The sequence below is a fragment of the Panthera leo genome, chromosome C1 (genome assembly GCF_018350215.1).
Source record: "Panthera leo isolate Ple1 chromosome C1, P.leo_Ple1_pat1.1, whole genome shotgun sequence".
Taxonomy (NCBI): domain Eukaryota; kingdom Metazoa; phylum Chordata; class Mammalia; order Carnivora; family Felidae; genus Panthera; species Panthera leo.
Genome location: NC_056686.1, coordinates 182,549,195 through 183,702,627, shown reverse-complemented (window position 1 = coordinate 183,702,627; position 1,153,433 = coordinate 182,549,195). Strand labels below are relative to the sequence as shown.

General features: G+C 37.6%; 8 protein-coding genes, 1 long non-coding RNA gene, 1 other non-coding gene and 4 pseudogenes across 37 annotated transcripts; 7 read left to right on the top strand and 7 right to left on the bottom strand.

The window, feature by feature from the left end:
- The first annotated feature begins 205,042 nt into the window (after positions 1-205,042).
- Positions 205,043-205,201, top strand: LOC122229109 (annotated as a pseudogene).
- A 165,911-nt stretch (positions 205,202-371,112) lies between these two features.
- On the bottom strand, positions 371,113-371,786 carry LOC122226060 (annotated as a pseudogene).
- A 76,458-nt stretch (positions 371,787-448,244) lies between these two features.
- PLCL1 (phospholipase C like 1 (inactive)) lies at positions 448,245-793,406 on the bottom strand. Of its 2 annotated transcripts, XR_006205632.1 has the most exons (8): positions 792,835-793,406; positions 534,808-537,282; positions 532,030-532,233; positions 513,221-513,296; positions 511,028-511,137; positions 460,755-461,010; positions 448,695-448,769; positions 448,245-448,348 (listed from the first exon to the last, which is right to left on the bottom strand). XR_006205632.1 is itself a non-coding variant. In XM_042949622.1 (6 exons), the coding sequence occupies exons 1-6, from the start codon at positions 793,075-793,077 to the stop codon at positions 460,828-460,830; spliced, it is 3,291 nt and encodes a 1,096-aa protein (XP_042805556.1). In that variant the 5' UTR covers positions 793,078-793,406; the 3' UTR covers positions 460,551-460,827. The 2 variants fall into 2 exon arrangements, 1 of the variants encoding a protein (XP_042805556.1); XM_042949622.1 differs by lacking the exons at positions 448,245-448,348; positions 448,695-448,769 and having other exon boundaries at positions 460,551-461,010.
- On the top strand, positions 663,971-664,451 carry LOC122226456 (annotated as a pseudogene).
- A 17,654-nt stretch (positions 793,407-811,060) lies between the features above and the next one.
- On the top strand, positions 811,061-854,607 carry BOLL (boule homolog, RNA binding protein). 3 transcript variants are annotated; one of them, XM_042949617.1, is made up of 11 exons: positions 811,061-811,149; positions 815,029-815,172; positions 817,685-817,776; positions 819,635-819,689; positions 821,649-821,724; positions 824,747-824,874; positions 831,211-831,282; positions 833,450-833,497; positions 834,515-834,643; positions 836,337-836,435; positions 852,391-854,607. In XM_042949617.1, the coding sequence occupies exons 1-11, from the start codon at positions 811,129-811,131 to the stop codon at positions 852,412-852,414; spliced, it is 888 nt and encodes a 295-aa protein (XP_042805551.1). In that variant the 5' UTR covers positions 811,061-811,128; the 3' UTR covers positions 852,415-854,607. The 3 variants fall into 3 exon arrangements, with proteins under 3 accessions (XP_042805551.1, XP_042805549.1, XP_042805550.1); XM_042949615.1 differs by lacking the exon at positions 852,391-854,607 and adding an exon at positions 852,091-852,183; XM_042949616.1 differs by lacking the exons at positions 811,061-811,149; positions 852,391-854,607 and adding exons at positions 812,070-812,157; positions 852,091-852,183.
- On the bottom strand, positions 835,517-875,091 carry MARS2 (methionyl-tRNA synthetase 2, mitochondrial). Of its 7 annotated transcripts, XM_042949597.1 has the most exons (5): positions 873,023-875,091; positions 871,937-872,039; positions 869,076-869,211; positions 844,794-844,986; positions 835,517-835,707 (listed from the first exon to the last, which is right to left on the bottom strand). In XM_042949597.1, exon 1 carries the CDS (start codon positions 875,049-875,051, stop codon positions 873,270-873,272), a length of 1,782 nt encoding a protein of 593 aa, XP_042805531.1. In that variant the 5' UTR covers positions 875,052-875,091; the 3' UTR covers positions 835,517-835,707; positions 844,794-844,986; positions 869,076-869,211; positions 871,937-872,039; positions 873,023-873,269. The 7 variants fall into 7 exon arrangements, with proteins under 7 accessions (XP_042805531.1, XP_042805532.1, XP_042805529.1 ...); XM_042949598.1 differs by lacking the exon at positions 844,794-844,986; XM_042949595.1 differs by lacking the exons at positions 835,517-835,707; positions 844,794-844,986 and adding an exon at positions 868,548-868,987.
- RFTN2 (raftlin family member 2) lies at positions 852,447-988,664 on the top strand. Of its 10 annotated transcripts, XM_042949606.1 has the most exons (13): positions 852,447-852,526; positions 868,918-869,001; positions 871,971-872,073; positions 882,423-882,535; positions 883,787-883,991; positions 904,095-904,278; positions 905,757-905,871; positions 909,534-909,813; positions 912,650-912,853; positions 921,015-921,136; positions 922,399-922,502; positions 936,647-936,725; positions 948,505-948,836. In XM_042949606.1, exons 5-13 carry the CDS (start codon positions 883,853-883,855, stop codon positions 948,775-948,777), a joined length of 1,500 nt encoding a protein of 499 aa, XP_042805540.1. In that variant the 5' UTR covers positions 852,447-852,526; positions 868,918-869,001; positions 871,971-872,073; positions 882,423-882,535; positions 883,787-883,852; the 3' UTR covers positions 948,778-948,836. The 10 variants fall into 10 exon arrangements, with proteins under 10 accessions (XP_042805540.1, XP_042805543.1, XP_042805545.1 ...); XM_042949609.1 differs by lacking the exon at positions 852,447-852,526 and having other exon boundaries at positions 868,919-869,001; positions 883,845-883,991; XM_042949611.1 differs by lacking the exons at positions 852,447-852,526; positions 882,423-882,535 and having other exon boundaries at positions 868,919-869,001; positions 883,845-883,991.
- On the bottom strand, positions 931,592-954,368 carry LOC122226454. The gene is made up of 3 exons (XR_006205631.1): positions 954,164-954,368; positions 948,331-948,390; positions 931,592-931,743 (listed from the first exon to the last, which is right to left on the bottom strand). It is a non-coding gene; the product is annotated as an uncharacterized LOC122226454 (long non-coding RNA).
- On the bottom strand, positions 969,520-1,012,659 carry LOC122226452 (MOB-like protein phocein). 4 transcript variants are annotated; one of them, XM_042949621.1, is made up of 9 exons: positions 1,012,577-1,012,659; positions 1,011,808-1,011,972; positions 994,013-994,075; positions 983,137-983,237; positions 978,543-978,585; positions 978,268-978,354; positions 972,869-972,948; positions 971,705-971,816; positions 969,520-971,580 (listed from the first exon to the last, which is right to left on the bottom strand). In XM_042949621.1, exons 1-9 carry the CDS (start codon positions 1,012,577-1,012,579, stop codon positions 971,449-971,451), a joined length of 786 nt encoding a protein of 261 aa, XP_042805555.1. In that variant the 5' UTR covers positions 1,012,580-1,012,659; the 3' UTR covers positions 969,520-971,448. The 4 variants fall into 4 exon arrangements, with proteins under 4 accessions (XP_042805555.1, XP_042805554.1, XP_042805552.1 ...); XM_042949620.1 differs by lacking the exons at positions 1,011,808-1,011,972; positions 1,012,577-1,012,659 and adding an exon at positions 999,425-999,582; XM_042949618.1 differs by lacking the exons at positions 1,011,808-1,011,972; positions 1,012,577-1,012,659 and adding an exon at positions 997,763-997,882.
- Positions 976,847-976,959, bottom strand: LOC122228982 (annotated as a pseudogene).
- Positions 1,000,300-1,000,372, top strand: TRNAK-CUU. Its single transcript has one exon. It is a non-coding gene; the product is annotated as a tRNA-Lys (tRNA).
- Positions 1,012,660-1,012,820: 161 nt separating the features above from the next.
- Positions 1,012,821-1,024,226, top strand: HSPD1 (heat shock protein family D (Hsp60) member 1). Of its 2 annotated transcripts, none has more exons than XM_042949603.1 (12): positions 1,012,821-1,013,019; positions 1,014,172-1,014,347; positions 1,015,500-1,015,752; positions 1,017,306-1,017,388; positions 1,017,908-1,018,003; positions 1,018,540-1,018,633; positions 1,018,900-1,019,068; positions 1,020,876-1,020,975; positions 1,021,985-1,022,230; positions 1,022,874-1,023,048; positions 1,023,335-1,023,513; positions 1,023,597-1,024,226. In XM_042949603.1, the coding sequence occupies exons 2-12, from the start codon at positions 1,014,174-1,014,176 to the stop codon at positions 1,023,747-1,023,749; spliced, it is 1,722 nt and encodes a 573-aa protein (XP_042805537.1). In that variant the 5' UTR covers positions 1,012,821-1,013,019; positions 1,014,172-1,014,173; the 3' UTR covers positions 1,023,750-1,024,226. The 2 variants fall into 2 exon arrangements, with proteins under 2 accessions (XP_042805537.1, XP_042805536.1); XM_042949602.1 differs by lacking the exon at positions 1,012,821-1,013,019 and adding an exon at positions 1,013,127-1,013,235.
- Positions 1,024,227-1,031,080: 6,854 nt separating this feature from the next.
- COQ10B (coenzyme Q10B) lies at positions 1,031,081-1,052,574 on the bottom strand. 2 transcript variants are annotated; one of them, XM_042949583.1, is made up of 6 exons: positions 1,052,325-1,052,411; positions 1,051,022-1,051,122; positions 1,046,765-1,046,917; positions 1,040,357-1,040,549; positions 1,034,173-1,034,274; positions 1,031,081-1,032,107 (listed from the first exon to the last, which is right to left on the bottom strand). In XM_042949583.1, the coding sequence occupies exons 3-6, from the start codon at positions 1,046,890-1,046,892 to the stop codon at positions 1,031,940-1,031,942; spliced, it is 591 nt and encodes a 196-aa protein (XP_042805517.1). In that variant the 5' UTR covers positions 1,046,893-1,046,917; positions 1,051,022-1,051,122; positions 1,052,325-1,052,411; the 3' UTR covers positions 1,031,081-1,031,939. The 2 variants fall into 2 exon arrangements, with proteins under 2 accessions (XP_042805517.1, XP_042805516.1); XM_042949582.1 differs by lacking the exon at positions 1,051,022-1,051,122 and having other exon boundaries at positions 1,052,325-1,052,574.
- Positions 1,052,575-1,052,816: 242 nt separating this feature from the next.
- Positions 1,052,817-1,113,176, top strand: SF3B1 (splicing factor 3b subunit 1). Of its 5 annotated transcripts, XM_042949577.1 has the most exons (26): positions 1,052,829-1,052,920; positions 1,073,046-1,073,223; positions 1,085,231-1,085,397; positions 1,087,059-1,087,163; positions 1,087,542-1,087,656; positions 1,089,496-1,089,575; positions 1,090,933-1,091,103; positions 1,094,932-1,095,169; positions 1,096,660-1,096,872; positions 1,097,113-1,097,234; positions 1,098,880-1,099,077; positions 1,099,177-1,099,278; positions 1,099,827-1,100,006; positions 1,100,982-1,101,068; positions 1,101,191-1,101,461; positions 1,101,987-1,102,132; positions 1,102,244-1,102,390; positions 1,102,529-1,102,654; positions 1,103,369-1,103,590; positions 1,104,084-1,104,266; positions 1,104,362-1,104,473; positions 1,105,961-1,106,081; positions 1,106,403-1,106,534; positions 1,107,652-1,107,924; positions 1,110,306-1,110,522; positions 1,110,812-1,113,176. In XM_042949577.1, exons 2-26 carry the CDS (start codon positions 1,073,196-1,073,198, stop codon positions 1,110,968-1,110,970), a joined length of 3,915 nt encoding a protein of 1,304 aa, XP_042805511.1. In that variant the 5' UTR covers positions 1,052,829-1,052,920; positions 1,073,046-1,073,195; the 3' UTR covers positions 1,110,971-1,113,176. The 5 variants fall into 5 exon arrangements, with proteins under 5 accessions (XP_042805515.1, XP_042805514.1, XP_042805513.1 ...); XM_042949579.1 differs by lacking the exons at positions 1,106,403-1,106,534; positions 1,107,652-1,107,924; positions 1,110,306-1,110,522; positions 1,110,812-1,113,176 and adding an exon at positions 1,105,496-1,105,565 and having other exon boundaries at positions 1,052,825-1,052,920; positions 1,105,961-1,106,054; XM_042949578.1 differs by lacking the exons at positions 1,052,829-1,052,920; positions 1,073,046-1,073,223; positions 1,085,231-1,085,397; positions 1,087,059-1,087,163; positions 1,087,542-1,087,656 and adding an exon at positions 1,087,713-1,089,188.
- The last annotated feature ends 40,257 nt before the right edge of the window (positions 1,113,177-1,153,433 follow it).

The following is a 1,153,433-nucleotide window of genomic DNA, read 5'->3' as shown; positions in this document are numbered from 1 at the left end:
CGTTCTTGACCCCCATCCATGGGCATGTGCCTCCCTGCACTTACGGCAATGGCAAATACTCAAGTACATTCTAAAATACCCTTTACATAGTATCAGCATTTCTTCTATCTTGTTTGAAAACTCGGGATTCTGTACACTTTTAAGTATTTTATAGCTTGTCTTGAAAAATATTCCCTTTTCTTCTGGGCAGGAGGGACGGCTATTGAATGGACAGTGAAAACCTTGGAAAAGACACAGGTAACTTTTAAGCTCTGTGTTTCAGCATACGCCTACCTATATGTGTGAGTGCATCTTTACACTGGCCCGCGTATTTTCTGTATGCCAATACAGATAGCTATCTGATGCATCCAACTTTTACATTTAAACACATAAAAGCATTGCTTTCTTGATACTTCAGGACTATCATACTTTATCTGCATACTTTAATACAGAACTATTGCTGTCGTGGATACCTAAGTAGAACCCTTAATCTGTAAGAAAGCAGTTTTATAATACTGTAAATGTTAAAACCATATCATTCATTCTCCTACTGACTTCAAATCTGCGGATCGACAATTACAGTGAAAAAATCCTTCAGACTTTAGAGTTGAAATGTGAGTTTTCAGACTACCTCAATACAACTTTTGCCATTTTTTAATAAAAGAACCCTTTTACTTCTCATCTTAAAATAAAGCGAGGAAAAAATGAGAAACTAAAATATCCTCCTTCTCCCTCCCCTTTTTGTTTATTTCTGAGTCTTTTCTTCATTTCAAATGAGTTTTTAAACACATTTGGCAGTCGGTACCCCTAATCATTCAAAGAGTTGTGTGACAAGGGGGAGCTGGCCAGATACCATCAGTTCTTTTAAAATGTATTAGTCTTTAACCACCTGTCTTCTCCCTTAAAATTTAAATAGAAAAAAAGTATATATTTTGATGAGGAAATCAGCTTAATGATTCTATAATGGCGCTTTGGGATACATACTTCAGCACGTCTCATGACTTAAGACTTGTCAACATGATGGAAATGAGCTCATTTGTTCAAAGTTTTTCTTTTGGTAAAAATCATCCCTTTTACCACAATGGGCCTACATGGGATAAATGAAATTGATCATCAAGGATGAATGTCTTTTTTATTGCTGGCTTTGTCTTTATGGCCCAACGTAAAACTGTATTTTGGTTTCCGTGTTAGCAGTCTGCTTCTGTCCCCAGGGTAAGGAGAACAGGAACTCTGTTGTCACACTGTTGCCAATAATCTCTTCCGTGTTCATTGACTTTCCACCTCATAAAATACGTTTTGACTATTAAGACACTACTACCTGGTGATCTATCTTATATATCCTCAGTCTGGTTACACGCTTGTCATGTAAATACATGCAGCATCTATTGGCCTAATAGTTTTAACTGAAAGGATGTCAGAAGTCTGAGCCCAATTCTTCCAAGCCTGGAGACCATCATATTCTGAAAGTAATCTGTAGCTTGCATGGATATAGTAAATCTTGACCAGGGTGATCTGAAGCTATTTCATTCTAAAAATACAGACTCTCTCGAGAAACAAAAAACATTTTTAGATAATGTTTTCCCAGCATTTTATTAGGATTCCAAAATCTCAAAATTATTTTGGGGAAGAAAATCTGTGCTTCCTCTCCCCAGAGGTTTTGATACTCTCAGGGGAGGTAAGAGAGAGGGCTCAGATAATGGAGTTCAAGCTGGAAATAATGCTGTGTGATGTGACAGGGAAGGAAGAGCCAATACCCTCAGCATATCCTTGGGCATGGTAACATTCGTGGAGAGGGGAAAGAGGATGGAAATCAGAGATGAGAGAAACACCACCACTAGCCTGAGGCACAAGGTGCAATTTCTGCAGATAAAAGTTGGAAAACACAGAAAGGAAAACCTCATGTTGATAGTCATGAATAAACTAATGGCTATATTTTGAAAAACCATAGGAATTACCCTATGGCAATCAGATTTCATTCGTTTAATAAAAGTTTAAGAGTCAACAAGGTACTGGGTATTACATCAGCTCCTAGGAGTGAAATGGTGAATAAAGCTGCATGTGATCTTACGCGGTTTATAGACTTGTGAATAGACAGGTATTAATCAAATACAGATAGGACTGCAGGTTAAAATTCAGGTACTATGAAGCAGAGATATACGATGTGACGAGGGCAGATTGTAAGCACCTGACCTTGAATTGAAACTTAAAGTATAGGTAGCAGTTACGTTACTATTCCATCAACATTAAAAGGGTCAAAATCAAATAATAAAGTGTACACATTAATAACAAATCTAGGCTTTAGGTTTTGTGTATCTGAGATTATTGTTAATTCATAACCTCATATGCTATTCAGATCTCACAATGTAAGGCTCACAGGCAATAGTTTTACTATATATCTATAAACTTCAGTTTTCAGTTGAAAATCTCAGATGTTTCCATTTGCATTTAGCTAAAAATTGGCAAGAAGATTATCATCTCTGATCCAATTTTTTTAATGGAAAACTAATTTTGATTTATGGAGTGGCAAAAATATAAACATTTTAGATAAATCTTTTGCCAATTTCTAGATAAAAAATGGTTTTAACTGTTAACTTTGGCCTTTTGAAGGATTATTTTTAACTGAACATGTCAATGTTTTTACCCTATAGTGTTTTTCTGTATAAAGTCACACAGCATTACCTTGTTCTGTTTCACAGTACCTACCCTTTTATGAGACACTGGCACTTGGCTCCTCCTTGGTAATAGTCACTGTCTAATGAAGTCAGTCTTCATATCACTACCATCTTTTCCGGCAAGTGTGTGATAGTTATTAGCACATTATGTTAAATATGGAAGCTCTTTTAAAATAAATCTAATATCTTCTGTGATTGCTTTTATAAAAAGATACTAGTGAAAACTATTCATGATGATCATTAGCATTAGTGGTCCATTTGTTGGTGGTCTGGAGATACACACTTAAAAAGAGGAAGCAAAAAGGAAGCTTACTGAGGGAAAAAAAACATTCTGAGCAGCATCTTTATGGGAAATTCATTATAAGCAAGTTAAGAACATCCAAGCCTTCTGAAGCTTCCATAGGAGAACTAATTTGATCACTTCTAAATCCTTGCTCTATAACTTTGTGGGGTGTTTTTTTTTTCCCTTTCCAGAACCTATTTTTACTAAGCAAATAGATATTAATACTGAAAGTATTTCTCTATTTTCTAAAAAATACATTATCTGATCCCTTCACCTTGACTCTTTCATAGCGCTCTTGGCCTTTCCCTTTCAAAGCATTTATCATACTTTGTTTATGTGCTTTATTCTTAACTATGTGGAAATACTTTAGAAGTGATATTCCTTGACAGCTGACCCTCATCAGTTTCAGAAGTCAATCCAGTAAGCCTGTTTTAAATGATTTTAGGACTCAGTGCAGAAAAGTGTAACTTTTGATTATCTCAAGAATAATCCATTTTGGATTTATTGCTCACATTAAATATGAGGGAGGATGTTTTTTTTTTAAACTCTCCAAAATTCTGGTTTTACATTTCACTTTTTCAAAATGTGATATACATATGTACAAATACATACATATGTATGTACATATATACATACAATTATATATAATTTAAGAAATTAGAAATGTCTTAAAATATGTACATGCATTATATGTACATACACATATTTTCATCTGTTATATATAGTTGTTTAAGATTATATATATGTATGTCTGTATGTATATATAGCCATACATGTATATATACATTTTAACAAATTAAAAATCTTAAATATTTTTTCATTTAAAATAGTATTAAAATTATAAAGTTCGTGACAATATTTTACAGCTTATTACAATATAATTTATATACAATAAAACTCAATAATTTTAATTGTACATTTCTAATTTTTATTTTTTAAGAAATTTTTAATTACTGAAATATGGTTGTCATACAGTGTTATGTTAGCTTCAGATGTACCACACAGCAATTCAACAAATTAAATGTACCTTTTTACACCTTTTGAAAAATAATATATTCAATCTCTTGTGACCACCACAAAACTCAGGATATAGAACATTTCCATCGCCCTAGTTTTTTTGTGCCTATTTGCAATCAACCCCTTCCTTCTGCTTTCTATCACTATAGTTTTACCTTATATCTAGGATTTTGATTTTGTTTTCCTTTTTCTAGTCATCTCTTTCCCCCCAAAAGACTGTAAGCTCTCTGAGATCACAGACTGGGTTAGTCCAACAGGAGATTGGATTTGGAAATTGAGAAGAAAGAATGCTCATATGTGTAGATTTCATGCAGATTACACTTTACTGCAGCCAGCTTGAAATCAATTGGACAGTAGATAACATCAAGTTGTTTGTGATCCTCAGCTCTCAGTTCCGTCATGAGACACATCCTGGTGGTTGTGATAACTAAGCTAAATGAGATGAAGGTGCTGCTACATTGTGCAAATTACTCATTAGCACTCCTGGAGTCCCTGCCACATCACCCTGAAACACTGTTAAAATCACCCCGTATGTTTGCATCTAACTTTCATATTTCAGGTATAATTCTGTGTCACGTTATTCACAAGTCCATTAGCACCCATTAGCCCTAACGCACACACACAGGAGCACTTCAATGACTCAAGACTGACCGGCTGCTTGTGTGCTGATTATTGGCTGTGCTGATCATCTGCTTCATGACTTGGCCCATGAGGAACTGAGCAAGGCAGGTCTAAGATCTACCCCAGCCTATTTGATTCATCACCATGAATTCAGTGCTCAGCACAGGTCCTATCACAGAATAGTCATTCGATATGGATCTGTTGAACGAGCAAATGTGAAGCCTCTGTTCATCCATCTATAAAATAGACCTTGGGGTGCCTGGGTGCCTTGGTCGGTTGGGCTTCCTTCCGACTTCGGCTCAGGTCATGATCTTACGGCCCGTGAGTTCGAGCCCTGCGTCAGGCTCTGTGCTGACAGCTCGGAGCCTGGAGCCTGTTTCAGATTCTGTGTCTCCCTCTCTCTCTGCCCCTCCCCTGCTCATGCTCTGTCTCTGTCTCAAAAATAAATAAAAACATTAAAAATTTTTTTTAAATAGACCTAAGTTACAGTGTCTACTTCTAGGCAAAAATAGATGTACAACACTTACCCTGATACCTGGCACATATTGGATAAACACAGACAAAATGTTTATTGCTATGATCAGAGAATAGTTATACAAATTAGAAGCCTAGGTTAATTATCCAGAAGCTCCAAGAAGGATTTTTTGTAACTTGTCTTGCTCTCAGTATTTCTTGTATTCAGAGAACTCAGCTTACGGAATGGCTGTAAAATTAACACTCCACAAGCATAGTGTTAGGCACTGGGTCATGAAAGCCAGAGAGCCCCTAGATGATTTTCTTACGGACGTTAGAATTAGAAAGAACATTAAGATTGTCCAGTCCAACCCCTTAATCATTCATAAGAGAGTTAGTAGATTGCCCCCCTGGGCAAGTTAACTGTGGTACGGGAGCCTCCAGTTTCCTTCCCCTTCTGTCCCCACTCTGCCTCTGTTTCACTTTCTCCTGTCAACTGGTGAGGCATATAAGTCCCCTAAAATTACAATATGATTTGTCATCTATTTTTTTTAATCAGGGGATTTATTTTAATAAGGCACACTAAAAATAATCAATGTGGAGTACATAATTTATATAACTTCTGGAATGTATCAACATCCTCTTCTTTTTACTTGGGTCTACACTGTTATCATCTGTTAAGGTCATCCGATTCAGGAGAAGGAAAAGAGAAACTAAATGTTTACGCACAGTTTCCTCACAAACATTCAAATACAAATCAAGCACAAAGGGAAAAGTGAAGGAGAAAAGAGATTCAGTATGAAATACTGAACTTCCTCCATGCCTATTCCCTAGTTTCTTTCAGGCAATTTTTTACACGTGATGATTTTAAATTATTAAAAACAAATAAAATAAAAACACCAAACTTGCTATAAATCAGTTGGGGTTCACACTCATGTTTCATCTTCTACTAAAACTTATTTTTATGACTTTATTACTTTGTTTTAGTGACATGGTTGCAGTGGATAATGCCGATTCATAACCAACTGACCCAAGCTTCTGTCCAGTAAGTTCTACAAGGCATTCAGTTGGGACTGCCTCCTAGGACATGATCCGGGACAATTCAAATAATGCAAAATTGTTTTAATAATACACAGATAACAAACTTTTACATATTGAAAAGAAACAGTCCTGTAGTTGAAGGGGACTATGGGGATGCATGATGGGATTACAAATCCTAATGTCCATGTGGAAACAGTAAAAAGGTTTAGAAATGAAATTGGCAAGTGAAAGCTCAGAAAGAGGCACAGCGTGATACACTGAAAGTCATGTTTACAGAACTTAACAGTGCTATGAAAATATGAGTGACAGACAGAAGGTAATTTTAACAAAGACAATAGCATTGGGAATATTACTTTCTCTTAATTAAACTTTTTCACTGGAAAAATGAGACATGTGCCAGGCTTAAAAAAAAAATTAAAAAAAGCAAACGGATGAACTACATAATGAAAAGTGTTTATCCACCACAATTCCTAATTCCTCTTCCCAGAAACAGCACTAGTGTTTACTCAATCTCCTTTTATCTGCTTTCTGAATGTTCTCCAATGCCCACTGAGGGCACATCACAAATGCTTGAGAAAATACAGTTTCAAAATGATGCTTATGGAAGCAGACTGATTCCTGCAAGCCCTTTAAGGAAACCTATACATTTTTCACATTTCTAGGGCATCGTTTCATAAACCTACAGTAAAAATCATCCAAAATTGAACATATTGGAGGCAATCAGCCAAAAATCAAGACTACACCATGTTAAGCATTAAGAGCCAAGAAGAGTGACTGGATGTCATGTGCAGAGCTGTGAAAACCCAGCCCATCTTGACAAAAAATAGATTTACTGTATACCGTGTACTGTAAATGGCAGCATGTGGAGCGAGCAATCACATAAGCTAAAAGAAACTCTGTGACAAGCCACATCGCCAGCTCGGCGGGGCTGCGACGCAGACGAACTTTCTGGTTACTTCATCTCACAACAGTCTTTTGGGTATACTATCCTGCAGCAACTAATTAAGGTGTGCAGTTTCCAACTCATGTCAGCTGTTCTAGGAATCCAAGCAAACAGGTCTGGGTGACGTGAAATTGTTTAGCTAATTCACATCGGTCTCTGAGCAGGTGGTGTGGCACATCCCGGCACTGGGGCAGACACAAAAGTACTTCACAATCCCAGGAAACAGCAGCATCAAAATAGAGTAAAAACTTTTTAGCATTAGACGGTAGAGACTGTGAATACTAGTACTTAGGGCACTTTCACTCGCTGCTATTTCTGAAAGTGAAGCGAATTATTAATAGGGGGGAAAGCTGGCTTTACATCTCATACATCCTAATCCGTAGCAAAAGGTAGTTGACAAATGATCCTGGGAAGTTTAATGATTTTAGACCATTTCTTCTTTGAAAAAAACACACAAGAGTATATACCATTTAGTTATTTGCCTTTTGGCCATCATAGATGTTTAGCATGAAGCCAACGTGCTAAGGGCTCCTAAAATCAGTTGGTGTACATTTCTTTCTCCCTTAGTGAAAGATGCCATTTAAGTTGTATTTTCCACTTGAGAATTAAACAACACATGATAACTTTACTACTGTGGGTGTTCTGTCATAGTTTAGTGCTATCAACATACTTGGTAAATATGCCGCATGTAATGTATTATTCGGTATTAAGTAATTTATGATTAATCATAGAGCTACCAAACATTTTATATGTTATACATTTAATTCTATATTATGTATTATGCCACATGCTTTACAAATAACATATTTTATGTTATGCCATATATATATTTTATGTCCTTATAACAGTAGACAATGTATCTATATAATTATAAAACAAAAAAATTATATCCACTGCTTAAACCTACTGATTTCATGTTCACAGATTCTTCCTTAAAACCAGAGGCACTTAAGCAGTGTCAGAGAACTTGATAAATTAATAACAGTGACATTCCAATTTAAATAGTTAACTTGAAGCTTCAAAGATATACGTCTCATATGCAGGGGGTTGTTTTCCTCAGCAGTTACCGAATATCCTGTGCAGAATTATACTTTGTATTTTAGTATGAACAAGGTGATATTTTCAAAAAACTGTAAGATTGTTTTCTCGTATATTTGTGTAATTATAAATAGAAAGTCTTCAAGCACTGTTATAACTTTATTGTATGGCAGTCTTTAAGAAAAACAGTATTTACTGTGAAAGATGATTGCAGTTTCAATATCTGTTTCCTCATATTATTAAAAAAAAAATGGCTCATACATTTAGCCAGATACCATATACACTAACTTTAGTTCACTTGGAAACGCTCTAGTTTTTTTTCTTTATGATCTTTATATTTAAAATAAATCTGAAATAAGCTCTAATTCACTGAACATGCTGCACAATAATTATACATATCTTCTTTTAACACAAAAGTATTCCGTTACAAAGGTATGATCAATTATTATTTTTTAAAAAATAGAATGTACTGAAATTATATAGGAACAAAACCACATTGGTCTTCATTTTATCTGAGAACAAAAATTGTTGGGACTTAGGGGGTGGTTGGAGAGAGGAAACCTAACAAGAATTGGTTCCTGGGGAGAAATAGCTTTCCTAGTAGCTGTATTATAACAAAATCAAAAGAAAGTGACGGACGCAGCATTTCTTAGTAACAAGGCAATGACACTTGAGATCATTCCATATTTAAAGCCACAAAGGTAGAATGGATGGACTTTATTCCACCAAGAGATTAAAATTTGGGGGATATACTGTCCAGCATGGTGACTATAGTCAATAATATTGTATTGCATATTTGAGAGTTGCTAAGAGAGTATATCTTAAAAGTCCTCATTGCGAGAAAAAGAAATTTTATGTAGCTATGTAAGGTGACAAATGTTAGCTACACTTCTGTGGTGATCATTTTGTAATATATTCAAATATCAAATTACGTTGTACACGTGAAACTAATACAGCATTATATGTTAATCACACATCAGTTTAAAAAAAGATTAAAATTTAAGCCTTCCTTTCTTAGTCTCTCTAACAAAGGCACTTAGAGGTAAGAAGCAAAGGGCTACTTCTCCATCTCCCACTACACAAGAGTGTTTTCAAAGTTCATTAGAACTGTATCCTGAAGGACCATGGATATGGCATGCACTTTGCAGAACACAGATGACTTATCACCATCTCTTTCCTATTTTAATCCATTTGGATAAGAACAAGAAATCTTTCTGTCCCTCTGCCTCAAATGCCTTCAAAACAATTTGTTTTTTCTGCTACCACTTTCTTTATAATTATGCTATGTAATGCGTATTGGACCAAATTAGCTATTTAGAGTTCAAATCTGTTACTATGCTAACACATTCTATCATCCATTTCTTTCTTTCTTGAGTCAGGACTCAGAGCAGTTTCTTTGGGGCAAAAGAATGTATCCTTCTATTTTTGTTTTTGTTTATAAAAGACAGTCCTCTTTGTAAGAACTGCATCTGTCTCCCAAACTGTCATTCAGAAAAAAAAGAAGCAAGAGTCTAAGCTGAATCCAATGCAGTCTGCAGTTTTAACACCTTCCATGGAAGAAGTCGGATAGTGGATAAGCTACCATTTTGTGGTTGTTCATGGTGTGGACAGAAGGCAAGGGGCAGCTTTGAAAGGTCAAATCATTCCAGTTTCCTCAGGCAAAGCCAACTCCAGATCAGGCAGAGGGCCTTTGCCTGTGCACCATTTCTTTCCTCTCCTGTGGGGGTGGGAGGTTTCTAGCATCCATGCTAATAAGCACTTCCCGGAGCTAGATTGGGCTCAGCCCACATTCCATCAATTTTTGTTTGTTTGTTTGTTTTGAATATGCCACCTAAGCACATACAAAATTGCAAAACTGCTTGAAAACTGGCAAATGATACAATTTTGATTTTTAATAGGTCCATGTACCCTCTTGAAGTTTGGAACTATACAATTTGCTTGAAGTTTCTTATTATAAATAATCTTGTTTCTTTACAAGTGTGGTTTGGCAATTTATTGGCTGGTCCCTTCTAGTTCATGGTGTTTTCTCTGCATTGGTCTCCAAGTGTGATTTTTTTTTAAAGTTTCTTTATTTTGAGAGAGAGAGAGAGAGAAGGAGGAGAGAGAGAGAGAATCCCAACCAGCCTACTGAGAGGCTTAAACTCATGACCTATGAGACCATGACCTGAGCCAAAATCAAGAGACGGCCACATAACTGACTGAGCCACCCGTGCACCCCACCCGAATAGAGGTTCTATCCTGTGAAGGAAGGCCACTGTTCTTCCAAAGGAAGAGTCAAACACTAACATCGTTTCTGTTCTCACTCTTCTGTACAATGAGTGGGTGACTAACACATCTTATATCCTTTAATATTCTCCACACCTTAATACTTATAGATATTATCATCTTTATGACACAGATGTGGAGGCTGAGGTGCAGAAAGGTTAAGTAATTAGTGTCTAAGACCAGAGCTGTATGAGGAATCAAATTTGTCCTCTACCACACTAGCTTCCTGGTTTTAATCAACAGATGAAGCTGCTCTTTCAATACCACCATCTTGGTGAGAAAACTACATGCTAATTGAAAGAAAAACAGTTGGTATTTATTTTGTATCACTGTGATATTGCGATTTATAAGAAGAAATATATATTTGGTCTTTGTTCCCCTTTCTGGCAAAAAGTTCCCAAAACCTTTGGAATTTCCTAAGTGAGTTGAACAGAAAAGGTCTCTTTTGTTACGTTAATGAGACGACTTTTGCACTGCACCTAAGGACGTGGGCAGGGAGAACTAACCCTGTGATTAGATGATTGGCATTTTCAATCCCACACCCCTGACCTTCTGGGAGGGGAGAGGGGCTGGAGGTTGAGTCAATCACCAGTGGCCAACTGAATCAATCATGCCTGTATAATGAAGTAGCCATTAAATTGCAAAAGGACAAGGTTGGGAAAGTTTCCAAGTTGGTGAGTATGTGGAGACCGGGGAGAGTGGTACACTCAGAGAGAACATGGAAGCTCCTGACCCTTTCCCCAGATCTTGCCCTGGGCGTCTCTTCCATCTGGCTGTTCCTGGGATACCTTTTTAAAATAAAGTGGTGATCTAGTAAGTAAAATGTTTCTCTGAGTTCTGTGAGCCACTCTAGCAATTTAATTGAACGCAGGAAGGGTGTTGAAACCTGCAATCTATGGCTGGTTGGTCAGAAGCACAGGTGACAGCCTAGACTTGAGATTGGCACCTGAAGTAGATGGCAGTCTTGTGGGACCGAGTCCTTAACCTCTGGGATCTGAAGCTAGCTCCAGGTAGTTAATGTCAGAATGGAGTTGACTGTAGAACACCCAGCTGATGTCAGAGAATTGATCCTGTCGAGGGGGGAAAAAGACGCACACTTTGGAGATGGGTATAGGGGGCATAGTCACTCTCCAACAAAGACTTTCAAGTTGTTTAGTTTCCTAAATTTCATCACATGGAAACTATCCACAAGTTTTTAGACATCATTCAATGGTAAATTGTAGACAAGGTTACAAAGGAGCATCTTGCAGTCAAGATGAAGTACACATTGCAAGGAAGTCACATTCATATTCCTTCCCAGGCCATCTCTATTGAGAGAGATTTTAAACTTACTCCCTACTACATTGCCATGTTTTGAACCTCTCTTGTAGACGTTATTCCCTGGAGTTGAACCTCAATCCTTTAAAAATGCATCCTGGCTAGTGTGGACTAATTAAATGTGTGAAAAGTTCTTTACTCTGTTCTAAGGAGGATAATTTGCCCCTTAAAATAATTTTTGAGTGTGTGCCTTAGGATCTAGGCAAACTTTTCTAAAATACAGACAACTATGGAGTAATCTTAAAGATAGCCTTTTATTATTTTAGTACAATTTTAAAAATATGCTAATAAAATTTGAAGTTTTGCTCCCATGAATTGTGATCAGAGCATGTCATTAGGTTTTAGATTTTTATCTAAAGATATAAAGATATCTCTGAGAATATAGGACAAAAACTTCCCAAGGTTAATAAAAAGGGGTGAGGCACACATAGTGCAGGAAATGGGTATCGTGGCGCCTGTCACACCACAGACGTTTATAATATGTAATAACTGTTTTTGAAAAAATGCTTCAAAAAATTTTAACACTTGACAATTTTCTTAAGTGACTATGTGCCTGCATAGGATCTAGCTGGTTCTTGGTCCACAGTAGACACTTCAATGTTTATTGAATCAAAAAATGAAGCAAGAAAGAAAGGAAAGGAAGGAAGAAAGGAATTTAGAATTAAAAACTAATTGGCATTGGGGCACCTGCGTGGCTCAGTCAGCTCAACATCCAGCTCTTGGCTTTGGCTCAGGTCATGACCTCACGGTTTGTGAGATTGAGCCCAGAGCCTGGCCCCACTAACAGCAGGGAGCCTGCTTGGGATTCTCTCTCTTCTTCACTCTTTGCCTCTCCCCTGACCCCACTCACACACACATATTTTCTCTCTCTCAAAATAAACACTTAAAAAATAAATGGCATTAATTACGCTGCATGTTTTCAGATAAAAGAATAACAGACATTAAAAATGTGCTTTTTCCTACTTTTCTGAGCTAAATTCATTTCTAAAGAAATTCCAGATAAGAGTTTTTGTTTCCATTGAGAAGTCTGCAGAAGTATAATGCAGAGCATTTTTCTGACATTAAAAATAATCCCTTCACTTTTTGCTAAGGAGCTGAAAGACCAGAGTTTAAGGGGAAAAGCAGTGAATTATTTCAATAAAATCCACAAATGTATATTGAATGTCTAAAACTGGTGCTCTGAAAAAGGCACAGACAAGTGATACATGATAGCTACCCTCAAGGAGGTTGAAATTTGGAAGCGGAATTTCGTCAATGACATAAAAGACAATCACAAGAAAGATACTGATGACTTTCCCAAAGAACAGTGCAAATGCAGTGTGTAGGCTGATCTAGACATACACTTCTCAGTACAGAGCCAGAAGAAGACAGGCTGATGGGAAATTCACTGGATGACCTCAGACCTGCTTCTTTTCAGTCCCTGTTTGTAACACTGGAATATCAATTTGTACCATACACTAATTTTCATGGACGTATAAAGATGAATAAATGTGCATCAAAGCAGTTTGATCTCTTAACAATGTAAGCCATTACTCACGTAAAATATTAGCATAAATATGTAGCTCTTTTAAAGGCCATCCAGGTGCTCACTGAATTTAAGTTCTGTTTGGAAAAGCTGTAGGTGTTTGTCAACAAATAACTGTAGGCACTGACATATAGAAGAAATCGAACTCTTTCAAAATGCATTCCAAATGTTCAAGTGATGTTTCTGATGATAAAATGACTTTTCTGCTGATAGACATTTCCTACTGTGTTTGTCAAATGGTAGGTTCATGGCTTAGTCAGGGACAAAGTTATTAAGGACATAAAATGCCATCTGGATGGAGCTAATAAACATAAAACATAACCTTCAGATACACTGCTGCAGTGGCCAGACTGTGCCAGGCCAGATTACCCTTTGTTTGTGTTTAAATCTGAGCCATGTTCTAAGCCTTCGACTGTGGGATCTTTAGGTGTTTCCCCTTGACTCAAATGCACAGATTCCACGAGGTGAGCGGATTCCCTTTGGGCACCCCAGAGCGTATGCATTCAATGCCCCTGTGACTGACGTGTCATTTCAAAACTGTTCTTCCATATTTTTTTAAGAAATTTCCTAAAGCAGTCATTTTATTGATGGAGAAAGTTACAACTCTAAAATTATACAGTGAAATGCGTCTCACATTATACAAACTTCTTTCTAGTGAAGTCTAAGGAAGTAAAACATTATATCCAGGAAAACCGGACCATTAGTAAGTCCCTTGAAAAACATCATCTCCAATCCAAAAACACCATGCAAATACCAAGCTTCGGTGCCTAAGTTTGGTTGAAATAGAAAAATCAATATGTTTCTATATGAACTTGCAGTAATATAATCATCTGATCTCTCTCATGGGTAAGACAAATGACTAAAATTTCCAAAGACACCTTTAAATTATTTATGGTTGTATAAACAGTTTGTTATATTAAAATTATATATATGGTTTGTTCCAGTGATTCATGATATATTAAATTATCAGGTAATGGGGAACAGATTCTTGAATAATATTCCACAGAAAGACTCTCTCACAAAAGTCAGCAAGTTATACCCTGGTGCTCAGGTAGTATATGACTGAACCTTCATTATTAGGAGAAATATGATTATGGTGAACACTGTGCTGTGCCACCCATGTCCATTTCCCTTCAGGAATGAAGGACTTACTTCTCAGCTGTAGGGAGTATCCTCAATAGACAGTCCTCAGCTGTTAGCCATCCTCAGGGATTGTCTCAGCTGACTGCACCACTCAAGGGCACATCCTTTACTGGGGCTTCCCATACTCAGCAACTGATCAGTTTGGGGGGTAGAAAAGCCCAGTCCTCTTGCCGCTACTTGGGTCAAATCTGGGTCACCATCTCATCTTCAAAATGCCCCTGAGAGTTGGTCTAGGTTTCCATGAAGCCTGTGGGGTAGTCCAACTCCTCCGTCTAATCCCCCTTCCTTCTCTTCCACAGGTGTGGACCCCAATGAGCACTCCCCAGGACACCTCCCAAACACTCATGGCTGCCTCAGGCCTACTTCCTAGGGAGACCCACTGACATTAACAATCTTCCCAGAGGATAAAGAGACTTAACTGTACTAGCTGGGAAACCCTTTGCAAACTCCCTTGGCCCTCACCAAGCAAGAGATGCGGTCTCTCGCTCTGTGGATGTGCCCCAGATGCTAGTCAGAACCGGAAGAGTTAAACAGATTTAGTGACTAACAAGTAGGATTATTTTTAAAAGAAAAATCATAAAACACTATGAGCCATGCTATGCAAATTACCCTGAAAGCAATGGCAGTAAAGGCTGACTACTCAGCAACATCAATCCATACCCACAGGCCTCTGCAATTAGTCTACCATGGTGAAATCGCAATGACAGACACATGTTTCATTCTTCATTTCTGTGTAGCCTCAACATTTGAAAATTTCCTCTCTTCCTAAGTAGGAGACATTTCATTAGATCAGAATGACAGCTATATAGTAAGAGTTTTAAAGCAAAAATGCAGATTACAAGTGGGAATGCTATGCAAAATGGTGATTAAATTAATTATGAGGTCTTTTTAAAATTTTCAAAGCCACATTATGTTAATATTCCCCAATAGATTAGGAACCTGAATGCTTTTCTTTCAAACACTAACAGCATTAGGTAGGATTATGATGGTGTCTAATGCTATTCGGTTATTAATATTTTCCTTATACTCATTTATTTTGGTAATCCCGTCTTTTGTTGACTGACTGAAGTTGATTTTACTCATGAAGACAAACGTTTATGCTAATGAGAAAGAGATCTTCAGAAATGTATTTTGCCAGCCTACTGTGACCCCACACTCTTCTGGTTTACCTTTTGACACTAATCACGTGGGACCAGATGCCATTGCTTAGGCTGTTGTCTTCTTTTGTGGGTATAGGTTTTTCTACTCAATTCTACTTTGACTATCAGGATTCTCCCTTGAAAGTCTGTCCTGAGCTGGAGGGTTTTTAAAGCTTTTAGGTTGGGCTTAAAAGCACTTACCGAAGTGGCTTTAATACAGGCAAAGCTTGATAGATATTATGAATTAAATTTTTTTTTCCTAATTTGATGATGGAAGATGATTTTACTCATGGCTCAGAAATGAAGTAGTTGACTACAAAATTCAATGACGGTATCCTGATCTTCCTTTAACAATGAACAGCTTCCATATTCCTGATAAACCTCTCCCTCAGGCTTTGGAAATGCCACGCTAGTCCAGCTCAAGTTCCACCAAGTACCTCAGATTTCCAGCTTCCTTTCCAGCTCTTCTCTTCCCTCTGTTCTCTCACTACCCACACCAGGCAGTCTGCCAGACGCCGGAGATTCAAAGGGTAATAGCCTGTAGTCCTTATTCTCAATAAGAGGAGGGTCTTATCCTACAAGAACGACTCTTGCATTTCCAACCTTTTACATTTACACTGTATTCATTTAACAAAAGGATTTAATGAGCATCTACAAGGTGCCACACTTTATTCCAAGAGCAAGTGTTAAACAGAAAAAAAAGGCAAATCCTGCCTTCACGGAGCCTTTTTTTACGGGGAAGGGGGTGGAGAAAGATAAAACACCAAATAGATAAGTTAAACACAAGATATACTAGATAGTCACAGCAAACAAGAGCAGTAAAGAACAGACTCTGAAGCCAGATTTCCTGTGTTCAAACCCAATACCACTTCTTACCACTGTTACAGATTAAGTACAACCTCTCTATGCCTCCAATTCCCCAATAGCAAAATGGGGATAATGCTAGTATTTCCCACTTAGTGTTGTTAGGGGATTAAATGAGGCAATATTTTTAAAGCCTCACAGTGACTGGCACGATGTAGTATAAAATAAACAATAGGGATAAGCGCTCTGAAGAAAAATAAAGCCAGGGTAGGATATGGGGAGGGTGAGTGAGGAGATGCAACCTTACACAGGGTCATCAGGGAAGGTCTTGAGGAGTAGGTGACCTTGGAATAGAACCTTTAAAGAAGTAGGGTTCCAGGCTTACAGACACCTTCAGGAGGAGTGTTCCAGAATGAACAAGCAGGTGGTACAAAGGCTTGTCGAGCAGAAGCATGCCGTGTATTCAGCAAGGAAGTGTGGCTTGCAAAAATGAGAGGGGCACAGAGCAGTAGGAGGTGGGGTTCACCCCCTGGTGCCTCTGTTGTTACCTGACTTAATTTCCAAAATACATTTGAGTCATAATTATTTGGGTTTTTTTGTTTTTTTGTTTTTTCCCCTTAGGGATTGTTTTCAGACACAGAGTCCATATTTTCTACAGATTTCCTATGGCTCTTTGAAAATGGCAATATTATCGTCCATCTCCAATCTTCACATCCTTTCTCAGTGCCTCGGTTCCTCAAGCATTATGGGCAGTGCTTCTGTAATGAATGTTCCTGAGAATCTGGGGATGTAATTTGTCTTAACTTCATGGTTTGAACTTGTTCAAAGTGGAGCTTAAGTGGAGAAGCCTCCCCTCTAACCAGATGCACATCTGCCTTGAGTCCCATCTTTCTATTGTGTCTGTAGTGCCTTTTCCAGAGATTTGTCTCAACACCCACAACACCCTCAAGCAGTTAAGATACCTTTTCTGTCTTCCTCTTGTTCCACAAATATCTCAGTTTAGGGGGCCCGAGGATCCTGCATGGCATCATTAAAACAGTTGCATTTAACTTTTCCATATTTGTTTCTGATTTTATGTTTTTCCTTTTATCTTTGTAAGAATTATTTAAAATTTGAGGTTATCATGGGGCGCCTGGGTGGCTCAGTTGGTTAAGCGTCCAACTTCGGCTCAGGTCATGATCTCGCAGTCTGTGGGTTTGAGCCCTGCGTTGGGCTCTGTGCTGACAGCTTGGAGCCTGGAGCCTGCTTTGGATTCTGTGTCTCTCCATCTCTCAGCCCCTCCCCTGCTCATGCTCTGTGTCTCTCTGTCTCTCAATAATAAATAAACGTTAATTTTTTCTTTAAATAAATAAAATTTGAGGTTATCAGAAAACTTCCTGGGTAGGCTTTTTTTTTTTTTTTTTTTTGCTTTTCTTGTTTTTTTCCTTTTCTTTAAACTCCTATACCTTCTACTTTGTTTGCTTTCAAAGATCACAAGAGATTGCATTGTCACAATATGTTTATTTAGCATTTTGCAAACTCCCTGACCCATTTTCCTTTGATGTGGTATCAGACATCAAGCAGGGAACTTAAATTATGAAAATGGACTGGCTGGGGCTTTGGTGAAGTATAGAACTTCTTATGGAAAAGGAGCAGCTGCTACTTTGTTCCAGCTGATCAGCTGAGTGCTGTCACACCTGAGTACTATTCAGAGATGCTGAAAACCCAGAATTTTTAGATGCAAGTTACATTAGTTTCCTAGGGCTGTGTGTCTAAGTGACTGACTTACTGTCTCACAGTTCCGGATGCTGTAAGTCTGAGATCAAGATGTCAACAGTCATGCTTCCTTCTTAGGACAGTAAGAAAGAATCTGTACTGTGCCTCTCTCCTAGCTTCTGGTGGTTTTCCTGGCAAATGTGGCATTCCTTGCCTTGTAGAAAGTATCACCCCAATCTCTGTCTTCATCTTCTCATGGCATTCTTCCTGTCTGCATGTGTGTGTCCAAATTTCCCTATTTTAATGGCACAAGTCATACTGCATTGGGGGTCTGTTCTACTCCAATATGATGTCACCTTCACAACGTCTACTTGCAACGCCATCTGCACCTATTTCCGAATAGCATCACATCCTAAGGTACTAGAGGTTAGGACCTCAATACTTGTGTTTCGGGGAGACACAATTCAACTCAAAACACAACTTACTGATTTTAAAATGTTAGCAGTAATTCCTTAATTTTTTCTAATTTTTAAAGACTTTGTTTTTTTAGAGCAGTTTTAGGTTCACAGCAAAATTAAGAGGAAAGTACAGATATTTTCCATACACCTCCTGCCCCACAGATGCACAGCCTCTCCTATTATCAACATCCCCCACCAGAGTGATGGGCTTGTTACAACTGATGAACCTACGTTAATACATCATAATCACCCAAGTCCATGGTTTGCGTTCGGGTTCACTCTTGTTGTACATTCTATGAGTTTGGACAAATGTGTGATGACATATATCCATCATTATGGTATCACACATATCATACAGTCTTTTTAACGTCTAATTTATTTGTAATCCCAAGGTAGACCATGCAAAACATACCTTCAAGCCAAACCCAGGCCATGGGTCACAAGTCTATAACTCCGCTTCAGTTTTTACCCCTGGGATCTCAGTTGCTTTTCTGCCTTGGGTGGTATACAGAGAAATCGTGAAGCTTAAGCTACTAATGTGACTAGATCCGGGGTTATTCACTTTTACAAATGACAGACAGACAAATGATGGTTACCTGCCAGTAAGCTCCTATAGCACCTGTTTCCCTAACCAGGTCTGTCTTGATACTTAATATGTATTAATAACAGGTATGGAGAAGTCCTCAAGGTTATTCACCCCAGCGCAGGCTTTGGTGGAGGCCTCTGAGTATTGTGGTCATTTAACTGTAATGAACAGTTATTGTGCTTAAATTTTTTGAAAAGCATTAGCAAATGAACCCAGATATTCCCCAACTGTGCATATTTAGTCAAACTTCATTCATATACATCTTATGCTGCATATTGCATTATAAATAATTGAGATGAGGGTAAAATTGTAAAATACTCAGAGTGATTTTTGTTTACAAAATATCAATTTTTTAACTTCCCTCTGAATATAAAAACATGATTATATGGTGTGTGTTTGTAAAAAGAGGAACCCAATAAAATTTCATTAGAAATTATGAAAAACATTGAACTGAACATTTTAGGCCAAGAGATTAAAAGAATATTTAGACGCTGTTTTGAAAATCTGTCCCTTTAATGAATTGGGAGATGAAAGAAAGTTTTCAAAGTGGCTAATTGCAGCTATTAAAATTGCATGAGGAGCTTTCTGTATTATCTATAAAAATTCAGCTTGTAGATTTTCACAAATTTCTATCTCTAGAGTAAATAAAACTATGAATAGGAAATTTCCCTCACACTCCCTTTCTTTTGGAAGTTGGTTGCATATTTCCACAACAGAGAGGTTATGTTTGGCTTTAGATGAAAATTCAAATTATCTCCAAAACACTACACCCCTGCATTGTTTCAGGTCTTATAGTTATGGAAGACAAATTGCTTGGTTGTGTAGTACTTTTCTTTTTACCAGTTTTTGCTTTTACAGAATCAATAAGTCAAGCTTGTCCTTTTGGAAGGTCACAGTCATAACCTAAGTTCTTTTATCAAAATGGGCCTTCTCATGCAATTCAGGTTTAGATGCACAGCTTCTTCACAAAGGTAAAACTAGAGTTAATTTTCACAGAGAAGAGTTAATGGAAGCAAAGCCTTTGGAAACAGGTCATGATGAGAGAACTGTGTCAATAATGTAAATACATGGGGAGATCCTGAGGTAACTCACTTTGTTGTCAGACATTCTGGCTGTGAACACAGAGCTTGATGTTATCAGCTAGACTGCTGAAAGCTGAGCCCTTTCTATTCCTCTCTAGGCCTTGTGTTTTGTATTTGCATCAATCTGGATGCTATCTGCAAACAGTAGACCTCAACTCTGGCTTACTTATGAAGAAGATGAAATTCACCAGACGGATGTCAGAAACTTTCTGAATGAATAAGAGACTTGGAGAACCAGACCAAGAAAACTGGAGAACCAAGGGAGACTGGGCAGCAGGAATCCATACCAGAGACAATACACAACTCATACCACAGGCGCTATCTGGTTAGGATGACACAACAGAATTTGCTGCCACAGAACTGCTCACTAGCCACTGGCACTGGAAGTAGACCTCTCTGTCACACTACAGGTCTCTTAATCTCACTGCAACTATAGCCAGTGGATTAGACAAGTTTAGGTCAAACCCATGTCCTTGCTTGCAAAAAGCAAGAAAAACAACCACTTTACTTTGGTTTCCAAAATGGAATGTGGAGCTCTTCCTCCTACTGATTCTGGAATTTCCTTAAAAAGGAAGCATATTTAATTCCTGGGTTGCCAAAGTTGTTCAAATTCCACTAAACTCCACCTCTTTGGCTCTCCAGTATTTATATACACCCTTCTTAGAATCACAGGTCCAAAAAATATGATACGTGTTACTCCTTCATTTAATAAAAAAACACACTTACCTCCTCTTCGAGGGAAGACAAACCAAGATTCCTTCAGACGGTGCCCTCAAGCTCAAGCATAAGACTTTGGAATGACATCCATTTTTCCTCTAGTTTGGTCACAATTCAGAATGGGTGTTCTGGTGCCTGTGGGTTAAATTGTAGAGTTATCTGTCACTAACACTCTTGAAGTTCAATAGTGAGAGATAGGAAGAGTAGTGAAAAGAAAAAATAGTTAAAACATATATATGACACAGCAAGGAGGGAAAGGCAGGTGAAAGTTTTAGTACTTATTTCAACAGCTTGTCATGGCAATATCTATAGTATCTATTACTTTCCTCCTGTGTTAACCATTCCATATTCATTTTACCTTCTTTATTCAATGGCATAACATAAGCCTTTCTTCTTGAGGAATCTGTATCTTGATGTTTTTAGTCACATAGAGAGCTATCAAATTTAACCACTGGATCTGGTTGTATAAAGAGGTATCTCATACAAGATTACCTATTTTGTTGTCATTATTGTTTGTTTGTTTTTAGCATCTATTTTTCCCGACATTAGGACCCCAGAAAGTCTAAGTATCCACTTCCAATTCAATACAAACACTTTTATAACTCCTGATTGAAGCATTGCTCCCTTAGATAATAAAACCTCTAAAAAGTAGAGCCCAGAATCACAGAGTGGAGAAGCAAATGTTTTTGCCAATCTGGTGTTAGTTATAATTGTGAGGGGTGCCACCTTACTGCCATTCCTTTGGAATTTGGGAAGAAACAGCAACACATATTGGTTGAGATTATACAACTCAGAGGATACATAGAATCTCACAGGGCAGCATTCCAACTTTGCAGAGTGATTGGTCATCTGACACTTTCACAGAGCCCTGAATGGCTATTTTACTATTGTACAAGGTCACCTGTTTTGGAAGAGGGGATACATAACTGCAATAAAATTCCATGGAAATTGATAAACTGCTTTACTTTTTTTATCTCAGAGGAATTTACACATGAAATATCTCACTAGTGTTTGAAGTATTCAGTAAATCCATGGGTGGTGGGTTGAGACAAACATGGCAGGCAAGCAAAACAAAACCAACTCCATTGAGTGTCTATTCCTATAAGAAAATAATAATCTGTTCTCAGATAGCTGTCTTGACTTTGGGAGATTTAGAGTTAATTACTATTTCTGCTGGTAAATTGGAAAGTCAGCAAAGCAGGAGCCCTAGGGTGCTGTTGAGCACTGGAGCTGTGTAAAGGAGCCCTGGCTGTTTAGACATGAGGGCCAGGAAAGATCTCCAGGAAAGGCTGGAGTATGAAAGTAGACAGTACTGCTTTGATTGTTGGTAGTTTACTGGACTTTCAGAGATGGGGCATAACAAAATTAGTCATGCTCCCTTTATTAGCAAATTCAGGTTCTGAAATACATCTATTGCCTTCCAATGTTCTAAGGAGATATACTGTTTTGGTATCACAGAGAAAAAAGGTGGTCTTTTAAGGAGTTTTCTGTCTGGAAACCACCAACTTCAAAATGAAATAATTAAGAAGAGAGTGAAAAAGAGGAATTCCCTTGCTACCAACATTAAGATTGGTAGGCAAATGAGTGCCAGAATCAGTCATAGATTTCAACTAAATATGACGTTAAAGCAACTGGACGGAGGAGGAGAAATGATCCGTATTTCATTTTATAACATATTTAGCTTTGCTTCATCAGCAGTTTACCTAGAAAAAGGGCAGGGAAACTTGCACCCCCAATGAATACCATCACCAGTATACTTTGGCTCTTGATTCAGAGAACTAAGCTCTTACTGTTTTTTTTTTTTTTAATTCCACAGATGTTTTACTATCAAACATGTGAAAATTGAGGCTATCAGTCCAATGTATCCTTCTTCTAGCTTTCCACTATTTTTTTCTACACTCTTCAAGAGATGAGAACTTCTAGGAAAAAGTGTGATGGGAAGCAAGAGTGAGGACAGAATAGTGGCAGGCTGTCTGATGAGAGTCGTAGTCACAAGGAAGTTTCTGTAATCAGGGGGAGGAGTCTTGGCTGTCACACATCTTTGGCACTGTGATTTTTTTATTCACTCTACTGGTTCGACGACTCAAGAGAACCAGATTAGGGAGAGTAGGAGAGGATCCTGACTCAGTTATTGAGAATCATGAGAAAATTCCCAACAGAAACCTAAAGTTACAATAGGATCAATGTACAGTGACCTTCTCCCCAGATATAGAGCCGTTCACTAAGTGGACAGTGAGAAGGGCAAAGGACAGCTATGCGTTCTGCATTAAGACACATTTGGCAGTGACACACCTCATTTATAGATTCATACAGAGAAAAGAAAGTGCTGTATGGCAAAAGGTATTGAAAATAGGACGAATAAAACATCATTTTTAAAACTAAGAGGTTGAGCCTATGTTTTGAAACTAGGAAAATAGTTTACAGTGAGGTTAATTGATTCAACAAATATTTATTATGTGCCTAGTATATCTAGCCATTGGTGGTCTCCGGGAGATTCCATAAACAAAAACAAAAACAAAAAGACACACATAATTTCTGCCTCCATAAAGTTTCAGTCTATCTTCTTCAGGGGAAATATGGCCAAGTAAACAGGCATTTATAATTTCATGTGGCAAATTTTGTAAAAGTGGAATTACAGACCGGCACAGAAACACACAGAAAGAACAATCAATCCAAATGGGGAAGGTCCGATGACTTGGTCAGAGATGAGGGCCTAGACAATGTGACATGTAAGTTGTAACCTAACTTATTAGTAGGGGTTGAGTTGGTAAATGGCAAAAGAGGAAAAATGTCCATGAGCATAGTGCTTGGATGGAGGAGAGCAAGGAACTCCAGTAGTTCAGTCTTGCTGGACCATAGGAGTGTGAGTAGAGAGGGACAGGAGCTGGTGAAAGTGTCTGGGCATGGCAGGGGTGGCGTCGTAGAGGGAAACAGAGGCCAGAACATGTGGAGCCTCTTGAGGTACATTAAGGAGTGAAGACTTTATCTTGAGGTCAATATAAAGCCATTAATAACTGTTGAGGAGAGTCGTGTGATACCCTTGTGACTTTAAAACCTGCTGCTGCAGCATGGAGAATTATTTAGAAGCAGGTAAGATGAAAATAGAGACCAAACAAGAGGAAATTGTCATCATCAGTAAAAATAATGGCCTGAAATGATGTTTAAAGAACATGCTAAAATGGAGAGAAGTGGATGGAATTTATTGACAATTAAGAGTTGCAAACAAGAACATTTGGTAATTATTTAACAAACGCGATGACACAGATGGGTGAGTCATGGGCAACCTGGGTTTTTCTGGCTTTGGTGGTGGTGATGACGCATTTACTCTGAGAGGAAAAACACATAGATGAGTGGGGAAAGGTGCTGAGTTGGACTTATTATATATTGAATTTGAATTTTCTGTGAAATATCTGAGTGAAAATGTCTAACGGGTAGTTGGAGATACGACGCTGAAGCTCTGGAAAGATAGCTGGGCAGGAGCTCTAAATTCCATAATCGCCAACACATAGTAAGTGAAGACACTGTGCTGTCTGAGATGGGGGCAGAAAGAATGTGGAGAGTGAGAGGGGATGAAAGGAAAACTTCACCTGGGAGGATGGAGAGATCTCGGTTGCAAATGTGAGAAGAAGCAAAGAGGCGCGATGTAAGTCAGGTTGCCCTTTGTAAGTCAGCCATGAAGGGAAACTCGGGAGAGAAAGAAGCAGAAAACAGAACCGCCAGGCAGTTGTGTTTGGAGCCTAGGAATTTATAACCATTTCAGACTACAGGGCAGAGGAAGCTTTCCCTTTCTCTTCCAGCCAGAATTCTCAGCAGCCCTGATGTAGACTCGCAGGAAATATAAAGGAAAGGACTGAGTGATGAAATGGGATGCTGGAAATGATGATTGGTCTAAGCCAGTTTATAAAGAACAAATGGAAATAAGAATATGTGTTGTAATAAATAAAAGGTGCCCTGCCCTCCCCATTCTTTTTGGAAGACTGCCTCTCAAGACAGATCACTTAGATTGCAAGATAGATCATGATAATGTTGTGTTTTGTTATTGTTGTTTTAAAAAACCTGAATTTAAAAAGATACAAGCATCCAGGAAGAAAACAAAAGCAAAGCAAGGCAAAACACAACAAAAAATGTTTATCTACAATGTAAATCAAATAAGGTTAATTTCAGACTCCTCTGGAATACTAAATGGAAGAAAGCAGAGTTTTTGAGGGGGGAGGAGTGACCAAGGGAATTATACTTTTGTATTTATTTATTCAAAAAAAAACTTGGGGCTCCTGGGTGGCTCAGTCGGTTAAGCATCCGACTTCGGCTCAGGTCACGATCTCGCGGTCCGTGAGTTCGAGCCCCGCGTCGGTCTCTGGGCTGATGGCTCAGAGCCTGGAGCCTGTCTCCGATTCTGTGTCTCCCTCTCTCTCTGCCCCTCCCCTGTTCATGCTCTGTCTCTCTCTGTCTCAAAAACAAATAAACGTTAAAAAAATAAAAAATAAAAAAACCAAACACTTAATTATTCACAATATCCAATTGAGGATAGAAAAACCTTGAACAAACCACCCCAAAATAGAATAGCTTCCTGGATTCTTTGTATCATGGAATTTGACAAGAATCATCCTACTTGTCTGCTCATCTGCCCATGAATACGGAGAGGTGACTAGATTTGTCAGGTTGCTTGTGGGGGACTCCATCTTTTCTGTATAATCATCTTTTGTTACATTGGTTAGCAAAGGTCAGGAAGATTTATTCCAGCGTTATCTGATGGATGGAATGGTTTTCTAAATTGAATTGCTCTTTAGCTTCCTCCAAACTACCAAGTACCTTCCCCCACCTATTGTCCATGCTGGGAACTTAGTAGCAAAGGAGCCCTTGATTCTCTGCCTTTAATACACCACCAGCAGGTCTTAAGGAGAGGTTCTGAGATCGTCTTAGTAGATGTAAAATATTTGTGTCTACAGTCTTCAGGGAAAACCATTGGGAACAACATCCTCTGAATTCTTATGTGTTCGTAATAAGTCTTTGTGAATTTTATTGAAGGTGATATTGGCTATATGTAAAAATTTTGGCTTACATTTTTTTTTAAGATAAAATGTTTTGTCACAAAGCACGAGGTCAATCCAACTTTCTTTTTCTTATGAATTTTTTCTTTCCCTCTTATTTTTATCAGGACATCCAAAGCAGCCACCCCCACTTTATTATTAAGATACAATAGTTAAATTGGAATATTCTTTGTCGTTGATGATATTGGGTAAATTTTTCAGGTTGTCCTTTCAATAAGTAGGTTTTTTTTTTATCATCTCTGGAAATTTTCTTTTGTGATAGTTTTTAGTATTTGTTGTATTCCAGGGCTTTGTTTTACTTCTTTGTGGATTATTTTCACAGTTGTGTTGGACTGCCCTTACCTTGCCCCTCTCTTTTCTCCCTCAAATACTTGTCTGTATTTCTGTTAGCTTTCTGTTTTTCTTCTTTTCAATTGAAATTTCTCTTGTGCTTTCTATGTTGTTTATTTGTTCTTGATAGTTAAGATTTCTGAAATGTTTACTCAAAAAAAATCCTTTTCAGGAGCTCCCGGATGGCTCAGTTGGTTAAGTGTCTAACTCTTGATTTCTGTTCAGGTCACGATCTCGTAGTGGTGGGATTGAGCCCTGTTCATAGGCCTCTGCGCTGGGCATGGAGACTGCTTAGGATTCTCTCTCTCTCCATCTCCCTCTGCCCCTCTCCTGCTTGTGCTCCCTCTCTCAAAAAATAAATGCTATGTAATATTTTTGAATAAAGTAGGATGTATATAAATTACACACCTAGTACGTTCAATCACTTATTCGAGCACAAAGAAAAAAATATTGGTATGTCCAGTCATTAAAAAATTAAAGAAGGCACAATTACACAAAATTTGCCATAAGAGATTTTACTCCTGACATATATTTTTGAAAATTAAGTATAGGTGTATATGTATAACATTTAAGAATTTAATAATAAAGATTTCCAAAACTGACTTTAAGAAAGCAGACATTTAAGTAATTTAATGATTGCAGAAAATTAGTTACCAAACCTTACTATTAAATAAAATGTAATAATTCTAGGGATTTTTATAGGGAAATTATTTCAAATTTTTATACAAAGGATATTTTCTGTAATGTTTAAACATTGCAAGAAGTTGCAAATGTCTCAATTGACAGAGTCAGTATAATCTGGATACTGAAGCCAGACAAGGATACCACACACACAAAATCTGCAGACCAATTTGTAAGTAAATAAACAAATCATTCCGTGTACTCTATACCAGTATAATATATATTAGAATATAATTCTATTCTAGTATATTCTATATTAGTTATCCTATACTAGCAAATCTTTTAAAATGTTTGTCTTAATGTTTTTTTTTTCAATTCCAAAAGTAATACATACCTAAAATATTTTTAAAAATGAAATTCTAGCTAATAGTATCCTAAAGATTGTTAATAACATACAAAAAGGAAGTAAGATTCATTTCAGAAATGTGTAGATGCTTCAGCATTAGAAAATTAATTAACGTCCAGGAGTTCTTCATTATCCCAGGATAATAGAAGCTGATCTTTAGAAGTCAATTCAGTTAAAAGAGAAACCATACTTTCATAGTATGTGGTTTTTAAAAATAAAAAGCTTATTGGGAATTTATCTAAATACAAAAATAAGTTTGTGAAATGTATTTGCTTATATCTAAAAAATATATAGCTAATGGAAACTATGACCTAATTTCTACTTAATAAAAATGAACCAAACATTAAGAATTGTTTTTAGTACTTTTCCAATACAATTATATGATCACATTTTCATAATTATCATAATAGGTCCTCTGGCAAAATTTTTGGAGGGCTCCATGCATTTTCCAAGGGCTCTTTGATCCACTGAGAGTCAAAGCATTCTCTCTTAAATGCATTTAATGTCATCAACATTTTTGATGCTTCCTTCTTCACACACTGTACTGGTTTAAATGTCTGATTTAATGGATTGTGTATGATTGTATCAGTGCCTTTGTGTATGTTTCTAGCAATTGTTCTTCTACATTATTTTTTTCAATTTTATGAAATCATGTTTTATGCTATTTTGCTTTACAATTGATTTGCACTGTCTGATGCTTACTGTCTAAAATCATTATAATATGTGAAATTAATATTATAATGAGATATGCTCATGAGAAAGGGACTAAATTTAAAAGTGTTCATGTTGTTGGTGAATATTTTTGGATTCTGATGACATTTACATCCTTATGTAATCTTATGAGCTCTGGGGGCTTAAATAATAAATAGTATATCAATGAGACCACATATTTCCTCCTCCCTCCTCCCTCACACACATCATAAATCTTTATTTCAACAGGTGAAAGGGGAAAAATGAGAATAAGTATCTCTAAAATAACGGAAACAAGTATTCAGAAAACAAAACATTCTACACTAGAAAAAAAAACATGTAAACTAAAAACTGATAGATAACTCTTTAACAACAGTTTTTAAAATCTCAAACTAACACTTAATTGGTTAATTTGGAAGTACGTGAGGCAATGGCACTAAAAAAAATCAGCCTAAGCAAAATTGAATTCCAGCATCACTATTACTTTACCTAGTTTTCGAATTTCTGATTAAATCAAAAAGATGAGAAAAGGGAATGAGGCAAATTTATTGAAAACAGATGAAACTATTGGTATTTAAAAATCAATTAATTGCACAATTAGAAAAGCCAAGAGAATAAACTAAAATATTATTGAGATAAGAAAGGAAACTCCTCTGCTGGATAGCAGCAAAAACCAGGTTCAAAAATATCGAGGAGTTAACTCTATCTGGACTAGCAGGAAAACATAAAGTATTAGAATATTTAGGCAAATAACCAACAGAGTTTATGTGAAGAGAACTATATAATTTTACTTAAGGAAATAAGACTTAAATAAGCACAGAAATAAAAAATGTTACTGTAAAGAAAAACTAGATGTGAAGATGTTATTTGCCCTCAAATTAATTTATATAAGTGTAATCATAATCACAAAATCATTCTAATTTTCAACTGGAAGAATACACGGACAAAATTAACGAAGATACATAAAAGACAAGCAATGAGGGGGGCTTGCATTATAAGAAATAAAAATACATTATAACATCACCATAGTAAGAAAAACTAAGGTATTTATTTGCTCAGGAAATGATGAATCATTGGAACAGAATGGAAATTTAGAAACAAGATGTTAACACAAACACATAGTATAATGTGATATCATGTAAAACATAAATGTTACACATAAAGTCATTAAAAAAGTACTGAAAGAACAATAAATAATTCTGGGACTTTTTGCTTAGAAAACTATTATTTTTAGAATCACAGCTACCCCAAACGAGTAAATAAATCTTGAATCTGATTCTGGATTTTGGAGAGATAGATACCTAGAAGGACAATTTTGGAAATCATTTATAGTTGAACTTGTAGGAAAGCGGGTATGAATGGAAACAAAGATAAAGAAACGGACTGGACATAAAACTTTGAGGAATTAATATGCTTATGGGCAGAAAAGTAAAAAGAGTCTGTTGAGACTCTGGGTCCTCAAAGTCTAAAAAGCAAAAGTTACCAAGAGGGAGACACTGTAAAAAACAATTTCAAAAATATCAAAGAGATTGAAGAAAACACTAGATTTGCAAATATACTGGTCACTGGTATTTTGCAAAATAGCCAAAATCAGTTGCATGAGGTAAGGGGAGAAAGTAGATAATAAAGAACTGCATTCAGAGATAAACTCTGTATTTAAAATATTTGACTGTGAAACAAAGAGAAGTGATAAAAGCATATTTATAGGCAATCATGCTAGGCATCTCCAATTTTTTAACCTTCACTTTTTAAAAAAACCCTTTGTATACATTACTTTCAGGTGGCAGTTAAGTTTACTGACATATAATTTACCTAGTAGAATTCACTCATTTTAGTTATACTGTTCTGAAAAAATGTACACAGTCAGGTGACCAATGTCACAATCAAGATTACAGGATATTTTCACCACCCCCAAAAGCTCTCTCCTTTCTTTTTGCAAGAAGTCCCTATCCCCACCCTGAAACTGTGGATCCACTGATCTGTTTTCTGCCCCTACAGCTCTGCCTTGTCCAGAGTGTAATATAAATGAAATCATACAGTATAGAGCCTTTTGAGTCTGACTTCTTTCATTTAGCATAATACATTTGAGACTCATCCATGTTTTGCATGTATCTTTCTTATTGTTGAGTAGTATGAGTATGAATTTGATACAATTTCACTGCCATCACAACAATCCCCACAACTAACTACTGCGGTAGATGTCATCACCTCCCTTTCACTGAAGAAAGAAATGAGGATCCAAGCGCTTAATTAGTTCCCTGAAATCCAGGTCCAATAAGAGCCGAAGCTGCAATTCACATCCAGGCTTGTCTACCTTCAAAGCACAAGGATATCCTATACCTTGGAGACTAAAAAAGAAAAAAGAAAAAGGAATAGTTGCAGGTCTAGGAGATGGAGCAAATAATTTTTAGATTTCTCTTAGCAGTCTGCCTCGCTGAAAATCAAGAGGGACGTCTGGGTGGCTCAGTTGGTTAAGTGCCCAACTGTTGATTTGGGCTCAGGCCTGATCTCAAGGTCATGAGATGGAGCCCCCTGTCAGGCTCAGCATGGAGCAAAGAGCCTGCTTCAGATCCACTCTCTTTCTCCTTCGCTCCCTGCCCCTCCCCCACTTGTGCTCCTGCTCTCTAAGTAAATAAACTTAAAACAAGAAAAATCAAGATAAAATGTTTGTTTCTGATAAACCAAACTTGTGCGTTTTTAAGTTTCACATCTACCCACCCCGCCTTTTGTATATTTCAATGTTTTAAAAGATAATATACGAATTTGGGGAACTGAGTCCACTTTGCACCCCTGGAACATTTTAAAGAGCTTGAAGCAAATGAACTTCTGATTTGGATCTGTTCCTGGGGGACATTTGCCACAGCCACATGCTTCCATCAAATGTACAGTACATGATCAGAAGGATTCATACTATAGATAGAAAAAGGACAAACTGCATTTGAATCTGTTCATTTCTAAATTTAACGGTTCATTTTTGTGTTTATGTAGAGCAGCATCAAAGCTCTGCTTTGCCAATACTGTATTTTATTTAATTCTTAGATTTATACTAATTCATCCATTGCCTGACTTTCGAATATTTCATCTCCTTGCAGGAACGATTGTGTGTATTTAGAAAACAAGTTGATCAGAATTCCTGCTGCCTTTGGTCCCACAGCAAGTTCCCCTCCTTTTTTTTTTTTTTTTTTTTTGAAGATAATAAAGGCACCCTGCAAGGGCCACCGCTAGGGAATGTGTTTCACATCACAACACAGATGGCTTGTTTACACCATTTCCCCTTCTTGTAGAAATTTTTAGGGATGATTTCAAATTTTACTTCTCATTGAATTATGTGTCTTATAATTCCATTCTAGTCAAAACCTGGTATTGCCCTTGAAGTACAGTAAGAGATCATTCTGCTTTTGCTCCTTTTAACATATAAAAGCACACAGGAATTGGACTACTTACCCACCCCCAGCTCTTCGCCAGCTTTTAAACGATTCTTTAAATAATAATCTTAAAACTCAGTGTTCACCTTGATGCTAACGAAGTGACAGAATCTCTCTCTTGAAACTGGAATACGTAACTCATTAACAGGTAAAGATTTAGGATCAAGCCTTTTTTTTCTCCTCAGGCAAAACATTATTGATAAAAGCTAGAGCAATGGTTCTCAGCCTTTATTCGAATTTAGGATTAGCTGGGAAGCTTTAAAAAAAAACAACACACAGCCATGCCTCGGCCCTAATATCATAATTTCTCACTTAATTTCGGGGGTAGGAGAGCCTGAGTGTCAGAATTTATAGTTTCCTCAGCAGATTTTAACCAATAGCCTGGATTGAAAAACACTGGTCTAGAATTTCTAATCAAACATTCAATAGAATGCCAATATAAGACTTCATCTGCTTGTTTTCCTCGCCATCCTTATAAAATATGTGCTTGCCATTTAAGGTTATAGGAGTGCATGGATGTGGGGAGGTTTCCATAGTGATGAATATTTATGGAGAGAATGGCAGCTCTCCTATCATGCATCCAACAGGTTGGTGAGAGTGTTTCATAACCTTCTGCAGGAATACAATATACATCTAGCTCCTGGAGCAAATTTTAGTCCACTGTCTTATCCTGAAGGACATTCAGGAAGCTTTGTTACCAAAATTAATAAGAGGCCCATTCTCGGGATGCTGAAGAATCCACCAAGAAAATGACACTTCCATTAGACACTCTAAACACAGGTGTTTTAGCCTCAGCACTATATACACCTGGGCCAGATAATTCTTTATCGCGGGAGCCATCTTATGCACGTAGGGTGTTTAGCAGCATCCTTGGCTCCTACCCACTAGATGCCACCCTCCAGTCGTAAAACCAAAAATACCTCCAGACACTGCTAACTAGAGGTTCGAAACTGCCCCAACTTGTAAACACTGCTTTAAGCATATAAATGCAATTTTAAATCAAGATGGAAATATTTTATCAGGATCATTATCACGGGAGCATTGCTGTGTGCCCACATTGTTGTTCTACTCATTTTCCCACTAGATATAAGTTCTCAAGACTATGGCAAAATGTTCTTGTCAAATTGGGCCCTACACTATTGTATCAGTGTTATTATCAACTTTTAAAACATCTAACCTGAAGGAGTCTCTGCTCTAATCATTATAATGTATAAAGTGGTATCAGAGACAGGAAATGTAAGAAAAAAATAGATACACTATGTGGCATTGCTAGTGTTAGGCCCTTTTTCAAATGCTCTGGACCTTTGGCATCCTGGAGTTACCTATACATAGACAAAGACTGAACTTAGAAGATGCACAGGACACTCACTTGGTTCTATTCTCTTTCTTCTCTTTCACGTCACTTCAGACTTTTTACAACCATGTCCTGTGTCATGAGGGTATGGATAACATTATTAAAAAGGTCCAAGAAATAAGCCTGTGGCTATCATTTTATCTTTAACTTGGAGATGATCTTGTGAACTCTTGATATTTTGCATTATTCTACCAAAATTTCCAGCCTAGCTGGAAAGTTGGACCCTAGTGGCATTACTTGGGTCTTCACATCTTTTTGGAAGCATGAGTCAATCAATATGACAATTGTCGAAATTTTATTCATCTTTTATCAACAAAACGGTAAGTCAAAATAATCTACCGTAGGACAAATGGATTTAATAAAGAAAAGAAATAATTCAAAAATTTTAAGAATAATAGGAAACATACATGAATTTCCACTTTCCATTTGGACTCCTAGAGGTTAAGTAAGGAGTCCCAAATACTTCCTAGCTCCAAATGAAGGTCCCATCAACAAGTTAGTCTCATTGCTAACTGAATGGTATACCCAGTAGTTTATACTGGCATTCAGTGAAGGAGACTATCATCAAGGACCCGGGAAACTTCACAGAAGATATGGAAGTTCATCCAGATTTGCATAAAAATTAAATCTGATACAAGTATAGTGAGATTAAGAGGACAGTCAAGTGGTGGCAGCAGGGTGGGTAATATCAAAGGGAAGGGAGGCTGAGAGGGAGGAAGAGACAGGACTTGGCCAAATCGAGGAAATGAAGCATTGTTATTTCAGAGTATATGAATTATGAGTGATGGGCATATGGTTATTTTCATCTTTGCATATATCTGCATTTTTTACCAACATCTATTATTTAATCAGAAAACATATATCAATATTAATTGATTTTTAAATTTTTTTTTTAACGTTTATTTATTTTTGAGACAGAGAGAGACAGAGCATGAACAGGGGAGGGGCAGAGAGAGAGGGAGACACAGAATCGGAAACAGGCTCCAGGCTCTGAGCCATCAGCCCAGAGACCGACGCGGGGCTCGAACTCATGGACCGCGAGATCCTGACCTGAGCCGAAGTCGGACGCTTAACCGACTGAGCCACCCAGGCGCCCCTTAACTGACATTTTTTAAACACTTTGTATGAGCCGTGCACCATGTTAAGTTTTAGAGTAATCTTTGAAAAGATTAAACATATATAGATTGTATTAAAGTGGGAAGATAACTGTTGGCTCTGTCAGTTAAGCATCTGCCTTCGGCTCAGGTCATGATCTCACAGTTTGTGGGTTCGAGCCCCTCGTTGGGCTCTGTGCTGACGGCTCAGAGCCTGGAGTCTGCTTCGGATTCTGGGTCTCCCCCTCTCTCTGCCCCTCCCCTGCTCGTGCTCTGTCTCTCTCTGTCTCTCAATAAATAAATGTTAAAAAAATTTTTTTTTAATTAAATGGGAAGATAACTGTTATTTACACCAAGTGTAAATCTGCAGAATGGAGCCAAATACAAAATAATGGCAGAAGAGTGTTACTGGAAACACTGTAGATACGTGGGTCCAAAATAGTGACCAGTGTTCCTGCATCATGGAACCTGTGAGGATAATGTAGGAGGCTAAGGTTTCCATGCATATGTGTGGAGGGGGCAGTTCACATAAGACCACTGTTGTTATCAGAATGAGATAATTTCAGGATGTGTTGTTATTCTCTTTTGCCGAGTTAGCAGGAACACTGCATGGGCATCAGGATATCACCAACAGTGCGGGCCAGTTCTGTCTGTCTGTCTGTCTGTCTCTCTCTCTCTCTCTCTCTCACACACACACACACACACCAGAACTGGTCTGATTTTATAAGGCATCTTTAATTGCCTGGTAGCCTGTAGAATTCTCTTCAAATCTTGTAACAAAATACAAAAAAATATATACATACAAATTACATATAGTATTCATTTCCAAATACATATGGAAATAAACGTACACACATATACATACATATTCTAGCTTTATACACGCACACACACACACACATATATATGTATATTACTAGAAGGAAATGAAGCATTGTTATTTCAGAGTATATGAACTATGAGTGATGGGCATATGGTTATTTTCACCTTTGCATATATCTGCATTTTTTTTACCAACATTTGTTATTTAATCAGAAAACTTATATCAATATTAATTGACACTTTTTAAACACTTTGTATGAGCCGTGCACCATGTTAAGTACTTTACATAGCTTATCTCATTAAATTCTTAAAACAGCCCTTTGTGATAGATCCTACATTATCCTCATAGTAGAGATGGGGAAAACGGGATAAGAAAGGTTAACAAGCATCCAGCCCTGCTGTTTTTAAGTGGAAAAGCTGAGGCTGAATCTCCACCATTGTAACTCAAGAGCCTGCACTTTTAACCACAGTGTACATTGATTCCCTTAATAAAAATAAGAGGATGGAAATTTGAGAATGTACAAAACCTCACAAGATTATATAAATTCCTCTAAAAATTCAAATATTCTCCCCATTTCTCTGTATTTATGCCATTCTTATTTTCATTAAATCCAATGGGGATTTCATCAACGGGTATGTGGTTTCATCTTTTTTGTAAGTGGCTCTCTCACCATTCTTGAGACAGCTACACCCGAGGCAGAGTGTTCCAGATGCTGTCCCTTTCTAAAAGTCAAACCAGTATGTATTTTTCAAAAGTCTATGTTTCTACTAGTCACAGGCTGCAAAGACAAGGTTAAGAAAGATTCCTCTGTAGCTATTACATGCTCTTGACAATATCAGTTATGTATTAGTCCAAATCTCACTTTTTATCAATGTCAGGAACAGAATTTAGCATGTAACTAACTCAAAACTAATAATAAAGCTAAAGCTATATATTTACTTTCAGACATCATATTTTAAGCAAAAGTACACTATTTTTTATTTTATAAAAATAACCTGAATGTTTTCTATTTCACTTCCAGTGTTTTCCCAAAGTGAAATCTGACTCATATTTTACATGTAGTACAATTTCTGGGCAGTCTTTATTTAAACAATTAAAACACTATGTTGCAAGAAACACTGTGTTCAGTGTAGTAGATACAGAAGTAACACGGGTTACAATTCTTATTCCAGTTATTTAGCACAAATCACAGGAGTATAACCAAAATTTTGAGGATCATGTGCCCTCCACTAGACCATTTAATCAACCTCATTCAGGTTAAAATTAAATGTAATTTAACGTTATAGGAAAGACTTTCTATCTATAATCCTTAACCACAGAGTAAAGAAAAATTTTTGAATTTTTTGTACACATGATACTGACTGAAAGATCTAGTTCGACACTGAGCATATCTAAAACCTGTGTGTGTGTGTGTGTGTGTGTGTGTGTGTGTGTGTGTGTGTGTGTGTGTGTGTAAATTTTCAGAAATAAAAAACTAAAGTTGTTTACAATTTTGACATTTGAATCTACTTTGGAACAAAAAAATCTGATAGATAATTTTCCTTATTCTTTTTTGTGACATGATAGGTCTCTTGATAGATTACACAAAAACAAACAGAATTCAGAACATGCGGCAAATGAAAGGTTATGTAGGTTTTTAATATTCTCAGTATGATGAAAGGTTAGCTCTGTTAATTTTCAAATGTAGAATATATTATCTACTAGGGCTTGTTTGATTTTAGCTGACAAATAGAAAACAGATTCAGCTCTTGGCTTAGAGTAGATTATATTAATGGACAAGAATGTCTGTTGTCATTTTCCATATTTAGATAAATGACATTCATTGTGCCATTATGACTGAAGCATATTCTCCTTGATTGCTGTTTAGTTTCTCATAAAACTACTTGGAGAAGTTTTGTCACTCAATGAAAGTTTTTAACCCACAGTCACTGTCTGAAGTCACTTCCAACACTTTTATAGCCTTTAACTTTGAGGGACAAAGGCAAAGCTCATTAACTGCTTAATGCAGTGGCATTTAAACATGTTTGCTATGGCTCACAATAAGATATATATTTCACTTTGTGACTCAATATAAATATATGTTTGTGTGTATGTGAGGATAACACATATCTTGACACTAAAATTTTGTAAAAGTACCAATTACCCTTACTGACCGCAATTCACTCTAATAATTTCATTTCTATACTGTTGTGTATTACTGCATTATGTTTCATTAAAAAAATGAAACAGTTGGGGGGGCACCTGGGTGCTCAGTCTGTTGAGTGTCTGACTTTGGCTCAGGTCATGATTTCACGGTTCGTGGGTTTGAGCCCCGCGTTGGGCTCTGTGCTGACAGCTCAGAGTCTGGAGCCTGCTTCGGATTCTGTGTCTCCCTCTCTCTCTCTGTCCCTCCCTTGCTCATGCTCTGTCTCTCTCTCAACAATAAATAAATGTTAAAAAAAAATAATAAAATAAAATAAAAATGAAACAGTTGGTGATGACCAACTTAATTGATCTTAAGACCTGTAATGGGTTGCCATCATAATTTTAAAAATATCTGACTTATTTGTTTAAGATAGCCAGTTTTACTAATCACCAGAGATACATTTTATTAGCTATAAAACTTCTTGGAACTTTTCATGATTGTCTCAAGCTTTACTTTTCATCTTTGTCCTATTACCACTGATTGATATAGGCACTGCACATGTTTTTTTGCTACCTGATAAGAAAAATAAGATTAAAAAGACTGGGTAGGGGTAGTGTTTAAGGACATGGTTTTTATTTTACCATTTTTTGAATTCTCACATATGTAATGAAAATTTATTATATTAGGATAGGGATATATTTTACGTATTTATTCAGACAAAAAGGAAAAAAATGGAATTTGAAAATATAGGATCTTTCTTTTCATGACAAATGAAGACAAAATATTCATCTTTTAATTTTTTTTACATGCATTACAATGTTGTTCTATAAATCACATACTGAGTTGGAGATCAGTAGCTCTAGGTGAGTCAGCTGTACTATTCTCTTGCCCCTACATCTTTATAGAGACTTCTGATTTAAAAAAAAAAAAAATCCATCAAGATACTTTCACTGGAGGGGCGCCTGGGTGGCTCAGTTGGTTAAGCGTCTGACTTCGGCTCAGGTCACGATCTCGCGGTCCGTGAGTTCGAGCCTGCGTCAGGCTCTGGGCTGATGGCTCAGAGCCTGGAGCCTGCTTCCGATTCTGTGTCTCCCTCTCTCTCCCCCTCCCCCGTTCATGCTCTGTCTCTCTCTGTCTCAAAAATAAATAAATGTTAAATTTTTTTTTTTTTAAAGATACTTTCACTGGAGATTTGTCTTTGTTGATGAAACATAATTTATTCTCTTGGTTGGAAGTTACTCATTCCTTACTTAGGATGGTAATGTTACTATCAATTGTAATGACATACTAAACATTAACAGCAACACATCCCTCAATAAGTTGTCAACTAGTAATCTCTAAACCTGAATTTTTAAAAATGCATACTTGGGAGAATACTATTATTTAGTGGGAATGGGAAAGGAGGGCAAGGATGAGACATGAGGAAGAAGAGAGAATAAGAAAAGACTAGCATATTGCCAGCAGTTTGGATTTAATTTAAAATTTTATTTTACTTTATTTTTGAGAGAGAGAGAGAAGAGACAGTGTGAGCGGGGGAGGGGCAGAGAGAGAGGGAGACCTAGAATCTGTGAAACAGGCTCCAAGTTCTGAGCCATCAGCACAGAGCCCGATGTGGGGCTTGAACTCATGAGCCATGAGATCATGCCCTGAGCCGAAGTCTGATGCTTAACTGACAGCCACCCAGGCACCCTGGATTTAGTTTAAATACAGGCACCCTGGATTTAGTTTAGTACAAAATGGTTGGAGATCTGGTTAAAGGAATTAATTACTGGCTGTTGATCATCAGGGTCCTGCTTATACCAAGGAAAGGAGAACATCCTTTATTAAATAAATGTAAGCCTCTCAAAATGAACTGGGTTCAAAGGTAGTTCTGTACTCGTGATGCAGTCAGATGGGTACTTGAGAAACAGCATGTCGCTATAGGTAACCCCGTCCTTAACCAGTAAACTTAAGGTAAAGATGGAATCAGACAGTCTCCCACCTGCCTCAGTTATGTTTGCACTACGTCAAAAGTTTCAAAACATATGTGAGAACTCAAAAAATGATAAAATATAAACCATATCCTCAGATGCTACCCCTAGTTTATTTGGATCTTATTTGTAATTATTTTAATAAACATATTCCTAATCCACTTTAAATCCTCTCAATAAAATTTCAGATGATCCCTGACTGGTTATGAATGTCGAGAATAAAGTACAAATTTTATTTTATGCTTCTAGTTATAAGTCATGTTCACTATTTTAATTGTGAATTCTGTGTGGATCTAATTTCTTAAGAGAGTAGAGAAAATAAGTCTTAAAATCAGAGATAAAATCTATTTCATTGATAGAATTTTGAAGTGAAACACATTCTCAAAGCCAGATATCTTATGTTCTAATTGTCAAATCAAAACCAAATGAACTGAACTTTACTCTCAGAACATGTTCTTGGAGAACATTAGTTAGTGCTTGCTTTTATGCAATCAAACCTTAGCCCTTTGTCATTTGGCCATGAAAATCTCACAACCATAAATCAAGAAATCCTTATGGTACAGGAACAAAGCCAGTCCCCCAAAGCACCATGAATATTATCAGCAAGAAGTTTTTGGGGGAAACAAAGCCAGATCCAAAGCTACTGGTTTTCATTTAGGAGACAAGGCTATTCCATAGAACGTCATCTTTCCAGTAAAATCCCAGCAGGATACATCCATTTGTAACTTGTGACAATTAACAGTTTCTATTTCCCACTTGAAAATTGTGAGGAAGATGTTCATGATTAGGATGACTATTTATGCGACTTCTTTCTGCCATGAGATAGTGCTTAGGTCTCAACATGGTCTCTACAGTGTGTTGTGTTCTTTGCAAAGAGAAAACCAAAATTACTTTATTAAGTGACCCTTGAAAATTCCCCCAAATCCCCATTTGGTTTGGATTTCCCTTAATCTATTCTAGGATGATAATATAGCAGAAGAAAGCATATGGTCCTAATAGATATTCAGACCAGATGTTGGTTGTCTAATACATATCCTATTCCTGAATGGCTGAGCAGAGGCGTCTATAAGAGAAGATGGAGAAGTCGTTAAGTAGAGACTCTGTGCATTCCACTATTCTCACCAGTTTACAAAAGTTAAGAGTTCCAGATTGCAATACCTCCGGTTCTGTCACTTTGAATTTCTGGTCAATGTTAACAGCATTAAACTTGTTGCACATTCACAGTGGGGGTGGGGGAAAGGCACACCTGAGATCAGATCCCAGGCCCACATTGAAAACAGGAGGGGAGAGGATTGGGTGTACTGTTTACCCACACCCCTGTTGTCTGCAGCAGCGAACATAAAAAACCTCCTCAGGGAGTTAAGTCTTCCCTCCATCCTATACCCTAAATTCAGGCATATCCCAGGGACTATTGGTTTTAACCATTGTCTTAGGAATTAACATAGAATTTGGTACACATAGAGAGCACAATGCATATTAACTGAATAAATAAAGAGAAATAAATTCACGGTGGCATTTTTGGAGACCAGTTCTCTGAATGGAATTGGACAGCTTACGTTTAGCAAAGCAAGCATAATTAAAAAGTCCTCTTATGAGGGGCGCCTGGGTGGCTTGGTCAGTTAAGCGTCCGACTTCGGCTCAGGTCATGATTCCACGGTCCATGAGTTCGAGCCCCGCGTCGGGCTCTGTGCTGACCGCTCAGAACCTGCAGCCTGTTTCAGATTCTGTGTCTCCCTCTGTCTCTGCCCCTCCCCTGTTCATGCTCTGTCTCTCTCTGTCTCAAAAATAAATAAACGTTAAAAAAAAATTTTAAAAGTCCTCTTATGAATACTCCTTTGAATAATTAAAACTATAGACTTATTAAAGCGATTATATTTTCTTTGTTTCTTCAAGTGGTAATCCTACTGTTACCGCAGAGAATATAGCTTAACACATAAGATAACATTAAAAGAGAAATGTTTGTTCAATGCCCACACTAAAGTATCTTTTAGAAAACAAGTCACAGGAAGATGGTGTCTATACCAGTAACCATCATAGGGGTGACATAACAAGATTTGATAACCAAGTATTAGATCTGTAGATTAGGAGTGTAAATGATCTCTTTAGTTGTTGAGTACTACAAAAAAGCATGAGCATGAAATGAAACATTTTACACATGGGTAATTATGAAGAGAGACACAAATATGGTGCAAAATTGAAAGCCTTCTCTTTCCACATAGAGAAAAGACAACATTGCCCTTTATAGGCCAATTGGAAAGACTTTTTAATGAGAAGTATGGTTTGGAGGATAAATACTGTATGTTATTGTTTTAATCCTTAAAATCTGTTTTCACTAATTGATAATCGCTGGCAAGTAAGGGCTGTTAGTGATAAATATAGTTAACGATGCTTCCGTCTTCATTTGCAATGAAAATCTGCTTTAGAAAAACAATTTTTAATCAACATGAGCTAAAGAGAGAGAATCGAGGTCATGCACTGCCTACAAATTGTGTACACAATTCTAAACCTGAAAACACTGGCATTTTCACAAGGGTTCACATGAGGCCCTCTTAAACGGTGGCCTTTCCTCTAATCACAAAAGGATTTGGGGCCTTGTGTTTAACACCACTGTAAAATAAAAGAATAAATCAAAGAAAAGTAGAACATACTAGTCCTCTGGGGTGTAATCAGCAGAAACTGACTGTGGTTTTATTGGAAGACTCTCCAGGGAATCATAGTACTAACAGAAACATGGAGGGCCTTGTTGGAAAAGTCAGCAAGCAAGGGGATTCCGCACGCCCAAAGAGAGAAACACGGCCACCATTCAGGAGTTACAAACATCCCTGTCAGGACACTGCTGCTGGGATAAGGGACTAAGGCTCCCAGTTCTTGCAACCCTCTATGAAGAGTAAAGTCCCCCACTGAGAACTTAGAGTGCCTGAGTTTGGGTTATCTGCCAGCTCTGATACTCTCAGAGGGTGGGAAGGAAAAGGATCCCGCTCCCTTGGCTTTCTTGGTGAGATGCCATAATCTGGAATTACTGTCTCACCAAAAGTATATGTACTGGGTGACAGATAACTTTCTGAGCAGCTAAGGTGCCATAAGGAAGGGGAATGGATGCTGTTAAACAAATACCAAACAGAGTCCAATACCAAATAAAGTATTTATAATCCAACATGGTGTATGTACCCCAAGTATTAAAGAAACAGATATCCGTGGCATGCTCACATACCCTATACAGACCAAAAGACCCTAGAATGAAAAGGATTGGAGAGAAATGAAGAGAAATGTCACGAGTTGATCACTTGCTCTGGAGAAGACATTATGGTAGATGTAGTACAGGTATTCACCCATTTGATGTTTATGGTCACCTGGTTCGACAGATTCTATTAACTTGCTCATTTGTAAAGACAAGGAAACAGGAGCACAGGAAGATTAATTTACCCCAGGGTCACAGAGACATTAAAATGGAAAAGTGAGGGTGAATTTGGGTGTGCCCAACTTGAAAGCCCAAACTCTACACTAATGTATCAAACCTGTACCATAGAATCATGGCTTCGCCCTGCAGAAATTGCTACTTTATGCAAAGCCTGGAGACACGGATGCTGTAAGGAGGAAAGTCTGGAGAAGAGAGTCAACAGCTGAGAAGGAACTTGTCAGGAATGGAGGAAGGTATAATTTTATTATCCAGCTAGTCATGAAGAACTGCTTACTTTCCGCTAAGGAGTCTGGGCTCTGTCCAGTAAGAGACAAGAGAGCAAGGAAGAATTTTTCACAAAGGAAAGAAATGATTAGACTAAAAAAAAATCCCTGGGGTCATGGATTCGTAAAGAAGTAGTTAGATGATATTAGAAAGCTATTGCAACAATCTGTTTGAGCATTTATGGCAATGGTGAACATAGGCATGGAAAGTAGATGAAATGAAAAATTTAAATTAGTTTGAGAAGACTTGATAACCGATGAATTTGGCCATATGTGGGAAAGAAAGGGATGATTTTCCAGATTGCTGGCTTAGGTGCCCAGATAAATGGTATAGCCATTCCCTTGGACCAATGGTTCTCATCCTCTAGCAGCATGCATCAAGGTCACCTGGATGCTTGTCAATAGAGATCGCAAAGCCCTACCCCAGAGTTTGTGATACAGGGTGTCCATAATAGGGCCCAGTTGCATTTATAGCATGTTCCCTGATGCTGCTGATATATCATAAAGAGAAAAAAAAACAACAACACTGTGAAGCCAGACCTATTTTTAGCTCCATGTTATGGAAGAGAAAAATAAGCATCTAAGAGATATTAAGTAATTTGCCTAACGGCAAGTAACAGTTTCAATCCAATGTGTATGGCACGTAAACCGTATGCACACTGTCTCCCAATATAAGAGAGATGAGAGATGTAGGAAAAATAAATTGGATTTGGGGCGGGAGGGAAATGGCGTAGACTGGTGTGATAGGAAGATTGGCGAAATAACAAATGTAATTTTCATTACATTTAATTTGATCTACCATGTGACATCTGTAGGTGTTTGGAAATATGGGTATAAAGAAAGGGCCAGCTCGAAGGCAGAGATCTAAAGTTATTTCCACATAAATGGGAAATGGAGACCTGACGATAGTAGAGAAATCACCTTGCAATGACATTGTAAGAAAGTGGAGTGGAAATAAGGAAGATCTCATTTTTTAAGGGACAGTCAGAGAAGCTCATGAAAGAAATGGAGGAATAGAAGTGAAACCTGGGAAGTAGGATGTTCGGAAACTTGAGGGTCTGAAGTGTGAGAGAGTTTCAAGATGACATGGTTAAGTCGGCAGTGGCCTATACTATGCAGAGGATTTATGCAGAACTGGATGACCCCACTCCTCCCTGTCCCATCTCTAAGGGCGAGGATTGCAGTCACACCTGAGTGGATTAGAGAGCTTCTCTCCTCTTTATTCTCTGGACTAATCATTATTAAGACCTATGACATTCTCACTTCCTGATCTAAGGAGAGAGATTCATGAAAGCATCTTCTTTTCGTATGGGACAAAATTATAATTATTAGAGGATTACAAAATGGTGTAGGTTTTTTTTTAACCTTTCAGACTATTATGAAAGGTTTACATAAGCACTAGAATATCTACAACAATGGTTTTCAGGAATGGTTCTAGGACCAGCAGCATCGATATCACCTGGGAACTTGCTAGAAAGGCAAATTTCTCAATCTTCAGTCTTACTGAATGATAAACTCTGGGCCCAGCAGTGTGTGTTTTAACAAGTCCTCCAGATGCTTCTGATGCTCCATAACATTCAAGAACACTATTTTAGAACATTTGGAACATCAGTTGGTATTAAGTCAGATTGAGATGCTTGCTAAAGGCAGACCCTGAAAAGACCTCTGGAATGAATCCTTGAAACAAGAAGTCAAAATCCCATTGCCATTCCCCTCCAATTGATTATGAAATGTAACTTGTCATAGAGAGAACTGAGAGTAAATTCAAGAATATACTGTATGTAAAGAGGCGCTTATTAATTTAGCATATTTTCATTGAAAACCTACTAACTGTCAAACGTTAAACCAGGCATTGTATCCACTCAACGACATTATGATTGAGATATCACATTGTCTTCTCCAGGAACATCAGTGAACACCACACAATCATCCTACAGAAGAGAAGGATCTAAATCTTTAGCACGTGTCCTCCCTGGAAATCCCAGTCATTATATTTAGTGGCTGCAAAGTGTTCTATTAAATTCAAAATTCTTTCCTGTTTATCTATCCAGATTTTATCAACCTCTTCCAAATACACATTTTAGTCTTTCTGTGTATGTATGTGCACGCACACACACACACACACACGTGCGCATGCACACACATTGTTGCCCACACATATTTGCAAATAGTTGTCTTTTGTAACATAATCTTGCGCAGTTCGAGACTATATTTATTCACTTATTAGAGGCCCAGCAACTTCAGGTACAAAGAATATCTACATATCTATCTACTAGCTGTCCAGCCTTATAAATAAAACATTACCAATACAGGTAAAGTCCTTAGGTACTATCTCAGATCTCAACTCCTGCCAATTCTTGGATGTAACCATTATTCGTTGCTTACTAGTCCATGGAATTATTTATACATTTGCTTCTATCCTTAAGCAATATACATTTTTTAAATGCTTTAAATGTAAATACATGACATCATAATGTAGTCTAGAACTTACTTCTTATGCCTCAACATTATTTGCTGAGGTTGAGATTCATTATTTGTGAAATGCATCCGTGTTGGTAGAGATAGGTTTAGCTCATTCAGTTTTTACTGTTCTAGAAGCCTCTGTGTATTATCAAAATTCACTTATCTCTTCTTGTGTTAACTGACACTTATTTCCAATGATCTGCTATTATAAACACTGCAGCTTTGTACATGATTGTGCATTTCTTCTTTTACATAGGGAAAGTTTCTTAGGCTATATGCTAAGAGTAAAGTTGCTTGGCTTCGGGTGTACGCATCTTTACAAGCTACTGCCAAATTTCTGTTCAGAGTGAGTTTTTCAATTCCCAACAGCAGAATGTAAGATTCTGTTGCTCCTAATATTTACCCATATCTGGTATTGTCATGCATTTTAATATGGATGTATCTGATAAATGGGAAAGAGTTTCTTACGGTGGGATTGATTATATTTCTTTGATTCTAATGAAAGCAAGTATATTTTCATATTTTTATTGGTTACTCTTTCCTCTTTTGCAAATTATATCGTGTGATAACTTTTTATTGGCTTGACTTTCCTACCTTTTTTCCTTTTTCTATTTTCAGGAGATCTTTATCTGTGACATGTATTGTAAAGTATCTTCCTTCAGCTTGTGGTTCAGTTTTTCATTTTAATTTAAGTATGCAAAAAATTTTAAATATTAATGGATTCAAATTGGTCAGTCTGTTAATTTATGGTTTGGGTTTTTTTAGTTTAACAAATAGTACCCTGTGGGTACAGATATAGTTTTTTTTTTTTTTCATAATTTAGTGTTTGCTTTTCACATTTATGTCTTTAATCTGGCTGGAATTTATTTTTGTATATGGTGTGACACAGGGAGTCAATTATATTTTTTCCCACATATAACTAATTGTTCCATAACCATTTAGCAAATAATTCATGTTTTCCCATGGATTGGCAATGCCACCTTACCTTACAGGGAGTTTTCACGTGTGCATGTTTCCACGTTCTCTATTCTATTTGTCTATCCTTGTACAAATACCTTCTGTCCGAACTACTACAGCTTTATAATAAATCTTGATATCTAATAAGTTATTACTTTTCTAATCTTTTCCATAATATTTTTTACATTTCTTGCTTGTTCTTCCATATATAGTTTAGAATTACAACTTAAAAACTGCATTGAATTTATAGGTTAACTTGAGAGAGAATTAAATCTTTGATTATGGTATAGCTCTCAATTTTTTGTTTACTAAAGTCTTTTAATTAAATTTCATATTTTTTTCCTAAGAAATTCCTAGATTTATTTCTAGGATCTTATAAATTGTGTGTGTGAGTGTGTGTGTGTATTGTATTTCAAGGTTTTATTTAAATTCTAGTTAACACATAGTGTAATATTAGTTTCAGTAGAATTTAGTGATTCTTCACTTACATTTAACACTCAGTGCTCATCACAAGTGCCCACCTGAGTACCCATCATCACCCAGTTAGCCCTTCCCCTGCCTACCTCCCCTCAGGCAACCTTCAGTTTGTTCTCTAGCGTTAAGAGTCTCTTATGGTTTGTATCTCTCTCTCTCTCTCTCTCTCTCTTTTCTTTTCTTTCCTCTATGTTCATCTGTTTTGTTTCTCTAGTTCTAACTATGAGTGAAATCATATGGTATTTGCTAGAACTGACACACAAATTCAGTAAAATCACAGGATACAAAATCTACATGCAGAAATTTGTTGCATTTCTATACACTAATAAAAAGCAGCAGAAAGAGAAACCAAGGAATAGATCCCATTTACCATTGCACCAAAAACCGTAAGATACCTAGGAATAAAAAATTATATTGTAATTAACATATATTAACATTATATAGATAACATGTATATAATATATACATTAAATATTATATAAATTACATTAACTAACTTTGGCTTATGGTATAGAAGAATCCAGTTAATTTTATACATTAAAAGCATTTATAATAGTATGGCTGATTGGATTTTATCTAGCAACTTTAATTTCCAAAATCAGTGCAAAACAAAATAGAACTTAATGCCAAGCCCAGTGGAATTTTGCAAATTCCTTCTTAATCTGCCACTGTCATGTTTTTATTATTACTATTATTTTTGGAAAAGATGAGGTTTAAAATTTCTAAAGCTGACTGATCAACCAAAAATTTATCTTAATTCATTCCAGTTTTGATAAATGTTGTGTCAAATGCTTTACTGAAATTGTAATATATATCATTTCTCTCTTCTTTTTTGTCTGCATCATATCAAGAAAAATTCTCAGACTTTATTGACACATTGTCTCTGTAGAACTTTCTACTATTCTTTATTTTACAGATTATTTAAGAATTTATATTTTTCAGTGTTTTACTGCTACTGAGGCAGTATCATCACAACAAGGGAGGAGGGTATGGTGTAAGAGGAATTAAGACTATGTTGAAGGTTTTCAAAATACTGTTGTGAGGTGGGAAAAGAGCTAGTGAAACATCTATATTGAAATCTCTAAAAGTTGACATAGTGGCACTTCCAATCCACTCCAGAGCAAAATATCCATACCTCTACTATTGTGGTCATCTCACTACATTACAGTTAGTTGTATCTATTCATTGTTACCACTAGACTGGGAGCTCTTAAGGGTCAGCGCCATGATTTTCATTTATTTATTTACTTACTTAAATAAATTTTTTAAATGTTTTATTTATTTTTGAGAGAGAAAATGAGAAGGAGAGTGGCAGAGAGAGAGGGAGACACAGAATCTAAAACAGGCTCTAGGCTCTGACTGCTCAGAGCCCAACACAGGGCTTGAACTCATGAACTGCAAGATCATGACCTGAGCCAAAGTCGGACACTTAACCGATTGAGCTACACAGGTGCCCCTAGGACCATGGTTTTTAGAACTTTGATTCCACAAATCCAATAAAATATCTCACACAAAGCCTGGACTGAAGATATTTTTAATGGCCACACCTGAAACCATAAAAATCCTAGAAGACAGAACAGGCAGTAATCTCTCTGACATCAGCAGTAACATTTTCTAGATAGGTCTCTGAGGCAAGGGAAACAAAAGCAAAAATGACCTATTGGGACTATATCAAAGTAAAAAGTTTCTGTTCAACAAAGGAAACAATCAACAAAACTAAGACAACCAATTAATTGGGAGAAGATATTTGCAAATGATATATGTGATAAGGGATTAGTATCCAAAATATACAAAGAACTTAATTTTTTTTTAAAAATCCATAAATAATACAATTAAAAATGGGCAGAAGACATGAACAGAATTTCTCCCAAGAAGATATACAGATGGCCAACAAACACATGACCAGATAGTTAATATCATTCATCATCAGGGAAATTCAAATCAAAACCACAATGAGATACCTCCTCACACCTGTCAGAATGGATAAAATCAGAAACAAGGAAATAACAAGTGTTGGTGAGGATGTGGGAAAAAAAAAAAGGAACCCTTGTGCACTGTTGGTGGGAATCCAAACTGGTGCAGGCACTCTGAAAAATAGTACGGAGGTTCCTTGAAAAGTCAAAAATAGAACTACCATATAATCCTTGGGGTGCCTGAGTGGCTCAGTTGGTTGAATGTCCGACTCTTGATTTTTACTCAGGTAATGAGCTTCTAGCTCCACACTGGGCATGGGGCCTGCTTGAGATTCTCTCTCTTAAAAAAAAAAAAAAAAAAAAAAAAAAAAAGGACTATCATATGATCCAGTAATTGAACTACTGGACTACTGGGTATTTACCCAAAGACTACAAAAACACTAACTCAAAAGGATATAGGCACCCCCATGTTTATTGCAGCATCATTTACAATAGCCAAATTATGAAAAAAGCCCAAGTGTCCATTGATGGATGAATGTATAAAGAAGAAGTGTACACACACACACACACACACACACACACACACACACACACACACACACAGGAATATAATTCAGCTACAAAAAAGAATGAAATGTTGCCATTTGCAATGACATGGATAGAGGTAGGGAGTATAATGCTAAGCAAAATAAGCCAGTCAGAAAAGAACAAATACCATACGCTTTCACTCATATGTGGAACTTAAGAAACAAAAGAACAAAGGGAAAAAAGGGACAAACCAAGAAAGAGACTCTTAACTATAGAGAACAGATGGTTACCAGAGGGGAGGTGGTTGGGGGATGGGTCAAAGAGGTGAAGGGAATTAAGAGTACACTTCTCTTGATGAGCACTGAGTAATATATGGAATCTATCCAACATATATGCAATATATGTTGAATCACTATATTGTACCCTTGAAACTAATATAACACTATGTTAATTACACTGGAATTTATTTATTTATTTATTTATTTTTCCAATATATGAAATTTATTGTCAAATTGGTTTCCATACAACACCCAGTGCTCATCCCAAAAGCTGCCCTCCTCAATACCCATCACCCACCCACCCCTCCCTCCCACCCCCCATCAACCTTCAGTTTGTTCTCAGTTTTTAACAGTCTCTTATGCTTTGGCTCTCTCTCACTCTAAACTCTTTTTTTTTTTTTCCTTCCCCTCCCCCATGGGTTTCTGTTAAGTTTCTCAGGATCCACATAAGAGTGAAACCATATGGTATCTGTCTTTCTCTGTATGGCTTATTTCACTTAACATCACACTCTCCAGTTCCATCCACGTTGCTACAAAAGGCCATATTTCATTCTTTCTCATTGCCACGTAGTATTCCATCGAATTACACTGGAATTTAAAACAAATACAAAAAGAACTGGCTTGAAAATTCACCTATTATACTTGCAACAAAATTTAATGAAGCCAAATACTTCACCATATTAAAAAAAAAAAAAGAAATTTTTAATGAACTATTTCTTTGCCTCCCTTGGAAGAGCCAGTGGTGCTCTTTTTTTCTTTTGTTTTAAAGTTTATTTATTTATTTTGAGAGCGAGCGAGAATGAGTGGAGGAGAGGGGCAGAGAGAGACAAGGAAAGACAATGAATCCCAAGCAGGCTCCACACTGTCAGTATGGAGCCCAATGTGGCCCTTGATCCTACGAATTTTAAGATCTTGACCTGAGCCGAAATCTAAAGTCAGACTCCTAACCACTGAGCCACCCAGGTGCCCCAACCAATGGCGCTCTTTGAATAGGACATCTATACCTCCAGGACAATCTGATTGAGGTTTTGGACTCATTATCTGTGTCCAAACACTAGTTGGGGGCAGCCTTAAAGCAATGAAAAACTGGGTTCAAATTGTCCGTATATATTCAGTTCCCATGATTCTCCCCACCCTCCTGGGACCACAGTTCCATTCAGTGAGGTTTTGATACCTGTGGTCCCCTCTGCTGCCTCTGTCAATCCTGCCATAATCATAGCTACATGATTTCCTAGAGTCTGGGAGCAGAAGAGAATGGAATAAAGAAAACACCAATAAAACAAGGAGAATTTTTTCTACCCTAAATTTTAGGATTCTCTTTTTCTGCATCTCAAGCCAGAATGAGAGAACTTTTCCTGGTACTCTCTCTGATCCCCACTTCTGAGTTTTAAGCTGCTTCTAGTTCAAACCTGGTGATATCAGAGAACAAAACAAAACAAAACCAGAAACTTACCATCAGATTTTTGGTACATAAAATTCTGGTTTTCTTCCCCATTCTGCCCTTTTTACCTGACTACTTTCTTTTCTGTTTGCCCTTGGTTTTCAGCAGTTTTACTATGATGTTTCTAGACATGGATTTTATCATATTAATACTGCTTGGGTTCATAGGGATTTGTTAAATGTGTCATTTTATATCTTTTATTTCAGTTACTATCTTTTCAATAGTGTTTCTTCCTCTTTCACTTCCTGTGCTACTTCTAGGGTTCCAGTTACACACATACCTTTTATATGGCATCATATATGTCTCTTATGTTCTTTCTTTGAACTGAGCACACTTTTCTCCTTGTGCTTTAGTCTATGTGTTTCTTACTGACTTATCTTCTTGTGCATTACTCTTTCCTTGAGCTGATCTAATCTACTATTTTTTTTAACGTTTACTTATTTTTGAGATAGAGAGAGAGACAGAGCATGAACAGGGGAGGAGCAGAGAGAGAGGGAGACACAGAATCGGAAGCAGGCTCCAGGCTCTGAGCCATCAGCCCAGAGCCCAACGCGGGGCTCGAACTCACGGACCACGAGATCGTGACCTGAGCTGAAGTCAGACACTCAACCGACTGAGCCACCCAGGTGCCCCTCTAATCTACTATTAAAAACATGGCAGGGCTTCTAATTTTAGTTACTTCATGACTTGGGCCTAGAATATCTGTTTGTTTCCTTTTTATAGTGAAAATTATTGGGTAAATTTCTTATCTTGATATTAGTATTTAATATTTTAATTTTGATTATTTTAATGTTTATGTTTAGTAACTACAATATATAGATTTTTAGTGGTTGTTTTTATTGTCTATTTTTTCCCTTAATTTATGGTCATTAAATTTTGTCTCTTGGTATGTCTTTTGTTGATGGTTTTTTGGTTTTTTTTTTTTGGTTTTGGGTTTTTGGTTTTTTTTTTTACTATAAGGCATTTTATATCAAAAATTATAGAGATTATTTAAGAGTCTGGGGATGTGATCTTTCTCTGCAGAGGGTTGAATTTTTTTTTTTTTTCCTTTTCAAGTTTTTATTTAAATTCCAGTTAGTTAACATACAGTGTAATTTTAGTGTGAAGTGTAGAATTAGTGTTTCATCACTTACATACCAAACCCACTGGTCATCACAAGTACCCTCCTTAACACCCATCACCCATCTAACCTATCTTTCTGCCCATCTTCCCCCCAGCAACCCTCAGTTAGCTCTGTATAGTTAAGAGTCTGTTTTCTGGTTTGCCTCATTTCTCCCTCCCCCATATACATCTGTTTTGTTTCTTAATTTCCACATATGAGTGAAATCCTATGGTATTTATCTTTCTCTTTCATTTGGTGTTTTTATTTCATTCAGCATAATATTCTGTAACTCCATTCATGTTGTTGCAAATGGCAAGATTTCATTCTTTTTTATAGCTGATTAATATTCCATTGTACATTTATACCACATCTTCTGTATCCATTTATCAGTTGATGGAAATTGGGCTCTTTAAATAATTTGGCTATTGTTGATAAGGCTGCTATAAACATTGGGATGCATGGACCCCTTTGAATCAGTATCTTTGTATCCTTTGGGTAAATGCCTAGTAGTGGAATTGCTGGATCATAGGGTAGTTCTATTTTTAACCTTTTGGGGAACCTCCATACTGTTTTCCAGAGTGGCTGCACCAGTTTGCATTCCTAAAAACAGCAATGGGAGAAGATATTTGCAAATGACAGATCTGATAAAGAGTTAATATCCAAAATCCATAAAGAACTTATAAAACTCAATGCCCCCAAAATAATCCAGTGAGTAAATGGGCAGAAGACACAAATAGACATTTTTCCAAAGAATACATCAAAATGACTAACAGATACATGAAAAGATGCTCAACATCACTCATCATCAGGGAAATTCAAGTCAAAACTACAATGAGATCTGTCAGAATAGCTAAAATTAACAACACAGGAGACAACAGGTGTTGTTGAGGATGTGGAGAAAGGGGAACCTTCTAGTACTTGATACAAAAATACTGATTCAAAGGGACCTCTGCTTCTAACAGGAAGATGTCTTTAATTCAATCTGGGGTTGAGCTTGGATTTGAATCCATTCCAAAGTAAGGACTTATCTATTTCAATTTTTCCCTCTCACCTGAGGTATAGCCCTTCAGGGGTCTCAACTAAAAGCCTCAGTGGGCCTTGAACTCCAGTGATGTTTTTTTTCCTCAGCACAGTGAAAATGGTAAAAGTTCACTTCAGCTTTTCTGCCTATTTGCCAACACCTACTAACCAGCAAACACCTCAAAATGAAAAGCAGAGCTGAATGTGAAGATTACCTCTCTGTTTTTTTCTTCTCCCTACCATCTTGTCCCTTCAGGTTCTTGGTGGCTCATAATCTGTCCTTCAAGCAGATTTTTCCAGTAGTCTTTAGTGGGAGAGTTGTTCCAATACAATCTAGTAATTCATACCTAGATTTCATTTTACACTTTTATTTTTCTGGAAAGAATAAATATTATCATGCAATATTCCAGTAAGTTAGGGAGATCCCAAATGGCACAATATAGGAATATTATCTTCATGTATTATAATATTTTCTGTTGAAAAAGCAGTTATTTTCTAACCAAGAGTTTTATTTTATCAGGCAAAATAAATAGGAAATTAGTTGAAAGAATATGGCAATAATTTCCTCAATAATTAGGACAAATTTTATGCTGAAAAATCCTATGATGGTACTAACATGATTATTACTATTACTTAAAATAAAAGTTAATATTTCCTGAGGACTTGCCCCATATCAGAAACTATGTAAGCTGCATGATCAATACTTAACTTAGTAAAAGCAACTATAAAATGAAGAAGTTTCTACTGAAATCTTATCAGTAGCTAATGAACCAGAATGAATTTCTCAGATCAGTACATTTCATGCCCTGTTTGACTATTTCAGAAGTAAAATGGGTGAGAAAAGATACAACTTTCCTTCTTGATTAGTATTTCCAGCTATAAGGCCACGAACACGTATTCCCTGGTAAGTCAGTCTGCACATTGGTACATTCAATAGCCCAACACTTTACATGTGGTGAAGAGGAATTGGTCCTGCCCTGTGTATTCACTGCCTTACATGTCATGAAACTTCTGAGTCAGAATTCCAGAGAACATTCATGATTGATGCAGCCAAGTACAACTTCACATAGTCCCCTGGCATTCTAGGCAAAAGTTCCAGGCTGAGTGCTAACAGCTTGAAATGAACTCACTACCTGCTCATAGAGTGATTGGCTATTCTACTTTGGGGAGTCTGCATTGTTGACAATGCAAGAGAAGGAAGATGTACAAGTATTAGGCAGATTCTGATTCGGAGAGCAAGGCCTCCTGGACTTAACCCAATGGAAAGTGCATGAGTTATGTAGACAGCAGTCTCCAGGGTGTAGGTGGGAGTGGAGGGGATGTCCATCACTATCATTTCTGCACTCTTCTTTCCTTCTGCTTAGGATCCATAAACACACCCACATGTGCGCATACACACAGAACTGCTATCAATTTTTGGAGTTACGATAAAGTAAAGAAAATCAATGGACAGACATTTTCCACATTCACTAGTTTATCTCCCCTTCCTCAGGGCAGGAAGTTATAAACTACACCCTTCCCCCCACTTCTGGCTCTTGAAGAAATACAATGAGAATACAATTATCTCCAACTCAAATCATCTCTTTCACTTGTTTCAGATAAGAGCAAGGTATTTATGGCCGCCACTCAAAAAGGAATCCCCTTGGCTTCTGAAAACTCAGCCCATGTTTCCTTTGAAAATACTTCAGCATTAGAAAGCAAGTCTAGCAAGCTTCTAAATGGCCCATCTAATTTCTCTGGGAGTTTCCCTAAACTCTTTGGGGTATTTTTGTCAATTATATAATGTAATTAAAGTTTACTGGATTTCAGTAATCATTAGAACTACTTCAAATATTTCCCAATATTTTATAGAGAAACTTCTAAAAGTTCTTTGAATGGTGAATAAAACATTCTGGATGGCAGCAAGACTAAATTACTCTGGGCAAGAACTATTAGTATATTAAAAATAAGCATTAGAGTTTGGGGAGGAAAATGCATAGGGTGTAATATTTTTCATGTGGCTACAATGAACTAAGGGATTTGAAGGCAAAAACAAATCTGGCAAATTATAAGTTAGGGTAGTAATTCAAGGAAGTCATAAAAGGGAAGACTTTTATTGCACCGTGGAGACAGTTTGGTGCTATTAGTGGATTAAAAAGCATGTGGGACTGTGAGACTGGAAAAGATGGAAGCTTGAAAGAGTTGGTGGGTTAAATATTAACAAAGAAAAGATGTTTACTGACAGATTCTGCAAACACACTCTAATAAATAAGATCCTCCAAGTGCTCAAAAATAGAAGTGTGCAAAGCCACAAAAATCCTTGCTGTTGATCTTTCCACCAAACTTGGTCTCCTTCAGCAACGCATAGCTTCACTGTCACCGGAATTTTGTGCAAGTGCATGTCCTTTTGGAGAACATTGCCAGAATAGTCAAAAGCTAGTAAAAATAGTAGAAAAAAAAAGTAGACAACGATTTTGCACTTGTCTTTAAAAACTGGCTACAGTGCACTGAAAGCAGGGAAGTGTGGTAGAAATGTGTGAACGTGAGCTTCAAACAGACCTGAGCTTAAGTTCTCAAGTTGTACAATCTCGCCCCTCCGATCCTCAGATTCCTTAGCTGTAGAACTGGGACCATCATACACACTTCACAGGGCTGCTTCTCGGTACTTCTTAAAGTTTAATGTGCATATCAATCACCTTGGGAATCTTACTGACACACAGACCCAATTCAGTAAGTCTGGAGCAGGGCCCCAATCCTGAGTTTTTAGCCAGCTCCTGGGTGACATCTCTGTGGCTGGTCCCAGGAGCACACTTTTGAGTGTGAGGCTTTCAAAATCTCCAAAGTAATTTGTGTACACTTAACTAAACTGCCACTTTATTATAATAACAATATTTGCCCCCCCCCCAGGATATTTTACATTACCCTATTTGAGCTTACAAAAGAGCCCTTGGAAAAAATGAGATTGGGTATCTCCATCCCTGGAGGAAGCCCAGACACATTGTAATGAATGGGTATATCCATGGTCTTAAGCAGAGAAGACAGCCGGCTTTGTGAGAACCAATCGCCTGGCCTTCAATACACCGGACTAGAATTTCTTGATTTATTCAACTTTCCAGCTGATTAAAAAAAGAAACCAAGAGCCTTGACCATCAATGAATTCCAAAAAAAACGAAGCCTGTTCAAAATGTATGAAAGATCTAATTTTGGAATAACCACATTTCTAGACATCAGGAAGAGCTTAGGGAAAAAACATTTCAAACCCTGCTCACCACATATAAATAAACTCGCTAGTAGAACTCATTCAAAAAGAATGGCAAAGGTTAAAACTAGCCTTAAGTGATACTGAGGTTAACAAAATAGTCATTTGGAATCACCTCCTAAGAAAAGATAAGCTGCCCTCACAATGAGGGGCCACTTAACTGAGGGGTAGTGGGCTTCTGGGGGGTGGAGCTGCTATGGTAAGCATTTCACCAGGGAAGGGACCGTCAGGTATTGCTTTTACAACCATAGGCTAGCATCTTTCCGTGAATTCCTTTCATCTCATTAGTTTCATGAGCACATTTTAGTTCTAAGATTAAGCAGATGCTGCATAAAACGTCCTTTGTGCTTTCGGTTTCGTTTTATCTTGTTGAGTGTACGTTTTTAGAACAAGGTGAGGATAATAAAAAGAATTCAAAATTAATTCTGTCTGAATTATATACAGTCCTTCAAAAAAAGATGCTAATTAATATATTTGGTTTTTCTCTGAGATGATATTATATTATAAAGTATCCCATGGTTTGCTATAAAAGAATGAAGAGCTAAATATCCAGGCTCACAGGAGAGCTTGGAGGTGGAAGGAAATGGCTACATGCAGGTGGAGAGATGGTGTCAATACCCTTGGCACCTGGGGCACTGTTTGGTTTTTTTTTGTTCGTTTTGTTTTTCGGGTTTTTTTTTGTTTTGTTTTTTTGTTTTGTCTCGCTAAAATCAAACAAGGTATAAACCCCAACATTTTCTTTCATTATAAGATTAAAAATGATAGCATTCTTTCCATCCAAAATTATAACCATTATTCTCGGGAAAAATTATGCTTTTGAAAACATCATTAAGACCCATACCCTCTGTTTGTATTTCCTCTGAAAAGGTTGGTGAGGCAAGAGAGGAACGCAAACTATTTATACACACCATAGTCCTAACCATACCTGGGAAGGAAACAATGCTATTACTATAGTCATAGTATTTTGGTAAACCTGAAGAATCTGTAGGTCACATGGGCAGAAATAAGCTACCATCTGCTTCTACCAGCAGGTGGATGAGAAAACATACAGTCTTTTCCACTAATTACCTACAACAGCATCTAACTCTAAATATTTTGCAAGTAGAGATTTCCGTTCCATGTTTATAAATACACATATATGACAAAGAAACACTTATTTTAAAGATCTTAATATCTTGTTTGTTAAGCAATTAGTATTTAGGAGAGGGCTATGTTGACAGCTCTGCAAACAGAAGTTTCTGATTCATCTGCTAAAGAGGTACTCGCATACCTTGGCAGGCTTCCTCACTCTGCTTTGTTTAATGGTTTACCCATATCCACATAAAGCCACCTTGTTTTTCCCAAACCACCTTGGATCCATCCATCCATCCCGATAATTAATCTGTTAAGCATCAGAGTAGAGAATATAATCTGTTCGTTCCATGATTCTTGGGAAATGTCAATGCAATGTCATCAATTTTACTTTCTTTTTTTCCTGGAGGCACCTGTGCTATTTAATCGCATCAACAAATCATTACAAATAAGGCAAAAATGCAATTGTTATGATTTCCAAGAAAATAAAATATTCTCCAACGTTATCCATGCAGTTTCTTCCCTGTTTCTTTAGCATGACCATGCCTTACTTTAAGCAATGCCCAAGTAACAGCAAATGCTACCTACTCACTAAAATCTATCTATTCTTCTTCCTGGGAAGAACCAGATTACATTTTACAGACTCCCTTGCAGTTGGATATGGCTCTGTGACTGAATTCCAACTAATGGAATATGAGCAGACCTGATATGTATCACTTTCAGGCCTGAACCCACTGGAAACTTCCATGCATGCTCTTCCATGCTTTGTTTCTGTCTTGGCTGAGCAGAATGGCAGTAATCAGGATGGCTGTGAACATATATAGGCATGGAAAAAAAAAAAAACAATTACTTGACTGCTTAAAATGTCAGACTTTTTACCCATTCAGAACTGTCATGTTACTGAGAAATAAAATTCTATTGTTTTGGAGACATTATACATTTGGAGATCTATTTGTTATAGCAGTCGGTGTTTTCCTATATAATTCAGATAGCATTCCTGAAAAGCCTGAAAATCAACCTACTATATTTCTGAATAGCTAACAATTGATGCTAATTGTTATTATATATATATATATATATATATATATATATATATATATATATATATATATATATATATATATATATATAACAAATGATGCTAACAATTAAACCAAGATACTGTCCATTCTATTTTCAACACACCAGGAATCTCTATAGGGTTTTCTGCTGAAGCTCATATTAATGATTTATATCCATTCATTCCTTGACAAAAGAACATTACTGACACTAAGAAATAGAATTTCTAGAGATAAGTTTACTGAAATGGAAGCAAAGAAGAATAAACTGGTATTTAGATTGTAGAAATAGAGGAAACAGATTTAGCAGGTAAAAATAGAGGATTCCCAGTTAAATTTGAATTTCAGATAAATGTGGGAAAATTTTTTAATTAAGTATGTCCCACTTTACCACTTATAGAATTTTGGACAATTTATACTAAAAAAAAGTAGTGATGGTTTATCTGAAATTCAAATTTAACTGGGTGTTCTATATTTTATCTGGCAACTCTAATCAGGATGGATATAGTCAAAGCATAAATTATTGTCCTGAAAAACCAGGTTGAATTTGAAGGCACTAGAAAGGACTAAAGAACAAGAAATTTTTTAACTAAACGTAAATGATTTGGAGGGTAGAAATAAAACTGTCAACAAACAGATAATCATGGAGAAGAAAACGATAATCAAAAGGTAGAAAATTTGAATAAATGATAATGGAAACATCACATACAACATAAAAGAAAGATTTCAGAAGACAAGGGATCATAGATTATTAGTAATGACATATTGTAGTAAAATTGAAGAAGATCAAAGAGAAAGGTATTCTAAGATCTAAGACCTAATTTTGAGAGTAAATTCTAAAAGAAATTCTAAAAGGTCCTAGACTGGAAAAAAAAAGTATATCATCCACAAATGCAAAAGAACCAGACTTTCAAGACCTTTGAGACAATTCTCCAGAATCCTTATGACTGATATAAAATAATTGGATTCATCAGCAGAATGACACCAGCAGATAGCATGCGAGGCACTCATTTATTAATTAGCAAGATGGCCTTCGTTCATAAAGTCATTAATTTCCTCCACAAACATTTACTAAAGTTTTACAGAATATCCTATGTTAGGCATCGATCTCCCTAAATGCTCGGAGGTTACATGCAAAACCTTTGCTTAAATCCCACTGTGTTAAATGTATTACAACCACTCTAAACCTGTATTACCTGCGCACAGTTATGCAGAATACTGGTGTTCCAAAGGCACTGAGCAGGTTAAAAAAAAAAAAAAAAAAAAAAAAGATAAATGACACATCCTCCTGGAGATGAACACTACATGTTGTATTTAAAGACTAAAAAGCCTAAGAAGAAATTTAACTTTGTTTAACTGAGCATTTCTTATTCAACACCTTTGACCACAGAATACACTTTTGTCCCCCAAGAACACCAAGTAACATCCTTAGGAATCTTAGTGATCCAGGCACCCAGTTTAAAAAAGTTATTGTTTTCATAAATTTTTTTCCTGAAGTGTTTTATAATAGTCACTTATTGAATGGTGTCCATCGTTTGTCAGCTATGATCATTAACCATATAAAGAAAGAAAGCGAATGAAACATCTCCCTTCTAATTGTCATTTGCTTAAGCATTTCTCTTATTTTCATAGTCATCAGTTCTGCTTTTGCAAAAACAGCCCCAAGGAAAAAAAAACAAAACAAAACACGGCGAAGCAACTAAAAGTTGGTGCTGAAATTTATACCCACCAGTACTTAACTGCAGAAGTATTAAAATGACTATGGTACACATGGGGACTCGTGGGCCCAGGATTTACTATCATTGAAATCACCCCTGAGTCACTGAGTACATTACAAACACAACACCATAAAGGAGACTGCAATATGGGAACAGTGTGCTGGGAAAGCGTTTCAGTAAATAAAGACTCAGTAGACTTTATGGCTTTTGGTAATACTTGTCACTTAATACAGTTTATAAAGATTTGCTTGTTAAATTTCGTAGGGCAAAATAACACATCTTCCCATTTCTCGCAGTGATGGAGACATCGGTTTCAGAAAAGATGCAGCTGCAGTCTTCCTGCACCTCCCTCCCCAACCTGATTACAATACGTGTTGTTCCGAAATTTTCAATTCAGCTATAAACAATCTACTTTATCAACAACATGCTTTTGCACTTTTTGAAATGGTGCTTTGAGGCAGATAAATGAAAATAAGTATGGCGGAGTGCCAATAAAAATTCTGCAAAGCGTGTCTTCCGTGGAGTACAGGGGAAGGCGCACGTTTTATTATTTTATTTACTGTTGACGCTGAAATCCATTTCTATTCTTACAATAGCTGCTTTATTTTGTTGGCTGTTTGTTCTAGTCTCAGCTGACACTTTTAGAGAGGAAGGCTCACACACTTTTAATCACAACTTTAATCAATGCTCAAAGAGTTTTTCTTTGGAAATCTGGCATCTTTTCAATTGCTATATGTGGCCATGGGATTCTGAACTTTAGGACATATTAGAAGTGCTCCTTATTGGAATGTATAGGACCCAGATTCTAAACCGAGATCTCTCAGCCCTAAAACATTTTTATGTAAAGATAGTTATATAAATATACATGCATTCCTTTTCTTATTTATTGTTAACTTGCTAGTACTTTCAATGGCTTTGCTTCATAACCTTTCCTCAAGCTTTTACCATTCTTCACAAACTTTGCTTTAAAAAGATCTGCTAAATGGAATAATAATGAAAAATAAAAGGTATTATGTGTTGTGAAAGAAAAGAGACTGTGAAATTGAATTTCTCAGCTTCCTATTGGTTTGGATTATGAGAACTTCAAATTCCAGTTTAATTCTCTGTAAGTAAATTTGAATTTTATGCACACTAATTAAAGATTTGCTATTTGCTATCAGTTTAGAAATAACCATTTACAAAGTACATTTGAACATCATGGGTTTTCAATTCTAAAAGGAAGTCCTTGGGGATCCCTTCTTAGTAATTAATAATTTTATTGAGTTTGGGGTCAAATCAAATATGTCCATGATCCGGAGTCCTTCACAAACCTAACAAAATCTTAGTCATTCTTTTCAATTATAATTAAAGTGACTTGTTTAATAAGCTAAGAAGAAAAAATTGAAATTGAGGCAGGTCATAAAGGTTTAACATTAAAAAACATTTTAAAAGGGCTCAATATAAATGCTTGCATACAATAACAAATGAATAGCAGTGAATTCTGTTTTATCTGTTTGTCTTTAGTTTATATTCTCTGAACTATGACAAATGTTCATCCCCCCCAAAACTTTTTAATTTTAGCAATCTAAAATTAACTGGTCATTTATTTTTTGTTACAAATCCATCTCCAAAATTATTTGTTATTTTATAGCACAGCTAAATATACTTAAAATAAAATATTGTGAAAAGCAAACCATTAAACTTATTTTCCCTGTCCCTATCAACAGGAAATAAATACTCTTCTCACCATGGGGAATTTCTAGGAATTAAAATATTCTTGAGTATTGATTTAATGGCTCTGGTAGTTTTATGTAGTGTCTTTTAATATTTATTTTAAATTACAAGCTTAGAAATCATTATAAATTAAAGTATATAGATCCAGGGAATTATATATTAATAAAGTTGATATATCAGCACATTTTACATTAGGACTCACGAATTAGGAAATAGAATCATAAAATACTCCTATGTGGAAAAATGAATACCAGTGATGAATAATTCTAAGCAGCATATTCACGACATTTCAAAAATAAAGTAAATTTGGACACATTGCTGTGACATCTACACTCCCATCATACTTGGCTTCCAAATCAAAATTGGATTAGAGCCATTCTTCTTTGTACTTGAATACAAAGAGCAAATAAGAGAATTCTGGGAAAGCACAAACAGGGAGCTGAATTTCTCAACCACACTAGGAGTAGAATTAAGGTTCATTTCCACACTTATACAAACACAACAAAAGGATTATTTAAGGGAAATATAAATTTTGTTTTATGGGTAACAAATGACAAAGTTATCTCTGGGGCTGTTCCACAGTTTTTCCCATTACCTCTCCCTCTTTAAATTCACTCCATTCCTTGTCCTCACAACCTCATACCCACCTCTGAAGCATTCACCAGGAACTTTTGTATTTGGTTTGTGTTTTTCCCTCCTTCCTATCTTCCGCCACCACCATAGCTGACAATGTAACAAGTGCCATCCCAGTGAAAGGATTGTGTAGATTTTTAGGATGTAGATTACAGGAATGGGCAGATAGAACAAGAGTGTGACACGAGCCACAAACCTCCGTGTACCAAAATCTAACCACGTGGCACATCTCACCATTTCCTGAACATGCTATGTTTCATGATTCTATCTTTTTGCATGTACATTTTCCTCTGGTTGTCTTGAACGACTTTCCCTTAGACTCATTTTGGGTAAAACTCTTGCTTATTCAAGACCCACGTACATGTTGCCTTCTCAGTAAAGCCTTTCCCATCTCCAGGAGGCAGAACAACTGCCACCGCGTTCTGTAATTTTCTGTCTACACAGATAGTTCCTCGGTCAACTTTGAATGCTTTGAGGACAAGAACCATACTCTACTCATCTTTCAGCAGTATGGTTTACTGAATATTGTTGATTGAGCAAAAGAACAAAAAATGAGGATTCCATTACAATTTGGCAAGGATCTATTGGACACACACACAAGGCATTCTTCTAGGTCTGTGGGAGACACAAGTTAAACAAGACGTGGAATTAGTCCTCTAGAAGTTCACGGGAAAGAGCTCCCTTCTGGAAGACAGAGGCAGGACAGATCATGATAAATGCTGGGGCAGATACTTGGGCCCATATGTGCTACATGTGTAGAATCATGTAAATGATTTTATATCAGGCAGCAGGACTAGTGCAAGCTTCATGACCTTCATTATCATCATCACTGCTCTTTTATTGAGAACTTACATTGTGCTAAATACATTAAAATAATTTCTCTTGACCATCAGAAAAATAGTATGATGCAGGAAATATTATCCCAATTTTACAAATGAAGAAAACGGGACTCATAGGAGTTAAGATACTTGCCTCCCCACCGACCTGGTAAGGTACATACTCAAGATTTGACCACAAACTGTGAATCCCACACACTCCATTTTTCTGAGGTCAAAGCACTTCATACAAAATGCACTTTGCCTTAAGTATACTTTGTAATATATTTCTTAGCAGGAAAACTTTTGGCACAATTTTTATCTGAATAACATTCAATCCTTAAGATTGACAACTCTGGGCAGAACAGGTTAATTAACAAATTCAATATGGCGACACCTCAGCACAAATGTTCGTAGAGTGAATGCATTCTCTCTTCTAGGGTTTGACCACACTCTGTTTAAATAACTTAACCACTTGAACATCTGGTGTGTTTATTTAATCTCTCAGCATTTTAGCCTCAGATTCTAAAATAAGGAATTATCAGTTCCTACTTCTTCAATTTTATGCTTTTTAACGCTGAGAAACTAATGTGATATCCTGAAAAATATATCCTACAAATACCCAAAAGCGGCTGCTTTGCTAGAAGTAGCAGGACTATTGGCACTATCACACACATGTGCACATTTTAAAAACTTTTAGAAAAGCTAACACACAATCGCTTTTAAACACAGGCGCCTTTTTGAGAAAGAAAACACAGATATGTGCAATTTAATAAGGAATTGGATTTCCTATGTTACGTGTACATGGCGAGTATTACTTGAGGGATAAAAGACCCAGGCAAGCCGCCCTGAAAGTTGAAGGGTGTATACAGTTGATGGGCGAGCTACGTGGGGGGAAAAAAAAAAAAAGTTCAAATACGTGGGATGTGACTTTGGTAACATTGCCAAGGTCAGAGGCATCCAAGGAAGTATTCTCAGGAGGGACCAGACTAGCTCGGAGGGGAGCATCACACTGCGATCAACCCTTTGCGTTGGGTTTGTTCCACATTCCAGTCGGGGTCTCTTCCCTCTCGCCTACGTTCTGTTCTGCACCATCTCTCTCCTAGACACAGAAAACACATTCCAGGAGAAAGGGGAAAGAAAGCCTGAACTTTGCAGCTTATAAATGAGCTCACTGTGGCGGAGCTCTTTAATGCAAATGACATAACTAGCGAGGCCCAGGAAAGCTGAGCAGAATGGAGCCCGGGAGGCCCCCTCTCTCCACCCGCGTGCGGCACACCCTTCGGCACTAATAGGGCTTAAGCATTCATACCGAGGGGCTGCAAACCCCTGGGCAGAGACGTGCCGTACACACACCAGATATGGAAAATGTATGAGGAAAAAAAAGATTAACTGACAAAAAGTTAATTAAAACTGCTCTGATTATGAGGTAGAATTTAACAATTACTTTAAAAAATGCAGTGTGACACAGCGCAGCGCTGCAGCTGAATTAATCATGAATGAGGAGAGCGATGTTTAATTTTTGTGTTCATGAGGAAAACACTCAACAGATTTGACAATTAGAGCAGGGTAACAGCATTGCATGGCACAATGCGAGGCGGGTTTTCCCACCGGTTTTTTGGGAGGGAACTAAGCAGATGTGCTCAAATATTTACAAATGCACAATATTCGCATGCTCTTCAGCTGCCCACCCTGCTGAGTTCGCGAGAAGTCGCCTTCAATCTGGAGGCCTCTGTGGGAGCCCCCTGTGCTGTTTGCTCCCGACTCAAGGAGCTGCTCAGCCAAGGCCCCCACTGCCCCCAATCCCTGCACTCCTTTAAGGAGCAAAGAGGCCAGCAGGTAACAAAAGGACCAAATGCTCAGTTTCTAGGATTCACTTTGCCCTAGAAAGTGGAGGACACGTATGCAATCGTTATGGGTGACGCAGAGGCTGGGCTGACATCGCCCCTCACCGCCTGGCCCTTTAGTGCCTATTCTCCGTGAACATTTCCAGAACCAAACACCAGCTCTGTTCTAGGAACTTCACACCTCCAGCCGTGGGGTAGCCTGTAAGGACCACCAAACACCTGCCAGCAAGGCCCTACGTGAATGCTTGGCTTCCTCAATCCCAGCTTGTCAGCCTGGATATTTATCAACAAAAAGTCTCTCAATTACGACTACTATGATTACTACTAGCGTGGGCTTTTTGTCATTTCGCAATTACACTGAGACAAAATTTACATACCATACGATTCACCCATTTAAAGCATAGGATTCAAAAGTTTGTAGTATATTCACAGCCTTGCGTAAGCATCATCACAATCAATTTTAGAACGTTTTTTATTCCCTCCCCCCAAAGCCCCAATGCTGCCCTTTGGCCCTCATTGTCCAATTCTCCTACTCTCTGCAGCCTGAGGCAGTCACTAATCCCCTTTTTGCATCTATATAGTCCCCTGGTCTGGGTACTGCACATAAATGGAATCACATAATATGTGGTCTTCTATGTCCGGCCTCCTCATGTAATGTTATCAAGTTTCATCTGCCATCTTAGTCCATTTGGGCTACTAAAACAAAATATCACAGACTAGGTAGCTTATAAACTACAGAAATTTGTTTCTTACGGTTCTGGGAGGAGGTCGGAGATCAGGGTACCAGCACGGTGGGGTGAGGGCCCTCTTCCGGTTTTCCCACTTCTCTTTGTGTTCTCACATGGCAGAGGGGGCTAAGGGGCTCTGCGGGATCTCTTTTACAGAGCACCATTTCCATTCATGAAGGCTCTACCTTCATGAGCTAATCATTTCCCCAACCACGCTCTCCCCTAAATTTTATCAACCTTGGGGGTTATGATTTCAACACAGGAATTTTAGGGAAACACAGGCATTCATTTAGACTACAGCATCCATGTTATAGCATGTACCAGCACTCATTCCTTTTAATGACTGAACAATATTCCATTATATGGATATAACACCTTTTTTCATTCATTCATAATGGACATTTGGGTGTTTCTACCTTTTGATCACTATGCATAATGCTGCTATAAACATTCCTGCACAAGCTTTTGTGTAGACGTGGTTTCATTTCATTTGGGTGTATAGCTAGGAGAATTGCTGGGTCAAACGGTAGCTCTGTTTAGCTTTTGAGGAATTGCCAGATCATTTGTCACAGGAGCTCTCCCATTTACACTCCTAGCAGCTGCCTACAAGAGGTCTGCTTTCTCCAAATCCTAACACTGGACATCAGGTCTTTTCTGCTAGAGCCACCTTCTCAGGTGTGAAATGCCATTTCACTATGGCTGGGATTTGCATTTTGCTGACGGCTAAGGATGTTGAGCATCTTTTCCAATGCCTTTTGGACGTTTTTGTACCTTCTCTGGAGAAATGTCCATTCAGATCCTTTTCTAATTTTGGAGTTAGTTGTAATTTGTTATATGCCTTTTCATTATTGACTTGTAAGAGTTCTTTATATATTCTAGATACAAGTCCTCTATCAGATATATGATTTGTAGATATTTTCTCCCATTCTTTGGGTGGTCTTCTCACTTTCTTGATAGTTTCCTCCAATGCACAAAAGTTTTTAATTTTGATGAAGTCCAATTTATCTATTTTAATTTTATTACTTGTGCTTTTGATGTCATAGCTGAGAAACCACTGTTAAATTCAAGGTCACAAAGATTTACTCCTATGTTTCCTTCTAAGAGTTTTATACTTTTAGTGCTTACATATAGTTCTTTGACCATTTTGAGTTAATGCGTATGCATACAAGGTGCAAAGTAGGGGAATCAACTTCATTCTTTTGTATGTGGATAGCCAGTTGTCCCAGCAACATTTGTTGAAAGAGCATAGACAGTTAAAAAAAATTTCAACTTCCTTAATTCTCATGCCTCATCTAAAAACAAGCCTTCATCACTTTTGGGGTTGGGGCAGGAAGGACTCTCAGTGGTGTCTCAGTCATCAGCATGTGCCCACCCCATTTTAACCTGCTTACCTCTGTCCTGTTCCACCAACCACCTTCTTCCCATGTGCCACATCTCTCTCCCAAGCTGTGGAGTCACAGACCTGGGCTTATTTTGAGCTGTCCCATTTATTAATTACACCAGCCAGGGAAAGTTATTCCACACTTATTTATTTTTTTTAACTGTTAAGTGAAGGCAGTGAAAATGAAGTGAAAAGCATTCCAGATTCTTGCAAATCTCTTTCATGGGTACCTGTCCCCCAACTCTTATGCCTTTTGCTTGAAAGAGTCTGCAACTGAAACTCCCTTTAGGAGACTTCCCTTGAGCCACTGGAGCCATGCTGGAGAGCTGGAAATACCTGGGAGTTTCCATCACCCCTAGGTGTAAGGTACTCCCTAAGCTAGGAGTATGAAAGCCTTCGCCTTAAAGGGGATTCCCCTCGAGCTGTGATTTGCCTTCTAAAATTTTCCTGAAGGATTAGACTTAAGCTGGAATTTCAACTGAAGTTGCACACAGCTTGGCTTCTTCCCTCCCTCTGTCATGCCTCCCACACTCCCTTAGTGGCTTCTCATTAAGCAGGCTTTACCTTAATGAAATGTTTGAACACACGTCCTCACCTCAATTGGCACAAGGCCGATACCTACCTCATACCACTACTGCTTGGATAAATGAGATTTCATGTTCCACAAGCAAAAGAATGAAGTCACGCTCCTATCTTGCAGCATACACAAAAACGAACACAAAATGGATCAAAGACCTGTTAGAGCTAAAAATATAAAACTCTTGGAAGAAAACATGACACTATCATACATACAAATAAACAGAAAATAGAAGGCACTCAACAAATGTCAATTATCATTGTGGTCGTCATTGTTTTAAGGGCTACCTATCCCAAATTTCTAGAGTTGGCTAGCAGGCATATGACAGTAAATCCATGAGTGTTTTGTATTTAATTATAAAAAATTATTATTGCTTCAATATATATTTCCCTTTTTGTCAAGACTCTGAGATTGAAGGCTTATTCTGCCTCTGTAGAGTGTAATACTCTAAAATGAACCTACTTGAAGTTGGTGCTTTGATCAGCTACTAAATAAGTATGGACTGATGTGAATCAATTCACATGTATTATGGCCTCGTATTAAAATACATCTCAAGGATGAATGATATATAACGTCTTTGAATAAATGTATCTTCCCCTAGTTTAGACTAAGTGTCCCATGGTCTGAAAGGAAAATTTTCATTGAAAGGAGTATATTTGGCTTTTAATTTTTGTTTTATTTTCAGTAAGGTAACAAAAAGATTTAATTCTATTAAATATGTTTAGGAAAGCATAACAATTTTTTGTGCATCATGAACAGCATATGGGTTTCTCAAAGTCAAAGATGAGTTTATTTTTTTTAAGTTTATTGATTTTGAAAGAGAGAGAGGTGAGAGAGAGAGAGAGAGAGAGAGAGAGAGAGAGAACGCATGCACAAGTGGGGGAGGGGCAGAGGGAGGGGAGAGCAAGAGAGACTCTGAGACAGGCACCGCACTGTCAGCACAGAGCCAGATGCGGGGCTCGAACACACCAACTGCAACATCATGACCTGAGCCGAAACCAAGAGTTGGACACTTAACTAAGCCACCCACATGTCCCAAAGATTAGACTATTTCTTCGTTCAAAATCCCTTTCATAACTTCTGCATGGTAGGTTATTTTTCTTTGCTTTGCATTTGTTATGACGAGATTGGACTCAGCCTTTCTGTTCATCTTTTTTTAAAACAATTTTCCTTCCAGCTCCATTGAGATATAATTGACAAATAGGACTTGTATATATTTAGGGCATACAACATGATGATTTAATAGAAGTATGCATTGTAGGGGCGCCTGGGTGGCTCAGTCGGTTAAGCGGCCGACTTCGGCTCAGGTCATGATCTCACGGTCCGTGAGTTCGAGCCCCGCGTCGGGCTCTGTGCTGACAGCTCAGAGCCTGGAGCCTGTTTCAGATTCTGTGTCTCCCTCTCTCTGACCCTCCCCCGTTCATTCTCTGTCTCTGTCTCAAAAATAAATAAACGTTAAAATAAAATTAAAAAAAAAAGAAGTATGCATTGTAAAGTGATTACTACAACCATCATTAATTAAGACATCCATCACCTCACATGATTATTATTTGTGTGTGTGCGTATGTGTGTGTGCATGTGTGGTGAGAACACATAAAACCTACTCTGTCAGCAAATTTCAAGTATATAATTCAAGTATTATTAACTATAGTAATCATGCTGTACACTAGATCCCCAGAACTTATTCATTTATACCTTAAAGTTTGTACTCTTTAAGACTTTCTGTTCCTCTTCTTCTTAAAAACAAGTACTGTTGCAAATAAATAAATAAACATATATTTACTTTCATACTGTGCTATAGCAAAATATGTGTGGAAAGGGTACTTGTGTTACATTGGAAATATATTGCTAATAGCTAGTTATATTGTATGTGCAAATTATTGTTTAATAAAGATATGCATAGGACTTATCTTGATATATCAGAAATAATGTGCGATTGTACAGTGACAGAAATATTATAAAGTTTCATGCCTTGTATCATCTGATCATAACATGCATTCAAGGTACTTATTATTTATGCCATTTTATAGCTAAAAAGGTAAATGCTCAGACAATTAAGTGACTGCTGTGCTGGGGCTGAACAATCCATCAAATAGTTGGGCTCCACATTCCATAGTATGTAGTTTTTGCTAAAAGGAAAAAAAAAAAAAAAAGCTGCCTAGCCAAAGATTACATTTCCCAAGTTCCTACACCTTCCTGCCAATAGACTGAGTAAAAGTGACAAGTGTCACTTCCAGGCCAGGATTTTGAGGAAGTGGGTCTGCATTGTCCATTAGTTCTCTCCCTATCTAGCATCAGAAAGTGGAGGACTCTGAGATCCCCAGGGGTCATGAGATGGCAGAAAGCTGGATCCTTCTACGCCTGAAGAAAGGAAAACCACCCACCCAGTAGGACCACCCACACTAAACTGACTTCAGAATTCATGTTCTTGATCATTAGATAAATCTGCTGAGGATCTCAAACATCTTTGCATATACAAGCACAGTGGAGGATGTTCCAAAGCAGTTTGAAGGGGTCATTTTGAACTGGTACCTTGAGTACTTCTATAACACCACCACGTCAGAGAAATGCAGCTCAGGTGGACATGGCTCCTCGCAGTGACTTCCACACCCCCACTCCCATTAGATTAATGACCTGCCACTCTTCTAGATCAATGTCTCACACAGAGTAAGTTTTCAATATTTTAAAGGTTTTTTTTTCTTTATGAATACATTCATTTATTATTTATTACATGAGAAATGGAAACTAGGAGGAAAAACATTCTCCAGGGTTAATTCACTCTTCAGGCTCCCACAGATTCAAACACCAAAAAGGGAACATCTTATGCCTTTGACTTGGGTCATAGGTGTGGGTAACTGTGGATTGCATTCTGAGGAGGAGGGGTCATTAAAGCGGCAGTCTAGATACTGCATAAATGGAAACACGGTAGTAAGGAAACCAAAACATGTCCAAAATCCACTTTGGTTCCCAATTATCACAGATAAAATATAAGGCAAGGAGATTCGTTTACCAGGTCTTAAACAAGCTCACATTGTTATTAAAAAGATAGTCTAAAAATTAAAACACACTTAACATAATGAAATATCTAATAATCCATATTCATTATAGCTGGTTCAAGGAAACACTGAAAATACTGATGTGATTTTGATGAGAACTTCAGAGAAATATCCAGAGTTGGGAAGTGGTTAGTGATGCCAGAGATGTAGTGCACTGATAAAATGTTGCAAAGGAATTCCAAAACTTCGATGGCTTAAAGGGAAAATCTTCAAATTGCCTCTTTCTCTGCCAAAGAACACATAGAAATCTGGAAGAACATGCCGAAAATGTTGGTGATCAGTAAAGGCAGATCGATTTGTCTGTGGTACTGGGTGGAAAAGAAGTTCAGCTGCAGGTTGTTGTCATGATGCTGCTACCTAACAATGGAATCGATGGAATACATGAATGTCCTCTGACAGTCTGTCACCATTTCAGCCCAGGGGATGCATCCTTTTCTTCCAGACTGCATGCACTTTCATTTTAACACTTGTGAAACTTTATCGAGAGTATGATGTTCTCAATTTACTGCATGACTACATGTATTTTCAATTTATATTTTCAATTCTTAAACTCTGAATCCAGATACATTCAAATGAATTCTTCCCTTTTTCTTAAGTATGTTCATTCTATTTTAGACATAAGCTTAAGGAGCATATCATCATTATTAATAAGTTTACACCTATTCTTGTCAGTAGTTCCTATGATTTAATTTTGATTGGTCTAAAGCATTGTATGTAGGTACAAGTGTCTGTGCGGATATATGCATGTATGGCTATGCTGAGAATACGTGCGCAGTGTCCAAATGTTTGTGTTTGTATGTGAATGTATGTGCATTTGTGTATGCGTAGATGTGTTTAGAAACCAAAGAAAGTCACATATAATAAAGGTATAAAACCAAATAAAGACAAGTATTTTAATGTCAGATGCTAAATTTATGCAAAAAAAGCGCCCATTACTTTTATATGTAGAATTTCTTTCTTTAAAAGTGGCTTAAAGGAGGGTTGCCTGGGTGACTCGGTCGGTTGAGCCTCCGACTTTGGCTCAGGTCATCATCTCCAAGTTCATGGGTTTGAGACACCCCGCAAGGGGGCTCTCTGCTGTCAGTGCAGAGCCCGCTTCATCGTCTCTGTTCCCCTCTCTCTTCCCCTTCCCCACTTGCGCTCTCTCTCAAAAACAAATATTTTTTTTTTAAAAAGTAGTTTGAATGGCTGCCTAGGTTACTCAGTCAGTTAACCAACCACCTCTTGATACTGGCTCAGGTCGTCAGGGTGGTAGGATTGACCAGAGTTGGTCTCTGCACTGAGCATGGAGCCTGCTTGGGATTCAATCTCCTCCTCTTTCCCTGCCCCTTCCGCACTCTCTCTCAAAACAAATAACCATTCAAAAAAAAGTAGTGTAAAGTAATTTTTTGGTTTTAAGTTGGTTACAAATTAACAAAGAAATTAGTAGTATCTTTTTACCTTGATGACTGCAGTAAATACTCTCTTATATGAAAAGTTATATTTTAAATTTGATCGGTAGAGCCAGAGAATATATTGCTTTCCTTTGTCAGCCCTTACAAATCTTTCCCTGTTTTCATGGTCATTATCATTGCAATGAGTGTTACGTTGCAGCACAAGATGGAAATGTTCTAAAAAACTTAGCTAGCTGTTCTCACATTTGATTTGTTCTTTTTTGTTATGATATTTAAATTTTATAAATGCAACAGGTTGCTTTAGTAGTGTTGGATAACAAATTTCTTGAAGATTTCCAGAAAACAAAAGTTCTATCAAAATGAGAAAAAACAACTAAGCAAAACTCCAAAACACTTTACTTCAAGCACTAACATGAGCTGGCGTAGCAGTGTCTACAAAGTGCCAAACCAACCTGGTAGAAAGAAAAAAAAAATCATTAACTTGCCTGGTTGCTTTGGCTACATATTGCTAGCTTCACTTTTTCACTGAAATGTTTTGGCATTAGGGTGAAAAATATATATTGTAGATTGAAGAGCTTAAGAGCTTGCTTTTATTCAATTACATGGGTTTTCGTAATATAATTCAAAGAGTTAGGTTTTTCAAGTATTTTGGTTAAAGACTACATTAGTAGAAGAAAATAATGGCATTTTCCTTTTAAATCAGATACCTCCCTGACATATTGAGACATCATCTTTCTCTTTAAAACATGCTTACTTAATAGTAAGATTTTTGTCCTTTTTCTTAAACATATGTTCTTTTCAAAATGAAATGTCTTCAAGACATCAAAAGAAAAGAAGAAATAAAACAAAATGTGAGCAATTATTGAGGAAAATAACTTTCCAAAACCTAGTAGGCCTTTTTAAAATTGGCTTTAGGATCCTGAAAGAACCAAGAGAAAACAAGGTTTGAGCTACATCAGGCATGGTGACACGATTTTACCATTTTATTAAATGTGTAATAGTTCAAAATGAAAAAGACATAGTTTATAATAATTCATTTCAAATAAAGAAAACGATCCGTTTAAAAATATTGGAAACTGGAAATTAAAATATTAGGTTTGAGGTTTTACAAAGGCACATTTGTAAAGTGGCACTCAAAATAGCCCTCAGTTGTTATCATGTTACTTGTTATTAGGGTACAATATACAAGTCTGTTTTGGTGGCTTCAGTTTAAGTAGGTGATGATAATTGTATGTATTGTGTAAAAAATTACCTTTCAAAAAGGCAATGAAATATGGCTATTATCTTTGCTTTATGTGACAGGGAAAATACATTATTAACTTGTTTTTCCTTAATATGTGCTAATCATTAATAATGAAATAATATCTGTTCGAAAATTACAATTCAATGCTCCTTTTCGAATCCATCTTGAATGCTTCCAGAGAGTCACGAATCAAGCAACATAATGCGATTATTTGCCATTTAGAATTTTAGTTCAACCCCTGGACAGATCATTTTCAATTCACCATCTTTTGTTTGTGTTGAAACATTCTGCATCTCTTGACACTTCTGCAGAATACCTGTTATAATGTTTGTCTCTTCACCTCTTCCATACCCCAGTGTTCACACCTCGAGGAATTATCATGTTACAAGTAAACAAATATGTTCTATCTACCAGTTTGCAAAAGTGGGCAAAACAAGTTTTTTTTACCACTACTCAACATACACTGTAAATACATCTCATGCATGCTTATTAAGTTTTAATTGAAACATTAAATCTGAGGCTAAATTACTATTGAATGATATGGCCTCTGGTGATTCTTTCAAATTTTGTTCGGCAAGCAAATCAACAATTGCTTTTTGTATATGGGAGGCATTAATGGCTCCAAAAAAAAAAAAAAAAATGACCTAGAGATCGTACCTGCCCAGAAAAAAAATAGGTGGAAAGTAAACTGTTTTTCATCTGATTTTAAGAAGACCAGATACAAGATAATAAAACTATGTTTTCCCAAAGAAATGCCATCTTTTGAAGTGTGATATCTATTTCTTTGGGAAAAGCTGAGGAATCTGCCTGCAATCAGATTCCAGGTGTGGAATAAGCAGATGTGATTCTCTCCCTCTGCTACTTATCCAGTTCTGGAGAGTTGATGAGAAGCTCAGCTCATCAAGGCTGTCCATTATCAAGTTCCATAAGTTCCACTTTAGTTTGTAAATTCTATATTTTCACAAAAGACTAAAGATTCATAAGAACGTGATTTGGGCAGTGAGGACAATCAGATTAACTGCCTACAAACATTCTTTGGGTAAAATAGAGGAATGAGATAAGCTCGAACATATTTACCAGTCTAAAAAAAAATACAACTCTAAAAATATGTTTCCAGGTTTATTTAGAGAGAATATTTATTTCCATAGAGCCATAATCATGAGGTGTTGTGGTATCTGCAGCAAGCAGCTTAATGTTATATTTCGACTTCTCAAGGTAGTGAGGAGGCAGAAAATTGTGTGAATGGAAAACTTTACCATACAATGTCAATGAGTGCCATAAAGTACACCCCTGCCTCCTGAGTTGGCTAAATTTCTTAATTATGTTAACCAAAGGAAAAGTACATGTGGATACTTTTTTTACACTAATGAACTAATGAATGAAGTCAAATGACAGGTATTGTGCTAGGTTGTAATTTACTTTAAGATACAAATTTATATTTATATTTAATAGGCTATACCTTCTAGATATAAATATCTGTGTGCATATATATATAAGAAAATTCTTAAGAATAGTGGTAAGTTTAAAGAGGAGCTGTTCATGAACATTACTGCATGTTAAAATTGCCATTTGGAGGTGTATCTTCTCCTAAAACTCAGTGGAGTATCAGAGCTAAGTTTTTAAGTTATCTTATTCTTTCTCTCGGGGTCATGAAAACTTTGAAAACATTTTCAAGTTTTAAAGCAATGATGTTCTTTTTTTCTGATGCTAGTATGTATATGTCCTTATAAATTAGTGGGAAATTGTGATTGTGCATCTATTAAAAATTTAGTAGAGTTTGAAACGTATTGAGAGTATTTAGCCTCTTGGATGTGGTGTACAAAAAAGAGTCATGTTAAATGGTCTTATTAATCGCCATTTCTTTTCCTCAACACCATGTTTAGAAAACTTCAGTTTCCACTCAAGGACTGTTCTCTTAGAATATCTGGTAGGAAGATGTGGTGTGAATGTCTTCATAGGCAGCTAACATCTCATGTTTGTTAACCAAGGAAGGAATGCAGAGGGTTTCCATGTCAGCTGGTGTCCTGTAGTCAAAAATTATAATTCTTATCCCCTCACAAAAGAACCTGACATGAAGAATAAATAACTTCCCATAGGTGGCTACATGTCCTTGAAAACAATTTCCATATTATTGAAAAAAATCTTGTTAATTGATAACATTATTTGAAACGTGCTGATCACTCACTAGTTCCTGTGAGAACGAATTTCCCATGAGCACTAGCAATAAGCAGCACATGGGCTACTCACCATGGAAAATACCAATTCCCTTTAAACTCCCAGCACCTGCGCCACCACTGAAGCCACAGTAGGCTCCCAGCCAATCAAAACATGCTTCAAGTATGTGGTGAAGCGTGACCAGACCCTCCCAACCACGACAGAGGGATCTGCAAAACTGGGTGAAGTAGGAGGAAAGATAATTACCATCAATGTGCTTCCCACATGGGAAACTGTTAAACTTATCATTCCTCTCAGTGGTATGTTTGATGTAATATGTTCATTTTAGTGCTTATTCTTATGTCTCAGGATGTTGTCTAGGAAAAGATGTCTAGACAGAATGGAAAAGAGCCTTTTCAGCACACTTTGTAATGGTTGTAAAATGAGCAACAGAATAATCGATCTGCTCATTCTATGGTGGAAACTTCTAGAAGGTTGTTTTCTGTAGTAGGTAGGGTATTTTGGATTTTTTCGAAAATAGTTCTTGATACAGAGAGCATTCCCTGTGAAATCTGAGTCTCCTAAATCTTTTGGCAAATCCATCCTTGTGCAAGATATTCTGAGAACTATACTAAACAAAAAACAGAAACAAAGAAACAAAGCAACAACAACAAAACCAGCCCCGATTTTGAAGAAACTGCATGATCATTAGCTCTCCAAGACCTAAGAATATGACCACTGGGTATGGTGAGGATTAAACAGAATTAGGAATCTACTGACCATGGCTACAATACTGTGATTTGTATGCAACTATTCACTGTACACTTCTGGGTAACGGGGCAATGTTGTTACAAATAATAAGAATGATAACCAACATTGATTGAAAACTTAGGCATTGTATTCAACATGTCATAGAGATCATGTAATTTAATCATCCTCACAAACTTTGTGAACAGGTTAGTTCCTGAGATAGCAGTGCAAATAAACATGTAATCTGTGATAATTTTATGTCTACCATTTACTGGGTATCTACTAAATGTCAGGCATTAACATTTATTAGTAGTCTCATGTTTATATACTCATTAGAAAAGTATCATTATCCTCATGGTTACAGTTTAGGAGAATAAGGTTAAGGGATTGTAAGTAAAGTCACATAGAAGATCTAGGATTCAAACTCATATTCAAATACCAAAATCAATGTTCTTTCTAAAATACTATAGATAATTTAAATGTTTTATTTCCACAAGGAGTCTCTGTTAGGGGCCCAGCATGTCTGAAGTACTTCATGTCTAGGTAACACTCCAAGGCACAAAACTCCTTTTCCTGAATCAGCAAACCTAGTTTATTATATGGCATATGTTACATAGTTTATAATTCAAAACTTTACCTATTACCATAAACTTTCTATAGCTTACAGTGAGAACTCAGCTCAAATAAACTAAATATTGGATGTTCTAGATGGCTTCTTCTGCCCAACTGGCAAATATGGACTCTTTTAAAGTAGGTTCTCAAGCTAGCAGGCCTTCAGCCTAGCAAAGTGTTTCAAAATATTAAGCCAGTATTTAAAACCCAGGAGATTTCATATAAAAATTTGAATTTGAAATTTCTTTAAGACATTCAGAAGGCTCCAGTAACACTGTGCCCACATTCTCACACATCAACACGCGTGGGAGCCAAGTAGCAGCTGCCCCTATTAGATGGGGCCTATGTGCCATTTGCCATAATTTCCAACACTTCCTGATGCCCCTCTGCCTGAGGCTATAGGTTGCCTTTAAAAACACATAGTATAGTTTCTGCTGCCATATCACCATCAAAAGTTATATACATAAGAAATAGAATTGGAGGACTATCATTCCTATGAGCCTAGAAGAGTATATTTCTTTGTGAAAATGAAGAACATGCCCAGAGATTTAATATAAAATGCCTATGTCCTTTCCCTAACTTATTTGAGTCTTTTCTTAATCTAGATAAGAGTTTGTCAATTTTGTTTATTTTCTCAAAAAAACGAATTAGTTTTTACATTATTTCTATTGTTTTTCCAATCTCTGTTTCTGCTCTGATCTTTATTATTCTCTTCATTCTGTTAACATTGGGTTTATTTCGTTCTTCTCTTTCAAGTTTCTTAAAGTATAAAGTTAGATTGTTTATTTGAGATCTTTCTTCTTTGTTAATGTAGGAATTTGTCACTATAAACTTCCTGCTTAGTAGGGCTTTTGCTGCATCCCATAAGTTTTGGCAATTGTTTTCACTTCTGTTTGCCTTGAAAAATATTTAAATTCCCTTTGATTTCCTCTTTGACCCAGTGATTGTTCAAGAGTTGTTACTTATTTTGCACATATTTGTGAATTTTCCCACTTTTTTTTTTTTTGCAACTATTCATTTCCAGTGTTATCCCTTTGTGGTTAGAAAAGACCCTTGGTATGATTGCAATCTTCTTAAATTTGTTAACATTTGTTTTGTGACCTAACATGTGATCTATCCCAGAGAATGTTCTGTGTGCTCTTGAGAAGAATGATTTTTTATTTATTTATTTATTCTTGCTATTTGGTGAAATATTCTGTATATGTCTATTAGGTCCATTTGATCTATAGTGTGTTCCAGTGTCCTGTTTCTTTCTTGATTTTATTTCTGGATGTTCCATCCATTGTTGAAAGTGGGGCATTGAAGTCTCCTACTATTATTATATTGCTGTCAAATTCTTCCTTTCAGATCTGTCAATATTTGTTCTATATACATAGGTGTTCTGGTGTTCAGTATGCATATATTTGCAACTGTTATATCTCCCTGATGAATGGACTCTTTTACTACATGTAATGATATTCTTTGTCTCTAGTGATATTTTACTTAAAATCTACTTTTTCTGGTATTAGTATAGCCATTCCTGCTTTATTTTGGTTTTAGTATTCATGGGATGTGTTTTTCATCCCTTCACTTCCAGTCTGGATGTGTCCTTGACTCCAAGTGAGTTCTTACAGACAACATACAGTAAGATCTTGGTTTTTTTTATCCATTCAGCTACTCTGTGTCTTTATTGAGTTTAGTCCACATTTGAAATGCTTATTGACAGAGAATGACTGTTGCCATTTTGTTAACTCCTTTCTGTTTTTCTTGTATATATTTTGTTCTTTCTCTTTCTTGTGGTCTTCCTTTGTATTTTGTTACTTTTGTGTTGAAAGGTTTTGATTCCTTTCTCTTTTTCCTTTATGTTTTTCTGGTTACCAAGGGACTTACCTTAAAATTTTAACTGTCTATTTTAAGCTAATAACAACTGAACTTCACTTGCATACAAGAACTCTACTTTTACCTCTCCTCCTTATTATGTGCTATTAATATAATTTGAACTATTTATTTTATATATACATGAATACAATTTATAGTTGTTTTTAATATTTGTGTATCTTTTAGCTTTTATAGAATTGAAAGCAATTTGCTCCACATGCACACCATTGTAATACAATATTGTTTTCCCCTTCACTAACTTTTTTACTAGACTGTCCCCTATAAGTGTTTTAGCTCACAACCCTTATTCAAAAGCTATACTTTCCCAACCATACTTCCTGAAATACTGAAAAGGACTTCTGCAGCTAGGAGTATAGGCAGCTGGAAGGCAACAATAGTAAGGACTCTCCCAGCCCTCCATTCTCACTGTCCCTTATCTATTCTAAAGACAATTCTTTTTTTTTCTTCCTTCCTTCCTAATATGTTTGTATCTGTATTTGCAAACAACTTTTATTAAAACATATAGATGTTCTAACATTCATTATTGCAAAAGTTGTTTCTAAACTTAATTTTAACCATACCAACATATGAGCTGAGCTTGAGAGGCATCAGCAAGTAGACATTATGGATCAGCTTGGATCACGGCTTCCTTGTTGTTAGAAGCTATAGCACATGGTTAGGATGATGGGTTCTTATACCAGACCACACAGGTTTGACTCCCAGCTCCTCCTAGCTCTGTGAGTTTGCACAAGTTTTGTTAACCTCTCTGAGCCTCAATATCCTCATGGGATGAGGAAAATCACAGTAATCTCTACCTCATATCTCAGAACTAATGAGTATACAAGATCCTGAGAATAGTTGATGGCACAGTAACTTCTCAATAAATACTAGCTATTACTATTTTTATTTCCTCTGGAATGAAATGAGGGTGCAGGGATTCTCCCAAAGATCCTAAGCTTGTTCAAAACTGATCCCTTCATTTTACTGCAAGCCTGATCCTTCTCAGTCTCTTCTACCACAGTAAACAGTACCATTATTTGGAATTTGTTGGCCAGAATTCTCAGTGCTTCTTACTAGTTTCTCTCATCCTTCGTAAGTAAATGATCATTGCTAATGTTTTAACTAATTTCAAAATCTTTCACAAATACAACTTTTCCTCTTCTTTTGTCTTTTCATCTCTCCCAGTCCTAGACACTATTTTATCTCATTTGGTGTCCTCCTATAGCCTTCCTACTACTTCCTAACTTTATCTCCTATCGCTCTCCCCTTCTCATTCCTGAATCCAAGCAATCTGGCCTTCCTTTAGTTTCAGGAACAAAAGAATTTCCTGCCTGTGAGTTTCACATAAACAATCCTCGCTGCTTCTGCTGTCCATTCCTACTTACATGACTGGTTCCTTCTCATGTTCTAGGTATTGACATAATGTCAAGTCTTCAAAGACTGATTTCATTATTACTTTATCTAAGGAGATCTCCTGTCCATAATTGCCTACTGCTGTACCCTGACTGTATCCTTCATGATCTATAATTTGTAATTACACAGCAATTCCAAGAATATGAATAAATCAAGATATGTATATGAATACACATGCACATACACAGTATGTTTGTTTCCTCACTTATCATTTGCTTTTCTTACTAGGCTATAAGTACGACAAGTGAGGGCTTGTTTGATTTTCACCAAAATATCCACAGCACCAATAGAAGACTTCAATGAGTATTTGTGGAATAAAAGCCTGAGTAACAAGTTTCCCAGACTGAAACCATGAAAGTGTTCAAAAAGGGTAAAGTGTTCAAGAAGAGTAAAAACATGTTATCAAAAATTATTCCTAAACAACATTTTGACTGCCTATGGATCTAGCACTGTGCTACAGAAATAAGACGTATTGCCAAGAAAGCTGCATCACTATTCCATGTTGATGACATGAAGGGAACCTCTACTCCCCTACAAAATTCCTCATCATATCACCATGAGAGAATCACTGTGCTAAAGGCCACATTGGTCAGATCAATGTAACAATTATTAAATCACCACAAGAAAAATAATTAAGTTAAGCAAAATCTCAACTCTGTAAGAGTATCGATATAAATTATAAAGCAACTCTAGGATTATTTTTGCTGGTGATCCAAAAGGACTAGTTAATTTGAAGGGGAATAGGACTTTCACTTAAAGGTGAAGGTAAGATTACTTTGTTTTATTTTTACTCACTGCTAAGTAGTATAATACCATCTCCTACCCTCCAATGCCCTCAATACCAATACTAATACCCCTACCCTCTATCAGAGTGGAGCATCAGTAAAAGATGCAAGAGAAAATGGTAAAGAGTACCAGATCATCTCTATGGTGTGTTGACATAATTTGACAATATACCATAATCTGAGAGGTAGCTATAAAAATTACCTTCCTGCAGAGTTGTAACTCCTGAAATAGGAATATTCACTATCTAAAAGAACTGAGCAATGTGCCGTTTCAAATAAGACTTCTTTAGTAGGTCATTAACTTCAGCCCCTGTGGTCACTTGGATGTCTCACTGCTTATAAAAGTCCACGTCTCCAAGCAGGGCTAAGAAGGACTATACTCGAGAGCTGCCTTGAATAAAACAGAGCATTTCTCTCATCAGTCCACCTTCTGAGTTGCATATAATTACTTCAATGAAAAGTAAACAATACTCTTCTGAGGAAAGCTATTACACATTGACCCAGGAAAGCTATTACACACTTCCCCTACTCCATCCCTGGGCTTGTTCGGGCTACTTACAATTTTCTCAGGACACTAAGGCAACACTCGTAAGAGAGTTTTACTGAGAACTCAGAATCCAAGGCTTCTTCAACTCATACTTTTTAAGAAGATGCAATGTGATGTCAATGTTTTAGGGCATAATATAAAGGAAGTTTGCTCTCGAATGATTAAGGCCTGACAAGTGCCTCCTCTTAGCCCTGGCACCTTGTTCCTATATATGTTTGCTAGTTTAGCTGCACAAAGAAACACATTTTGGGGAGAAAAAAAAGATAAATAGATTTTGCCAGGTTGGCTTTGAACCTATCTTTCACACCACTGTGAAGTGCGCTGCCAGGATGTGCGATATGTAGTTAGAAGCAGCAGATGGAAAGGCATTTTTGAGGGGCTTTTTGATGGTTCTGAATCTATGCAGCATTTACACACCAAAGCATGCTTGTTCATCTGTTATATATTTAGGGATATTTAAACTGTGAACATTTGTCTTCCTTAAAGACTACAAAAGTATCTGGAGACTGACTGACTTACTAAATAGACATAGTAAATTGATCAATAACTAGTTTGACATCCCTTGTTCCCCTGCCCCCTTACTCCCAACCAACTCCTGGCCCCCATTCTGTATTGCCTGGCAGTAGCCTTATGTGGGGCCGCAAGCATCCTATGTCATGGAAAAATGTCACAGCACCCAAAGAAAAATACCCTCTCCATATGTGTGTGTGTGGAGAGAGAGAGAGAGAGAGAGAGGCTAAAAGAGAGACACAGACAAGGCACTTTTAAGGAGCCCTATTAAAAATGTGGGGCAATGGGATAATATCCAATGTTGCCTCTACTTCAAAGGTAGTACTTTCCACTGTCATGGACTTTCTGCTTAGAACTTTCTCCTAATATTTCTAAATATGATCATGGAGATGAGAGCCACTGAAACAAAATATATTTGTATGAATCATAGGTTATTAATTTTTTCTCCCCAGTTGTATGTGTCTTACCCAGTAGGGACCAATGAAAATTAAGACCAAATCCTTGAAATCTAACCCTAATGCTATGAACTAAATGTTTGGGTCTCCCCACACTTCATATGTTAAAGTTCTAATCTTCCAGTTGATGGCATCTGGAGGGGAGGACTTTAAGAGGTAATTAGGTTTAGATGAAGTTATGAATGTAGAATCTCACTATGTGAGGGGATAGGGATAATTAGTATCCCTATAAGAGGAGATCAGAGGGACTTTGCTCTCCTTCCCCTCTCTGTGTGAAGATACAAGACAGCTATCTTGAACCAGAAACCAGGCCTTCACCAGACAACAAACATGCTGCACCTTGATCTTGTACTTCCCAGCATCCAGAACTGTGATAAGTAAATGTCTATTTTTTTGAGCCACCCAGGCTAAGGTATTTGTTACAGCAGCCTGAGCTAGGACACCTGGGATGCTTTCAGAGTAAGCACCTAAATGGGCCCTAAATCCATAGTACTTAAAAGAGTGACATTCTCTGAAATAGCCTAGGATCAGACACCTGTTTTTATCATATATCATCCTACCCATTCCTAACTTTGGGTATCTAAAAGTGGCAATTTCAGAGGAAGACGTCATAGCAAGAGCAGGTAAGCAGTTACTTATGATCAATAAAAGTATTGTTGTAATATGATATCAGGCAAGAAGATAAAATTATTGACTCTAAATTGTTTTATGAGTTATTAAACCCAAAGATTAATTAAGAGCTTCCCAAAGTTACCTTCAGCTTATCAGGCATCACACTGTGCTCGCCATTGTATAAGTGCTATGGGGGATGTGAAAGAAAAAAAAGGAAGGGCAGCAGAACTCTGAAAATAAAGTCAGTTTCAGTGCAACACCAGCAAACCAAACCAAAACTTTTTTCCAGATAAAAAGTATCAATTTTTGACCTTCAAGACAAAGTTTGTTTCCTCACCACTTTGGTCTTTGCTTGGCTTCACCGTAATTGATACACAGAGAAAGAATCCATTGTTTGGAACCCATCGGTCTTCCATGTTATACTTGCTCAGTCTCGGAGAGTAGGGAACAATGACCGTTTATCTCACAGCCTAAACTCCAAAACTCCCTACATTAATTAACATGGACAAAGTACTGAGCACAGCAGGAGTACTAAGCACACCAGAAGAGACAATCAATAGGTATCAGTCTCAATCTCCCTTACAGGATTGTTTTGAACATTCATAAGCAAAACGACAACGTCTGGCACATATTAGGAGCTCAATAAATGTTAACTTCATTCTTTCTGCCCTTTCCCTTATAGTTAAAACCCAAAACCATGACATTTTTAAAATGTGAAACTCTGATAAATTTGAGAGAACATTCTGTGGACCCAAGAATAAAAAAATATCTTCTGACTAAAAATAATGTTTGTGAAACTGATTTGCATTTCAAATTTTGGCAGTACACCTATGAAGGGTGTCTCTGGCTCAGAATCCTGGCAAGAGGTGATGAGGACTTGAACTAAGGTGGTGGCAGGAGATTGGAGACAAATGGTTATAAGAGACGGAATAGCAGGATTGTCAGGACTTGAGTGCTGTCGACAGGCAACCTGGGTTCCATCTCAGTACCAACCCTTACTAACTGTGCAATTCAAGCACTTTTTCTAATCTATGAAATCAAGGGGGAAATAATCCCACTGAAGCATGTGAGAATTAGATGGGACTATACACATAAAGCACTTCACATAGTTCCTGACATGTTTACACAACGAGTGGCTATCATTAGTAGATGTCGTTTATTACTGTGTGCCTAGTCACAATTAAAAAATAGATGCTGTATTTAGTACTCATTTGGTCCCTAATCACATTAAAAATCTTCAGTGGAAAAAAAAAATATATGCCCCCGTGTAGAGATAGGACTGTTTGTTCTGCAGAAAAGAATACAAATCTACATTTTCAGTTGTTAAAACAGAGTGTTAACTTGGGATCTAAAAATGTGGCATTTGGTTTTTGAGTCCTGCTTTAACCAACTGAATAGATTTGTGGTGTCCCAGGTATTGGCCATGGCCAGAAAGCTCGGAATGAATTGAGTGTCATTCAATTCATGCCAGTGTTCAATTAGAAAAGTACTCTTGAGAAACAGAGTCTAGGGACACCTGGGTGGCTCAGTCTGTTAAGCATCTGACTGTGCTCAGGTTATGGTCTCATGGTCATGAATTTGTGCCCCATGTCCAGCTCTTAGCTGACAACTCAGAGCCTGGAGCCTGTTTTGGGTTCTGTGTCTCCCTCTCTCTCTGCCCCTCTTCTGTCTGTCTCTCTCTCTCAAAAATAGATAAAACATTTATTTTTTTTTTAAATAAAAGAAACAGAGTCTAAAATAGAGTGTACCCACCCAGTCCCCAAAGTGTCCTAAGTGCTAGACTCTAATTCTTAATACAAGCAGTATCCTGGACCCAGGTTAGTTAGCGTTTTATTGAAATATTTTGATTACATTTATTTTAAAAATCAAAGTCAATAAAAGACAGATCTATACCAAAACACATATTGTATTGCCAGGAAAACTATCGATATTACCCATTAAGTACTTTAATTATCCATATTTTAGACCCTACATAAAAATTTCTTAGATATTCATGTTAGAGCCCCTTCTGAAAAAAAAGTATATATGTGTGTGTGTGTGTGTGTATATATATACACACACACACACACACATATATACACATAAGTATATATATATATGTATATATATATATATACACATATATACATAAATATATGTGTATATATATATACATAAATATATATGTGTATATATATATACATAAATATATATGTGTATATATATATACATAAATATATATGTGTATATATATATACATAAATATATATGTGTATATATACACATATATACGTAAATATATATACACATATATGTGTGTGTGTATATATATATATATATATATATATATATATATATATATTTGGGTGTTTATTTTTTTGTTTTCAATTAATAACTACATTGTTTTGTTATGGCTCCCATGGATACAATGGTTAAATTTTGTGTTCAATATAACATGATTTGTAATTTCAGTTTATAAAATTGGTGGAATTGTTTTCCACATTTTCCCATCATTATATTCTGGTCATTATGAGAGGATAACACTAGAGGATCCAGTAAAGAAGTGATGCATAATGAGTGGTCAGCTTTTAATCTACCAATAAATTTTCATTCTCTCTCAGATATTTTTAACTGTTATACATGCAATTTTAGTAAAAGCTATCTCAAAACATTTTAAGTAGAATATAGAATATACCTGGTTTATCAATAAATAATAGACCTCAACATATATAGCTCTGGTTGAAGTTTTAGACAAATATCAGTGGGACACCCATTGTACAATAAGACAAAAGCATATGATATTAACAATGATAAATAAAACATATTTAGTTTGGGGAGCCTGGGTGGCTTAGTCGGTTGAGCGTCTGACTCTTGATTGAGGCTCAGGTCACAATCTCATGGTTCATGGGATTGAGCCCAGTGACGGGCTCTGCACTGATATCGTGGAGCCTGCTTGGATTTTCTCTCTCCCTCGCTCTCTGCCTCTCCTCTGCTCATTCGTGCTTTGTCTCTCAGAATAATACCATATGTATACATAAATCCAATACATAATTCAAAATATTAGAAATAGATTATACACTCCATTGGCCTTCTAAAGGATGTTTACATCACACAAGTTGTACATAACCATTTGAAGAAAAAGACTGGATTTAAAGAACCACCAGATAGCAACCAATGTAAAGAGAGGAGGAAATTTTAGCTGAACTACTTTTGTGATGTAAGTGTGAGCACCAAGAAGGATAGGGAAATGGGTGTTCTCCTACCCAAAGACGGATATGTGAATTTTGCAGCTGGTCAGCAGGAAAATGTACAAGATCCGTTAAAAAGCCTAAAGGTGCATATCCTTTAGACTAGCAATCTTGCTTCCTAAAAGTTATCCCAAGGGAATAACTAATCAGTGGTATATATATTTACCCAGATTAGCACTTCCCAGCAGGATTAATATAAGGAAAAACAAGACTTAGGAAAGGTTCCCCAGCCCTATATTTTCTTCACAGTACTTAAATTTTTAAATCTGTTTTCACATTTATAAAATCAAGCCCTCTAGAGTCTGTTTTGCCATAACTTTATTTTGTTTCCTGTTGGTCATATATCCCAACACCATTTACTGAATAATCCATCTTATTCACAATGCTATCCATAAAACTTTAACATTAATTTTTTTTTTAAAGGCATGTAGTTAGTTGAGTTTCATTCCACTCCATTGGTTTACTGTCTATCCTGGTAACAGTACCAAACAGATTTTATTATTATAATTCCAAAATTTTGAAAATATTTATTTGCCTATTCAACAAGTATTTCTTGCAGATTTATTTATTCATAAGGTTTAACAGACATATGAGCAAAAGAGACATAATTGTTGCCATTATGAGGTTTAAAGTTTAATGGAGAAGATGGAGAATAATAAAACCATCTCATGAGTAAATTTATACTTACAAAATATGACAAATACCAAGAAGGGAAGGTTCAGGGTACCATGAAAGTACACATTAACTCTGGTAGAAGAGATGTTTCATTCCTTCCAATTCATGTTTCCTTCCAGAATTTTCCTAAATATATTCTACAAATTCATATATTTTCAAGTTTTTAAATAAATTTCATCTGAGTTTGATCAAGGTTGAATTAAATTTGTAGTTGACTTTAGGAAAATTTTATATACATATAATATTAAAAATTTATAACTAAGAACAATGTGTGTTTTAACTATGTCTTTTTAAAAAAGCCCTTTAGTGAATTAAAGTTTTGGATAAAGCTGGGAAACTTATTAACAAATTTCTTACCAGAAATTTAATTATTTTTGCTAGAATGATTAATGGAATCTGTTTCCATATCATTTTATAAATGCAGTTATTGGCATACAACACAGCTATGGAGTTTTGTGTGTTCAATGATCTAGGGCATTCCTATACTATTCTGCACTATTCTAAGTTCTGGACGGCAACCATTTTCTACTGATTCTTTTGGTATTCCAATAGATCATTAAATAATTTAACTTTTCATTTCAGTATTCATATTGTTAATAGTTTAATTAAATTTACTGGCTAGCTCTTTCTTAGCATTGTTATATAAAACTTTGGCAAGTTTTTTTTTTTTCTGAATTTAAATGCAATTCTTGTTACACTGTTATGCATTATGCTGCTTGTTGGCTTGCTATAAAGTTTACTTATTTTGCTTGAAAATGTTTCTAGTATAGTAACATTGGTTTTTTACTAAGTAAAATATACACGTTTCTAAATATTTTGACAGCAATTGAGGAGATGATCATGCTCCTTTTTCTTTTTATCCTAGAGATATAGCAACTTCTAACAATCTCCTAATGTTGAACTATCCTTGAATAAACAGCCAAACTCTATCTCTGACAATTTACTGAAGCTTTTGTGTTTTATATTTTAAGAGAATTGTTCCTACTTAGTTTTTCTTTTTTCTTATATTTATTGGTCTTTTTTTCTACTAATGATATTTCTGATAACAGAATGTTCTTTATAATATAGAAACTTGCCATTTTCTTTTATTCTATTAACGATGTTGAATGGTTGAAAATTTTTCTATTTCTTAAGTTTTTGGAATGTTTTCCAAGAAATTCTGTGAGCCTAGAAACTTTTACAAAGGGAAATTTCTTTGATAATTTTATCATTTATAGATTTAACATCTATTCAGCTTTTTAAAAAAAATTTAACAGTTTTGATTGGTTGAATGTATTATATTTATCAAATTATATTAAATGTGCTCTTAAAATCAGTTATTTAATCTAGATTTTAATTTTATAGTCTTCTCAGATTGAATTTGGAATATTTTCTTCTTTCTTATATTTATTATCTATTATTTTATTCCAAGAACCAGCTCTTAAAATATTATCAATTTACTATTTGCTATTATCTAATTTGTTACTATGTTTTTATTTTTTTGTAATTGCTCTTCTACCTTTCTTTTGTTTGCCTCTTTTTCCCAACTCCAAATAGGCTCAGTTAATTTCTTTTTTTCTCATCTTTCTTTTTTTTTTTTTTTTAAATTTTTTTTTCAACATTTTTTATTTATTTTTGGGACAGAGAGAGACAGCGCATGAACGGGGGAGGGGCAGAGAGAGAGGGAGACACAGAATCAGAAACAGGCTCCAGGCTCCGAGCCATCAGCCCAGAGCCTGACGCGGGGCTCGAACTCACGGACCGCAGGATCGTGACCTGGTTGAAGTCAGACGCTTAACCGACTGCGCCACCCAGGCGCCCCTCTCATCTTTCTTTACTGATATTTTCTTTTGGGTTCTGCTTAACAATGAAAACACCTCAGATGAAGACTCTTCCTCTAAGAATAGTTTTTGGTTATATCTCATGTACTTTGACACATATATTTCTAAATTACTTTTTATTTTCAAGATCAATAATTTTTATTTGCAATATAACTGCAGCTCTGGTTTATTTTTGAATCAACACCCATATATGTATATGTGTTTATATTTAATGTATGTGTATAAATATGTGTAAATATTTCATATCCAAGTTTTAGTATTTTTCATACATGTTATTAATTCCTAGTTCTATTTTATTATGGTTAGACAATGTGGCCTATGTTGGAATTTACTGAGATTTTCCATTTTCACAAATATTCTGTGGATACTTGAAAATAAAGTATATTTCCAGTTTGTTAGAAATCACAAATTCTTGACCATTTATTGGCTAGCCAGTTTGATAGAGTAAGATAAGGAAATGAATATGTTATTCCCTCCAATGACTAACTCTTCCATATCTCTAAATTTATCCATTTTTAATTCTCCTTAAGGCTTTTCTCTAGACACATCAATTCTACCCTCGCTTCCTTTACACATCTTACTTTTTCCTGCCTGGTTTTGCTCATGTTACTCCTTGACTGTCTTGTCCAGGAAGCATCTCAGCTGATCCACAGTCAACATTTCATTTAAAACCTTCCTATTTCTACCTGTGTCTCCTAGCAGCCTCCCTTGACTAACCCATTCTCTTTCTTTTGCTGCATTCTCTGAGGACACGGATGGCCAACACTATTGGTTGCCCACTCAGAAATGATTTCCCCATTTCTGTTAACAGAACTCTAATTTTTTATGATGAAAATATACTCAACTCCAAAGTAATGGATTGTGAATGGACTAAACCAATCATGGCACTTCTTGGACATATTTTCCTGATTACCTTATAACTAGGGGTACCCATGTGACTGATAAAATATTTAGATTTTTATGGGATGTTGGAAAACATTTGGAAAAGTCTGTCAGAGAGTGTGCCTTCTGAGAAAGCTTTAGCTCTCCTAAAGAAACACTCTATTTTCCCTAATTTCTTCCTAACCTGAAAGAGAGTATGATGGTTTATAACTATTAGTAAAACATTGAGAGGTACAGAAACTACTTAATATTCTAAGACTAGCAACATTCTAGCCCAAAACTCCTAACGTGAGAAATGTAAATCCCTATTAAGAGAAAAAAAAGTAGTTGGACTATTTTGTTATTTGTAGCCATGTACTTCTCTAACTGATTCACTTCTATGTTGCTTTTTAATTATCCCTCAATTTCTTAATGTATATTTAATTGCCTTAACTTAAAATTATTAATAAGCAGGAAGTTCATTTCATATAAATAAGCTATGGTCAGAAGTTAGCACTGGTTGACATTCAATTATGTAATTAATTAATATAACTAAAATTTATAAAGCATTTTCTATGCACCATACAATCCCCCAGGTACTTTACATATGTTCATTATTACTCTTCAAAATCACTTTATGAGGCAGCTACTATTATTGCATTGCCATTCTCACAGATGAAGAAACTAAGACACAAGGTCACACATCTTTAAGTGGCAAAGCCAAGATACGAACTAAAGAAGTCTGGCCCCAAAGCCTGTACTCTCTTAATAACCATACAACACTATCTCTTTTTTGAGGAGTGATTTCAGTTTTCCAGTTTGGTAATGACTATATATATATATATATATATATATATATATATATATATATATATATATATATATATCTGGTAAACATAAGTATATGCCCACCCCCACATATTCCATATGACAACAGCAATAAAAATCCTTTACTACATATGACAATCAGTTTAACAAAAGGTCATTCTTTTCCCAGGAAGTCCCTGTTTTGCTAGCTGTGGTCAATCATTGAGTCCCCTTTTCATTGACAAGATTAATTTCAGCATTTCCCTCAAAGGCTAGCTAAAACCAGAACTACCACAATTCTAACTACTAGATTGTTTCAAAACGAAGGCAGTCATTTTATATAAAATAAGATTTGACCTGAATCTTGACCCTTTATTGGACTGAAACCAAAACCTCAACTTTTCCAAAGCTTTGAGAATGAACTTTGGTTGGCTTCCTCTCCTTTGTTTTTATACACCTCTTCACTCCGGGTTTATTCAGGCTGAAAAACTGAATAACCAAAGTACTGGAGGGAAGATGCCTTCTGGGCCCAGTAGAGTCAAGAATAATGGAAATCTGGTAGGAAAGCTTGGTTGTTGTTGTTGTTGTTTAACCTTTTCTAGTGTCATTTCCCAATCACTATTGTTTAAATAGAAAATCAGATGTTTATATGCCTAATAATATATATCATTATTTTATTATAACAAAGTAAAATTCTAGACTATCTCACTCACCAGCTTATAGTAGAATAATTAAAACACAGTCCTTCCAAACATCACATGCTTTGTGACCTTGGGCAAGGCACTTACCCCTTCTAGCCATCTATAATGAGATCAATAATGGTGCATACAACTAGGGTTGACACAAATTTTCTAAGAGATGATGCTTGCAAAGCCTCATCATCATTATCATCACAGCAGAAGCTAATAGTTACATAGCTCTTACTGTGTGTCAGGCTCTATTCTACATGTTTTATGGGTATTAATTTGTCTAATCCTTACAACAATGCTATGAGACAACTACTGTTGTCATCATTTTGTGAGAGGAGCAAATGGAGGCAGAGTGAGCAAATAACGTGCCCAAATTCACTGTTTATAAGTGATGGAGAGGATTCAAACCAGGCAATCTGACCCTTACGCGCTCATGCTTTTAACCAGTATATTGTGGCTTGTTTTCAGAAATAACCCTTCTTGTTAAGTTTTTTAAAATATATAAATAACTCTTTAAACATCAGGTTAGGTATTCAACACAAATGATTTCTACACAGACAAGTGTTTACATGAGGAAATATTTACAAAACCAAAATGATTATAATCAATGCTATTTTTTTATTGAACTCATTATTTTGAGATAATTGCAGTTATAGAAATAACAGAGATCCCATATACCCTCTGCTTTGTTTTACCCAAAAGTAACAATTTGCAAAACTCTGGTAAAGTATTACAGTGGAGATATTTCTTTATATTTAAAATACGGAACATTTCTGTCATCACAAGTATCTTTTGTATTGCTGTTTCATAGCTACTCTTACTCCCCTCCCTCCTTTGCCTCCTTTGACTTCAAACCACGAATCTATTCTCCACCTTTAAGTTTTGTCCTATGCAAATATTCATATTGTCTAAAGTTGCCACAACTGTTAAATAGCTCATTGCTTTTTTTTTAAGTGAAAATACTTTGTCTTTCAAAGTTTTTTTTTTCATCCAGGCATACATATATTTTTCAATATATGAAGTTTATTGTCAAATTGGTTTCCATACAACACCCAGTGCTCATCCCAAAAGGTGCCCTCCTTAATACCCGTCACCCACCCTCCCCTCCCTCCCACCCCCCATCAACCCTCAGTTTGTTCTCAGTTTTTAAGAGTCTCTTATGCTTTGGCTCTCTTCCACTCTAACCTCTTTTTTTTCCCTTCCCCTCCCCCATGGGTTTCTGTTAAGTTTCTCAGGATCCACATAAGAGTGAAAACATATGGTATCTGTCTTTCTCTGTATGGCTTATTTCACTTAGCATCACACTCTCCAGTTCCATCCATGTTGCTACAAAGGGCCATATTTCATTCTTTCTCATTGCCACGTAGTATTCCATTGTGTATATAAACCACAATTTCTTTATCCATTCATCAGTTGATGGACATTTAGGCTCTTTCCATAATTTGGCTATTGTTGAGAGTGCTGCTATAAACATTGGGGTACAAGTGCCCCTATGCATCAGTACTCCTGTATCCCTTGGGTAAATTCCTAGCAGTGCTATTGCTGGGTCATAGGGTAGGTCTATTTTTAATTTTTTGAGGAACCTCCACACTGTTTTCCCGAGTGGCTGCACCAGTTTGCATTCCCACCAACAGTGCAAGAGGGTACCCATTTCTCCACATCCTCTCCAGCATCTATAGTCTCCTGATTTCTTCATTTTGGCCACTCTGACTGGCGTGAGGTCATATCTGAATGTGGTTTTGATTTGTATTTCCCTGATGAGGAGCGATGTTGAACATCTTTTCATGTGCCTGTTGGCCATCCGGATGTCTTCTTCAGAGAAGTGTCTATTCATGTTTTCTGCCCATTTCTTCACTGGGTTATTTGTTTTTCGGATGTGGAGTTTGGTGAGCTCTTTATAGATTTTGGATACTAGCCCTTTGTCCGATATGTCATTTACAAATATCTTTTCCCATTCCGTTGGTTGCCTTTTAGTTTTGTTGGTTGTTTCCTTTGCTGTGCAGAAGCTTTTTATCTTCGCAAGGTCCCAGTAGTTCATTTTTGCTTTTAATTCCCTTGCCTTTGGGGATGTGTCAAGTAAGAGATTGCTACGACTGAGGTCAGAGAGGTCTTTTCCTGCTTTCTCCTCTAGGGTTTTGATGGTTTCCTGTCTCACATTCAGGTCCTTTAACCATTTTGAGTTTATTTTTGTGAATGGTGTGAGAAAGTGGTCTTTCTGACAGGTTTCAACCTTCTGCATGTTGCTGTCCAGTTCTCCCCGCACCATTTGTTAAAGAGACTGTCTTTTTTCCATTGGATGTTCTTTCCTGCTTTGTCAAAGATTAGTTGGCCATACGTTTGTGGGTCTAGTTCTGGGGTTTCTATTCTATTCCATCGGTCTATGTGTCTGTTTTTGTGCCAATACCACGCTGTCTTGATGATTACAGTTTTGTAGTAGAGCCTAAGTCTGGGATTGTGATGCCTCCTGCTTTGGTCTTCTTCTTCAAAATTACTTTGGCTATTCGGGGTTTTTTGTGGTTCCATATGAATTTTAGGATTGCTTGTTCTAGTTTCGATAAGAATGTTGGTGCAATTTTGATTGGGATTGCATTGAATGTGTAGATAGCTTTGGGTAGTATTGACATTTTGACAATATTTATTCTTCCAATCCATGAATAGCTCATTGCTTTTAGGGGTTCTGAACTTTCCTTGTGTTTGTTATGCTCTGAGAGTTGCCTACTGAATTTCCTTGATTCTAAGAGTGGGCACAAGTGTCGATAAGAGAAATGATAGCATGAACAATAAAACATAAGAAAACGTAACAAGAGGGGTTCTTTCTTGTTCCTCTACATCAATCTCCTTCCTACTTTTAACTACTGGTTTCAACAACAGTTTTGTGATTTCTATGTGTGAAGTACCTTTTTAGAAAATTTCATTTTCTAAGATCTTACATTAATAAACTTTCATTGTAATGACACCATATATCTATCTGCCTGTTTACACTGTCTTTCATGAAACCATGTGAAAATGAATACAGGAAACCTAATTCAAAATGGAGTCAGAAAGTAATAAAGGGAAGGTTCAAACTCGTGTAACATTCGTGTATGCAGCTTACTTTACATACCCCAGCAAGAAGAATGAAGTTTTTCTTTTAGCCTGGCAACAACCTAGCCAATGAGAAACCACACTACACCTCTGCCAATGAGAAGCTATAACCCCAAACTCTTGCTCTATTTCTAACAAACTTTTGTTCAGAACAATCCTTCCCAATTTCCTCCTTTCCTCCATAAAAGGATGCTCTCCTCCTTTGTTCTTTGGACTTGTCTATGATTTGCCATAGCTTGCATGTCCTAAATTGCAGTTCCCCTGCTATTCCTGAATAAGCTCATTTGCTACTTGATAACCTTTGTGGTTTAATGTTTAAGGTTGACACAGGGAAGCATAAAAGATTATCTGGAAATGTCAAAAAGAAGTTCATCTATCCATAATGAAAGGAACTTAGATTACTAAGGAATTTTGCACAAAAGGGTCAAGGTTTCATATAGAGTACGAGCAACACACCCACAAATAAAGCATAGAAAACAGAAGTTACCAGCATTTATTTGTGGAAGTTGGAGCCATGAGTGACTGACTCATAGTTTTATACTTTACTACCACTTCTTAACACTAGTATAATAAGCACTCATTACCCTTGCAATAAAAAATAGTACTTTTAAACAGAAATATCAACTTATTTTCCTTATTCCGTGTCATAGGGGCTGTTCAGGAGAAGAAAATATGAAACTGTACAGTGTTTCTGAACCTAGGGATATGTGGGTGTTCATCCTGACCTCTCTGTATATTTTGAAAAACTACTTTGCAAACATTTATTAGGGAAGAGTAATGCTTTTATTTATTTTTCTAAATTGGGATCACTCCTGGTTTTATCAATAAGCCAGTAAAAATTATTTTTCACAGAATGCCCAAAAGTTGCCTTTTGCACCTTACAAAATGTTATTTCTCAAAGACTTTAATGGGTTAACATTTTACTGGCATTGCACAAGTTATATTACATGTAAGGTAGAGTGTTGGAATTAACAAAAAAATACTTGACAAGAAAATGTAATCACTCTGAATTTGTTTATATTTAATAATAAACTCTCCTGACACTTTTCTAGTTTTCATTCCTGTTTGAACAATTTAAGATGCATTTTATTCTTCCTTTATATCGCACTCTTTTTTAGATTTATCTTTATGCTTTGAACTAGTTTGGTGAATAGTTTTAAAAAAAAGCATGTTTTCTTTCCTACCCCCTCTTGTAAACATCTTTGCCCTTTGGAAAGATAGCTGTAATATCTCATGTACAAAAAGCATTCCTAAAATGATCTAATTAACTGATCTCGGAGTTCCCAGTTAGAGGCAAATATTGCAGTGGCCAGTGGGATATAATAATAAAAATTCAGAGCCCTTAATAAATACCAGGTTTCTCTAGACTGACTCATGCCTAAATGTCTTTGGGAACCCCAAACAAACTTATCAGGTAAGCACAAATGCTCCAAATAATAGCATGTAATTCCATCATTCTGAATATCCTACTGATGGCCAATATCCTGTAGCCTGTCCTTTACATACCTAGCTCCTCCCACCTTTGGCAATAGCATTTGGAACATCTGTATAGCATTAAAGGTATAGTAAATGCTTCCTCTTCAAAGGCAGCTTTTTTTTTGTTCTTTTACCTAGACAATATGAAGTCATTTGAAATGTATACAGCTGATTCTTTGTTTAAATCTGGAAGCTGGCACATGGCAAATTTGCTGGTTTATTAGCTCCCTCCTTTTTGCCTTGAAATTTTGATAATGATTTTTGTGGGTTCACAGAAAGAAGAGTCACTTTTCTGTTATCTAAACTTTAGTTGCTAGCAAGAAGATGACCGGTAACTCAAGTGTCAGTAACTTAAGTGGCACGTCTGATGAAAGTTCTTATAAGCCTTTCCCAATAAGTGCTCTGTGAACTGAAGCAAATAGGAGAGCGTCCATTTGCTTGGGTTGACTTATCAGGCTCAGCAAACAGAGGTAAAATCAGACCTCACTGAGGATAATGATACAATTTTAAGGCTCGCTTAGAATTAGGTAAGCATTCAGAACAAAAGAAACATTCAGATTTCTATAGTTTGTAGTCCTGGCAAATTGCACATTTGCATAGCCTTACAACACCTCCAGAATAATTTTTTTTCAAGAGAGCCAGTGATCAGATTGCAAAGTGATCAAACTTGTTTGCTTCAGAGTCAAATGTAAACTACGTTACACAGATTGCTCAAGGTGATCTAATGGCCCACATTCATCCCTCCACTAAAAACTCCTCCCAGTCCCTGGGACCCCTGAATCGTCATCTTGAGTCTGTGCATTCTGTAGCCACACATCAGTGCCCCTCACCCCTGCCCACAGGCAATTCAAAGTTCTGTTAAAGTTAAGAAGCATGTAGAATATAAAGAAAGAGAAGCATCTGGGAGTGTGTGTGTCTGTGTGTGTGCGTGTGTGTGTTGGCATCCATTAAAACATATCTACTCATTCAAAGTGCCCCCATGGTAAAGGGACCATGCGAATGAATTCCCACATTTCTGTTTACTTGTTTAACTAACTATTAAGTGACATAATACTTGCCTGTTATGTAGCTATGTGTATTATGAATGACATAATTATCATAATTCTCAGTTTTAAAAGCCCTCTGTCTGAGGTTTTGTGTTTTTTTTTTCCTTTGTGAAAATTAAAACAGTTACTTCGCTACACGCTCTATTGGGATGACTGACAATTGATGAAAACATACAAAGCTCCCACAAATAATTTTAATTTCCATCCAAAATAAAAATGTGTTAACTCCTCATGCCTATAACAAAAATATTTTCATAATGATACTGTTTACACAGATTTAATCAGTTGTGTCACTGGGGTACAGCAAAAACAGCAATGTGACCTGCTGAGACTTAGCACCAGATTGCGATTTACAATCAAGGCAGCAAGAGTCACTGAAGTGCATAGCTCTCGCCCCAATTACTAATTAATCAGACCCAAAGAGGTCTCCATAAAAGGCACAATATTCAGCTGTGCATCCTATAAATTTAAAGGGCTCTTCTATTTTTTGAGGAGGAAAGGTGACCTAAGGAGGCAGATCATTACATGGTACCTGTCTTGTATACAAGCTTATTGAACCCATTCCACTGGGGCCTTACTTGTCTTTTTGACACTCCCTTTTTAAATGTTCTGAATACAAAAATTTCACACTATGGCAGTGTCCCAGCATCATTAAAATGTCAGTATTCTGGTTTCTGTATAAAAACAAGTGACTGGCTTGCTCTTTGAGTTTCTGTATCTGTATAAGTCTTTTTTTTTTTTTTTTTTCCTTCTGCAGCTAGTGCCTATAGAAAATGAAGGGGGGTATAATAGGTAAATGTATTTTAAGAGTTTGTTGGGAATTATGGGGAAGAGCAATCAGTGTAATTCAGTTCAGTTCAGCTTCTACCCAACTTCATCAAATGAAAAATTGATCCCCTATGTACGGGGATCAGATAATAGAAGCCTTACAAACTACCCAGCTTTGACAAAAAGATTCCAACTGAGTAGTCTGAAAGAAAACATGCATTGGCAACTTGTTTATTTTAACCATCGTTAAAATAATGAGTTTGATTCTCATTTTTCTTCCTTTCCTAGATGCCTCCTCTATGGAGAGCATTCCCTTTGAAGTAAATGGCAGCCCTGGTCCTAGCTGAGACCTGCAAAGGGGAAGCAGCAAAATGAGAATCAGGCTGCTGATTTCAGATTCTTGATGTGCAGCCTGGCCAAATGAACGCTACAATGATTCGAGTCACGTTGCATTAATCACGTATGGTTCTAAATGGACCACCCTAACACAGAGATCAGACCTAAAGACAGACAGTGCAAGAAAAACTCACATGTGTGCAAGAAAAACTATCAGCTGCAGAAATGGTAACTATTTTATCAGAAAGTTTGATCATGCAGGCTGTGGCCACTTTTGCTTCTGAGGGATCTTTGGAAACTGTTACAGAACAAGGTGTCTTCGAGTAGATCAACTTTTGCAGAGAAAAGGTGAATTGACTGGAGTTGTGCATTCTTAACCAAGGGTCACGTCATATAAATCATAGCTGTGGCAACTATAGGCTTCAATGTAAAAACATCACTGTAAGTCACTAAAAGGAAATGTAAAAGTTTACTTATCCTTTGGGTCCTAAATGCATATTACACACTGAGCAGACAGACAAGGGATCACAAGATTCAGGACCTGCTGTGGTCAGTCCTCCTCTGTCATTGAGGGCATCTGTGTGATCGGACATAAGCTCCCATACCTCTCTCCTCGTCTACAAACTCAACACACCGAGCTAGATGATCTCTGAGGTCCCTGACAGTTCCCATACATGTCAGATCCTGTAGGAAACTTTGTTTTTAAATTACCATTTATAGTATGTACCAATTTACTATTTAATTACTAGAAACCGTGTTTATTTCCTCAGCACATAGAAATATGAATATCATCAGATCACTTACAAAGTAGCCAGCGAAGTCTGAGCTGATGGACGTCTCTCGCTCTGTCTCCTGACTCTCTCTTGAGTAAATGGATGTAGGAGACGAGGATGGTGGTGGGATTTCAACGATAATACTGTTCATGTTAAGGATTTGCCATTTGCTGCCCACTTTGTTTACCGCCTTCCGTACGTTCTTGTTGTACCCCCACCGCTCCATGAGGCTTCAAGTGAGAAAACTGAGGCAAGTGAAGTTAAGGGAGTCTCTCAGCTACCATCTCCTCATGTCCACCCACTCCAGTGTTGGGATAAGAAAGCGCTTGGTGCTTTAAGGTCTACGCATCATTATAGTTGGAAACTAATTTATAAAATGACCATGTCACTATGACCGTTTTTGAGGAGCTTAGGTCTTGTCTCAGAAATTGCTAATTAGCAGGGTAGCTAATGGGATACCTGTACAAAAAGATGATGTGGCCCCACCACCTAGGAAGTCAACCTCCCCTTCTATGAGCCTCTCCCCAAACCCAAAGCAGATGGGAAACCCCTAAGGAATTGCACTTTTTGTGCTGGAGTGTGCTCAGCACCTCGATCAGGGTTGGGCAAGAGGTTCCCATTGGTTTTTCTGCCAAGTGAGCCATGGTGCTGCCAGCTCTAAGTCGGAAAGCCAAGATAGTGTGGGGCACATGCCTTACCCTACTGTGCTCCAGACCCTTGAGGTGGAAGCAGAATGTGTGCTCCTCCATCCTACTCACACTGCCATGAAACCCACAGCCGTTCCTAGTGGGGTGTCAGAGGGTATGGGAAGGGGTGGAAAGGAAGATCTGGCAGGGCCTCAGGCATCAGGGTTAGGCACACACAGCCGAGAGCCAGTTGGGGATGGGAAAGAAAGGGTTCATGGATGGGGTGGGGACTAATCTCACCTGAGCCCCAGCGCAACTTCCATTGCCCTGTTGCTATCTTTTAAAACACAAATCTCAAAGTAAAATTAAGAATTTCAATAAGGCAACCACAGAGTATTAAACTCCAAGTGCCGGATCCCTCTGAGCTTGAACCCTGGGCTACTATGCCGATCACAGGACCATGACCTGGCCTGGATAAACAGTCATCCAACCTATCCATTAGGCTGCATGTGCATGAGTGAAGTTGGTCACCGAGAGGCAAATGACTTAATTTGCATTCAACATCTATTTAACGACTTTTATGGGGCAATAGGACTCTGAATTGGGCTTTCCCATCTATCACTGCTTCCTCCCCTCTTCACGCATCTTACAAATCTTCCTGGCAGCTTCCCCCCTCCCCCCGAGATAAGGTCAGAGAGCAGGCCAACTACTCCCCAGAAATGCCTTTTGGGATGTTTCCTTAGCAAAATTTACCCTAAAGGGGTCTTTTCCCTAAGACATTGATATTTAGTATGGGAATGCCAGATGCAACAAATCTGAAACTTTATATGATTGATACCAAAGAATAACTGTAGTCATCAAATAGAACAATCATGTTTTCTGATCATTCAGAACAAGTACAAACATCAGAACTTTTGTAGTGTACAAAGCATATTATAACTGTAGAGCTTTAAAACCAGATTCACCATCATAAGCCATAATAAATTGGTTAACCATATGTCAATTTCCTTTCTCAGAATTTAAGTATTTTATTCTGTTTCTTACTATTTTTTCTGTGCAATGGAGAAAAACTGCTGAATGTTTCTTTCTGCTCCAGTGATTCATGATGATGACAGTCTCGTGCATAATGTGTATTACAGTAAATAAAACATATTTACACATAATTCTGTGAGTGGGCTGGTATCAGTGTTCTCCATCTTGTAAATGAGGATAAAAAGTTTCCAGAAGTCAGGTGGTTTGTTCCAAGCTGGGCACAGAGTGGCTGAGCTGGATGTGGACCCTGGCATATGACTGCCAGGCTGCTGCTCCCCTCACTGTCTGTCTGTCTTGGGATCAGAGGATACATAGCACCAAGGGGCGGGTTTGGGGGTGCCGAAGCACATTCCTAGATACCTGCTATGAGTCTGGCGCTTTTCATGTGATCACATTGACTCCTCACGACCTCCACAACCTTTTCAGCTTCCACTTTTTACGTCAACTCCCTGTGTCCCAAAAGAGGGAAAATGAAGACTGTCCCAAACAGGATGAAACACAAACTAAGCCATGTAAAAGAGAATGCAGATCATGTATCTGTGACAGTGGGCACACCACCCATTTCTTGAAAAGTTAGAAAATGAAAATAACCCCTGATTGCTGTCGTGTGAAACCGCAGGTTTGGAACTGAGGTGGGCAATGGCACTTGCTTCCTCTCTCCTGGGAGAATAGCAGGCTCTGTCCCTCTCAGTGTCCCGTTCTAGCAGTGAAATGACTACATTCCATAGGAAGGGAGGCCAGCTTCTGCGAGAGCACATTGACATTGGATTCTACGCGCAGCTTTGGCATAGATGGATTGAAGGCAAAAACAGAAATGCAGCTTTCTCCACACCATCTACATTAAAATGTTTTTGGCTATCAACCAGAATTTTTAATGAGTAAAAGTGAATTGTCTATCATTGTGAATGTGTAAAACCAGTCTGAAGCACTTTTCATAAAACAAATTACTGACATGCTTCGTTTCCCTTTGCTCTCCACAACAGAGTTGGAAATGCTTTGAAACCTTGCTTGCCCGGTAAGACGACCTCTTTTAAACACAACTTGATAAAGTACAAGGGTTCAGCCAGTTTTATGTACAGCATTTCTTCCCTGTTAGATCTTTTAAAGAATGCTAAAATGAACTTCTATTGAATGAAAGTAGTCGGGTTTTGGAAGTGGGAGGGAGGAGCAGGCCTATTCTATACTCTTCCAGAACTTGAATACTAAGTATCTGACCAAATTCCAAGGAATAGCCTGGAAGCTTTAATTTTTTTTTTTTAATATTTGTTTGTTGATTTATTTTGAAGGAGAAAGAGACAGAGTGTGAGTGGGTGAGGGGCAGAGAGAGAGGGTGACACAGAATCTGAAGCAGGCTTCAGGCTCCAAGCTGTCAGCACAGAGCCCAACGTGTGGCTCAAACTCACAGACCGCAAGATCATGACCTCTGTCGAAGTCAACGCTTAACCTACTGAACCACCCAAGTGTCCCGCCTGACAACTTTAAAGGAAGCATAGCACAGAATGTCCTCAGCCACAGGTTTCAATCATTGTCCTTCCCCTTCACACAGATTACTGTGCTCTTTGCCTTTGGTTTTATTAGATTATTTAAGGTAACCCTAAAAGGTATTCCTATCATACTCATTTTTCATTGATCAATTTCCCTAAGACCATTTAAACTTCTCAAGATGAGGGCATAAATGTTGTAGTTCTGAACATGGAATATAAACAGGTTTTGCTTTGCACCAATTTTACAACGGATGTTCTTGGTCAAGTTGTTTTGTGTTGTGCCTCAAGTTTAAACTATAAGCCTATTATTTCTAATATAAAAATGATGTGTGCTATAATAGAAAATCACAGTATAGTGTTGCTACAGCATTAAAAAGAAAAAAAGGAACAACAATAATTTACTATTTTGAAAGGTAAATGGTGCACTTATTAGAGAATTTGATACTCATTCATATCTGACAACTATACATAAAATCAAATGCAAGACAAATTCTATTTCTTACTTTGTCAAATGCATGGCTATTCCCATAACATTGGCAGGGGTACGATGGGGAGGGAGAGTCTTTCAACTCTTCCTACCCCTCGACAACATAACAGGGAACTAAAATGCACATCTGTAAATAAATGCATCATTAGATTTTCATCAATTTGTAAGCTTCATTTGATGTATGGCTAAAATAATCCCTCAAGGAAAACTAAATAAGTATTTGGTTCCAAGCACATGCCAAATAGATGAAGGGAGGGGGTTGGTGGGTGGGAACCAAATTATTTAAATGAAGAATTTTGCAGATGCTACAGATATCTTTTACAACAGTCCAGAATGAGGAACTATTTTAAGTACACTGTTACCAATGTATTCATTAACAGAGGAGAGCTCTGGACATATTAAAGGAGCACAGTAAAACAACTAATGATGCACTTGAGCGGTAACAGGTTGTCATTAGACCAGCATCTGCTCTCATCAGAGTTAATTATTCAGTTGCTTTGTTTTCCAAGTAGGTGTCTGGTAAAATTTAGCAGAATCTTAATTAAAACACATTTTCAAACTCCTTGGATGCTCATCTCATCTAAAGAAATCAAGACAATTTCCACCATAAACATCAAGCTTCAGTTGAGCCATCAAATGGAAGAAGGAACTCAGCCAATGTAAGTTGCTAGGTATTAACTATTGGGATGCCCGGCACATGCAGATAATGAAAACCTACCGTGAGAAACAACCTACTTTTTCCACACCACTATCTAGTCATAGCACACAAATTACAGGAATACCTAAGACACCAAATTCACCTTCACTATGCAATATAGAAATGTAGCACATGAGCTCAAGGCATCTGAAAGGCAAAGTGAGCTACCGCATTTATTTACCCATTAATTCACTAGTTAAGCATTAAAATGTGACATATATACACATATACATACATATATGTACACACATACACACACATACACACACACACATATCCATGGAAATACTTCCAAAAACGACCCCTGCTTACAATCAGCTACCAATATGGGGACACCAGTAAGTATTCTAGTTACAATTATTGTGAATTCCAATATAAAACCCAACAAAATATAAATTTGAGCAATGAGCCAAAAATTACCATCACCTTGGGGCGCCTGGGTGGCTCAGTCGGTTAAGCTTCCGACTTCAGCTCAGGTCATGATCTCGTACTCTGTGAGTTCAAGCCCCACATCCGGGCTCTGTGTTGACAGCTCAGAGCCTGGATCCCGCTTCAGAATCTGTGTCTCCCCCTCTCTCTGCCCCTCCCCTGCTCATGTTCTGTCTCTCTCTGTCTCAAAAATAAATAAAAACATTAAAAAATAAATAAAAAAACTTACCATCACCTTTAACCTACCACTTAAGTAGTTAGAAAGTATCCCACTGAAGTGACTGGAATAAAAGGTAAAGAGAACAAAAATAAGCAGGAGAATAAAGTCCAGAAATATGGCAGTAATTAGAGGGGAAATCAAAGAGTGCTACCAGCTCCTTCTTCCCTAGATGATGAAGACTGTGCCTTCACTCTGAACCCCCAGTATCCATAAAACGATGTGGAACATAAATACTGGGCATTCAACAGAAAGATTCTTTGTATGAAAAAAATGGTGAATATGGATTGCATTCTGCCATCAAAGTACAGGTAAAGTTACCATATCTGGTAAAATTTGAACCTAAAATTCTCAGAAAAATAAACCAAATGCTGGCTAGTTTTATCTACTCTGGATGCCAGAATATCAACTTCCCAAATCAGACAGGGTCTGCTTGAACAGGTATCCTTATATTGCGATTCCCACATGGGTTCCCTAATGAATGAAGTCATGGGGTTATTAACGTAATGGTAAAGTTGTTAGAATGAATAAATACAATCAGTAATAAAAATACAAAGAGTTAATATATCCAATGAGCTATGAAGTATATACAGTGGGTGTGGCTTCTCCAGTTTCTCCCCACTAAGGAATAGATGATAACCCTCAACCACTATGACTAAGGGACATTTTATGCTCCATTTATATCTTTGGTAATTCTTACTGCTTTAATACCATACAGTCTGATGGATCTATTATGTTTTTTTTTAAACTCAGGGCCATCTTATACTTTGATTTGGCACTTGCTCAACACATAGTCTTTAGGAACTGAGTTATTTATGAAGGACCTTTGCTCTGTGCACCAAAGTCCAGGCCTCTCTCAAGTGTTAGTATTTTGTGTATAGTTATATGGTGATTGCACTCTTCTCCCACTGGGAGATACACACCATTAGTGAGATTTCACACTAAGCCCTCTGTAATAAATAGATCCCAAATAGTGAGTTGAGAAAGATAGAATTTTATTTCTCTTGCAAGCACCAGTCTGGAAGCATAAGGGAAGTCCCAGTTAGTAGCACAGCTCTGTTCCAAGAAGTCATTCAAGTCTCAGGTTGCCTTCATCTCGTTACCTTCTCCTCAACCCCAATCTCCTAAGGCATTGTTGCCATCTGTTTAAGCTGGATTACGGTCACATCTTTATTCCAGCCCATGGGATGGAAGTAAAAAGGGTAAAAGAGTATGAATGATTTCCTTTTAAGTAAGTGACATAGAACACATCATCTGAGTATAGAATATATCACTTGAATGTTACACTCCATTGGTAAGAACTTAGTCTCACTGACTGACCTGCCTGTAACAGAGGCCAAAAAATTTAGTCTACAGTATGGCGGTCATATGCCCAGCTATGTGTTATATTATAAAAGAAAAGAAAAAGGCATTTTGATGTCCAACCAATACATAAGCATTGAAGTTAGGTCACTGTGTAACTAGTTGCTACAAATCTCTAACAGCTATCATTGTTTTAGAACAAAAATGGAAGCCTCCATACCACTCAGTTGCCCATGAGGGAGGCAAAGGTTAATGTTAAGAAAGCATGAGGCACCAAAGCCCATAAAACATGGTTCTTATCGTAACAAAGTTTACAGTTTAATGAACAATGAAACAAATAGATTTGGGTCATATAATTCTACTTCTACTCAGCAAATCAACAAAATGACACCTGTATAAGGCAAATTGAGAATAATACAGATTTTTAGGGAGAAAGAGGTGAAAAGTCAAATAAGCCTAACAGAGAAGCCCACCTAGAAGAAATGTTTGGAGCTGGGCTACAAATGAGGGAGCAGGCAGGTAAACATGGAGCTAGGGGAAGCAGACATGTAGGAAGGGAATAGTGTTATTACACATGGGCCCAACTGAGAGAGCCTAAGCACCAATGTTCAGGAATGAGGGTGAGCGTAGTGTAGAGTATACGGTGAGAGCCCACCTCAGCTTCAACCACAGCAACTTGGAATTTATGTTTTTTCACTTGAAATTTCTAAGAAAGATTTCACTTGAAGCAATGATTTACCTGCCAAAAAATATTCTACCATTTTTGCATGACCTCAGAAGTCTTTCTTTCGTTTTCTCCAGATCGAAGTTGTATTACTGTAGTCCAACGAAAGGAAGCAACAGCAGGTGTGGCAATGGGTTGCAGGGAGAGGTATATGAATGCTAATCTGACCCTACACCAGATGAAACTAAAATTGAATGGAGAAGAGTGCGTGGCCCCACATTGAGACACCAGCATACTGGCCTCAGGCTGTCTTTCCATAGCTAACATAATCCCCTTTCATATATCCTATATTCCTTATACAGCCTGTGATTTCTAGGTCTCATGCCCATCTAGTGAGACAAATGGAAATTAAGGCACATGTCCCAGGGAAAATATTGCACTTGTATAGAAATGCATAGCAATGTTCATATGGTCTGATTTCACATACTTTGTCACAATCTTGCAAATCTTACCACTACAAATTAATTTGAATAAAACAAACACAGTCTAGAAAGTTGAATTAGACATAGTCCACAGTTCCTTCTTGAGTAAAATTTGGGAGCTACTGGTGACTGGTGGATACCTCATTATGGCATGGAAATTCTTAAAACAGGAGGAATCATACTTTTGCCTAAAGCCTTGTTCATCCCCAGTACTATTGTGGACATGATCTTAGACCAGCTGAAATTGTTATTCAAAGATCATCTCAATTCTGGATTCAAAGAAAAAATGTCAAATATGAAAGACCAGTTCATGCCTTATCTAGTATAATTTATTAAAGTGTTGACACTTAGTTTTAAGATCATTATCCATGATTTGTAGATTTTACTTTTTATACCATCTTTTAGTGTATTAGGGTGGTATTCCACAGGATTTGATGCTTTTTATTTATTTTTTACTTAGTTTTGAGGGAGAGAGAGAGAGGGAATGAGCAGAGGAGAGGGGCAGAAGGTGGGTGAGAGAAAGAGAGAACAAGAATCAATCTTAAGCAGGCTCCATGCTCATTGCAGAGCCCAATGCAGGACTCAACCCAAAGACCCTGGGATCATGACTTGAGCTGAAACCAAGAGTCTGACACTCAACCACTCAACAGACTGAGCCACCCAGGTGTCCCGATTTGATGCTTTTTAAAGAGCTCAGAGCTTTTTTTGCTTTCACTCTAGATTTTGTTTTCCTTCCCTCTGCCTTCCCTCACTTCCTTCCTCTCTTCCTTCCCCAAATATTAAATGAGCATTTAATATGTTCCAGGAACCCTGCTAGAGACTAGGCTATAGTATGAATAAGACAGTCCTTGCTTGCATTACACTTATAGTCTATTAGTAAAAGCTGACACCCACACTTATTTATATTTTTTTCGAGGTGGTAGTGTATTCTCTGGATATAAGGATTTAAAAATCTTTCATCAATTTTTTCATCTCTTAAGCCTGGGGAAATTTCAAATTTTCTAACCAAAGAAACATTCCTTCTAAGAAATGCTTTTCATATCAATTCTAGCTCAGCAAAAATCCTTCTGAGATCAGAATCTGGAGGTATGCAACAGTCATCTGGGCCCTGCCCAGCTTCTCTGTACCTTAAAGCACTCCATGGCTAGAGCAACAGGAAGTTTCCTCAGTAAACACTGAACTGACTGTTGGGCTCAATATAGCAAATTTGAGTTTTCAGTTGCTCCGGGCATACAGTGTGCCTCTCTACAAACGTTTGTGAACCTGTTATATTTTTATGAGTTAGCAAACTTGAAATTCAAGAATAGATAATAAAGCTGTCACTTTAAACAACTGAAAAATAAAAGGAGAGGGGGAAAAGGAGAGGGAGAAGGAGAGAGGGGGAGAGAGGGGTACAGAACAAGGGAACTGAAAAATCCCACCACGACAGATGGCTTGTGCCATTTTGAATTTAGTCTCCCCAAGGAGCAAACCCTTGTAGAGGCTATTAAAGCTTCTGTTTGCATGAGAAAATGCTATTTCAATATTGATGGCTATATCTATGTGACCTCCATTGAAAACAAAGTCATAGAGATTTACCCTTAATTCAGGAGGAATAAAACAATGAGGTTGGAAGACAATGCAAACCCAATGTCATATGCATCTTTGAGAACTGGTTAAAGTGACAGCCGGGTAACAAAATTGCACCAATCTATGCAAGATTTGCCTCTAGGAATAAAAATAAAATAGGCACATTACTCCTCAAAGACACATATTTTATTTAGTTGTTAAGAGTCGAGTGTTGGAATTTTTGAAGAACTGTTGCTATTTAATAGAGGTGAAAGTTTTAATGTGAATACTGCCTGTGTGAGCGTGTGTGTGCAAAGTTGGCGTGACACATTCTGCTCAAATTAGACTTCTAAATAACTAGTAACAGCTGTGGTGCTTAGAAATCGGTTTGATTTAAACGATGATGTCATGTGCTTATATAAGGAAAATAGGTGTAGTCATTGGATGGAGGAGTATATAACTCACTTTTTACCTAAAAGAGATAGTGTGCAAGTATCTTCATTTAGAGGCTATAAATGTGCACACCTAAAACTAAATTATATTTGTCAATATCCTCAAAATTTTTAATCATCATGCACCGTTTAATTGCATGTATGTCCATATAGGTAGCACAGATAAGAATACATATAAAAATTATTTTGTGACAGCAGGGAAAATTACTGAATGCAAAATTATAAGTCTTTCCTCACTGGTATTTCTATGCCTTGGGTAAGATCCCTAGTATGTAAATGATTTGGATCCTTTGTCCATGGGAATAAAACAAATCTCCAAAAACTGCACAGTTTTATTTTCATCTTCTAAAGGTGCATAAACAGTGGAAGCTGGCAAACAAAAATTACTTTGAGGAGCAGTGACAATTAATTTTCCAATCATATTTTCTATCTGTAAACGTTGGCCAAAGACTAATGTAAGAGAGCATGGGGGCCTAAAATTCAGAAAAATATAATACAGTAAGTGGCAAGGAATTACTTACTAGCCAAACTGATTGTAAAAATCTGAGAAAATGATGTTATTTGGGTAGAGAAAAGGGAGAAAATTTTCAAATTAAGGACGTGATGCAGGGACTCTTCTCTATAGAGGACTGAAACAATGAGCAAGTCTGGGTCTGCTGTCTCTCTTCACACCCACAAAGACAGAACAAGGAACACAATGTGCTTACGTTGGTATAGCCTCGTAAAAGATCAGGTAGATATATAAAAACATTATTCATTTGTGTTAAAAGATTTCACTTGTGTTCTTGATTAAAGAAAATCTCAGACGAAATGCATTATTTTTGTTTTGAAATTCAAAATACGGCTCTTTTAAATGTCTTCCCTTCCAAAGCCTTAAAAAAGTGGGGGGAGGGAACAGTTTCTCATTCAGAAACACAGAAGACGAGTGTTCTTCCAAGGAAACCCACTATGTTCATTCTTTGCACCCCTCATCTCTGAAACTGGGGGAGTGAGTCTGATGCTAATATAGTTTTTTGTTGTTGTTGTTGTTTTGAAGATCACCAGCACCTCTCATTTCAGCTATTAAGTATTTAAGGGCAAGTAGCTTGAGAGTCTCACTCTTCTGCTAATCCTGTGTGGGCTAAATTAAGAGCGAATTCTCAAAATGGCTTGTCATCTTAGAGAAAGAAGGAAGAAGTGTTTTAAGAGGACACTTAGAGGAAGAAGTGTTTCCAGAAGAAGTTATGGTGATACAATATGGTAAGCAAAAAAATGTTTGCTATGTCCTATACTCGGCTGGAACATCTCCTGTATGGAGATATTTCACAAAGTGATTTCACAGGCAAATGGTTTAATGCATGGCCAGCCAATTTAGCCTTTATTTTAAATATATTCTTTATGCATATAGATATTTTGAGATTGTGCCTTCTGGAATGATTACTGAAACCACATTGAAAAGTCATTATGCAGAAACATGGGTGCACAAATAGTTCATAGCTTAGGGGAACTATAAATAGAACTGACTGAATCTTGTTAAAGAGTTCATGTCCTGGTTATTTAAAAAAACTATTTTGGTGGCATTGATTAGCTATAACATTTCTCATTTGCATTTCACTAAAATAAAATAAGAAAAACAATCACATTCAATTTTTGGAAAGGAATATGATGAAAAATACACTGAATCAGAAAATGAAATATGGTCTAATTCTGACAAAAGGACAAGTTTTTCTTTTCCATTGATCATAATTCTTTAATTCTAGGGAAGTCTAAAGTAAGTACCTAGAATTTTTAGGTTAATGTATTCTAGAGACCAATAGTAATTGGGAAAAGTAGAAATATCTAATTAGAACCAAGAATTTCACTGTCAGTTGTTTGGAATAAAGTAATTATTACACCATGAATCATTCTAATACTATGTAACAATGTCAATTGCATACTGTTTTAGTACAGTACTAATCGCTATCAGTGGAATAACAGAAAAGATAATTTTAAAAGTTTTTTTTAGGGAAATTCATAAATTTGATAAAACAGAATGCAAGTTTTGATAAACTTCCAACACCTTCATCTTAAGAAATAGAGCCTTTAAGTAGTGATATCACTTTATTTTACCTCCTTTCAGGGAATCCTTAAGTGACTAACAAAATCTCCATTTCAGTATGCCCACTTGGTTTTTCACATTTAATGTCTAACTCCCAGTATTCTACAATTTTAGCAGAAATAGACAATGCTTTAATAAATTTGGTAGACTACTAGAAGACATTGAGAATAGTATATAGCAAGTATAGATATAGTCCTATATGTGTATAAATGAGAAATATGTGTACAAACATATATTTTTCTTCAGCATCTGCACATTTGTAACATCCATCCTAAGTAATGAAACTACCTTGTTTTGAATTAATGTGAACAACCTTATCCCTGAATGAGAAGTTAATCAGAAATACTTTAATTCAGAATCTGTAAAGATGGTTTAGGCTGGTAATATAGTAGCTGAATGTGGGAGTAAGATCCTTGATCTCCAAAGTCCTTTCCCCGAATACACTGATACTCTTCTCAAGCACTGTGTCTCTTTAGCTGTGAACAAGGGTAATGACAACCTAGTGAATTAACCAATAATTTTAAGTATTTTAAACATACAAACCTCATAAAAAGAGTGATACATCATAATGCTTTAAGAGTTCAAAAGAAATTGTGTCATAGTATTTAAATAGGACCAGCTACTGAACTCTGTGTTCTATGAAGCATTATGCACATAAAGTGCTAAGGTATATGGAGAGAAAATTAAGCCCATGAAAAGTAGGAAAGATGTTTTTATAACATATTTCAGTGAAATAGTCATTTGCAATTACTTAATTAAAAGGGCACAAAAGACAGTATTTGGGGTGCTTATCCAAAAAAGGAGGATCTGGTAGGGAATTGTAAAAGCTTCAAAACTAGGGAAAAGCACTCTCAATGTGCTTCAAACTAAATGATTATAGGTTTAGATCTGCCTTATTAACCCACTTTCATGGATATTCATCATTTCAGTGCTTGTTTTCATAAATTAGAAGACTAGCTTTTCATGAGGTGTACAATGAAGTTAGAGCCATGTGAGGAAATACAACAATTCAAAGAAAATGCTAAGTTGAAACCATACTGCCATGTAGACTTGGACAAGCTTCTCACTTCTTTAATCAGTCAATACATTATTTAGTTAATCGTCAAATAATTATGAATGCCTACTGTGTAGTTCATAACTCTGCTAAATACACAAGGAATACAATGCAGTTACTATTTGTTCATTTTGGTCACCTCACTTAAGAGAGAACCAGCAACTTATTTGGCTTTAGTGGGGCCAGTAATACTAACCTACTGTTAGTATTAATTGGTCCCTAGGCAAACACCTGATTCAGGATAGATCAATTAGAGTTTTACCCTCATACTCTTTAATAATGAGCTAAGGGATGGACAGCAGTTCCTCGCTTGTGGTCAAGTTGTGATATGTGAGTCTTGGGAGTTCAGTGGTCCTGTTTCCTGCCAAATGAATGGAGAGACCAAAGCCAGCTTTTAGAGTAGAGAGAAGACCAGGAGAGTCCTAGAAGCATTCAGTACTGTGGCATCCATTGGTCTTGAGGGTCCATGGGACCCTGGCTCCTCCCAAGGTTACATTAAATACACTATGTCTTTCATATAATTCTCTGTTATGTATTTCAAGTGGTCTGTCATTTTGTGTTCAAAAGAATTATGATGAATACGCCAATGAATCAGTTAAGATGTATGGTTACTTGATACTTACCACTTTTGAAGACATTAAGAAGAATCTGTAGGTTTAGATATAGCCCACAAGGGTAAAATATGAAACTCTTTCAAACTACTGCAATCCAGAACACATTAAGCGAGTAGTTAATATGTACTGTACTAGGGGCTTGGGACAGAGGTGCCAAAGATACATTCTTTGGATAAAGACCAAACATTAGAATAAACAAATGGGGAAAAGAAAAACGCTGAAGTTAATAAAAACCTAGTTGTATCAACTAGGATTGTAAACTGTTTCCAGTCTTTTTCAGCTTTAGCCTACCCTTACCAATAAATTAGCTTCCTATATATACTGCCCTAGGGTAAAGGCAGTTTAACGACTTCTGACAAAAGAGTTAGTTGAGATAGTGAAAAATTTAGTTTTTCTTTTCTCCTTGTTCTCCTCCGCCCCTGATAGCAAACAGGGGACTATAGCATGATTCTTTCAAGCTTTGATCTCTAAAATCTAGAAAACAAGAGCTAAATAAAAATGAAATCAAGGGCCTAGCCCAGAAAAGTCCAAGTGGCTTAGAGTAGGTGAACACCCAAGAGAGTGGTAGAGGGAGGAATCTCTACACAGCATCTGAGGGGAGCCCAGAGAAGCCCTACTGGGGCTGGAAAAGCAGAAAAGAATTCCTAAACGGCCCAAGCTACAACCTACAAGCTCCCCTCTACAACCTTATCTCATGCTTAAGCAGCAAAGTTTTGAGAAGGCTGAAGAGACTAGAAGACCGCTGAGGTGGGAACAAGGTGACAAGAGTGGTTTACATTGTGACCAGGATCCTGGCAGGGAATATGGATATTGAAAGCAGATGACAGCACCACACACCCATGGGGCATGGGCCAGAGAGAAAAAGCAAAGGACTCAAAGTCCCTACTCCAACAGGGGCTCTCCTGCTACCCTTCTCTACTCCCTGGTGGTGAATGATTGATATATAAATGCAATCCTCACCCTCAACACAGATTGCCCCAGAGGGGGGGGGGGGGGTAGGGGAAAGACAGTAGAAATCAAAATGTTCACTGACCTGAGATGAAATTCTGAATTGATTATATTTGAATCAGATTGTGACTGAAATATATCTTATATTCTTACTGATTTTGCCTACTCATTTTATCATTATTAAGAAAGTGGGAGTAAAATTTACAAATGTATTTGGGGACTTGACCATTTCTACTCGAAGTTATATTAATTTTGCTTCAGATATTTTGAAGCCTTAATATAAAGTGAGTAAAATTTTAACTTTATTATGTTGTCATGATGAATCATGAAATCATTATGAAATGACTATCTTTGGTAACATTTTTTTTCTCAGAAATATACTTTCTCTGATATTAATATAACCTTTCCAGTTTTCTTTAGTGTTAGTATAGCAGATATCTCTATCCTTTTAGTGTACTTGTATCTCATATTTAAAGTATATTTATTATAGTCAACATATAATTGGATCTTGATTTTTATCCAATTTGAAAATCATTCCCTTTAAATTTGATGGTTAAACATTTTATTGTGATTATTGCTATAGTTTGGCTTAAAAATATCATTTTGTCATTATTTTGTTTGTCCCATATGATATTTTGTTCTTTTTATCTTCCTTTTCATTGGCCTTCTTTTGGGTTAACTGAATACTTATGACACCATTTTGTCTTCTTTGTTAGTGTATTAGCTGTGATTTGTTGTTTTAATGGATGCTTTATGGTTTATAGCATGTATCTTTAACTTTGCATAATCTACTTTTAAGTTATATTATTCAACTTTGTGTACTATATAGTAAGTTTACAATAGTATACTTTCTTTATTCCCTTCCTGGTTTTTGTCATCCATTTTACATATTATAAAATTCATACTACATTGTTATTATAGTTGTTTTAAACATACGTAAATAAGAAAAAAAATGTATATTTACCTGTATAGTTACCATTACCAAAGCTCTTTATTCCTTTATACAGATCCATATTTCCATCTGGAATCATTGTAATCACTTTTTCTATGCCTGATGGGCTTCCTTTTTGTGAGGGTTTCTCTGCCAAAATTTTATTTAATCTTCATTACTAAAAGATACTTTTGCTGGGTATAAAATTCTAGCTTAACAGTTTTGGGTTTCTTTACTCTTAGTAATTTAAATATGTTGCCCCACTCTTATCACTTGCAGTATTTTTTACAAGAAGTATGTCTTTAGTGATCTTTGCTCCTTTATATGTAATATGTATTTTTCCTCTGGTTTCTTTTGCTATTTTCTCTTTCTCACTGTTCTGAGCAATGTGGTTAAAATTTGCCTTGCTGTAGTTTTCTTTAGGTTTCTTATGCCTGGAGTTCATTGAGGTTACTGGCTTTCCAAGGTTATAGTTTTCATCAAATTTGGAATCTTTCAACCATTACTTTTTCAAATAGCTTTTTCTGTCTCCTTCCTTACAGTGCTGCAGGGATTCTAATTACATGCACATGGATATATTTGAAATTTATCCATAGTTCATTGCTGTTATGTTCATCTTTAAATGACCTTTAAGTTGTTGTTTTTCATTTTTGTATCTAGTATTTATTCAAGTTGACTAATTTCTTCTGCTGTGTTTCTCATCCAATATAATTTTCATCTCAGACATTGTACTTCTCATCTCTAAAATTTTGATTTGCAACTTTTTTTTTATCTTCCGTATCTCTAACTTTCTGAACATGTGGAATGTAATTATAATGACTATTTTAATGTTCTTTGCTGCCAATTTTAACCTCTGTATCAATTCTCAGTCAGTTTCAATTGACTGATTTTCTCCCCCTTATGGGTGTTTTCCTACTTTTTAATTTCCAATTTTTGATTGATGCCAGACATTGTGAATTTTACCTTGTTAGATGATGGATAGTTTTATATTTTTATAATTGCTCTTGAGCTTTGTTATGAGATGCAGTTAAGTGACTTGGAAACAGTTTGATCCTTTCTTCATTTTAAGATTTATTATGTTGGATCTTAGTACTCCTCAGCCAAGGGCTAATTATTTTCTACTACTGAGGCAAGATCTTCTTTATTATATGAAACACCTCAAGAATCATGCAGTTTTCTAGTCTGGCTAATGGAAATAGGCACTATTCACTATCCTGTGTGAGTACCAGTGTGTTGATGAGTCTTTCATTATTTTTATTATCCACTGTACTAGACATTCAGTGAACTTTTAATCTGGATCCCATGTCTTCCAATTCAAAGAGATCTTACTCTTATTTCTTTGATAATTTTTCTTCTGTTTTCTACTAACTGTGCCTACAACTCTAATTAGTCTGATGTTAGACTTGTTGGTTAACTTTATATATAAAATATCTTTCTTACTCTATGAATATTTATTTTTATAGCATCCTAGTCTTACTGAATGATGCAATGTCTACTCACTATCTCTCTGGGTATATTAAATACAAACGAAATTTTTGGTTTGGTGTATTTTCTTTAGTCTTATGAACTCTGAATTGTTTGCTTTCTTTGTGTTACTATTTTCTATTTGTATATTTTGACCTGTGTCATTTATGTTATGGGCTTTCCTTATATAACTGTGATCTTAACTCATCATTTAATATTTTAAAGGTAAGATTCTAATTTATCTTTTAATGCTTATTTTTGAAAGAGACAGAGAATAAGCAGGAGAGGGGCAGAGAGAGAGGGAGACACAGAATCCAAAGCAGACTTAAGGCTCTGAGCTGTCAGCACAGAGCCTGACACAGGGCTCAAACTCACAAACTGCAAGATCAGGACCTGAGCTGAAGTCAGATGCTTAACTGACTGAGCTACTCAGGCACCCCTTAAGGGTGAGATTTTAAAAGGCTGATGGAAAGGTCTAAGTGCACAGGTAAGGTTTTCAAGCTTTAATGAGAGATTTCCAAATACCAATATATGTAAATATTTTCTCTTTTACTGGTCAGTTTCCTCAGACAATGTATCAATCGCCTGACTGTTGGTACAAGCTTGATTGCCAGCATTCTAAGGATAAGTTGGAAAAGGAGTCTGAATGTCAAGACTGAATGGGAAGGATTAGTTTTCATCATTTCAATCTAGCCTCTCATCTTAGCATCTACTGTGTCTGGAACTCTCAAGGGCAGAGTCGATTTCTGTACAGAATGTATCTCCTATCTGCCTTCTTCAGGGGCAAGAGGATAAATATGAGAGGTCTAAGAATTCCTAACAGACTGTCAAACAACCACCTTGTTTTCAGCCCCCATTTCACACTCTAGCCTTCAAATGTGTATGGTACCTTTATTGACATTTTCTGAGGTTCTCCAATGCAATTTGTTTTTTAGTTTGCTTCTTTCTCACTAAGAGTGTGATGTATTGGCTTTCTCTATTCAGTTTGTCTTTAAATTTTCATTTTTCTAAAATTGTTTACATCACTATTCTTCAGTTGTCTTCACTTCTGTTCTTTTTGTCTTTGTATATTAATTAATTACTATAGTTTTAGTGCAGTTTGGAGAGAATAAGTGTGTGTGCGCACACACACACACACACACATATATTTAAAACTTTTCATTTAACTAAATATCACTTTAAAGTTAGGAACAAGGACCTTTTTTTGCAGAAGTCCAATTTTTAAGGAAAACAGTAAAAAGGTACACATGGAATTCAGAGTAAAAGAAACTAGTTGGTATCTGGAACACTGTCATGTATATGTGTGCACATAAGATGGTAACAGAAAGATTATATTTGATCACCAATGTTTATGTATGATTCTACATTGCCTCCTCTGCTTTACTACATAAATTTAAGGCAATAATATTGTAGTGGGGCTTGGTTCTCATTCATGATCTATATTATTCTATTGGAACTGGATCCTTCTCTGTCTTAGGGAGTAGCAAACACTCAAGAATGGTGAACAGCATCTTACATTTCCCTGGTCACTGGGATTAGTTGAGGAATGAGTATGTGATACTGATAGAGCCAATGAGATACCAGGTAATTTTTGCTGAAGTTGCCAGAAAGCCAGGAGCCCTTCCCAGTGGACTTGAGAGGACCTACATGCTGGAGCCACCAAAGACACTGATACACAGAAGGGCAAGTATCTACAAATGGAGTCAATATAGAAAGGCAACAAGCCTTCAGAGAGGGAAAGAAAAGGCCTGAAAACTGAATCCCTGTTTCTAATCATGTCTGAGCCATAATGCCCCTATATTATTCAGTTATTTCCCATTAAAATCCATTGGATTGGACTATCTGTTACTGGCAGGCAAAAGAATCCTAATTCATAATACTTTACTGAAGAAGCTCCCAAGCTTCTCAAAACAAAAACATGATTTCAAATGCAAAGGAAAGAAAGAAACTTTTAAGAGAAGTATCATCAAACTTTATAATATTTTTTAAAAAACATAGGTAAGAGAAATTTGAAACCCAAATCAGTGAGCACATGGCAAGAACCATTTAAATGTTATGAAAAGCAAGTCTCCTGACCTGGTTCAAGTGAATGGAACTACTGTAGGAAGAAATAATTTGATCACTACCATAGTTCTTCAGGAATGATAGTGTGCATTGACCATGACTAGAAATGGGGAATAAAGAGAATGTTGCAGTATACAGTGCCATTAAATTTGACATATATTTGGACAAAATTCTAGAACAAATTATTAAAAAATGTGAAAACTTAGAATGGAAACTATTCACCACTTGAAGATAGAATAACATCAGGAGGAATATCTTAGGTCAAAATAACCTTAATTCTTTTATATTTTTCTTATGGACAAGATAGAGATATGAGAGCTGGAAATAATATTAGATGAACACTACATGATTGAATAATGTGGCCCGGAATGCAAAAAAAATATCAAAAACAAACAAAAACCCTCACCTATTGACTAGAGATCACTAGTAGCATGCTTAAGGGTTCACGTCACAGTCCTTTTCATTAAAAAGTTTTACTGTAGCTCGAAATGAATACATGGATGGCTTATTTATGACATTCCTCAGTGTGAGAGAAAATAGTATGGAAGATAGAATTAGGGTTATACCAATGACTGTTCCTGACCATTATATTCCAGATGCTGTGATATGTGCTGCCCATACATCACCTCAGTAAAGCTCACAGAAAAATACTAGGTGGATAATACTGTCCCCACTTTACAGATGAGAGAATCACGGTTTTAAATGGATTTAATAATTCTTCAAAGCCATAACACATGAGAGTTATGATTTAAACACAGGTGTGACAACAAAAATTTTACTCTTTTTAAAAATTTTTTTTGTTGTTTATTTTTGAGAGACACAGAGCATGAGAGCGGGAGGGGCAGAAAGAGAGGGAGACACGGAATGGGAAGCAGGCTCCAGGCTCTGAGCTGTCAGCAGAGAGCCCAATGTGGGGCTTGAACTCACAAACTATGAGATCATGATCTGAGCTAAAGTTGGTCACCTCACCAACTGAGCCACCCAGGCGCCCCCAAAAAATTTACTCTTAACTAAAAAACTGTTAAGGGAGGCTTGAAGTAGACAGTGATGAAAGGTAACAATGTTTTAAAATGGATTTCATAGTTTTGGTTGATTTTAAGCTTAACAAAAATCAAGAGATATTACTGCCAAAAAATTAATGCTACTCTGAATTGACCAGAACCCATTTACAATATACATAATTTTTAATTAGTTTAAGTACCAATTTACTATTCTTCAGCATACTCAAATTCATTTAACTAGAAATTGAGTTATGAGGAAAAGATATTAAAGAACACATATGCTCTTACAGAAGGAATGTATAGGATAAACACAGGTACATTCTCCATATATGAGAAAGGCTATTAAGCAAACGAGGGATTAAAGTTATTCTACATTGTTCCAAAATTATGTTTACAATATACTGATTTCAGCTCAAGAAACTGCAGATAAAATTTGTTTTAACCTAGTTCTCTCATTTCATAGGGAGAAAATGAAGCTGCAGGAAATAATTTTTCCACAGTGATATTCAATTATTATAGGTGTTGGTAAAGCGATATTAGTGATTATAGTATTGGTAATGCTGAGACTAGAACTCATGTCTCAGAACTTCCAGTTGCAGTGAGAAGGCTTCTACTACCTTAGATTGTTAAAAGGAAAATGATTGACAGCATCTGTAGCTAAGCTACCATTGGACCAATAGGGCCTACCATTAGGAAAAAGTTAATTTATTTAAAATAATAAAAACTACGTTAATTGAAACATTTCTGTCTTTAGAAGGTAAGTCACCAAATGCCATACTTATTCCATTGTTCCATTTTAAAAGAATAGAATTCTTACAGTCTATCTTAAGGGTTTCATTGCAGATGACAGAGTGCTTGGTATTGAAAATACTGCCCCTGAACCACTACATGCCAAAATCATTCTGTTTTTGTCCCCTCAGTACCTAAAGCTGTGGGATTGTCCTTCCTTTCAGGCCACTTCTAGGAAGTCAGCCTTCTGATCTGTGCCTTAGCGTGGGAGCAGGAGCAGCTGAAGGGGAAGCAGTGATGCCATGGCTCAGAACACACCCACTCAATTGCCTTCCTGCTTCTGAACATCAGCTGTTGAGCGGGGGAATGAAGCCAGAATTATCACCAGCTGTTTCTCAAGCTGTTTTGGCAGAGAGTCATAGAAGAATAGACTCCCCAGGCATATTCTTGAGTAATGTTAGTGGAATTGAAGATCTGTCTCCACAAACATACAGTACAGAGAAGAGATAAATGGGCTTGATCTCTTTATCTTCCAATCTTCATACTCAAACGCTGTTTCAAGCCTTCCCTACCAAGCTTAAGGTTTCTAATATCTGCAACAGTCACCAAAACTTTAATCATCCTATTACCTATGTCTCCATGAATTTTTGGTACTTTTTTATTAACCAAAACCAACTGGGATTGGCTTCAACATGAGATACTACAAGAGAGAGAAGGAGTCAAAACAATTGAAGTCAAACCAGCTGGATATTTTTTGTCTTTGCAGTTGCAATGTACTGTACAGAAAATTACTTTGAATTTGACCAGAGAAAAGATACCTGAAGCAGTAAATGGTATGTCAAATTGCAAAGTCATTTGCCAAAGTTGGCTCCATGCTTGTAGCTCGAAGATCAGAGGGCAGAATTGCAGTATAGCAATAGGTTTCTAATTGTCATCAACCAAAACAAGAAATTTTATTATTATGTTCCAAGTATAAGTGCACTTCCACATACATTCCTAGCCCTCATGTACTTCAGACTATTTTTATATAATTGGGAGTAATGTTCCCCAATACCATAATAATATCCTAAAGAAATCTGTAAAAATGATCATTGTTCAGTGTATATGAATTCATATGAAAATATAAATCACATGGTCTTTTACAACAAAGAACACTTGGAAAGAAAAGCATGTTTAATGAAAGTTCATATAGAGAAGAAACTAGTCAAGAAAAATGCAAATGTACCAAAAGTTTATTGGGAAGTCAGAGCTAAGACAAATGTAACTCCTAAATTATTTTCCTTTGAGGGCTTTTCCAAAAGGATTCAAGATATCTCACATGTTTTAGTGCATGACTGTTTTCTTGCCAAATCTAACTTGAAATATTATATTCTAAATATACATGTCACATAATCATGAATATCCTTTCCCTTACTTGAATGAGTCCTGGCCAAACATTTTCCTGGCAGTTATTATGTCTATAAGAATGTACTAGGATATTATAGAGTTAGCCAAAAAATTAGTAGGCTAACTGCCATATAAGAATATGAAAATACTTATTTGGTTAATATTAACAAGCATTATGAAACAGACTTATAATACAGACATTATTTGACATCAGCCTTTTAAAAGAACTTAATGATAAAAGGTGGAGAAAAAGGTTTCATTTGGAAAAGTACCACTATGAAGTTCATTTATCTCTGTATTTTATCTAATGAGGAACAGTAAATTTAAGCATGCAAAAATAAAGAGGAAAACTGCATTTTTCTGCAATAGAAACAAATTAGGGTTTCATTAAACAAGATCACTTGCAATCCCTATGCTCATTTAAGAATGTTGGCATTCTGCATCCACGTACTTCTCATTTATTTTAGTTGCCTTACAGCCTGAACTAGGACCTTCAGTGTAATGTTAATAGGAGTGGTAAGAGCAAACATCCTCACTTTGTTCCAAATAGAAGGAGGAAAGCACTTATGATTATGCCTGATGTTTGCTGGAGATTTTTTGTACACACCATTTATCAGGTTGAGGAAATTCCCTCCTATTCATAGTTTACTGAGAAGTTGTTTTTTTTTTTTTTTTAATCATGAATGGATATTGAATTTTTCACATGAATTTTCCTCCAGTTGAAATAATATGGCTTTTCTCTTATAGTCTATTAATATAGTGATATGGATTGATTTTTAAATGTTAATACAGCCTTATATTTCTGGGATAACCGTACTTGGTCAGGATATATTATTCTTTTCATATATTGCTAGATTGGATTTGTTAATATTTCACATCTGTGTTCATGAGGGGTATTGTCCTAGAATTTTCTGATTGGGTGTTTAGATGGTTGGTTTTAAAGATTTTATTTTCAGAATAGTTTTAGTTTTATAATATAATCGAGAGGAAGATACAGAGATTCACCATATGAACTCTGCTTTCAGACATGCACAGCCTTCCTCATTATCAACATCATTCACCAAAATCAACATTTTCCTGTTGTTCTTTAAACCACAGATGAGTCTACCTTGACATATCATAACCACCCAAAGTCCAGTTTATCTAAGAGTTCACTCTTGGTGTACATTCAGGGTTTGGACAAATGTATAATGACTTATAACCATCCCTCCCACCCCTGTGGCAACTACTGATCTTTTTATTGTCTTCCTAATTTTACCTTTTCCAGAATGCTATATAGTTGGAATCGTACAGTATTTAGCCTTCTCAGATTGCCTTCTTTCATTCAGTAATCTGCATTTAAGTTTCCTCCATGTTTTTCCATGGCTTTTAGCTCATTTCTTTTTCATGATGAATAGTATTCATTGTCCGGATGTACCAGAATTTATCATCTATTGAAGAACATGCACAGCCTGTCCAAATCTTGGAAATTATGAATAAAGCTGCTAAAAACATTTGTGTGCAGGCTTTTGTGTGGACATGTTTACAGCTCTTTTGGGTAAATACCAAAGGATTTTATGATAAGAGTATGCTTATAGTAAGAAACTACTGGGGTGTCTGGGTGGCACAGTCAGTTGAGCATCCGACTTCAGCTCAAGTCATGATTTTGTGGTCTGTGAGTTCAAGCCCCACATAGGACTCTGCTGATAGCTCAGAGCCTGGAGCCTGCCTCTGATTCTGTGTCTCCCTCTCTCTGACCCTCCCCCACTCATGCTCTGTCTCTCTCTCAAAAATAAACATTAAAAAATTTTTTTTAAAGAAACCACCAAACTGTCTTCCAAAGTGGGTATACCAATTTCCATTCCCACAAACAACATATGAGAATTCCCATTGCTCCACATCCACACCATTTGGTGTTTGCAGTGTTCCATATTTTGGCCATTCTAATAGATATATAGTGCTATCTCATTGTTATTTTAATTTGCATTTCCCTGATGACATTTCATGTGGAACACATTTTCATATGCTTCTTTGCCATTTGTGTATCTTTTCTGGTGAGATGTCTGCTAAGGTCTTTGATCCATTTTTTCATCAGGTTGTTTTCTTATTGAGTTTCAAAAGTTCTTTGGATATTTTTGATAACAGTTCTTTATCAGATATGTTTTTTGTAGATATTTTTTCCCAGTCTGTGGCTTGTCTTCTCATTCTCTTCACATTGTCTTTCATAAAGCCTAAGTTTTTAACTTGAATGACGTCCAGTTGATCAATTATCCTTCATGGACCATGTCTTTGGTGTTATATCTATGAAGGCATCACCATACCAAAATCATTGTATTCTACATTTAGGTCTGTGATTCATTTAAGTTCATTTTTTTGTCAATTACGTAAAGTCCGTTTCTAGACTCATTTTTCATGGATATCCAGTTATTCCAGAACCTTCTGTTGAAAAGACTATCTTTCCTCCATTGTATTGCCTTTGTATTTCTCATTTGTCAAAGATCAGTTGACTATATTTATGCAAGTCTACTTCTTAGAACTCTATTCAGTCCCACTGCTTTATTTGCCTATACTTTTGCTAGTACCACATGGTCTCGATTACTATAGCTTTATAATAAGTCTTGGAGCCTCCTAGTGTCAGTCCCGAACACTTGTTCTTCTGACAATTGTTCTTCTCCTTCAATATTGCATTGACTACCCTATTTTGTTTTTTGTTTTTTGTTTTTTTTGCCTCTCCATATAACCTTCAGAAGTAATTTGTTGTTCTCCACAAAATAACTTTTGATTTTTAGAAGGATTGCATTGAATCTATAGATCAAGTTGGAAAGAATGGACATCTTGATAATATTGGTTTTCTATCGGTTAACATGTATGTCTCCCCATTTAGTTCTTTTTTAATTTTGTTCATCAGAGTTTTCTAGTTTTCCTTATATGGATCTTGTACATAGGCTATTAGATTTATACCTAAGCATTAGCATTTCATTTTGGTGAGTATACAAAGTAAATGGCACTGTGTTTTTAATTTCAAATTTGACTTGTTCATTGTTGGTATTTGAGAAAGCAATTGATTTTTATGTAGTAAACTTGTATCCTGTAATGTTGCTATAATTGCTTTTTAGTTCCATTTTTTGTCAATTCTTTCAGGTTTTCTACAAAGACAATCATGTCATCTGCTAACAGAAACAGCTTTAGGCCTTCCTTCTCAGTCTGCATATCTTTTATCTCCTTTTCTTGCTTCCTTATTGTGTTAGCAAGGACTTCCAGTATCCTTGGCTTTTACCGGATGTTAATGGGAAAGCTCTAAGTTTCTCATCATTAAGCTTAATGTTAACTGTAGGTTTTTTGTAGATAGTCTTTATGAGGTTGAGAAGGTTTCTCTTTATTCCTAGTGTACTGAGAGTTTTTATCATGGATGGATTTTTGATTTTGTCAAATGCTTTTTCTGCATCTATTGATATGATCATGTGATTTTTCTATTTTGGACTTGATGTGATAGGCTACATAAAAGGATTTTAGAATGTTGAACCAGCCTTCCATACTTAGGAAAGTCAACTTGGTCATAGTGTCTGTATGTATTTCTATACTTTTTAAAACTCAATTTTCTAATATTCTGTTGAAGGTTTTTCTTCTATGTTCATGAAAGTCACTGGTATGTGGTTTCTTTTCTTATATTAGGCTAATGCTGGCTTCATAAAATGAGTTAAGAACCCTCTCTGCTTTTAACCTCTGAAAGAGACAGTACAGAATTGGTTTAATTTCTTCCTTAAATGCTTGGTAGGATACACCAGTGAATCCATTTGGGCCTGGTGCTTTGTTTTTATTAACTATTGTTTCAATTTCTTTAATAAATATAGGCCTATTCAGATATTTATTTTTTACTTGTAATAGTTTTCTTTGGTTTTAGTATCAGGGTAAATATCAGTTTGCTTGCCTCATGGAATATGTTGGAAATGGTTTCCTCTTTATATTAGTTATCTATTGGTCACCTGGGTGGCTCAGTCGATTAAGTGTTTGACTTTGGCTCAGGTCATGATCTCACAGTTCATGAGTTTGAGCCTTGCATTGGGGTCTCTGCTGTCAGCCTGGAGCCTGCTTCGATCCTCTGTCCCCCTCTCTCTGCCCTCCCCTGCTTATGCTCTCTCTCAAAAACAAATATTTATATTAGTTATCTATTGCTGCATAACAAATGACATAAACTTAACAACTAAAATAAGTATGGCTTAACTCGATTCTCTGCTTAGGGTCTCCCAAGGCTGCAACCAAGGTGTCATCCAGTCTTCAGTTTTTCTTGTGCTTCTTACCCTTCTCATTCTTCTTTTACAACCCTTTAATCATTTACACACTGTCTTAGCTAGAGCACTGTACAAAAACAGATTATATGCTATATATTACCTGTGGGCTATAGTTGGCTGACCCCTGGTCTAGAACTAATTTTGCTCCACAACCAAGGCAATACTCTGCTCAGGACTCTTTTCATGATATCCTACGTGATAGGAGTTCTTCCCATTTTAGCTGCAGCAAGACAAACTATTCCTATCCATATGTGAGCAAGCCATGTCTGAGCTGTCCTTTCTGGGCCTCTTCCTAGGCTCATATAGTTCCTCCACATGCATGTGATAACCCATACTCAACTGAAGATTATACTCCAGATCCCTCCCTCCCTCTCTGAGTGAACTGTTTTCTCTCCAACACTTTGCCCAAAGTCTAGCCATTCTGATCACTCTGAAATGCATCTCCTCCACTTGTAGAGACTACTTGCAGAGCCTCTATGAGGTTCTTCTTCCCTGCACTGCAGCACCACTCATGCAGTAAACCAGGGAAGTTGCAGCTTTACAGTTGCAGAGTCCCTCTCCTGAGTTGCTTGCTTTCCAATATCTAAAACTTATTCTTCTTCTTTTTTTTTTCCCATATATTTTGACTGGGTTTTTTTAGTTGTTTAAAGCAGGAAGACAAATCTTGCCCCTGTTACTCCCTCCCTCAAAGATTCCTAACAGCCTTTAAAATACTTAGCAGATTTCCCTGATAAGCAAGCCAAAATGCATAGGATCAAAAAGAGATAGAGAACTTTTCCTGGTAGCTCTTTTTATTTAAAGTTTTACTCTAGAAAAACAGATTCTTAAAAAGTATTCTTTAGAATATAAATTTACAAAATAAATCCCATCTAGTTACTCTTTACATATTTTAAAGTCACGCTTCGGGAACACTTCTAAATATATTTGCCCCCTAAAATAAAACTGACAAAAAAATCTTGAAAATCTAGCAGTCCAGAAGTGCAGAACTTTTAAAAAATTATCCTTAAAATTTCTAATAGCTCCTTGAAACTTTGCTTAATCGTGTCATTTGTTGATATGACACTGATACTATACCCATCTAAGCTTGATTCAAGGCTACATGTAGAATCTGCAAAACAGTATTATGAAAAATTACACGTAACTGTGAATGTGTAGAAGCCAATTATCAAATAGTAATAACCACACTCATTTTCCTAAGAAAAATATTAGTTTTAATAATGATCTTCCCTACCAATTTAAATGAGAAGTGGACATAACAAAGGTCTTTGAGTACATTAACATTTACAAGAAGCTTAAATGTTCAATTTTTAATGTTGAACAAGTTTTATAAATATAAAATGCAAAAATCTTTTAGTTACCAATTTAAAAGTATTTACATTGTTTTAGACAATAAACTAATCAAATAATTATTCTATTTTTAATTATATGCTTTTCCAAATATAAATCCTTAATTTACCAAGCTATAGATGCTCTTGGTTTAAAAGGCACTGTCTGTTTATGTGATAGACAGATAGGCATTAATCTGCAATCTGCCTTCAGGGGACTAGATATTCAGAACAGTATTTACAAAAGTACCAAAAAATTGCAGAGATTCTCCCATGCTGTCCAAAATCTACACTGTGTGAATAGGACAAATGTGTGTCAAGCCTTCTGGGTAACGGTGCAGAATGTGGTAGTAGAAGAGAAATTATAATACTGAAAACTGGTGTTCATTTGCTCTAATACCTCAACCAGCTTAGAAAAGAAATCTAACCCTTCCTGGTACTGGAAGAAAAACTCTTTATGAAAGTGGGCTAATATTTGTCTATGGATGATAAAGTTGAGAAGAATTCAGCAAGCTATTTTTACCTTATGGAAGAGATGGTACTGGTGACGTTAGGAAATTTATTCTAAATTGTCATCATTTCATAATAATAAAGCATTGAATGCATTAACATGACAATAACTGAAACTTTTTAGGTTAGAATTTGTTATGATATCTGCCTTCCGGTAAAATAACTGTTTAGGCTTTCATCCTCTAATAAAAAGTCCTTTACATCTTTCATTACAATTGGGCCGTTTTAAGAGCACTCTCACTTGGCTAATTCCCTGTCACTTGCCACGTTTAAAAGTGCCTCCAATGACATGCAACAAATTTAACCTAAAATTCATTTTTAACCTGAAATACCCTAGGCACACTTTCCATCTGGAAAATGGTGATCAAATTGGGGTGGGGGGATGGCGGGGCATATTATAAAAGTACTCTCATACTCAAGTCCATGACTTCAATGGGAAACAAGTTGAATTTTCTAGGGAAACATATGCTCAAGCACCCCATTCACAGCATGCACCCTGAGGCCTAAATATGTTTTCTGGTTGATTGTAAGCAAAAGAAACGTTAAATATTATTGACAGTAATGGAGTAGTCAAGAACAACTTTTACCACAATGTTTTGCATTTTTTAAATATAATTCACTCTCTAATAATTCTTGTAGGACTGAATAAAGTCCTATGGTTTAGGGGATGCCTATGCTTTATTTCAGATCCTCTGGTGCTCTACATTCTTATCCAAGTCACCCCTGTGATAATCAGTACTTTGACTTCTTTAACTTAGATCAAGTCTGACAGCACCTGATCATATGCCTCTCACCTGTTTCCCTAGGATTTCACCAATGTCCTGGTGTGGAGTATCCATGGGAACTGGAAGTCCATGGAGAAACTTTTGACCAATAAATGAAGAGAACCAATGATTATATTCATCTTTTCTTCTCTGAGCATGGCTCACTCTGAGAGACACTGCATAAGCTTCCAGGTAATATTTAATCAGCTTAACTATGAGATATTACAATGTCTACATACTTGGCTTAACACAGGATGTAACAGAGCAGAATAAAATTGGAGTCTGAGAACATCCAACAGATGTCATGAATTTCATTGTTATATGGGTGCTAGCATAAAAGTACTTTATCTTTACTTTTACAGTTCTCCTACCCCCAGCTTTTTGCTTCCTAAAGGAATCATTTTTTCCTCCTCAAGATTGTCCAAATAGATTTTTATTCTTCCAGGCCCTAATACCTCTTGACTAGAAAAATATATGAAAAAAAATTATCTAAGAAACACATAACAGAAATTTCCCATGGTGGAAACACAGAGTACAATTCCAAAATGACCAACTGTGTGAAGTTGTTCCTCATTTTCCCTAAACGAACAGTGATGCCCTTACTACTGTTTGTTTCTCAGCACCTCAGCTTCAGATATGCTAGAGTTGGCAGGATTTTGCCCAATCTGTCTTTATTCCTACAGAATAATGGTAAGGGCTAAGTATAAAAAGCTGTAATTGGAGGTTAGTGAGGCACAAGTGAAAACACTCCCAGCAGGCTGCACTCAGATCCTACTAATACAAATACATCACAAACTGGTGAAAACTCCCAGTTTATAAAGCAGTTTGCTACTTCTGAGCTGAAGAAAAGCTTTGAAGGTATTCTGTACACTAGCTCCAAGAGTTCCTGTTATGGCCTGAATGTTTCCACCCGAAAATTCATATGTTTACCTTTCAAGCCCCAATACCTCAAAATATATAAAGAGCACTTACAACTCATTTAAAAAGACAAACAATCCAACCTAAATATGAACAAAGGATTTGTCATTTAATTCTTTTTAAAATTTTAATTTTAGAGAGAGAGGAAGAGAGAGAATGGAGGGGGAGGAGCAGAGGGAAAGAGAGGGAGAAATCTCAAGCAGACTCCACACTTATCGCAAAGCCTGATGGAGGCCTTAATCCCACAGCCCTGGGATTGTGACCTGAGCCAAAATCAAGTCAGAGACACTCAACCTACTAAACCACAGGCACCCCTAATTCTTACATTATAACAATCCTTGCTTCTGCAAGGATATTAAATGCACCTAGAGTGTGGTATCTTCATTATTCCTCTCTCTGCCCTGCAATACCTAAAATGACACTGGGCTCAGATTAGTCATTTTGTAAACATTAGTGGGTAAGACAAAACTAAAACTCAAGCCTTATGAATAAGCCATAAAATGGAACGCTATTCAGCAATTAAAAAAAAAAAAAGAATGAGCTAGAAAGCCATGCAAAGACATAGATGCATCTGAAATTTAAATTCATAATTAAAGAAGTCACATACTCTATTATTTCATTTACAAATGCCGGAAATATACACAATAAGCCTAGAGCATTTTGTAGTACCAAAAGTAGAGAAGTGCTCAACCTCCCCCCCATACACATTAATGAGGGTATGTCAAAGAAGCATAGAAGCCAACTGAAAGAGCTCCCAAAGGGTCAAAGGTGGAACAATTTCAGCAACAAAACCAAATTAGTATTTGAATTATAATTCAAAATGTAAAATAAATATCCCTGAGTCCATTCTTAAACAAATAATTGAATAAATCAATAAATGGAGGAAAATAGACCTCTCTCTCCTACAGAAGAATTCCAAAAGATTTATGAAGATATTTTGTCCTCAAACAGGTAACTGTGACTCCCCACTCCTTAAGTATTAGCTGCCCAAGGTAACTTCTCTCCAAAGAATACAGTGCTGAAAGAAGGTGGGGGTGAGAATAAATGTACCGTAGAGAAATGGAGACACATTCTACAAAATATCTAACAGTTATTCTTCAAAAATGTCATGGTATCAAATGTAAAGAAAGTCTGAGAAACTGTCACAGAAAAGAGAAGCCCAAGAGGACATGACTCAAGGAAATATGGTGTTCTAGATGGGATCCTGGTATGAAAAAGGATACAAACTAAGATGAAAACTAAGATAAAAACTAAGGAAATGAATAAGGCATAGGTTTTGGTTAATATTAGTATATCAATATTGGTTCATTAATAGTGATTAATGTGTCATTCTAATGCAAGATTTTAATAATAAAAGAAACTGGATGTGGCATATATAGAAACTTTCCCAATTTTTGTAAGGATAAAACTTAAGTATAAAATTAAATTTATTTTAAAAGTGAATAAACTAAAGCTACGTGCATCAATAGGGATGAATCCCACAAATAAAATCTTGAATAAAAGAAATCAAAGAGAAAAGGATGGATAATTTATAAAACTGTTTTTCTAAATTATGAAAATGGATTTATACATGATGTATTAGATATCAAGAGAGTGATTACCTTTGAGAGGACAGAAAATAAACTTAGAGGGCATGATAGCTAATTCTAAAGTACTAGCAATACTCTGTAACTCAATGTGGATATTAGTTACACTGGAGTGTTCATTTTCCATTAATTATCGAGCAGCATACTTGTTAATTGTTCACTTGTAGGTGTATATATAAAATCCCAACAAAGTATTTTAAAAATTAAACTTTGTGCATGATCCAGGATCTTCAGGATTCCCACAGAGTTATAACTTCTTAAAAGAAATGTGATTGCTGACTTTGAGAAAAAGTGTTTTACAAGCCATTTAATATCTCCTTAGCTATTTCTGCCACATCCCATGTTAAAAAGATGAAACTTGTCTTTATACCAGAATATATGGATGGCCTCATTTTCACAGGAAATAACTCCAACTTGCCAGTCAGAAAAGGCCAGTATAGGGTTCCTTACTTTTCTACGAGCATGTGAAATTCTACATCTTCAAGGTGACAAAATTTCTGAAAAATTCCATCTAATAAATCAAACTATTTGGATAAGATGCAAATCTAGTTTCCAGTGACCAAATAGAAAGGCAGGCAATATTTGGCTAAAGAAGAGCTACAAGAACATAATGGTTTCTTATATATTTCTAATGATTTCCTGTCATTTAAACCTTTAGCTATCCTTGCTCTAGTATAGTCACATAATGACTGACAGCATTTTGATACCTAGGCAACAAGGTTATCTATAAATAAAAACAATTGTCTATATATTTAAAGCAAACTCTTTATGAACACTGGCGAGAAACCTATAACTAAAACCACTAATGGAAAACTGTGGATTATTGGCAGAATAAAGCATACGTGCTACTTGTATGTACATATTTCCCATGTTAACTAAGTGAATAAATCAGCAATGTTTCCTATTCTGTCAGGGGTGAAGAAAGGAAAGTTTCAGTGGCCAATACAAAGTTAAAAATAATCCTATCACATAGATACTTAACCTTTGCCTAGACTCTTTGATGTTAAAAAACCTGTCATTTAAAAATGCCTCAGTTTTGCTGGCATGCCATCAATTGATGTCCAAGAAACAGATCCAATTATACTTTTTCACTGTTTATCATTTACCCTCTTTTCTGCCCAACCATTAACAAAGGAGTGGCTTACACTGTTTAGTCTCTCGTTAAGATGGGATACAAGGTCTACAGCCCCAGGGCAAGTTTTCTCCAATGCACTCTGTTTAGCCCACTGGTGAAATTACAGTATGTGGTTTAAAAGAGTCTTTGAATGTTCATCTTTATTCAAATATATATAATCCTCAGGCAAAGAAGGTTTGGGAAAGTGCATCAAAAAGAATGCTTAGAATTCAGTATTTTTAAGTTGAATTGTATTTGACTGGTTGCTTAATATAGATAACTGTTTACTGACAAAAGAACCAGAAAAATTGATTTATGGTAATTTCATATGTAAGGAAAATGGATAGCAAATTAATAATTTAGGTAATTCTACTTCAACTGTACATATATAGCCAACAAGATTGGGACTTAAAATTACACTGTAGGTCAGAAAATATTTTAATGTCATTTCCCATAATTTTGGTTACAAATAGCATATGGTTTGAAATCCTTTACCACAACCTTGCTGCTTAGATTCAAAAGAATACCAACATTTTGTTCCCTTCCCAACTAGTCATTAGAGTTCCTTCTTTAGACCAAAAAGGTTCTTCAAGAACACTAGAATTGCCCTTCACTGTAAAAATAAAACGCTCATCCTTTTTATCTCCCAAAGTGAGGTGGACAATATAAAGTTACTAAAAATAAGAAAAATCAGAGTTTCTTGGTACTTCACTGAAGTATTAATTGTTGCTTTAAAAATTCACAAAAAAAACTTTTCTTTTAACATTAGTTGAATTAGATCATAACAGGCCTCTAAACTACAGTGTTCATTGAAAACAAAGCATACTTCAAGTAATTTCTTCTCAGCAGACGAAAAAGAATTGATATCCCATTGTAGATGGTCTTCCTTTTACGAAAGCTTTGTGTACAAATTCTCACCGACACAAGCCTGCTGCAGCACCTACATGTTTGAATGAAGGTCCATCCCTTCGGATTAAAGCAGTGTTTTCTAAACTCTCTTGCTTCAGACTAATCCCTTAAGGTAGGAAAAAAGTTTGCAGAGTGAAATAACTTTGGGAAATACCACATATTATTTTTAATTATTGGGAGGTCAAAATGCACAGTAACATAATACGGGCTTTAAGACATTTTTTTTGTTGTTGCTTAGTTTTCAGAGAGAGCTCCTGTGCAAATGTGAGCAGGGGAGAGGCAGAGAAAGAGGGAGACAGAGGATCCAAAGCAGGCTCCACTCTGCCAGTAGCAAGCCCAATGTGGGGCTCAAACCCGAAAACTGTGAGATCATGACCTGAGCTGAAGTCAGGCACTCAACCGACTGAGCACCCGGGTGCCCCCAAGACATAATCTAAAAGACAAATCCTTTTGTTATTATTATTTTATATATATAGAGAGAAAGAGAAAACAAGCAGGGAGGGGGCAATGGGGGTATCTTAAGCAGGCTCCATGCTCAGCACAAAGCCTGATCTGGGGCTTAATCCCATGACCCTGGGATCATGACCTGAGCCCAAATCAAGAATCGGGTACTCAACCAATTGAGCCACCCAGGTGCCCCAATAGATAAATCTTTTTAATTTTGTGTAAATCAATGCTCCCCAAATTTAGAGGACCATGTGAGTGTGTGTGTATGTGTGTGTCTATGTATGTGCATTTTTGCATATCTGTGTGAAACGCATTAACATTCCATGGAAATCAGTGTTTCTGGGAGTGCACTAGAGAAAAGAGCATAAAGACAGTAAACTCCAGAAAGCCACCACTAAAATGGAAGAGGTAAACACCCATGGAGGTCAATAGAAACCCTGATGAAAGCTCTTAGAAAACCAAGAGCAAGCACTAAGACAATGGGTATCTGGTTTGGGTAGGAAGTTCAGTAAATTGGGAACTCTAGTAAGAAGTCAAAGAGGAGGGTTGTCAAAGTAAATGCTCAGCAAGTTCACAATCTTTCCCACTAATAACTTAACTACTTAAATATAAGAAACCCTCGTACTAATCAGAAGTTGACTATGAATGTACATTGTACTTTATGATTTTTTATTGAAGTAAAATTGGTATAAAATATTAGTTCAGATGTATAACATGATTCAGTATATGTATATATTGTAAAGTGATCACCACAATAAATCTAGCTAACATGTATCACCATACGGGTTTCAGCATTATTTTCTTGTGATGAGAACTTTCAAGATCTACCATCATAGCGACTCTTTTTTTTTTTTTAATTTTTTTTTTTTTAACGTTTATTTATTTTTGAGACAGAGAGAGACAGAGCACGAATGGGGGAGGGGCAGAGAGAGAGGGAGACACAGAATCCAAAGCAGGCTCCAGGCTCTGAGCCATCAGCCCAGAGCCCGACGCGGGGCTCGAACTCACGGACCGCGAGATCGTGACCTGAGCTGAAGTCGGAGGCCCAACCAACTGAGCCACCCAGGCGCCCACATAGCAACTCTTAAATATGCAGTATAGTATTATAGACTACAACCACCATGCTGAATATCATATCTCATAACTTATTTATAACTGAAAATCTGTACCTTCACTCATTACACCCACCTCTAACAACCACCAATCTGTTCTCTGTATCTACGAGTTTCGTTTCTGTTTAAGATTCCACATACAAGTGAGCTCATACAATATCCATCCTTCTTTATCTGACTTATTTCACTTAGCATAATGCCCTCAAGGTCCATCTATGTGGTCACAAATGAAAAATTTCAATCCTTTTTATGACCGAATGATATTTCATTGTATATACATATACTGCATCTTTATCCATTTATCCATCAACGGATACTTAGGTTGTTTCATATCTTGGCTAAACAATGCTATAACGAACATGGGGGTACATGTCTTATTGAGGTAGTGTTTTTATTTTCTTTGAGTAAATATCCAGAAGTAGAATTGCTAGATTATATGATATCTCTATTTTTATTTTTTTGAGGAACCTCCATACAGTTTCCATAGTGGCTGTACTAATTTACATTCCTCACCAACAGTATACAATGGTTTCTTTTTCTCCACATCCTTATCAACACTTTATAGCTATTTTAACAGATGTGAGGTGATACCTTATTATAGTTTTAATTTACATTTCCCTGATGATCAGTGATGTTGAACATCTTTTCACGTACCTATTGATCATTTGTATGTCTTCTTTGGGAAAATGTCCACTTAGATCCTCTGCCCATTTTTTAATCAGTTTATTTGGCTTTTTGCTATTGAGTTGTGTGAATTCTTTACATATTTTAGATATTAGCCTTATTAGATATATGATCTACAAATATTTCCTCCCATTAGGTTGGTTACCTTTTCATTTTGTTTATGGCTTCCTTTGCTGTGCAGAAGCTTTTTGGTTTGATATAGTCTCATTTTTGCTTTTTCTGTCAAATTCAAAAAATTATCACTAAGAATGATGTCAAAAGAACTTACCATCTATGTTTTCTTCTAGGAGTTTTATGGTTTTTCATCTTATGTTCAAATCTTTAATCCATTTTGAATTAAATTTTGTATATGATATAAGATAATGGACCAGTTTCATTCTTTTAAATGTAAATGTCCAGTTTTCCCAGCACCATTTGTTGAAGAAATTCTCTTTTCCCCATTCTAGATTATTGGCTCCTTTGTCATAAACCAATTGGCCATATATGCATAAGTTAATTTGGGGGCTCTCTGTTCTCTCCTGTTAATCTATGTGGCTGTTCTTATGCCAATACCGTACCATTTTGATTACAACAGTTTTGTAATAGTTAGAAATTTGAGAGTGTGGTGCTTTCAGCTTTGTTCTTTTTCCAGATTGACTTGGCTATGTGTGGTCTTTTGTGGTTCCATACAAATTCTAGGATTGTTTGCATTATTTCTGGAAAAAAAAATGCCATTGGAAGTTTGATAGGGATTATATTAAAACTGTAGATTGCTTTGGATAGTATGGGCATTTTAAAAATGTTAATTCTTCCATTCCATGAGCATGGAATATCTTTCCATTTGTTGGTGTCATCTTCAATTTCTTTCATCTATGTCTTACAGTTTTGGGTACACACATAGGTCTTTCATCCTCTTGGCTAAATTTATTCCTAGGTGTTTTATTCTTGATGCAATAGTAAATGGGGTTGTTTTAATTCTTAATAGTTATTAAGGTATAGAAATGCAAAAGATTTCTATATGTTGATTTTATATCCTGCAACTTCATCAAATTCATTTATTCTAACAGTTTTTCGGTAGAATCTTTAGAGTTTTCTGCTTACCATGTCATCTGCAATAGTGACAGTTTTACTGCTTCCTTTCCAATTTGGATGCCTTTTATTTCTTTCTCTTGCCTAAGTGCTCTGGCTAAGACTCCCACTACTATGTTGAATAAAAGTTGCAATAATGGGCATCCCTGTCTTCTTCCCAAACTCAGAGGAAGTCTTTCAGCTTTTCAGTTTTAAGTATTCCATCAGCTGTGGGCTTATCCTATATGTACTTTATTATGTTGAGATACATTCCCTCTAGATCCACTTTCTGTTGAGAGTTTCTATCATAAATGGATGTTGGATTTTGTCAAATGCGTTTTCTGCATCTATTGAGATGATATGATTTTTATCTTTAATTCTGTTACTGTGGCATAGTACATGGATTTATCTGAGGATGTGAAGCCATCTTTGTACCCTGAAATAAAGTCTACTTAATCATGGTGTATGATCCTTTTAATGTATTAATTACGTTTGTTATTATTTTATCAAGGATTTTTGCATCTATGTTCAACAAGAACACTGACCTGTAATTTTCTGTCCTTATGGTTTCTTTGGTTTTGATATCAGGGTAATTCTGTCCTTGTAAAATGAGTTTGGAGTTTCTCTTGTTGGAGGAGTTTGAGAAGGCTTGGTATTCTTTGAATGTTTGGTTGAATTCACCAGGAGTAGCCATCTGGGCCTGGACTTTTGTTTGCTGGGCGGTTTTTGATTACTGATTCAATCTCCTTTACAGTAATTATTCTGTTCAGATTTTCCATTTTTTCATGATTCAGTCTTAGAAGGTTGTATTTTTCTAGGAGTTATCCATTTCTTCTAAGCTGTCCAATTTGTTGGTATATAATCGTTTGTAGTAGTCTCTCTATATTTCTGTAGTATCAGTTATAGCATCTTTCATTTATAATTTTGAGTCCTTTCTCTTCTTCCTTTGTGAATCTAGCTAAAAGTTTATCAATTTTATTCATTTTTTCAAAAATCCATCTCTTGGTTTCTGCTCTAATCTTTATTTCCTTCTTTCTATGAACTTTGGCCTTTGTTCTTTTAGTTCCTTGAGGTGTAAGAGACTGTACATTTCAGATAAGGAAAGCTGTCATTAAAATATTTTTAAAGATTGGAATTTGAAGTTATTTCATTTGATGCTCACAGTGCAAAGTAAAGACACTGCCTTGTGAAAGCAAATTTTACAAAAAAATTATTCAATACCAGAAATCTAAGCAGCTTACAAATATAGAAAGATCAACTATAGTAAAGTATAGCTAGTTTTTCTATTTCCCTTCCCTCCTAAGAATACAACTCAACATTTCCCAGTCTCCCTTGTAAGTAGGTGAGGATGTGACCCTGAATTCTGACCAACTTAATATAGACAGAAGTGACAGACCAGTCATAGTCTTGGCCCATAAATACCCTCCCACAGGATCATTCTCTTTCCCTCTCTGATGGCTGGAAATCAAGGATTCGGCAGAGAAGCCTATGAGACCCTAAAGGATAGTAGGATAACAAAATAAAAGGAAATTGAGACCCTGAATCAACATAAAAGCTGCTCCCAAAATACTTGCATTGGACGGTTATAGAAGTAAGAAATAAACTTGCATAGATCTCAAACAACTGAGATTTGGCACTTTTTGTAGCTGTTGGATTACCCTAATACATAGAAAGTCCAAAAAGTCGATTAACAAATTGCATATAGTACCTTTTGGTCTTTTGTAAGAACCGAGCCTTTGAAGTATTTATTACCACAAATATACAAAGCACTTTACTTTGAAAAGCACCCTTTAAGTATGAAAGAATATTTATCAATCATTAAAATGAAATATCTCTTTAAATCTAAAATACAAAAATCACAAAAAGACTGTTTATATAGCACCTGTCAGCAATAAGCTTAACGTTGTTGAGTAATGTTGAAAGGGCCACATTATGTGGCTTGCCGTATTATAGAGTATGAATGAGGAACACAGGAGAAATCTTTTGAAGTTCCATATTATACAGTTATAAAAATATGAACAATAGAGAGAGAAAGCTTTATGGAAGAATGGCAACAGTAACTGGCAAAAAGGATTAACAGCTGGAGAGAACTCTCAACTCCTGGTAACTGGCACTTAGGTACTTCTGTCACGTAGAAATAGGCCAGCATCAGGTAGATACTGTTGCACCGACCTGATGTCAGTGCTATTTTCCAGGAATCGAAGCCACATGGTTTCTAGAACTTGTTTCCTAGGATTTAGCCTGGGTAGGATTGGGGAGAGTGTACTTGGCTGCTGTAGGCAAACTGTGGCTAAAAACAGATTTCCCACTTCTATAATAGTCAATAGCTTCATATAATCAGGCAAGAGACAATTATGCCAACTTGGTTGGAATTAGTCTCTTTCTGCTCTGTGCTCCAACAGAACTTAGATAACACTTCTATGCTAGTATTTATCACTTTGAGCATCCATGGTAGGTGCCACGAATAGACTGAAAGTTCCTGGTGGTCAATTAATCCCTGAAACTCCTAAATTAACATATTCTGACAGCATTTACAACTTCTTGCTTAAGGAAAATTGCTTTATGTGATTTCTGCAACATGTATGTTTCTTTTAAAATATGAATATATAATCCATCTTAAAATTTGTCTTGAAAGAATTACATCTATTCAGTTCTCACAGAAGGTGACCTTCCAAGCAAGATTATGGCAGTTGCAAAAAAACTAAACATTCAAATCTTGAAATGATACTTGGCAAGGTTGACTGTGTGCAAAGAAAAAATATATCTGAATACGTATTGTTCAAACAGCCTCTTTACCGAAAAGGTGCTTACCCTCCTGAAGGGCTCCAGGACCCCACAGAAAACTAAGATAAGGCTGTCTTGCTCCAGAGATCAAATCCTGATGATATCCACATTACGAGCATTAAAAGGAACGGTAAATGATGGCTTCAAATAATTTCAATAGTTGAAATGAGGACTCCTGCTCTTTCCAAGTATAGTAATATCTAACACCTCTTTTGCACTTCGTGGCTACAAAAGTTGCCAAGGGAGATTTTTTCAGTGCCATTATATCATGCTGTCTGCTTTGCAAAGAACTGGAATCATCAGTCTGATTCATCTCATGCCAGTTGCTGATGCTACAATCCCACAGAAAATGACTAAAATTTAACACATTTTTTACACAAAGATTTACCACTGAGCAACATTCATCATCTCCTAAATGCATATTTTTTAGTCCTTTACAGAAAACAGTCCTCAGTATCTCACAATAAAGGCCAGGGAGAGAGTATTCTTTGCAATGTCCAAGTTTGTGGGATTTTGGCTAGGATAGAAGAAGCCTTTACACTACGATAGAAAATGAGGTGTAGCATTTTCAGCTCATCACAAGTTAAATAGAAGAGGCTGTTTCCATTGGAAACTGTGACAAATGTTAACCTGAATTTCCTGTGTTACTTTTAAGTTGCTTGTAATTGGCTTTATATGCATACATATCTGAGGTGTAGACTATATTAGGCACAAATTATAAACTTGATCCAAATAGTGTAGCTTGGGCATCTTTTTGTAATATCAAATCACTATCAGTTACAGGATCTGAAACTAAAATACCTTTCATTTCATCTTTGATCTTTCATCAACCAAATAACTATAATAGAAAATATGAAACTAAAATCACTCTCCTCTCAATGGAATTGAAACACTAGAAAGATGAGAGCTAGGTTAAGAGGGAGGGGGTTAAAAGTACATAGACCCACTTTAATTTCGGTCCAGCTTCCCTTTCTAAAATATTTTCCATCTGCTTTTACATATATGCTACTCTCTCCCAATCAGGCTGCTATTCATAGCCCACAATATTCCTTCCGTACCATGACCTCTACTACGTTTCCACTTCTCCTACCTATGTATTTCATTCTTTGTGGCCCAATACAACACGTAAGTGTTGTATTTGACAATTGTCTTTGACAATTCCAATCTAGAGTGAGTACTGTCTTCTTTAAAGCTGAAGAGACAGTCTTGTCTTACTTTGGATAAAGTTACATGACTTCCTTCTACAGAAATGAAGGTAATAATACCAGCATTTCAGGACTGCTGTGAGCATTAAGTGAAATCACTCAAGGAAAGTTGCCCGGTATTGTAACAAGCATATAGCAGAAGCTTGATAAATGCTAGATAACTTAACTCTTATTTTTATAATAATTCTGATCAGCTCTGATCAGTGAATACACTTTTCACTTACAAATATAATAAAAACAGGAGACATCTTTTACTTATTTTTATCTCTCATAGCTTTTCTTCACATGTAGATGCCCAGCAAATATCTACTAATTGAGCAATGAAATAATTTGGCCTTTTTAATGTAGAGACATCATCTAGGTTTTTATCTTCTTTATGTTCCACTGCCAAATTTTAGATACTGGGTTTCTCACCGTATCAGTTTTCTGGAATTTATCTGTCCTTCAAAAAGACCGAAGACTGCCAACAGTTATCCACCGTCATTGCCAAGTATGACAGGTACAACTTCCCCATGCCTGTAACCTAGCCTTATATCCAGGCCGCTGCTTTTTTACATATTCCAAATACATCACCAATACAACTTGGAAGCTACAGTGTTTATTCTGATGTGTTTCCTTCACTGCTTACATGCCCTTGCCACTCTTAACATCCTTAGTCATTCAAAGTCCTCGACTACTTAACTCCAAGACAATCTGCAGCTTAAAGATTTTTCCACTCCCTTGTAGCACATTTATGAAACAACTATCCCAATATCTCATGACATTCACTTGAAGACCTGTTACTTTTAGAGTTCCCTTGCCTTTATAGAAGCAATAGTGTCTCTTCTAGTATTTTTCCATAATGATTTGAGCAGAGTTGTGAATCAGCATCAAACCTGGTGATTTTTCACCTTTCAATGGAAAATTTTTGTAGATAATATTAAACTCTAAATAATCTCTCAAGCTTCTCTTTTTATTCCTAAATTACACAGGCTTTATAAGTTTAATTAGTCTCAAACGTCAGTTACTTCTCCTTTTTTATACATCATCTTTCTCAAAAAATAACCAGGTTGCTATTTACTTTCTATCTAATCATTGGATCAATATACAGCAGGGAAAGTGTACACAGGGAGAAATAAGAGATTTATATGAACAGAGTTAATATTGATGAGCAGGAGAAAGGGGAGAATTCTGGAGCAATGCCTTTGAGTCTGGGAGCAATTCGGGAACCTACTGCACCAGGAAAAGGCCGGCTTTAGAAAGGAACAGGGAAGGAGGCAGAAGTAGAGCACAGGGAAAAAGATGACGAGGACAGGAGGTTGGAGTTTATGAGGGATTACCTAACGCTTGAACTAATTGCTGGTGCCTATCAACTACACAAACAACAAAAACAGTTGTGCATGACCAGATTGGCTTACATCAGCTGGCAACACTATCTAATTAATCTATTTAACTGTTGTGGTCAAAGCCATATCACCCCTCAGTCAAGGGCAGTATTACGATAACTTCACCAGGCCCCCTCAGGCAATCTTATCTTGTTGACTTTGCCCTGAGAATGCACACTCTTCCAGGAATGACACCTCTCCTTTCAGCCCACCTTAAACCCTGCTTACAGCATAGTCTTGGTTTCTCCCACAGACTTTTTAAATTTAAGCTCCTGAAAGATAAAAACACCTTATATTCCCATTTCTTTATGTGAACTCCACTAAATCTACAGAGTATGCTATTTGCTAATTATTGAATAACCCAAGCTCATGTAAATCACATAACCCTCTTTTCTACATCTGGAAATGCAAAAGGCAGTTGCTACACATTACACTGACTATGGAATACGTCAACTCCACTTATAAATAAGGCTAACTCAGCCTCTTCCTTCACACAAATGAATTTGAATCAAGTTTAGATTTCCAAATAATGAGAGTCTACAACTCAATTTAGGATGAATTCAGCTTCATGTAATGAAGAGTATGTAAGTTTTAAGTAAAACAAACCTGGATTTGAAGTTCAATGCCATCATTCGCTAAGTTACACGACTGAGCCTCAGGTACCTCATGTATAAAATGGGAATGATACCAAGATCATACAGGTATTACAAAAGTCCAATGTGGTAACAGATGTGGAGTATTTATCAGGGTACCTGACAAGATCAATAGGATTACCACACACCAGCTCCTATAAATACTTCTCCATTGGAATCTCATGTAGCTGTCTACTTTGTCAGAAAAACAAAAACAAAAATTAAAAAATGAAACAAAAAACTATATACCCAGCTGAAAATTCTAATAATTTCTACAATAAAGTTTGGAAAATTATGATGCAAAATTCATTTCACTTTTGCCAGTGGGAAATCTCATTTATAGCCAGCCTAATTTAAATCCCTGAACCCCAAGATATAAGACCTGATGAAAGTGGTAAAATGTTCCAGGTCCATTTGATCTATAACTGAGTGTATTCCTTACACTGAAGAAGCTTTGAAGAAACTGTATGATACTGAATTTAATATTGATAACAGAGTCTGGTTCCCACTCTATCAAGACCTGGCTTACTGTGAACTCCACTTCTTATCAGAAGAGTTTCTCAAAGGTGCTTATCCCCTGTCAACCAGCACCATGGAGGTGCATCAACCTTGTTGAGCAGAAGTGGACTGGCTAAAATTTGTGTGAATAACTTGGAAATCACCTACGACAAGTATGGCGGAAATACAAAATAATAGTACGGTGTCCTAAAATTCAGTCTTAGAAATATGATTAAATCATTAGCATACAGCTCAATAATAAACACAGCATGGTGCTAATGACACACACACTATTTCCCCAAAGTTAACAGAGAAAATTTCTAAGCAAAAGAACCATTAGTAATTTAATCAGAAGACCTTTAGGTTGTCTTACAATTTTCTTAACTGAAAGTGAAACAAATTCCTTAGGTATTACTGAAGTCTGAATTTCAGTTTCCTCCTTCTGTAACATGAGTTGTTTGAACTTAAAGTACTTCCCAATTCTAGAGTTCAGTGGCTTTCATGAAATTCACATAATTACTGACAAATAGGTCAAACTAACCTTATTATAGTATTTATGCCTTTTAACAGACCATTATAACATATATTGATTGTATATTGTTATAAGTACTCTTTATACCAAGACTTAACTTTCCCAAAATCAATATATTATCAAAAGTTGGAGGAGGAAAACATTGGACCAGCTATTTTAATTCCGTAGATGAAGAATATATAGGCTTAGCCCTGTCTCTAGACTGGAGAACTGTTACTAAGACAGATGTCTGTATAAAGCTAGAAGGAAAGGAAAGAAGACGAATTGAAGTTTTTACATGGTGGAAATGAAAAGGAAATAAGACAAACCCACACATAATTATAATACAATGTAGAATATGTCATGTCGTAAGCATTATATCACATCATTTGCTGTCGTATGCAACACAAGTGATAGGAAAGTTCCTCAGGGGAGATGCAATTTGAGAGAATCCCTGCAACTTGTACTCAAGATGCTTCTTCACATTTTTATTTTTTTTTTAATGTTTATTTAGTGTTGAGAGAGCGAGCGAGCACAGGGAAGGGGCAGAGAAAGAGGGAGGGATACAGAATCTGAAGCAGGCTCCAGGGCTCTGAGGTGTCAACATAGAGCCTGATGTGGGGCTCAAACTCACAAACTGCAAGATCATGACTTGAGATGAAGTCAGACACTTAACTGACTGAGCCACCCAGGCACCCCTGCTTCTTCCCATTTTAACATGCATGTGGTGGTATAGAAAAAGGCCTTCCTTCTCAGTTTGAATGAGTGACAAGCATATCACATGGAGTCCGTGACATACTAGAAATTTATCTACAGAAAATATACTTTAGCCATGTTCACTGAACTTCATACAGGCCTTCAATGATCAAAAGGGAGGCACAAATAGCATTGTTTATGGCATCCATTTTTAAGAAATGATAACAATGGCTGTTTTCTTGATAGTTCTCTCTGCATGTTTGTTCATCTTAATGAACCTTCTGACAGACAAATGCGCTACAAACATTGCTTTTTCCTCATTTGAACAACTATAAATTCAGCACCAGCATCGAAAAAGGGTGGTGATCACGGGGAGTTCTCAAACAGTCCTATTCTGCTGGTTCTACATGCACGTGAGAGGCGTGTAGCTATTTCACTTCTTAAATTCCAGCTCTAATACAGGTCTCAAAACAAAAGAAAAGAAGGAGAACAGAAGAAAGGAAGAGAGGAAGGGAGTGATGGAGGGAAGAATGAAGGAGGGTAGGAAAAGAAAAGAAAAAGCGGAAGTTGGAGGTTTCTTCAAATAAAAGCCCAGAGCTCAGGGGCAAAATACTTGAAGACAATGTACAATAAGGGCTTTTTTTTTTCAAGTCTTATAAAAGCTGTTTTATGAAATTAAGCTGGAAATATTATAAGTGGGAAATGACCACAGAATAAATAGGAACCTTTTAGAAAGAGAACAAACATGTGTTATTTATTTTCCTAGTAAACAGAAGTGGCAGATTCAATCAGCAAGAAACATTGGATAGTTATGACCATTTTAATCATGTAAAAAATTCATAAGATTTGTTTATGATGCATTAAACAGCATCTTCAGGTTACTATTAAGGAAAGTGAATAAATTCTATTTACCAATAGACTAGAGATAAGAAGGGGCTGGTTCTCTCATGTGGCTAGTAATGAAAAGGGACATAGAACATTTCAGCATCTCTGCTGTTACCTCCTTTTACTCTTTATAAACATATGGAAATAGTTATACCCAATTGCATAAAAAATATTTAAAACTATAAACGGTTCCAAAGCATGTACTGTGCCATATTTCATGTGGAGAGAGACTGCCTTTAGTTCCGTTTTGAAAGGCCTAAAAAGTGCAAAGCAATAGTACTTTAAGTATTTATATCTACTTAGATTCTCTAATGTTTAAAGTCATGTTGAAAATGTTAATTTTAGATGTTAATTATAGAGCTGGAATAAAGCATTGGTTATAAAATAGCTAGCTGAGGTTAAATCCCTCCATAATGATCAGTTTTTTGGTACTCTCTGTTATTTAAAATACTACCAAAGAAATACATTACAAAAAATACACTAGCATGTGGCATATCTCTTCACTTGGAATTTTTATGAATGATAAAATGGAGGAATACAAGGAAACCAAATATTTATCTGGTCCTGACTCTACTTTATTCCCTAGCATAGGACATGTACATCTTACATTTTGTTTTTATCATCAAAGATTAAAGATAACACCCTAATACAAAGCAAAGATAACAAGTGTTTACAGAACGATGTAGCCTCAACTTTACACAACTCATAATTTTCCTTCATTTTTGCCTTGAAAATCATTGTGGGTTTTTGAGACAGGGATGTACATTTTTGTTTGTTACATGTCAAGAACTATAAAGATTTGGTAAAATGATGAGGAATTCTTTGTGGAGTTAAGTATTTTCTCTAAACATGAACAAGTTTTCTTCAAGAAGTCAACATAATTCTACAATACAGAATTCCACCGTATGATGAGGTCTCCTTGGCAAAGCAGATTGACCAAGAGTCAATTTCCTGTTTAAGAATCCTGTACCCACTCCCCTCCCCAGGTATATGTGATATTGTTGACAAATGAGGGGTCAGATTTCCTTTTGATATGTAGTAAAGACATCAATATCATAAATTCATATGCATTTTATTTTTCTAACAAGATATGAAGAGACTGATCCAGGTCATATTGAGAAGCTTGTGCAACGTTACTGATGCTCCCCTGTCTCTATTCACCAGCCCCATTGTTTCTCTTTCAGCTTTTCCTTCTGTTCCATCCCAAGTCTCCAATGGCCCATGTACTTCTTAAACATCAACACTACTCACCTTTTTGTGGACTTTTAATCTACTTTCCCTTATTGAAAATACACCTGATCTTCATTCCAAACCATCAGAAAACTTTCAGTTTCCAACAACTGATAGCTTCATAAATAAAATTATTTTGTTTCATCACAAATGAAATAGATTTAATGTGACAGGCTTACATAGATATGTTTTTATTTTGTAGGCACTTAAATCTCAGGGCCTAATCTGAAAGTCACCTGCCACTCCACTTACACAAAGTCCCACTCCACTGCTAACAGTACAGAGAATGCCGTCAGTTATAAGACATATATTTATTTTATAAGCACTGAGGAAGGAAAAATGCTGCTATTTAAACCATGACATGATGCCTTCGTGATAATCCTGTGCAACATGTGAATTGATAACATCAGCCCTTCATTGCTTTGAAATGATTTCATCTATTCCAAAGAACTTGGCAATCTACCCCACCTTCAGTTACAGTGCTTAGAGTGTGAGAATAATCTTTTTGCAAGTATTTCAGGAACAAAACATAACACATCTTTATCTACTTGTAGACATCTTTCTTTTTATGTCCATAAAATCTCTGGTTGTTAATTTGCAAGAAAATATAAAATTCTGATCATTTCTACAATGACACTTTATTAATACCAAACTTATTTTCTACTCAGCAATGTGGAGAGCTCAAAAGAGTGTTATTTACACTCATATAAGAGATCAAAAAAAAAAAGTTGAGCTTTCTTGCAATCGCTGAGAGCTAAGATTGAAGTGCAACCAACTAACCCAAAATCTCAGAAAAGGCAGGTGCCTGCAGGGAGTGTTAAGACATAAGCACTGGCCTACCAAGGGTGGGTGCAATTGAACACCAGCAAAAAGAGTACACTTAGGTTGTTTGGAAAATTGGTGAAGGCCAAATATAATCTGGACAAAGTGTGAAGTTTCTGGGAGAGAAGAAAATTGAGATTCCACATTCTCTTCAGTTTTTTTCTCCATGAACCAAGGACAATCACAAGAAGGCTGAAGAAAGTTTTAAGAAAATGTTAATTATGGTGCAGATTAGCCACTGCAACAGCTGACACAGGACCCTACCTGTATCCTCCTATTATGGACCGAAGCCCTTTTGTAAGTATTTCTCCCCAATATGGAGCAATGTTTCTCCCTTAAACTATGGGGGCAAGGAGAAAAACAAAACAGAACAAAACAAAAACACTGTTACCCTGAGGACACTGGTGAAAACCAATTGCCACTGGGGAAAGGAGTGACACAAAAGAAATCCCCTGACTGGGGAGGATTACATGTAGGGCCCAGGACTATAGTCTGGGGAGAGGCATCACTGAGGAGTCCATACTCCAGGACCCAGGGACATGACACACCAGGCTGGTCTAAGTGTAAGACTTAATGTGAACACAAGAGAATACCAACTACCACTCCCTGCTGACAAGCTAACCAACACCAAGTAAAGTCAGACTATGGCTGAGAGAGGGATAGGGAGGAAGAAGAGCAGGAAAGAAACACTCTCTGAGGCACAGCACAAAGGAAAACCTAAAATTAATATAGGAGCATTTGCTGAAGAAAAAAAAAAAAACCTTCCAGCAAACCAATTAACACAAAGAGTCATTCAAAGAATTTGAAGCTGGTTGTGCCCTAAGAGTAACCACCACAACAACAAACTTGAAACTAGGCCCAACTCCTAACTACATTAATTCAAATCCCCACACTACAGGTTTAGCAGAAGGAAAGACATGCTGATTTTTAGGCATAACAACTACACAAGATGCCCAACTTTCAATAACAGAAATTACAAGACATATAAAAGGGCAAAAAAACAAAACATACTCCTAAGAGAAAGAAAATAATCATTAAAGCCAGACTCAGTTATGACACAGATGGTGAAATTTTCAGAGAGGAAATTTAAAATAACTGTGTTGAATATTCCAAAGCCTCTAATGGAAGAGGTAGACAGCATGCAAGATCATTTGGGTAATTTCAGTGGAGAGACAGAAACTCTATGAAAGAATCAACTACAAATGCTGAAAATTAAAAATACAACAACAAAAATGAGGAATGTCTTTGACAAGACTCATCATTAGACTTGACGCAGCTAAGGAAGGAATCAATGAACATGAAGATAATTTGCAGATAGATCAATAGAAATTACCCAAACCAAACCAAAGGAGTAGGAAAGTGAAAAACAAAAAAAATAACATAAAAAACCAAAAAACACCTATATCATCCAAAAGCTGTAGAATAATATCAATATGTCAATTTATCTAACATACAAATAATTGGAATCCAAGAAAGAGAGGGGGGAGATAGAAAGAAAACACAAGGCAAAAGAAACATTTGAGTAAGTAATGCCAAGGATTTTCCAATATTCATGACAGATAGTAAACCACAGATTGAAGGAAGAGTCTCAGAAAACACTAATAAGGTAAGTACACACAAAACAGAACAAAATGAAAAACTACATAGGCATATTATATTCAAAATGTTGAAAAGACCAAGGGAAAATCCTGAAGGAAGAGTAAAAAGGACTTATTACCTACAGAAGAAAAAAGGTAAGAACTGGAGATTTCTCATACAACTCGTCAAAGTAGAAGACAATGAGTGGTATTATTAAATTGTTTTTTTTTTTTAAAGACCCTTTTATCCAAGAATTCTCTACCAAACAAAAATATGTTTCCAAACAGAAGTAAAGATTCTCTCAAATAGATAAGTACTGAGGAAATTCAGCACCAAAAGTACTACTATGTAAGAAATACAGAAGGCTTTTTTTTTTTTTTTGCCACAAAGAATACGGCACCATTACAATCTATTGCATGTTTATAGCAAATGCATAACTAAAATGTATGATAAAAATAACAAAATAACAGGAGGAAGAAATTGAGAACATATTATTATAAAGTTCTTACACTATATAGGAAATAGGGTAAGTAATATTACTTGAAGATAGACTCTGATCAATTAAATGTATGTATTGTAGACTCTAAAACATTAGCGGCTGCCCTAAGGAAATATAAATAAGTCAATAGAAGAGAAAAATTAAGTCATAAAAATGTTCAATTAAACCAGAAAAGGTAGGAAAACATAGGAAAAGAGAAGCAAAGAACAAGTGGGAAAAATAGAATATAGTTAGTAAGATTACTGGTTTAATTCAATTATACCAATAATCACATTATATATGAATAGTCTAAGCTACAAGTTTAAATACAGAGATTATTTTCAAATTTAAGTGCAAAATCCAATTATATACTGTCAACAAGAAACCCATTTTACTGTAAACACACAGATAGTTTAAAGGTAAAAGAATATACACACACATATAACATAAATACTAATCCAAAGAAAGCTGGAATAGCTATATTAATATCAAATAAAATGAACTTCAGAACAAGAAATATTATTGGGAATATAAATGGATGCATTACATAATGACAAAATGGTCAATTTTCTAAGACATAATAATCCTAAATGAGTAAGTATCTAACAGTAGAGCTTTACAATATATGAAGTAAAAACTGATTGAACTGAAAAAAGTAGGCAAATCCACAATTAGAGTGGAACAGTTCAACAACCCTCTCTGAGTATATAAAAAGAATCATACGCATATAGAGCATTTGAACACTATTCACCACTAAATTTGACTGACAATTATAGAACACTGTACACAACAGTATCAAAATATACATTCAGGCACCCATGAAGCAATCACTAAGATAAACCATAGCCTGGGTCATAAAACAAACTTTAATACATTTAAAATAGAGATGATGCAAAATAAGTTCTTGGACCAAAATGGAATTAAGCTAGAAATCATTAAAGGGAAAAAAAAATGTCGGAAAAATTCCCACATATTTGGGGATTAAACTACACACTTTTAAGTAACCATGGTTCCAAAATGAAATGTTGGTGAAAACTTAAAATATTTTGAACTGAATAAAAATAGAAGCAAAAAACCTTGTAGGTTACTTAAAGCACTTTGGGGAACAATTTAGAGGACACAGTGCTTATATTGGAGGAAAAGAAAGGTTTCAAATCATTGTCTATTTTAAGACACTAGAAAAAGAAGAACAGACTAAACTCAAATTAAGAAGTAAATAAATTAAACAAATTAAATAAATCAATGAAAGTATAACATAGAAAAATAGGGGAAAAAATCAATAAAATCAAATGCTGTTTCTCTGAAAAAAAAAAAAGAATGCCAATTTATTCCAGCTTCTGTGCCTTGCTAAAGATACAGTAAGTTTCCATTTCAACACTAAATCATTGGGTAATCTCTTAGAAGATATTTTAAATGGTGATTAAACACAATATGCGTAGTTTCAAAAATGTACATAATTTCAATTGAAACAGAAATCAAAATAGATCCACAGATATTTCAAATAAAGGAGGTGGGTATCAGAAGGGAGGAACTTCTAAATAACCGTGATCAACATATTGAAAAATATTAGCCGTGACTGGGTGGCTGAGTCAGTTAAGCGTCCAGCTTCCCCTCAGGTCATGATCTCACAGTTCATGGGTTTGAGCCTTGCATGGGGCTCTCTGCTATCAGTGCAGAGCCCACTTCAGATCCTCTGTCTCCCTCTCTCTGCCCCTCCTCTTTCTCTCTTAAAAATAAACACTTAAAAAATTAAAATCATGTACAAAATAGATGACAACACAAAGAATTTTAACATTGAATTTCAAAATAATGAAATGGAAATTCGGGAACTGAAGGATACAATGTCTGAAATTCAGAACTCACTAGATGGGTTTAACATCAGACTGGATACAAGAGAAGACTAAATGAGTAAACTTAAAGACAGCTACATAAAAACATCCAAAATGAAGACCCAGAAGGAAGAAATAGGTTTTTTTTTGAAGAGCATAACAAGCAACATGTGGGACATAAACTCCAGCCTCCATTCATCCCATCCCAGGAGGAAAAGAGAGGGAAACCAGGAAAGAAGTAATATTCAAAAAGATAATGGCAAATATGTGGACCAAAGATGTGGAGTATATGTTAGTAAACCGTTCTGGACAACAGTTTGGCAGTGGTTACTAAAACTGAACAAATATATACTCTATGACCCAACAATTTCATTTCTGGGTGTATACCTCAAAGTGAGTACTTATTCACCAAAAGACTGTGCAAGATTTTTCATAACAAATTTATTCAAAAATAGCCGTAAAACTAGAAGCTGAATGCCCATGAATGAGAAAATGAATAAGCAAATTATGATATGCATACAATGGAATACAGCACACTAATGAGAAAGAATACACACAAAAACATCAATGATTCTCAAAATTATTGTGCTCAGCAGGGGCGCCTGGGGAGCTCAGTCAGTTAAGCGTCTGACTTCAGCTCAGGTCATGATCTCATGGTTTGTGAGTTCGAGCCCCGCATCAGGCTCTGTGCTGACAGCTCAGAGCTTGGAGTCTGCTTTGGATTCTGTGTCTCCCTCTTTCTCTGCCCCTTCCCTGTTCATGCTCTTGCTGTCTCTCTCTCGCTTGCTCTCAAAAATAAACATTAAAAAAATATATTATGTTCAGCAAAAGAAGTCAGACACATACAAAATTACTTACTGTATAATTCTATTAATATAAATTTCAATAGTAGTTACCTTTGCAGGTATTGCCCGGGAAAGGACACCCAGGAAGTTTCTGAGTGCTAGAAATAGTCTGTATCTTGATCCAGATGATGATTACATAGAAGATACACACACACACACACACACACACACACACACACACACACACACACACATACACACTTCATCAATCTTTAAAGATTCATACATGGCTACAAACTAAATGTTTATATCCCTCCCCACACAGAATTCATATGTTGAAACCTGATCCCCAATGTGATGGTATCTGAAGGTGGGGTCTTGGAAAGTAATTAGGCTATTAAGGTAGAGCCCTCATGACTAGAATTTGTGCCCTTAATAAAGAGACCCACCCATGTAAGTGTCCTTATAGAAGAGAGCTCCGACACCCTTTCTACCACATGAGGACATGAGAAAAAATGGCCATCTATGAACCAGAAAGTGGACTTTCATGAGACACTCTTTGTCAGCATCCTGATCTTAAACTTCTCAGACTGCAGAATTGTGAGAAATAGATTTCTGTTGTTTATAAGGCAACTAATTTATGATATTCTGTTATAGCAGCTTGAACTAAGACACAAACTAACTGTATGTAAGTTGTATTTCAATTTAAAAAATTTTTAAATATATATATGTGTGTGTATATACATGTATATATGTATATATATATGTATGTGTATGTGTGTATATATATTTATGGGTGTGTATATAAATATATATATATATATATATATATATATATATATATATATATATATAAATATATATACACACACACATAAGTACATATATTACTTATATATACCCATATATAAGTATATATATTTATAGTTAGGATCCTTACTTTGCTTCCAGTTTCAGTCAAGAGACAGAAACCATACCAGTTTTTGCATGGGTATAATTTAACATAAAGATTGATAATTACTAGGTGTAAAATTCTTAACTAGGTAACTGAAAAAGTAAAAATAGGTCCCTAAAGTATCTCAAAAATAGCAACTGCAGGAAACAGCTACCAAACCAGGGACTAGGGGATACAAAAGAAAAGGTTGAGATTATTACAACAGAATCTTAGAGGAAGGGTACAGTGAGGCTGAATGAAAGCCAGACTTCTGTGAGGGGTCCAGCTCAGCTGGGGCTGGTATCTGCATTGGGGCATCAGGAAGCTGGTCCTCAAAATGTTGGGAAAACCGCAAACTGGATTTACAGGTTGCTCAAGTGACTATCACAGCAACCACAAACTGATAAGGAAGCCCACAGGAAGTGCACAAGGACTAAAGAGGAAAAAGAAGTTCAGGCTCGCTAGTTTCCCCTAGAGCCTTCTATTGGCCAAGTCATCCAGGGGGCCTCTGGCCAGACTGAAATGTGACTGGCCAAGTCTGGCCCCCAGCATGGTAAGGCTGAATACAGAATGCTGGCTGTGGAGGGGTGGCAATAACTTAGTGAATACACATTGCTTTAGTTTTAATTTGTTGATCGATAAGCAGTTTTTGCTTAAAGATAAGATTTTCCATTTTTATACCCTTAAGGAAAAGTACTAAAACCAGTAAGAACTGTGTTGGTCATGGGGGGGGGGGGGGGGGAGGTCAATGTTCTAGTGGCTATAAACACAAGAAATCTGGACTTTATCTCTTATCAGTCAACAAGACCAACCATTTATAAAGAACAAAATATAAGAGTTTTTGTTTTTAAAGAATATTTTTTTCCTCTCCCCAACTTCCTTGTTGGTCTTTGTCCTGGTTTCCACAGTCTTTGTCTTCTCACCACACCTTAGGTACTGTATGGAAATGTGCTTTTATCGGTTAGTCCTTAGCATCTACCACAGTATCTAGTAGGTCCTCAGGAAACATTACCAATACAGATGATAGTCTTTGTCTTTTATACAACAGCGGAGCATTACTTAAAAGGTTGTTACTGCTATTCTTTCTTACCATTTAAAACTATTAATGTTAAGAAAAAAATCTCTTGGTCAAGGTTTTGACAGGAGATCAGTTTATGTTTTTGTAATTTTCTACTATAGGCTTAGAGGTTATGAATTTTCCAAGTGTACGGTTCTTCAGAGATCACCTTGCTCAACAACACCCTCACTTACTGATAAATAAGTTGAATTCCAGGGAGGTTCCATGACTTGCCTATCATCACATAATTTGAATTTGGGTTTGTCGTTCCCTATTCCCCACCTACTCCTCCATTGTTTAATAATTTTGCAACTGATACAGGCCTTTAAATATATCCAGAAACAAGCAATGGCTAAAAAATAAAATCTCCTGTTTGAAGTCCTAGATTGATTGAATCCTAAGACTTGCCACATATTAATAATTTTATGTTACTCATTTTATAACTCACCTGTTATATAATAGCTGCTTATTAGGTCTCAAAGCTGTTCTAAGTATTTTACATATATCTCAAATAATTTTAATAACCACAGCTATCAGTAGGTACTCCAATTTTTACAGATGAGGAAAATACATGTTAGAGAGATTAAGTAATCTGACCAACGTCACACAGCTAGTAAACTGTTGGAACCAAAATTCTAACCCACACATTTTGCCTCTGGAGCCCGTGTTTTACTAAGACAACATACTGACTCTGAAAGTTATCTCATTTTCCCCACTTCTTTTTTACTCCTTCCCAAGACAAATTTAATTTCCAGTTCAATTTCTTATTTGTGTGTCTCCTCTCTACTTGAAATTACTAAAAACTTTAATTTAATCTAAATTATGTACTTTTTAATGAATTGGAGACTTCACATAAGCTTCTAGGAAAACCAGCCACTGAATCGATTGCCTATTGCCACAATAACACTATGTAACAAACAATCCTTAGAGTTGGTGGCTTATAACAACCATTAATTATTTCTTATGAAATTATCGCTCTGCAGAGCAGTTCGGCTGCTCAGGGCTAAATTCAACTGACCCAGGCTGGGCTCACTCCTGTGCCCAGTCAGCAGCTGGATGGACCTGGAGGCCTCAGCTAGGACACCTATAATCTTTTCCACCCTCTCCAATCCCTCCAGTTTGCTAGTCTGGGTGTGTTCTTCTAAGAGGGAGAACACACTAGACTTGGACTCTGGCAAGAGTCCAAGTGAATAAATGGAAATGCAGGAGAACTTTTCAAGCCTCTTCTTTGTCAAACTTTATCTAATTGACCAAAGAAAGTTATGTGGCCAAGTCTAAGATAAGTGTGGGAGAGTGGTACCAGAGAACATCGCTACTGGTAGATATAAGAAGTTGGGGTGATCAAGTCAATCTATTACATACACATTTCTCATTTTTCCTGGACTCCATCCTCACATTTATCAAAAGCAATCCTTTATTTGGATAACATGCAAGATGCTTATATCTCAAGGCAGTCTTCTTTTCCCTTGAGGAATCTTGTAGCTGAAGTGGTATATCCCTAAGGGAATTATCAAATGTCACCTCAGTAATGAAGATTAATGCCTTATAAGGCTTGCTATACAACATAACCATCTAAAATTTCTTCTGCATATAGTTAATATTTAACTCAGCTTTATTTTATGATAAAGTAAATGAGCTAAGATAAATGAAAGGCAATGTCTGCAAATATTAATGTTAATTTGAATCATTGTGAATTAACACCTTCTGCAGAACAGTCTGTACATGGTGAGTTCATTTGGTTGGTGAATGGAGCTAATACAGATAGAATCATGTATTTAATTTCCATTTTTTTCTGCCCTATGGCCAAAGAGACATTCCCTTATTCTAACTACATATTTTATTAATTACCAGAAGAATGGACAAACAAGTCACAATTCATTGATTAGTGGATTATCTCACTCATGCAGGAAATATTTAATGAGCACTTGTTATGTCCTTAGGCATACGAAGAAGAATGAGTCTTACTCCCTGTCTAATTCCCCCTTAAGGAAGAGAAGGAGGTACACAGTGGGAACTACAGAGACCTTCTGTGGTCAGATAGACATTAGATCAGTGAGCTCAAACTGAATCTCATGTAGCAACAATTCAATCAGAGCCAACTAAGAGAGTCCAAGCAGTGCCCGGATTAGGTCAGAGTCAAGGGATCCTGCTTTATATTAGAAGTCTGGTTTATAGATGAAGTAGGCCGGTGGAAAGGCACATAATTAGGTCAGACAGACACTTTCTTCAAAAATTTCCCATGGCAAAGAGTTCTGTAAATGACCAAGTGCTATAGCCATGATCTGAACCAAGTGTTAGAAGAACACTGAAGACATGGGAGCAAAACAAATACAAAACAATAAAAACAACGATGATGATGATGAGTTGTTTAAACTATTGTGACCCTCTTGTCCATGAATTATAGCTTCAGTTTCCTTTCTCCAGTAAGAGGGAACAGCATAGGGGATTTTAAAATGCATGAGGAAGTACAGACATTAGGTAGAAGGAAAAGCATTTGTGGGCTTTCTGTCCAGGTCTGCTTCCTATCCTGCAAGGGCTAGTGGTTCTGGGGTGTGTTTTATTCTCATGATTGTGTTGTTTAGAAAAGTAAATGATAAAGAAATGCGTTGAGTTTTGTAATAAAATCAGTTGATACTCTAAGAGGATGAAGAGAATGAGGAAGAGAAGAGCAACAGGAAGAGTAGAGGAAGATGTACCATGTCAACTTATGGAAACCAGGAGCCTAGGAGGTACTAAATCTGGGTGTATATGAGGATCTAAGGTACTGAACTAGGTCACTATGAATTTAAAGTTGGGGAAATTCACTTAGCTCCTGTCTTCAAAAGCAAGAATAAGGTAAGAACTTACATGTTAAAAACAAACAAAAAGAATGGCAGTAATAGAAAGGGCCTTCCAGTTTTAAGGAGGTGACATATTCACTTGAGAGGATGTGAGTGGGCAAAGACTCTTGGAATGTATGGTTGTGAAACAAAGAACTAGGAAGTCGCTTTAGAAAGGCTACATAAGAGGAATCTAGCAACAAAGGAAATATGCTATTTTTGGAGCCCAATCAAGAGTCTCCTAACTGGGAAGTTGTTTCGCCCAGAAGACACTCATGCAGGAACCTGGTAGCCTTTTGTTGCTTGTCCCTCTGTTTGTATGCAAGCATGTTGCAGTGGCCATTGGGACATCTGAAGTAATGGTGCAATGAGGAAACTGGTCCTCCTATACTTGTCTGTCGAATACGAACAAATGTCAAATCTGTCTGGGAAAAGTCACTTTGAAAAAAAAAATTGCTCTGGTGGATAGTTCAAAAACCACTATAATCTTAGCATAAAATCCTTTGGTCAAGTTATAATTTTTGAAATAGGGACTCATTATGAAAATGCTGACTTCGTTTTAACCATAAAAACACTGATTATTCATATACCCATGCTATTATCTATTTCTGTAACTATACTTGGAACTTTTATTTAGTGTTGAGATTGGTTATATATTTCATCAAAGTGACACATCTGTATTTCGTTAGTGTGAATATTATGTGACACTGGATCACAGTAACAACAAGCTACGTGTAAGTCAGTTTATCAGAGCAAAAGAAATCTAGAGATTTGAAACACCTCAATATCTTTTTTTTTTTTTAAGTTTATCTTGAGCCACAGAGAGTGCGTGTGTGCCAGTGGAGAAGGGGCAGAAAGAGAGGGAGAGAGAAGATCCTAAGGAGGCTCTGCTCTGCCAAGCACGAAGCCTGATAATGGGGCTCAAACCCATGAACCTTGAGATCGTGACCTGGGCCAAAACCAAGAGTGAGATACTCAACTGACTGAGCCACCCCAGTGCCCCTCAATCTCTTACCTTTTTGAATCAGAAAACATGGACATGACAACTGGAAGAATATCCAAGATGAAAGAAGAGGGCAAAACTTTACTTTAAATGGGTTCAATTTTTTTTTACAAGTATATCATTTCCTAGATATTTTGAAACTTAAATTTTGGTTAATAGCATTAATTATGGGGTGCTTGTGTACTGGGCTAATTATATGACTACTATTTCTAAGTGAAGAAAATATCTCCAAAAAATTTTAACTTCCCATTTACTTCTTTATTTTGCCTGTTGTCCTTTGTATCAAATGCACTTTTCAAATCATAAAAGAAATTTTATTCTACATTAAGTTACAGCTTCTGTTTCTACCCATAATCAGCTATGATCACAAAACACAAGTGTGAGATTTAAATGATTCAAAGGCAGAGAGGGAAAAATTATTTGGGGCTTTTCATTCTCAACTGCAAAACCTGTTCACACCTTGTGCTCTCTTACCTATGAACATGTCACCCTCGAACTTTGGGCAATGTCCTTCTCATTCTGGACATGGTACCTTTTGGGCTCTGAGCTTCAGGAAATAGCACCTTCATCCGCCCCGAGCCTTGAAATTTTGTCTAAGGTACCACATTGCATTACAGAAAAATCTGAGAAGTGGAGGTTACATATGCACACTTATGTTTTTGTGTCCTTCTCGGTACAAAGAATCTGGTGTCCCATTTCTTCCCCAGGCCTCACCTGGGCAGGTAGAAAGGGATTCCACCTGATACTGTCTATATTCAATTTTTACTCTGGCTCAGTAGTGCCTAAGTTTTCAAAATTAAAATCAAAAGTTACCCCCCTCTTCTCTCTCTGCTTTCAGAGGCAATAAAGATAAAGTGTCTTTCTAGACAGGGTTAAGTAGTAGAAAGAAATACCAGGAACAAAAGCACATCAGCTAGTACCTCAAAAATATTTTCTTGGGAACATGAATATTCAGATCATGAATCAAAGAATGTGGTTGCTCTCCTTTACAGAATCACAATACTACAGTTACAGACAACCACTCCAATCCTTACTTTGAAACCCTGCACTCATCATCTTGATTCTACTATTGAACATGTGCCAAAGTAAGTTCACAGTAAGCCCCTAAGGGTAAGGCCTCTCCTAGTGTCCGTTGGTAGGGAGAAGACTGTCTCTCAGGCCAGAGAACAAGTCTGGAGATACAGCTTGAATCCGAAGGGCAAAACTGGATAAGGATGGGATACTGAGTGAATGGGGTTCTCCAATAGGCTTTATTCCATTCCTAAAATCTCATGTGGAATTGAGGTGGAGCCAGTTAGCTGTGAAAGGCTAAGGAGACTATATTTTGCAAGCAATTTATGTGTTCTATATGCTGCTCCTATGTACTTTTTTGTATCTCCAAGAATTTAAATAAAACCACCTGGTAGTCATGAGATGGCTCAGCTCCAAACGAAAGGATTTTGACTCTGTTTGGGCTGTAACCTGCTGGGAAAGAGCAGGCCTTTCTGGAGAGCAGGATAGAGAGGAGTCTGGGTAAGAGACCCAAAGAACTCAGGAGACTCGGGTTTGCCCTTTTCCCAACTAGAGATTCTCGCTCCAAAGGTAGATCTAAGAGCAGTAGTTTTCAAAGTCAGGCCTCCTTTTCCCAAATATCGATGCTGTGCATGCTCACACACATCCACACATACTGCATCTTCCAAACCCCCAATTCCATCACCCTTCCAGGGTGGCCTACCACACACCCCACCGAGGACACATCAGTCCATCACCAACAACTGACGACTTGCTAAACTTGGCCTTTTTTGATTGATAATCTTCTCCATTTTCCAAATATAAAATTATATCTTAACACAGAGTATGCCCTTTAAATAACACAAACAGTATTACCTCTACCACCGATTAAAAGTCACTGCTACCAAGGATTCGAGTTTTACCTTATTAAAGGTGACTTTAATATGTAACACGTCTGTTGTAGGTCAGACACCAATGATATAGTATGAAATAAAACTTTTTTCCTACATTCAAGTAGCTCAGAGTCTAGTGGTGGAGACATAATTGTAAACAAGTCATTAGAACACAATTTCCTATCAGATCCTATAGGAGGACCAAAGAGGGAGCAATTAATTTGGCCTAAGGAGCTAGACATCTGAGCTGTGCGTGTGCCCAACTTAATTAAAATGATTTTTCTGATTATAAAAACTTCAGCAGAAAATACAAAACAAAAACAAAAATGCCACCCAGAAATCTCCATTGAAATATTTTGTTCTGTTTTCAAATAATCTATTTTTGAAAAACAAATTTGACATATATACTTTATCATTTACTTTTCTCTTGAGACTCTGCTTTTCAAAAAAAAATTACATTATTCACTATTATTCTACATGATGACTGGCTACCTAAGTAGCTTTCCATAATAATAGTAAGTAAATATATGGAGCATTTACCAGGTTCCCGGAAACTTTTCAAGTGCCTTACACATACTAAATAATTTATTTCTCAATTAAAACAAAAACAGAATATGAAGATGATTAATCCTTATTTTTAATATCCTAATTTTATAGTAAATAAGGCAGAAAGCAATTATTTAAGTTAGCCAAGGCTAGTAAATTCATAGCCAGTAATACTAATAATACCTGCTAAGAAGTAAAGGCAGAACTCAACCCAGGAGTCTATTTCCAAAGGCTGTTGTTCTTTACTGTTAAACCTCATTGCTTCTGCTGCCTACTCTCAACACACACACACACACACACACACACACACACACACACACACACTCACATACTGTATGATCTGACTTATATGTGGAATCTAAAAGAATAGAAGAACAGAACCTCACAGAAACAGAATAGATTGGTGCCAGAAACAGAACAGTAGGTGCCAGAGGCACAGTGTGGAAGGTGGGGGACATGGGTCAATGTGGTCAAAAGGTACAAGGACATCCTGGGGATGTACTGTCCAGCATGGTGACTGTAGTTAATAATACTGTATTGTATATTTGAAAGTTGCTAAGAGAGTAGATCTTAAAAGTTCTCACTCCAAGAAAAAAAATTTAAGTATATTAAATGATGGATGCTAACAAAACTTACTGGGGAAACCATTTCACAATATATACAAATATCACATCATTATGTTGTACACCTTAAACTAATACAATGTTATATATCAAATATATCCTGAAAAAAATGGGAAGATAATAAAAGAAAAGCTAATTATACACTGCCTAGAAGAAATACGCTTTTTTTTGAGAGAGAGAGAGAGAGAGAAAGAGAGCATGCACACATGGGGGAAAGGCAGAGGGAGAGGGAGAGGGAGAGGGAGAGGGAGAGGGAGAGGGAGAGGGAGAGGGAGAGGGAGAGGGAGAGGGAGAGGGAGAGGGAGAGGGAGAGGGAGAGGGAGAGGGAGAGGGAGAGGGAGAGGGAGAGGGAGAGGGAGAGGGAGAGTGAGAGTGAGTGAGAGAGAGAGAGAGAGAGAGAGAGTGTGTGTGTGTGTGTGTGTGTGTGTGTGTGTGTGAGAGAGAGAGAGAGAGAGAGAGAGAGAGAGAGAGAGAGAGAGAGAGAGAGAGAGAGAGAGAATCTTAAGCAGGATCCACACCCAGCACAGAGCTCTGTCTCATGAACCATGAGATCATGACCTGAGCCAAAATCAAGAGTCAGACACTTAACTGACTGAACCACTCAGGTGTCCTCAAGAAATACACTTTATATATAAAGACACAGGAGTTAAAAGTAAAAACACAGGTGAAAATATACTATATGAACACTAATCAAAAGAAGACTGGAATGTATAACTTAATTGGACAAATATGTTTCTGAGTAATGAATACCACCAGAGATAAATAAGCTCAATCCATAAAGGTAAAGAATTTATTTTATCAAAATAACGTAACAATCATGCAACTAATATCAGAGCTTCCAAATATTTGAAGCAAAAACTGATGCAACTGAAAAAAAATAGACAAGGCAGTTATAGTCATAGATTTTAACACTCCTTTCTTGATAATGGAAAGAGCATGTAGATAGAAAATCATTATTTGGATGCTAAAGATGGAACAACATAATTACCAACTTGACCTTAACTGACTTAGATACATTTCTTCTCAAGTGCATGTGAAACATTTGTTGAGGTAGGCCATATTATAAGCATAAAAAAACTTCAGTAAATTTGAATTTTTCAATTTATACTAAATATGTTCTCTTTCTCCAATAGGATTAAATAAAAAATCAGTAACATAAAAATACCTAGAAAATCATCAGCTATATGGAACATATTTCTATACAATCCATGGGTCAATAAAAGATAAAAATTATAAAATATCTTTAACTAAATTAAAATATAAAATATCAAAATTAATGGGGAGCAATGAAACCAGCACTTAGGGAGAAATCTTAACACTAAATATATGTACAAATATATGTGTGTGTGTGTGTGTGTGTGTGTGTGTGTGTGTATTTTTTTTTTTTTTTTACCCCCCTGCCTAGAGAAAGTTGGAGGTCCTGAGGTCATTTTACATCTCTAATAGACAGTCTTGTTTTCCTCCAGGCTGGTAACAACTCTGCTACTACAACTTTTTCTTTTTTTTTCAATGTTTATTTTTTATTTCTGAGAGAGAGCAGGAGAGGGGCAGAAAGAGAGGAACACAGAGGATCTGAAGTGGGTTATGACTGACAGCAGAGAGCCCAATGTGAGGCTTGAACTCATGAACCATGAGATCATGACCTGAGCTGAAGTCCAATGCTTAACTGACTGAGCCACTGACTTACCCCACCGCTATAACTTTCTTAAAACCTTTGTGGGTTTTTTATGTATTTGACTCCCATCATCTCCATGTACCAAAAGCCACACCTATAATTTTTTAAAAGTCATGTGGTCTACCTATGGACACTTGGGATGAGTCAGATATTTGTAAAATCATTCCCTTGAGCTTTCTAGGACCCTTTTTATTCAAGGAGAGATCTACTAGAAATCACCCTAATCCTTTTGAGTATCTTAAGGGGTATTTCAGCGACACCCTTGGTTTCATTAGGTCTTACTGCTGTGTCTGATGGTACCCTGGATTTAGTCTTTAACCTGAGATTGTGTTATAACTGATTTGGTAAGAAACGGTTTTATGTTTTAAACCTGTAATTTCTGGATTATTTATATTCCTTCTAAATTCTGCATGTAAATTGACCAGTCCTTTTCCAAGTGCTTACTCCTTTCTTGTATTTTATCAAATTCAGCTGGCAGCAGCCAGTTCATAGGTTGAACATTCCCTCTAAAATCTCCTCACCCCAATTTGATACATTGTCTTCAAACCACAGGCAGTAGTTTCACCAAACTTCTTTACCACTACAAAACACGGGTTGCTACTTTTCAAACCTTGTGTGAAAGTCTCCCCATAATCCCACCACCCTGACCAAAAACGAATTCCATATATTTCAACATTTTCATGGCAGCACCCTATTTCTTGGTATCAGTTTCTGTATTAGCCACCTCTTTCTGCACTAAAGATACCACAACAATTTAGTGGCATTTAGCAATGTAAGTTTTTTCTTGACCTTGTGTCTATTGGTGGCTGGGCAGCTCTGCTTCAAGAAGCGGGCCTATGGGTTGGCTTGAATGGCTCTGCCCCACAGGCCTCATTCTGGAAGCCAGAATGAGAAGGCAGTGGGTATTCAGAGAATGTTATTCTATGGCTGTGCAGGAAGAACAAGAAAGGAAGCCCAAATGCAAAAGCAAAGTTCAAGCCTTTCGTATTGTATCTCTAACATGTCAGTGGCCAAGGCAAGTCACATGGCAAAGTCTAAATTCAAGGGATGAGGAACTATATTGCAGCCACCAGTAGACCAAAACCAAAGTGATATATGATATCATGACAAAGTAGTAAATACTTAGGACCAATAATTCAATCAGTTGGGAACAGAGTGAGAGGAGTTTAAGGAAGAAGAATAGAGAGAGATTGGCTGGAGGAAGAAAGTGGGGACAGAGAAAGGGAAAGGAGGGTAGAATTAAAGGAAGGGAGAGGAAGAATGAGGACTCAGCTTATACGGCCTTATAGGTGAACAGGCTTTTAATTAAGACCTCTGTTTTATGCCAGTTGTTTCTCTTGTCCCCTAGTATGTCTGTTGTATCTGATCCAAGAGCCACTTAGGGGTTCTGGTGATCACCTTGAGCTTCCCTTCTCTGCTGAAATCCTCTTTTGTATGTGCTGCATTGCTTCTTGCTTACACTATTTAATAGATCAAGAGGTTTCCAAAGTCTTTCCTTCTTTCCCAATGTGCATGTAAGTTTATTCACTGTGGGTCCTACTTCTCTGTACTACTCAACCAGGAAAGATTAGGAGGCCGTTACACCTCAACTGACTTTTAGACAAGGACCAAAAGTGAACGAGGTAAAGAACATTCCTGGAAGACAGACTGATAAGGGCCAGAGCATGAAGTACTTTGAAAAACATTCAATAGTAGTTCAGATTTCACTGTGTATGTAGGCAGGACCATGGAGAGTCTTAAACAATACATAAATAGGATATTTGTATCATAGAATAACAGTCCTGAAGATCTCCAATTGAACATGGCAGCCAAAACCCAGACATTTATCTTACTTTCCCAAACCCTACTAAAAGGCAGAGAACTGCTCTAATTTCAGAAGATCAAAAGAATGGAAGAGGCAATGATAACAGATGATACTAGCTACATGATGAAAGACAGAAGTGCAAATGGTTGTTGACTTAACAAAGCTGAAAAGGATTTAAGTGTCAAAGGAAGGGAAGCCAGGGAGGGAAAAATGGACCCACATTATTACAACCTGGAAAGGCCATGAAGAAGAGCAACCAAGTACTTTTGGAAACGGAAATGAGCACTACAAACAAAAACAAAAGGATTGGTTGAAACTTGGAAGATGGAGAACTTGAACCTCAGATCCAAATCACCAACCCATTCAGCTGGGAGGAAAGCCCTCTTTTACCCAAGCAGAGGAGGGAAGGTTGATACCCTGGGAAAAGGCAAATAGATCAACTTCTGTCTTGGGGACAACCAGGCAAGAAGAAGGCTGCAGTGAGGCAACAGACGTAAATGAGTGGGATTAAATAAAATCTATTTTCTAAGCCCTGGCTTATATCTTTCTAAGCAGGAGTTTGAGGGGTTAGAGAACCCAAGACTAATTAGAGAACACAAAAACTGAAAAAAGCTCAAGAAAAACATGTACTCAGAGTCTCAAATTTGGCAGAAGTCAAGCGAGATGACAATTTAAGAATGTCCTTGGAATATGACAGTTAGAAACCCGTTTGCACCTTAAAAATAAAAAGATAAAGAAGCTGGGTTTTGGAGACAATATTTTAACCCTGAGGAATTTCTAATACGTCATGTCTATCACTGTGACTCATACGGGCTGCAAAAAATTTTGAGCAAGAAGGCTTTCCTGGAATCTTCCCATCATCTAACACAGATGACCACCCACTCTACATATGTAAAAGACAAGTCATGGGCAGGAGCTCTAATGAGCCAAACTTTTTCAATTTAATCTTTAAATGATCCTGAAATTGATAGCTTAAAATTTAGGCCCTAAATCATCTAAAGATGCAGAAATATATAGATAAAAGACCACCATGTTTGAATGGATTTAATGACCTCTGTTCTTAAAGAAAAATGGCAGGAAATGTTCAGTCTGATTACTTAGTTTTAGAATAACGTTATCAAGACTATGAACTTTTAAATCATGATATTAACCTAAAATGTAATGCACAGGATGAAGTTTTCAGGTCTCACAGCCTTCTCAGTTACTGATGGAGCATACTAAAGGCCTCACCTTTCTTTTTCTTTTTTTTTTTTTTAACAGAAACATCAGTGCAGCTAGACTATGCATCCTATTCCTTGCCACCCCACTCCCTGTACCCTCTGTTCCCACCCTAGTGATCATTCTTATAACATGCCATACTTTTTCCCATCTTCATGCCTCTCTCCTCTTCTGAGAATGCCTTCCTCTTTCTTTTCACCTCCTCTGCCTGGCTTCCTCTACTCCTTTTTTTTAAGCTTATTTATTTTGAGAGAGTGCATAAGCAGGGGAGCGGTAGAGAAAGAGGGAGAGAGAATCGATTCCAAGCACATTCCACGCCGAAAGTGTGGGCTTTAACTCACAAACCTTGAGATCATGACCTGAGCCAAAATCAAAAGTCTGACGCTTAACAGACTGGGCCACCCAGGCACCCCTCTTCTACTCCTTGTTAAGCAGTGGTGCAAAAGTCTCATCTGTGGAGTCTTTGCTGGGCCTCTCAAGGTGAGGCAGTGTTAGTAGCTTCTTTCGTTAAGTATCAAAGCACTTATAAATTGTATTACATTTACATGTTGCTGTATATGTCTCCCCACTACAAAGAAATCAAAGACCATATCACATACAGCTTTACTGTCCCAGAGTCCAGAAAACTTTCTGGAATACAGTGAGTTTTCAGTAAATGTCAGGTAAAAGGAGTACAGTTATTTGGTTACTATTTTTATTCTGTGTTTTCCCCCCATAACTATGATTTTTGTTTTCCATTTTATAGCTATCAATATAAGTATTTCATGAATCTTTAATTATGGAACTTGACTTTTTTAATGTACATTTTTTTCAACTGTCAGCACATTGTCTACTAAATGAGGATCACTAGGTCAAGCAGTTAACCAGACATCTTGAATCAGAAACTTGATATATATCAGAGCAGGAATCAAGAAAGGAAAGTTGAATCTATATGTAAAATTATTTTTTAATGACCCAGTGTCCCCACATTTGCTTTTTCATTAATTATGATTGCTAAATAGTTTTGAGACTTTAAAATTGAAAGTATGACATAATTATATTATATTATGTAAGCATGTATAATTAGGAATTACTATTATCCAAATAAAAATGTATAGAATCTCTTTTTAGTATATATGTTTTTAGAAAAGGAAATTTTTTTTTTTACTTAATATAGTGTAATATAGTGGAGAGAGGGAATATAAGGGGGGGGGAACCCCACCTGTTTCAAGATAAATTTGGTACAGAGTTCATTTATCAACTATCTACCAGGAACTGTGCTGAGCACTGGAAGCTCAGCAGTAAGCAACAGAGACAAAGTTGGCTGAACTCATGGCACCTACAATTTAGTGGCAGATATGATTAATTCGATATATAAATGAAAAACAAAAGTAAATAAGCATAAATTATAATTCCCATGAAGAAACAAACAACCAGGATGTGTTGACAATTAACAAGGGTGGGTCTGTGTTAAATAGTGAGTGAGGCAAGAGTTCTCTGAGGGGTTGACATATAAACCAAGACCTGGACAATGAGGGGTCAGTTCTGAGGAACTGGGGTTGGTAAGGAAAAAGTAGGAAAAGATCATGCAGTCTTGGTAAAAGAATAAGGAGAATCATAGGCTCTGAAGGCAGTCAAAGTGGGTAAAAGCTAGTGACCAAGGAAAAGAGCATACGGAGATGAAAATCTAGAGGTAGTAGAAGCCAGATCATGTAGGATATCAGTGGCCATAAGGAGTCTGGATTCCATTTCAGAGGAATAGAAAAATATTAAGGGGTTTTAAATAGTAAAGCTACAAAATCTTATTGTCTTTTTTTTTTAAAGATCACTCTGCCTGATAAGTACAAAATAGAGTAGAAGAAGCAAAAAAGCAAGTTGGCCGCTTTTGTTGTCCAGGGATCAGGTGAGAGGTGATCGTGTTTGGACTAGCAGGGTAGTGGTGGAGACATAGATAGAAGCAGAAGGATTCAAGAACATAATTTGAAAGTAAAATCAACAAGCCTTGCTGATGGTTTCGAGTTGGAAGTGAAGTAAAGCAAAATCAAGCTCAAAAGAGGAAAATCAGAAGACGTATTGGAGAGGGTGGCTGGGTTAAGATCAGAAGATCAGTTTGGAATGTATATGTATATGGTTTGAGATGTCTGCAAAGTATCCAAGGGGATGCAGGTAAGATACAGGAGTCTGGAGTTAAGGAGAATCTGGGCTGAAGACAAAAATTTAGGAGGTATGTGCATTAGGATGGTATTTAAATTTATGAAAGTGATGAGCTTCCCAAAAGCATGTAAAGAGAGAAGACAGCAAACCCAGCGGAACTCCAAACATTTACTCATCAGTTGACCGAGGAAGTGAAAAGAAGACACCAGTGAAATGAAAGCAAGACCCATAGACTGAAGTGTCAGTGAAACTAAGGAAGTTTTTGATACGGGGAGAGTAGTCAGCTCTGTTGAATTCTGCTACAAGGTTAAGTAGTATGAAGACAGAAATTATCCTTTTTTTTTTTTTTTTTTTTTTTTTATGCACTTGACAACACAAAAGTTACTGTGCCCTTGACAACATCAGTTTTAAGTTGAGTGGTAGAAGCAAAAGCCATGTTCAACTAAAAAAGTAATGAGTTAGGGAAAGGGAGACAGCTGGCATAGAATCTCTGGGAAGTTTATCTAAACCATCTTTGATGGTTTGCTTTAAGTGGGATTGGAGGAGGCAGGATTTGTCAGGAAGACAAATACTAGAACAAGTTTGAATACTAGTAGGAATAATCCACTTTAGAAGGAAAAATGGTTGATGTGGGAGAGAAATGGGGGAATAACTGAAGAAGGTAAGTACTTGAAAAGGAAGGGGGCATGTCCTAGGAGACAAGTGGAAAAATTTATCTGTCCTTGAAAAGTAGAGGTACACTTCCTCCATTTTAACAGAGGGAAAGAAGATAGATGGAGCTATAACATTTATAAATTTACTGTTATGAGGATGGGACACTCTAATAAGTTGTTTCCTTTCATAAAAGGAATGGGGATAAGGAAGCATCTGAACATCTGGAGGTAGAGAAAGGTTAAGAATAAAGTATAAAAAAGTCATCTTGGGATGTGGCTAAGAGACCAGGGTTGGGGAAAACGTTTTTGATCATGAGTTTAGAGTAAAGTTGTCCCAGTTGCATGATTTTTTTCCTTCATCATTTTGCTGTTCATATTCAGGCACAAAGAAATCCAAGGAGTGGGTTTATAGAAGCCTGGATATTTTCCAGATGAATGTAGTGCATTAAGAGATGGACGAGGGGTTTAGAACATGTCAAGAGAGTTATGAAAATGCTGGATCATGGAAAAAGACAGAAGTAGGTCTAATAAACAGAGATATTGATAGGGATAATATATAGGAAGTCTCAAAGAGGATGTAGAATTGCTGTAGAGTAAGTAGGTGGGCAAATGAGGAGGAGAGAGTGGTATTAGAGTAAAATGTTTAAAATCACTATTTAGGAGGTGCTATGGATTTCGTGATGAAGTCCATGATACAAAGATGGGAGCAATGACTAAGGAGGGAAAGTCATAGGGGGTCACACTTTCAAGAATCCGAGAGTCCAGGAACTGGTCTCTTCTTTACTGGGGAGCCATGAGGAAGAAATAGTAAGAAGAAGGTGTCATGGCCACCCCATGGATGTTGCAATAGCCCAACAAGATGGTCAAATGTTGGAGTAAGACATAAAACTTGGGCGAATAAGGGGAAAATCTCAAAGTTGGTAGATTTGTGAGAGGAGATGGGAAGAATATGGCATGGCAGCATGAAGACATGAACTTCTGAGTAGCAATAGGTTGTGTAGGAGTGATGTCAATCAAAAGATGAATAAAAGCAACTAAGACAGAGAAGGACACTGCACCTTCTAGTGACCCTGAGGACAAGCTCGCAAAGGCTGCAGACCCTGCAGAGGTCTTCTGGAGGGACAACAGTTTTCAGTTAACAGGCAAGCAGATGGAGTTCTCTTCAGAGTAAAGGTTAAGGAATATGAAAAGTCACTGGGCATATAAGGGAGTGTTCAGTAGATAAACCAGAAGAGTTTGGGGATGGACACAGCAGTATCAAGGTAGGACCCAGAATGATGGCAGAATTGAGACTGGCAAGTGGTGACCGAGATCACAAGAGATGTGAAGCATGGCAAATTCTTAGTCTCTTGGAGAAGAAAGATGTCCTTGATTCTGTCTCTTGGTTAAGAATCCTGAGAAATTCTAGAACATTCTTGGTCCTATGTCAGTCATCACAGCAGTTGCTGCTTTTGGCTACAAGCAGAATAATGGTGGTTATGAGTGGCATCCCTGGATACCCTTGCATGGCAGGATATTGTTCTCATCTTTATTACCCAAAATACACTGTATTTTCCTTTTTCATCATTTTGCCCAGTCTGAGGTTTTTTTTTTTTTTTTTTTAGTAGAATCCTAAGTATAATGTATATTGTGTATTTCAATTTTCTACTTGTGGCCATGCTCCTCACAGGCTTGTGATTACAGTCAACAATGGGTTTGCAATGTTTTTATACTATATAAAGACTATATAGACTATAAAGTCTATAAAGACTATAAAGACTATATAAAGACTATATAGAGACCATCCACTGAGGAAAAGTCCTAGTGGATGATCCATGTCTTTAAAACCATTCCATTTCCATAGGCGGATTATAGGGAAAGGGGGAGAGGATCTCAGAATTTGTCAACTTCATCCCATCTGGTCAAGTTTTCATTGGGAATGAATAGCTCTTTTGTCACACACACAAACTTATATCCCAACCATATTCAGAACCAAACAAAAGAATTATAAACGATAGCATTTGCATCCCCAAGAAGCCAAAGGGAAGAAGGACCTACGACAGTGGCAGTGAGAGCTTTCTATAAAAGATCTATAATAGATCCTTAAGAAAAAAGAGGGCTTTAAAGCATTGTTCAGAATGACAAATATGTCAGGGCAGCCATGACATTAGTATTTTGAGTAACAAACTAACGGTTTTTGTATTGAACGAGAGGAAGTGGTAGTTTCTCTCTGACAAGAATTCTAGAATCAGGCTCAGAATTGGACTCATTGACAAAATAGAGAATTTAATGCTAACGACCAAAAGTTGTACCCCTTTAGTTTTCCTGACTGTTTTTGCCCCCTTTGAAAAAATATGAAGTTATTTTCTCAACAGCTGTCTGTTCAAATCATGTTATCTTTTTATCAATGGAATAAATGAATTTCCTTCTTTTAGGGGAAAAAAGGAAGCTTCAAGAAGAACTGAAATATTTAAGAACCGCTTTTAAAAGGATTGTAGACACACTTATATGCACTTAGTTTTAATGAGGAAATAAATATAAAATGTGTTCCTTGCTTGTTATTTCTCTGACATTAAGATCTCACTCTCCTTCTGCCTCTCTCTCTCTCTCTCTCTCTCTCTCTCCCCTTCCCCTGCCCATCCTTTCCTCTCCCTCCCACCCTCCGCTCTGTCTCTCCCTCCACCACCACCCTCCGTTTTCAGCTAAAATGTCAGAATCTACATAACTAAAACAAACCACAGCATGCAATGACAAATGAAACCAAATAGGCCTGGCTTGAGGAATTTGGGGCTGGGCGATTGGTTGGCACCACCTTTGTTAGACCACAGACAGAACAAAATATTCAGCCCAGTGAAGAGATTCAGTGGAGATTTCCAGGAGCCCAGGAGCCCAGGAGCCCAGGAGCCCAGGAGCCCAGGAGCTGGAGGAGAAGCTGCCCCGGGGCTTGGGGGAAAGGCGGGGTGGGGGAGAGAGGAGAGTAAGTAAATACACCGCACTGATGGCTTTCCTTCCCTTGAGCTGGGACAGCTCCAGGCGGCAGCTCCCCCATACGCAATGACTGCTGTGAGCCATGTCCCCTCAGCGTCTCTCCCTGGGCTCTGCCTGGTTCCTCACCTTGTACTGCTTCACAAGCACTGCGCTCACCGTCCCAAAGCCACTTCCCTGCAGCAGCCACTACTGATGCCTCTACCGAGCTGGTCTGGCCCAGCCTCTCCTTATTCAAGGGGCAGTTGCACAGGAGCAGGCTAGCCTGAGGAAGGGATCAGTGCAATTATTTGTCTATTGCAACAGGTTTACTTTTTTTTTTTTTCCCTGAAAACCCAGGCTGTGGGCAGTGTCCTCAAGAGCCCACAGAGGCAAGTGGTGGGTCCTCTCTTTAAGGCAGTAATGATGCATCCCTCACTACTAAGCAGTATGGATCATGCAGATGATGGGGAAAGAAGCAAAGCAAAACTAGCACAGACGCAAAGGAAATGAGCAGGCAGAGCTAGATGACGGGAGTACAAAGAGAGGGAAATAAAATCAAAACCAAGGAGATGAAGTCTCGTCTCCACATGTTAAAAAAACACAGAAACTCCAGAGGATGTGTGTGGGTTCCCAGCTGCAGATTTTATGTGTTGGATTTGATTGTCACCCCTGGTGGCCTTGCCACCTCAGTGTCCCACCTGGTGGCCTGGCAGCCTGAAGATGTACCCAGCCTGCTTCTAGGCCGGAGACAGGCCTAGATGACAGGGTTGCTTAAATGGGGCCATGGAGGAGTGATTACATGGTTCAATTCCTCCAACTTATTTTATTATTACTGTTGAAGGGTAAATATAGAAAGGAGAGAGAAGCCACTGCAGACTTTGAAAAGAATGTCTAGCAATTTCTTTGTGGTATGTTTAGTCTCCTGCATTTACCCCAACTTTAAGTTTAAGTGCAGTTAAACATCTGAAAATCGGATCTAAAAAATGAAGGTAATGCTGAGATAAGACTTTTGAAAATTTTCACTCAAACTATTTTCCTGCCAATTTCCTCCATTTAAATCTTTCCTTTAAAATATCCAGCCCTTCATTAAAAACCAATTGAATTCATATTTATAATTTAAATATTACTGTTGCCTTCTACCTCGATAAAGTACATATATTTTACTAATTTTACTTATATAAACTATCTGGAGTTTGATTCCCTCCAAATGGAATGGCCAGAGCATAGCATTAGGTGGACGTCATTCCGACCATCATAGTCACCTTCACAACTGGCACAAAAACTGTGACTTAATAAATCAAGCGACAGCCTGTGTTTATTCTTAGAGGTGGTTATAATCAAATTGGCCATGCTGAATCCCAGTTCAATAACAGGGAATAAATGTGGTCAGAGCTAGCCTTTCATAGGCACGTATGCATTTTACCCGCTGACATCCTGTTTTCTTCATAATCACTCATTCTTTATATTTATCGGTTGCCTACCATGTGCCAGCATCCTGGTTGATGCAGGAGTACCAGGGTAGCAAAGACCATGGAGCAAATTCCGGCTGACTCTGAATTTATTTTATAAAAATGTTCCTGAGCACCACTAACTCACTCCAACATGCAAATTATAAAATGTTTGGCATCAGATTTTTAATAAAAATCTAAAATATTTATAACAGTTGCTAATGATTAATGAAGATCTCTTCTGAAACCCATATGTGAATTTTCCTTATCATCCTTTATTTTTCTAATCCACACCAGACTCTGTTCTATTTTCTTTTGATATAAAAGCTAATTTCCAAATATTAAATATATGATGAAAATAATAAATTCAGGATAGCTCTTTTCTCTACTGCCACCTGTTATATATTGATAACCATAGGATTTTAAAACTTTAAAAGAAGTATACTTCTGAACACTTCTAGAAATATATCTAATAAGCCATTGTTTATGTTTGAGTTAAAAAAAATCACAAAACTGGAATAATGTATAATAAAAATTAACATTTCACAAGAACATAACCCATATTACTTAAAAGCTAATGCCAATAAAACAACTATGCTATTGACAATTCCATATGGACTCAGATGAGGAAGCTGGTTAAGGAAACAGCTTAGTAATCAATATGACAGTACATTGGGAAGAATCTTACAGTGCTGATGTAGAATCATGTTGAATTCTATGCAAAGGAAAAAAAGGAAAATGATCAGTGTCTCTATGCCATCATAGCTAAAGCATATCTATTTATTTAGTAATAATTTTCAAAACCAACTTTTCCTATTGTACAGCAGAGATGATATATACCTATATTTGTATTATATCTATCTATATCTATATCAGCATAAGGCAAGTAAGGCAAGTAACACCATTTGAGGGTTCAAAACTCTAACTTTCAACAATAAATACAACACCAGTACCAGGGGCAATCTCAGTAGAAGTGCCTAAGAGAAATGCTTCTTCTAATTATCTTAATGAGCCTGGCTTATTTCATAATTTTCCAATTTCTTATTCTTAGAAAGGCAAGGGGGAAAATAAGAACTAACATATGTCGCTTCTTATGTTACTTCATTTAATTACTTAATATTCACACCAGCCGGATAGTAGATGCAACCCTCTTCCCACAGAAGAGGGCTTGTCCATAGTCACACAGTAGGAAAAGGATTCAAAATGAGATCCATTCTTTACTACATATATAGCCCTCCCTCACAAGATCTTGCTTAATTGAAAAACTAGGAAATTACATTTTATTTCAAGTGCTTTTTCCATAGACTTTGTCAATAATCTTGGGGTCATAACATCTTTACTCAGTTAGCTTTATGTGCCAAGAAATTAAGTATGCCTAAGAGGACCTGTTATATCTATAGTATGTTTCTACATTCCGAAGGAGATTAATACAAAAGGTTTTAAATGTCCCTTGTACTAATGAGGACCAGATTTGGGTACATTCACAAAAAACTCTAAAATCAGTGAAGTTTATATTGATAGAAGTTACTTTCTCTTTCGTGTAAAAACTCTGAAAATTGGCATCAGGTAAGGCAGCAACATCAGGAACCCAGACTCCTATTTTTCTCTTCCATCACTCTAGAGTATGGATTGTATTATCAAGATCACCTCATGTCCAAGATGGTTGCTGAAGGTCCAGCCACCACACAAGTGTTACAAGCCGGAATGAAAAAAACAAAGACCAAAGGGTCGAAAACTGGTCACTCTCAGGTAAGATGGCTCCCTTTAATCAGCCTTCCCAGAAGTCTCCTAAACTACCTCCACTTATATGGTATCTTAATGGTCAGAAACTGGTCACATGGACAGCGCAACCTTAATACAGGTGGATGGCAAACACACTTTCAGATGGCCATGTGACCAGCTAACAGTCTGATGCTAAGAAGCAAAGAAAGAGTAGATATTGGGATAATCACACACCCTAGTCTCTACAATAGCCTTTATGTGCAAAGATATTACATTGGAAATAAATACACATGGAATGTTTAGAAAATAAGGAAGGAATTAAATATTTTTGTGTATAGAATTAGGTCTATACTAAAGCTGTCTTTCAAGATCCCTAACATCTTGGTATTTTATTACTGTACCTACACCACATGTCTTATAAACCTTGAGCTTCCTTTAGACCCAAACATCTCCTCAGAAAACATGTGGGCCCCTCTCCTTTCACCAACTCTGGAGTGATACATCTTTTCAGTTTGTATATCCCAATGTCTAGCACAGTGCCTCGCATGTAGCAGCTACACAGCTTCATGAATAATTGAACCTACCATGGGCAAGGTCATATAAAAGATGTAAGAAAAAAAGATAGCAGAAACATTGTTTCCCCAAGGAAGTAAAAAATCTAAATCAGATGTACAAAATAGAGACAGTACCTACCTTTACCCTGTTATTATGTCATTTGGATTAATTCTTTTAACAATTCTTTATTAAGTATATTCCTGGAGCAAAGCACAAGGCTGAATGCTACAGAGACCACAGAGAAGCTGACACACTGACTTAGTCTCTGAAGGAGTTCATAATGAAGGGGAGAAGACGGCATACACAGAAGGAAATGCAGTTCTGGATATAGAAAGAAAATAATGAGAGAATGTACAAGAAGTGCTCTAGAACCCTGGAGTACAGGTGGCAAAATACACACACACACACACACACACACACACACACACACTTGAGGAAAGAATAAGCTGTTCTAAATGGCTGAGTTTAAAAAGTTGGAATTCAAGCTTACATGGCTTTTTCTATTATGATTCATAAGCCCATATATGGAAGGTCTGAATAAGAAGAAGCAACCAAGTTAGCCATAATCGTGTTTTTATTAACTTGACCAGTTCGATGACTAATCCATCTCTAAATTGGATGGTTTTATAGGTACACATTTAGGTAATACTAGGCCACATTAAAAACAACTATTAAGTTGATTAAGACTAAACTCATTTTCAGGATCCATTGGAAACAATTTTCCATGCTTAATGTGCACTTAGAGAACCCGTGAAAGGTATAATGATGGGAGCAAAGGTAGGGGGAAAAAGTGAGTCGAACACCAAATGTGAGCCTGCCATTCAACGCTTCAGGCTTTAAAGCAGGGAGCATACTGGGAATTTTTCAACAGCGGCAGGTCAAGGAAAAACAGCCTCATAATCTTCTTCAGCTAATCAGGTACTCTAATGTAAAATGGGCTCGCATGTAAAATGAGGTACAGAAGGTTTGAGGCAATTCTTTAAAGAGCCACCAAAAGAACTGTTAAAAGTTTTCAAGGCTATGCTTGATGAGGTTAAACAACAACAACAAAAAGTGACTCCTTTTTGTCTAAAAACAAATAAAACAGCTGAAGGAGACCATTTAACAACAGTTTTCAAATAGATGAAAACAAGTTGAATGCTTAACAAGGAATCACTCACAGGCAAAAGCAAGGCATAAATGCCTCCTGACCCACCACCACCACACGGAAGCCTGGCTCTCAACCACATGAAGCAAAGGCAACCGTTCACTCAGTTTCCTACCTGGTCCTCATCACTGCACAAACCAAACACTGCTTTTTCAGTCTCCATACTGCTTTGTACAGACTTTCTTTGCTGCTCTGTGGGCTTCAATTCCCTAGCCAGGTGTGCTGTACATGGGCTTCTCACCTAGTTCCTGAGGAAAACGCACTGACTCACCCCTTCTGTGGACACTGTGTCCTTCAGCTCAGTCTCCATCACTCTTTGCATCCATTTTCCTTTACGTATTTATTTTTTAATGTTGGTTTATTTTTGAGAGAAGGAGAATGCACAGGAGGAGCAGAGAGAGAGAGTGAGACAGAAAATCCAAAGCAGGCTTCATGCTGGCAGGGCAAAGCCTGGTGTGGGGCTTGAACTCACCAACAGTGAGATCATCACCGGAGCTGAAGTCGGATATTCAACCAACTGAGCCACCCAGGTGCCCCTCCTTTACCTATTCTTATAGGGTTTTTGTTCAACCCTTCTTTTATAAATCCTCTGTCTGGCTGCTTTTATCTTTTATTTTTATTTTTTCTTTTCATTGCTGCTTTAACTTTCCACTGGGTTTCAATGATCAGATCTAGATCATGACTTAAATCTGCACTATTAACACCCCTTATATCTCCTGAATTCCCTATCTGAATTTCCAATTCTCAACACAGGAATGCCCACAATATGTCAGATGCAATGGGCCAAAACTGAATTCATCCTTGTAGATTCCCAGCTTCCCACGCTTCTTTGTTTAGCGATTCAGCTCTCCCCATCCTTCCTATCATCTGTGCTAGAAACATCAGAGAGATGAGCCACCTCTCTGAGGACCACAAACCTCTCAGTCTTCCTCTGCCACAACTTAAAACATTCAGCCCTCCTGATGATCCAGTTTAGTGCCTCTCCCCTAGTCTGGCACAACAGACTTTTATTTTGTTGCCTCATCTCCACTTTTTCATTTAGACAGACTATAGAGAGTCCCACCCCTCACCATCCCCCCTCCATGCATGTATGTAAAAATTCTGGATTTCTTAATTCATCTCCCAGAAGGTAAACCTTCTAAGCATCTCAGACAGCCATAGGTCTAAGCTTGTTAAGGTGAGAGTCTCAATATCCTGGTCTTGAATTCCTATATTTTTGCCACTTTATCTGTGGCAAGCAAACAAAACTTTAACTTCCCTATTATTTTTCACCTTGTCTACTTTCACCCAAACCATTTTGTCAGCCTCAAGTGCCACTTTCACTTCCTACCTCTTGAAATCCTTTTTAGAATCAAATTTTTCATAAACAATTAAAGCCCAAAATGCTTCATGGCCCACTTAGGGAAAAAAGGACGTTTGGACAAAATTCACAATGAAATATCCAAAACAGAATACCTAAACTAGGTCAGATCTAATATAAAAGATCAGTGTTTTAGGGGCATCTGGGTGGCTCAGTTGGTTAAAGCGTTGGATTCTTGAACTGGGCTCAGGTCATGATGTCACGGTTCATAGATTAGAGCCCTGTGTTGGGCTCTGTGCTGACAGTGCAGAGCCTTCATGGGGTTCTCTGTCCCCCCTCTGCTCATGTTGTCTCTTTCAAAACATATAAATAAACTTAAAAAAAATAGATGAACATTTTAAATGTAGGGATTCAGTGTCCATAAAACATAAAAATCACCACAGTTTTCAATTCCTCAGTCTTAGAGGGACCTGTGAAACTTTGAAATGAGCAAGGCAAGACCTTCAATTGTCCCAGGTGATTTTCCTGATACTATGTGCTATGTGTAAAAGTCCTTTTCTATTGATTGATGTTCCTACGGCCTTGGAAATTATGAAAATTTAAGCAAAATAATTACTGTTTTGTCTGCCACTTTACAATGATCTCACAAAGAAATTCATCCATAGAAATACCATCCATTTGTTTATTTACTTGATATATGTTGAATAATATTGAGACGCATTTGTGGATAAAAATGACCCAAAAGTAAAAAAATGTACACCTATAAATGCCATAAGAATCGGGTCATAGACATTTAAAAGAGGAAAAGATTGCTCATTTAGGCCAAAGCAGTCAGATTAGCACCATGGAGGAAAAGACATTTGAAATAGATCCTGAAGAATGTATAGCATTTCAAACAAATAGCAAGATGACAAAGAGCAAAGAAATCCCCCAAACAAAATGAGAGTGTTAGGATTGTTTGGACAATGGTGAGCATTCCAACTCAATTGGCATGAAAAAGAAATAGGAAACAAATGAGGTCAGGATTTTGATCAAACAATCATGGAGGGCCTCGAATGTCAGGTCAAATAGAACTTGGTCCAGTTTTTTCCTTGTTCTGTCATCAAGGGTGGGACATCAATGCAGTCTGAGCTTTAAGAGATTGGTATAGCAGCATTATAGAGGCTAGACGTTTGGAATATAGGGAATCACCAGAAGGAAAGACTGAATGAGGGGTGTTTGACTAAAGGAAAGGAAATAATGGATGTGTCATATAAAACCTTTAGACCTTCACAAATATTTGGCTACATTGAGAAGGTGAGAAACCAAAAAAACAGCAGAAATCAGAAAAGGAGAGAGAGGGTCAAGAACATGGGGAAAATGAAAGGACTTTGCCTTGAGATGTTCTCTTTTGGTGGTGCCAAATCAATAACTTGGCCTAAATTGGTACTGCTAGTGGCTCCTGAGATCATGTTAAAACTGCTTTCTTCCTACCGCTAACTACCAACAACTCATGTTCCCACTGTCCCTCCTCTTGCCCACTGCAGCATTTCTGTAGCATGACATGACAAGTCTCCTACTAACAAAGTCTGCTCCTTAACTCTCCGAAACTTAAATTAGACTATACATTTCTAAAGGAGGGGGGAAATAGTGCTTCGTTGACATAGGGAATGGATCTTCTGGGGTCTAAAAAGAAGCTTCACCATTCAACCTTCCCACTACGCTGTAGAGATTCCCGAGTCAGGGCAAGGGAGGGACAAGATCAAATGCTTGCTGGCGGACCTGGATCACCTAAGGCTTTGCAGCTGAAAGCAAGACATTTTCAAACATTTTTTAAAACCTCTCAAATATTCCTAACTGTTGTGACTTTCTTACTGATAAACTTAGATCAACTACTCCGCATTATCAACACAGTGTTATTTCTTAAACTAGTTTATACAGTTCTGCTAACAAGAAAAAACACACACAAAAAAATGCAAAAAACCTTGGTCTTACAACCAAATGTTGTCAATTACCTGAGCGTATCAAAAGACTTGTCATAAATTAATGTTGATGACAGCATACTTTAAAGTGATGAAAATATTTAATTTGGGATATTTCATTCTGTTCAATATGTTTCCTTTTAAATCTTCTTGATTCTTTAACACCAGAGAAATACTAAAATTCCTGGGGATTTTGAATAGTTCATAACTAATATTAACATTTCATGAAACCCAATAAATGCAGTTTTGAACATGATTCTAAAAACTTAATAACTTGGGAAGGCACCAGTGTATTATGTAATTAGCTGGCCAAAACTTTATCAGCTAATAACTCTGTAAGACTGATTCAAAGATCAGTTCCTTTTTCAGAAGAAACAGAACTACATATGACCTCTGGAAAAGTTTGCCTGTTTTAACTAGCCTTTCAGATTTATGTGTGTGTGTGTGTGTGTGTGTGTGTGTGTGTGTGTGTGTAGTGAAAAATATCTGAAGTACTAAAACCAAAGCAAAACTTGGCACACAGTTCAGCTGATATGATGAAGATACTATATCTTTAGTGCTGTCATCACCCACAATCAAGAACTCAGGTGTTGCTGCCAAAGGAAATCCAGTTTAGATATTTGGTGACATTTCATAACTCAACCCTCCAAAATCACCTATTTTTTTTTTCTTTATTTCACTCACTCACTCATTAAATATTTGTTCACCATCTATTGGTGCAAAACTACTAAGAGGGAATACAGAAATAAGCAAAATAAAGTCATTAGACTAAAGACACGTATTATCTTATTTCCTAGTAGTCTGCAATATCAAATTATCAGCCCAAGCAGAATAAATGTTTTCAAACCTGAGATCGAAGAAAACTTCGGGAAACTGAACACACGCCTCTACCAAAATTTTAAATAAACAGATCTCCAGAGGGAATGGACACAAGAGCCTGAAATGTGATTAGAAAGACACTAAATACAAAATTGCAGAACTACCAAGAAGTATTCTCTTTCCACTTCCAAGAAAGCAACAAAGAAGTGGGTCAAATAATAAATAAATGCAAAGACAGGCAGATTCATGAAACAACATGTACGCTGTTACTTTATAGTTTATAAAGTGTTTTTATACATATGATTTCTTCTAATTTCATCTACATTAGGTAAAGTACTTATGGCAGTGTATGTCTGTGTATATACTTTTTTTTAAAAAAAGCAATTGATCATCTCTTTTCCTAGAGTATCTTCTATCTCCACAAACATTGGTGATTCATCCATCTACAGCTGAGTTAAAATGACAAGATATGTTTTCTTTGATTTATTAGTAAATAACCAAACAGCAACATTAGCTTTTAGGAAAAGATTAACAACATTGCACTGTAGTAACTGTCATGTTAATTTAAGGAAAAGCTGTTAAAAATGTTCATTCTTTGTAACAGACCATTCAATAATCTTTGCCTAATGGAGAGGAAGATAGTCTAAAACACCTTTAGCACCAAAGCAGAATAATCAAGAGGCTGTGATGCGTTAGTTCAAAAACTTTAGTCTAAAAACTTTTTCATACTGAAGTTAAATACTGAATGTAGGGTATTTATTTGTGGTTCTTTAATTTTACATAAAATTTTTCTTTGTTCAAAAATCTTAAATATATATTGCATATGAAATCAAATGCTTGATAAAACGGTTACTTAAGTTTGCGACTTTATTTTTGTTTGAAGACAGCTGCCTGTTTATAAACATATACTCTTTCTAAATACCAAAACAACAGTCAGGAGAATATGGGATTTTCTCCCATAACTGTGAGAATTATCATTTTGACTTTGAAAGTGGGAAAATAAATCCTTGATGAGTAAATTTTTTTTTCAGTTACAAGAAATAACAGAGTTAAGAACTCTAAAACTTAACTTACTGTTTTTCACCAAAAGTCACAAAGCATATTCCAGGCACTAAATGTTCAACCCATCTACCTACTTAGATTTCAGGATTTTTTCAAACTCTTGATAATATGTTCAAGCAAATGAACATCTGCATTCTGGATGAATTAATATGTACATTTATCTCATAAATTAAATTTCTGAACTCCTATTTAGACCAGGTTCGTGTCCTTCTGAAAATCTAGGTCAGTGCAATATTTCCATTCCAAATTTTCTTCCTCCTTTGATTACAAAGTTGAACATAGGAAATCTAAATCTATAAATGTTTCCATTATACCCACTTCTGTTAAACAATGATGAATCAAAGATAATTGTACGTATTTATTTTTATGAGCCTCTGACACTAGAATCCCTATATTTTACCTAATTTATTTTCATAGGTACAAACCAAAATTCTTTCATTTGGAAAGAAATGAAAATATGCTAACTCATAATATACCAACATTAACCTAGGTTAAAAATATATTAAAAATATGTGCTGGTGGTCTTTATACTATAAAGAGATATTCAGGAAATTCATCAACATCAAAAAGGCAGCTTCCAGAAAGTAGAAATTGAATACCACCTATTGTAGACTGATAATTGGAACACCAGCAAAGGTGTGTGTGTGTGTGTGTGTGTGTGTGTGTGTGTGTGTGTGTGTTCTATAAATCTAGAAAACTAATCTCATTATATTATAAAATGAAATAGAATCCTGGGAGACTAAGCCATTTAGAAAATGTCTACCAATGTATGAAATACATTTAGAACCAGCAAATTAGCATGTGCATGTAGTGGAACTATATGCAAGAAAGTAAGGTGGGGTTGAAGATGGTTTTGCTGGTTTTCCAAGTAGAAGCCTTCAAAGATGAGCAAGACAAACCACATGACACATGAAAATTATTATTAAAACTTTCATATTCACCATTTATATAAAATGAGAGAGAAATAAAGCTTTATTAATATTTAAACTTAGGTTGACATTAATGCCCTTGTTTGGTCTCTTTTGGTTGGTCATGTGTGCCACAGTATTGATAATATTTGTGGGGTTTTTTGCTTTTTTCTTTAAGTTTATTTTGAGAAAGAGTGGAGCAGGGGCAGAGAGACAGGAGAGAGAGAATCCCAAGCAGGCTCGTGCTGTCAGTGCTGCACATGGGGCTCTGCGCTATCTCATGAACCATGAGATTGTGACCTGAGCTGAAATCAACAGTCTGATGCTTAACTGACTGAGCCACCCAGGGGCCCAGTATTGACAATATTTGGATGGAAGAACCAGAGTGGGTGACAGAGGAACCCACACTCATTCATTAGCTCTCAGGAGACTTCAGTAGACTATAGCGCATAAGTGCTCAAGGAAGTGGATTTACAAATTTTATTATCAACTTTTAACTAAACCATTTAATGCAAAAAAGAACAACGGCTTAGAAGATTATTGCAAAGAAACTACAGTTGAAAGGAGATACCACAAAGTCAGTAGAAGCGAACAGCAGTTGAAAGACAGTGTTGCCATTTCTCTTCTCCCTGTGATGAGCCTGCCAGCCACATTTTGGGATAAAAGCAACTTCTGAGATGATGTAGGGTCAATTTTTTTGGCAAGCTTCAAAAAGACTATTTGAAATATGGATTTATATCCACTATTGCTGACTATAAACCTAACTTTAAGGGTATAGTTTGCCTTGTGATGTTACCTAACATAAGTAGTGCACAATTTTATTAAATATTATTTTAAATTACTGGCTTTTATTTCAAATATTTTGTTACAGTATTAAAATATTAGGTATGACATTATTAACATATGCATTATTAAATAATGTAATAATGTAATACAAACACATGCATTTATTGAGTACTCATGCTCTAAATATTTTTCCCCAAAGTGGGTCCACGATCAAAAGAGGTTTGTGGTCCACTGTAAGAGTAAATAAAACAGCTCATAGTTTATCTATTCAAACATATAATACAGATCTCTATGAATGCAAAGATAATTAGATTATCAGTCCAATGTCCCTTAAGAAAAGCAAACCAAAAAAAAGCACAGAGAGGGGTCAGTGTGCACTGTCACATTTGTCGCTGCTACCTAAGCTTTATTATATTTGTCTATTGCTCTATTTGGACCAGAGCATTTATTTTCATGTCTAAGATCAATACAATACACTTGCGCAGTAAAGAAGGGAGGACAGGAGGTGGGGAAAGAGGGAGGAGGGAAGGAAAGGAGGAGGAATGGAGAGAGAAAAGGCATGCAGGAGGGAAGAAAGAATAACACAATGAAAGACAACCAGAAAAAAGCAGGGCAAGAACTGCCCCTGTACGAAACCGGTAAGTCTTCTTGCATCCACGTCTCTCTAGGAAACTGGAAAATGCCTAAAGAGCACTGAGATGTCTGGTGTTCTTGCAGCCCTGCCTACTTGTCCACCCCACCAGGCTTGCTAACTCTCACCTTCCGCAGGAAAATCTCTATACACTTCTAAGAGCTTATTTTCCCTCATGCCACAGGAATGAGCTCACGGCCACAGTTTCCATTGCAGAGAAGATAGGAAAAAGTACAAAACAGTGAGTAATTCAATAATAAAGGTTAATTAGGTCTGGAAATGGTAGAAACTTGAATGTATAATGTTTTTCCAAAACATAGAGCAAAGCTGCAGCACAAAGTCTGCAAAGAAGGATTTATTCATTCACAAGTATGATTCTAGGGATAACAACTGTGATAAAAAGTGGTTATTGGAAGTGCTACAGATACCTGCAGAGTCAAAACTGGGTTATAAAGAAATGTAGAATATTGATTTAATATGTGTTGGACAACAATACTACCCATAACATAGGTATCAAGAAGTAATTTTTAAATTTTTCAAGACTTCACAACATAGACTCTAGCTTTTTATCTTTATATTCACTCTGCCTCTACAAGGTCAGGTCTGATGACCAATCATCTCCAATATTTCAATAATCTTTTATGTGGCCACCCTGTACTTGATTTCCTCACTTCAACCTATCTTAGTAACTATTGCCATAATAACCTTCCTAAAGCGTTTTCGTTTTATGACTCTGGCCCAAATTCTTCCGTGGGTGCTCACTGCCTATTCAATTCAACAACATGTTTCCAACCTAGCTTTTTAGGACTATTGCACTTTGTGCCCCCCATCCTTTGACAAGATGGTCCCGCATCCCCTTGGTTTAACTCAAACTGTCCTCCATGTACCAAATAGTCCCTGCTCCTCCCAGCTGGATTCATGCTGTCTGCCTCTTGACTCATCCCAGTTCTTTGTCTTTATGAAGGTCCATACTCATGGCCTTCACAAGGCATAAACTTCAAACAAGGACATGGCCTTGTTAAACTGCTGAATCCCCAGTCACTAGAATGCTTCCAGGAACACCATAGGGCTCAGGAAATAGCTGTGAAGAAACAAAGAAGGAAAGGAAGGAAGGAGGGAGGAAAAGGTATGCCTAGTATTATAGGTTACCTACCTTATTTTCCCTCTGGACCTAATCATATTGACAAGACCAGCGTCTTGTCCTCATCAGAGGACCTGCAGACCCTACATGAGGATTTATGCATGAAACGACACTCTAAATTATCATTTGAATCAAGTATTTTAACCTTTTAATGCTTTAGAAAATGAGGGGGATAAAAAGGAATTAGCTTCAAAGAGTAGATTCCATTTAATGGCGTATTCTTCCAAGTGATGTGCACTCAAGCACTGGTCTGTAAGGCCCTGCTGGGAGGTGGGCATCACAGGCGTTCTGACACGGTCGTTTCATTAATGAGTTTATAGAGCCTCTGTTATGTCCTCACTCAGAAGAGATACAAAGTGCAGCAATTATATCATCCTACGGTGCTTGCTCTCCGTGAAGTGCAACTCTCTGTCCACTAGGTCATCTGTCTTAGATTTGCTTAAACAAAGGATAATCTGTTACTCATTTATCAGGAAATCTCTCCCATTTGCAAAAATAAGGTATTTAACCACGAATAGTTCTGATCTTATTAGAACTGCCTAGTTTTTCTACTATAATCATACATCTGAAAAAGACTAAATATATTATTTTGTCACTTTAAATCCAGTTTAAAGTGGATTATCTAACCTTTGTTAAATGACTACTTAACTTCTGTTTCGATACTTGGGAGCATAGTTAAAGGGAAAAATTATATTCTCAGTCCTATCTACCTACTGTTAGTCTACAGTATAATTATCATTATTAGGCTGTGTATAGGATACCAGCATTATAGAGAAAGAAATGTTTCTTCAAGATTGGACTGCCTCAGTGGTCTGTATGGTTCATTCATCCACACAGCCTGATAAGGAAACAATAAACCATGGTTCCTCGCCAGAAAGAGAAGGGATTTAGAGAGTGAAGCTTCTCCTTAAGTAGACAATTCAGAGAACTCTGGCAAAAGCCAAAGTGGAGAGTTATGTGGCTGTCAAATAACCTTTAATTTTTCACATCTGTAAGCAAAATAGTACTTTTCTCTAAGAAAACAGGCAAGTTTGCAGGTTCGCTTCTTAAAAACATCTTCAACTTGTTTGTAATTGGATATTTTTGCATACAGCATGATAAAAATAATTGTGTTTACAACTTCTTGGAGATTCTTATCGGTAAATGATCAGAGTTATGGTAACATGTGAACTTACCACATTTGTATTTTGGCAGCATGTGTCTTTCTTCACAAGAAAGTTCTCCCCAACCCCCTCAAGAAACAGCCTTCTGTTGCCATTTCATGTTAATTTTATGAAACATAAAAAATATATTTCATGTGTCTCCTGAGAGCTTCTAGGTAAACAATGAAAAACCAAAACAAAATCTTGTTAAAAAAATCAAATAAAAAACTTACAACTGCTCAAAAGTCACATACTTCATGTGCAATTTTTATTAGACTGTAATAAATGACTTTTAATAGGTGAATTTTATGACAACCACCTACTAATTGACATCTGGCCCTTTGGGGAAGTATTATATATTACCTGACCTCCTCAAACACAGGGCTGTGAATTTGAGACCACATTCAGTAATTCCTCACTATGTACAAATCAAAATTGTCCAATACTAATATTAATCTATCTCTGAGCTTTAAATGTAAAGAGACTAAGAAGCTCAAGGAGACTGAGTGAACATGAAGACTGAAAGAGCACATGATGGAGAGGTGGACACATACATTCTGAGGCCAGAGTTTTGGAGCTGGAATTCTGGCTGCACCACCTTTTTACCAAACTGACTTCTCTGTACCTTAGTTTTATTACCCCAAAATGGACACCATAGTAGTACTTATTGGGCTACTGTGAGAATTCAATGAATTAGCATTTATAAAGCACTTAGAACAGCACCCAGAACATAATAAAGGCTAAATAAACATTTAAAAGTATTTTTTGTATTTTAGATTCCATTTGGTTCCAACCAAATGACATTCTAGAAAAGGCAAAACTATGGCGACAATAAAAAGGTCAACAGTTACCATGACTGGAGGGAAAGGAGATGAATAAGCAAAGAGGATTTGAAGAGCGGTGAAAACACACTGTATGATATTTTAATGATGGACATATGTTATAATACACTTGTCCAAATAGTCGAGGAAAACTATTGACTTTGGGTGATTATGATATGTCAGTGTAGGTTCATTCTTGGTAAGAAAAACTAAATACCGTACTGGTGAGTGATATTGATAATGGAGGAGACTATGCATGTATGGAAGCAGGGGTATATAAACAATTTCTGAACCTTCCTCTCAATTTTATTATAAGCCTCAAAAACTGCTCTTAAAAAATGTCTTTTTAAAATAAAGCTAAATAACCATGAGTGACCAAATAAAGTCTCAACAACTGTGAGAGAAAAAAAAGTTATTATCTGACCAGATAATACTTCAATAAACGGTATGTGAATGAAACGCATGTAGGTAGAAGAAACAAACAACCCAATTAATATAGGGACAGAGGCCCTGAACAGATATTTTTCCAAAGGAGGCATACAGATGGCTGGCAGATACATGAAAAGATGTTCAATATAACTAATCATCAAGGAAATGCAAATCAAAACCATCAAGAGATATCACCTCACACTAGTCAGAATGGCTAGTATCAAAAAGACAAGAAATAACTATTGGTTATGTTGTGAAAAAAAGGAAATGTCATATACTGTTGGTGGGAAGGTAAATTGGCACAACCACAGTGGAAAACAGGATGAATTCTTCAAAAAAGTAAAAATAGAAATATCATAAGATCAGTAATTCCACTACTATTTGCCCAAAGAATAAAACACTAATTCAAAAAGACATATGCACCCTTTTGTTTATTGCAGCATTATTTATAATAGCCAAGATATGGAGCAACCCAAGCATCCATCAATAAATGAATGGATAAAGAAGATGTGGTGTATCATTCAATAGAATATTTCTCAACCATACAAAATAATGAGATGTCACCATTTACAACATGGATGAAACCAAAGGGTATTATGTGAAGTGAAATAAGTCAGAAAAAGAGAAATACCATATGATTTCACTCATGTGAAATCTAAGAAAATGAAATGAACAGACTCAAATACAGAGAACTGGTGGTTGCCAGAAGGGAGGAGTGTGGGTGAAATAAATAAAGGAGATTAAGAAGTACAAATTTCCAGTTATAAAATAAGTCACAGAGATAAAAAGTACAGCATTGTGAATATAGTCAATAAAAATATATAGGTATGTAGAAAACATTTTTCTCATACTACTTCTTAGATTTCTTTTTTTCCGTTATAGCTTTATCTTCTTCCTAACCTCTACCCTGTTAGATGGAGGTAAGATAAGTGGTGGTTAAGATATAAAACTTGCCCACTAATTGAATCTCCATCTTTTCCGATTTATGTTACTTCTTTTAGAAGATAATTTGGGATGAGTAAAGATTTATATGGTTTCTTCCATCTCCTGTTGCTTCCATTTCAAGAACAAGCATGTCATGTTATCTCATGGCAGTGGCCAAGGAAGAGCTAAGGCTGCTGGCCACTGAAGTGTTTCCTCCCCTCTTGGGTCTATGCTGGAGGCCTGCTCATTCCTGAATCCTTGCTGATGTACCAGTTCTCCTTGGCCTTTCAGCATATGAAGGCATTCCTTGCTGCTAACTGCTGATCTTTCCATTGCCTCTTCCTGACTCCTAACCACTGCCCTTCCCCAATCTCACTAGGGCATCACACAAATACATTTCAATCCCCTACAGACCACACATAGGCTTAGAGCTTGACCCTCCCTCTTCAAGAGCTGCCCTATTCATCAAAACCACATTGCACATGGCACTGAGAAGAGTGCTTGAGAAACTGAACCATTAGTTCTGGTATTCTCTGGTTTCCCCAAGTCTTTCTAAATGGTTCTACAGCTCTCTGCTCTCACTTAACATTTAGTTTCAAGACAAGTGATGATTTCACTTGATTTTCTTATCCTACCTGACCTTCCTCTCTTCTTCTCACATTCCTCTAAGGAGGGAAATGATGGCCTTTTCCTCCTTTCCACAGGGTAGGAACTCCCTTGTGCCATATCTCCAGATCTAGCTACTCCTGGTTTAGAATAACCTTGAGGCTCAGATTCAGCAGCCTCAGCTCTCACTATACAAGCAGAACACAACCAGAAACCAAAGATTACCAAGTTCTAAAAGATAATATCCTTTCACCTATGAATTTTTCTAAATTGAAGTTCAAAATATCTGAAGAAATGGACACAAATTTATTATTCCTTCATCACAATTCTTTGCATCTACATAATATTTCACAAGTTTTCAGATAAAATGAGATACTGTATGTGAAAGTTAATATGAAAGCAATGTTGTGATATAGGCAGAGTGGGAATCAATAGCCTTTTTTTTTTTTTTTAACAAAGCAAGAAACCAAAGATCAGGGACGTTCGGATCAAAATGCAAATAAATGGGAGAAATGAGTCCAAAATTTAGACCTTCTTCACCACATTTTAATTACTTTCAGTATCCCAATCTCCCAGCTGCTGCATCCCAAAATTCTTCCCAGCTGCCTTCTACCCCAGATTTGTATACCCCAAATCATAACAAGCAGTTTATTTCCTGCATGTCTACTTATATGCCCCTTAAATGTACAAAATTACTAATTTCTAGTTATTCAGAAAAGTCTAATTTTTAAAGTCATTCCTTTGATGTATGGCTTATAACTTGTATCTTAAAATGGCTACTCAAGTCCTATTTGGTAAATAAAATGATTATGAGGTAAAAAAGAAAGTATCCCTAATTCACTGTCAAATCGATGTTCCAATACAGAGCATTAACATTAGCTCTTTTAGTGACCAAACCCTCTCTACTAAGCCTTTCTCCGCTCAACCCTTTCATCCATGTGCTCATTCCATTCCACATTCATCCAGCTAGACTGTAAATTCCTTGGGGCCAGGGCCAGTGTCTCACTCATCCTTGCCATCTTCTACTACCCCACCATCCATACCCTGGTTCCCCGTACATTATTTCCCACAGAACAGAGTTCAGTGAACATGTTATCAAAAGACTATTCATGAGATGCCTGGGGAAAGTTTAACAATGTTTCTGATTCCAGATAAACGTATCTTCTTAAACTCTGAACCTCTTATTCTCCATTAAAAGTATTATTTTTGAAAAGTTGTAGCCCTTTCAAAGATCTGAAGAAAAAAGAATCATCAGGAACTGTTGGTGGGAATGAATATTGGTACAGCCACTCTGGAAACCAGTGTAGAGGTTGCTTGAAATATTAAAAATAGAATTACTATATGATTCAGTAATTCTGAGTATTTACTCAAACCAAACAAAAACACTAGTTCAAAAAGATATATGCACCACTAGGTTTATTGCATCATTATTTACAAAAGCCAAGACATGGAAGCAACCTAAGTGTCCATCCATAGAAGAATGGATAAAAAAAGATGTGGCATGTATGTATATATGCGTGTATACACATGCGTGTGTGTGTGTGTGTACGCGCACACACACACAGAATATTACTTAGCCATAGAGAAGAATGAAATCTTGCCATTTGCAACAACATGGATAGACCTAGAAGGTATAATGCTAAGTGAAGTAAGTCAGAGAAAGAGAAGTATCCTCTCATATGATTTTACTCATATGTGAAATTTAATAAACAAAACAAATGGACAAAAAGAGAGAGAGAAACAAACCAAAGGGCAAAGAACAAACTGGTAGTTGTCAGAGGGGAAGTGTGTGGAGAGATGAGTGAAACAGATGAAGGGGATCAAGACTACACTTATCTTGATGAGCACAGAATGAGGTATGGAATCACAGAATCCTATCATACACCTAAAACTAATATAAAACTATGTTAATTTCACTTCAATTTAAGGAAAAAAATTAAAAATGAGTATCATTAATTTCAAAGCTCATGTATGGATGGTATTTTCATAGTCATCAAAAACTCTGCTTCTTGTTCTTCCCCCATATACCTCTATTAGTTGTGAGGAAATAGTCAAGTGTGTGTTTGGTAGAAGCAGAAGAAAAAAGGTGATAGTAGTGTGAAGCCAAAAAATGGAAGAACAACAGTAATACAAATATGTTATTTAGAAATGCAGAGGCAAATTCTAAAATAAATAATGATGTAAAAGAGTTACAAAAATAGCCTTTGGCAAGGGAAGAATCAGAAAAGAAGGGGTCAGAGAACTATTTGTCGTATGTAAAACCCTTAACATAGTTTAGAGAGTTAACACTACAAGTATAACTTTCATAAAAATAACTAAAAATAAAAATTTGTAAGTGAAAAAGTAAAAAAATAAATAAAAAATAAAACAATAGAGGAGGGGAACATGGCAGCCGAGTAGGTGGACCCTAGGCTCACCTCTTCCCATGAATACAACTTGATAACTATCAAATCATCTCATATTCCCAAAAATCAACCTAAGGACTGTCAGAATAAATTCCACAACTAAATAGAGAAGAAGCCATATTGAAGAAGGTAGGAAGTGTGGAGACACAGTTTGGGAGAAAAACAGCTCATGGCAGCTGTGGTGAGGAGAGAGCCACAATCATGGAAAAGGGTGAGAGACAGACTAACACACAAAGGAGCTCTTTGGAAAAACAATTCCCCATAGCAATTGGCTTGGAAAGCAAGAAGGTCTCAAATTTGTGAGTTCTGGCAACCAGAAGGGTTTAAAGTCTGGAGTTCTAAAGGTCAGTGGGCTTGGCTTGGGGAGATCCTGGAGGTATTGGGTCTGCTCTTGGAGAAAAAGCAGTGCAAACACCCTTCAGACACACAGCATGGAAACAATGATCTAAAGGGTGACTGCTGTGGGCGGGTTATTTGCTTATCTCAGAGCATGCTCCACAGAGACAGCATTCAGAGAAAATCCTCAGGAACGAAGGAAGTGGCAAGCACCATTTCTATCTTCTCCCCTCAGAATAAACAGAGTCATCTGCAGAAACCAGCCCAACATCAACACTCACTATCTAACTTGCTTCCACCAAACTGCACCCCACTGCACTCTGGTGGAACCATTCTTCCCAGGAATGTTTGCCTCAGTTCCAGCACAGCATGCCCTCCACAGAAGACACCCAAACTCCTGCCCACACTATGTCTTCTGATGCAGGAGTTTCAGAGAGCCTTGGTTCTGGAGTTCATGGTGACAGGTCTCATTTTACAAGCAGACCAGAACATGCCTAGTTAAAATGCCCCATATTTAGGCCAGGGACCAAATGCTGCCCAAAACAGGCAAAAATAGGCTCTACAGATGACTGGCATGAAGGATAAAGTGTCCAGGACAAAACAGCAGAGCACATGCAGTACACATTGGAGACGCTCCTGGAAGCACCAGGCCCTGGAAAATAGGGGATACTACATGGCAGGACACTACAGGACCTCTTCTTCATAAGGCCATAACTCTCAATAACAAGAGATGTAGCTGACTTTCCTAACACAGAGAAACAGGCACAGAGACTTAGACAAAATGAGAAGACAGAGAAATTTATCCCAAATGGAAGAACAGAATAAAACCACAGCAAAAGATCTAAGCAAAACAGACATAAGTAACTTAGCCGATGGAGTATTTAAAGCAATGATCATGGGGTGCTTAAGTGGCTCAGTCAGTTGAGTATCCAACTCTTGATTTTGGCTCAGGTCGTGATCCCAAGGTCATGGGACTGAGCCCTGTGTCAGGCTCCATGCTGAGTGCAGAGCCTGCTTGATTCCTCTCTCTCCCTCTTATTCTGTCCCTCTACCCTGCTAGCATTCTCTAAAATAAAATTTTGAAAAAATGTTAAAGCAATTATAAGGATACTCACTGGACTTAAGAGTATAAGACATCAGTAAGACACTCAACACAGAGATAAAAAAGAACCAATCAAAGATGAAGAGTGTAATAAACAAGATGAGAAACATGCCTGATGCAATGAACAGCAGGCTTGAAGAAGCAAAGCAACAAAGTAAAGTCATAGAAGACAGAATAATGAAAGGTAATCAAAGTGAAAAAGAGAGAGAAAAGAATTATGCAAAATGAGAAATAGACTGAAGGAACCTAGTGACTCCATCAAACATAATCACACTCATATATTAGCAGTCCCAGGAGGAGGAGAGAGATAAAGGGGGGCAGAAAATTTATTTGAAGAAGTAATAATTGATAAGTTTCCTAATCTGGGGGAAAAAACAGTTATCTAGATCCTGAGACACATAGGACCCCCAACAAAATCAACAAAAACAGATCCATATCAAGACATATAGTTAAACTGGCAAAAGATTGTGATAAAGAAAAAAATATATATAAGCAGCAAAACAAAAGGCATTAACATACAAGGGAAACTCCATGAAGCTAGGAGGGGATTTTTCATCAGAAATTTCCCAAGCAAGAAGGGAGTGGCAGGATATATTCAAAGTGCTGAATGGGAAAAACCTGCAGTCAAGAATACTCTATCCAGCAAGACCATCATTCAAAATAAAAGGAAAAACATAGTTCCCCAGACAAACAAAAACTAAAGGTGTTCAAGGCCACTAAACCAACACAACAGGGAATATTAAAGGGGACTCTGAGTAGAAAGGAGGGACCAAAAGTGACAGTATTAAGGTATGAAACACAAAAGCAGTAAAAAGGATTATTTTGGTAGAAATCAGTCAAAGAACTCACCAAATAAAAAGATGTAAAAAAATAACAACATATACCTAAAATGTGAGGAGGAGTAAAATACAGGTTCCATCTTAAACAGCGTCCAACTTAATTTAGACTGCTATTTGCAAAAGAGGTTATATACAAACCTAATGGCAACCATGTATCAAAAACCACTGATAAATATGCAAAGAATAAAGAGAAAGAAATACCAATACATCATTAAAGATAATCAGCAAACCATGAAATAGAAAGACCAGGATCAAAGAAAATCTTCAGAAACAGCCACAAAACAAGTAATAAAATGACAATACACATCTATGAATAATCACTTTGAATATAAACAGACTAAATGCTCCAATCAAAAGACATAGGGTGACAGAATGGATAAAAACATAAGACCCATTCTATATGCTCCTAAAAGAGACTCATTTTAGACATGAAGACACCAGCAGATTGAAAGTGAGGGGATGGTAAAACAACTATCATGCAAATGGATGTCAAAAGAAAGGTGGAGCGTGATACTTTTACCAGACAAAATAGACTTTAAAACAAAGACTGTAACAGGAGAAAAAAAGGACAGTATATCATAATAAAGGGGATAATCCAACAAGAAGATATAACAATTTTAAATATATATGCACCGAAAATGGAAGCACCCAAATATGTAAACAGCACAAACATAAAGGATCTAATTGATAATAATAGCAGGGGACTGTTACACTCTATTTACATCAATAGACAGATTACACAGAAAATCAACAAGGAAACAATGGCTTACGACAGGTGTATTCAAGAGATATTCAAAATATTCCATTCTAAAACAGCAGAATGTGCATTCACTTCAAGTGCACATGGAACATTCTCCTGATAGATCACATATTAGCCCACAAAAAGAGGTCTCAACAAATTCAAGAAGATCAAAATCATACTATGCATATTTTCTGACCACAACACTATGAAACTAGAAGTCAACCACAAGAAAAAATCTGGAAAGACCACAAATACATGGAGGTTAAATAACATGCTACTAAACAATGAATGAATCAACCTGGAAATAAAAGAAGAAATAAAATGTACATGGAAACAAATGAAAATGAAGAGAAAACAGTCCAAAACCTTTGGAATACAGCAAAAGCAGTTCTAAGGAGGAAGTTTCTAGCAAATACAGGCCCACCTCAAGAAGAACAATCTCAAATAAATAACCTAATCTTATACCTAAAGGAGCTAGGAAAAGAAAAACAAAACCATAAACCAGCAGTAGGAAGGAAATAATAAAGACTAGAGCAGGAATAAAAGATATAGAAACTAAAAAATAATAATAGAAAAGATCAGTGAAACTAGGAGCTGGTTGTTGTTTGGGAAACTTATCAAGAAAAAAAAGGCTCAAAAATCATAAATGAGAGAGGAGAAATAACAACAAATGCCACAGATATACAATTTTAAGAGAGTATGAAAACTATATGCCAATAAATTGGACTACGTAGAAGAAATGAATGAATTCCCAGAAACATAACCCACGAAAACTAAAACAGGAAGATGTGAAAAAATTCGAACAGACCTATAACCAGCAATGAAATTGAATCAATAATCAAAACACTTCCTACAGGGGCACTTGGGTGGCTCAGTCAATTGAGCATCTAACTCGATCTCAGCTCAGTTCTTGATTTCAGGATCATGAGCCCAAGACCCACATTGGGCTCATGCTGGGTAAAGAGCCTATTTAAACAAGCAAACCTCCCAACAAAGAAAAACCAAGGAATAGCTGGCTTCACAGAGGAATTCTACCAAACAATTAAAGAGGAGTTAATACCTATTTTTGTAAGTTTATTTATTTTGAAAGAGAAAGAGGGAGAGCATAAGAGCAGGGGAAGGGCAGAAGGAGAGGGAGAGAGAGAGAATCCTAAGCAGGCTCCACAGTCAGTGCAGAGCCCAGTGCTGGGTTTGAATGCACAAACCGTGAGATCATGACCTTAGCTGAGATCAAAAGTCGGATGCTTAACTGACTGTGCCACCCAGGTGCCCCAATAAGCGTTCTTTTAAAACTATTCCAAAAAAATATCAAAGGAAAGAAAACTGCCAAATTCATTCTATGAGGCAAACATTACCCTGATACCACAACCAGATAAACACACCACAAAAAAAGAACTAAAGGCCAATATCCCTGACGAACATAGATGCAAAAATCCTCAACAAAGTACAAGCAAACCGAATCCAGCAATACATTAAAAAGTCATTCACCACGATCAAGTGGGATTTATTCCTGGGTTGCAAGGGTGGTTCAATATTTGCAAATCAATCAACATGATATATCACATCAATAAGAGATAGGACGAGAACCATATGGTCACTTTAATAGATGCAAAAAAAAAATTGACAAAGTACAACATCCATTCATGATAAAACTCCTCAACGAAGTCTAGAGAGAACATGCTTCAACATAATAAAGGCCATATATGAAAAACCCACAACTAACATCATCCATAATGGGGGAAAACTCTTAGTTTTTCCCCAAGGTCAGAAATAAGACAATGACGTCCACTCCCACCACTTTTATTCAACAGAGTACTGGAAGTCCTAGCCACAGCAGTAAGACAACACAAGTAAGTAAAAGGTATCCAAACTGGTAAGGAAGAGGTAAAACTGTCACCATGTGCAGATGACCTAATACCCTATATAATAAACCCAAAAGACTGCACCAAAAAAACTGCCAGAACTGATAAATTAATTCAGTAGTTCTCAGGATACAAAAATTAATGTACAGAAATCTGTTGCATTTCTACACACCAATAATGAAGCAGCAGAAAAGTTAAGAAAACAATCTCATTTATAATTGCATCAAAAATAAGATACATAGGGGGCGCCTGGGTGGCTCAGTCAGTTGAGCGTCTGACTTCGGCTCAGGTCACGATCTCGCGGTCCGTGAGTTCGAGCCCCGCGTCGGGCTCTGGGCTGATGGCTCAGAGCCTGGAGCCTGCTTCCGATTCTGTGTCTCCCTCTCTCTCTGCCCCTCCCCCGTTCATGCTCTGTCTCTCTCTGTCTCAAAAATAAATAAATGTTAAAAAAAATTTAAAAAAAAAATAATAAGATACATAGGAATAAACCTAACCAGAGATAAAAGACTTGTACTCTGAAAACTATAAAACACTGACAAAGGAGTTGAAGATGGCACAAAGAAATGGAAAGACATTCCATGCTCATAGATTGGAAGAATATTATTAAAATGTTGTATTACCCAAAGCAATCTACACATTTAATGCAATCCCTATCAAAATACCAACAGCATTTTTCATAGAACTAGAACTAACAATCCTAAAATTTGTATGGAACCACAATAGCCAAAGCAATTTTAAAGAAGAAAAGGAGAGCTGGATGCATCACAATTCTGGACTGCAAGTTATATTACAAAGCTATAGCAATCAAAACAGTATGATACTGGCCCAAAAGTAGACACATAGATCAATGAAACAGAATAGAAAACTCAGAAATGGACCAACACGTATATTGTCAACCAATCTTCGACAAAGCAGGGAAGAATATCTAATGGGAATAAGAATGTTTCTTCAACATATGGTTTTGGGACAACTGGACAGCAACATGCAAAAGAATGAAACTAGAGTACTATTTTACACAATACACAAAAACAAATTCAAAATGGATTAAAGGCCTAACTGTAAGACCTGAGAGCATAAAAATCCTGGAAGAGAACATAGGCAGTTACTTCTTTGACATCAGCCATAGCAACTTCTTCCCAGATAGGTGTCCTGAGGCAAGGGAAACAGAAACAAAAATGAACTAATGGGACTACATCAAAATAAGAAGCTTCTGCACAGTGAAGGAAACAATCAACTAAACTAAAAAGCAACCTACGGAATGGGAGAAGATATTTGCAAATGATATATCAGATAAAAGGTTAGTATCCAAAATATATAAAGAACTTATGCAACTCAACACCCAAAAACCAAATAAGCCAATTAAAAAATAGCCAGAAGATATGAACAGACATTTCTCAAAAGAAGACTTACAGATGGCCAGCAGACACATGAAAAGATACTCATCATCACTTACCATCAGGGAAATGGAAATCAAAGCTACAATAAGACATCAACTTACACCTGTCAGAATGTCTAAAATCAACGACACAAGAAACAACAAATGTTGGTGACGATGTGGAGAAAGGGGAACCCTCATGCACTGTTGGTGGAAACAAAAACTGGTGCAGCCACTGTGGGAAACAGCATAGAGCTTCTCAAGAAGTTAAAAATAGAATGACTCTACAATTCAGCAATTGTACTAGTGGGTATTTACCCCCAAAATAAAAAAAAACAACTAATTCAGAGGGATACATGCACCCTATGTTTATAAAAGCCTTATCAACAATAGCCAAATCATGGAAGCAGCTCAACTGTCCATCGACGGATGAAGACATAAAGAAGCGGTGTATATATACATAATGGAATACTATTCAGCTATAAAAAAGAATGAAATCTTGTCATTTTCTACAACATGGATGGAGCTACAGAGTACAATGCTAAGTGAAATAAGTTAGAAAAATATAAATACCATATGATTTTAATCACATGTGGAATTTACGACACAAAACAAGCAAAGGGAAAAAGAAAGCAATAAACAGACTCTTAATTACAGAGAACTGATGGTTACCAGAGAGAAGAGGGATGGGAGGTTGGGTTAAGCAGCTGATGCAGATTAAGGAGTACGTTTGTCATGAAGAGTACCAGGTGTTTTTATGGAATTGTTGAATCACTGTATTGTACACCTGAAACTACTATAATACTGTGTATTAATTGGTATTAGGATAAAGACTTAAATAAAAGACTGTAGCCTTTTAATGAAAAGGAACATACAATCTTTTTCACTTTTACAAAGACCCTCATAAAATCCCAACTCATTTACAATTTTTAAAATACTAATTCACTTAATACCTTGCCTACAGCCATGCATCCCTTCTTCACAACTGAAGATATTCGTTTTTTATTTGTACTTTTTAAATGTATACAGTCCAAGCTTTTACAGAAATAATTTAAACCAGATATATTTTAAAGGAAGAATTTCCTGCTGGGAATACAAGCAGGCAAATGTTAAATAAATGTACAAAGAGTCCAGTAGTTAAACATATACAAGCCGATAAGAACATTCCACAGGAGAAACAATGAAGAGAAAATGGCACCAAGGGTACAGAACAACAGACATCCCAGAGAAGTCAGTGCCTCTCCATGAGTGATCAAGGAAGAAAGGTTGCTTAATGGTGTTTGCTCCAGGTAGAAAGGCGCAATGCCAAGAAATGAAGGAAGCCTAGTTTAATGGAAAAGAAGGCTTAAAGAGACCTCAGAGATTTACAAGTTCAAGCCCTTATTTTAACTATGACAAAATAAAATGTCCACACTTTGTGTATAAGGTTAATGCTTCCTAAGCAGACCCTAAAGCCAACTAGGAAGAGGAGTTTGGTTTTCCCTCAACTCCACAAATAAAATGCAAAGCTGCCTCCTGGCCTGACTTACCTCGGGATACCACTTGCAACCTTTAAGAGCAACAACATAACTGGCAATGCTCTGGGTGTTTCCCTCGTGATCCTTGCTGCCTTTCCCCATGTCCTAGGTCACATGTTGAGCATGTGGCAGAATTAGGAAGAATAATTTTTATTCTAAATCTCCCCAACCAATGACATCTCAGGAATAGATTCGACACACACAGATCTAGTAATTTTTATACTCACAAAGTGGCTCTTTTTATGTAGAGTATTTCACTATAATTTCAGGAAAAACAGGTATTTTTCTTCGTTTATAAAAACAGCCACTGGGGTGCCTGGGTGGCTCAGTCAGTTAAGCGTCCGACTTTGGCTCAGGTCATGATCTCGCAGTCCATGAGTTCGAGCCCCGCGTCGGGCTCTGTGCTGACAGCTCAGAGCCTGGAGCCTGCTTCGGATTCTGTGTCTCCCTCTCTCTCTGCCCCTCCCCTGCTCATGCTCTCTCTCTGTCTCAAAAATAAGTAAAAACATTAAAAAAATTTAAAAAAAAAACAGCCACTATTCACTTCTGAATTTTATAGTATGGGCACCCACCTTTCCCCTGAGACCACCACCACCAACATGCAGTAATTTCAGTATCTGTTACACAGACCCAATGTTCATTCTGTCACAATGAAAATGGATTTTCTCCCACTAGGCATAAACTCTCTGTGAACTATAGACGGTCTAGTCTTTCCTACTGCCCAATAACAATAAATGATTATCTAATGCCATTGAGGATCTTGGATCAAAGAAGGCAGTTTAATAAAAACTTACAAAAAAGTTTACTTCTACAGTATCACTGTAAAGGTTAAATAACATCTTTTGACTGTTTCCTTATTGGTCATTCAGACTAGTCTCAGATGTGTTTCATTTGCATATATAAAATATTTAATGATAATTGATAGCTTAGCCTGACTTATTTAGGTGGTCTCTATTGAAACAGTTCTATTAAACTTAATGTCATTTTCATGCACTGATAGATCACATTTCTTGCAGTTTGCTAGTTTTTACTCAGTAACACTTTTTGCTCGGAAAATCTCAAGGCAACCCTTTGAGATTTTCACACATAAAAGAAAACAGCAGAGTGGTAGTTGCCTTATATGTTCTACTTAACAAAACCTGTTTATTTTAACCTGTTTTCTATTTCAGCTGTAAACAATGTTTTTTAAGCAAAACAATATGTGACAGGTGCATAAAATAAATTACAAAACTTTGTAACCTCTATATGAGTATAATGGAACATTCATAACCACTAGAATCTATTCAAAAATATCAAACATTCTGTCCTCTTTCAGCAAGTGTTAACACACATCCTGAGGTTGGGCAAAAACTGCTGTGAGCTCTGTAGTTCAAAGACACAGGTTGTAGAACAGAGCAGCTCAGCTGAACACCTGAGTGGCAATCAGAAAATCTGGAATCTGTCTGTTCCAAGGTTTAGCCTTTTTTTTTCCCCCTCACAAATGAAGTTGCATTCTCTCCCTGATAATTACTATCTTTTTTTGTAGTATACTTCATTGTGTACATTTTATTTTTACAAAGAGAATTAGAACTGTTTTAAGTATGTTCTCATAACCTAAAATACCTAGGAATAGCATTGAAAAAAATGGCACAATTAATTTGGTGTGAATTACAAAAAGAAAATGGACTACTGCAGATTCAAAGTTCAGACAAAAATACAGCTATATGTATTTCAATTATTCAAGTATCAGATCATGGGAAAATGTGCCAAGGGAAATAGAATTTGCAAAACTATCACACAAGGTTCAGGAAAGCTAACTAGAATATTGATCTTGAATAGGTCATTTAGGTGAAAGTATGTGAGATTGTTTAAGAAGTGAATAATAACTTGGAAGTATATATAAAATCACCAGAAGAAAAAAATAACCTTACTTGCACCCACTTATAAATTAGCCATAATTTGTCAGTACATTTATTGGTTGTTATATAGAGCAAATGACAATACCTTAAGTCATTATTTAATATCAATATACCTGCACTACTGGGGACATTTTGTTGAGAGCATAATTTAGTTTCAAGAAAAAGCATTTTCAGTTTCACTTTATCATCATTGCTTTTTATCATAGTAGGTAGAGATTCTGATGCACAGTTACTCGTAAATTTTAATCTGGTCACATATTCCACTTGTTTAGGAAGTCTTTGGAGTAGAATATGATTTTATACGCTTTTGTTGCAAAACACATTTTTGCATTGTTATCCTATTTCTTTCTCCTTACAAAGGTTATGAAAGTATAGAATACTTTCTAAACCTTACTTGATTAGCAATGTTCATTCTAGACATGTCTTGATATGTACATGTTTCAAGTTTCAGATTTCTAATGCCAAAAAAGTGATACTACTCTAACAAAAACATTTCAATGCATAAGAATATATAAATACCAAAATCTAATACTGACTCTGAGTACTAAAAAATCTAAGAAACATTTGATCCAATTTTCCCCTTGTATGGACATCAACCAAAACCGTCCCTGTGTGTGTCCCAAAGCACAAAGTTTGTGTTAGTGTGTCTATGTGTGATTACCCTTCTTCCTCTAGGCAGGGCAGAAATGGCTTGTCAGCAAGATAATATTGGTTACTATCACTGTTGGCATTATAAGCAACCAAGCTATACCTAGAGCTGAGGTATCAAATTCACTGCTGCAATCTGACTGGTAGATGGGTATTTTTTTCTTTTTCCTAAGTTTTATTCAGTTGCCAACATTTAAAAATTGTTAGATTTCACATTAAAAAGTCCATTTTATCCATGAAAATCTCAACTTCTAGTTTCTCTTGAAAACTCCATTTCCACTTGGCAACAAAAAGCTGTCACCAGGACCCCGTTAAGAAAGAGCTTGTGTGCCCCTAGTGACCACAGCTTGCACCCAACACAGTTGACTTGTTTAGATTAACTAGCTGGGCCTGTGGGGACATTACAGTTTGCAAATCCTGAACTATAGGTATACTAGATGCATCAATGCTGGCACCATAAGGGATGCTGGAGTCTATGTTTGGAGACTATTGAACCATTATTAATCTGAGTAGCCCTGTTTCCAAGTATCCTGGGCACAGATCCAAAAAATTCAATGTTGAGGAGGAGGTGTTAAGGTCTGTCTACATTATAGCCTTGCTATTTTCTACCCCTTGCTTCTTCCTGGCCTTACTGCAATGGAGAAAATTAAGCTTCTCTTCCTAGCTTTGCAGCAACAGCAACAAGCATCTAGCAGCCAACCTGTCATTCCAAGGAGGAAAGAATTTTGCTTATTGTCATAACTTTTCTAAGTCATATTCCTATTCCACTCCTTTCTAAAAAATAATCTCCATATATGTTGCCCTCAAAAGTTTTAAAGACAGCACTATTTGCAAAATATAAACACAAAAGGAAAGAATTAGAGCCAAAGAAGTTTATCATATAAATGACCATAGGACTTAGTCCATTCAAGATGCTGTAACAAAAATATCATCAAGTGGGTGTCTTATAAGCAACAAACATTTATTTCTCACAGTTCTAGAGACTGGGAAGTCCAAGATCATGGCACAGGCAATGTCCAGTGAGGGCCCACTTCTTGGTTCATGGATCTTACTTTTTTGCTGAGTCCTCATGTTGTGGAAGGGACAAACTAGCTTTCTAAGGTCTCCTTTATTAGGGCACTAATCCCAATTACCATGGCTTTGGCCTCACGAACTAATCACATCCCATGGGCCCCACCTCCTAATACCATCACCTCTGGGGTTAGGATGTCAATATATGAATTTGAGGGCAAACACATATTCAGACCATAGCACATATTTCCTTCATTCTTACTATCCCTGTCTTTCTCATCAACTTAATGTCATTTTATAAGTCATATCTCTTGGAAATAGTATTAAAAAACAAAGATAGCTTCCTACATTTGATCTTATGCAAAGAAGTAAGTCTCACCAGTAACCTACCTCTCACCACCATAACCACCATTTACCCAGCTCTTCCCCTTGGTGTAGCATCTTCAGAGTTCAGAAAACAAACCATAGGGTAAAGGAGGGATTCATTGTGGACCTAAGTCAGAAATTATCCCTCAGGATCCTAAGTGCCCAGAATGGGCAAGCAAAGATAGTTTAAGAGTTGGTCAGGGAATGTAATAAGAAACAAGCTGGCCTAGCTTTTACCAGATCCTCTCCCTGGGATCCAAACCAACTACTTAGCATCCCTGGCTACTGACCCTAATATTATGTGAGGAGTACACAGACCAAGGTACTGAAATCTACAACGGAACCTGGGAGTCCATCAACAAGGTTGAAAAGCAGAACCATCAGCGCCAAGGTAATAATACCGTTTTCTGCTCCCTTAGATTCTGGTGTGGCTACCTGCTTGACAGCAATTCTTGCCACACTTTGGGTTTCACAACAACTTCCACATTTTGATATTTATATACTTTCTTAATTGATAAGATATAGCCAGTGGTAAGAAAAACGTAGCTATTAAGGTAATTTTTACAAGCTGGACAATAGATTCAAGGAAAAATACATAGTTTACTGTTCAAATGAATCAGAAATACATCAATTATATTATCCCAACTCAAGCATGAATAGAAGTAAAGGTTGGAGAAAAGTATCTGAATTTTACTGAAGACAAATGTTGCAAAGTTGTTTTAGAAATTCAGTACATCAGATTTAGTGCTCTCAATACTGGATAAAAGAGACCATTTGGAATAATACTTTGTTCTAGTGTAGAGTATGTGAATTGAGTTTCTTCTTTGCTGTGACTGATCCCAAAGCTTTTAAATATAATTGATCAATAATCTGCCTTACTATGATTTATACCTGCTTTCTGTGCCCTATCAAAAATTAATATTAAAATTAAAACACAATCACAAATAAAAAGTATTGTGTTCTGGGGCGCCTGGGTGGCTCAGTCGGTTAAGTGTCCGACTTCGGCACAGATCATGATCTCACAATCCGCGAGTTCAAGCCCCGCGTCGGGCTCTGTGCTGACAGCTCAGAGCCTGGAGCCCGTTTCAGATTCTGTGTCTCCCTCTCTCTCTGCCCCTCCCCTGTTCATGCTCTGTCTCTCTCTGTCTCAAAAATAAATAAATGTTAAAAAAAAACATTTTAAAAAAAATAATAAAAAAAAACTATTGTGTTCTGCTGGATTCCATGTTCTGAAGCAGCAACTAATGGCAATAATAATGTCTTTTATATGAGATTTGGTGAAAAAAAAATAAAAGAACCATATAGGCTTTAAAAGACACTCATATTCTACTTTTTATTACCTTAAAAAAGACTTCAAATTAAGAAATGGAAATTATTTTAAATACTAAATTTAAATAGATACTTTTAGAGGTTTGTACATGTTAAAGTTTTGTTTAACTTTAAAAAGACAATTTGTATAACCCTAAAAAAATCAGCTCATTTTGCTTTTCTCTCAGAGGAAGCAAACAATGCAAGCTCCAAACTTTGAAAATTCCTTTTGAAGTTTTACACTAAAACCAGAAATAACACTGACGCAAAGAGAAACTCAAACGCATTCTAATATAAGAAAGCCATAGTGAATTTATAGAATTTACTTTATTTTTAACCAAATTTACTGCTAAACACATGCACAGAAAATTTTAAAATTCAAATCTTTTTGCAGGTGTGATTGTATGTCTGCAATTTCTTGGTTTAAAAAAAATCTGTTTGAAACAAGCTATTCTTCTAATTAGCAAATTATACTCATGACAGGTGTACCTCATTCCATGGATTGAACAGCTATGTAACTACTTAGCAAGAATCAATCTGTAATTAAAATCCTTCCACTGAAGTGTTAAAAATTCTGAGTGATTCCAGGCATAGGATGCTAAACAAAGGTCATTAGTCCATAAACAGGAATCTAAACCTCTAAGAATCATAGTTTCACTGCTAACAGTGAGGAAAGTGAAGCACACTGTCTTGTCCAAAATGGTGGTCAACGTGAATCAGTCAGAAACAGGAATTCTATTATCCCAACTAAAGCATGAATGGAAGTAGAAGTCAGGGGGATGGCAGAACAAGAATTCAAGTATCCTGACTCCAACTAAAATGCTTTTTTTCTAGACAACGTTCTTCTAATTCTTTTGCAAGTGAAGAATATGGGAGAACAGTGGACATAGAGGCAACTAAACAAAGTGGTATTTTATATGACCTTATTTTAATGTGAGCTCCTGCTAATTTAAATCCCAGATTGACTTTCCTACAGATTAATGCTATTATGCCAAAGTTTTTCAACATAAAGACAATATTAAAAATTATACTCTAAAGAAAAAAACCAAGTTATTGTAAATAACACAATAAGAATCCCAACAAGCAAATTTTACTCTTAAGAATGATGAAGCTATGTAGAATATGCCTCCCCCAAGTAATTCCCTGCGTATGTAAACATGCACATCTGAATCCAAAACCCTGTGCAGCTGTAAAATAAGGCTAGGTTTGCACTTGTTGTCTGTTTGCATGTTTTTCCATCTCCACGCTTTGTGCACCACACCCCATGGACACAGAACATTTGTAGGTGGCATCAAATCAACAGCCAGGTGAGACTGTTCTATAACAGAAGGACCACATGATATTTGAGATATAATTGGGGAAAAACCAATTGCAGTTATTCTCCAAATATCGTCTCTCTTTTTGAAGATATGCCCTGAATTAGTATGTTTTGGATTAAAGCAGTTTTCTTCTTTTTTCTTTTTGGAACTCTCCTTTTTAAAATATTTTCAACGACTTGGAGCACATAATGTCTGTTACAGACAGGAACACCTCAGATTAGTAAAGCTCCTTTCAGTTCTGGTAGGACTTCAACATTTATTGACTGAGAAGACTATTTGGTTAAGCTATTATTTCAAAACCCTAAGGTGTGACAGCAAATAATCCCTTCCAATAGATCACTGCATTTATCAATAAGGAGAACACATGTACTAAGAAGAAAATATGTTTAAGGCTATTGGGTATATTATATTGGGTTCAAGCTTTCTCTTAAAGAGCCTAACTTTTTAAAAATGGAAGAATTATTTAAATCAACTTCTTACAAACAAGAACAAAAATACCTACCATCCAGCGTGGTAAAATAAAGGAACGCTGAAGTACTCACTGTCCCCAACAATTGGTTCTCTCTGTGTCATGCTTGCACTCTCTTTCCTCCCCTCCCCTGCTCTCATTTTTCCTTCATTTTTCCCATACCAAGCTAACATTACCTCTGACAAGTGAGTGATTTGGTAGGAGAAAAATTCAGATTGCTTCTCTGAAACATGAAAACAACCTATTGGCTGGTTGTATTCAATCAATGATTTGTCAATGCAGGGATACATAAACCAAAATGGCTCAAGAAAACTAACCTTACTTGTGACTACTTAGCATAATCAATTCAACCAGAATGATCTAAATGCCTCAGTCTAAGCATTTCACATTGCCCCTCCTGGAATTTTACTTTACTGTAAGTGTATTATGCTATGAAGATTTTTGTTTACATTATGTAAAATTTGTCATGGACAAATACTTAATGCACACCTGAAAGTCCTTCCCAGGTGCATGCAGGTAATAAAATGATATTGTAGACAGTTTCCTTTAATGCCTACCATTTATTGGTGTTACCAATTGATTGGTGTTACCAATCAATTATATTTCTCATTCCTACCTTTGGCAGATACTGCTGGTTGCCTACCTAATGGCAATTTTCCTCTTCTTTCTTGTTAAATGTACCCCAATTTTCTCTTATCAGACAGCCTCATCCTTCATGGTGGTAGGGGTGAAGAGGCGGAATGCTGATTAGTTTAATCTCATCAGGGTAATTCCATTCTCCTGGCTATGGTCAACATAGGCATGGCTACATGACCCAACCACTGACCAATCTGACTTAAGATACTAAGCAAAGTTGTTTTCCTCCCTTCCATGGGGACACATGACAGAAACCCTGTTATGTGTTTGGGCAACACTGATACACAAGAAGGAAATCATTGAATTAGCCAGTCATGAAAGTGCCATCCGCTTTACTTCTTGCATTGTAAGACAATAAAATGCCCTTTATGTTTTAGCCACATTTTAAGATGAGTTTGTTACTTGCAGCCAAAATCATCCTAGTTAATATGCTGCCCTTTAGAACAAGAAAAGAAAAGAGCAGTTGTGGATTCTTCCTTGCCTTAGGTAGGAACTGGGAGTATATAAATAATAAGGAGTACTGAGTGTATGTGAGAATTATGTCAATAATTTCACAAACAAAGAACACATCCATTTAAGTATCTAGGCACATCTTATCGCTTCTCAGCCTTTTGGCTAAGATCAAGTGTAGTATCTGTTCTTATCAGTTTAAGTATCTAGGCACATCTTGACCTAATTGAAATGTATTTTCAAAAGTCTGGAAATAAAGCTTTATTTAGTCCACAGTCTTCTTCAAATGTCTAGGCTATTTAATATGTAGGTTTCATATTTCATAAATTTCATAGAATGTTTCTATCAAACATTGTCTGCAAAGTGACAGGGTAAAGGGAATCTTCATATTTCTAATCATTGATTTTGTACTAAGAAATGTGTCCACCAATTTAAACTATCTCAGGTTTAAAATGCACAAAAGATTAAATCTTTTTAAATAGTCTCAGCATTTTCTCATCTATTTGGAATAGAAGTCACAGGTGTGCTTTGAAGTTTATAAACCATGCCTTGGTACTTTTAAAATAACTTCTGGAAAATGTAAAAAGGAGAAAGTGTGAATCAGCCCATGCTCAGGAAGGTGGGCCATGTTCATCATATTTACTATTATGACATATTAGATTATTTTCTTTCAGTGCTCGAAAGGCACACTTTCCAAAAGAGAAATACAGTTCTTTATATTTGGTTCACATAATCCAGACCTGCAGTGTCAGTGCCTGAAACAAATTACTGTTTATATTAGAAACTTAGTTTAATAAATTAGGTCTGGTCTATGGACTGTCAAAGTCCTTATAGTCTGCAATTCATATATAACAGATGCCTTTTCCATGACTCTTAACTAGAAGTGGCCAACGTGATTGCTTCCTCCTTGCCATTACTACATTTTGTAGGTTTAGTTATCTACTGCCCACAGAGAATTAAAAACAATTTAAAAGGGCATCTGGAATAAAACACTCTAAGGGAAAAAAAATCTTTCCATATGCAATAACTTTCTGTTTAGGTCTGAGAATTATTCAATAATTGGCACTTGTTTAAATAGACCACTCAGGATCAGTTTGGTTTTCCAATTTCAGATTGAGTTACAGAACTATTTTTTTCCAAACTCACTTTTGCAAGTCCTAATTTCCAGCATATTTGTGGCACCACTGTGATTAACAGAGTAGCTAATTTTTGCATGAGAGACAAACACATTTTTCAAAAGTGTTGTAAATAATTCACTAATTTTTCCACAGATTGTTTATAAATTATGGATTTTAGCTTACTTGCCCTAGTTTAGAAAATATACCGGTAAAACAGGAGAGCGAAAAGCAGTAATTTTAGTTGATGAATTTATACAATTTAATTTTCATGAGAAACCTGGGTGCCTCCATCTTTTATGCCACTTTCCTCACTAGTGTCCAAGACTTGGGCCAAGAAGTGAGTGCCTGCCACTTGCAGCATCTCCACCTCTTGCCTTGTTTGCACTCAATACAGGAACAGTTGTTGCATAAAAAGTTAATCATGACACTCATCTATAAGATTAAATAATAAGGCCGCGGAAACTGACATCAACTCACATCAACACTTACAAATTCAGACACATGGACACTTTAACCGCTGGGTTTTTTCCTTTCTAAGCTCCACTTTGGAAAACTGTGCTTCCCTTTGAGTTGTTTGGTCAGCAAACTCAATTCTAGAATTTCTATGCGAAGGATTAATCAAGAATAGTGTATTAGCTCACATCTTGAGAGCTAGACAGAGAAGATGCTCAGTGACATTTTAACACGTATGTCACTATGTTGACATCTCAATAAAGAAAACTATTCTCGGTGTGAAATGGGATGATTTCCTTACACCACCACCATCACCACCAAAAACATCAGGCAAAATTTTTGAAATCTCACAGGTTTCAAGCATTGTCAGTAGATACCGCATCATTTTAAATATAAAAATAGCCCGTTCAAACAATGAAAGGCAGGTGTACAATCATCAGTGCCTTCTTTACCAGCAACACAGTGATTTGTGAATATGTAATCTTATTTTAAATTTCACTCTTGTTCTTCGATCTTTCAAATGATTATAGTTTTCCTGGAGTGAAAATAACTTAAACTTACTAGACTTTTTAATATCTTTACAGCCAAACTGCTACAATTCTCACTTTGCTAATCTGTAATTCTCACAGAAGAACTGGCAGCGTTACCCGGCCTTTAGCAAGGACCCTGAAGTGAAATCACTTAAAACTTCCTCTATTTTAATTTCAAATGATATACTCTGTATATAAACCACGCAAATATGCTCTATCCGATACATTGACATGTACCTGCGATGTTAACATTTCTTCCTGGTACCTTCGGGCTGCGGACACGCGTGCATCGTGGAAGACTGGGCTTACTACAGCGCAAGTACAGAGCTTAGATTTCAGGAGCTCTTTGCTCTCATGCTATTCCTCTGACGGCCCTGGCGTTTTGGGTGATTTGACTAAGAAGCCACAGCTGAGCAGGGCAGCGATGACCTCTGAACCCACGTGCTTGACCTTCAGTCCTGATTGCCCATCAGATCACCTGGGAAGTTTGGCAGAAATAACATTGCAGGCCCACTCTACATTCTTAGCTGATCTGGGGCAGGCCCAAGGCTTCAGTGGTTTTGGTTTTTTTTTTTTTTTTTTGCTTTTTTTCATCTCCTTGGTGATTCTGACATGGTCCAGATTTAGAACCACTGGACCACTGCTCTTTGTGTCACACTTTTATAGTTCACAAAATCAGAATTAAATTTCCAGATTTATCATCACCCTTTCCCAGTCTCTTCTCTGAAAGCAGTTGACAAATGTATTTGAATATTCAGAGAATGAAGCTGAAATTTGAGAAGGAAAAACTTCATTTCGTAAGAACCCGACTGTACAGGACCCCTGAGGAACTAGATTATGGCTAGGCACTCGGGTTTAAATAGACATAAACTAATCACAAGAACACATTAACACTTTCTTTTAGCAAGGAAAGTCAAGGGAGAGAGAACAAGAAGATAAACAAATATTTAGAAAAGATCAATATCTACCTTCCCTTATAAATCTAGGTCTATAATAGAATGAAAAATATCAAATCTAATAACAAAATTAAACATCTGTTCCACACTAATAATAAATTCATGAAACAGATAGAAACTAATATCTTTTATATGTATAGCGATAGTAACACGTTGCCATTTTTTTGCCTAATAAAATTGTAGCTTCGACACATTTTTTTTAATTTAAAATATCCTGTGTCAATGAGAATTTTAGGAAACTAGACACTCTCATACTCTACTGACGATAATGTTAAGTTAATGCCACATTTGCCCCTTGGAGGCTAGGATCGTTAATTGGGACATGGGATGCCCAGTTAGGTGATTAAATATTAATCGTGGATGTGTGTCTGTGAAGGTGTTTCCACAAGAGAAAAACATTTGAGTTGGTGAACTGACTAAAGCAGATGGTCCTCCCCAATCTGAGTAGACTTCATCCAGTCCATTGAGGGCCAGAATAGAACAAAAAGACACAGGAAGTTTGTACTAAACTTCCCTCTTTCTCTGTCTCTGTCTCTCCCTGTGCTTGACTGTGGAACTGAAACATCAATCTTTTCCAGCTCACGGAGTTCCTGGTTCTCAAGCCTTCAAACTGAAATTAATACCATGGGTAGCTCCTTGATTTTGTCTTGGAGTGTTAATTATTAATTAGTGTTAATTTATCCCAATTTACTAAGCATTTAGAATGCTACCAACTTGCTGCCTGGAGAGAAAAGCATAAAGGCTTATGAGAAAAATGAAGGGCCCACAGTAAGTTAAACAGGCTCTCAGGTCAAAATAGATGAAAAGGAGAATAAATTGTATTGAGTGCCTATGATAAACTAAGTCCTGGACCAATTATTTTCCATCCATCACCTAATTTACTCCCTTCTGCAGCCCTATAAGATACATACTCTCCGAATTTCCCATTTTACAGGTGAAAACACTGAGGCTCAGAGCAGTTAACCAATTTATAGCTAATGATCCAAACCTAAGACTTCAAAATCCAGGCTGTTTCCCAGGAGCTCACTATCTTCCCCGCAGCAGTAGAAGACCCTGTGATTCCCCACTTCAATCAATAACTTGGAAATTCCCCTTTCTTGGAGGCCAAACTGAGATTCAGATCAAAACATGACCAGAACACTTCATTGCAATGGCATCTAGGAGCCAGTAAAGACCATGCAGCCAGTCTTCCGAAGGAGCAGCTTCAGGGATTCACCTTAGGAGCCTCCCTGTGAGCAAAACAGCACATTATCAACCCCTCTGGGCTGGTTGGGATGAAGTCTTAGTACAAATCACTCCTTCTCAAATCATTTGATCTAGATCTGATATATAAAATATCTGATACATGAAATTTTATAAACCCAAAGACCATCAAGGAAAATTTGTCATCTGTACAAGGTTAAGATAAACAAAGGCTCAGGAAAAAAAAGAAAGAAGAAAGAAAGAAAGAAAGAAAGAAAGAAAGAAAGAAAGAGAGAGAGAGAAAGAAAACCACGGATGTTTCTAAATCATCTTGGTTCCAGTTTTTAACCAAAACGCAAATATAAGCAAAGAAAAACACCAGTGCTTAAAATTTAACATCAGCCGGTAGAAAAGATCCCATTAATTAGACTGTCAATTTGCAACTCTTGATATCTTTTATGTTTTTTAACATTTCCAGTATAAGCCTGGGAACTTGAATAAAAACAATTTCTCTTCAAACTTATGATCCTTTCTGGCTGTGAGTACTTAGCACAATCTAAATGTTGGTTTATTACATTCAAAAAATTAAACTCAAGCTAAAAACAATACACTGTGAAGGAAGTTAAGAGTCCATATTATATTTTAACACAATTTTGATTATATTTAATGTATCATTCCACTTAGAATGGTCCAATAAATAACACTAGAGTGTATCAATAGTGATTCAATTAAATTATTTAAAATAAATGACTACTGATAAAAAAGGAAGTGTTTTATTCTTGCATGTAACATTCTACTTTGCTAAAACAATAGAAACCTCCTTAAAATTATCTTTTAGGAATGCAAAATAGGGGCACCTGAGTGGCTTAGTTCGTTAGGGGTCTCTTGATATACGTTCAGGTCATGATCTGACAGTTTGTGAGATCAAGCCCCATGTTGGGCTCTGCACTGACAGTGCAGAGCCTGCTTGGGATTCTCTCTCTACCTCTCTCTCTGCCCCTCCCCTGCTTGCTCACATGCTCTCTCAAAATAAACAAACATTAAAAAAAAAGAATGCAAAATATTTCATTATTCTGAAACCATTAGTATTTCTCAACAGGGCTACGGGACAGTTTCTAGAAAGCTGAAGAAAGGCCTTCCTCAATCCTATCACAGGACCAGAAATCTCCAGTATAAACATCATTTCTAAAACATCTCTAAAGGACAAATATTGTAATTTCTCTGAAGTGCTCCTATTGTAGAATAAATGGATCCATTTCCATCATTGCTCACCTAACACTGCAGTGGTCCCTGGGGGATCAGGACATGAGTACATTCTGATAGGAATGCATACTGTGGTACTACAATGAAACCTTGGGAGAGGCGGAATGAAGGAGCAGCTTTTTTTTTTTTCAATCGATGTGTAAAGGATTATAAACGCATTTTCCTCATTTGACATGACAGCTTAAGACCAACCTGCAAGTGTTTCTTTTTTTTTTCTTTCCTTTCTCTTTTAACTTTCCATTACTTTGTTGTAAGTTTTATTTAGCATTAATCTTTTATGGCCATATATTTTTTTTTGTAATGCTTTAAGCATCCTTCTTTCTTCAGCTTCTTTGGAAATCAAAGTCATGTCAATAGACTCAAAGGTATCCAAACACTCTTGATTAATTCTCAGAACACTGATCTGAAATAGTCTTGGAATGAGGCTAATGGGAGAACTTCAGTGTGCTGTTTTTACAAATTAAAACAGATAAGGACATGGTTTTCCTATTGCTAAAAAGTTAGGCATCACTCTACCATTATTTTCTACCTTCATTTATCACCAGCATTTTTCAACTTTTTAATTGTAAGTCTGCACATGTTCACAATGATAAAACTAAAACGTGTTCCTAACACAAACCTCAAGTGAAAGTCTATAATCTTTGAAATAACTTATAGAAAATGAATCATGCTACTTTATTCATTTTTAGATTTCTTTATGCTATAATCGCAAATACTTAAAAGACAGCTGGTACAAACCGACTCCAAATGAGAAATTTATACTTTACATTTTAGTAAAATGAGTTATTTTAAAACTTGGTCCCATGTTTTCCTGAACACCTAGGCACATCTCTTGTTTGAATTTTTTTTACCGGAACTCCCTTCAGAAACAATACTAACTAACCTAACCATGCAATATCTTATTGAATTTAGCCTTTCAACAATTTCTTTTTTTAATGTCTATTTATTTTTGAGAGAGAGACAGACAGAATGCAAGTAGTAGAGGGGCAGAGAGAGAAGGAGACACAGAATCTGAAGCAGGCTCCAGGCTCTGAGCTGTCAGCACAGAGCCCAACGCAGGGCTTGAACTCAGGAACTGCAAGACTATGACCTGAGCCAAAGTTGGTTGCTTAACCTACTGAGCCACCCAGATGCCCATTAACCTTTTAACAATTTCTAACTACAGCATCTAACCTGTTTATTTAGCTTGTATACTTAAAATATAATCAATAGCTTAGTCTTTATTTAGCTGCCATTTTCTCTTTTTACTTTAAAACACTGAAAATAAATGCTTGGATACTTTTTGCTCTTTTCCTGGTTATATCTTTGAATTCCCTAAATTTTTATCTTATTATATGCATAATCAAGCTCAACATCATGTACCAGCCTTTTGAGGCTCTCATTCTCCAAGTGTTAAGTTTGGCATAATTTTGCATGGAAAAAATGGATTTAGAGAAAACTGTTACAGAAAATATTAATATACTGTATATTTTCACCCTTGTTTGTAACTGCTTGGAGCAGAATCTACATAGTTTATTACCATGTCCAATAATATTCAAACACTATCAACTATCCTTAAAAAGTAAATATAATTATGGATTTTTAACAAAAAAGTAAAAAATAATCATTAATGATGTGTTTCTGAGATAATGCCCCAAGACAAATAGGGAATTGAAACCAAAGATATACATGATGAGTCAGTTTCATTTACTTAGGAATGTCCCACCTTGGTCTAAAAAGTATTATATGGCAAAAGATCTACAGGGAGAAAAGATAAGGTTAGGAACAAGGTGTCCATAATTCAAATCAAATAAAAAAAAATTTAGCTATTTTATAAAAGGCACCATACTGGTGAAATCTTAATAATTTCCCTCTCTCTCTCTCTCTCTCTCTCTCTCTCACACACACACACACACACACACTACAAAGATAAATTACTATTCTTGCTCCTACTTAGCCTGAAGTCTAAGAAATACATGTTAAAAAGTGATTGTATGTCAGTCCTACCCTAGGGACCCCAAGCCAGATCATACAAGGTCTCAGTTTTAAGAAAATCACAGTGTAGAAGAAGATGGATGAGTGATCCCATTGAAGTTGTTCTGACATATTATACTTGTTGGGATAAAAATGAGTATGTAAACACAAGACTTCTTTTGAGAAGTAGCCTGAGAATAATCAAGTAATGAGAAATAAGCAAGTAAATCATCAATGTGTCAGCTATATAAAAATACTCTTGTAAGCTTTACATGGCTTATCCCAAGGGAACTCTGACAGCAGCCGTACCACCATTTACAGGTAAAGAAACTGAGGCACAGAGGGTTTCAATAGCCCCTCCAAGGACAGTAAGGGGCAGAATTAAGATGTGAATGTGGGAATTCTGTCTCCAGAGATTGTGTTTAACCATACTCCTCCTGAAAATGCAAGGGCATCGATGAGAAGGAGAACTCATGACTGGAAGAGGTCACTGGTGATGGCTCTTGATAGAGGTGGCATATTTCATTTACTGAGCAAATATTTGCTGAGTATCAGTTGGGCACAAGACCCCCTGCTAGACACCAGGGATACACTGGCAAACAAACAACAGAAATACATCAGATAGACCAACTCGATGGACAGGTAGGATTTAAACAATGAGAGACGAAGTGGGGTAGGGATTAGGAATAAAAAGTCATTCTGCTGTGAAGAAGATCACTAGATTTGCAAATGCACCAAAATGGGAGTAAGTGATTGCTTTGACATGTAACTGCAGAAAATCTATTAATTAAATTTACTTTCCATTTTATTTATTTTTTTGAGTATAGTTGACACACAATATTACAACAGTTTCAGGTGTACAGGACAGTGGTTCAACAAGTTTACGCATTAGGCTATGCTTACAAATGTAGCTACCATCTGTCCTGATACACTGCTATTATAATATCATTGACTGTACACCTTATGCTGTGCCTCTTATTCCCATGACTTATTCATTCCAGAACTGGAAGCCTATATCTCCCTCTCTCTTTTGCCTATTTTGCACCTCTCCCTCCCCCTTCTCCACTGGCAACCATCAGTTTGTTCTCTGTATTTATAGGTCCGGTTCTGCTTTTTGTTTATTCATTATTTTTAGATTCCATTTTAAGGGAAAAGAGGAAGGTGAAGAAATCTTTGGAGCTTGTGCTGGGTAGCCTCTAAAATGGCCCCAAATAACTCCCAGTTCCTGATATTCATGCCCTTGTGCAGCCCAGTCCTTGAAAGTAGTCAGGACTGAGGCGCCTGGATGGCTCAGTTGGCTAAGCATCCAACTTCAGCTTCAGTCATCGTTCGTGCGTTGAGCTGTCAGCCAGAGCCTGAAGCCTGATTCAGATGCTGTGTCTCCCTCTCTCTCTGTCCCTCCCCTGCTCGCTCTCTCTCTCTCTCTCTCTCTCTGTCTCTCAAAAATAAAATAAACATTAAAAAAAATTTTTTTAAGTAGTCAGGACTGAGTGACTCCCTTTTAATGGATAGAATGACAGCAGAACTGAAAGGGGGGGTCCCTTCTGATATTAGATTATAAAAAGACTGTGACTTCCATTTTGTGTTGTCTCTCACTCTGTCCTGAGGCACTCACAGGGTGGGAAACCGGCTGCCCCATCATAACACAGCCTTGAGGAGAGGTCCATGTGGTGAAGAACTGAAACCTTCCAACAACCGGCTGAGTAGTAAATTCAGCTGAACGTGGATTCAGAGGCCTCCTCCATACCACCCTTGGCCAGCTGAACCTCAGATAAGACCCCAGCCCTAGATGACAGTTTGAATACCAACTTCGTGAGAGAATTGAATCAAAAGTTCCCAGCTAATCTGCACCCAGATTCTTAACCCACAGAAACTGTGAGGCACTGAATATTTGTTTGAAGCTACTATTTTAGAGTAATTTATCACTCAGCTATAAATAACAATTAAAGCATCTTTCTATAGAACTTGAGCGTCTCCCTGAAATTTTGCACTTTGAACCACTCATACACAAATATTCATCACAGAATCCTATTTCATAAATGACCCTTACCAAGATTACTGGAAGGCACTAAGAAGAGAAGAAGGAAAAGAGAGATGGGTAAGTAGGGAGGGAGGGAGAGAGGGAACCAAAGTTACGGCAAAGGCATCTGTGAGCATATCCTCTGGCTCAGAGAGAAATGTATGCAGTTGTGTGCGCAGGGTCTACTTGGGTATGAGCTGTATCTATGTTCTGTAGGTGTGTATAGCGTTGCTGATGATTCCATAGCTTCTATTTATTATTTTCTGTTTTGTCATGCTCACACTTGAATGGGATGACAGTATTGGCTGAATCAATTTGAAAATGTGGCCATTTCCTTAGCCAGCATGTATTCATCCAAGATTCCTGCTTCTTAATTAATCATTTGATTAATATCTGTGGCCCAGAGGTTCAATTAGAGATACACCTTTTTTTTAATATATAGACAATAAACAACATGTAACAACTGATGTAACCTAGCATGTATGGGTAGTTAAAGTGGGCATTATTTTTTATTTGCTTTCAAGCTGCAGAGAAGGCTGAACAATAGGCAATAAACAAGTCATTTTTTATGGCTTTTGTGAGACTTGAAAAGAATTTTGACTTAATGGAAACTGATGCTTTGTTGGAAGCCCTGCAAGGAAAGCGATAGAAGACCCACATGGTAAGTGCCCCAAACAGATCTTCACAAACGATAGAGTCACATTTAACTCGAAGATTGGGTGGTAAAGGTCAGCTTGTAGTGTAGAATTAATAGGTGGTGTCTCACTAAGGCTCTTCACCTCCTGCCTTGAGAAAACTTTCAAGGTTTCTACAGATAAAGAAAAGGACTCAAGGACCAGAGACACCTCAAATATGTAGATGACACTGTCATCTTTTACTTAAGCTAAAGACCTTGAAGCAATGGTGAAAGAATATAACAGAAGAGCAAAGAATCTGGATCATTATATAAAAGAAGCATATGCAAAATCACATCGAGTACATACATTCAGGAGGGAAAGCTGGCTGCAAAAAAATTAGGCATTGCAAAGAAGTGTTTGTTGAGGCCATATGGCGTACATTGTTACAACCCAGAAAGGTTCAGAAAGCAGAATAGACCCTTGTTAGAGTCCCTGAGGAGCTGAAAATGAATAGTTTCCTACATTTAAAGAACTATCTACTAGAAAGAGAGCTATGATACTAGCACACTCCTGCTTTTGGCAACTATAGCAAAAGCACACATATTTAACACAGAGAATAAAATTTGTGTAACAAAATAGGAAGCACTTTGAATATGGTACTGCGTGAAGAGACAAAAGAAAAACTGGTAGTAGCAGAACAAGGTAGACAATTACGAGGAAGAAAAAAACCTGGCCCCCTTGGAGATGTGACACAGTAGAGGTAGAGGATGAGCCTGTTACACACCCGTGGGAATAGCCCTTCCCAGTAGGTTCGAACACACCAATTAGGTCCCTTTGTGAACTCATATCTAAGTCTCTCTAAGTTTATGTGGATAAGAACCATCAAAGGACATACAACAAAAATAAAATCTGATTCTCTTATGTCCTAGCAGTAGCCTGGACCGCGGTTAGATTTCTTTAAACTTCTCCTGCCCTAGACTTGTATTGTTACTGCTTCCTCCTTGGAATCAGAGGTCTGATGAAAAAAGTAGTATCTGATTCATCAAGTTCCTTGTGCATGGCAAAAGCTTCCCAGTGTCTTGAAAGATAGAGGCTTTTTCTAGGATCTTTAAAAAAATAGAAAAAAATATATAATTTCTCTTGAAGTCGAGTGAGTAGCAGGTATTGAGACAAATATCACCAAAATGAGGATCCTTTTCACACAACATCAGTGAGTAATATTTACTGAGTATACTCGTTCATAATGTAAAGCGCTGTGCTAGGGGTCATGGTGAATGAAACAGACAAGTTTCCTAGATGAGCTTTCAGTTCAGCAGGGAAGCAAAGGAAGATTGACAAATAAGTGATGACTAATTAAATAATTATAATTATTCAAAGAGATAATAAAGAGGTGTGTAAGTTGCAATGATGGTATATAACAAGTGTACCAAAATAATTGGAGGGTCAGGGAAGGTTTGTATAAGTGAGTGCCTTCTAGTGAAGCCTCAAGATTGAAGAAGAGATATTCAGGTGGTAGGAATGTGTGTGTGTGTGTGTGTGTGTGTGTGTGTGTGTGTGTGTGTGTTCACACATTCACTTATACACAAGTCCACAGGTAAGCAGGGGACAGAAGGAGAATAAGAGAAAGGAAAAGATCTTGAAACCATCTGTAGAGATACAAGAAGTCCAGTATTGATTAAAAACAAAGGGAGTGGTTGGTACAAGAGACCAGAAAAGGGTGCCTGGGTGGCTCAGTTAGTAGGGCATCTGACTTCAGCTCAGGTCATGATCTCATAGCTTGTGAGTTCGAGCCCCGCATCGGGCTCTGTGCTGACAGCCCAGAGCCTGGAGCCTGCTTCAGATTCTGTGTCTCCCTCTCTCTCTGCCCCTCCTGACTCATGCTCTGTCTCTCTCCCCTTCAAAAATAAATAAACATTTAAAAAAAATTTTTTTAATGAAAAAAAGGTGAGACCAGAAAAGGTGTGAGGTCAGATCATGTAAGACCTTGTAGATCAATATAAAGACTTTGGACTTTATTCTGAGGACAATGGAAAGACATGAAAAATGGCCAGCTGAAAATTTAGCTTCTCTTTCCCTGAGAGAGATTAGGAGATAAATATTTGGCAAACCTCTGGCAATTCTCTGCCTCTGACATAAGATACTGGAGGATGGGGCCTATATCAAATTCATCCCTGTGTTTTACGTTGTGCTTCTGAGGGGAATAAAGTAGAGCCAAATTTAACTGTAATGTAGTATAACAAGCCATAGTGCCCTAAGGAAAGAATGGGTTGATGGTACTAGAAATCAGCTTTGGGAAAGGTCACTTGCAAGATGGAATCAGTCTTAGGTTTCTGAAAGATGTTACCTGGAAGGATGGGAACAGTAGTCTAAATAATGACTTCCAAATCCCTAGGACCTGTGAATATCATCTTACATGGCAAAAGGGGGCTATGCAGGTGTGATTAAATTAAGGATCTCGAGATGCACATCTTAGCCTAGATTAACCCTAAGTGTAATCACACAGGTCATTATAAGAGGGAGGCAAGAAGGTCAAAGGAGGAACAAGGCAAAGTGACGGCAGAAGCAGAGGAAGTAAAGGCAATCTGATGCAGTGTCATGCACCACAGAATGCAGGTGGCATCTGGAAGATGAAAGAAAGGAAGAAAAGATTCTCCCCCAGAGTCTCCAGAAAAATCCTGCCCTGCTGTCATCTTGAATGTAGCCCTGTGAGACATATTTCAGATTTCTGACCTCCTGAGCTACGATAAAATAAATGTGTGTTGTTTTAAGCCACTAAATTTGTGGCAGTTTACTATAGCAGCAAAAAGAAACTCATACAATAGGTATGACTTCAACAGAATAGATGGGAAAGGTACAATATCACTAAGGTGACTATATGCCCCAGTTAGCCCAGGGAAGTCTCAGTTAATACCTGCTATCACAGCTTATTTATTAACAGTGTCCCCTTTATCTTCTGAAGGTGCCCTGGTTTAGATTATAAATCTGTATTAACAAAGATACCGAGTTGGGTGTTTTGGGTGTTGGGAATAGCAAGCAGGACCAAAGGGATTCCCATGGAAGCAGCCTCTGCCTTCTATTCCGGGCCACATAAAACTTAACTTGTGATAATTTATAACCCTAGCAACACCTATAAAAGTCTAAAAATTACACACTGATTATATTGCTTGAAAATTTGTGTTTAAAAAAGTAAGAAGAGGTGAGGAGGAAGAGACACCTAGATAAAGGCAAGACTAGAAGGACCCACACTCCCACAGTCTACAGAGCGTTGATCATTGGAGTCAATGAGATGGTGAAGGAAAATCACAAAATACACTCAGTCTGAAAAATGTAACACCAGTCAGATAACCCATGAGCACAGACAACCCACCCAAGGATTTAAAATGGCTTTAAATGTGAAATCCCATGTTGTTTGGAATTCTAAGAGGTAGATTTGAAATTCCTGAGGGAGAAGAAATAACTCTGGATTAAGTTTATGTTCCAGGAATCCTCAGCATTCCAGACATGACCTAGTTTGATCCCATCCCTATCTTTATAGACAAGACCTATTTTACCACAATGGGCTGTTTGGCTTGCGCTTTTGAGCCATGCTGCTTTCAACTCTTAAGAACCAACAACAGTGCCCAAGTCTTTTTCTTTTAAGGTCAATCATACTGCCTTCTACTTGGTCAAAAACTCACAGTTCAATCTAGCAGATCTCCTCATTGTTCCCTAGGCACATGTCCATTCTCCTCTGAAGCACAGCCAGTACTCTCCTGCACGTGGAATATCTTCTGTCTTCTCTCTCACCTAATACCACTCATTCTTCAAAGATAAGCTCATGAGGGGCGCCTGGGTGGTTCAGTCGGTTAAGCGTCTGACTTCTGAGTTTGAGCCATGCATCAGGCTCTGTACTGACAGCTCAGACCCTGGAGCCTGCTTCAGATTCTGTGTCTCCCTCTCTCTCTGCCCCTCCCCTGCTCATGCTCTGTCTCTCTCTGTGTCTCAAAAATGAATAAACGCAAAAAAAAAAAAAAAAAAAGATAGGCTCATGAATCCTTTTATGACTACTCCACAGGCCTCTTGCTTCCGTGAATATCTGTTGCATCTATATCCAACTATTAAGCCATTTATTGAGTCATGTCAATGTGTCAACCACTGCACTGGTCATTGGTACACATTGATGAATTAAAAGACATAATCTCTGCCTTTAGATAAATAGCCAAAAATCAAGATGCAAATAAGTAAAAATTATCTGTCATAATAAATGTTACGGTGGAAAAGAACAGGAGTCAAGGATTGAGAATATTTGGGGAGTGTTGATTTAACCAGAGTAGTTACTGATGAGGTGACATTTAAGCCAACACCTGAAGAAGTCCTCAGCCATATAAAAGCCATCAAGCACAGTGTTCACAGCTAGGAGAATGTCAAAGTTAGAAGGGGAAACTCTGATATAATTTAAGTGTCTTGAGAGAAAACAAAGGAGAATTCCAGAACTCTGAACAACTCCCCCATGATTGCATGGACTGAAGTGGATTCAGAACTGTAACATGGGTCTCCTGACTTCAGTCTGAAATCAGGCTCCCATGTCAGCTTCTTCATCTAATTGCCTCACGTACTTTTGAGGAGAAGAAATTCTGTATCCTAAACTTAATTTTATTTCCAACAATTGTGCATATATAAAAAGGTGCTCAATAAATATTTGCCAATTATGATGGAGTTCCCCTCCTGTAACAGCAGCCATGTTTTGCTTCTGTGTTCCGGGCACTTCTACTACAGCTCTCGTAATGGTGGATCGGTGCTGAAGAGTATTATATAGAAAGCACCACGGCATCCACATTTCTGCACAATGAAGGAATTCTTATTTTAGCCCAGATCCTGTATGGATTCATTCTGCCCACCACTTGGAGCAGACCCCGATACATTTTGTCAGTCCAGCATAGCCAGAACAGAAGAGCAGCCAGCCAGGAAACAAAGGACACATACAGTAAACAGGACGCTGCTCTCTCCAAGCAACTCTCTGTTTCTTCAGTAAGCTACTCTCCATTTCTCCTCATAACTCCGTAACATAACTATTTATGCTCTCTCACCAAATTTCATTGTAGGCCACAACCAACAAGTCCCAGACTCCTCCTCGAACTTCATGAGAAAATAAAAGCCCTCAGCTGGGAACTTCTCTGTCTTCCCAACCTCAAATCTTCCTGTGTTTTCTATTTGCCTTTCCATTGTCCTCCCCCTCCCTCAGCACCCCTTCTGGCCCCTTACCATTAAGGATGTGACCTTTCTCTTGCCAAAGTCTAGGACCTCAGCATTTGGTCTGATCACACCCTCTCATACCTTCTCACCTTTTCCAGAACCTCTCTCCGTCAGTTATCCCCTCTGTCACTCGAGTCTTCAAATTCTCATAGTCTACAAAGTCATTACCTGAGCATTCAAATTCACACTGGCAACTACCGTTGTAACCAAACTTTCACTGATGCCTGTATTCACCTCCAGCATCCACATCACTTCTATTTCTTTTTATAGCCGAGCATCTAAAAAAAAAATCTGTATATTCTGTCTTGACTACTTTACTTCCTATTTCTCTATTTCTTTTAATTTATTTTTATTTATTTTGAGAAAGACATAGAGAGCAAGGTGGAGAGGAGCAGAGAGAGAGGGAGACAGAGTACCATTCAGGCTCCATGCTATCAGCACAGAGCCCCAATGTGGGGCTCAAATTCACAAACCGTTCAATAATGACCTCAGAAGAAATCAAGAGATGGACGCTTAACAGATTGAGCCACCCAGACAGCCCTTTTTATTTTTAAATTTCTAAAATTTTTTAAATTTTATTTTCTAAATTTCACATTGATAAAACTATTTTGATTATATAAAATACACAGTAATTTTTAAAAAGCAAACAACAAATAAAAGAATAAAATAAAAAGGTAAAAAGAAACTGAAACTCCATCTCCCTGAGTTGGCCACCATCAATGTTTGAGAAAACCCTTTTTCAAATTTTAATTCATATATCTGAGCCCACTCATATCTATAATTTTACATACTCCTCTGTAGCATGGAATATGGCATCCTATTCCATTATGATCACCTTCTTTAAATGCAGTTGAAAATTTTCCTTCTTTTCTCTCCCACTCCTCCAAAATGACAACACACCCCACTGTGGGAGTCAATATTAACCTAGTCTGAATCCTTCTTACAAGTCTTCTTGTTCATTTAATTGCTTACAAATATACATGTATATATATTATACAGGTGTTCTAAAACTTTCTTACCCCCACATAACAGTAGATGGTGAAGATTTCTCCAAGTTAGCTGATATATAGCATCACATTGATTCTTTTTTAATGGTTATACAATATCTCATCATAAAAATGTAGCACAAATAATGCAATTCTGTTGTGATAGGCTTTCACTTTATTTCCAGTAGAGGGATGAAGGGCACCTATTTGTTTCTTGAGGCCTCAAATACTGCTACAAACTAATTATCCTTGTACATATATCCTTAAATATTGGGTCCTTTACTCCTATGGAATAGATTTCCAGAAGTGGGAATGTGGTTTGAAGGTTCTGTATGTATTCTTTTATTTTTAAAAATATCACCAGATTGTCTTTTTGAATAGCTCCAATTTATCAAAGATTTGTAATAATACCTTTATTCTGCAGTCGCTCCTGAGTAGGGGCTTGAAAAGCAATAATTAAGATACTAAACTATAGGCATAATGTTAATATATATATATAAAATTCCTTCAGCCCATTGGGTCTCTATTTAAAGAACCCCAATGGGCTGAAGGAATTTTCCCAAGTATACATCATTCATCAATAGAAAAGCAGTGATTTAAGCCCAGGCTATCTGGTTTCATAGCCCATGTTCTTAATCTTGTGCTAATTTTGCTTCAACTTGTTTGCCAGTGTGATGGGTATAATGTGATAATGTGATATGTTCTGTTCTTTTAATTTCATTTATTTCCTGAATATTAAAATGGTAGAGTTCCTTGTCAAATGCTTATTTCTCATTTATATATGTTCTTTAATGAATTATTTCTTCATATTCGTATCAGGGATTAAGTTGAACTGCCTTTCACAGAAAGCCCAATTAAGAGTGATAATAACACAATTTATTTTTCTTTCATATAAAAAAGTGTAGAGGTGAGAAGTCCAGCTTAGAGCAGACCAACCATAGGTCACCAGGGACCTGGGCTATTTTGAGCTCTCTCCTCATCCCTTCTTAGGATAGGAACTCATCCCAGGCTCACAGGGTGGCTATGGAGCGACAATTAATAAGAGAAGAAAGTGAAGTGCAAAAAGGCAAAAAGAACTTTCTCAGAGGTTCACAGAGCAACCCATGCTTATGCCTCCTTGGCCAAAACCACCGCACAAGGACACTTGAACTACAGTGGAAGATGCAGCTCTTTAGCTGGATCCAAGATGCCCTGAATGAAATTAGAGGTTTAGTAGTAAGGAAGGGGGACAACATAAACATTGGCTGGAACAATTGGCCCTCAGAATAATATTCTTTGCTCATTTTTCTATCGAGTTGGCTTATTATACATTTGCAAAAACTCTTTCTCTATGCAGATATTAATTATTTACTTTCCATCTGCTTTGCATATGTTTTCTCTATATTTCTTTTGTCTGCAGACTCATTTACTCATTCAAGAATTATTTAGTGAGTCCCTTCTATCAGGCACTGCTCTATTCTAAGCACTAAGGATGCAGTAGGAAACAAAACCAACAACAACAAAAAAATCCCTGGTGCTTACATTCTAGGAGGAGAACACACAACCAGAAAAAAAAGGCAAAAGTCATGGAATTGTATGTACTAATAACTCTGATGAAGAAAATGAATCAAAAAAAAATGAAAATGGGGTTGCAGAGATGCAATTTTAAGTAGCGTGGTCAAAGTTAGCCACTGAGAGGGTGACATGTGTGAAAAGACCTGAAGGAGATGAATACATACTCAAGCCATCAAAATATCTGCAAGAATATATTCACAGAAAGAGAATGTTGGAGACCTAGGACAAAGTATTAGAAAATACATTCCAGCTGGTTAAAAGGAGCATAATGTGTAGGGTGGTATAGCCACTGTAAAAATTTTGATTTTTTCCTCCTGTTGAAGTGGATAATGTTGGAGAGTTTTATGTGAAGTTATATAATCTGACTTACATTTTAAAAGGATTATTCTTCCTGATTTCAAACTATACTATAAAGCTGTAGTCATCAAAACAGTATCAGACTGGCAGAAAAACAGACACATAAACCAATAGAACAGAATCAAGAGGCCACACACAAACCCTTGCAAGTATGGTCAACTAATATTTGACAAGGGAACCAAGAATCCTCAATGGAGAAAAGACTATCTCTTCAATAAATGGTGCTGGGATAATTGCATATTCCCATGTAAAAGAGTGAAACTGGACCCATATCTATGCCACTCACAAAAAATCCACTCAAAATGGAGTAGAGACTTTAAATGTAAGACCTGAAACCATGAAACTACTAGAAGAAAATATAGGAATAAAGCTCCTTGCCATGGGTCTTGGTGGTAATTTTTTGGAAATGATACCAAGCACAAAGAACAGGCAACATAATAAAAAATAAACAAATGAGACTACCTCAAACTAAAAACCTTCTGCACAGCAAAATAAATCAACAAAGTGAAAAGAAAACCTACAGAATGGGAAAAAAAATATTTGCAAACCATGTATCTGATAAAGTGTTAATGTCTAAAATATACAAAGAATTCATACAACTCAATAGCAAAATAATAACAATTATACATATATATATAATTAGCATTATATATATATAATTAGCATTATATATATATATATATATATATATATATATATAATCAGCATTATGCCTAGAGTTTAGTATCTTAATTATTGCTTTTTAAGCCCCTACTCAGGAGCGACTGCATAATAAAGGTATTATTACAAATTAAAAATGGGCAAAGGACCTGAATATACTTCTCCAAAGATGATATATGAAAATATATATGAAAAGATACTCAATGCCATTAGTTCTTAAGGAAATGCAAGCTAAAATTACAATAACCGGAATGATGTATTACCTCAGGTTTGTTAGAGTGGCTATTATGAAAAGACAAGAGTTAGCAAATACATGGGTGTGGAGAAAGGGGAACTCTTGTGCATTTTTGGTGGTATTGTAAATTGGTGCAAATACTATGGAAAACAATATGGAGGATCCTTAAAAAAATAAAAATTGAACCACCAAATTATCCAGCAATTCCATATCTGGGAATATCCAAAGGAAACAAAAACACTAACTCAAAAAGATATCTGTACCCCAATGTTCATAGCAGCATTATTATATTTGGGGAGTGGGGATTAGAGGGAGAGTCAAAGGGAGAGAGAGAATCTTAAACAGGCTCCACACCCTGCACAGAGCCTGACACAGGGCTCATTCTCACAACAAAAGATCATGACCTGAGCAGAAATCAAGAGTCAGACGTTTAACCAGCTGAGCCACCCAGGCATCCCAGAAGCCCAGAAGCTATTATTCATAATAGCCAAGACATGAAAACAACCTAAGTGTTTATCGATGGATTAATTTATGGTGTACATATATAAAATGGAATATTATTCAGCCACAAAAAAATAGGAAATCCTACCATTTGTAACAACATGGATGGACCTTGAAGGCATTTTGACTAAGTGCAATAATTCAGGCAGAAATGGGCCAATAGTGTATGATCTGATCTCATTTATCTGTAAAATCTAAAATAGAAAAAAAAAAAAAACTCACAGAAAAACACATCAGACTCGTGTGTACCAGAGGTGAAGGGTAGGGAAGGGGGAATTAGAGAAAGGTGGTCAAAAGGTACATCTTCCAATTATAAGATAAATAAGTATGAGGGATGTAATGTACAACATGGTGACTATAGCTAACACTGCTGCATGATATACAGGAAAGTTGTTAACAGAGTAAATCCTAGAAGTTCTCATGGCAAGGAAATATTTTTTCCTTTATTTTCTTTTCTATTTCTTGTATATATGAGAAAATGGATGTTAGCTGAACCTATCGTGGTAATCATTTGACAATATGTGGAAATCAAACCATCATGCTACATAAACTTACACAGGGATTTATATTAATCATTTCTCAATAAAATGGGGGAAAAGGATTACTCTAACCATGTGTTAGAATAAGGGAAAGGACACAAAATAGGAGGCCAGTTAGGAGTTTATAGAAGTAACCTACATAGGAGTGTATGAATGAATGACAGGGAGTTGGATCTTGTACATACCATAAAGACAGATCATCTACGTTTACCATTAAATTGCAGGTGGGTTGTAATTGAAGACAGTTCAGAAAAACTCCAGGACTTTTTGCCTGAGGAACCAGAATGGTAGAGTTATGAGAAATTGTGTTAGGGAAATTTGTGAGTAGAGTAGATTGGGGGAAGGGAGTGCTGAGATCTGGAGTTCAGGCCAGCAGTCAGAGCTGGATATATAAATTTCAGAGTTTTCGTTAGATAGATGTTTTCCAGTGCGATGAGACTGGATGAAATGTAGACCATGAATATGGTTAGAGAACAAAAGAGATTCAAAGACCTGCTAGTGAGGAGGAAGGAAAAACAGAAGAGTAGGGGTGCTCTACCTAGAAGAGTAAAACCACTTGTATTGTCTCAATTACCATCAATATGTTAATGACAACCAACTTTATAACCCCAGCAAAGGTGTCTTTCTTCCAGCAGTCAAGATGCTTCCCCACATCTCCAACTCAACACAAGACCTTTACAGTACTTTTATTTTATCCACTTCTCCAAACTCCAACACTCCTAGGTTTTCCCAATGTTTCATGCTGATGATTCCAGACTATAATTTAGCTTCTTCTTGTAGTATTATCATATTTATCCAAGAAATTTTACCTATCATTTATTATATACATTCTTGAAATTGAAGTATATATTCTGCACATTTCCTATTATCTTCATCTTAACTTTTCTCAGAGTCTCAGTTTTTACCTATATGGTGTCCTATTAGAGCATTTTTGTGAACTATTTTTCTGAGATGAATACTCAAAACCTTTTGTCTGAATTATTTTTATGTGCACTTGTCTATATTTCACTCTAATAAATCAATGATGTCATGTGTGGTTTAGAGTTTTAGGGTTGCAGCACTGATATCCTCTGTAATTGTTACATGCACAGATTGTACAGTGAGCAAAAGTAGATGTTTTTCAATAAATTTACCATTATTTATCCAAAGGATCTGAAATAGAATCAGAACAGTAGATATCTCAGCAGAGATATTTAAATTCTCCAAAATTGGAGTCCCCTGGGTGGCTCAGTCAGTTAAGCCACTGACTCATGGTTTTGGCTCAGGTCATGATCTCGTGGTTCATGAGTTTGAGCCCCACATTGGGCGCTACCCTGAGTACAGAGCCTGCTTGAGATTTTCTCTCTCTCTCCCTCTCTCACTTCCCCTCCCCTGTTCGTGCTCTCACTCTCTCTCAAAATAAATAAGTAAACTTAATTTATTTTAAAATTCTCCAAGATTGAAGAAGGTATAACTTTTGAGATTCCAAAACCCTATACTAAGAGGTGCAAAGTTATGGACAATTATTATTTACAATCACATATATACATGCAAACACAAAAATCTGGAGCAACCCTGAACATGGCCTTGATTTCACTAATGAATAGATTGGTGTCTTCTTTTCAGAGTTAGAGTTGGCAAACTAGTTAATTGTATATATCATGATCTAATCTATTATCCATCTTGCATTCATACAGTGCAGTAGTCTCCAAATTTTTATGAGCATGAGCCTGTACAAACCCAGTTGCGTGTGAGTAGCTGAAAAAATATTGCAAATAATACCTTTACTATGGAAAATGCTTTGTATATATACTATCCCATTTCTTTCTTTAAATTGCTGGTTGCTATTCACTAAGTTTATTATATTATGCCTTTATTGTATTATGCCCGCATGACTGCAACCCAAGTTTGAAAATGCTGATTTAGATGTCTTTTAGTATACTGAGGCAGAATAAAATAATAATAGATAACATTTTTCAGCATTTATGATGCATAAAGGACTATGCTAAGGACTTTACATAGATTATCTCATCTAATCTTAAAATAACCATAAAGTTAGGTTATTATAAGTTATAAGTTATAAAGTTAGGGGCTCCTGGGTGGCTCAATTGATTGAGCATCCAACTCTTGATTTCAGTTCATGTCATAATCTCATGGTCATGAGATCAAGCCCCGTGTCGGGCTCTGTGGTGGGCATGGACCCTACTTGGGGTTCTCTTCCTCCTCAATCTCTCTTTCTCTCTCAAAAAAAAAAAATATTTAAGGAAAGCCTGGGTGGCTCAGTTAGTTAAACATCCAACTTTGGCTCAGGTAATGATCTAATAGTTTGTGGGTTCAAGCCCTGTGTCAGGCTCTGTGCTGACAGCTCAGAGCCTGGAGCCTTGCTTCAGATTCTGGGTCTCCCTCTCTCTCTTCCCCCCCCCAACTTGCACTCGTCTCTCTGTCTCTCAAAAATAAGTAAACGTTAAAAAATTTTAAATAACCATAAAGTTAATTATTACTAATTCTTAACAGTTTATGGAAGAGAACATGAATATTAGAATGGTCAGTCAAGTTTGCCAAAGGTCATGCAATGTAGCCATGTCATTCTTGACACAATGCTGATAGCTGCTATACTCTATTATCTCCTACCTAACTTGCTGAAATGCTGAATCAATATACTTTGAAAAATTACAATTCCAAGATGCATAACTACTAAGTCTCTCCCTTCCCATGCATGCATCATCTCCACAGCCCTTCTAGCAATTACATCTCTTAGGAGGAGCTGCATGGTCTCCTGTGGTGCTTTAATTCAATGTTTGTGGTGTCTGTTCTAATATTCCCCATATACTGACTGGTGTCCTTTGTTTTCTTATATTCTCTGCTACCTCGTGACTATCCTGAATTCTTATGTTTCTTTATGATCTTCCTAATTAAGTGCCTACTGCTATTTGGCTAATTCAGTACACTTGGTTTAAACTCCTGAGGGAAGGAATCTGATTAACTCAGTTCATTTTTTTCCTATCCAGCAATTGTTTTTGGTTATTCTTACAGCCACACATATGTGCTCCTACTCATATTCAAAACTGTGCCACTGAGCACATATACAGTTCTCTACCTACCTCTCTCTATCCCTTATAAGATTATAAACTCCTTGAGAGCAACAGATGCTTCATATTCACCATTGTACCACCTAATCTTGGTGATTAGAGAAATATAATAGTGAATAAATCAAAAGGAGTGAGCTTGCCAATCAAGTAGCAGTGGGAAAGACAGAAGGATAATGAAGTCATTAAACAAGAAATCAGGAAGAGAAGAATAATAGAGATAAAATTATCTCTATCTGTGTAGATAAAATTCAGCCTTTAATAATAAAAAAGTGTCCAGGAGCAGGTAATAAAAGTTAACACCATAAAGGTAGCCTTAACCAAAGGAACCTTACACACGACCTCAACCTTTCTTCAGAAAAAGAAATGAAAGATGGTGCCAAAGGGTTTTTGCCTAAGCAATAGCATGGAAGTGAAGAATGGAGAACTGTATTAGCCTCAACCTCAAACTGCTACAAACAAGTATAAGATGAATTCAATATGTTAAAAATATTTAGGAAAGCAGCATTGGTCAATTTGACCAGCACTTTTGTGTTAATTAAGTAATTTTGTGAGTCAAATGTTCATACCCAAGGAGTCTGGTTTGAATCACAAAAATCTAGGGAGCCAAGGCATGTTAGGCTCTAGGGGAGACAAAGGGTCAGAAGGTAAATCATGCCCCAAACTATTAACAAGCTAGAATTCACTCTCATGGACCAACATCAGGTCTTAAATCAACCAACAATTTTCAAGATATAAGAAATTTAAGGGAACAGAACAAGGTCGAGACTGCTAAGCATCTTGGTTATGCATCTTTTCAAAATCCAGCAAATGTGAAGCCTGCTACTAAAAAGTTCACAATAATAAAATGAACACATTGTTTTTGCTATGTATTTTGACTGGTATGAAAAAAAAACAAATTAATTTTATGGAACTGAGTTTCAGATGATATTGAATGTAGCCTAATATAATTCACTATGTATGTTTTTTAAATGACATTGCCAGATAGTATGATATTCTATTGCAATATTAGCTTTAATATGTTTTTCCCTTAAATGAATCACCTAGATATGTATAAAGTATAAATCCTAAAAGCAAAAGTTTAGGTAACATTTTAACTACTCTTTTACTGCTAAAAATAAGTTGACTTTCCTTTTCCTTCCTTCTTACTCCCAATTTTTGCCTCCAAATTTTTCTTGAGTTTACTTAGAGAATAATTCAGGTATCTGGACATTTCAAAAAGTTCTATCTAGTGGGTTCCAAGTTCCTTTGCCTGTTGTCACATTTTCTTAAAAGGCAAATTCTGATTTTGACGGCTGTGTGTATGTTTCCAAGAACAGACTAGCCTTGTGTTTGCTGCATCACTGTATTTATGGCCACTGTGTGCTTCTGTTGACCAACTCCATGAATTTGCATAAGCTCCCCCTTATTTTTTCCTCCCTTATCTCCCTTTTATAGGCCTGTATTAGGAAACCCACATTTCTTCTGTTAAAGCCCATCAGATTTTTAGTAGCATCCTTCATAGCAAGTATTTTAAAACATAGCAAGCCTTCAGTGTTCATGGTTGATCACTGGATCTTCCTTTAATTCTGTTGGAGATCATGTTGGAAATGACAGTTTATAAGTAGGTTCTCTACCAGATTATTGAATGTAAAAGTGTAATTATGTGAGGGCTTTTTCCCTTACTTAATAACTATCCTGACCATATACTTTAACAGAGATAATGCAAAATAAGGTTTACTACTCTTCAGTAATAAATCTTAAAATATCATGATGCAGAGATTGTATTTTCTTAGATTATTAATTTATTCCAGAATTGTTTTAATTTTTTTAATGTTTTTGTTTTATTTTTGAGAGAAACAGACAGAACATGAGCAGGGGAGGGGCAGAGAGAGAGGGAGACACAGAATCTGAAGCGGGCTCCAAGCTCTGAGCTGTTTGCACAGAGCCCGACGCAGGGCTCGAACTCACGAACTGTGAAATCATGACCTGAGCTGAAGTCAGATGCTCAACTGACTGAGCCACCCAGGCGCCCCTCTTCCAGAACTTTTGGTTGGCTACTACAATTTGCATCCCATGATACATACTCTTGGCATATGAAGCTAGAGATTAAGAGGTTGACATTTTCTTATCAATAGACCATTCTATGCCTTCATTTTAAATTAAAATTTATCACTAAACATTTCAGATAGGAAAAAAATGAGCTACTGGTATAAGGCCATTTATCACATCACAATTATCAATATGACCAAAGGCTGTTAAAGACTCTCCACTGGAAGCTAAGTTCAGGCCATGAGCTTCTGATAAAAATTGGATAGTGCTCAGGCAAAGTCTGATGGTGAATAGAAGTGGATATCCCAGTAGTAAAGTAAAGGCACAGAAACTACTCCAAATTAAGGGTATGAAAAAGGATCCCATTCCCTATCATCATGAAAATAAAGATCAGGTGTGGAAGAAGATTAATGAATGATCGGGCAGCATTTTCAAATATTTACTTGTTTGCGAGTATCCAAAGACTATGGGAGTCCAAAGGAGATCTATTCTATATAACTGCATAATATTTAATATGGAAAACATTTAATGGCCAAAAACATATTAGACATGCATTGCTAATTAAAGTTGCACACAACTATGTAAAAAGTTCTAGGAAGTTGTCAAAATGACCACAGTGAATGAATTAGGTAGAATAAGTCTAAAACAACCCCAAAGAAGAGGAGAGCCTAGGAAAGAGTTTTCAATAAGTTAGTAAAAGTCAAAGAGTGAGGAGGACCATGGAAATGGAACAGTTGCCATGTGCAAAGATTTAAGAGACAGGAGTTTTTGATCATGTCTGGGATGCTACACACATTAGTTTGCCTGCCTATCAATTCACAACAGTAAGAATTAGGAGATCTGATGGAAACTCCCGTGGTTTGGAATCTCAGGGCAAAAAGCAAGACCTGGCACAAATTGTCATGAGGTAAAGATATGTTGGTTGGAAATATTCATGGATGAATGCCAGCTATAGTGCTATGTGCTTTCACCTATATGACCTGATTTTATCTTTCAACTCTAAAATTTAGGTTTTACCCCATTTTTGAAGATGAGGAAATTGAAGCATAGAGAGGATAGTTCCAAAGCCAAAGAGAATTTGGGAGATTGGGAAGACAAGGATTTGATTGTAGAGCTAATTCCTTATTCTTTTTTCACATTATGCCTTTAAATGTTATCTTTAAATCTTAAGTAAAAGAAAATTATTTCTGGTGGCTAGGTAGGTGAAGTACTCTCTCCTTTCTGAAGCATTTATTCCAGAGAATGGGTCTCCCTACTTACTCTTCTTTTCTACCTTCTCACATCTGTAGATTGGCTTGTTTGTTCTCTATTGTCTGTGACCACCACTGGCTTTCTGCTTGTTTATTTGCTTGGGAGTGGCCATTGTCTTGTGGTCAATGACCCAACTCCTCTGCAGATATTATAGAGAGTCTTTTAAGTATCTTCTTTGGAGGTGGTCAGCCAGCAAGGCCAACTGTATCATGTGTTATTTATCAAGACAAAATTATATGGCTAGCAAAAGAACAGCACACAGACAAATTATAGAGAGATGCTTACATCTTTAGGCCAATACCCACAGCATACTGTTTTCCTTCTGAAAAACAGGTATTTATTCACATAATATTATGCTGTGAAACAAAAAGGAATCTGAAATTTATAAGCTAATTGACTGGAAATAATTACAGCCAATAAACCAATGAAGTCTATTTGTTTATTCTTTTCCATATGTAATCTGACCTACATGTTTAAAAATGTAAACTTATTTTAGCATTTATTTGTAATTATGGCATTATTTATGTTTCTGTCCATTCACTTTTAGTGTTCTGTACTTTTATTTTTGCTAAGATTATTGACAAACCAATTCTCACACAAAGACAAAACGCACAGAGTGCATATGTATTGTTTCCCAATTGCTCATCTCTGACATTAACATAACTAATACTTTTCTTAAAATAGCATTACTCTACATTCCCTGCCATAACACATGAATCTCCCATGATCAAATATACATCAAACATAGGTCTGTCAGCTGAAGGAGATTAGGTAAATCCAGTCTTGCCCATTTTCCTATCATAATATGGCCAAGACAATGAAGACTGATAGATAGCTGTTTATTAGACAAACACTGTTTCCAAGAGTATTAATGTTTCTTGCCACTGAACAGGTCCAGTACAAAAAGTGGTAACAAAAATAGTAAAATTCTAGGTACACTTTGACCCCTAAGAAGGAATCTGTACAATTTAAATTATTTCTTCACTTTATTCTGAAAAATGAACTAGGAAACAAATGCCTTGAAGAATCATTTTCACAGATACCAAGAACTCTTCCTCTACCTTGAATATTCCCCTTGAAGAGCTTTAGTCTTTAACATACTGATGCAGCTCAGTGCTTCTATGTTTGCTACCCTCCAAATACAATTATCGTTGTGCCATGGACTGTGCTAAACCTCAGAATACAAAAACAAATCTGACACAATTCCTGTCCTCGAGAGTTTAGAGCTTTGTGAAGAAGAAAGTCAACAGACACTTTTTATTCCTATTTTGTTGTGGTAAAAACACAACATCACCATGAGATCTACCTTCTTAACAACATTTTAAATGTACAATACAGCATTGTTAACTATGGACACAATGTTGTACAGCAGATCTCTAGAACTTATTCATCTTGCACAACTAACCCTTTGATTAATATCAACCCTTTGATTAATATCTCCTTGCTTCCTCCCTCCACCAGGCCCTGGCAACCACCATTCTACTCTCTGCTTCTATGGGTTTGACTATTTTAGGTAAGTAGAATCATACAATATTTGTCTTCCTGTGACTAGCTTATTTGACTTAGCATAATGTCCTGAAGATTCGTCCATGTTGTAACATATTACAAGATTTCCTTTTTTATTTTAACTAGCATTCCATTTTATGTATATACCATATTTTCTTTATCCATTCATCTATTGATGGACGTTTAGGCCATTCTTACATCTTGGCTATCATGAATAGTGCTGCAATAAATGTGGAAGTTCTCATATCTTCTGACTTCAATTTTTTTTGATAATACCCAGAAGTTGGATTACAGAATTATATGGTAGTTCTACTTTTAATTTTTTAGGGAGCCTCCATACTGTTTACCTTAGGATTTACACTATTTTGCATTTCAAACAATGTACATGGGTTCTAGTTTTTCCACATCCTCTCTGTCCTAACAGGTGTGAAGTGATAGTTCATTAGAGTTTTGCATTTCTCTGATGATTGGTGACATTGAGAATCTTTTTATAAACCTCTTGGCCATTCATATGTGTTCTTTGGAGTAATGTCTATTTGAGTCCTTAGCCCCTTTTTTTCCATTGAGTTATTCACTTTTTGCTATTGACTTATAGAAATTTCTTACATATTTTGGGAATTACCCCTTATCAAATATATAATTTGCAAATATTTTACCCCATTCTGTAGGTTGCCTTTTAACTCAGTTGATTATTTTCTTTGCGGTGCAGAAGTTAGCTTGCTGTAGTCACATCTATTTTTGCTTTTGTTGCCTGTGTTTTGGTGTAGCTGAAGACATCACACTTCCTGATTTCAAAACACATTACAAAGTTACAGTAATTAAAATAATGTAGTACTGGCATAAAGATAAACATACAGACCAGTAGGACAAAATAGAGAGCCCAGAAATAAATTCACACATATTTAGTCAACTAATCTTCAAAAAGAGGACCAAGAACATATAGTAAGAAAAGGATACTTTCTTCAAGAAATGGAGTTGGGGAAATTGGATATCTGCACGCAAAACGATGAAGTTGGACCCTTATCTTACACCAAACACACACACACACACACACACACACACACACACACACACACACACACACAGGAAAACCAATTCAAAAAAGATTAGACTTGAAAAGGAGGCCTTTCAAAAAAGAAAGAAAAACTTCATGATATTTGTGTTAGCAATGATTTCATGGGCAATAGATATTTTCAATGTTATATTGTGTGATATAAATGGTGCCACTTTTTCCCAAGTATCCTGTTTGACATCCACTAATTTACATGGTGGCTGAGGATATTCTTAGTATGTAAAGCAAGTTGAACTACATTTACAGCTGGGGGTGGGGGGGGTTATACTTAACTGACTATCTGAAGGGAAGCAAAAATCCTAAACAGGGATATAGTGTCCTTGAGAAAGAATCACATGGACAAATGTCTGGAAGGGTGACCAGATCCCACAAGCAAGTGTGAGTGACAGAGGGGAAAAATGGTTGCTGGTCCACTGGGGCCGGTACCAGACCCCATCTAGACTCAGCAAATTGATGGCATATGTGACCTTGGGAAGGGAATAATCCTATCATCAAATGAAAGGACTCCAGATATTTGGTAACATGTCAGGACCCAATCAAACCTCTTGAGGGCACCTCTCACCTCTTGAGAACCCCAGATGGAAAAGAGCTCTCTGCTCACCATGGTGGAGATTACTAAGCCAACCCATGGTCCTGTGGCACAGGGAAGATAGCTTTGGTGGCAGTGGTATCTCAGCATGTTCAAGACCATTTCTTCATACCACTAGAGGTAAACCCAGAGCGATGAGCCAGATCTAAAGTTTCTATACCCTGTGAGAAGGATATCCAAAAGGTTTTTGAGACTTTTAATAATGGCAATGGTTTAATCACATTCATGTTTCAGCACAATCACTCTAATGGGCTGGAATGAATTAAGGCATGATCACCCTAGCTTGACCTGAACCAGTGGTTATCCCAACACTGCCCTTTGTGCTTGACCACAGATAAATCAAGAAAACACAAACAGGTATGAGAGGGGAATAAAATTTTGTCTGTTCACCAGGGATGACCCAGCTAGGAAATACATAGAACAGTTAGGGGTCCCAATGAGCAATCAAACCATCACCAATAAAAAATTTAAATGTTATATTTTGGGGTGGGGTTGAGGAAGACAAAACAATGGTTCAGATATTTGGTTATCAATGAAAAAGAGAGACTGCAATAACCACATGTATTTGAAAATTCTTTCAAAAGACAAAAATTTCATGTTATATTTTAACCTTCAAGTTTCTCCACTGGAAGGCAAAAATTATAGTAGATGGATTATTCAAGAAATGATTTAAGCACTTAGACAATAGATTCTCAGAAAAAAAAAAAAAAAAAAGATCCAGGTTGGCAACCAATTGTTTGGACCATAACACACACATAAGCCAACCCAACACTCCACCATAGACCTTCTGGTGGCCCGAGGCCACTTTCACTTGTGAACCATACTTATCCATTTAAGGCCCATAAATTTTCCCATAAAGTAGGTCCTTTCAAATGTATACTATGAGTTAGAAATCAAAGGAACATACTTTGGGAAATAATTTTTGTGACTCATCTCTCTCTATAGGCTACAACTACTTTACCTTGGTCCTTGTGATGATGAAGTATGCACGTATTACCAAATACTCAGAAAGTCTTACATAAGCATAGTTAAAATGAATTAAGGAGCTACTCCCATAAAGTTAAAATGCCACCCACAAATCCTGTGAGGGTAGCACTGAGGGAAAAAAGTTGAAAAGAGGAAAAGGAGATTTATAGATTTTAGCATCGCTCCCAATATATATAAAATATATAGTAAACACTCTCCATTTACATGTGGGAAAAACATATTCAGTTTCTAACTATGCATTCAGGTAAAATATTCTAGAACTCTGCTATTTCTCCATAACATACATCAGGAGAGGCATCTGCAATATTAATTCTAGGAATATCCAAATAAAAATTATATTCTCTATCCTTCAAGAATTTCAAGGGTCTGGTTCCATTTCCTTGCTCAATAGTCACAGAAACATTCCATGACCTGCCTTGCATCTGTTGTTTTAAAATAACTTCACAATAATGTATGATTTCTATTCTTATTTTGTTAAAACCATGGGCATTTGCCCAACCCGTAAACAAAAACAGCATTCTAGAAACCGCCAGACATCAAGTATGCAATTTTCTTCCCTAATACTTGGTCTGAAAGAAAGGCTACACTTGCACATTTACTGTAACCATTGTGCGTGCTGTTCATATTCTGCCACCATCTAGTTAAATTCATTCTTAATGAGTCACATCATGAAGCACTGTATATTTTTGTTGCTAAATTTATTAACATATACTTATGGGCATACAGTTATACAATTTTTCTTGCGGTATTTGTGTTTGGACTAATTTTTGCTAATTTTCTTTTGTTTTTCTAAAGAATATTTTTGTCTTTCTAAACCTCAAGAACTACCTTTGATGTGGTTATCAAAGAAGAATCCAGAAGTTTTGGTATTCTGAAGCATATATTCCTAATATGTAATACATATCCATAGAAAATGTCTCTGGAAGATAAACCTAGCATGTAAATTTTACATTCAAAATTTCCCCCACTGGATTCAGTCCCAGGTATTAGAAATACAAGGCAGCAATTATAATGAGTGTATTATGGCAATAAATTTCATACTTACTTTCAAGACCTATGAGCTATCAGAGTAAAACAAAGTGATCTATGTTGTGATCAGTGAGAATAAGAACGCAGTAAGGAAAATAACAATATGAGACAATAGAAATGAATATGGGCTTTAGAGTGAACAGACATAGTGTGAATAAGAGTTTTACAGGAAGTGTTTTAATCTCGTAGAATCTGTGTCCTGTACTGGAAAATGGGAATAATAATACCCACCTCAAAAAACTGTTGGAAAACTTAGAGAAAATATGCTTGAAAATTCTTAATTTTGGATACACAGAGTCAATTAACATTAAGTAAAAAAGCAAGTTAATAATTCTGTGCCATTTTATTCTACATACCTTGGGCATTTTACATGTAGATCTACATGTGCTTACGTCACATTAAGCATATTATCTACTTACAAAGCCAGCTATACCAACGCACACAAAAAATCCACAATGAAGCAGAATTATGTGAAGACTTGAGTTAGATAAAGTGTGGAGAGATCTTATTTTCCTATTAAGGTCAGCTATATACATGTATCATTATTAAATAGGAAGTTGGACATCTATTCAATGTCAAGAAAAGCCATTTAGCCACTGATGATTCACATTTTGCCTTGCATAGTCTGGCAGGAAACTGGCATATCACTTATTGGCAAATTTGAACGGTATTAAATTGAACAGGTAAAAAATAGACTTGTGAATTAACCAAATTAAATTTGCAATACATGTTTCCGAATGGCATGGACTAAGGAATGCTGATGTAATATACAGAAAGCACAAGGATTCACAGCACAGGCATCTTTTCCAAAATCAAACCTTTAGAGCATACCAGAATGCCCTACTTGGATAACAGAGTATCTGTCTGTCAGATGTGTGGCCTTGAGCCCGCAGTCTCCATCACAGTTAGAAGTCACTGGTCCTTACTCTGTCAACTAGATGCTAAGGTAAGGCAAAGGTCCATGGTCATCTGTCTGGTAAGCCATACATACTCATCTTCACTTGCTTTTATAAACACCCTATCTGCACTTCCAGTTCATGTATAATGCCATTTTTGTTCTGACTCACTTCTCCACTTTGCTTCCAAGTTTTTGACTATTTCCTGGATCCAGACAATCTCTTGAATCTCTGATCCACTATTTTCAGCCTTCACTGTAGCTTGGATCTTTAATTCTGCTCCCCCCGCCTCGCTCCTATTCCCTTTCACTCCTCTGGTGATGGAAAAATCATCTATAGTGTATTAATTCCAGGTATGCACACTTTAGGGAGTCAACGGAGGCAAGGATTTATTCCAACATTATAATCACTGAACGGGCAAAGGGAATCCCTATTATGCTTTTAGGAGTGAAATTATGCCATTCATCCAAGGGAATATGAGTTCTCAGAGAGGAACTGCTCATGCTGCATGAACATTTTCAGAGGGATATTTTTTACTTTTGTGTGTTCAACATAACAACCAAAATACAATTTCATGGGAGGTAGGAAGAACCTGGAATTGCCTCTCTTAGATGTTGACTTTTTTAGTTTTTCCACAAATCCAAGTAAAATCAAAATATAACTAATTTAGAATACTAAACTAACTCCAAAGGCTTGACTGGATCCTTCAGCAAAATTAGACCTCCTGGGCACAGTCCCAAGAGACAAGCTGATGTCCTGATGTTTCAAAAACAGTAACAAAGAAAAATGAGGTTTCCAACCACCAGTCTTTTTTCCATTTTAAACAAACAAGTCTTGGAATACTGATTTTAACCATGGCAAACCCGTCCTCAGCACACAGTCTGGATATCACTGGAAGATACAGGCTCTGTCAGACTAGCACCTCTCTGTATTTGGGATGAATGGTAGTTTTATTTCCAGAGTGTTCTGCATTTCTAAGTTGTGCTTCTCCAATGTCCCAAAATGTGCACTGCTATGAGCTTTTGAATCTCATTCATTGCAGTGTTCCTAAACAGAGACCAGATGAGATGCCCTTTCCAAAGCCAGCCACTAGTCTCGATAACCACTGCTATTCCCTTTCAGAAAACTGCCAAAAGTCCAGGTTGGACCCATGGTATAGAGCAAACTCTTAATTGTCTCCTAATGAGGACAATTTTTTTCCCTCTCTTTCCTGACCCATGCTACTCTGGGCATTCTTTTGTATATGCCTCCTTCTCCCTTGTAAAGCCCAATGTTATGATCATAATAGATAAGCCTGTCTACCTCATGAGATTTTCTTCTCATCTCTTAAGGGCATGGCATCCAACCAAACCCAGATTAATTTCATGTTAGAGATCTTTCACACAATGAGCTTCAAAGGAAGAGCAGCAGAAAGGAGTTGACATTTTTCTTAAATGGCAACAAAACAAACTACCATGTTGAAGTCAGAATATATACCATGAGTCATGTGTAGCATACCTGTAAAATTGTTCTCTAATACCCAGAAAACCAAAGGTAGCTGGGGGCAGAAAATACTTTCCCCTCACAAAACAATTAATGGGATGGAAATGAGGATCAACAACACAGAAGCCCAGGGTCAGAGGTGTGCCCCTTCAAACACAATGGATGCTTGCTACAGTGCTTGCAGCCACAGACTTCTCGGACACTCCCAAATACTTGCCAAGTCATATCTGCTCTGCTAGAAAAACTTCAGTCAAGGCAAGAAGAAACAACTCTCTAAAGATAAACTCAAGCTCAACCTAAGAAATGTGGCATAATTCTACAGTGTCATGAAGAAGGAGGAGCCAAGAAACGCATCTGTCATGTTGCAGGCAAAGAATGGTATATATGGGCAAAAGGAAATGGTATAATAAGGCAGGGAGGCAGAGCTGAGAATAGCAACATAAAGGCTTCCGTACATTTTCCTAAATGAAACTGAAAGGCACAGAATGCATGAACACTTTTTGTTAGATGGGATAAGATCTCTTCATTTTCTTCGTCCAGCTTTCAACAAATACTCACTTAATACCACCTGCTGGCTCTGTAAGACATACAAATCTCTGCTGATACAGATGTACTTAGTGCCAGGCAGAGGTAACTTTAATTTTAGCATCACTGTTACATGCCTTTCACAGTGTGTTAATTTCACAGTTGTCTTTACATGTTTCTAAATGATTCTCCACAACTAGGCAGGGCTCATGGAAAAAGAACTACCTGTTTATGGACAAGTTTTCAAAATAGCCATACCATATATACAACTTATAAATGCAGGGAGCAGTGACTGCGTTATCATCAGTCATAAATAAGTATGTGTTTCTAATTGTTGGGTCATCATTCCCCCCTAAAATAACACATATCTGTTCATGTCAGTTCTCACAGCCAGTAGATGTTGTTAACTCAGAACATGAGAAATAGAAAGGACCGCATGTGTGACTCTAAACAAAGAAAATGTATGTGGGATAGCATTGATTTACACATAATTATAATTAATATTGAAATTTTTTTTCCAATAAAATGTCTTTTTGATTCTATAAAGTAAGAGGCTGACAGGATTCCTGAGTGCCATTCCTGATCAATTTATTATTTCCTTTTCCATCACTGTTTAGTTCTCAGATGTGTAGAATGTGATTGGATGGATGGATGGATGGATGATTAACCATGATTAATCACATATCTTCCCCTTAGCTTTCCTTCCTTTATCATCTGAAATATATTCTCTTGATCTTTTAGGAATCTTGGTTTCTTAATTCTTTTCTCCTCTTCCATTAATTTTCAAATGTTACATTTCTTTCACTCCTCCCCAATGTATTCAGTACATTCAGGATCCTCAGTTCCTAAAGAATGGCAAACGGAGCCTGTACTGCACTTCCCCCTATCAAAAAGATCTGGATTTTAAACTTCCCCATGTTACACACTTTCCTTTCTATCAGCTCTCTTTAAATCTTAATAAGAATTTTAAATCTTAAGAATTTAATAATAAGAATTAAAACTTTTTTTTTCTCGGAAGTTGTCCCTGCCAAGGTCTCTGATTTTCCACTGCCAAATTATCAAGCAATAGTGATCACTTAATCATTCAAAGAATTCTTGACTCTCATTCCTAGAGAGCCTAGGCAGGAAAGGTCCTCGGCACTGCCTGCCACATAGTTGCTTGACAGTAACTGAGCACTGTCAGTGGCAAGCCACAGCAGGCTAAGAAAAGAGAAAATTGGTGCAAGTAACAGGATTTCAAAAAAGTTCAAAGCTCAATGTCAAGAGAATGTTGTCAGAAAAGACCAGGTAACCTAATAGTGAAGAGTGTGGGTCCCTGGGGTCTCTGCCAGGGTTTCTCATTCTGGCCTTGCCACTCACAAGGCATGTGACCTGAAGCAGGTTACTTTGTCTGTGCCCTAATTTCCTCTGAGTCTTTTCTTTTTTTTAATATTCTTTTCTTTTGGGCCTGAAATATTACAGGTCTCTTCAATCCTTTAGGAACTTCTATATCTTCAGATGATCTCTACAACCAAAAACTTCTTCCTGTAAGTATCCCCAAAATAGGATTTTTCTCTTCATTACAAAGTTGTATCTCAGGTTCTGAATTCCCTTCTACTTTGAAACCTTACTTTTTTTTTAACAACACATGTTGAGAATTTTAATAGTCTTCTCTGACACAAATATATTTTACCTTCTTCTAGAAGCCCCATCACCTTACATAAAAAGACAATCTTCTTTTCTATGTTCACAAGGTACGTTTTCAGAAGAATCTAAAACCCTCACATTTCTTCAATGTTTCTGATCTGACTGTCCTATTCTGTTCTAGTTCTCCCTTTTCTATTCTCTTTTACTCAAAGTTTCCTTCATCCTCTTTATTCATTTCACCCAGATTAATCCAATTTCACCCACACTTTCAGCTCCACAGCTTTTCACATCAGTTTGGCTGATATTTAAGCATGGTGGATACGGAAACAGTGTCCCTAAACTCACAAAGCTTGTATTTTGTCTGGGAAGGGCAGACAACAAATCAGGAAATATGTAATGCATAGGTGATAATATGCTTGTAAAGAAAATTAAGCAGGCTAAGAGGACACTATCTACAGGTAGAACTATCCAGGTAGCTTGGTTAAAGGGGTCCTTTCTGATAAAATGATATTTGAGTAGATACTTGAATAAAGGGAGGGAGTAAAAATATTAAAAATCTGATTTCTTGTTCTAGGTAAAAGCCCAAGCATCAGCGTTTTTTAAATCAGGAAAATTATTTCTACTAGCTTCAATTTCCCTCTCTGTAAAATGATGATAATAATTAGGGTTGTTGTAAACATTAGAAATAATGTTTAACAAAAGATTAGAAAAACCTGGTGCAGTAAGTGGCAGTTATTATTATCTCGCATAGCTATGCAAACTTATTGAGTGTCAAAATTTAGTAAACACACCTATTACTTTCTGAAAACCACCTAAAAAGCATTTCAGAGTTTATAGCAAATTATGTCAAGCTGATAATACATAAGGCAGCATAATACACTGAAAGGAATACAAGTTTGAAAAAAACAGAAAAATCTCTGAATCCAAGCACTGGATATTACTGGATCTAAGATCTTGGGAAAGTTATACAATCTTTCCAAGTTTCACTTTCAACTGTACAATGGGTTGTGTTAAGGATTAAATAAATTGAAATATGAAAAAGGCTTAGCATAATCGTTGACCTAAGCAAAAGCTGGTTTCTTTCTGCATACCTTCTCCTACACTTACTTAGGTAAAGTCACACCATTTGGTCATATAGTCAGATGCACAGAATTAAACATGTCACCTCTTATAAGAGAAATATTTAAAATATGATCCCACGTGGTCATGATAATCGTGAGGTCATAGGGGTATGAAGGGATAGCAAGGAGAACAGAAAATATAAGGGCTTATAATCAACTGCTTCTACCAAATTCCCTAAAATTCTATATAGAGAGAAGCTTTTTACAGAAATTTTTTGCTCAGTAAAGTTTTCCCAAATCAGGAGTGCTTTTTTATTTTGCCAAAAGTGAGAAAGTCCCTCTTAATGGGATTTGACTTTCCTAAGCCCCAATAATCAAAAACCCCACTTATAAAACCCCCTCCAAAGGAAAACAAAAAGGCCCTGAAGTCTAACAAATTATTGCATCAGATATTTATTTTTTTTATTTTATTATTTTTTTTAACGTTTATTTATTTTTGAGACAGAGAGAGACAGAGCATGAATGGGGGAGGGGCAGAGAGAGAGGGAGACACAGAACCTGAAACAGGCTCCAGGCTCTGAGCCATCAGCACAGAGCCCGACTCGGGGCTGGAACTCACGGACCGCGAGATCGTGACCTGAGCTGAAGTCAGACGCTTAACCGACTGAGCCACCCAGGCGCCCCGCATCAGATATTTATTAAATGTAAAAGCAAAAAGATGTTCCAAGTCAATGAAAGAGAACAACCAAAGATACCAACACAAAATAAAGTGGCATCGCTTTGAAAAATTCTTTTAAATCAGAAAGCAAGGTGTAAAACAGAAAAGACAGAATACAATCCAAATCCTGACTGGATCCCAAATCTGGACATTTGTCCCCTCACAGATGATAGACTAAAATGGTTCATTCATTTAGCAAATTTTCCTGAGAGTCTACCACGTGTCAACTGTCTTTCTAGGCAGTGGGGATGCCACAGCAGACACATATGAAAACACCTGCCCCTGGAACACACATACCAATGGGGTAACGATGACTGGTAAGTGAATATCTGGTAGGCAGATGATGATAATGAGAAGTGCTACAGAAAAAAAATAATAAAGGCAGAAAGTAGGGATACAAAATGCTGGGTCCAGGAGAGTGGGCTTCCTATTTTAAATAGGGTAGCCAGGGAAATCCTCCCCACTCTTAAGGGAATGTTAGGGGAAAGATCTCATGGACATGAAGGAGTGAGTCATAAAGACACCAGGGAGAAGAGCACCCCAGACAGAGGTAATCACAAGTGAAGAGCTTCTGAGGAAGGACTTAATAAGGATCATTAAGCAAGTGCAAGGATGTATGTGTGGCTGACATGAAGTGGGCCAGGGAGAAGAGTAGGGGACAAAACCAAGAGGTTTCTCATGGGCCAGATCCCATAGGTAGGGGGGCACTAATAGGGCTGTGGCTTTTACTGTGAGATGGGGAGCCACTGAGGAAAAGACTGAAATGAGCTGACATTAAACCACTGCTGTATTGATTGATGTAGGTATGTATTGGAATGGACAGCAGCAGGGAGACAATAATCAAGATGAATGATGACAGTGGCATGGACTGTCATCTAGACTGAGGTTTTATCCTGAAAAAACTCCCCTTTGTAAGATGGGAAGACTGAAGAAGTGGGTTTGTTTGTTTGTTTGTTTGCTGTATATGCGGGTGGAATGGAGATCAGTTTAAGGAGTCTAGTAAACATCCAAATAGCAACACCCAGTAGAGACTGCAGTTGAATATACATGTCAGAGTTCAGGGGAGTGGTCCTGGCTAAAATATAAATGGAGGATTTTTCAGAGTATGGATAGCATTACTGAGAGAAGATGAGATAAGCCTAGAGAGAGTGTGTGCAGATGATGAAGAAGAGGGGCCTGAGGACAGTCCCCCCAGGGGTTCAAGGAGATAACACACAACTATTGGAGGAGCAGAGAAGCTGTTGGTGAGTTTGGAGGACAAGGAGAGAGTCTATCTCCTAGGAGCTCCATGAAAAGAATATTTTAAGGCGGAGGGAATGATCCACAGTGGCGAGGGGGCGGGGATGTTGCCTCTGTGTCAATGAAGATCAGGGCTGAGTACTGATCATTAGCTACAGCTAATGCAACAGGGAGGTCACTAGTGAAGAGTCAGTGGAGCAAGTAGTGGGAGGGAAGAAAAGGAGGGGCAGGAATTAGTGATATCAAATAAGGACATCTCTTTGAGGGGCTTTGCTATAAAAGGAAACTGAGGAAAGACTGCAGATTGGAGAAGTGGAGTGAAGAGAGGGATTCTTTTAAAGTAGGAGGAATTACAACATCGAGAAGAAAAGTTTGATGACAAGGAGGGAGAAGAGACCACTGCTGAGGCAGCAGCCAGAGTCTGGAAGAGTGAGGGAGTCTTAGTCCCAAGCAAAGGGGCTGGTCCCAGACAGGAGTAAAGAGTGGGGTCCTGGAGAGCTGCACTCCCTAACAGGAAGACAGGGAGGGGAGCGTGCCCAGAGGCAAGAAAGAGGCTGATGTGGAAGAAAAATAAGTCCCCCTAACATATCAGAGGGGTTAATGCTATTTGTCTCTCAGTGAACTAAGTATGGAGAGCTATAAAGAGGCTGAAGCTGCTGCCCCAGCTGCTGATGTGAACCCAGAAGGTATAGACACATGAGAGGCCCAGGTCATTATGGATCTTAGGGTTGCCACACAAGTAGTCTGTTTGGGATCGGGCAAGTAAGGGACGTGAAAGTGGAGGGAAGGGAGTGGAGGAAAGGCCACACACAATCTTAAATTCAATATTTCACTCCCATTAAAGATAAGCTGTTTATAAGCTTCAGTGTAGGGCACATAATTCTATGTAAAAACTCTGTGGTTCCTCTTCCCAAACATAAATCATGATCATTCCACACCCTGCTCTCTGGGAGTCCTCAAGGCAAAGAGACAAGACTCGAGGTATAGTAATAAAAATCTGGGTATTATAAAATCCACCCTGAGCTCCAAGAAGAAAAGAATAACAAGAAGAGAGCTCTGAAAAGTACTTATTTACCCAGGCACATTTCAGTATTATAAAATTTTATTAACATCCTCAGGAACCCAAACGCCCACCTTGATACCTATGGGAGATTTTTTTTTTTAACTCAATTATGAATATACGTGCTTTAAGGATGAGCTATGAAGTCTTTTTGGACTAAATGCCTTGATAAAATAATGAATATTAAATACGTCTCCGAGCCACAAAAAGGACTGATCACAAGACAGTGTCTGTAGTAGCTGAGGAGTGCCCCCTACAGTCGAACGTGCACAACGCAAGCAGATGACCAGGAAAGAACAGAGCCGCAGTGTTTGAGGATTCTCAGTAAGGCGGCAGTGAAAGAAAGGTAAGAAACCTCGGCTGAGAAAATGGGACTTTAAAGCCTAAGAAATATGCGGACACTATGAATGCCTATTTTTACATATTTGTGAACAGCAAGGAATGAAAAACTTTTGCATGATTTTAACTGTCACCACCTATTGCCTACACCTAAAGAAAATATAACCTGTTAGTCAAGTCTGTCTTTATTCTTTGGTTATTTTACATCAGTATTTGAATATACATGAAAATAATAGTGAAAAGAAACATTACATTTTGCTACGCAAAAGAAAATTGTATCTGGGATCAGAGATCATTTGATGTCAGTAACATAAAAAGAAAATACAACATATTTATTAAAATGAAGTTCTGGTTTGAGGTTTTATTCCTTTTTTGTAAAGACTTTATAGAGAAGTATTTACTTTCTGTGAACATTCTCTCTTAAAATATTAATGATTTTGAAAATAAAAATCATAAGAAGACATGAAAGACATATCCCGTGGTTATCAATATATTTTAAAATGCTATATAAGGGTATACAAAAATATCATGTCAAATATGTTACACTGATATTCAGTATTATACACTGTATAAAATATATTAAAATATTATTTGAGGTGCATAAAGTTTTATGGTATATCAACAAATCAAAGTAAATAAATTTCATATGTAATAATATACTCCAGTTGCAATTTCTATTTATAAGAAAAAGGAGAGACAAAAATATATACCAAAAACCTTTGAAATTTTTTAAGGGAAATGTTCTGAATACTACTATAGGTGCAATCTAAGTGTACCAATGTATTGGATGTTTGTAACTATTAAATTAAAACCCAGAAGTATACAAATAGTTAGCAGTGGACACAGCAATATTTATCGAAGTTAATAGCCTTCTACATGATCTTTGAATAAATACAGATCTTTGGAAAACTGTGTTAAACATAAAATGTCCATTTAAATTCAATTTCACATACATTCACGAGATATACTTAAGTATATATGATTAAATTGATAGGTTATACTTTAAGAATTTTCCTAAAGAATGTTTCTCACTCTCAGGAAGAGGCAATGGGGGCCATATGGTTTAAATACTTGTCTTTTTCTTATGAATTTAATAAAATATAATCTAATATCAATATATCATTGCTTCCTTTAAAATTTTAAATAAAATTGTGAAATGATGAAAATTACAAAATATATTATTCCCCATAGGTTATAAAAGCTCCAATATTTAAGAAAAAATGCTTGATACGTAAATCTTTCCAGGTATTCTAGTTATTGACCTAAAAACCACAATTGTCTCTTCCCACCTTGTAATAATATATATGTGATGCATTCAGATGGTAAAACACTTGTGGAAATGCCTGCTAAAAAAAATATCAGTATGCAGACCCCGCAAATGTACATTCAAATTAATTAATCTGGCTGTTTTCGTATTTAATTATTCTTTTGACTTCACTCACCCACTTATAGAATCCTTGCCAAAATACAGTTTAAAATTAAAATGATACTTTTCTAATATGAAATAATTACAATATTTCCACAGTATAATGATTTCTCAAGCTTTAATTCAAAAAAAGGGAAGAAAAAAATAAAGAAAGAAGGATAGAAAGAAAGGAAGGAATAAATAAATCCCACTGATGGATTAAATAAATTAACATTTATAAAATAACATTTATAAAATTAACAATTTCCAGAAGAAATTGAAATTAACAACTTTCAAAAATAGCACTGACCCAGAATGAAATTTAATGTCCCTAGATAACAATTATAAATAAGAAACTAAAATGCACCCCAGCTGCAAATATTATATATGTTGAGTATACAGACTGAACTTGTAGAAATGTACCAAAGAGCAATTAAGACAATTTTAAAGAAACTTTTATTCAGATTGAAAATACCACTGTAGGTTGTATATATTCTCTTGGTGTTTAGAAGATATCATAAATCCAGTCACTTCCTCATGCCCCAGAAAATTCGAACATTTTTTAGAAAGGCGATTGCTTTCATACTATTCCTACCATGAAAAATGCTACCTTTTTTGGCTAATACAAAGAAACCACAATTAACAGTGAAACCATAAATACTTTCTGTGTTAACCACAAATGGCCTTTCCCATAGAGAAATGGCTTACATGTGTTCTAAATGTGTTTGGTTTCATTTTGTATGGAAGGAGCTGTGGGTATGTTTTTATCTAAGAAAAGAACATGGCATGCACATGCACAGCTTTCTAAAATGAGAAACACTCATTGAATTTAATCGGAGTTTTGTCTGGGCCGGAAATTCAGAATTAAGCTCCATGGGTGATGATTTTGGATTCTCTGGACAGGACTTGAGGTTCTACTTGCCAAACTTTCTTGGACTCTCAGTGCAACACAAGGCAGGAGGACTTGTGCCTGTGTCATATTACCATATCTTGGGTAACTGTGGTTGATCTCACGAACGCATAGTCTTCACACATTTCCCCTTGATTAACAGTTCAGTTTGGGTCAGTCCCACACAGCCCTTTCAACTGCTCTGGTTCAGTCCTCTGTGTGTGCCTGTATGCGTGTAGTTGTACCTATTTTTTTTTTTTTTGAGTATTTACTCATTATGTGAACATCATAAAGTCTGTGGAAATCTACGTGTGTTGATGTTAAAAATGATTTCTCTATTTAGATACATGCGCTGGGTCATTTTTTTTTTAAATGTTGCCCACACTCTGAGAATACAGAGGAAAGAGGAAGGCCCTCACACAATATGACCTTTTGCTCACATCCATAACTGAGTCTCTACTTGGAAAAGGTCAAAATGGAAATTAAATCAAATTTTATTCTGTAGATTTTCAGCACTCATGTACAAAATAAAATAAGGAAATCCAATTGAAAATCAGAAATTGTTCAGAGTACTCTTTACCCAACTGAATTTATACCTACAAAATAAACACATTTGAGCAAAAGATTTTCCCCATACAAATTATCTTTGGAAAACTTTTTGAAAAACTGTGTCCCAATAAAGATGCACCTAGTCCTCCATTTTAAGTTGATCTTAGTAACTCATGGGACTATCACAAAACATAAAAAGGCAACCTTCCCATCATTTGCAAGCTTAAAACAGTAAACTGAACATTTGTTTTTGCATTCTGTTTAAATGTGCTAAGAGAATTATTAGTTTTAAAAGAAGGAAAGCTACAATCTTCAGGGCTCTATAAATTCTCTCATAAAAAAAAAATCTGAGTGTCCATTGCACTAAAACCAGCTAAAAAAGAAAAAAAATCAGTTCAGAAAATTAATAAACTCAATTGTTTAAGCATCATGAAGACAGAACTATTGATTGAGCTATCAGTTGATTGCTTTTTATAATTTTTGAGTTTGTGATTGATTTGAATATAAAATCAATTATATAAAAATCAATTATAAAAAAAGGCAGATGATCTGTGATTCAGAATTAGGATTCTGTGTTTGGTCGATTAATTTGCATGAAGATGAAGTTTAGAGAGGGTGTGGCAGGGAGCTTTTGTTGGGATGGGGGCCTCAGTCCCCCAAGGAAGAAGCAATGCAATTATCCTCAACTGTATGTCTTTATTTACCAGAATTTTAACTGTTTCCCCTTTATTTTGTGCTACTTGGTAAAATAAAATTTGGAAAGTCTTTTATTCTGCTTCCACCCATTATCTTTTTAAAAAGTGCATACAAATATATAAAGTCAAAAACCCGTATTAGTCTTTGAAATATTGAGAATTAAGCTTCTCTGTAACCAAGGCAGCTACTCCATATTTAAAAGTTTATCAGATGAACCTGGTTGGCTCAGTCAGTTAAGTGTCCGACTTCCGCTCAGGTCATGATCTCAGGGCTCATGAGTTCCAGCCTCATGTCGGTCTCTGTGCTGACAGCTCAGAGCCTGAAGCCTGCTTTGGATTCTGTGTCTCTCTCTCTCTGCTCCCCGCCCCACTCATGTTCTGTCTGTCTCTCTCTCTCCTTCAAAAATAAATAGACATTACAATTTGTTTTTTAATTTTTATCAGATGTATACTATTAGAAGGGCATGTGTCATGAGAAACACTATGATTTTAATTATAAAAAACTTCAAACAAGGTAATGAAAATAAAATACTAACCTAATGAGAAAAATTATAAATACTTTTGGTTAATCCTTTAGTGTTTCTTCAAAAAGAAATTGAAAAGCAATAAAAAAATTCCTAGAAATAATTTTAGTATAACATGGTGTTAAGAAGACAACTTTTCAGGTTGCTAATGAAAGATATAACTAATTTGTTCTATCACATAATGATTCATATCATCATTTAAGTCAAAATAGCTTTTATAAAGATGGCAGGGAGCAGGCAACAAAAGAGAAAAAAATTGATTTTAAATATTTAAAGATCTCTCCCCACACACACAAAAAAATATATTTCAAAACAGAACTATTTCTCTCCTCAATATATTTCCATCCTCAATACATTTCGATTTGCAATACCAGCAAAAGAAAACAGATATAATTGCACCACCTATAATCAAGACTATTTTTACTGCCACAAGAATGTTAAAACAATAGTATTTTACAAACAGCATCAGTCTTATAATGATGTCTTAAAAAAATACTCTCTCATCTTTTACATTCACTTATTTATGAAATGACTATGAGAAGTTTCCTTTCAAGACGATTCTCAAAATTCACCCAAGGATTGCCATTCATTTTCCAAATGCTGAAAATTCTCAGGAGAAACATATTGGGTTCTTTGCCTACCCGTATCTGATGTTTCTTAAAGTGAGACTCATGAATTACATTATAATTTATCTCTAACACTTGCTTAAAATGCAGATTGAAATAGCCCAGGTCGGGCCTGGGAATAGGCATTTAACCATTCCTTCAGGGCTTCTGACACTCACAGAAGTTGGAAATGCCCTAGAATGGAAACCCTGGGAGCACAGGGCCTTAGTAATCTGTCTTCCCTCTGCACCTGGACCAGCGCTACTTTGACCAGACACCACTGTAAACGCATAAATGCACTGCTGCCCTAATGTCTGAGACCCACAGCAGTCCTCAGGTTCTGCCTGCAGAGGGTGGGTCCCCTCTTCCTTAAATTCCTGCAGCACACACCATGCGCCCAGTTCTTGGAACGCGTGGGAAGCCAACGCCTTGCTTTGTGTTACTGAACTGAACTGCCATTCCAACTAGATTATGAATTCCTGAAGGAGAAGATTTGGATTTGGGTTTTTTCTTTTCCTTTTTCCTCATTCAACATTCACTATAGAAATATTGAGCACTTAGTCCATGCCAAATACCATGTCTAGAACTGGATATAGAAGAAAAAAGAAAACAGGTATGTTCCCACAGGTCTGGGAACTCCGTCAATGGATATCAGGAGGGATGACCCCACAACCTAGAGGGCAATGCGGACATTTTGATGGGTGCTTTGTCAGTGAACACAGTGGTGTCAGAGCATTTATAATTACATACATATTATTTCATTATATACTTCTCTTTTATATCTCCTATGTATTATAATTATGGCATAACAGATTTTTTAAAAAGACGTGTGTAAGTAGATATTATCTGTGAATTCCATTGATTACTAAATTAAGCATCACAGAATACACATTATCAAAAGGGGGCATACGTTTGAAAATCACTAACCTGGTGAACATTTTAATATTAACTTGAAGATTCCCATAATAAAAGCAGAGTGATATTTCAAAGTAATTGCTTAAGAAAAATGGATAACTTAATGGAATAAGGATTACAATTTCGCCAATGACTTGATTCTACTGTAAACTTTCCTTTAGTCAATAAGAGTTTTCACATTCTCACGTTTCAGATGCATACACTACTGGTCTGTAGTTAAATACTATTCTACATGACAGATAGCATGTGACCAAAAGATTTAAAGACACGTCACCTATATTAGTTGGCTATGGTTAGCACCTACTCTATCACACTGAGGACATTCTGACCAAGTAGGTGACTATCTTTCTCTAAATGACTTAAAAAAAAATCAAACTGTCATGGCACTGTAGCTATATCATCTAGACTCAGCCCCATCCCAAAAGAAGCAAACAAACAAACAAACAAAAAGTGAGATTTATCCTGTTAGTAGGAACATTCTTCATCTTTTCTCACACTTGAAAGACAAAGAAATAAAAATTACTCAGATGCTAATAAAGAGCAATAACAATTAAAGACTTCAGGAGCTCTTTTTTTCATCTGAATGCTAAATCACAGGGACACTAAGTTCTACCTTCTTTATATGAATTGTCATGATTGTGCAAAATCCTTAAACAATTATCCCATTCTAGCGTATATTGGTGATGAAATGCACCTGATACAACTCTTTGTTTGCAAATTCAAGTACAGCAAGAGAAATCAATCTTTACCATCAAGAGAAGCTCTTATCAGCAAATGAAGAGGCAAAAATGACACCAAAAGGCAATTAAGTAATGACCCATAGAGTTCCAACAAGCTCTTTTATCACCACACTGTGTGAAGACCATCACTGTATAAGGAATGGCCCTACTCACCCAAGCTGCCCCCTCTAATCAAAACTGTCTCCCCTCTTAATGAGCAGTAACCACCAGGTCGCTTATAATTTGGCTTGCCAGAATGACTACAGATTTATAGGAAAGAGGTTAAAATAAACACAAATAATTTAAAATGCAGTAAGTAGGAAATGCCTCTTTGGACTAAACTGTGTTGTAAATTTTACAAAAAATGTCAGAAAATATTTATAAATCTTATTTTCTCCTTTCTGCAAGAAAAAGTGACATCCATTTTTCTTAGCAGTATGAATCGTTACATGAGACTAAAAACTTTTTAAAACAGTAAATAGCTTTTATAAAACTAAAAGGTCCCGAATGTAAGAGAATTTATATAAATTGTGGGGTTTTTTCTTAAAACTACTGTTTTAAGAGTTTTGATTCTCTGGGCCACAATTAATTTAATATATGCTTTAATATAAGCATTTCTTTCTATATAACCAGCAAAAAGCAGAAACAATAGATGTAACATATTAAGACACAGGCCTAGGACAGTGTGACATTTAGACCATAAACATGTCCATTTGTAAAATCAGAATTGTTTAGAAGGATGATGTAGAATATAAGACAAACTCCTATATTGTAGAGTGATGTCTAAGCCATATTATAAGTAAAGTGCTTAAGATTCTGCAGGATTAGATTGATTTTCACTTATTCCAACACCTCTTCCTATGGCTATTGTTTTGTTCTGAGCTCCAGTACAAAATAGAGCTGCAATCCAGGAGGGGTAGAGATTGCAAAGTGCTTCTGAGCCATTTATTGTAGGAATGGTGCAGAGAATTGGAAACTTTGGGAAGTCTATAAACCACAAAGAGTCCCATTTCAGCACAGTCCACCATTCTGCCTGCTTCAGCCCAGGATTTCCAATGCTTTCCTTTCCTTCCTTCCCTGGGAGGATGATGGGAGAAAGAAGGTTAATGTATTTCCATGTACTTACACTTACGTGTCTCAAAAAGAAAAAATGAGAGCACAGGAGAAAAGAAGAGGTAGGTCACTGGCTCTATTACACCTCCAGCTTAGATTGCCCTGACCCCAGAGGCAAAATCCCACTGCTTCAATTGGGATGCAAGGACAAAAGATGGCTCATCAAGGGACTTTGTATCCTTACCCACCACAGAGCCCTGGTGAAGGGCAACCATGGCGCTTGCACAGCAGCTGGGGGTGGAGTGGCCCAGGCTACACTGTGTGTGTGAGGATGAGCTATTTCACAAAGAAGTCTCCTTCCATAAACTACATGTATTCCTACGGAGGAAAATTGTACAAAGGTAACCACCTTATCCAGGATTGAGCAAAAACATACTAGTTTTCACTGTCAGCTAGAAAGTTGCTGAGGTTTCAAGCCCCACATTTTCTTTGTCCTTAACCTTACCTCCTGCCACTTTCTTCCTCACTGTCTATAGTGGATATCTTGTGATTCTTAACTCTAGTCTTCCTTGGTCCCACAACTTCAGTCACTTCTCCAGGAAGCATCCCACTAAAATGGCTTCCGGGTCATAAACCCTGTGTTTCCTCTTTTATAACACTTGGTACACCTGTATTTATTCATAGTTTATCTTTCCTGATAGACTGAAAGTTCCATGAGAGCAGAGACTACATTCATGTGGATCACTGCTATATTCCCAATGCCTATTCCTTGCATGGCATAGGTGTCTAATAAAATATCAGTTCAAGGAATGAATAATAATTTATTAGCAACTGATGGCAAATATTTTCTGCCACGGGACTCTGTAATAAGTTCTCCAAGCAATGAGCAATATAGTCATGAATGATATGGACTGACCATAACATTGCTCTAAAGACCAAACCCTACCAAGTTCTCTGGCTTCATCTTTCACCAGATTTCTCTTGCTAACTACCATCTAACGACACTACTCTCAGTTTTTTGCATGCGCCATGGATTCCTTTATCACTGTGGGTGTTTTAAAGGGCTATTTCTTTTGTTTGAAATGTTCTCCCCCACCTCCATCTTATATCCATCCTATATAGTCCTTTTCTTGGTTGAATTTTGCATTTATTTGCATAACCTTTCAACTCCCCATAGGATTATGTGTTCCATGAAACTGGGACACTATTTCCTTGTGCTCACCATTATATCCCAATGCCTAGCACAATGTAGGCACCTGATAAATATTGCTGTGTGACTGAATGAACAAATAAATGTATTTTACTGTGGCAAAATAATCCAACTGAAACTACCATGTCCTTATTGGTATTTATTGTACTATTATCTTTGGACTTCTTCTATTCCTTGTGAAGAGAAAAGAAAGATAAAAATGTGCCACCTCTTTCATAATTGTTCTTCTATACCAAGCCAAGAATTTTGCACAGATATACATCAAATTTACCAATTCCTGGATTTCTCTGAGAGTACCCCTAGCCTATGGAAAAGGTTTGTCCTTGCCTCCGTGGCTTTGGCAGTATAACCTTGAATTGTGGTCTGTCATGCTCAGTGGTCCTTGATATTGGTTCTTAGCAGATATAACCTAAACCACTGCTCCTTTAAAACTGGGCCCTAAGGACTAGATCAAGACTATTTGTTTAGGTGCTGTGTCCTACCAATGCATTCAAAAATGTCCAAATTTTTCACGTTGTATTGGAGGCCCACTCTCCCTCTCTTTTATGCACAGGCTTGTTGTTACCCATTGCGGGATGGTTGATTGGAATTGGTATTTTGATTTCCTGCCTCAAAATGGTAAGGCCTGACATCACCCCTCATCAGAAATATCTAAAATTGATTTCTTAAAATGGAATGAAAGTGACTTTATGGATTATACAATGGAGGGCTAGACACTGAATCAGACTCAGAACAAACAGATAAAAATTTACTTGGCCTAATCTCAGGAGTCTCCTGGGTGTTAGCCACTTGATGGGATGCAGTTTGTTTGCTGGCATTCCTCTATTTTTGCTGTTTTAAACCACAGGTCATCTTAAAGTAGATATAATTAGTTAGCCAATCCAACAGCCTTTTTGCTGATCTGGGCCTGGTTGTGACAGAATACGTGGGAAGTTGACTCTGGTCACCAAACCCAAGCTATTCAAAACTGCTGATGTGCCAGATGTAGCTTTACTTATAGGCATATGTCAGAGGCACACTGCGTGCTCTGGCTCCCAAACAGAAGGGTTTTAGATTTGTTGGCTCCCTAGCTTGCAATTTAAACCCTGGAACAAAAGTATTCTTCTGGGTAGTGTGGGTGCAGTGTTTGCAAGCTTTAAGTTGTTTAAGCTGGGTTGCCCCACAAGGCAATTACTGGCACTATTTCACTATCTTTCTGTCCTTTTGATGTGGTATTCATTTTGTTTGAGGCATTTGCCTAATTTAGGAGGTACAGTGATTCTGTTAGGATTACCCCTGAACCCTCCTAGGTTTGGGGAATGGGTAGTCTCTGTGCAAACCACAGAGCCCACTGCATAAACTGAAATCTAAAAAAAAAGAGAAAAATGTGTACATCTAGAATAATGGAACCCACATCTAGGAAGGAAAGCTGACGTCTGTGAATTACATATGGGATCTTACCCCTTCTTGAGGTATCACACTTTGGCCTCCTTCTCTGGTGAAACTCATAAATAAATGTTTGGACGACAACAGCAAAACAAAACAAAACACACTCAGCTTTTAGATTGACAGCTGAAAGGGATATCAGCATCTCTCTGCCCTTGATATTTGAACTTTACAAAGATCTCTAAGCCATGGGAAACATCAAAGTGTGAACACACAAGTCATCACTAGAAAAGAGTATACCAGGTGGGTCTCAGTGCTGCATGAGCAGCTGTAGAAGCAAGGTCTGGAGAAGGAGCCAATGTTGCCCACAGCCACAGGCCAGTGCCTGCCATCTCCATTGCTTGTAAATTACATCAGGGTTGAGCCTTGGTAAAAACCAGAAGTCCTACGGGCACAGGAAGAAGGGAAGGTTTAAGCTTCATGACAAGGAGTCTTCAACATGGACGTGAACCACACTGATGCTCAAAAGTAGACCTGCATTCAAAGATTAATAAAGGTCATTCCTTAGATATGAATAAAGACTGGTTTGTTTTGTTCTGTTTCTCTTTTCAATGAAACTTTGTTTTTGGAAAGCCAAGTGTGGACAGACAGACTTTTAATACAAGTTATAAGAAATGAACCCATTTTCTTGATCTATTTTAAAACAATCTACTTTGCTTCATTGGATTTGTACTAGTATAAAACTTCGACTTACTAATTTAAATTTTGTTAATATCCTAGTGATGAGAGCCAATATGTATACGTTAAACAATTGTGCACCCTTAAATTTGGAACATGCATATTATTTACATGATTAATAACAATGGCCCAAAACATGCAAACTTGGCTTTTCTTCACAAAATGATTTAATCATTCTCACATTGTCAGTACTAATGATATCACTCAGAATGATCTCTTTTAAAAAAATGATGACTTTTTAAACAAGCTTTTGCCTCAAAATATCTAGTTGCTACTAATACGAATTCAGGAAGCATGGAGTTAAAGAAGTTGGCTTTTTTTTTTCTTAAATCTGAACAATTGGAATCAGCAGTTTGCATTATTTTAAAAATGAATGCTTAGAATCAGCAATTTTCTTCTTTTTTTTTTTTTAAAGATCTTGAGGGTTTTTTTTATTTAAAGTGGAAAACTACATTAAGTGCAAGGCAGTCAACAAAGAAGCAGCCATAAAGCCTAAGTATTCCTAGAGTTATAAAATATGTCCATTGTGCCAATTCCACTGCCAACAATGAAGTTTTAAGCATTAATATGCCTTCATTGCAGTTTTAATGCCTTAATATTGACTCTATAGCTCTTTTGGGTAATTTTGCTTTCTCTGGTACTTGAAAGGTGATGATGTCAGCGTTCTTCGCACTGATTCATATGCAGGTTGATGAAGCTGAGTTATTTATTGAGTTCCATTATATTTTCTATAAACATTAGTTCTCAATAAACAGAGACATTTAGCCGAGGGTTTATTTATTAAATAGGTACTGTACAGATGGTTTTGCCACACATGATGTGCTGCAGAGGATATTACTCAGGAATAATCAGCTGTGTTATAGCTTGGCTAAATTAATAAGATGATAATGATGAAATTGATGCTTTTGAGCTAGGCTTGGTAAATGGTTTTTGCATAAACAAACTGATAAATTTGAGAAGCAATTACTTGCTTGTCAAAGATAAAAACACAACAGGGCCCATTTATAGTTAGGTCCTATTTATTTTTAAAGATTGTACCAGATTTTATGTTTAATACGCTGCAATTAAAAAATAATACTTAAATGAAGAAGAAGAATAAAAAAAACTAACTTTCTGAGTTCTTCAAATCTGAAGAAGCAGCGTTGCTTGATTAGACACCAAGAAAACTTTTTTGCTGCATGTGAAGGGAGAATCTATCTGACGAAAAAACGGGTGATATTCTACATACATTTTTAATCAGATGGGCGTGCTGCAGAAATAGTGGACGGACAACTCCCTCCTCCTCCTATTCATCCCCTTCCCCAGGCACACAGCACACACTTATAAGGGCCCTAAAAAGACTTTTTAATCTTGTACCCAAATAGCAAAGGAAATGTTTAACCTAGCTTACAGTGTCCTATAAATGGTACAGAATCCATCCATTCTTTTCACCCAAAGACCATTCAAGTTTTACTTAGAACCTGAACATGAAAAGTACATGCCTACTGATAAAAATTTACTGATACAATTTCATTACATAATGCTAACTTCTTGTACTGTATAAGTCAGAAATGAAGTCCAAGGTCAGGGAAATGTTAACTCACTTCCTTCCCCAGATTTAGCAGAATTTTTTTTTAAATTCTGATTAAATTACAGCCTGAGGGGCCACCCTTTAGACCTGAACATAAGCTGTATATCGAATATATAGTTTGCATCTGTTTGTGTATATGTGTATTTTAACTATGACAGAAGAAGAGAACATCTCTATACATCTGGCAGCATTTTATCAAAAGCTACTTCATGCTAAATAACAGGTTTAATTTTACTTCTTCCCAAAGAGTCTCTGATCACCAAAGATAAGTTATAGCATATTTTTACTACTCGGGTATACTTACTGATTATCAGCAATAGACTAGTAGTCATACAGAAAGAGAATCATATGCAAAAAAAATTAAATATTTTAATTCTAAATGTTGGGATCCCAAACTTTTGTAATTGTAATACTCTTACAAGTTATGTAATAGGGGCAGACACTATCACTATTTAAAAGTATAGGATGAAGTCATCAGCTGTGAGATGAAATCAGATACTTGTTTCATGAAAATAAGCACCTTCTTTGTCTTTTTAAAAGAGTATTTTGATGTCCTTCATATAAAAGTATGTTAGCTTAAAATGAATTAATCTGTGACCATTAAATGCAAGCCACAGTGTTAGAATGGGTGTTTTGCATTTTATTGTTTATGTGAAATAAATGAGTTACAGCAAAATGTTTTGTACATGCATGGTAGAAATTCTATCCCTCTGGGCAGCTCAAAAACAAGATATTTATCTTCTCAAAAATTCCCAATAAAAACAAAAATAGAATGATCACAAGAATCAGCAGGATTATTTTTAAGACACATAACAGGTTTATATCACAGAAATTTATAATATATTGGTCTGATATCAGAATGCCTAATGATTTGTTATAAAACTTCAGTTGTGATTTCCTCCTCCTGGTTAATTGGAAACAACTGCTCCCCACGACTAATTACAACTCCATCAAAAAGAAAGGCGAGCACAAAGATGTCTTAAGGGAACGTGAAAACTTTGAAGGTGAGGCCCCATAAACTGAGTTGAGGGATGAAATTTAAAACCATTCTATGAACTCTGCTTTCTAGAGACCATTGCAATGAGCATCAAGGAAATAAATCCAAAGAGATTTTCAGGGATGATATCAAGAGGCATGAGAGCATAATATATTGAGATGCTTTAGATCGTGAATCCCATTGATCAGCTGACAAACTGATTATTGTTAATAGAAATTCTATGTTGGATCTGCACTGTCATCTGCTTTACTGAGAATAATTTTTGGTAAGTGCCTAGCAGAAATTTGTGCTTCTTGAAACTATTCTGAATTATCTAAGACAGCACTAATATGCCTGTGAACTCTGCAGAAGCTATAATCTTGGTAGGAATCTTGCTTTACAAGATGTACCATTCAGCTTGTAATTGAAGATATTTTAAATTACCTATAAAATTAAAGAATGAATGAGGGCAATGGTCCATCTGTGTTTCTCGCTCTGCTATCAAAGATCGCAACATCTGAACTGATTTGCCTTGGTTTCAAATGTCTATGGTCCTATGTCACAAACCTGTATATCTGGATTTCAACATGTATAATGTTGAACTAAGGAAACACATCTCTGCAAATTACAACACAAAACTACCATATCTGTGAAGTTGTTTCTAATCAATATTCAGGTGACAGATTTTTTTCTCATAAAATTCTGTACGAAACTACCCTACTCAAAATTCACATGCAGAGAAGAAAGCGTTTTACTAGTCTAATCCTAACAAATAATTTTAAAATTTTATTAAGCCTATGTACTGTGTCATATATTTTTGTCAACATATACTAATTTATTTTCACCATTTGCTACATTTAATAGTCCTATTTAAAACATTAGTAATTTATTCAAGTGAATAATCAAAATAAGAATCAAATTAAGCTGTTTTAGACATTTTGACAGCTATTTTTAGGTTTATGATTTAAAAATAGTACTTTAAAAATTTTTGTGATAAATTATATTTTGAAAAAAGCAAAACACTTGGGAACATCTACCCAGCTCTAATATATATGAGTACAACAGTTCTAACATATTTTTTTGCAGTACCAAAATATAGTCATGGTTTTTCATATTTGTGAAATTTTCCTCTTTGTCTTAAGCAATTTCAATGGTTAGGATAATCAAAATCACAGTCATTAAATTATTAATTCACATGAAATGAAGAACACTGGATTTAGCAGTGGTGAGACTATAAACTGCAACAGAGAACACAGAAATTCCCCTTATAAACATACATTAGAGAGGCTCTCTGTTACAAAGCTAAATTATACCGATTACAAAGCAATTGTAGAAGATGGCTTGCATGGATTGGAACACTAAGCAACCATTCAAAATGCAAGTGTGAGAATTTCAAAGGCACCAAGTAGAATAGAATTACAAATTCCTACCACTCTGTCTCTTAAAATCTGTCTCTTTCATATTTACTCTTTATTTCACTCCTACATGTCAATATATGTCTCCAACAGGCTAAGAATGCATTCATTCATTCACTTATTGTTTCTTTTACTTATTGTTGCATTTACTTTCTGAGTACCCAATATGTGTTCTGCAGGGTACCGAGTGTGGGCAGGGGTGGGGGGATGCTAAAATGAACCAAACAAGGGCCCTACTCTTTAGGAGCTCAGAACAGTGGAGAAAATAGAACATCAGAGTGTAGGAGACTTGTATCCCAATACAACTGAATTAAATATGCCATGGAAGAAAAGCCATCAATGGGTAGCCATTGAATCAATATGCTTTATGTACGTGAAAATAAAGGTATCATAAATCCAGGAAGACAAACAGTGGCACAAAGAAGTCTGAAGTTGAACTGATAAAAGAATATAATAGATACCCAAGCAGCTGTTCTTTCATATCAGAGTGAGTTGTCTGGGATAAGGAAGAGAAAGTGTGGCCAAAAGTCCAGTTCTAAAATATAAAGGGATGTGGGAGTAGAAAGGGAAATAAGTGAATAATGATAGACAAATAACTGAAATTTCTTTCAATATTGGAAATGCTAGTTCTTTTCAAAATATTCTTCTTCTAGTAGTATTATTTTCTGCTTATATCCCAAAAGACTTCTTTATCTGAGACAGGGAAATTCCCCATCATCTGCTTTTGGAAAGGAAACTCTTGAAGGGCAGGACAACGATAATTTCTCCTCTCCCTTGACTGATTGCTCTGCTTCTCTGCTGAGACTCCCAATAGGGGTAACAATTAGTGCCAATTGTCATGATGTTTTGAGATGTAGACACCTGTCTTCTAATAACTGGACTGAGACCACCGACTCATTTCATACAGACCATCAAACAGACATCAACTAGTAATAGCCTATATTTACTACCAACCTGGGCTCAAGCCAAAGCCTTTTCTCATGGAACTGTGTGAGCATTCTTGATGACAAACAGCAAGTTCAAAGTGTTCACTCCCCTCCAATAAATGGACCAGTGGCTGTGGCAGTAAGTGCCACTAGACTATCATGGCTCTCTCTAATTATGTGTTACCTCCATATTTGAACTTTGTAGAGTCAGCCTCTCCTAAGTAAGTATGTTTAATACCCATTGAAGTGAAATGCAGATTAAGATTCATGTACAATTTTTTAATATAGAAACTAAATTTACATATTCATGTCCCACCATAAGATGAGGAGGTAAAGAAGGCCTGCTCTATGTTAAATTCCAAGAAGAAAAATAAACAGTATCAACATCAGGGATGCATGAATTCTATATAAAGTATTTTATAACCATCTGCATATTGTAGTTCTCTAAAATAATCTTTCAAGTAACTTTAAAGTACTTAAGTAGAACTAGATTCTCCAATTCCCATATATATTTCGTACTTTAAGGGGGGTTTAAGTTTTTTTTCTCATATGTAAATCAAAATTATCAAAACACAAAAGAAAAAAATGGTTTAGAGAAAATGATAGAATTCAAAGAAATTCTTAGATAAAGTCCTAAAGAAGTACAGGTTAAGGAGAAATTATCTTTAGCTCCAGTTACAAGAAATAGGGCTGGGGGCGCCTGGGTAGCTCAGTTGGTTAAGCATCCAACTCTTGATTTTGGCTCAGGTCATGATCTCATGGTTTGTGAGTTCAAGCCCCATATCGGGCTCTGCACTGATAGTGTGGAGCCTGCTTGGGATTCTCTGTCTCCCTCTCTCTCTCTGCCCCTCCCACTCACTCTCTATCTCTTCCTCTTAAAATAATAAATAAATAAACATTTTTTTAAAATTAAAAAAAAAAGAAATAGGGCTGAAGAAGTAAGTGGGGTCAGTCATTAGTCCTTAGAGCTCTAAAGGGTTTGTTGGGAGGGGGGTGTTTCAGGGACACCAGTCTAACACTATAAAATGTACATGTTGAAGAAAGACTGGAGGCAGGAAGATGAATGACAAAGACTAGATGTTAGAAGATAATGACCATTGTCCAGGATAGTGACAAGTATGCAACATAGTGACAAAAGCTAGTGGGTATTTCAGAGAGATTGTTGGTTGAAAGCAAGAATTGGGAGAGAGACTGCAGATTTAAGAGTACTACAACCTGTTAATTGATTGGCAGAAGAAACAAAGAGGGGAAAAGATAAAGTTGATGTTAAGATGTACCTAGATGCCTAGAAGAAGAAGAGAAAAAAAAAATTTTAAGACACAAGGGGCACAGATGCAAGGGGAAGATGAGCTAAATGGGAATAATAGGACTAGAGGAACAAGGACAAGAGGAACAAGCAAGCACACCTGTATTCCTGTCTACTTTGAGAGTCATCTGAGGAGCAGTAATGAAACAAAGGAGGTGGATGAAAATGCAAGAGACTACAGAGCTAGAAGAAAATAAGATACAGATCCTTGGAAATACAACCTAGTCCCCACCCTCAGAACACACTGTCTGACCATGAAGAGAATTATGCATCTTCACAACAAAACCAGAAGAGAGAGGGTGTTAACATGAGGAATATGTTAGTAACACAACACTTACATATGTATGCAGTTATTCTCTCTAATATATCTCTAACTAATTTTACTACCCCAGAATTTTTGGAATTGTGAGTCATGAAAGCTGAAGGCTCTCATATCACTACAGAGCAGTGGCTCTCAACTGAGGATAGTTTTGTTCCCCAGGAGATGTTTGACAACATCAAGGGACATTTTTATCACAACTGAAAGGTGCTACTGGCATCTAATGAGCAGAGGCCAGAGATGCTTAACCAACATCCCACAAGACACAGGGTGGCCCCCCACAACAAAGAAGTATGTGATCCAAAATACTGACAGTGGCGAGGCTGAAAAATCCTTCTATAAAGTTATTTTGACACTTTGATTAATATTATCTAAGGTACTTGAGCAGTAATGTTCACCATTGAGATGCACCTGACTTTTATTTGTGTACTTAGGACAGTCATTCAAGATACAAAGAAGACACCAGAATTTTCTAGGGTTATTTCTACCATAAAGCAATATTTATGGCAATTTGGATAAGTACCTGGTTTTAAGCATGCATTTAAAATTTCAGGTATTTAAAATGTGGAGCATTTTCTGGTATAATTATGTGTTCTAAGTTTCTGTTTTCCAAAATTCCATTAACCAGCTCATTCTTCACAGTTCCAAGCTATTAAAATGTTAAGATAACTTAGTAGATACAGAAATTGACCTTGGCTGACTTCATTGCTAACTTTCCTCTTGAATACCACATAACCTTTCTAGCACTTAAATTCTGGTACACCCTGACTACTTGTTTTGTTATTTATGTCCATGGATCTCTGCGAACACTTACCCTCCTTTAATGCAGATTTTATTTTGGCAATGCTGCTGTCATTGTGTAAGAGTGCCTTCAACTAAACCCTCTCACAATGAAGTTAGTCACAGAACTATTTCATGTCTGTGATTTATTGCTTATAAAGTGCTTCCATGACATCATTTCACTCTTCAGGACAGCGTGATAAGGCATGGTACTTCCATAGCACGTGTCAGGAATTATCACCTTGCTGGGAGCAGGGCACTGTAGCTTATCAATGCTACTGAGGGCGGTTGTCAGACCTGGAATCCCAGCTGTCTGATCCTTGATCCACTCAACTGCATCACCTACCTGTCAGATGCCTCACTCAGGATACCTGGGACCTCTTGCTTTACCTCCAAGCACCATGTTCACACAGTTCATTGCTCGCTGTGTCTCCACCTCATATCGCACCACTAGGGCACGCAAAACAAAATGCTTCTGTCTAAGACTGTTAAGGCTTAAATAATAGCCTCAACGAACAAGATTTTGATGACCATACTTCTTCTGGACAGAGACTTAACCTAATCATTCAGATAAGTCTAAATGACCCTGTTTTAGCCCACCCTTCATTTCCTAGCAGCACAAAACAAAATTTTAAGGAAAAAAGTTAGATTGTGGGCTTAAAATATTAAACGTGACTACATTCTGTTTACATACATGGATTTCTTTGTTGTATATTCACAGAAGAGTTTGTGTGTGAGAGAGAATTCTGCCAACATTATGTCAATATTTGCTTCCACCGCTAATAAGGGAGCCCCTTGGTCATCATGTTTCCCATTTCTTTCCCTCTGTACCGCCAACAAACCCCTCTTGACATGTTGGCAAACTGACAGTTAGTGGAGTCAGTTATCAACTTACAGCTCTAAAATGTAACGAGAGGTGACCAGACATTAGGTGGGACGCCCTCTGACTGACACAAGAGAAGTGGGAAATGTTATTTGTAGCTGATTAGAACTCATGAAAAAATGTAAGTTAGAACCAGAGAAAGAACCTTAGAGTTCATTTGTTCCAACAAGCTCGTTTCCAACTGAGAAAACTGAGCCCCAAAGAAGGAAAACTTCAACAAATCTAAATTATGGCTGTTGGAAATATATTTGAAAATGGTGAGACTATCTCCTGTCCATTCACCTCTGAAAATGATCTTTCTTTCCACAGCACCATTTTCTCTATTTTTTTTCTGTTGTTGGTTCTTCTTTTTCAGTGCTCTACATTTCTTGTGACTCATCATTGCAATGAAGTATTTGTGTTCATTTAACACTCAGTCTACAGCTTTCTTCCTAGTGTGAAATATGTGAGCTCGGGGACTACCTGGATGTGCCTCCCACTGCCATCACGTAATAAGGGAGAGATTCTGGACTAGAGACTAAAGCTCCCTGGCCTCCATTTCCCCCTCTTTAACATGGTGTTAAAGTTGTACCTACTTCATAAACGTCTGAAGAGAATAAAATGAGATTGTGTGTATATGTCCACACATACATGCTTATGCACATCAAGAGATATATGCTTAGCACTATGCCAGGCACATTGTAAATGCTCATAAATGTCAGTTATTATTTCCAAGAATAGTACCTTTAATTACCCAAATCCTCGCTATTCAATTAAATTCAACAAAGAAATATACATCACAGGGGCACCTGGGTGGCTCAGTCAGTTGGGTTTCTGCCTTCAGCTAGGGTCATGATCTCGTGGTCTGTGAGTTCAAGCCCCGCATGGGGCTCTGTGCTGACAGCTCAGAGCCTGGAGCCAGCTTCAGATTCTGTGGCTCCTTCTTTGTCTTTCCCTCCTCCCCACTCACCCTCTGTCTCTCTCTGTCTCTGAAAAGTGAATAAACATTACAAGTTTTTTTTTTTTAAAGGCATATATATCACAAATCAAGCCACCTAGTGGGTCACTATGTCTTTGCTGGGAGTAGAAGCAACACAAACATGGTGTGTAGAATGGTAACTGTTTTAGACTAGCGCTGGGTGCCACGCATTGTGGTCAGAACTTTTGCTGCTTTATCTCATCCACACTTTAAAACCATCCAACCCTGTTTTCCTTTTCATCTAAGAAAACGTAACTAGGTCTGAGAGAGATGAAGTGACTAGCCCAAGATCACTTGGCGATAAGATAGGAAATAAAAGGTATCTGACACCAAAACCTTTTGCACCTAAAGCACTTTGCTATTTTCCTTCTCTACAATATGTCCAGCTCTGGGGAGTGCGCAATGCATAATAGAAAAAGTTGAAGCCTCCTTCTGACCCAATTATCCTCATCCAATTGCCTAAGAATTGAACCATTGGCATATGTCACTGATTGTGGTATGTGTTCCACACAGTCTGGATTTTAATTGCAGGCTTTCATGACATGTATTCTCTTGCCATTATTGTATCCTAATTTCTGTGACATTTCACTAAAAATGATTCAAAACAATAGCAGTCAAAGCTTACTATAGGTAAACTCAAGAAATGTTTGGTTGTGTGTGTGTTTTTCTTTTTTTGAAGTTCACCAATTTTATGCTATCCACACAAAAGAAAATTAAGAAATTTTCTTGGTGGCTCATTACTTCCAAAAAAATTATCTCTCTGTGACATTAGTAGATGCTAAATAAGAACATTTACACAAATAGCAATGCTCCAATAAATAATTTTTATTACCTCTCTTCTGGTTAGGAATATTACACACACACACACACACACACTACACATGTGTGTGTGTGTAGTGCGTGTGTGTGTGTGTGTGTGTGTGTGTTTGCTTTTTATATAGCCTCTAAATAAAATTGGAGAGTATCCAATCCAGGAAGCTCTAATGTCAATCTTTATTTTACAAGCGCCAAAATGTATATCACAAGAAATTGTCATTCATCATGACACTTCACATGTACTGCATCGTTTTAATAGAAAAATCTAAAGTTTCATTATGTTAATGTCGAGCAATGAAAATAAAACATCATAAAAAAATAAGCACTTTTTGGTGATTGGCTATAGCAATTTTCTGTCAGCTTCTAGCACAATAAAAGTACACTGAATGGAAATAGAGCAAATGCTAGGAATCTAGTAGCACCAAAAATGTTTTACTGGATCCTGGGAAATCTAGTGTTATTAAGTGTCATCCCAAATAAAATACGACTTACCCAGTAAATTATGTAATAATTTAATTGTCCCAGAGAAGAATTTATAGAGTCTTCCTATACATCAATGCTAAAAGCAATTTATCCAAATAACATCTCTCATTCAAAGTGATAGAGTGACTTGCTTAAAATTTAATAACTGATTTAGGTCAAGTTAAAAATGGAGGAATACTATTCTGCTACTCTAGAGGAGAAAACGCAACACAGAAGCTCATCAATAACTTTGCTGATTTTTCTCTTTTGTAGGGAACACAAATATAGAATTGATATACTAACAGAAGATCCATCTAGCACACGATCATTGTGCAGAAAAAAAAAATGCCACCTATACAATACTGTCAATAAGTCTAAGTATTTTCTGTGTCTAGGCACATATTTACTGGGGAATTAACTAAACATATAGATTGATATAAGCAGTAGGTGTAGAATTGGCTTAATAGAAAATATGTTAATCTTAGGAAATAACCTATTTCTCCTTAGGTGTCAAAACTTCCACATGTAGAAGAGTTTGCTTCACTCGTATTTTTTCTCTCCCCTTTTTTTCTTAAAACTCCTCTATTACAGCAATTTTCTTTGCAATGAAACAAAAATTTGTCATGCAGTGTAGTGGGCTAATCAATATATATCATATGATAAACCTATAAGCGATCAATAAATATCAAATTACATTTAGTACTTTTATAAAAATCTCCCAGAGAAGACCACTCTATAAAAAAACTGCATACCCCTACAATGTGCTAATGCTCAAAATATTCATCTACAAATCACTTGAAAGAAAGGACATACAATACAGACTGGGTATCAAGCCAAGAGATGTCTTCATTTTTCAACAGATTATTCAGGTAATGATTTATAAAACATTTTTTTAGGAGATGATTAAAGATATTTTAATTTGTCTTTCCTGAATCAAGCAAGTACACTGTTCTTGACTACATTCCATTCCTTGATGAAAAATATCTTGGAATACTGGTCAATTTCACTAAATTTTGTCTATTTTGCGTCAAAGACTTTAGATCTTGCCCAAACCCTGACTTTGTGGAACTGTGATTTTCCTCTACTATTCTAATTCTTTTATATCCTAGAACAGTAACTATCCAACAAAAGCAAAATCTGAAATGATCACCCAAACTAGCTTCATATCACTTCTTTTTGTATATCTGGGAGGGTTTTTGTTTTTTGGTTTTTTTTTTTTTTTGCCTTTTGTTAGTAGCTGACAAGCATTTTGCCAAAGACTTGAATAAATAAACATCTAATTCTAATTAGAATTAGTTCAAAATGAAGAACCCTAAATAGAATTAGAGGTTTATAGGTAAAAGGGATCTGTAACATGTTCTATATGCTTTACAATACACTGAATTGCAAGATAGCTGTATTTTCACAATCTTTTGAAAGTATCTGTGCTATTACAAACTTCAGTGCCTGAGTAATCCTGACTGGTTCTCTCACATTTATTTTCTAGAAATTGGTACTTTCCACCTCCAAGAGGGCAAGCATTACCTACCATATGTCATGTGACTGCTTCTCAAGAGTTCATATACCCTCTCCAGGGGAGTGGGGGGTGGGAGCGGGGAATGAGTGTCCACCTTGCAAGAGTCCTAGAATTTCTTCTGGTTTTTCAGGACCCCTGGATCTTCCCAGTCCCAATCCTCCTGCTTCTCTGATAGGAGCAGTCTATGGCCACTCCACTGCCACTGCCCAAGCCCTTGGCCACACACTCTGCTTGAGCCCACGTAGGACTCTCTTTGTTCTGTTGTCTGCACCGACCAGTCACTCGACTGTTTGGGAAAAGTGCTAGACTGGAGCTGTGTGCACATAAGAGAAATACTGTTGAGTAGTGCCTAAGGAGATAGAAGAACATTATTTTAAATTATCTCGATCATAAAATCCAAGTGAAGATTTGGCAATATAGCAGCAAAAAAAAAAAATCTCAAAACCAGTTATTCCTTTTAAATAAAAACAAAAATGAGAAACAGTAACTATTAGAAATCCCACCTGGTGCTTTTCCTGTGTTAATGATGCTTCTTAAATTGCATGTGGGTAAATGGTAATTTTGTCTCACACCATTAAAAACTAATGGAACCCTTGATGATAAGAAATGCCATAGCTAGCTTGTTGGAAAACGTTTAATTAATAAAGTAATAAAATTATTGTAAACTAGTGCAGTTTCAGGGAGAATTCAATGGGATATAAAACAGATAAAACATTCTAGAGAGTTTGTATAGGAAATAAACATTACTATATAAAATACCATATAAAGTTAAGGGGGTTTGTGTGACATAGAATTAAAATTAGCTATTACACTAATAAAAAAGAATTATTCTTTCAGGGAAAAAAATGCTAGAGAACACAACTTATAAAAATCTATTTTTAAATCATCCAAGAAAATATCTCAATTACAACAAAAAAAGGGAATGTTATTGTATTATCCCATAAATTGGAACTCAGAATTTAGGCATAAGTTTATGTTTACTAGCTTAACCTTAAAACAATCAAACAACTGGTTCCAATGAAAACATTAAGTCATTCTGTTTTTTTTTTTAATGGAGGTTAATTCTTTAGATTATCTCTTACACTTTTCCCAGTACAGTTTACATTTTTGTCAGACGTTGGGATTTGCTTAAGAATCCCAAATGAAAAAGATTCCAAAATGTCTTTTGTCATTCATTTGAGGGTAAATCATGAAATAATGAATATTCTAATGTCAGCCCACTTTTAACTTGCCAGCCCACTTGTAATGCAGTGTTGATTCTTTTTTAATTCTCTTATGTTCCTTAGGGTTATATTACTCAAAGACTAAAACTATAGTTTATAAAGGACACAAATTTAATGTATTAACAGACATTAGTAAAATTTGGGACCTTGAGCCAAGAAAAAAATCTCAATAAACACATGAGTTTTAAAGCTTAAATTACCAGTTTCCCAATGATAGTGAAAGTTGACATTGTAATGGTGTTCTCTCTCTTCTCAGTGTTTATAGAAATAATATTGATTTGTAGATATCCCCAATTCAAGTTTTCATGATGTATTCATGTCAGCTTAGATGCATGCATTCCTTAATTAATTCCAAAAAATTATTAAGCAACTTCTGTGTGCCAAGCATTGCTATAGGGGACACAGCCGTGAATAAAACAGATTCCCCTACTCTCACACAATTTGTATCCTAGTCCTTATTTCCATTTTATTGTGAAATTAAACAAGTTTCTCCTTTTATTAAAGACCATCTCACAGTCTTTTCCAGTTGCCTGTTTCCCATTAATAAACTCCGTAATTATTTTTTAATTTTTCACTGGATCCTTATCTCTAGGTTTTTTTTTGTTTTCATTAAAATTTACCCTACTTATAATCTTGAGGAAGGGGAAGCCTGTCTTATCAAATCTCCAAATCACAAGTTGTAAGAAAAAGTTTGACTTTAACATGTGAAGAGCTTTTCATATGTTAGATATGTAGATAACACCACATACTATCATATGTAGATAACACTACAGAAAATTTGGCAAATAACTTTCACAAGTAAGAGAAGATGAAAAAGAACAATAAACATCAGATAAACAGCATCATTAAAGAGAAAGGATATCCAAATTAAAAGAGTTATAAGTTTTGTTCTGTTTTGTTTTTCCTACATTATAAAGAAAAATCAAAAGTTGATTATACCAAGGTAGGTAACAGCATGAGTACAATTTAAGGTGTTAATTTGAAAATACTTACCAAAACTTAAAATAAAATATATGTAACCTTTGACTCAATAGTTCTACTTTAGAAATGTATTCAAATGAAGGAACAGAAAAAATAATAAATTATTAAGTACAAGGACACTCATAGCAACACTGTTAGTTGAAAATTTAGGGGGAAAAAACTAAGAAGGAACTAGGTGAAGAAATTATACATATGTAAAATAAAAACACAATTAAAGGATAGCTTCTTATGGGGTACCTGGTGGCTCAGTTGATTAGGCATCTGACTCTTGTTCTGAGCCCAGTCTTGATCTTAGGGTCATGAGTTCAAGCACCATGTTCGGCTCCACACTGGGCATAGAGCCTAAATAAAAAAAATAAGATAAAATAAAATTAAAAAGGATAGTTACTTATAAACTTACATAGAAACATATTCATGACATTGCTAATTGAGAAAGGAAGATTACAGAAAAGTATGCATAATGTGATAGCATTAAAAAATATATGCAAAAATATCTGTAAGATACACCCTAAACTTTAACCATTGTTTCTAGTGATAGAACTATGGTAGATTATACAGCACTTTCGATTTCTATTTTATACATTTCTCTTTTGTTTCTCTATTGTTTGCAATGAGAATTTATGATGTTTACAAACAAAAAAGGTAAATATTTTCCCCTCTAAAAAATTTAAAAGCTATTCTATTCTCAAAGCCAAAGACTAAATATAACTGTCCGGTTCAGTTTTCAGGATGCCAAAGTCAATTGGCTATTGTCAAAAATGTGAGGTTCTTTGGCTTTTTTGGTGAGTTTGAAATAATCACATTGTCAGAACTTATGAAAACTTGCAAATTTCTAGGATCAAATATAATGCCTGGAAAAAGAAAGGCAATGTCTGGCATTTATCTCAACTTCATACACTTTCTGTAACATGGGGAGAAGTGTCCTTGAGAATTTAAAGCGCTGTTTCTCCAGACAGAATCATAAGAAAATTCATTTCAGAATTGCATTAACATTTGTATATGGTTAGTTTGATATATTATCAAAATTAAAAAAAAAAACCTTAAAAAATAACATTAGAAAGTATAAAGGTTGGGGTGCTGGGTGGCTCAGCTGGTTAAGCATCTGACTCTTGATTTCAACTCAGGCCATGATCTCATGGTCATGAGATTGAGCCCCACATTAGGCTTCACACTGAGCATGAAGCCTGCTTGAGATATTCTCTCTCTCTCTCTCTCTCTCTCTCTCTCTCTCTCTCCCCCTCTCTCTCTCTTCCCCCCCCCACCTTGCCCCTCTCCCCCGCTCATGTGCTCTCTCTCTCTCAAAATAAATAAATAAATAAATTTTAAAAAGAAGGAATAAAGTTCAATGGATACATAAAAAAAAATTATTTGCATATGGTTAATCACTGGTCATAGAATATAAATGGAGGCCTAGGATTTTTTAATCTAGGTACCCAGCAGTGCTAAAGATGTGATTTAATAACACTCATAGTCATTTGGAAATTTTGCATATACTATCATTAAGAAATTTTAGCTGGACACTGTCGTTAACTGAACACTGTCATGCAACTGGACACTGTCATTCAGAAATTCTTGAATCCTTCCATATGTATAAACCAGCTATTCAGGTTACCCCAAAGCACATCCCAGCACCATTAGCTCTAGGAATTCACAATAGGAATTACTGAGAAGCCAGTGTGACCATTCACAAGGCTTCTCCTCCACATTACACCAAATTGATCATGAAGCTCAGGTGATTCAATCTCAATCTAATTGTCTTTCTTATCTCCCCTCCCAGCATCCACATCCATAATCTTAGCTCAGGGCAGAGTCTCTCACCTGGTTTTCTGGTCTCATGACCCCAGTCACCCTTCTAATTCAGTGTTGGTATTCCTAAAAGACTGATTGCATTACATGACTCTTATGCTCGAAAACCATCTGTGAATTCCCAAAATATTTCTAAAATCCTTAAAAACAAGGCCTTTGAGAATCTGGATACCACTCACCGCCCCAGCACTACCACTTGCCAACGTTTCCACATGTACCCTTAACTCCAAACATATTACATGCTCACTCTTCCTATGATGCACCAGGTCCTCTGCTTGCTCATGCCTCTATGCCTTTGCACACATTTTTCCTTCTGCCTGGCAGCATTCTTTGCCCTGTCGCTCTCCTTCTTACTCATCCTCTAAGTTCGAGTGCCACTATCTCCAGAAAGCATATTTTGAATGGATTCTCCAACAAGATGAATTCCAGAGAATACCCCATTATTCACAGTGAAATCAACCTGCTCTTTATTACATGATATTCTAATAATATGTTGATTCATCTGTCTCTTACAAAACTGAGACCACCTCCAACCCTTGAAAGCACGATGCATCTGGCATAGTCCTTGAAAAATAGTAGACCCCGAAGAATTTTTTGTAGATTGACTGAACGAGTAAATTATTGAGGAATGTATTACCCTCACCCAGGAAACCTGCACAGAGCCAAACATTCTCAATGACAATGCAGACCTGAAAACCATCACTTACTTTTGCTACCCATTTAATAAACCAATCTTTGGAGCTCTGGTTGATCAAAGTTATTTAAAAAAGTGAAATGAGAAGTATACACACCCCTAGTGAGATTTGCAGGTAGAGTCTGACACCAAAAGATCATTAATATCCAAGTTAAACTCCAGTTACATAAAATGGTTTTGTTATCTATCCTGATGTATGGCTCTAAGTCCACATGTTGTTTAAGATAATGGTGTTCCTAGTGACAGTCATACAAAAATACGTCCTCAAAATAGGTTACTAGACTGGAGGGAATCTCTTTCCATTGCAAAATGTCTGGATCTGTGTATGATGTGGATAGTAAGAGCAGCTTTATGGTGTAATGAAGTTAGTCAACACATGATATAGCTGTGGATTTGAAGGAAATGATAGCAGCAGGCAGATGGACAAATAAGCCTGGCCAAAAAAAAAGTAAGAATAGAGGAGTTTCTTAACAGCAAAGATCAACCAAGAAGCAAAGGGAAATTCAAAGGGCAACTGCAAAAGGTAGCAAGGGCTCTGGACTAGGAGTAGGGGGCATGTTTGTGTCTTGGCTAGAATCTGTAAATTGGGCATTTCCTCCTCTAAACTGCCAGTTTCCAACATGTATATGTATGTGTATAGTCAAAGTAAGATAACTCTTTTAACAGTCATTTAATCATTGTATGGTACAATATATAGGAAAATATTATCATTAAGTTATAATACAATTGTTGAAGAGATGATTGGAAAAGATTGCTGGTCACATGCAGATTTTCAATTTACATCTTCACCTAGAAACATGCTAAAGTCTTTCTTGTCTCAAAAACAAACAAAAAACCTGAACTTAATTTTTTAGCCACATCTCTTAACTGCCTTCTCTCTCCTTTACTTCAGAACCAAGCTCCTCAAGTCAAAGTTACTTGTTATTTCCCATTGCATTGAGGACTTGGACCCCAATACTCTGGCAGCCACCACTAGAGGCCTTTTAGTCTTCCTCTTATGTTATTTCTCTTTGGCTTTTGACATTTTTTTTTTTACCCTCTCCTTCTTCCTGACACTCTTTCCATTGTCTTCCATTTTCTCCTGGTTTTCCTCCTACATCCATTCCTCCTCAGCCCCTTCCACTAGCCCTCTTCTTCTGTTTGTCCTTTAAGATTAGTGCCCTACCATACACACACACACACACACACACACACACACACACAGCAACCTATGAAAAGAGACTCCCTGTCTTGCTTTTCCTACTGTTCTTGGAATGATTATCTGAGGTATATGAACACAGTAATAGGAGATTTATACTTATTAAAATTTGGGTATGGGGTGTCTGGGTGGCTCAGTCGGTTGAGCGTCAGTCCAACTCTTGATTTCAGCTCAGATCATGATCTCATATTTCATGGGAGCTCCACGCTGAGTATGGAGCCTGCTTAAGATTTTCTGTCTCTTTCTCCCTCTTCCCCTCTCACCAGCTCTCTCTCTCTCTCTCTCTCTCTCTCTCTCTCTCTCTGTCTAAAATGAAAAAAAGGGTATGGATTAATAATACAGACAAAAATGTAAACACTAAATCTAAGAAGGTCTTGGCAAGGGTACTGTTGGTAGGGGAGGATGTAAAGGTGCTAAATTCCTATCTTTCATACAAAGAAATTAGTAGATAATATTCAAAACTGGAAAATAAGGACTCTGTAATAGAAGTTTTTTACACATGGAAATAAACACCAGGAAAAAAAGACAAGTCAGCTAGGAGAGTTGACCGTGCTCTTTTGAAGAATGAGAACCGCAAGAAGTCAGAGGCTGAAGACTGAAGGCAGAGGACTGCTGTTTCTCACATAACATTCTAATACTATTTGCCTTTTTCAACTTTGTGCACATCCATATGGAAGATGACAGGGATACTATTCAAAAGCCACCAGTTTCCTCATGTATAAAATCAGCATTTCGATGTAAACTTTGCCTAAATGAAAAAAGATAACTGGCACCATTCCAAAACAGACCTCCAAGAATGGAGCAATAAAACGGGGAAAAAATGCTCACATGGCAGTTGAAGGAGGAGACGAAGCCATAACTGCTGTCTGAAATGATAAAGAATTAACTGCATACCCCTTTTCTATTAAGCACAAAGCCGTATCACGACAAGCAACTCCTAAGTCTTCATATGTCTGTTGCAAACAGCCCCATGCTTGCCAATGAGAGTCTCCCAGGTAAAATTCTCTGTGCCAATTCTTGTTTCTGATGTTAAATCTGTTCTGATTCTTAATTTACATGTTGGAACAAATACCATACCCTTCTCTTTTAGGTCACTTATGATATCTCTTTAACTCTATACACTAAGTATAAGAAAATTCAAGTACAAAATCCTTGACAATATATCAAGGGTTTCATATTTATATGACATATATATCTTGTGTAAAATATGTTATAAAAGAAGTGAACACAGCACTTTGCACAGGGTCATATACATTCCATGTTATAGGATACATATTGTGAAGCCCCAGTGGAACACCTGATAGAAGCCTTTGGGCCTTTACAAGTGTTATTGGATTCCAGTCCCAATAATTGGTCTGATCTACCTTGTTTACAGGCATTTCTGATTAAAAACCATAGAGGAACAAGGTGGGGAGGGGAGTCGGGGATGAGGAAGGAACATTCATTAGCAATCTCAAACTAAAAGGTAGTCATAATCCATAAACTATTGACCCAATAACAAAAATTTCCCTTTGTTTTAAATCAATTAACATTTATACATGAGCCATTAAAAAGCCATCATGCTTATAAGCCATTACAGTGTGTACCTACTGTATTGATTAGCATGCAGTCAGTTATTAATTAATGACATCATCACTCTCAAACCTCTTAAAGGTTTTAGGGCCTTAAAGAAACCCACCACCCACCAGAACCAAGTACTCTACACTTGCCATGCTTTATAGCCTTGAGCAGAAAAATATGTTTTTACAGATCCTCTGTTGTCCTTCTAATGCATCAGTCAGCCCATGATATTGCATGGTGTGTCCTCCAAAATATCCCATCGCGTTGTATAAGTAAACCATATAAATCTCCAATGATATCATAGTTTTAACATTATTTGTATTACAGCAGTATATTAACTTCTCAGTGCACACCTCAGATGAAAAAAGTAATTTACAATGCATGTACGATGGCTGCCATCTAAATAAACTCAGCGCCCCTCTCATCATGAACACCCTCTTACCCCGTTCCTACCGTACCTAACAAAGCAAGGCCTAAAGCTGTAGGAAAACAAGCTCTACAAATGCCATAATCTCAAATGTCCTTCCTTTAATGTAATACAAGCCAAATAATATCTTTTAAATATCTTTTCCTCTCTTTATTATCATTTACAAGATGATCATCTCTGGAAAATAAAGATGTCTTGAAAACTTTGAGAATGAAAATTTTGGTTCAAATTTCTGCATCGATTCAAAAGAACCAGATTAAGGCCCTAAATCATACTGTAAAACAGAATCACTGCTGTTTACTTAAACGCCGCAGTCTGTTAAGGGATTACACACTGACACCATGACAAAAGTCATATTAAGTGCACAATAGGGTTATAAAGTAAAAGCTACCCCAGGGAATCTGAAATCTACTAAAGAGTGTTAACATCATCTTCCTATCTAAATCAAATTAACCTCCGAAGAAGATAGACATACCACAAAATAACTAATTATGATTCACCCCATCCCCCTTACTCCTAATCATGAATAAGCTAGTTATTTGGTGTTCTCCATAAAACTGTTTAAATAATACAGAAATTTAATTAACATTTCTTCGTTTTTCAATTGTATTTTGTGGTATAAAGAAGCTTCCCGATAGAGTTTCATTAAATAAGCACAAGAATGAGACCAAACCACCTGAATTAAAATTCTTTATTTTCCCACTGTCTTCTCCTCTGGGGTCTTAGCAAATTATTCATCGTTCTCATTCAGAGTCATTGCAAAAAGAAGGTTGGACAAGTTTATGTTAATTAAGCCTGTTGAGGATGAAATAATGCATGGCCACATTAAGTGTGCAGTATTATCTCCTTGTCTAACATTGTTACGGTCTCATTGCTCAGTCTGGAAGAAGGAAGGAAAGCACCCTTGTAAGATGATATTATTATTATTATCATTACCTTTATCATTATTTTGTAACAAAAGATCTCTCTCTCATTAGGTTAGAGACCATCCTGAAATGATTACCAACATGAGAGGGTAGGACAAGAAGCTGGGTTAAATGAGACCCCCGTGTTGGGGGCTCACAATAGAAATCAGGTGTATTTGCTTTTATGGAAGATTTTGGTTCATGGAGCAGTTTTTGGGTGATTTTTTAAAGCCACAACCAAGATAAGCTTATTTCTTCCATAAAGGAAGACATCTTTTTTTTTAATAAAATTGGCAGTGAGGGTATGTGTAAGGCAAATTGTGACTGAGCCAATAATCTGTCATTCTTACCATCCAGAATGTTCACATGAAGATATAAACAGAAAAAGAAGCCACTTCATATGTAAAGAAAAAGGAAGATGCTTCCTCAAGATCTCAAAAGCTCGGATTCACACTCCTCATCCTCCCAGAGAAGAGTGAGGTAAGCAACAGGGCAGGTATGAAGGGGAAGAGAGAGGAAATACTAACCATTAATACCAATTGTGCGTGAGTTCACAGTAGAGACGCTGAAGTCTAAATAAGCACTTTTGGTAGGTCTGGTAATGCTGCTCCCATTTTCTTTATGACAGAAAATCATAACATACTATGTAGTTCAGATGCAGGTACAAGCAGGCTTTTCTTTAGAAAAAAAAATAACAAAACCTCTAACTCAGGGCCATGAGATTATTAATGGATTATTAATGGGCTCATGGCAAATTCTCCCCTTGGCCTCCACTCCATCTGTCCCTTGAATTCCCTGGGTTTAAATGAGTCTCTCTCCATTAAGGGAAAATCCATGGCAGTCGGAAGCTACCATTCAAGTGCTTTGGGTACATCTCACTGTCTCAGATAATTATAGAAAGGTTGAGTAATTTAAAAAGAATACATTTGCTGACAAAAAAAAAAAACCCACACATATATATGTATATACATACTAGCTATTTGGAATAGATCATTTTACTGGCACTCCTCTTAGATGTCACAGCCAGACAGTCAGCTTCTGTGGGTCCAAAAACCTATTCACTAATGATCTTAGTTAACCTTTAAAAAAAAACAGATTGGAGAAAGATTATATAGGGTCTCTTACTATTCTGCGATCACAACGAAAAAGGGAACTCAAAGGAACGAAATGTATTAAGCAACCATTGTGTGTCAAGTGATAGAATAAATGATTTACACATTGATCTCTCACCATAGCATCCCTGTTTGAGAGACAAGGATCCTGAGGCCTAGGCAAAACCACAGCTTGTAAGTGCTAAAGGCTGGATTTGAACCCAGATCGTGCTGATGCTGAAGCACACTTCCTCTCCACTCCACCAGCCCCCCTTAATTGCCTTCAGTCAAGATACACCTATAACAGTTATCACAGAGCTTAGTACCTAATTAAGAAATTGCAAAGCAAAGGCTCCCATGTTTAGTGTTGTCATTGTTAACACTGCTTTGAAGCATGGGTCAGAAGGCAGGTAGATGTTGTGAACCACCTGCTACGCATCATCTAGCATAAGGACTTCCTGGCATACAGTAGGTGCTTACTACTTACCAAGTTTTCTCGACAAATGCAGAGAACAACAGCCCAGGAGAAATGGGTCACCCATACGCCATAGTTTCTCCCAACAGTAAGGAACTTAACTTTTTCACTAAGAATTTGATACAGTTTTTAAAAAAAAATCAGTCAAGATGAAATTTAAAGCAATTATTTATGCCTCTTCAAAAACCTCAAACCTATAATTTAAAAACAACAAAAATGGCAAAATTAAAATTGATAGCAGCATGAATTTTCATGTACACAAACACACCATATAGCCATGTGCGCTTTAAGGGAAATGTTCCCTGTCTTATGAAAGAGAGGCAACTTGTTATGATTTGTGCACACTTTCATGAAATACCAAAGAGGGGAGAAAACCTCCTGTCACTTGTCAGCTAGTTCAGTCACTGCTGCTGTAGAGGTACCATAACATATGCACATCCCCTTCTGAAAATGTATCAGAAGGGGCTTTGGTAAACTCCTGTACAAGCATATCATATGTGCTAAAGCCAAAATGACTTAAATTCTATTCCCTGATGGATCTGCACATCAGATGCATAACTGATTAGTGACAACTGACACAGAAACAGTGAAAATGCTCACTGTTAGGACAAACCCACAATTCATGCAGGAGTGCCATCAGGATGGCTTACTATACTTTTTATATGTACAGAGAGTATGTTCCTCTCCTAAGGGAAAATTCTAGTCAAAGAACTTTGCCTGTTCAGTACGAACCCCTCAAACTGACTTGGAGATATTTCTTTAAGAATGCTTATCAATTTAATGTGTTCATCATTAAAAGTATCATAAACATTCTACTCTCCAGTTAAAAATAATTCATTCGCAAACATTTCTCACTTACTCTGTGCCGTGTCTATTTCACTAAAGCATAAGTGATAAGGGAAAAATTAGCTGGGGGCATAAAGTAGTTAAAATGTAAGTTGATCAGATCACACACATTACTAATACACTGAACAATTCTCAAAGGTCTCAAAGGGCAGTACTGGTCCTCCGAGGAAGAATAACTTACACCAAGAAAGAGTTCAAGCATCAGAGAAAAAGATAATATTCACCCAATATGTGAAAGACAAATCTACAAAACACTGAATTCCTCAACTTGTTAGCTTTTAATCTGTCCTTCAGGAAAGTTACCATAAACATTTCACTGATATATGGAAAACTATGTCATAGCATTAAGAATAATAAAGAATTTAAGCATGAAGCAGACTGAGAACTATTTTCTTCTGTCAGAAAAAGCAAAACTATATTAAAAGAGTAATTTCTAGAAGTCTCATGGTGGCAAAAATGGCAGGTACCCTTGGCCTTAAATTTCATTTGATTTTTTAAAAATATATATTTTTTCCTTTTCAGGAAGTCTTTCTCTCCCTGGATGAATCTCTTGGATTCATTTGAGATGTCCTTCCCACACTTCTCAAGGTTTTTGGTACGCGATGAGAAAAGTTGTGTCTAAGTTCTGTGACTGTCAAAGAAAAGACAATCCTAGATTGTACCCCCCTCTCCCATATTTCTTATTCTGAATAGACACAACATGTGTGTTGTTTAGTCTCTTCCCCTACAAGCTTACCTCTTGACCCCACCCCCCCCAAATCTGGTTTCAAGCTCATCAGAAGGAAGGCCTCCCTCCACTATTATCTCTGCTCCTTCAAATCCCGTGTAAAGACTTCAGTGAAAAAGCACATGAAATCAGCAGCTTGAAACAAGTGCCTTCTTGGCTCCAACCAAAGGGCTGTGATAACTGGCCACCTCCCAGAGACGTGAAATACTACTGAGGGGACAAGGCCATTCCTGCCACATCTTAGCAGAGCCAGTTAGAGGGCTGCAGAGCCCAGAGAACATACTAACTGCTAACTACGGCACATGGTGGTCGACTGGGATCCTTTCTTACTTCCACATTGGAAAACCCTTCTTGATCCTTTCCCTTTCTCCTTCCCACTTCAGGTAGTGTTTGCACAGAAAGCTGCCGTGGATGCACCCTCTCTGAACTGGTGGCGGGCCTGTCCTGCCTGAGGGTGCTATGCCCTGCACACTTTGCCTTGGAGAGCTCTGCAGCCCACAGCTCAGGCCCCCATGCCAATGCCACATTCTGACTTCTGTGCAGAAGCCAGCCCCTCCAGAAGGCTATGTATTTAAAGTTCTCCATCCCAGAAGAACGGCGGCTAGATGAAGATGCATTTCATCAACCCTGCAAGAAACAAATAGCAAAACAAAACCCTGGCGCAAGAGAATCACTTTCTCCAAGTGAGTACCCAAAAGGCCAAAATTCTAGGCTTTTATATTGTCCATTCCTTGCATTCTCTTTTACAAGAAGTTGCTTTTGCCTTCTTCTTTTACAGAAGGAAGAATAAGAGTGCCTGGGTGGCTCAATCAGTTGAGCTTCTGACTTCAGCTCAGGTCATGATCTCATAGCTTGTGTGTTCAAGCCCTGCGTGAGTCTCTGTGCTGATAGCTCTGAGCCTGGAACCTACTTCAGATTCTGTGTGTCTATCTCTCTCTGTCCCTCCCTGCTCGCTCTCTCTCTCTCTCTCAAAAATAAACATTAAAATTTTTTTTTAAAAAGGAAAGAATAAAATCATGTCCATTTTATTTTTTAAAAAAATTCTCTTAAGTTCACTTTTTTGTTGCTCTAGCCATTGGCACCAATGCCCTTGGTATTTTTCTCCAAGCTCTCTTGCCTGATGTGTCTTTAGCAAGTCTTCATACCCTCTTCTCGGTACTCTAACATGTAATGAAGGTTTGCAGTCTCTGCGTACATTATTTGCCAGGGATGGTTTACAGGAAACATAGCCAACCTATATGGAATAGAACATCTGGGGAATATCTCAAACTTCTGAGAAAGAAGCTGACAACAGAGTTATTGCTATTTTTTTTTAAACTAAATCGACCCAAACGCCAGTTAACGGTTTACCAGAATGTTACCTCCTTGCCTCAACTGGCTGTCTTCTGCACCAGTTCCTGATGTTAGTGGGGGTGATAAAGAAACCACAAATATAAAAGAATAATATTATAACCCAACCTGTTGATATTTTGAACAAGAAAGCTCCTTATACTTCTCTAAGTTAAACACCAGCTATCATATAATATTTGGGGTGATATTCTAATGCACGAAGGAAGGCGCTTAAGGTTTAAATTCTGATCCATTCACTTCTGATAATTTTTATGATCCGAAGTAGTTCTCCCTCTCATATAAAACCTGTCTCCAACTACCTACTAGTTATGAAAGCCATGAAGTTCTTGCAGATTGAAGGTGGAAAAATAAATTGTGTGTATTTTAGACCCTGAATGATCTTCCTATAGCAATTTTAGAACAAACTATGAAGAATTCTGCAATTTTAATCTCCTCAGTAGCTTCCCATTACTAAACAAGCAGAACGCCACGGTACAAATGTAGACGTTACATGTCATCTTGATCTGCTGCTTTTTTCTTTCATTAAAGCTTTAATGCAGCAATTATGGCTACGTTGCCCTATAAAAAAAGGAAAAGGCAGTTTACTTTAAAAAGTGAAATTGCATAGCCTACTATTTAATTATACACAAATGTAAATGGCCTATTTTTCCATAACTGGTTATTACAGCACTGTTTTACTTTCTGAGTTTTGACAATCTCTAAAACCTACAAAGCTTCCTGCTATATAATTGTTTTGTTACATTATTGTTTTCATCTTATTTTTTCTTTTAATGTGAGTGCAGCGGGATAAATCTTGGTTTTAAGCCAGCCACTACTTCATCTACTTAAGCTTTTATAGATGAAGATTGCTGTAATTATCAGAATACCCGCTTATTTCTGAAGTATTATCCTGGCAACCTGCTGGCATTTACAACCAATTAACAAGCTTTGCCATTAGTTGCATAAGGGGTATCGCGGAGTAAACCCATTGTGTGCTAATTTTCTATTTTAGATAATCAGTTTGGCTGTCCAGAATGGAAAGAAGAAGAAAAGGAAAGGTTTGACACTCAGTGGTAGACATGTAAAAATTACTGCGTGCCCCCTAGAGACAAAGGTATCCTGCAACTCAATGATTGCTTTGTGGCCGTCACTATTGGTTCTTAAGTATTTCCCTTTGTCTCTTTTGGAAGAGAAAAAAAAAGTGGGGATTCAGCAAAGTAATCATGTCCTGTCTCACAGGCTCTGTGTCTTTTCAAGCTGACTAGCTTCTCTCGCTGCCCTGCCCATAATTTGACCAAATTGTACAAGTGTTAAACACCTACAAAAAAAGATAGAAAGAAATTGAGCATGAGTTCTTTGGTTTTTTTTTTTTTTTTTTTTTTTAAACAATTCCCTTCAACCTCTTTTCCCCTCTCCTCCCCGCCTTGCTATTAGAGTAAATTAATGCATGGGCTTCCTCCAACCAGGCTGCCTTAAAATTAGCCTGCAAGCTGGGCTTAGTTAAAGTGGTATGTTGTCGTTTTATTGCTCTGTTTAAACAGTCTCTGATATTAATACGTCCCGAAGTTTGGTCTAAAGCAAGACGAGAAGCTGCAGTGTTGTTTTGCTCTTAAAGCTTAGGCTTCACTCCAAGAGAGGGAATGGCATCATCAGCCTGACAATGTCAGCGTGGGGCACAGGAGACATCCTGGGCTTGTGTGTAGAAATAATCTGACCGCCTCAGTCTTGGGAAGCACTAATAATTATTTCATCTCAATTCTCTCTGCTTCTACCTGAAAAGCGCTCCTAATCAAAAAGCTGCCTCCTCTCTCCCATCCTCAGATGATTCCTAATGAAATGCAACTCTGCTGTCTATTGAGAAAAGGTCACTGACATTTTGAAAGTGCCAGTATTGACCGGTACCCATGCTTGGTATATGTAAAGCTCTTTGGCCACAGAGCTTCCTAAATTCCCTTGTCTAGACGCATTTTAAAATCATAGCTTTCGGCACTTCTACCTTGAGTCGGTAGGTTTCTCTATTTGCAGTCCTTAGATCACATCAGTGTCCCACTTGCTTTGCTCCCTCTCACCAGACTTGGTTAGGATCGCAGAGTAGTAAAGAGCCCATCTCCAAGGACCTAGAGCTGTTTTACCCTGGATTAATTAACTCTCTCTCTCTCTCTCTCTCTCTCTCTCTCTCTCTCACACACACACACACACACACACACACACACACACCACATCCACGAGGAGACACCCACTATCCCACACTTCAGGTTAAAACTTCTAATAATTTCCTTTTGTCCAATAGTTTGGTCACAGATGCAGGTAATAACTGTGCCTAGAGGCACAGCCATAGTATCAAGGCTTGACACCACTATAATAAACTTTTCTATCTTCGTAACCAAATTCACAACTCATTATGGCATTATATTTCAATATGTCTTTCCAGCAAATGAAGACATTATTATGCTTCTCACAAATACGGCTTATTGAAATCAGGAGGAGACAGTTTTCAAGGTTTGTTATATTCTTATACTATTGTAAAATTCTTAAGAAGAAAATCCTAGCTAACTTTATACTTTCACAGCACATGGACCTAAATGCTTTACACACAGAACTATCCGATCACACACACACACACACACACACACACACACACAATTTAGTTAAAAAGTTAAAAGCTTGGAAAGATAGAGAGGAGTCCAGAAAAAATGCTGGAATTTCCCTTGTTGTTATGACTATTCCAGGTGACTATGTTGGTTAGTCTAATAAAATAAATGTATATAGTTATCGAGTCAGCTATTATTATTGTATTTGTTTCCTAGTAAAGAAATTGCTGATTTCAAAGTTTCGTGAGTTGGAGTTAAACCTTGCTTGGGCTGTTGGAACTGTAGTAAAAGCAGACAGAAAGAAACAACCCTAAAATGCCTTTTTAGAGATCCTGGGATTAATAGGATCAACAGGTAAATAAGAGGAGGCTTCCTCTTCTCAACAAGAAAGAGGCCACAGCTATACCATTTTTGCTTCTGAGAGACATTTATTTATTTCATTTGCCTTATCTATATTTCTGCATTTCAGAAGTTCCAGAACTATAATAATGGGGCTTTCCCCAATAAATGTTTAATCTTGGTAACTGTGAAAATCATCTCTGCAGGGCAAGCCTTTCTACCATTTTTTGTAACTTTGTGATCTTGGTCAAGTTACCTCTGTGGGCTCAGTTTTCTTTTCTGTAAAATGTGCGAGTAACTACCTCATAGAGTTGTTGTAAAAATTAAATGCAATAGGGCATGTCAAATGCTTAACACAGTGCAAAGCACATAGTAACACAAATGTGACTTATCGTTATGTAATTTTATCTGTGTACTAAGCATTATGCTAATAGCTATGGGGCTACTAAGATTCATCAGAGCAGGAGTCCTTCCCACATAGAGTTTACATAACTAAGTAGAAGACACTGGAAGCAGCCAAAGAGGAAGGATTTGAGAATATTTCACCAGGTCCTCCTAAAGGTAATACCTATGGCTCTGATTTCATTTGTTATACAAGTTATACAGTACAAAAAGATCGGAGCAAAGGAGAGCTAATCTCAGATATGACATACCAACAAACACGTGTATGATGTTTTAAAATCATCTGTTAACTTTCAAAAAAGAATTCTAGTAAATAAAATAAATAGTAGTGTATGTCTATGACCAGGCAGTATTTGGCATTTTAGTAATATGCCACAGCTTGATATCAGCTAGAGTTTATCTTATGGTAAGATTTCTTTTTTTTTTTTCCCCAGAAATTAGCACCCTTAGACTCAATGGAAAATGTTGCCCTCAAAAGGAGGAGGTTTAGTTTCATTGCCTGTAAACCCCATGACAGCAAAGACTTTTCTCACTGTTTCATCTCCAGGACTTGGCCAATGTTTTACACAATAATCATGCAGACAGTGCATGAGGGAATTGTCTTGTTTTCTGTTACATTATTTCTATCAAACATCAGGCTTTAATGAAATATTAAGTCAATAAGTATTAAGCATCTTGAGCTGTATTAAATTATAGAGCTAAAAATACAAAGAAATTGAGAAGGAAGGATTTTGTCTCGGAATAGTTTAGTAAATAGTTTTAGGATCTCTTTAGAGGCCACACAGTAAGGTTGCTAAGTTCGAAACAGTATCACGCTCTGCTGCAAACTGCAACAGCATTCTCAGCCTGCAATTGTTGTATAAACAGCAAATTGAAACTTTCCATTTCATGAAGAATGAAGCAAGACTGAACAAATAAATACTCATCAAAACCCAAAAGTCGGGCAAAGAACCCCAAATTTTCTTCCTTCAAGGAATGATTTACAATTTTGTACGATTATTAGGCCAGGTCTCGTTGATCTAGTAATCCCTCATAAAAGCTAGAAAAGAAAAACTAGCATCTGCATCACAGTTCACAATTATTAAACAAAGGAGAATTTAAAGCCGAATATGAACCGTTTTCTAAAATAAGTTGACAGTTTTTAATTTTAGAATGGAACCAGAACGTATCTCACAACTTGAAAACCTCTGTGACACATTTCCTTTGCTGTCAAAGAGGTGAAAAAGAAATTGACTTCACCTCTCTATAGGGCCCTCAAAGTTTTCCAAATTGCAGCCTTTAGATGTTGAGTGTTAAGTTTCGATTATATTTCAGATGACTTTTCTCGTGTGTTTTTTAAACGGCCAGAGTTCAGGAAAGACTTTTATATCACAGAATTTCCTTTTACATTAGTGAAAAGGAATAAAACCTTGGAGATCATCTCCTATCAATTTTGAGTTCATATTTTTCTCCATGATGTTAAATTAACTAATATCATATCTAGCATGGGACACTTTTAGAATAAAATTACTGCAGTTTAGATTAAAGGTAGTAAAATCTACTTTTATAAAATGCATCTTACAAGATATCTGTAGCTCTTAAGGAAAAAGCAAGTAAAGATAATTATAACATATGTATGTTTCTAGCCCAATAATTAAGAATACATTTCAATTGTCATTGTTTTTCAATGTTAACTTAAAACATATTTACAAGGGAATGTTGGACCACAAAAGGATGTAAAGTTGTCTGTACTTCTCCCAGGTTCTTCATGTATCACTGTACAAAATCATAAGAAATTCTCAGTTCAGCTCAAATATCACCATTACAGATTTCATCTATGACACAAAAAATTCAAGTCAATTCTGTCATTATGACCAAACTTGTCACTGTCTTCATAACATGCCCTCCTAAATTGTGGAATGGCATTTTTAATAAATCTGAAAAAGCTACAGAAGATATGAAAGTGTTTATAAGATATCTATACATACTTTTTCTCTAGAGTATAATAATTTCAAAAACATGTACTTAATTTCCTTTTTTTTTCTTTCAATTTATGGCAGAGAGCTTTTCGTGTTGCAAACACATGCATACATACATACACACACACACACACACACACACACACACACACACACACACCTGTTTATCACTTTTTAACAACTTTCCTCAAAAGCATTTTAAAACAGTCACATATGTAGACACTGTTTTCAAGATATTTGTGAAAGGAGCCTAAATCAGAACGAAAAAAATAAATAAAAGCGCAGAGACTCAGGAATATGCTTACCATGTTACTACTTTTGAAAGGGAAAGGAACAAAGGTCAAGAAAAGCAGCTGCTCAGCACAACAATCTGGCAAGAAGAGAAGTGTTGTCTCTAATGACATAAAAGCCATCCACACAGATGAAGCATTGTAGGGTTGGAGAAGGGTAGCTGTCTGAAATCATTGCTGCATGTGGTGTCAGGGTAATATCACTGAGGGCCTCTCTTCCTGATTCTATGGTATATTAATAGCAGCCCAAGCTGTCCCATTCTCAGGGGCTCACTCCTGTGCTGGGGAGGGGAGCTGGCAGACCAGATGCCATACTCCAATCCAGCGGCAAGGCCACCACACCTGCTCCAGCTTGTCGTCTTTCTGATCTCGGCCAACAGCCCCAGCCCCAGCCCTGACCACGGACCCTCGTTTTCAACTTCACCGGAGGGCAAAGAGTAGGAGAAGGAAAGACAAATAGCTGTAGTACAAACTAAAGCATAGGAATCTAGAGACTATTCATTTCTAGGGCAATATTAAAGTATAAGAGAGCTCTAGGCCTTGAGTTCAAATCCTAACTCTGCCATTTCTAGCGGTGTGATCTTAAGAGAGTTACATAAGCTCTCTGTGTATTCCTCTACTTCAGTTTCGTGCTCTGTAAAATGGAGATGATGGTAGCACCTTCCTCAGAAACTTGTTTTGAGTATTAAATGAGTGCTGAGGCTCTGTGCGATGTTCTTGGCACAGTGCCCAGCACATAACTGGTTCTCTGTAAGTATCAGCCATTATTACCATTATTGCAATATGAACAGTGTCTCTCCCCTGACCACTGGCACTGTCCCATCTCTCTTCCTGATGTTGACCCAAAGTACCAGACACTGACAAAATAAGTTTGTGACTATGGACACATAGGAACATTTAGAGAGCTTGAGAGAGTAGAGTATAATTTTAATTATTGAACCACTGCCAGTTTGGGAACCCTTCGGCCTTGCATAAGGGACTAACCAGGGATGACGAGAGGCCAGTGGCCACGATGAATGGGTAACGATATGGAAGTTCTAAGAGAGGTGGTCAGACAGATCTGACTTGGAATGCCTTCTCTACTATGTATGGTCTGTATATATCTGTAATTTGGGCAAGTTCAATAATCTTTCTAAGCAACAGTTCCTTATCTTGAAATTGGAAAAAATAATAACAATAACTTGCATGCAGGGTTGTGGGAATCTAGAAAGTTATAGACATAGAGTTTTTATCTAGCACACAGAAAACACTCAATATGTAGTAGCATAATTATTAAGATTCAGTAAAAAGTAGATTGTGGACCCAGGGGACCTGAGGTAGTCCCCTGATAATGATTTCCCAAAGATGTCCATGCTCTAATCCCTGGAACCTGTAAACATTACATTTCACACCAAAGGAGACTTTGCAGATATAAATAACGTTACAAACCTTAAAATAGAGAAATTATCCTAGATTACCTAAGTAAACCCAATCTAATCATAGGAGCCCTTAAAAGCAGAGAAGTTTTTCCAGCTGGAGGAAGAAGATGAGGTAGAAGGGGAAACATCTATGAGATTCCAAGCAGGACAAACACTTGACTCACTGGTTCTGGGATGTAGGAGCTCATGGGCAGAGGTAAGGGAAAGCCCTTGAGTTGCTAAGGGCAGTCCCCAGCTGACAACCAGCAAGGAAATGAGAACTTGAGTCTTAAAACTGCAAGGAACTGGATCAGCCAACATCTGAGTGAGCTTGGACGCACATTCTTTCCAGAGCCTCCAAGAAGAGTCAGCTGGTCAACATCTTGATTTCAGCCTCGTGAAACTAGGAGCATTGAAACCAGCCAAATCAACCCAGACCCCTGGCCTATGGAACTGTGACATAACACATTTGTGTCATTGTAAGCGCTGAGTTTTGGAAAATCTGTTATGGCACTAATAAAAACATAATACAGGAATTATTTGTGTAAATGGTTTTTACTACTAGGTTGTGCTATCCTCCGTTGGAGTAAGAGCTGTGGGAAGATAGGGATGTTACCAGCTAACAATAGCTAATGTTTTTGATCATTTGCTCAGTAGGGCACCATGCCAAGTGCTTTACATGTGTCATCTCCTTTTATCTTCACAAAACTCATACTTAGATGCTATTACAATTGCTATTTTATAAATGAAGGGATAACAAAACTAAAGCGCAGGAAGACTTGAGGATGATCACCCACAGCAGAACCAGGATTCAAACTCGGGCAGTGATTCCAGAGCACATGCTGTGAATCACAATATTATGCTTCGCCCGGCACAGCTCGGGGATTGACATGTACTCTACACCGATATTTTGTCAAGCACTTGAACAAATTAATAAAAGAATGCAAAGAAATAGTTTATCTCTTCTGACTTACCCAGACTTCTCATAGTCTTTACATAATGCTAGAACCTAAAGATTGAGCTATCCAAGGCAGCATTAAAATATTTCACTAGTCAGCTAAGCTAGGCTATACTATGGTAACAAATAGCCCCACAATCTCAGTGGCTCAGCACGACCAAGGCTTATTACCCATTTATGCAAAGTCTATTCTAAGTTCAGGCAGTGTTCTAGGGCAACTGTCTTCCCTGCAGTTACTTGGAGAATCTAGGCCACTTCAATTTTATGTCTTCCCAATAGGAGGCTCCAGGAATCGCTAAGACAGAGGAATGCCTGGTGACATCATACCCACTCTTCCAGGATTTGGCCTGAAGGTGACATCACTTACACTCACAACCCATTGGCCAGAACTAGTCACATGTCACCCCCAGTGACAAGGAGCCTAAGACATGCAGTCTTCCATGTACCAGGGAAAAGAATCAGATGTTGATGAGCACTAGCAATATCAATGAAAATTATTAAATCCCAGTCTCTACTGAAGAAACACCTTGACTTATTAAAAAATAATAATAGCTCCAACTTCCTCTATCAATTGTCTCAAGAAACCCTCCTTCAGCCAAGTCTACTCAACATCCTCCTTTCTTTTTTAAAAAAAAAATTTATTTATTAATTCTCTTTTAATAAGCAATATATGCATTTTTGCAGGAATGGAATTCAGTGATTGTTTACTTACATAGAATACCCAGGGGTCATCCCAACCAGTGTCTTCCTTAATGCCCCTCACCCCTTCAGCCCTTCCCCCTACCCAACACCCTGCCAACAACCCTCAGTTTGTTCTCTGCATTTAGGAGTCTCTCATGGTTTATCTCCCTCTCTATTTTTATATTATTTTTCCTTCCCTTTCCTTATGTTCATCTGTTTTGTATCTTAAATTCCACATATAAGTAAAATCATATGTCTTTCTCTATCTGACTTATTTCACTTAGCATAATACACTTAAGTTCCATCCACTTTGTTGCAAATGGTAAGATTTAATTCTTTTACATCACCGAGCAATATTCCATCATATATGTATACCACATCTTCTTTATTCATTCATCCATCAGTGGACATTTGGGCTCTTCCCATACTTTGGCTATTGTTGATAGTGCTGCTATAAAAACTGGGATGCATGTGCCCCTTCGAATCAGCATTTTTATCTCCTTTGGATAAACACCTAGTAGTGCAATTGCTGCATCATAGGGTAGTTCTATTTTTAATTTTTTTTAGGAACCTCCATACTATTTTGCAGAGTGGCTGCACCAGTTTGCCTTCCCATCAGCAAGGCAAATTGGCTCCCCTTTCTCTGCAGCCTTTTCAACATCTGTTGTTGTCTGAGTTGTTAATATTAGTCATTCTGACTACTGTGAGGTGGTATCTCATAGTGGTTTTGATTTGTATTTCCTTGATGATGAGTGATTGAACATCCTCCTTTCTGATCTACACTTCAAATCCTTCATGACAAAAGGTACCTATTCTCACACTGGAAAGGCTTTACCTCCTTTCTCTGACTGCACTTGACCAACAATGGAGTATTAATTTAGATAGTCTAGATGTCTTCTAAAGCTCTGAGGAGCTTTACTTGGGACTCTCAAATCACAGATCTGTCTTCACCCTACCCCAAAACATGAGGGCCTTCACACTTCATGTGAACCAGCATTAATCAGATATTTACTCATCCTCAGGAGCCAAGGGAGTTCAAGTATCAGAAAAGGTAAATTGAAATTTGGTTTCATCTTTATTTTCAATTAAAAACCTATCCCTGATTATTATCTCAAAGTTACAGAAAGTTCAAACAAGGTTTTATGAGAATCTCATTCAGATTTTTACACTCTCTTTCCCTAGGTTTATTGGTAAGGACCTTGTTTTGAATTAATGAAGATGTGAGAGAAATCAAGAAAATTTCCCTAAAATGAAGGAACTTTTGAAGTTAATGTACATTTATGTCCACAAAGTCTTGCTATCAGCACATATCAGTATGTGTAAAATCACAAACCCAAAAAATTCTGCCTAACCCATAGAGATATTGGTGTTTGTTTTGGAGAGACAGACCATCTATATCTTATTTTCATGTCAATGTGCAAAATAATACAATTTCACATTTTTGGAAAGTTTACAAAAATAGACTTTGCCCCATGTTTTGACAATGCTCTGAGGAAGACTGCTATTTATTTAGAATAGTGGTTCTCAAACTTGAAATGTGCAGAAGGCTGACTTCCAGAGCTTATTAAAAATGAAGATTCCTAGTGATGCTCCCTCTTAAATGCCTGCTTCAGTAGGTGTTCTATGTGGTCCCCAAACCACATCTTAACAAGCAACCCAGGTGACACTGTCTCAACCAGTACTACTCAAAGTAGTTACATACAAAGTGTTTGTTTTCAGTTTACTATGAAATGAGGAAATCATGTCAGACCATAAATTCATAGTTTTCTTCATCAATAAAATCTTGCTACAGATAATTAAAAAGTGTGAGTTGAACTTCACAGTGTGTTTGGTGAAGATAATTCGCATTCTAGAACAAGCTTCTTGTCTTGGGCAGACAACAAACAGTTGACAGACCAGAACACTCATGCACATTCCACCCTCTGAGGGGTGACACATGAAAAAACTCAGCTCTAAGAACACTGAGATGAGGGCTATGAGTATAAAAACAACTATAAAATCAACTATAAAAATATAAAATCAACTCCTGTCCCTCTAGTGAGTCACTATAAAGTCAGACTCTTAAGAATACAGATCCTGAGAATATTGTCCACCCTTGTCCTAATTGTTGGTTCCTATGATATACTAGATGTAGAAACACAGCTACAATTCTCCTTAAATAATTTTTGTGGCACTCAGCCCAATTTCTAGGTTTAATCATTTATCAATATTTTATGAATGACCATACTGTGCATGGTTATTTGTTGAATAAAATAAGCATGTAGTATAAAATCCAAAATACTATATCTACTTTCAATAGAATCAATTAAAATCAGAATGTTGATTAAATGTAGTAAAACTTTAATTATCCCTGATTATGGAGGTAATAGGTCAACTCTAATCCAACCACCAGACATCACAGAATATGTACATTTTGAATCAGTTTTAGTATATTTAGCATTACATTACACGCATGTTTGAGCAGAAGCCAGTGTTAAAGTCAGGATTCAAACTGGGGTGCCTGGGTGGCTCAGTCAGTTAAGTGTCCAACTTCAGTTCAGGTCATGATCTCACCATTCATGAGTTTGAGCCCCGTGTCGGGCTCTGTGCTGACAGCTCAGAGCCTGGATCCTGCCTCTCATTCTGTGTCTCCCTCTCTCTGTGTCCCTTTCTCACTCGCACTCTGACTCTTTCTCTCAAAAATAAAAGTCAGGGTTCAAATTTATTGCACAAACTTATTGTACAATACTGTAACATCTAAGCCACGAAAAAAAAAAGTGGTGGGAGGTATGTAGAGGAATTAATTTAAATATGAATTTCTTATTTTATCCTTTCTTTACTGTGAAATTACAAACTTATTAAAGGTAAAAGGGCAAAAGACATGATTTACTCATCTTCATATTGTTCATTGTGACTTAGTAGGGCTCATTGAATCAAATGAACTTAACAGTTAATTTAATCAAATATAATAATTGCCTAATGTGTGCTTAATATTGCAAAGTTTAACTTTTTTTTTTCAGTCCAACCCATAACTGTTTACTGAATACCGACCAGTTACTTACTGAGACAGACACAAAATCAACTTGGACAGAGTGCTCATGTTCCAGTCTGTGAGACTGACAAACTAACAAGTAGTTACTATATCATATGATAGGGCCAGAAGAGTGATGATAAGAATGGCCACTATTCCAGTGGTTACTTGGAATCAAGTAGTGTTGAGGTACTTTTCCTGTATTTACTTGCTATTTTTCAGAAGCACAGATGTACTTGTTCAATCTGGAGTCTTGGATGCAAGCAACAGAAACCAACTCTAATTACTTTAGGCAAAAAAGAATCTATTGGAAGATTTTGTGGAGCTCATGAAATGAATAGGAAACTGGAAGATTAGCAATAGGGCTGGATCCAAGGTTCCTCCAAAGGACCAAGAAGAAGGAAGCAGAAATCACAGCACCTATTTTATGGTTGGAATTGCTGGTCAGAATACCACCACCATTACAGCAGCCTCGTCTGCCTCTGCTGCTGTTATGAAAGTCTCTAATCATGCCCCAGACCTTGTCATTTCCTCAAGACTTGATGTTCCCAAAGTGGGTGTCTAATTAGCCAAAATTGACAGTCATTCACCCTCTGGCTGAACTAAGAAGGAGGAAAGACAGAATCTAGTTCCTTGGATGAAAATTCAACATCACCCCAGGACTACTTACAGTTGTGGAAACATAATTCCTGGAAAGGAGGGGAAAGCGCTTAAAGAAATAGTAAAGATTCAGGGTAGCTAAAAATTGACAAATGTTAGAATCAATGTAAATAAGATAGGGGCTACATTTATTGTAAGGAAAGAATGCAAAAACAAAGATGTTTTGAAATACATTAAGGTTAAGGAGTTTCCAAGTGTTAATCAGTGTATAAGAATTTGAATATTTAAAGATATACCTGAAATATTTCTTTCCACAGCCTGACCCACCCAAACTTTCAAAACCTGTCTACTGATCCAGAAAGAATAAAGCCAGTTAAGTGTCATTGAGGGAAATGTATTCATTCATTTAATGAAACTCATTCAGAGTCACTCTTGAGGTGGATAGCTGTCACACACAAAGTGGCATATATAAGGGCACACTTCTTTGGCCTTTCAGGTTCAAGAGTTTTTTTTTTTCTTTTTTTTCCCCCAGGTTCAAGAGTTTAAAAGCAAATTTAATCATAACATAACTTATGTCCTATATTCCTTTCCATAGTCATAATGCCTTGCACTGAAACAACATCTTTTAACTCAGGATATTTCCCTGCCCCTAAAACCTCACATACTTCTATGCCCTAAACAGTATTATCCTTTTCACTTTAGAAAATTAAGTCACTGGTCTGCAGTCACAGCAGTTATTTAGAGTGGGAATTACCAGATCATTCATGCTTATCTCTAAAAGTTACATTAGTTTTCAAAGTCTAACTTTCATTCCAACACTCCTATCACTTTAATAGAGAGCTGTAGATGGATATAATGGATAACCTATGCTCCGGGATTTCCTCATTCGAATTTTATAGTATCTGAAAATATTGGACGACAAAGTGCAAAGTGACAGTGAGTCAAGGCTTGAAGTGTTTATAGAACTAATTTTTTCAGTGGTGACAGCAAGGCCTGGAGGGAAGGAAAGTCTAAACCACACCTATAAATGGCAGATGAATCAGGCTGTGGCTCCAGAGTCTTCTCTTTTTTGTTGTCTTCACGCAGGATATAGACTACCACAACAAAAATAATTAGTGGCAATCAACATCCAGCACTCCTAGAGTTGATGAGAACAAACTGATTATGTTACTGTCATTTATTTCACACAGAAAAGCCTGCCTTGAGTGGGGGAAAAACACTTTTTGAGTTAAAGATCATCTTTCACAACTAAGGACTACTAGATTATTGTAAAGGTTAAGTGAAATAACATATATGAAAATGCTTTGTAAACTGTAAGAAGATTCAGATGTGTGGTAGACCAGGGAGAAGTGCAATACAATATCTGAAGGACAAGTTCACAAACTTTTTAATAAGTAGCAAAGAATCCAATGGCTGAATAAAGATTGAAAATAGCCTCCGTTCTGAAAAATGTTCGGTTTTGCTAAAATCTTTCCATGGTAAAACGAATGCCCTTCACTTCTGCAATGCTACTGCTGACACTAGAATATTTTTTGAAAACACACATTGGAGACATATGGAAAAAACAGGGTTAGTACATGAACTTTTGAAGACATTGAGCTCTACTTTCCACCACTTTCTTATTTCTGACTGCCTCGCTCTAACCTGTCCCCAGTTTTGGGTGTCTATTTTCTAACACTCTCATTTCCCCCATCAAAATCTTAATGGGGCAGCAAATCATAAGCCACTAATTTTCCTTCCCAACAAAGTGTGAAACACTGAAAACAGTTAAGGGCTTTACCTCTCCCAAGAAAATGTATGTGTACTTCAGTGAAATCATTGCAACTGACACGTCCAAGGGATAAAGTAACAATGGCACAATTTCAGGCATCAGACAAATGAGAAATAAAAAGACTGTTTGACATTGAAGACCTCCTGAGAAACCTGGAACTAAACTCCTCTGGTTATCATCTACTTGAAAGAAAGTGAGGCCAAACAAGAGTAAATTTGAAGGATAATCTAGTATTGTCAAATTCCAATTGCTGATGAGTATCCAATCTATAATAATCACAAGCCAGCATGATACACTAGAGTCCTCAGAAAGGTCAGATTTCTTTGCTCTCTGAAACCACTCACCCTGCAGTCAGTTTGATGTTGCTTTTATCCACCAGAGTTCATGTCCCTGCCATGGGGGACCCAGAATCCAGTGGCAGTTTGACTCATGGTTTCCTCTTATTTATCTCAGGCTCTCTTAGAAGATATATCATTGACTGTAAAATGATCAATGGCAGAGGAAAGGTATGTACCAAAGCCTTGAAGGTTACCCCAAATTTCCTTCAGAATGTTTCCAACATCCTTGAGATTTGGGAACAAAAGAAGATACTCATTTGTACTACTGAATTGTTTGTAAAATGTTCGGTAGAAGATACAAGTAAAATGCTATCCATTTACCAAATATGAATGAACCCCCTACTATGTGTCACCTACACTGTTCTAGGTAGGCATTTTATTTTTTTTAATTTTTTTTAATGTTTATTTATTTTTGAGAGAGAAAGAGAGATAGAGTATGAGTGGGGGAGGAACAAAGAGAGAGGGAGACACAGAATCCAAAGCAGGCTCCAGGCTCTGTGCTGACAGCTCAGAGCCTGACACAGGGCTCGAACCCACGAACCGTGAGATCATGACCCGAGCTGAAGTTGCACGCTCACCTGACTGAGGCACCCAGGTGCCCCTAGGTAGGCATTTTATGTAAAAGTAGACATGAACCAGGAAACAAAATTAATTAATTAAAGTGGAAAATGTTGGGAGTACTTTTTAATTGAATCTGTAGTAAAAATTGAGAAAGACATTGAAATAAATCAAAGGATCAGTAAGTTCCTGTCCAGCATCTTTCCAGGTTCTCTTCCTTTCATTGTTTTTGAGCTACTTTACATCTCTGTGGGTTGTAGAAAATTAATAATAATACAAATCATTCTTGTCCATAGAAACAGAAACGTTGTGACCCCTAGAATACAATTGATTATTGCCATGTAAATACTGACCACATTTGCATCTACTTGTCAGTTTGTGTCAGTGTTTTTATCTACCTAGATGTGTGTGGGTGCAGATTTGAATTCTCCTTCAAGCAGGTTATAATGCCCTACTGCTTCTCTCATTAATGAATTAATGAATAAAATCTTTAAACACATGACAATTTTGCATTTATATGAAAATCATAATGATACATTTTTAAAAACTATATCCTCTAATGGTTCATAATAAATGCTTGTGATGGGACCACCTACCTCAAAAGAAAATGTTTAGAAAGAAATAGCAAATGAATTCTAAAGCTTCAAGAGCAAAGCTTTAAATGCAGGGAAATGGTATCTTCTTAATACACTCGTGACTTTAAAGCACGTTTGATAAGGCCTCTGAGGGCCCTCACCTTGCTGATCCCAGAGAAAGGAATAGAGCTGAGCTGTGGGTTCAAAAAAGAAAAGAAAAAGAAAGAAATAAAAAGAAGAGAATATAAGATCCCGTCTTATTTTTTGCTTTAAAGAAGTAATAAACTGCATTGTTGTAAGTCAGTGTAAGTGGCTTCGAGTAAGGCAATAGAGATGGATGCCAGAAGCTACTCACATCGTTCTTTAAAATGGAAATTTACCGTCTGCTGCATCACATGGACAAAATACAGAACTATTTTTCACAGCTTGTTCACTGAACAGATTATTGTAGAAAAAAAAACTTTTACATTTTCTGCAGATTCCCAAATCTCAGTCAAAAAACTCTTGGCAATTTTTAGCAGTGAAACAGATTTCACTTTCAGATTGAGATACTCCATTTAGCAGTAGTCAGATGATCTTCCAAATAAATATAGACTCGTTTCACTCTTGATTTTATTTAAAAAAAAATGTTTTCATGAGGTGTCTTGGAGGAAACTTGCACTTATTTGGTTTTCCCAAGCTAAAGCAAAGAAAAACTCGAAGGTCTAAAAATCAGAGTTAAATAAAAAAAGGAATGTTAGACTAAAAATGTTATTACAAATAATGCATGTTCATCACACTACCAATAAATAAATAACCCTATAAAACTTTAGAATTAGTTGCAAAGATGCTCTAGTCTTTTCTGCCCTAAATCTCAGCTCCCCAAAATATTACTAAACAGAAGTACATGTGTTCGGTACAATATAACAGACAGCAATATGTTGAGATACTTCACACAAAGAGGTCTCTGGGCCATTTTTCTTTTTCTAGATTAGTTTTATCACTTAGGTACGAGACAACTGCACTTGGGATTTTATTTCCAGGACCATTTTTTTTTTCCTTGCCTACCAGTGTTTAATGCCACAGACAATAATGGGATGGGTTAAATTTAATAAAAAAGTTAAATCCATGAGGAAATACTAAAATGAGAATAACGATCTTCACATAATCCTATACCCAAAACCCAGTTTGACAGACTCTACTGTCTCCTCCCCAAATTCCTATACTAAATTTTCCCCATGCTTTTTCAATCCATGAAAGGAAATTATATGGTAAATATGAATAAAACCAGCAATAGTGATTATGTCCTACTTTTATATTTTTAAAAACATATATGAATACCACAAGATGCCCATTAAATTTCACAAATTTTGTTGCTATTTTTAACAAGGCTTTATGGATATGTTAAAAGTTCATCTCCGTGACATTCAAGATGATCTCAATCATAAGCAAAGCAAACTGAATTTAAAACAGAAGCTTTACCAAGTAAAGAAAACAGGAAATAGTTCATGCTATTAAAACCATTTTCTTATTCTTCTAATGACAAATTTACTAGTTGAGAAGGATCCATGGTATCCAATTCCAAAAGCCACATTTCAATGGTTAATTTGATATAGGAGAATAGGTTAGTTTTTGAACCCACTATGAATCATTACCACGTTTCAAAGAAAAAAAAAAAGCTAAATTTTTCACATCCTAATTATGATTCTACAAGCATTTGGATAATGTAAAAGAAGAAAAGTATTCTTTTCATGAGGAGTCCTTAATTTAAAAAAATTAAACTAATATAAGATGCGTGAAAAACTGAATAAAGCTATGTTATAATGATTAAGTATTAAGTTTTATAAAATTTCCATGATAAACACTAAACTGTTTGGTTCCAAAGGACTACAGCATGAGACAAAGTTACTGTGCTTTTGGATTTAAGTGCTGGTTTAGTTTTGGGGTCAATAATGGAGGAGGAGGGATGATAGGGCAGAGGACAAAACACAAAATCTTCATGTTCGCCCATTGTTCAATCTGAGAAAAAATATTTGAAATGTTTCTAAAGACTTTTTGAAATTATAATTTAGACATGTGGGAAATTTAGACCTATTTACAAAAATGTTAGGGCCCCAAATAATATTCTTTTCTTTCCTTTCATAAAGTTAATCAAACTGCTGTGCTTGCTTTTAAAAGACTCATGGGAATAAAATATACTCTGAACCTCAAACTGATGAACAACTTAGACAACCAACAATTTAGACAACCAAGGAGAACAACTTGGCAATGTGAGGAAAAGTGAACACCAACCTCCCAGATGCATACGGCCAATCGGCAAACCTGTTGCACGTGGTCAGTAACAAGCCAGTGACTTTGGGACTGAGAAGGGCCTAGAGGAGCGGCAGAGAAAGAAACAGGGACAGACGGAGGCCCTTCTCCCAATTTTTTTCTAAGCATCATGACGTTTAAGCAAATACACAAAAATAACCCAAGAATTATACATTTAAATATTCTTACATAACTCAGAAATTAACCCCCAATTCTGATCTTTTTTTATATTAAAGACAACAGGCCCAAAGTGGAGTCACTCATGCTAAGCCCCCTATCACTACACAGTTTCAGCTCCCCCAGAAATAGACTCTTATCAAGTCAGTCAGGAATCACTTGATCATTATTAGTGAGATAATCTGCCTGATAAATCCCTTGCTATCCCCTATAAAGAAAGTCAACTTGCAATAATCCATTAGCTTTTTGTCCTAGTACAGCTCCCTTGTGCCGGCTCCCTTCTGCCTATAAAATCTCTCGCCTTATACAGACAGCTCTTTGGAGGTCCTTTCTATCTGCCAGATTGGGTGCTGCTCGATTCATGAATTGCTGAATAAAGCCAATAAGATCTTTAAAATTTACTCAGTTGAATTTTGTTTTTTAACACTTACAACAACTATCTGTGAGTCTAATATATCAAGAGAAATACTAACCTAAATAATAGTAATAATACTAATAACAACATCCACTGTTCCCAAAAATAAAGGATTCTTCCTAGGCCCTACATTTAATTTTTGAGTTAGCGTCTAGTAGGAATATATGTTGATGCTGGCTACTAGCCCATGGTGCTGAAGCCTACTGCAGTCTAGAGAACCCAGACTTATACACAGTTCAAGGCCATCTTTCTTACTGGTCAGGTCCGCCACCTTCCTGATTAAGTGCTTTGGGTATCAACCTTGCATGGCACCCTTATCAGATGTCTGAATCAAGACTTTTGTTAGAGCATCTTTCCTTGGAAAATCAGTGAAAACTGGACACCGAGAATTTTAGTCCAAGTTCACAGGCTTGTAAGAAATCCTCCCCTGTGATAAAGATTTAAGCCAATTCTATCACAGTTAGATTTCAGCTAAAATAATCCACCATAGCGCTTGGTTGACATCTGATGTTTTCTGGCAAACAAAAATAATAACATAAGCTGATGGTGAGGGTCTACTCACGTCTAGCTGCCTGTCAGACACTAGTAGCCAACGACATAGCACCACAGGTCTTAAGAGTCTAAAGTGCTGGGTATAGAAGTTAGTTGGAATTTTCCTAAGCGGCTGGTGCCTCCCCAGAAAAATAACAACTATGAGATTGAAAAAGGTTTCATTTAGTAGCTGTGGCTGAGATATATCTATATATCTATATATCTATATATCTATATATCTATATCTGTATCTATATATCTATATATATAGATATATATATAGATAGATAGATATATATATTTTATGTTAAAGAGGACTAAAGGCAAAGAGGGTTAAGGTTACTGCTAAGAAGGTTAAGGTGGTGAATTATTCATCAAGTAATTTCTATCACATGGCCCTTTGCCCTGCTCACCTTTTACTTTCCTTACCACTTAACTTCCTCCTAACATTCTCGATTAGCCACTTTATTTGACATTTCCCTGACCTAACAAGTGGCATGCATACTTATTCAAACTCATTTTGAGCCATTACAATTTTTTAATTTAAAAAAGTTTGTTTTCAAACTCACTGCCTTGCCATTTTAATAATGTGCACACATTTTTAGTGAATACATAATAGTATTCAAGAGATTAAAATTCCCCTGATGCAAAACAGAACACCCGTGGTAAATTTCCCATGCAAGGACAGCCAGCACACATTTCATGCTCTCTCACTCTCTCTCTTCTCTTCTTGTTCTTTGGCCCTTTTTTGATAGTGGGGAGGGGAGAAATATTTTACCTACCTTGGACTCTTTGTTCAGTGTGAGATGGCTTCTCAACATTTATGTATTTCTGTGCTAATACATATACGTTTACATTTACATTGACATAATACCTATACATTTCCTTCCAGTAATTCCATTGCTCCCAGCAGTCATTTTACTATTCATTTTACTCTTCATTCTCTACATGACCTTTAATTGATTTTTTTGTTTGTGCATGCCAAAATACATTTTCTAACTCATTTTACAAAGGTGGGCATATAACATAATAAGGTAGTATAGTATCAATCAACTGAGAAATATGAGTAGCACTTTTTAAATGAAAAGAAAAATCAAATGGTATTTTCATTATAATTTCAAAAGTCATAGAGTTATAAAGCTTGCCCAGACCCAAGAAATCCCCTAACCCAAAGTCCTCATTCTACATCTGAGGAAATTAGGACACAGAGAGCTTGGTGAGACTGAGAACTCCTGGGCTTTGAAAATATGTTGCATTACTCTACTCGACCTATGGCTTATATTTACCTGGAACTTTGATTTCACTCTATCTCAACAAATTAAGAAGTAAATATTTACCACATTGCATCTGTACTGACTGCACTTGGGAGGACTTCCTTATGAAATTCCTGACACCATAAAATAAAGCATCTGAAATTATTATGCATTTGTTTTATGGCCCAACTGTTCATGAGGACAATACAATATATTGTCATCCACTGGTAAGAATATTTGTAGTCACCTACTATGACCCACACATCAACCTCTTTTGGGTTGATAATTTACAAGAATTTGGGTGTAAATGCATATTTATTTTGCTATTTAGATTTTTATGGTTTCTTCTGCTCCAAAGACTTCTTTTTACATGAGTTTTTATCCCAGGAATGAATGCTGTGATTACCTTTCACCACTGACCCATCTGACTAAATCCCAGTTCTTCTCTAGTGTGAAGCAGCCTTTTTTTCTTTTTCTTTTTTTTTTTTTTAGCTATAAGTTTTGGTTAATTCACAGCCTCTGAGGAAACTGTTGAGCATTTGAGTGCCATCCTAATTGGACCTTGCTCACAAGCAATGGTAGATTGTAAAAGAAATATTTTACTAAGTAAACTAAAAAATATAACACATCCATCTGAAACTCTAGGGGAAAAAATTAAGCTAAATGTCACTGTTGTTACCACATAAAGCTTAGAGTAACATGAGCCTCAGACTTTGCAGGCAACCTGGGATTTTGGCAGATATGCACTTGGAAGGAGGTCTCAGGTCATTCTGTTCGTATCAACTCTACCAAAATTAGCAGAGATGAAAGCACTGAATGTCTTGACAGCCCTGATTTTTATTAAAAGCTTCCCTTGACTCCTGGCTGGATGTGGTGTTCTCAACAGATCCAGGTGGCACCAACGGGTCAGATTCTATAACCTGGCCTTTTTAATTAACCTGAGTATTGAAACCATGTCGTGACTGTGGAGACATAATTTGTGTCGGTGCCGCCCATGATGAAAAGAAAATTAATAACTAAGCTTTAGAAAGACTATTCTTTTTGTCAGGTTTAACAATTTGTATGGAATTTGCTCTTAATTCCATTTAAAGAGTCAAAGGACATCTCAGTGCATACATACAAAAACAAACCAAAAAACCCCAAAAAACTATGAGCATGAAAAAAGTAAGAAATTTGAGCAGTGAATAATTATCCATTGGCTATTAAATGTTTTTTTTCCATAATCAGTCAGTGACTCAGAGCCCTCACCCACGAATGATTCCCTGGCCACAAAAGAAGGCTCAACAGTGTGATAAAACATATCAAATAAAATCGCTGTATCGAATAAACAAAAATTCCATCTCTTCTTCTCCGTGTTTGAGAGAAATCTACTTTCTTAAATCAGGAATATTATTTAGTTTCTCATTTAGAGAAAAACTGAATATTTACACTGTGCACTACAACTTAACAATTTGGGTCACAAAATATGTTTTCCTTCTGTATTTGCCAGTAAATGCTGAGCTTCGATCTTACGATCTTCTCAAAGGCTGAGGCTCTGCTCTTTATTTTTCTTGCTATCTGTTCCATCTAACTCTAACTAAGCTACACTTTTCCTTTTAAAATACCTTTTCCTGCCGTCTCCTACCCAGGCTGCAGATAACATATCCATGAATTTACAATTGTGAAGAATTCCATTTACCGAAGAGCAAGAAACAAGTCGTCTTGAATGCTTCGGCTTTTTATAATTATACAGCACATTTTTATTTTACTTTTGGAAAAAAAAGAAAATAATACAGTACCTTAACATTCAGATTGTGCCATGCAACAAGAGTAATTCCTAACTTTTTCTCATGTTCAACCAAGTTTTCTATTAGAACTTCTTCCTGGCCATTTAAACATGTTTAAACTAATGGTTTTCGGTAATTTGTCTTTTTCCTTTGGAAACATACTGTGCCATTGTCAGCTTTTAAAAAGAAGCAATTTTCTGACTTTTGAGATTGAGCAGGGTCAAGGAAAAATTACTACTGTTGAAAACCTGTAATTAAATAGAAAATGCAGCTGCACTTATGAGAAACTAAAATTAAGTTTATTCTATTAATACTTGATTCTGAAATGCTATTTGAATTTTTGGTTAAGGTTACATTTAGAGTCATGTCTTATCTATATGCTGTCTTTGCTGATTACTTTTAATAAGTAACATGTAGGAACATGATAGTCGTATTCTTACGGAGAGATCATTCTGATCACTTTCTTTTCTCCCTTAAAATATCATTTTCAGAAGTACTTTTAAATGACCTAATGAAATATTCTTTGCCAACTGACAATTCTTTTTATTATAATTATTCTGAATAAATATATATTTCCCAAACATTGCAACTGCATATTCAAGAAATACATTTTAAACACTAATCCTTATGATGACTCTCGAAAAATGCTGCCATTTAGAAAATAAAATAATCTAAGCTTTCTTTTTTGATTTATTTTCATTTTCATCAATTTCTCTAAATGCGATATGCACCATTTTATTGCTTTAAACAATACTCATAAAGGAGGGTTTACTAAGAAATCAAACTGACTGTTGAATTTATAAGATTACCAGACTCATTTCCTGAATACAGCTCCTGTATGAACAATTCATCAAAGTAGGTTATATTTAAAGAGTTAAAATATTTTGTATAAACACAAGTCTAATAAACAAATACAGCCATTTAGGACAATTTAAAAAGTCATAATATTTGTCACTGCTTAATTTTAATGGTGCGTTTTAACAAATCAAGATAAACACCCTTTAACCTCTCCTACAAAACTCTTGGATTGAAATCTGAATAACATTTACATAAAATTAGGTATAATGTGAATGCTTTATTAAAGCAAGTGTACGATACTATGAAATTATTTATGTATTGAAACAGTAGTAATCTCTATTTGAAGGCTTAAGTTGAGTGTCAGAGTGTACATAAGTTTTGTTACATCTTTAATCATAAAGCTTATATTTTTATAAGGGTATTTTTAGTGGCACAGTAATGTAAAAAAAATAGTAATTATTTAATAGCAAATATATCTAAAATCTTAAGCTTTCAAACTCATTTCTACTTTGGGGGAAAAAAAAACTTTTTGTCTGGGAAAGAATGTTCTGGTTTTGTTTTTGCCTGTGTTTAGATTTGTTTCAAACATATCTTCAGCCAAAGTGTGGATTTCTTCACTGTGGCTACAGACCTATGTGATACTTTAAAACTGCATTACGATGGCTGGGCGACAGAAACACACACACAAAATATACTTTCCAGTTACAACAGATTTATGGAAAGAGAATTAGTAGGAAGTGATAAAAGTACATGGTTTGAGGGGGGAAATATGAGAATAAAACTAGGGCTTTAAATGAACACATCCCTCTTCGACATTGCCGTTCAATCCTGTTACCTGTTTTGTTTGGTCATTTCTGTTCATTTGTTAATGTGCTAAGGCTCTTGGAATTCTATTTTCCAGATGCTTATATTCCACAGAGGAAAGGAAAACTGATCCATGAAGTTGCTATTTGCATAAAACGCAGAAGCATCTGTCACGGGCTCCTTCCTGGTGGAGTTTGGCATCTAGGGATCTTGCAGCTGGTCTGCTTCAGCATTAGGCTCCCATGAAAGCAAGGAAAGTCCCCCCTGAGGACAGCATCCGGGGGCAGGGGGGCGAACTCCCTCAGTTCACGATCGGCATATTGACAATTATATTTTGATAGGATGATGACACAGCCGGCTCTGTCACACACATACATGCACACCTCACACAAACTAGCTCAGGTTCAGCCTGAGAACCATGGTAATTGATAACACTTCCCCGTAAATATGTTTCTTATCAAGGTCATGATGAATTAATCATAATCCTGTTGCATTTCGTTAGGTAGCACAGAGGGTGGGAATTTTAAGGCAAGGTTAGGGTTATTCACAGGGTTTTATTTTAGTGGGGATTTTTGCTTTGTTTGGTTTTGTTTTGTCTTGTTCTTTCTTACATCTAATTAAAATCCTATGAGTGTGGATATCTTTGTGCCCACTTCACATGCACACAGAAGAGAACATTACTTCTGTCGCTACAGTAAATTATAAAATCAGGATGGCTCAAATAAACTTTAAAGAGGTATATTTCAGTTTCATTCTTTCCCACACTTATTCCTGCCTGACACGCCAACCGACAATTCTAAGTGTCAAGGCCAGGGACCAGAAATATCTGTAAAATGTCTATAAATGTCCGTTAGTGGGTCACTGCAGAAAACTAGATACAGTTTTCCACACAGATGAATACAGACCAATTCAAACCCAAAATTATTTTCAGTATTTTCTAACGTGCATTTTAAATCTATCTCAATGTCTGGTGTACTAATGCTCCTTAGAAATACTTTTTATTAGTAGTCTACTTTAAGTTTTCAGCGCCGATACATTCGCTCTTCCTCGTTTCCTATGGATAGAGTTAAAACAATCTGTCTGACAAGGTCTTTGTGAGCAAATGGCACAGAGAAGCAGGCATAGTAACCAGTTAACAAATTCAGACTTTGTAATAATAACAGTTCTTTATAACAAACTTGTGTAATTGGTCTAAAAGTTTCTCTGATGCAAGTTCATCAGTAAGCAGTAATCAGATAGGAGGCTTCTTTGAAACTTTTCTGATTCATAAATAATATAGTAGTTTACAAAGAGGAAGTTTGTGGGAAGCAGCAGTAAACAGTCTCGCAATCCATCTGTTATTATGGAATCCAGAAGAGCTGAATCAGGATCCACGTTGTTTATGATATAAAAGATGCTTGGGAAATGTTGCTGAAATAATTATTAACCAAAAATGTCATGTTTTTACTTTTGAGAAGTCTGAGTCATATGGATTGGAATGAAATGTACCCACCTGTGTGAATAAATGCAGGAAGTTTACCTGGATTAATTATTTAGTCGAACACCAAATATGGTTTTGAAAAACTGACATTCCATGGCAGAATATATCCTTATCCTTTAATTATTGGTTAATTTTAAAAGTTATATTCAAATATGTTCTTTTTCAAGCATTAGTGACTATTAATAATATAGCTTTAAAGTACCATACAGAATGTGATTAAATTCAGTATTTGGCACATGAAATTAAAATAGCCAAAGCCAGAATGTCTTTCCACTCACCCATCCTGTCCTTCACCTCACCCCAATTTTCCTTTTCACTGTGTTCCCAACACACATACACACACACACACACACACACACACACACACACAAATGAAAGGAAAATTTTAGTGTGAGAGGTTCGTTCTTGTTGCCCTTTTAGGTCCTGGAATTATTCCTCAATTCTAACTTGCTTGATTCTCATGTAATTTTTTTTTTTAATTCTGTAAAGAATAAACCAAGAAATGTGTTAACACAAGGGAATTTCAGTGAGGCATGCTTTGTTTCAGATATACTCTAGATGAGATCAAAATGTTTGTCCTCATGCAGCTTTCTGTCCAAGGCACGGTGATAAGACAGTCTACCACAGGAAGGTAAGCAACCACCGGGGGAAGACATGGTCATATCCAACCGGAGCACAAGTTTTTTACATCCTAAAATAATAGCAATACAAGTGTTTCTGTAGATTTCCAATAATGCCGAAAAGTGTAATACTATTAGTCCTATCATGTGTCCTTAATCAGCTAGAAATAGGTTTTGCCCTTAATGGAAAAAATGAACTCAAAACCTCACCACACTGAATGCCCGTGGGAAGACGGAACTACACCCCGCAAGGAAGGTAGTAGGCACATGGATCTAAAACATCTCCCTCGTTTCACCTTCCTTGTTTCAAACTGCTTTGGAATATTTTGTCGTACTTTACAGAAAACCCAGGTAACAAAAACCTACACATAATCGTGCCTGAAGTACATTCTGTTGGGCAGAACCATACAGAAACCAGCTTGACACATTTTGCTCCTTATCGGTTCTCCAGACCTGGGTGGCCATGTCCTCTGCAAACATTGACAATAGTGCCATCTCCTGGCTCCGCAAGTAAAATAACTCCTATGTTCTACTTTTGTCAAACTGCTGAAGTTCATTCGTTATCTGGGTAATAAATCCTCTTCAGCTACATTTTCAAGCACAGTACCTTCTATTAGTAAGGGTAACACTGTGCCTTTGTAACTTAAATCCTCTCTTTTCTTTTGATGTATACACCTGTGTCAGTAGAAGATCTTTTTGATTGTCTCCAGCGGCTGAATTATTTTAATTTCCTTTTCCCCCCTCTCCCATTTCTTATCTTTAATTTCTGAGATTTTACCTTAACCTTAACCTATACCTACCTACTCTTTTTAGCGTAAGAATTGTTTCTCTGTGCATAGCTCTATATATGCATCTTTGCCATTTGGTTGTATTTGATCTCCCCAAGGACTAGAGTGACATTTATGTGGAATTCATTTCGTATTTTAATTCTCACTCTCCTTTTCTAGTATTTCTTTATTCCTAACGATCTTTTCATGGCTCCTCATTTAAACCCCCGTTATATTTTTCTAACGTCGCCCAAATTAGTAAAATTTAACAATCAGTAAAATGTACATGAATAGCTATAATTGCTTTAAAAATCTCCATAGCCATAAAATGCTAGCTGCTGTTGATGAACGTTGGAAGAAAAAGCTACATCTTTTCATGTACATTCGGCAATAGATAAATAACCAAAATAGTAATGTCTCTTTCAACCTTTCAATATGTTCAGTAGAGCTAAACACCAAATGGAGTAATGGTAACATGCAAGGAAAATTCTGTATCTTCTTAAGGATTTAAAAACTACCATGGAGAGAGGAATGGCAGTGCTCTGGACAGGGTGCTCAACAGATACTGGCTGAAAAATAATTAGGTGACCAGGTCCAAACAGGAGGACAGGAAATGGCACCAGGGAACAGAATATCATTTTATAGACAGGAGGGCAGAGCATGTGTAAATTTCCTAACCAAATGAGTGCACAAAAGACACTTGAGCTTTTCTTATTCTTTAAAAAGAAAGTTGTTTTTTTAAGTACTGAGCTTGTCAAATTTTAATCAGGGAGATAGATGAGTGACAGATGAGGAGTAGTAAATGATGAGAAAATGTAAGTGGGCAAAAAGAAATGAGTGAGAATAGAGAACAAAAGCTCACCCAGGGAAGCAAAGTCGGGGGGGGGGGGGGGGGGGGGGGGGGGGGCGGAACACAGGGAAGGTTGCAGAGAGTGAAGCCTCAGAAACCCAGGCTGAGGCTCTATTTAACCCTGTCCTAGGAGGAAAGGGACCGAGGCACCAACTGCTCCTGTGGCTCTGGGAATCAAAGTGTGCATGTGATCCAGACCAAAGTGCAGGACACAAGCAACCAGCAGGCCTGAGGGTCCGCTGACCTGATTTCAATGGCCAAGGAAGTATGGAGGGTCTGTGGATGACGTCCTGCGCCCCGCTCCTGCTGCACATCCAGTGCCTGACAGCTCCACTCCCCAGCTAAGCCCAGTGGCTTCCAAAGTTGGGCTGTGCATTACAGTCACTTGGGGAGTCACTCTCGACGTCCAGGTCACGCTCCACGCTAACCTCTTACAGGACTCTCTGGGATCTGGCAGGCATTGGTATGCATTACAGATCCCCAGGTCCTTCCGGTGTGCACCAGAGTGTGGGAGCCACCGACACAGGTTAAACATTCTCCAGGGGCAGTTTGAGTCCTTTTTGCTGAGCTGGGGGTATTCGGTAGCTACCAAGACACCTCTCTTAAGTGAAAGTAACAAACTAGCGTCTTGACTTTCCACCTTTGTGTATGTTTCAGATTCATGGATTTTCATTCCAAACCCATTTCCCTTCGCCTGGGCTACAGAGTCCGTTTTTCCACTTCTTAATCCTATGACCCGGGACGAGCTACCCCACCCCCTCCGCTTCAGTCTTCTCAGTCGTGAAGTGGGCTTTATCGTAAAGCCGTTGAGAGGATCAAGGAAGATAACTCCAGCAAGTCCCTCGGCTCAGCGCCTGCCAAATACCGCTCCAAAAATGTCAGCCGCTATTATTATCCATTTATTCATGAGTTAATTCCCTGCCAGCATAAAGGATTTTTTTAAGTCTTTTGTAAAAGAAAGTATCAAGAACTTCATCATAGTAGCCTGTAAAGGGGAAGTTCAAGAGACAAGAGGAAGAAGCAACCTCATTTCAAAGGTTAGTGCAACGTGAAAGAGGAGGTGTTCTTTTCAGATCCAAAGGCAACCACACACCTTACATTTTAGCCCACAGTCTCCACTTAAAGAACATGAGATTTAGAAACTCAACAAATAATCCATCCACTGTTTGGAGAAACAGAAATGTGCTTCAACAGAGGGAATGTTATTACAAGCTGTGACCAAGTGTGCCCCAACCAGCCCTTTACCAGCCGAACCTTTCCTGCCCACTGCCAGTGGATCTCAGGGAAATGGCCCCCATGTGGCAATGTACATAGTGGCTGCCCTGGGAAGCCTGGGGTCACTGGTCCTCATTCTGCCTGGGTCCACGTGGCTAGAAATTCTTCCTGAAATAGCGGAGCGCCTCCTGGAAAGAAGAGTCTCCTATCTCTGCCCTTGGTGACCTCTCCCTTGAGTTTTGGACATCCTAAGTTGTCCAATTGCAAAGAACTCCATTACTGCACCTCAAGTTAGGGGTGGGCACAGCAGCAGGAGTGGGGGGAGGCCTTCCCCGGGGAGAAGCAACTGCTCTGTGAATAAGACAGATGCTTATAATTGAGTTAAGTGTATTATCTTTAAGCAGGTGAAGTCTGAAAGGCAAATTAACCTAAGAGGCCCTCGGTAAGCATTATGGAGGGGTAAAAAGCCCATCGCGCTGGGTAGGAAGGTTTTCATCAAAGGCCAGGAAACCTAGATGATTGCCCATTATGTGTAAATTGGAATCTGTTTTCACCATAATCAACTTTTTAATTTTTCATGAAATTATTTCAAAGAAATTTTAGCATTTCCTGAACTCTCTTTATTTGCCTCTATCCTTTTCTTTCACCAGATGGACATAATGTCAATGTTTAAAAGGAAGTATTTATGCCTTTCTTTCAGCAGTTAATTGCTACCTGTCAGGCAGTTGAAGATCTCAGGCAAGCCTGAGCAGAGTAAAATGTGTAGCCCTTTCAAGGCAGAAATTCACGCATCCAACAAGTGCATATTGGCCATCTGATGTATGTAGGGTCCTCTGGTGATTTAACTCAAAACTGGTCAGTAAACACTCAGACACAAAGACCACTACCCCCTCCATATTAAACCTACACAAATAAGAAACCAAGTTGTTATGGGCTCAACTGTATCCTTCCAAATTTATAGGTTGAAGCCCTAACCCCCAATACATCAGAATGTGATTTTATTTGGAGACGGGGCCTTTAAAGAGGTGGCGAAGTTCAAAGAAGGCCATTAGGGTGGGCCATAATCCAATCTGATCCATGTCATCATAAGAAAAGGAAATGTGGACACACACAGAGACGCTGCGTGCACACAGAGAAAAGGCCGTGTGAGGACACGGAAGGAGAAAGCTACCTGCAAGCCATGGAGAGAGGTCCCAGGAGACACCAACCCTTCCCACACCATAGTTCTGACCTCCAGAACTATGCGACAATAAATTTCTGTTGTTTAGGCTGCCCTGTCTGTGGTATTTTGGTGTGGCAGCCCCAACAAACTGATACACAAACCAAATCCTTACCGGGCAAAAATGCCTTAGTGTTCTCCAGCGCCTACAACAAACTCCAGTTCTCTCAGGTACTATTTTGTGTCCTCTTTCTTCCAGAAATTTCAGCCCTAAATTAGTCCCTGAACCCCCTGGACCAAGATTAACTACTCTTTGCCTCCTGACAAAAGAGATGTAATGAGTGTGTGTGTGTGTGTGTGTGTGTGTGTGTGTGTGGTAAATAGCCCATGGCCAAGAACTATTTCTTAATGAGTTACAGAGAAAAAAATGCTTGAAAAAGTACGTGACAACTTGTTACATTCTCTTAATTTGCTCTAGAGTGAGTACAATAAAGTAAAACTTCATTATAACACGGCATATAATTTGTACAAAATACTACTACTACTTGCATGTTGAAAGATTAGTTCTGCCTGGATCCAGCACACGTGTCATATTTCTGGAAAGTCATTTGACACGAATCAGTCTAAAAAATAAAACAAGCAGGTGCATAATATATTACCCAGAATAAAATAAACATGGCTTCATTTTTAAGTGCCAGAGTTTATTCCGTCCATTAAATCTCCATCAGCTACTGCATGTTTGGCATAGAGGCTTGGCGCCCTCTTGTGCTCACTTTGCGACAGGTTTGTTCATGGAACCTTTGAGCAATTCAGCCCATAGCATCTCTTTCAATCCCTAAAAATTGCAATAGAACACTCAATAGAAATCAAACTCCCCTTCCCAACATGAGTTATGCCAATTATGAAAATATGACTCAGTTACAAGATACAGTTTTATAAATTATCAAATTTTAAATAAGTATTTCTGTGCCCATGTGACTCTGAGTATTTGAGCTGTCTTCTCTCTAGGTTATTATGGACAAAAGGTTTTTCATTTGCTTTTACAGTTAGTGGGTATTCATATTGATTTGTTAATCCTTCAAAATTTTAGTTCTAAATCTAATTTCAGTTCTCCAAGAACCCTCTAAAAATTATTAATTTTACTCAGATTTCTACTGAAAAATATTAGGCAAAATATTTTTATAAATGAAACCATAAAGCATGTTATCTGCAATGACTGTATCTGCACGGTTTCAAGATGCCAGTTGTTAGTGTCACTGTTTCTATTCTCACCAAAAAGGTGAATAAATATAAGCAAATTCCCAAAACGTGACCTCATGCACACTAGTTTAGCATGTTGGTGATTATAGTACAAAAGGTCATGTTGCACATTAAAGTTAATTTCCCCAATTCAGATCTAATGGGCATCCACCTTGGTTATTTCCTTGTTTGGTGTAAATATCATAAAACATGAATTGGCACCTATATTACAAACCATAAGAGCTTGTCCTTATTTCTCATTACTAAAATTTAGTTCAAATAGCCTACATCAAAATCTAACCACCCAATTTATATTTACACTGCGCTCAGATATGTAACATGTTCATCTGGGGCATGAGCTTCGTTTTCCAATAGGCATCATTAAACTCCCAAGTGAATTTGTTAAATTTAACTCCACAGGCAAGAGCATTGGCAAATTGACAAGGGCTATTCCAGAAGCTTCCAGAAACTGCAAATACAAAACAAATACCTCATAAGTCCTAAAAGACACTGACAACAATTGAGAACAAAGAGAAGCAATTTGAAGCTGGTATCAGAAGTAGCTATGAGGCTGAGTAAGAACATTTGATACAAAAGCAGAGAACTAGGGTTTTAATCAAACTCTGTGATATATAGCCAGGGACCTTGGTCAGATCTGGTTATTTCTCTGAACCTCAGTAGCATCGCCAGTAAAATGGGGATAATTCTTTATGAATTATTAATGACAAAGCACATAATAAATACTCAAGGAAAAGGGTACAAGTAAGAAGATGCAGTTGATTAATTAATGCAGTTTAGATATTTAATACAGGCCTAGAAGCAAGGGGACTAATAATTCCCTCATTCTTGGGAATATGTCTTTAGTTTTTTAGACCTTGAGAATAAGTCTGAAATCAGAGGTAAGTGCAAAATTACCAAGACAAACATAGGAAGTTCGGGTCTGGATTCTGGAGGACAATTCACCAGGACAAAGAGTCCTAGGTCACTTTTTCACCCCCATGAGACACACACACACATACACATGCACACTCGTGCACACACACGCACATGAGCACATGCATGCACACGCGTGTGCACACACAAAGGCTTTCTACTCTCTATAAGTCAAATGCTGTAATATAGATAGTATCTTCACAGTATGCCTCCTTCATCATTTTTTAAAACTGTCTTTTAAGTGATTAAAACAAAAACATTTAAAAATTTCATTTAATAACTGTTTCCCTCCTTCTTTCCTTCTTTTCTTTTTTCCATTCCTTTCTCCTAGCTAGGAGTTTTGGCCAAGTATTTTAATCACTTAATTTTTCACCATCTGGATAAACAAGTAATAATGCAAATGAGTGGTACAGAGAATTAGAAGACACCTTCATGAGCCTAAAGCCAAAAGAGTTGAATTCTCCAACTCTACTTTGCACTTGGAGAGCCTCTGCCATTCCCACAAAGAATTTCTCCATCTTGAGAGTCTCAGAAAGCCTTGTTTTTATCCTTATTAAAATTAAAGTCAGATTGTATTAGCATACAAATGTATGTTTGAATAGGACCACAAGTTCCCTGAGGGCAGGAACCCTGTCTTATTTCCAAGTGTTCAGACAATGCCTTGGAAAGATTGTGAGGTGGGTTGGGGGGGCCCCTGAGCAGCAGAACCCAAAGTCCCGGCTAAGTGCGCCCTTTATCCCTGGGGCAAGTTGAAACACTGCTCTGAACCTCAATTCCCTCCCCTGTAAAGTAGGTTAACAGAATCTCTGTGTCTCTCAAAATGTACATAAAAGCAAATTTTGAACTGCACAGCACTAAAAAAGTACCTTAGTTTGGCAAGCACATAATAGGAGCCAAACACAGATATGTGAAATCATGCAATTATATGACACACCAGAACTCCCCCTTTTATGAGGAACACAGGAGAAAGTAAAGCAAGTAGTCTATAATGGTGAATTTTATGTGTCAACCTGGCTAGGCTCTGGTGTCCAGTTCTTAGGTCAAACATTAGACTAGACATTGCTGTGAAGATATTCTTCCGATGTGATTTACATTTAAATCAGTAGACTTTGAGTAAAGCCGATTACTTTCCATAAGGTGGGAGGCCTAATCAGGCCAAATAGAACAAAAAGATAAGCCTCCTTCAGCAAATGAATTCTGCGAATTCTGCGGTAAACAATCTTCAGACTGGAAATGTAACATTGGCTCCCTTGGATCTCCAACCTGCCAGCCCACCTTGCAGATTTTGGACTTGCTGGACTCCATAAGCACATAAGCAAATTCATTAAAATATATCTCTTTTATACTTACATGCACATTCTGTTGGTTCTCTTTCTCTGGAAAATCCTAATATACACACTTATATGTATTTTATACATATGTATGCATATATGTATGCTATGTGTTTTTATGTGTATACATATATTTGTTGTCTATGCTTTATATATATGGATATGTTTCTACATATGTATTTCTGAGACAGCCAGGCCCGAAATGCCCTTGATGAGGAGACAGGACCTCCTGTTCTGAGGAAGTGGGAGTTAGATGAGAATTAAGGAGTGACATCTGTCTTGAGGTCTGGATAAAATTGGCCTGGGGGCATCTGATTCGGCAGAACCTGTACTCACACTCCTCACAGCAAGCTACCAAGTTAATGTGGCTCATTCAGTTGTCATTACACCCAAACCTGCCCCTCTTCTCCCTCCTCACCATCAGTCCTTCGTCTCTATGCCCCCTGCCTGGCATTTTGTCTCCCTGGTGGCCTGGTCTGGCCCCTCTGCCTCTGCAGCCTCCGTGCCAGTCCAACCACCCCCTCTCCAGAGGAGCCGAGTCCTATCACTCCTGCTTCCCACCTGCAGGTGGCTGTCCTGTGCCTCCTCTTTGCCACCAGCATTCTTTGAGGACAGGATCACTTGTATTTCCTCAACCACATTCTGTTGTTCCCTATTCCACACCTTCACATAAATGGCTACTTCTATGTCTTCTCCCCTTGTCTGCTCAGCATCTCTTATCCACCAGTGCAACATCACTTGTTCAGGGAGGACTGCCCTCCAAACCCTTTGCAGTGGCATTCATCACGGCCTCCTCTAGGGCTCCTGCCCATGCCCCTGTTACAGTGATCAGCCCCTTTTTACTCATCTTTGGCTACAAAGCACCTGCCCCCTGCCTAGCACACAGTTTGCCTTCCCTGAGCAACCATCATAGAAGTGAATTTAATGTATGGGATGCCAAGGGCCAAGGGCTGTCCTGACTTACTGACTGGGAAGAGACCAGGAATGAGGAAGATGTCTATGCACCCAACACCTCTGGTTGGGGCGAAAGGTAAGATTTTGCATCTTTCTTTGAGTGGTGATCAGGAAACCTGGAGCTGGGTATTTGCTGACTGGCTGGCTGGCTGGGACGAGGACCCTGAGAAGTGTATAGAGCTGAAAAGAGATGGGCAATGAAGGAACATGGTGGGGACAAGGAAAAAGAGGGCAGGGTAGTATGAACTGATGGAGAAGGTGATGAGGAAGAGAAGGAGGAGGATGAGATCAATAATGACAGCAACAACAACAATAACAAGCAAGACTGAAAGTGAATGAATGGTGGCAGTTCAGGAAGAGCAGGAAAATACAGAATAAGCAAATAAAACCAGAGACACATGCTCTGATGAAAAATGAGGTGCCAAGAGTGGAGAAAAGGGATGCAGAGAAATGGGTTTTTTCCCTTGATTAATAACTTATCTTAAAATGGTAAAAGAATTTGCTATTATTTTATGCTCATCTTAGAAAAACTTCTTTGAGCATGTTGAGTCCTCAGATGACATAATATGCTTTCTTTGAAGTTTTCATGGATTGTTTTTTATGACTGCCAACATAATTATGTTATTATAATTTTTCTTTTAGGAAACGCCCCTAGAAAATGTTTCAAAATCTGGTTATGAAAAAAAAATTAAATTATCTAAAGTTAATATAAAAGAAGAAAGTAAGAACATTCAAGGAAATACCAAAAAGGAAATTAAATTCAACATTTTTCTATGTAACTTTAACAAACTCGAATAAAGGTATGATTTGTAAAATCAATAATCTCTCTCTTTTTGCCTGTAGAATCAAATTGGTTCAAAAAAGAAGTGAAACTTTTTACATCGAGAGCAACTGGTGGAGTAAAATAATTACTTAAAAATACTAACATGTTCATCTGAAACTTTAGATACCAGCGCAGACTCTCAGGCCTTGAAAATGCACTTGGCCAAGGGAGGAAGCCACTGAAACACTGTGGGTTTGGCATGTCAAGTCAAGCCAATCCCTTTGCTATTTGAGTTCATTTATTCTTGGCAAAATGAAACTTCCTGTCTCTAAGAAGAAAGATTTTTAAAGTCTCATAAAAATTATTCCAAAGTTTTCTTGGACTTCAAAAGGCTCTTATGAAACAACATTTTTATTAGTTAAATTTATGGAATATGGTACATAAGGATTATATTTTCTTATATCTTAAATAAGTAACAATTAGGGCAAAACCAATGGGAGGCAGAGTTTGGAGATGGTTGGCAAGGAAACCCCCAGGGGCCACTTTACTGTGAGTTAAAGAAAAACACATACTTTCCAAGGAGGGAATGTGTTCACTCTCTAGGAACTCCAGAACTGGGGTGTGGCCCTGGTTTCTTCAAATGATCAAAGTTCCAAGTGTACTACCAAGGGAGGCATCCTTCCACTAGGATCCACCAGAACTTCTACAGGTGAAAGCAAAAAACACCTGTCTACTGGCTTTTTTTGCTAATTAATGTGGCCTGTAGCCACTACCTATTCTCATGGGAACCAGCTTCCCAATTCCCCTTTTATGAAGCAAATAAGTTAGACTCTCTGTGGAATGGATGTGTTCAGGTCTGTTCCAATTCCAGGAGGCAGAAAGAATCCTGTAGCCCCTATTGCTGGCATTTTACTCAGTGGTTCATGTCCTCAAGACATGGAGAGGTGGAAAGTTCACTTCTCAATAAAAGGTGAGCCCCTGTAGGAAGAACTGACATCTGGACAGAGAAGCCTAAGCAGCTGGTGAGCCTTCTAAGCTCACAACGTGCACAATCTCCAGTCTTGGAGAGACGGTCCGATGCTGCTCCATGCTTCCAGATGGCCAAGCAGGCTGACTATGAATTTTATATTTTGAATCGTGGGTTAGGTTGGACATCTTGAAATTTAGTCCACAATATTTATTTAATATCATAGATCTTTGTTATCCAAGCATTAACTATATGATTTCCTAAAGTTGCCATATTGCTTACAAAAGCAAAAGTCATCAAAGCATTAAATATTTACTAATAACCTGAGCACATAAAAAAAAAAAAAATGAGTTCTCATTCCAACAGCCTTCCTGGCTGTGTCCATCCAACACATAGGTCAAGTCTTCATTCATGAGTTTTTCCCCAGAGGGTCACAGTGCTAAAATGCTGCAAAGTGATTGCAAAGGGAGATGCAGAAGATGGAGTCCATGAAGGATCCGCGAAGGATCCGTGAAGATCTGCATGAATTACTTCACTTTCTGCCTTGGGAGGTGGCTAGACAGGCAGTCAGCAAAGTGAGATTGCCTCCTTTGCCGCACAAGGGGAATCAGGGAGCCGATGTGTAAGCACAGTAGGTAGCTGAGGGGATAAAGGAGGAAGGCAAAGTCAGTTGACGGATTAAGAAAAACCCTGAGGATGGGTCAGGATCATCCTATGGGTATCAGAAAACAGGGATAATGCCATAAATAATACTGACAGTGATGGAAGATCCAAAGATCCCCCTTAAGAGGTTCTCAGTATGGCACCTGGGTGGCTCAGTCGGTTAAGCCAACTCGACCTCAGCTTAGGTCATGATCTCACAGTTTGTGAGATCGAACCCAAACCCCGAGTCAGGCACTGACAGAGTGGAAGCTGTTTGGGATTCCATCTCTTCCTCTCTCTCTGCCCCTCCCCTGCTTCCTCTCTCTCTCTCTCTCTCTCTCAAAATAAACCTTAAAAAAAAGAGGTTCTCAGTGAAAAGTTGTAGTAATTCAAATATAAAATATTACTAACTTATAATTAAACAATAAAAATTGCCATTGGTATTATGGTTAATTACAATGATTTTATCTATAAAATTCTGGATAAGTAGGAAAGAGGAATAGAAAAAATAATTAGGAGTGAGCTAATACAGAAATAAAAGAAATTCTACTCAGAACCGGAAGGGCTGATCAGCATTCTTACCATAAAGTCTTATGTAAATTAGCTTGAACCTCTTGTACATCAGAGTTTATGAGCAAATTAGCCTGGGATTGATCTTCCCATTGATTTTATTTCTGATACTTCCTAAGTCAATACTCTTCAGAGTAATCAATAGAGGACATAGTAAAGTTGATTTCTTCTGCGCGTGTGTGCATGTGCGTCATGCACGTGTGTGTGCGTGTGGGCGAGTATGGTGGAGGAAGAGGTAAGGGTGAGCAAACTTGTCACAACATCTTTGTGAAATAGACATTGCTTAGAAAGTAACTGAGTCCTTGCACCCAACTAAGGATAACAAAGTTTCAGTCTGTAATAGGAGCAGGAAGATACCCTCGGGAAGAGATCCACAGCTGTGGCCTCAGGCCTCTGTCTGCTCCAGAGTCCCTCCCACTAGACCAATGCTTAGGAAACCTGGGTTGTTTGCTTGGGATTTTCATCGAGTTACTTGCCTTTGCCTCTGTTTACAGAAAATAAATAGTCAACACTATCTCCTTGTTACTGAGAGGATAAAATAAAAAAGTAAGGAATTCTTAGGGTACCTGGGTGATTCAGATTCCATCTCAGCTCAGGTATTGATTTCAGGGTGTGAGATCAGTGTTGGGCTCTGTGCTGGGTGTGGAGTCTACTTGAAAAAAAAAGAAGTAAGGAATTCCTTTTTTAAACATATAAAGTGCTGTAAAATGTAAGGTATTTTGGTGTCCATAGTGGCGGAGTTGGGGTAAATAAGGGGAGGGGGGAGGATAAATCAAATTCCTAAGATGAAATAAGCTTTTGGAATGCCATCGAGTGAGGTGTTGAGCGACAATGGTTGGATAAATATCCTACACAGGCTTGCAACAACATCAATAAAGCAAAGCTTCAGAGGAGAAGAGTAACACTGGAGGGGAGTTTCTTTCATCAAAGAAGAGACTGCAGCTGCCCAGACCAGGCAGGGTTGCACTGTTGGGGCTTCCTCAGCCAAGGCAAGGTTGCTGAGTCAGTGCTCCACTCCAGCACCAATGAACGATTACAACAAGGTCAGGGGGTGGCTCCCAGACCCTGCCTTCCTGCCATAGTATCTTGGCTCCATGCATGGAGTGTCAGAGCTGAGAAGCCCAGAACCAGGCATCATAAGATGTCACCATGCAACACAGTGAGAAATCCTTTCTTCAGGAATGTTTCCAGAGTTCTCCGTGCTAAATGAGAACTGCGGGCTCCCCCTCAGATAACTCCTGACAGGGTCACCACCCCCTCCTACCTTCTTCGCAGGAGGCTTTGGCTCCCTTGCTTTTGAGGAGAGTCCAGTGAGAAAACTGGGAGTTCTCGCCAATTTTTGCCTGTGGCCAGTCAGGACAGCCCTGTGCCTGCCCTCACCTGGCCCTACACTGTCGCTCCCCCTCGGATCCACATACATCTCCGACCTTTAGCTTGCTAATCTGGACCTTAACTTTGAACCAAATTCTGCAGGAAGTTTTTGACGTCGAAGGAAGCTATCCATCTTTTCAATTATCCGAAGCACTCTGTAGCACCTTTCAGCAGTTTAAAAATCTGTTGGGTAAAACACTGTGGGGAGAATAGTCACAGTCACAGAATATCACACATGGCGTTCTCACTCATTTCCATTCGGGAAAGGTGGCTGTACATGGTAGACACCCTGAAGTGGTTAACTTTACATTAACTTATCTGGGCCACAGGGTGCCCAGAAAATTGGTCAGCTGTTATTTGGGGTGTGTCTGTGAGGGTGTTTGGGGATGAGATTAATATCTGAATTGGTAGTGTGAGCAAAGTGAATTTCCCTCTCTCCTATATAGATGGCCTTCCTCCAGTGAAGGCCTGACTAAGACAAGAGAGGCTGACCTCGCCTTAAGTACACAGGAATTCTGTTAGCTTGCCTGCTGATCTGGGACACTGGTCTATTCCCACCTTCAGGCCAGAACTGAAAAACTGGTTCATCTGGGTCTCAAGCCTGCTGGCTTTCAGACTGGAATTTGTATCATCCGCTCTCCTGGTTTGGGCATTCAAACTTGCACTGGAGCTATACCATGGGCAGTCCAGGATCTCCAGCCTGCTGACTGCCTATCTTGGGATTTCACTGCCTCTCTATCTGCTTGAGCCAATCCCTTATTGTGTGTGTGTGTGTGTGTGTGTGTGTGTGTGTGTGTGTGTATACATATAAATAAGATATTGGATATATATATATATACATATATATATTTCTATTGGTTCTGTTCCTCTAAAGAACATTGACTAATAAACCTAATCAGGGGGTTAACCTTGGCCCTATTAATAATGGCACAAATGGACACTGCAGTGCCTTCAGATCTAAGACAATAGGAAGGATGCAACATCACCCACGTGATTATTCTTGCCAAACCTGAGTCTCACCAAATGGAATTCTATAAGATAGTTGGTCTGGGCACTTCAAAACTGGAAACACTCTGAACACAAAAGACAAGGGAAATGGTGAAAGAGACTTAGGAGACAGAGAGCTAAATGCAAACATGAGCCTTGATTAAATGCTGAACCATAAAAAGAAGCTACAAAAGACGTTACTAAAACAATTGGAGAAATTTTCAATTAGACTGTATATAGGATAATATCACTGCATCACTGCTAAATTTCTCAGATATGATTATGATGATGTAGTCACTGAGGGCTGAAAAGAGAGAAGAGATAAAGCAAATAAGGCAAAAATTTAACAGTTGATGTCACCATGCATGAAACCAGATGACGAAAGTATGTGTTGTCCTATTCTTTCAAAATTTCTGCTTGAAGTATTTCTTTAAATACAATTTTGGAGAAGTACCTATGCACACCAGCACTGAAATACCCACACATTGTGAGCCTCCTGGTGTGTGTTGCTGTATGAGGGACACAGCTCACCTGTGAAGTTTTCTTGCAAAAGCAGGGAGGGGGAAAGGGGAAAAAATAGAACCTGAATATAACCAGACCTCTAGAGCTAACATCCATTCACAGGAGTCGTGGCGGAGAGCAGAAGGAGCTACATGCCACCACAAGGGAGCAAACAGACACATGTGAAGTGGGGACATTCTTCAGGATACCTGACCTGGTTTTTATAAGTCATGGCAGGGGGTGGGGGAAAGGACTGTCCAGACTAAGAGAGACTTAAGACACATAGCAAACAAATGTAATGTCTGCGCCTTGTTTGAATCAATATCTGAACAAACCAACAGTAGTTGGTTCAGAGCCATTTGAGGAAATTCTATTATAGGCTGAATTTTGGGTGCTACTCGGGAATTATTGTTGATTGTATTCGGCATCGTCATGGCCTTATGGTAAGAAAATGTCCATATTTTTGAGGAATTCCTAATGACATATTAAGAGTGATATGTCTGACATATCAGATAAAGGGTTAGTATCCAAAATCTATAAAGAACTTAGCAAAATCAACACCCAAGAAACAAACAATCCAGTGAAGAAATGGGCAAAAGACATGAATAGACGTTTCTGCAAAGAAGACATCCAGATGGCGAATAGACACATGAAAAAATGCTCAATGTCACTCATCATCAGGGAAATACAAATCAAAACCACCATGAGATACCACCTCACTCCTGTCAGAATGGCTAACATTAACAACTCAGGCAACAACAGATGTTGGCGAGGATGCTGAGAAAGAGAATCTCTTTTGCATTGTTGGTGGGAATGCAAACTGGTGCAGCCACTCTGGAACACAGTATGGAGGTTCCTCAAAAAACTAAAAATAGAACTACCCTACAACCCAGCAATTGCACTACTGGGCATTTATCCAAGGGATACAGGTGTGCTGTTTCAAAGGGACACATGCACCCCCATGTTTATAGCAGCACTATCAACAATAGCCAAAGTATGGAAAGAGCCCAAATGGCCATTGATGGATGAATGGATAAAGAAGATGTGGTATATATATATATATATATATATATATATATATATATATATATATACATACATACATACAATGGAGTATTAGTCGACAATCAAAAAGAATGAAATCTTGCCATTTGCAACTACGTGGAGGGAACTAGAAGGTATTATGCTAAGTGAAATAAGTCAGTTAGAGAAAGACAAATATCATGTGACTTCACTCACATGTGGAATTTAAGATACAAAACAGTTGAACATAAGGGAAGGGAAGCAAAAATAATATAAAAACAGGGAGGGGGACAAAACATGAGAGACTCTTAAATAGAGAGAACAAACTCAGGGTTGCTGGAGGGGCTTTGGGTGGGGGGGGATGGGCTAAATGGGTAAGGGGCATTAAGGAAGACACTTACTGGGATGAGCACTGGGTGTTATACATAGGAGATGAATCACTGAATATACTCCTGAAATCATCATTGCACTATATGCTAACAAACTTGGATGTGAATTAAAAACAAATAATTAATTAAAACTTTTTTTCTAATGTTTATGTATTTTTGAGAGCAAGAGAGACACAGTGTGAGCAGGGGAAGAGCAGAGAGAGAGAGAGGGAGACACAGAATCTGAAGCAGCCTCCAGGCTCTGAGCTGTCAGCACAGAGCCCAATGCAGGGCTCGAACCCACGAGCTGTGAGATCATGACCTGAGCCGAAGTTGGACGCCCAACCAACCAAGCCACCCAGGAGCCCCTAATTAATTATTAAAAAAAAAAAAAACAGTTAAATGTCTGATATCTGTTTAAATTCCTCAGAAATTAAAATACAAGGCAATTAAAGATGAATTAAATATGGCAGAATCTTGCTAAATAAGAGACGCTAATGCTGGTAAACTGAGTGATGGACATGCTGGGGTTCATTACAATCTCTGTATTTATGCATGTTCGAAAATCTTCGTGATAAAAACCTAATACGTTATATATTAAATATGTGTGCAGCTGAACCCTTAATCAGCCTATTTTGCTTTATCAGTTTACAATTTTATCTTAAATAAGAAGCACTAACATAGTAAGCATTGTTGGAGGAACACTTAACGCCCTACACCTAGAAAACTGAAGTTATTTTCAAGAGATTGGGAGGAGGAGTGTCTAGGGGTAATTCCCCGAAGCCAGGGTCTTTTTGAGACTTGAAATGGGGAGCAGCTCAGTTTCCAAAAAAAAAAAGAGGGTGAATGACATAGTTGTTGGCTCAAGGGCAAGGGGTAAGTTATCACTTCTCTCTTTCCAGTGTTAGTTAAATAAATTACAAACATAATTCATAAATTTTAGATCATCTTGACTTTGAGGTACTCATGGGGCATCTTTCTCAGTAGAAGCAATTGATTTAAGTCAGGCTGGAGTTACTATTGGCAGAAATGCAGCGGATTTCCCTCCCTAATCCATTTCTCAAATATGCTCCAATTACTCCTCCCACAAAGAACATAAGAGGAAGAGTTTTACAATGTTTGTCTTAGCATGGTAAGGACAAGTTTTCTCTAAGGTGCAAGGAAAACAACGTACCATGGGAAGTGTACCCAAAAGAATTCTAAGTCCGACTCTCCTGCCAACCAGTTATGTTAGACAAATCACTCACTCTCTACAACTCTCTCCAGACTTCTTTTCTGTTCGCGTTTGTTTTTAATAAAATGGGATGCTACATGAATCGTCTCCTTCTCAGACTTTAAAAGAGCTCTCCTAGGACAAACATTCCGCCACGCTTATTCATCATTCCATACCCATGCCCGGGACCCAGCCACACTTCTTAAACACTGGAGCTCAATTTATATTTAACAAAAGGGAGAAAAACAGAATGCCACACAATAGGTTGGACTTAAATACAGCTCCAAAAACGTGTTGATCCAGAGAGTTTCTGATATTTGTCTATCTCTGCCTTTTCCAGGTTTGAACGTGTTGCCCCCAAGAGAATCCTTCACGGAGGGTGGCTTATATCACATCTCACCACTAGATGGCAGCACGAACCTGCCACAGAATCGTTCCGAGAGCACGGGCGAACTCAGACCCGCTGTGGCAACAGACCTGCAAAGGCAGCGCATCTCGCATAGTAACAGCTGCCCTGGCTGGCATCTTTCCTTACACGTCTTCCCTTTGTCTTTGACTATAAGGAACCTGTAGAAGTTTCACTAGTGATGGGAACATAGCTGTTCTTTTGTTTCAGCTCTAGAATATTGATCTTGCCTTTTTTTTATTTTTTTTAAATTTTTTTTTAACGTTTATTTATTTTTGAGACAGAGGGAGACAGAGCATGAATGGGGGGAGGGTCAGAGAGAGAGGGAGACACAGAATCGGAAGCAGGCTCCAGGCTGTCAGCACAGAGCCCAACGTGGGGCTCGAACTCGTGAACCATGAGATCATGACCTGAGCCAAAGTCGGACACTTAACCGACTGAGCCACCCAGGCGCCCAGCCTTTTTTAAATTTTTTAAGACTGTATTCATCGTGGATTTTTTTGCATTAATTTTGATTTTTGAAGATTACTACATTAAAATATTATTTGTCTTGATCGTCAAGTTTTTTGGTGCCCAAGGTAAGTGCCCCGCTTCACTCGCCTCACCTTAGGCCTGAAACCATAAGATTGTTTCAAGCAGCTTACAAAGGAATCCTACAAAGACGCCAAGAATAACCAGGATCTGAGACACTGAAAGCATTAGTGCACATCAGAGACCTCACACACATCCCGCGGGAGCCCAGTAACATACATGGTGTTTGAATGAACAAGGAAAAGGGTACTCAGAAAATGAATGACTGAGTAAAAGATGAGACAGTCCTGTGTTCACCCCCCTACCTGCTCTATGCTCACTGCTTCCTGGTCTATCACCTCTCTCCTCCTCCTCCCTCCCCCCTTGAGCTCCGTCTGCTTCACTGGGCACAACATTTTGAGCTACCTGACGCATCCCCATTTTCACCATCTCTCTTCTCTTCTCTCCCTGTCGTATGTCTCACACAGAGAAGTTCCCTTTAGTTCTGAGTCCATCTGACTTTTTCTCAGTGCCCAGAGGAAGCGAGAAGAGGGAGGTGGGAGGAAAGAGGGAACAGGGCGAGATTCCAAGAATGGCAAACTCAGAGCACTGTGCCTGGAGTCTGAGACTCCCTGTGGAGACTACCAGCTCTGCGGAGCACAGGCTGCGACCAGTCCTGGCGCGGTGCCTTGCCTAAAACAGTTGCACAAAAGTATCAGTGGGTATGAATGGTTACTTGTGTTAATTAGCCGCATGTTCTTAAAAGTCACAAAATGAAGTAGTTTGAACAATGCCTTATAAACAACTGTCTCAAAGGCTTAATGAAGTGACCATATCCGCTCATACCATCGCTGAACCCTTTGTGCCTCTTCCCACCTCCCAGGTGGCTTCAGGTGTTCAACTCTTAAAAAGCATGAAGGTCAAAGGGTAGGCATATCCCAGGCTCCCTGGGGGATTTCTCTGAGGTCCAGTCAATGTCAGGCCATGGGCATTGCTACCTTCGTCTTTCCTGGTGTTTGGAAAGCAGATACTGTGGCTAAGGTTGGAGATCTTGGCCTGCATCGTTCACCAATGCAGCCTGAGCCTGGCACCTGTGCTCTTCCTCTCCAGATTCCTTGCTGCTATCTTCCTGGGGAAGCTCCATCACCATGACTCCCAAGCCCCCTGCATTATAGCTGGGGGTAGCCTTGGAGACCCCTGCTATCAGCAGGAGGATATGTCCCTTGCTCCCCTCCTACAAGGTCATTTGCCTTTGACTATGTCTCTAGAAAGAAGGTCATCCCTGCTCAAGGGCAGCGCAATCTACAGACCCTCCTTCTCCCTCCGCACGTAAAGTCGGTATAACTCTGCTGCGACTAATAGACACAGGCACAGGGGATCACTGACCCACCTTCACCGATGTCCCGGCTGGTAGGACAGGCTGTACACTCAGAAACTGGAATCCCCCACCCCAAAAGATCCAAGCCAGCTTCCATTGTCTGCACAGATCTTACCTTCGGTCCTGTCTCGGGGGGTAGGGGGATGGCTGTGACTCTGTGTGTACCCCTAGACCCAAGAGTGTCTAAAAGGCAGCTGTTTGTGCAGCTCGGATGCATGGGTGGGGGTGTCTGCACATGAGCTGGCAGAGGTGTTTGCTGCATGCACAGAGCTGGAGAAGGATAGAAGGGGCGGTATTACTGGGTGGCTGGCCCTCACCACCATGTTCTGCCTCTGTGGCCTGTAACTCAGAAGAGGGCAATAATTCTACATGCAGATCCAGCCCTCTGGGTCATGACCCAAGCACCCTATTTGTTGAGGTAGGACAGATTTTATTCAACAGCATGTTATCTGGAATTGTAACTTTGAAATATTCTGATTTGTGACATGCGGGCCTTTATCTGTACTCTTCCCTAGGGCTGCACAGTGGTCCGAGAACTGACTACTGGCTCCAGCTGCTGGGCTAGTTCCCAGCATACAGCTCCCCGTGTATGGAAATTCTGTAAACAGCCTCTAGAATATGAAGTGTCTTTCAACGATCTCAGAGTGCACCCTGTTTTCTCCTGATGTCTTGACTGGCATAGATCACAAAGGCTTAACTGTATCTGCTCCCATATAAGCTCCCAATTTTAATGAAAAAGTCGACTGCGATTGAACGGGTGGAAAAGGTGAAGACACAAAAACCCTCATACAAAACTCACCAAGGAGCAACTTGAATCAGCCAAAACAGCGTAGGTGAGACCAAGGTAATACTCTTAGGAATACATGTTCCAGAAAGATAAAGGCATGCCAAGGGAATGGGGAAGGATCCAGCCCCCTGGAGGGCACACCTGAAATAGCCCCGCTAGGCGACTGCAACTGAGGGGTCATGGGCCATGGTGGCTGTATCTTGCTCTTCTTTTCCAACACCATCAAAATTCAATTTTGAAATGTTTGTGTAATAACATCCCAAAGAGCCCATGAAAATTCCACTGAAACTGTTACCTTTCAAGTGTGATAATCTTGGGTGGATCCATCTGAGTTATCCTGGGCTTTTCTAAAACTTCCATGTGTACATCCCTGATTTGCAATGACTATGTTTCCCTCCAGAAGAATCTATGTATTGCTTTCCCCTGGCTTTGTTCATGTATTCATTTAAAAACACTTATTGAGAGTTAGTATGTGCCACACACTATTGTTGGAGCTGGAAAAACAGTGTTGAGACAAGTGGCAATGTCCTTGCCCTTGTGGAGATTACATTCTAGTGGGGGAAACAGATAACATTCAGGTAAACATTCATTTGTTAAACTAATATTTAGTGAGTACCTTTGGTGAGCCAGACACTGTCCTACAACGTTCTAACAATACAACCTTACACAAAACAACAAACACACACACACACACACACACACACACACACACACACACACGCACTCTGTTATAAGGAGCTTATATACTAACAGGGGAGATAGACAATAAACGAAGTTAAAAATTAAAGTATATAGTATGTGACTTACACTGGGTTCCCTTCAACACAGAACAGAACCTGAGCAAAACCTTATGACTAATGCTTTCTTTGAAAGTGAAATCCACATAAGCAGGAATGAGAGAAAAGAGGATGAGGCAGGCAAAGGAGAACAAATTCAGGGGGCTGGTTTATCAGCTGGCTATAGCTTCATGAAAAGCACAGCCATACTAGGTCTTATGCAAAGTCTCATGAATTACTGTCTCAGACCAATTCATCAAGGAAAGAAGCATGGCAGATTAAAAATAGCCACAACTTCTCTGACACTCCTCCTCCCACTGAGAGCTGGCGTCTCTACATTCCTTCTTGTGAATCTGGATAGTTCTGTGGCTATTTGGCCAAGAGAATATAGAAGTGACAAGTATCAGTACAAGTTTCTAGGTCCTGGCCTTAAGTAGTGGGTGATTCCCACCTCCTGGCTCTTGGAACGCTTGCTCCTGAACCCAGTGGTCATGCTGTGGGAAACTCAGCCAGTCCCGTGGGGAGTCCCCACATGGAGAGGAACCAAGCCTCCCAGCCAAGAGCCAGCACCAACCAGCCAGCAAGTGAGTGAGCAATCTTGACAGTGGGCCCTTCAGTACCAGTGGAACACAGATAGGTTGTTCCCAATAATCCCTGGCCAAATTACAAATTCAAGAGCAAAATAAATAATTGTTGTTATTTTGAACCATTAAGATTGCTTATTATTCAGCAATAGATAACCAGAACCGGAAGGGAGAAAAATGTAACTAAAGGCTCTTGCGACATTTTAGATGGAGTTTGCCCCATGGACCATCAAGTCCACTGTCTTACAGGTTGGGCCATCTGTCCTCTCCCAGTTGCCACTAGAAGAGCAAGACCCACAATAGAAACAGCAGACTCTGCACCACATGAACACAGAGCAGGTGAGCTACAGCATTCCACACCTGCCCCCACGGCTCAGTCCCAAGGGTGAGCCAAGGAAGCTGGTGTCTGCATGAGTGCTATACAGATGTCCCACAAACTCTCAATCCTCAGCAACATCTGGAACACCAGAGGCATAGAAGTGTGAGACGTGATGCAAGGCTGCTTTGGCGGGGGGGGGGGGGGGGGGGGGGGTCTGAGCATGACACGAGGGACCAGGAGCAGCTACCTCAGAGGGCCACCTGCCCAATGCAGTGGGCATCTTGCTGTCCTGCCAAGATAGTGGCAGAGCTCCACGAGTCTACCCTCCGGCAAGACCTAACCCTCCCCTCTGTGACCACCTGATGTCAGGTGGTCTTCCTGGAGGATCATCAGTAGCACTGAGAAGAAAATTGGGGTCTGCTGAATCCTGGAAGGTACATAAACTGGGTCCAGAAGAGCATGTTGAAAGTGTCATAAACTATGAATTATGTCAGAATAAGTAGCAAGGGGCCTGGGAATGTGAGGGCCATGGAGATTTGCAGTCAGGCAAGACTCTCTGAGAAGGGTTTGAACACTTGAACAAGTGTTTGAAAACATTAGGGAGCAAACCTGGGGAGAAGCTTTCTAGACAGAATGGTGGTAAGGTCTGGGGCAAGAGCAGGGAGGTCAGTGGAAAGAGTGAGCAGTGAGGGGGCAGGAGATGAGGCCAGAGAGTAGAGGAGGCCATGAGGGTAGCTCACTGGGAAAGGCCTGAGGCCCATGGGAGGAAAGTCATCTTGGAGGACAGACTGACTGTGGATGGAAGAGGAAGCATGAGGGTCATGAGGCCATGGCAGGAATCCAGGCAAGAGGCCGTGATGACTCATACCAGAGCAATGGTGGTGAGAGGGGTCAGAGTGCACACAGACTTTGAAGGCAAAACCAATAGGATTTGCTGTGGCACAGGTGTGGAGTATGGGAGCAGAGGGCAGACAAGGAGGTTCCACAGATTCTGTCCTAAACAACTGGAAAGGATGGAGATGCCATGAACCACAGGGGGTAAAATGCAAGAAGGGCAGGGTAGAGGGATAGACTGGAAGTTCAAGGTCTAGACCTTCAGGTGGAGGCAATCAGGTGGTCACTTGTAAATGCAATCTGTTCAGGGGAGCAGTCCTCATTAGAGCTATAATTTTTGGATCTGTCAGGAAATAAATGGTCGTTAAAGCCACAAAACAAGTAAGATGATTACAGATAGTAAGTTCTCTGAGGACTGGTCCACAGCGTCCTGTAATAGAGGGACCTCCCTCGGTAGGATGGTCAGAGGCCTCTGGAGAGAGGTAAAAGCTGAATGTTGCACAGGAGACATACAAGTGCACAACCCCCTATACAAAACTACTGGGGAAAGATATGTTCCAAGAATTCAGTTTTTAGGCTTTAGAAATAGAATACAGTGCACACACCATATTATATCTGAAATTCTCAGCAGGGTCTGGGCACCACCTTATAATTTATCAGCATTTCTGCAGAAAACACTTATTTATCATATAAGCAGGACAGATAAACACCAATGGCCTCATGTCCGTTCACATCACGTTTTGCTGATAAATGAGTTTGTAATAAACCTACATTTTTTTTCTAGCTTTCAACGCAAGATACTTTTCTAAGTACTCACATTCATTAATGCGTGTAATCTTCCTATCAGCTCTGAGAGGCAGGTGTGCTATTATATACACCGTTTTACAAATGAGGAAACAGGCATGCATGGAGAGGTTGTCTGTGATCCTGCAGCTCGCCTAAGCTCTACGTCTGCCCTCTTGCCTGGCATGCTGCTAGCAGGTGCAAAGGTCCTGCAGTGGGACTGAGCAGGGTGTGTGGGGAACCGACTGGCTGGGGGTGGTGAGTAAGCACAAAGTTGTATAGGACGTGGCTGGAGGGGATGGTGCTAAGCCCCATCCTGCAGGTTCTCCAGAGACTCCTCTGCAGGCCTGAGAATCTCAAGTTACAGTACTGGTTCTTTTGACTGGTTATGCTTGTTTGCTTTTGAACGAATTAATCAGATTGTGTCTTCATAAATTCATGCTGGCCGCCCCACAGTGGGGAGGCTGGAGGGGCCATAGTGGAAGCAGATGGGACGGGTCACTCTTCCAGGTCACACTGCTGCAAACCCCATGTTCTAATCTCTGCAGCCCCAGGAAAGCCAAACGGCATACTGAACACTTCTAATTTAGGAAACGCTCGAAAGGGAAATGTGGATGTCTTCTTAGCCCCGAATTAGCCACATTCAATTAAAGAGCAAAATCAACCCAAGACTCCACTTGCCATCTACAATTTGGTGTTCTGAGATATTGTCTCATATAAATACAGCAGTATTCTTTCGGAACTTTACCCTACTACTGCCTTTATGCCACTTTATGCCTTTTGGGTGTTTTGAGCGAGTTATTGCTACCAAATTGCACGACCCTCCCAGCCCTGGACAATCTAGGTCACTGTATCATAAGTAGGATGAGCACTGTATATTCTCCAGACTGCCAAGCCACACTGAGAGCCCTGTGTCCCTGCTACCCACAGCCTTCAACAGAATTTGGGAATACTCTGCCTGGCAAATTCATTCATGGCTCTCTGAAAGGAAATTTTGTTTGATACATCGTTGCCATGCAGAGTTGAGGTCATTAAATATCAAAACATGCAGTTGAAGTTCAGGGCATTTATAAACTAGCACTTAACAATTATCTCTTTTCACGGCGTCAGAAATAATCTCCCCAAACTACGATCAACCACATAGTTACTTCTGTTGCCTTTCCTCAGATCTGTGCGGTCCAATGTGGTAGCCAGGAGCCGCATGTGGCCACTGAGTACTTGAAACATGGCCAAGTCTGAAGTGAGATGTGCTACAAGTGTAAAATACACACCGACATAAAATTTAGTATCAAAAAAACAAAAACAGAAAAGAAACAAATGCAAAATAGCTCATTAGCTTTTATAGTGATCACATGTTAACACATAATATTTGGGGTAGATTGTGTTAAATATTTTTTTTTTTACTAAAATGAATGTTTCTTTTTACTTTTTAAATGTGGCTACAAACCATTAGAGGAGAGATAAAGCAGAGGAAGAAGAAAGAAAGGAGAGGAGGTGGGAGGGGAGGAGAGAGGAAGGGAGAGGAAATAGAAGGAAGAATTTATTTTTTCTTAATGCCATTATCTCTTTTCTCTGGTCTTGTCTTGATTCTAGGTTTCCAGAGTTCAGTGATACTTGTACAGTGCAGTGAGGTATCATCGTCATAATCTCAGTCTATGGAGTCATTTTATCTTTGAGAAAAAGAAAGAAGCTGTATGTGTGTTTGATGAGTCCCCTCAATTCACTGCCGTCTTCCCCCTCCTCCACGTCTCATTCACACAGAGCCTCTCTCCTCTCCCCGATTTACTGGGATGGGCGGGAGACCTGATCAGCTACCCTGGGGATTTTTAAAACCTTATCCTAATTGGTGCAGATAAAATGTCTCCCCTGCAGCTCCCACTTAGCTAGGACATGGTTCATTTAAAAATATTAAGAGAAGAGGAGAGGATTAATCATTCTCTTCTTTTTAAAATTTTTTTTTAACGTTTTATTTATTTTTGAGATAGGGAGAGACAGAGCATGAACAGGGGAGGGTCAGAGAGAGGGAGGCACAGAATCTGAAACAGGCTCCAGGCTCTGAGCTGTCAGCACAGAGCCCGACGCGGGGCTCGAACTCACAGACCGTGAGATCATGACCTGAGCCGAAGTTGGCCGCTTAACTGACTGAGCCACCCAGGCGCCTCTTAATCATTCTCTTCTTGCAAGGACTTGAAAATTTATAGAAAACGAAGAATGTACAAGTTTTTTCCCCTTGGAATAAGTCTGTTTCTGAATATTTCATAACTTACTAAGTTTCATAATGTGCCTAAATATTATTATATATCTTTATATATAGATATATATATATTTATATATGTTTTATTTATATATGTATATATGTTAAATATATATATTTATATATATATTTATATATATGTTATATATGTTTATAGATATATATATATATTTATATGTATGTTATAAAGTTGGCCTCCAGTTAAACTATTAAAATACTGCAAATACACAATCTTTAAAGGCACCCTTAGAAAGGAAATGAGTTACACCGTGAAGGATATTTTATAAAATCCTAATGGATTGAGACTGCCATTTGCAAATCAAGCGTACTTATCGAGTTACCTAATGCACACCTTCAAATGGAACCTGCCTCCTCATTAGAACTCAGAAGTGGCTATATTATACACATGAGAAGACAGCCTTGGGGGTCTGAAGGTAGATCTGGACAAACATGTCTCTGTTTTTCAGGTATTAGCTCTAATGGGAGAGTTAATGGGTTAACATCCTTGAGGAATGCAGCTTCCAACTCTGCAACATCAAAAAGTAAATATTTACCTGATAATGTGCTTTAAATAACTTTCTTCTCAGCTATGCAAAATGTCCTCGAGTTTATTGCTTTTGCTTTCCAACTCTGGAGAGCACTTGAAAAGTCATGGCTTAAGACTTTAAGTCATCATCAAGTGCTAGTAATGCTAAGCCACAAAGATGACTGTCTGTTCTTTGGTTTCATCCACTATTGTCCAGAATACAGACCAAAAAATTGGGTCAGCCTCAGTCCTCCATGATATGTAGTAAGTGCTATGCATTTTATCTAAGAACCTCCTTGGTAAGGCCTTAGAGCACGGACAGTACATATCCCATCAATCTTTCACTAAGTCTCAGGACTTGGTGAAGCCTCATGGAATAAAATGCCGGTGCTTGGCATCTAAGGAGACAAATGAAGAATGTTCCTGGAATATGAGAAGACATTTATTTCATTCTTGTGGAGCCCAGGGCAGCAGAGCTCAGCATGACAGTGGGCCTCCCTGCAGGGGGTCTCCTGTGCCCGAGCACCTGCCCTCCCACCCCAAGCAGGGAAATAAAGCCATTGCCCACTGAAGCCTATGCTAGTACAGTGTGTGTCCAAAGAGAGAAAGGAAAAAGAGAATGGGAAGGTTGGGAGAGAAAGCAGAGATAACTTCTCCAAGTAGCCAAAACTGCTCCAGCTAGTTTCTACATGTACTCTCCAAAACCTGGCCAGAACCACACCATTAGAGACTGAATGCTTATGTCCCCTAAAATTTGTATTTTGAAACATAATCCTCAACATTATGGGATTTGGAGGTGGGGCCTTTGGGAAGTACTTGGATCATGAGAGTGGAGCTCTCACGAATGAGATTAGTGCCTTTATAAAAGGCACTGCAGAGAGATCCCTTGCTCCATATGAGGTCACAGTGAAAAAAGATGCCTCTCTGTAAGTCAGGAAGTGGGCTCTCACCAGAACTTCCCTCTCATTCTAATACCTTGATCTTTGACTTCCCAGCCTCCAGAACTGTGAGAAATAATGTTCTGTTGCTTATAAGCTACCTAGTCTAGTATTCTGTTAGAGCAGCCTCAATGGATTAAGACACACACTAAATCTTGAAAAGATTTTTGTCTCACAAATAGAAGTACATCTATCGCTTGGCCCTATTTTGGGTAAAGAATTGAATGCATAGAAGGCCTGCCAAGCTGGTCATTTTCCATCTATGGCAAAGACTGCCAATTAACTCCTTGCCATCCATCCTGCCCTATTTCTTGGTTACAGAGCCCGGGACCAAGTGTCTGAAAATAGTGTCCCACTATTACCTCTGTGATACAATTAGATACAACTATCTACTGTAGAAGTAAACACAAAACCTCAATCCATGAGTTTAAGTGGAGATGGAGATATTCTGAGATAGCCTTGCAGATTAAGTTTTCCTATTTCTAAAACTCTGATAAAAAGTGCATGCATCATTAATCAGGGCTTTCTAGAGAAACAGAACCTATAGATTCTGTATATCTCACGCGCGCACACACACACACACACACACACATTTGTATAGAAGCAGTAGGATGGATGGATGGATGGATGGATGGATAGATAGATTTTAAGAAATTAGTTCATGTGATTGTGGGAGCTGGCGAGTCCAAAATCTGCAGGGTAGGCTGACAAGCTAGAGACCAAGGGAAGAATTGATACTGGAGCTCAAGTCCAAAGGCAGTCTACTGGCAGAATTCCCTCATACTTACGGAAGATCTTTTTTTTGTCCCACAGTCTTCAACTGATTCCACCTTATGGAAGTGCTTTATTCAAAGTAAAATCTGAGGAGTGTCTGGGTGGCTCAGTTGTTTAAGCATCTGACTTTTAGTTTCAGCTCACGTCATGATCTCATGGCTCGTGAGTTCAAGCCCCACGTCAGCACAGAGCCTGCTTGCAATTCTCTCTCCCTACCACCTTCTCTATCCCTCCCCCACTCACTCTGTCTCTCTCTCTCAAAAAATAAATAAATAAACTTTTATAAAAAGTAAAATTTGAGTGAAGCAATTTTACTCAAAGTAGGCTTTAGTCAAAGTTTACTAATGTAAAAGTTAGTCCCATCTAAAGAGTATCTTTACAGAAACATCTAGAATAATGTTTGAACAAACATTTGGGTACTGTGGCCTAGCCAAGCTGACAGTTGTAAAAGAAGACTTAAGCTCATGCCTGGACACACGCTGTCAATCAGCATCAGGAGCCATGTGGGGCCAGCCATGCCTTCATTGTCCCCCCTAATGCCATCCAGCAAGGGGTACCCCTCTTATGTGATCACCAACAGCTATCCAGTCTTGCATGTTCGTGCTGACTCTGCCCTTGCTGGGTCTCTGGATGGGGAAAAAAAATGAACCTCCATCCTCCCCTCACACAAGAGTTAAAGCAATTAACTCAAAATGCATCCTTCACCTAAAAGAAAAGCTAAAACTATGCAACTTTAAGAAAATACTATTCTTTTAACTGTTAGTTAAAATCAGGGAGAAGTAAACAATATAATGTTACACACGCAATGCAGTAAAACTCATATAAATGCATGGTAATAAATTCAGACAGGAGTCAACCCTGCAGGATATAGCAGGAAATAACAAAGAGGAGAGATTCCTGGGGAATCTTAAGGCACTGATAACACTACCAGAAAGCAGGGCTCTTCCTCAGATGTCTGCATTTCAGCTCTGTTCAGCCCCTCCTCAAAGCTTCTAGGTTTTAATAACTCCAACTTGTTCCCTTAGTTCTCCCAGCTACAGAGAAGAGAGTTCTTCCTGTAATTGCTGCCTCTATGACACCTTAGTCTTGTCTTTCTTTTGCTTCTTTGCTTATCTAGTTAACAATTTCCTAAGTAGGTGATAATTCTTTACATTAAATTCACTTTTCTCAAGTAACTAGTATGGTTTTAGTCTACTGATTAGACCTGATTGATAACATCTTGCTTAGGTTGAGTTGAAAGGGACCATGGGTTTTTAATTTGGAATATTCTTCTTCATACATTATAAATATGACAAACATTATATCAAGTATCTGTTATTTCCAAAATTAAAGATCTATACATCACTACTTCTTGCTTAGAATCCTCCTATGCCTTCCTACTATGCTTGGAAAAATCCAAACTCAAAGTCTGGGCTGAAAGACTCTCTACTAGGACACCACTGCTTCCACGATAGTTTGATCACAGCAAGGCTACATTTTGTAAGTCTGTAAACCAAAGTATTTTTTGTTCTGAAGATGCCCTATTCTCTTCCTACTTTACCTCCCATATACCTCCTCATAACTCGGTGAAAAATGCCCTCTGGAATAATAAGCAGAAGTCATTCCAGGAGTTGTTAGTGATACCTGCCTGCTTCATAGCCAGGCAGCGTATAGAGAAGCCTGCCGATCAGAACATGCCACACACTTTCACAGAGACAAGCACCATCCCTCACATTCAAGGGAGAAGTCTAGAGAGAAAACAGACCTACACAACCCCAGAGGAAACCCTGCCTCTTGCCTGTACAAACCAACATAGGTTTATACATACATACATGCATATATACACAGATTGATTGATTTAAATAGTGTGTGTCTATATCTAATATACTTCATGCCATATTATGAATGAAATATATATATTTATTTCATTATATATCATGAGATATACATTTGTTATATATTATACCAGATCTTTGGGAAAAAACAATATCATAAAAGAGAAGGACAGTGGTAAATCGTATTATTGTTTGACATTATTTACTACCCCTTCTTGTAACAGGATTATATAACTCTATTCATTTGATCTGTGAGATGGAGCGCCTTGTCCTAGTTCAGGCAGCTACAACAAAATACCACACACTGGGTGGCTTTTCAACAACAGAAAGTTATTTCTCACTGTGCCGGAAGTTGGAAGTCTGAGACCGAGGTACCAGCATGGTCAGGTTCTGGGAAGGGTCCTCTTCTAGTCTACAGGCCACCCTCTCCTTCTTGTGTTCTCACACGTGACAGAGAGAGCAATCTGGTCCCTTTATTGCTTTACAATCCCATTCACCAGGGCTCCATCCTCATGACCTATTACCTCCCAAACGCCTCACCTCATATCATTGCAATGGATATTAGATTTCAAAATAAGAATTTGATAGAGGGACACAGCATTCAGTCTATAACACGCTTCCTTTGGGACAAACATACTTTCCATTCTATTGACAATGCATTTATCCTTATGACTTACTTTGGCAATAACATGAAAGCAGATGTAATGAGCTCCACATCCAAACAAAACTTTTAAGAGCCCTTGCAGGTTTCTAGAAGCCCTCTTGCTCTTTTCCTTCTCTCTCAAGAAAGGCTTGGTGCATATTAAGTCCCCTCTATCTCCCGGGATAAAGACATGTGGAAGCAGGAGCTGAACCGGCATTGACTTTCAGCCAGCATAAGATATAAACAAGAAATAAACTTTTTTTTCTTATAAGCCATTAAGATTTGTAGATTCACTTGTTTCCACAGGACAGCTGACAAATAAAAGGAGCAAGACTAACAAACTGAATAAGAAAACCTGGAAGGAACATTAGTAGCCTCAGGATATTTTGAAATAATATGGCATCTGTAAACAAGATTAGACTATGATATAAGTGAATAATCAAATACTTAAAAAGAGTGTATAAATTAAAACTTCATCTGAAATCAACTTAATGGGTGGGCTGTATAATGAAATTGTCATCATAAAGACTAACTAGGTGATCTAGATAGAATAGGGCTTCTCAACCTTATTATGCTTACTGGTCATCTGGAGATTTTGTTGAAATGCAGATTCTGATCTAGTAGCCCCCAGATAGGGACTGAGAAATTGCAGTTCTAACAAATTCCCAGGGCATTCTGATGCTGTTGGCCCAGGATTCAGAATTTGAGAAGCATTGTAGTAGATCCTTGCTTTTCAAAGTGTGGGCCAAAGACCAATAGCTTTATCACCTGGAAGGTTGTTAGAAGTGCCATGCTTATCCTCGTATGGAGTAGCAAGGATGTAGAGGAGTATCTCTCACATTATGGTCCCCATACCAGCAGCATCAGAGTCACCTAGGAATTTGTTAGAAATGCCATTTCTTGGCCCCACCTGAAAACTACTGAATCTAAACTCTAAGGATGGAATCTATTGATTTATTTTTTAGTAAGACTCCCAGGTGATTCTGATGCACACAAAAGTTTGAGAACCACTGATTTAGAAATAACAACGTCTCCCAGAATGTTTCCCAGGAGGAAAAAAACACGAGATAAGAAATTGTGAGAAAAAAGGTAAAACAACAGATGTTAGAGTGTCAAAGGAAGTCATAAATGATGAGAAGAGATTCAGTGAAGGTGAGAAGGGAGAAGTTTTCAGATCAAAGGACCCATTAAATGCAAAGCAGAATGAATAAAGACCCACATCCAGACACACCAGCCTGTAAATACACAAAGAGAGAGTCCTAAAATTGTCCATATAAAAAACATTTTTTGTTCAAAAAATCCCATGTAATTCATTTACACTTTTAATTTACAAACTCTATAATTGATATTGGTGCTTTTATTCTCCTGCTAAAAATAAGCTATATGAAATTAAAATGAGTAGAGATTAAACCCTCTCAATTTCCTTCCCATGTACCCTTCAAATTACTTCTAAAAGCTGTTTTGACAAATTATTTGGGAGAGCAGTGGAGCAAAACATGCATGATTTCAGATAAAAGTTATAGCTAATTTGTTTTTTGTTCTTGGTCATGAGGCAAAACTGCTTAAATTAAATGGTATTTGAGTTTTGTTACCTTTTCAATGAATCAACTGGACTTTTTTTAAGTAAAAATTTTTTTTTAATGTTTATTTATTTTTGAGACACACACACACACACACACACACACACACACACACACACAGAGTACGAGTGGAGGGAGTGGGGGACAATGAGAGAGGGAGACACAGAATCCAAAGCAGGCTCCAGGATCTGAGCTGTCAGCACAGAGCCCAACGCAGGCCTCAAATTCATAAGCCACAAAATCATGACCTGAGCCGAAGTCAGAGACTTAACCAACTGAACCACCCAGGCACCCCCCAACTGGATTTTTTTTTTAATGGAAGTGATTTTAATTGCTGGTTGTTAGAAAGCAGTCAATCTAGCTATAATCTGTTTAGCAGGTTTGAGTCTACTTAATATAAATGTTAAACTATGTAATTAAGTTAATATTAAACACATGTACAATAAAAATGTTATGTTAGACAATAAATTTGTCTGAAGGATTTTATTTTGACAAATCAGAGAAACTGAACACGTTTCATTAATACAGGGGAAAAGTTACAAATTTATGAGGAATTTCCAGACCTTGTTGTGATTTAATTATCAACTCCCTGTTGAGGATTTCTTAGGAGCCTACCCCAGGCTCTAAGGAAGCAACAGTAAAGCTAGCCACTGTTTATACCCTTATGGAGTTTACATTTTACTGTTGAAAGCATGCAGGAAACAAGCAAAGGGATGAAATCATTACAGTGGTGATATGTGCCACAAAGGAAAAGAACAAGGTTCTGGGGGTACCCTTACAAAGGGTGCTTAGGGACCCTTGCAGAGGTAGAGACCCAAAGAATGACAAGCAGCCATCCATGCATAGTAAGGGAGTAGGGAAATCATGGCAGAAGGAAGAACAAATATGAAAGTCCTCACAGAAGGAAGACTTTGTGGTCTCCTAGGAAGGCAAGAGGGAGGCACAGGATAGAAATAGAAAAATAAGCAGGGGCCAGACCTATACAGGTCTGATGGTTATGATAACGAGTCATGAAAAGTCATGGAGTTTTAAGCAGGAAGTGATGTCATTGAATTTTTGTTTTGAAAGTATCACTTGCACATCTATTAGAATGATTATTATTGTAAAAAAAATAACAAAATAACAGGTGTTGGCAAGGATGTGGAGAAACTGGAACACTTGTACAGTGCTAGTGCAGCTGCTGTGGAAAACAGTATGGTCCTTCCTCAAAAATTAAAAATAGAATTATCATACGACCCAGCAATTCTACTTCTGGATATATACTTAAAAGATTTGAAAGCAGGGACTCAAATACTATTTGTACACCAGTGTTCACAGCAGCATTATTCACAATAGCCAAGAAGTGGAAACAACCCAAGTATCCACCAATGGATGAATGGATAAACAAAATGCGGTATGTGCATATAGTGGAATATTATTCAGCCTTAAAAAGGAAGGTAATCACACATGCTACAATGTGTATGAAAGTTGGAGACATTATGCTAAATGAAATAAGCCAGACACAAAAGGACAGATGTTGTATGATTCTGCTTATATGAGGGACACAGAGTAGTCAAATTCATAGAGTCAATAAGTAGAATAGTGATTATTACCAAGGGCTGGAAGGCAGAAGAAATTGGGAGTTGGTGTTTAATAGGTACAGAGTTTCAGTTTATAATGATAAAAAATTCCAGAGATGGATGGTAGTGATGATCCCACAGTAATGTAAATGTACTTAATGCCACTGAATTAATACACTTGGCCCTTAAATATAGAGAACAAACCGAGGGTTGATGGGGGGTGAGAGGGTTGGGGGTGGGAAATATGGGTGATGGGTGTTGAAGAGGGCATTTATTGGGATGAACACTGGGTGTTATATGTAAGTGATGAATCACAGGATTCTACTCCTGAAGCCAAGACTACACTGTATGTTAGCAAACTTGACAATAAAAAAAAAGAAAGAAAATGGTTAAAATGGTAAGTTTTAGATTATATATATTTTACAATTTAAAAAAAGGCTAGAAACCTTAAAAAAAATACATATCACTTCTGCTATTTTGTGAAGAATAGACTCGAGTGGAAAAATAACCGGAAGACTGAAGCAGCAGTCAAGGTGAAAGAAAATGGCAGGTTGGACTAGAGAGGGCAAGCCATCCTTCCCACTGTGACATCATTTTAATAACTAATTTTATAACAATAGTATGAAACAAGTATGTTCTACAGCCACAGGTAGGTTGAGCAAGAATTCTTACATTCCTATTCTAAGTGGTTCCACTTTGAGTCAATTTAACTTTCTTTAGGCTAATGCTCCTTCATGTTGTGGATATAGGTGTGGATGTGGGTGTGTGCATGCACTTTGCAGAGAGGGACCATAGCACCACACTCTGAAAAGTGGGAAAATATGTATCTAAGTCTGGTATCATGAGCTCTGGTAGTTTTTGATGTAAATGATACCTTAAAAACACAAAGAAACTGGATTAAAATACACGTCCTATCAATTCTAAGCTTTTATATGGCAGCCTTTGGAATAATCATGAAGACTGGTTTCTCTTTATTTCAGTAAATACTTATATTAACTGGTCCGTATGAATTTTATCCAATAAATGTTTAACAGTATAAGTGGATCGACTTCTTATTCAACCTGCATAACATACACATACAGGAGAAAAAGATCACAATCATTTAAAGTATTTGTGCAAAAGTGCCATTTTCTATACAGAGCATCTGGAAATATGATAATCTCTTTCCAGATATACTTTTTTTTAAATTTCAGGTTAATTTTTTTTTTAATTTCTGTAGTAGGAATGTCTTGGAAAGATGCGAAAGCAGCTTCCATACCAAGATTCAGGTCTGTATTTCAAAGTGACACGTGACATATCATAACGAAAACATATAGAAGGCTTTTTTTCAAGAGCATATTTCGCAGATTGAGGCCAAAGTGTGAAATGACTAATTTTTGATACCTGAGTGCAATATTCAAATATCCTTTCTCTATTCTCATGACCTGTTTAGGAGTAATGTCTTTGTTCTACATGAAGGTTTGACTTAAGGAATACTTTTAGTCTTTACTCTGGCTTTTCTCTCCTTCCTTTAAAACTTGTGAAAACGTGGAACTGTATTACTTGGTGAAAATTTTCAGAATGTATTATTTAATTCTGTCTGTTCTAAAAGGAACATTAGAAAAACAATTCCCACTGGCACATGAACAAATAGCTTCCATTTGTGAAACAATGCCCTTCTGGTTTTTAACTCTCTGACTTCCTGAAAGTTATTCCAAGGAAACAAACTGTAAATGTGGCATTCTATTTGTTCGGATTGAATTGCTACTTCCTAGTGAATCAATATTCAGAAAATTTTACATCTTGCTCAGCAGCCAAAGTTCTGCAAACTGTCCACATAACAGCAGCAGAGAGCTAGAAGACAAAGAGGGAAAGGGCCCCACAAATCCTCTGTGGACCACTGCGTAACCTTGGACGATACATCGGGAAAATCTTGCTTCTAATTGGAAGCATACACACACTTAATGCTTTTGCCAGCTGGGAAACTAAAGCTTTTCAAATCTGAGCAGAAAAAATGTACTACATGACTTTTCAGTGGAGGGGTTTCAAAAATAGATTTTCACACAGCTACTCCTACATAGCAAATAGCATGCTAGTTAAATTAACAGTTTATAAGAACCCTAAAATGAGACAAATGAAAAGTAATGTTGTAAGGGTAACATGTTTGTTTTTTGAGGGGAAAGCATTCCACTTCATTATAACTCTGTAACATGAGAACCGGGAGTGGAATTTTACATTTCTTGTATTTACTTGAGTTTCCAAATTAAACCATTATCACAGCTTTCAACTCCACTGACCTGACCCAGATAGTATACTCCATACTCATAGTCCGTCTTCAAAGAGCTCCTACTTAATAAACTGTGTTCTCAATGAGTCAAAAGCAAAAGGCATTTTAGTCTTAAGTATATATATATATATATATATATATATATATATATATATATATACATATATATATATATATACACACACACACACTTGAAAATGGCTTTAAAAATTGTCTAATTTAAAAGATAAATAAATGATAAAAATTATCTAATTTGGAATACAACGTAAAAGAGATAATTTTATATTAATTTTAAAGGCACTAAATTGCTATTTAACTTTTTTATAACATTGTAATGTGAAAATCACAGACTCTACAGCCTGCATTAGCAGAGGGAAAGGACAGCTGTTGAAGACATCATATTTTAGAAAAGCACTTTACATCTTGGCATCTATGTCACATTTAATAAGTAAAGCTAGCTGTGTCAAAGTACAAATTAAATAGCCATATAAATGTCCATAATTATCTTTTATAGGTATTTCCAGAAAAAATAAGAATTGCTATTTTGCTCTTATGAAAGCCATATAAATGTTGTACTCCAGTGTGTGTCAAACTTTTGGGTGCACATGAATGTCCTAGGGATCAAAATACAGATATGAATGCATTCAGTTCCACGTGGCACCTGAGAATCTGCATTTCTAACAACCTTTCAGGGCATCCTGCCCACTAGTTTATTAAATGCTCTGCTTTACTGTATACACCATGTACTTTTTTTGACACAGAAGATATTAACCATTCACTGTTAAGTGAAGAAAGTAGATTTCTAACCAGTATATACTGTATGGTACATTTGGGGGAGGGGGGCAGCATCTCTATGTGCCAAGATTTTTTTTTAAACCCGGCTATTTAAAATAATAACTCGTCAGAAATGTTTATGTCCACTGGATGGGTGGCATGATTCCTCTCCAGCCTAAAATACCTGTTGTTTAGGGAAGACATCTGAGTAGGCTTGAGTGTGGAAACTGAGACCCTCCAGGAAAGGATCTGGAAAGAACCATCAAAACAGGCAGAATGTTGACTTGCTCCTTCTAAGGAAACTCACAGGATTGGCCACAGTAGGAGAACTGAGGAGAAGCATTAGTTAAAAGAGAAAGATGCACCAGCCCAGCAAAGCAGCAGTGGTTTACACTTTCAGATAGTGAGACATCTTCAGGATGGAGTAACTAAATGTTTTTTGAGAAAGGAGGTATGTTAAGCACGTATTTTTCGGTAGCATTTTCCAGCCCCCAGCCACCCCCCCCCAAAAAGGAGAAGCACAGAATCAAGGATAAGGGGCTGTGTCCTATGTTCAAGTCTACACAAGAGACTAGACACAAGGGAGATGGAAACAGCATTGGCAGCAGGAAATTGAAGCAAGATGTGACCAGGAGAGTCATTTGTCCAACCTAAGAATCCCTAGATAAACTGACAAAGATAATAAGTTTTCCAGTATAAAGGAACAGTCCTGGTATTAATTATATGTTCAATTTAAGGGATAGAATGATTCCCCCCAATTACAGAGGACTTGGGGCCATGTAAACCACTGATATCGATGCTATGTAGACAGAGAAAAGGTCTGGAAAAATACATATCAAAATGTTAACTGTATTTATTTTTGAGTGATGGGATTGTGATGACTTTTTTTTAATTTGCTTACCTATATTTTCTAACTTAAAAAAATATTACTTCAGAATTGATAAAAGGCATTTTCAAAATCATACACACACACACACACACACACAAATACCACATTCCAGTGGTACTTAAGTGATACTTAAGCTGAGACCTAAGGAATGAATAAGCATTAGGCAGGTTAGCTAGGAGTGGGGGTGAGTGGGAAGGCTTTCCACGTGCTAAAGCTTTGGGAGAGGGAAGAGCTCCCTGTACTGAAGAGCTAAGAGATGGTGCAGCCAGAGTGGATGAGGAAGAGAACAACCCAGGATGAGACTAGATCTGCCGTCATAAAACAGGGCATGCCAAGCTTTGGAAGCCAGACAAAGCAGTGTGCGTTTCTTCTGAGTGCAGTGACAAGTCACTGAAAGATTTGATGTGGGCAGTGACCTGATCTGATTTATGTTTTAAAATATCAGTGTAGGAGAATGGATGAGAGTTAGAGTGCTGGACAAGATTTCTGTTAAGAGCCCTTTGCAGCCCCCAGGCAACACAGGACAGCAGCTTTGACTACTGTAATGGAGTTAAAATTGATAGGTCTTGGAGATAGCTGATCTGAGGATAGGGAATTATAAAATACAAACAAAACAAAAACAATAAAGTCTCTAGGTTTAGAGCTTAAGTAATTAAGTGGGTGGAGGTGCCATTTTCTGAGATGGAAAATAGGGAGAAATGGGTATGGGTTTTGTAAGAAAAAAACAAAACAAAACCAAACAGTTTTAGGCATGTTAAGTTTGAAGTGCCTACACAGTATCCAAAGAAAGATGTTTAGTAGAAGGTTTGATAAATAAGAAGTCATGGATGAACCAGGAGTCATTGGTATCTAGGTAGGAAGAATGTATAACTTATTATCCAAACTAGGACACTTTTGAGAGAAAATGGAGATGTATTAAGAATTTTGCTGAGGATGCTAGAGGGGAGGGGTTGAGAGATGGGCAAAGTGGGTGAAGGAGAGTGGGAGGTATAGGCTTCCTTCCATATGGAATGACTAAGTCACAGGAATAAAAGGTCTAGCATAGTCAATGATACTTTAATAGGTTGTATGGTGACAGATGGTAGCACACTTGTGGTGGGCACAGCATAACATATAAACTTGTCAAATCGATATGGTGTACACTTGAAACTAATGTAACATTATATGTCAACTACACTTCAATTTAAAAAATTGTTTGAAAAAAAGAATTTTGCTGCAGCAGTACACATAAATAGGGCGGGCCACCTGTGGGAGAGAATACAGCGAGAAGAGAAAGAAACAACAAACTGACCTTGAAGAATTCTAATATATATCTTTAAGTACTAAGTGGAGGAAGGATAACCAAAATACAGAAAGAAGAAATCCAAGAGAATTTGGTGACATGGAAGCCAAAAGAAGAAAGAATCTTAACGAGGAAATGTTCAACTGAATCAAATACAGTTAACCACAACTCAAATAAGACTGCAGAGAAAGGTCCATTGGATTTGACAACGTAAAAATAATTGATAACCTCAGCAAAAGTAGTTTGGGTACAGGAGCCAAGAAGAGATTGAGTTGAAGAGTACACATTGAAGAAGTGGAGATAGTGTGTATTCAACTCTTAGAAGAGTCTTGGCTGGAAAGGACAACATAGAGGTCTGCCAGCAGTTGCAAGAGAATGTAGGGTAAAGGTAAAAACGGGTGAATTTAGCATAAGAGGCACTAGAGTATGTTTGAATGATGATGAAAATAATCCAGGAGAAACTCTTCCTTCTAGTAGAATAAACCTATTAGAGTGTTCATAGTAGTATTGTTCACACTAGCAATAACCTGGAATTAACCTGGGAAATATCCATCAATGGGAGAAAAGATGAATATAGTATAGTATAGTCACACAATGGAATTCCATACAGCAGTAAAAATGAATGAACTAAAATAACACACAACAATATGGATCATCTTGGCAAAGTAAGTGAAAAAAAAAGTAAATCCTAAACAGTTACATATATATTATGATACTCTTATAAAGTTAAACATGTGTTTTTTAGGATTCTAAATAGATGAAATAAAACCATGTAAAATGGGGAGTGGGTGATGAATATGGCATTTTGGATAATGGTCATCTGGGGTCAAGGAGGAAGACTGATGGGATGATGAAGTGAAACCTGGGGTTAAGATGAAGATTATCATAGCTTCCCAGCTTGTATATCAAGCGGTGGGTTTATAGATTTTTACTACATTATAAAAAATAAAAATAATTAAATACAAAAAAGCCATGAATAGATCTAGGTTGGGAGTATGTCATGAATCATATTCATGATTAATCTAGGTCTGTGTACCTGAGATCCAATGGCCAGCGTGGGCATATAGGGGTGGGCGTTGATCAGTCTATAATGATTTTGATATCAGAAAATACTTATATTGATTACACAGCTATCCCCAATATAATGTTGAGGCAGAAGAAAGGAGACTGTGGCAAAGACCAAGAGGAAATAAGGCAGTTCAACGCATTTTCTACAGACAGCAGAGAGGTTCTGTGTCATCTTCAGTTCTGATATTTCCTCCCACCTCTCTTTCTGGGCATCAGAGAATATTCAGTCCACCAATATGAGCTGTTTGGGGACTATTTTCCAAATCTATTATTATTGCTTCAGTTATGACAGCTACTTAATCATCTCATGTATGGTGAAATGTTCTTGCTAAAGTAATTTCATCTGTGATATTTCTATTGATATAAAACAATATACCTACCGTCATTTTAACACACATGATTCATGATCATTTCATTAACAAATGAGTCCTCAAAAGCCTACGTAGTGGTATTATGGAAACTAGATTTTGCCCCATTGAATACTATACTTTCATTTTTCCCTAGGTGGGCTGCTTTATTAATTATTTTAAAGATTTCAAGCCATGTCTTGCATTTATCAAGATCAAACAGCATTTTAAGAACATTTCCTAAACAATTTGTAATTCCTTCCGAGTTTATCATCTACAGACTCATCTAATCAGACTACTTTCCCATTTCACTTATGAATGCTTCTGAAAGTACGTGGGAGAAATTGAAACATATACTCAACAGAAAGCAAGTCAGAACTTTGTTAAAGACAAGCAAATAGGATAGGACAGCCTCAAATGACTTCTTTCTCAAGGCTTGGTTAGCAGCTGCAACACACGCTTCTAAGAAAATTCACAGTAGCTTGGCTTTTGTTCTGTCTTCAGGACGACTCCAGAACACTCGTCAGGCTGTGAAGGAGTGATTGCAGATTTCCTAGGGGTTGTATTAGCCAAATATTTGCCCTGGAAACAGTTTGTTCCCCTTCTCTCTTCTGGTAATTGCACTTCCACACAGAATTCAAGGCTATGTAATGCAGGGATTAATCAACATCAGCAACACTATCTCACTGGACTACACAGCACTTTTGGAGTAAAACAAGACAGCTGTCAGCCAGATGTTCAACTCTTCTTCTGGATTTTGATTAAGTGATTTGTTGATTCACTCATCTAATATGCATGTAGTTTATTATGGGATAAAGTCTAGAAAATCCAAGTTAACTGGCTAAACCTTGCAGATCTCATGGTGGTTCCCCACCTCCCACATTTCATTGTTGCCTTTCTCCCTTGGAACTGAGAGCCAATGATCTTGCAAGCCAAGACTTGTGATTTGAAAGATCCAGTGTTTTGAAACTTAAAGCCTGTGCCTTAAAGGAAATGAGGCTCAGAGTTCCTGCCATAACAAAAGATTGGAAGGAGACTAGAGAAAAGCCAGACCACCCCACCTCCACAGAGAAAGTCTGTTCACACTCTGAGCAGGACTTTTAGATAGAGGAAAAGAAAAGTTTAGATTCTGTGTCCTGCCCCACCTGGGCTGAATCCTCTAATGCTAACCAGCTACGTTATTCTAGGTAATCCCTTTACTTATCTCTCCCTTAATATCCTCAGTAGTGGTCAGATGTGGTTACTGTGTGGTTACGGCTAGTTGTAAAGTTCTATTACAATGGTAATTACAAAACCAGCAAATAATGACATCCTTCAGCCTTCTCTTTAGAACCAAATTAATAATCACTTATTCAAAAAGTATTTATTGAGCAGCTACTTTGTGCTAAAACTATATACTGTACTAGGTACTAGAAACAAAGAAAAAATGAACAAAACTGCCATTTTCCTGATGCTTGAGACCACCCTGAAACCATGATACAACATGCCTGAGGGTGAACAATGGGTCCAGCTGAAGCTGGCAGAGGGTAAAAACAGAAGCAGCCCAAGTCACATTGATTCCACTGAATAGATGAAACCTTCCTCTAAGCTTGCTGCCTCCAGGCTTCTGGTTATGTGAGCTACTTAAAAACTCTTTCTTTAAGCCACACTTGGGGTTTTTCTGGTTGTTTTTTTGTTTTTTGTTTTGTTTTGTTTTGTTTTGTTTTGTTTTGTAGCAGAAGGCATCCCAAGTGATATATAATATCTCCCTCCACCGTTGGCTGCCCTAAGACCCATTCTCACTCTTGGCTTATCAGGTGCAAACTATACTCTGATGGTATCCATACAAACTATTGCTATGCCCCTAACATTTTCTTATCACTCCAGGAGCACCAACCCCTTTCCACTTGTCTCTGCCCCAAATCTGTCCTCAGTGCACTCTGGCAACCAGCTCAGAACCCCCAATGCCAGTATAACAATATCCTTCCATTTACCACCCCCAAGCCACTCTTGTCTGGTTAGAGTCTACTCTTAACAATTTTTTATCTAATTTCCTAAATATATTGGAACTATATTCTTCAAAATATTTTAAACCACAAGATAGAAAATGACATAATCAATCTACAAAGGTTCACTTCACACAAAATTATTTGGTTAGTAAGTCTTTAAAGTTGGATAGTCTAGAATAGGTATCCCCCAATGAGAGGAGAAGCATGGGGATAAAGAGGAGAGGGAAGGATGTGGGGCCCAACATGTTTGCCCCCATTCCTTATGACTAAAGTCACTGCCTGGTTTGTATCTCTAATCATATCTGATTCTGATTCTCAACATTCCTATTTCTCTCTTCTACTTTTATTTTTTAGGTAAGCTTCATGCCTAGTGTGGAGCCCAGTGTGGGACTTGAACTCATGACTCTGAGATCAAGACCTGAGCTGACATCAAGAGTTGGACACCTGACTGACTGAGTCACCCAGGCACCCCTCTCTCTTCTACCCTTAAGTGCCCTTGTGATTTTATTGGACTCACCTTGATAAGCTCTTCCAAATACGACACCAATTCCAATGTACGTGTGTGTGTTTCTGCACCACCACGCAATTATTTGACACCAGTGGGTGTCCTACAATTCAACTCAATTCTAACACTATCTACCTGGAGATAACATCAGATTCCACAGGTTAAGGGCTCAGTCATACAAGACTGCCTCTTCCCCCACTTCAGATGCCAATCACAAGTTCAGTTTGTCACCTGTGCTTCTGACAAACTGGCTATAAATCAGGGGTTCCAATGACCCATTCCTCAGGTTCCATTAATTTGCTAGAGTGGCTCACAAAATTCAGAGAAATATTTTACTTCCTAGATCACCCATTTATTCTGAAAAACTATAACTCGGAAACCGCCAGATAGTGGAGATTCATAGGGTGAGGTATGTGGGCAGAGGTGTGGAGCATCCATGGTCTCTCCCAGTGCACTACTCTTCCAGTAAATCTACATGTTCACCAACCTGGAAGCTCCCTAAATTCTGTCCTTCAGGGTTTTTATGGAGGCGTCATTACTTATGCACAATTGATTAAATCATTAGCCATGGGCTAGTGATTCAACCTTCAGACCCTCTCCCCTCCCTGGGGGTCAAGGGGTAGGACTAAAAGTTCCAACTATAATTATTGTTGTTTCCCCTGGCAACCAGCTCCCATCCTTAGGTGCATTCCAAAAGTCACTCACTAACATATACTTAGGTGTGGCTGAAAGGGGTTTCTGATGAATATCAAGGCACTTTATCATCCTTATCACTTAGGAAATTCTGAGTTTTATGTACTGTGTTCCAGAAACACAGTATCACAACTTTCTATCTTAAGGTTAGTAAATTAGCAACTTGAATTCTATCTACAACTTTAATTCTCCTTTGCCATGTAAAGTAACATGCTCTGGAGATTGGGGTGTGGTAATTTGGGGGCGGACATTATCTTGCCAACCAAAGTATTTTTATGTTAGGGTTCTCCAGAGAAACAGAACCAATAGATGTGTATATAGAGAGAGATTTATTTTAAGGAATTGGGTCATGTGATTGTGGAGGTCTGATAAGTCCAAAATCTGATGGGGGAGGCAGGCAGGCTGGAGACTCCAGAGGGAGTTGCAGTTGTAATCCAAAGGCAGTCTGCCATGGAACTGGAAGAGCCAATTGCTGATGAAGTCCAAAGGAAAATGCTGCAGAATGCTTTCCTGCTCTGGGGAGGTCAGTCTTTTGTTCCATTCAATTGCTTGGATGAGGCCTATTCATGTCATGGAAGGCAACTGTAAATATCATCTAAGATCACCCTCACAGAAACATCTAGAAAAATGTTTCACCACATATCTGGGCACCACAGCCCAGACAAGTTGACACAAAAATTTAACCATCACAGTGTTACCCTGCCAAAGAGACAAAATGTCTCAATAATCCATTTATGTTTATGTCTGGCTATTCCCATCAAACTGGTGATGGTATAGCCAAAGAGCAGGCACTCTCTAACTGCCAGTGTTTTATCCATGCTGTTTCTAACTCACCCTTTAAAGCTTTCTTAAGGAGTCCTTTTTCTATGCAATCCCATAATACCTCTACTTATTGAGTGTATATTATGTGACGGGCACTATTTTGCTTTACATGTATTACATGCATTTTACATGTTTTAACTCAATTAACTGCAAGGCCATTGAATCTATTATTTTTCTTGTGTTGGAGAAGAGAAAGCTGAGGCACATGGAGATTAGTGATTTGGCCAAAGTCATTTAATTGAGCAAGTGACCACAGATGGACAAATGCCAAAGTAGGGATGCAAACACAGTGGCCTCGATAGCCGTGCTCTTGATGGCTAGGTTAGAGCACCAAAGCAGAGAAGTTACCTGTGAGTATACTGACTTCGCTATATTCTACCATAGTCAATGTAGGGCTAACTGGCCCACACAGCAGTGGTATCACTAGGACTAGCTAGTTTTTCGAAACTTTTTTGAGTCCAAATACATTTTGATGAGCTGCAGGTTCAATTCAGCCATAGTCCCCATCTCTCCTTGATAGTTTTACTTCCCTCCTCTTCAGGTGTCTATGTTCCCTGCCTGACTTATGGCAGCAATGGGATTTGCAACAACTTTTATAAAGGCCATAACTGCCTTTATCTTGCTCATACACATCTTTCAGTGCTTAAGACATCAATTGGCACATAGTAATACCTGGTCACCAAAACAGAGTCTGATAAGGAGCCATCTGAGGCTCAGAGAAGTTACAGTTGGCCAGAATCACAAGGTCCAGAGGGGAGCAGACTTAGTCTCTCTGGTCCTCACACCCTAAATCTGGTGTTTTGCTCACTACATGATGTATATAGATGGTGCTTCATTCCACATGTCTACAGAATCCATCAGTTCTTTCAGATAAAGCTGCAATGCATAAATAATAATTTATAAAAGCTTGGCTTAGGAGAATAATTCAGGTGTCAACATAATAAATCAAACTTCGCCAAATACATCACTGTGATATGTGGCATTTGGGGCGGGAGAACTTGGCATAGCTCTGTTCCCTAGCAATTTGTTCTTACAGAATTCCTCTTGGATAACTTAAAATCCTAAATTATCTCAATCATCAATGGAGTTATGCAAATAAGGCTAAGGAGACCTATACCCATGAGATTTCATAGATCAGAAGTCTACAAAGACTGCCCCCCAGTCCCCTGTGCATTCACTTTCCCCAGAGAATTGATCTATGACAGAAAGGGACGCAAAATAAATCAAACTGAAGACCAGACCACTGCCAATTATGATTTCCTAGACAAGAAAGTTTGACAGTGCTACTCAACTATTAAACAACCTTTGACTTGGAAATGTCATTGTTCTGGCCTAATAGGCCATACATGGAGACAGGATGAGAAAGGACAAATAGTGAAGTTAATGAGGACTTTATCAGTAAATCACACAAGAGCTTATAGCAACATAAAGGTCAATTAAGTAATCAAAATGGATATAACACACATATAAACTTATATACACTAACAAGGGCCAGCACTGTTTCCCAAAAGCATTTAAAATAGTACACCCAACAGATTCATACTCCTTTAATCATACAATCAAGATATTGTGAAAAACAACACAAAATATGTTATAAAATGCAGTCTCCCATATAATGTTCTACATCATATCATGTTGTAGAAATAAACTTATTTAAAACAGTAACTTCAATTTTTTCTCAAATGTTTGTTTTCTTCATCAACAGAGATCCTCCGATCCATATGCTTTTCTCTCTTAGCATGAGAACTTCAGTTTTGTTGGTTCAGCAGCATGCCCAACTCAAAGGCTGTAGTTCCAGGCTTCCTTGAATCTAGACATGGCCATGTTTCCCAGTGTTCAGTGCAATGTAAGTAGAACTATGTGGAACTCCTAGAAAACCTGCTTAAAGGGAATACACTCAGCTAGGAGGAATAAGCTTTGTCCTTTCTCCCTTCTTCTTTCCAGCTGCCTGGATCACAGACAGAATGGACAGAGATGCAGCTAGGGTAGGGGGTGTTGGAGGAGGTCATTAAGATGATGGGACTGCCAGTTGACCAGAGAGTTACACTGGGGCAATCAGAGGCTCCTAACCTCTACCTCTGTCCTTGGAATGTGCATTCTGCCTACTGTTCCTATTCTAGAAACTGCCTCAAGTACCCAGCCTTGGAAGAGTACTGTGCTGTTGAGACCATTTGGACTATGTACAATATTGAACCTATTCAGGCCTCTACATAAACTTTTAAGATTCTGGCAGGCAAGTACGAAGATCTATCCATATTGCAGCCACCCAAGACAAGCCTCCTATGTAAGTTCCCTTCCTTATTAGAACCGACACCTATCAAACTGGAATGGTCAGCTTTTTCTTGGGGCTGCCCTCCATGTATAAAGGCCACTTGGGAATTTCATCCAGGGAACTCTCAAAGCTTCAAACCAACATGAGACATAAAAGAAGGAGACCAGGATGTTGATGACCAGGGAGCTGCTATAATAGCCCTGAGTTGCCTAACTCCAGACCTCATATTTCTGAGAGAAAAATAGACCTTACTTTGTTTAAACTACTGTTATTTCTCAATCACTATAGTTAAAACATGTCCTAATTGATAGACTCCATCGGGCATGAGCTTTAGTGTCAAGATCAAATATTAAGTTTGAATATTTGTTTTAACTTTTTTTGACATTTTTTAAGCAGTTTGTTTCAGTCTCTTTATTTTACTTGCTGAAATATTACCAGAGATATTAGGCTAATAACTTGACAGGAGACTAATCTGGTCAAAGGACAGAATAATCAATGCATGCAGGACATGCATCAAGTTTCTTCCTTGTCCAGGGGCACCTGGGTGGCTCAGTCGGTTAAGCATCGACTTTGGCTCAATTCATGCTCTCATCTTTCCTGAGTTTGAGTCCTGCATCAAGCTCTGTGCTGATAGCTCAGAGCCTGGAGCCTGTTTCAGATTCTGTGTCTCCCTCTCTCTCTCTGCCCCTCCCCTGCTCACACTGTCTCTCTCTCTCCCAAAAATAAACATTAAAAAAAGTTTCTTCCTTGTCCCAACACTGATTTCTGATCTGAAACCAGAAATCCAAAAGCCAGTTTGTGAGCATAATCTTCATGGTTTCATCCATTAGCAGATGAATCTGCCCATAATTTCAGAATCTGTAATTTACTAATTTCCACTTATAAAACTTGGAGTTTACCTTGGCGTTCCATCACCAACAATTTCTTAAATACACACACCTATGAGAGCATAGTCAGCTTTCCTAAAGTCTGTTTACTCCAAATGGTCATCGTCTGGGAAAAGTCTATTTAAAACTTGAGACTCGGTCAGTTAACATGGAAAAAATCTTACAGCCTCGTTCTGGTTAATGGCCTTCACCAGATGTTACTTAGCTGGCTCTATCCTCAGTATCTCCTATGAGTCAAAAGTTAGATTCCTAATTCAATAACCTAATTAATGTTAATTAATCTCAGGTTTGAATTTTTGACACCTATACCCCCTAACTGTGCCATGTATTTCATCCTGCATGTCAGGAGTCACCTCTTGCCTGGTGTTTTCACTTTTAGTGATGCTAGGATTGATCAGAGTATTCAATACTCCACATCAACACTTCAACTAATGGTTTCTGCATCTGTTGATGACCATTATCTGCGTCAGTTATTTCATTAGAGCTTGCAAAATGGTAATTTTTTCCAATTCTATTTTTCCTTCTGCATTTATTAGCTGGAATGCATCTGTACAGAAAAACTTTCCCTCATCTACTAACACCATTTGATTACACTGAAAAATAGTTTACACCAGAAAGTCAATATGAATACTTAATTCTTTTCCTTTAATTATCAAATTTCAGAGTAATGAGCTGTGCCCTGGCTCCACTTGTTCTTAGCCAACCTAGAAGACTCCAGATATGCCATATTCATCATCACATTGGCCATGAATATTAATGAGTGTGCAGCCACTGAACTCACGGCTGTCTACAAGACCTGTTTCCTGACTCTATTAACCTTCTCTTTATGCTCGAAGAGCATGTGGGAGGAAAACAAAGCAAAATAACTAAGTCACGACCAGTCTTAGTTAATGTGAAACAGATGCCTCCTTGCTTCTCTGTTCAACACCCTGCCTGGCTATTCTCCCTAATTTTTTGCTCCCTTAAAACACCATTTGGTGGACAACACCAAGAGCAACTCTAATATAAAATATGGGCTTTGGGTGATAATGGTGTATCAATGTAGTTTCATCAATTTTAACAAATGAACCACTCTGGTAGGGGATGTTGATAACGGGGAAGGTTATACATCATGGCGGGGGGGGCAGTATACGGGAAGGAGTATATGGAAAGTCTTGATACGTTATGCTCAATATTTCTGTGAACATAAAACTGCTATAAAAATAAATGCTATTTAAATAAATAAAAGGCACCACTTGGCTGCCATAGTTTGTCTGTACCATCATCCCTTCAAATCCTGTTTCATTATGATTCCTGATGTCCCCAAATTGTTCTTCTCCACAAATAGATATGGATTCCTATCATGTCCACTTCCTTCTTTCAGTTGTCAACTCATAAAAGTTACTGCACAATGGGGTTTTAAAACAGAGTACTGAAGAAACATGATGCTAACACCTTAAAGTATTCTAATAAGAACAGTAGTTGGTGCTGACTGGTATGAAATGTTTCCAAAGTCCTTTGCTATTACACATTTCACCTCACATTGTAATTATGACTTGTCTATGTTTCGCCCTCAACTAGTCAAGTGTAAGCTTTATCTTATTCATTTTTGTATCCTCCAGCACCTAGCTGGTTCCTGATCCATAGTAGGTGCTCAGTAAGTAAGCTGAGTGAGAAGAATAAATGAAATATTTCCACTTAATAAAATGGAAATGCTGTGTATTATATACATACCAATCTATGCCAGAGTTTGGGGCAGGAAATAGGGAGCATCCACCCTCTAATACCTCATTCACAGCAAATGTAGGCATTGGAGAAGAGCAGAAATGGAATGGTACCTCAGAATGTCTGCACCTGTTTACTAAATGAGCATGTGAATTACAGCTATCAGAAGATGATGTTATTTAATACCATGTGAGCATTTATTTAAAGCAAAATGCCTTCACATTAGCCAGCATTCTAATCATTAAATACTGGGAAAATCCAATGTAATATATTATGCCATTTATTTAACTTTTTTATTTCTCTAAATCTCCCAGATTACACAGCCCTATAACAACAAAAAGATGTGTGAGAAAATTAATCATGCTAAGGCTCAGCATTCAATTTCCTTTTATCCTATAGTAACTTTAACAATAAATTTGAACCTAATCCATTTTCATATTCTCCCTGAAGAGGCAGATAATTTTTGGAATTTTTTGTTCAATTTAAGAAATACCTAATTTTTTTTTTTTTTTTTTTGCCAAATCTCCCTTTGTGAAAGTAGAGGTACATTTTGTCATGTTCACTTTCAATGACACTTGGAAATACAGCCATCACTGCCTAAACTAAGTTTATTGCAATTTCTAGATGTTTGAATCAGTATTGAGCTCAATACTTCATTTTAATTGAGGTTGGCTATTGAATTCATGTAAATCTTTGTTGAGTATACTAATTTATACAAATCTAGACATTCAATTTACCACCCAAAAAAGTATGACAGGGATAATATCATGGCAAAGAGATTGTTCTTTTTATGCTTAACTGTGCAGGGAGGCTGTTTCTCCTTGTGTGTGTAGATTTAAATCCTTAAAAAATAATCTTCAATGTCACTTAGAGTTGAAAACAAGTATTTTTATCTGACCATGCCCTAATAATACAAATGTATGATATTCCAAACATTATTTAATCTCCTACAGCTCAGTTGTATAAAATAAATATTTTGTGGATCTTAACTTTCAGATCTGTGTAACTTATTTCTTCCCTATAATGGGAATTCACTAGTGAATTGCCTTACAGCAGTCTTCACTGCGAGCTATAGAAACAACGTACAGTCTGTTCCCCTCTGTAGTTTTGCTCTTGTAGGGGGTACCGAGGTTCTGTGTTAGCATCTTCCAGACTTAGATTTGCTTCCTTTCTCCAGACCAGAACTTTTCTGTATATTTTTTTTTCTTTTGTCTCATCAAAGTGAAGCAAACATCGCAAGAAATCACAAAAAAGGTATCAGTCAAAAGACTGCACTTTCCCTTTAATCTCTATTAAATCCAATGACAAGTAATGTTTGTTCACTTTTTTAGTGTAGTTATTAGAAAATGTAAAATTACTGTGGCTGATATTGGTGGCTTGCATTATATCTCCACTGGACAGCGCTAATCTAGACTCACTCCTCCTACCCCTGCCCTGCCCCTGCAGGTGGGATTCTTTCAACCACCCACAGTCCTGAACTTTAGAACTTATCAGTTAGTTTTTTGGAACATAGGTCAGAAGAACTTCCCACAACTTGCAGCAGAGCCTACATGAACAACAAACATTCCTGGGCAGTGTTCAATGTGAGGAGATGGGAGTTGCTCTAACCTTTCTTATTACTTTTCATGGGAAAGTAACTATGGCCCCTTTATGACATCCTATCAATTACATCAGCTGGGACATTAAGGGGAGGAACAGGCTTCTTTTTTTTAGAAGCATAAAAAGCAAATGAGCATGATCCCTAAACAAAGAGGAAGGTTTAGGTAGGAATTCTGCCAAAGTCACACGTGTTCCTCCTTGACACAGATCCAATCTGTGGCCAGAGAAGGGTAGACCAGCTCTATAGTCAGTCAATGGCACCCCCTTCTATTAGAAGCAGAAATTGTCACATAATGATGCTAAAAAAAAAACACAGGCCCCCATCAAAAGGGATTTTTCCAAGCGTCTTCCATAAAAGACTCCTTAACTGCTCAGACTGAAGAGGCTAGCACTATGTCTGTATCCACTGGGCTCTAAATATTTCAGTGAAGAGAACATAGTACATCCTTTTTCAGAGGCTTCCAAAAATAGGTAATTATCAAGATTACCTGGGGGATCTCTAGGGATGGGTTAATATGAACCAATGACCAGAGCCTGAAAGGTACTCACCCTTCATTCTGGGCAAAGAGAAATTCTTAAGGCCCGTTTCTTTCTCTTAATTCTCTGATAAGCTCTTTGTTTATATGCATGGAGGGAAAAAGAGTGTGATGAAACACTGTGCTAAGAACTAAAATTTGGACATATGCTAAGGAAGATGTATACCACAGAGTGATTCATGGATTGTACGCAGCAAGCTTGTAGTATATAATATATCCAAACAGTATTAATTGCCAGATACACTTAGACATAAATTCCATGTGTTGTTCTCACAGTGTTTTAAAAACACACTAGAGCACATTATGAGTCTGTCCTTAAAACCAATGCCTGGGAATGTAGTATCATCTCTGGGAGATGTCGATGACTCGTTGAAGGGCAGAAAACTGGGAAATAAGATATTCCAATAAAACTGGAATAAGGAAATAAGGAACATGTTATTTTTACACATTAGCTGCCCTCTTTCCATTGTGAAAATGTTCCTCCCTGATCCATATGACATGGAAGGAACTGTAAATTACAGGGCCTTTCCTGCCAGCCACGTGAGTGAGAAAGAGATCCAAGGTTTGCCAGTCGTGATCTTCTGAACTGCCATTGGTCCAAGGGCCAAATGGGGTCAGACAAGATCATATCTCCAAGTAAAGCCAACTGTTGACTGTTTATCTTCTCTGTGGGGCTGTGACCTGAGAAAACCTTGAAGCCTAGACCTCTTCCACACCCTTACACTCTCTCTCAGTTAAGTACAAGCCATAGTTTTTTGATATTGGCCTAGCCCCAACTTCACAGATGGACCCAAAGTGGCGTAAGTGTAATCTGATCATCCTGGCCACAGTGACTGGTTCCATTAGCAGAATGTGCAGGACTTCTGTTTGACAGCTGAGGTAAATAAGGGCTGCTCTTGTCCTGGACAGTGTGGTGTATCTACATGACACTTGAAGCTGCTGCAGCCATTTACCCGAGAGAAATTATCAAGATGATGTAGTCAAGATGAAGGAGGACAGAGGCAAACAAAATAGAGACATGGAGATGGAGCCATGATCAAACCTCACCTGAGCCCTGTCAACCTCTAAAATGTAACCCTTAGTTTTGTAAACCATGTAACTACTTTGTTATTTAAGCCAGTTTAATGATATTTTCTATTACTTGCAACTCAAAGCACTCAAAACTGATAAAGAGTTTGGTATTAAGAATGAGAGACCTAAAAGGTAGACTGGGATGAGCGGAAGAGGACCAGCAGAAGGCAGCATGGAGCCCAACGTTCCAGCATGGAAGTTGTTGGTCCCTAACTAAAGGCAAAGTATCAACTGCCTTTTATCATCTTATTTGCACTATGGTTTTCCTCATAATAGACAACCTTTTCCCTGTACCCACATCTGTATTGAAAGTAGAAAAATATAAGATAGCAGACAGTATGGCTGATTTCAAGAAAGAGGAGAGAGGGATCTTGGCCTGCTTTATTCATTTATATCATGGTCTGATTTCTATAGGCATTTAAGTTTATAAAGCCTGGAGTAGCTGTCACCTGATTACAGGTGGATTTCTGTGTGTGTGGAAAACGACAGCGGTCAAGGAGGGGTAGGAAGCCAAACTACATTACCCCTGAGAGCCTAGAATTCTGTAAGTTAAAAATACAGTGTATCTGGTACCTCCTATTGATTTCCTCAGACTACATTTAGTCCTTTTAGTCAACGAAGGCTTACATAAAATTAGGAGGCTATTATGATCAAGAGGGTTCCATCACATGACAATAGTTTTGAAATCATTACTGTTACTAGTATTTAACTGTTTCAAATATTCTCATTATTGAACTTATATGGGCTCTATTAAAATGGCTCATGCCACTTAGGATTCTAATTGTTTTTCCTTTACTACAGTAACTCTGAACATTACTGTGTCAAAGCCACCAAGAGTCGTCAGGATTTTTACAAGAATACTTTCAAATACAACACCAAGAAAGAATACTGCATAAAACCTAGTTGACATCTACTATAAGAGGTTTTTCAAGATGGAAGAAAGCAAAGCAAAAGGAAATGTAGAGTTATTTGTGATTTTGACATTATAAACTCGAGGAACAGAGTACTAGGAAAAAAATAACTTAATTGTGTACTTCCCCCCAAAAAAATTTGTTAAGATATAATCAACTCTAAAACAACACCCCAGAGATAGAACAATTAGGGTTCTGTGTTAGAGCTGTGGCCCTCTACAGACATCTTGTGAATCAGATTTCTAACAGCCTGTATTTCTAGTATTTCTTATCTCCTCAGCCAGGACCAGCCTGAACCAATTTTTTTAAATGATCACCATCAAAACCAGGTGTTTACAAAATCCATGTGATCTTATGAGAAAGACAGATGAAACTGATACTAAATTGATGCTTTCTCTTTGATTGAAAAACAAATAAAGAATGAGTAAGGATAGGACCATAAAGAGGAAAGAGGGGCCTTTCCAAAACTGAGCACAGCTCTGTATGATGAGGCAGAGTGGGAAGTGTGGAAAGCACAGGGATAAGGAGTAAGACTCCCTGGCCTGAATCCACCTCCACCATGTCATTACTACCTAGGAGTGTACTATCTACACTCACTGAATCTCCTTTTCCCCACATGAAATAGAGCTGGTAACACCCATAAAGTTGTGAGGATTACATGGGCTAATCAATTTAGAACAGCATCTGGTATACAATAGTTCTCAATAAATATTACTATGTCCCTAGCATCTAAATGTTAACATTTTTCAAGATGTCTAGTAATATCAAGTTATATTATGGGTTTCCATAACCTGTTTTTTTTCCCATAACGTATTTCTAGAGTACTGCTAATCACTTTCTTAGAATTAGTTGACCTTCCTGCTGTGTTAGAAGATGTATAAAATTGATTCCCTCTGCTGTTTTTCTGCACAGTTTCTTACATGTCAGTTTCTGAGATTGTCTGAACAATGCCAGAATTTTACAGTTCCATGTATTAAGTTAATTATTTTTGTTAAATGTCTTCGTTATTAAACACCTTCACTGGCACAAGACACAATATGATGGCTGATGGCCACATTGCCCTTTGGCTTTATAACAAAACTCTCCTCCAGATAGCATAAGGAGATACTTCTTCAGGCGTAGGGATTTTCCTGTACAAACAGGATGTATGTCAAGGCTAAAATTGGGTTACTGTGCAAATAGGGGAAAAGCAATGAGCACATTACTTATAATCCTATTTTTAGTTCCACTGCCTTCCACACTGCTGCCAGAGTGATATCAGAACACAGATGGGATTGTGTTATTCTACTCCTTAATAGTCTTCAAATGGCTCCTCAATGCCTAGAAAATGTCCAAATTCCTTAAAATCCCAAGGCTCTAAACAATCTGATCCCAATCTGCCCCTGTAACCTCATCTCTACTCAGTCCCTCCTCTACACCCATGTTCTGACTTATGAATAACACCATGTATTTATTTGTCTCTATTCTTTTGCTTATGTGGTTCCCACAATTGCAATACCTTCCTTATCTGGCATATCATGATCTGTCGGGCTAAACTGATATCTATGCTAACTGATATCTATGGCTATCTGTGTTATGCTTCATGCTTATTTCATCTCTTGCTGGCTCCCAGGCAGAATTAATCATTTGTCTCTCTTTGTAGAGGACTCATTTCAAGTACTATGGTGGGGATACAATGTGAAGTCAAAACAGACATCATATCTTCCCCTCATGAGCATGAAGTCTCATGGCAAGTCAGGTATTAATATCACAAATGTAAATTAAACTATGATAAGAAGAACATAGTGTTATAAGATCATTTAGGCACTTAAAAAAAATCTTTCCTGAAAGACCTGAAGAGAGGCAGGAAGAGTAATAAAATCATATGTAAAGGCCCTGTAGGCAGGAAAGAGCGTCAAAGTGCAAGATGGAAGGCCAGGGCAATGGGGATGGAAAGATCATTGAGAAGCCTACAGTTGGTTGACCCTGGAGAATTACACAACATTTTTCTTCATAACCCTTTACATTAATCTATTCTAATTAATCTTTTGTCTCTAGAGGAAGATAATATGAAATGCCAAGAAAATTCAATGAAATTTTTCAGATTTTCAATATCCTATCACTACTAATTCTTAATAAGAAGGTGAACCATTCCCTGAAGACTACTTACAGCATTCACAAATAAAATTTCCCTATTCTTTGTAGTTTTTTATATTCTGTCCCTGACTGTTCATGAGTTACAAAAGCTGTGCTCAGTGCCACGGGCTGTCATTGCTCAAAAAATAAAGTTAACAGCTTGTTTTCACTGGCAAGAGTAAATCAACACCCTTCTGCCAACAACTGCCACCAGTACAACCCAACACATAAACACCCTATATATTCTGTAGAGGACAAATAAACTAATTGGTGAGGAAATTAACTGTCCCAAATTTACTTCAGGTCACATTTTTCACAAGATTTCTAGTGTCATTGAGTGCAGAAAATTGAGTATATTTCTTTGAAAGTAAATTATTTTAAAAATTCCTCAAGAGATTCATTTGCCAGAGACTTTTCACAGTAATAACAAGGGAGATGGCCAACTCTTGGGGTCCATTACAAAAACAAGGATTACTCTGGGTCAAGAATTTGAGGGTATTTTGTGATTTTTTTTTTCCTTAGGAAAGACATGTCTGAATCCTATGTGAACTACAATTGCAATTAGAAAAGCACTGATTTTATATTTATTCCATTTATTCATTCAGCAGATTTTATTAAGTATTTACCCTGGCTTAATCTCTACAACCATGGTCAGAAATACCATGTATTTATGATGTATGTATTTTATTTCCTTAATTCAGACAACTGAAGAATCTCATAGAAAACAAAGAGTGTTTTCTATAACTTGCATATCTGGTTTATTTACTTAATCTTCAAATGCATATATATCAGATATTAATTTCCATTTTGTGATTGAGAACACTAGCATGGCATAACTAATTTTAGTGATGGTCCCAGAAATGATAGATGGATCAGCAGGAATTGTGAAGATGAGTCCAGAAACAAAGCACTTCATCACTCTTGATAGAATCAGAACAAAACTTTCCATTCCGTTTATGTGAAGTAGGTTACAGAGTAAAGCAAAAATGTAACTGGTATCTCTCAATTCTAAAATTATGTTTTTTGTGTTTTCACTTAATGCCTTTGTTTGAGCTTCTCTCTAACCATTTAGGACAAGAAGTCCCAAATTTTAAATCATTGGGACAGGGAGAAGATGGAGTCATGGCAGACAGGGTTGTGTTCAATTTGTCCTTGTAACCCTGCTATTGCTATAAAAGGTGACATCACCTGTTTACTCACAAGCAGACTGACCTCAACTACATACACAAATGCATTGTTATAGTCTCTCCTAGTAAGTTCAAAGTCAGGGTTTCTCTGTTCTTTTTAAAGGGAACCTTATAGGATTTTTGCCTGGATACCAAGACTTCAACATGTATTGCAGTAGTTCATACTTCTGTCTCCATCTGTCAGGTATTTAAGTCTTTATAATATCAAACACTCAACCTAGAATTTACAGTCATAGGAAAACTGAATTCTCTCCAAATGGAGGCAAGAGAGATAGTGTTTTTTTTTTTTCTACCATTAAATCACAGTCTTGCAAAGAGTGGTCTTTGTGATTTGGAATAAATTCCTCAGTATTTTATTTTCAACCAAGGGTCACCATGCTTCTTGTGTTTGTGTTGTGTTTAGATTAGCTTTTTGAAAATAGTGCATGTGCAACAAGATGACCTTTTAAAATCCAGATCCTTAAGAATTTTGAAATTCTTATGGGTAGAAGCTGTAAAGAAACTGAAAACTGACATTTAAAACCTGCAAAATTATTTCATCTTGCAGGATATAGTTAACTGGTTCTATCCTGAGACTTGCTAATTTCTTTGTTCTTATGACCAAATGGCCACTCTTAGCTATACAAAAAACAAAAAAATAAATTCTAATCTATTCTCTTTGAAGGACAAATCAGAAGCCCCATAAACCCATATGCTGGCATTACGAATGAGCAACTATCAGTCGTATTGCCTATATAAACTGGATTAGTGTCTCGGAAGACATTGTTGCTTTTTTGTTGGGCAGCCAATGGAGTTGAGAAAAATGTTTCTTTTTCCTTTGAAATTTAGTGTGCTCTGTGCCTAAAAATTGTCCCTGGTTTATAGGAAGTTGTATTCCTATTTGGGCAAAAACTCTTAGATGAAGAGTTGAAACCAAGAAAAGAGGTTCCTTCAAGTCAAATTAGAAAAAAGACCTAAAATAAAATGGAAAGAACCTAATGACTTCCAAGCAGGAACAGACTGTTAATGTTCTTGTGCTGTTTTACATGAGACAACCCAGACTTTGAGTAATACCTGATTTTGCACCATTATGTTCTGAGATGATTAATTTACTGAGGCGGCCACACCCACATCCTGCAAGTAAGGTTGGGCATTTCCTTGAAGGCAGTGGATTTCCCACTGTCAACCACTTGAGAAAAGGTAGTTCTAGGGACAGGAGAGGGAACCCTTGGACTTTGGTGAGGGCAAAATTTTCTTACCCATTCCTTGCCTCATAGCTATTTTTAATAAACCTACAAGTAAAAGACAAATTCTGTTACTTTCCTGGTAATGAGGATCAAGCCATTGTCAGCTACATGGAAACAGGTTGGGGAACAACCCTATCTTTACAGGGTTAAGTATGTAAGTCCTGGTAAGACTTCCTAGTAGAAGAAGTCTGGATCTGTAGATTATGAAAGTCATCCCACCCAGTAGCATTTGTACACTGTGTGTGTGTTAAACTTCCTTTTGATTATATCCAAACTTATAGTAAAATCTAGCTTAAAGGTGTCAGCCTGATGGATGACTTTGAGAATGGTAGAGTAAGAACTTCCTGAAAATCTGCTCTTTTATAAACACAATGAAAGCAGTGGCAAAAATTATCAAAATCAACCTGTTCAGAATTCTGGTTATTAATTAGACTTGCAACAATCCAAGGAGTTTTAGTCAAGAAAAAATGGCTGAATCTCAGAAAGAACTGTGAGTTTTGTGTCATTTTAATTTGCTGTAATCCTGTCTGCCTTTCTCCAGCTTCATGATATCCTTGAAAAACAATAGCATGGGTTGTTTGGTTACTGGTATTTACAATAACTATAAGTACCAACAGCCTACCAGCCACTGGAGGGAAGAGAACATACTTGAAACTCCTTAACAACCCCATCCCCAGGGACCTGTAATGATTTGACTGGTCTGGGAGCTTACTGAAAAGCTCCATTCTCAAGACTGTTCTTGTTTAGCCTGTGAGAGCAGCTCTATCCCTAGGGTATTTGATGAAAACAATCAGCAGCAATTATATAACATCACAGCTCCTGAGGCAGCATTTCCAGCTGGGGATAACAAGCGTTGACCACAAAACTTGAAAGGAAAAACTGGGAAATGTGATATGCACAGAGAACTTTGAAAAACTCCTATATATTTCTGGGATTCTAGAAGGTCATACCCACATTTAGGAGATATGTGAATGCCCAGGATAGACTTGGGAAAACTCTCATCTTTCACAACTAACATGCATTGAGGCTATTCACAAGCAGGAAGTGAAGGCTAAGGGAGAGTTGTAAACTGCCTATAAAGTACTGAAGTCATGCCCTAACACACATACAGAGTTCCTCAGCAAAGGCTGAGAGACTTTCTGATTCAAGGCACTTAAAGAAATCTCTGTCCCATCCTTAGCTGACCACTAAGAAAATCAACCGGAGACTTCAGTGGCTGCACATGACAAAGACTACAGACCATAGAATCAGCTTAAGAAAGTCACTAAACAAACAAACAGCAACAACAAAAGGAAAGGGCACTAATCTGATTTCTAGAGTTGCCACATTATATTAAGTGTCTCATTTTTCACACACAAAAAAATTATAAAACAGGCATACATACACACACACAGAAGCTTCAGGAAATTACAGCCCATGGATGGTGGGGGGTGGGGAGGGAGTCAGTAAAAACTACCCCTAACAAAACACAGGCATTGAACTTACAAGAAAAACACTTCAATCTGCTATCTTAAACTTAAAAAAAAAAAAACCCTAAACCATGTCTAAAATACTAAAGGAAAGTGTGAAAACAATACCTTACCAAATAGGGAAGAAAAAGAAAAAATATAAAAATTCTGGAGTTGAAAATACAATAGCTGAAATGAAAAATTCACTAGAGGGACTCAACAACACATGAACTGACAGAAGAAAGAATCAAAACATTTTCATACAGGTTAAATAAGATTATTCAGCCTGCTGAACAGAAAAGAAAAAGGATAAAGAAAAATGAATAATGCTTCATAAATCTGTGGGACACCATCAAATATACCAATGTATGCATAATGGGAGTCCCAGAAGGAAAAGGAGAGAAAGAGACAGAAAGAATACTTGGAGAAATAGTAAAAAAAAAAAAAATACCCAAATTTGATGAAAACTATTAATCTGCACATCCAAGGAGTTCAACAAACCCATGTAGAATTAAACTTAAAGAGATCCATACATACACACATTATACTCAAATTTCCAAAAAGACAAAAAGAGAATCCTGAAAGCAGCAAGAGAGAAGTTATTATAGACCAGGATTCTCAACAAGATCCACTGAGGCTAGAAAGAAATGGCATATTCAAAGTGCTGAAAGGAAAAAAACCCTGTCCACCAGTAATTCATATCTTCAAAACTACTATTCAAAAATGAGGGAGAAATTTTAAGACACTCTCAGATAAGCAAAAACTGAGAGAATAATTGCCAGTCAACTTACGGCCAACACCAACCCATCTTAGATTACTTACACCTCGTGACCTAATGATTGTCTTCTTGTTCCCATCATTGCTCTTTTTAGGCTAGACTTGAAACACTTACATCTGTCCTTTTATTCCAAATTGAAAATTGTACTATAGTCCTAAACTTGTTTAGAATATATATATACATAAATGGGAATTGATACACACTTATTAAATGTTATTGTAGCCAAGCAGCAGATTTAAAAGTACACTTTCTCCTATTTTGAACTGAAATATGGATATAATTCTGCTTGAGTCCAGAAGCATGCCCATAATGTAATTTATACTCTCTCCCTAAACATATTTATGTATCTAGCAGGTAAGAATCAAGAGAGGTGGAAAGAGGGACTAATTACAACCATTTTCTAAAATTCACAGTGAACTTTGGTTACCTCCTAACAGTTGGTCAGTCTAGTGTACTTCAAAAAAAAATGTTCACTTTTTGAGAGCTCTGAGTACAGATTCTGCTCATCTTTAGTAAAGACGCTAAAAAAAAAAAGAAAGAAAAGAAAAGAAAGAAAAGAAAAAAGAAAACCCTCAAGCACTTGACTTGGAGTTCAGCACACCTGCTCACTGGGATGTGCTCAGCCTCAGTTTCATCATCAAAATATCGCCTCCTATTTAAATTATTTTCTGATATCCTGGGCAATTGCCCACTTCCTCCTCTGCAGTTCCACTTCTGCTTTTACTTTCTTTAAGGACTTATCACATTATACAATAATTATCTGCCCACATAGGTGCTACCATTAGACTGATCTCCTCCAAAAATGACACCTCTCATGGATCTCTGTATCCCTGACCTTCAGCACAGTAACCAGAAAGGGCTCAGTGAATGTTGGCTTAATGAGTTATTTAAAATAGGTAACTAAATTTTAGTCATGAATTATAGGTATAAAAGCCTATAATGGAATAACTGGGGGTCCTTAACATGACAGTTTCTATCACCAGCTACTGGTTAATAATGTTCTCTTTGATAATCCATCAAAAAATCCGCTGATCATTCATGACTATTCATACAGATTACTACTCACGCATATGATGTGAGCATTTACTAGCCACATCTAGGGTACTTTACATATGCTTTATTTATTTGAATAAACATATGAAGCAGTACCCTGGACAAACAATCAATGCTAACCTCAGCAATTTGATCACTCATGTAACTCTATGCCTGATCAGGTCCCCCACAAGTATTGCGAATAGGTGTAGGTATGTCTGACTCTGAGGATGAATGCAGGTCTCCCAGGGAATGTAGCAAATATTCTCAAGTAACTCTAAGCACCTGAGTTAATCACCTAATGATTCTAAACACATATACCTTATTACATAGCACAATACTTGGCACATGGTAGATTATCAATGTGTGCTATGTCAATTAATTAAATACAGTGGTCTTGATTTAAATAGTATAATTATCTCCTGAATTTTTATCTACATTTTCTCTGTTTCTATCCCTAGTCAAAGGCAGGTCCTCTCTTTCAGCACATCTTTTCAGTGAGAAAATAAATCCTTTTTCAGAATGACTTTCTATAGTTACTCCGCTTGAGATTAGTTCAGCTTCCATTGCCAGCACTTGATGTCTCAAATAGAAATCCTTTTAGTTTCCCATTTCAGAATTTGCACTGAAATAGTAACAAGCTTAATCTGATTACACAGAAATAGTATCTTTTCATTGGGCTCACAGCCATTCTGAGCTTTCTTGAATTCACTCCCAAGACTTTGCTAAACGATTTTTCGGCAAGACAATCAAAACTGCTGGTCTCCCAATTTTTCTCCAACTTTTTTCTTTTCTAAAATCATTAGCATTTATTTTTCTACAGTCAATTATTGTTTACATTTCTTTCCCTGAGACAGACTCCTTGGCCTAACGATCTGTCACAGGAATGTTACCTTCTCTTGGCCTACTTTTATTTATTTATTTTTTTAATTTTTTTTTTCAACATTTTTTATTTATTTTTGGGACAGAGAGAGACAGAGCATGAACGGGGGAGGGGCAGAGAGAGAGGGAGACACAGAATCGGAAACAGGCTCTAGGCTCCGAGACATCAGCCCAGAGCCTGACGCGGGGCTCGAACTCACGGACCGCGAGATCGTGACCTGGCTGAAGTCGGACGCCTAACCGACTGCGCCACCCAGGCGCCCCTCTTGGCCTACTTTTAAATACTATGGAATTACCTTTTTGTCTGTGGCCAAGTAGAATTCAGTATAATCAAGAAACTGGAAAGAGAAATGCTTCTTCACAGTCCTGTTAATGATGGATCATTTGGAAATAATCATACCTGTTATATGAGAAAATTCTAAACATATTTGTCTATGCAACATCTTCTATAAAGTCATGTGGTAGAACATCAGTTTTTAATGTATTAGTTTGGACTGCTAGAACAAAATACTACAGGCTTGGTGGTTTAAGAAACAGACATTCCTCACAGTGCTGGGGGCTGGGAAGTCCAAGATCAAGGTTCCAGCAGATTCAGTTATAGGTGAGAAGTCTCTTCCTGGCTACATACAGCTGCCTTCTCACTGTGTCTTCACATGACAGAGAGAGAGGGAGAGCAAGCCCTCTGGTGTCTCTTCTTATAAGAGCTCTAATCTCATCATGAAGGAAGGCCCTTCCCTCCAGACCTATCTAAACCTAATTATCCCCCAAAGGTCCCATCTCCAAATACTGTTACACTGGAGGTTAGAACTTCAATATATGAATCTTGAGGGGACACAACGTGGTCCATAGATTAACATAGGCTTATAAAAAAGTTATGATTCAAACTCAGCAAACACATTATTCCTTTATTTATTCTTCCTTTCTAGTAAATATCTTTATATATAATTCTCAACAAAATTTTGATCAAAATTTCTGAAACAGTAAAATTTTGAAAATAATTGATAATGTGACTAACAACATTTGAGGGATTCATTTTGTTTTAAGGAATTCCTTTTATGAATTTTATAATTCACTGGGCTTTTGAGATATTGTTGTTGAAAAAATTATGAGTGGTTAAAATTAAGAGTGACAATACAAAATAAAATGAAGATATAGAAGAGTTGGAATTCTTTTTTTGCTGATGATGTACTGAAATTGGTACTCATTTATAAGAGCGAACAAGTTGGAAATACTAAAAATAAGAGTCCATCAACAGTAGAATGCATTAAAAAAATTATGGTGTAGTCATACAATGGAATACTACACAGCAAGAAAAAGAATAAACTGATATCTAGCACATGAGTCTCAAAGATGTGATCAGTGAGCAAAAGCAGCTAGACAAATTCATTTATATGAATTTCAAAAACAGATAAAACTAATCACTGCTTATAAGCAGAATAGCCATCTTTGGGAGGGGCTACTGAGTGGGAGGAGGCATGAGGGAGTCTTCTGGGGCTAGAAGTGTCTATATCTTGATCTGGGTGATGGATACAGGAATATGTTGGATATTAAAATTCCTCAGGTATATATTTAAGATACATGTAGTTTATGGTAGATATATTATTCCTCAATACATATTAAAAATAATTTTAAAAGAGAATTTAAAAATATGATTAACAACCTGACCCGCACTTAGCCTAGCAAATGCCTAGACAATGATAAGCCCTATGTTCCTCAAAAGTAACTAACTGCTTTTTCCACTGACTTCTCCAAAAGATGCACTTCTGAAATTTCATACACACTGAAGCCAAATCATGACCTCAAGACTCTCTGGGAGTCTTTATCTAACTATGGAAATAATGCCCTTTTCTTACAAAATTAGATTTCTTCTTTGCCACTGAGTTTCTAAACTAAGTAACCCACTGTATAGCAATCTACACATAAAGTCTGTGTCCATATATAATTTAGATCATCCAAAACAGGATGTTTGACAGTAAAAAGGAATACTGTTAATAATTACTCAGGGATAACATTCTTAAACCAGGATTGTCTTAGGTGAACTAGATGTCTGGTCACATTTTGTACAGGTGGTAAAACTATAAAGAAAAGGAAAATATTAACACAAATTTCAGGACAGTGGTTAACCTGGATGAAGTGAGGTTGCCATGAGGTAGAAACACAGAGAATCTTCAAAATTTCTCTCTTAAACTAGATGTGTGTGTGTGTGTGTGTGTGTGTGTGTGTATACACATACACACATATACATATTAATTTATAAATTTTTTAATATATACATATATATGTATATGTACAGTTATATATATATACATGTGTTCATCTGTTGCTTTTCAAACTACATATATGCACTTATATGCCCTATAAAAATCATTAATAAATTTTTTAAATTATGATTAAAAGCAATAAAAAACCCCAAAATTAATGTAACAGGTACAGGTATTATGTTGACTTATGCTTGTCATTATGGTAAAGAGTTCAAGTCACTGATTATCGTTGGATATATCCTTTTTTTTTAACAGGAAATAGGATTTATCTGTGGGCATGAATAAGTGGGCAGTGCCAAGTTTCCCATGAGTGTAGGGCCTCCCATCTGTCCAGGAAGCCATCATGAGGGATGTATTTGACCCCAAAGTCATCTGGGATGAGCCACTTTTCAGCCATCATGTCTTCAAATTCATCTACATTAAATTTAGTAAAGCCCCACTTCTTGGGGATGTGATTTTTCTGGCAGCCAGGGAACTTGCATTTGGCCCTATGTAGGGTCTCAGCCACATGTTCTTTATTCTTCAGCTTGGTAAGGATGGACATAATGACTTGATCATTATGGACTCTAGCTACTGTGCCCTGGGGGTTTCTGAAGGCACCCCACATACCTGTCTGTATGGTCCCAGCAGGAGACGACATCTTGTTGATATGGATGTCTTGGAAGGGGTGGAGGCGTGCTTGAATGTGAAAGCCATCTTTGCACAACTTTTCACCATGTACTTGTTGGCACAGAGGAAGCCTCCAGGGCTTCAAAACAGAGAGCTGTTCATATTCATCTGACACCATGTGGCCATGGTGTAAAAACTCATCACTTTTGCCTTCTTCCATTCCATATCAAAGATGTAGATCCTCACATCAGGTATATCTCTGCAGAAGTGAGACTTTGGATATGACTTGTTTGTACAATACCAGTAATACCAGACAGGGCAGTGACCCATGGCAACACCACAATCTGTGAGGGCCCGAAAGGAAAGAATTTGTTATATTCATATTTTTTGTAATGTCTTTGTCCAGGAAGTAATTCTTTAACACAAAAGCACCACTTCTTTGGACTATAATTAAAAAATAAGTTTTAATATTAAAGCAGGAATTGTTCTTTGCATACAAATATGAAGAAGCTTGGGTTTACATACTACAGATATGTTATAACACAGGCAGACACTCAATTAACATTGAAGAGTAGGATGTTGAGGTGCCTGGGTGGCTCAGCTGGTTGAGCCTCTGACTCTTGATTTCAGCTCAGGTCATGATCCCAGGGTCCTGGGATCAAGCTTCCACAATCAGCATGGAGCCTGCTTGAGATTCTCTGTCTCTCTCCTTCTGCCCCTCTCCCCTGCTCATGCTCTCTAAAATTAAATTAAATTAAGCTAAATTAATTTTTTAAATAGAATGTTGACTTTCCTTTTCTTATTCCATCCTTTTTCCTTGAAGATAGTGGCATGGCCAGGGGCCAAAAATGTGGCAGTGAGGATGTGGCAATGAGGTTGGGACACTGATTATATATACAAGGAGTTGAGCAAGTAAATACATGTATCAGTTATAATGGGAGTCAGGTTCTCAATGAAATACAAGGCAATGTTAGCTGCTAAGGTGGGAAGAACTCCTATTTTGAAGAATAGAAAAGAACTCTATTTTGGAGAATACAAAACCAAGCATACTGGGAGGTACAAATGTCACACGGTGTTCAGTGGCCATTTGAGGTTTGTTCTTTGAACTGGTTTCTTATTGCTGCTGTAACAAATTACATAGTAGCTTAACACAAATTTATTATCTTAAGTGCTAGAGGTCAAAACTCTGAAATGGGTTTCACTGGGCTAAAATCAACATGTCAGCAAGACCACACTCCTTCTGGAAGCTCTAGGAGAAAATCTATTTCCTTGCATTTTCCAGCTTCTAGAGGCTGCCTGAATTCTTTGATCATGATCCCTCCCCCCACCCCCCCTTCAAAGCTAACAGTGTAGCATCAAATTTTTGGCCTATTTTCACTGCCACGTCTCCTACTCTGCCATGCCTCAGTCATCACATCACATCACCTTCTCTGATTTGAGACATGGACATCTTTGGTGGAGAGGATTATTCTTTCTACATGCTAGGACTCTGAAGTGAAAACAGTAAAAAAAAGTTTCATTTTTTTTTAAATTTTTTTTAATGTTTATTTATTTTTGAGACAGAGAGAGACAGAGCATGAACGGGGGAGGGTCAGAGAGAGAGGGAGACACAGAATCTGAAACAGGCTCCAGGCTCTGAGCCGTCAGCACAGAGCCCGACGCAGGGCTCGAACTCACGGACCGTGAGATCATGAGCCGAAGTCAGACGCTTAACCGACTGAGCCACCCAGGCGCCCCAAAAAAAGTTTCATTTTTCTATAGCTGCTAGGGGGAAAGGCAAGCAGGAAACAGAGGATTTGGTTTTACCAGTATTGTAATTCTATCAACCCTGGAGGGAGAAAGGGAACAAAGGTAATTCTAGTGATGGATCTTAGAATCTTAAGCCGGATAGGAAAGGAAGAGAAACCTGGTGGAGGTGGAAGGGAGGACTGTTAATGAGTAAGGCCAATGGGCTAAAGATCTCAATAAGGTCAAAGAATCACTGAATGAGATGTCTATAATAGACTAGTGGATGCAAGGAGTCAAGATTTCAGCAGTATTCATTCCTGATGTGGATGAGGTCACAGGTGTGACCACAGGAAAGACAGCTGAGGTAGGACAAAAGAACAGTCAGTGGATGCAAGTGTGTCACTTCCAATTACTCTAGGAAAGCTGCAAAAAGGAAACTCATCAAATAAACACGGCAAGGCGGAAGTTTGTCAACAAATGCAGCCCATGGAGTCAGAGTAAAAAAAAAAGAAATAAGGCTGACTTTTCAAATTTTTCAAATCCTGTACATTTGGCTTATTAGAAAAGCCAAAAACAAATTGGGTATTATTAGAAAGTCAAGATCATTCTGTGCTAGATCTTTTTCATGGGCTACTAGTAATCTGGGTTGGTGTAATGGGCTAAATTTTATCCCCCAAAATTCATGTGTTGAAGCCCTAACCTCTAGTACCTCTAAATGTGACTATATTTGGAGATTGGGCCTTCAAATTGGTGATTAAGTTAGAATGAGGCCAATGGACTGGGCTCTAACCCCATGTAACTGGTGTCCTTATGAGAGAAGGAAATTTGGACACCCAAAAAGAGAAAACAACAAGGATGCACTTGCACAGAGGAATGACCATGTGAGGACACACGGAGTAGACAAGCATCTATCTGCGAGCTGAGGACAGAGGTCTCAGGAGACACCAAACCTGACACCTTGATTGTGGACTTCAAAGCCTCCACAACTGTGAGAAATTCCTGTTGCTAAGCCATTTAGTCCGTGGTATTTGGTATGGCAGCCCTAGCAAACCAATGTACCTAATTTGTTTTAGGTATTATTACTTAGAAAATGTTCCTAATTTTAACAGTACCTTAGAAATCTTTTTCTATCTGGAAAATTCTTTTTTAGGATCTCAGAATTCATTCCATCTTTCTTCATCTTGGATTCTCTGAATCTTAATGAAGAGGGCAGTGAGGAGTATTCATGTGGACAGAGGAGAGGTCGCCAACTCCCCATTCGCCACCAGACTCTGCTTCGATCTGCACGGAAGCAGGCTTGGTACATGGAGACTATGTTGTGAAATGCTCATCGGCAAGAACACACACCAAGTCTTTTCCACAATCTGTTCCTGGAAAAGTTTGAGTGCAAGCTGGCAGTAATTTAAGAGCAACCTAGGAGTCCAAGTTCTTTTCTGCCTTCTTTTTACCACATGTCTGCCTTGTGGCAACTGATTTTCCATTGGCAGGCAGACAGAGGTTTTGTCATATTTGAGTTAAGGTGTTCCTGCTAAAACATCCAGGAAAACAGCAGGCATAGAAGAAGAGGTTGTACGGGCCTAAGCAGCAAGAAGTGAAACATGAAAAGTAAACATTCTATAAAAGATGGCTTAGCAAGATAACCCACATTGTACTACAAAGACATTAAAGAGGCAATTTTATCTATTTGGAAATATTATAATGGGAACATAATTTCTGTAGTTCAACTTTTGCTTCTTAGCTAGCTACCATGACATTAATTTGTGGATATCTTCCTACACTTTCTGATCTTAAAGTATTTATAGAAACTACCAAACTTTTGGCCACCAAGCAACTTGTGGAGTTCCTGTAGAAAAGAGAGAGAGAGAGAGAGACTGGAAATTGGTCAGTAAACACAAGCTGAGTGAGAGTCTTGGTGTTGTTTATTTCCCACGTCACCAATCTGACTCATCGCTGGTAGCAGAAACCTTTTGTAAGGATATGCATCTGGTGCACTCAGTTGAAGCAAGCCACCTGCATGGTTCACTGTGACAACCTTGAGCACATCTGCAGCGCCCATCAGATAGCACACTCCATCTTTATGGTGTCCCATGAGGCTTTTCCACTATTGCACCAGCTAATGCAGCAGGTACAGGGTGGATGCTTTCATCTAGAACATGTCTGGATGCTCCATTTGATGCCCGAGAGTTTGTGTATAAACAGGAGTCCTGCCATAAATGCCTCCCATTGCCAAAAACACATGGCAAGAGAAGTGCGTGCATTAGAATGCTTTCAGCACAAAGGGATGTGTGCAGGTATTTTTAAACAAACAACAGAGTTAAAGGAATAATTATTGTTTCTGCCCCCTTCATGTTAGAGTCTCCTGCACTATGCAAAAACAACCAATCTTAATATATTACATAAAATCATAGAACCTAAACCCTTCATTTTATAAAATGAGGCCCAAAGACTATCCAATGTCACATGGAAAGTCGCGATGATTTCTTAATATTTGATTAAACATACTTGCTACAAGTTCATAGGCCCTATGTCCCACAAGTTCTGATTCAATGAGCCTTTGTAAATCTACATTTTATGTGTAAAATCCATTTTAACAAATACCCTTGGTAACTCTACGCAGGTGAGACACACTGGGATAACGAAGGTCAAGTCGTTGGTCAAGTCAGTGGTCTCTCCAGGGACAGCAAGCTACTTGTGGTTTCAATAGCCCAAAGATCTCTTGTTACACATAGCTTCACAATACTACTCTTGTTAAAATCATAAATCTTTGGAACTCATGTTGGACCATATCTGTCCATATCTGACATATAGTGTGGCTCACAGCCAACTAAGTTTATATTTATTCAGAAAGAAATAAAGAGATATTAAAAATAAGTATTTTATTTACAAAAGTATGAAATCATAGTGATAAAATAGTAAAATAGGAAGCACTTGCAACACTAGAAGAATTGCATTAAGGCAAATGTCTTTTAAACAGACAAAGTTGGAGTTGAAAAATGTTTCCCCTTCTTCCTCCAAGCCCCAGATTTAACCAGTGTCAGCTGATCAGCATAGGAAGGGACAACAGGGCAGGGGGAGGGGGCTGGTGTGAGACAAAGGAAGGACACTAACGCAGGAGTTGGCCAATGTGGCTATTGACTTCAGCTGTTCTACTAGGTAGATCAGGGTTTGATTTACTCTTTTGTTGATCATCCAAGACCAAGATTCAGCAAACATTTTCTATAAAAGGTCAGATAGTAAGCACTATTTTAGACTTTACAGGACAAGATCTCTGTCGCAACTATTCAACACTGCTGTGACAGTGAGAAAGCAGACACAGACAGTATGTAAATAAATGACACAGCTGTGTTTCAATAAAATTATTTACGACAATAGAGAACCTGAGGTCTAGACTTAACATGATAGATAAAATGTTAACATCCATCAAATTTAAAGGCATCATAACATAATGTAGCCATTACATTGTAAAGAACACATACACACAAAATTGAGGAAATATTATTCCAGTATTCTAAAAGTATCATCCAATTAAGCAAAAAGTCTCTCATCCCTTTGATGAACCAACGAAGTTCTAATATACATCAAAGCTGTTTCACTTTCATCTTATTTGCCAACATAAATAAAAATATCAACAGACATAAGGGCACCTGGGTGGCTCAGACAGTTCAAGCATCTGACTTCAGCCCAGGTCATGATTTCACAGTTCAAGGTTTTGAGCCCCGCATCGGCCTCTGTACTGACAGCTCAAAGCCTGCTTCAGATTCTGTGTCTCCCTCTCTCTCTGCCCCTTCTCCACTCATGCTCTCTCTGTCTCTCAAAAATAAATACACATGAAAAAAATTATTAAAAAAAATATCAACAGACATATATGCCAGAACCACACTTGTTAAAAATAAATATATCTATTCTGAATCAATGTGTCTCTAATTTTTTGGTCAGATATAAAAATAATGCTTAAAATTAGTTGACATATAATCACTTAGATTTTTTTCTTCATTTTCTTTCTCTTCATTTTTAAATATTAGCACTAGCACTTATCTCTAGTACTTATTTTGCTAATTTACTTTACAAGTTTGGATTCTTTGATCAAGAAATACCAGAAAAATTCAACCTGTCTTCAAATGTAAGAAAGTCTCCTGGCTTGCATGACTGGAAGTCTAGAAGACTGAACAGATTTCAGAGTTGACATTATCTGTGTCTCTGGCTCCCTGCTGTTCTCCCTCTGGTATGTGTGGCTTCCTACTGAGGCTGGATATGAAATGAATACAGAACTTCTGGGCCACACAACAACCAGAAGAAAACAGAAAACTCCCAGATTAGGAAGAATGCACTTTCCCCATCATCTTTAGCAAACCTCTCCTGGATGCTTATTGGCACAGATTGAGTCATCTGACAATTTCTAAACCAATCTTAGGCAAGGGGGGTAGGTTTAAACACAGACCTACCCTGGAGCTTGGGTGAAATCAGCTTCCACTGAGACATGTCGACTGAGTTGAGCATGGTTGGACACCTTAACAAAGGGATAAGGGAGTAGATGAATAATAAAAGATCACTGAAGATAACCACTACTGTTTATTTTCCATTTAGCTTTTCTGTCAGTCAGTTCTTACTCTCTCTGAGCTTGCATCTCAAAGGAGAAGTCTTTTGAACCCTTTAGTAAAAAGTTGCTCAAAAAGTTTACAACTTGAATAATTGAAAATAGTTTCAGATACTTAACTGTGAACGTGTTAATCACAGCAAGCAAAAAAACTTGAAACAAACTAAATGTTTAGCAATGTGGAAATTACAGCATTGAAATGTTACAAATACATTTGTTGTGGTAAGTCATAAAATACTGAACAGAGGAAAAGGCATATTGTAAAATAGGATTTTAGTGTCAAACAATAAAACAAAGACTACCAGAGCCTTAAAAGAAAAACAAAAAACAAAAAACAAGTTGTGTCTATAATCTTCCCAGGCGGGGATCCTAAGGTAGTAAAGAAATCATTGAGCAATTGAGCAGTGTGTTGACAGGGGAGAATGAGGTGTTTTAAATGCAAAAAAAAAAAAAAATCTACTAAATAAGCACTGAAAATGAGTCCACTGCCTGTAAACAATTGATAACAACAAACCCCACAGCTCACTGATCAGGGCCTTCAATTAGTTCCAGGGTCAAAGTTCATAGTCTTTAATGAACTTCAACTAGTCAGAGCCAGTTGTGATTAAATACAGAATTCAATTGTGATATTTCCTTATATAAGTGTAATATTCCTTTTATATCACTATCAACCTATAGCCATCAATATCCATCCAGGTGCACAGGAATCACACTAGCATTTAAAAGAATTTAAATTTAAATCAGAGAACTGGATATGCAGGTGATGAAATAGTTGAGAAATCAGGGGGAAATGAGATGACATATTAGCAAGAGCAGGAAACCACTACCCAGACCCTAGGCTATAAGGACAAAGGGAAGGTGGTAATAGTATAGCCTAAAGACCAAGGTCGGCTGATGGAAATTAGGACATTATCAGTCCTGTGACACAGAAACTGGAGGAGGTGTTGCTCAAGGCAGAGAGAAGGGGCTAAAACATCCTGGCTTCTCCTTTTCTTCCTGCCTCCAAACTCATGAAGGTTTCTCATTGGCCAAGCCTTGATGAAAGCTAGGTGATATGGCAATGGAGGAACACAGGAAGTGCTGTCTGCACTGGACATCCCATCCTTCATATATAGAGAGAAGAAGGAATATAGCTGGTTGAAAATAATTCAGGCCTGGTACAGAGAACCTGTCAATAAACATGCATGCAAATGTACATTTGCAAAGATGCTTCTAGAAGGCTCTCAACATGGAAGAATATTAACCATTTTTTTCTGATTATAGCGTTTTTTTCTATTGTATTTTCTGATTTTCCTTCAGTAAGTATGTATTATTAAAGTTATTTTTTTAATGTTACAAGTTATTTTTAAGAACATGTATTAAAAATGGAAGTAATTATTGGAAACATTTAGCCAACAAATCACTGCTGCTTTCATAAATCTTCAATATTGTTATTCATGTCCGTGTTGTCTGGAGGGCATGTACATGTAATCCATCATAAGAAATAAAGTCAGAGTCTTCAGAGTGGAATGTTTATAAGGACAAACAATTCTTCTTTTTGCTATTGTTAGCTGCCTCTCACAACAAAACATAAATATATTATTGTGCTAACAATCAACTCCTTACTTTTAGCAAGGCTCCCATATCCTACAGGGGTAAGGAATAGAAGTAAAGAAGTGAGTAAAGGAAAGAAAATCTCATTCTGTCACAGTTCTAATGTTTCAAATATTTTCTCTGTGACAGTGTGCAAGTGACAGAAAGGTGGTGGACAACATTCCTTTAATGTACTTAAAGAAGACACCTCACTGCACAGGAAGACAGAGATGGGGAATTACACAGAAGCATGTCCAAGCTTCCAAATGCCCATGAATACCTCCATGATACACAGGAGGGAAGACAGGATGGAATCCAGTGGGCTCTTTGAGGGAGATCTTGCCATCCTCACAGATTTTTTATAATTGCACGGTCCTGCCTAATACCTGCAGATTCTGGCTCCCTGTTTGCCTGTCGAGGCTAAGAGACCAGATGAACTTAAATTTTCCTGGCATACCACCCCCTGATACAATGTACATCAAACTTTGCTGCCATTAAAATTACCTGGGGAGCGTTTTTATTACCAATACCAGAGCCTCATGCCTAGAAATTGTGAGTAGATGAGTCTTGTGTGAACTAGAGCAGCTGCAGTTTTACACACTTGTTAGTTACAGCCAGAGTTGAAGATCACAACCCAGAGAGAACCAGGCCCAGATCTACCAGGAGTTATTTCTGAAAGTGCTTCTTAATATATATATATGGAAGTCTTCCTGGGAAGATGGCAGAGTAGGAGGATCCTAAGCTCACCTCATGCCACAGATACAACTAGATAACACCCATATCGATGTAAAAAAAAAACAGAAAACAACCCAAAGAGGGAAAGAACAGACTCTCCACAGCTCAGTGTATAGAAGAGCCATATCAAAGAGGGTAGGAAGGGCAGAGATGTGGCCAGGAGCTAAATGGACCCATGGGGCAGTCTATAGGAAGGAGAGATACCACAGGTATGGAGAGGGGAGAGAGCCACTCCAGGCATCCCAGGCATGGAGAGCCTACAGGAAGAAGACAAATCCCCATAACATTTGGCTTTGAAAACCAGAGGAGCTGAATTTCATGGGCTTTTATAATCAGTGGGGCTTAACATCTTGAACTTTAAAAATCAGCAGGCTCAGCTCTGGGAAAGCAGAGAGGGTGAGAGGAAACTAAGTCCCTGACTTTAAAGAGATAGTACAACAAACAGCCCCATGGAGATACAGCATAGGAGGAGCACTTCTGAAAATGCCTGGGGTATACAGGAGAGAAATTTGTTCACTAATCTCAGAGCACGTGCTGGAGGGGCAAAGATCTTTGGGAGACTTCTCCAGGAAAAAAGGAGCTGGCAGATGCCATTTATCTCCACTTCCTACCATCACCTAAGCACATAGGCCCCTGTGGTAACCAGCCAAGCAACAACACCGTCCATCTAACTTGCTAACACCACTCACTCTGCCCTGTGTGCTTCTGCAGATCTGCACCTTCCAACCTGGCATGCTTTGGTCCCTGTGTCTCCTGAAGACCTGCCCCTCCAATAGGACATTGGCTAGAGTTTATCCAAAGCAGTGCCACAAGGCTGGCAGGGTACAAGCAGCCCTGAAAGGGGCCAGCACCACTCCAAAGTAACTCCTACCCTGGAGAGAAGGGAGGATAACAACACATGACACACACACACCAGTCCAACTGAGGCCCCACTAGTGGGCTGGGGCAGACATGTGGTCTGACTTCAGGCTGCACCCACCAACAAAACTTCTCAGGGCACAACACAGGGAAAGCACCCCGTAGTTTGGTGCCACACATCTCAGGCAAATGCCTGGTCTGACTCAACTCAAACTCATGATGACTTACTGACAACACAGGGACCAAATGTTGCCCACAACAGGCAAAGAGAGCCACTGCAGACAACAGGGATGAAGGCAAAAGCGGCTCAGCCACAATAGTAGGGTACTCATGCAACGCATAAGAGACATCCCTGAAACACCAGATTCTAGTGAACAGGGGACAGTGCACTGCAGAAGATATAGTTGACTAATACATAGAAACAGAGAGCTAGATAAAATGAGGAGACAGAGGATTATGTCCCAAATACCACAGCAAGAGACCTAAACAATGTAGATAAGTAATATGTCTGATGGAAAATTTAAAGTAAAGTTCATAAAGATACTCACTGGATTGAGAAAAGAGTGGAGGACCGCAGTGAAACCCTTAACAAAGAGACATAAAACATAAAAAGAACCAATCAGAGATGAAGAACTCAATAACGGAGACAAGAAATACACTAGATGGGCTGGAGGAGGCAGGGAAGATGGTGGAGTAGAAGAATCCTAAACTTGCCTCATCTCATACAACTAGATAACATTCACATTGGCATAAATAACCCAGAATATGACCCAGAGACTGGCAGAACAAACTCCACAACTAAAGGTAGAGAAAAGCCACATTGAAGAAAGTAAGAAAGGTGAAGATGAGATTTGGGAGTGAAACAGACCATATCCATCCACAGTGGGGAGGGAGCCAATAGTGCAGAGAAAGGTGAAAAACAGACTTTCACTGGGGAGACTGAATGGGGAAGATGAATCCCTATAACGTTTATCTTGGAAAGCAAGAGGGACCAAATCTCATGAGTTCTTACAACCAGTGAGACAAAGGCTGGAATTTTAAAAATTGGAGGGTTCTACTCTGGGAGAACCTGGATGGCATTAAGAAGTGGAGTTCTCACCCTTAAAGAGACAGCATGACAAAGATCCAGAAGAGATAAAGCAGTTTGAAAAATGTTTGGGGCAGAGGCACTTGTGGGGCTCAATCGGTTAACCATCTGACTCTTGATTTCAGCTCAGGTCATGGTCCCAGGGTCATGAGATTGAGCCCTGCATCAGGCTCCATGCTAAGCATGGAGCTTGCTTGGGATTCATTCATTCATTCTCTCTCTCTCTCTCTCTCTCTCTCTCTCTCACCCTCTCCCTCTCTCTCTCTGCTCGTCCCCTGCTTGTATGTGTGCTCTCTCTCAAAATAAATAAATAAATATTTAAAAATAAATAAAATAAAATAAAATGTGAAAAATGTGTAGGACAGACTGGAGGGAAAGTCATTTACTCATCTTAGAGCATGCCCCAGAGAGGCAGGCATCTGGGGAGACCCCTCCAGAAAAGGAACTGGTGGCACTGTTTTCCTCCCCCAGCCCCCAGTATAAACATGTGGACACCTGCAGGAACCAGTGCAGTGTCAACATTCACTACCTAACTTGTACACCAAGGCCTGGCCCCACACTTCAGCAGATCTACCCTTCCCAGTCATGCTTTCCCTGGTGCTGCAAACCCCTTCCCCCAGAAGACCAGTGGAACCCTACCAACACCTCATTTCCTGGCCCATGTGTTTTACTGGACCTCAGTTTTGTAAATGACAATCCTCATTTCCAAACAGACCAGAGCACACTTTATTAAAATGTGCCCCACCTGGCTGGGGACCAAACACTGCCCACAACAAGCATAGAGAGCCATGGCAGACAAATGGACTAAAGAAAAAAGTAGCCAGGACTCAACGGCATGGCACAGACAGCACACATAGGAGACACTCTCTGAAATGCTAGGTCCTGGGGAACAGGAGACACTGCAGTGCAGGGCACTACAGGATATCTTCCTCATAAAGCCATTACCTTCAAGAACAGGAGACAAAGCTGACTTTCCTAACACATAGAAACAGACACAGAGAGGTAGACAATATGAAGAGATGGAGGAATATGTCCCAAATGAAAGAACAGGACAAAACCATAGTAAGAGATCTAAGTGAAACAGATACAATATTCCCAATAGAGAATTTAAAGTAATGATCATAAGATACTCACTGGACTTGAGAAAAGAGTGGAGGAGATCAGTGAGACCATTATAAAGAGATAAAAAAAAGAATCAATCAGAGATGAAGAACAAAATAAATGAAATTAAAAATACACTTGATGGAATAAATGGCACGCTAGAGGAAACAGTGGAACAAAATAATGACCTGGAAGACAGAATAATGGAAAGTAATCAAGCTGAGCAAATGAAAGAAAAAGGAATTATGCAAAATGGGAATAGATTTAGAGAACTCAGTGACTCCATCAAGCACAATAACATTTGCATGACAGGGATCACAGAAAGAAGAGAGAAAAAGGGGGACTAAAAATTTATTTGAAGAAAAAATAGCTGAAAACTTCCCTAATCTGGGAAATAAAGCATAAATCTAGATCCAGGAGGCACAGAGACCCCCCCCCCCAATAAAATCAACCCAAGGCAGTCCACACCAAAACACACAGTAATTAAAATGGCAAAAAGTCATGATAAAAAAAAAATTAATGCAGGAGAAGACAGTTACATATAAGTGAAACCCTGTAAGGCTATCAGTGGATTTTTCAGGCAAAACTTTATTGCCCAGAAGGGAGTGGCATGATCTATTCAAAGTACTGAGCGGGAAGAGTCTGCAGCCAAGAATATTCTATCCAGCCAGGCTATCATTCAGAATAGAGATAAAAAGTTTCTCAGACAAACAAAAACTAAAGGACTTCATGACCACTAAACCAGCCCTACAAGAAATATTAAAGGGGACTTTTCAAGTGCAAAGACCATAACTGAGAGTAGAAAAAGTTGCAAGCACAAAAATAGTAAAAATAAGCATATCTGTAAAAATCAGTCAAGGGATTCACAAAATGAAAAGGATGTAAAACAGGATACAATATCCTAAAATGTGGAGGGTGAGAGGACTAAAGAATGGGTTCACAATTAAGCAGTCATCAACTTAATATTGACTGCAATATACAGAAGATGTTATATATAAACTGAATGGTAACCACAAATCAAAAACCCACCGATAGATATGCAAAGAATAAAGAGAAAGGAATCTATGTATGTCACTAAAAAAGCCAACAAACCATGAAAAACAGCAAGAGAGGAAAGGACTGGAGAGAAAGTACAAAAAACAACCACAAAACAATAACAAACTAACAATATATACATATCTATCAATAATTAATTTGAATGTAAATGGACTAAAAACTCCAATCAAAAGACATAGGATTATGGAATGAATAAAAAAGCAAAACCCATCTATATGCTGCCTACAAGAGACTCATTTGAGACCCTTTAGACATATGCAGAATAAAAGTGAAGGGATGGAAAAGCATTTATAATGCAAATTCAAGTGAAAGAAACTTGAGGTAGCAATACTTACATTGGACAAAATAGACTTTAAAACAAAGACTATAACAAGAGACAAAGAAAGACACCATATAGTCATAAAGGGAACAATCCAACAAGAAGATATAACAACTGTAAATATTTATGCACCCAACAATAAAGCACCCAAATACACAGAACAGTGAAAAACAAACAAGAGAACTAATTGATAGCAATACAATAATAGTAGAAGACTTTGACATCCCACTTAGATTAATGGACAGATCGTCCAAACAGACAATCAACAAGGAAACAGGGGCTTTGAATGACACACTGGGCCAGGTTGGCTTAACAGATATATTCAGAATGTTCCAGCCTAAAACAGCAAGATACACATTCTTTTAAGTGCTCATGGAACATTCTCCAGAATAAATCACATATTAGACCACAAAACAAGTCTCAACAAATTCAAAAAAATTGAAGTCATACCATGCAACTTTTCTGATCACACACAATGAAACTAGAAATCATCCACAAGAAAAAATCTGGAATGAGCACAAATATAAGGAGGTTAAATAATATGTTACTAAATAATGAATGGATCAAGCAAGAAATCAAAGAAGAAATTTAAAAAAAATACATGGAGACAGATAAAAACGAAAACACTAAGGTCCAAAATCTTTGGGATGCAGTAAAATTGGTTCTAAGAGGGAAGTTTATAGCAATACAGGCTTACCTAAGAAATAAGAAAAATCTCAAAAAAAAAAAAAAAAACACCTTAATCCTACACGTAAAGAAGCTAGTAAAAGAGCAAACCAAGTCCCAAAACAGTAGAAGGAAGACAATAAAGATTAGAGAAGAAACAATGAAATAGGAACTAAGAAAATAGAACAGATTAGTGAAACCAGATGTTTTTTTGAAAAGGTCAACAAAATTGATATACATTTAGACAGACTCATCAAAAAAACATGATATAGGATTCAAATAAACACAATAATAAATTGAAGAGGAGAAATAACAACTGACACCACAAAATATAAAGGATTGTAAGAAAATATTATAAAAGAGTTGTATGCCAAAAAATTAGACAACCTAGAAGTAGATAAATTCCTAGAAACATACAACCTCCCCAAACTGAATTAGAAAGAAAAAGAAAATTTGAACAGACCTATTACCAGCAATGAAATTTCAGTAGTAATAAAAACCTCCCAACTAATAAAAGTCCAGGACTAGATGACTTCACAGGTAAATTCATTTAAAGAGAGTTAATACCTACTCTTCTCAAACTATTCCAAAAAAACAGAGGAGAAAGGAAAGCTTCCAAATTCATTCTATGAGGCCAGCATTACGCTGATACCAAAACCAAGTAAAATAGCACTACAAAAGAAGAAAGAAAGAAAAGTACAGGCCAATCTCTCTCATTAACATAAGTACAAAAATCCTCAGCAAAATATTAGCAAACCAAATCCAACAATACCTTAAAAGTAATCATTCACTATTATCAGTGGGATTTATTCCTTGGATGCAAGGGTGATTCAATATCTGCAAACCAATCAACATGATCCATCACATCAATAAGAGAAAGGATAAAAACCATATGATCATTTCAGTAAATGCAGAAAAAGCATTTGACAAAATACAACATCTATTCATGATTTAAAAAAAAAAACAAACCTAAAACCAAGTAGATTTAGAGAAAACATACCTCAGCATAATCAAGGCCATATATGAAAAACCCACAACTCGCATCATACCCACTGGTGGAAAACAGTTTTTCCCTAAGATCAGGAACAAGACAAGGATGTCTACTCTCACCATTTGCATTCAACATAGTACTAGATATCCTAGCTATAGCAATCAGACAAGAAAAAGAAATAAAAGGCATCCAAATTGGTAAGGAACAAGTAAAATTTTCACTGTTTGCAAATGACATATTACATACAAAATACCCTAAAGACTCCATCAAAAACTACTAGAACTGATAGAATTCAGATAGTCACAGGATACAAAGTCAATATACAGAAATTCATTGCATTTCTATAGAATTAATAATAAAGCAGCAGAAAGGGAAATTAAGAAAACAATCTTATTTACAACTGCACCAAAATGAATTAAACACCTAGGAATAAACTTAACCAAGGAGGTGAAAGAATAGCACTCTGAAAACCATAAAACTTTGATGAAGGAATTGAAGATGATACAAATAGAAAATATTCATTCCATGCTCATGGACTGGGATAACAAATATTGTTAAAATGTCCATACTTCCCAAAACAATCTACAGATTTAATGCAATCCCTTTCAAAATACCACCAGCATTTTTACAGAACTAAAACACATAATCCTAAAATTTGTATGGAATCACAAAAGACCCCAAAGAGCCAAAACAATCTTGAAAAAGAAGAACAAAACTGGAAGTATCACAATCCTAGATTTCAAGATATAGTAAAAAGCTATATTTATCAAAATAGTATGATACTGACACAAAAACAGACACAAATCAATAGAACAGAATACAGAGCCCAGAAATAAACCCACAATCATATGTTCAATTAATCTTCAACAAAGGAGGCAAGAATATACAATGAGAAAAAGACAGTCTCTTCAACAAATGGTGCTGGAGAATTAGACAGCTATATGCAAAACTATAAAACTGTACCACTTTTTTACACCATAATATTTACAAAATTTTTAAACATTTACAAAAATAAACTCAAAATGGATTAAAGACCTAAATGTGAGACCTGAAACCATAAAAATCCTAGAAGAGAGCACAAACAGTAATTTCTCTGACATTGCCCATAACAAAACTTTTCTTAGTATGTCTCCTGAGGCAAGAGAAACAAAAGAAAAAATAAACTAGTGGGACTATATCAAAATAAGAAGGTTCTGCACGGCAAAGAAAACAATCAACAAATCTAAAAGACAACTTACTGAATGGGAGAATATATTAACAAATGACATGTATGATAAAGGGTTAGTATCCAAAATATATAAAGAACTTATACAACTGAATACAAAAATAACCTCAAATAATCCAATTAAAAATGGGCAGAAGTACCACCTGGGTGGCTCAGTCGGTTAAGCATCCAACTTCAGCTCAGGTCATGATCTCGCTGGGTCATGAGTTCAAGCCCCACATCGGGTTCTGTGCTAACAGCACAGAACCTGGAGCCTGCTTCAGATTCTGTGTCTCCCTCTCTCCCTGTCCCTTCCCTGCTCACTCTCTGTATCTCAAAAATAAATAAACATTTTTAAAAAATGGGCAGAAGACATCAACAGACATTTCTTTAAAGAAGACATACAGGTGACCAAGAGACACACGAAAATATGCTCAAAATCACTCATCATCAGGGAAACGTAAATCAAAACTACCATGAAATGCCATATCACATTTGTCAGAATAGCTAAAATAAAAAACACAGGGATCAACAAGTGTTGGCAAAGATGTGGAGAAAAGGAACCATCATGCACTGTTGGTAGGAATTCAAAGTGCAGCCACTGTGGAAAATGGTATGGAGGTTCCTCAAAAAATTAAAAATATAATTATCATATGATCCAGTATTTCCACTACTGGGTATTTACCCAAAGAAAATGAAAACACTAACTTGAAAAGATATATGCATATTTATTGCAGCATTATTTACAATAGCCAAGTTATAGAAGCAACCCAAGCGTCCATCAATACATGAACGGATAAAACAGATGTGGTGTATACAATGGAATATTAGTCATCAAACAAGAATGAAATCTTGCCATTTGCAATAACATAGATGTCTCTAGTGGGTCTAATACTAAGTGAAATAAGTCAGAGAAAGGCAATTACCTTTTGATTTCATTCATATATGGAATTTAAGAAACAAACAAAAAAAGAAACAAACAAAAACCAGACATTTAACTACACAGAACTGATGGTTACCAGAGGGGAGGCGTGGAGAGGGGATGAGTGAAATAGGTGAAAGGGATTAAGAGTACACTTATCATGATGAGCCCTGAGTAATATATAGAATTATTTCGTGCACACTACATTGTACACCAAAAACTAATATAACACAGTATATTAACTATATTGAAATTAAAATTTTAAACATACACACACACACACACACACACACACACACACACACACACACACAAACACACAAATCCCAAGTGGGAATGATATCACAGGTTCTCTGCCTCTCTTCAATGCAAAGACTAATAAGAATTTTCTAGTTGTTAACTTTAGACACCTTAAAAAAGTCAATTTTGATTAATAATAATCCCCACTCAAAAGGGAGACTGAAGGAAGCCAGGTCTACTTGGCCTGCTGCTGAGCAGGAGGAAAAGATTTTGTCCCACATGAGAAGAGTGTGGGGTTCAAGAAGGGTAAACCATTTACCCACTTCTCTACAGTGATTTTGCCTTATAGTTTTGTTAATTATTAATTCCCATTAAGACATGTACATATTAAAATTTAGTCACATACAGATACACACAACACAGATAAATCTTCTGGTCTTAGCCCAAGTCCTGCTTTGCACAATAGCCCTTAGCTACATTACTTTCCTCATTTGGATGGACAAACAGAGAAGGGTGTTTCCTTTGGTGTTCAGCTTAGATGTTTCTTCTCTCAAAAAAGAGTCCCACTTCCCCTACAAGTAAGTTAAAGCCCTTATTGTAAAGTCCCATCATTCACTCTACTTCCTCTTTCAGACCACATTCCACACTGTTAAATATCCTGGTGTTACCCATTAGATGCAAGTCCCCTGAGAGTAGATGCTACACTCTCTTGTTCACCATTCTACCCCAGTGTCAGGTACTGTACCATATTTTAGGAGAGATAATGGCCCTTATTTCATTTTCCTCTGGTGGCTGCCATTGTTTGCATGAATGGAATCAGATATCCTAATTTCTCTGTTACAAAAATATCTTCCACCTTAAGAAATGTGATAGGAACATTCACTCCTTCAAATCCATGCCACTGCTATATTATGCATGATAACACCTGCACAGGTGACTTGGAAGTTTGGACCAGATATAATAATTTCTTTTAAAAATCGTAACATGGGGTGCCTGGGTGGCTCAGTCGGTTAAGCGGCCGACTTTGGCTCAGGTCATGATCTCGCGGTCTGTGAGTTCGAGCCCCGCGTCAGGCTCTGTGCTGACAGCTCAGAGCCTGGAGCCTGTTTCAGATTCTGTGTCTCCCTCTCTCTGACCCTCCCCCGTTCATGCTCTGTCTCTCTCTGTCTCAAAAATAAATAAACGTTAAAAAAAAATGAATGAATAAATAAATAAATAAATAAATAAATAAATAAATAAATAAAAATCGTAACATAATTAAGACTTCAGAATGTAGCCCAAATTGGTGTGTCACAAAGAATTACTAAGATTTTTATTCTTAAAAAAAAAAAAGGCAATGTGAAGGGAAGAGTGTTGAGAAGTGAGCAGAGGCATCAGAGGCAAATTGAAGGGGAGCCTGCTGGCTGGGACAAAGGAGAATTTTTAGATTATTACAGGCAGTTTGGCTGGGATTTGAACACTTACTGGTTTGAGAGTGCTTGGAAGAAAATCAGCAGCCTGTTATTACTAAAAAAATAAAATACAAGATGTGAGCCAACAGCACAAAGTACTAATCATGAATACCTAGAAATGTGCCTAATTTTTCATTTAAGAGTCATGTGGAAGAAGATGTCTAAAGGAATGGATATTTTCAGAATCTCATACTTTTTCCTAATGTCCTCACTTTTCCTCAAGCAAAGCAAAAGTACATTTAAGCCATCATTTTAAAGGAAAGTATTTTCTTGTGAAAATGTTTTCCCCTAGCTTCCATGTAAGTTTTATGTACCCTTGAATACAAGAATATTCAGCTCTTATTTTTTTCCTCTTTTTTTTTTCCAGAAAGAAAACTGTATTGGTTTTCTTTAGACGCAGGGTCTCTGCTACATGAACTGTGTCTTTAAAAAACATTTTCTATTTCCCATGAAAATATAGAGAAAGAAGACCCTCCAAAGTCTCTTTCAAACAACTCTGTAGAATTTTCTTTCTCTTCTTGCCTTTTTCCTCTTGTGAACCCAGGTGTTACTACCAATACCTCCATCTGCCTTGCAAAACTGAAGATCTGGTACACTCACTCCTCTCCTAGGTATTTGGCAAAACTCAGAGAGAAGACTGTGCTTTTTCACAAGCCATCTTGCGTGTTCTCTACATCCCCCACAGGCAAGATGAGCATGCACTTGGGTTTTCCCACTCCCCACCCCACCATCTGACTTTCCTCTTTGACCTTCCTGGGGGTAGGAGAGGCAAAGAAGGCTCATTTCTACAAGCACAAGATTTGGTCAGAAAGAAAGGCAGTGTCCACAGAGCAGTGTCTCCTTGGTGACAGGAGAGACAGGCAACTGAGAGATGCTGTTGAAAACAAATTTCTTGAAAACAAAAATTAAATTTGAGCACCACAGCAACCAGGAAGCAAGTCAATGGGCTATGGGCCAAGCTGAATTAGGAACTTAAGAATTAGGAGATAGTAGTGAACATGTTTCTGGGCTTAGTCTCAACAGTCAACATCTGCACAGCAAATCAGGTCTGTGCCAGTTTATGATCAGCTCTGACCCCAGAAGTCCCTGCTTAAAGCAAAAGACTGAAGTTTCCTGCCTCGCCTGGGAATTATGTATCCGTTAACCCCAGATCATGTCTCAGCTGCCTGAGTGTAGTAGGATAACATTTTTAGGAATTTAAGTGAGGTTTGTCCCCCAATCTCTTGTTTAAAATCACACAAAAGTCTTAAAGCAAATTAGTCATGAGAATATATAAAAATTTTACTAAATCTTGTTCCAAGAGGAAAGGCATACAACATACCAATTCAAAGATTCATTAAGAAATTCATTAAGAGTTGGGGTATCTGGGTGGCTCAGTCAGTTAAGCGTGCAGCTCTTAATTTTGGCTCAGATCATGATCTCACAATTAGTGAGTTCGAGCCCCAAGTGGGGCTCCGTACTGGTAGCTCAGAGCCTACTTGGGATTCTAGGTCTCCTTCTTTCTTTCTGCCCCTCCCCCATTCTCTCTCAAAAATAAACAAACATTTAAAAAAAAAGAAATTCATTAAGAAATTTATTGGAAAAAAGAATGGCTAGATCAGTGTTTCTCAAGCTTAACACTACCGATATTTTGGACCTGACAATTCATGGAGGTGGGGGGCAGGGAGGCTGTCCTGTGCAGCATCATTGGGTTCTACACACTAGATGCCAGTAGCAATCCCCATTCCCCTCACCTTGTTGTGACAACCAAAAAAATGTTCCCACACATTGCCGAATGTTCCCTAGGTGCCAAATTTGCCCCTCTCTGAAAAATATAGGGTCACATTATCATTGGTTGGCTCAAGTCAAAAAGAAAAGAATAGTTGGTAAAATTTATTAAATTCTTAACAGGTATCAGCTGACTATGTAGGTGACTGGGTTCCCAGAATAAATTTTAATTCCATTAAAGCTCCTTGGAAAATAGGTTACACATTTTATCAGAAATGTTATTTTTTTTTCTCCCTGTGAACTACATCACACAAAAGATCTGTCCCAGATCAGATCAGATTTGGGACAATTTTCTTTTACAACCTCCATGACACACTTTTGAATATTCATTATCCTTTCTGCAAGCATTTAGGCAAACACAATGACAGTTTTTCATATGTGCTGCTCTAGAGGGAAGAGAGATACAGCAAGCAAAAAATCAGGAAGACAAATTTCTAAATGTTATTATTAAATGCCTAGCAATCATAGTGAAGTTAAAGTACAAAATCCAGACCTTCTATTGTAAGAAGGAGGCCTTTTAAAAGACCAAAAAGCTGTTGAACACAAAGTTTGACAATCTGGAGAATAAAAAAAAAATTCAAAATACAGTATTTACATACACAGAAAAAAAATGGTCAAAAGAGAATCAGACACAGGCAGTTATCTAAAAAGATTCTATTTCAACAGTTAAAACACAGATATTGGAGAGGGGGCAGTGCATCAAGAGAAGCACCCAGATTCCCCAGGGCAATGAGGGCAGCTGTCAACAGAGGAACTAAGAAAGTTACCCATGACACTCCCAACCCAACCTGTCTCCATCAGCCTCCGAGGAGCATGGGGTCAGCAGGCACTGAGAAGACAGCTGAGTGCTGGTGGCCTATTTATGGAGAGGAACAGGTCACTGAATGGGGGGCAAAGTGACCCTCCAGCAGAGAGCTAAGGGACTGACCTTCAAATCAAGGTTTAAATCAGAGTCATAGCTAAATCTTGGGGGAACCTACAGCCCCACCAAGAGCCTTGGTTGGCTTGGTCCATGGCCCATGCCAGGACAACGAGCGGGTTACAACAGCGGGGGACGCACCAACAGTAGATGCAGCAAGAGGAGAGGTGCAAAAGGGAAGAAAGGGGGACGGATGACAGGTCTCAGTACAAGATTGTAATATTTTAAATGCTTCACGATAAGAACAAAAGAGAGCCTTAAAGTATCTAGCCTAACTATACTGACTCCTTGCCCTTCCTTCCTGAGAAACTCAGGAAACCACATGTCACTAAAACACTTGAAAAAAAATTGTAATTCATTTTCCTATAAAGTTATTATAAGCAGTAAGTGAGGTAAGAGCAGAACAATACTACAGCAAACAATAAAGGTATTCCCAAATACATGCACAAATACAAATGTATTTATAACTTTTAAAGCAGCAAAAGAATTTAAGACAATTATAGAAACCATAAAATAACAGCATAAATCATAGTTTTTTTAATCTCAGAAATGAGATAGTCGGACAAAAGAGAGCTGACAGAAGAAAAATGAGAAATAATAACAAAGCATGTCAAGAATTAAGACATACACAGGAGCAAATAATAATGCCATATAAGAAATAACAGTAGAAAATAAATTTTAAAAACCAAAAAGAAAAGGAAAAAAAAGTTTTTTAAAGGATTTGACAGACAGATATAGAAGAAAGGCAAAGAAACTTCAGCATATATGCAATAGGAGTCACCAAATGATCTGCAATTCAATGAAAGTTTCCTGAAACAGAAGAAAAATTCAATCTACATATCTAAAGGGCATTCTGCATACCTGCAAAAAAAAAAAAAATCAAACCAAGCAGTCAATATCAAAATGTTGTCTAATAAAACTATTGGACATTTAAGAAAGAAAAGGGAGGGTGTGTAGGCAAATAGACTATGTCACTTAAAAGGGAAGAAAAGATCAGATTGACATTATACTTTTCAACACCAATACTTTATCCCAGGAGACAACTGAGTAACATCTAAATTGCTCAAGAAAATGAGAGCCATGTAATTTATATCCAAACTGACCTTGAAGTACAAAGTCCAAAGAAAATCTATTGCGGACATGTAATAACAGAATGAATATTACTCCCATTAGCACTTGCTGAAAACTCTTCTAAGAAATGAGGTTTTCTAGAATCTGGAGAGGCACTAGTAAGATGAATGCTATTGAACATTAATATATATTTTCCTGTAGAGTTAACTTTAGTTTAATTTTTATGTGATGGCAACATAAATTACTACTTTATTAAATTCTTTTTGTTTATAGTAGCTTTCCTATTGATTCTTTGGGGCTCTCCAGATATATAATCATATCATCGGCAAATAGAGGTAATTTTACTTTTTTGTTTCAATTCTTATACTGCTAATTACTTTGTCATATCTAAATTCGTGGCTTACCACCTCAAATACAGTGTGGAGATGTTTGCCTCGCTTGTGACTTTAGCAGGAAATCCTATAATGCTCACCCATGGAGTTAAACTGGCTTTAGGTGGAGGTATACATATTTTACCTTGTACAGAAGTTATCCACCATTTTCTCTTTTATTGAACTTTGAATTTTGTCAAATAATGTTTCTGCATCTATTTTTCTCCTTATTTCTAATAAAATGATGATATTAGCTGATCTTCTAATGTTGAACTTTTACATTGCAGGAAAACAACTTCATTTAGTCTTCTCTTTATTAATGGGCTAATAAATTTCTAATTTTTATTTGGAGCATTTTAACTTGATGGTCATGAGACTAACCAGTAGTTTTATTTTGGGGTACAAATTCTGTAGGTTGATTTCTTGAGGATAGTTGACACACAAGACTATGTTAATTTCAAGTACACAAAACTTTGTTGAGTTTTGAGATCAATTTACTTCATAGAAAGAATTTGCAAGATTTATTTTTAAACCACATTCTGGAATAGTTTAAGTACTATTAGGATAAACTAATCTTTAAAGTTTTAGTAAATTCTTGTGTCAAGTTATCTGGGCTTCACAGTGGAGTGCTCTTTGATTTTTCTATTTCATCTCTGTTAATTGCTCTATTTAGATATTCCATTTCTACTGGAAAATCATATTACACCAGAAATTCATCCATTTTAAATTTATTTGCGGAGAGTTGTGCAAAGTAGTCTTTTATAATTTTTAAAGCTTTCTCTTTCTGAACCTTTACTTTGTGACCTCCAATTTTGTGTATTTAAGTTTTTTCTTTATTTTCTGTGTCAGTTTGGTCAATGGTTTGTCAATTTTCCTGATTTTTTTCTCCCAGAGAACCAGTTTTTGGATTTATTAGTTTTCCCTTTTTATTTTTTGTTTGTTTTTATTTTTAATCTTTTCCTTTTTCTTTTTTTAGTTTTTGTAATTTTTTTTCCCTAGATTTATGTGTAAGGTGGAAAATTTACTTTCATTTAATGCCTTCTGTTGTCCTGTTCTGATATATTACTGGCTATGGAACCACATTCTGGAGATCTAACCTGATATAGCAGCTAAGAATCTTACAAACATGCATGGAGGAGGGGCTCAACTGAGTTACAGCCATACCATTATGCAGCCATGAAAATAAATGAGTTAAATCTGTATGGGTTGCCTGGCAGGAATTTCCATAATGATTTGTTTAGTGAGAAAAACAAGGTGTATGAGAGACTATATAATTTTCTCTAAGACAAACAATGATAAGCCTTTAAATACATACTCAAATATGATTACATGTCAGTGAAAAAGGACTGGAGGGATAAAAGAGATATTTGGGAGAGAAGGAAGAGCATGTGAAGATAAGAATGCATACAGAAAAATGATTTTAAAAAGGGACAAAGAAAAATAACATGATCACATTTAAGATAAAGTATAAGTACGTGAAAATAAACACAAAAAGATGGTCATTAATATGTCCAATCCTCATGCCTCAAAATGATGTGATTTTAGGTGTTTTTAACTTTTTTCTTTGCATTTATTATAAAGAAAATAAGAAAATAGCAAAAAGAATCTTCATGATATGGGGAAAGCCTCTCACACTTATGTTCATCCCAGTTGATCCTCATTTCCACCAATATATATTTCTATATTTTTTATGATCTTTCTTATTTTCCATATAGATTAAAAATCTCTCAAAAAGAAGCTTTCTACCTGACCTGATGAGGGCTAACAGCCTGGCTCAAAGTGGTGAGAGTATTTTTTCCTTTTTGTCAGGAAAACCACAAAGATTTAGAAAATGATTTAATAAGGATATTTATTTTTTAAGCGACTATTGTATAATAATGAGTAGTCCTTCCATTAATCTCAAAAATGCTTAGAAATGTATTAGAGTTCCATGAAAACTAGAATTCCACAAGTTGAGAGCCAGTATGGTAAGTTACAAAAGATTTAGAGAAGCATCGGAAAGATCACTGAAAGATCTGAAAAATAAAATTTATGGGCAAAGTTAGTGGACAGTATTATTCAGCAGAGTAGTTTAAGAAAAACTGAATAATCATTTTCACATCTATAAAAACCCCTTACACAGAAGAGGGAGGCCAGCTGGTTCCAATCTCCATTAATGATGAAAGCAGAAGTTGGGGGTGGGGATCGCAGCAGATAAGTGGGACTAACTACAAAGACCCAGTGGCAAGATTTGTCAAACAGGGGATGAGTTACTAAGAGGGGTTGTGGGATTGCTTCTTCCTTCTCCTAAGGCACTTCCCTCATCCATCTGGAATGGTTTAAATGCAATCCAGCCTCCAGAGATGTGAACATCTTCATGACTTACAGGCTGCTCTTGTGCTGTATGTCAAAGACAAATTTGAAGGGTAAATTTAAAGCTAAAACAATTACATTCCCTTCCATCACTCTCCACCCCAGTGTCCAATAATGGAATATTTACTGTAAAGGTTTATGAGGCAGTGTGGCAAAGATTGGCTCCAGCAGGCGATGTAACAGAGAATGGAGCATGGAAAAGCATAAACCTGGCTCCACTACACAAGATTTCAACAAAGAAATTTCATTGTGTCCTGTAAACCTAACTAAAATGTTTGTGCTGGTTTCCTAAACAATTTGTTTTACTTTGGACCATTCTATTGATACAGAATCTTAAAAGCAGCTGTAGAACAGAGCTATTTTTGCAAGATGATGGTCTTATTTTGCAACTACATTTCATAAACAGTTGCTTTCTTTTATCATTTGTACCCTGAATATTATTCAAATAACAATAAAGAAGAGATCAAAGATTATCCCATAGCAATATGGGATAAGGATCGAGGATTTTTCACAAAGTAATGTGGAAAAACATTAAAATAAGGCTGAGAAATTCATGAAGAGACATAAAATGTCTTAGAAATAGCCAGTATGTAATGGATCCTAATTTTTAATATTTTTTTAAATTTGTGGCAAAAACTACATAGATTTACCATCTTACCCATTTTTAAGTGTACAGTTCAGTAGTGTTAAGTATATTCACATTACTCTGCAACAGACCTTGAGAACATTTTAATCTCTGTAAAACAAACTCTATAACCAGTAAACAACTCCCAATTTCCCCCTTTCCCCAATTCCCAGCAATTACCATTCTTTGTTTCTGTGTTTGACTACTTTAGATACTTAATAAAAGTGGAATCCTAACAGTCTTTGTCCTTTTGTGACTGGCTCATTTCACTTAGCAAAATGTCCCCAAAGTTCAGCCATGTTGTAGCCCATGGCAAGATTTCCATCCCTTTTTTTAAAGGCTGAACAATGTTCTGCTAAATGTATATACTACATTTTGTGTATCCATTTATCTGTGGACGAGATATGGATATGGGTCCTCGTTTTTTAAATGTAACACAAAGTGTTTTAAGAAATAGGTCCGTTATTATGCTCTTGTCATTCAGCTCCAAACCCGTCCTTTTATAGTGATTCAGGCAAATGGAGTGGTGACTATAAATCCAATTTCTGCTTTACCTCCGACTCCCTGCTAGGCTCTGTCAACAGGGGGCGCTAGATGGCGCAGGCTAGGCTGGAGAAGGAGGTAAGAACTTGTGCCTTCCTGATTCTTACTGCTTTTGTGCATTTGCAGTTCCAATACACCCCAGCCACGTTCTTCACCTGGCCAGGTACTTCCTTCCAGTGCTGTACCAGCAGCCGAATGAGGTTGGCAGTTTTTCGAACACTTGCAGGGCCAACCTCATCACACTCTTCTGGGGAACACCAACACCAACTGCTGAACAGCCCCCTTCCAGCCACATGAGTTGCACCTCCACAGGCCCCTTCTCTGAGTTTCTGCCTTTTAGGAATTTCAACCTCATGACTCTGGCCCCCACTTTAGCTAGGGATGGGAGTGGCTTTCCACAGCTGCCACTCTGAGATACATGGGTATTCTCTTCTTGCCTCATCAGTTACAGTTTATAACTTTATACCTAGTTAACTATTCTCTACATTAAATTCACTCTGTTCAAATAGCTGCTTGGGTCTCTGCCTGCTGACGGTATCTGAACTGATACAGAAATCATGTGACCAAAAAAATGCCACCTGAAATTCAAGCACGGGCAAGGCCAAATAACTGAGCAAATCTATGTAATCATCCCTAAGATAAAAACATAGATTACAGTACCATATGGTAAGCTATGTTAAAAGGAAATGCAGTTTGGTATGGGAAAATGAAAAGAGGGCCACTTAGCCCCAAGAGGAACTGTCAGGACAGCTGAGAGGACACAACACACCCGTGCATGAAATGGGGCCGGGGAAGGGCTGGTTCAGGCCTCAAGTCCCCACTGCGAGATTGGAAGGCTGCACTATCAAGCGTTACACCTGCACCTGCTCTCCTCTTTACGTGTTTCCCCGTGGTCAACCACACAGTCAAAAAACAAAAGGCACGTGTGTGTTCTATCTCCTTTGCATTCTGAGGTCCTCAAAGGCAGATTTCGTCTTATCTTTCACTCTGTACTCTTCCAGCACTGATGAGCACCTAGCCTCTGGGAACTTAGTTTCTGGCAGTCAACAATCTAGGCCTCTGTTTGCCACAAAATTCATTTACATGGGACATGTAGATGATCTGCTGTAGGGAGAAGTCCATGGGCGCTCACTGGAATAATTAACATCTCCTGTCCAAGGAGTATGTGCCAGGCATTGATCTGATTGATTTTTTACAATTTTTTATGCTTATTTTTAAGAGAGAGACAGAATACAAGCAGGGAAGGGGTGGAGAGAGAGGGAGACACAGAACCCAAAGCTCCGAGTTGTCAGTGCAGAGCTCAATGTGGGGCTCCAACCCATGAACCGTGAAATCATGACCTGACCCGAAGTCGAATACTTAACTGACTGACCCACCAGGCACCCCATGTCCTGATTGCTTCTTATCCATTAACTCCAATTCTTCAACAATTTTCTTATTATCATGGCCACCATTTGGGGGGTGCTCAAAGAAATTAGTCTCAAAGAGAGTTAAGGAGCTTGCCCCATGTCCTACATGCAGGATCTAAGTTTCACCTGACATGGGGTCTAGAGTGTTCTCTACTGCCCTACACTACTGCCCATTTTTATGTAAGCAAGTAAAATTCCAACAAAGCATTCCTATTGATTTATCTTCTTTTATACTGTTTCAGCCAAAATAGTTAAAAAATAAAAATCTACTGTTTGTCTTTATAAATAAATAAGCTTGAAAGTAGAAACTTCATTTTTGATAATAGTATGTACAAATGTCAAGTTATTTATACATTAAACTTTTGCAGGACTAGTGGAATCATTCTCACAGTAATATTAAGGCAGTACTCAGTTTAAAAAAAAAAGCGTGCCTCAGGGTGCCTAGGTGGCTGAGTCAGTTGAGTGTCTCGCTTCAGTTTAGGCCATGGTCTCATGGTTCATGGGTTTAAGCCCCACATTGGGATCTATGCTGACGGCTCGGAGCCTGGAGCCTACTTCCAATTCTGTGTCTCCCTCTCTCTCTCTGCCCCTTCCCCACGTGCACTCTGCCTCTCCCTCTCTCAAAAAAAAGTGAACATTAAAAAAAGTGTGCCTACATACTACAACCATGTGTTCCCACCTCTAGGTATATATCTCAGAGAAAATATCATATAGTCCAGAAGAAGTTTCACTGAAGTTTTGTAGCTGAAGAAAGAAAGCAATCTCAGTGCCCATATAAGGGAGCAGATAGGTAAAATGTGATGGAATAATGTTCTTTTTATGCTAGAAACCTTAAAAAAAAAAAAAAAAAAAAAAAAAAACAACATCTCCCAGACTCCCTTGCAGCTAGCACTCTGGATGTGACCAAGTCTACTGTCAGATGGACTTTCATGACATGTGGAAGGCAGCAAGAAGGTGGAGCCTGGGATTCTGCTGCTTCCACTGGTTCTGCAGCAAGTCGTGTCCTAAAGATGCCTGTTTCTGCTGTCAGTGCTGCATGACCACACCGGCCCCCTGGTTGTGACAGGACACCTTGATTTTTGGCACCAGCAGCTTTACGATTCCGTAGTGTCTTGTTGACCTTTGGCTATTAAAACAATTCTTCAAGCCTCAATTTTTAACCTTACTAGCAATTCTACAAACTGTTTATTAACCTGTAACAAATCCATTTACTCTTAAACTAAATAGAAGAATTTCTCTCCCCTGCCAAGATCAAAAACGCCACATCACTGTCTACCTTGAAAAGAATGCCTTGGATAGAGCTTGTCAGGACCTGTGAAGAGCAATCTGCATTTCTGTAGTGGAATAAACAATTTAGGGCAGTTTTTTGGCTTATTTCCCCCTCTTCTTTTGCTTAAAATAAAACTTTAGTGTCTAGCATGTTTCATGGTCGGTAAATCTGGTGTTAAAAATAAAGCTTCTTAAAAATAAACTTGCAATAATATCTCCTATGAGCTATATACACAAAATGTTTAGAAATATAACCTATCTACATCACCAGGCACAAGTATGACTTTATTTATGCCAATATACTTTGTGCAAGACTTGCAGGCACCTCGAGGGAAAACTTGAATCATGTCCGTTTATTTCTGTTTTACTTTATAGTCCAAGCTAAAATTGAATACGCTCTCTTTGTTTGCCCAATTTTACTTTAGCTTATGTGAAACTAACAATGGAACTCCAGGAATCTTATGGAAGTTTCTCAGGTTCCTCTCCAGCAAGACCAGCAGCCATGCTGCTCTGTGGGATATGTGCTGTGTTGTTATTCTTCCAAGGCATTTTCTACAGTCCCTTTTCATATAGAGATAGCAATTTTCAACATCTAAGGAAGAAGGCAGCAGCATTTAAAGTTAGTTTCACAAAAAGAGCACATTGTTTTCTGGAAAGAGCACATCCCTGGTAGGCTGTCCAGGCCAGGGCTGGAGAAGAAGGGACTAGAGAAGAGAACCAAGAAGCCAGTGGAAGAAGGGCCCCACAGAACGGCTATAGTTCACCAAGTAGCATATCTACCGTCCAGCGGTCCCAACATCTGAAATGGACCTGGACTTTGGGCTAGGCTTCTCTCACCTCAATCCTTAATGTGGCAGCTAGTTGTGCTTTTGGAAAGTTATTTGAAAAAAAATTCTGTTCTCATTGCCAAGTGGAAAAGAGAAAAGATTAACTCAAGATTCTAGAAAGAAAAAAGTGATAATACCAAACCCTAAATGCATTGCTTTCAATATTTGTTTTAAATCTTAAATGTTGACCTGGAGAATAAAAAGCCTGCATATAAATGCCACCCCTCCCCATCCCCCCTGCAACTAATTAGCTCTGAGACCTTGGTCAAGACACTCAATACAGGTTTCTGTTGTTTTACTGTGGAGATCATTGTTTTCTGTTCTAATCCCAGGACTGGGGCTAGGGTGACATAAAATATTATACACAAAACTCCTTAAAAACTGGAGAAGAATCATACAATTGTCAGGTGTTAGCACAGAAATGTTACATTCTTGTCATCCCTGTGATGACTGCCACGTTCCGAAAACAGCATCTGCTCCAAAAACTGTTGCTAACAGACATTGATCATACTTTCTTTAGTAAATATTTATAAGTCCTAAGCATTTGTTGAGTGACCATATGTATGAAGTACAGCACGCTCTGCAGGAGGGGGGCTGATTGAAGTTACAAGGCAAATGCACGAGACAGCATCGCACAGAGCCAGGAGAAAAAAGAACAGATGCTTCTTTGCTTCATCATCTGTATTTTTCACTAAAAATATAGCAACTAAACTGTAATCACTTTTGAAATCCCTTGCAGGTGTTTTACTTGGCTCCTTTGCTCCAGCTCCAGCAACTTTCCATATTCTGGAATCTGTGGTAATGGCTGATAATAATATGTGGTGACAGTAATTAAGTTATGAAAGGGAGGAAAATGTGTGTCATGGCCGTTCTCATTGACTACAAAACATAAATCTTCTATCTACCATGATATTAGAGCCATTTAGTAATGGATGCTGTGGTAATACCCAATGTCCTAAGACTCACTGATGTTTTTCCAAAGTCGTTTCACTGGCTTGGTACATCTGTGTTAGTAACTACACAGCCCCCTAATGCATACAGATAGCAAGTTCTGGGCCTATGAACAGCTTTAAAACATTAAATAATGGACAATTTCATAAGAAAAACCAGTTTTTTTTCAAATTCAGTTAATTAGAATACTATTTACATATGTAATACACAGGGTCTTATTTGTTTTTTCTTCTAAATTCAAAATACACTCTCTGAACTCTTGAAGCTATTTCTGGGTTAAGATCTTATAAAATATTTCTTAAGACTTCACTATCCCAAAGCAAATAACATTATCCTTGCCAAATTTAAAATCTTTGTATTTTGATGTAGACAATCCAACTGTCTGGGAAGTGTCCTCCTAAGGATTATATGAAACACATGCTGTTTCACTAGTCCAAAAACCTTTTTCTAATATATTTACCAATCTTAGGGTGGAAACTTTTTTTTTAATGTTTATTTTTGAGAGAGACAGAGACAGAATGCAAGTGGGTTAAGGGCAGAGAGAGAGGGAGACACAGAATCTAAAGCAGGCTCCAGGCCCCGAGCTGTCAGCACAGAGCCTGACACGGGGCTTGAACTCACAAACTGTGAGATCATGACCTGAGCTGAAGTCAGACGCTCAACCAACTGAGCCACACCAGGCGCCCCTGGAAACCATTTTTTAAGAAAACTTTCTCCTCAATAGTAGTGTATCTCTAAGCCCCAGTCCAGACCTGCTAAGTCAGCAACTCTTGGGGAGCGGGGCAGGGCATGTGACAAGCTGAGTTGTGACAAATCCATCAGGGATTCTGATGCAGTGGTTATCAAACTCTTACCAGTCAAGGAATTTGCATGTCTAAGTTACCAAGTAATGCTGTTGCTATTGGTCTGGGGGCCACACATTAAAAACCACTGCTCTACAGTATTTTTTAAATCCCATTATCACTCTAAGAGTCAGATAAGGAAAACAGATCTTCCCACATCACTTGGCTAAAATTATCGGTCACCAAATAACCTTTGTGAATTTTCTATCTTTCCTACAGGTCGTATGTAACAAATAGCTTGGAGTACAACAGCGTTTCATCCCATCATAGGAAAGCTCTCAATTGATATTTCAATAGTATTGTGCTTTTCCCAAATAGCTGGGTCTTGAAACCTCTTGAATATGTTCTATTACCTTTTGGTGTTTCTTTATGGACATTCCCCCCTACCAAGCTACTTCAGGCTCTGTTTTGCTCCTCCACTTTCCATGGATTGTGAACATGGAGGGAGATACAACTTTGTTCCAGGATAGCTCCAGCCTCGAAGCACAAAATCTATAGAACGCCACGCAAGTGATTTTAAGGTAGAATAATTCCTTTGGCAAAGTTGAAAGCAAGGTTGCCACTTTGCAAAATTCCAGGGGAGTACCACCCACAATGTTGCCTGAAGACCCACTATGTACTGCCTACATGCCCTTAACAATAATCAAGGTTGAGAATTAGACAATATTTCCACCACTTCCACACATACATTTAGTACTTTCTTTTTCTCCTGACCATTAGTTACAGTGCCTAAAATTAACTATCTTCCCCCTCTGTCCTAAGAGGAGAGCTCTGATACTATGCTAATGACTTCCTGTAAACATAGGGTAACTATTCCTACATTTGAGTAGTTGATACCTTTTGGGGTACATTTCCAGCCATGGTCTTCTCTCTAAAACTGCCTTCTTAGTTTTGGACCACTACCTCCATATCCATACTATAAGATATAAGCTCCTGGGCATAGTTAATTAGATCATAGGTGGTATTTGATAAGGGAAAGAGACTAGACTGGCTGACTCATGGCCAAAAAAACTTTGTCAAGAATTTGAATTAATTGGAGACTAAGAGTATTGGGAACTGTATCATATCAATAAAAAGCATTAGCAATAAAGTTCCGTGAAGCTCTAAATTTGCTGAAACTGTCTAGATTCCCACTCTTTTTGAGGTATAGCAGCTTTTGCTGAGGTACTCAACCTTGTTGAGCTTTCTGAGGTATAGCAGCTTTGTTCATTAAGGTACTCTATTGTCCTTTGGTACTGGTTATACTCCACCTACTCTACTTTTCCCCAGATCTTTCCTGCCTTCTCTTACCTGGCCTGGGCTCCAGGAGCTCACCAAGACACAGTGCATCACTCTGGTTGTCTTGATGCCTGGCTTCCATTAGAGTTGGCCTGTGGAAGCATCTGCAGATCTACAAAGGGTAGAGATAAGAAAAGCTAGAATATTTCTTCTCTACTGTTTTCCTTTATGCTTCTGTGCTTTCTACTAGTAGCTACATCCCTCCATGACTACAATTCCTCCTAGGTAATCCCCCCCTTAAGGTTACAACTCTCATCAGGTGCTAGTAACACTATTTTCTCCCTTTTCTCTGTAGCCCTAGAAGTGGTACTGGTTTCCCTCTGTTACTGGTCTCTGGGTATCTCAACCGTCCCTCATTTCTTTAGCTCTGCCCATATCTCAGTAAGCATTCCTTCCTCTTGAGCTACCTCAATGAATTCTATTTCCTGCTAGAATCCTGAGACTTTCCAGTAAATTCTCCTGCTACTAGCAATAATAGTATTTGCTTAAGTGAGTCATGATTGGATGATGGCACTTGCAAACAAACATGACTAAAATATCCTACCCTTTACGGGGGGATTTAAAATTCCAAAAGGTGATAGATACCACTTTCAGGTAAACATGGTAGACTTATCTCCTTTCTTTCCAAAATTCCATTGAATACCAGAGTAAACACATTCAAAGTCGATCAATTCACAAAATCAGAAAGAAGGTAAAAATGAACTAGAGATAGCAGTGGGGTTTACAAAATACTAAATAAATGGAGTGATGACCAACTTACCAGAGTTCAGGAAACCAGTCTAGCAGAGGAGAATACCAAAAGGCAAACTGATTTCCTTACCCACACCCCTGAAAAGCTAAGGACTTAGAGTACCAAGAAAGGGGTAGAAGAAGAGATTTGTCCCTAACCAGAAGGTCTGGTTGAAAGCCTGTATATATGAAGTTTGATACTCCAGTTCTCATTCTCCACTAACCAGGTTTTGCTCTAAGAAATGTAGTCAGAAATTGTGTGGTACACCAGTGTGGCTCAGTCGGTTAAGCAACCGACTTCATCTCAGGTCATGATCTCATAGTTCATGAGTTCGAGCCCCAAGTTGGGCTCTGTGCCAGCTCAGAGCCTGGACCCTCCTTCATATTCTGTGTCTCCTTCTCTCTCTGTCCCTCTCCAGCTCATGCTCTGTCTGTCTGTCTCTATCTTTCTCAAAAATAAATAAACATTGTGAAAGATGGGTATGTAAAGCGTGGAACTCAGGAGGATTGTGAGGGAGTCTGAATAAGAGCTCTTTCCACCCCCAAATCCCAGGTCTTTCACTTATTCTACTTAAGAATTCTAACAGCCAGAAGGGATTGGAGAATTCTTCTCTGAGAAAATGACCTACCTATAGAGAAGACATCTAAGTAATGACCATTGAGAATCCAACAAAAGGCCAGATTTACGCTTGTTCTCTACAAAGAGAAACCTACAAGTTGAAAAGTCCCACTATTACACACAGAAAAATGTCTTTTTAGTGCCTTTCTCAAGTAACAGATCGAAAACCAGAGTGGTTTTCCATTCATTAAAAGAGTAGCTCTGTGGCCTCTTCCCTAGCCTTCCATTTAAAGATCCCCACATAGCATAAGCACAAAAAACTCAATGTATTAAAGAACACATGATGCCTCTCACTTTAGACTTATCTCAGAGCCAGTGCAGTAAACTATAAACATCTGCATCCTACATATCTTGAATAAAAATGAATTTGGCAATATACATGAGAAATTAAATTTTTACTTTCTTACATTAACTTACATTTTCTGATGAAAATATGTTCAAATTGTATACACTTTGACTACAATTATGACTATTTTTAATTCTTTTAGATCATTACTGGCAAAAACAAATTATGCAAAAATTTTCACTATAACAACATAATTAGTATATTTGCTGAAATAAAAGCAAAAAAAAAATAGTTTGAAGAATATATAATAATTCAAAAGTTATGTTTTTATTTAATTACTTGTCCAGACATCTACAGATCTATAGAACACCCATACATGAACCATAATAATTAACTTCAATCATCTTTGATGTTTTAATGACTTCCAGTCAAATGAAAACCAGCTTTACATACTTACAAAATTATTATTGTCACAATTTTGAAAGTATACTTATCAAGGTAGGAGAATTGAACAGTTTGTTAGCTGGAATTATAATTTCTAAATATTTAGATATATGGTATATAGGCTTCCACTTACAGTCTTGTGGCAGGCCCCACGGTATGAGGGACAGGCCTAAACCACAAATCAGTGGATATTTGAAGAAAGCCTCAATAGGGAAATGATGAAGTAAAACAAATGAAAGGAATATCAAAGATAAAAAAAATTCAGATGTCAAACTCTTTAAAAAAATTCTGTGTAATTAATACTCAGAAAGATAAAAAGCCATTGTATCCATTAAAAAAGATCAAGATCTCATTATTAGAATCAGATGAGAAAGATCTCTTCAAAACAGAGAAAGCCAAAATAAAAAGTTCAAAATACATACTGGTCAAAACTTGATGGTAGAAAACAAAACAAAACAAAACAAAACAATTCAGTTAGAACATGGGCAAAAGACAGGAACAGACATTTCACTAAAGCAGATATACAGATGGCAAAGAAGCACATGAAAAGATATTCAACATCATTCAACATCAGGTAAATATAAATTGAAACCACAATGAGATGTCATTATACATCTATCAGAATGGATTAAGTAAAAAATAACGACAATATCAAAGACTGATGAGGATGCAGAAAAGCTCAACCACTCATTCAGTACCATGGATGGAAACATAATGGTACATCACTCTGGAAAACAGTTTAGTAGTTTGTTATGAAACTAAACACGCAACTACCATCAATCTTGCAATAGCACTCTTGTGCATTTGTACCCCAAACATAAAAAAGTTATGGTCACACAAGAATCTGTTCATGAATTTTCACAGCAACTTTATTCTTAACAGCCAAACACTGGAAACAACCTGGATGTCCTTCAACAGTTGAATGGTTAAACAAACAAGCTATGTAATATTACTCAGGTCTCAAACGGAACAGACAACTGATATTGAATCTTGAGGAAATTTTGCTAATTTAAAGACGCCAATTCCAAAAGGTTACATACCATATGATTCCATTTATTAGTTCTTGAAATGACAAAATTATACAAGTGGTGAACAGATTAGTGGTTGCCAAGGATTAGGGATGAGGTGGAGAAGGAAAGTGGGCGTGGCTATAAAAGGCCCAGACTAGGGAGGCTTGTAGGTTGGAAACTAGGAAGTGATGGAAAAGTTCTCCACTTAAATGTTTTAATACCTTAGTTATAAGATTGTACTACAGTTTGTGCAAATATTATCACTGAGGAAAAGTGGGTAAAGAGTACACAGGATCTCTCTGTATAAATTCTTATAATTGGACATGAATCTACAATGATCTCAAAATAAAAAGCTTAATTTATAAAATAAAGAAGTACTGAAAGATCAATTCAAAGAAACCTAGAAAATGGGACATAAAGACAAAGACATGTAAATAGGATACAGTAAATTAAAAAGAAAAATTGGAGAACCAATCAGGTCTGAGCAAGCCCTGAAGAGACAAGTTACATGAAGAAATGGCCCAAATTTCCATGATCCCCACTCTTGCTTTCTCTCTCACAGCCTGCACCTATGGCTTTTTGTGGGGTTCCCTATGAGAGGCTGACAGAGGAAGAGAAGGTTTACAGGTATACAGGTGTGCAGGATATGCAGGCGCCACTCGAAAGTAGAGAGCTGCAGCACTATAGCCCATTCCCGGGACATCACTGAAGAACAGTGGTAAGGGAAAATCTTCTTGGCAGAAATTGCTCACTTCGCTTGGAAGGAGAAATGGCCATATGTGTGATTATATGCCAATTCGTGGGCTTTAGCACATAGTTTGGCTAAGTGGTCAGGGACATGGAAGGAACATGGTTAGAAAAGTGGTGACAAGAAAATCTGGTAAAGACAGACCTCTCAGAATAGGCAAAAACATGAAGGTATGTGTATCCCATGTGAATGCACACAAATGGACATCAGCAAAGGATGATTTTACCAATGAAGAAATTGAGATGACCTGTTCTTTGGATACTAGTTGGCCTATTTCCCCAGCCACTCCGGTCATCACCCAATGGTGCTTTTGGTTACGCTTTTCTGGAGAACCCTAATATAAAAGCTCCGAGTGTCCTTAAAATAAAGTAAAAGGCTCACAGCCAATTATCACTGTCAATAACCATGAAGGTTTTTGGTTACTGCAAGCAAACAAGATTGCCTGCCACAGTTTCATAGATTCTGGCAAAAGACATGAGACTTCTGGGTTAGAGACAAGGAGCTTTACTACAACACAGCAAACAACATAAGCTTCATAGTCACATGGTTCTCCTTGCTCCCCAAGTCCCAAGGGGACAATGCAGAGCATCCAGGTGGATGCTGCACATGCTTTGAGTTTGTGTCACAGCTAAGAAAACCTGAGCTTGGGGGGTGCCTGGGTGGCTCAGTCAGTTGAGCTTCTGACTTCAGCTCAGGTCATGATCTCACAGTCTGTGAGTTGAAGCCCCGCGTCGATCTCTGTGCTGACAGCTCAGAGCCTGGGGCCTGCTTTGGATTCTGTGTCTCCCTCTCTCTCTGCCCCTCCCCTGCTCATGCTCTGTCTGTCTCTGTCTCAAAAATAAATAAAAACATTTAAAAAGTTTAAAAAAAAACTTGAGCTTGGGAAACTCCATTCTTTTATAGTAGGCTTCAAAGAAACCTGCCCGAACTTTGCACCAAAGGGAGACACTGTTTTTATTATGCTGGATAAAAAACAAACAGGTCCTCTGTTAAAGACACACTTTATCTTCCAAGGCTGTTGCCTATACAAACATCTCTGAAAGAATAGTTGCTATGAAAGGCTATCAATGCCTTAGTTCACAAGACATGCAGAAATGCTAGAGATCCATGGACAATTACCTACCAACAATAAGAAATAGAGACAAGATTCTAAATATTTCCACAAGGAAAGAGCAAGTCTATTCAAACTTTTAAGTACCAACCCTAGAAGCAATGCAAAAAGTCTTAGGGGAATTATTTTCAATTTAAAGTTCTAAACTTAGCCAAATTATCAATTAAGTAACAGAACAAAAGTAACTTCAGACATGCAAAACATTTTGTAAGTTAATTTCTGTGCACTTCTTACAGAAAACTACCAGGAATCTGTGCAGCAAATAGAATGAATATAGAAGGGCAAAAATGAAAGATTCAGTGTATAAGCGATCCAGCACATGTGAACAGAGAGATAAATTCTAAAATGATGGTGAGAGAAATTTCAGGATAACTGTGAAGCAAATCATAAGAGCATCCACTATAGAATGGAAAAGAAGAGAAGACTCTGGAGGGATAGATCATGGGGTAGAAGAGTATAAAGGAGAAAAAACTGAAAGATTATTTTAATTGACCATTTGGAAAATTGTATTGACAGGGACTGACAGATCTATTTGAATTTGGGGATAACGAGTAATAGGTATATTTTGAAAACCAAGCAAATGAAAAAATTTGAACAAGTCCAGGAAAAGGAAAGAGTTATAAAAAATATATAATAATAATGCAGTTTCTGACTAGCAGAGAATACCATTAAATAGCCAAAATAACTCAAATAAATCCTGGCTATTGAATAATTGTGTTGTAACTACATTGGGAAGATGCATAGAAAATAATTGGAAGTGATACTTACATAAAAGCTAAATTCTTGTCTACTAGAATTCAATGCATGGTATCTAGAATGAACAATTAAAAGAAGTGGCAATTCAAGCATTACATTTAGAAATGTGGAAGTAGTATCAATAGCAACACCTAAACATGTTGCAAGTGGTTTATTCTTCATTAGGGAATGGGACCGGGAGTGTGGCAGAGTCAAGCCAGGAATGGCTTCTCGGGAAGGTAGTAATAGTAATTTTCTCATTGATTTCAAACTTATTTTTAGCTTTAATATATTAATCATTATTTAAAACATATCTTTAAATTCTACATGACTTTTAAAAACATATGATTATCTGACTCAGACAAAGGGGAGGCGGAGGGGGTAGGAGAGAGAAGGGGAGGGGAGAAAGGATAGGGGGAAAGGGGAGGGGGGAAGGGGAGGAACAAACTGAAGATTTCAGAGCCTTAAACCAGTATTTTTCAAACAATGTCTAGTGGAGCTCCAGGTCTAGATGGAGGTGTTTTAGGCCCCACCATTCTCTCAGTCACCAAAGTACCTCTCTTCTCATTTATTTTACACACTAGAGTCCTATGCAGGTTAATTTCAAGATACGTCATCCATTAAAATATAAATAACATAATGAATAACACAGAAACCCAAATGAATAATATAACCTAACAAAATACAATAGTGAAATCAAATAAAAATATAATAAATAAATTTGGAAAGTACAACCTAAAAACAAAGAGTAATAAATAACAGTAATAAACTCCTAATCATAGTATATCATGTATCCAAAATGGGCTATAATACAGATAATTTGAAAGTGAAAGGTGATTTTTGTTGTTCTTTCAAATTAACCTACAATGCCAATACACAGAGCAAGCAAGAGTAATTCTCCTCAGGAGGACAAACATTCCTTTCCAAACTTTGTCCTTTATATCCAGCAAAGCTTATTGATGCATTTATAGGTGAACATCTTTTGATTATAAGTGGCAGAAGTTTGATTCAAATCAGCTTAAGGGGAAATAAAATCAATGTATTGACCTGTGTAACTGAACAACTCAAGAGTAGTTTGTAGCTGGATGGATCCAGGTTTCAGCTCAAATATCAAGTTTTAGCTAACAAGTCTTTTTCTCTCTCTCTCTGTCCCTTAGCTCTGCTTCTTCTGTATTAACTTTGTAAAGTCTTCTACTCAGGGCATGGAGTTCCAAGCTTATATCCAACAATCTCTGTTATCCTCCAAGAAAGAGGCATTCTTTTCCAAAGATTCCACAACATTTACATACTGGTTCTGTTTGAGCCAACCTAAGTTGTGTACCGTTCTATAAATCAAAGCTCTCTAGATCCATATAAAACACTGCAAATGGAGAATAAAAATAGAGGGCTGAGTAAATTCTGTTAGATTTATTACTATTTAATACTATTATAAAGGGTATTATGGGGGCACCTGGGTGGCTCAGTTGGTTGAGTGTCCAACTTCAGCTCAGGTCATGTTCTCACAGGTCTTGCAGTTCGCAAGTTCAAGCCTTACATCAGGCTCACTGCTGTCAGCGATGACCCCCGCTTTGGATACTCCGTGCCCCTCTCTGCCCCTGCCCTGCTTATGCTCTCTCTCTCAAAATAAACATTAAAATAAAAAAATATTTAAGGGTATTATGATTCTGGTCACCAATTACAACATGCAGGTTTTGTCCCCTCCCCCCGCCCCACCAAGCGATTCTCCAGCAATTCAACTCAATTCTGATATTATTTACCTATTGATATCATTAAATCCCACAGGCTAAGGGCTTAGGTACGTAAAGGACTTCATGTTTATGAATAGATTTATTCTCTAAAAAACGAACTCTGTGAGGTAAGTATGAGTAGCCTCAATTTTCAAATAAGGAAATCAGTGTTCAGAGAGGTCAATGTATTTGTCCATAACAAACTGCAAATATGTAACAGACACATTCCTGTCTGTGCTTTTTCTATAACACACACAAAAGATATTCCCATTATACAGAAGAGTCCACATATTTAAAAATTATGTGTACTTAATGAAGATGAGAAATAAATATACGAATTATTAAATATTTTAATAAATAAGGAGACTACAGAATGTATTTTCTAAAGATGACAAAAGTACTTGGGGAAATTAAGTTGAGAGCTTTTGGGGACTAAGAATAGGTACAAGGACAAAGAAAAGGGGAGGAAGAAAAAAACAGAAGCTCCAGTTCATCCTTCAGCTGCTGAAAAGTTTGTGTGACGTTAGCCATAACTAGAATCAAAAATAAATTCTCACACATACGCAGAACCAGTGGGAATTAAATTACAATAATATTAGATTTCCTTAGAGACCCAAGATATTGAACATGAAATTTTATTTGCCTATGGTATTTTTACTCCCTTATGTTAAATATGCCCTTTAAACTGTTATTACAAAATAATATAGTTATCACTTTCTAAATGATTTCAGTCAGTATTCTAGTTGTGCTTCAAAACTTAGCTCATGTGGTATCACATCCACAGACAATTCCCAAAGCACCAAATTTTGTTTCTACCTCTTTCAACATAACTTTTGCACCATAATAGAATTCCTTTTATACCTATGTGAATAATATCTAGCTTGGTAGATGACCCTAACAGATAATAATAGTTTGTGCTAAAAAGAAAAGGGGGGTGGGATAAGGGACAGAGAAGGAGATAAAAATAGAAACAAAGAGTATTAATTAGTTTCCTTGAAGACAGAGGCTTTACGAAACACCAGGAGAGAAAATATTTTGCCCACAATGCACTCACAGTCACAGAGGAGAATAACACCATCATTATCAACGGTGACAGTAATTGAGTGCTTACTATGTACCGGGCCCTTCTCTATCTATAGCTACCATTATTCTTCTCATTTAATAGATGAACACACTTAGAAATTAAGCAATAAGCCTAAAGTCACAGTAAATCATGAAGCCATCATTTACACCTTAGCAATGCAAAGTCTAGATCCCATACTCATATAACCAGAACTCTCTGCTGCCTTCTAAATAAACAGATAACTACAGTGTTCCATATCAAAGGAGGACTCTGTTCTAAGCGCCAAAGGAAGACCAAGAAAGGACAATTAGAGGAGAATTCTGCCAGGGTGGGAGAAATGAGAGTGTTTGGGTGGGGCTGTGGAGCAGGCTGAGGAAGGTGTTTAGAGGCGAGGTGATGTTTGGGCTTCATTTTGAATGATGGGAAGGGATTCCAAATTTGTTTGACTGGGGATGTTGAGGAAGGGAAGACAAGCCCAGGCAAAAAGAAAATTTACCCTACACTACAGATATCCAAAAAGGCATGGCATATTCTGTATACAGAAGGTAGGAAGTATGGGGGGGGGGGGGCGCATGGTGGAATGCAGCAGGACTAGAGACACTCAATATTAGTGGCAAATCGATTGTGAAAATTGTTTTTATCTTATATTCACTCTACATATATCAACCAACAACTATTTACTGAACACATACTACATGCCGGCAAACAGCAGTAGAAAGACAGAAACCTTTCATGGAGCTCATGTCCTAGTGGGGGGTGACAGACAAACATATGTTATGTGGCATATAGTGGTAAGAAGGAAAATAAGCCAGTATAAGGAGACATAGAATGAGGGATTGGTGCTATTTGAGATTGGGTAGTAAGAAAAGGCCTTTCTGACAGGGCATTTGAACGAAGATTTAAATGAGGGAAGCCTTTATCTTACAAACAGGGATATGACTAGATCAGATTTCCTTTTCTGAAAGCCAAATTTGGCTGATGGCTTGGTACAGAGAGAGAAAGTTAAGGCTAATGAGAGGGAGAGGACCACATAGAAAACTACTACAATAATCCATATAAGAAAGTATGATATAGTCAACTATAGCAGCAGCATCAGGTGTATGACTTTAAAGTAAGAATAAACACTGAGGGGGAAATAGAATGCTGAGGAAATCTCTTTCTAGTAACTTGGACCAGAGGCAACTGTAGATGTGTTAAAAGCCAGAGGATATTGGGAAAGCTGACAGAGAGAACAGCCAAGAGTTATTTATTGCTCAGACTATAGCATTAATGGAAATGGACACGAATGACTGAAAGAGAATCTCAGCCATTTTCTCATTTCCAAAAGCAAGTGCTCTAAGAAAGGTAGATGAAAACATTGAAGTAGTCTTGGCTTGCAACAGTGGAATCCAATGTCTTTATTGTCATGGAAGGAAATGGAAAATAAAGGATTTTGACAGCTCCTAATACCTTCCTACTCACACAGACATTAATCTTCCCATGCTCAATCCCCCACCAGTGTGTGCACCCACCACTATGGTCACGGGTCCTACAAAGTAGGAGAAATAGGTGAGGGCTGAAACCCTGCAGTAGGGAAGGAGACAGAGGTGAAGGTGAGATGTAGACAGGAGAGCCTGGGGTGTGCCTGAGCTGGCTTCATCAGCCCTACCAGTAGAAGGTTAAAAGAATTAAAAGTAAACAACCCATAAAGATGACAAACACCAAAGCCCACCATAGAGATGGGCAACAGGGGTCTTCAGGACAATGCCCAGACTGGAGGCTGAGGGTGGTATGAATCCTCTGTGTTTCTCCAAAATTCACAGAATTGTTGGTGTAATTTTAGAAGAAAGTCTAAGGATGCAACCACATAAATAGGTAATGGATGTGCCACAATATACTTATGATTGCACGTTTTTTAGAGTGATGACAAATTTAAATTATTTTAAAACATTTAAAAATTTATAACATTTTAAAATAACATTATTGTAGGTTGATTTAATAAACACATATAAAATATATGAAAACAATACCACCAGGGATAGGGGATAAATGAAATTTAACTATTGTGCTAACATCTTATTTGCTATTGAAAAATACTGAATCTAAGCAAACTTGGTAAGTTAATATGCACATCATCATCCCTAGAAAAACTACTACAAAATAATAAAAGAAGATATAGTTAAAAAGTCTATGAAGAAGTCAGATAATAAAATATATCTGATTGGCTCCAAAGAAGTCAGGAAAAGGAGGAAGAGAAAACCAAAACCAGGTAGTACCATTACAGAACACATTGCAAATAGGTGAATCAAACTAAACTATATAGATAGTGACATTAAATATAAATGGACTAAACATTCTAAGTAAAAGGCAGAGACTGTCTAAGTAAAAAAGTAAGATGCAACTATTCTGTGGTCTCAAGAGTCTGCATTTTATACAAAGACACAGCTAGGTTGAATGTAAAAAAGATGGAACTGAATAATAAGCAAACACTAAGCATAAGATGTATGGTATGTTATCTTAATAGCAGACATGGTTGGCTTAAAGAATATAACACAAGATAAATAGGAACATATCAGAATCATAAAATCGTTAATTCTTCAATATATAAATCTTAAATGGCTATGAATCTAAGAACTGTACGATACATTAAGAAAAACATGGATACATGAGATGGAAAAATAGACCAATGCAGATTCACAGTTGCAAATATTAACACCCTGTTTTTAGTAATGAATAGAGAACCTAGAAAAAATATCAGTAGTGATATATAGATATAAAAGATATAGTCATACATAGTGATTTGCAATTGAACATGCAATCATATTACTTGGTTACAATATATTTGGCTTAATATTGTATAAATAATTGTAAAATGCATGTTCTTTTCAAATGTATATGCAATGTACACCAGAATGGACCATATAGTGGACCATGAGTCAAAATATAGTCTGCCTAGATATGAGCATGAATATCACATTAGTCCACTATATAAATACACCAGGTCAATCAAACAGAGCAAAAAGTGAAAAGTGTCCCAGACATCTTGGTAAGATACATATATACCTTAGGATAAAAGATAAACTCTGAAGATTCAAGAGCTTGCCAGAACGATGAATTTTTCTAGGAGCCCAGTGGTATGGGGCACACTAGGAGAGGGGCACCTTTCATTGGTCTACAGACTAGGGGCGAAATTCACAGTAAGCAAAATGACTTGCCCAGTTGGCACTGGTTAGTTCCTTTCATTGGTCACCTGAGTACTGCCACAATGGGTACATGAACAGAGGAGTCACAATGGCAGGAATAGATGCTATATTTAGGCCCAATAACATGGGCTCCAAGGATGCATTAGCTACTGCTGCTGCCAAATGTCCAGCTGCCATCAACAGAAACTTATGCTAAGTTCCCAATATGGCACCATCCTTCAAGGGATGGTCACTTGATTGCTTTGGAAAGGACAGTAGTTCATTTTGGTTGGAATCTACAATAAAACTACAACAAATTGGACAACCTAGGAGGAGAGAGGGAAGATGGCGGTGTAGGAGGACGCTGGGCTCACCGCACGTCCTGCTGATCACTTAGATTCCACCTACACCTGCCTGAATAACCCAGAAAACCGCCAGAGGATTAGCAGAACTGAGTCTCCAGAGCCAAGCGCAGACGAGAGGCCCACGGAAGAGGGGCCCCTCCTGAAGTGGATCACCTAAGGAGAAGCGAGCTAAGCCTGCCACTCCTGCCCCCGTGCACCTTGCCTACCCACCCCACCTAATACGCCAGATCCCCAGCACCACAAGCCTGGCAGTGTGCAAGTAGCCCAGATGGGCCACGCCACCCCACAGTGAATCCCGCCCCTAGGAGAGGGGAAGAGAAAGCACACACCAGTCTGACTGTGGCCCCAGCGGTGGGCTGGGAGCAGACATCAGGTAGGACTGCGGCCCCGCCCACCAGCTCCAGTTATACACACAGCACAAGGGAAGTGCCCTGCAGGTCCTCACCACTCCAGGGACCATCCAAAATGACCAAACGGAAGAATTCCCCTCAGAAGAATCTCCAGGAAATAACAACAGCTAATGAACTGATCAAAAACGATTTAAACAATATAACAGAAAGTGAATTTAGAATAATAGTCATAAAATTAATCGCTGGGCTTGAAAACAGTATACAGGACAGCAGAGAATCTCTTGCTACAGAGATCAAGGGACTAAGGAACAGTCACGAGGAGCTGAAAAGCGCTTTAAACAAAATGCAAAACAAAATGGAAACCACGACGGCTCGGATTGAAGAGGCAGAGGAGAGAATAGGTGAACTAGAAGATAAAATTATGGAAAAAGAGGAAGCTGAGAGAAAGAGAGATAAAAAAATCCAGGAGTATGAGGGGAAAATTAGAGAACTAAGTGATACACTAAAAAGAAATAATATACACATAATTGGTATCCCAGAGGAGGAAGAGAGAGGGAAAGGTGCTGAAGGGGTACTTGAAGAAATTATAGCTGAGAACTTCCCTGAACTGGGGAAGGAAAAAGGCATTGAAATCCAAGAGGCACAGAGAACTCCCTTCAGACGTAACTTGAATCAATCTTCTGCACGACATATCATAGTGAAACTGGCAAAATACAAGGATAAAGAGAAAATTCTGAAAGCAGCAAGGGATAAACGTGCCCTCACGTATAAAGGGAGACCTATAAGACTCGTGACTGATCTCTCTTTTGAAACTTGGCAGGCCAGAAAGGATTGGCACGGTATCTTCAGTGTGCTAAACAGAAAAAATATGCAGCCGAGAATCCTTTATCCAGCAAGTCTGTCATTTAGAATAGAAGGAGAGATAAAAGTCTTCCCAAACAAACAAAAACAAACAAAAACTGAAGGAATTTGTCACCACTAAACCAGCCCTACAAGAGATCCTAAGGGGGATCCTGTGAGACAAAGTACCAGAGACATCACTACAAGCATAAAACACACAGACATCACAATGACTCTAAACCCGTATCTTTCTATAATAACACTGAATGTAAATGGATTAAATGCGCCAACCAAAAGACATAGGGTATCAGAATGGATAAAAAAACAAGACCCATCTATTTGCTGTCTACAAGAGACTCATTTTAGACCTGAGGACACCTTTAGATTGAGAGTGAGGGGATGGAGAACTATTTATCATGTTACTGGAAGCCAAAAGAAAGCTGGAGTAGCCATACTTATATCAGACAAACTAGACTTTAAATTAAAGGCTGTAACAAGAGATGAAGAAGGGCATTATATAATAATTACAGGGTCTATCCATCAGGAAGAGTTAACAATTATAAATGTCTATGCGCCGAATACCGGAGCCCCCAAATATATAAAACAATTACTCACAAACATAAGCAACCTTATTGATAAGAATGTGGTCATTGCAGGGGACTTTAACACCCCACTTACAGAAATGGATAGATCATCTAGACACACGGTCAATAAAGAAACAAGGGGCCTGAATGACACATTGGATCAGATGGACTTGACAGATAATATTTAGAACTCTGCATCCCAAAGCAACAGAATATACTTTCTTCTCGAGTGCACATGGAACATTCTCCAAGATAGATCACATACTGGGTCACAAAACAGCCCTTCATAAGTTTACAAGAATTGAAATCATACCATGCATACTTTCAGACCACAATTCTACGAAGCTTGAAATCAACCACAGGAAAAAGTCTGGAAAACCTCCAAAAGCATGGAGGTTAAAGAACACCCTACTAACGAATGAGTGGGTCAACCAGGCAATTAGAGAAGAAATTAAAAAATATATGGAAACAAACAAAAATGAAAATACAACAATCCAAACGCTTTGGGACGCAGCGAAGGCAGTCCTGAGAGGAAAATACATTGTGATCCAGGCCTATCTCAAGAAACAAGAAAAATCCCAAATACAAAATCTAACAGCACACCTAAAGGAAACAGAAGCAGAACAGCAAAGGCAGCCTAAACCCAGCAGAAGAAGAGAAATAATAAAGATCAGAGCAGAAATAAACAATGTAGAATCTAAAAAAACTGTAGAGCAGACCAACGAAACCAAGAGTTGGTTTTTTGAAAAAATAAACAAAGTTGACAAACCTCTAGCCAGGCTTCTCAAAAAGAAAGGGGAGATGACCCAAATAGATAAAATCAGGAATGAAAATGGAATTATTACAACCAATCCCTCAGAGATACAAACAATTATCAGGGAATACTATGAAAAATTATATGCCAACAAATTGGACAACCTGGAAGAAATGGACAAATTCCTAAACACCCACACTCTTCCAAAACTCAATCAGGAGGAAATAGAAAACTTGACCAGACCCATAACCAGAGAAGAAATTGAATTGGTTATCAAAAATCTCCCAACAAATAAGAGTCCAGGACCAGATGGCTTCCCAGGGGAGTTCTACCAGACGTTTAAAGCAGAGATAATACCTATCATTCTCAAGCTATTCCAAGAAATAGAAAGGGAAGAAAAACTTCCAGACTCATTCTATGAAGCCAGTATTACTTTGATTCCTAAACCAGACAGAGACCCAGTAAAAAAAGAGAACTACAGGCCAATATCCCTGATGAATATGGATGCAAAAATTCTCAATAAGATACTAGCAAATCGAATTCAACGGCATATAAAAATAATTATTCACCATGATCAAGTGGGATTCATTCCTGGGATGCAGGGCTGGTTCAACATTCGCAAATCAATCAACATGATACATCACATAAACAAAAAAAAAAGAGAAGAACCATATGATCCTGTCAATCGATGCAGAAAAGGCCTTTGACAAAATCCAGCACCTTTCTTAATAAAAACCGTTGAGAAAGTCAGGATAGAAGGAACATACTTAAAGATCATAAAAGCCATTTATGAAAAGCCCACAGCTATCATCATCCTCAATGGGGAAAAACTGAGAGCTTTTTCCCTGAGATCAGGAACACGACAGGGATGTCCACTCTCACCGCTGTTGTTTAACATAGTGCTGGAAGTTCTAGCATCAGCAATCAGACAACAAAAGGAAATCAAAGGCATCAAAATTGGCAAAGATGAAGTTAAGCTTTCGCTTTTTGCAGATGACATGATATTATACATGGAAAATCCGATAGACTCCACCAAAAGTCTGCTAGAACTGATACATGAATTCAGCAAAGTTGCAGGATACAAAATCAATGTACAGAAATCAGTTGCATTCTTATACACTAACAATGAAGCAACAGAAAGACAAATAAAGAAACTGATCCCATTCACAATTGCACCAAGAAGCATAAAATACCTAGGAATAAATCTAACCAAAGATGTAAAAGATCTGTATGCTGAAAACTATAGAAAGCTTATGAAGGAAATTGAAGAAGATATAAAGAAATGGAAAGACATTCCCTGCTCATGGATTGGAAGAATAAATATTGTCAAAATGTCAATACTACCCAAAGCTATCTACACATTCAATGCAGTCCCAATCAAAATTGCACCAGCATTCTTCTCGAAACTAGAACAAGCAATCCTAAAATTCATATGGAACCACAAAAGGCCCTGAATAGCCAAAGTAATTTTGAAGAAGAAGACCAAAGCAGGAGGCATCACAATCCCAGACTTTAGCCTCTACTACAAAGCTGTCATCATCAAGACAGCATGGTATTGGCACAAAAACAGACACATAGACCAATGGAATAGAATAGAAACCCCAGAACTAGACCCACAAACGTATTGCCAACTCATCTTTGACAAAGCAGGAAAGAACATCCAATGGAAAAAAGACAGTCTCTTTAACAAATGGTGCTGGGAGAACAGGACAGCAACATGCAGAAAGTTGAAACTAGACCACTTTCTCACACCATTCACAAAAATAAACTCAAAATGGATAAAGGACCTGAATGTGAGACAGGAAACCATCAAAACCCTAGAGGAGAAAGCAGGAAAAGACCTCTCTGACCTCAGCCGTAGCAATCTCTTACTCGACACATCCCCAAAGGCAAGGGAATTAAAAGCAAAAGTGAATTACTGGGACCTTATGAAGATAAAAAGCTTCTGCACAGCAAAGGAAACAACCAACAAAACTAAAAGGCAACCAACGGAATGGGAAAAGATATTTGCAAATGACATATCGGACAAAGGGCTAGTATCCAAAATCTATAAAGAGCTCACCAAACTCCACACCCAAAAAACAAATAACCCAGTGAAGAAATGGGCAGAAAACATAAATAGACACTTCTCTAAAGAAGACATCCAGATGGCCAACAGGCACATGAAAAGATGTTCAATGTCGCTCCTTATCAGGGAAATACAAATCAAAACCACACTCAGATATCACCTCACGCCAGTCAGAGTGGCTAAAATGAACAAATCAGGAGACTATAGATGCTGGAGAGGATGTGGAGAAACGGGAACCCTCTTGCACTGTTGGTGGGAATGCAAATTGGTGCAGCCGCTCTGGAAAGCAGTGTGGAGGTTCCTCAGAAAATTAAAAATAGACCTACCCTATGACCCAGCAATAGCACTGCTAGGAATTTACCCAAGGGATACAGGAGTACTGATGCATAGGGGCACTTGTACCCCAATGTTTATAGCAGCACTCTCAACAATAGCCAAATGATGGAAAGAGCCTAAATGTCCATCAACTGATGAATGGATAAAGAAATTGTGGTTTATATACACAATGGAGTACTACATGGCAATGAGAAAGAACGAAATATGGCCCTTTGTAGCAATGTGGATGGAACTGGAGAGTAGATGCTAAGTGAAATAAGCCATACAGTGAAAGACAGATACCATATGGTTTCACTCTTATGTGGATCCTGAGAAACTTAACAGAAGCCCAGGGGGGAGGGGAAGAAAAAAAAAAAAAAGAGGTTAGAGTGGGAGAGAACCAAAACATAAGAGACTGTTAAAAACTGAGAACAAACTGAGGGTTGATGGGGGGTGGGAGGGAGGGGAGGGTGGGTGATGGGTATTGAGGAGGGCACCTTTTGGGATGAGCACTGGGTGTTGTATGGAAACCAATTTGACAATAAATTTCATATATTAAAAAAAATTGGACAACCTAGACAAAAATGGATAAATTACTAGAAACAATCTTCGAAGACTGAATCATGAAGAAATAGCAAATCTAAATAGATCAACTTCCAGTAAGGAGACTGAATCTGTAACCAAAACCCTTCAACAAACCAAAGCTCAAGACTGGACAGTTTCACTGGTCAATTCCACCAAACATGCAAATATAATGTAATGCTTGCCCTAAAAATATCCAAAAAAAATTGAAGGGGAGAGATAGAACACTTCCAAACTCATGTTATGAAGCCAGCATTACCCTAATATATGAATTATTAAATGATGGATTTAAAATCTATTCTAAGATCCTAAGGATGAATTGCCAGTGTCCAATTCTTCCTCCACCATTAACTAATGGCTTTACTACTTTGGATAACTTACTTACCTTCTCTATGCCTTGTTTCTCCATCAGTAAAACAGGTACAAACATACATACCGTGGGATCTACATGGGGTTAAGCTAAGTGGTAAACACTATGTAGTTACTTATCCAGACTGCTGGTCAAGCAGGGCACACTGACACTGCAAGATCCTCAGGAAAGAAATGACTTTACTTAATCTCCTGCCATACCACCTGGGTGCCTACACACTCAGGCGATGGTGCAGCCTGCACGCGGCAGCGCACCCGCCAATGAGGCTTGACACCGGGGACTTGGGAGGACCTGCAGCGCTGCACCAAGTCAGGCAATGGGCAGAGAACTGGGGGTGGGGGGCGGGCTCCCAGTACACAAGGCCCAGAGGTAGGCAGTGGGGGGCCTAACTGGGTGGGCTCACGTGGGCCAGAGTCCTCCCGGCCACTCAGAGCACAGAGTGTGGCCCTCTCCACTTCTCCCCGACGCTGTCCCGAGCCTTACCTGGGTAACTCTGGGGAACTGCTTGTGCACCCAGGCCGGACCTGTGGCAGCTGCAGGCAGGAGGCAGACCGAGCCGGCCCAACCGGGTGGTGGTTCCTCAAGCCTTCACTGCTCCTAGTGCAGCCCCAAACGTATAACATTTAAAACTATGCTTGACAAATGTTTTTGCCACGGTCGTTTTGCACATTTCCTAGCTTCATGAATTCTTATTTTGCTGACAGATTTTTATTAAACCTATCTATAGAAAGCTACCACATAGCACAGCTCCAAGTATGTGAGACAAATATAACTTTTTATGTGTGTACTAACGTGAAGAGACTGGGTGACAGGGTTTAAACTCTTAGTTTTTAGATTGGATGTGGTTTGTGACTAAATCTTGTTTTCCACAATGTCCTTGTCACACAGCACACAGCACAGCACCACCAAGAGTTCAGAAAGTGCTTGTTGACTGCAAAGGCACTTTAGGGTCTCTTGTGGCCACTTTAGCAGCTGGAGGCCCATTTGGGGCCTAAAGATACCATCAGTCTGCCAGTCATTGTTGGTTTTGGAGAAGAACCAGAGTGGGACAGAAAGAAAGAGAAGCTAGCTAGCTGCCTGTCAGACTCAAGAGGCAGGGGGATGAAGAGTCTTCCAAGATTTTCCTCAAGATATTAGGCCCAGGCTCTCCAAACAGAAGAGATAGCTGGGGGCCCTGTCAGGGTTCTATAACCAGCACATGGACAATAGTGTACGTGCTTAACATCCACACATTCACCTATTTCTGCTCCACAACAAGGAGTAAGTCGGGTGGAGGAAGAGGAAATGCGGGGGGTAGGAGGAAGTGTGAGAACAAGAATGAGAAATAGCCACATAGTTTTCCACCTACTGAGCTTCCCCAAGAGGGAAATGTGAATCCGTTGTTCCCTTAGCCACTTGGTACTCGCATGCCTCTCACAATATGAACATCTTGATGAGCTATTCTATTCAAACATCTAAGATTTTGTTTTGTTTTGTTTTGTTTTCAGAGTAAGTCATCTAAACAGATGCGTTATCTGTTTCTGAATTATAGAAACATTTTGTTGGATCTATAAAAGATAGTATGTTGATCTCCACCATGAGAACTTCCTAAGGGATTTTCAAAGATTATTTGACACTTCGGGATTTTCAAAGATTATTTGGCACTTCAGGATTTTCACCTCCTGTGCTGGGCTTAGTATCTAATCCTAGGTCTCTAATAACATGTGACACTGTTATATTACTTAAGAACCTGTTCCTGATGAATTGAGAAAAAGCAACTTTTTCCAGCCAGGAGCAGTTGTTGATACTTTGAATAACCAGTCAAATTGTCAACTCAGTAACATGATAAATGGCACATGTATGATGACATGGTTTGTAGTCCATTATGTTCCTCTGAACAAGTCAGATTTAGCCAGGACTTCCTAATTGTGAATAAATGAGTTTATGTCTTTCTCCAATGAGTAAGTCTCATAAAACTTCACTTCTATTTCATAAACTATCTCCCTTATACAGTATTCCAGGTATCCCTTCTTCTAGTTGCTAGACCCCCTTACCATACACTCATTGTCTGGAATTTTTGCCCGTGCTGTTCTCTCAGAGTAAGAGTCCTTCCTCCTCTTTTACATTCATAGAAATCACGTTCTTCCTTCATAATAGCCTCTCCTATAAATGTCTGTCTTAATCTAGCCACCATCTACACTTGCTTAGTTGTCTAATTAAAACTCAGAGTAGAGTTAATGTATTGTTGTATGAGATAACAGATATGGAAAGGACTTTGAACTATATGTAAAGTGTTCTAAAATTGTTACATCATTTTTTCTACTGTGTATTTTATTTTATTTACATTTATTTATTTTTGAGACAAAGTGTGAGCGGGGGAGGGGAAGAGAGAGAAGGAGACACAGAATCCCAAGCAGGCTCCAGGCTCTGAGCAAGCGGTCAGCACAGAGCCTGATGTGGGGTTCGAACCCACAAACTGTGAGATCATGCCCTGAGCCGGAGTCAGACGCTCAACCAACTGAGCCACCCAGGAGCCCCTACTGTGTATTTTAATTACTTATTTGTTTCTTTCTTGTATCAGTTTCCTACTGCTTAGTCATCAAGCTTTAGATGACTCCAGCCAAAGTGATCATCTCAGTGTAACCACATGAAAGATCTTAAACAAGAAGCACCCAGCTGAATCCCATCAACTAGATAATAAATTGTCTTAAAACATCAAGTTTTCTGGGGAGCCTGAGTGACTCAGTCCATTAAGCATCCAAATCTTGATTTCAGCTTAGGTCATGATCTCATAGTTCATGAGTTCAAGCCCTGCATTGGGCTTCATGCTGACAGCTTGGGATTCTCTTTTGCCCCCTCCCCACCCCTGCATGTGCACTCTCTCACTCTCAAAATAAATGAATAAACAATAAAAAAATAGAAAGAACACAAAGTTTTCTGATTTTCTATTTTTGTTAAGCAGAAATAGAAAACCAGAACATGGCCAAAAGCATTCCAAATTACACAGATATCTAGAAGCTATGAACAAATTTCTTTGTACGCAGGTATCTGCTAGAAAACAACAACAGAAAAAGATGTTGCTGCTAATGTTTGATACACAAACAGGAAGCACAGAGTGGCAAGAAATTGGAACTGGACATGCTTTGGAGTCCTCTTTGGTATCATGTAAGAATCTGGGAGATTTAATAATAGCCCCCAGACAAACTGATTAAACCATTCATTACACACACAACAAATAATGAGAAATTAACTAGGGGACAATAAATGAATGAATGAATATGACATAACAGAACTGGGACTTGGTAATTCATGGTGGTTGTCATTAGTGCTGTCATTCCCTCTGCTCCCCAATACTGCTGTGTTGTGCCTGGCCTGTTCCTATCCCTCAAGTCCTATGATCTGAGGACTGTAGCACTGCTTCCCACAGCCTTCTCCTCAACAGCAGGCTTGGCCATAGAGACCCTCACTGCTGCCCTCAGGAACTCAGCACTTAGTGTCCAGTGCCACAGCCATCCCTTATGAGACCACTGCATGCAAGCTGAGCATGGTGCTACCACTCAAGGAAACCCCCAGCCCATATCACCTCCCTATTCTCTGAAGGTGACTATCTGTCTCTTGGGTCTCTCCACTTCTACCTCATCCAATCATCAAACCCATCTACTTTTGGGAAAATCCATGCTAATTCATCTCAATGAACTAGAAACACTTAAACTGGTTTTGTTTTGATTTAGGTTTTAAAGATTTTATTTTTAAGTAATCTCTACACCCAATGAGAGGCTTGAACTTACAACCCATGATCAAGAGTTGTATTCTCTGACTGAGTCACTCCATCCAGCAAACTGAAGGTGAGGTGGGGACAGGGGAAGGGAGGGGGCTCAACCTCCATGAGGTCTCTCGTTCTTAGGATGGGTGATGGGAAGTGAAAGGAGATAATCCACAGGAAGGCAAAAACAAGGTTTTAATTTACTTTTGCTAATAGTTCTCCCTCTTGCACATGGTATTAGAGAAAGCAGAATTTGGTATTCTAGTCCACGGAGGAAAAAAAATCATTCTGAATTCCTGTAGTACATATAAATTGTTTCCTAACTAAAATGATGAAATGATAGATCAGAGGAAAGAAATGAAGGTAAAAAGTTCACAGAAAATATTTTCCTAATTTATAGCCTAGCCTTCTCTTCAAATGAACAGTATTTCAGTTCATATCAAGATAATTAATAGACCTGAAAAAGCAGTATTCCTTAAAAAAAAAGGTGATACTTAAAAGTGACTATTGCATTAAAAAGCAAAATATACTACACAGCATAAAATTGTCCTGTGTGTCCATCTCATAAATTCAATCTTTCCAAAAGTATAAAACCATCCTAGGCTCAGCACATTACATATTAAACACAATCAGCTAAACATGAAAGTAGGTTTTGTATTGATAGATTAACATGCCAATTTGAAGTAGTAACATTTAACAAAAACTGACAGCAATTTTAAAAGGATCATTTCCAGAGGTACCATCATTCAACCACAGTTTCTTACAGTAGAGAGAGAGCAAAATAATATGGAAGTTATAACTCCTTATTCTCTCACAGAAAAAACACCCCCATGGGGAAGTCATTGTGGCTGGAATCAGAATAGCTTGTACTTGATCTGGCACTGCAACTCACTGACCAAGACACTCCATTCCTCATCCCTGCTTTGGGGATAAAATCACTCACACTGCCTGTCTCCCAGGGGCTCAAATGGGACTATGTGAAAAATGTATGCAATCCCTTTTCATAACCATATACAAATGCTAATTACCATTTTTTATTACTGTTATGAAGGACAGTCTCACAGTAGTTGAGATATTGTCCTATAGAGGATAGAAGGGACTGTGCTTTAAGAATTCAGGTTGCTTGAGGCACCTGGGTGGCTCAGTTGGTTACATGTCTGACTTTGGCTCAGGTCATGATCTCAACGTTTGTGAGTTCGAGTCCTGCACTGGGGCTCTGTGCTGACAGTTTAGAGTCCAGAGCCTGTTTCAGATTCTGGGTCTCCCTCCCTCTCTGCCCCTCCCCTGCTCTCTCTCTCTGTCTCTCAAAAATAAACAAATGTTTTTTTAAAATATTATTTAAAAAAGAAGAATTCAGGGTGCTTACAGTTATGATGATAGGGGTGTGTCTGTGTGTTGATCATATCACAAGAGGACAATAAATAGAAAAGCAATATTTTCATGAAGAATTACACAAAGAAATATTTGGGCATAATTTTTCCCCAGGTAAGCTCAAGTCCCTTTAAATTCTTTAGTATTTTATTGGCTATGCTTGGGTGGCTCAGTCTGTTAAGCATCTGACTCTTGATTTCAGCTCAGGTCATGATCTGACAGTGCTGAGGTCAAGTCATGTGATGACTTGCACTCTCTCTTTCTCTCGCTCAAAAAAAACAAACAAACAAACAACAACAACAAAAAGTCAGTCATGTAAAGAAGCAAAAACTACAACCACAGTAAAAAAAATCAAAACTAATTCAGAAATTATATGAACAGTAAATAGCAGATAAGGATAGTAAAACAACATCATTGTATTATTACATTGTGCATTGTAACTGCACTGTAACTATTATTTTAACTGTATTCCATATATCCAGTAAATTAGGGGAAAGATTAAACATGTTAAATAAAGACATGGAAGACGTAAATATGATGCATTTGAACATTTAAGAGATATTTGACATGAAAAACACACTGATGGCATTAACAGAAGATTAGACACTGCAAGACAAAAATTAGTGAACTTGAAGACATAGCAATATAAACTATCCAAAATGAAATACCAAGAAAAAAAAAAGACTGAAAAGAAAATGACCAGAGCATCTGTGAACCATGGGGCTACTTCAAGGAGTTAAATATATGGATAATTAATGTCCTAAAAGGGCAGAAAGAGAGAAAATATTTTAAGACATAATAGTCAAAATTTTTTCATTTTTTTTAATGGTTATTTATTTTTGAGAGAGAGAGAGACAGAGCACTATCAGGGGAGGGGAAGAGAGAGCCAGAGACACAGAATCTGAAGCAGACTCCAGGCTCCAAACTGTCAGGACAGAGCCCAACACGGGGCTCAAACTCACAAGCTATGAGATCATGACCTGAGCCAAAGTCAGTAACTTAACTGACTGAGCCACCCAGGCACCCTGAAATTTTTCCACATTTGATGAAACTATAACTCACAGATCAAGAAGCTCAAAAAATCTCAAGCACAAGAAGCCTGAAGAAAATTTTAATAAGACACATCATAATCAAATTCTCAAAATCAGTGGTAAGGAGAAATCTTAAAAGAATACAGATTTTAAAAGATATGTAAGGAGAATAACAGTGGTAAGAGGGACATCCCTGTCTTGTTCCTGATCTTAGAGGGAAAGCTCTCAGTTTTTCCCCATTGAGGATGATATTAGTGTTGGGGCTTTCATGTATGGCTTTTATGATCTTGAGGTATGATCCTTCTATCCCTACTTTCTTGGGGGTTTTTATCAAGAAAGGATGCTATATTTTGTCAAAAACTTTCTCCACATCTATTGAGAGGATCATGTGGTTCTTGTCCTTTCTTTTATTGATGGGATGAATCACGTTGATTGTTTTGCAGATACGGAATCAGCCCTGCATCCCAGGTATAAATCCTACTTGGTCGTGGTGAATAATTTTTTTTAATGTATTGTTGGATTGGTTGGCTAATATCTTGTCGAGGATTTTTTGTGTCCATGTCATCAGGGAAATTGGTCTACAGTTTTCCTTTTTACTGGGGTCTTTGCCTGGTTTTGGAATCAAGGTAATGCTGGCTTCATAGAAAGAATTTGGAACTTGTCCTTCCATTTATATTTTTTGGTACAGCTTCAAGAGAATAGGTGTTAACTCTTCCTTAAATGTTTGGTAGAATTCCCCTGGAAAGCCATCTGGCCCTGGACTCTTGTCTTTTGGGAGATTTTTGATTACTAATTAAATTTCTTCAGTAGCTTCTGGTTTCATTGATCTGTTCTACTGTTTTTTTGGTTTCAATAGCATTGATTTCTGCTCTAATCTTTATTATTTCTTGTCTTCTGCTGGTTTTGGGTTTTATTTGCTGTTCTTTTTCTATCTCTTTGAGGTGTAAGGTTATGTTACGTACCTGAGACCTTTCTTCCTGCTTTAGGAAGGCCTGGATTGCTATATACTTTCCTCTTATGACTGCCTTTGCTGTGTCCCAGAGGTTTTGGGCTATGGTGTTATCATTTTCATTGATTTCCATGTACTTTTTAATTTCCTCTTTAACCTCTTGGTTAGCCCATTCAATCTTTAGTAGGATGTTCTTTAGTCTCCAAGTATTTGTTATCTTTCCACATTTTTCCTTGTGGTTGATTTCAAATTTCACAGTGTTGTGTTCTCAAAATATGCATGGTATGATCTCGATCTTTTTGTACTTGTGGAGGGCTTGTGTCCCAGTATGTGATCTATTCTGGAGAACGTTCCATGTGCACTGGAGAAGTATGTATATTCTGTTGCTTTACGATGAAATGTTCTGAATATATCTGAATATATCTGTTAAGTCCATGTGTCCAATGTGTCATTCAAAGCCATTGTTTCCTTGTTGGTTTTCTGTTTAGATAATCTGTCTATTGCTGTAAGTAAGGCGTTGAAGTCCCCTACTAATATGGTATTATTATCGATGAGTTTCTTTATGTTTGTGATTAAATGATTTATATATTTGGTTGCTTTCACATTTGGAGCATAAATGTTTACAATTGTTAGGTCTTCTTGGTGGATAGACCCCTTAATTATGATATAATGCCCTTCTTCATCTCTTGTTACACTCTTTATTTTATAGTCTAGACTGTCATGAATTCAGCAAAGTTGCAGGATATAAAAACAATGCACAGAAATCAGTTAATTACATTCCTATACACCAATAATGAAGCAACAGAAAGAGAAATCAAGGAATCCATCTCATTTATAATTGCATAAAAAACCATAAAATACCTAGGAATAAATCTAACCAAAGAGGTGAAAAATCTATATGCTAAAAACTATGGAAAGCTTATGAAAGACATTGAAGAAGACACAAAAAAATGGGAAAATATTCCATGCTCCTGGATAGGAAGAACAAATACTGTTAAAATGTCAAAACTACCCAAAGCAATCTACATATTCAATGCAATACCTGTCAAAATAACACCAACATTCTTCACAGACTAGAACAAACAATCCTAAAATTTGTATGCAACCAGAAAAGACTCTGAATAGCCAAAGCAATCTTCAAAAAGAAAACCAAAGCATGAGACATGACAATCCCGGACTTCAAACTGTATTACAAAGCTGTAATCATCAAGACAGTATGGTACTGGCATAAAAACAGGCACTCAGATCAATGTAACAGAATAGAAAACCCACAAATGGACCCACAAATGTATGGCCAACTAATCTTTGACAAAGGAGGAAAGAATATCCCATGTAATAAATATAATCTCTTCAGCAAGTGGTGCTGGGAAAACTGGACAGCAACATGCAGAAAAATAAACCTGGCCCACTTTCTTATACCATACACAAAAATAAACTCCAAATAGATGAAAGACCTAATGTAAGACAAGAAACCATCAAAATCCTCAAGGAGAAAGCAGGCAAAAACCTCTTTGACCTTGGCCACAGGAACTCCTTACTCAACACATCTCCAGAGACAAGGGAAACAAAAGAAAAAATGAACTATTGGGACCTCATCAAAATAAAAAGCTTTCACACAGCGAAGGAAAACTAAAAGGCAACCAATGGAATGGGAGAAGATATTTGCAAAACACATATCAGATAGTTAGTATCCAAAATCTATAAAGAACTTATCAAACTCAACACCCAAAAAACAAATAATCCGGTGAAGAAATGGGCAAAAGACATAATTAGACACTTCGCCAAAGAAGACATCCAGATGGCCAACACATGAAAAAATGCTCAACATCACTTTTCATTAGGGAAATATAAATCAAAACCACAATGAGATACCACCTCACATCTATCAGAATGGCTAACATTAACAACTCAGGCAACAACAGATGTTGGCAAGGATGCAGAGAAAGAGGATCTCTTTTGCACTGCTGGTGGGAATGCAAACTGGTGCAGCCACTCTGGAAAACAGTATGGAGGTTCCTCAAAAAATTAAAAATAGAACTACCCTACGACTCAGCAATTGCACTACTAGGCATTTATCCAAAGGATACAGGTGTGCTATTTCGAAGGGACACATGCACCCCAATGTTTATAGCACCACTATCAACAATAGCCAAAGTATGGAAAGAGCCCAAATGTCCATTGAAGGATGAACGGATAAAGAAGATGTGGCGCATATATATATATATATATATATATATATATATACACACACACACAATGGAGTATTACTCGCCAATCAAAAAGAATGAAATCTTGCCATTTGCAACTATGTGGATGGAACTAGAGGGTATTATGCTAAGCAAAATTAGTCAGAGAAAGACAAATATCATATGACTTCACTCATATGAGGATTTTAAGATACAAAACAGTTGAACATAAGGGAAGGGAAGCAAAAATAATATAAAAACAGGGAGGGAGACAAAATATAAGAGACTCTTAAATATGGAGAACAAACGGAGGGTGCTGGAGGGGTTGTGGGAGGGGAAATAGGCTATATGGGTAAGGGGCATTAAGGAATCTACCTCCGAAATCATTGTTGCACTATATGATAACTAACTTGAATATAAATTAAAAAAAAAACAGATTAATTAAAAAAAAAGAAAAAGATATGTAAGGAGAAACAAAGATAAGAATCATGGTATATTTCCTGTGGGAAACAATGCAAGGTAGAAAACAGTAAAGCGACATTTTCAAAGTACACAAAAAAAAAAAAGAAAGAAAAGAATAGAATAGAAAAGAAAGAGGACAGCCTCAAATTCTTTACCAATGTAAATATCTTTCAAAAATTAAGGTGAATGACACCAACTCTATATAATTTCTTTCAGAAAATAATTCATATTATGAAGCAGCATTACCAAAACCAGGTGAAGATAGTGAAAAAAAAAAAAAAAGACAACTATAGGCCATTCTGCCTCATGAATATATATGACAATATCCTCAACAAAATATTTGCAAATTAAATCCAGCAATATGTAAAAAGAACAATACATCACAACCCAGTGGGGTGTATCTCAGAAATGCAAGGTTGGTTCAACATCACAAAAATCAATGTAAGACATTGTATTAACTGAATTAAAAAAAAAGCCACATGATAGTACTAATTAATTGACAAAATGCTTTCAAAAACTGTAACATGCATTCATGATTAAAATATCAAAAACTTCTACAAATTCGGAATAAAAGAGAACTTCCTTAACCTGATAAAGGGCAACTAACAAAAACCTATAGCCAATATTACTCTTAATGGTGAAGACCTCAGTGCTTTCTAAGATGAGAAACAAGACAGGGATGTCTATGTGACCTACTCCTTTTCAGCATCAGACTGGAAGATAAAAATGATTTTTTTCAAGTACTCTTTACATTAGCTCCAAAAAGTGAAACACCTAAGTGTGAATCTAACAAGTTGTGTGCAGCATTAGTATGTGGGAAACTATGAAATGCTGGTGAAATAAATCAAAGATATGCTAAATAAATATGAAATATAACATCTTCATAGATTGGGAGGCTCAACATAGGTAACATGTTAATTCTCCCCACGTTGATTTATATATTTAATGCAATTCCAATTAAAATCCCGATTTTTTTCAGATGCAGAAAAACCAGTCCTAAAATGCATGTTAGGAGGCAAAGCCATTATCACAGCCAAAGTCATTTTGATAAGGAACAAATTTGGAGGACTCACACTACCCAATTTTAAGACTTAATATAAATTTTCAGTAATCAAACAGTAATACATTGGTGAAAAGTAGACACATATATCATTAGAACGCAATACAAAGTTAAAAAATAGGACCACATAAATATGGTAAATTGAGTTTAGACAAATACACAAATGCAATTCAATGGAAAAAGGTTAGTCTTTTCAACTAACCTTTTGAATGCTGAATCCTTGACCTCACAAGTTAAACAAAATTAACTCAAAGTTGACCATAAACTACATGTGAAATACAAATCTATAAAAATTTTAAAAGAAAATCTAGAAGTAAATCATCGTGACCTTTAGCTAGGCAAAAAGTTCTTAATTATAATGATAAAAGAATAGTCCGTAACAGAAAAATAAATTGACAAATTAGATGTCATGAAAATTTAGAACTTTTTCTCTGTGAAAGATTAAGAAATTAAGTCAAGTTAATGAGTGAAAGAAAATATTTGCAAATCACATATCTGATAAAGGACTTATATGCATAAAGACGTATAAAGAACTCTCAAAATGCAACAAATAGAACACAAACAGCTCATTTAAAAAAAAAAAAAAAGGACCCAAAAATATACTAATGGTTAATAAGCACATTTTTATAGATACATAAATTTACGGGTGCCTGGATGGCTCAGTGGGTTGAGCATCTGACTCTTGATTTTGGGTCAGGTCATAATCCCAGAGTCCTGGGATCAAGGCCCACAATGGGCTCCATGCTGAGTGTAACGCCTGCTTAAGATTCACTCTCTTTCTCCCTCTGCCCCTCTCTCCTGTTCATCTTCTCTCTCAAAAACAAAATTAAGATTAAAATTTAAATTTAAAAAAAGTGGGGCAGGCACCTGGGCTGCTCAGTCGGTTAAGCATCTGACTCTTAGGCTCAGTCATGATCTTACAGTCATAGGATTGAGCCCCATGTTGGACTCTGCATTAAGAGTGGAACCTGTTTGGGATTTTCTCTCTCCCTCCCTCTCTGCCCCCTCCCTTACTAATGCACTCCCTCACTCTCAAAAATAAAAATAAATATTTTAAAATATATACATATAAACTTTAAATATAAATAGAAAATTATCAAATTACTTTTATGATTTTAATGTAAATTTAAAACATAAACTAAAACCACAATGAAAGTCTACTGTTTACCTCTTAGAATGGCTTCAATAAGTAACCAAATGCCCATACAAAACATTGAAGATTAGGAGCAACTAGGACTCACATATGTTCCTAGTGAGATTGCAAAATAGTAGAGCCATTCTTGAAAACAGTTTGGCAGTTTCTTATAAAGTTAAACATATTCTTTCCCTATGATCCATCAAACCCACTTTTAAGTATTTAGCCTAGAGCAAGAGTCTCATGTTTTTGTAAATAAAGTTTTATTGAAACACATTCATTCATGTTGTAATGGCTTTTCTCATACTTGAGGTAGAATTGAGAAACTGCAATAGCGATTAAACATCCAGCAAAGCCTAGATTATCATCTGTCCTTTTACGGAAAAGGTTTGTCAATCTCTTCCTGGAGAAATAAACAAAAGGCATCAAAATACACCCACACAACAAATGTTCATAGCAGCTTTATTTGTAGTTGAAAAAACAAAAACAAAAAACCAAAAACAAAACCTAGACACTCAAGTGTCCTTCAATGTAAATGGATAAACTATGTAAATCAACACAGTTAAATTTTACTGTCCAATACAAAGGAAAGCATGATTGACACAGGCAACAACATAAATGAATTTCAAATTAATTATGTTGAAAAGAGCCAGACTGGGGGGAAAAAAAAGTATATACTGAATGATTCCAATGATGCAAAAGTTCTAGGAAATGGCAAATCCATAATGACAAATTGCAAATCAGTTGTTGCTTGGAGATAGGGGTTAGGGCAGAGAGGGGCAGGAGGGAAGGATAACAAATGTATAAGAAAAAATTTTAGGGACAACAGGTATGCTCATTTGATCGTGCTGGTGGTTTCATGGGTGTGTATCTATCTTGTTAAACACTTTAAATGTGTAGTTTATTGTATGTTAATTATATCTCAATGAAGCTGTTAAAAACCCAGACCTGCCTGAGTACAAGGTCCATAGATTTAATCACTACTCCAGCATCCTTCTCAAGACAGGCAGGAGCCAAACCATGAAAAGCCCCCACCAGTGACACCAGGCTGTAAATAGCCTACAGTCCTTTCATCTTCAGGCTCTAATCTCTAGGGTGGAGCTAGTTAGGGAGACACAAGCTGCCTCTTCACAGGACTCTTTAGCAGACAGCAGAGCCAGATTCCACAGGCCTCCCCATCAATGGGCCTACAGTGGTTGCCCCCATCTGGCCTCAGCTGCCCCATTAGACCCTGAGTACCTTGCCTGGCCTCAGTGGAGCTTGTCAGAATACAGTTAGAGGCCTGGTCATCTCTGAAGCTCCAAAAAGCCAGAAGCATGTACACTTATTTATAATAAATAGTGTCTGTCATAGGCCGGGGTCTTGGGAAGCAGGTACTGAGATCAACAGCTGTGAAAGAAAAGGCAAAGAGACAGGACTGGGCAGGGGGATAATCAAACGTGATGGAGACCCTGAAAAACCTTGGCCAGCTTGGAAGAGTGCTCTAGAGTGAGCATCCCTGCTTCAGAGAGGTCCCAAGTCAGGTCCAGATGGTTGGTAACTTCTCCTCCTGCTGGCTCAGTCATTAGCTGCAGGCTGATCAGGAAAGGGTGTGACATGGGCTGGCATCTCCAAAACTGAAGCTAACCCTGAATGAGCTAATGGCTCAGTATGCTGCTGTCGTGTCCACAACCTGATCCTTGTAGAGTCAGCATAACTTAGAATAGTTACGTATACTTATTTCGCATTAAAAAAAATTTTAGGGGCACCTGGGTGGCTCAGTCAGTTGAGCATCTGTCCTCAGCTCAGGTCATGATCTCATGGTTTGAGAGTTCAAGTCCCACATCAGGCTCTGTGCTGACAGCTCAGAGGCTGAAGCCTGCTTTGGATTCTGTGTATTCCTCTCTCTCTGTGTCTCTCTCTCTCAAAAATAATAAACATTAAAACAATTTTTTTAATTTTATGAAAAAAAAAAAATCAGGATACAAAATATAAGTTTTGTCTCTTCTGCCATTTTCCTAGGCAGGAAACCCATGTTTGGGGGAAAGAAATTGAGTCCCTTAATTACAAATAGATCAACTTCACTGATTTATCTTTTTTTGTTTCTCATGTGCTGGCCAAGGTTTCAAAGCTTTGTCACTTTGTGCATGTTGATGTAGAGTGGCAGATTTAAGACGAGCTAAAAATTAAAGTACAAAGGAAAACCACATACCTGACCCATCAGGAAGAAACTGCATATGGTATTCAGAAAGAGAAAGTAGGGAACTATACATTAATTATGGGAATGCTTGACCAGTTGTAGGTGTAACGCAGTAAGAAACTGGAAGAAGATAATGAGGCAGCCAGCAGGGGCTGAGAATCCTATTTATGGTGCCGCAAGCTTAAAATGAGTGTCTGCAGAAGCAGCAGGAGGAGAGGGGGCTGCCAGCTCTGTGATTAACAATAGGAGAATTTCGGGGAACAGTTGCAGCAGTAGTAAGATTCTGCCAAATATCAATAGCAAAATGTTAGTATGCTACAGAGGCAAGGAAAAAAATAACAATTAGGAGTCGGTATTTCTCAAAAATGAACTGTCAGGAGTGTGCTGTTATTAATCAAGCAATAATGTTTTGCTGTTGAATGATACTGTTTATTGAGTGTGGAGAAATAATGAATCAGAATTCACAGAATGTTTGAAATTCTGGTCTGTGAAAATAAAATGCATTGCTTTTAATGATGAAGGAAAAGTTCTGGAATTTTCATGGAAATTTAGTCGGGGGACAAGTGTATATAGGGCTGGCAGCAGAATAAATGGTAAAATAGTCAAAATGGCCTCTCATACCCACCCCCTTTCTTCATTCGTCTCTTCCACAGCCTCACACAGGGCCTTGGGGCCCCAGCGGTTAATTGCTTCTCTTCCTCTGTTGGGCCTGACATGACCTAGGCTGCCCTTGGTCAGCTCCTACACACCAACCCTTTCCGATACACCTGCTGTGTGGTTTTTAAACTTGACCACCTTAAGGGAGAGTGCATGGCAGAGAGCCGTCCCTTTCCTAATCTCTAGTTAAGCAAATTAAATCTAACATGTAATATCCTTCCAGAAGCGTATGGATTTTTAAAAGGATTCCAAGGCACAGTCGCCAGAATGTTTGTGGGGGAAACATTTTTTAAGTCTGTTTAGGAATCTGTCAGGAATTCCTAAGTCACACAATGTAGGTAATGACCCTTCCAACTAGGAATCAGGCCTGCCCAGGGTCTACCTTTACATACACACATGAGGACCCTACTATCTATTCTTATCTTGAGGATAGCATTTTTTTCCGATGACTTGTATCCTATCTCCTTTTATTGTCCAAGTCCCTCTAAACACATGTAGGAGGCAACTGTGACGTAGTGGAAAGACCAAGAAGACCTGGATCTCAGTTCTGACTTTTGTACTCCCCAGATGAGGCCTTGGGCAAGTTACTAAACCTATTTGAATCTGTAATTCATCTATAAAAAATAGTGAGTGTATCTACTTTACAGGGCAGCTGTGGAGAACTGTTTGATGTTTGGCACATGGTAGGCTCTCAAAGTTAGTTTTTTATGGCTAACCCACAGTGCTTTATTAGTTTCAAGTGTACAATATAATGATTCAACAATTCCATATATCACCCAGTGTTCATCACAGCAAGAGCATTCCTTAATCTCTATCACCTACTTGACCCATCCCCTGAATCACCTCCCCTCTGGTAACCATCAGTTTGTTCTCTATAGTGAAGAGTCTGTTTTTTGTTTGTCTCTCACTCTTTTTCCTTTGCTCATGTGTTTTGTTTCTTAAATTCCACATGAGTGAAATTATATGGTATTTGTCTTTCTGACTTTTTTCACTTAGCATGTTACTCTCTAGTTCCATCCATGTCATTGCAAATGGAAAGATTTCTTTCTTTTTTATGGCCGAATAATAGTCCATTGTATATGTGTGTGTATACACACACACACACATACACACACGCACACACACACCACATCTTTATTCATTCATCAATTGACAGACACTTGGACTGCTTCTGTATCTTGGCTATTGTGAAAAATGTTGCTATAAACAGAGGGGTGAATGTACCCCTGAGTACAAAGGAAAAAGGACACTTGTTCCCACCCACTAAAAGCCACCTAAGGGAACGTGTCAGATTTGGAGACAGGATATCTGTATGCAAAACCTGACTTCACCTCATGAGAGCTGTATCATCTTGGACAGTCAAGTGCCTTCCTGTGTCATCAAATACAAAAGAAGGCTAATACTCATGGCCTGCTCTATTCCAGAAGAACATAATAAAGATCAAATATAAATAAAATGACTTTCTAAGAGAAAATTTACAATCTAACATCACAGCTCTAGAAATCCCTTTAGTAGCATAAAGGAAAGTTGTCAACTGAGTTACAAGAGGAGAGCTGAGAAATACTGGGGGAAGAATCAACAGTTGGATTTTTAGCTATTCTGCTTTCCTCCAGACATGAATTCAACCTGCCTTCAGATACCACCATATCTTAAATGTTGAATTTATTCTTTTTATTTTAAATTTAAGTAAGTTTTTCTTTTAGTAGTATTTTTTAAATGTTTATTTTGAGAGAGCACATACATGTTCAAGCAGGGGAGGATCAGGGAGAGAGAGGGAGAGAGAGATAGAATGAGAATCCCAAGCAAACTCTGCATCATCAGTACAGAACCCAACCTGGGGCTTGATCTCACAAACCATGACATCATGACCTGAGCAGAAATCAAGAATCCAACACTTAACCAACTGAACCTCCCAGGTGCCCCAAGTTTAAATATGAAAGTATCAAATACTGAATGAATTACTGAGCTTAAGAAATTCATACAAATGTGTAGCACCTTACAGCATATAATGCTTATTTCTTTAACTAGCCAAAATACTTTTGGATAGAAAAATATGAACTTCTACTGTAGCCCACGCTACACAAACTAAGTTTTGGTCCAGAAGGAAATCCATACTCAATAGATACAACCACTGTATGCACTACTGTGACAGTGCTATTATTCCAATGACTAGGTCACATGGTATTCCCCAAGAACAAATTCTTGGAGAAGGGTCAGAATGGGGGACCACATGAAAAAGATGTTTGTGAACATGTGTGAAGCTCCCTGAGGTGCTCAGAAATAACTGAGGTTTTCAAAGTAGGACTATAGATCCTATGTCAACGGAGAGGGCAATAGGCAGAAAGAGATGGATTGTTTCACTATAGTGGCCTCCATCTGTACCCATAAGCTGAGGAAGCCTGACATCTATAGACATTCCAACAGACTAGAGTAGGAAGAAACCAAAGTACCCCCACCAGGCATATTGAAACTTCAAAGTGCCCCCACCTTGCATATTCAATAGTTAGAAAGTCTTTTGAGGTTATTCAACAGAAAACTTCCAAAGTTAATTGGACCAAATCCTTTCAATATACTTTCCCTGAGCTTATTTTAATTAGGAATAAAATATAATCACTACCAACTCTGAATCTTGATATGGTAATTAAATACATTAGTGGAAAAACCTGTACTGTCCAAACTAACACCATTATCTTAAGCTATTTCATTTGGTTTAGTCTCCTCTCTAACAAGAAGGCCATTATAGGCAAATGGGAACTTGTGTACAAATGAATCATCTCAGCAAAAGCTGTATAGTCCAAGCACAAAAATATAAGGAGATAAGAGGTGTGAAGAGAAATACGTTGGGAACCATGGTACACATGGATAGATTAGGAGATCTTCTTAACTTCAAATGACTTGAAATTGAGGAGACTATCGCAGGTACATAGAAACAATCTATTTTGCTTGACTTCTAGATAACCTAATAGAAGAACAAGGTATTTCTAAAAACATTGCATTCTCATTTTTTTCTTTCTAAAAACTTTTAAAAGTAAAATTTTAGAGCACTGGACCCAGACACACTTGATATGTATCTGAGCTCTACTAGACCAGATAAGCTACTACAACTCCCTCTGAAACATTGCTGCAGTTAGTTACCTAACCTTAGTTGCCAGTTGGTGAAATTATGCATTGTTGAGTTTGTCTCTGTACCATCAATTCTGTGGCAGACTCTGTGCTTCCAACTAGCCAAGGCAATTCCACCTTCTCCACGTCCATTACCTTCCAGCGAACACTTGTCTGTATGAAGCAGCTCTTCGTGGGAATAGTAACAGATTTCTTCCCACCCACCAACACCTGTGAGTCTTTCCTATATGATACAGAGCAAGGGCTATCATTTCTCCATGCGGTCTATCCTTTATAGAAAGAACCTCCTCCAACTAACTGTAAAGCTCAACTCCTTGGGGTGTTTCTCTTTGCCTGGTCAAAATCTTTGCCTGTTTCCTTTGGGTATTGGTTCTTTTTTGTTTAAAACCCTTGTCATTAGCTGACAAGTAAACAGGTGTTCCTGTAAGCCTTTCTAGCTTCTCTGGCAGGAGACAAGCTTACTTCACACTCCAGGTGGTCAACTCATCCAGTTGGAGCTTATAGCTTTTTTCTTATGGACCCAAAGCTTGTAGGCATTATGCTTATGAAAAGCATCCAATAAACTCTATTGAACCAACTTGCACAGGTGGGAAAACAAGCCTTCTTATACTATTATACATAATTGACTAATTGCCTCAAGAGAAAGAGTTTTCTCTAACGTCTGTTTCTCACTCAGAATCCCACAGAAGTTCTCCCAAAAACCTTCCTCGGGATCTGCCTGTGTTTTGTCAGGGCTCCCAGAAAGGCTGCCTCTTAACTGCCTGTTCCCACTGTCCTGTGCCAATCTTTTCTCAAGACACATGGGACAGTTTTCTCACTGAGAAAGGACTTGTGTCTCCAAATGTCAGTTGCAGAATAGATTAATTGAATAATGTCTCCCAATTTTCATGTCCACCTGTAACCTCAGAATGTGAGCTTATTTGGAAACAGGATCTTCACAGATGTCATTAGTTAAGGATCATGAGATGAAGCCATGCCACATTTATAGTGGGCCCTAAATCCAATGACTGGTGTCTTTATAAGAGAAATAAGAAAATTTGGAACAGAGACACAGAGGAGGCACAAAGGAGGAGGCTACATCAAGACAAAGGCAAAGAGATACAGCTACAAGCCAAGGAATGCCAGATAGGGCTAGAAGCCTTGATTTCAAACCTCTAGCCTCCAGAACTGCAAAAGAGTGTATGTCTGTTGTTTTAAGCCTCCCAATTTGTAGTATTTTGTTACAGCAGCCTTGGGAAACAGTATGTGGAAAGATAGTCAACCTTAACAGGCCCAAACTTGCTCTTCACATTCTGCCACCTATACCTAACCCATTTGCTACCAGGTTTCTGGAACAGGATCTGCTTGCCTGATGTTGATACAAATGATATGGAAAACTTAAAATATTAGTTATCAGTTTGTGTGTGACAAACTTGATGGAGTCACTGAGTTACACAATGACTCACTTTTCCTTTCTGTCAAGGGGAAGTAGAACCTCTCCTATTAACCAAGCTAATTCAGAATACTTAGTGAGACTTTACATATATAATTTGAAATATTTAAAAACACCCTGTGTGTCTTGATTAAAACTGGAACATAGCACCGTATGTCAGAGTGATATGATGCAAAACAAAACATTTTTTTGTCACATAAAATGCTAATGGTCTCTAAGGTGATTAAGCTAGTCAGGCTTGGTCACACATTGAAATCTTATAGATTTTTTTTAAAGGAGTCCTACCCTAGACCAGTCTCTGGGAGTTGGGGGGAGGGGAGAGGCATTGGTATTTTAAGGCTCTCCTTTGTACACCTTTCCTAATTCATTTCCATTTCACAAGCTATGGAATAGAATCTTTTAATAGATTATATCTAGCGATGTCTCCAGTAATTTACTTCCCTCATGTCACATCAGAGAAATGTGATAAAATAATGAGGATCCAGAGACATAAAAACAGTCATACCCCAGTGACCCTTGCCAGTATCCCTAATAGTGCAGGCACTTGGTGGAAAAGATGCCACTGATGATGGCTTTCATCTCCAACACAAATTTCACAGTCAAGATGACTGAAAATAAACCCTTTGGTTTCAAAGCTTAAATATACAGAGTAGCCATTTATTAGCCTCCGGTGTCTATTTTGTTGTTGATGTGTGTGTGTGAGCATATGTGTGTATGTTTGTGTCTATGTGTGCATTGCAGTCAGCAGTGCCTAATCTGATTTTTTCTTTCTCCATTCCTTTTGTGTCTCTTCTACCTCACCACACAAAAGCTTCCAATCACATAGTATTAAAGTCCTTTAATGTAATCATAGTTTGCTTCATAAGTGAAGAGGTATTGATTGCCTTCCCATATCAAGTATACCTAACAAAGTCATTTCAGTATTCATAAGGCATCACAATGCATCCAAAAATAAATACTAATAAAGAAGATAGCTCTCAATCTCCAATATAGAGAAAACCTTCTTAAAGAAAAAAAGCTAGTAGTGTCCTTGGTGATAGGGTTGCCTGTTGCCATGGGAATGAATACAAAGATTCTATGACATTTCCTAGGACCACATGAGCTTAGTGGAAAGGATGTCTTTTAGACAAAAACCTCATTTTCATGTTTTTACCTGGTAAAACTCTAGGTAAGGGAAAATGCAAGATGAAAAGAATATATGAGTACTCCATTATGTGGCTCGGGCATTATAAGATCTCTATCTGAAAATTGTTATTTTTAGCTGGTACACAAACTGCAGAAAAGCAAAATGAGAGAAATTAACAACAGATCACCTAAAGTTTAATACCATTAAATCCTGAAGTACAACAGGGATAACAGAACTGTCATTTAAGATGCCAGGAGACTTCTCCTTTGCATGTCACTAACTCTGCCCCAAGCAATGTGACACTAAACCTTGTAGTTCACATGATCACAGAACCGTAGGTACCAGAGTAATGACACCATTGCCTACCTGCTTGCACATTTTGTCCTATTTGGGTTTTAAATAAGCGTCCAAGGACTTAGCTGACTGGTTATGCTGCAATAGAAACTGACCCAGGAAGCCATTTTGGCTTGCTTTGTCTCTGTTCTTTACCATGAAACCATGTTCCTAAATCAAGATGAAAGCTGGCCTGCTCCATAGCCCATGGGGGCTGTGCAAGAAATCATCATAAAGGGATGGCTTTGTTCATGGGACTGGGTTATCATTGGCCAACTCTCCCCGCCCCATGACCCTGTGCCTTAGCAAAGTTCATCCTTTCCAGATATTATGTACAAACAACCCAAACTTCCAATCTTCAGCCATTTCTGACTTATAAAAATGACAAGTGCTTACAGTCAACCTGATGCATTATTATTATTATTATTATTATTATTATTCTACAAGGCTCTACTTAGAATGCAGATATTAAATACTTTGATATAAAAATACTACATGGTTTAAAATATATTTAAATATGTATAGCTAGAACTACATCACCTAGCTATGTTTGATCTAATCTAGCTAAAGGAATTTATTTCTTAGATATTCCTATATTTCTATAAGTATCAAGTATTTGCTATGTACTAGGTACTGTGCTAAATATCATGCTTTCTTTCTTTTTAAATTTTTTTAGTGTTTATTTATTTTTGAGAGAGAGAGAGAGAGAGCAAGTGGGGAAGGGGCAGAGAGAGAGGGAGACACAGAATCCAAAGCAGGCTCCAGGCTCCACACTGTCAGCACAGAGCTTGACCTGGGGCTCGAACTCATGAACCATGAGATCATGACCTGAAGTCAGATGCTTAACCAACTGAGCCACCCAGGCGCCCCCATGCTTTTTTTCTATATTAAAACAACAACTATATTAGGTAGGTAGCATCATTAGCTCCATTTTACAGATCAGTTTGAGGCTGAATCAGGTGAAACATCTTGCCCTAGGTCTTACAGCCAAGAAAAGATAGAGCCATGAATTTGGCCTTAGGTCGTCAGACTCCACAGCTCAACCTACCAAGATCCTATGGCGTGTTAGAGTGCAAAAGACATCTAATCTAGTGTTTTTCCATTTTTTTTTTTTACAGCAGTAGGAATTCTCTTATCAAATTAAATTTTCTGTGGAAGTCCTACTGATAAAGCAGTTGGAGCAGAGCTGCTCTGGTTGAACTAAGACAAAGCCAGTGACTCCCTGACACTTCTGACCCCACCAGACATTTCTGCCATATTTGTAGGAATTGATGTACCCATGCTTCAAGGAGCCATCCAGCAGCATATTTTGACCATCTCCAAGTCCTTCCCTTTACAGGAAACCTGTGTTATGGGAGAAGTCTGCCACATGAATGTAAACCTTCCTGTCAAGCCTTATGTTCTGTTCTCCCTGATCCGATACTTTTAAGACTCAATTCCACATGAGTTCTTCTGGTGTATGTTGGCCAATTTTTTCAGTGAGTAAACTATATTCTCCTGGAGAACTCACTTCCCCTCTTGTGCTACAACAAGACCTTAATTTACTTACTGTTCTAGAGGAATGAGGCAAGGTGAGGGTGGCTCTCAGGAGGGTGGCAAGTGTTTTCTTTCAAGACATCATCCTCAGGTCAGGTCTTTGAGGAATAGACTCTGAGAAGGGATGACTGCTTCCTTTCACCCTATACCAAGGGGAAGAGGCTACTGACCCCAACCCCCTTAGAGGATCTGGAATTTCAAGCTTTTTAGAACTCATCCAACCAAATGATCCCACCCCAAGTGGTCCTTATCAGGAATCACATTTTTGCATAGGAAACCCGTCACACATGTGCATTCAGTCTCTCGTTAGCTCTCCTAACTAGGTATGAGTAGGCACTGAGTAGGCATGATTTTCAACTTAGTCTTCTCTGTGACCCCATGAGAAGAGAATCTCTTTAAGTGCTGCCATGAAGAAACTTTGGCTTTTATGGTTTACTCTGAGTTAACAGTTGGCTGAACTGAGCCTGTCGTTTTTTTTCTTGAAGATTTCCACAGCAGTGCTATAATCCTTTGAATGACCAATACCCCTTAACATTCAGGTGCGAACTATTACATGAACAACTACTTCACCTCCCATCTGTAACCCATCCAAATCTATAGCAGGTGACTTTTTTTTGCTATGATCCTTCAGCATGCCATAGGTTATCATGAGGAATCATCCACTTACTACCAGCAATAGGTACTTCTTACTATTTGACGAGTAGTGATTGTTCTAGAATCACATCCTAAAAGTCTACTTTCTAGAGCTAATCCTGATATCAACTAGCTTATTTTAGGCTCTCTGAAAATCAGTGCCTAAGATAGGAATTGTGTGTAGGTAGTTTATTTAGAAGCTGATTCCAGGGAAGAGAAGTGAACCACCAAGAAAAAAAAGTTCTTTGCGTATATTTTTATTGCTGCCTTATCAAACAGTATATGACCTTACTTAACTATATCTCTGCTTCCCCTATTTGACTGTAAACTCTCCGACGATATCTTTGTCCATAATATCTACTTTTTAATCAGGATGTGCCTTTTAATTGATGTTATCCTATTATTGAATTGACAGAATTTTTAAATTTCTAAATGATACATAAAATTATGCTGTGTCTTATAATTTATAATTTATTTCACATCAGTGAAATAATGATACCTAGTAATACAGTATAAGTGTTCAATAATGTGCTCAATAAATGTACTTAATACATAATAAATGTTCAAAATAATATTGAATTAAGACTTTTGTTTGGTTCAGAGCTCTGAATTTTTTCTACTAATGAATTATTATCTTTCTCTGCTTTATATGAGAGCTTTATTATTCACTCTGCCATACTTTTTGCCCAAGTTATCTGGAAGCTCAGAGCTAACTCTTACAGCCAATTAAAATAAATTAATTTGCTAACATGAGCCATTTTTTCAAGGCACCACGTCCAAAAACAAGAGAAAGGAGATTATATTAGTTTGCTTAAATAAATGTGAAAAACACCAGCTACTCTTATTATAGAAGGTACACTCCACTGTATTGAAATCATATCATAAGGGATCAGCTCTCTTTTCATAGAGATAGGCTATATAGAAACAGCAGGTGTATTTAAGAATTTCAATTTTAAGAGGCAGAATTATTGGACCTGAATAAAAGATCTCAGGGAAGATAAAGGAATTTCAGTATGAATCCTTGAGTAGCATTCAAAGATTTTCCTGAAGCAGATGATACATAATTTCCCTATGCAATTTCTGTTAATTTATTATGTTGTGCCAGTTGCTTTATAGCCTTCATGAAACAGACATTTTATAGGGTGCTTCCTATGCACCAGACACTGTGCTAGAAGCCAGGCATATAATGGTGAATAAGACAAGTGAGATCCCTGTTGGAGAAGGTTGATAATAACAAAGAAATCAACAAATAAACACAGTCCTCAAAAAATGTGAACAGTGATGGGCTGGAGAATATCTGGGGACACTACTTCAGATTATATGGTCAGGGAAGGTCTTTCTAAAAAGTTGACGTTTGAGGGGCACCTGGGTGGCTCAGTCATTTAAGCGTACAACTGCAACTCGGGTCATGATCTCATGGTTTGTGGGTTTGAGCCGCACGTCAGGCTCTGTGCTGGCAGCACAGAGCCTGGAGCCTGCTTCAGATTCCGTCCCCCTCTCTGTTCTTTCACTGGTTGTGCTGTGTTTCTCTCCGTCTCTCAAAAATAATAAATGGTAAAAAAAAAAAAGTATTTTTAATAAAATAAAAACATTAAAAATAAATAAATAAAAAGTTGATGTTTGAGATCAGAATGACATGAAAAACACCAGTCACTGGAAGAGAAAAGATCCAGTGCAGTAAGTTTGGTGAATTAGACGTAGGAATATAGTGGCAGAGGTGTGGGCAGAAGATAAGGGCTGGGTCTTAGCTCAGGCTACTAGAACAAATACCATGTAATGGGTGGCTTAAACAATAGACATTTATTTCTCACAGTCCTGGAGGCTGGGAAGTCCGAGATTGAGGTGCTAACCAATTTGGTTCCTGGTGGAGGCCCTCTTCCCACTCTATAGGAGTCTTCCTGTTATGTCCTCACGTGGTGGGAAAGAGTGAGCTTCAGTCTGTCTTATAAAAAAACATTTCCATCATGGGGGCTCGACCCTATGATCTCATCTAAACCTAATTATCTCCCAGAGACCCACCTCCTAATACCATCGCATTGGGAATTAGGGTTTCAACACATGAATTTTGAGGGGACATAAACATGCGGTCCCTAGCAGGCAGTGAGTAGGCAGGAGTCAGACCTGAGAGGTCATGAGGATCATGCTTGTGGATTTGAATTCTAAGTGCAGTCAGAATCTGTTTGAGGATTTTTAACGGGCACATGGCACAATTATATACATATATATACATATGTATATTGTATATGTATATCACATATAGTATACACTTACATATACATCTGCACACATATAGGCATATACATACATGTATTTTTTTCACGCATTCTGACTACTTTGGAGAAAAATACACTAAAGGGTCTTGTTGGAAGCTATTTCAATAATCCTGGCAAGACAATGGTGGATAGTAGGTGATAGAGGTAAAAGAAAGCAGGAAAATTCCAGATCTATTCAGGTGGAGCTGCTAACAGGATTTGGTTATAGACTGGTTAGAAGAGTGTGAAAGAATGGAATGGAGATGGCTTTCTGGGATTTGGGGCTAAGCTCCTCGGGAGACGGCCATGCTGTTCTGTACTAGCCAGAAGACTGAGTGAAGAACAGGCAGTAAGGGGGTGGGGGGTTGAGAAATCAAAACTTTTTTTACATGCTAATTAGATTTTAAGCTTCTTCTAGTTATAATGGTACAAAATAACCTCAGGCACATGTTTAAAACTATAAAAGAAAATAAAGCATTATTTTGTAAATTGCAACAGAGATGTATTGCCATTTTATAATTCCTTGCACATACCTTGAGGAAAGAACATAATCTATTTGTCACTGACTGAAAAACGAGTTCATAATCCATAAAGTTTTATTCTATCTGTGGAATATATTTTTCACAATTATTTAGAAACTGTTCAAGAAACAAAGAATTAATGAATAATATTTTCTTACTTGAAAATTTATTTTAAATCTCAGAGGTGTCAAAATGTTCTCTGAAAAAATTAGGGTAAAATCTGACGCTATTAACAACTGAACAAACATAGAAACCAATTTTAAAAGCATATTCTTTTACAAGTTTATTTTTAAACAGTAGACTTACAATTCCTTAAATTGTCATGTTGAATTCCTCCTCACAACTAAACTGAATTGACAGAAAAGAGAAATTAATTGATAGTAATGAAATCCAGTGTGATATTTCAACCAAGAATAAAAAAGGAGAAGAAAATCCTCCTAATTCGGTGACTGCTAAAATACACGGCTTCAGTGTGAAAGCCCTTTATTTTCACAATGGAGGGTAGTCTGCTGTGGAACATCTGGCCTATAGAACAGGCTCTGAAACACAGCTTCTCTGAAAAATAGAATTAACCAATTAGAAGGAGGAATGGTGAAAGAGTCAAAATCAAATGAAAGTAATACAAGGATAAAAGTGGATTTGATTTTGTGGGGAAACAAACCCAGAATATTAGGTGATTTATCTTTGTGTGATAACTATGAGTGAGATTTTTTTAAATTTTTCCAAAAAGCTTAGTATTTCTCTTGTTTGAGAGGCTACTTGAAATTTGAGCACAGGTGGGAACCAATGAAACATGGGATCATAGAAACATGGGAAAACATCCAGGGTATGGTGAGAAATCAGCAGGAAGACTGCACAGAAAGACAGAGGAAATTCAGAATATAAGGTTATGATTACAAACCTGGATCTTTTTCCTTGTGTCGCCATATTGCTCTGCCAAAGGAATAAAGGCCCTCACGGATACTATGCACAGCACCTTGACCCAAACATGATGACAAGGAGGTTAGAATATTGCAAATCCAATATATTTTTCAGGCCTTCTCGCCGAAGTGCTAGGGTTTTACATTCTCCTGACAGTATTGTATTTTATAAAGGAAAATCAACACATATGGTGTCCTGGGTATGGATACACTGACGAAGGACACTGTGCAGAAAGTCTAAAATCTGGACTCCTCAGCTTGCAAGGTCAAATTACTTATGCTATATGTACTGACTAGCAGTAGCTACATCTAAGTAAAACAGATAAAGGGAACTTTAAGAATCTAGGACATTAATATTAGCTAGTGAGCAAAATTTCTAACCATTGAACAGTTACGATGCCCTTGAGGTTTTATTTGAATAGCATTCTTTTCCATTCAGCTGTGTCACATTGCTTTCTTTAGAGATAAGAAGTGCTGTACAATATTCTTATAAAAGCTATTGTTATTCATTCCTATGTCAATGGTTTGTTTTACCCAACAAGTAATTATGAATTCCTTGTTGAGAAATGCTTGAGTCTGTGACTGCATAAATAAAATAAAGATAAAAAGGACTATTAAGCATTGTGCCAGGAGCTGTTAGTATGTTTGTTTGTTTTAGCAACCCTAAAAACTAAACACTTATGCGTTATATCTTGTAAAGAGATTGTATGGAAGAGATGACAATATTTATATGGCATATTTGTAAATAGACAAATGCAGACATCAAATGTCAATACAGTAGCATCAAATCTACCAATCTCCAAATAAAAAAATATTATATATATATATATATATTCATATTACATATTCACCTACATATTCCAACATATCCAAATATATATTCCAATTAGGGCCTGAGGAAATTTAAAGAATTTACAAAGGATTTAGAGCCTGGAAGTCCATTTATGGATGATGGCACCAAGATGCCAATAACATGTTCACCTTGATGAAAACATGTGAAGAAAGAAAACCTCACCATTGAATCCTTGGAATTTCCTGGGTTTCAGCTGAAATTGACTATGAACTTAACATATTTTGGATGAATTAGTATTCAAGTTTCCTTTATATTGACAAGGGACTGCAAAATAGCTATAGAGGAATGAAAAGTCACCAAATTGGGAACCAATAATTATAATTTCTAGGGTCCCCCAAACAAAGCAATATGTCTTGGTTTCCCCAATAGCCAAATGAGGATTACAAAACCTATCACAAAACATAAAACTGTTGCAAAACAAAACACTGTACCATTTAGGAGTGAAATCAGTAAAAGCCATGTAAAACCATTCCCTTTTATTACCACAAAGTTGTCTTTTCATTAGGAATTAAAATACCTGAGATTTTGCTAAGTCTCAAATCCTTACCCCATGGTAACCAGATCACTAAATAAGTAACACTAGATCCTGCAACTAAGATAAAAAATTTAGTTCTTCACTTAAATTTTAAGTAAGCATTTTAATAACATCCAAACTAAAAGTGAAATCTAGCAAGAATAAACCCATGCCATTTCTTAAGAAAAAAAATGTTTGAATAAAATATTACAAGAGTAATTAGGAAAGAAAAGAAAATCAATATGGATGCATAAAAAAGTATTTTGTAACATAAAAGACTATAATACAAATGCTAAAATATAAAGGGACATGACCATAAGTCGTGGAAGGTCATACATTTTTAAGAACATTTGAGATAGCATCAAGTTTTACTCAAGGAAATTTATTATAATTTCTATGAAATAAGATTTATAGGAAGTCATTTTCCTTCATTATCATCATATGACCTTGGGAAAAACATTTAACTTCTCTGTGAGAGATTAAAATTTCCAAAGAGGACAACAGCAACATTTCGGGGGTCACGTGCTCTTTCAGAACCTTACCACACCTGATCAATAGTTAAAGTTTTTCACACCCTCCTCCTTGATACCGGGTATGCATTTATCATAGCTTCAGTGGGTATAGTGTGGTATGACTTACAAGGCTAGGTCATAAAAGGCAATATGGCTTTATCCTGGCTGACCCTCTCAAGGGACACTCACTCTGTGTCCACATGCAGAGGCTACTTATAGATCCCAGCTTAGGTCTCAGCCAGCATCAACCACTGGCCCTGGGCAAGAACAAGCTTTCAAATGGTTCCAGCCCCTGGCGTTCACATCATCCCAACTGACACCGAGTAAAACAGAGATGGGTACCCCTATTGAAGCCTACCTACATTGCAGATAGTTGAACAAAATGAATGGGCTCCATTTTTTAAAAGGGTAGGTTTGGGGGTGATTTCTTATGTAGCAATACGTAACAGCACTCTCTAAGCCCCAGTTGCCCGTTTTTAATGGAGATAATAATAGCAATCTGTAAGACTGTTTTGAGAACTAAATGAACTTATGCATGTCAGCATGTAGCACAGTATGTGGGACATAGAAGATAGGTAAGTGCTAGGTACTAATGATGGGATCAGAAAATAGATCATAAGGGAAAAAAGCTGTCTGAGAGGCAAGCAGGAATTTAAACAAAGAGCCAGATGAGATAAGAAGAAATACTTTGAAATGAAAAATGTGATTGAATACTAAGCAGCAATATTGACAATATATAAAATGGAATGCTGTTGTAAAGGAAAGTCACAAGAAAACCCCCCAGGATTCAAAGACAAGTGCAGAAAAATAACATGATTACAGAAAATATGAAGGAAAGATATGATGATGATAAGGCCAAATGCTGCACCTCAAAAAACTAAAGTAGTGACACAAAGAAAATGCGTTTCTAGGCACACACATACACACACACACTGGAAAATACAAAAAGAAAGTTTTTATAAGCTAAAAAGACACCTAACTCTGCAAACTCACTATATACACAGAGGCAAAGTCTTGAACAAAGAAAAAAAAGAAACAGCAAACATACAGGCAGGAGTAAAGTTTACTTATTATTATTATTATTACTCAAAATTATCATTAACTTAAGAGATACCGTCATGTATCTTTAAGGGCTCTATTGAGGTGTAATATCACACAATTAACTCCACATATTTCAAGCACACAATTTGATTACGTTTTGATATATGTATAACATGTGAAACCATCACCACAATCAAGATAATGAACATACACATCCTCCTTGCACACTTTGTAACGCCACACTCCCCACTGTTCCCAGGCAACCACTGATCTGTCACTATTCATTAGTTTGCATTTCCAAACATTTATATTATTGGATACGCAGTATATACTTTTTGTGTGACCTCTTTTACTCATATAATTGTTTTGAGATTTGGCACTTTGTGTCTTCCAAGGAAGTTATAGAATTTGTAGGCCTAAAGTTTTCATATCCCCTTCTTTTCTAATACAGATGTTAACTGCTATAAATTTCCACCTATGAATGGCATTAGTGTGGTTCCATGATTTGTCACATATTCAAGATAACACCCGATTTCCTTTTTGATTTCTTCTTTGACTAATGAATTATATAGAAGTGCTTCAGTTAGTCTTCAAATATTTGGAGATTTTCCAAAGGTCTATTACTGATTTCTCATGTGATTCCTTTGTAGTCAGAGAACACACTGTGTATAATTTTAATTCTTTTAAAATTCCTTATTGAGACGTGTTTTATGATCCAGAATATGGTCTATCTTGGTAAAATTTCCTGTACACATTAAAAAAGTGTGTATGCTTCTGTTGTTGAGTATAGTGTTGTATAAATGGCAATTATGTTAAGGTGGTTGATGATATGATTTAAATCTCCTATATTCATAATTATTTTCTATTTGTTCTATCAATTATTGAGAAAGGTATATCGAAAACCCTGACTATAACTGTATGGTTATGCATTTCTTCTGGCAATTCTATCAGTTTTTGCTTCATGTATTTTTTCAAGTTCTGGTATCAGTTGCATACACATGTAGAATTGTTACATCTTCTTGATGAAGTGACTCCTCAATCACTATGAAATGACCTTCTTTATCACTGGTGTCATTAATTGCTCTGAAAGCTACTTCATCTGATATTAATATAGTCATTCCAGTTTTCTTTTGATTCATATTAGGACGATATATCTTCTCCATCTTTTCACTTTTAACCTGTTTGTGCCATTCTATTTGAGGTGTACTTCTTATAGACAGCAGATTGTTTAGTCTTATTTTATCCAATCAGATAATTTCTGCCTTTTATTGTAGTATTTATAAAGTTTACTTTTAATGTGATTATTGCCATAGTTAGGCTTTAAGACAATCATCTTGCTAGTTGTTTTTTTTTCTCCTATCTGTTCTTCTCTCCTATTTTTTTTCTATTTATGCCTTCTTTGGGATTAATCAAATATTTTTCTGATTCAATTTTATCTCCTTGGCTGGCTTACTAGTTATTGCTCTTTGCTTTCTTGTTTTAGTGGTTGATTGAGGGCTTAGAGTATACTCTAACTTACCACAATCTGCCTTCAAGTGATATCATACTATTTTACACCTAGTACAGGGACACTTCTCTCCTTCCAGGTTAGTGCTATTCTTATCCTTTTATATCGTTTACAAATTCCACACTGCCTTGTTGTTTTTGTTTAAACAGTCATTTATCGCTTTGAGATTTAAGTAATACACTTTTTAATGTATTTACCCCTACAGTTCCTGTTTCTAGTGTTCTTTATTCCTTTGTGTAGATTCATGTTTTCATCTGGCATCATCTCTTCCATTCTGGAGGAATTTTGTTGAGAGTTTAATGAAATTACTCTATAATATTGCCACCTCCGCACCCATTTTGTGTGGCCAAGAGGCCTGTGGGGGACTTGATGTGATACCAGTCCCTTTCTTGAATGTACACCCTGGTTAGCAGCCCACAGTACACAGATTTCTGATATCACTACCCCACAGTCTCTCCACCTCCCCAGGCCTTCTCCTTGTGTGCTCTGTAGATAAGACCCCTACAAAGCTTACCAAAACCTTTTGAATTGGCTAATCCAGCCTTACTTAGCCCAAGAACCCCAAAGCACTCCACCTCAGGTCCTAATAAAGGCATGCACCCTGGGTGCCCCCACTTTCTCTCTGCCTGCTCCCTGCCTTGACCTCCCCATGGCCCCTTAAGGCATACCACATACTTTCTCCAAGACTTGTGGGTAACAAACTTCTCTATTTCAATTTCCTTGTAGCCTTCTGTGGAACCATCCAACACTGTGGGACTCTACCTAATAAATGATCATTTAACAAAGTCATAACTTCCTTTAACATTTCTGGTAGTGCAGGAGTGCTGGCGATGAATTCTTTCATCTTTTGAAATTCTTCATATCACTTTTATTTTTGAATGATTAAGCGTTGGCTTCTCTTTCAGTATTTAAAGTTGCTCCACTGTCATCTCACACGGTTTACACTAAAAAAATGTGCTAATTTTCTATGTGCTATTCATACATGTCTTATTTTGCTGTCTACTTTTAAGACTTTCTCAATATCGCTACTTTTGAATAATTTTATTATAATATGCCTTGGTTGTTTACCTCATGTTTCTGGTCCTGGGGATTTTTTTGAAGGTTCTTAGATCTGTAGTTTTATAGTTTCCATTAAAAGTAAGAGTTTTCTCAGTCATTATTCCTTCAAATATATTTTCTACCACCCTTCTCCTCCACTCTAATTTCTTATATCAGACTTTTGGAGTTATTTCACTATTCACTGGTGCTCAATTCATTATGTAAACTCTCTTTTCTACATTTCTTCTTTTTAAAGAACCCTTTCACTGATAATTTACATAAGATAAAACTCACCCTTTTACACTACATAGTAGTTTTTAGTACCTTCACAAGGCGGTGCAACCATCACCACTGATTCCAGAACATTTTCATCACCCCCAAAAGAAACCACATACCCATCAGCAGTAACTCCTCACCCCACTTTCTCCCAACTCCTGACAACTACTAGTGCACTTTCTGTCTCCACAGATTTTCCTATGGACATTTCATACAAATAGAATTATACAATATGTGGCCTTTGTGCCTGGCTTCCTTCACTTAGCATAATGTTTTCAAGGTTCATTCATGTTGTAACATGTATTGGTACTTCTTTTCTTTTTACTGTTGAACAATCCATTTTAAAGATATGCTATCTTTTTTAATCAGTTGATGGACACTTGGATTGTTTCCACTTTTTTGCTGTTGTGAATAATGCTGCTATGAACATTTATGTTCATATATTTTCATTTTTGTTGGGTATATGCCTAGAAGTAGAACTGCTGGTCACATGGTAACTCTATGTTTAATCTTTCAACGAAGTGCCAGGTTCTTTTCCAAAGAAGCTGGACCATTTTACATTTCCTCTAATAGTGTATCACAGTTCTAATTTCTCTACATCCTCACTAGCTCTTGAACTATCTGCCTTCTTTTTATTATAGCTACCCTGCTGGGTGAGAAATGGTACCCCATTGTGGTTTCAATTTAAATTTTCCTTATGACCAATGCTATTGAGCATCTTTCCATGTGTTATTGCTCATTTGTGTATCTTCTCTGAAGAAATGTTTATTCAGATCCTTTGTCCATTTTTTTTTAGAATGGGTTGTCTTTTTATGATGTTGTAGTGATTGTTTATGTATCCTGGATGTCAATCCTTTAACAGATATACAAGTTGCAAACTCATTCTGCAAATTGTTCACTTTCTTTATGGTGTCATTTGAAGTACAGAATTTTAAAATCTGACGTTCAATCTTTCTTCCTTTGTTACTTGTGTTTTTGGTGTCATGTCTAAAATTCATAACCTTAACTCAAGTTCACAAAATTCTCTCCTATATTTTCTCCTAAGAGTTTTATGGTTTTATCTATATATCAATGGCAAAATTTATATTTAAAAAATTTTAAATTACCCAACAGAATCTACCAGAACCTTGAGTAAACATCGTACATAACGACGAAATAGTGCAAAATTCCTCCAAGATTGGGAATAAGAAAGGATGTTTACTAACATCGCTTCTATTGAATATTGTACTGGAGGTTTTAACCAGTTCGACAAATCAAGAAAAACAGATAAGAAACATAAGTAAAATGCTTAAGGATCCTAAAAGAAAAAAAAATTGTCATTATTTGCAGATGACATGATTATTTACCTACAAAATCTAAAAGAATTAATAGGTAATTTAAAATCAACAATTAGTTTATCAAGTTCATTCCATACATGATCATTACAAAACAATATACTGTATTTTCTATATACCACAACTTGGAAATTTAAATTTTAAAGTGCTACTATTTCTAATAGCTTAAAAAAATCAAATACCTAGGAGTAAATCTACTGAAAGTTGTGCAAGACCTTCATACAGAAATCCATAAAATTGTATTAAGAGAAATTAAATAAGACCTGAATAAAGGGAGTAATGCATCCTGTGAATGGACTGTAATACTCAATAATGTGAATGTCCAAGCTCCCCCAAATGATATATTCGTGTAATATATGACTGATATACATGATATATACATGTAATACCAATAAAAATTCCAGAAGGTACCTGATAGAAATTGATATATGGAAATGCAAAGAACCAAAAATAATCGAGAAAATGATGAAGAGGTAGAGAAGTAGGGAGGCCTACTCTCTCTGATAATCAAAACATTAAAAAAACTATCACAGTTAAGACAGTACAGCAATGTTGCCAGGACAGACACAGACCAATGGAACCAAACAGAGATTCCAGAAAGAGTCACACACATATATAAGTGACTCATTTTTACAAGGGTGGCATTACAGAGTCATGGACATAAAACAATCTACAGTAAATGGGCTGGGTCAACTGATTATCCATTCTGGGAACAGATGAAATTAGAACTCTACCTTACACTATACACAAAAAGCAATTCTAGGAGGATTATAGGTTTAAATGTGAAAAGTAAACCAAGAAAGATACTAGCAGATAATATAGGATAATATTTTCACAAGCATAGGTCAGCAAAGATGTCTTAACACTAATCATAAAGGAAAAAAAATCATGCTTGGATTAAATTAGGTATATGTATATCAAAAGACATTAGTAGCAACATATATGAAAAACACAGGGTTGGGGCGCCTGGGTGGCGCAGTCGGTTGGGCGTCCGACTTCAGCCAGGTCACGATCTCGCAGTCCGTGAGTTCGAGCCCCGCGTCAGGCTCTGGGCTGATGGCTCAGAGCCTGGAGCCTGTTTCCGATTCTGTGTCTCCCTCTCTCTCTGCCCCTCCCCCGTTCATGCTCTGTCTCTCTCTGTCCCAAAAATAAATAAATGTTGAAAAAAAAAAAATTAAAAAAAAAAAAAGAAAAACACAGGGTTAATATTCTTATTAAGTAAATGCCTTTTAAAAAATAATAATAAACAGATTTAAAGTTACCATCCCACTCAAAAGCAATCAGAAAAATTATAACTATCTATATAAAATTATCTGAAGTCAGTGAATATACTAATATGTGTTCAATCTCACTAAAGAGTAGAGGATAAAGAGAAATAAGATTTTTTAAGCTAGCAGATTGACAAAGACATAAATAACAATAATTACATTTGGTATTAGCCAAGATTTAAGCACTCTCATAAACTCCTGGTGGGAATTTAAATTGAACAAGTTTTTTTGGAGACTATTTGGCAATGTATCACAAAATCCCTAAAAATCATCTATATAACCTTTGACCCAAAAATTCCACTTCTAGAAATTTGTCTTAAAGAAAAAAATTGTACCACTTTGAAAAAATGATTTTCATCACTGCAATGTTTGCATAACAAGAAATTAGGAGAGAAAAGTCTAACAATAGGGGATTGTTTAATATATTATAGTAATCCACATAATAAGACACTAATACTAATTTGGATCAAGAATCACCACCTAAGACATCTACAGAGGCAAGATGTAACATAAACGAATGAAGAAGCTCTTTGGCAAACTGGACAGCACATGCCTCTTTTGGAGAGGCCAACTCCAATTAATTCATGACAAGTAACATGTGGGGAGGTGCAGAAGGACGTCTAGTGTTGTCAGAATACCCAATCTTAGAAGTAGAAAATTAAATTTTTATGTGAAATCTCATGATTTTTAAAAGTTGTCTATTGTTTAAAACTTTTTGAAAAAGATTCAGCAGCCACATAAAATACATTATTTGTGGACTAGATTCCATTCAAAGGCTGAGAGTTCCAATGTACAGATATATTCATTGACATAGAAAGAGATCCATGATGTATTGTTTTTATTGTGTGGAAAGACTGTTACAAAAAACACTTTATATAATGTGATCTCAATTTTCTTAAAAATGAAAGTACATTTAGATGCATAAACTCTAAACAGTGTCTGAATGGATATAAATCCATAATGCTACTAGTGGGTGATTTTTTTATATATCTGTATTATTGCATTTTTATATTGATCATTAGTATTTTATTATCAAAGAATACAATAATGTTCTTTTCATTGGTGGTTATAAAGGAAAGAGTTGATAGTTTAGTTTAAAATTTTGAGAATTAAATTAAAAAATCAAAACCACTGAACAAATACTCTTCCACATAAAATCAGACAGACCAGAATCTAAAGTCAAATCTTCCATTCACTTTATCAGTGGCTCTGTCAGTGATAACACCTACCATCTCTGCTTCATATCACATTGGTAATGTAAAAATTAATAAACAAAAATTGAATTAATATCTACCATTACATTCCTAGCATCATCAAAAGCTAAGCAGGTGGAAGGAGCATTTTTCTACTACAGTGCAAGTCTGGAAAGAAGACAGACACTGGTAGAATGTAATAATGTAAGAAGTTTGCTTTGTTTCTATAATTCCATCCAGAGGCAAGACCATTATAGGAAATATGTTTCCCTTGTAACTTCTCTAGTCTCAAAATCTGAAGCTCCACCCTGCCCCACCCTTCACTCCCTGGCTAGCAATCAGACCCAATGCAGTGGAGTAGAGACTGGTAGACAACCCATTGCCAGAAGGACCATTAGATGAGGTGGAACCCATATCATGTTCTCAGAAATACTTTTTTCCCCCCAGACTCAATTTATTTAAACTAAAAACAAAAACAGTCCAAGAACATTTGAGTAAGCTCCTGTAAGTGGAGCTCTAGGACAATTGGAATAAACTAGGGAAGCCACTTTTAAGGATTAGCTTTGAGCCTCAAATTAAGAAATTAATAATATTCTTTGAGAGTTTTTACCCTTTGTCTTCTCTTCCCACCTCTCCATACCACCAGTAAAGGCATGTACTTCTCTGAATGGAATTCAGGGAGGTGAAGAGGTCCACCGGTGAAACCAACCAATTAGCTGATGTAAAGTGGATTTTGTTTTTGTCTCTATCACCTCTTTTTTTTATCATAAGGAGGTTAGATACTACATTCCACTATTCCTTTTACTGTGCAGGTTAAATATAATGGAGTGTAAAGAAATTTTTCCAGGCAATTATAGTACCCTTGAAAACCTACCTTAAAATGAGCTCATGAACCTCGCTAAACACCCAGTTTCAAACCCAAGGAGAAATTTCACATTTGGTTCATGGAAATATCATACCCTTTGAGATATTTTTAATATAATAACTCATTTTCATTATTTTTCTCTTTTCAAAGAATTCATAATAAAAGAGAACCATAAAAGTGTTGTTTCATATCTTTACTTTCAGTAATGTGCAACATAAACATAATAGTGTTAAGAAATCAGAAAAAAACTTAACACAGTAGCTATAGAAGATGCTTATAATTGCAAAAATTTTAACAATTATCTTCCCTAGTTTCCCCCAAACTTGCGTATTTGTTAATCAAATTAATTAAGAAGCTTTTCAAAATAAAAGCAATGTTTTAAATAAATATATTTTCATAACCATAGAACATTTAGTTCTGGTGGAAGTAACAAACATATTACACTCAAGTTCTTTATGAAGATATAAGGGTAAAAATTATCTGGATGCAATTATAAATGTACCCTAATTAGTTTGCTTCTTTTGTATGTATATTTTTGTTCGTGTATTAAAATTATATCATATTTTGTAACAAGTTAGCTCTTAAATCATCACAAAGATGTTATCTGACCCACGGAATTTATGTCAATTCAACATGATGATGTGGTTGAACAATGTCTTTAAATTTAAATTTAGTACAATAAATTATATTTAATAAAAGCCAAGACCTCCTAGCTGCTCATGTCTGTTATAGATGAATGCTAGATTCCCAGTTTGGAAGAATGAGGCCTTCCTAAAAATCTCAACCTTGACATTTTATAACTGAAAATAAGGTCACATCAAAGTCCTAATTACAACAGAGCTCTCACTGTGTTTCAGAGTTCTGTGTAGGTGGGTATAAATTCACTTATGATCAGCTTTTCCACTGAAATCATACATGTTTAATATACAACCACAAAAAAACTTTCTAAAATTTGATTTTATTTAATAAATAGTTTAAAGAGTTTCTAAGTGAAGAAATGATTTTGCTGATTCTCTTAGAAATTCTGATCATTTTTTAATCTTTCACTCACTTTTATTTCTACTGTGATTCTTAGGAATTTTTCTAATCTATATTTAGTCTATCAAAACATCTATGCACTGGTAAATTTGGCTTCCTTTGATAATAACCTATGTTAAGAACTCTAAATTAAATGAAGAAGGTAGAGAAGTAAAATTAAACACAGCAACAGGTTATAATAAGTGCTCTTTAGAATTTCAGATTAACAAATTTGTCCCAAAATGATAACATAATAACTTACTAAATGAATAATGCAACATAGAATAGATTTTCACAGGATCTCAATCTCTCTCCCTCTCTCTTTCTCTCTCACTTCACTTTCTGTCTCTCTCTTTCTCTCTCTCTCTCTCTCTCTCTCTCTCTCCCTCATACACACACACACACACACACATACACACACACACACACACACACACACACACACACACTCCCACTCACATCCACACATGGGTATGTACACTCATCTCAGAATTTTAAACACTGCTACTAAAGCTTTTAACTTAGATAAATTAACTACATTAAAATACTGACATTGTGAAAATATCTGTCTATGTCCAATACCCCATACAGGGTACCTTTTTGTGAATTTCTAAAAAGCTTACAGAAAGAAAACCAGAAAGAAAAACCAGAGTCCTCAAGAGGAAGGATGGGTGAGTGTGTCGGTACTGCTCAGGGTCACAGCTTCCCGTTCTCCTCGCCACTCTCCTTCTCCTCTATGGCTTCCAGGCTGCGTTTGCTCTTGGCCTCGGCACAACTGCTAGGTGCCTTACTAAGTCCACAAGACAAGCACGCCAGCTGGATCTGCTTCATGTTTTCTACAGCTTCATTCTTGGCATTCTTCAACAGATCTCCTTGGCCCTGCAAACAAGTAGAAATATACACCAAAGAAGAAAGTTATGCACCAGGCATATCCTGAGTGATATCACTCTATATGTTAGTGCTCTTACTCAGTGAGGAAACAGACCCAGACCCTGAGAGCTCACTTTTTCAAGGCATTATCCCCAGGTTCTTTCCTAGCACTGTTGACGGTCTTTGCTCTTTAAGCCAAGGACCTCAACCTGATCCTGATCAGCTCTGTGGTTGACAGCACCCCCTTGAGATCCTGTAATAAGGAGCAACCTCAGGGCGAGGGTGGGGGGCTCCTCTGAATTACTGAGGACAATCCACCCTTCCCTCACCATGGTCTGAGACTTTGCACACTGCTGCAACCCCTGTCCCACCCAGGCCCAGCATTCCTAGGCTTGGGAGAAATCAAGGAAGGAAGCTCTTCCTCAAAGAACTGAAAGTTAAGTCAGCCCCTCAGTGTACAAGAGTTTACAAACCCAAACATCTTCTGTGACGTAAATCACACACCACCATGCTTGGCGAGCTGGGGTTTATATATTGGGTTATCCTTGCAATCTGTCTTTTAATGTTATTAGTTACCCACATTCCTTCTGTCTTTACCCACATTGTCCTTAAGGACAGTGTTCCCATCTGGCTGATGGAGAAAAAAGGCTCCAGAGGTTCAGCATGTCCTTCAAAACAAAAAGTAAAGGAGGATCACAGGAAATCATCAGCTGTCAGTTACATCACTGCTCAAGAAAGACTTTTTCTCCTTATTTTTATTTCTCATTTTAGTTCTTCATTATAATGATCGATGTATAAGCTGAGGCTGGCTCAGAAGCCTGAAGGAGCAAGTATGGGGAAGCTGGCACCTTTTCCCCCGGTGCACAGACAAAAGAGTCCTTTCTCTTTCTCCTCTCCATTCTCACTGCAGTGCCTGGTAAGGTGACCCTGAACTGCAAAGGACAATGTGGGAAGAAGCGGAGTTTACACTGATTGCTCCACAAAGCATAGACTCGGCCAAAGGATACGTCACCTATTTTATCCAAGGTGCTCCATGATACGCTGTTTAATTTGATGAATGGTTTTTCCTTAGGCTATATGAGGAAATTTGTGTTAAAATGCCTTAGAATATTTAATTCCCCAAAATCTACACAGGCACTTCCCAATACTACCTATGTAATAATAGCTAAATCCTTCTAATAACAGGATTTAACTAAATGGGATGCATAAGGAGGGCTTTGCCTAATATTTTTGTTAAAGTGGACTTGCCCCGATCACCTCAATCACAGAAAGGGATTTGATAAGTGGACTCGGAAGTCTAATAGTCTAGCCTTCTTCTGAGGAGAAAAGAGGCTGAGCCTGAGGAGGTTTAGTGACTGACCCAAGGTCACAGCTGGTAAATGAGCTGGGACTAAAGTCCCTGTCTCATACCTTGGTTCAATGCCCTATTCCACACACCATATTTATACTTTAGACTAAGACTCAAGGCAAGCAAATGAACACTCTGTCAGATAGAGATGGATTTTCTAAGGGAAAAATATTCACTACACAAGCAGAATTTGGGGAGTCGGTTCTGTTTAATGCAGACATAATGAGTCCCCTCTGGACACTGCAAAATAAAGTCACATCCACTCTGAAAAATGCAATTCTTAAGTAATCATAATAATGTGTGAAGTGCTTACTCTGTGCTGGCACTCTTTTTTATGCTTTACATATGTTCATTCATTCAACTGTCACAACATCCCTAAGAACATAGGCACTTTTCTTATTCTCGGTTTATTGATGAAAAAACACTGAGGCCCAGAGCAGTCACCTTTCCCAGCATCATGCAGCTGCTAAGTGGTAGAGCTGTGGTTCAAATACAGCCCAGCAGTGGGCTCTAGAGTCTTTTTTTTTTAATTTTTTAATTTATTTTTTAGAGAGAAAGTGTGAGTGGGGGAGGGGCACAGAGAGAGGGAGACACAGAATCTGAAGCAGGCTCCAGGCTCTGAGTTGTCAGCACAGAGTCCGACGCGGAGCTTGAACCTACGAACTGTGAGATCATGACCTGAGCTGAAGTCGGGCGCTAAACCAACTGAGCCACCCAGGCGCCCCTCTAAAGTCTGCAGTCTCAAGCACTACATGATATGACATCTCTTCAAGGAAAATTGCGCACTCTACAAAGCACATGAAAGCCTCCTATTTATTGTTACCCATGAAAACAACACAGATATAAAGAGAATCACTGCTCACGTGGCAAGTCTGACAGAACTCAGAGGAGACAGTTAGAGTCAGGAAGATCAGGTATACCAAGGACACGCTGACAGGGACACAAGTCAGATTATCTTAGTTTTGCTTTCAGCTCCAACAATTTCTCCTTGGGCTTCTCTTCTATAAACAAGAAAATATCCTTCTGCCTTCCTCACAGTTTTAAAGATTAAAGAAAATATGTTGAAAAACTGTTTGTAATTGAAATAATCACAAGTAAACTATGCTATAAGGTGATACGAAAGAGCGAGTATCGCAATCTACTACTATAATGAACACCCTGGTACTGTACATATGTTAACAGATAAATTTGACTAATTTGCTTAAAATGCACCTGCAGTGGGGTGGCTGGGTGGCTCAGTCAGTTGGACATCAGACTTCAGCTCAAGTCATGATCTCACTGTTTGTGGGTTCGAGCCCCACATCAGGCTCTGTGCTGACAGCTCAGCCTGCTTCAGATTCTGTGTCTCCTTCTCTCTCTGCAACCCCCCCCCTCAAAAATAAACATCAAAAACATTTTTAAATGCACCTGCAAGAGTCTGTTTTACAGAGATATGTGTATTGCTACTGGATTTACAAATTGAAAGATTCCTTTAAAAACCAAACTGTCTTAATGAAGAGATCATATCCAGACTCATTTTCAGTGTTACTTTTAAGACATCATTTTCCTTTTTTTTTTTATTTTTTTTTTAACGTTTATTTATTTTTGAGACAGAGAGAGACAGAGCATGAACGGGGGAAGGGCAGAGAGAGAGGGAGACACAGAATCAGAAGCAGGCTCCAGGCTCTGAGCCATCAGCCCAGAGCCCGACGCGGGACTCGAACTCACGGACCGTGAGATCGTGACCTGAGCTGAAGTCAGACGCTTAACCGACTGAGCCACCCAGGCGCCCCATCATTTTCCTTTTAGTTTTGAAATTTTCACAAAGCATTTTAAAATTACAACAAAAGCAAAATTGGCATCTTTCCTAATTGTAAGAGAAGGAGAAAAATCTCAAAATTCTCAAGCTACTAATGCAGAATGCTCTCACGTCCCTTATCCTGCAACAGGTTGTGAAACGTATCTAATTAATCAGCCAGAATGGCATTTCATCAGTTCTGAGAGGTGGCATCCAGGCCCAAATGCCAGACTGTGCCGGTTCTGGTACACAGAAGTCAGTCTCTCTAGAAAACAATGGCCAATTGGAGAAAACAGTTTGTGCCAGTGCACGAAAACACAACTACATCATCTCCTAAAAACCAGGAGACGACACATCCTGGCTGAATGATACAAGAAGAAAAAAATAGAAAGAGAAATTTAATTGTTAACTAACAGAAGAAGACAAAGTGAAAGACCAAGTTATAAAGATTTTACATTGAAATATTTACATAAAAATTTTGTCCCCTATTATTTTAAAAAGGGGGAATGAAGGTCATCTTTCTGTTCTGCGGCTCCTGGAGTCCTCCCTATTAGGATATCAGGACCAGAAAAGACTTATACTATTGTATTAAAGAGTGAAGTTTATTGTTAACAACTCCCAACTTGGCATTCCTTTTTAGTGCTTTTTCCCTTTATATGTGCAGCAATTTCCCCTGGCCAACTAGCATCCCTCTCTTTACTCTGTTACACGCCCTCTCAAACTTCTAACTAGCCAGCTTATGCAGTATCTCCTCTGTCAAAACGTCGTTGTCCTGTGTATCATTTCCTACAACATGTATTAGGTATTCAGATCAGCTAATCAATTTGAAGGTATTCGCGTGTAGTATGTATTTAAGGAGTATTGTAACAGGCGTTTCTAAAGAAATATGCTCAAAATATTTCCTCAAACACAGGTCTTGGGAGGGGAGGAAAAAGGAGAGAAGAGAACTTTACTTGGAATTATGTAAACTGAATATTATTAGATACTCAAACAAATCTGGGATTGTTATGGCCTGAAATGTAAAATTAATGTACAATTTGATCACTGAACACTCAACTTGAAAGAAATGTCAAGCTGCTGCTGATGTTTGAATATTCTAGTGATCTCGTAGCAATTTGTGGTTTCTCTCCTCTGATGTTAGGGATGCTTCAGAAAAAAAGAGGACTGATTTAACCCAAAGAAAAGTAAGAGTAATAGAGGGCATCTCAGGCAGACTGATGCTCATGGGACAATAGGACTATCGAAAGTCTCAAGGGCAATAGCCACAATTCAGCCTCCACATTTATATGGCTCTCAAAATTAAGAGTCCATGGAAATCCCAGCACATTTAAACAGTAACACTTGGCATCACAGAAAACCATAGAGAGATCACTATAGAGGTTTTGAATCTAAAAATTAGTGATGATTAATTAGCTTTTTTAAAAAAAGAGAGATTAAGCAGTCATAACCAAATCCTTGCAACTGTATTAGATTGCAATTAAAATCCTGGAAGTCAAGAAATATCTGATGCAATTTAAACTGTAAATGGGGCTGCTGTACAATACCACTACAATTTTTATTACTGCCAATGACTTTATTGTTGACAATAAAATATCATCACAATCCAAAACAGAAGCTAACACTTATTGAACACTTAGTATATGAACTATAAGCAAATTTGCATAGATTATCTCATTATATCACAATCATAAAAAGGGCTGGAATTCTAAATGCAAGTAAACTTAGTAGTTATATATTTGTAAATTATCTATTAGCAATGTATTTTATTACTTATCAAAAGATATTTAGGATTTGTATTATTCCTCCTCTTACTAAGAAAGGCAGCTCCCTCCCCCTCCCCAACACTAATTTGAAAATAATTTTGGCTACAATCTGGCAGAATAACTTACCAAAGACATCCATGACTCCTCCACACCCATTTTTCCCATGAACTGCACTATCCCTTGTGTTATTAGTGCATACAAGAGCAGGAGAACATCACGACTAGTGTCCGTGTCGCGTGTGAAGGAAATGCGTGGGCCATCTCAGAGCACACCACAAATATTTAAAGAAGCCTTCACATACACATCCACACACATAAACAAATGTAGCTCTGTCTCCTGGCAGACTTGTATGGGTATTTTTCAGCACATACTCAATACGCTGGTATTCTTTCATGTGGGGGTCCACACCTACAGTTAGTGTCAATAGCCACGGACAACAATACTATAGTAAAAGTCAACCATAGACAGTATGGTGGAATTAACAGCTCTTTATTTGTTCCAGCTACCATTTGTTGGACAAAACCATGTAGTGGTAGGTGGTGCCCTATTACCACCTTACTAGTTCAAAAACCATGCTTTTGGGGAATTTCTGTATTATCTGAAGAGGTCAAATGTTTTGCTCCAATGAGGTAGAAATAACTACTACAATGTCCTTCATTTGAGAAATTAAAATAGCAGATCAAAAATGTGGTGATGTCATGACAGAGGTATTTCTCTTGTACTTCTCAAAGAGAAGACAACATTGCAAACTAAAGCAGCATGACATGTCTAATAACCACAATTATTCAAAAGACTACAAAAAAATTTGAAGTTAGAATCTGTTGAAATTCAACATAATGAAAATTATACTTGAAAGTTAAATTTGAAAGCATATGTAAGACCTAGCAAATAAGATCTTTTTCCACATTTCTTTTTCAAATAACATCCTCCATTGTTACAATATCTTTCTCATCAAGAAATCTTGACTAACTTCAATGTTGAAGGAATGAAGAACCCTATTTACTTCAAAATGGTAACTGCGTCTTAAGCATAAGACCTTTACATTAGCCATATTTTTTTAAAAATAGTTTTTAATATAGAAGAAATTATCTTTGTATTGTTTAGTGTATATATAAAGGAAGTCATTTAACATTATTTAAATACTACTCACTAATAATTTTAATTACATCACTGTAATAGAATGAAAGATAAAAATCACAATCATCTCAATAGATGCATAAAAATCTTTTGACAAAATTCAACATCCTTTCATGATAAAAACTCTCAACAAACTGACTATAGAAGGAACACACCTCAATATAACGCAGGCCATATCTGACAAGACCACAAGTAACATCATACTCAATGGTGAAAGGTTGAAAGCTTTTCCTTTAAGATCAGGAACAAGACAAGGGTGCCCATTCCCACTAGTCCTATTCAACATAGTACTATAAATCCTAGCCAGAGCAGTTAGGAAAAAAAAGAAAAGAAAGAAAGAAAAAGAGAACAAAAGAGAAAAGGAAAGAAAGAAAGAAAGAAAGAAAGAAAGAAAGAAAGAAAGGCAAGAAAGCAAGCCTAGGTGGCTCAGTTGAGCATCTGACTCTTGGTCTCGGCTCAGGTTATGATTTCTCAGTTCATGAAATCAAGCCCCGCATTGGGCTCTGCCCTGATGACGCAGAGCCTGCTTGGGATTCTCTCTCTCTCTCTCTCTCTCTCTCTCTCTCTCCCCTTCTCCTGCTTCTGTTCTCTCTCTTTCTCTCAAAATAAATAAATAAACTTTAGAAAGAAAGACAGAAAGAAAGAAAGAGAGAGAAGAAAGAAAGAAAGAGAGAAAGAAAGAAAGAAAGAAAGAGTATCCAAATCAGAAAGGAAGTAGCAAAATTCTCTCTTATTGCAGAAGACGTTATCTTATATATGGAAAACCCTAAAGACTACACCAAATAACTGTTAGAGCTAATAAATGGATTCATTAAAGTTGCAGGATACAAAACCAACACACAAAAATCAGTTGTTTATTGGTTAACAATAAACTATCAGAAAAAGAAATAAAAATAACAATCCAATTTACAATAACATCAAAAACAATAAAATACTTAAAAATAAATTTAGCCAAGGAAGTAAAAGATCTGCACACTGAAAACTACCAAATATTGATAAAAGAAATTGAAGAAGACACAAATGAATGGAAAGATATCTCATGTTTATGGGTTAGAAGAATTAATATTATAATACCCATGCTACCCAACATCATCTATAGAATCAATGCAATCCCTATCAAAATTCCAATGGTAATATAAGAACAAGAAAAACAATTCTAAAATTCACATGGAATCACAAAAGGTTGCAAAGCCAAAGCAACTCTGAGAAAGAACAAAGCTGGAGGCATCACACTTCCTGATTTTAAGCTATAATACAAAACTACAGTAATTAAAACAGTATGGCACCAAAAGCACAAGCAACAAAAGCCAAAACAAGCAAGTGGGACAACATCAAACTAAAACGCTCTTCACAGCAATTCACAGCAAAAGAAACAATCAACAAGATGAAAAGGCAACCTACTGAGTGGGAGAAATATTTGCAAACCATACAGCTGATAAGAGGTTAATATCCAAAATACATAAAGAACTCTCGAACTCTCTCTCTCTTTCTATATATATATATAGAAATATATAGAAGTATATAGAAATATACTCAATATATTTAACAACTCAATAACAAAAAAATAAATAATCTGATTAAAAAATGGGCAACAGACCTGAATAAACATTTTTCCAAAGAAGACATACAAATGCCCAAAAGGTACATGAAAAGGTGCTCAACCATTAATTATCAGGGAAATGCTACTCAAAACTACCTTACACTTGTTAGAATAACTAATATCAAAATAATTATTATCAAAAAGACAAGCGATAACAAGCACCAGCAAGGATATAGAGACAAGGGAACATCTGTGCACTGCTGGAAAGGTGAACTGGTACATCCACTATGTAAAAGGGCATGGAGCTTCCTCAAAAATATTAAAAATAGAACTACTATATAATCCAGCAATTCCCCTTCTGGGTATATATCTAAAGGAAATGAAATCAGGATCTTGAAAAGATATTCTCACCATCATGCCCATTACAGCATTATTTACAATACCCAAGACATGGAAACAATCTGAGTGTCCATCAAACGAATAGATTTCTAATATATCTTCCTTAATATATATGTATCTTTAATATATATGTATATAATATACATATTCTTTAATATATTATTCATATACTATATATAGCATCTAATGACATTTCAAAAGATGTTGCATATATAATGCAATATTATTCAGCCATGAGAAAGAAGGCAATCCCACCATTTTCAACAAGATGGAGACATTTCAAGGGCATTATACTAAATGGAGTAAGTCAGACAGAGAAAGACAAATACCGGATGATCTCACTTTTATGTGTAACCTTAAAAAAAACAGAATTCATAGAAACAAAACGTAGTTTGATGGCTGCCCGGGGCAAGGGATAGAGAAAAAGGGTGAAGGTGGTCAAAGGGTATAAATTTTCAATTACAAGATGAGTAAGTTCTTGAAATTTAACATACAGCATGGTGACGACAGTTAACAATACCGTATTATATACTTGGAAGTTGCTAGGAAAGTAAATCTTCCTAGCATAACAGTTCTTACTTAACAGTTCTCACCACAAAAAAAAGGTAACTATGTGAGTTGATAAATGTGTTAACTAACTTACTGTGATAATAATAATAATAATGGTAATAACAATCCAGCAGCAACAGTGCTGACAACATATGCCATTCGTGATGGGTAACATTGCATTCCTCAATAAAATCTATTGCACTGAGATGCACTTGTTGACCAGAACTTAAGAAGTATAGAATTCAATACCTCCAATTCCCATTTGTTGTCCTTACTGTATGTCGTTCTCAGCTTTGCGTGTGTGAACGAAGACACACCCACCTCCTTCCTTTGATTTAGGAGCCATGGTAGTCTCCCTTAACTATCAACAAAGATTTATGTCTTCACTTTTGCCTTATTCATCTATTTGTTCATCAAGCAAATATTTATTAAACATATTCTATACACAAGGCATTTTGTCTTTGACTTGTGGGTCCCAGCTCTGTCAAAACCAAGGTTCTTTAAAATGAATATTTTGCAAGGCTCCCTTTACTATCATACAATGAAAGTCAAAACTAATATAAGCTGGTTATATACATTAAAAATGAAGTAAAAATAGCATCCTAGCTACACTGTAAAGAGAAATAAAAGAATGGTCATTTAAAACAAAATAATATGTATTATAATATTTAAACAGGCAGGCACACAAGAAACCATAATGAAGTAGGCAGGGGCCTGAACTTACTTAATATGAATTCATTAAATTCAACAGAGAAACAAAGAGATCAGATGCCATTCCACACACACAAAGAATATAGGAAAATGACAGTGTAGATGCACCAGATAGACACTAGCATAAAAACAAATAATGGCAACAGATCACACCTATTTGCATATAATAAAAGAAGAAAGGAAAATAACTTTAATTAAGATAGGGATAACATGGGGTGCCTGGGTGGCTCAGTCGGTTAAGCATCCAACTTCAGCTCAGGTCATGATCTCACAGTTCGTGAGTTCGAGCCCCACATTAGGCTCTGTGCCAACAGCTCAGAGCCTGGAGCCTACTTTAGATTCTGTGTCTCCCTCTCTCTCTGTCCCTCACTGGCCCACACTCTGTCTCTCTCTCAAAAGTAAAATAAAAATATTAAAAAAAAATTTTTAAGATAGGGATAACATACCAAGACAAGTACAGACTCTCACCATGGAGAAAAAGTCTGATAGTCCACAAGTGAGCAAATAAATAATACTCATACACCCTACCAGAGCTGCCAAATCTTCAAAGGTATCTCAAAGGATATTTTTCTTGTGATTGATGATATCAGCTTCTACTTCACAGGACACTGTGGGATGTCTACCATGGATTGTCAATAATAACAAAGTATCAAATTAAAACCAGTAACTCACTTCCCAGTTTGTTCCAAAATTGCTTACTGTATAGCAATCATACAATTAAGTAGACAGAATTCCCAGAGTGAATAAATTATTCAATAATTTAGAAACAATATCTTCATTCATTTAGACATGCCTCTCAGTAACTATGTTTTCCTCGGATACTGGGCCTTTCACATAACTTCTTGTAAAAAGATTAATATCGTGTACTAAAGTACTCTGATTTTAGATGATTTAGTAAGGCAGGACTTAAAGTCTTGAAAGATGAGGGCAACTGTTCTTTATGTTGCCCTGTCCTGCACAGTGCAGGACACCCAGCATTCCTGGCTGCTCCCACTAAATACCTCCAGAGAATTCTTCCATCACCTCCTCAATTTTCCAAAGTGCCCTCTAGAGGGCAGTACTGCACGCATTAAGAACTGCAGGGCTAGACTCTGGGTAAGACGGTAAGCACAGATGCCCTTTCCTCCCGCATAGAATTGAGGTCTAGTTAGGGATACAAGCATAAATCCAAAAGCCACAAAAATAAAATTATGTCTAATCACAAGTGGTGCCGTGCGCTTACAGGGAGGTGATGTGGTGAGAACATGTAGCCTAAGGGATCAAACAAGTCTCTCCTGTTTAAGACACATCTGAGCAACAATTTGAGACACAGAAGCATCTTCGTTTTTTTGGCATCTTATAACAAGTGAAATATGATATAAGGATCTTTTGATACCTGCCTTGAGTCCTCAATCCTCCTATAGTCTTGCTGACACAGAGAGAGATAGGATGGGAGAGTGCTTTAGTAGGATACTGCCTCTGTGACATAGCACCAAAATGGCCAAATACATGTCATTTTCTCTTATATTTTACCAACGTAGAATTTTTTTGTTTCCTTGGGTTTATACTGAATAAAAAACAATGAAAGTGGAAAACACTCAATGAAGTATCGTTTAGTGACAGTATCATTTTCCTCTGCTAAGTAAGAGTTCTTGGCAACTACTTCACATTTTTGAGAATATTTTGAGATATTTGAAGATCAATTATCATTTTTTTCAACTTTACAGGTGAAGAATACTAAGTAAATATACTGCCTAAGTTCACACAGAAAAGAAGTATGAAGGAAATAACTAATACTGCCTGCTTCCCAGGCCAACAGATGCTTTTTCTTCACTGTATTATTTTTCTTTGCATTGAGGTACATTACATGATATGTTGTACATGTGATCTAATAGATCTTAGAAATGGGGAGAAGAAAAAAATAGCTTAAGAGCGATTTGGTTTAAAAATGAAAAAAATCCTAAATAAGTAAATAAGAAAAAAAATCCTGTGATAAAACCCCATGAATGTCCCACACATAAATACTTCCTTTGTGCTGATACTTTGACGTCTGATTTTTGCCTTCAAGGTATATACGGCGTTTGCAAGAATTTAATAATTTTAATCTGAGCCAAATTTTCAGAAAAGTGAAATATAAAAGCAATGGTAGAAGACTCATGAATGGGAGAAGTGTGGAGAAGATAATTGGTTTTCATTTTAAAGATATCATCATGATCAGATCCAAAAAAGAAGATTATGGGAGAATCAAATTCATTACAGGCACTAGCTGTACATTTTAAAGGATGCTATTAATGTGAGGACTTGTTAGTTCTCAGCTCCCTGGGATACTGATTCTCCTTGCAGTATCCACAAGCTCCTAAAAACCTCCCCCATACGTTGGCTGGCTGAGATGGCGGCACACACAAATTGGGGAGCAGAGCCAGAACTCCAGGAGTGATGAAAGAATACATCTGATTCTAAGGATGCCACATTTCTCTCATATAATCGCAGTTTGGCCCAGAGGCTTTGAATTGTAACCATACTGCTATTCTGTAGGTGAATATATAGTGTGACCGCCACTGTCAGCCTACCTATATTCAAATCCTGGGCTCCAACCACTTATTAGCTTTTTGGCCTTGAGCAAAGTCACTTGGTGCCTCAGTTTCCTCATCCATAAAATGGCTCTAAGAATTGTATTCACAATACATGTGAGTTATTTAGAATAATATGTGGCAAACTCTAATGAATGTTAGCATTATAATTATCCTATAAACAGATAATTTTAAAGTTTCAGTAATGCAATATTTTGCTATCAATAATGACAATGTTATAGATATCTACTGTACTGTCTCTACCTTACAAAATGAGAGGAAACAAAAACCACTTTGAAACTTAAAAAAGACAAGTTGGCAAAATAGAGGGAATAATCTGTTGCAGAGAATAAAATGCAGGACTGATAACCTGTGAAAGACCCCATCATGATTAAAATTAAAAGAGTAATAATTCCATTGATGGGGGAACGTTCCTTGGGAAACCGCAGAATGTATCACCCTCTCCCGTGCAAAAGCTTATTTCCTTGTTTGTAATTTAGAGGTCACATCATTGCTCAGTGTAAAACATCGAAGCACTGCTCACTATTGGAATAAAAAAAATGTTAAACAGCCAATTTGTTTAAGGCAGGTGAGAAAGTAAAAATGAACTGAAGTCATCTGTCACCAAAAGAAATTAATGACAAACATTATCTCTTGTGACAGACCCATTATATTTCTGAAGATACCATAAGATAGGTTCCTGCAAGGGTGTTCTGTGTAAGAAGCCATCTGTCTGCTTTGGGCAATGACTGTGAGCCTAATCCACTTACAGAAAATGTCAACAAAATTGCTTCAACACCAGTGAGCTGAATAATAGAGACCCCTGAGCTAAACTTTAAAAATATGACTCAAGTGCAGAAAACTTCATGAATTTAGGTTTGTGTGATGAGACTGGCATACTGAGAATTCTCTTGCAGTCATTTTGACAAAAGAACCATTCAATAAAACAGTAAGAAGCCACTGCCTGTTGACTCTCCTGCTCTCTGCTCTTTCCTTCCCATTATTGTGATCATTTGCCTCTGTGTCAACAGATCTAATAAGAGAGGACAGAAGATTAGTATCAACCTTTAGCAAGGTGACAAAGATAATTAATGGCATTTCAAATGAAATTTCAGTAATGGATGGTCATCAGCACAAAAAACAAACGCTGTTTGAAAGTTCCTGATACCTCAAATTAACTTTCATTGGATAGTAAATGACCCTGAAATCGGAATTCATAGTGTCATGAGTGCTGTAGGCCAAACACAGAAGGAGCTTCTAGAGCAACCTCTACTTACCCAGCTCATACTATTTCCATTTCAAAAAGATCATTCACAGCAGCCTGAAAGATGCAGGATACTCCAAACCCCACAGCAGACAAAGACTATAGAGATAGTTACTAGTACGAAAAGAACACTTTGAAAATGCATTCTATTTGCTTGGAATTTCACTGTAAGAAATTACTGATTACATTGCTTAAGTTATCGGCTACTTCATCTATCCAAAAAATAAATCTGCAAAAATGCTAGAATAAGAGTGTAAATGTAATAACAATGGGCCACAGAGTGAACTGATCACAAAATGGCTTCAGCTGCTTAACCACCTCCACAGTCCTGAGGGTTTTAGCACACAAGTGGTATTTTGTGCCATCTGGTCCTTGGCTGCACAACTTGAAGGGCACCATTCACACGGCTTTCAGTGTGCATGGCATTCCCTGCAGCCCAATGACAGCCATACCGCATCTGGTCTAGACGTGTCCTTTTACCAAAGACATCTTTATTCTCTGCAAAACCGTTAACTTTTAAATAGGCTGAAACTGTCCCCTTTAGGAGTGTGTCATGACATGTTCAGGGCTAGCCCATCCAGCAGCCCGTTAGGCACCCAATTATGCTGGCAGGAATTCTAGGTTGTGTCAACTGCAGTGGCCAAATAGCTTTCAGCAAGACACTATTAAAGGGGCAACTGCCCTGCATCCTCCACCCAATGGGTCGTTTTTTAACTAATGAAGGTAAGGCAGCTATCAGATGAAATGGCTACTTCTTATTAATAGTTAAATCAAGGAGTGGCCAACTTGGCTTCCAACACAAGGAATGTTTGGAGGTTTGGTCAGTAATGAGGTGTTCATTGTCGGTGCCCTAAATCCCGCAGGGCATTTGGTTAAAACACCAGACTACCGTTACACCAAAGAAATGCCAATATCTCAAGACCTGTTTTCCCTAATCTAAGACTCACTCAACTTTCAGATCTCAAACTCAAGTCACCCACAACACCAAACTACTAGCAACATATTTTGCTCCAACGTGTTGTTTACTTTAAAAATTATGCTACACGGGGACACCTGGGTGGTTCAGTCGGTTAAGCCTCTTGATTTCAGCTCAGGTCATGATCTCAGGGTTTGTGAGTTCGAGCCCAGCATCGGACTCCACACTGGCAGTGCAGAGCCTGCTTGGGATTCTCTCTCTCTGCCCCTCCCCTGCTCATACACTCTCTTTCTCTCTCTCTCTCAAAATAAATAAATATACTAAAAATTATGCTAGACACAAGTTGAAATAATAACATCTATATTTACCAACTGTTCATACTATATCATTTTGGCTTAGTCAATTTATCTATTCCATCTATCTATATATATTTCACCCTAAATATCTCAGTAGGCATATCATCATGAAAAGAAGGACATAACCACATACTACTATTACCCCAATGAAATTAACACTCATTCAGCAATTTCATCCGATATGAAATGCATATTAAATTTTCCCAAATGTCCCAAAATATCTCAGGCAACTTTTTAAAATCCAGAATCCAATCAAGGTTCACACATTATTAGCACCTCTGAAAATAATGATCCAGCTTTGTGACAGTAGAGCAAAAGCATGAATGGCAGAGCTCACAGAGAAATTCAACAGCAAGTGCACAACAGTGAGTACCACTTTTCTGAACAACATGCATTTCCACAGCATCATCCCGTCCACCTTATGGAAAATGCACCATTAAATCATCACATACACCTGTCAAAACATTTCTTCTGAATTTCAGATACCATCATTCTTACCTTCTCATTTTTAAATCAACTTTATAAATATATATACCTGGAAAAATTCATCATATATTCACCAAACCCATTCAATTTTATGAGTGCCAGGCTGATACCTCCCTAAATGCTCTTCCTGTCTAGTCTTTAGGTTTCTTCCCAGATGACTGTGAAAATCAACTGTCAGAAACTAGTGGGAGAGAACATTCATATTCAGTTCCAATAGTTCAATACTTGATATGCAGACCAAAAAGTGTGCACATTTTAAAAATGAACTTTAAATTATCACCATGTAGAAAATCCAGAACAAGCCTTGTGTGAGCCTGACCATGTGCACAGACACTTGCTAAAGAAACTAGTCTTGGGCTGACCTTGAGGTGGGATGGCCCTACTCTGCACTATAGCCTGCCACTCTGGCCACAGCTGGTTGGACCGAGCATTCACATGTAGCCCAAGAGTGGCCAATTAATAGCTGGCCAGTGACCTCTGAGCTGGCACGACTCCAGGCAGCAATGATGGCAATTAGTTAAAGTAATCAGATTAACTCTCTTAGAAGGTGACCTGGGAAATTTAAAGAGCTTTAGTCAGAAAGAGGTGCTAGGAAATATATAGAGGAAAGCAAGAAAGAAGAGAGAGCTGAGCCTTTTCAAGGCCACCACACTAGAGAGAAAATCCACAATTCTTACTCCTGAGAGAAGAAAAAAATACGGTCCCTTAAAGCCTGCTTGGAATGCAATGGTCTTCCAGCCCAAGTCCCTGTGAGACTGTCCATTCTGTGGCTTCTCTTCTTCTCAGAAGACATGTTTCCTGCCTTGTCACATAGATGCTTCTCACCCGATGAAGCCTGAATGAGTCCCTATTCCCTGTAACTCAGGTAAAAAAAAAAAAAATACTTTAAATGAAAAATGATAGGCCCATCACAATTTGAACCACACCATTTGATTGGTTGATGATCAAGGCACAATACAGTTTAAACCACACTTTCATCCCAGCTAAAGCTCTCTAAGCTTCTGATAGAGAAAGCCAGAATCAGTCACAAGGATAGAAAAGACAGCGGTTGCAACTGATGTCGGCAGTGGAAAGAATGATGAACAAATTAGGAATCGGCTGTGTGACCTTGGGGATATCACCACTAACTCCCATGGCTGCACTTTCCTTTTTATTAAAGAAGGGGGTTGGAGGAGATGTTCTTTGAGCTCATCGTATATACTGAAAGTCTGTCATTTATTAATTAGGGCTCAGATTAAAATTGTGGTGTTAAAATTTATCATTTAATTATTTTAAATAAGAGACTTCTGGTGGGAAAGAGGTCAGGAAGTGATTAAAGTGTTATTATGGGGAAGAGCAGGGTATGGTGGAAATCACATGGCAAAGATTCCTAATCCTGTTGAGGATGGAGGGACTGGAGAAGGAGGTATCAGAAGGCAGCCTGAAAACTGGGTACCTGAGCTAACAGCTGAAGCACAGATAAAGTGCCCCTGATGCAGTGTAAACAATAGGGTGGGGACGCCCCCCCCCCCCCCCCCCCCCCCGCCAGAAGCAGGGATACAAGACACTCTTTTGAAGCAGAAGGGACAGCTCCCATAACTGCTGGGCATGAGAGCACAGCTGGTGCCATCGAGGAACTTGAAAAAGTTCAGTGTGGCTAGAGGAGCACATGGCAGAGGACGCTGGAGAGATGAAGAGGTGAGAGACGAAGCTGGAGAGGAAAGAGGTCACAAAGAGCTCCCTAGAGGTAGTCGGGAAGTTTGCAGGAGGCACCATGGGGATCTTTGGAAGGGCTTTAAACACAAAGACTAGCCATAATTAGATTTATGTTTTAGGAAGGTCACTTGAGCTACTGTGCTGCAGTGGGGGATAGTGTACATGGGAAATGAAAGATTTTTCACTAACTCAGGTGATGAATGAAAAAACTAGGCAATAGCTATGAGAATGGAGATCACTCAGGGATATATTTCAGAGGTTGGCCCAACAGTATTTGGTAATTGCTTAGAGGTGGAGGTTTAGGAGAAAGATCAAGAGTAACTCCCAGGATGCTTGCATGGATAACTCTGAATTGTCATTCATTCATTCATTTATTCACTCAAGTAGAGATACCAATGGTGTCACTGAGAGCAGGTGGTAGATGTGCATGGAGATGAGCACAGTTTGAGACATGCTGACCTCCCTGTGGTGGAAAGACCTCCCCAGTGCAATGCCTGAAGGGTAGCTTGGAAGGAAGGGTGGCAAATGGAGGTCATCTAGAGATTAGGAGAGACCTGTGGACCAAATATACACATTTGGAATTTGACAGCAGAGCTAGGGTAATAAAAACCATGTGCATGGACACTGTGACCAAGGGAGAGAGAATGGAGTGAGAAGGGCACCTAGGCTAGAACGCTAAGAAACACCAGCATTTAGTAGAAGGACAGAGAGGAAGGGTAATCTACAAAAACCACTGGAAAGAAAGAGCCAGAGGTGTAAGAGGAAGACAGGGAGAGGGCAGTGTCCCAAAATTCAAGGAAAGCAGAAATGCAAGAAGGAAGAGTGACCAGTCATGCAGAACGTTCCCAAGTAGTCAGAGAAAATAAAAGCTAAAAACTGTTCACACGATTTCGTGACAAGAAGGTGACTGGTGACCTTGGTGAGAATGATTTAATGGAGTGTCAGCAGAGAAGACATATTAAAGTTGACTAAGGACTGTGTGGGAGGTAAGGAAGTGGATTCAGCAAGTGTAAACAACCTTGTTAAGAAGTTTGGCTGTGTAGGCGAAGAGAGAGATAGGAAGTAGAGTAGCCAGAGGGGAGCTGAAAGTCTTTCAAAAAAGCCATTTTATATATATAAACACAGTTTGGCTGAACAATGAATTGCGAAAGGAAAAAGACAAAATATGAAATGGAATAACTAAAAACCTCTACTTCTTGAACTGATTGTTCTTCTAAATTGATTTTCATAGTATCCTAATATTCTTTCTCCTTATTTTAGGGCCCTTTTAACTATATGAAGTGAGAAAGGCACTCATCAATTAAAAGTATAAAGCATGTTAACTTAAATATATAAGTAAACCTACCTACATTAAAAAGTATAAAAGCAGGGATTTCATAGTCCATGCATGTACAACTACCTCCACAAAATGAAGAATTTCATGTTGTCCACCAGGTGGCTCCCCTGTTTTGGGCTTAGGGAGTTCCTGTCTGTCCACAAAAAGCTTGTGCTCCAATGGTTAGAAATGTCCCTCGAAAACTATTTGGTTTATTCATCTGCTTCCATGTAAATTCACACTTCAATCATTCTAGGTATGTAAAAGTAACCTCAAAGACATTCTGAAAACTTAAAAAGTCATCAAAAAACATTAATGTAACACTAACCTGTATAAGTAAGCTTTTAAATTAGAAGCGAACACTATGTTCACACAGTAGAAAATGATTTTCACAGAAGGAAAGTATCTTAGCGACATCTGAACTAGTCATGCCTCCTCAAAGACAAAAAAAAATGTAGCCACTTGCTTTTACAATTTGGCAAATGGAGAAAAAATTATAACTCTAAAATGTCCAATAAGGTTTATTTTATAAAATCAAAAATAAATAGGTTAACATATCAATGCCTCTTATATGTATAAGGCAGTATCTTTATACTTGCTGTTTTGAAAATGTTAACACATACCATTCAATCTAATATGACAAAGCTCTCAGGTTCAAGTAATCTGTTGATAGTTTTAAGACATAAAGATCTTTCCTCTACTTGATGGGGGGTTATTAGCAATGATTCAGCATGGGGGAAATGTTACCATTATGCATTTATGAATATTCACAATAAGGAAGATATATGAGTTGAAGGGCAGTTGAAAGAGTCCACCTCATAGATACTTCCCTTAGCCCTTCTCCATCCTGCTGTGCCATAAACACCCACCAGAAATAAAAGTGGAGAGGACAAAAGTCAGTTTTACAACTATGAGGATACAAAGAGACTAAGAATACAAGCCCACATGCGCGCGCACACACACACACACACACACACACACACACACACACACTTACCAAAATAACACTTAAAACCAGCTTCCTTCATTTGCTAACCTTCTTAGGAAACAGTTCTATCATTTTTAACTTGCTGATAGTGCAGAATGAATGCTAACATCTCAGGTTTGGGACTGAAATGGAAATGAGGGAAGGGCCAAGGAAGAGACAGCTCCCTTCATGCAGCCCCTTGGGAAATCTTCATGGCTGGGGAAGCAGATCATTTTACGACCACTTTTTTCCATCTTTCCATGTTTTCTGAGAAACTTGGAGGAAAAAAATATCCAAAATATCAGCCACTAAGCAAAATTACCTAAGAAGGCAGGAGAGACCAGGGGATATCTGGAGAACTGCAGAGGGATTGCTGTGGCTGGAGCATAGGGGTAAGTGGCAACTTATACAAGAAGAATGAAAGCACGTCATTAAAGGAAATGACCTACTTAACAAGACAGCAACCTCACTAGACATGAATTAAAGGTACTGTATACACCCAGACAGGATTTTAAAACTTTGTTACCCTAAAGACTTAAAAAAAAAAAGCGATATCCCTGTAAGAAAAATACATTTGTCAATATTTGTTTATTCCACATGGCCATATTTGTTATGCAGCTTAAGTAAAAATTCACACAATGTCTATTCAGAACAAACACTGAAGCATTCTAACCATCCAGTAGGATCCCATGGGCCACTCTTCCCTACTCTGTAACTTTCCATATTGATGTGTTCAAGCAGCCAGGCTGACACCTGCCAGGAGATGTTTCAGTACTACAGAGGAATCAATGGATCCTGGCAGCCGTCTCAGCGGCCTTCAAAGGGTGACCTTTAGGTGTGGCGGCCAAAGCACATCCCCCACCATGATATAATATTTGTTCTAATCCTCAGCTTCAGGTCGCATTATTTTCATGAAGTTTTCCAGTAACACCAACTTCAAGGGTATTAAACCGCCACAGCTAATTTTTTCTTCTCTGCCCACATATTATTCTCTCCTCTTTTCTCTTGTCCTTGGAAAAACAGAGACAGACTATGCTGAAGTTGAGATGAGCTCTCCCAGCTGTGAACATTCCAAGTGCTACTACACTATTGTAAAGTAACAGTCTCCAGCGCTCTTCCTATCTACACACCACAGGATGTTTATGTTATATACTCAGGTTTCTCTTAAATAAAAGGAAAAATATGAAAAATCCCCTAGTTACTATGGACAAATTGTTCATAAATACAAAAATGAACGCTCAAAGAATGCAAAACCTCAACATTCATAATACGAAGAGAAAAGAAAATCTGCCTGTAGTTTAAATTGAAGACCCATTTCTCATTTTGAAGGCCAGACTAAGATGAGATTTGCACTGTGGCCTGAAGCCAAAAGTGGACTGTTTGGGTAGATAGATAGATACATAGATAGATAGATACATAGATAGATAGATACATAGATAGATAGATAGATAGATAGATAGATAGATATAGATATAGATATAGACATAGATATATAGATATATATAGATATATATATCTTCTAGTCTCTAAGGAATTAACAGTTAAGAATTCTCTTTTTTACTTCATAATTCTGGTATACCTCTATGGCCCAGATAGTGTTTGCCAAAGAAACTTTCTGTAATGATGGAACTATTCTACATCTCTGCTGTCCAATATGGTAGTCACCAGCACAACTGGCTACTGAGCACTTGAAAAGTGACTAGTACCATTGGTGGACTGAATATAAAGTTTTATTTCATTTTAGTTATTTTTATTTTAATAGATACCTGTAGCTAGCTTTTCCACATTAGACAACAAAGGCTAAAAAATGATGCCAACCTTTAGCAATGTAATGAATTAAGTGAAATTATTTTTCACTCTCTCCAGCCTTTCTCCTGACATAGCACTTGCCACAATTACAACTTAATAACTAATTATGGCTTGCACCTTTTAACATCTGTGCCCCCTACAAGAACACATGCTTCTTGAGTATAGAGGCTGATTCCATCATGTGCACAGCTATATTCCCAGCAGCTTAGCAAGGGTCTTGCTCAACAGGGATCCAAAGCATTTGTTGAATGAAAGAATAAATTGGGTGCCACTGAATACACATTCACTTCAGCCTAGAATTTCCCAGGACCACTGCCATTCACTCCACCAGCAAAATCTTATTGTCCAACTGTTTAATTCTAGCAAGGAAGAACCACCTCACCCCAAAACTAGCCCACCTTTTCATAACCAGTATGTATACTGTCCCCTACCTTTTACTCAGGCCCTTTTATAATAAAATTTTCTGGAAGAAAAAAACCCAAAGGACTGGCCATGATGTTAATAGCAATTTCAAGGTCAGGTAATATGACAACAATATAGCTGGGGGAGGCAGGAGCCAGTGGAGTAATAATGGGTGTATCTTGGATGCAGTGGGATCCAGTGAAGTAATAATGTATATATTTGATAAGAGATGAAGATGTGGGCTGGTGGAATTCTTCCAACTGCACCACTAAGGAGATCATCCTATCTGCCCGCATGGAGAACAAGTCATTGTGACCATGGACGCTCCACTTCACATAAAAATGCATTCTTTTTTTGTTTGTTTTGTGTGTGTGTGTGTGTGTGTGTGTGTGTGTGTGTTGTTTTGTTTTAATACTGTTTTATAGACAGAGAGAGCATGAGAGGAAAGGGAGGAGGGGAGGAAGAGAGACAGAGAGAGAGAGAGAGAGAGAGGGAGAGAATCTTAAGCAGACTCCATGCTCAGTGCAGAGCCCAAAGCAGGGCTTGATCCCATGACCCTGGGATCATGACCTAAGGTAAAATCAAAAGTCAGATGCTCAAACAACTGAGCCACCCAGGCGCCCCTCACATAAAAAAATGCAATCTAATCAAATTATATATATCAGCCAACAATCAATAGAAAGAAAAATGTGGATTTTTTTTCTGATGAGTTTTATATTAGAAAGCTCCTTAAACTTTAGCTTTCATAAGTTTTTTTTTTTTTTTTTGTCCTGGGTCACTGCTATGAACTGAGTGTTTGTGTCCTTTCAAAATTCATATGTTGCTATTTTAATCCTCAGTGTGATGATACGTGGAGGTGAAGTCTTTGGGAGGTAATGAGGTATGGATGAGGTCATAGGGGTATAACCCCCGTGATGGGATTGGTGCCATTCTAAGGGCTGAAGAACTAAAGCTCACTCTCTCTCCACCATAAGAGGAAATAAAGAAGAGGACTGTCTCCAGAACCTGACCTGCTGACACTCTGACCTCAAACTGTTTGTTGATGAGGCCACTCATTTTACAGTATTCTTGTTGTAACAGCCCAAACTAATACAGTCACTGTATTAGCTTGCTAAGGCTGTGATAACAAAGTGTAACAGTCACAGGAATAATCAAGAGGATTAAACAACAGAAATTTATTTTCTCACAATTCTGGAGGCTAGAAGTCTGTTAACAAGATGTAGACAAGGTTGGTTTCTTCTGGGATCTCTCTCCCTGGCTTGTAGATAGCCTTCTTGCCCTTGTGTCCTCAATGGGCTTTCTTCCGTGTATGTCTGCTTAATCTCCCCTTCTTTACAAGGACACCAGTCATGTTGGATAAGGTCCATACTAATGACTTCATTGTAACTTAACTACCTCTTTAACGACACTATCTCCAAATACAGTCACATTCAGAGATACTGGGCGTTAGGACTTTAACACGTGAATTTTGGGTAAACCCAATCCAGCCCATAACAGTCACCCCTCTCTCAACATTTCTGTCTCAGGATAACTTATTATCTATGTCCAACCACACTAGAAACCTCTGTGTTTAAAATCTGGGGATGGTTTGCCTACTGTACTAAGAATGACAAACACTTCTCTGCCCATCTGTGGACCCCCACTGCATTTATATATTTGTAAGCTTAGGACTTTAATGATCATTATAAAGTATGGCTTTACCACACACTTTTTCATACATTATATATGAAATAGACATGTAAGAGGTGGGACGGTCTTGTCATACTACGGATGAGGACTCCAGTTCACAGTGCCTGGGTTTAATTCTGTCCGTCACTCATTAGCTAGTTGGCCTTCTTAAAGGTTAGCTATTCCTTAACCTTTCTGTCCCTCAGTTTGCTCATGTATAAATCAGAAATAATAGGGCCTACATCATATGGTTGCTATTACAATTAAATGGTTTAATAAGTGTGTAGTACTTGGAACAGTGTCAGCAAAGAATAAGCATTTTATATCTGTTGGCTCTTATTATTTGTTGCTGTTGCTAAAGTGCAGTCTGCATTTAAAATATTTTAAAGAGAATCATATTCCTCAATTCTAATCACCCATATGCTTGATTTCCAGTTTTACAGTGAATATTCTCATTTTCCCTAAAATGTCCCAGTTTGTTCTGGTGTACAAAGGTTGCTTTTCAATAATTCTCTAAGTTACTGAATACAAATAATGATCTCAAGAGGATAAGATTTTTCCAGAAGTATAACTAAGACCATAGGGAGAAGGTTTGCCTATTTGGCAAGTGAATTTTAGCAAGGAAAGGGAACTCTCAAGGCATTTTCATATATTTATAGCACTAAGTGTAAGATGAGCTCTTGATAAATATTTTAAAAGTGACAGTGATGAAGATGGTGATGATTCACAAAGGGAGGCAGGAACTCAAGGATGAAAGTTACCCAGATTATTTAAAAAGATCGTATAAAATATCTGAAGTTCAGCCACTTGGAATGTTAATGATCTGAACCATGTTGGAAAAAAAGATAAGACACCTGAAGACAACTGAAGTATGTTTTTTCAGTCCTCTTATGAGCAACTAAAAGCAGTAACAACTGAAGTGTTCCTACACCAGGGCAATTTTTACTATTCTCTTCTAGGTTTATATTCAAATAATTCAGTTAAACAAATACACCTTGAGCACATACCATATACAGTGTCTATTATAACAAGAGAGAAACTGAATGTGGGCACTAGAATGGTAAAATGTAGAACAGGGCCACCAAAAATTGTATACGACATATACTCAGGATATTTGTGTGCTTTTGCACACGTGGCACACACACTATGTAAACTGAGGACAATGGTTGAAAAGGGAGCTGAGGCAGTGGTCTGGAAACCTGTGCAACTTTATAAATTCCCCTGCGAATAGTCCCTAACTGTCTGAAAGGCAAAAGATAGGAATAGGGAAGATGGAAAAAATAAAGGTGGGCATTGGGCCTACTGAGAGGAAAGGTCAAAACCAAATTACCATTTAGTGCATGTAGGTGCCTGCCTTGTTCTGTGAAGACAGAATATCCTGGTAGGAAAGATGAGCCTGGGTAAGTTTAGGCCAGGGAGAATGAAACTCCCCAGAGATAGGAGGAAGGAAGAGGACTAAATGGCAACCCATGAGAAAACGCAGCTGCCAAGAACCACAGAAGCACCCATCTTCCCAAGTGGCACACAGGCATCAAGTGGTGACATTGGACACCATGCATGACTCTGGATGTGAAGTACAGACTTTGGGGTCACACAGATCAAAGTTTGCATCTAGTTCTGCGTCTTACTAGTGACTTATGCTACACTGAACAAATTGTTTAGCTTCTGTAATCCTGTTTTCACAGCTTAAGCCCAGCACCATGCTAAGGCACAGTCCCCACACTGAAGGAACACAATCTCATATGAAAAAAAAAAAAAAAAAAAAAGACATGGGAACAAATCATTATGCTATAGTGAGTCAGGGTGGGGACCATAGGGATGAAATTGTGTATAAGCTATAGACATTGCACTGAAAAGGAGATTATCTGGTTTTGATGAGATTTGGGGGTTGGAGTACATGGAGAGAAAGAAAAGAGCAGAAAAAGGTTCCCTGGAAAGGTAATAGATAACATATGCTAGATTTCAGCAAGGAGGAGGGGCTAGTTAGGTGACTGAGGAGGGAAAGAACCTTACTATCAGCAGGCACAGCATGTGAGAAGGCACAGAATCTGGAAACTGCCCGATGTGTGCCAGGAACCACAGAACCGTGGATGTGGAGATGTGAAAGTACAGAGCTAAGAAAAAGGCCCATCACAGAGGATCACCTATCCAGGCCAAGAATTTGGAATGACTTCCTATAGCTGACAGACATCAAAACATTTCTCTCATTCAACTCTACTTGGGCTATTAAAAAGGTTTGTTTATTCATTTGTTTTTCAATCCTCTTAAATTTTTCTTTTCTAAGCATTTTTTTTTCTGAATATTAAAAAATCTTAATTAAATTTTCTTTCACAAGAAGCTTGTATTCGACTTGAAAAGTGGATTGGATTATTATTTTCTCAACGTCTTCTCTTTCCGTCATCTGGAGTTGACAAACTGAATCAAGTAAGTTTGATTGTTGAAACCAGTCAAAGTTAAGATCTAACTAAGATTGGGGTGCCTGAGTGGCTCAGGTGGTTAAGCGTCCAACTTTGGCTCAAGTCTTGCAGTTTGTGAGTTTGAGCCCCACGTCCGGCTCTGTGCTGACAGCACAGAGCCTGAACCTGCTTAGGATTCTGTGTGTGTTTCTCTCTGCCCCTGCCCTGCTTGTGTTCTGTCTCTCTCTCAAAAATAAGTAAATATTAGAAAAATAATTTCATTAAATAAAATAATAAAAATTTTTAAAAAAAGATCTAACTAAGATCAAGCTCAGCTACAAATGAAATTTTCCTCTTCTGAAATCCAGAACACTCTGGATTGTTGAGCTTCTCTACTGTGCTCCACTATCCAAAACGATGATGGGCTCACGAGGAGACTAGGCACGGCACATGGATCCTTTTGAAGTTACTGAAAACTTCTCTTAAGTGGAAACCTCACCAGGGAAAATCGCTGCGGTAGACAATGATCGTAATTAACATAAGTAATAAATACTTAAAAACACTCCCAAACCCTTCATGGAAAATAGAAGGCGAGAGATAGAAAAATACTTGGACTGGCAACTTCTTGGAGGCTCTAAGACAAATGCAGAGGGCACAGACACAAAGGAAATGGCACCCCCTAGAGTGCATAGTACACAGCTCACATGGTAGGATGTGGTAGCTCAGCCCAATGCAGGGATCAGATTGTCCAACTGTGTGTTGCAAGACAAGAAATGGCACTGCTGTAGAAATGTCTAATCAAAGAGCTACAGTAAGATCATTTTTGGTGTGTTGGTGTTTAACTTCAATGAAATTCACAGTCTCGTAATTAATTATCAAGGTCAGCTGTAGTTCAAGGTGTCCTGTGAACCCTTCCTGGGCGTCCTTGACAAAGGAGCCAAAGGAAATGACCTTCCCAGGAGCAGTTATTTAAAGAATAAGAACAGTGGTAATCACTCCACTATTTGCTCCCTCTCCCTCTGGCCGGGGAGGAAGTTTTAGGACAAAATTACACTTTCTGAGACAAACCCAATAATCTGTAAGTTAGTGGTTATTAAGTGAAGGATCCCAGAAATGACATAGTCTGAGTGACACAACTGCAATTTAGTAGCTAAGACAGTACTTTCCAGAATTCAGAAATGGAATTTCTACCCTAGCAGTGCTTATAATTATTATATTGTTGTACATTTATATGACTTTCCCAAGAACAACTGAGAATGGTTTTAATAACAAAAAATTCAGAGGAAGACATCGCTTTTCCAATGTTGTTATTGTATCTTCACGCATTATTGCAAAGCTTAGGATGAGTAGGGTTAATAAAGGAATTGTTTAATATAAGAGCCAGGGCTATGTTATAGCACACAAGCACACACTATATATACATATAATTGTTCCTTTCAATGACATTCTTCCTCTCCCAGGCAAAAACGTATTATAGATAAAAGAGAACAGGAAGGAAGTTGCTGGCTTTTTTCCCTCTCTGGTTTCAGATTGCATGAAAACACTGTGGGCTGACTCAGAGAATACAATATACATTGTTAAGAATCTTTAGTCTCATTTATTCATATTTAATATTAGGACATAGTTACTATTAAAATACACTTTTCATACACAAGCATTTACATGCCAGCTTCATTTCTAGCAGCTTTGGGTGTCAGTTTCTTAGTTGATATCAAATCCACAATAAACAAAAGAGCTGCTTCCTCACTATGTATAATAAGTGTAAAGAACCATCTGGAAGGTAAGGGAATGGAGGAAGTGGTGTGCAACCAGCCATGATTTCACCAGCAAATAAATTGTCTATAGCTCTCAACTGTCAATATGGCTATTGTATCAGATGTTCAAAATGTACTCACCCATGCAGTATGAAGGAATAAACTACTGATATAATAATGAACCACCAGGGAACACAAGTAATACTCTAAAACATTCAACCTTCCCTCTCTATATATTTATATAAGTATTTATTTTATTTATATAAAATATATATTTTTTTGCCTTAAAAAAAGGTGAAGTTCAATTAAATCTGGAGAAACAGAAAATTACAGTGCGACAAACCCGTATTTCTGACCCAAGGCAATCAGAATTAAGTGCTGAAACCCAGCCCAGAATTTTTGGGTAGCTGGTATATTTTAAAGGTCTATTAGAAATATATCTCTTAATGTATGTTGAAGAAAAAAAGCTCAACTTTCTGCAACTAAATTTGTCAGTAATTGATAAGGAACTTCTTGTTAGCCCAAGAGATTAATGCCTCTCAGGCAACAGGGTCCACAAATCAATTTTATTCTAGTTGTTCCTTAATGCCAGCTGCTTAGTAGCAGACAGCTGGGAAATCTAGAATATTCTAGATGATTAAGGGCTACTACCTCTGAGAGATTTGGATTGCAATCTTTTTATCCTGGAATACACTGTAGAGCAATTTAAGAACTTTTCATCCCCGAATCCATTGACTCAAAAGTCCATTGAGAATAGTATTTTTTAAATAAATACTCAAAGAGTTTGGCTATTTTTAGAACACATCGCTTTGTCCTGGCAGATTTACAGACCAAATCATAAGAGGTTAGTGTATCTTCCTGCATGCCAAAGGATTCTCTTCAGCTAGAAAGAAACCTATGCTCTTGCTTGCCTCTGAAAGCAAGCGGCTTCTACCTAATGACTTGATAACCTTTCCATAAAATCATCTAATAATGCAAAAGTCTGGGACTCAGTTCTAAGTCTTCTCCTTCCAGAAGTTACTTTATTTCAAAGCATTAATATCATTATGATGATAATGATGAATGTTTCTTGACTTATTCAAATAGTTTTCTAAACAGTTATGTGTAAATTTTTTTATGAATCTAAACTTACTTTTAAGAATCCAAAGGGATTTCTTTTTCAAAAAAATCTATAGTTAATCTTTTCATAAAGCCATGAATTTTTCTTTAAAAGGAAAATTTTGTTTGTAATTATTCTGCTTTGGTGAATAGGTGCTTTGATTTATTATAAATGCTTAAAGTATCACAAATATACGGGGAGTAGTTAACAATACAAAACCACTTAACAAGGATTTGGACATAAGAAGGAAAAACAGGTTCCCCTCACCACCCACCCCCTCCCTGCTGGTCTGTTACTATGGGTATGTAATCTTATACATGATGTTTATTTGAGCACACTGGATCTACTTGAAATAAGAGAAGTCTAATTAAATTGGAAGATAACCACCTCTGGATTGAGAGAAATTTTCTTGCTGCCCATCATGTTCTTTTCAATATGGCTTTTAAAAAGTAACATTTAATATCATCATTCTTAACCTAACTTGTTCTTTACATGTTTACATTTACAGATATGTATATATGTGTGTGTGCATATATATACATATATATCTACAAACACATATAACATTTTAATATACATATTTACATATGTAGGTGTGTATGTTGATGATATTAAACTTTACCTGAGTCCTGTGCTCCTGGAAAACAGGGTCGTTAAGAAATCTCCCACCATTTAGTGTTTATTCCAGGAAATGGTTTACTGCAAACAACTACCATTCCCCATTATGAGTTAGATAAGACTCATAGGTGCCCTCCTTGTTTACTTATCCCAAGGTCAAACACAGACCCTCCAGATTCCCTTTCAGAAATGATTAGCTGAACTGTTTGTACCCCCTAACCAAACTGGACAAAATACCTACCTCCCTGACTTGGCCAAACTTTAATTAGGTTTCTCTATTTCCTTTAGGCCCCTGAACTTTACCCCTCCTGCAGCCTGAGCTGGCAGACAGCCCTTTAATAGCCTCTTAGGATCACATACCCAGCCACTCACTCTCCCATACCCAGTTCTTTCTAGCCTTGTTTGGTCTTCCCAGTAAAAAAAAAAAAAAAAAAAAAAAAAAAAAAAAAAAAAAAAATCCTTTTTGCCTGATCTTTGAGAAGCTTACAGATTTTATGGAAGGAACATTCTCCCTATTTATTTGAAATGGTCCCCTTCCTCTTACTGCAATAATCCTTTCAAATAAAATCTCTCTTTACTTAAATCTGGATTTGTTTTTACTTGAAAATTTACACACCACACTTGCATACACATTCAGAGAAGTAAGCTCATGTTGCTCTGATGTGAATTAAGAATAAGGATATTAGACAGATGTATCCCAGCTTCTCCCTAGAGTAACATGAAAGAAAGAAGAGCTTGAGTCTGAAAAACTGAAAGGGCTATAAGAAACTAGAATGGGAGCATCTGGGTGGCTCGGTCTGTTGAGCGACTTTGGCTAAGGTCATGATCTCACAGTTTATGGGTTCAAGCCCTGGGTCCGGATCTGTGCTGACAGCTCAGAGCCTGGAGCCTGCTTCGGATTCTGTGTCTCCCTCTCTCTGCTGCTCCCCCACTTGCACAATGTCTCTCTCTCTCTCTCAAGAATAAATAAACATTAAAAAAATTTTAAAAAGAAACTAGAATGAAACACATTTGTTATCAATATTTTTTTCCCACTTACATCATTGTAGGCATCAAACTCACCTTAGCTAAAACTCACCCTAGACAAAGACTGTGTGTAAGAAACAAATTTTCTCCAAAGAAAGTTTGCCTGTGAGAAAAGTAACACCGTTCCAACCTCACAGGTTGGAACCAAGTCCTCTGGTTTATGAAGCATCTATTCATTAGGATCCTGCCACTTCTGAATTATTCAAAATCATTATAAAATGCAGCTTTCATCTGGAAAAAAAATGTACCTCTGAGAGACACTAAATTTAGTTCCACTGGAGATCAAGTAAAGTGGTCTGTGCTTCCATAATCATGTCAACAGCCTAGCTTTTATCTCTACTAAACTCCTGGGCAGCACAGCTGGGATGCAGCCACCCAAGGCAGAAATTTGGACACCATGGAATCAGCCTGCTTATTGCTAAGAAGCATTAGTATTCCATCTGAACTGTCCTATATTGTTGACAAGAGCTGTTTGAAATCATGGTTTACATTTGTGACTTTATTACTATAGATGCATTAATTAGACTCCTTTAAAAAATACTGCTCTTTGTAACACTAATACAGCAAATATTGTATACTATATAATCCTCTCTCTGGTTTTCAGCTTTAAATAACAGAAAATTCTCAAAAACCAACCTTTCAACGTCCTCCTCTGCAACTACAAGCTGTCAAATAAATTTTATGGATACACATGAACATAGAATGTTGCTGCAGATTATTATTTTAGAAAATGAGTGATAAAAAAAAAAAGAAAAGAAAATGAGTGATTAAGTTCACTTAAAATTGACAATATGACTCATTGCCAGATTTGATATAATAACTAATTAGCTATGATGCTAATGAGTGGTAATTAAATGAGTGAGGCAGACATTTTAGAACTCCCAAGACCAAGTTGAGGAGATGTAGCATATCTTTATTTTGATTTGTTTTATTTTCACCATTATTTTCAGTTTGTTTTGGCAACCACACTCAAGAATCAAGATACAGGCAGAATTTTGGAATCAATGAAAAGCTAAAGATATTTACTTTCTGCTTAAATGGTACTTCCTCATGGAAGGCTTTCCTGATCTCTACTGTTAGGTCAAATCCCATAACACACTCTCATTATGCGATGCAACTTTTCCTTCATGGCACTTATCACAGTAAAAAATTTAATATGCAGTGTGTGATTATTAATGGGTGCCTCTCTCACCAGACTATCAGCTCCATGAGACCAGGGGACTGTGTTTTTCTTCACTAGTATATTCTCAGGTACAAAGCTTAGCACCCAGTAAGGGCACTGGATGGATGAATATGGCCTTACTGAACCAAAACAAAAATTACAGTTTGCTCATTTATGGATTACAAGACTTGTTTATGTTTTGCACTTTCTTATTTATAAAATTTTAAAGTGGAAATAAATTAAATCAACTTCTTGATATAGAATAAGAAGTCCTTTATTCTGCCCTAATAAGCCAAAGAATAGCAAGGTTCTAAAAAAAATGTGCCTGAAATACCTTTTCAAATACCTAACCTGAGTATAAATGTATCAAACTTAGCCTATGAAATCCCAGGAATAGATGCTATGCCTTCTAAATGTATACTCTTCACTTCATAAGGTCTAATAATACTTCCTTTTATAAGTGAAGATAATGGTATTGATAAATAATTAGAGTTGTTTCTTAGGACTAATCCATTCATTCTCTCTCACCTGCCACCTTCTTCCTGGTGATAAATGGCATGAATTGTAAGGCACATCTGGTTGAAATTACAGGTGAGTCTGTGGCTTGGTAGGCTTAGTGAGACTAAACCAGCTACCACTAGAATCAGACATTCAATGTTGGCATCATCGCTATTCTGCCCTTCTCAACTGCAGTCACCGAATATTTCCAGCATGACAAATATCATAACTACTTGCCAACATTCAAAAATTATTTTTAAAAATTTAATTGGCAAAAAAACTAAAAAATAAAGTGAAAAAAATTTAAATTAATATAGCCTAAAGAAGATAAAGAGTAGGCCGATACACAATATTCCTTTCATTAGCTATTAGGCACACTTAACCTAACAATACAAGAAATACTTTATGTTGTTAGGAACATTTTGAGCAGAGCCGGCTAGCTGGCTAGACAGATGAACAAATAGACAGGTATGTCTTGAGATAGTAATTACTTATGTGGTCCTTGCTATACAATTTGCTTTTTATTATAGAGCACTTTACTTATAGAGTTTAACAGCTATACCACATATTTCCAGAGTGGAATTCTGTGAATTATAAACTGAATTTAATTATCAGACCCTCTATAATGTTTTTTGAGTATTTTCACTGCAGGGCAGCCTCGCAAAATGAAAGAAAGGATAACATCATTCTGTTTGCAAAAATTCCCAACAGGAAGACAATGTGGTTAAGATGACAATACTACCAAAAGCAATCTACATACTCAAAGCAATCCCTATCAAAATCCCAATGATCTTTTTACACAAATAGAAAACTCCATCCTAAAATTCACATGGAATCCCAAGAGACCCTGAATAGCCAAAACAATATTGAAAAAGAAGAACAACGCTGGAAGACTCAAACTTCCTGATTTTAAAACTTACTACAAATCTACAGTAATCAAACAGTGTGATACAGGCATTAACTTAGACATACAGACCAATAGAATAGAAAAGACAGCCCAGAAATAAACCCTCGTGTATATGAACAAATTATTTTTGACAAGGATATTAAGACCATTCAGTGGGAAAAAGATAGTTTTTGCTGCAAATGGTGTTGGGAAAACTGGATATCCACATGTAAAAGAATTAAGTTGGACAGCTACCTAGCACCACATACAAAAATTAAATTAAAGTGGAAAAGACCTGAATGTAAGACCTAAAACTATAAAAGTCTTAACAAAAAAAACACAGAGCAAAGTTTGACAAGGTTGGATTTGGTAATGATTTCTTAGATATGACATCAAAGGCATAGACAACAAAAGAAAAAATAGACAAATTAGACTTCGTGAAATATTTTTATAAAGTTTATTTATTTTGAGAGTGAGAGAAGCAGTGGAGGGACAGAGAGAGAGGGAAAGAAAGAGAACCCCAATCCCATGCTCTCAGTGCAGAGCCCAACGTGGGACTCAATCCCAGGAGCCATGAGATCATGACCTGAGCCAAAATAGACTTCATGAAAAATTTTAACTTTGTGCATCAAAATACAATATGTTAAAAGTAAAAAGCAACCCACAGAATGAGATAAAATATTTGCAAGTCATGTATGTGATAAAGGATTAACATCCCAAATATATAGAGAATTTCTAAAACTCAACAATGAAAAGAAAAAAAAGCAACAATCAAATTCAAAAATGGGCAAAGGATTTGAATACATATTTCTCCAAAAAAGATACACAGATGACCAATAATTACATGAAAAAATTTTTCAACACCATTAATCATTAGAAAAATACAAACCAAAAAAAAAAAAAAACACAATGAGATACAACCTCACACTTTTTAGGATGGTTACTATCAGAAGAAGAAGAAGAAGAAGAAGAAGAGGAGGAGGGGGAGGGGGAGGGGGAGGGGGATGGGGGAGGGGGAAGTAGAGGAGGAGGAGGAGAAAGGGAAAAAGAAGGGGAAGAGGAGGGGGGAGGGGAGGGGGTGAAGGACAAGAGGGGGACAGGAGAAGGAAAGAAATGAAAATAAGAAAGAAAAAAAGAGAGAAAGAAAAGAAATAAAATGGATGTGTATAAATTGGAACTCTTGTGCACTTCTGGTGGGATTGTAAAATGGTACAGCCAATGTGGAAAATAGTATGATGATTCCTCAAAAATATTAAACATAGATTTACTATATTATCCAACAATTCCACTTCTTTTCTTTTTTTTTGATGTTTTATTTATGTATGTGTGAAAGAGAGAGACAGAATGTGAGCAGGGAAGGGGCAGAGAGAGAGGGGGAGACACAGAATCTGAAGCAGGTTCAGGCTCTGAGCTGTCAGTACAGAGCCCGACGCAAGGCTCAAACTCATGAACCGTGAGACCATGACCTGAGCCAAAGTTGGATGCTCAACTGACTGTGCCACCCAGGCACCCCCCCCCCCAACAATTTTCACTTCTGGGTATATACCCAAAAGAACTGAAATCAGGATCTCAAAGAGATATTTGTACATCCGTGTTTATAGCAGCATTATTCACAAAAGTTAAAACATGAAAGTGTCCAAGCATCCATCAACAGATGAATGGATAAGCAAACTGTAGTATTTATAGGACTTTCAGGGAAGATAGCAAAGCAGAAAGACCCTAAGCTAGCTTTCTCCCATGGATACAACTAGATAACATTCACATCATGTAAATAACCAGAAAAAGACTTGAAGGCTGGCAGAACAAACTCTCCACAGCTAAATATAGAGAAGAAGCTGCATCAAAGAGGGTAGGAAGGGCAGAGATGTAGTCAGCAGCTAAATAGACCCCCAGGACTGTCTGCAGGAGGGAGGGAAGCCACAGGCACAGATAAGGGAGAGAAATAGACTCACACAGGGAAGCCCACACAGGATGATGAATAACATTTGCCTTTGAAAACCAGAGGGGCCAAATTTCACAAGTTCTTAGAATCAGTGGAACTTAAAACCTGGAACTTTAAAAATTAGCAGGATCATAGGAGAGTAGGGAGGGCAAGAGTCAACTGAGTCCCTGCCCTTAAAGAGATGGTACAATAAACAGCTCCATAGAGATATAGCATAGAAGCAGCACTTTGAAAAATGCCTGGGGTATATAAGAAGGAAATTTGTTTACTAATCTCAGAATGTGTGGTAGAGGAGCAGGGATGTTGGGAAAATTCTCCAGGAAGAAAGAAGCTGGCAATTTCCTTCCCCAACTATTTATGGAGCCAATACTCCCCACCTAACTTGTTAACAGTGCACCCTGCCCCTGCATTCCCCTGAAGACACACCCCCTCCAGCCAGGCTTTTGCTCCAGGTCTCCTCCCACAGCACACCAGCACAAACCTTGCTAACACTGTCAACCAGCACCTGTGTGCTTCTGCAGTTCCATCCCCTCCAATTTGCTTTTGGTCTGAACGCATCCAAAGCAGTGCCACAAGCCTGGTAGTCTATCAACACCCCCGACAGGTGCCAGCACCACTCTAATGTGACACCTGCCCCAGGGAAAGGAAAAGATAACCACACTCACCAGTCAGACTTCAGCTTCAGCAGTGGGCTGGTGGCAGATATCTGGTCTGACTGCAGGTCACCTACCAACAAAAGATTCTCAGGTACAACACAGGGAAAGCACTACTGCATCCTTGGCAAGTGCCTATAGTGACTATGCTCAAGCCCAAGGCAGTCCCAGACTGGCCTATTGACAACACAAGAACAAAATCCTGCCCATAACAGACAAAGAGAGCAATTGCAGATGACTGAAATGAAGAAGAAAGTGGCTCAGTCTGAACAGCAGGGTGCACACAACACACATAGAAGACAGCCCTGAAGTGCCTAGTTCTGGTTAACGGGGGACAGTGCAGGGCACCAAAGGACTTCTTCCTCATAAGACCACTACTTTTAAGAGAAGAAGATATGACCGACTCTCCTAACACAAAGAAACAGACACAGAGAGTTAGACAAAATGAGAATACAGAGGAATAGGTCCCAAATGAAAGAACACGACAAAATCACAGAGACTTAAGCAAAATGCAGATAATAGCCTCATAGAGAATTTAAAGTAATGTTTATAAAGATACTCCCTGGACATGAAGAAAGAGTGGAGAATCTCAATGAGACCTTCAGCAAAGAAAGAGAAAGCATAAAAAAGAACCAATTAGAGATGAAGAACCCAATAACTGAAATTAAAAATGCACTAGATGGAATAGTAGATAAGAGGAGGCAGAAGAACAGATCAGTGAATTAGAACACAGAGAAATGGAAAGCAATCAAGATGAAAAGATACAAGAAAAAAATAATAATACAAAATGAGAATAGACTTAGGGAACTCAGCAATACCCCCAAGCATAATAACATTTGCATTATGGGGGTCCCAGAAAGCAAAGAGAGAGAAAAGAGGGAAGAAAGTTTATTTGAAAAAAAAAAATCACTGCTGAAAATTTCCCAAATCTGGGAAAGGGAACAGAAATCCAGATCCAGGAGGCATAGCAGCCCCCAACAAAATCAACCCAAGGAGGTTTACACCAAGACATACAGTAATTAAAATGGCAAAAAAAAATGATGATAAAAAGAGAATTTTAAAAATTCTCAAAAATTTTCACCCAGCAAAAAAGGGGCGGCTGGGTGGCTCAGTAGGTTAAGATTCAACTTTGACTCAGGTTATGATCTCACGGTTTGTGAGTTTGAGTCCCGCATTGGGCTCTGTGCTGATGGCTCAGAGCCTGGATCCTGTTTCAGATTCTGTGTCTCCCTCTCTCTGCTCCTCCCCTCCTTGCTCTCTCTCTCTCTTTCTCTCAAAGATAAATGTTTAAAAAAAACTTTTAATAGCAAGAGAAACAGAAACAAAAAATTTCCATTCAAGGGAAACTTCATAAGGTGATAAACTGATTTTTCAGCAGATACTTTGCAGGCCAGAGGGAGTGACATGATATATTCAAAGTGCTGAAAGAAAAAAAACCTGCAGCAAATAATACTTTATTCAGCAGGGCCTTCATTCAGAATTGAAGCAGAGATAAAGAGTTTCCCAAACAAACAAAAGTTAAAGGAATTAATGAAAACTAAACCAGATCCACAAGAAATGTTAAAGGGGAGTCTTCGAGTGGAAAGGAAAGACCATAAGCAGGAGTAAGAAAAGTAGAAAGCACAAAAGCAGTAAAATTAAGTATATCTATACAAATAAGTCAAGGGTCTCACAAAATAAAAAGATGTAAAGTATGACACCATATTCTAAAATGTGAGGAGAAGAGTAAAGAATGGGCTCAAACTTAAGCAACCATCAACTTAATATATACTGCTATATGCAAAGATGTTATGGTAACCACAAATCAAAATCAATAATATATATGCAAAAATTAAAGAAAAGAATCCAAATATATCACTAGAGAAAGCCAACTAACTGTGAGACAAGAGAGCAAGAGAAGAAAGGAACAGAGAACTACAAAAACAACCATAAAACAAGTAACAAAATGGCAATAAGTACATGCCTATCAATAATTGCTTTGAACGTAAATAGACTAAATGCTCCAATAAAAATACAAAGGGTGACAGAATGTATAAAAAAGCAAGACCCAACTATATGCTGCCTCCAAGAGACTCACTTGAAGCTTCTTTAGATACATGCAGGTTGAAAATGAAGGGATGGAAAAGCACAGTGAGAGAAACTTGGGGTAGCAATACTTATATTGGACAAAACAGACTTTAAAACAAAAGCTGTAGCATGAGACAAAGAAGGACACTATATAATCATAAAGGGAACAATCCAACAACATATAACAATTGTAAATATTTATGCAACCAACATGAAAGCATCCAAATACATAAAGCAGTTAATAACAAACATAAAGTAAGCAATGGATAGTAATACAATAATATTAATACAATATTAGGGGATTTTAACGCCCCACTTATGTCAATGGATAGATCATCCAAACAGAAAATCAACAAGGAAACAGGGACTTTGAATGACACATTGGACCAAATGGATCTAGCAGGTATTTTCAGAACATTCCATCCTAAAACAGTAAAATACACATTCATTTCAAGTACACATGGGAAATTCTTAAGAATAGATCACATATTAGGCCACAAAATAAGTCTCAACAAATTCAAAAAGATTGAAGTCATACCATGCATCTTTTTTGACCACATGCTATGGAACTAGAAATCATCCATAAGGATACAATCTGGAAGAGTACAAATACATGGAGGTTAAATAATATGCTACTAAACAATGAATGAGTCATGCAAGAAATCAAAGAGGAAATAAAAAAGTACAGGGAGACAAATGAACATGAATACACTATGGTCCAAAATCTTTAAGATGCAGCTAAAGTGATTCTAAGAGGGAAGTTTACAGCAATACAAGCCTACGTCAAGAAGAAGAAAAATCTCAAATAAACAACCTAACCTTATACCAAAAGAAGGTAGAAAAAGAAAAACAAGCCAAATCCTAAACCAGTAGAAGGAAGAAAAAACATAAAGATATAAATGAAATAAAAGCTTAAAACAGGGGTGCCTGAGTGGCTCAGTCAGCTGATAATCTGACTGTTGATTTTGGCTCAGATCATGATCTCACAGTTCATGGGTTCAAGCCCCATGTTGGGCTCTGCACTTCAGCGTGGAGCCTGCTTGGGATTCTCTCTCTCCCTTTCTCTCTGCCCTTCTCCCACTGTATCTCTCTTTCTCACTCAAAATAAATAAATAAACTTTTTTTTTAAATAAAAGAACCTTAAAATGACAATAGAATAGATTGATGAAACAAGGAGCTGGTTCTTTTAAGAGATCAGTAAAATTGATAAACCTTTAGCCAGAGTCCTCAAACAGAGAGAGAGAAAGGACTCAAAGTCATAAATGAAACAGGAGAAATGACAACCAACAAAAATATAACAGAAATACAAGAATTGAAGAGAACATTATAAGGAATTATATGCCAACAAATTGAACAAATTAGAAAAAGTGAATAAATTCCCAGAAACATCCAACCTCCCAAAACTGAGTCAGGAAGAAATGGAAAATTTGAAGAGACATGATCAGAACTGAAATTGAAACAGTAATAAAAAAAACTCCCAAATAACAAAAATCCAGAACCAATGGCTTCACAGGTGAATGATATGAAACATTTAAAGAGAATTGATACCTATTCTTTTCAAACTATTCCAAAAATAGAAGAGGAAAGAAAGCTTCCAAATCCATTCTATGAGGGCAGCATTATCCTGATACCAAAGCCAGGTAAAGACACTATGAAAAGAAGAAAAAGAAGAAGAGGAAGAAGAAGAAGAAGAAGAAGAAGAAGAAGAAGAAGAAGAAGAAGAAGGAAGAGGAGGAGGAGGAGGAGGAGGAGAAGGGGGAAGAGGAGGGGGAGGGAGAGGAGGAGGGGGAGGGGGAGAAGGAGGAGAATGATGGGGAGGAGGACAGGGAGGGGGAGGGGGAAGGGGAGGAGGAGAAGAAGAAAAGAAAAGAAAAAGAAAAAGAAAGAAAAGAAAAAAGAAAAGAAAAGTACAGGTCAATCTCTCATGAACATAGGTATAAAAATCCTCAGCAAAATATTAGCAAGCCAAATCCAACAATACCTTACAAATAATCATTCACCACAATCAAGTGGGATTTATTCCTGGGACACAAGAGTGGTTCAATATTTGCAAATCACTCAACATGATACATCACATCAATAAGAGAGAGGATAAAAACCATATGATCATTTCAATAAAAGCATAAAAAGCATCTGACAAAGTAGATCATCCATTCATAGTAAAACCCTCAACAAAGTAGATTTAGAGGGAATATACCTCAACATAGTAAAGGCCATATATGAAATACCCATAGGTAACATCATACCCAATGGTGAAAAACTGAGAGCTTTTCCCCTAAGATCAGAAAAGAAGATAAGGAGGTCCACTCTCACCACTTGCATTCAACATAGTACTGGACATCCTAGCCATAGCAATAAGACAAGAAAAATAAATAAAAGGCATCCAAATTGGTAAGGAAGAAGTAAAACTTTCACTGTTTATAGATGCCATGATATTATATACGGAAAACCCTAAAGATTCCACCAAAAAACTACTAAAATTGATAGAATTCAGTAATGTCATGGGATACAAAGTCAATAAACAGAAATAAATTGCATTTCTATAAGCTAATATGAAGTAGCAGAAAGAGAAATTAAGAAAAAAATCCATTTACAATTGCATCAAAAAGAATTAAATGTCTAGGAATAAACTTAAGGAGGTGAAAGACCTGTACTCTGAAAACTATAAAACAATGATAAAAGAAATTGAAGACTACACAAACAAATGGAAAGATACTCCATGCTTATGGACTAGAAGAACGAATACTGTTAAAATATTCACACTATCCAAAGCAATCTACAGATTTAATGCAATCTTTGTGAAAATACCAACAGCAATTTTCACAGAACTAAAACACATAATCCTAAAATTTGTACAGAACTACAAAAGACCCCGAATAGTCAAAGCAACTGAAAAAGAAAAACAAAACTGGAGGTATCACAATCCCAGATTTCAAGATATACTACAAATCTACAGTAATTTAAATAGTATGGTACCAGCACAAAAATAGACACAGATCAATGGGACAGAATAAAGGGCCCAGGAATAAACCCACGATTTATGTTCAATTAATCTTCAACAAAGAAGGCAACAATATGCAAAAGGAAAAAGATAATCTCTTTAACAAAAAAAGTATTGGGAAAACTGGACAGCAACATGCAAAAGAATGAAACTGGACCATTTTCTTATACCATACAGAAAAATAAACACAAAATGGATTAAGGACCTACATGTGAGATCTGAAATCATAAAAATCCTAGAAGAGAACAAAGGCAGTAATTTCTCTGACATTGACCATACCAACATTTTTTCTAGGTATGTCTTCTGAGGCAAGAGAAACAAAAGCAAAAATAAATTAGTGGGACTACATCAAAATAAAAAGCTTTTGCACAGCAAAGGAAACAATCAATAAAACTAAAGATCACCTGCTGAAAGGGAGAAGATATTTGCAAATGATATAACCAATAAAAGGTTAGTATCCAGAGTATATAAAGAACTTACACAACTCAACATACATACACGAAACAAATAATCCAATTAAAAATGAACAGAAGACATAAGCAGACATTTTTCCAAAGATACAAAAAGCCAACAGAGACATGAAAAGATACTCAACATCACTGATCATCAGGGAAATACAAATCAAAACCATAATGAGATACCACTACCTCACACCTGTCAGAAAGGCTAAGATCAAAAACATGGGAAACAAGTTTTGGCAAGGATGTGTAGAAAAAGCAATGTTTGTGCCCTGTTGGTGGGAATGTAAATTGATGCAGCCACTGTGGAAAACAGTATGGAGTTTCCTCAAGAATTAAAAATGGAACTACCATATTATCCAATAATTCCACTTGTGGGCATTTACCCAAAGAGAATGAAAACACTAATTTGAAAAGATATGTGCACTCCTATGTTTATTGCAGCATTATTTACAATAACCAAGATACAGAAGCAGCCCAAGTGCTCATTAATAAAGAAGATATGGTACATACATAGAATGGAATATTACTTAGCCACCAAAAAGAATGAAATCTTGTCATTTGCAACAACATGGATAGATCCAGAGAGTATAATGCTAAACAAAGTAAGTCATTCAGGGAAAGACAAATACCATATGATTTCACTCATATGTGGAATTTAAGAAACAAAACATATGAACAAAGGGGAAAAAAAGAGACAAACCAAAAAACAGACTCTTAACTGTAGAGAACAAACTGATGATTAGGAGAGGTGGGTGTGGGATGGGTGAAATAGGTAAAGGGGATTAAAGAGTACATTTATCTTGATGAGCACTGAATAATGTATAGAATTATTGAATCATTATATTGTACACCTGAAACTAATACAACACTGTGTGTTAACTACACTGGAATGAAAATAAAAATAAAATAAAACAAATAAAAATAAACATACAAATAAATGTAAAACACACATACAAAATGTATACAACAGAACATTATTTAGCTGTATAAAAGAATTTATTACAACATCGCTGAACCTTAAGGACATTATGCAAAGTGAAATAAGTCAGTCAAAAAAGGACAAATAGTGTATGATCACACTTATATGAGATACTTATATGACTACTTAGAGTAGTCAAAAATCATAGAAACATAAAATCAAACAGTGGTTGTCAGGGGCTGGGGAGGGAGAGGAATGGAGAGTTATTGTTTAATAGATCCTGAGTTTCAGGTTTACAAGAGAAAAGAGTCGGGATGGATGTTGGTGACGGTCGCACAACACTATGAATGCATTTTCATACCACTGAACTGTTCATTTAAAAATGGTTAGGATGGCAAAATTTATGTTCTATGTATTTTAGCACAATAAAAAAAAAACTTTGGAAAACAAAAATTCCCAACAAGATGGTAAGAATAGATCATCTTATTTGTAAAGCGCAATCAGGAAGGGAAAATATAGCAGTGGGAGAGATTACAGTGAGAAATTGTGAAGTAAGAATAGAAATGGAGTGTAATTAGGGTCTCATAGTGTCATACGTTAAAAATAAAACAAAGGAGGAGGAGTAAGATATAAAAGAGAGGGTATATAAGTAGAGAGATTTACACTATTGATAAGTTTAGTGACAAAGGATCCGTGTGTTTAAGCAATGTAATGTAGTTCAGCACAGAAAAAGATTGAAAATACTATATAGTCATAAAATGTGAAGACCTAGGACTCTAGCTATCATAAAACCTGATCCCATCTTTAGGTGGGAAAATCTAGCCCCAGAGAAGATAATCTAATGTTTAAAAATTATATTAGTTGAAGATTTTTAAACTCATGTCCAACTTCCTATACGTCAAAACTCTCAGATAATCAATTTTAAGATAAAATAGACAGGAACTCACAGCCCCAAATCTTGTTATTTTGTATGTATTACTGGAAAATATTTTCCTTAGACTTAACAGAATTAAAAGCTTTATTGAAAACTCTTTGTAAGTCCACATCTCAAGATTAATGACTTACAGCCTCTTCAATATTCCTGTCAGGCTCCTTTCTTCTCAGTGAAGCCTGAGGAGTCCTTACCTATAAGGACTTCACCTCTCATTTCCAAATCATCTCAGGTTTGCTATTCAAAGGAAGAAGATTCCAGGACTTTTGCTCTAATGGCTTAGGTGATAAAGGACAGAGTGAACATCTGAGAGATAGAGTTGAGGGTGTAGAGGAGTGGGCTGAGGAAGGAATATGAATAGGATTATATATAGCCTTTGCAAAGCTCTTGCTGGAGGCACTTCCTCTACCTCATCAAGTTGTGGAGGCTGGCAACATCTAGACTGAAAGCGAGTGAACAGTAACCTGGTCCAAGAGAAACAGGAGGAGGCTGGCTGGGTTCTCAGGGTGGGTCCAGGGTCAGGCCCTCTGCTTTGGTATTTTTGTCATTTTGTTTTCCTTTCCTAATTTCAGTGGTATCTGTCCAAGTGTTCAATTACATCTGGGGAGCTAATTCACGTGCTACCCAAACTCATAGGAGATGCACTGGTAATGAAGGAAGTTAACTGACACGTTTACAAAAACAAATGCGACCTCCAGGCAGATAGGACTAGTTTTGTCACTTGGTCAATCCATTCTGTCTCCACCAGAAAAGTATGCCTGGGAAGCCAAACTGACAACAGAGTTGCTTGGTGAGTATAATGTCAGAACAAGGAGAATTGGTGGTCTAAAGCTACACGCTTTCAATGTACCTTTCTGCACTGTGGGAATATACTGCCAAGGTGATTGGAATTCTCATGTTATGTGGACAGGACACTTACTCTCTATAAGATAATAGACATAAAGCACTTAGTACAATACTTGATATATAGAAAGCACTCAGTTAATATATCATTATTATGGTACTATTAATATTCCAACAATATAGCATAGTGGGCTGACAGCATGGGCTCTGGATTTAGATTCTTGCTCCCTCACTCAGTACCTGTACGCCAATGGGAATGTTACTTAACCTCTCAAGCCTGTTTTCTTATCTACAAAATGGGTGTAGTACCACTAACTTCACAGCATTACCCTTAAAATGACTTAAGATGTTGTGTGAAAATCACTTACCTGCTTATTATAAGCAGTGAATGCTAATTACTAATAATAAAAATAACAATTATACAGCACTTTTTATATGCCATACACCACTTTATATATCTTAATTCACTTACGTGGTGTTTAAATGGGGTGTTTAAATCAGATGGGGGCCTCAAAATGTGGGATGGTGATTGAGTGGAAGCTGGTGATGCGGAAGGTAAAAGGATTCACCTGAAGCAAAACAAAGGCGATAGAAGTTTATTGAATACAACACAAGGGAATGGCAGACAGGACAGCAAAGGAGAGGCAGTGGGTGGGGTTCGGTTTTAAAGGGAGAAGAGGAAGAGGTATGGCGATATATGGAATTCTCCCTTTTTTGGTAGCTGTGCCTAGTTGTAAGTAGCCCATTGGTCAGTTAGGGCCTGTGGATATACTGAGGTGGGTCACCTGATGGCCAGTCTGTATTCAGCCAGGGGAACACTGTGGGCCCTTTCTACATTCCATTGCTCAAGGCTGTTTGCCTAAAAATGGCCTCTACAATTTAGTCCTCATATAATCCTATGAAGTGGGTGTAATTGAGGAACCTCATTATATTCACCAAAATCTGTTCCCTTTCCTTGAGGAAGTATACACTTGCCCCACTCCACTGAATTCAGATCTGACCATGTGGCTTGTTTTGGCCATTCAAATATAAATAGAAGGAAACTATGATTCCATGTGTCATATGGCAGACCTATGACAGAAGTGAACATATGGCAGAAGTGTTTAAAACCAATTTGTGCTTTTCCCTACCTCTAGGATTGTAGAAGTATTAGATACAGTTCCTATTAGCCTGTGTTCCTAAAATATACTTGCTGTGTATGTCTTGTGATGGACATACAGTAGAGGCAAGAAACAAGCTATTGTTTTAAGTCACTGAGATTTTCACATTTTTGTTACCACAGCACAATCTAGCATATCCCAATTGACTCAGAAGCACAGAGACGAAAGGAAGTTTTTCCAAGGACACACAGGTAGAAAGTGTCTGGCTTCAGAGTCTGTACTCTTGACTCCTTTGCTTTAGGTTATTTAACAATTGATAGTATTATCAATATGAAGAATAGTTTATTATTAATGCATCGTTGTCACTGGGAGTCTGTTTCTAGACTTCATAAACTGTCATTCTTTTCTCAAAGAGTTGCCTCAGGAGGAAAGCTAGCCTTTCTCTAGCTTCTACTACAAGAGCCAACAGCTACCAGAAACACCATTGGAGAGGTTCTCAATAGACAACATAGAGGACACTGGACATGTCCCTTCTTGATATAACTTCAGAGAAGCCTCCAGGATATATGGTCACTATGGATACCAGAAGAGGCTGATTTGATACACACACACACACATACACACACACACACACATACAGAGTCACAAAGAATGATTTTAAGTGGTCATTTGGTTGAGGGTGACTCCATTCTTGCTATCATTCAGTCTTTCAGAGATGGATACCTCTCATACTTCTTTTCTCAATAACCCATCATCTTATTTCCTTTCTCCTGTCTCTCAACAATGAGCAAAGACTTCAAGTGGTTTTGCAGGCTCTGTTAGAAAGTGTATTACCGCACTGACATCCACTTAATTGCCCTTATTCAGCAATATTTCCCAGAGATGCGACAGCCTGAAATTTGGGGCCTGAATAAGAGAATCTGCCTGCATTAGAAACACAAGTACCCAAGGAGAAGTGAAAAGCTCCAGCCTCTGCTCTTCCCAAGAAAAATGAAAATATTGCCAAGAAAAAGCAGAAGAAGTAAAGGCTTAAACAATAATAAAAAGCCAACAAGTCAGGCAGAAAAGATTGGTCATACCTACTGAATATAAATCTATAAAAAAGAACTGTTTTTTTTATTTTTATTTTAGACAGAGAGAGAGAGAGAGATAGGAAATCTCAAGCAGTCTCCATGCTCAGTGCAGAGCCCAACACGGGCTCAATCCCATGACCCTGGGAGAAATCATGACCTGAGCTGAAATCAAGAGTCAGGTACTCAACCAACTGAGCCACCCAGATGCTCCAACTGGATTTTTTTGTGTGGCACACACTGGAATGCATTAAATTACAGGCTGTAAATCTATGTAGGGAAAGTATAAATACATATCAATTAATAGAAGTGCTCATTGATGAAGTAATTGTTCATCATAATTTATTTAATACATGTCATTCAACTAGTAATCAATGAAATTTATGAACAATAAGAAGTCAGCCACTTCCTAATATTTTTATTCCTTTTTAAGCTCTAGTGACCACCTAACTTCATAATTTTTCCTTTACAATAAAATGTTTACTAGTTATATTTTTTGAATATTATTTTTTATATATTTCTACTTGACACATGTCTAGCCTGGTAAAATTGATTTTTTCATCAAACTTTTAAAAATGTAAAGATAATTGAATTTAGTTCCTTAAAATGCCTAACAGGCCAAGTTAGAAAAATATATACTGGGAAAGCTCACTAAAATGCTACTCAAGGGTTCTTTCTAATTTCAGTTTTACAGGTGTGACTGCCTTACAATGAAGTTCTTTTTATACTTGAGGAGTCAAGACACTCTGGATGGAGTCCAAGACTTTAAATGGATTCCACATAATAACACATTGTGTTTTCTCAGACATATAGTATAAATTCATATCTCTCTTCCAAAAGAACTTCAAAACTCTCATGAGTGAAACACTTCAAAAATTAATAACAATTTACTACAATAGGTTAACTAAGCCAGTGAAATTGTAGCATCTCTTTCTGGAAGACTTAAAGAACAGGGAAAATTCCATTGTAAGATTTTAATATTATGTTAATAACCAAATAACACTCATTTCTGAAGGATAGCGTGGAGAAAAGACAGATGGAAGTAACTCTTAATGTCTGATGGTAGGATGAGATGCAACTATCTTGGTCCAATGATTATCTAGAAAATATACTGAAGACTGAGTCATTGAGACGTGTATCATCACATCACCCCAAATAAATATAACGGCTATATATAGAATTTGATTCTGTGCTCAGCAGTGAAAGAGAAAGAAATGGATAGGAGGAAAATATCATAGTCGGCTATTGGCATATGGCCAAAGTGTGGGGAAATGCAAATGATATGCTAAGCAACTCCCTACTCTGGACCCATGTATGGTACTAAAATATGAATGGAAGGAAAAAAAAAACATGGATTGTTTCCAGGACCATCTTGACTTCAGCTTTCTTGCTGGATCCTAAGTCCTCATCTCTGGCTTGGAAAGTGTAGACACTAAGTATAATTCATATTCATTTTATTATAGAGCTATTTATCTTTGTCTCTGCCAATTTTTCTCTAGTTTCTCCTTCATTTATTAATATCGTATCAATGTAATACTGAATTTCAGAAAACATAAACTAAAGAATTACTTTTTTAGTCTCAGCTCAATTTACTTTAAAGCCAATGCTCCTTTCCACCACTCCTTGGTCCCAACAACCTTTTTCCTAGACGTACATTTCTCATTTTTTTTCAGCTTCTCCCCTACTTGTTGGAAAGTACATTGGAATTAAATATTTTTAGCTTCACGAACCCATATATTCAACCAATATTCATCAATCCCCACTCCCTTCCTCTAGTTAGTAGAGAGTACTTATATAAATTGCATGTAAGGAAACTTTTTCTGTTGGCAATGCACAACTTTATAGCAGGCCCTGCCATATTCTACCTATTCACTGTTTATGTCTCAAAAGTTTGGTTACTGCTTATTCAACCAGTTGTAAGGAATGTAAACTGAATCTAGAAAATTAAGAAAAAGGAGATTTATTGGAAGACTTTAGAAGCTTGGAAAATCAACAGGAAGGCTGGAGAACAAAGCAGGAATTAAGAGTTTCACATTCAAGACACAAGAAATAAAGGGAGGGGGGTGCCTGGGTGGCTTAGTCAGTTAAGCATCTGACTCTTGACTTGCTCAGGTCATGATCTTGCGGTTCTGGAGACTGAGCCCTGCATCGGGCTCTGCACTGACAGCATGGAGACTGCTGGGATTTTCTTTCTCTCTCTCTGCCCTTCCCCTGCTTCCTCTCTCTCTCTTTCTCTCTCTCTCTCTCTCTCTCTCTCGCTCTTGCTCTCTCTCTCTCTCAAGATAAATAAATAAGCATTTAAAAAGAAAAAAAGAAAGGGAGAGTCTTAGAGAGGAGGATCTTCTCAGAGAGGCATCATTGAACTAAACAGTCTCCAAAAGAGCCTAGTCTCTGTCCCTCAGCTAAAAATTCAAACTCCAAGAAGGTCATTTGTTCAGCACTGTGGAAAGAGCACCTGACTAACAAGCCCACCAAATACCATGAAGGAAAGGAAATATTAAAAGTTTGGAAAAATTCACTATTCTTGTTTAAGTTCCTAGCACTCAAGCTGAAATGCTAGCAGCTAGTACATTAGCTACAATAGTAGAATATTGGTCATGTTTCAAAAGATCTGTCTTAGAATGGCATGTATAGTATTTGCCCAGCCCGATCTAGCAACCAGCCCCTGTCACTAAACCAAAGAAACACAGAACAGTGAATGGGCTTAAGTCACAGATTAATACAGAAATAAGAAATCTCAATTTAAAAATTAATTATTAAAAGACTTCTAAATAAAATAAGAAACAACAAACTTGTTCCTCCAATGTCATCTTCACGTGGCAAAAGTAATAGCATACATACATACACACACACACAGACACACACACACACACACACACACATATAACACACACACATATATATATTATACATATAACTATGTATATTATTATTACTTTATATATGCACATGTGTGTATACAGTGTCTAGTTTTATGCACTGTGACTTAGACATTTTGTATATATTACTTCATTTAATTCTCACAAAACCCTGAGTATTAACATTATTGTCACTCTAGGGGCATGTAGGAGGCTCAGTTTGTTGAGCATCTGACTCTTGGTTTCAGCTCAGGTCATGATCTCATGGTTCAGTTCATGGGATCAAGCCCCACATCGGGCTCTGAGCTGACACCTTGGAAACTGTTTGGTATTTTCTCTCTCCTTCTTTCTCTCTCTGCCCTTCCCCAACTTGCATGCACGTGCTCTCTCTCAAAATAAATAAACTTTCAAAATATATATATTATTGTCACTCTAATATTATTGTCAGCCCTCAGAAGGATCATACAATTTGGTTAAAGCCTCACAGCTATCAGGCAATGTGCACACAGAGCCTGCCTCACCCTTGCACTAGGCTGCCTAGACTCAGTCACATGGATTGAGTTTTATGGGGAGCAGAAGGACAGTGTAGTATAGACCCACAGACATGAGTTGAAATCTCAGCTTTGCCATTTACTAGATGAAGGCAAGAAGCTTAAACCTTGCTAAACCTCAATGTCCTCATCTGTGAGATGGATAGATGCATACCAGGGTCAGCAAGAGTTGCTGCAAGGGCACACCTTAGCTGTGAGCGCCTGTCACATATTAAGTGCTGAATAATTGATGGCCATTATTGGTTACATGTCTGTCTCCCTTGGTACACCAGTCCTGGAGGCCCAGGTATTACTCTTCTGATATTTGTATCCATAGCCCCTTTCTCAGTGACTGGCACATTAACAAGACCACATAAATATCTGATCAGAAAGTGTTTGAGTCAGGGTTCACGCTGACATGTTGTCTTCTAATATTATAAAATAAGTCTCTCTTCATATTAACGCTATAGCTCCTCCCTGCTCATTAAGCAAATGATGCCTATTTTCCCTCATCCCACCTCCTGCCTCCAGACTGTTAATTCATGAGGTCAAGGTCTGTGCCTCTTTCGCTCTCCATGGACCCTCAATACCTAGCATAAAGTCCAGTACATAGTAGGAGGTTAGCAAATATTTGTGAACTGAATTTTTAAGAAACATTTGTAACATGTCTTACAGTTCACCTGGCACCTCCTCATAAACATATCTCTTTGGCACCAAGCTGCCTGGGTTCAAACTCCACTTCCATTGTTTGTTAGTGGAGTGACCTTCGGTAATATACCTAAGCTTTTAATGCCTCGGTTTTCTCGCCTCTAAAATGAGAATAATAGTAGTATTGGGTTGTTGTGCATATTAAAATGTTAGTTTATTAAAGCTTGTAAAACAGTATATGACATATAGTAGATGTTCTTTATACATTGGCAATGATTAATTTTTTAATTAATCACATTTGTGGCTATTTTCTTCTCAACACACTGTCAGGAATAAATTATTCCAACTGCCTAAATCATCTGTCCTTTCACATAAGAAAATATGAAAAGTGGCATCTTTACTTCAAACTCCTAAAATTAATTTTCAGCAGAGCAAATCATAATCTCAAGAAACTGACTTCCAAAGCTATTTGCAAAAATAAATATATTTATAGAAACGGTTCTTAAAATAAAATAATCCTAAATGGTTCCAGATATTCTGAGGTTTAAAGCTCTTCCAAATCACTTGTGCTGGATCCTTCTCCCACAACATTTGGCATTATTCTTGCCACAGACAAGAACAGTTATATTGACATGAACAGCAGAGTCCATGTGAGTAAAAACACACAAGCACAACCACCAGGCAGTGGAATTAGGTCGTTCTGTCCTCTGTCTCCACCACAAACCTCGTTTGTCCTATTAGGGCAAAAAGTATGTCAATCTCCCCATCACTTAGAGCATGAACCTGGTGATTTAGGCCACATATTACTTAAAAATTCAAATCACTGCATTTAACCACCGATGTTTCTCTAGACTTTGGAGACATGAGGAGAAGAATAATAAAGGCAAAGAAGGTCCCTGGGAATTTCATTTACCTTCAATACTGTAATGTTCCAGGCAAAACTCTCAGTCGCCTTGTTGAGTTTTCTTCCTTTCAAGCCTTCTTTCGCCCCTAGATTATGAAGTTCCTCGTGAAATTCCATCCCTTTGAAAAGAGAACATGTAAGAATTCTTAGTATGATGCTATTTCAGAAAAACATTTTATTATGAAAAATGTTATTATTTCCCATGCCTGCCCTTCTCTTATAATTTTGAAATCCCTGAGTTGAATGTTCCTTCTCATTCTGTTCATCCCCACCAATGGCTGTCCTTAGGGGCAAACTAACAATAATGGATGCATTAGACCAAATTACCTTTGAAACAGCCAGGAGGCATAGATAAAGACATAAGAAGGAAGTTAAGAACCAAATTCTTCCAAGAGGGTACATATGTCTCGTTTGTCTTCTACCTGGTTTTTACATGAAACAGTGTAATGTGCAACTGATAACCATATGTGATAGATGAACTTATTCTACTTTTCCCTATAAACCATCTCCATAGATTGACAGTAGATCCCGGAGCCCATGTGGATAACAAGGTTAACCGACAAATGTTGAGTAAAAATAAAAACATGTTTTGTAAATAGAGTTCCTGGAAATACCTAAATGTTTCATATTTGAGAATGACCTTAAAATTATGTTTAGCTCAACTATTTCTTAAGAAGCTTGAATACTATAAAAGATATCACTATCCTCAGAGATGGGAATCACACTTTCTTCTGGACAGCTTATGCCATCTTTGGAAAGCTATACCTTATGTCAAGCCAAAGTCTCTCTCCCTGGAACCTTGGTGCTAGCTAGATCCAGACCTGCTAGGTCCAACCTCTTTTCCACTGTGCAGCCCTTTAAATATTTGAAGAAAGATGTTAGATAAAGTCCACTGGAGTCTTCTCTCCTCCAGATTGAACATTCTAGCATGATTCAGCTTTACTAATAATGTCTCTTCTTTAAATATGACATCCAGGAAGATTGCATATTGCATATTGCATTGCATCCAGAAGAGCTTGTAGGAACATCATATTCAAAGTGGGCTTGAAGCAGCCCACACAAGGTAGGGTAGCAGCCCACAAGGCTGAAGTAGCCCACCACCCTTTTTATTCTAATTACTCTACTTTTATTAACGTAGCCCAAAACCACATTAACCTTCTTAGTGTTAACATCACAAATATAGCACATGGTAAGAGCATGATTGTGGAGCCGGGCTTACCCTCTGGCTCTACCACTTTACTAGCTACATAAGCATGAACAAGTCCTCTCTGTGATCCAGTTTCCTCACTGGTGAGATGGTGATAACAAGAGTGTTTACCTCAAGGGATGGTGGTGAAGATTCAATGAGTCAACACATATAAGGCTCTCAAAGTACTGCCTCACATATAGGAGCATTATATAAGTACGTGGGATTATTTCTGTGCTTTTTGTCAACAGAAACAGTTAAGTCTGTGGACCAAGTCAGCAAAGAGCACCATTTTTAAAGTCTGGTCTGGGTTCAAAGGTCAGCTCTACCTTGTGTTAATAGGCATCTTGGGTGATTCACTCAATCTCTCAGAATCTCAGATGGTTCATCTACAAATTGGATATAATGGTGATTACCTTGTAGAGTTGTTATAAGGACTAAGCAACATAGTGTATTTGCACAGTATATCATATGCCAATATATCAAGCAATTGTCATTATTGTCATCTCCTTCATCCTAATTATTGTGCGTCGGAATCAAGGAGAATATAAATCCAAGAAAGACAAAAGTATAGAGTATGGATGAAGGTGAATATAAATCAACAAAGTGGTACCCTCACAGAGATGTGATCCATCCTATCCTTAAAGAAAGAATAAATTTAAAAGGATGACTAATAAATGAGGCCAAAGCCTAGAAGATTAATAGGATTATGGTTCAAATTGTAAAAATGAGGTGGTTCTTAAGGAGCAATGTGTAGTAAAAACCACAAAAGTAGATTCAGAACCCCTCACCTCTCTAGACATCTTCAGACATTACCCCCCTATGTACATACAACCCACCTACTGTCACCAAGACTTCTTCTGTACTAAACAAAGACTTAAGTTTAACTCAAATTTATAGCTAAACTATGGCATAAAATATTTGAATTTTAAGAGTAAAAATGGAAACTTGAAAAATCTATCAAGAATTATCATTAAGTTTCTAAATGAAATGGGGCAGGAGTTGGGGGGGATTACCTGCTTTCTGACACTGCACAATCTTTTCCTGGACTGTATCTGCCATTTCTATGAGAAACCGGCTCTCTTGAATCATCTGTCACAAAAATAAAAAAAGGTGGTTGTTAGCAGTCCTTAAACTGACTCATTGGAAAGACAACACACAGAGAGACTCTCCTGATGCTGGCAGTAATGGGGAACCATAGCCCTGACCACAAGAGGTAAGAGACGGAGGGATAACGTGTGCTCCAACACCCATTCATTCTAGCACTACCACTAGAGGCACCTACCTTATAATTGCTTCAGTCACGTAACATGATTGGCACATCATGAGTGCCAAATAAGTAATTGCTAAATAGATGTATACACATTCTTTCAGCCCCAGATCACATTCAGGAACACCTCTATTCCATCGCCTTACTCCAAACGTAACTGCAACAATAAGGCAAGTGGTACTGGAACAATAGCAACAAGAATCAGAATAAGGCATCACCTAGTAATGAGTTAAAGGACTACTGAACACATCAGTGAAGTTAGCAGCTTGGATTTGAGTGGCCCCAAAATGGTGGAGATCTGGTCCTCCCTCTAAAAGGGCTCCAGCTCCACTGGCAAGAATGAGGAGTGGGTCAGATTTCAGAGACACCAATTATTCAACAGAGCTTGTAGGCAATAACACCGAAATGGTTGTCCCTGACCTTTACGTTTGGATAGAAAGCAAAAATGTCCAAGGAATAATTAATCTACTGAATGAAGTAGGGGAAATAAGGCAACTATTGGAGAGATGGAGAAAAGAAAAATCTGTACGTGAAGAAGGGGGAAGCTGATAATCAGTAAAGAAGTTGTGATCAGGATGACAAGGCATGGGGGCCCTTTTGAAGAAGTGACTAAAGAAAGGCAACCAAGAGGCAAACTAACACTTCTTGAACTTCCAGCCACTCTTCTATCCCCAATAAATGCTATCCCATCTCATCTGGCTATTCTGTGTTTTGTGTGTCTGAATATTCTGAAGGGACTTTAAGGCAGAATGCAAAGTGGACATGAAGGTCTGGGGTAAGACATCTTTCATAATTAACTGCTGTTGAACAGATTAGTCTTGTATAATCACTGACAAATATAAAGTGGTTCATGATTACAAATTTTAAATGGAAAAGAATATTGAATCACAAATTTGTAATGCCTAACAACTCCATAGAAGTAAAATCATATCATCCACTTAAGAAATATCTACTGAGCAGACACTATGTGTAAGCACTGTGGTAAGTACATGGGATATGATGCATTAAGGAGTAAAAACAGACACATCTCTAGCTTCATGGAGCTCAGAGTCTAGCAGGGAAGTCTACTCAAATGCATGAATGAAATAGGATAATTAATTCAACCAAACAAAATTCAATTACTCATATTTTCTGCCTAAAGTAGTAGTTGAAAGTAACTTATTTGGAGAGCTAAATTGACCATCAAAACCATAAAAATAGATACCCAAGAAGTTCTAGACTGAGTCAAACATTTTAACTGCATTAACTCTTTCAACTCTCAAAAGGAAGTGGAAAGCTAGTGAATAACAATTTACGAAATGACTAATAGTGGCCTAACTGACTAAAGCTTCCAAGTGAATGAAACTGATAAGCAGAAAAAGATTAAATATGAGGGCAATCTGATTCAGTCTTTTCTAAGCTTAGCATCCATGCATGCAACATCAATTGAGTTTTATTACACTTTCAAAAGTTATATGCTGCAATAGTTAAGTAGTAGACAAAATATTTTCATGAAATTCAAGCAAGGGAAACATTCATAAATAATGGACATATTTTGTGACTTTACCATAAGCAAAATAGGTAATATGATATACATTTTTAGAATCATTTAATTTTAAGACCAAAAGAATCTTAGATATCATGGCCACCCCCTTAATTTTGGTTTTAGAAAAAAAGAAAGTGAAGAGTTATAGAAGTTAAGATTCTTGTCCAAAAAATAGAACTAATTAATTATCAAGCTGGAATTAAAATTGCAGTTTCCTGGCATCCACTTATTGTCATGAAAAAAATAGCACCCCTCTGATTTTGTCTGCCCTGCCCATACTCCAGGAGAGAATGTATGCCTTCAAATACTTGCAATCTTTTTGAGAATAAAATATAGCATTTCCAAAGTCACCTGGCCCAGCCTGTCAGAAAAAAAAAAAATGTGTGAGCATGCCCATAATCAATCCATTTCAACCAGATTCAAATTTGCCCTTTTTAAGAAAAACTCAAAAAAGTAACAGGATTGATAATTTCCTTTATTAAATCTTGATTGACATCTTACACTCATTTCCCTTGGTTTTGCTCTCAGTAGAGAACATATTCTTTGATTTTAAGAAACTATTAATTTGTGGCCAGTTTTCTTTGCAGTATTTTACTAAGTATCTCCTCAGTGTTGAGTATAAAAGGAATATAATTTCTGCATCCAAAAACACCATAGCCTCTTTGTAACAACCTGAGAAGGAAGTATCCTCTTTGTCATGGCTACCCCTTCTACCTAGACTTTCAAACCCATCTCTACTGCTTCCCTCAGGAATCTGTTTCTAATGATTCCTTCTTTTTTTTTTTTCCAAAATTTCTACCTCTCTCCCACCTTTTTCCCTTCTCCACACGACATCTCCTACTTTAAAGTAAGCAAACAAAAACAATAATAAATATTCTATTGGCCTTTGAATGGTTGTCCTCATTAATCCTTCCTTTAAAAATTAGCCCGCACTCATTGTTTTGACTCATGCAAGACTCCACCAAGACCTTCAAAGTTTAACCTTGGCCTCATAATCAACCACACCTGGCCAATCCTTGGTCTTCATTCATTCCCAACTCAGCAGCTGACACCTCTGATCAGCCCTCCTTGATTTCTGGGACCCTGGTTCTTTTCATGCTTTGCTCTTTCTCTGACTTCTGTACTACCTCTTTCTCCTTGTTTATATCCATACATGTAGGAATCCTCCCAGCTGCCTGGCCTAAGCTCTCCACTGTTTCCTTTCATCATTATCTCTCCTCTTAGCAATTCCATCCGTGCTTAGAGCTATGAAATTTGTATTCATGCAGATCCCTTCAAAGCCAACATCTTCAATGCTCAGCTCTCTCCTAAATTCCAGACTCATACCTCCAACGGTGTATAGCAGTGGTTTCCAAAGTAGGGAGGTACATGTACTCTGGGGCGGGGGCACAAGATAATCCTTTGAGGTGTGAGGAGAAACAATGACGACTTTTATTCACATTTATTTAACCCACAAAACTGGCAAGCAAATTAAGCTTTACAGATTGATCCTGCCCCCCTTGCCAAATCAAGATCAAGTATCTCTAAGGTGGGAACTGAGGTAAGACGAAGAAGGTAATTCCACCTTAGGTGAGGGCTGACAACAGCACTCATTTATTAGTTGCTTCCAGAATATTTCAACTTACATATGGCTGTAAAGTAGTAGAGTAAGTACCACTTATATTTTCTTGTTCTAGACAAACTAAGCCTTCCAAATATGCATTCCTGAAAGGAAAATGAAGATTACAGAAGCACAAGCAAAAACGTGAAGATGGCAGAGCAGCTCCTGGTTCTATTCACGCCATGATTTCTTTCTCAGCAACACTGACAAGTGAGAACAATGACAGTCGGATCAGATCAACATATTCAATCACACTGGAAGAGCAAAAAGATTTATTTCTATTATTCATAAGTAAAACTTTTAAAATCCAACGCTGATTTCTATTCTTGATTTCTTTTACACTGTATGAATTGGTATGTTACTGAGTTTGTATCATTTATGAATGAATAAATTCTCAAAATATTTTTACTGAGGAGTTGCTGGGCCCTCTCTATTCGGCTCTCTAGATCCCCTCTCTGCTATGCTCTGGGCTGGGGAAGTTGATCTCTGTGGGCAACATCAAGCAGGCTCCCTTGCCTCTGATTCCTGTTAGGATTGGCCAATGGGACCAACCGGCAAGGGATCAGGACAGGAGGCAGGAGGAGAGAGGTTTATGGCAGTTACTCCTTGATCATCCCCTCCCTGCCAGACTGTGGCTCCATAGCTTCCTCTCTACAAGGCCACAGCTCCTGTCAAGTGGCCCTGTTCTGGCAGGTACCATATTACTGAGTGCCAGGAATGGCTCCTTCCCCTTTTCCTTTAGGTCTGCAACTGATGACAGCTCTCTACTGTTGGTATACCTGTGGTGCTCACCGCCCATTGATGCTTTACTAACCCATACCCATACTTTTATAACCAAAGCCCTCATTTACTCATTTAGTCACTCCTTTGAGTGTGCTCTCTGCAGAGAAAAAATAAGGTGGAGATGCTTACTATCAGATAGCTGTATCTGTAATTTCCAGCATTCTCTGTCTCTTCCAGACACCCAGGTTCAGATCACCAACACACTCTGCCTCACTACATCCAGAAGGTGAGCTCCCACATTCTGTCAGTCACCAAGTCTTGCCTAACCTGCCACTTTTATCCCTTTGCTTCCTTCTTTATCACAACACTCCTCATTTAAGCCTTCATTCTCACTCTCTGGGCCATCTTTCAAATTCTAATTATCCTTCCAGAGGCAGCTCAAATGTTGTTATCCTCCATTTTACTTTCCCTGCCTCACCCCATTCCCACCTCTACTCCTGCCAAAAAGTGTAGATCTCCTATTTTCTCCAAATGCGCCCCAAACTCCCTTGGAGACACTCAAAGATGGCTTTGAATCCCTCTTGGCTACTGACAGGTTCTGGTCCTTCCCACCTCACTCCTTCCAAATATCACTTCCAGAATCATTGTCCAAAAGCATAGCACTAGCTACTTCCCAGATTTGTTATTTTCTCCTTTGCCTGTTAGATGATGTAAAATTTTCTAACTCCAAGTTTGAGTCTTCTTATTTGCCTCAGCAGCCTCTTCCCCTATGGTTTCCCAATTCTCCCAGGTCCAGGTGTGGCTCACACTTCTCCAAACACACCCCACTTATTCCTCCTTCCTCAGATTTCTTTCTATTAGGAAAGTCTTCTGAATAAGCCATCTCCCTTGGTCAAAATCCCATCAGCCTCAAAACTCACTCGAGTGCCCCCCTCTTCCACTGGTGTCCTGATTTCCCTTCCTCTCCACCTCTCACCTCCAAATCCCAAGAACATTCTATTTTGTTAGTCTGTTTACAGAATGTCTTATTTTCTATATCAAGTTACAATTAACTGCTTACTTATATTATCTCTCACACTTCATTTCTCCAGTAAATTGTAATTCTAGTAGATCATTTACTCATTTACCTTTATATCCCCAGATACATCAATTCATTTATAGAATCACCTTTTCCCTATTTAACTCTGTGATCCTTATTTCTTCTACATATCAATTACCCACACATTTACACACAAGAAAGTATTTTATTTATTATTGATCACTTCTCAAACCTATAATTGTCTTTTTGAACTCTTATTTCTCTTTTTATCTCTAGTCTTTTTTTCTAGGCTTCTCCACTTTTCTGTAATCCAATATGTTCTGAATTCCCCTTCAAATAATCCTTTTAATAGGAATATACCTATAGAAAATACACTACTCAAGTATTAGAAAATACATTTTTAAACATTATTACTTATTTAAGGTAAAATAAACCAGGACCAAAACATTCAATAAACTCTATGATTCAAGTTATCTTAAAAATCCCCCAAATAAATATTTGTTCACCCCATAGTGTAAGAAGTTTGTATTTCCCATTGTCTAACAGATCACTTTGTAGTGAGATAGTCAAGTGTGATTTAATTTTCCACACAGAATATCTCAGTGAGATTCCTACAGGATAACCTGAAATCCTTTAGTAATAAAAGTCCTAACTATTACCCTGAAAATACTCATCATCAATATTCCCAGAACTTAATATCATTGCTCATATGGACTTTTCTCATAAGAGCTTTTGATCATTTTCTCTATGGTAACAGCTTCCATTGTATTTAGAAAAATAATTTTATTCTATTTTCTGCAGTCAACTTTCAGTTAGTAGTTGTAGGGAAAACAAATAAGATAGATGGCCAAAATATACCAATAATTCCAAATCAAATTTAAATCAACAACTTCAACCTCTCCCCCTGGCTTTATATCTAAGTTGTAAAGAAGGGAAAATGGTTGATTTGAGTTTAATCTCCTTCCTAGGTCTCTACAGATCCTGACAGAAATGAAATGTAAAATGCAAAAGCTAAGGAGAGAAGGTGAGAAGCATGTCCTCATAGAATCTCCTTGCTGGGTAGTCAGTGTACTTATTCAGCCAAAGGTAGGTTGACTCAGTTGATAGAATCTGGCAGCATCCTGGATTTACATGGAGGTCTCAGCCTCAGCTCCCAGTTGCCTCTGTCTGTTGTAGTAATACAAAGAGTTTTTCTTTGGTTCTGTCACATGAATATCGCCTCATGGATCTTATTTCCTTACCATGGCTTTGAATCTAAAAGAATAGAAGACTTATTCAGACAGAGATTAGCATTTCTTTAAGCATTAGATGTGTCCTAATCAGCGGTGTGTTTTCAGTTAAGACCAAAATCATTTATTTAAAATAAAAATTTTAGGGGCAACTGGGCAGCTCAGTTAGTTGAGCGTCCGACTTCAGCTCAGGTCATGGTCTCGCAGTTCGTGAGTTCGAGGCCCATGTTGAGCTCTGTGCTGACAGCTCAGGGCCTGGAGCCTGCTTCAGATTCTGTGTCTCACTCTCTCTTTGCCCCTCCCCCACTAGTGCTCTGTCTCTCTTTCTCTCTCAAAAATAAACATTAAGAAAGTAATAAATAATAAAATAAAATAAAAATTTTACCAAAGGGGGATAGTAATGCTTTTACTCAGGGATGGGCTAAAGTGTCCTACCTGTGTGAATAAACTGTGCTTCCAGCTCTTCTCAATAGGGAATTTAGGGGCACCTGGATAGTTCCATCATTTAAGCATCCAACACTTGATTTCGGCTCAGGTCATGATCCCACAGTTCATGAGTTCAAGCCCCACGTCAGGCTCTGAGCTGACAGTGTGGAGCCTGCCTGGGATTCTCTCTCATCCCCTCTCTCTGCCCCTCCCCCACTCACACTGTCCCTCTCTTTCTCTCTCTCTCTCTTTCAAAATAAATTTTTAAACAACTTTTAAAAATAGGGAATTTAATTGCCTGGGATCATTGCAGAGTCAATGTAACCACTGAATGGTACTAAAAAGATCAATTTTTGTCATATACTCATAAACCTTCCACAGATTCCAATTTTCTCCTGAGTATATTCAAATTCTTAGAACCACAGAACTTTATATTTACAAGTCACCTTCAGGACCATCTATCATGGAAAACACCATTTTATAAGAGAAAAAATTGAGCCTACATGGGCTTTCCTAAAACCAAACAGCTGGTCAGTGAAATAGTTTAGACTAGAACCGAGGCTCATGAGGAACAGATCTAAGCTTATGAGTTGCTTTGTGATACTGATGTTATATTAAAGTGCAGAATTTCTACTGCAAGTACAAATTTGTGATAAACGTTAATAAAGTAAAATTCACCAAGTAAAGTATCATAAAAATACATGTTTCCCTGACTACTTCTCCTTCCACGTCTAATTTGCAGCAGGCATCAACCAACATAGATACTCTTCCTATCAAACCTAGAGAGAAATATACTCAGTGGCATCTACTGCTCTTTCAGGAAGGAGTTATCAAATTTGGAAAGTTAATCACTTAAGAATATGCCAATCTGCTCTAGACCTATTTTGTTCTCTCCTCTTAAGAAGACTGAGGGGCGTCTGGGTTCCTCAGTCAGTTAAGCCTCTGACTCCATTTTGGCTCAGATCACGATGCCCCGGTTCGTGAGTTTGAGCCCTGCATCAGGCTCTGACCTGACAGTTTGGAGACTGCTTGGGATTTTTCCCTCTATCCCTCTCTCTCTGCACCTCCCCAGCTCAGGCTCTCTTACTCTAAGAAAGAAAGAAAGAAAGAAAGAAAGAAAGAAAGAAAGAAAGAAAGGGAAAGAAAGAAAGAAAAGAAAAAGAAAAAACTTGAAGACTTAAATTTTATCAAACTTGATACCTTTTAAAATCAAATATATATTTACATATATATTTGCCAACTAGAATGAACACAATTTCCTTCAATTTTTAATTTCTTTAAAAGTTTTAAATCCAATGGATTGTTAATAAATTGGCATCTGTTGATTTTAAGCAAAGTCAATCTCATTGAGACTGTTAATTTCGGTGAAACAGATATACATATAAGGCCAGAACATTTGCAAGCTTACTGGAAGTCCACTGCATTTGATGTATGCAACAAAGTATTCTCTGTCCTGGGATTAACTCTATATTACATTTTCAAGCCTCATTCATGATGATACAGGACAAGAGAACTCACACGGAGCAGGCCAAACATTTGTCTCCACATCCACGACAGTGATAAGATCTACTTCAGGGAGCTGCTGTCTGCATAGGGGGATCATTTTACCTTTTCTTTTCTCCAGATGTTCTATTTCCATAATATAGTTGTCAGCTATATCTTGAATAATCATTAGAAATGTTTGTTTTTATCTCACACTATGATTAAATTTTAAATTTTAGTTCATTCATAAAAAAATTGTCAGGTTACTAACCATTGTGAACCATCTCCAGAATTTCACTTGAGTCTTCAGAAATGCAAAGCACACTTTGAGGATGAATGCACAATATTTCACAGAGATCTAGCCTGTGACGTAGACAGCTTATTGATTCACCTCTGAGGTCCAGTGTCCTTGGAATGCTGGTACCAAGTGGAAATGTACCTTCAAGATGTTGACACTTCCCCCAATATGCAAAAAATGTATCAGAAGACATTGCTACACCCACAAGTAGAAGTTTCAATGCACTGAGCATATGATACCTTGTTTTTAAATAAGCAGCTCTATTTGAGCACCTACCAGCAGGCTCTTTTTTTTTTTTTTTTTTTTTTTTTTTTTTTTGCATTCTATTAGTACACAATTAGCTTTTCGAAAAGCAAACCAATATAAAGTTCTACACAAATTTCACAATGAGAGAGTGATAGGAGAGTATCTGTGACTTACTTAATTTCAATTTAAATTGATTTCAATAAGTAAAACTATATTGAGAGACATACCACAACTTTTTCCTTTCCTGAGCCTCAATGTATCTTTGTAATAACACTGACAACCCATTATGTTTGGCTTAACTGATAACCTGGCAGCATATTGATTCCATTACAAGAGTAATTAAAGATAGCAATTAGTTCTTTTTGCTAGATTCCTGATCATGCTAACAAAACCAACTGCTCTCCAAATCATACCCCCGACTGACTTAGTAAAAGATTAAATAACCCTTGACCCACGTTCTCAAGATTGTTTTTGCTTTCTTTTATATCGTCAGAAAATCTGTTACTCTTATCATAGTAAAGTTTTAACTTTTATGTTAATGTTAAATAATTCAGCACAGAAGTCACCTTCAGAGAATACTTTGGGCTTATTTTTCAGTTGCAATCTCCTGTAAGTATTCCGCCTCTGAATGTTGTATTCAAAACACTAATTACCTAAAAGTTTTCACATTAATTTAAAACACTGAAAAAGCCCAAATATGTTAAGCAAATACTTCTTGATGATTCATGAAAAAGTAGACAGGTCAGAACATTAGAAAAGAAAAAATTCAGCTATCTGAAGAAAAAAATCATATAAAGGTTGGACAGCATTTTTCTTTTGAAATTAGTTGCAGATAGGGACTTCTCATTTGTATCTGCTACTTCTTACGAAGGTTCTATCATAACCTGAGAATGTACAAATAAGTTGCCCATGAGTAACAAGGGCCATAGATCCTTGAATTACCTCCCCAGTGCTCTGGAGTAGACCCTGTACAGAAAGGCTAGGGCTTCTTTAGAGAAGGGAGAGGTGAGTGAAAATAAAAACATTCTAGAGAGACAGACGTTTTTCAAAAAAAAATTCTTTGCAAATAAAATTCTGTGGGGCATGGAGTGGAAATGCGACTGGGGTGTATTACAAGTCACTGTGAAAGTCCATCGTAGTACTTAAGTTCCTTAGACTCCATCCACTTCAGGACATAAAACATCATCTGCTCCACTATGTAGACGTTGTATGTCTCTGTTCCTGCCCCCCTTTTCAAATTTTTTTAATGTTTATTTACTTTTGAGAGAGAGAGACAGAGTGTGAGTGGGGAGGGGCAGAGAGGGAGACACAGAATCCAAAGCAGGCTCCCAGCTGTCAGCACAGAGCTGACGCAGGGCCTGAACTCAAAAACCGTGAAATCATGACCTGAACTGAAGTCAGACACTAAACCCACTGAGCCACCCAGGCAGCCCACTGTTCCTGCCCTTGTAAGGCGTTAAGTCCTGCCTTCTCATCAGGATTTTTTATTTCTCAAGGATAGAAATTTTGATTCATACCATTTCTCCCCCTCAGCAACTTGCACAGTAACGTGTCTAAGACCTGTTTATTGAGTTGACTAATCAAAAGCTTAATGACTTATACAAAATGATATGTTGAAAGAGAAAGTGTTTTTTGTTGTCAAAGAGTCAAAGACCCATCATGCTTTACAAATAGCTATTTGTGCTGATAACTGTCTCTGTTTATTCATCTCTGTATTGTACAAAATCTACTAAAGTTCTTTATAGTTGGTATGTACTGAATGTTATGAATAAATTCAATAAATGACTTTTTTCTTAATAAGGTCAATTTTGCGAGAAGTTAGGACAAAGGGCTGGACTTAGATTGATGGAGAGGGAACTAAGGCTAAGAAGGCATTCTAGGTGATATAGAAAGGAGATACAAAGGATGGAAAATAAAAAGGAGGTGGGAAATACATCAGCTTGACTGAAGGAGAGGGTTCAAACAGAAGGAAATGGGAAATGAGATTGGCAAAACAGCCAGCACTGGTGGGCAAAGATTTTGCAAGTCTAGTAAAAGCTCAAAAATAGAATTTGAAATGATTATTCCAATTGTTGAATTAGGGAAAGGTAGAGACTAAATGAGGGACTAGTCAACCTACTGAAAAATTCAGGCAGGAGAAGAAGAGAGCCTGGTAAGAACCTTGGCTAAGTCAATATAAGAAAATAGATACATGGGGCACCTGGGTGGCTCAGTGGGTTAAGCATCAGACTCTTGAATTTGGCTCAGGTCATGATCCCAAGCCCCACATCAGGCTCTACACTGAGCATGGAGCCTGCTTAAGATGTTCTCTCTCTCTCTCTCTCTCTCTCTCTCTCTCTCTCTTTCTCGTTCTCTCCCTCAAAAAAGAAAAAAAAGAAAATGGACACATGAGAAAAACATGAGGAAAAAAAGCAGTGGATCTCATTAATATTGAATTATAAATTAAAAGACCTTATTGGAGTTAACAGAGAGAAAGCATTCGAAATGATTTAGAGGAACTGAGGATGATTGGCAAGGTGGTATCTTTTGCAGTGGTCTGGAGATGGTAAATGAATACCTAGGAAATAAGAAGATGAACCAGTTTTTGACCTACGAAATTTTTGATGTTGGTTCTTTAGACACCCAAGAATGTTCTGTATTCAAATGTAGCAATGTGACTAGAGTAAAACATTAAGGTTGGGGCTAAAGATGGGTTTCAAAAATAATATGAAATCGACATGCATACAAATACTATTGTAGAGAGAAAAAAGTCATATCTATTAAAACAAACTAATTTTGACAGTGTCCTACTGAAATTATAAAGTATTTTCCAATGAAATTGCCCACTGTTGCAACTTCATGTTAAATGAAAAGAACATAAGAAGATCACCAGCCACAGACTCATAGGCCTGGGATGGACCTTACCACGTCACCTGCCCTAATTGTAAGCTGCTGGAACACAGCATCTGCTATACCTTCCAGAGCATTCAAACCAGTGGCTTGCACATGGGAGGAACTCAGTCAATGTTTATAAAATTAAGTATCTCCATGCTTGGCTCTAACACTGGGCAGCTCTTTAGGTAACCAATTCCATTTTTTAACAGCCCCAAGAATTAGACTATTCCTAACAACAACAACAACAACAACAACAACAACAACAACAAAACCTTACATCATTTTTATTTGTAAAACATAATTATATTGCATTAGCAACCTTAAAAGACTTGACAGTGACTCTATATTTCCTACTTCAGTGGATATTTTGTTTGTTTGTTTGTTTGTTTGTTTGTTTTCAAATAGAGAGAGAGAAAGAGAGCATGAGTGGGGGAGGAGCAGAGAGAGAGGGATCGAGAGAATCCCAAGCAGGCTGCACACTGTCAGTACAGAGCTCGACACAGGACTCAGTCTCCAAACAGTAAGGTCATGACCTGAGCCAAAATCAAGAGTTGGATGCTTAACCAACTGAGCCACCCAGGAGCCCCAATTTTCTTAGAGAAAGGGAAAATCCACAGTGGGCAAGTGAAGCTTACTCTTTCAGAGACCTGGGCAAGAAAAATAAAAAAATAATTAATTAAAAAATCACAGTGCAATAAAGGGACAGGTCACTTAGAAGTGGTGCTCTGGCTTTCAATTATATCATGGGGACAATTTCTGAAAATCTGTCCTGGTGACCACAGGACCACTGAAATGGCAATGTAGCAAGCCTAATGCCAATAGCCCTCTACTGTGGATCTTTAGTCCAGGAAGGAGGCATCAATTCCACCTTCAGCTTTTAGAACCCATTCTACTTGCCTAAGTTATTGATTAATAATGTTCCCAGTTTGCTTTAGTGCTTTTCAGAAGCTGTCACATCCCACCTCTGGCTGGGACATGTATTTGCTATCAGGAAAATCACCTCTGCTTCAGCTGCCCCAAATATCAGACAGATGTTTATAGCTACATCCCTATTCAGAGTATTAAGGGATATTGTAAACAGCATTGTTCTTAGGAAAAATTGTAATTCTTTGAGCAAACTCACCCTCAGCTAACCCAGACTTGGGGAACACTCTGTCATTAAGATCTTTTCCTTTTCCCAGATAAAAATTTGTTGTAGGACAGGATCTGTTACGTTCACTCAAAGCCACAGATTACTGATAACCCACTGTATTATTATTCATAGCTATTTTTTTGCCATTTTAATTTTTTTAATGTTTATTTATTTTTGGGAGAGAGAGACAGAGTGCTAGCAGGGGAGGGGCAGAGAGAGAGGGAGACACAGAATCCAAAGCAGGTTCCAGGCTCTGAGCTGTCAGCACAGAGCCCGATGCGGGCTCAGACTTGTGAACCACAAGAGCATGACCTGAACCAAAGTCGGACACTCAACCGACTGAGCCACCCAGGTGCCCCCTTTTTTTGGCATTTTAAAAGAGAATAAAAAGTCTTAGCCCAAAGGAATTGATTATAATTTTGGAATTTCAAGTACCAGATAGAAAACCTATATTTTAAATAAGATACAGAATGGGAGGGAAGGTGTCTTCTGAAATTACGCCATGTAAACAAGCCTACTCTACTATGGATATATTTGATATTTGATTTCTTGATATCAACACAGATACTATAATAGAATTATAATTGCAATGTTAATACTAAAATGACTTTTAAGACTGAATCTTTAAGACCCTCAAGAAGAAATATTTCCAAATATTAAATTAGCCAGTGTTTGATAAGGAATAGAGCCATCTCAGGTCATTAGGGAAAAGCTAAATTTAGGGGGAAAAAATCTATGCAGAGGAACTCAGGGTTAATGTTTTCTAAAATATTTTCATTTTATTTCCCGTTGATAAATCGGATAGTTTGATAACACGCAGGTTGGCTTTCCGTAAATGGAGGTTACTTGTTGCCTGATTTGTTTCTTTTGATACTGAAATAAGCCAAATTTGTATCTGTTCAGAAATGACTTCAGGTCTTTTTTTATTGTAAATGTATTCTATGTTTTTTTTAGTAGTTACAACTTTTCCTCTTGGATAGCGTCTATATAATTCATTACCATTTTTGAGAAATCCAAATATTTAAGTGATTTGAGTCTAAGTTGAACATACAAGCTGTTCATTTTGGAATACGTGCCCCCCCCTACCACCACCACCACCACCCAGGATTTATCTTCAGCCTTAGTCATCCAACTTTTTTTTTATTAATAGTCTGTAAAGGATTTTTTTAGGCTTTATTTTTACAAAAAGTTTTAGGTTTATATAAAAACTGAGCTGAAACTACATAGAATTCCTATAAACGCCCTGAGCCCATCCTCATTTTCCTACTGTTAACATCTTTCTTTAATGTGGTACATTTATTATAGTTGATGAGCCAATATTGACACAGTATTATTAAAGTCCATACTTTACATTAGAGTTAACTCTGTTATATGCTGTATTAATTTTGACAAATGTGTAATGATATATATCCACTATTATAGTATCACATAGAATAATTTCAGTGGGGGTGCCTGGGTGGCTCCGTTGGTGAAGCACCTGACTGTTGGTTTCAGTTCAGGTCATGATCTCACGGTTCATGAATTGGAGCCCCGCATTGAGCTCTGCACTGGCAATGCAGAGCCTGCTTGGGATTCTCCCTCTCTCTGCCCCTCCCCTACTCATGCTCTCTCACTCTTTCTCACAATAAATAAACTTAAAAAAAAAAAAAAAAGAATAGTTTCAGTGTCCTAAAAATCCTCTGTGCTCTACCTATTCATCCCTCCCTCCCTCACCCCACCCTGTGGCCCATCTCCAGCCCCTTGATCTTTTTACAGTCTCTGTAGTTTTGTCTTTGTCTGTAGGGGTTTTTTAACTACAAGTATAAGACGGAGAACAGTTTGGTTACAGTGGTGTCATAGAGGTAAAACAAAGGAGATTTAAAGATTTACCATAAAACCCACCAATTATGGGATCAGAACTATACTGTTTCTACCAACAATAAATGCTTCTATTTGTTTTTTATTCAACTAACATTAATTGGCAATATAGTCCATGCCAGCACTGTTTTAGATGAGGGAGGTAACTGTAGGAAGCAACACACAGGGTCTGGGCCCTCATGGAGTATACATTCAAATTGAAGGGGAAAGGAGGGCAGAAATTCAACAAAAAGTCAAGCAAAATATTTTTCATTACTGCTAAGTAGGATGATGGAAATACAAAAGGTTATGTGACAGAGCAACAAGTGGGGACAGTTACCAGGGAAGACTTCTCTGAGGATATGACATTTGAACTAAAAATTAAGAGATAAGAAGCAACTATTCATGCAAGAGAAGATTCCAGGCAGAGGGAACCACAAATAAAATAACCCAGAGATGGAAACAAACTTGACCTGATTGAAGACAGAAAGAAACCCCATGTGGCTGGGGGGAGTGAACAGAAGAAAGACTGTGGGGGTGAGGCTGGGAGAGGCAGAGGAGGCTGGGAGAGGGGAGTGAGATAGGTATGCAAGGCCTGATCATAAATGACCCTATACACCACGATCATAAATGACACTATAGACCACAGTAAGGAGTTTCAATTGTATATTAATGGGAAGCCAATGTAGGATTTTAGGCAGGAAAGTGACATGATCAGATTTATGTGTTTTAAATGATCATTCTGGATCTGCAGAGTATCTTAGAAGACTTCTTTAAAATAAATATTAACACAAATATATCAAGAGCTTGAAGGTGCCAACCAATACAATGCAGATCCTAGAAAGTAAAAATGGTGTTTTCACATTCTAGGCTAATATCATCATTATTTATATCTGTTTCTACCCACTTCCTCCCTAAAAGAAATAACCCAGCAGAGCTGTCAAAAGAGTTTTCAATTACTTGCAAGGTCTTCTGAGTTTTGCCATTTGGCATAGGGATATTTACACTCAAAATTATTTCCATAAATCATTTCCATAGGGAACTATAAATGAATATATCATTGTAAGTATTTCTGTTTTCTACTCCAACTTTTACTTTAAGCTTTGGAAAACCATGCTAAGCCTGTAATTACAAATTGCATTTTAAAAATACAAATGAGAAAAGGTTGATGTTCAGATTTAGCTCCCACAGATAAAACTGAAAAAACAAAACAGCATCGGACACTTGGAGATGTGAAATGGAAACTGGCCAACCACAGTCCAGGTGCTTTTGTAAGCTGCCTTTTCCAAGCCCAGCTCCAGGGGAATAGGCTCCCCTCCCAGGGAATGATTTTTCTTTCTTAGTTTCACAGAGAATTGGAGGAATAAGTGATTTCCACTGTCTGTCTCTATGGCAACTAGTACCCTAATTTCGCCTCTTAAATGGCAATTATACCTATTCACTGAATAGCTTTCAGTCCCTGCTTTTATGATGAAAAAACTGATTTCATGAAAAATGAGATATAGGTAATAGGTGAACTTTTCCCCCAGCAGTCATGGAATACAGTTTATAAGAGGTATGATAATTCAGAAGGAGAATGCATTCTATGGGGTTTTTTTCTTTTTCAGTTATAGGATATGTATCCCAAATGTTTTTCCTCTAGTCATTTTTTAATGATAAAATATTATTCAATTATGAAAATTAGTTGGGTTCCTTGTAAAGAGTTTGGCAAATAGAGAATAAAAATTAGAAAAGCATAAATAAGAAAATAAAGTTCACTCTCTTTATTTAAAAATACTTACTATGAATATTTTGCTGACATTGTAGATATGTATACATGTAAATACAATATAAATCCTATAGTGTATATTTTTATAACAGACTTTTTCACAAAATATGTTATGAGAAGTTTTCCATACCTTTAAATATTCTTCTAATGCATGATTTTAGTGGGTTCAAGAGTGTACATCTTGGTTTACTATATTTCATTTAACTATAGTTCTATGTTGACATTATTAAACATAAATGTTTACGCATATCATTATTGCTTTAGAATAAATCCCAGGATGGGGCGCCTGGGTGGCTCAGTCAGTTAAGCGGCCGACTTCGGCTCAGGTCGTGATCTCACAGTCCATGAGTTCGAGCCCCGTGTCGGGCTCTGTGCTGACAGCTCAGAGCCTGGAGCCTGCTTCAGATTCTGTGTCTCCCTCTCTCTCTGACCCTGCCTTGTTCATGCTCTGTCTCTCTCTGTCTCAAAAATAAATAAACATTAAAAAAAAAAAATTAGAATAAATCCCAGGAAAGAAATACATAAATAAAATGAGGTAAACATTTTCAATACTATTGCTAAATTTTTCTCCCAAAAGATTATATCAATTTGTTTTCCCAGTAGAGGTAGATGGGTGAGAGTATCCATTATCTTAAATTCTCTATCAGAGGTATGATATTTTTTAGTGCCAATGAGAGGGACTATCTCACTACATTTCTTTAATATCTTTAACCTAAAACTCATTTTAAGGTTAAATATGGTTTTAGGTTTTCATTGTCTTTTTTTTTTTTAGGAGGAAGAGATACATGAACTGCCTGTTCATCTCTGAAGTAAAGAATATTTATGGGACACCTGGGTGGCTCGGTCATGTGGACTCTTGATTTTGGCTCAGGTCATGATCTCATGGTTTGTGGGGATACCTGCGTTGGGATCTGTGCTGACAGAGCCTGTTTGGAATTCTCTCTCTCCCTCTCTCTCTTTCTCTCTCACTTTCTCTCTCTGCCTCTGCCCCTCCCTCATTTGCTGGTGTGTGTGTTTGTGTGTGTGTGTGTGTGTGCACGTGTGCGTGTGCACATGCACACACACACACACTCTCTCACTCTCTCAAAATAAACACTAAAAAGGGACTATTTTTATTCCCTAATAACTCTCCTCCCTCTATTTCTTAGTATCAGAAGAGATAACTTTTAGTTGAGCATATAGCCCCTTGACATAGATACTTCTCATCCTCCTCTTCAGCTAAGTGTGTCTGTTTTAACTCTAGCTCATGAAATATAAGCAGAAATGATCTATGCTATTTCAGAGAAATGTCCTTAAAGGCAGAAGATATACTTTCTTTTCCTCTTCATCATTTCTGATGACTGGAATGCAGATTTTATGGCTGGAGCTTCAGCAGCCATTTTGGACCAGAAGAATAATGGTCACACTGCAGGGATGGTAGAGCAGAAAGGTAGAGGGAGCCTAAGTTCCTAAGAACTTTATAGAAGTTTCATCCTAGAAGGCTGGGTCCAGATTTTTATTTGAAGGAGTACAACTGTATTTTTTTTAATGTTTATTTATTTATTTTTGAGAGAGGGGCAGGAGGTAGAGAGAGAAAGACAGAGAATCCCAAGGAGGCCCCACACTGTCAGCACAGAGCCTGATGCAGGGCTCAAACTCATGAGCCGTGAGATTATGAGCAAAAAATCAAGAGTCGAATGTTTAACCAACTGAGCCACCCAGGCACCCCTAAAACTTTGTATTTTTAAGCCATTATTGTGTTGCACTGTTTGTTTTATCAAGCTGAAATTAAACCTAATTGACATAAGATTTTTTCCCCATTTTTTTCTCAGTGATTTTTAAGGATAGTTTACACTTTATCTGGTATATACGTTACAAATTTTTCCAATTTTTCATTTGCTCCTTAGTTTTTTATGGAATTAGGAGATGCAAAAATATAACTATCCTTACATTTAATTGCTACATAAACTCCATTATATAGTCAGAAAAAAATCATTTAATAGTATCATCTTAGAAATATAAATTCCAGAGAAATATTTTGTCTCAAACATCATACAGCAGTGAGAAGCATAAATTCATTTCCTACAGGTATACAATTAAATGGTTATGTTGCAGGCTAGCATCATTTAGATGGTCAAAAATTGTGCTTTTGAAGACTTTATCAATAATTCATTCCTTGCTAAAGCAGAGAATTTCTATTTGTAATCTGTGGAGCTCTGGGTTCAAAGCACTGCCTCAGAGGTCTTCACTGGGACCTAGGGGAAGCTGAGTGGGTGTGCTCTGTCTGCCACCTGCAATGTTATTTATTCATCAGAGTTACACAAAGGAGCCCCTGCCAGATGATTCCCCCCCCCAACACACACATTCAGGTAAGAAATATAGAGTCACAATTTCCTACCAGATCATAGGCAGCCAACATTTTTTTCTGCACATCTGGAACTGCCCCCAAAGGCTCCAGATAAGGAAAGTTGTCTTTCATCACAAGAGAGACTGAGGGAGTATTGTCACTGGTGATGAGCCGAGAGGACAAGGTCAACAGACACTGCTTCAGACTGGCAATCGGAGGAAGTCCACACAACTCCTTAATAGACACTATGGCATTCTGTGGGGAAGAAAACATGGAATTATACTTCTGACCACATGACACATCACCCCCAGCACTTCTAGGTTTACACTAAAGTATATTCATTAAAAGTATACCCTTTAATGCATACATGTTTGGAGGAAACTGGATTATAATCAACCAAAAATGTAATGTGCAGAGATGACACACAGAGCTAATCCATGATTACACCTCATCTTTCTCAATTTTTAGCAACTGCCACATTATGCCATAAAGTAAAGCAGACTGTGAACCAAGGCTACACAGTGCTTTTCAAAGCAGAGCACTGGAATATTCACACAAATCAGCATTGGCTGGTTGTGAATATCTTACTTGATTTGTATCATGATGATCATAAAAATAAGTCCATGATTGTACGTTGGAGTGCATCTTCTGTGAGCTTTTCCCCTCAAGGTAGCAGGCTGCAATTACTCACCATCCTCCATTCGACTAACCATCAATGGTATTTCTTTGTCGTCGCATCAGAAATGCACCTGACAGGTGCACATACTGAAACAAATTTCATGTATAGCTACATTTGTCCATGATACAGGCTTTTAAAATTCATTTGAAATAGGAATTATGCCTACTTTGTGTTTTATTAACAGGGAGCAGTACCTAATCTATTCTATGTCGAACGAATTTAGTGACAATGATAGTATTTCATTTTTCTACTGATTAGGCTCCAAACAATTCTTAACCCAAAAGACTATGTGTTGGGATGATATAAATTATCAATGCTATCTGAAAAAACTTTATGTATAACCAACTCTGCTTAACATGCATTTTAAACACATAATATGTGGAAAGGATATATTTTTAAGAATTGCATAGAGGGGCGCCTTGGTATCTCAGTCGGTTAAGCGTCCGACTTCGGCTCAGGTCATGATCTCGCCGTCCGTGAGTTCCAGCCCCGCGTCGGGCTCTGTGCTGACCACTCAGAGCCTGGAGCCTGTTTCAGATTCTGTGTCCCCCTCTCTCTCTGACCCTCCCCCATTCATGTTCTGTCTCTCCTGCCTCAAAAATAAACATTAAAAAAATTTTTTTTTAATTAAAAAAAAAAGAATTGCATAGAAATAAATAAAATCTACTTGTAACATACAAAATAAGATGTAGAAATGACATAACTAATCTGAAACAGGGATTTATAATAGCTTTGAATTATGTCAGAAAAAGTCATGTAGAAGATGCTAATATTTGGAGCCTATTTTTAAAACAGTGGCTAAGGCAACCACTTCAAATAAATGCTCACCATCTAAGTGTTTATATGTCATTTATGTGTCATACTATTTTCTACCATTTTAGCTATTTAAACTGATTTTAAGTCTATGTTGAATTTCTCTGTGAAATAATGTAAAAATAAAGTCTTCACCAAATGATGGATTTGAGGTTCAGCATCACCTGACTAAAAGCCATGAATGATTTTTGGTAGTCAGCAATTCTGGATTTAAAGCCCAACATTCCTATTTACTAACGGCAATATTTGGGAAATCACCTAACTTCTTCTAGCTTGTTTTCTGTCTTGAAAGTAGGGATTTTTGGGGTGAGAATTACTATTCGAATGTTAGCTAAAGGAGCAAATTAGGTGCATTGAAAAATGTTCCTCTTCTGTTCTGCTCTCAGACTGCTACTTCTGCTAACCAAAACCTCCTTGAGTATTGCAGGAACTCAGTATTTGTTGTTTGATGGTTTCTAAGTAATATGAGCCTAGAATAAGTACATTCAATGGTACTGAAGAAAGAAATTGGCAACCATCTCTGATTACAACATTAATAAAGGGAAAGAAACTAACATTGAATTCCCACATGTCAGCACCAGGAAATTTACATATACTGTCATTTAATTCTAATAATAATTCTGTGATGTATTACTATTTTCATTACCTTATTTGGACAAAACTGATGATCAGGGATCTGAAAAACTTCGCTCAAGATCATAAGGGGATAGAGTTTAAGCCAGAATCCATGGTCTTTCAACTTTCAATTTAACCACATTTCTAAGAGAAGGCTACCTAGTTTTCAACATGTTCAAGTGCTGAATATTGTTTGTTTAGTTGTGTTTTCTAATGGGAGTAATTTATTATTGCTGTTGTACACTTAACTAAAATAAACTGATAGGCATTATATTTGTTTATATGACTTCAACTTCCCTTTCATGTTCATATCTGCAAATATTTTACATATATACTTGTAACTAGTATTGTACGTATATATAATATTTTATATATTGTACATACATATAATATTTTATAGTCTATTCTTTTTACATCGTTTCATATACACAACGCCATATATCTATTTGGTTATGTGGTAGGGATATCTAATGGATGTATAAAGCATTTATATTCACTTGTTTAGTTCAGGCCAAATTTAACATAGCATTCATTTATAATCAGACACATGAAATATATCTGCTTTCACAGGTAGCACTTAATTTGGTGGTTTTTGAGTTTATACAACCTTTCTGATAATTTTTTTCTGTAATCAGATCACAAGTAAAATACAATGTTCCCTGGTAAGAGAAGGGTAGGAAGAAGTAGGAGCAGGTTGGGGGAAAGTTTGGGATTTTTCCTACCTGCATATTTTCTCTCATATCTATGGCTTCTCGTAAAGGATGAACTGCTATTTTAAAGATGTCATCTATGGTCTTAAGACCAATATTCCTGAGCATGGTATATTCTCGAACTTTCTTCCCCATTCTCACTGACAGGCTGCGCTTCTGTGGCTTTCCTCCTCCACTTCGATTAGTTATTGCTATGTGGACAAAAAGGGTTACATGCTCCATGATGTCACCCACAAAAGAGCGCAGGGGAACATGCCGATATCCAGGCTGCAAACATTCAAATGGTATTGTATATTGTCCTATAAACTCATCCCCAATGTAGTCATCATCTAGAACGACAAAACGGATCATGGCCAACTCAGGTAGGTTTACTTGAAACTCAAAAGTTTCATCAAAAATAGGGTTATCACTGTTTTGCTGTACAGTTTTAGTTCTTTGTTCTGAACAGTCTGCTGGAATTCCATGTATCTCTATACAAACATAAGGATCTATGACATCTCCTTTGGCACAAGCTCCCTTGGGCTTTGGAAAATTCTGACCACTGATGATCTTGATATGAAGAGCTAGAGGAGACACCCCAGGTACGATGCCCTTTGTGTTTGCACTGAAGTAAGAAACTTCATCTCGCATGATGGACGGCCTTAGAACATAACCACATCCTCCGTTTTGAAGAAACCAGCCCGTGTGAAGATCCATCATTGGACCGGGAGTCTGAAAATTCATTGCCACAATCTGACAGCCACAATTCCAAAAGTCCTGTGGATTCAAGTTACTGGAATCGATCCTCATGGCACTTGGATAGATTCTTGATAAGAACTTCTTATTATAATTTACAAAATCCTCTGGGTATTCATTTGCAATTCGGCTGGCCTCTGTTTCACTAAATGAACACATTTCCCAGTAGTTTTGACTTTTCATGGACAGTTCAAAATCCCTATATTGAACAGATTTACAGATAGAGACCAAATCAGAGAGCTCCCTACACAGCCAGATCTGCTTCTGCTCCCCATTGTAATCTACTGACAGCCTTCGAGACATTTCTGCTTCCTCATCTTCATCTGTGACCTCTCCTTCTAAAACATCTGGGTCAGAAGGCAATTTCTTTCCTTTGACGATAATCATTCTTTTTAATTTTTCTGGTGATGGGAGGTAGGTTTCTGATGGCAAAGGTGCCTCAGTATAGAGCTTATTGCCAAAGACCTTTTTCATTTGTTGAACCATTACCTTCTGCTGGGGTAGGGAGCAGTGATTTCCCAAGCAAAGAATGAGTGGGTATTCAGAAGCAACGAAGGCAAATTTATTTATCACCTCTATGACACTTCGAAAGGAAAGGTGTGTTGTCACATTATTTCGATTACAAAGGATGGGTTCATTGTCTGAACCATCACTTACATCGAGTTCAATGCTTCGACAGCCCATTTTCAAAGCTCTAACATACCCATTAATATCAGCAGGCCCCCTAAACTGGTCTTCTATGAGATAGGTGTTGTGAGAAGCATTGATGTAGTAATGAGATAATGGCTGGGTCATATCTTGAGCAACCTTTTTTTGCTCAGGATCAAAAATGTCACATTCTGGTGACAACAGATACTGGGTAAAGCCATCAATTGCAAGAAACCCTTTCTGACGGCCATCTTCAGAAAGTTCATATCTTCGAATAATGTCTAAGCACATGTCCTCGGTAATATGGGCAACTCCTTGTTCAGCTTCTAAAAAGAGCATGAGATCGTTAGCATCCAAATATTCTTTATTTTTAGATATCTGTACCAGTAAGAAATACACTTCCGGCCTGGTGCAAAGTTCACAAAAAGCTTCACAAAATTCCTCTTCTGTCACTCGTGTGGTTAGTTTTTCTTTGCTCTTCTGGATTTCTTTAAACTTTAGCCTGATCTTGGATTCCTTCAGGGTAGGGTTGAGTTGTTTTATCAACTCTACAGAGGTGTCTTCCAGCATAATCCCATTGCCGTCAACATCTGCTGCTTCGAACACTGTTTTCAACCACATGAACCTCGGCGTGTTCCGGTTGCCCTCTATAAAGTCAAGGGGCTGCTTACTTCGAGAAACCAGGTACCGCAAACCTGAAACCCAGATGTTCGCTACATCCGCCGAATTGGCAACCAGGTCCAGAGACTCGTAGTTTTCCCCGTGGAGTATGGAAAAGGCACAGTCCTCACAAATCTGGTCAGCAAGGCCATTGTTTCTAAATGTTTCCGTGTTCTTCCCCAGTCTGATTTCTTTTATGGCAGAAATGTCAAGCTTAGCTTTCTCTAGGTCTTTCTTGGAAGGTTCCCAGCGAAGAGCTTGGAGGTCTGTGTCCAGAGTGAAAAAACGGTTGTAAATACGAGAATTTGGCCGGACCTTCTTCAGTTCGCAGCCAGCTTGCATGAAGCTGATGCAGTCACTCGCACTGCTGATTTTCTTTTCTGAGGGCATGCTGCTGAAAGACACGGTTTTCTTTCTTCCGCCACATTTTTGGTTAGAAGGATCCTGTAAAATAATTTGAAAATAAGGAATCAATTTTCCCTTAGAAAATAGACAAAATTCAATAACAGTATATGAACTCCTCAGACTCCATTCAGATATTATGATTATTTGGACAGAGGCTGGCCTAAATTCACATTTTCACAGTTCCAGAAAAAGACAAATTGCCAAGAAAATTGATATTATTAGCTTTAGAAAGAAAAACTTATTTTTCAAATGCCTGGTGTTCTTTGAAATAAAAGCAACTATTAAGTTAACTACAAATCACTCATTTGTTCATTAAAGCAGATTCCCTAAGAACCACTACATGTAGGTACTTTGACAACCTAGCTCAAGTCCCTATAGATATGTGAAAGAAATAATGCTGGATTTCTTTAAAAAGTTTTCTTCATTTATACTTTGCAACAATTTAAGTTTTAAACTTAAAACTAGTTCAAATAAAAGATTTTCACCTTAATATACTTTATATCAAAAAGGACTGACAATATGCCTTTTTTAAGTGTTTATTTTTTTTTATTTTTGAGAGGCAGAGAGAGAGTGAGTGAGTGCAAGCAGGAGAGGGGCAGAGAGAGAGAGGGAAAGAGAGAATCCCAAAGAGGTTCCACACTGTTGGCACAAAGCCTAACACAGAGGCTCTGTGAGACCATGACCTGAACCTAAGTCGGATGTTTAACCCACTAAGCCACCCAAACACCCCAGGACTGACAATATACCATAACTAAAAGTCGCTTTTTCCCCTCAAACTATTTTGAAGGAAGTAAGTTTCTTGAAAGTCAGATTGGAAGCCAATGACAAACAGATGACTCTCACTTGATCAAATTTGTAGACTGAGGTACACAGTTTAGATGAACTTTATGAGAATCAGCACCTGTGTTTCAATATAAAGCTATTAGTAGCCACAGCTCAGAACTAAACAGAAATCTTAATGGTTCCACTAACTCTTAAGGTTCTTCCAATGTAAATTAAATTTTCAAGCCTTTCACCATAGAATTTCACAGAGAACACTTGCACCTTGCATTTTACCTCTTTCTGAAAGTGTCTCTGCATCTTAGTCTCACAGAATCCTCAGCACATTTTGCCACACTTCCCTGAACCACAGTGCTGATGGCATCAGACTTTCTGTGTTCAGATTAGTGTGCCTTAAGCAGGTTAATTATTTCTTGTGGCTACTTTGTTCTTGGATATATCTTGACCTTCTCACATATTGTCTTTCCCAAATTACAGGTCCAATCCTTGTATTCGTAACATAACAGATATCATCTTAGTCCCAGACTGTCCACTATATCTATCACTCCCAATTCCTTTACACTGAGCATCTGACCAATGCCACTTAAAACTGGATATTTTTTTATACTTTCCTCTGTTCAGACCACAGACTGAAGTTGATAATGTTCCCAACCAGATCACCAATTCATATAATTCTCCCAGGAACTAATTACACAAAAGCACCTAAATGCATGTTTACAGTGACTGATTTTATAAGCATAGCAAAACAGCAGCAAAGCGTCAAATGCAAAAGGCATTGCCCTTACATAAAAATAACTAGTCTCAAGCTGTAATTTTCTGCTCAGTAAATATATGACTTTAGGTAAGTCACTTAGCCTCCCTGATTCTTAATTTCAGCTTTTAAATAGGAATCAGTAATCCTTACATATAATAGTGTTGTTGTGAGACTCAAAAGGAAAAGTGTGCATGAATATTCTTTGTAAACTGTAGGTTCTTATTGGATGAGCCTTTTTGAAGGAAGGGGAACATTTCTTCATACACCTGGTCACTGCAGGATCTGACCAGGATATTGGGGGTTATCAAGAAGTTGATTCATTCTTGACCTCTGCATTTAAGACAAATCTTCAGTGATAAACTGAAAATATTTAAAAACAGACACATGATATTACTATTTTAAGCACTATAAAGTCTGACCAAAATAGTCAGGACTCTCTCCTTCCCTGGCCTCCTTTTAAAACAGGGTAGAATCTCTCCTCCGAGGGCTTATTTAATTGTGATCCTGTCTGTAAGAGCCTCCCTATCCTGTGATTCAGAAAAAAAGGCAGGATGATTTATTATTCAATTGACTAAAACCTTGCCTGTGAAAAGAAAACAAAATTTGATTTAGTTATGGGATGTTGGTGGGATGATTCATTAACTCAAATACTTATCTGATGTTCAAGTGACAAAGATATAAATTACCCAATTTATTTACAGAATAAAAAAAATCTGTACAGATTACAGAATATTGTTTCTTGATGCCCTGGCATTTAACAACTTAGCTCATGCTTTTTCAGAGAGTTGTGATTTTTAATTATCCTATAGTAGTCAATTTCCTCATCCTTAAGTTAAAAAACAAGTATAAATCTTCAGCTGTTTAGACGTAGTTGCACTATTAGAAAACATTTAAATTCATCACAACCCACATGTTCAGAAATTTCAGGTGTGTGTGTGTGTGTGTGTGTGTGTGTGTGTGTGTGTGTGTTTCCACACCGTGCAGGCAGGCACCTAATGGCACTGCTCAGATGGGACTAATCTACCAAGTACAACAGAGGGAAACTGAATTGTGACAGTAAGGCAGGAAACTGAATTGTGATAGTAAGGTAGACTGTGACTCAGCTCTTAAAGCTACCGTTTGCCTAGATTTTTAAGCTAATGAGACCTTTCACAGAAAAAAATATTTTTATATGAGCAGATCATGTTCTAAGCAGGATTATTGTCAACAGAGTTATAAAACCTCTAATAGTCTCTAACAAACCTTCAGTGGGAAATCAGTGTTGCTGAAAATGCATGTATATAGTTCCTACACCCCAGGTATGGCTCCACACCTCAAAAGCACTATTAACACTTCACTCTTGACTTGAGCCACTGTTTATGAGAACAAAAGTACTGCTGTGGAAAGAGCTTTCTCCTATAAGCCTCTACTCTTTGTGGTGATATCTCCTTAAATCAAGACTTTCTCTCCTAGTAAGATAAGCCTTCAAGAGATAAATGTTTTCTATCTAGCCCAGGAAAGAATGACCCACTCCAAATGCTTATTTCCTGCTTTGACCTCCAATTCCTACATGGTTACAAAATTTACCCCAAAATGCCTTATAACTTGGAACCAGTGGAAAAGATATCATCTTAGGTTCTCATCTCACGAAGGACAAACTCCAAAGTTATTACAAGCCCCCAAATGAGCAAAACACTGGCCAAAGCACATGTGAACAAATAATTAGCTTGTCTGCTGTTGACTACAGCCAAGATTATTTCTATTCAAAATATGCTGGAAAAGTCTCAGGACTCTGGTATTTCTTTAACTCTGTATTTTCAGTGGTCATGCTATGCCGTAGCTCTGCAAAGCTTTGGTGTGGGGTGGGAGGGGTTGTATGGAGAGCACAGGAAGGATGGATGACCCCAAATCTCCTTCTGAGCTTCATCACCACCATGGTCTCTTTGCCAAGCCCTACACCCCCACATTTGTGTTTCCCTTAATAAGATCTTCGCAGATTGGTGGTGGAGAGGGGGGACTACTCAGGTAAACAGTCAGGAGATATCCCGAAATGAAAGAATTTGAAATGTTGATATTAGACCGTCCTGTTGATAAATACAAAAAAAGTATTTGATGATGGAATGAGAGAAAATGTACTGCATATATATATATATATATATATATATATATATACACATAGGAAATATATATATATATATATATATATATATATATATATGTATAGGAAAGACAGGTGCTTTGGACACTTTCTAAGAGAAACCAAAGTTTGGTGTCACTTAGGTATACACTTGTCATCTTCTAGCTCATTAGATGACTGAATTGAATCCAATGGTCATAAGGTCATTATTATAAGGAGATTATTATAAAGAATGAAGACTTTTCCAATTTTTTTAAAATTTTTTAATGTTTATTCATTTTTGAGAGAGACAGAGCATAAGCAGGGGAGGGGCAGAGAACAAGGGAGACACAGAATCCGAAGCAGACTCTAGGCCCTGAGCTGTCAGCACAGAGCCCGACTTGGGGCTTGAACTCATGAACCACGAGATCATGACCTGAGCTGAAGTCAGACGCTTAACCAACTGAGCCACCTAGGTGCCCCTCCATTTATTTTTAAAGCTAAGTTTCCTCACTCTGCAATGAAAGGAAGAGGCCAAAGTACTTATTAACCCCCAAATTTCTCTTTGACCAGCTTACAAAATTTATTAGGATGAATAGCACACTATGACGCCTCTGTCCCCTAAATTAAAGTTTAGCCTCCTATTCTAGCAGGGGCTAAGAATTAGGCAGTGAACTCAATCCTTCCTATTGTTTAATATCCTATGTTCAAGTTTCCAAATTATCATTTCACAGGAAGGGAACACATTTAAACAAGTTAAGCAATAAACCAAACCAAGTTGAGTTTATATGATCTCTGAACATTTCAAGATAAAACTTTATATTTGGGATCTACTTAAATTAATTATACTTTATATAAAGGATTTAATCATCAGAATCAAGAAGAGTCTCATAAACTAGCAAGGTAATAGGCAAATGTTTTATTCTTTTATTAAAATAATACAGGGACACGTGGGTGGCTCAGCTGGATAAGCATCCAGCTCTTGATTTCGTTTCAGGTCGTGATCTCACAGTTCATGGGATGGAGCCCCATGTCAAGCTCTGTGCTGACAGTGCAGAGACTGCTTGGGATTCTTTCTCTTCCTCTCTCTCTGCTCCTCCTCCACTTGTGTGTGCACACACACTCTCTCTCTTTCTCATTCTCTCTCACAATAGATTTTTTAAAATATTTTTAAAAAATAATACAATACTTATTTCCATAAGTTTCCACTGGCATTTGCTCTCTGACCCCAACAAGGCTGGATACACCGCAAATTCCTTATGAAACAATCAACAAGCAAAATCATTTTTCTTCAGCACCACACTGATGAGCCACAGAGGCAATTCAGCTTATTCAGTGCAACCAGTTTGGGGTCTCAATAATGAAACTATTGAATTATTTCAATATAATATTTTTTAAAACAGTATACTAAAGCAACACACAAATGTAAATGTACCCAATGCCACAGAACATTTAAAAATGGTTAAAGTCGTAAATTTTATGTTATATACATCTTACCACACAAAAGAGTACACTAAAGTACTGTATACAAATTTAAGAGTAAAGAAAATATCATATCTACATTTGGCTACCTCTCATCTGATGAGCATGTTTAAACATGAGATTATACCATCACATATTCTTTTCATTTTTTGGCAAGTTGTTTTTAAGTGAACATTCAAAATGATGCTTTGTTAAAACAGAACAAATTTATAAACCTTAAAGAATAGCAATCAAAACACCAGTTGTCACACTGTTTAGAAGGAATCCTTGTTTCATCTTGTGGAAATCCAGGTATGTGAATGCAGATACTAAAGTGACATTCATTTCTCTCTTTTAGTACGAGGGGGAAAACACTTATTTTTGAAGAGCTCTCTTAAGAAAGTTTCTATACAAAAATTTAATCGATTATAACTAAAAGATAAGCAGAACTATAGGTACATAAATCCTGTTTTCACCACAGGGATTCTATCTTGTTCTTATAGACAACCTGTGAACTATAACACTATTCTATTCGTTCTTGTTTTATGAACTTACAAGCAAAATTCAGAAACAAAAGATTTGGTCAATACATGAAATCTTCAAAGTATTATGGACAATATAATCTAGAATCCAAATGAGCTTCAACCTTAGATATTGAGAGGCCTCAGGTTTCCATTCTCTGTTCATTCATTTAACAAACAATAATAGGTATTCCTACTCCATCCTCGGGACAAGCACATTGTAGAGTTTTGAACAAACTGAGAAAGCCTAACTTTTATCTTAGAAAGATCACTCCAGATGTGCACTAGATGGACAAAACTGAAGCTGGAGCAGTAGGTGACTTGAAGCATTAAAGGAAAGATGGCAATTGCCTGAGGTCACTAACAAAAGGAACGGAGAGAAGTGAGAAGTATCATGAAATAGGTGGTAAAATTAAAAGTCCTGTACTGGGTCTAGAATGACTCTTAGGTTTTTTATTTAAGTGAGAGGTGAGTGGAAATATTGCTGAGATATGGAATACCAGGCAAGGTGAAATGGGAGGAAAACAAAGTTTACTTTGGCCATGGTGGATTTTAGATGACTGTGGGCCATCTATGTGAAAGGACTTGGCAGAGAAGACTTAAAATACAAAGGTAGAGGGATAAGAGGACCAAGAGCATGACCTCTCACAGAAGTCAAAGAATAGACTTTAAGGAGTGAGTGCTGGAAAATAAGCCATTAAGATGGCTTACTGGATTTAGCTGTTAAAATGTCTGCTGGTAACTTTGATGAGAGAACATCTTATGTTGCCTTCAAGTTGGTGAGGACAGTGATAGGGGTGAGAGCAAAGGGCTGCAAGGAACAGAGAGGAGCCGGTATAAATGTTCTTTGGTGGGAAAGAAGGCCAGGATGACTCTAGTATAACTGAGGAGTAAAATGGCTCCCAATGAGACTAGAACAACAGACAGAGGCCAACAGTAATTATCCAGGAGAAGACTATTCTCAAAAATGCTGGCTTTATTAACTTGTATTGGTGATAGCTCAAGAAATGGAATCCATGTAAAATATATACATTATATCTAATATAACCTATACAATGGGCCTATGCCCAAATCCACATCCATGTTTGGCAGTTAGTCTAGAGAAAACCCACCCTCCACATACAAAGCCTAACTCTCCACGTAAAATTCAAGGAGGTAGGACAGATGGTATCTTCACATCTGTTGCCTTCAAGCTTCAGGTAAGGGAAGGCTGCAACTGTAGAATTATACCATTTATTCCACATTAAAATTTCCATTTTCTCAGAGTAAACTTGAATTACTTAATGTGAAGTTACCAACAAGTGACACGACTTATTTATGATTAACACCATATGACCCACCTAAAGTCATTATGTGGTACAATGGGGGGTAGAGGTCCTAATAAAACCACTGAGAAGTGTCTGAATCCCGACCCAAGCTCTGTGAATCATTGGCTCTCCCTGGTGGCTCCCTAAGCCTAGCTGGTAAGAAGCTGAAGAGCTATTTTATTATCCATAAAGAAAATATTCATTCTCTACAACACCTCGTAATTCAACAGAATCAATTAAAGGCAATGCTAACTGTATGCAAGCACATATCTCTTGCCAAATTATGTTTTATGTCTGTATTTAACATGTATTTCATTTATAAAAGGTAATCCATTTAATAAAATACCCTAAATCCATCTTTTTTAGGAAACCTACTCTGATATGTATACAATGTGGCCGGGATAGAAAACTACCTTAATTATAGGAAGCCAGTGACAATCTAAATATTTTCTAAAATGACATCTCTTAAATGACTCTCCTCACTTGAAAGCAAAAATAATTGGATATTCTATAGGCAAACATGGGCATAGAGTGTAGAAAGTCCATTTCAGGTTACGTTCTTAGTACCATTGACTTCCTTCATTGAACAGAGAAATTTCCACTGTGCTAAATATCCCTGAAATCATTCACTCAGAACTCATTAAGAAATGGCTCAATAAAAATTATCTTAAGCTCTTTTGCTGCAAGGTTTCTACCCACAGTTTTCTGCAAGTATAACTCTCATTATGCATGCCCCATATATTATTTCAAAATACGGCATTTGCTGATACAAAGATTGAGTACCTACTATGTGCTAGGCACTGTCCTAGTGACTGGTTCTTTGAAAAATCATTAATCACAAAACCAATGTTGTTGGAATAAATGCTTTTGCTCCATCACTCTTTTAATATACAGGTGCTTATTAATGATGAAGTGAGTATAACAATGACAAAAATTATCAAATTTAATAGTTAGAGAAAAGCTTATAACAAATTATTCTAAATAAATAAAAATGGGCGCCTGGCTGGCTCAGTCAGTAGAGCATGTGACTCTGATCTCAGGCTTGTGAGTTTGAGCCCCACATTGGGCAGAGAGCTAAATAAATAAATAAATAAATAAATAAATAAATAAATAAAATCCACAAACATTTAATAAATAAACAGCTCTAAATAACATTAAGACTGTTTGACAGCCAAGACCACAAAGGGGCATTAGAACAGATAAGATAATATTTTTAAAAAGTACTATAGTAATTATGTACAGTTAAGTTACATCCTTAACACTAGAGCCTTTACCGAGATACTTAAAAACAGATGAGAGGCAAACTAAGCACTGAAATGTTCAAAATCTATAATATGGTATTAGGAAAAATAATGTTAAAAGCATTGCTATTTAACAAGAAAGACAAATACAACCTCCACATGGAGCCTCAATATATTATATGTCATGGAAAATAAATCCTAAATTACATAGCTCTACCTAGAACTCTGTTACTCCTAGGTGTGCTAGAAAGACCTTGCCAAGACTTGTTCCAAGTTTGCAGCAGGAACCCAGAAGATGACTTCAATGGGCTTAATGACAACAAGGTCTTGTTGCCATGCTCTTCTAGTAGGGTGTCCCCTTATCTGCAACTTTGTTTTCCACAGTTTCAGTTAACCACAGTATAGAAGTAAATGATCCTCCTACTGACATACTGTCACAAGGTCAAGAGTAGCCTAACACTACATCATAGCGCCTCCATCATTCACCTTGCTTCATCTAATCATATAGGTGTTTTTTTATCTCACATTCTCACAGAAGAAGACAGGTGAGTATAGCACAATAAGATATTTTAAGAGACCACATTCACATAGCTTTCATTATAGTATGATGTTATAATTGCCTTATTATTAACTATTGTTGCTAATCTCCCACTAATTTATAAACTAAACTTTATCATAAGTATGCATGTGTAGGTAAAAACAAAGTATACATAGGGTTCAGTACTACCTGTGGTTTCAGGCATCCATTGAATCTATCCCCCATGGACAAGGGAGAGACTATTGTAACTTCTAATAGTCACACTGGCAAGCATATTATTAATTAACCAGAATAGTACTGGATTTTAGTAGAGTAACAATTTTATAATGCCCGCTAAAATAACCAGAATTGCAAAATCAGGATTAAGGAGTCACATTCTATCATTTTCAGTTTTGAGACAAAGGTTTCTTTATCCTCCTCTCAACAATAATGTTTGTCTCAGACTAAAAAGGCTTTGGTTTGAAATTTTTAACACAAACTGGGAAGAAATTGACTCAAAAGAACAGTAAGCATAACAGTGTATCCTCTCCAAGTCAAAAGTTAAAGAACACCATATCCTCATTTATATATTTAAAATGTTGTTTATTAAATATCTGAAATAAACTTTCTTATGTGATGTTTATTCAACAACAGTGGAGTAAAGGTGAAGAAACACCTCTCTCTGTACCTTTCTCTATATGCTTCATCTCTGTGATTCATTCAAGAAGCAAGACCATAAAAACCTAATAAAAATCACTGCCAGCTCATTGCAGATCAACACTCACAGGTAAAATCAAAGACTATTTCACCTGTTTGGACTTTTTTTTCACCTGTACAGAAATTAAGTCCATGTAGTTGAGGATACGTGGCCACAGGGAAACCAGACAGATAACAGCTTTGGAAGCCCATGTCTCCAGACGTTCAGTTCATTCCGTAGTTTCATGGATTCCTACCATTTCTGCTTTCCCTCACAGCATTAGGGCACAAACTCTGCAGTTGTTTGTTGTGAAACCTCACTGACTGACGGACTTTCTATTCTTAACTCATTTCCCCTCAAGTCCATCAGCATAGATGTTCCTTTATAGTGTCAACTGTTTTCGTGGAAAAGGCCTTGCTTCTCAGTTAACTCTTGGTAATCTCTGCTTGCATCCTCGGGGCCCACAACTTTGTATACAGTTACAAGGAGCATTAACACTTCCATTTTTCTAATCAAAAACATGACCTCTTTCCTAACCCCAACTGCTGCATACACTGCTCGGTTTTGCCTATTATAAATCCCAGGAGAATATGTTACATTACGCTCCTTAGAAACACCAATATGAACAAAGTGAAGTAGGCACCAATAAAGGTGATGTAACAATTATTCAATGGTCTCTGAGGAATGACATGCTGCTCTCAGTCCTGTTCCTCCAAGACAGATGTACACCTCATACTCAAAAACACTACATTTGTAACTGATCAGTAGCCTGTGCAGCTCTCAGCAGAGGTGCCAAGAACCAAGTGGGCCTGGAGACTGACATAGGATTCTGTCCTTTCTCACGAGACTCCCCACACAGCAGGGCCCCAGAATCCTGACTGAATTTATGCCAGCACTGACTTTGTTGTTTCTGGTGTGAGGATTAATGGGAGGTGCTCTTTATGGAAAGCAGTATGTCACGGTCCCTAAAGAAAGGAAATCTCTATAATGAAGAATATGTAAATGTATACTTTTAAAATGTATATCTAATGCATCTCCTTCAGTGTCTTATTGTAGAGATTAAATGCAATGCCCTGATTATTTCATAGGTATAAGTGTATAACTTGATGCTTAACTAGGATATCCATCAGAAACTGATAAATAATTAGTTAGGCCTTCAAATCTATGCATAATTTTAAATGCATAATTATGCATGCATAATTTTTTTATTTCAACTAATGTTGCATATTTAAACTACTTAAGCTGAAAAATTAAAATACCAACAGTAGTGGAACGTTCTTAGAGTTCATTTCAAAAACGTTCCTGACAAAATTTTCCATTTTCCTTTTGGTGCTAAATAACCAGTTCACAGAATAGTTTCTCCATTGTGACTTCTCAACTTTTAATGGAAATATTTACCATCAAATATGAGAACCAGTATATTATTTACATTGATTTTAGTCACTTCAGAATTACATCTAATCATCTGAATTTGAACAAAACATGTTTTTTTATGTTTATTTGTTTTTGAGAGAGACAGAGTGTGAGCCGGGGGGAGGGGCAGAGAGAAGGAGACACAGACTCTGAAACAGGCTCAGCTCAGAGCCTGACGCAGGACTCAAACTCACGAGCTGTGAGATCATGACCTGAGCTGAAGTCAGATGCTCAACTGACTGAGCCACCCAGGCTGAACAAAGCATATTTAAAAGCAAAAAGTATATCATTACTTTGTGAGTTCTACCATTATTTATCATAAGGTGTTAGGAGAGCTGAGTTTCAGAAACAGATTTACAAAAACAAAACAAATCAGAATTTGAAGGTTGCTAGTAAGAGTAGATCTTAAAAGTTCTCACCACAAGAAAAAAACTGTAACTATGTGTGGTGATAGATGTTAACTATGCTTATTCTAGTGATCATTTCAGATATACACATATCAAATCATTACATTGTACACCTAAAACTAAAACAATGTTATATGTCAACTATATCTCAATTTAAAAAAAAAAAACCATTTAGGGGCGCCTGGGTGGCTTGGTCGGTTGAGTGTGTCTGACTTCGGCTCAGGTCATGATCTCACAGTCCGTGAGTTCGAGCCCTGCGTCGGGCTCTGTGCTGACAGCTCAGAGCCTGGAGCCTGTTTCAGATTCTGTGTCTCCCTCTCTCTCTGCCCCTCCCCTGTTCATGCTCTGTCTCTCTTTGTCTCAAAAATAAATAAACGTTAAAAAAAAATTAAAAAAAAAAAAACCATTTAGAGTTATATAATCTTAAATGGAAATAGATATAATCAGCCTTGCTTCAGATCATAAAAGTTTATTAACAAAAATAGAATTAAAAAATGGTCAACTTCCAGGAATTCATAGTTTTTAGTGCAATATTTGGTAAGCACAAGATTTCAGACTCTATGTATCATTTACAAATTCCAATTAAAGTATGTATAAAACATATAACTATTAATAGTATTCTTAGAGATGGAATTAGTGGCATTGTCCCATATAGTAACAGATACATATAGGTTTCTCAGTAAGAAAAAAAAATCTTACAGGAGATTTAAAAACAATGAATTTATTTTTTTTTTAATTTTGTAAATTTGTGCAATTTGGGACATGGAGATTAAATGTCAACTTAATAAAATTTTATTCAAACTTAAACAATTCATTTATAGTCTAATTCCACTTTTTCTGGGCTTGGAGAAGTCTAGTCTGCTGTTTAATAAATATATGTATATTTAAGCAAATGGACCACTTCTTGCATTTGTATTAAATCTTTACACATTCTAAAACTTACATTTAAATTACACTAAACTTCCCAAATGAATATTTTTCTGTAATAAATACCTAAAAGAAATCTCTAAGCTTCTTATAAGGTATATCCCTGAATTACAAATAAAGCAAAAATTCTCATGACCCAATGCAATGTGCAAACACATCCTTAATATTTTTTCTCTCTTACAGTAATAATAGAATATGCTTTTCAGGATTAATGACCTTAGAGATATAAAAGCTTTGGCTCAAATTGACAACTTGACCTGAACATCAAGATGAATCGGATTAAAGGTTTCAAGTTTTATCCATAACTTCCGGAATGGGTTAGAACCATCTAACACTTTAATCCTTATTGTATGACTCTGATTAACTGAACATCAGCATCTGTCCATGTGCACCAAACAGATGGCAGATCTCAGAGAATGCATTGCAGAGAGACTCTTGGGGTGAATGCCCTCCCAAAACCCAGTGAAGGCACCATGGTCAAAGTGGAACAAATTACTGTGGTAATTTAGAAAAACACAAAAGGAAACTATGTAAGGATAGTTTTTATTCGAGATAATAAAACTCGGTATCCCTAAGTACCTTATTGATAGAAATTACTGAAATAATTAAATTTCTTCTCTCCAAAGCATTAGATTAGGGACTAATGGTTTTTACTCTCACCATCTCCATCTACGTTCATAAATTTGTGCAAAAAGTTCTATGTCTATTGTTCTATATCTAATGTTTTTATTTGTCAAAAGAATATAATTTCTAGCCTGAATCATAGGGCTATCTCAAGGATCAAAGGAAATAAAGCATTCTAAAGCACTTTGAAAAGGATACAATTCCAAAACAGAATTATTGATACATCTTAGTTAAGAATATAAGTAAAACATTGCAATGTATTAAAAGAGCAAGAAATTCTTCAGAAAGTCAAGTTTATTCCGGGAATGTAAGAATGGATCAACATTAGGCAAGCCATCAATGTACTTCAATAAATAAATAGACTAAGAGAGAAAAACAGTAAGATTATACCTATAAATTCCCCAAAGGCAACTGATAAAATACAACATTAATTTCCAACAACACTCTCTGTAAAATGGGAAGAGAAGAAAACTTCCTTAACTTGATCAAAATCCTATTTTGCAAGAATCCTAAAGGAAATACCATGCCAGCTGGTAAAGATTTAGAAGCATTCTTATTAAAATAAAAAAGAAACAAAACAAAAAGCCTACTATCTGCTCTATATTTGAACATAATATTGGATATTTAAGCCAAAGCAATAAGGCCAGGATAAGAAATTAAGTGTAAAATATTTTAAAAGAGGTGAAAGATCATTTCTACTTGCAGGGAATATAATTATTTACCTAGAAATCCAAAATGATCCATTGAAAAGTTATATTTCAATAAAAAATAATATTTTTTAAATAAAAAAATTAATAGCTGCCTCATATACAAGCCTGCTTCCAAATGTAATGGCATGAGTGGGTAGAGGTGAGGCAACTCCCACTCAAATTAACAACAGATATTATAATCAAGCCAAGAATAAACGTGATATGTGCAAAAATTATATATGTTTTTATTTCATTTAAAGTCAAAAAAGAAGGATCAAATAAATAAAAATATAAAAAATACTAACTAGAAAGATAACATTGGCAAAATTCCACTAATTCACAGACAAATACAATGAACTTATTATAAAAAGCCCAAACGGATTATTTCAAGAGGTAGGGGTGGAAGTGGCATCTCAAATAACAAAGGAAACAGTATTATTCGATTATTAATGCTGAAAAAATTCACTATCCATTTGAACAAAAAAATATAGATTTCTGCTTTATGCCAAGTCAAAAAATAATTTTATATAAAGATTAAATACGAAATATAAGTACTAGAAAAAAAATGTAACCATTTATTTGTATTATTTGGCAGGGGGGTAAATCTCTTAACAAATATATCAAGGCCAAAAAACACACAGTAAAATACTCATAAAATTGACCACATAAAAACTTAAAACCATGTCCAAATTAAAAAACAAACAAACAAAACCTCAAAATGGAAAATATTTGCTATATGTTTTTTAATTTACAAAAGTGTTCCCAAACTAATTTTGGAAAAGATAGATTTACAAAATTATATGACTGCTTCAAAATTATATGAAAAGATGTTCAAACACATTTTATAAATAAATAAAATTTTATTAAGCAAATAAATAATAAAACTATTATTTTTTCCTGTCGGACTATCAAAGGTTAAAGATGTGAAGTTATGGGAAAATGGGAATTTTCCATGTTATGTTGAACATAAATTGGTACTTTTCTGGAAAGCAATGTGGCAATATGTTTTAAAATGTTAAGGATGCATCTACTTTGATCTAGCGATATCATTTTTGAAAACTCATCTTAAGAAAACATTTGAGCAAATGAGCACAGATATAAATACAGGGGGTTCAATGCCACTCTGTTGATGATATCAAAAAGATTATTAGTAAACTAATAACATCTATCTCTAGCAGGGACTGGCAAAATAAAGTATGGTACATTAATGCCACAGGATTCTATGCAGCACTAATAATGGATGACCTAGATCTATAAATCTTAAAATGGATAATCTGTGTGTGTGTACTTAAAAAGTAGGCATTACAGAAGAGTACTTACAGTCTGAGATCTCATTATTTATACATGGCAAATCTGGAAGGATATATGCCAATTGGTAAAAGTAGTTATCTCTAGCAAAGTTATGGAATTAGTTTTCTCTGTACTGCTCAAATTACTTAAAATTAACATACATTAGCATATATTATGAGAGAACATGTTAAAGACATTTCCATAGCATTAGACCTATAATTACCTCATTACTTATCAGAACGTTATGCTTTGTAGAGATAATTAATGATATCAGTCTTAAGACTCACTTGAAGTATAACTAAAACAGTGATAATTTCAAAGTGCATGTGCTTATTTTTATTAAAATATTACACCAATGTTATCATAATTAAATATAATATTTTAAATGTGTATTATTCTTGAGACTGGTCAATACATCCCTATTACAGTATAACAAAATATCCTTTAAGTATCAAGATAAATCTGTGATTTGGAAATTATTTTAGAATCTTACATTTTAGAACTACTGACTCTAATTAGCCTTGGTGAAAAGAATATCCAAAACACAATTGAATTTTCTAATGTATCTATAAAATTAATCTCATAACTACTTAAACAATTTAAACGAAAATATACAGTATGTCTCTTCTTACATCAAACTTCTGCTACCTCTAAGTTTTGAGAACACATATAAGTAGATGAATGTTCCCAGAGGAAGAAAAGGGATTATGCTGGGATTTCTTGACTAGTTGCTTAAATCAATTTGATTTCAATTAAATGCACTCCATCCATAATGAGATTCGAACCTGCTGCATTAAATTAGGACTTAAATATATTTTGAAGAAATTGGATTCAGCAAGAACTCCATATAGGTTACAAGAACTTTAATCTTTCAGAGCACACATGCTAATTATAAAAATGTCAACCATTTTCATCAGGTACAAAGGGTAGCCTTCAAAATTCTCCATAGTGAGCCTTAGCCTAACCCTCTATTTTCTTGTCTAGATACGTGATTCCAAATTTACTTTTGTATTATGTCCTCTTTCACACACTCTCATGTCTTCAGAAAATATATTACGATGCACAAAATGCATGTTTCATTGTGACTGAACCTACATTCCTTTAATCCTTTAATTATAGCTATCAAGTTTATAATTTAATAGAGATTCCTTATGCCAACACATTTAGTAATGCCTGTCTATCCTTGCCACGTAAACACTTATCTACCAACTATACGTAATTCTACATTTGACTTGTGAACCTTAGGAAATTCAACTAGGGAACTCAACATTCTACCTTGAATGCTACTTAAAATGAGAAGTATTTTTCCAAGTCATTTTTGCACTTTCAGGAAAAAATACTGGTTGTCAATATATTAAAACATACTAAATCTGCTCACTCACCACCAGAATGGCTGCCTCATGAGAATGCAATTTGCAGCATGAGAATATAATCATAAGAAAATAAAAAAATGGTAACTAGACTAGAAATGCTCTCATATCCCATGTATATCTGAGCCAAATTCAGTTGAAATACTAACAATTTTGATGCATATTCTTAAGCACTGGCTCACTGTTTTTAAAAAAACTGCCAGGTGGCTTGTTTTCTTGGCACTTAGAGTTTACAAAACCCTGTAAAATTGGAAATAGTTAGACTTGCTCATCTTAGCAGTTTTAAAAATGGGATGAACATCACAGCCTTTGCACGTCTCTATATATTAACACATACTGTTCTCTAGGCTATCAGTTTGTGTGAGCACAAAGATATTTAAGAGACAGCGAATTGTCTGGGGGGGGGGGGTGTTGTTATTATTATTATATTAGGTCATCAGTTTTACTAAAGGACTTCAAATTCCTATTTGTTGATGAAATGTACAACTCCTAAGAGGATAAATTTCTAAAATGTCTACTAATGTTCTCTGAAAAGGATATTTTATCCTAGGGAGTGTGAATCCCATGTTGAAAAAAGAAAAGAAAAGTATTCACATTACAGATTCTTTAGTATTTAATCATAAAAGGATCGTGGGCAGCAAAAATTCCAAGCTGTGCTGGGTCAATTAAATTCAACTTGTTTCAAAATAATGTTTCATCTCTTAAATCTCATTTAAATTATCAGTGAAAAAGGACATTAAAATCATTTATTACTATAAAACTGGTAGAATGACAGAGAAATAAAATACTAAATAAAATCATTTATAATATATAATCATTTTCCTAAAACAGCAATTCTACTAAACACTTTACAATGAAAAAGCATGGCAATTTACAAATAGCTTAGAGACTAATCTCTAATTAATCTCTTAGAAAAAGAGATTTGACACCCCAATATATTTAAATTTAATTAGCCTTGCTATCAGGAAAGCATGCAAAGAATTACAGAGGAAATCCATAATGAATTCACAACACTTACTTTCATATTATCATACCTAGGTGGTTTCTTCATAACAACTTTTATAAATTGAGAGAAAGTCATAGATAGTCCTACCTATGAGAGTGACCGAGTTTATTATCATTGTAACAACCTCCAAGTAAAGTTGCTTTATGTTCATAAATGAAAGTCAAAATAAGGAGAGTAACAGCATCTCACATTTCTAACAAGTTTTATACCTTTCAAAGGGCTTCCACATTTATTTTTCATGAGGTCTCCCCAAGATTTTAAGGATGAGAAAATCCAGGACACAAAGAGACCCAATACCTTGCTAAAAACATACAAATCAGTGGCAGAGCTGGATGTCAATCCCAGATATTCCTATTCTTGGTTGAATTTATATCTATGGGCTCACACCACCTCTGCATTTTACTACTATATTTTTCTAGTTCGCAGAGTATTTTCTCACCCCTTCGCCATGGTAAGGAATGCACGTTTTACAACTCTAGCTATTTTTTTCTCACTGAATGTTGGATAAAGGGGAATGTCACTTATTCTAGTTATTTCTTCCCAACAGTGCTATATTACTTGGCAACAATGCCCCTAAAAAAGAGGATATGGCATGGAAAATTCTTCATAATTTTGGAATATTTTCAATTCTTTCAACATACATTTATAGAGCCATAATTTTGTGCCAGGAACTCATCTAGGTGAGCAGGTATGGACTCAGCTAGGTAGTAGGTGTACTATGAGATCACTTGTAGTAGAAAGATATTTTAGAGGACAACCACACAAACATATAATTAAAGATTATAAGAAATGCACTGAAAGAAAATATTTTAGGTAGGGGGGCTAATTTAGATTGGACTGGGGTCTTATAGGTCTCCTGAGGAACTGACATTTAAACTAGGCAGACTGCCAGGCAAATAGTGTGGGAAGAACGCTCTGTGCAGAAGAAAAACAAGGAAAGATCCTGAAGAAACTACACTAACAGCAGGCCTGTGTAGCAAATGCACAGTGACAGAAGGGAAAAAATAAAATGAAGCTGGAGGGTCAGGCAGAAGGCAGACCAGGTGGGGCTGTGAAAGCCATTTCTAAAAAACCTGGGATTTATTCTGTGGAGATTTTAAGTCAGAGAGGTGAAAGTTCCTACTCAAAAAAATATCTCTAGCTGTTAGAGAATGGATTTGGAATACAGAACTCTTAAGGAGGTGCCTCTCAGATGGTGAATACAGAAGAAACCAGAGTATAATGACCTGAGGTGGGAACAAGAGAAACAGTTTTATTTGAAGACTTATTGACAGTGGACTCGGAGCACTGGGAAGAAGATGGGGCTACTATGAATGACCCCCAGAGCTCTGGTCTGAGCAACTGAGAAGCCATAGGAGCCATTTGTAGAAGTAGAAAAGCCTAGAGAAGGAACAGATTTATGAGTGGCTCTGGAGGTGTTGAGAATGCAGTTGCACAATGGGACTAGATCCCAGGATAGGCATCTGGCTTCAAGATATAAATCTGGGTGCCAGGAACAGTCAGATTATCTGTGATATCTGAAGCATAGGACTAGATGAGATAACTTACAAAGACAGAATAAAAAGAGAAATATATCTAACACTGACCTTTGTGAAAGTACATTTTGAGATCAGTTAGAAGAATAAAAGCTTACAAAGAAGATAGATAATGAACCCCAAAGCTGTAGGAGGAAACCAGAAGAGTAAGTTGTCACGATAGCCAAGACAGCAGAACATTGCAAGAAGGAAGGGGTGGTCAGCTGTAGTGAATGCCAGAAAGAAGTCTTACAGGATGAAGAAAGGTGTCCAATGGATGTGATACTTAGAGCAGTATCATTGGTGGATCTAGAGAGTAGAAAGCAGTAGATTAAAGAATAAATGTGTAGAGAATACAAGAGTGTGATTGAGGAGGGAAACAAAGAGACAGAACAATGGCCAGAGAGAAATAGGAATCAAAGGGGTTTTTTTTTGTTTTTGCTATTGTACTAAGTGGAAAGAGAGAACAATTGAAGATAAGGAAAATGTGAGGGTGGAGGAAAGATAACTGAGAAGAGGTAGAAAACCAGATCCAGGGCTCATATAAGGGAACAGCTTTGCTGGTAGAAATCCTTCCTCCATTGTAACAAGAGGGAAAAAGAGGACGAGTACAGAAAGAAGTAGATTGGAGAAATGAGTAGTGGTAAAAAAGAGGAATTCCAATCTGGTGGCTTCTATTTTATCTCTAAAGAATAAGGCAAAGTCTTTTGTTGAGGATAGAGAAGGAAGTATTAAAAATCAGAGGTTTTAACGAGAGTGGAGAAGAGCCACCTTCATTTGTTTTTACTGGTTCATCCTCCATTCACATTTCTATTAACAGTGTTTTCCTTAGGGAACCACTGTTCCCCATTCTTACTGTATGATCTTGAGATGGGGCTGACACCAGTTTCCTCTCCCTTCCCACCCCCATTACTTTCACCACCAACCTAGATCCTGGAGTGGGAATGCTGAGGTCTCGCCAACTAAAGCATTCATCACCTTTGCATTAGTCATTGCTTGAACCCAGTGAAACCCAACCCCAGAACTTTCATTGAAACCACTGGGAAAGAAGAAGCCCCTGAGGAAAAAAAATGCACGCTTTTTTCTCCGGGGCTCCTCACATGGTAGGATGTAAGTCTGGAACCACTGGAACCACCTTCATCACATCTGGGAAGCAAACCTGAAGAACACAGAGCTAAAAGATAGAAAGAAAAAGAGGTCCCAATGACTTTTTCTTGTCCTGAATTCAGCTAGATACTCCCAGACATCATTTTCGGAGTCAATACCTCCAATACAAAGAATGTAAGTATTCCAGTTGGACTGTTGACCCTTGCAAGCGAAGGTATCCTGACTGATACAGTGAAAATCCTTGTGGTGAGCAGGAGAATAACTCACTAGAGAAATGACTGTCAGACATTGCCAAGGGTCCATTCAGTTGCTGGCTATCATGAATTTATGCTGATATCACTAACCTCAGGATTTCTGCTAAACAAATCAAATTCTTTGAAATTTTCAGTAATAATACCTAATCTTTTAATACTCAGTACAGTTAGCAATTTGATATAATTATTACTGTTATATAACAAAAACAAGTAGGTAATTTAAACACACAAGTAATATAAGAGGATGAGAAGACAAGTTATATAGTCTGGGGGAAAATGTTTGCAAAAGACACATCTGATATAGGATCATTATCCAAAATATACAAAGAACTCTTAAAAATCAATGAGAAAACACACAGTCTATTTACAAATGGGCCAAAGACCTTAACAGACATCTCACCAAAGATACACAGATGAAAAACAGGCACACAAGTACATGTCCAACATGACAAGTCATAAGAGAAATGCAAATTAAAACAGCAATGAGATGCCACTACACACCTATTAGAATGGCCAAAATTCAGAACACTGGCAACACCAAATGCTGGCAAGGATGTAGAGTGACAGTATTCCACTGCTGGTGGGAATACAAAATGGTATGGCTACTTTGGAAGACATTGTGACAGTTTCTTATGAAGCTCAACATACTCTTACCATATGATCTAGTGATCATACCCCTTAGCAAATACCCAAAGGAGTTGAAAACTTAGGCCCACATAAACACCTGCACATGGATATTTATAGCAGCTTTATTCATAATTGCCAAAGTTGGAGGCAACCAAGATGCCCTTCAGTAGAGGAATAGAAAAGTAAAAACTGTGATACATCCAGACAATGGAGTATTAGACAGCACTAAAAAGAAATGAGCTATCAGGCCATGAAAAACCATGGAAGAATTTTAAGGGCATATTACTAAGTGAAAGAAGTCAATCTGAAAGGGCTACAGACTGTAAGATCCCAACTATATGATGTTTTGGAAAAGGCAACACTATGAAGACAGTAAAAAGATCAGCGGTTGCCAGCAGTTGGGGGTAGGGGAAGGATGAATAGACAGAGCACAGATTTTCAGGGAAGTGAAAAGATTCTGTGTGATACTATAATGATGGATACCTATTATCACACATCTGTCTCAGTCCTTAGAATGTGCAACACCCAAGAGTGAATCTTAATGTAAACTCTGGACTTTGAGTGATGATGTGTCAATGTAGGTTCATAGATTGTAACAAATATACCAGTCTGTGGGGGAGGTTATGCATGTGTGGGAGAAATCTTTGTACCTCACCCTTTTTTGCTATGTAACAATCTTCCCTTTGTCTAAAGTTTAAATTAAAGATACATTCAACTTAAATGCAAGAATCACATAAGGTCGGTCACTCTGTATCTTATCAACTGGCAAAAAGACAAATTAAGAAAATGGCTTTCTTTTAAGTGTATCTAAGATGAGGCAGAGACCGATACTTGCCTACAATTCAGCCAACAGAAAACAGGCCCTATCAATTCTATTAAATTATTTAACAGACACAAACAGATGCAGTAATTCATTGTCAGTGAAAGAAATAATTTTCTCTCTTCTCTCACAATGCCAATAAAGCAAACATTTGCAGGTGCTCAATCAGCATCCTTGCATCAAGTCAAACAATACAACCTTTTTTTGAATGACAACAGAAACACACATTAATAGGGTGACAAAATAATAAGTCATTGACAAGCCAAATATTTGGTGAAGCTTTAGAAAGAACTACTCTGGAGCACCTGGGTGGCTCAGTCGGTTAAGCTTCAGGCTTCAGTTCAGGTCATGATTTTGCCATCCATGAGTTCGAACCCCATGTTGGGCTCTAGGCTGAGAGCTCAGAGCCTGGAACCTGCTTCAGATTCTGTGTCTCCCTCTCTCTCTGCCCTTCCCCATCCCTCTCCCAAAAATATTAAATATATATTTAAATAAAAAATATTTAAATAAATACTACTCTGAAAAATACTGAATTTTTTTTTACCAAGATTCTAAATATAAAAGCAATTTCATTGAACTGACATTGATCAAGTAATTATTAGAGAGAATTCCATAAGAATTACACTATCAGGATTTGAAATAGCTCTTTCTGACTTTCTTATTCATTTGGACTAGGAAAGTGATGAGTCTTACCAACCCTGGATTCAGAGTACTCCTAGACTCTAAAACTAAAGAAGTTTTCTAAGAAATTTTCCTAAAGAGGTTTTCTGCAAGGTGACACTTAAAGCAATCCAGAGAGAACCACCAGAGAAGAAGATGCAAAATTTCTCTCCTAGCGTCACTTCCTCCATCCTTCAAATGAGAAAGCATATCTCTCTCTTCTAATCTTGGAGGATTCTGAGCATTCCATTCTTCCCCAACACTGCAGGGTCTGCATAATGGGCAAGTGTGCATGCGCACATACGTTATGAAAGAAGAAATCTTTGCTGCCCCTCAGACTTTTATTTTGCATTTCAAAAAGCTTAATGCCTTTCATTTTCCTCATGATTCCTAGTTTCTGAAGCTTTCAGATTCCTTCTAAACAAGCATTTTACTTACTTGGACAAATCATTAGTGATCACACCAGTACTAAATATAGTGAAGAGGTCTCAAGGCTCCTAGACAGAATAGTTCTTGTTACATATCTTTTATGATACTGGTTTTGTATCTCACTTATGTACGGAGTTATTCCAACTCTCATCACAACCCTAAATTACTTTCCATCATAGTTTTGCAGACCTACGTTAAGCTTTAAAGTTTTTAATATTGTGTTTTCTTGTGATCACTATGCTGGCTTTTGCACTCTGATTGGGCTCCCATGGGGCTCTGTTAGTTTTCAACACTCATGTCCACAAGTGAATCTATCCATCTAAAGTATTTTACTTACCATGCTAAAAATGCTCCAGATGGATAGATTGTAGAGCAATGTCTTCTTTGTGTCACAGAAAAACTGGTGTTCATCCTTGGGCCAGAAAGAAATCTGCCCAGCCCATTAATGATTCTGCGTCTATAATCTTCCCTGCCAAACATCTCTTATAATGATGTGATCCGACAACTCATACCTGAAGGCAAACGGCTGCTCTCTTGTCTAAAAAACATAAAGACTTTCATCCAGGTTTTCTTTGAATTATTTACAATCTTATAGAAGGAAATAAAGTCACAGTTAATAATTAACACAATTTTGGCATATTTTGACAAGACTAAGATAGCACTTCTTTTGGCCCAGGAAACAAATTTCACTTAAATTTTCAAACATAACATCATGAAAATGATGAGGTTAGTAGGAATCAATAGTTTCCTAGATTTTGTAATCAAAATCTATCCTCAGTAAAGTGAAAGTTACTAAATTACAAATAAAACTCCTAATAAAATGAACATAAATTTTAGATTTCTAGTTATAATACTTTAATTGTGTCTGACTTAAATTACAGCTACATGAAATAGAGAATAAAAACATAGGAAATTCACCATTACTTGCTCTGGTGACATGGACCAAAACTGTTAATGCATAAGAGAAGACAAAGATGAACAATTTTTGTTAAGTTGCAAGCTAACCTCTGTTAAATCATTGAATTAAGGAACTCAGCCTGATGGTTTGGTTAAAGCAGGAAATTCTAGTCAAGAAATCTAAGCTATGCTACCTATAATGAGCCAGAATAGTGTGCCCAAAACTTAATTGTAAGGTGCTGTAATGGAAGTTCACAAAGATAGGGACTTCATTTTCATTTTGCTCATTTGCTCCATCCTTGGCATCTAATATTATTATAGCAACTTTCTTATTCACAAGTTCATTGCCCATCTCCCAAAGTTCCCTGAGAGTAGATGTCCTCAGTACCTGGGATAATGCCTGGCACTGTGGAGGCACTAGACAGATATTTATTGAATAAAAGCTTATAGAAATTCCATAGCTGCATGCTATGGTTATTATTCACTTACTGAGCATTTACTAGGGTGTGGGCACTGTGCTGAGGGCCCTGCCCAAGAGGTAGAAGCAAGATTTGAATGCAAGCATCTGACTCCTGGGCCCTTTTTCTTTCTTAACAGATTCTCCAGGAGTTCAATTCCATGAAAACACTGTCTCCATATATAGCTTCTACATGAACATTGGGCTCTGACACTCAAATTGGCTTTTATTTCGCATATCATCAGAAAAAAAAAATGTTTCTTAAATGTTTGACTTCCATGGAAAGCTATGGAACAAAGTAGCCATATTTAAATAATGGTGTTTGAACCCTTAATGTGATGACCATATTTCTTTCTTAGAACACAACGGAATTTACAAATATGTCACGACTCATTTGTATAAGGGGAGCAGGTAGCAATTATTTATCCTCAGCTGACATGGGAAACAGCTCTAAGATGACTGGTTTCTCCATTTCAACATTATTTTCTTCTCTTCAGTATCTGAACTTCACAATCTCGACAGCAATGATTCAGACAAAGCATTCAAATGAATCAACGCTATCAAACTCATAGAGCTAAATGACCTTTCTCTCCTCATAAAATTAAGTGGTCAGCTTGACTTCTAATATAGATTCACTTTTTATTCTTGACTGGAACTCAAATTACGTTGTTTTACTAGAATTTGGTTATTCCAGGATACTGTTACTACTTTGCTGAGCACGCACCTTCCCTCTTACTTACTTATCAGCCTCCTCTTACTCTCATTTCTGCCTGTTTCTTGATTTCTATGTGTACTCCATATTTAACCAGTGAAATTATATTATACTTCCCCAGTATTATATGTGTGTGTGCAATGTATATGTAAATTTATTAAAATTTAAGTATATGCAAAAAAAAGAAAATAGAGAAAGAAGGGGAAAAAAGCTAAGGGTTATTAAATAGCTATACTAAAGCTTCCCAGCTGATAAATGTGATTGGAACACAAATGTATCTGGTCTCAAATCTATATTGTTTCCACTATATCATTGGTTCTCAAAGCATGGTGCCTGAACCAGCAGCAACAGCATCACCAGGGAATTTGTCAAAAATGCAGATTTTCAGACTTTACCCAAGACCCACTGAATCTGGGATGGAGTCTAGAAATTTCAGTTTTAATAACACAAGGGTGATTCTGATGCACCCTAAAGTTTTCCTACATAACATCATTGGTCCCAATTTCACTTGACCACAAGAATTACCTAAGATTGTTCATTTAGATAATATATTCCCAGGTCCTACCCATCTGACTCAGCAGGTAGGTAGATCCCAGGAATACATATTTTTAACAAATGATATCTAAGTGCCACCCCCAAGTTATTCTCATGGTCAGAGAAATTTGCACCAAATCAGGATATTAACTTTGTACACTTTTTTAAAGTAGATATTACATGTAATTATGTGATAGTTCCATGTTAAAAATATCTGTATACTGAAACCATATTTTTTCAACATTTTACATTCTATTATTAGTTCAGGAAGAAGAAGAAGGGTATTACAAAATCAAGTAAAGTAATAGGGAGTCACCATTCGAAAAATGTTAGTAAATACTACTTTAGATAAGCAGTTCTAGAGAATTAATATAATTTCAGGACTCCAGACATTAATAGCTACATATAATTGCAGGCAACTTTAAGAAAAGCCCAATAGGGGCGCCTGGGTGGGTGGCTCAGTCGGTTAAGCGTCCGACTTCGGCTCAGGTCACGATCTCGCGGTATGTGAGTTCGAGCCCCACGTCGGGCTCTGTGCTGACTGCTCAGAGCCTGGAGCCTGTTTCAGATTCTGTGTCTCCCTCTCTCTCTGACCCTCCCCCGTTCATGCTCTGTCTCCCTCTGTCTCAAAAATAAATAAACGTTAAAAAAAAAAAATTAAAAAAAAAAAGCCCAATATCCATTCAAATGAGGAGAAATTAATAAATGGTTTTTATTGTGTTATAAAGGATATCTTGCCTTAAGGAAGTTCACCACAACAGTCTTCTATAAATCTGGAGCTCTTCCAGTGTAGCTAAAAGTTTGTTTGTTTGTTTGTTTGTAATGCACACAATTTTCCAGAAAGGATAACCTTTGCCATTTCACATATACAAAAATATAGTTTTGTGTAACTAAGGCAAACTTATAAATACAATGTGAATGGCTGTTTGGGGCTTACTTTAAACCTCCGCTGTTAGGTCCTAAGCAGTAAACTCCAGTGCCTCACCATGTTCTGGATAATTCAAATTTCTGGTTAATGGGTTGTAGCTGTTAAATGTACTCAAATGATGAAAAAGGGAGCTGTCATTTATTCAAGTCTAAGCACTGTCATGCCAGATAGGGTAGAATACCTTTTCCCTCAGTATCACACAATATGTATGGGGTGGAAAAAAGAAAGAATCAACATACCTATTAACCTAATAATGCATTTGAAATAGAGGAAAGTTTTGATGGTTCCTAAAGCAATAATAGGACAGAGGTTCCCCCCACCTCACCTCCCACCCCCACTATCCTTCACTGTCAGGGGCATTATAGAGGATGTGAATGAGTAATATCCCTTTAAGATGTGTAGATAGTAAAAATTCTACCAGGAAACATTATTCACAGCCCAGCATTCAAGGAATAAGAGCAATTCTACCAGCAGGATATAAACACATTAAGAGTCACTAATTAACAAAGTGTACTGCATAGGTTACAGGTGAAATTTTCACATTCCTTATTCCCCCTCCCCATTATCAGTGGGTTCCGACAATCATTCCTTTCACATCTAATCCACTGCTACACACTGAATTCCTAATTATAATTACCCCTAACCTTTTTTTTCACAAGCAGATGGAACTAGAATTCCACAGTGGGACATTTCCAATGCTAATCATTATACTTACTAGGTCAACTTTGTAGTCCATACTTCCAACTGATACTCATTTAAATCCAAAGTAGCTTAACTAAGAAAGTTAAATGGAAAGTTCCATATAGCTACCGATGTATTTTCAAAAGTGGGTCTGGGTCTTTTATACCCAATAGTGTTGATAAATGCTTTCCGCTAATAACCCTAATGTTTGATTCATCAATATTGGTACAATGATCCTGAAACAATCTTATGTTCATTGTACTTAATGGCACTTTAAAGAAGATGACATGAGAAAGACTAATTTCAAGTCACCTCAGAAAATGAAATCTACCACTATCTTACAACAATAAATTCAACTTAAAAAAAAAAAAAGCAATGTAAAGGTACAAAGCTCTTATCAATTAAACCTAATTTATTTATATTCGAAACATAACTTGAAATGTGTTAACCAAAAAGTTTTTTATGAAGATTTGGGGGTGAGGAGGAAGAAAAATATGAACTCTGTCAAGATTTCAAGAGCATGTATATGTGTTCATGCATTCTCGTAAGCCGTCTCCATGGACAAATGAGCAGCATGATGGTGAACTATAGGACTGAGCTGTCCGACTCATCCACAGCTACTGTTGCAACTCAGCAGGAAAATACATCTGAGACCAACTCAACAAGCAACTCATTTGAGTGGGAGAATTTAACATTACAATACTCTGCATTCTCCAAACCCAGGAGTTTCCATGTCTATGCTAAATTTAACATCTGTAGTGATTATTTACACAGAAACAACTTCAACTCACTACCTAATCCATGCATCTTTATCAAAATTAGATAATGAATTTTCTGTTGAATATTGAACTTCAGTCCATTATACTTACCTTATTTGCTTAAGGTTAATACATTTTTCTGTTGTAAAGATGGCAGGAAATGAACTGACAGACCATCAAAGGCTTTATTTCTGTGCATTTTCAGCTGCCTGGTAATCTCTGATTTCTTCGTTTTTAAGGAAAGAGGATTAAGAAAAGCTGACTAGTGGTCTTTTTTAAAAAGACTCCAAATCCAGGGGCACCTGGATGGTTCAACCAGTTGAGCATCTGTCTATCACAATTGTGAGATCAAGCCCTGAGTTGGGCTCCACACTGGGAGTAGAGCCTGCTTAGGATTCTCTCTCTCTCTCTCTCTCTCTCTCTCTCTCTCTCTCTCTTCCCCCCCCGCCCCTCCCTCACTCATGCTCTCTCTCTCTATCTCTCTCTCAAAAAAAAAAAAAATACTCAAGTCCAGTAGGATATCAGAGGCTTGCAAGCTGTCAGTGGCACATTACTCCTGCATGTATACATTGAGAGGATACATACCCTACCTGTAACATCATGAGCAGACACTCTTTCCCAGCCCTGCATATCTGACACCCTCAGAAATAGGGTTTAGGATCGCCTAGATTCATTTCTACAGTCTATGACAGCCCAAAGATCTCCTGATCACATGCATTTCAGCATGAAAATATATATATATTGAATATTATATAATTAAATGTATAAATGAATATATCTAATTGAATATTACATTCAATTCCTGCAACATGAATGCCCTCACACATCCTTCTGTCTCCTGTCTCTGTTTGCCTACTTTACCTCTATTCTAGAAAATCTCTGCATGCAAAACAAAGAATTCATAACTTTTCCCAGATTCCTCTGAAATCCACACATAAATAAACTTCATGATTTTACTTAAGATTCTGAGGGTAGGTGTCCTGGGCGGAGGAAGCAGGGGAATTAACTGACAGCTGTTTCATTGGCTCCAGCCTCATTCTCCCTTTCCTCTCTCAAATTTCTCCTCCCTCAAAATTAGAGCTACTTTCTTCCAACTATATGCATAAACTTCTTAAGGTTTCTTCTTTCTCTGGGAAGTAAAATATTCCTTTCTCTCCAAACAAAATGCCTTATTTAAGCAAAAGAGAAAATGCCTCTCATATAGTTCTATCTAAGGATATTTTCCTACCTCATGATATGTAAAAAACACAACATAAAATACAATAAAAAATCGACTTTACTGGTACTACAGAAACCAAACAGCTAGATTGGATAAATAAGACAAGAAATTACAAGTTTCAGCAAGAATACTGTTGGTGGGAATGTAAATTGGTACAACCACTATGGAAAACAGTATTGATATTCCTCAAACAATTAAAAATAGAATTATCATATGATCCAGTAATCCCCGTACTGGGTATTTTACTCAAAGGAAAAGAAAATACTAGTTCAAAAAGATATATGCACCCCTATGTTTATTGCAGCACTATTTACAATAGCCAAGATATGGAAGAAACCCAAGTGTCCATCGACAAATGAATGGATAAAGAAGATGTGGTGTATATATACAATGGAATATTACTCAGCCATAAAAAAAGAATGAAATCTTGCCATTTGTGACCAAATGGATGGACCTAGAGGCTATTATGCTAAGTGAAATAAGTCAGGCAGAGAAAGACAAATACCATATGATTTCACTTATATGTAGAATATAAAAAAGCAAAACAAACAAATAAGCAAAAAACAAACACTCTAAAATACAGAAGACAAACTGGTGATTGCCAAAAAGGAGTTGGGTGAGGGGGATGGCTGAAATAGGTGAAGGGGATTAAGAGATACAAACCTCCAGTTTAAAACAAATAAATCATGGAGATGAAAACGACAGCATAGAGAATACAATCAACAATGTTGTAATAACATTGTATGGTGACAGATGGTGACTACCCTTATCTTGGTAGCACTGACTAATGCATAGAATTGTCCCATCACTATGTTGTACACCTGAAGCTAATATAAAATTGTATGTTAACTGTATTATGATAATGATTTTTTTAAGAGTACTAAAAAGCCAATTTTACTGGCACTGTACAAAGCCAAACAGCTAGATTTTCCAGAAAAAAAAATCCTAATTCTTCATACATTCTTTTTAATAAGTGAAATTTGTTAAATACAAACTTTGGTCTTCTTTTTACACATTCTTTTTTTTTAATATTTATTCATTTTTGAGAGAGAGCATATGAGCGGGAGAGGGGCAGAAAAAGAGGTTGGACAGAGAATCTAAACTGGGTTCTGCTCTTCACTGACAGCAGTGAGCCCAATGTGGGGCTCAAACTCACAAATTCCAAAGTCAGATGCTCAACCGACTGAGCCACCCAGGCACCCCTCTTTTTACACGTTCTAAGTCTTTTCATACAAATCAATTCACAAACAGAATTTTATTAGATCACGTTGCCCATTTTCATAGTTATATGTGTTCAAAAGAGAGAGTTTGCTGTGGCCCAAAAGGCGAAAGCTGGTCTCTGTTCACCAGGTTCAGATAAGTGGGAAGGAGAATATTCCAGTTTGGGGCACCTACTTATCTAAAAGGAGAGAATGTTGTTGAGACTGCTAATTGTTCAGAGGGTAGTAATTATCTGCACTTGGCCAGATCTCACAATATGTGTTGGGGTTTATAGGTAATGAACTTCCATATATTAACAACACATGGAGATGTACTCAGGATTCTCTTATGCTAGTTCTTGAGAATCTTACAGAAAAGGACAAAAAGGAAAGACGTATCTTGCTCTCTTATCTGTTTTTGCATGAATGTGTAATCTGTATGATTTCAATTCTGTCATTAGCCTGATTGAAGGAAGAAAATCACTAGAATGAAGTAAAATGGAATAAAACAAAATAGAGCAATCATGTGTCTTGATCATTACACTAAAATCTAAAGATAATGGAGAATTTTCAAAACTGAGCTTTTCAAGACATATATTTGGGTAGGTAAAACAACTATTTTTCAAGAAGGAAGTAGAACATAGAATATAATTAAAATATTTTATAAATTTTAATGTTTTTAAAGGCTTAAACAAGCCAAGCAGTCTGGTAATTCCATGTGTTTGATCTTACAAAATACATCTTTTTACTCCTGAAAATGTTCTTCTCTGGTTTGACTATATGGTAATATAATATTGCTTTAATGTGTCAGAACTCACACAGTAAATTGAGTGTTTCCTCCTGAAGGTGACAACTTGAGAAAGGATATATTTAATTCAGGATGCAGGCTTTGCTTAAAGTATCATTTTATTAAAAATTAAAACAAGGGGTGCCTGGGTGGCTCAGTCGGTTAAGTTTCCGACTCCGGCTCAGGTCCTGAATCACAGTTTGTGGGTTCGAGCCCTACGTCGGGCTCTGTGCTGACAGCTCAGAGCCTGGAACCTGCTTTGGATTCTGTGTCTCCCGCTCTCTCTGCCCCTCCCCAGCTCACACTCTGTCTCTGTCTCTCAAAATAAATAAATAAATACATAAATAAATAAATATTGAGAAAAAATAAAGCAAAATTTGTTTTATAGAATTGTAGGAAAACAATGTCAAACAATATCGAAAGACATAAAAAAAGAAAGTAAATTTCAACCAATATTACAAAATGCAGAGAGATACCACTACTGGTATTTTAGCAAACATCTTTCCAGGCACTTATACATAAGTATATAAACAAAAAAATTACAGAAGTGTCACCCTACTATATATGCAGTTCCATGATCATTTTTCACTCCACCACATATCATGAATATCATTCAAAATAAGCAGTTTTTAAAACCACATAGTATTTATTTATTTAACTCCTGTTTGATGTATATTTCAGGGATTCCTGTTGCTTTTTCACTATTGTGAAGGACTCTGCAAAAAGCTGAGTGCATTTTCAGAACATCATTCAAAATTTTCTTCTAAATCTAACGCATACACATCTTCAATTTTAGGATACGGCACTCCTCTGAGTGTATCTTCCCTTGGAAATATCCAAGTCTTTAAAGCCAGTTCTAGTCAATAAGGGTAGCATTATTTCTGGCCACAACCAGCTGTAACTGATGGAGGGAAATTCCTTGGGGTTCCATCCATCAACATGCTTCTTTGAAAACAGCACAATAGAGAGAAAAGGGCATAGACTTTGAGCCAGGCAGACCTATTTGTTTTGATAAGTAACTTTATTGAAATGTATGTGGCATATGCACAAAACAGTGCACAAATTACAAATATACATCTTCATAGGCTTTCACAGAATACACTGTGTGAACAGAACTGGTATTCTTTTAATACTGCTTTTCTATTTATTATATAACCTTGGACAAATTATCTTTCTGAGCATATGAAATGGGCATGATAATGCATGCCTTAAAGAGCACTGGGAAGACTAAGTGAAACAATATAGGCAAAGCTTCTAGTACACAGTCAAAAAATGACTGTTTCCCCCCTACCTGTCCCTACACTAGGGAGCATGTCCTGGCCATATCCCAACCAGCTCATCCTCTCCTTCAACTCAATGCCACCAAAAGCCTAGAATGCCTTGCCCCCCTAACTGCTTGAATTACAAGCCTCTCCATTGTAAAATGAGTTCTTAATAATGTTTGAGAAGAGTACAATTACATCAAGGATCCTAATTTAGAACCACAAAGTATTAACTACCAAGATATAAAGAGGCTCATCTCCAATAAGAAAAAGAGTTGTTAAAATGATTCACAAGCTTAATTCTGCTACTTGCTAAGTTTTATTAAAAATATAATGAAAGGCAACCCCCCACCTCGCCCCTGGATTTTCACCATGGTACACACACAAGCCAGGTGCAGTCTCACTCAGCAGCTCAAAGGGTGTTATAACCTCAAATATAAAATCCTATTTTTATGCAAAAAGTCAAAACCAAGGATTGTAACACTGATTGAAATGGGATTTATTTTTTGTCATTGCTGCTAAAGTTATAGAGGTACCTAATGCGATATCCAAGGGTCCAAATGAGAGTCAGCAACACCCAACACTTCACAATTCTATCTAACCTGATCTCAACCATCACTCAGGGACTGCTCTACAAAGACAAAATTTAGTAACACAGTGAGCAGAGTGCCAAATGCTAACAGTCACAAAAGCAAATAGACCGTGTAATTTAAAAAAATTAAAAAACCCTGCTAGTATGGCTTGAATCTTAGTATGTGCCAGCCTCTCTAATATGGAAGGTCTTTACATGCATTTCCTTATTTTTCCCTCATGACAGGTCCTCCTGGTACTTTCATTACTCCTATTTTGCAGATGGAGAAAGTGAGGCTTAGAGAGATTAAGTAACCTGCCCACAATCACACAGCAGAGATGACTTGAGATTCAACTGTAGATCAAAAAAGAGATCATTGAACAGTTAAGCCGGAGTCTGTTGGACTGCAGAGTGTTTGTTTCTAAAGACCAGATGGCCAGAAAAGTTGCCTTTGTCCACACTGTTTTAAACAAAGCATTATGCTTTTCCCCTGATGTCTACATCAATTAGAAAAAATAATCAATCCCTTTTGGGTGGGAAAACAGCTTGAAATTGTAAGGATACGAAACAATGCTTTAGCCAAAAAACTTCCCTGATGAAAAACTTTGTTACTAGACTTTTCCTAGTTATTTTGTTTTTAATTAGTAGGTCATTGGGATAAACAACATGAACACAAGAAACTGCTATGGAAGTGATTGTTGTTGTCTCTAATAATATTCTCCATTTTTCTGAACTTTTAATTTCAGAATTGAAACACAGGCATCTTAGTATAAGTCTTATTCCATTGGAAGCCAAGAGGTGGTAGAAATTTCATATGGAAATTTTAGTAATCCCTTTATCTCCAAAACCAATTATTTTTCTTTCTTACTTGGAAGCAGCCCACCCCATCTGACTCCCAGCCATGAGCTTGGAGGTTGGTTGGAAGGCTGTAATGAGCAGAGGCTGCCAGCATGTCAGGTTCCATTGTGTTTGTGTGACCGCTGATCAGAGTGATGAAACAGGGATTAGCTTCATCCTTATCACTATAAATAAATGTGATTTTATGACAACACTGCAGCTTTCATCATTTATTAAAAAGGAAGGAAGAAATGTAAAGGTGGCTATAGAATCCTTACCAAAAAATATGCTTGCTCCCTGAGGTCAGCAGTTAATTTCAATTTTATATTATCTAAGTTCTTGTGAATAAAAGGCTTTATTAATGTGAACATCAGTCCAAGGAGTACCCTGCTTCACCTCACCACATTTTAAAGGACATAACAAGAATGGTTTTCTTCAGCCAAACTAAATTCACTCAGAATTGAAAAAGGCCATAGAAAATAAAAGGTTAGTTTGGGGAAATATAAAATATTGATGCATTTAATATTTAATTGAATCAATTATTCAATTAACCGGAGATTATCTGGAATTTAGATATAATATGACACTCCAAGAACATCTGGAATCCCTGTTCCTCCTCTCTCTCTCTCTGTCTCTCTCTCTCTCTCTCTCTCTCTCTCTCTCTCTCTCTCACACACACACACACACACACACAGCTTTCAACCTTGAGGTTTGCGTGTATTAGGAGTTTAAGAGTTTAAATCAGTTGGTTTGTGCATTTTTCAGCCTCAAGCTCCTACAAAACAGGAAATGTTGTATTTGCAGAGGGCAGGTCAGAGTACTAGCTGTTTCTTCCCAGAACCTTCGACCTGCACAACGTGACTGAAAAGTATCTGGGAAGAAAGTTTGGGAAAAGTAAGTTTGAGAAGAGAGTTCCTGTTTGTCTCCATTTATTAGACTCTCCTCTTTCCCAATGCACGTATAAAACACATCATGAATGCCATGTAATGTGCTCTCTCTGATTTGCCAGAATGATTTTGTTTGTTTTTCATCTGAGGTCATTTCTTAATATATCTAGACGTTGTTCCTGAAGATGTGAACTTGGTTCTCTCCCTCAGAGATCATTCTCATAATGCCATACTACATTAAGGAAGTGGATTCCAGCCTGCTGCAGCAATGTTGACTGTCCCCACTATGAACTATCTTAACCCATGGGGAAATCACAACTCAAGTATCTGCTGTTTAGATTATTGAGTTTGGACCTAAAAATGGTCCCCAAAATGTCTCCTGATGTCTGCAGGCCATGTGGAAGTCAATTTTTATCTCCTCCCACAGCACTCCTCTTGCAAATGCTGCACTGGCAAGAGGAAGAGCCTGCTCATCTCAAGTCCCTTTGGGGAAGAGCTGCTGCCCAACTAGCAAAGAATGGGTTGTAAGCAGCCAGCCTCCTGTTCTAGTCCCTGAAAAGGTTACAGTGGTGAGGCTGGAGTCATGATGTTGGAGAGACACGTTCCAAGCTCAGCAAGGTGCCAGAGGGCATTCCCTTCTGGGCCACACACTGCCCTTCTCTCTTCCCTCTGAACTTCTCCCCTTACCCTTTCCCAAGAGAGAAAGACAACTCCATAAATATCCCTGCAGCTGCAGTACACTTAAGTGTGAAAGGCAGAGTGCAGAGACAGTGACATCATGACGTTTCTTCCCTAGCGTGTTCTACACCAAACCCTCAGCTTCTACCCAAAAGAAGCTCCCATTCCATTGGCCTGTCTCCATCAGTGGCAGTCTTTATTATCTGAACTGCCTGATTTCTCCTGACCTTCACCTTTTCTACCTAGTCGGTCACTGCTTTGCCCTTTTTCCTTCCTCTTCTTCGGGCACATCTCTCCTTCCGTTCTATTCCTATCACAACCAGCCTAGCTGAAGCTCCCCGCAGCTCACAGGTTACTTCAATGGGCTGTATCAATATGGGTCCATCTACTGAGCTAAATAGAAACCATTCCAAGTGTTTAAAACGAGGGAATTTAATACAGAGAATGGATACACAAGTGCTGGAAGAGCTGAGAAGCAAAGAGTGAACAATGAGGCAACCCAGAGATTAGCAATACTCCTGGCTGGAAGGACAAATGGAGTAGGTGGTGTTCCTAGCACCAAGGCCAGAGTCATGGAAAAAGCTGGAACCACAGTGGGCCTGTCCTGCAGAAGCTGAAGGCACAAAGCAAACACACCTACAGCACTCTCTCCTCTCCAACCAGTACCTCCGCGTGGCTGGAATCAGACCTGGGAAATCAGCCTGCAGGAATTGAAGCCTCTGTCATAGATAATGGGAAAGTGGGAGACAAGGAATAGTTCTAATAGCAAAAAGGCCAAGGACCAGCTCATGAGCTAACTATACTCTATTTAGTTTTCACAGAGGATAACTGATAGTCTTCACTTTCCATACTAGGAAATTAAGTCTCATGAGGATAAGTACCATAACCTGGGGCAAATGGTACAGCCAAGTTTTGAGCCTTGATCTTTCCAACTCTAAACCCCTTTTTCTTCCCCACCCGTTGCTGCCTTCTCTTGCTGGCTATTCTTCAGCTATAACATTTACACCATAAAGGGATATAGTGTTTGATTACTTCTAAATAATAAATAGACACTATAACTCTAATCTCAGGGCACCCAACTTCTCCAAAACTAGAAATGAAGAGTATAGTACTGCATCTTACTGAGGGGCCCCCAACACCTTAAGTCATTTCATGCACTGGTCAATCCGTTCTCCCCTGCCAGGCCAAGACCCAGAAGAACATGAGGGATTGATTAGCAGGGCCTGGCTTTCCTGGAATAAGTGAATGCTTCCAGGGTGGGATTTCAGGAAACAGGAAAGGCCCCACATTGCAAAATAATACCCCAACTTTTCATTCATTTGTTTATTTAAAAAATGTTTATCAAATGCAGAAATATACACATTCAATGGTATCTGATAAGAGAGGGTTAATCGGACTCTGGGTGTGTATATATCATTTTTAAATGTTCATCAAAAGGGAAGATGAGTTATTAGAGGCTGGGGTATTTGTACTGGTTGGTGCTAAAATTTCACTTCCAAAGTTTAGATCAGTTAGCATAAGGCAGTAGCTTTTCAATTTTTCTTTTCAACATAATAGATATAATTCAAGGTAGAGTGAACTATCTCTAGGGTCTGAAGTCAGAGACCACCAAAAAGTCCCAATTTAAGACAAATTTTACTTTAAAAACTGCATGAATTTTACATTATACTCTACCATAATTTCATGTGCATTTTATTATAAAAATGAGATTTTTCCCCCTAAAAAAAGCAACTTTCCAGGATACTATGTCATGGTAACATACTTAAATTTGGGAAGCTTGTGCCTAAAACTTTGCATCCCTGCTAAAATGTAAATAGCTCTGAAGAAGGACAGTTTCTTTAAGCTATTGTCACATTTGTTTTTTAATTTGTCTTGGTCTGAATCCAATTGAGAGTCTTTCCTACGAGCAGGTTTTAACAGTGGAGAAAGAAGAGATGTTGAGAGCCTCAGTCTAATTATAAAACAGAGGAGGAGTTACCATTAACAAATGGAAAAGGTCCAAAACAGAATGATAAAAGCCCCGAAACAAACTTTACCCACTTTACTCTTGTGGAAAGTCAGAAGATTTGTCATGGAGTGAGAAAGACAATTCTCCCTCACCAAATCTCACAGACCACACCTTATGGGCACTAGAAGCCCCAGAAGCTATTACAGAGTCTCAAAGTGTAAATAAGAATATGATGTTTTGAGGAGAAAATTTCTTACTTCTAATTTTTTTCTAATAATATAAGAAAATAGTGACATCTATAAACCACAGACTCATGTTTATCATAACCATTAAAAATATAGAACTATAAGATGTTAACATTAGAGAAAGCTGGGTAAAGGATCCATACAAGAACTACCTATACTATCTTTGCAACTTTTCTATTAAGCTAAAAATATCGCAAAAGAAAACACCCAAAAATAAAAAAATAAAACTTTTTCAAAATGAAAAGTGTATTTTTAAAAATCTACTGTATGTTTAATGTCTCCATATTACATATGGAATGCCTTTCCATCTATGTGAAGACTCGTCTTGTTTGTTCCTCTTGGTATCCATTATTCCGTGCCCTTCCCAAGGCCCATCTTTTTCTCCTCATAGCTTTCTTGTCATCCCTGATCCTTAATTTTGATTTCATTTTGTGTCCAAGCCAGAAAAATCTAGCAATCTGAACTTGAAAGAGATAGAACTCATTCAACTTAATTTCCACTCTCTACATTGTGGTTGTACCATGTTAAAATGCTTCCCCTTCATAGAATTATATTGCATAGCACTTTCAAATAAAACTATTTGAAGAACACCAATTTCTCAAAATCAAAACTAGCTCACAAAGGTGTTGACTGGGTAACTGCATGATCTAGGATCACAGAAGCCTCTAAAGAGAGAGTTTCCAGATGTTGTTGGCATCTGAGAGAAAATAAAGGAAGAATTAGGGAAGAAGTGGCAAATGAAAGCAAAATGGTACAAGAAGACAGAGACTTTTTAGGGGAAGAGCTAGAGAGAGGAGTTTTTAGTTTGAGATCACTTCATATCAACCAAACTGGACAAGTGAATAATACTTGGAATATGTAAGTCTTCACTTAAATACCACTGAAGTCCAAGGAATGCTATCAGATTTATGTTTCTTCCCATGGCACACATCAGACAAAATAATCCTTTAAAATTCAACTTTACACTGAAAGAGTTCTATTAAGTGTTGTCTTCTTTTCTTTTTATCAGTCTTAAGGTTCCCAAAATGATACTTTACTAGATCTTCACTTTATACATTCAAATATAAGACATCTTTTTTTCTTTTCTTTTTCTTTCTCCCCCGATTGCTCCTCACAACCCACCACCTCCCAAGATGCAGGAGGAATAAAGGCTCTGTAATATTAGCCATGTTATTGGAACTGAAAAGAGTTACTTTTTCTTTTTTAGTAAAGTCTATTTCCTTAAGTCTCAAATCTCATCTACCATTGTCTGTGTACAATGACAACCATGAAGAAAAAAGAAGGAAAACAAACAGGCTTTGGCAGACAGAGGCCCCGAATATTAAGCGAGAATCATTTCCATGGCTCAACCAAGCCAGTGTGAGCCAGAACCTTTTCCACAACAGACTGAAGACGACAGGAGGCCAGCCTGTGAGTCACAAATCTCAATCCTCGCCCTCCCCAACCAGCCCAGCCCACGAGGCCCATGCTGATTCAGGTGCTGGGACAGTCCTTCTTGCCAAGGCCTCTCTCACAACTTTCATATAAGTTCTTCCAGGATACAGTGACACTGTGGGTAATAGATGTGCCCATCAACTCTTTCTATTTACCAGTATTTAGTTATGAAAAGAAAGCTTCCTTGGTATCCTCTTGTTCTCCTCTCTGCAGAATCTTTCAGGCTCCCAGTCCATCATTACTGATGCAGGCACGCCCAGTTTCATTGTGTGGAAGGTGCCATCTATTAATATTTTTGCAGTCAGGGACGGTGTGACCACCACACAGTAGTAAACTGGAGGTGCCAAGTTTCACTCAAAAAGCGTGAAAGATGCTGTGATTTACAACAGTCCTAATGAGCGGGGCATTTCTGGGCCTGTAAGCACCTGCTGCTTCCGTAGTCTGGGCCAACTCCACCACTATGCCCTGGAGTATTGGACAGCACCCCTCCCTATTAGGAGAATTTATGGCTAAACTACATTGAAAAGTTTGCTCTGCCATCGATCTCATTAAAAAGGCAACACTCATCAGGGAAGTCCACTGGAGAAAATGAGAGAAAGGTTCTATCTTTTCTTTGTTCTCTTTGTCTAATGAGGTGTACAGTAAAATAAAATCAGGAAGTAATTTTATTTATTTAGTATTTATACCCTATCTTCTATAAAAGGTTTACAGCAGAGGACCAGAAGCTACAGGTGCTTCCTGTTAAGAGTGAGGATTTATGCTGTTGTATTTTAGTCACTTGATGTTCCTTCTCTCTGGGAATGTGATTTGCCATCAGTTACAACTAGGAGCAGACAAAACAATCCCAGTGATTCCCAAACCACGAAGATCTACTCACACCACCTGACCTCTCTTGCTATATTCAGGTAATGCTTCTGAGCACTAAACATGCACCCCGATAATGCAATGCAATCACAGAAACCAGGCTGACCAAAATGGACCTTAGTTCCTGTATGATCTGCCACCCACCCACCTTCACCTCTCTCCACCTTTCTTACTACTCAACTAATCTAATTCTAGGCACAAACCATTCGCTCCATCCAAGCTCTTCTTCCACACAAACCATGCTCTTTTAAATCTCAGAGTTACCATCCTGTTTCTCTGTCAAACCAAATTCATACTTTTCTCCAAAACTGAGATCAAATCCAATGTTTTCCACCACATTTTTCCCAGCTGGTCCAGGCTACCAACTGACCTTTCCTTTCTTTTGATTTCTATGGCATTTTATAGTTGGTACAGTGTGACAAAGTAGTTCTACTATAGAAGGTTCTTAATCTGCCAACATTCACATGGAAGAGTTATGCAAGTTGAGTGGGTATCTTACTCTCTGATTTTAACTTCCCTGTAATAGCCATTTCAATAGAGAACAGAAATACTTCACTGTCTAAAGCTGGGGCCTGCTTTATCATAAGGCAAGAGAGTCAAGGTACAAAACTAAAAGTAAATGAAACAAATTATAATTACACCATCTTGTGTTGCTCATGGTTGCACGTAAGTCCAGACCAATTTATAATTGTTTCTGGTGCCCCTTCCAATTTCACTCTTTTCCCCACATATGTTTATTTGTGTGCCAGGTTATTTCTGTCAGCTCCATTTAATCTTTGAAGATAGAAATCTGGTATGTTTTGATCCCAAGTCTTTCCACCTAGATCCTTATTAAAATTATGTTCTGCCCCTTGTGAGGGCATCCCTAAACACTGACCACAGAACTATCCAGAAGTAACTACTTCTTTCCTAGTCCATACTGAAGAAAGCCTTACAGTACATCATCCTTCTGGACTCTGTAATTTCTAGAAAAGCCACAGACTCCTTTGGAACTCTGACTAACCTACATCCAACCACATAACTGTGACAAAAAGTTAGTGCTCCCACTTCTAAGTCACGAAGTCAAAAAATACCCTAATATATTAGTATGTTCACATTGTAATTTTGAAAGCTCTGGCTCTGACCAGATTTAAATGACTTTCAATTCACATATATTTATGTTATAGAATGTAGGAGGGTTTTTGCTACCATCACACAAGTTAGTTCTTGATTATAAAGAGTCATATTTTTTCTGGTTATTTCATACATGTCTTGTCTGAAAAGTTCAAGGCAGGATGCAGACCTTTCACTTCTTTTCTAATTTCCCTTAGCATCTTGGTAATTTGATTCCATATTGATGAGTAAACAATAGTATGCTGTCAGGTATGAAGTATGAAGAATACTACAAGGGAAAAGTTTGACTTAAACTAGGAGTTAGCAAGCTTTTCATAAAAAACTACATAGTCAATATTTTAATCTTTGTCATCCATATGGCTTCTGTTGAGACTACTTAATTCTACCATTACAGTATAAACAGTACATAAACAAATGAGTGTGGCTATGTTCTAATAAAGCTTTATTTATAAAAACAGACTGTAGGCTGGACTAGGCCTGTGGGGCATAGTTTGCTGACCTCAAACTTAAAATATGACATCAAAAGAGACAAATGATATATAAACACTCCACCAGTCACCACTGTAATTCAAACTCAACCCAACAAGAGGTTTTGACTGGTCACTAAATTGAAATTAAGGGTGGTAACACATATATACCTCAATAAAGATCTCTGTGAAATTAAGTGGTACATTTGTGTTCTGGTAGGGCTCACTTCCAAGATTTTGTGCCCCCTTATATCTCACCTTATTCCTGAGTATTTTATTCCGGAAATAATGATAGCTAAACTCAAACAGGTGACTATGTACTACTATTGACAACTTTCAATTGTTTTTATGTTCTGAGTCCAAAGAAATCAATTCCTAAATAAATGCCTATTTATTAAAAAATTAACATTTGAGTCTTTGACTGACCCACCGAATTCTGGTAATTAAAATTCATTACTCCAGAATGCATATCCATATCCCTTCTCTCCTACTTCTGGTTACTTCTCAAGTGCTTTTATTAAATATAAATTCATGCAAAATAATTATTCCTTTTCATTGTTTCAAAATGGAAAGTCTATGAAACAAGATGAATTGACAAACTGAATATTACCACAGTTAAAGTAACAGTAAAAATATCCTATGTAGTAAAAATTAGGATAGTATATCCTAATTACAAACAGTTTAACTTTCTGTCTAAAAGAATGCAGTATGTTTCATTTTCTCTACATTCCTATGACACATAACCCTTATAAGACTACAGTATTAAATAAAACTAAAAAATCCCTGGAAGATTAAAGCAAATCTGACTTGACCACTCAGTTCATTCACTCTAATAGACATTTGATTTCCATTGGAAAATGTAATGCAAAAACTATATACAAATATTGAAAGAAAAATAACCTCACAACATAAAAAGACTTATCACCAAAAATCAATTCATATATTTTAAGCTGTAAGTAAATAACTATAATCAAGGTATAAAACTAAGATTTTTCTATACTTACAGTTAATCCTGAAAAGGACATAATATAAATCATAAAAGGTTAAATCACTATCTTCTGAAGATTAGGGGCAATGGAGACTTTACTCACTGCAACCACAGTTTTTGGATAGAAAGTTAGTGAAGGTCACAAATGAGTCAGGTTCTCTATCTGAACACACAGGCACAGAAATTGTGCCTTCTGTTAACTCTTATGTTGCATACTACTTCCTTTGAACACCTTTTCTCGCTGACCTGAGAGTTTTCGGAAAATGAAACTAAAATTAGAAGTGAATTGATCTACTGAAGTAGAAAACAGAAGTGTGCTTAATATGATCCCAGTTTCAGGGGGAAAAAAGTGGTACTCACACCACCAAAAAATAAGCTAATAGTATTTACCTCCAGGAAGTTGGAGCAAATTTTACTTCCTTTCTCCTTTTCTCTATTTTTACAATTGTCTACCATGATAATGTCCCACTATTAAAAATTAGAAGAAAATAAGGATGTTAAAGTATGTTGTGTAGTCCTCACAATTTGTATCCATCATTTTTATCTCTCATGATTTATGTGTAGTTTTACATAATAAAACTAGTGCTAGAACACACACATATGAAAGTCAATCCCAGTATTACAGAAATGATCCTTTTATAAGTTAACAAAAACTTGAGTTTCACAGGATTCCTCCTGAGCTGAGAGCAAAGTTCTTTATATAGTTCAATTACAGTGTGGAAGTAACACCGGTTAGGAAATCATGCAACACACCATCTGCCATTTCATTAGAGTAGTATGCTTTTTTTTAAGGACGTTTAAAAATTGTGTTTCACAGAGATTACTAGGAGAAGCTGCTGTGAATGGATGGATGGCAGGTTTCAACAAACACTGTCAGAAATCCAATGCTGAGTCCAAGAAGAATATAGATGAATATGTGGACGGGCAAAATATTGCCACGATTGGAACACAGATAACTTTTTATTACATATTGAGAAAGTCTTACCAAAGTGAGATAAAGCCCATTAGATTTGTACCTTACACTCAGCATAAATTGTATTTCTAAGTATATTTTTTAATAAATGACATATAAGGGGCACCCAGGTGACTCAGTTCGTTGAGCATCCAACTTCGGTTCAGGTCATGATCTCGCAGTTCACATGTTCGAGATCCACATTGGGCTTGCTGCTGTCAGCGCACAACCCACTTTAGATCCTCTGTCTCCCTCTCTCTCTGGCCCTGCCCTGCTTGTGCTCTCTCCCTCTCTCTCTCTCAAAAATAAATAAACATTAAAAAATAATAATAATGAATAAATCCCATATAATTTTGCTTATGTGTTTTCTCCAAAAAATGATAATATTAGAACAAGAATCAAATCTCTACTTATAACAAGTCACAAGTGTTACAAGTGTAACAAATGTCTGGCCACTAACAGGCAATGCCTGAGTCTCATCATCTCAAGGTCCCACTCCAAGTCTGAGATCTGCATTTACTCTTCTCAGACCACCACCCCCCCCCCTTACTCTCCTACTTTTCTTCAGATCTGTTCTCTGTCCTCTGGAGATCCTCTTGCTGGCACACTAGCCTTCTCACCCTCCTCCCTCTCCAGGGCCCCCCTCCACTTCTTCCCTCCACCAGCCCAGCTCTTAACACCTGACTTCACCTACCCTGTGGGGACAGACGGACCAAAGTGTATTTGCTTCCACAGACTAGTTTATACAGCTGCCGTGTCGTCCTTGCCTCCAACTTCAGAGGAGCATGTGAGCCTCTTTCCAGTACCACCTATGGCCTTACTTTTGCTTTGTGTTTGGACCTTTCCACTAACTTCTTCTCTCTTGGTTTTCAGTGCTTCTGCTAAGTCTACTACCCTTGCAAGGATCAGCCCTTCTTCTCAATTCCCAAATTCTTCAATGAATGATCTTTCTCTATCACCTTGAGCTTCTACTCCCTTCCCTTCAATCACTGCCCCGTCTTCTTTGCAGATCTGGGCAGATGATATATGGCCCTCAAGTCTGTAGAAATCCCTGTCTTGTAAATCTTGGAGATCATTGGTGTCCTACTTTTACTAGATTCACTTTGCTCCTCAGAACTCATCTTCCTTGACCTCTCTAGGGCATTGGATACTGATGACAACCTCATTCCTCCCTGAAACATGCATTTATTGGTGCCCACTATGTGCCCTTGGCTTTGATGGCACTGCATCCTGCTTAATCTTCTAACCCTGTGTTATCTCCTTTTTCTGTTTCCATGTTATACAGCTAACCACTTTTCTTCCTCTCAATTCATAACTGGAGGCATCATCGAATGTTTTTCTTTCTGTCCATGCCTGAGGTCATAGCTACCTTATAGACTCACCTGAACTCAAATGCTATATTTCTAAATATTTCCACTTGGATGTCCCATCATTAACTAAAACTCTACATACTTTAGAAGAGAATTCATTTTTATCATCATTTGCCTATCCCTAAAGCTGTATGGCAATCCCACTTACCTTCCTGTTTAGAAACTTCAAAGTTATGTGGCTTCTTATCTCCTTGCTGAATCTGTACTGAATCTTTTTGCTTCTTCTCTGAGATGTCTGTCTGTCTCCTACTCCCCTTGCCATAAATCTTGTCCAAAACCTCTTTACCTCAGGCCTATAATGTTATGATAATGACCTCAATTTTTATTCCCTTCCAATTCACTTTATACACTATTACCGATTAACCTTCTTAAAATAATATCAAATAACTTTAAAACCCATGACTTAGAGTGTTTTACATAAACATAGGTTGGTTTTTCTCACATAACAGGAAGTCTAGAAGCAGACAGCTGTTGGTGGGGTAAAGCACTTCAGCAGTGTCAGAGAGAATACTTCTCAGCCTTTTCCTCATGGGACCTAGTTGCTGCATGACTCTAGGCTTTCCATCTTCATTAAAGGGTGGAAAGAGGGGAAAAGAGAGTTCCAACATTTTATCAAGAGAGCAAAAACATTTCCAGAAATACCATCAGCATTCTTTAGCTTGGCCAGAGTGAGGTCCAGAGCTGTCCTATCTGCAAAGGAGACTGGGAAAATAGGGAATAGAATTTCCATGAGTGGATTAGACCAATCATGATTCATCGCTTGGGGGTAGGCACAAAATTCAGGTTCACTCACCAAGGAAGAAGGGGAGACGCCCAACTTTATTTTTATGTTTTATTCCTCCCATACAACGTTTGTCCTCCGGTCAGCCTGGCCTTTTCTCTCACTGTCCCAAACATATGCCATGTTCACCTCTACCTTCAGACCTTTGCTCTCTTTACCTCAAACATCTTTCCTCCATTTCCCTCTATTTGCCAAATCCTATTCATCGTTTGTGGCTCTGCTCATATCCCTGCTACTCCATGACAGATTGCAGTCCACAATGATTTCTTCCTTGAACAAACACTTTTTTGTCAATTCATTCATTCATTCATTCATTCATTCATCTATATTCATTTTTTTAAATTACATATGGTTCCTATAGAGAGCACTACACAGCTGGCCATTTAATTGTTCTTTGTTTCCTCTGACTCAGTTTCACTTCTTTACAAATACTATGCTACATGAAGATAGGAACTGTGCCTCAGATTTCTTTTGTCTGCCCCAGTTCCTTGCACAGTGCTGAAAATATATGTGCTTAGTAAACTACTGAGCAGCTAAAAAATTCTATAATTGCCTAGAAAGAATAATACATGAATTACTTAATGTTAAAATAAAAAAACCACTGTGGTTGGTACTTTGAAAACAGTACATTATCTACTTATTCCAGTCAAAATATACTCCACAAGACAAGAAAATAACAATGATTATATTTGCACTTCAGTAGCAAAATATAATCCATTTCCTTGGAGAAAACTAAGAAGACCAGCACAGCAAAGTAAAATTCAAGATTGTCAAGTAGAGAAGCAATCTGCAGACTTTTCAAATCTGAGGGTTAGCCTTCTAAGCCATCCCCTGCAATGTTAGGCAGGAAAAAGACAAGTGATTTATTCTGGAGAGATGCTGATCTGTGTGGGGATTAAGAGATCTCCATCCGACACTGCTGCCAGCCACACAGCAGCTTTGGGAGTGTACTGAGAAGATTTCAAACCAGGTGCAACGTATGCAAGAGACACAAAACCCCCAACTCCCTACCAACCAGGATTTTAAATAATCCTTATAATCTGCTTGTTGCCCTCTCCTTATCCTGTTTGCTGAGAGGACAACCTAAAATGTTATCTCCAACTAGAAAGCCATCAGCTTCATCATTTTGACTCATCATGGAGCCTATAGAATAGAAATTCTATTCTATAGAATAGAAAGGTGTGCCACATTTTGCCTCATTCCTCTTGGCCTCAATGAGGACAACCTTTCAGAAGTTGGGAAAAGAAAGCAATTCATAGGAAAGCTCATAAACCTCTTCAGGTCCTTGCCAGAAAGTGAAATTCCACCCACCATGGCGCAGTAGTCTGAAAGCATTACACCATTGCTGGGCACTAGGGGTCTGTTTGTTTCCCCTCTGTCTCCACCAGGCCAAGGAAGGCCCAATAACCGACCTTGGCGCAGAGATGAAAAGAGGCCTCCTTTCCCTACTTATTGCCCTCAACACCATGTCAGAGTATTACAATGGTTGCATTCTCCAAGAGAGCAAAAGTTACAAATATTACCTCCTGTGAAATAATCATTGAAACAAACCACTATGCTGATTGTCCAAAACATGAAGCCCAAAAGCCCATTTTTCAAATAAGCTAATGCTCACCCAATAAAATTCCTGTCCCATTTTGCCTCTATTTTCCCCTGTGTTCCTCAATTAGCCCTCAATGCCGGGATCATCAGCATGTTTTATGACTTCTATTACAAGATAAGAGTCAAAAAAGGAGGTACACCTGAAGAAAATATTACTGCAAATATTACTTCTGGAGCACTCTTTAGGATACAATGTCCATTCCCTCTCCGTAACTCTAATCTCAATGTCACCCTAATGGTTTTCATGGAGATCAAGAGATATGTTTGCCCATTCTAGCAAACAACCTTGTTTCTCCATTTCAACTACATTTTTGTATAGTACTTACTATACATTTTCTAGATAGTAGCAACTGAGAAGGAATATTGAGCAAACTTTTGAAAGTTCTCTCATTCATCTTAGTATCTCTAGTTCTTAGCAGTTATTTGACTCATAAATGTTTACCAAATGAGTGAATGAGCAATGTGATTTGACATTTAAAATCTCTACTCTTCCTACATCATAAAAGCTCCCCAAGTTTCTCAAAGTACTATTGTGATCCTATAAATCAACCCTAAAGAAGCAAAAAGAAATCTGGTAGCCACAACAAAATGATCAGAAACATGAAAAACCCCTAAGAAGGGGAGGTTCAAGAGTTCAGTTACAATGGTACAAAAATAGAAGTCATCTCTCCTTCATGGACTTACAAAATAAAGAAAACAGGGGCACCCGGGTGGCTCAGTCGGTTAAGCATCCAACTTCTGCTCAGGTCATGATCTCGCAGTCCATGGGTTTGAGACCCACGTCAGGCTCTGTGATGACAGCTCAGAGCCTGGAGCCTGTTTCAGATTCTGCCCTCTCTCTCTGACCTTCCCCACTCACACTCCATCTCCCTCTTTGTCTCTCTCTCTCTCTCTCTCTCTCTCTCTCTCTCTCTCTCAAAACTAAACATTAAAAAAATTAAAAAAAAAAGAAAGAAAACAGTATATGGAGGTGTACTGAAAAACAAGAAAGGATTCAATTGTTACAATAATAAACAAATTCTGAGAAGTCATTATGTATCAATTCCACAAAAGGCGTGATAGAAAATTATGTCACTAACTACAAGATTTCAACATAATATCAAAAAGCCTCCTAAAATGTCTCTAGGCTCTGATAGGAAATAATCCATGCTGCTTACAATGAAGTGTAGGCAGGGAAATCACTACAGTTTAAAATAATTTTTCCATATGCTCAACGTCACTCCTTATCAGGGAAATACAAATCAAAACCACACTCAGATATCACCTCACACCAGTCAGAGTGGCTAAAATGAACAAATCAGGAGACTATAGATGCTGGAGAGGATGTGGAGAAACGGCAACCCTCTTGCACTGTTGGTGGGAATGCAAACTGGTGCAGCCACTCTGGAAAACAGTGTGGAGGTTCCTCAGAAAATTAAAAATAGACCTACCCTATGACCCAGCAATAGCACTGCTAGGAATTTACCCAAGGGATACAGGAGTACTGATGCATAGGGGCACTTGTACCCCAATGTTTACAGCAGCACTCTCAACAATAGCCAAATGATGGAAAGAGCCTAAATGTCCATCAACTGATGAATGGATAAAGAAATTGAGGTTTATATACACAATGGAGTACTACATGGCAATGAGAAAGAACGAAATATGGCCCTTTGTAGCAACGTGGATGGAACTGGAGAGTGTTATGCTAAGTGAAATAAGCCATACAGAGAAAGACAGATACCATATGTTTTCACTCTTATGTGGATCCTGAGAAACTTAACAGAAACCCATGGGGGAGGGGAAGGAAAAAAAAAAGAGGTTAGAGTGGGAGAGAGTCAAGCATAAGAGACTCTTAAAAACTGAGAACAAACTGAGGGTTGATGGGGGGTGGGAGGGAGGGGAGGGTGGGTGATGGGTATTGAGGAGGGCACCTTTTGGGATGAGCACTGGGTATTGTATGGAAACCAATTTGACAATAAATTTCATATATTGAAAAATAAAATAAAATAAAATAATTTTTCCATGTTTGTTGTTTGTTTTGAGAGAGAGTGTGAGCAGTGAAGAACAGAGTGAGAGAATCCCAAGCAGACTCCCTGTCCGGGACTGAGCCCAACACCGAGCTTGATCTTATGACTATGAGATCATGCATGACCCGAGCCAAAATCAAGAGTTAGACACTCAAGCAACTGAGCCACCCAGACACCCCGATTCTTCCATATTGAGTTTAAAACAACTACCTGCAGATACCAAAACATTCATGCCAACTACTACTCCGGAGTGAAAAGAGATGGCTCTATACCTCTATTTGGTCCCTCCACATTCTGACATGGTTGCCCTCCCAAAAAATGCACAGGAAATGTGTCATAATGAAGCACACAGGGTTTTTTGTAAAGTATTCACTCAATTACCACCCTCATATAAGGGTTTTTAATGTTTTAAAAAAGCAATATTATACTGGGTGGAAATATTCTTTTCATATCAAATACCAGCTTAATATGTGGTTTGACAAATTACTATCTTACAGCTCCATGTCTGGTACTTGTGAAAAAAAATATAAGATAAAAAACTGAGTGAATTCCAAATTTGTCTGAATCCTCCCCTTTTTTTTCTTTAATGAAAGAATCAGGCAATACTTTCTCTTTTTCTTTTCTACATTGTCTTTGCTTCACTGCTTTTATAAACGTAGATCTTTATACAAACACAGCCCTAATTAAACTAGAAAAATAACTGTTGTGTTACACATTTCAGAAGAAAAAATTGGTCCACAATAGAATAATTGTTTTGTTTGCATAGCACATATGAGTACAGATGCTAAAAATTCTTAAATAGCAACATAACCCTAACTTAAATTATAGGCTCTGCCATGGGACCAAGCCTAAGAGAATCCAGATAGAAATCAAATGTAATTTGCTGCACATTCTTTCAAGAACTTTGACTATAAAATAATACTGAAAAATACATAAATAAGACAAATAAAATTTGTCCCCACAGAAACCAAAAACAGAGGACAGAATTCAAAAAGATGCACATGTGTATATGTATGGATAACTCCCAGAGGGAAATTAAAATTTAACCCTCATTTTTAAACAGCATTATGGACACTAAGCAAACCCATGGACTTGCAATAAAGCCAAAAAAAAAAAAAAAAAAAAAAAAGGTAGCAAGTAAAGAAGGTTCTAAAGACAACTGAGACTAGCTTGAGAGACATGGACAAAATCTGTCTTAAATATTTAAAAACATACCATAGGGTATATACAAAACTCTTCAATTCTCTTTCACTAGGATACAGCCCTTTTATCTGACACCTACAGAAATTGTAATTAGTCACTTAATCAAAAAATTCAGTAAAATCAGGAAATAATAAAAATTTAATTTATGTAATAAATTAGTGGAACCATACTCAAAGCCTTACACTTGAGTATGGTTCCACTAATTTATGTTCTCCATTTAATCTTTCTTGAGTAATGATATATTTCAGTCTTTAAAATGCATCAGTAACTTAAAAGATACTTGCAAAAAAATCTAAAAATAATTTTTTTATTATTTTTTCCCAAATCTTTAATAGTTATCTTCCTATCATCTAATTTAACAATACTTGCAACTAGTCCCCTTTCTGAAGCATTCAATTTATTTTTCAGAGAAACAATTAACTCTTTATACTTATACTCACAAGTCACAGGATTATGTAATATTTAATTAAGTTATGTAATTGTAATTACAATGACAAATGGAATAACTAGGTTTTGGAAAAAAACTCAATTGACTCTTTGTAAGCAAACAACTCCAGTGATAGGAGAGCATGCTAGAGAGGAGACTGCTATCTCAAGTTTTAGGAAAGGAATGTCAGTTGAGTGGGTGTTGGTTAAGAAAACTTTCTTCTAGGGGTGCCTGGGTGGCTCAGTCAGTTAAGCATCTGACTTCGGCTCAGGTCATGATCTCATGGTTCGTAAGTTCGAGCCCCACATCAAGCAAGCTCTGTGCCCCACATCAGGCTTTGTGCCCCACATGGGGCTCTGTGCTGACAGCTCAGAGCCTGGAGCCTGCTTCAGATTCTGTGTCTCCCCCTCTCCCTCTCCCTGCTCATGCTCTGTCTCTCTCTCTCTCAAAAGTAACGTTAAAAAAAAAAAAGTTGCTTCTATAATCTCTAGAGCAGTATTTTCTAAAGTGTGCCCCAAGGAAAACTAATTTCAGGGATGCAATGAACAACAGGACTCTGTGGTCTACTAAGTTTGGGAAATGCAGGGTCAAACAAAGCTAAGAGGTTCCTTTATTGCAGGAAAGTGACCACTTAATAGCTAATGTGCATTTTTTTTTTTAATTTTTTTTTTACGTTTATTTATTTTTGAGACAGAGAGAGACAAAGCATGAACGGGGGAGGGTCAGAGAGAGGGAGACACAGAATCTGAAACAGGCTCCAGGCTCTGAGCTGTCAGCACAGAGCCCGACGCGGGGCTCGAACTCACGGACCGCGAGATCATGACCTGAGCCGAAGTCGGCCGCTTAACCGACTGAGCCACCCAGGCACCCCGCTAATGTGCATTTTTAATTTCTGCGATGGTACTACAGAATGTAGGTTTTTCCCAATGCATTTGATCAAGGACTTTGTTTTCATCAAGGACCTCATGGGACTAGGATTCCTAGGTACATCCTAGGATGTAGGAGACCATCTCCTCCTCCCCTAGTTCCATTACAACGTAGGTACTCGATGTTCAAAACTCCTGCACGGGCAGTGTGATATTGTGCACATGCTAGTTAGTTCAATTTTTAACTCTGCAGTAGTAGGTTGCCCTAAGCAAGATTCCACATTCAGCCCACATCTAACTGGAAAGAGAACACTCTAGAGGCAACTGCTATAAAAACTTCTATTAGCCACATTTTTATTACAGTCTAAGGATTTCTATTATCTATATTAACACCTAAGACCCTGATCATCAATGTAATGAAAGTTAGCAATGTATTTTACTTGGTGAATCTAATGGCTGATTAATTTTTAGACTATAGAAACAGACTCTTATAATTAAAATTAAAGACAGTTAAGAATAGTGGAGCAACAAAAAATATTTTAGAGACACCCTCTACTCTAGTGTGAACAGAATATAACCAACCATTCATAGAGATTCTCCCCGTGGGGATGGACCTGAGACTTGATCTCTACATGACCTTGTATCCACCTGTTGGTTTAAAAAGATTTGAGGTTGCCCAATAGTTGTAATAAGGGTAACAGAAATCAGCTTCTGAATCTTTATGTGCATGAAGTAAGCTTTACGCAAAGTAGTAGAACTGGGGCTTCCCAACAAGCATAAAACAAGCCATATAAACTGTTTTGTTTTTCTTTCTTCCTTGCTTGCTAATAAGTGTTTATTTAGTAAATGTTTCTGTGTATAGAAGTATTTAGTCTGAGACTTACTTTTATTATATATATATATATATATATATATATATATATATATATAGTAGCAAAGTTTGCAGTAGATGATACCTCAAATCTCTTGTGAATTATGAACCAATAACTCTCTCTCTCAGACTTTTTGGGGAGAATTACATGTATTGATATACATAAGGCACTTAGCATAACACTGGCCTATAGTAGCTACTCAATAAATAGTATTACTGTTATATATTTAATATTCTTTCCTGCCTGCTCTTTCGTCTCTCCCTGGCTGAAAAGCCAACATACAAAAGCTGCAAAGATCAGCTTTAATAGCATCTGAGATGCCATCACTTGTAAGATAAGCCATTATTTTATGCACCATTAAAAAATAAGATAGGCTGCCAACTATACTACAGCTCACTTTCTAATCACTTAGAATTTTTCTTTATACTTCTCGAGAAAGCTTTTTTAGACCTACTTAGACACATTATCAAATACCACTGTTGTGCATACATAAAAAGGAAACTATAAGCAAAAAACTGGTTAAAATATTCCTGAAACTCCTTCACATTCTGTGTCTGATGACTGTGAAGCAAAGGGAAAAAAGCAAAACAAAACAAAATGTTTAAAAACAGTAAGGGCTACGTATGACCATCATCTTAGGTCAGTTCTTAATACCTTTCTCCAAGGCCAAAGAAATTGCCTACCAATGTATCTTAAGATATGAGAGTAGGCCCAGAAAGTTTTATTTGCCCCCAACAGATTCCATTTTGACTGCTTTCCAGACAGACAGCCCCCTCTTACCTTTCTATATTTCACCAATGGTGTGTTTGAAAATACAGTTGCATTAGTTGTCAGGGGAAGACGTTTCCAGGGAATTTCTCTAGCTCTTATCTTGTTATGGACTGATATAATATAAGCTAAATGTTTTCTTGGAAAACCTAAATAATGGGATAAGATATTAATCAATAGTGAGAAAGCAGGGTATTTATTTCTTGTCTTAGATACTCGGGCACATGACAGGATGGGCAGAAGGAAGGCCAGCTTATGAAGAGATTTGACATAATCGTGTGCTGAACGCCATATGCTGAATGGGTGGGAGGAGTCAGGAAGAGCATACCTAACATTATTAAATGTGGGAAGAATCCATTGATGATTCTTGCCTCAAAGAAGTTACTATGGTAGCTGACTCGTGGTGATTTTCATTCAGTCATTTCTCCTACATTTATTTGTTGGAATTCTGTTGTAAGGAATAACTTTCCTTTCTCATTTATTTGTTTGCTTGTGTTCAGATTCATGAATTCTTATTTTATTCTGTCTGTTTACCATCAATTACTTTTATGTTCAGTGGGAGTAGCCCTTCAAGCTGGCTCCTGTGGCCTTTTGACATGCCTCTATCATTCTTGCTCACTTCCTTACTTTCTGGTAAAACAAGCTGTTCCAGGCTTATCTTGTTCTTTCCTTGGTCAATTTTTATTGGAGAATGGCATTTGGAAAACAAGATAGAATATTAGTTGTGCCCATTGTTACTAAGTTATTATTACCTATTTATCCTCTCAGAGGACAGAGCTAGGAGGATGGATGGAAGGACATATCTATATAGATATAAAAACCAGGAGTTCATACTATTGTCTCTAATCCAATCCAACACCACATGGGTTCATTCTAAACGTCTACCTTTCTACATTCGTGTTGCCCTTTTCCAACAATGAGAAACCTGACTTTTCATTATCCACAATATGTATTTATTCTTGGAGTCTCAAAGTATCTCCCCACAAGACAGCTATTAAATATAAGAGGAAGAGAATAATTTTACAGCACAGAGATATGACAGACAACACATTAACTAAGTGACCACAAATAATGTCACAAGTAGATATCATGTGCCCCTGAGAGAGACATTAAAAAGAGCACATCATTTCTGTGCTATTCCTGCCAAAAATGTAAAATCTAAATCTAATCATTAGGAAACATCAGACAAACCCAAAATAACTGGCCTGTACACTTCAAAAATGTCAAGGTCATGAAAAACAAAGAAATACTGAAGAACTCCAAATTAAAAGAGACTACAAAAAAAAATGAGAATAAAACACAACTTGTGATCCTGGATTGAATTCCTATACCACAAAAATTGTGGCTTTTTTTTTCCTTTTGCTATAAAGGACATTAGTGTCCTAGTGACAGAATTTGAAGGAAGTCTGTAGGTTAGATAGTAGTATTATTGATGTTAATTTTCTGATCATGATAATTGTTATATGAAAGAATGTTTCTGGTTTTAGAAATATACACTGATGTATAAAGGGACATTAAGTCTGTAACTTACAAACATTTCACAAAAGTATGCACCACACACACACACACACACACACACACACATGCACACACTCATGCACAAGTGTTATTGCAGGGTCAGAGCAGTAGGTGATTCTAATGCACAGACAGACAAAAAATCTAAAGAAGAGGGCTGGGAACAGAATCATAGGCAATAGCCAGCTTGAAGGGGTGGGGACTGGGACTCAGAGAAAGGAAGAAGTAGCAATACATCATGTAAAAGGACAATCAGGAAAGTTAAGAAGAATAGTGGCAAACAGGAAAGGTGTTTGTCCAATGTTGCACAAAGGAAGCAAGATGAGGTTGGATAAAGAGTTCTACATGCTGGCAGTGTGGACATAGGGGTACTCATTCATTCAACCATATGTATGTGGTGAATATAAGAAACTTGGGTATGTATGATGGAAATACAGAAACTCATATGCTGTCCTCAAGGGGCTTACACTGTAGTGGCTCCTATGAGGAAACAACACCAGTACAATGTGTCTCATTTAAGAACACCTGATATCTCTGAATCTCCATCTTCACGGTGCTCTCATTTGGAGCAGTCTTGAAGCCAGTTAGTTCCAGGCCCCTCTGTCTGGGTTCTCTCCAGTGATGGGCCAATTCTTTGGAAAATAGGGCTCTCCCTGCAGCAGGGAATGTGAACTTTTGGGGGGAGAAAAGTCACCGAAGTCATTTCAGATGACTGGGTTTAACTATGACAAGGCCTTAGAAAGATGTTAATGCTGCTCCTGGTATTTTTGTGTGTTAAGTGCACTGAATAGTCCTCATTGCTTCTCTGATTGCATTTGATCTGTGAGCTTCAGATTCAGGTTTGCCTTCATCACTAAAATTATTCTTCTCTTCTCCATTAACAAGATTCAAGTTTTACCTATTCCACAATAAAGCACATTTTCAACTTGGCCCAAGCACTGAGAAGGATGATGACGCTGCTCTCTGTGTGCCACCTGATGATCCTGTATTTGTTTGATTTTGGACTAAGGCCCCTTGAAAAGCAAACCTCAAGTCGCAGTTCTTAGCTTCTAAGTAAACACACCAAAGAAAAGTCCCAATTTCCTAGGAGAACAATGTGGGTCAGAAGGAGGGGATAAATAAACGCAGGCATTTTACTTTGTTGTCCAGATAATAATAATTAAGGTAATAACAAGTAATACTTTACATTTTATAAAGTTCTTTCAAGTATGTTCTTATTTGATCTCACAACCTTGTACTAACCTGAATAAATAAAAATTCAAATCAAAAGCCACAAAAAAAGTGATTTCCGTTTCCAGATTCCTTTATCTCCATAAAACAGCCTGTGAGAGGAGTCTAGCACAAACTAGCTTAAGCCCCCAAACCAGGAAATCCACCCATAAATTAGATTAGGAAATGTAATAATCTAAAGAAAAGGATGTTAATCAACTAATAATGCAGTTCACCTCATGCTTAGCAAATTATTTTTTTAATTGTAATGGCAAGTTTATCTAGCTATTTGGTTTCTTTCATATTCCTTTTGCCTTCATGAAAGACAAAGACAGACACAGTCTGACTTTATCTTTCTGGGGCAATCTCCTGTCACTGATGACACACAGCTTTAATTAAAATGACAATTCACATAGAGATAGGAAGGAGTTTGTTTTGTTTTTTCTTAATCTCATTTATTTTGAGCCTGCTTTAGAAATGTTAACGCCAGTGTATTTGCCTAGTACAGCCCTATCTCAGAGAAAAACATCTAAATATTTAAAGACTGACTTCTTTTGGCTTTTGGTTTAAAAAAAGAAGACAAAAGAAAAGGAAAGAAAAGCAACTGATAGGTTTTCATATTCTGTTAGCACACAGAAAGATGTGTTCTTAGAAAATAATTAGTTTTTTTGGAGATATACGTGATAAAACTGTCATAGAGATCACAAAAAAATTTTAGTCATCAACTTTTCTTTTTTTTTCCAAGGAGGAGAATCAATATCTTGTCTCTCTAAAATACACATGCAGAAATAGGCTTCACTTCCACTGAGTTTTACAGATTCATTTACATGCCCAAAGAATGAGAGAGAACCTAAATCTATTGGTTCTGTCCTTACATAACAATGCCATAGGATGGATGTGTGCTCTTAGGTTGTTTTTAATACAATAATTATCATCAGTTTCTGATTGTCACCCAACATATTGAGAGGCACAAGTTTAACAGTAACAAGTAAACATTCAGCCATCTGTGACACAAATATTTATCGAGGGCCCATGATATGAAAACAAAACAAAACAAAACTCAAAGAGCTTCCAATTCAAGGGGGAAAATAATACATAAATATAAGTAACAGTAATAGAAACCAAAAGTGTTGTGTAAGAAGAGGTAAAGAAAATTACTGCTGAATAGTTAATCCTTAGAATTGATAAATATAAAATTTTCCCTTCCTTTAACATTCCTGATGTTTCTAAATAAAGTAGACATCATAATTTAAAAACAACCAATTATAATACTAAAAATGTTGTTCGAAACTACATACCCATTTACTCAAAAGAGTCTGATAACTGTACCCCCAGGAGATGAGCCAATCATGTTAAATCATGTTAAAAACAAATTATATTTTTAAAAATTCAATAATGATGCAATCACAAAAAGTAGAAAATATTTATTTAACATTACATTACTAAAGCAACTAAGGCATTATATGGGCTTTTATTCAAACATGTTTTAGGGTACCTTATTAACGAACTGATATTTTACTTAAATTTGTTAATTTTGAACCCTTGAACAAAATGTGAAATGAAGCAAAAGAGGAAATCTTTGGCAGATGTGCCCTAGGAACATGGCAAGTCTATGGTCTCTGTAACAACACTCACTAGTTCTTGTACAGGTACCTAACATGCCTCCTGGGTCAAAGCAGAGAAAATAGAGTAGAAAACACCTTGTTCAGATCTCTGCCTCTGCAAATCACCAACTCTATAAATGTGGCTATGTTGCTGCACTAAACTCTCTAAGCTCCAGTAACAGTGCACTTCCTCATAGAGCAGTCAAGGAAATTAACTACAATAATGAATTAAGACAGTTGCTATGGGCATCAAGCATATAGTAAGTGCCCAGTAAGTGATAACTACCACTTTTATCATCATATTATTGCTAGTAAGTTGCATGTGTACATATACATTCGATAACCATATGAATCCCATACAATCAGGGGAAGGCTGTTAATAACTCTGTTTCCACCTTCTTTGCTCTCTTCTGAATTTCTTTTGTCTTCCTGCCCCCAGTTTGAGGAAAGCCTTTTAATATTAGTAATTTTGAAATCCAAAACTTTGGAGGACAAAGTGAGATGCCATCACCATCACCAGGCAGTATTCCCCTTCCCTAGCTCAACAAAAACAAGGGAGAAAGATGAGACTGGAGGAGTGATAAGCCACTCCAGCACTGGCTACAGGGGGCTTCCATTAGCCTATACTTAGAAAAGGGTTCCATCTGGCGATGTCAAGTCTCCATTTGGTAATGCCAAGTGTAGCTACTGACCCACAAGGGATATCCCTCTATCTATTTGTCTAAAATACTGCTCATCCTGTGTTCTGATTGTTCCTCAAAGGTACAGTAACAACAACACATAAAACTGCCTACCACCAAAGCAATTTAGATCCCAAACCTAATGTAATTCTCATCCTCGCCACAGAAAGTATTTAATTTCTAATGGTGCCAGTAGAAGAGTTGTTATGTGCTTGTGAGAATTTTTAAATTATACTCTAAAACAATTACATCTCCTAAACTTGATAAGACAGACAAAAATTAATCTGCACTTTCTAGTGCTGGACCTTTACAATGACATGCAGTAAGCAATGGGACATGACAGAAATAATTAAGTTGTGAGACCATCAGAAAAGCCAGACAGGAAGCATCACCTTCCTCCAGACAGAAAGTCTTTAGGAAATTAAGTTAGTCTTAGCCTAAACATCAGAGAGTTAAACACCAGCTAAATTTCATGACCATGGTGTGAATAATGAAGTAAAGCTAGTTACTCCTTCATTGCTATGCTGTAAATATACCAAATTAAAAACTGTCATTCGTTTCTTTTTTCATTTATTTATTCAATTTCTCTGAACCCAACTGTATCTAATTGTAGAATGTTTGAAAATCATTGTGTATTTGTTTGCAATCTCTTCTCTTAGAATAGACTTAAAATGTATGTTCTGTAAAAAGTAAAAGCAAGTTCCAAGATAGAACCGTTTGTAGGAAGAGGCCAGGTAGAAGCCACATTAGGAGCCCACCACTTCAATCAAAGAAAACAATTCCATGAAACTTCAAATTTGCTTTTATAACAACTCTGAACATCAAATGCTTGGAAACTTGGTGAGCAGGCAATTAATACCCTTCTCTCTGAATAGAAAAAGGTCAACAGTGCTATGAGGTACAGAAGGTTTGTGTAATAAGAAGATGACTATGACCTTTCTCTCTTTGTGTCACATGAAGGATAACTAGTTTTACTTTAGTCAGGAGGGGAAATAAGGAATTGGAAATACTCAGAGTGGGGAAAAAAGAAACTGTTTGAAGGATAAAAATAATTTCTTATTTTTACTAAATTGAAAACAGGATAAATCCTATCAGGGTTTTGACCAGAAGGCATCTGAAACACAGAAAGCACCATCTGATATGTATACGTTCATTTAAAATTTCATGTAGAAAAAGGAAGGCCGGCGGCAATCCCAATCTCATTCTACTGAAATTATACATGGCCTAGAACATTTTTTAGACTTTTTTAAAACAATGTTTATTTATTTATTTTTGAGCAAGAGAGAGAAAGAGAGAGAACGTGCACGCACAAGCAGGGGAGGAGCAGAGAGCGAGGGAGACCCAGAATCTGAAGTAGGCTCCAGGCTCTGAGCTGTCAGCACAGAGCTCAAACCCATGAACCATGAGATCATGACCTGAGTCAAAGTCAGACACTTCACTGACTGAACCACCCAGGTGCCCGCAAAATTTTTTTACTCTTAAGAGTGCTAGTGAGGTTAGAAAAACTTTAGACACAGCAACTGATATTTTTAAGAAAATCACTAAACTTTCTAGATATTTTATTTCCTCAGATCTGTACATATGGTGATGAGCTGTCTTCAACCTACAACAGGCATATCACTAACACTTGAGCCTCAGTTTTATCCCCTGCAACACAGGAACGATAACTACCCTGTTCAGTTGATTCTCTTTCCCTCCAACTCACTCTCTGAATCATTCATAACTATAAAAAGCTTAATTGTTACACCAAATTTTCTAAAATTTGCTCCATTAAAAGAAAAAAAAAGATCCATAAAGAAAAAAGCGTTGAGAAAAGCAACATTTTATATCTGTCTTGGGAAATCACACATATATTAGTTATTAAAGACCCTAAAAAACCTTGCCTTTAAGAAACCTGTCTAAGCCAGAATTTTTCAAATTTAGTTCGAAATTTTTCAAATTTAGTTGGTCACGGAATTCCGTTTCCCAGGTATATGTTTGGTCCCAAGAGGACACGGTGGCAAGTACTGCATGAGTCCCTGGAAACCACACCCACCACCATCCACAAGGTTGCCTCCACCAACATCTCAGACACTGCCCAGCAGAGTTTCTTTAAGAAGCTCTAATAATGACAGTCTCATAAATAAAACCAAACAACTAATGATCTCATCACAAATTTCATAAACTCTACTTAAGTTTCAATTTAAACAAAACTTTGGTCCAATGGCTCATGAAAACGTCACCTAAGCAGGTTATTAAAACCTATTTTAAAATTTCATAACCTAGCAGTTTTCAGATTTTCAGAAAAGAGAAGTCCTAAGTGATAATAACTACTCCCAAACATTCTCTCTTCTGGGTTCTAAACACTTAACACTGGATTTTCCCAAGCTATCCGGGATAAGTCTTCTGCAGAGCATTGTGTCTTGGTAGCTGGTTGCACTGGATACAAAAGTCTGGGGGTCTAGTATTTTCCTCAGGGTTGTGCCACTGAAAAAATGATATTCAAACTCATACAAACTGATTTACACTAAGTATTTGTGGGCAATGAGAAACATAACCACCTATGGGATAGACATTCTGATCAGCTGATCAGCATATTTCCTTTCCTACATGGGAAATATTATTTAAAGTCTGATATGACAAGCCATATGTCTATCAATAGGCAACCTAATGAATAAAATATTAAGTCACCACATAATATGGTACTGTGCAGCTGTAAAAAGAAATGGAGTGATCTTCAGGATCTATTGTTAGGTGAAAAAAGCAAGGTCCAAAAGAGTGTGTCTAATATATTTGTGTAACAATGGGAAAGGATTTATGAATTTGTATACATATATATTCATATACTTATCTTTTATTTTTATATTTATGTGTATATTTGCTTTTATTTATCAAAAGGAACAAACTAAACACATAAAATAAAATAAAAATTAATTTTAAAAATAGTTTTTTAAATAGGTATAGAGAGTGGACAAGAATGATTTCTCTATTTGTACCTTGTTTTATAATTTTGATTATAGAATCATGTACAAGTTTTTAGATAATTAAAAAACAAAGTTAAATCAAAAGGAAAAAATAAGGCAATCTTTAGAAATAAAAAACAAACTGAAACCAACGCATATAATTGTGTATCAAGTTCAATTTAAAATGCCAACAATTTTGACTATACATCTCAGTGGAAAATATCCTAAAAATAAAAAGAACCACAAAGAAATCTTGAAAACTGTGTTTGGTAGTCTTATCATTTATGGTACTATCATTAGAAATTATGTTAAAGCCTCTAGGAATAATGGAATTATGTAATTAGGGAAATCCATCTGTTCAGAATTTCTCATGATGCCATCTAAAGGAGATATTAGTGTAAAACTATTTAGTACTCATTGGAGGGGCACCGGGATGGCTCAGCCAGTTAAGCATCTGACTCTTGATTTCAGCTCAGGTCATGATCTCACAGTTTGGGGGTTGGAGCCCCAGGTTGGGCTCTGTGCTGACAGTGCGGAGCCTGCTTAGGATTCCCTGTCTCCCTCTCTCTTTGCCTCTCTCTCTCTAAAAATAAATGAATAAATAAATAAATAAATAAATAAATAAAATTTTTAAAAAACATTTACCACTCACAGTAATTCTTCACCATCAATTGCTTTAAGAAATGAAATTATACATCTACATATAATTGTCATGTCTTAAGTGGCAAAGATATAATCTCTTTGATCCTTAAAACTCCCACACAATCTAGACCAGCATATGTGTGCACTTAAATAAATGTTTAATGTTGAATGAATGAATGTCTGACCAGTGTTGCTCAAAGAATACATATAAACTTTAAAATCTATTTTGGATTATAACTTTGCAGAATAAAATTTAGCATTTTGGACAACTACATTATTGCTAAAGCATTGAAGAGAAGAACACCATTATCTGTCCCTATTGCCAGAAGCTAAAATTTCCTTAGAGCTGAGAAAAACAGCCAATACTCTATGGGGGAAATGATACCTACAGATGAAACATGAAATAACCTCATCCTGCAGGGGTCTGTCCCTATCTTTACACTGTGTTAGAATAAAGGCAAAAATCACCTTGAAAACGTTATTGTTACATAAAGATATACACAGAGAACATCTTTCCCCCACCCCCACCTTTCATTCATTAAAAATGGTATAGAGGATCTACTATGTGGAAGTTTTTTCTTAGATTCCTTTATTATGGTAAATAACTAAAATGCTGACCAAAGAGCCTAGAAAAACTCCACCTTAGGACACAGTACAGCCTGTGCAGATTTAGTGGAAAAAGGGCACTGCCATCCTACATGTTCAACCAACCTGGGTCTCCTCAGACAAAACTAAACTAAGCCCTTTGCTCCCAAGCCCAGTTCTAAGGCTGAATCCCTTAAGATAATTCCAGACTGTCTCAGGAGGAAGCAGATGTTTAAAATTGGCCAGAATCCAAGGTCTTGGCCCCATGACTATTGTTCTTTATGAAGGTGAATTCCCATTGTATTTTAGAGCATGCTAAATAGATATCACATATTTCATTGTGGTTTTAATCATAATAAAATACATTATGCAATTTTGGCTACACATAGGGATTCTCAAACAATATGGCACATTTTCTTTTCCTGCTCCCCATCATGGTTCTAAGAGTTGATTTCACGTAGTGCCATTGTCTTCCCCCCAATCCCCCCAATCACCAAAATCTACAAGCATACTATGAAAAACACTTTAGGGTCCCTAATTTCAAGTAGCTTTTTGAAAGACATCCAGAAGTGGCAATATAAACATTGATTAAGTGCTGACTTGGTGCTGAGAACTCTGCAAGGTGCAATGGAAGGTAGAAAGGAAGCACAAAATATGTTTCCTGCCCTCAAGATTCTCACCACACTATGGGGGAAATGATACCTACAGATGAAACAACATGAAATAACCTCATACAGAGCTTTGTAACCTCAACTGCTTTTGGAGTCAAGCCTCAAGTATTAAGCAGAACCAACTAAGTGCCAGACACAGTACAAGACACCTTACTTATGGTCATGTTGTTACTCCTCACAAATCTTACAAGGAAGGTTTTATTCTCCCCTATTTCTGAGTCCAGGAAGTTAAATAACTTATTTAAGTCACACAGCTGGAAAGAGTCATAACTGAGATTTAAATTCAGAACTATCTATGACTCCAAAACATTTCCACTAGGCCATTGCCTCTGGTGCTTACCATGGCATAGAGAGATGCAGCTTATAAAAGGCTTTCTTAGAAAGAAGATCACCATGTGGGACTTGAAGGGAGGAGTATCCAAGAAAGCTCCAGGGGGAGCAAATCTTTAGTGCTTTCAAGTCAGGGGAGAACAACTTTGTCACACAAAACCGGTTTGCTTTTCGTGAGCAGCACAAGTAACACTAGCATGTAGATCTTTTACACTTTTCCCAGCCTGTGCTCCTATTAATTGGCTATTACACCTTGACCCTAGAAGTGAAAGACTCCACTGATCAACCAGAACTTCAAGTGTGCTGCTACCAACTGGAACTATTCATCCGTTCCTCCCCAGAAGCATCTGCCTCCCCACTGAGCAAGGCATTTGTGTCACCATTTTACTTGATATTACACGGAAGAGTGGCAATTTCACAAGTAAAATAATAATAAGAATAATCCACATGTCAGACTCATTTGTACATTTCACATAAATGTTTTCCAGCACATAAAATCCATCATAATCTTGGAAAGATCATGTCAGGTAAAAATATAAGATAAGTCTCCCTTCAAAGAGAGAATATATATATGTGTTTATTTGTTAACTTAGCACTGTCTGTTTCCCCCATTGGACTATACACTATTCTATTCACCTCTTGTATTACCAGTGTTTAAAATAGTATCCAGCCTGCTCAATAAATATGTGTTTAATAAATAATTTCCACACCAAGAAACACAGTCTATATATCTCTTACTTAGTTATTTCTTAACGGCTGTTAACGGATTGCTCACCAAAACCAAACTAGATCGAAGCCAAATAAATTTTGGGTTCTGATTTTTCAAATGATTGCTTAAAATGCGAATAATTTGTAAAAAATGATGCCATATGACATAATGTTTTATATTTCTTTTACTAAGTAGTTACTATTTCTCTGTCTTGTAAATATACCTTCCAAAGACCCTTTTCACTCCACTTTTGTAGTCCTATTAAACTCCTCTTTGTGCACCTAAAACAATGATATAGATTAGGTAAGTAGATAGATAAAGAGAGAGAGAGAGGCATGCATGAGCAGTAACATGCCCAACATGAGCCATAATCTCCCCAAGGTTTCAGATTTGATGAAATGAAAAGGAAAACAAGATATATGTCTTGTCACTTTTTGGCTGTCCTGTTTCTAGTGGGGTGGGAATAAGAATTCCTTCATTTTATTTCTTCTGAACCTCCAAACATGTAACTGCCAAGGGTAAAGCAGACAATAATTCTGAAACATTAAGACAAAATGAGTCGTGACTACCCCACAAAAAGCAACAAGGATAACTTTGCTGGCTATAGCTATATAAAATTTCATGAGGTTCAAAAATCTTTGGAAGAAAAAAAACTCCTGTAATCAACCTATGAAATAAAAAGGAAAGCAATTAGGACAGGTAGACCCTCACTCTGTACACCACCCCGCCCCCAGATATCAAGATTAAGACAATGGCTACATATAGGAGCTGGTGTTATGTGAATTATATGCAAAGACTAATCTGCTGTACATTTGAACTGAGTCATGAATCTTTCATTTACATGAACTAAGCACTTGGAGAAATGCAAGAATTGTTTATGTACTCACCACAGATGCTATCACAACTTCTCTAAAACAAAACAAAAAAAAACCAGTATCATTTATTATTTAGCACAAAATTTCCCAATGATAATAATGAAGATAAATTAACAACAAAAATAACAAGAAGAGCTAATACCTTTGAGAGCTGCTCATATGCCAGGCACTGTTCCCATCATTGCTTTACACAGAGTAGCACATATTCTAATCAGAACCAAGTGTACTGTGGTCCTATCACTATGCCCATTTGATAGATGAGTAAACTCATGATTAGAGAACTAACTTGACCACAGTCACATAGACAGTAAATTGAGCAACTTGAATTTGAACTCAAGCAGTCTCACACTTGAGCCAGAGTTAAGCTCTTAACTAATAAACTATAGTTAAACCCTGAGCATTTCCATTCCTTTGAAACAAATACCACTTTTCTTTCAAACCCAAACTTTTCTAAGACAGCCAACAAATCGTTAAGCCAGAGCATGTCCTCATAGGTTCACTATACTAAACTGTGCTGCTTCCTATAAAATAAAAAGCTTACTTTGTTAACCAATCATTGATATAAAATATGTCCTGAGATGCTTTTCTAGACGTGACGTTCTACCTAATTCAGCCTGGGAGCAGTGACACACAGGTTGAAATAGGCCAGGAATTAGGGGCAAAAACTGTGGCCACAAGGAAAGCAGAGTTCATTGCTTCACAGCCTCACATGCTCAACTGGCCACAAATGACATTAAGATCTCAGTAGAAGTGTGAACTATTGGTCTGAAAATTAGTAATTCTATTATGTCAAATCCCCAGAGTATTCAGCCTTAGGAGAGGAAAGTTTAATGCTCACACAAAGCTTTAATTTGGTTCAGTTATATAAAATGATACATTAAGCCCACATAGATGTCTAATTCCCCAACTGTGCTGGTTTCCTGGTATTTAATAATGAGTCATCTCCCACACATTCTCACAACTTCCTTACCCATTTATCTATAATTTGTCTAATCACTGCCCATATTTGCCTTAAGTTCAGACTACCTATGGAATGCTTTCTCAGATTTTCTTGGTGAAAGTCATCAGATTTGTAGTTAAGCTACAGTTGAATAAAACAGCAAACCACTTGCCAGTGTAGTATTTATGTACATGGCAATAGACAAAAGTAGAGTCTCTGGGTAAGAAGTTTTTCTCAAGGGGTGACTTGAGTCAATTAATGGGATTCAACTGGAAACAAAGAAAGACCTGAAGGGAAAGCACCGATCCTAATAAAATGTCCACAGTTAAAGGATGATGATGATGATGACGGTATCATTCAAGCATAGCCCTTACTATCACCTAATGATTTCTAATATCACCACATAAAATCTAAAAGCAGGCCCAAAGAATTATTCAAGCAAATGTAATATATAGTATGCAAAAATTGGAAGAGTGCATTGTGATTGTAAATCAAAAATAACTTTGTTTCTGGAGATAATAACTAAGACTGGAGGTGATCACTAACATTTCTGTAACAATCTCAGCTTGGGATGGGGAGAAGCAGTAAAAGTAAAAACAAATAATGAGTATTAAGTTATATTATTGGAGATCTCTTTTGTCTTGTCTGCCAGGAAGCTTAGAAATAAGTGTTAGTACTCATTCTCGATGAATGTATTAGCGTAGGTTTAGGAGGCATATTTATTTCCCCTTCTGTCTATAACTGCTTGAAATTTTATTGCTAGCTACATACATCTTTCATGATAAGCCACTTCATACAGTTCTTGGAAGCAAGCAGAGTGTAAATTATAAATAAATTAGGAAATATCAATGGTTGTGGAGGATGATGAGGGCCATCTGAACTTTAGACACCTGCCTGATGAAAACAGTTATACAAATCCTTAGTACATCCAGGTGCTAAACGTATTTTTTAAGGTTCTTGATGAAATTGACACAACTGACTCATAAAAGAGAGGGCTAACATTCCACTAATGCAATGGTTTTCTTTGCTTTGAGAAATACTGATAATTTAATTAACATCTTTTCTTTGCACCATTTCACTGAAATTACCTATCAGTGGGCTCCGTTTTGCCTGTAATATTGTCAGTTTAGTATTTTTAATGCAGGTATTGAATTACATACATGTATATCAGTTGTTAGTGTTGTGACTGGTAATTCTAGCTATTCTGTATGGGTTTTCAACCTCCAAAACCACTTTGTAATATACCTAAGCAGTTGGTAAGCTATCAGAAGTAAACTGAGATGAATGAGAGGAATTCAGACAATTTTTTTTGTTCAATTTCTAGGTTTCCAAGGACTTTTACTTTATTTACTGAATATAGTGGACTGAATGATGACTCCCAAAAGATGTCAGTCGTCTAGAAGCCATGAATAATATTATTATCTTATATGGTAGTTTCTGCAGATGTGAATAAAAGGTTTTTGATATGAGGATATCATCCTGGATTATCTTGCCGGGACTAAATGCCATCACAAGTATCCTTTCAAGAGAGAGGCAGAAGGAGATAAGATACACACAGAGAAGACAATGTGAAGACAGAGGCAGAGCTTGGGGTAATGAAGCCACAAGTCAAGGAATGCAAACAGCCATCAGAAGCTGGAAGAGACAAGGAACAGATGCTCCCCTAGAGCCTCTGGGAGGAGTATAATTTGCTGACACCTTGATTTCAGATTTTGGCTTCTAGAGCTTTGGGAAAATAAGTTAGTATTGTGTTGAGTCACCAAATTTATGACAATTTGTTACAACAGTCTCAGGAATCTCATATACCAGGTAATGCCTTTGGACTATAATCTGTGCTGTATGTGAAAATGCTAAGTAACCAGTTCCTTGTATGAACATTTCAACAACACAGATTTGAGGCCCAAGTGAAGCAGGTAAAGGCCAAGTGAAGCAGGTGAAGGAAGTGAAGGAAGAGAACTAGAGACTTTATCTGGAAATCTGGATTCTATACCAGGCTCTTAGCAGGTAGGTGATCTTAAAACAAATCATTTCTCTTCTCTGAGCCTCATCAAGAAAATAAGAGCCAGAAAAATTTAATACCACTTGCTGGCTTTGATGGTTTACCATTTTCATTCGAAATGTCCTAACATTTAAAGCAAAAAACCTTACTCACTTTAGGGCATTTATTAATTCTAATGATGTGTTGCCTTTAAATTGTAGGGGTGTAAATATGTCATAGCTCCTAAAGCATTTTTATAGACAGTGTTTCATCGGACACATCAATCCTCATATCAACATCCCAGCTTTCAAATTTCTACTTTCCTCTTTAGAAAAACAGACTCTTCTGCATAGGATAGCTGCTTCTATGTGTCCTAATCAGATCCTTTTTTTTTTTCATTTATCAACATCATCATCATTATCAATATTGAGGAATACTTAAAATCCTGCCATCCAAAGAAACAGTTGTTTTCATTGTGTAGATTACCTTCTAATCTTTTCTTCATGGATCTGTCTCTTTTTCATGGTATCTACACACAGTGAACTGTTTGCTTGGTATTGCAGAGCTATGCAGGTGCCCACTGCTTACTTAATATCTTCCTAAGAAGTAGCAGCAGATGTCTTTCCAAACTGGTTAAGAGTCTTTGAGGTCACAGTTCAGTTTCTAAAAGGCAGATTAATGATCATTTCATGGGGCCTTTGTAGCCCTCAGTTTCAATGATCCAAAGGGCATCACACTCAGTAAAATGTTGCAGCCTCGTTCTTGAAATAGTAACACCAGAGAGACAGAAGCTTAGAGCAAGGAGGCTGAGCCTCAGCTATAAGTGAGCAGGTTTCCCAGGAAAGGGATCCTTCATTGTGTTACTAAACCCTCACCAAAGTTTCCAGACTGTTGGGAAAATTCAGATTCTAAAAATATATGTGGCAGGAATGAGCTGAGAATAAATAAACATAAATATTGTATGTTCAATGGCTTAAAATATGGGGAAAGGAACAGCTCACCCCGAAAGTTCTTAGAGGAAAATGCCCATCTTGTTGGGGAACTGGGACATATGTAAACTAAAAGTTATTCTTTGTTCACCTGAAATCCAAATGTATAGGCATCTAATATTTTACGTACTAAATCTGGCAACCCTACCCTCTTTTACCAAAATTTACCTTGGCTTCAAGTATGCATGTACACGTGTACACACACGCGCACGCACGCACACACACACACACACACACACACACACACCTCGATACTTAACAGGAAAAGAAAATGACCAATCTTCATAAAATCAATGCCATTATCCTTGATAACAATAATGCTAATAACTTACTTCTGAATCATATCATCACTAACTTAATTTTCTTATGTTTTCTATCATGAGACATCTCACTCCCACTATCAGCAACCCCAGTCTTTTTATGTTACTTCCTTTGAAAGAGAGAAACTGTTAAACTGTTTAAACTGTTAAACTAGTCACCCAGGAATCATCTCTGAATGTGTAAAGCATCCTTCAACCATTGGCCTAAGTGCCTTAATCAGCTCTCCTATTTCAATAAATATTTATTAAGCAGCTATTATATACACACATGGGCTGTGTTATACAGATGCAAATATTCCCATTGTATTAGAAAAGGAACAGTCTGTCTTAAAGAAATCTGCAACATTTGCCCAGCTGAAAAGAGGCCCTCAGTCCCCCACGTCTTCTGGCATAGCTTTGTGCAACAGTCCACTTTCCTGGCCACTAGCCTTGACTCTCCCTCCTCAGGGTATGTGCCTGGGGCCTTTTTCTCTGCCTCCTTTGCCCAGTTAATCAGATTCAGGCTTCCCTGACCTCTTCCCACACCTGTTACACATTCTCATGACATCACATATACTTTCCATCACATTCCATCATATTGTGTATCTTGATATTTGTATGAGTCTTTTTTTTGAGAGAGAGAGAGATAGGGCATGCGTGAGCAGGGGAGAGGGGCAGAGGAAGAGGGAGAGAAAAAGAGAAAGACAGAGAATCCCAAGCAGACTCCATGCACAGCATGGAGCTGATGCAAGGTTCAATCCCATGATCCCTGGGATCATGACGTGAGCCAAAATTAAGAGTTGGACACTCAACTGACTAAGCTGCCCAGGCGCTCTTTTTATGAGTCTTTAATTAATGTCTTCCTCTACCTCTCCTTCATCATTTTAATCTTTTGGATAGGACCCCAGGACCTAGCTCAGTGCCTAACATAAGGTAGGCAGTCAATAAATATTCTGTAATAAAGAAAAAAAAAAATGAAGGAAATAAAGATCTTTCTTGAGCACTTGCCTGAAGGGACTCTCGGGGTATAAGTAAAGTGCAGTCTGCATTTCAGCCACTTAAGGAGAGCTCTCCTTTCCCCATCAACAGTGTGCACATTCTGCTGAAGGTCACGTCAAACCCTAGTACAAGAAGGGCACTTTCACCTTTGAAATCTGCTGATGAATTTGCTATAATTTCCCATCCTTCTAACTCATTGCATATGCAAGGATAAAGTGTGTATTTCACCGTTCTCCCAACATAGCACTTGGAAGATCTTGAATGTGAAGATGGAGAAGGAGAAAGAAAAATAAAGAAGGGGTGGAAGTGAGGGCGGGAAGGAAGAAAAGTTTAAAAAAGAAAATAATTTTTAAACTCACCATCCTACCCTATCTTATCTGAATATTTTATCCTAAGCTATCTTAGGAACCGAAAGCTAGAATAGGACTATTTCTAGATGTGTTAATGGCCTCATGATTTCCTTTCATGTTCTACAGCTAAGTGAGCAGTAAGTACTTTTATGTTCACTGGCTACACTGGACCTTTTTACGAATCTGAAACTGGAAACAGAACTTTGATTTCAAATAATCAGTCTGACATGGCAAATCTACTCTCTCTCAAGAAACCCTATACAAAAAGATGCAGAAGAGGCTTTTGCTGGTAAACAATGCTGCAAGTTTAGTTGTTTGCGTATAAGATGAAGGCTGATATATGTTTAAATACTTGGATGTTAAGGATTAGGGGTTTCTTAAAGAATCTATCCTTTCTAATATTTAAGGCTTAATGATTGAAGAAGTTGTAAAATTAATCATCTTATTTTTAAATTTATCATTTAAACATGACCACTCTAGATTTTAAAAACAATAATGACTACTAAATCCTTGCAATTCTTTCAAGAGCCACAAAGGTTCTTTAACCACATACAGAATGCACTTGACTTGGATATATAATTCTATGGATAAGTCAGCCAGAGCCTCTTATGAATATTGGAAACAAGCCTAAATAACATCAGTAGGATACATTCAATATAATAAAGACATTCATTCAAAGAGTACTCTCAAATGACAAATTCATTCAGAACATTTTAATCAGTTAAATGTTCCCTGGCATTGGTACATGTGAATGATCCATCAAGGAATTGAATGACTAATCCACTAAACTTCCCTCTAACCTTTTTCAATCTTTTTTTGAAAGCAAAAAGAAGAGTAATTTAAATGAGCCAAATGTTTAAAATCTACTGTTTCCACCAAAGGCTACTGAGCAGAACATTTATAGAAATAGGCCCAGCTTCCAGCCATGCCTTTAGAAAAAAAAGCCAAATATATTACATTTAAGCCTTAAATAATGCTTAAAGTTTAATTTAATTTATAGGAATACAGCAGTGAAATGACATTTTAGTTCTAATTTTTAATTACCCGGTTAGTTTAATAACTTATTAGAACAAGACTTTCTGGTCCCGGGCATGCACTGACTAATATTAATCACTTCACTTTCAGAAAAAGTATCACACATATAAATTAAGCCATAGACTAGGTCAAGTTCTTTTTAATGGAGTCTCTAATGAGGATCTTTAGTTGTGTGCCTGTGGTAGAAAGAGGTCTTGAGGGGCGCCTGGGTGGCTCAGTCGGTTAAGCGTCCGACTTCGGCTCAGGTCACGATCTCGCGGTCCGTGAGTTCGAGCCCCGCGTCGGGCTCTGGGCTGACAGCTCAGACCCTGGAGCCTGTTTCAGATTCTGTGTCTCCCTCTCTCTCTGACCCTCCCCCGTTCATGCTCTGTCTCTCTCTGTCTCAAAAATAAATAAACGTTAAAAAAAAAAATTAAAAAAAAAAAAAAAAGAAAGAGGTCTTGAAGAATCACTTGAACTCATCAGAAGTCCAACCTTTCCCAACCACAGCACTTTTGTAGTGGCTCCATCTCCAGTTCAAAAGTGCTATGGAAATGCTTGCATAGGTCTATATAAAGAGTGTAAAGTAAGAAGTTTTTTTGCATAGGTCATATATTCTTCTGCAAACCACCAATGATGACAGAGTGGACATTAGATAAAAACATCAAGCATAAGTTGGGCCAATAAAATACCCCGGGGAAATTATCTGTAATATTATAAGGTAGATGAGGTGAAATAGATCTCTTTCAATCTTGAATAGAGAGTCTAAAAGCTAGAAGCAAGAGTATACATTTTTGGCTATCACGTCCCACATTACAACTAAACCCACTGAACCAATCAAGGATTCCAGAAAATAACTCCAAGATGTGGCAGTTTCAGGAATGGTTTTCAGCGGTGCCTGGGTGGCTCAGTCAGTTAAGTGTCTGACTCTTGATTTTGGCTCGGGTAATGATCTCACAATTTGCAAGATGGGGTCCCACATCAGGCTCTGTGCTGACAGCATGGGGCTTGCTTGGGATTCCTTCTCTCCCTCTCCCTCTGTCCCTCCCCTGCTCACTCTCTCTCTCTATCTCTCAAAATAAATAAATAAACATTAAAAAAAAAAAAAGAATGGTTTTAATGCCTAGGTCCCATAAGGAGCATCTCTATTATTCATTAATTTGCCTATTAAGTACAAAACTGTTTAGACCTACCTTCCCTACCCCCCCCCCACCCCATTATAGATACCTTCCTTGACAGAGACTAGTTGAATTAGCAGAGACTAAGTTAGCACAAGATGGCAAGCCCTACCCCTTGTTTTTTAAGCTATAAAGAACCATAAAAGGATTAGTAAGTGTTAGTAGAGGTCTGCATTAAGATGTATATTGTAGGGGCACCTGGCTGGCTCAGCTGGTACAGAAGGAGACTCTTGATCTCAGGTTATAAATTTGAGCCTCATGTTGGGTATAGAGATTACTTTAAAAAAAAATAAACATCTTTAATTTTTTTAAAAGATGTTTATTGTAAAAACAATATTTCATGTTGTTAGTTCAAAGCAATGATTGTTAAAATCTTATGACTTTCTTATGATTCTGTGTAATTCATCTAGTATCTAGTATAAATGAAGATTATCCATTAATCCCCAAATCTAGAAGGCTAGCTGGTATATACACCTGCTCCTTGGAGCAGGCTGGTTGGCTTAGGAATGGTAGATAGTTCAGATAGAAGGCTGGCATCCTGATAATTGCTTGCAAAGCATAACTCCCATTAAGTAGAGGTGGTAATCAAATGTTTAACAAAGCACAAGGCAGGAGAACTACCAACTGGAACACATGCCCAAACAAATTTTCAGATTCTGAAAATTCCAAAATAGGAAAAACTAACCTATGAGTTAAAAGTCAAGATAATCATTTTTGTTGTGAGGTAGTGAGGGTGCCACAAGGCCTTCTAGGATGTACTATTTCATCATCTGGGTTCTGGTTACCTGGGTATGTTTACTTTGTAAAAATTCATTGAGTTCTACACTAATGATGTGTATACTTTTCTGCATACATGTTAAGTTTCAAAGAAAGTTTATATTAAAATACCTACATACACTTCAAAAATCCTCCTCAATAAGCACTATAACATTGATGGTTCATTGTTTATGGTATCCCTTCCCATTGCTGTCTCCAGGGCAATCACAATCCTATGTGGTGGAAGGTGTGGTAGGAATGGAATAAACATCACAGACTTTATGTAGGCTACTTCATTTTTATCCTCTAAACAACCCCCCCACGAGAAGACTGTTATTCCTCTATAAGTTGGTTACACAGCTAGTAAACAGAAAAACCAGAACTCAAACCACACCTTTCTACCTTCAAAGCCCAACTTTTTACTAATAAAGTTTGCTGGGTCTAGAGGAAACTTAAGGCTATAAAATGTGAATTAGTTTATCTGAGTCAGCTTAAGTAGCTCAATTATTACTACCCCAGTCTTCTAATTCTCAGTTCATGGTCTTTGCAGAGCAAAATTAACCCCATACCATGTACAACCCATCATGCCTGTGGAGTCTGATCTCACCAACGCCTCATGGTTAGTGTTAGAGGCGTCTCTATTACAAAGTTCTCCTAGAGTTAAATAATTCTAAGAGGATGCCTATAGCACTCAACTCCTGCTTTTATATTTGTGTAACTTAGTGCCTAGCAGATGGTAAGCTACTAGTAAATAATTTACTATGATGATTTATATTCTACAGGATAAATATCCATAAGTCAGTTGCAGCCATGAGAGCAGAAACCATGGATTTTTTTCACAACTATATATATAGATTCTGTACCTAGCTCAGTACCCAGCACATAATAGAAGATTAACAAATATTTTCAAATGAATAACCAAATTAGAACACTAAGACCTCATCAATATGGGCCTAAAAGAAAATTTGAATGGTTCTTTTTAATAAAATCTCCAAAATAAGAGCAAAGTAAATAAAGTGATAGCTGGTTGTTCTCTAGCTCACCAGTACTGTGACCTTAAAAAAGTCACCTAGGGGCATCAGTTTCCTCACTCAAAACGTGATGGTTTAAACCATATAACTCCTCTGATCCCTTACAAATGTAATATATTAGGCCTCTATGACCACAAAAGACCCCACAAATGGATATTAAATGTCAAAGTACTTCTGAAAAGTACATAATCCTATTATAGCTTTACTTTATCAACCTGGGGCTCACAAAGTTGGCCTGAGGGAGAAGGAGATATTTCTAATGCTACATTGAATCTCATTAGCTCTTTCTTCTAAAACTCTAAACTAAGCACTTATCTCTGCACTCACTAGTATCTGTGGAGTGCATAGCATTGAAATTATAATGTACTGAACTGGGACAAAACCAAAGCCTCACTCCTTAAACTACTCTGGTACCACTTTTCTTATAGGTAATTTAAGAAACACTATAGGTGCACAAAAAGCTTCTACTTCCAGCATAAAACTGTCATCAATTTAATGACAGGGAAAAAGTTATTGGAAATAATACTTTCAGTATTTGAGGTATAACTTGACAAAGGAACAGAGTGGGTATTTCTTTGTTATGAATACATTAGGGCTGCGATGCCCTATGCATCTAATCTATAGAATTCTGCACAGTTGAAACTACAATTCTGCACATTTCCCTCTGTCCAAATTAAAGAGGCATGGAGATATAAATTCACACCTACAAGTATGACTGTGACAAAACAAATGGTCTCACTTAAGTCTAGTCCATAATAAAGCTACCAATTCCTATCCCAACCTTCCCACTGTACCCTTAACATATCACCTCTCTCTCTCTTTCACACACACACACACACACACACACACACACACACACACACACAGTCTCTCATACAACATGTACCAACCCTGCTCAATTCCTCTCAAGAAAACTCCAAGGGAAAACCGAATAAACAAGGACCATTTATCCTCTGGCCTGAGTTTTCATTGTCTGTGTCCCTCAGTGTCATGCTCCACCGTTCCCACCCAAATCAGGCCACCAAACCCTCAATCTTTCTCCTCTCTTTGCCTTACAAGTATCTGAGCTCTTAGCAGCTCACCATAAAGAGTATGACTGAAAAGAGTAATACCCACGAAATATTTACATTTTAACATAAGATCATCCTTGATCTAGTGTTACTAAATGCATTATTAATTATAAAATTAAAGGAACCAGACTTCAGCGTACTTTTGGGGGAGCAAAGAGACCCTTCTTGCAGCTCCTGAAATTTCACTGCATGAGGGGTACAACCTCATCAGACTAATGGAAGGCTTTCTTTCTTCCTTTTTTTTTCCAGTCCTTAATGGCTCTACTCTGAGGGTTCGTGAAATGGGAAATGAACATCAGGAATGGCATGCTTCTTCAAACCTACAATGTAACAGATTCAAGCCAACCTAGCTGAATTCAAGAAACCAGGTATTCCCTTCACACATAAAACTGAAGAGATTCAAGTCCCTGGCCTACTAGAATGTTCTATCTGAAACAGCATATGCACAGCCAAGTAAAGGCCTCTCTTGGGTGTGAATCAGCGCTGAGAACATCCAGTGCTGAGAACAAGCTCCATTAACAAATGACCATTTCTGTTACACATTGTTTCAGAACTGGAGGCGTGTGACATATCAAAGGACACAGATCAGTTGCAGACTAAGAAGGAAAAGTCATCACCTATCTCTTCTGATAATTGGAGGCTGACCTCAGCAGACCATAAGAAGCCACTCAGCTGCCATATCTGGACCAGAAAAGAGAAGGAATTTGGAATGGCCTGGGTGACTACTTGGTATTCAGCAAGCGCAAATAACTACACTAAGAATATTTTACAGTTGAGTCTCCTGCAAGTAATAAAATAAGCAATAAAATGGTCTCTCTCTCTCTTTCTCTCTCTCTCACTTTCCCCCTCTCTCAATGCTAGAATCTGGTATATGTGCTGAAGGCTTTCCTCCCGTATTCTGAGGGGACCCTAACAGCGTTAATGCAGCCTTAAAACCAAGTAGCATCCTCCCTTCCTCCGTGAAATTTGGATTGCTTTACTTAAATTGGAGAAGTTAGAAAAACAGGATGTACTACAGACTGCATTCTGATAACTACCGATTTGTTCAACTGATTATTTCTCTTTGAGAAGAGAGTCATTTTTTTAACTATATTATGTAAGCTTGAAACAAGTATGCTCACCAAAGAGATTCTACAAAAGTAAAGTGGCTCTGCATGTAACTAATCTTCACACGCAATTTTTTTTTAATTAACAGACTTTTGGGGAGCAGTTTTAGATTTACAGAAAAATTGTTCAGGAAGTACAGAGTTCCCATATACTGCCTTTCCCTCACACAGCTTCCCCTGCTGTTAGCATTAGTGTAGTACATTTGTCCATGTGTGGTACACAAACCCATATTTATAGATTATTATTAACTAAAGGCCATAGTTTATATTAGGGTTCACTCTTTGCATTGTATAGTTGTATTAGATTTTGCCAAATACATAATGTCATATATCCACCATTACAGTCTCATACAGAATAGTTTCACTGCCTTAAAAATGCCCTGTTCCCTCCCCCTTGAGGTCCCAGGAACCACTGGGTCCATTCGTGGAAGATTCACAAGAGAAAACAGGAAAGTCTTTACTTAAAATGATAGCACATGAAACTATGTCAATACTATAAAGAAGGCTGAAGTTACAAGTGCAAACGGAGCACAGTGACAACACATTTGCACCAGAAGACAAAATTTAATATTTGTAATTTATTAGAGCCATAGATATACGTCACAAGTTAAGTCTTCAGAGTTCTCCTGAACTCATTTAAAACCTGAAAATTATGGGGCAAGTATTAAGAGAATACTTTAAGAAATGACAGCTTAATGCCTTGTTTCTGAGTGCAGATGTTGGATACTCTTCTCCACTACTATTCTGCCGAGATAAGGAAACCAGTTCCCAGAACACATCTGCTTTGAGTGACCATAAATGTGAAAAGAAGAATGGCTTAAAGCTCATTCTAAAATCAATTAAAATTAGGCCTTCACAGTTAGAACAAGTTAAAAGTATAAACAAATCAGATGTGAAACTATTTATTCCAAGGAAGATATTTATTGAACTTACCAGGAACTGAACAAGAATATTTCTAGAATGAAACTTATTTTTCACTTAGGTGCACCTTACTAAATTTGAAATCTTTTTTGATTTACTTAATTTTGGATTTAGCTGTTCACAGCTAAGTATATACTAGGGTAAATGTCATGGAAATTATGAACTATCCTAATTGATCTGTGTTTCTACATCAGAAAAGTTTCCAAATAAAGCATACCTTATATCCCCAAGTATAAAGTGATAAAGTGATCCCAAATATAAAGCAGTCTTCCCCATTTCCCACTGAGAGGACTTGAAAAAAATGTGTTTACATTAACCCAAATATACAAACTTTAAGGAATACATATTGAATATGATGTTTGTAACAGGATGTTAAAATATAGCTAACTAATTCAGTCCCAGGTTCTGAAGTCCTTAAACCATAGCTGTTATATTCTGGAAAGAGGAGTCAGATCACTATGCATGGCCCACACTTTCATGGCTTTTACCCCCTTTCCACACCTACATGGAGGGTATAAAAGGGCAGGTGATTGGAAAGCAAAGGAGAATATATGGAGAAAGCTGTTGGTGTGCTGAGAGCCTTATCCTCCCCACAAGAGAAAGAGGCCAGGGTAGGACTTACCCCTTACTTCAAGTCTGGGGTAAGCAACTTCAACAGAACTACTTAGAGCAACACATGTTTCCTGGAGGTGGTGAAATGGCAATGGACTCACACACCTGAGAATTCAAGAGGCTGACTGAAGCAGCCTGGGGCAGCAAAGGAGGGGCTCTGGTCTGAGAACTAACTGTACTCCAAAGATAGATAGAAGGTCCTGTGGACCAAATGGGAACGCCGCACATGAGCTGGATGTCTTGTTTACCAATTCAGATCCAGCCTCCACGTTTAACCATCCTGTTTCATGTCCTGAAGGCTGACCTCTGTGGACTGCATCAACCAGGCTGTAGGACAGGGCTGGCCAATGAAAGGTAACAGCAAGAGATCAGAGCAAGGGAAGAGGGGTAAGATGGGCTATTTATTTCTCCATTTCCCGCCCTGCTGGCTGAAAGTTAATGGAGGCTGGAGTGAAGCCCATAGCTCCTGCTGGGCCATCCTTTCCCATGGATATGGTTCTCTCTAGGCTGTCACTACTCATCCCCCTTGTCCCCCCAGGCCCAGGGGCAATAATGGTTCTAAATTGTTAACAAGGGATACTGTACATACTTTACTGGTGTGCCATAAACCTGCACACACCTCACCAAACTTTCCTCAGTTCTCCTGTTGGAGTGTGCCATCTATGTCCTTCTAAGATCTTTATTTTTAATTGTTTTTTAATTTATTTATTTTTGAGAGAGAGAGAGACAGAGCATGAGCAGGGGAGGGCAGAGAGAGAGGGAGACCCAGAACCCAAAGCAGGCTCCAGGCTCTGAGCTGTCAGTACAGAGCCTGACACAGGGCTTGAACGAACTGTGAGATCATGACCTGAGCTGAAGTCAGGTGTTCAACCAGGTGAGCCAGGTGAGCCATGGCTCAGGTGAGCCATCCAGGCACCCCGTCCTTCAAGATTTTGATGATACAACACACAGGACCTGAAAATAGGTCACCTTCAATCCTATCCAAGGATGCTGCTGCTCAACAACAAAAATACGAACAACCCAATTCAAAAATGAGCCAAGGGCTTGAATAGACATTTTTCAAAGAGGCTATACAAATGGCCAATAAGCACATTAAAAGATGCTTGACATCACCAGTCACTAGGGAAATGCAAATCAAAAATGAAAACCACAATGTGATACCACTTCACATCCGTTAAAATGGCTATTATCAAACACAGTAACAATAAAAGTGGAAAATAACAAGTGTTGGTGAGGACCCCTTGTGCATTAGTGGTGCACACTGTAAAATGATGCAGCCACTGCGGAAGACAACATGGCAGTTCCTAAAAAAAGTAAACACAGAATTACCACATGTTCCATCAATTTAACTTATGAACATATACTCAAAAAAGTGAAAGCAGAGAGTTGAAGAGATACTTGTATACCCATATTCATAGCAGTATTATTCATAACAGACAAAAGGTGGAAGCAACCTAAGTGTCTACCAACATATGAATGGATAAGCAGAATAGGACATATACATACAATAGAATACTATTCAGTCTTAAAAAGGAAGAGAATTCGATCACATTCTACAACAGGAATAAACCTTGAGGGCATGATGCTAAATGAAATAAGTTAGTCACAAAAGGCCAAAGACTGTATGGTTCTTCTTATATGAGACACCTACAGTAATCAAATTCATAGAGACAGAAGGTAAAATGGGGGAGGGGGCAATAGGAAGTGAGTATTTAATAGGTCCACTGTTTCATTTTGGAAAGATAAAAAAGTTCTGGGGAGGTATGGTGGTATAGATGTACCACAGTGTGGGTGTATTTAAAGCCACACAACTGTGTACTTAAAATGCCTGAGATGATAAGCAGGTGAGGGGCCTCAACAAAAGGAACTGTAGGTGTATGGCCAGAAGCCTAAAAGATGACCAAAACATCTTGAAGGACCATCCTGAAGAAATGCTTTCACCATGTAAGAAAATTATAGATAAGTCATCCCTAGTGATGGAAAGATTTCCAGAACCCACAGAAGATAATGAGTACTTTTCTGCTCCAGTCTTTTCTCTTTGATTGCATACCCCACTATGCTTCAAAGTTAGCAAGCTGGGAGAAGAGAAGAAATAGAAGCACCGAGTGGGAAAGAGAAAAGCTTCTCAGCGCATCTCCCACTAGAGAGGACAATCTGCAACAGCCCTGCACTGGGAAAACAGGTGAAGCTTTAACTTCAAGAAAATTTGAGGTCTGGGATAAACACCTGGATTGGACACACTAGTTACTAAACAGAGACTGTGTTTCATAAACTTCCAGAGGAAGTGGAAATGACTGGAAGAGTCATGAGGCAATATTTAAACTTCAAACAAGACCAAGAAGAATAAGTAGGAGCACGAATAAATTTAAAAGAACAGTGGATGACTAAAAATTCGGTTGCTTTATGATTACCCTCTGTGAATAATACTTGTTCAAGCCTAATTGTTGTATGATTAATTGTTCATATTTTAAAACACATCCTACAAAACTAACTATTAATTTTGGAATGTTGCAGATTTCATGAAACAATTTTATCCAGACTCTCCATTTCTACCCCAACTTTAAGACATCAAACAGTTTTCCAAAAAGTACATCTTCACATCTGCCTCAGTGCTAGAGAAACATTTTCTGAATCTACCCTTTCTGGAAATTTTATTACAAGCCATGAGTTCCTAGTCATATTAAATTAGGGAGCTGTTTATCTTTTGTCCTGAGGCATATATTCATGATGTCCACAGCATAAATACCTACTATATGGCTTTAAAAGGCAATTTAGAATTACATCCGGCACCTGCCATTGCAAACTCATGCCTCCAGGAATAATAACAGAAAGCGTATTAAATTTCCTTGCCTCCTTTTTTACCCACCATGTCAGCATACCTCTATGAGCAAATAAAAATAGCACTGATTGAGGTCATTGCAGTGTAATGTGTCTTCCCCAAATAGTACTTTGCTGTTCCAAATGAGATAATTGAGTGAGTGTCCTGTAACATGAGAGGCTTTATAAGGACTCCAATATAAGGTGACTTCCATAGGCATATACAGAAACTAAAAATAAAACAACATTCCAGACTCAATACTGTCTTTCGCAAAATAGGATTCTCCAGCTATAATCTGCTCTTGACAGACATTCTTCTGTACATTTCCCCCTGGTGTGGTGTACCAGTCTGCACATCCTATGTTATGCCTTGGAGAGTCTCCAAGTGAACTCCAAGTGAGAGTCTGGGGAATTTTTTCTCCTTAGGAAGGTTTGGATTCTCTCCTGAGCAAACTGTCTTCTAAACTGCAACTATTAACAAAGGCGTTTTACAAACTCTACAGAGTTATCCATTTCAAACACTGTTTAATATATACCATAATCTTGGCATCAAGATCCCCTGGTCAACTATGGAAACCATATCTTTAAAATGCAATTTCTTGGGGCGCCTGGGTGGCTAATTGGATTAAGCATCTGACTTCAGCTCAGGTCATGATCTTGCGGTCTGTGAGTTCGAGCCTCGCGTCAGGCTCTGTGCTGACAGCTGGGAGCCTGGAGCCTGCTTCAGATTCTGCATCTCCCTCTCTCTCTCTCTGCCCCTCCCCAACTCACATTCTGTCTCTCTCCCTCTCTCTCTCAAAAAATAAAATAAAATAAAAACATTAAAAAATAATAATAAAAATAAATAAATTAAATAAATAAAATGCAAGGTTTTGGGCTGACTGGGTAGTTAAGTGAGTGGCTCAGTCAGTTGAGCATCCAACGTCTGCTCAGGTCATGATCTCTTAATTCCTGAGTTCGAGCCCCACATCAGGCTCACTGTTGTCAGTGCAGAGCCAGCTTCAGATCCTCTGCCTGCTCTCTCTGTGCCCCTCCCACACTAGTACTTTCTCTCTCAAAGATAAAAACATTATTTTTATAAAGTAATTTTTATTTAAAAATTTATAATAAATAAATAAATAAATAAATAAATAAATAAATAAATAAATAAATAAAATGCAAGTTTCTAGCCTGGGAGTCAAGACCCTTTACAATTTGTCACCTTCCACCCTGTCCACCTCTCTCCTACTCTGCCAGGAAGTTCACGTGCTTCTGTCACGTTTGTCTCCTTATTGCTCTCTGCCATCTGGCCTTTGGTCTTCCACTACCCCTCTCTAAAGAAGCTTCTACCATTTCTAGTCCTACTCATCCTTCAAGGTCTGCTTCAAATCCCTAGTCCTCATCCCTTAAAAAGTCTCCAGATCAAGCCAGGAAAAGTGGTGTCTCTTTCCCTAAACAGCCAAAACATGCACTCATGTGGGCTTGTCTTATATAACATTTTTCCTATCTTCCTATCTCAACTCCCCAGCTAGGTTGAGAGCAAAGGCATGGCGTAATGATTTCATCTTTGGATATTCCCCACTACTTACCAAATAGCAAATTTTCATAAACAATGAATGAATGAATGAATGAATAACAAGAACAGCAATCATAACTATCCAGAAATATATTCATCTAACATTTGTTTTATGGATTTTAAAGGTTCATTCAAACAAGAATGTCAACTATCCATTGTTTATTATAGTTATCTTTGGCAAGTTCCCCAGTTGTTGTTTCACTCAATAGAATATAATTTATCCCTTTCGATTTAAACTATATAATCCATCCTAGAAATTACACTTCAGAAAAAAATAAATGATAAACACTGTGCTTCATTCAACCCATTTGTATACCTGCCACCTTTTCTTATCACTGGGTACACATCACCATCAACTCCTTTAAACCGCCTACACTCTCTCAGCCCCTGCAGACTCCTTCTGTGATAGCATGCCAGTCTGCCCCCGCCTGCACTTCTCTTTCCAGTCTCTCAGTACATACCCACAATTCCAGTACATACAGTTGCCTCTCTTCCCTGTTTCTCTTTAACATACACTATTGTCTATCTTGAGGGTTTCCACTAAGGAGGCATTTATTACATGCCTGATGATGCTTCCATCACACAGAAGGGAAAAAACATACTTCTGCTTCTAAAACTGAAACTTAGTCTCCACCAAATCCATTCAAAATGCACCCTCTGCAGATGGTAACTAGATTTATTGTGGTGATAATTTCGCAATGTATACAAATATCACACCAACATGTTATACACCTGAAACTAATATAATGTTACATGCCCATTATACTTCAATAAAAAAAATGCACCCTCTCCCCAACTCCTCCGATACAAAAAAAAAATGAAGTTCATTCCTGCAGTTTGCATGGCCGTGTTTTTTTAACTGAAAGCTACAAACCATAGTCTGATAAAAAAAAATTTGAAATCTACCTCATAGAACATAAATATAAAACATATAGTAGACCTTCATTAAACATTATTAATGGATTAAAAAGTATGTATAATTTCTTAACTAATTACTATTCCCTTGCTGTTCTATTATTCTTTAGTAATAATTTAGTAATAATACAGACATGGTGCCAGAGAGCCCAAGGGCTCTATCTGAGAGAAACAAGGTCTAATCTTGGTGCCACCAAATTGCCCTACTATTCAAATTTAATTTCCTCCTTCATAAACTGAGTATGCTATCAGTGGTCACAAATTCAAATGCCTAAATGAGCCAGATAAGTATTATAAATGATGAAAGCAAAGGGTGGCTGGGAAGACAAGACAGAGTGAGAGAGACTGACAGAACCTGGAAAGCAGATGATCGGCTCCAAAGGAGGCAAGGGTTTCAGTGTTTCAGTCTAGTCTATTGCGAGGTAGGAATGTGGGCCCAGTACAGCCAGATCTTCCTAAGATCTGGAAACTAGGACTTATTTGTGCTATTAATCGATAGCTAATTCCATGTATTTTTTTTAATTTTATTTTTAGAGACAGAGTGTGTGCAAGCAGGGGAGAGGGGCAGAGGGAAAGAGAGAAAGAGAATCCTAAGGGACTAGATGCCAAAACCCTGGGATCATGACCTGAGCTGAAATCAGGAGTTGGATGTTTAACCGACTGAGCCACCCAGGTGCCCCACTGTGTCTTTTTTTTTTTTAATAAAACCATATATAGGCCGATATCATATAGGCTAAGCCAAATATATCTGCAGACCAAATAAGACTTATGGGCCAATAGTTTACAACCTCAGGTTCAGATGATCTTTCTTGCTTTCTAATATGAAATTCACTATGTTCTCTTCTCTAGATGTCTCTTTTGTAAACTAATGGGATTTTATGTTTTACCCATTTTTCAATAAATTTGTTTAAGAGGGAACATCAGACAAAATGACGTGGTAGAGCAAACATAGGATACGAAGTCAGAAGACAAATTCAAGGCCCTCTTCACCGTTTAGAGCTATATGGCTTTTGGCAACTGGCTTAACTTCCTGGAACCTGAAGTTTTCATCATTTACAAAAGAAGGATAATTCCAGTCCTTCTAACTTGTATGGTGATGGTGATATTTGAGTGAAATTGTGTAAATGGAAGCCGTTGGTAAACTCTAAAGCACTAAACAGCTTTCAGGAGTGATTATTGTATGGTCTAACTTCCCAAAGATCAACTCAGGACAAAAAACAGATTTTGAGACTAGCAAAATCTAACTTACTGTGAAAAATGAAAGGTATTTCTCAGAAATTCCAGTAGAGGCCAACAATTGTTCTGATATTAAATCTATCAAAATTATTGAATTAAGTGGAATGTAGTTTTGAACCTTCAGGTAATAAGTAGCACACACAGCCTTACCTGCTTTGGCCCACTCCAGCACTTGGAGAATCCCACTCCGATAACCAGGAAAAATCCACTCAATTCAAGGTCTCAGACACTTGGTAGCAATCTTGCAATTCAGGTCTTAGAATGATACACAAGGATATGTTGAGAATGACTGAATCCAAACTGTATAATGAGAGCTCTGAACAATTTCATAGAAATAGGCTGATAAAGGACACCATATGATGAGATCTGATAGCAGTCTCTAGTTCTTCTCTACTCTGAAACTGAATCATGAGAAGAATTTCAGTCCCATCCAAATCCCCTTCTATAAGGCTTACATTTGTTATTCCCAACTATTCCAGGAGACTTCAGCACTAATCACAGATAATCTGTAGATTTCTCTTAACCCTAGGAATAGCTAAGTAATACTGTAGTCTACTCCCATGGTACCTCACTTAAAATGGATCCTCCCACTTGCCCAAACCATGACACTTCATCATATCAATTAAGCAATCTCTTGACAACAACTTACAGCAGGGGTTGGCAAACTTTCTGTAAAAGGTCAGACAGTAAATATTGTAGGTTTTATGGGCCACAAGGTCTCTGTTGCGACTACATTGCTTTGGTAGTGCAAAAGCAGTCATGGACTATACCTAAATGAATGAATGCATGGAGCTATGCTGCAATCAAATTATATTTACCAAAAAGGCAGAAGGCCATGGTTGGCCAACCCCTGACTTAGACCATTCACTTCATTCTGTGAGTTATATTCTATATCAGATAATATCAAACTTTGGAAGGAGAATTATTTTTATGAAAAAAGATGCCAAGTAAAACTAACAAAACACTACCAGACGCTCTACATAATGGATTTCACTTTCCTCTCAACACAACCTTAGGAGTTGGTTATTTTGCTCCCCGTTTTATAAGTGAGGAGACTGAGATGCAACAAGCTTAATCAGCTGGGTCAGAGTGACACTGCTGGTAGGCGATAGAGCCAGGATTTCATCCCAGATTTCTCTGACCCTACCTCGCCCTTCCACCAAAGCATGCAGCTGTCCATGTGGGATACTTAGGAATTACTGAATGCCTCCAAAAATTTCTGAGCTAACCTGAGATATAGATACTCTTCCATTAAGCTTCCATGAAAGAATGTTCATAATGAAGATGTTTTAAAAATTTTAGCTGAAACGAGCCATGCTTTAATAAAACAGGACTACCAGAGCTAAATTCCATTCACTATCCTTTTATTTTCAATTAGGCCTGCAAAATTTTATTTACACACTATCTTGTAGAAGAAGCCAATGAAGTAATAACAGGACCACTTCTAATTTTTCTAGATAAGATAAATCATTTTCTGGAATTTCCACTGGGCCTTCTCACTCTCTTTCTATAAACATTGTCACTAGAAACATGTTTTGCGTTTTCCTGCACTTAAGTTTGAAATACAGATCAATTTTGCAAATCTAACAAAGTCAGTATTATGGACCACCCAGGAGACAACTATTAGAAAGAAAGAACCCTATTATTTAAAAATCCAAACATTTAGCAGGAAGAATGCATGAACATGATACTCTTTCTATTGAACATCTGGTAAAATATACTTAAATAGATTTTTTAAAATTTATTTTCTTAATATTGAAAATGTTTTCAATAGATTTTAGTTTCATCATTTGTAAAATCCAAACTACTGGCTCTGATTTCTAAGGAGGTAATTGTACCTTAACTTGTTAGGAAATCAAAGCCAGTTATGATTGAAAGTTTTGTGACACATCTGAACATTACCATTTTAGGTGCTAAGAAAAATTAGTTTCAAATGTTTTTAAGATAACCAAATCTTCTAACTATAAATTACCATAAGTGGTAAATGTAAGGTTAATAAAGTAATTCAAAAAAGTTTCTTTGTCTTCTAATCAGTAATACGCCTTAAGCTACTGAAACATAGAAAGTAAAACATGTTGAAACAAACCATTAAAACATGTTTAGACTTCCAAGAAATTGGAAAGTACCCATTTTCCACAGATCCGCTTAATCACTACACTAATAAAAACAAATCTAAAAAGTTCTTCAGCAAAGCAAGATTTGTGCTTTGATAATCAAAGAGATGAAGCTTGACATAAATAACAACTGGTAGTTGTGTTTCAGCTATGCTCTCTCCCCTTGAAGGGGCAGGGAAGATGCAACGGATAAAGTGAAATCAAAGCCCGGGAAGCATACTTGAGCTTTTAAACTAGAGAATGCTGGTGTCTAATGCCATGCCATGTAAAAATACTATGCTTCATTCATCCCCTGTAATCCTTTGTGCATTTTGCAGATCTGCCTATTTTGTGAGAGTAGATGCACAGACCTGGAGTGTAAGCTGGCAGAAGGCTCTAGATCCAACCTACAAAATAGCCAAAATTCTATTCTCAGAGAACAATGGTAATTCCAACTCCTTCCCTGCAGGCCTCATACCAGACTTTAATCTCGTTATAGTGTCCTTTTATCTTCTTTCTATCTTCAGTACCTAACACGGAGTCTGGCAATCATAATAGTAAAAACACCTAACATTAGTTCTATCCTCTCCATATGCCAGGTTCTGTGCTAATAAGTCTTTTACAGAAAATGCTTATTTCAGCCTCAAACAACCTGATATTGTTAAGTACATTTCAAATAAATGAAAAGCTATATTAACCTATATATTTATAATCATACAATAAATGAAATGAGTTCACTCTTGCAAGAAGTTCCTCAGCAAGCCAATTTATAAACCTAAGAGAAGCTTAGCATTGCAAATAATCACTCCCCTCCCTACCTCCTCATTTGAACAGAAGTGTAATGAGGAAGGAAAATATTTAAAATATTTAAATGATAAACTAAACTCTATTCTATCAAGAATGGTTAATTTATAAACCAATTTTTTATATTTCCTCTTTAAAATTAAGCAGCATTTATCTAAAAGAAAGATCATACCTTAAAGTTTAGAGGAATAAAACAATGAATGGAGAAATAATGATATTTAAAAGGCTTGGATCAACAAATTGTTGCGGCTTTTCTTTTCTTAAGAGAAGCCAGTTGGCTTGTAGCTAAGGATGGAAGCAGGGTCATACAGGCTCCCACCCTGGTTTGTAGTATCCTGGGTGAGTCACTCAACTCACATCTGGACCACAGCTACTTTCTCAACAGCTCAGGCTACCTCACATTCGTATCACAAAGGAAGCAAAGCAATGGTAAAGTCCACTTAATATATGAAGTAGTATATTAAAGTTTATACATGTAAGAGTCCCATAACTGATTATTACCCAGAAAGGTCAGTAGGTTTCAAACTTTTAAGATCTATGAACTATAGACTATGTACTATAAACTGTATCTACATTTTATAGATCTATAAAATTTGGATTAAACTGCAGGAGAATTCCACGAGTTGGCCAAATACCTGATGAAACAGACAAAATGAAATAAAAAATAGAAAAAGTTTAATTTCTTAGCACAAGAGAGAGTTTTATTATTATTGTGGTAAGAACAGTTAACATGAGATCTACCTTCCTAACTAATGTTTAAGTGCATAATACAGTACTGTTAACTATAGGCATAGTGTTGTACAACAGATCTCTAGAACTTATTTTGTATAACTGAAACTTTATACCCATTGAATAGTAATTCCCCATTGTTCCTTCCCCACAGCCCCTACCATTCTACTCTCTGTTCTACAAAGTTAGCTATTTTAGATACCTTATATAAGTGGAATCTTGCAGCATTTGTCCTTTGTGACTTATTTCACTTAGCATAATGTTTTCTAGGTTCATCCATATTGTCACATACGGCATGAGTTCCTTCTTTTCAAAGGCTGAATGGTATTCCATTCTAAGTATATACCACATTTTCTTTATTCATTCATCCATTGAATTTAGGTTGTTTTCATGGATGAAGTTTAAAGACTATTCAAAGTATAGCTTTCCCTATTGTCCTTCAGCAAAATCCTAACTATTCTCTGGTATTATGCACTTAAATTTACAAAGTGGGCATCAATGGAAGTGGAAATAGGAAGCCAAAAGGATAGTAGAAATATACAGGACCCTTAATGTTCATTATCTTTTTACTTTGTCAGTTTTAGACTTCTATATATGTTATTGACTGTTTGTGCCTCCCCTGCCCGCTACAAATTCCTATGTTGAAGCCCTAGCTCCACTGTAACTGTATTTGGAGATGGAGCCTTTCAGGAAATAATTAAGATTAAATGAGATCATAAGGGTGAGCCCCCAATCCCAGATGATCAGTGTCCATGTAAGAAAAGACACCAGAAAGCTCACTGGCTCATTCTATCAATGTGCACACACCAAAGTAAGACCACGTGAGCATACTGAGGCAAACATCTGTAACCCAAAAGGAGAGCTCTCACCAGACACCAAACTGCTAGCACCTTAACCACAGATTTCCAGCCTCCAGAACAGTAAGAAAATAAATTTCTGTTGTTTAAGTCATCTAGTCTATGGTATTTTGTTATGGCAGCCCACACTGACTAATCCACATATCCCACTGTGTGCTGAGCATGTCCACTCAGATATCCTAGAGGTATGTCAAAACTAAACTCATACTACCCACCTGACATGCTCTTTCCTATTTTTTCTTATCTCTTTGGATGCTCATATACCTACTGTGTCACTTAAGATAGAAATTTGGGGATTATTCTATTCTCTTCCACTTTCTGCATTCCACCCCATCTAATCAGGCATTAAGTCTTAGAATTTCTTTCTAATGCATTGGGAGTTTTTCAAATTTTATCCCCTCCATTCCTTCAATATTGTCATTTTCTTGTACAGTTCCCTATACATTTTCTTGTATATGCATTTTCTTGTATATAGATTTTCTTGTATAGCCTCATACAGTCCATATTTAAAGACTGGGTGTTATATGTAAGTGATGAATCACTAAATTCTACTCCTGAAACTAATACTACACTATATGTTAATTACTAGAATTTAAATAAAAACCTAAAATATTAAAATAAAGACTTCTGTGTTGTATACCAGCATTTCTCACCACCTGGATTTTAATACATGAATGAATGAATGAATGAATGACTAGTACAGAAAAGGATCCATTCTCTGAGGATGGCAGAAAAAGTCTCACAGACAAGGTGGTGTTTGAACTGGCCTTAAATGATCAATGGGAATTGGCCAGGGTAAGAAATGAGGATATTTCAGCCCTCAGAAAATCATGGGCTTTTCTGAGAAGAGTGAAACTCTCAGAATAGCTGAGACAGGAAATACTACTAAGTAAGCAGCAAGAGATGAACCTGAGGAAGGCAATTGGGTATCTAAAGGGAATTTAAAGTCCTGCAAATGAATTTGGACTTACTCCTAGAAGTGACGAGAATCAGAAAATGTGTAGAAGCAGAGGAATGGCATCACAAGATTTGTTTAGGATGGAGACAACTCTGCTGTGGACAAATAGCAGTGGGAAGAATCTAGTGGCAAAGAAAGGTGGTGGGCATCAGAAATGAGGCACCAGCAGTATGAATGGAGAGGAGATAGATTTCACAGGTACTTTAAAGGTAGGATCAATACAATTAAATGATATTTTAAAAAACTGAGGACCTCAATGTTAACTTGATGATACTTGTTTAAATCTTTTTTGGGGCGCCTGGGTGGCTCAGTCGGTTAAGCGGCCGACTTTGGCTCAGGTCATGATCTCACGGTCTGTGAGTTCGAGCCCCGCGTCGGGCTCTGTGCTGACAGCTCAGAGCCTGGAGCCTGTTTCAGATTCTGTGTCTCCCTCTCTCTGACCCTCCCCCGTTCATGCTCTGTCTCTCTCTGTCTCAAAAATAAATAAACATTTAAAAAAAAATCTTTTTTGCTATGTTTCTTAATTAAAACACTCTGTTAAACTGAAAAGACACAAACAACCTCATATCGATAGAACTAAATGCCCAGGGGAACAATTTTTGTTATAGTGTTTGGTCTTTTTTCCAGGCAAAATTATGTACAGTCCCAGAGGGCCCCAAAGCCGGATGTCCTCTAAGCACATAACAGATACTAGGATCAGAGGCCAGAAAAAAAAAGTCTAAACAACAACTAAACCATCAAACTCTTAAAGATTTGTTCAAATGATATCAGTGGGAAATATTGAAAACTGGGGCTATAGAGCAACTGATATGGAGGTATATAAAAATAATCATACAAAATAAAGAATGGCCAAAGATAAGCAACTTTAAAATTCAGAAAAGACTATAATTTCTTGCTGGGAATGAGAGAAATCAGGAAACCTTTGATAGCAAATAACAATGGAGTTAGACCTTAAAGTATGTACTAATTTCATTTGCAGAGTTGAGGAGACGTCCTCTTCAGAAATAAGGAACAAAAATAGGGGTGGGAAAATCTGGGAGCATTGAAGGAATGGTCAGGAATTTTCAGTTTGATTGGCTCATTGGGTATATGAACAGGAATAATGGAAGTTAAAATTAGAAACGTGGTATAGGGCCAAGCCATGATGGACCTTGAATGTCACACAAAGGAGTCTAAACTCGAGGGATCCACTGCAAGTGGGTTGCAAAAGGTAATATACTCAGCACCATGCTTCAGGAAGAATTATTATCAGGGGTAGATAATATGGAGTGAATGGATGGGACCAAAGGATACTGGTAATAGGAACAGAAGTGGGAGAAAATATTGAGGCAAAAAAAGGAAGTAGGTAAGGCTTGATAAGACTGGGGTTTGAAAAAACTCAGACTAGTCCCAGTGGGGAACACATGTGGGAGCTAATTAGCAATGAGATTGCAATAGAGCCAGAGGTCTAATTATGGGTTGATAATTGTGGCAAGATCAATCAGACCAATTTTTCTGCTGAGTGCTATCTCTGTATGGTCCTTGGAACTATAGCAGCTGTCCTGCAATCATGAAGATAACTAGTCAGACTGAAGCTAACCTAATAGAAGCAACAGACGGGGAGAGATCCCAGGTCTTTGATGACGTTATTGAGTTACTGATTTAAGTAACCATGGGAATTTTGACTATGTGCTAAAATGCTATAATAAATTTTCCTATTGTAAAAAAAAAAAAATCAGGGTTTGTGACTTTTTTTAGCTCAGGAATATAGAAATCAGATGGTGGAGTCTACTCAGAATTCTAGATTTGCAAGGCAAGTAAAATGAGACCAGAGCCTGAAAGCCATGAAGCTAGCAAGACCTGAGTTTAAATGGTGGATCAAAAAGTCCCTATGCATAGGAAGGTGGGAGAGGCCAGTGTGGCATGTCAAGGAAACAGATGGGGCAAGGAGCTTTGACAATGAAAATAAAGCCAAGATTTAATAGGAGAGAAGATTGAGACAAGGTAGAACCATAAGCAATATCACCTGAGAAGACCATTTCAGATGAGAAGTGTGGCAGTGCCTATAAGGAGCAAGAACGTCACAGAGATAAAGTTGCTTAAGGTCCAGAGGCCAAAGATCTGTGAAGACAGGGACTGGAACAGTAGATAAGTTATTTAGGTTCCTGGGATGCTAGAAGAAAGAGAGGAAGTCAGCCAAAGCAGACTCTCAATGGGGTGAGAAACAATCAGAAGGTGTGAGTTGAAGATAAGATGGAAAAAGTGTGGCATACAAGGATGGAGGACAGTTCAAAACACAAGTTCTTGAGAGACAATGAGAAAACAATAGTCTGGGTGTGATGGGAAGCAGGAAATTTGCTGACCTCTGTTCCTCAGTCTGAGAGCCAGAAAAAGTGGAAGAACTGACCACTAGTGACGAATTTGGCTCAGGAACTTATAACTTAGAATAAAGCCAAGACTGAGTTTTGGCAAGAGTATAGGGAAATGTTGAAGGGAAAGGTTAAAGAATGTGAAGTCTGCTTAACTAATAGAATACTAAAGAGTAATAGAAGGGCATGGTTGAGAAGGCAGGTATGGCAGGGGCTGAAATCTATAGATAGAAAGCAGAAGTATCAGGGGGTGGGCATGTGCATCTCCCGTGATCATTTTTGAAACAGGAAATGTGGGTGGTAGCTACTTGGGTAGTTGGCCAGAAAGATATAAAAGAATTGATAGGGGAAAACAGGACTGGGAGAATAAACTAAGGGGAATTTTGGTAGTTTAACAGCCTGGCAGAATAAAAACTATAAATGAGTTTGGAACCAGACAGACTTAGATGTTAGTCCTGACCCTGCCATTTGCTAGCCAGGTGACCTTGAGCTTTTGTTTATTCACCATTAAAATGGAAATAAAAATGCCTACATTGGAAGGGGCTTAATCAAATTTCAAGACAACCTATGCAAAACAACCAGCACCTTGACAGACACTTGGTAGATTCTCAATAAGGTGAAGCATCTCTATAATCACAGCTAGCTTCCAAGCTTCGAGGCCTGCCAGTGCAACCAGCTTTCAAAAGTACCATTCATATGTTTTCACTCATATGTGGAACTTGAGAAACTTAACAGAAGACCTGGGGGAAGGGAATGGGAAAAAAATAGTTACAAACAGAGGGAGGGAGGCAAACCATGGGAGACTCTTAAATTCAGAGAACAAACTGAGGGTAGACTGGGAAGAAATGGGTGATGGGCATTGAGACTGAGGAAGGCACTTGTTGGAAAGAGTACTGGGTGTTGTATGTAAGCGATGAACCACAGGAATCTACCCCCAAAACCAAGAGCACACTGTACACACTGTATGTTAGTCAATTTGACAATAAATTAAATTTAAAAAAAAAAGTACTGTTCAGATGAGGGTGGGGGAGGAGTAATAATTTTCCCCAGCAGCATTTCACCAGAAGAACACAATACAATAAAGCCATTGGCTTGGCAATGAAAAAGAATGAAAATTCTGAATTAAACGCTCAAGAATTCAGCAACCCAAGCCTAAAAGACATGAAAAGGAACTTCACACACATGATTGTAAAAGACAAACTTTGTGCTCTGTATTTTGTTTATTCAGTGAGTCAGCCTATTATCAGTACTTGCAAATTAACTCTAATTATCAGATAAAAGTGATGTGGTTATTCTAACTGCCTGATAATCAACTACTACAAAAAGCCTAAGTAATAAGTAATAATTACCATATCATTTTATGAAAGATTTTTTTTTTTCTGACTGGAAAATAGCACACACCCAAGATAAATTATAGGACTGGTTTACAATTTTATCTAGTTTTTCACAATTCATACTAAGTCAGTGCCAATGATTCCCAAATTTAAATCTCCAGTCTGAGTCTTTACATTGAGGTCTCAAGTGACCTCTCTAACATCTCCCTTTCAATATCTAATGGGCAGCTCAAACTTTACAGCAAAAACAGAATTCTTCCATATGCCTCCAGACCAGTCCGTCTCCAGTAAATGGCACATCATCCACCCAGTTATTCAAGCCCACAACACAGGAATCATCATTGATTCATGCTTTTCCTTATTCTCCTACAAGCATCCATTAATAAACCTCATGGGCTTTCCCCCAGAACATGTCCCAAAGCCATGACATTTCTCTCCTTCTCAATCGCTGCTAATCTTGTCTGAGTCACCATCATCTCTTACATGGAATACTGGATTACTAATACCCTAATCCTGCATACTCTTCCAACCATCCATTCTCCACCAAACAGATGGAGGAATTATGAAAAGCAGAAATCAGAAGGTGTCCTTCTCTTGCTTAAACCCTCCAGTTTACTGCTCTTACAATAAAATCCAAACTTTTCCCTGCAAGGCTCACCTGACCTCACACCCACCCACCTCTGTACTTCAACTCCTGTCATTCTCTCCAGCACGCACTGCACTCTGGCCATGCTGGCCTTCTTTCTGTTCTTTGAACACATGAAACTCGTCCCCACATTTCCAGAGACTAGTCCCTCTGCCCAAAATATCCTAACACCAGGCCTTTTCATGGCTGGCTCCTTCTTTTCACCAAGGAGAAAATAATACCTCCTCACTGAAGTTGTCCGAATCTTAATTAGTTCCTTAATTAGTAACTCCTAGTCCTTATTGCATTATCATATTTTGCTTTTTCATATTTGTTGTCCCCAAGATGGCATTTGGTAGGCACTCAATAAATGTAGAATAAATGAATAAACCATTCACAATTTTTCTTCACTGGGAGTATAGTAAACACATCATATAGGCTTAAAACACCCTACTTTGGACAGTCAAGTCACAAGGTCACCTAGAATTCACCTTCAATTAAAAAGTTGTTCAAAAATTTCCTGAATTGGGGCACCTGGGTGGCTCAGTTGGTTGAGTGTCTAACTCTTGATCTCAGCTTGGGTCATGCTCTCACAGTTTGGTTTGTGAAATCAAGCCCTGCGTTGGGCTCTGTGCTGACAGTGTGGACCCTGCTTGGGATTCTCTCTCTTCTTCCCTCTCTATCCCTCCACTGTTCACTCTCTCTCTCTCAAAATAAATAAATAAACTTTAAAAAAATCTGCTGGATTGACCCCCACCAACTCCAAAGCTGATGAGGAGGAATGGAGGGAAACAGTCACAGAGCAAAATGCACTCATTGCCTGCTGCAGCTTCATAGTTCACACTTACACGCACTGTTCTGTCTAGGAGCCTCTCAGAGCAGCTGGAACATGCCTAATAAAGGTCCGAGAACCTGAGCAGATGTCCCACCCAAGGCAGGCAGAGTCACCATCAGCAGGATGGCTCCAAGAAGACTTGAGGGCAAGGGATACTTATCCTGCAATGGAGAGGATGTTTTGAAGTCTCCAAGTCTGCACAGCCATCTTACAGATACAGACATGAACCTGTATCAGTTGAATTCTCCCTGTCAATCACCATGACCCTTGTGGCAACCAAGCTTTCAAAGTGTGTGGAAACCTCAAAGGGACTTTGGGGGAAGTCATAGTTCTAGGTAATGCTATATATAAACTCACCAACTTTTTACATCATAGAAGAACAATGCTTTTTATATCATAGAAGAACCAGACCTTAATTTAAAAAAAAAAAAAGTTTTTACTGATATACATCAGACAGTATATAAACATATCAAAAATCATAAAATAGTTTCATTTTATTTTTAAAAATAAAACCTAGGAGAAAACATGGAATGCTGTATAGTCCAAAGACTAAATATTAGACAAATGAGAAAAATGGGACCAAGAAAGTTTCAGTGACTTGTTCAGGATCCCCCACAGACTCAGAACACTTTTGAACACATAACACCTCATCTTTTGCACATTTTTAAAGATGAAGAAAAGTGAACTGATGGTAAAAGATCATTTTTTTACTTTACCCTTGCTCAGGAGTTTCAGCAAAATTAACCTTACAAGGATGTTTTCTGTGAGGCTGTCAGACACATAATTGAATTCAGCAAGGTCACAATCTCTTTGGGGGAAGAAAAACCTCCTTTTCTCATCTAACATCTTGTTGTACTTTGTTTTTCCTTTCCTATTGCTATATGTAATTTTTTGAAGTAGAATGCCATCACATTAAATTTATCTTGGAAAGATTTTCCAAGAAATTAGAGTTCTAAGTTTTCCAGATATTGCAAAATAAATCCCATATTTGCCTTTCTTTGACAAAACTTGGCACCCTGCCTGAAAAACTGACATTACTCAGCATGTGCCCTCATGGCATAATTCCCAAATCCTTTATAATCTTATAAAAGCATTTTCTTTCTTTCTGAATAAATGTTCACTTTCAGATAAGACACTTCCATAATCTGAACAAGCTATTTCACTTTGTCAGTTAGGAAGGAAACTGAAGCCTAACTCACAGAAGAGTATACCATACCTATTAATAGGTATATTTAAATATTCTCTGGTAATTGAAATGAACACATATACTTAATACACTTCTAATTACTCCTCTTTTTTATTTATAATAACTTGACAGTTGTTCCAATGGAATACAAATAATATAGACAACTTCTGATTGGATCCTTAAACTCTGTCTTCATGTTACTCATAAATGCAAAAATGCTGATCAGGTTATTTACTGATGATACAAAATGCCCATTTGGGAAAAAAGTCAAATGTGTAACAAAGAAAGTAAAATTATCTGAAATTCAGCCATGACCCAGAAAGTAAAGTACCACTAATATTTTGGTAACCACCGTGTCATATGTCTTTCTATGCATGTACACATAACACAGAGTTTTGTGCAAATTATGGATAAATTGGTGTGTGGACATGTCCTTGCTTATCCTACAGTCTTTTGGTGGAGGCGTCTATCTCTCCTTCCCCTGTGCCTCTTTAGCCAATGGAACAGCCTAGTATATGTCCTTCCATAACTCCCTCTACTCTTATGCCAATAGCTATAATTTACTAAGTGCTTGTAATTTTTTCCAGCATCTTTGTTACTTTGTTTTCTCCACCTGTTTTTTTTTTTTTTTCACTAAAAGTTTCATCTCACTTTTGGTTTGTTTGTTTGTTTGTAGAGTTAACACACAATGTTATGTTAGTTTCAGATGTTCAACATACTGACTCCACAAATCTACGTTTAAGCTTAAATCTAATTTTTGCTCTGCTCACCACAAGTATAGCTACCACCTGTCACCATACAACGCTATTACAACACCATTGACTATATTTCCTATGCTCCACCCTTTATTTCTTAAAGTCATATTACTTTCCAGGGCTCCTTGCACCACTTATTTTGCTTTCTGTCTCATTCATCCAGAACCTGAAAGCCCTGCTTCCTCATGTGAGGGGTCATCCACATCTGATGTGGCAAAAGGCCCTCAAGGTTGCTCTGCTTCTCCCTGTTTCCTTTTGATTTGTAGCATAAGGCCTCATGCAAAGGGGAAAACAATAATGTAAATAATGAAAATGGATGACATTGGTAAATAAATAAAGGTCACAATATGACTAAACAAACAGGGACTTCTTGGTTATTTTTGCAATGTTAAAAAATGCTAGCCATTGGGATTAACCATGCTAAGTTTTTGATTAGGTCATGTATTTAATGACCAGAAGCCCAGCATTTTTGCAGTGTGCAACATTTTAAAACATTAACATAACACAAACATAACATTAAAACATACCATTAAATTTCCTGATTTAAAGAGATTTTATTCTTTAGCCAAAGGAATTAAAAGAGGAAATTATTAAACACAAAAATACAAATAAGCTTCATGTTGAATATTGCATTATTTTTTAATGTTAAACAAAATATAAGTGGAGACATAGTTCACTCATTAAACTTATATTTATTTAACATATCCCATATACCAGACCACTATGGGATGCTATGAGAGAATAAGGGTGAAAGATAGAGCTTGTGTCTTCAGTAAGTTTATCATTCAGTGCAGCATTGTCCAACAGAATGATAATGCAATCACATGTATAATTTTTTTTAAAGTAAACAGGTGGGATGAATTTTAATAATATATTTTGTTTAATCCCCTATGCCCAAAATATCATTTCAACGTGTAAACATTTAAAAATCACTAATGGAATATTTTACATACCTTTTTCATACTAAGTATTCAAAATCCAGTATGTGTTTTATACATATGGCACATCTCCAACTGGACTAGCCATATTTCAAGGGTTCAATAGCCACATGTGGCTGGTGGCTCTCGTATTGGAAATGCAGGTTTACTTCACCTGCCAGAACAGGCTAGGTTATGATGTGCACAAAAAAATAACCCAACATCTCAGCTGTTTAAAGCATCAAAAATATATCTCTTACTTAAGCTACATGTCTTTTGCAGGTCAGCAGGGGGCTCTGGTCTTCCAAGTCATTCAGGGACTCAGGCTCCATCCCAAGATACAATCATAGTTAAGAGGAAGGAAAAGTAGGAGTTGAACACTGGCTATTAAATACTTTCCCCTGAAAGTGACATGCATTACTTCTATGCCAAAGCGAGTCACGTAGCCAAAGGTGGTGGGAGGTGTGATCCTATCACCTGCTCAGAGAGCTAAAAGCTGGAATATTTGCTTCCCAACACCAGTATTACCACATCTATTAAATGAACATCATGAGTCAAACTATGTGAAAAGGAAGCAGGGAGATAAAAAAAGGTAGATAGCTAGAGCTAACCTACAACAGGGGGTGGAAGGTGATGAGAGCAGTAAGGGACAGATAAAATGCTAAGGGAATTCAGGGGAGAGCAAAGTTACTTCTGGTACCAAAAGAACAGCAACTATAAATAGTTACTAACTATCTGACACATCTGGAAGACAGTTCCACCTAATTAACTCAGAGTCTAGCCTTGAGAAACTAGATATCTCTTCTCTATTACAGAGTACAAATTGCCACTGCACACATCCTGTAAAAATGCAGAGTACAACATATATTAAACTTACACATGCACTTTAAGGGTAATTCTGTGTAAATTATCCTTTTAAGCCACTCACTGCAAAATAATAAAACAGCCATCAGATCACCCAGACCATTCTAATAGCTCAGAAAAGGAGTAGGGAAAGAAGTAATGTGCAATTACTAACCCCGCACTATATTCTGGACACCTCCAGCAGAACAAGAAATGCAAATGAAAAAGCATAGTACCAAAAGACAATTTCAATTTCCTAAGCAAAATCTAGTGAAGTTGTTGAAAGACTGTTTGGTTACGAGATCTTCTCCTTGCTCTTCTATCTTTCCCTGGCCATTTGGAAAGGAACTAGCTATATCTGGGAATATTTTATATATTACAGAGTTGTAAGATTATTGGATTTAAAAGTATAAAGGAATGGGGCACCTGGGTGGCTCAGTCAGTTAAGCATCTGACTTCAGCTCAGGTCATGATCTCACAGTCTGTGAGTTCAAGCCCCGCATTGGGCTCTGTGCTGACAGCTCAGAGCCTGGAGCCTGCTTCAGATTCTGTGTCTCCCTCTCTCTCTGCCCCTCCCCTGCTCATGCTCTGTCTTTCTCTGTCTCATAAATAAATAAAAAAAAAAACCATTTAAAAATTAAAAAAATAAATAAAAGTATAAAGGAAAGTAGAACCCATGGATTCCACCTTCCCAAGAATACCTCATGGAAAACCTGTTCTCATATGTCTGAATAGGTGGATGATTCAGTATTATAAACCATAGAAAATCTACTCTTGTAGAATATCTACTGATTTGCCATATGTTACATAAGACACATCCGATTCTATCAGTCACTAAAGGGAGCATATTAGATATTCAAAACAACTTACAGAATTTCTCCTGAAATATAACCTTATTCCCAAAACTATATCCTCACTGAGAAACCAAATGGCAGTCAATTCTCTATTAAACCTGGAAATAGCAGGGTCACCAATGTATAATTCAGAAAAAAAATACCAATTTGCAGAATATCCATTGATCTACAATGTTACAAAAACTGCATCTCATTCTGTGAATCATTTAAGGTAAAAGCATATTAGATGTTCATAATAACAGAATTTTTGATGAAAACAGACCTTATGCCCAAATTCTTTTCACACAAAAAGCAAATATTAGACAGTTATTTACTAAATCCTAAAAACTTTATATAATATCGATATTGTTGTTCTTTAAAATGCAGTAGACATGGGGCAACTGTGTGATTCAGTCAGTTAAGCCTCCAACTTTTGATTTTGGCTCATATCATGATCTCATGGTCATGGGATCAAGCTCTGTGCCAGGCTCCACAGTGAGCTTGGGATTCTCTCTGTGTCCCTCCCCTCCCTCTCTCTCCCTTTCAAAAGTAAATAACATTTATAAATAAATAAATTAATTAATTAATTAATTATAGTAGATACTAGAATTTTTAATGTACTTAATATAATTGTTGATAAGGTCATAAGAATCTACAGAATATCACCATGATAAAGCTATAACACCTCTGATTACCTCCTACAACTCAAATATAGTCACATATGAAACTATTAAGGATGTCAGAGTTAGAGGGCCAAAACCTATTACTCTTCCAGCCTTCCACTGACTTTTACAGTGGCAATAGGGGACACTGATAATTGACACTTCATAGGTCAAGTGATAGGTATAAGATATAGTTTCATGCCCTAGTTATGCAGAGAGAAAAGGTACATACCCATGAAAAGATGACAAGTTAAAAGGAGAGAAATCACTTTAAGCTAAGGTGGTCAAAAGACCTCTTATAGGAAGCAGAAGGTGAGCTGACTCAAAGGATTTCAACAGCCAAGAAGAAGATAGAAGAGCATTCTGGGAATAAATAAAAGTTCAAAAATGCAAGATTGTGCTGAAATAATTGGATATACCTATGCAAAAGAATGAAGTCGGATCCCTATCTCACACCATATACAAAAATTAGCTCAAAACAGATAAAAGACATAAACGTAAGAGATAAAACTATAAAACCCTTAGAAGAAAATGGGGGGGAGGGGGTAAATCTTCATGACCTCAGATTAGACGATGGCATTTTAATTATGAAAACAAAGGCACAAACAAAAAAAAGAAAAAATAGATATACTGGACTTCATCAAAATTTAAAACTTTTGTGGTTAATCATTAAAAAACTGAAATGACAACCCACAGGAGAGAAAATATTGAAACTCATATAACTGATAAGGGACCTTTATCTGGAATACATAAAAAAATTCTTATAACTCAATAATATAAATATAAATATAAACACAAATCCATTTTGAAGATGGAAAAAGAGTATACATAGATATGTCTCCAAAGAAGATACACAAGAGATCAATAAACACATGGAGAGATGTTCACCATCGTTAGTCATCAGGAAAACACAAATAAAAACTACTGTGTGATACCATTTCATACCCATTAGCATGGATATAATCAAAAAACAGATAATAACAAGGCAAGATAATAATAAAGGCAAGAGTGTGGAGGAATTAGAACCCTTAGGAACTGCTGGTGAGAACGTAAAGTGCTGTAGTGCTGTAGCTGGTGTGGAAACCAGTCCAGTACTTCCTCAAAAGGTTAAACACAGAATTACCATATGACCCAGGATTAACACTCCTTGATATATACCCCCCCAAAAAAAATAAAAACATGTATCCACACAAAAACTTGAACATGAATAGTCATAGAAGCACATTCATAATATCCAAAGAGTAGAAACAAACCACATGTCCATCAACTGAAAAATGGATAAAAAATATGGCATATTCATACAATAAAATATTATTTGGCAATAAAAAGAAATGAAGTACTGACACATGTTACAATATGGATGAACTTTGAAAACATCATGCTAAGTGAAAGAAGTCCATCACAAAAAGACCACATATGGTATGGCTCCATTTACTTGACATGACCAAAATAGGTGACTCTATAGAGACTAATAGTAGATTAGTAGCTTATAGAAGGGTGGGCAGAAGGAAGAAAGGGAGTGACTGCTAATGGATATGGGTTTTTTTTTTTTGGGGGGGGGGGGTAGGTGATGAGAATATTCTAAACTTGTGCTCACAGTTGCACATCTTTATAAATATACTAAAAACCATTGAGTTGTACACTTTAAAGAGGTGAATTGCATGCTTATGTGAATTATATGTGAATAAATCTGTGTTTTTTTTTAAAAAGGCAAGGTATGTCTGTAGAGAACTATAAATAGACCATTCTGACCAGAAAATTAATAGTAGAGGACAGCAGAACAGATATGCAGAAAGCCTTTCAATGCAAAGAAAGAAAAGGAGTTTGAACTGTATCCTACCTTCCCAATTTATTACCTTAGGATAATATATATAGTCCCAAACCTAGTAAGCACCCCCAAAATGACAATTGTTCTCATTATTAGCATTATTAGGAGGTCTCTGATAATTGAATGCTACACATTCACCTTGAGGGGACCTCTGGATTAGCCTCTCGGGGCCTCGATAGTCTGGATTTTATGTGACCACTTGGGCTTAGCTCTCCGAAGACCAGGGGTCCATCCAACTTAACACAATTTACTTGTGAAAATTTAAAGAAGATAACAGAAAACAACTTGACTTTTGGACCCCTAAAAAGTAGAAAATAATTTCAGAGCCTTGAAATTCTAGAGCACAATGTAAAGCACAAAAGCAATATCCACGTGGGTAAATTAGACTTGTAAGTTATCTTGATGTCGTAGTACGCCACTGGAATAATAAGTGAAATACAATTAAGCACGATAATAGCTACATTCACTAGAAGTCACTTAGCCAGACACGCATTACCAGTGGGAAGCTGTTAGAGAACATTAGTGTGTGGAAGAGTGTGAGCCTTATAAGAACAAGGGAGAAACTCAAAGTCACCCAAGATGACTGTAATTTTTCCAGCTCTGATGGATCAGGCCGTTGAGTGACATGAGTACGCATGTAATTTTTCCACAGTTCTACATTGAACAAAATAATTCAAAGCACACATGCATTACAAAGTTCAGCATTTAAAAAACACTGACATTATATTAATATTAAAAATAAGCCAAGAGGGAAGATGTCATTTTTCCTCTGGGTTTCTTACCTTTCCATTTAGGATCATGAGAGAGACATAACGTTTCTGACCACCTTTTGAACTATCAAGTAGATAATGAACATGTATGCAGGTCATCAGACAGTCACTAGAGAAACCCCCCAAATAAACGAACAAATGAAATGGACAAACGAACAAATGAAATGTGTTCTACCTTTGAGCAGACTATTTCAGTTCTAACTACTCAGATTAGAATTTATTCTAGTTGCCAGTATGTATGTAATGACACCCAAGTCGCTTCTAAACTTAGGACAGTTATCAAAGAGTGAACAGAAAGTGAACAAAACCTCTAACATAAAGGGAGATTCTCCCACGTAGTACAAAAGCAGGTTTTCCCAAGGCTGCAAGGACCAGTCCTCCCTGGGATTCCACAATGTCAACACCTGCTCAGCAATCCACCCCTCTAGTTTCCACACTGGAGCAGGAATCTCCTCCCCCAAGTCTGGTTCTGTCCCAGACTGACACAACTCGAGGGCCTAGGCTGGTACAGGAAATTAATTGGCATTAGTTGGCACACAATGACACGTGGTTCACAAGAACGCTGAGCCACAGGTTGAGCATCTGACTTCAGCTCAGGTCATGATCTCACGGTTCGTGGGTTCGAGCCCCGCATCGGGCTCTGTGCTGACAGCCCAGAGCCTGGAGCCTGCTTCAAATTCTGTGTCTTCCTCTCTCTCTCTCTCTCTCTCTCTCTCTCTCTCTCTCTCTCTCTGCCCCTCCCCTGCTCACACTCTGTCAATCTCTCTCTCAAAAAATAAATAAACATTAAAAAAATTAAAAAAAAAAAAAAAGAACTCTGAGCCACAGAAAAAACTAACCAGAGATTTAAAAACCACCATGGATAACCCACCTGTGATTAATCAAGTGATTAACACAGACAAACCATATGTATATTCCTTTTCTTTAAACGCCCCAAACTGAAGGTGGTAACACTGACCATCATCAGTCTGCTCATGGGTCCACTGGGTGGTCTTTCCATTGTCACCTTAAATGACCCATCAATATACATACCATCTTTTAGTCTGTGTTTATATATCTTTAAAAGGAGGAGGACAAGACTGAAGATAGAGGTATTATGAACAAAATCTGCAAGCTATTCTGATAACATGGGATTCCTGTACAATTTATTTTTCTCTCATTTAAAAAAAAAACTTTACTATATAATATGCCATATAAACTCCAAGGACAGTTTAATCATTTCTATTATTCAAATACACATTATTCATGTTTCCAATTATAATACAATAACTACTTTCAACACATACAGTCTTCCTCTAAGTCCATTTATTTGTTTTTACAAAATAGAATATATTTCTTGCTACTCTCCACCCTTTACCTGCATTGGAAAGCAGGAAGTATCCCAGCCTTTGAGCCAAGAGAAAGCACCATTATCACGTATCCTTGAAGATCAGAAATAACTCCCTGAAGTCTGAAGTTTCATATAGAGACTATTATCTGGCAGAGGGAAAAAACTGCCACGGCCCTAGGACCTAAGCTTATTTTGTCTCTGAGCCAAACAAGGGAATGGCATAATAAGCAATTTTCTAAGAGCTATAGTCAGTAATTTTCTAAAATTACTCCAAAAGACAGCATAGGAAGCATAAAACTTTTGCTAAGTATAATATTTCTCTTTCTATGACTTAAGGAAAAGGGACTTAGAAATAAACTACTAGGTGGATTTAAAAGTAAGAAAACTACAAATCAATTCAAGATGAAAATAAGCAACTGGCTAGAGTAAATGATGACCTTAATATGTTCAAAATTAATAGAAAGAAAAAAGAAAAGTAATAGGAAATTCTTAAGATGGAAAATCAGGAGGCAAGCATTTGCCTCCCAAGTGGAAAATCTAACATTAGACATTAAAACCTAGGCATTCTCTCTCTGGATGATCTTCTTACAAATTATCCACAGGAATCCAAGTATCAGAAAAAAAACCTGGCACACAAAAGTCAACATTCAAATATATACTCTGGGAAAAAGAAGAGCAAGAACATTCTCGCTGAATGGAATAAAGTAGCGATTTACAGCTAACACATTCAGGACTATTATAAACTATTATTGATTAGAATTAATAAAGATAATGAAGTGCTGAGTTCCAAAATAAAATTTGGAAACATTCCAGAATACCTCTAAAATTGTGTGTCCTATGGAGTATGAATATAGAATCGAATACTGTTTGCCAAGAAACTGACAAAGATTCTAACATTCCTGAATTACTTTTATGAAGGATGACTTCTAGAGAAGCCATAATAATAAGGCTATACATCTGAAATATATTTTTTTAAACACAGAAAAGGAGAGCATGTTTGCAAACCATATGCCTGATGGAATTAATTTTCAAAGTCTTAAAGGCAATTTATACATATTTTGTCAGAAAAAAAGTGGCCACAGGCATGTTTATATGGGGGGGAGAAAAAGACTAAACAATCAGTAGAGTAAATTCTTTACTGTACTCTTTTTCCCTCAACTATTTTCAGACCTACAAGGCCCCTGGGTTTCATCTTTTCCCTAGTCCCCTATCAAAATGTATTTGCAATATGGATCTAATATCACCACTTTGTTCCTTAGGCCCTGTGTTGCTATTCTCAAAGGTTTCTGCTTTCTCTACCATTATGAAATAAAAGACTTTGTCCTGGTTGAAGTAATTTCAGCATTCAGAGAGCAACTGGGGAAGTTATGAAGCTATTATACCTTTGAAATCTCACTATTAAACAACTGCCCATTCTTTTTCCTATAAAGCCAGTCTTGCTATAGGAAAGATAACCTACACATTTGAAACTGCTTCCTAAACTATTTCAACTCTGTACAAAAGTAGCAGGTTCTCTTTTTATATCAATGTTCCTCTGTCTTTTTAATCTGGTTGGTGCCATTCAGTGACTGAAGAACCCACTTCATAGTTTCTAACATCTCCTACCAAGAAAGTATACAAAAATATAAAAGCATCCCTTTTGTTAATTCAAAAGAAGTTAGTGATCTGTGGAGCCCAGAGAAGGTAACCCTGGGAGAGGTGATAAACCATACTGCACACGATGAAGAAATAGTGATTTCCTGGCATAAGCTTTCATGTGTTTCAGAAATCCAACTTCTCCCTTTGTCATGTTTAATCAGGGAGGTGGAGCTGCAACAAACGTTTAGTAGCTAGGAAGGCAATGGTCAAAAACTCAAATCCCTATAGGGGCTCAGCAGCTCACAGAAATTAAATCCGTGGACTGAGAGAGTGAGATACAGAGAGTGAGATACAAGGAGGTAGCAAAATCCCCCTACAGGTGACATCTGTGACTCAGCTACACTGTGGCCATGCAGTGTTGCAAAATCATTGATTTTTTTGAAGCAACCAGAAATACAGATTTTCATGTGAAATTTGTTAGAAACTACCAGTAATTAAAATTTTTAAAAATATTCGATAAGACAACTTTGAGCCAAACTAAAGGCATCAGCTGCCAGGGTGTGTCCCATTGGTCACTCATTTAGAGACACTTTTATATAGTTATGATCACTTGGTTCAGTTCCCTGATGATTTTATCAAAGGGATTTTACCTATGGAACCCAGAGAAATTGGGTAATATGATGGTTAATTTTATGTGGCCTCTTGGACCATGTTTTGGGACGGGATTAACATTTAAATCACTAAGTTTGGGGAGCATCTGGGTGGTTCAGCCAATTGAGTATCAGAGCCTTGATTTCAGCTCAGGTCATGGTCCCAGGGTCAGGGATAGAGCCCTGTGTTGGACTCTGCACTGAGCATGGAGCCTGCTTGAGATTTTTTCTCTTTCCCTCTGTCCCTCTCCCTCGCTCATGCGTTCTCTCCCCCCCCCTCAAAAAAAAAAAAAGAAAGAAAAAGAAAAAAAGAAATCAATCAATCAGTGAATTTCTGGTAAAGCAGGTTGCCCTCCATAATGTGCAATCACTTGAGGACCTGAAATGAACAAAAGGAGTGGCCTCCCTGAGCCAGAAGACTCCAGAACATTTCTGGAGAACTCTCCAGAAGATTGCTTTTGGATTTTATCTGTACCATCAGCATTCCTGGGTCCCAAACCTGCTGGCCCACACTATGGGCTCACCAGCCTCCATAATCCATAAACCAATTCTTTATAATAAATCTCATATAAGTTATATATATATATATATATATATATATATATATATATATATATATATGACTTTGGCCAAAGTCACATAACTAGTTTCAGGACAGGCAGGGGAAATAATTATTCTAACTCTGGCTAGAATATGTTCCAGTATACGGTACTGGAGTTGTAATCCTGGTGCAGTAAGAGAAGACATTACAGATATGCCTATGTGCTTGTATATACATTACTAAATCCTGAGACAGTACAGACAACACATATTTCTCAGAGTGTAACTGCAGCACCACAGAATCATATAGGTGCTTGCTTATATGCAGATTTCCAGGCCTAGCTTCAGATCTACTGAATCTAGGTCTCTAGGATGGGACTCCAGGAATCGGCGTCTTGGAAGTTCCTTAAGATTATTCCTATGCACACCAAAATTTGAAAACACCAAAGTAATTAAGAAGCAATACAGACTAGTGGTTAAGAACATGGATTCTGAAGGCAAATTCCCTGGGTGTGAGGCCCAACCCCACCACTTACTATGTGAGTGACCTTGGGCCAGTTATACAGATGATGTGAGGATTGAACAAAGAAAGGTTCTAAACACTTACACATAATTAGCATTTAATTAATGGCAGTTATTACTAGTAAACTCTCTCATCACAGGTATTTTGGCACAATTTCAATATCATGCTAATCAATATTTATAGTGATGGTCATAGTGGCACTTTAAGATCTTGATATACTTTCTAAAGCAAAGATCGGTGTGGTTAGATGCTGAGCGTTTCATTTTATGCAAATGCTTTGTAACTTGGTGATTTGCGTATAACATTTACAGTAGCTTTCTGGATATTAAAACATTAGATTAGCCTGAATACCACATTTGACTATAACATGTAACAGAGAGTCTACTGTGTATGTGCACCATGTAGTGTGAAGACAGAGAAATCTTCTTAAGTTGTATGGTCTTTCTGAGATCCACTGATCTCTTATCTATTTCTGTAAGGGTTGATGCTATATTTTATTTATGTTTTACCTCTCTAGCTCCTAGCTCACAAAGCCTCCATAATAGTTATTCAAAATAAATTATTTCTTGAATTAAATTTTCACACTAATATAATGGCTTTGATCCAACATTCTTCCACCAGCAAATTCTCATGCAATATCTAAAGAAGAATATACATACAACAGGCTAGAAATAATATGGACTCGCGGAATATTTAAGTGATCCCCATGCTTCCCCCAAAAAAAGTCCAATTCACTTGTAGTTTAACCTTTTATCCCACCAAACTGTTAACCAGAGAGCAGTTATCAGCTAATAAACTGAACCTACCCAAATACAGCAGCTAGCACACAAGTAAAGGGAAGCCATACGAGAGACAATTGAGAGAGGGCAGAAATATGGAAGTCTTTTTGATCATTTAGAACTGGATAGAAATTTGAGTCTCTTTGTGTTTGAATTTGAGAAGATTAAAAACGGTCTTTTAACAGAGTGGATCTGCTTTAGGACAACTTAAAATATGGGAAATATTTTGCAGAACCTTTGTGGCACAATTAAGGAATTAATTGAAGGTGAAAAATAAAAATAAGGGAAACCAACATTTACTGCAATATTTGACTTAGAAGAGAGGGAATATGTCCAAAGAAATAAGGATGTGGGCAAAATAAGGCTTTGGGCATAAAAAATGTTATTCTTCCATTTAGTGCTTGAATCAGAAGGAAGGGCTCTCCAGGAGAGAGTTTCCCATTTGAACAGAGGCAGATAGGCCAAAAGTGAAGTGGCTGTTCTCTATAAAGGAGATGATCTCAGAATATGTGAGGACATCAGCAATCTAAGCACTAGATTCAGCACGAGAACGCCAGTGGTCACAATTTACCAGCCTAAGGATGGACTAACACATCTACATGTACCCAGTGTCACACAAAACACACACACTTCACATTAGTGAGAGATTTCTAAATCAAAGAAAGAATAAAGAAATAGCAAGGGAAGGGGTTTTACCAGAACCCTTCATCCATTGGCTCATTCAACTAGCAGTTACCATGGCCAACCCTGTACAAGGTACTGTTCAAGGGAAAAAACAAAAGACTTGGTCTCTGCCCCCAAAAGTTAGAATATAATCAAAGGACATAACATAAAGAACATGTATATAAGAAACAACAGTAACACAAAGGAATATTCATAATGTTTGAGTTTCAGTATTCTAGCAGAGTTAAAGGAAAGAAAGATTACTTTCATGGAAGTGAATTAGAAGGAATGAATGGACTTAGGTTTTTGAGAAGGCCTGGACAGTCAATCCTGACTTGATTATAAGAGAGACTATATTATTAGGAGATTATTAGGAAACTAATATATAAAGAAGCAGCACAAGCAAATGACTGTGAAGGAAAAAACACAAGAACAAAAAGTAAAGCAAGTAGTTGAATCCACTAGGACATAGAATACTGGCTGGAGAGTTATAGGGAACAAGGTTGGACTCCCCGCAGGCTTTCAAGGATCTTCACTGCTAAGCTACAAGTGTTTGGATTTTATTTGCTAGACAGTAGGAAGCCACTTAAGGCTTTAATCTGATTGTAGCTGATTTGCTCTATCTGGTACAGAGTGGTATTTAGAAAAGAGTGAGAGCCAGGAGAAAAGCAAGGTGACTCTTAAAATAATCCAGAAGGGTGGTGATAAATGCCTTAATTAAGCTAATGGGTGTAGGTATGGGAAGGAAAAGATTAATAGAAGTGGTAATGGTATCTGTTCCTAAAATGTAGAATGTTCCGATATTAATTAGCATATACACCTAGAAAATGAGTGTGGGTGTGTTTGTATATATATTCCCATTATAATTAGTAACTATTCCCAATTTCAGTATAGTAATTCTTGACATAGCATTCTTAAATTCTTTTTTTACGTTTATTTATTTATTTTGAGAGAGACAGAGACAGCATGAGTGGGGGAGGGACCCCACTCTCTCAAGAGAGAGAGAGAGAAAGAATCTCAAGCAGGCTCCACACTGTCAGCACAGAACCCAATGCAAGACTCGAACCCACAAAGCTGTGAGATCACGACCTGAGCCAAAACCAAGAGTCAGATGCTTAACTGACTGAGCCACCTAGGCGCCCCACCATTCTCAAATTCTTAAAACATTTCTGAAATGTTTCTTCTCAAAGAAAAAAGTTATTTCAATACTCTTTGGCATCTAAATTAAAATAAATCACCACTATCACCTTCTCCCATAATTGGCATATAGAAAGACAAAGGAATAGTGCACATTGCAGAATACCAAAAACAGTCCCTGCCATTAATGAACTTAAACATGAAATTCATAGAAGTCTGGAGCTGCTCTCACTTACAAAGCTCCTCCTTTCTGAGTGTAACCATACTTTAGCCAAAAAATTCTCTAAAACCTTTATTCCCAGATGCACACATATTACGTGATACCACAGAATAATTGTCAATTACCACATAGTTCTTGACATCCACTATGATGATTGCTTATAAAAGAAATCACAGATTGTCAAAACATGATAAACATTAAAATCTCTGCCCATCATTTTGAAGGAAACAGGGGGAAAGCCATCTGAGAAACTAAATCAAGGCTCTCTGCACGCCTTCCTGCCTTCAACTTCTATCCCAACACAGTGAACAACATAATTTGTGGTATTTTATTCTACCTCCAAAAGGCTTTGTGGTCAGACACCAGAAAACAAATCTCTAATTCTCCAGCATTAGAAAATTCCAGCTTTTAAGTTGGAATGAAACCTGCAGATAATTTCTCTCAGTCACCTCATTCTAAGGTCTAGAAAAGTAAGGATTAAGGTCCTACATCTGGTATAGCAAAGCTCTCTTACACACCTTTATTTCTAACTATTCATGTACCCAAATGATGGGGTACCAACACCAGTGTTACATACTGGGACACAGTCAAGGCAGAAAAATAAAAGATCAGCCATATACACATAGGGCAAGATAGCTTGAGTTTTGTCCCCTCATGGAGTTGTATACTATTTCCAGATTGTGAACCAGTCAAGATTCATGCAGATTTACCCTACAATGGCACTGGTGTTTACTTAGGAAGTTAGAAAAAACAGAACAAAATTTTTTTAAAAAATCTGGAATATACAAAGTGTTATTAAAAACACTTCGAAAATACAATAAAATATTTAGAAAAGATTTTGATCCTTAAAGACCTAATTCAATTTAGTAGGAGAGTATCAGTACATTAATCCAGATGCCTCTAAAATGGAGTTACTGGTGAGATGTCAATTATTAATATATTAACATATTAAGCAAGAGTATAATCTAGTCCATTTATAACTTTCAGGTATGAACTACATCTGACATACCTCTAGGAATCAGAATCATAAGACATTATTAATAGACCCATAGATTCTCAATCAGTAACTCAATCACCATAAGGTACCATGTAATATTTCCCAAAAACCCCAAGGAATTACCCTCTGAAAAAATAGGAGATAATCAACCTGAACTCAGTCTATGTGTAACATTTAGTGATCCTTACTTGATATCAAGATTCTTGGGGCATCTGGGTAGCTCAGTAAGTTAAACATTCTACTCCTGATTTTGACTCAGGTCATGATCTCACAGTTCATGAGTTCAAACCCCATGTCAGGATACGAGCTGACAGTGCAGAGTCTGCTTGGGATTCTCTCCCCCTCTCCCCACCTCTCTTTCTCAAAATAAAATAAAATTTAAAGAAGAGAGAGAGAGAGAAAAGATTCTTCCACAGCTGGGTTAGATCATGATCCATGCAAGCTGCCCAAAGGCCTTCTTCTCCCTTGAGATTGTGATGGCAACCACATCCCACTCCCCACCTAAGAAAGGCAGGTAAGGAGGTAACTCATACAGGCAAGGAGTCCAATTTAAAAAATACAACATTGGTGTGTGTCTTCTGAGTTATGCCCTCTCATTAGACTTATGACTTTAGCCAAGCTGCTTAACTTCTCTGTGCTTAGTTTTTCTCTCCTGTAAAATAACATTGTTCTGAAGATGAATTAAATGAGATACAGTGTGTGAAAGCACCAGCAGTATCTAGCACATGGCAGCTCTCTACAAATGGTACATATTATTGTACTATGTGGAAGTATGATTCATTCACATAAAAGCAATAATGTAGGATTCACATCAGAATAGATGGTATAAAATACTATTTACAAAGAGTGGTTATGCTCTATGGAGACTCACTGCTAGGAAGAATTCCAGCATTAATAAATGTAATGGCTTCTCCTACTGGTAACTGGGTGGTGCTTCCACAAAAATGTCATTTCTCCCCTCTTCCTACCATAGTACATTAAATCCACAACTAGCTTGCTCCGGTGCATTTAAAGGTAAGTACTAACTGGAAAGGGAAACAAAATAAGCCTTTATCAATGAACTTCACTTCAACAGAGAATAGTTTATTAAATTCTTTGGCCGATGAGCAAGAGGGTATGGACTTAGAACTAGGAAGGTTTAGGGGGCCTGGGTGGCTCAATCGGTTAAGCATCTGACTTCAACTCAGGTCATGATCTCACAGTCCGTGAGTTCGAGCCCCACATCAGGCTTTGTGCTGACAGCTCAGAGCCTGGAGCCTGCTTTGGATTCTGTGTCTCCCTCTCTCTCTGCCCCTCCCCTACTCATGCTCTGTCTCTGTCTCTCAAAAGTGAATAAATGTTTTAAAAAAATAAAATAAAATAAAATAAAAAAGAACTGGGAAGGTTTAAGACAGGGCATCAACTTTCACTATTTGACCATATTGTCAAGTGTATACTCCAAAGCTGTCCTGACTCGGGCTTCAGAAAGGACCTATTTGCTCAAGTAGGGGACACAGTGATAGGGTCCTATCAGTCCCAGTAAATCACGAACACTCATCACACAAACAAAATGAGTTTGGACAACTGTGCTAACCAACCAAAAGGGACTGATTAGTCTTTAGGTCCCTTGACTGGTCTTGTGGACCATTAAATATTTATCAGAAAATAATCCATCACTTAATCAATGGAACTTCTACCAACCCAAGTCTATGTTCCTCAGTCATGTCCAACAACCAATTAATTCAGAGGGTTATAAACCTCAGAGTTACTTTGGTGCCAGCCTCCCAGCCTTTAATAAAGCATCTTTCCTACCTATAGCGTCTATGTGTTCATCAGGATTCTTTTTGCTAAGTAACAGAAACAAAGTTTAGATCAGTTTAAGCAAAGTAAAAATATACAGGAAGCACACTAAAGTGTCCTTCATTATTAAGGGACTGAACACTCAGACTGCAAGAAGTGCAAACTGACCCTTTCACTGTAGACTGCTTTCCTCCTTTGGGCAGCAAACCTGGCCATCAGAATCTCCTTGGTTTCACACTTTATAAATTTCCCAACCCAAAGGAACACTTTTAGAATGAAGCTTGAGTCATTTCCAAAGGTAAGAAGGTGCTGTTCCCAAAAGAAAGACTGAGGATGGTGTTGGATAGACAACAAGGGCAGACCACTACAGGTATTTATAGGCAATTTTTTTTCAACAGTCAGCATGGTATGAAAACATATGTTTGTCATTTTGTTACTAAACCTTCACCAAACTTAACCACGGACCATAAATTGTATAGCCATTCAAGTCAAGTAACTTATTGTATCCCTGATCTTCTCAGCCCACTGTTTCCACCATTCCCACTTCCAGACTCTTTAGCTGAAACATAATGAACCTCCTTCCTAGCAAATTCTACAGGCAGAAATGCATTTACAATGATTTCACAACCATGCTTCTCTTGTCTAGAGCAGTCCTCAGGCAAGAATTATTTTCTTGTTATTCTAGGTGTCTAATTTTGGCCTTAGATAACCTAAGAAGTTTTTGCAATGCAATTTTATTACTGGAAACAATTTCATTAGAGGAGAATATTAAGCAACTGTTAGAATGAAGTCAAAAGGTCAGTATCCACACATAAACCACATTCCTAGCTTAAAATTCTGCTTGCTTCTATTTAGCAAATTCTGAAGTAGCAAAATAGACTTAGTAGAAGTATTAAAATATTTTTTAAACTATCTTATATTAGTATTTTTAATTATTTCCTCCAAAAGCATATGTGCTGACTTTGATGTTAGCAGTATACAAAGTATTTTCAAGGCATTGGCTCTAGGGTTTACAATATGGCTAATAATGAATCTTTTATTGCCTTCTTTCTCTCTTAAGTGAAATGATCTCTTAATATCATTTAAAGTGCCATAAAGCCTTACCTGTTTAAATCCATGTGATCATGGCATACATGACTTTTGAAAAACAAATGTCTACCCATACTCACACTTAGGAAAACAATTTCCAGAATATTAGTCATGTCTGCTCTTCCTTCCTGGGTGATCAGAGGTCTTCCGGGTTCAGGTGCTAGGCAGGGCACAACAGTCCCCTACCCAGGTACAGAAGTGAATAATTCATTTCCCACAAGGCCATAAGAGTGAGGGAAAGAGCCAGATCCAAAACAAAGGTAGATCAGACAAAAGAGACTGCACTAGTTAGAGAAGCAGATAGTGAAAAAAACCATGAGTCAGGAACATGGGTTTAATGAAACATCTAGTAAAGATGAAGAAGAGCTATGGGGTCCAAATCACTTTAAAAGAGCAAAAATTCTAAATTTTTCAAGAGAAATCATCTTTGCTATCCAAAATTTTACAACTCAAGAGTCACCTGGGGTTTGGGTCTCTCACCAAAGTCCTGCCCCAAATTACTGAGGATTCCTTAGGTGTGTAGAGGATGCAGATGGCACAGAACTTGCATTCTTGAGGTCAATTCAACTCCTACATCCTGTCTTCCCTCCACCATTAGACCCAATGCCAAACTCAAGCTTCCTTGAGTTCCCCACCCAATACCCCACTCACATTAAGCTTCCATGAATATTAGAGACTTTGTCAATTATTTAAAGGGAGACGTAAAAGGAGTTTACATGAGAGCAAAGCAAACTATTTCAAATTGAACACTGAGCATCTCTTCTTAAATTATCTTTTGGCCATCCTACCACTGGACTATTTCCACAGGTCCCTTCACCTAGCTTTGCAGCATCTGCAACTTCTCTCTCCTCTCTTTTTCTATTTACCTGCTTGGAAAGAGTGCAATAAACTCCCTTCCTTATAGCAGGATGTCAACTTACCCTTTCTCCTCTGTGACCTTGGGTCCAGCCTCCAACATGTTCTCCAGCTTCAATTATGTCCCTAAGTGAATCATCAGGCTATTATTACAGTTTTCCTCCCTTCAGAAGAACTTGGATGATAGTTAAGATATGGATTTAACTTCTTTTACTTTTTATAATGTTTATTTTTGAGAAAGAGTGTGCATGGGGCAGGGGCAGAGAGAGACAGAGGCACAGAATCTGAAGCACGACCCAGTCTCTGAGCTGTCAGCACAGAGCCCAACACAGGGCTTGAACCCACGAACCATGAGATCATGGCTTGAGCTGAAGTCAGACCCTTAACTGACAGCCACCCAGGCACCACTGGATTTAACTTGCAATTCCCATTTCACAAGACTAAAGTGGAATCATTGGTCCCTAATGGAGCTAGTAAGGAGAAATGAGTTTGGAAAGCTATCCACTCCATGATTTAGGGGCCATCTGCTCATTCACAAGTTTGGGCATCTGAATACAGTCTGACAACCATTCTCAACCTCTTCTCTGATTTCTCTACCTATGGCAACTGACTCTCCTTTTCAGAAACAAATTCTGACTTTTGGTTCATCAGAAAAGGCACTTATAGGCAGATATTGATCATCTCTGAAATCTCAGTTAAGTCCTCTATGATCCCATATTACACACTGCACCAAGCTGGTTTACAGGAGTTCTTGCCCTGAAACCTCTCTTCATATTGGCCTACAGAGAAACAGGAGATCTTTCTGTGAAGCCAGGTTCCAAATCTGGTCTGATTCTGCTAAAACCATAGATGGCACTGGCTCATGAGAAAAAGCAAAAAGATAAACAGACATGGAACTAGAAATCCAGACAGGTCTTAGACCAACTTACTGTCTCTTTGCCTTAGGTATCACAAGAAACACAACACTGTTTACACCAAAAACCCTCTACCCATTTGGATTCATCTGACCAGTTAAATACTTTATGATAATCTAATTGAGACATAATCTTTACCAGTGGATATTTGATATTCCCTACATAATGAAATCTGAAGACATATCACCCATCAGAATGATAAATAGGCTTGATATATAAAAGTTCCCAGTTCACTCATTCATTCATTAATTTAACAAATGTTTATTGGGGCGCCTGGGTGGCTCAGCTCAGGTCATGATCTCACACTCCATGAGTTCAAGCCCCGCATCAGGCTCTGTGCTGACAGCTCAGAGCCTGGAGCCTGCTTCAGATTCTGTGTCTCCCCCTCTCTCTGAACTTCCCCTGCTCTGTCTCTCTCTGTCTCAAAAATAAAAATAAAAACATTAAAAAAATTTTTTTAAATGTTTATTGAGTGCCTACCATGCGCCCACCAGCTCAAGCTTACAGTTTTCTAGAAAGCTCCTGCCATGATTCTATTCACCCATTTAAAAAGCCACACATTACAGAAGTTACAGCTTCCAAGATGTATGTGACATCCACATGAACAATAATCCTGTCCTAGTCAGCTATCACAACAGACCTGTCAAAGGAGCAAGGCATGGGTTCACCCTCATTCCCACTCTCTTTCCCTAAAAATATCTGGTTCTTCACCATTCTTAAAGGCATCTTTGAGTTAAAAAAATATAAATAAATAAAAGCTTTTTTATTTCTCCCCAAATCTGTTTCTACTCCAATGTTCACAGTTACTGGTGTCACCTTTCACTAGTTGAAAGGTGACATTGGAATCATAGTTGAGCCTGCTCCCTCTTTCTCACTTCTCATTGTCCAATCCACCAGCAAGTCCCTTCTGTTTTACCTGAAATCCCATCCACCATCTGTATCCCATTTTTCACCATCCCCACCACTATAGCCTAAACAAAGCCAATATCACTTTTATCCTGGATAATCATAACACTTTCTAACTGGTCTCCTCATTCACTTTTAACCTCTTACAAAATCCATTCTAGCACTAAAAAATAAACCTAGTTATGTCCTCTACTTCTCCATGGCTTTCCATCATACTTGAAATAAAATCTTAATTTTATACAGTTACAAAGGGTCTAAATCTATCATTCTCAGCCTTGCTCTCCACGGTCTGCCCTCTCTGATTCCATCTCTTGCCTCCATCCCCTCCATTCATTACCCTGCAGCCTCACTAGTCTCTCGGCTTTCTTCAAACCACAGTTTGTCTGCTTCATCTGGAAAGCTCTTCATTCCCACCCTCTACCCCCCACCACTGACCATCTTCATCTCACTGGTTCCTTCCCATCATTCAGGTCTCTGCCCAAATATATCACCTCTTTGGAGGCTTTCTGGGACCACCAAATAACCTACACCAGTGGCTCTCAAGGTATAGTCTCTATAGCAGCAACACTTCACAATTTTTTAAAAGTGTAAATTCCCAGGTCCCATATCAGGCCCCTATGAAATCAAAACCTCTGAAGGAAAGAGCACAACAATCTTAATGTTTTAATAAGTCCCACAGGTATGGCGCCTGGGTGGTTCAGTTGACTGAGGTCCACCTCTTGATTTCAGCACAGATCATGATCTCGGGGTTGTGGGATCAAGCCCCACAATCAGGCCATACGCTGAGTGTGGAGCCTGCTTAGAATTCTCTCTCCCTCTCACTCTCTCTCTCTCTCTTTCTCTCTCTCTCTCTCTCTCTCCACTTGTGCTCTCTCTTTGTTAAATAAATTAAAAATAAATAATAAATAATAATAATAAATAAGCCCTACAGTTGATTCTGATATACAGTAAAGTTTGAGAAGCACTATTATAGTGTGTGCATAATACATGTACATATGTATATATTTATCTGACCATCTACATCCTTCTACTCTTTATTTACCTGACTTTACCTTCTTCACAACAGCCATCTGAAATTTTTATTTAACTTTTTAAACTGTCCCGTTCTAAAAATAAGCTCCATGAAAACTTACGTTCACTCTTACATGCCCAATGATTAGAATACTATCTGACATATACTAAGTACTCAACAAATATTTACTGAATAAATGAACCCACAAACAAACCAATCTAGTCCCTTTCTCCCCTAGAAGCTCTAAGGTTTGTTTTTCTCTAGAAACAGTGCCTCTGAGGACGATGTATATAGGGATCTACAGCAGAAGGTCTCAGAAAACAATATCAAAATCAAACCACATGGCCACACATCAACCAACTCTAGCTCTTCAGAAGGGAGGTTTTTTTAAAATGTTGAACATGCTTGGCTCATAGGAGTGTGAAGTAATCGCTACCTATGACTAATGCACAGCTGGAAGGCCTCGTTAAACCTCAGGTAATCTGCCAACTCATTTTTCCAAGGAAACAAAACTGGAAGAAATGAGCACTCAAGAAGGTATATTGAAAGAGGTAAGGAGGGGGCTGGGCACTCAAGTCAGAAGCCAAAATAATCTCACCACCCAAAGGATATTCTCTCTTGACTCAGAACTCTGGAAATGGTGGTTTTATGTTTGTGTATATGTCTCCTCCCACTCTACCCACACCACTATTCCCAATAAATGAAAAATATCTTTTGTTTGATTTAAATTTCTTTAAATTTTAGTGAACAACCTTGCATATCTTTATTTTGCGTATCTTTACATTTGTAACATCTTTTTCTGTGAGTGGCCTGTTCTTGTAGTTTTCTTTTAGGCTGTCTGCCATTTTCCAGTTAATTGGCAATTAAATTTACTCCTATCTATCATATGTGCTGTCATTATTTTTCCCAGTTTGCATTTAACTCTTGACTTTGTTTTGGTGATTCCTCCCTCAGTCAGAACTTAAATTTTTATTTTGTAAAATGTACCCATCTTTAGTGTTAATGTTTCTGATTTTATGTCAGTAAATAGAAAAGCTTCTTCTACTCCAAATATATTAAAATAGTCATATCTCCCATCAGTACTTCTATTGCTCTATTTTTTTTTTTAGGTTTAACTATTTGATCCACCTGGAGTGTATTTTGCTGTGAAGAATGAGGAAAGGTTCTAATATTAATTTTTGTCCAAATAACAAGTCCATTTAGGAAACTTTATAACCTCAGCATTTAGCCCAGTAAAATTATACATAGTTGGTGCTGCATTTATGTCTGCTAAATTATTGGAAGGGTGATGAAGTTACAAAAGAACATTCCAATGAAATGTGTGTGCATTATGACTTTAATGTGACATTAATGCATATTAATGTTTATTTTAATAAGCAAGTAGACAGGTATTAACCAATGCCAACTAGTCCCAGGAGCAACAGTAACATTAATTATAACTATCATTTATCAAGCACTTACTATGCTTCATACATTATAACTGCCTTAATGTAAACTTACTTAAACCTCAAAACAAGCCTAAGAGGAGTTTCTATTCTGATCTTAATTTTATAGATGAGAATTCTGAGGCACTAAGAGATAAAGAAACTTGCTCAAATCCCATGACTAGCAATTGGCAGAGTCACACTCTGAGACAGAAACACAGAGGATTCTATGCTTTACCCCTACGTTATTCTGGCTCACAGATCACTGCTGACCATGAAATAGAAAAAAAAAAAAAAAAAAAAAAAAAAAAACTAACAGGATGGTTTTGCTATTAACATCTAAAAGGTATACACATTTTATTAGGATATTGTATATTTCTAATTCTGTATTTCTAACCTGGAAATTGAATAAACATGCCCCCATCCCCACCCTTACCCAACCTCTCCCAAAAATTACCTTCCTCAGAGCTCAATATTGCCTTTGGCTATAATATCTAATAAAGGACCTATGACAGTCCAACACAAGGTAACTAACTCAACACTTGATCTCTCTCTCCACTAACCCACATTCCTTCACATCTTTTAAGTTCAAAATCCCACCACAAATTGCTTAACTTCAAGCACGCCCTGATCTGAAATGTATGTACTACAGAGCTGCACTAAATAATTTGCTCTATGTAGCAAAGTAAAAAATTACTTCTCAGCAACTTATATTATGAATTAGGTTCTTAAAGATTTAGACCGGATTATTAAAAATACTATTAACAACAACAGGTGTCATTTTGTAACTCTAGTTTTTATTTAGAAAAATGAGTAGAACTTTTGGTTTCCTGATGGCAAAGTAAAGGCATTTTTGCTCCCTTCTGGTCTCAAAATTCTAAAACCACAAAGATGACAGGAAACAAAAACACAAACTCCAACTTTAGTGAAATGAAGAAGTGACTATAGTCCAACATTTGAAGATGGAAAGCAGATGGAGGAAACATTTTAGCAGAGAGGAGAAAAGTCAAGCCAATGACTACAAGAAGCAAGCCAATTTGCCCCTGGAAATGCTTACGAAATGGAGATGCTGGGTACTTTGGAAGATGAAAGTAACGGCAGTTGCTAAAATGAAGGGATTTTTAAACTCTCAATCACTGGTGGGCTGCAGCTGGCTCGTACCAGCTTGCAAGAGTGAACTCTGCAGTGACCTCACATTGGTAGCTTGAAATCAACTATAGTTTGAGCATTTGCGAGAAGCTGGCAAATTCAATAAATCCGTGTTTTGTTCTGTTTTGATTTTTTTCAGAGAGCTAGTTGTTAAACATCTACCAGCATACCACCGCTCGCAAATTCAGCACCCACTAGAAATCCGAAGTTTATTTTCCAGAGAAAATGGACAGTGGGGTTTCAGACTCAGGTACAGCAGTCACAAAAGAGGGCAAGTGAAAGGTACAATGCTGAAACAGATCTAATATGTGAAAATCTGTACAGTGATCACAGAGTTCCTTCAACTCCAGAACATTAGTATTCAGGTTGCATTCCCCTTGTCAAGTGACTGAAGATCCTTCTCTGATGATACTAAACTACCCAAGAGAAAAGATTTATGTATAATGTTATTTTATGAGTGGGTGGGCCCCTCAACAAAAGATCTGACTAACTTGTCTGATCATCCTACAGTGAATTAGTCCACTTAGACATGCAAAGCCCAAAAATTCATTTCCAAACACACTTTTTCAAGAGGTCACTAAAGGATACGCCTTTCCAAACACAAAAAAATATATAAGAAGAAAGACAATGTGGATTTAGGAAACATAGAGAGACACAGTGGGCAATCCCAGAATGATAGCTGTGCCTCAGACCCCGTGAACACAGTGCACACTGGGGCAGGAGGCAGAGGGCCTCCAAGAAGCAGGAAAAAAAGGAGTTGGTAAATTATCTGGCTGCTTGAGCATATAGAACACTGTACTGAGAGATATTTTGCAGAACTGTTAGAGGGTGTTGGAAGACATAGCATTCCAGAAAAATTAAAGGGAAAAAAATGAGGCAATTATTAACTCCAGGTAAAATAACAACAAAAATAAGAAAAGAAATGCAATCACATAGTAGATCACTCAACTGTGGAAAGCACTTACATAGTTATAAGAAGATACTGGGAAAAGATGTAACTAAAATTTCAGACATAATAGGAGCATCTGGGTAGCTCAGTAGGCTAAGCATCCAACTCTTGATTTCAGCTCAGGTCATGATCTCATGGTTTGTGAGTGCAAGCCCCATATCAGGTTCCATGCTGTCAGCGCAGAGCCTCCTTGGAATCTCTCTGTCGCTCTGTCCACCCCCACCCCCTGCACTCATTCACTCTCTCTCTCTCTCTCTCAAAATAAACTTTTTTAAAAAAATACAGAAATTTAGACATAATAAATTATGTAAGGAGGAAGTAAATTTTTTACTTTACTACATAAACCAAATTATTTAGTGAAGTTAATCACATTTCAGATGCTTGGAAATAACAGTAATTCATGTGGGATTTTGAACTTAAAGAGGAGGTAAAACTAAGAATCCTCAAATACCCTAGAAGAGAGTAAAAATGATTAATCAATGAAAATCAATCATATTATTTTCAAATAGGGAAGTAAATGCCAGAATAAACAGCTAAAAACACTGAGATGGTTCTTCTATTAAGTGAAACAAGGTGGTAAGAGAAAAAAAGAATATCGTTTTTTTGTTATATGCACTATAAAAGTTATTTGACTTAATAATTTTTATGTAATACTTTCACCATAATTTTTAACTTAAATAATTAGGAAATAAAGAAAAATAAAATAGTTTATAAATTATGGGCAACTCCAGAGAATGTGGCAATTATTCTGATATTCCAGTAATAATGAGATGCCTACATTATACAAGACAAAAAAAATTCCAAATTGGGAGAGGTCTGTTTAAAACATCTTGCAATAAGCTATCTAAGTATCCATCACGAGGTACTATAATCAAAGCCTTAGTTATGAACCATTAGACAAAAGAATTTGTGATATGTCAAGGATAAATTTGGACAGATTTATCTTCTGATCTTATCTTTTAAGGGAGGCCAGAATTTTTATTGGTACAACTATACTTACTTATCAAATGTTTGTAATAGATAGGTTATGTATCCTTTGTGTATTTCTAATTTCATTTTCTAAAGAAGATGGAAAAAAAATTTCCTTATAGTTCTCCTCATACTTTTTATTTCCTGCTTTGAAATGCCAATCTAACTTCCAGAAAAGAAAATTGATTTCATAATTAGAGGAAATTACTGAGGAGGCAGGGGGAGGTTTAGAATGGTAGAAACAAGAGCCCCAAAGCTTAGTGGCGAGGGAGAACTGCATTGGTCTTTCTGGAATTTTGGTGGGGAAAAGACAGAAATTCAATTGTATCAGGGATTATGGGGCAAAAATTTTCCAGATAGGAAAAATCTGTGTTCTTCAAAGGCAAAGAGAAACTATGTAATTTAAAAAAGGGAGGGAGGGATCAGATGTGGTATGAAGGGAAATTAAAGACGAAAATAGATAGGGGCACCTGGGTGGCTCAATTGGTTGAGCATCCCACACTTGATTTCAGTTCAGATCATGATCCCAGGGTCATGGGATCGAGCCCCATGTCAAACCCCACTTCAGGTTCCACGCTGGGTGTGGGGTATGCTTGGAATTCTCGATCTCATTCTGCCCCTCTCCCCCATTTGCACGCTCTCACTCTCTCTCTAAAATAATTTTTTTAAAGTGAAAATGAATAAACTGAAAAACAAAAGTGGAGTTTACTTTTCAACCAGGAGCTCTTTCCTGTGAAATTCAAAGGAAGACAATAACCAGAGACACGATTCTGAGAGAAACAAAAGGGAACATGAGGAATATATCCAGAATGGCCTTACTTTTTGACTGAAAGGAAGGACCCAGTCATCTTCTGATGAGGAAGTTAGGACTGGAAACTTAGAAGAGTGGAAGGAATTGAGAACAGTCATCTTCCAAAATTGGACCACCATGAGTCCCCAGAGACCATTCCTGGACAAGGAAAAGGTTGGCCATATCAAGAATCACTCAGGAAGGGTGTCAAACAAAGATTCCACATCCTCATACTCAGTATTTCTGATTCAACAGGTCCAGGAGGAAACTGGGAGATCAATTTTTAAAGGCTTCCCAAGAGATCTTTATGAGTAGTTAAGTCTGGAAGCCACTTAATAGTGATCCCCAAGATACAGATAAAACAGTATTAAAAGGCACAAGTGAAGCCAAAGTATAAATGTTTGTCATGAGCCATTATCTATGGGGTTTTGTTATTTCCTCTGTCAGCAAAAGGAAGAGAGAAAGTAGAATTGTGAGGGCTAATAATCCACACAACAACTGAGAATTACAGCAGCATTAAGTTGCTGACCAAATCTCACCTCCTGGTTCCACGGCAAAAATGATTAAAACCGAAACACAAAACCTCATTTCTCATTCTTTGTTATTCAATTTTCAACCAAAAGTAGCTCCCTTCATTGAGACAATCATTGCCTCATTCTATGTGGGCACTTGTGTCCCAGGTCAGTCCTCAGTTTGAGTAAAAGAAAAACATACTATTTGATTCCTCGGTTTGGGAGTCTTTGCTAATGAATTTCTAGGGCTACGCTCTTAAGTGCTCTTAAAAAAAGGTGTCTACACTTACTGATATACTTAAGTCTAGTTTAGTCTCAGCTCTTAGAATTCTTTCTGTTTCAGATAGACATGGTACCCCACAACTTTAGAAAGTGATTACATACTGTACATTTGTAATAACAGTAGGGTTTTTTTCTTAATTTGTTTTGTTTTCGTTAAAAGCTCACTTTCCCAGATCTCTCTGTCAGAAATCAAGAGGGAAAGGACAAATAAAAACGAACTACACTCCTGGAACAGTATATTTATATAGTTCAAACGATGTTTTATGATCTTAAATACTGTTTCTAAAACTACATAATTCAAAGCACAGTATTTATAGTATTTAAAAATGACGTTCAGAAGAAAAACTGAAACCAAAAATATTATTAAGGTGCAATGGGAAAGACAATGGAACATAGCAAGATAGAAATGGTCTTTTATCATTGAAACAATAATACTGTTTCCTCACCCAAGTGCAGCCTTCATTTAAGCCCAGAGAATGAAGAAATGTACACATAATCAACCAAAGCAAGTTACAAAGGAAGCTGATCCATGACTTCATAAAATAATCTCTGTCACAGTACTGCATTCTGGGAAGCAGCCAGCTGTTTTCAAGCCTTAATGAAAAATGCCAGATAAGTGGCTTCACTTCAAAACACAGAAATTGGCCTGAGTAAATCAATGACTTTCTATCAGATTTTGATATCATCTGGAAAGGAAAATCCAGCCTCCTTCTGAAAGCTGAAAACCATCACTTCTTTAATCAAGAAATTTCCTCACTAGAAATAGGTAAAGGGATTAAGAGGTACAAACTTCCAGTTATAAAATAAATAAGTCACAGAGATGAAAAGTACAGCCCTGGATATAGTCAATAACATTGTAATAACGTTGTATGGTGACAGATGGTGATAACACTTATCGTGGTGAGCATTGAGCAACATATAGAATTGTCAAATCACGATGCTGTACACCTGCAACTAATATAATACTGTATGTCAACTATATTTCAATAATAAATTTTTGTAAACATTGCATTTGCTGGAAGGGAAATTCTGTGATCTAAAAAAGAATAAAGCACAAAAAAGCTACATTAAAAAAAATTCCGTGATAAAAGTTATGACATTTCAGTCATCTTAATCATTAAAGTGTCAGTTACCTAACTTCATTGGCTTTCTGAGTGACATACCCAAGTTGCTTTGATTTGTGTTCATTAAGCATAAAAAAAAAAAAAAACAGTAAGTCTAATGTAAAACTATATTATAAAATCAATGCTTGACATTTGAAACTATAGCACCTTAGAAATATTTAGCTCTTTTTTTAGACATGAATACTATGTTGAACATACATCTTTCACAAAAAGAAACTGTTTCTTATGAATTTCCAAAGGAAAAAAATAAAGATATGCTTTTATTTACACAGTTAAGAAACATGTACATTAGGACAGCGGTGTTCAAACCTGGCTACATATTTAAGTCACCAGGGACCTTTTAGAAACTAACAATACCCCAGCCCACACAGATCAAATCAGTCCTCTGAGGGTGATGCCTAAGTACTGGTGTTTCGTTTTGTTTTGTTTTTTTTACTTTTTTAAAGCTACGTGGGTGATTCTAATGGAGCCAGGTTTGAGAATCCTACATAGGGCGTGGACTCTCAAATTTGGCTGCACATTGGAACAACTTGGGGCAGGAGTTAAAAACAGTGGTTCTTTGGTCCTGTTATGAGCTGAATTGTGTCCCTCCAAAATTCATATGTTGAAGTCCCACACCTAGATCCTCAGAATGTGAATGTACTTGGAGATGAGTTGTTTAAAGAGGTGAAATGAGGCCATGAGGGTGGGCCCCTAATCCTTATAAGAATAGGGAAGAAAGTGAGGAGAGATTAGGATATAGACCAGTACAGAGGGAAAACCATGCGAAGGAACAGGGAGGAAAAGAATACTATCTACAAGCCCAGAGGAGAGTCCTCAAAAGCAACTAACCCTCGGACACCTTGATCTCTGACTTTTAGCCTCCAGAATCATGAGAAAATAAATTGCAGAAAATAAATAATCATGAGCCACTTACACAGTAATGCTTTGTTCTGGCAATCTTAGCAAACTAAAACAGGGCCCATCCTCAGAATTCTGATCTCACAGGCATGGGTGTAGCCAGGGATCAGCATCCAGGGCTAATGCCATAACTTTAGGTATCCTGAAGTCTGACTTCACCTGTTCTCCACTTGATGTTAGCTTGAGAGAGCAGCTGTTTACACTTTGTAACACCTTCCTATTAAAGCTATTTAGTAAATGCAACCGAGATAGGAATAGAAAATTAAGGTTTTCATTTTATTGAGGGCTTTGCTCCTTGCAGTTAAGAACTCTCACAAGAGAAACTCTCTTTCTCAACTGTTTCTAACACCATCAGCGGAAGGTGAATATTTTTTTCCTTATGGTGGTGGTATATTTGTTTCCTATCTCCACAGATACGGTTTTCAAATATTCTTATTTCTATTTATCCTTCCACTCTTCATACTGCCATACTCTATATCATTGAAAACTTTACATAATTATTTCAAAATATGAATTTTAACAGGCTCAATGTTAATTTAGAAGGCAACCGCTATACATTTTCTTTCCCCCTAAGAGTAGTTTCACAGCTTCTGAGTCACGCAAAACTCGGATCCAATCAGCTCTGCCATCAAATAGCTGTGTGGCCTTCAGGAAGTTTTATAAACTCTCCAAACTTCCAGGCAGTCTCCCTAAAAAGACAAGGTATGTGTTCCGCTGGCCCTTTCCCTCCTACCTGCTGGTAGAAGTCTGGGGCCCAAAATAGAAATGATGTTTTGACAATAGTAGAACAGCCCATTAGCTGAAAACTCCCACCTCAATTAAATATTACTTGAGAGAGAATTCAATGTCTACCTTTGCTGAAACACTCTATTTTGGGGATACCACATTACAGTGGCATGGCTTGTACCATATTCTAACCATTGTGTGGAGAAGAGTTTGAAGAAGAAAAAAACATGGAAGTTAGCTTTTTTGTGTCTGACATCTCAGTGAGGCTGCAGGAGTGGTCGCTGCTCTCCAAGCTTCACAATGCCACCCAAGCATGACAAGAAGAAGAAAAATACCGGAAAGGCGGACAAAAAAGACAAAGACCCAGTTAACAAACCTGAGGGCAAGGCCAAAAAAAGAAGAAGTGGTCCAAAGGCAAAGTTCAGGACAAGCTTAAAAATCTGGTCTTGTTTGACAAAGTGACATATGACAAACTCTGTAAGGAAGTTCCCAACTATAAGCTTATAACCCCAGCCATGGTCTCTCAGAGACTAATGATTCAAGGTTCCCTGGCCAGGGCAGCCCTTCAGGAGCTCCTTAGTAAAGGACTCACTAAACTGGTTTCAAAGCACACAGCTCAAGTAATTTACACCAGAAACACCAATGGTGGAGATATCCCAGCTACTGGTGAAGATGCATGAACAGATCCCACCAACTATACATTTTGAAAAATAAAAACCTCATTAAATCAAAAAAAGAGATAGAAAAATGTGGGAGTTATAAAATCAGTTAGGAGGTTACTGCAGAAGTCCAGGCTCAGGAGTTGGTGGCTTGGACTAACACTAGCAATGGAGGTACAATTGGGAAGTTGGTGGAGTAAAGGTATATTCTGGGGGGATGAGTTAAATAGGTGATGGAGATCAAGGAGTGCACATGTTGTGATGAGCACCAGATGTTGTATGGAAGTGTTAAATCACTGTATTGTACACCTGAAACTAATATTATACTGTATGTTAACTAACTGGAATTTAAATAAAAACTTTTTAGAAGAAATACACTTTGGAAGTGCAATCAAAGTGAATTAATGATGCACTAAATGTAGAGGGAGTCATCAAAGATGGCTCCCAATGTTATAAGATGATAGAGGCATTATTTACTCATGCAGACTAGAAGAGAAGCATATTTCTAGGGGAAGATCAAGACTTTAAACATATAAAACTTGAGGTATCTGTGAGACACAAACATGGAGTTGTCACATCAGAGTTGAAGGGATGAGTCTGAAATTCAAACAAGTTTTTTCCAGAGGTGATTTGAAAGTAACTTTTCTTTTCATCATTAGCCTTGGGATCATTGCCCAACCCATCCCAAGTACAAAGCACAAAACAAGCACAGCCATCCAAATACCATCCTAAATATTTAGGGAACAGTATGAGGCACCAGGTCAATCTTTTCTCCACAAGGAAAAATCATAATTCTTCTGATATTTCCATTGGTTTTGTTTTGTAGCCTTTTCTTTCTGGGGTTAATTGACTTTAATAAATTCTTTAATCCTTATGTCAAACATTTGATTGATTTCCATTTAATCTTTCATTTTAATGTGTATAGTTTATGCATGTTTTCAAAATTCTGTCTAAAGTTTATTTCTAAAATATCTTTATCCAAAAAATCTCTGCAATACTTAGATGCCAATATGGCAGGGAACATCATGGAGTACTAGGTGATCACAATCTATAAAAGGAGCTAGTAAGGGAATTCAGACAAGGAGAGAAAGGGGATTTCTAAAATTTTATCCCGAAGTCAGAATGTTTTTAATTTTTTTTATTTATTTTGAGATAGAGAAAACATGAGTGGTGGAGGGAAAGAGAGGGAGAGAGAGAGAATCCCAAGCAAGTGCCCACTGTCAAAGCAGAGCCTGAAGTGGGGCTCGAACACTAGCCGTGAAATCCTGACCTGAGCCAAAGTCAAGAGTTGGACGCATAACCGTCTGAGCCACCCAGGTGCCCCTAGAAGACAGAATTTTGACTTCTGCCTCTCTCCTCTGAAAGTACTCATTCAAATTGTATCAATCATCTCAATAGCGCTTTTGAATATAAGAAAGAAACTTCTGATTTGATTGTTGTGGTTATGGGAAAGGCATTGAGGTATGGTGGATGTGCTGCCTTCACAAAGTCAAAAGCATGAACAGTAATCTTCTTGGCTGTAAAGAACACTCCCCAGCTGTACATTTATAAATGTCCCTGAACTCAGTGAAAGTGGGTTTAGGGATCCATTAAGCATTTTATCTTATTATCCCTTGCTAACACTACTTTTAAAAGAGCTGAAGAAAGAAATCCCTTGGAAGACCACTTCCCATCCATTTATATCCTAGAAGGGACCCTAACAAAAACCACTTGTTGGCAAGCCAAATCACTTATTCTGAGACAAGAGAAGGGACCATAAATGCATCCATTGTAAAGTATTCATCTTTTAACTATAGGCCACTAATATTGAATGACAGCTGCCGTAAACTCTAATTGGCTAAGATGCATTAGAGCAAAAATACTTTCATAGTTGTCTTACAGATTTCTGGAAGCATATCACAGCATGTATCCTTGCAGCTATAACCATTTTAACCCAGCTTACTCTTCCAGGAAGTTTATTTTAGGCTGTGAAATTTAAATACTGCACTTACTAAAAAAAAAAAAAAAGTATAAAGACTTTACAAAATCATTATATAATGCAGGATATTGGGACAATGTGTAAAATAAGGAAAAACCGGGGTGGCTGCGTAGCTCAGTCGGTTGAGCATCTGACTTTGGCTCAGGTCATGATCTCATAGTCCATGGGTTCAAGCCCCGCTGACAGCTCAGAGCTTAGAGCCTGGAGCCTGCTTCGGATTCTGTGTCTCCCTCTCTCTCTCTGGCCCTCCTCCACTCACACTCTGTCTCTTTCTGTCTCTCAAAAATGAATAAATGTTAAAAAAAATTAAAATAAGGAAAAGCTATGAACATCAAGAACCTTCCTCCTACACCTTGATTTTAAGTCGTTCAGCAGGCCCAGCTTCTTTGGTTTCCATCAGTCATTACCCTGATGACGATGAACCAGTACAAATAGACAATTTACCAATTATCCTCATTTTGTCCAAACATCAGAGCCTTTCCCTAACCAATCTGTCTAAAGATTTGCAATTGATCTTTTTTTATTTTTCTTCCTACCAGCCATGGAGGGATTAACACGTAAAAAGGACATAAAGACCAGATGAGAGGCAAAAATAAAAGGAGGAGAAAAATAGGGCAACTTAGAAGATAATTCTCCAACTAGATAATGAGTTCCTGAATAATTAAGAATCAGCTAAGTAATGGTGCCAACCCCATTCACTTAATTTTTTAAAAAGTTATCTTCTTCTAAGTCAAGGGCAAGTCCTTTAAAGAGCCAGTAACTGTTCCACTCATACATGCTTTGTTCCTAGGAGCAGGTGCCTTAAAATATTTCCTTTATTAATTTTTCACTTTTTATACATTGATCCTAAGCTTCACCAAAGAAGGAAAAAGAGAAAACAAAACAAAGCCAGCAGACCTGAGCAAATCAGGATACTTTCCCTAACAGATGGGATCTTCCTTTCTTTTTAACACTCACAGCAAATGTTTTAAAATGCTATCTTCTATTTCTTCACCATTCCTAACCCCATTGCCTCATGCCACTTTAATATTTACTCAAGGGATGCCTGGGTGGCTCAGTCATTTAAGCAACCAACTCTTGGTTTTCACTCAGGTCATGATCTTGCAGTTCATGGGAGAGCCCCATAATGGGCTCCACGCTGTCAGCATGGATTCTCTCTCTTTCTCTGCCCCTCCCCTGTTTGCTCATTCTCTCTCTCTCTCTCTCTCTCTCTCAAAAAAGAAAAAATGTAAATATATTAACTCAAAGCCAGTCTATGCCTCACTCCAAATCCCTGTAATGCCTGGGAAAGTGTCTTACCCATAGTAGGGGACTAAGGAATAGCTCTTGAATGAAACTGTTTTAAAAACACTTCTCTGCACACACATACACACACAATAGTGAGTTATCAAGAAAGTAAAAGTATCTAGAAATGGAGAATAACTGAATCCAGTGTGGTAGAGGTGTCTCAGCATAGCAGTTGCTAAACCATCACAAGCTAAAGAAAATAAATACCTAAGTTCTCAGTACAACCCTCTTTCTTAGGACCAGAGCATGGAAAATAGCCACATCTCATTAGACTGTGAGTCTATATAATGGGGAACTGAGAAAGGGCCCTGCAATCAATATAAGTAGCAATGGCCTAAGGAGAGAAAGTATGAGGAGGTTCCCAGACCTAAAACAAAGAATTTGGGAATTTTTTGGAGTCTTTAGTCACATGTGTGTTACTCATTCACCATTCAAAAGAATTCATTCTAAAAATAGCATAGTTCTGATCCATGAGAGATATTTAATAGTCTAGCCCTAACCAAAATTGGGAATATACATGTAAAATGACCATCGCCCTCTCGTTTCAGTAACTTCCCTAAACACCTTTAACTTCTCTGTTTCCACTGCCTTATTCAACCAACCTGGTAGTAGCAGAAACATTCAAGAAAGAATTTTACCATAGTCATTTATACTTCTACACCTGTGGTTTTACACCTGTGAATAAAGGGCTCTGTTCCATGGTAAAAAGATCGGTCAGTGAGTTGGTTTGTTGGTTAATTGGTAGGTAGGTCAGTTGGAGGAGAGCAAAAGGACCATTCAAATACCCCTGAAATCATACTCAATAAGGTCATCTCTGAGCAGGAAGACAGAAACCCCACCAGGACCATTTGTGTGAAGGTACTGGTAGCTTCTGCCATGAAAGAGAAAAGAATGGGTAGAATGTGGGTGGAGAAATTAGTAATGTAATTAAGGACCAGCCTTATAAGTTGCTGCCCACAGCAACAGCTGAGCCCCCTGTAAGCCTAGTCCAGGTTAATTCTTTATCCTCTTTTCTCTTTCAAACAATGAAATATCCTCTGAGTAGTATAAATTATAGCAACTATTCCAAACTGCTGCTCTGCAGTGAGTGAGGTAACAGGAAAGTATATAATGAAAATGACTTCCACAGACCTGGTCTAAACACTTTTCTAGGGACAAGAGAGCCTGGGCATGGCTGCTGGCAACAGACATTGTCTGTCTAGTCTCTATCTTTCCTTCTGAGACCTCACACTTTCATTTACCTGTCAAGGTGGCCCTTATTTTCATTCCAGCCAGAATTTACCCATGTGAAATTTTAGAGAGCAAGCACAGAATGGGACTTGTGACTTGGCCCAAACCCCTCCCTTACTTTCCCTGCCAATCTCCAGCCAACCTGTCCCCCATAACCCTGATGTCCATAGCCTCTACTCTCTCAAAGCTTTGATACAGAGTAAAGCATGAATATTATAAAGAGTAACTTTCTACATAATTCAGCAGACCATTTTATTGAAAAGGAGATACAATAAACCAAATAAACCTTTTCCAGATATAATAAAAAAAACTTTCACAAACCTTGAGGAATTTTGTAAGAACTTCTCCTTATGTAAGAACTTCTGTGAGTTACAAATGTAAATAATAAAACTCCAAACATTGCAGATGTGTCCTGGTAGGGCAAAATGGTTCTCTAAAAATTATGGAGGCAGACGACCTACCTACTGGATTAGAGTTTAGAAATTTTGATGTTTGTACTTTGTAGCTCAGCAGGCCTGACCACTGATACAAGCAGCTGTTTGATACAAATCAATAAATTAAGATCTATGAACATACATCACTTTTCCTAAGCGTACAAAGAAATGGAAGGTATTGAATAATAAGGTATGGTAGGAAAATAAAGTCTCTTTACACAATAAACTATTAGGAAGAAAAATAAAAGGCTCAGTTATTTCATTTTATTTTTAACCCCTTAATTTTCACACAGTCATATGTAAAAGAATCCAAACATTTTTTTTTTCTCAAGATATGGCATTAAACAACTCAACTGCAAAACACCTGAGGGTTAGTTCAGTCACATCATTTGCATGTGTTGTATTTTGTGAAGAACACATCTGTTGGAGTAGTGCTTCTTTTTTTAATTTTATTTTAATATGAAATTTATTGTCAAATTGGTTTCCATACAACACCCAGTGCTCATCCCAACAGGTGCCCTCCTCAATGCCCATCACCCACTTTCCCCTCCTTCCCACCCCCATCAACCCTCAGATTATTCTCAGTTTTTAAGAGTCTCTTATGCTTTGGCTCCCTCCCTCTAACTTTTTTTTTCCCTTCCTCTCCCCCATGGTCTTCTGTTAAGTTTCTCAGGATCCACATAAGAGTGAAAACATATGGTATCTGTCTTCCTCTGTATGACTTATTTCACTTAGCATAACACTCTCCAGTTCCATCCACATTGCTACAAAAGGCCATATTTCATTCTTTCTCATTGCTAAGTAGTATTCCATTGTATATATAAACCACAATTTCTTTATCCATTCATCAGTTGACACATCTCCAAAGGCAAGGGAATTAAAAGCAAAAATGAACTATTGGGACCTCATGAAGATAAAAAACTTCTGCACGGCAAAGGAAACAATCAACAAAACTAAAAGGCAACCGACAGAATGGGAAAAGATATCTGCAAATGACATATCGGACAAAGGGCTAGTATCAAGAATCTATAAAGAACTCACCAAACTCCCACCCGAAAAAAAACACACCCAAAAAACAGATAATCCAGTGAAGAAATGAGCAGAAAACATGAATAGACACTTCTCTAAAGAAGACATCCAGATGGCCAACAGGCACATGAAAAGATGCTCAACGTCACTCCTCATCAGGGAAATACAAATCAAAATCACACTGAGATATCTCACACCAGTGATACCTCACGCCAGTCAGAGTGGCTAAAATGAACAAATCAGGAGACTATAGATGCTGGCGAGGATGTGAAGAAATGGGAACCCTCTTGCACTGTTGGTGGGAAAGCAAACTGGTGCAGCCACTCTGGAAAACAGTGTGGAGGTTCCTCAAAAAATTAAAAGTAGATCTACCCCATGACCCAGCAATAGCACTGCTAGGAATTTACCCAAGGGATACAGGAGTGCTGATGCATAGGGGCACTTGTACCCCAATGTTTATAGCAGCACTTTCAACAATAGCTAAATTATGGAAAGAGCCTAAATGTCCATCAACTGATAAATGGGGTAGTGTTTCTAACAACCAAAATTGTATGGTTTCTTGAAGCAATGTAGTAATTGAAGATTCTCCTTGACTGATATTTTTAAAGGCATCTCTTTAAAATGGGAGGTGGAGGGGCACCTGGGTGGCTCAGTCAGTTGAGCCTTAGACTTCGGCTCGGGTCATGATCTTGTGGTCTGTGAATTTGAGCCCTGCATGGGGCTCTGTGCTGACAGCTCAGAACCTGGAGCCTGCTTCAGATTCTGTCTCCCTCGTTCTCTGCCCCTCCCCCACTCAAGCTCTGTCTCTCAGAAATGAATAAATGTTCAAAACAAATTTTTTTTAAGAGAATTCTCTAAAATGGGGATTATGGGGCGCCTGGGTGGCGCAGTCGGTTAAGCGTCCGACTTCAGCCAGGTCACGATCTCACGGTCCGTGAGTTCGAGCCCCGCGTCAGGCTCTGGGCTGATGGCTCAGAGCCTGGAGCCTGTTTCTGATTCTGTGTCTCCCTCTCTCTCTGTCCCTCCCCCGTTCATGCTCTGTCTCTCTCTGTCCCAAAAATAAAAAATAAACGTTGAAAAAAAAAAAATTTAAAAAAATAAAATAAAATGGGGATTATGGGGAGGTTGGGATGTGTGGTAAGTTTTATATGCTAGAAAGCCACTATCTTCTCTTCTAAAGGCATAATCTGCTTAAAATAACCTAAGTAGCACATATTCCATTTTGAACTACTTTCAATTATTTTTACTGCTTTTACCTTAAGTAGTAGTAATGAATTTTTCTCTACTCCAGAAGTTCTATGATTAATAGTCATTTGCATAAATTTGCACAAATTACTGCATACTCTTCCATGCACATTCAGCCCCTGGGAATGACTTCCTCTTCTCTCTAACTCAACGGGACAGGACAAAAATAGCAATGGAACAAGTTTAGGCAATAGGTTTAATTCAATAAATGGATTGTATGAAGTATATTGTTTTCTCTTTTTTCCATTATTCTCTAGCCTTACATGATAGAGAAAGGATGAGAGATGATACAAGTCAAAGAATGAGTAATAAAGATGGAAGAAGCACAAGGAAAAAGTCTTCTGTATCATTTATTTTGCATTGTTTTTACCTTTTCCATGGTTACTCATGAGAATTTGCATCTGCACGGAATCCAAATGCATAGCTTTCCCATCCTCTACTCCAGAATTAAAGTATATAAGGGGCAACTGAGTGGCTTAGTCGGTTAAGCATCTGACTATTGATTTTGGCTCAGGTCATGCTCTCACAGTTTTGTGAGTTCGAGCCCCACGTCGGGCTCTGCCTGGCAGCATAGAGCCTGCATGGGATTCTCTCTCTGCCTCTCCTCCACTCATGCTGTCTCTGTCTCTCTCAAAATAAATAAACTTAAAAAAAATTTTTTAATTAAAAAAAATATATATATAATGCTCAGCTTTCAATTATTCCTGTAAAATATCCTTCAATCACTCACATCCCTTCTACCTAAACTCTGAAGCTCCTGAAAGCCGACAAGAGCAAGGGAAGGAATTTTTGCTGAGGATCCCAATGAGCCTCTGTGAGTCACAGAAATGGGCCAGCCTGCTTCTGCTGGTCTGCTAACAACAGAGCTGCATCATTTCCAAATGAAAAATGAAAACCTTCTTGGCCACAGAAGGAAGAGTGAAAGAGGGAAGCGTTTGCACACACCAGGAGGGGAACATACTGCTTCATCACCTGGAGGGTGGAGCTGTTTCCCCGGGAATGTTTATAAGACCACTGACGTAAATGTATAAACTAAAAAGGGGGAAGTGTGTATAAAAAATGTCACTATGGCACAAATGAAGCCAGAACATGAATGATCTAGAAACTTTTTCTTTATTTGTTTATTCATGAACATAATTTTAAAACTAACAATCAAGATGAGGAATAAACATTAGCAATTACAGTATCTCATTTAGTTATTTGACACTTGTCCATGCTAAAATGTTCTCATTCTAGAAAAGTTAAAATTACAAAGAGCTATAAAGAAAAAAACATCACTAAAGGGAAAAAATATCATCTAAACATATTAAGCATATTAAGATTATTGACATGCTGGTATATTTTCTTCAGATATCTTTCTAGTTGTATTATTTTTGCATTGTTGTACCCAGATGCGTACCTAATTGTGGATCCTTTCTTTCATTTACTGTTGCAACATCTGTTATTAACAGTTCTATAAATATCATGTTTATGAATGAATTTAATCTTGAAATTAAGCAAAAGTAGAGAGAGTGACTCATCAGTGATTACATACACACACAAACACAAAAGAAAGTTCAAGGATACATTTCCTTCATTAACACTTCATCATATTGTTCTCATAAATCCTTTTCAAACTGTGGGATCTACTGTAATTTATGAGACAGAAAGAGAGAGAGTTCCCTTTCATTGCTTAACAACTTTAAAAAAATAACCCATTTCAGAAAACTTCAGAGCTAAAAACTGTCCCAGCAACAATAATGTTAGCATGGAGTCCAATCAGAGCACCTCAAATATTTATCTAAAACATATCTCAAGAACTGACTGTATCTATCTTGCCTTTTTAAAAATCTAATGGAGTCAAGAGAGAATTTTTGTATCAGAAACTGCCTGAAAGTCTGAACAGCTCTTTACAGTTAGGACTTAATACCAAATAAACATTTGCTTGTTTAATGCCATTGAGCACAGAGCCAAGGAGAGTTGATCTTGACAGTTAAGCCATTTGTGCTGAATGATAATATAAATTAGAAAAAATTGCTTGTTCAAAATGAACTAATTTATCATTCAGCATGTTTACTGAGCAATGCTGAAGGAAAACCTTACACTTGTATGAAAGGAAGTTTCTGAAACTGTATATCTTTGGTTGAAATACATGCACAGAATAACTAGATGCAGATATAGAGCAATACACCAAGTCAAAAAAACTTCATACCATCAAGTGGTATGAATGACCTTTGGTTCCAAATTTAAGCTTTGTGCATTTCTCAAAAAAAAATTGGTTATTTTATATGCTTTTCCTAAAAAAGAAAAAAACTACACCTTATTTGTTTATCAGTTTTTAAAATAGTTTTCCATAACCTCACTAATGCTGATTATAAGTATTTAGGTTATTATTCCCAACAAACTGCATAACATTAAATTTTTCCAAAATACACACAGATGTTGGTGCTCAAATTATTTCATCTTAGAAACAGAACCACACCACCTATCCCCTGGGGAAAAATATTGATATTTCACCCACACACATTTGAACCAGAAATCTGACCCATGAAGAAAGATGCCTACTGAGAATCCCTCCTCTCAAATAGTCCTTCCTAATGAGCCAAAGAAGTTTCTAAATCTACAAACCAGTGTAGCTATTTCTCCAGAATTTTTGTAAAGACGTTCTCTACGTTGACTTACATATATCTGGATGTTTGCCTCAAAAAGTCTAATATTGTTCATTACAATGCTCCTTTTGGCTTTCTATCTTTCTACATTGTATTACTACCATTAACAAAAGGCAGAAGGTTACCCTCAGAATGAGAATGTGAGGACATACCAACAAACTAATACTTGAAATCTCAAAGGCACGAGACACACACTAGAAGGTGAATACTGGGGAGGGGTTCACTGCTATTGGCAGCAGCAAGATGAGTTTAGGTGATGAATGGAGTCAGAATTTCATAACATTAAATTACATAGGGAGAAATTCATTCCCCTTTCAATTTACTTTCAATACTGATTACATCATAGAGAACATCTAAGTTTGGTGCCAGTTTTTAACACCACTCTACTACAAGCTGTGATAGATTAAAAATGATTTGCCATTCTCCTCCTTGAATCTGGCCTGGCCTTAGTGACTTCTTAACCAATAGAAAGTAACTAAGGTGTTATGGGACTTCAGAGGTTAGGTCATAAGAAGCTCCCATAGTGTCTACCTAGACCTCTTTGAACACTTACTGTTGGAACCCGGCTGTCATGTGTGAGAAGGACATACCACATGAAGAAGCAATGGGTAAACACTACAGTAAACAGTCCCAGAAAAAGTCTCAGCAAATAGGCAACATCTATTGCCCAGCTGAACAAGAGCCATCATGGCATCCCACCCAAACAAACCTTTAGATGACTTCTCCCAGCTGCTGACCGAAATCTCATGAGAGACCACAAAGTGAGAACAGATGACCCAAGTCAACCCACAAAACCATGAGAGGTAGTAAGAAAATGTTACTTTAAGCCACTAAATTTGAGGTGAATTGTTTCACAGCAACTGATAACCAGACACTTCCTGCTCTCCCTTTCCCAAATAAAAAGAGAATAAGCTCAGGTTTAGCAAGTACACAGGCCAATACTAGAATATACAAAAAGAATGTTTTATTTTTTTTAACGTTTATTTATTTATTCTGAGAGCAAGCACAAGTGTGTGAGTAGTGGAGGGGGAGATAAAGAGGAAGAGAGAGAATCCCAAGCAGGCTCCTCTTTCTCGGCGCAGACGCCGATGCAGGGCTCAAACTCACAAGTCACAAGATCGTGACCTGAGCTGAAATTAAGCCAGAGGCTTAACTGACTGAGCTACCCAGATACCCCAAAAGATTGTTTTCCTTTAATCTCATTTATGCTTACAGCAATTGATAGTGTGTTTCTTATTTATGGTAATGATCAGAAAGGGAAGCTTCAAATGAATATATTTAGGTTAGACAAATTTTTAAGGTATCAAGTTAATTACAATTTGAGTTTGAAAGCTTAAAACAAAATACATGACTGTGAATGCTTGTCATTTGAGAAACATTACACAAAAAGATGAAGAATGTTAACATGGAAAGATCCTAAAAAAAAAGAAACTAGGATCAGAAAACAGAAATGTGACTGTGTTTAGGAAAGGCAAAATGACTGTAATATTCAGAAGTGGGTTCAGCCTATGCTTGACATGGTCTGATGTTCTCTGTTCAGATGTCACCACTTACTCCTGAGTTTTCATCGCAGGATCTGAAGGCAACTCTGACCTCTCCCACAGGGGTTGTTTGGGGGCTCTGTGGCACTGCTGTCCTCATATTGTTTATTCCATGTGCTCTTTAGAGGTTAAAATAAATCACAAAATGTCCACAGAAATTTGATAAGTTATTTGCTGACATACTATGAACAGGAAGCTCACTTATGTTACAAAGTGGCAAATAAGGATCCATAAAGATGAAGGAGAAAACAAGATTCATGAAGATGAGAGAGAAAGCAAAGACAAACCAAAAGTCATAATAGGCAGACAACATAGTTTGAATACAATGAAAGATGACCTTCAAAATAATATTGACTTTGATTCAGAAAGTGTTTGGAATACAGAAAGAAAGAAAATGGATGTGTTATGAAAGAAACAACTTTAAATATATTTAAGAGCATTCGAGACTGAGCAGAAAAATCAGGCCATTGGTTAGAAGAGAAATCAAAATGAGAAGAGACTAATGGCAAAGGTGTGGGAAAGGTTTAGCTGGAGGTTTTGCGGGCACAGAGGCAGTCTCAGTGAGTGGGTGAGTGAGAGAGTGAGTGAGTGAATGGAAAAAATTGTTACTGAAGTAGAACTAGTAGACCATTAACATTAGTGATGGACATCCTCAGGCTTTTGTAGTTACCAAAAGAGCATATGATTTCCTCCATAAAATACACACTTAGAAGATGTGGTTACAGACTGTCCTTGGCTGTGAGTGTCTCCAACACACTAGCCTTGCATTCTCAATGTCATATTTAAAATTGGACAGAATTGTAAATCACTGCATTGCTGAGCTTAAGGTCCATTCCCAAATACTGGAAACCAAAAATTTTAAATCTGGGAAAGCCAAGAGTCTACTGTATTCAGTTGGGAAGAAGTTTCTTCCCAGAAGCTGAACACTGATGACTGATTAAGCAATCCACTGGCTAGAATTTAGCTATCCCACCCAAAATTCAAGTTAACTGATGTTTTTAGCCAACTGATTTTTAAAACTTCCCCCAACATACTTTCTTAGCATATAAACAAATCCTTCACAACACTGAAAACTGTATTTCATATTTCCTACTTTATCACTCAAATATTTGCAGATTTTTTTTCTAAATGCCTAAGTGTTTTCAGTGTGGGAAACTGCATGTGTTCATAATTTCTTAGCCACTATATTCATAAATTCATTTTTTATAAATTATTAATATTATTAAGAATTACATCACTATTCACAAAAGTCTATCAGGAAAAGTCAAGAGGGATTCTTAATCTTTTTATTGATAAGCCACTTTTCCATCTTAAAAATAGCTATTTAATGCTCATCTCAGGATGGCCTACTGCCCTAATTTATTCAACAAATTGGTAGGAAAACCAGAGCTAGAAATGGATATTCCTTTCACTTTATTCTATGTTCAATTCTAGATCATCTCCATTTATTATGGAAATCCTAAATGTTTAATTTGTAAGTACTCAAAATTTTCATTCAACCACTTAAGTCCTCAGAATATGAACATTTTTGTACTTATGACCCACAAAATGAAAAGCATGTTTAACTGAGTTCCCACCTGCCCCATGGTGATTGGCAGGTCAGCACAGTGCTTGACAGTGTGGCTCTGGAATCAGTCCCAGCCCTGTGGGACCTTCAATAAAGATCATAAGCCCTCCGTGCTTCAGTTTCCTTGTCTGTGAAGTGTTGACAATAATAGTATTGCTCATGGGGTTGTTGTAAGGACTAAACAGAGTGATATATGTAACATACTTCACATATTGCATGGCCAGGTAAGCACTACATAAATTTTAGCTGCTACTCTTATTGTTGTTGTTGTTAGAATATACCACAATCAAAAATAAATCTAAAGATGAATATATCATAACTTCATTCACTGTCAATATCAATGAAGATTCCAGCTGAAAACATCTTTGTGCATTGTAACACAACTGCTTTCAATTCCCCAGCATTTAAGAATTTATCCATCATCCTATACTTGATATCTCCATCAGTGTCCAGAATTCTGGATAGAAGCTGTGCTCCTTAAATAACACAGCCCAAATGCAAAGGGGAAAAAATACAGACACATAAAATATAGAGATAATAATGCAAGACTGCATAATTGTTAGATTATAAAATACAAAGTATAATATTTGTAGAAATTCTGAGAAATATCAGTGTGGGCCAGAGAAGTCAGCCAATATTTTGGAAAAGATACACAATTTCTATTAGACCTTAAGCTCAAAGAAGTGCATTTCATCAATCAAAAGTACACAAGTAGGAACAAGAGTAGAGCACGCATAAAAATTAAGTGACAAAAGTGGAGAGATCTTGGTTGGGAAGTATAGGTATGTTTCTCTGAGCATAAGCTAAAGGAATACTTGTTTATTCATTAAAATTTTACTTATATTTTCATCTTCAACTTTTACCTGTTTAATTAATTGCCTTTATTAGAAGCTTACATTTGTAAAGATTAAATATGTGTACATTTTCTGCATGTCAATACTGATAATCAAGGCATACATTCTTACCACATCCAAAAGCTTTTCACCCCCCAAACTTTGAAAAGGTCCCTGATTGATAAAAGTACCTCTTATTTTTGTATTTCATGAGTTCCACTCCATTTTAACACTCAACAAATAATAGTTGCCTACCATAATCTGAGTGTTCCCTGAAATTCATACATTGAAACCTAATACCCAATGTGATAGTATTTGTAGGAGGTGCCTTTGGAAGGCAATTAAGTAATGAGGGCAGAATCCTCACGAATGGGACTACTACCCTTATGAAAGAGGCCCCAAAGAGCTCCCTTGCCCCTTTGTCCTGTGAGGTTATAGCAAGAAAACAGTCTTCTATGAATCAGGAAGTTACCTTTCACCATATGCCAAATCTGTTGACACCTTGATCTTGGACTTCCTAGCTTCCAGAAGTGTGAGAAGAAAATTACTGTTGTTTGTAAGCACCTAGTTTATGGTAGTCTCTTAGAGCAGCCCAAATGGACTAAGTAAAATGCTTGCTATTATTCAATATAAACCAACTTTTCTGAAGAAATATAACCACTAGATACTAAAGGAGTAAATACACCTTCAATTTCATTTCTATATCCTTTTTCATTAAGCTGGGAAATTAAACTGCTCATAAATCAAAATACAAAGGGTTTACATGCTTTGGTTGGCAATGAACATTAAATTGGCTTGCAAATAATGCTGGATATTCTTCCAATTTTGGAAAATGGCTGCAAGAAATTTATAGAAAATATGTCAACTCATTTCACTCTTAGATATATATATTCTCCCAGAGGACACAAGACCAGAGCAAGTGTATCTTTTGATACTATACATTGTCCACAATAATAATTTGAATATGCATAACCTATGTGAGCAACCTTAGATATTTTATCATATTTTATTTTATATTTTCTCTACCTTATAATCATTTCATTAATTTTAATTACTTAGCAGAAATGTTACAAGAAAGTGAAGCAGCCATTTGGTAAATAATAATTTTAAAAACGGTAAGGATACTGTTTCAGGAACTAGAAAAATAGTAATAATTCCAATTCCGAGAAAGAAGTCACAGTATTCCTCAGGTGGTCTGTCCTCAGCCTGTCGCTGATGTAGCACTTCATTCTGGAGTGTGCTATCCAGTTTCCTCATGTTTCACAAACCACTCAACATAAAAAGCACTAGCAGGAAAGATGATACAAGCAAGCTTCCCAGGGAGCATTCTGAGAGAGCTAGTGAAACAGTTGTCTCTATGACATTCCCCTATAGGAATAGCTGTACTATTCTCAACAGCAAGATACTTAATATATTACATTCAAAAGTACAATTTGAGAGACCAATAACAAATTTTGAGTTACAGAACCAAAAAGGTCAAAGGATAAACAAGAACCCAATTGTTATTAACTTTGTGTCAAGAGATGGCATATATTATCTTAATTAGTCATCACAATGCTCTTACGTCATAGACATTATTATCCTCATTTTACACATGAGGAAATTAAAACATAGAGAGGTTAAAGGGCTTCCCTACAATCATTAAACTAGTAAATGATGTGGCCAAGATTCAAACCTAAGCAATTTAACTTAAGAACTTACCATTTTTCTTTTAGTGACTTAACATAATAAAAGTTTATTTCTCATTTATGCTGCAAGTCTAATACAGGTCATCAGGGAAGCTCTGCTCTTCATAGTCTCTCAGAGAATTAGGCATACAGGAGGTATACAGAAAATAGACACATATTTCCTCACTAATGAAAGCAGGAAAAGGAAATCTGACAAATCTCACATCAGCTCTTAAAACTTCCTCCAGGAAAGAACATAAGTCATTTCCTCTTTCATTTCATTGGTCATCACAAGTCATATGGCTATGCCAAACTTCAAAGGAGAGGGGAATTGCAATCTTACCATGTGCCAAAAAGGCTGAGAGCCAAAATATTTTGGAACAGAACTAATGACAATTGTAAAGGAAGTTAATGAATAAAGGTTTCAAAGACAAAGGGAATAACATTAGAATTGGAGAGAAGGTGGAACCCCCAAGAATGACCTCAATATTTTTGAGTTATGTGGAAATACTGTTGGGGTGCCTGGGTGGCCCAATCGGTTGAGCGTCCGACTTCAGCTCAGGTCGCGATCTCACCGTTGGTGGGTTCAAGCCCTGCGTCAGGCTCTGGGCTGATGGCTCAGAGCCTGGAGCCTGCTTCGGATTCTGTGTCTCCCTCTCTCTCTGCCCCTCCCCCATTCATGCTCTGTCTCTCTCTGTCTCAAAAATAAATGAACATTAAAAAATTAAAAAAAAAAAAAAAGAAATACTGTTATGACAAATGGTATGTGGGGAAAATGCACCAGAGGGAAAACAACTGTGCGTTGTCTAGAAAATACCCCCTGGGTTATCTGATTCTGATTTTATGGGTGTTACTTAACAACTCTGTAAACTGCAGATAACTGCAATGGAAAACAATTCTTGTCTATAGACTTGTAAATTCTGTCTTGTCCAGTAGAGGTTAAACTGACTTATCTCCCAGGGTGCCTGGATGGCTCAGTTAGTTAAGCATCCAAGTTTGGCTCAGGTCATGATTTCATGGTTTGTGGTTTCAAGCCCCACGTTAGGCTCAGTGCTGACAGCTCAGAGCTTGGAGCCTGCTTCGGATTCTGTGTCTCTCTCTCTCTCTGTTCCTCCCTTACTGATGCTCTGTCTTTTTCTCTCTCTCTCTCTCTCTCAAAAATAAAAAAATTTTTTTTTAATTAAAAAAAATCTGACTTATCTCTCTCATGGTAAAAAAAGGCTAGTTTTGCCTCCATTTGCACATTCATTTCAATATTCTTTATAAACGTGTCTGATATTTAGATTCTTCTTTAAATGGTTATAGCATCATCCTGGCTTCCTCATAATGAGTTAAACAAAATCTTCAACACTCTAACTTTTATATCTGCATGAGAGTCATGATTTTACCTTTTTAAAAATTCTTTTAACCAATTATTTTTATAATAAACTTTAATTTCCAAAACTGTTTTATAGAAAATTATGAAGATAGTACAGAATTCCTATATACCCCACATTCAATTTCATCTATTAACATCTTACATTAGAATGGTACATTTTTTTTTACAGTTAATGACTAATTACAGATACATTATTATTAACTGAAGTCCATACTTTATTCAATTCCTTTGTTTTCACCTAATGTCTCTTTTCTGTTCCAGGACCCCATCTAGAATACTACATTACACTTAATATCAAGTCTCCTTTGGCTACTCTTGGCTGTGATACTTTCTCAGACATCCTTGCTTTTGATGGCATTGATAGTTTTGAGGAAAACTAGTCAAGCATTTTGTAAATCTCCTTTGATTGGGATTTGACTGATATTTCTCTCATGATCACACTGGAGTTACAGGTTTTGAGAAGGAAGATTACAGAGGCAAAGTACCATTTTTATCACAGCATATAAAAAATACATACTATCAAGTGAACTTTCACTGCTGATGTTGACCTTGATCACTTGGTTAATATTCTCTAGGTCACTTCATTATAAAGTCACTTTTACCCTCCTTTCCATACTGTTCTCTTAATATCAGTATGGACTCATAGATATTGATATTATGGATTATAACTCAATACTACTTTATTTTCTTTTGCTGCTCAAACAGTTCTAGCTTGGCAACTGGGAGCCTTTCAGTTGGCTCCTGTGTCCCTTTGATATAATCCATCATTGTGGGTTTGTTTTTTTGTTGATGCTTTGGGATTTTTTTGCCACTTGCTTTTGTTGTTGTCATTGTGTTTTGTTTTGTTTTGTTCTGTTTTGTTTTGGGCACTTCCTTACTTTCTGGCACCACAGGATGCTTACAGGCCCCACTTGTATACCTCCTGCCCAGTCCTAGAACCACCCATCTCTCTAAGGAGCCCTGGTTCCTTTTATTGGAGAGTGGTATTAGAAACCAAGATCTGGGGATGCCTGGGTGGCTCAGTCAGTTAAGAGTCTGACTTCAGCTCAGGTCATGATCTCACACTCCGTGAGTTCGAGCCCCGCGTTGGGCTCTGTGCTGACAGCTCAGAGCCTGGAGCTGCTTCAGATTCTGTGTCTCCCCCTCTCTCTGCCCCTCCCCTGCTCATGCTCTGCTCTCTCTATCTCAAAAATAAATAAAAACACTGAAAAAAAACTTAAAAAAAAAAAAGAAACCAAGATCTGGCACTAGGTGTGCTTGTTCCTACCACATGTCATTGTTTCTAGGTACTCTCAGCTGTCAGAGTAAGGAGATACAAGTGCATAAATGAACCCACATGAATATATACATATCTATAAATATTACTAGATGTATCCTCTTTATCTACACTAAGCTAAACATGAGTTCATACTGAGGTCTCCAACCTTCATCCATTAGCCTCCTAATTATTTGAATTATTCTAGCTTTAAACACTCATTTCCAAAGTTATTTCGGTCAGCACCCTTTTTCATCACTCCCTTTGGTGAAGTTGTTTTACACATTTGTAATACAGTTAGATTGTTTTGTCACATTCTGCATTCAATCCTGAGGTCCCCTGACCTCTTAAATGATTTTTTTCACAAATTGAGGTTTATTCTTCGTGCTATAAATTTCTATAGGTTTTAACAAATGCACAGTATCGTGTGTCCACAATTACAGCATCGTACAAAATAGTTTCACCAGCCTGAAAAATCCCCTGTGCTTCACCTATTCAATCCTGAGCCCCTCCCTCCTAGAAACCATTGATAGTTTTACTGTCAATATAATTTTACCTTTTCCAGAATGTTGTATAATAGGAATCATACTGTATGTAGCCTTTTACCTACCAATATGCATTAAGGACTAATCCATGTCTTTTTGTGGCTTGATGGCTCACTTTTTATCATTGAACAATATTTCATTGTACACATATACCACAGTTTTTTTATCCATTCACCAGTTGGAGGACATGTTGGTTGACTCCAGTTTTTGGTGACTATTATTAAAACTACCATAAACATAATGAATGTTACCATAAACATTCACATGTAGGATTTTATGTAGACATAAGTTTTCAAATCAGTTTGGTAAATGCCCAGGAGTTTAATTGCTGGATTGCATAAGACCATTTTTAGCTTTGTAGGACACTGCCAGACTGTCTCCCACCGACAATGAATGAGAGTTACTGCTGTTCCACATCCTTGCCAGCAATTAGTATTGTCAGTTTTTTTTGGATTTTTGCCATTCTAAAAGATGTGTAGTGGCATCATATTGTTGCTTTAACTTGTAATTCCCTTACGACAAATGATTTCAAGCATATTCTCATATGCTAATTTGTCATCTGTATATCTTCTTTAGTGAAGTATCTGTTCAGCAATAGCTTTTTAGTATACATTATTTTCCTGGGCACTGAGTATCAGAGTCCACCCTTGATTTTCTCTTCACCCTAGTTTGGGGCAGTATCTAATATGCAGTTTGAATTGGCCTTCACTCCTACACGGTTAACAATTATTCTTCCTGTCCTCTAAGCTGCTTCAGCTGGTGATGATAATAATGATGATGATGTGTTATGACAATGATGATGTTAATATGTTTTGAGTGCTAGCTATATGCCAGATACTTTAAGTACAACACATGGATTATTTCATTTATTCTTCACAACAATCCTAAAAGGTAGATACTATCAGTATCCCTGTCCCATAAATTAGGAAACTGAGACTTAAGGAACGTTAAGAAATTTACCCCAATTCATAGTTAGTAAGCAATTTGAGCCACTATTTGAATCAGGAAGGTTGAGTCTAAAGTCTGTGATCTTAATTGTTATGGAAAATTCACACTACGTAGAAACTAAAAGATAAAAAGTTAGAAACAATTTCTATTTGTTCCCAGATCTTAAAATATTTCATTTCAGACACCAGACCAGTTATTTTTGAAAACTATTTTTAAAATCATCACTACCTATGAAACAGGAACGAAACAACCACTCATCTCCACAAACAATTAATGAATAGTCAAAAGAATGTATCTTAATGCTAGAAATGTATTGCTTACTGAGTCAGATGCAGAGAGGTACAGTCAGTGCCTCAAAGATGTCATGCTTAGCACAAAGGAAGGTTTCAACATTTCCAAGTCACAGCAATTATATGAACACAAGCAGCACAGACCTATGCCTACAAGGTTCCTCAGCTATAGCAACTAAAGCTGCTATACTGTTTGATACTAACTTAGCCATTTCTCCATTGTCCTCTGAAAAATCTTATACTAATTCTAGAAATTATAGAAACTAAGATACCTCAGGAAGCATCACTGGCAAAAGAATGACCCATCAATATCTCCCAGCCTCCTCACCATCAAACCCCTCTAGCCATGTGAGTTGGAGCTTTGACTTGAAGGGGAAATTGCGTCCCTTGTCAGACCCAAGAGGGTATCAGCACCTCATGGAAGTGAATGCTGCTGGGCTGGAAATCAGTATTAGGCTGTCTCAAATCCTCACTGAGGATTAGTCAGCCACTTCTGTGAAAGACGCACATGCTATGAAGAAGAAAGATTCTCTACCTTCCTCTGCTTAGAATTTTAGCACCACTTAACTGGACACTTCATACCCTCCCATCACCAGGGCTTTTTTTCCTTTTTAATCTCCTTCTAGAAAGTAATATTTTAAGTTTGGGCAAAAACTTCCTTGCATCCACAGAGTTCTTGAAAAGAGTGTCTTCTGACTATTTCTCTTTTTTATTTCATCCTTGACACTTAAAATCCCCCCTGAACTCATTCTCCATATTTATGGTCAGGAAGTAAGGTTCAGACTTCCTGGCTTTCTGTAAAATGGGATTGTGTACATGCAAATCCTGCTGCTCTATACTGCATTGTTGAAGCTGCCATGACTTTTCTTCACTGGATGATCCTTAAGATCAGCTTTAATCATGTGAATCATTATCATTTCCAAACATTAAAAAAAAAAGTTAGCAGTTTAGTTGGAGAATAAACTCCTCTCAGCTCCCAGTTTATTAATTACTTCAATCTCATTAAAAATATGGGATTGTTCTTACTTGAACTGCAAGCTAAGGAGTGCGGCCAAAACAAGAATTCAGGATCTCTGGAACTCTAAATGGTATTTTGGCTCCTTGGGAAGAGTTCCATGTCCTGACAATGTTTTCAACAAATGCTCCTTTCTCCAACTCTTACTTCCAACAAGACGCATCATGTTCCAGGAGATTTTAGGAGGAAACAACAAGCTGTGCTCAGCCACTGTGCTGCCCCTCCAACACGCTGGGTACTACACCAGGGCCTGTGGTTCACTTATAACAAGTGGTGCCTCCTGGAATTGTACAGCCATTGCATTACATCATGACCCTATCTGTACTGTAGAAGTGGGCAGAGGGCAAGAACAGCCCCTTTCATCTCTATCCCCTGCACCGAGTAAGTACTCAGTATTTTTAATTAATTGACTTAAGAAGTCAGCCTGAGACACACAGAGTTCTCATTTGATAAATCTGTTTCACAATAGTTCTTTCATGTGCTGAGAACATATGTCAACATAAAAATATAATACAAAAGCAAATAGGACATATGCATTTGCACAAAAATATAAATCAGATATTTTATTCGCTTTTCTCTTTTTCCTTATACCCCATTTCACAAGGTTCATAATTTGCTCTCAAATGCTTTAACATTATGAATGTGTGAATGACTTGAAGCTAAAGTGTTTCAGTTACCCTTAAACAGGGACTCACACTCCTGGGAAGGTTAGCTAACATTTAATCAGAAAGGCCACACCATCAGTGGCTACCACAAATACTTCCAATCTCTTTACATCTGGTTGTAAGCAGAGGCTTTACTAATTAGCATAATGAATGTTAGAAATGAATTTTCATAAGTAAAAACAATGTCTTATTATTTAGTGTAAGGGGTGTGAAGAATGGAATGTCACTGGCAAAATTTGTGATATTCAAGATATACGCATGGGCATGAAAATACTAGAGACACTCTCCATCCTTGCATGAAAAGGGCATAGGAACCTAGAAGACTCTTCACCTCCACCCTCCAAGATGGCACTGAAGACTGATCCCTGAACAATACTGTGTTCAGCCATAGGTTTGGAGGATTCTGGAGAGGAGTTAACTGAATCCTCCCCCTAAAACATTGTCTTTTTGCCTTGAGTAAATGTGTGGACAAAGCATTTCTTCCCTGATTTCTTGCAACTTCATCAACAAGTTGAACGAGTTGTCTAATAAATGTTTATCTAAAAGTCGTCTGTGTGTGTGATGGAATTTGGTCAAGTCTTACTTGCATTGTAACCTGGTTAGGTAGTGTAGTGGAGAAGCTACCCTTTGCCCGTCCCTAACTACCGGAGTTGCTATCTATCAAAAAGGACCTGGGCGTCTGGGTGGCTCATTTGGGTAAGCGTCCGACTCTTGGTTTCACTCAGGTCATGATCTCACAGTTTGTGGGATCAAGCCCCAAGTCAGGCTCTGTGCTTACACCTCACTCTAAATAAATAAATACATGAATACATAAACACATAAATAAACCTAATAGTCCTACATAACACACTGGCTTAGGTCACTTTGCAACACCCCTGCAAACTGGTTGCTGTTTGCTGCTTCTTATATTTCATTTGCACTTTATCCTAAGAAAGCTTTAACTATGAAGCAGTCTTTTCTACAGCTAAATATCACTGATGGAGAACATAATTAGCAACCTCATTAGGGTGTGGGATTATAACTTGGCAAAGTAATACTTGAAGAACCAAGTATGATTAAACATACATGAAAACCTCCCCAGTCTTCACAAGGCATTTTTTGCCTAGTAACCATAAGCGAACTTTGCCATCAGAAGGAAAGAGTGGGGCAGATCCATGAAGTCACACCACAGGGAAAGCTGTTCACTTCCTATATTTTATCCTAAAATGCACAGTTTCAGCTTTGCGCCCATCGTTTCACCTCAGTGTGTTTGAGCCTACATTGTTGAAGTCAAAGGACCTTTCCCAAACCAAAATCAAGAGGTCCAGGAAAAAAGAGAAAGGTTGTAATATCCCTTGGCTAATCAGAAAACCAAGTTGATTGTTCAGACAGTACCCTCTTCTTCAATATCACACTCCATGTGATAGCAAGGAAATGAATATAGCTTCAATATTCCCTGCAGCAGTCCCCAATGGTGCCACTCAAATTTATTTTTAATGAGGCCCCTACAGGGTCTGGTATTGGGAAATAGCCCTGGAACTGTTAGGATTTATGAAGTCGTAACACCTCTCTCCATTTTCTTCAAAAGCATAACTTTCCAGAGATTGCTATGCATGTAAGGAATGCATCCTAGGGGGGTCTGGAATGCTTCTCTGTGTGTTCTGGCAGGAACTCAGGGGCAGCAGATACTAGAGGCTGGGACAAAGGCACAGGCTATGTTACAGGTCATTGAGCAAATGCCCAATGTTTTACTGAAAACTACTCTTGACCTGTTGTCCCAATCAACATTATATTCCAAAAGTACTCAGATACCAGATTCAGGATATTCTGCATTCCATGCAAATTAAGTAGGATGCTAGAGAAAGAAGAGGAGGAAGAGGGGCATGGTTAAGAATAACAGAAATTCCCAAATTTTGCCTACCTAATACTCATGATGCCTGCAAACACTGGATGATCTTCAAAAGGCAAATAAAATATACTGTCATACAGTTCTAAATTGTATTTAAACTTTTATCACCTCTAAGAAAACCTGATTTTTTTCCCACTATTGTCAAAAATTTGATTTTTGGATATTCTCTCAAAAACTTCTCTTTTCCAAATTGCTAAATTATTATTAATAAGATCACTGAATCAATATCACAAATATGTGTTCTTGGGGCTTTCAAATAAGATGCATTGTACCTAAGATATCAACATTCTGGATTATGATTTATTTTACAGTGTGTACAAATTTAGTTTGTTTTAAATGAACACCATGTCCATTAATTTTACATCAAAATGTAAAGCTTTTATTTCTGGGTAGTTTTTATTCTAGCCTCTCTTACAGTTTTGCAGACCAACAATAAAGACATAAAGGTACTAAGTTACTGGACTTAGAAGTAAATACCAAGTGTAATACATATTACATTGAACACAAAGCTATTTACTTCTCTAGTGATTTACTGTAGGATATTTGAGTTGGCAAAAAAGATTTAGAAATTAACTCTGAATTAAGCTGGAATTCAAGTTTAAGATAATTTAAGGGGATTTTTCCAGGTGGCTAAAAAGAAAAATAAGGTTCAATATCTGAGATCTATTGAAACAAAGAAATGAAGAGTGTTTCCAAGTAATTGCCATCAAGTAGAGAAGAGAGAGACATGTAGTGAGAAACAGAATAAAGTAAGTTATGAGGTAAGATTATTAAAAAAAAAAAAAACCAAAGGGCAAGACAAAGAATAGGGGTGGGATAGAGGGAGGGCTTGGGAAAGGCCTTTGGACAAGGGGAATGACAAGTGAAGCTGACATTTGTTGAGAGCCCTCTAACTACTGCCCATGTAAGATGGACAAGGTGGTCCACTTGAATCTTGAAACAGTCCTCTGAGTATGATACAGCTGTACATAGAATGAAGGTGAGGATTACAGAATGTAAATGCTTAGGTGTCTTCAGCTAAAGATCATGCAGCTAGGGAAGAACAGAACAGAATAGAACCCGAATGTGAATGGTTCCAAAGTTCATGTCCTTTTGACTAAAAACTTGCTTTCCTGAGAAGATTTACTAATCACTTTCTATACATTAACACACTAACCCAATTTAATCCTCACCTAAAGCCCTGTGCAATAGGCATTGTTAACGCCCCTTTTACAAATGAAGACCTGACCAACACTCTATACTTTGGGTAAGGACCCGGATTCAAACACAGGTCTGTTTCTCTTTGACTTGAATATGAGCTTGAAAACTACTAGAACTACAGGAGGTGGAGATGGAAGGAAGGGTAAAAAAAGAGCTCCCTTCTCATTTCCCCATACCAATGCCTGGAGGTCTCAGTATGTGCAAAGACGGAATTGAAGATCTACTTGATTTTCCATTTTCCCAAAGAATATTTACTACATCATATGACCCTTATCAAAGGGCAGACAGTATAAACTTTATAAGCTGACTGCTACCAGCATAACTTTTCCCTAGAGAACTCCACTCTCCAAAATTCCAGGCCACCATCCAAAATTCCAAATATCCTCTCAGAGAGGCAACTCTGAGGTAAACAGATCCCATCCTCAGAGAGTAAGTGAGGAGCCTCTGGCCATGACTCAGGAGATGAGGCACTGCCTTGATTCATCTCTGTAAAGCCTGCTCATGGGGCTTCCCCAGGGCCATGAGTAGGAAGTGGGCCAGGAAGGAATCAACAACTGCCACCCACAGATGTACATGTAAGTGCTTTGAGCAGAGTGACCGGGGACACCTAGGGAAGATTCTCAGAACACAGAGCCAGGCCTCTATATTGGAGCAAACCTCAGCGCTTCCAGGCACAAAATTTTCACTGCCCACTGCTGTTCCTTGGCAAAAAAGAACTCAGGAATGAGCTTTTAATAACATTCTTTCAAGCCAGAATGGGTGACAAAGGTTTTTTTCAGCTATATATGGAAACATGTCCCGGCTCTGCCAAGTACCTAAAGGAGACTCTCTAATTCTTCTCTGACGTATGAATCATGATCTAAACAGCAAATTCCAAGCTCAAAACAGCTTCCAAGGGAAGAAAAGGGAGATCACTTATCCAAATGTGTGCATACCTTCTGGAATAGAAGCAGTGGGAAACTGAATGCCACATTAATCCTCGAAGATTAAATCTGCCATGAGAGGAATAGCAAAAATCTCATGTTTGGCCTTTTTTTTTTTTTTTTTTTTTTTTTTTTTTTAACGTTTATTTATTTTTGAGACAGAGAGAGACAACGCATGAATGGGGGAGGGGCAGAGAGAGAGGGAGACACAGAATCGGAAGCAGCCTCCAGGCTCTGAGCCATCAGCCCAGAGCCCGACGCGGGGCTCGAACTCACGGACCGCGAGATCGTGACCTGAGTTAAGTCGGACGCTTAACCGACTGAGCCACCCAGGCGCCCCTGTTTGGCCTTTTTTTAAATGACTACACTTTCCTATAACTTTACAGACCTTTAAATGACCACCATCTTCACTCTTGAAACAAAGAGGTCAAGTATTTTTCCACACTGAGATAAATTGTTAAGATAGTTATAAGTGATCTTTCATTCAACAAAGTGTAGCACATTTTACATAAATTTTCTCTTTAAACCTAATTGTTTGTCTAAATGTAATGGGGTATAGAAAGAAAGAAAAACACATGTTTCAGAAAAGAGTATCACCTCTTCTACACTGCAAACATAGAGGTTTTTTTTAAAAGAATTATGATATTTAATGTCAGTAGATGAAGACTGATCAAGAAATGCTTGTTCCCTTTACTAATCAAGTTTAAGGTATTTAATTAACATTCATGTTTTAGCTGGCTTGGTAAGAAGATATGCTAGAAAGTATGGCTATTTCGAGCAGTTAAATGAGGAACTGGTAACCTTGAGCCCAAGGAAAAGAACATTTAAGAATAAATTTCTTCTGAGGTATGGAAGAGAAAGTGGACTTGTTACAAATAGCTCCAGAAGCAGAGACAGGATTACTAGATAGAGGTTGGGAGCAAGGCAGTTTTGGCATCAGTATAAGGAAGGACTTCTGAATTACTTTAGCTGTTCAAAGAAAGAATTGGTCATTCATTCTCCATTGCTCGAAATATTTAAGCAAAAGTTGATAAGTATCTGTCAGAGAGTCTTTAATATATTTAGCAATAAAGAATAAACTCCTATTGCAATTTTGGTCAGCTCTAATATTTCAGGTGTTCTTTCTTGTCTCCAAATGGATGTCTCTTGGGTTGCTCAAATTCTCAATCCAAAACTGAATCATCATTTTCTCTCCTAAGCGCATGCCTATTTTTGCTATCTCAGTAAATGGCACCATCATTCATCTATTGAACTAGCCCCAAACCTAAGCTACATCCTATGCACATCCCTCTTCCTCATCCCAAACATGTCATCACTCCCCAAGCTCTATCCATTCTCCCTCCCAAACATCTCTTACATCAATGATAGGTTAAAACAGAGAGTCAAACCATAAGAGACTCTTAAAAACTGAGAATAAACTGAGGGCTAATGGGAAGTGTGGGGGGGGGGAGGGGGAAGGTGGGTGATGGGCATTGAGGAGGGCACCTGTTGGGAGGAGCACTGGGTGTGGTATGGAAACCAATTTGACAATACGTTTCATATTAAAAAATAATAATAATAATAAAATAAATAAATAAAAATAAAACAGATGATCCTCTTGTACGAGAGCAGTGACTCTCGTCCTTAGTTGCTCATTAGACTCATTTAGAGAGCTTTTAAAAATGTAATATGATTTTATTTTTTGTGTAATATGATTTTATTTTTTTAATGTAATATGATTTTAATTTGCCCAGACTGTACCCCAGAGCAATTAAATCAAAGTCACTGTGGGATTGACCAGGCATTAGTATTTTTTAAAACCTCAGGTGATTCCAATATGCAGCCAGAACTAAGAACCACTGATAAAGAGGCAAGGAGGCCAGACAGGAAGGTATTAAAGTAATTGAACTATGAAATGATAGTCTAGGGAAGTTGCAATTGGGATGGCAATCTGAAAAAAATATTTTGAGGTAACTGAAAGAGACATTGGAGAATGGTGCCAACCTCTCATGGCAAAACTCCAGTTCTTTTTACCCCATGCAATGGCCAGCAATATAACCCACCAACCAATCATCTCACAGAGGGGACCAGGCAAAGATGTGTGGGTGGATTAGCTCAAATGTTGTACTAGCCCTTAAAATAACCCACAGTGAGCCAGATAAATTATCTACAGATGTACCAAAAAAAAAAAAGAAAGAAAAAAGAGAAAAGAAAAGAAAGAAAAGAAGGAAAAGAAAAGAAATAGAGCATTTGTAAAAGGAGATTCAAAAATGCTTTCAAAGTCACCAAAGACACCTTAAAAATTAGATTCTGAAAATGTTTTAGGTACCTAGAAAGCAAGGAAATGTATCCATCAAAACCATTCTAATAGCTAATATTCACATATCCAATGTTTGCAAATAGAATTAACTATGGTTTTGAATGTTAACCAAATATTACTTTTGAGATTGACCTTTATTATTATGTGCCACAAAAGCAAAATTTTTTATTAACAAAATTTCTCCAAATTCTATAACTTGGAAAATTTATGGTACTATCATATGCATTTAATTCAAAGATAAAATCACTGTCAGACTAAATAGACCTTACCATTCCTAGAAACAGCCCTGATTTACCACAGCAATTTCCTCAAGAAGGGGGTGGGAGTAGACAGCCACTAAACTCCTACACTTGTCTGTCAGCCCGTGATGTTCTCATCTCAGTGCAAGAAACCCAAGATTTGGCCATGAAATGAATTAAAATTAAATAATATAGGGACTCTACTCTGGCTCCCTGGACCTTCTCAGCATATTGCCAAGAATAAACCCAAAGAGAATGTACAACTATTCACAAAGTAAGATGTGGCTATCTTTTTCTAAACTTTCTAACACAAGAGAAATGAAATAAAACCATCTTAGAATGACTTTTTAAACACTACAAGAAGGATATAAATATATTGGTAAAACCATGAAGAAAAACCAGAATAAAAAACCCCAAATTCAGGCAGGTGAATACCTCTAGGGTGGAGAGAAAAAGGGAAGGGACTGGGGAGGAGCACACACAGAGCTTCAAAAGAAATGGTAATGTCCTCTTTCTTAAACTGACTTTGTGATAGTAACACAGATGTTCATTTTATTGTTATTCTTTACACCTTCTATATATCCAATGAATATTACTTTGTAATTACCTAATAATTAAGACCATTTTTTAAATTTTTAATGGAGTAGAAAGGAAGATGTGTAGATTTCTGCCCCAATTCTGCCATTGTGTGACCTTTAGCCAGACATTTCCGGGATTAGTAAAATACAGTCATGGGACTAGAGCAACAGTCACCAAACTATGGCTCACCACCTGCTTTGATAAATAAAGATTTATTGGAACATAACTAAGCCCATTTGTCTGCGTATTGTCTGTAGTTGCTTTTGCATTAATACAGTAGCTAACATTAAGTACTTGCAATAGCGACCGTACAGCCTGTAAATCCTAAAATATTTGCTATCTGGTCCTTTAAGGAAAGACCCCCAAACATGAATTCTCCTAACTAACATAGACTGATACTAAGAAAAAAATAGTTTCAAAACATGCTAACATCAGTTGGCCCACTAATTAACGAAAATTTCTTTGGAGTCCTTCTCATAAATGATTTGTTTAGATTAACTGCCCCACAGACTGTAAAATCTCATAAACCGTATCTACAGGTTTTTGACACAAATTTTGTACAAAATACAGTTTCCTCTAGATCAATAGTAACACAACAGCAGCATCAGCAATCTCCTTCCCTGGATGCTAAGGTCTGTCTCTAAAACTAAATCTCATAACTGAAATCCTGTTTGAGAAATCTCAGAACCTAAAACACCCACTCTTGCAAAGAGTCTTGGCTTACTTAGAATCAGAGAGGTTCAATCCCAGGAGTCAATCCCATGTTTCCCCATACGCTGGTCCAAGGAATATCTCATGGAGACTTTCAGTCTCTTAGCACACACATGCATGCACATAGAAAAGCCTAGCATTTGCCATTTTTAAATGACAAAGGTAGTACGTCCATTCTGCTTTTCATTCCAGTAAGTTCATTTTTATATTTGTGCAAATAGTCCTTCAGCCTATAAAACTATCGGAGAACTGCCTCTGCCAGAGACAAAAAGGAGGGAAAGATTGTCTACCAAACTTTATTCCTCTATAAACTTAACTCCTTGTTTTCTTCCAAGCCCTCCTGTGATGCCAGTGATGCAACATTGCATTCACACATGGGACTGACAGCTGTCAACCCCAAACTTGCCATGCTGTCTAATGTCCAAGAAACACTGATGTCATCACCCCATCCTTGGATGATCAAGTGGCATGAATGACCAGAAATCATTTTGAATGTCTAACTTCCAAGTATGCAAAACCCTTGAAGCTAATCAAAACTAATACATTGTTTGGAACTATCCATTTCAGGATCTGTAGATCCTTAAGAGTATGAGATCCAAAGTTCTCTTTCTTGGTTGTACCAGGATATCTAGATACCAGGCCTACAAAAACAAAGTGATAATAAAGAAAATGGGGCTACTTAGTAGACCACAGTAGTCTCTTGAGCCACAGACTGGAGGCTGTCCTTATTTAACACACAGTGCTTCTGTTGCAGTGTTTCAGTTGAAAGCAATAAATCTCCTTTGTTTTCCTCTAAAAAGAGATATTTATAAGGATTCATCTGATTTCTTTTATAGCCTGAATTATCACGTTCTCAGATCAAAGTTACTTGATGAGAAATGCTTAACTTAGAAAATTATTTTTGGTATATAGGTCTTAGGGGGATTTTGAATTTTGCCAAGAAAGAATACATGGAGTTGAAATCATAAAACCTGGACTCTAGTTTCCTATATAATCAGTCTCCTTGGACAAAGCCATAACCTCTCAAGACATGCCTCTGAAGTAAAGTTCTTGGAATAAGTGGATCCAAAGATAAATTCCATCCCCCTCCTCCTCAACAGATGACCTTGCCCCCTAATCTAAAGAGGTCGAAGCTAAGAAAGGATTTCCTCTACTCCTCTACCTCGAATTGCTCTTAAGATTCACCCAGTAGGTCTTTGTTTCTCTCTCTAAATTGTAAGTATCCTTCTTTCTTATCACAGGTAAATTTTCCACCCTAACTCTCAATTTCATCCCCTTCTGCCTCTTCTGGAATACTGCTATTGCTTTAACACAACCCATAATTTTCCACTTCCATGTCTCTGCTCATATGGATTGCCAATCCATTCATCGGAAAATCTTATTCAAGATCCAGCACAACACCACTGCCTGCTTTTTGCCTTTTCTAAATCTTAACTAGGAGGAATCCCTTTGTCTTATGCAACTCATAAACTTTTATTTTATTCATTTATTAGTATGAATGAATTGTATATTTGCCTTATCCTTTCTGTTAGATTATAAACTTATTTCTTACTCAACTTTGTATACCTTATAACATCTCACACATAATAAGTATTCAACCTGTACTGACTGAATAATGATGAGTAAAATAGATTTAAAGTCTCCTCATGTACACTTTATAGATTCTGATTAGTAAAAGCTTAATTACTACTGTCTGTAGTTCCTACCAGGAATGGCATACTCTTTAGAAACATGTACCTTCATTATTGGGTAAATTACCTTCCAGTCACAGATTCAACCCCCAAAGACATCACATCTGAATGTGTATGTACCTAATCCATTTTTCTGTTTCTCTAGTTTAGAGAATGTTTTTTCAAAATCCCAGCAGATAAAGTGGAGTAAAAGAGAGGCTGGCAATACAGAGCTTTAAAAAAAAAGAATGTTTATAATCTTTGGAGAAAAATCATTGTAGATGTGAAAACTTTGAATGTAGTGACAGGATATCCACTTCAATCAACTTTCTCTTGCACCTTCAAACAGTCATTCTCCAGCCTTTAGGTTTTACTGGTTGTTGGAAATTAAATATTTCTCTTGTTTTGAAAAAAGTTATCTATGGCAACCCTTTTACTTTGTAAGCAACCAATAAATATTAGTTTGGTGAGACATAAAAACTTACCAATAAGAGCACAGAAGACTAAGAGGTAGTAATAAAAACTAAAATGAGACACCAATTGCTCAATTTATCTTGCCCAGATTCTTCAGAGATTTCGTATCAAAGCTAAGTCAGACAATGATCCCAAAGTCCAAGGACTGTTTGTTCTTGCACATACTCATGAGAGCCACAGCATCTTGTGCACTAAAATATTTCTGAATATTTGTACTCTTGGACAATGTATTCATATGAATAACACTAAATTGCCAAACCATTCATTTTTCTCATTTTTTTAAATTTCTCCAAATAAGATTTACTTCATTTCCTCCAGGGGTCCATTCCATTTCATGTTAATCAGTATTTGCCTTACTCTTCTTATGAAAGCAGTCTTGATCTTTAGCTACATTTCACTTAAACTTATAATTTAATCTGTCCTACTTACTACATTCTAAAACATTTCCTCTGCAAAGTCAGCAAACTCTTTTGCATTTATTTATTCACTTAGTGCATATGTATTGACCACTTACTATATGCCATTCACTACTCTAGGTGTAAGAAATATGGCAATGATCAAAACACAATTCTTGCTCTCAGTAAGCTTACATTTTAGTGGGGGATACAGATAACAGACATGTATATCAGGAAGTGTTTGGTGCCATAAAGAAAAATGAAGCAGGGTAAGAAATTAGAAAGGGCTAGTTTTGGCAGCATGATAAAGAGTAAACTGGGAAGCAAACCTTACAAAAACCTAGAAGAACATTCCTGGTATAGGGGCTCCTGGAAGGTTAAGCATCTGCCTTTGGCTTGGGTCATGATCTCACAGTTCATGAGTTCAAGACTGTCTGTGCAAAACCTGCTTCAGATCCTCTGCCTCCCCTTTCTCTCTGCCCCTCCCCTACTTGTGTCCTCTCTCTCTCTCTCTCTCTCTCTCTCTCTCAAAAGTAAATAAATTTAAAAAAAAAAAAAAAGAACATTTTTGGGAGTAAGTACTTAAGTGCCAAGAGCCTGAGGCAGAAGCTTGCTTGGTCTGTCAAGGAATAGCAATAATCAGGAAAATACAGCTCATCAGATTACACCAGCTAAAGATTTCACTTAATTAACGTTCATAAGCTTTCAACTATTTTTTATTTTATTTTTTTAATACGAAATTTATTGTCAAATTGGTTTCCATACAACACCAGTGCTCATCCCAAAAGGTGCCCTCCTCAATACCCATCACACACCCTCCCCTCCCTCCCACCCTCCATCAACCCTCAGTTTGTTCTGTTTTTAAGTCGACTATTTTTTAAATGACTTTCCCAGTAGAAATGGTCATATGACATGAAAAATAATCTAAACTACACTATGCTCAAAAATTAGTTATTGCTTAGTACTATCAGGCATTCAAGTAGTTCCAGATGGACAAAACCAGATCCTGGATTTAGACCATCTTAGATGTGACTTATGACTTTGTGAGATAATAATTCAGTTCCTCCAAAGTCCTGTTCTTATTCTTATCAAAGTAAATAAAATGAAGACCTAAATGTATATAAATTACTAGATAAATTTCTAAGAATTCTTCATCATACTTATCACTACTAACTTTATACTTATTTATGTATTGTCTTTTTCCTCCAGAATGTAAGCTCCATGAAAGCAGAGGATCTGTTTTGTTCAATATGCTATCCCTGGTGCCTAGAAAAAGTACCTGGGTTGTTTATTAGGCACTCAATAAATATTTGTTGAAATAATAAATAATTCTTAAAGGAATCAAATGAAGGCTAAAATTACTAATGTGATAACCAGGACACATAAATCACATTTAAAATAAGAAGCATGTCAGGGAGCTAGAGATCTACCAGTATGAATCCCATGGTGCAACATAGTGGATAGAGTTCATGAGAAGAACCAGGGAAGCCATGATAGCAAAGTATAGTGGGAAGGACATCCAAGTTAGGTGATGTAGGTCCTACCATAGACTTCTCACTCATCAGGTTCTGGCTTGAATGCTTCAGTAGTTAGCACTCTATTAACTACACTAGAAAAGACAAAATAAAATATATAATGAGTTCAATTTTGAACAGATTAAGTCTGTGATGGCTACAGAACATCAAGTATAAGGAAAAATATGTTGGTCTCATAACATGTAATTAGTACTAGAAGCTATGGGGGGGGGGGGTGAGATGTGCTTTCTTCAAAAGCAAGTGAATTTAAATTTTTCAAAATTCAAATTGTTATATGAAATCTCTCAATTTTTGTAAGTCAACAACTCATTAAAAATGCTTTTGAAATTCTGTTCAGGCCAAGAAAGCACAAAAGCATACTGGATTTGTGAGTAGGACATCAGTTCATAATCTCTGAGAAGAGAAAGAGAGAAGAAAATAAATTGGGAACAGAAAACAAGGGAATAATTTAAAGAGCAGTTGAAGAAATTAGGTACAGGGTCAAAGAGAAGAGTCAGAAAATTAGGAAGAGACTCAAAAGAAAACAGGGTATCAATGCATTCAAGGGAAGAGAGAATTTTTTAAAGGGAATAATTAACAGTTTTTAATATTAGAAGACATCAAATAAAAACAAGACCAAAGAATCCTGTAGATTTGGCAAAAAAAAAGTTCACTGGAGATGTTTATTGATGCAATTTTACCAAAGTAGTAGAAGCCAAATCTTGATTTCAGTAGAGACTCTGTTTTGCTCAACATTATTCTCAGTGCCTAGAAAACAGTACCTGTGCTATGCACTATACACTCAATAAATACTGAAGGGCAAATAGGAAAGTGACCAAAAGGAGACAGAAACATGCTGTGTTATTTTGGTAAAAGAGAGGATATGTTGGTGTGGGGATGACTATAATAAAACTTGTAATATTTTTGTGAGTCCACAAGGGATGACAGGCACTGTGCTAAACAGTATGTACAATTTCATGAAGTAGGTACTATTGTTATCCTTCTGTTACAGTTGAGGAAACCGAGGCTGAGAGGGGTAAATGTGACCAATTTATAAGTGCCAGAGCTCAGATTTAAGCCCAGGATGTTTGAATATAGAGCAAGGAAACACACACACACACACACACACACACACACACACACACCTTATTTTAATAAATTATAGATATATGGGAAGTGTTCTACAAGAACATGAAGCAGGATGAGAGCACAATGTTAGGGACGAACAGGTACTTCTCAGATGGAAGAAGGGAAAACATGAGGGTTCTCGGAGTGATGCCAAGACCAGCCTCGCTGTACATTTTATAAATGGACTAGAAGAGACTGAGTAATCTGATGTTTCAAATTTTGCAAATGACACAGTAAGCATCTCTGGGGTGTGAAATGCCAACCTGACAAAAATAAAACAAAGTATACTTAGAGAGTGACGAACTATAAGTTCACAGGGCCCAAGAATGGGATCTGGCAACTCCAAGCAGCAGGTAGACATCTCTCCAATTTCTATTTCAGTATTGCTTCCTGGTTTCAGTGTGTCTACAGTTCTCTGACCTATTGAGGCCCTTGAGCCTGGTAACCTAGCCCATGGCAAAGTGAAGGCTAAAGGTCCCACAGACCCACAAGCCAGCCAAGAACAGAAATTCTACTTATCAAAGGCTTGGGATTCAGAGTAGGATATCAATCCCTGTGGGGTAGAAAGAACCCAGCAAGGCCTATTTCCAAGGGAGCAAATGCCAGAACACTGCCGCTAAACTGTACCTCCTCACAGTGGATAGAAGCTTTTTCAGCTAAAGCGCCTGACTGCTCCGCAGAGAGGGTAAACCTGTTGAACTCACTGCTAGAACATAAGGCACAAACCAAAAATATAAACATGTGTAAGAGGTTCTTAAGTGAATCTAAACGAGTTTTAAGGCAAACTAGGGCCACTTCCAAGATGACAAAGATCAGCTTCAACTCCCATGACATGTTTTGGAAGGCAACATTGTATATGCAGCACCAGAACTGAAGGAACTAAAGATCTGAAGTGTATGGAACTTCTCATAGAAAATATTCAGTAGCTAGCAAATCTCAGAGTAACAAATTTGCCTCTTACTACTTTTTAACTCATAATACACATTCACCTGACATCCAGAAACCAATAATCCTCAAGTTTTAGGTCTTTCAACAAGTAATCACAGTATTAAAAAAAAAAGTGTTTCAGAAACAAATATATATCTCAATTGAGTTTAAGCCAAAATTAATGATATTTTTGTTTCTTTTTATCTCATTCAACCCATATGCAAAAAAAGAAAAATATAGGAGGTATTTTTATTATCTCCATATTACAGATTAGAAAACTGAGGCTTCAAGAAGTTGTGTGACTGAGGCAAGACCACATGGCTGTTAGTTGGTGGAGCAGGTACTCAAACTCTGGACAATTAGACACCAGAAACCACAATCTGAACCACAAACTCACAACAGCACCGCCATTCTTCTCTACAAAAATAAAACTTCATTATAATGTATGTCCTTACATGTTCATCTGCAAATCCATACATGTCAAATCAAATCCTCTAATCCAACACAGCTACATACTGCACATAAGACAGTTAGCCAAAAACAAGAGCATCATAATCCTGTTTCCAAAAGTGTTATGAAAATGATCAAGTATTCATCATAGTTTGATCAGAAAGTATTAAAAGCAATATACAGTTTCCAAATAAAAATGGCATAACTGTATTAAATCCCAAACCTTAAATTTAGGGATTTTTATCTTCTTTCCAGCTGCTCTCAAATACAGGGGGGTGGTTTCAAGACAGAAGAGCACTGATGGGGAGTCATCAGAGGTCATGTAGAACCATCCTCAGAGATAATATTTCCATGTAAAACAAGATCAACTACTCAGCGGAGACAAAAATTTCCATCTGGAAAAAAAGTCACCAATGAAAGGAAAAAAATTCAAAGCTGTTTTAACATTTTAACTAAATTACATCTATACAACGACCACTAAACATTAAGCAGCAAAAGTGGTGGTTTGCAGAAAATAAGCTTGGACATAGATGTGTGAAAAACATGTGGACGTGAAATTTAATAAGCTTGATGCTAAGTATCATTCTCATGGGGTTTTTTTATTTTATTTTTTATTTTTTAAAATTTACATCCAAATTAGTTAGCATATAGCGAAACGATTTCAGGAGTATATTCCTTAATGCCCTTACCCATTTAGCCCATCCCCTCCTCCCACAACCCCTCCCGTAACCCTCAGTTTGTTCTCCGTATTTATGAGTCTCTTCTGTTTTGTCCCCCTCCCGGTTTTTATATTATTTTTGCTTCCCTCTCTTACGTTCATCTGTTTTGTCTCTTAAAGTCCTCATATGAGCAAAGTCATATGATTTTTGTCTTTCTCTGACTAATTTCACTTAGCATAATATCCTCCAGTTCCATCCACGTAGTTGCAAATAGCAAGATTTCATTCTTTTTGATTGTCGAATAATACTCCGTTGTGTGTGTGTGTGTGTGTGTGTGTGTGTGTGTGTATCACATCTTCTTTATCCATTCATCCATCGATGGCCATTTGGGCTCTTTCCTTTCCATACTTTGGCTATTGTTGATAGTGCTCCTATAAACGTTGGGGTGCATGTGTCCCTGCGAAACAGCACACCTGTATGCCTTGGATAAATACCTAGTAGTGCAATTGCTGGGTCATAGGGTAGTTCTATTTTACTTTTTGGAGGAACCTCCATACTGTTTTCCAGAGTGGCTGCACCAGCTTGCATTCCCAAGTATCATTCTCATGTTTTACATTTCTACCATATAAAAAAGCCATTTTAAACTGTTTAATATTGGAAATAGTCTTTATCTATCAGAGTCACATACTGAAATATTCATGGATAAAATTATATGATTTGTGTCAAAATAATATGGATCGAAAAAAGGGGAGGAGGGGAAGGAGGAATAGATGAAACAAGATATGGCATGAATTGGCTGTAAATTGTTGAAAATGGGGAGTAGGTACATGAGTGTTCTCTACATGGTTCGCTTTATGCTTTATTTATGCTATTCTACTAATTTTTGCATATATCCTACATGTCCCATAATAAAGGGGTTTTTTAATCTGATTAACAGTTTTAAAGTGTATATTACACTTGGGTTCATTTTAGTGTATATTTGAACACCACATAAAATAATCTCTGTCAACAATTTAAAACTCAGATTGTGAGAATACAAATGCCTCCACTAGTGTACGGTTTATAATCTGCCTCATTTCATTCAGTGAAAGCCTGAGACAACTAGGTCAAAGTCATAGGTTCCATTTTTTTTGAGACCTATTTTGATTTGTTCTGTTCCTCAAATTTATCATTCTAATCTCAGCTAGCCATTTCAAAAATTCATTTTGGCCTGTAAAACAAAGGAGGATATATAATCCTTGAATAAGGACAGCAATTACTGAAAAAAAAATACTTTGTTATTTGTGGCAGTGTCACCAAAAAATGACCAAGTCAATAGGAATTGCAGGATATGGTCCCAACTAGCTTTAAGCTGCCACACCTTAGGACTCACTGGTGTGTTTCATTTTCCCTCATGCCTTCTCACTCACTGCTTATATTTCACATGTCATTCTCATGGTTGTTCTATGACACTAAATTACAAAGTCTCACACTTTGATTCTATCAAATACAAACAACCTTTGTATGGTGTGATCCAACTTATTACTGAAGTGCTTACTGGTTGTTTACCAAAGTTGTGTAAAAAAAATGTTTTCAAACTACACTGTTCAAATATAATGCAGTTTTTTGAAATGCTCATCAGAACTAACAAACCAAAGGGATGGCAGAATTTAATTACATTTTATAACCTGTTTTATAAATACCATAAAACCACTGTGTCAGAAAGTAGACTTCACTAAGAACTAGATGAATTTCCTTTTTTTTTTAATTTTAGAGAGAAAGAAAGAGTGGGGGGGGGGAGGGGCAGAGGGAGAGAGAGAGAGAGAGACAGAGAGAGAGAGAATCTTAAGCAGGCTCCACACATCGCAGAGCCCAACATGGGGCTACAACCCATGATCCTGGGATCATGACCTGTGCTGAAATCAAGAGTCAGATGTTCAACCAACTGAGGCACCCTAATGCCCCAAGAATTAGATGAATTTCTGTATATGAAAATTTGGTGACACATGTATGAGAAATATACAACAAAAAGAAAAATTAAAATGATCTTTGATTTACCTATATTCTCTCTTCAGATTCAGACGTCCAAATTAGCGGTTTCCTTTCAAAAGCATCTTAGAATGGCACTTTTTGCTTTCTCTGACTCAAGATAGCTTATAAAGGAAGGGCAGGATGAAGAGAAAGAAGAGTAGGGAAAGAGGGCATGGATTCCATTTTGAGGGCACTTTTATCCTGGCTACAGAATATCTTTTCTTCAACGTGATAACTCTGTGATATTTAATTGGGTACTTGCCGTTCTTTCATTAGATATGATGGCTGCATATTGAATCAGAAGGGAAGTCCACTGGGCCAAAATTTTTTAATTACTTCCCCTTTCTGTAAGAAATAAACACTAAACCTTTTTATCAAGGGAAATAGATAAACTGCTTCCAAGTTTAACAAGCCAGGGTATTATAGGGGACCCAAGGAACTAGAAAGACAAAGGGGACCTAAAACACAACAAACACCTTCTCTAACCCAGCCCCACAGTGCTGCCAATCATATTGAATCCCCATAGCTCTGAGTGAGCAGTGTTACCCTCACTGAGGGGACTGGTTCCAGAGGTGATCCGGGACTATAACACTAGTCCGTCTGACTCCAAATCTTCTCTTTCTACTCCACTAAACTGGAAAAAGTAATAAGTGCTATCTATCACTTTGCTGCAACTTAAGGTATCTTCTTGAACAGGCTTACACTTCGTCTAAGCAAGCAACCTAATGCAAGTCCTACAGATCCTATATAACCATTCTTAGAGATGAGAAACACATGTTGATTCCTCTTCTTTATTAATTTACAAGCATGCAGAAAATGAATGTTGACAAAGGATGATAAAGTAGATGTGTAACTCACAAATAATTCACGAAATAGATATGCTAGCAAAGAACTGCTAAGCAGAAACAAACAACCCAACCTCCCACCAACACCCGCACTCAAAGTAATTACACCAAAAAAGATGAAACGGGTGTTATTTAAATTTGACTTTCTCAGGAGATGATCAGGAAAAAGCTGCCTAGCACTCAGAAACAAACATCACAAAATTCATGCAGTCACAGGAATGTATAGGGATGTTCACTCAATGCTCTTTGTTCCAAATGGAATTACAGTAAGACTGTGACAGACACTGTAGGCTGACTCATTCAAAACCCATTGCAGACTACCTTTTCCCTTTGTCTATCTCTACTCTTAAAGTTGACAAGGCTAAACATTGATTTTTTTCTGCCTCTTTGTAAGGTAGAAGAGGGTATAGGGGACTCAGGGACATGGGCCAACTCTCTAGCCAACTTAAACAGAAGTTTTTTAAGTAGAATTTCTGGGCAACTTATTTTTCCTGAAAAGAGGAATAGATGAAACTAGCATCCACCCCCCAACACACACACCCACTGCACACACTCCATCCGCTTTCTACCCAAAGCTAGAACAGCCATCTTGCAACCATGTGCTAAGCATGAGAACAAAAGTCAATAAATATAGGAACAGCAGAGCAAAAAGTCAGAAAGAGTCTGAATCGTTGAAGAGCAGAACCAGCACCAGTAACTGCCTACCTCCAGGCTTCTTGTTATATGAAAACATTGAACCCTTATTTGTTCAAGCCACGTTAAGTCAAGCTTTTTGTTCCTGCAAGTTGAACATGTGTTTAACACATACAATGTCAGTAGTAAGTAGCTACTTCAAGCCCAGCTAACCTACAGCATTTAAGCATATAACTTTGCGTTTGTGTTTTGCATGCTGAGATGGATAATACATGGAACTCTAAACCAGGCATTGACAATGGCTTGCTTTTGACCTTGGGCAAATCATTTCACCTCTCTGAGCCCCCGTCTTCTCACATTTGTAAAACAGGTACTATGAGGCCTGCCCTGCCCATCACACATGATTGTTATGGGAATCAAATGAAGGACTTGACTCTGAATAAACTCTAAAGTGCTACATGAATGTAAAAGTTGTGTGATTCTTGTGTAAATTTAGTTGCCACCTCCCCTACCCGCAAATCCTACAGCAAATATACTGTGGCACTGACTTGACTGAGCAACAGTAAACAAGATACCACTTACTAAATTTTTTTAATTGCTCTTCCCTAGAAGATGTTTATGCTACCTCTCTAGCCAACACAGAATCCACACACCAGAAGGCATTCAAATCCAATGACAGGGTAAGTGTAGTCAAGGCAAACAAAAGATGTACTCTAAAGTTACAGATATTCTAAATCCTACTCTTTAATTCATCTGTTGGTTGAATTTGATTAAGGAAACTATCAAGAAATAAGCAGTGCCTGGGTGGCTCAGTTGATTGAGCATCCAACTGTGGATTTCGGCTAAGGTCATGATCTTAACAGTTAGTGAGTTCAAGACTTGCATCAGGCTCCACAATGCAGAGCCAGCTTGGGATTCTCTCTCTCCCTCTCTTCTCTGCCCCTCCCCTCCTTGCTCTCTCTCTCTCAAAATAAATAAATAAACTTTTTTAAAAAAGGTGGGGGTGGGGGGGGGCCTCTGGGTGGCTCAGTCCGTTAAGCATCAACTTCAGTTTAGGCCATGATTTCGTGGTTTGTGAGTCCAAGCCCCACATCAGGCTCTGTACTGACACCTGAGAGCCTGGAGCCTGCTTTGGATTCTGTGTCTCCCTCTCTCTCTCTGCCCCTCCCTTGTTTGCACTCTGTCTCTCTATCTCTCTCAAAAATAAACATTTAAAAAATTTTTTTAAAAAAAGCAACAAAGGCTTTGTGAATCAATACAATTAACCAACTTCAAACCACTGGCTCTGTGAAAACCCAGTAGTATTTTCCAGTTATTTGACAGGCTTAAGATTTATCTCAAAAATTGACTGAGTTAAATACACATATTGATTGGCTCTACAAAGCTTTCACATAGTAAATCATGAGTAAACAGGAAGTTATTTGCATTGATAAAGAGGTTCAACTGAAATATAACTGTTGGAGCTATTACTATGACAGATTGCAAAGTGAATGTATTGAAGCCCTAAGATCAGAGGGTTACACTCACATGCAAAGACTAAAATGGAAATCCTCACTTGATTAAAAACCCTCTATGAACACATCTTCTATGCTAATATAGTCCACAGATCATAGCCATCAACATCACCTGGGAGCTTGTTAGAAAAGCAGAATCTCAGGGCCCCTGGGTGGCTCAGTAGGTTAAGCATCTGACTCTCGGTTTCGGTTCAGGTCATGATCTCATGGTTCATGGGTTCGAGCGCCACAACCAGCTCTGCACTGACAGTGAGAGACTGCTTGGGGTTCTCTGTCTCCCTCTCTTTCTGCACCACCCCACCAACCACTTGCATTGTCTCTCTCTGTCTCAAAATAAATAAATAAACTTAAAAAAAGAAGAGAAAGAAAGAAAGAAAGAAAGAAAGAAAGAAAGAAAGAAAGAAAGAAAGAAAACTAGAATCTCGGTGCACTTCCCCCACCTGACCTACTGATCAAGAACCCACATCTTAACAAGTTTCCAAGTGATTCAGAGGCACATTAAAGTTTGAGAAACACAGATCCTTGCCCAGCCAGCATTTGGATCTGATTTATTATTGACAAAAAAAAAAAAAAAAAAAAAAAAAACAACACAGCAGACCAAGAAGTATTCATTACCTCTACACAAGGAGCTGGGAAAACACTTCCATAATATTCTGTCAGATTAGTTTACCTGAAACACAGTTCTAGTAATGACACTCAAAACCTTCAATGATTTCCCATCACCTACCAAAGAGTCTAAAGCCCTTAGTTCTATAGCCAAGGTCCTCTGTCATCTGACAGCAACCCCCTTTCCAATTTCGTATTCCACCTCAGCCTCTTCACATGCTCTGTGACTATTTCTCAATGTGTAAAGAGACCACTGGCAACAGAACCACCTGGAGCTGCACCCTTGACCTTATGGATCACATTCTCTAGAAGATAAAACTGGGAAGAAGCAATCTTAACCAGTTCTCTATGGTAATTCTTAGGAAACATCTGCCCATCCTGTCAGCCTAGGTCTCTCATGCTTGGTCAAGTTTCTCCTAATACATTCAAGCAGAAAGGGTCACTCCATGGCACAAAAACAGACACTCAGATCAATGGAACAGAATAAAGATAAAATGGACCCACAAACATATGGCCAACTCATCTTTGATAAAGCAGGAAAGAATATCCAATAGAATAAAGACAGTCTCTTTAGCAAGTGGTGCTGGGAAAACCAGACAGCGACATGCAGAAAAATGAACCTGGACCACTTTCTTACACCATACACAAAAATAAACTCAAAATGGATGAAAGACCGGAAGCCATCAAAATCCTTGAGGAGAAAGCAGGCAAAACCTCTTTGACCTTGGCTACAGCAACTTCTTACTCAACACGTCTCCAGAGGCAAGGGAAACCAAAGCAAAAATGAACTATTGGGATCTCATCAAAATAAAAAGTTTCTGCACAGTGAGGTAAACAATCAGCAAAACTAAAAGGCAACCGATGGAATGGGAGAAGATACTTGCAAACGACATATCAGATAAAGGGTTAGTATCCAAAATCTATAGAGAACTTATCAAACTCAACACCCAAAAACAAATAATCCGGTGAAGAAATGGGCAAAAAACATGAATAGATACTTCTCCAAAGAAGACATCCAGATGGCCAACTTACACATGAAAACATGCTCAACATCACTCATCATCCAGGAAATACAAATCAAAACCACAATGAGATACCACCTCACACCTGTCAGAATGGCTAACATTAACAACTTAGGCAACAACAGATGTTGGCGAGGATGAGGATGCGGAGAAAGAGGATCTCTTTTGTGCTGCTGGTGGGAATGCAAACTGGTGCAGCCACTCTGGAAAACAGTATGAGTTTCCTCAAAAAATTAAAAATAGAACTACCCTATGACCCCAGCAATTGCACTACTAGGTATTTATCCAAGGAATACAGGTATGCTGTTTCGAAGAGGCACATGCACCCCAATGTTTACAGCAGCACTATCAACAATAGCCAAAGTATGGAAAGAGCCCAAATGTCCATCAATGGATGAATGGATAAAGAAGAGGTGGTATATATATACAATGGAGTATTACTCAGCAATCAAAAAGAATGCTTGTCATTTGCAGCTATGTGGATGGAACTAGAAGGTATTATGCTAAGCAAAATTGGTCAGTCAGAGAAAGACAAATGTCATATGACTTCACTCATATGAGAAATTTAAGATACAAAACAGATGAACATAAGGGAAGGGAAGCAAAAATGATATAAAAACAGGGATGGGGACAAAACATAAGAGACTCTTAGGGCTGCTGGAGGGTTTGTGGGAGGGGAGGATAGGCTAAATGGGTAAGGGCTTAAGGAATCTACTCCAGAAATCATTATTGCACCATGTGCTAACTAACTTGGATATAAATTATAGAAAATCAATTATAGGAAAAAAAAAGAAAGGGTCACTCCATCCTTAGTACTCACACTGGCCCCATAGGCAGCTCTGTTGTTATCCACCTTAAAAAGTATTGCAATTACATGTTTCCATGCATGCTTCCCCTTTGAGTCCTTGAATGGAGGAAATATGTACTATGTATCCCTGTATACCTAACATCCAGCACATTGTCTGGCAGAGTAAGTATTCACTATTTGCTGATTTACTGAAGCATTATTTAAACTAGGAAAAAAGAAGTTGAAACAACCTTAGGCTCCGTCATTTGGAAACTACCTAAATTAATTATAGTACAACCATGCAGTGGAATGCTATGTGTTCATTAAAAATGATGATACTGATTATTTATTGATTGGAAGGATACCTAGGATATATAAAGCTAAAAAGGCAAATTATAAACATTAATATTAAATGATCTGGAAGAATATATACCAAAATGTTAACGGTGGTTATCTCTGAGTAGTGGGATTATGAAAAACATTATTCTCTTCTTTATATCTATCATTTGAACTTTCTACAATTAGCATGTGTAACTTTTTTACATTTCTTAAAGCTATTCCCATGTTAAGTGCTTAGGGAATGAATGTTGTTATAGTAAATGATAGCTTCACTTATTCAGCTTCCAAGGACAGGGATTTCCAAAGGTTGGCAATGATCCAAAGGTTGGCAACAATCCAAAGGTTGGCAATGTTGTTGCTAAGAAGGAGAAAGTAGGAAATGGGTAGCCCTTAGCAACTGGCTCTCCCCAGTGTTCCTCCTATTATCTGGAATTTAGAAAAATATTTAATATCTTATTATATAACACTTCTCTAATAAAAACTATGCCTTCCAGTAGAAACAATTTTGACAATATCAATTAGTCTCAGTATAAAGAAACTATCTGTTGTCAATTTTTCAGTTGTGAAAATCAGCTTCCAACCCCATCTCACTTCCCCGTTGGCTCTTTCTCACTTTTCAGAATGTTCACTGTCCAAGATGAATTTGTTAAATACTATGTTTTACTCTATTCAGCATGATACCAAAACTGGATGTGCTAGCTGATGTCAATGACTTTCAGTTACTATCACCAAATTGCTTCTACTATGAGAAGGGTGAATAAGCAGTATGGAGGGATGCCTCCAGCCTTTTTTCTTCCAGTAGAAGAAAAACATGCAAACAAAATTTATTTCAATTAATATTTTACATGAAATGAAGATTATTTAAAGAAAAATAACTAAAATGAATTAAAATCACACCTCCAACAACTGGAAGAACATGTCAATCTGGTATTTTTTTCATTAATTTCAACATTTACCTCAAAGCAAAAGCAAAACAAAGATTTACAAAGAAAAAATAAAATAATTGTATTAGTCATTATGAGAATGATATTACAGTTTGGATTAATTGTAAGTGTTTTAAACATATATTCTGTTTGAACAATATCAACAGAAAAATATGTATTATTAAAGCTTAATAACTCGAACACATTTCCTATTTGGGTTCTCCTTAAATGTCCTTACTACATGAAAACATAAAATAAAGAGGAAAAAAACCTTTCAGAGGCTTGCTAGAATATTAAAATTCAGTATAAATTGACATATAAGAATTTTTTAAAGCCAGCTTTTTTTTAACTTAGTTCAAAATAATCTCTCCAAAAAGGCAAAATATGACTATAACTTATTACCCCTTAGGTTCAAGAAACATGGCTACTCGTTTAACAAGTTTAGAAGTACAGCTATTGTCATAAACCACACAGAGACATACAACCTATGCACCCAAAATATCACAAGATAGTGAAAAAGTCTCAAAGCGGGAAGAGAGGAGACAGAATGAGTTCTCCCCTTTTGTTCTGCAGTGACCACATGACTCAAGCTACTTAATTTGCTTCTCGGAATTTCTGACTTCCTCATCTGTAAAAACAGGCATTGGCCTAGATGATGTCTCAGTTCTTTCCAGATCAAAACTTTCTAAGCTCTAATCCTACACATTCTTGCCACACATATCTAACCTTAAAATACTGTATTTTTATATGAAAGCCACAAATAAAGGAACTGCATTTTAGATTTTTTCTACTAAGATTTTAAAAAAGGAAAGAAGAGATAATTCTACCATTTTAACATAATTATTTCACTTTTTAATATTAGTATCATCCTTTACTACTCATTAGCATTATTAAACCATATTTTTCTAGTCCCATGACTAGAGAAAAAAAAATTGCCTTTCCTAACTATTAAATCAACAGGAATCATGAGATGAGCTAAAGGCAGAAAAATATCTGAGATATAATGATAATTAGTTTTGTTTTCAAAAAAAAAAAAAAAAATTTAACTATAGGCAGAAATCCCACTGTCCCAAATATATTCTAATGTACAAAACAGCTCAGTTATCAAACCAGAAATAAAAGCTAAAATTTTCTGAGTACATTTATAGAACACTTTCATTTGCATGATCAAATCTTCATGACTCTATGATCAAGTAAGATTATGATCATCCCCGCTCTATAGTTGAGGAAACTGAGATTCCCTGGCATTAAGTAATTGTCCAAGGTCGTAAGGCTAGAAATCACCAGATTCATGACTCAACCTCCTGACCTTTTCTTCTGAATCTTTTGCTCTCAGTCTGTGACATTCTGCCAGTTCATAAATATGTAATGTTTCAAATGAAGCACATTTTCACCTAATTTAAAGTAGATGGCTGTTCATAAACACCATAGTTAAAACCTATGTGACAGAAAAGTGTTAATTTCCTATCCTTAATATATGTTATGGCTTATAAAATAAAAAAAAAAAGACCAGCAACTCAACTGAAAATTGAGTTGAACTCAATTTCAACTCAAAGTTTGAGTTGAACTCAAAACTGAAAATTGAGGAGAGAAAGATAGAGAGTTTATGAAAAAAATTCAACGCAAATCAGTTTGAAATAATTTAAGTAAAAAGGCTCAATCTCAGTCAATTAAGGAATTGCAGGTAAAATTAAACTTTTTTCTCACTTTCTTATTAATAAAACTTTAAAAATTAGTCATATACTAAAATAATCACAGTGTGGGGAAAAAAAATTGTTCTCCTATACCATCAGTGGGAAATACACCAGTTAAAACCTCTTTGAAGGGCAATTTTATTTAGTGGAATTAAAAACATACAGTCTTTGACACAGCAATTCTACTCCTAGGAACTTATTTATTATTTATCTTATTTATGTAGGGAAAGAAAAAAATGTTCATCATGTGAAGGATGTTTCTGAGAAATTGGTTATTGCAGCAAAATACTGAAGACAATCCAAATATCCATCCATGAGAAGTAATTAACTATTTGGTGTACCTCATACAATAGAACACTATACTCAAATGCAAAACACTTAAAAAAAAAAAAAAGAATAGTATTGTATACTTCTCATGTGTGTACGAAAAAAAAAAAATGAGAGAGGAAAAAAAAAAAAAAGAATGAGAGGAGATCATACCCTAAGACATGGATGTGAGTGCTTAACATATCTCTGGAAAGATACCTAAGAAATTCCCTATAGAGAAGGGAAATGAGCATTCAAGAGTCTGATTTGGGAGCAGGACTTACATTTCAGTTTTCTACAATGTAATACTGTTTGAAGTGTTTAATCCTGTTCATGCTTAGTAGTTATTTGTGGGCTGCAGGCAGTTTCCATGCTTACACTCAGCTTAGCCAAGGTAAAAATCCAATTAGATAAAATAATGTATGTTAAAGCATTTTGCCAATGGAAGAGAAAATAGAAATGTACAGTTAAGGAAGACTTTTGATTGCCCAGCACCTACTGCTAGACCCAGTAGGCACAGTTCCTCAATAGACAGTTCATGATGAATTAAAGAATTATCTATTAGAATGCAAATATTCACCCAAGAGGTGACACCTTGAAGCAGTGTTTCTAGAACCTCTCCACCAAATTTCCCCTAATGTCAAAGATATTGAGCTCAGTCCCCCAGGGACCTAGAAGGCCTTCAAACTATTAATATGTCTATATTTCTACTGATAGAAAAAATATTGCTTTCTCACCATACCTCAAATAAAATTGATACTCCAAGAAGATCCACTAGACTAAGCCTGAGGTCTTATTCCAGAAACTTGAATACACCAGTTTGAGGAATTTGACTTTAAGGGATTTAATCCTCAGAACTGATTTGCCCTCATGAAACTATAGTTTTAAGTTCTAACAGATACTGTAAATAGCTCTTCAAACAGGTTTTAACCAGTGCATTCTCCACAGATGGTGTATGAGAATGTTTCTTTCCCCACACCATGGTCAATTCAGCATATGACCATATTTTTTGTCTAGCTAGCAGAGCAGGGTAGAATTAATATAATTAGATAATAAGACAGAGGATGCTTCAACATGGGCTAAAAGGAACTACTTTAGCTGAGTGGTTAGTGAAGGCCTACTTGAGGGAGGGCTATCTGAGCTGAGATGCAAACTATGGTAAGGGGTTGGCCATACAAAAATAGGGAAGAATGTCCTGGGGCAGAAGTCTGAGATAGCACATACTTGGTACATTCAAGGGACAGAAAGGTGGCCACTATGATCAGAATATGAGAACCTGGGGGCTAGGGGTAGACAATGAGCATAGAGAGACAGGCCTTGTAGGACAATGTAAGAAGGTGACATTTATTTTTATTGGGATGGGAAGCTCTTAGAGGGCTTTAGGCAGGAGGATGATATGACCTCCTATTTTTTGAGAAAATCATACTGTGTGGGCAATGTTTTGCAGAGAGGCAAGACAAAAAGCAAAAAGACTATTCAAGAAACAACTGAAAGAGTCCAGATGAGAGGGATGCCTGGATGCCTCAGTCAGGTAAGCGTCTGACTCTTGGTTTCAAGCCCCGTGTCAGACTCCACTCTGAGTGTGGAGTCTGCTTCAGACTCTCTTCTCTCCCTTTCTCTGCCCCTCCCCAATTCATGTAAGCATGTGCTCGCTCTCTTTCTCTCTCTCTCTCTCTCTCTCTCTTTCTCTCTCTCTCAAAATAAATAAATAAATATTTTTTAAAAAAGAATTCAGATGAGAGATAATGGTAACTTGAATTGTGGGTTTTATGGTGGAGATGGAGAGATGATTCAGATTTCAGAACTGTGGGACTTGGTGATAATTAGGATATGGGGAATAAGTTGTATTAATCCTAGATTCTCAGATTAAGCTATCTGGAGGACAGTGGTATCATTTACAAAGATAGGGAGAGGAGGGGAGGAGCGTTCCATTGTGAACATTGTAGCTGAGGCCCCCTAATTACCATCCAAAATGTACTTTCTACTTCTTCATGAGTAATCAAACCCCAATTTCATTTCAGTCAAAAAACTACATTTCCCACCATCTTTCTACTGTTAAGTGAAAGATGGACAATAAATTCTGGATAGTAAGAAATAAGTAGAAGTATTTATAGGACTTCTAGGGGTGCCTGGGAGGCTCAGTCAGTTAAGCATCCAACTCTTGGTTTTGGCTTAGGTCATGATCTCACAATTCATGAGTTTGAGCCCCACCTCAGGCTCTGGGCTGACAGCTTGGAGCCTGGAGCCTGCTTTGGATTCTGCCTCTCTCCCTCTCTGTCCCTCCTTCACATGTGCTTTGCCTCTCTCAAAAATAAATAAACATAAAATAAAAAATTTTAAATAAGTATTTATAGGACTTCTAGGACAACTGCAAGAGAGCTAACTCCGCTGGAAATTGAACTGTTTCTGCCCCATGCTCCAAGTTTGCTCTTGCTGCCTATAACGAGAAAGATGGACAGAGCTCCAGCAGCTGTCTGAGTCATAAGATAACCTTCAGAATGGAACTTATATGTTGAATATAGCAGATTAAAGAGTTTAAATGGAGCCTAAATGGCTGTTGACTTCAGGGAGCAGACACACCAGTGCTGGACTGCCTATCCCTGGGCTTCTTTTAGGTGGAATTAATCCTTGTGTTTTTATAATTATTTTGAGTTTTCTGATCCTGTGGCCAAACAAGATCCTAAGTTATACAGAGATGTAAAGATAGATAGGATATGCCTATTAAATATCCCAGTTAGGTTGAGTCCCCATTTTTGGGATGAGAAAACTAAATGTCAAAGAAGTTATTTACCCAAAGTCAAACAGCTTGAGATAGAAGCAAGATTTAAAAGGCAGTCTGACTTTAAAGTTTATATGTTGACAGGATACCATCCTGTACTGAAAAAGAAAAGGAGAAAGAAAGCACCAGAGTCAAATGTTTCCAAAAGCACAATCGTGTCTAGAATCAGTTCTGCTCTTGGTACCCCAAAATAGCCCTATTCAGTCTGATATAAGGAAGAATAATCACCTATATAAAAGTTTTACTATTTACATGACATCAGTATTGTATCATGCTTGCTTTACTCTTTTTTTTTTTAAAGGCAGGGTATGTTTAACCACATTCACCTGATCCACTCAACTCTGGATTTATTTCTATTGTATTAAAATGCTCCTTTTATTTATGCTATTTAAATGCTACATATATTGAAGCACTGTCTTTTTTAATTTTTTTTAATGTTTATTTTTGAAAGAGGGGGAGAGGGGCAGAGAGTGTGGGAGACACAGAATCCGAAGCAGGCTCCAGGCTCTGAGCTGTCAGCACAGAGCCCGACGTGGGGCTCCAACTCATGAACCACAAGATCATGACCTGAGCTGAAGTCACTTACCAACTGAGCCACCCAGGTACCCCGAAGCACTGTCTTGAAATTAAATATATGTTGAACTTCATTCTGAATTTCTCTTGCCATACTAAGGTATTTCTGGATTCTAATACATACTCCAATACTAAATCAAGACTTTCCCTTACGTGACCCATTAATTATGCCTGTTGTAAGATAACACTGATAAGGCCTGCAGAGCTCTCAACACTGGCAGATCTGACTAGCAGTTCATCTTGACCACAGTTTCAGTTTATTGATGATTACCTCATGCAACAGAGAAACAGATGTTTTGTACAATAAAAACATTATGCATCTATCACTTCTTTCTCAATCTCAGTTCTGTTCTATAAAAGAAACAATCAAACTACTGAGGCAAATCTTGTTTCTTATAAGGTCAGGTAGATGACTGGCTTAAACTTTAGATATTCCTAAGTAGTCAAAAGAGAAGATTTTTCTTCTTTTATTCTTTCGCTGAAGTATAATATACATACTCTGAGGTATACAGATCTTAAACAGACAACTTGATATAATTTTACAAATTGAACACACTTGTGTGGCAACCACCCAGTTCATGTTACAGGACACTTCCAGTACCCAGAATCTTCCCCATGATCTTCCAGTCATCCCCTATCCCCCCTATAAAGTTAACCACTATCCTGACTTCTGACCCCACAGATACACTTTGCCTGGTTATAAACAGAACAACACAATAATCTTTCCCTTAACTTTATATAGGTAAAAATCACCCATATTGTTCCAGATAGCCATAGTTTATTCTTTTTATTTTTTTACTGTTTTTTTATTTTTGAGAGAGAGAAAGACAGAACACAAGCAGGGGAGGGGCAGAGAGAAAGGGACACACAGAATACGAAGGAGGCTCCAGGCTCTGAGCTGTCATCACAGAGCCAGAGACGGGGCTCAAACCCACAAACAGCAAGATCATGACCTGAGCCGAAGTCAGAGGCTTAAACAACTGAGCCACCCAGGCACGCACCCCTAGTTTATTCTTTTTAATTAGTGTATAATATTCTATTTATCTATTCTGTTAATGGACATTTGAATTATTTGCAGTTTTAAGTATTATAAATAATGCTGCTCTGAACATTCTTGTCAAGTCTTTTAGTGTATACAAAGGGGGATTTTTACTTTGCCTTTTTGTTCTTGCTTTTGTTTTATTCGTGGTGTTACACAAACTACATTGCCTACACATTTGAGAGTAATACATCCAAAGCAAGCACACACACTTTGGCTAAAATGTATTGTGCCTAATTCAATGCTCTGAGCAAAACTCCCATGAGGACATGAGCATTGTTTGGAAAATAATGAAAACAAAGGGGGGTAGAGGCTGTTTGAAAGAGATATGGAGGGCTTAGGAAACAGGTAATAGAAAATGTAAAATAAAGAAAAGTAGCTGGGTGAAGTCCTTCCTATGAATTTTCAGGTCCCCAATGAATTAGATAATCACAGTCAGTCCTTTAGGATGTACCACCGATTACTGCTAAGATAATTCCTCAGGATGCACCCATAAAGTTGGATGGCTTTTTGCTGATCTTTGGCATGTACCTTCACTTCTTGGAGCATGGAGGGTTCCTATTGAAGGATAATTACCTGTAATAGGTAAAGAAGTCCTTAAATATTCCAACCACAAAAGGATTTCCAATAACTGGAAGTCTTGGCCTCTCCTCCCCCTCTACTCTGAGAAATTGAAGGTTAACAAATTCTATTAAATATTTAAAATACATATGATCTTGGGTGTGGGTTGGGGAGTCGAACTTCTTCCACTTTCCCAGGCCATTCTCGTTCATTTATTCAAAATTTATCATCTTATTAAGAGTCTGTTGGGGTGCCTGGGTGGTTCAGTTGGTTAAGCATCCGATTCAGCTCAGGTCATGATCTCACGATTTGTGGGTTCGAGCCCCGCTTCAGAGTCTGTGCTGACAGCTCAGAGCCTGGAGCCTTCAGATTCTGTGTCTCCCTCTCTCTCTGTCGCTCCACAATTTATGCTCGCTCTCTCTCTCTCTCTCAAAAATAAATAAACATTTAAAAAAATTTATCATCTTGTCATGTAATGTGTACAAGGCTCTGTGTTAGGATGCCTGAAAGGCAAAATTCACAAATACGAAATATTTACAGATTAAATGACATATATCTACGATTTGCTTCCAAATAAAGAAGAGTAAGAAAATGGACATGATGGGGGCAGGATTGGCCATAAGTTGATGGATAGATTGTTGGAGTTGGTGGATGAATCCTAGGGGGCTCATTAAGCTGATCTATCTGCTTTTATGTGTGTTCAAAGTTCTCTATGATAAAAAAAAATTGTTTTAAATACACACACAAAAAATGTGTAAGATGGCCTCTGACCTCCAGAAGCCTGCAGACTAATAGAAACATGAATATATACACTCAAATAGCCAACTGGAATTTAAAGGGGCCAGAGCAGTTATGAATCTGAAGCCTGGCATTCTAAAATCAAGACAACTCCCAGAAAGAAGTGCTCTGAAGTCTACAGATTAAGTGACTTGCCAAGGTCACATGGTTGGTGGCAAAGTGATACTTAAAACGAGGTTTCTCACACACACACACACACACACACACACACACACACACACACACACAGGCATTGCTCTTCTGGCCAGACTGCTGCAATGCAGTAGTATACAGGAAAAGCCATGAAGCTTGTCCAAACTAGATGCATAAGAATTCAAACAAAAGAGACACTACCTAGGGCTGAAAATCACAGGCTAGTTCACAAATTGTGATCTGCTTGCAAAACCAAAGAGGGCTTGTCTCCCTTACAAAAGAGAGCAAATCTGATTAGTAAGGCAAGACTTTCATGTTTCTTTGCATGATTGTTGAGTTAACCTTGTCTCTCCTAAAGTCACACAGGTCCTCGCTCGGTGCTGAGACCTACACATATGAGCAGCTGACTACCCAACCACTTGTCAGGCAGACGAGATATAGCAAACATTTTCTATATTGCCAAGAAATAAATGTGTTAGGAGTTGGAGGTTCTGCAGAGATAAATAATCACAGTCCCTGCCCTTGGGGAGCTCATAGACTGGCAGGGAATCATTAATCCAATAATTCTGAAGGACAACCACAGGGTTCTCTAGCAATCTAAATTTCCTATTATAGCTCCAGATTCGGCTTGGTTTACATTTACTTTTAAAAGTAAATGTGCACATTTACACATTTCAGATGTACATAATTTTAAAGAAATAAACCACCATAAATAAGTAAACCAGAGGGGTGCCTGGGTGGCTCAGCCAGTTAAGCATCCAATTTTGGCTCATGAATTTGCAGTCTAGGAGTTCGAGCCCCACATCGGGCTCTGTGCTGACAGTTCAGAGCCTGAAGCCTCCTTCAGATTTTGTGTCTCCCTCGGTCTCTGCACCTCCCCCACTCTCTCTCTCTCTCTCTCTCTCTCTCTCTAAAAAATAAATAAACATTTAAAAATAAGTAAATAAGTAAACTATATATGGTTCTACTCCAACCAATAAACCGTGAGGCACTAATAAGGTACCTATATGAATCCAAAAACAGTCAGGCATTGGTACATGTTTGCTTTTGACCATGGTACCTAGACTTTGAATACATTCCCAGGTGATATTCCCAAAAGGGAGCTATATGAGTGAGTTTCAAGGACAAAGTCCATGTTTTAGTCCTTGTAGGACAAACTAGAATTAGATTATAAATGTACTTAATTAACATTTCATGAGTGAAGGAGCAAAGCAAGACTAAATTGCATATACCAGGGGCGCCTGGGTGGCTCAGTCGGTTAAGCATCCGACTTCGGCTCAGGTCATGATCTCGTGGTCCACGGGTTCGAGCCCCACGTCAGGCTCTGTGCTGACAGCTCAGAGCCTGGAGCCTGTTTCAGATTCTGTGTCTCTCTCTTTCTCTGACCCTTCCTCGTTCATGCTCTCTCTCTCTGTCTCAAAAAAATAAATGTTAAAAAATTAAAAAAATAAATAAATTGCATATACCATAAATGTTCCATTTTCCTTCTATATATAAATGTTTTTCATGCTCACCCCCAGATCTGCTAGATAAAACCTTAAGTAGGCACATTCTCACCTGTAGTTCTTTTGGAATAGATTGCCTTTACCCTAATAGATGGGGAAAGGAATCCAATGTTTTTCTTTTGTTTTTGACTGCATATTAGAATATCTGAAGACAAGGAAAACAATAATATAACTTTAAAAAATGAAAAAGCAGTAAAAAAAATCAACTCTCTTAAGGCATCTTGTTTTTACCTTTCACAAAAAAATAGATGTATCCTCTGATCAGTCTAAAAATTCACAGAAATAATATAAATTGTACTCAGAACATTTTACCACATTTCCAAAAATTTCATTATTAAGGGAAATTTAGCAAATTAAAGTAGTTTGCTCAAAGTCCCTTGGTGGTCTGTATGAAGAGAAAGAAGAAAGAAAGAAAGAAAGAAAGAAAGAAAGAAAGAAAGAAAGAAAGAAGAAAAGAAAAGAAACACAGGGGGTGGTGGAGGGAGGGAGGAGGAAGGAAGGAAGGAAAGAAAGGAAAAGAAAAGAAAAGAAAGAAAGAAAGAAAGAAAGAAAGAAAAAGAAAAAATCAAGACACCTAATTTCATAATCATTAAATCACTTCTCTGTTCATAACTAAGTATTGTCAAAGTGATTTACAGATATTAAAAAAATGTTACTGATTTGGACATTGATTGTTCTGTGGAGCTTTTATTCCTAAACTTGGACAATAATTTTTTCTCTCATTATAAAACATTTACTCATTTCTACATTCAAATACTGAGTTTTTACGCTATTAAGTTTCTATTGCATTGCTATTCCAGCAGTATATAAAAACCAAATTGTTTTGAAGGAGATACAACTGTTCCAAGTTACTACACTTGGAAAGTTTTTATTTTTTCTTTCAAAAATTAAATACTAATTACCTTTACATGCATTACATTACTAAACACTTCATGTTCCCGACCCTCTATCTTAACTAATCTTCATAATTTACTGGGATTTTTAAATTTTTTAAATGATTTGCATAGACTTTAGATAACAAGATAAAGGCTAGCCTTCCAATAAGTTGAATAGGAGTTTTGGCAAGATTTCTCTGTCTTCACCAAAAAGGGCTATTTGGAAAAACTGGAAAGAAAGGCTGCCCGAATTTTCCTACCCCTTCATTTTGACCAAAATAATTGAAAGTTTATAAATTAGAAATTTGCAGCCTCATGAATTAAAGAGACAACCCAAAATCTATGAAATTTTTCTCAGGATTTTGTCCATTGTACTTCAAAGCATAAGGAAATTATAATGTCCTAGGAATCTACATGCTTCAATGACTTTTAAATGATTCAACTATTTTTCTTAACACCAAAAAAAATTCATGATGAAATTCCAAAAACAACAAGTACAATTTAGTTATAGCACCACTAAAATTAGAGCTTCCAGCCAGTTTTGGTAGACAACAACAGAAATCGGATGTTTGTTAGGGAAGATAAGCATTTTAGGTATTTATGTTCTCTTTATCTGTACTTACTGCCCATCCTAGGCCCATATTAGGAACTCTAAATCCTTTGAACCTGAAAATTATTAGATATGATGGACAGGTGTCAAGGTTACAATAAATAATAAGGCTCTTGAGGATCAAGAAGATAGCTATTATACAAAACCTATCAGAAAACTAAGGTGGTCTCAAAGGCAGCCTTAGACCAGTCTCAAACTCAGATGCCTCCAGCAGTCCAGCAGGTAAATAACCACACAAGTGCATTGCCAGAGTAGGGATACTTGAAAGGGCTGCAGAAGAACCCCCTGTGGCCCAGGGGGTTGGGGATTGGCTGTCCCTGAGCTCTAGCCAATTGTTCCCTTATCTTATGATTTCTCAAGACAAGCCAGAAATGTGAAACCTTCCTATTAAAATGTTGGCAAAAAATGTTAAAAGCACTGCATGGGCCAAATAAAACAAGTCTGTGGGCAGATTCAGCCAGCTGGCTGCCAGTTTGAGATCTCAGGGAAACTATGGAGAATGGAAGAAGTAAAATATTTCCTTGACTCTCCCTTCGCCAACTTGGTAATGCAGTCTTGGAGATCACTGTGGGAGTCTAGTCAAAGGAGGATTAAAGATGCTTTGGAGACTTTAATTTGATCCTAAGGGAGACACTACTTTTCTACCATACTTTTTTTTAACCAACTTCACACACACAAACACACAATTTTTTTTTCTCAGATCCAGGATTACAAATCCTTTCTGAAGCGCTTCTATCACTGAGATAAAAGATAAACCATGCTTGTATGTACCCAAGAAAGTGGAAATCCATTAAAACACATTTATATCCCAAAAGATAGGCTGACCTTAATTACAGTTGTCTTTGCTCTTAACAAAAAGCAAAATGTATTTAACAGCTGCAAATTGTTCTCAGAGGTATGAAGTAACCCATTCAAAATCTAAAAAGCTCATTCTCACTGACAAGTAAAATGCTTGCTGCTCCCAGGTCGCCCTTGCTTTATTCATCATCCAGTCTGTGATGCTGTACAAGCAAAGTGTGGTAACAGGACAAGAATAAACCAGAAAAGTCCAAACTTTTGATTTGCACACATCTCTGATAATGAACAATGTTATTTCTCACTGTTTACAAGACAAGACAACATGGCACAGAGGAGAATAAAATTTTGCTTCTCAACCCAGAGAATAAAGTAATCTATGCAGACATTTGAATAACATAGGCATCATTTTATTGCATTCCCAGAAACATAAGTACCTTTATTGCCATATACATAGATGTATTTTACAGGCTTGTTATATTTTCCAACTATTTACCTACTATCTCTAATAAACACACACACTGCTCACATTGGTTTAATCAATGGTTCTTAACTCTTTAAAGAACCTAATAAAAGTAGAGGACTCACCCTGCCCCTGAAAAAAATGCTTTGTTTTTTGTTTTTTATTTTATTTTAGAGACAGAGCATGAATGTGGAGCCCAATGCAGACCTTGATCCCATGACCCTGGGATCATGACCTGAGCCAAAATCAAGAATCAGATGCTCAACCTACTGAACCACCCAAGTGCCCCTGAAAAAAAATGCTTAGATTTACCACATTTTGCACACAGTTTCAAGGAATTTAAGGACTCCTTGAAGAAGTCTACCCGAGGGCCCTCATTTAAGAACTCTACTGCAAAACCACTATAATTTCATTTTTGTTTAATTTATGCTAGTCTCCCAAGAATATTTATTTCGGGATATGCTCTAAGAAATTAAGGCAGTATATTTGCAAGCAATTTCTCTGTTGTTTATATATATTTCATGTTTGAGAATTATAATCATTTTTAAAGCAGTCAGGCCTAAGCAGATAAATTAGACTATTGTTTTGGCTAAGAATAGGTTACCGTTCACTTGCTAAAATGTATGCTTTTTTTATTGCAGACTCATGAATTAAAGAGACAACCCAAATCTATTAAATCATAAGTGCTTTTCCTTTGTATTATTAGGTTGTTACAAATATATAGGTGTTATGGGAAGGTGCAAAGTTTAAGAGTATCGCTGTCAAATGATAGTTCCCTCACCTACCATGTAAGATGGGCCAATATTTTCCATTTTACTTTTATTTTTAATGGCATAAACAATTTCAAAATCCATGAATAAACACAGAGCCCTCAAGAGTCTTTTGCTTTATCATCCTCCTCTCTCCCACCTGAACTTTCAATGCACTCCTACTAAAAAAGAGACAGGATTTAAGGAGTTACCTGTTTATTACCTAACTACTCTAGCAGTATAAATAAAATATTTCAGAGAGCCATCTTAGTTAATGGCATTAGAGATGTAAGGATATATCTATTGGGAAATGCAAAATAACACTTCTGAATAAAGGTTTTGATGCTATTATATTCTCTTTCTGTAACTGAATCTCATTGCTGAGATTTGGTTAGGTCTGACCTCAGTTTACAAACAAGAGATCATGTACTAAACCTAATAAAAAGAATAAGATGATACAGACATCAGATCTGAAAAACAAAAATGTCAACCTTGGGAGAGTGTCTGTTTTGGCAATATGTTATATACATGAGATTTTTTTTCCTCTGGGAACTTTAAGCTTATTTAAATGCCTATAAATGAAATCTATGGCATAGCCTATTTTTAAAATTTATTACCATCAAAAGGCACTATGCAGCTTAACTGAATTTTTTTTGCAGTTGAATTTTGGTATGTATGATTTGATGGTATTAGAAATTGGCCTAAATAAAACATCTGAACAATATTGAACCAAACAGCTCAGCACTTTAGATTTGCTGACAAATAAAGCAAATATGTTATAAAACTAAAGAAATTATTCCTACCAAAATTAGCTCCTCTCACAGAACACAGAGGATTTTTAGGGGAGTAAAATATATGATACTATAATGATGAATCCATGTCATTATATATTTGTACAAACCCATAGAATGTACAACACGAAGTGTGAACCTTAATGTTAACTATGAACTTTCGGAGATTATGATGTGTCAGTATAGGTTCATCAATTGTAAAAATTGTACTACTCTGGTGGGGGATTTTGATCACAAGGAAGGCTATGCAAGTGTTGGGGAAGTGGATAAGTGGGAAATCTCTGTAACTTCTCAGTTGTGCTGTGAATCTAAAACTGCTTTTAAAAATTGAGTCTTGGGGGTGCCTGGGTAGCTCAGTCTGTTAAGCATCTAACTCTTGATATTGGTTCAGGTCATAATCTCATAGTCATGAGATTGAGCTCCAAGTCAGGCTCTGCACTGACAGCATGGAAACTTCTTGAGATTCTTTCTCTCCCCCTCTTTCTGACCCTCCCCTGCTTTCACACACAGGAGTACTCTCTGTCTCTCTCAAAATAAATAAATAAACTTTAAAAAAAATTAAGTCTTTAAAAAACCAGCTCCACAATGACCTTAATGTTGCTGGATCCTATGGGGAAAACATAGTATTAATAAGAAGCTTACATTCCAGCTGCCATTTTTTAAAATTCCATCTGGGAGGTGCCCGGGTGGCTCAGTCAGTTAGGTGTCCAACTCTTGATTTCAGCTCAGGTCATGATCTCACAGTTCATGGGTTCAAGCCCAGCGTCAGACTCTATGCTGATGGTGCAGAGCCTGCTTGGGATTCTCTCTCTGCCCCTCCCCTGCTCATGCTCTCTCACAATAAATACACTTTTTAAAAAAGTAATAATAATAAATGAAATTTCAATCTGGTATTTCTTTTTTTTTTTTTTCAAATTCAGAAACATGTATGTTCTCTGAGAATCTAAAGCTTCCTAAAATTGGGAAATGGAAATATCACAAGGGAGAAACGTAGGAAATCAAACTGATCTATCTAGTTTTAAAAACAACTTTATATACTTAAGATTAGATTCAAGCATCCCTTCCTTCATAAGACTTCCCAGATATTCTTTTCATATGAAGCTGGTCTCTGGCCCTTCCTCTGTGGTCCTCCAAGTCCCGTGTAAACCTCCATCATTTCACTTATCACATTGTATTATGCTCATACCCCTGGGTCTGTTCCCCCCAGAAATGGGCACAATATCCTATACTCAGAAATGTTTATTGAATCAAGAAGTACCTTTCCCACACTTGCTATGTGCTTGTTCATTATTCTTAGATACAAATGTAAATTTAATCTACAAAAATATTTTTATACTTCATGCCTGTACGTGCTCATGGAAATCTTTTTTCCCTGAGACTCCAGGGTTTTGGGAAATTCTGAGATATCTATGATTGTAGCAGAGCTCTATAATCAGACAGCACAGAGAAATGTCAAAAGAACTGCATTCCAACTCCAGGCTTGGCCAAACATTCATCCTCCCTGTGTCTACTCTCCTTATCTAAACAATGGAGACAGCAATGCCAGCCTCACACATCTGCTGTGCACAAAAATTAATAAAATTTATCAACTATCTAGAAAATATTTGAATAACTTGGAAATTTTATTGCAATAGAGAAAATACAAATGGTTGCATTTCTACTTTTTTTTTTTTTAACCCCAATGCATTCTGGAAACCATGAATGAATAACAGTAAAGTAGCTCAATTTCCCTGAAGAAATGATATGACCATTGAATGTTATATAGCCAGCAAAGAGTAGACATCAAATAAATATGACTTCTTTAATAATTATTGATATTTTTATATTGAAGTATATCATACATACAGCAAAGTACACAAAATGTAAATGAAGCTCAATGAGTTATTTTTAAAAGTGAATACACCTATAGGCACCACCCAGACCAACAAATGAATCATTTTGATGTCCCCCTCTGCCTTTCCCAATCACTAATCACTTCTACCTCCCAAAGTAACAACTATCCTGATTTCCTAACTATACTTGATTTCCTAACTATCCTGATAACCCCAACTGTAGGTTAGTTACATATTTTTTTGAACTTTACATAAATATAGTCACACAGCTCATGTATTATCTTGTGTCTGGATTCTTTCAGACAACATAATATTTGTGAGACTTATCCATGTTGTTCTTCATGGCTATAGTTTAATTACTTTCATTGCTGCATAGTATTTCATATAATAATGTAAGCCATTATTTATCTATTCTACTGTTAAAGACTGTTTGACTATTATAAATTTAAATTAATAAAATTATACTCCAAATCTTAGAAAGCAGGCACAAGTATACTATGTACTATAAACGCATAGGAAGCCTCAGCATATCGTATGCAAATTGTATTCCAACACAAAACTATGCTACATAACACAAAATTTCATTATTGAATCATTAGCTTAATCTAAATCTAAGACAGCTATGTAAGAAATCTCTAATATTTAATTTGCTTTGCTTTTGATTTTAAATTCAGGTAAGATTTTTCTTAATTTTTTTAGCAGCTTGTAGGCCTCAGACCTGTTTTGAAAAATTTATCATGGTTAGTCTAAACAGATAGTCTCATTTTCTGTCAATATATTTTCTTGTAATAAATATAATTTCTAAAAAATCATTTCATTTTTAAAAAACCAAGCATTAACAATGGTTTTCTCTGGGTGAAGAGATTCTTATCTTATTTTCTTCTCCTTGCTTATCTATATATTCTAAAAATTCTAAACTTTAACTATTATACCTTACTTTTTCTCTTTAATGTATTTTCATAAATTATCAGTCTTCACACATAGACCAATGGAATAGAATAGAAACCCCAGAACTAGACCCACAAACGTATGGCCAACTCATCTTTGACAAAGCAGGAAAGAACATCCAATGGAAAAAAGACAGTCTCTTTAACAAATGGTGCTGGGAGAACTGGACAGCAACATGCAGAAGGTTGAAACTAGACCACTTTCTCACACCATTCACAAAAATAAACTCAAAATGGATAAAGGACCTGAATGTGAGACAGGAAACCATCAAAACCTTAGAGGAGAAAGCAGGAAAAGACCTCTCTGACCTCAGCCGTAGCAATCTCTTACTCGGCACATCCCCAAAGGCAAGGGAATTAAAAGCAAAAGTGAATTACTGGGACCTTATGAAGATAAAAAGCTTCTGCACAGCAAAGGAAACAACCAACAAAACTAAAAGGCAACCAACGGAATGGGAAAAGATATTTGCAAATGACACATCGGACAAAGGGCTAGTATCCAAAATCTATAAAGAGCTCATCAAACTCCACACCCGAAAAACAAATAACCCAGTGAAGAAATGGGCAGAAAACATGAATAGACACTTCTCTAAAGAAGACATCCCGATGGCCAACAGGCACATGAAAAGATGTTCAACGTCGCTCCTTATCAGGGAAATACAAATCAAAACCACACTCAGATACCACCTCACGCCAGTCAGAGTGGCCAAAATGAAGAAATCAGGAGACTATAGATGCTGGAGAGGATGTGGAGAAACAGGAACCCTCTTGCACTGTTGGTGGGAATGCAAATTGGTGCAGCCGCTCTGGAAAGCAGTGTGGAGGTTCCTCAGAAAATTAAAAATAGACCTACCCTATGACCCAGCAATAGCACTGCTAGGAATTGACCCAAGGGATACAGGAGTACTGATGCACAGGGGCACTTGTACCCCAATGTTTATAGCAGCACTCTCAACAATAGCCAAATTATGGAAAGAGCCTAAATGTCCATCAACTGATGAATGGATAAAGAAATTGTGGTTTATATACACAATGGAATACTACGTGGCAATGAGAAAAAATGAAATATGGCCTTTTGTAGCAACATGGATGGAACTGGAGAGTGTGATGCTAAGTGAAATAAGCCATACAGAGAAAGACAGATACCATATGGTTTCACTCTTATGTGGATCCTGAGAAACGTAACAGAAACCCATGGGGGAGGGGAAGGAAAAAAAAAAAAAAAAAGAGGTTAGAGTGGGAGAGAGCCAAAGCATAAGAGACTGTTAAAAACTGAGAACAAACTGAGGGTTGATGGGGGGTGGGAGGGAGGGCAGGGTGGGAGGGAGGGCAGGGTGGGTGATGGGTATTGAGGAGGGCACCTTTTGGGATGAGCACTGGGTGTTGTATGGAAACCAATTTGACAGTAAATTTCATATATTAAAAAATAAAAATAAAATTAAAAAATAAAAATAAAAAAAAATAAAAGAGCAAAGAAAAAGAAAAAAAAAATTATCAGTCTTCAAATCACAATATTCAGAAATAATCTAGTTTCCTTTCCCCACTGAATAAAGTGTAAATGTTTGGATAAATCAACAGATAAATGGTTTTCCCATTTATTTCTATCTTTGAAAGGGGCAAAAAAATTTACAAGTAAAATTTCAAAAGCTTGCTTTGAAATTATGCTTACATTTTGGTTACAGAACCAATCTAGATGCTATTAATAGTATCATCTTATTCATGTCAATGCTAGCACATATAAAAATTGTTTCCTGCAAGAAGAAAGTGTTATCAGTTAGCAATTGAGTATGAAAATGAAATGAACTACACTGGGAGATCAATAAGAAACAAACAAACAAATAAGTAAACAACTAGAAATGCTAAGCCATTGAACTTCAAAGATTTGTTTTCATTTTTTCAGTCTAGTGAAGTTTTGTCCAGAATGTTTTGCATCACAATTTAAGCCCTGATTGTGGTGTGCCAACAACCTGGCAAAGATTGAAACACCAATTCAGGTCTTTTATTTATTTAATTTTTTAAGATTTTCCTATTCAAGAAAGGTGATCTGATACAGTGGTAAGGCTCAGAGGTAATGAAGACAGACTGCCTGAATCTGAATGCTCTACTCCCCAACCCCCAACCCTAGCTGTGTGGCATTGGAGACCATATGGATGCATGAGTTGTGACTCATAAGTCCCAGGGATAGCCACAAATAAGGGTTCCATTATTTGCATATGCGTAAAACTCACAGCCAGATGGGTGGGGGGTAGCAGAGCCCACATGCTTGCTACTTTGCAGAGGCCAATTATAGCCTGGCTATGAGCAGCAACAGCCCAGAAGAGCCTCTCCAAGCAAGGGAGTTCTCCACCACAAGGTTTAGGAACTTGACCCCCACAGCTTGAGGGCACAGTCTCACTGCAAGGTCCTTGCTGCTCCTCCACTGGCCACTGGCACATGGAGGTCATGTTGGTTACGTGCCCTCGGCAGCCACTGGAGAGAAAAGATCACTCCATGCCTGTAGGCCCCCACCTAGAGGTTAGGATACTAAGGCTTTTTACCATCCCCAAAGGACATGTGTTTGTTATGTGTGTATTAATAGAAAAGTTTTTTGAATTTTTGTAGTGAACAATTTTTATTAAACAAACAAACTCCACATTGAACAATTCTATAGTAAAAATAAGTAATTTGGAAGTGCCCCCTCTATTATTCTGTTGAAACCAGTGGAGTGACTGTAACCAGTGGAGTACAATGTAACATGGTACATTGTAGAAATTTTGAACAAGTTATTTGATCTCTCTGTGCTTGTTTCCTCCTCATGAAAAAGGAGCAATAGTAACAGTTCTTACCATACTAGGATGATTAAATGAGCTCATACATGAGACACTCTAGAATGATGCTGACTTCTATTGAGAGCCTAATCAATGTTCATTGCTATCCAAATAATTATACTCTATCATCCTATGGTCACTGGCTTCTTTTCTAATGTGAGAAATATTTTTCAAATGCATTTTATATATATTTTAAACAGAGAAAGCAGAGTTTAAACAATAGCACCAATGATAAAATAATAATTATTATAATAATAGTTATCACAAAAGTACCTAACACTTACTGAGAGCTTATTACGTGCCAACTACTTTATATGGATCACCTCATCTAATCTTCTGTCATCCTGTGAGGTAGGTATTAGTATTATCACCATCATTATCATTGTCCCTATTTCTCAGATGGGAAAACTGAAGCTTTGAGGTCAAATAACCTGCCCAAGGTCACAAGCTAGTAAATGGTAGAACCAGAATCAAACCTGGATCTGTGCCATAGCCCTTAACCATGAGGGCATCATAGCTCCCAACAAGGGATGCCAATCATATGTTTGGTGTACAGGTATGGTTGGCATTGATGTCTACCAACAGTTTTAAGTAAAACAGAGAGAGAATATAAATGCTGAGGGAGAGAGGAAGCAGGCAGGAAAAGAGATTCAAGACCCTAACTGCCTTCCAGACTTCGCATAAAGGAATTAATTAGGTGGTTGGTATGATGTTAATTTTGCTGAATTTAACTCAAAGAACTTCCTCTGCTAGCACAGAGCAGGAAATCTGCTACCTAAACTAAACTAAGTTCACCAAAGAACCTGATAAACTAAGCAGAAAGCTCTTACATTAGGCCAGGGAAGAAAACCCAGCAAACTATTTCAGGTCAACTGACATTTTTTTAATTTTATGTCTTCCTGCATTGTAAATATTAGTCAAAGAGTTGTTCACAAAATGCTTTTAAGACAGACTGGAATTTAGTACTGACAGCAACAAAGCTGAGGCACAGCTGAGCAAACGGGAAGTCAGAGGATCTAAGCACTGGTCCCAGCTTCTCACCTACTGAAGGCAAGTGCTTGGAAAGGTCATAGGGTTGACCTGGCTTAAGAGCTTCTCAGGGCCTTGGTGGGGTGGTGGGTGATGTTGTACAGAGGGGAGAGCACAGGTTTCCTTGTCAGACACATCTGCACTGTAGTTCCAGTTGTCAACTGAGTGGAGACAACCAGACTGATCAGACTTACACATGTAGAGCACTGGAGGAAGGGGCCACTAAGGACCTAACTTAATTTAGGTTGTAGATTTTGTTGTTTTTATGTTGTTGGGGGGGGGGGTGAGGGGAGAGAGTGCAAAGGTTTCCTGAGGAGGTTATGCCTAAAATGAATGAAGTGTTTAGAGATTGCATAGCAAAATGATTCAGGGTTCTGGCTTAGCTATCAGAAAAAACTGGGTCCAAATCCTCACACTGTCGCTTACTAAGTAAGTGGCTGGCAGTTCCTTAACCATTTGAAATGAGACCATAATATCTCTCTCAGAGTATTGTGAATATTAAACAAAATCATGTACATTAAAGCATTTAACAGCAGTTAATAATTGGGGGCTACTATCATAGAAAACTCCAACAATGATTTGATTTTTCAATCATTTATGGTACAAAAGAATCCATCCTGGGAAGTCCCAGCAACTGACATGCCCATTCCACCATTTCTCAAGATGTTGTCCTAAAAGCATCAGTGTCAGAATCACTAGAAAATTTGTTTAAATGCAGGCCCCTAGATACTACCTGTAGTGGGCTGAATAATGACCCCCAAAAGATACGTCCACCCAGAAGATGTGAGTGTGATCTTAACTGGGAAAAGGGTTTTTGTAGATATAATTAATAAAGGATCTCAAAATGAGATTATCCTGGATTGGGGGGAGAGGGGAATATAATAAATCAATGACTTGTGGCCCTTAGACAAGAAGGGCAGAAGACACACAAAGGAAAAGGGGATATGAAGTCAGAGGCAGAGATTGAAAAGATGCATCTACAAGCCAAGGAACACAAAGGATTTCCAGGTGCCACCAGAAGCAAGGAGAGAGATATGGGGTGGATTCTCTCAGAGACTTCAGAAGGAACCAACCCTACTGAAACTTTGATTCCCACCTCCAAAACTGTAAAAGAATAAACTTCTGCCACCAAGTCTGTGGTTAATATGTCATGGCAGCCTTAGGAAACAAACACACCACCCTTAGGAGATCCAGGTTTGTGTCTGGGAATCCATTTTGCCAAGCTCCTCAGGTGATTCTGGTGCCCATAAGCACAGCAGAACTTCTGCCCTATGGCCTCAGGAGGCTACCCTTCTCTTTATGACCATCATTTAGAGAACGGGTCCAACAGACATCTGAAGCCAGGGCTATGGAGAAGGCCAGGGATTTCTTCCCAGACTCAATATGAAATCTGCTTGGGGTCAAGCCAGTGAGTTTGCAGCTCCATAGGCCCTTCACATACCTCAACTAAGTCTCCAGAAGAAGTCTAAATTAGGGCTCAGAAATTTGAATGTGTCTCCTTATTCTACTTGAGGGTAAGTGTCAAACCTCATTGTTTCATGGTAGATCCAGGAAAGTACTCCCGTCTCTAGCACCAGCCCAAATGTGGAATTTTATAAAAATACAATATGTTCATTCTTGGTCACACACTCCAATCTCTAGAAAAACAGCTCTACTAAGGATTGGATGTTCGTGCTCCCCACAAATGCATACAATAAAACCCTACCCACCAATGTGATGGTATTAGAAGATGGGACCTTTGGGATATAAAGATTATATGAGATCATAAAGGTGAATCCTTCAGGAATGGGATTAGTGCCCTTATAAAAAGGACCCCAGAGAGCTCTCTTGCTTTCTATCTGTCATGTGAAGGTACAGAGGGAAAATGGCCATCTGAACACCAGGAAAAGGGCTCTCAACAGACCTGGAATCTGCTAGCAACTTGATCTTGGGCTTCCCAGCCTCCAGAACTATGAGAAATAAATTTCTGTTGTTTATAAGCTACCCAGTTTAAGGCACTTTTTTACAGCAGCTCAAACAGACAAAGACATGCAAGACCGAGGCAAGAAATAGTGAATCAGAATGCTCAGAATGAGAGAGGGGGAAAGGTACAGGGGCAGCTGGTCTTTTTCTTTTTTTAATATTGTTTAAGAATCTCTGCTCTAGGAAGAGTGTCATGCCCATCCACTCCACCTCAATCCCATACCTAAGGAGAAAGAACTCTATTATAACATAAGGAAATATGAATCTTAAAGAAACACAATTAGGCCAAGACAGTTGGGTTTGAAACGTTTGGAAATATTCTATCTGGAAATAAAATAAAGAGGTTCAAAGTGCCGTGTGTTTCAGGTTGACACTTTTCTCTCATTCCTCCCTCCCAACAAATATAGTAACATTCTCAGAAGCATAAGAGTGCCACATATTGGGGCGCCTGGGTGGCTCAATCGGTTGAGCGTATGACTTCAGCTCAGGTCATGATCTCGCAGTCCGTGGGTTCAAGCCCCGCATCGGGCTCTGTGCTGACAGCTCAGAGCCTGGAGCCTGTTTCAGATTCTGTGTCTCTCTCTCTCTCTGCCCCTCCCTCACTTGCACTCTGTCTCTCTCTGTCTCAAAAATAAACATTAAAAAAAATTTTTTTTAAAAAGTGCCACATATTTGGGAGGTGCTATCATACTCAAGAGGCCTATGCAGCAGTTCTGAAACATTCATGAGACTCACCTGGGGATTATATTTAAAATAGACATTTCAAAAGATTCTGATTCAACAGGTCAAAGGTGGGGCTGCAACGCCAGTAAAAGGAAATACAGAATAAATAACTTAAATAGAACCCCAGCCTACATTTTATGCTAAACTTAAAATACAAGATCAATGTGGCTCATGATAGAGGTTTGGAGTCTACATGTGCTTGAGTGTTTCTTGCATAGTGTCCTTCTGGAATCAAATGGATTGATGGTAGTAAGTGACCACATCAAAAGTCACAACAGATCAAAGATTCTAAAAATAGGAAGTCATCCCTTTAAGGTTTACTCCAATTTCTTCATGCTTTCCTGATCCTAATTCTGGCATAAACCAACTTTAATTAGCTTTTTTTTTTTTTAACTCATTTTTAACTAAAGTTCAGTAGAAGTACTAAAATCAGTTAACCCCAGAGAAAAACAAAACAAAAGCTCTATAGTGCTTCATGGTGTCCCAGCCACACTATAATTTTTATTATCCTTCATGTTTGACAAAGTTTGGTTCCTACCACTTATGATTTATGATAAATAATACCATGAAAAAAAATGTATGTTCCAAATCTTTTTACTAAATCAGATAAGAGCTAGAAAATAATGTGGTTTTCTTTCATGCGACCTCTGTAAGTCTCACCATGAAACTTGCTATTGCAGCATACCTTGTACTATAGGTTGTCACCACCGGTTTCACATGATAGATAAAAATCAATAGTATTAAAAGCTGAGGAGAGATTAAAACCAAGCACTACAATAACATCAAAACTTCTATCAGTCACATCTGTCTTTGTTATTTTGCTCTCTGCCTCCGTGATGGCTCAGCAAAGAATCTACATTTACATAACTATTGGTTCTCTTTAATCACTCTACCACCAGTAGCCATTGCCACCATTATGTTGAAAAGAGTTCTGATGCTTTCCTGGAGGTCCCTTCCTTCACACAATCCCTTACCATATCCAAAGGGTGAGTATACACCTCCGTGAGTCAAAAAGCATCAGGTCTCAGGCCAGAAACAGTATTATTAGAGGTACGAATTGAATCTGCACAAACTGGGAAAGTTGTTTATACATACAGAAACCAAAGATTTCTATATATCCATTCAGGGGCAAAAAAGACAAGATATAAATTCAAGAGAGTCAGAGGGATTACCATTAAATCCCTCTAAAGAGTGTATTTCTCTTTAAAAAAATAATTCCATTAAATACAACAGTTGTTTCCATTTGGAAGCAACTTGGTATGACAGAAACAACAGAGAATTTTAAATCAGACAGTACTAGGTTTAATTCTGGTTCAGTCACTTACTACTTGGCTTTGAGCAAACCATTTCACTCAGGTGAGCCTCAGTTTTCTTATTTTCTAAAATTGCAATAACAATGTCTATCTCAAAGACAGAAGACATTAGTAAAGAGAGCATGGCATTGCTTGTCATGTTAACAGGTATTCGATAAATGGTCACTTTGAAGCCTTCCAACACAACTGTTACTGGTTTTACAATTATATCTGAATAAAATCCATTCTTCCACTAAACTTAACAATCTACTTTAAATATTAACAAAGTATAATCTCTTAGTGTTTTTTTTTCTGGTTATCTATTCTCCTTCTTCACATTTGCTACTAACCAGAAAATCATATAACTAGACCACACCTGTTAAAATCATGTAAAATTTAAAAAAAAAATAACACTTTCTTATACCATACACAAAAATAAACTCAAAATGGATCAAGGATCTAAATGTGAGACCTGAAAACAGATATCCTAGAAGAAAAGCACATACAGTAATTTCTCTGATATCAGCCATAAGAACATTTTTCTAGATATGTCTCCTGAGGTAAGAGAAACAAAAGCAAAAATAAACTAGTGGGACTACAGCAAAATAAAAAGCTTCTGCACAGAAAGCAAACAATCAATGAAACTAAAAGATAATAAACTGAATGGGAGAAGATATTTGCAAATGACATATCTGATAAAGGGTTAGTATACAAAATATATAAAGAACTTCTAAAACTCAACACCAAAAAAACAAATAACCCAATTTAAAAACAGGCAGGGCTGTTTTTAATAAATAGGGCTCAAGTCCTATGCCGGGCTCTGTGCTTAGAGCCTGAAGCCTGCTTCAATTTCTGTTTCCCTCTCTCTGCCCCTCCCCTGCTCGCTCTCTCTCTCTCTCTCTGTCAAAAATAATGTTTAAAGAAACATTAAAGAAAAAATTCAGATGACCAACAGACACATGAAAAGTGGTCAACATCATTCATCATCAGAAAAATGCAAATCAAAACCACAATGAGCTATACTTTAACAGCTGTCAGCATGGCTAAAATCAAAAACACATGAAACAACAAGTGTTGGTGAGGATGTAGAGAAAAATGAACCATTATTTGCACTGTTGGTGGGAATGTAAACTGGTGCAACCACTGTGGAAAACAGTAGGGAGTTTCCTCAAAAAGTTAAAAATAGAACTAACCTATGATCCAGTAATTCCACTACAGGGTATTTGCCCAAAGAATATGAAAACACTAATTCAAAAAGATACATGCACCCCTGTGTTTATTGCAACATTATTTATAATAGCCAAATTATGAAAGTGATCCAAGTGTCCAGTGATAGGTAAATAGATAAAGAACATGTGTTGTAAACATACTATGGAATATTACTCAGGCATAAAAAAAATGAAATCTGCCATGTGCAACAACATGGATGGACCTAGAGGGTGTTATGCTAAGTGAAATAAGTCAGTCAGAGAAAGACAAACACCATATGATTTCATTCATAGGTGGAATTTAAGAAACAAAACAAATGAACAAAGAAAAAAAAGACAAACCAAAAAAAACAGACACTTAACTATAGAGAACAAATGGTTACCAGAGGGAGGTAAGTGGTGTTGTATGGGTGAAACAGGTGAAGGAGATTAAGAGTACACTTATCTTGATGAGTAATATACAGAAATGTTGAATCACTGTATTATACACCTCAAACAAATATAACACTGAATTTTACCTCTTCTGGAATTAAAATTTAAAATTTTTAAATAAATAAAATAAAATACAAAAGGAAAGATTTTGCATGGAGGTCTTCAAAGGGCTCTTTAGTGAATAAAGTATGCAAGAATAGGTATTGCATAGACACTAGGATATCACATAGGTCATCTCACAAGATAAATTCAGCTTCTTACCTGTTTCTTGGCTAGGTTCCACCTAGTTGAGGTTGCAGATAAGCAACAGCTGATAAGAAAGATGCTGCCATAATCAAATTACTTGCCAGTAAATGCCTTACAATGTATTTAAATGGAAACATATATAATGAACACTTCTTTCACTTGAAGCAATATTCAACAGCATATGCAGAGTATAGAGTTTTGACTAGACACAAAAGGTTCGCAGAACTTCCAGAAGGAGTTATAATAGCTAAGACAATACCCATTTCTAACGAATAATGCAGTGGTAATGGGACAGAGTCTTGTCATTTATAAAAATCCTTGCCTCTTGTTTTCAACTATCATTTGGTATTTTACCTATAGGATCAATCATTGTCATATTTAAAGTATACAGTATACTCATACACTAAAATGATTAAGAGCAGTTAAAGAGGTATGACTCTAAACTGAGAAAAGCAATTCATGGCATACAGCAATTCTCAAATATTTTATGAGCATTTCTGTGAGATCAGTGTGACAGTGACATCTCTAAGGAATCGGTGATAAGGACATCTGGTTGGGCATGGTGAGCCATGCTGGAAATCCTTGAGCAGAGCAGGGGAGAGGATGATAGGATGATAGCTTTCACCTAACTACTACCCTGGGCATTCCAGCAAACCACAGCCAGAACAGCGAGGTGCAGACTGGGGTGTGTCAGCAACAGCTGGCCAGACTGCTGCCACTGAAAGCTGGAATATCTCCTTAGCATGTAAAGGTTCCCACTCACAAGACTTTGCACAGAACTAATGAGAGTTCAAACAGAGGTCAGAAGTAGTACTTATTTCACTACTATTTTATCTCTGCTTTTCAAAAATAAATAATTAGAAGCTAATCTTGCCAAGGACTCCTTGGAATATTTGACAATGTTCTATATGTAACAGCAACAAAAACCAGCAGCTTTATGGTCCAAAAGAGACCCACAGACTTTAAGAGTAACTGACATCACAAAATTTGATATAGTTCCTGACAGCACAATGTTCAGCACATAGCAGCCCATTAATCAACAAGTGTTCACTGTCTGTGTATATGGCACTGGATTTAGGAATAAATAATACGAAGAGATCATTACCAACATCAGTCAGGCAAGAGGGAAAAAAGCCATTGCAGAAATCTTCTTCTCCAGACTAGCTCCACAGCAAATCCAGAGCAATGCTGACATAGCATAAGGAAGGTTCATCACTAACTGGAGTCTTACTCTCCAGGCTCAGGTCAGAGGCTTCTTCTTGTGTTTGCTAATGCATCTCGGGTCAAGCTAGATAACTCCTCCAGTCCATTAGTGCACACTATTGATCCTGCAAGGCCTTCTTTAGCTTTAAGAACAATGACTTTTATGAAAAACACTTGAGATCTCCTGAACCATGAACCCCACAGGGTTAATCTAGAAGGTGCTTGGAAGTATGATCATGGTAATATGTAATGTTGTGATTTAGTTTGGGTTGTCTAGAAGCAGACACCAGGACAAGAATTCAAGTGCAAACTGTTTATTTGGGAGGTGTAGGGGACAATGATAGGGAAGTGGGGAAGAGAGAAAAAGAAGGGAAGGCACCTAATAAAGAGTGAGCCTTCAAATCAGCTATTAGGGTGGGTGCCTGGAGGTGAATTCCCCAAGGAAACCTTGGGAAATGGTGCAAAACACTCTCAGGCTTATCTCATCTGAGCGTAAGGGAGCTGGGGTATTTTATATGCCAGCCCCAGAGAGTTATAGGATGAGGCCCACTGAGGAAGGAGGAATATTAATTCCCCAGAACCAACCTGCTGACCATGGACAAAGTGGCCTTTGGGGGGCAACCCTCAGACACAGAGAAGCAGATGCTGACAGCTGGAAGCCCACTGGAGCAGAATGAAAGGTCCCAGAGATAAGGGTGGGTGCTGGCAGCATCTGCCACAACAACATTCCCGTAAATTAGCTATTTTTGTTTGTCCACTAGAATGAGTGACAAATTAATTCAATGTGAAAGTACTAAGAAATATTACAGATTCTTTTTTTAAAAAAATAATGAAAACTGACATTTTTTCAGAACATTTTCAGCCAACGCAAATGTTCAAGATATTTTTAGCGTTGAGTCTAAGAAAAGCTATCATAAATTTCTGTCCAGCTATTCAATTTTGTCAGTGTTAATTTATAATAAATATTTAAAATATTAAAATATATCATTTGAAGTATGAAGTTTGGTTCTGTTGATATGTTTCATTAGTGTTTTCCATCTATACTTGAGCTTCTTTTCGTCAAAATTGTTTTTAAAGATTTAAGTAGGGTAAACCCAAGAAATATTCACTGATGATAAACTTCAATCTAGAATATCAAAAGATGTGTCCAATGCATTCCCAACACTATACCAAACATTTAAAGAGGGACACAAAAGAAGTGTTAGACTACCCTCCCTACTTTCAAAGAGATCACAGTTTAGCCAGTAGAGATAGGGCCGGGGAAAGCAGGGGGAAACCATACATAAAACTATGAATATGACCAAAAGAGCAACAGGAAATCCAAGAAAGAGACCAATTGGGCTATGTTCATTCAAAATGAGACCTAAGCCAGGCTTTTAAGAATGGACAGAATTTGGAAACACAGAAAGGAGAAAACATTTCAGTTAAACGGAAAACAGCAAGAGCAAAGGCCTCCTGGGGGCTTGACTGGGTAGAGACCAGTGAGAAGACTGTCTGAAAGGGGACTGGGATACAGATTGGGAAATTATAAAATCTGGCCCCTATCTGTCTCTATGAGTCCATCGTCTATGGGTTTTTTTCCATCACTCTCTCTGTTCCAGTCCTTCTGGTCTGATTTCTGTTCCTGCCTCAGTCCTTTGTGCCTCCTGTTCGCCCTGCCTGGACTACTCTTCTCTGGATCTTGGCGACACTCCCCCATCTCTGCATTCAGATCTTAGCTCAGATGTCGACCACTCCGAGCATAAAATCCTGTTTTGTCTTCCTGTGGTATTTAGCCCAGTTGGAAATATTCTTAATTAATTTAATCTATGCCACTAAAAGATAAATTCCACAAAGGCAGAGGTCCCCTTTGCCTTCTTTATCACTTCTTGCTAGACTCTAGAATGGTGCCTGGCACATGCCTGCCACATGGTAAGATGACATGCTGAATAAGCAACGGAAACAGAGTCATAGGCATAGAGGAAGGTCAGATTGATCGGCCCTTGTAAGCCAAACAGAAAAGGCAAATCACCTATAGGTGTCTGAGCACTCTCTTAGGAAAAGTAGTAGAAGAATAGTATCTACACACTAAGCATTTAACAAAATTATCCATGATGTTCAGGCATCCTGCAAAGTAGACAGATACCTATTATTCCCATTTTACAGGTGGGAATCTTGGGCCCCACTCATCAAAGGGACCTCTCTAAAGAACCTCTCTAAAACCCTCACTCTCTCCACTAACCATGCTGCAAAACAAGACTTCCTTTTCAAAATTGGGATAATAGGCAATTTTAGATAGTAGAAAAGTTGGGAAAATCAATGGAACTAAATGGAAACCTAGCAACAAGTAGTAGTACAATTACTATACATAAGAAATTGGGGTGCCTGGGTGGCTCAGTCGGTTAAGCGGCCGACTTCAGCTCAGGTCATGATCTCGCAGTCCGTGAGTGCGAGCCCCACGTCGGGCTCTGTGCTGACAGCTCAGAGCCTGGAGCCTGTTTCAGATTCTGTGTCTCCCTCTGTCTGACCCTCCCCCGTTCATGCTTTGTCTCTCTCTGTCCCAAAAATAAACGTTAAAAAAAATTAAAAAAAAAAGAAATTAACATATGATGGAATTCACTTTTCAAATCAGAAGAGAAGGATGAATTTTTCATTATATAGCCTGTGGCTGACATTTACCTATTTGGAGGAAGACTAATTTATATAACTAACTCATATTATACTCCTAAGTAAATTCCAGGTGGATTCTAGAGATAAATGTAAAAAGTGTGTGTATGTGTGTATGTGTGTGTGTGTTTGTGTGTGTGTGTGTGCGCGCATTTAAAGCTAGAAAAAATATAGGTAAGTGTATATCTTTTTTTTTTAATTTTAGGGGTGCCTGGGTGGTTCAGTCTGTTAAACAGTCAACTTTTGATTTCAGCCCGGGTCATGATCTCACAATTCCTGGTATCAAGCCCTGTGTTGGGCTCTGTGCTGGCTGCAAGGAGCCTGCTTGGGATTCTTTCTCCCTCTCTCTCTGCCCCTTCCCCACTCACCCTTTAGCTTTCTCTCAAAATAAATAAACAAGAAAAAAAATTTTTAAAGGCCTTTTTCAACACACATGTAAAAGCAGAATTTGTCATACAGAAACAGACTGATAGATTTGACTCCATAAAAATGTAAAACATTTGTTCATTATTTTAAAAAGATATCCTAAAGGAGAGCCTGGCTGGTTTAGTCAGTAGAGCATGTGGCTCTTGATCCAGGGGTTGTAAGTTCAAGTCCCACATTGGCTGTAGAGATTACTTAAAAGTAAAATCTTTAGGGGCACCTGGGTGGCTTAGTTGGTTGAGCACCCAGCTGTTGATTTCAGCTCAGGTTATAATCTCACAGTTCATGAGATCAAGCCTCCTGTTGAGCTCTGTGCTGACAGCTCAGAGCTTGCTTGGGATTCTCTCTCTTCCTCTATGCCCCTTCCCCGCTCACATTCTCTCTCAAAATAAACTTATCAAATAAATGGGGCACCTGGGTGGCTCAGTCGGTTGGGTGTCCGACTTCAGCTCAGGTCATGATCTCACAGTCCGTGAGTTTGAGCCCCGCGTTGGGCTCTGTGCTGACAGCTCAGAGCCTGGAGCCTGTTTCAGATTCTGTGTCTCCCTCTCTCTCTGACCCTCCCCCATTCATGCTCTGTCTCTCTCTGTCTCGAAAATAAACGTTGAAAAAAAAAAAACTTACAAATAAATACTTTAAAAATATATATATATTATTTATTTATTTTTAAAGTATTTATTTATATTTATATTTATATATTTAAATGTATATATTTATATTTATTTTTTAAGTATTTGTTTATTTATATATATATTTATATTTATAAATTTAAATATATATATTTATATTTATGTTTTTTAAGTATTTATTTATAAGTCTTTTTTTCAACGTTTATTTATTTTTGAGACAGAGAGAGACAGAGCATGAATACATATATATATATGTGTGTGTGTGTGTGTATATATATATATATATATATATATATATATATATACCACAATTTCTTTATCCATTCATCCATCAGTGAACAATCAGATTGTTTCCATAACTTAGTTTTAGAATTAATACTGTAGTGAACATGGAGCATATAATGAACAATGACCGTATATCTTTTCAAATTAGTGTTTTCATTTTCTTCAGATAAATACCAGAAGTTGAATTGTTGAGTTGCGGGATCATACTGTAGTTGTGATTTTAATTTTTTGAGGAACCTACGTACTGTTTTCCATAGTGGCTGCACCAATGTACATTCTCATGAGCAGTGTACAAGGTTTCCTTTTCTCCACATCCTTGCCAACACTGGTTATTTCTTATCTTTTTGATAATAGCCACTCTAACAGGTGTGTGGTGATATCTCATTGTGGTTTTGATTTAATTTTTCCTAATTATTAATGATATACAACAGCTTTTCACATGCCTATTGGCCAACTGTATATCTTCTTTGGGAAAATGTCTATTCAGAGAGTCTGCCAATTCTTTAATAGGATTGTTTGGTATGAGTTCTTTATGTATTCTGAATAGTAGCTCCTTATCAGATATATAATTTGCAAATATTTTCTCCCAATCAGTAGGTCACCTTTTCATTCTGTTGATGCCTTCTTTTGCCATGCTGAAGCTTTTTAGTTTGATATAGTGCCACTTGTTTATTTTTGCATTGGCTTTTCATATCAGATTCAAAAAGTCATCACCAAGACCTATGTCAAGGAGCATACCACCTATGCTTTCTTCTAGGAGTTTTATGGTTTCAGGTCTTACATTCAAGCCTTTCATCCATTTTGACTTCATTTTTGTGTATGGCATAAGATTGTCCAGTTTCATTCTTTGCATGTTTTCCAGCATCACTTATTAAAGAGATTGTCCTTTATCCTTGTATATTCTTGGCTCCTTTGTCATAAATTAATTAACAACATACATCCAGGTTTATTTCTGGGCTCTCATTATGTTTCATTGATCTATGGGTCTGTTTTTATGCCAATACCACACTCTTTTAATTACCATATCTTTGTAATAGAGTTTGATATCAGTAAGCATGATGCCTCCAGCTTTGTTCTTTTTCAAGATTGCTTTGGCTATTCAGGATCTTTTATGGTTCCAAACAAATTTTAGGGCTGTTTGTTCCATTTCTGTGAAAAACACAATTTTGATAGATATTGCATTGAATCCATATACTGCTTTGGGTAGTATGGGAATTTTGAAAATATTTATTCTTCCAATCCATCAGCACAGAATATCTTTCCATGTATTTGTGTCTTCTTTAATCTCTTTCACTAATGTCTCATAGTTTTCAATATACAGGTCTTTCACCTCCTTGGTTGAATTTATTCCTAGGTATTTTATTCTTTTTGATGCAATTGTAAATGCAATTGTTTTCTTAATCTCTCTGAATGATAGTTCATTATTAGTGAATATAAATGCAACAAATTTGAAAACTATTAATTTTGTATCCTGCCACTTTATTAATTCTAAAAGTTTTCTGATGGAGTCTTCAGGCTTTTCTACCTATGATATTATGTCGTCTGCAAATAGTGGCACTTTTACTTTTTCCTTTTATTTCTTTTTTTTTATGTATTTATTTTGAGAGAGACAGAGACAGCACAAGTGGGAGAAGGGCAGAGAAAGAGGGGAGCAGAGATCCAAAGCAGGCTCTGTGCTGACAGCAGAGAGCCCAATGTGGGCTTCAAACTCACAAACCATGAGATTATGAACAGAACTGAAGTTGGACACTTAACCAACTGAGCCACCCAGGTGCCCCTGGATGCTTTTTATTTCTTTTGCTTGCCTACACAGGCTCAAACTCACAAACCACGAGATCATGACCTGAGCAGTAATCAAGAGTCAGACACTTAACTGACTGAGCCGCCCAGGCACCCCATCTTATTCCTGATCATAAAGAAAAGGTTTTCAGCTTCTCATCATTGAGTATCATGCTGGCAGTGGGCTTGTCATATATAACCTTTATTATGTTGAAGTACATTCCCTCTATACCCACTTTGTTGAGAGTTTTTATCATAAACCAGTGCTGAATTTTGTCAAAAGCTTTTTTTGTATCTATTAGATGATCATATGATTTTTATCCTTCATTTTGTTAATGTGGTTTATCATATTGACTAATTTGCAAATGTTGAACCATCCTTGCATCCCTGGAACAAATCTCACTTGATGATGGTATATGATTCTTTTAATGTATTGGCAAATTCAGTTTGCTAACATTTTGTTGAGAATTTTTGCATTTATGTTCATCAGGAATATTGGCCTGTAATACTCTTGTGGCTTCTTTGTCTGGTTTTGGTATCAGGGTAATGCTGACCTCAAAAAAATGTTTGGTAGAGTTCTTTATTCTTCTAATATTTAGAAGAGTTTGAGAAGGATTGGTGTTAACTCTTCTTTGAATGTTTGGTAGAATTCACCAGTGAAGTTGTCTACTCCTGGACTTCTATTTGTTGAAACATTTTTGATTACTGGTTCAGTTTCCTTATTTAGTAATTGTTTGTTTGTTTATTATTTAGTAACTGATTGAGTAATTGGTCTGTTTGGGTTTTATATTTCATCATGATCTAGTCTTGGTAAGTTGTATGTTTCTGGGAATTTATCCATTTCCTCTAAGTTGTCCAGTTTGTTAGCATATAATTGTTCATAGTAGTCTCATGATCCTTTGTATTCTATAGTTGTAACATCTCCTTTATTTGAGGTTTTTTTTTTTAATCTAAGTCCTCTCTTTTTTTTCGTGGTGAGTCTATTTAAAGATTTATATAGTTTTTTAAACAAAAAATAATTGTTTATCTTTTAAAAGAAACAGCTCTTACTTTCATTTATCTTTTCTATTACGTTTTTAGTCTCTATTTCATTTATTTCTTGTCTAATCTTTGTTATTTCCTTCCTTCTACTAACTTTGGGCTTTATTAATCTTCTTTTTTCTAGTTCTTGAGGTGTAAAGTTAGGTTGTTTATTTGAGACTTTTCTTGTTTCTTAAGGTAGGTATATATGCTATGAACTTCCATCTTAGAACTGCTTTTGCTGCATCCCATAAATTTTGGTATGCTACATTTCCATTTTCATTTTCTCAAGGTATTTTTTTATTTCCCTCTTGATTTCTTCTTTGGCCCTTTGGTTGTTCAGTAGCACACTGCTTAATCCTTACATGTTTTGTGAATTTTCCAGGTTTTTTCATGTAATTAATTTCTAGTTTTATACCAGTGTGTCAGAAAAGATGCTTGATATAATTTCAATCCTTTAAAATTTTGTTAAAATTTGTTTTGATGGCCTTGGAAAAAGGTTCCATGTGCACTTGAGAAGAATATGCATTCTTTTGCTTTTGGTTTGAACATTCTATAAATATCTGTTAAGGCCATCTTGTGTAATGTGTCATTTAAGGCTGATGTTTCCTTATTGATTTTTCTGTCTGAATGATCTATCCATTGATGTAAGTGGGATATTAAAGTCCCCTAGTATTGTATTGCTATCTCTTCCTTTAAATCTGTCGATACTTGTTTTATATATTTAGGTGCTTCTATGTTGGATGCACAAATATTTATAAATGTTATATCCTCTTGTTGGATTGATCCCTTTATCATAATGTAATGATCTTCATTGTGTCCTTTACTGTTTTAAAATCTATTTTATCTGATGTAAGTATAGCTACTCCAATTTTCTTTTTGTCTCTATTTGCATAGAATATGTTTATCCATCCCTTCACTTTCACTCTGTGTGTGGACTTACATCTAAAGTGAGTCTTGTAGGCAGCATATAGATGAGTCTTGTTTTTTAATCCATTCAGCCACTCCATGTCTTTTGATTGGAGAATTTAGTCCATTTACATTTAAAGTAATTATTGATGGGTATGTGCTTATTGCCATTTTGTTAAAATTTTTAACTTTTTGTAGTTCCTCTCTGTTCCTTTCTTCTCTCACTTTCTTCCTTTGTGGTTCCATAAATTTCTTCAGTGGTAGGCTTATACTCCTTTCTCTTTATCTTTTGTATATTTACTATCAGTTTTTGCCTTGTGGTTACCGTAAGGCTTACATATAACAACTTATATCTATAGCAATTTATTTTAAGTTGATAACAACTTGTTTGATCCCACTGTAAAGTCAGCATTATTACTCTCTCCCTCTGTGTTTTATGTTTTTGATGTCATATTTTACATCTTTTCATCTTGTGTATCCCTTAACTCATTACTGTAATCATAGTTATTTTTACTACTTTTGTCTTTCAATCTTTGAGCTAGTTTTATAAGTCATTAATCCACTACCTTTACTATGTACTTACCTGTCCAATGATATTTATTCTTTCATATGTGCTCTTGTTTCTAATTACCACTCTTTCTTTTCAGCTTAAAAAAGTCCCTTTAACATTTTTAGTAAGACCAGTTTAGTGATGATGAACTCTTAGTTTTTGTTCATCTGGAATATTCTTTTTCTCTCCTTCATTTCTGAATGACAACCTTGCCAGGTAGAGTATTCTTGATTGGCTGTTTGTTTGTTTGTTTTTCCAGCACTTAGAACATATCATGCCACTCCTTTCTGGCATACAAAGTTTCTGCTAAAATATCTGCTGATAAGAGAGCCTGAGGGGCTCAGTCAGTTAAGTACCCAACTCTTAGTTTCAACTCAGGTCATGATCTCCCATTTCATGAGTTCAAGCCCCGCATCGGGCTCCTCATTGATAGCACAGAGCCTGCTTGGGATTCTCTCCCCCTCTCTCTTCCTCTCTCCACCCCTCTCCTGCTCATGCTGTCTCTCTCTCTCAAAATAGATAAATAAACTCAAAAAAAAGAAATTTAAGAAAAATCTGCTGATAGTTTTATTGGGGTTCCCTTGTATATAACAAGTTGTTTTCCTTTTCTGATTCTTATATATAGAATCTAATATTAACTTCACAGTTAATAAAAATTATACTGGTTATACATAAGGCAACTATAAGCCCTGGTTTGTCTAGATTACACTTGGTCTCCCAGTGTAATTTTCCCTGTTCATTCACATCAATGTCCTGGTTTAGGTGATTGACTATATATCACCTACTTACACTGTAATCTGTGACAATAGAAAAGGCAATTTCATGATACATATGGTATAAAGCCCCTAAACTTCTTTAAAAAGCCAAGTTGGCAGGGGCACCTGGGTGGCTCAGTCAGTTGAGCAGCCAACTTCGGCTCAGTTCATGATCTCAGGGTTCATGGGTTCAAGCCCTGCGTTGGGCTCTGTGCTAACAACTCAGAGCCTAGAGCCTGCTTCCATTCTGTTTCCCTCTCTCTCTGCCCCTCCCCTGCTTGCACTCTGTCTCTCTCTAAAATAAAAAAAACATTAAAAAAAATTCTAAAGCCAAGTTGGCAGAAGCTGATTCATGTCTGACTTGAATTTTACCAATAGCTAAAATAAATTGGAATCTATTCTAATCAATTGTGTCCAAATGTTCTATAAATTGTATACGACAAGCTTTCCAAAGGCATGGAATAATATATCCTACATAGCTATCTGGTATCAGACTAAACTGTCACAGACTATCTTTAAAAATTTATTTGAGTCAATATAATAAATATAGCTATCTATTTTGAGTACTTTTTAAACACAGTTTATAAAATTTCCTAATGGAGAAAACATTTTCTTCTAAATTTGTTCAACACTGGGGCACCTGGGTGGCTCAGCTGGTTAAGCCTCTGACTCTGGACTTAGGCTCAGGTCATGATCTCACAGTTGGTGAGATTGAGCCCTGCATCGGGCTCTGTACAAACAGCATGGAGCCTGCTTGGAATTCTCTCTCTCCCTCTGTCTCTGCCCTTCCCCTGCTGTCTCCTTCTCTCTCTGTCTCTCAAAATAAATATTTTAAAAAGAAAATGTAAATTTGTCCAATACTGCATTTTATAAATAGCATCAAGCCTTTTCATCATACACAGTGTCTTCCATCTGTAAAATAGGAACACTATTATTGCTAAATAACCAGGTGGAAAGAATATAACCATTAGTAAATGCTTTGGGATAAAAGTGAAAATTCTTATCTGTATCTACTTTGCAGAGGCATGAAAGCAAAATAGCTACACAGAAAAAGTACCTAAAATATTCTTTGCTTACAGCCATCTCTAATTCAAAACATATTATGGAGTTTCTACTATTTGCCAGGAATATGCACATTACATTTGTAATAGACTTTAGCTCTTGTTGGCTTGCCATCATAGCTTTATCTTGGTTCTAGCAAGCCCCCAGTTGTTTAGGATCTACTGTTTCTCAACCTCAGTCTGTGCTGCTGGAATGAGCTCCAAAAGAAAAGCATGTGAAGCATGAGAGAGGCCTGATATAATTAATGTATTCCATCCTCCTGGTCATACCAGTTTGTCTGGGGATGGACAAACACGTGACTCATACCAAACCCAGTACAACTAATCAGAACTAATCTCTGAAGCTTTTCCTAAACAACCACTCTTTTCCACTGTACTTAAACATAAGAGGATACAGGGATTTAAACTACTACAGCCAAATTGTTCCCATATCAAGCCTGAGACTGACACCAACACAGATGAAAGAGACACAAATCATGTAGAGAGAAAAACTGGGTCCTGATTTCCTATGAGGTCCCCTGCATCCAGCTGTACCTAAATGTCTTCCCCTTGACTCTCCCTTCACATGAACGAGTAATTTCCCATTTTTTGTTTTTTGTCCTTTGCAACTTAAGAAACTAAAGACAACTAATTAAAGCTTGTATTTCCTTTTCCTTTTATTTCTGTATATCTTTTCACTCATTACTATCTCTTCAATAATCATAAAGTCAAGTTAGTCTTCATAAGAGAAACATTTATTGTTGCAACATTATTGTCAACTATATAAAAACCAAGTGTTTCAAACTCATTCTCCAAATGATTGTTTTTAGTCGTGATGATGATTATTATGATCATACATCCTCAGGAGGACTTAGTTGACTCTTACAACCATTTAATAGCCTTTTAAAAGTTATAGATGCTGTTTAACCATTAAACACAGCATCTATCATTAAACTGGTTGGTTTAATTACTCAATAAGCAGACAATTAACCACCACTTACAGAGGAATATCCTAGAATTTTGCTTTATTGGATTGTTCTAATGCCATATGTACAACTCCACCAAACTAGAAGAGTGTCATAAGCTTTTATTAATAAACTGCTAAATATATCACTTTTCTGTATTTCAGTTATTAATACAATTACATTACAAAACTAAACTTTCTTTAGCAAATTCTTTGATATAAACTGAATAAAAGCAAGACATTTAATGTCCCATATAAGTATGTTATTAAAATACCATAAAAATTCAAAGGGGTGCCTGAGTAGCTCAGTTGGTTAAGCATCTGACTCCTGATTTTGGCTCAGGTCACTATGTCGTGGCTTTTGAGAGCTGACAGCATAAAGCCTCCTTGGAATTCTCTCTCTCCATCTCTCTCTGCCCCTTCCCAGCTCACATTCTTGCTTTCTCTCAAAATAAAAAAGTTTTTTAAAACACCATAAAAATTCTAAGCATTTTATTTTTTAAAAGGCATGAATAGATTTAAAATTCTATCTAACTTAAATAACAGATTAAGAATTTACAGGAGGGGGAATTGAATGAAGATGGTCAAAAAGCATAAACATCCAGTTATAAGGTAAATAAGTACTAGGGATATAACGTGCAACATGATGACTATAGTTAACACTGCTATATGATATACAGGAAAGTTTTAAGAAAATAAATTCTAAGAGTTCTCATCACAAGGGGAAAAAGTATATATTATATTATTTTTCCCCCTTGTGATGAGAACTATATTATAATATATATATTCCATCATATATATGTATTTCCTAGGAGATGGATGTTAACTAAACTTACTGTGGTATTCATTTTATGATATATATAAGTCAAACCATTATGTTGTATACTCTACACTTACACAGTGCTACATATCAATTATATCTCAATAAAACTGGGGAAAAATAGAATTTACAAAATTAAATCTCAGACACATTGGTAGAAGCCTCATTTATTCCTTCTCTTCTTCCCTGGAAGTCTCTCCTCAATTAATGCTTATTTACTTTAGCAGAAATGAGAAGCAAAGTTGGAAGTGGAAGAAGAAAAGAAAGCTAACATATATCAGCACCTTCTATTTCAGGCACAGACTTTGCAGTAGATTAAAAATGGCCACGAATCCTTTGCAGCTCTTTCTATCAAGGAGTGGAGTCTATTTCTCCACCCCTTAAATCTGGGTGACGTTGTGACTTGCTTTCACAAGTAGAATGCCACATAAGCAGCTCTGAGAGCTGTAGGCCTTGCAGCTTTCAATCTCGCCCTCTTGGAATGTTGTGACGCATGAACAGCTCTGAGTTAGAAGGGCCCCAGAGGAGAAACAAGGTAATCCAAGTGACAGCCAGACAACTGCCAGACATTTGAGTAAAGCCATCTTAGACCATCCAGTCCCTACCAAGCCACCAATGACTGCTACCATAGAATGGAGCCCAGGAGAGACTAACAGAAGAACCACCCAGTTGAAGCCAAGGCCAAAGTTCTGATCAACTGCTGTTGTTCTGAGCCACTAAATGGGGGGGGGGGGGGGGGGGGGGGGGCTTGCTTTCAGCAATAAATAACTGATACAGTACTTTACATGGTTATTTCATGTACTCTTAGTAAGAATCCTATGAAGTGAACCAGGGCAAACCCAGGTTTTGTGAGGAATAAAGTTGATGCAATTTACAGTGTTCTCCTTAAGAAAAATAGCACACATTATACAAAAATAAGAAAATACTACAAAATGATAAGCACAAAGGACATAAATATTTAGCACTATACCCAAAAATGTCCATAGCTACTCTAATGCCATCCCACACAAGGGGAAGTGTAATAGAGTATAAATCAGAACAGAAAGAGGCTTAATAAAAACATATGACAACCGGGGTGCCTGGGTGGCTCAGTCAGTTAAGCGTCCAACTTCAGTTCAGGTCATGATCTTGCGGTTTGTGAGTTCAAGCCCCGCATCAGGCTCCGTGCTGATGGCTCAGAGCCTGGAGCCTACTTCGGATTCTGTGTCTCCCCCTCTCTCTGCCCCTCCCATGTTCATGCTCTGTCTCCGTCTCTCAATAATAAAATAAAATGTTAAAAAAAATTTTTTTTTTAAACTTATGACAAGGGAACACATGGCAGGTGCCCTTCCCAGGTGGTTTCATTAACTAAGTTTCACTAATTTCACAGGAAATTCACTTCAACAGTTAACATTACTAATCCATCTTGCAAAGAGGAGCTACAACTCTGAGTGGCTGTCACTTGTCTCAGGTATGGTGGATGGTGGGCTGAAGAGCCAGCATCTGAGCTCAGATTCTTTTGTTTCCAAAACATAAGCTCTTTGCACTACTCTATGTTTTCATTTTTACCTTGTGATCTACTCCACACCAAGTTCTATATCAATTGAAAACACTTCTACTTCAGTATCCCCAAGTATGCCCATGGAAATGAAAGCTCTCCAAAAGAGTCCATCTAAGCATTTCTCATTCCATGAAGTATGCTCAACAGCCTTATGAAGCAGGGGCAGGAGGACCTGCCTTCTCTGATTAGATGAAGAAACTGCAGAGTGAAGGCCCTAAACAATCGGGGACTCTTTCAGCTTCCTTTCTTTCAGGATCAATTACTAGATGTCAACTTCCTCATAGGCAAAGTTATAAAGTGCCAAAAACACTGAGTACAGCTATCTTGTTCTCCTACCAGGTATATGCCATTGCCACTGCACCTCTCTATTCATTTCCTAGAATGGTCTCCTCATGCCTGATCTATTTATATCAAGTCCCTACAAGAACATATCCAAACTTGCCTATGTAGAATAAGCCCTAAATGAAGCCAGATTTTAAAAATTTCGAATCCTTCTTTGTCCAGCTATATCTACCACTACTCCCTTTCCTTCCAAATGACCTCCACTAAAATTTGGTGAATCATTACTACAACCAGGAAACCAGATTTCTTCTCATTTAACATTTACATAGGCTGTTTGCATTGAATTCCTAGCTTTTCACCTCAGTAAGCTAATCCAATAAGCTGACCATTTGTTTTGCACCTCAGTGTCAAGGTCAGAAGTCCTGATTGCCAGTTATGCAGCAGTTGTTCAATGTACCTATTCCTATCGGAGAACAAAGTTTCTCTGTAAGGTTTAACCTTGGGAGAAAAATAAAGTTGCTGAGGAAAATAGCTGCAGCTCTCTGCAGAGGTTGCACTCGTGGTGATTTAAGAGCATGCCAGGCAGCCTGATGTAGCACAAAGAATGCAGGAAGGGGTCAGAGATTTCAACTAGCCACCTGCCATCTCTGAGTCTCCACCTGACACAGTTGGTCCAGGTGACCTTTCTAGTCCCTTCAGCTGTAAAAGTCTATGAATCTACTACTGACTTTCTCCTTTATCCTTATAGAGTGATTTTTTTTTTAAATGTTCAATTTTCAATAAATACTTTTAAAGTATGGGAATGCTAAATCTACAACCTTCTCAAAGTTGGACCACTTTGAAAAAACTTCAAACAGCCTCGACAAAATGTATTTCGACAAATAGTTTAAAGAACAGTTTAATGTAAGTAATAAATGCTAAGTCATACTGCAAATAATGGTGAAATCTTTATCTCTAGGTTTGTTATAGAAACTTGGCAACAAATCAATGAAATGTCCTTTAAAGAGGTTTTCATATTTTATATGTTATATAAGCCACTGGGCTAGCTGTAATTCTTCAGTGTCCAATTAAAATATTCCAGATCTAAACTTTAATAAAATTTCAAATGATTTAAATAAAACATCATCTTTGGTCCCTGGCCAAACATTCATTTTTATGTCATTTGTAACTGCATATATACAATAAATGAAAAATGTTTTGACAATAACATTCTGTTCAAAATAAATGCTTTTCTTATTTTTTTACATTCCTTCCATGCATATGTAGCTTTTGAGAGATTGTTTTTAAAAAGTAACATTCATAAAACTATCACTGTAGTAACAATAAGCCAAATAGCATAAATCCAAGAACATATAATGCTAAAGAAATGTTAGCATCATTCTCCTCTAACATATTTCAACTTTCATCTTGTCTTTTTTCACCTGAGAGACCTTTAATCAAGAAAATCCATTTCCATCTCATTTATAGATTGCCTTTACATGGTTTATATGACCATCAAGAGAGTAAGGGAAAGTTGCATCACAGCATTACCATGGCCTATTGTGCTGGGCCTATTAACCTCTAAGGAGTCCATGAACTTCTAAATTTATATACAAAATACTGTGTATATGTGCATTTTCTCCAGGATCAATACAATGAAAAGTACAATTAATCAACCAAATCCAAATTGCTTGCTGTGCTGTGAAAGGTGAGTTCATAATCACCTTAGAAGGTAAGGCTTATGCAATGGGAGATAATTGTTGGTGACTCTTGCTTAGATATAACTGAATTCTCTTTTAGATCAAAAATAGACAGGTAGACTAAAACAGATACCCCTACTAAGTAACATTCTGAAATGATATTATTTTATTGTCAAATTGTGCCATTTGAACAACTGGTTGAGAAATAGAGGTTATCCAGGACGTTTATGGTTCAGTGATCAGAAGCAGAGCTGTTGACAAATTAGCCACTGAATTAGGCACTGGTTCTCCAAATCAGGACTCAGCTGAAGCAGTATGAGCCTTATTGAGGAAGACTAAATAGACTGACCCAGTGGGAAGATATTTTGTCCTTGAGTGAAGAACATCAAGGCGACAAGTCTATGTAGGCAACCAGTAGCGTTAGATAAAGGTCTGAGTAACTAAACTCTTGGCATTAGCAGGATGTATTAGCAGATAAATTAAAACCCAACCAACTAGGCAGTTCCAGAGAAACCAAGTAGGAACTGAAGCCCAGAATAACTAGACTACCAGATAAGGTGGAAGGAGGGCAATAATAGAAAAGTTTTGGTCAGAAGGAACAAGAAAGTCTATTATCAGAATCAGACAAAGCCATCGCAAAACCAATGGAAAATTGATTTCTTGTGAGCAACCAGATTAAATCCCTGACTAAAAACAGTATTGTTACCAAAACCTAAAATATGGCAGAACTTACAGGTGAAGATTAAGTGGCTTCAGCTCTGAAAAAAAAAAAAATAGCAGTGTTGAGAAAGCTAAAGTGAAGAGAGGATTTAGTCAGATGGAGAAGAAGGGGTAAGCATTTCAAATGAGAGGAAATTAATGTCAGGTGCCAATCAGAAGCACTGATGCAAGGAAAGACCTTATTCTCCTAGTCCAATGCTTAGTTTATCAAAATTCTTTCCACATTTTCCTTAAACTAAATAAGGAAATCAGCTTAACTGACCTGAATAGTTCTGAGTTTTTATTAAGTTATTTGCTCCCAGGATATTAGCTGAAAGAGGGTCTCAGCTACCATAGAGATATTTATCCTAGTGCCTGGCCAATTCCATTATCTAAAAGAATACTCACAGCCATAAGACTGGCTGCAAAAGTTGTGTCTTTATCTTAAACACAAGTAATTTTCAGAATGGTATTCAACTTAAGCTCTAAACCAAGAAACCTAAGAGGGAGGAAAGCATAGCATTTTATTAATACCAAAAAAAAGTGACATGGCATCCAATCGAGCCACTCCGTAATTAACTCAAGTAGATCTTGACTGCTAGTAATTTCAGGCCTTTAAATAATTCATATCTACCCACCTTTTCTCCTTCACACTTATGCTCAAAAATAAACCTGTCTCTTCTACATTTCAGCAAAAAAGTGTAGTCTACAAGTCCTACTATACGGGGTCATCCCCGTATACAAGTTTTTATATTAGGTGCATATAAACAATTCCTGCATATATAAATTTCAACATAATTTGTGTCATCTAGACAACTTAATTTCAAATTCTTACAAGATACACCTTTTCAAGGACTGTAATGCTTAATAAAAGCTAATTTTAAGAGATTTTTTTTTCCTGGGAGCTAAAGCAGCATTACATTTAAAAGACTGACATGAATCTGAGGTAATTTAAGGTAAAAATGGCCCATCTCCTTCCTTTAGAAATCTAGAGACTAGGCTGAGGCAGAGAGAGGCCCCACTCCGCAAGAAATCAATAAATGTTTAGAACTCCTGGACTGACTTGGTGCTTCACTCGTTAGGAAAAGGTAAAGTTAATCCACACCCCACACTGTGGCTAGCCATGCCTAATGCATAAGAAGCCCATATTGTTCCAACCTCATTTCAGTTCAGAATACCCTATTTCTGCAACAAAAATTTTCTGCATACCTACTTGTGCCAGGAATTGTGCTCAGAGCTAAAGATGAGCTGCTGGGGTGCCTGGGTGGCTCAGTTGGTTAAGCACCCGACTCTTGGTTTAGACTCAGCTCATGATCCCATGGTTTGTGGGACTGAGGCTGGAGTAAGGCTCTGTGCTGACAGCATGGACTCTGCTTGGGATTCTCTGTCTCCTCTCTCTCTCTCTCTCTCTCTGCCCCTATCCCCACTCGCGCACGGTTGCACGCTCTCTCTCTTACAATAAACATTTTTTTAATTTAAAAAAAATGAGGTGCTGAACTGACAAAGGTCCCACCTTAATGGAATCTCCCAGCATTCACCCCCAGTGAACGTTAACATTTCAGATGCCAGGGCCCAGAGTAAGTCACCAAAATTTCCAAATGATTCTGCTGCAGGTGGTCTTTTCGACCACACCCTGAGATACTGGTCCAGACAGAGCTCCAATATAAGTCCAGAGAGATTCTATATATGTCCTTCACAGCTAAATCCCCAGCACCGAGCACATAGTAAATATTTTAGTATGTATTAAATGAATCTACAAGCAGGAGATAGAGGAATGAAGAGGCAATCCTTATACAATAAGGTAGGTAGCGTTTTATATTATTATAAACTATAAAAAGAATGAAAGGGAGCATGTAACACAGCTCAGGGAGAAACAGGGCAACTTCAGTTCCTGAGCTAGTCTTGTGAGTAAGTGGGAGGGAGCCTGCAAGAGAGGATATTATAGTGAGGCAGCAAGAACAAAGACAGGTGATAAACAGCAAGGTTTGGGCAGAAAATACACTTATCACTGCTATAGTCTCTTGAGGCAAGAAATGATGCTTAAGTTTCACCTATATTGTCTCTAACCTTACCCCACTTCAGAGGAGGGATTATTATTCCTATTTTATGAAAGAGAAAGTGAGGCTCAGAAAGATTAAACTCGTTTTAGGAAACAGTCTGCCAGTGTCATGGACTGAATGCTTCTGTTCCCCCAAAATCCGTATGTTGAAATTCTAACCCCAATGTGATCATGTTTGGAGGTGGGCCTTTGGGAAGTGATTAGGTCATGAAGTAGAAGCCTTATGCTTGAGAATAGTGTCCTTATAAAAGAGAGCACAAAGAAATAGCTCTCTCTCCCCTTCCACCATGTGAGAACACTAAGATAGGAGTCTGCAGCCAGGAAGAGGGCCCTTACAAGAGTCCAACTGTCCGGCATTGTGATCTCAGACTCCCAGCCTCCAGGATGGTGAGAAATAAATTTCTATTGTTTATAAGATACCCAGCCTCTAATATTCTGTAATAGCAGCCCAAACTAAGACAGGCAGTGCCTCAGAAAATTACACATTGAATTACCATATGATCCAGCAATTTCACTTCTGAATATATATATATATATATATATATATATATATATATGCAAAATAATTGAGAGCAGAGATTTTAAAAGATACTGGTACACCCATGTTCACAACAGCATTGTTGACAATAGCCAAAAGATGGAAACAATCCAAGTGTCCATCAACAGATGAATGGATAAACAAAATGTGATACATACCTAGAATGGAATTCATCATTCAGCCTTAAGAAAGAAGGAAATTCTGATATATGCTACAACATGGATGAACCCTGAAGATATTTTGCTAAGTGAAATGAGCCAGTCACGAAAGAACAAATATTGTATGATTCCACTTAAATGAGGTATTTATAGAGTAGTTAAATTCATAAAGAAAGAAAACAGAATAGTGATTGCCAGGGACTGGGGGAGGGAGGGAGGGATGCTTGGGGACTCTGTGTTTAATGGGCACAGAGTTTCAGATAAAACAGTTTTGGAGATGGATGGTGTTGATGGTTATGCCACAGTATGAATGTACTTACTGTCACACCTAAACTATACACCTAAAAATAGTTAAAATTGTGAATTTTGTTATGCCTATTCTACCACACTTTTTTAAAAGGGTTTTTTTGGGGGGTGCCTGGGTGGCTCAGTTGGTTAAGCACCAGACTTCAGCTCAGGTCATGATCTCACACTTTGTAGGTCCGAGCCCTGCATCAGGCTCTGTGCTGACGGCTCAGAGCCTGGAGCCTGCTTCGGATTCTGTGTCTCCTTCTCTCTCTGTCCCTCCCTTGCTTGTGCTCTGTCTCTCTCTCTCTCTCTCTCAAAAAATAAATAAGCATTAAAAAAAATTTTGTTAAGGTTTTTTTGTTTTTTGTTTTTTTTTTTAACGTTTGTCCTAGTGGCTGCACTGGGATTGAAGCACAGTTCTGTTTCCTAGACAGACTAACTAGTTTCATCCTCAGGGCCAAAATAAAAGAGGTTTTTAACGAGTTTGGCCAAAGCTACCAACAACCCCACTACCTTAGAATCATAATATTAATTATCAGTGACTTGCACTCACCAGCATTCTGTATGTATCTGAATATTGAAGAAAAAAATCAGTCAATGCAATGATGAAATTTTTAAATGAAAAGAAGCAATGCAATGCATTAATCCTGAAAGCAAACTGATTTAAAAGGATGGTTGCAGACTTTCATCTCCTCTTCTATTCTACCATCAATGCAGATGAGTGAGCCTATTAAGTGCCACCTACCTTTTAATCCCTACATATACGAAGACTTATTCAAAAGGCATAACAAGCAGATAACAATTACAAAGGTGGTAGAAGAGTATGTAGCCCCATGACACCCAGACTCAGGACGGGCACTCTGCAGCTGATGTGTTGGTCTGGCAAGCAGGGCAGACTGCTGCACTCAGTGGTGCCATCCCCCGGCATCCTCCCTGCCCCCTCTCCTCCCCTTCCCTGCCACATGGCAGCTGTGCAGCTGGATGGGGGGGGGGGGGGGTTGCCAGGAACTGAGAAGCACACTGCCTTGAACGACATTTTTGCCCTCATTCTACACGCTGTTATGTCTCTCCTACCTCCAACGAACACCACCCAGTACATCAAAAACACGGCCAAAGCCATCACTGAATTCATTCACTGCATTTGCTACAGCTTCCAAATACACAGCAAAATCAAATGCCAACTATCCTTATTTACACATGAGGGAAGTGTCATTTGGAAGTTGTTCTACATTCACCTTTCATTGCTAATGGCAAATCCAAATGCCAGGCCATGAGCGATTTTTCACATGGCCTCACACTAGTGCAGAAACTCTCCTAATATATAATTGTCAGAACTTAGGGGAAAGGGAGTCAGGTGAATGGAGCCAGGTGCCAGTTCTCCTTTTTCACCTTGTGTAGGTTTAAAGGCCCTTTGAACTTCATCCAAAGCTGTAACCCCTCCTACTCTCCTGGCCTCCCCTGACATGCCTTTTTTTGAACCAGGACTGCCAGGTAAGGGGTGGGAGACGTGAAGTTGCTCCCCCTGGAGCCACTGTCTTTTCTTCCCCACTGCCTCTGCTGCTTTTCACCACTTTCCCTCATTCTTGTCTCTTCTATCACCTCTCAGTCATACCCAGGTTTTAGATAGCACTGGAAAAGTCTTTCTTGTTATGACTTGGATCATGGAAAACATTTCCCAGAGCAATGACATTAAACATGGTGGTTCAGGGCACCACATTTTTCTCATAAACACCAATTTTTTCATGTGTGTTTTCAAATAAAGACCCCTGCTGCCAGGCACAACACTGTTTTCCACTGCAACTAGTTAAACAACAGTTCCATCAGTGTGCCATAGAAAAAAATGGCAGGTTGTAGGTTGGTTGTCACTTAATATTCATAAGCCACTTCACTACCAAAAACATCTGTGTTTTTTTTTTAATTTCTGTATTTAGAAATGCTCCCAAAGTCTGAAGTTTCCAGAAACCCTATCTTCACATCACAAAAATTATATTCAAATAGAACACATGAGGAAGACCGTGAGTAGCTAGGTATAGCTGTTATATAGACAGTATGACGTATCTTCTTCAGGATCAGATGGGAGAGAAAAGTATAAGCAAAAAGTAACTCTACTGAGTTACTTTACTGTCAATATGCATATGGCCTTCCAGTTTATTCTCTTTATAAGACCCATATTCTCATCAAGTACTGTACAATACTAATTTTTCTCATTCCAAATACTACTAAAAATTGTCAGCTGGTTCATCAGTTCCCATCTTCTGTCAGTGTTCTCTATCTCACACAAACACACATATATATATTAAGACAATTTGGCAATCACATATTCTGGATTCCAGGCAGGATTTATACTTTCTCAAATCTTTCCTGCACTCCTTTAAGTTCATATGTTTGGAAAAGAACTTATCTCACTGTCTGAACTGAGAAAAGTTTAATTACTTTGAAGGCAAGGGAATGACGGTGTGAAACAGAGAGAGAGAATGAGATCAATGCCCTAGAACAAAAGGGTTAGAGCTGAATGGAACCTTGGAGAAAATCTGATTCTATCTTGTCATGCTGCTGCTAATGAAGAAACTGCTAAACTTCAGAAAGGTTAAATTATTTGCCAAGGGAATGCCATTACCTGGTAAGTGGGCCAGGCTTCCTGGCAGCCAATATGTGCACACATGTTTGTGTCTAATGGAAGCAATGAAAATTCGGGTGAGAAGGTAACGTCAGATATGCATGTACTTCAACAGTCAGTGGCACTTCAGAAGCAGTGAGAGAACTTGAACCAGCCTCTCAAATGATAATCTACTCTCATTTTAATGATCCCTCTGGAGAGGTCTTCCTCTGGCAGATTTTTCCACATTTGCTAGAATTGACTTAAGGCCAGTTCACACACCCTAAAAGATGTGTCCAATCTTCTTTATTACTCTTTGAACCCTCCTGAATCCCGCCGTGTGAAGTTTCTTCCCCTCTTCCCAGCCTACCCCACCCCACCATGGAATATTTTAAGAAAAAAATATTGTACTTTACAATGTCACTCTTCTACTATTATGTTTTCCTAAATCTCTTGCATTAAGCCTGTATTACTCTTGAAATTGGAGGAAAAAAAATACTGATATATTTTTAAATCTCTATTACTCTGTATTAACTGGACATCTCATAATTAGTCAGATGGAGATCAGCAAATATCTTTAAAATTCAAGGCAAAGTTTAAGAAAGACTCTCCCCACAAATAAAGCTATTTTCTTATCTATTATTGTTTTGTTGTAATTTTTAAATCACATATATGGAAGAATGCCAACAGTACGGCAAACCTACCGGTCCCTGCATTTGCTTCTCTCTTGCCTGCTACCATCATCCAGGGATTAAAAGTGGCAGGGAAGAGGGTTATACTCTGTGGACTGTGACCTTGGGAACAGAGCCTGGCCTACCCTTCAATTCCCTCAATACCAAATCTTCAGCATCAACTCAGTGAAGCACCTATGGCATAAAGGATACCTTGTAAAGTATATCAGAACACAGAGATACACAGACCTACGAGTATACTGTTTGACTGCAGGAGCCATTACCTCTAGTTTCACTAGTTTAACTAGTTAAGAAAGGAATTTTTCTTCTCTTGATTCCTGCTCTATCCCCAGGGCAGGCAGCATTTCTCACGTGTCCATGGCCTTCTATTTCTCCGGGTAAAGATCTGGCTTTCCAAACACCATCACAAGGATCAGGCCCAAACCAGCATGTCTGGTGTTAGCTGGTTTGACGGTCTGCTTGCCTTGAAAAGTGTTGACCTTGTCTGTTTCCATAGTCATTTGTTCTGGTTTATCTTCTCAATCCGCCCTTCTGCAGGCTCTGCCCTGGATAACTTTCCACAAAGTGTTTGTTTATTTTCCTTCTCTGTTTCTTTTGTGAACGCTGTTCTCCAACAGCAGTTTATTACAGTTTGTAACAAATGATTGTCCCCATTTACATCAAACATACCTCAGCTTAGTCCTTATCAAATCAACAAGAAAAACCCTCAGAATGGGAAGGCTTCAACAAGCTCACTTTTTACCTCCTTTCACAAGAACCCATTTCTGAGATTCAAATCCTAAAATGTTCTCATTTTATTGGGTGACTTGGATTTCTACGTTTTCTTCTACTCTTTCTTTTCAGAAATCTTAGTCTCTCTCCGTGACTCTTCATCACAAACAGCATGTTCACGTGGAATTTCATGGTTAATGAGTGCCAAACCCTCACCTGGGCCAAGAGGTCTGCGTGCTCCAAACCCAGTGTTTTCCTTTCAATGAAACAGTTCAGAAATTTCAGAAATTCATCTGTTTACACTGAGCCTACCTACTTTGATCTGACCTAAATTCCCTGGTATACTTTAATACATTTATGTGTGTTAGTAGAATTCATTCATTTCGTTCTATTGTGTGACTACTAAGTAGTTTGGTCAATTTTAACACTTTAGAAGTCTTATTATAGTTTCACTTCATTTAGCTCTCTTTAGAGTCTGGGATAGGAAAAATCATGTTAAGTTGCACAGCTGCACTCTCTGATTCAAGCTACCTAGCAACTGTCAAAATACAACCCAAACCACAAAGGTGTTTGAAGCTGCATGTGAAAGCTTATTCTAAGACAGATACTGCCAACTCTTCTACTGTCTTAAATGCAGCCTGTCATTTCAGCACAAGTACAATGGGGAGAGAGACCTGTGAGTGAGGAGAAGAATTCTGGCGGTCTAAAATGTTTATTTTAAAATGAAAAATGAAATTAAAAAAAATAATCAGAGCCAAACCATTTAACTCCCATGTTTCAGCAGGAGGAGAAAAATGACTATTAATTGTAGTCCAAATGTCAGTATCAGTGGAGATGTGTCTTCACAGAAATTCACAGAAATTGAAGTATCTATTTTTTTGGTCAGAGTGCTTAATCCCATTCCTGAAAACTCGTTTTTCAAAGTTGCCTTGGAAGGAAAAGTGAAAGATCATTTACTGACTGCATTTCTGGGGAACTATAGTTACATTATGTTGTCCAGAGGTAAAATAAAATTCATTCTCACTATAAAAATAAAAATATACATTGTGGGGCTCCTGGGTGGCTCAGTCATTTGAGAATCTGACTTTTGACTTCAGCCAGGTCATGAATCCAGGGTCGTGGGATCAAGCTCCATGTTAGGCATGTAGGCTGCTTAAGATTCTCTCTCTCTCCCCCTCTCCCTCTGCCCTTCTCCCCTGCTTATACTCTCTTTCTCTCTAAAATAAAAAAATTTTTAACTTGAAAACGTTTTACAAAAGTATAAAATTATATATGTCCATTGTGTGAAAGACCACTAGAAACTGGTAACAGTAGTTGCCTCTGCAGTACTGGGGATCTGGGGCTTACTCATATTATATTATTATATTTATATTATATTATATTATTACATTATATCAAATTTTTTCATGTTCACTTGTTACTTTTGCAATATTAAAACAAGCATTAAGAAATAGACTGACTTGGGGCGCCTGGGTGGCGCAGTCGGTTAAGCGTCCGACTTCAGCCAGGTCACGATCTCGCGGTCCGTGAGTTCGAGCCCCGCGTCAGGCTCTGGGCTGATGGCTCGGAGCCTGGAGCCTGTTTCCGATTCTGTGTCTCCCTCTCTCTCTGCCCCTCCCCCATTCATGCTCTGTCTCTCTCTGTCCCAAAAATAAAAAAAATTAAAAAAAATTAAAAAAAAAAAAAAAAAAAAAAAAAGAAATAGACTGACTTGAATGTTGCACAGGTTTAATGAGATTATCCCCCTGGGCTCAGGAATGGAAATATATTTATGCTGGTGCCTGCAGATAATCACAGGTTCCTTCAGTAAACATTCCTCCCCAAGTACTTTCTGACCATATTTAAGAAATATAGCTTTTCTCACTGGGAGTACTGAGAAAATAAACTGGAGTTCTATTTTGAGAATTCAAAGTACATACCATTCATGCAAACCAAAGAACACACATTTGCTCAATGACCCAGCCCTCTACTTCATAGTTATAAAATGTGGAAAAAGAAGCCATAAGCCTCATACCAGCAGTACAACTGCACAATTCCGGAGATCTTTCCCTAAAGAACAGGACCTACTTTTCATCATCAATATATTAAACCCATAAAACATCTCTGAGGGTCTAGCATCTATATATAGCTCTGCTTTGCCAACATTTATCATCAAACCACTACATTTATGCAACTTTTCTTCTTTGCCTTAAATATTTGCACTAATTCTTTCTTATCAATGTAAAATTAAATTAGGAAATAATTATTTTGTAAATTGTGGAGCACTAAATGCATCACAAAATATCTTACCTTTAATCCCAATTATACTGAGCTCTTTACTGAATTTGTCAGCTCCTTGAGGTCTAGGGGATGTTCTCTTATTCATATTTGTCATTCTTCTGACTAAACTATATACTCTTCCTCAAAGGCAGGAATTAGAGCTCCTATGTCATTTTCTTTCCTTATATCTTGATTTTTTATCTTATGAAATTTTTACAAACATTAAATGATTTAAATCTGAAAACAAGGCAGTAAAATTGACTGCTTTTTAATCTCTTATAGCCTATATATGCAGCACCTAAACATTCACCTATCTGCCTTGAACTGAACAGTTATGAATCTGTATGTATAGCTACATCTATGCATATATCTCTATCTCTATATCTATCTGTATATTCAGATCTATACATATAGCTACCTCTCTACCTATCTACACATGGTCTCTGGATCCAGATATACATATGAGCCTCTATCCTTTCCTTCCTTACTTTGCATACATTTTACAAGAGTTTCTTTATCGGGACTCTCCCTTTCATTGGAACTTGTTTGAAATAAAATTGAACAGCTTGAGCTGTGCCAGAATCTCTTACTCACCCATCCTCAGTCTTCCCATAATACACAAAGCAAAGTATCTTGAAAGAGTGGGCTTCAATTGACAAACAGAAGCGAATGAACAAGGCTACATTAAAATTCAGATTTGAAAACATAAAACATATTTTATCTCACCGATGGTGTATGTGGAAAGATCTCTTAAGCTGACAAAACTGAAATTATTTTCTCACCAAAAGGTTGCTATTTGCATTTTAATCAGCCAATGAAGTTTTGCAAAATCTCTGAAGATGAAATACCTTACTGATATGATATGGGAAAAGTAAATTGGATGCAGAAAAGCTTCTGAAGAAGGTGAACCAAACTATCTTCAATTCATCCAGAAGTTTCAAGCTCTGTTTTCGAAATGCTGCCAAATTTCAGGGTGAAATAAGGAAATTTCCTTTCCCCTCTAGCCAACTATTTAATTTACCTTTCTTAAGATACATTCTTTCCATAAAAATCTAGAGTCTTTTGTATTTAAAGATGACCTTGCAGTTTTATTATAATATTTTGTAAACAGAGAATGGTCTTCTGCTGCCAGGCTTTAAACAGTTCTTGTAGAGAAGAAAAATAAATTCAGTGTTTCTGTTTATATTTATTTTCCTAGAATTCATCTCTAATAGTATTTCTAGCTGTACTCTACAAAAGTTAAACACACACACACACACACACACACACACACACACACACACAGGAAAAGAAAAAGAAAATGCAGCTTTGGAACATACTAATGCAATTCTGTAAAATAATATATGAGTAATTTTTCTGAATAGTCTAACTGGCTTAAAGGACTCCCTAGAGATATGAAATATAAAACTTGCTTCTTTAAACATTTTACTCCATAATGCACTGTGTTCTTGAATATCATATTAAGGTAGCTTGTTAGAATTATTATTTAGAGCGTTAAGTCCGTTTGACATGAACTCTGTGACTGTACTATTTCTCATGGTTGTTTTCAAAGTTTTTCATAAAACTACCCTGTACACTATTGACAGGTAGATTATAAATAATAAGTCTGTGTTAGTGAAATGTTTTTCTTTTTAAGTATTTAGGGTAGTGTTGAAAAAGACTGTCTTCAAAAATAGATATAAGAAATAATGTGGTATTCAACTATCTTTTATAAAAGTTGACAACAGCATTAGGGATTCAAACTGAAGAGAATGGATATATAAGGCAATACTGAATGGTTTTCTATTTAAATGTATATGAACCAAAACAATGGATTGTTCATTTTTACAGTTTTACTAGTTGTCATATTTTGAAGATAAAGTAAGTTCCTAAGAGAATTCTTAGTGGCCTCTTCGGATGAATCAGGGAAGAAATTATTCACAGATCAATTACAACTGAACCCTTGGTTCTACTGTGGGTCAGGATGTGGCCCACCTCTGGCTCAGGTTACTGACATATCCATGTAGAACCAAGTCAGTTCCTGTACTGCCAATTCCATCCTCCCCTTTGAAACAGGAAGAGTACCCAGCAGAAGCTCCACTGCTACTCAGCCCTTTAGGTCAAATGTCAACCATTCTGTGATGCATATGTTTATATTTCCTTTGAACAGTGTCCCCAGACTTAGGTCCTAATGGTATAGAAGTACTTAGCATAAACAGAAGGCTTTTTAAGAGTTTTTCAGTTCATGAATTTTTTTCTAGAAGAAACTGAAAGCATACTTCTATTCTTTGTGACCCAATATGTCTCAAGTTAGAAAGTCATTCATCTGAAAATCTCAACATTATCCTTTCCCAAGGCTAAAATCGAAGAAATAACTGCTATCTAGATTTCTCTGCCTCTAGGAAGTAAAATTTAAATATTAACAATGAAAAACATTAGGACTCTCATGATTCATTAGTTGCTTAAGTGCATTTCTTTGGAGAAGCTAAAAGCTCTTCAAATGTAGAATTACATGGGCCTTTCCTTATCTAAGTGAAGAAAGCAAAAGGCAGTTTATCAAACTCTACCTTTTGAGAGAACCAACAGGAAACTAAAATCCTGAAAGATGACTGGCCAGCATTGCAAGTAACAATAGAATTAAAACATTCACAGATCCTGGGGTGAGCTTCTTCAAAAACAACTGTCTCCTCTAAGACCAGTTTCCATACTAGGTATTTTCACCTTTAACTCAATCTACCAATTTAAGCCACTCAGAAAAGAAACCTTATGCATCACATACAAATTTAAGAATACAAGAATTACTAATTCCATGGCTGTATTCAATTCACTAATGACATTTTGTTCTTTAAAAAAGTCACAGATTATAACAACTTTTGAAAAATGTAATTGAGTAAAGAAGCCCTCCATTTCCAACAGAAATATTGCTACTGTTTCCCTTCCCTGGTGATGCTAAATTGCATAACATTCTAACTAGGAGAGGAGCACCTGGCTGGCTCAGTCTGTAGTCAATGGTTCATCCCCTGGACACTACTGCAAGCCTTTTTTCGTTCACCCACCTCAATTCTATTTCTCCATCTCCCATCCTTACATTCCCCCTTAATGCAGCCAAGTTAGATTTTTGGCATCCATCTGTCCAGAGGAAATGATGAAGATATGCAGCCTGAAGTGCACTGAGCTTGGGGTGCAATCTTAATTATATTCCCGATGCCCTTCAAACAGATTCCTCTACCTTTAAGAAGCCAGTGATTTTGAGAAAATGGCTAAGCAAGTGGAGACCACAGGGAGAGGTAGAAACTAAAAACTATTAAACTTGATCAGTTTGTTGAACACTTTTAAAATGTACTTACTACTTAGGGAGTGAGGTTTATAAATTGTGTCAACATTGTATTTTTTTTCATTAATGTGTATAAACCTTTTACATAGCTTCCTCTCCCATCTTTTGTTATGAGACCCAGAGCCTCATTTAAATTAGGATATTCTGTCTTCAACTCAGATACAACATGGGTAGAGCCTAAATTGTCATCTTTCTCTCAAAACCCATGCCCCTGAACTTACTGAACTAAAACCTTAAACCTTAATGCACCGGTGGCCTCCCTTCCCAAGGAAATTGTACACCCTTTGAGGGAAGACGCCATAATTTAAGCTTTTTAAAATCCTTCATAGAAACCACTCTTTAATACTTTACTATAAAAAGGTGCTAAGTAACTGTTTGTCAATACTTAAAAATAGTTAAGTATGTAACTTAACAATATAGGAATTTGTCTAGTGTGTACAACTTGATTATTTGGGCAGTTTAACATATTCTTTGATTCCTGTAATACAGAAGACCTGTTTTATAAATCTTTACCAGAACTAACAACATTTTGGCAAACTTAAGTTAAACCTCCTTTTATTTTTTCTATATGTTCTAAGATGGAAATGACAAATAATAAACAAGACAAAAGAACATGGATTGTTTTCAAACAGGATAATTTGATTAGGAAAAATAGAGAATGATTTAAAAAAAAAAAAAAAAAAACACCGACCAAAAGTACCTAAATTAACTCACTATTTACTTTTCAACTGGCAATAGCTAAAAATTTTGTTTTTATAGATATATTAAAACACTTTTTAAAACTTCAATTTGAGGGGGTACGTGAATGGCTCAGTCAGTTAAGCTTCCCACTTTGGCTCAGGGCTCAGGTCATTATCTCATAGTTCGAGTTCTAGCCCCACATTTGGGCTCTGTGCTGACAGCTCCCGAGCCTGGAGCCTGCTTCAGATTCTGTCTCCCTCTCTCCCTGCCCCTCCCCCGCTCATGCTCCCCTCTCTCTCTCTCTCTCAAAAATAAATAAACATTTAAAAAGTTTTTTAAAAATTTCAATTTGTGATATGCAATAATTTGCAATTTCTATTTTCCAAGGTAAAAAAAAAAAGTCATTTGTAACCTAAAACCAGATGGAAGTAAGATCTGAATTCATAATACCCTAATATTAAACTATTTTTTACGAGCTCTTGCAGAAGTCACTGAAATGAATTAATATTTTAAGAACATTCTATATCTGTGATAATATTATTTATTAAATGCCTAAAATGAGCAGATGCTTTATATACATTATCTCATCTTTGCCCCCCCCCAAAAAAAACAGCACAAAAATTACCAGTTCCATTTTAATTTTTTTTAAGTGTTTATTTAACCATGGGATCATGACCTGAGCCAAAGTCGGCAGCTTAACAGACTGAGCCACCCAGGCGCCCCTCTAGTTCCATTTTGAAGGTGAGGAAGCTGATACTCAGAGAAGTCAGACAATTTAATCCAGATGACAAACTGGAAAATGGCAGAAAGGGTATGACTACAGTCCCAGATTTTTCCCATTTTCTCATGCACCTCCTATTAATAGTGGGTATCAATTTTTAACACTATTAAGAATGACCTTCACAAAATCAGAGACAGAAAGTGCAAGGATGGTGGCCAGGGGCTGGGAGCAGGAGGGAATGAGGAGTTACCGTTAAATGGGTGAAGAGTTTCCATTTGGGATGATGCAAAAGTTCAGAAGATAGACAGTGGTGATGGTTGCGCAATAATGTAAATGTACTTAATGTCACCGAACTGTGTATTTCAAAATGGCTAAAGTGGTGAATTTGTTATGTATATTTTACCACCATAAAAAATACAGCATTCAACATCATACCCATTTTGTTGATTTCCTACAAATCTATACTTTTAATACAGAGTTCAGAAGACTTTAAAATCATGGACATTTCATAGGACACCTGGGTGGCTCAATCGGTTAAGCTGCCCACTTTGGCTTAGGTCATGATCTGGAAGCTCATGAGTTCGAGCCCTGCGTGGGGCTCCATGCTGACAGCTCAGAGCCTGGAGCCTGCTTCAGATTCTGTGTCTCCCTCTCTCTCTGCCCCTCCTCCACTTGTGCTCTGTCTCTCCTTGTCTCTCAGAAATAAATAAAACCTAAAAAAAAAAAAAAAAATCACGGATGTTTCAGTTATATAATTGTCATGATGGGATATATAAAAATAATTTGAAGTGCAGGTAGAAATAATGATAAACATTTTTAAATGCAAATATTGTTATCACTGCAATTGATATTTTTATACTACTATTAGAATCTCATTAGGTTATTTCACAAGTTTTGTGGTTTTTTTTGTTGTTTTTTGTGTTTTTTTTTAATGTTTATTTATTTTTGAGAGTGAAAGAGAGAGACAGAGTGTGAATGGGGGAGGGGCAGAGAGCGAGGGAGACAGAATCCTTAGCAGGCTCCAAGCTCTGAGCTTGTCAGCACAGTCTTGTGGGGCTCAAACTCACAAGAGGTGAGATCATGACCTGGGCCAAAGTTGGACACTTAACCAACCGAGCCATCCAGGTGCCCCTCACAAGGTTTGTTTTTAAAATATAAAATATAAACTAGGAAAAAAAAAACTCAGAAAAACATTAGTCCATTTACTGCTGTAATCCAATATCCCTGTGTTCATATTAATTAGTTATTAAGCCCTTTATCATCTTTCTAAATAGTTCCTAGTCTGTTTTTCTATTATTTAATCAAATTATCTCCTTCTCTACGCTTCAATATTCTAAATTGGCATTACTATTGATTATTCTTATGAAGAAAGTTTCCATTACAGCTTAAAAAAAAAGATGTTAAAAAATAAAAATCAAGCCTAAATCATTTCATTCAGAGCTTATTTTTAATGAGTATAGCTTGCAATGTTTTCATCTTTGTATTTAAGAAGTTCAAGCTCTAAGTCTTTTATGACTGTTAGATTTTATGCATTTATATTTATAAATGAATGAATGCAGATCATGAATTATTGCAAGATCTCATATGTGGTACATGCCTAATTATTAATGAGGGCTAAGTCATAAAAGGCAACCACTGTCACTCATGGGGGGGAGAAAATGTGTCCTAAAGCATGGAAAGAGCACTGGATGATTGATGGCTACAGCAGAAGAGACAGGCTAGCCAAGCTAAAGAAACAAGCAGAACAGTGTGCAGCATCAAATCATGGCTGCTTCCCAGTTTCTTGGTGCAAACACTGTAATCTGGTCTTAACAAGAAAATTAAAAGCAAAGCACCATTAATCATACAGCAAACAAAAACATTTGGTTAAACTAATGAACACTACTTAAAAGAGAACAGCAACAATCTACACTTTTCTTGAAAATTCTCAAGTCAAAAATACTTAACTTTAGAAAAGAAAATAATTCAATTTATTAACTAAATTAATTTCTTAATATAAAATAAATACATATTTAATGACCTTAATGATGCAAAACTTCGATATAATACAGAATGAAATAAAGTGGGACATCAGAATTACTTTTAATTTCACTAATAACAACACTAGTATATGAAAGACAGTGACAGAGCATGGTTCTTGAGGATAAGTCCCTGGGTTCAAATGCAAGATCCAAATTGACTTGCCAGTTGGATGACCGAAATATTTTTTATTTGATTTTTGAGGAATTTTAAGGAAAAATTCTGTTCCATTAGAAAAATCTTTTCTTTACTATTACATATTTTACCCAATCACCTACAACTAGAATTGCCAGTTTTAACAAATAAAAATATAGGATACCCAGTTGAATTTGAATTTCGGATAAATAAGGAATAATTTTTTAATAGAACACTTATACTGAAAACTTACGTGTTGTTTATCTGAAACACAGATTTAATTGGGTGTCCTATACTTTGACAACCCTACTAGAGTACTTCTACTTATCCTCTACTTTCAATTTTTCATTCTTCTATTTAGTAAGCACACTATAACAATAGTATCATAAATCATGCTTTGTGCTATATGGCATGTAATTATACAATCAGCTGGCAGGCTATGTAGAGAACTGAAATGAATTCAATAGGATTACTAACTCTTGAAAGAAAGTGGTAACCATTTATAGTATTGTTTCAGGACAGTTAAAGACTGTTTCCATCTACTCTTGATATGTTTCTTAAGAGGGCATAACAGTTTTTACTCAAATAGCAATGATTGCAACATTCAATTATGGATTATGTACATAATTATAAAATTAATCACAGCAATCAATGTTCTGCCCATACAAGTGCATTTCACATCACGATGTGGATACTTTTACAAAGGCTCCCCTGACATTGCAAAGTGATGACAAGTTTTAAAAGACTTATTCTAACCTTCCAAATCACCATTACTAAATGTTTTACAAAAATCCGTACTCAAGTGATAATAATCTAGTGTTAAGAATTTTTAAATCCCATGCTAGATAAACAATTTTACCTAATCAAACATATACATGCAGTTAGAAAAAAAATAAAACTTTGAATCCAATTTAAAAATTCAAAGGTACAAAATAAAATGTTTTGTTTTGTTTTGTTTTGTTTTACTGTCAGTTTTCTGACAGTAATTTTGATCATCAAAGGTAATTTTCATCATCAAAACATGTCAATAGTATAAGAAAATCCTTTATGTAGCATTTATATTATTCCAAAGATATTTGACAATAGTCATCAGATAAACCAACCAATCTCTTGCAAAAGGTGCCATTAAATCACCAAAATATTGATATTTTCAAAAGATCTATTTAAACTAATGAAAATGGATCTTTCAACCCAAAGTATAATAATACTACAGAAAAACAGTGGTGAAAAACTTGTCTTTGTCTCTAAATCATGACCTTAAATGATTCAACCTCAAGTTATTAATAACGTTTGTCATGCTAGACACAAAATGTTAGCTAAATTACATTTCATTTCCTCCCTTATACACCAACACATTTGGTAATCTGTGAGAGTAACAGAAACATAGACTTTTGACCACATAAAGATAAATATAAGTAAACTAAGACAGAAAACAGTTACATTCCTTGTGAGTCATCATATTCCATTGACTAAAAATCACAATTTAAGGAAATTCTGTAGTCAACTAAACACTTAACAACAGTGCCATAACCATTTGGGGACACTGGAAAACAATGTAAGTCTTGAAGAGTGAATACCTGGCAACTTTGCTAAACTAGATCATAATCTCAGGAAACAATAAATTTAAAATCCAGCAGAGTCCTTTTTATATGCTACCCTAAATTATTTTTCAAAATAACCCCTAAAAAATAATTTTCATAAGTTTAATGGATTAAACAATTTCTTAATCTCTATCATCGTATCCATCCCAATTAGTAGCCAGCACCTACATTACTTTATTATATCCTCTTGTCAACTCTGAGCTTTTCTCCCTTCCCTTTAACGCTCCTAAAAACATTTTTCCAGTTGTTCCCCTTTCAGAGAAGACACATTAAGAATAACTAGAATAGCTAATGTATACTGAGCAGCTATGGGCAGGGCACTATGCTATCTAACATAGTGTCATCTCATAGAAGAGAATGTGAGAGGTAGGATATGGTAGGAGATTGAGCTGGAAAGATTAACAAGATCCACAATATACCTGGCCTCCTGAACCATGTAAAGAGATTTGTATTTTATTCCTACGGCAGTGGGAAGTCATCAAAAAGTTTTAAGCAGGAATATGATACAATTAGATTTGCCTTTTAGAAATGAGACTCTAGCTACTATTATGGTGAATGGATTAGGAAAAACAAGGTGGTTGGGACAAAAACCTAGCTAAGAAGACACTATGGTGATAGAAGCCAAGCATGGAGGTAGCTAAAACTTAGAGTAGATAGCAGGTTCAGGAGGTAAAACCAATAGAATGTGAGAACAAACTGGGTATTAAAGGGAAGGGGAGAAGGAGACAAAGATGATGTCCAGATTGCTACAAGGGCAACTGGGGAGATGCGCAACACAGAAAAGGGCAAATCTAGGAATGTGGAAATATCCAGCAAACATATATACAGGCCTAGATTCATTTATTCATTTATTGAGCATTTTTAAGCCCCTATCTTAGAGCTCGGATCTATACATATTTTCTATATGAGATTATAGTTTTAATAAATTGGGTAAAAGTATGTCTCCATCATCTTCAAATTTCTATTTCAAAGCATATTCTTGTTACAAATAGCAGAAGCATCAATGAACAGTTGAATGAATCAATCATTAAAAATAACTCTGCCAAATGTATTATAGCATAAAAAAAATTGATGAGCATTGCCAAAAAAGCCAGTTAGTAGAGTCAAATTTCAGTGGCCTTGGCACCCCGGCCGTGATATTAAGTATATGTTTAAAGATACAATAATATAAAACATTGAATAATGAGACACTAGGGCCACATTCCTCCCCACCCTGACATATAAGGTATTATATATCAAATTAATTTTCAATATTTGAATGAAAGAGACAAAATTTGTCACAACTAAGAAATTCCATTACATATAATTGCTGAAAAAATTAATTTTATTTTTATTTTAGTTATAATTCACAAAATGAGGTATAGGTAGCAGGACTCAGATGCCACACATGCATGGCCCACGTTCACACATCTTAACTTAAATGACTGTGGGCAAAGCATCTTATAACAGAAGGATAATCTGACTGAATGAATGTCATACATGGCTTGATTAAGAGATGGTGGCAGCCCATAGGATTGTTTCTTTTGACACTGGCACACTGCTGTTGTGAGGATGGGTGAAAAGCCATTCAGAAAGAAATACTGACCAAGCTGCTGGGAAAGCATATAAACTGTGCTATAAAAATTTTTATAGAATTCTAGACTTCTCGTTATTATCCAATGGTAAGTATTTTTATTAGAGGAGCTGCTAGTTAAATGTCTTGTCAAGTCCTTTCTTTTTTAGGCACAGCCTAAAATATATCTTAAATATATCTACATAGACATGTTGTATTCCTTACCTCCAGGCCTTATAGCAAACTTGAAGGACAGGCATCATAATTTCCATTTTACCAAGGAAGAAACTGAAGCTTAGAAAAAGTTTTAAAACTTGCTCATGATCACACAATCTTTAAGTAGCAAAGCTGAGGTTCCAAGATCCCAGATCAAATTCTCAAGTCTGTGTCCCCTTGTCTTTCCAAGCTGACTCCCAAAGATTTAAGTACCTATTAAGTAAAGTGAACCTAGCAATAGAAGACTACATTAACTCAGGTGAAGACTTCTTTGAGGATAAAAAGAGAAAAGAATAAGTGATCTTGATTCAGTCTGGGAAGAGAAATCAAGACTGTGCCTAACACTTAGTAGGAGCTATAGAGGACATGAGAAAAATCTAAAATGTGGTCTCTCTTGTCAGAATTAGTGAGATGAAACTACTAAGAATAAACAAAGGATGCTGTTATTTCCCAGTCGTTTATAGGATAGGTTCTAATTTATTTCTTTTTGCCAAAATCAAAGTAATAGCTGATCAGCTTAAATAATACTGCCTGTATGTTCTACTAAAAGAGCTTACAGCCTTTAAACTTTCAGGAACACTGGCCCCTCAAGTAAGTTTACTGGTAGGTGTGCTAGAATTGGGCCCAAGGTCATTCAGCAGCGATACATTATCTTTAGTTCTTATTACAACTTTTCAGATTAAATCCATTGGTTGGCACAAGAATTCTAGCCAAAATTCCAAATATTCAGGATGTCTTAATAATGGAAGATGTGGATACCAGCAAATCTGGGTATTTATCTAAAAGAAATGAAATACTAACTCAAAAAGACACATGCACCCTATGTTCATTGAAGCATTATTTACATTAGCTAAGACATGGAAACAACCTAAGCATCCATTAATGAATGAATGGATAAAAAAAATGTGACACACACACACACACACACACACACACACACACACACACTGGAATATTATTCTGCCATAAAAAAGAAGGAAGCTATGCCATTTTAGACAACATGGATGGAGACCCCAAGGGCATTATGGGAAATGAAATGAGTCAGACAGAGAAAGACAAATATCTCACTTATATGTGCATTCTTAAAAAAGGTCAAACTCTTAAATACAGAAAACAGATTGGTAGTTGCCAGAGGTAGGGTAGTGGGGGTGGGGGGCATGAAACGGGTAAAGGTGGTCAACAGGTACAAACTTCCAGTTATAAAGTAAGTCCTAGTAATGTACTGTCCAGCATGGTGACTATAGTTAATAATCTGTATTATATATTTGAAACTTGCTAAGAGAGTACATCGTAAAAGTTCTCATCACAAGAAAAAAAAATTGTTAACTATGTGTGGTGATGGATGTTAGCTAAACTTATTGTGGTGATCATTTTACAATATACAAATATTAAATCATTGTGTTGTACATGTGAAACTAATATATCATATGTCAATTATATGTCAATAAGACAAAAACATACCAAGTAATAATAATAATAATAATAATAATAATAATAATAATAATAATAAAGGAAGCTGTGGTTTAAATCTAATAAATACAAGAAGGCAGAAAATGTTACATATCTTCTAACTACTGACTTGCACCTCACCCGTAAGAAACCTGGCAAGTGGCCACACCTAAGACAGAAGACAAGGAGGAAGCTCCTTGGGTTCTCAGCAGCCTTGCTTGAAAAGCCTGCAGAAAAAAAACAAACAGCATTGCCCCTTAACCATACTATTACTCACAATAAATTGAGTAATAGCTGCCAATGTTATGGTTCATTTCTCTCCTTAATTTTAAGGATTTATTTAAAGACTGGTCATTATTTATTTAAAGTCCCCATCTTTACAAAGCATTATACTCTCTCTCCTTTTGTGGTGCCTTCCAAGGACCACAAACCAAACAGTTTGAAAGAGTTCTTGCTTTTAAGGAATTCACAGTCTAACACAGAAAACAGAAGAGAAAACCAGAGTCTGAGTCAGACATGACTTTTTTAATACTTTCAAGTTTTCATTCACATTTTGTATATATTCACAAACTTTCCCAAGATGAGCCTCATTCCAGGAGAAAAAAAAAGGACTCTGAAGTAATTAGCAGAGGTCTTTTGTTCAATAAAAAGCAGATTTAGTTGAATTGTAAGGTGAAACCGGTTCAGCTAAATTCATGAGGAAGCTATTTCTAATACCTACCTTTACCAAATTTCAGGTATTCCTTGGGCTGAGTTAGTGCCAAGATGGGGTTATAAGGGACTTCTTCTAAAATTTAAATCAACTCGGTGTGCCTGGGTGGCTCAGTCAGTTAAGCATCCAACTTTGGCTCAGGTCATGATCTCACAGTGCATGAGTTGGAGCCCAACATCGGGCTCTATGCTGACAGCTCAGAGCTGGAGCCTACTTCAGATTCTGTGTCTCCCTCTCTCTCTGCTCCTCACCCTGCTTGGGCTCTGTCTCTCAAAAATGAATAAACGTTAAAAACAAATTTAATAAAAATAAAAAATAAATCAAATTTAAATCAACTTGAAGCAAAAAAAAAAGGAGCCCCATTATATACTTACTGTTCATTAAAATGAGATTTTAGACAAGAGAATGATCAAAACTGAGCACACAGCAGTGTATCGAATGCAATAGGTACTTAAAAAATCATTTGCTGAACTAAATGGAGCTACACTAAACTCAAATGTAGCTCATTCTTTTCCTCTAGAATTTGAGGAAGTTTTAGTCATTCACACAAACTTAATCCTCTGCTGCAAAAAGTCAGAAAAATATCTACAACTCCAAACACATGAGCAGAGACATTGAAGACCATCCCAACCCCAATTAGATTATACACAGTAGCTAGAAGAAAAGTTTTGCCCCTAAGTCAAAAATACCACTCTATTCAAAGACCTCCATGATCAAAATCTTTGGAATTATTTTTACTTATTGATTCCTTTATATCTCTGAAAAGTCCTAACAATTCCTACTTCAACACTAGTCTCAGATTTTCTTTTCCATTTCTAAATAATAATAACTAACATTTATTGACTATCTACCATGTGCCAACTACTTTGCTAAGCAATTTATGAATTCTCTCACTTAATCCTCCCAAACACCCTATGAGGTAGGATCTGCTACAATGGTGAAGCTGAGGGCTAAAGAGATTAGGTAACCTGCCTGACACCACATAGCTAAAAAAACACAGAATCAGGACTCCAATCCTGATTGTCTAATTCTAGGACATACCCTTGAATGGCACTGTTACATTACCTCCTGAACCTAGCACCTAATTGTAGAAGCTTCCAGCCATTCACTTAATCCATAATTCATCTCCATTGTTTCACATGGCTATTAAGGAAATGTTTCTTAACTTTTTTTTACCAGTTACTTCCCCATTAAAAAAAAAAAGTACAAAGGCAATACATAGCATATTCAATTTAATGCAGCTGCCAACAAGCTTGTGTTCAGTCAACCCACCAGATCCTTTCAAAATCAGGAACATAGCCTCTAGAATACAAAGACAACTTGAGGGGTGCCTGGGTAGCTCAGTCAGTTGAGCGTCCAGCTCTTGGTTTCGGCTCAGGTCATGGTCTCGCAATTTGTGAGTTTGAGTCCCACATCAGGCTCCACGCTGACCGAACACAGCCTGCTTGGAATTCTCTCTCTGTGTGTCTCTCTGCCCCTCCTTCACTCTCTCTTTCTCTCTCTCTTTCTTTCTTTCAAAATAAATAAATAAACTTTTTAAAATGTTGAAGGATTAAAAAAATTAAAAACAAAAAACAAACAAAAACAAAGACAACTTGCTGACCTGCTATCACGGAAATATATGGTTTTTGTTTTTTTTCCTCAGAAGGAAAATTCCCCTCGTGGTTACATTCATAGAAATATAGCATCCAGAAAAAGGGACATGAAAGTCTAATATAGTTAACCACAGTGAAACTAGCACAGCAACCAGTGTTGTGGTCTAAGAACAATGCTTTAAACAAAATACTTGTAAAGAAGAACATGCCACTTACTTGCTGGGTGAATCTGGGTGATTTAACCTTCCTGTGCCTCAATTTCCTCATCAATGAAATGGGATAGACAGTCCCTAATTCATAACTCTAGTGAGACTTATGTGAGTTAATACGTGGAAAATGCTTGGAACAGTAAGACTGTAAGCACTCAATAAGTGTCAGGAATTATCATTATGGTGGGAGTGTGGGAGGAAACAGCCACCTAAGTCCTTTCAAATATGTCAAAAGTTGTCACATGAGTAATTAAACTTACTCTTGCTAGTTCCTGAGATAAACTGACTAAGAAATGCATCAGAGAAGAAATTTATTTGGGCTCAACATACGAATATTTTGAAACAACAAAAGCAGCCTGAAAATGCGATTGGCTCCCTTGCGGAGAGGGAGCTCCCTGCTGACTAGAGGCCAAGATCTATGCATGTACAGGGGCTCTAGCTCTAGTGTGATTAACTGTACATGATGACCTCCAAAGGCTCACTGAAGATACTCCATTAGATTCTTTCCCACAGTGTGTGGCACACAGTAGTTTTTCAAGATATACTATATTGTTCTTGTTTGGCGTTTCTCTATGGTTCACATATCATATGCATTTGCAAGTCAAGATAGAAAGTTGACTCTGTGAGACATAATTTTGAAGTTAGATTATTTCATACAACTAATGAACACATAGCTCATGTGTTCTCATTAGTTGCCCTAACCAAATCAAACAATGTGAATCCAAAAACATATTAGAGTAATGTTGAACTCCCTTATATCCCAAATATATATATATTTTTTTCTTTTTGGTTGCTGACTAATATTCCATTATATATATAAAATTATATATTATATGTATAAAATTATATATTTTATATATAATTATATATATAATTATATATTATAGATTATATTATATATTATAATATTGTATGTAATATATATTTTATATGTATATATTGGAATATTTTATATATATAATGGAAAATTATGTTTTATATATATATAATGGAATATTAGTCAGCAACCAAAAAGAATGAAATCTTGTCATTTGCAACAACATAGATGGAACTAGAGCATATTATGCTAAGTGAAAGAAGTCAGAGAAAGATAAATATCTTATGATTTCACTCATATGTGGAATTAAATAAACAAAACAGATGAACATAGGGGAAGAGAAGGAAAAATAAGATAAAAACAGTGAGAGAGGCAAACCATAAGAGATTCTTAAATACAGAGAACAAACTGAGGGTGGCTGGAGGGGAGGTGGGTGGGGGGATGGACTAAATGGGTGATGGGCATTAAGGAGGACATTTTTGGGATAAGCACCAGGTGTTATATGTAAGTGATGAATCACTAAATTCTCTGAAACTCCTGAAACCATTACAACATTATATGTTAACTAACCGGTATTTAAATAATAGTAATAATAATAATAATGGATCAATGGGATATGAGTAGAAGTGATATGTGCAACTTACAGGTCACTTCCTTTAAACAAGCTACTTGCCCTCCACTTGTGTTTTCCTCCTTCCTATAGGCTAGAAGGAGGGTGGGGTGGTGGTGGGTCAATCTAATCAAAGGTACAAGAAAACAAACATTCTAGAGGATGGCTCCAAAAGAAGACAAAAAAACCTGGATCTCTGAATTACTTTATGGAGCAGAGCCAGTTACCTAACCTGCCTACTGGTGGGATGTTCCTTATTAGAGAAAAAAAAGCTTCCACCTTCTTAAAGCCACTATATGTTTGCATCTCTTTGTTTGAGCAATTTAGCTTCCTAGCAATGAAAAAGTATTTATAAATATGGAAAGTAAACTCCCTAATTTCAAAGGCTCAGATATTTGTGTACAAATATTCTCAGCAAAATTCTACCTTTAATAAAGCTTAGAGTGAAATTTTAAATTCTAGTATAGAACAAACCAACCATCTAAAGCAAGCAATACTTTCAAGGGCTGGGTACCACCACCAATGGTACACTCTGAAAGCTGGAGACAGAATAGTTTAGGAAGGAAAAGACCCAAATGATAGAAGAAAAAAAACACTTGAAAAAAACTACAAAGACAATCCCTTGAGGGTCATAGCACCAAGATCCTTATAGGAATAAGACAAATAATCTACCTTAGTCATCTAGTTGATCTTTAAAATGTTCAAACCAGAGGCATCTGGGTGTCTCAGTCAGTTAAGCATCTGACTCTTGATCTAGACTCAGGTCATGATCTTGCGGTTCGTGGGCCCCAGCCCCTTGTCAGGCTCTGTGCTGACAGTGCAGAGCCTACTTAAGATGCTCTCTCTCTTTCTCTCTCTGCCCTTCCCCTGTTCTCTCTCTCTCTCTCATTCTCTCTCTCTCAAAAATAAACATTAAAAAAAAAGAAAGAGCAAATACTTTAAAATAAAATATTCAAATAATTTTCAACTGTAAAAACCGAAAATCAAAATCGAAACCATGAATAAGAGTTCAGAAAGATTTAAGGCATAATCAGATAAACACAAAGTTAAGCTTTTATGTCCATAAGAAACCTCAAAGCAAAGTTTTGTACTTTGTAACAAAAAACAAATTTTTAAAAGATAGTAAGGTATTAGTCATAGTTGTTAAAGGATCTAAGTCACATTTTGGTTTCCTCCAGACTTTTCTTGAAGGAGTTCAGAACAACAAAAATATCCTGTGCAGTGTTTTCATTTTACATAAATAAATATTTAATATCCACATCCAGGAATTTTTAAAATTATAATTTCAGCTTTTTTTTATCTTGTTTAATGCCACTAAACCCACTACATAAAGATTTTATGTCCTCAGTTGATCCCAAAGTCACTGAAGAGTACTGTCTTTCTCTTCTGGCTTTTAAGAGGCTTTATACAATAGAAAGCATTCCATAAGCCAGTCTTATTATCTATGAAACCAGACAGCAATTGGTTCCCTATGGTGTTAGTTTGCATGGAAATTACACTTTAATATATGCAGCACTCAGGAGACTATGGACTTTATTCTTATTTTCACACCTTACATTGCCATACGGCTGGACTTAACACTGACAATACATGCACAGTAAGGAATGACCCAAGGCCCAGGTCAGTATGTATTTTGTATACGTGTTACAAACAGTGTCTACAATATGATTCTTCTAGTGAATCTTATTCACTAAAGTTGAAAAAGGTAAAATAAATAGTTGATTTTACAAACTAGCCACCAGGACTCATCAAAACACCTCTTTAGGAAAAAATTAAAACAAAGTCTCATTCTCTAACAAAACTACCCACATCTTCACCACAGAAGATCTTCCTCTGTCTACAACATCATCTCTTTTGTCCCAATTATGATTTGATAAATTTTATACTTTTAACAATGAGGGTAGAGGTGGATAGCTGCCCAAATATAGAGATAAGTGGAATCTATTTTCCTAGGGAGTCTCAGGTATATTCTACTCAGAATCAAATCAAACACACAAGAATGTTGTGACAACCTGAAAATCATCCTTCAATTGTTGTGAAGGATACATTAAGAATAAATCCAGAAACCTGAATCCTCTTCTTTTTAAATCTTGTAAGATCATAGGAAGCAGTTCTCCACCAATTTGCTTTATAATTTGAGGAAGTCTGTAACCTAAGTCTCAAAGAGGTAAATAACCAAATCTGCAAAGAGGTAAATTCAACTATTATGAAGTAAACTCTAAGGATTCTTTCAGTTCAATTTGCTATGAAAGCTCTATTTTAAATTAAGCATAAAAAAGTAGACCATGTAAAACTGCAGATGCACTTAGAAAGGAAACGTTCTTAAAATCCATAAATTGTTTTTCTTTAAAACCCAACGAACTATGCATATTTATTAACAAATTATCTTTTTGCTTAAAGAATCTAATAAAATTAATCTGGAGTTGGATAAAATCATCACTATAGTCATTACCTTGTTCTGAAACTAGGATGGGATAGAATCTTCACTCCCAAATATGTTTATGTCCTATTCCCCAGAACCTGTGAATATATTCCAGGTGAATATATATCCATGGCAATGGGGAATTAAGCCTACACATGGAATTAAGGTTGCTCATCAACCAACGTCAAAATAGGAAGATTATCCTGGATTGTCTGGGTTAGCCTAATGTAATACCAAGGATCCTCTAATGTAAAAGAAGGAGACATAAGAGTTAGAAGGGGACAAGGTAGAAAATCAAAGACTCCACAGGCCACCGTTGGTTTTGAAAATGGAAGGATCTATGATCCAAAAATAAAAAAAAGGGGGGCAGATTCTAGATGCTAAAGGGAGCAAGAAAACAGATTTTTCCCCAGAACTTCCAAAAAGGAACACAGCCCTGATAATACCTTGATTTTAGCCAAGGGAGGCAAATTTCAGACTTCAGACCTCTAGAAGCATAAGATAATAAATCTGAGTTGCTTGAAGCCACTAAGCTTGTGGTAATTTGTTTCAGCACCAATATACTTAGGACTTCTAAAATGTAGGTTTTAAAGAGTAAGAAACCCAAACCCCCAATCTAGGAGGTGTGCCAAAACAATCACCTTTGATCTATTGCTGTTTCTTAGATCCCTCTGACTCCAACTTAAGTGAAAGAATGTGTGTGCACCTAGCTCAATAAATGGTGGTTGCTTTTATTGCAGAACGATGTGAGGTTGAACTACCTTTAACTTTGTTTTCTGCCTGGCCCCATTCCAATCAGATCAGTATGTTCTTATATCACTGGCTGTGGGAATTTGGAGTATTGGAGTTGCAGGTTTGGAGGATAAAAGAAAATAGGGAAGAAAAATTCTCCCCTCCCTCCACTTTAATAGCTGTGAGACCTAAAACAAGTTTCCACACCTCTCAGAGCCTCAACTTCCTCATCTCTAAGGTTGAAATGATAATGAGAGCTTGCCAAGCTATCATAAGAATTAAAGAGGGGTGCCTGGGTGGCTCAGTCGGTTAAGCGTCTGACTTCGGCTCAGGTCATGACCTCACAGTTCATGAGTTCAAGCCCTGCATCAGGCTCTGTGCTGACAGCTCAGAGCCTGGAGCCTGCTTCACATTCTGTGTCTCCCTCTCTCTCTGCCTCTTCCCTGCTCATGCTCTGTCTCTCTCTGTCTCAAAAATAAATAAACATTTAAAAAAAAAAGAATTAAAGATAACATAGGATTTTGACTATATTACTACCTGTAATTGTTCTACACGATGAAATCTTTAAAAAATCCCCCATTCTCTATCCATGGTATCACAAACAGTTCTCTATAATGGTGCCCTGGATAAATGGAAGAGATGGTGGACAGCCATACTTAGTAAATGAAAGGGCAAAGTTAGAGAATGATCTCTAAGCTCGCCAATCCTATAATAATTTAATTGACAATTAAACAGTGTCAAATTGGTAGAATGTGAACATGTGAGTTTCATTTTCCCCTCAACTGCTTCCTCCCAACTATACCATCTTGGATCCCCCTTTGTCCCTAGGTACTCTGGTTATTACTAATAGCTCACTCAGATTCCATAATGTTTCAATCTCTCCCAATTATTAGAAGGGTTCTTTCAAGTTCTTAAAAACTCAGTCCTGTTCATTTTAAAACTTCAACCTCACATTCAATTCAAAATCCTCTTCTCTGCCTCATTGCCCACATGGCAAGCTAGAATGGTGGCTATAGTGGTTGGAGCTGGGTGGGGGGTGGGTCTACTCAACCCACTTCTCCCTTTCTCTTCCTCTTGACACTTCCCTACTAGAGCTTGGCTGGAGGAAGGATAGGAGAGACCAAGGTCTCCCCATAGATAGTCCCAGAGGGATGCTGCAGGCCCTACTGGGTTGGCTTTCTCTGCTCCTCAGGTTAACACTAAACTGACCCTTGGCTCTCTCTGTGGGGAGGCATACAAATGCAGACTCTCTGGAGTTGCTGCTTCTCCACAGTCTCCTTTCCTCCATATTCATCATCAGAGGTCTGACTTGGACACTGACCTCTACCTCTCACCTCACCCAGTCCCTGCCCCAGCATTTTGTTAGGAGTCCCTCTACCCCAGATGGCTTCTTTGGGTAGGACACCAGCAAGAGGCCTGGCCATTTTCCATCGTGTCCCCTTTCTCCACACCTGGGACAGCATTAGGGGATCTGATGGTATAACTCAGTACCTTCCAGAGGGGAGATGAGCATCAGTCCCAACCTATAGGGAGACTTGGTAGAGAGGGGGACTGTTAGATGCCACCACCATTACACATTCTCTTGAGTCCTTTCTTTCTCAGCCTCAGAAAAAGGTCATGAGCTCTTCCTCCCAACAATGAGGAAAGTGGAAGGAGCAGGCTTTTCAGGAACCATAACATCCCTCCAAGGCTACCTCCTCCCTCTCAGGCCTCTTCTTATTTAGCCCGGGGAAGAGGGGTGAGTAAGGGCAGTAGTGAAAACCACACTATAAGACCAAGCCTGGTGCCTGAACACAGCAGTTCACGGTCTCCTGAAGCTAGACCTTTGTTGGAATTTTATTTTAAGCTGTGATGGTTAATTCCAGTGCTCCCAGCTGCTTCCATCTTGTTACACTAATTTCTATATTAACTTGTTTGTCAGAACCATTTCCCTGTATTGGTGAAACTGTCATGCTGAGGATGCAACAATGAAGAATTTTCTTGGACTTTACTGGGGCTAGGGCTAGAAAAGTAGACAAAACTCATCTTTAATGCCAAACGTTCTGCCCAACAACCCAGACCAATCCTTCCTAGATCCTTCCCAGGAATCTCTCAGCTCAAAGGGCTTTGTGCCCAGAAATTACTGGTAGGTGTTTAAGGTGTGAGGTGTTAGTTAAAAGCTCCCCAGAAAAATTTTAAAAGCCTTCAAAATCAAAAAAATCTGAATTTCCAAATATACAAGTTCTGGCAGAATGCTCCAGGTAAAAAGACACTTGCTAAGCTATTTACCCTGTCCATTTATAAATATGGTCCCATCTGACTCCATTCCCCTCTAACACCCTTGATCCTTCTCTTTCTCTTCTCTCTCAAACCCCAGAAATCTCAATGTCTGGTCAAACTTAACTGCTAACACTTCTGAGTATGACTTCTCACAGTCCATGCAGCTACTTCTGTGACAAACATGTCTTTGTATAAAGACCATCACTCCAGATGTCTAGAACACAGACAGCTATAGGACCAAAAGGTCACCTGCTATTGAGGTTTCTGACTTCCAGTGTGTCCAGCACAAGTGTGTGTGCACATATACACACAATGTACACACCACTGCATTTATCACAAAACTAGCTTGATCCCACACTATCTGAACATGAGGAAGTATTAGGAAAAATAATTATTTTAAGTTTCAGATGTTTGGGGAAAGTTTTCTTTTTTCCTTCAAAAAAAAAAATCCACTTTAAGAGAATGGGACCAAATATCTCATAGTGCAAATGCTGCAACAGGAAAAGAGAGTGAAAGAGGAAGAAAAAGCCAAGGTCCAATGTCTTTTCAATGATATAACATAACCGCAGATAGATAATAAAAACTAACATATGAGTGTTTCAACAAAAGAGCTGACTGTGCCTTTAATACCTAGCCAGTCTCCAAATGATGACGACAAACCTCTGGGTATCATCTGGCCACCGTAGTATATCTCTGAACAGTGGAATAGACTCATTACCTTTAACACAATAAAGCAGCCATAAGCACAGTAATTTCTTGAAATAATTATGTATTTGAATTTCCCACAAGTTAACTCCGGAATTTCTATCCCCCCTCAAAAAAAAAAAAAAATGAAATGACTAGACAGACTTTAAGTTTAATGAAATTCCACAAATATTTGCCAGGTCCCTCCTATGGGTGAGGAACAACACTACCTCAAATGTAATTGGAAGGAAATCTCAATCATACAACATCATAGCCACTACCACTTAACAAAATTTCAACTTCCTTGGGTTAGAAAGTCAAATACTCCTTATTGATTTATTGATGCTGGAAGACAAACTATCAAACTATAAAATAAATCATATCAAGTTGCAAGTGATTAAGTAACAGTCCATCCTTAGTCTGTATAATTTATACCAAAGTTGGATCATAAACTCGTCTCACAGTAAAATATGCTAATTCTGTTCAAAGAGTAAAAATATGCTAATAGGAGCCCACTCCTCTAAAGGTAAAGTGGAATGCAATACTAACATAAAGTTATAGGTATTTTACATAAAAAGTTATGAAACTTCAAAAATGTATTTTTGAAAATGTATTCAATCTTTAACAACTTCCCAAAATTGTTTTCAGAATCACTTTTTATAGATTTATCAGCTAAACTTAGTTTCTAAGGTAAGCATAAAATGTCTGCCATTTCATCCAGTGGCTAAGGTTTAAATCAGTATGATTTAAGAGGATGTATAACATAACGATTAAAGCAACCTGTAGAGCTAGACTATTTGAGTCCATTTCCTGGCTCTGCCATTTACTAGCTATGTGACCTTGGGCAAGTCACTTACCTCTCCATCTATAAAAATGGAAATAATAATAATAAATACTTACTTAATGGTTATTGTTAAGGGTTGACTGAATTAACACACATGAAGTGCTTGGAACAATGCTGGACTATAATACAGTATGTAAGCTTTTGTTATTATTGTAAAGAAAATGTCTCAGTAGGAAAATCTCTTCAAGATGTCACATCTATTCAAGATGTTTTATCTATTAGATTAAATGTAAAAACAAATCTATTTAATTACTAATAACATTTCTAAATGTATAATATTTAATTATAGCATAGACTCATTCTAAAATATTTCAAAATAGTTCATCAAATGCTGAAGATGTCTTTGTATCTTATATGTCAGCCTCTAGGGGGAGCACAAACTCTGTCCCTTACCGCCCCCCCCAACCCCTGCCTCTGCCCCAACCCCTACCTCCTCCTCCAAAAATTAGTTGCAATAATTAAGAAACTGCAAGTCCAAGGACAATAACGAGCTATGTTTTATGGAAGTGAAATTTTTCAAAGGAGAAAAAAATCAGCGTGCACATAGCATGGTGTCCTGTCTCTCTCTGTCCTGAACCCAACAAGTGTTGACCTGAAGGAGAACAGAACACTGCCATTTGCACTTGCTCTTCCAACACAGGTGCCCTTTTCCAAGCCAGACCCTAACCCAACCTGGGTCAAGGAAGCCTTAGCACATCTGCTTCTGCTGCCACCTTACTCTTTGGCCCTGGGAGTTGTGCTCCTGAGCCTCCCATTCTCATCATTGGCTGTCAGATCTAGGATGGGGGGTGTGGGCTTTGAGCACACAGGCTATTTGGCCTGCTTTGGTCTGAAATCACTTGTGTCTTAGGGAAAAGCCCTTACAACATGATCAGTTCCAACCTTCTAGAGTTCTGCTTTGAAATCTCAGTCCTAGATAATGGTAGTGTTTCTTTTGCCTCTTTTTGCCTTCCTTGTGCATTTATCTCCTGCAATACTTCAGAAGGTATTCTGAATACAACCTCATGATCATTTCTAACCTTCACATTGTACCACACAATAATACAAGTTTGCCAATTTGTACATACTTCCTGTGCTTAGTCTAGTACAGACTTAGCATCTTTTAAAAGGCTCTTGAAAGAATTGAAAGGTCAGCATGAAACAATTAGCAAAGCAGAAATTATCTTTCAAAGGTGTTTTAATCTTTTGAATACAACATTGTATTGTTAAGGAAAAGCACAATATCCTTGCCTATAATCACTACACACTTTCATACACTTATAGAAATTAAGACATCTTTGGAAACTAAGCACACTTTCTAAAATAGTTTAGTTTTCATGTTGTTTTGTTTCATTTTGGATGGATTGTTCTACTTTCAAATTTAACCTGCCTTTCTTCTTCCTACAGTGTTAATGATAACATAAGTAATGATTCCTTTCTGCACACCATGTTCAAACCCACTTTTCTCAAAGTAATGCTAGTATTAGTGAGGTGAGTTAAAATGGTACAATAGAAAATGAACTAGATTCTATCTCTCTTAAACACATCCATATAAGATGCTACAAGCAAAAGGACAAATCCAATTTAATTTTAAATCCAAGGAACTACTCCAATATTTTCACATACTATGATTTTATTGCCATCAAGTGTTAGCTCAAATGCATAGTACATTGGTGACAACTTAAAACAAAAAACTGTTGTTATAGAAGTTGACCATTTGGTGCTAATTTTTATTATCACCTTTAGCATACTCAATAATCACAATAAATTTTGTCTATGTACCCTTTTATAGGAACCGGGATACAGAGATAAATAAAATTCAATGAAACTACAAATAAATCCTCTTGACATTATTAAAACACTTATCAAAATATAAGATTTCATAGAACTGACAGGTTTTACTATAATAAGATTTACTAATTTATTACCTTAGATTTAGATAGAAAGTTCAATCAAATTTTTCTTTCTTCCCATCTAATAACCAATGGTTCATTTACTGGTGCTAAGATGGGAGACAAAAAATTGCTCCTCCCTCGTACTGTTGTTAAGTCATTTTAAGTTTGACAATTGTTTTATTCTTTTTTAATGTTTATTTATTTAATTTTGAGAGAGAGAGAGCAAGGGAGGGGAAGAGAGAGAGGGAGGCAGATAATCCCAAGCAGGCCCCCCATGCTGTCAGCACAGAGCCTGACATGGGGCTTGAACTCACCAACCAGTGAGATCATAACCCAAGCCAAAATCAAAAGTCCACCGCTCAACTGACTAAGTCACTCAGGAGCCCCAGTTGGGCAGCTGTTTTAAATGTACAATCTTATACGTCTCAGGTTGGACATCACTCCTGAAAATGGGATTCTATTTCATTATTATTCAAGCTGAACAAAAGTGATGGAGGAGCAGGGCAGCCTGACCAGTTGCTCTGGCATTACCTAGAAGCAATAATGGATCTTTGTTCAATCGCACTGAAGGTAAAGTTGGCTGTCTCCTAATGTCTCTTCAAGGCGCCCTGCTGTGCCTCAGGTGTTATTTGGCAATATATGTTCAACTGACATTTTACAGTACAAAATTTAATTATTTGTTTTCTCTACTATAAAAAGGAAAAGGCTGAGAAAAAAACTATTTAGTCTAAATTGCAATGTATATTTAACCTCTCAATGACTACATAGTTAACTTATACTTTTTGAACCTTAAAATATTTTCCAAGAAGGAAAACAAATAGTGTGAATTCACACAGCAATAGCAAACACTAATTCATAGGCACTTCTAAAACCTTTCCTCAAAACAGGACAAAGCTCTTTATCCAAATTTTATTCCTAATATTCTTAAGAGGCATTATAAGCAATCACATCAGAAAGGGACCACAGTGACAGGCAACCACTTCTAAGGTGAAATGTGTCCATGTTTCTATGGCAATTTCAGAGGAAGTAAACACTGTGACTGAAGTTGCTGGGATAATAAACCAGATCAACCTAAGAGGTTCAACACTATTAATATAGCTGAATCATACCTTAGGAGGGGCACCTCCGACTAAAGCCACCAGGGCATGCGCACGGCACCCCTATAGTAAAGGCTGACCAGCTCCACTCTACAATCAGGTTGTTTTTCCAAAATGTACTCATAAGTTAGTTATTTGAAACTTTTAACACATACTTCTATGGGCAAAGAAAGAAATAAGTCTACAAATGCTGATTCATTCCCAAGCTCATCTACAGAAGCCTGTTTAGCTTATAGTGTGCCTAAAATTGTTATTTTTCAATCATATTTAGTTACCCTTCATAACTGTAATACAAAATGCTTTCAGAGCTCTAGCTTCAGAGCCCCTACTTCATCACTCTCCTAGAATAATGCATCTTCCTATGCCCAAGGTACTTGTTTCCTTTCTGTATCAGTCTAAAAGAGAATACAAGCCCTCACAACCTCACCTACATGTAGGGCACGGGAGAAGCAGCCTGGTGTAAAACAACAGATGTGTACTGGCAACATGGAGGACATCTGCCAAGTTGCTATGCCTTTTAAAATACAGCACAGGCCTCACAAAATGACTAAAGACAGGAAGGTCTGCAATCCCTTTCTAGAGCCATCCATCTCTAGGTGTTCTGGGTTGGGAAGTGGGGGGAGCAGAGAAAGGGAAATTTCCCCTGCAAGCCATAGGGCCCAAGATTCAGACTCTTCTGCCACTCTTTTAACAGGTTCATGTCGTTTCGAACCTAGAAAGTATTCAGACTGTGGCCTTCCTGCCTCTGAGAGTCAGCATAAGAGCACAAGCCCTGGAGTTAACCAGACATGGGTATGAATCCTAACTCCACATCGTGAATCAGTAGTTTTCTGTGCCTCTGTTCTCTACTTTCATTTATTATTTCTGAGAAAGACATAGAGACTGTGCACAAGTGGTGGAGGGCAGAGAGAGAGGAAGACCAGACCCTAAAGAAGGCTCCAGGCTCTGAGCTGTCAACACAGAGCCCAACGTGGGGCTCGAACTCATGAACCACGAGATTATGACCTGAGCCAAAGTCAGATGCTTAACCTACTGAGCCACCCAGGCACCCTTCTTCTCTACTTTAGAGGGTTTGCTGTGAGGATCAAGTGACATAATGTATGAAAGCTCCTAGTTTACAGTACCTGACTCACAGTAGGCAATACTTCATAATAAAATAAAACTCCTTTTGCCCCACGGAAGAGAGCCATAATTTTGATATGTGTCAACAGGTACCCAAGGCACATCTTTGAGGCTACAGCTCAGAAACCCACCACACTAGCCCCAAAATGAACATGACAGAATAAGACTGGCCATGACATAAAATAATGAGACACAAAAAATACCAAAGCAATTACTTTCACGATTTCAGTTCAGGTATCAGCACGTCATTCCCATCTCCTATCTTCATCCAACACACCTATGTCCATGACATCCAAATGACGATTTCTTCTAGAGAATTTATATTTTAGTAGAATTGAAAAGAAAACATAGAACCCTTCAATATGTTACATACAATGGAAGAAAAAACAGCTATTTAGAAAACATGTATGTATTTCAGTTCCCATCATTACTATAAGGAATGAGATATGCTGCTTTCTATTTCCAAATCATTGCAGAGTTAAAGAGCTATAAACTATAATCGACAGTATTAAATATTTTAAACTTATAAGTTTGATATCAAAAATTAGATAGAAAAATGGTCTCATATCTTAAATAGAAATATATTCATATGCAGAATAGTACATAATTGTTTTATATAATCAAACTTGCATGTAAATAACTTGTCGTTTTCAACCCCACGTCATCAAGAAGCAGTTAAGATGGAGTCTATTGCGATACTGGTATTCAACAATGCACTTACCAAAAACGTGAAGCATTTATCAATGTCAATGCTGTCGAAAATAATAATACAGAAAAACACGGGCAAAAAATGGATGGATTAAAGAAAACCAAGTTTAAGCCCCCCATTAAATTTTTTAAAACTTAGGACTTGGCATATAAGGGAGAAAACACAACTATAGTAGAAAAACAGCTATAGTAGACGCTACAAAGATGTGTAAAGACAATTGTTGTTATTGTTTTCATCCGCTCAGAAGGAAACTGTTTTCTCAACTAAAATCATGTTTTCACAAATTAGAGAGGGAAAATTTACTGAAAACATTTCTTTTATTAATATACAAGACATTTCTTTTATTAATATACAAGACAGTCTGTTTCCTGGTATGATAGAGGAATGCACTATTCTGATTTGTCTAATATTCAAGTTAATAGAGAATATTCTAAGTTGAGCTGAAAATAATTTAACATTTGATGATTTACAACCTTCCAGTGGCTCAGAGTTATGATCATGAATATCAATTATCACAATACTAAGGCTATTTGGAACCGCATTTAATAGTTTGATTAACATAAAATGTACTACAGCCTTTATTTTTTATGTATGTTTTAATGCTAAATAAAAAGAATACTTGGCCAAACTCTGAAGAATGTGTTTTTCTCTCAATATAGGATATGTGCTACATATTTATTATATGATCTAGACCGTTTTTAGAGACTCTCCTTTTTACTTTGCTAAAGTGAACAAACCATGGGGCAGCAGATTCAACAGATGCCAACAGAAAGGTCCTTCCTTGATCTCAGAGATGGTGTGGAACAGAACCCCACCACCTGCTTCTTTCCCCATTGGAAGAGAATGAAGGCCTCTGGGAACAGACCCTAAGGACCCATGCTCACCAATGATCCACCAGGTTATTCTTGAAAATTAACTGACACATCAGAATGATTTTGGACAACCCACTAGGAATCAAAAGCACTTGAAACAAATTTGAAAATATGAGGCCTATAAACTTCAGTTAAATTTTATTATATAAATCAAGAACGTCAATAGTTCACCACAGATATATACAGATACATATGCTTACATATGCATGGAATATTTCTGGAAGGATACTTAAGAAAGTGTTAACAGCTATGGGGGCGGACTATGTAAGTGGGAGTGTGGAGTGGCTGGGAGTCTTCCCTTCATGCTCCTTTGCAACATTTGATTTTTTTTTCTCATCTGCTTATATTATTTTTTCAATAAAACCTACTTTAAAATAATACCAATTTACTTCATTTTCTAGTACCTTTAATTATAAAAACCATTTATTAAATGCTTATTTTACTATTAAATAGGGGAAAGATCAAGTTGATATTCTGTTGCCTTCCTCTTTTGCCACAAAAATAAATCTCAAAACCAAAAAGGCACAATTACTCAGCAAGGGTCCTTCTGAGAATATAAACCAGAACATAATACAATTTAGAAACTGCAAATTAGTTGCAAGCATTTATATATTCCTTACACTCTGTTACTTTTATTTTTTACAACACTATAGAGCCCACTTTTTGTGATGGTATATTTTAAACTATCTTGTGGTGTTTGTTTTCACACACAGGGAACACATGTAGTATCAATATCTTAGAATCCAAAATGTAATTGTTTCCTAATTGTGCTGTTTTTTAAGTTTCAGAATAATATGTTTTCTGACCTGTGGGTTAAAAGAAAAAAAAAGTGATCACTCCCTTTTTATCCAAATTCACACCCGGAATGGAACACTCCTTTTCAAATCATCTAAAAGGCACAGAATAACAGAAACTACTACAAGTCATTTGCAACTACCACCCACTCTTCTTTTTATATAGAAATCTTCCTGTTCGTTTTAAACTTCCATGTGTCAGTGTTGGGGAATAGCCCAGACAATACTAGGAGCTAGGTGGATGTACTGTGGGCACAGTCTCCCCACACTGGCAAGGGGAGCTGGGGCTTGGGCATTAGGAGCTGGTTACACAGCTCAACCCTGAACAATGGTCTTGCATGTATTAGCACACCAAGTAAATTGAATAGTAAGTAGTTTCAAGTCCATCTTTCAGTCTCATCTTTGGCAATACACACACACACAGTTTCATACTGACTACTCTACCAAAATCAATTTTGATCTCACATGCACATGATTACTCACGTTCGTTTATGCTGAGGCCCTTTTCCAAAGCCTAAGGGAGAGTTCTGACTTCCAGGATACGTAACCACATGTCATGCACCCAAAAGATGAAATCTCTAACAGGAGGCAAGCCCCGAGCGGAAGGAAGACAGAAAGAGATAAAGCAGGGAAAAGGCTTACAAATTTCTTGCCAAATAGATGAAGAGAAATATTGTCTGGTGGTCGAGCGGTCAGGAAGCATTTTCCCTTCCTGCGGTGGTAACCACAAAGACCTGGGATGATGCTCGGGGTATTTATTGACTGCTTTGTGCTCGCGCTTTCTGCAGTGCAGAAACTCTGGGCTCCACCATCGCTCTCCACTTGGTCACAGGGTCCACTGAAAACTCTGCCTGTCTACCGAGAAAGTTCACCCTTCTTGGGATTTCAGGATCATTGGAATCTGGAGGGTTGTTCTTGGGGTGGGGAGGAAGCTGTTTGTTTTTTGTTTTTGTTTTTGTTTTTTCTTTCACTTGAGGGTTAACTGTGCATTTCCTTTACTGGGGGGGGGGTGGAGGGGGGACTAAGCTAACCTTTCTCTGGAGAGCAGTGCACAACCATCCTGTGGTTTGCATTTATATTGAATCCTCCCTTCCTCCTTCCATCAACGGTTTAGTGAAGCTTTCAGAGAAAATGAGGGAAAGCATCCATCAAAACGCAAAGACGCAGAGTGGAACTTTTCCTCTGCTGTCAGGGGGGGAAAAAAAGTCACTTCTGCTTCTCACGGCCAAGAGCTGAGTCTGGGAACCTCCGGACGAGGAAGGAAGGTTTGGTAATGAGGGAGGTGGGAGAAAACAATGCCGAGCCTGCGATGCCTCCGGACACACCGTACGTACATCCTGCCTGGATCCCCGACCCACACGCCACCCACACCCACGCTCCCCGGGTGGCGCGGCCTCGCTCACCTTGATGATGCTGCTGCGCCGGGGGGTCGCCCGCGCCGCCTCCAGGAGGCCAGCCTCGCTGTCAGCCGGGGCCCCTGCAGAGCCCGTCAGCGCGACCCCGCTGCGACGATCCCTCCACCGGCCCCCAGGGGCCACAGCTGCTCCGTCCCCGGAGAGGGCGTCCGGGCCCACTCGGGGGTCGTCTTCGCACCCGGCCGCGTCCGGCTGCGCGGGACCCTCCCTGCCCGCCGCGCCCTCGGCCATGGCCGGCGAATCGGGCTCTCGGGGGGAGACGGCACGCCCGGCAGCGGAGTCCAGCCTCTGGACACGAGTGCGCTCCTGCACCCGGAGGCGGCCCCGCCACACTTTGTTTCACCGCCCGGGGGCGGCGGCGGCGGCAACTTTCTGGAGAGGAGACATCGCTTGGGTAGAGACGTCCGCGGGCTTTGGTCCAGGAAGCCGGCAGTCCGCTGGGGTAGGGCGGCGGGAATGGGGAAGGAGATGCGAGCGGGAGGGAGAAGGAGAGGCGAAAAGGAGAGGGAGGTGTCCGAAATGTGATGCGAACGCCTGCTCTGCGCCAGACAAAAGGCCCCCCGGCGGCTGGCCGGGCGGCCTCCGAGGCCGGGACGCGCGCGGCCTGAGGGGGCCGGAGCCAGACGACCGCGGCCCGGCGCACCCGCCACCTGCCCGCGGACCGCGGCGCAGCGGCCCCAGGAAGTGCGGCGGCGGCGGCGGCGGCGGCCTCCACTCCGCTCTGTTGTGACAGGGAGGGAAGACTTGTTTTGACAGCCCGTGGGGATTGGCAGGCGCCTGGGCCTCTGAGGAGCCTAGCGTCGCCGAGGAGGGGTCGGCCCGACCAATCCCCACTGCGAAGGGGTGTGCCCGAGCGCGAAGAATGGAAGAATGTGTTCTATAACTGGGAGCCGGCCCAGCAGAGCTCGTGTACTCGAGCGAAGGTGTGAGCGCGCGCGCGTGTGCGCACCCTCAGGCGCTCCGTGTACATTTTAGGAAGTTTAGATGTTCGAAATGAGCCTGCAGATGCAACAAAATCCGGGGCTGGGGGAGGGGGCGGGGGAAGGAAACCTTTGGCAAAACAAAGCAATTTGGAGAAAAGGAGGTGTTGAGCCCTAATGTCAAAGTGTTTGAGGTGACAGAGCGCAGCTTCGCACCATCAGGGGTTTACACCAACCCTTTGAAGTCAAATCCATGCAGACATAAACTGAGACTTTGGAGTTGGATAATTTGCTTCAGGTTCCATAAAATGATCTTCAGTTCACTCTACAATGTGAAAAAACACAACAAGGAAAGGGAATCAGATAAAAAGAGGTGAGGGTAATGGGAATAGAAGAGGTGAGGGTAATAGGAAACTGAACCAACTAAATCCCTTTGGAGAGCGACCCCTAGCAAAGCCACAGATAGGATATGATGGAAGTTGGCCAAGTACAAGATGAGATGGGGGATTTCGTCTCTGTCCTGAAACATCCCTATTTGATTATGGTTCAACCTCCTCTCTCTAGATAATCCTATATAAACATATTTTGCTCCTTTCCAGCAAGTTAGCAACCAAGAAGAGAGACACCTATGGATGATGCATTGTCACTGAAATTTACCACAGAATGCTCAGGTAGATGTAAAAGATGGCTCTGAGCTTCCCCAAAAGGACGGAAGATGACAAGTTGATTTAAAGGCTTTTCCGTGTTAAACCTCATGTATAACATTAAATTATATTTTAATTATTAATAATTTGATAATTTGAGATACTTGTTCCTTTGTCTGGCCAAGGACATGAGAAATTCTTCAGGCTTTTAGACCGAGAATTTATTACAATTTCAGAATTTTAGAGATGCAAGGAGATTAAGGGATCATCTAGGGCAGACTTTTCGTTTTACAGATGAGACGAAGGCCCAGGAAGCTTTAGTTTCTTGTCTACTACTTAGTGCAGGAGCTGAAATTAGAATCTGCCACTTAACTCCTCCTGTAATCTCAGCTACTTTATCTGGCTCCTCTGGGGCTGCAAGCAGCCAGAACTGGATAAGGCCCCTGGGAGGTTTCAGACTTGACATCTGTCAACTTTTAGGTAAGACTGAGAAAGCCCCAGTTTACCTTTTCTTTAAATATAAATGCAGCCCAGTAATGAATGTACTGTAGATTGGCAACCTCTGGTTTTAGAACCAACACCACCCTCTAGTGAGATTCTAAGAACTGCATCTGTAATAGCAAATGCTTTTTTCTTTCTTACCTGTAAAAGACGGGAAGGGAAACTCAAAATTTCCTTTTCAAGTGACCTGCCTTTATTACTCAGAAAGTTAAAGGGTCCCCAGACTTAAAACAACCATACTTGTCCTTCATCTCCATTAGTTCAGGGAATTCTTACCTTTCTTGCACAGGAAATATTTTTACTTGCTATCCTTACAAATATAACCTATTTTAGGCTATCATTTTTTTCTTTGATATTCAACTATTACTATCTTTTATTTTTATCTTGTAAAGTTACTTTCAGAGCTTAATTTTTCCTTGTTACCCTAGTAAAAATTCCATTATTGGATTGTCCTCCAAGAAATGTAAACAGCAGTTATCTTACTCATTATCTTGTTTTACAATATTAGTATCATTTACAAAGATTTCCCACCCTAAAGATTTGTATATTATTCTGATAAGAATTTGGTTTTTTTTTAATTTTTTAATGTTTATTTTTGAGAGAGAGAGAGAGAGAGAGAGAAAGAGAACAAGTGGGGGAGGGGGAGAAAGAGAGAGAGAGACACAGAGAGAGAGACAGAATCGGAAGCAGGCTTCAGGCTCTGAGCTGTCAGCATAGAGCCTGACATGGAGCTTGAACTCACAAGCCGTGAGATCATGACCTGAGCCGAAGTCAGATGCCCAACCTACTGAGCCATCCAGGTGCCCCAAGATTTTGTTTTTTAAGGTATTAAAATTAGTGTCACCTTACTAACATTTAAGGTCAGTAGTCTTCAAAGAAGGAAAAGGAGGAGGTGGAGGAGGAGGAGGAGGAGGAGGAGCAGAAGCAGCTGCCAGAAAGTGTAGCATGTAAGAATACAAAATTTTTTGTTTCAACTAGATGCTTAGCAGCCTTCTCTGTCACCCTCATGTGAAGGCAAACACACACACACACACACACACACACACATACACAGACACGTCTCAGCCCTTTCTCCTTCTCTCTCTCTCTCTCTCTCTCTCTCTCTCTCTCACACACACACACACACACACACATATACACACACACCTCGTACTAAATCTTTTGCTCTGAGCATCTGTTCATAAAGGCTGTTATGTAATTCATTCTGCTTTGAGAAACTAGTTGAACCCTAGTCTAACAAGTCTTTCATACTATTGTCTTGTTTTTTTTTTATTTTTTAAAGTTTTTTTTAATGTTTATTTTTGAGAGAGACAGTGACAAAATGCGAGTGGGTTAGGGGCAGAGAGGGAGACACAGAATCTGAAGCAGGCTCCACACTTTGAGCTGTCAGCACAGAGCCCGACGCGGGGCTCGAACTCATGAGCTATGAGATCATGACCTGAGCTGAAGTCAGACGCTCAACCGACTGAGCCACCCAGGCACCCCCATACTATTGTCTTCTATCATAAGCTCAATAGGCTTTTCCTGATACTCATATTTGCAGTTAAAAAAAAAAAAAAAAAAAAAAAAGAACTCCACTGAATCTGCTCCTACCTGGCAACAGATTCTGTTCTGTGGCCCCACTCCCAAAACTGAGAGAAAAGTTAAGCCAGATTTGGTTAAGTCAGTAGCCATGGGCACATTCCTCCCTCACCATTAATAACCACCCTTAGCCAAATTAATATCACCCACAATTCTTGCCTCTCAACCTTTTACCAAATAAGGCAGCAATCACTTGACTGGCAAATTGGAAGCTGGAGTCGGGGTGGGATGTGGGTGAGGGAAGGGATGTGAATAAGAATAATTCATTAGCAATTCAAAAGTCACCACCTCAGAAAGGTGTTCTCTGATCACAAATCTCAAGTTGCTCCCTCAACCCCACATACATATCATCCTACTCATATTATTCTGTTTTGCTTTCTGATAGCATTTTATTACTGGGAATAAACTGTCCTGTCCGTGGAATTGTTTACTTATATATTCTGTCATACTGACCTCCTATCTCTGCCCCACTAAAATGGAGAGAGAATGTAATCTCTAGGTGCAAAAGACCTTGTTCATTGCTTTATCTCCAGCTCCCAGAACCATGCCTGGCACAGAAGAGGTGCTCAATAAATATTTATGGACAGAATCTTCATCTTTGCAATCCTCTGACTAAATTAAAAAAATCTTATTTTTTTTAATTTTTTAATTTTTTTTAAGTTTATTTATTTTGATAGAGACAGACACAATGCCAGTGGGGAAGGGGCAGAGAGTGGAAGAGAGAGAGAATCCCAAGCAGGCTCCACACTGTCAGCACAGAGCCCGACATGGGGCTCAAACTCACAAACCATGAGATCATGACCTAAACCAAAACCTAGACAAACCAACACTTAACTAACTGAACCACCCAGAAACACCTGATTCTTTTTTTAAAGGCTCTGTCACTGCCCATACTATAGGACTTCTCATCCTCTGGGATCCTAGAATTCCATCCTAGGGCAGAAATCAGAGCATACCCAAAGCAAGCAGTTGCAAAAGTCAAAGGATGCTTATAAATCAGAATAACTTGAAATCTAGAATTAGACTGAAAGACAATTGATAGGAACCTAACCAACTAGCCCAGAATCAATGACCAGATATGTCAATGTAGTTCTTCCAGCCCAGAGAAGTCACCACAGAGCCCTGGGCCTAAGAAAACTCCTGTGAGAATATTAAGACTTTCCATACACTACCAGGAAATCACAGTGGCGGAAGAGAACTGACACCTGCTTTCCATATACTTGATAATCCTCTATGAAGTATTTTGATCTCCACTTTACAGATAAGAATCAAAAGGGTCAATTAGCTTGCTCAGTATCAGAGCCAACAGGAAGTGGAACCAGTATTTAAGTCCTAGTCAATGACTTCGAAGCGTGTGCTCTTCCTGCTGTATGAGGCTCTCATAGGGTGCAAGTTCAGTGAAGTCCTGCAGACTTCACTTATTCTGATGAGCCACTCCTGCACATCACATTAGACATGACAACCTTTCCTCATAACATCAGCATTACCTCTATGTCATCTTGACAGAGGGTGAGGCTTACTGATTCATCAGTGTGTGAGGAAACACATTTATTCTCTTGTTCACATATGTGTAAAAAAAAATATTTTGACATTAAGAGCCAATTCTCCCGATAAGTTCAAAGATGCACTAAACATGAGTAGGGGGATTTTCAACTGAGTTACATATATCTTTATATTCAGTCATAACACTCTCCAATACACACTGTAATCACTTCAATTTGCTGGTTTAAGAAAACAACTTGCAGGGTAATTTGTAATATAAATATTATAGTGGAGTAAATATATACAGAGTCAATATGCCCTCTTAAAATTCTTGGTTTATTTTTTTCTTCAAAGGTATATCTTTTCTCCCTTATGTTAGCAAGTAAGTAGGAAATTTCTGTAACTAAAACATAAAAGTCAACTAATTTCATTTAAAAGTACAAGTAATCCATGTCATGATAATGGCCCTACAAAAATGAGAAGTTACAAATTATTTAGAATAAATCTAGATTCCCCACATTAGTAAATCTTCAAAGTACTGAAAAGCAATACATTTAAGAAATCTTGAATTACAGCCAATGTTCTTCAATGTCTGATGGCTGCTGCTTCTTTCCTATGTTGGGAAACCTCTACTACCTTCATGAAAGCAGGATGCCTGGATGTCTGTCCATTAACACTGCCCTCTCTGGAATCATGCAGACAATGAGGCTAAGATACAGTATTAGGAGCCCCAGACCAATCATCTGGGAAAGTCTGTATGTGCAAGGCAAATGTCTTTTTAAAATAGGCAGTGTTGAACAAATAATAAATAAAATGAGATAGGCAGTGTTGATTTATTTTCTATGTATTAACTGACTTTGACATAGATCCTGGAGATGGAACTCGTATCATCATTATGTTCCCCACTAATGCAGAAACCACAGAGGTATTTATGAAAACTACCACTGGAATGGCACCAACGAGGCCCACATGAAAACTTGTTTCTCTTCTTTTTCTATCTTATTTGACAACTTGGATCTTTTCCAGGTGTGAAGTTATACTAGAAACCTCTTCAAATGAAACATACTCACAATGCCTAACACTTGGGATTCAGGAGTAAATACAGGTTTGGTTCCTCCTCCTCTCCCCATCCAGGTACATACCCCAAATCTACTTCATCTGCATATAGTAGGGGGGTTTTCTCCAATTTATGCCAAGATATAAATGTTTTGGGTTTTTTTACTAATTTTTTCTAGCATCTTAAGACCCTTTGGAAGAGAATGAAGAATCATATTTCTTTCCCTAACCACTCCTTTTGGTCATGATGTATCATCAGCCTTACACCTATTGGGTTAACCCTATTGATATGCCTTTGTGGCATTCTACCTCAAATCCTTTAAGAGGAAGAAGCAGAGTGGAATATTTAAATAAACAAAATTTTAATGCATGCTCTAAATTAAAATAGAAGACAGGAATAAAGTACAGTCTCTTCTGTAAGTTTTAGTTCCCAGTAAGTTTTCAGGTGAATAGTTCTTTCATTAAGCATAATGTAAGTTTATCTGCTTTACAAAATGAAAAGTTATAGAATGTGAGTCCCTAAAAAAAAATTCCATTTGAGGCCAAATGTCTAGTGAAAGCTGGATTGCTAACATTTGCTCGGTCATTAACCCCTGTGAGAATCCCCCAGTTCCCACCCTCACTGACTCATATAGGTCACCATGGATACAACTGCTTCCTCCCTTACCCACAGAGGAGGAACAACAGCTGCTAAACTACACTTGGGATGTTTGCCATTCTCTGTTCTATATAAAATGTACTGGTGAAAATGTTCAGATGATATCACAATTGTTTTTGAAAGATGGGGGGGAAGCATGTTGCAGGAATCATCTAACATATTAAGCAGCAGCAAAGAACTCAAATTTAACTTAAACTGTAAAGTGGGATAATAAGCAACATTGGACAATACTACATTTAGTGTAATGAGAGGTTATAGAGCTTTCTTTAAATTTTCACCTAACTAAAATGGGATTTTAGTAACTAAACCGATAGCTGCAGACAGAATTCATTTGGAAGATTCCTTATGAGCAATACTTAAACTCCAGAGGAAAAGCATTAAACATCATTATTTTTAGACTTATTTCTAAAGGAAAGGATATTTTTCTGATTTTGATAGATTTTATATTTCTCATCAACATACTGCTATAAATTCTGAACTTCAGAAAAATAAAATATATGGATAAAATAGAATCTTACTCCTTCTATCTACGTTAATTTTTCTTGTCTTCAACGTACAGATTAAACGGGTTTTTGTTTGTTTGTTTCCTGAAAATGTAAAGAATGGTGTGTGATCTGTGATTGGAACTAAAGTCAAAAGGAGTACTTCTTACCTGTACACCCAGTAGATGAAAAAAATAGCATTTATTTAATTAGAAAAAAAGTATTTTCTCTTACTTCTCATCTTAATTCTCCTTACTCACCAATCATTAATGACATCCATTAGGTATGATTCACATGGAAATACTTCATTAACACTCTTTGTTTTAAAGATAATCTTCAGGGTGCCTGGGAGGCTCAGTCAGTTGAACTTCTGACTTGGCTCAGGTCATGATCTCACGGCTCTTGAGTTCCAGCACCGCCCCCCCCTCCACCCCTCCCATCAGCCCCGCATCAGGCTCTGATGCTGACAGCTCAGAGCCTGGAGCCTCCTTCAGATTGTGTCTCCCTCTCTCTCTGCCCTCCCCCAACTCGCACTCTGTCTGTCTTTCTCTCTCTCTCTCAAAATATAAATAAACATTTAAAATAATTTAAAGACAATCTTCAAACTCAGGGGGATGTTCACTAATTCTCCCTGTGGAAGAGTTTATGCCTCCTCGTACCATTGACAGCAGGCTCAACCATGTGATTTGCTTTAGCCAATGAAAGATGAGTGAAAGAGCCCCTTCTGAACAGAAGCTTCAAGAACCAGTGTATGCTTAACCATGATCTTATTTTCCTCTACCAAAGATTACTCAGATCCTAAGTGAAAATGGCATGGGGCAGAGCTCAAGCCAATCTACGATGGATGTGTAACACGAACAAGAAGGCAACCTCTGTGGCAAGCCACTCAGATTTTGGGATGCTCTTTTACTGTAGTATTACTGAGTTTCTCCTGACTGATACAGATACATAAGTTCACTGAAAGCCCTATGTTTTCTACAACAATGCTATTGGTTCATATGACTGGATACTATTTGATTTATACAGCAAATAAACATGCCTGGCATCTACTAAACTAGTAAAAACTAAAAAATTTTGGATTTCCAAAAATTGTGTATAGTTTGTTCTATTTCTATGACATATTTTTCTATTTATTTCTTTCCTATAAATTATGTAAACCCCTGATTCTGCCTTTCTTATTAGATTTAGAAATGACAGCATAAATGTGAGCATATGCATATTCTTTTGGTATAATTTTTTTCTTTTACCTGTCTTGAACACTTCTCTCCTCCTCCACCCAAATCAACTCTTCCACTCCTTGAAGGTAACTCAAATTAACAACTTGAGTTGCCAAGTTAACGCATCTTTTCAGCTTTAGTATACGTGTGTGTGTGTGTGTGTGTGTGTAGAGGGAGAGAGAGAAAGCATGTGTGTTTGTCATCGTTAGATTTACTAAAAAGAGAAGAGGTGGGAAGACATATTTTATACATACTTTTCTGCATCTTCCTTTTCTCATTCAACAATACCTGGTAAGAATTCCACCACCTCATCTGCAACATCTACTCATTCATTCTTCTAAATAAATGTAAATATTCCATGGTATAGATATATCATAATTTGGTTAGTCATTGCTCTATTTGGTGTATTCAGCTTATTTCTAGTTTTTCACCACTACTAATGACATTGTAATTATCATTTCTGTACACATTTTTATGAACCAATTGTTTAATTTCCATCAGATAAATTCCCAAGAGTAGCATTTTTGGGTCTAAGGATGTATGTATTTTTAATTTTAATAGATAATGCTAGATTGATTTCCCAAAGAATCAGAATACGTTACATTTCCTCTTAATATGTATTGTAGTTCTTTTTAATTTCTGCCTGTCTTATAGGCATAAAATTAGATTCCATTGTTATTTTAATTTTACTTTCCAGATTACCAAGCATCATTTCAAACGTTTTTTGGTCATTTGGACTCAGTCTTCAGTAAACCGTCTGCACATGTGCTTTGCCTAATTTTCCATTGGACTGAATGCCTTTTTTTTCTTAGTTTGTAAGAGTTCTATAGCAAACACAGAGATGCCACACTGAGACCCTACTTCAGTAAAGGGCTCACTCTCCTGCTTCAAGGCATACGGTTCACTGACAGCCTTCAGCTGTTCAAGTACTCAGGGTTCACCTCAACTTTTGAACCAAGGTCATGTTCTTCTTGGGGTGGCCCCTTGCCAGTGAATTGGTTAGGTGTTGATAGTTAAGAGCAAACTCTTCTATTCTCTGGGCAATCTCCAGCCAGTGGACCCTAGCCATTTCCAATATGGCAGGACTCCTCCAACAGGCAATCATTGTTCCAGCTGCCCCTTGGGCTGGTTGAGATTTTGTCATGTCTGTATCTGAACTCCTCCTGCCCAATCCTGCTCCTCCATTGTCCCTCCACATGTGTTACTTTCCAATTAATTTTTCACCTCTAACTCCAAATGCTTCTCAGAGAACCCAACCAGTATATTATAGATGTTATCCTTATTATGTCATCTGCTTTAGTATTTTTTCCAGAACTATTGTTTATTACTTTGTTTATGGTATCTACATTATATTAATTTTCATATAATCCAATATGTCTCTCTTCTTTTCAGCATTAAGAAGCACTTTCCAACCCCTAGGTTGTATGTGTAATCTCCTACATTTTCTTAGAAGAATTTTATTTTTTTTTAACATGTTTGGTCTTTCTATACTGCATTTTCTAATTTATCTTATATGTATATACAAGAATTTACATAAAAAAAATTTTTTTTTTAAAGAGTAGTTATATTTTTCAACGTTTATTTATTTTGGGGACAGAGAGAGACAGAGCATGAACGGGGGAAGGGGCAGAGAGAGAGGGAGACACAGAATCGGAAACAGGCTCCAGGCTCTGAGCCATCAGCCCAGAGCCTGACGCGGGGCTCGAACTCACGGATCGTGAGATCGTGACCTGGCTGAAGTCAGACGCTTAACCGACTGCGCCACCCAGGCGCCCCTAAAATTTTTTAAATAAGATGCTGGGCTGCTTTTATTTTCTTCATTAAATAATCTATTCTTTTCTCAATGAATTGAATTATTCCTCTTGTCATAGGTTAAATTCTCACATGTACTTCAATCTGCTTCCAGGTTATCTGTTCTGATTCCCATTCAATACCATATTAATTTGATTATAGTGACCTTGTAGCATGTTCAAATATCCATACTCCCTCCACATTGTAGCTAGAGGAATTTACCTAAACTACCAGTCTGACTCCCCATTACAAAGCTTTATTGGCCTCCCAGTACCAGCAGAATAGGATGCAGGCTTTTTGGCACATGTGGCCATGGCTCTTGTCTACTTCCCTGGTTTCCTTCCTGGCTACTCCACTTCTCTTCCTACTCCAGATGTTTAAATAATAGCTTTGAATTTTAGTTGCTTCTAAAATGTTTCAGTGCTTCGGGAAGACCCAACCTTAAAGAGATCCGGATATATAATGTAAGAGCAAATACAGATTAAAAATAATAGGCTTGGGGTGCCTGGCTGGCTCAATTGGTAGAGCGTGAAACTCTTGATCTGGGGGTTGTGCGTTTGAGCTCCATGTTGGGTGTAGAGATTCTTTAAAAATAAAAATAGGCTTAATTCTCCCAGTAGAAATAAGGAAAAAGACTTCCCCATCTCCCCCCCCCCAATTTTTTTTTCTAGAATTTCTTTCTCTTTTTCACATGTATGTAAACCTTTATAATGGCTAACTAGGCATCTTGCCAGTATCACAACTCAAGAATGTTTCCTCAAAAACCATCTTTTTGAAATGCAAACATTAAGAAAGATAGTTCTATTTCCCAGTTCCAGTAAGAATAAGAGCCTAACTTTGGTGCTTGCCTTGCTCCAGTTCACAAAACTACCTCCTGTTATAAAGATATGAGAAGTTTGTTTTTCCTCTGGTTAAAGCCAATAAGATGGTGACCCCAATCACTAGGTAAGGTTACGGTGAACTATGTGTGATGCAATGGGTTATGTCTGCTTGGCAATATAAATGGGTGAGATTCCTTTCTTTGTTGTGTCTTTGCAATGTCTTAGTCAATTGCCTGAGGTGTGCACCACAGATTTCATGCTTATTTAACGATGAAACTGGTTTCTGTCTCTATATCTTTGTGGAGAGGTTTTCTGAATTGGGAAATGACTTTGTGTTTTAATTATATTTCCCCAATGATGACCACTACGGATATTTTCTTGAGCACAGAACCAACAGAAGGCAAACTCATAGAAAGTTGTTTTTTAGCCTGCAATCATTAAACACAATTGCAACCTAAACTTTCAATGTCACAGTCTTAGGTTACCAGATCCATGCTCCTGGTATTTGTCCCACGTGCAATCTCTGAGGTACCCTCTCTAAGAAAAAACAAGTTTGAATTTTTCCTGGAGTTATTCTGTTTTTGTCATGCTTTCCTTCAACCCAAAGCAAGTGTTAAAAACCTGCTTAACCCTATTGTAGAAAAAAAGTCATTCGATGGTTATGAACTCACTTTTGTATATGCTGTCATTTGCCCAAATCCCCCTTGAGGACCAAGCCATTGTTCCACCAGATGCTGGGAGTGTGGGCTGTTCTCAGCTGAGTCCCTCTCCAGAAACTGCCCTCAGCCAAAGAGAATCTTGTCTAAAGTCCTGACTTCTCTCTGAGACCAGCCTGCATCCAATGTCTATGGATGGGTACCTGGGGATATGGGATGCAGTGGGGAGGGGAACCCTGGTCTCTAGGAACAACTCTGAAGGTCATCCTAGGATTGCTGGGACTCTGTTGCAAAAATCACAATTCAACTTTTTCTGCCCAGCCCTGCTTCCCTCCTTCTTCTCAGGTATTGTTCCCAAACTCAAGATTCCCCAAAACCACTGCATGCAAATCTCAGTCTGTTTCCTGAGGAACCCACTTGCAGCATTTACCAAGATGGTTTCCTTCCTGGCTACTCCACTTCTCTTCCTACTCCAGATGTTTAAATAATAGCTTTGAATTTTAGTTGCTTCTAAAATGTTTCAGTGCTTCGGGAAGACCCAACCTTAAAGAGATCCGGATATATAATGTAAGAGCAAATACAGATTAAAAATAATAGGCTTGGGGTGCCTGGCTACTCCAGTTTTCCCAAATGCCAAGGAGTCACCGATGTCTAAGAATATGATAGTAAAACACGATGAACATAAACCAGTGTTTCTTGATACCATCTTATGGTGCAGGAGCTATAATTAGGTAGGACTGCCACCGGTACATTCAGCATCTTTTTATGAATTGGAAAAAGGCACTCCCATTGAATGGAGGGGCCTGTGGCTACATGGTTCTGTGAGTGGAGCAGCAAGAGCTGGATCTTAGCCTGCTAGTCCTTTGGCCAGATACCCTTATGTACTGAGTAACCAATGCAACAGTACATGGTGGCCTTTCTTAGATTCAAAAGATAAGAGTGCACCAAGGCAACAATTGCTCACTACTCAAAAACATAGTTGCTGGAGGAGTGGACAAGTGACAATTAAAGAAATGTTTACACAAAGATGTTTGAAACGTCATGAATAGGAGGACATTAGGGACATGAAGTATTGCCAAGATGACTATGGGTAGGAGAAACATGAATTAAGAGATGTCATGATAGTACCTGTGAAAACGCCTCATGTATATGAAGGAAACCAGAATATGTCACCCCAAAACATGCCTCTTTTACATACTAATTATTTGGGGTTGAAAGCAATTAAGAAGCAGTAAACATAGAAAAAGTTCCCCCTTTTCTGCCTAAAGACAGGAAATAAATTCTTTTACTGGAGACAGACTCTTATCAGCCCAGAGACAGGGCACCAGAGGAACTTCAGACTAACCTTGATAAACTAACCCTTATCTTTCTAGTTATTTCTTCACCATTTACTATCTCTAGCCTAAACCCTTTTGTCTTGTCAATTACTCATAAATTTATTGTTTCTTTGTCCAAAAGATGCAAAAGCTTCCTACTCTGGCCAGTTCTTAGGTCTTCATTCCCTCATGAAGACCCCCATGTACATGTAAAAATTCAGTAAAATTTGTATGCTTTTCTCCTGTTAATCACTGTCAGTTTAATTTTCAGACCCAGCCAGGGACCCTAAAAGGGTTGATGAAAATGTTTTCCTCCCAGAAATATAAAATCTAAGGATGAAACAACAATGGAAAGAGGTTAAAAAAAAACAGCAGTTGGTGGTCAGAAGGTGAGAGCAAGCAAAGGTAAAATAAAGGGGCAAGCCAAGGCAAAGGCCTGAATCTACAAGTGGACAGTAAGTTTAGGACAATCATTCTTACACTGAAGTCTTACTTCACAGGTCTTATTTTTGTAAATGGTGTATCATTTGCTCTTAAGGAAATATCTGTGAATATTCAAAGGATTTTGCAGGTGGGATGTTCCAAACACAAGGTCTTCCCCTAAAAAGCAACTGAAAACATGCATAATTATTAAACCATACTTGTGTAAGTAGATCGAGAAAAAGATTCTCTGACAGTGATTGTTTTTCACTCTTATTTCAGAAGTAAGAGTAAAATGGTAAGGGGTGGGGATAAAATGGAAAGTGGAGAGAGAGTTGCCTATTCATTTAGTCTCTTATTTTATAACTATTTACTGAGCTCCTACCTTATCTTGAACAGTCAATTCTATATTGTATACTCTTGAATCTAAATAGTTGCTCAAAGTAAACAGCATAACCAAATAAAAGAATTTTATAAGGAATTTTCCAATAAATCAGTTACTGTTTCAGTCTAGACTAGCTCTGTAACACCCTCTCTAAATGTAAGTATTACACTCTGTAAAGGAAAAGAAGATCTGCACTGGACTCTTTGCTTCCTTAAGGCAGATTTTTAAAAATTCTACCCTAAAAAATAATAATAATAAAATAAAATAAAAAATAAATAAATAAATAAACATCCTATCCCTCACCTCTCCCATTTCAAATATCCAATCATCACAGAGAAAAAGAAAGCATCTGATCATCCTCCAAAACACAACAACAGGTTAATAGACTTGGGAACTAGAAAGAAATAAAATGGAAGTAGAGGCATCTTCTAAACATGACTTTTCATGTTGTTTTTCTACCAAGTCACTCCTGGTCTGGGCTATCTCTGCGCTTGGCAACTCTTCTACTGCTACGCTTAGCACATTGAATGTATGAACTTTCTATTTACTTAGCTCCTTCTGGCACTAGACCACAGGCTGTTGGAGAGCAAGAACCACATCTTCATCATAGCCATAGACCCTGCCTTAGGGTAAAGCCTGGTCCACAGGAGGCCCACAAATGGTTTCTAGGCCTATAAGCTAGAGCACACATCCAAAGGGTTATTGAGAAAAGGACTGCCTAAAATAGATATTAGGAGTTAGAATCTGTGGCTAGAAGACTCAAGAGGCAGTAATGGGAAAACTGCCAGTAATGGAAGGCAAGCAAGAGGGAAGGCAGCTTTGGGTAAATCTCTGAAACAGGAACTATACTCTTAACAGACTGTGTGAAAGAAAAAGATGAGAGATGTTGGGATGCTGGCCGAAAATATAAGCAAATGGGATATTAGGTTTGCAATTTGTTATGTGTTGCACTTTTATATTTATCTTTGTCAATGACATCTCCAGGATTTGAAACTTGAGACTTCTGAACCATCCTAACCAATCCCTCCCCATCATCACCACGTCCAAGTTTCAGTTCTTCTCTGGTTTCTCCTTAACCCTTTCCCAGTATTTTATTCTCAGAGCTGCTACTTTTGTTTAGATCCCCATTATTTTTCACTAGAGTAGTATGCACCTAACTCAATTCTGTTTCCAGTCTTTTAAAAACTGTTCCTCTAATCTGAGAATATAAATTTTGGCTCTGATTTTGTAACTTCCTGATTCAACAACCTTCAATGGCTCTTTATTTGCAAAGTCTCCAGAATAAAATTCTAAGTCATTACCACGGTATAAATAACATGGCAGAGTACACTATGCATGGGCAAATGGAGTCAAATACAACCAAGTTTTGAAAACTGTATCTACCAGTTACTAACAATGTAACTACCTGAGTCACTTTTACCTTTCCAAGGCTTAAATTTCCAAAGAGAGAGAGAGAAAGCGAGCAAGAATGGTAACTAAAAAGATTAAAAAAGAATGTGCCTAGCCTAGCCTAATGCTGAATAGATGGCAGGGATTCAGTATCTTTCCTTTCACCTTCCCACCCAGACCAGAATGTCAGTTCTGATGGAGCTTTTACCCAGCCCTGGACATTGTGCTCCACTATATGGTCCTCTATGCTCCCATAGATCTTTGATCACAGTTCATATGTCACTTATCCTGTTCTGCTTATGTCTTATTAATTATAAGCACATTTAGGTATCATTACTATTTTTGAGCAACTAGTCTTTTCTCCCCTTCTAGATTGAAAAACACGCAAGATGAGGATTTGATCTTGTTCATCCTCCTATCCCCCATAACATAAAGCCTAATATTAGGTCCTACACACAATAGGAACTCTATAATGTCTACTAGTTGAATTGTATACTTTTACATGATTTATCCAAATTTTAAAAGCAAAAATTCCTTTTGCTTTAACAATGAAAAGAGAAGTAGAATAATTATCTACTGTAAATACAGTATATCCCCCTAGTACCTAACAGGGGCCTTGAAATACAGTTAATATCCCCTAAATTGTGTTGATTAATTTGTGTATTACACAGTGACCACCTTTATGGTGAAGACAGTCTTCAAAAGGAAGGGTTTTCAGCCAATTAAAGACTTGGGCAAAAGAGGGGATAGTAATAACTACTCACACCCATCATTACTATTGGAAAAAAAAAAAAAAAAGAACAAAATCAGTTCCGTTATTGAACAGCAAAACTATTTTGCTCTAGAATGTGAGTATTAATTTGAATAGGTTTGTCTTTTCTGTTTCCACAGAAACTAAAACCTAAAATGAGCTTAAATTGCATGCAAAACTAATGACTGAATAACTGTATTCAGTGAAAAAATTATGCTTCCCATTTTATTTTTGGTAAATAATATGAAGAGCTAATCTCTGTACAGATTACAAATTAAGCCATACTGCATATTTTTAAACGTTTATCTTTAAAGTAAAATAACACAAACTTTTATAACAGAGAGCACAGAAGTTATTATTAATGTCAGTTTTAATAGTTGTTACTGCTAACTTTTTAAAAGCACATGTCAAAATGGTTAAGCTCATGGGGCACCTGGGTGGCTAAGTCAGTCGACCATCGGACTCTGGCTCAGGTCAAGATCTCACTGCTCATGAGCTGAAGCCCGGAGTTGGGTTCTGTGCTGACAGCTTAGAGCGGTGGAGCCTGCTTCAGATTCTGGGTCTCGCTCCTCTGCTCGCTCTCTCTCTCCTTCAAGAATAAATAAATATTTAAAAAAAAAAATTTTAGGGGCGCCTGGGTGGCTCAGTCGGTTGAGCATCCGACTTCGGTTCAGGTCACGATCTCACGGTTCGTGAGTTCAAGCCCCGCGTCGGGCTCTGTGCTGACAGCTCAGAGCCTGGAGCCTGTTTCAGATTCTGTGTCTCCCTCTCTCTGACCCTCCCCCGTTCACGCTCTGTCTCTCTCTGTCTCAAAAATAAGTAAAACATTAAAATTGGTTTTTCATTTTTTTAATGTTAAGCTCATGAATCGTCAGAGAGATCCCAGTTAAATCTCTTATAGCTTTAGCTCTTAAGAGCTTTAGCTCTTTAGCTCTTATAGTTAAATCTCTTATAGCTTTAGCTCTGTATCTATAGATACAGTAGTATCTATTTGAAGGGTTTCTGTGAGAACAATGAAATGATATTGATTATAAAGCACTGTGACTGGCACAAAATGAATTCTTGATAAATGGTAGGTGCAATAATCATCAGCATTATTACATGTTTACTTAGTTGTAATTATTTACAACTTGATTATATATTATATACCGCTTATATATTTATATACCATATATGTGTGTGTATAATATTACATTATGCATTATAGCGGCGATATACAGAACTCTCAGCTACCTTTCACAGATATTTTTTACAAAGTACTCTTTCAAAGGCTATGTATCCCAAGGCCGCCGGAGCCGCTCCAGTCAAGCCGCACAGTGCTCACCCCCTCTGGCGAGCGGGTGGCCTCGTCGCAGACCGGCTCCCAAGGCTGTTGCTGCGGCCGGCCGGGCGGTGCTCAGCCGCGAGGGGCCCGCGGGAGCTGCTCCGGGCGCCAGCCTGTGACGGGCGCCGAGGCCCAGACTGGGCTGCGCGGCGGGTCCCGGCCAAGCGCCCGCGCCGCCCCGCCCGCCCGCTAGCGGGGATGAGTGACGGCGACAACAGGTGCAGCGCGGAGTCCCAGGCTTCTCGGGAGTCCCCGAGTTTGGCGCGTCAGGCCCGGGGGGTCAGAGTTTGACTCTGGAAACCGTCCTCCTGGCCCTGCACCAGCCTTCCGAAGTCACCCCTCAACCGGCCTCTTGCTGCTTAGTAAAGCCTGAGGTCACGTCAACCTCTCGAAACCCACCAGTCCCAGACGCCGACTTTCCTCCAAAGGGGAGAAGAGAGGAAAGTGTGCGGTGCATGGTGCTTTGCATAACCGTTCGCTCTCTCCTCCCCAGCCGTCCGAAAGCAGGCGAGAGTGGCCCCAGAGCCGAGCCCTCGTCTGCACACCACACGTCCGCCCCGACTTGCTGCACGCTCTTCCCTCCCCAGACGGCCCAGCTCCGCGACCACGGGCCACAGCCGAAACCGCCCGCCCGCGCCGCTCCCGGCTTGCTGCGCCCGCCCGCCCCGCCGCCCGAGGCGACGTCGCCTGCTCCTCCCCACCCCCCCCTACCGGGTGGCAGGTTCAGGTCCCGGGTCCGAGCCTGCGCCCCTGCAGCTGCCACTGCCGCCGTCGCCGCCAGGGGGAGTGTCCGTCGGGGAAACGTGGTGTTGCTTCCTTGGTGTGAAGGTGCTTTCAAACTTCAGGTTTCTGATCCTTTCCCCTGGGTTCTGAAGAGCGTAGAGGAAGATGGAGACCGAGTCCGGGGCGGTGAGTACGGCAGTCAGGGCCTCCGGCCCCGGGATAGCAAGGGGAAGGAGCAACGTGGACTCCGTTCCTGAGGGGCTGGAATTGTGAAGTCTAGGGCCCAAACGCCCTCTATTTTTTCGGGAAGAAACGTGGACAGGATGCCCCATCGACCACCGCGAAGAGCGGCCTCCCTGCAGGCCCCATCGGGTCGGGTGGTGGGGTCGGGAAGGTGGGACCACCGGGCCAGGACCGGGTGTAGGCTGGCTGGGGGACCTCGGAAATGGCCGGAAGGTTTCAGGAGGCGGCGGGTGGCCGGGTCCTGTACAACAGGCGGGGCTGGGCTAGAAAAATAGCTTTCCCGCCGAAACTGGGCTCGGCCCCGTCTTTGACGCCTGCTCGGGCCGGACTCCGCCCAGACGCCCACCGCAAGGGATTGCCAGGGCGGCTGACACCGCCTCTCCCTGGCTAGTCAGTGGGGACCGGAAGGCCAGGCCGGAGAGACCTGGAGGGAGGGGTGGGGCACCTTGGCCCTGGACGGACCCGGACACTTTAATACCGGGTGTGCGCCCGAGATGCTGAGGGCCGGGTGGGGGAGGGGCGGGAGACGAAGCAGGCCTGAGGAGCCGAGGCGCTGAGGCGAGGTGCCACTGTGCCCCGCCCCCACCCCGCTGGCAGCCAATCAGCGCGCGCCACGTGAGTGCCGAGTTGTTGCCGACGCTCGAGGCCACCGTCGGGTCGGTGCCGTTGAGGGTTCCAGCCACTGCTGCTGGCGGGTTTGCGGGTCAAAATTTCTCGCTGGCTAGCCTTCTTTTCCCTCCCGCACTTTGGTGGGGAGGGGGTGGATCCTCGTGTCAGTGCCCAAGTTCACGATGACCCGAGAGAACCCGAGGAAATTGTCGCAGCGGCCATATCCTCCAGCGCCTCAGCTTGCTGGCCTCGGAGGGGAAGGAGCTTCGAGGCCTTGACTGCGACGGTTAGCCTGCCCTCTTCCCGTTGTCTTCGCTGGCAAAGTGGATGATAGATTTCGAGGTTAATTCTCAAGGGATGGAGGCAGTGAGGGCACATTACTTTGAAGGAAATTTTTAATAAACTCTTTAGTGCAGGAAGTTTTGCTAAACTAAGAACCCTTACTTCTAATCTAACAACACCTGCCTAAGTGCTTTTCATACATTTGCAAAATTATTGCCGGTGGAATCTGAGGCTTTATTAGCTCAGTGCATCGCCAACCTTCTCTGAGGAATTGAGATATTTCTGCTTAAGCCTTGTCACTACTAACATTAAGATATTTTCTAGGTTCTTTTCATATTGTATTCTTAAACCCTCTGCCTAATGGTTGGGATATCATGAGCAGGGAGAAGTGATTCATTCGTTTGTTCAACAAATTATTTATTGAACACCTGCTATGTACCATCCCCACTTTAAATGATCAGTGAACAAAATAGGCAAAATCCCTTCCCATATGAACACTGCACTACATTGGAAAGTGGTAAGCAATAAACATATGTAAACTATATAGTATGTTGGAAAGTGATAAGTGGTAAGAAGAAAAATAAGGCAGTAGGAACCCACAGTACAGCAGGAGCCTTAGAAATGAGAATGAAATGAACAGGATATAAAAAGTTGATGTTTTTCCTTTCTCGGTATCATCTAACTAGTTTCTCAAGATTGGAAATAAAGCACCTGTTCACTTTTGTTCATGTCCTTTCTCTGTGAAAAATAATGGAATTGACTTTTATTTAAACAAATTGGAGAACAAATGAATTCATCTGTCGAACTTGTTTTTCAGAAGAAAATTTCATGAAGACTGATTTTTAAAATTTTACAATCTGTAAACAGACAAGATTGTATCTACTAGAGCTATGCTATTATCTCTAGCAATGCAAATCCACAGTTGAAAAATAAAACTAAGCACCCCAAAATCATCATTCTCTGCACTACATCCTAGAAGTAAAGTGACTGAAGTTACAAATAACCTCCAAATGCCCAGAGAGAATGCTTTTAAGATTGGTTCCCCAATTTCTTTGATTGGAAACTACAACATAGTAGTTATTAAATGTGATGATTTTTCTGTGGGTTAATAGGTGTTTTTATGAACTCCCTTTTTAGGAATTTGTGTTGTTCCCCCTTAACACTAGATGCAGAATAGAACCCAATGAGATCCAGCCTGTAGCCCTGTAGTCACTACTGGCCTAGTCATTTCTCTGTATATCTTGAAGGATTGACTTAGGGATCATGGTTTTATTGGCCAATTAAGTGAGACAGGAGAGCAACTATGAAAAAGAACAACTCAAAAAAAAAAAAAAAAAAGAAAAAGAACAACTCATTATCTATGTTGGAAATTCATTTTCATGTATTTGTTTCTCAGAGAATTGAAATTCTGAAACCAAGATTTTTGAAGCATACTCATTTAGTACGTTAGACTGTCTGAGAAGCCTGTTTAATGTTCCCAAAAGGAAAATAATAAGCAAGTGCTTTAAATTGGTTTCTCTTCAAAATTCTATCCTCGGGGCGCCTGGGTGGCTCAGTCAGTTGGGCGACCGACTTCGGGTCAGGTCATGATCTCACAGTCTGTGAGTTCGAGCCCCGCATCGGGCTCTGTGCTGACAGCTTAGAGCCTGGAGCCTATTTCAAATTCTGTGTCTCCCTCGCTCTCTGACCCTCCCCCGTTCATGCTCTCTCTCTGTCTCAAAAATAAATAAACGTAAAAAAAAAAAATTTTTTTTTAAAAACTGCTATCAAAATTCTATTCTCAAGTCTTGTTTTTTTCAGATGTAGGTTAAGAGCTTACCATCTTGCCATTGTGCAAAGGCATATATGTTAATATATGTTTATTAGAATCTAAATTAGGCCCCCAACTTGGAATTATGAACATGTATGTACTGAGTTCAATCTTTGGTATAAAAATTTATGCCTATGAGATATAGGTATGTAAATTTCTCTTTTCTTTACAAAATCAGTTCAATCTTCAAATTGACAAGTGCATTTAAAACTTTGACTTTAGAGTTAAAAAACAGTGAACTTGAATGTCAGAATTTATCAACTTGTCACTGCCCTTTAGCCAAAGACTACCAGGAACATACTGTAGTTCACTAAAGTTGGGTGTATTGAATTGTTGCCACAAGGAAGAGCATGCACCATGGAGCCTTTTGGTAAGAGGGTGCTAGAAAAGAACTTACTATGGGATTTAAACTTGTGTTAAGCTCTTTTTAGATAGGGTTTAAGGAAGAATGGCTTTACTGTGAGATGCATGTTGTCAGAAAGTGGGAGTAATTCTGCTAATTCTTATCTAGAAGGCAAGAAAAATAGATTGAAGCCAAAGCTGTGATTGATAAAGATGGAGCAGTTATACATATCAGCCAGAATAGAGGGCTGTTTGGTCATTCTTATGGTTTGGACAATGCTTTTGTTTTTGTCAGCGTTCAGACATGGTTATGGAATGGTCTTGTTTTTGTTGTGATCCGTCACAATCACAGAGTAACTTTGCCTAATGCCTGTTAACAAGAGAACAACCATAGCCTAGCTGTGAGTTCGAGGCCAACTCCTAACAACACCAGAACAAAGCCAGTTCCCAGCTGTCAGGGCTGCTTTTCTCTTTCTGTTTTTTGAGTTTAATATTCCTCAATATTTACAATATTTAAATTGTATATTTAATAATAATTCACAGAAACATTTTAAGTAATTAAGATTTTCTCTGTAGTGGAGTAGATTCTACATTTCCCATATTTTTATTGCTCCAAAAAAAGTATTAGTTCTAATTATAATCTTCATAATAATAGACTAAAATTAAAGTCTAAAATATTACATTTTGTCTAAATGACTCATCTTTTTGAAAGATATTGTTTTCAGCCTGCATCAAACTTCTACCCAATGCTAAAAGTTTAAAAGAATTTTATTTTACAGCAAACATCAAATCAGACGCAAACAGATTCATTATCTCCATCCCCTAATCCTGTATCACCTGTGCCTTTGAATAACCCAACAAGTGCCCCAAGATATGGAACAGTGATCCCTAATCGCATCTTTGTAGGAGGAATTGACTTTAAGGTACCTATTTATGCATGTAACATAGTGTATTTTTTGCGTTAGAAGTTATTTTATTTCTCAGAAAATTTTTGTACAACTGCAAAAATAACAATTGCTATTTCCATAATGATTAGTAGGTTTCACATTGTCTTACTATAAAGAATCTTTTCAATACCAGTGTTGGTTAAAAAGAATATGTGTAATTTCCCATACAGGGAAATTGAGGCTCACTGATATATCTGTAGGCTCCTAGCTTCTTCGTGACAGAGTGAAGACTAGAATCCCACTATTTTGACTCATAGTTCCATATTCCTTATTTCACCATACCACACTAATTATACTTTATTATGTCATACTCCAAAAAAAATAATGCATGGTAATAATTTCAAAAGAAAACGCAATTTTTTAAAAAACACAAAATTTAGTCCTATGAATTTGTTTCTTTATCCCAACTTTACTCTCAAGTTCCTATTGAATAACCTCCCAAACTTCCATCAAAATTGCTTTCCGCCATCTAATTTAGAATCTGATCACAAAAAAAAATGTCAGAATAAAACATCTTAACATTAATACACTTTAATAATGTAATCAGTCATTCCACTCTTTCAAAGAAGCTTAGTTTGTGAGATGTTTTAGCACCCCCATTTGGGAGGTAGTAGTAAACACCTATAGGAAAGGTCTGCATGCTATTTTAAGTGGAATATCCTTACTTCTAAGTGGATATGTAGAAAGATTTCCAAGTTTCCATATTATATATTGAAAATTACAGGGATAGTTGTCTTTCTTAATTAAAAAAAATCTTTGTGCCAAAGATGTGTCAAATAAATTTGACATTTATTACTATTTCCCTATAATCAATCTTTTGCAATTTGGATGAAAATACTTTTTTTCTTCTCAAGAGAAATGATACACATACTGTATTTGTGTATTTGTCAAAATAATGATTTTTAAGCAAGTATGTCATTGGTTCACTAAACATGAATAAAAATGATTTTTAATGAAATGCTAATTTTAAAAAGATTTTCTGTTTCTATGAAAAATATTAATGGCTGACCATAAATATTCGAGTTGAGTATTTTTGTTCAGAATTAATTTATATCATAAACAGTATATTTTTAAATAAATTATCAATAAATGGAAATATTCATATGGTTAGGCTATTCTAGGTTATTGAATTTTATCAGCTACATTATGAACTTAAGAGGCCATTGTTAGAACACAGTTGTACCTTTAAGGTAACGGCTAGGGTTCCCTCCCTGATACTTATACCGTTTCCAAAACCATAGACAAATGACAACGAGGAAATGAACCATCCAGAGATGGGTTCCTGGATGGGTTTCTGTAGTAGCAAACAGTGTCAAACTTTTTAAAACTCTTCTTTTTGGAAGCTTATAGCCCATCCCTCTTGATACTTAATCATCTTGACTTTGTCTCCTTATTTTTCAACTAGGAAGTAGAGCTGCAAAATTGAACTAGTGATTCTTCTATCAGAGAATAGTTTGAATTGTTTTCAAATCTCTAACAGAAATTCTTCTGGCATTGGTTCCATTTGAGTTTATTGAAATAAGAGGAATTTAGTTATTCTTAAGATTATCTCAGTATTTGTCATCATCCAATTTACCAGGCTGTAGGCTACCAACTAAAACCTGATAATGTATATAAGAGGCATAGCACTGCTGTTGGGCATGCCTTTTTCTGTGTATATAAAGAAATTCTTTTCTAAAGATATTTAAAGTTTCCATGGGGTAGTTATACCTGAACCAGAAAATGAAATTACAGTGAATTTAGTGTGAATATTGTAGGAAAAGATAAAATGAGTGTATTATGAGACTACTGCAGTTAAAACCATCCTTGTAGATATCTTGTGTATTATAGTCCAATGATGATTCAAATTTTTATTTTGAATATTATGATGTCATTATTTAGATGAAATGTATGTTGAGTACAGATAAACTATCTAAAAACTCTAAATCTTGTAGCTACTTCATTGATATCACAAATTGAGTTCAAGTACTTTTAGAAATGTATTCCTTTCCTAAGACCTTACTGTTCCTGGAGACTGCTGATTAAAATAGAGGGACTGGTATACACCAACAACTTAGTTCCACTGCCATGACCATGGGCCTCTCTGAGCCACAAAAACCAATAGTAATATGCCCTTACTATAGTTATAGCCGTGCCTAATTCAAGCTATTTTTTTAACTGGCCAACAAGAATTCCTTTAAATATGAGTGAACTTTCTTTTTGTTTTTAAAGCAATTCAGCTTAAATTTTTTTCATTGATTATAATAGTTTAACATCATAGTTACTGCATAAAGCAATGTATTTACATTGGTTTTAATAATTTAGTGGTTTTATATACTGTTTTTATGCCGAGAGGCATTCTTACGTTTATATTACTATTTGTTTACAATCTTTTCTGTCTCCAAAACAAGCATAAGACTTGTTTCATTTTTTAGCAATTAGAGGATATTTTAAAAGCCATTAAAAGCTATTAAAAGCAATTTTTTGTGTTTTCCTTTTATGCCATTAGACAAATGAAAATGATTTAAGAAAATTTTTTTCCCAGTATGGGTCTGTAAAAGAAGTGAAGATTGTAAATGACAGAGCTGGAGTGTCCAAAGGGTTAGTATTGCTATAGATAGTACATAGAATTAACAATTGTATTTTTATTGGCTTACTAGATTTGGTATGCTAACTTATTTTGATTCCATTTTTTAAAAAGAGAATTTCATGCTCTCTTCTTTCTTCTTGCCTTTAATCTGCATTGTGTGTGTGTGTGTATGTGTATGTGTGTGTGTATTTTGGCATGGGGGAGGACACTATAATATTCCTTAATTTGTTAGGAAGCTATTCTTGCATTGGCTGAGGAACTATTCAATGTTATGTAGCAAGCATTTAATGTTGGGTAACTAACGTCCAGTAGCTAAGGAACCAGAAGCTAAAGGAATCAGATGCTCTTGGAATTGTGTGCCTGCTTTAGACACAGAGATAAGGAACTAACCTGAGAAATATAACTCTAAAGAGAATGATTTTTAATTGCCAAATCAAAGAGAATAAAAACTGAGAAGAAATCAGGAGGATTTGTCTAGAAATGGCTAACGACCTTAGAGCCATTGCAGTGGACTGGTTTATACAAAAGCCAAATCTCAGAGAAGAGGTAGTTTACATAGTGTACTTACTTAAGTTTGATAGCAAAGTTAAAATGGGTAAGACAGAACTTGGTTGTAAATTTTAAAAAATAAAAAATAAAATTTTAAAAAATAAAATAAAATATCCATGGGAAAAAAATGGGTAAGACAGTGGAGATCAGTGAAGGATTATGTCCATTTTCTTGAAAGAGAGGCAGGACATACATAAGAGAAAGGACTAACAAGGTAGATAGAAAATTCTACTAGAGGGAAGCAACTTGTAAGAATGTCAAGTGAGCACTTTGGAAGAGATGGGTTCCTGGAGAGATGTTATTTTTAAACAAATGAGATACTTCTCAGACTGACAAATAGTATTAGGAAGAAGTGAGATTGTAGCTCTTGTATTTGGTTAATAGAATTTGCAATATTTTGGTAATATCCACTTTTTACCACTAAAAACATAGATATGTAAACTGTATTTTATGCCTTTTCCACTGGGTGGTGTATGTGTTCTATCAAAAATTTAGTGTAAAAGTATTTCCTTAATCCTTATTTAATGTTTGGGCAAATAGAAAAAGAGAAATTCTTTGTTAGAGGAAGAAACTTTTTATATAATACAGTAACTATGAATTGAAGAAAATAGTCAAGATATTTAACACTACTCTAGTTTCCTTAAGTTACCTAAGTAGAAATTATGCTTGGCAGGGGGATATACTGTTTTATCTCTTTCATATCTTTTTGTCTATCTGTTTTGGCTTTTTGGACATTGCATTCAAAATATATTTGTATCTTGAATATTATATGAATTGTACTCTGGAGGTAACAATTATGCATGCAAACAGCAGGTAGAAAGTCTGGGATGTACATATTTTTTATTTGTCTTTGGGAAATACTAGTAATTGCATTGTCAGTTTAGATGTGCTAATAATAATACGTCCATATAAATAAACATTTACCAATTTAAAAAAATTTTGTGTTGAAATTTTTTCCCTACTCTGATTCCTATTTAAGCCAAACTTCTATTATTTTAAAAGGTGATTATGTCTCTGTACCAAAATTTATTGCATCCTAATTTGTAAGCCAGAACTTGAATCTTAAATGCTTTCCTGATTTATATACAAGTCAGATATGAAACTGTTTGAAGATCCTGGTTTGTTGTTTTTTTTTTTTTTTTAGTGTCCTGACTCTAAGAGGAGGTGACAGTGTTAAGCTGTGAATGATTCTCTTAAATTTTGCATGCTGGGCACCTTAGAAAACTGCTCACTACTACAGTGGCCCATGCTTAAAAGAAAAAAAATTAATCTTAGTATAACTCTAATGTTCTAAAGAAAATAATTAATGCATTTTTTTAGGTATGGTTTCATCACTTTTGAAACACAAGAAGATGCACAAAAAATTTTACAAGAGGTAAGATCTCTTAGTGTATTCAACTTCCTTTTTTGAAACTAATCCTTTAGGATATTTGTTTTAGTATTAGCATTCCAGTACAATGATCAATTGCTAGAAAAAAAATGTTAACTTATTTGCATCTTAAGATTGACATTGGTCTCCAAAAAAATTGAATTAAAAAAAGATTAAGGGCGCCTAGGTGGCTCCGTCAGTTGAGTGGTCAACTCTCGATTTTGGCTCAGGTCATAATCCCAGGGTCATGGGATCAAGCCCTGCGTGAGGCTCCACACTGAGCGTGAAGCCTGCTCGCCATTCTCTCTCTCTCCTTCTGGCCACTACCCTGCTCACACACTCTTGCTCTCTCTCTCTCTCTCTCTCTCTCTCTAAAATTTAAAAAAAAAAAGTTGTTGGCTTTTTTTTAAGATTAAACAGGTGTGCCTGGCTGGCTGAGTCAGTGGAGCATGTATTTCTTGATCTCAGGTCTATAGGTCTGAGCCCCAGGTTGGGTGTAGAGATTACTTTTAAAAACATATTTTTAAAAATCTTTTTAAAAAAGATTAAGCATAGATTTTTATCAATAGGAAAACAAATTCTAAATCATTGCATGCGTTTGTTTGTCAAGCTGTAATATAATTTTTTACTTTATTTGCTTAAACTAAGAACTTGGGGATATATCTTTTCTCAAGTGTTAGTTGATAGCACTTTGAATTCCTACAAACACTACAACACTAGAGTGAGATTATCTGAGATTACTTCCCTCTTGTGAAAAACATTATATAAACTAAGAACATTCATAGAAAAAGTCTATAGCCTGCAGTTCAGTGTAATAACTAAATTTGGTAAATGTTAGTTAATTTTTTAAGGAAAAAAATAGTTTGAATTATATATTAAATCACATGCAGCTGATCCCCACTATTCATACTAGTTATGTTCTTTAAAGTCACCATGAACACTGAATTGGCAAATATTGGACTGCTGTTCCTAGAAGAAATACAAGACTAGGTTCCCACAAGTTTCTGGTTACATTATTTTCTTCTTTGTTTTTTTTTAATGTTTATTTATTTCTGAGAGAGCACAAGCAGGGGAAGGGCAGAAAGAGAGGGAGACAGTGAATCTAAAGGAGGCTCTGAGCTGTCAGTGCGGGGCTTAAACTCACGAACTTGTGAGATCTGACCCGAGCTGAAGTTGGACACCTCACCAACTGAGTCACCCAGATGCCCCTACGTTATTTGCATTAACCAATTAATACATAACTTTGTTTTATGTGTGTTTCTGTTTAAAGACTTCATGTTAAATATATATTGTTGATTCATTAACATGGAACTCCTGTTCAACAGCATTATGTAACACATGCCTGAATTAAATTCATGTAACACATATTTTCTCCATAAGGCAAATGACATTATTCTTGTGCTTGGGAATACTAGCCAGTACCTCAGCACTACACTTGAGGGCTATTTTAAATAGCAAAATAAAAAAGATAGCAAAATCACTAACATAAAACACAAAAATGCAAAAAACATGGCACTAAACAGAACATGAAACGGACTCTTGTTTTCACCGTAAGAGCTGAAACAAGAATGGACAGAGTATTCCCTTGTTTGACCTTAGCTGGGACCATATATGTCAGGCAATTAAAAATTTTCACCTCTCTGCTCATGTCCACTAGTAATCACTAAATTGCTACAAGTATTGATTTGGGGGTTACAAATAATTTTAATGAATAGGTGAATTCCCAAATACGGGATCTATGAGTAGAGGCTTGACTGTATTCCCATTAAAGAACTAGGGTCAAAGCATTGGAACCAAGATTCAAACCCATATCTTTAATATTCAAAGACTTTGTCCTTTCCAGTATTCCTTGCTGCTTTCAAAACTATTATAGTCTGAATTTTAAAAATGTTTCTCACTAGTTTTTCACTATTGGTTTTATAAAACAGTAGTGCCAAAATAATAAATTTTTTTTTTTTATTCTAGGCTGAAAAACTTAATTATAAAGATAAGAAATTGAACATTGGTCCAGCAATAAGAAAACAACAAGTAGGAATTCCCCGTATGTATTGAGAACTAATGCATTTTACAGTATTTTTACATGGTTCTTTTTTGAAATATTAGACTTTTTCTAGAATTTAATTAGAAGGTCAGACTTCTTTAATTTAATAAAGTTATTTCAGCAAAGTTGGTGATCAAATGAATATTTCTTACAAATTAATGTATGTTAGATTTTCAGGGGGTAGGGAAAATTTTACATAAATAATGGTGCTTACATATATTACATATAATTACATCTTTAAAGGAAAACTCTTCTAAAATAAAAATATAATTTAAAATTACAAAGGTAATTAGAAGTAATTTGGCATTATGAATTGGAAATTTTTATAATTAGAAAAGTAATTTAAAATTAGAAATTTAAATTTAAAATACTGAAAATAAAAATAAAGAACCAATATCAGAAACTCTAGTTGCATGGTAGGTACTATAACCCAACTAGATGTGTCATAATTATCAGAGAGAACAATTCCTAAAGCTTTAATAATTGGCTAAATTATGTGCCTTTCTCAAATTTCTGCAAGGTTTTCAACTCTACTCTTCTTTTTTTCTCAATCTTCCTACTTATTTTATTAGGCATCTTTACAGTTTGCTTTTTACCTAAATATTTATTAAACTCTATAACAGTCTTTGGCTAGAAAATTCACAACTGAATTTTCTTATTCTTCCTTAGCTGTGTCCTAGTGTCCACTGGGATGCGTAAAACATTAGGTGTTTATTGTACATCTGTTAACAAATTAATAGTTGTACTCATTTGGGTGGTCTATTTTAATTTAGAAGTTAATCAAGTTTAATTTTGACTTAGTTATTTGTTAATTTAGAAGATAACTGAAGTGTCCTCAGTAGATTAATACTTCTTTCTTGTTCTAAGAATTAAGCTGTTGACACGTAGTAACCATTTTTTATCACCAGCAGTAGGTATAAGTAGTAATGTTCATATTATGACCCACAAGTTGCTAAAAAAAAAACAAAAAAACAAAAAAAAACAAAAAAAACCATGAATCACTATGCTGAATGCTTTCAATCAGGTGGTGAATTTGAAAAGTATAGGGTTAAATAACTATATAACCAAATAGTGGCATTAGCCTTCAAATCCAGGACAGGTTGACTCCAAAGCTCATTATACTTTTCTGCAAATAAATATTAAGTATAAAAGTAGATTCTCAAGATACAGGGGATTCTTATCTCAATTTTTTCTCAGATCTGTTGCTTTTTTTCCCATCTCCATTACCAACATTCTAGTCTGAGCTACCCACTTTCCTTGCCTTGATCACTGGAAAAGCCTCCTAACTGGTCTTTCTGAATCCAGTCTTGGTACCTTCCAACCTATCATACACAAGGAAGCCGGAGTAATCTTTCAAAAGTGCGCATCTTAAGTTATTTTCTGCTTATTTTTGAACTGTCCTTTATTTTTCTTCCCATGCTTTAGCCATCTAGCCTCATCTCAGTTCCAGAACATACTGTACTCCTAATATACACTATTTACCTAGAATGCTCTTTGCCATTCCATTAAAATCCCATTCATTCTTTAAAGCTCAGCCCAAACATCATTTCCTCACAAATTAAATACAATTGGAACATTCATACTACCTAGTATAATAGACTACACTACGTCTTAATGTATTTATCAAAATTGTCTTAATTGATTAATTGTGTAGTTACCTAATAACTATCTTTCCCACCAGAGCCTAACTTCAATACGGTATGTCCAATTTTTTTCTTTTTTCTTTTTGGCTGTATCACCAGCCAAGTTCAATGCCCTGTAACTGTACTGACTTAAAATTCATTCATTCATTCATTCATTCATTCATTCATTCATTCATTTAGCAGATAAACCTGTGGTTCCTTGATTATCTTTGGAGGGAAATCCATGAACTTCATGAATTGTGTGCAAAATTTTGTTTCAGTATATATCTCTGAGAAAAGACTCCATGACTTTCATCAAATTCTCAAAAGGATGGGATTAAGAATCACTAAAGTAAGCAGTAACAACTCTAGATGAAATACAGTGAAAATATAAAGGCTGAGAAGCAGTAGTGCTGCTTAAAATGGTAGGCCAGTGCTACTCACAGTGTGGTTTGCAGCCAGTAACAGTTCACTTGGAATCTGTCAAAATGCAAATCTTCAGGCCCTATCCCAGACTTACTGAATCTAAATCTCTGCAAATGTGGCCCTGGATAATAAGCTATCTAGGTGATTCTAATGTATGTTAAGTTTTGAGAATCACTGATATACTGGAAGAAGGATTGCCAGTTCCAGTAATTTACATAAATTTGCTGGTCAAGTACTTAATCTAACTTGGCTTATATAAATTTTCCAAGTGTTCTCCTGACAAAAACATACATATTTTTTAATTTGGGGGGAGGAGTGTAATAACTTGATCTGAGAAAAGAGGTGGGGACCCAGAACTAGCCACATGGAAGATTTATGGTCATGTTTGCAACAGCAGCAGTTACAGCAAAGGGAAGCTAGAGAATGAGAGTTACAGTGTCAATGAATTATTGTGAGAGTAGATCCAAAGAATTTGTGGGGTAAAACCAAAATCCCTTCAGGAAAGTATGGAATCTTTTCCAGCCTCACTGATTTCATCATCTTTGGCCTTTTACTAATAAAAGGTCTTACTAAGGTCTTAGGAACTTTATTATAGTGTCTATAATCTTCAGTTAACTTTATAATTTATATTTATAAAAATAATGGCCTTGCTGATAATAATTTAAATTGTTAAGCTTTGTGTTTTGTTACATTGGTACTAAAATCTAAGTTAATGAATTTTTAGTATTCTTTTTTGAACTTGTTTCTTTTTCTCTTATTCACCTTAAAGTAATAAAAGCTCTAAGATAGTAAGTTTGAAAACATATATTTCAAAGATACTTTAACGTATGGAATTTTTTTTTAATTTGCAACATTCAATCTTTACCATAACTATATAGGTGTGTTAAGATAAACATTTTCAAATGTTCAGAAATTACCATTTTAAAAGAAAATTGAACATTTTAGTTATTGTTATTATTTAATCTTTGCTTTAGGTTCCAGTATAATGCCTGCAGCTGGAACAATGTATCTAACAACTTCAACTGGATATCCTTACACTTATCATAATGGTGTTGCTTATTTTCATACTCCAGAGGTAACTTCTGTTCCACCACCTTGGCCTGTAAGTAATTTTCATCTTAGAAGGTTTTCCATCTATTCTATTGATTTTGTAAAATATTTGTTTCTGAGATATTTCAACCACAGACAAGCACGAATAATAATATAATCGCCATGTAGCTACCACTTAAATTTAACAGATGTTAACATTTTGCCATATTTACTTAAGTTCATTTAATAGGGGGAAATAAAATATGAGAAATTCAGGTAAAGTCTCCTTGCCCCCACATTCTTACTCTCTTTTTCTCCTCAGATATATCCAGAATATATAACCAGAATGTCTTTCCTATCATTTTATGGTTTTTCTACACATGTAGGTGTCCTTAAACAATAGGTAGTATTATTTTGGGTGGTTTTTAAACACTATGTAAATAATCTAGTTTTTTTATTCAACATTATTTTTTAGAGATTAAACCATGCTGATGCTAGTATATCTAATTCACTTTTAATATTTTATAATATTCCATTATATCAGTGTATATTCCCCTATTGATGGACATTTTAAGTTTTTTTTCTGTAATCAAGAGTGCAGTGAACATCTAGCTCTTGTATGTATTGTGTGAGAGTTTGTCTAGGAAAGTGGTCTTCAAAGTTTTTTCTTCTACAGCCTCTAAAAATTTTCTGAAAAATTATAAATAGTCTCACTCATTTTTAAGTTGACACCTTAAATTTGTCATAATTTTATTTTTTTTAATTTTTTAATGTTTGCTTATTTTTGACAGAAAGAGAGACAGAGTGTGAGTAAGGGATGGGCAGAGAGAGAGGGAGACACAGAATCTGAAGCAGGCCTTAGGCTCTGAGTTGTCAGCACAGAGCCTGACACAGGACTTGAACTCACAAACTGTGAGATCATGACCTGAGCCAAAGTCAGACACTTAACCAACTGAACCACCCAGGAGCCCCTGAAATTTTAAATAATGTACGAATATTATATATTGTGGAGTATTATAGATTTATTTTAGATACATTTTTATAAAACTTTGTAGCTGTATATTTCGTTTAAGAAGAAGTGTTGTGGGATGCTTGGGTGACTAAGTCGAGGGGCTGACTCTTGATTTTGGCTCAGGTCATGATCCCAGGGTCATGGGATCAAGCCTTACTTCTCTCTCTCTCTCTCTTGCTCTGCCCCAGTGAGCCCCAGACTGCTCACAGTCTGTGAGTTTGAGCCCCACCTCAGGCTCTGTGCTGACAGCTCAGAGCCTGGCGCCTCCTTCAGATTCTGTGTCTCCCTCTCTCTCTGCCACCCACCCCCACTCACGCTCTGTCTCTCTCTCTCTCTCTCTCTCTCTCTCACGCTCTGTCTCTCTGTCTCTCTGTCTCTCTCTCTCAAAAATAAATAAACTTAAAAAAAATCTTTTTTAAAAAAAGGATGGAAAATGTCTGCTCTAGAACTCAGTTAACAAAATTAGTCAGCCAAATAAAACTTTGTTTCTATTAGAAAATTCTGACCTTTAATATTTTTATAATGTTTAAGTTCAAATGAATGAGTTAGTATGTATTCCTGTGACGATCATGTAACTTATTTTGTTCCCTCGATGAAATAAGGGACCATCTCCCCTTTAATATTTCTTTTTTTTTTTTTTTAAGTTTATTTATTTTGAGAGAGACAACAGGGGAGGAGCAGAGAGACAGGAGAGCAAGAATCCCAAGCGGGCTCTGAGCTGTCAGCACAGAGCCTGCCACAGGGCTCAGTCCCACAACCTTGAGATTATGACCCAAGTGAAAATCAAGAGTCGGTTACTTAACCAACTGAGCCACCCAGGCACTCCTCCTCTTTAATATTTATTTCTTATATAAACTCTTTTTGCTTTGCTATCTCCTATTTTTTAAGGGCATTGCCTTCTTGAATTGTTTCATGCTCTGTTGGTATTTATATTCCAGAACAAAGCACTATAACAGATCCAGGATGATTGAGAAGTGTGTCTTTCATTGTGAAGGAGAAGGGTAATTGTGAAAGGAGAGTTATGAAAAGAAGACAGACACATAGTACACAGACACATTCACAGATCAAATCAGGAAGGAGTACATATGTTAGGATCTAAAAATTAATACTCTTGGAGCACCTGGATGACTCAGTTGGTTAAGCATCTGACTCTTGATTTGAGGTCAGATCATAATCTCACAGTTTGTAAGTACAAGCCCCACGTAGGGCTCTGTGTTGACAGTGCGAAGCCTGCTTGGGATTTCTCTCTCACCCTCTCTCTCTCTCCTCCCCTGCTCACACACTCACGTTCTCTCTCCCTCTCTCTCCAAATAAATAAATAAACTTACAAGAAAAAAATTAATACTCTTAAACTTATTCATGCTTATGTACCACTGGAAAAATTCTGTATTCTCCTGCTGTAGCAGGATTCTCACACAGAGTCGTGGCACCGAGGCTTTTTAATTTCCAGAAAGCAACTTTATTCGTGCCAGCACCACTCAGTTGGGTTCATACCCAAAAAACTGAGCGCCAAACATCATGTAGCATAGGTTTTTTATGCATTTTCTATTTCTTTGTCTCCCATATATGGTAACATACACACACATGTAGTCTGATTAAGTGTTCTCAGTTTACAACGTCATGAGGGATGTTGTCACATAGACACATAGCCAGGTTACCTTGTTTTTTGTGTTTTTTTTTTCCTTTTCTCTCTCTCTTTTTTTTTTTTTCTCTCCTTAGGGAGGGGCCCCTACCACACTAACTTGGTCTAGGCTACAATATATGCATAGAAGTAAAATTTCACATTATAAAGTATAAACGTCTTTGACTAAATGTTGCCAAATGGCTTTCCAAATATACACTTTAGCTACAGTTTATGAAAGCTGCAATTTCTCCATAATCTGCCAACCCTTTAATTTTACATTTTTGCCAATGTTATTATGAAATAGTATGTTGTTTTTTTATTTAATCATTGGTAAGATTTAACATTTCATGTATTTATTTGCCATTCTACTTTCTTCTCTGAGGTGCCTCTTCATATCCTTTGTCCAGTGGGGTTACTTATTTTTTTCCATTGGGGATTATTGTCTTTTTCTTGAGTTCATGTATGAATTTTGTGAGTTCTAGTTTGTGGCTTGTCCATTAACTTTATAAGTTTTGTCTTTGTCACATGCTAGTTCTTTTAATGTTAAAAAATATATTAATGTTTTCCTTTATGGCTTCATCTTTTAGTATCTTGTTTAAAAAAAAAAACAAAACCAAAACACTTCCTGGGGCGCCTGGATAGCTCAGTCGGTTGAGCATCTGACTTCAGCTCAGGTCATGATCTCACAGTCTATGAGTTCGAGCCCCACGTCAGGCTCTGTGCTGACAGCTTCAGAGCCTGGAGCCTGCTTGGATTCTGTGTCTCCCCCTCTCTCTGCCCCTCCTCTGCTCATTCTCTTCTCTCTCTCTCTGTTTCTCTCTCTCTCTCTTAAAAATAAACGTTAACAAAAATTTTTTAATTAAAAAAAACACTTCCTTATTACTCAAATATAGATATTTTATATTTTATTTGTAAAATACTATAGTGTTGCTGTTTTTCACATCTAGATCTTAAATCTGGAGTTCATATATTGACTAATTCATCATCTTCCACTGTTTTGAAATGAATCCTCTGTGAAATGCCACATTTCTGGGGTGTGGGTGGAGTGGGGTCTTCTTCTGGGCTCTCAGTTCTATTCCACTGGTGTATTTGTTTGCCCTGCCCAATTCTCTTTTAGGTCCTGTTGCTTTAGAACTAGTTAAAATCTGGTAGGGCAACCCTATCACTTTTTTCTTCAGGTGTCTCTCATCTATCCTTAAGTCTTCATTTTTATAAATATAAATGTTATAATCCAGCTTGTTCAATTCTGTGAAAAGCCTTTGTTGGGTGTTTATTATAATTGCATTAAATATGTAGATTAATTTGTGTATAATACTGAATTTTAACATCCACAAACATTTCGTTAGGTTTTTTATTTCCATCTATCCACAAAATTTTCTTTCTCCGGGAAATAGTTTAGTACATCTTTTGTTGGATTTATTCTTAAGTACTTTATGGTTTTTGTTGATTTTAAGAATGACATTTTTTTAATCACATTTCCTAATAGGTTGAGACTCATAGGTAGTAATGCTTTTGATTTTTAAGTGTTCATATTCTATCAGTAATCCTTCAAAACTCTTATATAGACAATCATTTATTATTCAGTATAGTTATTTTTTTCTGCTCTTTTCTCATTTTTTTTCCCATTGAGTTATTGCACTGGCATTGTCTCTGCTACAGTATTTATATAACAACATGCCCTTGTCCTTGAAAAAGGAAACAAGTTCAGTGATTCACCATTAAGTTTTGTATACATATACTGTAGATTTTGGAAGATAATCTTAGATTTAACGAAGGTTTCTCAACCTCAGCACCAGACATTTGGGGCCAGATGATTCTTTGTTGTTGGAGGCTGTCATGTACATTGGATGTTTAGCAGTGTCCTAGCCTCCTCACATCTATAAAAACCAAAAGTATTGTCAAATGTTCCCTAGAGGGGCAAAGTCACACCTGATCAATTAAGAAAGGTGTTTTACATTCTGTTTGCTAAGAAAGAAAGAGTATTAAATTTATCATGAAAGAGTATTGAATATTTTTCCTTAAACATATCTATTTTTTTTTTATTTTTTTAATGTTTATGTATTTTTGACAGAGAGAGAAAGAGGGAGAGAGAGAGCATGAGTGGGGGAGGGGCAGAGAGCGAGGGAGACACAGAATGCCAAGCAGGCTCCAGGCTCCAAGCTGTCAGCACAGAGCCCGAAGAGGGGCTTGAACTCACACACTGCAAGATCATGACCTGAGCTGAAGTCGGATGCTCAATCGACTGAGCCACCCAGGCACCCCAGACATATTTATTTTTTAATTAATTATTTATTTTTTAATTTACATCCAAGTTAGTTAGCATATAGTGCAATAATGATTTCAAGAGTAGGTTTCTTAATGCCTCTGACCCATTTAGCCCATTCCCCCTCCCACCACCCCTCCAGCAACCCTCTGTTTGTTCTCTATATTTAAGAGTCTCTTATGTTGTATCCTCCTTCCTGTTTTTATATTCTTTATGCTTTCCTTATGTTGATCTGTTTTGTATCTTAAATTCCTCATATGAGTGAAGTCATATGTTATTTGTCTTTCTCTGACTAATTTCGCTTAGCATAAGGGGTATTGAATTTTAACAAATGCTTTTTCTATGTCTGCTGAGATTTTTCCCCCTTTGTTATTAGAAATTAAATAAATTAATATAGTAAATTACATTATTATTTTCTAATGTTAATCTCTTTACAATTTTATTAACATGATAGTCTGAAAATTGTACAATGATACTTTTTTCATTTTGTGGGTGGGGTGGTACAGTGAGAATTAAAATAAAACAACATAAGTTAGATCCCATATTGGAAACTGAATTGTAACTGCTATCGTTAAAGCTTATTTTAACTATCTTGTAATACAATTTGCCTGTTTTATTAGTCTGATTTTAAATAACCTAATTTTGGGTTTACTCTATTACTTTGAATAATTAAGTATTATGTGTACTTTTTCAAACATAGAGAAATCACTTGAAGTTTATTGGATGATTAACTCATTTATTTTTTTCTTAATGTTTATTAATTGAGAGAGAGAGAGAGAAAGAGAGCACATGTGCACGTGAAAGCAAGCAGGGAAGGGACAGAGAGAGAGGGAGAGAGAGAATCCCAAGCAGGCTCCACACTGTCAGCATAGAGCTGGACGTGGGGCTTGATCCCACGAACTAGGAAATCATGACCTGAGCCAAAATCAAGAGTCGGCCGCTTAACCAACTGAGCTACCTAGGCACCCCGGATGATTAACTCATTTAAGTGTCAAATTAATAAAACAGAATTTGATAAATGCTTCAATAAGAAATGTATTTGCCTTAATTAAATGTATAACAAAGGAATAAGATTTAATTATTTGTAAGTAGTGGGAAATCAGTGGCAAAATTAGATGTGATTATTCATTCAGTTCTATATGTTAACATTATCTATTGCTGGTCTCATGATGGAAATAGGCATCATCACCTTAAGTCCAGCTGCCATTTTCTTTTAAAAAATTCTCTTAGAACCATATTTTTATAGTCTGGACGAAACAACTTTTCTGGTGGTGGTTTTAGCATTACCATGGACATGAAACCAAATAAAAGTGGGACTACTGTGATGATTTTAGTAGACTTAAGTGGGGTTGGTAATTCTATCAATAACAGGTAGAAAAATGACATTTCCAATCATAGACCACAGTTTGACTGGGTTTAGGTAACAATTCGGGATAAATTTTGTAATAACTATTTTAAAGAATTTTGCTTAGGCCTAAAATAATTTTTCACTTTTTTTTTCCTCTTATAGTCACGTTCTGTATCTAGTTCCCCTGTGATGGTAGCTCAGCCAGTTTATCAGCAACCTGCGTATCACTATCAGGTAAACATGAAATTACAATTAAAATTCTCTGTAATACCTTCAGTCCTTTTGGGGTAAATTTCATTGTATTCTTTCTCATGCAATAACTCTAGTAATTAAAATGAGATACTTAAGCCTTGATAACAGTGGGGTTTTTTTTCTTATGGGGAACTAAACAATATCATACAAGAAGGTAGAATGTTTGCTTCATTTAACCAAATGTAATGAGGTCAGTTTTGCTCCATTTGGCTAACATTTAATCTCAAAAGTCTTTAGAAATTCCCAAAGCAACATACAGATAACACATTCAGGGTCACAGGCTAATTTTTTAATGTTATTGTTAACATTATATTACTTCCTTGCTATTATATTTAACATAATCTATATTAAAATAAGCCTCTTTTAGTTAACCAACACTCTTCTGTTAATTCTGTGGGAGATTGGTGATAAGTGATCCATAATGCCAGACTATTTTGGTGTTTTGCAAATAACGATTTGTTTACATATCTTGTATTTGTATTACATATCTTGTATTTGTTTACATACTGTCTCTGGCTGCTTTTGTACTACAATGACAGAGTTTAGTAGTTCTAACAGAGATATTATGGACTGCAAAGCTTAAAATATTTACTCTCTGGCCCTTTACTTTCCAACCTCTGATCTATAGCATTCACAAATAAAATCACATTCTTTCTTACTTCTGGAATATTGGAAGAGAATTTGTTTCTTTCTTTTTTTTTTTAACTTTTAAAATACACCCACATCAAGTGTTAAGTTTACTGGAATTCTTTTTAGTATTAGACTCAGTTTTGGGAGGGAGGGTTATTTTAGATAGAATTTAAAATTTAAATTTATTTAAATTTGTTATATTATCATATGTTAATGTATATTATATTTTTTTTAATGTTTATTTTTGAGAGAGAGACAGAGACAGAGCGCAAGCAGGGGAGGGGCAGAGAGAGAGGGAGACCCAGAATCCAAAGCAGGCTCCAGGCTTTGAGCTGTCAGCACAGACCCTGATGTGAGGCTCGAACCCACAAACTGTGAGGTCATGACTTGAGCTGAAGTCTGGCACTTAACCAATTGAGCCACCCAGGCACTCTAGTGTACATTATATTATTATGCTATATTGCTTATTTTTAAATAAAGTTATCAATTCTATTAGCATGCTAAATATAAAATATCTAAAGTATTTCCTTCATTTACTAAATATGAAAATAACTTAATGGCATATATTTAAAATACATATGTGGTATCACTTTTTCTAAGCTGCCTCAAAAGTTTAGCAGAAGCCTCAAAGACAAAACATTGGGTACCACAGCTTTTAACACAACCAGCCAAATATTGTGAAACCAGTTTGAGGACCCTTAGCTTATTGTCCACCTTGAACACAATGAGGGGAAGCTGAGATTGCTGAGGGAGATTGGTAGCAAGGTTTTCTTGAATAAAAGAGTTGTTAGAATGCTATGGCATTTCCCCTTCTTCTCAACCAAGTAAAGAGGACATCAGAGAATGACTAAGAAAGCTTAATGCACCTGACTTTGGACTGAAAAAGTCCAAAGAAGCAGCTGAACTAGTCTCTGGAGGCAGAGCCTGGAGAGAAGGCTACAGTGGGAATGTGTTGAACTTTTACTCACAACAAGAAAGGTTTATATGTCCCAAGAGCAAGATGTGAACCTCACAGAAGAGACCCTTTTCAAAAAACTTTAAGATGACCCCAATAAAGAAAGAATATGTGTGAAATAGACTTCTAGAATCAAGGGCTAGAAATGTAATTAGAAGTTCTCAGCAGGGAGATCACCAAAGAATCCAGTAAACTACCTAACTAGAGAGTCCACATTTGGAATCTGCCACACCCCAAGAAGTGCTCTGTCCTAATTTTTATCTAGGGTCAAGGAAGAAAAGCTCAACCCAGTGCTTTTAAAGTGTCAGGGGGTGAGAAAGAATGCTACATGTCATATATATATTTTTTAATTGCCTAATTCGAACCCACAAAGATTTACACATATTTTCTACTAAGAGTTTTATAGTTTTAGCTCTTACATTTTTAGATCTTTGACCCAACTTGAGTTAATTTTTGTATATAGTTTCAGGTGTAGGGATCCAACTTCATTCTATTTGCATGTAGATATCCAGTTTTGACCCCTGTTTATAATGTGGGTGGGTTTGTCTCTGTTTTTCATTTTAGGCCCCTGCACAGTGCCTACCAGGACAGTGGCAGTGGGGCGTTCCTCAGGTAAATATTAACTTTTTTAATTGTATTTTTATGAAGACTATATGAATATTAAGGTCAGGAGAACTAGATTTGAGATGTTCCTTTTCTATTTAGTAACTGTGATACCTGTGGCAGTTTATTTAATTACTATATTTCTTAGCTTCCCCATTTGTAACATGGAAGTAATGATACCATACCTTTGTAAGTTTGTTTACCTGATCTTTGTGAAGATCACATGAGATTGTGTTAGTGAAAGCATTTTATTAAAAAGTGAGTACTTATATAAACATGCAAAATTACTTTTTATTATTTTGTTTTAATTTTTTTTTAACGTTTATTTATTTTTGAGACAGAGAGAGAGCATGAACGGGGGAGGGTCAGAGAGAGAGAGGGAGACACAGAATCTGAAACAGGCTCCGGGCTCTGAGCTGTCAGCACAGAGCCCAACGCGGGGCTTGAACTCACGGACCACGAGATCATGACCTGAGCCGAAGTCGGCCGCCTAACCGACTGAGCCACCCAGGCGCCCCTACTTTTTATTATTAATATTATGGGGAAATGTAGCATTTTTCCAGTTTTACTTCAAATTTTTCTTCAGTTTGACTATGCTCCTTAGTAAAATTCCATTTCTCAATTTTTGATACAAACCGTATACCACCAAAAAGACTATTTAATGACATTTTGCATTCCCATGTGAAGTCACAAAGCTGAGAATAGGTATCTGTGCCAATTTAAACACTGTAAGCTATATTATTACAACCTTCAATAGTGATCTTAATATCATTATTATCTGAATTTATAAATGAGGTTCTGAAGCATTAAGAAACTTTAGTATTTACCAGTGATAAAGTTCTTTGATCACATCTACACAATTGGAATTTATAATAACCAAGAACTCCTTATTTGTTGTTAAGATACTTCTATTCTTGGAAAAGAACTTCCGCAAATTATGAAACAAATATTTCTGTCATCTGTTGGGTAAGTTATTTGGTTTAACTGGAATCATATTTGACTTGGAAATATGGCTTTGTGTTTTAGTCTCCTGCATCTTCTGCTCCATTCTTATACCTGCAACCTTCTGAGGTTATTTATCAACCGGTGGAAATCGCACAAGATGGTGGATGTGTCCCTCCTCCACTTTCTCTGATGGAAGCCTCAGTTCCAGAGGTATGTATTAGTCTCAAAGTAAATTACCTATAACTACCTCATCGTTATATTTTATTTCTTTTTCTTTTCTAAAGATATTTAAGACCCTCATGGAAGCTGCATATCTTTTTTCTTTGATTTATTCACATCTTTTCCTCTTTAATATCTAAGAATGCTCCAACTTAGACTTCTTCATTAACTAGTTCTGAACCATTTCTGAAATTAGCTGTTCACTGTACTAGGCTAATCTCTGACTTGATCTGCTTGAAAGAGTAAGGTACCAAATACTTCTCTTTCTTTTGGTTTGCCTGTCAATCTGTATTGTTACTAACATTCTGTCAATTAAAAGCATATAAAAATTAAAGAAGAAAATAATCTAAAAAAAATCTTCCTTTAAAATGTAAATCAAAAATACTTCATAACTACAAATTGTAAATATCATGTTCAGTGTCTTTAAACTACATTTCCAAATCATTACTTACCTTACCATCTATGTGCCAGGAACTGTACAGGTATGTTTTAAATCAGTGTTATGAAAGATTAGAAAATTAACACCCACCTCCCAATTAGAGTGTATTATATTACTTTTTTATATTACTAATGTTTATAACATTATGATGACATTCTGGAACAATAATTTCCACAATTGGATCTTAATGTTACTATCACTACTTCTAGGATTTCTCCATTTTTCATCTTACCCTCCATCACCTGGTTGACTGAATCTTCAAGAACTCATTGTTAAAGAAAGCTTGTGGTTGTTACATTCTCTTAAGAGATTTCTTACATACTTGTTTGTTGAATATTGTTGTCTATAAATCTGAAAGACAGTTACACTAGCTATAAAATAGCTACATTATACTGCCAGAACAAAGTACAACAAATTATGGCTTAAACAACAGACATTTATTGTCTTAGGGTTCTAGAGACTCAAAGTTGAAGACCAAGATGTTGGCAGGATTGGTTCAATCTGAGGGCCATGAGGGAAGCATTTGTTTCAGGCTTCTCTTCTTAACTTATAGATGGCCATCTTTCCCCTGTGTCTTCACATTATCTTTGTGTCTCTGTGTCCAAATTTCTCGATTCTGTGAGGATAGCAGTCATACTGGATTAGGTTCCACCTTAATGTCCATTTAACTTGATTATCTCTATAAATACCCTGTCTACAAATAAGGTCACGCTCTGATGTAATAGAGGTTAGGACTTCAAAACAGAAGTTTTGAGGGAACACAATTCAACCCTTAACAACACTATTTAATTATAGAACTTCTGGTGTACTCTTCTCTGGTGTTAAGAAGTTTGAAGCCAGCCTGATTTTCTCCCTGGTACATAATTTGCTTTTTCTTCTTGCATACCTGGAGAAGTGAGGTGTGTTCTTAGTTGTCTTTGTACATACTATTCCCATCTTCTTTCCCTAATTCTTCAAATTCAAGCATCAATTCCACTAGAAAACTTTTCCTGACTACCTCCCTGACTTTCTTAAGCTAAATCAAGTAGTTCTTTTCTTTTCTCCTATACGTTTCATAGGATTTATGGTAATTTTGGCTACTCAGCTATCCCCAATCAGTCTATAAATTAATTAAAGATAGAGAGTGTGTTTTTCATTTGTGTTCCTCTATTAGGTAGCAAAATTCCTGTACATTGTAACGCTGAATAAATACTTTGAATTAATAAATGAAAGGCAATAATTTTTTTTTTCCTTTTTTGTTAACAGCCGTATTCTGATCATGGAGTTCAAGCAACATATCACCAGGTTTATGCTCCAAGTGCCATCGCTATGCCTACACCTGTGATGCAGCCTGAGCCAATTAAAGTAAGAAGTTTGTTTTGATTTTTTGGTGTTTTTTCAGTCATTTCAAGTTTTTCAAATTTATTTTCTGAAAAGGAACAACTTTGGATATTTAGATCACATTTGTGATCAGAAGAACAGAATTAATGAACTTTTTCATGTGAAGGATGTACAATTCTAAATTATAATTTTTATTTATTAGTTTTGAACAAGTTATAAACCATACATGGTCAAAAATGTTTTATTTACTGTAGTAAAATACATATAACTTAAAATTTGCCATTTTAAGTGTACACCTAAGTGTTAATTAATTACATCCACAATGCCGTGCAACCATTACCACTATCTATTTCCACACTTTTTCATTACCCCAAATAGAAAATCTGTACCCGTGAAGCAATAACTTCCAATTATTCTCTCCCTACAAATCCCTGGTAACCTCTAATCTACTTTTTGTCTCACTGAATTTGCCTAGATATTTCATATACTCAGATTTTGGTTATGTGTGTTAATGGAATGTGGCATTTATATGGGGAGATAAAAACAGTTAACAACCTATTCAGCTAGTTTGGGAACTGCTCATGCATCCTAAATCAGATGCATGCCAAAGAGTGGGAATCTAGTTAGATGCATGGATATAGTCAATATATTTCAACTAAGTTCTTCTTATTCCCTTATGACCTTCAATAAAAGTTTCTTATTGAAACTCTTCATCATTACTTGGGGAATTGGGACTACATCTCTAAGTGAAGAATCACAGATTGATTAACTATTGTGATGGTAACATGAATCTTGCTTGCAGTGTACTTTGGTAAGGAATGTAGGCATATTCTATGACAAAATGATGGAGATTAGCTATTTCACAGTCATATTTATGCTTCTGAGCCATCCCATGTGTTAGAACTTGGTACCAAGACAGTCTACTTTAAGGAGCCTCCCCACTCTCTCATATCCCCTCATCCCATTACCACTCACTGCATCCCTTCACTGCTATTACTACTGTACTGTACACATGAAATAAAACCATAATGGTGACCTAGTGTCAAAGCCTAGAGTGTTCCTAAACTTTATTTATAGAGTTATTATACTATCAAAATTTTCTAAAACAGATTTCCTCTGGTGTTAACATTTTCTCCTAATATACTTCTCTAGGAATAGCTGAAAGAGCTTTGCCATATTAAGCAAGTACTAATTACTTTCAGTTACTGATTATATACACTATATATATAAACACACAGGATTGAAGTTTTATTGCTTGAGTGGTACTAGAAGAAATTTCCAAAGAATGTTAATGTTACACATTCTTTTTTTTTTTTTAAGTTTGTTTATTTACTTAGAGAGAGAGCGCTAGCTGGGCAGGGGCAGAGAGAGGGGGAGAGAGAGAGAGAATAGAATACCAAGCAGGCTCCACACTGCCAGTGCAGAGCCTGATGTGGGGCTCTAACTCACACACCATGAGATCATGACCTGAGCCAGAATCTAGAGTCAGACACTTAACCAACTGAGCTACACAGGCACCCCTAATGTTACACATGCTAATTTAAAGTTTAATTCCTCTAGTTTAAGAGTAAACACTTTTCTACATTTTCTTAAATCTATGAATAGGAAATGAAAGAAGTTATACAGAGAAACTAGTATCTTACTCCTTAGTCACATAAAAAGTACATTTATGTTGCATATAAATCATAACAGAGTCATGAAAAGGTAGGTATCTTCTCTTTGTTCATATATAAGCCTAAAACTGGAATCAGTAACCTGTCTCTTCATGTCTAAAGAAATGCTGCTAGAAGGAACTTTCCCCATTCTATCCTGATGCAGATCTTTGCTTTACTATGCCACAGGCCAAAGGGGAAGAAAACTACTGACTTGTTTCAATTTAATCTGTCTCATTAAGGGTTATAATAGGGGCGCCTGGGTGGCGCAGTCGGTTAAGCGTCCGACTTCAGCCAGGTCACGATCTCGCGGTCCGTGAGTTCGAGCCCCGCGTCAGGCTCTGGGCTGATGGCTCGGAGCCTGGAGCCTGTTTCCGATTCTGTGTCTCCCTCTCTCTCTGCCCCTCCCCCGTTCATGCTCTGTCTCTCTCTGTCCCAAAAATAAATAAAAAACGTTGGAAAAAAAATTAAAAAAAAAAAAAAAAAAGGGTTATAATAATTCTGGTTATCACATGGGATGCATCCTAGAGAATGTTTTAGTCCTATTCAAATTAAGATTTAAGGATTAGAGAAGAATTGAAGAGCTATGAACTATGCTTAACTAGCTTACTCCAAAACCCATCATGTCTCACACAACCTAGTATCAGATTTCATTGAATCTGCAACATCATGGATTATAAGACACACCATTATTCATCACCATGAAGAAAAAAAACATTGCCATCAATTGTAAACGTATCCTTACTCAGAGGTTTTGAAGTATGAAATGCTTTAAGGAATGCAATGTCTCAGTATCAGTGGAATTTAACCTTTTATACTTAGAGATACAAAGTTGAGAGGGATGGGGAAGAAAACCCAAAAATCCTCTTTTGTTAGAGATGAGGAAAAAAAGAAAGTTTAATTTAATAAACTTTAAAAGTCAAAACTGAAACACAGGGCTATTGTATACAGTTTTATATTTCCGGTTTTTATTTTTTAAGGTCTAATGTTCTGTGTATTTTATACCCAATAATTTTCTTTAGGTGATTTGATGGCCCTCAATAGAAAATGCTACCCCACCTAGGGACAGAAACTCTAAAAACACTCCCATAGTTTTCTAAAACTATACAATCCTATAGAAATGCTTTAATATTCAAGTTTTACTGTATGGAAAATTATCTCCTGCTGTTTATAGTACATTTGTATTATAACATAGAAGTCTTAATACACAACTGTTATATCATTAGTTGATGATCTTTTCCTAAAACATATTAAGTACACTAATATTAAAATATTGACATTTGAAACATTAGCCTTCATTCTTATTATGCAAATTTTCTCTGGTGTACCAAATACCTTGATGAGTTAAAAGAAAAAGGTAGAAATATTCCTTAGAATAATGTGAGCTCGGGGTGCCTGGGTGGCTCAGTCGGTTGAGCTTCCGGCTTCGGCTCGGGTCATGATCTCACAGTTTGTGGGTTCGAGCCCTGCATCAGGCTCTGTGCTGATGGCTCAGAGCCTGGAGTCTGCTTCAGATTCTCTGTCTCCCTCTCTCTCTGCACCTCCCCCACTCATGCTCTGTCTCTCTCCTTCAAAAATAAATAAAAACATTACCAAAAAATTTTTTTAAAAAAGAATAATTTGAGCTCTAATGATTATAATTTTAAGGGTGTTAACTGGATATATTCCAAAGTAGCAATTTCAGATGTCAAACCTATCTTGAAGCATCAAATCTAATCAATAAAATAGAGACCTTATTCAGGGCTCAGAGCACAGGTCTAACTGCTGTAAAAGACCGTTTGCTAGAAATCACTCATTGACTGTAAGGCACACGCTACTACCAATATAGAAATACCAATATAGAAACTACTAGATGAATAAGGTATTAATTAGGGTATCATTTTTTAATTCAGCAGAGCCACATCTTATACATAACTGAGTTTGGAAGTCAATAAAGCAAATCACAGAATGTCAAAATTAGCCCATTGAGCTAGACTACAGGAAAAAACAAAAGGAAAATCTTTGTGTATCTGGGCATTTGAACTATTATGCTTTTAAGATCAGTATCAAATCCCAGGGTAAGAAATGTATAAGTGGAAAATTATGAAGTGTTTATGTTTTACAGTGTTTTTCCATTTTTGCATTAATATGTGTCCAATAAATTCGTTATGAGGATTAATTGAAATACTAGAAACTGGGGAAATTATAGTTTTAAGTTCACCTTTAAATTAAATGTTCATTTTATTTAATTCCAATGTATAATAGCTATTCATGAAAATATTTAATGTTAATAATATTTAACTATTTGCCAGCCTATGAGGAATTTCTTCTTCTTTTTTTTTTAATGGTTATTTATTTTTCTTGTGCCAGTACCATACTGTCTTAATGAGTACAGCTTTGTAGTATAGCTTGAAGTCTGGGATTGTGATGCCTCCTGCTTTGATTTTCTTTTTCAAGATTGCTTTGGCTAGTCGGGGTCTTTTCTGTTTCCATACAAATTTTAGGATTATTTGTTCTAGCTCTGTGAAGAATGCTGGTGTTAGTTTGATAGGGATTGCATTGAATATGTAGATTGCTTTGGGTAGTACCGACATTTTAACAATATTTGTTCTTCCTATCCAGGAGCATGGAATCTTTTTCCATTTTTTTTGTGTCTTCTTCAATTTCTCTCATAAGCTTTCTGTAGTTTTCAGTATATAGATTTTTCACCTCTTTGGTTAGATTTATTCCTAGGTATTTTATAGTTTTTGGTGCAACTGTAAATGGGATCAATTCCTTGATTTCTCTTTCTGTCGCTTCATTGTTGGTGTATAGGAATGCAACCGATGTCTGTGTGTTGATTTTATTTTATTTTATTTATTTATTTTAACGTTTATTTATTTTTGGGACAGAGAGAGACAGAGCATGAATGGGGGAAGGGCAGAGAGAGAGGGAGACACAGAATCCGAAGCAGGCTCCAGGCTCTGAGCCATCAGCCCAGAGCCCGACGCGGGGCTCAAACTCACAAACCGCGAGATCGTGACCTGAGCTGAAGTCGGACACTTAACCGACTGAGCCACCCAGGCGCCCCAGTGTGTGTTGATTTTATATCCTGCAACTTTGCTGAATTCATGAATCAATTCTACAGTTTTTTGGTGGGATCTTTTGGGTTTTCCATATAGAGTATCATGTCATCTATGAAGAGTGAAAGTTTGACCTCCTCCTGGCCGATTTGGAGTTGTCTGATTGCAGAGGCTAAGACTTCCAATACTATGCTGAATAACAGTGGTGACAGTGGACATCCCTGTCGCGTTCCTAACCTTAGGGGGAAAGCTCTCAGTTTTTCCCCATTGAGGATGATATTAGCATTGAGTCATTCATATATGGCTTTTATGATCTCGAGGTATGTTCCTTCTATCCCTACTTTCTTGAGGGTTTTTAACAAGAAAGGATGATGTATTTTGTCAAATGCTTTCTCTGCATCTATTGAGAGGATCATGTGGTTCTTGTCCTTTTATTGATGTGATGAATCACGTTAATTGTTTTGCGGATATGGAACCAGCCCTGCATCCCAGGTATATATCCCACTTGGTCGTGGTGAATAATTTTTTTAATGTATTGTTGCATCTAGTTGGCTAATATCTTGTTGAGGATATTTGCATCCATTTTCATCAGGGAAATTGGTCTATAGTTCTCCTTTTTAGTGGGGTCTCTGTCTGGTTTTGGAATCAAGGTCATGCTGGCTTCATAGAAAGAATTTGGAAGTTTTCCTTCCATTTCTATTTTTTGGAACAGCTTCAAGAGAATAGGTGTTAACTCTTCCTTAAATGTTTGGTAGAATTCCCCTGGTAAGCCATCTGGCCCTGGACTCTTGTTTTTTGGCAGATTTTTTATTACTAATTCGATTTCCTTACTGGTTATGGGTCTGTTCAAATTTTCTATTTCTTCTTGTTTCAGTTTTGGTAGTGTATATGTTTCTAGGAATTTGTCCATTTCTTCCAGATTGCCCATTTTATTGGCATATAATTGCTCATAATATTCTCTTATTATTGTTTTTATTTATGCTGTGTTGGTTGTGATCTCTCCTCTTTCATTCTTGATTTTATTATTTGGGTCCTTTCCTTTTTCTTTGTAATCAAACTGGCTAGTGGTTTATCAATTTTGTTAATTCTTTCAAAGAACCAGCTTCTGGTTTCATTGATCTGTTCTACTGGTTTTTTTGGTTTCGATAGCATTAATTTCTGCTCTAATCTTTGTTATTTCCTGTCTTCTGCTGGTTTTGGGTTTTATTTTCTGTTCTTTTTCCAGCTCTTTAAGGCATAAGGTTAGGTTGTGTATCTGAGATCTTTATTCCTTCTTTAGGAAGGCCTGGATTGCTATATACTTTCCTCTTATGACTGCCTTTGCTGCATCCCAAAGGTTTTGGGTTGTGGTGTTATCATTTTCATTGACTTCCATATACTTTTTCATTTCCTCTTTAACTGCTTGGCTAGCCCATTCATTCTTTAGTAGGATATTCTTCAGTCTCCAAGTATTTGTTACCTTTCCAAATTTTTTCCTGTGGTTGATTTCGAGTTTCATAGTGTTGTGGTCTGAAAATATGCACAGTATGATCTCAATCTTTTTGTACTTACTTATAGGGCTGATTTGTGTCCCAGTATATGGTCTATTCTGGAGAACGTTCCATATGCACTGGAGAATGTATATTCTGCTGCTTTAGGATGAAATGTTCTGAATATATCTGTTAAGTCCATCTGGTCCAGTGTGTCATTCAAAGCCATTGTTTCCTTGTTGATTTTTTGATTAGATGATCTGTCCATTGCTGTGAGTGGGGTGTTGAAGTCTCCTACTATTATGGTATTACTATCGATGAGTTTCTTTATGTTTGTGATTAATTGATTTATATATTTGGGTGCTCTCACATTTGGTGCATAAATATTTACAATTGGTAGGTATTCTTGGTGGATAGACCCCTTGATTATGATATAATGCCCTTCTGCATCTCTTGATACAGTCTTTATTTTAAAGTCTAGATTGTCTGATATAAGTATGGCTACTTCGGCTTTCTTTTGTTGACCGTTAGCATGATAGATGGTTCTCCATCCCCTTATTTTCAATCTGAAGGTGTCTTTAGGTCTAAAGTGGGTCTTTTGTAAACAGCATATCAATGGATCTTGTTTTCTTATCCATTCTGTTACCCTATGTCTTTTGATTGGAGCATTGAGTCCATTGACGTTTAGAGTGACTACTGAAAGATATGAATTTATTGCCATTTTGATGCTTGTAGAGTTGGGGTTTCTGGTGGTGTTCTCTGGTCCTTTCTAATCTTTGTTGCTTTTGGTATTTATACACACACACACACACACACATATATATATATACACACACACACACATATACACACACACACATATATATGTGTGTGTATATGTGTGTGTGTGTGTAAAATGTATATGTATATGTTATATATATGTAAAATATATATATGTTTTCATCTTCTCTCCCCTCAGAGAGTCCCCCTTAAAATTCTTGCAGGGCTGGTTCAGTGGTCACAAACTCCTTTAATTTTTGTTTGTCTGGGAAACTTTTTATCTCTCCTTCTATTTTGAATGACAGCCTTGCTGGATAAAGAATTCTTGGCTGCATATTTTTTCTGATTCAGCACACTGAATATATCCTGCCACTCCTTTCTGGCCTGCCAAGTTTCTGTGGATAGGTCTGCTGCAAACCTGATCTGTTTTCCCTTGTAAGTTAGGGATTTTTTTTTTCCCTTGCTGCTTTCATGATTCTCTCCTTGCCTGAGTATTTTGTGAATTTGACTATGATATGCCTTGTTGATGGTCGGTTTTTGTTGAATCTAATGGGGTTCCTCTGTGCTTCCTGGATTTTGATGTCTGTGTCTTTCCCCAAGTTAGGAAAGTTTTCCACTATGATTTGCTCACATAACCCTTCTACCCCTATTTCTCTCTCTTTCTTTTCTGGGACCCCTATGATTCTGATGTTGTTCCTTTTTAATGAGTCACTGATTTCTCTAATTTTTAAATCAAGCTCTTTTGCCTTAATCTCCCTCTTTTTTTCTGCTTCATTATTCTCTATAAGTTTGTCCTCTATATCGCTGAGTCTCTGTTCTGCTTCATCCATCCTTGCCGCCGCTGCATCCATCATGATTGCAGCTCAGTTATAGCATTTTTAATTTCATTCTGGCTATTTTTTACTTCTTTTATCTCTGCAGAAGACTCCAGCTAGTATTCTTATTATCGTGATTCTAAATTCTGGTTCAGACATCTTGCTTATATCTGTGTTGGTTAAATTCCTGGCTGTCATTTCTTCGTGCTCTTTCTTTTGGGGTGAATTCCTTCATTTTGTCATTTTGAAGGGAGAATCGTTCTTTATTTTTGAGAGAAAGAGAGCATGTGCAAGCAGGGGAGGGGCAGAGAAAGAGGGAGAGAGAAAATCCCAAGCAGGCTCCACACTGTCAGTGTAGAGCCCAACACAGGGCTTGATCTCACAAACTGTGAGATCATGACCTGAGCCGAAATCAAGAGTTGGATGCTTAACAGGCTGAGCCACCAGGTACCCCTGAGGAATTTCTTCTAATTAAAGCACCAATTGGACTTGAATGAAAAACACAGCTATTTATGTATTATATGTTACCTTTTAGAAAGACACAGTGATTCCAAAGTAAATTAGAAAAGGACTTGACCTGTTACCACTGTCTGTTTCTAGCTCAGAGACCCATAACGTACACTTAAACTAAAAATTAGCAACTTACCTTTACTTTACAGAATCATTCCATTACTATCTTCTTCCTAAACATTTCGTCATTTCGGTATCATTAACACTTCTCATAAAGCAATTTAGAGACTAAAATTTCCACATATTCAGCAAGTCCTCAGAGTAGAGGATGACAACTGTAAAGCACTGCATTGTAGAGGGCAGGAACAGGAAAAGTCTGTGCTTTGCAGCTATGAACATACAGAAGGGTATAAATTTTTATGTACTGTACAAAGTCAAACTATACATAGTCTCAGATTCTGCAGAATAAATTATTTTACCCAACAGAGAACTAGGCACCAGAAGCAAAAAAGATTACCAATCTAGAGGCACTAGAAATTGCATAGGTTGTATGTGTACCAAGCCTCTTTCTTGCTACAAACCTAAGAGATGGGACAGAGGACGGTAAGAGAAACAAGAACTCATGAAATGGATCTTTTAGAATTTTCATGGATAGATCTACATTCAAGTATAAGTTAAACAGAAAAGTATACATTATATGGGTCCCATGAAAATATTTTTGTATATGGCACTACATTGAAGGCAAGGATAAATAGCATATATATGTATATATGCATAAGAACATATATACAAGAGGAAATTAAATAAAGTTATAAAAACATATCCCATGTTCCTAGTAATTACAGACTGAAAAACAGGAGAGATGAAATGGTTGCTAGTCAGTGTAAGAAGACACCATATGAAACTATTGATATGATGGAAAAAATCAAATTTGTCTCGGCTGTAAAGGACCAGTAGTTACTACATAAAAATAATTCCTTGATGTAGAAAGAATTTTTTGAAATACTCCCAGAATACAGAGGAAAGTAACATGAAGGATAAAATGATGAAAAATAAAATACTAGAATAGAGAGAACAGACACAAGTCCAGCCAAAAAAGGAGTAACTCTCAAAAGGAATACAGAAAAAGACAAAAAGAATGAACACACATTTTAATAGTAAAACAAAAATAAAAATACCCTTGATTTGTTTGAATTTAAAAGTCAAAAAGGATTCACCATCCTTCAAGCCTAATTAATGAGAGATAATCCATGTATAAATATGCTGGGAAATATCCATTTCTCTCCTTCAAACATCCTGGTCCTTTTGAATATTTTTTAACCATTTATTTTTAAATAATTTTAGAGTTAAAGAAAAGTTGCAAAAAATAAGAGTTTATGTATCCCTTCACCCAGCTTATCCTAATTTAACAACTTATGTAATCATAGAACAATTAGGAAAAACAAAAATTAGCAATAGTACAATATTATAAACTACAAGCACTATTTAAACTTCACCAGTTTTCCACAAATGTTCTTTTTCTGCTCCAGGATCTAACCCAAGAATCCCACATTACATTAATTTGTCATCTCTCCTACTCTCCTCCAATCTGTGAAATTTACAGTCTTTCCCTGTCTTTCATGACCTTGATACTTTTAAAGAGTACTGGTCAGTTATTTTGTTGATAATCCGTCAATATGAGTTTGTCTGGTAATTTCTCTTGATTAAATAGAAGTTATGCAGGGGTGCCTAGCTGGCTCAGTTGGTATAGCACGTGACTCTTGATCTCATGGTTATAAATTTGAGCCTCACGTTGGATGTAGAAATTACTTTAAAAAAAATAAAACCTAAAAAAAAAAATAGAAGTTATGCATTTGGGGAAAAAATATCACAGAAGTGATGTGCCCTTCTCAGTGTATCATTTCAAGGGATACAAGATGCCAGTATATCTGATTACTGGTACTATTAACCTTGATCACTTTAAGCATGAGAAGTAAATTACCTAAATAAGCAGATCCAGGAGTCTAACAGAAGCATGCTTTCTAACAAGAGAAAAACTTAGCTGGCCCTATGAAATCCCTAACAGTAAAGCTTATTGATAAAACTATCCATGCATAAAGAACTTCCCATTAGGATTTTAGTGCTTCCTCCTTAAATATGGATATGCAGTCACGTTAGAAGAAAACCTTCAGAATGAGAGATCATAATAAACAGAAAGAAACATATAATGCAGAGAGCAGAAGAAAATATCAAACTATAATTAATATCCACTTAAAGATAAGAGAAAATAAGAAGTGTTCCATGCATAGAGATCCTAGCAAACACTTCATTTTTATCAAACATATTGCCCCTTTTAACTTTTTTTTAACTTTGTATTTTGAAGTAATTTCCGATTTACAGAAAAGTTATAGAAATAATAGAGTTTCTGTATATCCTTCACCCTCCTGTTCTTTGACTGGAGGGCATTGGTAGAGAAAATGAACACTAATATGTCCTCTTAACCTAACTATATACCTTACTCAAATTTTATTAGTTTTTACACTAATGAGGTAGCTGAAATAAATCAAATGTGAAAGGGTTAAACATTACAATCAAAAGCTTTCAGAAAATAGAAAAAAGAGGTAAATGATAATAGAGAAAAAGATAAAATTAGGTTGATCCAAGAAGTCAAATATTAATTCCAGAAAAAGAAAATGGTTTGAAGGAAATTAGCAAAAAGTTAACACAAGAAAATTCCCTAGGAAGTTAAGGATAAGAATCTCTAGATTAAAAGGCCCTAGGGGCGCCTTGGTGGCTCAGTTGTTAAGCATCTGATTTTGGCTCAGGTACTGATACTATGGTTTGTGAGTTTGAGTACCACACCAGGTAAGCCCTGCATCAGGTTCATGAATTCAAGTCCCACATCGGGTAAGCCCTGCATCAGGTGAGCTCGAGCTCCACATCAGATGAACATGAGCCCCCATCGGGTAAAACATGAACTCTGCTTCAGGTGAGCCCGGCTTTCTCTTTCTCTCTCTCTCTCCCTCTCTCTTCTCTCCCTCTGCCCTTCCTGGGAGTGTCTCTCTCTCTCTCTCTCTATCTCTCTCTCTGCTCCTAGCTCACTTGTGCCCTAAATAAATAAATAAATAAATAAATAAATAAATAAATAAAAGGGCCTACCAACTACTTGGCACAATTGCTGTAAAAGACTCACAGTTCAGGCACATTATTCTGAATTTTATTTTTATTATTCTGAAATTTCAGAATGGCAGGGATTTAAAAAATAAGCCTAAGCAAGAAAATAGATCACAGACTAAGAATCAGCAACACTGAAAGCTAGAAAACAATGGAGCAAAGCTTTAAAAATATTTAATGAAAGTTTTAATCTAGGATTCTATAATAGACAAGTATAAATGAAAAAAATATATTTTCATACAGTAGAGTCTCAAACAATTTACCTCACGTGCATCCTTTCTTGGGGTGCTACTAAATGTGTATTTCACCAAAACAAGAGAATAAACTAGGAAAAGACATGGGATAAAAACAAAAAAGCAGAAAATGAAAATGAAACAAACATCTAATGCAAGGCAGAGGCTAAGGATGACAACAAAAAGAGGTCTTGGGATGATGGCTGTTTAGATGGTTTAAAGAGCAATCAGTCCAGAATTAGATTGTTCTCTGCAGGAAAAATAAGTTTTATTTGTGTAGAAACTTGTATTAAGAATCTTACAGAGCTGTTTAAAGATATGGAGAGACTTGGCTTTAGGTCTGAATGAAACTAAATGAATGGGGGAAATGAAGAAATTAGTGAAAACCCAAAAGGTGTTCAAGAAAGAAAATGTAATTATAATGCACCACTTGGCTTATTAGTGAATAATATTTACTTAAGCATAATAATTAAAATAATTAACAAATTTGGGGCACCTGGGTGGCTCAGTCGGTTAAGCATCCAACTTCAGCTCAGGTCACGATCTCGCAGTACGTGAGTTCAAGCCCCGCATCAGGCTCTGGCCTGATGGCTCAGAGCCTGGAGCCTGTTTCAGATTCTGTGTCTCCCTCTCTATCTGCCCCTCCCCCGTTCATGCTCTGTCTCTGTCTCAAAAATAAATAAACGTTAAAAAAAAAATTAGAAAAAAAAATAATAATTAACAAATTTAAGCAAAACTTATGATTATAAAAAGGATGGGCAAGGCAATAAAAGAGATGTAATAAAAGATATAAAAGAGTTAAAATCCTTATCTACCATAAAGAAGTCGTTAAATAATGAATGAAATTGTTCAGTTAATATAGATAGAAATAGGGAAACAAATACTAGAAGAAACAACTTAAACAAATGAATGTGGCCATCTCTGAAAAAGTGAAGTGGGACAGGAGTGGAGTGGCAGGGGAGGGGGAATGTGTTGAAGCCATTTTTCCCTTTAACCACTATTCGATTTTTAAAACTAAGTATGTAATTACCTTATTATTTATTTATTTATTTATTTATTTATTTATTTATTTAGAGAGCATGAGCGTGGAGGGGCAGAGAGAGGGAGAGAGAGAGAATGCCTAGCACGCTCCACAATGTCAACACAGACCCTGATGCAGGGCTCAAACTCACAACCCATGAGATCATGACCTGAGCCAAAGTCAGACATTTAACTGACTGAGCCACCCAGGCACCCCTATAGTTACTTTAACAAAAATAAAAATTAATTTCAAAAGTGCTATGTACTCCAGATTGTTTCAAGCCAAGATATATCAGGCAAATGTGAACAATAGTAGGGAAAAAACCCAGATGATACTAATAAGAAAGTAAATTTCAAAGTAAAAAGCATTAAACAAGACAGGGAAGATTAGTTTGTTGTGATAAAAAGTTAAATCTAAAATGAATAAGTAAGTCTAATCATGTAACATCAAAACTATAAAGTAGGGTTGCCTGCCTGGCTCAGTCAGAAGAGCATGAGACTCTTGATCTCAAGATCATAAATTCAAGCTCATCTTGGGTGTAGAGATTACTTAATAAAAATTTAAAAACTTAAAAAATATATACAAAGTAAAAACTGCTAGAAATACCAAGAGAAAGAAACACAGCTGTGATAGGAAACTTTAATATCATAATCATAACTCATGTTTGGATAAATAAGATCTAAAGACATATATAAATAATACATATTGAATTTTGTGCCTTGCAAAGAGAAAGCTATTTCTTTTCTAACATTTACAAAAGTTGGTAATGTTTTGGTCACAACATAAATCTCTATAAATTCAATAAAGTGGTCCTGGACAAATGTCACTGACTATAATGAATTATGTATAAGAAAGGAGAGCATTGTGCAGGGCAGAAGTATTGAGAGACTGACCCCTAATAGGCAGAGTTGCCTACTGAAATGGCAACAAAAGGTTGTTATAGCCTAGATGATGATGATGCCTAAGGGCTCTCTGTCCTGGGCAAGACAACGCCTACTCCTTCTCAAACCACAGCATGAGCTAAGACCACTCTCTACTCTTCCATTTTTTTTCCCACGCATGTAAATATTACCAAATATCTTAGCTGATGATGATCTCAGGAGAAAATTTTATGAAGGCAAAAACCACAAAACATCTGAGAACAACACAATAAGTAATATGTGACAGAAATAGCAATGAGATATAATTGACATATAACATTAGTTTCAGGTGTACAGTGTATGTATATACTATGAAATGGTCATCACAGTAAGTCTAGTTAACATCCACAAAACTTCACATACTTAACAAATTTTTTCCTTGTGGTAAGAAATTTCTTAAGATCTACTTTCTCAGCAGCTTTCAAATATGCAATACAGTATTAATTATAGTTACCTACATTATAGTCACAGTATAGTAATGCTGTACATTAGTGGTCCACTTAGAAATGTCTTCTATAGCTTTGCATTACCAAAGCAGTTATTTTTGCTTACTTTTCCATTACTCAGACTTAAGATAAGTTTCTATCAATTTGAGTTAGTTTTCTCCCACAACTAAATCAGATAAAATACACTGAAATCTCTTATACATTCACTTAGCCATTCTTTCTTGAGTACTTCAGACTTTAGTTATACCTTTCATGAAACAGTGTTGTTTAAAAGCATGTAATTGTTGCTGATCTTTAAAACTTCAGAATAAACACATTAGGGACAGATCTTAAAGTATTTGTAAACTGCTAACCACCTTATCTTCCTTCATTCTTTCTTCAATGAAATGTTCTTAACCTGAATTCTATTAGCTTTTCATTGCAAGATGGAAAAAGCCTCCTGTTTCATGTTGTAAACCTTTAAGGAAAAGACCTTTATGTCATTCTGAAAATTTTAACCAGGATTTATTTAAAACCCTCCTCTCTCAACTTTAAAAATTGGCTAAAACAATTTTTACTTGAAAAATATTTATAGGATATATTTTCTCTTTTATACTGTCAATTTGGTCTTTTTCATATATACCAATTTACATCATTTCCTTGTGCGTATACTACCTGCAGGTTACCTCAACTCCTTTATTTTCACTTTCTATCTGTTCTATCTGTTGGGGTTTTTTTTTCCTTTTTTGAATGCTCTTTAAGAAGGTTTCTTTAAAAAGAGTCAAAGTCAAATCAGTTTGTTTACCCTTCTAATCTTGACAAAGATTTAATTGAGATTGAAATAAAAACTATAGCTAAAATAAAACTTTAAATTATTATGGATAAAAACTATACATTACTGTTTCTGACTCATATTTGTAGGTACTGTCAAATCTGGCAGAATCTAAATGAACTATAGGGCATTAGCTAATTAATAAATCACATAAATAAGTTGGCCCTTGCATAAACATGTCATATGGACTCTACCATATGACAAGTTTTAAGTAACAATTCATTCTCAGTAGTTCATTTCACCAAGCATTTATTGAACATTACACTTGAAAAATAATATTTGAAGTGCTGTATGTATAGTTAGTAAGACCACCCTTAAGATTACATTCAGCTGAGCCTATAGTCTTTTCCTAATCCTAATTTACTTGTAATGTAATGTTACATTAAAAAAAAATTTTCTTGTGTGAATACTTGGTGGACTCAAAGATGTTTTTAAATGTATTAAAATTAGTAATGGGGAACAAGGCAAGAATGTCCATTTCATTTCTCCATTTCAACACTGTACTGGAAGTCCTAGCTAATGCAGAAAGACAAGAAAAGGAAACAAAAGTATACAGATTGGGAAGGCAGAAATAAAACTGCCTTTGTTTGCAGATGACATGATCGTCTATGTAGAAAATCCAAAAGAATTGACCAAGAAACTTCTGGAACTAATAAGCAATTATAGCAAGGCTGTAGGATACAGGGTTAATATGCAAAAGTCAATTGCTTTTCCACTTACCAGCAATAAATTAAAAATGAAATACTTAGGTATAAATCTAACAAAATGTGTACAAGATCTAGATGAGAAAAAGTATAAAACTCTGATAAAAGAAATCAAAGAATTAAATAAATGGAGAAATAGTCCATGTGTATGGATAGGAAGACATCATATTGTCAAGATGTCAATTCTTCCCAACTTTATCTACAGGTTCAACACAATCCTAGTCAAAATCTCGGCAAGTTATTTCGTGGATATTGACAAACTGATTTTAAAGTTTATATGGAAAGGTAAAACACCCAGAATAACCATCACAGTGTTAAAAGGAAAGAACAAAGTTGGAGGACTGATACTATTCAACTTCTCTCACTTCTTAATACTCAATAAAATTAGTACACATGTTCTGCAAGTATTGTGTAAATGTTCATTGATGTCCTACATTCATTTACTCTAATTTGTTCTTTTTCTTTCCTGTTCATTTCTGATCTATATTTTCTTTTTACTTAACAGACAGTGTGGAGCATTCATTATTAAGACAACTGGGCAGCTCTAGTCCAGCTCAACTGATTTCTTGTCCAATGATCCTTGTGTGGCCAAGATCCAGCTTCAACGAACCGTCTAGAAGCTGCCCATTGTGACACTTAGGGTTAGTTAATACCTCGCCATACTTATTTATTCCATTATAAGCTGTCTAAATTCGATGAAATTTGCTTTTTCAGCTGTTCTACAAAACTATTTAGGTAGTTGTGGCATGTTGGTTTGTTTATGTGTTAATCTAACTGTAGTGACATTTTCTACATGTTTTATCCATTCCATAAATAATAACCACATTGGGAATAGTGAGGTGTCTTTCATTTTCTCTGCTTTGTGTTATTTCTTTTCCTCTCAATCTTTTAGGAGTAATGTTTAATAGTCATTACTATTTATTTTAGTATTTAGGATAAGAGTCCTCTCTAATGCTAATAGAATTTTTAATACTTTCATGCCTTGTGGTATAAGTACATTTGATCTTAATGATTCAGTTCTAATACTGGCTATTTTATCATTTAATATGTTTTTGACTGAGTTTTTATTTATTACTGCTATTCCTTATTTAATTTTGCTTCTGCCATGGTTTTCAAAATTTGAGTAATATTTATACTTTTTTTATAACATTTTCCAAATATTAGAAACACTTCAACATGATCAGTTTTCTTACCTTTTCATATGATTAATTTGACTATATTAAATTTTTACTCTAATATTTGTGATAATGCTGAAGCCTTTTATAATATAAGCCATTTGGTACCCAAATTTATATAATACGGTTCACCTAGTAGAATTGTTTTGATAAAAGAAGGGCTCACCTCTGACATCCCATAATACTGACTGATACCCCACTATATTTTGGTATCCTCTACTGCTTTAATATTTTGACTTTTTATTCTTATATGTTACCAATATATTCAATTATATGTTATTAATATTTTAAAAGACAGTTATTTTCATAAAAAGCAAAGCTATTTCTTACACCAAAGGAAAACTTTAAATTCTGATTCTAAAGCCAATCTTATTATAAAATTAGAAAATAGGTAGGGAGGAAAAGCCATTGTTCAAAAGTTACAGAACAAATTATTTTCATCACTGTAATTTCTGTAATAGTATAAAAAAATCCACTTTACATTCATTTGCAATTCTTTTACTTGACTTCCTAATTTTAGGTGAGAAGAGGAAAATCCATAAATATTGGCATTACCCTAATTTATCTCTCCTCTCTCCTTTTCTATGCCCAAATGTATTACATGTTCAACAGCATAAGCAGAAATAATAAGACTTAGATCCCAAAGATTTTCCTGATGAGTCAAATAGGGTGTTTCTTTTGAAACCATAATAAACAGTAGGACTATATGATTATATATTAGCCTACAAGTATCCCATGCACATTAATTATTCTGTTTTTAGAAATATAAATAGACTAATAAGTCCCACAATGAAATTTCAAAAGTTTTTGTTCTGTAAGTAAAAATGATTAACCACTGATGTTAGAGATATTTTAATAGCACTCTCCTTGATTTTCAAAATGTTTAACATGATGCTAAACAAATCCTGGACTGTTAATAAAAGTTAATGATGTATTATTGGATAAGGAATTTTGATAATAATTGATACCCAAGTGTGTTTCTTCCACAAAACTATAGAGATCTGCGTACACACATATACTACGTACACACACACACACACACACACACACACATATATAGATTATATACACATACACATTATATATACATACAATTCATATACACACTTTCTTAGAATTTAGCTTCATTTTGTGAAGCTAATTAAAACTGTGGAATTCACTGTCAACCAGAATATATGGAGGACATCATCAACTTTCTTTACGACCTAGTTTGATAGCCCAAACAGGTTATTTCTAAAACCAGATTGAGAGGATAAAAATTCTCCTTATATAACTAGGTAAAAGCCATTTTATTTTTCTCTTTTTTGTATTATATCATCTATAGATAAATTTGAAAAGTTTCTATTTAGTTCCTATTTTGAAAGGCCAATCTGAAGACATCTGAGGAAATTCACTGGGTTAGAGTGAAATGGATAATACAAATATTAGTATCATCACATGTACCAAAATCACAAATAACTTTGCAACCTGTTTTCCCCAAATCTCTAATATAATCAGAGATAGAAAGATGGTAGCATGTCAAAAAATAAAGGATCTTGGAAAATAAAGACTTTAATTTCTTTCCTGTCAGCCAATTTCACAAGAATGGCTTAGAAAAAGAGGTATGATTTAGTTTATAACAATACTTTATAAATTTCTGCCAATAATGACAGTACAATATTTTCAAACAAATTTATACATAAGTCCCAGATGTAGGAGTGTGTTTCATGGGTTTGTGGTGTATTTAAGAAAAATAATGAATTGGGGCCACATACACAAAAAAATCTTTGTATCTCTCTCAGAAGTAGTGCTTGGATAGTATTAAAATGTAGAATCAAAGGATTAGAAAAGACTTTACAGGGGCATTCAATCCAACTTTGATATCATGTTTCAACATGCCCTGTTGTTAAAATAGTAAATTGCTGGCCCCTAGACCTATACTTTGACTAAAATTTATTCTGAAATCTCTATAGACTTCAGTAGAAAGGAGCAAATTTTTCAAAAAAGATGGGCATAATAATCATAATTGGTGCTGTTTCTTTCAACTCTATTCAGTGTTTTCATTCCTAGTGCATAAATTCCTAAAAAAATATGCTACCAGCTTCTGTTCTTCCATGTTTAGTACCACTCTCTGATTAGCAGCTACAGTTATTGCTGTTTGTTTCACCTGCTCTTAGGTGTTTTTGTCTCTTTGCTTTTATGTATTGCATAAATTTACTGATACTTTCTGCATTCTCATGATTCCTCTCAAAAATCAAGTGCCATTCAAGACCACTTGTTTTATTTCACATTGTCATTTTTGTCCTTTCCATGTAATATAATCCTTCAGTTTTCTGTTATACTAGTTTCATGGTTACCTTGATACCTACTTTATGACCTGTCAGAATCTAGAAATAAAATAACAGTCATCAATTTTAAATTTGTAAACTAACAGATTAAAGTTTTCCAGTTTTATCATTCTTTTTAGTTATGCTGCTTAAAATAGTATCAACTAATATATTACCAAGCCTGACTGTATTGAAGTAAAGATACACAGTAACAGGCTGAATAGTCATTAAAACATTTTATTTAAGCTAGTAAGTGATACCATTTTGACATCTGACTTGTTTTTAAAACATGTGATTAAAAATTTTTCCATCTACTGATTTGTCAGTTTTACTCATTTGATGCGTATTTCTTAGTTAAAAGAAGCCAATACTTGATTATTTACTAATATTTTGGTACATAATTTTAGTGAGGCTAGTATGTGTTAATCTCAGTTTTGCATTTCTGTCAAGGTATATACCCACGAGTCAATGTCATTTAGTACTTCTCTAAAGAGGATATGAATCAAACATCTTGGTGTACTTTTTTCCTTTGGAAAACAAGGCTATGGGAAGCTGCCATTCTATACCTAGGAACTAAATCCCTCCCCTTCCTTGCCTGCTAAAGTTTTTTTCCTCACTTCAACCCTTTTACTGACTGGTTTTTGTTTCTCATCAGAGAAAATTTGGAGAGCCCTAGATCCTCACACTTTTGGACGTCCTACAAGATCCCAGTATACCCGTAGGCCTAGAGAGAGGATTTCTAATAAGAATGTCCTTTGATTAGACTTTTTTCTTTATGTCTTCCTTTATGAAAAAGAGGATAAAATACATCTCTCAGAATTTTTCTTTCCTGGGGAAAGTAATGCTTTTGAGAAGATGATAATTTTTTGTGTTGCTATTTTGTTTTATAAGAGAGTCAAGATTCTCCTCTAAAGTATAAAGCCTTCAAAGTAAGTGTCTCAAAGCTCTTAGCATTTTCTTCCCCTTACCATTATCAAGTTCTGTGGCATTTCCTCTAGATCTTTGTCTTTGATGGGTTTCAGTACTTTAAAAAGGAGTTTTCTCTTTGGTAAATTCCAAGCTAAATCTCCAACTATACTCTTCCTGTCCCTTGAATTCCCTAAGTCTACCAGTTGTCCTCTTCCAATCTGGAAAGAATTCCCTGTGTATTCATCTTAATATCTACTTTCCAACTTGTTTTCCAAGTACCATGTCCTTGTTGTTTGAATCACTTAAAACAAAAACAAAAACAAAAACCTGAGTGTGCTAACAAAGAGAAAGACCTCCATCTGGTTTTCCCCCATTCTGGCTATTAGCATTCTGAGGGACCTCTACTTTGTATTTTGTATAGAATTTCTCCAGATTTTTAGAGACCCTGACTCTTTTATTATCCACCCAACTCAATTAACTTTCTTGTACTTAAAATGGTAGGGTTTAAGGATATTTACTGTGTAGCCATTATTTATGGTTTCATTTTCACATGTGGCTCTAAACTGAAAGAAAAGAAATGCAATCAGATACACTTAATTTTGGAAGAGTTTTTCCCAGCTTCAACATATTTAATGATGTTTAAATTCACAGCATATTCCTATAACAGCTATCTATACTGGCCTAAATATATAAACCTAATAATACTAACCTGACTTCTAGATTTGGGGAATAATGGCAAGAGGAAAAAAAAGGATCTTTCCTGGGCTTGACTTGCCTAAGAACAGGAATAAAGAGAATTCCTATTAACCCAAACAATCTGATTTGATAGAATTTCTAACAGTGTAATCTAACATGAAAAAAAATCAGGCAATGTGGAGAAAGATGTTTTGGCTTAAGGAATCCAGCTTAAAAGTAGCTAATTCATGCTTAAGAGAGTATAATCCTTAGTTTTCACAGATTCTGTCCTTCTCTTATTTCTGAACTCATTGGTACTCAAAGTTCCACGTTTCTCACAGTGGTTCCCAATAACAGAGTGAGCATTTTGGAAGAGAGCCAAGATAGCTTTTGCTTAACGTGGAATATTACATCCTTTAATCTTCAATTTCTTTTGCTTTAAAATAAAGATTATAAAAGGAAATTTTAAAAGATGACGATCAGGAAAAGAGTTACTTACCTTTGTGTCTAATTCCTAAAGATCAGATGCAACTATAGAGAATGCTACTTAATACACATCTTTTTGTACATCTCTCTATATCTTATTCTTGATTTCAAAAAGGCTATCCTGTTTCCTCAAAGGATTTTATAGGTGCAACCCTAAATAATAATGAAAGATAAACATTCTGTGTTGAACTTCAGATTTGTATTTTTGAAGTTAAAAATTTATTTAAGGATTCTCTGATTTCGGATATAAACCTAACACTATACAACTCATCTTAATCATCCACTTGCTTCTTGAAAATTCTTTCTAAATCACTGTCACCTTTTCATAAATGCTGTATACCCAATACAAGAATTTAGCTTTCCTATTTTCTTCTAAATGATAAATTATTTGGGGAAATAACCCAAAATTCATTCTAATGGTCATTTCTTCATATGAAATCATCCACTTGCTCTTTCTTTATTAAACATCCTTCAAACCAAACATCTTCACTCTATGTAGGAAAGGTAGCTAACAATAGTTTTCACTGACATGATTTAATCTCAAGTCATGCAGTTCAAAAGAATCTTGTCTCTATCATTAATAATGTACAGTTCATTATATTTTAATAAGACAAAGTTGTAATTAGGGTCCATCTGAATAGAGTCATGTGTGAGAATGTAACTACATTTTTTTTCTCAGAAATAATTACATACTCAGAGATTTGCCAAGTTCCAATATGAATATTAGCTTAACCTTCTCTGAAACACAATTATATGGATTCAGAATTAGAGGAGTCCTTATTCTCCAGCACTTATTTCCTTTGAAATTGCACTCCCAACTTCATTGATAAGCAGCAGACTGACTTGATTTGATTATATTTACAGAAATCAAGCCTGTTTCACTGTGGACAAGGCCCTCTGATGTTTACCAATCATACTAAGTTCTGCTTCACTTCTGTTCCTTATAGGAGTCAGAAAGTTCTTGACTTTGCTAGGGGCTCCAAGTTCTTCTTATATGTGGAAGTGATATATTCATAATTAAATCAGTACACTTAAGAATGAAAAGGGGCACTAAAAATAATTAAAATGATCTAATTTTTGAAGTATATACTTACTAACCAACAAAGAAGTTTATCATATTAACAGACCCATAAACCATTTTATTCAAAGACTATTTTTCAAAACCAAAATTCTATAATACAGTATGCATAAACTAGACTGTCCCAGGGAAATTGGAATGTTGTTAACCCTATTAAAATATTATAAAATGAATGTAACATTACACTGAGATCAAAAAAGTATAGTCTGAAAGGGATTAAGCCATAAAGGATAGGCCTGAATTACTCTATTACTTTAGCCCTTGAAGCTTTATGATTTCTGGTTTAGCCGTTGATACAACTATATAAATAAGTTCAATGAATATGTTCAGGGATAAGACCCTTTCTCAAGTTATAAACACGAAACCACAGAATCATATCAACTTGAAAACTATAACGTCTAATAAAACTATGGAATATTCTTAATTTTTTTTTAACGTTTATTTACTTTTGAGACAGAGAGAGAGAGGATGAACGGGGGAGGGTCAGAGAGAGAGAGGGAGACACAGAATCTGAAACGGGCTCCAGGCTCTGAGCTGTCCGCACAGAGCCCGACGCGGGGCTCGAACTCACGGACCGTGAGATTGTGACCTGAGCCGAAGTCGGACGCTTAACCGACTGAGCCACCCAGGCGCCCCAAAACTATGGAATATTCTTAAGATATTAGTCTTAAAATATTGGTAACTTGAAACTAAATTTGGTATAGAATAATGAGGTAATTCTCAAGAAAATCTTTGGTTTAGTCATTGAAGATTATTTAAAGTCCATGATAATATTCCTTATAAAAACTGTATTAACTCTGTTAATAATTTGCTATAAAATCATGCTTAGTATATCACATTTGTGCTTACTGTATTCTTCCAAGGCAAGAATAACACTTATTTTTATAGCACTTTATAATTTATAAGCACAATACATATATTATCTTATTTTGTCCACTCAATATATTTGAGAAATAATCGACAACTTTTTTATAAGAGAAGTAAGGCTGTGAAAGAGTAAGAGAACTGCCCAAAATGACATTACTATTAAGTGGTAGAACCCAGGGTTTTGATTACTAATAAATTACACCAGTAAGGAAGCAAGTGATTTCTGGGGAGTATGGGAACTAAGAGGGGAAGATCCTTAGAGAACACTTTTCAGAAATAATTTTTGCCCCTTCTAAGAGTTATGGACCATCTTTCATTGAATCACTAAAATTAAATCTTACACAAATTAAATCTTAGACACAAAATGTCTATTCTACTCCCTTAAGCATCTCAGACTCAGAATCAGAAAATATTTCAATTCTAAAGTAAACAAATTCTGATAAACACGAAACTGTTTAATCATGCTTTTATCAAGTAACTGAAGTATGAAGTTTCCTAATAAAAGGGAGAAACAGAATTGCCTTAGAATTTAATTTTTAGATGTTAATCAAAAATTTTCTTCAAATGTGCTGTGTAATTCAGCATTCGGAGAAATATAAGAAGGAACACAAGGTAAGAAGAAAAAAGGCCTTTTAAGTTATCCCTGAAAACTTTAATCCCTCTGATAAGCAAAAGATACCTATAAGTGGAGCCACCTACTCTTTATATTTTGGGAATGTGACACATTTCCACATGTTTTTGGAAGCATAAAGTCCACTAACAAAAACAAATGAACCTTTGGTTGCTTTGCTTCTGCCTTCCCATTTTCTTGCTAATAACTGCAGTGTAGGCATTTATCAGTGTTTGTATAGACCCTACATGTATTATTTGCTATTTTGAGAAAGGGCTATTCAAGTTTTCTTTTTTTACATCCTAATCCAACGGGCCAAACTCATGCCACTCTTTATACTGATAAAATGTGTGTGTTTCTAAGATAAATGGATCATAATCATAATTGCCTACTAAAGTCAACTTAGCTCAAAAATTGTAACAGTGCCTAAAGTTAAATACAGCCTGATGTCATTACAGGGAATTTTCTCAAACACTGATTTTGATAACTAACATATTTTACAATACTTTATAAATGGTTCTTTTCTGGTTAGAAGACTATTTTGTACCTTCACAAAGTATCCTAAAGTGATACGAATAAACTCTCTCAGTAACCCCACATTTTAAAAACATTTTTATCCCTAGGAGCACCTAGGTTTGATACGCTGTAAAATTATTCATTGTTTTTATGACTTACTCCTAATAATTAACCTATTCTAGCATTGGCAAGTTGTTACATTGTTAGTAGACATGCTCAGAGTCTTGCTAGGTCAGTAGAGTGGCATCTGTGCCCAAATTAGGGAAAACACAATATATAATCAACAGTGCCTCTTTAGAGAAGTTTTGCCCTTTATCTTAGAAGCTTCAGTTCATTTCCCTTAACTACATATAAGCTGCTATTTAAGTATTTAGAAGAACAACTTCAAAACTTGGCATTAACTTTCTGTTGTCAGATTCAGGCTGGGCAACTGGTCAGCCTTCATGCTACTTCCAAAGTTTTAATCAGCTTTATTAGATAAACTCAGGCTTGATGCATGCATTCTTCTTGAATCACAACATTCAAACTCAGATAATCTGAAGAGGACAGAACAAAAGATGAGATTTTTTAGGCAAAAGGATTTGGCTAAACACTGACACTCTGAAGTAGGCATTTACTCATTATAAAAACACCTTAGCTGAAATCTTCCTATTCTCAACCATCTTGAGCAAAGCAGTATCTTCTAAAAATCATTATATTCAGCAGTGGATCAAATAAAAATCATTTGTTGGAACACAGAGTCCATTCATTGGATATTTTACTTAACAGAATAAAATGTTACTCTATTAATATGAAAGTTTATTAATAATTCCTTGATTTTCTCTGGATAGTGGCTTTCTTAACCATAGGCTTAAGTGCCTTTCTGACTCTAATTTTATATATCACGGAGTACATAAATTTTTCTTTTAAACATATCTTTACCAAGGTTCAGGAATGACACAAAAGAATATAACCTAATAATTGAGAAAATACCATTAGATATGGCCATTCTCAGATCCTTCGTAGTGAGTCTTTGTTATTGCCCTAGGTTTCCTCCTTGTCCAGCAATAGGTTTTAAGGTAGCCTACATACTCTTAATAGTGCGAATTTCCTAAAGCACACCTCTCCTCAGAATCCAGGTCCAGTTAGTATTTTTTAAATCTTTCCCTTACTTACAAGAGCCATTTAAAATGCATTAAAACCCTAGTTTTCTTTAAATCTCTTAATAGGAACCAAGGTTACATTCTGTGAGAAGAAGCTTTTCTCAACCTTCATCTGTAGGTTTGAAACCTTGATATTCTCGAACACCACACTTTCATCCTAGGAAAGATTTCAGAGCGTTCAATTCTTACTCCACCTTAATTGATTCTGTTAAGTAGAGTCTTGGATAACTATTTTATCCAATAATAGAAAACAATTAGCCCTATGTGTGGTCTCACAACAAATGTGAGGGGTTTGGATATGCCTAACATTAAATGCTTTTGCTTTTTTAAGGGCATTAAAGAAATCCTAGTAGCCAAAATATTGGAGATGCAGGAGAAAACTATGGCTTCCCTTATGAATTTACACACACTTAAGTAAGATAGACTTATAATTCTAGTAAATAGAACATATGCTGTATCTATAAAACAACAAATACCTTGGTAAAGTTTGAAAACTTTGGTCATATCTGGCTATATTATCAACATGATAATGTCTAAGCACTTAAAAACACCTTTGATGTTTGGATTTTTCAGATTTGTTCTAGATGTTTCATATCTGTAGACATAGCCATGCCATATACAGAATATACAATAGCAACAGGCCATTTGTTGTAATATGGTAAATTAAAAAAAAAAAAAAAACACTCTCTTGCTAGAGAGATAATGTGTGTAGAAGATTTTAGCTTCCACATTATTTTGACTTTTCTATATATTGGTTAGTGTATATTTTACTGACATTAAATATTTTTTATAAAACATTTCAAACTCTAGATTTACATTAGGAATTTTGACAGATATTAATACATGTAAAGATAATTTATATATATATCTGGAAACCTGTCCTATTATGACCACTTATTTTATACCAGTTACTATGACCAGAGTAGACACTATTCTTAAATATACTTAAATGTATCTCTCTATATATTTCTGACCCTCTTTTGTCATCCATACCAAAAGTATAAGGGTTCTTACAGCATCTTAGCAAGTATAAGCATTCACTGCATATGTCATCCCAGATTCAGTACATATTTCTTCCTTTAATACTGTAACACTGTCATTATTCCCTTTTATCTTTCATTCAGGTCTTAGTTTGTGACGTTTCTAGCCTTTCAAAGCATTAAATTTGAATAAAACTTACCCATAACATTATATTTCACCTTTTAAATACAAAGATATTATGACTATCTGCTCTTACAGAATTCAGTTTTTTAAAATTAAAAAATGCAACAATAGGTAGACCTTCTTAAAATAAAAAAATGGCCAACTCTTCTTTAAATGCTGCCTATTTAATGTATACCCCAACTTTCTTCTCTAAGAACATTATATTCCTTATATACAAGGCTAGACTAATAATAAAACAATTAAAAGTTATATAAATAAGCAACATTTAAATTAACTACATGTAAGTTTATTCTAGCATTTATTGAAATTTGATTGTACAATATTAGAATAAGAGTCTTATTTTTTTCACTATTTTAATTTCACATCTTCTCCAAAAACTAAAGCTAATTTGTACTTCTGTTGGAAAAGAGTAGGAATTATATATCAAAACCTTCTTATAATGTTAGGAAGATGATAATCCAATTATATCAATTTTTTTTATCCTGCCTCATAAAGGATAATGAACTATCCATTAATGTATCTACTTTTTGTGTATATTGCCAAAATGTTTCTGGGCTAAAATATTCAGGTGGAGGAATAAAGTGTAATAATATAGTTATATATTAATTACTCTGGCACATACTAAGGCCACTCCACCTATTGGTAATACTTTTGTTTTGCTACCTTTATTCTGAAAGTAACATGCTATATGTTGAGATCCAGTATTCTACAAATAGAGCCCTCGTCAAAAATAACATGACACATTCTATTTAATATTCCACTTGTCTGGCATTTTCATTTTAATCCTGTATTTGTTATTCAGGCTAATTCAGTATATACCGAAGCATTTTTGTTCTAAAACTTTTGTAAATTTCAAGAGTCCAAGGGTAATCGCATTTTCCTTCAAAAACAAATTTCTGTTTGAAGTGTTTTTCTTAGTTAATTTATTTTAGGTAACTGTGCTCTTTACCAAAATGTACTGATGTACTTTCACAGTGCATTCATTCAATTCTATAAAGATTGTATTACTTTATTTTTCTCTCCAGATATAAATTACAGAAAAATGGAGATGGTACAAAAATCATTAATGTACCCCCCCCCAAAAAAATTCTGTTTTGCTTAGGTTGTGATATTTGGCTCTTATTTTATAGAGAATGTAAGATAGCAATAATAGCATAAACAGATTTAATACCATATAAGAGATAAATTTTAGCTCTTAACTATCAAGGTCCTTTTTCCTGCAAGTCAGGATATAAAAATGGACAAAGGTATGGAAACTAAACCCTCTTCCTTAGCCTCATATAATTCTGAAATGACCAATGATAACAAAGAAAGGAAATGCTAATTAACATAAAGTATTGCCGAAAACGTGGATTTTTTTTCCTTTACGTGTTTTGGAGAAAACACCTAAAGGATAAAAATTTTAAAGTACGCATCAACAATTTGAGATGATTTTAATATTCTCAATGTGTTTCTTGCTAATCCCATTTAGGATTTTTTTTTTTAACCTGATACCAAAGAAATCTATACAATATCCACTTACAGAACATATTTTTCACCACACATAAAAGAAACCTTCTAAAATCCCTATTAGTAGCTGACCTACAATACAAATTATTTTTAAAAGATACTAATACAAGTAAATTCCTCCTGCACTATTCAAATGCTGACTCTACATTAACCTTAGGATTATTTTATTCAGGCTATATCCAACTGTTTGTGAGAATAGCTTTCAGTTGAAAGAACACATATAATATCCTAATGTCTATGCCAAAGGAAAAATGAAAATAAATTAAGCAACAATCCTATGTTTACCAGTTAGATTTTTATGTCCGTGCCCTAACTATGTGTCTATCTTTAGAGAATGACTTGTTTAAAACTCTTGAGCTCAAACTTAACCTACCTTCACATGTTGAATATTTAAAACATCTACCTCTACAGACTTACCAATGATGGGTTTTGATAACTTGGTTGACTTTGGCTAGTCCCCTTCTAGTTAAACAGTAAGTTTCACTATTTTTCCTTTGCTTTTCTAAGACGTTAAACAGTAAGTTTCACTATTTCTCCTTTGCTTTTCTAAGATCAGGTTGATTTACTAATTTTTTACACTTAGCTACACACAGTTATATATTTATATTGGTTTTTGTGCCCCTGAATGGATAGCTGTACTTTTAGATGGTCTCCATAAATTATGGAAAAAGGAAGAAGTCCTATATATTCTCCTTAGGCTAGAAAACTAATTTTATGGTATCAGCTACATCCAAAATGTTTTATTTAAAATTTGTTTTGAATTAATTACCTTATTTTTATGTAATAAAGGCTGATTTTTATGTGGGCAACATTAAAATTAAAAAAAAAATCTTTCTAGTTTGTGGATTATTAATTGAGGATTATTAATTGTTAGATTACTTTTTAATTCTAGGTCAGACAGTGTCATAATGAACGTTAAAATTTTTCCTTTATATTCAGCAAAAAATACTCCTTCCATATTTTAAAATGGTGTAAAAATCCAACCATCAATGTTCACACAATGAACCATACATAGTTTCAGTAATTCATTTTAGTACTTACGGTTTTCTTCTATAATACCAAAATAAGCTTTTTACACATCGTTACTTGACTTATTTAATTACATTCCAGTAATGAATTATTAAATGAAACTGAACTCAGGAATAAAAGGTTTGCTTTTTAAAAATGTAGGGAGTTCCCATAAAGTAAGTTTTACAGAAACTTAAATATAAAAGTTAATGCAATAAATTCATTTTACCAGGATTGAAGATTCTTTGCCTTATGAAAGCCTTTATAAATTGCTTTAGTAAGTGATTTTTAAGGATAATCTGAAAAATGCTATATAGGATATTTTTTATAATGTACCAGTCTGATTATGTTAATAAGTCATAAGCTACCATGCAAAAAATACTGCAGAAGTACCCATCATGCCTTGCTAACTTGGGACTTTGTAACTTGAATTTAAACATAGTTTGAAGAAATTATTTAAAACATAGAACAGAGATGTAGGTGTTCATGGCTTCCAAGTTAGCAAGGCCCTTAATACTTTTTTATACATTTTTAAAAATACAATTTAGAGGGGCGCCTGGGTGGCTCAGTCGGTTAAGCGTCCGACTTCAGCTCAGGTCACGATCTCACGGTCCGTGAGTTTGAGCCCCGCATCGGGCTCTGGGCTAATGGCTCAGAGCCTGGAGCCTGCTTCCGATTCTGTGTCTCCCTCTCTCTCTGCCCCTCCCCCATTCATGCTCTGTCTCTCTCTGTCTCAAAAATAAATAAACGTTAAAAAAATTTTTTTTTAAAAATACAATTTAGATGATAGCTTAAAGACCTATATAAAAATAGGTTTCATCACACTTCAAGGTGTAGCCCATGTCCAACATAATAGCTACATTTCATTAAAAATGTAAAACATGACATTTTGTGCAGTTCATAACAAAATCTCTAATTAGGGGAAGTTAGAACATGTCTTGACTGTCATGTATGAGATAATTTACCAGGAATTATTCAATATGTAGCATTTTAGTTAGAGTGGGATTTGCTTTGGTAATAACTGTGGAGTCAGTTAACCTGATTTCTGCAGGCTTATTAGGAAAGATGTCATAAGAATACAGTAATAAATGTTCAGTAAATTTATAGAACTTAAATTGTTAGTAAATAGATGAGTCTTTTCATAAGTTCATTTATATTAAAACTGTATGTATGAAATGAAAAAGTTTCAGTGTTTGTGAGCTTGAATAAAATTCTCTGGCTTTGTTACTATAATAGTCAAGTCAAATAAAACTTTTGAGTATTGATATGTTTTCATGTTTAGAGATAAATGTATTATCTAAAGTATTTGTAAAATGTTATTTCAAAATACTTAGATTCATAAATTTATGACAGCATAACTTTCATTTAGAGGAGAACTACTGGATTCAAGAATTTGGAACACTGTTCTGAAAATGAGAAACAAAATAATCTTAAGGAAAAAAAATACAGACTATAGAGTTATTAAAATTTTTAACAAATTTATACCAGCACACATAAGCAGGCTTAGGATATAAAGGGAACTATTGAAAGCAAGAGAGAAATATTTCACGATAAAGGTAAGTAGTTTTTCTAAGTTTCTATTTTGGCACTCATCTATTTCATATCTAGCTATCAAGAATAATCCCCCACCTTGAAACACTCATTGCTGTATTTCAATTAAGGGGTCTTTTTTAGACTTTTCATCTTCAAATCTTTGGTTCTGATTATACTACTTCCTCTTCCCCACAATACACTGCCCTCAGTATATACTCAGTGATTGATTGTGGTGTTGGTGCTGAGGCTCTGGCATCAAGATAAATCTGAGTCTAGGCTCTTCTGTTTTACAAACTATAACCCTGGCCAAGTTACTTAATCTCTCTCTGCCTCAACTTCTCATCAGCTAAACAGAGAAACAAAAATACCTCAGAGTTGATGAGAAAAGTAAATGAGAGAACATAATTAAGGAACACAGAACTATTGGTTCTCTCCTTTCACCTTTGCTTATTACCGAACTAACAATGAAAAATTTTGGCAAAATTATAGCCATGGGATTCTCCCCTTTTAATAATCCAAAGAGAGGACTTCCTGAACAGGTATATTTGCTGACATATCTATTCAAAAAGCAAGTTATTATTTTCACAGAGGCATATATGGAAAAAGTCAAGGTTTTAGAGTCACAAAACCTTACCTGCTATAAAATTTTTATTTTTCTACACTTAGCAATGATACACGTGGTAGTGAGCATTACAGACTGAAGTGCTGATGTGTAGTGTAAGTTTTTACTTTCTCATTGCCTAGTTTCTTTGAACTCATGAATGGCAATTTTGTTTTTTTGCAGACTTGAACATTTCTTGTTAATTTTATCCTTTTATATTTTGAGAATATGTTGTTAGATCATACAATTTCCTAATTGTTATAACTTGCTGCATTATTCCTTTTATATTAAACCTCACTTTATCTTCAGTAATGGTTTCCCCTCTCAATATAGACTGCCTACTATTAATAATACAATACCAGCTTTCTTTTGGTTTATTTATATGCCCAGTATTTCTTCATGTCTCATTTTCTCTTGTAAGTATATGCCTTTTAACTACCTATAGCTAACTTTTTATAAAGAATGAACATTGCTGGGGCACCTGGGTGGCTCAGTCAGTTGGGTATCCGACTTCGGCCCAGGTCATGATCTCACGGTTTGTGGGTTCGAGCCCCACATCGGGCTCTGTGCTGACAGCTCAGAGCCTGGAGCCTGCTTTGAATTCTGTGTCTCCCTCTCTGCCCCTTCCCTACTCACGCTCTGTCTCTCAAAAATAAATATTGAAAAAAAAATTTTTTTAAAGAATGAACATGGCTGTCTTTTGACAGAAGGTTTATCCTTTGATGTTCATTACAATTCTGAGATATTTGTAATTATAATCATTTCTACTGTCTTATTATGGGTTTTCTTTTACCATATTTTTCATTTTTCTTTGCCCCTTTTTCTCCTTCCTGTCTTCTTTTGGATTGAATTTTCTTTAACATTTCTTTTCATGTGGTTTGAAAGAAATACATTGTATTTGTATTATTGTACTGATTTAACCTAAAATGTGTAACATGCTTATTAACTTTATATTTTTAGTATTTATAGCTTTTTAACCAGCAGACTCTTCTAGACTAGTTCAAGGAAAGCCAAATTACTGAAACTATCTTAATGTTTTCCAACATAAAAGTTACATTTTTAAAAATATTTGGAGAAAAAATGTGCAGTCGGTCATATTTTTATTGAATGTATTAAGAAAACAGAAATTCTAATCTATAAATCAGAATAAACTACTTTTTGAAAGTACATCTTCATGTTAAATCGCACAAACCAGTGACTATCAACTAATGAGGGATACATGCACAAGGCATGAATGACGTTAGGAATGGTAGTATAGAGAGGATAGAACCATTTTTCCCATACCATACACTAAGAAAGGTGGTATCATCCATTTCCAGTTATTCCTAGAGCTGTCCCTCCAGCTTTACCCAGTGAGTCTTCCGGGCCCTCTGCAGATGCTTCATCCAAAATATTCTTCATGACTTGAAGGCAGGGCTCATCTCTCCTTGGAGCTATAATTTTCTTCTTGCAGATGGCACACTTGGTTTCCTGAAACATCCTGACATCTCATACCTTCCAGTTCTTAAGTGAGGAGCTGTGGACTTTAAGATCTATGGTGAGTAGTCTGTGCCATAAACCAAATGATATTTAGTTAACAGCCAAGGATGGAACTTCCGTACTTAGCCTTACCTTACTTTGAAGATCCAAGTATGGCTAAAACTCCCAATAGCTATTCATGAAAAGATGCAGTAGAAAGTATATTATTTCTAGTTGTCAATGCCATAGGAAGAACCTCCTGGTGTGTAGCTCTTCCCAATTCCCTTCCCTTGTCATGAAAATATAAGTAGAAACTGATTAATATGACATAATCTTAAGCAGGGTATTTTAAATATGGTCAACTATTCCCTGTTAGGTGGTTCCCATAATTCAGAGGATCTATAATACTAGGTAACCTAGGACTACCAAAAAACTAAGAGAAAGCAGCAATTTCCCCTTTAAACTGGTTAGTCCCTTCCCCTCAGCTCAAAGTAGTTCTTGGTGATAAAGGAAAGTAGCTTCGGCTGAGCTTCTCTTATCCTCAGTCTCAAAAAAGAATAAGACATTCTCTAAGAAGGTTAAAATCCCCATTAATTAATCTAAATTAGCTTGGTTGTTACTGTTTGGCCCTTCCAGCAATATTAACCCCCAAATTTGGTGTGCTCCTATTGATAAAAGATGACCAATGCTATCTAAAGCTCCCTCCTGTAAGAGGAAGGGTCAGGACCATCTGAGTTGTGCTGAAATGACATATTTCATACTGGTTTCATTTCGCAAGAGACTCAAAGCCTTTCTTCTAAGACTGATCCCCCTAACCTGTGCTCTTGGTTACCCAAATCTATGCTGGAGCTCCCTCCAAGCTCTCAGAACTCGTAAACCTTTGCTGCAAAAATAGACTTATGGCTGTCAATACATCCACACCCTTTTAGGTCCACTGATGTTATTCACTCAGGCAAAAGATGAGGGCAAGGACCCACCAACGTTTACAGCAACCTTGATCTCACCCACCAGAACAGTTGTTCTATATTTGGTAGAATTATGGATAGTGGGGAATTGTCTCCAGGAGACTATTTTAGATCATCATATAGCAGCTTTATGAACCAAGTCTCAGTCAAGAGGCATGGCCTCCCCCATAACTCCGGGTTACACTAATGTAGGCCAACAATGCAACTACATACTTACCAGGGGTAGGGCAGTCAGAGATCTAAGAAACCAGCCCTACATAATGCCCAAGGAGTAATCTGCTAAATGCTTCATACTGCCACTTGCTACTCAAGCTACATCATGATCATAAGGCATCCTAGATGGAGGCCCACCCAACCTAACCAACTACTGGCTTTACTTTAGTTTTGGAACTTCCCATATCTAAAGAGCTATTTCCTGGAATGCCTGGCTGGCTTAGTCAAAGCATGCAACTCTTGATCTTGGGCTTTTAAGTTCAAACCCCACATTGGTTGTAGAACTTACTTAAAAATTAAAAATAAAGAGCTATGTCCCAACCACAGGTCCAACTGTGCAAAAAAAAGACCTGTGTCCATGTTCCAGCCTAGGCCTTCATGAGTACTTTGGCATCAACTTAATTTTCAACTTATCCGGCTCTTCTCAGCCGCTATAGGGGTCATATAGGTCGTTAAGAAAAATAATGAGGCCTACTTCCAGAATAACTTTGAGGTATCAGTGAAATCAGAGATGGTATCTATTTGTTCTTCCTGCCTATTCTTGATCTCCATATATAGCCACGGGTCTTATGACTTCTGAGGTGCCTAAGCTCTACGTTCACTTGTAGAATGGCTCTCCAATATACAGTGATGCACCTAATATATACATTGACCACAACTTCTTGCATGACTTCATTGATAGGACTGTAGCCTGCTGAGTTGACAGCTACGTTATTACTTTAACATGATACATTGTGAACACCTGGTCTATCCCCTTCTGCAACTATGCCCCCAAGAGCCCCAAAATGAATATTTAGGAGCCGCAAGGTAGTAGTTTGGGAGAAACCTCTGTTCTGTCAAAGGATGCATAAGATGCCATCTCTTCAGTTTTAAGTTTCACCTTTCCTCCACTTGCCATTCCTAAACTGTTGGATCAAATTGAACACATCAACTAAGTACCCAAAGGATACTTGTTTTACATACCTTGCCCCTGACAGAGAATCCAACTGGTTCATCTTCCATATTACCACAGAGTAACTTAGATCCCCACTTCTTCAGAGTATCCTTTATTAATTATGTATCTGTACTAATTATGCCCTCTCCTCTTTCGATTCTCTATTTTCTTGTGCCCTTTGGTACCATAAATATTCTGGTAGCCAGTTAAGTGCCTCTATAAATGACAAGCTGCACAAAAGGAACTCCATTAACACCCAGCAAGTCAAGATCCAGTGTATTGACCAGCACTAGGCCATAGGAAAGATCACTCAAGTGGAAGTGAATGTCCTTTCATAATAGGAACAGAAAAATTGCTATCAAGGCACTTCAACAGCAGAGGTTATCATACCACTGGTTTTCCAAATCTGTTTTTGTTCATTCATATAAACACATCTCATTTCTTTTACCACTCTGCTCTATCCAGCCCTAGGAGAGATTATACCCCTCCTACACCCCAGTAATCTGCCCTACCAATCCCAGAAGATAGCTAGACTATGTCATGTGGAAAGCCCAGGTTTCCATTATGAAGAGGAGGGTCTGAAGGAACATTTGTAGAAACGGTCCTTCCACCTTTAGAATGCCTTCAAGCATTCTTTTCTAAGCAATGTTTCCAAGCAACCAGAAATCTCTCACCATATTGATTAATAAACAGAAACTGGAGCTGAATAGTAGCACCTAGAATAAATCTGGGGGAACTACCAGCACAATAGTTGACTTCATAGTGAGCTCTCTCTGCTTGCTACCATGATGAGAATGAATATTTCAAGGCAAGTTCTCATTTTAAACTTTGGCCTAGCTATCCAATCACCTATGAAGTATTACGCTGGCTTACTGTGTTGTAGTCATTGAATAAATTGATACCTTAACATCTTCTCTGTGATATTCTCTTATGGAGCCTTGGAGAGATCCCTAAATCCAGTTTGAGATTCTTGGAGCATTGATCATTTCCTCCCTTCACCATCACCTTCAACAAATTCAACAGAACAGATCTGAATAAGGTACTCACAGACTTTTAAACTTTAATAACTTAAGACAGCAAAAGAAATAATCGGTAAAAAGTACTTGAAAGTATATGTATTAACATTTATAACTATTCCACAATGTCTATATTGTATTATAGATTCTGATTTCCCAAAAGAGATCACATAAGGTAAATTATGTATGTGGTAACAAAATTATGATTCAGAAATAAAAAGAAAATATAACCATTTTGAGCTGTTTACAAATTTTTTAAATCATACCTGTAAACCTGTTATTAAAGTTTAAAATTTTTAACATAACCAGCTCGAGAGCTTTATAATTTATCACGGATAGTCCAAACGCATTTGGTACATTTACTTATTACCTTACTAAACGTTTAATAGAGTAAATGTCCTTTTTTAGTAGTTTGAAAAAACAGGATTCTGATCTTTTTTTATTGCTTTATGTAAAACAGCAGTGGTTACAGTCTTCCCTTATTTTAAGAAAAGCAATAAAATTTTTCTTTAAATTCTGCCAAATTAGCAGAAAACAAATTTATCCTAAATATTCTGAAATGTCAATGTTAGGTAATCAAATATATGAAACTGTAGAGCCATCTACTGGTTGAAGTGTAATGTTACAAAGCACAACTATCAAACTATTAACAGAGTAGGTAGGGAGTCATAGTTGTAAGAAATGAAAATATAAACGTGGGCAAAAACCATCTTGTCTAGGACACTGGTTTTTAAAGGCTTAATAAAGAAACCTGTTTATTTTTAATAGGAAACCCAACATATATAACAAAGTAGGACTACTATGTAAAAGCTGAGGTAGGGGGCCTCCAACCCCCAATCTTCACTAATTTGCCCAGCAGAGGCCAGGCCAATGGAAAACAAGCCATAAGAGGTAGTCTGGGCAAATAACATTAACTGTGGTTTGGAAGGAGGCACAATGAGAAGGAATAGTATCAGCAAAGTTGTCTCTCACCCATCTTTGACCCTGGAGACATCTTAGAGACACTGGTGTACAAAGGATAGTGGTTAATGGGCACAGAGAACTGAAGACTAGGAGGGGAGGCACCTGAAAGGCTACAAACCTCTTATCACAGTGACACTGTTTATGTGCTCATATGATGCAACACTTTAGAAAACATTAGCATAATTTTCCTAAAAACGCAAAATAAGAAAATAACACATTTGCTTTTTTACCACAAGCCAATTTAAAAACTAAGTTTCTAGGTCCTATGGGCTTTTACCAGCCAGGCCCTAGACTGGTCTAGTCTTGGAAACAAGAGCCCAGTTTCAGGTCCCAGCCTCCTCCCTTCAAAAGGACATGGATGTCCATAGAATCGAGGCAAGAAACAGAGCTCTCCAAGGCCCCTCTCTGTGGCAGACACCCCCAACCTGGATAGCAGCTTATCAGCTAGGCTTGGGGTGACAGGCTGGAGCAAAGTTCCAAAGACTCGCAAACATTCCAAGGCTACATGAAGCACAGTACCCAGCCAGGGGGCATCCACTGGGCTCTCCCAGTTCAACTTCCACGGTGCATGCCTTTGGACAAAGCCATTAGTTTGCCGGACACAGCTGGACACTGCCTCCAGAGCTTTATAGATCTGAAAGTTATCATAGTGGTCAGCTACCTGCTTGGGCAGAGTGGCCACTGCATTCACCAAAGCATAGTCCTCTGCCTGAGCACGAACTGACGGCCCCACCAACCCTGGCTCACTGGGAAAGCAGGTAGTGCAGAAAACCGGATAGGTCCCAGAAGGATTTATTCTATTGGCAGTACACCGGTTCAAGAGACCTCCCAAAGCATCTGCCAACTCGGAATCTAGCAACTTAACCACCTTTTCATCATAGTAATCACAGTCCCAGTTGGGGACGCCCTGCCGAAGAAGAAAGTATCGGAAGCCATCCACAGTATAGCGATCAAGGCAAGTCCTGGGATCCACCACGTTGCCCAAGCTTTTGGACATCTTTTGGCCACAGACCGTCCAGTGTGAGTGGACATAGATGCGGTGTGGTGGGCTCATGCCGGCCCCTAAGAGGAGGGCAGGCCAATAGATAGCGTGGAATTTAAGAATGTCCTTGCCTATGATATGAGAGGTGGTTGGCCACCAAGATTTGAACTCAGCATTTGGGTAGCCAATTACAGTAAGGTAGTTGACCAAGGCATCCAGCCATACGTAGATGGTCTGCGAGTCGTCCCCGGGCACAGGAATGCCCCAATGCAAGTGGCTGCTCCTTCGAGAGACTGACAGGTCTGGCAGCTCCTCCTCTAGCCACTGAAGAACTGCGTGATGAAATGGCTCAGGGGTGATTGCCTGAGGGTCGCCCCGCAGCCACTGCTGAAGAGGCTCTCGGAACTGAGAAAGCCTGAAAATGTAGTTTTCTTCCTTGGTCCAGACTACGGGATGCCCACTCTCTAAAGACACAGGACACGAATTCCCCGAGGAACTCGGCTGCCTGGTGACCTTGGCCTCAGGCAGGAAGCACTCTTCGGAGGCGCAATACCAACCTTCATAGAGACCCTTGTAGAGCAGACCCCGCGCCTTCAGCAATCCCCAGAAATGCTGCACAGCGATCCGGTGCCGGACTTCGGTGGTGCGGATGAAGTCGGTAGAGGAGATGCCAGCCTCCCGAAAAAGCTGCTGGAACTGGGCAGAGACTCGGTCGCACAGCTCGGTCGGGGCCAGGCCCGCAGCGGCTGCTGCTTGCTGAATCTTCAGGCCATGCTCGTCGGTACCAGTGGAGAATCGCGTGGCGGCGGCTCTGGGAACTCGGAGGCGACGGTGGCGGCACAAGGCGTCTGCCAGTAGCGCCGAGTACAGGTGCCCGATGTGCGGCGCCGCGTTCACGTAGAAAATGGGTGTCGTGAAGAAAGCGCGCGCGTCGCGAGCATCGTCGCGGGCACGGAGAGGGGCCGAACTGTAGTGGCGGGGAGTAGAGTACTCCAGGAGCGAGACTCCTCTCGTCCCCGGCCGTCTTAGCAGCCGCAGGGCAGAAATCTGCACCATGATGCCGGCCTAGCCGCGGCAGCGGAGGGGGCGTTCTGGAAGCACGTGTGAGGAGCGCATGCGCAGCCGAAGTGCACCGCCGCTTCCGGCCGGCCGGAAAGCCAATGAGGTGGGGTCTGTAACGCCGGCCCTCTCCCGCCCCGCCCGCCCCTCCTCTCTGCGCCCGCGTTGGACGTTGGGGCCGTGAAAGTGGAAGCGCGTGAGAAAGCTTAAAGGAGCTGGGTTTAGGAGAGGTTCTGAAAGCAGATAAATCTTTCTCTGACGTCCTATGCGCCTTGCTTTGGGTTGTAATTTTATATTTGTGGATCTCTTTTCCTCTCTAGGCTGACTTGCTTGTGAGGCAAGAATTTTATGTTCAGGCATTTCTCAAACCCAGTCAGTGGCTGGCACGTTGCTGGACACAACAGTATGCGCTTTACATATGCCCTGCTCAATGTAGAGATCTGAAATATCTAAATTTTATCTCAGAACCTAGCAGCTAGACACAATAAATCTGGAAGAGGGAGGTAGAAAGTAAGAAAAATAATTACCTAGGGCACTTGAGGGAAGAGTAAGGACATGCAAAGTAAGGGAAATGTTTTCTCTAAACACAATCTTGAATCAACCAAGGATGTAGATATCTTACGTGCCAAAGATTATTGAGATCCAGAGAAGTGAAATGCAGGCTGTTGTCACTGGTAAGGAAGAATCAACCTTCAACTTTATTTCTCAAAGTAGTTAGCAACACTTCTAAAGCAGTGTTTTGCCAAGTTTGCGTTTAGTGGTGGAACTCTACCTCTTTTTGGGTGAATGCTTCTGGAGCCCAGAACTGGATTAATATTAATCCTTGCTTCATAAAACACTCTCATCTTTGCTTTGGTCTATGACTAGCTTTTTTTTTTTTTCCATTTAATTTAAATACTACATTTATTTCATAACAAAATGCAATGCAACACCAGTGAACCCACAACCCAACCTAAGAACTAGGTGTGGTTATCTATGTGTGGTCCCAGACGAACAGCATTAGCAGCACCTGGGACTTTGTTAGAAACGCATGTTTTAGGCCCCACACCCAAACAAACCCTTCCACCGATTCTGGGGGTGGAAACCAGCAGCCTAGGTTTTAATGAGCTCTCCAGGTGATTCTGATGAAGATTCAAGTTTGAGAACCACTGAACTGGAAGATTACCAATGATTTAGATCTATGTGCTCCTTTTCTGTTTTCCCCCCAGAGGTAATCGTTGTCCTAAGTTCTGTACTTTTCCATTATTGTCATCACAAGTTAATTTTAATTGTATTTAAACAGTCTAAAAAAGGATATCATACTACATGTGGTCTTCTTCCACTGGCCATTTTCACTCAACGTTTTGTTACTAAGATTCATCCATGTTTCTTTCTATAACTCTAGTTACTTCATTTTGAATGGAGAATAATTTATGAATGGGAGCGTTTGGTGAGTTGGATCTTATTTATGTGGTGATACGGAAAGTGGATCAATCAAATTCTCTATAAATGTTACAATAGGAACAACAGATAATTCTTTGAGTACTTAGTTGATATGCTCTATTTGATCTAGCAGTTTACGAAGAGAAAGTGAATAGGTAAAACCTAAAACTGGAGGGTATATACAGCACCCTCCAGAACTAGGAGGTAAATTCAGATTAAATGTATGAGAAACCAAGTTTTCCAGTAGTTCTCCACCCCACACCCCTTTTCCATGGCATTAATTCTTTAGCATATGCAATATGTAATTTTTCTCCTGTTTTAATCAGGAAAAAAAAACTCTCAACCCCCACTACTCCTCCATTACTTTCCTTCCCTTTATAGCAGACTCCTTAAAAGAAATGCCTATTGATGCACATCTGAGTGGTTCAAGTTGTTTGCTCTTAAGAATAGTACTACTGTTAACTTTCTTGTATAAATCTTCTGGTACTTACATGCTAAACTTTCTCTAGGTATGTATCTAGGAGTAATATTTCTGGATCATACAGTATGTGAAAGTTCAGTTTCACAAGATAATGTCAAGTTGTTTTCCAACATGGTTAAGCAAATTACACCCCCATCAGCAACATACAATTAAAGAGGTCTCTCCAATACTTGATATTAGCTACTTCTTAATTTTTTGCCAGTTAAATAAGTATAAAACATTATCTCACTAATGTTCATAGAAACATTATCCCCAATAGCCAAAAGATAGAAACACCCCAAATGCCTATCATCTGATGAATGGATAAACAAATGTGGCATATCCATACAATGGAATATTATTCAGCCATAAAAAGAATGAAGTACTGATAACATGCTATCACATAAGTAAACCTTTAAAACATTATGGTAAATGAAATAATCCAGACACCAAAGACCACATATTGTAGGTTCCACTTACATGAAATATCCAGAATAGATAAATGCATAGAGATAGAAAGGAGATGAGTGGTTGCCAGGAGCTGGGGGAAAATCGCAATGGAGAGTGAATGCTTAAAGGATATGGGTTTCCCTCATGGAGTGATGAGAGAAATCTGGAGCTAGATAGTGATGATTATCATACAGTATTGTGAATGTACTTAATGCCACTGAATTGTACACTTTAAAATGGTTAAAATGATCAATTTTATGTGTATTTTACCACAATACAATATAATCTCACTGTGGTCTTAATTTGCAATTTCCCAAATAGAAGGTGAAGTTAAGCATCTCTGTGTGTGTTTATTAACCATATATGTTTCCTTGCCTGTGAAGTGCCTATTTATATTTTGTGTCTGTTTGTCTATTGGCTTTTTTTTTCTTTATTTTCAGGTTTTTATATATTCTTGATGCTGTTCCTTTATTGGTTGATATTTGACAAATATCATTTACCAAATTGTATCTTGTCCTTTCACATTACACTTAATAGAAATTCTTAATTTTAATATAGTAGGATTTATGAAAATTTATCTTATGATTGTTATTTTATTTAAAAATTTTTTTAATGTTTATTTATTTTTGAGAGAGAGAGACAGAGAGACAGAGTATGAGCTGGGGAAGAGGCAGAGAGAGGGAGACACAGAATCCAAAACAGGCTCCAGGCTCCAAGCTGCCAGCACAGAGCCGACACAGGGTTCGAACTCACAAGCTGCGAGATCACAACATGAGTCGAAGTCGGACACTCAACCAACTGAGCCACCCAGGCACCCCATGATTGTTATTTTATGATTAATGATGATTATTTTCTGATTATCTTTTTGCTTTAAAAATAGTTTTTAGTACTCTTGCATCAGAATAAATATTTATCCATATTTTCATATAAAAATGTAAAGTTTTCTTTTGATGTTCAAATTCTTCATGTAAAATTGAGGTAGGGATCCAATTTCATCCCCATATAGATAATCAAATGTCCCAGCTCCACTTTCTCCACTGATCTGCCATGCCACCTCCCTCATATATTAAATTTCCACATATTCAGGTTTCTGTTTCTGGGCTTTTTATTCTGTTGTATTGGTTAATTTGTCTATACCTTGCTAAAAAACAGATTTAATTACTATAGCTTTATTATAAGTCTTAATATATAGTTTTTATATCTCCTTATTCTCCTTCAGAAGTATCTTAGACATTCTTGGTCTTTTTGTCTTCCACATATATATTAAAATCAACTTGAGGATGCCTGGGTGGCTCAGTCAGTTAAGTGTCTGAGTCTTGATTTTGGCTCAGGTGAAGAGTCTTACAAATTGTGAAATTGAGCCCCACATAAGGCTGTATGCTGACAGTGCAGAGCCTGCTTGGGATTCTCTCTCTCCCTCTCTCTCTGCCCACCCCCCCCCCAAAATAAATAAATAAACTTTAAAAAATCAAATCAAATTAAATTGACCTGAGGGATTCCATGCGAAAAATCTGTTAGGGATAAGGTCACCATTGCATTAAATCTACAGCTCAATGACAGGTGTCAAGGAATAGCTAGAGAGATAATTACAATATTAAGTGTTCCTAAAAATGTGTATGTATATCTCTCCATTTACTTGCCTCTCCTTTCACGCTGTTCAGTAAAGTTGCATAGTTTTACATATACAAGTCTGGCTTATATTCAGTAGATTTATTCCTAGAAACAACATAGTTAATTGATAATGTACCTGTTTTCCTTTTCTGAAAATTATGGGCGTTTGTTTGTTACTGGTATATGAAACTGACAAAATCTACACTATTCTGTTTGAAGAAAGAGTGGTGTGATGGACCCAGAGCCCTGCCTACCTGGCCTCCCCTCATGATCAAAGCCCCCTCTCTTCCAAAACTGACACCTCTTCGGAACCAGGGAGCTCTGCCACACATAGTTTGAAAACTTGTAATCTAGAAGAATGAACAGTTAAGAGTAGTCAACAATTTTTTTTAAAGAATAATAATATTGTGAACTGCTGGACAGTGAAAGATTATAGAGGCATTAAAAATTTTTAAATATGTAATATGAAGAAGCCAGACTATTGAGAAAAATTAAAAGTAAAAATAAAATCTTAGTCTATACAATGATTAAGTATGTGATGAGTATGGCATTTCTAATCATTAAAGAAAGACTTGTTTTAGGGTCCCTGGTTGGCTCAGTCAGTTAGGCATCTGACTCTCGATCTCAGCTGAGGTCACAATCTCGCAGTTTGTGAGTTCGAGCCCCACATCAGGCTCTGTGCTAACAGCATGGATTCTCCTTGGGATTCTCTCTCCCTCTTTCTCTACCCCTCCCCCACTTTTTTCTCTCTCTCAAAAATAAGCATTTAAAAATATTTTTAAAAATACTTCTTTTGGGGCGCCTGGGTGGCGCAGTCGGTTAAGCGTCCGACTTCAGCCAGGTCACGATCTCGCGGTCTGTGAGTTCGAGCCCCGCGTCAGGCTCTGGGCTGATGGCTCGGAGCCTGGAGCCTGTTTCAGATTCTGTGTCTCCCTCTCTCTCTGCCCCTCCCCCGTTCATGCTCTGTCTCTCTCTGTCCCAAAAATAAATAAAAAACGTTGAAAAAAAAAATTTTTTAAAAAATACTTCTTTCAATAAGTAGTGCTTTCAATAAGTCATTAATTACTTAGGAAATTTGACTACATTATGAAACTAGCAGTGCATTAGGTTAGAACTCAATGCTAGCCTGCTAGCTTATGATGTCTAAGGACATAAATTGGTATTTTTATCTTTGTGTCTATATGTGCCCTAAATATGTAGTCAGTGCTCCATAAAAACTTGTTGAATTATTTTTGAATTTGCTTCTTTGGATCAGGGCCACATAAAATAAATTGGATTTAAAAGTTACTATTATGGAAAGATTTTGTAAGGCATGGACTGGATAATATGTAATTATCTCTTAGAAGCTTTAAAACTTTAGTGAGCTTAGGTGATCTAAACTCGCATAGTAACTATGAAAATAATTTGCTATCAGTTATGGAGAATATTTTTATAAGGTTCACTCATTAATTCAAGGACTAAGTGAGCCCATTCTAGAACATAGACAAAAATTGATAATATATCTTCATCATATACAGCCACATAAGAGTCTGCACTTGGAGAAACCCTATTTGCAATACAGAAATGAAAACATATAATTCCATACAGAAAAAAATGACCAATGATAGAAAACATTTATTCCAAATATTTATCCTAATTACTATAGGTACTCAATATATGTATGACAAGCCTGGGGAAACATGATTGGTAAAAAAAAAAAAAAAATTATCTAGGAAAACAAATGTAGTTGTGACAGTTGAATGTCAGTGTGGGAAAAACTGACTTTGATCCATATTTTACCCTTTATATTACAATTGCCAGGTGCATCAGAGTTAAATAAGAAGTAAGGATGGGATGAATAGGAGGAGCACAGATTTTCAGGACAGTGAAACTATTCTGTATGATACTGTAATGGTGGGTCCATGTCATACATTTGTCAAAACCCATAGAATGTACAATACCAGTAGTGAGGCATGATGTACACTATGGACTCTAGGTGATAATGATGTGTCAAATAAAATTTTATTTTGTTCAACTTTTGGAGAAAAAAAAATAGTGATGGCTCAAATAATGAACTAAAGGAACTATAGGTTTTTTTTACTAAAAGATTTTAAAAAGTATTTAAGGACATAATGATGTCCCATATTCATTCATCTAAGTTGTCAGCACTCAACTGGACTACTGCAATACTCTCCTGACTGGGTCTCCCTCCATTCTTGCTCCCATTAAAACCATTTTCCTCAAAACAGCCATAGTGATCCATTAGAAATACAAAGTGATGTTAGTTGCCTGTTTCAAACTACTCCTTTGATTTTCTACTTGATTATTTAATTCTCCTTTGTTGCCTAGAAAATAAAGTCCAAATTCCCTTTGTATGGGACATAAGATCCATTACAACTTAGCTCTTGCCTCTCTTACAGCTTAGTTGTCTTTCAAATTTTATGTTCTAGTAATTTGCAACTGCTTCATGTTCTTTAAAGTTCATGCCATGCTATTTCATGATTTTGTGACATTGCTCAAGCTTTTCCCTTTCCCTGGCACATGCTCCCCACCTTTATCTATCTTATGCATATTCATCCTTCAAGACAGGTCAGATACCATCCTCCAAGCTGAGTTAGAGTCCCCTTCTTGGGTTTCTGTAGCATCGTATGCATACTTCTATCTCATCAGCTACCAAATCATATTGAAATTATCTGTTTATAAGTCTGTCTTCTCCATTAAACCATAAGTTTCTTTAGGAGAAGCCATGTTTAGTCATCTTGTGTACCTAGCCAGCTCCTGGAATACAGCAGGCATTGAGTAAATATAATGAGTACTTAATAAGCCATCTTCTGGGTACTGCACCAGGGACTAGTGAACTTCATATATTCCATTTCTGCCACCAAGCAGCTCACAGCCCACCATACAAAAGAGGACATGAGAAATGACAGGCATGAAAGCACTGTGACTAGTGAAATGAGTCAAACTGGGTGAGAGTCTGCTGTCTTCTTAGCCAAATTGAAATTGCCTACCACCAACCATGCTCATCCATGAGAATGAAGAATGGTAGAATTTTCCTCTGTTAAAATCACTTCTGAGAAGTGACTATTGAAAGACAAGTAGGCAGACTGAAGAGACAAGAGGTCATAGTGATCTACAAACTCATCCAATCCCCCCCTTTGAGAGTCTTGATATGCACTCTTCAATGTGATTGAAAAAACCTTTACAGGCTTGTGTTCTCAAGAGTCTGATATGTGATCAGGTTTATTCTGTAAATAATGAGAGTTGTGGCAGAAACACTTCCTTGCTATTACTATTTTCAACACTGTTTTATAATGGAAGCACAGTAACAAATTTATTTTGTGCTATTAGCCAAGCATAGTGTTAAGATATGAAATAAGATTATTCCACTCAACCTTCATAACAAGCCTATGAAGTAAGTACTATTATTAACTGCATTTTGTTAGGGGAGGAAATTGAAACTTGAAGAGATCAAGTAACTTGCCAAGATCACGTCTGTAGTAGGCATTAGAAGCAGGATTTGAAGCCAAGCAGTCTGATTCCAGGGCTCACAGCTTTGGTGAGTGCACCATACTACCTGAGCTGTACATGGTAATGTGCAGTGAACACTCATTACAATTGGTCCATTATAAATTGTTCCTGACTTCAGGTAAATGGCAATTTATAAGACTGAATAATCAAGTTGTCAGTTTTGTTGCTTTTTTTTTTTTTTAATTAAGGATACTTTGGGACCTGTAAAAGTATTAACAGTTCCTCTCAGAAGCCTGCTAATAGTGGAGTACTTTAAACTTTAAGGATGCTATCCACATAAGAGAAATAAAATCTTATCATTAAAATATCTTTTTTTTTAATGTTTATTTATTTTTAAGAGAGAGAGAGAGAGAGAGAGGGAGATATAGAATCCAAAGCAGGATCCAGGCTCTGAGCTGTCAGCACAGAGCCCAACATGGGGCTTGAACCCACAGAAGGAGAGATCATGACCTGAGCCAAAGTGGGACACTCAACCCACTGAACCACCCAGGCGCCCCTAAAATATCTTAATTTTTTTTATATTTAGCAGTTTTAATTAGTATATGGAAAGAGTCTTCCTGTGGAAAGAAATCCACAGTGCTACCTAAAGACTCAAGTGTTTGTTTAAAAAAAAAAAAAAAAAAAAAAAAGCTTTACTTTTCTCCTTTTAGACTCCAGAAACAGTTTCCTCCTAAAGCTGACTTCCTTTCTGGAAATGATTTTTGTTTCCAACCATGTTGAGAATCCTTTTTTTTTTTTTTCATTCCTTCTCTCTCTCTCTCATTCTTTCCTTCCTCCCTCCCTTCCTCCCTCCTTTTGCTTTTCTGGTAGTAGCAGAGAGGAAGGAGGGGGTGGGCACAGCAAAGAGGGAAAAAAGAAAACAGAAAAAGAATTGCATGCCACTATGCCTGAATATATCCTCTACTTGTAGATAATTCCATCCGAGTTGCACTTTTGCCTTTTTATTTCCGTTTTTGGACACCTCCTTTATCATCCAGCCAACTGGGACAGACAAAGCACTGTTGGTGCCCTGAGCGACAGAACTCTGGTAGGGGGCTGGCTGTAAATTGACGTGGCATGGAAATTCTCCGCTAAGTTGTAGCAGCTTGCATGTTTCTCCTAAGATCAAGCCCAGCCTCCCAGAGCTGTGGCTTAATCATCATGGGTTCAACGACTTTACAGAAAAATGGATAGAAAATGTCTTCAGCTCCTTTCTTTGGACTCAAATGTTTTCTTTTTGACTATCTATGGTTTAGCTGAAAAAATCAAAGCAGTTAAGTCTGTAACTTTCTTTTTGCAGCTTAAACAACAGAATTTGCTGCTCTCCCTCCCCTATCCTGCAATTTAATTCCTTACAGATTTTGCCATGGGGTGCGGACTTAGAAAGCTAGAAGACCCTGATGATAGCAGCCCTGGAAAAATATTTTCTACCCTGAAGAGACCGCAAGTGGAAACAAAGACAGAATTTGCTTACGAATATGTATTGCTGGATTTCACTTTACAAGGTAATTTTTGCTTCTATTTTATTTGTTAAATGAAATCTCTCAAAGAGAAGGCACCAGTTTTTTTAAGTGTTGCTTGTGAATTTTTAAACTATTCTTCACAGATTGTGTAAATCTAACAATAATGCTTTGTTTCTTAATAATATTTTGAAAGGTTTTTGTTTCGTTTGCTTCATTATTTTATAATATGGCTCATATATACTTTATAAAATTAGAAAAACCGCTTGGAATTATTTTTCATTTTTAAATCAAATGCTTATTTGTAGAAGGATAGATAAAAATGTTTGATTTCTCAACCTAATAGCTATAGCCTTAATGACACTTGGGTCTTGAAAAAGATCTTAAAGTCACAAGAAGGTAGCTTGTAGGGAATATGATTTGTATGGTGTGGAAGAAGAGTATTTGCTAAGATAATTCTGAGGTTTCCAACTATGTAAAATTTTGTGATTGTAATAGTCATTTGATATTTTTAACCAAGCTAAACTTGAAGTTTGAAAATACAGTAAAAAAGAAAAAAAAAAAAAAAAGATAGTCTTTCTGTAAGACATTTCCTTTGCTTGGTGCCCTGTCCCTAACAGAGAAACTCCCTGTTCCAGAAAGTTGGAAACACAAATAAACAAGCCCAGATGGCAGCCCTGTGGAAAGAACAGAGGCAGCTCAAACTCACAAATACTTTGCCTCACTTCTTTTGGAACTTCAGGGTGTACAACTGCATGGATAAAACTGAGTTTTTAAAAACCAGAGCAATATCTTTAACTATGGGGTACTGAAAATGAAATTTCGAATGTCTTGCTTGCTGTTAGACTTTCCACATATCAGTATTTTAAGTTCTTATTACAAAGTTACACTTTTAATTCTAATAAGCCACACATTTTATCAGTGAATAGAAAGTTTATACTAAATATATGATCATGTTGGGTATTAAATTCTTTTCAACTTAAACACAAATTCCCCATTTTTTGGTTTCCTCTGTGAACAGTGCATCTTTGTGCGAGAAGCAAGAGCAGCCCATTTTTCTTTGTCAAAAATTGAGCTAGCCAGCAAGCAAACTCCCTTCCAGGGACGTACACAAAATCCTAACATATACTTTCAATATATTCACATTTCTATTTTTATCTAAGGCTAAGGCTACCAAAGGTGAAAATGTCAATATTCTTAATTTTCTTTTTAATTATGAAAGTTAAAAGTGGATTAAGATAATAGTGGTAATCAGAGAACTAACCAATCGTGAATTTTTTTCTATACTTTTTCAAAAACCATCATTTGAGAAAATATTTCTGATGTGGTGCTGTGTTTTCTGCATTGATTGTTCTTGTCAATTATTTTTAGGACTAGTTTCTGTCAATCCATAGGATGCAAACACACACTCTCCTTAACCTAAAAACCTTGTCTACTCATAAACTTTAGGCCAGAGCCATTTTGATCTGCACTTTAAGATTTGCTGCACAATCCACCATGGGATCATAAGGCTTAAAGTAACTGGAAATTTTTTTTCTGATTTATTTCCTTTTCACAATGTTAGCAGTCTCAAACAAATATGCATACATGCAGTCATGCTTGAATCAGAAACATCTACAGCTTTCGTCAGAAGTGATTTTGGTTTTGTTATCAGAAGCACTTCTCTCCATGAAAGTAGTATAATTACTACCTCTACTCTAGGTGTTTGGAGGAGGTAATAGTGTTACACTATGAAGTGTAGGTATGGGCACAGATTACAAATGCTAGCACAGAAAGCAGGCACATATTTTAAAGTTGCATCTGGTTCCTATTTGGATGAGGCGCCTAGTCTCCTGGTGCCCCTTTCTGTCCAATTCTTCCACATTTTTTGTTGTGTTTTGTTTTGTTTTTGTCTTTGCCTTTGCATCAGAAGCCAAGACTCTGTATCACCCCAAGTGCACAAACCACCTTTCTTTATTCTGTTGTTTCTGACGTCCACCTGCCACTCCAGTGTATAGAGGAGTGAGTCGGGGTGGGGGTGGGGGGGTGGTGGTAGTTAAAACATGCCAGTCTTCTATTTAACACTGGCAGTTCTGTCCTGGGATTGCTGTAAGTACTGAATAGTGACACCTCCTATTTCTCAGAAGCCACTGTGAGCAACCGTTCAGGAAATAAAATGGTCTGGTGACAGCTGTGTGTGCTCATGATGAGCCTGTCTCTTACCTTGTTTTCCTCCATTTTTTCCAAATAGAGGACATGAGACAGAGAGAAAGTCTCAGTGGGCAAAAGGAGACCCTTTGAAATTTCCAGTGCCCTGTGTTAGGATGGCTAATGATCCTGAACAACTTACTTATTTTCATTCTTTTATTTATTTATTCTCTTTCTTTTTCTCTTTCTTTCTTTTTTTCTTTCTTTTTTTCTTTCTTTCTTTCTTTCTTTCTTTCTTCCTTTCTTTCTCTCTTTGCTTCCCTACACTTTGGGGGGGGGGGGGGAGGCTGGCGGTGCAGGGGGACTTTGAGCCATTATTTACATCTCTATGGGAGAAATAATAGCATAGTCATGAAGAACATAAGACTCTGGAGTCAGAGTTCCTGGATTCTGAATCTAGGCTCTTTCACTCACTATGTCAGGTTTATAAATGTTGCTGTATCTTGGTTTCCCCATCTGAAAAATAAGGATTCTGATGGTACTTACATAATGGAGTTGTTTTGAGGATTAAGGAGGATAATACAAGATAATCCATTTAATAAAAGTTAACTATTATTATCCCTCCTGGCTTTGTGCCAGGTCTACCAACTGCACTAGTGAGATTTTGGTACAATTTTTGTTTTCTGTGAATGTGTATTTATGAGAGTGAGTGTGTATACGACTATGTTACAGAATTTCTTAATAGAATAGAATAGTTAAATTAACTCTGCAAATTATCCAAAAGTGTTAGTTTCATCCTTAAATCCCAGAAAAGAATCTGAATAATAATAGCCTTAAGGATTTTTAAAGCACATAGAGCTTTATGATTAAAGGAGTTTTACTAAAACCCAATAGAAAGAAGGACAGATGGTAGCTTTGAATTTCTAGTAAAATTATGTAAAATATATTAAGGAAAATTTTTCTGGTCCCTAACTTGCTTCCTTATTATTAAAACAAGAAACTCTCATTGTCTTTTACCACTACTGTTGACAGCAATAAATACATATGACATATGGATTTTGTAAAAGATACTGATAAGTACTAGGAATACAAAGAGGAATAAGACAGTTTCTGCCCTCAAGTATTTTATGTTCTAAATGGTCAAACTAGACAAGACCCTAAACTCCTCAGGGTCAGGAACTATTTCTTACCCACCTTTGTATCCCCCTATCTAGTACAGTGTTTGGTCCGTGAACAATGGCCAATAAGCTTTGTTGAATTAATGAATGAAAAATTATCATACAAGATACAAGAAGTAAAATCAATTTTGAGTAGGATCAGTTAGAACTGGAATTAGGACTTTAACTGACTCTGAAGAAAAGTAGGGCTTAGATTATCAGAAAACGATTAAGAGGTTGAAGCATACTCAAAAGCTGTTGACTAGAGCAGTGAGCTAAGGGAGGTTTTGTTGGAGAAAAGGAGAGAATAAGGTTGGAAATAAATGGAGTATGAAATGCTCTGACCTGGCTAAGGAATGACTCCTTGATTCTATGGGAATTAAGCAGCTGTAAAGGTTTTTGAACGACTAAAAACCTTTAGTTTTGATAGGTACAGAGAAGGTTTTTTTAGAAGATTAATGTGAGATTGCAGTGAAGAGAGATGAGAGTGAGGATATTTATTTAGAAGGCTGCTTGTAGTGGTCAAGGCTACCAGTGGACCATGAGGACCTGCATATTGGGGGGCAGCAATAGGATAGAATGCAAGGGGCAAATATAACAGACATTATGAAGGAGGAACTTACTAGCGTGTGTTGGCTGGTTTTGAAGGAACAGAAAGAATGAGGAATCCAAGATGCCTTCCCACTTCTGAGTAACTGTATAACTGAGCCGGAGTAACTGTGGAAATAATGATGCCTCTTACCATGGAAGGGGCAGCCCAAAGAGAGTCAGTGTGTAAAACAGCAGTTCCATCACAGGCATGTTCCATTTGAGGGGGCAGTGGACATCCTGGTAGAGATTCTTACAGATACATAGCTGGAGATGATGATTTCCAGGAGGAACTGAAATAGTTAAAGTCTTAAAGATCATGAACGTGAGCAGAGTATAAGCATCTTGGGCTGAGTTGTCAGGCATATTTAGCCATATTGAAGACAATTTCAGTAAAAATGACTGAGAATGAAGACAGTCAGGACTACATACACCAGAGAACACAGGAAAGGGAGGGTTTCAAAAAGCAAGAAGTGGTCAGTAATTTCAAGTGGTAAAGAACCTGTAAGAAGAATGAAGATGCAGCACTGTAGAGCATTAGAGAATCAACCAGAACTGAATAAAGGATCAGAAATGAGGGAAGGAAGGGGCGCCTGGGTGGTTCAGTTGGTTGAGCTTTCAACTTCAGCTCAGGTCATGATCTCACAGTTTGTGGGTTCGAGCCCCATGTCGGGCTCTGTGCTGACAACCTGGAGCCTGCTTCGGATTCTGTGTCTCCCTCTCTCTCTGACCCTGCCCCGTTCATGCTCTGTCTCTCTCTGTCTCAAAAATAAATAAACATTTAAAAAAAAATTTTTTTTAAAGAAATGAGGGAAGGAAGGAGGAAGGAAGGAAGAGAGAAAGGAAGAGTGGGTCCCACTAAATTTTCTGTATCTGTCTGAATCTAATAAATTCCTGAGCATTTCCCAAACAGTCAAAAGATTTTCAAAGGTAAAGTGCTACATTAAAGGAACTTACAATAAAAGCGACTAAATTTAATCAGGCATCAACATAATCCCTGTTGTAGTGCCTAGCCCAAATTCCTACCAGGTGAATAAACCTATACAACGAGTTCTATTATGTTTGAAATGGTGAGATATTTTGGTCTAGAATAATAATAAAACCTCACAAATACCACTGGGGGAGAAAAATATCCCATTCTAGACTGAAAAAGAAGAGAATCTCTGATAATAGCAGAGTTGATCAACCTAAATATTGATGTTGAAAGAAAATACATATACATTGATATTGACAATCTAAGTTATGTTTTCTATCCTACATATACTTCTTATATCTGGCTGGACATTTACTCATTAATTGAGCTAATATTTATTGAGTATCTACTGAGCTAAGAGCTAGGATATAAAGATAAATAAAGCCGGGGCGCCTGGGTGGCGCAGTCGGTTAAGCGTCCGACTTCAGCCAGGTCATGATCTCGCGGTCCGTGAGTTCGAGCCCCGCGTCAGGCTCTGGGCTGATGGCTCGGAGCCTGGAGCCTGTTTCCGATTCTGTGTCTCCCTCTCTCTCTGCCCCTCCCCCGTTCATGCTCTGTCTCTCTCTGTCCCAAAAATAAATAAAAAAGTTGAAAAAAAAAATTAAAAAAAAAAAAAAAAAAAAAAAAAAAGATAAATAAAGCCTAGTCCCTGCTGTTATGAACCTGCACTCTAGTGACCATCCTACTGAGGGACACTGATAAATAAACATTTAGTTATAATGTGTATGTACGCTATACACTATGATACAGGCTATGTTAGAAGTTATGAGTTATGAGTTATGAGGGTTATAGGAGAAAAAGAAGAACACCTCTACCTGATTGATGGGATCCAGGAAGATTCCTTAAAAGAAGGGTCAACTCATCTGAGATGAAAAGAATGAGTGGGACTTAGACAAAGGTTTGTATCCAGAATATAGAAAATACAACTGCAAATTGATAAGGAAAAACCAAACAACTCAACAGGAAAATGCACAAGGAATTTGGACATGCAATTCACAAACTAGTTAATCCAATGACCATATCAAATAGACGTATGATGATGTGCTCAACCTTATCAGTAACCAGGAAAATGCATGTTAAAACCACAGTGAGGTGTGCCTGGGTGGCTCAGTTGGTTAGGCGTCTGACTTCAGCTCAGGTCATGATCTCACAGTTGGTGGGTTCAAGCCCCGCATTGGGCTCTGTGTGTCTGATAGCTCAGAACCTGGATCCTGCTTCGGATTTTGTGTCTCCCTCTCTCTCTGCCCCTCCCCCGCTTGTGCTCTGTTTCTCCAAAAATAAACAAGCAAACAAAAACCACATTGAGACGCTACTTCAAAACATCCAAAATGGCGTAAATTTTAAAAGACTGCTAATATCATGTTTTAGTAAATTGGTACAACCATTTGGAAAAACAAATGCTTTGGCATTATCTAGTTAGCTAAAGATATACCTAATATAAATGTGTGCACATGTGTACCATGAGGCACATATAACAATGTTCATAAAAGTGTTATTTATATATTTTTTTAAGTTTTTATTTAAATTCTAGTTAGTTAAGATATAGTGTAATGCTGGTTTCAGGAATCAAATTTAGTGATTCATCACTTACATGTAACACCTAGAGCTAATCATAACAAGTGCCCTTTTTCTCTCTCTCTCAAAAATAAGTAAACATTAAAAAAAAAATTTTTTAAAGGGGGGCGCCTGGGTGGCTCAGTGGGTTAAGCGTCCAACATCAACTCAGGTCATGATCTCACGGTTTGTGAGTTCGAGCCCCACATTGGGCTCTGTGCTGACAGCTCAGAGCCTGGAGCCTGCTTTGGATTCTGTATCTCCCTCTCTCTCTGCTCTCCTCTCTCTCTCTCTCTCTCTTTCTCTCTCTCAAAAATAAATAAACATTAAAAAAAATTTAATTAAAAAAAGTGCCCTTTTTAATACCCATCACTTATTTGACCCATCCCCCACCCACCTCCCCTCTGGTAGCCATCAGTTTATTCTCTATAGTTAAGAGTCTCTTTTTTTGCCCTCCTCTTTTTTCCCCCATATGTTCATCTGTTTTTTTTTTCCTAAAGTTCCACATAGGAGTGAAATTATATGGTATTTGTCTTTCTCTGACTAACTTATTTCATTTAGCATAATGCACTCTAGCTCCATCCAGGTCAATGCAAATGGCAGGGTTTCATTCTTTATAGTTGAGTAATATTCCATACACACAACATCTTTTTTACCCGTTCATCAATTGATGGACATTTGAGCTCTTTCCATAATTTGGCTATTGTTGATAATGCTGCTATAAACATCGGGGTGCATGTGCCCCCTCAAATCAGTATTTTATATCCTTCAAGTAAGTATCTAGTAGTTCAATTGCTGGATCGAAGGGTTGTTCTATTTTTAACTTTTTGAGGAACCTCCATGTTTGCATTCCCACCAACAGTATAAGAGGGCTCCCCTTTCTCCACATTCTCACCAACATCTGTCATTTCCTGTGTTGTTAATTTTGGCCATTCTGACAGGTGTGAGGTGGTATCTCATCATGTTTGATTTGTACTTCCCTGATGATGAGTGATGTTGAGCATCTTTTCATGTGTCTGTTAGCCATCTGGATGTCTTCTTTGGAAAAATGTTCATGTCTTCTGCTTATTTCTTAACTGGATTATTTATTTTTTGGTTGTTGAGTTTGATAAGTTCTTTATAGATCTTAATAACCCAAAAGTATGAACAACACAGAAATCCAAGAACAAGAGACTAGAAAAATAAATTGTGGTACACTTACACAATGGAACACTATACTGCAAAAGTCAGCAAACTTTTTCTGTAAGGGACCAGATAGTAAATATTTTAGGCTTTACAAGCCGTGTGGTCTCCATCACAATTACTCCGCTCTGCCATTGTAGTACCAACTTACCATTCATTATAAAATAGGCCATAGGCAGTACTTTGCCAACCTCAACTATACTTTGATGAAAATGAATGAACTACAACTACACAAGCTACACAAGGTGAATCTCACAGGCATAATGTTGAATGAAAGAAGGCAGACACAGGGGGTGCCTGGTTGGCTCAGTCAGTAGAGCATATGACTCTTGATCCTGGGGTTGTGAGTTTGAGCCCCATATTGGGTGTAGAGATTACTTTAAAGAAAATAAAAATAAAAACTAAAAAAGAAGACAGACAAAAAAGTATATGCCTTATGATTCCATTTATATAAAACTTGAAAAACTGGCAAAATTGAACTATAGTGTTTAAGGCTGCATTCTTGGATAGTAAACTAAAAGAAGAGAAAGGAAATGATGACCATAAAACTCAAGGTAGTACAGAGGGGAGAGGGAGACTGTGATTGGAAAAGGCAAAATGGGAGACTTCTGGAATGCCCACCATTTTCTGATTTTTGAACGGATGATGGTTACCTAAGTGTTGATAGTGTTATGTTTTGTTTTGTTTTGTTTGTATGTGATAGTTCAACCCCTACCCCCAAATTTTTAAAAGATGAAAAAAAAAGACTAGGGGGCGCCTGGGTGGCTCAGTCAGTTGGACGTCAGACTCAGAATTCTGCTTAGGTTGATCTCACAGTTCATGGGATCAAGCCCCACATCAGGCTCTGTGCTGACATTGTGGAACCTGCTTGAGTTCATGATTGGGCTTCTTTTAAAAAAGAAAACTAAGTAGAAAGTGTGGGTAAGGCAAACAAGGCTGAAAGACAAGACATACAGACTTGGAAATGAGAGAAAATTACATGGTCTGTCTGAGGCCCACTAATAAAACAGAACGGATAGAGAGTAGCACATGATGCAGGCAGCAATGAAATTAAGGCTGCAGGAGTGTGAAATGGTCATAATTTGATCTTTCATATATCTGCCTATAATAATGAACCATGTAGTTCAGTAGAATTTTGCCATATTTAAAAGTACAGTTATATTACCTCAACTAAGAGTGACTACCAAAATGGAATCTTTCATTGAAAACATAAAAGCTTACATAATTTGGATATAGTTCATCTAGCAGTTCATATTTCTAAATAATTTTAAGCATGTTGATAATTAAACCAAATATCCCTTTAATCTCCATACATTAAATTGCTTAACAATTTATTATAGTTCAAAAACTGTAGCCTAGCTCATATCTGAATTTTCACAAATTCTATATTAACATGATCCAAATCAATGAAGTTTTACTTTCCTATAGGCACCAGAGTGTATGGCTGTGGAGTCATTCTGTCTGGTTTGATCACAGCCTACCCACTTACTAGCAGTTTGGGCAAGTTACCAAATTTCTCTCTTCCTGAGTTTCCTCATCTGAGAATAATGATAATATCTACCTTATGAAGTTTTTGTAAGGGTTAATCAAGATTAGACATGTAAAGCATTTCACATAAGTGCCTGGCACAAAATATGCACTTGGTATATGTTACTTATTAATTTTTACTATAATTGCTAGATATCTATGGAGATTGACAGTCTTATTGCCTTTTGAAAATATGATAAAATTACTGCCAGTGTTTGTACATTGTATGTTTATCTGAGGAAACAATGTTTCATAAATATTTCAAAAACACATACCAATCTTCAGAAGTAAATTGGTGGAAAGAACATACACGTCTTGGACAGTTTTCATAGAGTTACATCATCAGAGCAAAGCTTTCGACATTGAGCAATTTCATAGCTTTATACTGGATGGTGAATTTTTCTATTTTTAAAATTTGATCTTTGTCTATGAAGCTTTTAAGCAAATGAGTGTAAAAAAGTCTATTAATGGGGCACCTGGGTGGCTCAGTCAGTTAAGCGTCCAACTTTGTCTCAGGTCATGATCTCACGGTTTCTAAGTTCGAGCCCTGCATCAGGCTCTGTGTTGACAGCTCAGAGCCTGGAACCTGCTTCGGATTCTGTCTCCCTCTCTCCCTGCCCCTCCCCCACTCGTGCTCTGTCTCCCTCCCTCTCTCAAAAATAAATAAACATTAAAAGAATTATTTTTTAAAAAGTCTATTAACATTTTATTTTTTAAAACTATAAGTGATAGAATGTTGCTTGACCTTCAATGTGTTTCAGTTTTAGTTATAAAAATCCACTTTGCATTGGTATATAGTTTTCAAAGCAATTACAAACACTTTCATCAGTTATTCACAATAGTCTTGTAAGGCATAATAAAGCATTTAAAAATTATGTAGCATCAATTTAACAGTAATCAACCACACCCAATAATGCTATGAACAGTACCATTTGCTCCTTCTCCCAAAGAGCTGAAAAAGAATTGATGGTGGCCTGGGAGCTAGGAAGAACAAGACGGATGGCTTGCAGCTGCTGCTAACCACCTGTGCTATTCAAATTCTAGCCAAAACTACCACCACCTCCCCCTGAATTTCCTGGTTTAAAAAGTAATAGAGCCACGGGACATCTGGCTGGCTCAGTCAGTAGAGCATGCGACTCCTCATCTTGGGGTTGTGAGTTCGAGCCCCATGTTAGGTATAGAAGTTCCTTAAAAATAAGATATTTTTTTAAAAAAAGTAATTGAACCTCTGATATTACTGCCCCAGTATAAAGACATCAAATCAAAGTCTTGGCCTCAAACATCAAACCTGTTGCAGAAATTTGATTACTCACTCTGGTGAGTACTAATGAAAATTCCTCACTCTGTGTGCCTAGCTCTCCCCTTCCTCACATGTCTCGACTGAATCAGGGTTCTAGTCTCCTTTCAGCACAGCTTAAAACATTAGTAAGAATTGAGGGAATTACATGAAGGGAAGTTCTCAAAAAAATTCCCAGATTTATTTTTCCTCTTTTTGCTCCTGGGTATGATGCTGGCATGTTTAAAGCACGTCTCTATGTCAGATGAGAACAGTTTGTTAAAAAGAGTGAACTCCAGCCTTTCTATCACCATTCTTCTCCTCTTCCCACTAATGAGGAAGAATCAGATCGTTCTTCTGTGTCCTAGGATGCTGAACACTGTCTAACATGATCTAGGTGGCCTGGCCTGGACCTGAGCAGGCTCCAGTCTGCAGAGTCCCTGGGGTGACCCAGAGCAGAAGGTGCAAGCCAAGGAGACATGGGCCATATTCAGCCTTCAGACAGGTTTCACTTGGTGTGTACAGTGTTAAAATATGAATTAACTGTCGTTTTTTTTTTAAATTGGCAAATATTACATAAGAATCTGGATTTGAGGGTCTTCTTAAAAATTAGAAGATCCAATAACAGCCAGGCTCGCCTGCCCATATGGCAGCCCTCAGCCAGGGCTACTGCTGTCTTTGGATGAAGTTCTGAGTTTTTTCCAGGTCCCACAGCCTCCTCCAGAACAGCTCCTTTCTTTGTTTTATCAGCCTAGAGCCTTCAGGCATTTGAGTCCAAAACTCAGTGTAATAGGTCAGTGAGTTAGGAACCCCTGATATGGAGTGTGAGCTAGGGATGCCTAATCCACAGGGTGAGTTACGGACATGAGATCTAGAGCATGTGTTAGGGCCTCTGATCCAGAGAGTGAGTTAGGGACCTCTAGAATTCTACAGGATGGGAGCAGGCCATGTGCTTGGAATAAACCCAAATCTCTAAAACAATCTTTCGGGAGCTTTTTAAAACCAACAATGATGTATCTCTGAAGGCAACTTCATTTGAAGCTCTCTTTTCTGACTGGATCACCAATAGGCACACCTATGAGGGTTTACTTTGTGCTAGGCATTGGGCTCCTGTTTTACAGTTACTATTGAGGAACTCTATGGAGTTACTACTATTATTTATCCTTGTCTCGGAAAGACAAAGTAACTTGTTTCAGATCTAGTAAATGGTATAACCTTGACTTGAACCCAGGTGATTTGCTTCCAAAGCCTAATGCTCTTAGTAAGGATACTGCATTTCCTCTCTTTGCAGAGGAGAGGAGTTTATTTAACAAAGCAACCAACAGTTATATAGCACATACTGCATGCCAGATACTTTCTAGGAACAAACATTAACTTATTTCATCCTTCTGACAATCCTATAGGGTGGATCCTGTTATTACTCTCACTTTGCAGATAAGGAAACTAAGGAACATGGGTGCAAAGTACCTAGTAAATGGCAGACTTGGGATTTGCACCCAGGTTCTAGAGTCTGTTTTCTAAACTGATGTTCCATGAGCACTCTGAAGCTCTGTTAATTAAATATGTTAATGTTACACCTAATTTTTCATTTGTTGATCCTTTAATAAATATTTTTAAGCACTTACCATAATTGTTATGTCTCTAATGAGTGCTATTTATCAAAAGACACAGACCTTCAGATAGAAGAATATACACACTTGAGACAGTTGAATAATTAATGTAAGGCACTGAGCCCAAAACAAACATGATCTTCACATAAACTTATGTTAAAATATATTTATACAATTTTTTCTCCCTCCCTAACTTTTCTAGATTTCTCAGTTTGTTATTCCTCCCAAAACTACTGTGTGTGTGTGTGTGTGTTTAATGCATTAACATTTCTTTTGCTTTGAGATGCAAGACCTTACTTTAGTGAGAGTGCAAGAGGGTGTGGAGTTGACCTGGAAACCCGGATTTATTCCATTGACATCACCAGAGAATGAGGTGTTCCTTAGAAATACATTCTCCACCTGAACAGGAACCCCCTTAAGCACCAATGTTAGTCTGTCATAGCTATCTTCTTGGCGATTGTTTTTAATATGTTACATAACTCTGCCTTTGAAAACCATGTTCTGAAACAAGAGAATGGAGGGACTGAGTTCATTATAATAATCAATTTGGGACAGTGAAGTGTAGAAAGCCTGTTAAGTGACCCCAGACTGTATGTAAAGTTTTAATAGTTCTTTTATCTAGTTTTGTAATTCATTTTATTCCCTCTGATGTCCTCTGTCTCCTTGCTACTATTGTTATGTCCTTGCTCCTTCTTAGTGGGTCTCCAAGCCTCTACAAAATCACTTGGCACTGGATATGAGATGCTTTCAAGTTGTGCATACAGGCACAGAATTAAATAACATTGAGTCTCAGAATGTTGTGCTCTTTTCAATTCTTTTTAAGCCTTCCAATCAGCTTGGAGTTAATATATCTTTAACACATCTCTAATGGCTAATTTTACTTTTCAACAAAGAGAATAGAGCTGTGGCTCAGAATCTTTGGTAGATAACAGTATCAAGCTAGAATATAATGTGTTTTTGCTGTATTTATTTGTATGACAACTTTCTGCTCATGGTAAGTAATTCTGCTTTTACAGTCCTATGAGAAATATAAATTCCTTTTGAAATTAGTTTAAGTTTAAATATTTTTTAATGTTTATTTATTTTTGAGAGAGGGGGAAGGCAGGGGAGGGGCAGATATAGAGGGGGACAGAGGATCCAAAGCAGGCTCTGCACTGACAGCAGCGAGCCTGATGTGGGACTCAAACTCACGAACTGTGAGATCAGGACCTGAGCCGAAGTCGGATGCTCAACTGACAGAGCCACCCATGAAACCCCTGAAATAAGGTTAAAATTAAAATGAAAATTTAAAGAGGAACTGTAATGATATGGAAGTACAGATGGTACTCAGATAAGACAAAAACTGAAAGTGTGCTCAATGACTTAAGTTTGGGATATGCTACCCCAGTCCAACACACACATGGTAGTGAGGGGAGCTGAAGGGAGCTCCATGCCTCTCATGAAGAAGTGGATGCTTTGTGAGAACTTTTTTGGTAAGCTGAGGGTTTATTTGAGTACTAGGTTTTTGAGGCTGCTGGCAGTCTGCTTTCCAGTTACATGGAGCAAAAGTCTCTTACCTCTAATTTTTTGCCATATGTCTTTACCATACATAGATTTAAACAACTGAGCATGTCAGAGTCCTATTTTTCTTCCCTGCCACCTGCAGTTTGGGTGAATACTCCTCTGTGTACCTGTCTCCACCACTGTTCAGTCAGTGTCAAACCTGCCAGCTTCTTTGTGCGATAGCCCTTGACATATATCCAGATGGTATCCTATCCCTCACTTATTTAGCACATAGTTGAAGAACACCTGTAAGGGTCTTCAGACTCCTTGCTATCCTGAGCACTTTTTTTGAACATAATCCAGCTTCAAACTGTCTGTCTCTAATTTGGCCCTTAAACTGAACACAATCCAATTATTAATTCAACAAATATTAACTAACTATTGATGTGGTAGGTGCTGTTCTAGGTGTAAAGAAATAGAGGTGAACAAAATGTGAATATCCCCACCTTCATGAAGCTTTCATTTTGGTGAGGGAGGCAGATATTAAATAAGATAATTAGGTGAATATACTAGTATATTCTGATTATTATTTAGGTGGTGATAAATATGAAAGGGAAGGAAAATAAACAGGAAGTATACCAATGGTGGTCTGCTCAGCACAGAATTCAGTGAGCCAGTTTGGAAACCGTTTTCTTTCAGATGACTATGATCACATTAGGTTAAGTGCTAACTTATAATTAATTTGTGGGCAGCTAAAGTCTCTAGGGTTTTTCCTCCTTCCCCCACCAAATGAACATGTGTTAAATCAGATTTCTCTCATTCTGTGTTTTGAACTATGAAAAGAACTAAGAATTTATCCCTGTTCAAATTTGGGTGGGTGGGGGGTGGGAACATATATACTACCAAACAAAGAGTTCTTCAAATCCTCATTCTCTTTTTTTTATGTTTATTTTTTAATTTATTTAATTTTTTATTTGAGAAAGAGTGAGTGTACAAGTGGGAGAGGAGGGCAGAGGGAGAGAGAGAAAGAATCTCAAGCAGGCTCCACACTCAGTGCATAGCCCAATGCGGGCTTAATCCCATGACCCTGGGATCATGACCTAAGCCAAAATCAAGAGTCAGGCTCTCAACTGACTGAACCACCCAGGTGCCCCAAATCCTCATTCTCTTAGCCAATGTATTTGCAACCACTTCTTTGCTATATAATTATCATTCTTCATTGACTCCAAAACATTGTTGATTGTAAAACACACCATTACTTTATGTACTGCTAAGAGAGAAAAAAATCACAAATTAAACTATGACTTACTACTTTCTCACTTAGTAATTTAATTCTTACCAATGGTAAAAGCTCTTTGAGACATTTTTAAACGTCAATTATTGGGGCGCCTGGGTGGCTTTGTCGGTTAAGCGTCCGACTTCGGCTCAGGTCGTGATCTCACGGTCCGTGAGTTCGAGCCCCGCGTCGGGCTCTGTGCTGACAGCTCAGAGCCTGGAGCCTGCTTCGGATTCTGTGTCTTCCTCTCTCTCTGCCCCTCCCCTGTTCATGCTCTGTCTCTCTCTGTCTCAAAAATAAATAAACGTTAAAAAAAAATTAAAAAAATAAATAAATAAAATAAAATAAACGTCAATTATTCCTTCTATCTCTCCTCCATACATAAAAAAGGAACACTAAGTGCAATAAAAATATTCCTAAAACTTCTTTACACTCAGGCCTCAATTCTTCTAAATCACTTTCAGATTCAGACCCCTTGTGTCCCCTTTTTTCCACAGAACTTTTTCCTCTGGGATGTCAGGAGTATTGGAAATGCCACATTTCTTAAAAGAGTCCTGGGCTTTTCTCTGAAGTACCTGACACCCATTCTGAGATTGGGGCTCTCTTGATATTGCCAGAGGTTAACAATGGCAAGTTTTCAGGCAACAACCAGGAAACCAGAACTCACAGTTATAATTCAAGTGATCCTTGAATGGTTTGTTGACTGAAACCTCAAGCACTCTCTCTAGTCATGCCATATGGAAAAACAACCAACTTCACACAGCTTGTGATACCCACTATAATTACACCTGGCCAGTGGGAGTGGTTAAAATGCCAGGAGAGATTTCCAAGCCAACACACATCCCTCATTCTTATATTGAATTGTATAATTTACAAAGACACGCTTTCATAAGATGAAATGCTCATCTCCACTCATATATTATTTTAAGTTATAAACTACAATCTACATTCTTTTGTGTTTCACTTTTGTCAGGTAAATAGTATTTTTTCAATAAACTTTAAAATTTCTTATACTTTCATGATTTTTATGTATTCATTTTATAACTTACCTTACCTAAAATAATCATGTAAAGCCAATGTGAAAGTATCAAAGTTTTTCATTTTTCTGGCATCATTTTGAGAAAGAAGGCATAGCCTACCTTTTTAAGCCAATAATCTAGGGGCGCCTGGGTGGCTCAGTCGGTTAAGTGTCCGACTTCAGCTCAGGTCATGATCTTGCGGTTCATGAGTTCAAGCCCCGCGTCAGGCTCTGGGCTGATGGCTCAGAGCCTGGAGCCTGTTTCAGATTCTGTGTCTCCCTCTCTCTCTGACCCTCCCCCGTTCATGCTCTGTCTCTCTCTGTCTCAAAAATAAATAAATGTTAAAAAAAAATTTAAACCAATAATCTAGTGCTATTGTACTTTTCAAAAAAAAAGTCTTTAAAGATTAGCCTAAGCTATCAAATTCCTAGAAGAAAACATAGGGTAGAACTTTCATGACATTGGATTTAGCAAAGATTTTTTGGATATGACACAAAAAGCAAAGGCAACAAAAGCAAAAATAGGTAATATGACTACATCAAACCTAAAAACTTCTGTGTATCAAAGGACACAATCAACAGAGTGAAAAGTCAACCTATGAAATGGAAGTAAATATTATATCCAGAATATGTAAAGAACTCTTATTGAGAACAAAAATAACCCAATTTAAAAATGGGCAAAGGACTTGAAAAGGCATTTCTCCAAAAATGATACACAAATGGCCAATGAGCATATGATGTTCAACATCACTAATAGGGAAATACAAATCAAAACCACAATGAAATATCATACCCATTAGGATGGCTACTATTTAAAAAAAAAAAGAATAGAAAACAAGTGTTGGCAAGGATGTAGAGAAATTAGAAAACTTGTACACTGTTGATGGGGATGTAAAATGGTGCATCCACTATAGAAACCAATATGGCCATTCCTCAAATACTTAAAAATAGAATTACCAGGGGCACCTGGGTGGCTCAGTCCATTAAGCATCTGGCTCTTGATTTTGACTCAGGTCATGATCTCATAGTTCGTGTGATAGAGACCTACGGCAGGCTCTGTGCTGATAGCACAGAGCCCACTTGGAATTCTCTCTCTTCCCCTCTCTACCCCTCCCTGTTCACATGTGCTCTCTCTCTCAAAATGAATGAACATTTTTAAAAAATAGAATTACCGTATAATTCAGCAATCACACTTCTGGGTATACATCCAAAAGCATTGAAAGCAGTATCTCATACAGATATTAGCATGTCCACGTTCATAGCAGTACTATTCACAATAGCCAAGAAGTGGAACCAACTCAAATATCCATTGATGGATGAATGGATAAACAAAATATGGTATATATATACAATGGAATCTTATTCAGTCTTAAAAAGGAAATCCTGTCATATGCTACAACATGGATGAACCGTGAGGATATTGTATTAAGTGAAATAAGCCAGTCACAAAAAGACAAAAAAATAGAGTTGACCCAACAAGAAGGATTTGAACTGCACAGGTTCACTTACACACAGATTTTTTTAGATAAATACAGTATAGTACTGTAAATTTATTTCTCTTCCTTATGATTTTCTTCATAACATTTTCTTTTTCCTAGCTTACTTTATTATAAGAATACAGTATATAATATGTATGTGTGTGTGTGTATATATATATATATATATATGCGTTAATTGACTGTTTATGTTATTGGTGAGGCTTCCAGTTGACGGTAGGCTATTAGTAATTAAGTTTTTAGGGAGTCAAAAGTTATACGTAGATTTTTGACCATGGGAGTTGGTGCCGCAACCCCCATGTTGCTCAAGGGTCAACCGTAATGTATGATTTTACTTGTATGAAGCAACTAAAGTAGTCAGCCTCTTCCCAATCCTCAGTTCTTGATTTCTGGGGTTTCCTTCCAAGCAATGGTATGAGAGTAGACTTAGGTAAGACAACGTTGGACCAAACAGTGACTCCAACCAAGTCAGCAAGGGAAGCAAGCCCAGCGGGATCCTGAAGCTCTCTAAGCCTACAATCTCATTCTTTGTATGTGATAAGGTCTCCCAAATTTCTCTCCAGATTTCACTCCAAGGTGGAGCTAATTACATCCAGTGTAGTTCCACTTCTCATTACTTTTTACCTCATTTTCTTTGTCATTTTCTCATTGCAATATGATTAATTTAAGGAACCTAAAATGGGGCCCGAAGCTAGACCATTCAGAAGTGAATATGACATTTAACTCTACCTGGTTGGATTCTCACTAGGTTCTTGACCACCTTCACTTTTATAATCAAAAGAGTAACAGTTTTGCAACACTTTTTGTGTGTTCTTTCCCTGTTGTGTCTCTCTCCAACAAGTCCTAGATAATGTGTACATTTGTTCCTGAATTTACCAGCTAACCTTGATGGCTTTCCCTCCTTTATGCAATAATTTTACTTCATAGTTTCCCTAATGAACAGTATTTCCAACTTAACATAATAATAACCTAAGGAAAATGCTAGGCATAGAAAGAAAAATAAGGTAGGTTCGTTGCCATTAAGGAATTCTTAGTCTAACAGCAGACACAAACATATAAACAAGCAACTATAATAAAGTCTGAAAAGGAACTAGTAGAATGCACACACAGAGGAAGAAGTGATTAACCAGCCTCAGGGAGCAGGAAAGGAAGTGAAGGCCTGGTGGCATGAAACAGCATGTGAGGTTCAGGAACTGCAGTAGTACAGGCCTGCCAAAGCAAGACCTACAAGAAAACAGATGACAACAGTGAAGGCTGAATAAGTAGAAAGAGGCCAGACTATGAAGATTCTTCAGTATCATGCTAAGTAAGGCATTTCCACTTCCTATAATAAACAGCAAGATCCATTAAAAAGGCCTCATTTTGAAAAAATTTTGTGGAATTAGTATATAATCCTAAAAATAGGTTTGGGTTATGTATGTATCATTCCTTAGTCTTAACGGTTTATTGTGTTTTATAGTTTTTCAGTTTCTTTGTTTGGGAATAGGATTGGTAGTTAAAATACTGAAAAAGTAAAACCAAATGAAAAATGGAGTGATTGCCACACAACCATGCAGCACAGGGCCATTGGACGATGAAACCCAGCTGTTTCCTTCCAAGTCCAGGATCATTCTCTTTGGTATTTCTCCCTATACATAATGATGAAGAAAATACATTGTAAATAAATTAGTGTAAATCCAAAAGAGAAAGAGACTTTGAGGAAATGGATTTGTCTTAATTTATATAACTTTTCTATTAAGGGTTTTGTTTTCTTTTGAGACATTGGCATGAATACCCAGTGTTGGTGGATTTTTGTTCCATCATGTGGATACTAATGTAAGAGGAGGCAGGGATTTCCTCTGACCCTTCTTCCTTGTCTGCTTCTTAACCTCCTTCCTGTGTTCAGGCAATTAGCCACAGTTCTTTGCTGGACACCACGGACCAGACTGACAGATGGCCAACAGCCAGCACTGCTCACGCCTGGAATTAAGTTCATATGTTTTGTTACTCAAGAGATAATCAAATTGCAGGTCTATTTCTAGATATTAATTCTTGACTTCTCTCCAGAAAATGAGAAATATTGTTACAGAAAATAAAGTTGTTTTTTAAATTAACTCTGCTTGAACATTAAGAACATTTTCCCAAATAACACACCCTTTTCCTTTTACTAAAAACTGTACACATTGTACTACTCTATAGTTTTTACAGATTTGCCCTGCTTCAAAGGGCTAGTTCAATTACATATCACTATTGCATTTAAAATTCCTCTACATTTAGAAATTTTACTTATTAAAAAGAACTTCAGGATACCTTTCCTTTTTCAATTCCTCCACTCAAGCATTTATATAAGTGCCGTAAGAAATCATGTTTAGTTTCCCAAAGAAACTTAAAACATGATGCTTTTGAAGTGTAATTGGAAATAAGAAAGCACTTGACAATTTTTGCTTAACAAATATCATTACACCCACTTTTAATTTTTAGATTTGTATGAATTTTATTTTTAACAATGATGCATCTCAGCTTGTTCAGAATTATAAAAACAATTGGCTCTCCAACTTAATATTGTTTCTCATATGTGTGTCTTCCATATCTATTAATGGAATACCATCACTCAAAATGAAATTCTAAAAAATAAAGCTGCCTTAATTGAAAAAGTAAATATAAGGCATTTCTTACCTTATCAATAAGACATATTGGTAATATTACATATTTACCAGCTTATAAGGTTACTTTTGCTTTTTTCTGAAATTAATTTAGAAAATATATAATACATGTTAGTGTAACTTTGAGATTAAGTCACATGGATATGCTTTCCATTCATTAATTATTGTCACACATAAATAGAAGTAACATATAATTCAATTTTATAAATGTGCGATTTCTCATTGCATTTGATATTTCAGCCTCGCCAAACCCAGAAGTCATCAAGATAAATTCAATTCCGGATATAGTAACAAAAGTTGAAGACTACTATCTTAAAGGATATATTGTTGGGGCTATTCATCCTGTTATACAACCTGTGGGGCAGCGAAAACACCTACCTGCAAGTTACCTGTACAGGGTAGTGCTATTGCGCTTGAAGTTAAGGTAAGCCTAGTGCTCAAGGAAACAGACTAAGAAGCTGTCGAGACAGTTTTCTTTGGTTAAAAGAAAAGAAAGTTTGAACGTAATGATGGGGAATAAAGGATATTTAGGGGGGTTGGTTGAGAGCACATTTTCTAGTGGTTAAACCTGGAATGAAAGAAGGAAACTTACACCTCCCTCCTTTTTAAAACTGTTCCTTGATTTTAGCCCCTTGCAGACAAATGGGTCCTAGATGAGGATGTCGGTGAACAAAGGAAAAGGAAGATAGATTCAAGAAGCACCTAGAAGCTTCAGCAGATGAGGGAGTAGTTGTCAGCTACAGGTCCTGTCACTGGGCTAAAAGAGATGACTGGACCAATGAAGTCCACTTTCACTGAGTGTTTTTTTTAACTGTCCTATACTATTTTAATAATAGTGGCAACAGAAACTAGCTCTACCTTCTAAGCAGTTTACAGCAGAAAGGCCTACGTGCAGAGTTCTCACAAATTGATAGACTTCAGCCTTTTCAAAAAAAAAAAGGGGGGGGGGGAGTGTAAAGACCATCCATTTTAGTTCATTTTTTTCACTTTTTTTGGTAGCTGCTTTCCCAAATAATACTGCAACCATTTTTGCCAGCCTAGCTTGTAAGTTTGATAATTTTCAAAATACAATTGCCCTTTCCAGTGAGGAGCGAAAATAACCAAGTCAATGTCTTTGATTAACACATTAAATTTTTTCACCCAACTCTTTAACTATATCAATCCATCCCAAATACCAGGGTAAAAACTGTTTTCTCTTTTTAGTGATGGCCTAACAATTGATTGCTTTAACTAAGAAAGGGCTAAGCAAAGAAAGGTGCTTTTAAGGGACACTGCCTGCTACTTATCAGTATAAGCCTATTTATACATGTCTGAGAGGGTTTGTACAGGCGTCAGCTTTCACCATGAGATCGAATTTGATCAGATACTCCAAGCATTATTAAATAAACATGTCATTTTATCACACAGTAGCAACACTTCTAATTATAAATCTTATAAACCATGTATAAATTATTTTGTCTTTTTTAACATTATTTCAAATGGACTTAGTAGTGCTCTGACAAGGCTAAGAATAAGCAAAGGGTAATGATCAGAAAAGAAAAAAAAGGAAGAAGACAGGACAATATTTATTTGCATTTAAAGAGGACCTTGACTAACGTTTTTGTACAATAATCAAGTGTAACAGTGATCTAAAATCATTTCTTACAATTTTTATTAAAACCGCTGTTGAATTTTTTCTTCCATATCAAATCAGAAATTATATTAATAGAGGTTTATATTAAGAAAATTCAACCTGTTTTTCTGGTATTTTTACCTAAGAAGACCACCATTATTAAGTTTGAAATAACAACAACAAAAAGATTGCCTTGACCTTATTTGTGAGTTGCTCTCTCAATTTTACATAAGCATATTAGCTGAAAATGATCAATTGACTTCCAACCATGGGTATATTCTCTGTTACAGCCTGAAGCATTCGGCAGCATCCAGTGGACAAAGACGCCCAAGGCTCGTGATTGAGGAATGTCCTCTAACTTATGAGACACAAACAAATGACATAGCAAAAGAACTGATAGAAAAGGTACTAAATGTATACATTTTTTCATGTGATATTGAGAAATATTTGGTATTTCTTCTTCATCAATCTCCTTTCTTACCTTAAAAAGAACAGGGAAATGGTAAGTGACTTATTCTTCCAGAAGTTAAAACATATTGAAGCACACATACTAAATTATACAGAGTTAGAAACAGAAATACAGGTCAATGGAAATGCCAGCAATAAATTTACACACCTATAAGAAGTTTGGAAACAAACCCAATGAAATAAAGTGAGAAAACAACCATCCCAGAAAACAACTGCTGGGGAAATGGACAATTTGCTCTGTGTAAAATAGACTCCACACATTTCAAATGAGATAAAGAGGTAATTTTTTTTACCTATAAAAAATACAGAAGAAAACAAAAGAATAGACATACTGAATTATGAATAAGTTGAGGAGTTTGAGAATATAAATATAACTTATATATTAGGAAAATTAAGCTTAAAAAAAGAATCAGTGTGGGGGGATCTCCAGTAAGTGTGTCTTAGGGGGGGTTATTTAAAAAATATATAAAATGAATACAAATGCATGAAAGTAATGTCCAGTCTTGAATGGACAGACAGAATCCACAGACAGCAAAATACAAAAGGAAACATAAACTACAGACCTTTGGAAAAAGGTTCAACCTAACTAATAATTTTTAAAATAAAACTGAGATTTAATACCTCACCAATATTAACTGAGAAATTAAATTGAAGGTATTAAATCCAGTGTTGGAAGAGCTTTAAGAAAACATTCACATATCGCAACTGGCATCGTAATAAATTAGTACATTGTAGTAAATTAGGTGTTTCTGGATATCAATCTGGTCAAAAAAATCATAAATACCATTTTATTCTTTAGAATCTATTCCAAGAAATTAATTGAAAAGGGGGAAAGTCATTTTTATACAAAGTAGTTTAATCAACAGTGAATAAAGGGGCCAGATTCTCAATAATTGGAAAATTGAGGAGATAGCAATGGTACATCCATACAATGCAATATTTTATGGGGACTAAACGTAACAACTATATTGACTGTTGAGATAGAAAAGTCTATACAAAATAACTTAATTGAAACTTAAACAAAAAATTGAACACTATATGCATATTGATTAAGACCAAGAAAAATTGTACATTTATAAGTGTTCTAAATTGATGGCATTTTAAGTGAAAGTTTTTCTTAGTTGCATTGATACATTTGTAGGGTTTAGGTTTTATTTAAATGAATATAGCCAAAAACCTAAGGCATTTCCTTTCAAGTAAGAAACTAAGGTTTGCTCACTGTTTCTAGTATTGTTCCCAAGGTTTAAGTGGTCTTGTGTGTCAGAGTGTCTATAATTTGTATATAGCCAGTTAGAGCTGCTAATGATATTTCTCTTTTACGTATAAAGTCACCATTCAATAAGGTTTTCAGGAACAGTCTTTGAGACTAGATTTTTTTTTTTTTTTTTCTGGGTGCGGGGGAAAAAGACTAGATTTTTATAAACAAGCTACGCATACTGTTTACTACTACTAATCTGGGAGATTTCAACTTGTTTTTCTGGGAATAAATCCCCTCCAGAAAATTTATTTTGAAACAAAATGTAACTACTAATTTAGTCTTAATAGATCACCATCAGAGCCCTTGTTTTGCATTTGACTTCCTGGACACAGTTAAAGATCTATTTAAACAGGAAAGTACTGTTATTTCAGCAATCAGAGTAATGGATTTATTTCATGAAGAGAAAAGCTTCAGGAAACATAGCACATGAACTATTTGAACATTGCCCCATGTATGAACAAGAGCAGTAGATGAATGCCAAATGTTATTTTGGAACAATTGTCTTACATAAAGAGTTTATTGTTGAATAGCTAGATTTTAAGTCATTTTAACTTTAGATCAATATTTGTTTTATGTTTAAAATTAGATTTATAAGTGTTTTTCTCAGGATTTTAAAGTAAAAATAACATTTAAAAATATCAATCTTCCGATTTAAAAACTGGAAAAAAACATTAACACTATATTTGCTACCAAATGTTTCCAGCTAAAACTTTCTAGTAATAGAAAAAGCCTTCTGTACTTTTTCACCCAAATCAACTAATAAGACCTAGAGAAAGAACTGACAATAAATTTACCCATTTCCACCTGCAAAAACATCATGCCCCCTTACCACTCCCTCTTCTCTCCCAGGACACCTGATATAAAGGACAATTTGTGGTTATTTTTAAGGCTTCATGCATTGTTACAATCTCAACATGTCCATGTATAGGAGTAAATGATACTGCATCAGCACTATCCTCTGTCTTAGCTCCACACACCTATCACCTCTGTCCTGCCCAGAATTTTCCTCGCTGACTAGAGCTGAGTGACCATTGTCCCCCTTGAGTGGGTATTGCTCTCTGGTTTTGCCCCAGTTCTTCCCGGCCCTTTTCATTGCAACCTCCATCATAACTCTTTCTTCCCCTCCCAGGGTAGCATTTAAAACATGTAGTTTAAATGTTTAAAACAGTGGCCAAATTAAAGATGTTGCTATTTCTTCATTTTTACTTATTTAACCAATACTTATAGAGCACCTGTAGGTACAAAACGGCACAATACAAAAATGATTAAGACACAGTCCTTGCCCTCAAAAGAATTGCCAGCTTAACAGAGGAGAAAGACATGGACACAAAAAGAACAAAGAAATGTAGAAAAAGCAGAGAAAGGGGAAAGTGCTGGGCATGAAAATAACCACTCTTAACGTCTCAAATTATTTCACTGGCATTACGTAATGTTCTTCTGAATCCTATTCTTTAACTTATACGATTGAATCTGATCATGTGCATTTGGCCTGATAGGAGACAATAGCATCAAGATATAAATAGATGGGAAAGCTTCCTAAGAGTGAATTGGGCCTATGCATTACATGCACACATTTGTCAAGAATTAGACTTCTAACATTTTTCTTTACCCACATCAAGCAAGCAATTCTGTATGTTTTTGCTTTTAATGTTTTTGCTTTGTTAATTAAGATGTATTTGGTCATGTTATTTTTGAGGATTTCTTGGAATAGCTTTTAATTTTGCCTCAGTGGGAGAGACCATTGTTAACAGGCCTGCAAAAATCATGTTATAGAATTATTAGTTCTTCTCAAATAGTAACCTTTTGAAGAAAAATATGATTCCTGTTTTCATAATTTCTTTTATTTTTATTTTTTAATTTTATTTGAGAGAGAAAAAGAGTACATGAGAGCAGGGAAAGGGGAAGAGGGAAAGAGAGAAACAGAGAGAGAAAGAGAGGGAGAGGGAGAGGGAGAGAGAGAGAGAGAGAGAGAGAGAGAGAGAGAGAATCTCAAGCAGGCTCCATGCTCAGTGCAGAGCCAACACAGGGCTCAATCTCACGACCCTAGGCTCATGACCTGAGCTGAAATCAAGAGTTAACGCTCAACAGACTGAGCTCCCCAGCATCTGCTTCTTTTCATAATTTCTAAAGTGTATCAGTTCTGTTTGAAGAAGTCACAATAATACTGTGACATAGACTTAGGAGTAGTGCTTTGTTACAGGTTATTAATTTGTTTATGAATGGGTCTTTAGTTAGTGGTCAATTTACTTCTTCTTATGAATTTCCTTAATAAACCTACAGGTTAACTGATAAAGTGATCAATGTAAATGAATTTTACATCTTGCTCTACAATCTCTTTTAGATTAATATAGCTGCTAAGAGAGGAATGAAATTTGTTGGATTCATATCACAACCTTATTCACCACTTAAATTCTGCAACGGAACCAACCATGATGAAGATGTAGAGTCAGCGCTGCCTCTGAGACACACTTCAGATGAAAACTGTAAAAGTTGGAACGAAGGAACATTAAGTGGGCAATCATCTGAGAGTGGAATTGAGGAAGAACTTCATCATGAAAGTGAACAGTGTCAGATGGACCGAGATGGCAGCCCCAGTTATTCTAAATCAAGAAAGGGAGAAGGTAATAGACAAGATGAGTAGAAATAGTATATTAGTTTCAATTTAGTAAAAATAAGTTTTTGAGGGGTTTTTTTGGAAATATGAGACAAAGTAAATTTCTAAAATTACAAAAACCGAATAAACTAATATATTACACTCATCTTGATTTTGTTTTTAATTATTACAGCCAGAAATAAGGTAAGGCAATTTTTCAAACAGTTGTCCCGGGCATGGTCATACAATACCATCCATATAATGAAACTTGGTTTGAAACTTGGTTTCCATTTAGTCATTCACCAACTCCCCTATAAAATGGAGGCTATGCGTGTATACAGAAAGTGATTTTATAAATATAGAAAGCTGTTCTGATTTATGTTTGGTTTTTGCAAACGGAGTATGAGAATTTTAGTTTTGGCCTTTCCCATTTCATGGATGGTTTTTGCCCTTGAAGTTAATTGACTTTCTTTGATGATCAGTTAGAATATGAAAATGCACACCATGATGAAGCAATTAATATAACAATAGTGCCTGCATCCGAAAATAACTTTAACCATTAGTTTTATTCTACTTTGCCAACTAGCAACTCTTCCCAAGCAATTGAGACCACTTCCTCATGCATCTTGGCCTGCTCAGAGTTTTCTGATATCTTTTCAAGCATGCTTTTAAAAAGCACTGTTAGAGAAAGTCAAAGACTATGCATACCTTACTGTTAAGAGCTCTGGAGTCAGGCTGCCTCAATTTCTTTATAGAAAGGGAGTTGTTGTGAAAAGTAGCTAAAAGATAAGGCACTGTGCCTGCCACAGAATAAATTCTGGATTAATTTAGCTGCTATTGGCTGACCTTTTGATCTAAGTTTGTGCTGAAGCTGTACCCACTCGTGTAACACACTGCACACATGCACATTGGCTTTCTGGTTGTAATGAGATGTGCTCAATCTCGTGAGCCTAGCAGAGACCCATCAACCATGGTCAGCACAGTCTTTTTATGAACAAGCCAGGAGCACTTCCTAATTCATCGTCTCATCCTTCCTCACTGCCACCGCCACCCTCCTATTTTCTCACCAGCTCCTTAACTAACAATCACCCTGATTTTCTTGCAGTGTAAAAATTTTAAGAACAAGAGTTGTTGAAGATATGGTCAGAGACCTATTTGCTATCTGCTACCCAATGCTACCTTTAAACTCCCGCTGGTTCCCATCCCGACCTGATTAGATCAAGTGTCTATTTCTAGCCCTTTTAAATTCTAAATCCAAAATACTACCTACTTAATTTAATTAACAATCTTTATTTTTTTTAATTTTATTTTTATATATTTTTAAATTTACCTCAAATTAGTTAGCATATAGTGCAACAGTGATTTCAGGAGTAGATTCCTTAATGCCCCTTACCCATTTAGCCCACTTCCCCTCCTACAACCCCTCCAGTAACCCTCTGTTTATTCTCCATATTTATGAGTCTCTTCTGTTTTGTCCCCCTCCCTGTTTTTATGTTATTTTTGTTTCCCTTCCCTTATGTTCATCTGTTTTGTCTCTTAAAGTCTGACTAATTTCACTTAGCATAATACCCTCCAGTTCCAACCACGTAGTTGCAAATGGCAAGATTTCATTCTTTTAGATTGCCGAGTAATACTCCGTTGTATATATATACCACATCTTCTTTATCCATTCATCCGTCGATGGACATTTGGGCTCTTTCCATACTTTGGCTATTGTTGATAGTGCTGCTATAAACATGGGGGTGCATGTGTCCCTTCAAAACAGCACACCTGTATCTCTTGGATAAATGCCTAGTAGTGCAATTGCTAGGTCGTAGGATAGTTCTATTTTTAGTTTTTTGAGGAAACTCCATACTGTTTTCCAGAGTGGCTGCACCAGCTTGCATTCCCATAATTAATAATCTTTAGATTCCCCTTTCTAAATAGTTTAAATCCTATACTTCTTAATAATTTGTCTATGGCAAAAGTTCTTAATTTGGGCTGTCGGGGTGGGGTAGTGGCAGCATGAGGTTGGGGGAGATACACACAAAAGATCTCTTGGAGAATCTGGTGAAATCCACAGAGACTCAATCCAGAAAAATGCACATATACATACATACCCCCAAATGCTTTTGCAATGCAAGTGGGTTTAGACTTCCTAAACACAACCATAGAGGTGGGTCCATACACCACTCCCCAAGTTAAGAATTTGCCAACTTATGGAAAAGTAGAAGATATGACCTAGCAGTTCCATGTCTACATATGTATGCTAGAAGCTACTCCCACATGTGTGTCTAAGGAAACATGAACAATGTTTATAATGACAAAAATTTGGAAGCAATGTATATGTCCATCAACAGGAGAATAATAAACTAGAATATTATGTAGCAGTTTAACTAACTGAATAAGGTCTACATGTATTAATTCCACTCCAAGCAAAAGAAAATCAATTTATAGATGCATAAATACAACACCACTTTTTAAAAGTTTTTTAAACTTCAGAATATGATATATATATATATATATATATATACACACATATACATATATTAATGGGTATATAAAAGTATATTAAAAGAATAAAAGCTTGCATGAGAAAAATAAACACCAAATTATTATAGTACCTATTTCGGGAGAACTGGATTAGGGAAGACTACATAGTAAGCCTCAACTACATCCATCTCTCATTTTCTGGAAAAATAAATCTGAAGGAAACATGGCACAAGGTCAACATTTAATAAAGCTGAGTGCTGGGTAATTTTATTATTCTCTATGTTTGTCTGTATGCCTGAAATACATGAGTAATAAAAAAATGTTTAGGAATCTTTTCAATAAGTAAATTAATAAATAAATAATCTTTCTTCTTTCTGAATGCCTATCCCCAGAAAACAAGTTGTATACAATATTCAATGTTTTCGATGATGAATCAACCTGCTGGACCTATCAGGAAGGCATCCTGTCAATGAAAGTAACAAGAAAAGGATCTGTCATTAGTACACTTGATGCCGATTGGCTGGAGTTAACTACATTTTATTATAAACAAGGCTTGTCTTTAATTGATTCTTTTGTATGCTGGGAAACATCTAAAGGTATGTTTTATATTATAATATATTGATACCTAAAAAATTTGACCTGTATCAGAGTTGGTGGAAGTGTTTTTGCCTCTCAAGATCTATGGCCAAAAGGACAGGAATTATTCATTATTATTCATTATAAAATTCATTAGGAATTAGATTCCAATTATTACACAGCTATGCAGCTTTAATTTAAAAGCTTAGGGGCTCCTGGGTGGCTCAGTCGGTTAAGCGTCAGACTTCAGCTCAAGTCATGACCTCACAGTTTGTGAATTCGAGCCCTGTGTTGGGCTCTGTGCTGACAGCCTGAAGCCTGCTTCTGATTCTGTGTCTCCCTCTCTCTGCCCCTCCCTTACTCATGCTCTGTCTCTCTCTCTCTCTCTCAAAAATAAACATTAAAAATTTTTTAATAAATAAATAAAAGCTTAATCATAGTGTGTGGTAGAATTATAATGTAATGTTTGCTGTCGGGTTGTAACTATCAGGTATAGACAAACCACTGTGTGATTGACTAGTAGGATTTTCCAAATAAGATGTATTATAACAGTCCAGTTAAAAGGATTATAGTGGCATTTGATAGTTACTCTCCAAACTTATTACACAATCCCAGATTTGGACACTATCTAACCATGTACTTCCAATCTATATCTGACTCTAAAATTTGTATAGAAAAATAATCTTTGGTTTAGAAAATGATATTTACTCTATTTTTTCTGCCTTCCCTTTATCTTTCAACTTCCCCTAGTCTTCCTCTTTTAGTTACGATGGGATATGTAATCACTCATGTCTATCACAAAAACAAACAAAACTTTCCAAAAGTTACTTTCTAGGGAAAGTGTTTTAAAAAAGAAATTGGTGCTGGGGCACCTGGGTAGCTCAGTTGGTTAAGCCTCCAACTCTTGATTTCATCTCAGGTAATGATCTCACAGTTGTGAGATCGAGCTCTGCATCAGGCTCTGCCCTGGGCATGGAGATGGCTTAAGATTCTTTCTCTCTCTCCCTCAGTCCCTTCCCCACCCACGTGCACATGCACATACACACACTGTCCCTCTCTCTCTCTCTCAAAAAAATAAAAATAAAAAAGAGATTAGTGCTAAAAGAAAAACTCATAGTTAGGAGACTTGAAAATTGCATTAGGAAGGATGAAGGCTATTAAAACCAAGATTAACTAACTTAATGAGGCTAGAGGAAAGAACAAAAAAAGCAATGAGATATCAGTATTCTTTACTATCATTAAGTCAGCCTATTACATCAGGGATACCTTAACTAATAGAACTAAAGACTTTGGATGATTATTTAAAATTATCAAGAGTCATGGGACGCCTGGGTGGCTCAGTCGGTTGAGCGTCCGACTTCGGCTCAGGTCATGATCTCGCGGTTCGTGAGTTCGAGCCCCGCGTTGGGCTCTGTGCTGACAGCTCAGAGCCTGGAGCCTGCTTCGGATTCTGTGTCTCCCCCTCTCTCTCTTCCCCTCCCCCACTCATGCTCTGTCTCTCTCTCTCCTTCAAAAATAAATAAAATTATCAAGAGTCATGGTCCAATAAGTTCTTTTAACTAGCAACCAAGAGTAAGGATCTAGCCTATTGAAGTACCCAGAAATATGGCCCATAGCACACAGCCCATAGCAGGTGCTCAATAGATAGTTCTTAGTATTTTGGTTATTGGAAACTTCCTCCAAGGTGGTCTTTTACGGAAACAGCAAAATCTTTTTTCTTTAAGTTTATTTATTTTCAGTATATGTGCTGCCGAAGCAAGCACAAGTTTATTTATTTTCAGAAAGAGACAGAGAGAGTGCATGCATATGCACAAACAGGGGAGGGGGAGATAAGGGAAGAAAGGGGGAGAAAGAGAGAGAGAGAGAGAGAGAGAGAGAGAGAGAGAATCCCAAGCAGGCTCCATGCTCAGCACAGAGCTTGACTCCAGGCTTGATCCCACGAACTGTGAGATCATGACATGAGTGAAACCGAGAGGCAGACGCTCAACCAACTGAGCCACCCAGGCACCCATAAGATTTTTATTTTTAAGTAATCTCTACACCCAACATGGGGCTCAAACTTACACCCCAAGATCAAGAGTCTCATGCCCTTACTGACTGAGCCATCCAGGTGCCCCAGAAACAGCAAAATCTAAGAAGAGCATGGACTTTAGGATGAGATAGACCAGGGTTTGAATCCTATGTTCTCTACTTATTAGCTGGGTGATCTGGGGAAGTTAGGTGGGCTCACTGAGCCACAGTTTCCTATAAGGGGAGTAAAAATACTCCCTACTTTACTGCTATAAAAATTTGATAAGATGCAGTATGTACAAAATGACTCCCACAGTGCCTTACCCACTGTCAGAGCTTATTTTCTGGAGTTAGTTTTCTTTCCTGCAACTTGTGTGCAGCTACAGTACTTTTAGTATGGATCAGCTACTTGGAGGTCAGTTTATGCTTCATATATTTCTTTCTCTCTTCTCTTCCTTCCAAAAAGTCTAGTTGGAGACATTTCAAAATTTGGTTTGTTACTAACTGCTGAAGGAAAAACGAGAAATACTCCTTTCAGAATCTCTTTCAGGCATCCCCGCCTTGGGCCTTGCCTGATGAAAATAAAATTAGCCACAGCAGTTGCCAGCCAGAGACTCTGTAGAGCTTTTGTTCATAAAGCCTCAGAAGCTATTTAGAGAGCTCAGGGGAGAATCTCTCCCTCTCAGCAGCTCTGGAATGTCTCATTAGACATTTTACATTGCAGGCCATGCCAAGCCCCTAATGAGCCACCACGGTCTGTGGGGCCTGGCAATTGGGTGTGTCTCTTGGGACTTCCCTAGGAGTACACAGGGAAGCTGCAGAGGGGAAATTGTGACCCATGCCTGTGTCACTGTGAGAAGCAAGTCGGAGGAAGCAGGGCTGAATTGGTTGCTTTGTTCTGGGACATTTGATGCCTGACAGCTAAAGCACATAGGGGACAATGCGTATTTTGTTTTGTCTTGCTTCCATCCTCTTCCAAAATATTGTCAGAAGTCCGCTCACCATGAGAAATAAAAGCACAAAACCAGACATTGCACAGACATTTAAATACCTTACTCCACAAATCTCATAAAATATCTTCCTCTAGAAAGAGGGAGAGGGGGAACAAAACTTTTAACAAGTTTTCTCCTTTGGTGGGGTCACGGTGGAGAGGTTATAAGGACTGTGAAATTCCTCTTCAGTGCCCTTTCCCACGCACTCTCAAAGCCTTCTGCTTCGAAAAGCCCAACAGGAGAGGTACCCAGCGGCCGTCTTGCTGTTCTTGCAGCCTGAGGGTTCCCACTGCAATGGTTTCCTGTATCTGACATTCTCCAGCATTGTTGGGTCCTCACCAAACCGGTCCTCTGCTGGAATCACTGCACACGCACAGGGGCTTGCACTATAGGGCAAAGAACTCCAACTGGTCCCAATTGAGCCAACAAAGATAAAACACTTTATTTTACCAGAATGTGTAGAATCCAGTGGGCAGTTGGCATGGGTTGAGATGAGCAGCTTTGCCAGCTGATATAAAACACACACACAGACACAGACACAGACACAGACACAGACACAGACACATATACACCCATGAGTCCCCATACTCTACTAGCCTACAAATGCCCCCATTATCCTCAGAGAATAGTCTCTTCCCACCTTTAGTTCACCCACATCTTAAGGCTACATTTTGATTTTTTATGAATTTTTAGACTTAAGTTCATTTCAAACTCTTCACCCCTATAAAAATGCTTATGTGGAGGGGCGCCTGGGTGGCTCAGTCGGTTGAGCGGCTGACTTCAGCTCAGGTCACGATCTCACAGTCCGTGGGTTTGAGCCCCGCGTCGGGCTCTGGGCTGATGGCTCAGAGCCTGGAGCCTGCTTCGGATTCTGTGTCTCCCTCTCTCTCTGCCCCTCCCCTGTTCATGCTCTGTCTCTCTCTCTGTCTCAAAAATAAATAAAACGTTAAAAAAAAAATTTTTTTTAAATAAAAAATAAAAAAAATGCTTATGTGGAGCTGACAGGCAAGGTGTATCAGAATGAGGAGTGAGGTAGAGTACTGACAAAGAAAATGTATTTATTCACCACAAATATGTGTATGCCAGGCCCTATGCCAGGCCCTATGCCAGGCACTGGATTTACAATGATGAGCAAAATGGACATCTTCCCTACTCTCAAAAAGCTGGCCCTGCGGCATCAGGCAGTCAGGCGGTAACGGGTACAGAAACATATGTATCTAATTTCAAACTGGAGAAAAGTGTTGTGACATTACCTAACACCATATTGTAAGGAGGGATCAGGAGGTCCCGCCTGACAAGGCACCAATCACACTGAGACTGGAAAGCCAGCATTCTAGAGCCACAGGCAGACCGTTCTAGGCAGAGGAAACACCCCCAGATGTACAAAAACCCTAGGGCAGGAAAGAGGAACAGGGAAAAGGTCTGTGTGCTGGAGCCAGGTATGAAGAGAGAATGGCTCCATACAAGGTAGAAGTGGTAAGCAGCAGCCAATCTTATAAATAATACAACAAGAGCTAACATGTATTTGTACTTACTATACACCAGCATTGTTCTAAGCACTTTAAATTTATTAACTCACTTAATCCCACAGCAACCCTGTGGGGTTAGTATGATTATTCCCCTTTTGTAGATGAGGAAGCTGAGGCACAGAAATATTTTAAAATGTGCCCATTTTCATGCAATTAGAAAGTGGGGCAGGGGGCACCTAGGTGGAGTGTGTGCTCCTAAGCAAAAACTTTAAACATCCTGCCAGGATTTTTATTCCAAGTCATTCACTGAAGATTTAAAAAGGGAGTTATGGAGGTGCCTGGGTAGCTCAGTCAGTTAAGCGTCTGACTTGGGCTCAGGTTATGATCTCACGTTTCATGAGTCTGAGCCCTGTGTCAGGCTCTGGGCTAACAGCTCAGAGCCTGGAGCCTGCTTCAGATTCTGTGTCTCCCTCTCTCTCTGCCCCTCCCCCACTTAGGCTCACTTTCTCGCTCTCTCTTTCAAAAATAAACATTTTTAAAAATTAAATAAATAGATAAATAAATAAATAAATAAAAGAGGGAGTTATGACCTGATATGCATTCTTAAAATAACTTCTTCCGCCTCATTTTGGGAAGTGGATTAGGGAGGGTAAGAGTGGAAGGGGGGGGGGGGGGGGTTGCTGTCAAGAGGCTGAGACTTGTTTTGGAGACAGAATGTTCATGAATGAGGTACAAAATGGGAGTCTCCATATGTGCCCTCCAGGCCTACCTCTAGGCAGTTTGATGCCAAAAATGACACGTGGACCAAAAATACTAAAATGGAATGTTACCTTTCCTCACATTTACATAAATGCTACTGTCATATATAGCTGAAATGAATGTGTCAGAGCACATGGCCAGACAAGTAAGCCACTCCCTGAGAATTTGTTAAGCTTGTGCTTCTTAAACCAGGGCCCAAGTACCCTGAGGGTATGCAGCCTTGTGCTAGGGAGTACACAGGTTCAAAGGATAGAATGTCAATATTACTTAATATGGGGAGTTGGAGAACTTTACTTTTTTACATAATATATTTGAAAGGAATGCAAATATTGCATGGATTTTAAGATATAAACATTAAGACGTTAAAGAAACCTTATTCTTGCCACAAATCAATTCAAACTGTACTTGGAGACCATCCTTCAAGGGTACAGATATACTTTCCTTTGCTACTGATGGTATTTGGCTAAAAAAAATTAAGAAGCAGTGGGTCAGGTCAATGCTTTTCATTTTCATATTATGCATACATAGAAAATGATAAGATAATAAGGTACATGGGTACAAGAAGATAAAGCTTCTCTGAGCAGGAGGGGGCATCCCATATCTTGGCACTTCTGGAAGGGGTTCTCAGAACACCAATGGGCCAAGACATACTGGGTGGGAAACTCTGGAATATGTACTGTTAAGAAGTGACTCAGTTCTATAGGTGCCTGGGTGGCTCAGTAGGTTAAGTGTCAGACTTTGGCTCAGGTCATGATCTCATGGTTCATGGGTTTGAGCCCTGTGTTAGGCCCTGCTGACAGCTCAGCTGTGGATTCTGTGTCTTCCTCTCTCTGTGTCCCTCTTCTGCTCACACTCTTTCTCTGTCTCAAAAATAAATAAAAGTGTTTAAAAAATTTTTTTTAAAAAGTGACTCAGCTCGGGAACAGTTATTAAGTAACTGTTTACAATTATCAACTCATCCATTACCTGGAAGATTTAACACACCAAGCACCCAAACAGCCACTCCCCATGGGACCTTCCCTGACACCCGGCCTCGCCTCCACTTCTGTTAGGGAGAATTTTTCAGGAGATATTAAATACTTTCTCCTGTGTAAGCTTCATTCATCTGTGGCTCTGGGGACTGGCATGGGAGCTAAGAAGGTCGGCCAGGACCTTGGGAGCTCTAAAGTGAGAAGGGAGGGACATAAGTATAATACACGTATAGAAAAGTGCATTAATCTTATGCGTACAGCTGAATAAAAACAAACATTCAAGATATAGAGCATCTCTTTATATATCAGTTATATCTCAATAAAGCTGGGGAGGAAAGAATTCAGAGGGGGGAAAAAGGTACAGAACATTTCCCACATCCCAGAAGCCACCTCATGACCCTCCCCAGTCAATATCCTCCCACCCAGAGAAAGAATTATTCTAACGTCCATCCCCATAGATTAATTTTGCCTGTTTTTGAACTTCACATAGGTTGAAGTATACAGTATTTACTCTTTTGTGTCTGGCTTCTTTTCTCAACATAGTTTCTGAAATTCATCCATGTTGCTACATAGCAGTGAGTCTTACTTTTTTATTCTTGTGTGGCATTTTTTGAGTGTACCATGGTTTCATTCTTTTAAACCAGAAGAAATTTAGAAGTACTAGGGTACCCCAATATTGAGAATAAGAAAACAGACACAGAGCCACAAAACCACATTGTAATCCCAAAGTAAATAAGAAGCAGATTATAATTAACTACATAATTATCACAGTATATAATTATTTCTAAAATTCATACCCCCTTTCTAAAAAAGGACTTGGGACATACATATTTTTAAAGACAGTTTTGTGAAGCTGTAAACTTATGATAAAAAGATTTACTTCCACTGGTCACTTTGGTATGACAGTGGACAAGTACATTTAAAGGAAGTGGAACATACACTGTAATTAGAAAACTAACTCTAACTAGTAAATTACACTTTACTGGGTTTGAGGGAACCAATCTGAACAAGGTAAATTCTTCACGGTATTCTGCCCTAATTGTAAATGATGTAAATAATAATGATGATGATTTTCTCCTAAAGCTTATAGCCTGTTAATAAAAATCAAAACCAAAAATTACATTGAAATTATGTTTGGCTTCTTTATCTTTAAGCTTAATAGATCACTTGAAAATGTTGTAGGCTATAATTTAGATAAATGTCCAGCAGAGACTTTGATGCGACATTGTACTGTATAAAAACCAAACTGTTTAGCCAGCACGTGACCATGGGAAAATTGTCTCCTATTGCAAAATAGGAGACAAAAGAACGTCCATAAAATCAGTTTAGTTTTCGCCAGCTGGTTATTGTCAACTATTCAAGAAAATGTCAGAGAGGCCCTCCCTTAAAACTTCCTTCCCAGCAGGAATTCTTTTGACAATGACTTCTGTTTAGGATTTTCCTGTTACCATTCTTTCATTATTTTTTTAAAGCATCATTGAGGTAAAGAATTGTTTCGTGTTTATATTTTTTTGAAGTAATCTTACCTCACATTAGTTTGAATATCACACCTATATTTTCAAGAATATACATTTTTATGTTTTCTCTCCTAATGGTGTAATTAATGTGCATAAACATATAGGTCAGAAACCAAAATTTGATTTCAGGGTGAAGGTCAGTTCCCAGTGCTTTTTAGACTTAGGAAATCCACTTGTTTCTCACTGTATGATATTATTTTATCTTGTTTTTGTGTTTGTAGTTTTCATATTTACAGTTTGATTTTAATTCAGTGAAGTACAAAATTGTCTTGACCTTCCCCAAAAAACCCTATAACAATAACAACTCTCAAAGAGGAGGATGTTATTGATTCAGCCAAAACAAGTGCTGATTAATTTATATGCTTTTCTTTCAGCTTCCTAAAAGGGTTATCTAAGGATTTAGATGATTTTAGGAGACACTCAGTATTTGCCACTCTTCTTAATTGCATCCTTTTCCTCACAGGGGACCATTTGCCTAAATCTTTGGAAGGATTCTTTATCTATGAAGAAGAAGGTTCTGGAGTTCCAGGTTCCAGTAGGAAAGGAAATGATGCCATCGTAGTAGAACAATGGACTGTTATTGAGGTAAACTGCAGTTTTCTGACAGTTTAGCTTTACTTTTCTATTTAGTTTTACATGTTAAAGATCTTCATTGCCTAATACCTGCAGTATCCTTCAAACACGTTTGTGCAGAGTTCAGAATTTTATCACAAATGCGTAAACAAACTGTATAGATTTGTGAAAAGGTGATTTCCTTTACTCCATGTTCAACTCCGTGATAAGATAGTAAAATAATTACCTGTACCTAAACAGCAGTAGATTCCCAAGGATTTGGCATTATAATCCTGAATAAAGTTCCCAGGCACTGAGACTCTCTTTACACATGCCATGACAACTGGTTGAAACTGAAAAAAAACTCAGTCAATAACTACTATTTTATCTCCAAGAAACCAATGTGACTGACTTTTATTTATTTATTTATTTATTTATTTATTTTACCTTGTGAATTGACTTTCAAAGGCAAAAATATCCAAAAGGTGTTCTCTCTCTCACCAGGCCAAATATGTACACACAGCATTGTCCTTCCTAATCAGAGATGACATTGCTGCTGATGTTGTGCACTCTGAATTCAGATGTCACCGAATGGACTGCCCTTGAGGTGTACAGACTGAATTCAGGTATATTGTGTTGTGTGTATGAGGCCCTCACTGACAGGCTGTTTCATAGACACATGTGCCTTTCTGGCCTTATAAAGGCATACAGAGAGGCATAGCTCATTTTCAAATAAACTAGAAATCCCAATGAGTGGGGAGAAAACGATTTGGGGGGAGAGGTAAAGCTCCTAGTAAAAATCAATTCCACATGAATAAAAAGCAGGGAAACAACTCAGCATCTAAGCCCCACTCGCCTTTTACTTCCTGATCTTCACTTCCTACTCTTATCCTCACTTCCCAACCCCTGGCCCAGTGTTTCTAACCAGTATGGTCTGTAAACTACTTGGATCCACATCACTAGGGAGCTTTTCTAAATGCAGATCCCCTAGCCCCATACCTTAAAGTCTGATGCCTGAACAAGATTGAGGGAACATAAAGGAAGGCAGGCCCAAACTCTGGAGAACCAGATGGAAACCTCTCTCCACTCTGATCCCCAGTGTCTCTACTTTGGTTCAATGGTTAGAACGCAGCAAGTAGCAGAAAATGAAGCCCACGAAGACTGCAACTGATGAAACTGTACTTAATGGAGCATGAACTCCCTTTATTGTAACACCCATCACCCTTTATTGTAATCACTTGTGTTGCTGGTCATCTTGCCATTAAGGCTATGAGCTCTTATGCTTATTCATGCAGGGCTGTGAAATCAAAACGGACTATGGCCCTCTGCTGCACACTCTGGCTGAGTTTGGATGGCTCCTGACAAGCGTGTTGCCTACACCTATACTGCGACATGACAGGTAATGCCAGAGTAGCCTTACAAACTCTCATTTAATTCAAAATATAGTTCATTTGTTAGATAACTCAATTCAGCAAATGCTTATTTAATGCCTACAAAAAGCATTTCACTGAACTTCTAATCTGATTTCATGGACCTTGGAGATCAGCTAATCTAATCCCCTCAAGTTATAGATGTACAAACTATAACATCTCCTCCCCAAGGGCATGCAAGCAGAGCCAGGCAGGGGCGCAAGACCCACTCCCAGCTCAGGGCAGCTCAAAATGCCTGGAGTCAAGGGGCGCCTGGGTGGTTCAGTCAGTTGAGCATCCAAACCTGGATTTCGGCTCAGGTCATGATCTCACAGTCGGTGAATTCGAGCCCCACATCAGGCTCTCTGCTGAGTGTGGAGCCTTCTTGGAGTTCTGTCTCTCCCTCCCTCTGCCCCTCCCCAGCTCGTGCTGTCTTTCTCTGAAAGTAAATAAATAAGCTTAAAAAAAAAAATGTCTAGAGTGAAGACTGAGTTGATGTAACTCTGCAAACAGAACAACTCAGGCCCCTCTGTAGACCTCTTGTCCTCCCCCTCCGCACTGTGCGCGCAAACCAAGGGAGGCAGGAGCCCAGGCAGTGCTGCCTTCACCTCTCCCCTCTGGTAAGGTGGCTGAGCTCTCCCCTGGAGCACGAACTCATTAGCTGTTTCCACTAAAATAAACTGCCTACATTAGAACCAAAGTGCCATCACTTCACAAATACCAACCTTTCCTTTTCCCCTTTAGTCAATCGTACTTTTTTTTTTAGAGACAGAACGAGAGAAACCAATTAAGTCTTCTGTGTAAAGAGCTTTGCTGTCCCCTGGACACAGAGATGTTCCCTCTACCTTCTTTGGCTTCCAGAAAATGATCGAGTGCCAACGCAGTCCTGCCTGGGCCAGTGACTACCTGCCAAGGACAGCACAGTAACACGTGGCCTTACCCTTTAGCAGCGTCAACTGCGGTTCAACACTCTTGAGTAATTGTCAGGTGTAGCTGAAGGAGGCAGCTCCTCCTTTCTCAGTCTCACCCACCCTCCTGCCTCCTCTGGTTTTCCCAGTTTTGCAACCTACCCCTGTCCAGTATCCCAACTTCCCCCCACACTGTAAAAACATTTGATTGGCATGGCTTTATATTAAAGCTGCATCTTCTTCAGGTGGGAAGAGAGACAAAGACTGATACAGAGTAAAGATACTCAAGCTTTAAAAGGAGGGGTTAGAAATAAGCAATTAATCTGCTTTTCTTCTCCGGGATCTATTGGTAACTGTACTCAAGTTGTGAATGACAACATCCTGAAGCATTAGTTCCCAACTGTTTAAATCTGTGACATAGCTGTCAGGTCACAATACAGTGGTAATTCGCAAGATTTGGTCTTTAAACGAAGCAATATGAAACACCTGGGGAGCCTATGCACCTACAAATTCTGGAAGGCCACCCCAGTGGAACAGTCAGAAGCTCTGAGGGTGAAACCATGAATCTGCACTTTCACAAGCCTCTGAAACTCGTTAACATTAGAAGAATTGTGCAGGAGGTAGTGAGAAAGGAACTCCTCTTCCCTGCCTTTCTACCCCTCATAGCCATGCCCAAGCATTGGCCTATCCCACTCCCCACTCTCCCTCAGAATAACTTGTGTATTTGGCTTTCTCATCTCTTTTTGATTGTTCTCATTGGTGTGTAATTTAGGATATCATCTGGCCCATTACAGTTAGCTCTTCCTAAGAGTACTCTTGAGTTCTGAACCTTTCGTGTTCCTTTTTCCCCAGTGAAAAATATATTCATCATTCCTCCCTCCCATTCACTCAGGGATTCTACTCTCGTGAGCCTAAATTTTTCTTGGGATGCCTGACTGGCTCCATTGGTAGAGTATGTGACTCTTAATCTCAGGGCTGCGAGTTCAAGCCCCACACTGGGCATGGAGCTTATTTAAAATTAAAATGCAAAAAAAAATAGTTTTGTCTTGAAGTATGAGTGACTGCTTGGGCACTGATTAGATAGCAAGTCTGCTGGGCTGGGTGCTGAGCCAGAAAACACAAGCTGAAGCTCCTTCAGCATCTCCTGCTTCTGGTTGGTTTAGGATTGAGGACAGGATTGAGACCAAGTATAATGTGAAGGGGGAGGGTTGTGGAAACCGGAGCCACACTTGACTGGACCACCTTGTCCTGCATATCAGACTGTATGAAGTCACAGGCTTCCCTGGTGAGGAGAGGGCTCACTGGAACAAGGAGTAGCTGTACATTGTCTTTGAAGCAGAGATAACACCACTGCCTCTCCACTGTTCTAGATTCTCCTGTACCCCTGTTCCCCTTGAGGTGCTGTGGGGTCACAGTAGGCCTTTCACACCCTCCTTGTGAAGGCTTATCTTCATGTGTAATTAAAATAGCAAAAGGGCTAGTTGCTGGACTGCTCATAAAGCGACTGTTTCGAACAGCAAAAAAAATGGACACAGTATAGATGTCTGTCACTAGGAATGGTGTGTGTTAAGGCTAAAAAGCTACATAGCAAATTCTAGTGAATGATTAGCTCTGGGACTACGGGTAGGGGACAGGGAAAGTGGGCGTTTCTGCTTTGTCTTTATACATTTTCTGCTATTTGACTTTCTACAAGGAATATTCTGTGATTTAAAAAAAAAAAACTAATTTTAAAGAGTAAAAAAATCAATTACTAAAAAGATGTGACAGCTGTATCTGCCATGAAGGAGCCTGTGTCTGGTTAAGCTTAAATTTAGTATATAACCAGGCTTGCACTTGGGTTATGGCAGGTCAAACTTACATACCTGAACACGTATAGGTTGTACAGCAGCGTTAAAAAGAGGAGTAAAGACTGTCAAAGTTAGACGGAATCTTCACCTGAGTGAAGTTTAAAATGAGTTTAAAAAGCAGCATCACCATTTAGCAGGTCTCCATTTAGAATCTGCTGTTTACCCTGGATGGGAGATAGTACAGGGGCACCTGGGTGGCTCTGTCAGTTAAGTGTCTGACTCTTGATTTCAGCTCAGGTCATGATCTTACGATTCATGGGGTCAAGCCCCATGTCCAGCTCTGTGCTGCCCATGTCCGACTCTGTGCTGCCCATGTCTGGCTCTGTGCTGGCAGTATGGAGCCTGCGTGGGATTTGCTCTCTCCCTCTGTCTCTGCCCCACCTGGTTGATTTGGGACTGAAGACAGGATTGAGACCAAAGGTGGTAAAGAAGAGGTCTCGAGTATGTGTGCGCACATGCACACTCCCTCTCTAAAAATAAATAAATAGATAAATAAATGAAAATAGTAGAAAAATACTTTTTAGCAGTAATCACCCGTTTGCAACAAGGCACACTAGAACAAACAGTGTCTACTGTTCTTTTGTACTCAGGAATATTGTGCAATATTGATGTTTATTTTAATCCTTTATGTCTTGTAACTTGTGTTCTTCCAAGTGCCTGCAAGGTAGATGCTATAGGCTGAAAGTCAAGGTTCATTGTTACTATCTGGTAACAAAGATTGTTGATAAAACCGGTTTATCCTCTGCCTTCTTGTTCTTGTCCAAATGTGCTATCTCTGTCAGTCACATGCTTGTCTTAGCTGCTGTAGTACACACAAAGATAGTACTCACTGTCAGTCATGTCATCTTTAAATATAAAGAAAAATACCATTTAAATACAAAAAAAAAAAAAAAAAGAAGAAGATACCACATACAATTCATCTTGGTCCAAGTGGAGGATAGAGCCTAAAAATTTTTAGTCTAGATGAAGAGTCTGGGATGTGAACCAAACTATTCTATAGGAACTAATCCTTTAGCAGAACCAAAATCCTGAAGTTGAAACCAGTTATGCAAGCGTGATCACTCAGCCTGTCATAAATCAGGATATTTCAGAAAATGTAAATACTGTGATTCACTATATACTAAATCAGCACTGATGATTACAAGTCAGTAAAGGAGCAGAAATAAATAACATCACTATAAAGATACATAAGCTTACACATATACTCATACCCAGAAAAACAAATAACTGTCATGACCTTTCTTTTGGGGCCCACATGTCTGAAAACATGAGTTAGAACCATTGTCAGTGAAAACTTTCTTCCTTAAATATTTTCATCTTGTACACAATCATGTCTTCGGCAATTTCAACTTTTCCCCACTCTTCTATCACCTAAACCATAACTTGAGTGGTCTGTAGATAAGGTATTTTCCCTTCATTTCTTTCATTACTCAAATATGTCATTGGATGACATAAAAATATTTTCCCAATGTGTCCTTACACTGAGGTTGTTGCTTCATCATCCTAGGCAATATCACACCACCAAGGTTGAAAGCCACATTGCCATGGAAACATGATAATGTGGTAATCAGATAACACTACATTATTCCAGGATTATTGCTGTCAGCTGTGAAAACTTGCCAGAATCCCTTCTTAATCGTTATCACTATGTAATTATACAAATGGGCCCAATCCTTTTCTTTTCAAGAAATCAACATGAAAATTGACATTAAACAATTCAGGGAAAATCTGGTAGGGGATCAAATTAGCTGAACTAGCAGCTAATATTGCTGCCCTTAAAATAATCACCAGAATAAAATGGAAGGGGAGCCAAAGTTCCCTCTGTCTGGCTCCCTCAAACCAACAAGGTCATCCCCCTCTCCCTGAATAATCATCTGGAAAGGGATGGGGGAAGGGGGCATCTTAACAGGAACCCACGGTAATTCTGATGTGCTTTCAGAAAAACACTGAAGTATAATCTTGCAGAGGGACCATGAAAGCATTTTAGAATACAATATAGAAGAAAGATATACAGCTTCATCTATATCTCAGAAGACAGAATTGAAAAGCAGGGGTTTGGGGGTACAATGAATCATGTTATACTGTTCTGAGAATATAAAAACATCTGATCCTTAAGAACAAGATCTGAATAACAAAAAGAGAAAATTGTCTTCTCACTGTGATGCTGGCAGTCCTGCTCCCTCTTCCATTTTCTGCAGCCCTTGCAGAAAAGGCTCCACAGTCTTGTGGTCACCACAGCCCAGAAGCATAAGTCTGTGCAGTCACTTGAGACACTTTCGTGTACCAATGATTTCCTCTCAATCCTCAAGTGGCAGCCAAAGCAGAGCTGCATATTTATACACAGTCAGGGAAAGGCTAGGGTTTCGTGTTTAGTTCATTTTAATGTGCTTCTCTTCCCTTCCTAATTTAAATTCTATAGAAACAGTATGGTGTAATTCCTAGTTACGCTCATGGTAATCTTGCAGTGAGCAGCATTTTGATAAGGCCACTTTTTAAACAAGTTTATTTCTTTATTTTCAGAGACAGAGATAGAGCACGCATAAGTGGGAGGGAGGGGCAGAGAGACAGAGGGAGAGAGAATCCGAGCAGGCTCTACACTATCAGCACAGAGTCCAAGGCAGGGATGAAATCAAGAGTTGGACCCTTAACCGACTGTGCCCCAAGGCCACATTTTTCAAAATAGTCAATTTGTCTATTGTAGATACTTCCAGTTATCACTTCCTCATCTGAACTTCAATTTTTGACATTTTGTCAGGCAGGGGGGTTGGGAGAAGCTAAACTGTGGGAGTGCTCTTTTTAGTTTTTAATACACTCATATTAATACCTGAAAAACAAATCAGGGTCATAAGCCAAAGGAACTGTCACCAAGCACATAGTTATAAAGGTGCATGCAAAAATTAATTTTATAACTTTGCTTTCAAAATGAATTTTATTTTATATCTTAAAAGCAAGAATTTACTAATTTATTTTTGAGTTGCAACATTAAACATGGCAATTAATTAATTAATTAGATGATACAAAACTGATCAGAAAATACAAATTAACCTAACAATTCTGTTTCCTCTCGTCTAACTCTACAATCATAAATGAAAGCTCTTTATAAAAGTTTTTTTTTAAGTTTATTTATTTATTTTAAGAGAGTGGGTGCATGAGTGGGGGGGTGGGGAGGGGCAGAGAAAGGGAGAGAGAGAATCCCAATCAGGCTCCATGCTGTCAGCACAGAGCCCGATGCGGGACTTGGTCTCGAGATCTGAAATCATGACCTTAACCGAAATCAAGAGTCAGATGCTTAACCAACTGAACCACCCTGGCACCCCAAGAGTATTTTTATCCCACAAATGACTAAACAGCTACAGATAAGCCACTCATTTAGAACCATTTCAGTTGTATTCAAACTGAATCACATTTTTGCATTTTATTGAAAATGTTCTTTCAGTTCAACTCAAATATCTGTTGAGTGCCTGATATGTACAAGGCAATATTTTACTCACTCTAGGGGCTGACTCTGGCTTCCAGGAAGGAACTCATAGTCGGCTTGGAGACGCAACACCATTACAAATAACTAATGCAGAACAGCTCATGACAAGTCCTGCAGTGGAGGTCTAGAGCATGTATTCTCAATAGGGGTGATACTGCCCAAAGGGGGTGAAAATTAGTTATAAGGGGAGGTAAAAAAAATCTTAAATACTACAGTGGTTTGTGGCCCTCCAAAAGGTCACGGTACATAAACACAAACACAGCATATCTTTAGGATTAAAATTTAATGGGATTGGGGGGAATTTGGGGAGAAATATCTAAAAAGTCTTTTTTGGGGAAGCAATAATGAAGAGTTGAGTATAAAGCAGGTGAATATGCTAGGGGACTTCATTGAAGGAGGAGGGCAGGTCTGCGAAAGCTGTGTGTCTGAGGGGGAACTTTAGGAAAGAACAGATCTTCTGAAAGCAGTTTTAGAGAGAATACTCCCTGTGGCAAATAGGACTATTTACTATTCCGTTTCATCTCATGTAGCAGCACTAGTCTGTTGGAAGTGGCTGCCTGGAACACTATAAAACCAAGGATTCTGAGACTAGAACGAGGCTCAGCAAAAAAGAATGCAGTGGTCAATCAATTAGTGATGCCTGCTATGTGCGTAGAAGGTAGAAAGTTGAAGTACGGGTACCACAAATTATTTCCTTTCTCTGGAAATCTTAAGCAAAAACACAGGAAAATGCAAGATATATTCCAGGGAAAGTTAGTACAGGTGAATGAATTCCTAAAGACCTCTTCTAATCAAACCCAAAGAATTCAAGACTGATTTTTACCAAAGAATAAATGTGAAAGGGGAGGGATCATTTTTATCATGTGTAAATCTACAACCATTCTCCTTCATGTCACCATTACCTGTACTCATAAAACAATTTTTCTTAAATATACAAGTATAAAGTGCACAAAACACAAATGGGTATAATTGTAAACACTTGTGTAGTTTCTACTGGACAAGAAACAATATCGGAACGTTGAAAGCCCTCCACGTATTTCCCCATCACATCTACTCCCTTCACTCAGAGTAACATCTCAACTTTTAGGATAATCACTTCCTTGCTTTGCCCAAGAGTTTTATCACTCTTGCATGTGTATCTAAACTATATACAGTTCAGTTTTGCCTGTTTTTGAATTTTACACAAATGGAATTTTATGTTTGGCTCCAATGGTTGATTATGACAAGCAGCGCTATCCTGAACATGAGCAGGGATCCTAGTGGACACGGGCATGAGTTTCTCAAGCGAATAGATCTGGAAGTGGTGTTGCTGGGTCATAGGGCATTTCTTTAGCTTTATTAGATAAATGCCAGACTCCTTCCAACTAGAATGCTGCAGTTTACACTCCTAACAGCAGAATATGAAGTTCCCATTGCTCCAACAAAAAATATTGTCAGATTTTTAAATTTTGCCATCCTAGTGCGTATACACTATCATGTCGGTGTGGTTTTAATTTGTATTTACCTAGTTACTACTGAGATTGAGCACATTTTCATATGTTTATTGGCCATTTGGATGTTTCTTTTGTAAAGCACCTATTTAAATCTTTTGCCCAATGTTGTCCTTATAAATAACTTCCTGCAAAAATAACCTAAAAGCTTAAATACCACTAAAGATGTTATCAAACTGTGATAGAACTGCTTTTTAATTTTGTTTTTGTTGCTTGCTTGTTTTAAGTAGTGCTGTTCATTCTTAACTGAATTCATGGGGAGATGTTTTTTTTAATGTTTATTTATCTTGAAAGAGAGCACAAGTGGGAGAGGGGCAGAGAGAGAGGGAGAGAGAGAATCCCAAGCAGGCTCCACGCTGTGAGCACAGAGCCCGACATGGGGTTCAATCTCACAAACCATGAGATCATGACCTGAGCCAAAATCAAGAGTCCGACATTTAACTAACTGAGCCAGCCAGGTGCCCCCAAAGGGGGATTTTTTTAAGGAAAAGCTTTCAATGATCCATCTTATATGTGGTGCTTAAATGCCGAGAGTCAAGAACTTGCCCTCTCTCTCCTTCTCTCACCATATGAACACCGGGACCTGTGTGGTCTGTTTAAATAATCTAATTGGCCCAGAAGAAAATGAACACTTGTTTTTATTTTCTTCACTATTGTCCACTACAACCCCTGCACATTATAAGCTGAAATTATTCATTTGGGAGAAGCTACATAAAAATCTGAACTTTTGCAAAGTAATCTATGCTTATCCCTTCATTATAAAGTGTTCCAGCAGAATAGAATTAAATTAGGCCACTCTTCTCTGTAGTCAGAGCTTTACTGAATTCATTCTACACTTGTTGTAGAGATAGTATGGTGTTGTGGGAAATAGAGAAGACCCAAGACAAAACTCTTAAAAACTCTGAGTCTCAATTTCCTTATCCATAAAATGGATAAAATAATATCTTCTCTGCGCACCTCAAAGGGCTATCATAAGAGGGACGCCTGACCAGCTCTGTCGGTGGAGCATGTGACTCTTGATCTCTGGGTTCTAGGTTCAAGCCCCACATTGGGTGTAGAGACTACTTAAAAATCAAGCCTTTTTGAAAAGGGGGGTGGCTATCATAAGAAGCAAAAGTGCTCATTAACAAGGAAAATAGTGTACCAAAAGCACTACACAAATCCAAGTTACCCTTCTTTTTTCTTTTAACCTATATTTATTTTTGAGAGAGAGAGACAGTGTGAGCAGGAGAGGGGCAGAGAGAGAGGGAGACACAGAATCCGAAGCAGGCTCCAGGCTCCGAGCTGTTAGCACAGAGCCCAAATTCATGAACCGTGAGACCAGGACCTGAGCCAAAGTCAGCCGCTCAACCGACTGAACCACCCCGGCGCCCCTCCAAGTTACCCTTCTTACTTTAGTCCATGAGATCTTCTGTTGTTGGGAAGCTAGTCTCTTTCTTAGTAGTCTGTTGATGCCATAGCAAACCTCTCTCCTTTAAACAACACCCAAATGGAAAGTCTTCTTTTTGCTTTCATATGAAAGGCATAGAAGAAGGTAGGGAAGAGAGAAGGAAACATTTATAAAGCATCTACTGTGCTCCAGGATCTGTGCTAAGAACTTTACTTCCATCACCTCACAGATATTGTTTGGACCACCTGTTTTACAGAAGAGAAATGGGAGGCTCAGAAAGTCTGAGTAACTAGCTCAGCATCACATAGCTAGTAAGCAGCAAAACTCAGATGGAAACCCAGCATTGGTCTGACTCTAAAGTCATATACATGCTGTTTCCCCCACACTCAACATCCTCTCCAATAAATATATCACAGAAAAAGGATGTGTCCCCACATTTTGTAGTGTAAAGCTGTAGAACTGGTCAAAAACCCACTTTCTTCCCCATCTGTGGCCTGATTCCTTACGCTTATGCTCACTCCCCAGACCCTATAGTAGTGTATGCCCACATTAAGAGGTGAGCATAATACCAAGACAAAGAGCAAAAGAGCCCATGTCCCAGGGACAACAGCAATACTGGTGGCCTCTCCTGCTTCTTCTAGGTCCACACCTGCCCTCTGGTGTTTGTCTGATTCTAGGTGTGAACCTGACACTGACTCAGGCTTTACCCTTTCACTCTACTTCACCTGGTTCGGTCTGGTGAGATGCGTGGACCTGACACTGGCTTCTCCCACCAACTGCATTTTCCGCTAGGCCTCACAGATCCGACCTTTGTTTTATCTCCTTCAGTTTGGACCAATGCCTCAGGTCGCACATGGACTTTGGCCTCTAGAGTCATGATACTTTCCTGGTCCTTCTGTCCTAATGACCCTCCTTTCCCTTCCCCCATCTGGGCCCTTTTATACCTCACCCTGCTCCCCATCATTGCCTGCAGGGAACTTAGCCTCTCCAGGCCTGAAGTGGCTGACCCGTCCCTCATGCTGACAGTGGCACAAGGGATTATTTGCTGCCCTCAGGAAGGAAGAACTAGTGGATGGTTTTACACCTTTGCAGACTATTTCCTTGGCCAGCTTATCCTTGAAGCTTATGCTCTTGACCATCACAGGTTGTGCCAGAACTCTTTCAGCACTTGTGTGAAAATCTGCCATTTCTCAGAAGCCGTGTTCATTTTCTATGACATCAAAGCATGATTGCCCACTAATAATAGTCTGGAAGAGGATGTGAAGAGTTTTAAATTCCTCTCAGAAAAATACCAAGTTACTCAGTTAACTAACACTTTTTGGATGAAAATTGCTGTAGGGAATAGGAGATGTAGGCCCTGTCCTCTGAGTATCCAGGGCATGCGAACCCTCCCTGGTCAAGTAATGACACCACCAGTCAAATCCTTTCAGAAACTGTGCTACAGGACAAATATCCTATCCCAGCTCAGCAGACAGAATTACCTCCAGAGCCACTGAGGCTGTGAGGCACTCACCCTTTCAGATAGTTGTTGCTCTGTCAGGCTTCTGTCCCTTAGTTCTACCATGCTTAGATTCTCTAAACCAAAAGGAGTTCCATGTCTCACAGATGTTCTGAAAATAGCAGGACCTATTTTCTTTTTTCTTTTTCAAGTTTAAATTCTAGTTCATTAACATACAGTGCAATATTAGTTTCAGGAGTAGAATTTAGTGATTCAGCATTTACATACAACACCCCCAGGGCTTGTCACTAGTGCCCTCCTTAACACCCATCACTCTTCTAGCCCATCCCCCACCCACCTCCCTCCATCAACCCTCAGTTTGTTCTCTGTATTTAAGAATCTCTTATAGTTTGTTTCCCTCTCACTCTCTTTTTTTTTTCCCTTTCCCATATGTTCATGTTTTGTTTCTTAAATTCTACATATGAGTGAAATCATACATTTGTCTTTCTCTGACTTACTTCGCATAGCATAATATACTTTAGCTCCATCCACGTCATTGCAAATGGCAAGATTTCATTCTTTTTTTTTTTAATGATTATTTATTTTTGAGAGAAAGAGATAGCACGAGTCGGGGAAGGGCAAAGAGAGAGGGAAGGAGGATCTAAAGCAGGCTCTGCACTGTCAGCAGTGAGCCTGATGTGGAGCTCCAACTCACAAACTGGGAGATCATGACCTGACCTGAAGTCATCCACTCAACCAACTGAGCCACCCAGGTGTCCCAAGATTTCATTCTTTTTGATGGCTAAGTAATATTCCATCATATATGTGTGTGTGTATATATATATATATATATATATATATATATATATATATATATATGCCAAACCTTCTTTCCATTTATCAGTCCATGGACATTTAGGCTCTTTCCACAGTTCCACTACTGTTGATAATTAGTAGGACCTATTTTAAATCAGAATGGCCTTAGGGTGCCTGGCTGGCTCAGTCAGAAGAGCATGCAACTCTTGATCTCTGGGTTGTGAGTTCAAGCCTCATGTTGGGTATAGAGATTTTCTCAAATAAATAAACTTAAAAATAATTTAAAAATAAAACTTAACACTGTAAAAAAAAAAATCAGAATGGCCCTCAGAAAACTAGGGACATAGCAATCTCAGACATATTTCAAACCGAAGAACTTGTTCTAAGGACCTCCCCAAGAGATGGGAAGATGCTGACCTTCCATAGCCTTATCTGGGCATGTGAAGACTGTCCTATTACAGTTAGCAAAGAAGCTATCTCTGCATTTACTATTTTACCCCATTAGTAAAGGTTGAGAAGCCTGCTCTAAGTCAAACATCACACCCTAGGACATTCAGATTTCATGTATATTCACATCCTGTAATGTGTTGGAAAGTACTCACTCCAGGGTCACTCACAATCCCTACCTTGACCTTCTCCTGCTTTCTATTCAAGAAGAGTAATTCTGCCCTGATGGTTTCTCATCTTTCCATAGCTCGAGGCCTGGTCCTCTCGTGGCTTTCTCTACCTGAATCACACACTTTGACCATTACCCAGAAATGTCCTCTGTATTCTCGGGTACCCTCTCCCTCCCTTGACTTTTCTCTCTGGAAGGGATTTTTGATTCTGAGACATTTCCCTCCCACTTAACTCCACCCTACATTTCATTAAACAGATAGAAAAAGTAGAAGGAAATCACATTTGTTGTACTTCTTCTAGTGCCAGGCACAGTGAAGGTGTTCATGCACATCAACATATCTATCCTTCACAAAGTCATGATAGGAAATGAAGTGCAGAGAGTCTAAAATTTTGCCAAATTTTACCAGCTATTAGGTGGTCTCATCAGCTATTATGATACAGTTGGGATTGAACCCAGGAACTCTTAGGCTCCAAAGCCTCAGCCTTTTCCAGCATATTCTGTACCTCCCAAACAGACAGCCTATTCTGTACACTGCTAGTTCCTTCCCTGTATGCCTGTGTCATAACCCATGTGTCCTGATGATTGTTCTCAAAAGTTACAATATACAGTTGACCCTTGAACTACATGGGTTTGAATTGCACAGGTCCACTTATAAGCAGGTTTGTTTTGATAAATATAGTACAAAACCGTAAATGTATTTTCTCTTCCTTATAATTTTCTTCACGACATTTTCTTTTCTCTAGTTTACTTTATTGTAGGAATACAGTATATGATACACACCACATACAAAATATGTGTTGATTGTTTATATAATCAGTAAGGCTCCTAGTCGACAGCAGGCTATTAGTAGTTAAGTTTTGGGGTAATCAAAAGTTATACATGGATTTTTTACTGTGGCAGGGAGGGGGTTAATGCCCCTAACCCCCTCATTGTTCAAGGGTCAACTGTACTTCATACCAAGTCTTTTCTTCTAATCGAAGATAAGATCAAACTAAAATGAGATTAGACTAGAAGCATTCTTTTAAGAATAAAAATAAAAAAGCAGCAGTCTCTCAGTAACACTCTGGGGGAAATTTTGCGGTTTCTCAAAATTCAACAGTATCAGTAAACGGGATTTTCAAATGGTGTGGGGCTGACATATACCACTAGGGCCAGAGTTTCAATGTTGCGTTTGTTTTCCAGAAAAAGAGCTCAGCATAAAATGCAGCTAATAGTGAGGTTTTGTTTGGGTTTTTTGCATAATAAAAGTCGTAACTGAGCAACATTAGCTACAGACACTCCTCCCCATAAATCCATGGAGACTGTGAAAAGCATTTCAGAGAAATACAAACCCCAAGTAGTCTTTGGCAAGGGGTAATTTGCCATGATGATAGTTAAATAAGGAGAATACTGAGTAGCTGACTACAAAGAAGCATCTGAAAATAAAACTAGCTGTGGCTCAAGTCCTTCAATTGAAAATGTATATACAATCTCTCACATGTGGCAGCCCAAATTGGTCTCTTCTTTTTATAAGGCAAATTTGACAATGCATACCAAGAAGCTTAAATCATACCCTTTTGACCTAATAATCCTACTCCTAAGAATTTATCTCAAGGAAATAAGTCATAAGAATAAGGAAGACTATACATGTCTTATAGCAACATTATTTAAAAGTAGCAAAAAAACTGGAAACAACCTAATTTTCCAGTCACATAGGAAAGACTTAATACATTTTAGTATCTTAATTCTGTGAGATAATCTGAAGCTATTAAGAATATGATCACCAGTGCACAAACAAGGAAAGGGTGCTCAGTGAAAAGTATAGAACCCAGAAATGCAAATATGTAGTGGTTACAGACCTGCAGAAATTCACATGTTGATAAAGAAGATTAGGAGGGGGCAAAAGAAGATAAAATAGTTACGTTAGCACATTGAGATTACAACTTTTAAATAAATTTTTCTTTTATAATGACTGTATTCATTTTTTAGGCATTTTTCTTGTTTTTCCTTAGGAATCAAATAGAATCATATTTATATAGAATCATATTTATAATCATTTTTGAATAAGAAGATTATTTTACAAAGAATACAGGTGGAATATTCTAGCCAAGTACGAAATATAAAGGATTACTAATTCGCAAATACTAATGCTATTGTTTTAATTTGCAGTGAAGGGAATTTGGCTACAAAGCAGGTTGTGTTCCTTCAGAGACCAGTTATGTGGAATTCAGCTGCTCAAACACCAGAAGTGAGTAAAACTGATGTTTTTTTTTTTAAGTTTATTTATTTATTTTGAGAGAGAGAGAGTGCACACACTCAAAGTTGGGCTCGAGTGGAGGAGGGGCAGAGAGAGAATCCCAAGCGGTGGTGTGGAGCCCAACACTGGGCTCAGTCCCACGAACGAACGTGAGAGCATGACCTGAGCCAAAATCAAGAATCAGACGCTTAACCAACTGAGTCCCAGGTGTCCCAATGCTTTATTAACCAAATGTTCTATGGAAGCAGTTAATCCTTAAACTCAAGTTGTAATTCAAAATGGTGAATACAGATGAGGAAATGTGGACTCCATATGGAAATAGTCTCCAAAACAACATAACAACAAAGGAAATGTGCCAGTAACAGGTGACATGAGACAGTTCCAAAGGGGATCAAAATATGTTACCCCCAAATTTGCCACTTTGGCAAAGGATTATTTTGAGCTGAAGGTAATTAAGAAACACAGACATAGGAGTAACTTTCTACCCTCTCCCTTTCTCATAAAAACGGGGCATAAATTTCCCTTTTTAAAGTTAATGTAAGGGTACCTGGCTGGCTCAGTCGGTAGAGCAGGTGACTCTTGTATTGTAAGTTCAACCCCCACATTGGGTGTAGAGATTACTTAAAAATAAAATCTTTTTTTAAAAAAAGTAACATAAATTTCCATTTGTAAACTTGTCCTCCTCTCCTATACCAGGAATAGGAGAAGACTCCTAATCACTAGAGATGATTCCTCACTGGAGACAGCACTGACTTGGGTCTACATAAATAAATCTTACTAAAATAACCTTGATCTTCCCTTAGGTTCCCCATATACTTACCTTTCCACAATTTGCTGCCCATAGAAGCTCAAAACCCTGTTCCTTTGTCTAGTCACTTCTCCACAATCTATCATCCTTTGTTAAAATCATGTATAAACTTTCAGTCTAACTGCCTCTTTGGGTTTTCACTTTTTCTCTGTGAAGCCCCATGTACATCCAAAATAAATCTTTTCTCCTCTTAATCTATCTTTTGTTAGTTTAATTTGTAGGCCTCGGGTACTGAAATAAGAGGGTAAAGGAAAAGTTTTTTGGAAGTGGGTGTGCCTAATATTGCAACACACCTGTGCATTCTCTGTCTTGACCTCTGAAGCTACTTTTTTTCATCCTTAATTTTAGCTTTTATTTATTATTTTATATTTAATATTGAAGTATAGTTGACATAGGTTATATTAGTTTCAGGTGCACAACTTAGCGATTCAACAATTCTATACATTATGCAGTGATTACCACCGTAAGTGTAGTTACCATCTGTCACCATACAACATTATTACAATGCTATTGACTCTCTTTCCTATGTTGTACTTTTCATCTTCATGACTTACTTACTTTATAGCTGGAGTTTATACCTTAATCCCCTTCACCTATTTTGCCCGTCCTTCCACCCCTTTCTCACTGTCAACCACCAATTTGCTTTCTTTATTTATTATTCTTTGTGTTTTAAATTTTTTGTTTGTTTTGTTTTTTAGATTCCACATATAAGTGAAATCATATGGTATTGTCTTTGACTTATCTTACTTAGCGTTATACTCTCTACATCTATCCATGTTGTTGCTAATGGCAAGACTTTGTTCTTTTTTATGGCCAAGCAATATTCCATTGTGTGTGTATACCACACCTTCCTTATCTATTCATTTATCAGTGGACGCTTGGGTTGCTTCCATACCTTGGCTATTGTAAATAATGCTGCAATAGACATAGGGGTACATATCTCTTTTTGAATTTGTGTCTTCATATTTGTGGGGTAAATGCCCAGAAGTGGAATTACTGGATCATAATGGTATTTCTATTTTTAAGTTTTTGAAGAACCTCCGTACAGTCTTCCACAGTGGCTACACCAATTTACACTCCTACCAACAATGCACAAGGATTCCTTATTCTCCACATCCTTGCCAATTTGACTGGTGTCTGGCTTTGAGTTCTACTTCCCTGATGGTGAATGTTGAGCCATCTTTTTATGTGTGTGTTGGACATCTATATGTCTTCTTTGGAGAAATGTCTGTTCAGGTCCTCTGCCCATTTTTTAATCACACTTTTATTTATTTATTTTTTTTGGTGTTGAGTTGTATGCATTCTTTATATATTTTAGATGTTAACTTCTTATCCTATATATCATTTGTAAATATCTTCTCCCTCTAAGTAGGTTGCCTTTTCATTTTGCCGATGATTTCCTTTGCTGTGCTAAAGCTTTCTAGTTTGATGTAATCCCAATAGTTTATTTTTGCTTTTGTTATCCTTGCTTGATGAGACATATCCAGGAAAATGTTGTTCAGATCAACGTCCAAGAGATTACTGCCTATGTTTTCTTTTAGAAGTTTGTATGGTTTCAGATCCTACATTTAGGTCTTTAATCCATTTTGAGTTTAAGACCTTTACTTTTAGAATTTGGTTTTTTATTTCACAGATATGTTTTAATAAATTTTCCAGATAGCTTGAGAATTTTTTAAGAAAGTGAAAAAGCAAACCATGGATTAGGAGAAAAAAAACCTTGAAATCACATATATAACAGAGAACTTGTATCTTGAATGTACCAAGAACTCTAAAAACTGAACAAACAACTCTAAAAAATAGCGTAGAGACTTGGACACCTCACCAACAAGGATGTAGATGAGAAATAAGCACTTAAAAAGTCATTTAAATCATTAGCCATTAGGGAAATGCAATGAAAACCGTAATGAGATACTACTCTGCACCATTGAAAATGACTAAAATAAAAAATACTGACAATACCAAGAACTAGTAAAGGAGAAGGGCAATTGGAACATTCAAACAAAGCTAGTAGGAATGCAGAATGATACAACCACTCTGGAAAAACAATTGGCAACTTCTTTTGAGGTTAAACACACACTTACAATATGACCCAGCAAAACCACTCTTGGGTATTCACCCTAGAGAAATAGAAATTGAAATATAAATGGAACAGAAATGTTTATGTCAGTTCTATTCATAATCTCCAAAAACTGGAAACAATTCAAGTGTCTTCAACAGGTGAATGGCTAAACAACTATGGTACATTCATACAATAAAATACTACTCAGAAATAAAAAGGAATGAAATAATTATATACACAAGGAGTTGAATTAATTGCAAAAGCATGCTGATTAAAAGAAGTCAGTTTCAAAAGGTTACAGAGTGAAAAATTTACCAAAAAAAAAAAAAAAAAAAAAAAAAAAAAGGTAACCTACTGAATTGGAGGAGATATTTGCAAAAGACATATCTGATAAAAGGTTACTATCCAAAATATATATAAAGAACCTACACAACTTAACACACACACAAAAACAAATAATCCAATTAAAAATGGGCAGAAGACTGACATTTCTCCAAAGAAGCATACAGATGTCCCACACACACGGAAAGATGCTCAACATCACTCATCATCAGGGAAATGCAATCAAAGCCACAGTGAGAGATCGCCTCATACCAGTCAGAATGGCTAATATAAAAAAGATAAGAAATAACAAGTATTGGCAAGGATGTGAAGAATAAGGAATCCTTGTGCACTATTGGTGGGAGTACAAATTGGTGCAGCCTCTGTGGAAAACTGTATGGAAGTTCCTCAAAAACTTAAAAATAGAAATACCATTATGATCCAGTAATTCCACTTCTGGGCATTTACCCAAAAATATGAAAACACTAATTCAAAAAGAGATATGTACCCCTATATCTATTGCAGCATTGTTTACAATAGCCAAGATATGGAAGCAACCTAAGTGTCCATCAATAGATGAATAGAGAGAGAAGGTGTGGTATATACATACAATGGAGTATTACTCAGCCATAAAAAAGAACAAAGTCTTGCCATTAGCAACAACATGGATAGATCTTGACAGTATGATGCTAAGTGAAATAAGTCTGAGAAAGACAAATGCTGTATGATTTCACTCATAAGTAGAATTTAAGAAACAAAACAAATGAACAAAGAAAAAAAGAGACAAACAAAAAAACAGGCTCCTATATATAGAGAACAAACCGGTGGTTAGCGGAGGAGAGGCTGGGGGAAGGGGGATGGATGAAATAGATGATGGGGGTTAAGAGTACACTTATCAAGGGAGGCGAGGGTAGGTGGTGGGTGTTGGGGAGGGCACCTGTTGGGATGAGCACTGGGTGTTGTATGGAAACCAATTTGACAATAAATTTCATATTTAAAAAAAAAGTACACTTATCATGATGAGCACTGAGTAATGTATATAATTGTTGAATCACTGTTTGTACACCTGAAATTAATATAGCTCTGTATGTTAATCATATTGCAATTTAGAAATAATAAAAAATATTCCATTTATATGATAGTCTCAAAGAGATAATGATATAATGTGGAGAACAGGTCAGTGGTTGCTAGGAATTAGGGATTTGGGGAAGGGAAGTGATAAAGGGATCACACAGGGAGTTTGCAAGAGGTAATAAAACTGTTACATGTCTTATTATAGTTACACAAAACTATACATAAGTGTTGAAATTTATAGAACTATACACTTTTAGTATATAATAATTTTTTTAAAATTTTTTTAACGTTTATTTTTGAGAGAGAGAGAGAGACAGAGCATGAATGGAGGGAGGGTCAGAGAGAGAGGGAGACATAGAATCAGAAGCAGGCTCCAGGCTCTGAGCTGTCAGCACAGAGCCCAACGCGGGGCTTGAACTCACGGACCACGAGATCACGACCTGAGCCGAAGTCGGATGCTTAACCGACTGAGCCACCCAGGCACCCCTAGTATATAATAATTTAAAAATTAAAAGATTGCTTTATAAATCACACAAACTAAATTTTTTTACATCTTTGTCCTTCATTAAAGACTGTCCTTGGGTAATGAAATTCTTATGAAGTAAGGCTACACAGGATGATAAACCAAGGTCTTTCTGTCTTGTTCCTTTCATCTATTTGTATTTTTCTTTATTTTGGAGAGAGGCCTCTAAATAAATTCAATTATTTTACATTCAGTAGAATAAAAGACTCCAACCAGGATTTTACCTCCATCTATTAAAATGTTCCCAACTTTTCTTCCAAAATACTTTTCTTAACTTTTTTGTTTCTTTTGAATACTCAAAATTCATTGATTTTTTTTTACCTAAAAGTCTCTATTTCAGTTAAATTCTTCAGCCCACTTCCCTCTGATAATTATTTAAAAGAAACAAAGGTCATTTAAAAGTATTTAGTTTCCACTAATTCAGAATAGAGTTTCCATTCTGTGGTGTTCTTAGGAGTAGAAAACAAAACATGAAAAGGATGCCAGGGGATAGTGTGTGTGTGTGTGTGTGTGTGTGTGTGTGTGTCACAATCTGCAAGCCTCCGTGTCCTCATCTGTAAAAGATGGACAACATTGGTACTTACCACAGGTTTGTGAGGAGGATTCGGTGAGAAAACATGTAGTGGGCTTGCCACATTGCCTTGTCATGAGAAGTGAAATGTTGCTTTTGTTTTCAGTAGGAATGTTTTTCTTTCAATACTAGATGATTAATCACTACTAACTCTATGGAGAAATTGAAGAAGAATCTAGAAATGCCTAACGACCCTCCATTTTCTCCAGCTAAAAATTGCTTTCAGCTAGTATGCAGGAATTCTTTTTTTTAATTTGTTTTAACTTTTTTTTTTTATTATTTTAGAGAGAGAGAGAGGGAGGGGCAGAGGGAGAGAGAGAGAATCTTTTTAATTTTTTTTAATGTTTTTATTTATTTTTGAGACAGAAAGAGACAGAGCATGAGCAGGGGAGGGGCAGAGAGAGAGGGAGACACAGAATCTGAAGCAGCCTCCCTGAGCTGTCAGCACAGAGTCCAACGCGGGGCTTGAACTCACAGACTGTGAAATCATGACCTGAGCTGAAGTCAGACACTTAACCGACTGAGCCACCCAGGCGCCGAGAGAGAGAGAGAGAGAGAGAGAGAGAGAGAGAGAGAGAGTCTTAAGAAGGGTCCACACTTAGCATAGAGCCCAATGAGCTGCTTGATCCCACAACCCTGGGATCATGACCTGAGCACAAATCAAGAGTAGGACGCTCAACCAACTGAGCTATCTAAGTGCCCCGGGAATGTTTTTTGATGTTGTAAAAAACATATGTATATATGAGAAATATAGCACAGTATCAACAAGTTTAGAATTAGGTAGTGAGTATATGGTGTTTGTTGTACTGTCCTTTAAACTTTCTGTATACTTGAAATTTTTCTTAATAGGAAAGTTGGGGAAAATTAAGCTGAAAAGCATTAGTCACCCAACAACTTATTCATTCATTATTAATTGGTAACTAGTTACTAAGATGCTATACTAAAAAAAGACCCATAAGGAATGATTTAAACACAACAGAAGGGTCTCTCTGTCATCATAGTCTGAAGCTGAGCAGGTCCTCTAGGGTGGGGCGAGGCTCTGCTTCATGACAGGTCAGCTCTGCCGCCCTCCACATTTGGCTTCTGCCTCTGGACCCAGGGCTGCTGCCACAGTTGTTGCTGTGTTCAGCCTGCAAGAAGCAGGAAAGAGGAGTCCCAGGCATGCTTCTAAGGCACTGGCCCCCAAGTCACGTATTTCTTCTCACATCCTATTGACCTGAACTTATTTATGTCACCACAGGTATCTGCAAGGGAGACTGGGAAATGTAATCCGGGAAACCGGGAGTTGGTACCATGGTGAAATAGCACATGGCCAGCTCAAAACTGCAAGGCACTGCCGGGAGGAGTTCTGTTATTAAAAGAAAAATGGAGAGAATAGATCCTGGGGAGACAGGAGTTTAATTTTAATGGTTTCCATTTTAATTTATTTTTCTTCTTGAGAGCAAAATAATATTCAAATAATATTCTTATCTTTAAATATATCTCAAAATGAATGATTTCAAGAGGTAAAGACTTCTTGGACACATCTGTTGAATCAGTTCTCTAACACAAACCAAGAAGTGAAGGAGCAGCAGCCAGAAAAATGTTCTAAATCAGATCTTTTCCAAGGTAGCTACAATAAAATCATATATGAATACTAAGAAATATTAATGTACACATTAACTTCTTTTTTTACCTTACAGTGAGACAATTATTAAACTTAGTTCTTACTTTTTCAGTCATTTGAAGTTGATTTGAAATTATTTGAAAACCATAAGGGTCGTACTTAATTCATTAGCTGTCAGTATCCTTGATTGAAATCCATGTGAAATCAAATCAAGTGCTAGGTAAATAGAGGGCATCGAGTATCTCAAAGAAAATTATGCAAAAATCAAGATGAAAGCATTTTGCTTTTATCATTAACGAGGTTCTTCATCTAGGGAATGCTTTCCACTTAAAGTAAATGGGTTTTTTTCCTGGTGTGAGCAGAAGAGAAAGAGTGGTCCCTGTTGCCACAGGACAATGTTCAGGCTGGAAAACAGCTCTCTTCTAGGCCACCTGTGTTCTTATCTATTGGTGTCCCTGGGAATGTAAGGGACAGAAACCCTGCTCAGATTAGCCTGTGTGTATATAAGGGAATTTACTAGCTTCTAGGTGGAAAGGATACCAGCATAGCTTACAACATCAATAAAGAGCTATAAGGGCGTGCCTGGGTGGCTCAGTCGGTTAAGCGGCCGACTTCGGCTCAGCTCCTGATCTCACGGTTTGTGAGTTCGAGCCCCACATCGGGCTCTGTGCTGAGAGCTCAGAGCCTGGAACCTGCTTCGGATTCTGTGTCTCCCTCTCTCTCTGTTCCTCCCCTGCTCGCGCTCTGTCTCTTTCTCTCTCAAGATTAAATAAAAATTAAAAAAAAAAAAAAAAAAAAAGAGCTATAAGAACCAAGCCCTCAGGCACTGACACCAGAGATTCCACATTACCAGGGTGTTCTCTTTCATCTGTTTATTTCAGCTTCTAGGTGCATATGTACAGAGGGCTTCTAATGAGGTGAGTGTGGCCACTTCATCAAAAAGAAAGAGCTTCTTTATCCTAGAGTCCATATAGCAATCCCAGGGAAGGACTCTGATTGGATCTGATTGGGTCATGTGCCCACACTACGGCAGAGAAGAAGGTGGATAGGAAAACTGACTGGAAAGGTAGTTGTCCACTACCCCTTTCCTTACCAGTTTTGAATGATTCTGACAACCTCAAGCTGGAATGACCCAGGAACAAATTCTGTGAGCAAGCTGGGGTAGTGTCTCTGCATGTTTCTCTAACTCTTCCAAATGGTACTAGAGCTACACTTCAGCTTGAGACATACAGAGGCAAGGTATGGGAGATATTCTCCCAAGCCTGAGACATACAAGGAAGAGAAGTCCTGAATGTCCACTCCTTGTTTTTATTTCTAAACCATATCTTTTAGCTCTTCTTCTACCCTGTTCATCACAACACTGACCATGTCTTATGATTACTGGTGTAATTCTGATTTCATTCTTTTGTTTTTGTTTTTAAGACACTGACAGTGAAAAATGGAAGCCAGAATGGCAGGATACTCTAAAATCAACTGACTTGTCACTGGGTCTCATATATTTGAAATGAATCACCCATTTTTTAGCAAATGAGAATGATTCTCAAAAGTTAATGGATTTTATCAAGGATGACATTATCAAGGATGACATTTGCATCCAGATCTTGGTATAATTACCTCCAATTTTATAGTGAAAATATCAGAGAAAAGTGAGAAGATATATGAATAAGCCTGGCAATGTAGCGTGGAAAATTTCTCCTTATTGATTTAGAGAAATATTCAAAATACAGTGCTAAGTAGAAAAGTGAGCTGTATACATTTATGTGGACATAAGCAAATACATACATATTTAGAGAAAGAAATAGTAAAATACACCAGATTTTAACAGTGGTATCTCTGCAAGATAGGATTGTGGGTAGGTTGTGCTTTTTTCTTTGTTTTTGCCAAGTTTTCTACACTGAACATGTATTATTTTTGTAACTGAAGAAAAATTTTATTTGGAAAACACACAAATCTTTGACCATTAAGTCTATTCATAAATTTGTAGCTGTGGATAATGTAGTGTGAAGGGAATGAAATAGGATCCTTGGGCTCCAGTTCAAGGCCAGAAACTCCCTAACCTTGGACAAATCCTATCTTCCTTCTTGGCCTGGGTCCTACCTCCGTAGAATGAGGGGTTAAAGCAGATGACCTCTCAGGACTGGTTGAGCTTCAGACTCCTACCCTCTACGTTAGAAGAACATTGCAATTTGATCTGCTGTAAAAGCTATTCCTTCATGTGGAGTGAGAGTAGAGTAGGGGAGGCAATATCATTGCTGAAGATGTATTTATTAAGAGTCATGTGGTAAAAAAAGAAAATAAAATTGTTTGTTCTGAAATCTTTTTTAGAGTTACCTAGCAACCTAGAGTTGCTAGGTATTGTGTTATCTTTTAATATGTGAAATTTACATTTGATGGCTGTTTACTTATTAATACTTATCTATAAGTGAATTACCAAGAATATCTTATTATTCTGAATAATACCCACATTTTATTAGGAAAATTCTCACTGTGGGGCACCTGGGTGGCTCAGTCGCTTGGGTGTCCCACTTTGGCTCCGGTCATGATCTCACGGTTCATGATTTCAAGCCCTGTGTCAGGCTCTGTGCTGACAGCTTGGAGCCTTGAGCCTGCTTTGGATTCTGTGTCTCCCTTTGTCTCTGTTGCTTCCCTGCTCATGCTCTGTCTGTCTGTCTGTCTCTCTCTCTCAAAAATAAATAAACATTAAAAAAATTTTTTTAAAAAGTAAATTCTCACTGAGTATGTGAGAGTTGGCCTCTGTTGGCTGGCATGCAATAAGGAATTTATTGCAAAATTTACTTTTGGCCCTGGCATTGGTGAAGAAGGAAAGATCTAGGCAGCCAAGTGCTCCCAGGCACCCCTGCCTTCCTATTTTCTTTCAGTCAGCATTGAGAGGTCATTCAAGAATGAATGAATTCTTTATACATGTGGGAAAGAGCCAGTAGCCAGGCTTGAGAAAGGAGCCCAGTCTGGCAGTACCCGTCAGCCCTTCTTGCAGCCAAAAGGCTATTTCCTCACTGATGAGTGTCCCAATGCCAGAGAAAATGTGCCATTCTCAAATCCAGTACCTGAAGAGTAGATCTGTCAGGTTCCAATGCTTGTATTAAATTTAATACTACTGGGGCGCCTGGGTGGCTCAGTCAGTTAAGCATCTGACTTCAGCTCAGGTCATGATCTCGCAGTTCATGGGTTGGAACCCCGCTTTGGGCTCCGTGCTGACAGTTCAGAGCCTGGAGCCTGCTTCAGATTCTGTGTCTCCCTCGTTCTCTGCCCCTCCCCCACTCATGCGCGCGCTCTCTCTCTCAAAAATAAATAAATGTTAAAAAAATAAAAAATAAATTTAATGCTTCTAGTCAATAACAATAAAAAGAAAAGGATTTGAGATCTGATATTTGCATCTGATGAATACAAGGGGGCCAATGGAAATGTCACCACCACAACTATCTCTGACTTGGGACCATGAAAGCTCTTGTTAAGGCAGGACCCATAAACTTAAACTTGCCCAAGGACTCCAGTAACTCAGCCAAGAAAAAGAGCTGCCAACATACGCCTTTCTATGCAACATGCTGAGGACTGCAATGTTCCTATACAAACAATGTCATAGACCGTGGTTGCATTCCATGGTAGCACATTAAATCTGATTTAGTAAACCTGTTTGTTTGCTTTGTATATTTGCCATGAAAGTCAGTAGAATATACCTCTGTATTTTATATATTACAGTTCAACTAACTTCTGAGTTAATAAACTTTTATAAGACTAGCCTGGGCATGGGCATCTGACTTCTATATTTTTTCCCTAAGTTTTATAATTATAGCTGTTGCGTTTAGGAAAATGAAGTCCTAATTTCCATCTAACATATAAATGAACTTCCAAATAATAAACTCTGTGTAAATTGGGAAATTAGTGTGCTTTTTTATCTTTTTAAATTTTATCTCTTTTTTGTTTATCCTTGTTCAGATTTTTGTTCCTAAGAGTAAATGATCACATTCTAATATGTCATGTTATCAGTATTAAAGACACCCTGGTAAGGAAATCTCATCAGGATTCTGAACATCTACCTGTTGAGTTGCTACAGTTTTCTTCTTGAGATTTCCTTTTATTGGCTTAGATATCTTATTTTGACTTATTACCTTGGCAAAGACCATGTCCTCTTTACTCTGAACTGCATCAAGGACATTGTCAGCCCTCAGTAAATATTTCACAGCAGAAGCATCTACAGCTTAAGGTGGTCTGGTTGCTGAGCATTCCTACCATGTCAGGCAGAAGTAGTTTGAACCAGGACAGAGAGAGTGGTCTGCTTGACCTAGGAAGACGCTCCAGGCATTCTTTCAGTATAAGCATGATCAGAATTATTTGTGACTCTTCTGTGCAGCCTATTCCTGTGTGAAATGGGTATGAGGTGGCCAATGAAGCACTCTTCCTGCTGTCTGTATCTCAACTAACACCAAGAAGAAAAATAGAACCTTCAGTGTATTTCTACCCTACTTTGTTCCCCCAAAGTATGATCTCAACAGGTTTCTCTCTCCCAGAGATATCACTGAGGGCCCAGATATGTACACAACCAATCTGTCAGTGAGGAGAAGGATGTGCCAAGAAGCTACTAAAGATTGTGAAAGAGAGAGGCAGCTCATTCTTACCTGGGAGGAGGAGAGACTGTGAAGGGTGGCTCTCAGTTGGTCCTTAAAGATGAGCAGGATCTGGAAGAGAAGCAAGGAAGAGACGTTTCAGGCCGAGTACAGTATGTGCTAGATCAAAAGGACAGGAAAGCACCCCTCTTTTTAATTCCTGGTTGCCAATCTCTTGTGTTCCAGAGGAAAGCCAGCCGGCATACAAAAGGTGAAGACAGGAACAAAGTCACCAGCAGGAGCATCGGTTTGGACACAGCCACATCACAACCAATGGACAGCAGAAACCCACCTGCAGAGTGCCTCCTCTCTCCTTCTGGAGAGTGTTGGACAAGAGAGAGGAGGCCGACACAGTACAGCAGCTTCTCCGGCTTCAGCAGCAATGACAGTGTCCTACGGGAATTAGACGACGGTCAGTTTGACCAGGAAGATGGAGTAACTCAGGTCACTTGTATGTGAGCAATGAAGTAAAGCAATGGAAGGCCCTGTAAATAACTATTAAAATAATTGCCAACTGACTTTATTGTATTACTTTATCTGCATTTATGTAATACTTTGGATTTTTCCAGATTCTGGCTTTCCTCTAATCTGCATAAACTTTGGCTCAACCTCCCAGACAAGGAAGAATAACCAACGTATTTGTAAATTTAGAATCATGTTTACACTTCTCTCAACTAAAACATCTGTTTAAACAGATGTCTCATTAGGTTATTAACCAATAATCTACTTCAGTTTCTCATGAATGTACAAGATGTACTTTTCATTCATTTCCTGGTAAGAAGACTAAATATATTAGCCAGTATTTCACCTAATTAGAAAGTTCTCAGGAAGTCAAAATCTTACTTAAGCTGACAAGCAATCTCTCTCTGTTTCAATCCCCCTCTCTTTCACATACATGTAAAGGGCTAATTAATGAAATACATATTTCCTGAATATAACAATAATCCAAATTTTGTCTTTAACTATAACATGTATATACAAAGCAAGCCCCTGTTTGTGAAAATATTCTTCCAAAAAAAATCCTTTTTGTTTGTCTTTTTTTTGGGAGAGAGAGAGCAAGAGCATATAAATAGGGCAGAGGGACAGAGGGGCAGAGGGAGAGAGAAAAAGTTTAAACAGGCTCCACACTTAGCATGGAGCCCTACATGGGGTTCGATCCCACGACTCTGGGATTGTGACCTGAGCCGAAATCAAGAGTTGGGCATTCAACCAACTGAGCTACACAGGTGCCCCTGTATGTCTTTGCTTTTAAAAAAAGGGTCACCATGTTACCAACTCCATACTGATTCACTGAGCTTAAACTTTATTGCTTCCAATAGCTTAGAAATAGAGCAAAGCAGCATCCCTTAAAATTCAGTATGAAAAGAACCCACAATCTCAACATTTAGAAACCTTGGTAGAAAGAAAGAATTTCTTTATTTTAAATTGCAGATAATATGAAGAGCAGAAAGGTACTTACAGCTTCATATGTATGGAGACCCATCTGTTCCATCTCTGCTTTTCTTGCTCTCCTAATAGGGATGGCTTTGCCTTTCCCAGCCTTTAACAGTTAAAGATGAAAAATTCTACATAATAGAGGATCTTCATTTATCTGTGGAAATGTGGGAATCTTCGAGGGAATTACAACTGACTTTGCCATTGATGAATTTAGCATATTATATATTTTTATTAGCATTGGTGTTGACATTATAAGATCATTTGAATAATAAAATGTCATTTGTTATTGGGTTATCATTTTCTTGAACACAAATGCTCATTATACATTTTATACATATGACAGGTACATATTACATGTATTACTAAACTAGGACGATCTCCATGAATTGTTGATAAGATTAACATGGAATTATCCCACTTCTACCATGCAGAAGCATTATCTTGATAAGTATAAAGGAACTTAAGAAGATTTTGCTTAGTATTATTCTTTGGAAATGGCTATTAACAATATTTGCAGAAATGTTTTCTTTGTTTTAATTTTCAGATGAACCTGAGTCCCATATTCAAGGGTTGGTAAGTTTTTGGTAGAAACAAGCATTACTTCTGCAGCCCACACAATGTCATGAGTTATGAAACAGGGAGTGTTCTCAGAAACGTCAGTTTTCACAATGCCAGGGTCTACAAGAGGTGGACACTCCTATGTCATTCTGTCAGTATATAGAGGGGATTTGAAGTATTAAACACAGATAGAAATTTATATTTCTAATTTAAAGGAAAAGTCAGGAATTTATCAATCACTTTTAAGTTTTTTAATTTGTGTTAATCATCTTTTTTTTTTTACAGTTTGCTTTTAATCTGTATTATAATGAAATAATGACCAAGGTTTTAGAGCATTTAAAATACATATAAGTAGCTTTGAGTCTATTCTTTAAAAACAAAAAAAAAGTAACAAAACTTGGACTGTATATGACTAAGGAGTTAGATGCGACCAATCATTATCTGTCAACTATATATTTGGTTCTTTTCATAATACTGTGTAATTCTAGAGGCCTGGCATATGAATTTGTAATACCTATAAGTTATAATTATAAAACATCAAGATCATAGATGTGGGTGTGAAGTTCTGCCATTTTCCTTGATGCAGTATCTCCTGTCTTAGGTCTCAATAACCACCTGTTAGGGCTTTCCCATTTGGATTGAATGCCACCCTGTTATCTTTCATGGCAATATTTAACACCTACTCACCAGAAAAATCACCACTGAGCTGATGAGCAGCTCTATCAATACCACAACAATTCCCTTCAGTATAAAATAAATGGAAAAATTAACAGGCTTTCAAGAATCTTCAGACACCCATAAAAGCAGGAGGCAGAGCTATAGTCAATCCAGATCACAGCTATCTCCAAATCTTTTATCAGGAGCGGTTGTTTATATATTTGAATATAAATGGACCAGATGTGTTTTCATTTCTTTCATTCCGGACGAGCTGAGGACTGTCTCATTTTCCTAGCCTTGACTGACTACCCTGATTCGTCACTACCATTCTCTCAGGGCTGGAAGGACTGTGGCTCTTTCAGCATCAGGCTAAAAAAGATTTCCTTCTCTCAACTCCTCAGGGCCCCAGAGTATCCTTGTATGAAAAGGCTAATCAAGTGAGAATTCAAATGGAATAGGTGCTAACAGTAGTGAAGGTCTGTAACTAAACATGTTAAATCAATATACTCCTGGGTATGTAGGAAAACTAGCTTAATGCAAACTACCAGAATTTAGGGCACGTCCATTTAACTAATATTTGTTGTGCAACTTATCACACCTTGAGAGTGAAATTTATTGTGCAATTACCTAAAGTTTATACAGCCAGTTCTGACATATGATTAAGTTCTCAGATGGTGTTTGATGGTGGAATATTAGGCGAAGCTCTAAAATAATGAGCCTGGTTTCTGCTATGGTCATAAACTTCTTGTGGAGCCAATTCCAAAAATGGATTCCAAAAATGTTTTGGGCATTAATATCATGGTATGTGTAAGTATCAAGGTGATTCTTTGTAGGCTTATATCAACCAATACTCTTAGTTGCAAGCAACAGAAATTGACCTTGGTTCATTTAGCATTAAAGGAGTTTAGTTCAAAATGTAGCTAGAATTGGACTTCATCAAAATTTAAAACTTCTGTTCATTAAACTCATGGTTTAATAAATGAAAATGCAAGCTGCAGACTGGGAGAATATGTTTGCAAAGCACATACCTGGCAAAAGATTCATAATAAGAATATATAAATGGCTCCAATAAATCAATAACAAAAAACCCCAGCACCCAATTGTAAATGGGCAAAAGGCTTAAACACTTAATGAAAGAAAATATAGAGACTTCTGCTTGCAGAAAGATGGGAGTAGATTCCTCCCATCAAGTATGTATAACTGAAACCCTGAGCATTACACATAAAACAAACATAAGATGACCAGTGGCAAGTTCCTTGATTTTATTTTTGCCTCACGTATCTCAGACTTGAGACCTGAAGAAGCCAGCAATCTTGAAATGCCAATGTTGCCGATCAAAAAACCCTAACAAACGCCTACCAAGACAGCAAATATTTAAACTATAACCACTCTACCCCAGCCAAACACCAAAGAAAAACCTACGACCTCACCCCAACCTACACCAGTACAGATGGAGTGGGAAGCATAGATTGATTATACATTGGCTAGGGTGATGTCAGAGAAAGACGAGCAAGGAATCATAATTTCATCCCCACTGGCCCTGCAGCCCTCACCCCAAAGTGTTAGTGGAGGTCCTGTGAGAAGCTTGAACTTCACCTCCATCCAGTAGTAATGAGGCATCTCTCTCCTTCCCCATTATGGTATCAGAGGAAGATTAGTGAAGAGTCAGGACTTTATTGCCCAGTGGTAATGAGACCACTTCCACAGAGTTGTCAGTGGAGACCACATAGAGAACTGGAACCCCCACCTGTGCCCAGCAGTAGGGAAGAACACCCCTCTCATGTGTCAAACAGAGGTTGAGTGGGGAACTTGGTCTTCTAGCTCCACTCAGAACTGAGTAGATGGTACCTCCCATTCCTGAACTGGAGTAGTGTCAGAAAAAAGCCAGCTAACATAGAAGGTATAAATATTTAAGATCTATAATCTCATAATATGAAAATAATACCTAGTTTCAATAGAAAATAATAAAAACCAAGAACCAGAAAGATCCCAAACTAAATGAAAAAAATGCAAAAAATAGATGCCAACAATATAGTGATGTCAGAATTAACTCTAAAAGGTTTTGGAGCACCTACGATGAAGATGCTTCAACAAACAATTATGAATGTGCTTAAAACAAATGACAAAAATAGAAAACATCAGCAAAGATATAGAAGACATAAAGAAGACCCAAATGGAAATTTTAGAACTGAGAAATGCAATACCAAAATAAAAAGGTCATTGGATGGGCTCAACAGCAGAATGAAGGGGACAAAAGAAAGAGTATCTATGAACTGAAAGAGCGAAAATGACCAAATCTGAACAACAGAGAGAAAATAGACTTAAAAAAAAAAAAAAAAAAAAAAAAAAAAAAACAGCCCCTTCAGGGCTTTGGACTATAACAAAACAACAAAAGATGTAATATTCCTGTCATTAGTGCTCTGGGGGGAGGATTGGAGAAAGGGAATGGGGTTGCTGAAAATTTCCAAATCTGGTCAGAGACATAAACTTACAGATTTAAGAAGGTGAAACTAATCTATAGTGACGAAAATCAGAGTAAGAGCTGCTTGTGGGGTTGGGGTTAGGGTGTGACTATTGACTCAGTCCGTTCAGGCTGAGAATACCACAGACAGGGTGGCTTTTAAACAATAGAAATTTACTTCTCACAGTTCTGAAGGCTTGAAGTCTAAGATCAAGGTGCCAGCAGATTCAGTGTCTGGTGAGAGCCAACTTCCTTGTTCATAGACGGCTGTCTTCTGGCCGTAACTTCACAGGGTAGAAAGGGCAAGGGAGCTCTCAGGGCTCTCTTTTGTATGGGCATAAATCCCATTCATGAGGGCTCCACCCTCATGACTCAATCGCCTACCAAAGGCCCACCTCTCAATACCATCACACGGGGGATGAGGATTTCAACATCTGAACGTTAGGGAGACACAGACACTCGGTATGTAGCAACGATAAAGGCACATAGGGGAACTTTCTATGGTAACAGAAGTTTTCTATATTTTTATTTGATTGAAAGTAACACAAGTGTATGCAATTGTCAAAACCCTTTGAACTATATACTTAAGATAGGCACATCTTACTATGTGTAAATTGTGTCTTAATGGAAGAAATGCTGATTGAAGAATTTATAGAGTTGTTGGGAGGACTAGAGACCCAAGCTCAATGCTAAGCTTCAGGACAAAGAACAAACCTACACAAGAGAACTCACCAAACCTGGCGAGGCACCGAGCAGCCCTGCCAGGAAGCCAGCTTTCCGGTGGACAGCTGCAACTGTTTTCGGGACCTGCAGCCCCAAACCCAAATGTTTCTGCTGCCATTCTTTTCAAGCAAAATGACTGCCGTTTGCTCAACTTTCTTCTTCTCATGACTCGCTTGTGAATCGGCATCTCACGCGGGTGAAACTGTGCTCCAGCTTGGGAATGAGAATGCAAAATATGAGTATTGTAAGGACTGGGCAGGGCAGCACTCATCAGGCTCAAGATCCTCCAAACACAGTGCACATGTTTATTCATGGTGCCAAGTCAAACTCTGATTGGACCTGAAGCAAATGATCAAAAGTTAACATCACCAATAATGGAACAAACCAACGTCCCTGACACAGGACACAATATCATTTCTGCGGTACTCCTGGCAAAAAACACACAACCTGAATGAAATCATTAGGAAATGCCACATGAACCCAAACATTCTATAAAACAACTGGCCTACATAGTTAAAAAAAATGTCAAGGTCATGAAAGACAAAAAATATCAAGGTCAAAGGACATGAAAGACAACAGGAACTGTTCCACATTCCAGGAAACTAGAGAGACATAATAACTAATTGCAATACATGACCCTGGACTGCATCCTAGATGGAGAGGAGGGGTGGCTGGTGCGTCAGTCAAAAGTTACATAACATAACTGGGACTATGGACTGCTGATTAGATTATGATATTGTTATCAATGTTAAATTTCTTGATTTTGGTTATAGTACTGTAGCTGTGTAAAAAAAATTCTTATGAAATACAAAAATATTTAGGTACAAAGGGACTAATACCTGCCACTTATTCTCAAATGGTTCAGAAAAAAAAAGTATGTGTGTATCCATGTTGAGAGACAGAGACAGAGAGATGGAAAGTTTGATAAAGCAAATGGGGCAAAATGTAAACAATTGGTGAGTCTGGATAAAGGGTATGCAACAGTTCCTTTTTTTTTAAAGTATATTCTACACCCAGCGTGGGGCTCAAACTCATGACCCTGGGATCAAGAGTCACAGGGTATACTGACTGAGCCAACCAGGGGCCCCCATGAGTTGTGGTGTGTGTGTGTGTGTGTGTGTGTGTGTGTGTGTGTGTGTGTGTGTGAGAGAGAGAGAGAGAGAGAGAGAGAGAGAGAGAGAATTCTTTTTTAGTCTTCTGGCAACTTGTTTGTAAGTTTGAAATTGTATCCAATAAAAAGTTCGAAAAAAAGAAAGAAAAGATGCCAGTCCAGTCAGCCAGAAAACATAACACATGATTACTACAAATAGTAGCTTTCAGTGATGGTCACTATAAAACAGCAAACACATGACTCAGAAGATCTTCATTATGGGCCTCACTTAGGGACTAACACCTGGTATGATGGCTAGATAAAGCTTATCCTCTCTACCAATTTAGTTAAGGATCCTGCATATTCTACCCAGAATTCTTACAGCATGTTAAAAGGATATTAAGAATGCTATAAAATATTTGTATTAAAGCCTCTAAAATTTTCTACCAAAAGATGTCAAGCCCTAAAGGAAGGGAAGAGACTAAAACTGTTAAGGGGCTTATATTTACCAGATCCGGTGGTTTCATCCTCACCACAATCACCTAAATTGGGGTTGATTCCAGTTCACAGATGTGAAAACTGAGACTTAGAAAGTTACAGCAAATTGCTAATGATACACAGCTTTGAAGTAGGGAAACTAGAATTCAGAACTTGGCTTGATTCCAAGTCCACCGATCATTAAGAAGTGATTAGAGGGATGCCTGGGTGGCTCAGTCAGTTGAGCATCCCACTCTTCATTTTGACTCAGGTCATGATCTCGTGGGTTCCTGACATTGAGCCCTTCATGGGGCTCCCCACTGGGCACAAATCCTGCTTAAGATGCTCTCTCTCCCAAGAGGAGCCAAGATGGTGGAACAGCATGGAAGTTTTTTGTGTGCCTCACATCTATGAAATACAGCCAGACCAACACTAAGCCATCCTGCACACCTAGAAAACTGATCTGAGGATTAACACAACAATCTGCACAACCTGAACCACAGAATTCAGCAGGTACGTGGGGTGGAGAGGGGAACTTGGGGAGAGAGAAGCCGAGGAGGGCAGGGAGCTGCTTTTGCGTGTGGAGAGAGGATGGAGCCTGGGGGCGGGAGGGGGGGGGGGGGAGAATACGGGAAAACACGCCTTCCAAAAAGCAGCTGGAGAGAAAGTGGAAAATTGGAAACAGCCGCAGGGAGTGAACTAAAAGGGGAGAAAGGAGAGGATTTAAATTCCATTAAGACTGTAAACAGGGGGAGTGCAGAGTCTGAAACTCCACAGTTCAATACCTGGTGGTGCTCTGGTGGGAAGGGCAAATCCCCAGGAGCAGAGTGGAGTCCAGGAGGTTCTTGGGCCACATGGGGAGAAGCAGTTCCACTGCTGGAAGGACATTTGGTAGAGGCTGTGAGGCCACCTGGGCCCAGCAGACCCCAGAAAACGGCCACATTCGCTGGTGCTGGAACAAGGTCATTGGGGGTGAAGCCTGGTGCCAGATGTGTGTTGTGATTTCCCATAATCCCTGAGACGCTGCTGCTACACTGTCTCATGAACTTTTTCTGGGGCGGAATTAAAAAAAGACTTGCCTGTGTGGAAAGAAAGTTTGAATGGACCAACGAGTTTCAATCGAGTGTTCATTATGCCCTCACAGTTAATCATTGCTGCCCTTGGGCAGGTAGACCTGGCTCCCTGGCTTGGGTTGGCCAAGACCCACCCAAATAGACATCTGGGAAACCTGAAGTCCAGGATTTCTAATGTAAGAATTTCTTTTGTTGGTTATGAGAAAAAAACTACTAAATACACACATGTAATTTAATGGGCATGCTAATCAGGGACAAAGTTGTTTTCAACATGTTAAAATTTCAAATAGAGAACCACTCACATCACTGTAATAGATGTGGTTAGCACAGTGACTTTTAATTTCTTAAAGCATGTCTTTTCATTTCAGTAATTAATATAAAACTGAAACACACCAAATTTGGATATTTACATTTCCTTTTTCTTTCCCAGACTAGAGGCATAGTTTAATGTTTACACTATACATAGAAAAGTGGGTGTTAACATTTCAGTATTTTTTCTGAAAACATTAGTTCCTTAACCACATATCATTCTTTTGAATTTGTTCTTCTGGGAAACCATATGTCTCAAGATTTTTATTCTTTTTTTTTTATGTTTATTTATTTAGAGAGAGAGAGAGAACAAATGGGGGAAAGGCAGAGAGAGAGGGAGAATCCCAAGCAGGCTTGTTCAGCATGGAGCCTGACACAGTGCTTGATCCCAAGACCACGAGATCATGACCTGAGCTGATATCAAGAGTCAGAGGCTTAACCAACTGAGCCACTCAGATGCCCCTCAAAATTTTTATTTTTTAATCCCCTCCAAAAGTATTAGTTAGGATTCCATTTTTTTTTATTTTTTTATTTTTTTAATTAAAAAAAAAATTTTTTTTAAACGTTTATTTATTTTTGAGACAGAGAGAGACAGAGCATGAACAGGGGAGGAGCAGAGAGAGAGGGAGACACAGAATCTGAAACAGGCTCCAGGCTCTGAGCTGTCAGCACAGAGCCCGACGCGGGGCTCGAACTCACGGACCGTGAGATCATGACCTGAGCCGAAGTCGGACGCTTAACCGACCAAGCCACCCAGGTGCCCCTCCATTTTTTTTTTAAATGTCCAGCTTTAATGATACAGCCAGTCTGACAATCTGTGTATGTTCCTCCTTTTTTTCCCCACATCTTTATGTAAAAAGCTATGTCTACAGACCAAGTTACAATGAACAAGATTCATTCCTTATTCCAAAATATCTTCCAGATGAATTAAAGATTTAAATGTAAAAAACAAAACTATAAAAGCACATATATGAGCAAATATTTAAAGCATAATTCAAAACCAGAAAAGACTATGTAAATGCCAAGACTAAATATTTAAAACTTACACAGAAAAACACTCCATTAACAACATCAAAAGGTAAACAAAAAACTGGAATCAAGAAATGATCAAGTGACAAAGGGCCAATATTCTAAATACACAAAGATGTTAATAAAAAACAGATGTACAATGGAAACCAACTTGAAAATAAATTATATATATATAAAAAAAAAAAAGTCCTGGGGATGTAATGTACTGCATGATGGCTATAGTTGACATACTGTATTATATATTTGAAAGTTGCTAAGAAAATAAATCTTAAAAGTTCTCATCACAAGAAAAAAAATGTGTAACTGTGTGTAGATAACTGGACGTAGTGTGGCAATCACTTTGTAATAGATACAAATATTGAATTGTCACGTTGCACACCTGAAACCAATATGATGTTGTATATCAATTATGTCTCAATTAAAGAAATGAATAACTAAAATAAATAAATAAATAAATACGGTATGACATATATAAAAAAAAACAGATGTAGAGCCAAATAGAAAAAAAAAATGCAAACACAAAAACAAATAGTTTAAAAAAAGCATAAATAACAAAAAAAAGTGATGATTTCAACTCACTAATAAAATACTGCAAAACACGCCCAAAAGATGTCATTTTTCTTCTCACTGAATTGGCAGAGTCTTAAAAAGATTGATAATGCCCAGTGTAGGCCAGCATGTGGAGCCTGGAAAGGAGCAGCCTTCTCGCGGAGAAACCGTGAATTAGCCTTGAGGATGCAGGCCCGGAGGATGAAGGGATAGAAAGAAAGAAGGAGCCTGGGACACAGATGAAGGACTGGGAGCCACTGCACTAGTCTAGGACTGCTGACCCGCGGGCTTGTTACAAAGAAAAGCAATACCTCATTTGGGTAAGTCACTCCATTTCAACACATACTGCCTAATGCGATCCTACTCAAACAAGGACTAACGGGGTGTTCCAAAAATGGTAGCAGCAATGCTCAGAAACATATGAGCTGGCATAGCAAAATGGAGAGGCCTGAGCTTTGGAGCCAGGACTGAGTTCATATCCTGGCCCTACCACCTGTTCCTGTATACACTGAACAACCACCTTAAAGCTCAGTTTACTTGTATGTAAAATTGGGAGAGCAACAAACAAATTAAATTGTATGAAGATTAAGTGGGATCATGTGGGAACGTACTTACCACAGTTTGTGACACCTAGTTACGTGCTCAATAAATTGAAATCCTTATTTTTTTTTTAATGTCTAATTTTAAGTTTTCAAAAAAGTTCCTTTTAGTGTGGTGAACAAGATTACTCCCAGGAAACTCCAGAATAAACATAGGGCATCTTTAAATTTTAAATATCCCCAAGGATTTAAATATATTTCTAAGTAGCTAATAAAAAGTTTCTTCATTGGGGCGCCTGGGTGGCTTGGTCGGTTAAGCGTCCGACTTCGGCTCAGGTCATGATCTCACGGTCCGTGGGTTCGAGCCCCGCGTCAGGCTCTGTGCTGACAGCTCAGAGCCTGGAGCCTGTTTCAGATTCTGTGTCTCCCTCTCTCTCTGCTCCTCCCCTGTTCATGCTCTGTCTCTCTCTGTCTCAAAAATAAATAAACGTTAAAAAAAAAATTTTTTTTTGAAAAAAAAAAAGTTTCTTCACTACTTTGTCAAGTATATGAGGTAGTTCTCAGGATCTCCAGAAGAGCCAGATATCCAGGGCCGGACGCCAAGCAGCCAAGAACAAGTGCTGTTAAAGGCAGACATCTTTAATAAAAGATGGAGGAGGATATATTTTAAGAATGCTTTTTAGTTTTCAGTGCTCAGGCCCTTGTCAGCGATGAAGCCCTCCTCCTGAAACAGAACCCCTGTAAGAAGTTGCAGGTTCACGCTTTCATCCACTCATTCATATTTATTGATTCTTGGTCAGATGCCATGCTAGGGACTAGAGAACAAACAGGCAGTCTTGCCCTTATGGGATCAGCAGGGTAGCAGAGGAGAAAGATGAATAATAATAGAAATAATCATATAATTGTAGTTGATGGAAGGAAATAACTCTTACAGAAAGCAAAATTTGCTAGGAGAGCATATAGCAGACAAACCTAACATATTCAAGGTCAGGGAAGGCTTCCCTAAGCAAATGATACTTGATGAAATAATGACAATATTTCTAATAATAGCCTGTGTTTGTGTTAGAAAATTATAAACAGATCATTTTAAACATGAAGAACTATGAACTTTTCAGGGATCCCAAAAAAGGTTTGAAACCAGTTAAAAAAATATGATGGCTCAAAAAATAAAACTGCAAAACTAAAATATTTAAACAGCTATAAAATATGAAATTTAGCAACATTATTTCCTTTCATATTCATAAAAATGTCATTAATTTTGAAAATAATGTGTAAATTAGCTTTTCTCAATTCCAAGAAATCCCAGAGAATGTGTGATTACTGATGAGAAACCACAGCCTATTGTAACTAAGTGACCAACAGAGAGCCCAATTCTTAAAATCAATTACAAAAAGCTGTTCAAATTTATATTTTTAAATATAAAAATTGCATTTAATTTGAAATGGGATTACATTTTAATTTATTTGGTCTTGTGCAGGGTAGAATCTATTAACTTACAAAGATCTTAAAATTCTCTGATTTTAAGGTCTTCAGAAGTTCAGGGCACAGGATCTCAGACCATGCAAAGTAGCACATGGCTGTGTCAGGACCTGAGATTAGGGGTTACAGATGGGCCCTTATCAGTAGATACAGGATGTCACAGGCACTGGAAGAGAGTAGGCAATCGGGAACTCACAGGTTGAGAGGACACTGACATCAAGAGAAGTCTAGTCCTGTCGATATCCACCTGGCATCCCATTCACCATCACCACTACATTTCCGGGCCACATCTTTGACCACTTTTCACACTCCATTTTGATTCCAGCTAAGCAATGATTTTTATTTTTGCTTGAGTACATAATAAGTTCTAGGGTACTGGTGAGCCCTTGAATCTTGCAACTGAGTGATGTCTGAGAAGTGGCAGAGATAATGATGCCTTCCATTTGGAGGGCCCTGACAGCCAGAAAGACACCCTTGAGAGGCAACTCCTTCTAATGAGGCCCACCCTTCTGCCACTTAACCCCTTACTTCACAGACAGGCCTCTCCTCATGCCCCAGAAATGTGACATCGATCAATATAGTTACATTCAACTTGCTATTATCTTGCTAAATCTGAGCTGTCCATTCTGTACTGATGGGTTCTTCTCAGAGTGATTGCTCTATATCTGGAACTCGTATTGAATTATAATAATAAAAACTTGTTAGTCTCCACCCTTGCCCTAAAGGTGGATATCTCAATCAGAAACAGCAAACCTCATTCATTCCACCCATAATGCTCTCACCACCAAGCTCATTCTGCCACACACCATATTTCCCTTGCCCCAAGCAATGCTTGAAAACTCCCTCTCCTCCTAATTCCCCTAAATCATCACTAGTTATTTTAAATCCTGTTGTATTAACAAATTTAACTATGTTCAGATGTTAAAAATAACTATACATAAATACACCACCAAGAAAATTGATTGATAAATGGACAAGGTATCCCTTATCTGCAAGGGATACATTCTAACAGCCCTAGTGGATGCCTGAAATCATGGAGAGTACTGAACCCTATGTAGTGTATTTTTTTCCTATACATATATACCCATGATAAAGTTTAACTTATTAGGCACAGCAAGAGATTAACAACAATTAACAAATAATGATAACAGTACACCGTAATGAAAGTTAGGTGAATGGGGTCTCCTCTTACACCGTAATCACCCTTCTTGTGATGATGTGAGAAGATAAAATACATAATGAGATGAAGTAGGGTGAATGACATAGGCTCTGTGATGCAGCAGTAGGCTACTAATGACCTTCTGAAGATGTTGGGAGGATCATCTGCTTCCAGCCTGCAGTTGACCCCAGGATAGTGAAACTGCAGGAAGCGAAACCACAGATACGGTGGGGATGAGGGTGGGGGAGAACTACTGTATTATCACACACAAAATTTGCATGTTGCTCACTGAAATTTTTTATGAGACTGAGGACCTTCAGATACTCAGTGAAAATTTTTTTAATGTTTATTTATTTTGAGAGAGACAGAGAGAGAGTGGGGGAGGGAAAGGGAGAGAGAGCGGGAGAGAGAGAGAACTCCAAGCAGGTTTCCAGCTGTCAGTGCAGAGCCCGATTTGGGGCTCAAACCCATGAACTGTGAGATCATGACCTGAGCTGAAACCAAGAATCGGATACTTAACCGACTGAGCCACCCAGGTGCCCCTACTCAGTGAAATTTTTTTAACATTATAAAGGCAGTTTTCTCAAAGTAACGCTAGAATGTAGAACTAAAAAAATTATATATTGTAAGATAATCCAAATTTAGTAAGGGAGAAATTGAATATCTATAGTTAAAGATGCAGTTTTCCATAACTTACTCCTCTATGCTTGAAGGTCACAGACATCTCACATTTTCTTTCTTTCTTCTCCAGCAGTCTCATTTCTGGTTTCCAAAAACTGTGCTGTTTACACAGCTGTTATCTAAAGTTTATTTTATAATTTGCTTTCAAGATCATACAGTCCTTAGAATGCTGCGTTCATTTACCTAGACAGATGCAAATGTATTTTTCACCAGAAAAAAAGGGCTTCTTTTAAGAGAAACCACTCATGAAATATGTCCTCTGCATTAATAGCTTACAACATCTCAGCTTATTCACTCAACTGGATCTAGATTATCATAGACTGAATTTTTGAAGGGTGATGATTTGAATTTCCATATTTTGTATTAAATCACTTGCTACGTAAACAGAGAAGGCTATAGCCAAGTGACAACACCTGCAATGTACAATTCTAACTCAAAGAAGCACATTTTGGTCGAACTTGAGAGATCCATCAGGTTAGTGGTTGGTTGTATAGGAAGCCCTTGGGAAGAATGAGTACATTGTGAAGCTTTTGGCATACTTGTAAATTAGCTAGTGAAAGCTGAAGGCAAATGGGATTTTAGCCAGTTGATGACTGACCTACTTTTAATTTAGAATTGTAAGCAGGAGAAGGGGCTGTTTATAATCAGCCCAAATCACAGTAGTCATTAAGATATGCCCTGGAAATAGATCAGGGGTTTTGGAAGCCCCCAAACCTCCCAACTATTTAGTGTACTACACTCAGATGTACCAAATACTCTATTAAATGAAAAAATTTCACACAATTCCCTGACTCTAACCTGCTCCCAGAGACTAAGATAAAGACTGCCTTGTTAAGCTCTGGCCCCAAGAAGTACTTTAGGACCCAGCTAGAGAATCCTAACATGCACTTTAACTTGGGTGTTTTAAGAATGGCAATCACCTGATGGCCCATGTTTATGGTACTGTACTACTGAGAAGTCATGTGGCAGGGGATGCTGGTTTCCTAGATCCCATCAGATGAACTTTTCTCCTTTCTTCGTCTTTTCTTTTTTTTTTTTTTAACGTTTTTTGTTTTGTTTTTTTTTTGTTTTTGTTTTTTTTTTTTGAGACAGAGAGAGACAAAGCATGAACGGAGGAGGGTCAGAGAGAGAGACACAGAATCTGAAACAGGCTCCAGGCTCTGAGCTGTCAGCACAGAGTCCGACGCGGGGCTCGAACTCACGGACCGCGAGATCATGACCTGAGCCGAAGTCGGCGCTTAACCGACTGAGCCACCCAGGCGCCCCTCTTCGTCTTTTCTACATTAAGTTCCACACCGTTGAGGGATCTGAGGCCCCAGCTCTGCACTATCTGTCTGTGGAAATTCTGAACAAGTATTTAATTTCTGTGGCCTTGGTTTCTTGTTGAGGTTTTTTGTTTTGTTTTTTTATCGATAAAACAAGAGGACAAGAAAAAGGAGGCTCAACTCAGTAATTCCTAAGGTTCTTTTCTAGCTCTAAATATATTTTCTCATCTTTCTCCTTGGGATTTGCTAATACCAGCACCACAGAGCCCTTTGGTTGTGCTAACAAGAGCTGTTACTTTAGATTCAGTTCCCAAAATTAAGCAAATCACCCAAATTAAGTGGTGTTATGAAGGCTGATTCAATGTCTGTGTTGCTCCCAAATAGATAAATACGTTCCTCGGTCTAGAATATGCTAAGCAAGACTGCACACACCTGATGGCCCTACTAAGTTTCCTAAAGATTCCAGACCAACAGGTATGGGGCACACTCACGTATGGGGATAGAGGAAATTGCAGTTTAGATTTTCTTTTTGGAAGACGTGAGTTGTAAAAGCTTCACAAATGACTCTGATATGCCATCCATTTGGGAAACCACTGGGAAATGTAGGAGGTGAGGTAAAAGGTACACTTCTTTCAAATCAATAAACAGTAATTGTTAAATATTTTCTTGAGGGGGAGATAAATCTGGTGACAGCAACAACATTCACTTTGGGTAAGTTCCTAGAGGAAGGAGTGGGGTTGGGACATACCACCTGCGTTTCCCCGGGTCACAGAGGATGATGAAAGCTACATAAAGAGGAAAACAGAGAAAGAGGGTAGCCCTCAGCTGACCTCCCTCTAAACAGCTTTGTTGCAAGAGTTGGCAGTTACCTTGTTTTGTTTAAATGTGAGAGCCTGGGGCGCCTGGGTGGCTCAGTCAGTTAAGCATCTGACTTCAGCTCAGGTCACGATCTCGCGGTCCGTGAGTTCGAGCCCCGCATTGGGCTCTGGGCTGACGGCTCAGAGCCTGGAGCCTGCTTCTGATTCTGTGTCTCCCTCTCTCTCTGCCCCTCCCCTGTTCATGCTCTGTCTCTCTCTGTCCCAAAAATAAATAAACGTTAAAAAAAAAAAAAATTAAAAAAATAAATAAATGTGAGAGCCTATTTGAAACATGTTGAATCTTATAATTTGGTGGAATTCAAAAGCCTTGTTTTATAATGACACTAATACGAGAACTTTGTGGCATTAGAGAGGATAACCCTCTTGCATTTTGGGTTGATTTGATTGAGGAAAACCAGGTAAATTTTAACAGGCCTGGAATGTTTGGTTGCTTACAGAGTCAGATTGCTGCCATTGCAGAAATTCCAAGTTCATCTCAAGTACATAACATACAAGAAATAAAAAGTACCATAATCAGATTAAAAATTAAGCACATAAAATGGAGAATTAACAATGAATTTGAAAGATTGTTGTGGTAGGCTGAATAAAGTCCACTTTATTAAAGTCCACTAAAATGTCCACTTCTTAATCCCAGAACCTGTGAATATTAATTTGTATACAAAAGGGACTTTGCAAATGTGATTAAGGATTTTGCATTGGGGAAATTATCCTGGATTATCCAGGTGGGCCCAATGACATAATCACAAATGTCCTGAGAAGAAGGAAGCAGAGAGATCACTACAGAAGAGCAGGCATTAGTAATGATGGAAGGAGAGAGTAGTATGATGTGGCCACAAGCCAGAGAATGCCTGCCAGCAGCCTCCAGCCAATAAAAGAGGCAAGGAATGGATTTTCCCCTGAGCCTCTAAAAAGAAACAGGAACCTAATTTTAGCCCTAATAAAACTGATTTCAAGCTTCTGACCTCAAGAACTGTAAGAGAAGAAATTTATATTAAGCCACTAAATCTACTACAGCAGACTTCAAAAATTAATACAATCACTGACTAATGGTTATCTCAAGGATCAGAATCCAAGATCTGCATTTGCTTTGCAAAATTATGTTTAAAAAAACCAGAAGCACCAAGTATTTTTAAAGTGGTTTAAATACTACCCAAATCAAGGCAAGCATATATTTTTTCCTATGCACACCTGGTTTTAAAACACCGTAACTTAGAAAGAGATCATGTTTTCATTCATATGTGGATCTCGAGAAACTTAACAGAAGACCATGGGGGGAGGGGAGGGGAAAAAATAGTTACAGAGAGGGAGGGAGGCAAACCATAAGAGACTCTTAAATACATAAGAACAAACAGGGTTAATCGGGGCAGTGGGGGAGAGGGGAAAATGGGTGACTGGCATTTAGGGCACTTGTTAGGATGAGCACTGGGTGTTGGATGTAAGCAATGAATCACGGGAATCTACACCCAAAACCAAGAGCACACTTTACACACTGTATGTTAGCCAATTTGACAATAAATTATATTAACAACAAAAAACACTGTAACTTTTGGGGGGGGGGCAGAGAAGTAGGGATTTCCCTAAAAAATCAAAAGGATTCCATTGAATTACTGAAGGGGCACCTGGGTGGCTCAGTCCATTAAGCACCTGACTCTTTTTTTTTTTTTATTTTTGGGACAGAGAGAGACAGAGCATGAACGGGGGAGGGGCACAGAGAGAGGGAGACACAGAATCGGAAACAGGCTTCAGGCTCCGAGCCATCAGCCCAGAGCCCGACGCGGGGCTCGAACCCACGGACCGCGAGATCGTGACCTGGCTGAAGTCGGACGCTTAACCGACTGCGCCACCCAGGCGCCCCAAGCACCTGACTCTTGATTTTGGCTCAGGTCATGATCTCATGATCCTGAAATTGAGCCCCTGTTGGGCTCCGAGCTGGGTGTGCATGCAGCCTGCTTGAGTTTTTCTCTCCCTCTGCCCCTCCCTCATTCACAGGCACCCATGCACGCACGCACATGCTTCTTTCTAAATAAATAAATAAATAAATAAATAAGTTACCGGAATTGGATCTCATTTGTAATAGTGACCATACCCACCCTTTTCTCATCTTAGGAGTTTTACTATTCCTTTAACTCCTCCAGTTTATCTCTGAGGGATATGATAGAAAAATATGAGGACACAATCCCGTCATTCCTACTTGATTTAAACTTACTTAAAAAAAAAAATTTTTTTAATGTTTATTTTTGAGAGAGAAACAGTGTGAGTGGGGGAGGAGCAGAGAGGCAGACACAGAATCTCAGGCTCCAGGCTCTGAGTGGTCAGCACAGAGCCCGATCTGGGGTTCGAACTTGGGACCAGTGAGATCATGACCTTGGCCAAAGTCGGATGCTTAACCGACTGAGCCACCCAAGCACCCCAACCTCTTACTTTTTAAAATGTATGAGAGAGCGATACAGAGAGATCAGGAGAGAGGCAGAAGGAGAATCTCGAAGTAGGCTCCAGACTCAGCACAGAGCCTGATGTGTGGCTACAACCCTGAGATCATGACCTGAGCCAAAATCAAGAGCTGGACATGCGACCCACTGAGCCACCCAGGCGCCCCTAATATCTTTTAAAACAATGTATAAAGCATTAAAAAATAATAATAAACATTTTCTTACTAACTTCATGGATAGAAGTGCAGGATGTCAATTGTATTTAACTTTTGGGAATGTAGGTTGTCAAAATTAGTATTCTCTGCTTAATTATATTAGGTTCTCCCATTTGATATAAAGCTTTGAGTATTATAAAAATAAATGTAAATAGCAGAAAAATCAAACAAATGAAGCAGTTAGATTTCCAGTCCACATAAAATACCAGGTATCCCCAAATGTTAAGAGTGAGGCTCCTAATCAAATCTTTTAGATGAGTAATCTAACCCTCTAGTGGTTTCACTTGGCAGTTATCTGGTTTTATTGTGTATACCACACTAATAATGCCTATTTTTTCAGAAGCCACATTTAGATCTTTAGACCATCTCAAATAAGTAGCTAAATGTGTTAAACATCAGTAGTGTCTTTGTCAACAATTAGCTGCATCCAAGAAATGAACATCAACTTTTACTAAAACATTTGCATAGCAAGGAAAAACACCAAGAAACCTTTTAACTACACTTAAGAAGTATTCAAAAGGTATATAAATAAAATGTAGAATTTGTGCAAATAAAATTATAGGAAGCCTTCAGGCAAAAAGCTGTCATCACGGGGCAAAATACCCAGGGAAAAAACAAATTAGTTCTATTACAATGAATTTAACATCAGTTAGTGGGTTTAAAACTGTAACATTACCCTGGGAATGCAAGCTGGTGCAACCACTCTGGAAAACAGTATGGAGTTTCCTCAAAAAACTAAAAATAGAACTACCCTACAACCCAGCAATTATACTACTAGGTATTTATCCAAGGGATACAGGTGTGCTGTTTCGAAGGGACACGTGCACCCCAACGTTTCTAGCAGCACTATCAACAATAGCCAAAGTATGGAAAGAGCCCAAATGTCCATCGATGGATGAATGGATAAAGAAGATGTGGTGTATATATACAACAGAGTATTACTCGGCAATCAAAAAGAATGAAATGAACTTGCCATTTGCAACTACGTGGTTGGAACTGGAGGGTATTATGCTAAGTGAAATTAGTCAGAGAAAGACAAATGTCATGACTTCATTCATGAGAACTTCAAGAGACAAAACAGATGAACGTAAGGGAAGGGAAACAAAAATAATATAAAAACAGGGAGGGGGACAAAACAGAAGAAACTCAGAAATATGGAGAACAAACTGAGGGTTGCTGGAGGGGTTGTGGGAGGGGGATGGGCTAAATTTGGGTAAGGGGCACTGAGGAATCTACTCCTGAAATCACTGTTGCACTATATGCTAATTTGGATGTAAATTTTTAAAAATAAAAAATAAAACAAGTTAAAAAAACTAACATTATCCTTGCTAACAATGTAATCATGGATTAATTTTTTTTTAATGTTTGTTTTTGAGAGAGAGAGAGAGAGAGAGAGAGAGAGAGGGAGAGCACAAGCAGGGGAGGGGCAGAGAGATAGGGAGACACAGAATCCAAACAGGCTCCAGGCTCCCAGCTGTCAGCACAGAGCCTGACATGGGGCTCAAACTCACGAACCAAACCATGAGATCATGACCTGAGCCAAAGTTGAACGCTTAACCAACTGAGCCACCCTGCTGCCCTATGTAATCACGGATTTCTAATTTGATTCTATTAAAAAGCATTAACTCATTAAGAATTTAACTGAGAAACTGAGAAATGCAAAGTTAACACCTCAAGTCAGGGAAAATGTACACACACAAGGGAACTAGGATACTTACAGAAACATAAAGTTAGCTACTTTCCCAGTTATGACAGGAGAAAGAGTGAGTTAAGAGTGAGTTGACTATAGGAGCAAAATTCATGGAAAGTTTTAATTTTGGGATCTATATTGGATAATCAAAAAAAAAAAAAAGTGCAACCTAATTTCCTTATTGCACAGAACTGCGAGTTTTCTTTTCCTCCTTTCTTAGATTTACTGTATAAATCAATCTTTTGTCAGGTTAATTTTTTAATACCACTTATGTACATACATGTGTATTTTCAAAATTCTGTAAAGAGTATTAAGGAAAAACAGTAACTTTCATTTAGGTCCTATACCTAGTACAATGAGTCAATTTCATGGTACAATGAGTATGAGTAAGACCTCAATGTGAATACAAAAGCAAGCCTACAAACTGATGTTTTCTTTTTGGGGTATTTTTTTTTATGATCAATTTTTTTTATGATCAAACACACAATACAGGGAAAATGGAATGAGTAAGAAAAAACATACTTTATTTCCCCGTTAACACCAAGTCATATTACTCAGAATGTGTTTCAATATACTTAGCCAGATCACCAATCCCAGCCACGGCCTTAGTTCAAATGTTTACTATGAAAATAATCAAGCAACAGAAATCCATTGTGAGACACCATCTAGAGAGAACAGCTACATTGCTATATATAATTTATTAACTTAGTAGTTTAGTCTCTCAATATTTAGCAAGTTTGTGTAAAAATTACTACTCCCATTGGTTTCTAGTGACATTAATATAAATGCATAATTTCAAAGTCAACATTGCTTTCACTATGAACACAAAACTTCTTAAAAAGATAGTTAGTTGTGAGTTAAAGTAACGACTGGCTGCTGGGATAGCACTGTTCAAGGCCAAATACACTGCCAGGCTTGGAAAGGCATAAATATATACATACACACTCAGTTTGCTATTTCCTACATATTTGCTACATGTCCTTTGTTGTATAGTATGGTATAAATTATTTCCTTAAATTTGAAAAAAAAAATCAAGATGAACACATTTTCATCTTCATTTCAAAATAACCCCTTTAAATGAAAAAGTTCTCATTTGTTAATTCTGTTCAAGAGATGGATTTAAAATATTTTCTTCACTACATGTATAATTTTTTGCCCTATCTTAGTGCCTCATTACAACCAGTTTAGCAATAAGACCTCCAGTGCTTTGTTAAAAATTGCATTCAGTAGATGAAAAGGTTGTAAAATCTGCAGTTGGATCTTTCTCAAGATACTGAATTATAACAAAGTCAAAAAAATGTATGACCATTCAACACCCTTAGAAGCTGTGAATTATTGCAAAAAAAGACTCACATGTGCATATAATTCAAACATAAACTTTGTGGGGAAGGGATGTAAAATAAATACTACAATATTTTTCAACTCTTAAATGTTTCTTAGATGGTTAAATGAAAAGATTAATATTACTAACAGGAAGAATCAAACTATCTTAAAGAGTGCTTTCCAAGTAATTAGAACAATTTTGCAAAACAAAGATAAGCAAGAGCCTATGCCAATACATTTTTCCTGTAGTGTAATGTAATTGCTAATATGAGGTATAATCTGTAAGCAATTAATACAAATATAAATAGGTATAAGCCACACTAAATCACAGTCTGGTGAAAAGCTTCCCAGCTAATGTAGTTTGGGTAAGGAATTAAGGGAAATGAGAAGGGCAGGGCAGGTTTCCAGTGGGAACATCATTTACATGCCTTATCATTATCATCATCTTGTATCTAACAGTCCACTGCTGCAGAAAGGTAAGTCCTTTCCAAGTATGCTGGTCTAGAATATACTTTATGTAGCACAGTAAAATTATTTAGGTATTACTAATACTTCATTTGCATTTATATTTGGATTATACACATAATCATATATGTGTATCAAAAACTATAAACAGAATTTGAAAACACTTTCATCTCATTTTTGAAAAGTTAACCGTTAAGACTGAACTATGTACTACAGAATTTTCTAGAATATCTAAACTAGGGGTAAAACCAAAGGAAAATATTACTATTTCTTTAGTAAATGGCTTGTGCGAAACCTCAAGCTCACTCATCTTTTCATAGACAGGTTTATCTGATGAGGATTGTGATCCAATGATTGTTTAGCAGCAATTTTACCAAACTGTAAATTCTTTTATTAACAGGCATTATAAACAGATAATACTAATCTTATTTAAAAACCATGAGTGCCACACTGGTGAATATACAGCTCATGAATAACTTAAAAAGTATTTCCCGTTTTAAAAGGCAACACTCAGCATACAAAAACCTATACTAAACAAAGAAACTATAATATGGATACATGATTGATGTGTCTAAACGATATATATACAGTACATAATTATTGTTAATTATGTGATCAGTACATTTTTTTCTGTATGATTCCCTTCATGCTTCACTTTCCCCAGAAACTGAATTCTGAACTTCCTCTTCTAAAATTGGTACGATCAGGTTATCCTTGGACATCAAATTATATTTCATCACGAATTTAGTAAACCGGTGACACAAAAATGTTTCATTCTGTAGGGAGGAAGAAAAAAAGATATTTTACTATTCAAAACCAAAAAAGCCTACATGTAATATCCATGTATATTACTGTCATTCTGATAAGAATGCATCAGGATAATTAGTGAAATATACTTACTTCATATTCATCAAATATCTGCCGATGATGAAAATAAGCATGTGAAAATATTCTGTAAATCCTACGGCATACTGATCCTAGTTTTGCTACAGATGATTCCTTTATGCTAACCCTAGAAATAGGAAAGAAATCAGATTCATAGAGCTGGACAGATCTTAGGAACAATGTTGTCTAATCTTCTCAATTGACAAGTGTGGAGACTTAAACCTTGGGGAAAAAAGTGACCAGTGCAAGGTCACAGTGCTAATAAGTGGCAAGAGCAGGACCAGGACCCCTCCCTGTTCCTTACTCCTGGGCCAGTGCTCTTTCTACATAACCATAGTGCCTAAGATACTCAGTATTGTAAGCTTTGAGACTTTATGAAAGTTCAATGCAATTAAATCTCCAACAAATCAAAATTTCCTAGAACATAATATTTACCACATTAACACTTTGTACACTACAGATGATTAAAACTACTAAAAGGAATTATTGCTTTATTGTACAGAATTTGATTTTTTCAAATAAAAAATGCTTGCATATTTTTGATATTAAAAAATATATACAGGATACTGAAGCAAAAAATAGTATCTTTTAACATATTTTATATGAGCTCTTTGAAGTTGATATTTAGGGCGGCGGGGGGGAATCTCCAAATCTATCCATCTGATAACAAGTGTCTTCACAGAATAAAAGGCCAGTAACAAACCTCACTAATAATATATTACAATATGCAGAGCCTTCTTCCCAGATCTTAAAAATCTGTAAGCAAGGATAAGGAATCCTTCAAAAACAAGCAGTCCAGTCCAACTTAGGAAATTGTGCTCTTCAGGCATGCTGTCTAAGAGGAGGCTAGCTCTATCACAGATTCAAGAAGTTAAGTGTGTAAATACCACAACTCTAAAGCAGAAGAGGGACAGCTCTGCAGGAAGTACCCTTGACAAAACTGGCCTGTGAGCTTTGCGAGCCAAGTGCTGTTGCTTTTAGTTTAACCACAACCTTAATTTCAAAATTTGAGTAATTCTCAACTAGCTAAATATAAAATAGCTTAAAAAAAAAAAAAAAAAAAAAAAAGTTTAAAGAACACAATTCATTAAGCAGCAACCTAGTTTGTTTTAATAAAAACATCAACCTTTTAAATCAAATCCAAAAAAGTTTAACACCATGTTTACAAGTTTTATTTACCTGCTGGGAAAATATTTATTGCTATTCAGAAGACATGCAGCACCATCAAGTGTGTGTCTAGTATAGTCTATTGCAGGACACTATAAAGGAAAGGATATAAAAAATGCATCAACATAGAGCTCTACCTCTTGCATGAGGTCTGTTATGAAATACTTGTCTTCTTCCAAAAACATGAGCATGTCTGAAGAAAAACGTCTTACAATATCAGAATGACTATAAAATTTAATGTTACAACAAAACTACATTAAAAAAGAACAGGTGAAATTAATTTTAATGATATAATTTATTTCTCTATCTACCCCAAATTATGTCAACATATAACTGATACAAAAATTATTAATGAACTTTGGGGTATTTAAAAATTAGCAAACATGTAATTCACATACCATAAAATTTCTTTTAAAATGTTTATTGCTTTGGGGAGCAGGGGGCAGAGAGAGACAGAGAAAGAGAGGCTCAAGCAGGCTCCACACTGAGGCCCGATGTGGGGCTTCGTATCACGACCCGAGTGGATGCTTAACTGACTGGGCCACCCAGGGGCCCTGGCAAAATTTCTCTTTTAAAATGTACAACTCAGGGACACCTGAGTGGCTCAGTCGGTTAAGCATCTGACCTCAACTCAGGTCATGATCTCACAGTTCATGAGTTCAAGACCCATGTTGAGCTCTGTGCTGACAGCTCAAACCCTGGACCCTACTTTGGATTTTGTGTCTCCCTCTCTCTCTCTGCTCCTCCCCCATACACATTCTGTCTCTCTCTTTCAACAATAAACCTTTAAAAAATAAAATAAAATAAAATAAAATAAAATGAAATGAAATGAAATAAATAAAATAAAATAAAAACTCAGAAGTTTTTAATATATTCACAAATTTATGCAACCATCATCAACTACATTCCTGAAAACTTTCATCACCCCATTGTGGGGTGTGTCTTTTCTTTTTCCATTAAAAAAAAAAGTGGTAAAATACATTTAAGATGAATTCTGCCATTTCAACCTTTTTTTTTTTTAAGTTTCTGTATTTTGAGACAGTGTGTGTGGGGGGGGGGGGGGAACCAAGATAGAGGGAGAGACAGAATCCCAAGCAGACTCCATGCTGACAACAGAGAGCCTGATGTGGAGCTCAAATTCACCAACCATGAGATCAGGACCTGAGCTGAAGTCACGCACTGAACCGACAGAGCTACCCAGGTGCCCCCTCCCCTGTCTCAACCTTTTTTTAGATGTACAACTCAATGGCACTAATTACATTCACCACTGTGCAACCATCACTTCTATGTATTTCCAACCAAAGGTTTTTCATCATCCTAAACAGAAACTCTGTAAACCATTACGCAATAATGTCCCATGTCCACTATCCCCCAACCCCTAGCAACCTCTAATGTACTTTCTGCATCTATGAATTTGCTCTTTATAAATATTTTATGTAAGTGGAATCATGTAACATCTACCTTTTGGTGTCTGGCTTATTTCACTCAGCATAATGTCCTCAAGGTTCATAAACACTGTAGCATGTTATCAGAACTTCACTCTCTTTTATGGCTGAATGATATTCCATCCTGTACATTCCAGTTATCCACTCATGGTGGTTTTGATGATTAATGAGCATTTTTTCATGTGCTTATTGGCCATTTGTTTATCTTCTTCAGAGAAAAGTCTATACAAATCCTTTGTTCATTTTTAACTGGGTAATCTTCATTTTTTTTAAGTTTACTTATTTGAGAGAGAGAGTCAGCATGTGCATGAGTGCATGCAAGTAGGGGAGGGGTAAAGAGGGGAGATAGAGAAGATAACCCCAAGCAGGCTCCACGTTATCAGTACAGAGCCTGACACAGGGCTCGAACTCACAAACCACGAGATTATTACCTGAGCCGAAATCAAAAGCTGGATGCTTAACTGACTGAGCCATCCGGGCACCCCAACTAGGTAGTTTTTTAATTGCTGAGTTGCAATAGTTATGTATCTGGGTATCAGACCCTTATCGGAGATATGATTTATTTTCTCCCATTCATAGACTGTCCTTTCACTTTCTTGACAGTGTCCTTTGAGGCAAAAAAAATTTTTAGTTTTGATAAAATCTGAATATTTTCTTCTATTACTTGTGTTTGTGGGGTCATATCTAAGAAATTATTGCCTAGTCTAAGACCGTGAAGATTTACACATATGTTTCTAAGAGTTTTATAATTCTAGTTGTTATATTTAGGTTTTTGAATCATTTTGAGCTAATTTTTGTATAAGGTGTGAGTTAAGGGTCTAACTTCATTCTTTTGTATACAGATTACCTAGTTCTCTCTTAATGAGATATTTGATGTTGTCTTTCTGTACTCTTTGAAAGGGTATTCTATTTCATACTTTGAGCATATCTCAGTTTGGACTACCAACATTAAATGCTCTGTAGCTGCATGTGGTTCATGACTACTATTGTATCAGCATAAATTTAGATCTTTGATTGGTTACTGGAAGAAAAAAAAAAAACTTTTTTGGACTTGGGGGAAAGGTTTTATCTTGTTTTAGCTGCTTCCCTCCATCTCTCTCCAATTAACTCTCAGTTAACTAATCCTATTTTGTATCATTTGTAACAGCAAAAAGTTAGCAAAATATACAAGGTTACAAAATAAAAAGCAATTTGTTCACAGGCTTTTATAAATTCTATTTTGCCAAATATATATTTATAATGCTACTGCAGTCCGCATGTGACTGAAAGGGCTAGCAGATGATAACAAGTTGTTGTTGATAACAAGTTGTCACTTACAGTCACTATGTACAATTAACTCTATCTGTTGCAATGACTCTTTAATTCTCAAGAACATTGAGTAAAATCACCATTGGTGCTGAGCACCCTGCCTCTTCTACTTTACAATCTTCCCTGTTCTTTTCATCTGTAAGAACAACTTTCTTAGTTCCTAATTTGTTAGTTGCTATTATTTCCTGACTACACAATTATTCTAAGAGTTCATAAAGTGTCCTTTCAAGATTTTCTTTTGTATTTTTACAGAAATTCCTTTGCATACAACTTACCACTTGAAAATGCCACCATCATTCATCCTCCCTTGACACAATTCAATGGAGCTGGTCTTCAGCAAACAATGTTACAATTCTAAGACTCATTCACAAGACCTAATGCTGATAATCATCCTATCTTATATTTATTACTAATCAAGAAAAAAAGCAAATATGACAATGACAGTCCATATAAATCTCATAATACATCACAAACTGGGTATCTTTTCCACTCTAAAGTGAGAATAATGCATCTTTACTATTTGCCAAAATGAAACTAGCCTTCTTGATTCAGTTTCCTAATTGCAATTATCACATAATTCACTATACTATGTAGCCAATTTCAATAAATTATCAATAAAACTGCTATGTGGATTTTCCCATATATAAAATGATAATCTTAATATTGCTTCAATTAACTAACACAAAAAGAGTTAACACCCTGAATGAAATTAGTCATCCAAATAAGTCATCCAGTAAGTCAACTTGTCTATTTGCTTAGACAAATACCAGATACTTCTTATATTGGAGAACTTGCCTTTTCATTTTTTTTTTTTTTAATATGAAATTTATTGTCAAATTGGTTTCCATACAATACCCAGTGCTCATCCCAACAGATGTCCTCCTCAGTGCCCATCACCCACTTTCCCCTCCCTCCCACCCCCAACAAACCTCAGTTTATTCTCAGTTTTTAACAGTCTCTTATGGTTTGGCTCCCTCCCTCTAACTTTTTTTTTCCTCCTTCCTCTCCCCCATGGTCTTCTGTTAAGTTTCTCAGGATCCATCTACATAAGAGTGAAAACATATGGTATCTGTCTTTCTCTTTATGACTTATTTCACTTAGCATAACACTCTCCAGTTCCATCCACATTGCTACAAAGGGCCATATTTCATCCTTTCTCATTGCCAAGTAGTATTCCATTGTATATATAAACCACAATTTCTTTATCCATTCATCAGCTGATGGACATTTAGGCTCTAAAAATATGGAACGCTTACGAATTTGCATGTCATCCTTGCTCAGGGGCCATGCTAATCTAGTCTGTATGTATCGTTCTTCTAATTTTAGTATATGTGCTGCCGAAGCGAGCACAGAACTTGCCTTTTCAAATAAAAGAACATCAGATGTGAATTTTGCAAACAGAAAGTCACTTGTCTTTAAGCCTTAGAGGTCTATCAATAAAATGATCATTTGACAGTCTATAATTCTGCAGAATTGGCCTAACCCCAATTATTTTCAATGAGTTTAAGTATCCAAAAAAAAAAAAAAAGTACTATGGATTAAAAGGAATGCAGAGCAAGGAAAATGCAAGGCATAGTTTAAACAAACTAGCTACAACTTTTGAAATAACTAAGGAAAACTGAATATGTACTGGATATTATATAATATAAAGGAATTACTTATAACTAAAAATGTTCTATAAACAATTGCTACTTCCTATACTCTCACCATGACAAAAACTAAATGAGGAGAAAACAACATGAATAACTTTTTCAATGTAGGGCCAATTATGAAGAGGAAAATCATTATGGTGTGTTTCAAACAAATAGTAAGAAATATAAGGGGTGCCTGAGTGGCTCTATCGGTTAAGTGTCTGGCTCTTGGTTTTGGCTCAGGTCATGATCTTATGATTTGAGAGATCTAGCCCCACGACAAGCTCTGTACTGACAGTGTGGAATCTGCTTGGGATTTTCTTTCTCCCTCTCTCTCTGCCCCTCCCCCACTTTCATACACACTTTCTCTCAAAATAAATAAACTTAAAAAAAAAAAAGAAATATTAAAAAAAGTAGGTAAAAAATACTGACCTATAAAGTTAAAAAGCCCAAAAACAACATTTCTTTAATAGATAACTCATCAACTTGTAATCACCAACAGTTATTCCTATCAAAAGAAATTACGAGGCGCCTGGGTGGCTCAGTCAGTTGAGCACCAGACTCTTAATTTCAGCTCAGATCATGATCTCATGGTTCATGCGACCGAGCCCTACGTTGGGCTCTGTGCTGACAGCATGGAACCTACTTGGGATTCTCTCTCTCTGCTCCTCCCTGCTGTGCACGCTCTCTCTCTCAAAATAAATAAACATTAAAAAAATTATAACTGAACCAAAAAACTAAACATGTATATCTCATCCATTATACAGTAGCTATCAGCATCATATGGTAGATGTTATTCTGTAATAGGCAATGAATCATAAAGTGAGTTCTAGCCCATGATATTATCCAATTATGAAAAATGATAATCATAAATCCTAAAATAGCACTGGGGCAATAAACTCAAAGAACTCTAAACCAAACAGCAAAATAAACAGTGAACTAAAACACTAAAAATTTATTGACCACTCTCATGGAGAGATTTAGGTTATGATGATTTTATTAGGCATTCTATTTCATAATGTCTCACCTCTTTTGGAGTCTTATGAGCTGCACAAAGAAAAATCCATTGTTCAGTTGCAGTCATCTGAGTACATGTATCTGGATGGCACTCACTCTGTTAGAAATAGTTACACTTCTTAATATGTAAAACAATGAAAAAGTCTATCATTTGGGTTACTACACTCCCATGTAAAAGTACAGAATAATTAGAAATGTTGGGTAAGTCTTTGGGAGCACCTAATGTTATAAAAACAGAAAAAATCAGTACTTTCAATAATAGCTTTAACTTAAAGAAAATATTACCTGAAGTTTGACAGCAAGTCCATTTAGTTCAAGACAGAATTGCCTAAAAATGCAAATATATAAATGAAAAGTCTTATCCATCCTCCACATTATTTTCAGAATACTAACTGTAAAAACAGAATCCCATCAGTACCATCCTCCCTTTGTCGTCACCACTGTCAACACCATCTGAATTTACATGGCATATTTTGTACAAAGGCATACAGATTAGTATGCAAAACCCAAAACTAACAACCCTAATAATGTTCAATATCAGCCTCCAGTGAGTTGATCATAATTATACACTGGAAATTAGTAGAATTTTCCTGAATTTGGAAATAGTTACCAAAATGCTTAGGAAGTATATACTTTTATTTACAAAGTCATTCTCCTAGAAATCTATTCTAATAAAATAATCAGAATTGCATACAGATAAATGTATAAAGACATTGACAGAAAATATAAATTTTTTTTGAAACATTCCAAATAATCAGCAATTGCAGAGTAGCAAAATGTTGGTATATACATAAACAAAGGATATATATTTATATTTACAGTAAGATTCCAGTTATGTAAAACATCATGTGTGTATTTATCTGAATACAAACATAAAACTAGATGTTTTAAATACCTGAATATTCTACAAACTTTGTTCTGATTACAAACAACATGTTCCTTATGAAAACTTTAAATATGATCAAATATACAATGTACAATAAGAAGGTCCTTCATAATTCTACCACCTCTCCCAAAAGTTAATTATTACTTACATACAAATTTGATTTTCTATGCAAAGATTAAACTATATTGGGACCAAATCATACACAATTTTTTATCTTGCTTTTTGGTCACTTAGTAGATTGTAGCATTTTTTCATGATACTCTTCTAAAACTGCCAAACAGAATTATAAAGCCTAGAACAATTCTTGGAACATAGTAAGTGTTCAAAATGTTTTTTAATAAGTGAAGAATAGAGGAAATTGTGTAAGATTGAGATCATTTTTAGACAAACTTGTTATTTTATATGAAAAGACCATCAATCCTCTATGTCACTAAGATAACTTACTTTAATAGCTGTCAAAATACTGAACACATCCCCTCTAAAAATCTTACCTAATTAATCACTATTATGTTTCCCCAACAAATGAGAACAGTGTGGTTCCCTACAAATGCAAAACTAAAACCTACTTAGTTAGAAGATAAAGGAGAGTCGCAAAAGGGAAAAAACAAAAAACCCCACACATATATGAAAGAAAAGCTATAGAAGAAAGCAAATAAGGAGTCAAATTTTCAGTTCTCTGTAAATGTATTTCCTTTCCAGATCCCTAACAATTATGCAGTTCTTAGATCACAAAAATAACACTATTTCTGAATCACCACATCACCCTCTACTGCCCTGTATCTATAGGCTGCATGCAAGTTTTCAAGTTGTTTTCCACTAAGTGGTAATAAAGACAGGTGGTGAAAAATAAGTTTCTCATCTACTTTAACTCACGTATGGCCAACAGCAAAACTAAGCTAACTGATTTGGCAGTGTTTATGGGTACAATCTGTGGCACACAGTGCAAATCTAACAGCTTCCAGTTAATTCAATATAGGGCTAACATATAGTTGTGCAGCTGAAGAGACAAGCCAGAGCTGAAATCCAGCCTATGCTCTAATCTCTTAAATCATACATAGGATTGCATCCACTCAGAAGAAGGAGCATCTCTTCCAATTACAAAGATTCCATATGGGCTAGTGGGAGATTTGAATGAAGTCCCATTAACATCATAATATAATCAACAATATTAACCAATAAGAGCAAGTATTAAGCCTCAAATCAATTACATCAAGTACATGCAAAAACTCAAAAAGCTACTTTTGAAATTCTTCTTGGTCAACTATAAAGATATATACACTATGATGAAGACACAACAGAATATATATGTGATATTTAATACATAAATACGAAACCAAAATAAAGTGGCTAATATTCAGGGAAAAAAAAAAAAAAACCTAAAAATAACAGCACCAGGACAAATGGAATATGCATGAGAAGGATTTTATAAGTTTTGTATACTGCATATTTTATAGTCTAATTAAATATGGAGGAAAAGGTTTTCCTAGATCTTAAATTAAAATCTTATATGCTAAAATCAGCCCTCACTTGTTAGGATTATGCTTGTAGTGAAAAAAAATCCCCACTTATTTTCATCATTAATCCTAACAGGTAAGTAAGTAGTTATTTTCAAAGCTGATTAAAATAAGACAGAGGGGTGCCTGGGTGGCTCAGCTGGTTAAATGTCCGACTTCGGCTCAGGTCATGATCTCATGGTTCATGAGTTCAGGCCCCGCATCAGGCTCTGTGCTGACAGTTCAGAGCCAGGAGCCTGCTTCAGATTCTGTTACTCCCTCTCTCTGCCCCTCCCCTGCTTACACTGTCTCTCTCTCTCTCTCTCTCTCTCTCTCTCTCATAAATAAATAAACAATAAAAAAAAATCTTTTAATAAAAAATAAAAAAAGCAGAGAATCTAAAGTGCTATTTTGATTTATAAGAATGGGAAAATATCTACATATTCATACCTTCAATTATCATGCACTGAGATGTATTTTTAAAAAACTATGTCAGGGGAACCCAGCTGGCTCAGTTGTTGGAGCATGTGACTCTTGATCTCAAGGTTGTGCGTTCGAGCCCCACATTGGGTGCAGAAATTACTTAAAAATAAAATCTCTAAAAACACTAGATCAAATAGTCAAGTGATTTGTCTAAGAAATCAGCAGAGTACAAAGAAGTCTTAGCATCCTGAAATTGCTGGACTGTTATGACAAGATATTATGTCTTAGCAATGTCTATGTAACAAGTCTGTAGCAAAAAAAAAAAACAAAAACAAAAACACACCAGATCAAACCAAACCAAACTGAAAAACAGTGCCCAGTCTACAATTTGTGGGACTCATCACAAAAAAGTGGTCTAATTTATGCAGGGAAAGTCCTATTTCAATTTCACTTATTATTTAAAAATTAACTTAAAAAGTTACAAACCCTGGGGCGCCTGGGTGGCTCAGTCGGTTAAGCGTCTGATTTCGGCTCAGGTCATGATCTCGCAGTTCGTAAGTTCAAGCCCCGCGTCAGGCTCTGTGCTGATGGCTCAGAGCCTGGAGCCTGTTTCAGATTCTGTGTCTCCCTCTCTCTCTCTGACCCTCCCCCGTTCACGTTCTGTCTCTCTCTGTCTCAAAAATAAATAAACGTTAAAAAATTTAAAAAAAAATAAATAAAAAAAAATAAAAAGTTACAAACCCTAATGAACATCTATCTCTAGCTACATTCTTTATATTTAACCTACCAGCTCATCTCAGCTCCCATTTACAGAGAAGCTTGCAACTTCAAGAAATAACTTAGTAACTTCAGGATTAAGCTGCCTTTATTTATTTTTTAATTTTTATTTATTTTGACAGCAAGTGTCAGCATGGTGCTTGATTCAGGGCTCGTTCTCACAAACTGCAAGATCATGACCTGAGCCAAAATCAAGAGTTGAATGCTTAACCAACTAAGCCACCCAGGCACCCCTAGGATTAAGCTGCTTTTAAAGTTAATTCTTGTTAACTAGTCATTCACTAGTCTTCAATTTTCTCATTCAAAGGGCATCATCAAAAGTTCCCAAACTCCTTCAGAATTACAATTAATTTTTATTTACCACAGTTCACAGTAGTTAATAGGCAACTCATCAGACACCAAGCTTAGACTGGAATCTTGTGTTACTTTATAGTGAAATAAACTTTGTAGAGAAATAAAGTTTATCATGAGTGAAAAAATAGAAACAATGTATTTGTGGTTAAGGAATAATTTGTGTTTAAGAAAAACTATGTAGGGGCATCTGGATGGCTCAGGTGGTAAGAATGCTACCAACTTGATCTTGGGTTCATGGATTTAAGCCCTACACTGGGTATAGAGATTACTTAAAAAGGCCGGGGGCGGAGGGGGGCGGGGTGCCTGAGTGGCTCAGTTGGTTAAGCATACGACTTCAGCTCAGGTCATGATCTTATGGTTCGGGAGTTCGAGCCCCACATCAGGTTCCATGCTGACAGTGTGGAGCCTACTGGGGATTCTCTCTCTCCGCCCCCCCCCCCCCCCCCCCCCACAATCTCTCTCTCTCTCAAAAATAGTTTTTCATGGGCGCCTGGGTGGCTCAGTCAGTTAAGCATCTGACTTCGGCTCAGGTCATGATCTCACAGCTCGTGAGTTCGAGCCTCACGTCAGACTCTGCTGACAGCTCAGAGCCCGGAGCCTGCTTCGGATTCTGTCTCCCTTTCTCTTTTCCCCACCTCCTACTTGCACTCTGTCTCTGAAAAATAAATAAATGTTAAAAAAAATTTTTTTAAATAGTTTTTCCAAAAAAAAAAAAAAGAAAAATTGTGTAAAAAGATAATGCCCAAATCCATAAATTAGAAAAAAAAAATCAGTGAATAACAAAGTTAAAAACTTTATAATACCAAAAACACAAAAGCTTTAGAATTCAGCTTTTTAGTCTGCAATTACATAATGATTTTTATTTATGATTCATAATCATCAGCATTAAAGGTTATTTTTACTAACAGAAATACTACTACTATTTTGATATATTATAAAGACTTACCTTAAATGTTCATATTTCCATACACCTTCATCTTGGCCTTCAGGTGGTTCAAGAATTTTGTCAATATTGGAACAATCTGCTCTTATGTTCTGCTGAATATACTATAATAAAAAAAGTTCTCATAATTAATTAACATACTATAGTACATGGTAAATCTTAAAATATATTTAATTTTTGAGTCCATGATTGCTCCTATGTTTCAACTTTTTTAGGTTATACACATAACAGGAAATCAAGTAATTCAGAAGATAGGAGGTAACCCTTACCTTCTCCAACTCAACTCCTTTGGGGTAAGATATATCACATAAATGCAGATATGGTACTTACCAGGACTGGATGTGGGATCAAAAGTGAAACTATGATTTTCATAAGGACATAAAATGTAAACCATATAACTGTGGTACATAATGCATGATTCTATTAATATGCATTATCCAGAATAGCACATCTATGGAGACAAAAAATAGTCGTTCAGGACTGGAGAAAGAAGGGGAGACAGAGGAGAATGGAGATAACTGCTAATGTGAATGAGGTTTCTTTTGGTGGGGAGTGAAGATGTTCTAAAATTAAACTGTGGTGATAGTGTAGAACCCCGTGAATATACTAAAAACCATGAATGTATATTTTAAATGGGTGATTTTAGGGTATGTGGTATCCAATAAAGTGTTTAAAAAACAAAAAATGACTAGCAGAAAAGCTAAGTTAAAAAAAAGGCATGGACATTCATTTTTAAAATTAAATAAAAATTTCAGATCTTTTTAATGTTTCATGCAATCTATGATTTAAATAATCTAAAATTTGAACAGGCTAAATAAGACTAAGATACCTAATTACAGAAATAACTACGAGGCCTTGTTATGCCAATGTATTTTGCCTATTTTCAGGCAACCTTTCTTTGAAAATTACTCTGTCAAAAGCTTGCTCAAAAGATTTTAATGATTCTCTAATGCCTGTTTAAACTACTCTCCCTGGTTTTCTGACCCCATCTCAAGTTCCAAAGTTCTGCATGAAATTGATTCTCGCAAATAGACAGAACCAAATTCTTTACCTTTTCCACCGGCCACCTCAAATTCCATACAATTCTTTCCAAATTCCCTTTCCCCCCAACACACTCGTCTTTGCTTTTATTCAATAAATAGCATTTATTTATTTTTTAATATCTCCCTCAAAAAACAGAGACTCAGTTTTGTTTTAAATTTTAGTATTAGAACCTGGCACATAGGAGGTTTTTAACAAATTTTCACTGTCTTTTCCTAAACTACATTACTTGAAGTCAAGGATAAAGATACTACTTACCTGAAATGTTAAAACCATGGGGGATTAGGGATGAAAAAATTTACCAAAAATGGGGTGGAGACTGATTCTTTAGTATTCTCTGGTGATCCCCAAAAGAGTTTGGTAGTTAGGCACACAAAAATATATTCTATGCAATACAGCTGGCTCATAATGAATACTAAGTCTTTAACCACATGTTTATAACTGAATTTACTCAAAATTATTCAATTTTTTATAAGTAGAGGTACAAGTTGTCAATCTTCAGGGAATCTAGATTTTATTAATGATAATACATGTAAAACAATTAAGAAAACAGGGGCGCCTAGGGGGGTGACTGGGTGGCTCAGTCAGCTAAGTGTCCGACTTTGCTCAGGTCATGATCTCACAGCTTGTGAGTTCAAACCCTGCAACAGGCTGTGCTGACAGCTCAGAGCCTGGAGCCTGCTTCAGATTCTGTCTCTGTCTCTCTCTGCCCCTCCCCTACTCACCAGTGTTTCTCTCTAATATAAAGAAACATTTAAAAATTAAAAAAAAAAGAGAGAGAGAGAGAGAACAGGGGCGCCTGCGTGGTTCAGTCGGTTGAGTGTCCAGCTCTTGATTTTGGCTCAGATCATGATCTCGCGGTTTGTGGGTTCAGGCCCCATATGGGCTCTGTGCTGACACGGATCCTGCTTGTGAGTCTCTCTTCCCCCTCTCGCTCTCTGCCCCTCCCCCTTCCATGTCTGTGTACACGCTCTCCATTTCTCTCAAAAATAAATAAAACTTAATAAAAAAGAGAGAGAACAGAAGAAATCCTTAACTCTGAAAGAAAGCAAAAATGTGAGTCCTCCATACTTCTATGGAAAGAAAGACAGCTATCATCTAAAATGAGCTAAGAAAGGGGCACCTGGGTGGCTCAGTCGGTTAAGCATCTGACTTTGGCTCAGGTCATGATCTCACAGTTTGTGAGTTTGAGCCCCAAGTCGGGCTCTGTGCTGACAGCTCAGAGCCTGGAGCCTGCTTCACATTCTGTGTCTCCCTCTCTCTCTGCCTCTCCCCCAATCACACTCTGCCTCTCTCTCCTTCTAAAATAAATAAACATTAAAAAAAATTTTTTTAAATGAGCTAAGAAAAGTAAATGTCCTAGTAGCGGATGGGTGGCTCAGTCCGTTAAGTGTCTGACTCTTGATTTTGGCTCAGGTCATGATCTCACGGTTCAGGGGACTGAGCCCTGCATTATGCTCTATGCTGACAATGCAGAGCCTGCTTGGGATTCTCTCTCTCTCCCTCTCTCTGCCCCTTCCTCACTTGCACTTGCTCATGCACTCACTCTCTCTCTCTCTCTCTCTCAATAGAAATATTAAAAAAAAAAAAAAAAAAAGAAAATACCTGAGAATAAACCTAACCAAAGATGTAAAAGATCTCTATGCTGGAAACTACAGAAAGTTTATGAAGGAAATTGAAGAAGGTACAAAGAAATGGAAAAACATTCCATGCTCATGGATTGGAAGAATAAATATTGTTAAAAAGTCAATACTACCCAAAGAAATCTACATATTCAATGCAATCCCAATCAAAATTGCACCAGCATTCTTCTCATAGCTAGAACAAACAATCCTAAAATTTGTATGGAACCACAAAAGACCCCACATAGCCAAAGTAATATTGAAGAAAAAAACCAAAACGTGAGGCATCACAATCCCAGATTTTAGCCTCTACTACAAAGCTGTAATCATCAAAACAGTATGGTATTGGCACAAAAACAGACACATAAACCAATGGAATATAGACCCCAGAATTGGACCCACAAAAGTATGGCCAACTAATCTTTGACAAAGCAGGAAAGAGTATCCAGTGGAAAAAAAGACAGTCTCTTTAACAAATGGTGCTGGGAGAACTGGACAGCAACATGCAGAGGGATGAAATTAGACCACTTTCTTACACCATTCACAAAAATAAACTCAAAATGGATAAAGGACCTGAATGTGAGACAGGAAACTATCAAAACCCTAGAGGAGAAAGCAGGAAAAAACCTCTTTGACCTCAGCCACAGCAATTTCTTATTTGACACACCTCCAAAGGCAAGGGAATTAAAAGCAAAAATGAACTATTTGGACCTCATCAAGATCAAAAGCTTCTGCACTGCAAAGGAAAACAATCAACAAAACTAAAAGGCAACTGTCAGAATGGGAAAAGATATTTGCAAATGACATATCAGATAACGGGCTAGTATCCAAAATCTATAAAGAACTCACCAAACTCCACACCCGAAAAACAAATAATCCAGTGAAGAAATGGGCAGAAGACATGAATAGACACTTTTCCAAAGAAGACATCCAGATGGCCAACTGACACATGAAAAAATGCTCAATGTCACTCATCATCAGGGAAATACAAATCAAAACTACAATGAGATATCACCTCACACCAGTCAGAGTGGCTAAAATGAACAAATCAGGAGACCATAGATGTTGGTGAGGATGTGAAGAAACGGGAACCCTCTTACACTGCTGGTGGGAATGCAAACTGGTATAGCTGCTCTTGAAAACAGTGTGGAGCTTCCTCAAAAAATTAAAAATAGATCTCCCCTATGACCCAGCAATAGCACTGCTAGGAATTTACCCAAGGGATACAGGAATGCTGATGTATAGGGGCACATGTACCCCAATGTTTACAACAGCACTTTCAACAATAGCCAAATTATGGAAAGAGCCTAAATGTCCATCAACTGATAAATGGATAAAGAAGATGTGGTTTTTATATACAATGGAATACTACTTGGCAATGAGTAAGAATGAAATCTGGCCATTTGCAGCAACGTGGATGGAACTGGAGGATATTATGCTAAGTGAAATAAGCCAGGCAGAGAAAGACAGATACCATATGTTTTCACTCATATGTGGATCTTGAGAAACGTTAACAGAAGACCATGGGGGAGGGGGAGGGGAAAAAAAAAAGTTACAGAGAGGGAGGGAGGCAAACCATAAGAAACTCTTAAGGACTGAGAACAAACCAAGGGTAGATGGGGAGTGGGGGAGAGGGAAAAGTGGGTGATGGGCAGGGAGGAGGGCACTTGTTGGGATGAGCACTAGGTATTATATGGAAACCAATTTGACAATAAATTTAAAAAAAAAAGAGATTTAAAACCAAAAAATTAATTAATTAAATTAAAAAAAAAAAGAAAAAGAAATGTTCTAATGCTCCCTAAATATAATGTTTACCTTACAGAAATTTTTATATTGTTTCTGAGTTATTAGTACTATTAGCAATTTCTGTTCATTCTGAAAAATTATTTTTATCATTCTCAAAACCTCTGAAAACTAAAGATTTACAACTGTAATGTTTCTCTATCCTGTCCCTGTCACACATAATGTGGTATAAATCTAAATTTGGATTAATTTTTCAAGTGCATCACAAGATACACAAATATGAAATGGGGAAAAAAGGCAAGAATTGGCCCTATCATGAAAAGCTGTAATATTCTTAAGTACATTTTCAACATTATCTTTATGTTATTTAGTAATTCAGTTAAATGGAAAAGTAGTACCATAACTACACAAAACTTTTGTTGCTGAATTTTAACGCTGAGAGAGAGGTTTTGAAGCTGAGTAAATTATACAACTATGATTTAAGAAACTAGCTCTGTACTCTTTAAGAAATTCTACCAAAGAAAAATCCAGAAAACAACCTCACAAGAGTGTTCTTTATGCTTCCAAGAACTTTAAAATCCTAACTTACCACCATTTCTTGAAAAGAATTTTTTCAGGTAGCTTCTAAAGGTATTACCACTTCTACTTCATACTGTCATCTGATCAAGCTCACTAGCATTTCAGATGCTCTCAGTATATACTTACTTCCCAGGCCTTTCAAGTCTCCTCAGTACAGGAATATACTATACCATACTTCTGGACTAAGTTTAAAAAAAAAAAGGGGGGGGGGGACATAAAATTCTTCCTTCTGTTATGAAAAAGGCACAAACATATCCTTCCAGTGATTTATTCCTGTGGGCTGTAATTATTAAGAATTACAATGATCTAGTATGGTGTTTTACAGAAGATTTTTCCTAAAGCAGTTTTTAGAAATCATTTGGGAACAGTAAAATACCATTCAAAAGCATTTTATTGCTTCCAGTTCTAGGTAAGATGGAGTAAACACACATCAACTTTTCTCTCCCACCGTACACAATTATAAAATCTGGACAGAATGCATGGTATAGCAATTTGAGATCTTTGAAGAACAAATATCAAAAAGAAGAGCTGGAAAGAACACCAGATTCAAAGTATCACTGAACTTGCAGTGAAGTTGTGATGCTTCTTTTCCCCTCTGGTATCCCCTGGCCTAAACTCAATATAGGATGCAACCCAAAAAATGAGCTCTGTTGGTGCTAAAAGATCCAGGAGAAACTACATAGTTCTGGCTCAAGGAGTGGAAAATGGTACTCCTAAAAGCTCAAAAAGAATGAAAGAAAGCTGCTGGCTTTTTGCCCTCTGCTTTTTCTCCACTTTCACAGCCTATGCCTAAGACAATTCCACAATGGCAGCAAAAGCAGCTGGCAACAGAAAAATTCAAGAGACAAAATTCTCAGGAAGAGAAATTGTCCTCTCCATTTGGTGGTGGATCAAACTCTATTTCTTTTTCTCTCTTTGTCTTCCCACAACTGCAGCACAATTCTAGTAAGTGGTTTCTGGTTGGAAGATCAAAAAGGTGGGCCCCAGGGAACCAGAATGTATCAGAGAGATATTAAAGAGAGCAAAATTCAGAAATGTGACCCCATAAGGTGTTTATGAACTCCTGGGCTCAATCCTAGTCTGTGCATGCCCACATACATTGATCTGATCATAATTAGCATATGACAGACTTTGAGAAATGAACTAACAGATATACCTCCACCCAGGCTGACCACAGATTGGTACACACAGAACAGATTCAAGGAGGAGTACAAAGATTTGAAATCTGAACAAACACTGGAACTGGCAACCTGTATCTAACGAGGTCAGATACCTGCTAAAACAAAAATAACATTCTCCATGGGATTAAATAAGACCAAAGTCTCAACATAATATTCAAAATGTCCAGAATACAATCCAAAATTACTCGGTATACAAAGAATATGTGAAAATCTCAATTCAAGAAGATGAGTGAACTGGGGGAAGGGAGTAGTGGAAAGTTGTTATTGTTTAATGGACACAGAGTTTCAGCTGTTAAAGATAAAAAATTTCTGCAGATAGAGGCTATAATGATTCACAATAATGTGGATATATTTAATGCCACAGAGCTACACACTTAAAGGGCCCCTTTATAGTGTAAGCTATACACTTAAGCTGGCTCAATCGGTAGATCTCAGGGTCATGAATTCGAGCCCCATGCTGGGGGCAAAAATATAAATAAAATAAATAAATTTTTTAAAAAAGTACACTTAAAGATGGCAAAATGGTAAATATATTTACCACAATAGAGAAAAGCAGAGTGAACAACAAATAAAAACCTCAAAGAAATCCATGCTTAGACACATAATGAAGCTGCCAAAAACTAAAGATAAGCCAGTGAAAAAAGACACATGACCTACAAAATATTTTAAAAACTGCCACTTTCTCATCAGAAACCACAGACAGAAGGAACGGACACAACATGTTCAAAGTGCTGAAAGAAAGAACTATCAACCCAGAATTCTATATCTAACAAAAATACCCTTCAGGAATGAAGATAAAGACATTTTCAGATGAAAGAAAACAAAAGATAATTTCTAGCCAGCAGATCACTCTAAAAGAATTGCTAAAGGAAGTTCTTTAGACAGAAGGGGGAAAATATAACACCAGAAGAAAAGTTAGAATCAAGAAAAACAGAAATTATAAATATCTGGGTATAATTATAATAGGCCATTCTCCTCCTGAGTTCTTTGAAATATGTTTTGGCAGATGACAGCAAAAATATAACATTGACTAATGGGGTTTCCAATGTATATAAATGTAATATTGACAGGAAAAGCATAAAGGGATAATGGGATCCATAAGATGATAGTTTCTACATTATATATTTCAAATATATTATACAGAGGCACCTGGGTGGCTCAGTTGGTTGGGTGTCTGACTCGTGATCTTGTGGTCAAGGGACCAAGCCCTGCAGCAGACTCTGTGCTGAGCATGGAGCCTGCCTGGGATTCTCTCTCTCCCTCTCTCTCAAAATAAATAAACTTAAAAAAATATATTACATAAAGAGACAGACAAAATTAGAATTAAAATAGAACACTAAAAATGTTCAATCTGTAAAAAGGCAGAAAAGAGGAAACGAACAACAACAACAAAAAACCCAGAGGAAACAACCTAGATGGTAGACCTAAATGTAAACATATCTACCAGTGACTAAATTAATATTAAATGGCCTAAATACACCCATTAAAAGACACACACTCACACACACACACAAAAAAAAAGAAGAAAAGATAACCCAACTATACACCGTCTACAAGAAACTTACTTCAAATATAGGTAGATTAAAAGTAAAAGGATGGAAAAAGATATACCATACAAACATCAATCAAGAGGAAGCTGCAAGGAATGAAAGGTGGTTCAGTATTAATAAAAAAAACAGGGTGTCTGGCAGGCTCAGTTGGGAAGCATGTGGAACTCAACACTCCCCAATTTCAAAACTTACTACAAAGCTACAGTAATCAAAACAATGTAGTATTGGTATAAGGATAGACATACAGACCAATGGAACTGAATGAGCCCAAAGAAATAATCCTTACATATATAGTCACATAATTTTTGACAAGTGTGCCAAGACCATTCAATGAGGATAGCCATTTAAACCATTTTTAAGTGTACAGTTCAGTGGCATTAATTACATTCACAATGTTGTGCAACCAAAGAAAAGACCCAATGGCTTCAGTGGTGAATTTTACCAAACATTTCAAGAATACCAATCCTGGGATGCCTGGATGGCTCAGTCAGTTAAGTATCCAACTTCTGCTCAGGTCATGATCTCATGGTTCATGAGTTTGAGGCTCACATCGGGCTCTCTGCTGTCAGCAGAGCCTGCTTCAGATCCTCTGTCCCCCTCTCTCCCTGCCCCTCCCCTGCTTGCACTCTCTCCTTCTCTCTAAAAATAAAGATAGATTAAAAAATAATAACAAAAAAAAAATAAAGAACACCAATCCTCTTCAAACTCTTCTAAAAAAATCAAAGAGGAGGGAATACTTCCTAACTCATTCTATGATGTCAGCATTGCCTGACACCAAAGTCAAACAAAGACACGTGAGGAAAACTAGAAACCAATATCCCTCATGAATACTGACACAAAAAATCCTGGCAGGCCAAATTCAACAGCAAATTAAGAGAATTATAGATCATTATCAAGGGGGATTTATTTCTAGAATGCAAGGATGGTTCAAGATACAAAAACTGATATATATGCCTCATTAACAAAATGAAGGGGGAAAAATCACATGTTCATCTGAATTGGTATATTTGACAAAATTCAACACCTTTTTAGGTCAAAAACAGTCAACAAACTACAAACAGAAGGAAACCAGTAACATAATAACTCAACATAATCAAGGTCACGTATGAAAAACCCACAGTGCACCTCATACTCAATGTGAAAGACTGAAAGCTTTCCTCTTAAGATCAAGAACAAGATGACTACTTTTGCCACTTCTATTCAAAGGAGTATTAGCAGTTTTGGCCAGAGCAATTAGGTAAGAAAAAGAAATAAAAGGCAACCAGATTAGAAAAGAAGAAGTCAAATTGTTTACAGATGACATGTTCTCAATATGTACCTAAAGATTACACGCACACACAAAAAGTTCCAACTAATAAATTCAACAAAGTAGCAGCACACAACCTCTACTTTTAAAGGGAGATGGCTCAGGTCATGATCTCACAGTTCAAGCCCCACACTGGGTTCCATGCTGACAGTGCAGAGCCTGCTTGGGATTCTCTCTCTCACTCTCTTACCCCTCCCTGGCTCACTCTTTCTGTCTCTCAAAAATAAATAATAAACTTAAAAAAAATTTTTTAAGGGAGAAATATCCACACACTTTTCCTGTAATTTTTCCCAATTTCCAGGCATAGAACTCTAGGTTTATATTTCTGTGTCTTCCACAAGGCCTGTCTCATTGCCCAATAAATATCTGCTGATTGAACAATACATTCTTTACAGGCGATGAACAAATAAAGCCATTCATTCATGAATACTCTTCCATTTCCTGTGCTAAATATTATACTGAGTCCATTCAAAAGGTTTTTAGTATTTCTGTTAATATCATGAATTGGTTTTTATGCTCAAAGAATTCAACTGTATTCCTGTTTGATTTCCCAGAATCTTCAAATAACACAATAAATCCAAACAGCTTCTACTTCTATTATCTCACTATCAAGATAAAGCCAAGCCTCTCTTTATTACATATTTTTCCTTTAAATATGTTAGTTAACCAGGGCCCCTGGGTGGCTCAGTTGGTTAAGCATCTGACTCTTCACTTATACTTGACTCTTGACTTCGGCTCAGGTCAGGATTTCACTTTGAGTTGTGAGTTTGAGCTTTACATCAGGCTCTGTGCTGACAGTGTGGAGCCTGCTTGGGATTCTCTCTCTACCCCCGTCTCTGCCCCTCCCTTGCTGGCACACGTGCTCTCTCCCAAAATAAATAAATAAACTTAAGAAAAAATGTTAGTTAACCAATGCCAAATCCAACTTACTAGTCCAACTGGTTAGTTAACCAATTCCTAGTCCAATTTTACTCATCTTTTTGTTAACCTCTTAAAGCAACTTTTAATAATTGGCTATAGCAAGTATTTCTTTCCTAGATTCTAGATTTTACTCATTTTGGAAGAACTATTACATTTTTTTAAAACCCAATGTAGGGTGATTCTCAATAAGAACGTTTAAGAGTCCCCTGAGGGGCTTTTCAACCCACACAAGTTACAGAAGTCCATCTCCTTGATAATCACTGCCTTAGTGAACTACTTAATAGTGGCAATAACCTAAAAGGAGGCATCTTAGCCCTCAAATGTATTAGAGAGCACAAACATTAAGAGCTAATGGCAACTAAAATTTAAATGTAAATTTAGGGGCGCCTGGGTGGCTCAGTCTGTTAGGCATCCAACTTGTGATTCTGGCTCAGGTCGTGATCTCACAGTAGGGCTCTACACTGACAGCATCAAGCCTGCTTGGGGTTCTCGTTCTCTCTCTCTCCCCCCTACCCCACCTCTCTGCCCCTCTCCTACTTGCACTTATATTCTCTCTCAAAATAAACTTCAAAATAATTTTTAAAAATGTAAGTTTAGATACATGTTCTCAAGTTTCAGTAACCACGTATGCTCTTTCTTCCTACTTAATCATGTTATTCTAATTTAGCATTCAATTAACTTTGAATTAAATTCACTCTAAAGTAAAATTTGGTACCCTAATTTGGCACATATTAATAGATATTAAAATGTACTTAAGCTTCAGTATAGCTTACTATGCCATCTTAAAACAAAATGAAAGACTGATAAAAGTTTTAAATAGGCATCCTGTTATTTCCATGGATTCTGACTTATGCTAAAAGACATAGGAATATTTAACTACTCCAAGGGAGGCAAAATGCTCAGGTTACTGGAGTTGCAAAAAACTATTGTTATTACCTGCTGAACAGCTAGCGTACTGTCCATTTCATCAAAGGATTCATCAGGCCAATTATAGAAATCCTATAAAAAAAAAAATTCATGGTTAAAGCACATACAAAGTTACAAAGAGGCAACATTATTTTCATTAACTTTAATTCTCAATAAAGTCATACTGGAGAAGAAAGCTCTCATACTATAAACAACATGGTTATTAGTGAGTAAGTCAAAGGAACTTTAAAATGAACACCAAGATTTTATTTAACTGAACTACAAGTTAAAATTTTCAACCATAAATCCCTAAACTTTTCATGGATTACCTGAGGAGATAAATCTATCACTTTTTTGTTTATGGTGGTTAAATATCTCTCAAAAAGTTAAGTTGAAAAAAAATCTCCAAGCACTGATTCAGTTTTTACCTAAAGAGAATAGTTTGTGACGGTGGTGGCAGTGGTGGTGGTGCTAGTAGTAGTTATTGTCCACAAGTACTATTTTAGACAGACATTATAAATTATTATTCCAATTCCAAACGGTGTTTTAAATTTCTAAATCAAAATATGAGCTCTGCTAAAAAGTAGTCAACCAGTCTCCATTAAGGGCAATTGGTACTTTTGTGGATCACCTTATACCAGTTCTGAAATTCTCTATAAATAGTCCAGTTCACAGACATTCCCCTAAGTATTTAAGAATCTTCCCATCTGACTGATTTTTTTCAGCAAAGTCTACCTATGTATCCTTAGCAGGCAGCACAACATATAGTAGTTGCTTGATAAATGTCTCTGGGGTAAAACTGAGGGAAACAGGAGTAATGAACCAGTGATCTATAACCCTGTATCAATCAACATGGGTAAGTCTCCAAACACTTTAAGCAAAAGCTGGAGCAAATGACAAATTCAGTGTACGATACCACATGAATAAAAATTTAAGAAAGTGCAAAGCATACTTCTGGAGACAATGCATACATAGTAAAAGTATGCAGCAAAGCAATGATAATCACTATCATTTGGTTGGAAGAAGTGAGTAGAAGACAGAAGAGTGTGATAAAGAGGGATTTATCTATATTAGTAACGTCTTAGTTATGAGAGTAGATGATAGGTATACCTTAAGTGTCTTAAACTTTTCACATTTTTTTATAGTTGCCCTATATGAATGAAAATGAACTAACTTACTTTAATATGTCAGGAGGGGCACCTGGGTAGCTCAGTCAATTATGCATTCCACTCTTGATTTGGGGCCAGGTCATGACCCCATGGTTCCTGAAATTGAGCCCTTTGCTGAGCTCTGCACTCACAGCTCGGAACCTGCTTGGGATTCTCTCTCTTCCTCTGTCTCTCTCTCTGCCCCTCCTCTGCTTGAGTTCACTTGCTCTTTCTCTCATATTATTTAATGTTATTTAATATGCTCTCATGTTATTTAATAGGTAGATCAAGAAATAAAAATAACTTTCTAGAAATTGTTCCACGGTGTTTTTTTCCTAGATAGCATGTAGTTTTTTAAAATTCTTTCTATGCAATTTATACTGAAAATGTTTTCCATCAATATGCTTTGACTATTCTTCCCTTTAAAAAAATTAAGGTAGTTTGTAAAATATTTTGTTTTAAAAATATTAAAACACACATATAGGAATATACAGAAAAGATATAAAAGTGTTAGCTGGTAACCAAATGTTTTGTCTCATCATAACTGTCAAACACTGTTAAACACTTACAAAAGGAACCAAAAATTGGCTTAATGAACATTCTCATGCATTTCATGAAATAAACATTTACTGAAAACCAACTATGTGCCTATATCCCAATCTAACCAATTAAAAAAAAAAAAAAAAAACTAGGAAAAAAATAAGTAGAAAGACACCTCACCTACTCTATTATAGTTCTAAATAAATAATTTAGAATAGATCTATTCCACTGAAGGAAATCAATGTGACAGATAAGAAATAGGAAAGAATGCTGCTTAAGCAGTCTTCTTTTTTTAATCCTTACCTTTTCTGTGATATTTTATTTAACAACCTTGATCTATGACAATGTGGGGAAAAAAGCAAAGGAGAATTCTTGTATGTTACTTACTCATAACATAGGAAAGATGTTACAATATTAACTTAAAATATATTCTTTCTAACCTTTCAAAATTAAGAACTGAGTAAATAAAAATGGATGGCGCTTCTCAGAATATGAGAACACGAGTCCACCTCAATATAAAAATATAAAAGCTGATCACTTAAGAGAAGAATCAGAAACAGTGTTCCTACAGAATATGAGGTAAAAGTTTCTGAGACAAAGAGCATTTATAAAGAAAGTCTGGAAAAAGTAAAAAGCAACCATATATAATATTGGGGTGCTGGGTGGCTCAGTCGGTTAAGCATCTGGCTTCAGCTCAGGTCATGATCTCACAGTTCATGAGTTTGAACCCCAAGTCAGGCTCTGTGCTGACAGCTGACAGCCTGGAGCCCACTGGATTCTGTGTCTCCCTCTCTCTGCTCCTCTCCCCCTCCCCTCTTTTATGCGCTCGCTCACTCTCTCTCTCAAAAATAAACACTAAAAAAATAATTAAAGAAACCATATACAATATGTAAATTCCCAGTGATATGTCCACAAAACTGCCAAAAGTAACTGACAGCTAAATGTGACTCTATAGTAAGACTTTTAAACTAAACTCTCCAAAATTCAGTACTAAAAGCAACTTGATGAATAAACAAGGTCACCAATGAGCCAGAGACTATGTAACCTTGAGCAAATGCAGTCAATTCTCTGGGCTTCAGTTTCCCTGTCTGAAACATGGATCTGGTAAGTGTCTGGATATAAAAGATACTTTGAAAGGACTTCTTTTCCAAAATTCTGTGCAGTATATTAAAATATTTTCTCTGGCATATGGTCAGAGCTCCATGTTTTTTTCCAGTTTGTTTTCCCCACTTATATCACTTTTTCTTTAAAATTACATTTTAACACATCTCTTCTGATTTTAGAGCACCTGTTCAACAGCTGGTGGATTAAGCACATCAAATCTAAATGTCTATGTGAATATTTTCTTAGAATGTGAGGCATCCGCCTTTTGAAAATCCCCCAGAACCAATACCTAAATGAACACAAACTCACCCCAGATACTGCCTACTAAAAGTTGATAAAACTATTACCAGTTTATTCCCAAACTATGCCTCACATGTAATAACAAGGAATGACATCTAACAAGAGCAACCTGATGATGAAACTTGTTGGGCCAGAGAAAAGCTGCAGCGAGAAATGGTCAAAGGCAAACCGCAGGAGGATAATCGCCACCAGGATCCGGCTAGACAAGCTGGCAGGCAGAAGCCGGGCAGGCACGTCACAAGCCAGGTAGGAACCGGAAGCCAGAACAAGGTTGGCTGTTTACACCCCCCCCCCCCCCCCCGCCGTGGCGGCACCGACCCTCCCAAAACCCCAGGGTCTCCACCTGGCCGGCCGCGCCCCTCGGACGATAGTCAGAATTCAGGGGAGAGACGAGAACGAGTAGTCGCTGCCGACGGGCTCGCACACCGGGGTCCCGGCGGTCACCGCCCGAGGCTCGCACCCAGCCCCTCTGGCCCACCCTCAAGTCAGGGCTCCGCAGGCCTCGCGAGCGTCCGCCGCCTCAGCCAGACCCAGGGGTTGCGGCTCCGGAAGAGCAGGCCGGGCACGGGTGCCCCCTGCCCGCCAGCTTACCGCCCCGGCCCAATCTTCTTTCGGGGGCGGCCAGCTTCCAGGTGCGGCGCGGCTCGCCACCGAGAGTCCCCACGCAGAAAAGGTGCAGAGATGGTACCTGCGCCTTGGTGCCCGGCCTGTTCCGCCTCAGCACTGCCGTCCCCTCCGCCATGACCATAGTGCCAAAGTCTAGGCGGCTGGAGTCGGTACCCGGATGTAAGGGAAGGCTGCCTGCGCCGGGGCGGGCGGGGGGAGTCGGGGGGCGGGACGGGGTGGAGCGGAGCTCTAGGTCCGGGCGCCAGGGAGGGGCGGCAACTGAAGGATCAGCCGTGGCCCGCGCGGAGCAGGGCGGGAGGACGGAAAAGAGTACCGGAAAGGAACAGCTGGCGGAGGGAGGGACACAAGAGAAGGAACAGCCGACGACTCACCAGTCGCGGCGTGGAGGAAGGGACAAACATGGCAGCGAGGACGAGGACTGGCTTTGGGAAAGTCCGCAGGCCCCCACCGAAGCCCGCTTCGGAGTGAGCAAGAGCGTAACACATTGCTGCATCTCCCTGGGTTTAGGTTAGTTACACTCAACGGATAGAGCTTGCACAACGGTGACCGTTTCAGTAAACCTTTGTCCTAGCAGATACCCAGAGAAGCATAATTGTGTCCCGAAATCCTCATAGACAAGCGAAGTGGAAAAACAGGCCAGCAGTCGGAAAATTCCACAGACCCCCGCATGAAACCGACCCAATCTGAAATAAGACTAGGGCTTAGATTGTCAAATGGTATTTCCGCCATCCTCTGACTTCAAAGCCAAGGACCTTTTCAATGACAAATTTGTGTAGATAAAAGACTGAGACACTAATTATCTGAAAATGGACATCTGGTACACAAAATTAACTCGTAGTTTTTGCAAGTCAGAAGCAGGAGGAGGAAATGATGCCCTTTGACAGATGGTGGGAGTTGTACATCTTTACAGGATTCTAAATTTCCTTTGTTGCAAGTTTTAAGTGTTCTCTTACGTTATGAAATCATGGCAGTTTTGGCAAACTTTTGTTTCCTGTTTAGAAACGTTAAATCTTTGATCTGGGTTGAGGGGGGCCATAGGATACCAGATAGAAAGCCAGCTCAAAGGGTGAAAACTGCATATGCTAGGGTGATTTTCAAGAGAATAAAACATCAGATATCCCATCAAATACACTTAAAAGTGTATCAGGAATGCTGAGAGGAGAACTATGTCACAGCCTCCAAAAATGGAAGAGTGTAAGAGAGGTTGGTTAAGTTGAGTAGGAGCAAAGCTGAGTAATTAGCAGTGACTTGAACTTGGCTCAAAGGGGCCTGAGAGTAGGAAGTTGGTTTGTCTTTAAGATTCATTCATTTTGAAAGATGTATAGACTGGTAACTTTTCCAGAACAAGGAACGTAATTCCATCACTACTTCCTAGGATATCAAAAGATTTATTCATTCAACAAATATTTATTAAGCCCCACGATGTGTTCAGCACTGAGGTACAAGTATGAAAAGGCCCAGTCTTTAACCATGAATTGCTTAGAGTGTAGCAGTGGAGAAAGACGTGCAATCACCAGTTCTCTTACTAAATACAGTGAGAATCTTGGACAAGTGGCACCCAAATTGTTGCCTCCCAAATAAAGACATGGGGTGGATCTGGGGAGAGCAGAGTGCTAGGTAGGACTATAAATCTTTAAACAACTCTACCTCACTTACTCCAAGGATTAAAGTTAAAATTTCCCAGATTGTGTGGTTATGTCCCTGAATTGTAAATAACAGTTACCTACAATTGAAGGGGCTCATCGTAATGTTCTCTTAAGTCCAGATTTGTTATATTGTTTCAGCTCATCTGAAAAAAACAAGAGAAAAAGTGAATAAGTAGAATTAAATTCAGGAACAGAATAGGCTTTCATCTCTGAAAAATCCAGTAAAGTTGCATTATGATGTCAACTCTGGCCTTGTTTACAGGAAGAACCTTGTTCTTTAGGTTTGAAATGTTTCTAGCTCATAACCTTCACATTTATTTCTTCATCACTCTGCAGATTATGACCTCCAAACAAAACCACATATCTAAACAGTGTTGTTTTGGTGGGTGGGGGAAGGGAGGGAAGAAGAAGAAAAGAGAGCATGATCAGTAATAGCAATAACATGTAATACTGGGTTACTTGAATATTTCAGTTAAAGGAGGAATAGTCTTTTGTTTTTTTATTTTTTTTTTAACATTTATTTATTTTTGAGAGAGAGACAGTGTGAGCAGGGGAGGGGCAGAGAGAGAGGGAGACACAGAATCTGAACCAGACTCCAGGCTCTGAGCAGTCTGTACAGAGCCTGACCTGGGGCTTGAACTAATGAACCGGGAGATCATGACCTGAGCTGAAGTCAGATGCTTAACCAACTGAACAAACCAGGTGCCCCAGGAACAATCTTTTTTAAGATAAAATGGAAAAGATGGGGCTGGGATTCAGAAAATCGAGATTCTCTTGCCTGTTGACTATAAGACTTTGAACTATCAAATAAGAATCTAGGGTAAGTGGCACCCAAACTGTTTCTTCCCTAAGAGAGACATTTCCTTATTTGTACTGAAAATAGTACACAGCAGTTCTTTCTCTCTACCTCATAGATGATGAAAGCAAGTATAAAAGTAAATATTCATGGAGCACCTGGCTGGCTCAGTTGGTAGAGCATGTGACCCTTGATCTCAAGGTTGTGAGTTCAAACCCCACGTTGGGTGTAGAGATGACTTAAAAATACAATCTTAAAAAAAATAGTAAATATTCCTTGACTTTTATTAAAGTTTTAAAAGAAAATATTTTAGAAATCCAAAGTATCATGAGCAATTTCAAAAATATCTAACCTGTATGAAATTCTCTTGAGCAAATGCTGAGAAACATGAATAAGATGTATAAGCTACTTTCCTCAAAGAGCTTAAAAATGAATGGGGAAAGGTGATATGTAGATTACTACAAAGCAAAATGTCTGAAGTCTGTTGCTTGCTGACCATTCTTCTTCACACATGTTCTTTGCAAAACATAGTTTGATCTTGCTCAGTATCCATCTCTTCCCATATGACTAGAGAAAGGTAAACCCACCTCTAGCTGACATTTAAGTCCCTATTGGCCTAAGCCAATGTTTAGTTAAAGGGTAAGCATCTGACTCAATTTTAGCCTTAAGAGATATAAAAGGATATCTGATGGAGGACTTTGGGGAAAGGTTTCTTCTTGAGGAGATACCAAAAGAGATGGTTGAGATGGTCCCTTTTTTTCTTCCCATGAATATTGCCAAGTTTAGGACTGCACCTACCACGTTGACTTGAAGGAAGCCAGCCTAAGAGCAAAGCTGACACACTGAATGATGCATGAAGTAGTCAAAATGTACCCTAAAGCATGGGTATTAAAGCATGCAGATTTCATTCCAGGCCAAGCAAAGATGAAGCAGCAGAGAAACATGGGGTTATATGTTCATAGTTGAACAAATTAGTGCCTACATATGGTCTTATACATTTTTCTTTCTTTTTTTATGTTTATTTTTGGAAAGAGAGAGACAGAGTGCGAGCAGAGGAAGGGCAGAGAGAGGGATATACAGAATCGGAAGCAGGCTCCAGGCTCTGAGCTGTCGGCACAGAGCCCACTGCAGGGCTTGAACTCACAAACTGTGAGATCGTGACCTGAGCCGAAGTTGGATGCTTAACCGACTGAGCCACCCAGGCACCTCTATAAATTTTTCAATGTATTAAAAACAGTTCAAACTTAGACACTTTGACTACAGATGAATAAGATATCAAACTCCTATGGCACTTCACTTTTCTCTCTAGAATTCTAGGATATTTGATCAAATTGGCGATTGTGGTAGCCAGCTGCCAAGATAGCCCCCCAATGATTATTAAATCCCTTATGTACGCTTTTAATAGGTAAACTTTATTTTTATTTTTTCAAGTTTGTTGATTTATTTTGAAAGAGACAGCTCACAAGTGGGGAGGGACAGAGAGAGGGAGAGAATCGCAAGCTGGCTCCACTCTCAGTGTGGAGCCTGATGTGGGGCTCGATCCCACGACCATGAGATCATGACCTGAACAAAATCAAGTCTGTTGCTTAACCAACTGAGCCTCCCAGGCACCCCAAACTTTATTTATTTTGAGAGACAGAGCCAGTGCAAGTGGGAGAGGGGGTGAGAGAGGGAGAGAGAGAATCCCAAGCAGGCTCCGCAATGTCAGCCCAGACCCCAATGTGGGGCTCGAACCCGTGAACTGTGAGATCATGACCTGAGCTGAAATTAGGAGTGGGACACTTAACCAACTGAGCCACCCGGGCACCCCTGTACACTTTTTGTTGTTTATTTTTTTTAATAATCTCTATATCCAATGTGTAACTCTTAACTCATGACCCTGAGATCAAGAGTTACATGCTCTCCCAATGGAGCCAGCCAGGTGCCTCCCTGGTATGTACATTTTTGTGTGGATCTCTTTCATACTAAATTGGGCTGGCCTGTATAATAAGATACTGTGAAAATGATGTGTGACTTCTGATGTTAGTTCATAAAAGACATTGTGGCTTCTGCTTTGCTCTCTTAACTCACCTGCCCAGTGTGAGAAAGCTGCCATGTGTGAAGCAGTTAAGTAGCCTTATGAAGGGTCCTGGTGCAGAACTGAGGTTCCCACCAAAATCAGGCATCAACTTGCTAGAGTGAACCAACCATCTTGGAAGAATAGCCTCGAGGCCCAGACAAGTCTTTGGATGATGGCAGAGATACCCCCCACCAACTAGGGCCACCCAAATAAGATGCTCCCAAATTTCTGACCTATGAATACTATGTGAGATGTTTATTGTTGTATTAAGCCAGTAAATTTGTGATGATTTGTTATGCAGCAATAGGTAATTAACACAGTAATCCCTAAACTTTGAGGAAGAGAAAATATGATCAGAAGAGACCAGTCACAACAGACTATTATCCTTTCCTCTTTTCAATAGGTCACCTAATGTCTTTCATGTATTTAGCAGCACTTCCTACCTTTATTTTCTCAATGACACTAATCTCTAATATTTGCAGGGGCACCTGGCTGGCTCAGTTGGTAGAGCATGTGACTCTGGATCTCAGAGTTGTGAATTTAAGCCCCACGTTAAGGGTAGAGTTTACTTTATTTATTTATTATTTCTTAATGTTTATTTCCTTTTGAGAGAGAGAGAGCAGGGAAGGGGCAGAGAGAGAGGGAGACATAGAATCTGAAGCAGGCTCCAGGCTCCAAGTTGTCAGGACAGATTCCAATACAGGGCCCGAACCCACAAACCATGAGATCATGAACTAAGCTGAAGTTGGACGCTCAGCCTACTGAGCCACCCAGGTGCCCCGAGTTTACTTCAAAAATAAATAAATAGGAATGCCTGGGTGGCTCAGTTGGTTAAGCATCCAACTCTTTTTTTTCAGCTGAGGCCATGATCTCATGGGTTTGAGCCCTGCATGCGGCTCTGTGCTGACAGCATGAAGCCTTCTTGGGATTCTCTCCCTCTCTCTCTCTCTCTCTGCCCCTTCCCTGTTTGTGCACACGTGCGTAGGTGTTCTCTGTCTCTCAAAATAAATAAACTTAAGAAAAAAAATAAAAAATAAAATGAAATTATGCTATTAATTTAGTTGTTTATTTCTCCCTCCTGAATTGTATTCATTCCTGTATCTCCAGTAGTGCCTGGAACTTGTTCAACAAAATGAACAACTTAAAAGGAACAAACTGGCCTTTTTGAACTGACACTCAAGTCAGATAAGTAACCCATTGATGCTTTTTCCAAATCAAGTCTCTAGGCTAAATGATACGGAAAGACCATTTTGCAAGACTTGGGATAAATTTTAACATGTCTTAAAGAACTAGGCTTAATCTGTAAATTACGTTTTATAATAGGAAAATCTCCAGATTAAGCTAACATTGAAATTAAAACAAAAACTATAAAAGCACCTATGGAAGAACATGTAAGTATTGGAGAAGACTTTTCAGTTTGACATAATACCCAGAAGCCATGAATTCAGCAATACCAAAATGACTTCCTGCAAGTTCAAAAAACAATAACAAAATCAAAGCCAAAATTATAAAGAACCAATTTCACTAATAAATAAACATATCACACAAACCATAAAAGACCAGTCATCCATTAGAATGATGGGCAGAAGATATTAACAGTCAGTAGGCACTGTCAGTTAATAGTAAAGAAAATAAAGATGGCTGTCAAACACAAGATGCTCATCCTCATTCATAATGATAAAAGTAAAATTTTAAGAATGGCAAAATAAAACCTTTATAACATCCTGTATTATTGAGAGTGGGAAGAAATCAGTCTCATACATTGCTGTTAGGCTGTTAATTGATAGAACTTCTATGAAGGGCAACTTGGAGACATGCGTGTGTATACACATATATGATCAAAATCCACATACCCTTTGACATCGCAATTACATGTCTAGGAATTTGTCTTAAAAATATACTTGTTCACATGTGCAAAATAATATATGCAAAAATTTTATTCAGTGCAGAAGTGTTTCTAATAGCATAAGACTAGAATTTAAATACCCATCAGTGGAGGGGCACCTGGGTGGTTCAGTCAATTAAGCACCTGACTCTTGATTTCAGCTCAGGTCATGATCTCTTGATTCATGGGTTCGAACCCTGTGTCAGGCTCTGTGATGACAGCACAGAGCTTGGGATTATGTCCCTTCTCTCACAAAAATAAACAATAAATAAATATTCATCAGTGGAGAATGCTTAAATTATGGCTCATCCATATAATAGAACATTATATGGCTATAATGAGAATTTTAAGAAGCTCCTTATGTACTTTATAGATTAATTCCAATTTGTTAATACAAAAAAGGTGCCAAATGGTATATATGGAATGTTATTTCTTGGAAAAAAAAAAAGATATTTCACATACATGACATGTATGTATGCATGTCCTTGCATGCATACACACACACACACACACACACACACACACACACAGTGTATACATAAAATATCCCTCAAAATATAAATCGTAACACTAGGTACCTCTAAGGATGGAACTGTGTGGCTGGGGGACAGGGAAGGGAAGGATATTTTTCACTGTGTATCTTTTCAGTGCATATCCTTTTGAATTTTTAACTACATGAATGTTATCTACTTTTAAATAATGTAAGAAAAAAAAAGTAAGAGGCCTGACTCAAAATGTTAAGGGATGTCTGGTGCCCTCCTTTTACAATTAATTCTTAAACTAAGAGGAGCTATGTGATTTGTCACATGTCACATAACTAGTATGTAAGCAACACAGGATCAGAGCTTAGATTTGATTAGGCTTTCTCTTTAAAGTTGCTTAATGGCAAAAGAAACCATGTAAACACTCTCCACATAAATAAATCAAAACATTAAAAACAAAAATTTTTTTTTTTAAATGGGGCACCTGGGTGGCTCAGTTGGTTAAGCGACTGACTTCAGCTCAGGTCATGATCTTAGGGTTCATGAGTTTGAGCCCCGCAAAGGGCTCTGTGCTGACAGCTCAGAGCCTGGAGCTTGCTTCCAATTCTGTGTCTCCCTCTCTCTCTGCACCTCCCCCACTCGCTTGCTCTCTCTCAAAGATAAACATTAAAAAAAAAAAATCTTTTTTAATCAGAAGTTCAAAACTCTATTTTGTTGTGGGTGCAGAGAAAACAGCAATTAACTTGCTGGAAGAGACATGATTTGGTGTCACTCTGGAGAGCAATCTGGCAGTCCTTATCAAGAAGGTTAAAAGTGTTCATAACCAGTTTGTGCATTGTTGAAAGAGTACAGAGAAGACTTGTCTTATCAAATATCAAACTTGAATACAAAAGTTTGTTTATATTTATATTGAATACAATGTGGTAGAATAGAGAAATCAATGGGACAATCCTATAAAACCCAGGAATAGACTTAAAGATTTAATGTATAATAAAGATGTTACCTCAAACTTCAAGGTGGGGAGTGGTGGTGGGTAAAAACAAATAATAAAGCTGAGACAAGCTAAACATTACTTACAAAATAAAAGTCAGATACATAGACCCTACAGTAAATAAATTATGGATTAATTAAATGTTCAAAAGAAAAAACTACAAGAATGAGATTTGAGTAGCTACAAAAACCTGCACATCAAATTAGGACAAATATAACAAGTTAGTACCTCCAATATATAAAACCTTATGATCCATGTTGGTTGGTAGTAATGCAAAATGGTGCAGCCATTATGCAAAACAGTATAGAAGTTCCTCAAAAAATTAACAATAGAGGGATGCCTGGGTGTCTCAGTCTGTTAAGCTGACTCTCAATTTGGGCTTAGGTCATGATCTCACAATTCATGAGTTCAACTGGGCTCTGCACAGACAGTGCGGAGCATGCTTGGAATTCTCTCTCAAAATGAATAAGCTTAAAAAAAAAAGTTGCAGAGGTGGGTCCTGGGTGGGTCAGTCGGCTAAGCATCCAACTCGTGATCTTAGCTCAGGTCATGGTCTCATGGTTTGTGAGATCGAGCCCCATGTTGGCCTCTGTGCTGACAGCATGAAGCTTGCTTGGGATTCTCTCTCCCTCTTCCTCTGTCCCTCCCCTGCTGGTACCCCTACCCTTCAAAAGAAATAAATAAGCTTTAAAAAAAATAGAGGGGCACCTGGCTGGCTCAGTCAGTAGAACATGTGACTCTTTTTTCCCCTTTTTTTAATGTTTATTTTTGAGAGAGAGAGAGAGCAAGTGGGGAAGGGGCAGAGAGAGGGAGACACAGAATCTGTAACAGGCTCCAGGCTCTGAGCTGTCAGCACAGAGCACGATGTGGGGCTTGAACTCACGAACCATGAGATTATGACCTGAGTTTAAGTTGGATGCTTAACCGACTGAGCCACCCAGGCACCCCAAGGAACATGTGACTGTTGATCTTGGAGTTGTGAGTTGGAGCCCCGTGTTGGGTGTAGAGATTACTTAAAAAAAAAAAAAAGTCTTTAAAAACAAATACTGTAGTCCTATCTAGCAATCCCACTTCTGTGTATTTGTCCAAAAGAATTGAAATCAGAATCTCTAAGAGATGGTAGCACTTCCATAATTGCAGCACGATTCACAAGAGCTAAGATGTGGAAAAAACCTAAATGTTCATCCACTAGAAGAATGGATAAATATGGCATATAGATACAATGGGATACTATTCAGCTTTAAACAAGGAAATACTGCAATGTGACATGACTAAACCTTGAGGACATTGTAAGTGAAATATTCAAACACACGACAAATACTACATGATTCCATTTATGACTTATCTAAAATAGTCACTCATAGAAGCAGAGTAGAATGGTGGTTGCCAAGAACTAGGGAGAGGAGGGAAATGGGGAACTGCTAATCAAGACATAATGATCCAGATAAGCAAGATGAAAAAGTCCTAGAGATGTGCTGTACAACCCTATGCCTATAATTAAAAATACTGTATTGTAAGTTAAAAATCTGTTAAGGTAAATCTCATGTTGTGTTCTTACATAAATAGAACAATAAAATAGAAATGAAATCTTATAATCCCAACTTTTTAAATAAAAATCTTTGTAAAACATACGTTTTCTACCTAATAGGAGGGAAAACAATCTTATTGGTAATGCTCATACAACACAATAGCTCCCTGGGAATTTTGTTATCAATTTCCCAAATTTTTTGTGGAGAATAGTTTAAGCCATGCTTTTAAGTCAAACAAATCTGAGTTCAATCCCAAGCTATGACTTAAAATTGGTGTCACCTGGGGCGCCTGGGTGGCTCAGCTGGTTAAGTGGCTGACTTCAGCTCAGGTCATGATCTAACGGTTCATGAGTTCAAGTCCTGCATTGGGCTCTGTGCTGACAGCTCAGAGCCCGGAGCCTGCTTCAGATTCTGTGTCTCCCTCTCACTCTGCCCCTCCCCTGCTCACACTGTCTCTTTCTCTCTAAAATAAATAAACATTAAAATTTTTTTTAAAAAATGGTGTCAACCTGAGCAAGTTATTCTTTCACCTATGAGGAGAGGAGTATCTGCCTCACAGGGCTGCTAGGATTACATGCAGTTAAACCAGATTATGTTAAATGCCTAGAACAGTGCCTGGCAAATGCTCAAGAATAGCATTATCACAAAAATTCCCGTTGGAATTTTACCTACTTTAATTCTTTCTTCACTATTTTTGTTGATCAAAGGGTAAATGACAACATATTATTGTGAAACACAGTTCCCCACCCTCAACACCATTATTTTCACCCCAAATTTCTCATGCCAAAATCCTTTTCCCTATTAATTTCCAATATAATCTCACAACCTAAAATTATTTTTTTTAAAGCAATTCTGCTAGAGAAGCATTATGGGACTACTTCCAGGATACAAAAAAATTCCCCCATCCTTCTAAATTAGGTTATAAACGGAGCCCTGAAATTTTTTTAAAAAATATTTTTTTGAGAGAGTGCGAGTGGGGGAAGGGGCAAAGAGAGAGGGAGACACAGAATCCGAAGCAGGCTCCCGGCTCTGTCAGCAGAGAGCCCGAGAGCCCGATGTGGGGCTTTTGAACTCAAGGACGGTGAGATCATGACCCGAGGCGAAGTCAGACACCAACTGACTGAGCCACCCAGGAGCCCCTATGGAGCCCTGAAATTTTAAATACACCAGGTAATTCTAAGAATGAACCAAGGTTTGGAAATTATCGCCTTGGGATCTCAAAACTCATTTGCTTGGGTGTTCAAAAAACAGAATTGGGAAATGGTAAAGCCATGGCCTCTGGACTGGATTCCTAACTCTACTATTTACCAGCCAGGTAGCCTTGAACAAGTTTCCTCATCTCCTCTGAGTCAGTTTGGTCATTGGTAAAACCAGGACATCTGTGCTCAACAAGGTTTTAAGAGCAAAGCACATTATCTAGCTGTGCCTAGGGCACAGTAGGACACTGATGACCCACTCCGATACTGTAAATAGAGCTTTTAATCATAATTTTTATCTTAGTATGACAAAAATTAAGCCTTAGTGTACCAATGACACATTAATGTAAATATTCACATACTTGCCCGATGAGGACATGACCAAAAGTTGACACCATTATTCCCTGCCATTTACAATTTCAGTTAGCTTTCAATTCCACAAGACAAATATAGGGCATATCTTTAAACCATGATCACTGGGATGCCAGGGTGGCTCAGTCGGTTGAGCGTTCGGCTTTGGCTCAGGTCATGATCTCAAAGCTCATGAGTTCAAGCCCCGCTTCGGGCTCTGTGCTGACAGTTCAGAGCCTGGAGCCTGCTTCTACTTCTGTGTCTCCCTCTCTCTGCCCCCTAACCCACTCGCATTGTCTGTCTCTCTCAAAATTAAAAAAAAAAAAAAAAAATCAGACTGATCTAGAAAATAAATTTGACCACCAAGAACAGCTGGTCTGAGAGGTAAAGTTTAGGAGTTGGTAATCAAGTTTGGGGTAGGACTGTTTGGGTTCCAATCTTAACCTTCCCTAGCTGCTATTACTAAAAAAAAAAAAAAAAAAAAAGTCAAGCTATTTGTTCAGCTGTTTCCTATTTGTTAAATTCAACAAATTATATACTAAATACCAGTAATTAGCACTCAAGTACCACCCAACCCTGATACCACAGTGGTTTATCAAGCAGAATTTAAATAATGTATATCAAGTGCTTAGTTATCTGACAAAAACAGCCACAGGTGAAGTTCTGGTCAGCAGCATCTGGAGATGGACTGATTATGTCCAAATCCTGGCTTTGCCACTTCCTACGGAGCATGCTTGGTTATTACTTAACCTGTGTGCGTGCGCCTTACCTTCCTCAAGATGCAGGACAGTACCTAGCTCACAGCATTGTTGGAAGATTACACCAACTGATACACACCAAGTACCCACAACAGTAGCCAGTACCCAGAAAAATGCTCCTGAGGCCTTGGCTATAAACACTATCACACAGCACCTGATGCATAAAAGGCACTCCACCAATGGTAGCCATAAAACCTTGCCATGGACTTTTTTCAAAGCAAATAATAGTACAAAGTTTTAAAAACTGGAAATGTTCACTAAGTTTCTCTAAATACTTCAGAAACAAGACATTTAAACACTAGATTCTATAAATGATAAAGTATACTTTAATAAAAGCTTGTTATATATGAAATTAGAATGATACCTTAAAAAAATTAATGTTCACTTATTTTTGAAAGAGAGGGAGAGACAGTGCGAGCAGGGGAGGAGCAGAGAGAGGGAGACAGAATCTGAAGCAGGTTCCAGGCTGAGCCTTCTGTATAGAACTCACCAACTGTGAGATTATGACCTGAGCCAAAGTCAGATGCTTAACCGACCTAGCCACCCAGGCAACCCTGAATATTGCTATTTTTTAAAACATAAGTGTAAATCCATGGTTTTGTGTCAGCATAATTTTTTTTGTTTATTATTTTTGAGAGAGAGTGAGTGCAAGCGGGGGAGGAGCTGAGAGAAGGGGACAAGGGATCTCAATCGGGATCTGACAGCAGACAGCCAGATGCAGGGCTTGAACTCAAGAACCATGAGACGACTGGAGCTGAAGTTGGATGCTTAACCAAATGAGTCACGCAGGTGCCCCTGTATTAGCGTAATTTCTGTAATCTAAATTCAATGTGAAAGCTAGAGTGCATATTTCCCAGAATTCTCTGCAAGTTACTTGGGAAAAAAAAACATACTGGAGAACCCTAAAAAATCTTAAATCACCAAATAAAGATTAACCACTCATTTATGCATTTTTATTTCGTAATATTTAGATCAATACACTATAACTAAATTTTAGAGACACTGGATATCATTAGTTTGGATACCATTAGTTTATTATAAAAGAGACATGAAAATTATTTACATGATGAAAGATTTCACAACTTCACTGGAATGGGCAGCTTCACTTCATGCCATTTCAATAATGATTTATTTCAGTCTACATACTTTCCGAGAATGTCACCATCTCTAAATAAGAAATAATCCTGCAAATAAAGAAAACCATTAGTTAAGAAAACTAATAACAAATACTTAACTTATAGGAAATATTAAATTTACACACCTTGTCATCTAGAACTACTTTGGTGCCTCCATATTCTGGGAGAAGAACTTTATCTCCAACTTTCACACTGACTGGTTGGATCTCTCCACCCTTAAGAAAATAAGGATATTTATTAGTAGACATCTAGATCACCAAAAACTTACACCTAACTTTTATTAATCAAATGTGCTCATTCAAATCAAGTGTTAAAAAAGGACTTAGTGGCCAAGTGATATGATTTACATTATAATCATAGTTCACTCAAAAATATCACTGTAGAATTACACTTTGAAATAATGCATACCTGGAGCTTAAACCAAAACCTGCCTTCAGTGTAAAGTTCAACGAGTTATACTGGAAAGCTAACTTAAGCTAATTTTTTAACTATTAAATATTAACTTCTAGACTATATAAATCAGTTTTTAAGACCAGATATACAGATGTCATGTTGGAACTTCTTCCAACACAAAAATTCAAGAGGAGTTTCCAGAATTTGGAACATATACTTCTTTTGTGACTCAATATCCTTTTCATTAAAGTAAAAATTTAAGAAGAGACTGCAGCATAGTGCCCACTCCCCAGAGACTTCCTATTCCTGACTCTGGGACAGCTGTTCCTAGAGCTTTCTTAGAGGCAACTGGAACAATGAATGCAATTAATGTATTTGACCCCAAAGGCATTTATTGTGTATTCTGGCTGACTTTCAGGTCTGAGGTCTAACCAGTTACTGGAGAATGACTATTAAGGCTAGATCCAACCAGTTCTTTTCGAAAGTATGCCAACTAAGGCCAGAAATGGTTAAAAAGATTAGGGCAATTACAGCGTTAGAGGTTAGATCAAGGGTTTAAATTTCCCCTCAACTAGTCAAAGAACCCACAGATCATCTTGAGGAATTTTTTGTTTTAGTCAAAATTTAGAATTTAAAGAAAACACTGGTTATACTCAGCTACCAAATGGCTACTGATTTTAATACTCTGGAACTCTTCCATCCTACAAAATAAGCAACTTTATTTTACATAATCATTTTCGTTAAAAGCGGCATATCAGACATGACTGAATTAGGGAACGATCTTGAAGAAAACAAAAAGCTATTTAAGAGACTACCTTTAATAACCACCAAGAATTTCTTTTTTCTCCTCCATACAAAACTAGTTGCACTTTAGCCCCATTTACCTTTCCTTTAGAGCCTGATCCAACAGCTACTACTGTTGCTTGCAAAACTTTTCCTTGCGATTTTTCTGGAAGCATAATGCCTCCTTTGGTTACAGTTTCGGCTGCACTCCTTTCAACTAAAACTCGGTCAAAGAGAGGAAGAAACTTCCTAAACGCTTGTCCTGCCTGTAAGAAAAGGAGTATTAAGTTTAAAACAAAAGCAGTATGTGATTATGTTCTAAGCGTTACACATCAAAAAGCACGTGTGGCTTTCAAAATTAACGCCAAAACTCCAATTATTCGTTCAAGAAAATCATTTGAATGTTTTGCTCTACCTGCCGAGTTTAATTTCCATTCCGTGTGTGTTAGGGGGTCGTTGCTGCTCCTCCGGTCAGCAGACAGCTTTAAGAGTAACCCTAGTTTATCCCAAGGTCAAATATTTTCCTACCTCAATTGTTCTGGAAAATTTCACAGAACTCAAGTCAACCCCTTTGCCTGGAGCCACGCTTTTCAAGATACTACACACCCACAAAGATCTCGCAGAAGTGGGTCCGCAGCTGCGCGTGAGTCCGGGTTCCCGCCCCCAGGCCCACAAGCATGCGGGGTACACGCGTGCAGAGCCCTCGGCAAATAAAAGGGGTTAGTAGGCCTCACCTCTCCAGGGTTACTGCGGGCGCGGGTCACTGAGTGACCCCCTACCCCTCCCAGTAGGCCTGCAAAGAAGCACCCGGGTACCCGAGCGCTATAGGCAGAGAAGGCCTCTTCGTCCTCCAGCCCACGCGAGACTCACCATGACTCTGGCCACCGCAGTTCCTACTCTGCTCTTGAGCTGCCGCCGCCGCCGCAAGGAGACCCGCAGTCCGACCCCCGGGCCACGTGAACGTGGGAAAAGGCCGCCCAACGCGCAGGCGCGCTTGCTCCCGCCCCCCGCTCCTCCCCGCAAGGGAGGGTGGCTGCACCAGCGCGCCGCGCGATTCGTCCCGAGAGTTGTGCGCCGGGCACTGACGCGAAGACGGGGAGGCGGAAGAAGAGAGGAGTTCTTTCTAGGCTTTTCTAGGCCGCCTGCCGGGGTGAAAGTACTAGCTCTTCGCCCCTCTCCCGGAAATGACGCGCTCTGAACCTTGACCCACAGAGAGCGCAGCGCTTCCCGGAAAGTTCTCGAACCGAGTACAGCCCGGGAACTAGCCTAAGCCGGACTGGGAGGGCTGAGCTCACTTGCCTGGCCCTGCGCGGGTAGGGAGGGGCGGAGCTGGGCGCGGCGACTGCCGATTGCGGGGCCCCGGTGGAGGGGAAGGGGTGGGCGCAGCCCGCGCACGCGGTGCCGCGGGGCGGGGGGAAGCGGCGGAGGGAGGGGACACGGGCTCTTTGCCGTGTGCGCCGTGCACTCTGTCCCTCACTCGCCTCCGACGGCCTGCCTCATCGTCCGCACGCCCTGCCGCTGCCCCGCAGGTATACGGCCTCCCCGCGCCGCCTCTCCCAAACGCCTGGGACCCGGGCCTTTCCCCGTCCGCTGCGGTCCTGCCTGATTGAGCCGGAAGGGGAGAGCCAGGGCTTCCCTACGGCGCCGCAGGCCCGGACCCACCGGGCCAGGCCTTACGGGTCCATGTCGGTGTCCATCACGTGCGGCGTGGATTGCTGGCCCGGGCAGGGCGCAGGGGGGAGGGCTTGCCCGGTAGTTTGTTTGCAGTCGGGGGCGTATATTCACGTGGGCTCTTGTTGCAGCCCTGTCCTGATCGACTGTAGGGCCCCCGGGAGGGTGGTCGCAGCCGCGTGGGAACGGCTTTTGGCCCCGTGGGCGGCTGGGGTACGGCATCTCCACCCTTGACCTTGCTGATGGCGTCCTAAAAACAGACACGTGGGGTTGGGCGTAGAGAGCCGGGCCTTGGCCCCCAGCATCGCGGCCCTGCGGATAGTTTGGTACAGTAGCCCTGAGTAGATACAAAGACTCCTATTACTAAACGGATTTTTGCACCGTCCGGAATATTTTTTTTCCCTTGGTCATTCTGGTTTATAACTTACTCCTTCCTGCAGATTTGGGTTTTTTAGGAGCACTTTTGGAGTGGATTTGCTCAGGAGGCTGTTTTAGCGGTGAAAGATTAACTCGTTTTTAGCGGCTGGGGTAGGTGGCCGTGGGGATTCACTGACATGGTGTACTTTGTGCTAGTTCTCTAGGTTAGGCGTGGAGCGGCCTCTTCAAGCTTGCGTTAGTAGCTGGTGTTTGAACCTATGTTAACGTGGGCCGCGTGTAGGGCAGGGATCAATACAGCTTATATCTAACATTTCTTGTTTTGTGGTGTACAGGTGTCATGTTTGTGCTGTGCTGTAATGCACCACGGATAGTGCTAGTATAAATGTACTGATAATATGATTGTTTTCCCCCAACAGAAATGCTTCGATTACCCGCAGTACTTCGCCAAATTAGGCCAGTGTCCAGGGCACTGGCTCCTCATCTTACTCGGGCCTATGCCAAAGATGTAAAATTTGGTGCAGATGCCCGAGCCTTAATGCTTCAAGGTGTAGACCTTTTAGCTGATGCTGTAGCTGTTACTATGGGGCCAAAGGTATCAATATTTTTATTTTATTGTGTTATAATTTATAGCATTCTGAATTAAGGAATAATATTTTAATGATGTCACATAGACAGTAAATACTTTAGTCTCCATTGTTGAGAAATCCCAGTTTACATAAAAGAGTTCGAAATTACCGCTTAATCTTTTTTTTTTAAACTTGATTTAACGGTCTTAAAGCTTAAGTTTTTTTTCAAATTCGGGAAACTTTATTTCATATGATGTGTGATGTAATCCAGTGGTAACTCACAACTCAAGGTGGGTTCCTAAACGGAAAGTAGAATTAATCTTGCTTGCCTGCTTAAGTTTTGGATTTTTTCCCAGTAGTTAGTATCAAATATTGACGTTAGTGTGTAACTTAGCTCCAGTAATACCTCAAGTATGTGTTTGTAGGTACTAGTTTTACTTTTCTGCTGTTCATTGTCTTCCAAAGCACATTTAAAATGTTAAATCTTCTTTAACTTAAAGAGGTTGGTGAGGAGTAACAACATAACTTGAGGCTTTTGAAGATGATGCACAAGTGTAGTGATGCGTGATTTCAGGTTAACGGTTCCAATATCAAAGTATTCATATGTACTATATAAAATATGGCATTTGCCTGCCTCACACGTAGCACCTTTAATTCAAATCTAGAAGCTGCCAGTACTGTTTGTACCGTGTTTGAGATTTAACATTGAACCAGCCTTGGAAGAGTGAACTGTATTTGTCTTGCTGCTAGTATTTTAGTAACTAAATTTTAAAGCAAGTTTAAAAATAAGTTTCACATTATTTTCAAAGACAGCAGGCACCAGACAAAACTATAAATTACGTGAAGCGTATTCTGACATTTTATTATCTACCAAATTGATTTGGTTTATCTTGTGTTTTTGTTTTTTTATGAGATAACATCTTTCAGTCTAGGATCTATATCTTCCATAAAAGATCATCCAAAGTTATACACTTGGCAACAGAGAGGTCATTTTGTCTGTAACCTAAGAACACTGATGAACCTGCCTTTGAAATTACATGCTGCAGATCTGATTAAATAATGACAGTTTGTGTTGAGGCTTTCAAGTAACTACTTTTTTATTAAAAGTTCCTGTTTTACGCTAAATAGTACTTAGAGAGTATGTGATTCTGTCACTTTTTTTTTCTCTGCAATTCTAGGGAAGAACAGTGATTATTGAACAGAGTTGGGGCAGTCCCAAAGTAACAAAAGACGGTGTGACTGTTGCAAAGTCAATTGATTTAAAAGATAAATATAAAAATATTGGCGCTAAACTTGTTCAAGACGTTGCCAATAACACAAACGAAGAGGCTGGAGATGGCACCACTACTGCTACTGTCCTGGCACGCTCTATTGCCAAGGAAGGCTTCGAGAAGATTAGCAAAGGTGCTAATCCAGTGGAAATCAGGAGAGGTAGGAATGTCTTCATTGTCACCACAGTGTTTTGAAGAAAGTTGATTCTTATTTCTCCTTTCTCTTAAAAACAATCTTACATGGAGTTTTTCTTCAGCAAATAGCAATTGGATGCCTGGTTTATGTGATGGGTACTATGCTAGGCATTGAGAGAAATAGGACTAAGACATTCTTTGTTGTCCTTCCCTTCCCTGTGTCTAGAGACCCCCCAAACCCCCTCTTCCCCCCGCCACCCAAAGGAACAGTTTGGTGGAAGATACAGCATGTTCTGTATACCTTGAGGATAGTAAACTTGTGGGGATTAGAGCAGGGAGAGAGTATTAAACAGTTTTGCTATTTTACAGAGTAGGGCTAAACAAACTATATCGTTCATCCAGGACGTCAAATTTAGTGTGTGTGTATACATAAAAGCAGGATTTGTTTTGTTTTGTTTTTGCCTCTTAACAGCACATAATACATTATTGGTCTTCATTTTGTTCATTATTGCTTGCTTTGGGAAACTAGGCCACCATTTAAAGATCTCCTTAGCATGAGCTTCATGGTGATACAAACTTAAGTCCTGTCACTGCTGTTAATTAGCTGTGTACTAAAACTTGATTTTTTGTATCTTGAAAATGTAATTGCTGCTTATCTATAGGGTGTGTTACTGTCCAAATTAGAGAAGACTTGAGAGTAAAGTGGGGTGCCATTAACAATTTTGTCATAATTGGCATCCCAGCACACTGATGTATCAGCATCCCATCTATTTCAGTGTTTAAGGTACAAATGAATGTTTCATTAAAAGCAGTCTGAATATAAATCATGGACAAATGTTAATTGAGTTTATTAAAATTACTTCCCTGAAAAAATGATTGTTACTACATGCCTTTCTTTGGATTTATTTCTTGAAGTTACCCTTTATCAAAATAAAGGGAAGAGCCAGCACTCATCCCAGTTGAACAAAATGAGGTTCTCATGAATCCATACTGTGCTGCCGTTGACTGTTAAATATTTTATTTATAATTACATATTAAAGGAGGAGATTTCAGATATTAAAACCTGTAGGGGTATAGAGGTCCTGGGTGGCTCAGTCGGTTAAGCATCTGACTCTTGGTTTTGGCTCAGTTTGTGAGATCAAGCCCCAAGTCGGGCTCTGCTGACACTGCAGAGCCTACTTGGGATTCTCTCTCAAAATTAAAAACAACCTGTAGGGGCATAATCCCTTATTTTCAATTGAGAGAAATGTTGGTTGACCCTGTTGGAAACATGCAACATGATTGGACTGGGAATAGTTTACACAGAATGAGTTGAATGGTGAGATTCTTGAAATTATACACCATAGTTTTTTTTTCCTTAGTACAGTTTTCAGAATAATTTTGACCTGGTTCTTCATTTATCAGACTTCCTGTTTGAGTGTGCACCATCCAACTCCATGTGATTAGGAGAAGTGCCAGCACAGAAGTATTGTTTAGGCTATATTAACACATTAAAGCATTTAATATAAATTGGAATTTTTACTTGACAAGGAACCATGAGAGAATAAGCATTGTTAATGGCATTTATTCTTAAATCAGGTGTGATGTTAGCTGTTGATGCTGTAATTGCTGAACTTAAGAAGCAGTCTAAACCTGTGACAACCCCTGAAGAAATTGCTCAGGTAAGGAGTTGTCATATTTTACAATAAACATGTGATTTTATTCCGTTATCACATACCAGTGTTAGAATAACAACACTAACCAGTCACTAACATTGAAAGCATTTTTCTTACTGCCAAAAAACATTTGAAAATAATGCAGTGACCATAGCTGGAGTCTTAGTGGGCTGTCACTTTAGTTCGACATGGCTCTGAGTAAAACTCATTTTTTTTTGTATGGAAACTGTTCTTTAGTCATTTGTCAAAAGGTACATAGTTTTTGTCATGTTAGAATATTACCACTTTTTTTCGGGGTGTGGGGGGAGTCTTTTTTTTTAAGAGTAGTTGTATGTTTATGTCATATCTTTTAAAAACAATGTAGCCAAATGATAATTGAAAACAGAACCAACACTTCCTTAGAACTGTTAGACTGTATCTCCCACACACAGTATCAATTTGGAAGTTACTAGGAAAAGGAAAGGGAGCTGATTGAGAACACTGGCCTTAACTTTTTAACTTGGAAGAGTAACTTGATTGTTTTAGGTTGCTACCATTTCTGCAAATGGAGATAAAGAAATTGGCAACATCATTTCTGATGCAATGAAAAAGGTTGGAAGGAAAGGTGTCATCACAGTAAAGGCAAGTGTGATTTTTTTTTTTTGTTTTTTTTAATTTTTTTTTTTTTTTTGGTGTTTATTTATTTTTGAGACAGAGACAGAGCATGAATGGGGGAGGGTCAGAGAGAGGGAGACACAGAATCTGAAACAGGCGCCAGGCTCTGAGCTGTCAGCACAGAGCCCGACGCAGGGCTCGAACTCACAGACCGTGAGATCATGACCTGAGCTGAAGTCGGCCACTTAACCGACTGAGCCACCCAGGCGCCCCAAGTGTGTTTTTTATGATAGCTTGGTATGGGTTGTCTGGTGATCAAAACAGTTTTCCAAATAAAACATTCAAACTGTGTGTTACATACATATATATAACACATCGAATATAAAAATTCAAATATGTATTTTTGAAGTTTTTGCAGAACTGGGAGTTGGATGCCCTGGGGCATTTGCATAGTTCTGCCTGGATCCTTTATGATCAATGGGGTCTCCTAATCTGGTCCATAATTAAAAATTTTTGTGTTTCTTTAATGAAATTCATACAACTAATTGTTTAATTTGTTATAGGATGGAAAAACACTAAATGATGAATTAGAAATTATTGAAGGCATGAAATTTGATCGAGGTTATATTTCTCCATACTTTATTAATACATCAAAAGGTAAGAGCAAGTCAGTAAATGAAATAAAAAAAAATAGAGCTTGTCATGTGTCGAACTATAAGCATTAGGCCATACTTCTAAGAAAATAAACTTATGTATTCCAACAGTTACTGTAAATGACAAATGAAAGTGGAAAAACATGAACTCAGTAGTCACTTGAAATGTACTGAAATTGGGTTATAGCTTTTTCATTTAAAGAAATTGCAGTTATTTCAAAATATTGTTAATGTTTTAACATTGATTTAAAATGTTCTTTGTTTTTGCAGGGCAGAAATGTGAATTCCAAGATGCCTATGTTCTGTTGAGTGAAAAGAAAATTTCTAGTGTCCAGTCCATTGTACCTGCTCTTGAAATTGCCAATGCTCACCGTAAGCCCTTGGTCATAATTGCTGAAGATGTTGATGGAGAAGCTCTGAGTACACTTGTTCTGAATAGGTAATAGGCAGGGGTGTTTGGTTTACATTTTCGGATGAAAGGCAATTTTTTGTATTGATGTTTGAAATCTCTATTACGTACCCTCACATTGAACCACTTGTGTTTGTATTTAGAGTTATGTGTGATACAGGTGTGCTTCATGAACTCTTGGTCCAGTTATAATGGTTCTTTGTTTTTGAATGGGTTCTATGTGAAAATCCATAGTATTTTGTGCAACTTTCTCATAAGATAGCCTAATTTTGTATGGTGTCCATTTTTTATTATGAATGTTTACAGTTGCTTAGAAGAAATGACTAAGTTTTTATCTGGAAAAATATTTTTACAATTACAATTTTGAATGAGAAGTAAACTATCATTTTCTGAGCCTTAGATCAAAGTGTATTTAGCTATCAGCATTTTACATAATCTGTTAAAAGAAAAAATTAATAGGCTGAAATAAATTGGCACTCAATCTAAGATAAGTTGAGGTTAAGATAATTTTTTTTTAATCTATAATGTATTACTTTTGACTTTAAGGCAGGTGCTTAATGCTATAAACAGAATCTTAGGGCATTAAAAAAAAATAAGTAATCTCTACAGCCAACGTAGGGTTCAAACTCACAACCCCAAGACCAAGAGTTACATGCTCTTCCAACTGAGCCAGCTAGGCGCTCCTTAGGACATCATTAAAATGTGCTCCTAATCCTGGAATTGAGGTATCTTAAAAGTAATATTTCCAATTTTATTATAATGGAAATGCACAAAGGAAACGGGTATGTGGGAGAGTTACATGGCTTGACCCAAAAGCTCTGAGTGAGTTTACTTATCCTGGAATGTTTGTTAGCTTGGATTTGCTTTTTGGGATCTGAAAAGTCTTATTGTAGGATTTGAAACCAAAATAAAAAAACAATAGACCTACAGAGTTTCACTGAGCCATTTTACTGGTAGCTGTAAAGTTGGGTGTCTGATTTTCTTGGCATATTATCAGAGTTTACCCCTCTGATTTTTATTTGGCTCTAATAGACCAGTTTTGTTTTAGTGTCCATATATTCCTTCTGTTTCACTATCTGGTCTCAAGTGAACATTTCTTTGATTATATATTCCAGGCATTCAGTATCTGATAAAATTGCAGGTGAGCTTAATGTTATTATCAGTAATACTTATATTTATGAAGGAACCAGATTAAGAACACTGCTTGCTCAAATGTAACTGTAGTAGTAACTTGATTACTACTAAATGGAACCCATAGGGCAGTAGTAAATGCTCATTAGATCCCCAAATTTAATATTTAAATATTTTAAAATTAAAATGTAACTCTTCTGATTTTTGAAAATTATAAAATATTTAACACTATGTCATAGTTAAAGGTGTTTTGCTTATGATAATATTTTTGTTCCTGGGTCTAGTTTAACTGGAAAGTAAGGTCAGTAGTTTATTACGAAGGTGATTGGATATTGGCAAATACGGATGAATGGAAAGTTGCCCTTTCCTGTCTTAATTTGACCAAAAGTTGTAAGAAAGCCAAAAATTGTAAAAAGTGTGGTTTCCGGGGGCGCCTGGGTGGCTTCATCTGTTGAGTGTCTGACTTCAGCTCACGTCATGATCTCACAGTTTGTGGGTTTGAGCCCTCTATCGGGCTCTGCACTGACAGCTGGAAGCCTGGAGCTTGCTTCAGATTCTCTCCCTCTCTCTCTGCCCCTCCCCTGTTTGCATGCTCTCTCTCAAAATAAAAAAAGTATGTTTCCTAAGTAATCATAGTACTTAGAATTTAAGAACTAGATAAGCATTTTTAAATTTAAATCTGATTTTTATTAACTGTTCTTAACAGGCTGAAAGTTGGTCTTCAGGTTGTAGCCGTCAAAGCTCCAGGTTTTGGTGACAATAGAAAGAACCAGCTTAAAGATATGGCTATTGCTACTGGTGGTGCAGTAAGTAAAATAAATGTGATGTTGGTTTACTGAAGATTTTATACTTCCAGGTCTGAAGTTTATAGGTAAATTTTATATTTTTCACGGTCAGATATTATCTAAACTATTAATTTGTGTTTATGTTGGATGTTTAGGAGGTATAGGTTGGATTAAATGCTGCTAAGGTCCCTTGTCTAACTTACCATGAGTCTAGCCCAAGAATAGGGTTATTTGACTAATTTGTTTTTTTGTTTTTTAATTTTTTTTTTTTAATGTTTATTTTTGAGAGAGAGACAGAATGCGAGTGGGTTGGGACAGAGAGAGAGGGAGACACAGAATCTGAAACAGGCTCCAGGCTCTGAGCTGTCAGCACAGAGCCCGACATGGGGCTCAGACTCACAAGCTGCGAGATCATGACCTGAGCTGAAGTCGGACGCTCAACCGACTGAGCCACCCAGGCACCCCAAGACTAATTTGTTTCTAAGAATATTGGCTGGGTGGCTCAGTCAGTTAAGCATCCGACTTCGGCTCAGGTCATGATACAGCTCGTGAGTTCAAGCCCTGGGTCGGGCTCTGTGCTGACAGCTCAGAGCCTGGAGCCTGCTTCAGATTCTGTGTCTCCCTCTCCTCTCTCTGCCCCTTCCCTCCCTCTCTCTTGCTCTCTCTCTTAAAAACAGTAAAAAAAAATTTTTTTAATAAAATACTGTAGAAACCACATAGGATTTAAGAGTTTAGGCCTAAGGTCCAGTCCTGATATCACCAAAAATATGACCTTTGAGGAGTTGTTTGAGTTTATACTTTCCTCAAATAAAGCTAATGTTAATTTGATTAACTGAGAAGTTGGAAATGCAGTGGGAAAACTCTATCAAGTCTTCTCTGGACTAGTCATAATCTTAAAATCTCATGTTTCAAAGAAATACAGTATTATAAGATGTTTTCCTCATCAAAACACCCATGTGATGTATTACTGACAGACTTGGTACAGTGAAAAACTAAGCTGCAAGTGGTTCATTTTTAAATGTTTTTGTAGGTGTTCGGAGAAGAAGGGTTGACTCTAAATCTTGAAGATGTTCAGCCTCATGACTTAGGAAAAGTTGGAGAAGTCATTGTGACCAAAGATGATGCCATGCTCTTAAAAGGAAAAGGTGACAAGGCTCAAATTGAAAAACGTATCCAAGAAATCATTGAACAGTTAGATATCACAACTAGTGAATATGAAAAGGAAAAACTGAATGAACGTCTGGCAAAACTCTCAGATGGAGTAGCTGTGCTGAAGGTAAGATTCGTTGTTGTAAATGAGCTTCCTAGGTTCTGAGCTCAAGAATGATTTTGTTTCTGTGGTATTCCCCACTAGGGCCATGTAACTAAAATGGGGAAATAACTTCATCATGGAGATATATATTATACAAAATTTCTTTGTTGGAATATTCCTTCCTTAAAACCAAGATGTTTTGTTAAAGATCAGGCTGACGTTGGACTGATGTAGGACACTCTACTCACCCTATTAGCTATTTAGTCATGCAGTCACTTTTAACAAGTAGGCAACCTTTTTTACGTGGTCTTTTTTTTGGTGTTTTTTATTTGTTTGTTTTTTAAGTAAACCCAGTGCAGAGCACCTAGGTGGCTCAGTTAAGCGTCTGACTCTTGGTTTCAGCCCAGATCATGATCTCACGGTTTGTGAGTTCAAGCCCCACATTCAGTTCCGTACTGACAGTGCAGAGCCCGCTTAGGACTCTCTCTCCCTCTTACTCTGCGCCTCTCCCACATGCCCTCTGCGTGTGTGTGTCTCTCTCTCTCGCTCTCTCTCGCTCGCTCTCTCTCAAAAGTAAATTAAAAAATCCAGTGCTTTTTAATGACTCTTGCCAGCCAGCATCTTGAATCAGAGAAGCCCATACTAACTGGAATTCTTTTATTCTTAGGTTGGTGGCACAAGTGATGTTGAAGTGAATGAAAAAAAAGACAGAGTTACAGATGCCCTCAATGCTACCCGAGCTGCTGTTGAAGAAGGCATTGTTCTGGGAGGGGGTTGTGCCCTGCTTCGGTGCATTCCAGCCTTGGATTCAATAACTCCAGCTAATGAAGATCAAAAAATTGGTAAAACTGCCTTACAAATGAGTTTATTTGCAGCGTGATTTTAGTCTGCTGTAATAATATTGTTGCCCATCAAATAGAACAATAAATCACAAAACAATTACCAGTATAACAAAGGAAGAATAACACTAATAATCAGAGGACAGATGAAAGATGAAATCACATCTCTTGGGGGGGGAATGATTTGACCTGTGGAATTTCCCAGTTGGGTTTTCCCTGTATCAAATTGTGTTGTAATTTTTACAAAAGAAAGAATGAAACCAAATTTGCTAAAATTTGTTTTCTTTAGGTATAGAAATCATTAAGAGAACACTCAAAATTCCTGCAATGACCATTGCTAAGAATGCAGGTGTTGAAGGATCATTGATAGTTGAGAAAATTATGCAGAGTTCCTCAGAAGTTGGTTATGATGCTATGCTTGGAGATTTTGTGAATATGGTAGAAAAGGGAATCATTGATCCAACTAAGGTAAATGGTTGGCCATTTTCTAAAAATGCTTTTTTATTTTTTACTAAGGATAAAGGTAATATTTTATCAAACTTTTTCCTTAGGTTGTAAGAACTGCTTTATTGGATGCTGCTGGAGTGGCCTCTCTGTTAACTACAGCAGAAGTTGTAGTCACCGAAATTCCTAAGGAAGAGAAGGACCCTGGAATGGGCGGAATGGGAGGAATGGGAGGTGGTATGGGAGGTGGCATGTTCTAATTCCTAGAATAGCGCTTTACCATTGTTAATGAACTGTGAGAGGAAGCTCAAGGCAGTGCTCCTCAAGAATAACTTCAGAGAAGTCAGTTGAAGGAAATGACTGAAGAAAAGGCTGGCTGATGTTTAAGAAAATCACTATAACCATCAGTTACTGGTTTCAGTTGACAACATATAATGGTTTACTGCTGTCATTGTCCATGCCTACAGATAATTTATTTTGTATTTTTGAATAAAAAGACATTTGTACATTCCTGATAACTGAATGCAAGAGCCATGTACCAATGTACTGCTTTCAACTTAAATCACTGAGGCATTTTTACTATTATTCTGTTAAAATCGGGATTTTAGTGCTTGCCATCACCAGATGAAAAGTTAAGAAGCAGCCTTTCTGTGGAGAGTAAGAATAATTGTGTACAAAGTAGAGAAATATCCAATTATGTGACAACCTTTGTGTAATAAAAATTTGTTTAAACTTAATCGTGTTAGCTTTTCCGTGATCTAGAAGATAAGAGAAATTGAAAGCCAATAGACAAAGAGGGGTAGGGGTAGGATTTGGTACAAGTGTGTAAAACATTTCTGCGTGTAGCATATTCCCGTTTCTCTTTGCTACAATTATGTTACTACGTAGATAATGAAATTTTAATATTTTTTATTTCTTTCTGAAAGGCAGAGAGGGAGACACAATCTGAAGTAGGCTCCAGGCTCTGAGCTGTCCACACAGCTCCACTCCAGGCTCGAACCCATGAATGGTGAGGTCATGGACTGAGCCATTCAGGCACCCTATGGTAATGGAAATGTTTAAAGGTGACAACTGATTGCTGTGGACACTATTTTATGTGTTGAGGTCTGGTCATAAAGGGGCAATTTGTCATTTCTTGTGGAGGTTATAGTTACTGCTTCAAACCCTCAGCATAATAAATGGATTCCTGTTGGGTACCCACAAGTGAGGAGGGCAGGGTGTGTAGAAGGGTGTGCTTCAGTGGAAAGGGAGGTATGCCATTCAAGCATAATGGACAGTGAGGAAGGGCATCCTTGCTTGGTGGGGTCAGCCCAGTGTCTTCACTTTTATTTAAGAACGTAAAGCAGATTTTTTTTTTTTTTTTTTTTTTTTTATTTTTTTTTTTTTAATATATGAAATTTACTGTCAAATTGGTTTCCATACAACACCCAGTGCTCATCCCAAAAGGTGCCCTCCTCAATACCCATCACCCACCCTGCCCTCCCTCCCACCCCCCATCAACCCTCAATTTGTTCTCAGTTTTTAACAGTCTCTAATCGTAAAGCAGATTTTTGGCTCAATGCACTGGAAACAGTATGGAAATGTGTGTGTGTTTTTTTTTAATGTTTATTTTTCAGAGCACGTGAGCAGGGGAGGGGCAGAAAGGGAGGCAGAATCCGAAGCAGGCTCTGTACTGTCAGTGCAAAACCCAGTGTGGGTCTCAAACCATCCAACTGTGAGATCATGACCTGAGCCAAAGTCAGACACTCAACCTACTGAGCCACCCAGGTACCCTGAAATGTGGCCTATTTTTAAAATAATACCTGGGTGTGGGGCATGTTGGGGGCAGGATGATTTGCAAGACGTAACTTTGCTTTCTAGATTTACTATATTATGAGTTGAAGGCAACAAAATCTTGCCTAACAACATCTAAGTTCCTGCCTTCACCTGTGCCAAGGACCTAGTCTGTCTTGGCTACAGAATGTAAATCTGCTCTAGATGGGAAGGATCTTGCCCGCCACTCGGTTTGGTCTTGGGGCTGCTGCTTAGAGACTGGTAGAAGCTAGGCATTGAGGCAGTGCTCTCTTTGTATACAAAGCTTGGGCAGAAACAGGAATAATAAAGTCCATCACAGACCAAAAGCCAAAGTCACTTGAAATCTGCACCTAGGAATACCTGTGCTTTCCTTGGTTTCGAAAAAGAATGACCATAGATTAAAGGGGACTGAATAATGGGCATTTTAAGTGAATACAACTTGCCTAGAATGTAGTTTTAGCTACATAAGTAGCTAAAGGCAAACCAGTTTCAAAAGAGAAACCTTAGAGAAAGGGTTTAATATAATTTATTATCTTAAAGGCCAAGCTCAGGGTGCCTGGATAACTCAGTTAAGCGTTCGACTTCGGCTCAGGTCATGATCTCCCTGTTCGTGGGTTCGAGCCCCGTGTGGGGCTCTGTGCTGAAAGCATGGAGCCTGGAGCCTGCTTCACATTCTGAGTCTCCTTCTCTGCCCTTCCCTTGCTCGTGCTGTCTCTCAAGAATAAGTAAACGTTAAAAAAATAATAATAATTTTATAAATGTTTTTAATGTTATTTTTGAGAGAGTGTGAGTGGGGGAGGGGCAGAGGGAGACACAGAATCCAAAGCAGGCTCCAGGTTCCGTGCTGTCAACGCAGAGCCTGACCCAGGGCTCGAACTCATGAACGTGAAATCACGACCTGAGCTGAAGTCTGACGCTTAACCGACTGAGCCACCCTGGTGCCCCCCAAAATAATTTAAAGGCCAAGCTAGGTGATGGGAAGGAAAGGTAAGAGATGAGAAACACCTGGACTTTGAAAGATTATTAGAGGGGTGCCTGGATGGTTCAGTTGGTAAAGTGGCCGACTTCGGCTCAGGTCATGGTCTTGCAGTTCACAAGTTCAGGCCCCACATCGGGCTCTGCACTGACTGCTCAGGAGCCTGCTTTGGATTCTGTGTCTCCCTCTCTTTTTGCCCACCCTCCCTGCCTACTCAGACTCTGTTCTCTCTCAAAAAAAAATAATAAAATTTTAAATTAAAAAAAAAGATTATTAGAATGACCAGTCTAAAGAGAGCACAGGAGGGGAAGAAAATAGTGTTATGTGGTAGACCTTAGACTAAATGTAGTACTGCATTAACTCTAAACAGTCTTGGATTGGGGACTACTTATTAAACCTACGCTACATGTAATGTAAACAGGCTGTGAGAGGTTAAGTAGCTTATACAAAATCTCAGCTATTAAGTGGCAGACCCCAGATTTAAACCAGGTTTGAAGAACTTAAACTCTTAAACCAAAGAGGCAGCCTGGAATGAACTCCTAAACGAGGATTAGGCAATTGTAAAACCCTCTGAAAGCTGCAGCCAGAGAAATTGATAGATTGGGAAAGTACCTTTTCCCTGTTACTAACCTTACAGATTAGCAGGAAGGCATTTCTGTTCCCTCTCTCCACCCCTATACTCTGGGACAAGAAATAGAATCATACAGGAAAATAGAAAAGACTTACAGATTCTGCCATCTGAGAGTCCCCCAATGAAAATGCTGCCTCACCTGGTCACCTGACAGTGAAACTCACTAGTCAGCGTGCCCTACATTAATGCCAATAAGCTTTTTAGTATCTTGATTTCAAATATTAATGGACAAACATGAACCATTAGACAATCAAGCCTCAGCATGAAGGAGAATAGCAAAAACCATAAGGGACCTAAGGGAAACTTTAAAAATTGTAATATGTTAAAGAGATCTTGTTGCCATAAACCGTGGCTCAGTTCAGCATCTTCACTTCAGCTCAGGTCATGATCCTGTGGTCCATGAGTTCGAGCCCCACATCAGGCTCTCTGATGTCAGCTCAGAGCTCATTTTGGAACCTGCCTCCTGCTTTCTGTCCCTCCCCCACCTACACATTCTCTCTCTCTCTCAAAAATAAGCATTAAAAAAATGAACAATTAGAAAACATTCATGGAGGAGCACCTGGGTGGCTCAGTCAGTCAAGCATCCAACTCTTGGTTTTGGCTCAGGCCATGATCTCATGGGCGAGATTGACTGCAATGTTGGGCTCCGTGCTGAGCATGGAGTCTACTTGGGATTCTGTCTCTCTTTCCCCTCTCCCCTGCTGGTGCTCTCTGTCGCTCTTGCTGTCTTAAAACTTTTTTAAAAATAGGGGCACGTGGGTGCCTTAGTTGGCTAAGTGTCTGACTCTTGGTTTCAGTTCGAGCCCCACATCAGGCTTTGTGCCGGCAGCGCGGAGCCTGCTTGGGATTCTGTCTCCCTCTCTCTCTGCCCCTCCCGTGCTTGCTCTTTGTCTCTCAAAAATAAAAACAAAAATTTTAAATAAATTTAAAAAACATTCTTGGAAATTAAAACTGTGGCAAATGTAAAATTAAGAGGGCTGGGAGACAGAATTGAGGAACTCTAAGAGGCATATCAAAAACATGGAAAATCGGAAAAACAAAGATTTAATACAAGGGGCACCTGGCTGGCTCAGTCAGTAGAGCACGTGACTCTAAATCTTGGGGTTGTTAACCATGTTGGGTGTGGAGATTACTTAAAAGTAAAATATTTTTTATTTGTTAGGTGTTTACTTTCTTAATCTGAGAGAGGGAGAGAATCCCAAGCAAGTTCCGTACTGTCAGTAGAGAGCCCCGTGTGGGACATGATCTTACGAACCATGAGATCATGCCCACAGCTGAAATCAAGAGTTGGACGTTTAACCGAGTCACCCAGGTGCCCCTCAAACAATTTTTTTTTTAAGTTTTTTGGTTTTTTTGAGAGAGAGGGTGTGCACGTGTGGGGGAGAAGGGCAGAGGGAGAGAGAATCCCTAGCAGGCTCCATGCTCAGTGTGGAGCCTGACTCAGGGCTCAAACTCAAACCGTGAGATCATGACCTGAGCCCAAATCAAGAGTCAGATGTTTGACTGGACTTAATACAAGAGATAGAATGTCTAATTGTTTAGGAATACCTGAATGATAGAACCAGAGAACATGGGGAGGAAATGATCAAACAAATGATTCAAAGAAATTCCTCAGAATTGAAGGAATAGAGTCTGACTGAAGGGCTCTCAAGGGGCCCAGCACAATTAGGGCCAGGCAACAGGACAGCATGCAGTTTCAGACTACCCAGGATAGAGTAGATTTTAAAAGCTCCCAGAGGGCACCTGGGTACCTCAATCAACAGACTGTGGCTCAGGTCATGATCTTGCAGTTCATGAGTTGAAGCCCTGCGTCAGGCTCTGTGCTGACAGCTCAGAGCCTGGAACCTGCTTTGGATTCTGTCTCCTCTCTCTGTCCCTCCCCCATTCACTCTCTCTCTCTCTCTCTCTCAAAAATGAACATTAAAAATTATAAATAAAAGCTTTCAGAATCCAAAAAAATGGATGCTATACAAAGAAATGGGAATAACAGTGGCATAAGACTTCTCAAGAATAAATAGCACTGGATGCCAGAATACAATGAAGTCAGATCTTCAAACAGGATGGAGAGGATGTTATCCCTAATGTAGAGTTCTGTACTCAAGTGTGAATATAAAACAATGACATAATCAGACACAAGGATTCTAAAAATTTAGCCCCACTTGCCTTAGGAAACCACTAAAGGGCTTGTTTCCTCAGCATTTGGAAGGTAAATTAAAAATATGAGGCCAAGATTCAGGACGTAGGGAGCCCCTAAAAAGAGGGGGAAGGAAAACCCTAGATTGACTGCATGGGAGCCCTAGGATTACAGCTGCACAACAGACTAGAGAGCAACCAGTTCAGACTGGAGGATAAAAGTGGCTGCAAGTAACTGAACGACTGAACTTCAAGTGGTTTGGACACATTAGAGGCTTGTTTTCCCACAGAACCAGGACAAAGATGACAACTAAACGGTTGGTTCACTTAGCACTTGATGTTAGAGTTGCAATATGCCTTCTCTGGAATTACCGCCTCTTCTCTGAAAAGGCAGCAGGTGTAGCTGCAAACTTCATGTCCTCACCATCAGGCAAAAACCAAGGAAGAGACGTTTCTTCCAACTTGCTTTCCACAGATAAAAAACCTTATCTAGCAGTGCTCTTCCATCAGTCTTCCCCTATGAATCCAATGACCAGATGTCACTTCAAAAGTTTATTGGGGGTGGGGGCGCTGAGTGGCTCAGGTCATGATCTCAGGGTTCATGAGTTTGAGCTCCGCCTCAGGCTCTCTGATGTCAGCACAAAGCCAGTTTCAGATCCCGTCTCCCTCTCTCTGCCCCTCTCCTGCTCACAATCTCTCTCTCAAAACTAAACGTTAAAAAAAGAAAGGAAGGAAGAAGAGAGAGAGGAAGAAGAGAGAAAGAAAAAAGAAAAAAAAAAGTTTATAGGGGCATCTGGGTGGCTGTCAGTTAAGCACCCAACTCTTGATTTTGGCTCAGGTCATGATCTCATGGTTTGGGGGTTTGAGCCCCACATTGGGCTCTGTGCTAATAGTACTGAGCCTGCTTGGGACTGTCTCTTCCCTAATTCAGTAAACTTAAGGGGGTAAAAAAAAAGGGGTGCCTGGGTGGTTCAAACAGCCAATTTCAGCTCAGGTCATGATCTCACAGCTCGTGAGTTTGAGCCCCACATCAGGCTGTGTCAAAGCAAAGCCCCCTTCAGATCCTCTGTCATCCCCTCTGCCCCTCCTTGGCTCATGCTCGCCCTCTTTCAAAAATAAACATACATTAAAAAAAGAAATTAAAAAAAGTTAATAAAGGCATTTTTTTCTCTTCCTATACGGAGAGCATTGATGACAAACTTAAGTGCATATGTTATGGCCTCTGGAGTGTTGTACTAGGTAAAGCAAACACAAGAGCATAGATACTGGAGCCAGAACGCCTGGATATGTTGTATCCTGTCTCTACCACTTACTGCAATCTGGGTTCTGACCATACTTGGGAAACCTCATGGTTTATGTGGATGGCTAGATCAAGGCATTATTTGTGTGTTCCTGGGCTCCCTGACCAAAATACCATCCACATACTCTCATAATACCAGCTCAGATCCCAACCACTAACTTAGATTCTGAACCTGGGAGTTTATCTATGGTATTTATTTATTTATTTATTTATTTTTATGGTATTTATAAGGGTAGTGGTAAAGTACAGATTTTTATTTCCATCAAAAGAAAAGTAATATGTACAGGGACAAAAAAATATCTGGATGCTATCTGCCATTTAAAAACATTTTATTTAAAAGGTAATTATATACAAGCTGCAGATACTCTGGAAAGATACAGCTTTACCTGTGTGAAGCCACAACCAGTTCCATGTGAGTGGACTGTAGGAGTACCTCACCACTGTATAACCAGCACCTGGCACACAGCAGGCACTCAAAACAGATTTACTGAAAAAAACGGATGCAAACGTGCTTTTAGGTAGCGAACGAATTATTGAGGTCCCCTGTTGATCTGAAGAAACAAAGTACTCTGATTGGAAAGGTAATGCAATGGGGTTGTTAGGTATGGAGTGAAAGGAGGGAAGAAGATCAACAATGATTAAAGGAAGACTGAATTTTGCCCAGATTTGTTTCATAAAATGCCACAATTAAACTTTACTAGGTCTATGTGAAATACATATTGAAATAATACAGGAGGATTTCAATAACCAGAATAACTGTACAAAAAATAAACAAATTAACTTTATTAAGTTACTACTTCACTCCTTAGACATTAATTTGTTTACAAAAATATGTTTGAAATACATTATTGAAAGTGAATACACACAATAAATAGAAAATAGGGATGTATGGTGCTGGAGATATATCAATCAACTTATCTTCATGTGTTGCCCACTGTTGTAGACAAAACCGGACACATAATCAACATTACTGAAAGCAGTCAAAGTACCTGGGAGAGGGCTGCAAACTACAAGAAAAGTAGCTTAAAGATCTGGACCACTCACCAAAAAAATATTCACTGTTTAATCTGGGAGTTAATCTCACTATTGATAGCGCTGAATTACCTACTACCCATAAGAATAATTTAAAAATAAGAAAAGTGCCAAGGAACCTTCATTAACAGTATTTTTAAGTCTAAGTTTCTATTTTAAATATCTGATGATTACTCGAATATCCTAAGCCAAGAGGCAGGCCCTATGACAATAAGTTATAAATAGTCTGAATTTAATAACTTAAAGGTGATAATGGTTAACATAATACATACCGTGTGAGTATCTTAACTAACCACTTTCAGGTAACGTCATAATTAAAAGGTTTAAGTTTACAGTTTCAATTTCTGGTTAAAAGTGATGACATCCTACTATTGTAAATATGCTAATAAACACATTACTTTGAATTACACTTGATTGAATTCTGTGTACACGTGGTTCCATATTCCAAGTGCAAATTCTCAACGGTGTAGGTTTATAATCAAAGCTGGGTTTAACAAATGCTTTCTAACTTCTGAAAGCAAATGATAAAAGCACTTCCTAAAAGTGAATAAAGTTATAAACAGGTGACCAGTTCTTTTTTCCCTTTACGTGTGATGAACTTCATGAAGCATTAATTCCCGAGGTATATTTGTTTCTGGACCATACAGCTTACATGCTCTTCTTTCAAAAGCAGCTACCATCTGCTTTACAACTTCGTCGAAAAACAATGTGGCAAGCTGAGAGTGCAGAAGGGAGCGGAATTCAAAAGAAATCTGTAGGAAAATGTTAATTATTTTAGGAGGATCTTTCTCTTACTCAATGTCTACTAAGGATAATGGTATTCACACTGTGAAATGGGCTGCTCGGGCTGTAAGGTAGAGTTGTACGGGTATATCTAGATGAGATTTTTACCACCCCTCAGAAGACGGAGACTTCTTTTCCACAGTAAGCACAACTACTGGCACAATAAGCCTAAGTAAACAAGGACAGTGAATTTCATTTCAGGACAAAGAATCTGCTTTTATTAAGTTAAAGATAAAACTGGAAAAAAGCTTTGCTGAATGAATACCATTTCGGTCTGTCTTCTTTCTAATGTACCCCTTTTGGATCTATCCTGTTTCCCAAAAGGAAATACAGAAGGGAAGTAACCCTTCTGATAGGTATTCCTATGAGAAGTAGTAGCAAGAAGATGAGAAGAGAACTATTTATATCTCCTCAAGATAGAAGTCAAGACAAGTGGTTCGAGAAAGAGTATTTTAAGAACCAAATATCCAGTAACTTTTAAAACTGCTTTAATTTTCCATTTTGAAGTAATTTAAAATTTGTAAGAAAGTTGCAAAAATACTACAAAGATTTCTCATACACCCATTACCCAGATTCTCCTATTTAGAAAAAAAAAATTTTTTTAAGTTTATTTTTTTGAGAGAGAGAGTGAGCGAACACAAACAGGGGAGGGGCAGAGACAAGGAGAGACAAAATCCCAAGCAGGCTCCACACCATCAGTGCAGAACCCAATATGGGGCTCAAACTCACAAACTGTGAGATGACCTGAGCTCAGATCAGGAGTCAGATGCTTAACCGACTGCAGCACCCATTCACCCTTAGATTCTCCTATTTTAATGTTTTACAGAACCACATTGCAATTATTAAAGCCAGGAAATTAAGAGAGAGTTAATGCTACTAGATAGTAACACTATTATCTAATCTACACAGGCCTTATTCAAATTTCCTCAACTGTCTCATTAATGTCCACTAATTTTTTTAATGAATGCAACTCAAGAGCTGAGAGCAGCAGCATCAAAATTATGACTATTTCTGGGGCACCTGGGTGACTCAATTGGTTGAGTGTCCAATTTTGGCTCAGGTCATGAACTCACAGTCTGTGAGTTTGAGCCCCGTACTGGGCTCTGTGCTGACAGCTCAGAGCCTGGAGCCTGCTTCAGGTTCTGTGTCTCCCTCTCTCCCTGCCCCTCCCCCGCTCACACTCTGTCTCTGTCTCTGTCTCTGTCTCTCTCTGTCAAAAATAAATAATCATTAAAAAAAAACTTAAGGGGCGCCTAGATGGCTCAGTTGGTTAAGCATCTGACTTTGGCTCAGGTCATGATCTCACAGTTTGTGAGTTTGAGCCCCACATCAGGCTCTGTGCTGACAGCTCACAGCCTGGAGCCTGCTTCAGATTCTGTGTCTCCCTCTCTCTCTGCCCTCCCCTCACTCACACTCTGTCTCTCTCTCTCTCTCTCTCTCAAATATGAATAAACATTTAAAAAATTTTTTTAAAAATTATGACTATTTCTTGAAATGCAATGCCGGAGTTGCAAATACAGAGAACAATTCATGTATTATCTGTTGGCAAAGAAAAGCCACAAGTAGCTCTAAGTTATCTATTGCTAAGGTGATGTGAACAAGAAAATGCCATAGTCCCTATTTTAAAAACATATTTTCCCCCTTTGCACTTTATCTCTGCATCATAAGATGTAGAAATCAATGTGTAGATTTCATTTGGTGTTAATAAACTGTTATTAAGCTGTTAGTAAATTCTTAATATGTGTCTTATAATCTATGGACCTGTAAAAATTAGAAAATAGAGAATGACTATTCAAGTTTTCAAGAAATAGAACAGAAAAAGAGAAGGATTCATTAGTATTCTTTCTTATAAAGTTAGTACAGAAAAAGGTATTCAACACTCAGAAATTTGAGATTTTCTGTAAGTGTCTTTCAGTAATCACTATGCACCTAAGATTAATTATGGCAACTGGATTCTAATAAATTGATTATTCCTTCTTTAACAAAACCTCACCTAATATTTGGAACAAACTGAGGGCTGTATGAGAGACTTACTGAAAAATCCAAGGTACAAGTTCTTGGGTAGCCAGGAAGACCAGGGCTAAAACGCCAAACAGTCTCCAAATGATTGAAAAGTTTCCCGTCAGTACAGGATGCCTAGGACAAAATGAAAATACAACAGGTGTAAAATACCATTTGGACTGTACAGAATCTACAGTTGAGGATGATTTCTTTTTGAAATGTTTGTAGGTCAGACCACAGGTGATAAAAACATCTCATTTTCAGCTTGGTACTAGGAAGTGACCTCTTGCCAATATACGCCAAGATTGTCAGTGCTCATTTTCACTGCTGCCACCCACTGTGCTTAGACATTCTCCAGGAGCAAAACAACGAGTGATTGTTTTGGAAGTTTATCTCCAGCCCTGCCACTTCTAAGTAATCCTGAACAAGTTAATTTCCAATACCATATTTCCTTAAATCTATAAAATGAGTATAATACCTATTTTATATCATCATATGATACAACTAAAATATTTATAAGGTATCTGGCACAGATCCCAAGTATAATTCTAGAATTCTTCTTTCCTACCCAAAGACTTCTCTTGTCAGTTACATTCACTCATTAGTCTCTATTTCTAAGGGCATCCGTGGTTCTAGTTTTCCTGAGAGTCTGGTCCTGACCAGTATCCCTGATCCATTGCTTTCTAACCTCTAATCTCTTCAGTGCTCATGTTTATTTTGTGTATGTATACACTGAAACATAATACTTAGCAATACTATGTACAGTCCATCTTGATAGTTCCCATTCTGTCTCATTAAAAGAAGGCTAAGACCCACTTAAGAGTTGCCTCCCGCAATGTGAAAAATGGTGGCCAGGTTCATAGTCACTAGTCTATTGTCAGGACTGTTTACGACTCTGAATAAAGTTCAGCTTCTTTACTTACTATCCTAAGATGGTATCTGGGCCTTCATACTGGTAGACAACTGACCTCAAGAATATGTACCACTTTCCGGGGCGCCTGGGTGGCTCAGTCGGTTGAGCGTCTGACTTCAGCTCAGGTCACGATCTCACGGTTCGTGAGTTCGAGCCCCGCATCAGGCTCTGGGCTGATGGCTCAGAGCCTGGAGCCTGCTTCCGATTCTGTGTCTCCCTCTCTCTCTGCCCCTCCCCCATTCATGCTCTGTCTCTGTCTCAAAAATAAACAAACATTAAAAAAAAAAAAAAAAGAATATGTACCACTTTCCTCAGCAGCAAACCGTCTTTTAAACCCTTGTTTCAAAGTCAACACATCCCTCCCCAATTAAGCCTTAAGTTTTCAGCTCTTTTGGCATATCCTGGGACCAATAAATGATCAAGCCCCTCTACCCCTTTTTTCTGTTAACTTATTCCCCTCAACACTTTAGACTGTCCCTCCTCTGAGCCTATACACTACAGGTTGGCAAAAGGACTTGCATAGATAAACATTTTTCCCCAAAGTGTTATTTTTTCTTCCCTAGCTTCTGTCTCCCTAAACACAGAATGCAAGATTATTTGACTATATCTGACTATATCTCCACAAATAGTTCAAATTGGAAGCCAAAGAGCTTAAAATATATTTGATGTTTATTCTTCCTCTTCATCTAAAGCCTTCTGAGTCAGTTATCACATGAAAACATGGTAGAATCATTATAAAGATCAATTGCATCCATACTAAAAAGGATTTATGAAGAAATGCTCTATTTTCACATTCATAGAAGAAAGTATTTTAATTTTTAAGGTGGAAACCAGTGAATGTTTTAAAATTTAGGGGAAGGGGGCACCTGGGTAGCTCAGTCGGTTAAGCGTCCGACTTCAGCTCAGGTCACGATCTCGCGGTCCGTGAGTTCGAGCCCCACGTCGGGCTCTGGGCTGATGGCTTGGAGCCTGGAGCCTGCTTTCGACTCTGTGTCTCCCTCTCTCTCTGCCCCTCCCCTGTTCATGCTCTGTCTCTGTCTAAAAAATAAATAAACGTTAAAAAAAAAAAAATTAAAATTTAGGGGGAGGAAAAAATAAATAAAATTTATTTAGACATGATAAAATAATAGTCATTAAAATGCTAACTACTTTATTTTTATTTTAGAGAAAGAGAATGAGCAAGCGGGAGGGAGAGTGAGAGAGAATGAATCTCAAGCAGGTTCCATGCTCAGTCCAGAGTCCACTGAGGGGCTTGATCCCACAACTATAGGATCATGACCTGAGCCAAAATTATAGACTTGAATACTCAACTGACTGAGCCACTGAACTACTCTAATAGCTAAATTTAGTCATATTATGCTGAGTCACTGGGGAGAAGTGAAAATTTTCTTCAAGGAGTTTGTTTTTTTCTTTTGTTTTGTTTTTAGAGAGACCACACGTGTGCAAGCAGGGGAGGAGCACAGGGAGAGAGAGACTCTCAAGCGGGCTCCACACCCAGCCCAGAGCCTGATACAGGGCTTGGGGCTCAATCTCATGACAGTGAGATCATGACCTGAGCGGAAATCAAGAATCGGACGTTAAACTGAGTCATCCAGGCGCCCGAAAGAGTTTGGTTTTACTGGTAGTTCAGTAATGAGCATCTAATTTTCAAAAGCATCAAAAGTTTATTATAAATCTTATTATTTCAGTTATCCAACTTTCAGGTAATACACTCTACCCTTCTTTACAATCACATAAGATGCTTACAGGAAATTTAACAATGAAGGAAAAACTGCTACTGGGAATACTCACAATATACCACTTCCCTCTGACTACTTTTTCACAAAATGTGACAGTGCTGTACTCATACGAATAATCTAGCCCAAGGACCCACAGGTTTTTACTGGTATGTTTAGACATGGCAAAAGGCTTCATTCCTAACAGGGGAGTTGCTGATCACAACAGGAGGTGTTATGATGATGACCTGCAACTAGCTGCTCTGACTGAACTGACCCAGACAATACAAACTATGGCATACAAAATTTTATATTGTGACCCAGGCAGTAAGAGTCATTGAACGGTTACCTCTATTAAATCTGCTGAAAACTTCCAAGGGCTTCTTGGTCATTATAGATTCATGTACACTAGAATTACTGACACATCACAGGCACATCTGAGGCAACTAGTGATTCACCAAAAATGTCACATGGCTTCTCCTGCTCCCTTGGTTATAATGATTTTTATTCTATAGCACATGTGTGTATGAGGTATTAAAATCCAAAACGTGAACCCAAGGACAACAGAAAATTGAACATATATAGTTGTGTGTTATGCTCAAATATATCTTTCAACAATTGACACATTAAGTGAGGCACCTTATTTTATTTTTTTTATGTTTATTTTTTTTCAATTTTTTTAATGTTTATTTATTTTTGAGACAGAGAGAGACAAAGCACGAGTGGGGAAAGGGAAGAGAGAGAGGGAGACACAGGATCCGAAGCAGGCTGCAGGCTCTGAGCCATCAGCACAGAGCCTGACGCGGGGCTTGAACTCGTCAACCGCAAGATCATGACCTGAGCCGAAGTCAGACGCTCAACCGACTGAGCCCCCCAGGTGCCCCCAATGTTTGCTTATTTTTGAAGGAGAGACAGAGTGTGAGCAGGGGAGGGGCAGAGAGAGAGAGAGAGAGAGAGAGAGAGAGAGACACAGAATCAGAAGCAGGTCCCAGGCTCTGAGCTGTCAGCACAGAGCCCGGTGTGGGGCTTGAACTCACGGACTGTGAGATCATGACCTGAGCCGAAGTCAGATGTCCAACCGACTGAGCCACCCAGGCGCCGCTATGAGACAGCTTATTTTAATGAAAAATACCTTTGCAATTTGACACAAACAGTGTGAATTTGCATAAGGTTCTTAATTTTACTAAGCCTCATAAAACTGAGATAGCAATGATAACTTCATACATGTTATTATGAAGATTTTTTTTTCTAATACAGTTTCCTCCCTCCTTGGCAGTAGTGAAAGTTACTGAGATTATGAGGAACATCTCTGGATCTGCAATAACCCAAAAAGACAGTAATGAGAACTTCTTAAGCACAAAGCTCTCATGACTCCCATCACTATAGTATTGGTGCTGAGGCCACACAAAGATGAAAAAGAGAAGCTTCCACTCACTCAAGTAGCTCAACCTTGTCAAGCAGAAATCAGATGAAGAAATAAATTATACTGCAGAGTGATAAGAGAAACAAAACATGTACAAAGCCCAGAAGAATCTCCGAAGTAGGACTGATTATTTATATTAAGGAAAGGGAGAAAGCAACATCAGACAGCTAGAATTTGAAGGACTACTAGGCAAAGAATTAAGTTCATTACAGGTAGAAGAGTGAAAAGTATGCAAAGGCACAGGGCCGCACAATAAGCACCGTATGGTGCATTCATGGAACTTGAAGATGGAAGGTACTGCCTGAACATTTAGTATATTTGTGTGTATGTGTGTATGTGTGTGTGTGTGTGTGTGTGTGTGTGTGTGTGTGTGTGTAGTGTGTACTGGGGAAGGGGTGGGGAGCAACAATAAAGCAGATGACTTAATCTTGTATGTATTAAGAAGCAAGGGAAGGTGTGTCAACTATACTTCAATTAAAATAAAAAGCCAGTGAAGGAAAGAAAAAGCTAGGGGGAGAAAATTGAGGGTTATTATTTTTTTTCTCAAGAATTCTTTTAGTTAGATATAGAATATGAAGATTTAAGTTGTAAGAGATTAACGTCAGGGGCACCTAGGTGGCTTATTCGGTTGGGTATCCAGCTCTTGATTTTAGTTCAGGTCATGCACGGTTCGTGAGATCAAGCCCCACATGGGACTCTGTCCTGACAGCATGGAGCCTGCTTGGGATTCTCTCACTCCCACTCTCCCTCTGTCAGTCCTCTGATTGTGCTCTCTCTCTCTCTCTCTCTCAAATAAACAAACATTTAGAAAAAGAGAGACTGAGGTCAGGAAACAGAAAAACATTTTCAGATTATATAGATATTCACTGGTGTCAGAAAGACTGAGCTGGAGTCTTGGCTCTGTAACCTTGGGTATTAATTCTTCTAAACCTTAATCTGCTCAACTATATGATGGAGAACAGTAACATTTGAATCTCAAAGGGCTGTTTTGAAGATTAAACAAGTAATTGAAATGCTTTAAAGCACTACAAAGAGCTCAATAAATGTTAGTGTGAGAGGCAGTGCAGTATAGTAGTAAAAATCTCCAAAACTATGAGGAAAAAGATGGAAATATTCATAATGGCAAAGCCCCCGAGTGGCACAGCCTTTTATATGAGTTCAAGTTGTGAGAGTAAGATGAGGGTGGACTCCAAAGTCAGCCTCACTGGACAGCAGACTCTCTGATATGAGAGCTGCACCTCCTTCAATGCCTAACAAGGAGCTGACGAAGGCATTTAGCTCTGGCCAATTACCAAGAAATGATATTTTGTGGGCATAAAACACAACTACACTTTAAGTATTTGGCCACGAAACTCTAGGAATTCAAAAGAACTCTATGGAATTCTGCCGTTTTGTGTATTTAAGCCTCAGTACCTTTTCTATATGTGCATTCTCCTTTGACAAGGTAAAATAATCAACAGAATGCATGTAATAGCACTTGGCATTTCAGTACCGCCACATGGCAGTATGACCTTGACAGTGTTCATGTTCTCATTTATATCTTTTCTACCTTCATTCTCTCACCACTGTCCTTTCCTTAACTTAAAAAAACCAAAAAATCAAAAAAACAAACTAGCACAAAAATTAAAACAGTTCTCACTTGTGCGGTCCAATCTTTTCTAAGGGGCAATAGTCCTCAACTGAAGAAAAAAAAGAAAAAGCTTCTTATTTCCATATTCTAGTCAAATTTCTATTTGGCAAGAATAACACCAATACTGGATAAAACAGCACAGTTAGAAGACATAAGAAATCATTTGTTTGTTCCTTCCTTCTCTGATTAGTTTAGGGACATTCTTTCAAGCTATTATACTTTAACTCACTTGATATAATCAACATTTGGGAAAGATTTAAAAACAACAAAAACTGGGCGCCTGGGTGGCGCAGTCGGTTAAGCGTCCGACTTCAGCCAGGTCACGATCTCGCGGTCCGTGAGTTCGAGCCCCGCGTCAGGCTCTGGGCTGATGGCTCAGAGCCTGGAGCCTGTTTCCGATTCTGTGTCTCCCTCTCTCTCTGTCCCTCCCCCGTTCATGCTCTGTCTCTCTCTGTCCCAAAAATAAATAAACGTTGAAAAAAAAAAAAAAAAAAAAAAAAAAAATTAAAAAAAACAACAAAAACTAAAACTATTACCTTTACCAAATGTGGTTTCACCAAGGTTACTACTGATGTATAGCGCTCCAACACAGGTGGAAACCCAATTTCTAATCGTGTTTTGCAATACCCAGTTCTCTTCGATATTACATCTGATTTTTTGCACCAAGGAACAAAATGCTTGTAATCTTCCATTCCTGATACCACATCATACATTTCCTGCATAGAATATCTTAAAAAAAAAAAAAAAGAGAAAGAGAGAAAGGTGTTAACTGCACCTAGTTATATGGCATACATATATTTTAAATTGAATATGAGGGGCACCTGGGTGCCTCACTCGGTTAAGCCTCTGACTCTCAGGCTCAGGTCATGATCTCGCAGTTCATAAGGCTGAGCCCCACACTGGGCTCTGCACTGACTCCGTGAAGCTGGCTTGGGATTCTCTCTCTTTCTTTCTCAACGCCTTCCCAACTTGCTGCCTTTCAAAATAAATAAACAAACTTTAAGAAATAATTAAAAGGGGCACCTGGGTGGCTCAGTCAGTTAAGCATCTGACTTCGGCTCAGGTCATGATCTCACGGTCCGTGAGTTTGAGCCCCACGTCAGGCTCTGTGCTGACAGCTCGGAGCCTGGAGCCTGCTTCGGATTCTGTGTCTCCCTCTCTCTGACCCTCCCCCGTTCATACTCTGTCTCTCTCTGTCTCAAAAATAAATAACGTTAAAAAATAATAATTAAAATAATTAAAAAATAAAAAAATTATAATCAAATACATACTTTAAAGTTTACTTATTAATTTATTTTAGTAATCGCTATACCCAATGTGGGGCTTGAACTCACAATCCTGAAATCAAGCATTGCATGCTCTTCTGACCAAGCCAGCCAGACAACCCCTCCTTTTTTTAAGTTTATTTATTTATTTTTATTAAAAAAAATTTTTTTTTAATGTTTATTTATTATTTTGAGAGAAAGACACCATCAGCAGGAGGAGGGACACACAGAGAGGAAGACACAGAACCTGAAGCAGGCTCCAGGCTCTGAGCTGCCAGCGCAGAGTCCAACGCGCCGTTCGAACCCACAAACCTTGAGATCATGACCTGAGCCAACGTGAGACACTTAACTGACTGAGCCACCCAGGCACCCCTGTTTTTTTAAGGTCAAATATACACTTTAGAGCAAAGAAATTTACAACATATTGTTACATGAAAAAAAGCACACTACAAAGTAGACAGGATATGCATGATTCTATTATCCATTTAAGAAAAATTATACATAGGGGCACCTGGGTGGCTCAGTCAGTTAAGCATCTGACTTTGGCTCAGGTCATGATCTTGCAGTTTGTGGGTTTGAGACCCATGTTGGGCTCTGTGCTGACAGCTCAGAGCCTGGAGCCTGTTTCGGATTCTGTGTCTCCCTCTCTCTCTGACCCTCCCCCGTTCATGCTCTGTCTCTCTCTGTCTCAAAAATAAACGTTAAAAAAAATTAAAAAAGAAAAATTATAAGTAAATTCTATATTTCTCACTTTTAAACACCTGATGTTTACTTCTTCCTGAAACTAATTGTTAGGGTAACAGACTATGTGCAATGAAAATCTGGAAGGACACAGATTAAACAATAGTTTTTAACTCAAGAAAAAGAAGTAGGAATAAAGATCGACTCTCTTAGTACATATTCTTATATATTGTTAGATTTTTATACAAGTATGTAGTATTTTTGTAATTAAAAAAGGAAACTATTCTAGAACATAAAGGAAACATCTCATTCTTTTCATGAGCCAGCATAACACTCCATCAACCCAAACCTGACCAAGAACATAAAAAATAAAATCTATAGACCAATGTCACCTGTGACTACTAAGGCAAAAATTATAATTATCAGCAAATAAAATCCAGAAATACATTTTGAAAAAAACATTATCAAATGCAACTCTTTTAAAGATGCACGGATGGCTTAACACCAAGAATTCTATTATTATAACCATATTAACCAAAAGAAAAATTGTGATTCCCTCCATAAATGGTAAAATACCAAAAGCATTCTCATTAGAGTTAGAAATAAAACAAAGATGCTAGTTATCATTGTTATGTAACATTGTTCTGAAAGTATTAGCTGAAGTAAAATCAGAGTATGAAATATGAGGCATATGTATGGAGAAGAATAAGACAAGAGTATCAGTTGGCAGGTGATATGACTATCAATTCAGAAGATAAGCAATTCAGAATTCAGTAAGGTAACCTGTTAAAGAACCTTTAAAAATAAGTACTTTTCCTACACTAACAAGAACCAGTTATAAAACAGCACAGAATTGCAAAATACCTACAAATAAATTCAACAAAAAAACTTAAGGGCCTAAACGTAAAACAAACAGAAACAACAACAGTCTATGGATACAAAAGACGAGCGGATGATGAGAGCCAGATACGTATTATTCTTATAAAAACTGAACACTGTTAAAACATAATTCACCTCAAAACGGTAATAGGAATTTACACCACCACCAAGACCATGATGGCTGGGACTATAATTCTGCCCCCCTCCAATCCCTTCAACAAGTACATGGTCATAATCAACCAGGCCACACCCTACAACTACCCAGTGCCCCTCCCAGATGATGGGAACATGCCCAAGGTGTCCAGCCACCCCCAGGACTCCGGGCCCAAGTCTGGAGTGGCTGAAGAAACTGTGAGCACCTCCAGTTGCAGGGAGGACACATCCTCCCATGGCCAATAATATGTGAAAAGTGAAAGAAGAAAAATTATACAGTAATTTAAACAATCCCAATTTAAATTACAAAAGGGAAGTTTCAGAATAAGACAGAATGAGTCTTTATGAATGTTTAAATTAATCTTTATGAGCATGAAATGAGGCCCACACCAGAGGGGAGGGAAAATCACCCTACCCCCTTGGTTTTAGTTACTTTGAAATAAAGGCCAAAGTAAGTCCCATGAAGAAGTATGAAACCTTGTAGCCTGGAACTTAATTGTTATAAAAATAGTCTACAACAACTCAGAAAGCAGTATATACAGCATAGTGGTCAAGGAGATGGACTTTATACTCAGGAAGGACTGTGCTCAAGTATCAACCCTAAAACATAGTAAGCCACATGACCCTGGGTAGGCTGTTTAACCTCTCAATTTTATGTTCTTCATCCATAACTAAAAAGTACCTCTATGGGGTTCTTCTGAGGGTTAAGTGAAATCGTTTTGCCATACTGCACAATGCTTAATAAGCACTTAATAAACGTAGCTAATATGTGTTTATGTCAAATACAGGGGGAAAAGATAAGATAGAGATCACTGGATAAGGCCAATTTGCAATAAAAAGAATTTTAGCCTGAGAAAGAATAAGGAAGCAAGCAATAATAAGTAAATACATTGGAAAAAATAATCTTTGAAAAAAATAATCTTTGGAATCATACTTCATGTACATTATCTCTCTGAGCTTCAGTTTCCTCATCTCTATAATAAGAATAACAACACCTAATATACATGGCTATTGTGAGAATTAAATGAAACAGTAAAGTACCCAGTAACAGCTGTCAAATGCCAGGTACACAGTAAAAGGAGATATTAACAGTGATTCAAAAGTAAAGCAGGCCAGGGGTGCCTGGGTGGCTGAGTTGGTTTAGCATCTGACTCTGGATTTCAGCTCAGGTCCTGATCTCACAGTCTGTGGGTTTGAGCCCTGTATTGGGCTCTGTGCTGGCAGCTTGGAGCCTGCTTGGGATTCTCTCCCTCTCTCTGCCCCTCCACTGCTCACGCATGGGCTCTCTCTCAAAATAAATAAATATTTTTTTTAAAAAGTAGACCAATTCACTATTAATCTTTTTATTGCCATTTCTTCTTTTAACTGATACCAGCTCTGGCAAAGATGTCTACCTATCCAATTATTTAGGCTCACTTCACATGGTATACTTGCTGGGAAGAAGATGCCCATCAGGAGGCTACTATTTCCTGGCACAAAAACAGACACTCAGATCAATGGAACAGAATAGAGAACCCAGAAATGGACCCACAAACGTATGGCCAACTAATCTTTCACAAAGCAGGAAAGAATATCCAATGGAATAAAGACAGTCTCTTCAGCAAGTGGTGCTGGGAAAACTGGACAGCAATATAGAGAAGAATGAACCTGGACCACTTTCTTACACCATCCACAAAAATAGAAAAATGGATGAAAGACCTAAACGTAAGACAGGAAGCCATCAAAATCCTCGAGGAGAAAGCAGGCAAAAAACCTCTTTGACCTCAGCCACAACAAGTTCTTACTCAACACATCTCTGGAGGCAAGGGAAACAAAAGCAAGAATGAACTACTGGGACCTCATCAAAATAAAAAAGCTTCTTCTGCACAGCAAAGGAAACAATCAGTAAAACTAAAAGGCAACCAACAGAATGGGAGATCTGCAAATGACACATCAGATAAAGAGTTAGTATCCAAAATCTATAAAGAACTTATAAAACTCAACACCCAAAAAACAAATAATCCAGTGAAGAAATGGGCAAAAGACATGCATAGACACGTCTCCAAAGAAGGCATCAAGATGGCCAACCAACACATGAAAAAATGCTCAACATCACTTATCATCAGGGAAATACAAATCAAAACCACAATGAGATACCACCTCACACTTGTCAGAATGGCTAACATTAACAACTCAGGCAACAACAGATGTTGGCGAGGATGCGGAGAGAGGAGTTCCTCTGTACTGCTGGTGAGAATGCAAACTGGTGCAGCCACTCTGGAAAAGAGTATGGAGACTCCTCAAAAAATTAAAAATAGAACTACCCTATGACCCAGCAATTGCAATACTAGGTATTTATCCACGGGATACAAGTGTGCTGTTTCAAAGAGACACATGCACCCCCATGTTTATAGCAGCACTATCAATAATAGCCAATGTATGGAAAGAGCCCAAACGTCCATCGACAGATAAATGGATAAAGAAGATGTGGTATATATATATATATATATATACAATGGAGTATTACTTGGCAATCTAAAAGAATGGAATCTTGCCATTTGCAACTATGTGGACGGAACTGGAGAGTATTATGCTAAGCGAAATTAGTCAGAGAAAGACAAATATCGTATGACTTCACTCATATGAGGAATTTAAGATACAAAACAGATGAATATAGGGAAGGGAAGCAAAAAGAATATACAAACAGGGAGGGGGGACAAAACATAAGAGACTCTTAAATATGGAGAACAAACAGAGGGTTGCTGGAGGGGTTGTGGGAGGGGGGATTGCTAAATGGATAAGGGGCATTAAGGAATCTACTCCTGAAATCGTTGTTGTACTATATGCTAACTAACTTGGATATAAATTAAACAATAAACAGATTTAAAAAAAAAAAAGGAAGCTATTATTCCCAGTACCCCACTTGCATTTAGATGGGATTATGTAACTAGTTCTTCCCAATAATCCCTTCCAAATCAATATGGTTTAGAATCAGGTATACCTTTTTAAGAGACTCTGAAGACTAAGGAATTACAAAGGTACAAGTTAGATGGAGCCCGGTTCATAAATTGCTGTGCATGGATGGGGAGTACTCACTTGAACTTTACATAAGGAAGAAATAAACTTCTGGGTTTTACCTATATAGCTGCTAGCTTTACCTTAACCAATACAGTGACTTAGCCAGTAATAAAGATGACTTTAGTGACAAAAGTGGAGTCTGCTGAAAGTCCTTTACTACAGAAAACTACTACAGAAGGGAAAGAGCAAGTGGAAAAATTCATGAAATGCACTTTTACAAGAATTCATGTAATACTTAATGGCCTGTTAAGAATTAAGACCCCCTTGTAGAAATTCCCCTATGAACAGATGCTGTATTTCTGGTTTAGCAGAACTGCAGTCTCTCTATTCTCTCCTGTGTATATGCCTAGATCAGGGGTCAAACCTGGCCTATTGCCTCGTTTTGTAAATAAAGTTTTATTAGCACATAGCCACACCCACTTATTAACTACAGGCTATAGTAGTAGGTCTTTTGGGCTATAATTCCAATGACAGAGTTGAGTAGCTGCTACAGAGATAGTATGGTCCACAAAACCTAACATATTTACTCTCTGGCCCTTTACAGAAAAAGTTTGCCAACCTATGCTCTAGGTGGTAGGAGCCTCTTAGCACATCTGCATGTTACTTACCTATGCATGTGTATATGTTAGGGAGCTATATAAACATATTGGGCCCAACAAATCACTAATGTTGCCACTACAGAAATGAACAGTGTACAAAAATACAGGTCATAAACAGTTCAGTTATTTCCTTTATATGTCAAGATTTAAATCTATCCTATAAAGTCACTACATAATTATGTTAATTCAACAAATATTTATAAAACAGCAAAAGCTATGGAAAGGCCAATCCAGAAAAACCAGAGCTTACTCTGTAAGAAGAAAATCCAGAAAAAAAAGTCATGATACAAGAAAGTTATTATATACAAACCCTATAATTCTCCTCTCTGAATATTCTTTTCTTTTGTTTATTAATGGCGCAGCAATTCTGAAGAAAGTTCTTGCATATATCTCCTTAGGCAAAACTAAGGAGGTATATAGTGGAAGAGTTCTGCTCATCAGTGTACCACAGGAAGCAAAATATCTAAAAGACAAAAATTACCTGATTTAGAATGGCATTGAAAATTAAGAGGAAACACAAATTACAGACTGTAAAATACTATCACACTTTATTTTTTTAAAGTAAGCTCTACACCCAACGTGGGTGTCAAACTCATGACCATGAGATCAGGAGTTGCTGCTCCACCAACTGCGCCAGTCTGGCCTCCCAGTAACTATCACACTTTGGAAGGCTTTGCAACTTTAGAATATTACACACACACACACACACACACACACACACACACACACACACAGAATTGTGTGCACATGCATGCACAAGCACACAGAAAAAAAATTTATTAAGTACCATGAAGAAAACTAAACATAACAGCTTACAGTTTGGGTTAGAAGTTCCTGGCACAAAAGGGATCTCTCCCAGAAAGTTGGCTTTCAGTCTACCATCACGTATTACATATTCTTCCCATACACTTGCTAGAATATTCATCAACTATTTTCTCTTTGTTAATGTAAACTCTTCCCCCAATGTGGGGCTTGAACTCATGACCCCGAGGCCATGAGTCCCATGGTCTACTGACTGAGCCAGCCAGGTGCCCCTCATCATCTATTCGACTCATCTATCCAGGTTGTTTTCTCAGCTGGATCCACAGAGGTTCTTTAATTCCTTTTTTTTTTTTTTTTAATTTTGAGAGAGAGAACATGCACACAAAAGTGGGGGAGGTGCAGAAAGAGGGAGGAGAGAGAGAGAATCCCAAGCAGGCTCCCCAGCGTAAGCAAAGAACCTGACATGGGCTCAAACTCAAGAATCTTGATATCATGACCAGAGCCAAAGTTGGACACTTAACCGATTGATCCAGCCAGGTGCCCCAGGTTCCTTAATTCTTGACCTACTCTGAGACTTGAGATTGGAAATCTAGTGGCCCTTTCAGAACTGTTGCTCTATACTCCTTTACCTTCCAGTCTCCCTTTCAATGCGTATATGTAAAAACACATATCAAAGAAATTAGAATATTAGTTGTTTGGGTGCTTCTAAATATAGGTGCCTGATACACTTGTTTTCACCTGAATATTTCTGCCTTTCCCTAATAAGATTATTGTATAACTATTTTATACTATTATTTATGTATTAGTTCACATACTCATTGAGATCGTGTTCTGTGCTAGGCACTAGGGATATAATGGTAAAAATAAAAATTAACTGTATGAGAATTACTTTGTAGTTGAGCATTCAAAAGAAGTGCTAAGAAAGAAAGGGGGTGGGGACACATAATTAGGAGCTCCTTTTGATAGGGCAGTCTCAGAAGTCCTCTAACGTTATACTTCAGCTGAGATATAACAGGAGTTAGCCATATAAAGAGAGAAATAGGTATGTATGTGCATAATAAATGTGTATGTGTATGCATACACACACAGTGTATGTGAGTGTAGTATATGGAAGGAGGGGAGGTAGGCAGGGGGCATTCCAGGTAGTAGGGAAAGAGCCTGGCAGTATCCACAGACTGAAAAAGACTAACAGTGTAGTATCAGTAAAGCAAGCCAGGAGAGTACTATGAAATAATATTAAACTGGTTGGAGCTAGATCATGCTGGGAATTATTAACCAGGATAAAGCAATTTGGATTTTATCCTCAATGAGAAGCTTTTGGAGAATTCCAAGTAAAAGAGTACTATTTCATTAGATCAAATCTTCAAATTATTTTTTAAAAGGGGAATGGAGGGCCTGGTGAAATCTTATGTCATCATACATAAAATTTGTTTTATAAATAGAATTTACACATAAATAAAATTTCTTTGGACATAGACACCCTACAATTTGGCTGGGGAGGAAGAAACAATCAAGTTAAACAAGGAATAGTTGAAGAAATTGGGAATATTCAGCCAGAAGGATGATACCTGAGGTATGGTTCCAAAACATAAACAAGAAGCCCAATCGGAGGGAGACAAATTTAGGCTCCATAATACTGGAAAGAACTTTTGATAATTCCTTTTTTAAAAAATATACATTTATTTTTGAAAGAGAAAGCGTGTGCCTGCGTTGTCAGCAGACACACACACACACCCGCACACACGAGCAGAGGAGGGGCAGAGAGAGGGAACAGAGGATCTGAAGCAGGCTCTGTGCTGACAGCAGAGTCCAATGTGGGGCTCCAACTTAGAAACCGTGAGATCATGACCTGAGCCGAAGTTGGTTGCTTAACTAACTAAGCCACCCAGGTGCCCCAAGAAAGAACTTTTGAACAATTAATACTCTTTATAAAAATTAGGTGGTCTTATTCCAGACAATGAAATAAAGGTTAATGAAAATGGTTAAGCTAAACACTGATAACTATTTGTCAAAATGTAATGGTAAAGAAATCAGACATATGAACTATATAGGTGAACTTACTGGCCTCTTTTTAAGACTTTAAAAGGATTTTTCACCCAACTGTAAGTAACAATTCAAAATACAAACAAGGGGATAAAAATATTGCAAAACAAGACAGCTTTCTAAATTCTAGGTTTTTAGGACATCACAAGTAGTATTTGATTTTTTAATGATGGTAAGAGCATATTTTAAAGATATCTCTATTATTTTTAATCAAAAGATATTTTAGATAAATTCATCTCCTAGAGAAAAATGTTACCAATTTAGATAGATTCATCTAGAGAGAATAATGGTGTTAAGTGTTTCCAAAAATCTTTAAAAATATGATTAGTTATGTGAATCTTATTTTAAAGGCAGAGATAATATTAAAATAAGCCTATTGTGGGGCGCTTGGATGGCTCAGGTCATGATCTCACAGTTGGGATAGAGCTTCACATTGGGCTCTGTGCTGACAGCATGGAGCCTGCTTGAGATTTTCTCTCTCTTCCTCTCACTCTCAAAATAATTTTTAAAAAGAGCCTATTGTGATTTTTTTTTTTTTAGAGTAAAACTACAGAGTTTTCTTAGAAGTAGGATAATACCGGGGCACTTGGGTGACTCAGTCAGTTAAGCTTCTGACTTCGGCTCAGGTCAGGAACTCGAGGTTTGTGAATTCGAGCTTCGCGGCAGGCTCTGTGCTGACAGCTCAGAGCCTGGAGCCTGCGTGGGAATCTACATCTCCCTCTCTCTCTGTCCCTCCCCCATTCATGCTCCCCCTCTCTCAAAAATAAAAAATAAAACATTAAAAATTTTTTTAAGAAAGTGGGATTATACCAACGTAAGTGAATGACAGTTACTCTGCTAAATGAAGCAGATCAGTGGAAATAGCATAATTCGGCAATTAATTTAGCTTCTCCTTTAAAAAAAATTTTTTTTAAGGTTTATTCATTTTTGAGAGACAGAGCACGAGCAGGGGGAGGGGAGAGAGAAAGTGAGACACAGAATCCGAAGCAGGCTCCAGGCTCTGAGCCGTCAGCACAGAGCCTGACACAGGGCCCGAACCCACAACCCACGAGATCATGACCTGAGCCGAAGTCAGACGCTCAACTGACTGACTTCAGCTCAGGTCATGATCTTAGGGTTTGTGAGTTCGAGCCCCATGTCAGGCTCTGTGAAGACAGCTTGGAGTTCGGATTCTGTCTCAATCTCTCTGCCCCTCCCCTACTCACAGTGTGTGTGTGTGTGTGTGTGTGTGTGTGTGTGTGTGTCTCCCTCCCTCTCTCTCTCAAAAATAAATAAATATTTAAAAATATTTAAAAAAGAAGCCACATAAAATAATTTAGGATCTCTGTTAGCCATATTGATTACAACCCAAATCTGGTGTACAAAATACCTGATCACCTGTTCCCTTTCTAGGACATTCTTTAGCTGTCTTTGTTATAACAGTTTTACCTATTTTCCCCACTTTTGTTACCTATTATCAGAAGCCAATTATGTGACAGATATTGAAAACACTTATTAATAATTTTCTGATAAATCAGTATCAGAAAAGGCAGCATTTCTGTGATAAACCTTTATTTAAAAAGATAAAACCGTTGCTCCTGAGAGATGAACTGGTTGCCTATGAAGCTTTTCACTGTATATGGTTTTGAATTTTGTATCAAGTTTATGTAATACCATGGCCCCAACCTCCCACTCTACCTCCCCCAAAAGAAAACACACACACACATACACATATACATATAAAAACCCTTATACAATCTGATTACAACTGTAAAGGAAATACCTGTGTTTAAAGCAAGCTAATAGTTTTCCTGATGAGTCTGCATACTATGGTTACAAGCCCTGGACCGCACATCTATTTTCACACACTATCAAGAATGACGTCTTAAAAAAAAAAAAAAAAAAAGAATAACGTCTTCAACTGTAATGAAGAGTCATACAGTCATATATATCGTTAAACCATGATATTAAAACTGAATCAGAGGAAGGACAGTTTTTTGTTACTAAACTTCCGATACTACATCTCACCCTACTATAATAAACGCCACAACCTATGTTAGTGCTTGCGCCTAAAATGAGCTCATAAACTCCTTCCCTCTTCATTATTATAAACAGTAAATACTTGTCTTGGAATTTAAACCTTAATGTAATCACTAAAACAATTTTTTTTCTTAAAACTGATTAGAACTACTTTTTCAAGTTATTTCCTTTAACAAGACTTCAGTTTCAACCAATATTTGGTTAAAAAGATTTAGAGTTGGCTGGGGGTTTGATACTTGAAAAATTCTTTAAATCTAAATTCTTGGAGTTCAACATTTGTGCTTTCTCCCTTCATCCTGTACTGTTTACAACTGAATACATTTTAAATACTAACTTTAGTTTTCGAGCATTAATTTATTACAAAGTCATCAAGAAAAGGAAACTAAGGGGTGGAAGTATGGAATCATTCATGTCTCCACCTCCACCCACCAAAAAGGAGCCAACCAGGAAAATCCAAAGCTGGTTCAAGGTTACAGGACCTCTAAGTTACAGTCTAGCGGGGAAAAAAAATCCAGGTCCCCTACTATGGCTACATTTAGTTTTGCAAGCACCAAAGGGTGGAAGCAAACGTCTCCTACCAAAAACTGGGAAAGTATGTCTGGCCACTTGGCACGCTAGAGGAAAAGAAGGAGGCTCACCGCCGGGCCACAAACTCCCACAGCCCGGGCACCCAGCAACTCTGCCGCAAAGTTAAAAGAGCAGCAACAGCAGCAGGCCGTAGGGGAGGAGACCGGAAGAGCTCCAAGTTACCCTTTTTCCGAATTGCTCTATCAGCTGCTGCTAAAGTCGCTCCGCCGATGATTCACTACCTCTCGCGAGGGAAGCGAGTCACCAACTCAGACGGGTGTCTGGAACAGGCCCACGAACCTCTGGCCGGGGTGATGGGCGCAAAACCTGAACTCCTCAAACGCAGGAGACCCTCTCCCTCTGGAGACGCGGAAATGCATCCGGTCAGGCTACCCCTCGCCCCAAGTCTCCTCGGTCCCCCAACTCAGCAAGCCGGGGCCGAAGGCTACCCTCACTGCAGCACCCCCGTTGTTTATTACCTGACGTTCCGGGTAGGCCTCTGCGCCGGAGCCGGGGTTCCGGCCGCTGCTGTCGACTTTGGACGGCATCCCGAAACCACCTTTCTCAGGGCCCCCTGACCGGCCCGAGCTGCCATGATAGTCTCACTGAAGCCGGTCCTCACCTCCGGGACCTGGTCCTCGGTGCCGCCCTTCTGTGGCCCGCGGAGCCGCCCGGCTCCGGCGCCTTCCAACCAATCAGCGGGCCCCTTGAGCTGCCAGACACGCCCTCTCTTCCCACCCCGAAAGCGCATAACTGACGCAAGCTCCCGCTGCCGTAAGGCCGACTGTAAATGCCTCGTCATCCTTCCAGCCAATCAAAGGGAGCTCAGGGCCGCCTGGACACACCCCTCTTTCCTGGCGGAGCTCCAGTTCCCGCCGCGCGCTAAGGCGCCTTTTACGTAAGACTCATCATGACCTTTCACCCCACCTCCCGCGCTGGAACTCTTCTCCGGATTCGCCAACGGCCACGTTCTCTTAGGCGCTGCTTGAGGTCGTGAGGCTCGGCACGTGAGCCCAGTCCAAGGGCGGGAGAAAGCTCGAGGTTCTGGGTGTTCGTTACGTAACTGTCCAAACCGGTGAGTGCTGAGCCGGACTGCCATCGTTCCTGGCTGCGAAGTCTGGCCGTCAGTCTTGCTGTTTAATGATTGTCTAATACAGTACCTGCCGTGCTTACCCCATGAAATTGTTGCGAGGGCAATATAAGGTCATGTGCCTAGGGAAGAGACTCCGTTCTATTTGCCTTCCTCTTGTCTGGCCAACATTTTTATTGGTGTTCATGTATAGTGTGGGTTTCCCATAGTGCAGACAAACCAGACAACTTTGCTTTAATTTACCCATGTCAGGAATCAGTCATCAAGTCCTGACATTCTTTTCTTCTCTGTTCCCAGGTCCTTATTTAATCTTTGTATGTCAATGTCCTGTAAACCGGATAGCAGTACTACCTACTGAATATGGTTTTGAGGAGCAAATGAGATAGTTGATTAAATATAATGAACAAATATTGGGCACGTGTTATAGAAAAAAAAAATCAGGGTAATGAGGTGGACAGGGGTAAGGTGTGGTGCTAATCTATGTAGGGTGGTCAGGTGGGCCTCTCAGGAGGTGATACTGAACAAAGGCCTAAAGTGAGGAAATGAATTATGTGAGTATTTGGGAGGAAAGTAACTTCAGGTGGAATAGCAAGTGCAAAGGCCCCAAACAGAAATAATGTTGCCTTGTTTTATGAAGAGCAAGGGCTTTGGATCACAGTGAGTGAGGAGGAGCGTGGTAAGAAATGAGGTTAGAGATAGTGAGGGCTTTATCATAGTGCCTGGGAGGCCATGGTATCAACTTTGGATTTTATTCTAAGTGTGCAGGGAAGTCATGCAAGCTTGAGGGTGGAATAGTGACTTGATCTGATCTACATTAACAGAAATATTCAGCTGCTGTGTGTATATATGATTATTTTGGGGGTGATATAAATAATGATATAGGGAATTTGTCATTTTTTATTATTTTTCTACTCTTGCTTTGTTCATTGCAGTCATCCCTTACTAGATGCTTTGTGGAACGAGTTTAAATGGCTAGCTACAAAGTTTATCAAACACTTTTCAATACAACACATAACATACTTGTTGAGGTGGTGTATAGCTGCATCCAAACGATTCTGTATTAAATTACTTTCAAATGCATAATCCCTGCTATTCTTGACCTCAACATTTCCAGTAATGTCTTCCTTAAAACAAATTTTTATCATATTACTCCTTTGCTCAAAAACCAGTTGTTACCAGTTGTCTAGGAGATATAAGCATTACACTGCCACCTCCTACTTAAATTCTATTTCAAACTATTGATATTGTTAACTGGAAGACCTGTTAAACATACTTGTCAGTACATGATGTGCTTAAGTACTTAATATAAGGCTTTGTTTGTTTATTTTGAGAGAGCACACATGCATGCACAAGTGGGGGAGGGGCAGAGAGAGAAGTAGAGAGATAGAGAATCCCATGCAGGCTCCGCACCATCAGCGCAGAGCCCAGTGTAGGGCTTGAACTCACTAACTGTGAGATCATGATTGGAGCCAAAGCCAAAGTTGGACGCTTAACTGTCTGAGCCACCCAGGTGCCCCAACACTTTTTAAAAATATATATATTTTAGACAGAGTGAAAGTTGGGGAGAGGGGCAGAGGGAGAGAGAGAGAATCTTAAGCAGGCTCTATTCTCAGCACAGAGCCTAATGTGGGACTGGATCCCACAACCCTGGGATCATGACCTGAGCCTAAATCAAGAGTTGGATGCTCAACTGACTGAGCCACCCAGATGCCCCAAGGCTTTCTTTTATTAAATTCACCAAACATTTTTTCATTCAACTCTTCTCAGACATATGAAAATACCTACTGAATTGGGTCACTCAATTGAATAGTTTCCCAATTTAAAAAACTTAAAAAAAAATTTTTTAATGTTTATTTTTTAAAGGGAAACAGAGAAAAAGCATGAGTGGGGGAGGGCAGAGAGAATGGGAGACAGAATCTGAAGCATGTTCCAGGTTCTGAGCTGTCAGTACAGAGCCCGAAGTGGGGCTCAAACCCATGAAATGTGGGATCATGACCTGAGCCGAAGTCAGACAGTTAACCAACTGAGCCACCCAGGTGACCCCCCAATTAAAAAAAAACTTTTAAGGCAAATAAAAGAATCTTTGTAATAGATGACATCTTCTCAGTAAAGGAAATAATGTCATAAGCTTAAAGGTGATAATAAACTCCGTTCAGTTTCAGTAGATGACAGTGCTTCTGTAAATTGGGGGTTAAATGGTCTACCAACATAAAAAGATTGGCAATAAATTAAAACTCAGCAGACACCTGTTGGAAGCAATATCTTAGAGTCCAAACCAACTATGCTGTCAAAAATATATTTGACACAATATCATATATTAAATATTTTTGCCAAAATAATTGAATCTGAATCTGGTGAAGCTTTCAAATAAGCCAGTTTATACAGGGGATAGAAGAACATGTTAAATGACACCATGGAGATACAATCTGCCAAATAAGATGGGAAATTTTATAGGACAAATGCCCCAATTTCTTCAATAAATGTCAAATAAGGGAGAAGGGGGCAGGGGACTAAGGTAGATTTTTTTTTCCTTTGAGTCTGGTTGACACACAGTGTTATATTAAATAAGTTGGATAAGTTTATACATTATGATATATTTCACCATAAGTGTAGCTACCATCCATACTGATTAGATTTAAAAGATTTTAAGAGGCATTGTTTGGATTTTGTTTTGAACAAACTAAATGTAAAAAGACATATAAAAGCATGAGAAATTAAAGTGGAATCTCTACTTCAGTAAAGATTTATATTGAGGATTTTACAAGTGAAATATGATGTCTGTAATATGTTTTAAAATAATCCAACATCACGGGGGAGCCTAGGTGGCTCAGTCAGTTAAGCGTCCAACTCTTGGTTTTGGCTCAGGTCATAATCTCCCAGTTTCATGGATTCGAGCCCTGCATTGGGCTCTGTGCTGGTGGTGTGGAGCCTGCTTAGGATTCTCTCTCCCCTCTCTCTCTGCCCCCCTCCCACCCACACTGTCTCTGTCTCTCTCAAAAATAAATAAACTTAAAAAAATAATAATCAATTGGGGAGAGGGTGAAGGAATAGAATGGATAAAACAAAATTGATCATTTGTTAATTATTGATCTGGATGATGAGTAAATGGGGAGTGTATAATAATATACCCAAATTTCATGGATGTTTGAAATCTTCCATAATAAAACTATATATGTATGTATACACACATATTTAATTTCTGTTTTCATGTGATCTTGCCAAATGAAATCCTCCTGATTGACTTCCACTTAGAATCTCACTTTGTTTGACCTTTTGCTCATTTCAGAACCCTGAATATAGACTGAATAAAACCAGAAAGGCTTCAGGTAAATAGAGATGGTTATGACTTTGTGCCAATACTATTTATAATCAACTCTCCAATCAAATGAATATTGGGTGAATTTTAACCACAGAACAAAACCTTTACCTAAACATCACATATTTTTTCCTGAAATAAAGCAAAAATTTTAAAATTAATCTCATTATTTATACCTTTTTGATCAGCAAAATAATATTCCCAGTATGCTAAATAATTTTATACAGGGATTATCTTCATGAAAATGTTTGGTTGAAAGAACACATTCCTTTACTGAATCAGGAACTGCATTACAAGAGGTTAGTGCTATTACAGATGTTAGTTGCTGATGAAATTAGACTATGGAAGGGCATTAACTAGATAGTTTACCCTTACTCACTGGCTATGTCAGTCAAGGACTAGTCAGGAAAACTATACCAGTTATTTTAAACAGAAAATTTAATATAGGGATGTTGTTAAACAGGGGTTGCAGAACTATGGTGACAAAAAGTGGATACTGCTATAAGAAAGCAGTAGTGACTGCAAGAAGTAAGTACCACTCTGTGTCCCCAAGACCACTGCACTGGTAGGTTAGTGATTTGCTGAGAAGACTCATGGGACTCAACATATAGTTGTACTCACAGCTATGATTTCTTACAGCAAAAGAATATAAAGCAAAATGAATAAAGCTTTGGAAAAGGAGCATGTGGGATATCTAGGGGAACAGGGTAAAACTTCCAAGGGTCCTTTCCCTGTGAAGTTGTAGAATCACACAGGATATGCTTACTTCTGACATTCTGACCACATGTGTGAAATGTTGCCAACCAGATAACCTCATTAGAGACTGTCATATACCCAAGTTCCAGACTCCACAAACCATATTGCTTGCACAGTTTAGGCACAGTGAGGCAGTCTTATCAGTTCTGGGAATGGTGAAAACTTACCTGAAATACAGGTTTTTAAATGCCTGCCAAAGGCCAACCTTGTAAGCAAGTTTTTCAAAGAATAGCAGGCAAGCCTGACTTTTCTGCATACTCCCCTCCTACTGAGGGAACAAGGAAAAATTCTGGGCTATCAGAACTTAGAAACTTAGTGAAAGGGTCCCACAATACTGGGACTCAGATCTCTGAGGGGAGACCAGTGCTTGCTCGGCTGATAATAGTGCCTAAGAAGCATAAAGGTGACATATCTCCTATTCCCAAACTCCACGGAGCTGGGACTCAGGTGTCTAAGCAGGAAGCATCAATTGATAATGGGGCATCTAATGGGATACAATGAGGCCTTACTGAGAACATAGGAAACAGTTTAAAAATAAGTAACTTGCACACACTAGAAACCAGCATGGCCAACAAGTCAACACTTATCTTCTGACCTTGACTCAAAATGCTGCTTTGTAGGGACCCCTGGGTGGCTCAGTTGGTTAAGTGTCCGACTTCAGCTCAGGTCATGATCTCACAATTTGTGAGTTTAAGCCCTCCATCAGGCTCTGTTGCTGACAGCTCAGAACCTGGCTTCAGATTCTTTGTCTCCCTTCCTCTGCCTCTTCCCCACTCGTGCACACTCTCTCACTGTCTCTCTCTCCCTCACAAAAATAATAAACATTAAAAAAAAGTTCTTAAAAGAATGCTGCTTTGGGGCACCTGGGTTGCTCAGTTGGTTGAGCTTCCGACTTCGGCTCAGGTCATGATCTCACAGTCTGTGGGTTCGAGTCCCGCATCAGGCTCTGTGCTGACAACTCAGAGCCTGGAGCCTGCTTCTGATCCTGCGTCTCCCTCTCTCTCTGCCCCTACCCCACTCTCACTTTGTCTCACTCTGTCTCTCAAAAATAAATAAATATAAAAAATTTTTTTTTTTTAAATTTTTTTTTTTTCAACGTTTTTTATTTATTTTTGGGACAGAGAGAGACAGAGCATGAACGAGGGAGGGGCAGAGAGAGAGGGAGACACAGAATCGGAAACAGGCTCCAGGCTCCGAGCCATCAGCCCAGAGCCCGACGCGGGGCTCGAACTCACGGACCGCGAGATCGTGACCTGGCTGAAGTCGGACGCTTAACCGACTGCGCCACCCAGGCGCCCCAAAATTTTTTTTTTTAAAAAGAATGCTGCTTTGTATTATATGACTTCTTGAAAGATGAAGCAGCCACTCTGTAATACCAAAATATTAGAACTGATTTTTAAAACAGCTCAATTAGAGTGAGTCAAAATTGGAAACTTGAACAAGTGATTCAAACCAGAAATGTAAACAAGAGAAAAGAAGATAATTGACTACCCAGGAAGGGCCACAAAAAGTAACAATATAGTTTAGGGGCTCTTCTCAGCTTTCCAGATTCAGAGATTTTTAGGTTAGGGCACTCAGAATTTATCAAGAAAATGGATCATCCTAGTTATATGACCAGCCTCTTATCCAACCCTATAATTCTCCTTTTGCAACTCCCTGCCACACACTGTGGCATCTAGTCACAGAACTGCCTCTAGATTCTACAGACCCCGTGGTGTTTGTTGCCTACGCTGTCTTTTCCTGGAGACTCTTCCTATTCCCACTTCCATCTCCTCTACTCCCTTTCACCTGGTTAATTCTTTCTTCATCCTATGAAACTGATCCAGTGTCACCCTATCCAGAAAGTCACACCCTAGGAATTATATATAGCTACAAATAGCGTGGTTTGATATTTCTGTACAGTTCTAAAATCCTACAAATATATTTATTCTAACCACTTTGTATTATAATTGTTCCTATGAGTCTTTCTCCCAGCCCTGGACTATAAAGCAGCTGAAATACTATGGTTTCTGTGGTATTTCTATAATATATGAAAACAATAGGCAAAATATTTTATACTAGGATTACCATTTTAAAAATCTGAGACATAGTTTGTATTCTCCTATCTTCTCTTTTTGGTATTAAACATTATTTCTTTTTTTTGAAACATTATTTCTTTTTAAAAATATTTATTTTTGGGACAACGCAAGTGGGGAAGGGGCACAGAGAGGGGAACAGAGGATCCGAAACTTTGTGCTGACAGTCTGACAGCAGTGAGCATGACGTGGGGCTGCAACTCATGAAATGTGAGATCATGACCTGAGCCAAAGTTGGACACTCAACCAACTGAGCCATCAAGGTGCTCATGAAACATTATTTCTTTAGTCAGTTTGCGTAGAATGTGGGTTTCAGATTTTTCAGCTCTTGTGTCCTCCACAAGTAGTATATTTTGTTGAGATTGCTCCTAAAGATGCTTTTGTTACATTAGCAAATTCTCTTGCCACCTGGGATGTGGTTGGTTTTGGCCAGGGCACCTTCCCTCACTTAAAGCCATCAGTTACTCTCTTAGTACTGTCACCTTATTTCATTTAAATTAAGCCTATTTCCCTCTTATATTTTTTCCTTTTACCTTTGGGATTATTTTTCTTAACAACAAAAAAAGAAACAAATGAATCGGGGAGTGCACTTTGTCTTCTGTTATATTGAGCCATCTACCTGAGGTAACAGAACTAATTTCATTATTCTTGCTTCAAACAAAGGCCTTTGTATTTTCTTTTTTTTAAATTTTTTTTAACGTTTATTTATTTTTGAGATAGAGAGAGACAGAGCATGAATGGGGGAGGGGCAGAGAGAGAGGGAGACACAGAATCGGAAGCAGGATCCAGGCTCTGAGCCATCAGCCCAGAGCCCGACGCGGGGCTCAAACTCGCGGACCGTGAGATCGTGACCTGAGCTGAAGTCGGACGCTTAACCAACTGAGCCACCCAGGCGCCCCCTTTGTATTTTCTTTAACATTTTACCAAAAGCCTCAGCTCATTGAGTGTTTAGCTTTCCTTACACTATTTTTATGTTTCTGCCACTTAAAATTTTCTTTTTTTGTGTGTGGGGGGGGTGTCTGGGTGGCTCAGTTGGTTAAGCTTCCGACTTTGGCTCAGATCATGATCTCACTGTTTGTGAGTTACAGCCCCGTGTCAGGCTATGTGCTGACTGCTCAGAGCCTGTAGCCTGCTTCAGATTCTGTATCTGTACCTGCTCTCTCTCTCTTCCCCTCCCCCTGCTCATGTTCTGTCTCTCTATCAAAAAATAAATATAAATTTTTTTTTAATTTCTTTTTCCCCCCACCCAAATGTGGGAAAACTGCCTGGGGATTGCAAAGCACAATAAAACAATTGTATGAAAAGAGAAAACAAAAATAACCAGTCAAAACAAAGTTATTGTAGCTGGAAGTACTTAAAATTGGTAATTTGTATTTTTTTTTAAGTTGCATAGCTTTAAAAAAAGTTGCAAGATGATTCATTACTGACAAACTGTTTAGCAGTTTCATTTAAGAGGAAACAATATATTTAATAAGTTGCAATTTAGTAGATAATCCTAGACTTAATTAATTATAATGTAATTATATCACTTGATTTACTCTTTGGACTGCATTGTGATATTGTTAAATATGTGATTTTAAAAATTAGCGTTTTAACTTTCTTATGTAGAAGTGTATTTTCCACTCATGGGGGAAAAAAATAAAAACTTGAGATTATGGTCTACACTCAGAGAATGTGTTACTGCTTGGTTATATTTATTGGGTTCACATGTAAGACATTAAGGTATAAGAAGTAAATTATGTGGTCTTCAATTTAAGAAGAGGTGTGCAGAAACCTGATGTTGGGGAAATAAAACAGACTCTGAACTAAAAAACAAATGAAAACCTAAGAAGTTGCACAGCTTTAGGGAACTTAATAACAGATGAAATTTTAAATCAGTTAATATTGGCATCTGAATACAAAATGTTTATCAATATTACCTTTGTAGATGACTATCAAGGTATGTGCAGAATTTTCTAAATCCCCGTGTGTACTTTGTATACATATTACTCTGTTCTGTATGTTTGTCCATCTCTCTATTGCTGAATCTTAGAGACCTCAGATTTCCGGCTGAGTATGCCTTCATTTTTGTTTTTGTTTTTCTAGTAACGGATCTTCATATCCTTTCACTTTTTCAAGCATCTTCAAAAGACAACAAAATCTGTAAAAGAGAAATCTGATGTTTAATCTAAAGGTTGCCCAGGGCAAGATCTGTTTATCTCAAACCATTGGTGCAGCCTTTATGATATACAAACAAGACCCTTATGTATAGATAAGGCAATCACGCTATAATATCACCCTGCTGCAGTTCTTCAAGGCATATTGCACATTGCTCAGCATTTTTACTCAGTACATTCTTAGAGTACCAGTTCGTTATAAAAGGATATGTCAAGAACAGCTGGATGGAAGAACTGCATAGGGCAAGGTATGTGGGAAGGGAATCAGGGTTTCCATGCTGAGTGTGCCACTCTCTCTAGTGGCCACATATTCACCAACCCAGAAGCTCCTGATTTATTTTTTTATGTAGGCCTCCTTTCATCTTTTCTCCTTTTTGTTAAAGTCTAACTTTACCAGGACTTATTGTATTTATTCATATTAGCATCTTTATGCTTAAACTCTTTCCTTCTTTTTTGGAATAATTTGTGATTTTTATAGTGTGTAATTTTTGCCAACATTTACTTCTTACACAGTCTTCCCTTTAAGAATCTCTGGGTAGGGGTGCCTCAGTGGCTGAGTCGGTTGAGTGTCCCACTTCAGCTCAGGTCATGATCTCATTCATGGTTCATGAGTTTGAGCCCCACATCAGTTTACTGCTGTCATTGCAGAGCCTGCTTTGGATCCTCTGCCCCCCTCTCTCTCTCTGACCCTCCTCCCGCCCACACTTTCTCTCTCTCAAAAATGAATCAACATTTATATATTCAAGTCCCTGTTAAAAAAACTAGTCCTCTCTCTTTGCTTGAGGAATATACAGAGACCTCTGACTTATAAGACAGCAGGTACCTGCTCAGGAACTTTCCTTACTTTCCATCCTGGATCCCAGACCAGTAGCTGCAGTTAAATCATACTCTACCTGGCCAAGAAAATTCTGGACCTGTTAAGGATGGAAAGGGACACCTCAAAGGAGCTAAATGACCAAGCCAATAGGTACCATCCATAGCCGAAAGACGGCATAAGGAACTAAATTCTGAGTGTCCAAGGGGCGCCTGGGTGGCTCGGTCGGTTAAGCGTCCGACTTCGGCTCAGGTCATGATCTCACGGTCCGTGGGTTCGAGCCCCGCATCGGGCTCTGTGCTGACAGCTCAGAGCCTGGAGCCTGTTTCAGATTCTGTGTCTCCCTCTCTCTGTGACCCTCCCCCGTTCACGCTCTGTCTCTCTCTGTCTCAAAAATAAACGTTAAAAAAAAAAAAATTTTTTTTTTAATTAAAAAAAAAAATAAATTCTGAGTGTCCTAGATCAAGGGGCAGGGGTAGATAGCAGAACATTGGATAGCATGATATGAATCCCTGACATCCCATGATATGATATGCTGACAAGAATCTGGAAAGGCAGTGCTAACACTCTACTAGGATGGCTCTTAGAAACTCAGAGAAAGTAATGGCCCACATTAAGTGGCAGGAATGGCAGGACTACTGTGGGATATGGTGGACGAAGGGATGATCAAAAGACTCAAAGAAGTAGCTACGCTGGAATAGATATTCAATGCTAAGGCCGGAAAACTCAGCAGTTATGTTCCATGGGAAGGCTCAGAGAATACTCTGTTTCCTAAAGTAATAGGGAATGTGACAGAGCACCCGCATCACTGAATAAGACTGAGACTAGGGTGAAGTGAATGAGGTACTTGCCTCAGGTGCAAAATTTAAGAGAGTACCAAAAAGTCCAGTAACCAATATAAATAAATAATCCTCTAATACATTTTTAAAAATCAAAATTAACGCAGGGACACCTGGGTGGCTCAGTTGGTTAAGCGATTGACTTAAGCTCAGGTCATGATCTCGTGGTTTTTGAGTTCAAGCCCTGCATTGGGCTTTGTGCTGTCAGCACAGAGCCTGCTTCGGATCCTCTGTCCCCCTCCCTTTTTGCCCCTCCCCTGCTCATTCTCTCTGTCTCTCTCTCTGTCTCTCTCTCTCAAAAATATTTAAAATACATTATTAAATAATATAAAAATATTAAAATTAAAAAATATTAAAAATCAAAATGCAGAAAAATCCATATGAACAAGATACCAAATCTTAAAGACAGGATCAATGTTTCTGATTTTCTCGTTTTCCCCAGACTCAATATGGCCCAGCAAAGCACTGTTAGTTATGGTGGCTGTTCTTTACAGGCCTCTGGAGATAGTGGCAGATAAAGTTACAGAGCTGAGTTCCATGATAGCAATGGGGATGATGGGATCCCCAAATAGAGGCCACCTGGTGAAGTTTAACTATCAGAAGGAAGGTGGGCAGAATTATGATTAGCACAAGGTTAGAATGGCTGCCTGGAGGGTCCTGACCTGCAGAATGATATTTAGATGGTTGATTCAGTAGGATTTCCTTAGAGGCAAATTGATGGGCAGTGTACAGAAGTATTGTTCAATTTATTACAACCAAAAGAAATCAAGGATGGATGTTTAGGAGGTTGAAGGCAGCTATTCCAGTTAGGAAAGAAAAAAAAAAAAAAAGTGGTCCTTTCCTTTAGTTTTCAGACCTGAGCTAGTTTTTAAACTTAGAACGGTTTGATTTCAGACCATGTGATTGAAAGTGAAACTAGGTCCTCAGGAAGGACCATGTAACACCTTAGTATGTGTTAATGAATCCCCTAGTACTTCTCCAAAGGTACCTATCATTTGCTCTCAAAACTATACATTGGAAAAAGTAGAATAACCAAATATTTTGAAGGCTGTAGGCAAAATGTCCAAGTTGACATTGATACCCAAAGTGTCATAGTGGCCTCTCTTAGAATGGTGGTATATAGGGTCATAAATGTCCTGGCCCAGGTCTGGCTCACAGTGCCAAGTGTCATTTCCCAAGTTGCCAAATGTATAATTGTGATGAGCATAATAGAAGTTGGCCAAACTCTCATAAGTTCCAGAGCCTATGGGATAAGAACATAGCAGGGAAGGATACTGAATAGCTCCCCCCACACCCTGCCAAGATAGGAAATAAAAAACATTATTATATCCTAGGAAATATGGCAGAGATTAGTGCCTTAAAGACCTAAAGCATGCAAGGATGGTGGTCCACATTATATTTACAGTGACGTCAGACCCTTACAAAGGCTACACAGATCCTGAGGATGACAGTGAATTATCACATTCAACCAGGTAGTAGCCTCAATTGCAGTGGCTGTGCCAGATGTGGTTTCTAGAGCGAATTAAGAGATTAACATGACCTCAAGTACATGGTAGACAAGTATTGATCTGATGAAAGAGTTGTTTTCCATCCTTAACGGTAAGGAGTATTTAAACAGTATGCATTCTCTTGGGGTAGACAACAGTATACATTTTAAATTTTATCCCTGAATTATGTTAACTCCCCCCTAATGCAGTCTGTCATAAGAACTATCATAATACTGTCTTAAGCAACATGGACATCTGGACATACAGTGAAACCTTGGTCCACTATATTGATGGCATTATGTTAATCCTGTTAATAAGACTAGATGACCAGGAAGTGGTAAATACTTGGAGGCCTTGAAAGACATATGCTCCAGAAGGTGGAAGATAAACCCAAAAAAAAGAAAGGGTCTGCTCCATTGGTGGTATTTTTAGGGCAGGATTTCTCAACTGTGGCACAACTGACATCCTAGGCCAGAAAATTTCTAGTTTCAGGGAGCATCTTGTGCAACATAGGATGTTGAGCAGTATCCCTGACCTCTAGATGCCAGTAATCTCTCCCTTTAAGTTGCTCTAGGTGTTACAGTCCAATTCAAGGAGATAGACACAGAAACAACGATAACACAAAGTAATTACTTAGAGATGTCTGTGTTATTTCAGGAATACGGCACAGAAATATCAAAGCATACAATCTATATCTCAATCCTAGGGTGAGGTTCCTGGCTGGGGTGGCACTGGGCCAGTCTTACCGGATGAGGACTTATCATGTGACAGAGAGTAGAGGATATGGGGGTGGGAATAGGACGGAGAATCCTCTAGGAAGAGGATAGAGTTGTGACAACCAAAATGTCTCTAGACATTGCCAAGTATCCCTGGAAGACAAAATCACTCCTAGCTGAGAACACTGTTTTAGGTACATAGTGGCCTGGGGCATGCCTGGACATCCCCTCCAAAGTAAAGGACAACTATTGCATCTTGTACCTCCTACCACTAAGAAGGAAGCACTATGCTTAATAAGTCTCTTTGAGTTCTGGGTGGCATCAAAAACTGTGGGCTTTGTACTGTAGCTATTGTTATTATTGCTATTGCCAACTTGTTGACTCTGGTACCTGCTGACTGTACAACACCTGTCATTGACCCAAGGGCCATAGTCTGCCCAAAATTCCTAACCCTCCTTCACAAATCCTATTTCTCTGGTCCTCATATACCACCTTCCTCTCCTCCTACCAATTTCTTAGTTTAGCTAGTAGCAACAGTCATCCTAAGGCGAATCATTAGTGACAATGTTTTCTGCTCTTATGTACATCTATCATGAAGAATCCAGTAGCAAAAACTATGTGGCTGCTGTCTCTGTATTAGCTAACAGAGGCAGTATAGAGCAGGAAAGTTTGGAAGATATTTTCATTCAACATTCATTCATTCATTCATTCAACAATGTAATACTGCCAGGCATCTGTGGTACCATCTCATCTCATGCCATTCTTCACTCCCTCCCCCTTACTTCACTCTGGACACAAACCCCAAGCTCATTCCGACCTTGGCATATTTGCACTTACTATGTCTGGAATACTCTTCTCCCCAGTCCTCATTCCATTATTTCATTTAAATATCTATTCAAATGTCATCCTCTCAGAGATCTTGCCTTTTCTGTTCATCCTATTCTTCCTTAAAAACATTTTTTTGTTGTTGTTGTTATTAAGTAATCTCTATGCCCAGTGTGGGGCTCAAACTTATGACCCTGAGATCAAGAGTAGCATGTTCCACTGACTGAGCCAGCTAGGTGCCCCCATCCTATCCTCCATCCTGCCCACTCTCCCTTAATTCTGCTTTTTCTTCATAGTGTTTGGCAGTACCTGAAATTATACAAACACACACACACACACACAGTTTTTAATCTCTGTCCCTCAAATAATGTAAGCTCCATGAGGACAGTGTCTTGTTCAACATTGTATTCCCAGCATCTAAAATAATCTCTGGTAATTATATTACTGGGTATTTACCCAAAGAATATGAAAACACCAATTCTAAAAGATATATGCACCCCTATGTTCATTGCAGCATTATTTACAATAGCCAAGATATGGAAGCAACCCAAATGTCCATCCCTTATCAATAGATGAATGGATAAAGAAGATATGGTGTATATATACAATGGAATATTACTGAGCCATAAAAAGAATGAAATATTGCCATTTTCAACATGGATAGATGTAAAGGGTATAATGCTAAATGAAATAAATCAGAGAAAGACAAATACCATATGAGCTCATTCATATATGTAATTTAAGAAACTAACAAAGAAAAAAGAGACAAAAAAACAGACTCTTAAATATAGAGAACAAACTGGCTACCAGAGGGAAGGTGGGTGGGTGATGGGTGAAATAGGTGAAGGGATTAAGAGTACAGTTATTGTGATGAGCACTGAGTAACGTATAGATTGTTGAATCACTGTATTGTGCACCTAAGACTAATATAACACTGTATGTTAATTATACTGGAATAAAAAAAAAAGGAACAAGTGATAGCTACACACAAGTTATAGAAGACTATAACTAGGATGATTCCATTTACATAAAAGTTAAAAAAAACAAGTATACTTGATTACATACATATGTAGTAAAAGTATAAAGAAGTACAAGGGAATAACTAACACAAAATTCAAAACATGGATTTTCAAGTATGACTGGTGGAGCTATAATTGATGCAAGGAACACTGGAGTCAACACACAAGAGACTGATAATATTGTTGAGTAATAGCAGCTGCATGGGAAATTGTACATACTCTTTGTGGATACAGTGTGCTCTGTAATTAAAAATGAAATGAAATGGGGGCGCCTGGGTGGCTCAGTCGGTTAAGTGTCCGACTTCAGCTCAGGTCATGATCTCACGGTCCGTGAGTTCGAGCCCCGCGTCGGGCTCTGGGCTGATGGCTCAGAGCCTGGAGCCTGCTTCCGATTCTGTGTCTCCCTCTCTCTCTGCCCCTCCCCCGTTCATGCTCTGTCTCTCTCTGTCTCAAAAATAAATTAAAAAAACGTTAAAAAAATAATTAAATAAATGAAATGAAATGAAAATAAAATGAAATAAAATAATGGCTGGTATAGACTAGGTCCTCATTAAATATTTATTGATAGGTCCTCAATAAATATTTTTTGAACGAATGAATGGTAAAATTTACCTTTGGCATTTATATCAATCAGGTTTTAACTGGAGAAACACCAGTAGGGAATACATATTAAGAGATTTACTGCAGGGAATTGGGTTTATGCAATTGTGGACACTGGCTAAGCAAGTCCAAAATCTGAAGGCAGACCATCAGTAAGGGCAGTCTGGAACTTTCTAGCAGAGGCTGAAGTTGCTATCCACAGGTAGATTTTCTTCTGCATCAGGGAAACCTAAGTTCTGCTGTTAAGGCCTTTCAACTGATTGAATTAGATCTACCCAGCTTATCTAGGACAGTCTCCTTAAAGTCAATTATTGTGGACTTTCAGCATATCTATAAAAGCCTTCATAGCAACCCCTTAGATTGGTATTTATTTGAATAATTAGGGACTGTAGCTTAGCCAAATTCACATATTAGAAGACATCACAGCATTCCAGGCACCTAATGCTTCTGTGCCACAATCCCTTAGCTGTTTGGGACACCTCCTCAGACTTGATTTATATGTGCTGTAACTAGATATTTCAGCATTATGAATCAAAAAGAGCTCTCAGTTGACCTTTAACTAGAAAAATAAACTAATTAATGAATTCACACTATTATGTGAAAATACTGCTTCTATTCTAGTGAGGCCTGGTATAGCTGGAAGGTAGAGAAATCTACCCTAGTTCAAGAAAATCAGTATTATTTAAAGAATGGGCCTTTAGAAGGTTGGAGCTGGAGATAGTTCTGGATTTAGGGTAGCTGTGGGGACTTGAGCAGCAGGAGTTTATGATCCCTCAGTCTTATGTCATTCAAGTGACATTTTCCTTTGATTCTTTCTGTTTCAATAGCAACCAGCAAGTTCCTTTCATACTTCCAGTTCAAATTTCCAAGAGAAGGAATCTTGGCCTAGCCAGTAACTTCTTTTTCTGTGGGTAGAATGTCCTGTATTCTAGGCCAGGTTCTAGGTAGCTGGCCAGGTACCTATCTCTTCCAGGAGAACAAGCCAGTGCTGTTTCCCTGAGCAGAGAATTTGGTCAGTTAAGTTGAAGCTAGACATGACAGGCACATTGACAGACATATTTAGAACATCGTCTCAAGGTTATCTTTTTTTTTTTTTTTTAAACGTTTATTTATTTTTGAGACAGAGAGAGACAGAGCATGAACGGGGGAGGGGCAGAGAGAGAGGGAGACAAAGAATCGGAAGCAGGCTCCAGGCTCTGAGCCATCAGCCCAGAGCCCGACGCGGGGCTCGAACTCACGGACCGCGAGATCGTGACCTGAGCTGAAGTCGGACGCTTAACCGACTGAGGCACCCAGGCGCCCCGGTTATCTTTTTTTTAACTGAGTTATGCGTTAAAATTTCAGAAATAAGACTCGGTAGTTTTGGGATTTTAGGCATAACTGAAAGGGAGATAGAAGTTTTTGGATTTTTGGCTTGGAGTAGGTAGAGTTTGATATTCCTTTGATATAGGAGACTTCTAGGAAACACTGCACATCAAGATTGTGGGCCATTTATCCATGAAAGTCCTTCTTTTACCTCAGAAAAAATGGGCTGGATAAACTGTCAGTGGTTTTCCTATAGCATAGAACTTCAAGGCCTTTATAGTTTTATCCCCAAAGGTAATTTGAGAAAATTACATCTAGCATTTAACATTCTGCAAAACTGTTACATCTTGTTTTTTGTCCAGAAAAAATATGTATGCTTGTTGCTTTGCGGTATTTTTTTTGAGACTCAGAAAAGCCAGCCTCCAAGTGCTCCTGATAAGAAAAGGAATGAGGGTGCCTGACTGGCTCAATCAGTAGAGCATGCAACTCTTGATCTCAGGGTCTTAAGTTCAAGCCCCACATTGGGTATAGAGCTTACCTGAAAAGAAAAGGAATAGGGGCACCTGGATGGCTCGGTTGGTTGACTGTCTGACTTTGGCTCAGGTCATGATCTCACAGTTGTGGGTTCGAGCCCCATGTTCAGCTTTGTGCTGACAGCGAGGAGCCTGCTTTGGATTCTGTCTCCTTCTCCCTCTTGCCCCTACCCCATATGTATGTGCATGCGTGTGTGCTCTCTCTCTCAAAAATAAACATTAAAAATTTTTTTAAATACTTAGAAAAGGAATTGATTTTCCTTTTAATTGGATGTCATCACTGTCAATTGTTTAGATTATAAAAGCTAGATCCCTTTTCTAACTTTTGGAAAAAAACTTCACCAGAAAAGGGCAGGAAATGTATTTTAAGTGATATCTGAGTATTATGTATTAATATTGAAAATGGAAAGTAAAAAGTACTTATTGAAAAATCTCTGTTACTTATTGTCTGAATGTCCAAGTCATTGTTTTATTAAAGAGTAATTAGTCCTTAGAAGAAGACTAAAAGAAGGGAATCTCCCTTGATACTTTGGCAAATTTTCTCATGTCTCACTATCCTATATATGCCTTTGCCCTACAAAAGTAACTGAATACCGGGGCGCCTGGGTGGCTCAGTCAGTTGAGCATCCAACTTAGGCTTAGGTCATGATCTCACGGTCTGTGAGTTCGAGCCCCACGTCGGGTTCTGTGCTGACAGCTCAGAGCCTAGAGACTGCTTTGGATTCTGTGTCTCCCTCTCTCTCTGCCCCTCCCCCACTCATGCTCTGTCTGTCTCAGAGATAATAAACATTAAAAAAAATTTTTTTTAAAAAGTAACCGAATACCTAGGAACCTAGAGAAATACGCATATAATGCAAACTGGCCAGCAGGTGCAGCTTCTATCTTGGAAAGACAAAGGACATGTGATACGTACCTTGTGTGTGTTTATAAAAATAATATGTGTTTTTGGCAGAATATCTGGAAAATACTAAAAATTTTTTTTATAATTCATAATTTCATCATTCATAAACATCCACTATTAACACTATAGTGAATTTCCTTTGCATGTATTTTTACGGGACAGTAATTTCCTTCTGTATACAAATTCATCTTTTTTTATAAAGTAGAGCCGAGAAATGCAATGTTTTTGTGATTCTTTTTGTCAACATGGATGTTTTTTAGATTGTTGATTATTGATGGATAATAACACCCTTCTGTAACTCCTTATTTCACATTCTTTTTGCCTTTCATTATTTAAAATTAAAAAAAACTTTTTTTAATTTTATTTTTGAGAGAGACAGAGCATGAGCGGGAGAGGGGCAGAGAGAGAGAGAGAGAGACAGAATCTGAAGCAGACTCCAGGCTCTGAGCTATCAGCACAGAGCCCCATGCAGGGCTCTAACTCACAAACCACAAGATCATGACCTAAGCTGAAGTGGGACGCTTAACTGACTGAGCCATCCAGGCACCCCTCCTTTAATTATTTTAAAACATGTTATTTTGTATATATAAAAGTATAATCTGTGTTTAGGTTATAAACCATGTAAGTAATATCTGTGGGCCCTCTACCAATCCAAGAACTAGAGTTTATTAATAATTTGTATAATAATCTACATGTTTTCTCTCATCCCCTTCTTCCCCCAACTATAACCTAAATTAAAACAATTAAAAATTGAAAATTTCATCTCATCAGATTGATTTTTTTCACTGATTTGTTACTGAAGTTTCTACTAAGTATTTGTGTTGTGAGTCTTATCACACAGCCAGGTAAACTGTTTTCTTTGTGAAGGCTCTAACCTTAATCCTTACCTGTTTTCTTAGGCTGCTTCCTGTACCAACTTCACTTCTAAGTTATGTTCTTTTCATTTCTAAAGTCCAAGGCTTGCATTGACACTTCAAAGTTATGCTAGTGTAATGATGCATAGAAAAAGACAGCCATAGGGGTGGCTGGGTGGCTCAGTCGGTTAAGCGTCCGACTTTGGCTCAGATCTGATCTCACGGTTTGTGGGTTTGAGCCCTGCATCGGACTCTGTGCTGACAACTTGGAGCCTGGAGTCTGCTTCGGATTCTGTGTCTCCTTCTCTCTCTGCCCCTCCCCAACTTGTGCTCTGTCTCTATCAAAAATGAATAAATGTAAAATAAATAAATAAATAAATAAATAAAAAAGAAAAAGCCATAAAATTAACAACTCAGGCAACAACAGATGTTGGTGAGGATGTGGAGAAAGGGGAACCCTCTTACATTGTTCATGGGAATGCAAACTGGTACAGCCACTCTGGAAAACAGTATGGAAGTTCCTCAAAAAATTAAAAATAGAACTACCCTTTGACCAGCAATTGCACTACTAGGTGTTTTTCCAAAGGATATAGGAGTGCTGATTTGAAGGGGCACATGCCCCCCAATGTTTATAGCAGCACTACCGACAATAGCCAAAGTATGGGAAAAGTCCAAATAGCCATTGACTGATGAATGAATAAAGAAGATATGGGACACACACACACACACACACACACACACACACACAATGGAATATTACTCGGCAATCAAAAAGAAGTCTTGCCATTTGCAACAATGTGGATGGAACTAGAGTGTATTATGCTAAGCGAAATAAGTCAGAGAAAGACAAATACATCATTTCATTTCACATATGTGAAATTTAAGATACAAAACAGAAGAACATAAGGGAATCAAAAATAATATAAAAAGAGAGAGGTCAACAAACTGTAAGAGACTCTTAAATACAGAGAACAAACTGAGGGTTGCTGGCAGGGTGTTGGGTGAGGGGATGGGCTAAAGGGATGAGGGGCATTAAGGAGGACACTTGTTGGGATGACACTTGTTATATGTGATGAATTACTAAATTCTGTTCCTGAAATTACTATTATACTATATGTTAACTAACTTGGATTTAAATTAAGATAATCACCCTTTACACAAAGAGTGAAAAACCAATATAATACCAACAATAGAACCTTTATGAGCTGTCAAAAAAAGAAAAAGAAAAAGCCATATTCTGATCTTTTAAAAGTTCCTGATTTCAGAATGACATTTAGGATTAAGAGAGGCATTTCATCAGTGTTAATGCTGATGATCAGTGGTTTTCTAAGAACCTATAAAGTTAAAAGGCTCTTAGGGTGGCAAAGTTCTTGTGTAATTTAGCAACTGTGTGACTTGCACAATTTATATATATCCCCGCCCTAGTTTTTCTCTTATTTCTTAAATGGGATTAGCAACAACTTGTCTACTTTACTAGGTTGTTTGTAAGGTAAATAGTGCTTGGAAATACAATGTTGTAAATGAAACTCCTACCCAGATGGTAATTTTATTTTTTTGAAGGAAAATCTTGAATTTCAGCACGTAGGATGTGACTGCTTATAGGACTGTTTCTACAGCTAACCACTGCAACAGCTGAGAGACAGATGCTAAGGAAAGCTTTTGTCTTGCACCAAGACACCTTCCGGTCTATTTGGAGAAAATAAATTGGAGGTCTGAGGTTTCTCCCAGCCATGAAATCCGTAGTGTTTCTTACTGTACACTGTTCTCGCGTAATCCACCTTCCTCCAGGGCAAACTTACTCCCTTAAAGACATTATGGGCCGCCAGACCATTTTCTCGGTCACCACGAAAACCGCCTCCGGCCCAACATTAGCTCCTCCCCCACCCCCACAATGCATCTCTCTGTTCCATCTAGGTGGCTACTCTGTCACGTGTCGCCCAACGGAGCGCGCTCGCGCTTGGCGCATGCGCAGAGAATATCCCCCAGCTATTTTTCTCCGTGGCAGCGGCGGCGAGCGGAAGTTCTTGGGAGCGCCAGTTCCGTCTGTGTGTTCGAGTGGACAAAATGGCGAAGATCGCCAAGACTCACGAAGGTAAGCCGTCTTTCCCTAGTTATGTGTCTTCTCTGCTGCCTAGCCAGCCAAGAGTCAGTTTTCCTAGGCTTTGTCTCGTCGTGTGGTTTCTTTTGTAGGGTGCCGAGCCCGCGCTTGGGGGCCTTGGTCGTCTTCTTCGCACAAGCGGCGCAGGCCACTGCCCCACGTAATGGCGTCCTACTTAAACACAGCCGGCAGGCGCTTTGTTCCGTGTTTGGGTCTTGCTCCTTCAGAGTTGCTTCTGTTTTCTGACCAAAAGGCCGCATTTAAACGGATCGCTAAGCAGTAGTCCAGGGCAAGGGATCGGGGAAAAGGGCGTGAAAGCAAAAAGTCTCCCTCGCCTCTCAGAACTATTGGCCGTTTGTGCAAATGAGTCTGGAGAGCACTGAAATACGGCAGCCGCTTTTTGGGCGACCCCCAAATCGAATTTAACCTAACCATTACTCTTAACTTTGGCTAATTTGTGTGTCTTCAGGCGTCAAAGATACTTTGGGTTTTTTGTACGAAGTGATTTGGGAATATTTGTGGTATATTGGTCTTTTTCTTTGGAGACTGGATTATTGGTGGAAGCGGGAAAAGCACATTTATATTAATGGCCAAAGCTTTCGAGGTAGTTGATCATTTTATGAAAGATGGAGAATATAAAGCTAGGAAAATGTTGAGAATAGGCTGGAGTCCTTTAGGGAATATCCAGAAATGGCAGGTAATAGGGTCACTTCAGAAAAGATGAGGCGTGGGAATTTGGGACTGCATTCCTTGGTTTCTAACGTGGAATCTGAAGTGTTTATCAAACACGAGGCTTCCAAGAGAATCGGTTATTTCACTCGTCGTTTCCAAGTGCCTGGCTCAGTATAGTGGAGTAACCAAGACTAAGGCCGTCAAAAGTTTTACAGTCTAGTAGGGAAACAGATGTGTGTATGTTTTCATCTTTTATGAGGCAAATGAATGCTTAAATAGAAATACAAGCAACATGTTCTGGGATCCTGGGTAATGGAGTGATTAATTTATGCTTAGGACTGTTTCATAGAGGAGGTGACGTGTCCCTGGTGTAAAAAAGTGCGTTTTAAATTAGGGGAGGACATTTGAGTGTGAGAGACATCTTGTAAGGAGGCAGGGAGACATGAAAGTTTGTTTGAGTAGTGGACTGTGGCAGGGAAAGAGGGTTCAAGGAGGGAAAAATGTCCATGGATCTGGAAAGGTTGGTTGGGACCAGAGCGTGAATGACATCAAATAGTTGTTACCCACCAGAACCGAAGTCCAGCTTTCTGCAACTTCTAAAACATGCTAATCAATTGGCAATGACTTTAAATATTCCTCTTATTGATGGTAGGTATTTAGGATTTATACACTGTTTTAACTCAGAAGTGTTTTTAGGCACTTTTTCTTTAAACTAACTCAGACATACTTTTTGCAAAATAATTAGAAAATGTAAAGATGGTGCTATTCTTGTTCCTTCAGGAGTAGGTTGTTCATTTGGGGCATTTTGTGGCTTTGTTTTTTGGTATCCTTATCATAAGATACTTTTAGACAGGAAAATGAAAATTCTGATCAGTTTTCCTGCATTTTTTGAAACCCAGTTAAAAGCTTTGATCTGCAGAAGATTGAAATTGATTGGCCAAATTTTTGTCATTTTATATGGGACTGTGCTGTGAATATGAAATAACTGATGCTGTAAAGAAAGTATGGGAGTGTTCAGGTAACATGAGAGCACTGTGTACAAGACATTTTCCATCACTGTATGACACTGAAGATGATAAATGTTTACTGGAAATACAATATTTACATAGTTTCTTACTCCCTTATGAATTTACCTTGACAACCGTAGTTCTTTATCGTGCATCTCTTTTCCCTTGATAAGTCATCTCTGATAATCTGGAGCAGAATTCTTGGTGGGGCTTTTGTTTTTGTTTTCATTTTGGTGCTACTGTAGCACTTTATAAATATTAGAATATTGGGTTAAGATTTTTTTCTTCTACTTTGATTGTTGTGTATAGGAAATGTACCTTCGTATCCCCATATCTAGTGCCTAATGGGTACTGAATATTAACATTTATTGAGAGATTATGCTGGAAATATTAAAAGTTTCACAGAAAGGGGTTACTTAAACTGACCTTTGATTGAGTAGGTTTGGATGCATCTGTTTGGCTGAGGTAGGTGGGAAGACTTAGTAACATATTAGAAATTTTCTGGGCTGAAAGGAAAAAATGTCAGGTAAGCATCAAATTCAAGAAGGCTTTAAACACTGATCTAGGTTTGACGTGGCTTTCCAGTGACTACAGTAGTGCCTCCTCCTTCTCCCAGGTAACAAGTTATTTCTGCACTTCAAGAAAGTCATTGGTTGCAGTGTGAGGAATGACAGTAAGAGCAACAATTCTTAGGCTAGTGAAGTAGTTGATAGAAGAACTTGACTTTGAGCCTCAGTGGGGTAATTTTTAAAAATGTGCAGAGTACTTGTTTTAGAATTGTCCATCATCATGTTGCTTTTTTATATAGATACTCTAACCTTTTTATCCCTCAATGTTGCTGGTAAAAACCTTATTTTATTGTAAGTTATAATTTATTTATTGTTTATTAAAAAAGATATTTTTAATGTTTATTTTTGAGAGAGGCAGAGTGTGAGCAGGGGAGGGGCAGAGATGGAGACACAGAATTTGAAGCAGGCTCCAGGCTCTGAGTGGTCAGCAAAGAGCCCAACGCAGGGCTCGAACCTATGAACTGTGAGATCATGACTGGAACCGAAGTGGGACTCTTAACCGACTGAGCCACCCAGGTGCCCCTGTAATTTATTTTTAAAGTAATGGCTGCATCAGTTTTTTTACTTGAATTTGGTGAGTTAAATAAAATTGTCTTCTTTTTTCTTTGTAAAGTTTATTTTGAGGGGTGCCTGGGTGGCTCAGTCGGTTAAGCGGCCGACTTCGGCACAGGTCATGATCTCGAGGTCCGTGAGTTCGAGCCCCGCCTCGGGCTCTGTGCTGACAGCTCAGAGCCTGGAGCCTGTTTCAGATTCTGTGTCTCCCTCTCTCTGACCCTCCCCTGTTCATGCTCTGTCTCTCCCTGTCTCAAAAATAAATAAAACGTTAAAAAAAGATAAAGTTTATTTTGAGAGATAGCTTGATCAGGGGAGGGACAGAGAGAGAGACTCTCAAGCAGGCTCCCGTACTGCTTGCGCAGAGCCCAGCATTGGGCTTGAACTCATGAACCACAAAATCATTACCTGAACTGAAATCAATCGGTGGACGCTTAACCGACTGAGCCACCCGGGCTCAGTGGTACTGTATTCGAGCTGAAGTAGGTTCTTTCCTGTGTGGTTCTTTTCACACAGCTATTAGTTCCCATCATTGAGCCAAACTGGTAACTTTTTTTTTTTCTTGCTGTGGTATTCCTTTTGAATATTTCTATTAGGGTCAGCCCTTAACATCCTTTTTAAGCAACCTGATTGTTTTTTATCCTGGTGGCTTGCATTTTCTATAAAAAGAGCTGGACTTGTTCAAATCAATAAAATCTTTTGGACCTTCCTGCATGTTGTGTCAAGGGTATACAGTTAATTAATGTGCATAATGTTGCTACCCAGCAGTTCCTATATTAAGTTTGGCAAACAATCTGTTCCCTCAGAAAGGGGAAAGTAGATTATCCTAAAATCTCACATATTGGCTTGTTTTGTCACTGTCCCTTAAGTGGATTTTTGGGGGACATCTCAGAGGTGAGTTTTTTCCCTCCTAAATTTTTGTATTCAGAATGTCCAGAATGGTCATCTTACTTTTCATTTACTGAGATTTTTATTTTTCTGTGTTCAGAATAGTTTTGGTTTTGTAGACTTCCAGTATGAATGTTGCTAGTAAAAATAAAAATGAAAACAAATTGCTTAAAGACTTTGAAAAAGATTTTTTTTCTGTATAATCATTTAAGAATTGATATAAGTAATGCTAATTAGGAATTAGTCATTTAGGAATTGATGTCTCTAGTGTTCAGTAAAATAATTTGTCACTATAATGCGTTTTCTTGTTTGGGGTTTGTTTAAGGAAAAGACTGAAAGCTGTGATACAGAATATACTTGGTGTTTTCTGGATCTCTTTTAGAGGTGTCACATGTGATAAATCCTTGCTCACTACTTGTTTCTGCTTTTTGGGAGAATAGGTAACATTTATGGACCAGACTAATGTGTCAGTAACATCCAAAGGCTGTATGTCTGTAACATAATGAACAGTGACTAGAATATTGCAAATCATCCAAATTAAAAATGAGGAATAAAAAGACACATCTGGGGCACCTGTGTGGCTTAGTTGGTTAAGCATCCAACTCTTGATTTCTGCTTAGGTCATGATCTCACAGCTTGTGAGATCAAGTCCCATGTCAGGCTCTCCACTGACAGCACAGATTCACTCTTTCTCCCTATCTCTATGCCCTACCCCCCACCTTCCGATAAATAAATAACTATTTAAAAAAAAAAAAAAAGACACCGCAAGCAGTAGAAAGTGCTACGTGCCAGATTTAGCAATAATCTGGGGCATGGAAAAAAGGCATAGAAGGGGAAACCAGTAGAGAGAATTGGTGGGGAGCAGTTAAACAGTTGTATCAGATGTGACCAGTGGTGGTTTATCTCCGAGTTTGATATTTAGGTCTTAGTTTAGATTATAAACAGTAGGCTAGATAATTAGGGCTTAGGTTAGATTATAAACAGTGGGCTAGATGTTGACTCTCTTTAAAAAGACCCCTAGTTCTGCATTACTCCTTGAACAATAGTCAAAGTCAACTCCCAGATAAAACATTTGATGTATTTATGTCAAAAATGTTTGCAACTTTAACATCACTTTTTTTTTTTATTGTAACAGTAATGTGATTTTTAAGAAAATGCAAAGTGGAAATCAATTTTAAATGAATTGAGGGGCACCTGGGTGGTTCAGTCCGTTAAGCGGCCGACTTCGGCTCAGGTCATGATCTCACGGTTCGTGAGTTTGAGCCCCGCATCGGGCTCTGTGCTGACAGCTCAGAGCCTGGAGCCTGTTTCAGATTCTGTGTCTCCCTCTGTCTCTGCCCCTCCCCTGTTCATGCTCTGTCTCTTTCTGTCTCAAAAATAAATAAACGTTAAAAAAAAAATTAAAAAAAAAATGAATTGATACCAAGTGAGCTGGCTCACAAATTTATTCATTAATACACAGTTAATTTATATGTCTTTTAGGGAAGGATTTGTTTGTTGATAGTTGAAAGCCTGCTTAAGATCCAGAAATCCCCTCCAAAAAGAGGGGAGTTTCACTTGAATAATGATATTTATTTTCTGTAGATCATTGGAACAAATTTAGTTTTGAAATGTATGTTTATATCTTAACATTTGTTAAGATTTTACATTATCGTCAGCAAAATAAATAAAGCCAGAAAAGAAAAGAAATGACAAGGTGGAGAAGAGTTGGACTTTTAAGGTTGAACATATTACATAGAAAAGCTAAAAAAAAAAAAAATCTGTTTACATCCAGCAAAGGATTCCATTTCAATGAAGAGAGAGTTTTTATTTTTCTGTTTCATGGGATCACAAGCCTTGGTTTCAAGGGGCTAGAAGAAAGAAGAACCAAAAATGAGGAAAAAGAAAAACTTCAGAAAAACACGCTTAAAATTTTTAAACTTTTTATTGAAAACTGCAAACATATACAGAAATAGAACAATGAAACAAATCCACATGTTGCACCCATCACCTAGCTTCAACAGTTATAAACATGAGTCCACTTTTGTTTAACCTGTATTCTGGTCTCTACCACCCTTCCCATTATTTTGAGGCAAATCCCAGACATAATTGTTTTATCCATACATTTTTCAGTGTGTTTCTCTAAAATGTAAGGACTTTGGGGGCGCCTGGGTGGTTGAGCGCCTGACTCTTGATTTCAGTTCAGGTCAGGATGTCACGGTTTGGTTTGTGGGATTGAGCACTGCCCAGCCCCGCCCCCCCCCCCCCCCCCACCCCACTTTGCACTGACAGCTTGGAGCCTACCTGAGATTCTCTCTCCCGCTCTCCGCCCCTCCCCCACTCACACAGGCTGTCTCATTCTCAAACTAAAAAAAAAAAAATTTAACAACTTTATTTTTAATGCTTATTTATTTTTTTGAGAGTGTGCAAATGAGCGTGTGTGCCTGAGTGCTGGCAGCATACAGCCCGACTTGTGGGGAGGGGGCCCAATCCCATGAACAGTGAGATCATGACCCGAGCCAAAATCAGAAGTCTGATGCTCGCCTGACTGAGCCACCCAGGCACCCTTAAAATGTAAAGGCTTTTAAAAAAATACCATTTTTGCACCTAAAATTAATATAACAAAATATATTTTTGTTTTATTTATTGCCTTATAAAACTTTTTTTTTTACAGTTTGTTTAAGTTCCGGATGAATCCCATACAGGGATTAGTCTTAAATCTTTATGTTCCTCCTCCATGTTTCTTTTTCCTTGCAATTTATTTGTTGCAGCGCCCTTACTTTGTAGTTTCCCATAGTCTGCAGGGAAAAGGAAAGAGGGCAGTGAAAACACCCATGACTGCCTCTAAGACTCTCCTCGCTGCTGCAGTTTAAGATGTCGGGAGGCCCACAAATAAGGGAGGTGCCAAGAAAATTATTGGATTTAGGAATGAACACAGTTCTGAAATCATACTTCAGGGTTAGGTTAGACTAGCCATGGCAAGGAAATCTTACAAAGGATTTGTAAAATCAGGTGCCTCTCCCACTATAATTCTAATGGCAATGAATGTACTCTCACAATTTTTCTAACAGGTTTACCTTCTACCTGAAGTAGTTTTGCATGAGTCCCTGTGATATTTGTATCTTAAAATGGGAACATCAGCTTAAGAAAAACCTCATTCTCAACTATTTACCCTCAGGGCTCCTCATTTAGTGAGGCTCTTTACAGACTGTGGTGTACAAGTCTAATGCTTAACTAGTACTTTGTTTTCTTGTCTAATAAGACTTTTTAGTTTTTATAAACCACTATCAGACTATGCCATCTATGGATTGAAGGACAATCCATAACTTCAGTTTTAGGATTCCAAATATGCTCTCATGATGGGGAATTCCTGCTTTGTTTTTAAGTTTTCAGCACCAGTAACGAAGATTTGTACTGTATATGGTCCCCCTCCTCTCACCTCTTCATAGATTTTACTGAAATAGGAGAAGGGTTGGGTGGGGAACAGAAGTGAAGCTTTAATCTGGAAAATCAGATAGTTTAGGAACCCACACTAGATATATCTGCCTCCTGATAACCTCCCCTTTTTTAACACCATTAAACTGGAATTAGCTTTTCTTCATTTTACTTGTTCTGTTAATTTCCTCCATGTCATCTCTCAAAATGATTCTTTCTCTGTTATACAGAATAGTTCAGTTCTCTTCTGTGCTCAGACTTGTGTAAGTAAATCCACTAAAAGGACTTTGTAAGTTTCTTTTATTTATTTTTTGAGAGAGAGGGAGAGATCACGAGCACGCAAGCCAGGGTGGGGCAGAGAGAGGGAGAGGGAAATCATAAGCAGGCTGCACTGTCAGCGCAGAGACATAGGCTTGAGCTCATGAACTGTAAAATTACGATCTGAGCCAAAACCAAGAGTCATATGCTTAACCACCTGAACCACCCAGACACCTCTGTAAGTTTCTTTTAAACACATACTGTTTTGGGGCGCCTGGGTGGCGCAGTCGGTTAAGCGTCCGACTTCAGCCAGGTCACGATCTCGCGGTCTGTGAGTTCGAGCCCCGCGTCAGGCTCTGGGCTGATGGCTCGGAGCCTGGAGCCTGTTTCCAATTCTGTGTCTCCCTCTCTCTCTGCCCCTCCCCCGTTCATGCTCTGTCTCTCTCTGTCCCAAAAATAAATAAAAAACGTTGAAAAAAAAAAAAAATTAAACACATACTGTTTTAAGACCTAGCAGACTAGATATTTATCTATAAGAGTAGGTATTTACCCAAGTGCTATTAAATCCTATATTAACATAAAAACCTGTATGTGAATGTTCTATAGCAGCCTTATTTGTAATCTTTAGACTGCAAGCAACCTGAATGCTGTAGTACATAGGAATACTACTTGATAATGAGAAATATTGATTAACATATCTTGAAGACTGGAATATTTAAGGGTTCAGATGGAGTAGAGTGCCAGCTCTTGGCAATTGTATGTGTGCCCATGAGGAGCTCCTAGTCTCTTGTCCAGTGACTAGCAGACCATATCCATTTTTCTTTATCTTCACATCTGAATGTCTCAACTACAGGGAGTCTGAATTGGAAAGGAATTAGGAATAGAGGATTTGTTCATGTTGGTTATAAATGAAGTAGGGAGAGATTAGCATAAACATTTCCTCCTTTCTCTGCTTCAAGTTTTTTATTTAACATTTTGGCCCTCTGGTTATTCTTTTTTGTATGCTGCCTCTTTTTTTTTTTTTTATTCCATTGTTGCTAACAAATCTTAGCATTTGTTGTCAGAAATGATCTATTTACTTACGTTCAGTCAATTAAAGTACAGGAATATCTGCATGCCAGTAGCTATAATTTTGTGTGCAACAACTTTGAAAATAAGAGACGATTTTGTCTTTCCCAGAGGTGCAAAATGTTTATAAAATTTTGGAAAAATTTTTAATGACTTCTGATTGAAAGTTACCTTTTAATTATGAAATAGTGTAACATTACAGAAAAGTACAGGAAAAATAATGAATATTGCTCAGATTTACCAGTTCTCAATATTTTGCCATATTTGTGCCATAGATTTTATTTATTTTGTAAACAAAATATCATATTCATAATAACTTGATTATACATTTTATAAATGTTTATAAGTGAAATGATACATTTGTTTGCTTGTAAATATTGAGTGTGTTCTATTTCATATTTTGGCACATAGTTTACTAAATAACTACTGAGATTTAATTCTGTCATTTATTTGCGTAACTGCTGAATGTTGGGGAATCTGTTGTCTTAATTTTGTGGATGTGATGCTTATGTAAATGTGCTGCAGTTTACAATGCATAAATAAAACTTACAAGGTATATAGAATTTTTATCCGCAATTTCAAGCAGATATAGTACCTGGTTTGCATGTACAACTAGTAGAAGTTTATTAATGAACTCCCTTCAGAATTAATTAACTACAGAGAGCTGCCTAGCCCCTAGGTGATTTTGTTACCACATTTTATTTAATAGGAATCCAGTCATAAAATACATAGAGTTTATACAAACACAAATTCAATATTTTGAGTATTTTTGTAATTAGAAAACTCTGTTGCTTATCCTTAAGTACATAAAATCAGTAGGTAAGATTGAATAGATGAAAATAGTTCCTGAATAAATGTATTATCCAAATACTGTACTAGCTGCTGTAAACTTCCAGAAGAATCCTTTCAAAGGAAAATAAAACCGTAATGTATAATGTGTGTGTGTGAAGGGGGGGAGGGTAAGCTGCCCAATATGTATGCTGTGATGTGGTTTTTATGAAACAACACCTCTTTATTGCTTTTTTGTTGTGTATGAGCTAGAAAAAAGTATAACATGTCCCAAATTGGAAATTTTAAAGTAAAGGTAGGCTGGAGCTGGAAGTCGAGGGCCATGTACAAGTTTTCTGGAGTGTTTGTTACTGATATAGAAACGTGGGTGCTCTCTCTCTTTTTTTCTTTTAAAGAAAAATGGAAGTATAAAATTGGGTTTATTCACAAAATATATATTGATGAAGAAACCTGGGCTCTGAAGTTGGTGGTTCCAACTTAATGGGTCTGAGGCATGGGAGTCAGTCCTTGTAAGAGGTGCCCCAGGTGACTTTAATGTAGGTTGTTAGTAGACTACGCTGATGCTGTAGAGGGGAGATTGCAGATTATTTGGCTGGCCTGATTCACCATTGTGTGTCCTGTCTGGATCCTGATGGCAGTAGCATTTGTGGTCCATGAAAAGAACTTGTTTACTTAAAGGTGATCCATGCATCTAGCGCTTTAAAAAATATATATATATATTTTTAATGTTCTTCTCAAACATTTAAGAAATGGAAATTTTTGGAAAGAAAAAAGAAAAGGCTTAATCTCTAGTCACCCTTTAGCCAGTCTTTTTAACCACTGAGGTTTCTTCTGTGCTCCAGGATAAAAAGTTTCAGGGGTGAGTGAGGGGAGCAAATGTGGATTTAAGACTTCTAAAAAATATATACTACTTCAAATAGAAACAGAAGTAGATTAGTAAAATAATAGTAAAATAAGCCACCCAGCTCACATGACAATGTTTCTATTTGTGATTACTCATGGTGGGGGCCTCTGGCCACCTGGGCTGCTGTAATGGTTTTGAGGGGAGAGATGCAGGAAAAAGCAGCAACTGTGGAGATGATAAGATGATAGTGCTGTGGATACACCATAAGAATTTTGAGATGTGGTTACAAACTGGAGCTGCTAAGTTCAGTGGTAAACCCTGTTCCATTATTTTGAGTTTCTGAGACTTGGTCCCACAGTTATATGGCCCAGCTGTACTTTGGACTAGATCATGTTATTATATTTTCTGCTTTAAACCATACCCTTCTTGAACAGTGGAGGTTTTTCTCCCTTTGCTGAGGGTGTGGAGTTGGGCATTTGAATCTTTTTCTTTTGGTCTTTGCAAACTAGTAAATGAGCTTTTTTAAAGTGCCTGGTGTCAAAGGGTTTTGATTCAGTTGAAGGTAATAAGCCTGCAAAAATTGAAACATCTATTTGTTAAGCCACAAAAGAAACCAGTAGCTGTAAAAAGTTTTGTTTCTTAAAACACCTAGGTATTCAGATTATTACAATAAAACATTAGTTTGGAATTTAAAGTTAGCTGGTATTAGGAAAGACCAGAAAAAAGTTTGGAAGGCTAGTCTATTTAAAAGAGACTACTACAACTCAGTGCCTTGCCAGGTTCTTGATGGAATCATGGATCAAAGAAGAGAACATCTAGAAAGGTTATTACTAGGATGATGATTTCTTGAGCCTGTTAATACTATTTTGATTATATGGGAGAATGTCTTAGACCTGTAAATACATGCTGAAATAGTAGGGGCTTTAAATGGTGTAGAAAAGTCATGTACATATATAATATTTGCTATATCTCATATATATGTAAACACTTGATGAAAATAGGTGAACACTGTGTAGATGTTCATTGTATGTTTTAATTTTTTTTTAGTCTTGAAAAATGTCAAAATTAAAAATAGGGAAGTTTGGGAATCTGTTGAGAACTTCATTCATCAAATGTCCATCTTCTAAATGTCAGACCAATGGATAGAAAGAACACAGTGCCTGGAGGGTGAGATGTGGCAAGAGTTAATTCATTGGTGGAGTGCTTAAGTGCTTCATGTTCATTATCTCATTTAATCCTTAAAAAAAACTTCAAGTTGTAGGAAACTGAGACACAGAGGTGAAATAACCTTAATTAGTAGAGAAAGCCTTTATTTGAAGGCATTTTGGTTCCAGAGCTCAGACTCTTAATCATGAAACTAATGTCATGGTAGTTGCAGGCAAACTGTGTAGGGCTCTGAATTCTAGGCTAAAGAATTTAGACTTTATCCTTTATTATTTTACTCCTAAGAGTGTAATCCTAGATGTTTAGGACATCACCTGGGAGCTTGTTAGGAATGCAGAAACTTGGGTCTGATCCAGGCCTACTGCATTTTGACAAAATCTAGAGACCATTTGTTGCACATTCTATGTAGTTTGAGACCCACACTCCATAGTACTGTTGTGTTTGCATTTCTGGTATTGTTGAGTTTAAATTATCTTGAATATTGTTCTTAGTCCCTAAACAACATTGACAGTATTATTTTTTCATTTGGGAAAAGGTTTGGAATTCAACAATAACTTATACTTTGGTAACCCATTCTTAAGGTAAGAGTGGTTTGTGGTTGATGAAATGGTAAGCATATCTTCTGTATACGAGTATTGTCTGTTAGTTCTAACTCGTTATGTATTATAATTATTTTAAAGTTTATGTATTTAGAAGACTACTTTGATAATTTCTACTAGAGAACTGCATTGTGTTGGGTCTGTTTGGAAAATTAAGAAAATCTTAATTTCTTACAGATATTGAAGCACAGATTCGAGAAATTCAAGGCAAGAAGGCAGCTCTTGATGAAGCTCAAGGAGTGGGCCTTGATTCTACAGGTTATTATGACCAGGAAATTTATGGTGGAAGTGACAGCCGCTTTGCTGGATATGTGACATCAATTGCTGCAACTGAACTTGAAGATGTGAGTTACCAAGTGTACAAGAGTCAAGTATTTTTTAACAAAGAGCAAGAAATATAAAGGGATTTTCTATTTTAATCCTCTCATTTAATCTGGGAAGATTTGGGGCATTGGGAAATCTTTCTTTTGAAGGATAAAACTATTAGGTGTCCTTCCTCTGTAAGATCCAGAAACTTCTAGAAGTGATCAGTTCTCAATCTTTATGTTAAAACTAGTTTATCTAGTAAAGGACCTGCAAATCATTAACCATTGTAAAATAAATCCCTATTGTGACCTATTGAGCTCTAGAGTAGCCAGTGTGAGTCAACTTTCTTGTAGATAGCCATCTGTCCTTGCCACTTTTGACTTCAGACTTATGCTTGATGCTGTGTGTTTTTTCCCTTTGGTGTCTTAATATGAATGGAATGATGCTAATGGACTTTCTCATTTACTCTGGAGGATGACTACCCACTTCTCATTTTGAAATATGACCTTCAAAATGTTTTTATATATTCCACAGAGCTTATTTTGTCAGGCCATGCCAAACATCCATATTTGGTGAAATAGTCATTTTTGTGTGATTCAGTAGCAAACATTTTATGTTATAGATTATCAAACTTGTTTTTATGAAATTCAAGCCACATTTTTAGTTGGCACTTTTTTCTTTTAAGAAAAATTTAATAAAAGTTCCAAAGGTACAATTTCCAGAGACTAGTCAGGCTTCTGTTAGCATTATTAGACCTTCATGATAAAACACAGTGATGGCTATATGTTCCCAGAAGCTGAGGAAATTGTGATTTCATTTTTGACTAAAATAAATGAGGTGTTAAGATCTTGGGAGTTAATACACTGTTGCACTTCTTACAGTAGTAAAGTAAGAATATCACTTTGGTCTGTTTAAACATACTACTAAGGAAACAAATACATTTAAAATTAATTACATTTTATTTGTGTTAAATCATGTTTAAAAAAAAATGAGTGGAAAAAAAACAAGGAGGGGCTCCTAGCTGGCTCAAGTAGAACATGCAGCTCTTGATCTTGGGGTGGTAAGTTTGAGCCCCACGTTGGGTGTAGCGATTACTTAAAAGTAAAATCATTAAAAAAAAATGAAGGAAACTGGAGAGTTTTAAATAAGCTGTTTGCAGTTTCCAAATTTGAAAAACAAATTTCATTATGCTTTTTGTGAGAAAATAAAATGCTCAGGTTTTTCAATTCCATACCTGCTTTATTTCAGTTAACTTCCACAGAAAGCATTCCTGGTTTAATATTTTTAAAAGAGTAAAAAATTTCTTTAAAATAGGTTTAAGAGTTGAAAGAAGACCTAAGTATTTACAAGTTTTATGAACAAAGGTTTAGACATCACTTTATCAGTAAGTTGGGTTGTTTTGTTTTTTAACATTGAGAGAAAGTGACTGCTCACACTTGCAAGGAGAGGGGGAGGGGCAGAGAGAGAGGGAGAATCCCGAGCAGGCTCCTCACCTTCAGTGCATAGCCAGATGTAGGGCTTGAAGCCATTAACCATGAGACCGTGACCCAAGCCGAAACCAAGATTCAGACACTCAACTGATTGAGCCACCCAGGTGCCCCTGTCAGTAAGTGTTTTGATGCCATGTTGAATTTGCATGTTCTTTCTCATTTTTAAGTTCTGACATTTTTGTGGTTTTCCGGGGGGCATTTCATTGCAGGATGACGATGACTACTCATCATCTACAAGTTTGCTTGGTCAGAAGAAGCCAGGATATCATGCCCCTGTGGCATTGCTTAATGATATACCACAATCAACAGAACAGGTGATTCTTTTCTTTTTCTTCTTCCTCTATTTAAAATTAAAATCAGAGTTTATTCATAAGGAAAACAATGTCTCAACTCCCATGGAAGCCCACGTATTTTAGAAACAAGTTATTAGAATGTCTTGATTAGAAATAGTACCTAGCTTGTTTTATGAAGGTAATCATTTCATGGAAGAACTATGCAGATGTGGACTTGTTTATTGTCTCATTTCCATATGTCATTTTTTCACGTTAACATCCGTAAAATATATTTCTTTTATTAGTAGGCATTTATTTAACATTTTTACATGTTTTATATATAACATTCTGGGTTTTGTTTAGGATACTCTTTTTGGTATTTAATAAAGTGGGTATTAAATGAGACATACCTCTTTTCAGTATGATCCATTTGCTGAGCACCGACCTCCAAAGATTGCTGACCGGGAAGATGAATACAAAAAGCACAGGCGGACCATGATAATATCCCCAGAGCGTCTTGATCCTTTTGCAGATGGTAATTCTTTCCCACTTTTCTATAAGTTTTCAGGAATTTATTTGTCTTAAGTTGTCTTTAGCCCTTTGATTTTTTTTGGCATGCTTATGAATTTGCTTTTCTTTTTTAAAATCCCCCTTATTATAGATTTGTATAGATTTGGTTGAAGTCACAGATGCCATTTTCTTCATCTTTATAATGCAAGTTTTCTTTCCAGGTAGAAGGACAAGAAAATAATGAGCCAATGCCATAGAAACGCAAAGGGTTAAAGGTTTTTCTTTTACTTTTGTTTTGGGTACGCTTTCTATACTTTGAACAAATGTGTTTTTCTGCTCAAAATACTTTCAAACTATTGAAAGTTTTCATTCCAAATCCTAGACTTTTAGGCTTGTTACTTTTGAGAAACTGTTTCTCACGTTAGAGCTCCCCCCTGTATTGCTCTAAATGTAGTTTAGTAAATGCACCTACTTTGCTCTAAGCATACTTAAAGTTAAAAGAAAAGTATATATACAAAACGACTTTGGTATTTTTAATAGTTGGAGTCTGTTTTGCTAATTTTAGTGTGCAGGTCAGCACAAGGGGCATAGTGAGCCTGATGGAAGCTTTCCTCAGGTGAGTGAGTTTCAAAAGCAGAATTAGGTGCCTGTTTCTTAGAATTAGATTCTGCTGCAGGTTTACAAATTAGACTTTCAGCCTGCATGAATTAGTAGGGATATTCTTTTTTTACTTGCATAATTGTAATTGATTTAAACATGTATGTCAGAATTCACAGGCCCATACTAACTGTCCTTAATTTCTTTCCTACAGCAGTACTGCTATATGCCAGTCCTGTCTGCATTCTTAAGGGTGCAGTTCAACACATCCTCTCTAGATTATGGTGAAAAAGTATTCCAAAGGAAGTCTTATCAGAGCTAGTGTCAGAAAGAATGACACTATCAATTGGGCATGATCTTCAGCATAGGAAATGTCTTAGAATTTTATTATTTTTTCCTAAATTGTGATGCTATACTACTTGTATAGCAAATTACCACATTTCTAAAACTCAGTGTGCCTCTGAATCTTATTATGTACTGTTTGGGCTTCTTTAAGATATTTTGAAGTTTGAAAAGCAAATACTGAAACTTTAACCAAGAGACTAACACATCTCTTTGTACACCACTTTTCTTCTGTGTGCAACATAACTGGTAGAAGTAATATATTTCAAGTAATATGTTTCCAGTTGTAATTTATACTTTCTAAGAAAATAAAAATGTTTTGGAGTCAACAAAACTTAAAAAGAATGAAGCCCTTTTTAGTAACATGGGATCAGAATCAGATTATAGGTGTATTTTTAAAAGTCTAAACTATTTTCTAAACTAAAACTTTTAGAACATTGTATGGAGAACTTATCTAGTTATAGTTATTTGTAGTCAGGATTTTAACAGCTTGCAACAGGTAATGTTTTGAATATAAATATCTTTCCAAAGTGTTACTAATGGTAAAGAGATAATTTTCTAGGCTTCTATTCTGCTGCTTGAAGTCAGAACTGCTGATGGAGACAAAGGCACGAAAGTGTACGTATTCCGGATTAGCAACCCAGGAACCCATCACTACTGAAGACTCTAAACTGTGCTGTCATTTTGTTTTTATATGCATTAAAATATTTGTTTTAAACTGCTGTAGATATGTTTGTGTTCAAACAGGTTAAATTGATCAGCAAACTCAATAAAAAGTAAGATGTATAATTATTAAAGTTTTCCATCAAAAAATAAATTAAATGATTATGGAATAACATAATATTAGAGCAGGGAAGATAAATCAGTTGAACCTAATTATCTTTTATTTATTGTACTCTTGTCCTGTTGCTGTTCTTTTCTGCAGGAGGGAAGACCCCTGATCCTAAAATGAATGCTAGGACTTACATGGATGTAATGCGAGAACAGCATTTAACCAAAGAAGAGGTATGTGAACCGGATTTTTATTTTAGTGGTTGTGACATAATGTAAAGAAAGTTCAAATTGATACTTTTGTGTTTCTTTTTTATTTGCTACACGAGTAATATCTTAATAGTATTAATAAAAATTAAGTTGAGAAGGAAACCTTACCCAAAATTCTGCCTCCTCCCAAATTAAACTTTCATATTTCTATGTCCTTTTCTAGCCCTTGGCCTTTTGGCTGTATATATATATGTGTACACATGTATGTATATATACACATACACAGACCTGGTGGATATATTTGTAGGGAGGATTGGTGGTGTGTGTCCAAAATAGATGTGTAAAGGCAAAGTCAGATAGTTAAAGCATTCCTTGAAAAACCTTTTCAATTCATCCATAAGATTCCGTTTGGATATGGGTGGAGAAGTCTGAAGGGTTCCTAATGGCCTATGGTGATTGCTTCATTTGTTTTAATAGTGAACCTTTATAACTTAATTACAATTATATAATTTGTTATATGGATTAAGTGGGTTTAAACTTTGCTTTAAAATCATAGGATAAATTAAATGGATTTATTATGATTACATTGTATATAATGATTTACATAGTTATAGTTTTTTTAATGCTAGAGAGCATGAGTGTGAGCAGAGGAGGGGCAGAGAGAGAATCCCAAGTAGGCTCCATGATACAAACACAAAGTCCAACACAGGGCTTGAACTCACAAACCACGAGATCATGACCTGAGCCGAAATCAAGAGTCACACGCTTAACTGAACCACCCAGGCACCTCTATGTAGTGAAAATGTTTAAGTTTCCACTTTTTGCCACTTTTCTATCTTATTACATGATGTTAATTGCTATTCATCAGAGTTTTAAATAAAAAATAAGACTCTATTTTTCAATGAAAGCATTTTGGGGGCACTTGGGTAACTCAGTTAAGCATCCAACTCTTGGTTTCACCTCAGGTCGTGATCTCACAGTTCATGAATTTGAGCCCTGTGTCAGGCTCTGCATCAATGGTGCAGATCCTGCTTCAGATTCTCACTGCCCCTCTGCTGCTCTCTTGCTCGCTCTCCTTCAAATAAACATAAAAATTTTTTAAAGCATTTTGATTCTCCACCATTGAAGATTTTACTTCATTTAACTGTATTTAAAGTAAGATGCTCTGTGTTGTAAATTCTGTACTTACCTGTTGTGCAGAAGGGCATTGTATAAAGACTAGAAATACAGAAAATAAAAAGAAATAAAGAATGGGACTACCAGTAGCAGCATAGAACAGAGAATGAAGAAAATGACATTAAATGGAAATGACCGTGCTGATTATATGGGAATATGTTGAAAATATTTTAAAGATACTTAGTGCTTATTCAAATATTTTTAGAGAGAAATTAGGCAACAACTAGCAGAAAAAGCTAAAGCTGGAGAATTAAAAGTTGTCAATGGAGCAGCAGCGTCCCAGCCTCCCTCAAAACGAAAACGGCGTTGGGATCAAACAGCTGATCAGACTCCTGGTGCCACTCCTAAAAAACTATCAAGTTGGGATCAAGCAGAGGTAATTTATTTTTGTTTTTTATGATTGTTATTATTTTTAGTTTATCCCTCTCATGTACTGTATTAGTCTACTCTTGGTGACCTAACAAGGTAACAGAATGGTGGCTTAAACAGTAGTCGTTTGTTTTCTCACAGTTCTGGAGGCTTAAAGTCAACCTCAGGGTGCCAGCAGGGTTGATGTCTGGTGAGCGTTCTCTTTTTGGCTTGCAGATGGTTGCCTTCTTGCTGTGTCCTCACATGGCCTTTTCTCTGTGTGCACGTGGAGGGAGCAAGGGACCTCTGGTGTCTGTTCTAATGACATTGGTACTATCAGGTTAGGGCCCTAACCTTATGACCTTATTTAACCTAATTATCTCACTAAAGACCCAATCTTTAAATACACATAGGTGGTTAGGGCTTCAACGTAAGTTTTGGGGGGAAGACACAGTAAAGTCCATAACCTGGAATAAAGGAATGTCCCTTTTGGAATATTAAAATAGATATTTCAGTACGTCACATTGTGGAGGTTAAGTATAATACAATGATCTTCCTTATTTTCTAGATGGATAATTTAAGCATCTGACCACAGGTGTCACATGGGCAGTGCTACTGCATTTCCTTGGTCAGTTTATTTTCCTAGAGAACCGTTTTGGGGGTTGTTTTTATTCTAAAGAATAAAAATAAACTTTTCTTGAGCGTTCATTTATTTTTGAAGGAGAGAGGCAGAGCATGAATTAGGGGAGGGGCAGAGAGAGAGGGAGACACAGAATCGGAAACAGGCTCCAGGCTCTAGCTGTTGGCACAGAGCCTGACACAGGGCTCACACTCACGAGCCATGAGATCATGACCTGAGCTGAAGTCAGATATTCAACCAATTTTGAGCCACGTAGGCACCCCTCAAAAATTTTTTTAATGTTAATTAATTATTTTTGAGAGACAGCACAAGTGGGGGAGGGACGGGGGGGGGGGGGGGAACAGAGGATCCAAAGCAGGCTCTGTGCTGACAGCAGTGAGCCCATGTGGGGCTTGAACTCATGAACCGTGAAATTATGACCTGAGCCGAAGTTGGACATTCAACAGACTCAGCAACCCAAGCACCCCTGTTTTAAAATGTTTAAAACTTGTGATAAAACATTAATAATGTAAAATTTGTCATTTTAACCATGTTTAAATGTACAATTTAGTGGCATTAATTACACTCAATGTTGTACAGCTGTCACCGCTATTTTCAAAATTTTTTCATCACCTTGAGCAAACTATATTAAGCAGTAATTCTCTGTCTCTCTCACTCCCAGAGAACTTCTTTGTTATATCAATCTTCTAATGTCTTCTTAACAGCTTTTTATATGATGATATTAATTCCTATTTTTCCTTTTTAAAGTAGAAATAATTGAAAAACTTAAACATGTTCCCACTATGAAATCTACCAGTATGCCTGTTTTTGGTTTCATCTATTTTTTCTTTGTGTAATGAGGTGTTGATGCAAGTTGAACAACTTCTGCTTATGTACTATTTCCCATCTCTTCTTACTACTCAGAGACTTTTGTGTAACATCAGTTTTTTCTCTGGATTATTATCAGCAAACACATTTTACCTGTTTTCCTTTTGAAACCAGACAACTACAGGAAACCATTCCTTGATCTTCACATCCCCTTCTAGCCATTTCTGACTTTTCACTGCAAAATGCTTTGAATGAGTTGTCTATACTTGCATTCTGCTTATCTGGTCTTTTGCTTGTACCACTCCACCAAAACATCTCTTGTCAAGGTCATTTGACCTCCTTTTGGTAAATTCATAGATCAAGTCTCAATCCTCATATCCTATACATATCATATCATTTCATTTATCACATATCAGTGACATTTGCTATCACTTGATTCCTTTTCTTAGATTCTGAACTTGAGTTTCTCTTGATTCTTCTAATATTCTCCTAACTGACTCCTGTCTTGTTGGTGAGATCTTCCTCGGCTTCCTTTAATTTTGGGGGTGTTCTAGTGCTCAGTCCTTGGACCTCTTTTCCATCTAAAAGCACTCCTTCCTCTCATTCCTATCTTCCTGTACCATCTCCGTGAGACTACTCCCAGATTTACAAATCTATCCCATTCATGTCCTCTGTTCTTTGGACCTAACACTTTTATTTGGATGTTTAATAGGCATTTAATTTTTTTTTTTTTTTTTTTAAATTTCAGAGAGCATGAGTATGGGAGAGGGGCAGAAGGGGAGAGAGAAAGAATCTTAAGCATACTTCATGCTCAGTGCAGAGCCTGACGTTAAGACTTGATTCCACAACCTTGGAATTGTGATCTTAGCTGAAATCGAGAGTTGGACACCTAAGCAACTGAGCCACCCAGGCACCCCAAAACTGTGGGAATTGTAATGGATAATAGAATGAATTTATTTCCAGGGTGCCTGGGTGGCTCAGTCCGTTAAGTATCAAACTCTTGATTTCAGCTCAGGTCCCGATTTCTTGGTTAATGAGATTGAGCCCCATGTCTGGTTCTGCACTGACAGCACGGAGCCTGCTTGGGATTCTCTTTTTCCCTCTCCTAGCCTGCTTGTGCGTGTGTACATGCTTTCTCTCTCTCAAAATAAATGAATAAATACTTAAAAAATTGGGGCGCCTGGGTGGCTCAGTCGGTTAAGTGGCCGACTTCGGCTCAGGTCATGATCTCATGGTCCGTGAGTTCGAGCCCCGCGTCAGGCTCTGTGCTGACCGCTCAGAGCTGTTTCGGATTCTGTGTCTCCCTCTTTCTCTGACCCTCCCCCATTCATGCTCTGTCTCTCTGTCTCCAAAATAAATGTTAAAAAAAAAATTTTTTTTTTGAATAAAAAAAAAATTTATTTCTTCCCTGATTCAGCAGGAGGAGCAGTTGCCAAGATGAGATTTTGAACAATTCATGTGCTTCATTCACCTAATTGAAAATTTCTCAACCCTGAGTGATACATAAAATCTTTTTAAAAGAAAAAAAATGTTGAGTCTTAATTATGGTATTCATGTAAATTTGCAGGTGTAAAGCTGGATAGAATTCTTGTGTTGGATAGAGAGCATCCAGCTTTAAAATAAATACATAAAGGTATATTACAAAACCTATATGGAATACTTGAGTCTTAAATTTTGTGTGGCTTACACTGAACCACCTGATAGTTTGATACTGTATTGTCTCCACTGTGCAGGTTGTTTTGTTATCATGGGCTGTCTGATGCCCTGAATCACCCACCACTTGTCTCTGTTCAAACTATAGTGGAACCTTTGGTTACTTCACTTCTAATCTTTTTTCACTAATAATCTTGTCAACTTCAGTTAGAATTATACTACAAATGTGATTTTAAATCTCAAGGATTAAAATTATGTGGCAGTATCTACTTATGACCCAGGTGATCCAAAACATACTTATGTTAACTAAAAATACACACAAAATTGAACACAAACACGAAAATAGTGTTTCCGTAGTGTGAGAACTTCTAGATATATGTCTCTAAGCCTAGTTTGGGAAGTAGCGATGATATCATTAAAGCTGAAATTTTTAGATTGCAGATGGCAGACAGAGAAAGCTTGGTGGTTTTCTAAAAGCTACAGAGATATTAATGGCATATCCAAGGTTCATAATCCAAAATACATTTTTTTTAAGCTAGGGCTTTATTCAAAACTGTTCAAAATTAAAACTTTACATTGTCTTTAGACATATTTGCTATGAAGTAGGTATCTTTTAAGCAGGGTAGTTTACTCTCATTTATACAGAAGAAGACTAAAACGTTTATTTGTTTACTGTCTTTCTAATAGAAATTTTCTAGTTATTTTTATGTGAATGTGTAGGTGTGTGAAATAAAGGTATTTTTTTGCTTTGTTAAGACCCCCGGACATACCCCTTCCTTAAGATGGGATGAGACACCAGGTCGTGCAAAGGGAAGTGAGACTCCTGGAGCAACCCCAGGCTCAAAAATATGGGATCCTACACCTAGCCACACACCAGCGGGAGCTGCTACTCCTGGACGCGGCGATACGCCAGGCCATGCAACACCAGGCCACGGAGGTGCAACTTCCAGTGCTCGTAAAAACAGATGGGATGAGACCCCCAAAACAGAAAGAGGTACTTCTAGTGGAGTCTGGGTGTGTGTTTGGGTGAAGTATTGATTTGATGAGTGGTACGTTTATTAGAGGAAATCTGTTTACATTTCTAGTCCTGGCTAGACAGGTAAATAATCAGCTGCTTTGGGAACAGATAAAGGACTAAGCAGATCATATGCCTAATTCTTTTCCCTTCTTGAAAAGGTTTAATATTTATTTTAGGAAGAACATTAGGAGAAAGAAAAGATTGTAGACCATAACTTAGTTTTTTATTGTGATAAAATATACATAACATAAAATTTACCATTTTAACTGTTTTACGTGTACAATTCATTGGTGTTAAGTGCATTCATTTTTTTAAAAAACCAATTACTTTTTAATTTACATCCAAGTTAGCATATAGTGCAACAGTGATTTCAGGACTAGATTTCTTTTTTTTTTTTTTTTTTTTTTTTTTTAGGACTAGATTTCTTAATGCCACTTACCCATTTAACCCATCACCCCTCCAGCAACCCTCTGTTTGTTCTCTATATTATTTTCTCTTATGTTTTGTTCCCTTGTTTTTCTATTATTTTTGCTTCCCTTCCCTTATGTTAATCTGTTTTGTATCTTAAATTCCTCATATGAGTGAAGTCATACAATACTTGTCTTTCTCTAATTTCGTTTAGCATAATACTCTCTACTTCTATCTATGTAGTTGCTAATGGCAAGGTTTCCTTCTTTTTGATTACCAAGTAATACTTCATTGTGTGTGTGTGTGTGTGTGTGTGTGTGTGTGTGTGTGTGTACACACACACACACACACACACATCACATCTTTATCCATTCATCCATCGATGGACACTTGGGCACTTTCTGTACTTTGGCTATTGTCAATAGCGCTGCTATAAACATTGGGGTGCAATGACCCTTCGAAACAGCACTCCTGTATCCCTTGGATGAATACCTAGTAGTGCAATTGCTGGGTCATAGAGTAGTTCTATTTTTAGTTTTTTGAGGAACCTCCATACTGTTTTCCAGAGTGGCTACACCAGTTTGCATTTCCATGTGTCTTGTTAGTTCTTTATAAGATTAGCTGTGGCAGGTTAAGACTTCATAGTACATGTGCTATATTTTTATAAAGAATTTTTAGTGATAGGGGAGAGTGCTTAACATATAGTAGATGAAAGAAGCAGTATAGAATTGTATGTACAGAGTAATCTCAACTGTATGGAGAAATGAAAAGTGGCTCAAGATGCATAAAGTGGTTGTCTCTGGGTTGTGATAGTATGCATGGTTAAAAAAATACTTTTGTTTTCTTACTCCTCAGTGGTTACTATGCTTTTGTAATCATTGGGAAAGAAAAAATGGAAGAGAATAAAGATGAAATGAAAATTAAACCTCTAAGTGGGTCTGCATTTTAAGAATATCCTTTTTTTAAACTTGATCCGTTTCAATATTAGCTCTTTGAGAATACACTAATTTTTTGACAGTGGTTAAAATTTTATATTTATTTACTTTTTTTCTTTAAAGATACTCCTGGGCATGGAAGCGGATGGGCTGAGACTCCTCGAACAGATCGAGGTGGAGATTCAATTGGTGAAACACCAACTCCTGGAGCCAGTAAAAGAAAGTCACGTTGGGATGAAACACCAGCTAGTCAGATGGGTGGAAGCACTCCTGTTCTGACACCTGGAAAGACACCAATTGGCACACCAGCCATGAACATGGCTACCCCTACTCCAGGTAGAAACTTTCCCATTGGAAATACTTTTTACCGGAAATATTTTGAATGTTTTTCTCTGAGGTATTCTGTATGTTATTAATGTTTATTTTTAGCAAGAACGACCAGATATAAAAAGAAGTCTTTATTTGAGTTGATAATATAAAGCAATTATGAGGTTAACGGTCTTCTATCCCAAGGACCTATGTAACGATAAAGACTTAACGCTATAGATTGTTACAGAAATTTGCTTTTTTTGGTAGGTCACATAATGAGTATGACTCCCGAACAGCTTCAAGCTTGGAGGTGGGAAAGAGAAATTGATGAGAGAAACCGTCCACTTTCTGATGAAGAATTAGATGCCATGTTTCCAGAAGGATATAAGGTAATGTGGTATTTATAATGTGAATTTTCTTTAAGTGTTCTTTGAAAAAATTAATTTGTCAGGTTTACATTGGCTTTGCCCAAATTTACTACTGCTAATTCTTTTAGCTATTTCCAAAAAGTAATAGAGATGAAAAAACTGAATGATACGAAGCTTTTATTGCTTTTGGAAGGTGAGAAATTTCAAGGACTTCTAGGACCATACTTTGAGAACTTGCTGCCTTTGGGATATGGAATAGCTTGTTGCTTCAGTTCATCATAGTCTCAGGATTAAGCTCACATTAGATCATGGTTATTTTACTTTGTGTTTCACAAGATTTTGTGTATTTAAATTCATGGATTGCAAATGAACACAAAGAATATTGTTTTTACTGTATCAAGTTAAAGTTTATTTTGAGTTATAAAATGTACCTGGCATTGAGGGACCATTTGCTGGTCTAAAGGTAGTCTGTGGTCATATAGCTGGAACTAGATTCCGATGGCCTCTACAGAGCTTTATATTGCTGGTGCCCATTGCTTTTAAGAGTTTGTATATGTATGTTTTTCCCCCTTGTTAGTTTTGTATTAGAGTGTTTCAAGTGTGCATGAATTTCTGCTTTAAACTTCTTGTAGCCTCCACATAATGCTGTGGGTGTAGACATTTCTACAACTTACTGTTGACTTCCTGAATGTCTTCTCAGTTACAGTCATTGATTACCTTAATATCCATAGGAGATAAAAATCTTTCTTAGTGAATCTTAAGTAAATTTCTTGGTTTAATAAATGGTGTATTTTATAGGACCTTGGTAAATATTTTGGTTTTAGTTTTTTGTTTTTTTTTTATTTTAGAGAGAGAGCACGAGCAGGGGAGAGGGGCAGAGGGAGAGAGAGACTCTTAAGCAGGCTCTGCACTGAGTGGACCAACACGGGGCTCGATCCCATGACAGGATCATGACCTGAATTGAAATCAGGAGACGCTCAACTGACTGAGCTACTCAGGCACCCCAGATTTAGTTTTTATACATTTTGTCAAGCAACTTAAATACTAAGATTCTTGCTTTTATGGTGCAGAGATTTGTATGAATCTAAATTTTAACTTTATTAAAATTAACCCTTTATATATTATGTGCACTTTGTGAACTTATTTCCATTTATGACATGTCGGCTCACCAACATGTTTATATAGATTAATGTTTGAGAGTGATCAGAATTTTATAAGCCTGCTTCATGTATCTCCTCATTTCCCCACATTACTAATACTTTTAATGTGATTTTTAATCAGCAAATGAGAAATGTTTGTCATACAGATTTAAAAAAAATTTTTTAATGTTTATTCCTTTTGAGAGAAAGAGAGAACAAGAATGATGCGGGAAGGGGTAAAGAGGGAGGGAGACACAGAATCTGAAGCAGGCTCCAGGCTCTGAGTTTGTCAGTACAGACCCTGATGCGGTGCTCAAACTCATGAACTGTGAGATCATGTGACCTGAACTGAAGTTGGATGCTTAACCGACTGAGCCACCCAGGTGTCCCTGTTATACAGATTTTAAATGATAGAACAAGCAGGAAGCTTCTTAGCTAATAAACTGTTAAGATATTTTAAATACAAATATTAATTGTGTTATTTTATAAAGTCAAGAAAATCCTAAACTGTCTTTTAACTGTATTAGGTACTTCCCCCTCCAGCTGGTTATGTTCCTATTCGAACTCCAGCTCGAAAGCTGACAGCAACTCCAACGCCTTTGGGTGGTATGACTGGTTTCCACATGCAAACTGAAGATAGAACAATGAAAAGTGTTAATGACCAACCATCTGGGAATCTGCCATTTTTAAAACCTGATGATATTCAGTACTTTGATAAACTTTTGGTAAGTGATAATAGCAGAACTGAAATACCATTTTTTATTTAGGACTTACAAATCACAGTATCTTAATCTAACTGCATTTTCTTTTTTTTTTACTGTTAGGTTGATGTTGATGAATCAACACTTAGTCCAGAAGAGCAAAAAGAGAGAAAAATAATGAAGCTTCTTTTAAAAATTAAGAATGGAACACCTCCAATGAGAAAGGTAAGTACTAGTTCATTACATCGTCATGTTCATTATAGTTTTATGTTTAGAAATTTATAATTAATCTCTTCATCTTTACCATGGGCATAGTGTAAGGGAAAGAAAGGTGTAGTATGAAGGATTTAATTTTTTTAGTCCAACAGCTTTATGCTAATACAGATGCTGAAAAATGAGATTCTCGTTTTTGTTCTCCGGGCCTTTTTATAAATTTTTTAAGTTTATTTATTTTGAGAGATGCAGAGATCTGCAAGAGTGCTAGCCAGGGAGGGGCAGAGAGAAAGGGAGAGAGAGAATTTCAAGCAGGCTCCATCTTAGAAACTGTGAGATCATGACCTGAAGCAAAATCAAGAGTCAGATGTGACTGAGCCACTCAGACGCCCCTCTAACTTCAGAGTAATTTGATGGGAATGCACTTACGCTAATATGTGTAAGATGTCTGTGAAGTTTATACTAAAAATATTAAGGTAAAGAAAATCATGGAGTAATTAGTTCTTTCAGAATGCTTAATTATAAGGGAATATACCTTCTACTCTTTTTTTTCCCCCCAGGCTGCATTGCGTCAGATTACTGATAAAGCTCGTGAATTTGGAGCTGGTCCTTTGTTTAATCAGATTCTTCCTCTACTGATGTCTCCTACACTTGAGGATCAAGAGCGTCATTTACTTGTGAAAGTTATTGATCGAATATTATACAAACTTGATGACTTAGTTCGACCATATGTGCATAAGGTGTGTTGTTCTAATTAAAGTAGTGTTTCTAATGGTTGGATAATTTTTAATATAAAAACAATTAATGGATTTCTTAAGTCATTTATTATTTGTGAAATTTAAAAAATTCTTAAGAGGTAATAGCTGATGCATGCATTCACAACAAAAAGGGGGAATTTCACCCCCCTGTAAGACACTCTACAGAGTTAACCAATATTATATTTACATGTCCTCTTAGACCTTTTTCTTTGCACAAGTATATAACACATATACAAATGTATGTGTGTATATATTGAAGGAACTTTTTGTCATCTTGACTAAAATGGTTTCATATTATTCATACTTTTTCATTTACTTTTATTGGTATTATGTTAGGATAAGAAAAGATACATGTCTGTAGCATGCCATTTGGTGTTAAGGACCCATCTTTTTGCTGGTGGTAATAATGGCTTAGAATTGTTAAATGAAGATTAGTGTAGTTTTTTTTTTTTTTTTATGAATTTTTTAAAAATTTTTTAATGTTTGGTTTTGAGAGAGAGAGAGAGAGAGAGTAAGTGGGGGAGGGCAAAGAGAGAGGGAGACACAGAATATGAAGCAGGTTCCAGGCCCTGAGCTGTCAGCACAGAGCCCGATGTGGGGCTTGAACCCACAAGACATGAGATCATGACCTGAGCCAAAGTCGGATGCTTAACTGACTGAGCCACCCAGGCACTCCAGAAGTTGTTATTTTTTTAAATATTGAATATTTTTACTCTGTGATGAACAGTTCTCCCCAGTTTTTATATGGGGTTTGAAATTGTGTAATTAAAATTTTTTATTGTCCCTTGTTACAAAGTCCGGTAATTATAAATTTCCTAGCAAAATATGTTTTGTATGCTTGTGTGTGTAAATTACATAAATGACCTATAATAAAATTTTTTCAATATGTATTTAATTTTGTTACACGAGTATGGCATTAGTAATTGGTGTGAAAGTGTAGCTCTTTTTCTTTTTCAGATCCTTGTGGTCATTGAACCATTGCTAATTGATGAAGATTACTATGCTAGAGTGGAAGGTCGAGAGATTATTTCTAATTTGGCAAAGGTATTTACATTATATTTCTAGAGAAGAAAGTTTTGTATCCATTGATGGGATTATTTGATTATAGAAGGAAAGCGTTGAGGGTTAATGTTATCAGCTGATGAGTGTCCTTCTTGACTTTTTAGGCTGCTGGTCTGGCTACTATGATCTCTACCATGAGACCTGATATAGATAACATGGATGAGTATGTTCGTAACACAACAGCTAGAGCTTTTGCTGTTGTAGCCTCTGCCCTGGGCATTCCTTCATTGTTGCCCTTCTTAAAAGCTGTGTGTAAAAGTAAGAAGTCCTGGCAAGCGAGACACACTGGTATTAAGATTGTACAGCAGATAGCTATTCTTATGGGCTGTGCCATCTTGCCACATCTCAGAAGTTTAGTTGAAATCATTGAGCATGGTAAGTTGTGATATAACTTCGTCTCTTTAAAAATTATTTTTACTTATTAAAAAAGTTTTTTTTTAATGTTTATATTTGAGAGAGAGAGACTGAGTTTGAGCAGGGGAGGGGCAGAGAGACGGAGACAGAATCTGAAACAGGTTCCAGACTCTGAGCTGCCAGCATAGAGCCCAATGCAGGGCTTGAACTCAAGATGAGCAGTGAGGTCATAACCTGAGCCAAAGTCAGATGCTTAACCGACTGAACCACCCAGGCGCCCCATTACTTCATCTTTTATAAAATAGGTGTCCTGAAATTTGGGCTACTGATTTGGAGAGATAAATGGAAGGGTTCTACCTACAAAAACCCCACATAACTTGTGATGGGGTTTATTACGTTATCTGCTAATAGGCTTTGGTTCATATTGGCTTTTGTCTAATTTTGTCTAGTATGAACAGATTCTTCATTTTGACTAAATGATGAGCTTGTGAAAATTAGGTAATGTTGTCACTTAGTTACAACCTGTGTTTGTTTGGTTTTTTCTAGGTCTTGTGGATGAGCAACAGAAAGTTCGGACCATTAGTGCTTTGGCCATTGCTGCCTTGGCTGAAGCAGCAACTCCTTATGGTATCGAATCTTTTGATTCTGTGTTAAAGCCTCTATGGAAGGGTATCCGTCAACACAGAGGAAAGGTAGGTTTGGTTCACCAGATAGATTTTATTTTTCTTTTCATTTCCACTCATTGAAGTTAAGGCAATTAAATCTAACTTACTAAGTATACGTATTTTTTTATTTTAAAATAGGGTCTGGCTGCTTTCTTAAAGGCTATTGGCTATCTTATTCCTCTTATGGATGCAGAATATGCCAACTACTATACTAGAGAAGTGATGTTAATCCTTATTCGAGAATTTCAGTCACCTGATGAAGAAATGAAGAAAATTGTGCTGAAGGTAAGTATTCCAAATTGTTGTCACGGATTGGTTCACCTAAATTGGGTGTGTTTCGTGGTTCAGAGAATGTTAAAGCCCAAAACTATTTAACTATTGTTAAACCAAGACTGTATTTACTACTATTTTTTAACCTTTTAGGTGGTAAAGCAGTGTTGTGGAACAGATGGTGTAGAAGCAAACTACATTAAAACAGAGATTCTTCCTCCTTTTTTTAAACACTTCTGGCAACACAGAATGGCTTTGGATAGAAGAAATTACCGACAGGTAAACTTTCATTGTAAAAAATATTTTATCTTTTTTTTTTTTTTGAGAGTGAGCATGAGTTGGGGAGGGGCAGAGGAAAAGGAAGAGAGAATCCTTAAGCAGGTTCCACACCCAGCTCAGAGCCCACCATGGGGTTTAAGGGGCTCTATCTCAGGAACGTGAGGTCATGACCTGAGCCAAAATCAAGAGTCAGACACTTAACTGAGCCACTCAGGCCCCCCGTAAAACATATTTTCAAAGGGTGCCTGGCTGGCTCAGTTGGTAGAGCATATGACTCTTGATCTCAGGGTTGTGAGTTGAAGGTTCATATTGGTCATGGAACCTACTGAAGAAAATATTTTTAAATAATCTTTTCAACTAATTCCTTAGTTAATTTGAATGAATATTAAACATTGTTTTTGCCCTGGTCTCAAAATATGTGCTTGATTATAAAAGGAGATGTATTTAGTCAGCTAATTAACTTCCATTTTGATTTTGCATTCTAGGATAAATACTCAACTATGAATTAATGTCTTTGTCTAGTTAAAAGAAATACTTAATCTGGGCTAGGTGAAACATGAGTACAATCTTACCTTAAATCATTTTGACTTACTCTCACATTTATGTTTTTTGGGTTACCTTTCTCTTAAAAGTTTTTGAAACAGGAATTAACTGTTCTCAGCCTACTTGCTGGCTTGGATAATATCTAAAAGGTTTCTTTCCTCCTGTCTTTAGTTAGTTGATACTACTGTGGAATTGGCAAACAAAGTAGGTGCAGCAGAAATTATATCCAGGATTGTGGATGATCTGAAGGATGAAGCTGAACAGTACAGAAAAATGGTGATGGAGACAATTGAGAAAATTATGGGCAACTTGGGAGCAGCAGATATTGATCATAAACTTGAAGAACAGTTGATTGATGGTATTCTTTATGCTTTCCAAGAACAGACTACAGAGGTAATGATACAGATTATTACAACAAATTGCTGCTGACCTTCATATTTGTAAAACATTACTTTTCAACCAAATAATTATCACTGAAAAGTAATTGAATTTGAAATTTTAAAAATCCTCATGTTCTCATTTCAGTTGTCTATGATTTAAATTTTTTAGATTTGATTTTGTTAAATTAATCTTAGTATATTTAAAATTTGTTTTAATGTTTTACTTTTTTGAGAGAGAGAGAAAGTACAAGTAGAGAAGGGGCAGAGAGAGAGGGAGACACAGAATCTGAAGCAGGCTCCAGGCTCTGAGCTATCAGCACAGAGCCCAACACAGGGCCTGATCCCACGAACCATGAGATCACGACCTGAACCGAAGTCGGACGCTGAACCGACTGAGCCACCCAGGCACCTCTGAATATTAGTATATTTAAACTATTCGGGCACAAACTGAATTGTAGTCTCAGTGAATGTAGTTTTTAAATTTAACGTAGCTTTTCTTTTTTCAGGACTCTGTAATGTTGAATGGCTTTGGCACAGTGGTCAATGCTCTTGGCAAACGAGTCAAACCTTACTTGCCTCAGATCTGTGGTACAGTTTTGTGGCGTTTAAATAACAAATCAGCAAAAGTTAGGCAACAGGCAGCTGACTTGATTTCTCGAACTGCTGTTGTCATGAAGACTTGTCAAGAGGTAAACTTTTCTATCAGATTCTTATTTTCCCACCAAATAGTTCCATGTGAATAGTAACATTTTAACTTTTTTTTTTTTTATTATTATTATTACAGGAAAAATTGATGGGGCACTTGGGTGTTGTTTTGTATGAGTATTTGGGTGAAGAGTACCCTGAAGTATTGGGCAGCATTCTTGGAGCATTGAAGGCCATTGTAAATGTAATAGGTATGGAATTTGCTGGTCATGAAAGAATTTTTTTATTTTGTTTTTTTAACTTTGTTTTTTTGAAAGTAAGATACAGAATCACATTTAGGAATTGAGTAATGATTTCTGATACATGGTTTTAAGCACTTCAAAATCATAATTAAGTCAGGATGTCACGAAAGTTGTTTCCTAAAACTCGTTTATATTGCACTTTAAACAGAGAAAAGAGGGCAAGTTTAGGACCTGTAAAGAGAGGTGAGAATGGTTACCAACTCAAAAAACTTTGAAGTCATGGAATAGAGAATCCTAATAAAAACAATGTCTCACCTGAAACGTATTTGAAGGGTGTGAGGAAACAATGCTGGAGTTTTAGTTTTAGGAGACGAAATATTGTATATTTCTTTACCCTTGAATTAGTAAATGATTATGGCAGGTTTTTCTGTTTGCTGTCATGTTTCAGGAACATAACCAGAGAGAAAAGTGGATTTATCAAGTTGTTGTCTCATTTTTATTTATATCCAATTCTTTATCCATTCAGTTTTCTAACCCAAAGCAAAACACAAGTACGTTACAAATGCCCCCTTGGGTATGGAGAGCAAAGCTTTCATTATTTAAGAAAATTATGATGTAGCAAACAAATGGTCTCTTCTCTTTAATCTTTACTGTAGTTGAACATGACTTCTGCAAAAGTTAACTTCTGTATGGTTAAGAAGAGCCAAAATAACCTAGCAGGAGGTCAGAATAGCTGACTGATAGCCACTGTTTTTCTCATTTTAGTAAGGGGTTTTTATGCAGTATAGGAGATCTTTGAACCATTGCATTGACATGTAATCCCCAATTTAGCCCTGTCTTCTATACTTGAAGATAGCTACTTGCCAAAAATCAGTTACTTGGCCACTTAAGGGGCTCTGGTTTGCAGGGAGTTGTAAACCATATTGTTGGTCAGGGAAACATGGGAAAAGCAATGGAGAGAGAATCAGAACAAGCAGTTCTAGTTAGAGCAAGAGCCCCTGCCAGCTGCCTCCTTTTTTCTCTCTTCATAGGTGTAAATACCATCCAAGTATGCCCTGCATTGCAGGGAGACTGGAGATCTGTTTGTTTTGCAGTTAAAGGGTAAGGGGGCCCTTTCTGGAAAATTTTGCTTTAATTTACATGTCTGCCTCTGGCTTATATTGTTGTGTATGGCCGGAACATAAACTGTCCCCATATTTAAATATGAGTGTACAAATACATTTCAGAACCAAATAAAACTCTTCTGTTGTTGAGTATCCATCATTTTTTAAATCACTTCACTAATTTCTTTTCATTTCTATGCATAATCAGAAGTTGTTAATAAAAAGTTAAAAACAATTCTGAGTCTGGTCAGAATATGGGGCTTTTTCTTTCCATAGGCAGCTGTAAGTTTATATTTATGCCTAGTCATCTATATTATATTGCTAAGTAAAAGGTAAAATGGACAAGTTATAGTTCAAATGTTTATTGATAGTGTGTTGACTTTTATTAAATAGGTATGCATAAGATGACCCCACCAATTAAAGATCTCCTGCCTAGACTCACCCCCATCTTAAAGAACAGGCATGAAAAAGTACAAGAGAATTGTATTGATCTTGTTGGACGTATTGCTGACAGGTAAGCAGATTGCCTAAACATTTTTATGAACAGTATCAGTTTTTACGTTTAGCTACTTGTTTATTCACTTTGCAAATATGCTTAATGTTGCTAATACAAACATATATGGTAAGACTATCCAGTGAAATGTTCTGTGAAATTTCAACTTGAGATGGTGATTAGAGGTGGCAATATAATTTTTAAGATTAAACCATCCTTTCTGAAGAGTTATATTTTTATTTACTGCTTAAACTGAGTAGATAGTCATGTTTTGAGAACTGAATTTGCAAGTTTACCTTCTAAAATTTAGTATCAAAATTAACTTTTTTCTTCTTAAATTAGGGGAGCTGAGTATGTGTCTGCGAGAGAATGGATGAGGATTTGTTTTGAGCTTCTGGAGCTCTTAAAAGCTCACAAAAAAGCTATTCGTAGAGCCACAGTCAACACATTTGGTTACATTGCAAAGGCCATTGGGTGAGTATTACTTACTTTTATGTATGTATTTTTAATTTTGTAATAAACCCACTGTGTTGAAAAATGCTTTTATTTCTGTAGTAATCTCTAAAAGTGTGGTGTGAATAATGCAGGTGAGAAAGCATATCGTTTAACACTGACCTCCAGTTTTTGAGGTGTTTTCTTAAATTTTAAATTGAATTAAAATGTATGGAGAGTTTTAAAATTTATTTTAATCACACCTCAGGTATTTTCAGAAAGGAAAACAGTACCATCTTTAGAATAATTTCAGGTTTTAGCTGGTCTCTTTCAGGTATTGTTTAAAATACTAAGGGCTGTTCTTAATAAAACAATGAGCATAATTCAGGTCTCATGTTAATACTTTGTGTTTTTAAAATAGTTTTCTAAAGCGAATCCACAGACAACTGAAATTATAACTAGTAGATAATTTGTGGTTATTTGCTCGTCTCATCAGAACCAAACTAGAAGAAGTAGTCATTGTACAAAATGAGATACCACACATACATGTGGTTTAATAACAAAATATTTTTAAGCAATAAAACAGAATAAAACCCAGATTAATTAGAGTCTCCTTACCCCCTCCCTGTCTTTTGGTAGCGGTAGTAGAATAATTTATTTCAGCGGTGGTATAGTTAAGACTTTTGCAGTGAATAGCTTTTGTGCTTTTTTAGCTTCAGTGTCTGTTTGTGGTGAAATAAATGCTTAGTGAATAGATGTTACGAAGGTGTGGGCGGAAAGGCAAGAAAAGGAAGGTAGATTGTGTATTGAGCCATGAGAGACCACAGTTTGGATACTACTGCCTAGCTCTGGTGGCCATGTTTTGACCAGTCTAGAATTGTTCAGTTTAAAACTTTATATTTTAGGAAGTTCACTAAAGACTAAAAATTACATTTGAAAATTACTAACCATTTGAATTTTTTTCTTCAACACATATTTTAATTTGATGAAGTTTTTAAGTAGAAATAAGTACCAGTGCTAAGTGACATTATTGTATTTAATCATAAAATTACAAAGTTGCCAATAATTATTTACCATAAAGTTTTATTCCTTTACATTTTTTTCTTTCCAAAATTTGACTTACAATCTGACAGATTGCTGACACATTTATTTTTTTCAGTCCTCATGATGTATTGGCTACACTCTTAAACAACCTCAAAGTTCAGGAAAGGCAGAACAGAGTTTGTACCACTGTAGCAATAGCTATTGTTGCCGAAACGTGTTCACCCTTCACAGTACTACCTGCCTTAATGAATGAATACAGAGTTCCTGAGCTGAATGTCCAAAATGGAGTCTTAAAATCACTTTCCTTCTTGTTTGAATATATTGGTGAAATGGGAAAGGACTACATTTATGCTGTAACACCATTACTTGAAGATGCTTTAATGGATAGGTAAGTGACCTGAATTAAATGCAAGAAAGAAATAGTTATAATTCTTCCTTTATTTTAGAACTTATTGAAATAATTATTATGTGACCTATTTGTTAGTGATGCAGTTAAAGAAGGGGGAATATGAGACTGAATTTTTATGGAAGTGAACATGACCATTCTCCAAATAACATGTATGCTATAGTGGATCCCCAAATTTTCTCTTTTAGGTGCTCCCTCCCCTTTTAAGCCCCCCTTTCATATCTTTAGACTAAATACAGTTTGAAAAGCAGTAATTGGTAAACTTTTGTTTTAAAAATTAATTGAAGTCATGGGGTGCGGGGGCAGTTCAGTTGGTTGAGCATCCAACTCTTGATTTCAGCTCAAGTCATGATCCCAGGATCATGTGATGATCAAACTGCAAATCCACGCTTAGCGTGGTGCCTGCTTGGGATTCTCTCTCCCCTTGCTCCTCTTCCCCAGGTGTGTGCTCTCTCTCTAAAATAAAGGACAAGGAAAGAAATTAATTAAAGTCAAATATAGTTGGAGGAAATGATGAGCATGAGCTTATTGGTGTGGCAAAGAGACCTGATCTATTTAGCTTTTTATTAGTGCATGCGAAGCAAAGATTATTATTAGGCTTTGTAACTACTGAACCATAGTTATATTATTCCCATTTTAGGCCCCCAGTTATTCAGACATTGACCACTGATACAGGACTGCTTGAGTTATTTGATAGATTCCTGATACCTTTAACTATCTGGACCGACATACAGCTTTAAACACAAAAGTAATTCATGTAAAGAAAGGTTCAGGGTCCAGGTAGTAAGGGAAGGAGTGATTGGGTAGCTCAGTCACTTGAACATCTGATTCTTGTTCTTTGGCTCAGTCCATGATCTCCCGGTTCATGAGTTCAAGCCCCATGTCGGGCTCTGTACTGACAGCTCAGAGCGTGCTTGGGATTCTCTCTCTACTTCCCCCTCCCCTTTCTCTCTCTTTCTCAAAATAAACAAAAAAGTCCCAGGTTGTAAGGGAAATGACTGTTTTAGCTCTTTATTTTTCAAGAAAGATAAGGTATCCAAATTAGAAACAATTCAATTAGTTTTGTGTACACATTAAAGTTACTTATTCATGACGTTCCAAAAGGGAAGCTTAACAGGATCAACAAGTTACCAGCGAGGTATAAATGCATGCAAGACATAGAGACAGACTAAGAATCAGGTTCTGTAAAAGTCTAGCCACCTGGGGCCCAGTAAATCAGAAGCATATTGTTCCATATTCCTCAGTGAGGTGTGCCTGACCATCAGAGTGCAGCCATCAAAGTATGTGACCTGCAGTTAAAATTTATATTCTATGTACTATTTTTTTCTTAAATTTTTTAAATGTTTATTTACTTTTGAGAGACAAAGCATGAGTGGGGGAGGGGCAAGGAGAGGCTGCCTGCTGAAGCAGGCTCCAGGCTCTGGAGCCCAACACGGGGCACGAACCCATGAACTGGGAGATCCTGACCTGATCCGAAGTTGGCCACTAAACTGACTGAGCCACCCACGCACCGCTCTGTGTACTATTAAGTTGAGGTGTAACTTGTCAAAAACTTCCAAATGAAAAGAAACAATACCTTTGGGAAATTGATTAATGAGGAATGCTGCTTTACTATAAAGTGTACTTGATTAAGTGTTGTTATAGTAAGTAAGAAATAAGGATGCTAGCAAGTTCAGTGTTTTTTCTTTTATCTTTAAGGTGTTGTTACCTTTGAGGGCAAAGTGTATGAACTTGTTGTTTATACTCATCACCAACTTATCTGATGTTTTTCCCAGCTGAGTCACTGTAGAATAAATAATTCCATGATTTGTCATAAATTCAGTTAACATGGGAGATGATAGAATTCTTACTCTGTTGGTTTGAAAAATTTTTGGTCCTCCCCAAATTGCATTTTTGAATGAAACTTAAAATTTACAAGGGAAGGGTTTTAATTTTAGTTTAGTTGTCTCTTATATAGCAGTGTTGAATCACTTTTCAAGTCTATTAAATTGATAAGAGTTTAAAATGAGATTACTGTTATTCATATCTAAGAATCATATATCCCCTCTTTAGTAACATACTAAAAGTGCACTGCACAGGGCTCTCTTGCTCATATTCCTTTCAAAGGTTAATTGGGAATTACTTATTTTTGAGCCACAGTAAAGTTTGCGTCATTAAGGTAAAAATTCTCAAGGGGAATCCTGAATCTGATACAGAATGTTGTATATTCTAAAGGCATTTTATATCAGGTACATAAAGTATGAGATGTTTGCATTTGTTCCCTGCACCGAATTTGTAATTTAGTTTCTAATTAGGACAGGTAAGTGTTTCCTGTAAAACTAAGACCATTTTAACGAGGGTTTTTCTTTTTCCACCTGCTACAGGGACCTTGTACACAGACAGACGGCTAGTGCAGTGGTGCAACACATGTCACTTGGGGTTTATGGATTTGGTTGTGAAGATTCACTGAATCACTTGTTGAACTATGTATGGCCCAATGTGTTTGAGACATCGCCCCATGTAATTCAAGCAGTTATGGGAGCCCTGGAGGGCCTGAGAGTTGCTATTGGACCATGTAGAATGTTACAGTATTGTTTACAGGTAAGGTTAAGATTTTTAAAGGGTTACTCCATGAAAAAAAAATAATTTAGTTGAATTAAGTCACTGTTCTTAATTATGAGTAGGCTAGTTTGTACCATATGGGAAAACAGTTGTGGGGGGAGAAGAGATTAGATTTTGTCTTAGCTTGTTGCAATTTTGTGCCTTTGTCAGGTTTTTTTCTCTTAAAGAGAAATGTTTGGAATCCCGTCTTTATGGTTTGTTGGTTAGTTGTGCTAAGGTTATATATGTTATTGAAAATTGAAATAATATAACCTTCTAATTACTCTAGGGTTTGTTTCACCCGGCCCGGAAAGTCAGAGACGTGTATTGGAAAATCTACAACTCCATCTACATTGGTTCACAGGATGCTCTCATAGCACATTACCCAAGAATCTACAATGATGATAAGAACACCTATATTCGTTATGAACTTGACTATATCTTATAACTTTATTGTTTATTTTGTGTTTAATGCACAGCTGTTTCACCTCTTAAACTTGCTTCGATTTGGTGATGTAAACTTTTAAACATTGCAGATCAGTGTAGAACTGGTCATAGAGGAAGAGCTAGAAATCCAGTAGCATGATTTTTAAATAACCCGTCTTTGTTTTTGATGTTAAACAGTAAATGCCAGTAGTGACCAAGAACACAGCGATTACACACACTATACTGGAGGGATTTCATTTTTAATTCATCTTTATGAAAATTTAGAATTCATTCCTTGTGTTTAAAGGGAATGTTTAATTGAGAAATAAACATTTGTGTACAAAATGCTAACTTGTGTGTGTTTTTTGAACATGACTTGTAAAATGCGGAACTTTGATAAAGTATTGGTTTGTGTAGAGTAAGTGGCTTAATTTTATTTTCTGTTACCTGGTTTATAGAAAGTAGTTAGCAGAATATAAACTATATAAAGTGATGGCATCTTTGTCCAATTCCATTGTTCTGTTGATAATGACATCAAGAAGAGTAGTAGCTTTGGGGGTGTTCACCTCAAACTAGCACAACTGTTCTATCACCATAGAGAATATAGCATCTTTGCTAACCTGTATTGAGTAATAATATTTTGCACTTACATAGCGCCTTTCATCTCTTGATTTCTCAAAATGCTTTATGAACATGTTTAGGAGAAATGATTTAAGTCATATCTAACTCTTGAGTCTGTGTTTAGAAAGTGGGTAAGGTATCTACTTTGAAACTGCTTTCTACTTAAGTATTGCTAATAGAATAAGACAATCTTTGGGCTCTTTCCCATGTCATAAGCCAGTACTCAACAATGTATTCAGTAAATACTTGTTGAACACTTACTGTATACCAGCCACTGTGCTTAGTGTAGGGGATGCAAAGGTGCTTTTGACCTGCCCCTTGCCCTTAAGAAATGCAGTATAATGGAAAAGGGGAGACACATCTAGTTGCGTATTACGTACTGTGTGTTATTACACAACTGCAGCAGCTAAAATGTCTAGGTTTGCTTAGATCTATAGATGTTAAGCATAAGTTGGAACACCATTTAATTTTAGAGGAACTAAGCATTAAGGTAGTGCTTACCATATTTTGGCAACTACTTTAAATATATTTTCAGCTTTTCCCAGAAATCCGACCAAAAATTTCTTCATTTTAGTACTTTGACTACCCATAGCAGTTTTGCCTCCTTATTTTAGTACTTTGGTGAACTCGAATGGGAAATGAGATTCTACAGCAGAGTAAGCATGGGATGGCTCTGCTACTGTAAGTAAAACTGTTACACTGTGACTAAGGAGTTTGTGCCTCCAACTGTTAACACTTAGTGCTTCCTGTGTTGGAGGCTTACATGACAGTTTGTAATTGGCTGACTTTTACAAAATGAATACTGAGCAGTAAAGGACTCTTCAGGCAGAAGTTGTAACTCCTTATTGTTCCTTGTGTAATATTGTGACAACATGTCAGGGTGTCCTAGAACACAATTTTCCAGATCATCTTTTTATTCTTTGAAGTTTTTGTAACAGTAGCCCCCATTATAACTTTACATCTTACTATTCCTTGTAGTTTATGTCAAATGACCTTCAGTAATTTCTAATCATGAAAATTGCAGAAAATGGTTTCGAAGCCAGAATTTGGTTTTAAACTGGTCTTGGAAAAATTTAGTTATATTTTCACCTCAAGAAGTTGGGTAACTTCAATTTTCTTGGGCCCTTCCTGTTTATGGAAAACATCTGCTTTGTAATGGCAAAATGGAGCAAAAGAGACCGCTTTATATGACTTTTACTGATGCAAATCATTTGAAGGCAGGTGAGGGAAATACAGCTATGACCTTAAAGGATGGGACCAAATAGAGGCTCATAGGTGTTTGGATAATTTTATACGCTTCTTGAATAAGGAAAGCATTTTGTGATATATTCATGTGAAAGACGCTATGTGAAGTTTTAACTCGTTCAAAGACTTTCTCACTTTCTTTTGGTGTTTCTTAAAGCCAAACTTAAGCAGGAAGAAAATGTTCTTAAGGGATGACAGTGGGTGGGTTTTTCTGTGGGCTTTTGTTGGTTTTTCTGTGGGCCCTCTAATGGAATTGATCTCTTTGGCTGTTCAATTTTTTCATATTGTATTTTTAAAATTTGTTGTACGGTGCCCTGTGAGCATCAAGTACCACCAGATGAATAAAACTTATTATATCTAAAGTCTTAGACCAGTTTTTAATCTTAGTTGACTATCGTTGTTGCACTACAGTGTTGTGGTTGTGCCATTTAAATAATATTGCTCTTTGGGTGGTTTTCCAGAAAAGGGAACTTCATAATGAAAAATCAAGAACTTTTTCTTTAAATTAAGAAACTGAAAACAATAGTGCCGCCCTATCTATGGGTTTAATTGCTTGACTCTTTGGTTTCTAGTGCTTCTTAAATCCCTTAGGTTAAAGGAAATAGAAACTACAGCTATTACAATTTTTCAGTTTTGGCATACTGACATTTTCGGTCAGGTAACCTTTTCATTGTAGGGATCCTGTCCTGACAGATGCCAGTAGCACCCACCCCAGTTGTGACAACTAAAAATGCCTCCAGATCATGCCTCGTGTCCCTTGCAGGGCAAGATTTCCCTAGGTTGAGAACCATTCAGACTTGTTTAAACAGGATTCATGTGATAAACTTAAAGCATGATGTATAAAGCATTTTCATTTTGGGCAGCATTTGCCTAGGAAGTGACTAGAAATACTATTTCACAAATACTTAAACACCTACCTTGGGTTAAGTGCCACACCGGTGTTGGGGAAAGCAAGATGAAAGAAAGCATGTAAGATGCCAACTGACCTCAGGTCCTCAGAGCAGCTTGTGGCCCAGGTGGAGCCAAGTGTGGAGTGCAGGGGCAAGAGTGCCCAGTGGCTCAGTGTTCTACTTGGAATGCAGTTGTTCAAGGCCCAGCTTGTCACCTGTTGGGAGGAAGAGGCCAGGCAGGGAATGGAGACTTTCCCCTTTTTAAAAGAGATACGGATATGAAGCCATAGATTTTAAGGTGATTTGATAGAGAATTTAGGTTTGCAAGGCAGTCAAGGTTTATAGGCAGGAGGGAGTAAGTAAACTATAGGGAGTGTAGGTCAGCGACATTTCTAGTGTTCATTCTAGAAAAACTAAGTTAAAAATTCTTAATAGTTTATTTTATAATCTAAAGAGACCATGAAAGGATATGCTTATGTATCGTGTTGGACATAAGCTTTTTTTTTTTTTTTTTTAATGGCCTAATACATTTTTTTTTGGAAGGAGATTTGTAATAAGTTAGTGAATGAGAAACTGAAGGAGATCTATAGTCTGAAGTCTTACCCTGGAATACGTTTGTCCTGGGCCAGAAACTCACAAATAGGAAAAATTGTTCATTGTTTCTGTGTCTAACTGTGCTCTAAACTTTAAAATTTCAAATATTGAGAAAAGTTGGAAGAGTGGTACAATGAACACCCGTCAGTGTATCCTCCACCGAAATCCAGCAATTAAAATTTTGCTAAATCACTCTATTTTTTTAAATAGTGTATTTTTTAGGAAAGTTTTCTGTTAGTGTTACTATAGAAAAATTTGGAACTATAAAAAAAAGGGGGCTGATGAACAAGAGAAAACAGATAACTGAGTTTCTTGTGGAAAGAGGTGGAAGTCAGGACGCAGATGGATTTTCTTGGACAGGAAGAGAACATCTTTCCCTGAGTCCATAAAGAAGACAGTATGGTGGAATGTAGTCATGAATTGCCCAGGGCCTATCAAAGCAAAATTTAAACAGTTTTACTGCTACTTCACAAACAATTAGACCTCAATGAGGAAAATGAAACTTGAATAAAAAATTCAAAACACTTGAAAACCTGGTGACGTTTAGCCACTGGTACCTATAGTAGGTTACATATATAATATGCAAGTGCATACTCAGCATAATTTTGATCACCAAATGTGATTACACATTTGGGAGGAAAATCAGCTAGCACTAACAGGATCACCAAGGAAGAACTGTTCATGTGCTTAAATACCTAGGGCATCACTACTCAAAAGTGCAGTTTGGAGATCAGCAGCATGGTGTCACTTGGGAGTTTAGGCTTCACCACAAACCCACTGAATGAGCATCTACATTTTAGTAAGATCCTCAGGTGATTTATACATTCATTTAAGTTTAAGAAGTGATCGTCTAGGAGACCCCTCCACTCCCAATGTAGTAAGGATATGGTTAATAAGAGAGATGGAAATACCTATTGAGGTATGGAAGTAAGGGGGCCTAATGACACACAAGAGGTGGTCAGGATACTCTCAGGATGGTACATTACTGAAACCTAGGTGAAATCAAAAGGGAAGGAACAAAAGGAGAAATTTTGTTTTTGTGTAAAATCAATTGCTTTTTAAAACAATAAGCCTGTGCTGAGGACTAAAAACTTGTGTCCCCCAAGACTCATATGTTGAAACTAATCCCTAATGGGATGGCATTAGGAGATGGAACCTTTGGGAAGTGATTAGGTCCTAGGGTTGGAGCCCTTGTGAATGGGATTGGTGCCCTCATAAGAGATGTGAGAGCTGACGCTTTCTCTCTACCCTCTGCCTTGTCAGGAAAAGATGGCCACCTGTAAACCAGGAAGCAGGCAGGCCTGCCCTCACCAGACACTGGATCTTGCTGGCTCCTTGATCTTGGACTTCTCAGGCTCCAAAACTGTGAGGAATGTTTGTTTAAGCTGCCCAGTCTATGGTGTCTGTTACATTCTGCTATAGCAACCTGAACTAAGGCTGGTTAGGTCAATGCAGTTAACAAATGTATATCCACATTGCTTCTCCTCCTACTGACTAGTTGACACTGGTTGGAGAACTGTGGACCGAAGAGATGGAGGTCATTCTCTAGCGGCCTGTATGAGCTAGGCCAGAGCCACAGGGCTTATTAATAATCTTCTCCCTGGGGGCACCTGGGTGGCTCAGTTTGTTGAGCGTCCAACTCTCGATTTCGGCTTGGGTCATGATCTCACAGGGTGTGGGTTTGAGCCCCACGTCAGGCTCTGCGCTGACAGCGTGGAGCCTGCTTGGGATTTCTCTCTCCCTCTCTCTGTGCCCCTCCCCCTGCTCGCACTCTTTCTCCCTCTCAAACTAAGTAAATAAAAAAAAAAAGAATCCTCTCCCTGCCTTTACCATGTCCCAAGGGAGGAAGAGAACAAGGAGTCAACAAAGTATAGGCTTACCAGTTGGCTCTGGAGTTTGTCATATCCAAGTTATAAATCCAAGTCCTGGATTCACACTTAGTGACTTTGTGACCTTGGGCAAGTTATTTGACTTCTGTCTGCTTCAGTTTCCTAATTTGTAGAAGAGGGATAATGACACCTATTTTAATAATTGGTGGTCCTTGTGAAGATTAACTGAGATAATGCCTCTAAGGCAAAATGCTTAAGCATAGTGCTTAATAAATGCTGTTGATATATTGTTTTTATTATCATGAGGGAAGAGAGCTCGGTTGTGATTGCTGAAATCAGAGAGATTGGTAGGTGGCTTGAGAAGAAATACTTTGGAAACAAACTCTTGAAGACATAAGAGAAGAAACTCATCAAGGATATAAGAGTTCCTGATAGTATTGCAGGGTATTCTCTAGTATTGCTTAACAGCCCAGGTAGATGGAGAAGGTACTGGGTTGGATTGGTCTGCAGGTGCAGCAGAAGTGAGAGGATTAGGGGGTTGGCCTGACTGCAGTTGAAGTCTTGAAAGTACAGATTTGCTGTTCAAATCTTCAAATTATTTGAGAAAGAACTGGTATCACTCAGCAGTTAGAAGAACACTCTTCAAATTTTATTTCTCTGGAGATAGGTGCATGATTCTGCCTCAACTACTTTCATGAGATATGCAGCCCAACATATTTTTATTTTCTTATGGGCAGTTTTACATTTTTGTCACATTCAATAATCTTGAACAAATGGCCTATTTGGCTTTTGAGTTTATGAAATCATACCTTTAAGGGGATTTGAGAAATGTATTCTCAAGTGTATAAACAGTATCTGCAACTTAAGTCACAAGGACTTTAGTGGTTGATTTGTTTGTTTGACATTTATCTATTTACTAAGTTCCAACTATTACTAAACCAGCTGCTATAAGTACAGTTGAAAAGGTCTTTCCCTGAAAGATAGTGGAGAAAATGTCTAAGTAACATTAATAGAGGAGATAATGCCAAAAGAAAGCTGCAGGTCAAGTTCTCAGTGAGTTCAGAGGACAGAGTTTCCTTCATGTTGGAGAAGGAGGAGAGTGTGTGGTTAGGAGGGAGCTTGAGGAAGGCGCATTTGAATTTAATTTTTGAGGAAAAGTTAGAGTTCAATGGTGTTGCAAGGGAAGGATGAAGAACATTGACAAAGTAGCGGAAGCTTGGGTTGTGTCTAAGAAAGTGTGGGTGGGTGGGGAGCCCTAGGGATAGTAAATGGTGGAAGATTGGATGTAGCCTCAAGAAAAGAGGTCCAAGTACGTGGTGTGTCTGTTCATATCGGAATCTCCACCACTAAGAAAAGTTCCACCCTTACTTGGAACCCAATACACCTTTATTGAACAAATGAATGAATGAAATATATATTGGCTTCAGTTTATGGAAAGCTTCCAAGGCCATTCTTTAAACTTTATAGGCATTGAGTAATCACTAATATTTCAGCATTCATTTATTCCATAAATATTTATTGAAGTTTTTAAAGTAGGGAAATATGAATTGAATCATGGTATGGGGAGATTAATATCCCTAGGTTCATTTCCTTGATCCAAAGCATAGGTTTATATAAGGAGCTTATCCAGCAAGTGTTCTCAGGGCAGAATTAGTTCAAAGAAGACCCTTAGGCTGATTAAATCATTCCCCCCACCCAACACACTTCTTTTCCCTCCTTCGCTGTGACACTGTGGTTTTTGGTCATTGCCTCAACACTAGCCCACCACTGCAGAATATGGGCCAATTGTGGAAGGAATCAATACCAAGCTGGCTTTGTGTTCTTCAAATTACTTGCTTGTTAGCTTCTTTCCCTAGAAGTCTAATACTTTGGGGGCTCTGGAGGGTGTTAGAAAAATGATTATTTTATGTCACAAAGAGATCTAGAATATTCTGAATATGTCCCGGGGGAAATGGTAAATAGCAAACCTTCCAAAGATCATGGCTAATTTGACTTGCAGACCGAGAGTCTTCCTGGACATTTTCCACACGAAGTGTTGGGATGGATGAGCTGTCAGTGTTGTTCTTGGAGTGTGGCACTACAGCTCTCTGGCCAGCCACCCCACGAGATCATGTGTACATGTCATAACAAGGTAAGGAAACAGAAGCGGTTAATGCTCTGCAAATGCCAATGATATTTCTCTGTCTCCATCTGAAATTATACATGGATCCTACTTTTAATATTTCTCTTAGAGGAAAAAAAATCCTCTTTTTGCTCTAATAAGGAAAAGAAGTTTGTAATTAGATGCTAATTATATCATTCATCTCTGTTCAAGAAGTGTTATTAATGGAGGTCAAGTTATTTTAGTCCTTTAGATGCAGTTACTGAGTTCAGTCCTCAGCAATTTACCATGGCATACCTGAATTCTCTCTGTCCACTCAAGGGTTTCAAGCAACTGGGACTTCTAGGGGAAAAAACAGTGGCCTGAAAAGGGATGGATGCTAGCTGATTATTACTTAATATTACCTTGTATAAAAACTAAAAGGGCACAGGGGCACCTGGGTGGCTCAGTCAGTTGACCATCTGACTGTTGATTTCAGCTCAGGTCATGATCCCAGGGTCGTGGAATTTAGCCCCACACTGGGCTCTGTGCTGAGCGTAGAGCCTGCTTAAGGTATTCTCTCTCTCTCTCTCTGTCTCTCTCTCTTTCTCTCTCTCTCTCTCTGTCTCTCTCTCTCTTTTCCTCCCTCCCTCCCTCTCCCTCTCTCTCTCTCCCCTTCTCTTCCTCCCCCTCTGCCCCTTTTCCCTGCTCACACTCTCTCTCCTTCTCTAAAATAAAAATACATACATATATACATAAAAGGGCACGAAGACAAACCCTCTTTGAATGTAGTGCTGTTTTCTTGTGTGCTGAAATTTTTGTCTTGCTAGTTTTAACAAGAATCACTTGATTAACAGGGGCCTAGCAGAGAGAAGACAATTGGAATCATTCCTGACTTTGGCAAGATCCTAAAACTGTGAGGTATGGGCAAATAAAGAATGTTGCCATGATTAGAACCTTGGTGTTCAAAAAGAAAAATTATGAAGCCTATATTCTTCAATGAGCAACTTAACAATGCCTTACATTTGATTAGTGCTTTATAATTTCCCAAACACTTTAGCATCTATTTGCTCGTTTGTTCCTCACAACAACCTTATGAGGTAGATTTATTGTGCCCATTGTACAGAGGAGAAAATTTAGGCTCAGTGAGGTTAAGTGGCAGTGTCATTATGTGAATCATGGCTGGTCTGACTCCAAGCTGATGCTCTTTCTACTGATGCATCTGTTCAGTGTTATTTTTAACTATTGAAGTAAGTTTTGATCTTGTTGTTCAGCACTAACGAGAAATACAGTATGTCGTAATTTTTTTGTTTTTGGAGGGATGTCATTTTCTTACCAAAATCCTTTAGGACTGATAAAGTCAAAGAAGTCACTAGGAGATCAGGAGAATGGAAAACCTTATTATAGAGTATAGAACTAAATGCATATTTAATGTTTGATAGAGGATGAACTAAAAGGAAAGAAAAAAATAATGGAAAACTTTGCCAAAAGGCTGTCCAAAGGGAAAACATATGACTCATTGAAAGATGAAGCACTACATGGAAATGAGCTAAATAATGGAGGTCTGTAAATGATTAATGCCTTGGTGCGTGTGTATTCCGACAAAGACAAAAAAGGCCTTCGTGAAGTGAAGCAATATGCCCAGCACTGAGGGAAAGTAGGGGAAATGAGCACTAAGTTTTAAGGATCTCCCACAGGTTGAATTTTCAAATGCCATGGATGATCACTGGGTTTCTTTTCACTTGGTATTTCTTTCTATTGTCTTGTGAACAGCAGCTCTGATGATGTGCAAATCTTTATGGACTAATTGATGGCTCCGTTTCCCCATTCGGGTCTTAAGATAGCTAAGTTGAGTCCTAAGTTAGCTAGCAAAACATTTTATCTTTTGTGAATGGAATGCATGCAGAACACAGGGCAATGGCTGGCATCTTAGGATTTCCTGCTCAAATGGCCACCTCAGGAATTCCATTTGCTCTCCTTTGTCTTGACCTGGCCCAGCTACACTCTCAGGCAGTGAGATGAAGCGACTCCCGGCCAGCTGTTGTTCAGCACAGGAGGCGGCAACTGGGCTGCTGAGATTAAGCTCGGCACACAGTTCAGTTCCCCTCTTGCTGGGGCCTGAACTTGCCACTCTCTTCTGGGCCTCCCTGCCCTGGCACATACGGTTGCTGCTATCTGGTAAAGGCCTTTACTTCCTTCTTCATTCGGCTGGATCCTGCTCTTTGGGAATGGGCCCCTTTTACTTCATTTGGAACCCACTGGTTAAGGTGCTGCATTGATGTGCTCCCCAGCACCTGGTGCCCACACGCCCCTTCTCGCTCTGTGTGAAAGTTGTCCGTTTGCTCATGTGTCTTCCCCAGTGGTCTGTGAATGGCGTGAGCCCATGGATGGGGCCCAACACTTGTCTGCTGCTCAGTGCACGCGTGCCGAGGAACTCAGTGAGTGACAGCCCTCTTGAATTATTTCAGACAGTTGTATGAAGGCAGGCACATTTCTAAACAAATAATTCTTTGGTATTAATTCACAAGATGTGAGAATATCCTGTGTCATGTGATTGAGGAAATCATCGCTATTCTATGAAAAGCTTCGTTTAAAAAAATTCTATTTCCTGTAACATTCTTAGCTTCTGACAGGGGGCAGCAGAGCCCATGAAAACAAAAGTTGGCTGCTTTTACCTGGTGGTTTGCAAAACTTTGGAGCCAGACCTTTAACAATATTCAGCAAAAACCAGCCCTTGATATTTGATAAACCTCGCTGTTGAATTAAGACTTTAAGGTAAAGGCTAGCTTTTATTAATTCAGTATGCTTTGAAGGCACTACAAAGTATTTACTGGGTTTTTTTTTAAGGGAAAACTGTTGATTATTTTTTAATGCAAATAACCATATCCCTCACTTTATTACTAAGTAGGAAAAATTCACTCTTCTTCCTATGTGTTTCTCCTTTACTACTTACATAGAACTTACTTCAGACACCTCCGATCACCAAATGTGTATGGGTTTTTCCCCCACCAAGCAATTCTCTGTGACACCAGCTAGATGTCCTATAATTCAGTTCATTTCTGACACTACCTACCATGAATTAGCATAGATCCCACAGGTTAAGGATTCAGTCTCACAAGACATGCCCCTCTTTATTATTTTATTTTATTTTATTTTATTTTATTTTATTTTATTTTATTTTATATTATTAAAAATTTTTTTTTCAATGTTTATTTACTTTTGAGAGACAGAGAACATGAGCAGGGGAGGGGCAGAGGGAGACGGAGACACAGAATCCAAACCAGGCTCCAGGCTCTGAGCTTCAGCAGAGAGCCTGATGCGGGGCTTGAACTCACAGACCGTGGGATGGTGACCTGAGCCGAAGTTGGACGCTCAACCGACTGAGCCACCCAGGCGCCCCTAGACATACCCCTCTTTAGATGCCAGATTCAAGTCCCACATTGTTGCTGTATTTCTGACCTATTGGCTATAAATCAAGGTTCCCACAAACCCCTCCTTGGGTTCAATAATTTGCTAATGTGGCTTACAGAACTCAGGGAAATACTTACATCTACTGGTTTATGTATTTATATTTTTTAATGTTTTTATTTTTATTTTTGAGAGAGAGAGAGAGAGAGAGAGCATGTAAGTGAGGGAGGGACAGAGAGAGAGGGAGACACAGAATCTGAAGCATGCTCCAGGCTCTGAGCTGTCAGCAGAGAGCCTGATGTGGGGCTTGAACTCACAGACCGTGGGATCATGACCTGAGCCGAAGTCAGATGCTTAGCCGACTGAGCCACTCAGGTGCCCCCATCTACTGATTTATTATAAAAGGGTGTGATAAAGGATACAGATGAACATCCAGATGGAAGAGATGCATGGGGCAAGATATGTGGGAAGGGGCATGAAGCTTCTGTACCCGCTCCCAGAGCATCACTCTCCCGGCACCTCCACATGTTCACCAACCTGGAAGCTCCCCAAGCCCCATGCCTTTGGGATTTTCATGGAGGTTTCATCATCCATGGAACCATGATCAATCATTAACTCCATTTGTGGCCCCTCTCCGCTTCCTGGAGGATAGGGAATGGGGCTGAAATTACATATCCAATCATGGCTTGGTCTTTCTAATGACCAGTCCCTATTTAGGACCCCAACAAACATTGCATCGTTAGAACAAAAGATGCTCCTATCACCCAGGAAATGCCAAGGGATAAAAGAACTGTGTGCCAGGAACTAGAGTCAAAGACCAAATATTACAGCAAAAGATGTTCCTAGTGCTTTTATCACTTAGGAAACTACTAGAGTTTTAGGAGTTCTGTGCCAGGAACAAGGGGCAAAGGCCTATATATATTTTTTCCATCATTTCACAATTACAAGATCTTAAAAATGGTGGATGCTTATTTTTTGCCAGTGACTTATAAAATGATTCTAAGGCATGAGACCTTTCCAGTTGGTATTAGGGAGAATGTCAAGATTTGTAAATTATTACCAGATGCTGGGGCTACCCTTCCCTTACCCCAACTTGGGGAAAAAAAGACATAAAGTAAATAAGAAAAAACACAAAATAATGAAAGCAACTGAGATAATAAATACAGCAAATGATCAGAACCAAAATTGTCCCTCCCCTACTCATCATGACATGAGTCCTTGGGTGCCAGTCCCATGCCTCTTACACCTTTCTGTCTAGTAACCATTGCATGGCCTGGCATGTGGCAGGCAGGCACTCAGCAAACGTGTGGTATTAAACAAACACTCTGGGCTGATCATATGTAACTTCTCCACCGGAGTTCCTGAGTTGTATATCACATTTAGTTGTCTCAGAGATACATAGGGGTGAGGAATTTCACTCCGAAACATGATCACCATGGGCATGTACTATCCCGGGTCTAATTTTAGGGACTCTGTTAATGTGTCTTCCTTCCTTCCTTCCTTCCTTCCTTCCTTCCTTCCTTCCTTCCTTCCTTATTTTTTTTTTTAAAGCTTATTTATTTATTTTGAAAGAGAGAGAGAGCATACATGCAAATGGGAAAGGGGCAGAGAGAGAAGGAGAGAGGCTTCGCACTGTCTGTACAGAAGCCCCACTCGGGTTGATCTCATGAATTGTGAGATCATAACCTGAGCCAAAATCAAGAGTTGGACATTTAACCTACTGAACTACACAGGCACCCCTTTCTTTCTTGTTTTTTATTATTAACAGTCAATTAATTCATTTTAAATAATTTCTGTGTCCAACATGGGGCTCAACTTACAACCCTGAGATCAAGAGTCACATGCTTTACAGACTGAGCCAGCCAGGCGCCCCAATGTGTCATTATTTAAAATGATGCAAAGAGCAGCGGAAAGAAAAGGGGCAAGATTCCATGTGGTTGCCTGGTGGGTTTGCACAGGTAAGAAACATGCAGGTGAGCTGGGTCTGGTTGACAGAAATTTGTCCCACAGCCGCATAGACTGCTTGAAACCAGGAATACAGAAGAAGTTGGCAGGGCATCCTAAAGTCCTCTGATGCCCTTCTCCCTCTAGAAATCTCTCTAGTCTAGAAATCCTATAGCGGTTCAGCTCTAATTTTCTCTTGTCTCTCTTTCTAGCAGTGCTGCAGTATCTTCAACACTGGGCTTTCCATTTTCCATCTTTTTATTGCATTGATGGTTAGACCTTTGTCCCCCTTTCCTGTCTGTTAGTTCTCTTCATAATTCTCAGAGGCAGATTTCAAAACTGGGTTCTTGCCAATTAGTAAGACACTGACCATTTCTTTCTTTCTTTTTTCTTAAGTTTATTTATTTATTTTGAGAGAGAGAGAGTGGGGGGGGGGGCAGAAAGAGAGAGGAAGAGAGGGAGAATCCTAAGCAGGCTCCACGTTGGAGTCCAACACAGGACTCCACTCATCCCATGAACTGTGAGATCATGACCTGAGCTGAAACCAAGAGTCAGATGCTTAACTGATTGAACCACCCAGGCATCCCTGACCGTTTCTTTTATTTTTATATTTATTTATTTATTTATTTATTTATTTAATGTTTATTTATTTTTGAGACAGAGAGAGACAGAGCATGAGCAGGGAAGGGGCAGAAAGAGAGGGAGACACAGAATGTGAAGCAGGCTCCAGGCTCCGAGCTGTCAGCACAGAGCCCGACGCAGGGCTCGAACTCACGGACTGCGAGATCATGACCTGAGCCGAAGTTGGATGCCCAACCGACTGAGCCACCCAGGCGCCCCTGACCGTTTCTTTTAATAATAGCTCAGAGCCTCTTACACTGACTTCACCTTTTTTTTTTTTTTTTTGCATAGCAGCTTTACGTGATTCATCCTGTTTGTAGAGACAGGGATTCTCTTAATGGACAAGACACGTATTAAGGAGTCTCTCCTAGCAGATGAGTTACATGAGACTCAGAGAGGGGATGTTCTGAGCCTGTTTGTCACCTAGACTGTTTGGTAGGACTAGGATGAGAATCCCTTTATCCAGACTCCTGTGGAGCAGTTCTTGATGCTTACTCCTCAGCGGGGCCCGGTTTAGCAGTAGGATGGGGAGATCCTGAAATACGGGATCAAGGGAAGTATGCATGTTTGGGCTTAGTACAGTGCCTGGCTCAGTGCTGTATTCAATATGTGGCACAATGCCGTCGTGGGGATTATGAGGTGTCCCAGCCATGGGATTAGTAGAGATCATGGAGGATACTCACAGAAAGGAATTTGGGTGGAAGCATAACCAAGAAGGTGAAGCTCAGGCAGATGGTCTTCCAGGAGCACAGAACACTTTGGGGTGTCTTTTACCAGGCCGGGATTTATGTGCTTTATATTATTAAGTTGCCACAACAGCCTTGGAAGTAGGTATCTTTATGCCCATTTCTTATTGTTCCGAGTCACAGGACAATCGAGTAATTTCTAGGCTAGCTGAATTGAAAACCTCTTAGGACACCATCCACGTGAAGCACCCTGTGAGTGAAGCCCCCTAGAATGATGCAGTGGCACACAGCTCTCATGAAGCAGAGTCCAGATTCACACCTAGGCTGCTTGGCTTCACGGCCCAGGTTCTTAGCACCCCTGCATACTACATTTCTCAAGACAACTTTTCTAGAACCTAACATTGCCCAGTCAGGCCCTGTTCATGTATGTCTTATATCCAACAAGAAAGAGCATTGCACAGGTTATGGTGGGGGCAGAAAAATGAGCACTGAACCTGGAGTCAGAGGCTGAGGTTTGAGTCCTGGGTCTGCCCTTAATTTGTGTGACTTTGCACAGACCTTCACACAGCCATCTGCTTGTCTATAATGTGAAGAGAAGGGTGTACCCTTCTCTCGGGCTTAGGGTGAAGACCGTGAGATTAATGAACGTAAAAGTGCTTTGCAGGCCGCGAAGCTCTGAGCAAACACAAGGGTTAGTACACATCAAGGGAACAAATGGAGCCAGCAGGCAGCTATTTATTATTTGGGCTGATATGTATGCAGAGTATTGACTTTTTATGCTTCATTTGCTTCTGTGAAAAATGTACAAGGGACGGTATCTTGAATCTGCAGATAGAGGATGAGGCCTTTGTGTGTGTTGTGGGTGCCACAGGGGCTGAGGGAGGAGGCCAGGAAATGAAAACCATGTGGCTCTGAGTTGGGTCTTGAAGCTTTAAGTTTCCCCACAAGGACGAAGAAGAAAAGCGTGCTAGGTGTTCTTGGGTGAAGATGATGAAAAATATGAGCCAAGCTTGTGTTTCTTGACTTCTTGTATTTCTCTTGAGCAAACGGTCCTGTTCTTCAGGCAGCTTAACTGCAAAATCACATTTCATTTGTTGAAATGTGACAAATTTGGGCAGAGTCAGAGCCTCAGGATGCTGTGGTAAAAATGAGCTATAAAATTTAAATAAGTCTTAAGTGAATTGGCCTCAGGCATTTTCTGGATTAAAACGAATTGCAGGAACTAGGATCTTGCTTTTTCTTACTGTCTTCTATTATGGTAGCCATGACCATATGCAAAAGTGCTCATACTTACAAGTCTAATCGTTAAAGAGCAAGAGCAAAGAAAGTTCTTTAACCTTTCATTTTCTCTCTAACCCACCATCTCAGGAAGGATATCGCTAGGGTGTCTAGAAAGGCACACTTCAGAAGTTCCATCCATAAGGATCTGTAGTCTGAGGGTTGTAAGGTAATGGTATTTATCAGAGATTGTGAATGAAGAAAACAGGACAGACGCTTGTGAATCAGATGCAGCTGCGAGGCAGGAAGGAAATCAAAAGATTCTTGACCTCAATTTGGAAAACTGAATTAGCTAGAAGTATCATAACAAATGTGTTGGTGTATATGGGGGGGGGGGGAGTGAGAGAGGGGGTAGAATTTAATAACATACAGTCAAGTTATGTATGGTCAAGTATGAACAATAAAAGCTCTCACACCAAAAGTATTCAAACAGAGAAGAAATGTATTGCTATTTGTCATGTGAAGCTCTCAACAGATTAAAACCACATATCTGAATTAAAGAGGCAGCTTCTCAAATGTCCACTTTAATAGCGAGTCTTCACCCCAAGTGACTGAGATTAACAGCAAATACCTTATAAAACCAAATTAATGAATGAAATGATCTCTGGTTATTGGGAGAAGGAACTGGAAAAAAAGAAGAGAAAGTGATTTTTCTCATAAAAATGGTCAGCAGTTTTACATTTGAATTTTGGAGGCAATTCATTGGCTCTTAGGAGCTGGAATAACTTCAAAGATTCTTTCATCCAACCCCGCTCCAGTGAGTAAACTGAGACCCAGAGAGAGTCAAAGTCTAGCCCAAGGCCCTCGATGGGAAGGGGTCTGAGCCAGAACTGAGGTCCAGGGTCCTTTGTCTGCGACCTGGATAAAAAGATCAGTGAGGTTTCCTCCTGAGACTGGAACTCTGGATGCAGGGGCAATTTGCTCTGGGATAAAAAGAAGGCTCTTTTAATATTCCCTCATTTAAAAAGTTTTCATTTAACATCTGCAACAGAGGGAGGAGAATAAATTCCATCTGGCCTCCTTTTTCATTTTATTTCTCATTTAAGAGTGGGGGTGGAAAGAGGGACTGCAAGTTGAAAGACTGTATGTAACATGACCCATGAAAACACTGTGTGATCCACAATTAGAAAGTGAAATGCTTTACAGATGCCACAAGAAGAAAGAAAGAAAGAAAGAAAGAAAGAAAGAAAGAAAGAAAGAAGAGAGAGAGAGATGAAGGAAGGAAGGAAGGAAGGAAGGAAGGAAGGAAGGAAGGAAGAAAGGAACAAAGAAACAAAATAGGAAAAGGCAATCTTAAATCAGGGTACACCTTTCTACCTTCCACATCAACCAGGTAAAAGAAACCAAATGCTAATAAATAACATGTCCACTAGAATCCTTGAGTATGTATTCACTTACAAGTGACAGTGGAGTATACATGATGTATACATTGTATTCAGAAGATTCCTGCACTTTTTCATCCTAGTATCCTAGTTCTTAGCTAATCAAGAGTGCATGTTCTTGTCCTATAGGTTCTTTCTTCACAAATCTAGAATCAAACTCAGAATCCTCAGCACAGAGAGGGGTTGGAATGTGACTAGTTGCTGTCAAAGGATTAAGACTTGAACTTGCCAAGCTAGTCAAAGCAGATGAAAGTCCACTCTTGGGTTTGTCTCTTTACACCAGGTACCCCTGCGCTGTTCAGCCTGGCAGTAAATTCTTCCTATAGTTAGCTACCTTTCCCACTGGGCATTTAAAACAAAAAAAATAAGCCAGAATAAATCTAAGAGAAGCCTGGAAGATCAGAATAGATGCTCTTTGATGATATTCTGAAGAGATTTAGTTAGTATGAATGAGATTTCTCAATTACTGCTGAATATGGGCAGGTATATTTTGCTCATTTTAGATTACAAGTGATAATGATGGATATTTTATTTCCCTAGAGCGATTTAAAGCATGTCAATTATAAATCTATTTGGCCAGGGCTCCTGGGTGGCTCAGTCGGTTGAGCATCCAATTTTGGCTCGGGTCATGATCTCATGGTTCTTGAGTTCGAGCCCCACATCAGACTCACTGCTGTCAGCAAGGAGCCTGCTGTGAATCTTCTCTCTCTCTCTCTGCTCCTCTCCTGCTCATGCTCTCCCTCTCTCTCTCAAAAATAAAATAAACATTAAAAAAAATTAAAAATCTGTTGGCCACAAGTAACAGAAAACCCAGTTTATAGAAACACATGAGTTTCAATTTCTTAATGTAACCAGAAGTCTGAAGTAGGTATTTGATGGTGGTGGTTTAGTAGCTAAAGATGGTGGCCAAGTGACCTGGTAAATCTCTTGGCCTTTCCCTTATATTTGCACTACATCAAACAGTAACCAGCATGCCCAAATAGAAGGCAGGAAGAAGGGTAGGGTAAGGGGAGGCCAGCTGTGACCAACACTTTTTATTCAGAAAGCTAAAGCTTTCTCAGACCACATTTCCCAGCAGATTTCTGCTTATGCCTCTTTGGCCAGAGATGGGTCATATGACCACCTCCACCTACATAGGAAGGTGGGAAAGCAAGGACAGATTATCATGATTCCTGTAGACCAATGTTGATCCACCTGCGACTGGGAACATTTCTTCTCTAAACCAAATCAGGGTTCTGTCAACAAGGTAGAAGGTAGAGGATAGAGGTGGATTTTGAGTAATCACTAGCACTGTCTATCATGCAATGGAGTTCCAATTTAGTACATTTACAAGTGTGATTGTTACTGTTAGCACTGCATAGTTATTTTTTATTTATTTATTTATTCCTTTTATTTATTTATTTTTTACTTTCCTTGGGGTTCCTCTTTTGTTCTTACTTTCGACTTTAGTTAGCTTTTTAACAAACTTGATTTTTAAATTTTTAAAAAAATTTTTAAGATTTACATCCAAATTAGTTAGCATATAGAGCAACAATGATTTCAGGAATAGATTCCTTAGTGCCCCTTACCCAAATTTAGCCCATCTCCCTCCCACAACCCCTCCAGCAACCCTCAGTTTGTTCTCCATATTTATGAGTCTCTTCTGTTTTGTCCCCCTCCCTGTTTTTATATTATTTTTGTTTCCCTTCCCTTATGTTCATCTGTTTTGTCTCTTAAAGTCCTCATATGAGTGAAGTCATATGACATTTGTCTTTCTCTGACTAATTTCACTTAGCATAATACCCTCCAGTTCCATCCACGTAGTTGCAAATGGCCAGACTTCATTCTTTTAGATTGCCGAGTAATACCCCATTGTATATATATACCACATCTTCTTTATTCATTTATCCATCGATGGATGTTTGGGCTCTTTCCATACTTTGGGTATTGTGGATAGTACTGCTATAAACATGGGGGTGCATGTGTCCCTTCGAAACAGCACACCTATATCCCTTGGATAAATGCCTACTAGTGCAGTTGCTGGGTCGTAGGCTAGTTCTATTTTTAGTTTTTTGAGGAAACTCCTTACTATTTTCTAGAGTGGCTGCACCAGCTTGCATTCCCAATGTTTATTTATTTTTGAGAGAGAGAGAGAGAGCTCAAGTGGGAAGGGGCAGAGAGAGAGAGAGAGAGACAATCCCAAATAGGCTCCATGCTGTCAGGACACAGCCTGATTTCGGACTCAGACTCACAGACTGGGAGATCATGATCTGAACCGAAACCAAGAGTTGGACTCTTAGCCCACTGAACCACTCAGGCGCCCAGTACTGCATATTTAAGATGCAGAGATTCCCTTTGCTGCTGCTTTACCTCTGTCTTAGCCTTATAGTTTCTGTACAGTTTTCTTTGAAATGGTCATTGGCACCTACTTTCTTAAAAGCAGCATTGTTAATGAGGCCCTGGCTGGCTCAGTTGGTAGAGCATATGACTCTTGATCTCAGGGTTGTGAGTTCAAGCCCCACATTGGGCATAGAGCTTACTTAAAAAAAAAAGAGGGAGAAAGCATGGTAAAGATCAACCCCAGCTGTTTGCCTTGAGCGTTCTGACATGCACATGTCATTAGTTTCCTGGTACATATATCTTCATGAACAGCTGGAAGTAATTTTCAACCTAAGCATTTCACATTTCATGGATGGGTGAACTTTACAATCACTTTTCAAGCAGCTATTCTGAAAGCTCATGCATCTTTGATTGGACACTTGACTGATCCCATCCATTTCATTGGTTTCTAAATATTTAAAAATTCTAAAAGGGTTGTTACTAGAGTTGTAAAAGAGATAGAAGAAAGGCACAAAGACAAAAATCATTTCTTCTCTTGTCCTCCATATATTCTGTCTATTCTCTATGCAACAGCTAAAGTGATTCTTCAAAACAAAAAGGAGATTATGTCATGCTTCTGTGCTCAGTCTTCCAGTGGCTTCTAGTCATCTTCTTTATGATGGCTTTCAGGGCCCTATATGACCTGGGCCCTGCCTGTCTCTCACATTTTTCTACCCCTCCTTACTCTGCTGTGACCACCCTGGCTTTCTTTTTTGTCCCTCAAATGATCCAACCATGTTTCCATCTCAGGCCTTTGCCCTTTGCCCTTGCCTTTCTTTTTTTTTTTCTTTAAAAAAAATTTTTTTTTAACGTTTATTTATTTATTTTTTGAGACAGAGAGAGACACAGCATGAACGGGGGAGGGGCAGAGAGAGAGGGAAACACAGAATCGGAAGCAGGCTCCAGGCTCTGAGCCCTCAGCCCAGAGCCCGACGCGGGGCTCGAACTCACGGACCACGAGATCCTGAACTGAGCTGAAGTCAGATGCTTAACCGACTGAGCCACCCAGGCGCCCCTACCTCGCCTTTCTTTTGGCCTGGGATTCTCTATTCTCAGGTATTTACATGGCTTGCTCCTATTTTTTTTTTCAAGTTTATTTATTTATTTTGAGAGAGAGAGTGTGTGCAAATAGTGGAGAGGCGGAGACAGAGAAGGAGCGAGAGAGAGAGAGAATCCTAAGCACTGACAGTGTAGAGCCCAATGTTGGGCTCAAACTCACCAACTGCAAGATCGCGACCTGAACCTAAGTCAGATGCTTAACCGACTGAGCCACCCAGGTGCTCTAGCTTGCTCCTATCTTTATTCAGGTCTCTGCTCACATGTCACCTTCTCAAAGAATTTTTTCCTAGCAGACTTTTGGTGGGGTCTATCAGGTTTTCCATGTATAATATCATGTCATCTGCAAAAAGTGAAAGCTTGACTTCATCTTTGCCAATTTTGATGCCTTTGATTTCCTTTTGTTGTCTGATTGCTGATTCTAGAACTTCCAACACTATGTTAAACAACAGCGGTGAAAGTAGACATCCCTGTCGTGTTCCTGATCTCAAGGGGGAAGCTCTCAGTTTTTCCTCATTGAGGATGATATTAGCTGTGGGCTTTTCATAAATGGCTTTTATGATGTTTAAGTATGTTCCTTCTATCCCGACTTTCTCGAGGGTTTTTATCAAGAAAGGATCCTGATTCTGTCAAATGCTTTTTCTGCATCGATTGACAGGATCATATGGTTCTTATCTTTTCTTTTATTAATGTGATGTATCACATTGATACATTTGCAAATGTTGAACCAGCCCTGCAGCCCAGGAATGAATCCCACTTGATCATGGTGAATAATTCTTTTTATATGCTGTTGAATTCGATTTGCTAGTATCCTGTTGAGAATTTTTTCATCCATATTCATCAGGGATATTGGCCTATAGTTCTCTTTTTTTACTGGGTCTTCAAAGAGTTTTTCCCTGACCACCCTGTGTAAAGAAAGTATCACCCTTGCACCTGGCCCCCCCACCATCATTCTCTGTCCTCTAATCTGCTTCATTTTTCTACAAGACCCTTTTTTAAAGCTGACATTATGTTATATAGTTATTGGTTGACTTGTTTATTACATGTTCCCTCCTAGAATATGAGCTCAGCATATTGGTTTTGTTCACTTCTCTTTTTTTATTTATAAATTTATTATTTATGTGTTTATTTTATTTTTTTATTTTTTCTTATTTTTTAAAATTATATTTAAATCCAAGTTAGTTAACATATAGTGTAATAATGGTTTCAGGAGTAGAATTTGGTGATTCATCACTTACATATAACCCCCAGTGCTCATCCCAACAAGTGCCTTCTTTAATGCCCAACTGTTTAGTCCATCCCCCCACCCAACACCTCTCCAGCAACCCTCAGTTTGTTCTCTGTGTTTAAGAGTCTCTTACGGTTTGCCTCCCTCTGTTTTTTATCTTTTTTTCCCTTCCTTTCCCCTATGTTCATCTATTTTGTTTCTTAAATTACACATATGAATGAAATCATATATTTATTTCTCTGACTTATTTCGCTTAGCATAATACACTCTAGTTCCATCCACATTGTTGTAAATGGCAAGATTTCATTCTTTTTGATCATAGAGTAGTATTCCACTGTGTATATACCCCACATCAATATCCCTTCTCCAGTCAATGGACATTTGGGCTTTTTCCATAATTTGGCTATTGTCAATAGTGCTGTTATAAACATTGGGGTTCATTTACCCTTTCAAATCAGCATTTTGGTATCCTTTGAACAAATACCTAGTAGTGCAATTACTGGGATGTAGGGTAGTTCTATTTTTAATTTTTGAGGAACGTCCATACTGTTCTCCAGAGTGACTGCACCAGTTTGCATTCCCACCAGCAGTGTAGAAGTGTTCCCCTTTCTCCACATCTTCACCAACACCTGTTGTTTCCCAAGTTGTTAAATTTAGCCATTCTGACAGGTGGTATCTCATTGTGGATTTGATTGCTATTTCCCTGATAATGAGTGATATTGAGTATCTTTTCATGTGTCTGTTAGCCATCTGGATGTCTTCTTTGGAAAAGTATCTGTTCATGTCTTGTGCCTATTTCTTCACTGGATTGTTTTTTTGGGTGTTGAGTTTGAGAAGTTCTTTATAGATTTTAGTTACTAACCTTTTATCCAATATGTCATTTGCAAATATCTTCTCCCATTTCATAGTTTGCCTTTTAGTTTTGTTGATTGTTTCCCTTGCTCTGCAGAAGCTTTTTATTTTGATGAAGTCCTAATAGTTCATTTTTGCTTTTGTTTCCCTTGCCTCCAGAGACGTGTTGAGTGAGAAGTTGCTGCAGCCGAGGTCAAAGAGGTTGTTGCCTGTTTTCTCCTCTAGGCTTTTGGTGGTTTCCTGTCTTACATTTAAGTCTTTCATCCATTTTGAGTTTATTTTTGTATATGGGGTAAGAAAGTGGCCCAGGTTCATTCTTCTGCATGTCACTGTCCAGTTTTCCCAACACCTTTTGCTGAAGAGACTTTTTTCCATTGGATACTCTTTTCTGCTTTGTCGAAGATTAGCTGGCCATACATTTTTGGGCCTATTTCTGGGTTCTCTGTTCTGTTCCCTTGATCTATATGTCTGTTTTTGTGCCAGTACCATACTGTCTTGATGATTACAGCTTTGTAGTACAGGCTAAAGTCTGGGATTGTGATGCCTCCAGCTTTGGTTTTCTTTTTCAGTATTGCTTTGGTTATTTGGGGTCTTTTCTTGTTCCAGACAAATTTTAGAATTGTTTGTTCTAGCTCTGTGAAGAATGTTGGTGTTATTTGGATAGGAATTGCATTGAAAGTGTAGATTGCTTTGGGTGGTATCAACATTTTAACAATATTTGTTCTTCTGATCCATGAGCATGGAATGTTTTTCCATTTCTTTGTGTCTTCTTCAATTTTTTTCATAAGATTACTATAGTTTTCAGTGTACAGATCTTTTACCTCTTTGGTTAGTTTATTCCTAGGTATTTTGTGGTTTTTGGTGCAATTGTAAATGGGATCGATTCCTTGATTTCTCTTTCTTTTTTTCTTTTCTTTTTCTTTTTCTTTTTTACCAGTATCAGTGTCCTCTGTGATCCATTTTATATTTATTTTTTCATTCAATTTTTTTCAACTTGTTGAAGGTATTTATTTATTTATTTATTTTTAATTTACATCCAATTAGCATATAGTGCAACAATGATTTCAGGAGTAGATTCCTTAGTGCCCCTTACCCAAATTTAGCCCACCCCCCCCCACAACCCCTCCAGTAACCCTCTGTTTGTTCTCCATATTTATGAGTCTCTTCTGCTTTGTCCCCCTCCCTGTTTTTATATTATTTTTGTTTCCCTTCCCTTATGTTCATCTGTTTTGTCTCTTAAAGTCCTCATATGAGTGAAGTCATATGACATTTGTCTTTCTCTGACTAATTTCACTTATCATAATACCCTCCAGTTCCATCCACGTAGTTGCAAATGGCAAGTTCATTTCATTCTTTTTGATTGCCACGTAATACTCCGTTGTATATATACACCACATCTTCTTTATCCATTCATCCATCGATGGACGTTTGGGCTCTTTCCATACTTTGGCTATTGTTGATAGTGCTGCTATAAACGTTGGGGTGCATGTGTCCCTCCGAAACAGCACACACCTGTATCCCTTGGATAAATACCAGGTAGTGCAATTGCTGGGTCGCAGGCTAGTTCTATTTTTAGTTTTTTGAGGAACCTCCATACTGTTTCACAGAGAGGCTGCACCAGCTTGCATTCCCAGCTTGATTTCTCTTTCTGCTGATTCTTTATTGGTGTATAAAACACAAATGATTTCTGTACATTGATTTTATGTCCTGTGACTTTGCTGAATTCATGTATCAGTTCTAGCAGTTTTTTGGTGAACTCTTTCAGATTTTCCATGTAGAGAATCATGTTGTCTGCAAAGAGTGAAAGTTTGTCTTCTTCCTTGCTGATTTGGATGCCTTTTATTTCATTTTGTTGGCTAATTGCTGAGGGTAGGACTTCCAACATTGTGTTGAACAATAGTAGTGACAGTGGACATCCCTGTCATGTTCCTGACCTTAGGGGAAAAGCTCTCAGTTTTCCCCCATTAAGGATGATATTAGTGGTGGTTCTTTTGTATATGGCCTTTATAATCGTTAGGTATGTTCCTTCTATCCTTACTTTCTTGAGGGTTTTTATCAAGAAAGGATGCTGTATTTTTGTTAAATGCTTTTTCTGCATCTATTGAGAGTATCATGTGATGATTCTTTTATTGATGTGATGTATCATGTTGATTGATTTGAGGATATTGAACCACCCCAGCAGCCCAGGAATAAATCCCACTTGATTGTGGTGAATAATTCTCTTAATGTATTGTTGGATTTGGTTTGCTAGTATCTTGCTGAGAATTTTTGCATCTGTATTCATCAGGGAGATTGGTTTGTCGTTCTCCTTTTTAGTGGGGTCTTTGTCTGGTTTTGGAATCAAGGTAATGTTGGCCTCATAGAATGAGTTTGGAGGTTGTACTTTCATTTCTATTCTTTGGAACAGGTTCAAAAGATAGGTATTAACTCTTTTTTAAATGTTTGGTAGAATTCCCCTCAGAAGTTGTCAGCTAATTTGTTGGGAAATTTTTTATTACTGATTGAATTTCTTTATTGGTTATGGGTCTGTTCAAATTTTCTACTTCTTCCTGTTTCAGTTTTGGTAGTTTATATGTTTCTAGGAATTTGTCCATTTCTTCCAGATTGCCCAATTTGTTGGCATATGATTTCTCATAATAGTCTCTTATTATTGTTTGTATTTCTGTGGTGTTGGTTGTGATCTCTTTCATTCCTTATTTTATTTATTTGGGACCTTTCCTTTTTCTTTTTGATCAATCTGGCTAGGGGTTATCAATTTTGTTGATTCTTTCAAAGTTTTTGTTCACTTCTTTATCCTTAGTGTCCAGAATGGTGTCTGGTATCAGTAGTAATACAATAAATATTAATAAATATTTGTTGGATGAATGAACAAGAGTTTCAAAAAACTGATTCAATTATAATCTATTCAGAAGACTAATAAGTAAATCACAGCGAGTTGGGCAGTTGTGTTTAGTTTTTTTTTCATGAGTACACTGGTACTTTATTTAACTTATACATATAAAGCTTAATAAAAATTCTCAAGTAAGTCAAACAATTTTACATTGAAATGTGGTCCTTTCTTAAACTATTTATTTAACAAATATTTATAAAGTGCCTCTCCCTAAGGAAGTGTCAATGATTTTTCATATTTAATGTGTTATAGCTGTATTTCCCTATAGAGTTAACTCTACATTAACTATTAATAAAAGGGACCAGGAGAGAGATTTCTAAATATTCCTTAGGACTCGGTTTTTGGCTCTGTTTTGGGAACATGTTTATTGATGACATGAATGAAGCTATAGGAAGCTCTTTGACCAATTTAGTAAATGATAGGGAACCACTTAACACAGTGAGATTACAGAATCAGGATCCTAAAATATCATTTGGTAAGAAAAAATCATTTGGTAAGAGAACATGCTCCGAAAGGGGAACTTAGGTTTATTGGTAACATATTTGGAAACATTTAGGATTACAGTCACTGTGACTCATTGGTATCCCATGTTTATCACTAAGTTGAAAGTAAACTTAGAAGGGCTAATCTAATAATATTGCTATATTATTAATAGCTAATATATTTTCATGGCTATGGCCAAATAAAAAACAAGTCCAAACTTAGTAAGGGGACACTATTCGAAAGGATTATTGCAAGGGGGTGAGACAGTTGCAGTAAGGGGAGGGAGACCTTTGCTGCCATAGGGAGAATGCTTTGACCATAAGATCCACAAGCATCTCCAGAGTTGAGTGAAAAGAGTTTTCTTTCATAGAGAGAAGTAAATAAAGAACCAGGTGTGGGGAAGTAGGATGAAAGAAGGGGTGATATGGTGGGTAGTGGAGCAGAAAATTTTACCCTGAGGCCAGTCCATCCTCAGGAGGGGCTATATGCTGGCTCAGGCAGAGATGGGCCAAAGTTCAGGGGCCTGGAGGAAGGAGAGAACCAAAGTTTAGTTGGGAAGAGCAATTCAGCTAACCATTTATGAGGCAAAGGGAATTTTGAGGGTCTGTGTTTGGCGTTGTAAACAAGGGGGCATTCATGAGTCTTATCAAACTCACATGGGAAAAGGTGGTTCTTTGTAGTAAACCATTCTCCAGAACACAAAGAGGGAGGCTACTTAACCTTCATTGTTCTCCAGGATCATAGGGGCTCTGGTAAAATTCAACATTTATAGTTATATAAATTTATATCAATTATATAATGCATAGTATACAAATTTTATAATATATAGCCATTATATATATATAAAATATATATATACATATATATATATATATAAGGTATACATATATGTTATATGCACACATACATATAATAGCTAGTATAGTGTAATGTCATCTGCTTCTTTAGCCTCAGGGAGGTGACAGATAAATGAGAGCAGCTATGGCTCACAGGCCTCAGTATTATTTGGCCAGCACATTGGTTTAAAGTTTTGAATATGAAACCCTGAAGCTGGGGCTTTAAGTCCAGCTTCTACTACTCCTATCTTTACACTGTGCCACACATTTACCTTTCATTGGGATCTGGCTTCTGGAAGTGTCTGAATTTGCAACCCCTACTCAAGAGTATTGTGGGCCCACCATTTGTAGACAAACTGGATCATATTCAGGAAAAAAACAACACAGAGGGCAAAGGAAGAGAAACAACAGCCACCATATGAGGAGTTTGGAGATTTAGTCTAGAGAAGATGGGGCAGAGGAAGGATGAGAGCCTGCCCTAACTCTCTCCAAATACTGGAAATGCTGCCATGTGGAAGAATTAGATTTGTCTGGTCCCAAAAGAGTAGTACCAGGACAAGAGAAAGGAAGTTGCAGGGAAATCTGTAACAGCATAAAGAAGCCCTTTCTGGAGCACGTGGCTGGCTTAGTTAGCACAGCATGTGACTGTTGATCTTGGGGTTGTGAGTTTGAGCCCCATGTTAGGTGTGGAGCCTACTTTAAAGAAAAAAAAGGAAGCTCTTTCTAACTGAGCTGTCTTGGGAAAGCGGGGCTCACCCTGTCACTGGATGTTTTGCTGCAAAACTTCCTGGAGGGGCTGTGGGAGGAGATTTAACTGTTGAATGAGTGTGTTGGATTAAGTCATTTTGAAGTTCCCTTCCTACTGTAAGACTCTGATTTTGTGAAATAAAATATAACTGTATTGGAGCACCTGGGTGGCTCAGTCGATTAAGCATCCAACTCTCGATCCCAGGGTCGTGATCAGGTCATGATCCCGGGGTCATGGGATTGACCCCCATGTTGGGCTCTGCACTGAGCATGGAACCTGCTTAGGATTCTCTCTTCCTCTGCCCCCTCCCCTATTTGCATGCACACTCTCTCTTTCTCTCTAGATTTTTTAAAATATAATTTTTACATCTGTAATTTTTAATATACCAATATGTGTATATTGGTATATTAAAAATTACAGATGTAAAAATTTTATATATTTAAAATTATATATATACGAATATATATATATGTATATATATAAAACGCCATTATTTTGGCCTTCATTGGTTTAGAATGAGTATAAATCCTATTAGTGGGGTAGGATGAATTCATTTATAATATTTTATAATATAATATTATTATTTTATAGAATTTTCTAAAACATTTTAGCAGTACTTTAGTTTTAACTACCTAAAATTAATTAATAAGTTAATTTACTGTTCATTATGTGTATAGCACTATTCTAGAAGTTTTATGGAGCAGTAACAGAGTGTAGATGCATCAAAAAGAATAAAATGCCTAGGAATAAATTTAACCAAGGAAATTAAATACCTGTACACTTAAAACTATAAGAAATCAATAAAAGAAATTGAAAAAGATGCAAATAAATGGAAAGACATTTCACAATCATAAATTGGAAGAAGAGAATGTAGAAGGAAAACATATTCCCCCAGGAGTAGTCAAAGTTTATATGGGAAAATCTGATAAACCCATGCGGCAATAAGTGAACCAGAAGTTATGTTTATTTGTATCTTAGGTATTTACAAAATAGAATGAAATTAAAAAATAATGTGCTAATTGTCAGGAAAACTCAGTAAGAGTAAAAGGGGGGCCAAATGAATTTAGTGAAAGCATGGTTTACAAATACAATATCAGAATACAAATCAAAGATTACTAACCCAAGTATTTGAATCCAGACTGCTTTAGAAAAAGAAAGTCTGCATATCATTAAACAAATTGAAAAGAATCACCATGGACAACTTTACACAGGAGGTAGATCTGGAGTTTGCCCTTGAATGTTGGCTATGCAGAGAACAAACTAGGCTGGAGGGCAGCTGAGGTGGGAATGAGGTGGGTGGGGATCAGGGATGACAAGCAGATTGTTCAGGTAAGAGAGGGTGCATGCCAAGGGTGGAGGAGAATACGATTATTGGATGGACCCACTGTGACACTGAAAACCAGACCAGGATATTTGCACTCAGTGCAGTAAGTAGCTAAAGAATGAAAAGATGTGAGAAATTGAAAAGAACTGGTGGTTGCTAGTTCATCCACTAAACCTTGACTGAACACTTCACACCAGCCATGCGTAAGATGCTGAGGACCCCAGTCCCCAGAAGGACTTACAATTAAATGGGTGAGAAGGACAAGGAAACATCATAATTCCTTTTGCTAAGTTGTGGAGAGAAAGCAGTGGCTGCACATAGTGCAGAAAAGGGTGGGTGTGGTTGGCTCCGCTCCAGGTCAGGGGTTGGTGTGATGCCACAGAAGGCCTTCAGCCAAAGGAATATGTGAACTGAGTTTTGAATACAGGCATGTAAGGCTTGGGGAATGGGCTTGCTAGCAAAGTGATCAGCATGCACCAAGTGACCTGGTGAATAACTGGGGGTGTTAAGAAGGTCATAGGAGCTAGAGTGCAGGATTCTAGAAGGTAGGTGAGGGGACAGGTGTGGGTGAGAGGTGGGCCCAGCCAGGTGAAGAAAGAACTTACATGATACCAATAGTAGCAAATGAGTATTCACTGTTATTTTTTAGGGTAATTTTTTTAGGGCAAATCAAGCTGCAGGACTGAATGAGGTATGGAGAGACTGAGAGAAGGCAAAACAAAACTGGGGGGAACCCATGGTTTTCTTTTATACACAGATAATCATTTCCTACAATCTGATTATCTGCTGTAAAAGAACAATTCCCATGGCCTCTGCTAGGAAACACTGGTGGACCTAGGTCTTTGTTTTTGTTTTTAAATATACTTTATTGTCAAGTTAGCTAAAATACAGTATATACAGTGTGCTCTTGGTTTTGGGGGGTATATTCCCATGGCTCATCACATATATACAATACCCAGTGCGCATCCCAACAAGTGCCCTCCTCAATGCCCGTCACCCATTCTCCTCTTTCCCCCACCCCCTATCAACTCTCAGTTTGTCCTCTGTATTTTAGAGTCTCTTACTGTTTGCCTTCCTCTCTGTTTGAAACTATTTTTCCCCTTCCCTTCCCTCATGGTCTTCTGTTAAGTTTCTCATGTTCCACATATGAGTGAAAACATATGATATCTGTCTTTCTCTGCTGACTTATTTCACTCAGCATAATACCCTCCAGTTCCATCCACATTGTTGCAAATGGCAGGATTTCATTCTTTTTCATTGCCAAGTAGTATTCCTTGTATATATAAACCACATCTTCTCTATCCATTCATCAGTTGATGGACATTTAGGCTCTTTCCATAATTTTGCTATTGTTGAAAGTGCTGCTATAAACATTGATATCTATGATCTTATTTTTTTTAATGTTTATTTATTTTTGAGACAGAGAGAGACAGAGCATGAATGGGGGAGGGTCAAAGAGAGAGGGAGACACAGAATCGGAAACAGGCTCCAGGCTCTGAGCTGTCAGCACAGAGCCCCACACAGGGCTCGAACTCACGGACCGCGAGATCATGACCTGAGCCAAAGTCAGACGCTTAACTGACTGAGGCACCCAGTCACCCCTATGATCTTATTTTTTTAAAAAGAAAAACAGAAGGATTAGCACTTTTTTCTGAGTTTCATTTTCCTCTTCAATAAAATAAAGTATTAGAGGGGTGTTTGGGTGGCTTAGTTGGTTGAGCATCTGAGACTTGATCTCAGCTCAAGTCTTGATCTCAGGGTCATGAGTTCAAGCCTCACATTGGGCTTTGCACTGGGTGTGAAGCCTACATATATTAAAAAAAAAATGATAATGGGCTTACTCCCCTGCCATAAATGTTGATAAAACTGGATAAAATAATATGAGGCAACTGTTTTCAGTCATTAGGTTACACTTCAGACAGTGCAGGACTGTGACCCTTAAGAGAAACACAAAAGATGACTCCCCATTCAGCCCAGCTTTCTGTGTGGGAACATGTTCTGGACTGTGGTGCAGAGGCGGAGCCCAGAGTTGTTGTCTCACTGAGCATCTGTTTAGTGAGTTGAGAAGGCAGAGATCAGTGTCCAGAGCTGCTGAGGGAGACTTTGTGCAGCAGAAAACTGGACACAGGGGAGGGCACCTGAGATCTGCTCGGAGAGCATTCTGCTCGGATTTTTAGCTAATGCTGGCTGTTCACTCACGGGCCAGACTCCACAGTGCCTGGGGGAGAAAGGATTCTGGGGATGAGGGTGGAGAAAATGGAACTGACTGGACACAGGCAGGGCAGGGCTTGGAGTTCCTGGAGATCTAGCTAAGGCAGAGTGGAGAGATGTCTCCGAAAACCTCAGGGATTCAGTTAAGACCCCGGAAATGCCACACCATAGGAATAACAATCACAGTAGATTCAGGACAAAACTAATCCAACCCTAACAACACCTAAAATTAAATCTGACCTGAACAAAAGGAATTGGCAGTAATTTAACCACTTGCCAGAAAAAACTCAACACTTTTAAAGAAAGCCAACATAATCCAGATTCCATACAAATAAATAAAGGTATTAGCTTAATAATGTCAAAGACTCGTTAACCTCAAAAGCAAAACTTCCAGTTATTTTATCAGCAAACGATGAGTTTATTGGGAATAGCAGAGAATTACAATCCAGAACAGGCAAGCTCCAGTAGCACCACAGGGAAGTCTTCAGAAAAAAAGAGAGAAACACTCTTTCATGGAGGAGAGGGGGAAGTTGGGAAGGCCTATAAACACAAAGTCCATTGGAGTAAACTGGGAGTTTGGAGTATAGTGGCTTTTAATTGGCTGAGTTGTGACAGTCTTTCATTGGCTAGGCTGTTGCTAGGGGAGAAGGAAAGCCTTCCTTTCTCCTGCTGTGGTAGTATAAAGTAAGACCCCTGTGCAAGATCTCTCTCTTCCTGTTAGATTTGCAATTGACAATGAGTGGAGGGGAGGGGAGAGATCTCCCTTCCAACCTCCTGACTCCATTCTAAATGAGGTTTCCTTTTATTAATTTTATTTTTAAATTTTATTTATTTATTTTTATTTTTATTTTTTTTAATGTTTTATTTATTTTTGAGACAGAGACAGAGCATGAGCAGGGGAGGGGCAGCGAGAGAGGGAGACACAGAATCTGAAGCAGGCTCCAGGCTCTGAGCTGTCAGTACAGAGTCCAACGTGGGGCTGAAACTCATGGAGTGTGAGATCATGACCTGAGCTGAAGTTGGACGCCTAACGGACTGAGCACCCAGGCACCCCTATTTATTTATTTTTAAAGTTTATTTATTTTGAGAGAGTGTGTGTGTGTGTGTGTGTGCACATGTGCAAGCGCAAGTGGGGGAGGGGCAGAGGGAGAGAGGGTGGGGGGGGGGAATCCTAAGCAGGCCCCATGCTGTCAGCAGGGAGCCGGATGTGGGACTTGAACCCACAAACGTGATATCATGACCTGAGCTGAAGACCAGTCAGATGCTTTACTAAATGAGCCACCTAGGTGCCCCTATTTTTTATTTTTAAGTAATCTTTACACCCAGTATGGGGCTAGAATAACCCTGAGATCAAGAGTTGCAAGCTCACGATTGAGCCAGCAGGCACTGTCTCTTTTTATTAATTTTTACAACTCCTTCTGTGTAAAATTCTGTGGCCTAGCAAGAATGCCTTGTTTTCCATTTGGCTTCCTATGTGGTCTCTCTTCTTTCTTAGCATTTTATGCACCTGGTAAATAAATGATAGTTCGTTAATAAAATATTTAACTTACATAGTATTATTTAATTTTAAAAATTCTTTTATATTAGTGGGCTGTGTGATAGGTAGATATAAATATTTGATTAGCTATTGTGTACTTAACAACTTTGCTAAATAGTAAGAATTCTGCAAAGGAATTCCACCGTGAAGGAGTTTATAATCCAGCTGGAAAGGAATGGAGATTCACATATAAATTGATGAATGACATAGTGAGCGATAAAAAGAAACCCCAAATTATAATTTCATCACTGCATAGAAACAAGACCAGAGAAAGACCCGTGACCTTAGCACATACACAGATTTACTTCTCAGGCGACTTAATCAATGGGGAATGAGACACATTTTCTACCCCACCAGACAGCCCAAAGCTTTGAGGTTCTGTGGAAGATGGCCATCTCACAGTCTCACTGCCTGATACCACACAGCTGAAGGAAGCTGCCAGTTGTGTAGGAGCATCCTCCCTCCACTGCTCTTCCTGCTCTCTGCCTCCTGTCTCCCCAAAGAGGATCCTAATTGTCGTATCTCTCCTCCCAGCCTTACCTGCTCATTCTCACTCAAGGTAAAACCACGTGCTGGATGAGTGCCACTATGCCCCCCTCTCCCCCCAGTAACAAGTACTGAAGGATCTCATGACATGGGATAATAGTTGCTAATTTTATATCCTGATCAATTAAGAGCAGAGAAATACCAGCAAGGTCTGACCTTTGCAGGTCTGTTCCCTTCTCCCTTCCCTGAAGTTGTTACATCAAGGCAGGGCTTTATTTACTCCTTGACCTAATCAGAGGAACAAAGATTAACCACTAATAGCTCATTGGCTTGTCTTGATTCCTAAAGTACTAACTAATACATTGTGGCTAGGTCTTGTTGACTAGTACAAAATTATCTTGAGCTTACTATAAATTATAAGTATATATGTATTTTTTACTATAAACAATATATTTGAAACTAAAATGGAAGAATGACTCTAATTTCTTTCTACAAGGCAAGATTATAATAGTTGAAACCTTAAATACTCTTTCTATATAATTATGAGTTCTTCATTTGTATTTATATCTGTATAAATATTTATTTACATTATATATATATGTGTATATATATATATATACACATATATATATATATCTTTTAAATGTTTATAACAATAAAAATGCCAGTGTCTATAGAAAAATAAGGCAAAGACCCAAACAGAGCAAGTAATCCATGTGGTTAATAAGCAAGCATAAAGATGCTTCAGTTACTAATGAGTAACTGAAGAAATGCAAATTGAAATAGTAAGATGATATTTTCACCTTTGGTAAAGATTTATTTATTTAAAAAACTTTTTTTAAGCTTTTCTTTATTTTTGAGAGAGAGAGAGAGAGAGTGAGCGGGGGAGGAACAGAGAGAGAGGGAGACACAGAATCTGAAGCAGGCTCCAGGCTCTGATCTGTCAGCACAGAGCCCAGTGCAGGGCTTGAAACCATGAACCAGAGATCATGACCTGAGCCGAAGTTGGACACTTAACCGACTGAGCCACTTAGGTGCTCCAAGTTTGGTAAAGATTTAAATGTCGATGAAAGCATGAGGAAATAGACTCTAATATGCTACTGCTAAAAGTGTCAATTGGTAAAAAAACTTTATGGAAGGCAGTATATGCTCAGTTAAAAAAAAAATCTGTTTACCATTTATCCCAGGCATCCTATTTCGAAGAATTTCTAAGGAAATAATTAAAGGGAGAAAGACATAACTACAAGCACGTTCACTATAATAGTATGTATGATAGTGAAAAATAGTACTGAGCATTAATATAGGATAAAGAGGCATATTTTAAAGACACAGACAAGCCCAGCTCACCCATTAGCTATAAATTGTAATGATATTTTCCATAAAAGCTTTGCTGTGCATTAGATAATCGGGGCTAGAAAGGTCAGTGAGAAATGTCTCAACTGCTTTACCATGGTGAGTTGACTGTGTAATATGCACTTAATGGAAAGGCAACTTGCCAATAGATAGCTCTCTCCCACATTGTCCTGGGGCCTGCTTGTTTTTAAATAAAGAACATATTTAAACCCACTTAGAAATGGTAAATTTAGTACAAAGCTTTCAATTGTTTTGGAGGGTTGGGGGGAAAGAAACCCTAAACTGATTCACAGAACACAGGGACTAGAATTTCAATTGAAACCAGATGTTCTCATTGTGATTATATTTAATGGCTATCAGCAGTCAAACCCTAAAACCCACATCCTCAGTGTGGCCCAGCTAATGTGAGTCATCCACTAATGCCTGGGCAAGGTAGCTCATTTCTTTGAGCATGAGAAACAGGTAACTGTGCCAGTAACTCCTGTTTGTGGAGAATTTACTATGTGGTGGGCATCACCTTATCTCATTTAATGCTAAGAAACCTATAGCATCAAGTGCTTTCTCCATTACATAAATAGAAAAGTTGAGACTATGAGAAGTTAATGGATTGCTGAAGGTCAACCGGCAGGGATTTTGGCCCACGGTAGTGTCCACAGCCTGGCTGTTACTTTCCATGTTGTAGTACAGTCTCTGCATGTTACCCAGGAAAGGAGAGATGTAAAAGAAAGGGTATTAGCAGGGGTATATTCAACTGGTAAACACACAATGTGGTCACAGTGATTTTCTAAATATTAAAATATTTCCACACTAACTGGTAAATAGTGTTGCCCCTAGTCTCTCCCCTCCTCCCCTGTGCTCTTCTACTGCCCTTCTCCAGGACCCGGGATCCCCCATGTGGCAACTAGAGAGGCCACATTTGGTGGGCCCCTCAGCAGGGCCCCTCAGAAGCCCTTCCAGGGCCTTCTGTTTGGGCAGTGTAGGAGTTATTATTATTTTTTTAAATTTAATTTAATTTTTTAAAATTCACATCCAAGTTAGCATATAGTGCAACAATGATTTCAGGAGTAGATTCCTTAATGCCCCCTACCCATTTAGCCCATCCCCCCTCCCACAACCCCTCCCATAACCCTCAGTTTGTTCTCCATATTTATAAGTCTCTTCTGTTTTGTCCCCCTCCCTGTTTTTATATTATTTTTGTTTCCCTTCCCTTATATTCATCTGTTTTGTCTCTTAAAGTCCTCATATGAGTGAAGTCATATGATATTTGTCTTTCTCTGGCTGACTAATTTCACCTAGCATAATACCCTCCAGTTCCATCCACGTAGTTGCAAATGGCAAGATTTCATTCTTTTTGATTGCTGGGTAATACTCCATTGTATATATATACCACATCTTCTTTATCCATTCATCCATCGATGGACATTTGGTCTCTTTCCATACTTTGGCTATTGTTGATAGTGCTGCTATAAACATGGGGGTGCATTTGTCCCTTCAAAACAGCACACCTGCATCCCTTGGATAAATACCAATTTCTGGGTTGTAGGGTAGTTCTATTTTTAATTTTTTGAGGAACCTCCATACTGGTTTCCAGAGTGGCTGCACCAGTTCGCATTCGGTGTGGGGATTATTAATTCTCCGTATATCACTCCAGAGAAGAAGGAACACCTAGTGATCATAGGACTAAGGCAGGGCGGCCAGCTCTAGAGTTTACAGCTTTGTTATATTCCATCTCTAGCTACTCTATTTTATACATTAGAGGTTTCCTTCACATCAGTCATAAACCAATTCCAATGTTCTGTCTCTGCTGCCACCCAGGGCCAGGTGCATGAGGTCGGCCTTTCTGTATTGCCTCTTTCCCGGTGGCAACATTTCCTCCCACCTTGCTCAGTGCTAATCAGCTCCAGGGCACAGCCAAGCATGACTGTGGCATTGTCAAATCTAAGACAACAATACTGTGAGGTTCACCATTATTTTATGTACCAGAAAGCAGGAAAAACCTGTGACACCTGATAGTTCTGTGTTATTTTTGATCAGTTGCATCAGCCTCTTGTTGCTTTGAAATTTCTTTCAACTCTTCTGGAGGATTTGGCAATTTCTTCTGCCTTTGGTTGCCATGATAGGCAACCCTTCTGTGCATTTCTCTGTAACAAAATGTAACAGAGATTTGTCTGCTTGTGAGTATGTATCTTCCTTTCCTAGGTTCTTTAAAGGCTATGCTTGGTTTGTTGCTTTGCTAAAAATATGTTAATGTCACCATTCCCCCTAAGAGGCATGTTTGCATCTTTAATACCAAATTCACATTCTTCTATTGTTTCTATTTTCTGCTGCACTGTTTCTATTGAATTAATATCTGTGAAAATCCAAATTTGAGGTGCTAGTTACATTTCTTCCTAATACATATTGAAGATAAATTTGTAACTATTGCAATGGGAAAAATTCTGTCCACAGTCATCTCACTGACCCTCAGTAAGGTGTATTCCATGCTTTGGGAAACAAGTCTCTGTTGCTGGTTGGCTTGCTAGTTAGATCTTGGTAGTTCGCAGCAAGTGTACAAGGTGTAAGTTATTGTCACAAAAGGGTAGGGGGCATTATCAAACTTTGACTAATACGTAACAGTAATTCTTCCAGGGATTCAGTATACATATGTTTATATGACCTCTGTCAACTGGAAAGGGTTGAGGGGGTTGTGTGATACATAATGGCACAGAACTTGCTGTGGGTAGGATATAAGAGGTGTAAAGAAAAGCCCAAGCCAGTGCCAGAGAATGCTCTTCTGTTGCTTGGATGTGAGGCATAAGGTCATTGCCTTAAAAATATAGAAAGGAGCATGGTTAGGGAGTAAAAGGATTTGTTCAAATAGTAACATGGTGCTGAAGGGTGACAATTATAACTGTGGCTGGTTTGACAACCACAGTGAAATTGTTACTCTAATAGCGTGATTGTGGTGTAATTTTTCCTAATTTGTCTAGTGTTGTCTGAGACTCCTTTCATGTGTGTCACTGGTATTCAGAACTGTCCTGTAGACCAGAAAGTTTCAGGATGCCACCATAATGCTTTAGGCCAGTGACAATGCACACACCTGCTTAAAATAGAGGGCCTTAAAGGTAATGTTATTAGTGGAAATTTCTGGGAACTTCGCAGGCCAACAAGATATTAATGTGAGAAAAAAATCTGCCTTAGTCATTGATAATCCTAGTTACTAAGTCTTTTCTTCATACATTAGGGTATAGGCATGGGGCGGGGGGAAACACCCATTTTGTACTTAAGGGAATTCCTGAATGCCTTTTCTGTCATTTGCGCTAACCTGCACTATATTATTTGAGGTCAAGTCTACTTTCTCTACCTAATTTCAGTTATATATTCTCTACTTTACTTAATTTTTTTAACTGAATTAGTTTTGGTGAATTATATTTTTTGTAGTCAGTTATCCACTTAATCTATTTTCAGGTTTTTTGCCCAAAATATGTTCTTAGTATTCTGTTCTCTTTAAAAATCCTTGTATGTATGTATGTATGTATGTATGTATGTATGTATGTATTATGTATGTATTTTTTACAAGCAGGGGTGTTTTAATTCACTTAAAAAATTTTTTTTTCTTTCTTTTTTTTTAAATATGAAATTTGTTGTCAAATTGGTTTCCATACAGCACCCAGTGCTCATCCCAAAAGGTGCCCTCCTCAATACTCATCACCCACCTTCCCCTCCCTTCCACCCCCATCAACCCTCAGTTTGTTCTCAGTTTTTAAGAGTCTCTTATGTTTTGGCTCCCTCCTTCTCTAACCTTTTTTGTTTTTTTTCCTTCCCCTCCCCCATGGTCTTCTGGTAAGTTTCTCAGGATCCACATAGGAGTGAAAACATATGGTATCTGTCTTTCTCTGTATGACTTATTTCACTTAGCATAACATTCTTCAGTTACAAACGTGTTGCTACAAAGGCCATATTTCATTCTTTCTCATTGCCACATAGTATTCCATTGTGTATATAAACCGCAATTTCTTTATCCATTCATCAGTTGATGGATATTTACGCTCTTTCCATAATTTGGCTATTGTTGAGAGTGCTGCTATAAACATTGGGGTACAAGTGCCCCTATGCATCAGCACCTCTGTATCCCTTGGGCAAATTCCTAGCAGTGCTATTGCTGGGTCATAGGGTAGATCTATTTTTAATTTTTTGAGGAACCTCCACACTGTTTTCCAGAGTGGCTGCACCAGTTTGCATTCCCACCAACAGTGCAAGAGGATTCCCGTTTCTCCACATCTTCACCAACATCTATTGTTTCCTGAGTTGTTAATTTTAGCCACTCTGACTAGTGTGAGGTAATATCTCAGTGTGGTTTTGATTTGTATTGCCCTGATGAGGAGCGACGTTGAGCATCTTTTCATGTGCCTGTTGGCCACCTGGATGTCTTCTTTAAAGAAGTATCTACTCATGTTTTCTGCCCATTTCTTCACTGGATTAAAAACTCCTTGTATTTATAGTAATGTTCTGGGGCACCTGGGTGGCTCAGTAGGTTAAGCGTCGACTTTGGCTCAGGTCATGATCTTGCGGTTCGTGAGTTCGAGCTCTGCATTGGGCTCTGTGCTGATGGCTCAGAGCCTGCAACCTGCTTTGGCTTCTGTGTCTCCTCTCTCTCTCTCTCTCTCTGTCACTCCCCTGCTCATGCTTTGTCTCCCTCTCAAAAATAAAAATAAACATAAAAAAATTATGGTAACATTCCCTTTTTACTCCTAATATTGCTTCTTTATGCTTTCTTTATTTCTTTACCAACTTGACGAAGTTTTGTCTGTTTTTATTTTTTTATTTTATTCTTTAAAAAAATATTTATTTATTTTTGGGAGAGCCCAAGCAGGGGATGGGCAGAGAGGGAGGGACAGAGGATCCAAAGTGGGTTCTGTGCTGACAGGCTGGCAGCAGAGAAACTGATGTGGGGTTTGAACTCACGAACTGTGAGATCATGACCTGACCTGAAGTCAGATGCTCAACTGAGCCAACCAGGTACCCTGAGTTTTGTCTATTTTTAAAAATGTCTTCTAAAAGATCCAAATTTTGGCTTTGTTGATTCTCTACATTAGCTTTTTTATAATCCATCTTTACACCACATGCCTTGGCATGCATTGCAATATTTGTATGTGAAAACTCCCCTCATAACTCAAAACTGTTGCTCTGAATGAATGAAAAGTCCCTGTATCTGGAAAAACTTTAAAAAATTTCCTGTGTGGGTGTATTTCCTTATTTTCTGTCTGCTTCTATAAACTCGTTTTAATATTGTTGCTTGAATTCCCTTCCTTTGGATAATACTTTCCCAATTACATTACTTCTCCATTTTAATGCTGTTCAAAATCTGAAGCACAGGGATAAAGTCCTACTTCAAGGGCAATAAGTTATTAGTTTGGTTTATTCTGGAAAGCTCAGGCTCAAGTTGAGCTCTGAAAGATAATTAGGATTTGGATATGGGGTGGGGAACAGTGGTTTTCTGGGTAGAGCTTGAAGGTGATGTGTGTGGAAATAGTGAGATGACTCACCCCAACCCAAAACCTGGAGATTCAAAGTAATACCTCTAAACTAGCCTCATCTAGACCCTGTTCTCTCTGCTCTAGTGGCTCAAACCATCTTTCAAAGTCTCAAATCTGTGCTGTTTCTTCTTACCACAGGGCCTTTGAACATATTCTTCCCTTTGCCCGGGATGCTCTTCTCTGTCCTTGCCACTTTTTCCTACTATTCTCCTCTCAGGTATCTGTCCTTTTTTCATGAATAATTTTCTGATTCCCACCAAAGGTCAAATTCCCTTATTTTAACTTACCATGAATATAATTTTACATTAATTATGTGATTCCATGATTAGTGTCTATCTCTCTCTCTCCCTGGAATGTAAACTTTTCGAGGGCAGGAACTATGACTATTATTTTTTCATTTTTGCCCACCATCTTACAAAGAGTAGGCGCTCAGGTAATAAATTGTTTAATTTCTCTCATTTGCTCATTAGTTAACATATAGCTGAACAGTGTGGAGATATACAAAGTCCATCTGTAAAGATATAATGTCCAAACAAGAGCTACTTGACCCAGGACTGCTTAGAATTTGAGAGGCCTAAGTGACTCCCATTCATTAAAAGAAACAAAGAGATGCAAAACAGAAAAAATGTGCTACTTTAAATGTTTACATTGAGACAATTAACACTTTAACACATAATACAATATAATTTGCTGCTCACAAGATAATTATAGGATTTATTAAATTATTCTCTCATGGTACACTCAGGCAGGGTGGAATGATACTGCGGTTCAAGCATAAAGGCATATAATACATGTCTTTCTTCAGCCCCAGTATTTCTTGGCTGTCTGAGTAGCCTCCTCCACTTGAAGCCCTTTGTGAAAGCAATGCCTAAGCCACATCCCATCCTGGGTCCCCCCACCCCCAACAGGACAAGGCCTGACTAAAGATATTCATGTATCCAAAGAAAGAGCCAAGTAGAAAGAGATTTGCTAGCCTTGGAAAAAGGGGAATGGGGAGGTAGACCCTGGCAAATTTTCTCTTGCACAGCAAACACCTTGACCTGGGACACCCAGCTCACCTATATGGCAGGTCAAGCCCTAGAGATGAGTTGAAAGTGTCCAGTGATCATAGCTCCATGATGCTCACGTAGCCCTGGATTTGAGTTCTCCAGACAGCATGGGATTATCATCTGACTTCCAATGTTGGCCACAAGGTGATCCAGGTCCCCCCCTACATCCCATTTAGTGCTATCGGAATACTGCGGCATAAGATAGTCCCTACCTCCAGCAATTCTGGGAATATCTGAATTACCAGACAATTTTTCAGTCACAAAGATATGTTAAGGGATATAATGAATATAAAAAGTATTTAATATAAAATCCAAAAGTACAGGTAGGTAGATGGCACATGGACCCTGATAATTCCTGGGTTACCTTCAATCTTTACAGGCTGTTGGCTTCACCATCTTTTATTCTTTTCCTTGTAGAGGAATGAGAAGCCTTGAGATACACTTTTCTCTGTGTTTAGCGAATGTTTCAGGTAACTAGGAACACATGTATTAAAGTTGAGTGTTCACAGCCTCTTTTGCCCACAAAGGAGAATTCTGAGCCTGGCAACCTCCATCTTCCCTTTTACCCTGAGCACTGAGGAAGATTTTGTCTTTGCTAGGTCGTTTTCTGGGTCATTGGATGCAGAATTGGGACGATGGTAGAAAATAGATGGAACATGGAAGAAGAGATGGGGTGGGGTATTTTCACGGAAAAAGCCCAAGATTTATTTATTGGAGAGAAGAAAGAGGGGGGGATAAAGGAGGCAGGAGGAGAAAGGAAAGTCCAGGTCTATGTTGTTTCTCCTAAAAGAGTTTTGTAACTGAGAATTGAAGGTCGGGAGAGAGAATATGGACTGGAGGGGTGGATCTTTTCCATGTGGATGCCACTGAAAGTGCAGCAGTGAGAGAAGATTTTTTTTTTAATGTTTATTTATTTTTGAGAGAGACAGAGACAGAATGCTAGTGGGTTAGGGGCAGAGAGAGAAGGAGACACAGAATCCGAAGCAGGCTCCAGGCTCTGAGCTGTCAGCACAGAGCCCAACGTGGGGCTTGAACTCATGAGCTGTGAGATCATGACCTGAGCCCAAGTCGGACGCTCAACCGACTAAGCCACCCAGGCGCCCCATAGAGAGAAGATTTTTTAAAAATAGTGTTTTGTTTTGTATCAGATGTATACTCTCATATCCTTGATGCTTTCCAAGAGATGATAGTAATGCTTTTATTTACATCAGTTTGGTTGCTGAACTCTTTAGTTTGAGTGCCACACTGCTCTGAGATTGGGCTTCTTGGCACCCCAGTTCTTACTTTGAGTCTAATATTGGAACAAGGCAGTTGTCTCCTCCACTGAATAGTCTTTCTTCTTTCCTCAGGTGGGGGAGCTTCCATCCTGATTTGGTCAAATTATGACCTTCCAGGAAGTTGTTGCCAGGAAGTAGCTTTGTGTGTTAGCCTGAATTTCTCCCAAAGCAGATCCTGAGGCAAAGATTTGAGTTCAGGTAGATTATTTGGGAATGTGATTCCATAAAACAGGGAAGAATTAGCCAGTACATGCATGTGACCACTGAGGCTGGCACTGGTATGGGTAACTGATGTTCGGTCCTGTGGGAGCTTCTGAAGAGCTTTATGAAATGTTTCTCAAAATTGTCCTCTTAGGGAACAAAAAGGAAAAGCATTTATTCATTGGCTCCAATCTTCTAATGGTCAAGGGTGGCCTCATAGGCTTTCACTGATCTGAGCTTTTGGCTTGTGCTCTCCTGACAGTTGACCAGTGTTAAAAGATAAACTGACGCATATTAAAACTTTTCTTAAAGTTTATTTATTTTGAGAGAGAGAGAGAGAGAGAGAGAGAGAGAGAGAGAGAATGAGCAGGGGAGGGACAGAGAGAGAAGGAGAGAGAGAGAATCTCAAGTAGGCTCCATACTGCCAGCATGGAGCACGACACAGGCTTGAACCCACAAACAGTGAGATCATGACCTGAGCCGAAACCAAGAGCTGGACACT

What these genes read in the sequence shown, in the direction of transcription:
- PLCL1 (XM_042949622.1), bottom strand. Translation starts at nt 793,077, where the DNA reads ATGGCCGAGGGCGCGGCGGGCAGGGAGGGTCCCGCGCAGCCGGACGCG. An exon ending in ATATGAGAGAAAATATGCAG is followed by an intron (nt 532,234 to 534,807) that starts GTAGGAAAAATC and finishes TCTTCCCCACAG; the next exon opens with AATGCCATAGTGTCTATTAA. An exon ending in GGAACATTACAGTATTGAAG is followed by an intron (nt 461,011 to 511,027) that starts GTAAATGAAATT and finishes ACTTGTTTGCAG; the next exon opens with GGCCAAGGAGATCTGTTGAA.
- MARS2 (XM_042949597.1), bottom strand. Translation starts at nt 875,051, where the DNA reads ATGGTGCAGATTTCTGCCCTGCGGCTGCTAAGACGGCCGGGGACGAGA.
- LOC122226452 (XM_042949621.1), bottom strand. An exon ending in GACTTGCTGTCAAACTTCAG is followed by an intron (nt 978,355 to 978,542) that starts GTAATATTTTCT and finishes TATTTCTAACAG; the next exon opens with AGTGAGTGCCATCCAGATAC. An exon ending in AGATATTTGATGAATATGAA is followed by an intron (nt 971,581 to 971,704) that starts GTAAGTATATTT and finishes TCCTCCCTACAG; the next exon opens with AATGAAACATTTTTGTGTCA.
- SF3B1 (XM_042949577.1), top strand. Translation starts at nt 1,073,196, where the DNA reads ATGGCGAAGATCGCCAAGACTCACGAAG. An exon ending in TCCGTCAACACAGAGGAAAG is followed by an intron (nt 1,102,133 to 1,102,243) that starts GTAGGTTTGGTT and finishes ATTTTAAAATAG; the next exon opens with GGTCTGGCTGCTTTCTTAAA. An exon ending in GAAGATGCTTTAATGGATAG is followed by an intron (nt 1,107,925 to 1,110,305) that starts GTAAGTGACCTG and finishes CACCTGCTACAG; the next exon opens with GGACCTTGTACACAGACAGA.
- COQ10B (XM_042949582.1), bottom strand. Translation starts at nt 1,052,440, where the DNA reads ATGGCAGCTCGGGCCGGTCAGGGGGCCCTGAGAAAGGTGGTTTCGGGA. An exon ending in TCAGAGAGGAGAATTATAGG is followed by an intron (nt 1,040,550 to 1,046,764) that starts GTTTGTATATAA and finishes TTTTTTTTTAAG; the next exon opens with ATATTCTATGCAGGAAATGT. An exon ending in TGAAACCACATTTGGTAAAG is followed by an intron (nt 1,034,275 to 1,040,356) that starts GTAATAGTTTTA and finishes ATTTTGTCCTAG; the next exon opens with GCATCCTGTACTGACGGGAA.
- RFTN2 (XM_042949604.1), top strand. An exon ending in GCTGGATTTCACTTTACAAG is followed by an intron (nt 883,992 to 904,094) that starts GTAATTTTTGCT and finishes TTGATATTTCAG; the next exon opens with CCTCGCCAAACCCAGAAGTC. An exon ending in CCTATACTGCGACATGACAG is followed by an intron (nt 922,503 to 936,646) that starts GTAATGCCAGAG and finishes TTTAATTTGCAG; the next exon opens with TGAAGGGAATTTGGCTACAA.
- BOLL (XM_042949615.1), top strand. Translation starts at nt 811,129, where the DNA reads ATGGAGACCGAGTCCGGGGCG. An exon ending in TAGGAGGAATTGACTTTAAG is followed by an intron (nt 815,173 to 817,684) that starts GTACCTATTTAT and finishes TTATGCCATTAG; the next exon opens with ACAAATGAAAATGATTTAAG. An exon ending in AGAGCTGGAGTGTCCAAAGG is followed by an intron (nt 817,777 to 819,634) that starts GTTAGTATTGCT and finishes GCATTTTTTTAG; the next exon opens with GTATGGTTTCATCACTTTTG.
- HSPD1 (XM_042949603.1), top strand. Translation starts at nt 1,014,174, where the DNA reads ATGCTTCGATTACCCGCAGTACTTCGCCAAATTAGGCCAGTGTCCAGG. An exon ending in TAATGAAGATCAAAAAATTG is followed by an intron (nt 1,023,049 to 1,023,334) that starts GTAAAACTGCCT and finishes TGTTTTCTTTAG; the next exon opens with GTATAGAAATCATTAAGAGA. An exon ending in GAATCATTGATCCAACTAAG is followed by an intron (nt 1,023,514 to 1,023,596) that starts GTAAATGGTTGG and finishes CTTTTTCCTTAG; the next exon opens with GTTGTAAGAACTGCTTTATT.